General features: G+C 45.2%; 2 protein-coding genes, 2 long non-coding RNA genes and 1 other non-coding gene across 32 annotated transcripts in view; 2 read left to right on the top strand and 3 right to left on the bottom strand.

The window, feature by feature from the left end:
- The window catches only part of LOC128328579 (uncharacterized), a 13,574-nt gene extending 11,861 nt beyond the window's left edge, over positions 1-1,713 (bottom strand). For both annotated transcript variants that reach the window (XR_008309308.1, XR_008309309.1), the window contains exon 1: positions 1,618-1,713. This is a non-coding gene — a long non-coding RNA (uncharacterized LOC128328579). The remainder of the gene's footprint in view (positions 1-1,617) is intronic.
- A 13,691-nt stretch (positions 1,714-15,404) lies between these two features.
- LOC128328578 (uncharacterized) lies at positions 15,405-27,768 on the top strand. Of its 2 annotated transcripts, none has more exons than XR_008309306.1 (3): positions 15,405-15,554; positions 17,054-17,173; positions 20,459-27,768. It is a non-coding gene; the product is annotated as an uncharacterized LOC128328578 (long non-coding RNA). The 2 variants fall into 2 exon arrangements; XR_008309307.1 differs by having other exon boundaries at positions 17,054-17,205.
- Positions 27,769-83,916: 56,148 nt separating this feature from the next.
- On the top strand, positions 83,917-419,380 carry MAPK10 (mitogen-activated protein kinase 10). Of its 14 annotated transcripts, XM_053253752.1 has the most exons (15): positions 83,917-84,386; positions 162,525-162,700; positions 221,469-221,587; positions 254,682-254,780; positions 282,127-282,296; positions 324,173-324,302; positions 326,377-326,435; positions 328,268-328,406; positions 328,746-328,911; positions 336,116-336,187; positions 358,747-358,929; positions 374,568-374,692; positions 399,206-399,269; positions 400,966-401,043; positions 408,229-419,380. In XM_053253752.1, the coding sequence occupies exons 5-15, from the start codon at positions 282,175-282,177 to the stop codon at positions 408,369-408,371; spliced, it is 1,281 nt and encodes a 426-aa protein (XP_053109727.1). In that variant the 5' UTR covers positions 83,917-84,386; positions 162,525-162,700; positions 221,469-221,587; positions 254,682-254,780; positions 282,127-282,174; the 3' UTR covers positions 408,372-419,380. The 14 variants fall into 14 exon arrangements, with proteins under 14 accessions (XP_053109727.1, XP_053109718.1, XP_053109726.1 ...); XM_053253743.1 differs by lacking the exon at positions 221,469-221,587 and having other exon boundaries at positions 254,682-254,753; XM_053253751.1 differs by lacking the exon at positions 221,469-221,587.
- Positions 419,381-424,290: 4,910 nt separating this feature from the next.
- Positions 424,291-977,002, bottom strand: ARHGAP24 (Rho GTPase activating protein 24). Of its 13 annotated transcripts, none has more exons than XM_053255944.1 (12): positions 976,684-977,002; positions 965,605-965,772; positions 926,882-926,967; positions 804,056-804,255; positions 723,800-723,887; positions 504,503-504,625; positions 475,480-475,687; positions 451,389-451,521; positions 449,328-449,401; positions 446,640-446,761; positions 440,254-441,325; positions 424,291-425,147 (listed from the first exon to the last, which is right to left on the bottom strand). In XM_053255944.1, the coding sequence occupies exons 4-12, from the start codon at positions 804,233-804,235 to the stop codon at positions 424,904-424,906; spliced, it is 2,244 nt and encodes a 747-aa protein (XP_053111919.1). In that variant the 5' UTR covers positions 804,236-804,255; positions 926,882-926,967; positions 965,605-965,772; positions 976,684-977,002; the 3' UTR covers positions 424,291-424,903. The 13 variants fall into 13 exon arrangements, with proteins under 13 accessions (XP_053111919.1, XP_053111923.1, XP_053111925.1 ...); XM_053255948.1 differs by lacking the exon at positions 976,684-977,002 and adding an exon at positions 974,405-974,495; XM_053255950.1 differs by lacking the exons at positions 926,882-926,967; positions 965,605-965,772; positions 976,684-977,002 and adding an exon at positions 949,294-949,313.
- TRNAP-UGG (transfer RNA proline (anticodon UGG)) lies at positions 594,521-594,593 on the bottom strand. Its single transcript has one exon. It is a non-coding gene; the product is annotated as a tRNA-Pro (tRNA).
- Positions 977,003-1,153,433: the final 176,431 nt, after the last annotated feature.

Here is a 1,153,433-nt window from a genome sequence, read left to right as displayed (position 1 = left end):
TGTTTACGCATCCACCATGTTTCCATGTTTACGATTGGGTTGGATGACATCATCAAAAATTACGCCGTTGAGGTGTCCCTATGTGTCCCTACAACTGTACCCAATTTGGTTCATATTGGTCCAGGTGTTGTGAAGTTGATGTGGGCACACACAGACACACACAAAGAAAGCCGGGTGATCTCATAAGCCTACTGGAAAGTAAGCTAAAATATTTATCTATCTATTTATTTATTTATTTATTTATTACATTTTATATCCCGCTGTTCCTCCAAGGAGTCCAGAGCGGTGTACTACATACTTGAGTTTCTCCTCACAACAACCCTGTGAATTAGGCTAGGCTGAGAGAGAAATGACTGGCCCAGAGTCACCCAGCTAGTATCATGGCTGAATGGGGATTTGAACTCGGGTCTCCCCGGTCCTAGTCCAGCACTCTAACCACTACACCACCCTGGCTCAATTTGAAATGATTTGGTCTAGAATTTGGATGTTTTTGGGTAAAGAAAGCATCCATAACAATCTTTAAGATCCAGTGACCCAGCTGACTTCAAATATAGGACTGCAGCCTTGTTTTTTCATTGTTTACATTCTGCTGACAGATCAGAAGTTTGCGAGAAAAGGAATTTGCTCTTCTTGCATTTCACAAGGGCACTGGAGTAAAAGCACAATGTCTGGAACAATAAATTTGATGTTCACATTGCCAATTATTCTTTTGCGGGGTCTTAAAGTTTTCTGTCAGTGAACATTCTCTCCACATTCTTTCATTCCATGTTGTCTGAACATGTTTCTTAAATACACTCATCCCATTCTTGGCCCTTTGAGCTACATTATGACCATCTGATATTTTTCTCTGGGGCTTTTTGTGTAAACCCATCAACACATCTAAAGTACATTTTACTTGTCTTGATTTTTTTTAATCTTATGAGAAATTAGTCCTATATATTCCATTCAGTGATTTAGAGTACCTGTTCCAAATTGCATAGCACATACTATAACACATTATGCATTTAGCATGCTATATATACAATCAAGGAGAAAGAAAAGACAGGATTTCCCACCGCTTTTCCATCACAGAATCTTTCTAATGATGGATCTTGTTTAGATGCTGTATAATAATACACACTAAACACTAAAAGCTCTCTGAACTCAGAAGGAGGTTCCAATCTCGAATTGGTATGATAAGGGATGCCAAAGGACAGACAGTAACTGACTCAGGGAAGATCAAACAGAGATGGAAGGAGTATACTGAAAATCTGTACAGCAGGGATATCAACATCCAAGATACTCTAGAAGATATTCCCTACTTGCAAGAACCTCTAGTATGGGAAGATGAAGTTAGATCAGCATTCATTTCATTTAAAAATGACACAATCAATCAATCAATCAATCAATCAGATTTGTGCATCGCCCCAAACTTTAGTCTCTGGGTGGTTAACAACAACATAAAACAAGTTTTTTTAAAAATACACAATTTTTTAAAAAACAATTTAGACATTCTAGAAGTCAAAAACAGATTAAAACTTAAAAATTTAAAAAGCTGAAAAAGCTAGGGTGAAGAGACATTGTTAGGCCTAGCAATGTGCCTGAGAGACAGGGCCCAGGCATGGGGGTACACCTTACCTTGGCCCAGAGGAACAGGAGGCCCAGTCTGGGCTGCAAGCCAATACCATGAGCAGGAACATGCAGCTAAATTTTAGGTCATGCTTGAGGATGTCTATGTGAACTTATTCTCTTATATCTAGATGGGGTATCCACATTGTGTGAAGTTTACTGGAGCCAATCAAAAGCCGTGTCAGAACATACCAAGCAATACACAGAACAGTCAGCCGGCAGCTCGTTGTTAGCATTTGGAAATTGCTGACTGTATAAAAATTGGCTTTTGTGGTAGCATAATGATACCACAGTGGAATGGGAAGGAAAGGGCAGAGAAGGGACAGCATCAATAAAATTGAGCCTGTCTCCCTATGGACTTATGCAAGCCTGAACTACTTGTGATCCACAGAGCAAATGCAACCCACAAGCATTTTGGCCTCCCTGGTGCATGGCAACCCCGCTGTTTTTGCAGTCCCAGGCAAGAAGCAGAATCAAATTTAGATTTTGATTGCTTTATTATGGTCATTGACCCGAACCGGCAGCAGTAGAATCAGAGGATCACCGAGTCCCTACAGAGGCACCCTATATGGCAACTGACTGTTTTGGCCATTGGCCGTAAATAAAGTATCTATCTATCTATCTATCTATCTATCTATCTATCTATCTATCTATCTATCTATCTATGGCAACTGAGCTGTATTCTACTTGGTGTATCAGTCCCAGGCTTATATATATTTATGTCAACAGAATGACAGGCTACTTTAAAAACGCTGAAAATACTAATTGGTGGCAAAACCAGCTGCAGCTAGGCCTTACTACATAAAAAATGTAAAATAGATTGTTGCCATGCTTCTGAAATATTATATTAATAGAGGAATCAATTACCAAGGCAGAGGTTGCTAGTAGAGGCAGGGGCTTGCCGTATTTTAGTTTATCCCCTTGAGTTGTTGTTGTTGTTGTTGCTGCTGCAGGTAAAAAAAGGGTGTTGTTTTAAAAGAGGGATGCAGATCAAAGCCTCTAGTGCAAGCCAGTTGGAACCGGGAAGCTGTGGTGTATGCATTGATGTACAGGATTTATGAGTTGACATGGTCTCTGTTAAGGTGGATCCTTTTTGTTCACCAGAAATTTTGACCCAAATCCCACAACTCTGCACCTAGAAAATCCACATCTTTGCAAATTTGTAGTTGGTTATCATTACGTTTTACTAAATATGGGTGGGGTTTTTTGGGGGGAATTTCAGTAGCTCTGTTCACATGTTATCTTCAACACACATATAATCTATTGCAATCTACGTACAGTTTCTGTACGTACAGTTTAACACATGTACAGCAGTACACTTCCTATCAGTACTCTGCATTTGAGGGGACCTGTACCCAAGTTCACTTTTAAAATGAACTCATGTACAGTCATTCACCCAGCATACTGTTTCAACAGGGCTGCAGAGCACTGCCATTTCACAGGCACTCCCATCTCCTCAGTGAGTTGAGCAGCTCGTTTTGCCTGCCCTGTCTTCTCCAGCTCTAGTCTGGTCTTCTGCCTGCTCTTCAGCTGTCTTCCTAAGACCACTGCCCCTCACCAAGTCTTGACGTCAATCTGCCTCTGAGCACTCTTAAAGCCATTGATATAGCCCACCCTATAGAACGCTCAGGGGATCTATTCAATCCCTGAGAGGGTCGTGTCTGGCGGTGTTCCCAGTGGTGGTCTCCCCTACTGACCAATGGTATTGACCAAAATGTTGGATAACTGACCAATCCTCTAAAGGGGATTTCAAAAGGCCAAACCCCTATATTTCCTATGGGGACCCCGCAGCAAGCTCAAAGCTTCACTCACTTAGCAACAAAATGGCTGCCTTAGTAAACACTCCAAGGAAGGTCTCCCAAACCGTTCAGGGCCTATACATGTAAGCATAAGCCATATTCCCAAGCAACTCTTTACATTTTACATAAACATAAACAATCTACGGCAAACTACTACTACTACTTTATATACTGCTTCTTCATATGTTTTTAAAATATAACTAAAATGTCAGTTCTTCACTGTCCTAATTTTGTCTCTGAACGACTGGAGGATATGGGAATACAGTAGAACCTCGAGGAGCTGAATAGAGAGGCTTGACAGATCTGAAATAGCCCACTACCTGGCAACTGAGTGACAGGACTCTAACCACTACTCTTTCTTTGGAAGAGAGACAAACGAAGCAACCCTTGCAGTCTCATAGTGCCTAATATTTTGCCTAATTGTGTGCAGTGTTACCAAATAATCACTGGATTCACCAGAAAGCAGATCTAATTCCTATAAGTCTGCATTATTAGAACCTGACCTTCTAGGCCAGGTCAGGGGTTGGCCTCCTTGGCCTCCCAGTTGTTGCTGGACTACAACTATTCCAGCCATTGTGGCTGCAGAAGATGGGAGTTGTAGGTCTGGGGACCCAAAGTTGTGAACCCCTGACCTAGGTAATTGTTTTCTGCTGGCCTCCCTAGTTTTCTTACTAGAGGCAAAAGATAGCAAGTGTGGTGCAATAACTACTGGAGGAAAGTAAACACCAATTTTCCAAATAATTGCAGTCGAATTCAATTACTAGTGGGGTCGCCTCTGCTTTTAAGGGGCCTGAATATTAAACTGAATGCGTGTAGATTTCTGATTAGGTTATGATTCTTGAATGGAAGGTCTTTTAGAATAAACCCTTTGAAAACTCTGACACAAAGCAAGTGGGGGGGGTGTTTTTAAGGAAAAGGTCTGCATATTTAAGCATCTTAGTTATGTAGATTTGCTGTGAGGAATTTATATAAAGTAATTTAAATAATACAGTCAGTTTTTAACCTGAACGTCTATTTCTTAACTTAAAAGTGATATTATATAGCTATATGAGGTCTACCACCTTAAGTGGTGCAGTGCAGAAATGCTTGACTAAGAAGCAGAAGGTTGCCAGTTCGAATCCTCACTGCTGCTATATCAGGCAGCAGCGATATAGGAAGATGCTGAAAGGCATCATCTCATACTGCAAGGGAGGAGGCAATGCACAGATAGTTTCAACAAAGCATGGCAGATTTTTGGTAAGGCTACAAAGTTTTTGAACAATATTCTGAACTTCCAGAAGTGCAGAACTTGTGGCCGCACTACTTTCCTCCCATTTCCTGGCCTCTGTGCCTTTCATAATCCTGCAGACTGATTTTTAACAAAAATTACTCCATGCCGGTTGAAATGCAGTAGGCTTGATAAACTTCCATACCTCTCTGAGCATTTTTGCTCTTTGAGCTGGTAAAGCAATTGACAGGCTGAAGTCTTAAGACTGTTTGCTATCACAAAACAATGTCTGTTGAAAGTTATAAAACAAATTAGCTTCTCCATTGTTAGGATAAGAAGCTAATTTAAAGTCCGTACACCCCCTGAACTGTGTGTGAAGATGAGAGGGAAGAGAAGAGGATTAACCTTATGTAAATTTATCCTCTTTCTCCCTCATGAGTTCAGAACAGCGAGTTTTACGTCCAATAGAATTCCACTTTGGAGCCCTTTGGAAAAGCTTCTGTCTGATGAGCCCGCCTCAGTTCTCTCTCCAGACTGAGCTGGTTCACTCACACAACCAAAGCACAGTGAAAATCAGAGAAAAAGTGACTGTCTCCAAGTGAGGTCAAAAAGCAAGGTTACTGAAGACTATTCGAAAATGTTAAATATATGTACATTCATTTTATTCAGATGTGTGTGTATATATATATATATATATATATATATATATATATATATATATACACACTAGTTTTTTTCAGCCCGTTATGATAACGGGCGCTAGGTTCCCCCCCCTTTTTGCCTTCTTCCTCTGCCCCCCCTCTTGATTAAGGGCCAAATTGGCCCAAACAATTGTCGCTGCGGCCACCCGCCCTCCCTCCCAGCTGCCTGAGTCCTCCTTAACCCACCCCCTACATGAATAAGGGCCAAATCGGGCCAAACAGTTGCCGCTGCGGCCGCCGCCACCGCCTGCCCGCCCGCCCAGCTGCCCGAGTCCTCCTCACCCCGTAAGGCCCGCGTCAGTCGGGCCTTTAAAGTCCATATTCTGAGTAGAAGAGAGGAGCTCGCAAACAGAGCTCCTCTCTCTGCAAAGGCTCTGGCCGAACTGGCGCTTTGGGCGCAAAGGACGCCTGTTGCGTCCTTTGCGTCCATAGCACCATTTCGGGCAGAGGCTTTGCTGAGAGAGGAGCTCTGTTTGCGAGCTCCTCTCTCCTTTTCTGAATATGGACTTTGAACATCCGACTGACGCGGGCCTTACGGGGTGAGGAGGACTCGGGCAGCTGGGAGGGCGGGCGGTCGGCAGCGGCGGCGGCAATTGTTTGGGGCGATTTGGCCCTTATTCATGTAGGGGGGGTTGAGGAGGACTCGGGCAGCTGGGAGGGTGGGCGAGCGGTCGGCGGTGGCGGCCGCGGTGGCAATTCTTTGGTCCGATTGGGCCAACATGGCCGCCCGTGTCTGGGCGGCCGTATCTTTCTCGGCAGTTCTGGGCATGCGCTTTAAACAAAGGCTTTCCTTGTGGCAATGGCAAAGAGTCACACAACTCCTGATGCTGGCGAACCAATGTACCAATGAAGTGTTGGAGATGTACCTTCATGGGCATTGACTCTTAACCCTAATGACCACTAGAGGTAGAGAGTATAGAACTCTCTTGTTCTTGTTTCTCTGCTCTAAGTCTCTTGTGATTGGTAGACTGATATTCTTAGGATGCTCCTTTCTTCTTGGTTCTCTCTCTTCCAGGGGTGTAGCAAAAGATTTTAAAATGGGCCTCCCCTCTCTGAAGTGCAGCTCATGAAGTAAAGAAATCTTAAATGAGGCTAAAGGACTGAATAGTGGTAACAAAAAGCATAGTTTTTAATATCTATATCTATATCTATATTTCCTATGTGCCACAACAGAACATCATCCTAAATTATTTTTTTAAAGGTTTTGTACATTGTGGATGATGCAAGTCATGCTGTTTTGGTAGCTCCAGGTCTTAACACTCACATCAATTTGTATTGAAGGATGAATACAACTGAAGGAAGCCCAGGCGGGTTCGCGGCTGGGGGAGTCAGTCATGTGACTTGCCTCTGGGGGGGCGCCCAAGGCAGTGGGCCCCCAGACAACTGTCTCCCCTTGACCTATTATAGTTACGCCCCTGCTCTCTTCCTTCTTCTTCCTTCCACCATGAGGTAGCTAGCACAGGGTGCAGGCTCTTTATTCAAGTTTGTAACTTCCTAAAACAAACCTTTATTTTAAAACCTTAAGCCAGGGGTGACCTTAAACCAACCTGTGGTACTCCAGATGTTTCTGAACTACAACTCCCATCCTTCCTAGCTACAATTTATTGTAGCTGAGGAGGGTGGGAGTTGTAGTTCAGTAACCTCTGGAATACCACAGATTGGGAACTCCTGCTTTAAGTAGTTGTCTCCAGATCTCCACTGAGAGCTCTGTTCTTCTCAGACTGGGTTTTTCTGTTAAATAAGGGGTTGAGTCAAATTCTCCTCTACATGAAAGCCATGGGCCTAGATTTCAAACAAAAAAGAGGGAGACTGGTGCAAAACAAAACAAAACAAAAAAAATTACAACTTTGCACAAAGTAGTAAGAAGCACAGGTGAATGATTCAAAACAGGGCCATGTCTAACTTGTTTGTCAAAGACATATGACCAGAGTGGGCTGAGCTCCTCTCAACTACATATAACAGTCTGACTACATGTTATACTCACTATCTATCTATCTATCTATCTATCTATTTATTTATTTATTTGAAATATGTATACCCCACCCCTCCAGTACACTACTGCCCCCAGGCGTCTCAAAACATTAATAAAATAGATACCTTATGAAGTAAAAGATTGATGGAATTAAATAAGCTAAAAGACCAAGCTAAAACCACATTTGAAATTACCGACTTTAAAAGTTCCAAATTTAAAATTATTAGTAAAAGCTAAAAACTAAGAACGTAAAAAAAACAACAGCAACCCCCGGATGGGCTTATTCAGATACTATCTCACCCAGGGGCTTGCCCCATGAGATAAAGATGTGAACACACACGTCTCCCCACCTCCTCACGTGTGCCTTAACTGTGTGTGGGTGATGCATTTGAATGATCTTCAGGTTATATTTGAGCGAGTGTAACGGGGCAGTTCAGGGGAACCACACCTCCATGTAATTAAGGAACAGTGCCCTGGGGAATGCCGAGGGGCCAACTCACAGCGTGCTCACATCTCTATCACGTGAGGTTTGACTGATTGGGCACCATATTCTCCAAACCAGCTCCGTGTGGAAAGCAGCTGAGCTCCAATTGTTGAGCATCTGGAAAGTGCGAGCCTGTCAGCTGACAGCAGGAAAGACTCTCTCTTCGGAAGCGTCACAGTCCAGCCTTTCTCAGCCCCCACTTACCGCAGTAATTCTTGAGCTGAACGGTGAGGAGAGCTCCAGTCTGGACTGTGACAACAGGCTAGAATTTGAGGAGGTATGACTAGCATCAGCCCCAGTCCTGGATCATGGAACCAGAGTGGAATCTGAGGGAGCTCTGGGATTGAGATCCCCCAATGAAGCTCCCTCAGGACCTGGGCTCCCTGGGATGGCATCCCTGGAATCGGAACCCACTACAGAGTCAGCCTCTTCCATACCATGATACCCCTTGAAGTCTGTAAGCTGGTGCTGATTACAAGCCTGGCAGAGGCAGCTAGAGGAAGAGTGCCAGACTCCAGAAGGCTGCCCTTTCAAGGCTTCCACTCAGCAGGTGGGAAGGTAGAGTCTGGGGGCGGGGGGTCTAGGCTCAGGAGTACTTAAGGGTTCGTCCTGCCAGTTAACTTAGTTAACTCAGGAGTACTTAAGGGTTCGTCCTGCCAGTTAACTTATTCCGTGGACCTCTTCAAGGTACCGTGGACTGACCTCACTTTGTCTTGCCTCACTTTGTGGACAACTAGGACAGGACAGAAAGGAAAATACTGAGAGGGAAGGAGATGCGGCTGGCGGATGGGCTTATCTCTAGTTATCTCACTCAGCACCAGAGCATCTGAGCAACATAAAAGCCTGCCAGAGAGTGGGATCCTCTTTCCTCACAATATGACATTGCAGCAACCCCTTCAGCTTTCCTCTGTGCTGATTCATGATCTCTCCCACCTGTTTAATGAGTGAAGATGATCACATCCCGCACATGGTGTTCCAGGTTCACACAGTATGCACAGTTGAGAAGAGCAGATGCACTTACTCACTCCAACATGAACTCACAACCCTTACCAAAATGAGAGTGAACTGACTCATAGTTGCCATCTGTTTGGCAAAAGCTGCTACCATCTATGCTAATTTATTTTGTCTTTGCCCCTACCATCATGTTACCTAGAATATAAGAGCGGCCATACTGGATCTAAGCAAGGGGTCCACCTATCTGAGTATTCTGTCTTCCAAGAGTGGACCGCTAGATGTCACTGGGAAATTCACAAGTGATGCTATTTTATCTCAGCAACTAGTCAATAGTGTTTCTGGACATGGAGGTAGAACTTCTGGCTGCCATGGTGACTAACCACCAAACAGTGACCGCAGTCACACATCAGGCGGAGCAGTACGTCCAATGGACCCGTGGTTCCGCTCCCCCCACCGCTCTCCTGTCCGCATTCAGACAATAGAGAGAGTGGCCTCTATGCAGTCCTACGTCCACTCCAGCCCAGGGAATGCAGCCTCCAGTGCTGCATTCAGATGCAATGGAGGCCCCATTGAACCCCAATTTTGAGCAGTGAAAGTCACTGCAAACTGAGGGTTCAAACTGGAGTCTCTGGTGTAAAACCTTGGGCCATGGAAGGAACAGGACTGGAGTTGCACACATTCAGATGTCACGGTAGAGAAACCTCTGGCCCCTGCAACTCTGGTTCCCCATTATGTGAGAATGCAGGCAGGGACAGAAATTGATAACATCTTTTCCAGAACTCCCAATTATTTTTAGCATTTCTGCTTTTGTGGATGAAAGGTTTTGGAGGAATACCATAACTGTCAGGTGGTTTTTGTTGATTCCTGACAATTTAATCTCTGCTTCCACAATTTCATTGGCAATGGCTGCCTTCAAAATTATATATTTTTATTCAGTTTCTCCACTCCAGATATAATCTTACAAACTGTTTTTCTATCTCCTCCTATCCTTGCAGTTGTCTCTTCTCTGTTTAAAATCCCTGTTTAAGCCTTTCTTCATAAGGAAGAGGAGGCATTCCCCGGATAACTGTCTTTTCATTGGTACAATACCCTTTTCAATTTCAGATCTTCTAGAGCCTTTTTGATTAGATAAAAGCAGAGCTTCACACAGTATTCTAAAAGTGGATATCACAGGGTTGTTGTTGTTGTTTTTTTAAATTAGCTAACCTAATCAGCTGTGGTGAGTAGCAATTGACTCCAAGTAACAAGATGGGGAGGAGGATGTTCCTGTAAGTTTGGAAAATAGTTACTTGGTTTAAAATGCCGGGCTATCCAATTAAAAATACTGTGGACTAGTAACTTTGGTAGATTTACTTGAAATCTGACTTACAGCTTTAATGATATTATGATACTTGTAGCTTTATTCTCAGTCCTCCCAAACATGATTTTTCATTGCCATAGCATGCAGAGCTGATTATTTCGAAAAGCTTTCCATGATGACCTTAAGAATTCTTTGCCGAGAGGTTGCTTGCAAACAATTCAGGACTTATGTAGATCTCTTACTGTGCAGCTTCTTTGGATCAAGCCCAGTGATAACAGTGTATGCTCTCAAGGGTTGTTATTAAAACATTTCTCATCTTCAAGTTATGCTCAAGTAACAAAAGTAAATTCTCTAGGAGTACATATTCTGCACACAGGTGAAATGTGTTATGACTTGTTACATTTCAAGTTAGCATTACCAATATAGGGCACCCAAAGCATATTACAACAGTAAGAAATGTATCTGTTGTGCATTTGTCTGTGGAAAAGTTAAGAAGTGAGTGATTTTTATGGAATGATGTCATGGAATGATGTTTTACCTGAATCATGCATACTATTAGGTCATATACCCTGTCTACTGTTGACTTGTTTCGTAGGTTTCTAAAATTATGATTTTAAGTTTTTGAGTAAGACATAGTCATGTCCTCAGCTGTTCTATACAAGACACACACTGCAGATACTCCACAGTATTTTGTAAGTAGAGATGTGCATAAATAATATTTTACTATTCAATTGAGCTTGAATAGAATTGCAAAATGCTCAAATGTGCCAAAGAACACTATGGGGAAAAAGATAAAATTGAATACTGAGGAAGACTCAATACCATCAAGCATGATCTCAATCATCACCTTACAAAAGGGAATTGTGTTTCTTTTGTGAGAATGGACTGGGTTACAAGAACCCTTTGCATTTAGTTGCTACAGAAAATGTTGGTCAGTCACTTAAAGATGCAGTTGAAAGAAGTGGGAATGAGAATCTGCATCTCAAGTTTTTTAGTACATCAATTGATCCTAAAGATGCACATGCTATTGACATTAAATACCACAAATGGTGCTGGGCAACACATGTAACAAATGTCAATCGCTCAGCACTCAACCCACAAAAACCAAGCAAGGCAAATGAGGTGGCAGCCAAAATTGAATTCCTTAGTCTGCTTGAGAATACATTGTTGGATGGAAATATAGTCACCATGGCTCATCTTCAAGAGGCATACACAGGAATCCTTATGGCAAATAATGTGGACAGCCATCCTAGCTGCAAAAAATTAAAGCAACTTATAAGCACAATATACCAAGTGTAAAGGTAAAGTGTGCCGTCAAGTCGATTTCGACTCCTGGCGCCCACAGAGCCCTGTGGTTTTCTTTTGGTAGAATACAGGAGGGGTTTACCATTGCCTCCTCCCACACACTATGAGATGATGCCTTTCAGCATCTTCCTATATCGCTGCTGCCCGATATAGTAGCAGTGGGGATTCAAACCAGCAACCTTCTGCTTATTAGGCAAGCATTTCCCCACTGCGCCATTAGGTGGTCTATCCCAAGTGTAGAATTCCATAAACCAAAACAAGTGGATGAATCAGAACGCATTTCTATCAAAATTTTAAGAGATGCTACAATTCAGTTAGCAGAAGAGAGCAATGCTGACAGAAATGACTACATGAAAATACTCTATGATGCTGCTAAGATTCTATGAAAACTTATCACCAAAGTAGAGAGATGGATATTTTCTGGTTCACTTACAGAAGTTACAGATCGGAATATTCCAAGTGAATTGTGTAGTTGCTTCCATTGGGTTCTCAAGGGACCAAACACAAGCCTATCCACAGGGGGGGCAAGACTGTGAAGCCAACCAGCGTGCCATGAGTTTAGCTCAGACTACAGTGTCTTTGTTTCTGTCCCAGGACCAGGTCCAAAACAAGAAATAACACAAATGCCAAAACAAAAGCAGTCTGATGGCTATTCTGGAAAAAAATTACCCACTGGGGAAGACACATTGCCTGATGATGAGGATGCAGAGCCACTTGCCATGAACAAGGAAAAAATAGAAGCCATTCATCGTGAGCCTAATCAGTCTGCTGGGTTTGAGGTGGGACTTGTAGATGGGATGGCAGATGAACTCCAGTCACTTCATAAGCCAGACAGCATAAAATACTGTGGCCAGCTTGCTGAGCATTTTACAGATTATTTTCTGTCAACATGCAGAAACGATGATGAACTTCATGTGGTATTTGATCACTATGACGTTGATACGTCACTCAAGACAGCAACACATGAAAGATGACAAGGGCAACAACCGGTGATAGCATACCACATCACGGACACAACCACCCACCCAAACAATCAAAACAAAACAAAACAAGTCCAAAAAAGTGGGGAGTACATGAGAGCCTGGCAGGCTGGGAACCAGACAGAACACACCAGCCTACAAAAACCAAAAATTAATCCACCAGGCACACAAAAAGCAGCAGCAGCAGCAAAGGCGGAAGGGCTGTACCAAACAAACAAACAAACAAACAAGCACAGCTCACCACTTGTTAAAGCCATTGGGGGCTGGGTACAAGCAAGAATAAGAAATCCAAATAACATAAAATTCCAAGCAGCACCCAGGCCACTGAGGTTGGTACAATTTAAAAAAGAAAATAAAAGAAAATAAAAGTAACTGCAAATAAAAAGGAGAAAAAAAGAATAGAGAGACAGATAAGCCCAGCAGTCAGGCACTCTCTGTCTCTTTCTCCACTCACTGGGCCAGGCAGTCAGGCAGATCGGCCTGCCCAGACCACCACCAGCAGTCTCTGCTCTCAGTGCTGCTGCTGTAGTCTCTCTCTCTCTCTCTCTCCTGAGGCACAAATGGCTCTCTGTCTCCAAGCAGCCCCTTAAATACATTTTGAAATTACCTCCTTTGGCCTCCCTCCCTGCCCCCCCAAGCAATGGGGGCACAGTTGCCCATGACAACACTTGATTTGAATAACAAGCCAACCAAGTAGCAAGGAGATCTCAAGTCGATTGCCAGTAAACCAATCAGCAAGGGGAAGGGAAAGTGTGTGGTTGAGTCGGTGTCAACTTCTGGCAACTACAGAGCCCTGTGGTTTTTCTTTGGTAGAATACAGGATGGGTTTACCATTGCCATCTCCCATGCAGTATGAGATGATGCCTTTCAGCATCTTCCTATATCGCTGCTGCCCATACCAGCGGGGATTCGAACCAGCAACCTCATGCTTGCTAGGCAAGTCATTTCCTGCTATGCCATTAGATGGCTTAGCAAGGCAAAACAGCCTGCTAAACTGGTGCTCACCACTCAAATAACATGAATAAATTTGAGCTTGAATCGGGGGTGATTCCTTTTGAACTAGACTCAGGCCCTTTATTTTCGTGGTGATTCAATTCTAGTTTGGATCACTCAAATTGCCCCAATTCGATCTCGAATTGATTCAGCTTAAATTGATTTGCACATCTCTACTGGAAAGACAACCCACTTGCCTCTTTGGCAATTGGAACTGCTGCTGAGAAAACAGCAAGAAAAGTCCCAGTTTTTCACACAGGAGAGAGGAACTGTGAGCACAGTTGGAATTGAGAGACATATGCAGCAATAGCCACAGACAAGAGATGGGACAGTGCAGGGCAAACAAAGTCACCGAAGAAAGGGGTTATGGATAGTATTGTTCCTGTATGAAGATGCATTATACTGAATCATAATCTTGGTCCATCTAGATCAGGATTGTTTACACTGACTGGTAGTGACTCTCCAAGGTCTCAGACAGGATGGTTTTCCAGCTCTACATGGCAGGAATTTAACATGGGATTCTTTTGCATGCAAAATGGGTCCTCTGTCACTGAGCCCCTCTTCCAGGCCCCACCATGGCTCCACTGTTCAGGCATCCCATTGGTTCTGAATTAGATGGATTGCTGTGGATGCACTTCAGGTCTGTTTACTTGGTTGCCCGTGACCCAGTACTGTCAGGCACGGGCACTATGCTCTAATGACTGGCCCACTTTCACTCCTTCCTTTCCCTTCTGCAAAAAGACTGCAAGTTATATCCGTCATGATTTAGCACTAAGTTTAATCAAGTTTGACATTAGTCTCTCCAGCTCTTTAATGCAGCAGCAAACCACTGAATGGACTGGAGTGCCACACAAACAACTCACCCACAAGATATTTCGCAAACTATGTAATTCAATTTAAGAGCAGAAGAACAGCCCTGCTGGATCAGGCCCAAGGCCTATCCAGTCCAGCATCTTGTTTCACACAGTGGCCCACCAGATGCCTCCGAGAAGCCCACAGGCAAGAGGTGAGGGCATGCCCTCTCTCCTGCGGTTGCTCCTGCAGTGGCCCCAAACAAACAGAGGTATATCTAGGGAAAATAGCGCCTAGGACAAGCACTGAAATTGCGCCCCCTGTCCAAAAATCTGACACCCATCTTTCAGATAACTTTGCCATAATATCAGCTCCAAAATACAACGCCAGACACTTTTAGGAGAAACAGGTTGTAAGCAACACACACATGCATACACACACACATACAACCACACATGTGGCACATACGTGCCAGTCGCCTTCCCAAGGAAACTCAGCACATCCATGTGCTGGGCATGCCTCCGTAGAGCTAAGCAGTGAAAGCTCTCTTTAGCAAATGCTCTGCCACCTCAGCACACCTCACTACAGGTTGCTGCCTCCAAGAAATTCAGGGATGGTTTTTTTTCTGTCCAAACAGCTTTTGCCTTAAAGGGAGATGGTTGCATCGGAAATCCCAGGGGCCCCAAACAATCTGAAATTATCCAGCAGCTTACAATAGGCTTGGATCTAGCAGCCTGATCAGGAAGAAGGTGGAAGTTGCAGATAGCCACAGAACAGCAAAACAGTGTGATATCCAGGTGTTGTTGTTTTTAAGCACCACACAAGTTAAAGGCAGGCACTTTCCAAGTTTGAAATCCCACAAACGTTATAATCAGATTGGTTGACAATATGCAGATAAAGATAGAGCTCTGTATAGAGAATTAAACAGCAAGTGACTGAATATTTCTATTTTATTCCTTGCCTCTCCCCCCCCCCTTCAGTTTTGCCAGCTTACAAGCTATTAAACCAACATTGTCTTTTTAAGGGATGTTTTTGTCCACTTACGTTTATGCCATTTATATCTGTTTTTTTAAATGATCGGGTCCCCCTTGCTAACAACTTTGCATTCTTCTGACTCCTTAGATCAGGGAAAAATCTAGACTTGGGTCTTGCAGAGGCCATTTGAGCATGTGTAGTGGCCATTTTTGTTCCCAGAAGCTTTTTTTTAATTTTAAAAAATGGCTCTTGCATATACAAATGGTCCCTGTGAGGTCCTATGCCTTGCCAGGCCTCACAGAGACCTTCTGAGCGTGTGCGGCGACCTCCAAAATGGCCACCGTACTGATCTTTGTAGGCCCAAACAGGCCTGAAAATTAGCCCGAGACAGGTTGTGGCAGTGATCTAAGATGCCTGCGGGAAGAGGGGGAACCTTTGCAGACCTCCTCCGCAGCCCTTAGGAAGCCCCACGAAGGGGCTAAAGGTTAATTTTTAAATAAATAAATAAATAAAAATCCACGAATTGAGGAGGGGGTGGGGGGCAGCATAGCACTGGCACACCGCCCAGTGGCACCTAGGGCATGTGCCCTGGCTGCCCCCCTAGTTTTGCTTATGCCTATGCTCCTGGAACTGGTGTTCAGTGGCATCTTGTCTCTGAAGCTGGAGGTAGGTAGCCTATAGCCACCAGACTAGTAGCCATGGATAGACCTGTTCTCCATGAATTTGTCTAAGCCCCTTTTAGAGCCATCTAAGCTAGGGGCCATCGCCACCACATCCTGTGGCAGAGAATCTATATAATTAATTCTCTTAGCCGGCATGCATGTCCAGGATTTGGCGGCGGAACTCTCGCAACACACTGCAAGAGTTCTGGCGAGAGGCCGGCAGAGTGGAGGAGAGGGGGAAGAAAGTGCTGGTGCTGGCCGGCCAGCGGGCGGGCGAGCGGAGGAGGGGTGGAAAGAGAAAAGCAGCGGCAGCGGGTGAGAAAAGCAGCAGCGAAGGCGGTGGGATGGCAGGAGAGAAAGGCAGTGGTGGGCAGGAGAGAAAAGTGGCAGTGGCGGGTGAGCGAGAAAAAAGTGGTGGCGGGCGGGCAGAGTGTGGGGAGAGAAAAGCAGCGGCAGCAGCGGCGGGAGGGTGGGGGGAGAAAAAAGCGGCGGCGGTGGCGGGAGGGTTGGAGGGGGAGAAAAAATGGCGGACTGAAAAAAGCCCTACCGGTGAGGCTCTGTGTGGGGAGGTGGGGAGGGGAGGGGAGGAGGGCTAGAGAGCACGGGGCTGAAGGGAAGGGGAAGAGAGGAGAGACCGCGGCAGGAGGAAGAGGGAGGGGGAAATTGCCGGCCCCAAAGTGCCGCACAGATGCTCTGTGTCGGGTCAACTAGTTCCAAATAATTTCTTTCTCATCAAAGGAATCTGTGGAGAAGGAACATTTTGATGAAGTCACAAGGGAAAATCATGATTCAATTAAGATTTCAAATCACTTGAACTTCAGCTGAGAAACCAGTGCAACAGCAATGTGTGTGCAATTGCCCTTCCCCTGTGTTATGCCCTTCCCCTACTAGTCTGAAGGCTACAGGCCACCTCCAGCCTCCGAGTTAGGATCTGAATACCAGTTGCAGGGGAGTAACAGCAGGAGAGAGGGCATGCCTGTAGGCTTCTCAGAGGCATCTGGTGGGCCACTGTGTGAAACAGGATGCTGGACTAGATGGGCCTTGGGCCTGATCTAGCAGGGCTAGTCTTATTTATGTTCTTATATGCTTCTGCACTATAATGGTTTAACACGGAGGTATGAAGCAGGTGGTCTGCAATTTTAGTTAAAGGAGGATTTAGAAAGTTTCTGGTTTTTTGATAATAGGGCCACATATGTCCATGCTCATTTGGCAGGTACTGTGGAGCCATCCCGCTGTTCAGATGCCACGGTTCTTAGTCCTAGGGCACACTTTTAAGAGCAATGCAGAATATGCAAAAATAAAAACCTGTTTCCTATTCTAGCAATGATTACCATCTGGCTGAGCAGTTGTTGGACATCCGCCATGGAACTCTGAAAGACTAATGCTGGCAATGCTGTTGAATCCGTCCCTTCTTCTGGCTTGGAGTTTTGCATTCTGGATGGTACAGTGGAGATTTATTGACCTCATTAAATGGTATCCCTAAGCAAGATTTATAAGAAGTTACACCTTTATATGAAGGAGGGTCGTTAAATTGTCGAACTGCCCATTTTGCCAGATGACAGGCTGATGTGCGTCTCTTCATTATAATGGGCTTTCATCAGTAGTACTCCCCTTGGAACAGTATAAAACAAATGACCGGGATTTCCAATGTCAGATCCAACATAATCATTGCTCTTAGATTTCTATCATGCATATAATGTGATGGCACCATAATTAGAGGAGATTTATGACAAGGTGAAGTATTTGTTTACATTCCCATTATCCTTGAGGCATTATGGGATCGACCACTAGACAGCAGTGACAGAAGACAGACATCAGCAGCATCACCTGCTTGTTGCATCTCTGCTTGTTCCATTAAGTGTTAACAAGCATTGCCAGTGTTAATCAGTGGAATAAGGGAGTAGAATAGACATTGTCACTCCAGGCTACAGATGGGGAGTATAATTTCTGAGCAATTGTCCCTGTAAAAAGGCCTACCTGCAAATGAAAATCTGGCATGTCTGGATGGGTCAGAGTCTTATTGGCTGAATAGTAAGGACCACTCTCACTGGCCTGGTATCCTGGAGAGGCTGGCATCTCCTGGCTGCACCCACTTTTGTTTCATCTTAGGGGTGTGCACAAACAGTTCATTGCCTTATCCTACTCAGTTGAACAAGGGTGGAGGTGCAAATGTCCCTGAGCCCCTGAGGGAGTGGGGTCACTGGCTGAGTGACAGCTTGCTCTTTGCTCCCCGCCCCCTTGTACCTCTCTGAAGAAGAAGAGGGGCAGGGGCACATCTTCATTTTTTGTCCCAGGGCTTACTCCAACCTTGCTATGACCCTGTCCTGCTCAAACCTTTGGAAAGGTCTTCCACCTCCTGTACTTGTAAAGGGCCTCACCGGATTCCCCCTTACAAGTATACTGGCCACCCGAACCACTGACTGGTTCGGTCAAACGGACTGGACCAGCCAGTCAGTTCAACTGAACCAGTTCGGAGCAATGCGGTTTGGTTCAAATTGATTCGAATTCAAACCAAAACACGTTTTTGGGTTCCGTGCAACCACCTATTTCATCTTGTTCTCTAGAGGCAGCTCCCTGGTTCGAGGACACATACTTCCCTCCCACTGCTGCTGACACCTTACAGCAACAGAATAATGTGATGAAATCGTGAGAACATTCATTCATTCATTCATTCATTTATTTATTTATTTATTTATTTATTTATTTATTTAATATGCTGCTCAACTGACCAGTGTGCTTGATGCAATTTCAAAAACAAACAAACATTAGCCCCCAAATCTAAAATGATAAGAACAAAAACAAATTATTCTAAAGCAATTAAAACAGCCCAAACTCAAACCTAAAACAATAAGTAATTAATTTCTGTATGTAAACTGATTTGTTAATTTTGGTTGAAAAGTGGTATATAAATACTTGTCGTATTGATATAAGTATAAGTACAAAGCAAACTTTTCTAAAGCAATTAAAAGAGCCAGTAAGCCGATTCAGAGTCAGGAGGAGAAGTGAAGAGAACCAGCAATTACAGATTAAAAGCTTGCCGGAAGAGGAAGGCCTTTGTCTGGCACCTAAACATATTCAGAGGTGAATATGGTGGGCAAATCTCTCTAGGGAGGGTATTTCAAGGAGCAGGCGGAGAATCATACTTTGAATATTTCCCTATGTTAAAAAACAAAACACCACCTTGCAAACCTTCAGCTCAAGTACCCTATAGAGACTGTGTGTGCGCACACATACAAATTTAAATGTTACAGTTACGAGACACACCATTACAGTGACTGGCTTACATCCAGACTAAGCTACTCATGCGTACGCCCATTAAAATTAATGGTTAAGTTTAGTTGTCCCATTAATTTCAATGGGCATACCAGTGCTAATTTTCTAAAAGCTGTCAGTCAGGCTGATTGGAGGGGTATACTGAGCTTCAGCACATAGCTAGCCAATCAGGAGCAGAGAAGGAGGGCCTTCCCCCTCCCCTTCTGCAGTGGACACATCACTGAGGATGCATTGGCTTCAAGCCAGCGATTCTCAGATGGGGAACAAATAGTGTGGCTGCAGCATGGGGGAGGGCTTGAAGTATCCCCTGCAGGCCCTTCAAGTACCCCTAGGGATACTAGTACCACCTGTTGGAAACCTCTGGCCTAGTACATGAGGGAGCAGGTTGGGCTTCCTATTGCACTAGTTCTGTATTGCAGGGAGTTGGAGTTTGTTTGTTTTTAGGTAGAGAAGAATTAAAAATGGCACCCCCCACATAAACCCAGAAGTGGTACAGCCCACCTCTGCTTCCTCATTCTGCTGAACCAAGGAGTGGGAGGTGGCAAAACTGACTATGTAATACCCTGACTCATATCATGTGTTCTGAGACAGATGGGGGTGTGGGGTGGGAAAATGCTGCAGAGATGCAGATCCCCATGGCAAATATAATGTCTAAAGCAGGAGTGAATGAACACTTATAAATAGTTGAGGTGGTAAAGGGGCTGCATAATTATTTTGCATGTGAGACATTATTTTTTTTAGTGGTTGATGCACAGTGAGATCAGAATTCATCACTCAATGTAGAAGTCATATGTGGGTTGGGTACTGCTGGGATTGTTCTTTACCTATCTAATTGTTTTCCAGTCCTGCACTGGGCCGCTCTATCTTCACTTGTTCCTCTGGTTCCAGGAGGTGAACTGTGACCTCCCCAGATAATCAGTGATGCACCAGGGCATTCCAATGTATAGGCATCCACACACATACGCACACACCCGCCTCATGTTTGGCATCACCACATCAGCTGTTTCTACCCGTGCTGTTACTACCAGCATGGGTAGAAACAATAATGGTAGGGAATAAAGACAGAAAACGTATTCTTAATTTGATAAATAAAGGGTGTAATGAGTTCGCCTCACCCTTTCCTTAACTAAGAAGTGGAACATGCTCTGTAGGGTCTTCAGAAGCTTCTGGGAGCTTGTTACAGAAACAAGCAAAGAAGGGAGTTACCCCAGATCAGATGCAGACAGGCTCGCACTGGCCCACAGGGTAACAGGGCAAATTCCCGGTGCGCCCCTGAGCCCTGCCTCATTTGGCAGCAGTGAATACTCCCACCCTTAACGACTCATTCTGCTCAAAACCCAGCGCCCTTCCCACATACATTCCACCGCCCTCTCAGTGCCCCGAGACTGGCCCTGGATGCAGAAGGAGGCCTGCAAATATTTCATTTTATGGGCCTCTCTCTCTTTTTTTACAGGGATTGTAATCAAGTGGTATCTTCATTGCCCTTCAAGCAAGATGCATTCACCACCACATGATCTTGGCCAAGGACAAGAGGACTCTTTCTGTGTTTTTTCTTTCTTTCTTTCTCTCCCTCCCTCCAAGATTACATATGTGTATGGGCATTGCTATATGTGCATCCTCAGGGGTGCTGAAGAGAACTGAGTATTTTCTTATTAGAATTTTGTATAATTGAGGGCTATGCTATAGCTATGCTTGAGGGCTATGCTATGCTATATGAAGAGAACTGAGTATTTTCTTATTAGAATTTTGTATAATTGAGGGCTTGCTGTAGCAGCAAGATTACTGTTTATGTTATAGATTTAATCAGGTTTAAAATTGTGTTCTGATTTAAGAAAAGAACATATTTAATTTCAATCATATTGTATTTGTTAGTGTATTCATTTGAAAAAGTTGGTTTAGGGAATTGTGCAGCCATGGGTGGAAGTTCCACTGCCCACTGTAAGACTGAATCCGCTTGCTACTTAGGAGGAGGGGATTTTATTTGCATGAATTGCCTCTGCTAACTTGGCAAAGAGGCACATTTTTAACCTGGTGGTTCTCTTTATTTAGCAGGGGGAGAATAACTGGCCCTATCCACCCATAGCACAGTACCTCCAGTGACTGTTGCTGGTGTCTATCTTATGTTTCTTTTTAGATTGTGAGGCCTTTGTGGACAGGGAGCCATCTTATTCATTTATTCATTTATTATTTCTCTATGTAAACAGCTTTGGAAACTTTTGTTGAAAAGTGGTATATAAATATTTGTTGTTTGTCTGAATGTACCCAGGGAGAAAGATAAAAATAGGAATAAATATTTGCCACAGTACATCAGGGATTATTTTGATGCTCTCTCCCTTCTTTTCTCCTCCACTCCTCTCCCCAAAAATGTATTATCCTGGAACGAGTGTGGGAGAATTAATCTTCAGAAGGTGAACTGCCATGCCTTAATGCACCCACCTTATCACAGGGCTAACAACAGTATAAAACCACTGGGAGTGCTATTACTTTGCCAAGGCTCTTTAAGAGAAAATGGGAATCTGAAGGTGTTGTGATTGTGTGCTAGTTTAGATCGATCATTTGGAGCATTGAAAACCTCATTTTTAATTAAGGATTTATTTATCCTGTGCACATTTGGGATCAAGATTATAATGGACATAACCTGTTGAGAACAAAATGAGAGAGAGAGAGAGAGAGAGAGAGAGAGAGAGAGAGAGAGAGGAGTTTTTCCTTCTTTGAATCAGCCACGGCAAGGATAAAAATTGCATCTCTGGAGTTCTGAGTAAAATTTATTTCCTCCACTACTTCCACAGGAAAGAATAACAAATCTAAAACATCTTAGAGCAGCATCTCCATAAAACAAAGATGGCAGAATTGTTTACTGGAGCTTTCAAAAAGTGAAGCGAGTAAATGAACTTTACGTCTAAGCCCATCATCTTTGATTTACAGCATTGGCTTCCAATGCTATTGACTCTTGGAAATGGGAAAATCTTCACCCCCAAGATGAGTATTTTAGGTTTACTGCAGGGTTGGGGGAAAGACTCACACATTCACCAGTATTTGACACAAAAATAGCGGCACATGTGTACTAACCTCTTCGCACATCAAGAAGGTGATGGAACAGGTTGTAGACCAAATGGTGCGTTAGTTCTATGAATGTGCATGAGTCTACCACCAAGACTTGTTCACTTCCCACTCTAGCCTCAGAGCTGGGCACATGAACCATGACTTCCAGGAGCCAGTCTCTGGCAACTTACCTTGGGGGCCACTACAGGACAGCTTACAGAGGGAGAGAGAGTAGTATTGCTAACCAAGCAAAGAGGCACCTTTTAAAAGTGGTGATTTTATTTATCAGGGGGAGAGCAACTGGCCCTATCCATCCCCAGCACAGCATCCCTCCAGTGGCTGTTGCTGGTGTCTTTCTTATGTTTCTATTTTAGACTGTGAGCCCTTTGGGGACAGGGACAGGGTCAAGAGCATATGATGTCACCCGCACACTGCCCAGGATCTTGTCCACTTCCTCAGGCCACACCAACTGAAAAGAATCCAACACAACGGGACCAGATGGTACCAGAGGCACGTCTGCCGGAACTGCCAAAACTCGGGAGTCCAAATCGGCATGGATACGAGCGACTTTATCTGCAAAGTGACAAGCAAACTGATCACAGCAAGCTGTGGATGATTCCTCCCCCATTACCTGGGGGGGGATGTGTGGAGCAGTGTTTTTACCACATGAAACAGCTCTGTTTGTCTGCACTGAGCAGATGCAATGGAGGCGGAGAAAAAACGTTTCTTCGCCGCCCCCACCGCCACGGCATAGTCCCTAAAATGGGCTCTAGCCTGTGTTCGGTCGGATTCGTCACGACTCTTCCTCCAGCGTCGTTCCAGCCATTGTCCGAGTTGTTTCATCGCCCTAAGCTCCGAGGAAAACCAAGGAGCAGATCGGGCTCCACCAAGCCGGAGAGGGCGTTTAGGAGCAACCGTGTCAACAGCCCGGGCCATCTCCCCATTCCAGAGATCGTCCAGGGCCTCAACAGGATCACCAGCTCTGGACACTGGAAACTCCCCGAGGGCCGTCTGGAATCCAAGCGGATCCATAAGCCTCCGGGGGTGGACCATCCTAATCGGCCCACCACCCCTGCAGAGGGCAGACGGAGCAGTCAAACTAAACCTTACCAGATGATGATCTGTCCATGACAAGGGAGTGGTCTCAAATTCCCCCACCTCCAGATCATTTATTTCCCAGTCGGCAAAAACCAGATCCAGAGTATGTCCAGCCGGCCCGATACCAACTGAGACAGGCCCATGGTTGCCATGGAGGCCATGAAATCATGAGCCGTACCACTAGGGGGGCCTCAGCATAGACAATGAAATCCCCCAAAACAATAAGCCTGGGGGAACCCAAGGCCACCTCCGAGACCACCCCCACCAGCTCAGGTAGGGAGACTGAAGTGCAGTGGGGTGGTCGGTACACCAGCAGAATCCCCAGCCTTTCTCGGAGGCCCACCCTCAAGGACAAACACTCAAAATTCTGAGATTGCCTGACCGGGCACCTGGAAACAGGGAGGATCTCTTGATAGGTGACTGCAACGCCCCCTCCCCGACCCTCGAAGCGGGGCTGAGAGAGACCAACCCCGCCCAGCTCATCCAACCAGGTCTCTGTCATACATACCAGGTCAGCATGCTCATCCACAATCAGATCGTGGATGAGAGATGTTTTAGCATTAACTGACCTGGCATTCAGCAGCAGCACCCTAATCCTCGAGGGAGTTTTCTCAGAGCTCCCTGGGGTCAGAGGGTTGAGAGAAGAGCTAGAAAAAGGAACAGGCCTCAATTGCCTGGACCGTTTCCCCCTGTAACGACCTGCCCAACTCCCATCACCATACCTCCCTCTGCCCGCTACCTGTGATATTGCTGCCCCCACTCCATCCCCATTTTTCTGCTCTCCCAGACACATCTCCCCAGACTAACCACCACAGCTCCTTGGCTTAATAAAAAAACCAAATCCAGACTCAACTCTTGCTGACTTCTTGGTAGCAGGAAGGAAGGTCTTCCAGGCCACCAGCAGCTCGCCCCACGTCTGAGAGCCACAAGGACGAGAGCCCTTTGGCCAGCCTGCCCTATATAGGAACAGAGTCCCAGCAGCAGCAGCCCAGAGGAGATCCAACACACCTAGAGGAAAGGTGGGGCAGAGGCAAAAACAGCACAGTCAGTGCCCCACCCAAGCTGTTCCCTTCTTCCTTCCCCCAAGCCCCTGGGCCAGCCTGCCCCATATAGGAACAATACAAATACAATATATACTGCTTGTACTTTTGTACTGTTTTTATGCTTGTGTTTTAATTTTTGAAAAATCAGATTTGTTTTTATGTTTTTTAGCTCAATGTTTTAATGTGTCTTTTTAATAATCTTGTTTTTAAATTTTATTGTGAGCCGCCTTGGGGTTTTCTTAATGAAAGGCGGGGTATAAATTTAACAATAAATAAATAAATAAAAGGGTCTCGGAAACCGATGCACATTGCAGGTCACACGCTTGAGCTGGTCTTTCACTTTGATCAGGGTGGTGTTCCGTGGGTGGAGACTCCTGTGATTTTCCCATTGTCATGGACGGACTACCATCTGGTTAAGGTTGGACTCACAGTCATACCCACACCTTCGCAGGGGCGAGGGGCCCATTAGAATGGTTCGCCTGAGAAGGTTATTGGATCCAATAGGGTACCAAGAAGCCTTGGAGGGATTTAGTGTAGGCTCTTCTGGTGATGCTGTTGATGCACTGGTGGAGAATTGGAACAGTAAACTCACCAGGAGAGTAGACATGATCGCTCCTAAGCGTCCTCTCTGACTCACTTCAAAATTGCCCCTTGGTATATGGAAGAACTACGGGGGCTGAAGCGGTGAGGTAGACAACAGAAGTGCAAGTGGAGGAAGACTTGATGGGAATATGACAGATTACAACATAGAGCACATTTGAAGATCTATGCTCTGGCTAAACAGGCGGCAAAGAAGCTATTCTTTTCAGCCTGTATTGCGTCCGCAAGTTCATGTCCAGCGGAGTTATTCAGGGTTGTGAGAGGGCTAGTAAGTGCCCCTCCTCCCTTGAATCAGAATTTGGAACCAACTATTACCCGCTGTGAAGTGTTTAATGACTTTTTGTGTGGATAAAATCTCATATTCGGGCCGACTTAGAATTAGACCCCACAATTACTGCAGTGTTTGAATTGGAGGTGTCCAGCAATTCCTCTTATGTGGTCAAAGTGGATCAGTTTGTGACTTGTGAGGATGTGGACAATCTGCTTGGAGCAATGCAGCCTACTACCTGTTCTCTAGACCCTAGCCCAACATGGCTAATACTATCTGCCAGGGAGGTTATAGTAAAAGGCCTAGTAAAGATCATAAATGCTTCTCTGAGGTTGGGCAGGATGCTTCCTTGTCTTAAGGAGGCAATTATTAGACCACTTCTGAAGAAGCTTGTCTGTCTTGGATTCCTCAGAGTTGAGCAACTATAGGCCTATCTCCAACCTTCCGTGGTTGGGCAAGGTAATTGAGAGGGTGGTGGCCTCCCAAATCCAGGCAGTTTTGGATGAAACTGGTTATCTAGACCTGTTTCAGACCGGCTTTCAGGTGGGCTATGGGGTGGAGTCAGCCTGATGGATGATCTCCAATTGGGAATTGACAGAGGAAGTATGACTTTGTTGGTCCTTTTGGACCTCTCGGCAGCTTTTGATACTATTGACCATAGTATCATTCTGGCGCGTCTGAGGGCGTTGGGGGTGGGAGACACTGCTTTGCAGTGGTTTCACGCTTACCTCCTGGGCAGATTCCAGATGGTGTCCCTCGAAGACTGTTGTTCTTCAAAAACTAAACTTCGGTATGGTGTCCCTCAGGGCTCCGTATTGTCTCCGATGTTGTTTAACATCTACATGAAACTGCTGGGAGAGATCAGGAGATTTGGTGAAGGGTGTTACCAGTATGCTGATGACATCCAAATCTATTTCTCCATGTCAACATCATCAGGAGAAGGCATAACCTCCCTAAATGCCTGCTTGGAGGCAGTGATGGGCTGGATGAGAGGTAACAAACTGAGGCTGAATTCAGATAAGATAGAGGTACTTATTGTGCGGGTCAGAACCTGGGAGATGAATGATGTTGATCTGCCAGTTCTGGATGGGGTCATACTTCCCCAGAAGGAACAGGTACACAGTCTGGGAGTGTTTCTGGACACAAACCTCTCCTTGGTGTCCCAGGTTGAAGCAGTGGCCAGAGGTGCCTTTTATCAGCTTCGGCTGATATGCTAGCTGCGTCCATTTCTTGAGATAAATGACTTCAGAATGGTAGCACATCTGCTGGTTACCTCCAGACTTGATTACTGCAATGCGCTCTAGGTGTGGCTTCCTTTGTACGTAGTCCAGAAACTGCAGTAGGTCCACACTGAGGCAGCCAGGTTGGTCTCTGGGTGATCTCAGAGAGACCATATCACTCCTATCTTAAAAGATCTACAATGGTTGCGGATAAGTTTCCAGACAAAATACAAGGTTTTGGTTATAACCTATAACATCTTAAACAGGGCCCTGGGTATTTAAGAGAAAGCCTTCTTCGCTATGAACCACACTGCCCATCGTGATCATCTTGAGAGGTTTGTCTTTGGTTGCCACTGGTTCGTTGGTGGCTACTCAGGGACAGGCCTTCTCCATTGCCACCCTGAGGCTTTATTTTATTTATTTATTCATTCATTCGATTTCTATACTGCCCTTCCAAAAATGGCTCAGGGCGGTTTACACAGAGAAATAATAAATAAATGAGATGGATCCCTGTCCCCAAAGGGCTCACAATCTAAAAAGAAGTGCTGGGGGTGGATAGGGCCAGTTACTCTCCCCCTGCTAAATAAAGAGAATCACCATGTTAAAAGGTGCCTCTTTGCCAAGTTTAAACACACTTCCTGCTGAAATAAGAGCCTCTCCATCTCTTACAACTTTAAAAAAGGCAGTCAAGACGCATTTGTTCACCCAGGCTTTTAATTAGATATTGTTTTAATTGAGTTTTTAATAGTTTTAATGTTTTAAATTTTAATTGTTGTAATGCTTTAATATTTTTATCTGTTGTTTTAATTGTTTTGTTGTAAACCGCCCAGAAACTTGCGTTTTGGACACTATACAAATGTGTTAAATCTCTCTCTCTCTCTCTCTCTCTCTCTCTCTCTCTCTCTCTCGTGATAATTCCTCTCTACCACCATATGGTGGCAGCGTTTTAGAGTGTTGCAGCTATATTCCATGTCACTTGTCTTTGAGTTTTGGGCAAATTTTTTATTTCGAAGAACGTTTGCATGTATTAGAATATTTTAAAACATAGCTACTTCCTGCCTAATTTCGCTCAGCACTAACATCTATTGCATCTTTCTGTGTAAATAAATTCTGCCCATCTATAATTGACTGTAATTCCTAGGAAATATAATAATAATCTAATATTGATTTTTGACAAAAGTTTACAAAGTGGCTCACATAACAAAAGCAATTAAAAATGAGGGGCAAGGGGAGTGAGAAAATGGTTTCATATCCCAAAGGGGGTCTATCTAAAGAGAAACACAGGGGAACACTAGCAACAACCACAGGAGAGAGAGAATGCTGGCTGAATTTGGACAGCTCCCCCCACCATTAAATATGACAGCCAGCTTTGCTAACTTAGTCCTGTTATTGCATATTTAAACAGATACATCTATTATATATTTTGAAGAATTGTTTTGGTTGGTTGGTTGGTTGATTGGTTGGTTGAAAATAAAGTCATACTTCCTGATGACCTAAATATATCAATTTTTTTATATACAAACTTGCCACTGAAATTAGCTGAATGCACTACTTTTTACACCAACCTACGCTTGGTGATTTTTGTTTTGGTATTTTAAAGAAGAATTTCTGAATATCATATTTCCAGGTTAACTACAGATACAAAATTTTGTATGAACAATCCTGTCCACTCAAATTAGCTGAATACACTATTTTTTTATACTGGAATATGCTGCAGAAAGGTTTAAATATTTTTGTGTGTGTGTTTAGAAAAAAATTCTGAATATAATCACCATATTTTAAGTTATATTGTTCTAAACAGATTTTTTAACAATAATCAGATCAGTAATTCCAAAATGACATCATGCCCAAGAGAAGCAGAAGATCTTTCTCAGATTTAAGGTAAAAATGATTCAAATTTACCATAAATGGTTAGTATTCAATAAAATGCACAGTCTTTCAAGTTGAAAGCCTACAAATTTCAAACTGTTCTTTTACTTCCCTTTTGCAAGCACATGCAAAACTCTATGAGGCTATTCTCATGACCAACACAAACCGGGCTAGGAGAGCCTGGTCCGATTTTTCTGGTTGTGTAAACCACCGAGCTCGCAGGAGAGTCCGGTGGTTTACAAGTGGGTAACCTGCTTGAGAAGCCCTCCCCTTAGCCCAGGTTAGCAGAGCGAGCGCTCTGCTAACCAAGGTTTCCAGATTGTGTGTTGCTTTGGCGCAGCTCCATGCTGCGGCAACTCATGAGGAGACCTCCAATTGGGAGGCTAAAAAGGGTCTCTCCAGCATGCTCTGAGCACTCCCGCAGAGCATGCTGGAACTTCCGGGGGCCACGACGCCCCCAAACTCCCAAGCCCCCGATCTGGCCACCCAGGGCAGACTGGACAATCGTCTGCAAGAAGAGCGGGCTAAGCCTGCTCTCCCCGCTAACCCTGTTATGGCGGGTCTCACCAATCGTGAGACCCGCCTCCATGACATATACAGGTGGCCCTCAAATAGAGGTTTCACCCATTTGCAGGCCACCTCCCTGTATACCAGTTTAGTTACTGTGGGCAGTAGTTTCAGTTATTCCTGGCTTTCTACCCCACTGACTAAATTGGTCTACACTTTCATCAATAGCCATTCTCCCTGCTCCTTGGCTAGTGCACGGGGACTACTCCATCCACTCTTGCCTCTTGCACTGCTTCTTTAAACCTCCCCACACATCAGCTGAAAAGCTGGCAGAGGGACCATTTAAACTTGACATCTCCCTGTGCTTCTCAACTGATGTGTGAGGAGGTTTAAAGTTTAAATAGCCACTCTCCCCCTTCTCAGTTGATGCACGGGAAGGATTAAAGTTTAAATAGCCATTCTCTCCACAAAAGCTGTTCCATCCACGCTTGCTAACCTTATTTTTTTGTGTCAAGCAGCATCCCAATATCACAGTTTCCACGGACATTAGCCCTGCAGTACGACACAAAATGACTTTGCCCAGTCAATGTCGGGTCTCACCTACAAACTTGCTTTCCTTCCATGGGGGGAAGCTGAAAGTGGCTAACTATATAAGAATATCTTACTGCATGTGACAATAATATGACAAAACTCCTATTATATACAATGGCAATTGGATAAAGTACAAACATTCTTGAAGCATAAATGATACAGAAATGAATTCATGAAAAAAGCTGCTTGAAGAAAAAACAAATAACACCTCCAAAAAGTGGATAATGTGGTGCTTTTGCAGGCTTGTGCAAGGAGAGATCATAACTCAGTACAGAGCAACATGCTCTGCATGCAGAAAATGCTAGGCTCAGGGGCTATTCTCATGATCAGCAAAAATCGTCAAAAAATAGCCTCCGCTAGCCCGATTTTTGGTGATCGTAAGAATCACTGGGCTCGGTTGCGAGTGCGGTGGTTCTAGAGCGAATAACCCTCTCAAGTACCCCTCCCCTTAGCCCGGGTTTGCGGAGCAAGCACTCCATAAACCCGGGTTATCTGATCATGAGTAGCCGCAGCACGCTAGCCCACTCTCCCGCTCTCCCCACGCACCCGGAAAAACCGGGTCTCACTGATCGTGAGACCCGGTCCTCAGTCTTTGGCATCTCTAGATGAAAGGGTCTCAGGTAGCAGTGTTAGGAAAGAGCCCTTGAGAGTCAAGTCAGAGTTGCTGCCAGTCAGAGTTTATCTATCTATCTATCTACACTGCCCAGAGTGTTTGGATAGGGAGGTATAGAAATACAACAAACAAACAAACAAACAAATCAATATCATATTTATATACCATCTGATATGATATGTGTATCCCTAGGTGATATGTGTTATTTAAAATACAGCAAATATAAAACAGGATAAAACAATTAAAACAATTTTATGATATAAAACAAGCCATTTAAAATTAATTTAAGAGTTGACAGAATCGGCCAATGGTCCAACACAGTATAAGGCAGCTTTTTATGTTCATAAGAACGTATTCACTGTTCACTTGGGCAGCTTCACCATGTGCTCCAGCAAATCCGGCTTCATGAGCAAAGGGTACACCAAAGAGGACATTCCCTTTAGCTCCTAGCTTGCAGGCAGGTTAATAGGGGAAGTGATGTACATTAGGAGAGCTGGTCTTGTGGTAGCAAGGATGACTTGTCCCCATAGCTAAGCAGGGTCTGCCCTGGTTGCATATGAATGGGAAACTTGAAGTGTGAGCACTGTAAGATATTTCCCTCGGGATGAAGCCGCTCTGGGAAGAGCAGAAGGTTTCAAGTTCCCTCCCTGGCTTCTCCAAGATAGGGCTGAGAGAGATTCCTGCCTGCAACCTTGGAGAAGTCGCTGCCAGTCTGTGAAGACAATACTGAGCTAGATAGACCAATGGTCTGACTCAGTATATGGCAGTTTCCTATGTTCCTATGTTCCTAGTCCCAAAGTTTTATTGAGCTTAAGAGTTAATCACCTGGCCTTGTAATTGTTCAAGGAAGAACAGGCAGTTAGAGCAATCTGACAGTGTACATGAGTTATATGTTGTTATATAAGTAATTTGAGTCACTGACTAGATGTCAGTAACTCAACAATACCTACGGCTGGATTCAGCTTTCAGGCAGTCTCCAAAGGCAGCTCTTTGTTGAGCATGTTACAGGAATCAGTCTTCAAAGTTACTAAAGCATGAATGACAGTTTCTATGTCTGTACTTTCCAGGAAGAATAATAGCAAATACACCAGATTAAACTGATAAAAAGCATACCCAACCTGACCACCTGTACTATCAGGAGCAGAGCTGGATCCAGGAGCACTCTCAGCCTGTATACTTGATCTTTAAGGGAGAATGTTATCCCCCTGGTCAAAGATGACCTCCACCAATACCACGTCAGTTTTGTCTGGATGTATGGTAATTTCTGTTTATTCATCTTTATCCAATCTATAATGAAAAAGGCCTTCATACTTTGTTTCAGGACTTGGGCCACAGTCTGAATGTAAATGAACATGGGATAGAGTCCAGTGGTAAGACACATGTGTAAGATTCCAGGTTCAGTCCCTGGCATCTCTGATTAAAAGAATCTCAAGTTGCAGGGATGAAAAAGGCCTCTACTGCAGACCCATATAAAATAGAGATGGGTATGACCCACCAGCCAGACCCATGCAAAATAGAAGTGGGCATGGCCAGGCTCAAATCTTTGGAAGATCCCTCCAACAGCACAGATGTTAAGATCTTACGTCTGGGCCATTAATTCATCCATTGTCAATTATGTTTCCAGTTCCCAAAGCATTCTGCTGATGCAAGTTCGATTCACTTTAGAGATGTTCGAACTGACAGACAAAGGTACTCGGATGCTTGGGTTGCATGCCTACTGTAAATAATTGAGGGTGGAGGGTTGGCAATAAAGAGCACTGCAATCTCATCTTACTCATTCCAAGCACAAGCAGGGGGAGAGGGAGGACATCAATGCCGTAAAAATGAAAGAGAGCAAATTCCACTAGTGTGTATGCGGAGAGAGAGAGGGGAAAATGCAATTAACTAAAAGTGTAGTGGAAACAATTCTGAGTGAAGAAAGGAAGGAAGGAGGAGGAGGAGAAGAAGAGGAAGAAGCAGCAGCGGCAGCAACTTTGGTGCCTATGCTGTCTTGTTTCCATCTCTTCTGGTTAATCCCTTCTATAGATTGTTCTATGCTTATCTGATTAGGCTTTTATTCTAATGAAGTTGGTAATAAGAGCAAGCGGGGTGTATCAAGACTATATGGGAAGATCTGGGTTCAAATCCACTACCAGGCATGAGTGACCCTGAGCCAATCACCGTCTTTCAGTCTATACCTCATGAAGTTTTTGTGAAAGGAAAAATGGAGGCAGGGAAAAGTATGCTGCCCTAAGTGACTTGTAGGAAGAGTGAGGTGATAATACAAATGTAAAAATAGATATTGAGAATGCCTGTTGGCCTTTGTTTTATATGTTTCATGTGTTAAAATGTACCTCTCTGCAGATAAACATAATGCCTGTTCAATATGGATTTAGTTCATGGTATCCACCTTTGCAATTATTTGTGGGTTCTAATGGGTGTATATAATTAAAGGCTTAGATGTATGTGTGTATGTATGTATGTTTGTATTTAATACATAGTATATAAACTGCCTCATACAAATATATAAACTGCCTCATACAAATATATAAACTATATATAAATATATAAACCTCATACAAGTATATAAACTGCCTCATAGTATATAAACTGCCTCATACAAAAAAGTCCCTGGGTGGTTCATGATAGAAGAAGGGAAGAGCTCAGCCTGGCCTTGCGTAGAATCTACTAGAAGGTTAAATAATTCTCCTAACTCTACTCAACATTACAAATGGCACTTACATTTATATATATATATACCGCTTTATAGCTGAAGCTCTCTAAGCGGTTTACAATGATTTAGCATATTGCCCCCAACATTCTGCGTACTCATTTTACCGACCTCAGAAGGATGGAAGGCTGAGTCAACCTTTAGCCCCTGGTCAGGATCGAACTTGTAACCTTCTGGTTACAGGGCGGCAGTTTTACCACTGAGCCACCAGGGTTTCATGGAGTTACATAGGAACATAGCTGCCCTATACTGAGTCAGACCATTGGTCTATCTAGCTCAGAATTGTCTTCACAGACTGGCAGTGGTTTCTCCAAGGTTTCAGGAAGGGTCTCTCTCTGCCCTATCTTGGAGAAGCCAGAGAGGGAACTTGGCAGCGTCTGTTCTTCCCAGAGTGGCTCCATCCCCTAAGGGGCATATCTTACAGTGCTCACACTTTTAGACTCCCATTCATATGTAACCAGGGTGGATCCTGCTTAGCATTGTGGTAGTCATGCTTGCTACCACAATACTGGCTCTCCAAGCTGACAAGCAGCTGGCAGGCAGCTATGCATAGGTGCTGTGCCATGTTCAATGTTGTGGTGTCACAGGTTTTGTAGGCCAAAGTGTTTTCCTCCAGTAGAGATCATGACGTTTTAAATCCCATTCAACTCTGTGGGAGATTTTTAAAAAGGTGCCTTTGCTCCTAAAAGGCACCTTTCAGTGGCAACCGCCTCCCTCTCTGCTGAAACCACTGCCATCAGCTGGAACCAGACTGTCTTCTGTCCAGCCCACTAAGCTGTCTGCCTCACAGGATATTAAGGAGGGTTCTCTCATTTCCTCCCACCCTGTTTAAAACACGAAACTGAGAAAACAAGAATGTCTAGTGCTGAGGATTTCAGCAGGGCTGAATCAGATAGTGGCATTTCCTGGCTCTTGTCAATGCTAAACCCTCTGAGAGGAAAGGAGCACACAGAAAGATGCCAGAGTGTGAAAATCCATTTCAGTTTTGAGTGGTATGCTATGAAAATATATCTAGCTCACTGCTTTTAAGAAAATCACTGTTGACTAAGCTCACTTGTGTAAATCTGCGGAGGAAATGAATTCTTAGGCACTGGATTCCATGTGAATACAGGGTTTAATATTCCAGATTCCTCTTAGTAGTCGTCATCTCCGCCATATAAATGCAAATTCATTATGTTTTCTGTTGACTACAAGTTGATGATACCCTTAAAATGAGCCGAAAGTACCTTCCTCTTCCTCTCAGCTCCAGCAGGCCTTGGCAGGGGCATAACTATAATTGGAAGGATGTGTTCCAGGAACACGGGCCCCCCAGGGAACCCTCAGGAATTGGGGGTGCCAAGCCTCTGGCAGCCCCCCACTCCCCAACAGAGGCTGGCACTAGCTCCTTGGCATGGCCCCCTGCCTTGCCGCCCCCTCCTGCCACAGCCACCTCCTTCTCTTCCTCCTAACAATGCTGCCCTGCTGCTGCTGCCGCCATTTCCCTGCAGCTCTCGTGGTGGGCAGCGGGTAGGTTTTCTCTCCTGCATGGAAGAGGTAACAGCCCATCGACTCTCTCCCGTTGTGAGTACTGGCAAAGAAATGGTGGCAGCCGTGCATGAGCCCCGAGGGTGCCAGAAAGGATACCAGAAAGCCCATGCTGGAGAGAAGCCTTATAAGTGCGTGGAGTGTGGGAAAGTGTTTGGCTGGAAATTGCATCTTGATCTACACCAGAGGGTGACCACACAGGAGAGAAGCCATATAAGTACTCCGATAGTAGGAAATGTTTTGCTCGGCAGTCAGACTTCATGATCCACCAGAGAATCCACCCAGGAGAGGAACCATTTAAATGACTGGAGTGTAGGAAATGTTTTGCTAGTAGGTACGTCATTGTGGATCACCACAGAATCCAGATAGGAGAAAAGCCCTATGGATTTCTGGACTGTGGAAAATGTTTTGCACCCAGAGCTTGTGATCCACAGAAGAATCTACACAGGAGAGAAACCACATAAATGCCTTAAGTGTGGAAAATGTTTTGCCAGGCCACTATCTTCACCTTGGTAGGCTGTGCAGTTTTCAGGGTTGCCTTGAGAGAATCTCACCAGATGTGGACATCCCTGGAAGGCAGAGATCCATCTGGAAAGTCACAGCTATTCCATCCCTTGGAGAAGAGCAAAAGGCTGATCTGAAAGGCATCCAGGGAGGAAGAGTGGTAAGGGGAAAGTCCTCATCTTGGCTTAAATTGTGCAGTTTTCTGGATGACTTTCTGCGACCACCATCTTAAAAAAATAGCACCAGCTTCAGACATCCCTGGAAGACAAAGAAAGACATCCTTAGAAGAGGGTCAGCTTATCCGCTGCCATCCACCAGCATTACCCAGGCACATCCGCAAGCTTATTTTGGACAACAGCATCCATTCATTTCTATCTGCCAGCATCCACCAGCTTCAGCCCACAAACACCAAGCAGTTCACATTTCAAGCAGCATCTGGAAGGTGATCTCTGCCTCCTTCTGAACGCATGCACACGTGCTCACCAGCTTGTGCTTCAACCATTCTTATGTCCTCTGCCGGGCCCCTCTAGCAGCATCTGGAAGGTGCCCTCTGCCTCCTAAATGCACACATACATACTCACCTGCTTGCCTCTCCATCCCTCTCAGGTCCTCTGTTGAGCTGCTCAAGGAGCATCTGCAAGGTGATCTCTGCCTCCTTCTGAGATGGAAAGAGCAAAAGGCTGCTCTGAAAGGGACCTAGTGGGGTAGAGTGTTAAAGGGAAAGCCTTCACCTTAGCATAAAGCTCACCGTTCTCTGGATTGCTTTCTGAGGCTGCCACCTCAACAAAACTGCACCAGCTGCAGACATCCCTGGAAGACAGACAAATACGTTTACAGATTGATTGCTTGACAACGACCTCCATGGAAGTGGACTGGCTTAGCTGCTTTCATCCATGAGCATCACCTAGGCACATCCAGAGGCTTCTGTTGGACACCAGCAACTACCAAATTCCACCTGCCAACATCCACCAGCTCCTCAAATCTATTGGGTGGTGGTGGATGGCATGTCCAAGGGAAATAGGTTCCCATGACATCAATGTTCTTAGAGAGTCAGCAGCACCCTACTCATCAATGGGGGGGGGGCTAGTGGGGGAGGGCTGTACCCAAAACTAGAGAGGTTAACAACCTTATACTTATGTGGACCACTATTTACCAAAAAGTATGTATGCATTTCAACTTCTCCTTATCTAGTCTCTGCTGCCACCACCAAGCTCCTTCTCCTACCCACTCCCAGCACAGTACCTCCTGAATGAATGAATGAATGAATGAATCTGCTTGGGTTTTTATCCTAACAACTCGTAGTAGAGTAGCATCTGAGGGCTGCATGAGAAGAAAGTATAATGCAGTGGACACAGGATGAACTTCTAAATAAAACAAAAAACAAGTTTATTTATGTAAAAGTTAAAGTTGTGCCATCTAGTCGGTGTCAACTCCTGGCGACCACAGAGCCATGCAGTTTTCTTTAGTAGAATACAGGAGGGGCCCGGATGTAGCTATAATTGAGCGAATGGGTTCAAAGAAAGCAGGCCTCCGAGCTCCTGAGGGGTTTATCATTGCTTCCTCCCGTGCAGTGTGAGATGATGCCTTTCAGCACCAGGTACAAGCAGCTTAAAGGTTTCTCTATGCCAAAGCAGAGCTCCACACTCATAATGGTTTCTATACTAACAAGATTTGGCTACAGTGTATATACGGTAGGATGTAAGGTTTGTGTCACATGGACTTCACCATGTGAGAGGAGAGCTGGTCTTATGGTAGCAAGCATGACTTGTCCCCTTAGCTAAGCAGGGTCCACCCTGGTTGCATACAGAGGCGTATCTAGGCAAAATAGTGCCTAGGGCAAGTACTGAAATTGCACCCCTGTCCAAACAGGAATGATGGGTCTTGTAGTCAACAATATCTGGAAATCCCTGTTAAAAGGAACACTCTACCATCTAGACATGGTAGTTGATCAAAACCTGAAAACATGAGCCATCTCTGTAAAAGACTTAGAACAACAGTCAGGAGTTATGTGAGGATTCCAAGTGTCATTTTCTCTGTCTCATCTCATTCTTTTTAAAAAACATGACTTTGTCCTAGAGGATCACCTGCCCAAATAGCCACTAGCAAAATAGGGGAAGAAGAAGGTGGCGGGGGTGTCTATAAACCAGTGAATGATTCCTGCCAGCCTTTGTCTTGTAATGACTGTTGGCTCATGATGGGGTATATGTGCATTCCAGGGGCGTAACTATAATAGGGCAAGGGGAGACAGTTGTCTGGGGGCCCACTGCCTTGGGGGGGGCCCTGAGGCAAGTCATATGACTGACTCCCCCAGCCACGCACCCACCAGGGCTTCCTTCAGTTGTACCCATCCTCCGAAATTGATGTGAGTGTGAAGACCTGGAGCTACCAGAACAGCATGTCTTTCTCTAGTACCATTAAATGACTTGCATCATCCACAATTTACAAAACCTTAAAAAAAAATTAATTTAGTATGATGGTATATTGTGGAGGAGGGGGCCCATTTTAAAATCTTGTCTCTGGGCCCACTCCAACCTTGCTACGCCCCTGGTGCATTCACCACACTAGTGCTTACTTTGACACCAGGAGGGAGGAGGATACATTAGTTTGCCACACTAGACAGAGGAATTTGCAACAGGAGCAGACAGCCAAGTTCTGCCAGGGCCAAAACCAGCCCCTGCCAGACTAAGAAATCATTGTAATTTGCCCCTTCCTGTCACAAGCAGTGTGCTGTTCTTTTATTATTGACTCTAACTCCCAGATATCTCAGTCATGGATGGAAAATTCAGGGTCATTTTACAAGAGAAACATTTTCTACATGGAAGTTTTTTCTGTGCAGGTGTTGTGCAGAAACCCATGTGTAGTGACCACCAGGGGCATAGCAAGGTTGGAATGGGCCAAGATGAGATTTTAAAATGGGCCCCCAGCCCCTCAAAGTCCAGGGCCTCCACACACCCCAGGCCCCCAAGGATTTAAGTCTGATATTTCAGAATAAGTATGCTGTCTGGAAATACATTTCACTGAATACACACATGCACACTTCACAATATATAGTGATATACACTGAGTACTATATATCTGTGCTACTTTTAATGCCTAGAACAGACTAGAAACACTAATTATTAAAATGCCCCCCTTGCTGCAGATTAGCAAAGGAGACTTTCAAACATGCAAGGTGAGCCTATGTTTGTTTTCTCAGAATTCTAAACAAATTCAGTAAAGTTTGATTCCAGGAGGTTTTTCACACAAGGCTTTTAAAGCCCTTTAACACACATCTCCTCTGGAATGGAGGAGCTGCATTCACATGTTGGCCAAATTTACTCTGAAGTCCCTGTGAGTTATTGGAGAGCAGTTCACACACAAGAAAAATAAAATTAAAATAAAATAAAATAAAAGCACAACACATGCTTCACAGTTCTCACTCAGAGCTTCTGGGATGCAAAACAACTTGAACATAAGTGCATTTATAAATGAATGAATAAATGAATAAATAAATATAATATTGTTTGTTCTAGAAGTTTTTGTAATTTTCTGCCATGAAACAAGCCACTTATAGGCCTTTTTAGATAGTAAAAAGCCAGAAATGTAAAGCCAGAAATTTTTCAATCTGTTTTAAATTAAATATTCAGAGACTTCTCAGTCTCTCTCCCCCCACCCATCAAAGCCTTATGGCAAGCAGATCCCTATATCCGGGGTGGGGTGGTGGTGGTAACCACAAAAAGGAATTCATAGTCTACCTGGCAAAAGCTGTGCTGGATGGTCTGAGCAGAGGGTCTGCTGCTGCAGAGAACTCTACCTGCCTCCTTCCTGGCTTGCTTGGGGCCTGCTGAGTTCAGGCTTCAGGGAGGCCCACAGGGAGGCCTCTCTGGAAGCCCCACCCACCCGCTGATCAGCTGAGAGGCGAGGAGAGAAGAGCTCTTTGCAGTTTGCAGGCCACTAGGATCCTAGGCCGGAGCCGGAGGGCAAGGCAAGCAGGATGGCAAGTGGCTGAGGGGCCCTGGGGCCCTGGAGCTGGGCAGGTGGGCAATGGGGTAGGTGGTGGCAGCAGGAACTGGCATGGCGCCCCTCCCCAGTGGCACCTAGGACACGTGCTCTGGCTGCCCCCCCAGTTCCGCCCATGGTTGCATATGAATGAGAGACTTGATGTGTGAGTACTGTAAGATATTCCCCTTAAGGTATGGAGCCGCTGTTCTGGGAAGAGCAGAAGGTTCCAAGTTCCCTCCCTGGCATCTCCAAGGTAGGGCTGAGAGAGATTCCTGCCTGCAACCTTGGAGAAGCCGCTGCCAGTCTGTGTAGACAATACTGAGCTAGATGGACTGACTCAGTATATGGCAGCTTCCTATGTCCCTATGTACTTATTGGCAGACGTTCTATACAGTGTACATGGACAGATGGATAACAATCTGACTGAGGGTGCCACAGTTGGATCGCCTATCACCTATAGACACAGATCCTGTCCTACCCATTCCCTCCTTGGAACCCCACCAGTCCCAGAACAGACCCTCTCTCTCTAGAGATCCTCCCTCTAGCCCTGTCCGCCCCTATCTTACACCCGGAGCTTACAGAAGATCAGTTTGACTGTCACTCTCTGCTCCATTCTAAAGCCCCTCCCTTAGGAACCTCACCTGGTGGGCAGTTCCTTGTGCTTCAAAGGGTGATTGACAGGACTAGAGCTGCTGCCAACCATCACTCACAGTCAGGGAGCTTGATAAGTTGTGCAGTCTCTGGGTTCAGCTTGCGAAAACCTTAGCAGCTTCAGACATTTTATTTATTGTTCAATTTATATACTGCCTTTCAAACTCATCCCAAGGTGGTTTACAAAAGTTAATATAATAACATTCCTCAAAATCACATTAAAACATTAAAATCAATTCAGAAATTGATGAAAACATAAAAAGAGCAAAAAGCAACCACCATAAACAAAGACAGAGTGGCCAGAAAGGAGAGACTGGCAACCCCTAAGCAGGGAAGAGTCTGAACAAAGAAAAGAGTTTTCAGTTGTTGCTATTTTTAAGCAGCCACAGATGCCAGAGAATGGAGACCCACTGGGAGAGCATTCCAGAGCCTCGGGGGCAACAACAGAGAAGGCCCTGTCTCACATGCACAACAACTGAGCCTCTCTCAATGTCAGCACACGGAGCAAAGCCCTCTCTGATGACCTTGTTGGGTGGGCAGAAATCTGTGGAAGCAGGCCACAGATATCCAGATATCCAAGGCCCAAACCATTAAGGGCTTTAAAGGTAATGCCCAGCACCTTGAATTGGATCCAGAAATATATTCGCAGCCAGTGCAGCTCTTTCAAAATAGATGTAATATCATGTTCTGAATGAGGAGTTCCAAACAAAACCCTAGCTATTGCATTCCACACCAATTGAAGTTTCTGAATATTCTTCAAGGGCAGCCCCTTGTATAGATATCACTGGAAGGCAGAGATGTGCATGGTATGTCGCAGCACTTCCATCTCTCCATCCACTTTTTGCAGGAGAACTAGAACCCCTCATCCTCTGCTTGACCTGCTCTCCTCTAGTGAGGGATAGACTGCCGTTTCCACTTCTGCCAGCTGACCTCCTCTGTGTGGCATTGAGCTTCGTCTGTGTGCTTGCCTTTGTCTGTTTGATGGGAGAAAGTTGGACTGGAACGTCAAGATGGGCTTATAGCCTCACTCCTGTGGTGTCCACGTCTACAACATTGGTCTGAAGAGAAGACAATATTGTAACTGTGAAAAGGTTATTTCCTCGATTAGAAGGTTGGGACTTCTGCAGCCTTCTAATCATGGAAAGAATCTCTTCACGGTTACAGCCTTGTTTCTTCAGACAAATACGGACTCTTGAGACAAACACTGTATTCATAGACGACAGATGGGTGGGGTTTCTGAGAGTGTCAGTGTGTGGGCAGGACTTCAGGGTGTACTCTCAAGAAGCTGCACGTTCATAAAGCCCAAGTGGAGCGATTCTGACTCATTACAACCAGAGTTTCAAAATAAACTGGGATTTGAAGCTGGGAATGTTTAAACTGGGCACTTATACTTATTGTACCCAACGGAAGGAGCTGAAAGGAGTTTTGGTAGAAACGCCTCCATATTACATTATGATGACTGTGACGTTGTTGGCATTCAGACTGTGTGAAGAGTTGTTTGTCCAAATGAAGCAATATTCTTTTAAGGTTTTAACTATGTAGAGAAAAAGTTAAATCCTGCTCATTGCTAGGGCCAAGATAGAAAATAGATTGACCAATGTGTTCTTTTGGTATTCAAGCTTGGAAATCCCTGACATTTTAGGAATTTTTCACATTTATTCAATAGGTTTTTTGCTTAGCTTGAAAGTACATCAACTGCCCTTGACTTTCTGCATCCTCTTTTGAAAAGGACAGTTCCCCCTCCTTCTCCTCAGCCTCAATTCCTTCTTAACCACTGCTGCCTGGTGTTTTGCCTGCAATAATGCATATTTTCCTGTGGAACAGTCTACTGTCAATGCTGTTTAGTGTAAGCCTGAGGAGAACGCTTCTGTTACCTCAAAGACATCTCTCCACCGACCAATATCTCTACCCCAGAGACTCGGGGGAACTGACGCTGGCAAATTGGAATGACTAGAGTGAAGTGTGAGGTATTGACAGCCTGACAGCTCATTCCTCTCATCCAGCCAATCCTACTCACTCCAAGCTTAAAAAGAGGCCCTGAAACCATTAACCAAATGCTCTTCCTTTCAGCCCTGGTAGTTCCAGGGCTGTATGTCCTTTCTAATTGGTGGATATGCTGGCTTAAGTAAGGCAGGAATAAAAAAAAAAAGAATTGGTTTTGAGGAACAGCATTCCTCCTTCATTGTTTTTCTGAATTTGTTTCAGAAAGGGAACCAACATGGTTACCTACAATTTTTTAGAAGTTGAATTTCATATGAATGTTTATCTTTCTAGAGATACTGAGGAAGTTTATGTATGTATGTATGCATGCGTGTATTTGTTTATTTATTACATATTATCATTATTTGCATTTTTATTCCACCTTTCCTCTAAACCCCCCCCCCCAATTCTGCAATGTTATTCTCAACAGCTTTAAAATTCTATGTGGGGTTGGAAAAATACATCTGTCAACTCTCAAATCTCAGTAGGTTGTTTCCCTTCCATGACTATGTTGTGCTGGACTTCTGGAAACTGCCTGAGAAAGAATGGGGAATGCCTCTTTTAAGGGAATGCCTCCTATGATGCATGCATGCATCATCTAAAAACAAAGAATGCCTTTTTTGGAACTATTGGCCTTGTGGTGAAGGCAAACAAAATTATAAAGCACTCTGTATATTAAAGTTATCACCTAAACTTTCTGTCACCTGATTAAGGAAATCCTAGTTGATTGGTTGTATGAGTTTAAGTAGAATAATGGATTAATCAATGGATTAAATCTGCACCAGTCTTCATCTGTGAAGAGAGAATAGTTCTGAAGGAAAAAGCATTCTTGCTTTAAATGGAGTGTGCATGTCTGTAGTCTAGTAGTCTGCATTGGCACTCTTTAGTGCTGCATATTGGTGATGTTCTTATTCTTCCTTAGAGACTATTAGTATTGAAAATGCAAGTTCTATTCTTGAATGCAAAAACAATTAAAAGGAGTGACTGTTTGCTAGGTGCTTTATGTGCTATGATGCCATTCAAATGTCAGGATCCCATGCTCTGGTGTTCAAGCGAAAGAATTAGCAATGATGGAATTGGTCATGTACCACATATAAAAATAGTTCTATTGTTAATGGAAAGTAGAAAAATACTTCATAATGATTTCACTTTTAATTCAGTGCTAGTCATCTTGGTGTAATCCACAGGTGCGGTTTTATAATTATCCATTCTGCACAGTTATAAAATTGACAGGTCTGCTAATACATCATATTGGAGGAGTCAGCAAAGAATACAAGCTAAAATCATCACATTCATCAATTTAAAAAATGTAAAACAGTAAATGAATTATCAGTACAGGCCTTACACAGCGGAAAAGCTGCCTTCTCCTTATGCTCCATTGCGATCTTTAGGAGCAATTAAAAATATCTTATTGACTGTACCATTCATGCAGCAAACTACAACAGCAAGGGCATTTAGAGAGGAATTTGTGGCAGCGACCCCTCGGTTATGGAACGCCTTTCCCCCAGAGGTCCTTCAGGTTCAAGCCTCCATGCCCTCTAGAAGTGCTGTAGAACTTTCTTTGATTGGTTGTGTTTAAGTTTCGAATGACATTAAGCTGGAAATAACTTCTAAGTCCCACCTTTCTCTCCCTGAGAGCCTAGACTTTCCTATTACAGCAGTATATCCCCTCTACCATATTAGGAGAAAGTGCATGGGCTGTTGTGCTGAGCAGTCAGCTTTTTGCTTTGGAGCAGTGAAATGTGAGGACTCCCTTTCTCCCTGATCCCTGATGTGGCAGATCTGCTGGCATCTCCTTGAGATAAATAGCCAACAATGCTTGGCTTTGCACAGTACTCAATCCTTTCAGAGATTATTTGTTTATTTTATTGTTAAATTTATATACCACCTTTCATTAAAACAACCCCAATGTGGTTCATGCAAAAATTAAAACAAGACTATAAAAATTACCCAATTGAAATATAAGCTAAAATATAAAAACATAGGTCTGACTAAAAAGATTTAAAATACAAGCATAAAATAACCATACAAAATACAAAGAAGCAGCAGAAGAGACAATCATATAAAAGCCTGGGTAAAAAGCCAAGATTTCAAATACTTTCTAAAACTGTGATGGAGACTGAGGAGTGAATAGCCACAGGAAGAGCATTCCAGGGTCTGGGGGCAGCAACAGAGAAGGCCCTGTCCTGAGTGTGCAACAGCCAAGCCGAGCCTCCCTCATTGTTGGCACCCAGAGCAGAGCCCCCTCAGATGACCTTGTCAAGCAGGCAGCAACCCTTGGGAGCAGGCAGTCCTTCAGGTATCCAGGGCCCAAACCATTAAGGGCTTTAAAGGTCAAAACCAGCACCAAAACCAGATTAGTGGAGCGTCGCTTCTCTGCATACAGAAACTGAGTGGTTGGGGGCGGGGTGGATCTAGGCTTAATGGATGTGCTTCAGTTGCAAACTGACCTCAGTTGCAAACCTCACATGAATCTTTTACAGCGTCTCAAAGTTAAATGCTAATTTGAATTACATGGCATGGTAAACCAACTTGAAGGATGGCTTTATGACTGGTCTTTAAAAGTTTATAGGAACATAGGAAGCTGCCTTATACCAAGTCAGATCATTGGTCCATCTATCTATTGTCAACAGAGACTGGCAGCAAGTTTCCAAGTTACTAGCAGGAGTCTCTCCCAGCCCTACCTGGAGATGCCAGGGAGAGAACCTGGGACCTTCTGCATCCAAGTATGCAGATGCTTTTCCACTGAGCTTTGGCCCCATCCCATAAAGGACACTCACATTTCCATCCAAATGCAAACCAAAGCTTAGAAGGGGACAGTTCGTGCTTGTGACCACAAGAGCAGCTGTGTCTTGGGCCCAGAATACCTGCAAGAACACTTCCACTCACATAAGCCTTCCCACTGGAGTGCACCTGCTCCAATTTCCATCGTTGCATGTTGTAAACACATGTCAATCTCAGGGCAGGGCTTTCTCTGTGGTGGCACTATGGCTATGGAATCAGTTGTCTGGAGGTGAGGTCTCAGGCCATCATAATGCTAGAATTTAGACGCAAGGTGAAAAAGTTTTACCTTCTACAGGCATTTTTAAATGGACAATTTAACAATTGACAAGCAATTGACAATTGCCTTTTGCTTTTTTAATAGTGACTCCTAACAATAGTATAAGGCAGCTTTATTCCATAGAAATGTAAATTTATAAATAAATCATGGTTCACAGTTAATTGTATCTTTATTGAGTGAGGAAGTTCTGCAGATCAACAGATTCACTGCTGTCAATGTATGCAGGCACCTAAAGGAAAATAATTGGGCTAGAACAGAACAGAACAGAACTTTATTACGGTCATAGACCAATATTTGGGCTAGATCAAATAGGTCTATGATCATTTTTAAAAAGCATGCTGGGGCAAGGGAACCTACTGTTTTTTGGTCTTGGAAGCAAATGTCTAAACCAATTTTATTTATGGCAATGAAGAAAATGTGCATTTTAAGTCTTATGCTATTATGCAAAGAATAATAAAGGAAGCATTTGATTTATGATCAAATAAAATAGAGATTTTATAGCATGCTTTTCCAGTCCATTGCCTTTGGTTATGCAAAATTACGTACTATGCTTATAAGATTAAAATTCCTTATAAATTATTGTCCAACATACATGTATTATACGCCCAGAAAGCAGAGAGAATAAATCTCTAATAAGTATCGGAAAATGTGGTGTACACAAAATGTAGTTCTGCATGTTCACACCTATCTGTAATAAGTATATTTTTAGATATAAACATCCTTTGCTAAATATGCAATTCGTTGCTAAATATGCAATAAACATCCATTGCTAAATATGCACCTAGATAAAAGTTTATAAAAACATAGAGTATGATACAGTCACCTTTTGCTTCCTTCTCATCCTCACCAGTGTTTGCAGCTCCAAATGAGGGATTTTCCTGCTGCTGACCCTATTTTTTCATTCATTCCCCACACCTGCTCATTTCCATTCTCAAATGAAGAGCTGTGCTTTGAGGATAACTGCAAACATGTAAAGGCATGCATAGAGAAGTGATTAAATCAGACCGTGTGTTTGTATACCTGTCAAGAGACTCCAGAGAGGGGTCAACACAGCCAGGGATGGAGGAGGAACAGGGTGATGCTGAACCTCCTCGATGTTACCACTCTGAGGCTTAACCTTATAAGCTCTGCCAAGCTAAGTAAGGGGAACAAGGGGATGACTGGCCGGACAATACCTTTTCTCAATATTTGATTTCTAGCCACGAGTCTTATTTGCTAATCCTTTCTAGATTTATATCATGAGAACTAGAGTCTTCATTTGTCCCTTTTGTACTATATACTATAGTATATACTATATACTATAGTACTAGCACAGTCATTAAAAGCATTTTTTAAAAATACATTAAAAATTGAAGTAAACACGGTACTAGCATGCTAGGCATGTTAGTCTGCTGCAGCAAAAATAATATGCTTGTTGCACCTTAAATGTAGTATTATAATATGAACTTTCATACCATCAGTGAAAATGTGAACAGGGGACTGAGAAGATGCAAACACCACAAAATGGAACAAGCATTGAACTACATTCTGTGAAGTCCCCTCTCAATGGGAGCGATCCGCTGGGGCTGCTGTACAATTTCAAAGGCGGCCCTATGGTGTTGCCATGGGGTTGCTGCAGAATGCCTTTAAAGTGTTTCTGGGCAGCAGCACAGCGCTCCTTTCCATGGGAAACTAGATGCACCTTCAAGGCATTCCACAAGACTCCTCACTATGGTGTAGGACAGAGTTGCACAGCAGTTCTGGTGGATTGCTACTAACGAAGGGGGACTCTGCAGAATGTAGCCTCCTTGATGGGAGTCAATCATCACAAGTGACATCCCAGGCATTATTATTTTATTTTATTTTATTTTTTATTTATTTAACATATTTTTATACTGCCCCAAACCTATCCAATAGGGGTCAATGACAGTCATGCAACCACATTCCACACAGCTTTTTAAGCTATTTAATTATAATTCTATAAACTCAAATTTTTATTAATAAGGGCCTCGTGCTCTGTTAGTGGGTTCATGTTCATTGGCTGGAGTATGTGAACCCAGGAGCTGGTGTATGTGAATATTGCCTGCATGCGTTTCTTTATACAGTATTTCTTCAAGTAAAAGGGCAGAGATTGACAAATGAAAGCTGGAAACTCGGGGAAGGTGCCTGAAGTGTCCCTGAGGAAAGGCAGGGCCCTGTGGCTATGCCCTACCCCCGCCGTGGCTGTGGCCCTGCATTCAGAATATGAATGAGCATGTTAACTGGGGAAGAATCAGATTCTCTCAGAGACAAAATATTACAGTTTGAGCTCTGGGAATATGTGATACCCTCACATCTGAAGTGCTATGTTAGGAACATAGGAAACATAGGAAACTGCCATATACTGAGTCAGACCATTGGTCTATCTAGCTCAGTATTGTCTTCACAGACTGGCAGCGGTTTCTCCAAGGTTGCAGGCAGGAATCTCTCTCAGCCCTATCTTGGAGAAGCCAGGGAGGGAACTTGGAACCTGTTGAGGGAAGACATTGAGATACTGAGCAACAAATGTGTGGCCACTGAAATTTTTTTGTATAACTTGATTGCCCAGGAAACCTCTTACATTCAAAGGGACTCCCCAACCCTTAGACATATGTTTTTGTAACAAATTAAAGCATTTGTCTCTGAGCAGCTCACGTGAGAAGAAAAATGCCGAATCATCCCTGGCAAGCTGCCTGGGTGGGCTTCTCATAAAACAATTCTGTATCTCCGGTAGATTTAAATGCTGCCACCAGATCTCCCCTACAGGCTACTCTGAATGGGAACTGGAGTGATCAAAGATTCCCGTTCGCCTTTTCCTCCTTGCTAACAAGCAAGTGTATAGAATCCAGTTGTTCTCCCAGGTCTGCTGCCTGCATGTGGAGTTAAATTGCTAATTTGGCCAAGCTCTCATTGAGACATGTTTTGCACCAGAGAAAATCCTCCCTCATCCTCCTGCTGGGTCACCCTTGGAGGCTTGAAAAAGGTAAAGAACAAAGGGGGGGAAACTTTGTATTCAAAAGGCTACAAAAATAGTTTGCCTTAAGCACCAGTATTAGGTTGCATTTAAGAACGCTTACATGGTTAGAGAGTCCTTTTCAATTACTACATACTGGTTCCGTCTGAGGCTTTTGGTTAGTTTGATAAACTTAAAAATACTTAGTTCATTACAAGAATACTTCAACAGCACTCTGAATGATACTGGGGGGCATATAGTAAAATCTTAGTTAGTTAGTTGCAAATAACAGATATTTAGGAAATGCAAAGCACACATCAAAGAAACAGAAATTCTAATGCAAATTCTTTTTGAAACACTTTCTCCTTCCCTCAACTTCCGAAGCTGCTAGCCTTGGCTTCCTTTTTCCTTGAACTCACCAAGCTCCTGATGAGAATCAAGCCTCCTGCAATCCTGTCTCCCTAGGATCTACAGTCATCCTGTTGCAGCAAAACTCCATTGCCGCATGTTCTCTTGCACTCCTCCAGCTCATAACTTCCTTTCTTCTTCCCAGAATTCCCAGCAACAGCTCTCTAGGTCTCACCCACCTGGCATACTGATTGGTTGAGCTCTGGAGTTCACCAGCCTGCCAGTCAAGTCAAGGGTTCACTTCCTGTTAACTCTTCAGAGGGAGGGGAGTCTGGTCACTATAGTTTTACTGTGTAACCACAATGCTGGAAAGAGCTACTTGGAACTGGCAGTAATTTCAAGCACAGCTGCCACTGGCAGTGGTGGCAAATCCTTTTGATTTGCTTTCATTTTTCAGATTTTGCAGGCAAAAGGCTCGCTGAGCTTTCCATCTAATTTCCAAGACCTTCCCTTGAGTACTGACAGAGGAATTCTCAGGATTCTGGCTTCGTTTAATGAGTAGAGGCCCACACTATCCATCAAGTTCAAGCTGTTTATTGATCATGGCATCCCAGGTGTCTCTCTTCAAAGAAGTGAGCACACCCTCAGGAATTTAGCAAGAACCTTTTATACTGTTTGCATACAAGCTATAGAATTGAGTACAGAGCCTATCAGAGGCTAAAGTTTCATGATATATACCAATCATATTAGTACATGCAAAACAAAGCTTAGGCATTGGTGGATAAGGTAAACCAATCAAAAAGTAGAAGACTAGCAATAATGCACCATTCAACTCTTAGGAACATAGGAAGCTGCCATATACTGAGTGAGACCATTGGTCTATGTAGCTCAGTATTGTCTTCACAGACTGGCAGCAGCTTCTCCAAGGTTGCCGTGCTTATCTCTAGTCAGACGGTTCTAACTATACCTATCTTTATTTATTTTATTATTTATTTATTTATTTGATTTATATACCGCCCTTCCAAAAATGGCTCAGGGCGGTTTACAATTAAAACAAACTTGTAAAACAATGAAAAGCTAAAACAAATTAAAAGCAATAACACAACAATTAACAATTTAAAAACATTTTAAAACAAGAATTAAACATTGTCCCCAGACCCCAGCTCAAGAAGACACGTAGAGTTAATATGGATGAAAAGGGCCACAACTTTATTAACTATTACACAGGCATGGCAGACTGGAACACCAGGTGATTAATCACCCTTAGAGAACAGTGCGGGCCAATAGAAACAGGTCAGAACTCTGAAGTCCTACCCATCACCGTACTGGGTGACACACCCTGGCTCGGGAATGGGCAGGTACGCCCCACTCAATTCCTTCAAAAGCCAACCCCCCCTTCTGTAAGAGAGGATCTGGATACTTCTAGGCATTCGTCCACCCCGGGCCGCGTAGCCCAAAGGTTGGAGAAGTCCTGAAGCAGGTTTCATGGCAATCATTTTCCCCGTGCCGCACAGGCCACAAAGGAGCGATTAACCAATCACCCTTTTACGTATCCAAGGGTGCTCACCGATATTCTAACCCTCAAATTACCACCCCGCCCACACTGTTACTGCCATTGTGGCCAACCTAACTCTAACTACGCACCCAGAACACAGAACAGAGTAGGCGAAAAAAACCCCAACAGTGGCCAATGCGTTGGGAGCAAAAAATTCCTACTTGGCCCCTTCAGGCCACCAGTCGCTAGACCCACTCTGTACCGGGGAGGGAGGGAGGAAAGAGCTCCTACTCCTGTGACTGCCTGGCCCCAACTGAAAAGAGAATGGGGCGGGGATCTGCCGATCCTGGCCGAAACCCCGCCCCTTGACCAAAAGGGCCAATCGGAACCCTTCTTGGGCCTCGTGCAGAGAAGGCTGGGACAAAACTCCCTCCCTCCTGCACAAGGCCAAGGGACAGACAGGGCAAAGTACAGACAGGCCTTTAGACAGACAGGGCAAAGTACAGTCAACAGGAAAGGGGCCCTGTAAGAGAAAAGTACAGCAACTTGAGACTTTTAGAATTTGCTATAGCAGCATAACTAGGTGAGAGGGGATAGTATAAGTTTCCTTCATCAGTATGCAGAGTTAATGAGTAACGCTTTATGGAAGCAGTGGTGGCTGGTGGTTCCTGGAATTAGGGGGGTGCTCGGCAGGGTAGGTGATGGGTAGTAGTTAGAGGTGGAGCCAATTGTGGGCTGCTGTGGAGGTGGAGCCAGGAGTAGGCAGGTACTGTCAGTAACCTGTAATTTAGAGGACACCATGGGAAACAAAGATGCATGGAGACACCCTTTCCCTACTCCATGCCTGCTGAACAGTTGGGTGCCACTTTCTGCCCACCTTGGGTGCCCACCACATAGCCTGGGTGTCTATCCTAGCAAGCAACAAATTATATATATATATATATATATATATATATATATATATATATATATATATATTCCTTAATCCTTGACCCATAACCACCAGTGGGCATATTGATATTACAGATACTGGTCACAATCCAGAGAAAAACCTGGTTAGCTCTCTGCATAGCAACTGGATTTAAAAATTATTTTCCTTCCAACAGAATCCATTCCTTCTCTACATACTCCACACCCACATGGAAAGCCACTTCTGCAATTATTTGAAAAACAGTTTGGAATCAGAAATCCATGCATATGCCCTAAAATAGCTTTCTGGCTTCTTATGCCAGTTTCTAATCTAATTAGTTCAGTCTTACAGTTGTTTGTTCCTTCCAATGTTTTATGGCATGTCATTTTGAGAATGGGCCATAATGCTTTGCATAGAGATCAGATCAGAGAACAAGGGAGAGAAAGCAAAGGTTGCATTCCTCCCCTCCAAACAAAACAAAGATAGAAGCCAGCAAAAGATCAAACTTTCCAACAGCCTTCCAGCCTACCTGCTCTCTAACCAAAATGGTGGTTGGATTCCTCTGAGTAGCTAAAAGAAAAAGACGTCACCATCCTCTGGGAACTTTGGCTGCCTGAGAGTCAGTAAGTCTAGTCCTTCTCTGATTGGTTTATAGGGCAATCCTAGGACTGTCCACCTTTGTAAAAACAAAAGTGAGCATGCTTATTGGCTCCTGCCTTATTAATATTACTATTTTAAAAGATCTGGGGCTTTTCATTTGTTCTGTGCCACTGTCACCCACTCTCACAATTCTAGAAGCAGCAGCAAGATGTAGGCAAGAGCAGCAGGGAACAACAGAGGGAGTCAGTAGAGACACAAAATGAAGGCAGAGACAACATGGCTGACTGAGAAATTTAAGATGAGTGCTGCCCACTTTGCCCATAGTTAAGATCCACCCCGGTATGGAAGATAATATAACTGTGCAGATTAGGGGAACATCACAGGTATTTGTTGCTTCTCCCACCCCCAGAAACTATTTCAGGCTCTAGACTACTATGGCTAGAATGTTCAGTTTACACTGCCCCTTCCCTGTGGCTCAGGGCATTCTATTCTTATCATTGCCTCTAGTAGTGAAGTGTGTGGCTCCTGTGCCAACCAATACACCAGTAAAATGGGCCCATCCAAAGAGAAGACGGTTATTTCTGTAGATAGAAGGGAGGGCACACAGTGCACATGCTCTCAAATAGACCCTGGATTTTACATTTATCTACTGTAAACAGCCAATGTGGTATTCTTTTCTTTTCTTTTTTTAAATGTAGATACTGTTTTCAGGAAAACCTCCCAAAGCAGTTTAGATAAAAGCATTGAAACCGTTACCATCAATAAAAATCTATACAACAATGCAGCAAATAGTGGTGACAAAAAGTCTCTAAGAGCTTCAGCATAATGCAAGTCACGCTTAAATCAGGCCATTTGATCGGTGGTGTTTGTCTTCCCTCCCCTCAGAGCAAGGTGGTCCTTGGGTAGCTCTCTGGCGGCAGTTGGGGGAGGGAGGGTCACTTCAGCAGGCACATGGGGCATTGGATGGTGGCAGCTTCCCAGGCTGTGTCTGTCTCTTCCCTTGTGATGAGTGTAGTGATTAGAATGTTAGACAAGAGCATCTCCCTCCTCGTCTGAAAGGATGGTCAACAAACTGGTGTCGATAGGGTTAGACCCTGAATATTTGTTGGAGTTGGGCCTCCAGGGTGCAAAGGCTCTGGTTTACCAACGTCTTCTGGATATTGAGCTACAAAATGAGACTGCCCTTCTCCCAAAACTGTATAGACCTTTTAAATCATGGCTAGGATTTTCTACTGCTCCATATTTATCTATTATCACCTTCTCCAAGTATCATTGGGCCTTTTCTAGAGCCCAATTTAACACAATGCCTTCTGCATTATTTTATGGCAGATTCCATCACTGGCCGATAGAAGTACGAATTTGCCCTTGTAGCTCTAATGAAATTGAGACAGTTGCTCATATCCTGCTTCATTGTGAATTGTATCAAGAGGTTAGGAAACGCTTAATTGTACCCTTATTATCACGATGTTTTGGTTGCTGATGAAGCAGTATTCCTAATTATCTGTTAGTGAATTTTCTTCTTGAAGATAAGGATGCTGATATTTCTTACCCAGTGGCAAATTTTTGCTACATTGCTAGCAGAATCTGGAGTATATTGATGTAGGGTGAGTCTTGTGGGATTATTTGAATGTATCTTGTGATTTGTTCTTGCTATGTATTTATTTGTCTTGCTGGTCAATGGACCGAAAAAAGATGATTGATTGATAGACAAGAGCAGTGTGACCCAAGTACAAATGTCCACTCAGCCACGAAGCCCACGGTCTGATAGTGGGACAGTCTCTCAGCGTAACTTGTACGAAGGGATAGTTAAGTGCATAAAATGGGGTGTGTGGAGCAACTGTGTACACTGTCCTGAGCTCCTTGAAGGAGTGGTGAGACAGAAATGTAGCTTATAATAATGACATGGTCTACGGCTGATACCTGGCATAGGAAATAGGCTCTAGTGCTAAGACCTAGTGAGCAATTATTCAAATATTAAGCTCTGTACCCACTGCAATTTCCATTTCACTGAAATTCCCAAGGCTGAGCAAAAAGTGCAGCAGAGCAATACCATCCCACTCGTATTAAAAGAGTTGTACGATCAAAAAGAGCAGCTTTGTGTGATCAAAGCCAAACACTACACTACATAAAGCTCCACAACCTCAAAAAACAAAGTACAAAAGATCTCACTGACATGAACACAAGAATAACTTGAAATATGTGAGCATACCGTTAAAAAAAACCCAACCCTCCTTGATTGCTTCAAAATACTGATGGTTTTGACACTGAAGATTTTATCTCCTTAGTTTCATGGTTGGACTGGAAGCCTCTGGTTCTTCAATTCTGTGAAGTTAATCCAATCGGCGGTAGTATTTATTTTGGACAGGGATAGGTATATCAAATAGGGCAGGGATAGGCATTACGTAGATCGGGAACTACTGGTAGCTCCCAGGCTTATCTGAAGTAGATCTCTGGGCATTTGGGCCTCCTTCTCTCTCTCTCCCCTTTCCCCCAATACTGCAAATCCAGCTGACTGATTGGGAGTTCGGCCATGCTATTTTTTGTCTCTCTCTCTTTTCTGAGTGATCAGGGTTGCTTTTACTTTCTCTCCAGTTTCTTCCCCCACAAAGCAGCGTCTCTTGCTCTCCTCTTGTCCTGCCGCCAAATTCTCCTGGAATTCAGCAGTTTTGGTGTTAAAATACTTTATTGTATAGATGTACGTTTTTATAGAAGCTGCCATTTTCTGACAGGTTACACTGTCCCAAGCTGTCATTTTGTGACTGGCTCCACCTCCCAAAGCTGCTACTTTATGCTGGTAGCTCCCAAGGTTATGCTAAAATAAAATATAGCTCCTGTCCTGAAATAGGGGGTAATCTTGGGCATTTTAACACCCTCAGTTAAATATGGTAGCCCTGCCTGCACCACTGGAGTGCTTTGCTTCCTCTTGCATGTCTTTGTAAGACTTGGCCTACAAAATCCAACCGCTTCCCTTATTAGTTCCCTATCATTGGCCCTTTCTATTCTCATTCCCCTTCAGGTCATTCCCATTTACACCATAAGACCCTTCTCTCTTCCATTATCCCCATGGCAAGTGGTAGTCATGGTTCGATTAAAAAAAAAAAAATCTGAGAAGGGCTTAGAGAGCCCTTTTCTAAAACTGAACAGATTTTCTTTATGTTTTGTGGCAGCCTGAATAATTTCAGCGCCTCTCTATTGAGGCACTGGAACTATTCGGGAACATCCCTACTGCCTTCCAGATAAATGGTTGTTCTGACAAGGGATTTTCCTAAAAAGGCAATGCTCAGGTCCATTTGAAAAAGAACTGCCACACACCCAAGGAAATATCCTTGCTGATTGCATTATAGCATAAGCAGGTGAAATACAGAGCAGACCCACCTGGACACTGCAAAAAGGAACAAAAGAGAAAGGAACACCAGCTCTCTTCCCTCCTAGTTTGATAAGAAGCTCACACAGTTGAGTCAAGGCCTACCTAACCTTTCCTCCCTAACATTATCAGAATTGAGTGAGTCTGTGCCAGAGGGTGTGATGTTCCCTCCTCTCTCCCCTTTCTCCAGGTGATTGCTCTTATCCTTTGTCATGGAGCATACAGGAAAAAACCACCCAGACATAATGCAATCATAACTAATATCCACTCGTTATCAGGAGCAGTAACTCCTGAAGCCATCGGGAAACTCCATGAGGGGACCATCTGCTGGATTCACCCTAGCCTTAGGACATGTTTTTGCCTATAAGAAGCCCCTTCAAACATCAGATCACAATTCTGCTTTCGGGATCACGCCTTGCTGTTGCCATTGCATCTGCCACACTTGCTGTCTGTGCATCATGCAGCACCTTGCCTTCGGACACTGCAGCCCCACACTGCCCGGGTGTGCCAATGAGCTCACTCTGTGCTTGAGCGTCCCAGAGAGAAGAATTCCCACAGTGAGATCTAGGTAGATATGACAAACAGTTTTCCTCTTTCTCTCAATCTTTCACCCCCAAACTTCTATCCCCCTTCCTAGTATAGCAACTTGGTAACATGCCTAACCAACCACTTTTTCATTTCCTGTACCCCTATTACTCCTCAATAAAGCAACTCTTTGATTTCAAAGTCACATCTCCATTCTTTTTCTTTCCCTTTCCAGTGCATCCATGTTGTGGCTGCCTCCTGCACAGCTCTTCTTAAGGTATTTTGTTGCTTTTCACGGGTCTCTGCACCCATTTGACTCTAATTTCCTCTACTTGAGCCAAAACAGAGTCATGAAGGGTGGTAGCTGACACGCCTCCCGCAGACCTCATAATACCCAGGGTCCCAGTTTATTCAGAGCACCCGTTTGAAATCTCCAACACAAGAGTCTGTGTTGTAAATCTGTTGGCTCGGCTGACCCAACAGGATTTACAATCCCTTCAGCTCTACTTCTGTGAGTGAAACAGAAAGTCTGGAGATAAGAATAGCAGCCTAGCTGCGTGAACGAAAGCGAAAAATGACTCACAAAGAAAAGTAGCATAAACAAAATAAAGCCCCTTGAACTAAACTAGGTACCCCCCTCTACGATAACTGAGCAATAACTGAAAACAACGGAATGAACAGAACAAGGACAGGGTGAAACACGAAAGGTTGAATAATTCTTAAGTACAGACACTGTCTGCAATAGGCAACATTGCTGACAGTGTTGACTTAGAAACTGCGTTGGCTTGATATAGGGCTCAAGATAACTGGCAGCCAATCAGGCTCAACATTTCTATTGTCTCTCCTGTGAGATCTTGTGCCTGCATGTCTCCCACTGAGCCTTTCTCTTGAGACGTCTTCTTAACACAGGTGAAATTCCAGCTTCCTCCTGATCAGTCTCCTCAGCCCTCATCTCTGCCAGCTGATCAAATTTCTCTGTCTGCTGCCGTTCCAGCTCAGCTCCAGAGTCTGTTCTCACAGCCAAATCCTGCTGCTGTGCCTCTGAGCCTGAACTCCCACCCAAGTCCTCCCGCTCCTCCTCTGACTCTTCTGACTCAAAGGTCTGGGCCATGACAGTCTGTCAGAAGCTTGCATGACAGGCCTCCCACTCCCATCTGCACCTCATTGTCCTTCTGTCCCACACTAGCCTCCGGATGGTTCACCAGCATGACAAGTCTTCTCCTTTCTCCTCTGTTCCTTCTTCCTTCCTCTTCTCCAATCTCCCTTCTTCACTAACCACCTTAACTGCCTCATTCCCAACATCCCACACCCTTGGCAAAATTTGCCTAGCACCTGTTGTCTGGGCTTGCCCTGTGACATCAGCCACATCCCCTGTTTCAGAGGAAAGTACATATAGTGGCCAACATAATGCACAGTCTCCTGTCGATGGTAAGGACCACTAGGGCTGCTGTGCAACATAAAAGACAGCTCCAGTGGTGTAGGAACAGAGTTACTGAAGAATGACTTAAGACCATTACCAGGCAGCAGTGCACCTTCCAGAGTTCTGCACTGCTGGCCAGAAGTGGTTTAAATTCATTCCACAGCAGTCTTGTTGCTACACTGTTGAGGTTGTGCAACAGCCCTGGGAGGTCCTTCCCATCAATGGGAGACTGTGCGCCATGTCAACCACTAATGCTACATTTGGCAATTAAAGTCTCTTCCATCCAGGTGCGGAGCCTGACCGCCAGTGGCCTGTGTGTGGCCATGGCGGTGGCCCCGCTCACCCTGCCCCCGCTGACAGACGCAGATGCAGGGGGCGTGGTCTGGCTCCTGAACGGAACCTTGAGCTGGAGTCCAACTCCTGAAGTCTGTGTTCGCAGAGCAGCCAGGAGCAGCTCTTCCCTGCCTTTAAGGCAGGGAAAAGCCGCTCCTGGCTGCACCGCGAATGCAGCACCTGCCATTTAACTCTTGAAGCAGCCGTGCAGCCCCTTCGGGAGTTAGACTTAGGCTGGCACTGCGATCACAGTGCAGCTGGGGTGGCTCTTCCCTGTCTTAAAGGCAGGGAAGAGCTGCTCCTGGCTGAGCCACAAATGCAGCGGCCATTTAACTCCTGAGCAGGGGCCGCACAGCCCCCACTCAGAAGCTAAACCAACACCCCCGCATCTGACGTCAGACGCGCGCGCGCGTGTGTGTGTGTGTGTCGGGGCCGCGAGGTACGGCCCCTGATTGGACACAGCCCGGGTTCTTTGAACTCATTCGTCCAATGGTAGCTCCGCCCCTGCTTCCATCTGCTGCAGCCAAAGCAAATGCACTGCTCCCTTCAATTTGCTAACAGCTACCTCATTTGGTATGGTCAATCCTATATCCAGTTCAGTAGTACTCCCAATTGTAAGGGGAAGGGTGGACCCTTAATTAACTGTTTTGTGTCCTCTTTGGATTGTATATGTAGGTATATGCAATTCTTCCCTTTCCCCCACTTGCTAATGAATCAGCTCATCACTCCAATGGACATAATGAATGAGAGCATTATTTGTCATAGATTAAGAGCCTGGGATTTGAAAATTCCTTCAGAAATTATGACTAATAGCGTTTAGATTAGCAAACGTTAACTAGTGGCTTAATCAATTAAAGCACTGCAAGCCAAATTGCAACATGTTAACTCATACTGTAAGTATAATAATTTTATAAGTAAATAAGTATAAAATCATGACTCGTTGATTTTAATTGTGTTTTTTTAATGTAAACCATCCTGAGCCATTTTTGGAAGGGTGGTATATAAATAGATAGATAGATAATGAATAAATAAGCCTTATTGAATTCAATGCAGGTTTCTTCCTAGCTATAGATTAATGTGTACTTATTTATTTTTTGAGATTAGTTTGGTCCTGTATGTTACTGTAACAGGCAGTGGAAAAGAACACATTAAAGTGGGCTTTTCTTCTAACAATACCGTGCCTTTTATTTTTTAAATTGCAAGTTATCTTACATGTCTTTCAATGTCGCAAAAAGGCATGTATATAGAGGTTTTGGTCATGTGTAAATCTATGTAAGATTAGTGGCTTAATTAATTGATTAATCAGCTAAGGGCAAAACATTAATCAACTAAATTAGGTTAACATCCTTGATTTAGATATAAACTGTCAAATTCATTGCTGCTTGTCTATTTTCTGAGTTGCTCTTAAATAAGAGGCATGTTGTCAGTTGTCTCTTAGACACAACTAATTATGTTGCCCACAAAGCTCCAGGTAATACTCACTAGTTGTCTTTCCAAGTGATGTGCTTGAACCGAAGGGCTAGAACCAGGCTCCAGGACCAATTGTATGGAGCATGAATTGGTGGGGAATTGTGTGAGCAAGCCATAATTTTCTGCTTTGGAGAACTCATTTCGTTCAAGCCTCAGCGCTGCTGTGTTGTGGGATTTATACTCCTTTCCAGCTAAGGTAATTCTTGCATAGAGTCATCACCTGAATATTGGTTCATGCCAGAATCAATATAAACATATGGTTCTGTGCTACACCAACATGGAGCTGAAAAATGTCACTGTTTCCATGCCCATTATTCCTGCTGACACAAGCAAACAGGTGTGATGCAGAACTAATATCGTTGAGAGTTTCCTTCTTTTCATCTGCTGAGTGTAATCATCGTGTGTTGCAACAAGTTCAACTTCCAGGCAGGATACTGAGACACCAAATACTTAACTGTACGCAAACACTCAAAACCCAAAAGGAAACTGTGGAGCTAGTCAGCTATGGCGGAGTCAACTCCATGAGCTGGATCAAGCAAGTCTCTCTCAAGTCAACTAGATAAGTTGGATCCTATCTGAGGAGAGGTCCTTCTTTTCTGTCTTTTAGCTGTAGGCAATTGCCTATGGTGGATCATGCTTACCATAGGCCAGGAATCCATAGGTCACACAGACCGTACAGTTCAAGGGGTTTCAACTTTTATAAAACAAGTGTACCCCTTCTGTCTGAAGCCTTCAATTCAGATACTCCATAGAGATTTTTAGCGTGTATGTGTGCACACTCTCACACACAGATTTAGATGTTACAGTTATGAGACAGGCTATCACAGTCATTGACTTACAACCAGACTAGGTTATTCATGAGTATCTTGTTGAAATCAATAGGACAAGTGTCTCACTAATTTCAGTAGCACTGCTCATGAGTAGCTTAATTTGGATGTAAGCAAGTGATTGTAATTGTCAAGTCCTCTGATCAGGAGGTAATGAAGCTGCTTCTTAATCACTAGTCAGTGAGTTGGGGAAGTGGGAGGGCTTGGAGTACCCTTTAAAAGCCTTAAAAGTCCCCCCAGGGACATGTGTACCCCTCGTTGGGAACCACTGATATCGTTCATTCTGTAGGCTGGAAAAATAACTGGGGTACACTGAATAATTTTAGAGTAACAGAACTTACTCTAACAGAACTCCCTTAGCCCGCTTTTGGGCGACCGTGAGAATAGCCCCATAGGTGCACTGAATAATTTTAGAGTAACAGAAAGCGATTTTGAGTAGTGCAGAATCCAAGCAAAGAGTTGTGGTATGCAAGGACAAGGCTGTGGAGGGGAAACAGGAATATTAATAATTTAATGAAATAGATATTGCATACAGAGAGGCAACCCTAAAACCCCATTCAAATTCATACAGAGAGGCAACCCTAAAACCCCATTCAAAAGCTGGCATGGATCAAGGAATGGGTTAACCAAAAACACCACAAGTAGCAGGAAGTGGGCTTTATGAACATAACAGTAACTGCTCTTTATATCATCCATTTTGTTTGGCAACTATCGATAGGCATAATTATGTTCAGAATGTAGTAAATCTTAAAACAATATGTTGATGAGCCCAATCTGGGAGTTTTTTTAATTTTTCTTGTCCACACTTCTCTCTAATGCTTAGGAACATAGGAAGCTGCTATATACTGAGTCAGTCTCCAAGCTTGCAGGCAGGAATCTCTCTCAGGCCTATCTTGGAGAAGCCAGGGAGGGAACTTGAAACCTTCTGCTCTTCCCAGAGTGGCTCCATCCCCTGAGGGGAAGATCTTAGAGCCAGTGTGGTGCAGTGGTTAGGGTACTGGACTAGGACCAGGGAAACCTGAGTTCAAATCCCCATTTAGCCATGATACTAGCTGGGTGACTCTGAGCCAGTCACTTCTCTCTCAGCCTAACCTACTTCACAGGGTTGTTGTGAGGAGAAACTGAAGTATGTAGTACACCGCTCTGGGCTCCTTGGAGGAGGAGTGGGATATAAAATGTAAAATAATAATAATAATCTTACAGTACTCACATGTGGTCTCCCATTCAAATGCAACCAGGGCAGACCCTGTTTAGCTAAGGGTACAAGTCATGCTTGCTACCACAAGACCAGCGCTCCTCTCATGCTAACTTGCTAAACCCAAAATCTAAGCCAAGACATTCCTTCTCTTAGTGCTCATGCCATTCTCTGTAACTGGAATGCAATCAAAAGCAATTTGAAATGCTCATTTGGCAATGGAGCATGACAGAATGAGATGATGTTTGCAACACAGTGGCCAAGTTATGGACATCGTGGGGGATTCAGATACAAATACGAAGACAACATGACACTGATCTGTGGATGTGGAATACTGTCACATATCACAATTTCATATGCTCCCCACCATCAACAACAATCTGTCAATAACCCTCTCTCTAAATAGTTTTTTTAATACTTACTTAAGTCTAACTAATATGAGTTCTGTGTAGACAGTAAATAGCCTGCTAAACCCTGTCAAGTAAATTGCTCATACATATGCTCTGTGCAGAAAATATTTTCTGCAAGTAGAAAACTAGCACAGCAGGAGCAGACTGGGCTAGAACACTCCCCTGGATGTGCTAGGGTTTTTGGTTTTTAAAAAATTACTTTATTTGCAGGGACATTTTTTTTTTACATGGGAATGGGAAATATTAAAAAACAGCACACACACCCTCACCTCCAGCTGACAGCCTCATGTGCTATAGGCTACTCTACCACCTCATTATGTTGAGTGTGTGCAGACCAAGCCTGAGGTACCTCAGATAATAGACAGGGCCACTGTTTAGAGGTTCCTGGGTCACTTAGCCTGAGGGGAAAACTGTTGCTTGAAGGGAGATGAAGGCCTCTTTTAACTGCTGGCTTGAAATCCTGCTCTCCACCCATTTGCAGGGATGTTACTGTATTAATATCCTAGGCAAGGAAGCCCTGCTAGAAAGTGGTGTTTTGTTTCTGTCAAAATGGGCCTTTGCTATGCTGTAAAGTGTAAACAGTACCGTAAGACCCATCCCAACTGAAACAGTAGCGGGCTGGGCCTTATTACGAATACAGATATGACGCGTATTTATATACCGCTTTTCAATCAAAGTCCCCAAAGCGGTTTCCATACAGAAATTAATTAATTAATTAAATGGCCGCCTTCCCCCAAAGGGCTCACGGTCGAAAAAAGAAACATAAGAAAGACACCGACGACAGCCAATGAAGAGATGCTGTGGGATGGATAGGGCCAGTTGCTCTCCCCCTGCTAAATATAGAGAATCACTACTTTTAAAAGGTAAATATTCTTCTGTTCATAGCACATAGATTTGTCTGTGTTCAAATTATTGCACTTTAACATTCAATTTGAATTATTCTATTCTGTCCATTTGCAATATATAACTGTATGCAGAACTTTCTAGACAGCTCATCAGGCTCTGAGGGAGGATTGAATCTTGCAGGGAGGACTGAATCTTGGAGAGAGGTGGAGGCCCGTCTGCTGGAGCTTCCGAGCTTCCAAAATGTCACAGATAAAAACAGAGACATCCTTGTGTACCTTTAACTGCTCTTCTTACCTCAAGAATAACTGCCTCGGCTTCCATTCCCCACCTGATCATTGTTTTGGCCTATAAGAGTCAAAGAGAGGGGGATACTTGCGAGATAGGTATCAGCTGGAAGTTTGTTCCGGACTATGAAATGAGGAGGTGTCAATATATGGGGAAATAGCCATGTATTAGTTGCTTTGCTTTGTTGAATTTGTTTATTGCTTAGAATAGTGTGAAGAGCCGTAAGGGGGTTTGCGGGGAGAGCCCGCTCTCTTAGCCCACTCTCCCCGCACACAATCCAACGGCAGCCCTGGGTGGCCGGATCGGCTGCCCACACGACTGACGGCTCCGTCATGGAGCTGGCAGGGGCTGCGGGGATCAGGGGCTGTGCAGGCCCCGGAAGTTCCAGGATGCCCCGCGTAAGCGCACAAGGAATCCTGGAGAGACCCCCGAGCCTGTGAGGCTGCTTGCAGCCTCTCGGTTGGGGGTCTACTCGTGTGTCACTGTGCGCCACGGCAACACACGAGCAAAAAGATGAGGTTAATGGAGCGCTTGCTCCATTAACCTCTTCTAAGGGGAGGGGTACTTAGCAAGGTTTGCTGCCAGGAGCTGCGCGGCTCTCCCATTGCAGCACACGATCGCCCAAAAGCAAGCCAAGCTCCCTTCGCCCGCTTTTGGGCGACTGTGAGAATAGCCTCATAGTTTGGTTTGTCTGATCACATTTAAACTGGCTGTTTAATTATTCCTTAGTGAACCTCACAGGAAGGGCAGCCGCTAAGGTTGCAATCTCCCTCGGATGTCCAGGTGTTTACTTAGTTTTAAGCATGTCCACCGACAGAGGTGCTCTTACCCCTGTACTTTGGGGCGGAAGTACAGGGTCTCTACACCCCCTGGGGGCCCCCAAATCCTCTTTAGTCTGACCTGGGTGATATGGTTTGTTCCTTCAGGAACCTAAGTGTTAAAAAATTATACTTGCTGCAGGTGTTCTCCAAAAGCCTTTTGGTCGAGGCTCCAAAATTACCTAGATGCACCAATATCCCCCGATGCCCAGTTAGTTCATTAGCTTGTCTGGATTCCCAACTTGCGCTTTTTTTTTTTAAGCTGAGCTCTAGCCCTTGTAGAAGCAGAGTTAGGGAGCAAAATGTGGGGTCACTATTCTGTTCAACTGTTGGACTTGAAGAAAGGCAGGTGAAGCACTAGAGACTGTCTGAGAGGTTCACAATGGCCATATTTACATGTAATGTGGAACCAAAGTTTAAGGGGCCAGAGGTTGTCATACCATTACATCTGAATGCGTGCAGCTCCAGTTCTGCGATGTAAGCAACCTGAGGTTTCCTCTCTAGAACTCCAATTTGAATCCCCAGGTTGTAGTGAGTTTCATTGCCCCAACCTGAGGTTCAACACAGCCTGCGTTGCATCCGAATGCAGAACTTCAGGCTGTGTTCCCTTCAACCAGAGTTAAGGGAGGAAGCTCTTGCCTCTCTCCGGCCGTGATTGGCTGTGTGGGCTGTCTTTCATGCAAGAAGGAAGCCCACACGGCCAGTTCCCCCTCCTCTTACCAGAGACGCTCATACCCCCAGACCTTGGGGCCCTGGTCTGTGGCCTTCAAGGTCCAGGGGCCTCCAGATGTCCAGGGCGGCCTCCTGCCACCACCCCACGCACACCCCTTCGCTGCCCCACCGCACTGAATCTCCAATCTTTTCCGTAATTTTACCCGCCATGTGCGCAGTTGGGGGCTGGGGGATGAGCCAAGCCAAGCGGGTCTCCCCCACCCGTGGTGGCGGGGGCAGGTGGAGTGCCCACTGGGCCTGTCTCTCCAGCCCAGTGGCCCTTGCGAACTGCAAAGCACTCCAGCACGCCTGCAAAGATGGAATATATCGTTGCAAGCCCGTGACATCATGGGCTTGCGATGATCTATTCCAACTGCACAGGCGCGCTGCAGCCCCTTGCAGTTCTCAAGGGCCACTGGACCAGATGGACAGGCCCAGCGGCTGCTCCACCCACCACAGGGGGCGAGACCTGCTCAGCTTGGCTCACCCCCCATTCCCCAGCTGCGCACATGGTGGCTAAAATTATGGAAAAGATCAGAGGTTTGGTGAGGTGGGACAGCAGTGGTGGGGTTTTTTTTAATGAGGGGGGCCTTGCAGCAGTGGGGCCTTGTGGCAGAGGTGGATGGATCCAGGCTCCAAAATTACCTAGGTGCACCACTGCCTCTGACTGCAGAGAGAGTTCTCTCCAAATTTGGACAGGAGAGTGAGCGATGGAGAGTGGAGGCATGGGTCCATTGGACTCGCGGTCTTGCGTTATGGATCAATGAATGTGGCAAATAAGTAATCCCCTGAGGATTGTTGCTTTTGTTTTTTGACAGCAGGGGATCTCTTTAGGGCAGTTGAGAGGACAGCTTGATTTTGATGTAAATCACTGCCTATTGTAGTTCTATTGTAATTGTATTGTAATGGTTAAGGTTTTTGGTTTTATAGTGCAATCCATTCTATGCATGCCTACTTAGCAGTAAGTACAATTAGTTTCAATCAGACTTCCTCCCGAGTAAGTGTAGCTTTAACTAAAAAGCTCAGTGTATTTTGGGTTCTATTGCTGCTATTAATATATCAAACTTATTGTAGTTTTCCGGGTGCAGAGCATCTGTGCCTCTAATTCTTACTCTGCCCACCCGCCATTTTCTCCCCCGCCTGTCCGCAAACTGCCATCGCTTTCTTTGCCCACCTGCCTGCTGCCTGCATGCTGCTGCCATTTGCTTCCTCCCCCCACCTGCAAGCTATCACCATCTTCTTCCTTCTCCCCCTGCCCGCACACCACTGCTACCATCTTCTTACTTCCCCCCCACCTGCACACCAATGCTGTTGTCTTTCTCCCCCACACCCCTCATGCTGCCACTGCATGCTTCCTCCCACCCGTTTGTCCACAAACCTGTCTGGTGCCGGCGCTTTCCTCTTTCCGCTGCCGGCAGCTTGCTTGCGAACTGTCACAAGAGTTGCCACACATGGGATTATCAACGGGTACTCTATCTATCTATCTATCTATCTATCTATCTATCTATCTATGAATATGAGAGAGAGAGATTATTTTGTTTTTGTGTGTTATTAAATTTTGCTTTTGGCCACTATGTCCCTGTTCCTTGCTCTTTTCCAGCCTATACTAAATCAAAAGGAGTCATTTTGGTGTTATATTTTATGTACTTGTCTCAGTATGTAAATGGTGACTGTGACAAGGCTCAGACCTCAAAGCCTTAATCCCTAGCACAAATTTTGTGGAGTCAATTGTAGAATTTAGTGGTGATGAAAATGCACTCAGCACTACTCCTCAGCATGAATGTTGATTTGGTATCTTCACCAATCTTATCTGGTATCTTCACCTTCACCAATAAATATAATATTTAAATTAGCATATTTAAACCAATAAATAGCATATTTATTCACCAATAAATAGCATATTTATTCACCAATAAATAACATATTCAGGTAGGAAAATGGAGTGAAGTGGTAGTCTGCAGTTGATGAGGAATCCATGACAGTATTGCACACAGCTAATTAGATAAAGTTGAAAACTGACCTTGTATATTAGAAAATGTTGGGATATAAAGTCTAGGTGTTTAATGTTCAGGTAAATGGTGAGATAAAGAAATCTTCCCCAACTATTGTTGGTAGATATCCAGAGGAAATACAAATTAACTGGACAGTGATCGGTCAATTTGCATAATATGCAAAATATTTGCAAGTTGATTTGCATAGTATGCAAATTAGGGTGTCAGGATTTTGATAACTTGAATATGGCAACCCTAGAAGCCACAGTAACTGCAATTGTCATTTCAAGCATTTCAGGTGTGGGACATCTCCTGACATAGAGACTTGTACCTGCTCATTATTCCTGAAGATTACTAGGACTACAGTGAATAGCCCGATAACCTGATGAACAGCTGGTCCTATGCATGACCACTTGAAAATGTGTTCAGTGGGGCCTAATTTCAGGTAAGTGCATATAAGACTGCACTCAGTTAGTGGCTTACAGGAGCTAAAATTAGTTTCTAATTTCCTAAAAAAAATTATATACAGCATGTGGTTATTCAACTAGATGCATTTCCTGTCTACTTCATTAACTTTTAATTACATGTATGAACAAATTCTGAACTGAAGGTAGAAATGAATGAGCCCTTCAACAATGGCAAACCTAACAACCTTTGTCTTCTGTCTGCATCCCACCCACCACCCACATTTATCTGCCTAGTACAGATAAGAACCATTCCTGAGTTCCTGTAAAATATATTGAGTTCAAAGAGCCATTGGCTCTGGCCACAAAAGAAAAGAAAACAAAATTGGTGGCGGGGGGGGGGGTCGGTGGGGGGAGGCAAGCATGGTTTATAAATTCTTATTTGTTAGCCATATTACTCATTTTTGGATATGCAGGTTTATTAGCTTATATATGTATATATAAAATAATAACTAAAAAAAGAAACAGAAGCATCCTTAAAACAAGATTAAAAGGTAGTAGTCAAGCCAAAACAAACTCTAAATGCTGTAAGTAGCTAAAACCAAAACACACATCCTAGATAAAAGGCCTGGCAATGAAATTGTTTTAAATTGACTCGTGAGGCTCTTAAGTGTTGGTGTCAACAGCTGCAATGCGCGCAGACCAGAATGTCTTTTTCGCTGCACGCACTGCCGCCGCATAAGCCTTCAAATGGGTCACGTGTTGAATCCTGTCAGATTCGAACTGAGTTCTCCTCCACTTGCGCTCTAGTCGCCTACCCAACCGCTTCAGCCCCTGCAGCTCCTCAGGGGCCCTTTTTTTCAGCAGGTCGGAAGGGACGCTTAGGAGCAATCGTGTCTACTGCCCTGTTGAGTTCCCTGTTCCAGGTTCCCACCAGGGCATCGACAGAATCACCGGCCGCACCAACGTCAAAATCCTCCAAGGCCTTTTGAAATCCCACTGGGTCCAGCAGCCTTTTAGGACGGACCATCCTAATAGGTCCACCACCCCTGCAGGGGTGGATTGCGGCTGTGAGACCAACCTTAACCAGGTAGTGGTCCGTCCATGACAATGGGGAAACCACTGGATTCCCCACCCACAGAACACCCCCTGATCCGAACAAAAGACCAAATCGGTCATGGCCTCCACCTGAGATACCAGGGTGAGGCCTGGATCCAGGAGTACTCCCAAGCTGTGCACCTGCTCCTTCTGGGGGAGTGTAACCCTATCCAGCACAGGAAGACCTAACACACCCCTCAGATTCTGAGCCCCCACAATGAGCACCTCCATCTTGCTTGGATTCAGCTTCAATTTGTTATCCTTCATCCAGCCCATTACTGCCTGTAGGCAGGCATTTAGAGGATGAGTGCCATTTCCTGAAGATTAAAAGGAGCAGTAGGTTTGGGTGTTATCAGTATACTGATAACACCCAGCACCGAACCTCCTGATGACCTCACCCAGCAGTTTCATGTAGATGTTAAAAAGCATTGGTGACAGAATGGAGCCCCGAGGGACTCCATATAACAGCTCCTGTTTTGAGGAGCAACTGTCATCAAGCTCCACCATCTGGGATCTACCCGAGAGATAGGAGGGGAACCACTGCAAGGCAGTGCCCCCTATCCCCAACTCCCCCAGGCGATCCAGAAGGATACCATGGTCGATGGTATCGAACGCTGCTGAGAGATCCAGAAGAACCAGCACAGTCACGCTCCCTCTGTCAATTCTCTGGTAAATCAGGCTGACCAAGGCAGACTCAACCCCCATAGCCAGCTCTAAAGCAAGTTTGAAATGGGTCTAGATAATCAGTTTCCTCCAAGACTGCCTGGAGCTGGTCGGCCATCACCCTCTCAATCACCTTGCCCAACCAAGGGAGTTTGGAGATTGGCCTGTAGCTATCGATCGCTAAGGTGTCCAGGGAAGGCTCCTTTAAAAGTGGTCTAACCATTGCCTTCTTCAGACAAGGAGGCATCCTACCCTCCCTCAGTGATGCATTTATGATATTAACTAGGCCACCTCCAACAATCTTCCTGCTAGATAGAAGCAGCCAAGTCGGGCAAGGATCCAGAGATATTCCCTTTGGGGATGAAACCATAGCTCAGTGGAAGAGTAGCTGGTCCCAGGTTCACCCCCTGGCATCACCAGGTAGAGCTGGGGGTATTTTGGTAGCACACAACACCCCCCCAAAGGCTCTTCTTTTAAAGACTGCTGTCCCTGGACTAGTAGAAATAGTAGTTGGATCCTTTTAAGGGAGGCATGTCTGGGCATTTGACCAAGGCCTATTGAGAAGGGGTGGTTGGATTAAAGGGTGATCTTTGTGGATTCCCTTTTACATCCAAAGTTCTGGGAGCTGCACAGACTGGAGGGAACGGAGAAGATTAGTATTGGTTTCACTGTGCCTTATATATATCTAGTCCACCATGTTCTCTGTCCAGTTCACACACCTGATGAAATTGGCACTTGCCTACAACAGTTTATGCCACAGTAAACAAGTTAGCTTTTAAGCCTTTTTTTTCTGCCTACTGGCTCATCTCAGTAAGGCACTGCAAGAAGCAAAGTGCAGCCAACTGTTAGATGCACATGTAGTGAAAAGCTGATAAGGCTGAGATGGTCTGTGGGAAGCACAATTCCTTTATCGCAAAAGACAGCTACTGGGAAGATGCAATTTTCTATTAGCTTGGTTGTTCAGAAGACAAATACTGTAATTACTTTGGGGACCCTTTGCTACTTCTGAAAAAACTAGGGCGCTGTTGTCTTTCAGCTATTTTGGTGGTTATAAGTGGGCTAGCAAATGCAATCCATTCTGATGTATAAAAACATAGGCAGTTAACATAGGCAGCTAATAATGGCAATTATTTATTTATTCAAAAGTTTTAAATGTCAACTTTTGTGCATTGAGAACAACTATAGGATTTTAGGCAGGGTGTTTATTAATTATTTTGCAGATAGAATCAAAGTCCCTTGCCTAAACATTTTCGTATGAATGAAGAATGCAATATTTATCAACTCAGCTTGTATTACATGAAAATTCTGTGATATTATATTTTGTTTACATCTTATTTTTCCTCCAAGGAGCACCCAACACTCATTTTAGTGTCTCATTTTATCTCATTTTAGTATCTCATTTTAGTGTCTGACTGTGACTTGCCTAAGGCCATTCTGTAAGGTTTATTTGATCAGGAATTTGAAGCTGAGATTCATGTATCCAACCCCAATACTATCCAAAACCCGTTAACATCTACATGAATCCACTGGGAGAGATCATCAGGAGGTTTGGTGCAGGGTGTTATCAATATGCTGTTGACACCCAGATCTATTTCTCCATGTCGACCTCATCAGGAAATGGCATATCTTCCCTTAATGCCTGCCTGGAGCTGGTAATGGCCTGGATGAGGGATAACAAATGAGGTTAAATCCAAATAAGACAGAGGTATTGACAGGGGGTGGGGGTGGGACCCAAGAGATGGTTTAGATCTGTCTGTTCTGGATAGGGTTACACTCCCCCTGAAGGATCAGGTACATAGCTTGGGAGTATGCTGGACCCAAAGCTTTCCCTGGTTTCTCAGGTTGAGGCAGTGGCCAGGAGAGCTTTTTATCAGCTTTGGCTGATACATGAGCTATGTCCATTTCTGGAGGTAAATAAACTGTGGTACATATGCTGGTGATCTCCAGGCTTGACTACTGTAATGCACTCTACATAGGGCTGCCTTTGTATGTAGTCCGGAAACTACAATTAGTACAGAATGTGGCAGCCAGATTGGTCTCCTGGACAACATGAAGGGACCACATAACACAGATTTGAAAAGAACTACACTGGCTGCCGATATGTTGCCAGATGAAATACAAAGTGTTGGTTATCACCTATAAAGACCTTAATGTCTTGGGCCTGGGTTTTTAAAAGAGAACATATTCTTTGACATGAACCCTGCCTCATGTTAATGATCTTCTGGAGAGGTCCAGTTATGGTTGCTCCTGGCTCGTCTGGTGGTGACCTGGGACCGGGCTTTCTCTGTTTCTTCCTAGCACAACCCGGGACCCGGGACCAGGCTTTCTCTGTTTCTTCCTAGCACAAACTTGTTTTTGGGGGGCTTTGGAATATGCTCCCTGCTGAAATAAGAGCACATCTGTTTGTTTTCAGGAAGACACTCAAGACTCACAGGCTCTTATTTAGAATTAATTTTAATAATCTATAGCGGGGTGGGGGGTGTTCCACATCCATCAGGAGGAAATGAGAAAGTCTCATCACTAATGGGGTGTAAGGTGGTTTAAAAAAAATCCTTCCCTCAGTCTCACTCTTCTCTCAGTCCAGTCTTTCTGCTTGCCATGGCCTCTCACCATGTATGGCAGCTCTCGCAAGAGTTCAGAGAGCTTCCGAATAGCGATGGGGACAAGTGGGGGAGAAAATTGCGGCAGCCAGCTAGTGGGCCAGGCGTTAACGGCGGCGACCAGCCAAGGGCCAGCTGGCCGCGGAAACAATAGCACTGGCAGGCGGAGAAGGCAGGAGCGGCCAACGGGAGGTTGTGCAGCCGAGAAGTGGCCGGCCAGGAACCTGAGACCCTGGTTGGCCAGGCTCATGGGGCGGGGGGAAAGAAGAAGACAGAAAGCAGTTGGGGGAGAGAAGTAGCCGGCCACCCAAAAAGCAGCAGAGGGAGGAGAATATGGCAGCGTCATGTGGGTGGGCTGGAAGCAGGTGGCAGCGGGCCTGCCCGGCCACCGGGAATTAGTGGGCGGGCAGGAGGGAGCCGGCTGGCTTTCCAGCTGACCTGCCAGCCAGAAACCGCGGGCGGGTTGTAGGGCGAGAAGCGGGCCAGGCCGCGGAGGCGCAGATGCTCTGCGCCCAGCCCAGCTAGTTTGCTTTAATAACTGTTTTATGCTATTGTTTTCATTTTGTTTTGTAGATTTAAATCTGTGACTTGTATATATAGTTTTAAAATTTTGTACACTGCCTAGAGATGTATATATCAGGCAATATAAAAATAAGATAGATAGATAGATAGATAGACACCTAGGGATGGGTATCGGGGACCAGCAAAGTCATGGCTGGCCCTTGAGGCTCGAGGGCCCGTATGGGGATGCTGGAGGAGGCAGCAGTGATGTGAGTCTCTTGGGCTGCTGCTTCATTCTGCCAGCCATTTCCCCATCTGTAAATGGGAACAATGGGAGGAAAGCCCATTAACTAAAGTGGGGGGAGGAGGATTTGGTCATGGCTCCTCCCTATTGGTAAATGTTGGGGGGATATTATTTATTATTCATTTATTTATTTGATTTATATACCGCCCTTCCAAAATGGCTCAGGGCGGTTTACAATTAAAACAAACCACTAAAACAATAAAGAGCTAAAACAAATGAAAAACAATATAACAACAATTAGCAATTTAAAAATATTTTAAATCAACAATTAAACAATTATAGTGATTAAAAGCCCCCAAATCAGGTTAGAATATTAAAACAGATTTAAAAACCCTGGAAAGCCAGGACAAACAAATATGTTTTAAGGGCTCTCCTGAAGGCTAATAGAGAATTCAAATTGCGGATTTCTGCAGGGAGCGCATTCCACAGCCCTGGAGCAGCTATAGAGAAGGCCCACCTCCAAGTCGCCACCAGACGAGCTGGTGGTAACTGGAGAAGAACCTCCTCAGATGACCTTAATGTGCGGTGGGGATCATATAGAAGAAGGCGCTCTCTAAGGTAACTCAGGCCTAAGCCATTCAGGGTTTTAAAGGTAATAACTAGCACTTTGTATTTTGCCTGGAAACATATCAGCAGACAGTGCAATTGTTTCAGAATAGGCATAATATGGTCTCTCCGGGTTGCCCCAGAGACCAATCTGCCTGCCGCATTCTGAACTAATTGAAGTTTCCGAACTACGTACAAAGGAAGCCCCATGTAGAGTGCATTGCAATAGTCAAGCCGGGAAGTTACCAGCTGGTGCACCACTGTTTTGAGGTCATCCCCCTCAAGGAATGGGCGCAGCTGTTGAATCAGCCGAAGCTGATAGAAAGCACTCCTGGCCATGGCCTCCACCTGAGAAACCGGGGTGAGGCCTGGGTCCAGGAGTACTCCCAAGTTGCGCACCTGCTCCTTCTGGGGGAGTGTGACCCCATCCAGCACAGGAAGATCTAACTCACTCCTCAGATTCTGAGCCCCCACAATGAGCACCTCCATCTTGCTTGGATTCAGCTTCGTTAGCTCTCATCCAGCCCATTACTGCCTGTAGGCAGGCATTTAGAGGACGAGTGCCATTTCCTGAAGATGAAAGGGAGAAGTAGATTTGGGTGTCATCAGCATACTGATAACACCCTGCACCAAATTTCCTGATGACCTCACCCAGCGGTTTCATGTAGATATTGAAAAGCATTGGTGACAGAATGGAGCCCTGAGGGACTCCATATAACAGCTCCTGCTTTGAGGAGCGACTGTCACCAAGCTCCACCATCTGGGATCTACCCGAGAGATAGGAATGGAACCACTGCAGAGCAGTGCCCCCTATTCCCAACTCCCCCAGGCGATCCAGAAGGATACCATGGTCGATGGTATCGAACGCCGCCGAGAGATCCAAGAGGATCAACAGAGTCACACTCCCTCTGTCGATAACCCAGTAAAGGTCATCTATCAGGCCGACCAAGGCTGTCTCAACCCCATAGCCTGTTCTAAAGCCAGTTTGAAATGGGTCTAGATAATCAGTTTCCTCCAAAACCGCCTGGAGCTGGTTAGCCACCACCCTCTCGATTACCTTGCCCAGCCAGGGGAGATTGCAGATTGGCCTATAACTATCCATCGCTGAGGGATCCAGGGAAGGCTTCTTAAGAAGCGGTGTAACCATTGCCTCCCTCAAACAGGGAGGCACCCTACTCTCCCTCAGTGATGCATTTATGATATTAACTAGGCCATCTCCAACAATCTCTCTGCTAGATCTAAGCAGCCAGGCTGGGCAAGGATCCAGAGAGCAAGTGGTAGGCCGTACCGCTCCAAGCAGCTTGTCCACGTCATCAGGAGTCACAGATTGAAACTGATCCAACCTAACACTGCAAGAGGGATCGCGGGATACCTCCCTCACAGACCCTGCAGAAATAGTGGAGTCCAAGTTGGCCTGAATACTGGAGATTTTATCCGCAAAGAACCCACTAAAGGCGTCAACAGCAGAGTATCTCCGGGAGCTGATTTGAGGCAGAAGGAGCAGAAATTATACTCCTCACCACCTGGGATAACTCTGCTGTACGTGAACCTGCAGACGCAATGCGTGCCGACCAAAAACGCTTTTTGCTGCGCACACTGCCATTGCGTAGGTCTTCAAATGGGTTCTATGCTGCATCCTGTCAGATTCGAGCTGAGTTCTCCTCCACTCGCGTTCCAGTCGCCTACCAAGCTGCTTCATCCCCTGCAACTCCTCCGTGTACCAGGGAGCCATCTTAGAAGCAGGCCTGGAGGGACGCTTAGGAGCAATAATATCTACTGCACTGGTGAGTTCTCTATTCCAGATTCCCACCAGGGCATCAACAGAATCACCGGCCGCACCAACATCGAAACCCTCCAAGGCCTTTTGGAAACCTGCTGGGTCCAGCAGCCTTTTTGGGCGGACCATCCTAATAGGTCCATATGATGGCAGGTGCAGCTCCAAGCCCTCTGAAGGTGAGAATGAGGGTGCTGTTACTGTCACCACCACCACATCTCCTCTTCTCCCATTTGCCCCGGGGTGGTAGTAGTAGGAAGAGCCCTCATATGTATAGCTGCATGCCTACCTGTTAATTCTGCATAGTGTGTTGTGGGATGAAGAAAGTGGCCTTTGTATTGTAACACTTTGCAGAATGAATAGCTGATCAGGGCTAGTCTGGGTGATTAGAGCAGCAAAATGTGGACTAGCTCCTGCCCTTCCAGAGCATGATTATGGGTGAACTGAGGATTGTAAAGAAGTGTTAGAGCAGCTCCGGACATCAGACATTACTATACTAACAAGCACAGCCAACTGGCCATGCAATTACTCCACAGCAAGCTAAATTGTTAGTAATATCCAGAATAGGATTTGTATACAAGGAAATACATAGGCTGTTAATTGTGTGCATTTCCTCAATTTGAGTCCTATTTTGGACATTACTAATGAATGTCACCAGCTGACTGTGAAAGGGATTGCACAGCTGGCTGGCTGAGCATATTAAATAATATCCAAAGCCTCTCTTAGGGCTCTTCCAGACAGCAATAAACTTCAAGATGTGCAAAGCTTTCATGCAAGTCACAAGTGTGATCTTACTCCCTATATAAGCTGTAACAAGCTTCTGCACTCCTTCCTAGCACAAACTTGTTTTTTGTACACACACGGAGCAGGGACCTAGCACCATTTCCACAGTGCCATGGGCTGGTCAGCTCTTGAATTCTGAGAACAACCCGACCCTTTCCCCAGTTGCCACAAAAGTAATGGGTGGGTTCTTTTATTTATTTATTTATTAAATTTTCCATTCTTCTTGGAATGTAAGAGCTGGCCAGCAGGTGGCATTGTGAAAATCGCACAAGGCCCCTGCTCAGCTTGTGTACAAAGAATAAGATTATGCAAGGAAGAAGTGTGGAAGCTTGTTGCAGCTTGCATCTAGGGAGTAAGATTGCACTTGGAATTTATGTGAAAGCTTTGCACGTCCCACAGCTTATTGCCATCTGGAAGAGCCCTTAGTGATTGTGAATAGAATTAATCTATTCTGGATTAATTCATGCAGAGAAGGGACTTTGAGAGAAGAGGAATCATAGCTCAGTGGTACAGCACCTACTTTACCTGCAGGAAGTCTCAGGCTTAGGTTTACCCGGCATCTCCAGTTAAGGGCTAGTCTGCTTGGACTGGAGAGCCACTGCATTGTCGATAATACTGAGCTAGATAAACTAATGATCTGTTTCAGTATAAGACAACTTCCTATGTAGTACAAGAGTTTATCTTGTGTATGTGACATCAGCATGGCTTGTTAACGCATACATGAGCATAACCTTTACATAAGATTTGCATATTGTCTTTGCTGGGGAATCTTGTTATAGCACAAGTTTCAGGGTCATTGATCACAAACATTCATAGTTCCTGTCCTTTGCAGGCAGTCCATTGTTTTCAACACCAATGACAATCCTTAACAAGAAGATTAATTTCCATGTAGGGAATACCATGTGTATTGTAACTGTTTTACTCAGTCTTTTTGTTATTTTTGTATACTGAGAAGTATGTGTGCATATACCGGTAAATAATTAAGCTTGTTATCTGACTGAAGAAGCCTCGGTCAATTAACTGTATGAATTTTAGTTGATCTATACATTCATTGGCATAAATTTGAATATGGGTAAAAACAATGGTTCTGGAGCAAGTAGCTTACTTTCTTCATGTTTGGATTATATGGGTGCATGCTGTAGCAGGCATCATGTTAAAAAAGCATCCCCCCCACCTGAGAGAAAAGAGGGCAAACTTTATTGTCTTTTAAGATTGTGTCCATCTGGATATGTCCTGGGCCTCTTAAAGGGGGTCGGTTGAAGCACCTGGACCAAGCCTCAGAGGAAGGGGAGAGGGTTAGTATCACCCATGTCCAGTGTTCCCTCTAAGGCTCAGTTAATTTTAGATCCTGCTCAGGTTTAATCAGGAAGGTCCCACTCTGAATGCATGTGCACACACATTGCCTTGATACTGCCGCCCAGAACAAAACGCATTCCTCAAATGGATGAAAAAAAATTGGAGAGAACACTGAGGGTTAGGGCGGAATCAACATCGGCCTGGGGCTGGTGAGAGATGCAGCTGATGGAGGCAGGAGTTGCCGGAGAGGCAGGGGTGGAGTGAGGAGGAGGAGGAGGAGAGAAAGGGGATGGAAGGGAGAGGAATGAACTAGAGGGACTAATAAAGTGCATGGAGGGGGAAGCAGGGAGGGTGGGGCTTGGGTGCTCAGCCTGTGAAGCTGCCTTTAATGCATTTATTTATTGCATTTGCATCCCACTTTTCCTCTGAGGAGCTCCGAGTTCTGTACATGGTTATTTTTATCCTCACATCAACCCTGTGAGGTAGGTTAGGCTGAAAGATGACTGACCCAGTCACCCCAGTGAGTTTCATGGTTGAATGGGGATTCGAACTCGGGTCTTCCCGGTCCTAGTCCAACACTCTAACCACTACACTAAGCTGTAAATTGGTCCAGCCTGTGATGAGGGGCAGAGAAGAGAGAGTGGGCTGTGGTTCATTAACCTAACCAATTAATTGATAAAACACTGCAAAAATAATACTGTGCAAATATTATGCATACAGACAATATAGGAAAGAAAGGAAAGATTGTGCCGTTGAGTCAGTGTTGACTCCTGGAGACCACAGAACCATGTGGTTTTCTTAGTAGAATACAGGAGTTGTTTACCATTGCCTTCTCCTATGTAGTATGAGACGATGCCTTTTAGCATCTTCCTATATCACTGTTGCCCAATATAGGAGTTTCCCATATTCTGGGAAACACACCAGTGGGGATTCAAACCAACAGCCTCCTGCTCTCTAGGCAGGTTGCTTCACCGCTGTGCCATTAGGATAATAATTAGATTATATAATCTCTATGCACCAGTGTTTTATATAATATAAATATTATGTTAATAATGACTTGCACACTCTCACTGTATATCTTTCTAACTACATATGATAAATATTTTATGACAGTTTAGTTAGCTTTCATCTTATACATACATTAGTAAAAGGATTTGTAGTTTGCAAGCATATGAATGTCTATCGCTCTATGACTCTAGTCCTTTACTCTGTCTGTGAGGTATCATGCTTTCCAATGGGAGAGTTTTCCCACATTTTTCCAGGCCATTAATGATTTTTTCCAGGGTTCTGGGTTTTTTTTTTGGTTTTTTTTTTTTTTTTGGTAGTCTGGAGAGTGTCTAGAGCCTACCTGCAAAAATGGCATGCTACTATTTTTCATGGTTTGGTCTGGGATTTTCATGTGAGTCAGTGAGGGCTTGTGGTTTACAAGCATGTGAACATCTTAGCTTTCTGTGCCTCTAGTCTTTTGCTATCTGTATGAGGCATTATTCCCCATGCTTTCCAATAGGAGAATTTCTCCAGATTTTATGGGAAAGTAATAAATTTGGGGGGGATTTTTTTGTTAGTCTGAGCAAGGTCTGGAACTTACCTTCAAAAATGGCATACTGTATTTCTGTCTTTCGTGGTTTGGTCTGAGAGTTTCATTCATACATTTACTCATTCAATGAGTGAGGCCCAGGCAGCTTTATATTATAGATAGACATATAGCTAATTTAAATAGAAAAAACCAGTATCTTGATATTTTGTATGTTATAATACAGCCTTGTAAATAACTTTACAAACAATGCAATTTATAAACATTTTTGCTAGTCCATCTGTCTGTAGCCCATACACCTAAGTTAATCATTTGTGCCACACTTATGAGCTACATGGAAAAAGGAGCCAACTCTTTCCCAGTGTACAAAAGATTTTTGCTCCTGGAGGTAATTTTTACTTGCCACAGGCAACCAAGCAAGAGGGTACTGCAACCAAGCTTGTAGTATTTGAAGTGTAGTGCAAGTGTTTTTCTGCTGCAGCCACAGAGCAGGAGAAAGAACTCCAGCCAGGCACCAGCAAATGTGGATGCTAACCATGTCACTCATTGTCACTGGCAATCAGATTTTAGCCTCAGGCTGCCCATATAACTTATCTTACCAACAAGCCTGTCGGGCAGATCAGCAAAAAAAAATAAAAATAAATCCATATAAATTTTCTATGTATGCACATGGTGCGAAAGCTAATAGCTTAGGGCCAAACTACATATGCACACAAACACGTGATACAGAGGTGTTGCTTCCAAATAGAAATGCCTTTTGGGCAGTCAAAAACAACCATGCTAGGGGTGAGTGAATGTGGTTGGGATTTGGTGCATGGGCAGAGTGAGGATTCATTCTTTCTCCATGCCCCATTTCCTCACTAAAAATGCCTCCTCAGAGAAGAAATTGTTGCTTATAGGCAAATTGCCAGTTTAGGGGATGAGTTTCAGTAGAAAAATAAAGAATGGGAAAGAGTGAATCTCCTCCCTCACACGTGCCCTGATCCTGATCAGCTTCCCTGTCCCACCCTGCACACATTTTTGGGGGAAAAAAACAGAGGCACTTCCTGTTGGAAGGACACTTTGATAGCATGTGTTTGTGTGCATGTGTCATTTAGCCCTACGTTGTTCGCTTTCTCAATGAATTTACATAGTCCAGAGAGTCAATAACTGCAACTCTGTAACTTTCCCCATCAATTTCAAATATTTCAAACACTGAAAGGAGAACAGAAGACTGGATTTTATTTCATCTGCATTTGAAACCAGAGGCTGCCTTGTCTCTTGCCATTTTCTGGACAACTTATCAACCTGTTTAGTGCTGTTTTCCTTGCAGCTGCTAGAGATGGATGAGCCTTAAAAAAGGAAAGGAAAGGTTAGTCCTTAATTGTGGTTTGTAAAGAACATTTATTCTGAAGAGCTTTGCTAAAGGGTTTCTTTCTCCTTCCATTTCCAAAATTAGTGCCCCAGTTCTTTGAACCTAGGACAAAGTGTTCCATGTTCTAAGGCGAGGGTGTGTAGAAAACAGATCAGGTTCTACTGGTTGATATCTGGATAATTTATAGTAGATCCACAAGAATTTCTGACTTCTTATAGTTCCGCAATAGCAGCTAAATTACAAATGCAGCCTCTGCCATAGCTTGCACTTGCTTCCCCTCTTATTGTCTTTTTATTGGTTTTTATAATTTTTAATCTGGATTTTACCATTTTATACTCCCCTTTTTATCTTTTCTGTGCATTTTTATAATATAAATAGTAATATTTTATTTTTAGCACTTTTAGTATTAGTATTAATGTGCATATATGTAATTTTTTAATCTATTTCAGGTTGTCTCTTTTAAAATTGCAATTACCTTTAATTTTAGACTTTTCATGATATCTATCATCATATTTGCAACCACCTTTATCCTCCTTTATTTTTTTACATGTAACTTTTAACTTATATTCTCTTTTAGTCCTTTTAGTATCACCCTCATTTAACATGTAATTTTATGCTGGTCTCTGACTGTAATAAAGGTTGATTGACTGATTGATGGAGCCAGCGTGGTGTAGTGGTTAGAGTGCTGGACTAGGACCGGGGAGACCCGAGTTCAAATCCCCATTCAGCCATGATACTAGCTGGGTGACTCTGGGCCAGTCACTTTTCTTTCAGCCTAACCTACTTCACAGGGTTGTTGTGAAAGACAAACTCAAGTATATAGTACAGCGCTCTGGGCTCCTTGGAGGAAGAGCGGGATATAAATGTAATAATAATCATCATCATCATCATAGCTGGCCTGGTTAACAGGTTGATAATTTTTACAAATTTATTATTATTTTATTTATTATTTATTTAGCGCATTTTTATACCACCCCAACCCAAGGTCTCAGGGTGGTTCACAGCAAATAAAAACAAAACATTAAAATCAATTAAATATTAAAAACAGTTTAAAGCAAATCAATAAATAATCCAAAATTTAAGAAGTTACAAAGTTGAAAAGCTAAAAGGCCTGGGTAAAAAGATACGTCTTTAGACACTTTAAAAATGTCTTTAAATAAGATGGGGAGACTCTTATTCCCATGGGAAGCGTGTTCCAAAGTCTTGGGGTGACAACAGAGAAGGCCCGTCCCTGGGTGGCCACCAGATGACATGAAGGTAGCCACAGACGAGCCTCCCCTGATGTATGCAGTGGACGATGGGGATCATGAAGAAGAAGACGCTCTCCTAAGTACCGTGGGCCTAAGCTGTTTAGGGCTTTATAGGTTATAACCAGCACTTTGTATTTTGCCCGGAAACTTATTGACAGCCAGTGCAACTCCTGTAATATAGGAGTAATATGGTCTCTTCGAGATGACCCGGAGACCAACCTGGCTGCCGCATTTTGTACTACTTGCAGTTTCCGGACTACGCACAAAGGCAGCCCCACACAGAGTGCATTGCAGTAATCAAGTCTGGAGGTTACCAACAAGTGTACTACTGTTTTGAGATCATGAACCGCAAGAAATGGACACAGCTGGCGTATCAACCGAAGCTGATAGAAAGCGCTTCTGGCCACTGCCTCAACCTGGGGAACCAGGGAAAGGTGTGGATCCAGAAGCACTCCCAAACTGCATACCTGTTCCTTCTGAGGAAGTGTGACCCCATCTAGAACAGGTAGATCAATATCGCTTCCCGAGTGATGACCCTGCACAATAAGTACCTCCGTCTTGTCTGGATTCAGTCTCAGTTTGTTATCCCTCATCCAGCCCATTACTGCTTCCAAGCAGGCATTCAGGGAGGATATGCCTTCTCCTGATGATGTTGACATGGAGAAATAGATTTGGGTGTCATCAGCACACTGATAACACCCAGCACCAAATCTCCTGATGATCTCTCCCAACGGTTTCATGTAGATATTAAAAAGCATTGGAGACCGTATGGAGCCCTGAGGGACCCCATATAAAAGCTCAGATTTTGAAGAGCAACAGTCTCCAAGCGACACCATCTGGGATCTGCCAGAAAGGTAGGAGCAGAACCACTGCAATGCAGTGCCTCCCACCCCCAACTCCCTCAGATGTTCCAGAAGGATACTATGATTGATAGTATTGAAAGCCGCCAAAAAATCCAAAAGGACTAACAGAGTCACACTTCCTCTGTCAAGTCCCAATTGGAGATCATCCATCAGGCCGACCAAGGCAGTCTCCACCCCATAGCCTGTCCGAAAACCAGTTTGAAATGCGTTTAGACAGTCAGTTTCCTCCAAGATCGCCTGGAGCTGGGAGGCCACCACTCTCTCAATCACCTTGCCCAACCATGAGAGGTTGTAGACAGGCCTGTAGCTACTAAACTCTGAGGGGTCCACGGCAGGCTTCTTAAGAATAGGTCTAATAATTGCCTCCTTTAAACAAGGAGGCATCCTGCCTCTCTCAGAGAGGTATTTATAATTGCCACCAGGCTCTCCACAACAACCCCCTTGCTAGATAGTATAAGCCACGTTGGGCAAGGATCAAGCAGACAGGTGTTAGGATGCACCATTCCAAGCAGCTTGTCCAAATTGACTCTGGATCCTGGGTGTGGACTTGCAGAACAAGGGCATTTCCAGGAGGAGAGCTCCTTCCTGGGGCTAGCATGGAAGACTCTTCCATGACTATACTAGTGTTACTCAAGTAGAGCAGTTTCTCTGTATGGTGACGGGTTATGCTAACCTTGCTGCCACATGATAGCCTTTTCATAGGTGTGGAGTGGGTTGTTTTTTTAAAAGTTGGAGGTATGCACTTGAACACACAGTCTTGAATGGGATGAAGGCACAGTGTCAGAAGAAAATGAGTGGGGGGGGGAGCTCCCCTTTTCTTACCCACTGGACTGTCAAAATAGTATATGTAGGCAATGGAAGATTTTGCAGTGCTTCTCCCACAGATGTCACAGGTATCATAACAATCCTATTTGATGCACTTTAACATATCTAGTCTACTAAGGCTAAAAGTCTTGTAGCACATTCCTTTGCATGTTTACTTGCAAGTCTCACAAAGCTCAATGGGACTTATTCCCAAGTAAGCATGCAAATTGGAGCTTGCCAACTGCAATTTTTTCAAGTACTTGTGTTATAAATAATATATTTCTGCTGCCTGATTAATTGGGATCACTTTTTAAAGTTTATTAAAAAGTGTTTTGATTCATTAATCTAACCAATGAATTGATTACATATATTTCAACCCAAAAATATATGATGCCACCACATGTACAATTCTGGATGTCTCATCTAAAAAATAACATTGGAAAAAGTATAGACTGAAACAGAATATGATGCTGTGAAGAGAGTGGAGAGAAATCACCATCTCCCTTCTTTCCTCCCTCTCTCATATAATATAAGCATATTGATGTTATCCAATGAAATTGTTTGATGGTATGTTCAGAACAAACTAAATGATGTATTGTTTAATGCAGTGCACAATTGACTTATGAAATTCATCGCCACAGGATGTTGTAACTTCCACTAGTGTAGATGATTTTTTTTTAAAGATGAGAAAAAATCACAGTGTAGTAGTTTATCAGTGGCTTGGAAAGGTATAGAAATTATCAAGAGGTTGGATTCCTTCCTTAGAAGGAAAGGCTAAAGAAACTGGGGATCTCTAACTTAGAAGAAATATATCTGTTTGATGGGAGAAAATTCTGGATGAAACTTGGCAATTGCTGTGTTCTTAACTAGCATAAGAAATTAGAAACATAATATATGCTGAATTCATGCTGGAACATCCAACAATTCTTACAATATGAACAGTTGTAGGAAGTATTTTCATTTCTTCAGCTTGGAACATACTTATGTAGGTTTACTAGACATTAAGGCCGTGCACACGGCCATGGCACACAGAGGCAGGGAGGCAGGCTGTGAGCTGGGGGAAGCAGGGTTGGACCTACCTTCCTCCCACATGAGTAGGCAGCTGCTGTTTGGAGTGCCATCATGCACCCACATGATCCATGCTGCTCCCGGCAGCACGGATCGCTGGAGGTCGGGAAAATGAGTCCCCGCCTCCAGGAATCCCATAATGCACTATGCAATGAGCATGGCACATCGGGAGATTCCCCCATGAGCCAGTGCGCCTGGGCTATGTGCTCGCACCCTGGCTTCTACCCAGGTAAACCACTAGGTAAAAAACCTGGGCTACCCGGGAAGGTGGTGCCAGGATCGAGGCCGATCTTGGCACTCCACATGAGCAGCAGCCCAACCCAGGCTGGACTGCTCTAGCCTGCATTGGGCTGTTTGTGTGCATTGCCTTATTCCCTCTTCCTAGGGGACTGGGGATCTAGAACAGATAACTTTGAGCACCAAACTATAATTCCCAGGATTCTTTGGGGGACTCCATGATGGTTAAACTAGTACAATGCCCATCTGCATTTATAGTGTAGATATATAGCCAGAGTAGTGGGGGGTTGGGGATAAACCTGATGTCTTTAAAAGGTAAATGGAAGAACAAACATAGGAGTATAATTATAATATGAGATACTGAAGTATGGATAGAACAAAAACAGTTACTGCTGACAATGACACCTGGAGAAAGGTAAGTGCAGGTGATTGCTAACGTTATGTAATTACAACCCATGCCATAATATTGTTATATACTTTCCACTTTCCTGAGACATTTCAGGGGTAGCACTGCTTGAGCTTCGTTTCCTTTGGATGAGAAAGCACTGGAGGCCTGTAATATTTGCTTTATTTAGAAACATACCAGCAGAGCATAAGTGTAGGTAAACTACTCACACTCCTACAATCTGTTGTCCTACATCATACAGCCCTGCACTCCAACATGATTCCCCTATAGACAACTCGTGCTAACTGTTTCTTTGCACTTGCACGCGCACACCCATCCACACCCCTGCCCGCCCCCTCCCTACAGTTGGTGTGTGTGTGTGTGTGTGTGTGTGAGACCTCAATGCACTGATGGGTATATCATTCCAAAAAATGGATTCCCTAACTACCACACACCATCTCCTAACAATTAGTTCCCACTGGTGAGACAGTCAACCAACCATTCTGGAGTCTGGACTATTAACCAGCAATCTGCCTAACAAAGGAATGGTGAGCTGGCAGCCCTAATAATGTGTAAATGTCCAATGAAAATGACTTCTCCCTTGGAGTTGTCAGGGCAACCACTGAATCCTTTTGAAGACAAGATGGACAGTTCCAATGATGGGATAGTCAAAGAGAAAAATGGGAGTGTGAACCATTGGATTTGTGGGGGGTGGGGGGGATTGGTAAGTACCATTCCTGTCCCCCCCGCCACACTTTCCGTAGCTCATTCCTCCTCATTCCTCATTCCCGTAGCTCATTCATTTAATAGATGTATCAGAAAAAGAAGTTCCGCAGGTGCTTACGCCACAAATCCTACTTACAGGCCTTACGTGGTGGTTTGGTAAGGAGTGGGGAGTGAGAATAACCCGGCTATCCCTAGGATTGCGCCTGCTTTTAAAATGAGCACATCCAGTGCTGTTGCTAGCATGTAGTGCTGTTTCTCCTCTAATGTATTTACAGAGTTTCTGGCCCAGTTCTTAGGATGCAAGGAGGTGCAGAAGGGCAGGTGACTGATATTGGGGGGGTTTAAACCACACCTTAACCAGGTTCTCAGGCACCAGAGCAAGCCTGCTGTGCTTTACCTGCTGCGCCCGACCGAGATCTGTGGAGTGAACATTTAGAGCAGTCGAGGCCTGAAAGGGCAGGAGAAAAGAGGCTGCTGCTGCTGGGAACCGAAGGTGGCCCTTGGAGACGGCTGGCCACGGTAGGCGACGCCGTAGCGTCCAGATGTGGCGGCGGCGGCGGCGGCGGCGGCGACTTGAACGGCTCTCCAACGCGGTGTTTGAGAGCCGCAGCCAATGCTATGACGTGAGAAGTCCGGGCTGCATCCAGTCAGGCCTTCCCTGGTTCCCTTTCACGCCGCCTGCCTCAGCCTGAAATTACAGATGCTGCTGCTGGTAAACCATCCCAGCCGCCGCCGCCGCCGCTGCTTATTCAGCTCTGCTTGTGCACGCTGCTTTGCCTATCTCTTTCTCTCTCCCTACTGATTCCACCGGGAGAGATACAATAGCTATAGCGGCAGATCAGACTCCCCCCGCCCCGCTCCGCGCGCCCGACACCCCTCTCCTCTCCTCCCCCCACCCCTCCTCCCGAGACCTCGATGCGCTTTGACGTCATGTGTACTCCTTTCCGTTGCCATAGCAGCCCCATTCCCCAAGCCCTCTGCCTGTCTCCTCTGGTAGGTTCCACAATGGTACAGCCAGCATCACGATGCACAATGGTCTCCAGACAGTAAAAGAGGGTGATTCAGCAAGCCACATCCCCCCCTTCCTCCTTCCTCCTTTGATTTCCATACCTGCACCCCTCTCCCGTCTCCTCTCCTCATGCTGTCCATTTTGCGCGTTGCTCTTGCTTTGATTCCGGAGACCTACGTTTATTTAGGACGGGTTGTTGGGTGACCCCCTCCCCGCTCCAAGCAGGTTGCCTTGCTGCCACCTGCCCGTCATCCTGTCAACATCTCCCTCCCGCCCCGCTGAATCCCCTTCCACCATCACCACCACCCCACCTCTTCCTCCTTCCCAGTTTGGAATGTGGTTTCCCAAGACCACGTAAGGGTCGCGGCGCGAGGGGAAAGGTTGCTGCGCCCAGGAGGAGACGAGGACGCAGGCACGGAATGGTAGGTGATGGACGCTGGGACGCTTCTTCTGTGGCTCGGAACCTGCCTTTGTGAGGAGGTGGGGTGAGGAATATTGATTGCTGTTAAAAATAATAAAGGGGAGGGGGAGGAGTGTGGGGAAAGAGAGAGAGAGGCAGGCAGGTTAATGAAGTAAACTGCTAACCGAGGCAAGAAGGCAGTGGCTGCACCATTGGAAACTGAGGAGCATCCTTGCCTGCGGGTTGGGGTTGGTATGTGCATTTCTCTTCGGGTTGTTTAGGTGAATGGCAGTGTGTCTAAAGGGACAGCTCCTAGGCAGACGGGAGAGTGCTTTAGCAAGCAGGGGGATGTAAACAATGCTGCTGAGCTCCGTCGCCTTGTTCTCGGAGAATGCTGAGGCTTGTATTGTTTCATTTTAAAGACATGCAGATAAGATCTCTTTGCATGGGGGCCGGTGTGTGCCACATATACTGATGCTTTTAAAATGTGATGCTATTCTTGGTATTTCTAAAATACACCCTTCTCCAAATCTCAAAACTCGCCCCCCCCCACACACAAGCAGTGATTAATGTGAAAAGGAATGAAAAGTGTATGTCTCTTGAAAACTATACTTGGTGGGATATGTGTGTGTGTGCAGGGGGTGATGGCCGAGAGGTGGAGATGGGGGAAGGAAATTCTAAGTGATCCCCCCCCTTTTCTAAAGGAGGGGAGTCATTTTTTTTCCACCAGGAAGTCATTTCTTAGATAAACATCACTGTCTTGCATAACACCCCCTTGTACGTGAAGTGGGAAAAGGGTGTATTTTATATAGAAATACTGTTTAGGACAGCTATTAAGCAAAAAGAAAAAGTAGTTTGGTTCTGTGTTGTGAAGGGACATTCTACAAATTCTTATAAAGACTGCAGTGAAATCAATGTAGGTTTACGGGAATAGCCTCTGACAGACTGGCTACTACAATAGGAAGAAATGTTCAGATGGTATTTTCTTCCTTCTGCAATGCGGGCTGTATTAAAATATACATATAGTTTGCATGTCTCTTGGAGGGTAAAATCTGGCAGTTCTGCCTCATAAGGGGCTTGCTTTTTGATATCCTCCGACTTGGGTGATCATAATCTTGTTTACATGGGTGCCTTTTGCTGCATAGCCTCACCATTTCTTCAATGCAGCTTTCCCATCCTCTCATTCTGCTTCTCAGTGACTTTTTGCAAGAGCCTTGTGAAAGACAAATCATCATGCCTATTTGCCTATAGGTAAAACCAGGTCTCTTTTTGTTTTTCGAGGGAGAAAGAAAGCGATGATGGCCTGAGACAGAAAGAGAGCCATGTTAGTATATATTATGCTGGTTGATATTTTCACTGTTTTCACTGTATTGGCTGCTCATAGGGTGCTGATCTTCTCCTACAAGGCCAATAAAGATGAGGGTGTGAGTGCACTGCTGACAGGGAAGATAGACAGTGATTGTGTTGAGCTCAAACCACATGCAAACAGGCTTGATTCAAACAACATGAGAACGAAGAAGCTAGGCAAAGAAGCTTGGGGGGCACTCGACCTATTGGAAATAGTTACTGCTGGGGGAAAATGTATGATTGTGTTTGAGTTTGGCAGCTCTTTCTGTTGTTGTTTTCTTCTCCTTGTGCTGTTTAATTTCTGCCCTGTACGGTAGCATTCATAGGGCTTCCAGATCAAAAATTCAAAACAATGGAAAGCTACAGAGAGCTGATGATCTGAAACAGGGGCTGCCCCTTAGGGTAAGATGTGCCAATAAAACAAGGGACATCTGACAGCCCTAAATTATACCTGCTCATTTGCTGGGTTAGAGCTCCTGGTTTCTCCCCCATCCTATTGTTATTAAATGAATGACTGAGATGGTGTGGTCTGAGCTATTAAATCAAGAGCCTGCCCCCTTTTATTTTCCCAGATGGACCTGTATTTTGCCTTGCTGTTTCAGAGCATGGATTCTCTTGCAAACATTCTGTTTATTGTTGTAGCATATGGTAGAGGGGCTTCACAGTGCCAGAATAAACTGGGAGAAGGTGAGAGGGGGATAATTTAGTGTAGAAATGCCAGCCTCCTTTGGCTATTGCATGCTGACTACGGGAAAACTGTCCTCTTGTTGTATGAGATCTGTGTGTTTGCGTGTGCTTGCTGGGAGAGGCTGTTTATGAGCAGCTCCCAGAAGGGATGAGTGTGTGTTTGCTGGCATATCTGTAGCCATTATTTAATGGCTTCCTAGCACAGGGGTCCATAATTGAAAGGATAAATAATTGTTAAAGACACTATGTAAACTCTCATACTCAGTTTCTTGCAGTGAACAATGGCAAAATCTGGGACGTGTTAAAGGTCTCATATGAAAACATCAAAGGGCCTAGTTGTCATTTGCAAACTTATTGAAAATCCTTTCCAAAGAATCCCAGAGTTGAAATGGAGCTTTGAGCGTATCAATCAGCTCAATCTCCCGCACTGAAGAGAGTCATTAAAAATGGGAACATACAAGCAGCACAGAGCCATGAATACATGAACCAGCAAGCGGCACTGGACTTGGCCCAAGGAAATCTAGGGTCAAGTCCCCACTCAGCCATAAAGCTTGCTGCCTGACCTTGGCCCAATCAATATCTCAGCCTAAGCTACCCCATGGGTTATGGGGATAAAACAGGATAACCTTTGTGCCCTAGCATCTTGGAGGAAGGATGAGAAACAAATATTTTACATTAAAAAAAAATGAAACTAGTATGCTGAGAAGTCCTTTACACACAAAACTATGAATATCTTGATATTACCAGTATTGTTATATGTGGGAAGCATATAGCTCAGTGTCATAGAACATACATAAGGGGCCCAGGTTCAATCTCCAGTATCTGTATTGAAAGGATTTCAGAGCTGGGAAAGATATGTTAACTTGGAGAGCTGTTGGACTAGACAAGACTGAGAAGATGTACCAATGGTTGTGCTCAGTATAAGGTAGCTTTATATGTGTATATTTAATCAAACAGACAGAAAAATATCATCCCTATGAGCCGAGCTCAAAATCCAAAGCAGGGTGTTGGCATTCAGGTTTATGACAGTTGCTTTGAAAGATTTTCCTCCACACCTCCTTTACCTCTTCAGGATTAAACAGATGTGGGATAATTTTATATATTCTTTTTTAAATTTCCAAAACTATTGTTAAGTGCCGTGAATCCTGGAAAAAATTGGGGTTGAAAGTGAAATTAAAGAGAGAGAGAAAAAAAAGGACATTCTTGTAATTTTTTGGACTTTATTTTTAGATTGATGTATGTGACTTGAATACTGATGAATGTTTTGAAGACATTCTCCTTGCTTTCTTGACCCTCGTCATTGGGGGTAACGGGTGGGAAGGAAAGAAAAATAACTTCACTGATGCAGAACAACAAGCAATTGCAAATGGATTCCCAGGCAGTCTCCCATTTAGGTACTGACCAGACTGAGGCCTACTTAGCTTAAACAATGCAGTAGCAGCAGCATATACCTTCATACCAATCCCTTGGCAACATCTTAATAAGTAATTGCTATTGGGTTTCTCTCTTCCTCCAGTATTCAGCATTCTTAAAGGCATGTTCACTTAAAAGCCTTGCAGAGTGACCGGGATTTCATACTTATCAAAAACAAGGCCATATTTGCTGCATGACTCCATTTTTTTATTTTTTTATTTTTGCTTACTATAGCACCATCTACAGAGATGGAGACTTCTGGGGAACATATTCTTTTAGAGGTATATAAACTCTGCTGTAATGAAGAAACAGTGCTTAATGGTAGCCAAGAAAATAAAAAGCTTGACTTCTCAGTATCCTGGAATATCTGAGGTTGCTATTGCAGCCTCTCCAGAACTAAAAGGAACAAATGCAAAGAAATAATGGAGCGAAACTGATTTTAGTAAATGCTGAATTCTGCATTTTGTTATGCTTGTGTGTATTTTTATAGGTCTTAAACCCAAGCTGCCCTTTATCTTTACAAAACACCCAAACAATCACTTTTATTTTACATTTGTATATTACTTTTGAGTGTTTCAAGTGCTACACATACATTCTCTGAGTCATCCCTAACAAGGACAGCAATATCCCCATGCTACAGAAGAATGGTGGCTGAGAGAATGTTGCTTATGGTTGAAGTTGGATTTGAACTGGCAACTTCCTGGCTCATTGTGAGCTAAAAATATACATCAAGCTCTACAGTTCCCATGCCTTGCTTTAAGTAATTTTCTTTATACGGTCTCAACCTTGATTATCAGGGGCAGTTAAAGTGTGTGCAGCTGAGTTCTTGAAAGGGAAAAATGCAAAGGTGTTATGATTGTCGGAGTTTCCAAACCATCTATGTAAGCAGCCTAAATTGGTGCAGAATTCCCCTGACACCAAATATTCCCTCATAGCTAAGTGGGGCTCCTAAGAGGCTACATTGTTTCATGAACTGGATGCTGGAGAGTGCACTGCAGAGAATTTAACCTTTCTATACAGTGGAACAAGAAAGGAATCAAATCCCTCAGTGGCAACACAGGAGCAGAAATACTAGCTTCCTTCTCTTCTTGACATGCTGCAAAAGATGTTGGCTGGATTCGGACATAACAGAGGACTGGAGGCAGAACAGCCAGAGGTCTCCAAACCTCAATGTCCGAATGCGGGAAACTGCAGTTTGGATCCTAACTCAAACCGAGGGTTTACTCCCGCAAACTAATTTGAACCCTCAGTTTGATGTGAGGTTTTCTGCCCCGGTCTCCGGTTTGTGGCTGCATCCATTATGTCCGAATTCAGTCATGGAGGCAGCCTTCCCTGGGACTGGAGTTGAGGAAGGAAGCTCCTCCCTCTCTCCATCCTGTTTGGCTGCCGCAGCTGTCCATCAAACAAAGGAGGAAGCCTGGCAGCCACTTCCCCTTCCTCTCTGCAGTTGTGCAGACTGCAGAGAGGAGGCTAGCATTTATGTCTGGATTGGACTCTGGGTCCTGTGTTGTGTCCGAAAGGGCTTGTTGAGAAAGACAAGCCTTACCAAGGAAGATAGGGCGATACTATTTTTAGTGCCTGGAGACTCCCTAGTTCTATAGTATAGCACATGCCCACTCAGGTTCAGTCCTTTGCATTTCCAGTTTAAGAACTCAAGTAGCAGGCCTGACAAAGACCCCAAACTTTCACACTATTAGTCAGAGCAGCCAATAATGAGCCAAATGGCCTGACAGTATAACACTTGCTTAACAATAGCGTACAGAACAGTTAAGAACACTACATTAAGTGTACTGCTTCAGAACATTGTATGGGATTCTGTGCTTCAGAATGCTGTATTTTCTGACTAGAAAACAACCATTCACTCCATTCTAGGGCCAACTACAGCCCTTTAATATGTCATTTTGTTGACATATTCAGCAACAAAATTCATTTTCATGAAAATACTTACATATCTTGTTCCTTTACTTACGGAAATAAGGAAAAGTTTGCAGGCAGTATTGATACAAACTTGTCCCTGCCTTCTAATGCTCTGGCTAGTGAGTGAAAAGGCACTAGGACAGCTAACAAGCACAAGGCCCTAAATTTAAAATGTGATAAATATTAATCAGACTTAAATTTTATTACAATAAAATTCTTTTAAACATATGTGGCCAAGGGCATGACTATGCTGTGATCCCCTTCATTCAAATGTCTCATCAAAATCTCATCAAAACTCACCTTTCCCATGAAGTCTCAGGGTTAGAGGCTGTTCTCACAACCAGCCTAACCTTGCCTGGGCTGCCCAAGGCAGGGTTCAACTGGTTGTGAGACGCCGCAGGATCTTTTGAGGATCCCCCCACTCCCCGCCTGCCTGACCTCTTTAATCAACCTGGCTGTTAGCCAAGGTTAAGGGTGCTCTCTCACACTTAACCCAGCTACCGGGTATTGTGGAGTCACAGAGATGGGTGCCTAGAGCGTCCGTCTGAGGGAAGAATCCGCGATGCAACATGTTGCATTGAGGGATGCCTGGAGTCTGGAACAAGAAGTTCCAGCCCTGGATCCTTCTGTCCTGCTCCATGCTTCAAGGAGCAGGGCTACCCATGTGCAGCACGCATGGAGCATGCGTGGAGCAGGGCTGCCCATGTGGGTGTGCAGGAGGCGCGCCGAAGAGGGTCTGTTTGGTTGTCTGCGGGGAAGGGAAGATGAAGGCTTCCCCCTGCATCCTCCCCGCCCTCCCAGGAGAATCGTGTGAATCACCTCTTGATCTCCTAATCCCCTAGAAAATGAAACCCAAATGCTTATAGCTGACACATCACTCCTCAGTTACCCTCTCTCCTCAGTTACCCTTACCTCACCTCTACTCCCTGCTTCCTTCTGTGCTCAATTTTAGATTGTAAGCACCTCAGGGCAGAGACTTACATTTTTGTTTTCATATTCTGTGAAGTATTGCACACATTAGGAAGTTGCCTTATACTTGCCAGACTATTGGTTCATCTAGCTTAGTATTGTCTACACTGCTTGGCAGCGATTCTCCAAAGTTTCAGGCAGGAGTTTCTCCCAGTCCTACTTGGAGATATCAGGGAGTAAACCTGGGACCTTCTGCACTCAAGCAGATTCTCTACCATCCCTTAAAGGGAATATTTTACAACAGACAGTGCACACAAGTCACAAGTCACCCATCCAAATGCAAATCAGAGCAGCTTCTACTTAGCAAAGGGGACAATTCATGCTCGCTATGGCAAGACTGGTTTGCCTTCTCCTTTATATTACTTCTATAGCCTGTTGATAGAGCTATATAATATAAAAGAGCATACCTGTTTAAAAAACTCTTGAAGGAGAACAGTGGCAATTATTTATAAACTTTCAGTACAGTACTATATTACTTTCGAACCAAGGGATATCCAAGTTGGTGGAAAAATTGGTGAATAGTGATTAAATTTCACTTCTCTGGAGTGGTCTACTAAAAGGAATTTTCACGATAAGGAAACCCCTGTGACAGGCACAGAATATATAGACTGTATTTTAGTGCATTCAGTGCATTTTAAGGATCGTTAATGTATTTCTGTAGCCCTTTGTTAGAATTGTCCTGTACTATGGGAGCATTCTATTAATTATGGGTATTCTGTTAATCTGTCTTCTCGTACTCAATTGTCAGCATTATAAATGACAGTTCTTTATTTAGCTAGGTGAATAAAAGAGGACTTTAATAGATAAAAATGTAGCATTTTCTTTGGAATTTAGGACTTCCTTGAGGGATTTGTCTGCCAGCAGGCAACCCTCTCTGAATATCGCCATAAAATAGATTCCTTTGAACTCCTTTCTGTAGATGAAGGACTATCACAAGCTGTGATGAGTTTCAGTGAAAACTGTGGTGGTCAAGTCCCTAGATGAATTCTATTGTAACCATCCTTTCAAAGGTACCTTCTTTTTAACCTCAGTATGACCACTACATTATTTTAAGCCTGTCATTTAGGACCTCTCGTAATTTTTTTTAAAAAATTATAAAGTGAAAATGATCAAGAACATCTTCTCTCTAAGGAAAGACTAAGGAAGTTGGGGCTAAGGGTGTACATGATAGAGGTCCAAAAAACCTTATGAAGGTGTGAAGACTGAGAAATATATGCACCCAGAACTAGTACTTGTGGATTGTTCACTTGATTAGCAGTAGATTCAGGCCTGACTAAAGGAACATACTAAGAGCCGGCCCTTGGAGCTGAAAGCAAGTAAGGTGCCAGCAGCTGTTGATTCCTGGTCACTCTGTGTTCTGGTGCAAGCCACAAGTCCCAGGCTTGGTGTGTTGTGCAAAACCTCCCGTGTTGGGTGGTTGTGCTGCCTTTCTGCTGCTTCCAGTTGGCGCTTCATTCAAGCGCTGTTTGGATGCTTCCTTTCTCTGCTTGTAGCGAGGCAGAGAAAGAAGCAACCAGCCAGTGCTTGAACAAAGCTTCAGCTGGGAACAGCAGAGGGAATGTGCAGCCAGTCTCGCCAATAGTAGTTATGGGTGGCAGGGAGAGAGTGGAGGGCAAGCATCTGTCTGCCGACCCTTGGAGCTGCGGGGGAAAAGTGTGTGTGTGTGTGCCTCTGACAGCCCCTAGGCTGGAAGTTCTCAGAGTGGTAGTGGCCTGAAGATGCTCCATCGTAGCCTAATGACAGCTAAAAGCAGCCTTTGTATTCAAAAGTCGCATACTGCTGATGAACCACCGCTAGAGGCAAGCAACAGGAAAGGGTTGTCTCCATCTTATTTTGCTTGTGAACTTCATAGGGGCATGTGGCTGGCTGGCATGCTAGACATAGTACTGGACTGGATGGGTCCTTGAACTGATTCCGCATAGGCAGTTCTCATGTTCTTAATTTAGTTGAAGTAGCCATTCAAAGGACGTAAAGGAAGTTTAAAGGAAGGCAGGCCAGTACTAAAGCCAGCTGTTCGTTATTACTGTTTTGAGGTATTGGTGAGGTTTCTACCATTATTTAATATGTCAGATAGTTTGTTGCTACATTGTGGTGTGAAGAGGGCATATTTTCCTGCTTCAAATTACAACCAACATTTTAGTGGCCTGCAGTCCCTCAAAAACTGACTTCTCACAATGTCACTCAGTTTGACATTACGATTAAGTGAAATCTGCCAAATCTGTATTACCTGCCTTTCATTCCTCTCCATCCCCTGCATCGTTGCTTACTTTTTCCCTCAAAAGGTGAGACTTACATGGTTGGATTGTTTACGTTTGTGTTTTTCATTATGTTGTTGTAACCCTGGACATTGGTAGATAAATTTTGTCGTTTCCATGATGGGGGCAAACACTGAAAATGCTGACTTCAAGGCAGCCATGATTTGAATAATTTTTATGACATATTTTTTTAAAAGAGGTAGGTAGGAAAGTGGGGGGGGGCGGGGGGAGGGGACTTAGAGTATATGGCATGCCTATGTGTTCCTAGGGACATCTAAGTTGCCTGATAATTATGGTGTGGATGGTCTGATCCATCTGATTCAGACCATTGGTCCATCTAGCTCATTCTTGCCAACGGTGACTGACAGTCGTTTTCTAGGGTTTCAGAGGGTCAGAGTTCTTTCTAGCTTTACCAGAGATATCAGGGACTTGAGCCTGGGATCTTCTGCATGCAATGTGTGGTCACAGAGATAATGGGCTGTTTCAGACAACATATGAAACCTGAGGTCAGTTCACCTCCGGTTTCCCTACCCAAATGTTGGAACCTGGGGAACTGCAGTTAAGAGGGAAAATGGACCCGCGATTTCCCTCCCCTAACTACAGTTACCTTAGGTTTGTAGTGAGTTATGCCACTGATAACTGCATTTCAGCAATGCCTCCATTACGCCCGATTCAGGGATTGAAGTTAGGCTTTCCTCAAACCGGAGTTGAGGGAGCAAGCTCCTCCCTCACTCCAGAAGGAAGTCAGCACAGTCAGCTTCCCTGCCTCTCTTCAGTCTCGCAAGACTGCAGTAGGTCTGAACTCAGACCAGAGCAGCGGGGGTGGGGGGTGGGTGGGGAGGAGGCAGAACCATGGATCCACTGGACGGACAGTTCCATATGTCATCTGAACCAACCCAATGAATGTGACATGCTTTGAATGTTCTAAAATGCTATATGCATCTAAGTAGTACTTAATTCTTATGAATTTGTTTTATGATGGTTTGGGGCACTTCGTGATAAATATGTGTACTACTTGCTTTGGATGTTCTAAAATGCTATATGCATCTAAGTAGTATTTAATTCTTATGAATTTGTTTTATGATGGTTTGGGGCACTTCATGATAAATATGTGTACTACTTGCTTTGGATGTTTAAAGGTTGTATCTGTATTTCTTTAAAAAATTGGTCTGTATAAAAATGCAGGGCTCGAAACAGTTTTAATAAATTTAAAATATTGCGCAAGGTTACAAGAGATCAAGCAAAGGCCCAGTGTGTTTGATAGCTATTGAACATAATGGCGATGTATGAATGTGTAGGTCAAACAGTAGGAGAAAATGCCTCATTAAAGAAATAGTTGAAGAAGCTTCTGAACAAGATGAGGTTGGAAAATACCCATCATTATATTTGTAAGACTCGTCCGGACATATATCTTTTTGAGATAGATGTGATGTGAATAATTTTGAGGATGGGTTAGCACTCTGGTTCTAAACTTTTTGGAGGCCCAGGATACATCTATGAACCTTGATGGCCTCTGATGACTTAAGTACAAAAAAACTCTCAGCCATGACCTAGATGCCTTTGGCAGATTGACTGCTCTGAGCCCACTTCTGAAGCATCTGGCAGAGTTTCAGGTTTTATAATGAAACCCAAAGCTGGTCTGCAATTCATCAGGACTTCACATAGCTGTAGAGGTTGTAGTGTCTAGATAAGATACAGTGTACATCAAATTAGCAGTAATAGCAGACATGCATTGCAAGGCAGGAGACGAATCCCTCTCTCTCTCTCTACATATCCCTGATACCTAGAGCTATAGGGGCCAGAACGATTTGCTCTGTCTTCAAGTGGGGGAAGAGGAGGTTTCCATAAAGAGCATGCTGGTGCATGACCATTCCATTATGAGCATTTGTGTTGTCTGTACTGAGAAGCACTCACTCTCTACCATCAGCTCATGTTAGCAAATGTGAAACAGGGACAGCTGGGTTGGCAGTTTCCTGGGGAGAAAATAAACTTGGCTATTGTCACTGATAAATACTATTTGTAATTTAGTATTTCCCTCTAGGAAAATAGGGGGAGGGGAAAGAAGGAAAATTTTAGAACTGATCTATATTTATTTTACACTTGATAATCCACCTTTTCACCTCAGAATGAAATGCTCAAGGAGGCTCACATAGCATTAAAATAGTTATTTATAGAGCTTCTGTGTGAGTGTTAGAGATATGCATGAACCAAGGTTTGTGCACGTTCGGCGCCGCCAGGTTGGTGGGAGTGGTGAGTGGCGAGTGCGATCTTTAAAAAGAGGAGAGTAGGTCCTTACCTGCTCACGCTCCCCAAGAACCTGGATGCCACGTGTGTGCCGGTGCTGCGCGCGGGTTCTTGGGGGGAGCACAGTCGCAGCAGGAAGTTGCATGGGGCGGCGGAGAGCAGGTACCTGCTCTCCTCCTTTTTAAAGATCCTGCTCGCAGTTTCCTATCCCCCTCATCCCAACTGGTTCAGTGCCAAACCTGTGCATGAACCTTGGTTCACATTCCTGGTGAGTGTGTATATGTGATTATATAATCAAAGTCTACTGTGCTTAACCATTTCTTTGAATTGTATGTGTGATTATATGTATCGTATGTACACACACACACACACACACACACACACACACACACACACACGTACATTGTATGTCATCATGTTTGCCTATGTAGATCGCCTAGAGACATTCGTTTTTATTGTAAACTGCCCAGAGACATTAGTTTTGGGTGGTATGCAAGGATATTAAATAAATAAATATCTGTATACGACCTTTTAAAAAACACAACTTATATACTGCCCATCCAGTACAATACTGTTCGGGGCAGCTCACAACTGTAAAACAATAAAAGTAATATAAAATTTAACACAATAAAACAAATAAAATACAATATAGAATAAAAACAATTAAACAATCCAAGTTAAGGCCTGTAGGCAAATAATGTGCTTGTTATTTTCAATAAATATGTAAACTTCAGCATCCCTCACCTCAGAAGTTCCTGGACACATGTGCTTTTCTCTCTTCCTTTTTCATCCCTTCTCAGACTTCTCCCTCTGGCCTTCCACTTGTCCCCACATTCTTCTGAATAATTTCCTCTTGCAATCCTCCTTTCTCAGGCCTCTGCCTTCCTTGGCCTGCTGCCTTTTCAGTCCTTGGCCTCTTTTCTAAGCGATTGCTTCTCCTACTCTTTCCCCAGGTTATTCTGTCTGCCCTACTCCTTTCTAGGATGTGAGCAGCTCAGCTAGTGACAGCCAGCAATCCTTAGGACAGGCCTGATCAACTTGTGACCCACCAAAGCGAATGCAATTCACCAGCCATGTCTAGTAGCCTTGGTAATCCTCCTGGTTTTACTTTGGTATGGAAATAGGCGGTGGTGGTGGGGAGACTGCAAAACTCAGAGGATTTTTAAGCACCTGGCAGGCTGCTATGCATGTGGCTGGTGGGCTGTGCTTGACTTAACGTTTCCCAGGTGGTTCAGGCCAACTTTAGGAGGAGAGCAGCTAAGCCAGTGGTAGCCAGAGACTCTGTTTGCCCTGCCTCCCTGTGAAATTAGGATAGCTTTACCGGTTACTGCCAGAGCTTTCAATAGCGCTACAAAATCCCCTTGTGCATTACAGTGAGTGCCTGCACTCAAGAGAATATTCCAGAGAGAAGCTGTGTTCCTCTGTTACCACAAAAACAACAAAGGATCCTGTCAGGCCATCAGATTTACTGTGGCATAAGCTTTCGTGGTCTAAAACCCAGTCCATCAAAATGCATGAAGTGTTGTCTGCAGTTGGCAGACACATAGACACATACACACTCAGACAAATGGAATGAGTGGAGCCAAACGATCACAAAATGCAAGAGGTAGCTCAAGTTTTACATGCACTGACCATTCACAACAGCAGTAACTGGCAATAATTCAGTCTTCCTAGCTTTACTATGAGGACATTCAGATGCAACACAGAAACTTGGTTGAATTTCAGCATTCCCAGTTGGGTTTTTTGTCTGAATGTGCCTCTAAAATTCAACCGGGGTTCAGTTTGGTCCCCCAAACCGACCTTCTTAACCAGTGTTTGTATTTGGCTTGTTTGTTTTAACTGTACTTCAGTTCGCCACCACGTTGCATCTGAACCAACCCTGGTGGCTTATTCCCTGCTTGTTGCAAGAACTCCGACTCTGCCCACAGAGATGCTGGCGCAAAGCAGCTGAGAAGCAGCCAAATTACTCCTCTCCATGGTTTCTTCTCTGACCGTGCCCAGGCGAAATCTGCCAAGTGACTACTGATGTCACCACTACCATAAGCAGTTTGCAACAGCAACTCTGCTATACTGTTGCATGCTGAGTGTAGACATTGACCAGGAGTTTCAGGGGGTGAGGGGGAAGGGCAGGGTGACTACAGAAGCCAAAAGCAAGTTGCGGTGGGCTTTCTGTGTTGGGGTACTAACGTTAGGCAGCCTCCTTTCCTTCGAATGTAACTATTACAGGAAAGCTCTGTGCTGACTGTTGGGCCCCCATGCTGACTGGCATGTAGGACTCAACCGATCCTGGTGGGTCTTGGGCGGCGAACGTCCCGCCTCCTCTGGGGCTGTCACTGGCCGTGTGTGTCAGGCTTCGACATGGGCAGGGATGGTCTGCCTGAGATGGACTCAGCCTGCCTGGGGTTAGGCAGCCTTATAGGAGGTGGCAGTGGGGGCCGGATTGCTGCCAGGCTGAATGATCCCAGCAAGGGGGCTTGGCAGAGGGTGGAGCCAGCAGGATTGGAAGTGAAGCAACCCGAAGACTGGGAGGGGGAGGGACTCCTGGGGGTGGGGCAGAAGTGCCAAGCCTGTTCACAGCTATTTGGAGGGGAGCAGGCCAATGATGAGGTCTTCTTGGCAGATGAGCTGGCTGAGGTCTTCTGGTGAGAGGCTCAGCAGCAGAGGTACCCAGCTGGAGGAAGACCAGGGTGGAGAAAAACCCTTCCCCAGTGTGCTCTGAGGCCACAAGGGTGGAAGGGCCAGCAGGAAGAGACATGCTGCAGGGGCTACAGCACTCAGGTCTGGACACTGACAAGAAAGCTGCCGGCTGCCTGTTTTTGTATAGCTGCGCCACGGCTAGACTCTGACCAGCTGAGAACAGCCGAGGATGGGCAAAAAGAGTCAAAATGGCTTGTGCAGCTTGTCCACGCCTATGCCAAGCTGGTAAGGGAGGGACTGATGGGCGAACTTGGAACTCTAGGATTGCATTTGGGAGGAGTGGATGAAGGGTGGGGAAAAACAAACCACCAGCAGGCAAAACAAACCACATTGTTCTTGATAGTCTGTAGAGCAAATCTCTGCTTGTTTTTAGAAGCTGGTTCAATTCAAACTTGGCTCAGCACTGTGTCTGACAGAACCCCATGTTTGTTTGGCACCACCAGCAGAAAAAAAGTATTATGGCCTTAATCATGATTAGGGATTTCTCTCCCACTACAAGTGTTAATTCAACATAGCAAAGCTAGGAAGATTCTGTTACTGCCAATTACTGCTGTTGAGGATGTTCACTGTACATGGATTTGAGCCTTGCATAGCAATGCACTTCCATTTCTTGGCTCTCCCCCCGCCCTAAACATTTTTTCTCTGTATCTATGTATTTTCTTATGTTGCAACACATCTTTTAGTCTTTATGGTACAGCTGATTGGGTAGGCACATTACTGTGTATAACTTAATTTGGCATGTCTTGATGCTCTCCTGACTGCTTCTGCTACAGCATTATGTGGGTTGATCTGTGGGAGATTAGCTTGTGTGTATGGAGGGCCTAGTCTGTGACAAGAGAACTTATTGACGTGATGACCTTTGGGACTATTCTTTTTTTGACATGCAGAGCTGTGGTATAACCCATCCCTGTTTTTAGAGAAATTGCTATGACTTCTTTGCATTTGTTGTTGTGAGTCAAGGCTTAACTTGAGTCTGGTTGAGCCCTGGAAAGAGCCTGTTGTTTTCAATTCAGGATCAGTACTCGGCTCTAGAGTTGAGCTCTATCTCCATGGAAGTAAAAAGTACACCATGTATTATTTCAGCCAGGTCTCAGGACCTTCTGAAAAATGCTGGGACCTAGGAACATGCAAAGTGATAGTGGAGTGCTTCTGAGTCTGTACAGGGAGGCTTTCCTTCATTACTGAATGGGTCAAGAGCAGAGCTTTAAGGTCAAGGGACAAGAGCAGCTACCAGGACTTTCAGCTGTATCTGTAGAGAGAGACATGCTTGGTGGTAGCAATGTGCAGCTGCTTTCCACTGACGATACCGAACAGTTCTGCAGGAAGTCTCAATGGGTTTGAGCTCTGGTACAAATAATATGGGTAAGTCAACATTTTCAATATTCTTTAATGCATACAGTATGTTCAACTATTTCCCAGTGTATTCCACTGACGTGTTATTGTTAGGGACTTCAGGGCGTAGCCCAGGAACACTGTGGGTTGAGGTTGGACTACTTAGGATTATGGTATGCATATGCCGTATGATATGCCATATGGCACTATGTAGCTTCTGGATTGGCCAAGCCTGGTAATATCTCAGGATCTGAATTATATTTCCTCCCAGATTTTACTTTGATGAAATTTGCTATTGAGAGATCCCAATTTCTAACTTATTGTTTATTGTACAGTTCCCCAAGTGTGTGAAATGTGCCAAATATTTATATACCACTTCTAAGTAATATAAATTATGATATGTGCTGTGAATATTGTATTCTTCTTTTGCTAACATATATGTACTGCTGTCCAAATTTTGTTTCCATGTTTGTACTTAAGGCATGTAAGTAATTCATTTGCTAATCTGTCATTTTCCTCTTCAGCCTGGCTTTTATCCATGCAAATCGGGGAATTATCTGCATATGTAACAGCCTGCTTAGATTTTGCAAATGGGCATTTGCATGCAAAATGCTGATTTTCTTTTGTGTCTGTGGAAATTTAGTGATGATGGTGTGAAATCAGAAAGCTAGAATGACCTGACCATAAAATGGTAACAGTTCAGTTTCCTCCCAAAATACCCTTTCATGAAAATATTAGAATCTCACACACACACAAAATTGGCTGTGGTGGTTATCAATTAAATGGCTAATTCATCCTCCCACTCTAGGCCTCTAGTGGGTGGGATGAATGTCTAAGGAACTGCGTCTCCCCCACACCAGCAGCAAATTCATGTAAACTAGGTTATGTTTGCAATATTTGTGTCTTCTGTCTAATGAGAGGCTCCATATTAACTTGAGTGCACTTATTTTTAATAACACACAAGCCACTTACAAAAAGGATTAATTTGTGTTGCCATTATGTGACCTTTAGAAGTCTTGTTTATAGAACCCTTTTGTTTCAATTACTTTTTAGATTTCAGGTACAAGTTCCTTCTGAACACTGGTGAATGTGGGCAGGAACAGACAGAGGTAGAGTATTGGCAAAACATTTCGCCCATATTCATCGTTAAAATAGGATTATTGACAGAATAATGCAAGAGTTCCTCAGGAAGAAAAAGGTACTACTCTACCTTTATCACTGTCAGAGGCTCACTTCATAATAAGCTGCTACCCACACAACCTCCTCCAGAAGCAGCCAAAATTTTCAGGAGGATTATGACCTGGCCAGAATTGCATGGGGGAGTCATTTGTATGAACTGCTACCTTCACGTTAGGGATTGTACATCCAGCTGCTGCAATTTCAGGAAGGTGGCCACACAAATAAGTGCCACTCTGATTTTGTAACTCAGAGGTGGCATCAGGGGTTGGCCAAGCTGGGACCTGACTAGGGACACAGGGCCATTAAAAGGCCCATGGCAAATCCCTGAGGCCCACCTGTCCACTGCCTCCAGCAGCAGCAGCAGTGATGCCACATCCCTCAGCTGCAAGGGTCACTCTGTTGCTGCCAGTGCATCCATCATTAAGTGCTGAATTCAGGTAAGCCCCCGCCAGAGCTCGGGGGAACCTGGAAAAACACATGACTGAGAGTCCCTGGAATTTGGATCCAGCCCTGAAGCTGTGTGGACACCTCTATGTGGAAATACCAGTTCACACAAATGATGGCTTCAAGTTATCCCAGCTAGGCAACAAGCCTGTTGACAATCCTTCATACTCAGTGATCACATGGAGGCAACCATATACATGGATTGGACCTAAGGGTTTCATCTTTAGAGAATTCACAATTTTGATACGTGAAAACAGGAGATTCCTTTTGTTTCGGTGATTGAGAGGGATGTGGATTCCTGCCCTTGCCTGCAAGCATTCAGAGGTGGCAGTGGAAGCAGCTAGCATTGTGTGTGGGGGCATGTGCATGTCAATGTCCTGCAAAGCAAGGAAGGCCAGCATAGGGTAGCAAGGCTGGATGAGGACCCAATGTCACAGCTTAGGTGTCACAGGAGATGGGGCTAAGTGGGGAATATTGTAGCCAATGGCAGTTGCCAGATCTGGAGCTATGAGGAACTCTAAGGAGCTCCTCTATGTGGCGCTGTTGCATCAGTGAGATTTATATGTCAAGCAGGAGTCACATATCTTCCTGGAGCTCAGACCAGCCCCAACCTGATGCAGGCCCCTGAGCAGGCTTCCCCCTCTTTTAGAGTAAGCATGGTGGAAAATAAACCTCGGGCATGCACTGGTCCTGCATCATTTTCACTCCTGAGGTTCTAGGGGTGCCAGTGAAAGTCCCAGAGACGGGACAAGCATCCTGGAACACAAAGGAACACAAACTCTGGCAAAAGAAATGCAAGGAGACAATAAGGGAGGTGAAAAGAGAGTTTGAGGAACCTTTAGCTAACAGCACCAAGGGGAATAACAAAAAATATTTAAATACATCTGATGCAGGTAACCTGCCAGGGATGTGGTTGGACCGTTAGACAATGAAGGAGTGAAAGGGATCAGTAACGAGGATATGGAGGTTGCAGAGAAGCTAAATGGGTTCTTTGCATCTGTCTTCACAGCAGAGGATACTGAGCATATACCTGTTCCTGAACCAGGATTTTCAGGGATGGAGGCTAAAGAACTGAGTCAGATAGAAGTGACAAGAGATGATGTTCTAAACTGTCTGAAAAAATTAAAAACGAACAAATCACTAGGGCCAGATGGCATCCATCCAAGAGTCCTCAAAGAACTCAAATGTGAAATTGCCGACCTCCTTTCTAAAATATATAACTTATCCCTGCAATCAGGCTCTGTACTGGAGGACTGGAAAGTAGCAAATGTAGTACCGATTTTCAAAAAGGGATCCAGGGGTGATCCAGGAAATTACAGGCTGGTTAGCTTAACGTCCATTCCAGGCAAATTGATGGAAACTATCCTCAAGAATAAAATTGTAAGGCACATAGAAGAACAGGCCCTGCTGGGAGATAACCAGCATGGCTTCTGCAAAAGTAAATCTTGCTTCACAAACCTTTTGGAGTTCTTTGAGAGTGTAAACAGGTGTGTGGATAAAGGTGATCCAGTTGACATAGTATACCTGGACGTCCAAAAAGCTTTCAACAGAGTTCCTCATCAAAGACTCCTGAGGAAACTTAGCAGACATGGGATAATTGCTAACTGGTCCAAGGACAGGAAACAGAGGGTAGGTATAAATGAAGAGTTTTCACAATGGAGGGAAGTAAGAAGTAGGGTCCCCCAGGGATCTGTACTGGGACTGATGCTTTTTAATGTATTCATAAATGACCTAGAAGTAGGGGTAAGCAGTGAGGTAGCCAGATCTACAGATGATACCAAACTTTTTCAGGTAGTGAAATCCAAAATGGATTGTGAGGAGCTCCAAAAGGATCTCTCCAGACTGGGGGAGTGGGCGACAAAGTGGCAAATGCGGTTCAGTTTTGGCAAGTGTAAAGTGATGCACATTGGGACGAAGAACCCCAGCTTCAAGTATATGCTGATGGGATCTGAGCTGTCAGTGACTGACCAGGAGAGGGATCTTGGGGTCATGGTGGACAGCTCATTGAAAGTGTCGACTCAATGTGCGGCAGCTGTGAAAAAGGCCAATTCCATGCTAGGGATCATTAGCAAGGGGATTGAAAATAAAACAGCTAATATTATAATGACTTTATACAAAACTATGGTGCGGCCACACTTGGAGTACTGCGTACAATTCTGGTCACCACATCTAAAAAAGGACATTGTAGAACTGGAAAAGGTACAGAAGAGGGCAACCAAGATGATCAGGGGCCTAGAGCACCTTTCTTATGAGGCAAGACTACAACACCTGGGGCTTTCTAGTTTAGAAAAAAGACGACTGTGGGTAGACATGATAGAGGTCTACAAAATCGTGCAAGGTATGGAGAAAGTGGATAGAGAGAAATTCTTCTCCCTCTCACATAACACTAGAACTAGGGGTCATCCCATGAACTTGCTTGCCAGGCAATCTAGGACCAACAAACGGAAGTACTTTTTCACATAACGCATAATCAACTTGTGGAATTCTCTGCCATGAGATGTGGTGACAGCCAACAACCTGGGTGGCTTTAAGAGGGGTCTGGATAACTTCATGGAGGAGAGGTCTATCATCAGCTACTAGTTGGAGGGCTATAGGCCACCTCCAGCCTCAAAGGCAGGATGCCTCTGAGTACCAGTTGCAGGGGAGTAACAGCAGGAGAGAGGGCATGCCCTCAACTCCTGCTATAGGCTTCCATTGGCATCTGGTGGGCCACTGTGTGAAACAGGATGAACGATTAGATGGGCCTGATCCAGCAGGGCTGTTCTTGTGTTCTTATGTTATGTCCTGCTGTGGATACTGATGCCTCATTGTCCTGGTTTTCTCTGACAGGGTGACTGTAGGAGGAGGGAGCTCTGACTGTGCAGGATCCATGAGACCAGGGGGTGGGGGGTTTCTCTCCTCCTCTTCCTCTGGGAAGACCCAGAGCCCAGGTGTGTTTTGACAGGTTATCTTATTATGAACTGGGCCACAGGCAATGATAGTAAGTAGATGAGTTATATGTTGTGGATTCTATGGAAATTTATTTACTCTTTCAAAGATAAGAAGCTAAAGTAACTAAAGAAAAAGTGTGTGTGTGGGGGGGAGAAGCATTTTCATTAAGATGTGACACAGCTCTAAAGAACTGGTAAACAAATCCCTTTCTGAGCTGTTCCTGAAATAGATCAGCATGGCTTAATTGCAAATTATAATGCTATTTAAATGCCTGCATTAATTTTGGGGTTAGATTTTATTCATCAGAATATGCACGGATATTTTTATGGTGTTATGAATGCCTGATTTACAGTTGTCTTTAAAATTAATTTGATTATACTTTTACCAAGTCGCATTAAGAAAAATGTCTTGTAGATATCATTAGAATGTGGCAAGGAGCCTATGCAGCTGCACTGTGCTGGGGAGTAGGGACAAGAAGCCATAAATCCAGAGAAAGTGCTCATTAGAATAACAATTTACATGCAATGAATTGTGTCTAATTTAGCAAACCTGGCCTGCATTGCACAGATTTCCTTGTACTTGTCTCTGACACAAACATATGAAATGCATCCGGAGGTCCAAAAACAGCTCTGCTGCCACAAATTGTGCTTCCTTTAGAGGCACATACAGAGCAGTCAACAAGGGCAATTCATGTGCAGAAGTCTGCATTTCTGCTCAAATCTACCCATGGTCTGTGCAAGCAGTGTGCAATATATGCATACCTGCCAAAATGTCCCTGTTTTCCTATCCAGGTGAATGGGAAAATAGGGACATGTTGGCAGACATGCATTTGCTCACCATCATCACCTACAAAACTCCCAGTTACATGTGTGAGGAACAAGTGAATCCGAACTGTTAAAGCTGGCTCTGTCAGCTACCTCTTCAGGAGGATGTGCGTGTGTGTGTATAGTAGATGTTTGTGCATAGCAGTACACATCTCATTTCTGCAGGCAAGGAACTTTAGATTCGATCCACTGAATACAGTGAAAGGGACACTCTCATTTCTAGGATCCTTAGACTGCCCAACTCACTGTTAGAGAGGTCCTCCTTATGGAAACACTCACGCAAGCATACTGATAAGGACTCTTGGTTGTTCAGAAAAAACTGGGTTGTCTTTCTGCAATGCATTTCATTGCAGAGGAAAGCAATAAATAGTTTTCCAAAGTTTCAGGCATTAACTTGTATCCTAGTTTGTAATACTCAACTCATATCTGGATCATGATCCATTGCATTAATAATGAATGGGTTCTGCGTCTTCATAGGAACCTCGTGGATAGATTGACTAGCTCCTCGTGATGCCTCCTCTGCCCTACATGTGCTCTGTGCTTCCATTATTTTCGGTAGTTGGGGTGTCCTCTTATTCAGTTTCTATTTGACCGCCTAAGTAAACACCTTGTTCTCTAGCTCCTCGGTGCAAATAGATTCTTAACATTCAAAGTGAAAATTAGTATTAGATTTTGTTGTTTATCACCCTTTGGACTGCTAAAATGGCAAGTCTTTCGCTTATTGGACTAAAACTTGGTGAAAGGAGAATACGAGGGTGTGCTGCGGGCTCACCAGACAGTGCAGCATTAATTGTTGGTTTCTAACATTTGGGCTGCTAAAATGACAACTCTTAAGCTTATTGGACTAAGACTAGGTGAAAAAAAAATTAAAAGGCCATGTCATGGACTTGCTGGAGCGGCATGACACTACTCAAAATGGTGACCAAACCTACAGCAAAAACAACATTCAAATGCTGTCAAATGCCAAGCAAAGTTGTTTGTTTGTTTAAAATATTTCTATACTGCCCCAAACTCTGGGTGGTTTACAATTAAAATCATTTAAAACATCAAATCAATTAACAACTAAAATCATTGAAAACATTGAAATAATTAAAAACCCAATATTAAAAATATTAAAACTATAAATCTAATTAAAAGCTTGGGTGAATAAATGTATTTTCAGTGCCTTTTTAAAAGTTGTCAGAGATGGGGAGGCTCTTATTTCAATAGGGAGCACATGCCAAAGTCCAGGGGCAGCAATGGAGAAGGCCCATTCTCGAGTAGCCGCCAAATGAGTTGGCGGCAACCTCAGACTAACCTCTCTGTTAGTAATCTAGCCCCCGGCAGGGAAGTCTAGGATGTAGTTCACGAAAGACCAGTCTGGGTTGCAGAGGCGAAAACACAGCTTGGAAATCTCTCTCTCTGGCTCAGGCTGGAGGTTGTCGACACTAGGGATGACGTACATTGTCTTCCAGTGGCTAACTGCAAGCTGTAGACGTGCTTTATAGTCCAAGCTGATAACTCTCAGTTGGCAGGGATTCAAGGCTTATCAGCCCTCTGCAAGAGGCATTTACTTCTCCTGAAGGATTCCAGATGTGCTTACCGTCTTGTGACCCGTCTTTGCTGTGGAGTCAGAGGGGGTTGCCTGCATAGCTCATCCTCCGGTTCTTCAGTCCCTGTCTCTGCTGCCTCAGACTGCTGTGCCTGTTCTGGGACATGCCTCAGCCATCTCTTGGAAACCTGCCTCAGCCGTCTCTTGGGAACCGACAACTGGGCTCTGTCCCTTAGGCACTCTTGCATCAGCTGAAGGGCTGTCAGCATACTCTTCCTCCTCACTATCTGAGACTGAGGGCGTGACACTCTCCAGATGATCTTAACAGGCGGTGGGACTCATGGTGAAGAAGATGTTTTCTTAAATACCCAGGGCCTAAGCTGTTTAGGGCTTTATAGGTAATAACCAGCACCTTGTGTTTTGTCCGGAAACATATCGGCAGCCAGTGTAGTTCCGTCAACACAGGACTAATATGGTCTCTCCTAGATGACCCAGAGACCAACCTGGCTGCTGCATTCTAAATCAACTGCAGTTTCTGGACTACATACAAAGGCAACCCCACATAGAGCGCATTGCAGTAATCAAGTCTAGAGGTTACTAACATATTTACCACTCTTCTGAGGTCGCTCATCTCAAGAAACGGACTCAGTTGGCATATCAGCCGAAGTTGATAAAAGGGACCTCTGGCCAATTCCTCAACTTGGGACACCAGGGACAGATTTGGATCCAGAAACAGACTGCGTACCTGTTCCTTCCGGGAGAGCGTGACCACATCCAGAACCTGCAGATAAAAATGATCTCCTGAGTTCTGACCCCGCACAACAAGTACTTCTGTCTTATCTAAATTCAGCCTCAGTTTGTTATCCCTCATCCAGCCCGTTATTGCCTCCAGGCAGGCATTTAGAGAGGTTATGCCTTCTCTCGATGATGTTGACATGAAGAAATAGATTTGGGTGTCATCAGCATATTGATAACACCCTGCACCAAATCTCCTGATGATCTCTCCCAACGGTTTCATGTAGATGTTAAATAGCATCGGAGACAATATGGAGCCCTGAGGGACACCATGCAAAAGTTCAGATTTTGAAGAACAACTGTCTCCAAGAAACACTGTCTGGAATCTCGTGAGGTAGGAGTGGAACCACTACAAAGCAGTGCCTCCCACCTCCAGTCCCCTCAGACATTCCAGAAGGATACTATGGTCAATAGTATTGAAAGCCACTGAGAAATCCAAAAGGACCAACAGAGTCACACTCCCTCTGTCAATTCCCAATTGGAGATCATCCATCAGGCTGACCAAGGCAGTCTCCACCCCCTAGCCCATCTGAAAGCCAGTTTGAAATGGGTCTAGATAATCACTTTCCAAAAAGACCTCCTGGATCTGGGAGGTTGCCATTGACAGACAACCATGACACATGTTTACTGTGCTTAGGAGAGCAACATAACCTGTAGACATGTAAAATTTGTTGCTCGTTCTCCGAACAAAATCTGAAGAATCAGGCACTTCAACTTCGAGCAGCATTTTATGATGATACACTTCGACCTCTGATGCCGACACCAGATTACCCATCAACATTGGGATTGATGTCAAGCACGGGATCGAGCACAAAGGAAATGCCTCAGGTGGATCCTGCAAATGTGCAGTCTAAAACCACCAAGAACCAGAATTTAAACATCCTGAAACAGTGTCGAAGAAACACCAGAGGCATAATGTAAACCACCCTGAGCCATTTTTGGAAGGGCAGTATATAAATCAAATAAATAAATAACTCTTCAGGGGAAGGAGAAGAGGCTTCTCTGCCAAAGGAACACCATTGCAAAACGGATTCCAAAAGGAGTACTCCTTCACCTACTTATTTTAAAGAAGCCCAAACGTCAATGTTGAACGACTTGCCTTCTCCACCCAGAGCAGTGTCGGAGATAGAACAGGAGTCCTTGGTACTGAAAACGTCATTAAATAGTAGGGATGTGCACGAATCGATTCTCTGGTAGAAAATAAGAGTGGATTCAATCAATTGAATCCACTCTTGTTTTGTACCAGATAATCTACTCTCAGAACACCTCAGAAACAACAAAACCCAGTGTCCCATGGGCTTGTGGGTTTGAGGGTGGTTGGCACCCTATGGCACCAGAGAAATTTCAGGATAGGTTTGTACAGACCTATGAAAAAACAACAGCTATTATGAGGCAACTGCTTAGAACATTTAAACAGCAGAGATTGAATCAAGAGCAATGACGACAGCAGTAACACTATGTTGCCGTGCATGTTTGCAATCCACCAACTTGCAGCAAGACATGGGGGATTGGGTAGAGCATTTGCCATATGATGGAAAAGGACTTTTCTCAGAAAGCACTGACTCAACAATGGAGTCTTGGAAAAAGTCAAAATACACAGCAAAGACTTTTATGGCATCAGCAGCCTCAAATACTATGATATCCCATTGGTCACATGGCCAACTACAGTTGTGTTCCACATTCAGGCATCAGGAAAGAAATAATTTTAGGAGGCAATATCGCCCCATCAAGAGTTTTGGACAAAAGCATAAGGAGCATGCTACTAAATGTAATAGGGACCAGAATAAACAGACTCTTTGATGGGCAGATCCATCCACTGCAATTAAAACAAAAGACTCTAGTAACACTTCCCAGAGCACACAACATCAGCTTTGTGGTTGCCAACAATTCCATCAAGTTGCCAAGTTATGTTCAAGCATGGCACCATATAAAATCAGACCAGTGGGTGCTAAAGATTATAGAGACTGGTTACACAGTAGAATTCAAAGCTTTACCTCCATTTACCAGAATGAGGCACACAAAACAAACTCCTGTGTTATTGGAGGAAATTCAGGTGTTACTACAAAAACAGGCAATTATTCCAGAGTGGTGGATGGAAAGAATGTCCGGATTTTATTCCTGATTCTTTCAAATCCCAAAAGGGATGGGGGCATATGGGCAATTATGGACCTGAGAGAACTCAGTGTGTATGTGTGGGCACTCAAGTTCAGAATGACAACATTGCAGGGAATATTACATATACTTTGCAAGGAGGAGTGGGCAGCAATGTTAGACTTAAAAGATGCGTATTTTCATGTGGGAATATGGGAAAAGCCATCGCAAGTATCTAAGATTTACAGTGGGCGATGTAGCGTACCAATATACTGTTCTTCCACTTGGTTTATCAACTGCACCATGTGTATTGACAAAAGTGATGGCAGTCATGGTGGCATACTTAAGAACAGAAGGAGTAGTGATATCCTATATTTAGACGACTGGCCAGTCTTCTTTGACCTGCGATTGGCAAAATAAGCAGGTTTCGGGAGGAGTGTGCTAAAGTGGGTGCTGCCATAGCTTCAGGGGCTACTGTGTCCACCACCGGTTGGGAAGCTGGCTAACCACCCATTCATTATGAACGCAACAGATCATGATCCAGATAAACAGGTTGCTCACCTGTAATTGATGATCCGGTAGTGATCTGTTATCTTCACAAGACCCACCCTAACCTCCACACAAAAGTAGCACAAAGCAAACATACTTAATACCAAACATACTTACCTTACACTAAAGGATCGTCAATGGATGGTTTTCTGCAAGAAACTGAATAAGATGACGCCCCAACTGCTGAAAATAATAATGGAAGCACAGAGCACATACAGGGCAGAGGGAGCATCATGAGGAGCTAGCCAATCTATCCGTGAGGTCCCTGCGCAGGTGCAGAATCCATTCATTATGAATACAACAGATCATTACCCGATTATCAGTTACAGGTGAGCAACCTGTTCTTTTCTGGTAATGTATCAGAGGACCAAAATATATGAGTTACTGTAGTGTGTGTGTGTGTGTGTATGAATGAAAATCTGTGTGGGGAGGAGCGGAGACTTTAGAAACGCTTTTTCTTCCCAAGTTTTTTGTCTGAGAAATACCACCCCCAGCTGCTGTTTTCTCTGTATGAAAAGATCCAGGACCCTGGAGGATCAGGAAATGCTAATCATTTTTAGCATCACCTGTAATTTGATCCTGAAAGAAGTGCTTTAGAGCAATAGTCCAGTTTCATATTATCCTTCCCAACACACCTTTATTATTTATTTATTTATATATTGCCCCAAATGCAAGTCTCTGGGAAGGTTACAACAATACAGTAAAAACAACAAATTAAAAGGTTAAAACATTACAACAATTTAAAATTTAAAACAATGTTAAAACTATTAAAAATCATCAAACTATTAAAAACAGTATCTAATGAAAAGCCTGGATAAACAGATGTGTCTTGACTGCCTTTTTTAAAGTTGTAAGCGATGGGGAGGTGGCTGGGAACCACAGGGATGCCTGCTTGGGAGAAATATACCAAGGAACAAAGGATTGTGGGCATCAGTAATTATCTAATGTCATCATCATTAATCAACAGTTTTCAGAAAGTGAAAAATCAAGAGTAACCGGCCATAAAGATGATAAAGGAAGAGGGATGTGGAAGAGAGGCATACCAGGAACAAGAAATGAAGAGACTCCTTGGTAATGTAGAGGAGGTCTAGGGTTGTGCAGTAAACATGATCAGGTAGTTCGGTCCCAGTGGGAATTTATTGGGACATGGCACCTAGTAAGTGTGGACTAGATATTGTAAGGGCTAGTAATTATTTTCATCTTATTTGAATATTCAGTTGAGTAGCTTTGCTTGCCTCACTGCTTCTTTGAGTTTAAGCATCCTGGTTTACTGTATTATCAGTGTTTAATTTTGCCTTGAAAATACTTTTGTTAACTGATAGGAACCTTGACCTGGAGGGACAATTGATCATATGTGCTATTATGCTTGCTCCCAAGAAGTTGATTTAAATGGTGCTTATACAAGAGAAATCAAAACTGTTGCTAATATTGTAGGTCCTTCACACTAAGATTGTTTAGTGGTGGAGTATGAGACCTTGGGAAACAAAATCTACCTACTGAGCAAGGCAGAATTATTTGTCATCATTTAATATCCATGCACTTTAATCAATACAGCCTAGAGAGTGAAAAATCTGAAAACAGAATAAACAAGTAAACAAAGCATAGAGGCCTCATTCTAAAGCTATAAAACACACATTCCTATTGACATTCAGAGGCAATGTGGGGAGAATGCTCCCCTAATAAGACTGTGATAATCCAGAAAACTCTACAGCACAATGAGAAAAATTACTATGAAATATCACTTGAGATGAAAGAGAGAGGATAGCCACAAAAACAATTGGTTTATTCTCAGTTCCATAGAAAATTTTGTCAAACCTCCTGCTGTCTTGAATGAGAATTGGTTGTAAAATAGCACTTGCATATTTTCATGGCACAAATTTGGACTTCCAGAAACAACAGCAAAATAAGCCTTGCCCAATACAACTAATAAAGCACGAGGACAAAATGATGTACAAAATATAAAATTGTATTTATTCAAATGGTGATTTTGTAAAACATCAAAGACCAATAGAAGTAAAATCTCACAACCGCCCCCTCACCCAAAGCAAAAACTGTTTTTTAAAAAAAAGGATATAAAATGAAGCATTGGGGTGGAGCTGTAATTGGCTGCACAAGTCTAAAGAACCTATACCCCCCTGTCTCCAGGGCTACGTGGCTTGCTTTTGGAGCCACCCACGAGAGCAGAAAATATCACTTAACTGGCGGCAAACTTAGCCACCACTGGTATCTGGAATGTGTCTGACGGAGGTGCCCAACCCAGCATCCTGCAGGGAAGCAGCCCCACCGCCGCTGCTCAGTTGATCTACACGCATGCGCCATGGAATCCATTTGAGGGGTTAGTACAGCACAAACCTGCCATACTAACACTTCAGACTAATCCTCCATGCGTGTGCCAGTTTGTCGCCAGTTAAAATTTTCCCACCCACACCCACCTTGGAGCGGTGCTCACCAATGGCAGTGAGAGAAGGAGCATGCTGTTGCCACCACCAGGGTAGGGAGCACACCGCCACTACGGTGTGTGTGTGTGAGTGTGTATTTGCCCGCCCATCAGAACATGGGCCACCTATGCCCTCGCTACGCCACTGTGAAGCATCTGATACATAATCTACAGAATATGTACCATGAGACCAGAAGATTGCTTGTGACAGAAAGAAGACCGGTCAGAACAAAAATACAGGTACAGTGTTGGTTAGTGATATACTGACCAGATATATTTCAACCTTGCTAGTCTTCATCAGTGGTCCATTCAATGAACTGGCATTTACAGACTTGCACACCTTTTCTCAATATTGGTTTATATCAATTGTTGCTCCTCATTCAACAAATTATTTTCACTATACCCACTGATCTCTCTTCTACAGTTGCTTCTTGTAACTAATTCCACAATGGTACCTTAACAGGTTATCTCCACTGTGGTACTCTAGAGCCTTGAAGGAAAGCAATCTTACAGAGGAAAAAACCTATTGAGATACCATTGTAGAATTAATGATGGGATTAGTGAATGGAAACCTGCAAGGTCGAAATGAGTTGGGGCAGTCTATCACTAACTAATGTTTTGCCTGTATTTTGGTTCTGAACTGTCTTCTTTCTGTCCTATGCAACCTTCAGGTCTCTTGGTACATATTGTATGGATTATTTATTGGATACTTCATTTCTATGTCCTTTTGGAAACCAATTATTTTGCCTTGGTTTTTAGCCTACTTTCCAGTAGGCTTATGAGATCACCCGGCATTCTGTGTGTATGTCCATCCGTGTGTCCCCCACATCTATTTTGCAACGCCTGGACCAATATGAACCAAATCGGGTACAGTTGTAGGGACACCAAGGGACACCTCAATGGTGTAGTTTGTGATGATGTCATCCACCCTGATCTAAGATGGTGGACGCGTAAACTTTTGAGGTGCAAGTGGGCTAACTTGTGAACCACCTAACCGATTTGAACCAAATTTGCTACAGCTGTAGAGACCTGTAGGGATGCCCAATCCTCTTCAGTTCAATATGGCAGCCACATGAACATCAGAGGCACCAGTGGGCTAATTTGTGGACTGTCTAACCAATTTAAACCAAATTCGGTACAATTGCAGTGAGGGACACACAGGGACACCTCAATGGCATAGTTTGTGATGATGTCATCACCCCAATTCAAGATGGCAGATGCGTAAACTTAGGAGGCGTAAGTGGGCTAACTTGTGAACCGCTTATCCGATTTGAACCAAATTTGATACAGCTGTAGGGACACATAGGGACACTTCAATGGCATAGATTGTGACAATGTCATCCAACCCTATTCAAGATGGTGAACACGTAAACCTTTGAGGCGCAAGTGCACTAACTTTTGGACAGTCTAACCGATTCGAATCAAATTTGCTACAGCTGTATGGTCAGTTAGGGATGCCCCAATGGTGTAGTTTGTGATGTTGTCTTCCACCCCGATCCAAGATGGTGGATGTGTGAACTTTTGAGTTGCAAGTACATTAACTTGAGGACAGTCTAACCGATTTGAACCACATTTGGTACATCTGTAGTGAGTGACACAGAGGGACACGACAATGGTGTAGTTTGTAATGATGTCATCCACCCCAATCCAAGATGGCAGACACATGAACATTTGAGGTGCAAGAGATCTAACTTGTGGGCCTCGATTTTAACCAAATTTAGTCCAGCTGTAGAGACAATGAAAGAAAAGTAGGCTGATTAGTTCTTACTAGAACAACTTGTTTTTATTGTTTGTTTTTTTGGAGAGATTTTACTTTATTTTATTGGTCTTTGATGTTTAATGAAATTATTATTTGAATAAATATTATTACAAATTTGGACTTCGACATAAACTTCTCTGGGGTTTCCAGCTCCTAACCCATAGATAGTGCTGATAGCATTAATGCAGAGCTGTTACCCAATCAGAATCTTTGCCAATAAATTGTTTGTGCTTTAATCAATGAATATGTTAATTAAATCTGCTAATGTGTAAAAACAATAGTTAAGAAGCAGATATTCTTCATTTAAAGAAAATTAAGATTAATTGGGGCAACTTTTTAACCAGACAAGAGGGTTTAAAAAAAAAAAAATCAATTAACCTAGCCAATAAGTCAACTAAAGCTGCAGTCCTTAGTACAAATCCTGGAAAGTAAGCTCCACTGAGCAGCATAGTGAAATTTCCTTTGAGTAAGCAAGCATAGGATCATGCTGCACATGTCACAGCCCTATTTTAAAGGTGTGGAGGCATCAAGTCCGCAGGCAGACTTTGTGTTCCCATTCCATCCCTCTACTGCTTCCCTCACTCTCTCTTCTCCATTTTCTGTGGTCAGCAAGACTTTAACTTTGCCTCATAATAAGCAGAGGGAGGAGGATATGTGAGGGGACTGGTGGTAGGAGCTGAAGTAGTTGCATTTTGGTGCTTTCATACAATAAAAGGTATATCACAGTCTAGGAATGTGCATGGAACCGGCTGGCCTGGTTTGCTTCGAGTCCGGACTGGACTCAAACCCGACCAGCCCAGTTTGGTCCAGCCCCCCCTCGAACTTCCCCCCAGCTCAGTTTGGTCTGGGGTGGGGTTCGTGAATATTTTTGTAAAAAAAAAAAAATTTTTTTTAACCTTACTTCCCCTTGGAGGTGGCGGGGTGGGTCTACAGATGTCTCCTCCCCTGCCGGTTCTCTTTATGCCCCCTGCAGCTGGTTCGGCTGATTTTCGGCCTTCTCCCCTCGGTGCGGTGGCCATTTTGGAGGCCACGTGCCTGTGCAATTGGCCTCTGTATGGCCCGGGCCATGCAGAGGCCAATTGTGCAGGCGCACGGCCTCCAAAATGGCAGCAGCGCCGAGGGGAGAAGGCTGAAAACTGGCCAAAGAGTGGCTGAACTGGCCAGAGGGGGCCATAAGGAGAGCCAGTGGCGGGAGGGAGAACCTCCATGGACCCCCCCACCACCTCCAGGAACTCCCCCAAGGGGGCATAAGGTAATTTTTTTGGTATTTTTAAAAAAACACCTTCGCGAATGTTCGCGAACCCCCCGAACAGTCAAGGGGTGTTCGGTCTGGGGTTAGACCAAACAGGGGATGGTTCTGTTTGACCTCGAACCTTTGAACCTAACAGGTTCGATGTTGAATGTCTCGAATGCAGAACCTGTTTGCACATCCTTATCACAGTCTCCAGTTGAGGACCTGGCAATTATACAATCCTAAAATTAATTTCTTAATAGACTAATATAGGAACCCAAATTCTGGATTAAAAAAAAACTCAGTACTGCAACAACCTGTTGAACAAGTTAAATCAATGACTTAGATGGGCTTATTTTCTGTGATAATGGCTAATCATGGAGAAGAGCAAAAAGCTGCACAAGACATTGAAGACCTCAAGAAACTTTGCTCAGCCCCTTCTCTGGCTTCTGCGGTGTGATTAGGAAGTTCTGGCATACTTTCAACCCTATTTTCAAATGCTAAGAGTAGAAACTTGGGTTTTTTGGGTGGGGATGGATCCCTTTAAGATGCTGAATTCAGTTCCAGTTCCAGTTCTTTGCATGGTTTCCACAGTATCACAGGGAACCCCTGGTCTAAGTAATTGAATCAGGAGATATTTTCTTTATGAACACTCAGGTTGCTCTCTTGCATGACCTAAATCTTTGCACCTACTGGCATTCCAAAAATAATGTTCATGCAAATTCAAAAGACAGAGGTGGTGGGGCGGGGCTGTGTGTGCTTTGTCAGCTTCACGTTTATAACTCATCTGGAACTGTATGCCCTGCTTTTATGCACTCCGTTAATATACAGACTATTTCTCACAGGTTTTCTCCTGGTGGATTAAATTTAAGCATCAGAGCCAAGAGCAAAACATGTCAGTGTGGATCCACAAAGTCATCCTTTCATGTTCACTATTGTCAACAAATCATTAAGACAACATTGCTTGGTAATACAGTATACATCCATGAAAACAGACTGGGGGTGGGGGAAAGCTTTTTAACCATGATTTTACCAGTGAGGGGAAGGGTTGTAACTCAGTGGTAGAGCACATGGTCTGCATGTAGAAGATCCAAGGTTTAATCTTCAGGTAGGACTAGCTTTAATCTTCAGCTAGGACTGTCTGGAACCCTGGAGAATTGGTGCCAGTCAGTGTAGACAATGCTGAGCGCAATGGACTAAGGACTCTGTAGAAGGGAACTTCATACATTCATGAAAGTGAGACTTAAAAGATCCCAGGTTAAATCCCTAGCATCTCTAGGTAGGGCTGGGAGTGACCCCTGTCTGAAATTCTGGAGAACTACTTCCACTTAGTGTAGACTTAGATGGACAGATGGTCTGATTCAGCATAGGGCAGCTTCATGTGACTTAATATGCTTTTAAACTATATGTGTGGAGTAGGGAGTTATCTATTCCTTAACAAAGCTACAACACCCAGGATTCCCATTGTGATTGTGGACAATGGAAGTTATAGTCCAACAACAGCTGGAGACCCAAGTCTGACGACCCTGCCTTAAAGGAAACCTGAAGAGATAAAATGGATAACAATTTATGTGACTCTGTGCATATCTACATTGGCTTAAGAGTCACGTTCTTTTCCCAGGGATCTTTCAGAACTGTAGTTCTGAAAGGAGGTCTAGGGATGTCTAACAGAATACAGCTTAAAAAAATACCTATCACTACAGAGTTCCCAGGCGTCCTTTGCGGCCAAAGCGCCAGTTCGGGCCGAGGCTTTGCAGAGAGAGGAGCTCTGCTTGCGAGCTCCACTCTCCTTCTCCAGTTACCAGTATGGGTCCCTGATCGGACTTAGAAGGTTAGGACTGGGCAGCTGGGAGGGCGGGCGGTTGGTGGCGGGGGCGGCCACGGCGGCAGTTAGCTTGGGCCGATTCGGCCCCTAATCAGGTGGGGGGGCGGCAGGGGGGGCTGGTGCACAGCCCTACTGGACAGTATTCGGACCATAAGACGCACCCTCATTTCCCCCCCACTTTTTTGGGGGGGGAAGTGCGTCTTATGGTCCGAAAAATACGGTAACTAAAAAGCCTGGAAGTCTTTCTTGGAACTCTGTCAGTTTTGTTAGAAGGGAAATTACTTCCTGTATCCCGCTCGTCTCTTGGTTAGGTATTTCACCGGACACCAGTATCAAGTTTCAAACAAAGCTTTATTTCAGTGCTAGCAAAAGCTTTGGGGTGCTGCCGCCTGCCCAGTCTGGCAGGGCACCCCCAATTTTATACCCTTGAGTAAACAACTTTTGCACTTGCGCATCACATACAAGCTAAAGTGTTTCTTTAACCCCAAAGGTTCCGATTTGCCTGCAAGTGTTATGTTTTCCATTTACACTCTTAAGAAATCAGGCTTGTAGCCTTGGTTTCCCCTCCCTGTTGAGACATACCCTTATTTTTTAAAAACATTTTTTAATATCCCGCTACATACTTAAGTATCTCCTCACAACAACCCTGTGAAGTAGGTTAGGCTGAGAGAGAAGTGACTGTCCCAGAGTCACCCAGCTAGTATCATGGCTGAATGGGGATTTGAACTCGGGTCTCCCCAGTCCTAGTCCAGCACTCTAACCACTACACCATGCTGGCTCTCTTAAGCAGTGCCCTCATAAAATATCCTCAAGGCGTGGGGGTTATCTACCAACAGCTGCAAGCTTCATTGATAAGGCGTGTATCATAGTTAGCTAAGTGCTGTGCAAACCAACCGTGCTTTTGGGCTGTTGAGAGCTATTGTGAATAATATTCCAACAGTTTCATGCAGTTATTTGATTCAATAAAATTAAACTACAGAATGTTCAGCTCAATCTTATACCTGTTTGCTCAGAAGTTAGGTCCTATATATTTATGTTGTCCTTCTTGTAAGGAATGCAAGGCAGCATAAACCGTTCTCTCCCGCCTCATCCTTACAAGAACCCTGGTAGGTAGGTTGAGCTGAGGAAGACCAATGGTTAAAATGTATTGCATATTTGTCAGAAAATAAATTACTGTCCTCCAGCACCAGTTAGAGGCCTGCCTCGCCCCAGTTTGGGCAAACTTCAACTAAAATGCTGCAAGAAATGTGAATCCCTCTCAGTTCCCCAGGAATCCTAGTTACAGATGCTGATGTTTATTTTTGGTTAATATCATGGAACATCCCTTCATGCATCTGTCATGTTTTTATGGTACAGGAGAGGACCGTTTGGGGTGTGGGGTCTTTTGGTTTGCTCCTTTGTTCAGCTGGCACAGTGTTTCCTCTGGGATGACTTGTTCTTCCATCTCGAGTCAGTTGATGACTCCTCAGGGTGAAAGCAAATTTGGAGGAGTGGGAGAGGCACGCTGCTGCACAGCCTGTACTTCCTCTCTATCACACACACGTCTTTTTTTCCTTTTTGTTGTTGTTAAGTAACACTGATTCAGTCCCAGATATTTATCCTGTTTTAGAAGGATTTATAAGCAGGCCTCATTTAAGCAGATTTTATGGTGATTTACCTCTTCAGGGAAGCTTCGGAAGGATAAATAGGATGGAATGAGGGAATATTTTTTATTGTCTGAAGATGAGCCTGATGTTTTATATGCATTTGTGTGCATTTTATAAGTGGCAGAACTTATGTTTGGTAACCCTATTTGCAATAGATTTAGGAAAATATCAGCATTTGAGGAGATATGCCTTTTGGCACATTTGTTACCCTCAGGATACTTATTTTTTCTTTTCTTTTTGGAGGCCTTAATTCCTTCATTATGGCATCTGAACCATCCTAAGAAGTAAATACTTTTGCAAGTCTTAAATCCTTTTCTTTTAAAGCATGCTATTGTTTAGTATAGGAAAATATTTCTTTCTCCTGTTTTATTTTAAAGAAATTAGCTGTGCCAGTATTTCAGATTGTGCAGGAACGGACTGAGTATGTAAGAAAATATTAGATTAATACTAAAATACTTTAGAAACTGCTTCCCCTCATGTGTTTCATTGCAATCCCTGAGACACACTGAGGGAACACTCTTAATGGTACCAGATGACATGCCCCACAGCCTTAGAAGAAGCAAGAGCTTCGTCTTCGCAAGGAGCCAGTAAACAGCTGCAGCATGCAGGGAAGGAGAAGCATGTTCACTTCTCTTCCCTCCCCACAAAAGCCCCTTTTCAAGTCCAATAATATGTCGCTTCCTCCTCCCCTGCAGCAGCAAGGCAAGTCTGGTGCATGGTTAGTTTACTGGCTCCTTCTGAAGACAAAGCTCTTGCTCTGCCCTTGCAAGGCTGCAGGGCAAGACAGCCACCGGCTGACATCCAGACTAACATTGCACTGGTGGTGCCAGGGAGAAGGGGCAGTTTTCACTGATCTCTCCTTCCCTCTGAAGCCCACTGTGCCTCCTCAAGAGATGGTGCATGATGGTGAGGGACATATTTTTTGGAGACACTGTGAGCTTCAGAGGAAAGGGGAAATTGGTGAAATCTCCTCTCCTGTGTAGTGTCAACTGGTCTTGTGGTAGCAAGCATGAATTGTCCTCTTTGCTAAGCAGGGTCTGCCCTGGTTTGCATTTGAATGGTAGACTACATGTGAACACTGTAAGATATTTCCCTTAGGGGATGGGGCTGAGGTTCCAGGTTCCCTCCTTGGCATCTCCAAGGTAGGGCTGAGAGAGACTCCTGCCTGTTACCTTGGAGAAGCTGCTGTCAGTCTGTGTAGACAATACTAAGCTAGTTGGAGCAATGGTCTGATTCAGTAGAAGGCAGCTTCCTATGTTCCACATTGTTGGGCTGGATGTCAGCCACAATCCATGCATCCATTTCAGACAGGTGAGATGTTCTCTGTGGCTGCCCTCTCGAATATGGAACTCCCTCCAACAAATGGGCCTGTCATAGCCCAAACCTGAGCACCCTTTTGGAAATTAATAAGCTACTTTGGGCTGGCTTTTGAGGCTCAGGCTTCCGTCTGGAAAGGGAGGAGAAATTCCAATGAATCTGAAATGCACTGTAGGAAAGGGGGAGATTACTTTTGATACTTAATCCCACTATAAACCAAATCTCCTCTTTCTCTTTTTTTCTAAAAGCCTGGTTAGAAGCCAAACTCATGCTTATGGGAATCAAGTACTGCTACCCCTTTTCTCTTCCCTCCTCTTCAACGTACATTTTAGATTTCTCCCACTCTCTTTTGCTGTATTTAGTTAGATTTATAGCCTGCTCTATTTTAAGGGCTCGTGGTTATTTATGACAGGGGTTCCCAACTCCCCCCCACACCCCAGATCTACTACAACTCCCATCATCCCTGGCCACAGTGGCTGAAGGGATTATGGGAGCTGTAATCCAACAACATCTGGGGAACCAAAGTTGGGGAACTCCCACTATAAGAAATGAGTTCTTATCTCTGAAAGGGTCACACTCCCATTCCTAGATGAATTGAACCTTTCTGTGTCTGAAAAATAATTACCCTCATTTGGGTATCTTTTCACATCTCTCCTGTTCTTCTTTGTGTTTTCTGTTGAACCTTGATTATAAGTCAGGTTTCACACAGATGTTGGTAAACAAACTAGTTTAGTATCTGGGCTCCTTGTCAAGGCTCTTAGGGCCAAACTATATGTCACCTTAAGCTGGTGGTTGGGGCTGAAATGCTTAATCTTTACTACTATTACTACTGATTTTTATGTACCACTCTTCAACCAAAGTTCTCAAGGCAGTTTACGTAGAAAAATAAATGATACATAAATAAGATGGTCCCTTGTCCCTAAAGGGCTCACAGTCTAAAAAGAAACACAAGGCAGATACCAGCAACAACCACTGGAGAGATGCTGTGCTGGGGATGGATAGGGCCAGTTGCTCTCCCCCTGCTAAACATAAGAGAATCACTACTTTAAAAGGTGTTTCTTTGCTCAGTTAGTAAGGGTAACTTTACAACTTAAGCAGCGGCTATGGAGGAGGTGATCAGGACCAGAACTGTGATGTGGGTGTGAGAAGACCTACATCGGAAACATGGTAAAGGGTAAAAGCTTCTTCCCTTGCCATGGCCCTGGTCCTAATTATAGCCCTTGTGGCTTCTCTTTAAGTTATAAAAACCAAGCAAATCAGTCCCAATCATGGGCTAAGTATTATATTTGGCCCTTAGTGCAAGTCTGCAGCAGGTGTTCTCTTAGTCCAAGGGAAGAGTGGGGAGTGAAAAACTAGATTCCAGGTTGTGTTTAAGAAGGCAGTGCACAGTTTATTTTATTTAATACATTTATATCCTGCTTTTCTATAAATTTATAAGCAAAGTGGCTAACAAGAAATAGTAATAATGCAATAAATTACAACACAGTTAGTATTAAAATATGTCACAGTAAAGTGAGCAAAATGAGGATGAGGCTGTAGGTCAGCGGTAGAGCTTCTGCTTTGCTTGCAGAATATCCCAGGTTCAATCCCTGCCATCTTCTCCAGGAAATTTCTGCCTGAAACTTTGGAGAGCCTTTGCCACCCAATGTAGATAATAGTTATCTGGACCAATGGTTTGACTGACTCAGCATAAGGCAGCCTCCTATGTCCCTAAAAACAAAAATTCAAGAAGAACAATAGAACACAGCTTTTTATAAGCCCCCAAAGTTCTTTTTATGAGCCCAGGGTAAGCTAGAGCTTGAAGAAGCTCATCGGCATCCCTGATTCAACTGGCAAAAAGGTGACTTTTCCCCAGCTAGGCTGGGTGTGCCCTTTCTTGGGAAGCAAGGCCCAGTCTTTCATTTGGAATGCTGGACTATGTTCTACATGAGTAAGTAAGTAAAACCTTATTTCGGTTGTACACCAGCAATATAAATATAATATAAAATCAGACTATATTTATATGCATTTGGCATATTATATAACAACATTTGGCCACAATATGAATAACATCAAAATTAGGATTAGTGAGCAAATAGTTTAAATAAAAATCATCTCCACGACCCGGAAAATTAATCAAAAGTGGGGCAATTAGTTGGCGTCTTATGTCTCTGTAATAATCACAATACAGAAGAACATGAGCAGTTGTTTCAATGTTACCAGATCCACAAGGGAATAAACTTGATGCATATGGTATACCCTGGAATCTCCCATGGAGCACAGCTGTTGGGAGATGTTCTACATGAGTTTACCTTTGAATAGAGTTTGGAAAGTACAACTGGTTGAAAATGCAGTTGCTCAAGGCTATACACTACCAGGGTTAGTACAGGGGCTGTATCTTAAAAGGGCTGCACTGGGTTGCTTGTCTGTTTCTAGATTCAGTTGAAAGTTGTGCTGAACCAAAATGCCCCCCTTCCGTCTTCATCACTCTATTCTCAGGGTGAGAAGTTGGGGAGGGCATTTCAGCAATTTGTCAAGTAGGGAGATGTGAATGGGAGTGAAGTGTTCACCCAACATAACTGTAAACTGTCAGACTCCTCGATGCTCCTAGCTGCCTGAGTGAGGACAGGAAGCATTACATCCTGTTACTGCCCTGAGGCTTCATGATGACTCCATGTAACCACATGGCATGTAGTCAAGTCGTTTTAGGTCAATTTTTGGAAAATAAAACCCCAAAAGTTTTGAAAATTGGCACAGATATTGAGGACACTGTTGTAAGTAACATACTAAAAGTCCTGTAGAATCTTTAGTATAATTTGGTGCTCTACAATTTTAGAATATTTTCCCATTGGAGCAACGGTTTGAGAGATATATGCAAAAAAATTGTTTTTGGTAGCCGTTCTTCCAAGATGGCAGCCAAAGCTCAAGTTGTAATGATCAGGACTTTTAGTATGTTACTTACAACAGTTTCCTCAATATCTGTGCCAATTTTCAAAACTTTGGGATTTTCCCTTGTTATTTGCTAAAAGTTGACCTAACATGACTGGACTAAAAAGTGGAAAGTCATATCAATTTCCCTCTGGTTCAAGTTGAAGCAGTTCCCAAAACAACTGTTGGCTTGTCTCCAATTCAAAATGCTGAAGTTGACCTTTAAAGACCTACATGGCCTAGAGCCAGGTTATCAGAAATAAGATTGCCTCCTGCCTATCCCACCACCTCCTGTCTAAGAGCTCCTAAGGAGCCTTTTTTCTGAATCCCTTTATCTCAGGTTATCTGGATAGTGGGGGCAAGATCCAGAGCTGTCTCAGTTCTAGCAGTCTTTGGAACTCCTTCCCTAGGGAGGTTAGCCTGACAGATACTGTCATGGCTTTTTTAAAAAATGCCAACAATCTTTCTTTGGTGCTCTCCTATGATGAAGGTGGCTGTTTTTATTCTGTGGTTTGTTTTGCTGTAGTTAATTGGCTGTCCTCCTGTAGCCTTTTTAATGTGATATTATGACTTTATTGGTTGTTATAGTTTCTTTTGTGTAACCTGTTTTGAGGGCCTAGTGCTGTGTTAGACTAATCAGGTAGGATAGCAATCTTAAATAACAAAACATGGCTGGCCTTACTGGGAAGCAAAGTAAAAGAGATAGTAAGGTAGAATACTCCAAAGGACTTGCTGTTTTTTTGGCCTTCAGACTTTATTTCTACATGAAATTCCGAAGGATGGTGGGAGAAGGACTGCAAATCAGCATATTGGGGGTATGTTTATACAGCACTTAAGGTATGAAAATGTTTCAGGCTGACATTAGATCAATTGAAATGTTACATTTGCAGTGTGGGAGCCATGTTGCTTTGTATAGAAGCACCAAGTGGAATGAGGTGGCTTTCCCCCATACCATTGTCATGCTGCCTTAAGGTCTGTTCCATGGGATAGAAGCCTGTTGTCCCACCTATTCACATGGCACTTCGTTATAAGTGCCGCTGGAGCAGTGTGCGACTGAACAAAAGCAGAGCTGCACCCTCCCACACATGCACTATAAAGGCAGCGTTTGCACCATCCTTGCCTTTTTAAAGTCGTGAAGCAGTTGGTTCTAAAAGATGCTAAAAGTTGAGAGACAGAAGGGACTGGGGGGTTGAGATTCAGGAAACATAAAAATTGGAATTAAGGAGCATGTGTTTCCAGATCCTATGCTGCCTGTGAAGGATAAATGGCTCACATCTCTCTTAAACACGTCTGCATTAACCGTTGGATGCTAAGCTTCTGTCCATGTGGCCCCCAAGGGCAATGTGCATCTCCTGGCCAGATGCTCTTGTTATCAACTTATATTGCATAGATACCTGCACACCGCACCTTGCAAAAACAAAACAAAATCCACACCCACCTGCTATTTGTTATTCCAGCAATAACCACACTCAGCTTGCCATCTGTTCTAGCAGATCCTGGATCTGAATGCAAGAGGCATTTCCTGCCATCGTCCTGACACTGCATAGTGATGAAAGCTACACCTCACCCTCTTTGACTTGATAGAACAAAACGAATGTCTCTAATGCTGATGTGGTTATAGGTTCAGAGGAGGATTTGGTTGCTCCCACACTAGCTATCCTTTGTTCATTCACGTTTTGTGTAGAGTCTGGACTGTGTTGTTGCCCAAAGGTTGCATTCAATTCCCCCGCCCCCCATGTTGTCCTATGTCATTTGAGACCAGATTAATGTCTCCCCCTCAATGCCCAACAAACACAGTTTTAGCATCAGTTTCCCCAGTGGTGACTGATAAAGTGCTTTTAAGGGCTACTGTGCCTTTCATTAAGCATTCCCTCCTGAAGGGTTTGCTTCTTTCTGTTCAATGGGATGATGAATTGTTTTTTTAATTAATTAGCTTCTGTTTCCCCCAGTGTGTGTGTGTATGGAGCGGTGACATTAATTACTATTTCCCTTGCATTTTTCCAATTTTATAGCAAAATAGTGTCATTTCACCATAAATTAATAATGCAACAATACCAATAATGGAAGCTCCCCTGCCTCCATTAACAGAAGGGCAATTAATCACTAATCCCCTAACCATGCTGAACAGGAAGCAATAAGAGGGGCAGAACCTGTGAGGAATTTGTTAATTAACATTGGAAAGGACCTTTGCTGAGCAGGACTTCTTCAAAGCGCTTTATGCTACTAACACACAAGCTCCACCAACTGCTTTGGTTTTCTCTTCTGCTGAAGACTTTGCTTTCACAATTACAGGCTGTTTGGGCAGCTTGCCCTTGCCCAGGACTTTGTAATAATCTGAGTGTACAACATCAATAACAGGCGCTAATCCAGCCTGATTTTTGGCATAGTTGAGCCTTGTCTGTTCACTAACAAGGGTCCGGAGCATATCTAGATTGACTGTAGGGCAGTGCTGTGCATTCTTCTTGACAATGCCTCATGCCTACTTCCCCAAAATAACCAGGGTGGTATTTGTCAAGGATGGTGCATGCCCCCTCATTTGTCTATGATGATGCATACCACGTCCTCCTTGATATATACCTTGATATAGTACCTTATGTATGTAAAAGGTGAAGGAGTTAAAAGTATAGTTAGTTAAATGTTGTTTTAATAACTTAAAACATGTTACAGTCACTTTGGCATCCTTTCCCAGGCTGTATGTAGTACAGGTGCACGGATTGGCTCACTCAACTGTTAGGTTAGGGCTGTTTGGAAATTCATTGCCTGCTATCACATAAACATTTTGGACACAATTTCTGGCCCAGGCTGAGGCTCTCCTGAATTTTCATGACTGGAAGAGCGTAGTAATGACAAACGGAAGCCCTACTTCTTTGTGCCACATGTCCAGGGACTGTAAAAGAAATATTCTAGCACAGGTTCTAGGAAAATTAAAAAGGTGTCTTATGCCAATTAGTGAGCCACCTAATGGCACAGCAGAGAAATGACTTGCCTATCGAGCAAGTGGTTGCTGTTTTGAGTTCCCACTGGTATGTTTTCCAGATTATGGGAAACACCTGTATTGGGCAGCAGCGATATAGGAAGGTGCTGAAAGGCATCTTCTCACACTGCGCGGGAGGAGGCAGTGGTAAACCCCTTCTGTATTCAGCCAAAGAAAACCACAGGGCTCTGTGGTCGCCAGGAGTTGACACTGACTCAAGGGCACAACTTTACCTTTAATCTATAAGCTTCTCTTATCATTGGAAGAATCCCAGAAGGGATATATTGGGAGTATACTTCGAATTAAAACTCTTTTGAATGCATTCATTACAGAAATGGCTAACACATTTGTATGTAAATAAATAAAATCCATAAATAAAAGAAACTGTTCTAAGGGCCTTTTTAGATGACCACTATAGTAAGCAATAAATGTGTAATCACTACAGGGATCTAAATAACTTTCCCACTGCTAGCATATATTGGGAAGCTGCCCCAATAACTTGTTTTGGTATAAAACATTTATCACAAACATTTATACCTTTTAGGGATAATACAATGAAGTATCAGCCACAGAAGATATATAATATATATCACATGATTGTAATAATAATAATAATAATAATACAACAAAGATTATTTGTTTCACCTTGAGATTTTGGAATAAAAGGTGGTATATAAATTTGACAGCAAATAAATAAAGTAATAACACTAACTTACCGTAAGAATTATAAGGATTAACTGAGAGGATGTTTAAAAAGCCCTTTGAAAGTGCTGTATATAAATTATAAAAAATATTATTCAAAACATTTGGCTAGTTATTCCACATTACTAAGTAAGATTCTGTATCTCTTAACCGTCTACACTCTACTCATTCTCTGTCTCAGTTTTCCTTCTCCAAGAAAGAAAGAGGCACTCATACAAAAAGGCTGTAGCTGGGAAGAACAGCTTCCCTGTCTTAGAACTCTGCTGCCAAAGGACCTACTCTGAGAAACTCAGGGTAGCCTGAATAAGCTGAGCTGAGCCCTAAAGGAAGACATGGCAAGAAGCCATCCAGACTCTTTCAGTAGAGAGCGGTGAAGCTGCTGGTCTAGGCCACAACAACCTGATTCAGGAAAGAACCCTGACTTAGGCTATGTTAGAGCTCTAACCAGGCTATGTTGTATTCAGGTACAGCAAAATTATTCAGAAGAGCATTTCAGGCAAGCATCACCAAGTGGTTTATATTTACTAACAATAAGCACCAATTAAAGAGAAAACCTTACACAATAAAACATCAGAAACAAGCCGCAGGAGCTTTTCCATATGGTGACTTTACCACGACTTTACTTTGGGAGGGTGGCTGTGCGTTCGCATATCAGCCAGATTTACCCCAAAGTCTGTACGATATTTTCTGAAGAATTGGGTTATATTACTCTGAGGGGAGGGATGAAAAGGTAAGAGAATCTGCTGAGCTGCTCCCATCCAGTTCTTCCAGCTGAAGTGGTCTCTCTCCCCAACTCAGCTGTTACACCACAGGGCTACTAGTCTTGAGAGCCATCTTGCCCCAAGCAGAGGAGAGAGGACAGAATGGGCTGACTTATTTCGGCAGGTCAGCAGACTCTCTTGCCTTTTTATCCCTCCCCTCAGAGTAATATAATCCAATTCCTCAGTAGCTCTGGGGTAGCAGTAAGGGAGGGGGGAGGGAGAGGCAACCTCAGCTGGAACAACTGGGAGCCCTGCACTCACTGCCCCACTATGTACAACCCAGCCTCCAGACGACCCCCACCTTCATTTCCTTTGACCCCTCTCAAATGAGAACAGGAAAATGTTCAAAGCACCTGATTGGTTCTTAGTGAGGCAGTTTTCTGACATTAAAAAAAAAAAAAAAAAATCCCAAACCCATCATTACACAAATAAATAAACTCCCAACTCCTCTTGTCTTGTGTCTGAAATGAGAAGGATGTTTCATAAACCACCTTAAGAAATATGGCCGGGCTTGTACTGCAGCATCAAGTGCAGAGTAAATAATTAAACCTCCCTCCATGAAAAACATTCCACAGCAGGGAGGGAATAAAGAATCTTCCTCGAAGAAAAAATCCATTAAGTCACACAGTGAGAAATTGGGGGCGGGGGGGGGAGAGGAAAGCAAGCCCTCATAAATAGCAACTTGGGGAAGTGAAAGCTGCCTGGAAAATTAAGAGCCACAGTCTTGGGGAAGGCGGGAGAGTGCAAGCGAGCAGGCATTTGTATGTATCTGCAGGTGACTGCCATTTCCAAGCTTCAGTCCTCTCTTGGTGTAGCTTGCTGATATTTTTTACAAATGCCACCACACTGTTAATGTAGCAGGCATGCAAGTCACTCATGCAAAAGGCAATATGCCACACACATTGATCAGCAACTTTTGTGCTTTATCGACATATTCGACATATATTACTGTCCCTGTGTATCAGTGAGAGTTTGCAGTGTTCCATCCCATGATTTGCAGCAGCTAAAGGCGAAGGCAGCCGATGCAGTAGCAATGAACTCAGCACAATCTTGCTTGTGCCATGTGTTGAAAGGCTCAGTGGGAGGCTAGCATCGCTCTCCCCTTGGCCATTGTGCTGCTTTGATGTGCCGGCTGCCACTGATCTCGTATGTGCTACGTCATAGCCCAGGCATGCGCTTTAAGGGAGGTCCTTCCGCAACTGACACAGTATGATGCCGGGATTTCTTCCTCCTGAGGCTGCTGCTCTGCATGTTATAACTGGCTGAAGCAGGAGTGGCACCATGTGAAATAACCAGACTGGAGCTGGAATTGGCTCTGCTGTCTGGAAACAGGATTTTGCCATCACTGAAAGGCCAAGGCTTCTGCGTGCTTGAGGCAGGGTGCTAAATGCCCCTCTCATGTGCTCACCCTCTTCCACTTTATTTTTCTTTGTGGCATCAGCAATAGCTTCTGCCACTGCTTGATTAAGTGCATGGGTGGGCAGCAGTGTTCTAATTTTTTTCCATCTGTGTACGGAATGAATTTTGTTCTGCGCGGCAGTATCAAGACAGTATGTGCATACACGTGCGTTCAGCATGGGGCCTTCCTGATTCAACCTGAGCAGGATATAAAATTAACTGAGCAGACATCAAAAAACTTGTGGACACCTTAGAGGGAACGCTGGTGGGCAGGCAGGCAGGTGGGCACACCTGCCCACACCTGCCACCTCTTCCTTCTAGAAATATATTTATGTCATTATTTGTTTTAAAACATTTGCTTTTAAAACATCCCACTTTTCTTGCCAAGGCAACAAAATAAAATAATTACATAATAAGAGTTCCAAAACAGCGATAGCATCATAAGACTACAACACCAGAACCAGCAATCCAAAACTGCAACAGCAGCAACATTATAACTCTAATTTCCTTCCAAATGCATGACAAAATAGCCATGTTTTGATTTGCTGTCTGAAGGAGCACAGTGTTGGGGCCACACAAGCCTCCACTAGGTGGGTGCTTTGCAAGATTGGTGCTACCACTGAGAAGACCCAGCTCCTAGTGGACGCCTGCTGTGGCTCTGCTAACAAGGTCAGCTGGAGGTCAACAATGAAGCATATGAGCAGGTACATATGGGAGAAGATGGTCCTCAAAGAACCCAAGTCCAGAGCCATTTATGGCTTTAGAGGTAAGAGCTAACAGCTTAAACTGAGCTTAAAAATAAATAGCCAACCAGTGCAACACATGTAAAGTTGGTGTAATGTGTTATTTTATTTATTTATTTATTTATTTATTTATTTATTTAGTTAGTTAGTTAGTTAGTCGATTTCTATACTGCTCTTCCAAAATGGCTCAGGGCGGTTCACACAGAGAAATAACAAACAAATAAGATGGAACTCTGTCCGCAAAGGGCTCACAATCTAAAAAGAAACATCAGATAGACACCAGCAACAGTCACTGGAGGTACTGTGCTGGGGGTGAATAGGGCCAGTTACTCTCTCCCTGCTAAATAAAGAGAATCACCATGTTAAAAGGTGCCTCTTTGCCAAGTTAGCTGGGTTAGCAGGTGTTCCCATTAAATGAAATCCTACCACTATCACCAGACTTCTTAAGGGCAAGTGCTCAGTCTGTTTCAGTAGGATCAGAGGCCAATTAATCTTTCCTCCATCCAAAAAAACCTCTGGGGCACTAAAGGCATTTCCGATCATCTGTAGAAGAACACCAAATGCACGTTTGCTCTGGATCTAATAAAACTAGCTTGTTGAATGACATTATAAATGTCAAACAGAAAAGTTGAAATGCTCCAAATACATCTCTTTATTTTACTAGGCACTAAAAATGCAGCCTATATCCAGTTTTCTGGTGTTTTAAGCCCAATTTTATCACATTAAAACTTGCTCAGTTAAATAGTTTACTATCGCGTTCATTTAAAACACTGCCAGTAAAATATAGCTGAAAGAGGAATCACCAAGACCTGGCAATGGCTTAAGAATGGTTGCTTGAAGAAAGAAACAGAGGGTTTAATACTGGCTGTGCAAGAACAGGCACTAAGAACAAATGCAATAAGAGCAAAAGTTGAAAAATCCACCACAAACAGCAAGTGCCGCCTTTGTAAAGAAGCAGATGAAACAGTGGACCACCTAATCAGCTGTTGTAAAAAGATCGCACAGACTGACTACAAACAAAGGCATGACAAGGTAGCAGGGATGATACACTGGAACATCTGCAAAAAATACAAGCTACCTGTAGCCAAACATTGGTGGGACCATAAAATTGAAAAAGTTGAAGAAAATGAAGATGTAAAAATATTATGGGACTTCTGACTACAAACAGACAAACATCTGCCACACAATACACCAGATATAACTGTAGTCGAGAAGAAAGAAAAACAAGTTAAAATAATCGACATAGCAATACCAGGGGATAGCAGAATAGAAGAAAAAGAAATAGAACAAATCACCAAATACAAAGATCTACAAATTGAAATTGAAAGGCTGTGGCAGAAAAAGACCAAAATTATCCCAGTGGTAATTGGCACCCTGGGTGCAGTTCCAAAAGACCTTGAAGAGCACCTCAACACCATAGGGGCCACAGAAATAGCCATCAGCCAATTACAAAAAGCAGCTTTACTGGGAACAGCCTATATTCTGCGACGATATCTATAACCATTGACAATAAAATTCTGGCATCCCAGGTCCTTGGGAAGGACTCGTTGTCTGGATAAAACAAACCAGTCAATAACACCTGTCTGACTGTGTAAACAAGAAATAATAATAATAAGGGCCCAGGTATAATTATTGCTGTCATTGGCCGAGATTCAGCAACAGCTGGGTGCAATTAGTTCTATGTAACATCTAGTAGCTTCAGATATGGACCCACATTCCCACCTGCATCCAACCTGGTCAAATAGGGCCCAGGTGAACACTGCAGTTGCATTCAGTCATGGCTTGTAAGGCAGTTTGCTGAAGGATACCAGAGTTCCTCACTGAGTTGCCGTGTATGAAGGATCAGAATCTAGTGCCCTTGTTAAAAGGCAGCAGATCATATAAACATATGAAGCTGCTTTATACTGGATCAGATCATTGGTCCATCTTGGTTGGCATTGTTTACAATGGCTGACATCCTGACTAGGTGTACTTGTGAAAGGACATGGTGCTTGTTCAAGAATATTGCGTAGGCAAGTTCTGCTATATCAGGAGCTTGCATTCTAGACTAGTATTATGCTAACATAATGATGTTGTGCTAGCTTAAGGACATAATGCACGGATGTTGTGCAAAGAAAGGAGTGTCTGAGACTAGTTCTTGCGCTAGCAATTGTTGACAAATTGCATGACACTCATTGCACTGCATAGTTGAACAATGTCTGTCTCACAACATTGTTGCACAACATGGCTGAGCAATGCCTGTTCCACAACACTCATTGCCCAGCCATGAAGTGCAACCTTTTATATATCCCAGAGGTCTTCCACTAGCAGCTGTGCAACACCACAGAGCACCATAACTTCATGTAGCGATGCAACCTTCTTGTGTGAGTGCAGCTTTGTTCATTGTTCAAATGTACTGTTAGGATATCAGTCACTGAGGCTACTCTGACGATCACCAGAAAGCGGGCTAAGGGAGCCTAGCTCGCTTTCTGATGCTCTTCGGAACCACTGGACTCCTGGGCGGGTCCAGTGGTTCCAAGGCGGCTAGCCTGCCTAAATCTCCCTCCCCTTAAATGAAGTTAATGGAGTGAGCGCTCCATTAACCTCATTTATTTGCTTGTGTGCTGCCATGGCATGCGGCAACACATGAGCAGACCCCTGGCCGGGAGGCTACAAGCAGCCTCCCGGTTCTGGGGGTCCCCCCAGAATGCCCCACACGCTTGCGCAGGGCATCCTGGGACTTCTGGGTGCCGAGCAGCCCCCGATCCTCGCAGCCCCCATCAGCTCCGTGACAGAGCCAGTAGTTGTGTGGGCTGCCAATCCGGCCGCCTAGGGCTTGGAGGCTGCTCGTGTTTGGAGGCTGCTCATGTGGAGGCTAAGCCCTCTCTCCCCACACAAACCCTCCTGGTGCTTTACACGGGTCATGTGAAGCACCTCACTGTCTCAGCACTCCAAGGTTTCAGAGAGGAGTCTTTCCAGTCCTACCAGGAGATGCCAGGAATTGAACCTCAGATCATCTGCATGCAAAGCATGTGCTCTCCCACTTCCTTAACTACTAACTCAGCACTGTGCAGTTGGTTGCTGGGTAGCTCACAGTGGACCATGATGTCAGCAGCAAACTCTACTGCCAGTCATTTAGCAGGCATGTGCCCCCATGGCGCTGAGGTTACAGTCCCCATGTCTCCTCTACTACCTTGCAATCTCCTTCAGTAAGGGTGTTGGTTCGCCCACCATTGTACAGCACTGCACAGTAGCAGTTCCTCTAGCAGAGCGTCTGATGAGCCAGTGCTGCATGCATTGGCATTGGCTGTGTATGCCTAAATCTGCTTGGAAAACCATGATTTAGGTGTTGAAGTAGGGTAGACTAAAGAGTGGATTCTTAAGTAGAAAGTGTATTGGACTTCAACAAGGCAGACCTGGATTTATGCTCAGCCATGAATTTCTCTGGCCAAATTTCTCTTCTTTACTTCCCAAGGTTGTTGTCAGGGTACAGTGACATAAGCCCTTGTATGCTGTGGGTGGGATGCAAATGTGATAAGTACCTCTTATAAGTACCACCACCTCTTATAGATGTGGTGACAGCCAACAACCTGGATGGCTTTAAGAGGGGTTTGGATAACTTCATGGAGGAGAGGTCTATCGATGGCTACTAGTCGGAGGGCTATAGGCCACCTCCAGCTTCAAAGGCAGGATGCCTCTGAGTACCAGTTGCAGGGGAGTAACAGCAGGAGAGAGGGCATGCCCTCAGTTGTTGCCTGTAGGCTTCCAGCGGCATCTGATGGGCCACTATGTGAAAAAGGATGCTGGACTAGATGGGCCATGCTCCTGATCCAGCAGGGATGTTCTTATGTTCTTAAATAGATGCCTTATTGGGGTTTAGGACACAACAATGTATCCTGAACAAATGTTAAATCAGATGGTTGCAGATAATTGATGTTCAGACTCACTTTGAGACTGTGATAGGAAAAGAAGCTAAACTTCAGCAAGAGGCACCTAAGACTTGAAAGCAAATGACTGTGATTAATATCTTACATTTCTATAAAGGCGCTTTTCATGCCTAATGAGCCTGGAGTGTTTTACAAACTATAAAAGGAGTGCTTCATTTACCAATAAAATGTGGCTGGCTCTGCTGCAAATGAAAAACTGCAATTCTGTGTCCCCCGCCTCCGGTGCAACATGGCAATTTAGGAGACGAGGAAGACAAGCTATCATATCTTTCTGCAGGAGAACAATGCAGGAGAAAATTCAGGCACTCTGAAAAGTGCAATCACTCAACTGCTTGAAATTGCCACAAGTCTCTTTAATTTTAATGCGTCTCTAACTTGTCCAGCATTCAGAGAATCAAGTTTATTATTGAGGGTGAATTCATACATTGCACAACTTTGATGGAGCTGCTTCCTTTTGTCCCCCACCCGCCATGCTGTTTCAGTAATGTATGGAGGAAGGAACATTTCACATGCCCCAAGACTCTTTGTTGTTTTCCATCCACATGCTGCTGGAACAGCATGCAAAGCGACTGTGCAGAAAGGGCGTCTAGCCTGCCACAGTATAATTTTCTCCCCACATTAAGCACTCAGGACTGCCAGCACCTGACATCTTGTTATTGCTCAGCTCTGGTTTTGCCTACTTTGGTCCCCTGCTGATGGCCCTCTTGTACAAATGTCAGGAACGAAGAGTGTCTGAGTCCTTGCAGTTTTGGGGTCTAGCTGTTGGGATCGCTTCAGGTATCTTGTGCAGAGGAGGAGGCAAGCAGAAGTGGGGCTCAGAGCATAGGTAAAGAGCAAAAGGCAAGGTCACAGCTCTTACGATGGGCAAGAATGATAAAGGTAGGCTGGGCAAACTAGGGAGCAGACCAGGAAGTAAGTTGTGGGGAAGTCACAATCTAGTAAGTGCAGAGGACAGCCTAACTGCATCTCCTGGGAACAAGCTGCCCAGATGGATGGAGTACACCAGATATTGAAACTACACAGTAAGGCGTGAAGTGAAATTTATTCTCTGTGATCACTTGACTCCCAAGATCAGTTGAGTTCTGTCTAACAGGGCATGTTGCTTTGCTGCTGAATAGGAACTTGGACTTTGGTAGTCAATTGTCTTCAGCCTTTTCAGATCCAAGAATGCTGCTGAGTCCCAACCTGCATCACAGGACTCACTTTTAATTTATTAATAAAAAGAATAATATAGTTGTGGACTAGATGAGAAATGACCCTTTCAAGCTGTGTGATTCTACCACTCTAGTTCCCAAAGACATCACCTTTCCTGTAACGTTAGTAGGGTTTCAATTTTGCTGCCTGTCCCACTTTAAGCTTCATAGAAAGACAAGAGATTTCCTTCAAAGCCAAGCAAGTGCAGGAAAAAAACCTTTCAGTGGGTCACCATTCCATTTCTACAGTTGTGAGAAAGGATGCGTTGTCTGTTCTGTCTCATAGCCGGCTGACATCGGCAGTGAACTCTCTAGGCAAGGCTGCCAAACGGCTGTCTTCTGCATTTCCTGATCTGAGCAAGCTGTTGTTGCTTTCCTTGAATATTAATTACTGTATCATGAATGCTGCAGTTCAGTACCACTAAAAACTAGGTGATAAATCAAGTATGGATGAGCAATAATGGTAATGCAATATGTTTATTATTATTTTACACTAAAATTAATTGGTTTATACGCTAGGTAACTACTTTCAGTAATGCCATCAGCAGGGATGCTTTGCTATCATTGGGTAGGTGGGCTCAGTCATAAAATACAGGGATTGTATCCCTTGGAGATGACGACTGCCTAAGGCAAATTTGATGCACAACCCAAATTTAAGAGCTGCTCTATCAATTAAATGCCATTGGAAGCAGCATCCCTTAAGTGAGTATTTCAGTGTTCAAGAGTACTGTGGAGTAGCACTCACTGTGAATCCGAGCCATCATGGAGTGAATTTCCTCCTGCCCCTACCAGTGGGTAGAAGTGATACAGATTGGGAGGCAAGGAAGCTCACTACAACCTTTTTGGCATATTTAGCTCCATTCAAGGCCAAAGCATGAGATAATGCCATGCTATGCTGTGAATGTGGTGTTGCCTCTAGTCTGCTGAGGTGGGGAGCAGGCAGAAGCATAGAAAGGGGTAGTGGGCAGGAGTGCAGGCTTGATTCCATGCCACCGCCCTTATTCTTTAATCCAGGAAAACCTCTTTTGCCTGGACCACTAGTTTGCCACTCATGTCCTTGGCTGCCTTTTCCAAGAGGAGATCTAGTCAAATAAGCCCATATGGACATTTCTCTTTTCCCAACAATTCTTCTAGAATGTAAGCAGTTAAACTGTGCCTTGTCTATGAATAAAAGTATGCCTGTTTATTAAAACATTGACTCGAAGACATTGCCCACAAGGATTTAAGATTGCCACATACGCCAGCATATTTTAGTATAGTTTATACAAGCACATTTCAGCATGATAATATTTCTTTTTAGGGCTTACATTGTGTTTCCCAAAACTTAGATTTACAAAAACTCAATTTCTTAACATTTTGGTGTACAGCAATTGGATCCCAGATCTTTTTTTTTTTAAATTGACTGGATGACTCAGTCTTTGTCTCTCTCTTTAAAGTGGTTTTATTCTTGGTGTGTTTTTTTAATCTCAGAAAATACATGATGTTCAACTTTATAATTGAGATTAGCATTATTGCAATAATTTACAAATGGATTCCAGATCATGTTAATAATATCTGTTTGTAGTGTGCCTTCTTGACTTCATTTATAGAATGTCAGTTTGTTAATTATCATAGGACACCAAGAAGACACATCTCTCGTCAGAAGTGTTTTCAGTGGTATCACCACTAGATGTCCCCATGCTGTGCTGAAATTCCAGGGCCTGGGTTCTCATTTAAGCTGACATAGTGAACCTTCCCAGTATCATAGGGAACAAGCACACACCCTTTTACATCATCCCGAATACTTGTACATCGCTTGACTCACTCAGCATTCGATGACGTGTGGCTGAATGTGCAAGCCAGCATCTTTGAAAAATAATGTGTTTGAGGTGATAGATTCCATAGAGTATATGCTGTTCAATCTGTGAAGCTCATCCACACATACAAGACATCACTTAATGCAGAAGTGACCGCGTGATGAACATGCATCTTTGAATCAGCCCTTAGTTTTCTCTCTCTCCTTGAGCTTCCTGAGAACATAAGAACAGCCCTGCTGGATCAGGCCCAAGGCCCATCTAGTCCAGCATCCTGTCTCACACAGTGGCCCACCAGATGCTGCTGGAAGCTTACAGGCAGGAGTTGAGGGCATGCCCTCTGCCCTGCTGCTACTCCCCTGCAACTGGTACTCAAAGGCATCCTGCCTTTGAGGCTGGAGGTGGCCTATAGCCCTCCAACTAGTAGCTGATGGTAGACCTATCCTCCATGAAGTTATCCAAACCCCTCTTGAAGCCATCCAGGTTGTTGGCTGTCACTACAACTTGTGGCAGAGAATTCCACAAGTTGATTATGCGTTGTGTGAAAAAGTACCTCCGTTTGCTGGCCCCCTGCTAACTGGGCAAAGAGGCACCTTTTAACGTGGTGATTCTCTTTATTTAGCAGGGGAGAGTAACTGGCCCTATCCACCCCCAGCACAGTACCTCCAGTGACTGTTGCTGGTGTGTGTCTTATGTTTCTTTTTAGAATGTGAGCACTTTGGGGACAGGGAGCCATCTTATTTGTTTGTTATTTTTCTTTGTAAACCGCCCTAAACCATTTTTGGAAGGGCGGTATAGAAATCTAATAATAATAATAATAATAATAATAATAATAATAAAATTTCCTGGCAGTCAATTTCATGGGATGACCCCTGATTCTAGTGTCATGGGAGAGGGAGAAGAATTTCTCTCTATCCACTTTATTCACACCATGCATGACCTCTATCAAGTCTCCTCGCAGTCGTCTTTTTTCTAAACTAGAAAGCCCCAGGTGTTGTAACCCTTGCCTCATAAGAAAGGTGCTCTAGGCCCCTGATCATCTTGGTTGCCTTCTTCTGCACCTTTTCCAGTTCTACAATGTCCTTTTTTAGATGTGGTGACCAGAATTGTACACAGTACTCCAGGTGTGGCCACACCATAGCTTTGTATAAGGGCATTATAAAATTAGCAGTTTTATTTTCAATCCCCTTCCTAATGATCCCTAGCATGGAATTGGCCTTTTTCACAGCTGCCGCACATTGAGTCGACACTTTCAACGAGCTGTCCACCATGACCCCAAGATCCTTCTCCTGGTCAGTCACCGACAGCTCAGATCCCATCAGCATATATTTGAAGTTGGGGTTTTTCGTCCCAATGTGCATCACTTTACACTTTCCAACATTGAACCACATTTGCCATTTTGTCGCCCACTCACCCAGTTTGGAGAGATCCTTTTGGAGCTCCTCACAATCTGTTTTGGATTTCACTACCTGAAAGAGTTTGGTATCATCTGCAGATCTGGCCACCTCACTGCTTACCCCTACTTGTAGATCATTTATGAATAAATTAAAAAGCACCGGTCCCAGTACAAATCCCTGGGGGAGTCCACTTCTGACTTCCCTCCATTGTGAAAACTCTCCATTTATACCTACCCTCTGTTTCCTGTCTTTCAACCAGTTAGCAATCCACACATGTACTTGTCCCCTTCTCCCATTACTGCTAAGTTTCCTCAAGAATCTTTGATGAGGAACTTTGTTGAAAGCTTTTCGGAAGTCCAAGTCAACTGGATCACCTTTATCCACACTTGTTGACACTCTCAAAAGTACTTGTTGACACTCTCAAAAGTACTTGTTGACACTCTCAAAAGTACTTGTTGACACTCTCAAAGAACTCCAAAAGGTTTGTGAGGCAAGATTTACCTTTGCAGAAGCCATGTTGGTTCTCTCCCAGCAGGGCCTGTTGTTTGATGTGCTTTACAGTTTTATCCTTGAGGATGCTTTCCATCCATTTGCCTGGAACGGACATTAAGCTAACCGGCCTGTAATTTCCCAAATCGCCCCTGGTTCTCTTTTTGAAAATCAGTGTTATATTTGCTACTTTCCAGTCCTCCAGTACAGAGCCTGATTTCAGGGATAAGTTATATATTTTAGCAAGGAGCTCGGCAATTTCATATTTGAGTTCTTTGAGGACTCTTGGATGGATGCCATCTGGCCCTAACGATTTGCTGTGGTCTGAAGAAATGTCGTCCTACTACATCTCAGAGTCCCCTGAGACCATCACTCAGTGACTGGACACCTACTTTGTGTGCAGAATGTCCCCAGTTCAGTACTTGACCTCTCCAGGGGATAGGGATATCCCTGTCTGACATCCTGAGGTGCATCTGCCAGCAAGAGTGGACAATACTGACCTGTGTATATACAAAACACATGCAATAGTCTATTGTAGCAGTTGGACTTCAAGACAAATCTATATGTTCATATAAAAATCCAAGTAGGGACATACTTGCAATCACTAGCATAGGAATAACCTACAGTTGTGCAATGCACACCCCACTTGAAACTGCATTATGCTAAAGTATATGCAAAATGCAGGCATTCCCTGCCCTGCATTTTGTGTGGATGCCCTAGTTCTAGACTTATGCTAGCATGAAGCAATTGCTCACCATGTTTAAAATGATATTTGACAAATAGCAGTTCAAAGATAGTGACAAAACAAAATTTAAAACGTTCCTCTTAAATTTGATTTCAAGGGACAACTATTTAGTAAGGGCATGGGGTGTTGCCCCTCCTTTCTGAGCAGTTATTTCGAGCACCTGTGTCTCTCTCTAATTGTCTGATTCTACACATAGCAGGCTGCTTACCCTATATGCTTAGATTGATTTTATTCCAGTGTTACTTTCGTGGCTTCCCTATGAAATCCTTGGACTTGTAATTTTGTAAAGTTGTGGAGAATCCTTTGTTCAAGATAACCTAGCCCTTCCTCTTAGAGCAACGGTTCCCAGGGTTTGCTGGGCAGAGGGAATGACCACCAGACCAGTTTAATATCTACACCACCTTGTATTATGGCAAAGCATATACAAAGCACAGTCACCCACAGCCCTGCATTCTGTGCTTATACCTCAGTCTGCAAAGTAGATAATTCCTGAGTAATGAATTAAGCAAATGAGTGATCATATCCATAAGTTATGCCGACTGGGATGGGGATAAGATTGCTGCTAAATCCTCAAGTGTTGACAGAGCGCAATGCTGCAGTGCAGGAAAAAATGATACATAACACGGGGCCACATCACTCTGCCACCATGTACAGAGACATAAGTGCACATACGTGGAAGTACGTAAGAGGGCATTTGGTGATAGGGCGGTTTTGGTGATATGACACTTAGAACAAAGGGAACACTTTGCACAAACAAATACCCAATCACCAGAGAGAACAGCAACAGCAACAAAGCAGATGAATAATATTTGTGCTCTCAGAACTCTTACAGGTATCCTGGCTCAAGACTCCAGATTCAAATCCCTACCACATTCTTCAGTTGTACTTCTGGAACTGGGGTTGTAAGGACAAGGCATCTCATACAGGTAAGCAAGAGGAGGGGCTCACAAAGGAAGGGAAGCCCCTGCCTCAAAGCACTACTCTTAAACATCCTCCATTCCTCCCCAACACCCCAAGAAAAGAGATGAGTATGCAGAGCCCACAAACACCCATAGCCTTGGATTGTCACCCATGCAATTAGAGGCAGCCGTGTGCTGGCTAAATGCCCCTCTGGCTAATAGGTTGGATCAGTGACCCTTACAAAGGGGTCACAAATATGCAATTTGAAGTAACAGATCTTCTGTTGGCCAACACACCTTCAAACACAGATAAATTCCCACCACTCAGTAGTGAAGACATTGAGGAACACAGTTACCATTGTTGGTGAACACCATGCACTCCACCAACTACCACTGTTGGCCGAACACTCATGGCTCATTTTTTCCTCCAGCAGACCACATGGCAACAGAACTGCCAGAAGTTGGACACAGAGGTTTACTGAAATACCCTCATGGGATGGGTGAGAATTACTTATCCAAACAAGTTAATCCCCAGATATAGGCGTCAGGTTGACTTGCAGGTGGAGAGCTAGGCTGAGGCAAGTGGGATGGAAAGAGCACCAGTTGTCCTCCCGTAATCAGTCACCAGATTCTAACGGACCACCCAGGAACTATTTACTATAGTGGCTACCCATTACTCATGACCATTCTCATGTTCCTTTTGTCTCTCCACAGACAATGATTCAGTACGGATGCAAGGCTTTTCTCCACACACACACACACACACACCCTCCAGTGCTATGCAGACCAGAAGCAAGGCCTAAAGCAGCAGAAGTGAAAGCCAGCTGTACCTCTCTGGGTTGATACCTTTTTATGAGAGCTCCTTCATCTTTCCAGAGTGCAAGACAGACAATAATGTAATATTGTCTGCAGCCTTACCCAGTATGGAGGTGCAGCGAATAAAACAGCTGAACCTGTTGCTTTGCTGTCATGAAGCCGACAGGAGCAAAAGGCCTGGCTGCTCCTTTCTTCTCTGATATTGTCAGAACTCACTCCACAACTCATCCACTTCAATAAAAGCTGTGACTAATTCAACTGTGTCTCTTTTCTCATTACGGTTAGGAAAGTGGTAACTGCCCGCTGTCATATTACTTATCCTCCGCTGTCTTGATGATGGAGTGCCAGTACTCCAAAAGGAGGAGTGCCAATCCTCCAAAAGGGTTCACCAACACACTAGGGATGTGCATGGAACCAGTTCTGTGCACTCCCAGGAGGTGGGGGTGGTTGCTTTAAGGAGCAGGGAGGGTGTCCTTACCTCCTCTACCGCATTTCCCCCGCTGGCGCTGCTGCCCAAGCCACTGACGCAGGGTGGCTGAGTACCTTCTTGCTGCCCCGCTCAGTTATGCATGTGCACCAGCCACTTCTGTTATTACACTGACCGGGGCAGCAAGAAAGTACTCAGCCACCCTGAGTCAGCAGTTTTTGCAGCAGCACCGGTGGGGGAAATGCCGTGGAGGAGGTAAAGACACTCTCCCCGCTCTTTAAAGCAACCACCCTTGCCTCTGAACTGGGCCGAATGTCGGCGTTTTGAACCAGTTCGGCGCTCCAGAAAAGGAGTGCCAAACTGATTCCGTGCACATCCCTACAACACACCTTGCCAGGACTGTGGGTCTATATTCTGCCTATGCCTTACCACTGGAGCACCAGCAAAGCATCTACAATTTGGTAGGGCAGTTCACATGATCATAATTAAGGTAGGAGAAGCGTTTTGCCCTAATTTGGGAGCTGTGCGTGCTCCTGTTTGCCAATCCGTTAAAACAAAGTGTCAGTTAAAACAAAGATTGGAGGTGTCATCCATGCTCATGTGCTAAGCAGCAGCTTTCACTTACCCAGCAGCTATGCCTTGATAAATAGGCTGTGTGGGAGGTAGGCTCAGGCTCTGATGATGTTTCCTCCACTGCTGATAATATGCTTGGTAAAAGTGCTGGGTGGGATGGTTCAATTGGAGCCTGTGCCCGCCTCACACATGATCATTTTCCCTTTCTCCTATCTAGGTTTTTGTTGACAGATGACCAAAAATTGGGAGCGCACCGCTCACAGCTCCCCAAGTTGGGTAGGATGCTTGTCCTACCCAGCCTACCACTGTAAAAACTGCCTTATTGTGTGTCATCTAAGACCCACAATTGCAGATGGACCTCCACCACACCTTTTCTCGTTTTGCCCAAAACAGGGAGATTAGAAATCAACTGGTGGTTGTTAAGATTGGAGACAGATAACAAGGTGCCCTGGGAAAATAATCAAGGTCTCTGGCACTAATGAACATAGATGAGTTGTGGTGCAGTAGGATGAAGGCTGGGCAAAATAGAAGACATCCTAGGCTATGAATGGGTCAAGCCATTACAAAAGCCAGTCACTCTGACTGGTTACTATTGCATGGCATATTCAGGTGCACATGATTCTTCCAAGTCCTTCCCCTGAGGGACCATAATCACTAATCTTGGACTACATGTATGTTAAGCTACTGCTGTTAAACTGAGCTATGGCTCCAGTGTACAATCCATTCAGCACTGGGATTCCTGGGTGCATTGCATGGACATGGGGGAAAGGGAGGGATATGCAATGGGTTTGGCCCCAGGGAGCACTGTCTTGGGTCTTGTGGTTAGATTATTCTTCCATAGAGTGGGAAACTTGGTGTTCTTGTCTTCTTCTCTGTCTGGATTTTTCTGCCTATGATTTATTTTTACTAGCAGGACTCTCAAAAACGTGAACTTTACTGAGGGGCATAGCTACACTTGAGTGGATGGGTTCAAAGACCCGCCCCCACCCCGCAGCTCCTGAGGGCCCTCCAGCTCCACCCCTCCCTATTTTCTTCATTATCTCCAGCCTCATCTCACTCTGAGGAGCCGCCAGGGAGAAGGGTGAACACAGGCTCCCTCTCCCTTTGCTATGCCCCTATTTACCATCTGGGGGTTACATGTGCTTCTCTCCATGGTGAGAATAAAAATCACATCCCTTGCTTTGTACTGTGTCACTCTTTCCCATTGAATTACCAGGTAGCTCATGACATTGACTCTATGAGCTTGCTGTTATATTTTCAGTTCTTCCTTATCCTTGTAACTCCCTTTCCTCTGCCTTGCAAACAACTCTTTCCTCTCACACACACATCACCCAGGAAAGCCCCTGAATTTGATATCCAAGCGTCCTGATTGCTGGGCCATGGGAGATCTTCTATCAGGCAGACAATTGTATCTATTCCTGGGAATATGCTTTTACTTTATGTGCTGGAGATCTGGCGGTATCATTGTGGTGTTCTCTCTGTTGCCACAACTTGATAGGCACCTTTCCTGCAGGGGTGATGTTGAAAGGGATGTTATCAGGAAGTAACATGTTTGATGAGTCATGGTGTTGTCAGAGTCACTTGGAGAGTAGCTGTGGGTGATGCTGCCTTCATTTTTGTTTCTTTTGGTATTGTTGTGCTGTTGACTTTGCTGTTTGAAATGCATAGGAGAGTGACTACATTGCACTGGCTTTAGGTCTGGCATAGCAGAACCATAGAATCAACCAGTTCACATGCATAACAAAAGATCGAATCCCTTTTTGTTAAGAGGGTGACAGTTTGACTTCTTAATTTACAGGACTGTTTTTGAATATATCTAAGAGCAGGCCTCTAAACTTGTTTTTTTAAATCTCTCCTTTAAATTTTTATTGGGTAAACATAACACATAACAAACAGTCATTAATAATATAACAACAATCATCACAAGCAGTTATATTCCTTTCTACAATCACATAAGCTCTGATTTCTATTTAAATACACAACAGCCTCATTTAACAATCTTCCAGATACTGATGTAACCAGAAGGTAGAGAATAAGCAAAGATTTCCTGATTTGTAAATAAAATAAAACCAGACCATGTGGTAAACAAAACCATTGAGATTAGCCTGACCCAACTGAAAACAAATAGTATGGGTCAGTTTTTCCGATATAGCTGTATGCCACATGTGCTGATACCAAGTATCAAGGGTCATGGTTTTATTTTCCATCATTGCGCAATAGACAATCTGGCGGCTGTTAACATAACTGCTATCAATTCCTCAGATGAAAACTCTGAATTAACACCCAGAGATATATTTAGTAATGCCAACTCTGGAAAACGTAACCTCTGCCTTATAATTTTACTCATCTCTGAGAAAACCTCTGTCCAAAAAGAAAGAACACTAGGACAGGACCACCATGAGTGAAAATATGTTCCCCTTGACCCACAACCATTCCAACAGAGTGGGGAAATATAAGCTAATCTGGAAGGGGCCATATACCATCTATGGAAACATTTTAAAAATTTTTCCTTTATTTGGGCTGAGGTTGAAGCAACGGGCTTCCATTTCCATATCTTGTTCCATTCCAGATCACAAATAGTCTGTTGTAAATCATGTTCCCAACTCAGTTTAAGGCCAACTAAAGGGTTATTCATTTGATTAAACCTTGTAATCTTGTCCTCTACGGCACTAAAAGCTCCTTGCTCCCTCACTAAAATCTACAATGGTGCTCCTAAAGTCCACAAAATGGCATTGTAATTTCAAAGATCTCTTGCTACTCTACAGTGTCAGAAATATTAATAGTATTACACTTAGCCTCTTTTCTATTTCTTGACTTTGGAAGGTGAATTAAGAATTGCATACAGTGAAACAGACAGATTTGCATTTGTCACAAGGATGTCTTGGCAGCAGTGGCAGTTCCTCTGCTCTCCGAGGCTGGACAGGAGAGCACTAGCTGCTGTTGTGTCTTTCAGTGGGAACTCCTCCTCCTCAGCTGGTGGGAATATCATTTGGGGGTTGCTCCCATTGGCTGATGGTGTGGATAGAAGAAGGAGAGTTGCCATGATGATGCCGGGGCCTGGGGGATGCTCCCGTTGGCCAATGGAGGGTGACCAGTGACAAAGGAAGGGGTTGTGTAAGCCTGTTGGCTGTCTTGTCCAATGTTGCAACCACAAAGGGGTTACCATTTACCCAAGTGGGCCGGCATGGACCCTTGCATGGGCCTGAACCCTTAGGCTCATGCCGAACCTGATCCACCCATGGTGCCAGCTCTGCCTGTAATGTTCTGTAAGAATCATTTGGTCATGCAAATGATCCAATTAATTTCCACACCAGCATTAGCCCTTCTTTGACACAGGCAAGGAAGAAATACATCTTTCTCCGACCCATATCATACTTCTTTACTCTCCCAGAAGAGGTATACAGGGGAAAAGCTCCCCTTTTTTAATCAGAAAAAGAGAATTAAATAATAGTGCATTTTCACTTACTGTTTATAAAATTGCTTTCTTTGGTATACTGAATGATTTGGTAACTGCTGCATTTGTTTTCTGTTTCAGCATCAGTGACAGCTCCTGATTGAACATACTTTTTTTTACAAAATCTAAATGTTGATGCAAAATGTGTTAATTTGTAGTTAATGGGAAATAATGGTCTAATTAAAATACTGGTGAACTAGTTAAATGCACCATTGATTTTTTAAAAAATTATGCTTTGCATTGAGTGCTTTCCTGAGCAGAAGCAGCTTCTTCAAGCAGATCAGTGTTACTAGTGTTGAGTTTAGAGTCAGGTGACTTCTCCTGGGATTGGTTCAGAAAAAAAGCCAAGCTACTTTAGGAAACAAAATCAGAGATAATCTGGTTTATTTTCCAGGCCAATCAGACTTTGGAAATCACTCAGCCAGTCCCTAAAACTTCCTTCCCTGTTCCCTTTAAACTGGATTTTCAGAGTATAGAAGGAACAGCAGCAGTGTGATGGTCTTGCTGCATGGAAAGAGAAGGTATCTCCCCCACACCACTCCCAGTGCTTTGGCATGTTGTATCGTACCATGCTAAGACAAAAGACCCTGGTGGACTTTGGGGGATATAGCTTAGGCCTTAATATATACCAAAGGTGTAATTCCTATTTTAATGAAAAACCTAATGTATTTTTGTTACAGTGCCCCCACCAGCACCCATGGTGCCACCATTGATATTATATTTTCCTAACTCCATTTTCAAAACACTCAAGAAATTTTGCAACTTGGCAATCAGGAATGATCAAATACAGTTTTTGAGCAAGGCTGCGTATTATTGTGCACACTAGTCACTGGATGAAACAGGCGTGAAATTTGCCATTGGCAGAATTCAGCAGTCTGAGAAAACCCTTGGCTATCATCCTTTTAAAATGCTTCTAGCTCTTAAGGTGGCCAAGGTAGCCTTTAAAACATATTAAAACCGTCCTCACAACCTTAGCTGCAGGGCTGGGGAGGGCAGGGGTTGGAAGGCAGGAGATTACCTACCTTCTTTCCCCATGAGCGGCTGCCGTCTCGGACTCTGCTGCACCATGTATCCACTCAGTCAACTCGGCAATGGAGCCCTGAGCTGGGATTGGGAAGAGGAAGTCCTCCCGCATTCCACAGTACATTGCAGGAGTAGCGGAGCAGTTGCTTTCAGGAGAGCAGCTGCTCTGCTCTACGCGACCACTCCTCCCCATCTTACTGCCTAAAATAGTGGCAGGTCAGGGGGAAGCCCAGCTACCCAGTGGTGATCGCGCAAATGATCACCTTCCAAGGTAGAATGAACCAGTGGTTCATTCTACCTCAGTAAATAGCCGGGTAGAGAAGTTGACTCCACAGGTCTGGAGTGGAGGGCTCCCGGTGCTCCAGATGACCCAAGCTGCCTGGAGTAACATCTCGTGTTGTGAGAATAGCCTCATTGTCAGCATCATCTAGACTATGATACATACAGATGTCTGTATACTCATGCATATTTTTGTGTGGATGACTTCAGTAGCTTTGATTTCAAAGATTAACCTGGAAACCGGCCCCTCAAATTTTTGCTACGTACAGGAAGTGTGCTGCTGTACTGGTGTTCAATATAACATGTGAATAACTGTACCAGTGTATAGATCTGTACCTGTGTACACTGTATTCTTGTATGAGTGTTCAACATAATGTGTGAATAGGGCTATTATCACCAACCGATTCAAGAATTTTTTGTTGATTAATCACCCACCTTTTAACTGACCAACACATTTGCATATTTATCAATATAAGCACATATATACTTCAACATTGGTTCCTTTTTGAGAGAATGACGTAAGGGTAAGAAACAATTTAATAAGCAAAAACTACCCACTCACTGGCTGACATCCTGACTAGGGAAGCACCAGTGCAAAAAGAGGAGCACTTGAGTAGCATCAGTGCTTCTGTACTCTGTTTATAAGCTGGCCGTGGACTGTAATGGATTTGATTTGATTTGATTTAGCATCAGTGCTTCTGAAGAGTTCCAGACTAATGCCGTACCAGTGCTAGTTGTGTATGTGGGGAATTTCAACAATCTTCTCTTTCTTCAGGTAGTGGCAACAGCAAAAAAATAAAATAAAAAAATGATGGGGGGCACAGGAGGGGCAAAGTGCATTTATGGGTGGGTGAGCTGTATCCCACATATTAGATATTGGCAACAGAAATGGGGGGCCGGTGAAGGGTCAAGCCACTTGTCTGGTGGGGGACATGTGCCCACCCATGCCCCCGGAGCCACTCTTGACTCCAGGAGCCCTTTCCTTTCCTTCTGGGCCTACTTTCAGGGACATATTTTCAGGTAGCACAAAGTACTTCCTGGGGAAAGGGGAGTCATCAAAATGTGTCCCCATCACTGAGCTAGCATTGTAGCTGAGTTAGTTGAACTTTTCAGGAGGACCAGTGCTTTGTTAGTCAGGATGTCAGCCACCATTTAAAAGACAGGCATTTTTAATACTTTACTTTTCACTCCCTATTGTAGTAGCACACCAGGACTAAGATAAAGTAAAGGTAAAGTTGAGCCGTCGAGTCGGTGTCGACTCCTGGCGCCCACAGAGCCCTATGGTTGTCTTTGGTAGAATGCAGGAGGGTTTTACCATTGCCATCTCCCGCACAGTATGAGATGATGCCTTTCAGCATCTTCCTATATCACTGCTGCCTAATATAGGTGTTTCCCATAGTTTGGGAAACATACCAGCGGGGATTCGAACTGGCAACTGTGCTCCCTAGGCAAGTAGCCCTACCCCAAATAAACAAATGTGTCTATAGCTCGCAGTCTCATTTGTCCCTAATTAAGTGTGATTGAACTTGTCCCTAATAAGTGTGAGTTGTGCTTCCTTTTCCTAAATGTATGAAGTTGAGCCCACAATCACTCTAGACACAGACATAGTAAATGCATCTTCCCCAGTAGGATATGCATGAACTCAACTTCGAATAGTCTGAACAAATATAAGAAGAGGAGCAAAGCTGAACTTGGCTTTCCTCTTCCCCTCGTTGTTGTTTTTTTTAGTACTTCTGAAGCAGTTCAAGGAATAAATAACTAGCAAACAGCTAGTGGAACCTTAGCTTATAGCTCATATAATTGGTGGGATTCAATTCTACTATTGAGATTTCTGGGCAATTAAATGGAAATTCTCTATTACAGTGAGAACTGAGGGACTCTGAATGCTAATATGTTTTTAAACTAGTTATGTCCCAAGTCCGCTACTCAATGTATGGTAATTTCATCTCCTTCCTTTTTAAGGTTTTGAAACTCATTTCTAGAACTGTAGAGCTGCCCTTAGAATAGCATTCTATTAACCAAGGCAACATGGCATGAATATTTTTACTATTTCTTATCAGCATCATTACCCCCCAACAATAACTGCTGACTCCTAAAATTCAGTAGTAATGTAAATAACATTGCATTCTTGTGTTTTCTGTTTTTTAACCCCTCCAGAATCCATTGCTCTACCCAACTGGGATAATTCTTTCTGTAGAAGCCTTTAATGGAAAGAGCAATTCCATTAAAACTGCATTACCTTTGAGAATTTTCTTTTGGCTACAGTCTTCTGTCAGGGAATTCAAAAGTAAATATTTTCAAATTCTCTAGAAAGCACTAACATTTTGCATTGTGGGATTTCAAATGTGTAGGTTCCAGGGTTCGAGGGGGTCCATGGGGCAAGGTAATTTCAGTTGACCCCCTTTCTCTGGAAGGGGTGGGATACACAGAAATTCTCACACTGCACGAGCTCAGGTGCAAAATAAGAAGGTCAGCTCCGTTGGGGTGGTGATCCAGTTATTGGTCTTAGGGTACTGGCTCAGCCTCACTACCCTCTTGGGCCTCCTATAGTTTTCAAAAGGTTTATAGTTCAAATCTGACCTTGCATGCAGTTCCCCTTAGGTGTTGTAATGCCTCATGGGACATACATAGCAGTTGGGCTCCAGTATAAAGTACCAGAAATTTCCAGTCTCCATGAAGTATCCCAATAACTTGAAGCGTAGAAACAGCCAAGCTCTTTGAGAGAAATGATGTAACCTATCTCCTCTTACTGTTAAATCTGCTACAAGAGGGCAAGAAATGTCGGGGTGGGGAGTAACTTCACCCATTAACATTTTGTTTCAGGCTGCCATTCAAGGGACAAGAGCAGGGTTAGTGGGGGTGGTGTGGAGGTGACAATTCTAGATGAGGACTCCAGTACAGTTACTGGGGAGAAGCCCCTGAACATAATAGGATTTCAGTGGAGCTTTTTCTAATAGAATCCTCTGAATATTGATTCTTTCTCCTTTCCAGGAAGCCATGACTGTTAAACCAATCTCAAAGCTGTTTCAACTCAACGCTTTTTAAATATACAGTGTATATATGCCCTTAATGAAATATGCACAGCTCATATCCAAGAAAGGGGTTCAGTCTATTGCTTTTACCCTCTCTGCACAAATGTCCTTGGGAATGCTTTCTGGCCTGAGAAACCAACCTGTTCCCACCCTCTATAGAAAACTGTTACGGTTTATCTCTCAAGGCCAGAAGGGTTACTATTGCTATTCATGTTAACTGACATAGTCCAAAGAACCTTTACTGGTGATTGATGTATTACAATATTTTTTGGCTGAGATACAGTATTATAGGACAGAATCCTGTTTTGAAGCACAATTGATGTAGGAAGTTACCTAACACAGTGTCATTTAATTTATTTACTTTATTTTTCTGTGTAAATCGCTTTGAGAAAAATGGTATATACAAGTAGTAGTAGTAGTAGTAGTAGTAGTGATGGTGGTGGTAGACCATTGGTCCATTATTATCTATAGTGGCTGTGGCTGGCTGGTAGTGGCTCTCCAGGTTTTCAGGCAGGGATCTTTCCCACTCCTTTCTGAGATGCCAGGGATCAGACCTGAGATCTTCTGTGTGCAAAGCATCTCCTCTACCCTTGAGCCTCATCCCCTCCCAATGAACAGGGATCGCTTGCATATTCCTCCTTTCTTGCTTTGTGTGTCTGGCAACTGGAGGGAAAGAGTTGTAACTCTTGATGCATAATGTCTTCCCTACCATTTTTGCTCTGTGATGAACCAGCAGACCAAGCTCAGTTTTATGGTCCAGCTTGTATTGTCACCTGGCCAGCTTTAAATTGAGTTTAAAAAATTATTTAAATCTTGGTCCTTTTAAAAAGGGAAATCTTAGTGGTGAGTAATAAGGCTGTGCAGATGCTCCTGCATTTCTATCTGCTTTCAAATTTCCAGATTTGGAGTGACATCTCCTGATCCTGTTGGAGTGGGTGGCTTGGGGAGATTTAGGAGTGCAAACAGGCTGCCGTATGAACATGCACAGTGTGGGTGAAATACAAAGAGTGATTTCAACATCACCATCACTGAAGCTCTTGTTTGCTTCCCAATGTAGAAGGAGAAGAGGGAACCACAACTTCTCATGTCTGTTTCCCTTCTAGCCCCTTCCCCCTTCCTGCAGCAATGGGCACAGGAGGCGGGGTGGGGAGATGGAGGGAGATGACAAGACTGTGGAAGAAACAGCCAGAAGACGCTGCAGTTTATTTATACAATTTCTATTTGTTTATTTGATTTCTATACCGCCCTTCCAAAAATGGCTCAGGGCGGTTTACACAGAGTAATAACAAATAAATAAGATGGATTCCTGTCCCCAAAGGGCTCACAATCTAAAAAGAAGCATAAGATATACAACAGAAACAATCACTGGAGGTACTGTGCTGAGGTTGGATAGGGCCAGTTACTCTCCCCCTGCTTGATAAAGAGAATCACCACCTTTAAAGGTGCCACTTTGCCAAGTTTGCAGGGATGCCAAGTTTGCAGTTGTCTCTTCTTCTGCATCAGGAGATTGAAAACTGCATGTCTGTTCTCTGGGTTGCAACCTGGTAACCCTAATGTTCTCCCCATTCCAGTGACTTTATGCCACAGTAGTTCTACCCATCTCTGTTAAATTTGATTTACTCCACTAAATGTATGTGAGACATGAAAATGAAGTTTCCTAGTAACTCGTGCTTTTGTTTGCTTTTTCACAATATCTGTTTATTATTACTTTTTACATTTTCTGCTCTGAATGAACAATAACAGTACATAAATTGGGAGCCATTGTAAGAGGTGACTGCGGGTGGCATAACAGAAGATAAAGCAACCTTATCTTGAGTGCATTGTTGTTATACTTTTATTACCCACTTATTGTGTGTTATTGAATCTATTTCTAGGCTTGGGCTCTTTCTCCCCCACCCCCTTGTTGTTTTGCATTGGGGTTTTTTCCTTTTCGCCTGTGTTTTATGTACCGTGCTAGGAGAAGGCCAAACAAAAAACCATTGACTTTTTCTTTGTTTGCTCCTCCAAATCCAATTTCTTGTCATTAATGATGTTCCTCACATGAAAGGAGTCTCCTAAGAAATAATGAATGGATTTTTGCTGCAGCAAGAGCTCAGGAGGGTTTGTTATCATTCAAGTATTGAAAGCTCCCTGGGCAGGGGAGGGGAACCACCATGCCGTTGTATTGCTTGCTGTATCTTCCAGTGATTTGACCTTCATTTGGTCCCACATGGCAGTCAATGTCTCGATTATACTACTTGGAAATCTCAGCCTGAATACAGCAAGATAGTGAGGCTGTTCTCACGACCCACCGAAACCAGGCTAAGGAAGCCCAGCTAACCCTGTTTCCCAGATCGTGTGTCACCACAGTGCGGCTCCATGCCACAGGGACTCCTGAGTAGTCCCCTGACCAGGAGGCTACATCAAACCTCCCAGTGTTGGGGGGCTTCCCAGCATGCCCTGTGCACTCATGTGGGGCATGCTGGGACTTCCAGGGGCCAGGAGGCCCCCGATCCCCGCTGCCCCAACCAGTGACAGAGCCGGTAATCGTGTGGGCAGCCAATCTGGCCACCCATGGCAAGCTCCTTGCTCATCTGCAGGGAGAGCAGGTCAAGCCCGCTCTCCTCACAGAATCCTCTTAAGCTCTTCACACTGCTCGTGTGGAGAGCCTTAGTAAAAGCCCCTTTCACAAGGTTTGAAACTGTGGATAATGGAAGGGGAGTAGCCCCCCCCTGCCCTTCATGCATCACAGAGCTGATAAAAGTGTGCGCGCAGGCACAACCCCACTTCACACATTTATTGTAGCTGGCAGCAGATTGCCAAGAGGCGCCAGGGCTAGAAGCAGGGACCAGTGGCTCTGTGCACAGCTCCCTATGGTAAACCAGTGAGCCCACAGGCTGAAATGCCTTCCTGGGCAGTGGAGTGGCTCTCCCAACCTAGACTGGCTGGTGGCCTTTCTCAACAGGGAAGGCTATAAAGCCTTCCTATTCACCTTGGGGTTTTGTGTCAACTTCTCCTATGTCCTCCCTTGTGGCCCCAGAGATTGAGTGGCAAGTGGGGTGTTGTTATTCAGTGAGGCTATTCACACGATGGGGCAAAATCGGGCTAGCAGAGGCTAGCCCGATTTTGCCCCATCGTGTGAACCACCGGGCTCAGCTGCGAGCCCGGTGGTTCTTAGGTGGGTAACCTGCCTAAATACCCCTGCCCTAAAACCAGGTTTGCGGAGCGAGTGCTCCACAAACCTGGTTTTGAAGATCGTGAGTAGCTGCGGTGTAGCTCCATGCCACGGTTGCTCATGAGTAGACCCCCGGAGGGGAGGCAAAAAGCTGCCTCCCAACTCCGGGGGTCTCCCCAGTATGCCCTGCGTGCTCTCGCAGGGCATACTGGAGCTTCCGGGGGCCACACGGCCCCCGAGCTCCCCAGCCCCCATCGGCTCCATTACGGAGCCAGCAATCGTGTGGGTGGCTGATCCGGCCATCCAGGGCTCCCTCCCTGCTCGTGTGCGGGGAGAGCGGGCTTAGCCCGCTCTCCCCGCTTAGCTGCAAAAACCCTATCTCACTGATCGTGAGACCCGGCTCACTGTTGCTCCCATGTCTCACCTGGGTAGGGCTCTGTTTAGCTCTCCCTGGCACTGCTAAGTCACTAGGCCTGCCGGTGGCTCTCAGTCCTCCTCACTGCAGCCCTCATCATCAGCCTCCATCCTGTTAAATAGGCCCTGGCAAGCCAGTGAGGGGAGGAACTCCCTTCTTGCAAGAGTTCCCCCTCTCAGAAAAGCACCAATTAATCCCTCCTCAGAAATGGCAAGTCTGGAGCTGCTGAGATCCAAGGCAGCTTTTTGCCATTGGGGCAGGCAGACAAGCTCAGCAGTGGCGGCGTGCCTACAATGTGCAGCAGTGGCAGTGGCAGTGGCAGCTCAGCAGTGGCAGCATGCCTAGAGTGTGTTGCTGGTTGGGGATGAGGCTGTGAAGCATGGAAGTGTGACCACATACCGCTGTCCTGTCCATTGCAGCTCCCTGATCCTTAGCATTTTGTTTGGGCAATGATAGACCTTCCTGGACCTGGCTTCCATTGGATGGCCCAGCTTTAACACAAAGCATGGGTAGAGCAGAGTGGGACATGCTTTCCCTCTACCCTTGATACAGTGTTGGGTGCACATAGTGGGTAGGCTGCTGTCGTCCTACACAGCCTGGGGCTAGCAGACAATCAGTTCTCCCTCTTTCTGCCTTTATTTTTGCCAGTGTCCTGTATTTACTTGAGGTCCCCTCTCCCCGCCGCCCCAGGTTCTTTGATGTTAGAAATTGGTGGGTTGTCTTCAATTCAGAGTCCTGTTCCTTCTGGATAAATACAGGTATAACCTGTAGGTTATACAGTTATAACCTGTATTTAACCTCTGTTTTTAAGGGGGTCATTTTCAATGCAGGGACTGTTCACCCTGAATAGCCCTGAACTATTCATTAGCTCAGGTGAAACTGGGCTAAGGAAGCCCAGCCCGGTTTTGCTGGCACGTGTGAACTGCCGGGAGCCATGAGGCAGCGCAGCAAAAACCCACTTAGGGAGCCTGCCACTTAGCCTGGATTTTGGGTGCGAGGGTTAGTGCTCATATGTCGGCGTAAACCAGGCTTAGTGCTTGTTTGTCGGCTCCGTGCTATACCTGCACATGGGTAGCCTCCCAGCCAGTGCCAGGAAGATCCCGATAATGCACCCTACTCTTGTGTAGTGCATTATAGGAGTTCCAGGGGCTGGGGAGACGCATCCCAGTCCCCTACCCTCCACGCTGCCAGCAGTAGTCAGCAATCATCTGGGTGGGTGATCCGCCCACCCAGGAATGAGCCCTTGATCATCTGCTGGGGAGGTAAGCATTTTAAGACTTCCTCCCCTGCAGATCGGAGCCCTTTCTCACTGATTGTGAGAAAGGACTCTCAGAGTCATCTTCGATTTGGGTAAATAAGGTACAAGTGTTTATTGTGAGTGCATATGGTGCTTGGAGCCTGGCTGGATGCTCCTTCTATCCTGATTTTGGTCCTGAGAACCAGCCCAGAGCTTCATTGTTGAGGCCCAGGCCTTATTGGGTTGTACAGCCTTGGCCCCTGCAATTAACAGGCAGTTTAAAGCCTCTGGATTGGTTATGCAAGCCTTGACTGGTTGTCAACAGCATCCTCTAAATCGGTCTTTTTTTAAAAAAACCAAACCCAGTTATGGATTGAGGGGGAAACATCATCTTCTTTTAGTCTCAGGATAGCCTTGCTCAACAATTGGATGTATAAAAAGACCTTTTAAAGCCATAGTCATATTAATTCTGAGTTTGTGGAAGGTGGTCATGTTAATCAGGTGCAGCACACAGGATTCTGCTTTTGGCACATTGCTGCAAGTACTTGGAAGATGACATCTGTGGTGATGTGCCAAAAGCTGATTCTTTGTCGTAGCACAAGATGTACTTCGGCCAGCCCTTGACAAGCTGAGCACCAACAAAGCACAGCACCAGCTTTTCCACAGTGTTACAATATACCCAGAGGGTCATAGGAACAGGCCGTCATCTGCTCACTTCTGCATGATGGGGACAGTGATGAGACTGTGGGATAGAATTTTCTGAAAATAATAATAATTAAAACAAACAACAACATATATAAAAATAATTGGACAATCGCTTTTTCTGTACCTTGATTCACAATAGATTGCCATAGAACCTGCTGATTTCAATGGACTCTTTGCTTTGTAAGGGACTTTGGTTTTCATCTTAAGAGGAAACCACAGATAGAAAAGACCTGTAGTCCATTGGCTGGTCACATTCTGAGAATGACTGAAACAGAGCCGAGGTTCACCCATGCATGTGGTAAATGGGCACGTCCAAGTCAGTGTGCTCAAAAGCATGACCTTGGTTTATTTGTACTTACCAGCAAACATGAGAACTAGTCACCCACGCAACTGAACGCTGCTTGCTTGCCATATATTGTGGCCGATGTGTTTTTGTACTCTCAGGCACACAGCTAAACTAGGTGGCAGCTGCGTAAACTGAGCAGCAATGGAAAAGGAAAATGTGGACAGGCAACAGATTAAAAAACTAGAAACACAGGGCAGGCAGTCGTAAACCGACAATTGTAATCAATGAGTTTCCCCAAAGAACTGTGTTGGGACCAGTACTTTTAAATTTGTTTTGAAGTTATATGGGGTCAAGGATGAGCAGTGAGGTAGCCAAGTTTGCAGTTGACTTATTCAAGATGATGAAAATCTAAGTAGACTGCAAAGAGCTCCAGAACTGTTTCTTCAAATTGGATGAATGGGCAACAGAATGGCAAAAGAAGTTCAGTCTAAAACTATTACGGTAGTTGACCAGATTTCATCATTAGAGTACAAAGCTAATGTTCAATACAGTTGATACCGTCTGTCAGATATCACGGTTACATTTAGGTAAAAGAAGTTTACCCAAATCAGGGGCATACCCTTACCTAACTGATAGGGGGAACCTTCACCATTGCTTGACGAATCTTGTATGCAATAGCACAAAATTTAGCAGCACAAGTTAACAAATACCATCTTGTCTACAAAAAGATAGGCTGCCTAAGAGTCTGTTGGTCTTCCCTGTAAGTTCTCTAAAAGGGGTAAAATCTATTTGCTACGTGGAGTGCTATAGAATTTACAGTGAAGTAAAATATGAGCCAAATTTTCAACTTCATCTGTTCTACAAAAACACTTGCACAGGTGATAGGGTATCTTTTTATATCTCCCCTCCAACCAAGCTGATGGAAACACTGAACTGGTTGGGATCTGAACTAGTTGTGATCAATCAGGAAAGAGATCCTTGGGATCTTGGCCTGTAATTCAGTGAAAACAGCTCCGTGTATAGAGCTGTGAACAAGGTAAATTCCATGCTGGGGGTCATTAGGAAAGGGATTGAAAGTAAAATTGTCAGAATTCATAATCCCTTATATAAATCTTTAGTGCAACCATATTTGAAATACTGTGTTCAGTTCTGCTTGCCCCGTTTTGAAAAGGATATCATACAGCTGAAAGAGAAGCAAAAAAAGATGACCAAAATTATCAAGGTGATGTATAGTTAGGCTCATGTTCTTATTTTCTGGGGACAGTCTCTATTTTCTGGAATCTGTCCCTGGTAAATCTGATCATTGTCCCATTTTCTCCCTATTTTTGCCTTCTGATGATGCTATACTTTTTTTTCAGGTGGGTTGTTATTCTTCAGGATTCAGCTTCCTTTCCGGAATCCCTAGATTTTAAATCTCCAAGTGGGTGGGCAGAGGCATCATGCCTCAAGTGCACCTGCATGTCAATGGGTGCACAGTAGTAAGGCACTCTGCAGTTACAGTATACAGCATATAGCAGATGCAATCCAGTCTTCCGCCATGGGTAATAGTGCAGGGGGCGGCAGGGCTTGGGTATGAGAATTGGTTTTTTCAAGTGTATCGCCATTTTCACCTGAGAAATGTTGGTGGGTATGGATTTGACTCATTTGCTTTGGTAACCGAGAATCATGTGCTCTGTGTGTACTCTTTTTGCTTGTCACATGCCAGTAGCTAACCCCCTTTTTTGGATTAGGCCAAACACTCCAATACCATGGTTTCTGTGAATGTTATCCCTGTGATATTAGAGGGCCTCTTGGATTTCATTGCTTGAATTCTCCTAGTAGTGGAATCTATGCATAATGACCAGGCAACAATGGGCTTCAACTACTAGTATAGTTACGTACTAGCATATATATTACAGTATATATAGTATATTACATATATCCTGTGAAGCACTAGACGGGGTTTGGCGTTCACGACCCGTGTTAAGCGCCAGATGGGGTTTGGTGGGGAGAGTGGGCTTAGCCCACTCTTCCTGCCCATGAGCAGTCGCTTGTTGCTGGGTGGCTGGATTGACGAGCGGCTGCTCTGGTTGGGTGCTCCCATGCCCGGCCGCGGCTCCGACGGGGAGCTCCGGGGGTCATGGGAATGGGAGCTCTGCCACATGGCACCCAAACCCCAGGAAGGCACTGCACGAATGCACAGTGCCTTCCTGGGGTCTCCTCTCCCTCCCACCCCACATGTGTCAGCCGTGGCTGCAGGCAGTTGCGGCTGACACACAATCAAAAGGACAAGGTTAACGGAGCGCTCGTTCCGTTAACCTCATTTAGGGGTAGGGGTTTCTAGGCAGGCTAGCTGCCAGAGAACCACCGGGCTTGCCTGTGAGCCCGGTGGTTCTCATGACTGCGCAAAAGCGGGCTAATTTTGCATGGCCGTGTGAACAGCTTCTGTGTGTGTGTGTGTGTGTATGTATGTATAGATAGATAGCATGTGTGTGTGTGTGTGTGTGTGTGTGTGTGTGTGTGTGTGTGTGTGTATCGTGTCCCTCAAAACTTTGTGGTAAAAAACAGGTCACAGAACATTTTCCCTCCCCACAAGGAATAGATAATGGGAGATAATGTTCAAAAAAGGGCAAATTGTTGCTGACTTTTCTGTTTGGAGGAAGCTGTCTTTTCTCCCTAGCTCAACAAATACAAATGGTTTTCTCTTATTTCTCTATGCCCCGGTTCCTCAGTTTCTAAGCCTCGAGGGCTTCATCATTTTTCTTCTTCATGCCTTTGTGCCACAGAGCCCCCTTGTCTGACTGGAACTCCCTCCAGGCAACGAAGGCCAGACATGGCTTGCTTTGGGACTTGTCAGTTGTCTGCCCTTGAAATCAGACGGAGGATTTGCTGTGGGAGGACATGAAAGTGCTGCTAAAGAGAAAAGTGAGGATAGGGATTTGAATTAGGTGTCCCCAGTGAGGCAGGAGATGTGCTACAGGCTGGCAGGGATCACTCTGTGAAGGCAGCACTCTGGATTGCTCATAGATGTTGCTGTTAAATGCTCTGAAACTGAGACAGGCTGGAATTCCGTTACTAGCCTCTCCACCTGCCGCTTTGCCTTTTCTCCCATTACCTGCCTGCTGCTGAATAATTTTGGAGCCCTGTTCGCCAAAGGGGCTGGGGGACTAAGGAAGGGGACTAAGGACTGGTGAAGGAGCAGGGCAGGGGCCACCAATGCAGCCATGAGGCCCTCCTTCCCCAGTGCCTCAAACCATTTAAAGCAAGAGAGAGTTCTCTGTGTGAGGGGACCTGGCAACCCAATTGGAAACCATTTTTCCAGGCGATACGGTGCTGATAAAGAAATCCGAGGGAGCAGAGGGGTTCTGAAGTAGTAAGGCTCAAGGCAAACTATGTTCTACAAAATTCTATTTTGTGGTTAACTTATGTAAAGGTAAGGTTGTGCCGTTGAGTCAGTGTCGACTCCTGGCGACTACAGAGCCCTGTGGTTGTCTTTGGTAGAATACAGGAGAGGTTGACCATTGCCTCCTCCTGCGCAGTACGAGATGATGCCTTTCAGCATCTTCCTATTTCGCTGCTGCCCAATATAGGTGTTTCCCATAGTCTGGGAAACATACCAGCAAGGATTCGAACCGGCAACCTCTTGCTCTCTAGGCAAGTTACGTCCCCGCTGCGCCATGTATATCCAAGAAAATATGGCCAAAGTACACATTACAGTGCAAACCTAGCATTTTCATTACAAAGCACCCTCAGGAGGGGAATCCTTCAGTAAGGGGAAGGGAACCCTGATGGCAGCAATGGAAAGGGAATCCTGTGGTTTGAAATGTTTTGCTTGAAAACTCTCCCTAAGCTTGCTTTACCCTTAAAAGAATTCTGGTTATCTATTTATTCTACAAATTTGTGTCTAGAGAATCCTATGCATAAAAATGATTTAACGCATATAATTTCCAAGTGTGTGCTGTGGGTTGGTTGCTCACATTCCAAAATCTGCACTTCCTCACACCTTCTGAGTCATCTAAGGGTTTAGAAAATTCAGATTTGATATACATCCCAGCCTTCTACAGAAAATCACTGCTTCAGAACATATTTTCATTTAAATACCCTTCAAATGTTTTCATTGCATAGCCAGGCCCCTAGAAAGGCAAGCATGCAGCAGCCTCCTGTGTTCTGTGTTTTATGTCACCACTTGCTGTTTTCTGTTCACAATGCTCATGTCAACCAGAGACATCTGCTGGTCATCTAAGAAACTGCATCACTAACATTTCAAACCACAGTTAAAAAAACAGTGGCCTACAACGGAGAACAAAAAAATGACACATAAGACCAACAACTGTCACCAAAGTCAAAGGGAATGCTGAGAAGGAAAGTGTGGGAAAGAGGGGTTTGAAAGAAAAAAGGAACGGAGAGGTGGAGGAGCAGAAAAACAATTTATTGTGGTTGGGGATTATGGGAGTTGCAGTTCAGCAACGGCTGGAGAGTCAAGGTTGCCTACTCCTGCTCTAAATACTGACTTACATCCACCCTCATCTTCAAAGTTTTTATACATCCAAACTCTCCCCCCCCATGCCAAAACACACACACACACACACACACACACACACACACACACACACACCCCAAAATCCCAAAGAAAAAATAAAGAGGAATGTATGCAAATATTCTTAATTTGCTCAGTGCATTCACATGGCAAAATCTGGATTTTCTGGTTGTAGAATTCCAGACTGCACAAGTCGTTATAACTTTCTCCCACATCAAATCGCATCTAACAATTGCCTTACATAATTTCCTAGTACAAATTGCAGCTAAACTAAGAAGAATGCTTTCCGACAGGTCAGTTGCTGTATCATCATCATTTCATAGATCCTAGAGTCTGAGCTAGAACAAAGTCAAGTGGAGAGATGTAGGCAAGCAATGATAAGTTTCCTGTTGATTGAATGAGCATAATTTTTGCCCTTGTCTTTCAAGAAAGTTTTGTAATTGCATACTTTAGTTCCTAGCTAATCACATGATTGTCTCAGGCTATTTTGCCATAGCAATGTGAGACAGTGGGGAAGGGGGAGAAGGCGGAAACATCTCCCTGCCAAGTAATTTACACCCCCCCCCCACTGCTGGACAGCCATGGTAATCTGAAGGAAAGGCATTTTTAACATGCTCAGAGTCCTTTTCTTTATTATCATATAAAAAGCACAAAGAGCAAGTCCCCATGGGCTTACTTCTATTTGTGTTTAGCTTGGGAGCATTAATGTGCATTTAGGTTGGGAGCATTAAAGATAGACCATTGTCTTTCTTTCAGAAACCTAACATGTTGGACAGAGTTCGCCACCCCAGAAATTCACTTTGTTCCTTCTGTGTCCCCTGATACTTTTTTCTGGTATCACTGCCTTCTGCTGTTTTCCCAATAAACTCCTTGTGGTTATCAATAGCCTCCACATTTTGGACATTTGCTGCATATAGGCAGTGATGGTTGGGGGGAAAGGTTTCAATATCCAAACCATGTTTTGGGGAACTGGAAACGTTATGTTTGAACCAACTCATATGGAAATAAGTGGATTGAAGTCTGTCCTCTGTCCACATAATGCAGAACTACTCAACTTCAGCCCTCCTGCAGATGTTGGCCTACAATTCCCATAACCCCTGGATATTGGTCACTGTGACTGTGGATTATGGGAGCTGTAGGTATTATCAGGTATTATCATTAAGGGTCACCATGGCGCAGCGGGGAAGTAACTTGCTTAGAGAGGAAGAAGTTGCTGGTTCGAATCCCTGCTGGTATGTTTCCAAGACTATGGGAAACACCCATATTGGGCAGCAGCGATATAGGAAGATGCTGAAACGCACCCTCTCATACTGTGCGGGAGGAGGGAATGGTAAACCCCTCCTGTATTCTACCAAAGAAAACCACACGGCTCTGTGATCACCAGGAGTCGAAATCGACTCAACAGCACAACTTTACCTTTAGTCCAAAAACAGCTGGTGGGAACCAAAGTTGAGCAGCAGGCCTAATATAAAGGTATTTAGGATAGCCACTAAGTGTTTCAGATTGTTAGGAGTATATTTCTGAGCACTCTGACTATTCGCTGTGTTTTCAGTGCTGCTGGTTTTCTGCCACTATCCAGCTGAATTATGAGCAGCATTGAGAATTAGTTTAATTAGCTTTGCCCTAGCCAAAAGGAAGTCTGTCTAATGTAGATTCAGGGAGGTTGTCCTCTGCTGTTCTTATGGATTTGTATAGACATTTTACAGAAGGAAACTAGAGATTACTGTTGGCCAATGAACACATATTTCCTTTATACTCAAAGCCAAATGCTTACCTTTAATTACATTAGAAAATGCATAGCAATTATGTGTAGGCTACAGAGCCAGTTAATATTTTAAAAGTATGTTTTATCTTCAGATGAACTTCTGTAACCTTGCAAGAATAGCCCCCTTCTTAATTTTTCAGACCTGGAATTTCACTTCCCATTTAGTCTAAGACATGGATTAATAGAATTATGTTTCAAATTGTTTCAATTAGCTTTTAACTTAATAGTTGTATGTAATATATGAAAATCTTAAAATCATTGTTTGAAAAGGGAATAGTGACCATTCAGAAACAAAGAAGACAACAGCCTCAAGAACCAGATGTAAACCACATTCCCCCCCCCCCCCATGGTGCTATTTAAATCACGGTGTGCACATGTGGACAATATGTCTGAAATGGTGGTGGCACTTGGAAATTGGCAGTGGGAAGAAGGCAAAAGGCGATATCAGCTGCTGCAAGCGAGTGGGGGGGGGGTGTCTAAATCTGCAAATCTGTTTTGAATCGGGCAGATTCAGGTCATACCCCAAACCTAACTGCCTGTACTAACACTGTAATCTGATGAACACTTACTTTGGAGTATGCCCCATGGAAATTAGTGGCACTACCTTTTAAGTAAGCATGCATGGGAGTGCACTGCAAAAGTAGTTATTCCTTTTGTATCCCTTTGTGCACTTCTCCATAGACAATGTTCAGATTGTGAGCTGTGGGGGTCAATGACCCACTTCTTGCCTTTGGTGGAAGACCTCCTTCTGCATGAGCCTGCTTGTTCTTTGAGATCAGCTTCTGTGAATTACTCTCGCCAGAAATATTTTACTGGTGCTGACTTCGTTATTCTTTATTCAAGTTAAAATTATCTTATTCTCATGAGTATTTGATCTGTTGTTGCTTTTCTGTTGCTGCTATTTCCTCCCTGGATTTGATAATTTAACAGAATGGATGTTATTGCAAATCGGTTTGTTGTAAGTCACCTCGGACGCAATAGTGGAAAGGCAGGGTACAATTTTTTTTAATGTGTATTGATGTTGTTATATTCATAATACATAGTAGTTTGGGTGGGGGAGCTTTAATTTTTAGCATGGTCAAAGGAGTTTAAATCCTAAATCAACCTCTTGGTTTCTCAAATGTTTGGCAGGTGTGAAACTGGGGATCAGAGCCCTCCCTGCACTGTCTTTTCTCTGAGCTCCAGATGAAGCGGAGACTTTGCAGTCAAGAGCACCTAAGGAGGGAGAGCAGCAGGAGGAGTTGGCGTTTAGCTGCAGAGCTTCAAGTCTTCCCATCCATAGGTGGCCAAGCACCAGCATTTTAAAGGTCTCTATCTCCTTTTTCCTGCCTTTAGATACAAAATTATGCCGATTTTGCCTTAGGGACAGGTGACTTTTACCTCTGTGGACGGCCTTGGTATTTATACCTGTTCTCCATTTGGTACTCAATTCCAAGCATTTATTTATTTATTTATTTTGGTGTGCTCAGTTAAGTGGAGATCTCATGGATGTTTCTGCTTCCTGTGCCATTTTCGCCCATAGCCTAGAAGTATCATAAGCACAGAAACCTCAAACCTACACTTTTTAGGATGCACAGGAATACAGATAAGCAAATCTGCAACTGAAGACCAAACTATATAAGCCAGTGGGAGACATGGATTTGTTTTCATAGGTCTTCTCTGCTTATTTTCATATATAAGGTGGGGTGTAGCTTTAATAGTAAAAAGTGTGCAAGAAAAGGGCATTAAACCTCCCTCCCTCCCAGGTTGTTCCTCCCTTTGATCTGTTGCTGCAGCCACTTTTCTCCCTTTCTCACTCATCTCCAATATTGGACATGGGAAGGGAGAAGACTACCTGGAGCAACAGATTGAGGTGAAATGCATCCCAGGAGGAGAAAAAGATTCAGCAACTCTTTCGCATGAGCTTCTTCTTTTATGTTAAGGCAACAGGATGAACACGTGAATGACACTCTGGCCACGTCTAGTTCAGCCCGAATTTATTTAAGATTTAGAGTACAGATGACACATGGCCTTAGGTAAAAGCCAAGCGCCTTCCCACTTAAGGTGCTTGGCTTTTCTTATTGATCATTTGCATCCGCAGCATCTCCATGACTGGACCTCCCAGAGTTTGAGAAAAAGCTATGGATGGTCCTGACTCAAACTGGGGCTGCACTGCTGGGCAAGGTGGCTGTTTGTTCTGTGGGTTCCAGTCTGCAGGGCAAATTGCAACTGGAGAGCATGTGTGTGACTGGCCTTTAATTGGGAAAATGATGCAGGGAGAAAGGATTGAGTCCCCTATCCAACAGTGCTGCACTTCCTGTCTGAATTGGTGGAGTGGGGCCCCACCACTGTTCTCAGAATTGGTGGATGCCCGCAGCTGCAATAAGACTTAAAATATGGGAAATCCTGTCACAGATCTCCCATGTCATACTCCATATGGCCCAGCTGCCTGCACAAACAGTGTTAACCCATCATACCTTTCATCAGCATATAATGACCGAGAAACGGGCCTTCCCGCCCTTCTTGAGATGGTTCATTGGAGGCTGTGCAGTGATGGAAACTGTCCTGGATGGTGGGTGGGATAAACAGCAAGAGCCACTATTTGCCACAAGCAGAACTTGTGATTTCACATGTGGATTACTTCTCTTGTTTTTGAAGGGAAAATAGCAGGGGAAAGGATTCTGACGTGATCGTAAAGTGGTTGAGAGTACTGGCCCGTGAAAGACTATGCCACTCATTGTGCAGAGGCAAATGTGGCTGGAGGCTGCCTTTGCTTCCTTAGGGTGGTCCTTCTTTGGACCAGTTTGCATGTTCTCTCTGTGGCTCTGGGTCTGATCTCACCTTGCACCAGTAATGTATTTAGAGAGAAAGCATGTGAGTTTGGCCAGATGATGTGGTTCCTTCATGTGCCAGCATTGCTCCCCTCCAGGGAGGGGTGACATTGGCATGAGAAGGAACATTCAGCTGGCCTACGTGAATTCATCTGTGCGAATTGAGCTTTGCCTTATAAAAAATGTAGCATATTTGGACAACCGCCTCACACACCGGGCAGATGGCAGTTGTAGTTCAGCACCTGTACAGCATTAGCTGTAAGCACACACATACCTTTCAGGGGTGTATATTAATAGCAGCTATGAAACCTCAAATGCTTAGAGATAGTCACTCCAGAACTAATTTGCAGTCAAATTCATGCCGAGCAAATTGTAATGGCAGGCTGTTGTCTGCTAAAAATAGTTTTCTAGGGGGTGTTTTTGTGTGTGGGGAGCTGTGACAAGCTGGAGGCAAGGTAAGAAATGTTTGTCTGTGAGTTGCTTGTGAAATGGAAAAGGCTAGCTTTCATATGACTGCCTGACTGAAGAACTGTGGGTAATCTGAGATGCTGCATCCTTCTGCATCAACAGATGCTGGTCCCATAAAACATATCACTTTTTTCTGGAGTCAAATGTAGCCTCAAAAAATAATCCATGGCCAGGAGTCAAAGGGCTGTCAGTGAAAAAGGAGTAACAGCTTGTGCAGTTCTGTTCATGAATGCCAAGTGCTGCTGCAAGAAAGTAAGCCATATGTGAGGCAGCAGAACAATCATACATGGGCACATGGAAGCTACAGCATGTAGATGAGCTTGTGCATGTAGACTAGAATCTCTGATTATGTTTTTATTTTCCCCATGCAAGGTATCACTGCAGGCTGCTTGTGGGAGAAACCTAGCTCTTCAACAAGCAATAGGCAGTTACTGTGAGGACAATAAAAGCCTGGATCTTGGCCAATGATTGTTGATTCCTTTTTCTTAGAGTATGTAATAGCAAGGCCACCTAATGGCGCAGCAGGGAAGCAACCTGCCCAGAGAGCAGCTGGTTGTTGGTTTGAGTCACCACTGGTGTGTTTCCCAGAATATGGGAAACTCTTGTATTGGGCAGCAGCGGTATAGGAAGGTACAGAAAGGCATTATCTCATACTGCATTGGAGATGGCAATGGAGATTGGAGATTACCCACAGTTCTCCTGTATTTTACCAAAGAAAGCCACGGGCTCTGTGGTCGCCAGGAGTCGACACCGACTCGATGGCACAATCTTTCCATTTCCTTTATGTAATAGCAGCCTTGCTGCAGGTTCTGCAAATGGCTTTATCCCATCAAGAAAAATTGAAGAATTGGAAGGAGCATTCCAAATCTGACAATTCTCCTTAAAATCAATTTCAGCCCTAAGTGAGCAACTTACAAGAGCTTTTAAAATATGTATCTTATTAATTTTATAGTACATCATGTAAACACACAAAATTGACCCATGAATATTAGGTATCATAAATTAGTTAATAATCTTGTTAATATCTTGCCCAACAGACAAAAAATCCAAATCATCTTATATTGAATGAAAATTAAGTATCAATAGCTAAATTAGAAAATGCAAACCCTCAAAATAAATAGCTGTCACAAGTATGGAAGCTAATACATTGTAGTCCAGAGTTGCTCTCAGAGCCCTGACCTGAAATTGGTTGATCTCTTGAATGAAAATGTGTGCAGTGGTTAAAAACCTAGAAAGGCAGACAACCTTCTTAAAGCATGGAGGGAGGGGCAAGACAACTGACCGAACCTGCTTCTGATTCACTGAGTAGTAAAGCTTTCATTGGTATTATGAAATACCAATACTGTGGGAGGAAGCTGAACTCATATCTCCTCCACCCCTAGGGAAATATGCCCAGTAAGTCTTGTTTCTTAGTATGTCTATATGTACACTCAGTTGGAGCCACCTAATGGCACAGCGAGGAAATGCTTGACTAACAAGCAGAAGGTTGCTAATTCAAATCCCCGCTGGTATGTTTCCCAGGCTATAGGAAACACCTATATTGGGCAGCAGTGATATAGGAAGATGATGGAAGGCATCATCTCACACTGTGTGGGAGGAGGCAATGGTAAACCCCTCCTGTATTCTACCAAAGACAACCACAGGGCTCTGTGGGTGCCAGGAGTCAAAATCGACTTGACGGCACACTTTACCTTTACCCTCAGTTGCCAGAGTCTTCCAGTGAGCCTCATGGCTAACTGCCCAAGGTCTTGGTGTTCTAAGCTGGGCTCCTCAGGTGTATGCTTCTCTTACATACTCTTTTTTTGTGGCTGAGGATTATGGGAGCTGTAGTCCCATAACAGCTGGAGAGCCTCAGGTTGACCATCCCTGCTTTAGCCTTTTTTTAAATACCTATGTTTGTAATTCACTGTAGTGTGTTGTTGGAGGGACTGAGCTATATTTTTTTAATAAGAATTTTTATTAAGAAGTAAACCAAAGAAGACAGAGACAAATCACCATAAAGACAATATAAAACCAATAATTTTTCATAATGAAAAACCCCAGTTTCTAATTAATTACATCAGTAAAGAGAAAATATCTAGAACAAAATTAAGCAAAAGAAATTCACTCTTAAAATTGTAAAATCTAATCTGATCAGCTTCTTGTAAATTACATATCGAAAACACTATAAGTCAAATCCAGAAAATGGGAACAAAGTTTGACCATAACGGATATTATAATTTATAAAGGGTTCCCAAACAGACATGAATGATTCAGTAGACATACCATGCACATAAGCCGAGACTTTCAAAATTGAAGCATAGTCCCACACTTTCAAAAACCAATCGTTTAAAGAAGGAATTTTCAAAATACTCCGATTAGATGCATATATAATCCTAGCCGCTGTAATAATATATAAACACAATTTGTTTGATTTGGCGGGAATATAAGGTTTTATCATACTTAAAAGAAAAATTTCTGGAAGGAAGGGAATCTTAACTTCTAAGATTTGTTCAATTTTCATATGAATTTGTTTCCAAAACTGTTGAGCTTTACCACAACTCCACCACATATGGTAAAATGAACCTAAATGTGAGTTACATTTCCAACATTTCTTAGAGAAAGAATCATCTATTTTATTAATAGTCAAAGGAATTATATACCATTTGAAGAACATCTTATACCAGTTTTCCCTTAGAATGGTACACAAAGTAAATTTCACATTCTTTTTCCATTGGCATTCCCAATCAAAGAGATCAATCGATCTATTAAAGTTCTGCATCCATTTAATCATACATTCTTTTATCTGCTCAGTCTCTGTTTCATACTTCAGTAATAGTTTATAAATTCTGCCTAATAAATTATCAGTGTTTTGGGTGATTAATTCTTCAAATTCAGTCAGATCTCTAAGTTTCCCACCCTGTAACTGTAACGCTTTCCGAACTATTGAACTAATCCGAGCTTGTTGGAACCAGGATGCTTGTTGAGTTGTTTGCCCAGAAGAAACTGATTTGTCCAGAGCTAAATATTGGGCCAAACTTTGTAAGGAGTATAGACTGCCTCGCCAAAAATTATACTTAGAAGAAAATTCTTCTTCATGGAAATAAACATTCAGTATAGAGGCCAAAGGTGATAATCTAGGACTTATTCTTTTCTGATATTTATCCCAGACATTAAAAAGACTGTGTCGGATAGTATGTTGTTGTATCTCCAAATCTTTCCTGGAACCAGAAATCTATAAGTAATTATGCAATCCTCTAGTAAGACCAAGTTCCTCCAGCCGAGGAAAACTTCCTTAAGGGGATAAAATCCAATTCGAAATCCAAGTCAAGCTACTAGCATGATGATAAAGTTTCAAGTTAGGAACTCGAAGACCACCTCTTTCTTTGGAATCTTGCATCACCTTAAATCGAATCCTAGGTTTTTTATAATTCCAGATGAATGAATTAAGCTGACTCTGCCATTTATTCAATATCTTGTTGTCTATCTTTATAGGGATCATTTGAAAAAGAAAGTTCATCTTAGGTAACATGTGTATTTTTACTGCAGAGATTCTTCCAAGACAAGATAGAGTCAGCCTCTTCCATCTATCCAGAGCAGCCATAATTGATTTCCAAATTGGGACATAGATATTCTTAAACAGATCTTTATTGCTCCTCGTAAGAGTAATCCCCAAATATTTTATTGGCTTCTTCATTACATGTAATCTTAAAACTTTAGAGAAATATTCTGTCTCTTCTTCTGAGAGATTCCATGTCATGATCTGAGTTTTATCTCTGTTAATCTTATAAGAAACTGAACCGTACTGATGTATCTGTGTCAAAAATGTGTCCAAGTAGTCTTTGACTTGCGTGACAGTAAGCAATACATCATCGGCATATAGTTTTATTTTATGTTCACAATCACCTATTTTGATACCTTGAATCCGCTGCTCTTGTCTAATTTTAGCTGCCAAAGGTTCAAGAGCAAGTATAAACAGCAATGAAGACAGTGGACATCCTTGTCTAGTACCTTTATTGATGATACATTTTGAAGACAAGGATCCATTGACAATAATTTTTGCTGATTGCTTTTGGTATATACTATGAATAATATATACTCTCCAGTTCAAAATTTCCCCCCACCATGAATTTTCCAGGTAGCTTTGCACAAACTATTATTTCTGAGCAGAGGCACTCTTACTCCAGTCCAGGGCCTTCACTCCCCCTGCAGGCCCACAAATCCTCTTTAGTCTGTCCTGGGTGGTGTGGTTGCCACGCAACACTACTGGCCCACACTGTGCCGGTAGCCGAGTGTGCTTGTGACCTGAGCCAGTGCTTTAGAGACAGAGCGGAGAGTGGGGAAAGAAATATGTGGGTTGGGGATATGTTAAGTTGCATGTTGAAATGTTTCTGCTAATGCATATTTGCATAAATACCTGTTTTATATTCTTACATTCTTTTGAGTTCATTTGCTGTTTGTGCTCTCAAGAACCCACATGTTAAAAATACTGAGTGTGTCACGGTGTGTGTAAGTGGGGTGGGGTGGAGTGGATGATGCTTAACTTGCAGCTGGAGTGGCGGGGGGGGGGGGGGGCTCAAAGGCCTTTAGGTCCAGGCTCCAAAATCACCTAGGCGCACCTCTGTTTCTGAGTCTCGGGCCCCCATCTGCAATATGAATAATATTAGCTTATATTTTTGTCGTGAGGACTGCTGAGACCTCTGCATATATGCTGCAGAACTAAGTGGCAGAATCCTGAATTGTACCACTGCAGACTGGTTTTTATTACCCTTCAATTTATTAAGTTCCCTGCAAAGAGAAAGATTAGCGCATCAGGGAGAAACGTTCTATTCCAACCGACTCTTCTGTGCTAGTTTTCTGATTACAGAGCATTTTAAAAAAACTATATGGGAGTATTCAAAAATATAATTCCCCACTTGTAGCCTAAAATGCAAGAGTCCATTCTACTATATCAGGAGGACTCTTTCACCTTATTATTGCCTGATTTTGCTGCATGTGTAGACCAGGCTTCAGGTAGTGTATTGAAAGCGCTTTGAACGTTCTAAAGCACTGTATATATATAAAAAAGTATTGGATTCCTGATGCATTGCCCCTTTAGCATATTTCAAGGCTAATTGACTAAATAAGGCTTTGAGAAGATGGCAGTCATTCTGATGCCATTCTGCAAAAAGCAAAAGCAAAAGCATTTGTATTGAAAAGGTCCTCTCTGCTGCTCTGCAGAATTGTGTGGCAACGTTTTAATGGTGTGTTGTATGTATTCTTGTCTATTTTTCTGTTAATCCACTTGAATGTACATTGTCAGTGCTCGATGTGAAATGTTTGAACAGAAAATTGTAGAAACGAACAGGGGCCCATTATCTTTTGTTATCGCATCTGCTGTGCTAGAGTGAGCAAGCTGTGGCTTGCGGTGTGATTCTGATTAAGGTACTTGATGTGTTACCCACGTTCTCCACTTCAAAGAAAACCGAGCAGGGCAGGTGTCCTTTCCTTCAATGGAACCTGCCAATATTTGTCAAAAGTGGTTGAATCTAAATCTAAACAATTTTGGTGGTGCTTTTACATTTTAATGGTTCTTTCACTTATTTCAGGTTTTGCATTTGTATACTTGTGGAGTAGTGTTACTCCAAAAATGACTTGTTAACCAGCAGCAGTCTAAAACAGGAATTTCCACACTGTGGGGTCTGAATCCTGAGCCATAGCTGCACCCACTGCCACCTCAAAATGGCTTTAAAGCAGATATAGTTGCTAACCAAGGCTTAGAAATCGGCCACCAAACATGTATGTAGATATCTGTAGCTGCCTTATCCTACCATTGGTCAGAGTAGCCCAGAATTGTTCATCCCGACTGGCAGTTGCTCTCCAAGGATGGCCCTTCCATGAGACAGGATAGGGTGGTTACTTCAGGTGAAGGTGCCAGCTGGCAGTGTTTCCGGTAACAGGGATTCCCAGATGTGATGGCCTTTTGGGATTCCCAAAGGCCATTGCAGCTGAAGATTATGGGAGTTGTAGTCAACAGGTTGACCAGCAGCAAAGTGGATGGACTCAATTACAACAGTAATGAATGCACCACTGAGAAGAGACCTAAAAGGCCAAGGTGAAGACAGATCGTCCTGGAGAGAACATCTCGGAACCCCTGTTACAGGGAACACTGATGCTAGGAGAGGCACTGGGAGAAGCACATACCAGACCCTCAGAGCCATGGCTGCCACCCTGCTGTCTACTGCCTGCCACTGCCCATTCTCACCCCAGTAGGGCATGCTGTTCATTTCCCGCTCCTTACCCAACTGGAGCACAACTTTTCTTTCCCCCACTGACTTGTAGGAGTGCCCCTGCCACCCCTGCCTGCCTTGGTAGCACAGTCTGAGAGTCCTTGCATGTGGCCACTGTGAGAACGTTGAACACCCACCCATGGATGGGGTGTGTGTCATATTGTCCTTCACCTCAGGCAGCAATACGTCTTGAGCCACCCCTGTCTCCAGGCGCGGAGCCAGCCAAATGGCAGCACATGTCTGGCCCTACCTGACGGCCCCTCTAGTGACGTTCCGTGCATGTGATGTCACGCGTACAGGGGTGTGACTTGGGCTCTGGAGAGCCCGAGCAAGCTCTCCCCCTATCCATTTCAGGCAGCATTTGCTGCCTGACAGCCTTTATCCCCCTTTTTCTTCTTCCAGAGAGAAATGCAACGTCACGTGTAAAGGGGCATGGCCCGGGCTCGGGATAGCCCGAGCGAGCTCTCTCCCGTTCTTTTTAGGCAGCGTTTCCTCCCTGACAGCCTTTATTTATCTTTCTCTCCCTTGCTGGAGGGAGAGAAAGGGAAATAAAGGCTGTCAGGTAGCAAAAATTGACAGGGGAGGGCTCGCTCGGGCTCTCTGGAGTGTGGGCAAGGAGAGTTCGCTCAGGGCTCTTTCGGAGCCCAAGCCACACACCCCTGTGGGCTTTGGCGGCTTTTTCATTGATGGCCCAAGTTCTTTGAACCTGTTCGCACAATGGTGGCTCTGACCCTGCTTGTCTCCAAGGTCCTCAATAGACAACTGTGTCGGCCCTCAAAATGGTGCATGGATCTCCATTTGCTTCCCACTTTCTGTGTGAGAAAAGAAATATGGAAGCACAGTCAGTCTATTCATTTAGGGTGGCAATCTTGAATCATGTAATCATGTGTAATATAAACAATCAAGTAATGTACTGGTAAACCAGCTACACACATTCAGATTACACCTAATACAAAATGGGAGCTGAACTCCTCAAGCGGTGATTACACAAATACTAGAATTGGCTTATTTTCAATTCTTGAAATTTTTCAGTTTCAAGTGGTGAGATCAATATGACTGGTAAAATGTATTGCTGTCTGGCTTTGTCACTGTATATATATTTTTAATGTATTGCTTGGAAAGAGATGTTTTTATTGTCTTGAAGGCATGAACAGAGAATATAGACCTTTTGCTGTTGACATCAATGAGCAGATTCCAGGGCACATTATTACAAAAACTGGTAATTAACTGGTAACATTCAAATAAAATAGATAGGGATGATTTCCTTTGGATAACCTTTTCATCCACAATATACTGCTAAATATAAATATGATTCTTCAAACTTATTTTTAATCAGAACAGCTGATGACATTTTGCAGATAAACAGAATTGGGGTTGCCATTGGCCCTTCCAAATGAGACATTTGGCATTTTCTTCCAACAAAATAATCCTATCAGTAATGCAAAGAACAAATGGATAAGTCACAAAAACAGGACTAAGGTTTGCTTTAGAAAAACGAATTACCTGTCTGATTGTGCAGCTGTTTTTTCAATCAAAAAGACCTTTGGTTCATAGGAACATAGGCTGCCTTATACCGAATCAGACCATTGGTCCATCTAGTTCAATATTGTCTATACCGACTGGCAGCAGCTTCTCCCAACTTGCAGGCGGGAGTCTCTCTCAGCCCTATCTTTTAGATGTCAGGGAGGGAACTTGGAACCTCAGGTGCTCTTCCCAGAGCAGCCCCATCCCTAAGGGGAATATATTACTGTGTTCACACATATAGTTTCCCATGCAAATGCAAACCAGGACAGACCCTTCTTACATAGGAACATAGGCAGCTGCTATATACCGAGTCAGACCATTGGTCCATTTAGCTCAGTATTGTCTACACAGACTGGCAGTGGCTTCTCTAAGATTACAGGCAGGGGTCTCTATCAGCCCTATCTTGGAGATGCCAGGGAGTGAACTGGGAACTTTCATAAGAACATAAGAACAGCCCTGCTGGATCAGGCACAAGGCCCATCTTATCCAGCATCCTGTTTCACACAGTGGCCCACCAGATGCCTCTGGGGAGCCCACAGGCAAGAGGTATGTGCATGCCCTCTCTCCAGCTGCTGCTCCCCTGCAACTGGTATTGAGAGGCATTGTGCCTCTGTGGCTGGAGGTGGCCCACAGCCACCAGGCTAGTAGCCATTGATAGACCTGTCCACTATGAATTTGTCTAACCCTCTCTTAAAGCCATCCAAGCTGGTGGCCATCACCAAATCCCATGGCAAAGAATTCCATAGATTAATTATGTGTTGTGTGCAAAGTATGTGCTGTGTGAAAAAGTACTTCCTCTTGTCCATCCAAAATTTCCCAATTTTCAGTTCCATAGGGTGACCCCTGGTTCTAGTGTTGTGAGAGAGGGAGAAACATATATCTCTGTCCACCCTCTCCACTCCATGCATAATTTTATACACCTTGAGCATGTCTTCTGCATGCAAGAATGCAGATGCTCTTCCCAAAGCGATCCCATCCCCTAAGGGGAATATCTTACAGTCTAAACATGTAGTCTCCTATTCAGATGCAACCAGGGTGGACTCTGCTTAGCAAAGGGGAGAATTCATGCTTGCTTCCACAAGATCAGCTCTCCTTCCCTCATGAGTTGTATGGAGCCCATTCCTATTTTAAAGGTAAAGTGTGCTGTCAAGTCAGTTTCGATTCCTGGTGCCCACAGAGCCCTGTGGTTGTCTTTGGTAGAATACAGGAGGGGTTTACCATTGCTATCTCCCGTGCAGCATGAGATGATGCCTTTCAGCATCTTCCTATATTGCTGCTTCTTGATATAGTACCAGCGGGGATTCGAACCGGCAAACTTCTACTTACTTTTTAATTTGTTAGAGCTATATGCTACTCTCCCTTTGAGGAGCTCAGAGCAGCTTATAGATGTTTCCTGGTTAGTCTTCTATCCAGGAAGCCCAGCAAGCCAGATCTGCTGAATGGAGGTTTAGCTCGACCGCATCATTGTGTGCCTTCAGATTATTCTCATGATTTGGCTTCTGTTCTGCTCTATGGGTTTTTCTTTTTCTTTTTTTCAGGACACTTTGCCTCACTTCTGCTCTGTTAACACACTAATTGTGTGTAAAGACCCTTCAATGAGTGTCCTATTTGACTGAAATCACTCTGCTCTGGATTCTAAATAATCATTCTCTCTATGGCAGACAAAGTTACTCAGGGAACATGAGGAATCATGAAAAAAGTAGGCAACTGCCCTAACCTCTCATCCAACAATTTTTTCACTTTTAGCAGTGAGCAGAGCCACTTTTCAGAATAACACTCAATTCACACTAGCAAAGATGCAAGATCAATGTTCTCAAGTGAAACAAGCATTATTGATGTGTCAGGCAAATTGCTTCACTTAGCACATAAGACCTAGTATTTGGTATAACGTACAGCAGAAATCTGTACATATATTCAATGTTTAATTTCTTTTCTTTCTTTTTTTCATGGCACCGGGGCTTGTCTGCTGAGAAGTCACTCCTGATATAGGCCTGGTTCAGGCATCATGGCCGAATCATGGCTTTGGTGTTTGGTTTCCCAGTAGCCTCTTCTCACAAAATAATCCTATGTTTCTCATCTTGTACAATAATCCTGCTGGCCCAGCTCCTGGATGCTAATGCACCACTGGCCATGACCCCAGCAACCAGCATACTCAGTGCTAGCAGGATCCCTCAGAGTTTCCATTAGCCTGGACTATGCAGTGAGAAGCAGGTAAAGGTAGTGCTGTCAAGTTGTTTTTTACTCCTGGCGACCACAGAGCCCTGTGGTTTTCTTTGGTAGAATACAGGAGGGGTTTACCATTGCCTCCTCTCACACAGTATGAGATGATGCCTTTCAGCATCTTCATATATCGCTGCTGCTCGATATTGTACCAGCGGGGATTCGAACTGGCAACCTTCCGCTTGTTAGTCAAGCATTTACCCATTGTGCCGCTTAAGGTGGTGCAGGTGCTGGGGTATAAGCAGTATAATTATGCCTGACTCCTCCCCAAAGGGAAACTGGAAGGGACAAGTGCTGTATTGGGGGATAAAGTACGTGTTTTGTCCTCAGCATAGCATTTTTGGGGAGGAGACAGAAACAAGAAACAGTCATTGCTGCTGGAGCAGCAGTGGAGGCAACGCCCCCCCCTGCAATTCAAGAAGGAAGTGGCTGATGAGATTTGGGGCTCTGAGTCATTTGTTGGGGGCCTAAGCCCCATGGACCACCTCTTGATTTCGCCTCTGGTAGTGGTGAGAGTGTTGGCCTTGGACTGGTAAGATCTGGATTCAGCACCTCAGGCGCAAGAGGTTCATCAAGTGTTTACTGACTGACATCCTAACAAATGAAGTGCCAGTGAGTGCTTCCTGATCATCACCGGTGCTTAGGGATCTGCACAGAACTGGTGCCCTTTGAGCCGATGTTGGGGGGATAGCTTTAAGGATGGGGGATGGTGCACTTACACCACCACCCGTGCTTCCCCCTCCAGTGCTCTTCTGTAAAAATAGTCCTGCAGGGCGGCAGCGTACCTCCTTGCTGCCCCACTGATCCCCCGATTCTATGATAGCATATTAGGGTGGATTCATGGTGTCTCATTGAAAATCTCAATTGCTATCATAGAATCCACACTCAATACCTCAGAAACAAGAGAATCCTTTACCCCATGGGTTAGAAACCCATGGGGGTGGTTGGCACCCTATGTGCACTACACCACCACTCGCTCTGGGCTACCCCAGCACCCCCCAATTGCACTTATGGGGCTGCTGAAAGCTCCATAATAACTTATTATGAGGAAAAACCTTAAAGACACGTAAACTTCAACAATTCACCAAAAATCAGCCCTCTGCCCAAATCCTTTGAAAAAATTCAGGTAGCTTCCTTGCCCCTACCTGGCACTACAACCAACCCCACACTGCTCTAGGTCACCCCTTTGCCTCCGACGTGAAGCTATACATTTGCTGACACCTCCATGCTTCTTTATGGAGAAAAACCTTAAAGATGTGTAAACTTCAAAAATCACTTTAAAATCGCCCCTTTGCCCAATTCCTTTCAAATAATTCAGGTAGCTTCATTGCCCACCCTAGGAACTACCAGCCACCACACTGCACTCTACGACATCCCTTTCCCCCCCGACGTGAAGCTATACATTTGCTGCAATCCTAATTATTCTCTATGAGGAATTCAAAAATAGTTTAACAATTCACAAATAATCAGAGGAGTGTCCAATTGCCTTGGAATTTTTTGGGTGGTAGGCACCCCTGTCTGTCTACCACCCACCCCACTTTCGTGCCCCTAGGTGCTCCACAATAGGGGATATTGACTGGTTCGGGTCCCATTATACTCTATGAGAAAAATAATTAAAAATATTTAAAATATTCATAAAAAATCATAGGGGTGTCTGATTGCTTCAGGGTTTGCATGGTTGTTGGCACCCATGGGTGCTCCACAATAAGGAATAATGGCCTGGTTCGAGTCCCATTATATCCTATGAGAAAAAATAAAAATAATTTTCAAAAATTCATAAACAATCGTACGAGTGTCCGATTGCTTTGGGGTTTGGGTGACAGGTACCCCTGGGTGTCAGCTACCATCCTACCAATCTTCAGGTGTCCGAACCAATCTGAACTGGTCCGAACCGAACCACCCCCGTTTCGGTTCGAATCCGAACCAAACCGGGGGTGGTTCGGTTTGGAGCTGAACCGCCGAACCTGTTCGGATCCGAACCGGTTCGCACATCCCTACCTTTTGCAACTGTGCCATGAGCTTTTTCTCCAGCCTTCCCTTTTCCCATAGTGGATCCTCTATGAACAGAATCGTCTGAATCTGCCAAATATATCCCTAGTGCTCATTCTTTTACTGTAATGCTAGTGACTATGCAACTTCTCAGCAGATTTTGCCATCTCTGATCAAGAAAATATTCTTTCCGATCATAGAATGGGAAGCTTCACCCAGAATGCTGGCAAGTAACTATGGGGAAACCACTGGTTATCAGAATATCAGGTTACCATTTCCACCTTCCATTTGCCCATCATTTCTAATCAACATTTGATGTTGGGCAGAAATGGCCATGGGAGTTCCAACATACTCCACCTGATGTTACAGCTTCACCTGACACAGAGTGGAAGTATAGCTACTCTGGGCACTGGTGCTTCTTCCATCCTTACTTGACAGCACAGTGTGTGAAGCCACACAGCAATTATTTTTCAATCTCGGTTTTTCATAAGAACATAAGAACAGCCCTGTTGGATCAGGCCCAAGGCCCATCTAGTCCAGCATCCTTTTTCACACAGTGGACCACCAGATGCCCCTGGAAGTCACAGGTAGGAGTTGAGGGCATGCCCTCTACCCTTCTGTTACTCCCCTGCAGCTGGTACTTAGAGGCTTCCTGCCTTTGAGGCTGGCCTATAGCCCTCCAAGTAGTAGCCGATGATAGACCTCTCCTCCATGAAACTATCCAAACCCCTCTTAAAACCATTCAGGTTGTTGGCTGTCACCACATCTTGTGGCAGAGAATTCCACAAGTTGATTATGCATTGTGTGAAAAAGTACTTCTGTTTGTTGGTCCTAGATTTCCTGGCAATCAATTTCAGGGGATGACCCCTGGTTCTAGAGTTATGTGAGAGGGAGCAGGATTTCTCTCGATCCACTTTCTCCACACCATGCATGATTTTATAGACCTCTATCATGTCTCCCCGCAGTCACCTTTTTTCTAGACTAAATAACCCCAGGTGTTGTAGCCTTGCCTCATAAGAAAGGTGCTCTAGGCCACTGATCATCTTGGTTGCCCTCTTCTGCATCTTTTCCAGTTCTACAGTGTCCTTTTTTAGATCTGGTGACCAGAATTGTACGCAAATACCCCTGGTGTGGCCGCACCATCATTCTGTATAAGTGCAGCATAATATCAGCAGTTTTGTAATTGTAATTGTAATTTTATTTACAGTCATTGACCAAACAGAGAATAAAAACTAATAAACATTAAAATGTGTGTGTGTGTGTACACACACACACACACACACACACACACACACACACACACACACAGAGTTTAGAATTAGGATGATGTCCCATTATACCTCTTAAAAGCAATATAACTAAACTTAGCTACAGAAGTAGAAATTGAAGCATCTTTATCTGAAAGCAGATGTTTTACAAGATTATCATCGGATTGATCTACCAGTTTACATATTAAAGGAGCAATAAGACATTCCCTAGGATATAAATGGAATTTACAGTGGAGAAGAATGTGTGCAACAGTTTCTGTATCTCCTGACCCACAACTACAGTGTTGTTCTTCTAAAGGCACACCCTGAAACCTCCCGGCTAGAAGTGCAGATGGAAAGGAGTTAACCCTTACTCTCGTAAATATCCATCAAAACTTAGAAAAAATGATTGTCGAGAGATATTTTGCAGGGGAAAGGTCCATCTTAGTTCTTATTACTCTATAAAGCTCTGGAAGTACAGCCCAGTTTTCTTGGATCTCAATATCAACAAGGCGTTGTCTCACTACTCTTTTCGCATTCGCTAGACCCAGTTCCAGCAATTGAGCTGGATCTAAGCCTAGAAGGGTGAGTTTATTACTTACTGTAGCACACCATAGTGACTGGGGACTAGCTGAGAGAAACTCAGGAATTAAACCAACTGGTTGCAGATGTAATTTCAACCAAAAACAGATAATTAGAAGCCAGGCCCGAGATTCAATTTTTATAAAGCCAGTCTCTGTCCTTAAAGTCACATTCGCTGTACATTTTGGAGTGCCAAATAAGTTCCTCAAGAACCCTGATTGGCTTCTTTCCAGAATGTCAAACCTTGAGTATGGACCTAATTGAATACCATACAATAATTGCGGAATGACCTTTGCAGTATAGAGCTTTAAAGCAGCTGGAATGAAGCCTGCACCCTGAGTTCTAAAAAATCTTAAGATTGCTGCTGTGCTACATTTTGCTGACTCTGTGACCATACTTATATGTGCTGATTTCCCAGCATTTTGTTAAAAAATTACCCCCAAATATTTTATTTGATTTACCTGTTCTAGTCTAGCATCCATACAAATTTTTTTACTTTATTGGTGAAGCACATAATTTTAGATTTGTCATAACTGATCTGTAGATGCTCCTCTCTGCAGTATAGTGCTAAGGCATCTAACACTCTTTTAAGCCCAACCCTGGTTTGAGATAATATTACTGCATCATCAGCATACATCAGGATTGGGATTTTCTTGTTGATTAGTTTTGGTGGATGAGTGTCAGATGTCTGCAAACGCTTTATCAAATCATTAATATAAAGGTTAAATAAGTAAGGGACTAATACACACCCTTGTCACACCCCTTTCCTAATGGGTACTGAGTTTGTAAGATTGCCAGCATGGTCTAAACGCACTCTTAAAAAGGAATTTTCATGCTGTTTGATGAGCAAAAGTAGAAGACCTTCGGTCCATAGAAGTAGCCGCCAATTTAGACAAAGACGACTTCTAGAAACTGTATCAAAAGCCATCTTAAGGTCTATAAAAGCGGCAAACAAAGGTCGCTTATTCCTTTTGACCTGTTTGTCCACAAGATGTTGTAATATTAAACAGTGGTCTAATCCAGATCTATTAGCTCTAAATCCTGCCTGTTCATCCTCAATAATGCACTCCAAGCACATAATTTAACGCATAAGTGCTTGGCATAGAGTTTATTTATAATGTTTAAAAGGCTAATTGGTCTATAGTTAAAGGGCTCATCCCTTCTGCCTTTCTTATGGATAGGAACCACAATCGCTGTTCCCCAATCCTGGGGAAATTGTGCAGCCAGCACAGGAGCCCACCAATCTTTATAGAGCTTCAGAAGTTCCGGCGAGATACAATCGTTTCCAGGTGCTTTCCCGCATTTCAATTGCATGATTAACTGCTCTATCTCATATGTGGAGACCGGAGACCAATGTGGTAATGAACCTATTTGAAGGGCACTTTGAGGAGAGATATCATTATAAAGTGCCCAAAAATGAGTTTCCCACAGTTTTATTTTCAATCCCCTTCCTAATGATCCCTAGCATGTTATTGGCCTTTTTCACAGCTGCTGCACACTGAGTTGACAATTTCAACGAGCTGTCCACCACAACCCCAAGATCCCTCTCCTGGTCCATCACCGACAGCTCAGATCCCATCAGCGTATACTTTAAGTTGGGGTTTTTCATCCCAATGTGCATCACTTTACACGTGCCAACATTGGACCACATTCGCCACTTTGTCACCCACTCACCCAGTTTGGAGAGATCCTTTTGGAGCTCCTCACAATCCATTTTGGTCTTCACTACCCAAAAGAGTTTGGTATCATCTGCAAATTTGGCCACCTCGCTGCTTAGCCCTACTTCTAGATCATTTATGAATAAATTAAAAAGCACTGGTCTCAGTACAGATCCCTGGGGGACCCCACTTCTTACTTCCCTCCATTGTGAATACTCTCCATTTATACCTACCCTCTGTTTTTTGTCTTTCAGCCAGTTAGGCCAAAGGCACATGAAGGCGCTTAAGTGCTTTCAGTGCTCAACTGCTTATATGTATTGCTTGTTTTCTTTTGGTTTTATTGTTTCTTTTATATTGCTTTTCCAAACAGTAATTCCAGGTTATCATTCAATTGTATGTGTATTACTATTCATTTGTATGTGTGTTTTTGAAGGGAAAGAATGAAACCTGAGGTTTTGCCACTGTGACCACAAATTAGTAAATCCCTTCTTGCTTCATCCCCTCTCTTATTTCTTTCACACAGGTCAAGTTGTGGCTTAATAAACTTCCACCCCTCCACATCTCTGACATGGCCTTTCAATTGTCAGCTTGCTTCTCATACATGAGGGTTTTGCTCCATCCATGTTGTGGAACTACAATTCCCATCATCTCCAGCTGCAACAAACTGTGGCTCACTCTTTCCCACACTTCTCTTAAGAGGAACATGGCCTCCTTTTGGAGAACAGTGTCTTCCCTTTCTGCCTATGTAATCTTTCCCTTTGGCTACATCTCTGTAAATGACTTTTACACTTTATAATAAAAGCTGTAATGGTATGATCAGCTCTTTAGAATCCAGTTTTTAACTTTTGGTTCTCCCCCATGGCCTTCAGTAACTGAAATACAAGTGTTGGCTTTTAATATTCATCCCCAACGAGGTAAAAACCTGGGCCCAGATTGGATTTTAGCTTGATTGTTTAGCTCAAATATCAACAGGTGGGCTGGGCACCATTTTGGCAGCTCTGTTGACAATCACGGAGAAAGCTGATTTCAGCACAATTCCTGGCAATAATTACACTGGCTACCAATACGTTTCTGGGTGAAATAGAAGGTGCTGGTTATAACCTAGAAGGCCCTAAACAGCTTAGGCCCTGGGAATTTAGAAGGTCACTGTCACTATGAGCCCCACTGCCCTTTGACATTGACCAGAGAGGTGTGTCTGGTTTTTAATTGTTTTGAGATTTCAATTTCAGTTTTAGTTTGTTTTATGTTTCTGTAAACTGCCCAGAGATGGATGTTTGGGTCAATGTACAAATAAAAGAATTAACTTTTGGGACAAGCTGGTAAATACGACCATTGATAAACTAGAATTCCATGTCTATGCTACCATTTGTCAATTAGATTGCTCTTCCAATCATAAATCTTTATACTAATATATCACTCCAGGTTCATTGCATCAGTGATGGTCATCTGATGACTGTAACTGCTCTGGGAGAAAACATAGATGCATATTGGCACCCATCCTGTTTAATGTATAAATTAACATTTTCTTTAAGCTTTGTGGTGGTTGACATTCATTCTCCTAAATTTTGCTTTAGATTACGCTCTAAGACCAACAACACTCTTGTACTGTCTTTAGCATTCCTCAGCTTGAAGAAATAACTGCAGCTTTTTTCTGCAATGCTGTAGTGGGGAACTCCTTATAAATGGTGATAAATGCCAAGAAATGTAACCACCAATTAGTAAATCACCCCACATATACCAATTAGTAAATCACCTCACATATCAGCCGAGCTGTGGCACACTCCCTTCCTTCTGCTTTCCAATGGCCATCTCCTGAAACACCCAAGGGTGGAAATGCATCTTAGAACCTATTGCATGATCATACCAGTTCTCCAATGTGTTAATGGATATAGTTAGATTTCTGTTGTGTGGTCCAAGAGATAATGTTTTGTAAGGCTTCAAAGGAATAAGCATGGGCTTTTGGAATCCTCATACAGGCCTTATGCTCCTCTGGTACAGAGTACTTGTGGTGGGACAATATGCCTGTGCCCTTGGCGGCCAGGTTGCTGTGAACCTGCACTGGACATGAGGGCAGTTCACACAATCCTAACTAGCGTAAAAGAAGCTTCCTAGCTCGTTCCCTATCAGACCCAAGTCAAATGGCTCATGTAGCACCTCTCACCTGAGAGGCTTCATGTGGGCCATTTTAAAAAGTAAAGTGCAGCAGGTAAACCTGGCCTCAGTGAGCTGGAAATCCTGGGCAGTAGCGGACTCTTGCCAGCAAATAAAGTAACAAACTTATCCCTAAAAAGGCCATCATACTATGAATCCTCCACAGTATCAACCGAGCTTTAATTTAGGAATGGCATCCTGACTAAAGGGTTTGTGCAATGGCATTACATAGACAAGGTCCTCTTATCTCTGGCCAAAGCGTATCAAAACTTTACCATTAAAAAAAGCTCAGGTTCCAATCAGTAAACAGCCAGGATATGTGAATTCTTCCATTAGCAGTAATGCTTGCTTTCCATACAATTAATGGGGAAATGTATCGATGTTCTGGTTGTCCTCCTTATTCACAGGGGCAGAAACAGTGAATAACAATACCTTAAAACAAATATGTAATATGTATATACCGCTTTTTAACAAAAGCACTAGCAACAGTCACTGGAGGTACTGTGTTGGGGGTGGATAGGGCCAGTTACTCTCCCCCTGCTAAATAAAGAGAATCACCACCTTAAAAAGGTGCCTCTTTCCCCAGTTACCAGGGGCTCCTTTACCCTTAGGGGAAAATAGGGGTTAGGAAGGAGGAGGGGGGGAAGCCAGAATTAAGAGCAGAAATGCACGGCACCTTATTCTCCTGCTCTCCAGCTTTCCAAGAATCCCCCTGCCCAAAATAAAAACATGAAAAGAGTTGAATATTCACTAAAATGGTTCTGTGCTGTAAAATGGCAGCCAGAAATGACATCAGAAGTCATTTCCCAGTCATTTTTTCTGGCCACTCAAAGCTGCAGATAGGCAAATTTTGCCTATTTTTCTTCCCACGGATATAGAAACTGGGTCTCTAAGACCCAACCATGGATACACGAAACCGTAATCCACCAATCCTTAGATACCAAAGGCCAATGTATAGATGGTAGGCACCCTTTTGCAACCAGAGTCATATTTGTGCCATGACCTTTTTCTCCAGCCCTCTCTTTTCCCATACTGGAACCTGTATGAACCAAACAGTCCAAATCTGCCAAATACATCCCTAGTGCTCCTTCCTGTATGTCCTGGTCAAAGACCGCAATAAGGTTAACTAACTAGCTCATTCCTGTACTGCAGTGCTAGTGGCTATGCAACTTCTCAGCTGATTTTGCCATCTCCGATCAAGAAAATATTCTTTCCGATGATAGAGTGGGAAGCGCCACACATAATGGTTCCCAGAATATCAGGTTGCAATTTCCACCTTATATTTGTCTATCATCTTGAATCAACATTTGGTGTTGGGCAGAAATGGCCACGGGAGTTCCAACGTACTCCAGCTGACATTAGCGGCTACACATGGCACAGAGTGGAAGTATATCTACTCTGGGCACTGTTGCTTCTTCCATCCTTACTTGCCAGCACAGTGTGTGAAGCCATCCAGAGATTATTTTGGAATCTCTGATTTTCCTGTGTTTAGCTACATATTTGTATAGCTTGTTTTCTTTTGTTTTCATTGTTTCTCTTATATTGGTTTCCCAAAAAGCAACTAGAGTTTATTATTCAACCATATGTGGTGTTGTTGTTTTGAATGGAGAGAATGAAACCTGAGGTTTTGCCACTGTGACCACAAATTAGTAAATCCCTTCTTGCTCCATTCCCCCCTCCCTTATCTCTTTTACATTAGCCAAGTCGTGGCTTAAGAAATTTCCAGCCTCCACATCTCTGACGTGGCCTTTAGATTGTCATCTTGCTTCTCAAACATTTAGGCTTTCCTCTAGCCATGAAATTTGGGGTCCTATTGCTATAATTACTCTCCTGATGTCTTTCTGATATGAAAACCATCTTACCCAGCAGCCTATAGCAAGGGATCAGCATGGGTGAACATTGGGAAGCCTGCTATCCCGAAGTAAGATCAGCTAGGCCAGAGGTAGGCCATCTTGGCTCTTCAGTGGTTGCTGACCTACAACTCCCGTTGTCTGCAGCTGCAACAAACTGTGGCTCGCTCTTTTCCACACTTCTCTTGAGAGGAACTTGGCTTCCTTTTAGAGAAAGGAGTGTCCTCTCTTTCTGGCTGTTTGATTGATTTCTGACCGCTTCTACATCTGTGTTGATAACTTTTATACTTTTACTTTTAGTATATGTCTAATAATATAACCAGGAATGGTATGATCAGCTCTTTAGAATCCAGTTTTTAATTTTTTCCTCTCTTGAAAGGAAAAGCTTGAAGAAATAACTGCAGCTCTTTTCTGCAATACTGTTGTGGGGAACTCCTTATAAATGGTGATAAACACCAAGAAATGATCTTCTCCAAACGGAATTTGGTCTGCCAATGGTTTTTGAGCAATCATGTGACTCAGTAATTCCTTTAGGCTTCGTTTTTTATTGTGCTCATTGCAGAGGATTGGCTGTGTATCATCATCATCATCATCATCATCATCATCATCACCATCATCTTCATCATCATCATTTTATTACCCGCTCTTCCTCCAAGGAGCCCAGAGCATTGTACTACATACTTATGCTTCTCCTCACAACAACCCTGTGAAGTAGGTTAGGATGAGAGAGAAGTGACTGGCCCAGAGTCACCAAGCAAGTTTCATGGCTGAATGGGGATTTGAACTCGTGTCTCCCCTGTCCTAGTCCAGCATTCTAACCACCACACCATGCCGGCTCCCCGTGGTATGAGAACCACGGAGATCTATGCCAATAGTAATGCAGTTGTGGCTATTCACCTCCATCTCTAAATGTTTATAACAAGGAACCATTTAAAACATGCACAGCCTAACCTCCGGGAATGGGCCCAATCAAAACAAGGATCACCTCCCAGTATCACTAGCACTGGTTGTCTGGGGATGTGTCTACACCATTCTGTTCTACTTTGTAAGTAAACAAATATTATGAAAATGCCATGTTTTGAGTGCTCTCTCCAGAGAAACGCATCTGGAAAAAGGTTTGCATCTGAAACTTGCTGATACTTAGGAAGTCACAAAGCAGTCACACATCCCCATTTGCTCTGTCTATAGAATAGAGGAAGCTTTGGTGGTGACCATGCAGAAGTATTTGACAACAAAGGCATAACCACTGGAAGCTTGAAAATTGCATAACTTTATTCATTTCCTAGCTCAGCAAACCATGTTAGTAGCTTTGGAAGCTGATTATAGCTAAAGCTTCCTGACTGATTAAAATATGAAGCACCACCACTACCCTCAGGTGTATAAGAAGGGCCTTGCTTGCTGGATTAGGCCCAAGGCCCATCTAGTCCAGCTTCCTGTTTCCCACAGTGGCCCACCAAATGCCCTCTGGAAGCCTACAAGCAGGAGAGGAAAGTATGCCCCCTTGGCTGCTGTTGCTCCCCTGCCTCTCAGCCTGGAAGTTTGAATCTGAAAACCAAAAGGTTGACACACAGAGAAGTAGATTTTCAAAGAATGCTTTTTTTATTTGCAAGGGGGTAGGGAAATGAGAAGCAGTGAAAGGCTCATCTCCTGCAGATCGCACTCAAGTGGGATTGACAGAAAGGTTGTGCCCACTGATGAACCATTGGGCATAGAGTATCCGGACAGCCATTGTGTAGGTTTCCTGTGCCCTTAGTAAAGAAATAAAGAAAAAGAAACATCAGACACAAAAAGGAGGTTTTTTAAATAGCAATAGCAATAGCAATAGCACTTACATTTATATACCGCTCTATAGCCGGAGCTCTCTAAGCGGTTTACAATGATTTTAGCATATTGCCCCCAACATTCTGGGTACTCATTTTACCGACCTCGGAAGGATGGAAGGCTGAGTCAACCTTGAGCCCCTGGTCAGGATCGAACTTGTAACCTTCTGGTTACAGGGCAGCAGTTTTTACCACTGCGCCACCAGGGGCTCTTAAAAGACAATAACCAAACCCACAAACACTATGAACATAGCAACATAAGAAAAGTTGAAGGCACACTTCTTAGCGACGTGCATGAATTTCACTCAAATCAATTGAAGTTTGAATATCACTCAATTGTATTTGAGTTCAAAACCATTTAATAGAGTGGAGATTCACAAGAATCATTTTGAATTTTCCCACATTCGAATCGCATTTGGTCAAATTCTGAAGGATGACCAGCTGAATCCCGCACTATGACTGGGGATGGGTGTGAGGGGTAGCTTCTCCAACGTGGACTGAGGGGGCTGGGGCATGGTTGCAGAAATGGTTGCAGATTTACTTGGTTGCAGAACCAATGGTTTCAGAATTGACCCACTGGTCAATGAGAGGCCAAACCTTGCCTCGTGTCTCATTGTGCAGCCAGGGCAAAGTGCCCATTCCCCAGACCAAGCTGAGGGGGGTGGTTGTATCCTGTTGGACATTCTGTGTATTAGTAGAAAGCAAGGCGTTAAGAAGCAAGAATATTTGAATAGTTTCTCAGAACAGATGAGTAACGTTTATTCCTGATTCTTACCTGTTTACTTCGTCTGTTAAAGGAAATGAAAAGAAAAGTGTTTAGAATGCCAAATAATTATTATTCTCTTCTTTATCTCAGCATTCCTGTATCTAGTATATAACCCCTTATCAATTAAAAGCTAGTGCACAAATCTCCCTCTATTAAGTTTTATTTCTCTCACTGTGGAAAACCTTTGCCTCCCTATTCATTATGCAACATTCTATCTACACCAAGATGAGAATGAACTGAAATTGAACATGTAGGGATGTGCATTTTTAGATTCAAAACAAACATCAACTGAAAAGCTCCAATGAAAAGGGAACACCAATTGAGGACAGGTTTCCTGAAGTTCTGGCCTAACAATGAGTGGATCTGAAAAGTGATTGGTGCATTCCAACAGCATTTTGTGGGGTCTCTTTGACCCCTAGTGCTATAAGTGCAAAGTAATTTAATTTCCCCATGCACTGCAATGGCATGGTCACTAACCTAATATCATTATTGGGCATTACAGGGGTCGGGTGAAGGGAAGCGCCACTACACAGCACCCTGCCCACTGGAGCCCCAATAATGCACCACATGAGTGTGCGGTGCATTATTGGGAGCCCCTCACGGAGTGTGTCCAACACAGCTACAAGCAGCAGCAGCAGACACACAACCAAAAAACAAGGTTAATGGAGCACTCTCTCTGTTAACCTTGTTTAAGGGGGAGGGTATTTAGGCGAGTTTGCCATAAAGAAGCCACCGGGCTCAACCGCGAGCCTGGTGGTTATCACCAGCGAACAAAACTGTGCTGTGCTCCTTTAACCTAGCTTTGCTCGCTCATGAGAATAGCCTCAATCTTTACTTTTCAAATCCATGTTCAAAAAGCACATTCTCCATGAAGCCTTTGGTATAACTGCTTACTCTTTATTCTGTACTGGAACTAAGACCAAGGACCTTCAACTAACCAAAATGCTGATTCTTCTCCCTTCCCCTCTCTCCTTCTCATCATCTCTACTGTTGATATTTAAAAAGCAAATCATTGCGGGAGAGAGGGTCTTCAGATTCTCCCCACCTGAACAATTGCTTCCTATAAGAATATCACTGCAGCCCAGAGATATGTATACTTACTCATGGTCGTGGTGGTGGACATACGCGACAGGGCTGCAACAAGAACAACAAAATGGAGAGAATTAAGAATGCCCTCTCCCCTGGCCTCGTGCTAAGGGGAGGGCGATTTGTCCCAGCCCTTTGCACGGGGCCCCAGAAAGGACCAGTTAGGGCCTCCGCATGTTAGGGGTGGGGCTAAGGCAGCTGCAACTGCGGCTTCCCGCCCCAAACTACAGTCTGGCATTGGATCCCACCTCCATCCCTTCCCTAGGAGCTGAGCAGGTCTAGAGGCTGATTGCCCTTTGGGGGGCTGAGTAGGAATTTTTGGCTTCTAACGCATTGGCCATCTTGGAGGTTTTTCACCTACTCCATTCTGCTATCCTAGCCTATATGGTTATTCAGTTAGGTCATGGCTTGGCAGGGACAGTGTGGGTTGGGTGGTAAGTAGATGGGATGGAACATCGGCGAGCACCCTTGGACAGTTAAAACGGGTGATTGGTCAATCGCTCCCTTGTGGTTTGTGCGGCCCAGGGCAGACGATTCACCATGAAACCTGCTTCAGGACTTCACTAACACTGCTTCAGGACTTCACTAACACTTGGGCTGCACGGTCCGGGGTGTGCGGAGACCTAGAAGGGTCCTGGCCCACTACAGGGATTGGCTAGGAAGGGGAGGAAGCAGGTTTTCCACTTGCTGCCTTCCGGAGCCAGGGTGTGTCGCCCAAGCAAGGCGCAGGGGAGGACGCTGAAGTCCGAATCCAGTCATTGCTAGGCTCTGCACTGTCTTGGGGTGGGGGCTTACCCCTATCGAGTCCTCTAATCCGCTTATAGTTGATCAATAAACCTGTGGCCCTTTTTACCCAACATATGGTTGTCCGTGTCTTCTTGGGGCCGGGGTCTGGAGACAATGTCACTTAATAACCACCATTTTCTCAGTGCAATGCACACTTCTTATTCTGACCTTAACAATCTCTTTCTGCAAGTTCATCACCCCAGCCCAGGTATTGACCCTCTCGTTATGCTGAGTCATCTCCCTTCCTCTCTCTCCTTCATCTCATCCACTGCACTGTTGATATATAAAAAGCTAAACGTTGAGAGAGAGAAGATCTTCAGGTTCTCCCCAACTGAACAATTGCTTCCAGTAAGAATATCACTGCAGCCCAGATATACGTATACTTACTCGTGGTGGTGGAGGTGGAGGTGGACATATGCGACAGGGCTGCAACAACAACAAAATTGAGAGAATTAAGAATGTCACCAAGTAACCAGAATTTTCTCAGTACAATGCACACTTCTTATTCTGACCTTAACAATCACTTTCTGCAAGTTCACCACCCCAGCCCAGGTATTGACCCTCTCGTTATGCTGAGTCATCTCCCTTCCTCTCTCTCCTTCATCTCATCCTCTCCACTGTTGATATTTACAAAGCTCAACATTGAAGGAGAGAAGATCTTCAGGTTCTCCCCACCTGAACAATTGCTTCCAATAAGAATATCACTGCAGCCCAGATATACGTATACTTACTCGTGGTGGTGGTGGTGGAGGTGGACATATGCGACAGGGCTGCAACAGCAACAAAATTGAGAGAATTAAGAATGTCACCAAGTAACCAGCATTTTCTCAGTGCAATGAACACTTCTTATTCTGACCTTAACAATCACTTTCTGCAAGTTCACCACCCCAGCCCAGGTATTGACCCTCTCGTTATGCTGAGTCATCTCCCTTCCTCTCTCTCCTTCATCTCATCCACTCCACTGTTAATATATAAAAAGCTAAACATTGAGAGAGAGAAGATCTTCAGGTTCTCCCCAACTGAACAATTGCTTCCAATAAGAATATCACTGCAGCCCAGATATACGTATACTTACTCGTGGTGGTGGTGGTGGTGGAGGTGGACATATGCGACAGGGCTTCAACAACAACAAAAATTGAGAGAATTAAGAATGTCACCAAGTAACCAGCATTTTCTCAGTGCAATGCACACTTCTTATTCTGACCTTAACAATCACTTTCTGCAAGTTCACCACCCCAGCCCAGATATTGACCCTCTCATTATTCTGAGTCTTAGCAAAGGAGACAATTTATGCTTGCTACCACAAGAACAGGTCTCCTCCATCCTTACCCCTATGTGGTAAGCTGAGAGGTGCAGAAATTAGCAGTAGACTGATTTGATGCTCCAATCCAGAGTGTTTTGCCCAAAATCAAAATAAGTGCTATAAGTGCAAAGTAATTTCATTTCCCCATGCACTGCAACGGCGTGGTCAATAACCCAAGTTCTGTATGAGTAAAAAGTGCACTTTTAAGCAATGTTACAAGGGGTGGGGCATGAAACACTGCAGAGCGCCTAATCTCATTATGGATGAACCCAACCCATTTGTCCTTGCTTTCTTTCTCTCCAAGAAAAAGGGGTGTTGTAGTAAATGCCTCTTCTTCACATGTCAATACTTACTCTAGGGGCCTGTAGAAAACAAAAAGAAGAAAAATGCACAAGTTATCAGTCTCACCAATTATTAACATAGACTTTATTACCCGGACTAGTTGGTGTGGGACATGGGCGGTGTGCCACACTGGCTTAGTTAGCAGGTTTTCCAACCCCAAAGAGGTGTCCAAACCAGCTTCCCCCAAAGAAGAATGGATGCTCTCATGAACCCTGCCTGAGGCATTGTCAGTGTTGTCAGAAGGTCAACACTAAATGGTGAAAGGGGCTCTGAATGCAAAGAGAGCATAGATGGATTATTAGAGTGATTAGTCTTCTTACCATGTTACCTCTGTTCTGTAGTAGTAAGGGAGAGAAAACAAGAAGAATTAAGAATAGTCCCAAACTGCCAATTCTTCTTTCAATTCCCTCCTCAAACAATGTTTCCCATGGACCCAAGAGTCTAACTCCTTACTTAGCTTGAACCTCTTATTGAATACTCATTTACAACTGAATGAGGTCATTCACAAGACCGAATCTGCAGGGGCAAGGGAGATTATCTGTTTCCCTCCCACATGACCTGGAGCCCAATCAGGGCTCTGCTACTTGTGCCATCCCCACCCCCATCCAAGATCTGAGGTGGCAAGCGGCAGAGCCGGGAGCTAGAAGTCTTCAAGCATCCCACAATGTACTGCGCCAGTAGTGTGCTGCCTTGGGGGATTTTCCTGCTGGTCCTGGAATGCACAGTCTTCTCTTTTGGAATAAATTCTAGGATTTCTCCTACTTACACTGGAAATCAGAAGGACTGGAACACAGTGAAAAAGGAACTGAAAGTATTTAGCAGGGGGAAAGCAACTGGCCCTATTGATTCCAAGCACAATATCCCTCCAGTGGCTGATTCTGGTATCTGCCTTTTTCTTCTTTTCTTCTTTTCTTTTTTCTGTTTTAGATTGTGAGCCTTTTGGGACAGGGAATCATCTTACTGATCATTTTTCAATGTAAACTGCTTTGAAAACTTTTGAAAAGTGGTATATAAATAGTGGTAGTTGTTACTTTTTGTGAAAGGTCATCCTTTCTGCCTGTGGCCACCAGTGCAAATGCAAATGCAAACTGGGTTGGCCAAAGAGGTCTTTAAAACCTCCACGTGAGTAATTCTGATACTGGTCAAATCTGCAATACCTTTCCACGTGAATCCCAAACTGCAGCTTAAGAATGCAGCAGCACTTCCATGAAAATTGATTTTTTAAATACATTGTTAGGCCCTATTTCCAAACAAATGGCATGCCCAGTTCAGCTCCCTCCAAATGATGCCAGGGTGAACACTCTCTTTGGCATTCTGAGTGTTGTCAGGAAGCCTAGATTCATTCTTTGTCTTGTCTGCTACTTACGCTGTTTCTGTTGTTATATAATACAATAAAGAAAAATAAGAATTAATAAAGTCCACAAATAGCCAATCTTACTAACAAAGCTTCCACAAAAAGGATATTTTCCATGATCTGTAGTATATATCACACCCAAGTGCAATTAAGCCCAAATCTGCCACATGCATTTTGCCCCAAGACATTCTTTCTGTGGAATACTGCCCAGCAAACTCCCTGAGGTAGTGAGGTCATTCAGAGCAACCTCAGCCATGTGCTTGGGTGGTCTGTGATGAAGGCAAGAGGTTACCTGCCTTCCCCAGCAGATGAGCGGTGGCTGTCTTGGACCCTGCTGCACCGCAAGCCCATACAAGCTACCTGTAGCCAAGAATTGGTGGGACCATAAAATTGAAAAAGTTGAAGAAAATGAATATGTAAAAATATTATGGGACTTCTGACTACAAACAGACAAACATCTGCCACACAATACACCAGATATAACTGTAGTCGAGAAGAAAGAAAAACAAGTCAAAATAATCGACATAGCAATACCAGGGGATAGCAGAATAGAAGAAAAAGAAATAGAAAAAATCACCAAATACAAAGATCTACAAATTGAAATTGAAAGGCTGTGGCAGAAAAAGACCAAAATAATCCCAGTGGTAATTGGCGCCCTGGGTAAAGTCCCAAAAGACCTTGAAGAGCACCTCAACACCAAAGGGGCCACAGAAATCACCATCAGCCAATTACAAAAAGCAGCTTTACTGGGAACAGCCTACGTTCTGCGACGATATCTATAACAATTGACAATAAAATTCTGGCATCCCAGGTCCTTGGGAAGGACTCGATGTCTGGATAAAACAAACCAATCAATAACACCTGTCTGACTGTGTAAACAAGAAATAATAATAATGATGTTTTGTGAACCTGTTGGGTCCTCTCATTATCTGTTATCTGTCCCATCCTCCACAAAGTTGGAATAATGTGCTACAGCAGAACTTGTGTGCATGGAGATTACTGTGCTGGGAAATGCAGCCTTTTCTTTCACATGAAAGCTCCTCTGCTTAAAGAGGAAGCACAATCATCGGCCACGCAAGACAGAGGATTTCTGTGCACATCTGGAAGGCAAATTCCGCAGGTAGCCTCCCAGCCGCTCCTTAATGACTGAAATTTGATCTTTTGAAAGGCATTTCCCATTCCTGAAAGCTGACTAGGGGAAGAAAAAGGGCAATAATGTAGAGTCCTCTTACCTGAGCAGATGTGAGGCCCTGCAGAGACAGCAGGCAGAGGACAAAGAAACTAGCCACAAGCTGGAAGTTCATCTTTGCGTTGCTTCTTTCTCTTTTTCTCTCTTGAGATGGGGTTGGCGAAAATAGCGATGGAGGCCCTCTATTTATGCTGGGTGTCCACTTGGGCGCTACTGGTCTCCGTGGGACAAGCCATGTGACTCCGCCCTAGAAGGAACCATTCCCTCCTTCGCCCCACCTTCTTTCCTCTAATCAAAGTTACCCAACTGCTTTTCTTTCCCTGGAAGCCCCTGTGTTTTGTAATCCTCTTGCTCAGGGGTTTTGTTTGGGGCATGGGCCCCAAGTGAATTCCTCAGAGTCCTGAATCCAATCACCACCTCCCTACACCAGAGGCATAGGGACAATGGAGCAAGGAAGGATTACTATCCCCTGGCTGCCAGGGTCTCAGGGGGCCATCAAGGCACCCTCTCGCCCAGGGTTTACTGATCCTGCTTAGGATGGATCAGGAAAATCTCTGACCCACTCTGAGGGGTAGGGGGAGGAGAGCTGGTCTTGTAGTGGCAAGCATGAATGGTCCCTTTTGCTAAGCAGGGTCTGCCCTGGTTTCATTTGAATGGGAGACTACATGTGTGAGCACTGTGAGATAGTCCCCTTAAGGGGTGGGGCCGCTCTGGGAAGAACATTTGCATGGAGAAGGTCCCAAGTTCCCTCCCTGGCAGCATCTCCAAGATAGGGCTGAGAAAGACTCCTGCCTGCAAATTTGGTGAAACCTCTGATTGACCAATGGTGGACCAACCGCTAGATGGACCAATGGTCTGACTCTGTAGAAGGCAGCTTCCTATGACCCTCTGAAATGGCCCGTGTTGGGCCATTTTTGACATTCCCAAATGAACATTTCGCAGCCCTAGCATGGATTGTAAGCTGACTGGACATGATAGCCTGCATCGTCTTTCTTAGAAGACGTTGGAGGTTGCAACACATTTATGCTTCTATACCACCAGCGACCTAACTGCTGGGCAGACAAGAGACCATGTGGAACAAGATGTGGAGACAAGATGACCCTTGTTGCTTAGGATGCACAGGCATTGGCAGAATACTCATCCAGCACCCAGGAATGCCATCTCCTCCTAGTAACTATGTCCAAAGGGCAGCAAATGATTGATGTGTCGAGCGGTCCACTGCATAATGCACACCCAGCAGCCAGGACAAGAGGGATATCACTGCTGGGTTTGCATGTCCCGGGGAGGCATGGCTGTTTTGTGTGATGGACACTCAGCAGACAAGCCAAAAGGGACCCAGTTGAATGGTGGTGCAGACTGTACTTTGGGGAGTGTTCTTAATGGGTTTGGGTGAATGTGCTAGTCACCGAATTGTGCCCGGCTCGGACTGGCCCAAAGGGCAACAGGGCATATTCCTGGTGCACCCCACCCACACGGCACCCCTACGCCCTGACGCCCACCCTTAATTGCCCATTCTGTTCCAAATGCAGCACTCTCCCCACATCCATTCCACCGCCCTCTCAGTGCCCCCAGTTTGGCCCTGAATTCTTCCCTTCCTGCCCCCACCCAATACTGCCAAATATGGAGAGTATATGGTGCCCCCCACACCTAGCAGAGGAACACACGGACTCCCACTCTGGCTGTATCTGATCCATGGAGCGCCTGATGCCCTCTGTCCACATCTGCTGCTGGATTTCCTCCCAAAGGCTTCTTGAGGGTTGCAAGCTGCTGCGCCTTAAAAATGACAACCACTTTTCCACTTCCACTAGCTCACCTCGCTTCTCACCTCTGAAAAGGCCAAAATCTCAGCACTTCCCCACAGCAAGCTGCAGCCTTCCACATCCCACAATGCACCACATGATGAGTGCAGTGCATTGTGGGATTCTCCCCCAAGCTGGGCACTCTAGGCACCTGGCTCTGTGTCAGTCGGAGCAGACATGCAACCAGGGACTGGGTGGAAAGGTTCACTTGTGCCCTTCTACTCCAGTAGAAACCTTCGGCTACCTGGCAAGATGGCGCTGGGATCGTCCCTGATCCTGGTACTTGGCATGAACAGCCCTACTCAGGTACAACTCAGCAAGCCTGGGTAGAGCTGCTACTTCAACAGCATTAAGGCATGTCAAAATACATCTTAGTGCCTTTGGTGTATTGCTTGCAATGCTCACCTGTGTTAGCAGATAGCGTTGCATTCTGTGCCCCTTTCCTAATACTCTCAAGGTCTGACTCAGAGCTACATGTCTTCATGTCCATGTTATTCCTGACATGCACATTGGACCTGAGGTGGGGAGCAATAGCAATGTACCCCTGGGCCTGCCCCTACAATAATTTGCTCCCCAGCTGCATGGCTGCATCTCTTCAGAGGCAAATACAACATGTGGGGAGGGTTTCTTCCAGTTCTATGCATAACCAACTTGCACCGGAACACCGTATATACCAGACATATGCCGCATTTGCATGTAACATGGAACTGCAACCCTCCCCCCCACACACACAATTACCTGTTTGCATTTGGATGTATAAGCCACACCTTGAACTGCAGTCAGGGAGACTACAGAGAGGAGGGGGAACTGGCTGCATCAGCAGGGGAATGGGCTGTGTGGGCTTCCTGCAGGATTGATGGACAGCCCAGGCAGCCAATCTCAGCCAGAGCGAGTGAAGAGCTTCCTCCCCCAGCCCCAGTTCCTGCAGTGTCCTTCATTCGGATGTAATCACGCAGCAAGGGAACCTCAGGTACCAGAGGCGAAACTCACTACAAACCTAAGGTTCAAATTGGAGATTGGGGAGGGAATCCTCAGGTTGCCTTTTGTGTACAAACCACAGTTGCACATGTTTGGATGTACAAGAAATTCAACCTCAGGCCCCTTCAACTCTGGTTTCCCATTATGTGAGAATGCGGCCATAATGTGCACCAGGGCTATAACCTTAGTTCGTTTGTTTCATCATCTGAAAAGAATTTGGGGTGTAGTCCAATGCCGCAGGCATCCCCCTCAGTCACACTGTGTGCTTTGGCCACATTAACCACTAATTATTAGTAAATCACCCCTTGCTTCATTCTCCTCTTTTATCTACCACGTACCAGCTCAGTTGTGGTACACTCCCTTTCCTCTGCTTCCCAACGACCATCTCCTGAAACACCCAAGGGTGGAAATGCTTCTTCAAACCTATTGCATGATCATACCAGTTCTCCAATGTGTCAATGGATAAAGTTAGATTTCTGTTGTGTGGTCCAAGAGGTAATGGAGAAAAACCTTAAAGATGCGTAAACTTCAAAAATCACTTTAAAATCACCCCTTTGCCCAATTCCTTTCAAATAATTCAGGTAGCTTCATTGCCCACCCTAGGAACTACCAGCCACCACACTGCACTCTATGACACCCCTTTCCCCCCGACGTGAAGCTATACATTTGCTGCAATCCTAATTATTCTCTATGAGGAATTCAAAAATAGTTTAACAATTCACAAATAATCAGAGGAGTGTCCAATTGTCTTGGAATTTTTGGGGTGGTAGGAACCCCTATCTGTCTACCACCCACCCCGCTTTTGTGCCCCTAGGTGCTCCACAATAGGTGATATGGACTGGTTCGGGTCCCATTATACTCTATGAGAAAAATAATTAAAAATATTTAAAATATTCATAAAAAATCATAGGGGTGTCTGATTGCTTCAGGGTTTGCATGGTTGTTGGCACCCATGGGTGCTCCACAATAAGGAATAATGGCCTGGTTCGAGTCCCATTATATCCTATGAGAAAAAATAAAAATAATTTTCAAAAATTCATAAAAAATTGTACGAGTGTCTGATTACTTTGGGGTTTGGGTGACAGGTACCCCTGGGTGTCAGCTACCATCCTACCAATTTTCAGGTGTCCGAACCAATCCAAACTGGTCCGAACCAAACCACCCCCGGTTTGGTTCGAATCCGAACCACCCCCCTGGATCTGAACCAGTTCGCACATCCCTAACCTGAAGCTCTCTCTCCTGGTGAGCCATTGACAGCTTAGATCCCATCAGTGTATATGTGTAGTTGGGGTTTTTTGCCCCAATATGCATCACTTTATGCTTGCTTAGATTGAACCATATTTGCCTTTTTGTTGCCCGCTCTCCCAGTTTGGAGAGACCTTTTTGGGGCTCCTCACAATATTTTGTGGATTTCACTACCCTAAATAGTTTGTTGTTATCTGCAAATTTGGCCACTTCACTGCTTACCCCAACTTCTAGATCATTTATGAACAAGTTAAAGCACTGGTCCCAGTACTGATCCCTGGGGGAACCCCATTTCCTACTTCCCTCCATTGTGAAAATTGTCCATTTATTCCTACCCTCTGTTTTCTGTCCTCGATTTGTAAGTTTACTCAGGAGCCTTTGGTGGGGAACATAGTCAAAAGCTTTTTTGAAGTCCAAGTATACTATGGTCCCAGTACTGATCCCTGGGGGAACCCCATTTCCTACTTCCCTCCATTGTGAAAATTGTCCATTTATTCCTACCCTCTGTTTCCTGTCCTCGATTTGTAAGTTTACTCAGGAGCCTTTGGTGGGGAACATAGTCAAAAGCTTTTTTGAAGTCCAAGTATACTATGGTCCCAGTACTGATCCCTGGGGGAACCCCATTTCCTACTTCCCTCCATTGTGAAAATTGTCCATTTATTCCTACCCTCTGTTTCCTGTCCTCGATTTGTAAGTTTACTCAGGAGCCTTTGGTGGGGAACATAGTCAAAAGCTTTTTCGAAGTCCAAGTATACTATGCCAACCAGATCACCTTCATCCACATGCCTGTTGATACTCCCAAAGAACTCCAAAAGGTTGGTGAGGCAACACTTGCCCTTGCAGAAGCCATGCTGGTTCTCCTTCATCAAAGCCTTTTCTTCTATATGTTTAACAATTTTGTCCTTAAGTATGCTTTCTATCAATTTACTCGCCGCCGAAGTTAAACTGACCAGTCTGTAATTTCCCGGATAATTAATCTATGGAATTCCTTGCCATGGGATGTGGTGATGGCCACCAGCTTGGATGGCTTTAAAAGGGGTTTAGACAGATTAATGGAGAACAGGTCTATCAATGGCTACTAGTCTGATGGCTGTGAGCCACCTTCAGCCTCAGAGGCACAATGCCTCTCAATACCAGCTGCAGGGGAGCAACAGCAGGAGAGAGGGCATGCACATACCTCCTGCCTGTGGGCTCCCCAGAGGCATCTGGGGCTCCCCAGAGGCATCTGTTGGGCCACTGTGTGAAACAGGATGCTGGACTAGATGGGCCTTGTGCCTGATCCAGCAGGGCTGTTCTTATGTTCTTAAAGAGATAATAATCTACATAAATATCCATTGATGTTCCATAAACATTAGAAACTTGTGTCAGATTGCTACCATTAAAAATGTTGCTTAATGGGGTTATAGCACTAATCCCCAGGAAATGTAATAGCCCTTTGTGCATATACCATAACTTGATTGTATTTTATATCCATCCTCCACTCTTCAGAATCAGGCTGGCTCCAATTTACAACCCCTGGCTGCCAACCGTTTCAATTGACATATAACGTCTGGCCCAAAGAGTGATGAGAGTACAGAAACCATGTTCAGGAATGTGCCCTGGGGCGAAAAACAGCCTACCTGTGTCCAATGAAGTGCTGCACAAAGGGATTAATGAATGATAGCCGTTCCAGTTGGCTTAATGCATGCTTGGCTTATATCAGCTGCCATCTTTAAAGGTTATATTTGTTAGCGAGGCCTTTAGGCCTGTTCCCTTATTAACCGAGACTTTATGACATCTAGTAGAGTTCTTTTAGAAACAGGCTACAGTGCAGAAAGCTTTCCATCCATTTTACAGTGCAATCACACCTGCATTAAACGGTGACGCAACCAGGCTGCTTCATGGTGGAGGAGATGTCCTCTTCCTCCTCATGTAACTATATACCTAACGGAAAGTTGTGATCTGATGGGTTACCACACTTGTGGTTCAATCAGCATCTGAACCAGACCACAAGCCATGCTGGGTCCCCATGTCAATCACTGCCAGCAGGATCAGCATGAAGAAAGAGTTACCATTTCAGCAAAACTACTGGTAAACCCTTTCAACCTCTTTAATGAGGAACGTCCTGTGGCAATTGCTGAATCTTGGCCATTGCCACTGTTTGGAGCAATGAGAGGAAGCACCCTCAGTTTCATGTGCATTCGTACATTCCTAATAGGTTTCAGCCTAATAAAGGTGCTGCTGAGTCGCTGTCTACTCCTGGCAACCATAGAGCCCTGTGGGTTTTTTTGGTAGAATACAGGAGGGGTTTACTATTGCTGTCTCCCACACAGTATGAGATGATGCCTTTCAGCATCTTCCTATATCGCTGCTGCCTGATATAGGTGTTCTCCATAGTCTGAGAAACATACCAGCAGGGATTTGAACCAACAACCGCTTGCTCCCTAGGCAAGTTACTTCCCTGCTGTGCCATTAGGAGGCTGTTTCAGCCTAATTATTTTTTGCTTTTCCTCTAATTACAGGTAGGCATTTGAGCAAGCATCTGCACAAAACTGAAGTTTTGTGGAACGAAGGAAAAAAGTTCTAAAATTCTTCACATTAACAATTAACAATTAAAAATTTTTCACATTTATCTGGAATCTATTGATGATCAAATGCCTGCAAATGCCCCTTTGATTTAAAAAAAAAGACCGATGCAGCATGCTAGACAGTGCATAGTTTTTCCTGGTTTTATTCCCTGTTTCAGCTGTGGGTATACGACACTAATACATGACAGTTGCTGTTACATACATTATATTTATCGTATGCATAAAGTTGATGCATAAAATAGCAGAAATCATATTCATAAGTAGCAAGCCGCATCCCACCTGTCTGTGTGTTCAGGTAGACCCACAAAAATGTTTGATTTGCCCCTACAGCTTCAGGGGCTCAGGGCATGTAGGTCATACTTTGTTTAATTTAACAAAAACTGTAATTTTGTCTTGGATTCTAAGTGCTTAACTGATTGGCCCAGTGCAGTGCAATCTGTGACATCAGAGCTGTTCAGCCAGTGGCAGATGGAGTGGCCGAGACATCTCTGTCTGCTATGATTCATTGTGATAAAAGAGAATATCAGCCAATGGTTTCCAGAGGAGGGGCAGTTAGAGAGGTCAGAGATCCAGGAAGGGGTTGTAGAAAGTCAGAGGATAAGAAGGGATATGCAGGGCTTAGGGTTGCCAGTTCTTACTGCAGTTGTTTCTGGAGATTTCTCCTCAATATTTTTCAGAATATCAAGCCTTTAAAATCTCCAGGATTGCTACCAGTAGTAAACCTAGAGATTGACACTGAATCCCGGAGACACTTAGCTACCCTAGCAGGGCTGTTGGGAGCGTTTGCAACAACATAGGCTGTGCACATGCTAGTATTTATTCATTTTAAGGATTTAGTTTAATATGACAAGAATATATACAGACGAGTGAGGCCTAAATCATTTTATTCCCTCAGCATCAAGTTAAAGGCGGAAAGTTTATTCTTGCATGTTAAAAAAAGAGGATGATTTGGGGAAAGGCTAACTGGTAGCTTTTCCAAACCATGCAGGTGTGCCAAGCAAATCTAATATCGCTAAAACTAGACTTTTCTCTAAGCTGCTGTTTGCCTCAGTTTCCTCACAAGACAAATTGCTGACGCTAGAAAGGAGTTGCTTCAGTTATGTGAAAGCCAGAACTTGAATAAATAATTATATTTTGTGGGATGTGTTGGAGATGGGCTAATGAATGCAGAACCCTCGCAGCCAGTTCGCTTCCAGTTGAAAAGAAAGGATATTTATTAATGGAAGCCACCTTTACATGCTTAGCCAATAGAGATTCAGCTAGGCGTTGTTTGCAGTCAAGGCTGTTCCCTGCTTAAAGAATCTATTAGTACAAGCCTATTCCCATTTACTCAGAATTAAGTCCCATTATGTTCAGTGAAACTTACTCCTAGGAGAGTGCGAATAGATTTGTGGCCTTAGATTTAAATCAAATTAATTGTAATTGATCAGTCGATTAATAGGTGATTAAATCTCCCTGAATTTGCATACTACTAAACAATGATTTTGAACAAAAAAGATGTACATTGGTTTTTATATGATGTGTGTATGTGTCTCAGCAGGTGCATCTTAGAAGAGATATTCTCCCCTATCTGAAATTGAAGGAGTTATCTCATCCTTTTGCTAATATAGTGACTGACACTTGCAGTTGTTATAAATACTTACATCAAAAATAATTAATATTTTAAAATGTGTTGCCTGATTAATCATAAATGCCTTTTTGGTTGATTAGAAAGGGTTGTAGTCTAAGCAATGAATAGATTAAATCTAAGCAATGAATAGATTAAATTCTCTACTTGTATTGCTCATACAGGCCACACTGAACTGGCTGGATGCAACTTTTGGTGGATACAGAGATGTGCATCCATTTGTTGTGTGTGACTAGTTGCTCATGTGGAGAACAGGACTTGTTAGGATTGCTTTTTAGAATATTACATCTTTAGGTGAAGTAAGGTTTCAGCTGGTCCAAAGCAAGGTCATTCAGAATCTTAAGGATGCATGATCTTTATTACCTCAGGATAGCGTGCTTGTGGCACTTACAGTTAAGGCTGTGCATTATTTTGCTGAAGGCTATTGCATTAGCCAGATAATTTCCTCAAATTTCACCACATTTCTATTCCCTGCTGCTCTCATCTGTGTTTTCAGCACCATTTCCCTGCAATTCAAATGTATTCTGTGGCATGCTTGGGGATAAGGTTCATAAAAGCAATTAGGTTTTTGTTTATAGAAGTGTGAGAATATTTTTCACAATTGGTTTCACAGAGCAAGAGGGCTATTTCCACAAGTCAGTTCCCCTGTTAGACGCTGGCAGAGACACTCCACTAAATAGAATTAAGTCTCATAGCTAAGGGCATTAATGTTGCAGAACAGATTATTCTATACCCACACTTTTATTTCACACAATACAGTTCTGGCCTCAGCACATACTTAGTGCAGGGCAGAAATGAACTAAAAATAGGCAGGAAAGAGATGATGAATATGAGAAAACGAAGGAAGAACAAGCAAGGCAGTAGGGCTACTCAGAGTCCAAATGGAAGCAGAGTTTCAATCACCCTGATCCTGTATACAGGCTACAGTCATTTCTGTAAAGGATAGCAGGAGTATTTAAGGTCTTGAATCCAGGGACCATGATGGGCACATATGTTAGGGCAGGGATACATGGGGTTGGGTTGAAAAGGCAGCCCAGACCAGGGATCCCTGAACAGCCAATTTCAATTTTTTTGAATGAATAAGTTGGGGAAGGGGGCCTAGCCCCATCCCCTTCGGGGTACCTGTTCAGTCCCTTGCTGTACTCATGAGGAGGGCTGGGCAGCAGGAACAGCATTGCCAAAACTGAGAGGAGAGATTCCTCCTATGTGATAATGATGGGTGCTGATCCTGAGCGGTGTAAGGCCATAAGGACAGCCCCTAACTTCCCATGAGAAGAACCATCTGTGGGGACAGGGTGTTGGGCAGAATTGCTAATAATATGCAATGACAAAACAACCCCTTCTCCCACAGATCACTCTCTCTCTCGAGTGTCAGGCCACGGGGGCTGGATGGCAGATGCCACCCTGCCAGGCTGCTCTATACAAGCTAGAAGCGCCAACAGCTCTCCCTGTCTTGGCGAATGCCACCAATAAGCTGTCAAAGTGTGCCCTCTGCCAGCCCATCTGCCCACTTGGACATGTCCACCCTTCCATGTGCCCTGAAACGGTGAGCCCTCACAAGAGCATCCTAGGTCACGGTGGGACATATACACCCCAGGATTCTTTGCCCTCCCTCATATTTGTACCCCCTCCTAGGAAGTCATCACATTCCATCCCCTTTCCTGGGTAACAGAGAAATAACGCCCCCCCCCCGACTGAAATCGTGCTTGTTTGGGACAGTTTTGTTGCGGGGCTCTTAGAAGGGCAGTGGTGCTATCACTGACAGAAGGAGTGCTGGCATGGCATGGCATGGCATTTAAAGGGATTTAAATGCCCTTTCCATACAGAAGGTGGTTTGACTGTTCCGAAAAGGCATGATCGTGTTCGGCATGCCCCCTTTAAGATCATGGCCATTGGCAGCCACTCTGGTGACCTGCTGACACCTTGCCCATAGTCTGGGGATACAAACACTACGGAGCTGGCTGGGATCAGCCTCGGCAGACCAGGAATGGGGGTGGGGGGTGGGGGCCTCTCCTGAAATTGGAGGTTGCTGGACTGCGGTTGGATGAACGTCTGTGATGTGATTTACAGCTTGAAATTCAAACTGCGGGTCTCGCATTATGTGCGAAAGCGACCTTCAGCTACAGAATTCTGAGGAACATGGGCCTGGTCTGATATAACTTAGGTGTTGGGCTCTTCCAGATACTGATGGTTGGAATCTTGTGGGTGACTGGTAGGTTGATGTGGTAGAGTGCTGGACACCCACATGCCAAATATCAATTTGTGCCAGTGCTTATGCTGTTTGCAAAGTATCCAACATTCTAGCAGAATTGGTCCAGGGTGTTATGGCCTCCACATCAAGTGATAGCTAGGTCCAGCAACCTCCAGTTTATCTAATTCTAATCCAAATGAGAGTTGATTGCAACAGCAGTGAGACGTAAAACTCCTCTTACTGAGCAAAGAGGCGCATTTTATATTGGAGATTATCATATATTTCACAGGGGAGAACAACTGCCCCAGCCAACCCCAGCACAGCATCCCTCCAGTGGTTGTTGCTGGTGTCTATCTTATGTTTCTTTTTAGGTTGTGAGCACTTTTGGGACAAGGAATCATCTTATTTATTTATTTTTTCCTGTGCAAACCGCTTTGAGTAGGGATGTGTGAATCGATTTGGATACAAACATAATTTGTACCCAAATCTACCTGTTTGGGGTGATTTGTTGACAAAACAAATCACCCCTGTGCTAGCTGGCCAGATTTGGGTCCAAAACAAATCACCCAGATTTCGGACCTGAAAAATTTGTAGATTCAGACCTCCATGTTGTGTCGATCTCTCTTGCTGTCTCCATTTTGTGTAAGGAAATTTTTTGAAAATTCCACCCTCCCAAGCTTCAGATTGGTGACCTGTAGTGTGCAACAACTGGCTGGCAATTCCCCCCTGGTTCCAGATTGGCTCTTTCCATTCAAACCTTGTGTTGCCAGGGGTGACTGACCACTCATTGGCTAGGGGAGAGGTCAAAGAAGGAACAAGGGTGGGGGGAGTTCGAAGGAGGGATTTTCAAATGTACTTAATGAGGCAGGCAGCCACCATTCTGCCTTTCTGCCTCGTGGGAGAAGAGGAAGAGAGAGAGAGAGAGAGAGAGCCAGAAGAGCTTTGCTTTGCCTTGTCTGCCTGCTGCCTGGAGTGAATTCTCTGCTTTTTGTTCCTGCTTTCCTGATTGAGGAAAAGCTGTCTGTGTCTGCTGTCTGTGCGAATCGATTTGGGTACAAAAGATTTGTATCCAAACCTACCTGTTTCAGGAGATTTGTGGAGAAAGCAAATTGCCCCTGTGCTAGCTGGCCAGATTCGGACCCAAAACAAATGGGGGGTGATTCGATTTGGGTACAAATCAAATTTAAAAAATCTATTTGTGCCATCCCTAGCTTTGAGAACCTTTGCTGAAAAGCGGTATATAAATATTAATAGTTGTAATAGTAAAAGAAAGAATTCAGAAGCTTTACCAAATAGTTAGAACAATGTTTCTAAGAACAGCAGCAAATGTACGATATCTAAACTTCAGCAATATATAAAGTGGAAATGGTGTTCAGTGAAATTACAGATTACAAATGTAACATAAACTACAAAACATACATGGAATGAGAAGTAGACAGAGCATGTCAAGTTAGAGAGTGATACTAGCTGGACTCCATCCCATCATCCTTAGATGAGTTTAGCAGGAGCAATAGAGACTAACTGCTTTACTTCATTTTTCAAAATAGAATAACTCTGGCTTATACCATTCAACGCAAATGTTTCTGAAATATGGAAGCAATGCCTTTATAGCGGAAGGACATCATTATCTTTCTTTTCAAGGACAAACAGAGATGCATTGTCTCTAAGCCCTGCTGATAGCCTTAACTTTGCTGATACATCAGCATGGCCAAAATAGATACATCCCTTTAAGCATTTTCTCATTGTGTGTTATCGCTTAAGATTGCATGTGAGAAATTGTGTGTGTGTGTCTGTGTGTGTGTTTGTGTATCCTCCAAGATGAGACAAATGTGTGTTATACATTTGGTGAGCTCCTCTGTGTCAATAGTTGTGGGGTCCAGGAACTGCATGAAATGAGGGGAGAAAATGCATTGTTTCTCATAGAGAAATGCAAGGTATTCTAGCCAGCCTTCTTCTTCTTTGTTGACATCTGATGATGTCCTAGGCCAGGAAGATCCCCCACCAGCCACGGCTCCTCTGCTTCTGCCAGATGCAGCCGATTCAGGGCAGTGAGTGGCTGCACGAGAGGGTTTATCTCATCTCTAGACAGCAAGCTTCTTCTGGCCAGTTCAATTGGCCAGAAAAAGGGCTGTGCTGTGTTGCTGTGGCGGAGACAGCTCACTCATCCCCTTCCCCACTTCTTCCAGTTTCCATAGTTGGGGAGACCAGTCCTCTGAGCAAACAGCATTTTAGCGAGACAAGGAGGGGGAGAGGAAAAAGCAAGCTGTTGGCACATCCCCTTCCTCCTTCTGGCTGGCTGAACTGTCCATAAGAAATGGGATGTGCTTACTGCCCTGGCTACTGGGGCGGGGAGGTCAATTATCAGGCCTCGGCATAGCACAGAGACAGCACTGGTCGCTCTGGTAGATGACCTTCTTCGGGACCTTGACGAGAGTAGTGTCCCTCTCTTGGTCCTTTTAGATCTCTCAGTGGCTTTTGACACTATCAATCATGCTATCCTTCTCGACCGCCTGCGTGGGCTGGGTATCGGGGGTACTGTCTTACAGTGCTTCCGTTCTTACCTTAGCGGCCGTGTTCAGTCGGTATGCATTGAGGACAGGTGCTCTGACCAATGGCCACTCCTTTATGGAGTTCCCAGGGTTCAGTTCTTGCCCCTGTCCTTTTTAACATCTATATGAAGCCGCTGGGTCAGGTCATTTCCCAGTTTAGGGTGAGATTTCATCAATACGCTGATGATACTCAGCTGTATGTCGCCATCCCAGACCATTCTGGGGATGCTGTTTCTGTGCTTTCTCGATGCCTGGAAGCTGTTAAGGTCTGGATGAATCAAAACAAGCTCAGACTGAATCCCACTAAGACTGAACTACTTTTATTCAGCCCTTGTACCGGCCAACAGCTGGATATGAACGTTGTTTTAGATGGAGTGGCGCTGCCCCCAAAGGAGCATGTTTGGGATTTGGGGGTCCTTTTGGACTCGTGCCTCCTGCTTGAACAGCAGGTGGAGGCTGTGGCCAGAAGTGCTTTTGCCCAGCTTCATCTGGTTCGCCAATTACGCCCTTACCTTGACTGGCAGGCATTAATGACAGTGACCCATGCCCTTGTTATCTCCGGCTTAGATTATTGTAACGCTCTCTATCTAGGGTCACCTTTGAGGACGATTGGGAAGCTACAACGAGTCCAGAATGCTGCGGCTCATTTACTCATAGGTGCCAGAAAATATGACAAGGTAACACCACTCCTGCAGTCATTACACTGGTTGCCTATTCGCTTCCGAGTTCAATTTAAGGTCCTGGTTCTGACCTTCAAAGCCTTGCGGGGCTTGGCACCTGTCTGCCTACAGACCCGCCTCTCCCATCCAGTTACATCCCATCTGGTTAGATAATCTCAGATGGCCCTCTTGTCGGCCCCTGATTTCCGAGAGGTTCAGAGCTCTCGGACCCGTGAAAGGGCCTTTTCGGTTGCTGCCTCACTTCTCTGGAACCCCAGATTCATTTAGTCCCTTCCTTACTGATCTTCAAATCTCTATTGAAGACATTTCTTTTTCGCCAGGCTTTTGCCCTGTAGTTTACCTATTTGTTTTTTGTTAGTTACTTTAGTTTTTAATTTAGAATGTAATTTTTAATGTTACATTGTTTGCATGTTTTTGTGCATCGCCCGGAGTCTTCGGCGTGGGCAGTATATTAAATAAATAAAGAAAGAAAGAAATAATTGGGGCACAGCCCCAGTGAGGCTATGGCCCCTGGGAAGATGAAAGAGGATAGAAGACTTCTTATTTCTCTCTCTACTGCATGGGGTTGCGGAGGGTGGGGGGGGACCAAAGTCCTACTTTGCTTAGGGTGCCAAAAACCCTTAGACCAATCCAGGGCTGCTGCATTTTGCACCAACTGGAGCTTCCAGACTATGCACCGAGGTAGCCCCATCTAGAGTGCATTACCATAGTCATTATGATTATTAATGCAGCACTATCAATGTACAATCAATATTCCAGCCAGACAGAAAGCAAATTTAACAGTAGGCCTTAACCAAATGTATAGCAAGGGTAATTTCAATAGTTATGCTTAAAAAAAAAACCAACCACCGTGCCCTTGCTTTGGTAAAAAGAGGACACACTATGTTTGACAGAGGATTGTGCTCTGGGTGAACCTTTTGTTCTAGAGGTCCCGTCCTTTATAATCTAGACTGGAGACGGTGCCAAATATTTTGGCAGCTCTGCAGAAAGATAGCTTTTATGTTTAAGGAAAACAATGCATTGTGAAAGCTGTCATGTTCTGTTGCCCTGACTGAGGAGTTGGCTAGAATTTCTGGTACAGAATTCTCTTTGATATCGAATGGTTTTAAAAAAAATTCTCCATAACTAAATGCAATACTTTTGCAAGTAAGTCTCCCCAGTCCTCAGGGCTGTGCTGGTTCAAGATGGGGTGTGGCTGGCAGTACTTCAAGTACACCTACCTACCTACCTACCTACCTACCTACCTACCTACCTACCTACCTAACTACTGCATTTGTGTTGGAGCTGTCAGGTAATTTGTGAGTTCTGGGAAGATGTCAAACTATTAGCCTCACACTTGGCAGTTTGTGAGTTCTCATTTGCTCACTCATGCTTGATTACAATCCTGCACAATGGACCCTCAGTAAGACACATGCAGTTTGTGCTGCCTTCCTTGCTAACTGGCTAGTTGTCCAGACTTGGAAATCTCACTTTCCATCTGCTATTGAGAACTGGGTAGCAGAATTCCTAGCACTGGCATCTCGGGAGTGATGGACATATATATGAAGGAATACTTTGCACATGTTTAATGGCACATGGGATGCCTTTCTGGAGTGCAGAACAATATTGCCTCAAACTACACAGTTGTTGTGAGCCGGTAATCCGAGTCCTTGCCCAGTGAAGACAAACGTATCCCTCTGCCCCATCCCTTGTATCCCTTCTATCTTCCTTTGCACATGGATGGGGGATGTGCAGGGATGGAGTGTGGTACTTCTCGGCTTCTCTGGGTGGCAAGGTGGACGTGGCCATGGAGGCTATTATGGAGAGCACCTGCACCTGGATTTGCAATGACACCACTGCATGGAGCATCAGCTTTATGGGTTGCAAAGTTAGTGGCATGATGTATGAAGAGATTAGCAGCTGCTGGAACAAGATGCCAAGTCAATGTACAAAGCTGACTTCTCCCTCTCTTGATGGAGGCCATCACACAGTGTCAACATGAGCAAGCCACTTCATTGCGCAGTGGGCCATCCCCATACAAATGGGTTGCAATGCTGCTAAGCAATCCTTTCCAAAATGTGGGCATCCCAATTGTATAACAAGAAGGCTTCATGGTTTGAGTTTTCGTATTCTACAAATCAGCTGCACTTTGTGGCATAGTTTGAGACAGGGCTAGGAGCATAAGAACATATGAAGCTGCCTTATACTGAGACAGACTATTGGTCCAACTAGCTCAGTATTGTCTACACAGACTGGCAGCAGCTTCTCCAAGGTTACAGGCAGAAGTCTCACAGCCCTATCTTGGAGATGCCAGAGAGAGAACTTGGAACCTTCTGCAGGCAAGCACACAGGTGCTCTTCCCAGAGCGGTCCTGTCCCCTGAGGGGAATATCTTACAGTGCTCACATTTAGTCTTCCATTCAAATGCAAACCAGGGCAGACCCTTCTTAGCAAAGGGGACAATTCATGCTTGCTACCACAAGACCAGCTCTGTTCCCTATTCAAAAGGGAGTGTGCTGTAGTGTAATGGTTAGAGTGTGGACAGCAGAGACCTGAGTTCAAATCCCTATTCAGCCATGAAACTCACTGGGTGACTCTGTCACCCAGTCACTTAATTTTCAGCCTAACCTACTTCACAGGGTTGTTGTGAGGATAAAAATAACCATGTACACCACTCTGGGCACCTTGGAGAAAGATGAAAATGTAATGTAATTTTTTTTTAAAAAAAAATGATGTCATTGCTAGAACTTAGCTTAGAATCTGTAACTCACATTGTACATGGACAAAGTGCACTTACTTCGGCACTGAGTAAGCACAAAGGGCCTCAGACCGCTTGGATTAAAGATAATGGTTTCAATGTATAATATTGGGAATCTGGCACCTCCATAGCAGGAATTTAACACAGCTTCACTTGAGTCTGGGTATTTCCAATCCAACATCACTTTGCTTTCCTTCTTGGGCCAAGTAGCGATTGCAGATGGATAACATAAACCAAAGAAGTTTATATTTTGACATCTACCTGAATAACTGATAATGGAATATCAATATTAGTCTTGCAGGGAAGTGAGCTTGTCATTCATTAATTCCCTAATCATTACTCCAGGTCCTTGAGTGTGGGAAACAAGACATCCATATCACTTAAATCCCCATATTTAATTATATCTATGCACAGCACTTCCAAGGTACTTATTTAATTCTCATTAATACCTCCCTACCTTCTATAGTATAAATGGGCCTCTCTGTGCAAGTGTGTCCTGCTTATCCAATATATTCCTAAGTGAAACAAGCAACAAATTCTATAGCACATATATGCGGACAAATGTTTGCTGAAGGATAGAGAGAAAGACCAACTGACAATGCTTAATGCTGGCTTGAGAACATCCTTGAACACCGCCAGGAAGAAGAGAGGTGATGATCATCACAGGGCTTCCAGTTCAGAGATGAGTCAGGCAGCTGGGGGTGTGATCAGTGACATGCATTTTTTTAGAGTATGTGTGAAAGACAGAGAGGTCACCCAGCCACAGAGACCTCTACCTACCATCTTGGATGTCCACCACTTGCCACAACAAGTAGTGATACACCAGCGGGAGGCCAATAGTGAACATTGTAGCACCTGGTCTTTCTAGCAATGCAAGTACCGCTGAAAATCATTTCACATGCCACATTTGGCACACGTACCATAGGTTGCTGACCCCTGGCTTATGGTTAGGGATAACAGAATTCCCCTATTCCATTCCTTTGTTTTTTTCCATGGGTTTAGTTTGTCCTTTGTTCCACTCTGTCTGAATTTAACTTGGAGAATTTCTAAAATTAGTTCTAGAATTGGTGCCTATATCATTTGCTAGAGCTTACAGGTCATTGGTGTCTTTTTCCATTTGTGTTTTACCAATGCAGGTGAGTGCATTGATAAACCACAGCAAAAAATGCTATCTCAGTGTGATTCTGTGTATTATTGCATCAATATTTTTGGACAGTGTTTTACTGATGTGCACATGCACTCTTGTGCATGGCTGAAACATCACACTAAAGAATCTTGATGCAATGTTGTGCATGATGGCATTGAGACTGCCTCTTTGCAGTGTTTTATCAATGCACAGACATGCACATTGATAATATATGGAAAGAAATAGAATCACCAATGATCTGAAAGCATGCACAGCAGCCTGGACAAACTCAGAAATACAGTGGAAGATTCCTAATCATTGGTTCAACTAAAGGAGGGCCTCAATATACGCACATTCATTATCCACGTATCCGCGGTTGGGTAAAAGACACCCAACTTCAGCATATGCGCGGGGGGGGGGGCACATTGACCCGTATCCACAGGTTGGGGTGGCCAGAAATGACCCTGGAGGTAGTAAAACTCCATTTTGTGTTTTGGAGCCTCAAAATGGCTCTGTAGAAAAGAATGGTGATTTTCGGCCAATTTTTGGCTGATTGGGGGTATTTTGGGGTACAGCGCAACTCAGGGGGAGCAGCAAAGCATGGTAGGGAGCATCTCCCCACTTTTCCTCCCCCAATTTGGCTGATTTTCAGAAATTTTCAGCAATTTTCCCAATGACCGGTAACCTAACTCCTGCAATCCCATATCCCCGTGTCACTCATATTCGCAGTTTCCATATCTGCGGTTGCAGCCGGGAAATGAACCCCCATGAATATTGAGATCCTCCTGTATAGGAAAACATACTGCTACATGCTACTAACTTTTTAATTTGCCTGGGAAACATCCAGGTGATTCCAGACTCCAGAATGTGGGGAGAAATGTGGATGAGGACAACTACGGAAGCTTCCTACCTTATCATTCCCTTAAAACAATTAGGTGAGAGAATAAAGGGTTCTCAAGCTTTGGGTTCCCAGATGCTGGACTACACCTCCCCACAATGGGCCCTGGCTGGAAGTTATAGACCAGCAACATCTGGGAATCGAAGACTGAGAACCCTACCTGATCTAAATGCATCTGATGTAGTTCCATTGCTGAAGCTAAATAACCCAGGCCGTGCTCTCTGCTTAGATGAGAGGCTGCCTGAGAAAATGTAATGAACTGATCTCTTTGGAGAGAGGGCAAGATGCAAAAGTGAAAATTATAAGAGTTGACATAAATTTGCTCCCCCAAATGCTCCTCTGCTAATGTTTGTGTCAGATATTGCAAAAGACTGCATGACTGAAAATTCCCCCATGGGGCAGGGGGAAGCTATGCAAAAATGTCAGGGAGAAGGTTTGCCTAAGTTCAGGCTGCAACTGAAGATTAAATGATTGAATGTTTCTCCATATTAAAAAAAATACAAATCCCTGCATGTAGAAGATTAGGTGTCTGCCAGAGAACAACTCCCTGGGACACAATTTTCTACATGCAGGGATTTGATCCCCAATTACAGCCAGAACTCTGTCCTGGAACAGTTTTATTACATAACAAGATATGTGTCTAGCGAACTTCTGAGATGCCCTCTTCTGCAGTTACAGTATATGTGTGGCAGAGAAGGACGTCTATTTATGGATGTGGAAAAGTGATTTAGTTGCTATTTTTTCCTCTTTCATTCTCTTTCTGCTCTTTTTGTGGCTAACTTACCACTGGACATGTGATATGATGTAGTGGCTGCATGATGCTGTTCTTTCTAGATGAGACTTTTCCAAAGCACCTTAGTAAAAGTATCTTTCTGTTGGCAGCATAATGGTAGTTGCTATGTCTGCAACCACAGTCAATAATACATATCCATGTGTGTATATGCATACCTTTAGTGTATAGATTTTATTCAAGCTATGTCCAGAGCAGTGAGTATTCTGTGATCCAGTACGCATATACACACATGGATATGTATTATTGACTGTGGTTGCAATACTGCGGTCACTGGATCACAGAATACACACTGCTCTGGACATAGTTTGAATAAAATCTATACACTAAAGGTATGCAGTATTGCATACACTCCTATTTACCAGGGACAGCCCGTCTTTTCTGGTACCTGTCCCAAGCAAGGCACTGTCCTTGTTTTAAGCCCGATTTGTGCCTCTTGGGCGTAGCTTGTTAACCTATTTAGTGTGGGTGTTATTCTTCAGAGTTTGGGTCCCCACCCCCAGCCCCAGAGTCTCTAGAACAGAAACCTGGGGAGGAGTGGGGAGTGGATGCCTCTCATCTTTACTATCAATGCAGCCAGGAGCACAGTCAGAGGGAAAGCTTGAGGAGAAACTCTTCACTTAAATTTGTGGGGAGAGGAAAGACACTTTTGGACAGGAGAAAAATACTTTCGGGGGGAGTTCAGTAAAATGAGGGCAGTGGGCTCTTGAAATACTTTTGGGGGACCTGCACCCCTGAATGCAGCCAAGTGAACATTTAGTGTGGGGAGCGAATGCATCTCATTTTCAGGGCCAATGCAGCCACATGAGCACTAAAAGTGGGGACACAACCAGTCATTCCGTACACTGCAGCTGCTGCTGAGGTATGTTTCACACTGTTGATGACCAATTGTCGGGACAGGTATGTTTTTTCTAGCACATCTTTAAGAAGTGCAAATACCCAATGTAGCTTATAAATAATGGAAGGCAAGCAGTTGTGGGATAGATAAAAGCAGCCTACAGAAGGTGGAGTAGAGGCTTTGGCAGCATGTCCCATGGGGCCCCTCAGGCAGTGGCCCTCAGTATGAGGACTGGGGTGCTATGAGCATGGCCCAGTTTTTGTTTGTGAAATATCGGAGGTCATTGTACTGTGTGCAGGATTCAGCATCCTGACTTTCCAGGTTTTAAGGCTAGGTTGAATGTGTCTGGGTGATGCTGGGTGGAAGCTCACAAGCCACACTGCAAGGGAGATTTTCAGGAGGCAGGGGAAGGGCTTTGGTCCTACCCAGAGCCCTTTGCTTTCTGCCCCCAGGAGTAGAGGGAGCTGAATACTCTCTCAAAAATAATAAGAAATGATATGCAAGTTGTGCAAGATATATAGCTATAAATGATTAAGCATTTCTCGTTCTTTGCATTTTGAAGAAATTTGTAAAATGTTAAATTAATAATGATAATCATAATTTTGGGGCCACATGTTCCACAGCATGTACGTGACTGGAAGAAGGGCTGCACACTCTCAGGGAGGTTGGTGGAGTGTAGCTGTGGCGAAAGCTTCTTCCATAGCTGAGCAGGCACAGAGAGGGAGGAGCTTTTACCCTCCCTGCAAGAGGCGTTTTCATTTCCAGAAATATGTCCCTGAGAGCTGCATGACCCTCAGGGATGTATTACTAGAAGCAAAAAGGGCTTTTGCAGGGAGGGGAAGGAAGTGAAAATTGCTTCCATCTTTCCGCTCTGTGCACACTCGGCTGCAGAAGAAGCCTTCGCTGCAGCTACCTTCCAGCCTCCCTGCAAGCACACAGCCCTTCTTCTGCCATCATACTGCTGCAGAACATGTGGACCACCACCGATAATAATAATAATAATAATAATAATAATAATAATAATAATAAAAATTTAAAATGGCCACTTTGCCTGCTTAACTCTGCTCGCCGAGTCCTTGCCTTACTATTTCTGAAATATGCTTATGCTAGGGTGCTGATGAGCTCCCAAGAGAAGCAAGTTCCATAGATGCAAATCAGCCACTGAGAACTTTCCCACCATTCCTATTTTCCAATAAACTTTTCACAATCTTGCCTGGAGAGCAGACCCTCCATCTCCCATGACATCGCTTTGCACTGCTGGTTGAGTGTTGGATCGAAGATTGCCTAGGGTACCACCACCTTTCCAATAATTGTGAGATATAAGTACGCTGAGTGTATTTGACAGGTTTTGACAGGTTCATTCGAAGTCTAAGAGACACGGGGGCAAAGAGAGCTCAAGTGAAAACGAGCACAGGAGGAGCAATATGTCTTTGAGGAAGAGGCATGGTTTGATGAAGTGAAGTGATGTTGCAAATTCTAATGGCCTGCCAAAGATTGATGTCATGGAGCTGCAATGCCCTTGCTCCGCACCAGCAGTGTTCCAATCACTCTCTTTCATTCTGATTTCTCTTATGTGGGTGCATTCTTTCTTTTCCTTTTCTTTTTTTTAAGGGTGGTTGTCAAACCGTGGTGGGGTGTGAGTGAAGGATCAGTGCAATAAAGGCTTTTTTTGTTCATTTGGGCAGTGGTTCCCATGAGGAGAGCTGGTCTTGTGGTAGCAAGCATGACTTGTCCCCTTAGCTAAGCAGGGTCCACCCTGGTTGCATATAAATGGGAGACTTGATGTGTGAGCACTGCAAGATATTCCCCTCGGGATGGAGCCGCTCTGGGTAGAGCCAAGTTCCCTCTATGGCTTCTCCAAGATAGGGCTCAGAGAGATTCCTACTTGCAACCTTGGAGAAGCCACTGCCAGTCTATGTAGACAATACGTAGCTAGATGGACCAATGATCTGACTTGGTATAAGGCAGCTTCCTGTATTTCTGTGTTCCTAACCAGGGGGTACACGAACCCCAGGGGATACTTGTAAGAGTTGTAAGGGGTACTCAGAGCCCTCCCCTGTTCTGACTAGTGGTTAGGATGTAGAGGATCTCCCTTGCCTCCTGCTCAGGGGAGGAGTATTAAGCAGTTTCCCACTCTCCTCATCTCCTTGCTCTTGAAATTAGTTTGACAAATTTACTTGTCCTATTAATTTCAGTGGGAGTTCTCATGAGTCTGGATGTAAACCAATGACTGGAATAAATGTAACATTTAAATTTGTGTAAGGGGTGTGTGCGTGTGTATCTTTATGGCGTGCCTGACCTGAAGGTTCAGACAGAAGGGATACACTTGTATAAAAAGGCTGAAAGCTCTGAATTAGGGTATAGGGCTATAGGTTAGTGGCAGAGCATCTGCTTTGCATGCAGAAGGTCCCAGGTTCAATCCCTGGCATCTCCAGGAAGTTCTTCACACCCAGCTTTTAGTTCTCATCTCCTCCAGAATGGAGGTGTGTGTTCACATATCAGCCAAATTTACCTCGAAGTCCCTGCAAGCTATCGGGGAGCACTTCACACACAATTCAGGTTTTTCATTGCACATTAGAGTGTAGTTCGCAGGTAATATAAATTACCCCAATTGATCCGGGGTTTTTAAAAAATCCACTTTTGGGGTTGGTTTTTATTGGCAACTTAGAATTCACAGTGAGGCCTTGTGGAAAAACCACGGTAAAGCCTGCTCTCTGGGAAAGCTCCAGGTAGGGCTGGGAAGGACACTTGCTTGAAACCTTGGAGAGCTGCTGCCGGTCTGTGTAGACAATATTGATCTAGATAGACCCATGACTCAATGAGGCTGTTCTCACAAGCAGCTAAACGCAAACCTTAGGCTTAGGCAGCCAAGCCTGGATATGAGAACCTCCAGGATCTGCACAGATCCCGGCAAACCCAGTGTCAAGCCTGGCTCTTAGCCAAGGTTAAGGGCACAAATGCCTGGATCGTGTATCAGCGTGAGCTGTTTGCAGCTTGAATGGACACAGAGATGTGTGCCTAGAGTGCCTGTACCCTGTGCCCGTACATGCACAGTGCGCAGTGCACTGTGGGATACGCAGAGGCCAGGGTAATGAGTCCTGGACTCTGTTGCTCTGTGCTGCTGGGGGCAGCGTGGATAGTCATTTGCTCCCAGCAATGCGGGTTGTGTGGGTGCCTGGCTTGCACGCAGCAGGGGCTAAAAGCAATTGTGTGGGGGAAGGTAGGTTGAACCCTTCCTCCCCACCCACCCAGTCATGAGAATAGCCCCAATATAAGGCAGCTTTTTATGTTCTTCAGGGCCTACTGTCAAAGACGCTTGAATGGGGTTCTGAAGCAGCCTTCAGTCCAGGCACTGAACAAGTGCTTAGCTTTCGCACTGCAACAGCATCCTTTGGCCTTTAGTCGTTCTTGGAGCATAATGAAAGGTATCCTGTTGATTCTTGGCCTGAATATGCTTTTATTGTTGTGATCCATCCTCTAGTGTATGTGGAAGCAGGACACCAAGCCAGTTCTAGGGTTTCAGACACAGCCCTTTTATTCCAGTTAAGGGAAATGCAGTACATCCAGGCTTGATAAATCTTTATCCATTAAGAGGCAAACAGTAGCCTCTCACTTCTGACCAGCTGGATTTTTTGTATCCTGCAGGGGTATAAAACACCCCACAACAAGGAAAGAAGGTTACTTTATCACAATCATGAGTGAGAGCGCCTAGGAAGTAGAACTGGGAAGACTTGCTGAACATGCTGAACCCCATTTCTGTGGGGGCTGAGGGGTTCTTCATGTATGATAGTTTACCCAGGGGAAAAGCTTGTTCACATGTGCATGCATTCATGTGTAGCAGTTGTGCATGTTGTGTCTGGGTACATATACATAGGTTTCAACATAGATACATACAGCACATCCCCAGCCCCTTCAACCTCTCTCACAATTTGTCTTCACTCATTTCATGTATACTATTCTGCTAAAACAAGAGACAATGTATGATGGTTCATTATACCCCTGAGTTGCCGTGAACTTTTCTCCTTCACCTTTACCACCATCAACCTCAAAATCTTTCCTGCTGTCTTAAATGGCAGTTCCCATCATCCCTTGTTCTCCCATCATTCCTGGTTTTCCCTTCGGCCTTGAAGTCCCTCCAAGTTATACCTATATGTGATGTGATTGCTTTAAATCTCTTTTCAGTGAAGCTCTTGGCTTAATACTTCTTTCCACACTCCCTAGGACCTCAATATTTGCGGGGGTTCCATTCCATGCTACAACTGCAAATAAGGAAACCACGGATATCGAGTCATTGGGGCAATGGGGAATTCAGGGTTAGGTTCCCAGTCACCGGAAAGCTTTGCTAAAACATTGAATGGGGGGGTGCAAGGGGGGATGTGGGGGGGAATCTGCCTACCATCTTAGCTGCTCCCCCTGAGTGACACTGTCCCCCCACATGCTGCCAAATTGGCTGAAAATCAGCCAGAAATCGCTGCTGTCCCTTTAAAAATGGAGCAATTTTGAGGCTTCAAAACACAAAATGGCGGACAGAAATGATCTCCATGATAATTTCCAGCTGTCCCCGACCTGCAGATACATGAGGTCGGCATGTCCTCTCCGCATATGCTGAGGTTGGTGTCTATTACCCAACCACAGATATGTGAATCTGCGGATGTAGAGTCTGTGGATATTGAGGTCCTCCTGTAATTGCATTCATTCACCTTTGTCCCTTGCCACTCTTTTTGCCACCTCCCTCATTGTAAGAATTTAGGTTGTAAGTTCTTTGGGGCAGGGGCTTGCCTTTTTTTGTGTTTTGTTTTTGCTTCTGTTGAGTGTGTGTGTGAGAGAGAGAGAGAGAGAGAAAGAGAGAACCAATAAGTCGGTCCATAAAGCAAGCAGAGTCAAAATCCAACATACCAGAGGTCTGGAACCAGGGGATCAGTCCATTTGTCAGGAGCAGGTGAGGCCAAAGTCAGAACAGGACCAGGAAATTGGTTGAGCAGGAACAGGCTAAGTCAAGGTCAAACAGGCCAGGTTCCAGGGAACCCAGAGAGCAAGAAACCAAATCAGCCTGGGTGCATTCACAACAAAGTTGTTCCAGCAAAAGACCAAGACTTCAGGCCAGAGTGCAGGCTTGAAGATGCAAGATTTAAAGGGCCGGTGCTCTATTCTCCAGGAGCTGGCTGGGAGGTTGCTGGAGAAACCTGTATCTTGATGGTACTAATAATAAGCTAGTGAAAGTGAGCATAAATGATACTTAGGATTAAAAAGTCAAAATCTCGCAATATGCAATTATCTAAGGTAGAAACAATGTCAATTCTGTTGCTGGAAGAGTTCCTCTTTAATGGCAGCCCTTATCAAATTTAGAGGCAGACCTTCAGGATAAGTAGATGACAGTGTAATCTTACAGATCAAACATCCAGGAAGAATTAAGATCTTTGTCGCCCTCTAATGGCAAATGCACTGAATACTGTATAGAGAGAACAGGAGGAACTCTCCTGTTTGCTAGTTCTTCTGATTTTCCACCTGTTTCCTGCCATTTGCTGGAACTCCTTTTGTTTACATACATTTGGCTCCTTGATGTAGTATTTAGGGATGAAGTCTTTGCCAAGGCAATCATCACAGAGATTTCTTACAGGCTATCGCCCATTTGCAGAGATCCTTTTGGAGCTCTCCACGTGCGGTTTGGGATTTCCCCATTCAACATGAATTGTGTTAATTTACTTCAGCATTGCCTTTTTCCTTCATGGGCTGCTGTGCATTTCCACCCCAAAGTGTACAGCCTTCCTTTCACAAGAGGTTTTGATATGCTTGGCAGGTTTGGGCTTTAAAGTGGCTTAAAAGATTATGACAGTTTAATGAGTCAAGGCATCTTTAAATGCTTATCCTGTCCAAAGGACTTAAGGCAGCTCAAACACTTAATGCTGTCTTAAGGTATAGGACTATGGATATTCTTTTTGCAACCAGATCTTTCACTGTACACAGCCTTGCTTCCTTCCCCTTGAAACATGCAGACAGGATGGACAATTAAGGTGCTGGTATGTTTCCCAGAATAATTTCGGGCAGCAGCGATATAGGAAGGTGCTGAAAGGCATCATCTCATACTGCATGGGAGGAGGCAATGGTAAACCATTCCTGTATTCTACCAAAGAACACCACATGGCTCTGCAGTCGCCAGGAGCCGACACTGACTTAAGGGCCCAACTGTACCTTTACCTTTTGGGCACTTCCAGGAACCCTTCTTTTTTGCTGCTCTGTTAACAAAAGCCTACAGGCTGCACCTGTCCATAATAACATTGCATACCAGAGTCCTACAGATTTCTCAGGTTCTGTTCCATCCAAATTTTGCTTCTCCCATTCCAATCTCTTCTGATAAAAATCCCTGGATTTTCCCCATCACCAAAAACAGCTGCTCCCAGCGGCTTGCAGGGTGCTGAAGGTATCACCAGTAATGACTTTTTAAAGGTACTTTGCACTGCCCTTACCAGCCTCCTCCGGGATCATGCAAATCAATTTGCAGGAGGATCATGCAATGATTGAGGTGAGATTTGAATCAAGGACTTCCTGTTCATACCTTAGTCTTACTCACTGTACAACAATATGGACAGAAGAAAGAAGTCCTGGTTTTTCCACTGCTGGAGAGTAAAAGTGGTTTCCTGTTGGCTTTTCTCTGAATCCCAGCATTTATTGATATATAAACATACTCTTTGGAATTGTAAAGAACCTCATAAACATTTTGTACAATCCTTTAATCTTAATAGGTATTTTATAACCTGCTCCACAAGATGCTTTATTGTTCCTAGTGGTTGCATAGGTTTGTCTCACGCCAGCCTACCTTCCTATAATTTTATAGCCAAACTCAGAGGACATTATGACTTGGCTGTGGAGTGCTCTCTGTATGGCATAGAAATCCTTACTCTCATAAGAAATGGCAATAGGAAGAGTGATGCCTTTTACTGGAGTTTTAGAAGTGATGCTGGAATGCAGGCTTTTACCATGACCCAAGAAGCAAATATTTAATCCACTGTATGACATCTTCAAAAGTTCTGAGCCAAAGGAGGAGATGAAAGCACTTTCCCTGGTGGTCTTTAAGCGGAATCTGAAATCATTTTTATTGCTGCATGGCCCTCATGGACATAATTTTGTGCTGCTCAGAATGCTTTTTGGGGCAGGATTGATTGATGAACTACCCCCATGCTCAAACCTCTGTTATATGCTACCACAGTGCACATGCCTTCTTTGAGTGCAAATGTGCAGGTTCAGTTAGGACGTCAGCCATTATTACTAAAACATGTTTATCTAGAGCTTGTCACAAACAAATTCTCCAAGTGGTTTTCATAGCAAAAGGTATGAGAAACTGGTTTCTGTACCAAGCTGGCTCACAATTAAAAAAAAAAAAAAGAGTCCTCACACACAAAGGAGACATTAGCAGTAGCCACTGGGAGAGATGCTATGCTTGGGCTGGATTGGGACAGTTGTTCTTCTCCTGGAGCATTTCCGGACGGGGCTTTTAGATTGCTTCTCCTCCTGAATGAAGGGTATGCATTCACTTATTGGCCAGATTTACCCCAAAGTCCCAGAGGAGCACTCCGCACACAATTTGGGTTTTCCATTTTACTTTGGAATGTAGCTCGATTTAAGTCCAGGGTTAAAAAAAAAATCCACTTTTTTCATCAGGTTTTGGGGGGTAAATTTGAACTTGCAGTAAAGCCTCAGAGTAAACACGCAGTAAAAAAGCAAACCTGCTGTCTGAAAATGCTACTGCTAAATATAAGAGAGCCACCTCTTTCCCTCACAAGTTTTCCTTGTGAGTATTTTGCTGGTTTCTTCTTGTGACCAGGAGCGCAGGACTCCAGCGAGCCAATTCTTTGACTTTGTACGCAGACCTTTTGCTCCAGGTGAGGGGAGTCTATGTAGAACCCCAGCACACTTCCATCCACCCAGAGGCTGGGCTATTACTACTGCTACTGGAAGTTCTCAAAATAGTTTGCATAGACAAATAATAAATTAATAAGATGGTTCCTTGTCTCAAAGGGTTCATAGCAGCAAGCACTGGAGTGATGTTGTGCTGGGTTTGAGTCTGTCTGCATACCGGGGAATGCTCTTAGAAGAACTCTCAGTCACTGCTGGCACTTAGAACCTCCCCTGAGGGAAGGAACGTCCACCCAGTCAGGCTGTTGGAGATGGCACTCTATTCTCCTGGAGTAGCAGCTTTAACTTCTGCCTCCTCCTCTACTTCCTAGCTGCCTCTCCTCTCCTCTCCTCTCCTCTCCTCTCCTCTCCTCTCCTCTCCTCTCCTCTCCTCATTTATTCCCTACATACTAATCTGAGGAACATCATCTAAACCTCCTTGATGAGGACCAGCAGCAGCAGATGGATTTCACCATCATGCCTTTGACTCCTCTGGCTGGCCACTATCAGTAAGCAGAATACCAAGCTAGATGGACTATTGTTTTGATCCAACATGACAAATCTTGTTTCACTGGTTTTTCTAATTATGAAAGCTGCAAGTACAGAAGAGCAGTTTGATGGCATATGATCTGCTTGGAAATCTGTGCATGCAAAAATCCATGCCTTGCAAGTCACGAAAGAGTTCTTTCAGACCGCCAAGCTTTCATTCTCTGCTGCTTTAATGGCCTTTTGTACAGCGTTCTCCAATTTCTGCTTTCTTCCCACCAGCAACAGCAGCTGCTTTATGCTGTGCTGACGCTGCACGCCTTTGAAGAGCAGAGCACTGCTTCGGAAATTGTACCATTCTTAACAATGGGAAGTGGCCCTCCCCACTGAACTGGCATCGTGTGTGAGTCGTTTTATTTTTATCTCCATTGAAGTGCAGCCAAGGCTAGTCATGAAACCACTGAGTGTGGAAATGTGTCTCTGTGGTTGGTTTAATGGAAAGGTCTGATTGAGAATCGGAGGAGTCAGGCTGGCCTTGATCACCCTCATTCATTACTTCTAATGACAGGAACTTCATTTAGATGGCATCTGCTTTTGCCTATGGAAGTATTAGCTCTGTTTTGTTAATGTTTCAGTAGAGACCCATTTTCATTTTTGTTGACCAAACCTTTCCAAGATGGATCACAAACTAATGATTTACACTCTGGCCCAACAGCTATGCATAATGGTGACTGAGCATAGAGTGACGTGTACCTAAAGCAAATCTTGGGACTGGCCCACCTGGGTGTAATGTATGTCAGTTGCAATTTATCATGTCAAGAGGATTTCTGGTGGCAGAGAAGCTTATCCACCTAAGATAGTCTAAAGGGCAGGGCCATCACGCCATTACTCACTCTCTACTGCTTTGCCATCACCACTCAGACTTTGGTGGCTGCTCTTAAGTCATCTAGGAGTTGGGACTTTTTAGTTTAGAAAAAAGGTAACTAAGAGGGAGACATGATAGAGGTTTATAAAACTATGCATGATGTGGTAAGTTTTGCTCCTTTTCGTAAAACATTGGAACCAGGAATCATCCCATGGAACTGATTGCCAGGAAGTGTGGAACAGACAAAAGGAAAGTATTCCTTCAAACAGTGCATAATTAATCTAAGGAATTTGTTGCAGTGGGATGTGGTGATAAGCACCAGCTTGGGTGGCTTTAAAAAGTGGTTAGACAAATTCATGGCCACCTTAAGTGGCGCAGTGGGGAAATGCTTGACTAACAAGCAGAAGGTTGCCTGTTCAAATCCCCACTGGTACTATATCAGGCAGCAGCAATATAGGAAGGTGCTAAAAGGCATCATCTCATACTGCGCAGGCTCTGTGGGCACCAGGAGTCAGAATCGACTTGACGGCACACTTTACTTTAGACTAATTCATGGTCTATCAGTGACTAGTAGGCTTGATGGTTTTATGCTGCCTCCAAGTTCAGAAGCAAAATGCCTCTGAATACCAGTTACAGCAGAGCAACAGCAGGAGAGGGCACATGCCTTCATCACTTGGTCATGGGGTTCGCAGAGGCATCTGGTGGGCCACTGTGGGAAACAGGATGATGGACTAGATGGGCCTTGAGCCTGATCCAGCCAGCTCTTCTTATCTTCTTATGTAGTGCAGAGGCATGGATGGGGTCTTCAGGTCTACTGAATGGTCTGCGGAGGCCATATGCCTTTAAGCACTGCAGAAGCAGATCTGATCAGTAACCTGATTGCGAGAGCATTGAAAGCTCTGGGTAACAATAAGACATACATATATGGTTTACGCTATTCTCCAGACAATGGTCTGGGGCTAGAAGTTTGTTTTGCTTCATGAACAGATCTTCCTCAGAATTAAGGAGGCACTGTAAAAAAAGAAAACGTTGGCCTCTCCTAGCAGCAATGGGCTCAGATTTACAGAGCCCATGCACTGGGGCATGGTTGGAGCGTTAGGGGTGTGCACAGAACTGGCTGGTTTGGTCTGGTTCGAGTCTGAACTGTTCTGGGCCAGTTCGGTCTGGAACCCCCTCGAACCCACCCCCAGTTCAGTCTGGTCCGGGGGGCGGGGGTTGGTGAACATTTCTAGGTTTTAATTAAAAAAACAACAACTTACCCCCTTCAGGGGTGGTGGTGATTCTCCAAGGTAGTGGAGGGGTGTCCATGGAGGTCATGCCTAGGCCACGCAGAGGCCCATTGCGCAGGCACGACCTCCAAAATGGCCTCTGCGCTGGGGGAAAGGCCAGAACAGGCCAAAGAATGGTGGATTAATCCAGTTTTGGAAGTCAGGGAAGCCAGTGGGAGGAGGAGGAACCTCCGTGGATTCCCGCCACTGCCTCGGAGAAACCCCCCTGGAGGGGGTAAGTTTTTAAAATTAGATTTTTTTAAAACCTAAAAATGTTTGCTGACCTCCCAAATGGGTTGGTTTGGCTCGACCTTGAGCCTTTGAAATGAATCAGTTTGACTTTGAACCAGTTCGATTCTGAACCTGTTTGCACATCCCTACGGAGCTACATAACAAAACCAACGAGAGATGCGCTAAAGCAGGGCTGTACAACTTCGGCCTTGCTGCAGATGTTGGACTATAATACCTATCATCCCTGACTAGTCTTGTGGAGGAGGAGAGCTGGTCTTGTGGTTGCAAGCATGACTTGTCCCCTTTGCTAAGCAGCGTCCACCCTGGTTGCATATGAAATGTGAGACTACAAGGCTCTACACACCGTGTGTAGAGCCAAAATGGCATCTGTGAGGAGAGCAGGTTTGACCTGCTCTCCCCACAGACGGCCAGGCAGCATTCTCTGGGCCACTGGATTGGCTGCCCAGATGATTACCGGCTCCATCATGGAGCCAGTTGGAGCTGTGGGGTTTGGGAGCTTCCCGGCCCCCGAAGTTCCATAAGGCACCACACAAGTGTGCAGTGCCTTAGTGGGGAGCCTCCCGATGCTGGGAGGCTTGTCGTAGCCTCCCAGTCAGGAAGTTACTCCTGAGTCACTGCAGTGCAGTGTGGAGCTGCGGCAATAAATGATCCTTCAGCCCAGTTTGGGGCAGCGATCACGCCTGAAACCCGGGTTAAGTGGTGGGCTTCGTAAGTGGGTTTGCTGCTGAGCCGCCAGCGGGAGCTGTGTGGCTCCTGTTGCTGCACACAAGCAGCAGGAACTGGGCTGGGCTCCCTTAGCCCGGTTCCTGATGCTCATGAGAAGAGCCTCTACATGTGAGCACTGTAAGATATTCCCCTTAGTGGGTGGAGCCACTCTGGGAAGAGCATCTAGGTTCCAAGTCCCCTCCCTGGCATCTCCAAGATAGGGCTGAGAGAGATTCCTGCCTGCAACCTTGGAGAAGCTGCTGCCAGTCTGTGTAGACAGTACTGAGCTAGATGGACCTGACTCAGTAGAAAGCAGCTTCCTAGGTTTCCTAGGTTTCTTTAATACCTCCCTGCCCAAAGGGTAGAAGCCTTAAAGGAGCAACTTTCTGCAGTCTCAGCACTCCTCTGATTGGTCTGATCCTGCCTAGCTTGTTGCCAGTGCATGCAACAGTGTGTGTGAGAAACAGCTCTTCCGGGGGCTCAGGCTCTGAAGGTGATGTTTTGCAGGACTCCAGCTCCAGGGGTCTGGAGCTAAGGCCTGGGACTGGGTCTAGAACTGGTCCTGCCTTCTTTGGGTCAGATTCGGAGTCACTATGCAGGGCAGTCTGGGCCACGATAAAGCTCCTGTGATTTAGATGCACAAATATGGAAAATGTAGTTGGTGTTCCTTTTTTGTCATGGAGATAAACGGTAGGAAAAGCCTTACCTACTAAATATATGTTTCTCATGTGGCTACTAAACATGCAGAAGCCCGGTGTTGATCTAATCTTAGTTATTAAGACTGTAGTGGGGTGGTGGTGTTCATGCACTTGGCTTCAGGGCAACTCAGATCTCTTAAGCCTGCCGGGGTTCACCTAATCTTTGCTTGTCACTCTCTTGCTGCTGTTGCTGTGCACCCTCTCTAGATTTAGGCTCAGTGCTGCTATATTACATCAGGCCAGAGTAGCAGTACTGACCTATTCTGAAGCACCAATGGAATGGATCAGCTAGCAAAAATGGTGCATTGTTGCACATTGCAAGGCTGTGTGCTTTGTGTGATCTGCCCTCCACTGCTTAATCTCTGATAAACTGATAATCTCTTGTCCAGAGTACCCCCAGAATTCTTGAGCTGACCCTGCCCTTTGGGTAGACACCCAAAATAAAAACTAAGAACACTGAGGATGTCACAGATAAGGTAATTTTGGCACCAGCTTAGCATTGCCTTTCTTGTTGTTGCTATCCAACCATTTAATACCCATTAGCATGAAAAGGTCCAACAAACACCTTTTCTTCTCACTACTCACATGCTCCTCTCTGTGAGAGTTCCCTTAATAATATCTTTATTTTATTGTATTGACTGTAGATCATTGCAATATTGATATAGGGTGCATGTAAAACATAACACCAGTACATATAAAACAAGATAGTCATATTATACTACCACATTCCCTTGTAAACACAAAATATAGATTACAGAGATCAATATCTTCACAAGTCGATATTATGCCACAGGTCCAGTCTTTTCAGTTATTTCCGCCTCTGGCCTTGATCTTGGCTGCTGTCAAAAGCTACCTCTTCTCAGGCCCTTATCACCCAACAAATAGATAAATTGGCCAGGAACTGGTAGCCCTGAAGTGTCATCCAGAATTGCTGCCCACAGTCTGTATTGTAGTTCTGAATATATAAGACCACTAGTCATCACAGCTTTGTGAGGCACCAAATTGACTCACTACCCTTGTGTGGCAATACTTCGAAGGGCACAATTAATGCCCAGTCTTTGCTGCCTGCCTGGGATGGCACAAACCCGGGAGGGGGCGGGGGAGTTAGTTGCTAAACATCTGGCAGGCCCCAATATATGACTGGCAGGCTGCATTTGACTGAAGGGCGTCATGTGTTGTGCAGGCCTCACCTAAGTTAATAAAAAGTATAGTGGGTCAGATCATCAGTTACCCCTGTATCTTGTATACACAAGAATCAGTCAAAGATGCTGCAGTATCTGTTTTGAGGGCTGCTGTGGAGTTGTGGGTTCTTGTGAAGTCTGTGTGTATACGTGGCAAGAAATCCATTGCATTTTATTGTTATGAAGCTATGGAATAAGTGACAACTCTTAAAATGAAGGGCATCTCCAAATTGTACTTCTAGTTTATTAGCTATCCAGGTGCTCTTAATTTTGTGACCTCCCAACCCCACATCTCTAGTATTGTAAATGACAGTACTATGAGGAATTCATCTAAAGGGGGCTTGGTAGAGACGACTGCCCACCCATCTCACAACTGTTCCTAACAAGCAGTACTCTTGAATCATCACTGTCATTTCTTTTAAACCATATTTTATTTTAAAAGTTTCCATTCTTAAACCATTTCAGAACACACACATACCCCATTTTATAAATTATGTGCAAGCAACAAACTTCTATAATATGTCAAATATATCTGCTGCTGCCGCCATGTTTTTTGGTGCTGTATCCACATACCTGTTAACAAGCTTCTAAGCAGTTGCACACCTCCCTTCGGGGATGTCTAGACTGGCTCACTTGCTGGAGTTGTCCTCTGCTGTCTATTTTGCTTGGAGCTTTAATATGGTAAACTGAGTTTGCTCTGGATTACTATCTGAAATCTCTAGTAGTCCAATACACAAAGGAGTCTGCTGCCTTCTTGCATTGGACTGGACTCTATAACCTTCTCCTAGGCCTTTGATTCTAAATATGTTCACTGTGATATCTGATGCTGAGCTACACTGATGGAGAACCACCTTGAGAGTCTACACACAGCTCACTGGTCTTTTGCGTATGAGATGATCTTGCTGAATGTTTGTTACCATTGTGATGTACAATGTCCTTTCGACACTTACATTGTTAGTGATATATTTTCTTGCTTGGATTTTGATGGGGTGGGGGATGGGGGGACCAGTGTAATTCTTTCATTGGCCTGTCGCTGTGAATATCTATCAAACTGTAGTTTCATATGAATGAGATACTACATCACTGTCAGAGCAGGGATATATTTTTAAGACAGTTTTGATTATTGGAGGGGGCATCAACAAGGGAGGATCAGCATTTTTTAATGACTTGGCTGAAGTAGAGAAGTGGAAAAAACATAATGTTAAAGAAGGAAAAATGATTCAAGAGGGACAGGCTGCTTTGGAAGGGGAAGACAGTGTGGAACTGGAATGGTGTTCATTCATTCATTGTGTGAACATGGAATCTAGTACCTGGTAGTTTTTATTTAAAAACAGGTTTCTAGCTCTCATGGCTGATTTTTGCTTTTAGATATTTATCACAAAAGCTTGGAATTGTGGCTGGGAGGGCACAGATCAAATGCATATGACAGATCGGCCCATGACAGTTCCTTGTTTATAGTAAGTGTGTCCGACATGAGCAAAAGCGCCCGTTTGGCATGCTACCCCACACCAACATACTTTCTGGTTTTGGAAGACACATGCAAAATGCAGCTATTGCTACTTGTAGTGAGTCAGTCAAATGCCCTATTATATCATGGCTATTCTGCAACGTCCCCCTTATCTTGTTTCAAAAAGTCTACTTCAGGCACGTAAATAGGATTTGGTGGAGTGGGTGAGCCAAAAAACAAAGACAGATGGCTGTGAATTAGCTCTAACACCTTCTATATTGTTGCAAAACGAATAAGAAACCAATATATAAGCTGGGAAGAAAAGGGTCGGGGGAGAGAACCACTTACACCAAATGGAGGTGAACTAGGGGATGACTTTTAAAAATTAATCCCCCCCACCAAGAATGTAGACTTTAGACATTTATAACTACTTTTACTGGAACTGAAATTATGCATTTAGTAGTACTACTTGTTTTAATGGGCCTAGCAGTGTGCAAAATGAAGCCGTGTTTCCACAGGATTTTCTGCATCTTTGCCTTGTTTTCTCAGATATCGGGAAACTTTGTGGAGAGTGTTGGTCATCCTCTCTTTTCCAAATAACTTCTGCACATATGAAGTTGGTTTGTTTTTTTTTACCACCCGCCCCCCAAAAGCAGTTTTAGAAACTGATGGCTGTTGTGGCACAGGGGTTGCGGCCGTGTGTTGGTGTTTTACATGCACAAATGAAATGCATTGTGAATCTCTTCACCATAGAGGAGGTAATACACATGTTGGAGCTCTGATCCTGATCTTGTCTCAGGTAGAGTTGTGTGCAGGGGGAATAGCTTCTGGTCACAGAATACTTTGCAGAATGGGGGATCTGATGGACACTGAACTTGCTCCTGCTGTTTAATTCAGCAAGTGGATGTGGAAGCAGGCTGATTTTAAGAACGTGATATTTAAACCATGAATGTGGAGATGTTTTGTACAAATCTGCTGAACTGTATTGGAAAAAGATCCCATTGCACAACCACTCTGAACTGAACACATTTAGTATGTTCTGATTTACTTGAAAGCCTCTCACTGCAGTATTTCTCAATCCCTTCTGATGGGCTGTAGTGCACTAAAAGCAGATTTCCCCCCTTCTCTTTAGTCTGCCTATTACAATTTTAATAAGTTGTGGCCTCAAAGGTCGCTTTCTCAGCACTGTTAACCTGCCCATCATATCCGGGCAAATAAAAATCCTTCTTCCTAACAGGAATTTAGACCAAAGTGGGGAACTTTATTATCACTGATAAAACAAAGGCTTATAAAAGTGCTGACCAACCATTTGTGAAAGCCATTACTCCCAGGAAGATTATGATTGCGGATCATCGCCTCTTTAGGTGAAAACAAAGCCAAAATAATCTTGGTCAGGTCAGAGTGATTTTGGTGCTTGTGTCATTTTTTCTCTTGCAGACTCTGAATATCAATTGCTGGGAAACAACAACAGTGGGAGAGCGGGGCTATTTGCCTACATATCCCACTTCTGTGCTTTCCAAAGGTATCCAGTTGGCCATTCTGAAAAACAGGATACTGGACTAGATAGATCTATCAGGGCCCTTGTTATGCCCAAGTCTTTCCTCTTATTTCAGTAAATAAATGCACCATGCACTCATGTTGCCACCAGTGCTTTAAGAAGCATGAGCATATACACAGAGCCCCAGTAATTGCGAGTCCTCTCTCTCTCTCTCTCTCCTCAGAGTGGTAGCTTTTTAGTTTCTCTTCTAATTTGTTCCTACAATGTATACTAGGCTGAAAGACTTTCATCCCATTTTTTAATTAACATGAACACAAAATTAATAAGAGTAATATTTTCCTTAATGGTCACTGTAGGAGAGAATTTGAATCAACCCCATATTTAGCAGAGAAACCCAGTTTGATGAGAGCAGAGCACATAGATGGAGGCACTCCTACCCCCTGACTTCGGGGCTGAAGTCCAGGGACTCCACACCCCTGGGGACTTCCAAATCCTCTTTAGTCTGTCCTGGGTGGTGTAGTTTGTGCCTTCAAGAGCCTACGTGTTAAAAAAACGATGCTTAACTTGCAGTGGGTGGGGCCTCCAAAGGCCTTTAGGTCCAGGCTCCAAAATTACCTAGGTGTACCTCTGCACATAGATGATATCTGGAGACAATTGTTCAAGGTATAGAAACAAGTAAAGGTTTATTTTAAGACAAAACTTAGATAGAAAAGCCTGCACCCTGTACTAGCTACCTCATGTTGGAAGGAAGAAGGAGAGAGAGATGGAGAGAGAGAGAGGGAGAGAGAGGAGTGTCCTAAAAGTATCGCTCCACCCAGGGCATAGCTAGGGGAGAGGGGGCCCGTGTTCATCCCTCTCCCTGGTGGTCCCTCGGAGTGAGGGATATAATGAAGAAAATAGGGAGAGGTGGAGCTGGGGGGCCCTCAGGAGCTGGGCCCCCCGGGTTCTTTGAACGCATCCGCTCATTTATAGTTACCCCTCTGACTCTGCCAGTAGCAAGAGACTTAGAGCAGAGATGCAAGGAATAAATGAGAACTAGGGGGCAGCCCTACACGCTCTATCTCCACTCCTTATGCCCCTAATGTCAGTGGGAATTATTGGTGTTAAGAGTCGATGCCTATGGAGTCACATCTCCAACAGTCACAGTATGTTCAAGTGTGTCATTGGTAGCCGAGCATGTGTAGGTTTGCACTGTAGCTGGCAGTAAATGAGGTGTTTGTTTGATGCATGCATTGCTGGCCTTTAATGAAGGGTTGGGAATAGTTTTTGTCTCCTTTGACATGTGTAGAATTTGCCTCCTCTAACTGGCTTTGCTGACAAAAGGAAAAACAGTGGAAGCGTTTGATGCACATATTAGTTCATGGTTTGTGCTAGTTAAAGGTTAGAACCTAAACCATTTGAGCTGCTTTTCTGTCTTCATTTTCTGTCTGCTCACCGCTCCCCAGGATCTAGATGTGGTGGCCTCTAGAGGTGGAGCAACAGTTGTAGCTATAGTTTATCAATTAAGACACCACCCTAAAGTCTAATTAGCATGAACCATAATTTATAAACCCACATTAAAGTATAGTTTCTGATTCTGGTTTGTCAAGCACTCCTAAACAAACTTCAGACACCTCACCAAATCATAATTGAGTTTCCTTAAATTTAGTGTGATGTCTAAATTTATCCATAATTTAAATAGCTTCGGATACAGAATTTATCCTGCAAAGTTCTCCTTTTGGATCCTAGAAGTTGGTATAGGAAAAAATTCCAGTCCCTTTCCAATCTTCTTTTAAAAAAAACAATAAGCATCTTTCTCACAGTGCTTGATGCAGCTGCTGTGACATCTACTAAACATTCTTATAGATCATAATGTCACTTTTAAAGGGAGGGAAGGAGTCGATCTACATTCCCTCAGTGAAGAAACCTCTAGCCAGTGGAACTAGAGAAATGGGATTTAAATTGATTTGTGTTACACGCAGGTCCCATAATGGCTTGAAATGCTATCTATAAATGTTAAGGGACAGCCATATCAGGCTCTCAGGGTATTTGTTCGTATTTGGTAAATAGCCTTCAAACATGCTTGTAACACACACAACAGCATCCTTGATAGCAGCTTCCTTGATGAGCACAACCCCCACCCAAAGCTTATACCATTTGCATGGTATAAGCTTTGCTATATATTGCTGGCTCTCAAGGTGAACAGCAGTGATGGATAACCTTTGCGATTTTGCAGCACTGGTAAGTCATCCTGCCTTCCAGGAATTGATTGCAGTCAGCAGTGCTCAAGCCAGACAAACAGCTGATGAGATCTTGGAGAGAGCCAGATTGTGGCCCCTTACAGCCACCATGTTCCTGATCTCCTTAACCATGATTATGCAATTGAGATCCGCCTGAAGGTTATTGTGTCCCCTCTTCCTCCCTTCTCCAATGTGAATTCCCTCCTCCCTTCCATAGTTTGATTTAACCATGTTCTAGCATGTTTGCATTGGTTCTGCCCATAATTAATACTAACCAGGATTGCCTTCAGTCCTCTGATTTCAAATTCTGTATACAACAATCCTGGTTAGCATTAGTCATGCCTAGCATCAGTGCAGATACAACACTACACTATTGTTAAAGCAAAGCGGCAGCGTTTTCTCAGTGTTCCGCACTGACAACAGTGCAGAACTGTGCAGAGGTCAGCACAGTGGGAAACGGCTCACACACGGCAGGTTTTATTTTTGCCAAAGTGCCCCCATCTTGGCAAACACTGAAGATCACTGCTGCAAAGCAAGGCTGTAGCTCAGGGTAGAGCAGCTGCTTTGCATGGAGAAAGTCCGAGGTTCAATCCCTGGCATCTCCAGTTAGGGTTGGGAAGGCAGACTGCTCCTATTGGTGACTGTACCCAAATCCAGGCCTGTGTTCTCTAGTTTAGAGATCCTGAAGTCAGTGGCTTGAGCTGCAAAGACTGGAGCCTAAAATGCAGCAGGTAGGAGGTCATTTTGGTCAGGGGCGGAGCCACCATTGGGCAAACAGGTTCAAAGAACCAGGGCCACCACCAATAAGGGGCCATGAGTGTGGCCCCAGACATGCCCCCCAAGTCTGACTTCAGAAGCGGGGGGCATTATTTTGGTCCCAAATGGGGCCGTGCGGCCCTGCTTGGAGCCAAAATCGGCCCGCGCTGCATTGGCAGCGCCGCTGGAGTGACTCTCCCTGCCTTAAAGGCAGGGAGAGCCACTCCTGGTCTCACTGCCAACGCAGCCAGGCCAATTGATCTCCCTCCCAAACGGGGCTCGGCCCGTGCTGCATTGACAGCATGGCCAGAATGGCTCTCCCTGCCTTTAAGGCAGGGAGTGTCGCTCCGGCCCACACTGCCCAATGCAGTGCGGGCTGATCTCCTTTCCAAACAGGGCCGCGCCCATGCACCCCAGTCATTCTCAGCTCCAAGGGTTTTTTTTTTGCGGGAGGGAGGGCATTGAAATTTCCAAAGCTGAAGAATGATGATCCGTCCATAATGCCTTTTGACAAAATACCCTGGGTTTTTCACAATTATTCCTGAGAAGCATGGCAAGTTCCAGCTCACTGCATAATGAACCACTTTCTCAAGCGGCATTATGGATAGGTCATCATTCTTCAACTTTTGAAATGAATATGTTTCAATGCCCAACCCCCCAAAAAACAAACAAACAAATAAACAAACACCCTTGGTGCTGAGAATGACTGTGGTGCTTGTGAGTTTAAATGCCAGACTTCCCCATAATTACAGAGAGGGGAAAGAATACCCTGGGTTTCCCACAATGATTCCCCAGAAGCATGGCAAGTTCCAGCTCAGTACTTAATGTACCAATATCCACTTGAATGTTGTTTGGGAACAGCCATTCCTTCACTTTATGTTTCGACAATAAAACTGAGCTCTATTGTGATGAAACATCACTTTCCCAATACAGAATCACTTGAGAAAATAAGTAGCTAATGCCGCATTATACTCACTGCAATTCTTTTTAAACATCTGCCAAAATGTAAATAGGTTGCTGCTCTATGACATTTGATGTGTTCCCTAGAATGTTTTTATATGTATGTACATGTGCAATCAGAGAGGTAGATAAAATAGTGCATATCCATATCTCTAGACATTCTTGTTCTAGGCCGGAATGTTCTATACAGGAATCAGCCCCACCAGACCCAGTGGGGTTTCCTCTGCAGTGGAAGATTGCAGTGTTAATATGCATCTTTTGGGTTATGTACATATATACATTATATATTAATGTAAACAAATGTGCACATATTAATAAATAATGGGTCTTTTATGAGTTTACACAATTTAATAGGGCGATGTGTCTTCATGGTGAACAATTGGTAATTTTATATATTTTTAAAAAGTTTTATTTCACAGCACATGGGCTCCATAGAAGATCTTCCACAATTAAACCGAAAGTATTTATTCATGTAGTAAAACAGCCTGGTGGCATTGGGTGGGGGGAGATTTTAGGAAAATGAATGATTATAATTTTAAAATACTGCAATATATAGTAGTGGTTATGACTGTAATCCTTGTACAACATATATTAGTATAAAAGTATTCATATACCAATTATACATATACTTAAACATCAGTTAAGTACTTAGGATATCAGTGGAATTGTAATGAGGAGGGAGAACACTGAATATTTGAGACAAATTGATGTTCAGTCAATGAAATTATCTAGAGAGGGTTATTCCCCTCCAAAAGGAGTCAGGGTTATTGCATATACATTGAATGCAGAAGATTCCTGATTCAATCCCTGGCATCTCCAAAAAGGGCTCGAAATGAATCCTGGTGAGCAACTGCCAGTCAGTGTATTAGATGGACCAATGGTCTCAGCGGGGAGGGGAGCAATGAGTGGGATCTTTTAAAAAAGAGGAGAGCAGGTTCCTACCTCATCTCTTAGCTGATCGTTGCAATGGTGTTGCTTACATGCACATGCGTAGTTGCCATTTGCATGGTCAGCAACACCATGCTGACCACACAAATGACACTTGTGTGGATGCCATGTATGTGCCAGCGCCATACTCAGGTTCTTGGGAGCAGTGACATTGCAGCAGAAAGGTGCATGCAACAGCGGAGAGAAGGTAAGGAACTGCTCTTCTCTTCTTTAAAGGTTGCACTTAGTAGTGGCGAACCAGTGCACAAACTTTGGTTTGTGCACATCCCTAATAAGAAGTTTGGACAGTCAAGATCATTTTGGCTCATTGAATATGACTGAATGTTTTGCTAGTGCAAAATGCTTGTCATTTTGAGAGGCGGTATCTGTGTGCAGGACCTATATATTGCAAGGACTCCCGTAGGGTACAGTACACATTACATCCGTTGGGTCACCCAGTAATAGGAGGGGAGGATTTTAACCTCATTGTAACAACATCCTCATGTTTAGTAGGGATGTGCAAAATGTTTCGGGTACAGAACTATCTGTATCCAAAACTGCCCTTTTGGTGTGATTTGTTGCCAAAACGAATCACCCTCTTGCCCTCCCGAAATGTTTTGGAGCCAAAACGAATCACCCCCATTTCGGCTCCAAATAATTTGTAGTTTTGGCCCTCCATTCTGTGGCTGATAAAGTGCTTCTTCTTCCTCCTCCATTATGAGTTCTGACATCTACTTGAATTTCCCGTCTTTTTGCCTCCCATTGTCATGGCTCAGACTTCTGACTCAGAGCAGGAGGATTCGCCTGCTTAGTGAGGGCTCAGAAGCACAGCAACAGGATTTGGCAGGGAGACCAGACTCTGGAGCTGAGGATTCGCAACAGCTGCCAGACATGATTTCTGATGGGGAGGAGCCTGGGATTTCACCTGTCTTGAGAGGGCATCTCAAGAGGCAAGCTCAGTGGGAGTCATGCAGGTGCAGGAGATCACAAGAGAGGAAGCCGAAGTGCTGACTCAGGGAAGCCTGATTGGCTGCTGGTTCTCTTGAGCCATATATATTTAGCAGTCTCTCACTTGCTCAGATGCTGTTTGCAACTTTCGCTGGCTGCAGACAGTGTGCTATTTAAATTCCAGACTTTTCCGAGTTCCAGTTTGCCTTGTTTATGCTTTCCTGCTTTGTTCCATTAATTCCTTGTTCTGGTGTCCTTCGCTCATTTCATTCCTTGCTTTGTGTTTTCTTTTCACTTATTACTCAGTTATTGTTAGAGTGGGGTACATAGTTCAGTTCAGGGGACTTAATTTGTTCACTATTTTCTTTGTGAGCCTTTTCTTTTCCTTCTTGTAGTTTCGCTGCTGCTTTCTGTTATCTCACAGGGGGGGTGCTGAAGGGGGTTGTAAATCCTGTTGGGTTAGCCAAGCTAACAGATTTACGACACCCATTGACTTCAATGCAAAAAGGTCCAATCTGACGTCTACTTGAATTTCGGGTCCCAGGGCCAAAAGAGTGGGGTGGGGTGGTAGTGCCTAATGGGTGGAAGCTACCACCCAAATTGCAGAGGAATTGGGCAAAGTGCTGATTTTTAAGTGATTTTAGACGTTTTTGCGTCTTTAAGGTTTTTCTCCATAAGGAACAATGGAGGTTTCAGAAGCCCCATAACTCCACTTCTGGGGTGCTGGCGTGGCCCAGAGGGAGTGGTGGTGTAGTGCATATTGGGTGCCAGCCACCTCCATGTGTTTCTAACCCATGGGGTACAGGGTTCTGCTGTTTCTGAGGTGTTCTGAGTGTGGATTTTCTGGTAGCAAGTGAGAGTGGATTCATGGTTTATATTGAAAATCTCATTTGCTACCAGAGAATCTACAGTCAGAACACCTCAGAAACAACAGAACCCTGTACCCCATGGGTTAGAAACACACGGGGGTGACTGGCACCCTGCTGAAACCTCCATTGTTCCTTATGGAGAAAAACCTTAAAGACGCAAAAACTTCTAAAATCACTTAAAAAACAGCCCTTTGCCCAATCTCTCTGCAATTTGGGTGGTAGCCTCCACCCATTAGGCACTACCACCACACCCCACTCCTCTGCCTCAGATCCCATTTTATGCCATAAATCTGCCCCAAAGACACTAAAGTTTCAACAATTCACCAAAAATCAGCCCTTTGCCCAATTCCTCTGCAATTTGGGTGGTAGCCTCCACCCATTAGGCACTCCTACCCCACCCCACTCTTTTGGCCCTGGGACACAGTTTTTTTATTCTGAATCTATTCAGAATAATTCAAATCCGAATCAAATCTGGGGTGATTCGGATGGGTCAGATTCAGACCCCAAAATGAAATGGAGGTGTTTCAATTCAGATCTGAATCGAAGCACCAAAAATCCAAATTGCACACCCCTAATGTTTAGTACTTTACTTTTCTCCATAGGAGTGGATTGAAACAATTCACTTATATGGAAGAAAGTAAAGGTGGCACTGAGAGACCCTATGGTAGAGTTTCTCCTGTGCTGGTGGCCCTTGTAAACGCAGCCACTGATAATGAAACTGGCTTCTAAAGATGTCATCATGAAAGTAATGGTACTGACCTTTGGGAATAGGCTCAGAAATAAAACAATTTATTTTTTTGGAAAATAATCAAAAATAATATGTTTTAGTCACAGGAATTGTGAATCAATATGTTCATGGGGAGGGCTCATCCATTATTATTTTCAGGCTTCAGACTTTTATTTATATAAAATAAGAGAAATTATTTTAGAAAAATTTAGAGAAAGAGGCTGAAACTGTACTGTGATTTACCACCCATTCTTTGCTAGAAATCCCTACATTTTGCCTTATAGCATGTGATGGGATGATCTACTGTAGATCACAGGATAATTTGAAAAAGGTCGACAATTCCTCCAGTGCTAAATTAGGGGATCATTTCTCCATATATGATGTTTTTGTAGGTATGCACTTTCACTGAAGCAATCATCAGTAGGATATTTTGTATCTGGATCCTCCATAGGCTAATAATAATGTTGTGCATAATGGATGAAGTGTTGGACTTCATGTGCAGAGAGTAGACCTGAGTTTGCATCCCTGCTCAGCCATCAAGCCTGTTGGGAGGTCTTGTCATATTCTTAGCCTAACCTATCTCACAGGGTTCTTTGGGCAGCTAAATTGTGATAATTCATAGGAAGCTTCCGTATACCGAGTCAGACCATTGCTCCATCTAGGTCAATACTGTCTACAATGACTGGCAATGGCTCATCAGAGTTTCAGGCAGAATCTTTCCCACCCCTATCTGGAGATGCCAGGGATTGAATCTGGAACTTTCTGCACGCAAAGCAGATGCTCTACCACTGACCTGTGGCCCTATAACTCTCATGTACTCTATCCTGAGCTCCTTGAAGGGTGACATACAAATCTTAAAAATACTCATCGCAGTTCAAGTATTTTCCATATTTTCCAAGTGTTTTCCATACATTGGGCCAGTTTGGACAAGTGCTGACTGAAACATGCAGAAAGGTCAGTGATGCACTGAGAGTGTGCCCACCCTGACATCACAGGATAACATCCTGACACATTCTCAGGGCATCTCCAAATCACGCGAGGAAGTATTCATCTGAATCACTCCTCTACACATGTTCCAAATCCTTGTTTAAAATCCAGCAAGCATAGATTCCAAAACAGCTTTTCTTCTGCCCTAAAATATGTGCTTTGTTTTTCCTAATGAACTTGTGTTTTGGGGAAACCCAGGAGTTCCTAAAAAGTTTGTTAGATCTCAAGTGAGAAGGCTGGTGATGGTGGACAGGCTTCTTTGAAAGGAAGCTTGATGCATTATTGATCTCCTGCTAACAATGTGTGCCTGGTATGTCTCTTCTAGAGTGCTCTCTCAATCCAAACAGATCAGAGATGAGAGCACTCGACATAAATGGAGTCTGCCATTGTTAGAGCTGAGCTATAGGCAGCCATTGAATGGAGCTGGGAAGCAAGCGGGGCCACAGAAAGACAACCCAAGACAAAACATAGTCTTGGGGTCCTTCTCCTGTGCTGCCCCAAATGCTGTCAGTAGATAACAGTAACTGTAAATAATATCTACCAATACATTGAGGGCCTTTAGCCTTGTGGGGATCTGGGACAGTTTGCTCCATTTGCTTTTGTTCCCCTCTCATTTCATTCCCAGGACAGGAGCCAGGGGTTCAGAAACAACAAAAAAAAACAAGCCTAGAGCCAGTAAAAACTACAATGTCCAAGCGAGGACCCCAGCTGAACCAGAAGCCTTTGTAGTCCTTCCTGGTGATGATAGCCAGGGGCCAGCCTGGGTGGGAGGGGTCACTCCAGTATTTGGGAAACTGTTACGGCATAGCCAGCTGTTCTGACCTGTAGCTCTGATGGCTCACCCCATGGGGCAGTTCTGCACAGGGCCAAGTGCCTTCTAGCAGCTCCTGACAACCACAGAATGCTTTGCTGAGTCCTCAGGAGATAGGTTGGCAGTGGCAGCTTGAGTGTTGGTGCTGCCTGGCCCACCCCCTCCTGCCCATGCCCTGACATCAGTGCATGGGTGGCAGTGCATTTTGCCTCCCTGGCCAGCCGTTCCCTTCTCCACCTGCCTGCTAGCCACCTGGATGACTCTTTCTCTCGCTTGAGTCTTTTCTGCTAAGGCCTTCCAGGAGGCAAGCAAAGCACTTGGCAGCCTGCAGATGAGGAAGGGCAGGACGGGCGAGATGGCTTCCCATGCCCATGCACTGACATCAGGGGATGGGGCCATGCTGCTTCCTTGGCAGTCCCCTCCTTCTGCCAGCTTGCACCTTCCCCGAGGGTGAAGAGGATGAGAAAGGAAGCCACCTGGGCAGCTAGCAAAGTGCTAGCAAGCTGGCAGATGGAGAACAGGGGTGTGTGTGATGGTGGACATGGAGGCATGAGGGGGCGGAGCCTTGCTGATGCCCTTCCTCATTTGCTGGCATGCAGGTGCTTTGCTGGCTGGCTAGCTTCCCCCCCCCCTTGCACTCCATTCCTGCTGGAAAGGAAATAAGTTAGCAAAGCACTGGCAAGCCAGCAGCTGATGTGTCTGCCTTTAGCTGCCGCAAGGAAGAGGCAGCTAAAGGCAGGTGAAGCAGAATGCCTACACTCGCTGCTCCAGGGTTCAGGCGCCACCTGAAGCCATTGCCTGGCCTCCTGTTATCCACTTCCTAATATTATCTAATATCTAATATTATTAGATCTAAAATCTAATATTATTCCTTCAGTCTGGTAGGCAAAACAAAAATGGATGGTTTAGAATGCTGTTGATGTTTGTGGCATCCCTGTAGCAAATTATGAATGATCCTCTTCTTTTTTTTTTTTTTAAAGAATACTTGACCTTGGAGGAAGTAAGTATCTGGCAGCCATTTACTGCAAAGAGTATTGTTCCAGGCCTTCATTAAGTAATACTTAAGGTTCAGTCTATATCCCATTGAAATCAATGTTGCAAAACAACCATTGCTTTTGATGGCTCTGGATTCCACCCTTAATCTATTTGTTCTGCTGCATTATATAGCCAATGCCCTGGAAATTCCATTTGAGTTGCAAAGCTACCTGTGATTATCCAGCAAATAATTGTTTTCAAGATCTTTCCATTTGCAATGCACAGCCCATTACAGCACACCTTGAAGAAGTGATGAGGCTTTTTAGCCTTAAGATGTCTTCAGCCCTGTCTATACATACAATCAGTGAGACTTGCCAAAATGAGGTCTGTGGGGAGAGCGGGCTTAGCCTGCGGTGCCCTGGGCGGCCAAATCAGCCGCCCACATGACTGCCGGCTCTGTCACAGAGCTGGTGAGGGCTGCGGGGATTGAGGGCCATGAGGCCCCCAGAAGTCCCCAGGATGCCCCACGCGAGCATGGGGGGCATCCTGGAGAGACCTCCCAGATGGTGGTCTACTTGTGTGTTGCTGCGGCGCGGAGCTGCGCCATGGTGGCACACGATCCAGAAGCCCAGGTTAGCGGAGTGCTCGCTCTGCTAACCTGGGTGAAGGGGAGGGGTACTTAAGAGGGCTAGCTGCTGGGAGCCACGCGGCTCCCGTTGCAGCACATGATCGCCCGGAAGCGGGCTAGGCTCCCTTAGCCCGCTTTCAGGCGATCGTGAGAATCGCCTCATTGAATAGCAGTTCAAGGCCAAAGAGAGTTTGAGGACAACTTGGCCTCTTTAAGGAGATGCCAGCAAAATGGGGACTAAAGGACTCCTTTTACTCATGAAGCTTCTTTTACTTGTTGTACAGTTTTACTGATTAGCTCATAGGAAGTTGCCTTATACTGAGTCAGACGGTTTCATCCATCTAGCTCAGTATTGTTTCACTGACTGGCAGCGGCTCTCCAAGATTTCAGGCAGGAGTCTCTCCCAGCCCTACTGGAGCTGCCAGGGAGTGCGCATGCTCTGCCACTATGCTATGGCCCCATCTCCTAAGGGGGCATAAGAAAGCGTTCTTAGTAAGTCAATGAAAATGAATAAGAACTCCACATGTGTGGAGGCCAGGTGAGTGAGTGCCAGGCCAGCATTCAGGCTGCAAGGGGGAACGTAGCTGTGGCTGCAGCTTCCAGGAGCAGTACCAAACTGGTAAGCTACCAGCACATTTACTCTTAAAAGGGCCTCCCTCTCACTGCCCCCCTATCCCCAGCGCTGCCTGCCCTCACTGGCCGCCCTAAGTTTATATACATTTTGACATACACATAGCCACTCAAACCAGTTCGAGCTGGTTCAGTCAAACAGGCTGACTGGCTGGTCAGTTTGACCAAACTGGTTTGTGGACCAGCGGTTCGTTCCAAATTTGGACTGGACCATGGAAAACAACATACACTTAGCTGAGAATTTAGACCAGGATGCAAAGAGCACTGAGGAGGCTTCTGTAGAGTTTCTTTCTCCCCTTCTTGCTGCAGCTTTTTGCACTATATTGGATGGTGATCCAGAGGATCCCACAACCCTCACGTGGCATTTTCACTGGGGAGGGCTTGTAGTGGAAGGGGAGCCTGGATCAGGCCCTTTGGATTCTTCCTCTAATGTACAGAACTGGATTCCACAGTATTGCCAAGACCTACACAGTACTGTTCATCACAGTACTGGTGAATAGCACTACTGCAACCATGGGGCTCCTGATGAATAGCAGTATTCTGGTCACTGATGACAGACAAATAGTTTTAATGTTTTGCTTAGGTGTATTAATTCTTTAGTTAGACCTGTGTCTATGCTACTAATCTGAATAGGTGGGCAGAATAAATCCATGTGAGGCGGCAGCTGTGTAGGACGGCTTTTCCTCCTATCTCAGTAAAAAGCTTGGGTTGGAATCTGGGTATGGCATGCTCATCCTACCCAGCCACTGCCTCCCACATGATCATTCTCCCTACCTCTTACCTTAATGTCTTCAAACACAGGGTCGAAAATTGGGAGCATGCCTCGTTCTCCTACGCAGGCTGGATACTTCTCCTGCTGGCAGTTGTGTGAACAAGCCTAATATGTGTTTTGATTTCACCAGCATGCTTGTGTTGGTACAGTATGATCTGAATGTGCAGGAGTGGCTAATGGATGGATAGCTCTGTCTTATTATATGAATTTAGATTTGATAACTTTGATCCTCACCAATTTTATAAAACAAGATTTTCCAAAGCACTTCATATTGCAGATGAAAAAGTATGTGTGTGAGAGAATGTGTCTATAAGAGCAAAAGGGGGAACTGCATGGGCTGATAGGACAATAAAGATGCCCCTGAGACTGTCAGCCATTTCACATATAATCCCTACTAGGCCTGTGCATGATTGCAAATTCTAGATCAGGTCCAAATCTGATTTGGAACCATAGATGTCAGTTTGGGGTCTTTTGGGCCCTTCAGAATATCTGTCTCTGATTCGGTGTTAGGTGTTAGATCTCTGGGGAAAGTGTTTTAAAATCGCTGGGGGTGGGGCGGTTAGACAGGGAATACTGAAAGTTGGCACACAGGTAAGGATAGCAGGAGAATCCGAACATCCATTGTTCTTTCATTATTTTTTAAAGTAACCCACAAATTGTACTCACATCCAAGAACTGTGGAAGAAAAGTTATGTCACATCCTAGAATCATAGGGGAAGTGATGTGACATCTGGGAATTGATCACTTTATTTTTAAATTTGTAAGTAAGTAATTGGCTAAATAAAGAAATCAATGCATGGGCAGGTGGGCAGATAGGTGGCAGAAGATGGCTCCCCTGCTTGCCATGATCAGGCAAAAAAACAAACAAACAAACAAAAAAAAACCAAACAAAAAAACAAACCAGACCCCGTTTTGTATTTCTGCCAGCATTTAGAGCTCCAGAATGCTGATAATTTCCTGGAAATGCTCTGGAAATCCACAAAACCATGTCTGATAACTCCAAACTGAAATAGGCTTCCCTATTTTGGACTGGAATGATTTTCGATATCCTCCAAAATGGTCGATATAAAACCATTTCCAGAACTTTGGATCTGATATTGCACAGGCCTAGCCTCTACCTCCCACTGAATCTCCTGTGCCAGTCTTTTAAAAATAATGACCTGATAATGTGTCAGTGTTAGTGTCACTCTACAAATCCCCCATATTCTTGACTTTTGGTCCCAGGGTAAGAAACTTGTGGGGGGGCTGTACTCTGTCTTGCAAGGCTGGGAGTCCATGAGGAGAAGCATTTGTCAGTTGAGTTGCAGGAGGTTACTTGGTGATTAGTGGAGAAGGAGACATCTACTAGAAACAGTCAGCAGACAGAAATTGGGATCAAAACCATAATCGCTGGGTAGGAGCAGGAAGTAGGGAAAATGATGGCAGCAACAAGAGATAGCATGCTGATGAAAGTTGGTTTCAGGACCAAGGTTAGCGACAAGACAGCCTAAGCCATGTTTCTGTAAGATCAGCAGTTCTTGGAGCTCTTTAAGTACTGCTGCAAGAAAGTGAGAAGCCCCAGAGATCAGCAGTCATTTAAAGGAGCTACTGCATATACTCTGGCTTTGAGCCATGTGCTCTCAGAGCATTGGTTCATCTCCTGACATGTCCTTTTGTTGCTTCATGGTATAGTGCTGTGGCAAAGGCCATGTATGTCCTGGGTCTTAGGGAATCTCCAGAGAGGAAGAATTATCAGCATCCGACAAATCACCAGAAGATGTTTCCTCAGATATTGATAGTAGAGAGAATAATTACTATGGTATATAAATATTTGTCATTGTCATCGTAGTAGTTGTAGTAACAGTCATTACCATAGTTGCAGCTCAACCTGATCTTGAGAGGAAAGTATTAAGTTTGGTCCATTTTAATTGCAGCTTAGGAGGGTCCAGGATGTTCCCTGCTGCTCTCTTGTTCATTAGCAGCCTAGATTTCCACTTCAGATGGAAAATATGCAGAGTCCGTGTACTCTGGGATAGCATGTTGCACCTGATACTTTTCTTTTAGAAATGCGATGCTTATGTGCTTAATCAAAATGCAACCCACCAACTAATGACCAATGAAATACAGTAAGGGGTCCATACTGAAGACTGATAAATATGAATTAGCCATTCCTGAATATTCATACCCTGCCCTTTTGTGTGCAACCCGGGGAATATCCTTACTCCCTAACGATCTGGCCATAGCATATGTCACTAACTTTACTAATAGTAAATAGAAATAAGGTTGAAACCATCTAGCACACCTTCCTTATGGTCTTTGATTTAAAAAGGGAGTTGTTATGTAAATTAGATACTAGACAGTAAATTTAACTTTTGGAGGACTACTTGCAAAAATGATGGCACCAGGGGTATCTCTCTATGATACAGTTTAGGGTCCCGTAAAGGGAAGACTTCTCATGCTTGTAGTTTCATAGTCCATCAGACTGTGCTCCATTTCCACCCATCACAAAGCACCAGAATACAGTATAGTTTGGAGGCAAATGAAGCTAAAGTCATGTTAGGTGTAGACAGTCTGTTCATTTGGCTTGGGAGTGTATTAAACTCAGCTGTTGATGTGGTTCATTACATACCTCCAGGTGGTTTTCTCACTGACATTTATCTAAGGAACAGCATTTTTAAAAATTGACCCTCCCCCCGCCCGGATGTCACACATTTACTCATCAGGGACACTCACAAAATTATGAAAGCTCTAGCTGCAACTTTCTCTTTCTAATCACAATACTCTTTTACTGCCAGCAAACAAAACAAATGCCCTGGTGATCTATGATTTATGCCATTTATTTATGCCTTTTTAGGTTGCCGTTTACAATCTGTGATATGCAAAGGATTCTTGAAAGTAATAAGCATTTCCCTCTACACCATATCATAATCTCCCACTGTGTTTGGACTGGGGGAATGCTGTTGGCTCCTCCTTGTGCTCCCTTGAGCATTTACTGCAGAAGTAAAGCACTGGATTATTATAGCTATGCATGCCTAGAAGGTAACTGGACCTTTGTCCTATAGAAAGATAGGAAATCTGTATTGGAAAGTAGCAGGTGAGATCTAGGCTAATAACATAGTAGGGGAATCAGACATCGAGCAAGACTATCCATCCATCCACCCACCCATCCATCCATCCATCCATCTATCTATATCTCTTAGGCGTACCCATCGCTAATCACATGTGTGGCAGCTCTCGTGAGAGTTCGCAAGCGAGCTGCCGGCAGGGGAAGAGGAAAGCAGAGTTGCCAGACAGGCAGGCAGGTGGGCAGGCGGGGAGAAAACGATGGTGGCAGCAGCAGTGGGCGGGGTGGCAAAGAAAATGGTGGCAGTCGGCTGTGGGTGGGCAGTGGCGAGAAAACGATGGCAGCCGAGAGCAGGTGGGGCGGGGGGATACCTAGAGGCACAGAAGCTCTGCACCCAGCCCAGCTAGTTTTATCTAAAATTGTTAGATTTAGCAAAAACATACTGTGGTAATCTAACTATATGGAATTCAGCTGTTATGACTGTGTGTTTAAAATAGTGGTAAGTGCAGGGCTGTAGCTATAATTGAGTGGATGGGTTCTAAGAACCCGGGACCCCAGCTCCTAAGGGCCCCCCCCCGCTCCACCCCTCCCTATTTTCTTCATTATCTCCCTCTCTCTGAGGTGCCGCCAGGGAGAGGGGCAAACACGAGCCTCCTCTCTCCTAGCTATGCCCCGGGTAAGTGTCAAGATTTCAGTCCTAAGCACACTCACTAGAAAGTAAGGTCCAATTAACTCAGTAGGACTTACTTCTCAGTATGGATGCTTAGGATTATGTCCAAAATTTCTGACATTACACACACACACACACACACACACACACACACACACACACACACACACCCCTTTTACCTTGGCATGCAACTGAAGCTAATTTTTGCACTTTTCTAAGGGAGTGCACATGTTACAATCATGATAATATGAAATTGGACATTAAATATATATAGGTATAATGCTTTTCAGTGAAGAATTTTGAAAGCAGCTCAAAATAATACCTTGTGCAATATAAAAGAACAAAAATATAACAGTTGCAGTTTTAAAAAGCTGTTAAGAGATACGCAAAACTGTACATCACAGGAAACATGACTTAAGTTTTAATCTATATCCCAAAGGGTGAGGAAAGACACTTCTTTAAGTTTCTCTTAAATGAGTCAATAAGATGATCTGGTGGAACCATTTTGGAAAGGAATTCCATAAAATAGGAGCCACCCCCATATAGAGCCCCAAGCCCTATTCCTGATAACCACCAGTCTTAGTTCTCTGATTAGGGGCTTCATTTCTAGATCTCAACTCATGTGAGGACTGGTAACTACTAGAGGAGCATTTAGAATACTGATGTAATATATATTTTATGCAGCTTGTTCCAGACAGGAACTGTACTGCTCCACACTATCCCAGCAAGTGTTTCTGCTATATTTCTTAGTGGAATCATGGGATCTGTAGGGTTATTAAAGAGAAAACTCTCAAGGAATGATGATCATGATCATGGTTGGATATGGTGAGCATGTACAGAAGCATCCAAGCTCTAGAGCTTGGTAGGCAGGAAGGCAGATCTTTTCCCGTGTCCTCCTTTTTAATTACCAGCTTCTGCATTGCAATTAAAGGCAAGACATTTTCTTTGGATTATTATTTTATTTTATTTTGCATGTGAATGAGAGGGGGAGGCCCAGCAGCAGGGGTAGGAAGCAAACCCAATTACAAGCAGAACAGATTTATATGAGTGAGCCCAATTTGAAGTATGCCATGCCTTTTTGAGCAGAGGGAATTCACTTTTTCTGTCTTCCTGCTGAAACATAACCCACATCTCTATTCCTGAATTTCTAAAATAAATAATGCACAATTATTGATCATCTCTCTCCCTCTCTCTCTTTAGAGATCCATTGAGCTTTAATTAAGGATATGTGAAACTCACCTGAAAAATATTTGCTAGCCTTATCAAATCTATTTTAGCTGTCTGAAATTCCTCGGGTATTTTGCATGTTTAAGAACCTCCAGATTGGTTTCATATTTCCCTTGGTTCGGGATTTGGCAAAAACTGTGGGCTGCTTGGAATCTTTCAGAGAAATCCGAGTAGCCTCACTGAATTCCTCAGATGTTTTACCTGATGAGAAATCCTCACATTCACTTCTAATTTAGTTTTTTAAAAATTAATTATTTATTTGTTTATTCAATTTCTATACCGCCCTTCCAAAATTGGCTCAGGGTGGTTTACAAATAAAACAAAACAGTTAAAAACAATCAACAATTAAAATAAAGATTTTTAAAAAGCATAAAACAACAATTAAACAATAAAAACAGTTAAAAAAAACCCCTAAAAAAACAGGTACATGAAAACCCTTTACAACAACTTAAAAACCCTGGAAGGCCAGGCCAAACAGATAGGTCTTAAGGGCTCTCTTAAAAGCCAATAAAGAGTTCAAATTACGGATTTCTGCAGGGAGTGCATTCCACAGCCCAGGAGCGGCTACAGAGAAGGCCCACCTCTGAGTCGCCACCAGACGTACCGGTGGTAACTGGAGACGGACTTCCTCAGGTGACCTTAATGTGCAGTGGGGATCGTACAGAAGAAGGCACTCTCTAAGGTAATCTGGACCTAAGCCTTTCAGGGCTTTAAAGGTAATAACCAGCCATTTGTATTTTGCCCGGAAACATATCGGCAGCCAGTGCAACTGTTTCAAAACAGGCATAATATGGTATCTCCGAGTTGTCCCGGAGACCAATCTGGCTGCTGCATTCTGAACTAACTGAAGTTTCCGAACTATGTACAAAGGCAGCCCCACATAGAGCGCATTGCGGTAGTCAAGCCTGGAGATTACCAGCTGATACACCACTGTTTTGGGGTCATCCTCTTCAAGGAATGGGTGCAGTTGTCGAATCAGCCGAAGCTGATAGAAAGCACTCCTGGCCATGGCCTCTACCTGAGATACCAGTGTGAAACCTGGGTCCAGTAGTACTGCCAAGCTGCGTATCTGCTCCTTCTAGGGGAGTGTAACTCCATCCAAATGGAGTGTAACCCCATTTTTTGGTGAAACTCGGTTGCAATTCCAGTTTTAAAGTTAAGGTCTCTTGAATGTTGATAATAAAACTCATGAAACTTCTACCTTCTGGATTTCTGCTGTGACTACTGGGCAAAGGTATGCCAGCGTTCCTCATCTGCTTCCTTGTTTCACTTCCTCCAATGCGTCACCCTTTCCCTCTCCTCCTTTTTCAAAGTCTTCAACCACTTTGTCTTCCCTCTCCATCAGGTCAGTTTAAGAGTTAGATGAATGACATGTGAATTTTTAAAAGTCTTAATTTAAGGCCATCATTTCTCTTCCTGGTAGTGTGAGGTTTCTTGGCAGAAGATAAACCTTTTCTGCTGGGATTCAAATTGGTGCTTTACATACTTAAATTATTACCTTATGCTCACTTTCAATTTGCCCACTTATTCCAAGAATAATTTAAAGGGATACTTTCTACTCAATGGAGAAACATGTACTAATTTCTTTATGTCATTAAGCACAAATCTGGCCCCCCCAAAAAGAGGCAAATGGAGAATAATTAGCTTAAAATTGATTTGGTTATCACTGATCTAGACTTCCTTCTGGGCAGAGTAAAGCTCTGGAGCTTAATTTGCTTGTGAATCTAGCTAATAGAATCAGTCAAAGGTATATTAAACTCAGGAGTTTGTAAAATACTCAATTTGAAGTCTGTCTAAAAGGATAAGGGATTCCAAACAGACCAGAATGGATAGAACACCAAAGCTTAGGTTTAATTACAGGATACTGGGCAGAGAAAATACAGAATCTGATCTCAGACTTTCTTGACCACCATCAGAGAAGCTGTGGGTAAAGCAGATGAGATGCAGTCGCAACTTCTTGGAAATCTCAGAAGGTCTCCAGAATTTACTCTTACTTTTGAGGCCTGAACTCAGCTCTTTTGAAAGGTTCCAAGGGTCAGCTACAGGGTAGGACAAAGGAGGAGAATTTGGAAGCAAGGTCTGGAGACTGTTTGGCTCAGATGTAGGAAACCAGGTTTACAGCTCTTTTCAGTCATGAAACTCATTGGGGGCATTCACATGACCTACCAGGAGGGCAGGGGGAAGACTTCCCAAACCTTGTCTCCCCGCCCCCCCCCAATGATCCTTCATTGCTTGGTGGGAGCACTCTATGCTCCCACATGATCAGCCCTGCTCCGTGCAGTGTGGAACAGGGCAGACTGATCTGAGGCTGGGACGCATTGTCCCAGCCTTCGTGAAGCCCACAATGCATTGCTCAATATGCATGCTGCATTAGGGGATTCCCCCATGAGATGGGTGCTCTAGGCTCCAGTCTTTATATGTGGCACTTGCTCCCTTAACCTTGGCTAACAGCTGGGCTTAAAAGTCGGGTTGGGTGATGCTGGCCCATTGGGGCCAGGCCCAATCCTAGAGGTTCCCATGCTCAACCTAGCCCAGGCTGGGTGTCCCTAGCCCAGGTTGGGCTGCGTGTAAGAACAGCCTCATTGGGTGGTCCCTGCACAGCGCTGTCTTGCAGGTCGCTTCGCAAATGTGTTGCGACCATAAAATGAGAGAGGCCGTCATACAACACCTCAAATTCTTGAAGAGCAAGTTACTAATGTGAGATAAATGTATTAAGACGGAACTGAAAGGAAGACAATTTTTGAAAACCTTTGCAACTCACAAAATAGTTCCCCATTGTGCCATTTTCTGAGGAGGCTGAAGATGGGCAAAAGTGTTTGCCCATTCACAGAGAGGGAGGGAAGCATTGCTTTCACTCTAAATTGGCTTTGTGACATCATCACACCACAAAATCTGTGATGGCATGACATCATCATGCTTACACCATGATCCCCACTTATACCAAGCAACTAAAAGACATTGGCTGACATCCAGACAAAGTTACTAAATAATACTACTCAATAGCTACTCTAAAGGAATACTTAATTTCAACAAGCCATAGAGTTATTTAGTCAGGATGTCAGCTACTATGGTGTTGTTTAAATGATGCTAAAAGGAGGGAAATACGCTGATTAGGGAGCAAGCGGGCAGAGAAGAGTTGTGAAAAAGCTAAGAGCCAGCATAGCATAGTGGATAGAGTATTGGACTAGGACCGGGAAGACCCGAGTTTGAATCCCCATTCAACCATGAAACTCACTGGGTGACTCTGGGCCAGTCATGTATCTCTCAGCCTAATCTACCTCACAGGGCTGTTGTGAGGATAAAAATAAGCATGTACACTGCTCTGAGCTCCTCGGAGGAAGAGTGGGATATAAATGTAAAAGAGAGAGAGAGAGTTTTCCAAGAACCTTCAAATGCCCCACGTTCATGCTGGGAATGTTTGCATGTGAATATTCAGCTCAGTCCTAAAATGCATATTTAAAAAGATTAGGTCAAAAGACAAATTATGTCAAGTGCAAGGCACTTTGAACACTGCACAGATGTTTTCATGTGGGAAAGTTTATGAATTTGGGCCAACCATGAGTACAGCCATAGGGATCCAGAAGCAATTCCTAATAGTTTCAAAGACTGTAAAAAGTGAAGCTGTGAGTGTGGAAATCTCAAGTTACAACAGTTGTATCAGTGGATGGACCATGCCATAGATTACAGTCTCCATCAAAGGATCTTATATATAGTATGAAAATGGTTTTGAATGTGTCTATAAGTTCTGCCCAATCATACATTTATTTAAAGTGCTAGGAGATTCTTCCTATCACTTCTGTACACACTACTGTGTCCCAAGTAGTTCATCAGGCCTGTTTATGTGAGATGTGAATTCATTAGCTATGTGGTACAATGTGTATCAGAAGGCTGGCAGCTGGCTTTGTTGCCCCATAGGGGCTATTCAACCAACTACCAGTCACCCATCACCATCTTGTCCTGTTTCTAATCCTTCCTCCACATAGCAAAAATTGGTCTCCCCAATGCCACTGTTCTGCCACTCCAGATTTAAGAATATTTTGCACATGACAGCACCTTTAGGAGTGCTTCTTACACTACGGTTTCAGGTCCCAAGAATTCCTCCCATGTACATAATCTTAGCTTGAGTAAGTGAACTTGCTTGTTTAAAGGGCCAGCTCCAGAATGCCAAGAGCATAAGCATTTCTATATGGGGAGTGGTGCACAAGTTTATTTGTTTATTATTGCACTTTCTCCCATCTTTCTTCAATATGGAACTCAAGGCAGTGTGCTTAAGGCTCTCAGGTAATTTCTCATCCAGCTGATGACCAAACACAGACTTGCTGAGTTTCATCAAGATGGCTTCATTCAGTGTCTTCAGTCCATGGAAGAGAGGTCTATCAACGGCTACTAGTCGGAGGGCTATTGACCACCTCCAGCCTCAAAGGCAGGATGTCTCTGAGTACCAGTTGCAGGGGAGTAACAGCAGGGCATGCCCTCAACTCCTGGCGGCCGGCTTCCAGCGGCATCTGGTGGGCCACTGTGTGAAACAGGATGCTGGACTAGATGGACCTTGGGCCCGATCCAGCAGGGCTGTCCTTATGTTCCATGCTCTGGGGCCAATAGTGTATGCATTCAGGCTTGAGTCCTATTCGCACATTACATTCTGTGTCAGGGTAGAGCTATAATAGGGCACACGTGTCCCGAAAAAATGCCCTGCCTCCAGGGCTGCCTCACTCTTTTTTGGAGCCACCTTGCTCACCTCCTCTCACCCACTGGCCACCCACTCCTGGGGCTGTGCTGCCATTCCCCTTCCCTGGGAATGAGGAATGAGCCCCTGGTGGTGCAGTGGTAAAACTGCCGCCCTGTAACCAGAAGGTTACAAGTTCGATCCTGACCAGGGGCTCAAGGTTGACTCAGCCTTCCATCCTTCCGAGGTCGGTAAAATGAGTACCCAGAATGTTGGGGGCAATATGCTAAATCATTGTAAACCGCTTAGAGAGCTCTGGCTATAAAGTGGTATATAAATGTAAGTGCTATTGCTATAAGTGCTATTCCCCCCACATGCACTGCCCATCTCCAGTGGAAGGCTTCTGCAGCCCACTGCCACTTCCTGCCCACCTCAGCAGTGCACCACGTGGCTGGTAGGAACACAGCATTGCTGGGGAAGTCTGCCACCCCCCCTGCCTGGGAGAGGAAACGTGCCAGCGCTGGGGTAGGGAGTGCACTGCCGCTGTGGGGAGTGGGGGGCGGGGGCTGCTTGTGAGAATACAGGCCGCCTATGCCCTCCATGTGCCACTGGTCTGTGTACATCATATGTGTGGACAGATCACTGCACATATTCACATATTACGTTCAACACACATACAGTAGTACATTTCCTCTATGTAGTCTGCATTTGAGGGGGGCTGTAGCCAGGTTAGTAAACACATGTACAGTCATCCACCCCAAAACATGTAGATGTGTACAGCCATATGCAACACAAACAAATGTACAGCCATGTGTGTGCACACATATGCAACATAATGTCTGGATAGGATTTTGCATAGAAGAACGTCTTGGTAGCCTGTGCCCCAAATCAGTAACCCCAGCTCATAACTTCCTTCACTTGTTTGTACTGAAGTTTTTTAGTATTATAAAATTATGGAAATATGCAGTAAGAGATAACTGCGTCTCAGGACAGCATTAGCAGGTATTATGGCAGGGAGAAAAAGCTTGTCGGCTTATGACTTTCTTCAGGCTAGCTATTTACTAATCCATTCCACTGGGGAGGAAAGGTAAGATCTGTACATGATTATCAAAGTGCACCTGGCATACAAAATGCCATGTTACTACAGGAAACCCATTGAAAAAGGTGTGCTGCTTTTCTCCCTGTCTTCTCTGTTCCACTCTGCCTTAACCTCAGTCTGTTTTGAAAGATGCTGTATGAATCATAGCCTTTTGATATCCCGATAATGCTTCAGCAGCCTTCCTTGTTCTGTTTAATGGGACTAAGATGCTTGACGCCCCTGTAGTGAGAGGACATAATTATCTGCTAGGTTTCCAGAAAACAGTGAGATTATGATTAATAATAAAAGCTTTTGCAAAAGGATAGAGAGGGGAAAAATAATTAAACCATCTTTGAAATGAAAAGCTTCTGTAGTGAGTCACTGAGCAATGAGACAGCAATCTGAGCTGCTGCAACACAACCCCGAAAAGGTCATCTGCTTTTTTGGAACAAGGTTATAATTCATTCATTAAAAATTAAACATATGTGCATTTTAGGCTGAGATCACCGTGGGAGGTTTTTTTCCTTTTTGGTTTCCTGTGCACTGAATGTCATCAATAGATTTTGCTAGTTCTCCAGTAACAATTCTGCATGTTAGTGTGATATCGCATGCCAGATTACATTTTTTTCTCTAATAAAAGATCACAAAGTAGAATTCAAGTTCAAGTGCTCTTCCAGATCTCTGCTTTTGGAATAGAACTTCTAAGCAATAATCACTGCAGTCTTTAAAATGGGCTGTTAAAGACCTTATAGCTCTTAATTTTGTTAAAAACCAAACCCAGGGTAGTCTGTTGGATTTGTGGTACATTTTATTTTACTTTGTTTGTTTGTTTATAATCTTTCAATACTGCCTGACAAGTGCATCCCTAGGCAGTGCCAGAATTTTGCCAGAAATTCCTCCAGGGTTGTTGTTATTTTAGACTATTTGCCATATTTCTTGAACCTTTGAAGTCATTCTGATTTACACTAGAAATGCAAATGTACTATATGACTGAATTTGTCTATTTATGAATATCAGATTAGCAGTTTTGGTTAGCTTTGTGCTTTACCCCTAACTTGTTAATTTTCATGTATAATGTATTAATTTTTGAAACTCTGTTAATCAGGCCAACAGGCTCCTTTTCAAGTGGTGGTTCCTTGCAATGAGCAGGGAGAGAGCAACTGTTCCTATTCAGCCCAGCAAAGCATTCCTCCCAGTGGCTGTTGCTAGTGTTTCCCTTGCATTTCTTTTTTGATTAAGACAGGGCATCATCTTCTTATTCCTTTTGCTATGTAAACCACTTTGAGAACTTTGTTGAAAGTTGTATAAATCTATTAAAATAAATGCAAGGGAATTGCAAAAAAGTTGTATAAATCTATAAAATAAATTCTGCATAGTCCCCCATCGAGCTAAGGTAAGGGCTGCTGAACAACTTCAAAGGCAACCCTGACGTAGTATCAATGAGACTGCTGCGGAATGTCTTTAATGTTCTTCAGGGTAGCAACGCAGCACTTCTTTCCATTGTTTCCAATGAAAAGGAGAAAGGTAGGGATGTGCACGAACTGGTTCGCTGCTCCTTTTATGGAACACTGAACCGATTCAAAAGTCTGGTGTTTGCCCTGCCACTCCCCCCGCCCCCCGCACTGGCACTCTTCCTGACACTGTCAGTGGCGTACCAGAAGTGTACGCCATGTGCGTGTGCATCAGCCACTTCCAGTACGATGCTGACCAGGGCTGCAAGAAGGTGTGCTGCAGCCCTGCGCCAGCGTTTTTGGGGAGCATGCTGGTGGGGCGAAAGTGGCAGGGCAGGTAAGAGCACCCTCCTGCCCCTTAAAGGAACCCACCCACCTCCTGGGAGTGCATGAACTACTTCATGCACATCCCTAGAACAGAGTGTTACTGCCCAGAAGCACTTTTAAGTCTTTTCACAGCAGTCGTGCCCATACTCCATACTGCGGGTGCCTTACCTCAACAGGAGACTGTGCAGAATGCTGGGCTAGATCTCTCTCTCTCTCCCCACAATCACTATACATTTGTTGCAACTCAAAGAGACATTTATGTGATAATGGGTCTTTTTGCTGCAACAGACAACCATGGCATCTTTTTCCAGGTGCCCAGTTGTCCCAGGCCCCAACACAGCTGCATCACTGCACTTCCTCCTGTGCAGAGAAGATAGCTACATAATCTATTGGATGAGCCCTGCCATGTGACAGAAGGCATGCTAAGTCCCATGCACATGCTATTTTGAATTTCCAGCCCCAACCCCCAGTGTTTTGGCACTAATGTGTTGGTTTGCTTGTTGTTGTTGTTGTTTAGAGCCATACACTCACACTTGGAGACCATGCATATTTCTTCTACAGGGATTAGTTTTTGTCACACTTCCCCTCTCCTGACAATCCAATCATCTAGCTACAAGGCTACCCCAACCCCTTTCCATAATTTCAGGATGAGGAGATCTTACTGCTGCCATGGGACAAGAAGACCTTCCGTCTGGCACAGTGTTGGGCCCTAGAGCCTGACTCTCCCCTACTGTTTGTTTGCTGGGATTGTATCTCTACAGTCCAACTGAGGAGGACAAGCCCTGCTACCTTTCCCTTACTACTGAGCCAAAACCACCAGCTCCCACAGATAACCATTGATGGATACGTGTTGAAAACTCACATCAGAAGTATATGGCAGAAACTCATCTTTCTGTTTCCTGAATTGCAGGTATTTATGAGCCGCCATTTCTTATACTACTGCAGTGAACCTACCCTGGATGTGAAGATTGCCTTTTGTCAGGTGTGTGTTCCTTACAGGTAAAACAAGGTACAGTATATACTTGTACTTCCATATTTTGCAATCAGTTTTATAGTAGAATCTGTGGTAGTGATAAATCACAAGAAAGCCTCACTAATGGCTGGGAAAAGTCCTCAGTATTAAATCATGAGAATTGGTATGAATATGTCTCACACACACACACAAATAAACCATTGCTTATTTTGGTGAAACTAAAAATAAAATGATGTTAAGCAACCCACAGTGCATCTCCTAATAAAGGCAAGAGAAGTGTGGCATTTTTAAATAATGTCAATTCTGTGTATGGATTTTCAAGTTATATAGTATGAGGTTCCACTGTATTTCCAAGTATGCCATGTAATGTTGTTCTTTATTATTTAAATGCATAATATACTACTTTAACCACTAAGGATTACAGGCACTCTCTCTCTCTTTTAAATTGACTGTTTCTGAACTACAGGTGGTGGGCGGGGGAAGACATGTATAAATATTTATAACATATTTTCAGGGGGGTTTTGTACAATCATCTGAGATTTATCAATATACACTTAAAAGAAAACTCATGGTAAGTATTTGTAAGCAATAAATCAGATCCCCATCCCTCCTTCCTTCCCCTCCCCCCAAAAAAAAATTGGGTAAAGAAAGAAATTGTAAATTGGGTCTCTGACTTGACCACCTAGGAGCGCATGAACGACCCCTTTTTGTAAAAGAACGTCTCTTTCTAAGTATGATAAGATCTGGTCTGAGTTTCTGAACCTATTTTCAGTGTAGGAGCAGAGCAACCATCCCGCTTCTCTCCCCTGCCCCATTTCTTTTCCCTTTTTTGCTCTTCCTTTCCCTCTTCTATTTTTATTAATTAATTATTATTTATTTTATTTTAATTTTATGTAATGTTATTCTTAACAAAGCATTGACATCTATTGGACATGAACCTTCAAAATATAGAAGATACCAGTGGAGGAACATAGAAATTGTCCTTTGAGTATGTTTGTCAAAGCATTTGGAATACTGTGTACAAATCTGAAAAGTCCATCTTTAAAAGGATTTTGTACTTCTGAAGAAAGGTCAATCAAAATGATGAGATGATTGGAGCGCCTTCTCTGTTAAAAAAAAGTAAAAAACATTCAGGGCTTATTTGTTTAAGTCATACTTGGTCATGGTTACTCATACATTGGTTCTGTCAAGTTTGGATTACAGTAATGCACTATGCATGGGGTTGCCTTTGAAGACTGTTCAGAAATTTCAGCTAGTGCAGAATGCTACACCTAATATCTTGCCTAGCATCAGGTTTTGTGATTCTATCTGTCTATCTATCTATCTATCTATCTATCTATCTATCTATCTATCTATCTATCTATCATAGTTATATACCGCCTGATATATGTATCTCTAGACTGTGTACACAACTTAAAACACAACAGATAAAATGGAGTAAAAACCTATTAAAACAATTTTACAGAATAAAAAGTTAAAACAATTTCATGGGATAAAAACAATTAGACAGTTTAAAATTAATTTTAGTTAAAAGCCTGAGAAAACAAGTGTACTATCTTGAGAATCTTTCTAAAAGCAAACAGAGGTGGAGATTATCTTATTTTGACAGGTAGCATATTCCAAAGCCCTGGGGCAGCAACAGAGAAGGCCTGGTCTCAAATCACTACCGAAAGAGCCAGTGGCAACTATAACCAGACTTCCCCAGATGATCTTGATAGGCGACAGGGTTCATGACAGAGAAAGCGCTCTCAGGTACCCTGGACCCAAGCCGTTGAGGGCTTTATAGGTGATAACCAGCACTTTGTATTTTGCTCAGAAACATATTGGCATTTGGCAGCCAGTGCAGTTCTTTTAAAATTGGTGTTATAAAGACCCTTCTGGTTGTCCAGAGACCAGTCTGGCTGCCGCATTCTATACCAATTGTAGTTTCCATAATATGTACAAGGCAGCCCCACATAGAGTGTATTATGGTAGTGAAGCCTGGAACTTAACAGCATATGCACCACTGTTATAAGGTCATTTACCTCCAGAAATGGGCATAGCTGACGTATCAGTCAAAGCTGATAAAAAGCGTTCCTACCCACTGCCTCAAACTGAGAAACCAGAGAGAGTTTGGGATCCAGCAGCTCTCTCAAGCTACGTACCTGATCTTTCAGGGGAAGTAACAGACGGATCTAAAAAATTTCTCAGGTCCTGACCCCACACAGTCAGTAATTCCATCTTATTTGGATTCAAGTTCAGTTTGGTATACCTCATGCAGCCCATTACCACCTCCAGGCAGGAATTTAGGGAAGTTATGCCATTTCCTGATGAGGTTATGTTGCTGCTGTATTAGTTGTATTGGTTGCTGGTCTGAGCATGATTCAAGGTGCTTGCTATAACCCTTAAAACCCAAACAGCTTTGACTAAGTATCTAAAAACTATCTCTCCTAGAACAAACTGCCTCTTCCCTAAGATCATCTGATGAGGCTCTCTTACACTTCCGACGATTGTTGGAAACCCAGCTGGTGGTGACACTGTGTTGACATATAAGTGGGCATTTTCCACTGTAATCTTTGGAACTCATTGCCTCAGGAGATTAGATCTGCAGGCTAATTTTTTTTTTTGTTTCAAGAAGCGTTTTGAGTGGGTTGCATGGCCTTTCCTTTTTGTTCTTTCCTCCTGTTTGGTTGGTGTTTTTATTTTATCAATTTTTTAATTTTTATTTTATTTGCATTGTGATTTTTACTTTATTTTGAGCCTCTTTGGACACTGCTTCAAGGGGAAAGGCAGGATATCAGTGGCTGATTTCCTGACTAAATTACTCACTGGAAGTCCTGTTGAAATTAATAGGACAAACTTAAATGAATGCCTAACTTGTCCTATTAATTTCAGTGGAACTTCCAGTTAGTAAAGGCTGTCAGCAGATGTTTTTACATGCATGCATGCATGCATGCATGAATACTTGGGGCCATAACATTGGCATGGCCCTTATCATTTGTTTTGCTCAGACAGCATGGACAGTGCCTAGTTCAGCACCACAACTTCTTGATGGTCTGGTGTGGAGGTCCTCCATGCAGCTTCCTGATATGGAGAGACTCTTTGTGCAATGGACAGGCTCAGAAGGTAGTAAACTTGCAAATATTATATTCTCCAGTTTATGGTGCCCACACATGGAAGCAGCTTTTTCCAGGCTCTATGTGGAGGCTATAACCTGAAACCAGGGGTGTATCTAGGGTGGGTCAGGCAGGGCACGTGCCCTGGGCGCCACTTGAAGTGGGGCGCCAGTTTTTTAAATTTAATTTTTTAAAAAAAAAATGGCAGCCAAAAACAAAATGGCCACTGTGCATGCTCAAATGGCCTATGTGAGGCCCTAGGCCATGCCAGGCCTCACAGAGGCCATTTGAGCACGCATGGTGGCCATTTTCTTTTTAACGGCCAGTTTAAAAAAAAATTTTTTTTAATGGCCACCGCACATGCTCAAATGTTCCCTGTGAGGCCCTAGAGGCCAGTGGGGGGAGGGAGAACCTTTGCAGACACCCCCCCCACATGGCCTTTAGGAAGCCCCCCGAAGGGGCTACAGGTAAAAAAAAATTTTTTTTAATTAATTTAATATAAGTCACTGTACACATATTCAGATTGGCACTATGTACAGAGAATCACGGCTTGTGAATACTGAGCTGAAGCTTATGAGCTAGGATTGTATTCATTTGCTCTTACTTTGCTTCTTGTGATAAGTGAGTTAGATGTGATGTCAATAATATGGCTATTAATGGTGAGTTTGTCTTTGAATCAGTGTGAAATCCTTAGTATTAAGGCCCACTGGGAGTTTCTTGCTCTCTTGCTCTCATTTTAGCTGTCTTTCTGAAATACTAGACTATATTCCAAGCAGTGACATAGTTTACTCTGCTTATCCTTTAATTATTTTCAGAGTATCTGGGAAAAGTAAAATTCTCCATTGATGCTGCAATGCATAGTAGAGAATTAGACAGGCACTTCTGTTTAGTTTTTCCAAGTACACCTCCACATAGTATTTGGGTATTTCATGAGCCCCAGCATACTGAAATGTGTAGTTTTCCAGCATTTTTTGGTCTGGCTGCGTCCACTGCTAAATAGATTTTGAAATATTAAAAGTAATGAGCTTGACTTGTATTTTTGAGCTGATATTATGGTAAAGTTATCTGAAAGGTGGGTGTCAGATATTTGGACAGGGGGCGCAATTTCAGTGCTTGCCCTAGGAGCTATTTTCCCTAGATACGCCTCTGCCTGAAACAGCCTAAACACAGCAATTCTTCTGGAGATAATTTGAGAATATAAGTCCTGATCATTTAAACTCTGAGGCCAAAATTAAATTCAATATGCTATACAGTTAAGGAAAGAGTATTCAAATATTGGTTCCACTGATTGGTTGAAGGGCTTGCCTAGTAACATACATATGTGTTTAGCATAATGACAACCTATCTGTGAAGAAGAAGTGTTTCCATTATCTAAGCAAAAATTGGGGGGAGGGGCTTGTTTTTATATTCAGTAAACAGTGCTGAGCCTTTCAGTCTTGTCATTGATTTTCATTATGTGATGCAAAGCCAGTAAATAGCTTCCTGAGAAATAACCTGAAAATAGTGTTGCCTCTTGAGATGTGACACTAATTCCCTTTTTAAGAAGTGCATTACTAAATCAGATACAGCTGATAGAAAGACAAAACATTAAAATGAAGGTCTTAGATGGTCTTAAATAGGTGTTTAATATGAAGGAAGAGAGGAGTGCTCTTGAACTGGTACGAAATGGTGTGGGTTCCATAGGCAGACTTCCAGTCTTGCTTTATACTTCTCCATTTAGATTAGAGAGTGCTGTAAACCATGTATTGCATTACTTCATTCCCATATGATTCTAGATACAATGGATAGAGTGTGTTGAGCCCAGGTTCAAATCCCTTCTCAGCTCTGAAGATTATTGGTAACCTTGGGCAAGCCACATGATATTGTCATCCCTGTATTGTACTATCCCAGATGTGCACATTGTGAGTCACACTTTTGAATGATCTGCTCACATTCAGATCTTTCTGCAAGTTGAAATCTAATGCAACTGGGAGAAGGCTGACAAAAAAGTGACACTTCAAATTTGCTAGCTTTCCATCTGCTGGAAGATTAGAGTGTGGAGCTGCATTCAGATATGCACCTGACGACATGCACATCAGTATTGTCCTGAAAGGACTATAGTGTAGACTGTTGGTCCAGCTGTTCTTTGAGTGTCATCTATCTCTCACTAACACTGGATGTTATTTTGGGAGTCCAAGGCTAGTGAAGAAGTTATCTCTAAGGTAGACAAAGCTGATAAGAACCAAGACTTGAGTTGGCACTGAATTTTACCAGAGGAACATTTGAGGTTCCTGCTTGGGAGAACCTTCTAAGGAATTGTGAGGGAGGCAGCAACAACAAAAAAGTTTCAATAGGAGTAGTGAAATGTAAGAGAGGCTCATCACATCTCTGCAGTGAACATCATAATGATAACCAAATGAATCTCTTCTGACCATGTACTTCCTCTGCTCAGCTTTATGCCGTCATGAGAATAAATGGCCTTAATTCTCCTGAGTGTTTCGCTAACCACTAACTAACTAGAGGAAGGCTTGCTAGGTCTGGCCTTTCTGTCCATACTCCATTAAGACGGAAGGGTCTCATGTAATGTTGCACATTATTCACGTAAAGTGCATTAACTTACCAGGTCTCTTCCGCGTTAGAACGAGATCTTTCATTCTTTGTCTTCTGCATCCATTCCATCAACATCAGCGTAATGGCTATTGAAATGACTGAGGCGATTGCATACATTAATTGTCCAGAGGACTGCAGTAATATGGGTCGGTTTCATTTTCAAAGTTAATATAATTGATTTTAACATCCATTGATTAAAAATAACCAGCTCAGTGTGTTACTGAGTATAAATCTCAGTGCATTTGCTGGAAGGATCCTGAGGGCTTCAATTCATTTCAAAGAGCCAGTTTGGTTGTAAAAATGATAGAATCCTACTCTACATGGTGGCTGTGAGGAGGAAGAAGATAAATATTGTAATACAAGCTGTGCAATGGATGTACTTCATAAATGTTCAACAGGTGTGAACCTCCATTATCTTAAATCTTGGTAATCTGAGACTATAAAGGGGCATAATTTCAGTCATATCCCTGAAGCGCCAATCCCCTGGCGGAATCCCCCCCTGCACGATGCTCTGTGTGCGGTGTACTATGGGATATGCAGAGGCCGGGATAACAAGTCCTGGCCTCTTTTTATCCACATTGCTCTCAACAGCGTGGGTTGTGTGGGTAGGAGTGTGAAGAACTGGTTCTGTTTGAACTTGGTTCAAATAGAACTGACCCAGTTCAACTGGTTCAGACTCAAACTGAACCGGGCCCCCCAAAAGGGGTGCTGGTCCGAGTTCGAACCAGTTTGGAACTGGTTCAGTGGTTCGAAGGTGCATGCTTGTAAAGGGGAATCTGGTGAGGATTCCCCTTTACAAGCAAAGGGGAGAACCCTGCCTACCTGGAAAAAAACCCCTAATGGGGTGGTGAGAAGGCACCTGGGCATGGCACAGCTCTTCTGCTACGCCGCACAGAAGTGCCACCTTGCTGCCACTACTAGAGGTTTTCCCCCCAGGTAGGCAGGGTCCCCCCCTTGCTTGTAAAGGGAAATCCGATGAGGATTCGGGGTCCAGTTTCAGTTTGAGTCTGAAACAGTAGAACTAGGCCAGTTCTATTTGAACCAGGTTCAGATAAGATTCCCTTTTACAAGCATGCCCCTTGAACTGCTGAACAGGTTCCAAACCAGTTTGGCCCAGTTCAACACTTAGGCCGAACTGGGGGCCAGTTCAAGTTTGGCTCAAATGCGAACTGAACTGCTGGAATAGGTTTGTGCACAACCCTATATGGGCGTGCTGCTTGCGCACTGCAGGGGCTGGAAGGATCATTTGGGGGAAGTTAGGTTGAACCCTGCCTTCTTCCCCAAGTGATTTGTTGCATGTGTGAAACAGCCATCACAGCTTTACTATATCCTGACATCACCTCAAATACAAATCTTAAGTGTGAGAATTCATTCAGCTTCAGGTCAACAAGGACCAGTGAGCATGGTAAGGTTGCCACATGGTGTCAGTTCCATGTTCATGTGGTGAGTTCTTTGTCAGGAGCTACTCACCACATAGATTGAGTAATTTTCTCCAAAGTACTATCGTGGCTCTCCCCCTAGCCATGGGGTGGTATCTGAAAACATCTGGACTGGCATGGTGCTACTGCACCCCAGTGGCTTTCCATGTGTAACAGCTGGCATTTTCAAGACTGTGCAAACAGTCTTGGAATGGTATGTGCAATGTACATCACAGAGTTTGTTTGTTTGATTGTTTATTTATAATATTTATATACTGCCTGATATATACATCTCTAGGTGGTGTACATAATCAAAATTACAATATAAAAGTAAAAACAAACAAAACACTTTCACAGAATAAAACCAATTAAAAACAATTCACAGAATAAAACCATTAAAATGATTTCACAGGATAAAACAAACAGTTTAAAATTAATTTTAAGTAAAAGCCCGAGAAAACAGGTGTGTCTTGAGGGTCTGTTTTAAAGCAATCAGAGATGGAGAAGCTCTTATTTTGACAGGGAGTGCATTCTAAAACCCAGGGGCAGCCACAGAGAAGGCTCAGCCCTGAGTCGCCATTGGTGGTAACTGTTGGAAATTCTCTGTGGTGAGAGAATCCCTTTCTCATTATAGCAGAGTGCACAGAGGCACAACACAGCGGTAGTTTAGTTAAGCGTGCGTGTATACTAAGAGTAAAGTAACTTGGAGCCAATTCATAGTTTCAAATCAATATAAAAGGCATTTATTAAGGAACTCCATTCTAGATAGGAAAGTAAGGAGTTAGGATCTCTAATCTATCTATCTAGCTGGATGCAGATGGATTCTGCATCTTCTCTGCACATATGGTGCAGGGAGAGAGGCTTGCCATGTTGCAAGGTAGGAAGGCAGGTAGGAAGAGAGAGAGGAAGGAAGTTGACTCCCTAAGAGTAGCAATCTACATTTCAAAGGGATAGCATCAGAGCAGTGGAGAAGGGATGACCAATGTCTTGACTCTCTAGCCCTCTGACTTACTAGTCTGTCCTCCACTGTCTGAGACAAAGAGACAGCGCAAAGTCCTTTAACTTCCAACATAACTATAATCGGTCCTCCCCAGATGATCTTAATAGGCATCAAGGTTCACAACAAAGAAGGTGATCTCTTAAATACCCCAGACCTAAATCATTCAGGGCTTTATAGGTTGTTGTTGTTGTTGTTGTTGTTGTTGTTGTTGTTGTTGTTGTTGTTGTTATTATTATTTATTTATTTATTTATTTATTTATTCAATTTCTATACCGCCCTTCCAAAAATGGCTCAGGGCGGTTTACATAGAGAAATAATACATAAATAAGATGTATCCCTGTCCCCAAAGGGCCCACAATCTAAAAAGAAACATAAGATAGACACCAGCAACAGTCACTGGAGGTACTGTGCTGGGATGGATAGGGCCAGTTACTCTCCCCCTGCAAAATAAAGAGAATCACCACATTAAAAGGTGCCTCTTTGCCAAGTTAGCAGGGGTAAAGTAATGACCAGCACTTTGTATTTCGCTCAGAAACCCAATCATCATCATCATCATCATCATCATCATCATTTATTTATTTTTACATTTATATCCCGCTCTTCCTCCAAGGAGCCCAGAGCGCTGTACTACATACTTGAGTTTCTCCTCACAACAACCCTGTGAAGTAGGTTAGGCTGAGAGAGAAGTGACTGGCCCAGAGTCACCCAGCTAGTATCATGGCTGAATGGGGATTTGAACTCGGGTCTCCCCGGTCCTAGTCCAGCACTCTAACCACTACACCACGCTGGCTCTCATATCGGCAACTAGTGCAGTTCTTTCAGAATCTGTGTTATATGGTCCCTTCGTGTTGTCCTAGAGGCCAAACTGGCTGCCACATTCTGTACAAGTTGTAGTTTCCAAACTATGTACAAAGGCAGCCCCATGTAGAGTGCATTAGAGTAGTCAAGCCTGGAGGTCACCAGCATATCCATTGCCATTTTAAGGTCATTTGCCTCCAGAAATGGGTGTAGCTGACATATCAGCTGAGTTATAAATTTATTGAGCAACGAACCACTGAGTGATGCAACACTGAGTGATGCAAAGGAATGTTTGAATAAGCCCTCAGTAATACTTTAATATGTGGAAGTGCAAAGGACATTGGTGTGCATTGCGTTTTCTGTTCTAATAGTGGTAGGTGGTCAATTTCTGGGTTCTTTGTCAAGAGCTCCCTGGCTAGAATTGGGAGCCCCTGCCTTGATGCACAATGGCCCATCTAGTGAGCCGCTGGGGCTAGAGGTGGAAGAATCACTCTAGCACAGAAGGGTTCCCTGGTTTGTGGAGACTCTGCCTACCCTGGCTAGCTGTTGGTTTTCTTCAGTGCCTATAAAGGCTCTCCTATGAAGGCTTCCTGTTCAGATTGGGACTTGGCCAGGGCAGTGATAACCTTTCCTGGTTTTTGTTTATTGACCTCCGGGCTCTGAGCCCTTCAATCTGACTCTTGGCCGGGGCTGGCCCAAGGATTTCTGGAGCCCCAGGTGAAGCCTGGCTTTGGCGGCCCCCATCCCCTTCACCCATGTGCATGGGCGGCTCCTGTCCTCCGAGCGAGCCATCCCCGTCTCCTGCCCAGCCTCCCACTTGCTCTCTTTGCTGCTCTGCATCCGCCTGCTACTCCTGCTGGTTCTGGGACAGCCAACCTGCCTCAACGTATTATAATGACATTGTAGTGCGATGCAGCTATGCAATATTAATGTGCTGAAGCACATCAGCTTCTCATTTTAATGCCTCGCAGCAGGCTGGCTCTGGGGCAAGAGCAGCAGAGGAATCCAGCAAGGAAAGAAAATGGGTAGGTGAGCAATCGGGACAGGGATGGGGAGCGCCCACTCACTCAACCACCCACTTGCCTGCTCAGTCAAATGACAGGAAGCTCCCGCCCACGGAGCACCCCCACAAGCTCTCCTTGTCCTCCTTGTTGCTGCAGCCATCAGCTGCAGGCAAGCACCTGCACTCCAATGGAGTATAGTTTCAGTTCACAGGGTGGCACCTGACCCAGGGTGTCAGTGCCCCTCCCTGCTTGGTGCCCTAGGCCAGGGATCCTCAACGTTGGGCCCCCAGATGTTCTTGGACTTCAACTCCCATAATCCCCAGCCCCAGTGGCCTTTGGCTGGGGATTATGAGAGTTGAAGTCCAAGAACATCTGGGGGCCCAACACTGAGGATCCCTGCCCTAGGCAACCACCTAGTTTGCCTAGGGCAGTAGTGGCCAGGTGAGTGGCGGAAGCGATCCCCCGCCGCAGGGGGTTCTGGGTGGTGCGCTGCTGCTCCTAGCAGCATTCAGGTGTGGCAAGTGCAGAGGTAAGCACCAATTGATTTAAAGGTGCCTCTTGCCACCTCCACCCCAGCGGCTCCCGCACTGGCTGCTACTGGCCTAGAGAACGAGCTGTCCCTGCTCCTGGCTTCCTCTCAATGGATACCTACATCTCATCTCTTAAATTTGTTTCTTAGCATCACTTTATTCCACAGACAGAGCTTGAACCAGATGAATGTTTTTCCATACAAATTAACGCACTTGTGGGTGGACAGAATCTAATGAAGTCTACACATTAGCTATCATTTGGAGTATTACATTCACAGCCCATAAATCGAGAGATGCACCATAAAAGTACCGAATATCACAACTTCTGGAAACCAGTTTCCTTATAAGTGAACCCTAGAAGAACTTAACTTCTGGAGAATTTGACCCAGACTTTACCATCTGGCTACCTCATGAATTATATTCTTCTGTATCTACTACTGCTTTTTCATAAAGTTTCTTCAGCATCAACAGTGCACTTGACACTATAGAAATTGCAAAAGATTGATAGTTTATGGTGCTGAAGCATAATCTGCTGCTCACAGAAAAAAAGGTACTTATCTGATTAATGGGGGTACTTTGCCTTGCCTGCTTTGTGGAATTTTTCCAAGAAAAGTAATTTTAACAAAGGAAAGATGATAAGATCAGAGTCTGAAAAATAAATAAAAAGATAACAAATGCTGTTCTAAGGGGATGTTATTTTTTTTAAATGATCATGGCCATAACCAGCATGCCCAGGATGGTGCCACTTAAGTGTAGGTGCACTCAAAAGCTGTATAGGGGGTGTTGATGGCACTATGTACCCAGAACCCATAGTCCTTTATGCATGTGGAAGCTCCACATTTTGTTGTCTAAGTGGGCACCCAGGTTAGATCACCTCTCTTGTTTTAACACTGCAATCCATAGTTTTGCTTTCAAAAGAGTTTGGCCCATTATACCTGACTCCATTGTAGGTTAAGCAAATTCCAACTGCTCAGCCTCACTTCTTTTGCATCAGAGGCTCTGAATAGGAATTGCTGCCTAGTAGATGTGGCTAAAGGGCAACACTGGAAAGACCAAGGACAAGACAACATGAACCATTCTGGCACTGTGTGGACACTGTGTTATTTACTGGCTGATATCCAGACTAGTGACCAGGGATGTGCAAATCAATTCTGGTACAGATTAATTTGTACCCAGATCTAGTTGATTTGGGCAATTTGAAGACAGAACAAATCACTCCTGTGCTCCATTGGCTAGATTTCGGTCCAAATCAATTCTGTAAGATTTTATTCGAATTGCTTCAAGATTCATAAGAACATAAGAACAGCCCTGCTGGATCAGGCCCAATGCCTATGTAGTTCAGCATCCTGTTTCACACAGTGGCCCACCAGATGATGCTGGAAACCTACAGGGCATGCCCTCTTTCCTGCTGTTACTCCCCTGCAACTGATATTCAGAGGCATCCTGTCTCTGAGGCTGGAGGTGGCCTGTAACCTTCAGACTAGTAGCCGTTGATAGACCTCTTCTCCATGAAGCTATCCAAACCTCTCTTAAAGCCATCCAAACTAGTAGCTAGCACCACATCTTGTGGCAGAGAATTCCACAAGTTGATTATGCGTTATGTGATAAAGTACTTCCATTTGTTGGACCTAAATTTCTTGGCAATCAATTTCATGGGACGACTCCTGGTTCTAGTGTTATGTGTATGAGAGAGTGTGTTGTAGCCTTTCCAGGTGTTGTAGCCTTGCCTCATAAGAAAAGTGCTCTAGGCCCCTGATCATCTTGGTTGCCCTCTTCTGCACCTTTTCCAGTTCTACAATGTCCTTTTTTAGGTGTGGTGATCAGAATTGTATGCAGTGTCCCAGGTGTGGCCACACCATAGTTTTGTATAAGGGCATTATAATATTAGTAATTTTATTTTCAGTCCTCTTCCTAATGATCCCTAGCATGGAATTGGCCTTTTTCACAGCTGCCACACATTGAGTTGAAACTTTCAATGAGCTGTCCACCACGACCCCAAGATCCCTCTTCTGGTCAGTCACCGACAGCTCAGATCTCAACATTGTATACTTAAAGTTGGGGTTTTTCATCACAATGTGAATCACTCTACACTTGTCAACATTGAACTGCATTTGGCATTTTGTTGCCCACTCCCCCAGTTTGGAGAGATCCTTTTGGAGCTCCTCACAATCCACTTTGGATTTCACTACCCGAAAGAGTTTGGTATTATCTGCAGATTTGGCCACCTCACTGCTAACCCCTACATCTAGATCATTTATGAATAAATTAAAAAGCACCGGTCCAAGTACAGATCCCTGAGGGAATCCACTTCTGACTTCCCTCCATTGTGAAAACTCTCCATTTATACCTACCCTCTGTTTCCTGTCCTTCAACCAGTTAGCAATCCACACATGTACTTGTCCCCTTATCCCATGACTACCAAGTTTTCTCAAGAGTCTTTGATGAGGAATTTCATCAAAAGCTTTCTGGAAGTCCAGGTATTCTATGTCAACTGGATCTCCTTTATCCACACACTTGTTGACACTCTCAAAGAACTCCAAAAGGTTTGTGAGGCAGGTTTTTCCTTTGCAGAAGTCATGCTGGTTCTCCCCCAGCAGGGCCTATTGTTCTATGTGCTTTACAATTTGATCCTTGAGAATGTGTTCCATCAATTTGCCTGGAACAGACGTTAGGCTAACTGGCCTGTAATTTCCCGGATCGCCCCTAGATCCCTTTTTGAAAACCGGTGTTACATTAGTTCCCTCTTATCATTTCCTCCAGTTTCCCTGCTTTCATTTTTGTTTTAAATAAAAGCTAAGCTCTAGCCCTTGTAGAAGTAGAGTTACGAAGCAAAATGTGTGGTCACTGTTTTTCAAGTGTTTGGATGCTTTGGTGCATAATAACCTTTCCTCATAATGAATCCCTATGAGGATTTATTACACACTAAAGAATCTAAACATCTCAAAAATTCCTAAAATATAAACTGAGTATCCAGTGGCTTGCAGGTTGTGGGGTTGTTGGCACATGGTTTGCCACTAATTTCCCACCCCCACCTGCAAATCAGTGGAGTCAAAATGAACAGAAGGAATGAAGGTGTGTAATGAAGACACCACAGAATCTAAACAGTTCAAACATTCCAAAAAAATAAACCCAGTGTGTGTGTCTGTGTAGTTGACACATGGCAGTTGACAGTTGGCACTGTCTAATAACAGTCAAAATGAGCAGAAGAGATGATGGCATGTAATGAATCCTCATAGGGATTCATTATGAGGAAAGGTTATTAGTCACCAAAGAATCTAAACACTTCAATATTCCTAAAAAATAAACTGAGTACCCCACTGCCTTGCAGGTGTGAGGTGGGTGTAGTTGGCAGATGGCAGTTGACAGTTGGCACTGTCCAAAGACAGTCAAAATGAACAGAAGAAATAAAGTTGTGCAATGAATCCTCATAGGGATTCATTATGAGGAAAGGTTATTATATACCAAAGAATCCAAACACTTGAAAAATAGTGACTGCACATTTTGCTCCATAACTCCACTTCTACAAGGGCTAGAGCTTAGCTTTTTTAAAAAAAATAATAATTTAAATAAGCTTTAAAGCTTTATTAAAGCTGGGGGTCCATGTTAGTGTTAGGATAGGGCGACTTTGAATCTCCATTATTTCCTATGGCAGAAACATGCAAAATCAAGTAAAAACAAAAGAAAAAATAATTAAAAACCCACCAAGTGCCCCACTGCCTTGAAATTGGGTGGTAGGTGGCACCCATGGGGACCTACCCACCACCCAAATTTGGTGCCCCCAGGACCTTTATAAGTGATCCAAATTGATCCAAAGCAAATCCAATCCAAATCAAATCTGGGGTGATTTGGGGTGGCAGATTAGGACACAAAACAAATAAGGGATAATTGTTTTAAAGGGTCTTTGATGTTTGTGAACTGCCCTGAGCTATTTTGTAAGGGCGGTCTAAAAATCGAACAAATAACAAATCAAATTTTAAAAAATGTGCACAGCCCTACTGGTGGTGATGTACAAAACAAAGTTTTGCATGTGTACTTTTGCCCATCTCCCCATCCCTCTGCTGCCCCTGATGCTCCCAGAAAATATTTTCTGGAGGGTCCCACAACCCTCAAGGACATATTTTGGGGGGCATCAGGAGCAGCAGGGGGAAGGGGTGAATTGGTGAGAATTGCTGCTCTCCCACTGTGCACACAAAACTTTGTTTCATGCACGTGTCTTTTGGATGTCAGCCTGTTTCTAGTATTAGTGTTAATGTGGTGTTATTGGGAGAGCTTTTGTAAACCACACTGAGAATCTCTTGATGCTACAAAGTGTTTGAAATATAAATGTAATTTATATAAGTTATATTATATTAATATAACTTATTAATATAAGTATTTATATAATGTATCACAATAGTATATAATGATATTTAATAATATGTAAATAATCTGAAGTATCTCTGTGATAGGGTCTCCTTTGAACATGCTCAAAGTAATGTTCAGTTACTATCAGCCTTGTTTTCCCACCAGCCCTTTACCCATGTTGCAAGAGGAAGTAATTTAGTCTGCTATCTACCTTGGTTCAGGATACAGAAGGTCACCTTGTACCTGTTCACGTTCTGAGAAACTGCAAAAAGCAAAGCTCACACATGTTCCCTTAATATTTTCTTTAAATCTGGCCCCACGATTGCTTTTCGGGGAGGAGGAGTCAAAATTCCCTTGATACGTGTGTCATTAGCTGTAAGTGAAGGGCACTAGCTCTGCTCTTGACTGTTTATAGGTCTCCATGCTCCATTATGTCTTTTACACCCTTCCTGCACCAGCTTTGAAGGATTTTATATAATCATAAATAAGATGATTGAATTCGCAAAGCTACATGATTGCTCATAAAATGTTCCTCTCACACAAATAAACATTGTTCTTTCCTACCTGACCCTACTGAATTGAGTCAGCTGTGGTTTCTGTCATTTGTAGAATGTCCTAAATACTGACAAACATTGACTACTCTGCTATCAGAATCTTGCAGAAAGGCCTGAGTTTGTATCTTCTAAATAGCACAAATGCCTACTAGTGCTAAATTTCAAAAATAAGGTGTGTCAGCCTCTCAAATATGCTTGTAAGTCATGCTGTTTGACATGGAAGACGATGCAGTTATGCACATGACCACTGGGTGGGCTCAGGGAAAGCTGTGCTGAACTTTGCTTCCCCCTCAGCTGATCCTCCCTCACTGGTGGGATGCATGGATCGTGCTCTCTCCATGTTGTTTGGAGCAGTGCAGGTCTCCGGAGGTCAGGAGAAGGCGTCCCAGCCTCCAGATATTCCAGATTGCACTGTGTGATGTGCATGGTGCATTTGGGAATCCTCTAGAAGTCAGGCACTCTTGGTGCCCAACTCTCTGGAGACAGCCCGAGCATACACATGACTCTGGTGCTGGAGTTAAGGGTGCGCTTACACCCTTAACCTTTAAAAGTCTGGGGTGAAAAGTAAGGTTAGGCAGCGGCAGTATCGGGAGGGATCCAGTGCTGCACACGAACAGCCTAGCCCCGGCTGGGCTGCCATAGCCCGGGTTAGGCTTCTCGTGTGGATAGGCATATTCTCTGGGATGGTGAAGTATCCCAACAAGGTTTAATCCTCAGCATCTCCATGTTAAACTAGGGAATACTCCCATCTGAAACCTAGAGAGCTGCTACAAGTCAGTGCAGCCCAGGGGTAGGCAGCTTGATACTCTAGCCATTGTTAAATTACATTAAGAAATAAATTATGGCTGGAGATGATGGGGAGTTATAGTTCAATAACAGCTGGAGTGCCAAGGATGCCTATCTCTGGTGTAGACAGTAATGAACTAGGTGGACCACTGTTCTGACTCTAGTATAAGACAATGTTTTAGGTTCCTAACTCTGCCTAAAGGCTCTTTCTTATAATATCATGGAGAGAGCCTTATGAAACTAGAGTTGCTGCAGAAATCCAGAATGTGGGGATTTGGGTGGTCTGTTTTTTTCAGACTTACTTTGTACATCCAGCTAAATAGACCAGATGCCTTAAATATAGCCAGAAAGTACTGAAATAGCTCAGCTTTCTAAAATGTCTCCTGGGTCTTCAATGTGTCCCAAAATGTCACTATATGTGTGATGAGGCCTAGTGGACAGAATGTCAGACTTGGAGCAGGAAGAGCTGTCTTGGAATCTCTGAGGTCATTCACACAATCAAAAACTGTGTTCTACCTGGATTTGGGAGCTGTGTGTGCTCCCAGTTTTTAGTTGTGTGGAAGCAAGGTAAGAGGAAAACCTTCTGCTCAGATTTTCCTCCTACCTTCTTCCATACAACTGAAAATTGGGAGCACATACATCTCTCAAACCCAGGTAGAACAGTTTTTTTATTGTGTGAATGACCTCTCTGTTTAGCCATGAAGCTCATTAGGTGGCCTTGGGAAGTTGCTGAGGTCACTCACACAACCGAAAACAGTGTCACACCCAGATTTGGGAGCTGTGTGTGCTCCCAGTTTTTGGTTGTGTGGGTGAAAGGTAGGAGGAGGGAGAAATGATTGTGTGGAATCAAGGTTAAGGATTTGCACGAACCTGTTTGGTATTCTATTCCTAGAACGCAAAACAGGTCTGGAACCCTGCGTTTGAACTGGTTTGAACACGGGGGTGGGGGTACCTTTAAGGATGGGGAGGGTGCACTTACCTCCCTCACTCCATCGCCACATTTCCCCCACCAGTGCTCCCTTGAAAACCGGACCAACGGGGCAGCAGAGTACCTCCCTGCTGCCCCATCCCCTCTTCAGTCTGGAAGTGACTGGAAGTAGAGTGCGCATGTGTGCACATTGGTGTGTGAGCGAGCGCGATGTGTGCCTGCATGCCCCCGGTGTGCACACGCTACTTCTAGTCACTTCCAGACTGAAGAGGGGACGGGGCGGCAGAAAGGTACTCTGCCGCCCTGCCAGTCCAGTTTCAAGGGAGCGCTGGCAGGGGAAACATGGCGGGCAGTGGGTAAGTGCACCCTCCCCCATCCTTAAAAGTGTCTACCCTGCCTTTGAACCTGCCTCTGCCAGTTTCTGTGCACATCCCTCATCAAGGTAGGAAGCAAAGTTGGGTAGGGCACAGTTTTCGGTTGTGTGAATGACCTCACTATCTCAACCTAATATGTACTGTGGGGTTGCTGTAATAAAAACATTCAGTATACCCCTGTAAGCTGCTGTGTGGTTTTTGGAGTATTGTATACATGATAAATAAAGAGCTTCCCCACTGCTGTACTAACATTTGCATACGCGCACTGAAACTATGCTGGGTGAATGCTGGTTGCTCCAATGAAAGGCACAGCAGGCTTTGAACATCCACACATGACTCTGTCCCCTGCCGTCTATACATAGAGAGCAAGACTGTACTCGAAATCTGTTTCTTTAAAGAAAGAAACCAGGTGGGGGATTATGAATTCCTTGCTCAATATATGACTCTTAATTTACCGTAATATTTTTTAATTGCTTCTCTGGAATCATATATTCTGTTTGAATTGACACATTTATTTGGGAGTTTCAAATGAGCTACCTACATCCTCCAAATGAGCTACCTATAATTAAGCAGCAATATCCAGCAGGGTGGTCATTCTCAGGGGATAACTGCCAGTTGTAGAACACATTCTGGCCTCAAGCAAAACAAAGGCTAGCTGACCTTGACAAAGTCAATTTACCCATTTTAATGACTACCTTCATGGAGCATTGATGTTTAACTATTACAAACATCAATGGTTTTAGAGACTTTCCTACCATTTTTATGAATTATTCCCTCCTCTGCGGCATCAAAGAATCAGAATATAGGTTGCATAGAATGCTGTCAGTATGGCTGAAGTTAAAGAACTGCATAGGCTGCAGTCTTGAAGTCACTTGCTAGGGAGCAAGCCCCACTGAATACAGTGGGACTTACTTCTGAGTGGATGTGCAGAGAATACGCTGTAAGGGAAGTTAGGGCACCCAGTGGCTTACAGTACATGCCCTGCCGTGCAACATGGCGATGCCAAACCTGCCTGCACCACAACAGGGCTCTAATACATGCAGCCACGCTCTAATACACGCTCTAATACATGCAGTCAATCGCATAAGGCAGCACTCCTGATACTGCCCTCCTATGCTGTTGCATAGGAGGGCAGTATCAGGATTGCTGCCTTATGCGATTTCTCCCAGTGGGTGTTGTGCAAGTTATGCAACTGCACAAGAGGCAGCAAGCACTGCCCTCTTGCACAGCAGCGTGGCTGTATATGCTAGAGTCCCAAGGTGGTGTGGGTGGATCTGGTGCTACCCACATTACACTGAGGGGCACATAAGCCAGCATTCTTAACCACATGGGGATCTCTTCCTGGGTATAGCGTTTGTCTCTTAGGATAAAGGATCTATGGTGAGCAGAGTGGGGCTACAGAGTGTGTAAGTCCAGGGGGTGGGGCTTTCTTTGCCGGCACACTTCTATTGGCTCTGTAACTGCGTACAGTTTGACTACTGAACATGGCAAAAGGGTAAAATATCAGAAAAATAAAAAGGAACAATACAGCCATAAAAAAGACTTCTGAAAAAGCCCCAAACCTCACTGAAAAAGACATCTTTACTGCCTGACTAAAGGCCCTAAAAATATACCCTCAAAGATATAACCACCTTGAGCCATTTTTGGAAGGGCGGTGTAGAAATCGAATTAATAAAAATAAATAAATAAATAAATAAATAAATAAATAAATAAAGGTGTACTGCCCTTGAGGCGGTATTCCAAAGTTATGGTGCCAAAGCAGAAAAGGCTTTTCCGTCATAGCCACCCACCCCCACCTCTGAAGGCAGAAACGCCTGTCCAGGACCTCCAAGGTTTACCATAACATTCCAGCAAGTCCTTGAAGTAACTGGGTTTGGGGCTTTAAAAGTCAGTGCTAGCATTTTCAGCTGAGCTCAAAAGAAGAAGAAGAAGAAGAAGAAGAAGAAGAAGAAGAAGAAGAAGAAGAAGAAGAAGAAGAAGCTGGTAGCCAATGGAGATAGGTTAACTGAGCAGTCAGATGGTTTGATCTACTGCTCTCAAATAATAATCCTAGTGGTCTCATTTTGAAGTTTCTGAGCCATTCTCAGTGGCAGCCTCACATTGAGCTCATTACAGTAATAGGAACATAGGAACATAGGAAACTTCCATATACTGAGTCAGGCTTGGGGCTGATATAAAAAGCTACAGGAACATAGTATTCTCAGAAATCACCACAACTATCTGCTTTTCATTATTCAGTAGTTGCTGCTGCTGAATGGTTATCGTTATTAATCATTTCTATGGCTTGTTTTGTGCAATAGACTTCGTAATCTGCATCTCATTCATCATTATTGTTAAAACAGTTTTGGTTTGGGAGATTAACTATCTCTCTTACAAGTAATGTTGAGAGGGACATTCCCTCACAAATAATGGGAAGTGTGGATGACCAACTCGGAACTGAAGGCTTGTATTCTGAATAATAGAACACAACTGATCTTCTCAATAATATGCCTGTAAATAGCAAATAATAGTAATAGTATAGATAGATAGATAGATAGATAGATAGATAGATAGATAGATAGACAGATAATATAGCAAACTTCAGGACTGGTTCTGTGCTTCAGGTGGCTTTCAGCACACTGCACCCACTGGGCTCCAATCTACTTGGGCAGCTCTGAGAGCACAGTTTTGCCACCACCATGTGAGGGCTATGAACACAGAGGTGATCTGAGGGATCAGCAGTACTGGGCTCTTGTGAAGGCCTTGAGCTCTTCAGCAGCTGCCAACCATGTTTCACCAGACACCGGCCCTGGTGAATTTGGTTGGTATATCATGGATAGGAAATGCCAACTCACCATTTCCCTGTCTTGATTTCCCCTCTCTGGCTGGCCATAGAATGCTTACCACAGCAACTGTCTCCCCATTCCTGGGAAATGAAGTGAAAGGGAAAGGAGAGGAACTACTTGCCTTTGACTTCAGCTCATGATTTAGTTCAATTTCTCGAATGATATGAAGTGTAGTTTGGTTCGCTTTGCCTGAACAATTTGAAGCCCCTTCTGCAATGCCTCAGTTGATGAACTAAAGGCACATCGCATGGCAAGCTTGTCCCTAATCAAGACAGTGTCTGGACAGTGTCTGGAAGGGATTGTCTGGGAATCCTATGTATACTACCTTGAATTCCATAATAGAAGAAAGTTGAGATAGAAATAGATTGATTAGCTCATCTGTATGGGGGAAGGAAGAACTGAATCCAAGCAAGATGGAGGTGTTCATTGTAGAGGCTCAGAATCTGAGGGATGAATTCGATCTTCCTGTGCTGGATGGGGTTACACTCCCCCAGAAGGAGTAGGTGTGCAGCTAGGGAACACTCCTGGACCCAGGCCTCACCCTGATATCTCGGTGGAGGCCATGGCCAGGAGTGCTTTCTATCAGCTTTGGCTGATTCGACAGCTGCGCCCGTTCCTTGAAGAGGATGACCTCAAAACAGTGGTGCATCAGCTGGTAACCTCCAGGTTTGATTACTGCAATGCGCTCTACATGGGGCTTCCTTTGTACGTAGTTCAGAAATTTGAATTAGTTCGAAATGCGGCAGCCAGATTGGTCTCTGGGGTAACCTGGAGAGACCATATTATGCCTGCTTTGAAACAGTTACACTGGCTGCCGATATGTTTCCAGGCAAAATACAAAGTGCTGGTTATTACCCTTAAAGTCCTGAACAGCTTAGGTCCAAATTATCTTAGAGAGCATGTTCTTCTGCATGATCCCCACCGCATGTTAAGGTCGTCTGAGGAGGTCCATTTCCAGTTACACCAGTTCGTCTGGTGGTGACCCAAAGGCAGGCCTTCTCTGTAACTGCTCCTGGGATTTGGAATGCCCTCCCAGCAGAAATCCATAATTTGAGTTCATTATTGGCTTTCCAGGGTTTTTAAACTGATATAAATGTTAGGTCTTGTTCTCCAAGGTTTTTAACTGTTTAAATGTTTTAACTGTTAATTGTTTTTATGCTGTTTTTATAGTTTTGATTGTAACTGTTAATTTATTTTAATTGTTTTTATTTTGATGTAAACCGCCCTGAGCCAGCTTTGGAAGGGCGGTATATAAATAGAATGAATGAATGAATGCATGCATAAAATAATATCATTGAATTCAGTCTATCAAAGTGGTGTTTTATTCCTTTTTCCAAGTGGAATTAATCCACTGGTGTCCTTTGGGTTTCCTGACAATTCCTGATCATATTATCAAACAATGGGCAGCATGCAACTAGTCAGTAATGACTAAGCACCATTGAAATCAATAGACGGCTTCAAATGTTGCATAGAACTAGAACCTCCGGTCAAACTGGCCTCCATGTGGCCTCCTTCAGCTCCAGAGGCACATGCTCTCCCTCCTAGCCCTGAACGAGTGCCTACTTCCTTTCTAGGTTAGGATGTGATAAGATTAGTCACAATGTCCAAACCTGCCAATCTTGGCTTATCTTGACCTATTTGTTTCAGAGAACCTGAGAAATGAACCTGAAGGTTGAAGTGAGGTTCAGATCTCGGGTTCTCTGAAGTTTAGGAGAAGTCAAAATGGGTGGGATCAAACATCGCAATGAATCTTTGCATATGCTAACCTAGAAAGGAAGTAGGCACCCATGCGGGGATGGGAGGAGGAAGTTCATTTTCAGGGCTGAGGCAGGGGCGTAGCAAGGTTGGAGTGGGCCCAGAGACAAGATTTTAAAATGGGTCGCCCCTCACTGAAGCTCAGCTCATGAAGTAAAGAAATCTTAAATGACGCTGAATAGTGTGGACGATGCAAGTCATTTAATGGTACTAGAGAAAGACATGCTGTTCTGGTAGCTCCAGGTCTTAACACTCACATCAATTTCGGAGGATGAATACAACTGAAGGAAGCCTGGGAGGGTGCACGGCTGGGGGAGTCAGTCATGTGACATGCCTCTGGGGGGTCCCCCCAAGGCAGTGGGCCCCCAGACAACTGTCTCCCCTTGCCCTGTTATAGTTATGCCCCTGGGCTGAGGGACGTAGCGTGGAGTGTGGCTGCAACTTAGGTTCTGCTGAAGCAGCCCAGTGAGACCTGTTAATTTCAGTGGGACTAAGTCATAACTAATTTAGTTTGGATGATACCCTCTGTCAAGAAGGAGTGTTCTAATTATTATGACAGAAGTTTCCAAAACATGAACAAACAGATGGAAATCTTACGTTGGCCACCTGTAAATACAAAGTATCAGAGTCTGCTCTGTTTCTTCACCAGCCTCCTGCATAATAAGAAAAGGTGCTTGGGGCATGTTACGTAAATTAAAAAAAACCAACTATACAAGGAAGTTCATAGGGCACTATTCAGTGTTATTCCATTTGCTCTGCAAATGTGCTACGCTCAGCCCCTGAGTCCTTTCTGGGGATTGTGGCTAGTTCTGCTCCCCACCCCCTTCCCAAGCACTTCTGCCAGCCTATAAATACGTGTTCCTAATGATTGGCTTGCAAAACAGATAAATTTAATCCAAAGGGTTTGGGTTATCAAAAGGAAGCTACTTCTGGCAATTAGCCAGGAATATACAGTGTTCAAGCTGGTCCTAGTTGGAATCTCCCTCTCCCACTTCTCCCCACAAAAGACAGAAGTGCTACTGTTCTTGCTGCTCCTCCATATGTCACTTCCTGAATTCTGTTTTGTTACTCAGCACTCCTTGTATCACATAGCCTCACAAAAATTAGGCCAGTGCCTTGGGAAGGTATCTGTAGCTTGGAGACAAGCTGAGGAGAAGTGTGGTCAGTGTGTGGCTACAGTACTGTTGGACAAAAAGTTCGGCATTTTTCAGTGCATATAAGTAGAAATGATATTCATCCAACAGGACAAAAAATATGTCTTGAGATATTCAAGGAGGAGTATAGCTCAGCATACTTGCTTTGTACGCAGAAGGTCCCAAGTTCAGTTCCTAGTGTCTCCTGGTAGGCCAGGTAGGGCTAGGAAAGGCTCCATCTGAATCCCTGTGGAACCCCTGCCGGTCACTGTAGAGAATACTGAGCTAGGTGGGCCAAAGGTCTGCCTTAGTATAAGGTAGCTATCATATGTTCAGTTTTTTAAATTCTTGTGATACAAGTTGTTCTAGTAAGAACTAATATGCCTACTTTCCTTTCACTGTCTCTACATCTGAACTAAATTTGGTTCAAATCAAGGCCCACAAGTTAGACCTCTTATGCCTCAAATGTTCACATGTCTACCATCTTAGATCGGGGAGGATGACATCATTACAAACATTGAGGTGTCCCTGTGTGTCACTCACTACAACTGTACCTATTGCATAATCATAAACTACACCATTGAGGTGTCCCTATGTGCCCCTACAGCTGCAGCAAATTTGGTTCAAATCGGTTAGTCAGTTCACAAGTTAGCCAACTTGCGCCTCAAACATTCACGTGTCAGCCATCTTGAATCAGGGTGGATTATATCATCACAAACTATGCCATTGGGGCATCCCTATATGTCCCTACAGCTGTAGCAAATTTGGTTCAAATCGGTTAGGCGGTTCACAGCTTAACCCACTTGCGGCTCAAAAGTTTACATGTCCGCCATCTTGAATCAGGGTAGATGACATCAAAATATGCCACTGAAGTATCCCTGTGTGTGACTCACTACAACTGTACCTCATTTGATTCAAATTGGTTAGACATCCCACAAGTTAGCCCACTTGTGCCTCAAACATTCAAATGTTCGCCATCTTGAAGCAGGGTGGATTACATCATCACAAACTATGCTGTTGTGGCATCCCTATGTGTCCCTACAGCTGTAGCAAATTTGGTTCAAATTGGTTAGTCGGATCACAGGTTAGCAGTTTAGAACAGGGCTACAACACTGGGGCTTAACTCTTTCCCTGCAAGCATTTTTGTGGTTGAAATCCCTCTCCCTGTGAAGCAGCTGTTTCCAGGTTGGGGAAGAACAGCAGACAGATGCAACACCAGGATTTCAGGGCAAGTTGGAGATATGCTGGGAGCATGGGTACAATTGTTGTAGGGTGGGGAGAAGGAATGGACTTTTTCTCATCAAGGAGGCATAATTCAACAGAAGAACAGAGTCACAGGTATTCTCAAAGGTCTATTTGTTATGTCCTATATATATAGTTTGAGTGTTGTTCTTCAGAAGGATAAAAATGTATATTATCTTTTGATATTCTAATGTGGCAGCCAGGTTGGTCTCTGGGTCATCTAGGAGAGACCATATCACTCCTATCTTAAAAGATCTACACTGGCTGCTGATAAGTTTCTGAGCAAAGTACAAGGTTTTGGTTATAACCTATAAAGCCCTAAACAGCTTGGGCCCTGGGTATTTAAGAGAACACCTTCTTTGCTATGAACCACACTGCCCATTGAGATCATCTGGAGAGGTTCGTCTGCAGTTGCCACTGGTTCATCTGGTGGCTACTCAGGGACGGGCCTTCTCCATTGCTGCCCTGAGGCTTTGGAACACACTTCCTGCTGAAATAAGAGGCTCTCCATCTCTTACAACTTTTTAAAAGGCAGCCAAAATGCATTTGTTCACCCAGGCCTTTAATTAGATATTGTTTTAACTGTGTTTTAATAGTTTTAACATTTTTAATCTTTTTATTGGTTGTTTTTATTGTTTTGTTGTAAAACACCCAGAGAACTTGCGTTTTGGGCGGTATAAACATGTAGCAAATAAGTAAGTAAGTAAATAAATGAGGAGTATCCTAAAAATGACACCTGTTAAGTGGGTCTTGAAATTATATGCACCCTATCCAAACCCCAAATTATACCTATTGCCTCACACTATATCCAAACCATGGTGGCCCAATTCACATCCTAATTCAGCCATTTTCCTTCACTTGCCATTTTCTTTCTCCACAGCCGTTTTCTTTCTCCACAGACATTTTCTTTCTCCACTCTGGTAGCCATTTTCTTTCTCTGCTCTGTTATGGTCCCCAATTCATGGCAAATGGGTTGCATGGCTTATTTGCAGCTACTAGAACCTGCCAGGTTTGCATGCCATCAGCAACAAAACAATATTTTATTTTATTGTAAGACTTTCTGGAAGTTTTCATACTTAAGGACAGGATATTAAATGTCCTAACTCAGAGGTTCCCAGCCTGTGGTACTCCAGATGTTGCTGAACTAGCCCTAGTGTTGTGGTCCTGTTCGAAACTGCTCATCTGCGCGGATGTAACTATTTCCCATTTAAAAATCCATGGGAGATCCAGTCATGGATTTGTACCATCAAATCTTGTTGCATTCTTATTCCTAGCCTGCAAATTCTGCAGCTCTTCCCCCGCTGCACAAACCTGCCTCCGCAACAACCCCACCCAGCCACACTTTGAGGTAAAGTAAAGGTGTTGGGGAAATGTCAACTTTAAATATAGCAGAATGTTTGTTTGCTACTGCAGTATGTGGAGCTGGCAGAAGACAGAAATTGCAGGAGGGTTTCAGACCTGAAAAGTCCAGCCTTTGGATATTCTTTGAAGGAGATGGAATAATTTTGAAGGGCAGTTTCCTATCTCAAATAAGGTTTGATGCCATTTCTGGAAAGATCATGTGAATGTCATTAAGAAAGCTAGCTGTCACAGGGGCATATCTAGGGGTAGGGCAGGCAGGGCACGTGCCCCGGGCGCCACTTGAAGGGGGGCGCCATTTTGTAAAATTAATTTTAAAAAATGACTGCCAAAAACAAAATGGCCACCGTGCATGCTCAAATGGCCTCTGTGAGGCTCTAGGTCATGCCAGGTTTTGCAGAGGCCATTTGAGCATGCGCGGTGGCCATTTTGTTTTCAGTGGCCTTTAAAAAAAAAAAGATTATTTATAAAAACGGCCACTGCACATGCTCAAATGGTCCCTGCGAGGCCCTAGAGGCCAGCGGGGTGAGGGGGAATCTTTGCAACCCCCCCAGCCTTTAGGAAGCCCCCCAAAGGGGCTACGGGTAAAATAATAATAATTATAATATAATATAAGACACTGTACACATATTCAGATTGGCACTATGTACAGAGAATCAGGGCTTGTGAATAGTGAGCTGACGCTTAAGAGCTAGGATTGTATTCATTTGCTCTTACTTTGCTTCTTGTGATAAGTGAGTTAAATGTGATGTCTTGCTAATATGGCTACTAATGGTGAGTTTGTCTTTGAATCAGTGTGAAACCCTTAATATTAAGGCCCACTGGGAGTTTCTTGCTCTCTTTCTCTCATTTTAACTGTCTTTCTGAAAGACTATAACATATTCCAAGCAGTGACACAGTTTACTCTGCATATCCTTTCATTATTTACAGAGTATCTGGGAAAAGTCAAATTCTCCATTGATTTTTAAAACTTATGTAATGGTGATGCTACAATGCATAGTAGAGAATTAGACAGGCACTTCTGTTTAGTTTTCCAAGTACATCTCCACATAGTATTTGGGTATTTCATGAGCCCCCACATACTGAAATTTGTAGTTTCCCAGCATTTTTTATTTATTTATTTATTTATTTTTACATTTCTATACCGCCTTTCGTTAAAAAGAAAACCCCAAGGTGGTTTACAAAAAAAAAAAAAAAAAATACAATAAAAGCAGTAAAAACCTCAAGCAATAAAAACATCAAGCTAAAAACATATAAACAAGCATAAAAACACGACAACAGATAACAGATAAAAACACAGAGAAGACAGAGGTCTTCTTGTTCTGGCTAAGTCCACTGCTAAATAGTTTTTGAAATATTAAAAGATTAAGGAGCTTGACTTGTATTTTTCAGCTGATATTATGGTAAAGTTATCTGAAAGATGGGTGTCAGATGCTTGGACAGGGGGCGCAATTTCAGTGTTTGCCCTAGGCGCTATTTTCCCTAGATACGCCTCTGAGCTGTCAACACAGCATTCTCCAGCAACAAGCCCAAAATGACCATATGGGTTGTGTTTGAGAGCTAAGGTGTCTGTTTTGTTTCATTACTATGCTGATACTTTACTGGCATTTTGTTTTCTTTCTCCCCCCCCCCCCATTGTCTCTGACAGGGATTCGGGAAACAAGTGGATGTGTCATATATTGCCAAATATTACAACATGAGTAAAAGCAAAGTTGACAACCAGTTCTACAGCGTGGAAGTGGGTGATTCGACGTTCACAGTTCTCAAGCGCTACCAGAACTTAAAGCCGATTGGCTCTGGGGCTCAGGGAATAGTTTGGTAAGTATTCACAGGAAGTGTTGTGTGCATTTATCTCTGAGGTTGGTTTTTCCCTGCTGTTCTCTCTTGTTATCACTTGGGGCATGCCATCTGTAGTACTTCCCAATTTGCTAGATATGCATGTTGCCCAAGGCTGCAATAAATAAGCAGGGAAACAGCACATTTACTGAGGTGACATGCGAAGTGAGGAAGCTTGGTGTAAAGTCCCACATCCCTGCAAAATCTGCCTCCCTATCAGGCCTTCTTTGTCCTCTGAACCACTTTGCTGGCACAGCCAGGGGTGCTACCACCTGAAAGCGGAGAAGTGGTGGGAGGCAGCATAGTGTGTTTACGGAACCTTGATTCTTTCATCTGAAGTAGAGCTTCCCACTGAGGCTCTGTCTCCCCAAGGAACTGCTTAGGGGAGTAAGATTATTTCCCTGTGTAAGAAAGACATTAGTGCCTTTGTCATATCAGAAGCTGTTATGCCATTCCCCATCTTTAGCTCAAACCTATTTGCTTGTCCAATAACCAATCCAGCTAAGGAAGGGGGCAAAGAAGTCTATGGTAAGGTGGGATAGGTGTAATAGCTGCTGATGTCACAAAAGTACTTCTTTTTCTCCTAAGGGCTAAATTAGATGTGATGGGGGAAGCCATGTTTATTCTTTTCATGCCAGTTTCATTTATATCTAGTCCAGCATTATGTTTCCCACAGTGACCAAATACATGTCTCTGGGAAGCATGACATGTTGGCATATAGCCCTTCTTTCTGTTGCTTCCCATGGTATTTAGAGGCATACTGCCTGTGAACTGCAAATAACATATAGCTATCATTGAAGCTGTTCTCATGCGCAGGCAAAACTGGGATAATGAAGCCCAGCCCGGTTTTGCCCGTGTGTGAGAACTGCCAGTATTGGGCCTGATCCCAGTGGTGCTTCGGTAGCAAATCCAGCTCTGGAACCACCCTCTTAAATGGGGTTAAAAGACTGAGTGTTTTCTTAACGCCAGTTTGGTGCTAACATGGCCCCAGAGATAGATTAAAGATGAGTAGGACTGAAGGGAAAAGAGTGAGCAGGCCTGAGAGTTAGGGAACAGATGAAGCAGTGGTCAGAAGTGAAGGTCCCAAGAAGCATAGAGAAGGAGAAAGCAGGGAATAAGGGAAAGAAAGGTAAAATGAAGCCAGCTGGGAAGGGATGTGGCCAGCTTTGGCCCCAGTTTAATATATTTTTCCTATCTCATTTCCATCATTTGTTGGGCATGCCTCTAGTCTCTAGTAAATGTTCTTACTCCTGTAAATGGTAGCAATGGTGTCATGATAACAGTGCAGTGATTGGGAGAAGCCAGTATGAATATGTCAAGAATAAAAGTTGGCAGACTAACCTTATCTCTTTTTTTGGTTGGGTTACTAGCTTAGTGGACTGTGGGAATGCTGTGGATGTAATTTATCTTTTTATTATGATTATTATTACATTTATATCCCGCTCTTCCTCCAAGGAGCCCAGAGCGGTGTACTGCATACTTGAGTTTCTCTTTCACAACAACCCTGTGAAGTAGGTTAGGCTGAGAGAGAAGTGACTGGCCCAGAGTCACCCAGTTAGTTTCATGGCTGAATGGGGATTTGAACTCGGGTCTCCTCAGTCCTAGTCCAGCACTCTAACCACTACACCACGCTGGCTCTCTGCATCTTTATTTCAGCAAAGCATTTGACAAAGTTCCCTGATGATCAAAGTGGTCAAACATGGGTTAGATGATAGTAGGGAGATTAACAGCTGGTTAAAAAACTGTATTCAAAGAATGCTCATCCATGACTTCTCATCAAACTGAAGAGTGGTTTTGAGTGGGATGCTGCAGAACTCTGTGGTGGACCTGGGACTTTCAACATTTTTATCAATGGCTTAGGTGAAGGGATGGAGGTAATCCTCATCAAATTTGCATATGACAAAAAACTTGGAAGGATATCTAACACCACAAAAGACAGTCACAGGAATAAAATTCAGAATGACCTTGACAGATAAAAAACAGGGCTACAATGAACAAAGTAAATTTCAAAACAGAGAAATGCAAGCTCTGCATGTAGACACACACACACACACACACACACACACACACACACACACACACAACCCAAATGCACAAGTATAAGATAGAGGATATTTGGCTTGATAATAATGCATGTGAAAAGGGTCTCAGGATTGCTTTTTATCACTAGTTGAATATGAGTCAACTGTGTGAAGCAGCTGTTTTTTAAAAAGGCAAATGTGATTTTAGGTTGTATTAATAGAGCCATAATTTTGAAGTCATGAGACGTGATAGTTCCTCTTTATTCTGCACTAGTGAGACCTCATCTGGGGTAGTCTGCCCAGTTCTGGGTACCACACTCTAGGAGGGATGCGGACAAATTAGCATGAGTTCAGAGACAGTTAGGGGTCTGGAAAACAAGTCCTATAAGGAAAGATAGTTTCCTGAATACCTGAAGGGCTGCCACATAGAAGAGTGCAAAGAATTGTTCTCAGCTGTTCCACAGAAGGCAGAACCAGTTTAAGGGGCTTAAGTTACAGGAAGACAGATTTGATCGAACCTTAGGAGAAACTTCTTAACAGTAAGAACAGTTTGACAATGGAAACAATTGCCATTGGTGGGTTTGCTAGAGATCTCTTCAAGCAGATCTTGAGTCTATTCTCACATGCACAGAAAACCGGGCTAAGGGAGTCCAGCCCAGTTTCCTGCACGCATGTGAAGCACCAGGAGCCACATGGCTCCCAGTGGTTAGCCTGCTTATTTCTCCCCACCTTAAATGAGGTTAACGGAGCAAGCGCTCTCCCCGCAAGCCCGCTCTCCCCGCAGAACCCGCCAAGGCTCTCCACACTGCTCGTTTGGAGAGCCTTGTTGTTTGCTAGAGATCTTCAAGCAGAGACTGAATCACCTGCTGGGGGTGCTTTAGCTCTAGATTTCCTGCATCAAGCACAAGGTTGGACTAGATGGCCTGCAAGACCCCTTCCAACTGTACAAGACACCCACCAGTATAGCAAATAGTAACCTGTAAGAAAACAGTATATGAAGATTACACTCCTTGGAGCCTCCTCCTCACAGTAGTGTAAAGAATGCCTCAAGCCAGCCCAGTAATTCCTCCTCTTGGAGAACCCAGATCTGCCAAGTAATAATTCTCATCCTGTATCATTTTGAAACTGTCACAAACACAAGGTTTCCAAGTGGATGTGGCCGATAATTCTTCAGGTTTAAAAAAAGGAAAAGAAAAACCCTGACATTTCAGTGAAACGTATGAATATCATAAGGACCGTGTTATAAAACACAGAAAGCTAATAAATCTTGCAGAGTAAATAATCAGATCTTTTGTTGTTTATGTAAGTGTTTCTTTGATTTATTATTTCTGCTGCAGCATAGATTGCTTCTTCTTTTCTCTTCACTTTGGATTCTAGTTTAAAATCCTCTGTCCAGTGTTGTCTTTGCTTTGATGGGTCTTGGTAATTTTGGCTTTCTTTTGTTTTCCTCTTGTACTGTTTCATTATAGGTACTTTCTCCATCTGTATAATCAACCTTCACATTGCTATGCATTTAACTGAAGGCTCTACTTCTGGAAGGCACGATATCCAAAACATGGCACCTATTTGGAAAACATGGCACCTGCAATGAATAGGGGTAGAGTGGGGAACACATTTGCTTCCTGACCTTCACAGATCCATCAGAATTTCTGTGTAGAGGTGAAGCTCAGGGCTAGCAGATACAATTGCAACTTGCTCTGCACCTTGCATTATTATCAGTGCTCTGTTGTCAGAATAGGACTTTTATATTCCTGATACCCTCTTACCATCACATACTTTGTAATATGGAGGCAGAGTATGCAGATGGGAAAGGATATTGATAATGAAACAGGAGGAGGAAAAACAAAAACAAGAGGCGTGCCCAGCTGCAGCCAAAGCCTTCTCCTCCTCCTTCCCTCCTCCTGTTGGGGATCAAACTGTTCCACATTCCATTGCCTGAGAGGCACCATTTCCATCCCAAATGTGTCCAGCTTCAGGATGCTTTCTTTTTAGCTTGCTTGCTTCCCCCCCGGCTCCTGGTGCCTCTTCTTCATTCTCCTGTTGCTACTGCCGGGAAGGAAGGTACTCTACAAACAAGTGCTCTAGACTGAAGCAGTGCAACCTTCTCACATCTCAGGTAAACAGCTGTAGGGTGTTTCATTCCCCACAAGGAGGAGGAGGAGGAGGAGATGGTGTTGGCATAACCAGGTTCCCAGACTTTGGGGAAGAGCATATGCAAGCATTCAGTTTGCTTGTATGCTATAGTCACACATTAAAAAGGGAGTTTTTAATATTCCTGCAATAGGAATATTAAAGGAGGGATAGAATCCAACAAGCTAGAAAACCTAGGAGGACTGGAGTTCTCCACAGAGTCATTACGGGTGATAATATGAGGACTGAGAGGAAATGTGTTACTAGGGACGTACTATCGCCCTCTGGATCAAAGCAGTGAGAGTGACCTGGAGTTGGGGAAGAGGAAACCTCTCAAAGATGAGGGGACTGATAAAAAGAAACCTGAAAGGGAAAGTCAGGAGGGTCAAATCACGCCAGAAAGCATGGAACTTATTTAAAACCACAATAATAGAAGCTCAGTTGGAATTTATACTAAAAAGGAGGAAAGGTACCACCAAGTTCAGGAAGACACCAGCATGGCTAACAAGTACAGTAAGTGAAACTCTAAAAGGGAAGAAGACTTCCTTCAGAAAATGGGAGTCCTGTCCAAATGAAGAGAACAGGAAGGAACTTAAACTCTGGCAAAAGAAATGCAAGGAGACAATAAGGGATGCAAAAGGAGAGTTTGAGGAGCCTATAGCTAGAAATGTCAAGGGGAATAACAAAAACTTCTTTAAATATATCAGAAGTAGAAAACGTTCCAGGGAGGCTGTTGGACCCTTAGATAATGAGGGTGTGAAAGGGATTATTAATGAGGATAAGGAGATTGCAGAGAAGCTGAATAAGTTCTTTGCATTTGTTTTCACAGAAAAGAATACTGACCATATACTCTCTCCAGAACTAAGCTTCTCAGGCTCAGAGGCTGAAGAACTGGGCTAATTTGAGGTGATGAGGGAAGATGTTCTAAACTGTCTGGAAAAACTAAAAATTAACAAATTGCCAGGGCCAGATGGCTTCCACCCAAAAGTTCTGAAAGAACTCAAATGTGAAATTGCTGCTCTCCTAACAAAAATATGTAACTTGTCCCTCCAATCAGGCTCTGTACCAGAGGACTGGAAGGTAGTTAATTTAACGCCGATTTTCAATAAGGGATATAGGGGGGATCCAGGAAATTACAGGCCTGTTAGCTTAACTTCTGTGCCGGACAAATTGATGGAAAGCATACTTAAAGACAAAGTTTTAAAACATATAGTAAAAAGGCCTTACTGAACTCCTTCAGTAAACTTTAATCAGCATGGCTTCTGCAAGGGCAACTCTTGCCTCACCAACGTTTTGGTTGGTTCTTTAGTTTGGAAAAGAGGCTACTACAGGGAAACTTGAGAGAGTTGTATAAAATTATGCATAGAGTAGAAAGAGTGGACAGAGAGAAAAATTTCACCCTCTCTCACAATACTAGAACCATGGGTCATCCCATGAAACTGAAGGTCGGGACATTCAGGACTGACAAAAGGAAGTACTTTTTCACACAGCACATAACCCATGGAATTCTCTGCCACAGGATGTGGTGATGGCCACTAGCTTAGATGGCTTTAAAAGAGGCTTAGACAAATTCATGGAGGGCAGGTCTGTCAATGGCTACTAGGTGGCTATAGGCTACCTACAGTCTCATAGGCAAGAAGCCACTAAATACCAGTTGCCCGGGAACAACAGCGGGAGAGAGGGCAAGCCCTTACTCCCTGCCTGTGGGCTTCTCAGAGGCATCTGGTGGGCCACTGTATGAAACAGGTTGCTGGACTAAATAGGCCTTGGACCTGATCCAGGAGGGCCGTTCTTATGTAGTAGAATAGACCCATCATTGACCAGGCAGTCATTTTGCATAGATTACGTTTATAGGAAAGTTCAAGAAATTAAATATATGTAATATAATTTTTATTAATGTGTTTGCAAAAGGGAACTAAAAGAGCAGTTTGAAATTTGTAGGATATCAGCTTAACATTATTAATTTTATTGAATAATGGCCATATATGGTAAATTTAAATCATAGTACATTTGATTCTGAGAAAGATCTTCTTCTTTTCTTGGGCATTATGTCATTTTGGAACTACTGATCTGATCATTGAGTGTTAAAAATCTTTTGAGAACAATAACAATTAAAATATGAGTATTTTAATCAGAATTTCATCTTAAAAATAATTTTTTAAAAACACACTTTCCCCCAAGCATATTCTGGTTTAAAAGTTGGTGCATTCAGCTAATCTAAGTGACAGGATTGTTCATACAATTTGGTATCTGTAGGTGATTATAATAAACTGGGAAGTATGATATTCAGAATTTCTTTAAAAAATTACCCCCAAAGTTATTTAAATTTTCCTTGAGCATATTCCGGTGAAAAAAGTAGTACATTCAGTCAATTTTAGTGACAGTGACAGGAAGATCATCAGGAAGTATTACTTTATTTTGAACCAACCAGCCAACCAATTCTTCAGAATATATAATAGATATGAAACTGAGTTTGTTTGTTGTACCTGCATTTCCAGAGAGACAGCCTGGTAGCTTGACACTTCTTTTGGGGCTGTTTTGTATAAGGCTCGCTGGCTAAAAGGCACCATTGGGGAGAAAGGGATAGTGCGTAGGAGAAGGAGCTGAGATTCTAGTGTGCTAATTGTACCATCTGTTTCCTGGATGCTTGGCTGGAAATGATGCTTCTGGAAGAGGCAGTGACCAACCATCACAATCTCCAGTGTGAATAGCAAGCCAACAAAACAAAAAAACTATATTCCACATTAAAACTTTGCACTGTTTTTTGGACCATCAGAAGGTTTTGCTGCTCATAGTGGCAAAATTCCAGAGAGAAAATCCAGCCCAAATACCATATGCTCCCCCCAAAAACCCCTCAAAGACTGGGGAGGAAAGATTCCAGAGTCCTTCTGATAACTCCTTTTCCCCAGCATATTTCTATTTATTTATTCATTTGATTACATTTATATCCCGCTCTTCTTCCAAGGAGCCCAGAGTGGTGTACATGGTTATGTTTATCCTCACAACAACCCTATGAGGTAGGTTAGGCTCAGAGATACGTGACTGCCCGGAGTAACCCAGTTTGGGGGCAAGGACCAAGAAGGGCCTGTGCTGCGTGTGCAGAGCCAATGTTGCTGGCCCTTCAGCCTTTGCTTGGTTTAAAATATAAAGCTTGCTAAAAATTAGTTGCTGATCAGGGACCTAGAACCAGCAAGAAGATAATTCGCTAACACTGACCAAGCAGAATTAAACAGCAGTGCCCTCCAGAATAGGATATCCTTCCTTGTTTTCTTACAGTTTAGTAGCAGCAACACAGTTTCTGTGCCAAGAGATAGTGAATAGCTGCTTCCCTCGTCACCCCTCTGGTTTTTTTTCCTTATTGGAAGATGATTAAATACAATGTTCTCTGAATGGCATTAAGCATCAAGTGTTAATTGTGGCAGCTGGTTCTGGTGGTGGTGGTGGGGGAACCCTCCTTTGCCAAGCTCATCTTGCTTCTAGCTGAGAGCAATGCTAAAAGTGGTTGTTGCATGTTAATAGCATGGATGTCCTGAGATGTGTTTTTTGTAAAATCCTGTAGAAAGGCAGATGTTTATAGATGATGCATTCTCATTGTTACTAGAACTGCACTGGTAAAGTGAAGTGACTGTGGAGGCACTTCTACTGCATGGTTCATCCTGACTTAAACTGAAGGCTTCAATTAATGTGTTATTCAAGATTTTAATTTTTCAAATGTATGCCTGGCTTCTAAAGACTGATCCATTATAATGCTGTGGTCATCCCAAAACAGGGCACACCCATATTTGGAATGCTTGCTTAAAGTTCCCATGCATCTTGAACTGGTAATGTAAGACTAGTTTAACTTAGTTTAACCAGTGGTTTAAGATAAGAAGTTTGCCTTATCAACGGAGAGTGAGGCAATTGTTTTAGATTACAGCAGTGTTTTCCAGATTTCTTATGCTTAGAGAACTTGAACTTAGAGAATGGACTGCCCACAGTAAAAAAAACCAATGGAAGGCTTGCAGAGCCAAAGACTGAAGAAGGAACAGGCAGGAGTAAGGTGAAGAGAGGGACGTGTGAGCTGCTCATGGTTGTGCTTTGTTGCACAGGCAGAGAGGCTATTCACACGATGGGAGAAAATCAGGCTCGGCTACAAGCCCGGTGGTTCACAAGTGGGTCACCCGCCTATCTACCCCTGCTCTTAAACCAGGTTTGTGGTGCGAGCACTCCGCAAACCAGGTTTTAAAAATCATGAGTAGCCACGGTGCAGCTCCGCACTGTGGCTATTCATGAGAAGACCCCCGGAGGGGAGGCAAAAAGCTGCCTCCAGGCTCTGGGAGTCTCGCCAGCATGCCCTGCGCGCTTGGAAACTAGTCTCCAGCCGACATCTAGTCTAATGAAGCGTTGGTGCAGCAAATGTGCAGCATGTACTATGGGGGAGGGGCAACTTTTGTTGGTCTCCTCTTCCTTCCGAATTTTTGTTGGTCCCAATGTAGGTCTCCAATGTTGGTCACCAATTTTTGGCCTCCAATCCTGGTTTCCCCTTTCCTTCTGAATTTCTTCTTTTTGAATTTGTGTTGGCCTCCCCTTCCTTTGGAAGCTCACTGTGCCTCCCAAAAATATGTTGTTGTGGGCTATGTGACCCTCAGGAACATATTGTAGGGGGCAAAGTGGGTTTTGGAAGAAAGGAGAGATGGATGAAAACCATCTCCCCATACCCCCTCCCCCATAGTGCCTGCTGCACATTCTCTACATTAATGCTTCATTATTCTGGATGTCAGCCATTGAAAGTATAAAAACATAAGCAGATGTGGCAAAGAGAAATCCAAAACAGGATAAAGTCTTTATATGAAAGACAAATTGAAATACAAACACTGATGCAAGATGTATCATTGGATCTTTTGCAAGCTTTGACTTGTAGAGCAATAAAAGGAAAATGTTGATGTAATTATTTGACAAATCCTTCTTTCCATTTGAAAAATTGACTTTCCCGGCTGCTGCTGCTGCTGTTGCTGCTGCTGCTATCAAGCATTAGAGGAAGTATCTTGTGCTTCCTACCCCTTTTTCCTGGGATATAGAAATATTTGCTGATGAGGATTAAGCTCTTTACCGCCTGTAGGTGGCCAAAGACTTGCCACCCCAGTGGCAAGGGAGGAAGTTCAAATCTTTTTTAAAAACTTTAAAACTGCCACCGTGCTGCAGCTATTGCCTGATTTCGGGCCTTTCTGCGCATACACGTCTGTGCACAGAAAAGCCTCAAATCTGGCGATAGCTATCATTTGGGAGGTAGGTGGGCCTGGGTTAGGAAGGGTATCGCCACCCTCTCTGCCATCACGCTGCTGTGCTGCAGCGCAGCAACATTTTTAAAGTTAAAAAATAGATTTGAACTCCCCCCCGCCCCTTTTAAAGCCCCCCCCCCACACCAAAATTTGCCACTGGGGGAATTTTGCCGCCATAGGCAGTTGCCTCTACTGCCTCTCCTTTAATCTGCCAGTGGCTATTTGGGATCACGATGCAGCTCCATGAAATACAGCATTCGAGAAACACACATCTTTGTGGGCATGGTTTTCCATCTCTGCAGCAATTTCTGACTTCAGCTAGTCTGTCTGCAAGAGTAAAACCAGCTGGGGTGTGCACATAACCGATTCTGTGCACACCCGGGAGGCGTGGGGCATGGGTCCTCTTTAAGGCCAGGGAGGGTGTTCTTATCTCCCCTACCACACTTCTCCCTCCGCTGTGTTTAAAATCACTGGTGTGGGGTGGATATATTCCTTCCTGCCACCCTGGTCAGCATAATACTGGAAGTGGTGCACATGTGTGCGTGCACCACACGTGCTGGTGCATGCCTTGCGTGTGTGTGCATGTGTGTGGCATGTGCAGACCACTTCCAGTATTACACTGACTGGGGCGTCAAGAGGGAATACAGCCACCCCACGCCAGCGAACTTTAACGCAGCACCGGAGGGGGAAGTGTGGTTGGGGAGGTAAGAACACCCTCCCCACACCTTAAAGAGACCCCTGCCCCCATGTTAAAACCGGTTCAAACGCAGGGGTTCTGAACCTGTTCGGCAGTCTGTGTATAGTCTGCCGAACAGGTTCCTGCACATCCCTAACACGAAACAACGTATTTTCGCACCAAGAACCCATGGGTTCTAAAGTTTTTTACAAAAAGAAAAAGGCCGGTATGGAAACTTGAAAGGGCGTGGGCTGTCCAGCAACTCCCTGTCAGCCAACTCCTTCATGGCCACTCTGAAGCCCAGCTGCTCCCTGGTATCCAGGAGCATGGTATATATTTATACCAAAGGTTGGCTACTGGCCATGAATAGAGTATCCATCTACCAAAGGAGCTATTACCAGGTTCCTTTCTGTTTTCCTCCCCCTCCAAAGAGCTTCAAGGCAGCAGAGAGGGAACGTGTGTGTGGGGGAGAAAGCGTAAATATTTCATTCCATGCCTTTCTTTTGCAGAAATACACCCAAACACTGTGTGTTGTTGGCTGGAGGATAGCAAGGAGGAACACTCCGCCCCCACTCCTCCCCACCCTCCGCTTACTGGTAGTATCCAACATGCTGTAGCTACAACACTAAGGAGTGTCATTGCCTCCCTTCTTGCTACATGAGATGGATACTAAATGAGAGGTCCACCCACGCCCGGATTAGGCACTGGGCTCAGACAGGCCTCTCATTTTGTATTCAGCTCATGCGGTGCTAGGAAGTTCGGTTGCCTCTCTCATCCCTCATACGAGAAGGAAGGCAATGGAACTCCTTAGCACTGCAGCTATAGCATGTTGGAGACTACCAGTAAGCAGTGTGGGAGGGGGGGCGCTAGGAGTGTGGCTGTCTTTCTCCCTGCTACCCTCCAGACAACAAAACGCAGAGTTTGGGTGTATTTCTGCAAAATGAAGGCATGGAATGAAATATTTATAGCCTCCCCCTGCCGCCCCGACAGGGTGTGGCTGACAGGGAGTCCCGCTTGCCCCCAGCCCCGCACCTGGACTGCACCCTAGCCCCTCACTTGCTCCAAGGACACAGGGCACCCACACCCACCCCTAGTATGGGGGTGTAAATAAAAGGTAGAGGAGGCTGCTAGGCAAAGGAGGATGTGGGGGGCAGCTGGGTGTGGGCTTTCTAATTTATTTTTAACAAGAGCCACTCAAAACTGCAAGCTCTAAACAGGTGTGGGCCCTTGTTGTGGGAGGGCTCTTGGTGTGAAAAATATGGTACATTTGTTATTTCTAGTGGCTCTCATAGCCACCATCTTTTAGATCTTCCAAAATGACATCTAAATTGCACTAAAAACAAAATTAATTTGTGTATGCAATCTTGATAGTGGCGGGAGGATGAGCAGGGGGTGGGGGAGGCAGAGTTGGACCTACCTTCCCCCCAGACGATCTGTAAACTCCTCTTTGGCTCACTGGCACGCACCCACAACACAGATTGCTGGAGGTGGGGAAAATGGGTCCCGGCCATGAGGCATCCCACAATGCACCGCAAGACAAACAAATTGGGGGAATCCCCCATGAGTCGGGTGCACTAGGCGCCTGCCACTGTGTGTGCTCAGGCTGCGTGCAGCTGGAGCACACATATGACCTTGGCTCTGCTCTCTGATCCCGGATAAGGGCTGGGTTAAAACGTAAGGCTAGCGGGGGCAGCCTCCAGGAATCTCACAATGCACTGCATGACAATTGCAGGGCATTAGGATATTCCCCCTGGAGTCAGGTGCCCGACTCTGTATGCTCGGATTGCGTGCAGTCCAAGCATACACACAAATCTGGTGCTGGGGTTAAGGGCCCACTCATGCCCTTAACCTTGGCTAAAGGTCACGCTTCAATGTTGGGTTAGGCTGGGCAGGAGCTCCAGGATCGGGAGCGATCCTGGCACTCCACACGAGCAACCCAACACGGTCTGCTCGTGTGAATAGCCTCAATGAGTTCGACCATTTGACCTGAGAGTGAATTTCAGGTTTGGAGCTTTGTTGAATTTTACTCTCACATACATTCAAGGAAGCTGTTGATCTGTCCTCTGTGACTGTCTTTAATCCTTTTTGAAAAGCTGTCTAAGCAAGTGGCTATTGCCACGTCTTTTGGTAGGGAATTTTCAAACATTCATTCTCCATTCCTTATCATCCAGGAACATTTTGCAAGGTGACTTTTATTTAGTCTTGCTGTTGCTTGGGATATACTGTATCTGGATAATATTGTAAAGTGCTTAGAGAAATAATACTGGGCCATAGTTTAATCCTGGTTCTGCACAACATTCATGAACTTAATTTCATATCCTGGCTTGTTTGCAAACTAGTGAAATAAATCAGGATTTGCAGAGTTTGGATCTCACAGCTCACAGCAAATCCTATGGTTTTTCCCCCCAAACCAAAACTGGGAATTTAAAACCTTTTCCACTTGCAAGCAAAGGGTAAGCAGAAGCTTATGAGCCCAAGGCTCAAGAACATCATTCTAACTCAGATTAAATTGTGGTTCCACGTGACATCTGAACTATGCTTATGCATGATCCTCAGTGTGGCTGGTTTAGGCATTCCGAATCTCAGCACAAATGACCTTTCTATTTGTCTATGTATTACCAGCCAGCAGTATGTCGATAATGTGAGGTTGCTGAGGGAACCTACCATGTCCTTTGGAAATCCATTTTCTCTTCTTTGTAACCCTGCTGATCCTAACAACTAGGTATACACCAAACATTCTCTGAAACGCAGTAATTTCCCCAGGCTGTCCACTGAAACCAATTCAGTTGTATGCCAATATAACACAGGCACAAAATATTCCCATTCATAATAACTTAAATTGTCTTATACATAAGGACTGGTTTTTGATATTTTAGAATTAGGAATGCAATTTGGGAATGGAAGATTAGAGTATGTGGTATCTCTCTCTCTAAGTTTTATAGATAAGAAAAGAAAAATGCCCAGACAAAAAAAGAAGTATTTACTCAGTGGTGTTCTCACTGTTGCTCCCCTGAATGTTTTATGTTTTCCAACATGGTTATTTTTACACATACTGCACTTCCCTATTGCCAAAATTCCATGGCAGATCTTGTTAGGAACAAGAGTACTTCACTGTAGTCCAATAACTGTCATTGTTAACTGTGGGAAGGTGCTGGCGTGAACATGAGAGAAGAGGAAAAGGTAACAAGAAGAGAAACAAGAAGGAACCAATTGAATCAGAAGTGAATAAATAAATGCTAGAAAACTATGAATGAAGAAATGTGCTTCACAATACTTTCATTTTAGCTAGCTAGCTATTTATTTGTTTTATGGTCAGATTTGTATACCACCTTTTATTAAAAAAATAACCCCAAGGCAGTTTACAGTATCTTTAAAACAATACAAATGTATTAAACACTTAAAGTAATACAAATATTAAATTTCAATATTAAAAATAGTACAAATCTACTACAGATGTGCTCTTACCCCTGGACATCCAGGCCAAAGTCCAGGGCCTCACTACTAAAGGTAAAAACATATACACAATAAAACACAATATACAGAGCAGCAGCAACACAGAGCATAGCACTAATTTAAAAGCTATTTATTGACCATTCCTTCCTTCCTTCCTTCATCTGATCTCAGATTTCTGCCTGCCTGCCCCCCTTCCCTGCCATCCAACTTTCCATAATTACAAGTATCAAGTTCAGGAAACAAATTTAAATAGCAAGCTCAAAATATAAAATTCCAGATACTGAATTAAACATTTCTTAGATAATAGTGGAAGACAAAACAAGGGTGGGGCAAGAATCAGGACCATTCCTTTTCAAACATAATAAGGGCTAAAATGAGTGTATTAGCAGAGACATTGTGGTGGCAGGTTCCTCCCAGTACCTACACATAGTCATTAGAACATGGGTAGCTAACTTATCAACATACATGTATTTGTTCATTCATTCATTCATTCATCTAAAAGTACATTTACTGCATTTCTATTGAGAACATTACTTAAGGGAGTTAATTATATAAGAGACACATTTAAACAGTATAAAACAAGAAGAATAAAAAATCTGATAAAAGCAATAATGAAACAAATCCCAACAGAGCAAAACATTCTAAGAGAAGCATGTGAATTAAGAGTGGAACCTTATGCTGCAAAAGCACTTGCCCCACGCATGTATTTATTTAGCTCCTATAAGATCTGAAAAGGCTAGGTTCTTGTATTAGACATCCAACAGCCAACAAAATATGGATGGTTTTTAGTGTGCTTGATCTGTTTTGGTTTCCATCCCGAACTCTAACATAATTAGAACGTTTGGCATTGTTACAATATTTCAAACACTGGAAAACCCACCATGTATGCTTGGTGATGTTGGTTCAACTTCACCGTTGGTAAGCAATACTTATTTTATCAGTCAGCAATAAACACAAGATAAAGTCTGCCTGTATTGGTCTGTGATGATAGGATCAGTCAGTGATGGTAGGATCAGGTCAGGTCAGGTCAGGTCAGGATCAGGTCAGTCATGGTAGGATCGTGATTTTCTTAGAGTTCTCTCAGGTTCCTCAGAGGCTTGCAAAAGCTAAATGGGAGGCCTGTGCTATAAGGAGCGTAGGTTATAAAGCAGACAGTGACGGAAGGAAATGCTTGGAGTTTTCTGACAAAAAGACAAGGGAGGATAATGGGAGTGATGATAAGAAAGATGCCAAATATAGAGCTGGTTGTTGAGCCATCATTAGAGCTTAGAGAACAGAGAAAAAGAAGAAATCTAGAGCTGGAGAAGATTACAATATGTGGTACATTTTAAGTAAAAGCATGAAGCTGGAAATGGTCAGGGTGAAAGGACAATCCAAATTTCTACAGTTTGGCATCTGGCTGCCTTTTCTCCTTAGCAATTCTGTGGGTTAGTTCAGATGATCCTCCAAGCCACCTGCTATTAACACTTTTAAAAAACCACAGGAGAGCCTGTTCACAGATCTTTTACATCATGTCTAGCTTGGCCCCTGCTGAGGTGCTGCAGAGAAATACTTGGTTGTCAATGTTTCTACATGAAAGTGGAACTTTAAAGTGGTGGCTCTCATATTTAGTGTTGGAGATGCAGCTCTTGATGGCATTGACTCTTAGTACCAGCAACCCTATTGATTACTAGGCCCCAAGGCATTAGGGGTAGAGACAGCCATTAAGGGCATTCCATCTCTGACCACACTTTGGAGCTATTCTGACGATCAGTGGAAAGCGGGCTAAGGGTGCTTAGCCCACTTTCCACCGATTGTGAGACTCACTGGGCTTACTGCCAAGCCCAGTTGAGTCAAAGCGGGACACCCACTTTTGTAGCCCTCCCCTAAGCCTGGGTTAGCGGAGCGGCTGCTCCGCTAACCCGGGCTTCCCGATCATGAGTAGCCGCACTGCGGCTCCGTGCCGCGGCTATTTACGAGTAGACCCCAGCAGGGGAGGCGAAAAGCTGCCTCCTGGCTCCGGGGGTCTCTCCAGTATGCCCTGCGCACTCGCACAGGGCATACTGGAGCTTCCGGGGGCCGCACGGCCTCCGAACTCCCCAGCCCCCGCTGGCTCTGTCATGGAGCCGGCAACTGATCGTGAGACCCGGCTGTTTCTCCACCCTACTTCCCCTTTGTTTGATTGATAGTCTCAGGTTTCATTCTCTCACCCAGAGAGAGAGAGAGTTCCTTCTTCTCCTTCCCCACTTCCTGTATGTAGCAAGCAGTCAGGCATGTAGGCTTATCTAGCTCCCTGATGGATTTCCTAAATAAACTATTTAGAACTTTAACTCCATGCCTTCAGACAATATTAGACGAGCTGGCAGCAACTGCAGATGAAACTCTACAGATTATTTAAGAGAGCGTCTTCTTCGCTATGAGCCCCACCGGCCGCTGAGGTCACTTGAGGAGGTCCGTCTCCAGTTGCCACCAACTCGTTTGGTGGCTACACAGAGGCGGGCCTTCTCGGCTGCTGCCCCGAGATTGTGGAATGCGCTCTCTGCTGAGATAGATCCTCCCCATCTCTGGCAATTTTCAGAAAACACCTGAAAACACATCTCTTCAACCAGGCTTTCTCAGCTTTTTAAAACTTGTTTTTAAATTGTTTTGATTATTTAATCGTTGTTTTATGATGTTTTTAATTGTTGTTGTTTTATGCTTTATAATTTTTGTTTGTTATTAATTGATTTTAATGGTGTTTTAATGTAAACCGCCCTGAGCCTTTTGGAAGGGCGGTATAAAAGTTTTAATAATAAATAATAAATAAATAAATTATCAATAGGCTATGGGGCTCATGGCAAAGACAATGTTCTCTTAAATACCTTGGGTCTAAGCTGTTTAGGGCTTTATCGTTATAACCAGCACCTTGTATTTTGCTCGGAAACTTATTGGCAGCCAGTGTCATTCTTTAAATATAGGAATAATATGGTCTCTTCAAGATGACTTGGAGACCAACTTGGCTGCTGCATTCTGTACCAACTGCAGCTTCTGGACTATGTACAAAGGCAGCCCCACATAGAGTGCATTGCAGTAGGCAGGTCCTGGAGGTTACCAGCAGTTTCCCAAATCATACTGGGATAATGCATTACCGAGGGTGCACTCTTTAGTGGGTGAATGGCAGTCCTGCTTTACTGCAAATTGTGTTCCTTGCCATCGGGCCTCCCTTCGTTCCCAGCTCTTATGGATCTCCTGTCTCTTGGCTTGCTATTTTCTACATAGATTGCTCCAGAGACCCATTGACCCAGCTGGATTGATGACTTTGTGTGTTGTTAGAGGTGCTGCAGACAAGCTCTTTTTCATCTTGTTTGGACTTGCATTTCTGCAAGATCCAAATCACAAAGTTAGAACTTTATTTAAAAAATATTTTTTCATTGGTAAAGTTGGATTTAGCAGGGCCTGAACTCTTTGCCAAACTACCTGCAGCTTTTTGATTTAGTTTCCGGTTTTCTATGTGTTTATACATAGTAACACATTGTGGCTGAAATTATGAAAGTGACATTTTCTGGCAACAATGCCTTAAAAGCTTGATACCCTCTCCAGTCTGTTTCAATCCTGCCTATTCAATTGCCATTTTGAATATATAACTTGGGATCTCTCTGTCAAAACTCTGCTGCTGACAGCCTTTAACTAAATAGACAGCAGATGCCAATGCCAAATGTTTGATCACAGCCCACATGAAAAATCTTCTCTATGCGATGTCATTTCCCACTATTGGTATGCAACAGTGGAAGACTATTCCATTTGTAGAGACAAGGTCAAAAGGCAAGACTCAGTCCTTAGATTCAAGTCCTATTTAAATAGATAACATTATTATGTGTTTATTACCTTCTTCTTCAGGGGAATTCACAGTCAGAATTTGTGCCTTAATTTGAAATTATTGAATTTATCCAAATATGAGTAATGATGACATAATTAGGCTGTGGAGTATCTGTAAGAAGTGAGTCAAGAACATGGGGGCCTTTCATAGTCTTGATCTAGATCACTGGACTTCAGATGGTGGGGCTGCAAGTGGGCTGATCTTCAACTATGGTGGTTTGCATCAGTGACATCACTATATATTTTTAAGAGAGGGTGAAAGATGCTGTGTGTGTGTGTGAGAGGGGGGGGGGAAGGGGAGAGGGAGAAGAGCATAAGAAGAGCCCATTTAGATTAGACCAAAGTTCAAGTTCAGCATCCTATTTCCTTTCCTAGAGCAGTCACACAGATGTTTCTGGGACAAAGGCACTCTAATCTCTGGATCTTGGGTACGTGGTCTGGTCCTCCATGGTCCAGGGGAGCCTCCAAATGGCCGGGGGCCCCAGCATCCCCCCCACACCCGCCCCGCCAAACCTCAGTGTTCTTTAAAATATATATTATTACCGCAGCCGAATGGGTGGTTGCCTGGGTAAGAGGGACAGAGCAGTCCTCTCCCCTTCTCCCCCCTCCCCCAGCGGCAGTGGGGGCCAGAGTGACACTGGGCTCATCCAATCGGACCAGCGTCTTTTGCCAACTGCAAGGCATGCCTGCGCAGCTGAGAGATCATCACAAGCCCATGAAGTCACTGGCTTGCGATGCTCTCAACTGCGCAGGCACACCTCGCAGTTGGCAAAAGACTATTGTCACGCCCTCGATCTCAGATAGCGAGGAGGAAGGGGAAGCTGACAGCCTTTCAGCCAATGCAGGGGTGCCTGAGGGGCAGAGCACAGCTGTCAGTTCCCAAGAGACGCCTGAGGAAGGTCCGGCCGATGTTTCAGAGCAGGCACAGCAGTCTGAGGCAGCAGAGACAGCGATGGACAGACTAGAAGATGAGCCGTGCAGGCAACCCCCACTGACTCCACAGCAACTGCGTGTCACAAGGCGGAGAGCACAGCTGGAAACTATCAGGAGGAGTAAACGCCTCTTGCAGAGGGCTGATAAGCCTTGAATCCCTGCCAGCTGAGAGTTATCAGCTTGGACTATAAAGCAGGTCAGCAGCTTTCTGTTAGCTGCTGGAAGACAACATTTGTCAACCCTTGTGTCGACAGCTTTCAGCCCGAGCCTGATATAAAGAACTATTCCGAGCCGTGTTTTGTTTCTGCAGCCCAGTTTGTATTTTGGACTATCTTCCTGGACTTCCCTTCTGGGTGGCCAGATTGCTGACTACTATGGCCCTAACGGATGGGCCCAGCGTCACTTCAGCCCCTGCAGTTTCTGGGGGAGGGGGGAGATGGGAGAGGGGATAAGGACTGCTCTGCCCCCCTGCCAGCAGCCACCCCTTGGCTGTGGTAATAATAATTTTTTTTTTAAAAAAAAACCCGGAGGTTTGGAGGGGTGCACGGTGGCTGTAATAATAATTTTAAAAACACAGAGGTTCAGCGACAGGCATCCAAAAGGAGGTTTCCGGGGGCCTCACATGGGCGGGGCTATCCCCTCGTGGCTGGGCAGTCCGGGCACCCAAATTACCTAGGTGCCCGCCTGCTCTGGGAAGCACACAAGCAGGGCTTGAAAGCAAGCATTTTCTCCCACAGTTGCTTCATGTCAGCAGGGGTGGAGCTCCTGGTGTTCCAACATGTTCCAAGAACACGGGCCTGGTGGGGGGAGGGTGGCAAGGCAGGCAGCAAGGGCCTCTCACCAATCTCCGCACTCTCCCACTTGCCGCGGAGGCTCCTTGCCACTCACTACTGCCCATGCTGTTGCTTGCTAGCGGTGCTGCCCCGATATCTGGTGTTGAGAAGCAGGGAGGTCCCATTCCTTTCCTCTCTGGAAAGAGGAACGGACGGGGGCTCCTTGCTTCCCAGCAGCCCTTGAGCCAGGTGGGACTGGAGAGTGTGCATGGACTCAGGGGCTGCTGGGAAGCAGAGAAATCCCATTCGTTCCTCTTTCCAGAGAGGAACGGAGCGGGACCTCCCTGCTTCTCAGCACCGAATATTGGCGATGAGTGGTGGGTGGCAGCCTGCAGGAGCAGCTGCAGCGATTGACCTCTTTTCCATAAATGTATGACGCCTTCCTTCCCTCACCATTTCCTTGAGGGTTTCCTCTGCTGTGCAATATAGCACTAGAGGATTAAATTTGGGGCTGGTTGCCAGTCCTGAACCTGAGTATTTTATTCTTATATAGCTGGCTAGTGCTTGTTTTGGAGAGTCAGAAAAGGAGCTTCCAACCCTCTGGGCTTCTTCAGCTATTAGAAAAGGAGGGACTCTGTACTTGCCTATAGCATCCTGAGAGCACACCCACAAGCCCCGCCTCCACGTTGATGCACCCAGAAGCACCACCCGCCCACTATCTATGTTTACAACATTTTGTCTGAACAGCTGCAGCCCTCCGATCATGGAAGGAATCTGTTCAGAGTTACATCATATGACTCTTTAGGTAAATGCTGTAAGCATGGACAGCGGGTAGGGCTTCTAAGCATGTCCATGCAAAGGCGAGGCTTTCAGGTATGATCTAAGGACTGCTTTTTAAAAAACTATTTTTCATTGAAAACAATAGATAGATAGATAGATAGATAGATAGATAGATAGATAGATAGATAGATGGGAATTCTCTCTGGTAAGAAATACCCTTCTATTACAGCAGAGTGCACAGAGGCAAAACACAGCCGAGTCTGCCTAGGCATGCGTGTATGCTGAGAGTAAAATAAACTTGGAGCCAGTTCATAGTTTCAAATCAATATAAGGAGTCTTTAGTAGTGGACTCCATTCTAGATAGTAAAGTGGAGAGATAGGATCTCTAATCTAGCTAGCCAGCTGGATGCAGAGGGATGGTTTCTGTATCTCTGCACACATGATGCAGGGAGAGAGGAACGTGGGTACTGCAAGGGATAAGAAAGGGAAGAGAAAGTGGCAAGGCAGGCAGGAAGTCCCTCAGAGTAGCAATCTACATATCAAAGGGATAGTGTCAGAGCAGTAGAGAAGGGATGACCAATGTCTTGAGCCCTCTGACTCACTAATCTGTCCCCCTCTGTCATTGAGACATGAGACAGCACAGAGTCCTTCACTTCCAACACACACACACACACACACACACACACACACAGTATCATACTTCTGAAGAGGACTTCTATGTCCCTAATATTTCATGCAGTCCTGAAAGATAACTGCATCAATTTTGCATATGTTTTAAAATATTTTTCTTTTTATATACTTTTGCACATATAAGTAATTCCCCAAATATGTTGAAAATGCTTTGTTTTTAGGTCATCCAGTTTCTCTTCCAAAATTATGGGCACTCAACCACCTGATTTTGGCTGATGTAGCCTTTCTCAACCCTGTGTGACAAGCTGTACCAGTCAATATTACTTTTTCTATACAACTATTAAAAGTCCTCCTTTACATTTCCAGTTTAGAAAGAGAAGGGGGAAAGCAGGAGACACACAGGGTAAAAAAATTAAAAGTGTGTGCCATATTTCAGGTATGAGTTGAAAATTGTTTCTCAGAATTTAAAAGGTTGAGGACTTTTGATCCTGCTAAAGGAATAGTCCATTATTTACAACCTTTTAAGTGAAGAGTTGGAGCAAAACAAATAAATTGCAAAATGCTCTTGGGGTTTTTCTCTCCAAATGATTCCAGAAATGAATTAGTGTGAAGAGCCATATAACATTTTAATGTTGACTACCATGCATGTAAATGAGAATGAGAATGGATTTTTGATGTTCATTTTGTACTGAAGTTGACAGATTTCATAGTTTTTATTGGCAAACTGGAATTCATTGTTCAAATGACATTTACACATTTTACAGTGAAGTTTGCCAATGTTGTAGGGTGGGGTTTTTTGGCGGGAGGGGGCACTTCAGAAGTTCTGTTTGTTCATTTGCCATTCAAGGCTGAAACCCGATTTAGAGCCCGTTCAGACAGGACGGAGCACCCACACAACCCCTTGCAGGAGCATGCCGCACCACTCCCAACTTGGGCTTGAAGCACATGAGGGATCCTGTGGATGCAACCAGTGGTATGAACTGGAGTCTCCATGTGCTGTCCGTGTCCCCACATTCATTATGATTGCTGTGATTCCTCTAGTTGCAGAAAGGGCCTCCATTGCCAGGAGTCGGGGGCCGTAATGAGTGGCTATGTGCAGCCCCACCCCTATGCTTTATGGCTGTTCCCCGACAAGCAATGTGCTGGAGTGCACCATTGCTTGTCTGCCACTTGTGACAACTCCAGCCTTGTCTTTGCGGGGGATAGAGATGACTCCAAAGGGTAGCAGGTTCTCTCCCCAAGATATTTCCCACTCCCCCTTTTGCTCTCCCATCCACCAAACTGGAACTTGACAGCAAAGTGTCAGAAAATACAGTCATAGTATATTACGGCCCTATAACTTGAATTAATCATTTTAAAAGGCCTTCATTCTTTACATAAACCGTATTCACTCACTCTAAGTTGTACCCCGGAACAAGTAGCAGAAGCCAGTGCAGCCAGACAGGAAGTAGACTCCTCCAGCCTCCCAGGAGCCACACCAACCCTTTGCTTCCTTCCTGACCAGGAACTGGGGTGGGTGAGACCATGTTTAAGGGGGTGGGGGTGCAGGTTCCTCTGCAGCTTTCAGTTGCCCTGGTACTGATCTCTCTTCCCACGTCAGCCTTTTCTGAATAAGTTGAAAATGTCAAATAAGCATCATTAATAAACAATATAATATTATATATTATATTATATATTATTATATATTAATATTATATATTAATAAATAATATTAATAAACAATATTAATTACCTTACCTCTGTAAGTATTTGATGTAGAGCAAAATCCTTGCTCCCTAATAATGTTCTTTGCCACTCCTTTGCTCCCCCAAACTAGTTCCAGAGTCACCCCTGGCGGGGGGAGGGGTTGTCTGTGACTTTTGTGAGAGGATGAACACTGGGAGTGTCCGGCTTTCCGTAACTCAGAGGTGCCCAACCTGTGGTCCTCCTGATGTTGCTGAACTACAACTCCCATCATTCCTAGCTACAGTTTATTGTGGCTGGGGATGGTGGGAGATGTCGTTGAGCAACATCTGGAGGACCACAGGCTGGGAACCCCTGCCATAGCTTATTTAACAGGAATTTGATTGATGATAAGAGCTGTAGTGAGGAGGGCTGGGGGAGCCACCGGTCAGCCCAGTGACTCAGCAGCACAAGCAGGAGCTAAACTGTGAGAGGTAGGAATGACAGTGAATAAAGCTGCCCCACTCTGGATCTTTGAGGCCATGAGAGAGGACACAGGAGAAGCTGACAGCCATGATGACACCAATAATGACAGCTATGTACAGGGGCCATATAGGAAAGCCCCTGCTCCTCATGCTGGTGCCTCTGTGCAATTTCCAATGAGGTGTGAGTCTGCCAGTGATGTTACTCTCTCCTGCTGGTGATCACATTGTAACACCAAGTATGAGAAATGAGCCCTTGAGGTTCAGCTAAACTAGGCTAGGGATCATGTTTTCCGGTGCAAAAACCCAGCAATCTTAGTCCATACAAAACTTAAATCATTTTTCAAACATTAAGTATCTCAGCTGTTAAGAATCCATACAGGAATTCCCTGAAATGTGCTTTGATCATTTGTCGCAGAGGAAACTCCAAACGAATTAAATTGTAATGTTGCTCAGTTGAACCAATCACAAAAGAAAAGCCCTGCTGGGTGAGACCCAGGGTCTATCTAGTCCAGTACCCTGTTTCTAACAGTGGCCAGCCAGGAGCTACCAGGAAGCCCACAAGCAGGGCATGGCCCTCCCCCCACCATTTGCTCAGCAACTGGTATTCAGAGGTATTTTGCCCATGAACATGGGCTTCCATTTAGCTCTCATGACTAGTGGCCATTGGTGGACCTATCTTCCATGAGTGTGCTGTCCGTGTTTAGGGAGGAGGAATTCTCTAATTAACCTTCCCATCCTCTCACACTAAATTATCACCACGGGCATTGCCTCAGAGTTGCAGGAGGAGGGAGGTATAGCCTCTCCACTCCTTCGCCTGTCAGCAGGAGCAAAGGTCTGAGCTCCACTCCGGGAGTCCACCAGACCAACACACCCCATCCCTGCTGATCGTCTCATCTTCGGCAGCCCCTGCCTGAAATAAAGCCCTACATTTAGGACACTCCTCCCCCCTTCCAGCTTGCTCCTTCTTCCCCGGCCAGGCAAGTGCACTGGCCACCCAACCCCTGGCCTCCTAAGGGGCCTTTTTCTCCAACTCCGCCCCCTTCATTAGCATTTTCACACAAGGCTGCAGCTGTGCAGCTGATATCATCACTCTTCCATCTCCACCAATCTTCTGCCTCTTGGGCTGCCCCCACCCATCCCTTAGCAGCTGTTGCCCACCTCTCTGAGCCCTTCCTGACTTCTGAAAGGTAATCACTGGGTTTGTCCTGGCAACTGGAGCCCCCTGCTTCTCTCGGCACACTGCCGTTTGACTGGGTAAACAACCCTGTCTTACAGAGGAGGGTAGGAAACCCTGACAGTGCCTAAGCTCCTTTTACAAATGTTGAAGCCAGGGGTTCTCAACCTTGGGTCCCCAGATGTTGTTGGACTACAACTTCCATCATCCCCAGCCACAGGGGCCAATGACCTTTGGCCATTGTGGCTGGGGATGATCGAAGTTATAGTCCAACAGCATCTGGGGAGCCAAGGTTGAGAGCGGAAGGAGGAGAGCTGGTCTTGTGGTAACAAGCAGGAATTGTCCCCTTTGCTAAGCAGTGTCCACCCTGGTTTGCATTTGAATGAGAGACTGCATTTGTGAGCACTGTAAGGTATTCCCCTTAGGGGATGGGGCTGCTTTAGGAAGATTACCTACATGTTTGCATGCAGAAGGTTCCAACTTTGCTCCCTGGAATATCCAAGATAGGGCTTAGAGAGACTCCTGCCTGCAACCTTGGAGAAGCTGCTGCCAGTCTGTATAGACAATACTGAGCTAGATGGACCAATGGTCTGACTCAGTATATGGCAGCTTCCTGTGTTCCTTTGCAGCTGTGTTGAGAACCCCTGGTTTAAACCACTAGCTATCACCCCATCTTGGGGTAGGAAATTCCATAAGCCAAGTAAGCATTGCTTGAAGTGCTTTTGTTTTTAAAACCTTCTACTCTGAATCTGTACGAATTCCAGAAAACTATAGATGATGGGTGGTGTGATGTGATACAAATTTGAATGAAAACAAGGGAATGCTTTTAATTTGGGTTGTGTCTCTTTCCAGAGACATGAAACCGCTTCTCCTTTTCAATAGAAATCTTATCGAAATTCTTTAATCAAGAAGTAAGGCAGCTTCTTCTCCCTCAAGAAATTTCAACTTCTTGCTGAAATGCTTTTATCTTCCTTCAAAACCCCTGCAGATGTTTTCCCCACATGGACACCCCCCCTTCACCTTGAAATTGGAAATAGAATATTTGGATTCTGACCCAGAAAGACAATTCTTATGTTTTATAATAGAGACCTCCAGGTAGAAGGGGCAGCAAGAGAAAATAGGCAGAGGCTGCCAGATGCTGGAGACAAGCCACAGGAGGTGGAGATCACTTTCATGCAATACTTATGAGTTTTGGGGGGCATCATGTTGTCTAAAATAGACTGTTGGTCTTGATCTAGTACAAGAAGTCTTACACAGGATACATTCACACTGCAATTGTGAGATGATCCTAGTTAAAGAGTTAGCCGGGATTGCTGAGCCCTGTGGAGCTGGTTATGAGAACGCAGTCTTTCTGGGCAATCCTGGTCAAACTGCTTTGATTAAACCACATTTAACCAGGATGAATAATCAGGACTAGCTGGGCCAGGAGCAGAGCATCTGTGCCTCTGCCGGCTCGGCCAGCCCGCTTCTTCCAGGGATGTGCATGGAACCGCAGCAGCGAGGCTCGAAGGTAGCGGGGGAGGGTGCACTTACCCCTCCCGCCACTTCCCCCTGCCAGCGTCCTTTTTTTGAAAGCTAATTGGGGCAGCAGCATACCTCCCTGCTGCCCTGTTGCCCCCGTTGGCTGGAAGTCCCAACATGCCTGTGTGCGACGCCCCAATTAGCTTCCCCAAAAAAGGATGTCAGCAGGGGGAAAGCAGCAGGAGGGATAAGTGCACCCTCCCCCGCTCTGAAAGCAGCACCCCTGGTGCCATCGAACCAGAGGAACTGCAGGTTCTTTGTCGGTTCCATGCACATCTCTAGGACCCCTGCTGACTTGGCAAAGAGGCACCTTTTAACGTGGTGATTCTCTTTATTTAGCGGGGGAGAGTAACTGGCCCTATCCACCTCCAGTGACTGTTGCTGGTGTCATGTTTCTTTTAGATTGTGAGGCCTTTGGGGACAGGGATCCATCTTATTTATGTATTATTTCTCTCTGTAAACCGCCCTGAGCCATTTTGGGAAAGGCAGTATAGAAATTGAATTATTATGAATCATCATCATCATTATCATCACCATTATTCTCCCCCCCACCCCCGCCCAGCCCGCTTCTTTACCCTGCCCGCTTGCTTCTCCTCCTGCTGCCCGCCTGTGGTTTCTGGCTGGCGGGCTAGCCAGAAAACTGGCCTGCCACCTCCGCCCGCCAATTCTCAGCGACCAGGCTGGCCCACCGCCACCTGCTGCTCCCAGTGGCTGGGCCGGCCCACGCCTATCTGTTGCTCCCAGCAGCCCGTCTGGCCCGCTGCCGCCTACTTCTCTCACCGACTGTCCCGGCCCACCACTGCCTGCTGCTCCCGCTGGCTGGGCCGGCCTGCCACCGCCTGCTTCTACCGGCTGGCCTGCCAGTGGCTGGCATCCCTATTTTCATCCTGTCCCCGTTGCTAATCGGCATCTGCTCAAGAATTCTCACAAGAGCTGCCACACATGGGATTAGCGATGGGTACGCCTAGGATAAATAAATATATAGATGGTTCTCTATCATGGTTAAATTCAGTTTAGCCACAGTACTTTGACCAGGTGTGCTTGGAAATTTTGGGGTTCTCACAATCAGTTCTGCAGGGCTCTGCAATCCTGGTTAATTCTTTAACCAGGATCATCTCACATTTGGGCCATTACCATGACCAGGTGAGAGGCAGGATGGGCAGGCAGGGAGGAAGGCTTCTCCAACTCACCTTTCCCCCAGATGATCAAAGAAATGCCACTGGGAGCGGGGACCATGTTCCCAGATGATCCACACTGCACCACGCAGCACAGAGCTCCAGAAGCTGGGATGACACGTCCTGGCCTCCGGATATCCCACAATGCACCACCCCATGAGCGCAGTGCATTGACAGAATCCCCCGTCAAATGGGCACTCTAGGTGTCCATCTCTGTGTCTCCTCAGGCTGCATGCAACACAAGGAGACACATGATTCTGGCAGCCGAGTTAAGAGAGTGCTCACTTCCTTAACTTTGGCTAAGAACTGGGCTTAGGAGTGGGGTTAGACTGGGTGGGAGCGCTGGGATCTGTGTGGATCCTGGCACTCCACACAAGCTAGGCTGATCGGGAGAAGAGCCTCATTCAGTTCTTCAGGGCTCTGCAATCCTAGTTAACTCTTTAACCAGGATCACTGTGGTTGTGTGAATGCAGCCATGATTATAGTAATAATTGGAACTATACTTAGTAGCTGACATCCACTAATAGTCATGTGCACGGACCGGTTCGGAGGCCATTCTAAAGGCCTCCAGACCAGTCCGGCACGGGGTGGTTTTGGTTCGGGTGGGGGGTTCTAAAAAGAATAGGGGGGGGCCTTTACTCACCCCTTCCAAGAAAGTCCGTATTCTCTGTAGTAATCGGGTGGCAGGGTGCCGCCCGCTTCAATCTCCGGCGCGGGCTCCTTTTTGTAAACATAATCGGGCGGCAGGGTCGCTCCCAGTCCCTGCCGCCCGCCCTCCTCAACTTTAAACTTCAAGCCGAGCAGGCCTCCCTCGGCTGGCGGTCGCCCCCTGTAGGTATCAGGGGGTTCCCCCCTCCCCGCCGCCCCCTTCTTGAAAGATGGTCCCCCATTACCAGGGGACAGCAGGAGAACTCCCTGCCGTCCCCTTCCCCCTTGCCGGCTGGGCTGCAACTGGCTTCCTAGACTGGGCTGCAACTGGCTTCCTAGAAGCCAGTTGCAGCCCAGCCGGCAAGGCAAGCGGACGGCAGGGAGTTCTCCCGCCGCCCGCTCGCTACTTTACTTTACTTTAGCGAGCGGGCGGCGGGAGAGCTCCCTGCTGTCCGCTTGCCTTGCCGGCTGGGCTGCAACTGGCTTCTAGGAAGCCTTTCGCGCAGGCGCGCGAAAGGCTTCCTAGAAGCCAGTTGCAGCCCAGCCGGCAAGGGGGAAGGGGACGGCAGGGAGTTCTCCTGCCGTCCCCTGGTAATGGGAGACCATCTTTCAAGAAGGGGGCGGCGGGGAGGGGGGAACCCCCTGATACCTACAGGGGGCGACCGCCAGCCGAGGGAGGCCTGCTCGGCTTGAAGTTTAAAGTTGAGGAGGGCGGGCGGCAGGGACTGGGAGCGACCCTGCCGCCCGATTATGTTTACAAAAAGGAGCCCGCGCCGGAGATTGAAGCGGGCGGCACCCTGCCGCCCGATTACTACAGAGAATACGGACTTTCTTGGAAGGGGTGAGTAAAGCCCCCCCCATTCTTTTTAGAACCCCCCACCCCAGTGCCAGACCGGTTCCGTGCACACCCCTATCCACTAACATTGCATCCATGGCTAATCTTGCACTGTTGCTGAAAAATGTTTCACATGTGGCTATACATTAAGGTCCAGCCTGACTCTGTAGTCTTTGCAAAACACAAAAGAAGGAACAGAGATTGATTCATTTAATCCTAGGAGGCTATTCCCCCTTCCTTCTTCAGCCTTCTGTGCCTCCTGAAAATACGTCCCAAAGGATCCGACTGCCCCCAGGGACAGGTTTTGGGGAGCCCCAGGGGTCTGCAGAGGAAAGGGGAGGTCAGTGAAAATCACCCCTCCCTGACTTTGTATGCAAGATGTATTTGGGGTGCATGTTAATCTGACTGTCAGAAATGTTTTTATCCAGAATTATGATCCTTACATTGCAAACAGGAGGCTGAAGCTGAGAGATACTGGCTGTCCATGGCCACCTCCTAAATTCATGGCTGCAATCTGAACACAGACTCTCTCAATTCACACAGCTCATTTTCTCAACCACTCTGTTATGGCAGCTCTTCTTATATGCATCACAATGACGTGGCTTGCTAACAGTCAGCTGTGCAGGTTAGACCTTTGGGCACCTTGTACAACGGGGCCAGCCATTTGCCACCTGCAAGTAATAAGTTATCGTTCTCTATCCATTTTCATGCTATATGTCAAGGCTCAGCCTGACCCTGTAATCTTTGCAAAACACCAAAGAAGGACCAGAGACTGATACATTTAATCCTAGAAGCAGCTGCACAGGCAGTAAGAAAAACCACAAACATGATGACTGTGCTGCGGACAGCAGGGTGGTTTGATTGCAAATCCTGATCCAGCTGTTTCCAGGGGATTGTGCAGGAATCTGTGTGCTGATTGAAGTGCAGATGAACACCTGAATCTCTGAGCTGCAACACATGCCTGTTATGAAATTAGACTTTGGTCTCCAATCAAGTGTCAAGTTTAGAAAGTAGCTTGAATGACTATAATTTTTACCCTTTTAACAGAAGATTGTGGCAGTCTGTGTTGGGAAGTAGTGCTCATGTGAGCCTTCCTAAATTATGGAAACAGGTGGAAAAGGTAAAGGTGCTCCAAGAGGATAATGCAGATTGGTTCTGAATTTCTCCTAACATGAAATTAGGGCTCATAAAAAACTTAGCTGATCAACTGTATAACTGGTTAATAAATTAATTGATTAAATCTGCATACATTTGCATAGGCATAAAGCAACTATTTTGAAGAAAGAGCATATTCTCCTTGTTTCTTTGTGATAATGCACCTATGTGATGCAGCAGGCACCATCTTGGAAGCACCATTCCCTTTGTGTGTGAGAGAAGAATGGTTCTTCCAAGATGGTACCTGCTGCTTTAAGTTTTAAATAGTATTTGTCCTAAAAATAAAAGTAATGAAATAAAATGTTGCCTGTTTCACTGGGAACATTTTTAGTCTGTGTTCAATCAAAAAGGTTTTAACTGATTAATTTAACCAATTCATTAGCTAAAAGTTGTAGCCCTAAACTGAAGTGAATTTGGTGGTTCATTCTTCCCAGGGGTGTAGCTAAGGGAGAGGGGGCCCGTGTTCACCCCTCTCCCCAGAGGCCCTTTGGAATGAGGGATATAATGAAGAAAATTGGGAGGGATGGAGTGGCAGGGGGGCCCCCTCCAGAGCTCGGAGGCTTGGGTTCTTTGAACCCTTTTGCTCAATTATAGCTACACTTCTGCTTCTTCCACAAAACATCTAAGGAATTTGAAGGGAAGCTGGAAGAATTTCAGTAAGACTAGCAACATTCCTTAGGGAGGTTTCACACATCTCTGTGCCTGATATTTTTGCAGGGATAACTAAATACAGTAACAAAATACATGTGTCTTGCATCAGTTGCGAATGGTGCACATGCATTTAAATTGCTGCTTTTCTCAGCAAAATGTACAGGAGCAGTGAGCAGGACAGGCTCAAAAAACCGTTTTCATGGATCTTGCAGAGAAAATTGGTTAGTAAGTTTTATATAATTATATTCTGATCTCCCCCCAAGGAGCTCAGAGTGGTTTACATGGGTCCCAGGTGGCCTTTCATCAAATGAGATTGCTCGGAGCCGGACCTCCATATCTTCCTTAGATGAATCTTATCAGTTGTCTTCAACTCATTCCCTGGACAACTTCCACTTGTGAGGCTAAAAGCTTTGCCTAATGTTAGTGCAGCAACTTTGTTCTCATTGAGGTTGCAAACTTGTGTCTGGGCTGTTCCACTCCAGACTGTCAATTGACTAGGGTTGCCAATCCTCCAGGAGGCTTTACAGACAAGGCTGTTACCCCAAATCTCCTCCAGGAGAGTGTGTGAGCGTTCACAAACCAGCCAAACTTACCCCATTCAAGATCCTTGGAAGCACTCCACACACATATCAAGTTTTGTCTTCTGAATTCTAGCTTATCCTGATGTATTTCCGGGTTTTTAAAATGCTGGTTTTAAGTGACTTTTTCTGAAAATGCCGGATCAAATAGGGAGAGGCACTGATGTAGAATCATTAGCATGATAAGAGGGAAACCCTCTTTAGGAATGCAGATATATCCTTTGGAAATCTCCCTCTCCCCTCCCCCCACCGCCATTGGCTAGAAGGAAAACACGGAGGCATATGATGTGAACCTGCACCAAAAAAACCCACCAAGAGCAGAGGGGCGGGGCTGCTTCCTTCAATGCTGCGAGTGTAATTCAAAGTGGCTTTGCTTAACATTTACCCCCGCAGCATGAAGCCATGTGCGTATAACTCCCAGGAAGAGGCTGATTAACCTTTTTGCCGCCCGTAGGCAAGCAAGGATTTGCCGCCCTCCCCATCTCCCCACTGAGTCTTGTCGTCATGTTTATAACACATACACTGAAGAACTGAGTCAAACTTAAATATAACATACACTGAAATGAAATTGGGCCAGTTGGGCAGTGGCAGCGCCGCCTTGTCTCGGCCTCCTCGCTCCTCCTCTCCCACCCCTGGTGAGGGTGGCTGCCTGCTGGCTCACTGTTTGTTCTCCCCTGTCTGCCTGAGCCTGGTGGTGGTCCCCTCAGTGACAGTATGGACCGGTGGCAGGCAGCACCGCCCGCATCCCCGGGCATCCCAGCAGGGACTCGGAGGGCTTCCTTCCACAGCCGGCCTGCCCTCCCTCCACTTCACCTCCAAGCCGGCCCTGCCCTCTCGGCTCTTCCAGCACTGGGGGTTCCCCCTCCTGCCCTGTGAGTCCTTTGATTCATGGATGGCAGAAGGGAGTGGAACCAAAGAAACAGTAGTACTACTGGAAGCATTTGCCTAATGTTCACTACTTAACAATTGTGAAGACACCAGAGAACAACAGAAAGGTCCAAAAGGACTCAGATTATCGGAATATAAAATGCTATGAAGTTGTGGCTTTTTTCAAGTGCAGCACCATGGAGGGAAGGAGATGGGCTGAGCCTTCCCACTCTCATGAAGCCTTGAGAGGAACAACAAACAAACAATGAATATTTATATACTGCTTTTCAACATAAAGTGATGGCCACTAGGCTCAGATTACTTTAAAAGGAGCTTAGACAAATTCACAGAGGACAGGTCTATCAATGTCTATGAGTCTGGTGGCCGTGGACCACCTCCAGCCTCAGAGGCATGATGCCTCTCAATACCAGTTGCAGGGGAGCAACAGCAGGAGAGAGGGCATGCACATCCCTCTTGCCTGTGGACTCCACGGAGGCATCAGGTGGGCCACAGTGTGAAACAGGATGTTGGACTAGATAGGCCTTGTGCCTAATCCAGCAGGGCTGTTCTTATGTTCTTATGATGCAAGGCTAGTCCAGGGGAAATGATACCAAAAAGGGCTGACATCCTGAAAAAGTTACTCAGCAGAAGGCCCACTGAAATGAATAGGATAAATTCATCGTGAAATTTCCACTGAGTAATTTAGTCAGGATGTCAGCCAAGAACTTCAATGTTGTTTTCTGTTCATATTAGTTTTCCGGAAAGGTGTTGCCTCTTCATAGAAACTGAATAACAAATTATGTTTTACATTGTAGCAAGAATAATAAAAATAATATTGCCGTGAATGTACATGCCATCTCACAGAAGATAGCTCCTATCCCTGAGGAATTTAAAATGCAAGCTGCCCCCTTTTGTTTCCTTGCTTCTTTTAAGCACCCTTTTAAGCATCCTCTTATTATTTATTCGATTTCTATACTGCCCTTCCAAAAATGGCTCAGGGTGGTTTATACAGAGAAATAATAAATAAATAAAATGGATCCCTGTCTCCAAAGGGCTCACAGTCTAAAAAGAAACATGATAGACACCAGCAACAGTCACTGGAAGTTAGAGGTGTGCACGGAACCGCGGAGCTGCAGTCCGGCACTGGGGTGGGGGTTCCTTTAAGGGTGAGAGGAGAGTTTACTTACCCCTCCCGCCGCTTTCCCCCCTCTGGCGCACGTATTTCCCCCAGTAATTGGGGTGGCAGGATACTTCTCTGCCGCCCCTTCCCCCGCTTGGCTGCAAAAGGCTTCAAGAAGCCTTTTGCGCGTGCGCACGTCACGTGTGTGCTTCACGTCTCCGTGACGTGCGTGTGTGTGTGTGGCCATGGATGCGCAAAAGGCTTCTTGAAGCCTTTTGCAGCCAAGCGGAGGAAAGGGCGGTAGGGAGGTATCCACCCCAATTACTGATGGAAATACGTGCGCCGGAGGGGGGAAAGCGGCGGGAGGGGTAAGTAAACCCTCCCCCCGCCCTTAAAGGAACCCCCACCCCAATCGACCCAAACTCCGAACTGCCCATGTCCGGACCAGTCTGGAGGCCTGTAGAATGGCCTCCGGACCGGTCCGGGCACATCACTATTGGAAGTACTGTGCTGGGGGTGGATAGGGCCAGTTACTCTCACCCTGCTAAATAAAGACAATCACCACGTTAAAAGGCACCTCTTTACCAAATTAGCAGGGGTAACTTTCTTTCAAGGGCAGTAAATCCTTGATTAAGTCTAGGTCAGTGGTAGTGACAGTGTATTGTGATTGAGGAAGATGGAAATTGTAATTCAGCAGTAGCTGAAAAGCCAAAGTTGCCTACCTCTGGTCTAGCTGCTAATGCAAGACCTATTGGAAGGGATGGTAAAATCACTACTAGTAAGTCAGGAAGGGAAACTGGCAAGGGTGTTTTTGCTCTGAGCTACCTCATGAGGTAAAGGTTGTTGGCGCATTTCGTTCTCTTCTGGCACCCAAGAGAGAGAAAAATGTCCCCCCTTCAAAGAAAAGTAGCATGCCAGGAGAGATGATATGGTATCACCTCAGTGAGAACTAGGCCAAGATCTTACTCTTTTGAGTATTTGTCCTATGTTGCTCAGCCCAAACCTGGGGGTGGGCGGAAGGGGGGGGCAACCTTAGGTAAAATTTCCAGATACCCTCTGAGGCAAGGTCTAACCTCACCCAAAATGCAATTGTATTAAGACCCTTTATACTGAGGACAACTTTTGATCCATCTGGGCTGTTTATTGTGTAGTCTGACTCTCCAGGGTTTTAGGTAGAGATCTTTGCCAGGCTTACTAGTTGCTACCTCAGATCTTTTAACTGAAAATTGAACCTGGAGTCTTCTGTGTACAAAGTATGTGCTATACCATTGAGTTACAGCCCTTCTTCCAGCCAATTCCTAACTAATGTTGTGATGTTGGTCTGAGACTGGGGCGGTCCTTCCATGAGGCAAGGGGAGGCAGTCACTTCAAATGGCAGATTATTGGGGCAGCAGTGGGCTCCTGGCTGCCTCATCTGCCTCCTGCTGCTTTTGCTTGAAAAAGGAAAGGGGCAACATTTGGCACCCTGTCTCAGGAGCAGAGCATCATGGGCTTTCACTGCCTGAGGCCTAATCTAAGACCCGAGAATTTTTTTAAGTTACTGGAGAAAGCCAGGGCACTCAAAGGTGTTCATCCTCTGCTTTCATCCATCAAGTCTAATAAGCTGGAGATCCCCCAGCTGAATTGAGGCGGGGGTGTTGTGGTGGGGGTGGTGCCATTCTCCCTGTTTGCCCTCCAGATAATCTACTTTAATTCCGACAATATTTGTTTTGTTAAACAAGGACAGTTCAAGTTATTTCTCTCCTGCCAAAGAGCTGAAATTAGCTTTATGCACATTGCTAACGAGGTTAATGTGCATATGTATACACACACTTCATTTGCGGTGGGCTTGACAAGTTAGGTGTCTAGTTGAAAAGTAATCTTTGTCCCCATTAAAGTGGGCTTTTTCAATAGTTATTTACTGTTGTTTATATATGTTTTTTAAAAGAGGCCAATGGGGAAACTAACATTTACCTCCAGTGAGCCAACCATAAACTTAATTTATTGGGAACCAATTTGTTTACAGCATTTTCAGTGCCCCCAGTTGCTAGTATTTGATTGTAAATATAAAGGATCTTTTTTACTGTGCATATCATAGTAAAGCTATAGCTTTTATGATAAAAGTGTGGCTGACTTATAGCTCTTGTTAAAAAAAAATGTCACAGCTATAGAGATACTAAGATAAAGTCATAGCTTAGCAAGAGTATCTGTAGTAACCTTTCCAGAGAGATGGGGATGCTGTTTTATCTGCAAATTGTGTTTCTTTGTGGGCATTTTCAAGCTTTCTTCTGCCCAGACTTGTAAATCACCTAAGGTGAGTATGTTCTGCCTCTGGGCTGGTAAGGTAAAGTAAATTGTGCCATCGAGTTGGTGTCGACTCCTGGCTCCCACAGAGCCCTGTGGTTTTCTTTGGTAGAATACAGGAGGGGTTTACCATTGCCTCCTCCCACACAGTATGAGATGATGCCTTTCAGCATCTTCCTATATCGCTGCTGCCTGATATAGTACCAGTGGGGATCCGAACTGGCAACCTTCTGCTTATTTATTTATTTATTTATTTGATTTGATTTTTGTACCACCCTTCCGAAATGGCTCAGGGCGGTTTACAATTAAAGTTAGTCAGGCATTTCCCTTGTTAGTCAGGCATTTCCCCACTGTGCCATTAGGTGGCTGGTAGGGAGGAGCTATGGCTCAGTGGTAGAATGCATGTTTTGCTTGCAGAAGGGTCCACATTAATCCTGGGCATTTGCAATCAAAGGTAGCACATGATGGGGAAATGTTCTTTGTTTTAGCCCTTGGAGAGCCACTGCTAGCCAGAATAACAAAAATTGGTTGGAAGGACCAATTGTCAGACTAAGCATAAGACATTTTCATAAGTTTTCTGGATACTGTTACCTTTGAAGCGGTTGATGTGTCACAAATGCTTAATGTAGGTATGTATAGGCCAGTTGGTTAAAACATTTAGTTATGGGCTAGTAGGTTCTGTAGACATATTTGCAAGGCAGCTTTCGGTGATCATCGTGATCCTTGCATTTAGGGTGAATACATATGAGATCTCAGATATGTGGATCCATGTAAAGCCCCAAACATGTTGAACTGAGTTGTGGGGTGGCCAAGTAAGGGCCTGCTCATCCAAATGTTTTCTCACATGGCCATACAAAAATCCTTGCTTAATTTGACTTCCAGTTCCTACAACCCATGACAAGGTAGACTCATGGCTGAACCTGTGTTTTGTATGCCAGAGTTCCTGGGTTCAGTCCATAACCCCTATTGCTAATTGAGTTCAGGTTGCACAATGAAGAAAAAGCCTCAGCCCAAGATCCTGGAAACCTACCATCTGCCAGAGCTAATAGTACTGAGCTAGATGGACCAATGTGGTTAATGTATGTGCAAAGTCAATGTGGCTGATTTTGCGCACACAAACAGGTTGTTTTCCAGTGATGAGGGAGAATGTGAATTTGTCAAAGAATGTTGTACATTGCCTCATTGGAAAGTAAGCATATTGACCAGGTAATTAAACAGCCTTGGCATCTTGCCTCTGAGAATGCAAAACTTGAGCAGAAAGCCAAAAGCAGCACAGCAACAAGATAATTTCAACAAATAATTTGCTTAGCTAGGTTTGAAATATAACATATGGGAAGGCAGATTGTTTCCTAAATCCTGTTCAGTTAATACTATGGCTCAAAGGATTATATTGAGAATTTATTTTGAGTAATATAGTATCTTGGAATGGCTTTTGGAGTTTCCCAACTTGAGTTAAGTTACCAACTTACCGCACATTGGGACTCAAGTGGAAAGCACTTTCTTCGATGAGGAAGCACACAATAGAAACTACATTGAATACTCGTTGAACAGCTTGGATTTTTGCAGTTTGTCCTATAAAACCATTTGGCTGGTCAGGCTTCTTCTGCAAAGCCTTTGGCTTAGCCCCAATAGAAACTATAAGGCTAGGTTTGTGTAGCTGCAGTAGCTCAAGCCGTTAAACTCTTCTGTCCCTCTACCCCCTGCACTTTAGGAATTTAAGTTGTAGGCTCCTTGGGCCAATGACCTTTGTTTTATGTTTCTGTTACTGTTTCTTATATCTATTTCTGAAAGAGCTGGAAATGTTATGATCCTTATAGACACATAACCGGAGCACCTGTGGGTGAGAGGGAGGTATCTGAAGACCTGGGGTAACCCACAAATACATTGAGTTTACATTGAGAAGGGGTGATCTGCAGTGATCCCCGCCCCCTGCTCATGAGCCCTCATTCTTCAGAAGCATCCGCTGCATGTGTGCTTTTTTTGGCTGCATGTGTGTAGTGTTAGTGAGGACGTTGGCCATTTTTTTGATATTGTGGTGAGAGTAAAAGCCCTTATACAGAAGCAGGGAAAACATTCCAAGATGTCAGTTGCCAGCAGGAGTTGCCAGTTTTCATTAGGGGTTCCCACCAGTTTTCTATTGGCTTTGTTATTTGGTTTCCGATATTTGTCTTCAGCTGTGTACTCACACAGCAGGGATCTGAGGGTGTGTGGTGGCAGATTCCCCCCAGCAGCCTGCAGGCAAATAGCAGCTAAAGCAACATGTCTCTGCATAGTGTAGCAGAAAAGACCAAAGTAGGCGCGATGGCAATAATCCAGTGTATTTAAACATAGAATCATCCCAGCTACATAGAAAGAGGTAGTGGGATTCCAATTTCCTCAACAATGGGGCTGAGAGGGTGAGTGCTGCTGAACCCTCAACCCCACCTTTGGCTTATCTCCCTTCAGTCCCTCTCCCAAAGTGCTTTACACCTAGCCAAAGCCATTTCCAATATCAGAGCTCAGTTGAGGGGGTGGAGCACTCATGGAAAGAAGGTATGGAAAGGAAGGGTGTGGGCAGGATTATGCACTCCTCCCTCCCGTGCCCCTTTTACCTTTAAAACCAAGTACTCCCTTGCTACAAGATCAAAGTGGTTCCATGCTTAAACTCCCAGAATTGCTGCCATATCTTCCTGGCTGGGGCTCCCAGGGGCATTTTGGCCAGGTCTGGTAAAGGTATGTCAGGCAATCCATGGTCAAGACCATGGACAGCTCACTGGTGAGCCAGATGCCAAATTGGGGCAGATACCAGATTCACTGCCATGAGCTTTCCCAGTCAGCAGGCTTTACCTTGGGTTTACTGTAAGGCTTTACTGCAAGTTCGAGGTTGCCCCCTCCCCCAAATGATGCAAAAAATGGATTATTTTTTACTCCGGATATAGATTGGACTACAATCTAATGTGTGACGAAAAACCCGAATTGTGTGTGAATTGCTCCCTGATAGCTTGTAGGGACTTCAGGATAAATTTGGCCGATGTGTGAACACACACCCTGCATTCTGGAGGAGATGCGAACTAAAAGCCAGGTGTGAAATACTTCCATGCAAGAAGGTTTATCTGGCCTGTTCCTCCAGCATTGGTCTAAAGCCAACTGAGGGCTGGAGTAGGCCTGCAGCAAGAAGTGTGTGGGAAACCCCGCCTCCCTGGAGGGAACTTAAGCGTTAAAGGGGCCACACTTTATTGCACTGATGTGGTCCAGTAGGACACTGGAATGTGTCCTGCAGCTCCTGGATGTGGGGTGGTGATTGGTGGAGGGTCCTTCAGGGCTGCAAGTGAATCTGAGGGTGGAGTCACTAAAAGGATGAAGGCAGCACTATCTCCTCTCAGAAGCAGAGAATGAAGATCTCACTACATCTCCTTCCATGGAAGTATTAAGCAGGGTGACCAACTTGCTGCCTGTCTCTTGTAGTGGTTCCAGAATCCAGACTTCTCTACTTCCCCCTTGTCTGATGGGAGAGTGGCGTCTAGGTCCTGAGCCATAATAATGAGAATGATAATAAACAAACAACTGTATTTGTTAGATGCCCCATAACAAATTGTTTTGGCCATGACACCATCATCTCTGGTGTGGTGTAATGTTGCACCTGGAGCAGGGGATGCTGGGCTCAAATCCCTGCTCAGTCATGAAGCTGCTCAGTCAGGCCATGATCTCTCAGGCTTGCCTATCTTACAGGAGTGTTGTGAGTCAGAAATTAGAAGATTATATCATTGTTGAGTAGCTGAAGCTTGTGCAGCCTGTGGTACACCTCCTGCTGTGAAATCTCTTCCTTGGTCCATGTATGTTGCCAGGAATGATTCATTGCACTAGTGTTGTGGTAGTCTGGATGTCAGCCACCGACTATGACCAGCTCTCACTGAGGGAACACACCTACATCTGGGCTCTCTCACTTTAGACTGCAGCCAAGGGTTCATCATAGGACAGAATGCTCCTCCATGCACCAAACTCCTCCTACAAAGAAAACTAGATGCCCGTGTTGTGATAAGATATCTGTTCTTCTCCTTGATATCTAGGGTTGTTTTCTCTCTAGTATGGAAGAGCATTCAGTCAGGTGAGCCCACACCTTTACTATGAAGTGGTACACTCCAGTCACCGGTTTACCACTTCACAGAGAACCAAGCTTTAGTCTGATAAAAAGGAGAAGTCAAACTATACATCCCTTTGTTCTTTGGAATGATCTTGCCCAGCTGACCCATACATTGGGGAACAGGAGGGGAGATGTAATAGAACCTGGGGGGATGCTGCAGAAAAGGACCACCCGTTACTACGATCTGGTACAGAGTTCCTGTTACTGATACTGAGGCTCTGAACAAGACCATTTGAATACTAACTTTACATTTCCCCCCACCTCCACCCAAATGTGCCTCTGTTAGCAAATGGAGTTGTCAGTTTTTTTAAAGGTGCCTTATTCCCACCCCCCCTTTTTTTCCCTGGCACAAATTAATTATTAAACATAGCTAGCTTGCTCTTTTCATCATGATGGGATCTTCAATGAAACGAAAATCACATTATTCAATTAAGGCTGGCGGTGCTTCTGTAGAGTTGGTAAAAGCCTCTATTATTCTTGCATTATATTGTTTTGCAAAAACCAAAGACATGAAGTGATTGTGGCGTGTAGCGGGGGAGAGGCTGCCTTCCAGTTTTGTTACACTAAGCAGTACTTCCAGAAACCATGTGCAGAAGCAGATAAGCCCTCCGGTGAGACTGAAGCTGCAGGCAGAGTCATTAGGAATAGCTGGATTTGGTGAACAGGAGTAACCTCAAGGAGAGGAAGACATTGCAGCTGCTACTGTGCAGTTATTCTAAAGTCTGCTTATTATTTATTTTATTATTTCTTTATTAAACATATTTTTATACTGCCCAAAACTCACATCTCTGGGCGGTTTACTACAAAGCAAACAATCAAACAAAGAGAAAAAGTTAAAACATTAGTTAAAACAAATGACAACAAAAATAAAACAGCAGTTAAAACAAAGTGAATGATACAGCAAAAGTTAAAACACTGCAACAATTCAGACCTTAAGACATTTTAAACAATGTTAAAACCATTAATTAGAATTTTAATAATTTTTTAAATTTGTTTTAATAATTATTTTATTCTACTGTTTTTATTGTCATGTATTTTAATTTTGTGACTTCTAAATGTTTTAAATTGTGTACACCACCTAGAGATTTACATATCAGTTGGTATAAAAATATGAGAAAGAAAGAAAGAAAAAAGGAAAGACTAAGAAAGAAAGAAAGAAAGAAAGAAAGGCCAAATCCTTGACATTTCCCCTTTTAACCTACTATTCAACTTGTAGTTCTCAAAGCAGACTTGACTCTCTCTGTTGTCAGAGGTGAGGCAGGCAGTGACTGGAGTGAGAGCCTTCTCTGTGGTGGCACCCCAGCCTTGGAACTGCCCCATACAGAAGATCAACAGGGTGGTTTCTGCTCTGCTCAACACCAGCTGAGGACTGTTTGTCGTGCATCATGCATGTGGGACAGGGCCTTCTCAGTAATTGCCCCAGGCTCTGGAATGCCCTCTCCAGGGATGCTTCTATCCTCCCAATCCTTTCAGGTCCCCCCTCTTGCTTAAAGATTTTTTATACCCAGGCTTTTAATGTTTCATTAGATTAAGATTAGTGATCGGGATGATCCGATTTTGTCATGTATCCAGTTGTTTCTTTGCCCTCCACTTTCAGAAATCTGCCTGTCATGTAGCTGTTATCCAGCACAGTCTCAGTGGGGAGGAATACAAAAGCAGGAACATGCAAAAAGAATATCATCCTGTATAGTGATGATATTCTGTATAGTGATGTTGTCTGTATAGTGGAGGAGAGGGGGTCTTCTTGTGCTGTTCCTCCACCATGCGATTCAGCACCAGCTCCTTATGACTGTAAGAGCCAGGCCAGGACCGGGTTTTGGCAGCTGGTTGGGGAGGTGGCTCCGAAGGCATGCTCTTTACTTTGGGTGGACTCATGTGCTGTAGGGCTTAGCATTGTTTGTCTAAGTGGTTGCCTAATTCCCCATTGCTCAATTTCTCAATATGAGGATGTTGCAAAAATGCAATCGGCTGCCAATACTTTTCCCCTCACAAGGGAAGTACCCCTCTAAAAGGCTTCTTATGGAACTAGTTATAACCTATAAAGCCCTAAACAGCTTGGGCCTTGGGTATTTAAGAGAATGTCTTCTTTGTTATTAACCCCACCGCCCATTGAGATCATCAGGAGAGGTCTGTCTGCATTTGCCACCGGCTCATCTGGTGGCTACTCAGGGATGGGCCTTCTCCGTTGCTGCCCCGAGGCTTTGGAATGCACTCCCTAGTGAAATAAGAGCCTCCCAATTTCTGACAATTTTAAAAAAGTCTTTAAAGATGTGTCTGTTCACCCAGGCTTTTAACTGATACTGTTTTGATTGTTTTTAATGTTGTTTTGGAATATTGTTTAAAAAAAATTTAAATTGTTGTGTGTTAAATTTTTTGTTTTTGTTTTTAACTAATGTTTTAATGTTTTATCTTGTTGTAAACCGCCCAGAGACATACGTTTTGGGTGGCATAACAATATGTAAAATAAAACAAACAAACACACAAACTTCCTATAGCTTGGGGAAGTGGGGCTTTGAGGAACAGTATACTACTGCAGAAAAATGTGGTGCATGATGGTGCTGGGGTGCAGCCTGCTTCCCACTGTCGCTACGCTGTGTCTGCCCCTGACTATCACTTGTGAGTATGGGAAAGGACACATGTGACTGGTGTGTCAGACATGTGCAGCATATGATGGTGTCTGCTAACAGGCACGCCTACACAGTATCAGGCCCTATCAAATATGACATTGTACTGGCATTGCAGGAACATATTTTAGCGCAGATATTTAGGACTGCAGTGTTTAGCCACAGTGACTTACTGCACAAGAAGTCATTGTGACTGTATACTATAATCAGCTTATGTCCAACAAGTCAGACTTAACTAGTGTGACGACTAAATTCAGTTGTCAGTTCCAACTTAAATAGTTGGTGGACCAAATTGCTTGAGTATGTCTCAGACAAGCTGCATTCCTCATATTTCTTTTAATAAAGCTGAAAGGAGAGTGGAGACATTCAAAGGATACATATTTCTATTGAAATGAATAAACCTAATAATAGCAGTGACCTTTGAACAGGAGTAGCCAGATATAATAGTCCTGTTGTCCTTTTCATCTTCCAGTGCTGCATATGATGCTGTTCTCGACAGAAATGTGGCCATCAAGAAGCTCAGCAGGCCGTTCCAAAATCAAACGCATGCTAAGCGAGCTTACAGGGAGCTAGTCCTTATGAAGTGTGTGAATCACAAAAATGTAAGTGTCTTTCTGATTATGGGATTGAGAAGTGTGCATATTTGACATTATCGAGAGTGAGACTGTAATTTAATGTTTCTATTAGATTAAGCTTTATGGACTTATTTTAAAGGCAAGATCCTTGCTCTCTGTGCCTGCAGAGGGGAGTAAAAGTGGGGAGTACTTTTACTCTCCTCCTACAGAGGGGAGTAAAAGTGGTCGCCCTCCGTGACCAATAGTTCTGCAGAGGTTGCATGGATTTGGGATGTATTGATTTGATCAAGTTTGCATTATTCCCTTCCCAAAAGTAGATGTCAGGGAAAGGGCAAAAGCTTTGCTGTGCTCTCTTATTTGCTGACTAGAAGAAAGTGAGTAACAATTGAGCCCTGGATCAGCATATTTGATTATCCTGTCGCTATGGAGATCCTCTCCTATTTAAATCCCATGAAAGTCATGTAGAGAAGAGTGGAAAACCAATTCAGTTTCCCTTCTCTCGTGTAACAATAGATCAATTGTGCTCTGATTATCCAGTCCACAACTACATAACTGATATATGCTAATACTGGATAATGTTGATGCTTATATGAATAGCATCAGGATTAAGTTCAAGGTCAGGACTTACTCATGTGGGGTAAAACAGCTGAGGAGTGAATCTTGCCTTCGCTTTCTAGCAGAATTCTTCAATCACATTCTCATAGAATCCTTCTTGTCTTGCAATCTCTTCACCAATGCGGAGCTCCATTTTCTTCTGTCAGTGATCAGAACTTCTCTCTTCTCCAAGGGGTAGTTCCAAGACTATGCTTTTCCTGGAGTGTTGACTCACAAAGCCATTATCAGTGTGACCAAGTGCGAGAGAACTGTTTCAGTCTATAGGAGAAGTGAAGTGAACATTCACACAAGTTTGAAATTTGCAAAAACTCCAAATGTTGCCATTAAAAATCTGAATCCAAACTTTATAAAATAAAATAATAATAATAATTTAATATGGACTATAATCTGCATTGCTTGTATACTCTGTGTTCAAAGTCACGCTGGGTTGCACCTTCAAGGCAACCAACTAGCTGCTAGTGATCAGCCTTGCAACTCTGGGGAGTGGGATTCAAACTCTTCAGCCTTAGTAAAGGTACTATTAAAAGCAGCGACAAAGGCAGGAGTGGCAGCTTTAGCTTCAGTCTCATCCTCCCCACCATTTTGCAAATGAAAATAGGGTTATACTTGTAACCATCCATTCTCAGACCAAGACAGCATTTCTGCCTGAGCCCCTCACCCACTATTACACACTGCTGGATTTCACTAGCTATGTGCTATGCACCCATTTACATGCAGGTGTGTTAGAGACACAATACATCCACCCACCCATTTGGAGATTTGATTTCTAGAGATTCTGGGGAGGGGACTGAATCTTGAAAAATAACAACTCAAGCAACAAATGTGGGGGAAATTGAGCAAGGCGTCCCCAAGAGGCCAAAAAAGGTACAAAAAATATTTGCCAGGGACAGACTTCAGAAAATAGGGGCTGTGCCCTGCCAGTAGGGACAGCTGGAGCCTATACAGTGCAGTCTACATCTACCCAATGGTCGCAGCAGGATTAGAGGGTATTAGTAGCAGGAGCGATGGCAGATTGTAGCAACCCCCCCCCCCTTTGTATGATAGGCAGGGATTTTTTTTTTTTACTGACCTCCCTGCCTTCTACCCACCCACCCACCCCCATCCTTTTCTGGCCAGCAACATTAGTATACTGTTGATGTCCCATGGTTCTGCAAATTCTACATGTTTGCAGTGAGGCTGAAAATTTAATCATTGAACTTCCAGTTTAGAGGCAAGATTTGCTCAGCCTTTGTTGAATCTAATGAGCAACATGCACGCAAACATGGCCTCCAAAAACAATGCCTTCGTTGGCAACATTTCACTCTGTAATCTGATTTTTTTGTTTTTGTTTTACGTTAGTAGCAGGATGGATTGGTTTAAACCAAACAGTTAAAAACAGCCACTATTATCTCCATGCAGCAATCTGTCATAATGTGATCAACTGCTAATCTTTTATCATTTTCCCTCTTGCTCCTTCCCACTCTGCTTTCTTTCAATTGCTTTTCAGATTATCAGTTTATTAAATGTCTTCACACCACAGAAATCTCTGGAGGAGTTCCAGGATGTGTAAGTACTTCAGGCCAGAGTAAAACCTAAATCTTTTCTGGGTGGAGAGAAGGAGAAAAAAGGGAAATTAGAGTACAATTTGTTTGCTATAATTAAAATTAAAATCCAAGTCTAATAGAATAGATGTACTGCTCCTTCTAAGAAAGTGTCTTTTGGAGAAGTTTAAGATAATCTGAGTTTTCAGATTCTTTTCTGCGTTTGAGATTCTGAGTTTTCAGATTCTTTTCACCTCAGTATGTTAGCACAGAAATGGAAAATATGTGCCAAGCATGCTAATAGAGGTACTTGAGAAAATGCAGGAGTGTGGTGGAGAGGAGAAAGAGAACATGTGCACAAATGCAAAGGAATCAGAATGCTTCTCAGGAGCTCTGTTTAATTCCTTTGTGTTGGCAACTTGCTCAGGAAGTGGCTGTTTCTTCAGAACTCCCTGAGGTGTGCAGGCCTTTGAAATCTGGGCAATTCTCTCTGAAATAATCTCCATGTTAAAAAAAAGAAAGGAGGCATGTGAAACATTTTTTCCTCTTTCATATTTATTGTGTGATAACCTATGACTCTGCATAATGATCTGCCTGGGGACACAGCAGACAATTGCTAGTATCTCCACTGAGCAGTGTCGGCTGCTGCTGCTGCTGCTTGGCACATAGCAAGAACCTGACCTGAATAAAATTGGAGGGAATCTACAAGTGCTGCTGGTCTGCCAAACGCCGCTGCTCCTGCCTTTTGTCAGTTTTACTCACTATCTTCAGCACTTGTCCTATAGTGCAAGGACAAATCCTTGGTTGGGAAACCAATTGTTTTCATACCAGATTTACTACTCACACTGCGACATGGGCGAAGCATCTATTGGGCAAGTGGGGACAAATGTCTCCCAGCCCGGAGGGTCAGGAGGCCCATAGGTGCTGCTGGGGCATGTGGAGCTTCCCCCCCCCCACACTTCCCCTGGCTCCCCGCGCATTTCCCCCTCCCAGCCCCTTGCTGCTACTCTGCCCCCTGGCGGAGCAGAACCGCCCATGCCACTGCAGACGTCTAAAAAATACACTAACAGTGCTGCACAACAGGACTCTTATTTATTTATTTATTTGTTTATTATTCAAATTTGTACACTGCCCCAAGCTTTCATCTCTGGGTGGTTAACAATAGCATAAAATAAGTTAAATATATACAAAAACTTAAAACAATTTAAAATTCACCTACAAATTAAAACCTTAACATTTTGAAGAACTGAAAGAGCTTGGGTGAAGAGGTGGGTTTTCAAATGTTTTCGAAAAATAATCAGAGATGGGGAGGATTGTATCTCAGTAGGGAGCGCATTCCACAGTCTCGGGGCAGCAACTGAGAAAGCCTGTCCCCATGTGGCCACCAGCCGAGCTGGCGGCAATTGCAGAGAGATCTCTCCGGATGACCTCAATGGGCGGTGGGGCTCATAATGAAGAAGACGGTCTCTTAGATACCCAGGGCCTAAGCCATTTAGGGCTTTATAAGTTATAACTAGCACTTTGTATTTTGCCTGGAAACCTATTGGCAGCCAGTAGGTTTCCACTACTCTTCCACTACTACCTACCCTTGTGTGATACTATTTGTGTGATAGTACTTGTGAGACACATTGCAATACTACTTGCTTTATTAGTAGCATAGCAACATGTGATTGCACAAGGTGGTTTTTTTAATTCTCTTTTGAACCACTTGGGTTAAGCTGTGCAGCATGTCAGCCACTATCTGCTACTAAGACCATGCAGAAAGACTTCTGATGACACACCAGATTCAAAATAAGTGCAGTATAGAATGCATCCCATGCATGCGTAGTAACTGTGTGGCTTTACTCTTCCATCTAGTTATTTAGTAATGGAGCTGATGGATGCCAACTTGTGTCAGGTGATTCAGATGGAGCTAGACCATGAGCGAATGTCTTACCTGCTCTACCAAATGCTTTGCGGCATCAAGCACCTTCACTCTGCGGGGATCATTCACAGGGTAAGCCAGCCCCGCAAATAAGGCAAGTGCCCTTTTACTGGAGGTAAATATGAAAACCAAAGAAAATGCTGAAAACATTTCCTCTGCAACCTCTTCTGTTCTTTGGAGCATTTCCAGCTAATAATCCCACACTGGATTCTCTTTTATTCCTACCCAGATACTTTAAGAAAGTATTTTCAGAGCAAGCACTATACCTTTTGTCTCTCCTGATGGCCAACCTCAACCTCCTGATGGCCACATCCTCCAACATCACACCTGTATTTAGATCCTTAATCCCATGTGGGGTATGTCCTCTTGTCTCCTGGTGGGACTCATGCCTGTTTTGTTCTGCCCATTCAGGATTTAAAACCAAGTAATATTGTGGTAAAATCTGACTGCACATTGAAGATCCTGGATTTCGGACTGGCGAGGACTGCAGGCACTAGCTTCATGATGACTCCCTATGTCGTCACACGTTATTACAGAGCACCAGAGGTCATCTTGGGAATGGGCTACAAGGAGAACGGTAGGATGTTTACCCCCATCATTTGAGCATATAGGATGGAGTAAGGCTAGGTTGCCAACTGACCAGCAGAGAAATGACCTTGACAGCTCTTGTGTCTTTAACGAAGCTTGCTGTGCAGAAATTAGCATCTGAAGCTTTTCACCATCGTGGAAATAAATATTATCACCTGCTGTAGAGGTGGGTTGAAAAGCTGACAGCCCTAGGCAGAGTGTGTTGTAGAGGGGAATCAGCAAATGCATTTATAGCTTTTGAATTTAAATGTGAAAATAATGTGGCAGCTGAGTTAATTGCTGTTACCATAGTGCAGTAGTAGAAAACATCTGTAAAACTGTGTGCATTGAGTTATCTGTCTGGTTATTTACTGCAGGAAGAGCAACTAAACATAGCATGTGGTGCAATGGATAGGACTACAGTTAAGAATGTGGAAACCAACCAAATGGACTTGAGGATATGATGCTTTATGCACCTTATTCAAGGAAGTTGTATAAGAAGAAAACTCGGCTAGGGCTTCTATTGCTGGCCACACTGGGAAGGAAGAGGTTAAGAGCCCTTTGCCTCTGTCCAGCTCTAGGAGTCAGTTGTAGCTTGAAGACAACATTGGCTGACCTTCCAGCCAGGGGCATCATTACGGGGTGGCCCGTGGGCAATGTTCCCTGGAACAGGGATCCCTAGAACCCCCAGCTGCAATGGTCTTTGTAGCTGGGGATGGTGGGAGTTGTAGTTCAGCAACATCTGGAGTACCACAGGTTGAGAACCCTTGATCAAAATGATGTCTAACTTCTCACCATCCATCTCTTAAACTCAGAGGGTTTAACGAATGTTCAAGCTAAAATCCTTACAGCTTAGGGTATCTCCAGTGTTCCATTTTCTTCCCTTAATTTTGAAAATGCAATGCACTTAATTTCTTAAAAAGTGACTGTAGGACTCGAATCTGCCTAGAAGTCACATCTATACAGTTCCCCCAATCTCAGAATTGTGGGGAGTGGAATATGCTTGCTCAGCACTGAGGGTGAAGACACTTGCAGATTGCTTGCATATACTCTGTTATCACAGAGGTCATTCACACGACCAGGCGAGCGAGGTGGTGGGTGGGTGGTAGGGAAGGCCAGTTGAACTCACCTCCCCCCCCCCGATGAACGCTTGACCCTGCTGGGAGCGCAGACTGCACTCCCAGAGGTTCCGCGCTGTGTGGCACAGCACAGAGCTAACGGACCGTGCTGCATGAGGAATGCGTTGGGGGATTTCCCCAGGAGAGAGGTGCTCTAGACACCCATCTCTGTGTCCACTGGGGCCGAATGTAGACCTAGCAAACACACGATCCCAGAGCCCGGGTTAAGGGCTTGCTTGTGAATATTGCACCAGGGCTGTAATAGTGATCTGGGATGCTGTTGTTACAGAGGAATCTTTCTGAACAAACCAACCTGCTAGGAATAAGGGGAGGAGATGATTTTCATTCTGCTCAAATAATCTTGTCATGTCAAGGATTCTGTTTATTTGTGTGCTTCAAAAAAGAATCAGTAGTAGACTACTATTAAATTAGGACTACAGATATTTTCGATACTAGGTGAACCAGGTTGCAAAGGGATGGCTAAGTACTGCAGTGAAGATAAATCCATTATATTGCTATTTTGGCTGCCCAAATAATCTTTTCCTCTTAACCTGAAGATACCTTTCAAGTGCTAAATGTAATGGGGAAACAGAAGATCCTCAAAAACCTTCCATTTTAATTTGCAGGATCCAATTAGCATGCTGCAGCTCTTTAAGTAACAGCTGACTGCAATCTGTGAGCTGGCAATTAGATCGCTATTTTAGTCTGATTTCTTTGTTATTTAAATTTGGTAATAATGTGGGCACATTTACAGCACACCTTCAGTCTCTTAATTTAAAATCAGCGGCTGGCACTGAATGCCGTTCTAATAGTAGTTATCAGCCTAAGGTGAAAATCTTTCTGTTGGAAATAATAACTAAGTGGAAATGCTTTTAAAAAAACATCCTCTTAATCAAAAATGTTCAAGCAGCTACGCGAGAAACTAATGGCGAGTTCAGACATAGCTTTTGACCCAGAGCTCTTTGAGCGCCTGATGTGTTCAAGGAGCCTCTGTGCAAGCAAGCTTTAATGGATGGGGTAGTTCCATGCACACACCCCAGCCACTGAACTAAAAGAATCCTTGGCAAACCATGGGGTCAATATGCCCACCGGAGTTCCCTGCAGGAATCACTTGATCAGCCAGGGCAATTCTTATAGAACTGTCGTTTCCACTTTGATAACTTGAATATATGCAAATGTTGGAATCAATTACAATATTGTCACTTGTTATCAGTACAGGCATTTAATCTATCAGTAGAAGCCAGGCCAGGAGGGAATAAACTAATACCTTTTGACTCTTGCTTATTGTGCTTTGGCTATAATGTACACTCACTATGTGAATTCATCTGTGTGTACAGAACAGTACAATATCTGTGCAAAAAAAGAGAGAGAGGCTAATTTCTCAGCTTTCCCTGAGTTTTACAGAAAATGTCCTTTGGTATCTTATCCAGTTAATCTCTCTCCACCAGTACATCCTGCCTGTTTAAGGCCAGTTCTATGCTTTCATTTTCTCTTGGCACCTGATTTTATGGAGATCATTTCTATTTTACCACCATTTTGCTGCACCCTGCTCCCTAGGACCTGAGATTGCCTTCTTTAAAAAAGGAGAATTATTCCACAATGTCAGGCATGCTTTTGCTGTCCTGTGCACCCAATACCACTCCCTTCCTTTCCCCATATGAAACACTTTCCCTTTGTTTTGTTTAACCAAAAGAAACCACTTGGTGTTTGTTTTTGCTTCTCCCTAGAGGACAAAGTGGGAGTGGGTGGGAGAAAAGTGGAGGAAATCAGTTGGATAAACCCAATGATTATCCAGAGCAAACATTCAGAGGCCTGATATGTATATTACTAGAAGGGTATGGCTGTCACTTCCCCATAGTGGGATTCCTTACTGTTAATGCATACCTGTCAATATGTCCCCATTTTCCCCATTCAGATGAATGGGAAAATAGGGACATGTTGGCAGGTATGTTAATGTTGCTTTACTGTTAATGTGCACAACTATTTAGACTGCCCTGTGCAGCAAGAGGTGTGGCAGCTTCTCCCACCCTCATTCTGTCATCTGGCCACCTTCCTTGCCTGCTCTGCAGTCACATGGAGTCCTGCCTATTATGAAAGATGGAAGAGAGGAGCATACCACAAGACTGGGTATAGAAAAGTGGAGATGAATCCATGCTGGCCTCTTCTCTCAAGGGAGAATTTCATGCTACAGTCCAGATCTTCAGGTCCAAACCTGGCAGACCTGCCCGTCTCTCTGTTCATATTTGAATGACAAAAAACATGGCTTGAGCAGATGATGTGAAAAGTCCCATCTCAGCACATCTTGTTGGGGCCAGAGAGGTTGTTATGCGACCTTCCCATACGATAAATCAGGCTAAACAGAGCCGTGTGAGATGGGGAGCAGCAACTACTGGACTCGAGTAGCATATAACCTGCCTAGATTTTAGGAGAACTGGCAAGATGAATATGGTTTTCCTACCCCCTGAAGGCATCAGTCTTGTCTTCCCATGCACGGTGTATCTTCTGTGCTTTATTCTTTTGCCAATTTTATAGAGAAAACTGTCTGGAAAAAATAAGCCGATAGATGCTGCTCCATGCTGTGTTTGTTGATAGGGTTAAAAGCATGTCCTAAAGAGCATTTTGTGGTCCTACATGGACTCCAGACCAGAACATTTGAAACTGAGATTATTTAAGTACAGCACACGACTGCTTGTGTTGTGTGTCCTTTTTTGGAGTGCAGCTCAAAACTGCTTGTAGAGACTGAACTGGCGGGCAGGTTTTCTGTGAGCAAGGGGCTGCAACAGAGAGAGTAAAGAAGCAGCCACCCCAAGCATGGGCAGTCCTGCAGATTGGTTCTGTGCTCTACTTGCTGGTAACTGCTGCTTTTCCATTGTGGAAAGACCTAAATATTAATGATGTGGGAGCCAATCCCCTTCAGCTCAACCCAGAAACCATTTAGGCCTTTTGTGTGTTCCTGTTGAATGCTGGAGACCCTTCAGGAGGTTTTCAAGCATCTAGCAGGAATTCTTGAAAACCCAAAACAGATTTCTGCTTCCAAGTCAAGCTCCAATCCTTCCCCAAGGTGAGGGAAAGTTCCTCCTCCCTCTTCACCCTTAACAAGCACCCCCACCCCCACATAGGAAAGGGACCCACCAGGAGGGGAAAGGGGTTCTCTTTAGCAGGAAATGACACATACTGAGTCACACCCTGAGCCTTCCTGTTAGCCCCTCCCCTAACACTGGCTTGGGGTGAACAGCAGAAGAGCTAGATTGGTTCCTAGCAGTGACAGGAACAAATTCAAAACAGAGCCAGACTTCTCAGGCTGCCGGAGTTCACATTTGCAGCTCCCCCCATGCAAATTTGTAAACCGCCCAGAGGCTTGCGTTTTGGGTGGCATGCAAATACGCTAAATAAATACATACATAAATTCTCACACCACCATTTCTACGCATTTCTGGAGCCATGGCTCCATCAGACCCAGAGCATGCCCAGTCAGAACTGCCCCTTCATGCTGCTGGCAAATCATGTCAATGTGCTGCTCCACTCACGTAGGTTGCCAGTAAGCAGCTGCAAAACTGCCACTAGTTTGGCTTTGGCTTTCTCCAGGCGGCTGCATTCCTGGGCCTGCATTCCAAGGCACTGCCCATGGTGGAGGCAGTCTGAACCGGCATTTCTCGTTTATCTATCCAGTTCACATATAAAGCAATGTGAGTATGTGCGTGTGTTACTTTGACATCTAAATGGAGTACTCAGGAGAGAGGGGTTAAGCCAAATTCCCTCTGTTTGTGACCCAACATATCCTTCCTGGCTTACTCTTAGAAAAGCAGTGAAAGCAATCAGCAGCAGGGAGGTAAAGCATGAGCCAGGGGAGGGCTCAGTATCCCTCTTCCATGAACTACACTTTCCTGTTAAAGTAAGACTCTCAGCCTCATGCTTTATGTGACCATGATAGGCAACTAAATCATGGCCCCATCATTTCTGGTTTGACTTAGTTCCTTGCCAGTTCTCTTCCCAACTCTGTTGCCCCAGGCATTTTTCTCCCCACCAGGTTTAGTTCCATACTCGGCTGGCTCAACTTAGCTCCCCCGCCACTGTTTTTGAATTATAACTCCCATAATCCCCTGCCACAGTGGCCAATAGCCAGGGATTATGTAATTGTAGCCCAACATCTGCAGAAGGACCAAAGTTGAGCAGCCCTGTTCAACTGGGGAAAAGATGGGTGGAAAACAGCCTGGAGGAAGGGTTTCAGGGCAACATTGATGGGTGGGGAAATCATTAAGCACCCCATCCTATCTGCTGATGTCCCCTGAAAATTTCAGCCCCAAATTTTGTGCTGTAAAACCAACACTGGCTTGGGAAACTCAAGCCCCAAGTCAATGCCCACTGAGATCTATAGAAATAGTCTGGGACTACAGTCCTCCACTCTGAATATATTTACATGTATTTAGGCTCACTGCCTTTGTGTATGACCCACAAGAGTGGATGTGAGGGATGCTCATCAGAGAAGTTGTTGCTTCTGCCTGCACAAGTGAACCCAGTACATTTCCCACTGCTGCAGATTGCACTCATGAGGACTTGTTGCTTGGGTGTGATGCTGTTGATTTGGACAGTTGCTCAAGCACAAAACCCAAATATTCAGCAGAAACCTTACAACCTTCAAGGTATGCAAGGCTCAAACTCTTGATATGCCCCAAGTAAGGTGATGTTCTGCTGAACAGAACTTTTTAAGTTTTGTTCCACTAAAGTTAAAATCTAATTTTATGTATTTATAACATTTTGTGGAGTGTCTTAGTTTTCTCTCTTTTGGTCACGGATTTTCCTTGCAACCAAAGAACAGACATACACATTTTTAAAAAATGTTTTAAAACCTAGAAAATTTGGTTGTTTCCTCCCTTTTCAACTTGTTCTAAGAAAATTTAGCATGCACCTACAAGGAAGCCTTCATGCAATAATCTGGATGCATAGGAAGGAGTCCTTTCAAGCAGGAATGTTAAGTAATAGGAAAAACCTTCTGCAACCCTCTTCACACAAACCAGCAGCTGTGTGGGAACAGCTTCCCATGGTGTGATCCATTGTGACTGTGGTATAGCCTGTAAATCCCAGAACCATGTGTGCTGGCAGGGAAGGGGGCATTGAATGCATCTTTCTCACCCTTTTGTAATCTAGAGGGAGGACAATTGGGTGGGAAAGACCCATGCAATTGGCCCTGGCTACATCATTCACATGCATACAAATTGGGCACAATGGTTCCCATGCCACTGTGTGTGCATGTGAAAGGGACCTATAACTCCTTGGGTTTCCCGTTCACAAGTGCGGCAGTCTGTGCTAACAATTGGCAAGGGTGGTGGGATACCCATGGGTATGGATTGCAGAGGAAGTAATGCCTTAAGACACACCATTTGAATGGAGTAGGGGGGAGAACTTAGTGCATCTACCTGACCATAGAGTTGTATTCCTTTTTCGCATGTTCTCACATGGTGGCCATAGTCTTCTATGCTTCAAGACTCTGAATGTTTTTGGTATGGGCTAGACTGAACTTCCAGTGATCAATTTGCATCCTCTCCCCTCTCTCCCAATTTTTCATATTTGGTTTGTTCTAGAATTTGGCTTTTCCCCTGAGAGAGAGGGCAGGGAGAAAGTGCATTTAGAATACACCCATTTTTGTTGGGATTCTTAAAAGGGAGTGGCCCAGTGGAAAAGCACTGCTGATGTATCTTCACCAAAAATGTATGATCTGGGATACATAAGAGCATTTAAACAAGACAGGGACCACATGGAACATCCACACTGCTAAGCGCTCTACTGTGGATCAGGTCATGGTTAAATTGAACCTAATTTTTTTGGTAATAAATGGTCAGTAATTTTTAAAACGGGTTTTAAATAAGCAAAATAATCTTTGACAACATTGATATTTTCTGGTATGATAGACCTTGATGCTACTTCTGTTTAAGATGTCTTTGGGTTTGGGTTTTAAAAAAATGTTCGGTGGAAGGTGCATAAACCTGTGCTTTCTCTGATCAACCTGCTCTTTTTCCCCTCCTTTAGGAGCCAAAGTGTCTTAGTTAACTTTGCCTTCCCTCCCCTTCTCTCTTCATTTCCCTGTCTCTGCTGTTCTAGTGGATATATGGTCAGTAGGATGCATTATGGGAGAAATGGTGCGCCACAAAATCCTCTTTCCAGGAAGGGACTGTATCCTTATGCCATTTGCTGCAGCCTTCATCGAATTATTTCTCTTTGTCCCCCACAGCCTCATCCCCAGCTTTTCCTATTAAGCAAATAATATATAACAGGAATGCAGAGGCAGAAGCAAAAAGTTGAACTTAAAGGTGTGTGCAATTACGATTGGAGTCACCTGGGGAACAACAACAAAATGAACAACCAGCTCTGTGATGAATGAATTCAAGCAGATCTTCATCCTGTAGTTTACCCTTACTGTTGCTAATCCCATTTTTAAAATAGAGGAACCTACTAGTGATAACAAAACTTGTACGCTTTTTCTTATTTATTGCGCTTTTGAGAAAATGGCCCGTTTATTCTTCTTAAACTTTTTTTTTTTTTGGCTACATGTTTTCAAAATGGTAATTTTTTGATGTTTGTGGTGACATCATAATCTTTTGCTTGCTAATGCATCATTAGTCTGGGTCCACCTTTATGCTGTATGGACTCCAGAGATGGGTCGATACAACATTTAATTCTGAATGTTTGACTTACCCATTTGTTGCCTAGAGAGATCCAGCAGTCTTTTGAAGCTTCCTAGAAATGGAACACCCATCAGATTTCCGGAACGACCTTTCCTCTTTTATTTTTTTGTGCATGAGATCTGTATCATTAACAAAACTGCTCACCCCCACACCCTGCTCTGTCTTGTTCATTTGAGCTTTGGTGATATTCTTTTACCATCACTGTAGGTGGTGAAAGCAATATTAGAAAATGAAAACAATTGCAATCCTTAAAAGAAAGTGAAAATATAACAAGAGGAAGTTCCCTGCTTAGCTTTTGTGGGGGAGGAATAAAAAATACATTTATATGAATGAGGGGGGAAATACCTATTTGTATTAAATCTCCTTTGTGTGAAAGGAACAAAAGGAAGATTTTCACCAGCTATCTAGGAAGAGCTCCTTTAGTAAATCTGCTTCCGATTTCTTTGACAGCTGGTATCATAGACATAAGGTCAGGAGCACTAATTAATATTTGGTGACTTGCAGTGATTAATGTAGGATGAATTTTTCCCAACAACATGCCACAGTCGTTTCCCCCCAAATGTGGAATCTTCTTGAAAAATAGGAGAATATAATCTCCCTTGTGAACAGCTTACATTTGAAAATCAGATTTAGAGATTAGTGGCTGAATAGACACGCAACAACGCATCAGTAGAGCCCAGCATATGCATCAAAAAGCCACATGGAGTACGCCATCCGGCATCATTTCAGTGAGCTGAGTGCCCCGAGCTAAAACCTTTTGCCCAGCCACTTTTGATGCAGGCATTTCAGCCTGCACACATGCAGCAGTCACATCTATGGTCAGGAAAGCTCCATACACTGGATCAGTCTGCCATTGCCAAAGCTTTGTGTGGGGACTGAAGCACCTGCAAAGTTCTGGATCGAGACTTTTAGTTTACAAGAATGGTAATGCACAGGCATAAGGTGTTTCACTTGTGAATCTCATTGCTGAAGGGTCATGCAAAACGTGTAGTGGCATCATGATTCTGTCAAGAGATGAACTAAAAAAAATAAGGTTACTGCTGTATTCTCTGATAAATGTGGTCTGCACAAGATCAGTTGTGCCATGTGTATGAATGTATGAACAGACACACGTAGACACATATTGGTACCATTGCTTGATATTCTGATTTGGTAAAACTGGAGGCTTGTTCTTAAGAAGTACTAAACATGTCCTACATTGTCCAGCATCTCAGTTAACTAAGCAACAAGACATTCAGCACTTACTAAACTGATGCTGTTGAAATGAAGGACAACATAGTTATGCCCTTCTGCACATTTGAGTACAATTACATTTTATAAATCAAAATCTCTGATTCATATGCTTTGCAGTAAAATTATTCCTCTGTGTTTATTTGTATGTGTCCCATCTTCATTTTTAGTGGCACCCCTGTTGTAAATGTAATGCAGGAGAACCTTGTTATCTTCAGGGTTTCCATTCTCTACTTTATCCGCAGATAATGAAACTGCAGATAACGAGGCATTAAAATCAATGGGATTGGAGGGATTAGGTTCCCAGAGGCTGCAAAAGAGCAACCCCCCCCCAAAAAAACCAGCAAAATAAAGTGCCCTACTGTACGCTATGGGACTTCAGCAAACCAATGATGCCCCCACCAGGCCAAAAGTCCCAATTTTTCAGCAAAAATTCACGGGTGGGGAATGCTACTTTTAAAAAATCAAAATGAGCCACAAAATGGCTCATCATAAAATGGTGGCTGGAAATTACCTCTGGGGTCCTTTCTGGCCACCTCCACCTGCGGATACATGAAATTAACCCCTTTTGGCCATTTCCCCCCTACATATGCTGAGGCTGGGTGTCAATTACCCGGCCATGGATATGCAAATCCGCAGATGTTGAATCCATGGATAGGGAGGTTCTGCTGTCTGTATTCCAGGGATTGCTCAAGCCAATGCCTTTTCCTTCCTGTGATCACTACTGTCAGAATAAAGAGTGTTATTCAGCAGCAAAAGTGGATGAGGGGTATTGTACAGTGTTGTGTTAGATTCATGATCCTGTTCGATTCATTATCATCAGGCTACATGTCTTAATTGACAAGCTGGTGGAAACTTCACAGGATCCTGCATAGAGAACATGTTTCTTCTCACTGATGTTCAGAACATTTGCAGGGCAATCCAACTTTATCCCCCACCCCCAATTGTATTCTTAGCCTTATAAAAGCTTTATAAAAACCCCAGTGCCAGTCTGGAACAAAGTGTGATTTCTTGTAACTGCAGGAGTAGCAGTTATTACTGCTATTGTTTCTTGTTTTATAAAAAAAGAGAAATGTGCATTTCTGTGCTGTAAAGCTTGTGCAGGGCCTCTGAAGAGAGGGAGGATGAGAAATTTCCTGAAGACATTCACAAAATGATAGGACATTGGAACAGAGTAAGAAGATATTCTTGTGGGGTTTTGTCAGTTCTGGAAGAGATTTGTGAGTTCTGCAGCACTAGAGTGGTCATTAACTTTTTTTTTGCCACAGAGGCACAAGGTGTCACGTGCTTGGAGGAGTTGTGTGGCTTGTCATCAGTGATGGCACAAGCCCTGTCGCAGTGCCTATGAAATTTGTGCAACCACATTCCACATAGCATTCACAAGATAGATATATTTGCTTGGGTTGGAAGGCAGGGATGTCTCGCATTTTCCCAGCAACAAAATATTTTTGTTTGAGTGTTGTGAGAATGCAGGGGTTTTTTTAGTGGGATGGGAGAGGTATTTAGATCCTCCCCCACCCCGGCCCAACAACTGAGTGAGAGTTTCATGTTTAAAAATTGTAGGTAGCTGCATTGTTCCATTAATGTTTCTTGGTCCCATAAGTAGCATTTGGCACAAAGCTGTTTTGGGCCTAGTCAGAGTCTAATTATTCCCAGTACCTCCCGCTTTGCATCTTGGAACTTTATAAACTGTGGATGTTTAACGTTATGCCCTAAATGTCTTCCCCATCTTGTTTTGTTCAATGCCCAGTTCTACGGACAAGTTCCGTAGAACTCAAAAACATGCTTGCAAATCTGTGGCATTTTAGTTGGTCCTATTCAAGTATTACCCTACTGTAGTTTCACATTTATTTCACAGCAGCATCAGTGCTCTTCAGGTAGGCTTCCGGTGTTCTCAGTTATGGGAAGGGGCTTGTTTAAGGGATCTATCCAGATGACACTGCTGAATCTCAGGACATAGAACCAACCCAAGACATTTTGCTGCTTCAAAGGGGCTTTAATATGTGGTCCGCAGCTCTCCAATCCAAGAGATGCCCCCTTGTATGCTCTGCAGAGCATGTGGAGGAGACCCGAGGATAACCACTCGGGTTGTATGCTGCTTTGTGGCAGCCCCAAAACATGGCTATCCCAAGTGACCAATTAAATTGCTTCTGCAGTGTCTAGCCCTGGCAGGATGGTAAATCCAATGTGTTAGATGTAGAAGAGGCATTACCAAAATTTGTAAAGGAGGCTTAAATCTGTGACCACATGCAGGGGTCATAAATACTGGGAGACCTGAGGGGGGTTGAGATATTTCGCCTCCCTTCCCTGGATGTACAACTTTAAAAAAAAATGTTGCTAGTAAGTGCTATCTTGAACTGTCTCCTTCTTTCACTTTCCAGCAACAAAAAAATGAAGGGGTGTATGTGGATATTTCATTGTACTTTATTGCATTAATACTGAATACAGTTAGGTATAACTGTACACATTTTAGGCTGCCTGTACTTAGGTTTTGCACTGGTCTGCTCTGACGTTCTCTTTGGCCTCCTTCCCCATAAAATGTCATGGCTACGTACCTACCCACATACCTGCCCTTACTAGCTGCTTGTATTATGTTCTCAGCAGCAACAAGGGTAACTTTAGCAAGTATAGTTTTTTATTGCCAATGTTCAGACTTTTAAAAGAGGTGGAATAAACTATTAACTTAATTTCCACAAGCATCAATTTTGTTCCTTGAGCATTTGCACAAATAATTTAATGAGAAAAACATGTCTTAAGGGAACAAATGTATTTATTAATGGATGAAGACATAACAGTTTGTGCTGTCTTTTCCATATCATTTCACTTATGAAGATGAAAAGCAGCGGTCATTTTGCTCCTCTGGGTTTGCTGCTTTTTTTTTCTTTTTCTTTTTTGTGCTTCTGAACAAATAGCCTCGTCTGTATGCTGATAAAACTAATAATATGCTAAGTAATAGCAGGGAATATTAAACTCACAGTCCAGATACACTTGTGCTTAAAAACTGACTCTAGTCAATTACTCCAAAAATCAAACTCAATATGTATGGAAACTTGCATGCGAATGAATTCAACATAATGTTCCCCCACTTAATCTTCTTATTCTTCCTCTGCTTTGTATATTTCCACATAGAAAAGCAATATTAAAATATAGGGTGAGAACCAGACTTGACTAACTTAGTTTGGATCCTGCTAAAAATAAATACATTCTGGATTTGAGATATGGCCAGACTTTAGAAGGGACGGTTCTCAAAGCATGCTAGATTTGTAGGTCTGGAAGGGACCTGAAAAGCAATTGCTCCAAGCTTCCCTTGGCTAAGGGGACTGAACTTGAACTGAAGTTATTCCTCGAGATATTGTTCACCCAATATATTTTCCCAATCTCAAACCGAGACACCTTTACAGTATCAAACTATTAAAATCTCCAGGGTTGCTTTCAGTAGTCACCTGGAGATTGATGCTGATTCCTGGAGATTTCAGGCAGTCCTGGAGGGCTGGTATCCCTAACTGACACACACCAATGTCTTTAGCCAGCATGCACAGGTATTATTCTATCTATACCCCCAAATCATAATAATTTAATAAGGCTTCAGTTTCAGGTTTTGCTTGTTGCTTTAATCTCTATGAGTGGGTTCAGACAACCACCCATAAGTATTCACCAAGTAGGAACAAGGGGAACTGGTGAGCATGAGGACTACACCTCCCTGTCAGGTGTGTCGGGTGAAGGAGCCAACACATTTGGTTGCCAACTCCTGCATTTGATTGCACCAACTTTGTCAAGTCAGCTTCAGTTCCTGGTTTCAGTTTGGACCGGGGAGTGCTCACCCGTTCCTCTCATTCCTACTTGGTCAGTAGTTACAGGTGGTAGTTTGAATGCAACCTGTACGACGTGGTGCAGAAACAAAGGAGTCATTTCAGGATGGGGCAAAATTGAAGGTTTGCTCTTTGATATGTTCAAGGTGGAATTTTTATAAAAGCAGCTTGCTTTCCTGTTTCTCCCCTCTTCACTCAGGTTAGCCTCTTACCAGGAGCTGTTTGATTTTGGCATTTGTTAGCTTAAATAATTAGACTTTAGATAGCTCCTTCTCCAGAGCAATGAACAGAGAAGAAATTGGGACAGTTTGGATTATTCTTTGTCCAGGTTTGCGGAATAAGGATGCTGTGGGCACACATATCCTTTGCCTCCAACATGCAGGGATACCATTAATTGAGTATGTGGTGGGGGCGCATTTAGTCTGAACTGCTCCTCTGCACATGGGCCAAACCCTAGTTCAGACTTGCACATGCTTAATTAATGGCATTCGTGATTAATGAACAGAGTTCAGACAGGATAAACAGAGGAAGAATATACTGTATGATTCTTTCATGTACGTGGATGAAGTAGGATATGTAGACTGGGGGGTGTACCAAAGGCTTAATAGAAATGGTGGGTTTTGAGCAGGAATTTCAAGGGAGGAGGCATCACACAGGTGATCCGAGAGAGGAAGTTCCAGGCATCGGGGCAACAAGGGAGAACGGGCAGTGTTGCGAAAGCAGGGCATCTTCGGACAACTGAGGGTGGTAGAACTGGAGGAATGAAGGTCATGGTCAGGAGCATAATGTGATCTGTTGTGTTTATTAACTGTAAACACTTTTGTTTGCTCTGTCTTGTAGCTTCACAAAACTTGGAGAGGAAGAGGGATTTAGCAGCTATGAACATGGGCATCTGCAGGAATGTTTCCAGGGGCGGGGGGCGGATATATACACGCATACTGTACATAAAATAGTAAACTGTTCTACATTAATTTGGCCATTAATCTGGAGGAGGGGAAAGAGTCTGTCTCCCCTTGTGTCCTCCTGTGGATGCCCATGATTATAAGAATAGAGCTGGTCTTGTGGTAGCAAGCATGACTTGTCCCATTAGCTAAGCAGGGTCTGCCCTGGTTGCATCTGAATGGGAGACTTGATGTGTGAGCACTGCAAGATATTCCCCTCAGAGGATGAAGCCACTCTGGGAAGAGCAGAAGGTTTCAAGTTCCTTCCCTGGCTTCTCCAAGACAGAGCTGAGAGAGATTCCTGCCTGCAACCTTGGAGAAGCCGCTGCCAGTCTGTGAAGACAATACTGAGCTAGATAGACCAATGGTCTGACTCAGTATATGGCAGTTTCCTATGTTCCTATAAGATGCTTCCTTATAATCTACTGTATTGAGGATGTATGTTTCCAGTCTGAAAGCAGAGTTTTCCAAAATGTTGAGCAAAATCCTTCTGTGATCTTCATTTCTCATTATAAGTTTGACTTTGTTAAAATGCAGTGTCCATGAGTGAATAAACTCCAAAAGGTGGTACCTAGTTAGAAGACTTGTTCATTTAACTGCTGGAATTTTAACTTGTAAGAAAAAACTGTAGATTTTTGTGGTATAGAATAAAGGAAAAGTGATTTCCATATCCCTTAAGAAAATGCAGACTCTTTAGAACAGAAACCAGTGTGAATGCAGATGAGACCTATATTTTTAAATTAGTCATATAATTATAATTGCAAAGCTATAGTGACATATATCAGCTAACCTTAGGTCTTCTACAGTTCACTGAACTTTCTTTCTTTCTTTCTTTCTTTCTTTCTTTCTTTCTTTCTTTCTTTCTTTCTTTCTTTCTTTCTTTCTTTCTTCTCCTTCCTTCCTTCTTCTACTGTATTACATTTATGCATGAAGACCAGTATAGACAAGTTTAACAATAAAAAAAAACCATTCTGCCCATTGTTGCCAACTATCTTACCCACTCACTCCCCACCTCCCTCAGCAAGCTTAGTGTAAGCAAACTCTTGTACGCCAAAGAAACTATTGCTGAAGTGACTGAGATGCTTCACTGTCAGAAACCAAGGCCTTACAACTCTTAAGGTTGCTTGCTTGGGTAACTAAATATCCTGCTGCTCCTTCCCAGCCCCAATAGAAATCATGCTTTTGGGGAGAGTTAATAGCCCATTCTTTTGTATTTTCAGGGTTCAGTCCTCCATTTTAATGGGAACATATACAGGAGCTGTCTTGGAAAGAGTGTTTCATATGTATGCTGCTTTTTCACAGGCATAAAAGGTAGACAAACCAATACAAATTCAGAATGAGGAAATATAAACTTTAGAACTCTTTGCAGACCGATATTTGGGTTGGGAGGCCAGGGGAAAGGATCAGAGGACAGGAAACAGCAGCAGTGGATGGATGGGTAGCAGCACTGCCATGGATTTCTCATGCTGCTTTCTCGGGAGCTTCAGAACCTCAGATCTGAAACCCAAATCACTCTGAAGCCCTAGCGAAGAGTCATGTCTGTTCTGTTGACAAAACCAGATAAGTCTTTTTCATTTATTTGTTGTTCTGTTGCTGTGTTCTTGTTTACCTTCATTTCATTTTTGTTTTCAGTTGACATGTGGTCAGTAGGGTGCATCATGGGAGAAATGATTAAAGGTGCTGTGTTGTTTCCTGGCACTGATCGTATCCTTCCTAGGCTGTGGACCTCACTAGGCACCATTTTCAGTCCTTGTTACCTTCTGCCCATTTGGAGTAGTGTAACACTTACAGACTGCTATTGTACCTCAATGAATGGAATAAACACTACTTAAAGATGCCAGCGAGTCTCCCCTTCATAATACCTTTCTTTAGAAAGCTCAGTATGATAAAGTTTAATGGCCGTCATAGATTCAGAATTCTGTCGCAGTTAGCAGTCCCACATTCATTAGACGTGATTCTGTAATCTTTTCTGCATGACAGACCAACCTCCTTTATCGAAACAGCATGAGAGATATCCAGAATATTTGGGTAAAGAAAACAATGAGAGTACGCTATAGGGTTGGGTTGGCACTTGATAACATTTAGTTCATTTTATTTAATGAATTATATTTATCTTACCTTTCAGCTTAAGAAAAGCCCCTAAGAAGGGCAGAACTAAATACAAACATGAGAGACAGAGGGGAGACATTTAGTTCATTGAGGTTTGGATAAACGGGGTTTTGAGGGACTTGTAGACAGCTGCATTTATCATGTTTGGGTTATGCTACACATCATTTTTGTGTGTGTTTTAGCCTCGGTACCTACTGTGATTTTTCAGGATGGGGTGGGGTTAGTAATTTCAGTGAATAAGTAAGCATTGCGGCCTTTCACACTTGCCTGCAAGGAATCTCATTAATAGCACGACTGCCATGAGATAGCAGTGGTGGCGTTGTTAAAAGGAAGTGTGTACTTCTATAAAACAAAAGGATAGTTATTTGAATGTGTAGGTTTTCTGAAAACTTCTTGTTCTATTGTTTATACTGGAGACATTGGGGGAAAACAAGTTTTTAAAAACTGTGGAAAAACATAGACACCTGGAAGTGCAAATGCAACCAGGGAAATCCAAAATTCCCATCAGTGCCTCTTAGCACAGAATGATTGACCTGAGGATATCACAGTTAAGGTGAGCAGGTCAGTCAGTCAGAATTATATTTCTAAGGCTATGATCCTATGCACACTTATCTGGGAGTAATCCCTATTGACCACAGTAAGATTTGGTTCAGTGAGTATATATAAGATTGGGTTGCATTAGGATCACAGTGGTATATAGGAATCATTGGTTCCATAGCAAGAGTTTCCCTAGTTTTCAACACTGGGAATATTTTTGCATTATATTTTTGAGTGAGTCAAATGTTCTCAGAACTGATTTTAATAATGACTGTTTCACACATTACTTTCCTATGTAATGCAACCTACATTTGCAATCATGAAGATTCAGCTGGGAGCCACAGCCAGTCTTGACTCATTGAGGCGGTTCCCACGATCCGTGGGAACCGCCAGATGGGGTTAAGCGGGGAGATCCTGAAGTTTGCCCTGGGCGGCTGGATCAGCCACCTACATGACTGCTCGCTCCATTACGGAGCCAGCGGGGGCTTGCAATTTGGGGGCCTCACAGCCCCCGGAAGTACACAGAGCATGCTGGAGAGACTCCCTGAGCTGGGAGGCTGCTTTTTAGCCTCCTGGGCGGGGGGTCTCCTCGTGAGTTGCCGGGGAGCCGTGCTGTGGCGACACATGACCCGTTAACTGGGGTTAGCGGAGTGCTTGCTCCGCTAACCTGGGCTAAGGGGAGGGGCAGTTAGGGTAGTTTGCTGCTGAGAGCTACTCGGCTCCCGTGGGAGCACACGACTGCCAAAAAGCGGGCTAGGCTTCCTTAACCTGCTTTTTGGCGGTCTTGAGAATCGCCTCATTGAATAGTAGACCTGTATGATACTAGGCATATGCACAAACTGAGGTTCAGCGCCGAATCAGTACGGGAGAGGGCCGAAGTGGTTCGGTACTCTGAGGCGCCGCCGGGGAGGGGGAACGGCAAACGGCACCTTTAAAAGGGAATACAGCAGGTCTATACCCGTTCTCCGCTGCTCCATGAAGCTGCCTGCTATGACAGCGCTCCCCCCAATGGCCCATGCACAGTGCCAGTGTGCATGGAGGTCATGTGCATGCTGATGCCGCGCATGGGCTGCTGGAGAGAGCACCGTCACAGCAGGCAGTAGGGATGTGCAAACAGGTTTGACGTTGAACTGGTTTGGTTCGACAGTTTGGAGTCGAATTGAACCACCCTCTTTTCGGTCCTACCCCAGACCGCACAGCCTAGGGGGTTCGCGAGTCGATTATTTTGTTTAAGTAACCCCTTCTGGGGGGCTTCTCCAAGGCCACAGGGGGGGTTTCCACAGAGGCACCCCCTCCCCCCACCGGCCTTCCTCGTACCAAAACCCACCCAGTTTGGGTGTTCTTTGGCCCTTTCCAGGCCTTTCCCCATCGCGGTGGCCATTTTGGAGGCTGCCACTCATGCACAATGGGTACTTGCATGGATTTAGGTACTTAACAGAAATTGCAGATGGAAGGCACCATCTTCCAAGAGGCATTCCCTCTTCTCGCATACAGGCAGGAGTGCCTCTTCCAAAATGATGTCTGCTGCAACATATGTACAGATATAAAGAAACAATTTTATGTCTTCTAAACTGTTGTGTTAGTCATAGGTAAATGCATGCAGGTTTCACTTCATGATTAAATAAACCAAGGGCGGGTTCACACGACCGCCAGCAAATCAGTAAGCCAGGAACATGTCAGGAACATATAGGTGTGACATCTGAACCTGCCCAGCTATGGTTTTTGCAGCAGATCCCCAAGATTCATCCTTAGATCCTCTACCCAGCTTCAAATGTGCATGAAAAGTGAGACGAGGCTCTTGGGAGAATGCTGAGTGAATCCCGGACCTGGGTGAGTTCAGACATCATGTCTGCCAGAGCACACGCTGCCGGTTTCCTATATGTCTCCAACATGTTCTTGGCTTACTGACTTGCTGGTGGTTGTGTGAATCTGTCCTATGATTTATTTAATTGAGATACAGCCCTGCAATTTGTAAGTAAACATTTCCTAATTTATTTCAATCCATCCCTGGTATAATTGTATTTCATTTTTTAATTTTAGAGGATATATATATATATATATATATATATATATATATATATATATATATTTGTTCTCAATAAGATAAGTGCAATTACAGAATGCTAAGAGAGAAGAGTGAGATGGGAAGAAAAACATAATGCATATTTCATTCGCAGGTTCATATACGTTCATCTGTCCGGCTTAATTTTTGTGTTTTTTCATACGTTATCACTTACTACTTTCCCCAACAATGTGTTGTACTTCTAACTGATATACTTCATAGGCCTAAGACCCAGATTAGTTGTGCAGCAATAACACCATCTGAAAAATTGTTAGAAACTGTTGATTGACAGAAGCAGATTTTGGGTAATAAATGGTGTCTTGACAAAAGTCTGTTGCGGAAAGGAGGGAGGAAGGGAAGGGAAGGCAGAGGACTGTAATGCATGTGGATAAGGTAAAGTGTGCTGTCAAGTTGATTTCAACTCCTGGCTCCCACAGAGCCCTGTAGTTTTATTTGGTAGAACACAGGAGGGGTTTACCATCGCCTCCTCCTGCACAGTATGAGATGATGCCTTTCAGCACCTTCCTATATCACTGCTGCCCGATATAGGTGTTTCCCATAGTCTGGGAAACATACCAGCAGGATTCAAACTGGCAACCTACATCTTTGGGCGGTTTACAACAAGATAAAAACAGAGATAAAACATTAGTTAAAAACAAAAACAATTTAAAATACAACAATGTAATTTTTTTTAAAAAAACCAATATTGTAAAAACAACATTAAAACAATCAAAACAATATCAGTTAAAAGCCTGGGTGAACAGATGTGTCTTTAAAGACTTTTAAAAATTGTCAGAGATGGGGAGGATCTTATTTCACTAGGGAACTCATTCCAAAGCCTCGGGGCAGCAATGGAGAAGGCCCTTCCCTGAGTAGGCACCAGACGAGCTGGTGGCAAATGCAGACGGACCTCTCCTGATGATCTCAATGGGCGGTGGGGTTCATTACGAAGAAGCCGTTCTCTTAAAAACCCAGGGACCAAGCTGTTTAGGGCTTTATAGGTTATGACCAGCACCTTGTATGTTGCCCGGAAACATATTGGCAGACAGTGTAACTCCTTCAATATAGGAGTAATATGGTCTCTCCTAGATGACCCAGAGACCAGCCTGGCTGCCACATTCTGGACCAACTGTAGTTTCTGGACTACGTACAAGTGCATCCCCACATAGAGCGCATTGCAGTAATCCAGTCTGGAGGTTACCAGCAGATGTACCACTGATTTGAGGTCATCTATCTCAAGAAATGGGCGCAGCTGGCATATCAGCCAAAGCTGATAGAAGGCACCTCTGGCCACTGCCTCAACCTGGGAGAAACAGGGAGATACTTGGATCCAGAAGCACCCCTGGATGCGTACCTGTTCCTTCTGGGGAAATGTGACCCCATCCAGAACAGGCAGATCAAGATGGTCTCTCGGGTTTCGATCCCGCACAATGAGTACCTCCGTCTTATCTGGAGTCAGTCTCAGTTTGTTATCCCTCATCCAGCCCATTACCACCTCCAGGCAGGCATTTAGGGAGGTTATGCCCTCTCCCGATCATGCTGACATGGAGAAATAGATTTGGGTGTCATCAGCATACTGATAGCACCCTGCACCGAATCTCCTGATGATGTCTCCCAGAGGTTTCAAGTAGATGTTAAATAACATCGGAGACAATACGGAGCCCTGAGGGACACCATACAAATGTTGAGATTTTGAAGAACAGGAGTCTCCAAGGGAAACCATCTGGAACCTGCCCGAGAGGTAGGAACGGAACCGCTGCAGAGCAGTGCCTCTCACTCCCAACTCCCTCAGACGCTCCAGAAGGATACTATGGTCAATAGTATCGAAAGCCTCCGAGAGGTCCAAAAGGACCAACAGAGTCACACTTCCTCTGTCAATTCCCAGTTGGAGATCATCCAGCAGGCCAAACAAGGCAATCTCCACCCCATAGCCAATCCGGAAGCCAGTTTGAAATGGGTCTAGTTAGTCAAGCATTTCCCTGCTGAACCCTGTGCTTATTCCCTAGGCATCCCTAAGTGGGAGCCAATATAGAAGCTGATTCACCAGGCTCTGAGTGTACCTCTGCACACAAACTTGTGCTTCCATTCTGGCATGGGATCCTTGATGACAGATGTGCCAAGTAATGTTTGCTGACCAAATTGTCCAGAGGATTCTGGTTTGCAACAGTGGAGCAGTGCATGTGACTCACTAAGGCAGAAGTTCTCAAACTTGGGTCCCTAGATGTGGCTGGACTTCAGCATCCATAATCCTTCAGCCACAATGGCCAAAGGCTGAAGTCCAGCCTCATCAAGTTTGAGAACCCCTGCACCAAACACAGTCCACCAGGGGTATGTTATGGCCCACCAGTGGCTTGATGGTGCCGTCTCTCTCTCCTTTTTAAAAAGGCTATGAGCTCTTTGGGGACAGGGAACCATCTTTTTAATTATTTATTTATTTTTCTGTGTAAAAGTGGTATATTAAAAAGTAGCAGCAGCAGCAGTAGTGGAAACTGTTGTCTATGATAGAGCCAAACTCTTGAGATGGGGTTCATGCTTTACAGCCACAACAGATTTCCATAGATGTCTCACCTTATGGTACTTCCCCCACCCACCCAGCCTGGTTTTCTTTTTTAAAAAGATTGGACTCCTGTGTTCTTAAGTGAGATGATGTCAGTTCATTTTTCAAATTTTCCCCCAAACAAATTACCAGGAGAAAAAGATAAAATGCAACCGAATATATTCTATATAGTGCATTTTAAAAGCCTAGTTTCCTTCAAACAGCTGCATGCTTATTAAAATTTGTTCACGGAGCTTCTATAATTAAACCATTAAAAGCATTTTGCTATAGAAATAACTCCCTAGAAACTAGCCACTTGCATCTGATGATTTGTTTGAAATTTGTTCTTAATTGTGTTGGTATTCTTAAACAAATAGGAAGCAAATGCTATAAAGTGTGTGCTCTGTTTCCTGTAAGGCTGTACAGCATTTTCTCTAGGTCCTTTGTTCTCATTGATGGCATAGTTTTCCTATGCAGGGAAGGAGTGGTTTCCAGTTTTGTTGTTGTTGAAAAAGCCGATTGTCCCCACACCCCAGTCCCAAAGAGCACGCGGATGCAGTAAGCTTGGGTAAAAGGGGCCAAATTTTATTATTGTTGTGGTACAATCAGCAAACTGTGAGGAGCACACTCCACCCCCTTGCAGTGCGGACCTAACCAGGCCGCTTTTGGACACTGCTGGTCCGAGCCCCAAAATGGGCGACACACCATGACTCAGGATAGAAGCAGGGTACACCTGCTTCATCCCCCTCACTATCAACCCGTCCAGGTCAGGGCAACTCCTAAGGCTTCAAACCCCCAAGCCGCGCAGCCTTTGAGGTGTATGAGGCCCTGAAGTAGGTTTTATGGCGGATCTAAGTTCCAGAGCCACCAAGCCAATAGGAACTGACTGCTCAATCCACCTTTTCTCAAACTGCTCAAGGGTGCTCACTGTTCTCCAACCTATGTGCCTCTCCACCCAGCCCACACTGCACCTAGCTAACGGCTGCCCTAGCTAACTGAGCCCAAGAGATGCAGAACGGAGTAGGCAAAAAAGACCCCCCAGCCAGGCCTATCTGCCAAGGGGCCAAAAAATTCCTACTCGGCCCCTGAAAGGACAACCAACCGAAGCCCGTTCTGTGCCTAGGGGAGGGAGAGAGGGAAGCCAGCAGGTCTGCAAAAGGCAGAGGCAGCGGGGGAGCCACACGAAAAGCGCACCGCCCTCGCCCCCTGCCTAGCCCCAACCAATCAGGGCTCTCCTAGGGACTGTGCTGGGGGTGGGACAAAAAGCGATCCCCCAGCACAAGGCTGTGGACGTACCCATTCTTCTGCTCACACTCATATATACATTGCATTCCTTTGCCTGCATAGTGGGTTTCTGCTTCCTTCAGCTAGGTGTTCTCAGTGGCTAGGTGTTCAACTAGACTCGTGTTCTCAGGCAGTGGACCACTGGTGTTGATTATCCCTCGTTGTTAACCAGAACTCTTCATGAAGGCAAAGAACAATCTCTACTTTTTGTAACAGAACAGCATGTCTCGGGGAAAGATCTTGTCACATAGTTAACAGTGTTGAACTCCAAGGCATGACGAGACTATGAGACGGGTCTCACAATCAGTGAGACCCGCTTTTGCTGGTTTTGCAGGGAGGGAGCCCTGGGCAGCCGGATCGGCCGCCCACATGACTGCCAGCTCCGTGACGGAACCAGCAGGGGCTTGGGAGTTCGGGGGCCACATGGCCCCTGGAAGCTCCAGTATGCCCTACGTGAGTGCGCAGGGCATATGGGAGAGAACCCTGAGCCAGGAGGCTGGTTTTCAGCCTCCCGCCAGGGGGTCTACTCATGAGTAGCCGCAGCGCAGAGCCGCGCCGTGGCTACTCACGATTTAAAAAACTGGGTTTGCAGAGCGCTCGCTCCGCAAACCCAGTTTAAGGGGAGGGCTAGTTTGGCGGGTTAATTGCCAGGAAGCCCCCAGGCTCGCCTGTGAACCCGGTGGCTCCCATGATCAGGCAAAATTGGGCTAGGCTCCCCTAGCCCGATTTCGCCTGATCGTGGGAATCGTCCCTATGGCTCACGTCAGAGGCAACTCTTGAGGGCAGCACTGGTGGAAGCTTTCAGAAGCAGTGGCACCTGGCATCCCATATGATAGCTACCTCACCTACTGCACTCATCAGGCCTCTGTGCATCACGGTGGACATTTGTGTGGTCAGCATAGTGTTGCTGACCATGTAGATGGCTGCCATGCACGCTCAGAGGCCTGATGAGTGCAGTAGGCGCGGCAGCTGCCATTGGGATGCCGGGAGGGGCACCAATGCTCCTGGCGGCTTTCAGATGCCACTAGTATCCACAGTAATGTCTCTTGAAGATACCTTTTGTTGCCTCTAGCTCACATCTTAACTTAAGCATCTGGCTCTGGCTCACATCTTAACATTTCAAAGGAGTTGTAGGAAATGATGAACTTTACAATCTTTAAATAGTTATCTGTTCGAAGAGTCATCTGTCTGGCCCGGCATACCTAAAAACGTATTCCATAGAGGCTTCCAGGGCTGTCATATCAACTTGTCATATGGGGGAAATCCCAGATACAGGACTACCTCATCTGCGGGGGTTCTGTTCCCACAGATTACTGCAGGTAACAAAACCACAGATAATGAGGCATTGAGTCTTTGGGATTGCAGGAGTTAGGTTCCCAGAATTAAAAAACAACCCAAAAAACCAACAACCTCAGAGTGCCAAAACACAAAAATGGGCCAAATAAGGTGCCCTACTGTGCTCCGCGGGCCTTCAGGAGTCCAAGGATACCCCCCACAAGTCCAAAAGTACCCTAAATTTGGTGGAAAATCATATATTTTAAAAAACAAATGAGCTGTAAAATGGTCCTTTCCCACAAAATATCAGCTGGAAATCTCCTAGGTCATTTCTGGTCACCACCACTCAAACCATGGATACCCAAATTTTAACCCCTTATAGCCTGGATTTTCACGTATGCTGAAGTTGGTTATGCAAATCCGCAGATGGATAGTTTGCAGATAGTGAGGTATGCCTGTACATACATACAGCCCAGTATTCTAGACCAGTGCAGGAAACTCTATTAACAGTGCTTCTGTTACTCCTGGAGGCTATTACCACGATCAGCCGAAATTGGGCTAGGGGAGCCTAGCCCAATTTTGGATGATTGTGGGAGCCACAGGGCTCGCAGCCGAGCCCGGTTGCCTCCCGGCGGTTAGCCCACCTAAGCACCCCTCCCCCAGCCCCCACCAGTTCCGTCATGGAGGCGGAAATCATGTGAGCGGCTCGTGTGCGGGGAGAGCGGACTTAGCCCGCTCTCCCCGCTTCTCTTCCCAAACCGGGTCTCATCCCAAGAGTTCATGTTTTAAAAACCACCAGTGAAAGGTTCTCTAAGGATGGAAGGAAGTGGGGCAGGTTCCCAGCTTCTTGATTCTTTGTTTGGAAAGTGACTGCTACTTAAAGGTAAAGCACATGCTTTGCATGCAGAAGGTTTCATTCCTTTCTTTTCCCTCAGCTAAAACTCTGGTCACCTCCTGCTTCGACTACTACACCCCTCTCCTCTCTGGACTTCCTCTTTTACAACTCGGCCTCTTTCATAGCTCTCATTTCTGCTCAAAACTTCACTGCTGGAATTATTCATCTCTCCCACTGTTCTGACCATGTGACACCCCTTCACTGGCTACCCATCCACTTCTGTATTTATCACAAACCTTTTGCCCTAAATTATAAAGCTCTCCACAGCTTTGCCCAACCCTGTATTTCAGCATTCTTTTGCAAGGGTTCCGAACCTTGGGCACCGATGGTGTTGGACTACAAGTCCCATCAGTCCCAGCCTCAATGGCCTTTGAGCATTGGACATGGTGGGAGTTGTAATCTAACAACATCTGGGGGCTCAAGGTTGGGAACCTATCCTATCTTATGATATCCGTGTCCCTGAGCTTTGCATCTCCAGCTCTGCCACCCTCAGCCAACCAAGGGTTTCCTGAGATGATGGCCAGCTGTCCCTTGCTGCCTCCTACATGTGGAATTGCCTCCCTAAACATATACATAATGCCACCTTTCTCCATTCCTTCAAATTCCTTCCTCAAAACCTATATTTTCTTATGACCTCTGGCCGATCCTCTTAATCCTCCTTTCCAACTATAGCTAAACTTTAATTATGTAGAACCACATTTTCCCTCCACCCGTTTTCCCCTCTCCATCTGTCTTCGATTGCATTCTCTTTGGGAGGAAGCACCTGCCTATGATGTCTGTGTAGCTTTGTAAGGGGTCATGAATATTGATGACACAATATAAACAACAATAATTACATCGTATAAGCACAATTAGAAGGCACACATAGAGGGTTTTCTCACGATCATTGGAAAGCGGGCCAAGGGAGCGTAGCCTGCTTTCCACAGATTGTGGGAACCACTGGGCTCACAGGCGAGCCTGGTTTCCCCAAAGTGGGTAACCCACTTGAATACCCCTCCCCTTAAACAGGGTTAGCAGAGCAAGCACTCTGCTAACCCCGGTTTTTTAATCGTGTATGAGGAGACCCCCGGCCAGGAGGCTGCTCGGGGGTCTCTCCAGCATGCCCTGCGTGCTTGCGTGGAGCATCCTAGACCTTCCAGGGGCCGCGTAGCCTCCGATCCCCACAGCCCCCACCAGCTCCGTGATGGAGCCAGCAATCGAGCGGGTAGCCGATTTGGCTGCCCAGGGGTTCCCTTTGATCGTAACCCTAACCCCGCAGACCTCCTTTCGGTGAGTCTCACTGATCGTGAGACTCGCCTCACTGTTGCTCTGATGGTGTGATTCTGTGGGGTCAACACCCTTATAGGATATGCTCCTGGTCTTGTCCCTGTTCTGTCTCCACATGCTGTATCATGGCTTTTTAATGATATTGCTATGCTGGGACAGAATCTCCTGCTGGACCAGTATCCATGACTCATAGATGTTGAGTTGATGCAACATCCTGGGTTAACTTGCAGTGAGACAAATTATGATGCTGTGTAGGCTTAGCGCTCCCTGTTCCTAATCACACACGTTAATGCTGGTTTAGTGGTTCCTGAAACTGGACTGCTAGCAACTTTGGAGACCTTGAAACCCAAAGCTGGGATGATCCTAAACTACTGCATTTGAACCTTTCTGTGGGCACATGTACTGGTGATTGCTGATCCCATGATCTAATGGGATGTGTAATGCACCACAATCCTATGTGGTCTAACATCACATGGATATCTATGATATAGGAATGAATTCCTAAAGGAGAGTCTGTGTACAATTGTATCACCAGTATTTGGAATTGCATAATGTGTTGCCATGCTTTGAGCCAATCCACTTTTGCCCAATCTGTTATTAAAGCATTTCATTCCTGCACCTAATCTCAGTGCATCTAATCTTTGTCCTTCGTATTAATAGGAACTGAGGATTGTTCTACAAATTGTGTCTGTCTTGCCTTCATTTCCGCATGTTGCAGTCTCAGCCCTTGCATACCATTGTACCATCACAAACTGGATCATTCCAAGGTATCAATATACTTGTTTACATCCCTGAGTAGATCATTTTCTGATAATGATCACAAAGTTCTAAAAAACCATCTAATTTTCTCCCTTACTATTATTGTTTCTCCAACTAAATTAGAATTGCTTGATGCAAATTTCTAGGGACATTTACATAGTTGAAATCAGCCACCTCACCGGCTTACCCATTTTGTGTCCTCCTCCCACTCTCATTGATTGCTGTGATAGTTAGAATATAGAAATACTTCTTTAGAGAGAGTGTTTGTGTGTGTGCTAGGAAAATCAGCATTGTGCAAGAGACACCCTGAAGGGAAACGTAAAAATGTAAGCCAGATACAACCTGCCTCCTCCCTTTCGATTATTTGCTTAATAAGTTTTTAGCAATATATTTAATGATCCAACTGTTTTGACACTCATCTCCATGACTTCTGGCCAGGAGAGCAACTGTCCCTATCTAGTCTCAGCACAACATGTTTCCAGTGGTTATTGCCAATATCTACCTTATGTTTCATTTTAGAGTGTGAGCCCTTTGGGGACAGGAAGTCATCTTGTTTATTTTTCTATGTAAACCCGTTTGAGATTTATTTATTTTTGGTTGAAAAGCAGTATATAAACATTCACAATACTAGCTATTTTCAGTGCCTAAAGGAACTGTCGCTCTCTTTGTTCATTGATCACTTTCATCTCCTCTTTTAAACACTTCCTCAACATTTGCTCCACATCTGTTAGCAAGAACTCTGTTGAGCTGCCTAAGCCTAAATGTAGTATCTTCTGCTCTGTTGCCCCTCAAGCTTGCCTGACACCATCTCCCCCTAGTCATGTGTTTTGGTACATACCACTCCATGTGTCAGTCCTTAGTCTGTCTGCCATTCTCCCAACTGTGGCCTTATCTCTGTGTTCAAGGGACATTACCAATATTATTATACTTGTCCCTAGTAAATTACTTTTGTTTTAGGGGAGACATTGTGGATGTGCTTTGGGATCTTTTGTTTTGTGCTTATGAGAAAGGGTTAGGGTTAGTTGCTAGAAGTGCCATTTTCCAGGTTTCGGTCCCCTGGGCTCTAGGAGTCAAATCTCTGGGTCGGGAGTGCAATGCATGCACCTCCTCTTTAGAGTCTGGAAAACATGCAGGTAAATACATCCTCATGAAGACCCCATTCATTGCACAGCCTGGCATTTCACAAACTTCAGTTGATGAAATTCCTCTTGGACTACTGACATTTGCTGATATCCTAACTAAATTACTCCTGAGTAATCCTATTAGTGGACACAATGCACAGCATACCATGTCACTGTAGGCACCTAAACAATGCTGGCACTGTTGCAAAAGAGTGCACTTGTGCTAATAGATAAAATTGTTCTTTCGCAAAGTTAAGGCCATGATTTCCAATGGTCGCAACATCACACAACGCTCTTGCACAATAGTATGGGGATTGTTTTAGATGCCCACAGTAGCACAGGCAGTGCAGAACCACCTTCAGTCTACTGTGTATCATGTCAGCCACTGAAATTAATTAGTCCTTTAGAGAAACTCTGGAGTAGTACTATTAAGTCAGCCATTGATAGGATAATTTTATTTTTCTAGTATATCTTTAACCAATTCAGGCTACTGTAGAATAAATCAACAGAACAGGTGGCAGGCAGTGAAGAGCCTTCAGCAATGTAGTAGTCTGTATATATGGGAACACGTCAGGTAGTGTGTCTTGGTGTGAGAAGGGGGCATTGCAAGTGATCGGTAGCATCCCTAGTTCCATCATGTCTTTACACTTTTGGAGGAGGCGCTAACTTGGCCATCCACTACAGATTGTAATCTGTCTGGGGAAGGGAATTCTGCTGAGCACTTGGCATGCTTGTGGTGCTAAACTAACAATGACAAATTAACTGCAAGTAGTAGAAATGATTGTAAGCACGATTCACAGATGGTTCCATGTTAAAGCTTTGGGATTATTTTTGACTGAAAAATTATCATAACTGGGTTTTTTTCTCCCACCCTAGGAAAGCTAAAAAAATTTTAAAACTACCCACACTTTCTTCAGGTCTAAAGAATATGAAGCAGGAACATCTGGGTTTAGCTTGCACATTGTAGGTTTTCATAAAATTATTTCCCCAAATAATGTGTATATATAATTTTCCTAACAGCAATTGATGTTAGGAAAATATAGGAGGAAATTATAGAATTAAAGGGGACAGTTTGTATGCCTGTGTATGTGAGTGTGTGTGTAATTTTGAGAATACCCAACCTGGTGGTATCAAACTACTAATTGTACTGTATTATCAAACCTTCGATCCATTGAAGCAAATTTAGTCCCATATGGTCAATGGAATTTAAGGAGACTTTACATGAAATATTAATGACCTGCATGGCATCCATTAGGATGGATTCTGTGGAAGTTTCTTTCATTATACTGCATCTTATTTCCTAAAAGAGAACACATTTCTGACTAGTACAGGATGTTTCATGAAGAATGGGGTGTTACGCAACAGGTAACATTGTCTTTGCAGAGAAGTCATGCTTTGTTCTCTCTGGAGTGTTTGTTACAGTGCTACAGTTATGATGAATAGGTCAGGCAGTGCAAATGGTCCTTGTGACCTGTTCATGTTACGTAGTCTGTGCTCCGGGTACTGTGTGTGTGTGTGTGTGTGTGTGTGTGTGTGAAACAACAAACAGAAGTACCTTGTTGGAACAGGTTTTGAGAATCTAGGGTCTGCTGAGGAATCCAACTATCAATATAACTTAACACGACTATAATGCACTTAAGAAAATTTAAGCCCAGTTTATATGTTACCTTTGTGGCATGCTTGCACGTGCAAAGCCACTGTCTCATTGTGGGCTCTCACATCACATTGGTAAGGGATGGCTGTTCTGATCATGCAAATACTGTAATTGAGCCTTGTGGGTGCTTTTCATGCTGGTGTGTTCTCCCTCTATGAATACTTCAGATGCTGGCAAAAACAATGTGCACTGAAATGGGTGACTTCTGTGGTTAAACTATCCATATGTTATGAATGTGACAGGAACATGAAGTCAGCTCAGTGGTGGCAACCACACCAGGAATGTATTTTGTGAATTGGGCTGTAGACCTGTTTGAGTCAGTGGGGCTAACTCAAGCTTTGATTCAAGTAAACTTGGCTTTTGGGGCTGTGGATGAAATTGTTTTAATATTATTTGGCTCCTAAAACTGACCCCACCCCTTAGAAGGTTTTAAAGAAATCAGGTCCTGTGGTCTTTGTTGCCAAAACATTCAAACCATTTGGGGTTGGGATGAAATGAAGTACCTTTGACTGAATAAGAAGCGGGTTGGGGATTCTGCACCTCTTCTTTCCTTAACTATCACTACTCAGATATTGACCAGTGGAATAAGGTAATTGAACAGCTGGGAACCCCCTGCCCAGAATTCATGAAGAAACTCCAGCCCACCGTGCGGAACTATGTGGAAAACCGACCTAAATATGCTGGCCTCACATTCCCCAAACTTTTCCCAGACTCTCTCTTTCCAGCTGATTCAGAACACAACAAACTCAAAGGTAAGAGCAAAGAAAGAGTATGAACCATGCAGGAACAAGTGCTGTGTGAGAAGGAGCTGGGTGGGGAGGGAATGGATTGATGGCATCTATATCTCACCATTTTCCCCCATGGCGGGACTAAAGGAGCTTTCATAGGACTCCCATGTGGCCTCCATCCAGGAGGCCTGACCCCAGACTTGATGAAACTTCAGCGAAGTTAAATGCATCCTGTGCCTTCAGACCACGTCCTGGGAAATGTCAGAGAAGCTTTCCTGAATTCCTGGGGTGGGGGTGGGGGGCTACTTGAAAAAAAGACCCTCTGTTGTGCATTAGCAAAGTTTACCTCTATAAACCAAGAGGAGTTTTAAGGATCACGTGTGAAAATGATATACATATACAGTGCTGCTTTTCATATGACATTAATGAGTGGTAATGGATATTTTACAGGGGACAAGATACATGTATACACTAAACATGCTATAAAAATAGGTAATAATCACTCACTGGAAGGGTGTGGTTAGTTCTCTGTGTTTTGGAGGGATTGTTGACTTTCCAACCAGCTCTTGTGACTGTCCCTTTAATGGCACTTTGAGCTGTTGCAATTAGTAGGCAATTCTGCTGATCTCCAAGCCATGTAAAGTTTCACCTGGAGCATTCCCAGATGCCAGTTTTACTTTGATTAACCATGGAAGGGCAGGTGCATGTTCACATAATGTCCAGCTTTAGGTCGAAGTCCCTGCGAGCTATCAGGGAGCTCTCCAGGCACGATTCGTGTTTTTCATTGCTCATTGGAGCTTAGCCCAATTTATGTCTGGGGTTAAAAAAGAAAAGAAAAGTCCTCTTCTTGCATAGGTTTTTACGCAAATTCTCAATATCTGTAACTCGCAGTACTTCACCCCACTTAATCCTGTGGTAAAGCTCCTGGTGATTTCTGCATATCACACCTCTGTTAAAGGCAGAAAAACAGGCAGAGAGATTTTTTCACCCCTCTTGGCCAGTTGACAACCCTATTGGGTAAAGGAGTAACCCAGGCCACTCTGCCACCCAATCATCTTTTTGAAGAACGTTTGATACTTGGTTAGTAAATACTGGTCCACATTGAGCACAGTGAACTGCAGGTGGTTGAGCACTGCCTGTGCTGCTGTGTGTGTGTGTGTGTGTGTGTGTGTGTGTGTGTGTGTGTGTGTGTGCAGACCTCACTGGCATTATTGTGGAACTGGGCAGTTCCGCACTGACTTCAAGCCTCACAAACAGTTGTGTGCCACAAAGCCCATTGGTAACTAACTGTGTTTGCATGACTTGAAATCAGAGTGGAACTGCCTGGATACACAATAGTATGAGCAGGCTTTACACACATGCAGCAGTGCGGGAGATGCTCAGCCACCCATAAGAACATAAGCAGCCCTACTGGATCAGGCCCACGGCTGATCTAGTCCAGCATCCTGTTTCCCACAGTGGCCCACCAGATGCCTCTGAGGAGCCAAGATGTGAGAGCATGCCCTTGCTCTTGCTCTGCTGCAACTGGTCTTGCAAAGCCATGGTTTACTGCACTGAATGAGGCGATCCCCACGATCCCTGGAAAGTGGGCTAAGGGAGCTTAGCCCTCTTTCCAGGGATCTTGGGAACCACCAGGCTTGCAGGCGAGCCCAGTGCTCCCAAGGCGCCTAATTCCCCCTCCCCTTAAATGAGGTTAAATAAATAAATAAAATAAATAAACAGAGCAAGTGCTCCATTAATCTCATTTGGTTGCTCATGTGTTGTGGTTGCTCGTGTGTCAGTTGCTTGCCGTGGTTGCTCATGTGTCGGTTGCTCATGCAAGCAGCCTCCCAGGCTCGGGGGTCTCTCCAGGATGCCCCATGCATTCACGTGGGGCATCCTGGAACTCATCCCCACAGCCCCCACCGGCTCTGTGATGAAGCCGGCCGCCGTGTGGGCAGCCGATCTGGCCACCCAGCTATGAGCGGCTGCTCGTCTGTGGCTAAGCCCGCTCTCCCCACAGACCCGGAAGAAGCTCTTCTCACCGATCGTCAGAAGAGCTTCCATGTGTGCTACTATCACCACAAAATTGGTTTTAGAGTAGTCTTGCTGGATGACTGTGGAGCACTTTAAGTTGCTTGAAGGAAATATTTCAGGGCTGTGCTCTGAAACCCCATTTGCAAGCTGTGAGGTTGTGGGCAGGCACTTAATGGAGGATCCTGTGACGTTCACTACTTGTATCTACAGTATTAATGGCCCTGACAGCTTGCTGGTGATTTCATTCCTTGCTACTACCAGGTGCCATTCCCCCCGCCGCCTCTCTTTTTACCACCAACTCAACAGGGTGAGGATAGGAAGCATTGCCCCCACTCTGATATCTTCAGACATCGTCACATAGCCGGACCTCATTAGTGATGTGACTTTGTCATGATGCCAAGTCAGAGTGAGAGCAATAAGCATTGTGGCAACTTGTGGGTGGAAATAAGGAGTGAAGACTGCCCTTTTTATTCAGGCCTTTGGCCAATGAGCTGTCCCTGCTCTTCTTTAAATTTTAAATTTTTAGCTATGTTTTGTTTTTATGTTTTTATTGAGTTTTATTATTTTTGTCTTGTTTTGTTGAATTGTATTGTTTTATCCTGTTGTTAACCAGTCTGGGAACTTAGAAGGGTGTATATAAGTATAAATATAAATAAAATAAAGGAGGTGGGGAGCAGCAGTAATGAATACAAAGATCACCATGGCCAGGATCACAAACAAGTGGAAGCAGAAAAAAAAGAAAAAAAGAAAAGGAAAATAAAAGAAGAATGTGTGTGTGGGGGGAGGGGAGGGCAGTTGTGAAAACATTTCTTCTACCCCAAAGCATCACTTTTGAGAGGAATAAGAAAGCTTGAGAGCTTTCGTCTCTGCCATTGAACGTTCCCAGAAAAGCAGGGAGAATCCAGTCTTCTGCTTATAACCCACCCAGCCACCCACAGGGAAGAGTCCCTTCTCACCTACTCCTCCTCCATCAGCAGCTCTCTTGCACTCAAAGCTCATGGGAGGGTTCCTGATGTCCAGTATTGCACACAGGGGAAGGAATGTACTCATCCCCAGTTCCATCTTTTTGTCTGAAACAAAGATACTTCAGTGCTGATATACTGAATAAAAGCACACGCACGAAACCTTCCTAAAACAATTACCTTATGAGACTGAAAGCTGCTGGACAAAATTGCTTTGGATTTAGTCTTTGTCAGCAGGGAGGCGGAGAGTGCCACATTTTGATTCAGCATCAGCAGCCAAGATTTGATAATAGGGAACCAAATTCTGTCTGGAGTACAATGGTGCTAGACGAGATGTTGCCATTGTGTGCCACCAGTGACAAGAACTCGTAGGATTCTAAACATAAGCGAAACCCATTATTAACTTCAATAGGATGGCAACCTTCCCCTGAAAATGGTGATTGATGTGTGTGTAATATAGAAAAGGTTTCCAATCACGGCTCTGGAGCCTTCTACAAACTTGAAGCGTGTATCAGTTTTGCACACATGGATTCTCAAGGTTGCTTGCAGTGGCAATGCATAATGTTTTTTTAATCTGCTGCAATTTGCATGTCATTACCCAGAATGCTTTCCCCTTCATACAGCAAGACGGTTTGTCTGCACTCTGGGGGGTGATTGAAGGTCTGGCCAAATAGCTTTGGAAGCACTGAGTCCTTTCTATAATCCCCCGCTCACACCACACCATCCCAATGATGAAACAGAATAATGGACTTATCAGGGATTTAAAGCAGATGCAGGAAGAATGATAATTAAGATGTCCTTTCAGTCACTGGCTCTTGCATGAAAGCTGTAAACGTATTTTTGCATACATGCAAATATGACTGGCTTCAAATTCTGGTTCGCTGAACTGATTTAGTTCCTAAAATCCTTTCTCTCTCTTAACCGAAATGCTGTGCCATTAACGAATGTGTTTGACATCCTGAAAACCAGTACTCCATCCTTCTGCAGCAGAAGTGATATTTTGACATTTGGCAGACAATCACAGAAGCAATTTACAGATCCCCTTTACTTGCATGGAGTCCTTTACGTGCATGGAGTCCTTTACGTGCGTGCCATTCCTTATGCACACTTCTTCTTAGACAAAATTAATATTTCCACTAGTCATTGCTTTTCAATCATCTAATGCAATCATCTAAAAAGCAACTTTTTGTTGTTCAGAGGTAAAAGCAATTATAACAATAAAGTGAACTATAAAAGCCAAATTATTCTGACTAATTTAGTGTATGCCTATTTAATGGCATGTTGGTATCTAAATGGAGATTCACAGATTATTTACAGTGGTTAAGCCTTTTGATCCACTCTCAGTACAAATTGTGGTGACTGACATGATGAGGAAAATGATTCAGAATAGTTTCATTGAAATTAAAAGGAGAAGTGCCATTGAAATTAAAAGGACAAATTACTCAAAGTAGTCCTGTTGAAATAATAATAATAATACTGGGTTTAATACTGGCTGCACAAGAACAGGCACTGAGAACAAATACATTAAGAGCAAAAGTAGAAAAATCCACAACAAACAACAAGTGCCGCCTTTGTAAAGAAGCAGATGAAACTGTGGACGACCTAATCAGCTGTTGTAAAAAGATCGCACAGACTGACTACAAGCAAAGGCATGACAAGGTAGCAGGGATTATACACTGGAATATGTGCAAAAAACACAAGCTACCTGTAGCCAAAAATTGGTGACCATAAAATTGAAAAAGTTGAAGAAAATGAAGATGTAAAAATATTATGGGACTTCCGACTACAAACAGACAAACATCTGCCACACAATACACCAGATATCACTGTAGTCGAGAAGAAAGAAAAACAAGTCAAAATAATCGACATAGCAATACCAGGGGATAGCAGAATAGAAGAAAAAGAAATAGAAAAAAATCACCAAATACAAAGATCTACAAACTGAAATTGAAAGGCTGTGGCAGAAAAAGACCAAAATAATCCCAGTGGTCATTGGCGCCCTGGGTGCAGTCCCAAAAGACCTTGAAGAGCACCTCAACACCATAGGGGCCACAGAAATCACCATCAGCCAATTACAAAAAGCAGCTTTACTGGGAGCAGCCTATATTCGGCGACGATATCTATAACAGCAACAACATTGACAATAAAATTCTGGCATCCCAGGTCCTTGGGAAGGACTCGATGTCTGGATAAAACAAACCAGTCAATAACATCTGTCTGACTGTGTAAACAAGAAATAATAATAATTATTATTATTATAATAACCTCCCCCAGTGAGGCACTACCTTGGCATGGTTGTGGGGCTTGTGTGCTCTGAGGAAGGTGAGAGCTATGCCAGAGGTCCAACCATACTGGACAGGTCTCACCAGAGGAGCCAGACAAAGAGTGCCTCTCCCATCAACAATATGGTGAGACGTAACTTTAATAAATCTATACCGGATTGGTTGTCGCCCGGGTCAACAAGGACCGCGCCAGGTGCTATAGTCCCTGGACATCTGGTGGCAAGTGGGCAACAGGATCTTCAGTTGAGCAACCAGGGCTGAAGACAGCAAAGTTACTGGAAGAAACATCGCTTAACTGAAAAAAATATACGAAAAATGCCAACAAGGAAATAATGATCTGCTATTAAAAGTCTAGTCCAACTAGAAGAGGTTATTTAAAAAGAATGTACCAAATTTGGAAAGAGAAGCATCCAGATACAGAAATAACAGAACAATGCTAGCAGACCAGAGAAGATACATAATAAGAAATAAAGTATTCACAGGAGTTGAGCTGGAAGAACTGCAAAGAGCAACACAGGCTCAAGATATGGAAGAAGAATTACCACCAATTGAAGAAGTTGCTCAGGCGCAGGTGGAGGAGGTGTTGGAAATAGAGGATGCCACTGTTACTGAACTGTTTCAAAATCAAAACCAGGCAACCACCCCTTTGCCTTCACCTCAAAAACCCAAATGCCGTTTAACAGAAAAGCAACAAGAACTAAAGCAAAAAATAACTGAGCTCATGAACCAAACAACCACCAGGGTTTGACTTCCAGCTCTAAAAACAGTTGCCAAAAAACAACTTGCTCAGGCATTAAAAGATGTCAATGCTGCACTTGCAGAGATAACAACCAAGAATTTGCAAGAAACAAACCAACTAATGTACAGTGCAGCAACAATAACAACACAAGAGCTTGGATATAAGATCAGTGGACCTGTAAAAAAAGAAAGCAGTACATCACCTAAATGGAAGATTAGATTAGAAAATAAAATCTCCAGGCTTAGATCAGATGCTAGTAAATTGAAAGATATGAAAGACAAGAAGCTGAAGAATGAAAACACCAAACAGTATCTGATCCAAAAATACCACCTAGATTCAAGGAAAATTGGAGAAGTCCTGGAAATAATAAAGCAGCAAATAACAGCAGTGTCAAAGAAGATTAGCAGGTATGAAGCCAGAATTACACAACACAGGCAGAATCTCCAATTCCAGTCAAATCAGAGACATTTCTACCAAAGCATAGAAGGAGAAACTGCAAGAAACATAGAAACACCAAATAAAGAAGAAACAGTGCAATTCTGGGGGAAATTATGGGACAATCCAATAGATTATAATAAAAAAGCAGGCTGGATGAAAGAGGTCAAAAAATGTAACCAACAAATGCAAGATCTAATAATAACACCAGAATTAATAAGTGAAAGAGCAAAGAAAATTAAAAATTGGACTGCTCCAGGCGACGATGAACTGCATGGCTTTTGGCTTAAACACCTAACAAGCCTTCATAAACAACTATCAAAACAGTTCAATCACATTTTGCAAGGAGGTGATATTGAACAGTGGCTAACAACTGGGAAAACTCATCTCATCATGAAAGACCCAGCAAAAGGTGCAGTTCCAAGTAATTATAGACCGATAACCTGCCTGCCAACCATGTTCAAATTATTAACTGGAATAATAGCAGATGAAGTCATGCAACACTTATTAACTAACAAACAGCTTCCAGTTGAACAGAAAGGAAATTGCCCAAACACCAGAGGCACAAAAGACCAGCTGCTGATTGACAAAATGATTTTAGAAAATTGCAAGAGAAGAAAAACAAATCTAAGTGTTGCATGGATTGACTACAAGAAAGCCTTTGATTCATTGCCTCACACATGGATACTAAAATGTTTAGAAACAACTGGTGTCAGCAAAAACATTCAGATATTTATAAAAAAAGCAATGAGCATGTGGAATACACAGTTAACAATCAATGGCGAGGCACTTGGAGAGGTTAGCGTTAGAAGAGGCATTTTCCAAGGGCACTCACTATCCCCTCTATTGTTTGTAATCGCCATGACCCCACTTTCACAAATACTAAACAAAACAGGCCTCGGATACCAAACATCTAAAACATCAAGTAAAATCAACCATCTGCTGTACATGGACGATCTGAAGTTGTATGGAAAGTACCAGTCAGAAATCGAATCACTGCTAAGCACTGTCCGTATGTTCAGTAGCGATATAGCAATGGAGTTTGGACTAGACAAGTGTGCTGCATTAATAATGAACAGAGGGAAAATAAGAAAAACAGAAGGAATAGAACTGCCCAATGGAAGCAAGATCAAGAACCTGGAAGAGAAAGAACATTACAAATACTTGGGCATTCTCCAGGCTGATAACATTGCACACACTGAAGTTAAAAGAAAAATTGGAAGTGAATACATCAGGAGAGTCAGAAAAATCCTCAAGTCCAAACTCAATGGCGGGAACACCATACAAGCCATAAACACCTGGGCTATACCTGTTATCAGATACACTGCAGGAATAATAGACTGGAACCAGGCAGAGCTAGAGATGCTGGATCGTAAGACCAGGAAAATAATGACCATCAATCATGCTCTGCACCTCCGCAGTGATGTAGATAGGCTATACCTCCCTCGCAGCTCCGGTGGAAGAGGAATGCTGCAAGTCCATCAAACAGTAGAGGAGGAGAAAAGAAGCCTTGAAGAATATATCAAGGACAGTGAAGAAGATGCACTTCAAATGGTCAATAACGCGAAACTATTCAACACCAATGAAAGAAAGCAGGCCTCCAAGAAAGAACAAGTCAAGAACCGAGCAGAAAGATGGAGAAATAAGCCCCTGCATGGTCAATATTTGCACAATATAAGTGGAAAATCAGACATCACCAAGACCTGGCAATGGCTTAAGAATGGCAACTTGAAGAAAGAAACAGAGGGTTTAATACTGGCTGCGCAAGAACCAGCACTAAGAACAAATTCAATAAGAGCAAAAGTAGAAAAGTCAACCACAAACAGCAAGTGCCGCCTTTGTAAAGAAGCAGATGAAACAGTGGACCACCTAATCAGCTGTTGTAAAACGATCGCACAGACTGACTACAAACAAAGGCATGACAAGGTAGCAGGGATGATACACTGGAACATCTGCAAAAAACACAAGCTACCTGTAGCCAAAAATTGGTGGGACCATAAAATTGAAAAAGTGGTAGAAAATGAAGATGTAAAAATATTATGGGACTTCCGACTACAAACAGACAAACATCTGCCACACAATACACCAGATATAACTGTAGTTGAGAAGAAAGAAGAACAAGTGAAAATAATCGACAAAGCAATACCAGGGGATAGCAGAATAGAAGAAAAAGTAATAGAAAAAATCACCAAATACAAAGATCTACATATTGAAATTGAAAGGCTGTGGCAGAAAAAGACCCAAATAATCCCAGTGGTCATTGGCGCCCTGGGTGCAGTTCCAAAAGACCTTGAAGAGCACCTCAACACCATAGGGGCCACAGAAATCACCATCAGCCAATTACAAAAAGCAGCTTTACTGGAACAGCCTATATTCTGCAACGATATCTATAACAACTGACAATAAAATCCAGCCATCCCAGGTCCTTCGGAAGGACTCGATGTCTGGATAAAACAAACCAGTCAATAACACCTGTCTGACTGTGTAAACAAGAAATAATAATAATAATAATAATAATAATAATTATTATTATTATTATTATTATTATTATTATTATTATTATTATTATTTTACACAGTCAGACAGGTGTTATTGACTAGTTTGTTTTATCCTGACATCGAATCCTTCGTAAGGACCTGGGATGGCTGAATATTATTGTCAGTGTTGTCGCAGACTGGGAACAGCCTATATTCTGTAATAATAATAATAATTATTATTATTATTATTATTATTATTATTATTATTATTATTATTATTATTATTTACATTTTATATCCCGCTCTTCCTCCAAGGAGCCCAGAGTGGTGAACTACATACTTGAGTTTCTCCTCACAACAACCCTGTGAAGTAGGTTAGGCTGAGAGAGAAGTGACTAGCCCAGAGTCACCCAACTAGTATCATGGCTGAATGAGAATTTGAACTCAGGTCTCCCCGGTCCTAGTTCAGCACTCTAGGACAAGTTGCCCTTTTAATTTCAACGGGACTACTTTGAGTAATTTCCCTCATAATGTCAGCCAGTTTAGGCAAATGGCATCTCCGGATGTCCCCCACAAACCTCTCTTGAAAATCAGCCAAAAAAGGTGCACGGGGCACTTGGACTCCACAAGTAAGCTCAGAGAATTTTAATTCTTATGCTAGCTCTTGTGGTTAATTTGTACAGAGATGGGGGAGGGTTTTGCAGCCATCCCATCTCTTTAGAAGCTTTTATGCCTAATCCATCTAGAGGACAAAGGAACTCTGGCTGTGGTTTCTGTGAGATGAGGGAGATGCACTCCATACATGCTGAACCCTGGCAATGAAATTAGGGTTCCTGGCTTGTGACCAGGGGTGTAGCTATAATTGAGCGAATGGATTCAAAGAACCCTGGCTTCTGAGGGCCCCCCAGCTCCATCCCTCCCTATTTTCTTCATTAACTCTGAGGGGCTGCTGGGGAAAGGGGTGAACACAGGTCCTCTCTTCCCTAGATACGCCCCTGCTTGTGTAGGAGTTCCAGCATTCTTTGGTGGCAGACCACAATGTGGCCTTCCCTTGATATGTTTGTATGTGTGTGTGGGGGTGTGTGTGTGTGAGTCTAGAATTTGCTGCTGAGTCTAGGAGATGTAAATATGCACATCTAGGGCAGGATCCTGAGATCCACGCACAGAGTCCCACTTGCTCAACTGAGAGGATATTCACATGGTCTGCAAAAATCGGGCTAAGGGAGCCTAGCCTGGTTTTTGCATACCGTGTGAACTACCGGGCTCGGCTGCGAGCCTGGTGGTTCCTGAGCGGGTAACCCGCTAAACTACCCCTCCCCTTAAACCGGGTTTGCAGAGCGAGCGCTCCGCAAACCCGGTTTTTTTGCTCGTGAGTTGCCGCGGGGTGGCTCTGCGGGGTGATACTCATGAGTAGACCCCTGACCGGGAGGCTCAGCAGCCTCCTGGCTTGGGGGTCTCTCCAGCATGCCCTGCGTGCTTGTGCAGGGCATGCTGGGGCTTCTGGGGGCCACATGGCCCCCGAACTCCCCAGCCTCCGCCGGCTCCGTCACGGAGCTGGCAGTTGTGTGGGCGGCTGATCCGCCTGCCCCGGCAGGGCTTCCCGATAGTCTGTGGGGAGAGTGGGCTTCGCCCGCTCTCCCCACTAACCTAGGGAAAGCAGGTCTCACTGATCGTGAGACCCGCCTGGGCGTTCTCACCATCTTCTCCCTGCGGCAACCCTTTGCACCCCCTTAAAAGCTGTTCCTGTGGGTTGAGTGGACTTTTTGGAATAGTGTCGGATTGGGAACTGAAGTCAAGGTGGTGGTGGAGAAACAGCAGCATTCAGCAGATTCCCCTCTTATACAAGTGGAAGTATCTTCTGCTCACACAAGGAACTCTCTGGATGTTGGCTATACTATCTTCTGTCTATATATTTATTTCTCCTAGGCGTACCCATCGCTAATCCCATGTGTGGCAGCTCTCGCAAGAGAGCTGCGGATTAGCGACGGGGACGGGAGGAGAAGCGGGCACGGTGGAGAAGTGGTGGCTGCCAGGACGGCCGGCAGCACAGGGTAAGTGGTGGCCGCCAGGACGGCAGGTGGCCGTGCAGGGGAAGTGGCCACCGCCAGGCTGGCAGATGGCCAACTAAGGAGAAGTGGCCACCACCAGGACAGAACACGGTTGGCCGAGGAGAAGCGGCTGCCGAGGAAGAACGGGCTGGGGGGGGGATGAAATGAGGCTGGAAGGGAGGAGAAAGAAATGGGGCTGGAGGGGGGAGAAAGAAATGGGGCTGGAGGGGAGGAGAAAGAAATGGGGTTGGGGGGAGAAAGAATTGAAGATGGGGGAGGAGAGAGACAGGGAGAACTAGGGGTGCAGATGCTCTGCGCCAGGTCAGCTAGTTTAATGTAGGTCTTGTATTTCTTCATTGTAACTGATATACAACTCTCTGCTGTGCAGGTCAGAGTTCCTAATCTGTATTAGGATTTTGCAGCTCTGTGGTCACCAGGAGTTGACAATGACTCGACAGCACACGATACTTTTCATTACAGTATGAACAGGAAGAGGATGGATATTCTAGATTTACTTAAAGGTTTTTCTATACAGTTTTTCTGCCTTTAAAATGGCATCCAAAGTGCTGTATAACATAAAACCATAATAGAAAATGAAACCTGTACAAATCCAGCAATAAAGAAAGGCAGAAAGGAATAAATCGGGATTCATATGGACTAAATATGCATGACTGTATATGCTTGATTGTACATGGAAGCACAGCAAACAGTCAGAATATTTTGCAGCTAGTGCTCATATTTTGTTTGGTTGCTCCTTTAAAAACTAACTGTGAATGACAGTGGGTGTTTTTTTTAATTTTTAGAGAAGTTGTTTTTAATATCTCAAATAAGAAATAATTTGTGATGCTAATTAAGAAGGAAAAAGAATACTGCTGTGCCTGAAGCACTTAGCATATGGATAGCTTTTTAAATACAGTATTTTGGTGGTACAAATTGTTGCTACGGAGGAAAAGCAGAACTGTATTCACACCCACACTCAGGTGGCCTGTATGTGTGTTTTGACTGACAGCTAGAGGAGACATGATTTTCAACCAGAAGAATGCTGTTTTTCCTTTGCATGTCAATCATCAAAATACGCTTTCCCTTAATTAAGGGAGTAATCAAGCTCCTTCTGTCAGAATGTCTCAAGAGTTGGTCTCTATTGGCCAGAATCCATTTTTTCCTTGCTACTCCCACAGGCTTTCTGATTCTCAAGGACTATGAATAGTAAAGTAGGCAGCCACTGGTGTTTCTGCTCCCATTCAAACTTGGGGCATTTCAATGGCATTTAAAGGGAAGCAGTTAGTTTACTGCAGATTGAAGGAGATTTGGGTTAGGAAAACTTTGGTAAGCCATCAGGTTCAATTTCTGACACATATACTGCCACCAATGCTCTTTATCATCTACATGAAACTGCTGGGAGAGATCATCAGGAGATCTGATGCAGAGTGTTATCATCAGTATGATGACGACACCTACGTCTATTTCTCCATGTCAACATCATCAGGAAAAGCCATAAACTCCCTAAATGCTTGCCCGGAGGTAGTGATGGACTGGATGTGAGATAACAAACTGAGACTGAATCCAGATAAGCCAGAGGTACTTATTGTGCGGGTTCAGAACTTGGGAGACAATTTTGATCTGCCAGTTCTGGATAGGGTCACACTTCCCCAGAAGGAACAGGCATGTAGTCTGGGAGTGTTCCTGGATCCAAACGTCTCCCTCATATCTCTGTTTGAGGTGGTGACCAAAGGTGTTTTCTATCAGCTTTGGCTGATACACCAGCTGCGTCAGTTTTTTGAGATAAAGGTCCTCAGAACAGTGGTACATATGCTGGTAACACCCAGACCAGGGGCGGAGCCACCATTGAGCAGACAGGTTCAAAGAACCCAGGCTGCCACCCCTCAGGGGCCACACCTCGCGCTCCAGACATGCCCCCCATGTCTGATGTCAGATGCGGGGGCGTGGCTAAACACTCCCTGCATCTGATGTCAGATGCAGGGTGCAGGGCTAGGGGGGCCGTGGCGGCTGCAGAACCCCAGCTGCCGTTGGCCTCCCCCTGCCTCTGTTCCAGACTTGACTACTGCAGTGTACTGTATGTGGAGCTGCCTTTTTATGTGGTCTGGAAACTGCAGTTGGTCCAGAAATGCAACAGCCAGGTTGGTCTCAGGGTAATCTTGGAGAGACCATATTACTCCTATACTAAAATAACTACACTGGCCACCAATAAGTTTCTGGCCAAAATACAAGGTGCTGGTTATAACCTCTAAAACCCTAAACAGCTTAGGCCCTGGGTATTTCAGAGAATGTCATCTTCACCATGAGCCCCATCGCCCATTGAGATCATCCGTAGAGGTTTGTCTGTAGTTTCAACCAGCTCGTCTGGTGGCTACACAGGGATGGGCCTTCTCTGTTGCCGCTCCAATACTCTGCACTCTCTGCTGAAATAAGAGCCGCCCCATCTCTGACAACTTTATATAACCAGGGTTCCTCCAGATGTTCCTTAACTACAACTCCCATCATCCCCAGCTACAATGTATTGCACACATCTGGAGGAACGCTGGTTGGGAACCACTGCTGTAGACAATCTAAAGATGGTTGTATTCACAATGGTTGACATGATGAAGAAGATTGCTCAAAGCAGTCCCATTGAAATTAAAAGGACAAAGTAGGCTAGCTTGTCCCTTTAATTTCAATGGGACTACTTGGTCAGCCACTCTAAGAGCAGCTGAACATATGAAGCTGCCTTCTATTGAGTCAGGCACCGATCAGTATTATCTCATCTGCGCTGACTAGTAGCATCCTTCCAGGTTTTCACAAAGGGGCCCTTCCATGCCCTACCTGGAGATGCCAGGAATTGAACCTGAAACTTTCTATATGTGAAGCATGTGCTCTACCACTCTAACCCTGTGTCTAGATATTCTAGAGTCCTGTGTAAATTAAATTTGAGATCCTTGTATGTGACATGTCCTTCAGATTAGGAGAGCAACTTTACCCCTATTTCTTCCTGTGGAGTCAGCATTGTAGACTATGACCTTTAAAAAAAAATTCTGTTTCATGCATCATGACCACCAACCTGTAGCGGTCCCATTTTAGAACCCCCTCCATATCTCTTGGCTACAATTTCTACAGATCTTGGGTTGTCAGGTTAGGCTTTGCAATGGAATGGAGATGCCTCCAATCAAATGTCAGAAGGGCTGTCACATACCGTAGAAGAACGAGTGGACTTGTTCTCTGTTGCTTCTGAGGGCAGAATTAGAACCAAAGGATCGAAATTACAAGGAGGCAGATTCGAGCTAGCCATTAGGAGGAATTTCATTCATTCATTCGATTTCTATACTGCCCTTCCAAAAAATGGCTCAGGGCAGTTTACATAGAGAAATAATAAATAAATACGATGGATCCCTGTCCCCAAAGGGCTCACAATCTAAAAAGAAACATAAGACACCAGCAACAGTCACTGGAGGGGTACTGTGCTGGGGATGGAGAGGGCCAGTTCCTCTCCCCCTGCTAAATAAAGAGAATCACCATGTTAAAAGGTGCCTCTTTGCCAAGTTAGCAGGGGTAACTCACTGTAAGAGCTGTTTGACAGTGAAGCAATGTTCCTTGTGCTGTTTGCAATGTATTAATAGTTTATATGCTGCTTTTTAATAAAAAGTCTTAAAGCTGTTTACATAGGGAGAAAAAAAAAGATGGTTCCCTGAACTCCAGAGGGCTCACAATCTAAAGACAAACACAGGGCAGGCACCAGCAACAGCCACTGGAGGGATGCTCTGCTGAGGTGTGAGAGAGAAAATTGCTCTCCCTAGGCTAAATCTAAAGAGATGTGCCACTTTCAAAAGTGCCTCTTTGCCCAGACAAAAGTGCCCGGACAAAAGTGCCTCTTTGTCCGGGATGTTGTAGAAGATTTCTGCACTGAGCAGAGTGTTGGACCAGAAGACCTCCAAGGTCCATTCCAACCCTCAACTGCTGTGAATCTGTGACACTACATTTCTCTGAGTTTTTGCTGCAGGTCGTTACCCACTGGTTTATTAGTGCTAGAATTAAATGAACAGGTGGTTCTTTATGGAGCGTATGAGAGAGAAACAAATTGCCCTCCTTGATTTGCTGCAGAACAGCTGCTAGTGAGGAAAAATGTCCACCAGTTTACTAAACAATGGCTTAAACGAGAAAATGCTTCTACTGAATAAGGGGAATTAAATAAATTAGCCTTATCTAGGAAAAGAAGCCATATGTAGATTGTCTGCAGGGGCATAGCCACTACTGGGCAACTGGGTTCAAAGAACCCGGGCCACTGCCCCTCAGGGGCTGTACCTCGTGGCCCCGACACGCCCCCTACGTCTGGCATCAGATGCCGGTGTGTGTGGTTTAGCTTCGCAGCGCAGCCAGGCAGGGAGAGCCGCTCCTGGCCGCGCTGCAAATGCAGCGCTGGCCTCAATCTAACTCCCGAATGGGGCCGCGCGGCCCCGTTTGGGAGCTAGACTATGCCCCTGTGCCTGACGTCAGACGTGGGGGGCATGGCTAACCACCCACGTCTGATGTCAGACGTAGGGGGTGGGGCAAGGGGGGGGCGCCGCCACTGCCAGACATGGGCTGCTGCTGGCCTCCTTCCACTAGTTATTGTATGTCCTTTTAAAAATCCATCTGCATCAACTTCTCCCCACCATTTACTGTGTGATCATTCCTGTTCTGACACATTTTCTCTTTTGGTTTCATTGCTCCAGCTAGCCAAGCCAGGGACCTTTTGTCAAAGATGCTAGTGATTGACCCAGCCAAGCGGATATCAGTGGATGAAGCCTTACAGCATCCGTACATTAATGTCTGGTATGACCCGGCAGAAGTGGAGGCGGTAAGTAGAACATGGGCTTTTGCTTTAGAGTGGTGATAGAGCCTCCATTCCGTTAACTCCATTTTGATATTCTAAATCCTTGCGTTGTTTGGAACAGTAACCCTTTAAAGCAGAAACAAGAATTTCCAAGTGAGCCGTTGGACTATTGGCACTCAGTCACCCATGTTCTGTATGCTAATGCCCCCAAACCACCCACACTCTACACTGCCACCATTCATCTCTGAATACCCAATCTGGGGAGATACAGTGAGGACGAACGGTTGCCTTCACGCCCTGCTTCTGGGTTTATGGAAGCGCCTGTTGGCCACAATTAGAAACAGAATAAACTAGCCTTGTTCTGACATTATATCGTATTGGTGTCTGTTCACAAGTATACATTTTTGTGTGAATGTATTTTGCGTACATGCATTCACTCTAAAAGTGGACCTGGGTACAGAACCCCTCCTCAAATACAGGGTACAGATCGAGAGTGTACTGCTGTGCATGTGTTCAACACAATGTATGAATAACTGTACATGCATGCAGATCTGTATGCATTCAGATGTTCATGTAGATTTGTATGTGTTCAGAGGTCGGCACACAGGTACATTTTTGTGTGAATGATTGTGTCTGCATTCATTTTAAACATGAACCTGGGTACAGACTTGCTGAAATGCAGGATACAGATAGAAAGGGGACTTCTGTCCCTGCATTGAACATTACTAATGAATAACTGTATCTATGTACACTGTACACAGACTGCATGAGGTGCTTCATACACGTTGAGGTGCTTCATACGAACAGTGTGAAGCGCCGAAAGGAGGTCTGCGGGGAGAGTGGGTTTGCCCGGCCCTCCTTGCAGACGGTAACTTACCTTTCCCTGGGCCCCTGCACTCTCCTGCGGGCCGCCCTTGGCTCACCTGGCAGCTCTGGGGGTTGGGCACAGGGAAGCATCGTCATGCAGCGCTCCACCTCCTGGAGCCCCAATAATGCACCGCACGAGTATGCAGTGCATTACTGGGAGTCCCCCTGCTCCCCACCCCAAATGTGCCCGCCATGGCTGCAAGCAACTGCGGCAGACACACGATCATTTAGCCCAGTTTCTGGGTGCACTCATGCCCAAGACCCAGGTTAAGTGGCAGGCTACTTAAGAGGGCTCGCCACGTGGCTCCTGGCAGTTCTCACGTGCAGGGAAAACTGGGCTGGACTTCCCTAGCCCAGTTTTTGCTGCTCGTGAGAATAGCTTCAATGTGTGAACAGGGCTTCCATTGTCTTGGAAGATCAAGTACACATGCATAGGTAGAACCATACCAAGATAATTACTGTGACATGGAATATTTGGTATAGGGAGTTCACACAGATCATTACCTAAATTATTCTGATGATATGCCAGTATGATTTATATTCACAAGGAATTCTGGATATACACATTATAAGAAGAGGTTAACTGAGTATCACTGTAACAGGTTTCTTACTTAAAGGAGGTAGAAGGCTCTCCAGCCATAATTGGTTTTCCTTGATATCTGTGACTGCTAGGGGAGGGCATGGAGAGTAGCACAGCCATTCTTCCATATGATGGGGCAATAAGCATAATTAACTCTCTGTTTGCCCTCTGGGGGGAAAGGTCAGGTGTTAGTGTGCAGTTACAAGAGGTGTAATCAATCCTAGCAAGCTTTCTCCGATGCCCTAGAGAGCATCTCGTAATCCTTCCCAATGTCAGTGTTGCTGTGGGACTAAATTCATTAGCGTTTGGTAGTCAGTTACCATGGTGATGAGGTGCCATATGGAGAGATGGGTTGCACTCTGCAAGCTGGTGTCTTTTTCTGCTGTGACTAGGACATCTATGGCCTTCGGAGGCCACAAATCATAATGGTTGGTAGCTGGCCACAGGTCAAGCTCCCATGTGGGTGGGGTTAATAAATAATAATTAGGAGTAATGACATTGCTGAGTTTTGTATTTCCTGGCCTGGAAATACGAATCTTGGCAGCTTGAAACATTTGTCTCAAATACAAGGCAAACATTATGGCTCCAAATGCTTCTCTCCAGTTCAGATTTCAATCCACTCACCCATCCATTTACTTCTTTGCTGCTCTGGTGGCGGAGGAAGAAAGGAGAGTTTCTCTCTGCCCCTTCCCCTCTGAGAAGCAGTATATCAGGTGCTGGAGGGGGCAGAGAGGCATTTCTCTTTTTCTGCATCCTACATCTGTTCCAGGTTTTGGGGGAAATGGCATGGTTGTTTGAGCCCAAGGGTAAGTGAGACTGGGTTTTCTGGTAATCAGGAGTCTGTAGTTTGTTTTTTAACACTTGACATTGGGGAAATTCTGCCATTTACTTTTTTTTAGAATTTACAGTGTCCGCTGGGTCTTAATAGATACAATAAGACACTGGGCGGCTTTGCACAATTGCCTGTAAGCACACAGTAAGTGCAAGGGAACTGGAGTGTTCTGTGGCATGTGTGCTCCTGGTGGGCATGTCGTCTGAACCCACTGACGTGCCCAGTTACCAACTTCCGCCCAAGATTCTACGGAGAATCTCTGCCCTGCTTGACACCTAGATTTGAAGTTGGGTGGAGATTCTCAGCAGAATCTGAGGCAGAAGTTGGTAGTTGGGTGCGGCCGACAGGAATCACGCACTGCAGGAACCTCCAGTTCCCTCTGTACTTATGGGTGTTTGTATGAAGCCGTCCATTCTGTGGCAGACCTGCCCATTGTGAGAGCCTGCAGCTTGTTCCTTGTATTTTGCTGTTCGCTTGCATCCTTTCCCAAATTAATTTCCCTTGAACCTTGGATTTCTAGCCCCATGCCCATCACAGGAACACCTTTAATGGGACAAAACGGATCTAAGCCCCTAGTATCTGCTTGGCCACTGTGGCACATTACAGAACTACAGACTGTACCCTTGGGCCAGCACCGGTAGAATGTTTTTTAGGAAATCAACACAGATTAGTTTTATATGCTATGAATGAATCTTGAAGATGTTCTTCTTGAAATTGCTCAGCTGGTGTTCTATAACTCAATTTCTTTTCATTTACTTGCTGGTGGAGCTTAATCCTGCCTTTTTCTTGGAAGTTCACACACACAGGAAACATCTGGCACTTAACCTAACACCTGCCTCCCAGCTTCTTCTCTTCTTAGAATTCCCCACCCTGATTCCATCCTCTAGGAGGATCATTCTTTGCCATAGCTGCAGGGAAGGACCCCTTCATTTCAAAGCACAGGTGCTTGGTGAACTTTGAAGAGTTGGAGATTGCTTTGCATTGCATTCCTTCTGTTGGTGAAAAAGACATATTATTTGAATGTTGACCAAGATGCCTGCATTTTATCTTTTACTTTAAGAGTGGTCTAATGCTCTTCCCTTAGCTAACGATTGAATACTAGAACCATCTTGATAGATTACTAATGAAAAATAATTTAAATTTGAGTGAAATACCAAGGAAACCCAACTTGCAGATATTAATGATAGACTGCTTTGCAGCCATTACTTTGTCCATAATCAAAACAGCCCTGGCCCCCGAAGCTCCTTCCCATACACTCGCCAATTAACTTGGGGCTATCCTGGGACCAATGTAACTCCCTGCTCCTGTGATCTCTCAATAGCCAATCTCTGAGAGCTAACGGGACCATAGACCAGGGTACAACTGAACCCATTATGGGAGCCCAAGCACATCTCAAGTTCCTTCTTCTTCTAGAAAGATGTATAAGAGGAAGCCAGAAAGCTTGGTCTCATCTACCTCTGTTGTGCATGAATTACGGGAGGGGAGAGACCTGATGGAAGATGCAGCACTCTTTCATATTCATACCAAGGCAAGCTTGTGACTGGAGGGACTACAAATCCCATGGGCACACAGGGCAGTTGCTGCTGGATTTTTCTATATCTCCAATTAGTGCATGTGCACATACCCCAAAGGAAGGGCAGGGGGCTACAAACACTGACTTAAGTTCTGGCAGGGCTCGTGTGTCCCTGGCAACTTCTTTCCAGCCCACCAGGTTGCTCTGGGAATGTCGTTTGAGCCCACAGGCCTTACCTAATTTACCTAGCCAATTACATAGGGTAGCAGGATGACATGGCAGCAAGTAAGGTGGTACCACCCACCAGTTCCTGCCAAGCACACTCTCTGTTGCAAGCCGCAAGTGCTGCAATTTCTATGACATGTGAACCCAGAAATGTGGGGTTGCCAAGCAGGCTTCTGCCACCTGATGTCTGCCACTGAACTTCACATCTTGGTTACAGATGTCAGCTGGAGGAGGGAAGAATTGAGTCCAGATCCTAAATCAAAGCTCCTTGATGAAACTAAGATTGCCATGCTACTATCTGAAACTTCCTCAGCCACAATGTTGTACAATAAATAAAGCCAAACAAAGAAAGGGCTTTGTGAGTGTAATTATAAAGGAGTCATTTAGCATTTCACAGAAGAAATATACACACACTGTTTCCTCTCCATTTTGTTGTTTACAATCTGAGCTTACATTGAACTTTGGATTGTCACTGTTATACATCTTAACTGTGCAAAGTGCTGATGCCTTAGAAAAGATCAGTGAATGGCAGATGTGTAATGAAATAAATCACTGCACCCAACTATTTATTCAAATGACCGGGTTCCTTTTTCTGTGTATGAATTATCCATGAGTAGCTTTAGCTTGTGTCTAGAGTGGGATGAATGATTTATGCAGATGTATGAATAATGAGCCCATCGATGGCTCTGAACCATTTATAGGTTTGTTGTTCTAATTCCCTCTTCCCACTGGTTGGATTAGTCATCCCAGGCCACATGGCAGTGCTTCTCATTGTGTATCAGAAGATTCCAGCATCTGCAGGAAGATCACTGACATTAGTGGCATTATCTGGCTACTAGCCCATGCTCTGCACAGGACAAGGGAATATCAGAATGAGATACTGTAGCACTGTAGAGGGGAATGGGGAGCACTCTTTAAAACAAATAGCCTGACCAACATTTGTAGAAAACGCCAATGGCTTTGTGCCAAGAGCTTAACCTGGAGGTAATGACCCTGTGCATCTTCCTGGGATTTATAGCATGAGATGCACGTGAGGAACAGGTAAGCTAGATGGTATCCCAGCCAAAACGTAGAACCCTGAGCCAGTTAAAATCTCATTTTATAAGTCTATTAAAAGTTTATGATCTTTTCACAGGCTACAGGGGAGCCATAAAATTATGATGTCTCGTTCAAATGGCAAGGAGTGTAACGAGAAGGGGAAATGCCAAAAGGATGCGAGGGCCTTCTCTCCTTCTGACAGGTTTAAAAAGAGTAGACTCCGGTGGTCTTTCTTTAAATGCCAGGCCATGACCTGCTGCTAAGTAGAGGGAAATGTATGTTATTACTCAGAAGACGTGCTGTTCATTCAAAATGAATGAAGGACCATTTGAGGTCTGGCTGCCCTGAAGAATACTTTGTAAGAAAATACAACCAAACACCAACCTGGCTTTTTGACCTCTGAGTGCTAGTAAACAATTGCTGCATTGTCTTGCTGTTTGCAAATAGATTGGCTTTTTGATTCTTACTGATAAAGTGTGTGTGGAATAGGAAGTCTTACTTATTCCAAACAGACAGTGACCTCTTAAACCTCTGGGATCCAGACAGTTGTTAGCTAGGCCACTGTTATTAACATTGGCTGTATGGTGTGGTTCTGTCTTTATTATATGTTGGGGTACTCATTGGTCTGTCTTGTTGTTGTTTTTTCATTTTTCTCATGCAAGTTGTCTCGAATACATTTGAAGCAACAAATACGCTTTATATATAACAAAAGAAAGAGAATTATTGCAGTGGTTTTAGAATATGATACCAGAGGTATAGCTATAATTAAATGGGGGAAGGGTGGACAAATGCCCCTGGGCCCTTGTGGCGGAAGTGTTGGTTGGTTGGGCAACAGCTTGCTTTTTGTTCTTCCCCCCAACTCTCCTAAGAAGAAGATGGGGTGCAGCTTCACTTTTTGTCCAAGGGCCCATTCAAACCTTGCTACACCCCTGTATCACACACATCCTAGTGAAAACTCTGTACCAATCTCCTCAAATACCAACCTGGCTTCTTCACCTCCAAGTTCTGTCCTCCTGTCTCTTGTAAGGTCTGGTGCCTTCGTGCATGACTACTGGGCTTCCTGGAAGCGTTGAGCTCATAGCATCTAACCGTGGGATACATATACCCTTGAGGGTGCACAAAACGCAAGAGAGTACAGGGTAAGGGGGAGAGGGGGAATAAGCCTAGTGAGGAGGATGGGGAGAAGAATCTTTGCTCTTTGATCTTTGCTGCTGGTTATTGCCTAGAATTAGCAATAGCAATAGCAATAGCACTTACATTTATATACCGCTCTATAGCCGAAGCTCTCTAAGTGGTTTACAATGATTTAGCATATTGCCCCCAACATTCTGGGTACTCATTTTACCGACCTTGGAAGGATGGAAGGCTGAGTCAACCTTGAGCCCCTGGTCAGGATCGAACTTGTAACCTTCTGGTTACAGGGAGGCAGTTTTACCACTGCGCCACCAGGGGCTCTTCCGGCCACCAATCCAGCCACCCAGGGAGGGCTCCTTGCTCATCTACGGGGAGAGCAGGTCAAACCCACTCTCCCCGCAAACCCTATTCAGGCTCTACACATGGATCGTGTGTAGCGCCTTTTGGTCTCTCCTTCTCTCACTCACACACACTTTCCCCATCTCTCTATCATGTCCCTTCCTCCTCTCAAAATGAGAGCAAGAAATCTGGTGCATCACTCAATGCACAACACTTTATTTCCCAGCAATAATTCAGCCCTCCTTGGAAAACCCACACTTGATATGCACAGCTTTTCTTCTAACATATGGCTATTACTGTAAAGAAAAAATCCATTGGAAGACTGAGGCACTTCTTAAATATTTAAGATAGGCATTAATCACTACTTAAAAGGCTGAGAAACACTGATCTAGCTAAACACTATGAAAAACAAGATGCTGGGTTAGATGGAGTGGACCCTTGGTCTGATTCAGCAAGGCTATTATATTCTTATAGTTGGTTGGTGTGGTTCCATTACTTGGAGTTTATTCATGTGATCATCTTACATGGCCAGATGTAAGATCCATGATGGAAGATAGGCAGGATAGAAGTGTAATTAAATAAGAACAGCCCTGCTGGATCAGGCCCAAGTCTTATCTAGTCCAGCATCCTGTTTCATACAGTGGCCCAACAGATGCCTCTGAAAAGGCCACAGGTGAGAGCATGCCCTCTCTTCTGCTATTACTCCCCTGCAACTGGTATTTAGAGTCTGGAGCTGGCCAATAGCCACCAAACTAGTAGCCATTGAGAGACCTGACTTCCATGAATTTGTCTAAGCCCCTTTTAAAATAAATATTGGGTTCGCTCAACAGTCTTGTAGCCACATACAAAAGTCCTTTTCAGGCATTCAGAATCTATCAATAATAAACATGTTGGTCGAGGAACTGGGATTGCCAGTCTGTATGCAATTCATTCAGATGTCTATAGATGGCTTTGTATGTACAGCTGTACATGTGTGGGGCTCTCTATACACCACCAGGAAGAGATCCTAGGGGCATTGTGTGCCGCTCTCCACTGTGCACTTCATTTCCTAGAATCTGAGCATCTATCAAGGATTAGAGTTTAATGAAAAACAGTCCTTGGTTCTGAAACTGAGTGCACCACTTATACTCTTCCTGATAGGTTTGAAAAACCTCATAAATCAGCTCCTCTAAGAACTCATTGGCGCTATTCTCATGACCAGGCAACATCGGGCTGGGGACCCTAGTCCGATTTCGCCTGATCGTGGGAGCCACTGGGCTCGCAGGTGAGCCTGGTGGCTTCCAGGCGGTTAACCCGCCAAACTAGCCCTCCCCTTAAACCAGGTTTGCGGAGCGAGCGCTCCACAAACCCGGGTTTTTTGCTCATGAGTAGCTGCGGTGCGGCTCCGCGCTGTCGCTACTCATCAGTAGACCCACAGCCAGGAGGCTTAAAAGCAGCCTCCTGGCTTGGGGGTCTCTCCAGTATGCCCTGCGCACTCGCGCAGGGCATACTGGAGCTTCCAGGGGCCGCATGGCCCCTGAACTCCCCAGCCCCCACCGGCTCCATCACAGAGCCGGCAGTCGTGTGGGCAGCTGATCTGGCTGCCCAGGGCTACCACCCTGCTTGTGTGTGGGGAGAGCAGGCTAAGCCCGCGTTCCCCGCTCACCCTCCCCAGGCTGGTCTCATTGATCGTAAGACCCGCCTCACTGGCTATTTCATTATAACCCATGTTTTCAGAAATGTTCTCTGGGGAATTGGAGAGGTTGTAGGGGTTGTAGGTCTGTGTACATGCCCGAAGTCTATTAAATAGAGTTTGGACATGGACCCTGGGTTGAACCCCTGATCAACTATGAAGCTTACTGACCTTGGGCCAGTCAGTGGCTCTCAATGTAATTTACCTGGCAGGATTGTTGACACTACCCTGAATTCCTTTGATGAAGTTCAGGATAAAAAAATGTGATAAATACCTTGCCCCAAGATCTTGCAGACCTGATCGATACGCCTTCATATGCATTTTTCAGTTTCTTCCATTCCTTATGGCACTGCACACTAAACTTTGACTTTGAAAGCCCCTCTGCTGGCATGAACCTGTGTAGCTTCTCTTTTTGTCTGCCTGACTGATGATTTCTGCTGGAATATCTTGGTATTTCAGATAGGTCTGGACAGAAGAGGTCAGCACTAGGTCATCTATTCATCAACCTCTGAGCGAACTGTAAGGCTCTCTGTAAAGGAGTCTGCATTCCACCCGACTTCCTTTTTCCAACATCCCAGGAAGATAGTTTAAACAAATTGGTTTCTGGTGTTTTATAAAATTATATATATTCAGTATTGCCTTGTCTACATCTGTATTCTATCCCTCAGTTTTCCTTTGTTTTTGTTCTAGTTGATAGTATTTATAACTATTCCTGGAAGATGCTCTAGTCTAGACAACTTGCATATGGATTTCTTTGGACAAATCTATCCTGAACCTCTTGTCCCTGCAATATGCCTATCTTGAACCTCCTGTACATGCTATAATGCATCCCATTATAGACTCATTACAGACCTGCATACACTACAGCATTGTGGCATTTCCTCTGCACAAGCCTCACAAACCCTGGGCATACAGGCCCCTCAGAAGGATGAAGAGGGGGTTCTAAGCACCCTGTTCCCCCTCCATTTCCCAGGGAGAGGGACTGCCTTACTCCTCCCCGGGAGCCCTGAAGGGCAGCCACCCTCCATCTCCACTGGCCTCCTCATCCCTGACTTCAAGGCCCTTGTATATGTTCTCAGGGTCAGCTGCCACCCCTCTTAGCCCCTCCCCTGCCTTCCATTCCCAGCCTCCTGCGCTCTGCATGTTTGCGCTTAAAGAGGCCGCCTTACAGGACTCCATTTCCTCTCCCTGTATTGTCCCCCAGGGTCTCTGCAGAGCGGAGGGACCCGCTAGCTCCTGGCTGCAGCCAACCAGCTTGTTGGGCCATTCTGGCCCAGTCAAGAGAGAGCTTCAGGTCAAATAAAATAAAAATGACTTTGAAGATAGTCCTTGAAATGCTATCAGGGTATGGGAAGAATACAGGTGCCCCACGTTATTCGTGGGGGTTCTGTTCTGACCTGAAACTGCAGGTAATAAAACAGCAGATAATGAAACCTTAAGTCATTGGGAATTGAGTGTGTTCCATAGCCCAGGAAAATGACCAAAAAACCCACCCAAAACACAGGGTAAATGCAAAAATAAAGATGGAGCACAGCACTCCTCAGCTCTCCTGGTCTCCCACTCTCCAGCTCCTCCAGCAATGCCGCCCAGCTTCTCCAGTAATACGTAATCATGACGTCTCCTCAGCCCACTGTTGAAGTCCAGCACTTGGCAGCACAAGCCCTTTGGCCTGGTTGGTTAGTAGGTTGGCCAAAGAGGCAGCACAAAATTAAATCCAATTCAAGTAAACACACACAGAGGAGTGTGTGACAATCAAGGAGTGAGAATCAATTTTCAATGAATAATTAAAATCAATTTTAATTGAATTATTAATTGCAATTTAAATTAAATACTGTACTGTAATTATACAAATTAAAATTAATTTTTAATTTGAAAATTTTAATTAAAAATAAAATTTCATCAAAATTAAATTTATGAAAGTGATAATTAGCATCTTATGAGGGCAGCAGAATGCTGCAAGAGCCTCCAGAAAATGGCTCCAAGATGTTCCACAGGGATGGCTCCAAAACGGCTCCCAAAGGCTCCCAGAATTGGCTCAAAACGCTTCCAAATGCTCCAGAGCAAAGGCTCCTGGAGGCTCCCAGGGGATCTGTAAGGATAGAAATGCTGCCAAATGCAACCCAAGTGGCTTTTAGAAGCACAAAAAAATCTAAACATGCAGTCCAAAGCACTCCATTGTCTCTTCCAAACTCCTCTCACAACCTATGAGTACGTGCAGCAAGAGCATGACCATGTCAGGGCAGAATTGCACTGCCGCAAACCACAGGTATGCAAATCCACATATATGCAGCAGATATGTGAATTCACATAACAAGGTTGGGTATATATTGTCCGATCACAGACATGTGAAAGTGCGAGTGCCAAAACCATGGCGAACGAGGGCCACCTGTATTTCAGATAGTCAAAGATAGTACAGATTTGTCCAGGACATAATTTTCTGATGTATTTGTAGTCCGATCCTTTGTGTCAGTTGGTCATTCCTCTTCCCCCACCCCGCGTAGCAATTAGAAGCATGCTTAACTTACAATATTGGTATATTTGAGAAGTTTTTGAGAAGCATACAGAATATTTGAGAAGCATACAGACAATACAGGAGAATATTTGAGAAGCATACAGACGATTCAACACATATAAAACTATAAATATTATAAAAACACAATAAACAAGATTTCAGTAAGTAAAAGCAGCTGCACTAAAAGCTAAAGCCAGCTTAAGAGCAACTAAAACATATGTTAAAAGCCTGCCTAAATAAAAATGTTTTGAAAACCCATCAAAAAATAGATCTCCCCAGGAGGAGACCTGGTCTTGTAGTAGCAAGCATGAATTGTCCCCTTTGTTAACAGGGTCTGCCCTGGTTTGCATTTGAATGGGAGACCACATGTGTGAGCGCTGTAAGATGCTCCTCTCGGGATGGGGTTGCTCTGGGAAGAGCATCTGCATGCTTGGATGCGGAAAGTCCCAAGTTTCCTCCCTGGCATCTCCAAGATAAGGCTGAGAAAGACTCCTGCCTGCAACCTTGGAGAAGCTGGCCTGACTCAGCTTCCTATGTTCCTAAGGACATTCCAAAATGGTGTTATCACCACTGAAAAGGCCATATCGCTAGTACTAACCCATTGAATTTCCAGTGGAGACAGAGCAGAAAGCAGGCCTCCAAAGCCAATCTTAGGACTCAGGCATGATTGCCATAATTTATTCCTTTATTCACATTTTTGGGAGAATTTATATGGTTATTTATTTATTTATTTGATTTCTATACCACCCTTTCAAAAATGGCTCACAGCGGTTTACACAGAGAAATAATAAATAAATAAGATGGATCCCTGTCCCCAAAGGGCTCACAATCTAAAATAAACATACTGTAAGATAGACACTAGCAACAGTCACTGGAGATACTGTGCTGGGAGTGGAGAGGGCCAGTTACTCTCCCCATGCTGAATAAAGAGAATCATCACGTTAAAAGGTGCCTCTTTGCCAAGTTAGCAGGGGATGTTTATGTTTATGTTTATGTTTCCCATTTCCTTGTATTCCAGTGTTCTCTATATTGTCTTCCATATTTTCAGTCAGAATCTGTGGTGATCCCCCACCACCACTTAAAATGTAAGTTCAGTGCCAGCCAGACTAGTGTGAATAGGCAAAATGCTATTGAAACTTTTCAGAGTTGATTGATTGATTGATTGATTGAGTGTCATCAAGTTGGTGCCAACTCATATCATTCTCTTCAGGATGATATGTCTTCATTTTGGCCTTTAAGGTCTCTCAGTGGTGCATTCATTGCTGTCACAATTGAATCCATCCACCTTGCTGCTGGTCATTCTCTTCTTCTCTTTCCTTCAACTTTCCCCAGCATTATGGACTTCTCAAGGGAGCTGGTTTTTTGCATTATTTGTCCGAAGTATGATAGTTTGAGCCTGGTCATTTGTGCCTCAAGTGAAAATTCTGGATTGATTTGTTCTATGATCCATTTGTTTGTTTTCCTGGCTGTCCATTATATCCACCTCTTGGGGTGGTACGGCCTACCACTTGTTCTCTGGATCCTTGCCCGACTTGGCTGCTTCTATCTAGCTGGGAGTTTGTTGGAGGTGGCCTTGTTAATATCATAAATACATCACTGAGGGAGGGGATGGTGCCTCCTTGTTTGAAGGAGGCAATGGTTAGACTGCTTCTTAAGAAGCCTTCCCTGGACCCCTTAGTGATGGATAGTTATAGGCCAATCTCCAGTCTCCCTTGGTTGGGCAAGGTGATTGAGAGGGTGGTGGCCAACCAGCTCCAAGCAGTTTTGAAGGAAACTCATTATCTAGATCCATTTCAAACTGGCTTTAGAGCTGGCTATGAGGTTGAGACAGTCTTGGTCGGCCTGATGGATGATGTTTACCGGGAAATCGACAGAGGGAGTGTAACTCTCCTGGTGATTGCGGTGGTTCCGCTCCTATCTCTCAGGTAGATTCCAAATGGTGGAGCTTGGTGACAGTTGCTTGTCAAAACAGGAGCTGTTATATGGAGTACCTCAGGGCTCCGTTCTGTCACCAATGCTTTTTAATATCTTCATGAAACCGCTGGGTGAGGTCATCAGGAGATTTGGTGCTGGGTGCTATCAGTATGCTGATGATACCTAAATCTACTTCTCCTTTTCATCTTCATCATCAGGAAATGACACCCTAAATGTCTGCCTACAGACAGTAATGCGCTGAATGAGGGATAACAAATTGAAGCTGAATCCTAGCAAGACGGAGGTGCTCATTGTAGGGGCTCAGAATCTCAGGGATGAGCCAGATTTTCCTGTGCTGGATGGGGTCAAACTCCCCCAGAAGGAGCAGGTGCACAGTTTGGCAGTACTCCTGGACCCAGGCCTCACCCTGGTATCTCAAGTGGAGGCAATGGGCAGTAGTGCTTTCTATCAGCTTTGGCTGATTCAACAGCTGTGCCCATTCCTTGAAGAGGATGACCTCAAAACAATGGTGCATCAGCTGGTAACCTCCAGGCTTGACTATTGCAATGCGCTCTCTGTGGGGCTGCCTTTGTATGTAGTTTGGAAACTTCAGTTAGTTCAAAATGCGGCAGCCAAATTGGTCTCCGGAGCAGCCCGGAGAGGCCATATTATGCCTGTTTTGAAACAGTTACACTGGCTACCAATATGTTTCTGGGCAAAATACAAAGTGCTAGTTACCTTTAAAGCCCTGAATGGCTTAGGTCCCAGTATCTTAGAGAGCACGTTCTTCTGCATGATCCCCACCACATATTAAGGTCATCTGAGGAGATCCATCTCCTGGTATCACTGGTCCGTCTGGTAGCAACTCAGAGGTGGGCCTTCTCTGTAGCTGCCCTGGTGCTGTGGAATGCACTCCTGGCATAAATCTGTAATTGAATTCATTGTTGGCCTTCAGGAGAGCCCTTAAAACCTATCTGTCTGGCCTGGCCATCCAGGGTTTTTAATTTGTTGTAAATTGTTTTTAACTGCTGTAAGTGTTTGGCCTGGTTCTCCATGGTTTTTAACTGTTTAAATGTTTTAACTGTTAATTGGTTTTATGCTTTCTTAATAGTTTTGAATTTAATTGTTAATTGATTTTAATTGTTTTTACTTTGAAGTAAACTGCCCTGAACAATTTTTGGAAGGCGGTATATAAATCAAATGAATGAATGAATGAATGAATGAATGAAGCATTGTCCAAACGATTCTAATCTTTGTAGGTATAGACACATCATGGCATCTTTCCAAGGCCTTCATTGCAACCCTCCCAAGTGTTAGTCTGCAGTGTATTTCTTGACTGTTGGATCCTTTACTGTTGATGGTCAATCCTAAAAGGCAGAAGCTATCCACTACTTCAATGCCTTCATTATCAATTCGGAGGCTGGTTGCTGTACCTGTTGTCATTAGTTTAGTCTTCTTGACATTTAGTTATAGTTCCAGTTTTTCACTGTGCTCCTTGACTTTCATTACTAGAACTTGAAGATCATCCACATTCTCAGCTATAAGAGTGGTGTCATCAGCATAGCACAATTATTGAAACATCAGCTTTTTCAGAGTTAAGGTAAAGTGTGCCGTCAAGTCGATTTTGACTCCTGTCGCCCACAGAGCCCTGTGGTTTTCTTTTGGAAGAATACAGAAGGGGTTTACCATTGCCTCCTCCCACGCAGTATGAGTTGATGCCTTTCAGCATCTTCCTATATCGCTGCTGCCTGATATAGTACCAGCGGGAATTCAAACTGGCAACCTTCTGCTTGTTAGTCAAGCATTTCCCTGCTGCGCCACTTAAGGTCACTGTGTCAGAATTAGAACCTTCCTCCAGAAATAATAGTTAGTTCCTGTTCCCTATCAGGGGCACTTGAATGGTTGATTTTTCCGTGTGCGTGTGTGTGCATGCGCTTCCTTTTACAAAAAAAATAAAATTTAAATAAGAAGAAACCAAGAATTACAGCCCCCATCTCCCATGGTGAACTAGGAGTAACTCATTAAGGGTCAGTTCGTCAGTCACACTGAGCTGTGCCGAACAGAAACTGCACAAATTAAACTTCTAATTAACGGTTTTGGGGACCTTTGCTGAACAGGGATTACTTCTGAGTAAATTTTATGGAAGGATCCTGGCCAAGTGATAGGCATTGCTAGATAATACAGCTCTATATTAAGTGTCACAGAAAACCATCATTTTATTTCTGCTTCCTGCTGATTGCAGAAAATAGTGCTTCAGCAGAGCCAACAGGTCCTAATATAGAAGCAGCTGATGTTGGATTTGAGTGCAAGTTAAGACAGCCTGAGATGCATAACAACAATGGGGTGGAGTGTCCTTTTGATATGGGGCTATTTTGGAAATCAGGTAGGAAATTCTTGGTTCCTCTATTCCTGTCTGTAGGCCTTTCCTGCCATGGTGCTTTATTGCATCTCTGTGTTGAGCTGAGGCACAGCTAACTTGCAACTGACCTGTATTGTCTGTAAACAACAGCTAGCAATCTGGCCAGATACTTTGCTGTTACCATGAAGGACAGCCATAGACCTGCTATACATCAGTAGCCCCACACTCTTTAATATTTTTAGATGAAGAGTTTCATATACGACTATTAGGAGGTTAGAAGTGTGTAATGTTTTTATGAGCATTTGGGGCATGGAGATTTGTTTCTAGATTTGATGAAACTCAAAGGCAGTGATTCTCAAACTTGGGTCCTCAGGTGTTATTGGACTTCAACTCCCATAATCCCCAACCAAAGGCCACTGAGGCTGGGGATTATGGGAGTTGAAGTCCAATAACACCTGAGGACCCAAGTTTGAGAATCCCTGCTCAAAGGCTTTGCTGTGTTGGAATGATCTCTATAGACTGTCAGGTGAGAGGAGTTGGTCAATCTAGAAGTTGATGCTGTCTCAGGACTTTTTCTTTCTGTTTCCTTGGCAACAGTAACCATGACTACCAGTATCTGGTTGGAGCTGTAAGGGGCAAGCAGGTTCAGCAGAAGCCAGGTGCATGCTTAAATGTAGTGATTATATTAACTTCCTGTGCATTTTTCTTCCTAGCTAGAAAGCATTTACCTGAGACTGTGGGCTCCAATTTGAATTGGTGAGAGAGAGAGAGAGAGAGAGAGAGAGAGAGAGAGAGAGAGAGAGAGAGAGAGAGAGGGGCGCATACAATGAAAGCAAAGGTGTGCACATTTTTGAATATAGAATTACCACAGTAAAATGCTTAGTTGTTTGCTGGTGAAGCAAAAATCCAGATGCCTGGTCACTGGCAGTAGTTTAAAAATGGATCTGGGTGACTGTGTTGCTGAAGAGAGCAGGAAACAGTTTTTTCCTATGTGTGCTATATTGAGCATATCAGCAGTATCCTGTCTAGTACAGTATGTTGAATGGGCTCAAATGTATTGATTTGTGACCAACATAGTTGTATATGCTCACTGAGTTATGTTGCTAGCTTGCCAAAAATGGCCCTTTCTCCAAGTTTTTTCTCAGGTGGATGGGGGCAAAGGTCAATCTTGGGCCATTTGGAGGCTGCTGCTGGGCTCTGTGCCTATACCGTTGGACTCTGCCCCTTTGGCCCTGAGCAAATTTTTTGGGAAAAAATTCAAGGCTTGGAAGGCATGTGACGTCACCAGGCCCTATCTCAGAAATCTTCAGTTTTTCTATGTATCTAGTCTAGCAACTCTACAGTCAATCAGTTATGAATTCATGTGAAACGTGAGGGGACAATTCATCCCAGCAGCCATTATATTCATTCATTCATTCATTCATTCCGCTCTTCCTTCAAGGAGCCCAGAGCGGTGTACATAGGTAAGCTTCTCCTCACAATAACCCTGTGAAGTAGGAGGCTAAGAGAGAAGTGACTGGCCCAGAGTCACCCAGCAAGGGGATTCAGCAATCCCCATGGCTGAATGAGGATTTGAACTTGGGTCTCCCCGGTTCTAGTCCAGCACTCTAACTACTACGCCATGCTGCTTCCTCTGTTTCAAGCCAAGTCAATGGCCCAGCTGCTTTTTGGAGCTCAATTGGGCACGTATTTGAACTTTACTCCCGTGGAGGTTGTCCAGACTAAATTTCTAAGGACGGTTCTTCAAATGCCAAAAGGTGTATCCAACTCAACCTTAAGGCTGGAGGCTAGGGTGAATAAGGTGGGGACCAGAGTGTGGTTGGCAGTCTTTAAATATTGGCTAAAGCTAAAATTTCAACCAAGTGGATTGGCCCTCCAAGTTCTGGAGGATCAGATCCACACTAAGTGGTTATCCAAGTTAATAGGAAAGCTTCAGACGTTCAGAGTCGGACTTTCTTCTGAATCTTTAATTACTGTGTGGTTTGATCAAGCCAATAGAATTCTAGAACAATGTCTTCTAGATATCGAATCACAAGAAGAGAGAAGAAAACTCCCTAACTGTATTAAGAATTGGTAGGTCACCTCAATTTTAGCTCCGGCAAGTTATTTTTATAATTTGACATGTCCAGCCCATCGAAGAGCCTTCACCGTAGCTCATTATAATGTTTTTTCCATCAGCTTGGCTGGAGGGGGAGATATAAAAAGATACCCTATCACCTGCTCAAGTGTTCTTGTGGATCAGGCAAAGTTGAAAATTGGGCTCATATTTTACTTCATTGTAAATTTTATAGCACTCCACATAGCAAATTGATTTTACTCCTTTTAGAGAACTTACAGGGAAGACCAATGAGTTTTTATGTAACCTATATGCTTGCAGATAAGACTGTATTTGTTTCTTCTTGTGTTACTAAATTTTGTGCTATTGCATACAAGATTCGGCAAGCAATGGCAAAGCACACACCCCCCCCACCGCCAATAAATTAGTTAAGGATATGTTCCTGATTTGGGTAAACTCCTCTACCTAAATGTAACTGTGATATCTGACAGACTGTACCAACTGCATTGAATGCCAACTTTGTTCTATAATGCTGAATCTGGTCAAGTACCGTAATAAAGATATTGATTGATTGATGTCAATTGTGACATCATAACATCTTTTGCAGTAGGTGCTGGTGCAGTGGTTCCTTCCTTGTGGACAATCCAATCCAGGTTGAAGACCTTTTTATTCTGGCAGACTTGGCATCTGAATTCTCCCCCGGACCCCTGACATTTTTGTTTGGTTATGATCTCCCCCCACCCTGCCCCCTGTGTCTGTTTTATAACATTTTGATATTTTCTGGCTGTGATATTTTTATTGTTGTGTAGTAGTAATAATGATTGTGGTCTATTGCACTGTATTGGGGTATGAACCACCACATGGGTAGCATTGCACAGTATGTCAGCCATTGTAGAGAATATGGAGCTACATGAACCAGTGGTCTGACTTGGAATAAGACAGCTTCCTCTGTTCCTGTGACAGTTGCTCTACCTCTGCTAGATATAAGAGAGCTACCTCTTTAAAATATGTCTCTTTGCTCAGCTAACGAGGGATAATATCAGTGTTTGCATGAGGCAGAGGGTGGGGGGACAGAGGGGACTCAGCCTCTTACCTTTTGTAATGCTCTATTTACTGACCCCTTTTAGAAGGTTTTAAGGGGGCATGAATTGACCGACACTTGGCAACTTAGCAAGCTGAGGAGAGTCAGGGGGTTGGGCTTGTGCATTTTATTAAAGCCTCCCTACTCTCCTCCCCCGATAATTTGAGCACCATGTGATATTCCACTTGTTGCAAGGCACTGAAACAACTTCCGGGGTTCAAGCCTGCCTGAAAGGAAACTCTGCTCCTTTGTTTTGCTTTTAAAGCTTCCCCGGTGAGGCCTGGGGTGGTGGGGGGAGGCAGTTGTTGGTCTTCTGATTCTTCCCCTTTGCTTCGTCTCTTGTCTTTCTGATGGTGGCCTTGCTGACGTGACTTGAAGTACAGTTCAGCCAAGCTTTCTCCCTGCTGCCGCCGCCTCCTCTTCCAGCCACCACCCGAGCCTAATGAAGCAGACAGCCACAGCAGCTCTTGTGTGAACTCACAGCTCTCCTCCCCCTTGGGTTTTCCTCTTCCTCTGCCTCTTTCCCCCGCCCCATCTCCCCGCTCCCCATGGTCTCTGCTTTCCGCTCATTAGCACATGCAGGCTCTAGGCCTGGCAGAGCCCCTGAGTGACAGGCTGTCAGACTTGCTAATCTGAATGACCCCGGTTCATCGCCTCCCTGTTTTCATGGGCTAGGCTTGTACGCTCCCGTTCTCAGGCTGAGCAAGAGAGCTTCGTGATGCCGTGACTGGCAGGCGGGAGAGGTCTCCGGGTGGGATTTCAAAGATTTGGCTAGACTGAACACAAGCCTCAGGGCCGTGAGGTGCTGCTGGAGGCAGGGAGGGAGACATGTTCATGTGGGAAGCAAAAGCCATGGCATTAGTGATGGTATAGCAGCACCATAGAGGTTGCTTTCTGATGCACTGCACCGTAGTAACTTTCTGAATGGAAGAACCATGGCTCAATTGCACCATGCACTGGGTGCATGTTGAAAGTAAATCCCTTACTATTGCCAAGAGTCACCAAGAGGAATGAGCAGATAGAACCTCGGACTCTAAAAACAAACACACACCCAAACACTAAAATACCTCACCAGCCGCTGATACCCGGGCCATGGTTGGCAAGACGGTAACAATATTTTCAGTTGCATATACTTAAAATTGCAGTTGGTGAGAGATGACTGTAGTTGCAAGGAAATGGATCCTGAGATGCTGCCCTGGAACTTTCTAGACCTGAGGGGAAGCCGTGTACATAAATCAGTGCAGTGGGTTGGACTACACCCCTTCCCAAACTCTAGGATTCTGTAGCAGCACATTAGCATCTGGTGGAGAGGATGTGGCAACTGAACAGGCTTCTGTGTTTTGCCATTGCTTATTTCTGCCCTTTCACTGGGCCTCTTGCTGCCTCTAAAAGCAAATCTTGTGCCTGCCCACATTTTCCTAATTTTTACACTACACAATGGTTTTTCTTGGCATGCACTATTTTGAATATACACACGATTGTTGTGGGGGAAATCATCTGGAATCCTGCCCTCCTGTTTGATCCAGCCCCTTGCATTCATCCTTCTATCTGAGTCGACAGAGAATGGGGCGTCTTGCCGGACCAAAGAGGATTGGACAAGCTTCCCGCTATAGACTTGCTGCCTGACTGAATTTAAGTCACAATGCAACAGGGATGCGTACTCAAATAAGCTTTTATTTTGTGATCACAAAAGGCAAAGTACAGGTCAGAATGTCTGGCAGGTACTGTGCACTGAAGCCACACAGTGGCTGGTTTACATAGGTAGAACACTTTTCCTGACTCAAACCATTTTCTTTGTTTCAAGCTAGTGGCTCTTTGTGTTGTTTAATAGTCTTAACCAAACTTTGAATCAAACTCTTATACACTAATTAGTAGGCCTGGATTAAGCAATTCCATATCACTATGTCTTCATTGTAAAGGCCTTGCTGAGATCTCTGGATTATTTTCTTTCCTCCTTTGTGTCCTCCTGTTGCTGTTTCAGTGTCCTTCACACTGCCTCAGAACTGATCCATGAACAGCTCCAATGCAGGTGGAAACATAATTGTTTCATTTTAAACTCCCCTTTGGCCCACTATTTCCTTTGTTCCTCTGCTCCTGCTTGAAGTAAACAGGCCTCCCAGGAGGTAACCAATGTCTGGCGCTTCAAGGTCTTTTATGTGTGGCTTCAGAATATAACCACCCAGTGTGCTAGCTCAATCCACAATTTTTGCTCTCCATCTATCCTCTGCAACCTTCAATGGCCATTGTATGGATGTTGCATAATTGCATTTAAGGTTTTGTATCTGAGGGGGTGATTCAGTAGAAGATCTACCCCACTATATCTTGGGTTCCTTATTTACAAGAAAACAAGATACCCATTTTGAACAGGTCCTTGTCAGCTCTGCTTTTTGTCAAATCAATTTTCAGCTTTTTAAAACTTGTTTTTAAATAGTTTTGAATATTTAATTGTTGTTTTATGATGTTTTTAATTGTTAATTATTGTTTTATGTTTTATAATTTTTGTTTTAATGATTAATTGATTTTAATGGTGTTTTAATGTAAACCGCCCTGAGCCTTTAGAAAGGGCGGTATAAAAGTTTTTAAAATAAAAAAAATAAAAATAAAAATGGAATTTCTATTAGCCAACAGCAATAGATAAGAACAGCCCTGCTGGGTCAGACCGAAGGCCCATCTAGTCCAGCATCCTGTTTCACACAGTGGCCCACCAGATGCTCCTGGGAAGCCCACAGGCAAGAGCTGAGGGCATGCCTTCTCTCCTGCTGTTACTCCCCTGCAACTGGTATTTAGAAGCATCTTGCCTCTGAGACTGGAGGTGGCCTATAGTGCTCAGACTTGTAGCCATTGATAGACCCATCCTCTATGCATTTATCTAACCCCCTCTTAAAGCCCATCTAGGTTGTCGGCTGCCTGTCACCACATCTTGTGGCAGAGAATGCCATAAGTTAATTATGCATTGTGTGAAAAAGTACTTCCTTTTGTCGGTCCTAAATGTCTTGGCAATCAGTTTTGTGGGATGACCCCTGGTTCTAGTGTTGTGAGAGAGGGAGAAACGTTACTCTCTATCAGCTTTGTCCACACCATGAATGATTTTATAGACCTCTATCATGTCTCCTCTCACTTATCTTTTTTCCTAAACTAAAAAGCTCCAAGTGTTGTAGCCTTGCCTCATAAGGAAGGTGCTCGAGACCCCTGGTCATCTTGGTTGCCCTCTTCTGCACCTTTTCAGATATATAAGTGAAAAGGTAGCTTTATTTGGCTTTTCATTGTAAGGCCTGGGGATCATTGGCACCCCCATTAACACTAGGTGTGACTACATGACTTAATTGTTTATTGGGCCCTGAGTGATGCTTCGGCCAAAGCTGAATACTCGGCACAGTCCCCCGGCCACCATGCAGAGACAACCATTCCCACCAAAGAGAGACTACCATTCCATCAAAGTTGCTGCCAGGGGGCTCCTTAGAGGGAAACAGAGCCCTGTTGAGCCCCTGTGCCATCTTGGAAGCCACACACAGAGTGTTGGGAAGTATGGACCTTCCTGGGGCTTTCTTCCTAGAGCTCTTAAGAGAGGGTTCTGTCTCTCTTAAAGGGCCTTCCCAGCACCGAGAAAAGCACAGGACTATGCAGAGGTCAGGGCAGTGGGAAATGGCTCCTACATTTAAGGCTTTTTGCCAGTGGCCTCTGTTTGAAAAATAGTGGTGATCACTGCAGTAGAGATTGTAGCCAACAGGACTGGTTTCTGTTTTTTTGCTTTGGGATATGTAGTGGATTGTGTTAATCATCATGGCCTATATAGCTCTTGACAACTTGTATCCTGATGATTAGATCATGGTTCTTGTCATTATATGATGCAGGTTCTGCTCTTGGACTTCTTTTGTATCGATAGCTTAGATTTGTTAAGGCTCAGGGCCAAACAAATAACATTTGCTTGATTTTCAACCATCTATATTAATCCAAGGTACCCCAAATGGAATATGAACCTGGACTGATGGGAGGAATTTAGGGCAGAGTCATGGGGTTTCATCCCACTCATGTTGTTTTATTTCTTGATTGTAATGATTTCTTCTCCAGTTTTCGGTGATTAAAACAAGCACAAGGAAGCTTTAAAAAATGTGCTAACAAGCTAGACTTTACATTCCTAGTCAGTTTCAGATGGAGTCACACCATTGTGTCTTCTAGAAGTAGTCAAAGCAAAGTGACTTCTGTTTGCATGTGGACATGTGGAACAAGTCTTGTGCAGGTGTCAATGTGTGTCAGCAATGTGACATGGCACTCTCTGGTTTGATGTACTTTACAACGGGTACTGAGGTTTCACTGTGCCATGAATTGGTTATGTGCTGAACCCTAGGGGTGTGCATGAACTGTCGGGTGGATGGTTTGGCGGTGGCGGGGTGTTACTTTTAAGGAGAAGGGAGGGTGCCCTTACCCCCCCACTGCATTTCCCCTGCCAGCGCTGCTGCCCAAACCATTGGCATTGCTTCCAAAACCGCTGGTGCAGGGCTGTGCACACACACTGGGCACTTCCTGTTTGATGCTGACCAGGGCTGCAAGGAGGTATGCAGCAGCCCCATGCCAGTGGTTTTGGTGGCAGAGCTGGTGGGGGAAATGCAGTGAGGGGGTAAAGGCACCCTCCCTGTTCCTTAAAGGTAACCCTCCCACCGCCGGACTGGTCCGAATGCTGAACCTCTGAACCAGTCCGGGCCTCTGAACCAGTTCATGCACATCCCTACTGAACACTTTACAAGACATTCAGCAGGAGCGTGATAAGGGGAGAGTGGGCTTGTGTTTACCCCTCTTCACGGTGTCCCCTCCCACACACCAGCCTCACTCCCTGCAAGTGATGTCATGCAGGGAGTAGGGGCCAACACCTGGAAGGGCCCTGTGGAGCCCTCTGGAGCTCATTTTCCAGCCCGTGACAAAGCACTGGCTGTATGTTTTCTTCTCTCTCTCCCCAAGTGAGGAATGAATAAAACATGCAGTAGACAACCAAGCTGACTGGGAATGCGGCCGGCCAGAGCTGCATTCAGTTCCTCTGAAATTGTTTAAGTCTCAGGGCCAGAGTAAATGTGACTTTAAATATGTCATATGGAGGTGTGTGGGTGTCTAAGTAGTGTGTGGAGCCCCTGCCTTAAATCTCAACTGGAACTACAGCAGGTGCAAAGAGCTGAACCCCTCCCCTGCACACTGCAGTTTGAGGCTCCCAACTCCCAAAGGACAGTTGTGTCACTCAGAGGCTGTTCTCACAACCAGCCTAACTGCGCCTGGGGCAGCTGAGGCAGGGTTCGGCTGGTTGTGAGAATTGGTGGGATGCTCACAGATCCCTCCACTCTCCGCCCACCTCACCCTCTTAACTAACCTGGCTGTTAGCCGACGTTAAGGGTGCACTCACACTCTTAACCCAGCCACCTGGTATCGTGTGTCTCCTCGGGCTGAATGGTATTGTGTGTCTCCTCCATCTGACGGGGGAATCTCCAATGCAACATGCATGGTGTACGTTGCATTGTTGGATGCCCGGAGGCTGGAACAACAAGTCTGGCCCTGGATCCCTCTGCCATGCTCCGTGCAGCTCCAAGTAGGGCTGCCTGTAGGGGCGTGCGGGAGGCGCCCCAAAGACGACCGGCTTGGTCATCTGGGGGGAATGTAAGTTGAAATCAACCTCCCACAGCATGCCCTCCCCACCTGCCCAGGGCGATCGTGACAGTCGCCCCATTATCTCTACAAAAGAGAGAAGACTTCTGGTTAAAAGCAGGAGAAACATAGACATGGGAACACAAGGGATGGATAGCATGTTTCCTTCTCTGCAAATCCACATTTTGAGAGTAAGGAATTTCACTTCATCATGGCCTTAGGTCATATTTTTGAATCTTAAATGTGGCACCAAGTTGATGGGTGGCTTTAGGGCTGGCTGTAATAACTCCTGTTCCTTTCAGCTCTTGTTTGTTACATGCAGTGCAGAGTTGGTGCCTGTGGTGGACACTGAGGCTATTTGTGGTCAGGAATTATTGGCAGACATCCTGAGCAATGGAGCATTTGCATAATGAGCCACATTGTGCTAGCACAAAAAAGATTGCTTAGTTGTGCTGAAAAACCAGGGATTTGCAGAACTGCACTCTTGCGCAAAAGTTCCCCTTAAAACAAAAGACACGTGCCGCAGATCGCACAACTGTTGTGCTAATGTACACATGCTTGCAGTAGCACAACACTAGTCTGGACGTATCACAACTAGCTATAGCACAACAGATTTGCACTGCTCCCTTGTCTCTACACAAGTGTGGTTCATAGCTCATGATGTGGGCTGTTCAGTTTTTCATTTGCTTAACGTCTTCATTATTCTAACCTTATGCCCCTGGACTCAGCTTCATTTTGTACACCTCATACAGAGTATTCTACTTACCTGTCCGTGTGATTTTTTTGACAGCCTCCTCCACAGATATATGATAAGCAGCTGGATGAAAGAGAACACACAATTGAAGAGTGGAAAGGTAAGCTCTTGTTTTAAAGGTTTTTGGCCTCATAGTTCTCAATGAATGGCTCACAGGCCACATCAGGACCCTGAAGCTCTGTCAGCCCTCCCCTGCACCCGTATTCCATGCCTTTCCCCCTCTGCTGCTCATGTTGGTTGCTTATGCTATTGTGCTTATGATAATGCACACTGACACACAAGTATCATGCTTAGTAGCATAAATAGGGAGCAGATGATGAACCCTGGAAGAGAAGTGGGCTGGACAGCTCCAAAACTGACATGAGCTCCAGTGCCACTGCTTGGGACACAACTTCTGGTTCATGTTGGGAATTCTCTCTGGTAGGGAAATCCTTTTTCATTATAGCAGAGTGCACAGAGACACAACACAGTGGAATTTGGTTAGGGATACGTGTATGCTGAGAGTCAAGTAACTTGGAGCCAGTTCATAGTTTCAAATCAATATATATGGCATTTATTAAAGAACTCCATTCGAGATAGGAAAGTGAGGAGTTAGGATCTCTAATCTAGCTAGCTAGCTGGATGCAAACGGATTCTGCGTCTCTGCACACATGGTGCAGGGGAGAGGAGCTTGCATGTTGCAAGGTAGAAGGAAGAGAAGAGAGGAAGGAAGTGGCTGGAAGGAAGGAAGTCCCCTGAGAGTAGCAATCTACATTCCAAAGGGATAGTGTCAGAGGAGTAGAGAAGGGATGACCAATGTCTTGACCCTCTAGCCCTCTGACTCACTAGTCTGTCCTCCACTGTCTTTGAGACAAGAGACAGTGCATAGTCCTTCACTTCCAACAGTTCAGCAGTACAGAATCACTGAATTTTGGAATGGTCCTTACTAGTCTTCTGCCCCAGCCGACTCAGTCCTTTTAGATTGTGAGCCCTTTGGGGACAGAAAGCCATTATATGTATTTTTATCTGTGTAAACTGCTGTGGGAACTTTTGTTGAAAAGCGGTATATAAATATTTGTCGTATTCGTATTCCAGCCCCCTGCTCTCTACAGGAAAGTGTGAAAGCCAGCGCAACTCATTTCAAGTTGCAAGTTGGTAGCAGGGAAGCTCAAATGTGGTTGGAATTGGCAGCTGTGTGAATGTGCAACCTCCGCTTCAGACTAGCCTTGTAAATGCCGTGCCCTACCCCGAATAAAGTGGGTCATGCAGAGAAGGGAAACAGTGCTTTTTGCAGCATGGCACCGACTGCTGTTGTGCCTTAGGTCAGATTTCAGTGTACATGGGAGAACTGGGGTGTTACAAGCATGTCCCTCCTTTCATCAGGGAAATATTGGAAGGTATGTATGAGCTGCAGTGGGTGGGCCAATCAACATGCTCAGAAAAATCATGTGGCCCTGGAAGCATTGTACAGATCCCAGGAACAAGCCATGCACAGTTGTGACCATAGCATCCCAATGGAAAAACAGGTATACATTTCTAAATATCCCCTTCCCTGATAGCCTATGGGGAATGAGAATCACCTCTATGCTGTCAGGCAGGGCTGCTTTGGAAAACAGGAAGAAGTCGGCTCTTTTACTCTTTTAGGCTATTGATGACAAATATAGGCATGCACGGACAGACAGGCTAGTAGATATTCATGTGGACTGGTAATTTTTGTGGCCTAATTAAGAACCTGGTCAAACATTATGGCTGTAAACAATACAGAAAGAGCAATCTTTTTTGTGTACCTTTCTAACTGGCTTCCTTGTCTCTTGCAGAATTAATCTACAAGGAAGTAATGAATTCTGAAGAAAAAACTAAAAATGGTGTAGTAAAAGGACAGCCTTCTCCTTCAGGTACTCAGTCCCAATGAATAACCGTATCGTGATCAATGCAGGCTCCGCTTTACGAACCTGGATTCTTACAAACAGTTCTTGACCTGGAGCTGTCAGTGGTGGAGATGGCAGCAACAGCTTTGCATCAGTCTGAGGCTGAAAGTTACTTGAAATAATTTACTACATATAATGAGATGTGTTGCATTAATAAAATTTCAGCTTTGAAAAAAAAGGCTGATGTTTAGACACAGTATGAGATCCTAGATTGCTTTCAGGACTCGGTTAGATCGAATGAACGGAGTTGTCCGTATTGTATATTGATTGCATCCATAGATAGATTCTTTAGCTTAATTGTTTAAGCATGATTAAGGGAACAGAGCTCAGTCATGGGATCATACCAGGGCTGTCCTTAGGGCATGGCAAGCAGGGAGACTGCCCCAAGCCCCGCTCATTTAACTCCCATTAGAATTAATTGGAGGGGGCCCCGCACTGGCTGATTTACCCCGGGCCCCACTCCCCACCAGGGCTCTCTAAGGACAGCCCTGGATCACACCCACCCTTTTACCCCCACCCAGGTTTCTCTTACATTCAAACATAAATTCTTCCTGCCCTTCTCTTGTGCCTTGTTATTTTTTTTAATTGGAGATTGTTCATATTTACAAAACAAGCAGCAAGCAATGCTTCTTTGCATTATGTTTGCGATAAACGGGGTAGTTATGAATGTGCCAGGCTTGCTCTGTATCTGAAACTGTTTAACAGACCTGGCTAAGGATGAACTGCTTGGCATTAATCAAGCCCACACGACCTGAGAATCTATCAAGCCGAACACAGACCAGCTATTTAAGGCTGGTTCACATGATGAAAAGCAGCTCATGCTGACACAGAGATGGGCGCCTAGAGTGCCCACCATTGGGCGAACTGATTCAAAGAACCCAGGCCGCCAATGGGAAAGGCCGCCAAAGCCCTGTGGCTCAGGCTCCAGAGGAGCCCAGAGTGAACTCCCCCCCTCCCACACCCGGGCCTCCGAGAGCCCAGGCAAACTATCTGCTAGTTATTTCAGGCAGCGCAGAATGCCCAATAGAATGTTTTTCCCTTCCTCTCCCTCTCCTCTCTGGAGGGAGAGAAAGGGGAAAACGTCCTATCAGGCAGCCGACACTGCCTGAAATGACGTGCTGAGAGCTCGTTCGCGCTCTCGGCAGCCCCAGGCCATGCTCCCTTTGTGTGTGATGTCACACGCAAAGGGGGCGTGGCCTGGGCTGCCGAGAGCCCGAACGAGCTCTCAGCACGTTATTTCAGGCAGCGTCGGCTGCCTGATAGGACGTTTTCCCCTTTCTCTCCCTCCAGAGAGGAGAGGGAGAGGAAGGGAAAAACGTTCTATTGGGCAGTCTGCGCTGCCTGAAACAACTAGCAGATAGTTCGCCCGCTCTCTCAGCGGCCTGGGCATGGGATGGGGGAGTTCACTCTGGGCTCCTCTGGAGCCCAAGCCATGCCCCCGTGCGCGTGACATCACGCACACAGGGGAAAGCGGAGGGGGCCGTCAAGCAGGGCTGGACGCAGGCTGCTGCTAGGCTGGCTCTGTGCCTGAGAGGGCCCATCCCCTGGAGCAATCTTCCAGTACACTGCGCTCAGTGCATGGTGCACTTTGGCATTCCCAGAGGCTGGGACAACGCAGGGTCCCAGCCTCAGAGTGATCTGCCCTGTTTCACACTGCACTCTGCATGGAGCAGGGCTGATTGTGTGGGAGCGTGCTTCATGCTCCCACCAACCAAAAAAATGATCGTATGGGGGGAAGGCCAGGTTTGTGAGGCTTCCCACCCACCCACCCTCCCACTCAGTCATGTGAATGTCCCCATTGTGTCCTACTCAAGTCCTTCTCAAGTTTCAGAGCTGTGCATGCTCCCATTTTCTGCTCATGTCATATGTGAGTAAAAAACAAGGTAGGAGGAAGAGATCATCCACTAGCTGAGTGGGAGAGCTTTTCCTTCTACCTCATTCAGCAGTTGGGTAGGACTGAGCCCTCCTACTCAGTGAGGCTAGCTCTGTCTCCTACTTTTTTTCCACTTACACATGAGCAGAAAATGGGAGTGTGCGCAGATCTGAAACCTGGGTAGAATATTTCCCTATTGATCATCATGTGAACTAGTCTATACTGTGGTACGCCAGGAGGCTGGTCAGTTGTCTGTTTTGTGGTTTGCCTTGGTTAGTAAAAACCAAGCACAGCAGTCAGAGTTGTGTTTGGTTTGGTGAATCACCAAATTGCGTGAACCTAGTTAATGCCAACCAGGTCCCTCTTAACCAGGGTTTGCTAATCAGTTTCAGACCCTGGTTTCAAGTACTGGTTATAATTAAACTCTAGTTAGTGTTAACCATGGTTATAGCTAGCCCTTAGGGAGGAATTTACACTGGAAAGCAAAAGGAGCACACAATTGTCCAGCCTTAATCTCATAACAATGTGTTGTCTGCACCTGCCCTTCGAGACATAAAGGGATAAAATATCAGTGTGGCTCCAAACTGATGTCAGTTGCTCACACAGCACACAACGCTCCATCTGCTTAGAAATGGAGCATATGTGCAGTTGCCAAGAGTGCAGTCAAGAGTGCAGTCTCCGCCATCCTGGATGGCAGAGATGGCAACAAGACCTCCTCACATGGGCCCGCCTTCCTCCCAAATTATTATTATTTCTTGTTTACACAGTCAGACAGGTGTTATTGACTGGTTTGTTTTATCCAGACATCGAGTCCTTCCCAAGGACCTGGGATGGCTGAATTTTTTTGTCAGTTGTTATAGATATCATTGCAAAATATAAGCTGTTCCCAGTAAAGCTGCTTTTTGTAATCGGCTGATGGTGATTTCTGTGGCCCCGATGGTGTTGAGGTGCTCTTCAAGGTCTTTTGGAACTGCACCCAGGGCGCCAATTACCACTGGGATTATTTTGGTCTTTTTCTGCCACAGCCTTTCAATTTCAATTTGTAGATCTTTGTATTTGGTGATTTTTTTCTATTTCTTTTTCTTCTATTCTGCTATCCCCTGAAATTGCTATGTCGATGATGATGATGATGATGATGATGATGATGATTTATTACATTTATATCCCGCTCTTCCTCCAAGGAGCCCAGAGCGGTGTACTACATACTTGAGTTTCTCTTTCACAACAACCCTGTGAAGTAGGTTAGGCTGAGAGAGAAGTGACTGGCCCAGAGTCACCCAGCTAGTTTTATGGCTGAATGGGGATTTGAACTTGGTTCTCCCCGGTCCTAGTCCGGCACTCGAACCACTACACCACGCTGACACAGATCAGGCCGATTTCAGGCCTCTGCGCACACGAGTCCCCAAATGGGCAGAAATCTTCCGATCTTTCTCATTTGGAAGGAAGGCGGGCCCATGTGAGGAGCTCTTTCGCTGCCTCTGCCGCCTCCAGCACCCGACCTTACCTGTCATGGTTTCGGAGACGGGCAAAGCTCTTGCTGCTGGCAGCAGCGGCAATTTTTAAAGTGGGGGGGGGAGATTTAACTTTCCCTCCCCCTGCCCCCCAAGATTTGCCACCCCCCAAGATCTGCCGCTGTAGGCAATTGCTTCTATTGCCTATATGGTAATCCACCCTTGAGTGAGCCTGAAGCCCCCTTCAGGTCCAGCTTTCCCTACAACACTTAAGCACAATCATGGATATGAGGCATTATCTGAACTATGCCATTGTTTAGCAAAGAAGAACTAAAGGAATGAGTCGTGATGGGTTGCCAGATGAACACAGGAGCTCTTAGGTCCCTTGCACATCTTGATTTCAGTTATGAAGGCAATCCAGCAGGTTCTTGTAGAGTAGCAAGCAACAGACAGAATGTGCAGGTTTGATTTAAGAGCTTTCTGTGCCTTTGCCCAACACCATATTTCTTAAGACAGAGCGGATATCCAAATAAATCCTTGTTCACGAGCAAATTTGTCATCTGCAGCAGCATGCGTTAGGTGATTTATGCATAAGTGATACCATGGTTTGCTTGTATGGAGAATTAATTTGCAAACACTAATTAAGGGTTGGCTTTCACCTAAAATGGAGCATCATCCTTATTCATATATCCTTTTTGCTCCCACAAGGGAATAGAGTTTATTTACCCAATTCTTGGAGCATAGAGAATTGCTGCTTATTATATATTTCACTGCTTTCCTTTCAATTACATTTTCATTTTTTAGTTGGTGTTTTTGTTGTTGGTGGTGTTTTATAAGGGATAGAAAACAAGCTGTTTTATGAAGCGATCATTTCCCAGGCAGCTTTATATCTTGTGGGGGGGAATGTTATCCCTTGAAAGAAGGAGGGCACTTGGTGTGACCAATTAAAAACAAAAGGAGAAGAGAGAGGGGCTGGGGTATAACCCCTATGTCTCCATTATAAGAAGCAAAAAGAAGAATACAGGTATAGGTTTTCATGCCATTTCTTCAACAAGCCACCCCAGCCTTCAGGGTTCATCTGGAATGTTGTGGAGATCCGTGTTGCCCTCAGGACTCCTGAAGAATTGCAGAATTGCACAAAGTACTGGTTTTGCCAATCGTATTCTTTTAAAGGAAGGATTCACAGATTGCATTGGAAAAACAAAGCTATACAGAGCTGTCCATATACAAACAATATATGGGAAATGCATTGCTCCTCTCAGGCATAATATATATCAGTAGGCATGCCAGGTATACCTTGAATGACAACAAGCATGTAATCCCGTGAACAATATGCTGTCAGTACTTCCAGCCAGCACATGGATAATATCCTAGGTCCTACTTAAAACACTTAACTGGCTAGCTGATTCCTTCAGTTTGTGATGTGGGTACCTCCTTTCTCCTCCCCGCACCCCCCCCCCCCGGCATCATGTACCTAAAGTAAGATGTTCATGCACACCCTCCATATGTGGGCATATAGGAAGCTGCCACATTCTGGCTGACATACTGTGCAATGGTACATCAGCCTAGTAATGCTGTATGTGTGCAATCTGCAAAAATGTAAAAACTGTGCACTGGAAATTGTGCAAGGGTAAGCCCATTATTTCCAATGGCACTACTTATGGGCAATTTCCATTCCACAATTTTTGCAAATTGCCAACATGAAATGTTACTGTGCTGATGAAACATTGCGCAGTATGTTAGCCACTGTCAGACCATGGGTCCAAGTAGGTCAGTTTTGTCTACACTGGCTAGTGGCAGCTACTTTCCAGGGTTTTAGACAAGGATCTTTCCCAGTCTGGTGAGACCCAGCATGGTGTAGTGGTTAGAATTTCAGAAGAGGACATGGAAGATTCAGGTTCAGATCCATACCCAGCCATGGAACAAACTAGGAGATCTTGGGCCAGTCACTCTATCGAGTCAACCAGGTTGCTGTGTGGATAAAATAAGGGTTTTATTTTAAAATAAAACCATGTAGTGACATTTGGAGTGCCCATGTAGGGAGTGACCATGTAGGCTTCCCTGAGTTTCTTGAAAGAAGGGCAGGATAATAATGTAATACATAAATAAATATCTGGAGATGCTGGATAGTGAACCTAAGACTTTCTGCATGCAAAGCATATGTGGAGGTTCCTTTGCATGGGAGATCAGTTATTTAGACAGTACATTGCATATGTGTACAGATATTTATACACATTATATATTTTTGTGTGAAAGATTATACATGCATTCATTTATCTGAATACAGTCTCCTCAATGAACAGCCTTCTCAAACGCAGGATACAGATTGCAGGTGTACTGCTTTAGGTATGTTGAACACAATGTGTGAACTTCTGTACATGCTTACAGATCTGCACATGTGTACATTGTACATAGATTGTACTGTGCAGAACATACTGAGCCCTTTCTCACAACTAGTGAGAAAGGGCTACCCTGTCTGCGGTGATGAAGCCCAGAAAAGCTCACCTCCCAGATGAGCACCAGCTGCTGCTGGTGGCTTCGGGGGTCGGGATGCCGGGACGCCTTGCCCCTTGTCACCCCGCCCCCCAATACCATAATGCACCATGCAAGTGTGCGGTGCATTGTGGGGACCCCCCCACCTTCCCTCCCCTCCCCTCCCTGGACTCCCTCCAGTCTGGCAGCCACGGCAGCAAGCAGCCGCGGCTGACAGAGGATTAAAAACACGAGATTAGGAGAGCGCTCACTCTCCTAACTCCAATTTAGAGGGAGGTTTCACAGGTGGGTTTGCTGCCGTGGTGCTGCTGGGATTGGCCCAATCTCAGCTGTTCACATGCGTGTGCAAAACCTGGGCTGGGCTCCCTTAGCCCAGTTTCCCACGAGTGTGTGTGTGAATAGACTTAATGTGTGAATAGGGCTGTGGAGTGCTCACATCACCTTAGGGGTGTGTTAGAAGGACTTTTTCCTGACAAAACAGAACTTTCTTTCAGCCATGCCATGCCAGAGCACAAAGTTCCAGGTACACATCACTACTACTGTTCTGCTTTTTAACAAAAGTTCTCAAAGCAGTTTACATAGAAAAACAGAGAGGACGGTTCCCTTCCATCCGTGTCTCCAAAGGGCTCACAGTGTAAAAAGGAAATAAGACAGACCCCAGCAACAACCAGCAGAGGGATGCTGTGCTCTAGCTGATTAGGGACAGTTGTTCTCCATCTGCTAAGTATTAGAGAATGGTCCCTTTTAACGGTGCCCCTTTGCTCAGTTATATAGCAAGAAGGTCCATCATACACAATTGCTGTATAGGGAGGGCACCTTGTTAACTGCCTGGGAAACATTTCTAAATTGCTCTCCGTGCTTGAGAAGCAATGTAGGATAGAATGATCTATCCTGCATTTGGGTTTCACCTATATATTCTTCTGGTATAGCTGGTGTCTTCTGCTCAAGGAAGGGCTGTTTTTACACATCATGCTAGAACGTTTATTTATTTATATCTATGTAAACCGCTCTGGGAACCTTTTGTTGAAAGCAGTGTATAAATAGTTTTTGTTGTCGTCGTCACCCTGCATGAAAAAGGTGAAACTAAATCTAAAGATTCATTCCACCTGCAATGAACCTTCTTGTTACAGTACTGCAAGGATTCTTGCTCAGGCATTTGAGGAACAGTGCTGGCAGCTGCTTTCCTTCTGCTCACAGCTCTTTGGATCCAACCCAGTATGAATAAGGAAATACTAGATTGCTGCGGCGCTGCGAGCGAGAGGCTCGTCTATTCTTGTCTCCTGTTGGCTCCTGCTTTCAGGTTGAATCACGTTGGTGTTCATTTTCTTAGCACAGGTGCAGCAGTGAACAGCAGTGAAAGCCTCCCTCCCTCCTCATCCGTCAATGACATTTCCTCCATGTCCACAGACCAGACCCTGGCATCGGACACTGACAGCAGTTTGGAAGCTTCTGCAGGACCCCTCGGTTGTTGCAGGTGACTAGCCGCCTGCCTGCGAAACCCGACGTTCTTCAGAAGATGATGTAATTTAGGGGGGTGGGGCAAATCATTGTGATTATAAAAGAATTCAATGATGGCAAGGAAGAGAAACAATTTAAAACACACACACACACACACATACTGATTAAACAAAATGGAACCCTTTCAGCCTGCTTCTCCTAAAAGAGTTATGTAATGCAGCTAAGCTCAAGTGTATATTTAACTTATAGTTGCTCTGCTTTGGTCTTCTTCCAATGATGCTTACTGCAAAAAAAAAAAAAAGTAATTAAAAGAAGACTTTTTGATAAAATTGCAAAATTAATGGCTGCAAAACCAGCAACCTGCAACTGTCCTTTTTCACGTTGGCATGACAAGGTGGGCAGTACCCTCCCTTTATCTGTATACTTGTGTGCCTATCTAACTCCTCCCTCTTTCTGTCTTGGCAGACCAATACACATGTGTCTTGGTGTATATATACATGCAAATATGCATTTGAGGGTATATGCAGCTGTGCATGTACATATATCTAGAAAGCAGGAGTGTTTATATGTGCACACAGTCTGCAGTAGAGAACTGAACCTCCTGGGGTTTTTTTGTATGCAAATTTCATCTGTAATATAATTCTCAGTGTACAGTCCGTTTAGTTGGTTTACTGATTAATTTAAATTAGTGTAAGACATATAGAAACAAAGTTAAACTGAAGCTCTCTCAGAACCTTGATGATGTAGAGTTCTAAATGTCGATGTACTTTTTAACACCACCTTGTTGGGAAATAGGAATAGAATAAAATAGGAAGAAGCTTGAAGCAGGCAGTTACTGATACTGATAGTGATGTGTTTGGAGTTGATAATATTGGTTTTGGGGACGAATGCCACCCTAAAAGACCCCAACACTTCAGGATGTTGAGTTCAACATGTGTTCTGCTTTGGGAGTTGTCAGGAGCAGAGCTTGAGAGATTGCGGTTTCCTTCCTGCCGCCCTGCTTGGGGATTCCCAAGGGATCTGACTGACTCCAGTGGGAAACTAGACTAGGTAACTCTTTGGGTTCTTTTTATGTTCTTGGGTCAAGGGAGGATTTCCCGGCACCGCCTTTTCAGGAAACTCAGCTACTTAGGCTCACCACATTTGTTTGTTTATAAAGAAGTCCTAAGAAAATGACCCCAAATATTCTATAGGATTTGGGTGCTGACAAACTTGGCTAGCTCTGTGGTTGGGCCAAGATGACGCTGCCGAGGAAGTTTTGATAAACCAAACAAGGGAAAGGCAGTTTGCAAAGGTTATTCCCTGGTCTGTCCCTGCGTGATAAGTTCTACTTAGTAGGAAATTCTGCAGATTTCTTCCTTCCTGATAGCAAAGAGGGGAGGAAGCTTCCAGGCTTCTGGGATCAAGGCATAGTTGAAGGCTGGGAGAAACCACCGGGAGGCAGATGGCACCGGGCATTTGTTTGCTGGGGATTTGTACCCCCTGCACCAACCTAGAATTTATCTGCTCCGGCTAAAGGACTTCCTGATATCACAGCCTGGAAGGTCTTAACTAGAGAGAGGAGATGACTTCCACAGCAATGAATTTTGTTTCTTGAAGAACATTTTAACCATGTCTCTGTGTTCGTAGAATGTTTCTGTTGCAGCAACAAGGCAAGGGAGTCAGATAAGAAAAGAGTATTATTTGTTATGTATTACTACTTTTTCATGCGTAGCTGTTTAGTTCATCAAAGAAAGAATGTCTGAGCATCACCAGTCTAGGTGCTTGAGGCTATGAACAACTTCTTAAAAAAAAATTCTTTTCAACCATTTCCATTGTGGGAACATTAACTGCAGAACAGTGAATGCCTAGCTGATTTCAGCATTACCGGTTTCCCCACTGCTACCTCTTTATTTGTGACTAATAAGATGAAACTCCCTGAAGCCCACACGAAAGGGGGCTACAGATGCACTGAGCAAGCCAGAGTTAAAATATTCCAGAAGGTGCCTAAGGGCCACATATAAGCTTAGATAATATTGTAAGAGACATTGCTTGAGAAACCAGGTAAGGAATGAATCCGATAGCCCCATGTGTGGCAATGCCCACTTTGTTAATAATACAAATGTGCACAGCAGCTGATGAGGCCTGTGGCAGCAGAAGAGCTAGAGTGTTTCTGAGTGAAACTGAGAAGGAAAGGCCCAATCCGTCTCCTCCTGCGAGTGTATTCTACAGTGCCCTTTCTCCTCTGCCAGCTCTCAGGTCGGACTGCGGAGAGACCCACCTGAGAGAGACCTACCACTGTCAGGTAGGACAGCGCAAGAGACTTGGCCATAAGGGAAGCACTCAGGGGCACTTCTGTTGCCCTCTCCAGGTCCCCAGGTCCCAGGGACACAGACTCTACAGATGCTGTATATACCGATGGGCTGTTACCCAAGGTTTTTAGAAAATCTGAGTTTCCACCTATTTTCTTTAACTGAAATGTGTCCAGGAGGACTAGGAATTAAAGCCAGGGGTTAACCTGTAAGAATCAGCTTTCATGCCACCAAACAAGTCATACATACATACATACATACATATAGCATGTGGTTCAGCCATCTTACAAAACATACAAATACTCCAGTTATTTTCCTTAAAACCCACCATGGCTAATATGATTGTATAATGTGAGGCTAAACTGATTTTTTTAAAGTGGTACTGTCTTTCCATCAAGACAAATACATGTATAGATATATAAAAATAAATACCACGGCCTCAATCCAGCTCAGTTGAGCAGATTTATGCCTCCTGAAATTACAGTGGTCTGAAGCGAACATATTCTGTGTTGAATTGCAGCCATTAATAAATCTAGAATGCTATAAGAGAGAAATATTTTCCTTCCCTGAAATATTTCTATCTCATTTTACTTTTACTTTCTAAATAAAGGAAGGGGTAAGTAGATTTTTCTTTGAAGATTCGAAAAAGCTCAGAAAGGTTTAGTTAGTGCAGTATGTATAACAGCAATAAGCAATAGGTTACTGCTGCAAAAAAGAATTTAGCAATAGCAGGGGCCATCCACCAAACCCTGACAGTGCGCCTCAGTCTTGTGCATGGGGCATTCCATCAACATGGAAGTTGCGAAGCAGCAGTGTTGGGTGGATTGCTTCTGTATCTTTTCTAAAAGCCATGAAATCACCTTATCTGTGTGTGGCACTGTAACCTTAACTCAGCCTCAGTGAAATGCCAATGCACAAGGAAAGGCCATGTTTAAAAGGAACATAGTAGTGCATCAGAGATGCTACAAAGGCAATAACAGAGAAGTGATGTTCTGAGCAATAATGGCATTTGGTTGCTGTATATTTTTCTGCCCAGTATTTGGGCAGATATAGAAAACTCTTTCAACTGCCCCCCATTATGGTGCTGATATCACAAGCAGCTGGAAGCCTTTTGGAATTAAAGATCATTTGCAGATGTGCTTGTCAACTTCTGAGGCCACAATCCATAACAGCAGTGAAACATGCAGGTTTACCAAGAAAATTACTCAGGTCAGTGGAGTCGCAAGCAGCCTTTGAAGAGTTTCAAAAAGCTCTCTCCAGATTGGAGGACCTGACAGTAGAATGTCAGGTGAGATTCCATGTAAGTGCAACCCAATGTACATTGGGATAAATAAAATTCCTAACTCCACATGTACGCTGATAGGTTTTAAGTGGATATAACCATCCAGGAATTATACATTGGGATCACTGTAGAATGCTCTTTAGAAACATCCACCTAATGTACTCCAGCAGTGGAAAAAAAGGTGGATGCAGTGTTAGGAAAGGCCCTGCAAATGAAGCAGCAAGTAGAATACAGGTATGGCCATCATATAGATTTATGGTCTACCCTCGTTTGGACCACTGCCCTCATTTGGACCACTGGGTGCTGTTCTAGTCAACCCATCTCAAACAAGATATCATCAAAAGCACATAAAAAGGTGAGGGGATCTCAAATAATCTAACGGAATCAGCGATCAAGTTTCTCACAAAGAAGAATTTAAAATGTTAGGAGGTGTTACCTCAGGGGGAAAAGACAATGGGGACTCGATACAGTTTTATAATAAGATTAGCAGAGTGTGAGCAGAATGAGTGGACTATTTCTTCCCCACTAGCTGACCCTGCACAGAGCATCTGTGCGCTCTTTGTGGCCGGCGGTTACCTCTCCCCCCCTTCTGCCCCAGTCTCTGCTTCCAGGCCCAGCTACCTCTCCTCCCCACTGCCACTTCTGCCCCCCCCCTTTCTTTCCCCCCTCCTGGGCCTTGCCTCCGCGACTGGGCTGGGCCCGCCGCTGCCTCTGGCCTCTGCGGCCAGGCCTGCCACGGCGACCAATCCTCCTGGGTGCGCCTCAGCCAATCAGGCCCATCCGCCACCCAGCCAGTCAGCTGGGCGCTGGGACGCACATTCCAAGGCACACCCAGGAGAATTATATATATAGATAATAGTGCTCAGGTCACCTAATGAAACTGATTGGCAGTGATTTCAGACAAGACCAAGAAGCATTTTGACATGCAATGCAAAAGTAACTTGGGATGCATTGCCATGGGGTGGTGTGTGGCCACTATCATAATTTGGCTTTTAACTGACTCTGACCCAACTCCAGAGGATAGTCTACTGGCCATCTATTCCTCTGCTGTTTCAGCCATTCTGCTTACATAGATAGCAAGAAAATGACCAAGAAAAAAGAAAGGAGGGAATGCAGTTGTAAGGTGGCTACTTTATATGTTGTATGGGCTGGTTTGAGAACTTAGTCCATAATAAGGTGGAAATTTGCTGTGGAGCAAACTGATCTTGTCTGTATTTCTGTGTGTGAAGGCAGACTTGTGCATCCAAGCAGAGCTGGAGCGACTTGAAGTCTTCTAGTCCAACCTCTTCCTTGATGCAGAAAAAAAGAGAGCTAGAACATCCCCAACAGATTGTATTTATGTATGTTGTTTTTAAAATGTATATCCCATGGCCACGTATAAAGAACATTAAAATTATAACATTAAACAATGATGGCTTTCCAGCCCCTGCATGAAGACCTCCAGCAAGGGAAAGTGCACACACTCACCCCTAAGTTATTAGTTGCATGGTCAGCTGCTCTTGTTATTAGGAGGAGGTTTTGCTTAATATTCAATCAAAATCTATGATCTTGAAAATTAAGCCCTTTACATCTGGTTCTGTCCTCTGGGGTGCTAGAGGACAAGGCTTTGCCCTCTCCCATCATGCCTCCTTCCCACCCAGTCTTCTCTTTTCCAGCTATACAAAAATCAGGTCCTTCAACCTTTCCTCACAGGACCTCATCCTAGGTGCTCCTTAGCTGCTCTCCTCTCCACTCATTCCAGTTTGTCTACCTCAATCTTAAAGTGTGGTGCCCAGAACTGGACACAGTACTCCAGATGAGGTCTGAAAATATATTACCATCAGTCCACTTCTTTTTCATAAATATGAGTATTTGAAGGTGCATTGTTTTTGTAAAAATATAAGCCCTGGTCCAACTCCAACTGCATAAGAACTGCTGGCCTTGGTTTTGCATTCCAGTTCACAGCAAAAGCTGCATCCAATCAATTCAGTATGGCTTGGATGAATATTGTGATGCAGATGTACTTCCAGCAGCATATCAGCCTTGGGAAAGTATGCAGAAGGCTGCTTTGCCCGTGGATCGCTCTTGATGGATTGAGATGGCAATCCTTAGTCCAGCAAGAGTGATCCATGTTATTTTGCTGCTTCTGCTATGGAAATGGAAGTGTAGGATAATATGGACAATAAATATTCAGAAGAGGGCAACAAAGATGGTGAGGAGACCTGCAATCACGAGGTACGGTTGAATGAGCTGCCTGTATTTGCCTAAGTTGGTGGGGAGGGGGGAATATGATCACCGTCCTCAAATATCTGAAAAGCTATCCACAGAAGAAAGAGTGGAGTTGTTCTCTGTTGGTCTGAAGGCAGGATTAGAATCAGTGGGTGACATACTGAGCCACAGTATGTCCGCTTAGTAACATTGCATGCCCACAAGTTGCAGAAATGCAAAATTTGCACAGATGATTTTACATGAGAGTAAGTTCATTACTTCCAGTGGGATCACTCTTGTGTAACATTTGCACACATTTTGGATTTGCGCAATTTGTGTAACTTGCACACCTTGCATACATGCAGTGTTATGAGGCTGACGTACTGCAGTGCAGTATGTCAGCCACTGAGTAGAAATTACAAGGAAGCAGATTTAGGCTAGAGATTAGGAAGAAGAGTAAGGGCTGTTCAATAGTGGAGGGGTCTGCCTTACACAGGGGTGGGCTCTCTTACTTTAGAGGTTTTCAAACAGAGGCCAGATGGCCGTCTGTCTGTAGCAGTTTCCTGCACTGAGCAAGGAGTTGGACGAGAAGACCTCCAAGGTCCCTTCCAAGTCTAAAATGGTTGGACTATTCAAAATTTGCCAGGTTAAAAGGAGATCCTAGCCTGCAATGCATGATGTCATACTAGAAAGAGTAGAAATGTATCAACAGATGTTAAGAAATAGAATTCAGAGACACTCGGGGAACTGGGAGACAAATGGATTTTAAGTCATATATCTGTCCGCCTGTTGAATTTCATGCAGTTACTCTAGATCTGTTCCTCTAAGAGGTGGGAACCCTTGCAAAAATACGCTGATACTTGCTGCCTTCCTGCATCACACTAGGATTGTAAGAAAGAGCATATTATTTTTATTATTATTTTACATTTTATATCCCGCTCTTCCTCCAAGGAGCCCAGAGCGGTGTACTACATACTTTGGTTTCTCCTCACAAGAACCTTGTGAAGTTGGTTAGGCTGAAAGAGAAGTGACGGGCCCAGAGTCACCCAGCTAGTATCATGGCTGAATGGGGATTTGAACTCGGGTCTCCCCGGTCCTAGTCCAGCACTCTAACCACTACACCACGCTGGCTCTCAGCAGCAAGACAGAAGTTTTCAAGGATGGGCAACACATCCTTCCACCCCAAGGAATGTTGCTAGTCTTACTGACGTTCTGTTTACTTCCCTCAGAATTCCTCATGGGTTTTAACATTTGCCCAGGGGGGGAACTTCCAAATTTGTCCTAATGTTTGCTTCAGGTGGAATTTGGGGACAGCCTATGTTGTCCCTGACTTCCTCCTCCTCTCTAAGACATTGTGCTGGTTTTTTAATATTTTAAATGGGTGAGCTGATTGAAACACAGTCCTGGTAGCTGAGCACTTTCTTCCTGTATGGGCCAGTTCATTGTACAGCATACAATATGATGGAAAAACCAAAACTATCAAAACCACCCAGTTCCATAGTATTTTCATAGTGCTGGTCATAAATGTTCATAACAACCTCGGGCAGGTCCTTAATAGGCACAGTTTGCTTATTCCAGTTGGGGCTGTGCAGCAAGTGATTTGTACCAAGCTCTCTGGGGGCAGGCAGCTCCTGTATTCTATGCTGGCAGAACTGGAGAGAACTGGTCTTGTGGTCGTTCTGCCATGGTGGCAAAATGGGAGAGGAGAGCTGGTCTTGTGGTAGCAAGCATGACTTGTCCCCTTAGCTAAGCAGGGTCCACCCTGGTTACATATGAATGGGAGACTAGAAGTGTGAGCACTGCAAGATATTCCCCTCAGAGGATGGAGCCACTGCTATGGGAAGAGCAGAAGGTTCCAAGTGCCCTCCCTGGCTTCTCCAAGGTAGGTCCGAGAGAGATTCCTGTCTGCAACCTTGGAGAAGCCACTGCCAGTCTGTGTAGACAATACTGAGCTAGATGGACCTATGGTCTGACTCAGTATATGGCAGCTTCCTGTGTTCCTATGTTGCAGCTGTTAAATTTCTATTGTGCAGCTGTTAAGGGCACAAAGCCCCAGTCCTGGACAAGAAAGTGTCCAGTGAGAAAATAAACCCCTTGCTGCTAAGCCTCCTAGCCAGTTCAGGAGACAACAAAAGTGCATTTTAAATCTTCAGCCCCAGTAGTGCTCAGTGAGAAACCAGGCAGCATTCCTGTCAGGACAAACATTAACTCTTAGGTGGGACTAGTTCTTGGGAACAGCAAATGATTGGGTATACCTGTGTCTGGGCAGTACCATTTGAGTCTGAAGGTGGGGCTCAAATTATTTCATGCTCCTTCATACAATAAACAAGCAAGCATATCTTTGTTCATAGTACATGATCTGTCAAGGGAATGGGTTCTAGCCTAGCCTTCTGCCCAACATACCAATTTTTATGTGAAGGGAATTTTCTAGTTGGGAGGAACACTCAATGGTACAGCCCAGAGATGGGTGACTTGCTCTTTGAAGCAACTAGGCCCTAGTTATTGCGGGTCCAGGCTACAATTACGCTTGGAAAGGGAAACAATTGCACTTGGAAAAGATTGAGTTATTGTACCCTTTACAGTTGTGCAGAAGAGGCCATTTTTGCAGTTGAAACTCACTCTGCAGCATCACAACAACACAAGCCACAGCTGCCAAAATCCAGCCATTCACCCTCCATAAATCAGAGGTATGGGGGAGCTCTGTTCTCTATTGTGTTTGCTGTTGCTGGTTGTGTATCTTACAGACAAGGGTGCAGAGCGCATTATCTCAAGATAAAGAGATTTTGTTTGGATAGATTGGGGAAACACACTGGCTACCATTTAGTGTTGCTTGGTAGTAGTAGTTGGTTTTTTAGTGTATGACTTTGCTAGACATGTGCGTATGTCTATTATCAGGGTAGTCTGCTAAATTCAGTCTGAATTTTCTCTTTCTAAACTGGAAATTGCTCCTATAATATTGAACAGAATCCTGCATCTTCGGGAATCTGATGTCTGAGCTGGTTTGAATTTCAAAGGATGGCTTTAGGGGATGAGGGAAGTAGATTTGAATTATTCCCTAGATATGTAAAAAGGTAATGAAAAAATAGTTTTGGAGGATGGGTGAAGGAAGTTTGTTATTTTTGCTGTTGAGCTGGAGAAGTAGCCCTGTTCTTATGATATACTAGATCTCAGTTTCTTTCTAATAGTGTGTGCATTGATCATAGGCTCTGTTATTTCATTTCTGATCAGTGCCACTGAAACATAGGAGGCTGCAATCCCTCCCTAATTTAGCCCTAGTTTCTGTAAAGTCAGTGGCACCAAAGTGCTCCATGGGTTGCAGCCTAAGGTTGTGTTCTAGAAACTGGTTAAACTGCAGTACTTTGATTTGGAATGACGGAGTCCTAGCTATATTATTAGTAGTAAATTATAGCCATTCTCGGTGTGCAAAGTGCTCTACTTTGTACCTGTGACCCTGTGAGATTGATGGATGACCTGTCTTAGATCATCGGGAGAGTTCCTGGCATAGCAGAGATTTGAACTTTGCTCTCCCTTTTCCAGATAGCCCAACGCAGCTCTCATTTATGTTCTCTGAGCTTTGATGGAACTAAATCAGTTTAAATCCAAGTGCTTGGCTAGACTGCAGATTGGACTGCCCATCTTGACAGTGATGGGAGAAAGGGATGGGATTGCTCTGACATACCAAATTAAGAACTTCTCCTGAACAAAAAGGCACCTTGAGACTTCTTATTCATTCCAAAACAAATGAGAGAGAAAGCATCCAAAGCTGTCCCAACAAGGTGAAACATATATGACATCTTACAGGTGACATGAAGAATTCCCTTTGTGTCACATTCACCACTAGTGAGTGTTGTTAATGCAGCATAGAAGGAGGAAATGAGCCAGTTTGAAAATACATGTACCTTCTTGCCAGTGCAAGTCTTAATCCGAATTTTGGATGTTGGAAATGCAAAAATTGATGTTTGTGGAAATGGCCACGCCACAAATGTGGAAATAGGTAGCAGTTTGGTCTCTCTCTCTCTTTCCCTCCCCTAAATAATCAAGTTGCCCACCCTTGTCTCTTTGGATGACATCACAATGCGTTGTTTGAATTCCTTATTCCCTCATAAGATTTGCATATTTTAAAAGCCCAAGGTTCAATTCCCAGCATCTCCAGTTAAAATGTCTCAGCTAACAGGGGTGGCAGAGACCCTGGACTGAGATTCGAGAAAGCTGCTGCTAGAAAGGTTAAGAGCAGTACTGAAGCAGACAGAGGTGGTTTGACTGGGTATAAGACAAATCTTTAAGATCATAGTAGTGGCTTCATGGGGATGGCTCCATCTTCAGGGGCTTAAAAAGAGTGACCCTGAGAAAATAAGACTCACTAAATTCAACAAAGTGATTTGTTTCTATAGAGCAGGGCTGTGCACTTCTACTTTGCAAGATCCATACTATGTAAATATTTGTACTGATTCTTTCCCTCTCTTTCTCTCTCTGTAACTTTATTACAATCCATCACACTCTCTATATTTTTTAAAGGCCACTGTACATGTGGTACCTCTGGCCCTTTCCTCTGTTGATAATCAGCTGGAAAGGAAAAGGCCAAGAGGGTTCAATGTGTATATAGAGAATTATGTATATTTAGTAAATTTAGCAAGTGGGACTTACGGCCAGTAATATGTTTTACAACAATGGTACCAGGATCTCCAGACCCAACTAGCAAAACCAGACTGTTCACCTTGCCATGTCCATCCTGTAATAAGACCTAAGTTGCACCTGCCTGTAGTTCTGCATGATTGGATTTCCAAATATAATTCACAATGACCAGGAGTGTAACCTCTCAGTGTTGATAAAAGTAGTTTTTATATCTCTATATATAAGGGGGGCAAAAAGAAACACACACACAAAACAAGAGCCACAGTTCAGCATCAAGACTGGAAGAGGAAAAAGTGTCCAGCTGCATTGCGAGGTCTTAGTTTTGAACATGATAAGTCACAGCCAGTGAGCATGGATGAACTGACAAATGTGACATTTGATAAGGAAATGAACATCATTACATTTTGTTTACTTATTCAGACATTTACTTTCTACCTTTCATTGTTTCCTGTGGGTGGTACAAGGGGGAATGGAGGGGTCTTGGCTTTGTTCATCAACCTTTTGTGGATCAATGTTGAGTCGATGCATTCTAACTTCTGTTTGTTTTGAGTTATTAAAAGCAGAAGGGAATCTATTTTCCCCTTTGTGCCAAAAAAAGAAAAAGAAAAACCCTTTCAGAGTTTTTGTCTAAATACTTTGCACTGTTGTCTTGATTCATTTGCGTGGCGCTCTATACAATAGTTTCTTAAGCAGAAAAAGGAGAAAATATTCAAACATACCTTTGCATCACACCCAAGAAGCCTTTCCAATAATCCCATGGAGTGAGGCAGAGCATTTATGGTTATTCTGTGGTGGAGTTAAAGAAGTCTGCATATGCCTCAAAACACTCTATTATTTCATATGTTGACTGGGGGCAGCAGATTCCCCCCCCTCAAGCATTTGAGTCCTCCCACCTTCATTTTACTGAGTGGGAACTCCGCCAAACCTAGTACCACCTATCCTCTAACTCCCAAAAAGTGTCTTTCCCAACCCCTCCAAAAAATTGTGAGGAGTTGCTTTTCAACCTCAGCCTGCACCTGTGGGCTAAACTGTGGTAGTTGCCTGATGTTTAGCTGCAGCTCCCAGCATCGTGATTAGAAACTTCTAGTCTACTTCCTCCTCCAGCTCAGATATGGCAAGAAATGAACCGCCCTGAGACCTTGGATTAGGGCAGTATAAAAATGTGCTAAATAAATAAATAAATAAATAAATAAATAGAAATAACTCGGTGGGAGGGGGACCAAAAGGCTCACTGGGGCAGTATAGTGTCTGATGATGTTGTATTCCTCTGCAAGAATGCTGAAATGAAAGCTGGTGTTTGACTGCACAAGCAACCAGCCTTCACTGCAGTGTTGGTGTTGCCACTTGAAAGGGTGCAGTGTTGACTTTTTGGGGCAATGTCCATCAGTGCACACAAGTCATTCATTGGTCCAGCTGTTCCTGTCGGGTGGGCTAGGGGACAGCTTGGGCATAATCATCAGCAGGGAAAGCTTGATGCTGCTAGGAAGTTACTATCACTACATGCTGGGCGGGGGCATTATTCACTGAGAGAAATGTATTCCTCACAGCTCTGTGGGAAAGCTCTCGTCCCCAGGGTTCAGGCTACAATGCAAGCAGGGAGGGCCTTTCCTAAATAAACCTGTACAATTCCTGGGCTGACCTCAAGAGTTATGACTTGAGTTTCTAGGCAGCTCTCACAATAGAGCCCTTTATTTCAGAATATTGCAGGCTGATAGAACATGACCGGTGCATCCCTTGCTTCCTAGCACTCATTTTGTATTGCTTCATAAGCCTAACCCTTATTTTTAAAAATCAACCAAGTAAAGTCATTCATAACATAGTGTAACACTTCAAGGTACACTGTGTCTGAGAACATGTCTGCATACCATCTAGGTTTCTGGTGATGAGCACTGCCCCGTCAATAATATACACAGAGCTATCTCACAACAGGTGAGCTGCAAACCAGAAAGACCACTGAGCATTTGCTGAGCCACAAGACAAGGCTGCTCTGCTGCATACACCTTGAGAACCGAGTGTCACATACCTGGCTTGAACTAGGGGCATGATTGATCCAGTGGCATGAATGATGGGACTTCCTTTTGCGGGTCAGAGGCGGCCATTCCGCACATCAGAGCCTCATGCAATGTGTCCCAGTGGGTCTACATGCTGCATTCTAACAGTGCAGTCAAAGTACTATTTTTCTAGAAACAGTAGCAATGAGTGTATAGGAAAGGGCTCCACAAATGTTGGTTTGGCTTGGCAGTCACTGTGGCTGGTCACAAGCTAAACCTAGCTGTTTCCCTTTCTGATTCAAAGAGGTAAAGGAAGCATGCCTCTTTTCTACCAGCCTTGTGAGGTGCTTTCCTGGGAGATGTAGCAGGTGGTGTGTACGCGCACGCAGGCACAGGCATTAGTAGCAGCCTCTCCGCTTCCAATCCATGAGAGATTATGCAACCTAGCACTACACACGGTTTGTGTTGTCCCACTACTTTGGGGCAGTGGAGACAGACAGACAGACTTTCTGTGCCTGTGTTGCCAGCAGCTTTTTACAAAGTGTTATATTGCAGCAGAATCTATTGCAGCGGTGGTGTAGGCAGGCTCCCGGCGGCCCAGGGACAAAGTTGTGTTTTTTTGGCGGGGGGGGGGGGTTACTTCTAAGCCAGGCCCTGCCCTGCCACACGTCTCTCTCTCTATATTTACCTGTGGCTGCAGCTGGCGGGTGGGCTTCTCAGAGGACAGGCAGGCCTCCCCATTCCCCAGCCAGTGCACCAGCTTCTTTCCCACCTGCACAGTTTGAGTAGGACGTCATGGCACGTGATACTCTCACTACTCAAACTGCACAGACGTGAGAGAAGCTGGTGTGCTGGCTGGGGAATGGAGAAGCCCGCATGCCGGCCAGGGAGCGGGGAGAAGCCCGGGCCCTGCATACATGGGAAATGGCGGGGGGGCAGAAGTGCAGGGGGGGGGCGTCAGCACGGGGTGGGGGGTGGGCCCCTTGACCCTCCTGGCCCAGGGACATTTACATTCCCCTCGTCCACTGCACGCTACGCCCATATATTTGGAGGTTTAAATTTCTAGTTGTCATTGGCAACCATATTTGTAAACCCTTTCATGGAGTCAGGACTTCTACTCGTGATGAAAGTGGGTGTGGGTGGACAGGCAAGGGCAACACCAGAAAATCAGCCACAATTCATCACTAGAGTGCAGAACCAATAGCACAAGTGACTTCCGCTTCCTGTTTCTTACACTTTGTACATTCTTGCAATGTACTACGTGACAATTTTGGCCCCCCACCCCCGGCCGCCCGAATGTACTCCAGATGCAGTTTGCACATTTGTCTGCTGGTGGTGGGAAACTAGAGGGGAGGGAGGTATGACTGTTCTACTCTAGCCATTACCAAGAAGCTTGAACAAGAGGAAGCTGCTTGCAGGAAGATGTCCTTCCTGTTATCTCAGACATCTGAAGCCCTTCGTAATATGGAGAAAGGTTCTATGGGAGAACTGCCCAAAGATGTCATTCATCTCTGGGTGCCCTGTGGCATCCCCCTCAGGAATGATAGTGTTCTGAGAGTGCATGCCACGTTCCAGGCCCATTCTGAGCATGTTTTATCTTGTGGGGCTGGTTAACACATGTATGTGCAGTGTCATTCACTGCAGGACTAAGTGATGACTTGAATGGGTGAGTGTGCTGTCATGGCTGAATCGCCACACACAGAACTTTCATGCCACCTAATGGCAAGTCCAACACATACTTCTCAATGGGAGACAGACCAGACATTCGGCAGAGAGCACAAATCAAGCGCTGAATAATCAAGTGGAGTTCATTCATGTGCGAGGCAGCCTTTAGATTTGTTGTCCAGAGAGCTCAAACAAAACCTTAGCAACCTATATTAAAATGTGCCAGTTCAAGCTGAGTAAGACTTAACCAATCACAAAATGCCACCCAAATTCCAGGTGCAGGGCTATGCTTAGAGAGCCTTGGCAGGGTGCGGGGCCCGGGGCAAATCAGCCAGTGCGGGGCCCCTTTGCAGTTAATTCTAATGGGGGTTAAAAGAGCAGGGCCCAGGGCGGTCACCCTGCTTGCCATGCCCTAAGGACATCCTGTCCGCCAAAAAGGAGACCACACAGCACAGTTTCCAAATGACCCTTTCAGCTTTGGTGAGTTGCCACACACAAGCGACTGCTGCTGGCGATGTTGCTCTTCATGTCTGTGCTGCCTTAACACTTAGATAGTAAACTCAAGAGGGAGATTTCCACTGAATTTAGGGTGCCTTTACATATAAGGCTTAAAGCTGCCCTTGCTCCAATTGCTTTGTAAGTTGCATGCAAAACCTGCATTAGCCAGCATACCTGCTGCTGTCTCCTCTGCTTAAAAACTGATCTGACAATGACATTAGTAACACAAGTTGGGCTTAAAGGTGATTCAAAGGTATGAAAATGCCTTTAAGTCATCCTTTCCCCAGATGTAGCACAATGTGGGTATTGGCACCTCTGTGGTTATCCCCACATCATGTACACACTTCGCCTACATTGCAGCACCAACAGGGGTGTATCTTGTTTGGATGTTATTTAAATACCCCACAAACACAGGCAAGTAAGCAACTATGTCACCCCTAGTAGGGATGTGCAAACAGGTTCGATGCTGAAAGTGTTCAACATCGACCCAGTTTGGTTTGACAGTTCGGGATCAAACTGAACCACCCCCTCTTCATTCCGATCTCAGACTGACACCCCCCCAGGCCATTTGGGGGGGTTGTGAGTCAATTAAAATAATATTTTTTTAATTAGTACTTACCCCCTCTGGGGGGCTTCTTCGAGGCCCATTAGGCATGCATGGCAACCTCCCAAATGGCTGCTGCAATGGGGGAAAGGCCCAGAAAGGGCCAAATGCTCCGTCCAGGCGATTTTTGCCATGAGGAAGGCCAACGGGGGGGAGGGGGAACCTCTGTGGAAACACACACACCCCCACAGCCTTGAAGAAGCCCCCCCCAAGGGAGTAAGTACTGATTTCTTTAAAACTGACTTGTGGACCCCCCTGAACCAAACTGAAGTGGGGGGGGTTGGGTTTCGATGCGGGGCGAAACTGAACTCGCGTGGTTCTGTTCAGGTCCTGTTCAGACTCGAACCGAACCGGGCCTGCCGGTTTTGTGCACATCCCTAACCCCTAGCCCCGCTGGTATGTTAGTTTTTGGGGGATGGAGGGGAATTGAACTGCCTTGCATCCCATCCGATATTCTCATGGGTATAGCACAAAACATTTTGTATAAGTCATAAAAATCATACATCAAAAAGTTAGCGTTTTCTCTAAGAGCTCGAGCTGAGATAACATGGCAACCAAACAGTGAAATAAGACAATTGGGGTCCCAATGCAACCTCCACGGCGACCCCACAAGTTCTGTTCCTGACTGGTGGACTTCCCTTCCACCAGCCTTTCCCCACATCAGCAGTCGCCTCCCAAATATGCTCATCGGGAGGCTGCATGCACCCACTTGTACATGTAGGAGAGAGGCTGGATCAGGCCCTTGGAATTGAAAGCAAAAACGAACAAAAAGGAAAGAATTCAAATGTATTAGATGTGCATGTTATATTTTTTATAAAATTATTTACATTTTTTTTTTTTGGTCATGGGCAAACCCATTGGCACAAACAGCACAGTCACACATTATCTTGCTTTTTGTTTAATAGCTAACATTATATATATTTGTTTATCTTAATTCCCCAGCGACAAGGGCAACCAAAGAAAAACAATATACAAAATAAGCTGATGGTAACACAATGCCAAAGATAGCTTATGTTAAGTAAGTGCAAGGGAGAAAAGCCTCAATATATAAAGCTTGATTGCAATGACGTTTCCATTTGCCAGTTTAAATATAAGACTTGCATTAAAATATTTTTTTTCTTGTATTTCTATTTTCGTCCCCATGATGACCTATTTAAAATCTATATACACAAGCCCAGTTGCAACACTTGACAGTAGCATTATGATGCATTCAGGGAGTATGGTTTCTCAATTAAAAAGTACACATGGCAGATGCGGTTGGTTTATGTCAACATGGTGCCTTCTTTTGAGGGGTGACAACATTATGTTGAGTGCTAGCCTCAGCCAGGTGACCAGTCACCTGTTACAATATAATATCTTAACAACCCTCTTCCCAGAAGCCCACAGTCTTGGTCAGCAGTACTCATTGGATCCAGATGGTGTTGCCTCTTTCTGGCCGACGTGGTTCTACTGTCAGTTCCCCAAATGTTGAGAAAAACTGCTCCATCTCTTTTTGCAGCATGTCATTCCTCTTCTCTGCATCGTCTTTGGCCCGCTCAGCATTGCGCATTTTAATTTCAACCATTGTAAACTTCTTTTTCTCTTGCTCCAGTTCATCATGCAGGCTCATCATTTCAGTCTCCAGGGAGATATTTCTCTGCTCAAGACTAGTTAGGTTAGAAAACAAACAAACAGAAGACAAGAACTCATTGCCTGGCATCCAGACTGAATTACTCCAGAGTAGTCCTATTGGAATTAAGTAGTCCTTTAAAGTTCACTCCTGAGTAGTATTGTTGAGTAACTTGGTCAACCAGCTGAGTAACTTAGTCAACTTTGGTACAACTCAACACACCATCAGTGAAGACTAGGGCACACACTCAGTTTAAATGCTTGCCAGAATCTGGATCTTTTATTGCCCAGGAATGTACAGTGAAAGAATAATCAGCCAGCAAGCTTCGACTGACCCAGCACTACTTCTGCAATCAATAAACAAACAGTTCTAAGTAGAACTAATGAAGTCTACTTTCTGTGTCTTTCAACATCCAAGTCACATTAACAGTTTTGACTGAAATCCAATAGTATTTGATTATCAGTCTTGGAAATGGGACTTATTTGTCCACTCTTCTTTTTTACATACAAATGTAAATGCGGGGGGGGGGGGGAGGGAGGGCTGGCTTATAACATTTGTGATAGCCACCATTTTCAAAATGTGTAACTGTCATGAAAAGACCCTGTCAACCACCCTAGGACCCCTTCTATATGCTGTGAATTTGGTTGTACTGAAGTGTGAAGACTTGTATAGGGGTGGTGCTTATTATTTGAGTGACCACTATTATCTTGTTTCAAGGTAGCAGGTGTCACAAGACTCCAGGCTCCCTTTTCATATGGTGTGAATCTGGTTTGCATTGGACTGTCAGCACGGGTTCAAAAGGTGGTGATTACAATTTGTATGGCTGCCATCTTGAGAAAAGATGGTAGATTGAAATAAAAATACCCTATCAGGATACCCTACCTAGGATCCCCTCTGTTGTGCTATATATTTGTATCAGACTGTAAACACAAACATTATTAGACACAGACACAGACACACACACACACACACACGGTGATCTCATAAGCCCTTTTTCCTTTGGAAAGTAGGCTAAAAATGGTTGCTCACATACAGCACAATGCAATGTGTATGGTCAGGGCCCCATGCACACTGCTGTGTCAGTATGTAAACAGCGTTGATGAAGTTGTGCACCATGGCAGCTCCGCTGCAGCGTAATGTTGCGCAAATGCAGTTGTGCAATAGAACACTCATTGGGGAAAGTGGGTGTCCCGCTGTGCAGTGTTTACACAATGTTATGCTATAGCGGAAAGTAGTGTGGGCTCCTAACACCCACGCTGTATTACACAGTATGTAGCATTCGCAACCAACCTGACTGCACTGGAAAGATAATTGAGAGAAAGAACTTGCAGAGTTTTTCTGACCATGTGCCTAAGGCAGGATCCTGCACATACCAGCAACATTTGACTCTGAGTTGGCACCTTCTCCAGGCTTGAGAGAAAGAGCAGCTTTACATCGAAATGCATTTCAAGAGGAAGATGGCCAGTTCTAAATTAGCCATTTGGGACCGAAGTAGCCATCACTCTTTAGCAAATTATTTTTCATTTCAAACTTCTCTTTTTCTGAAGCCCAAATTTATCTGCAACCGCAGGCTAGATCTTGCAAGATATGGTTGTGATAAGGACGCAGCTGGTGGAATCCCACTTACTCCATCAAGAACTGGGAGCAGCTACTGAATGTATCTTTCCTTCTCTCTCTGCCTCTTCCACCGCTTCTGTCAGCTGGAAGGGGAAAGGCCTAAGAAGTGTGTTCTTTGCTTATCCATTTCTAAATGTGTGACTGGCCCATAAACATATTGAGGAGAGCAGGCAGGAGAGAGAGCCTGCTTTTAGAGCAAGGCACTAGCTCTAAGTGCACTTGTACTTTAGAACAGGATTGGGCTCAACGCCAGTTATCAAAATATCTCCTAATGTAGTTGCTGAGACATACCCACTGCACAGATCCCACACAAACAATGCTTGAATGACTGCTGCTGGCTGACATCCTGACGAAAGCAGTGCGGACACAATGGGAGCTGCACCCTCACCGTAGGAGGCTGCTCTTAATGCAAGTGGAAGTTTCCCCACTGCTGCTATGTCCGCACGTGGGGGTGGAGGGAGTAGTGATTTTCAGATCTGCTCTGCCTCCAGAAGTGCATTCCACAAATATGTCCCTAAGGACTTCGTGCCACTCAGGGACACATTTTCGGAAAGCACAGGGCACTTTGAGAGGCAAAGGACTATGTCAAAAGTTGCTCCCCCAGCGGGTAGGGAATCTCTCCACAGTGCGTATGCATCTTCCTGGCCTGTTTACACTGCCTTAGTCAGGATGTCAGCCACTGTTTTGGGAAAGTTATGGGGAGCGTGATTTCAGATAGAGTCAGGGGGTGGGTTTCAGTAAAAGCCCCCCTATTCTTCCCTTCATAATTTGAGCACTGCACACAAGCTGCTCTCAGAGCAGCAATTCCTAAGACTGGTAATGCAGTTCGTAATAGGATAACTATTCGCACTATGAGTTTCCTTCTCTTTTCCTTTTGTGCTGAATAATTTCGTACAAGATAAGGTGATATTGCTATCTGCCGGGTCATATAAAATTGGATCAAACAACTGAAAATTATAGTGCAGCCAACATTTCTGTGTCTGCCAAATAATGTTCAAGATGGGTCTTTTTCTTTGGTGCTCTCCACTGAATGTGCTACTGGAATAATCCTGACCTATACCCAGGGCAGGTTAAGAGTTATGTTATCCCTGGTAGCTGTGGTTCACCAATATTCTCCTTTTCCTAGGGCCTGAAGATTAATTCTCTTTCTTTTGACAGACCAGTACCACAGATGACATGGCAAGTTTGAATCCCATTCAAAATGCACAAGTCCCTGCAATGGTCTAACATAATACTGTTTTTGTTTATATATTGATATGGTGTTAATTGAAACAATTTGCTTCCTCCCTGTCCCAGGGATTCTGTGAACAAAATTATTTAATGGGTAATAATATTTTTACCAGAAAAAGTACAAACTACAAATAAAGCCAAGCCAAGCCACTTTAGTTCATGTTAATTGAAACATGAAAATCACGGTTAACTGAAAACCATTTGCCTCAATCTACCTAGAAACCACAGAAATATAGGAAGCTGCCTTATACTGAGTCAGACCATTGGTCCATCTAGTTCAGAATGCACTGACCGGCAGCAGTTCTCCGGGTTTCAGGCAGGAGTCTCTCCCAGCCCTGCTTGGAGATGCTGCCAGGCAGAGGCGTAACTAGGGAAAATGGCGCCTGGGGCAAGCACTGAAATGGTGCCCCCCCACCGCCCCCCCCAACATACTACATTATACTTAGGTTTTTCCTCACAAGCGCCCGCCACCGCCGCCAAGCCAGGCCACTGACTGGCCGCCAGGTGCCAGCAAAGCAATGGGGGGGTGGCGCAGGTGGCGCGGAAGGGACCGCTCGTGGGGAAGGGGGCACCGACGCGCTCCCTTGACTGCTGCAGCGCTGATGCACTGAGCAGGAAACATTTGTATTAACAAAAAATTAAAAAAAAATTTGGTCATGGCGGCGCCCCCCACGTGACCAGAAAAGATGGTGCCCGGGGCATGTGCCCCCCCTGCCCCCCCTATAGTTATGCCCCTGCTGCCAGGGAATAAACTTCAGACCTTCTGCATGCAAACAGTTGCTCTCCCACTGAGCTACTGCCCCATCCCCTACAGGGGAATATAGTTCTGAAGTTTGAGCTGTTATCTGTATTTGAAACTCTTTGAATTGCATTAATGTTTTAATGGCTGTGTTTTTAGATAGTGAACCACCCAGGGAGTATAGGGTGGTATAAAAATGTGTTTAAATAAATAAACATCTTACAGCAGCAGATAGTATAGTACTCACATGTAGGCACCCATCTAAAAGCAAACCAGAGTAGACACTGCTTAGCAAAGAGGACAGTCCATGGTCACTACTGCACGACCTGTTCTCTCATTATATGCTGCTGAGGAATGTTGCATGCCAGTGCATGCTTGTTCCTTCCTTGATCTGGCTGCTGGGAACTTATGTTATTCTTATCATGGAGGACAGGTCCATCAGTGGCCACTAGTCTGCCGGCTATAGGCCACCTCCACCCTCAGAGACAACATGCCTCTAAATATCAGTTGCAGGGGAGCAACAGCAGCAAAGAGGGCATGCCCTCATCTCTTGCTTGAAGGCTTCTGAGAGGCATCTGATGGGCCACTCTGTGAAGCAGGATGCTGGATTGGATGAGCTTTGGGCCTGATCCCGCAGGGCTGTTCTTATAATGGGTGGCTTTAGTCTCCTCCCTCCAAACAACTGACTGGTGCTATCATCCCCCTATCAGCACTGAGCTACTCATGCAACGCCCTTGGCTCCTACGTGTGCAGCTGGATCATGGCCAATGGTTCCAACAGAGCAATGTCAGCTTCTGTACTTAAGTAGAGTGGGTAAGGTGAGTGAGTGCATTACAGTGCAGAAATATTAGCACCATGCCTCTATTCCATCTGCATTTCTTCCAAAGCCACACTCCAATTAGGAAGAATGTGAAACTCACAGGAGGCAGGCTGAACTGTAGGGCAAAGTTTTAGATGTCATGAAGCATACACATGTGGCTGATCTGGGATTAGCAATCAATCACCTCAATGTCCTCGATGCTATCATGTTCAAGAGACTGGAGCCATACTTTAATTCTCAGTTTCTTTCTTAATGATCCATACTAAATTTGATGGTTAGATCTTTAATCTAACCAGCCTATTGATGGATAGGACACAAAGTGCAGCTAGTCTAGTGTTGGGCTGAACAATTTTGCCAAAATTGATATCAGTAAAAGTGTTCAGGGGAAAGGGGCAAAATGGGGGCATTTGGGGCCAATTTTCCCCAAAGGTTTCAGGAGCACTTCCTGATGGCAGTGCAGGCATCTTGACATGATATGAGTGATTGTAAATAGTCATGTGCACGGACCGGTTCGGAGGCCATTCTAAAGGCCTCCAGACCGGTCCGGGCACGGGTGGTTTTGGTTCGGGTGGGGGATTCCAAACAAGTTCGGGGGGGGCTTTACTTACCCCCTCAAGAATGCCTCCGTATTTCTTGAAGTAAGCGGGCGGCATACCTCCCTGCCGCCCGCTTCATTCCCCCTCCTCCGCGGCTGCTAGTGCTGCTAATCTTCGCTTTGAATCAATACTCAATCGGGCGGCAGGGTATCTCCGCTCGCTTCCCCGGCTGCGGCGCTGCAAATGGCTTCTTGGAAGTGCGCCTGCGCAAAAGGCTTCCAAGAAGCCATTTGCAGCGCCGCAGCCGGGGAAGCGAGCGGGCGGCTGGGAGCTCTCCCGCCGCCCGCTCTAACTTTAGAGTGCAGCCGCCCGGGGAAGGGGACGGGGTCGGCGGGGGAGTTCTCCTGCCGACCCCCTGAGCATGGGAAGGGAAGGGAAGGGAAGGGAAGGGAAGGGAAGGGAAGGGAAGGGAAGGGGCGGCAGGGGTCCTGGGGCGGCAGGGTTATTCAAGCTAAGTCGGGGGGCATTGAAGAGCCGGGCGGCAGGGACTGGGAGATACCCTGCCGCCCGATTGAGTATTGATTCAAAGCGAAGATTAGCAGCACTAGCAGCCGCGGAGGAGGGGGAATGAAGCGGGTGGCAGGGAGGTATGCCGCCCGCTTACTTCAAGAAATACGGAGGCATTCTTGAGGGGGTAAGTAAAGCCCCCCCCGAACTTGTTTGGAATCCCCAACCGCAGTGCCGGACCGCAACTCCGCGGTTCCGTGCACACCCCTAATTGTAAAAACAATGGCTGACATATGGCACAACGTTCCATCTTCCTTTAACGGAACATAAATGCAGTTGCTCAAGAGCACTCTTGCATAAGACACAAGAATTGCACAAACACAATTGTGCAATGGACAGCCATGATTTCCAGACTATTGCTCAACTGCATATGTGCAATTCTTGCATGTTGCATGGGAGCACTCTGTGCAATGGTGTGCATGTTCTGTTAAACAGCAGATGGAATGCTCCACCGTCTGTCAATCAATATGGCTGCTAGGAACTAGCCACCAAAGAGGCCTCCAGGGCTGCTGCAACAGCGGCCACTGCCTGCACAGGTATGGTATTAAGCGGAAAGGACTTTAAGGCACTGGAGGCTGCTGCCACTGCTGCTGGTAAACCACCCCAAAATCAAAGGGCAAAAAAAATCAATCAAAAATGCTCCCCCATTTTTGCCACCTGCAAACTGGGCAGCAAAAATCAAGGGATACTTCAAACCAGCACACAGCTAATTTAATCTCCAGTGGTGGCCAGCAGATGCCCCAGGAAGTTCTTTAAAAAGACCTGATAGTAATCACTTTCCTCTGTTGTAAGTCTCCATCATCTGGTAATTAGAGTTATTCCATCTCTGAAACTGGACATTTCATTTCTAATTGTGGCTAATAGTGACGTATGGTACAGTGCTCACACATGTAATCTCCCATTCAAATGCAAACCAGGTCGGAACCTGCTTAGCTGCCACAAGACCAGCTCTCCTCCTTAGCACCTATGGCTTCTCCTTGCCTTTGCACCGGTGGAGTCTAAAGGGGCTTGGAAGCAGAAAGCTCACCTGTCACGTAGGCAGGCGGCTCAATGCACAGTATATGAGCTATTGTTTTTATTTCTCCCCTTCAGTGGTTGACACTGTGGACATAAACATGTGCTACTATCTTTTGCTGAAGAGAAACAACTGCTCACTCACAATCAGGCCCTTCTACTATTTTTAAGGCCATCAGATTATTGGCTTTCTTGTGACCCTTTCTAGCTGCCAAAACAGAAATATGGCGGCTGCATATTTTTTTAATCATGCCTGTGTTCCGGCTGAAAACAACTGTACTGAAATAAACAGCATTATAACTGAAATAAGCAGTATTATTAAATCAGAACATTCAGGTCTAATGGAAAAATTATTCTGAAAGTCTTCCTTGTAACTGGGGGCGGTGGAGAGGAAGTTATTGGCAGTAAACAAGCACAGTTGTAAATCCTCAAACAACAGGATACAATTTCCTATAATTATGATGCTAGATGTATATTCACTGTTCCCTTCCCAACAACTGTGAAAAACAGGACTATGACACATATTGCTGGCATTTTGCAGAAGACAATATGCTGTATCACAATACAATCCTTGTGAGTGGGCAAGGATTTTGTGAAGAAGAGGGTTTTCAGAATGTTCATGAGCATCAAGAAAGATGCTCATCAGGAGTCCTGTTCAGGTGCTCCACCCACACACATTCAGTGAATGTGCGGAGGAGCGTAAATGGGAGCACACCAGCTAGCCACACCCCCTGCACTGATGCACTATTAGCCACTAAGGATATGCAAGCCGGCCATTTGGCTGAGTCATTTCAAATCCGGATTGGATTTGAACTGGCCCGGTCCAGGCTCAGGCTCGGCTAAATCGGGTCTGGTTTGGTACGGCCATTGAGCCGGCCGAGCTGGACTGCGGGCTGACTTGGTGGATATACTTGTAAAGGGAATTCACATTTACAAACAAAGGGGGACTCCCTAGACTAAGAAGGGGGGTCGGCTAAGGGAGGCGGATGCGGAGACCCCCAAATGACAGGCTGGGCTGGCCGTGGCCTGGTTTGGGCCTCTGCACATACACAGAGGTCATTTGCGTCACCACGCAATTTGCATGGTGATGCAAATGGCCTCTGCGCAACCGATCCGGCCTTTCACTTGAGAAGCCAGTGGGGTTGGAGGAACCCCCGCCACCATTTCTGATGTCACCACCACTGGTGTGGCCGCCATCCCTTCCAGCAGGAAATTAAAGGTAAATATTCCCCTTTCACCTCTCCCTCTTCTTAGTCTAGGGAATCCTCCTTTACTCGTAAAGGGGAATCCCAGCCGGATTCCCCTTTACAAGTATATTCCCCCCCGCCCGAGCTGGCCTGCAAGTTGGTTCTTCGGACCAGGGGGTTGTCTGGTTTGAACTTGAACCACCCAAACCAGGCCGGCTCAATGTCGAGCCCAGTTCGATGAGAGATGCCTCCCACTTCCCTACTAGCCAGATCCCCTGGGCAATAGTGTCCTGCAACTGCCTTTGCAGACAATTGCAAGCAAGCCACGCTAAGGACCTAGCTAAACGCGACACAAAACGGATAGAACAAAAACGTGATGGCTTCTTTTTAAAGAGAAAAAGTTGCCTCTAAATAGAGTGATTTAGAATGGGAAAGCAATTTCGGGAGGGGTGCTTTTCTATTTCCCTGCCCATTGCCTCTCTGCTCCAAATTTCCCCCCAGCTGCTTTTGGAAAGGAATGAATTGACCCCTGGATCCACAATTTTGGATCTCGCTTTGCTCCACCTGAGCCACAAATTTCCACCTGGTGGACCTTGGGGTCTAGAAAAAAATACCAAAACTGGCCTACTCACTCCTGATCTACACCACAATCTGCCTTGGACTTGAAATGCTTCAGCCAGAGGATGGCTATCATGGTTGAAAGAATCTGCCTGCCATGTTGACTTCCTTGTACGGCAGCACCCAAATCTCAAGCAGGTTGGGGACACTGAGATAAATAAACGTATCAAATAGAGATAGATAGATAGATAGATAGATAGATAGATAGATAGATAGATAGATAGATAGATAGATAGATAATTCTCATTGAAGCCTGTCTGGCTTTCCTTCTGGGATCTTTTCACTGGGATAAACTCTCTCCACGAGAAAACAGCAACTCATTCAAAGAGCGACCACACATTTGGTGCACTCAGGTTCTTTCCTTCTTGCCACCTTTCTTGCTCACCAAAAGAGCCATTGCCTCCTCTAAGTCTGGTTAGTCTTGCCTCTTGCTGGATGGGATTGCATATAGGAATAGAAATCCAGTGTGACCAAATGGCAGCTTTTGTATATGTAAATTGTTTTTATTTTGTATACTGGGAGAGCCAATTTGCTGTAGTAGATTGTCTTAAATCAGGGAGACCTCGGTTCCAATTCTCACCCAGGCAAGAAGCTCACTGGCTGATCTTGGGCCAGTCACTTTCTATCAGCCTAGCCCACTTCACAGGGTTGTTGAGGATAAAATGGGGGACCCAGTACACAATCTTGAGCTCTTTGGAAAGGGGAAAGATAGAAATGCCATAAATAAATATAATGGCTGACATACTTCACAGGGATATGTGAAAGGCTTACACACTGCACATGCGCACGCATGCATGTAAGCACCACCAATGGGGCTGCGCTGCAGGGTGGCAGTGCTCCACCAGAAGCACTCCATGCACATAGCTGCATGACACAACACCCAATAGTAATAATGGGTGTCATACTGCTCAAGCCACCTGTATCCCCTAGCACTAGGGATATGCGAGCTGACTTGAGTCCGAGCCGGCTTGCACTTCAGGGCTTGTCCTTGAGCCAGACCAGGCCTAGTTCGGCTTGAGGTTGAGCCGAAACCCCTGGGCTGGTTCAGGGCCAGTCTGGTGTGTGTGTGTGTGTGTGTGTGTGTGTGTGTGTGTGTGTGTGTATATATATATATATATATATATATATATATATATATATATATATATATGAAAAAATGGCAGACTTGCCTCCATTGTGGGACCTTGTGGGGTGCTGCCACGTATGCGGGGAGAGGTCTTCTGAGGTTTTCCCTCCCCCAGGTTTCAAACTGGGCTGGTGTTGGCCATTTTTTAGGACACCGCACATGCACATTGGCCATCTACATGGCTAAGTCACATAAATGGCTGACCTCGCAAATGGCCAGTGCACATGTGTGGCAGCCTCCAAAATGGCTGTCGCCAGTGCACAGAGGCCCTGGAATGGGCTGAAACAGGCCATTTGAGACTGGGGAAGGCCAGCAGGGGGAGGGGGAACCTCAGGAGACATCCCCCCCCCCCATGGTCACAGCAGCACCCAAGACCCCACAATGGCAGTAAGTCTGCCATTGTTTTTGTTTAAATATTTTTTCCCCCTCCCGAGCCAGGCCTGGACCAATTTGAACTTGAGCTGAACCGGGCCCGGCTCTAGTGTGCACAAAAGTGGACCAGACCCGGTTCAGTTCAAGTCCGGTTCTACTCAAACCAAAACAGGTGTTCTGGTTTTGTGTACACACCTACCTAGCACATTATGTCAGCTTATGGCTGAAGCATTCTAAGGTATTTTCCACCACAACAGTGAGGCTAACATTTTGTTTTGTTTTAAATCAATCAGGATTTCATAAGTGCAAAATTCTTATAACTCCCCCAACATTGTGAGATTCATGGTAAATATTTTTTTAAAATATGACTTCTTATACTAGTCTTTAAGGCTATTTACATGGGCGGTGGGGGAAGGCAGGGATGAACTTATCTTCCACCCTGACAATGGTGGCTGAATTCTTAAGCGCACTGCCGTGCACCCACACAATCCACACTGCTCCCGGCACCGTGGATCAGTGGAGACCAGGACACATTTTCTCAGCCTCCAGGAATCCCATAATGCACCATGCAATGAGCATGGTGCAGGGGGGGCGGGCTTCACCCGGCAGTCAGGTGCTCTAGGCACCCAACTCTGTGTCACACATACATGGCCCTAGTGCTGGGGCTAAAGGTGCACCCACGCCCTTAAACCCTGGCTAAAGGCTGGGGGTCAAAAGTTGGGCTACCCACGAGGTCAGCACCAGGATCGGGCTCAATCCTGGTGGTGCTCATTGGCAGACAAACCCAGACTGGGCTACCCTAGCCAGAGTTTGACTGCTCGTGCACACAGCCTCTTTGTCCTCTAGTGAACTGGCTCAGGGCTGTGAAATGCTAAGGCACATTTGCAATTCCCTGTAATGGAATCAAAGTCTCCCGAGCTCATTAAAATCCATGCTGTGAATCTGAAACATTAGCCCTTGCAGAGGAACTTTTCTATCTGCAGTTGCTGAGAACTACATTTTCCCTTTTTGCATGTCTTTGGCTCTGTCCCCTGGCACAGAGTGTGAAATAAATTTTGTTATATTGGGTAGCATTTACAGTAGAATCTTTAGATCACTTGGTGGCAGAAGGAAAGATGTGAGTGACATATAATCCCCTAAGAGATAAATTAAACCAAGTGCCAAAATGTCTTCTGACCTTTTTTCCTTCCTCATTGTTAATGCAACTCTTCATGTCAGAGCACATATAATTTAAATGATTTTTTTTCTCCTCAGGATCTGAGTGAAAGGCCCCAGTGTAATGATATTAGCTCACCTGACTAGCAAATAATGTGAGGTTGTTTTTATCCGGAAGGGAATAAGATCAGCCCAATCCATAAAAGATTTAAATGGGATTATTTGGATTTAAGCAGATGGGAGCAACATATTCTTATGCAGGCAAAAGATGCTGTGCTGGTGTATTGTGGGTGGTGGGGGGGAGGGAGTCCCAATATGAACAATAACATAATATCTTTAAAGAACCAACTACAAAGTCAAAAAGTGGTGAACAAGTGTCAATTCTGCAGTCTTCTTCTTCAGACAGGCTGTTACATGAAAACAAAACTAGACCTGAGCTGAATGTTCTCCCAAAAGAGTTGGGGGAGATGAAAGGGCTTCAAAATGGCTTCCTGCTCATCTGCACTCACTGCCTGTTTTGCATAGTGCTGAAGCAAAAAGTCTGTCCTATTTTCTCCACTATATTCTTTCATGTCCAAAATAGTCCTCCCATTTTATGCCCTATATTTTCAGGTGGCAAAAATGGGGACCGGGGAGACCTGAGTTCAAACCCCCATTCAGCCATGATACTAGCTGGGTGACTCTGGGCCAGTCACTTCTCTCTCAGCTTAGCCTACTTCACAGGCTTGTTGTGAAAGAGAAACTTAAGTATGTAGTACACCGCTCTGGGCTCCTTGGAGGAAGAGCAGGATATAAAATGTAATAATAATAATAATAATAATAACAACAACAATTTCTCAGGCAGGTCTGAGAAAGTCGGAAATTTCTTAGCCTATTGAAAGCTGCCATATTTTATTTCCAGAATTCCCCCCAGAATAACACTACATTTTGGCTAGTACTGCCACCACCCAACTGCGAAGGTATAAACTATCACCATCATCAAACAGTGGTAAGCCACTCCCCTAGAGCTTTATAAGAAAGATTACAAATTCCCTGCCCCCGTCCATATCACTTTGATTTATCTTGAAACCCTTCAATACCTCTTAATTCTATCAGATCTACTTCTACGGTAATTTTCAAATGAGTTCTATTTTTCCAAAACAGTAGTGGTTCTCCTGATGGCTTCTGGCAGTCACTTATTATTATTTGCTTGCACAGCCAAACACGTGTTATTGACTGGTTTGTTTTATCCAGACATCGATTCCTTCCCAATGACCTGGGATGCCAGAATTCTGTTATCAGTATTGTTGTTGTTATAGGTATCACCGCAAAATGTAGGCTGTTCCCTGTAAAGTTGTTTTTTGTAGTTGGCTGATGGTGATTTCTGTGGCCCCTATGGTGTTATTGCAAATTATTATTATTTGGAATTGCAAAAATTGGAATTGCAAAACTGGAATTTGGAATTGCAAAATTATTTGGAATTGCAATATTATTTGGAATTGCAATATTTGGAAATAATAATAATAATAATAATAATAATAATAAGAAGAAGAAGAAGAAGAAGAAGAAGAAGAAGAAGAAGAAGTCCTTGGGAAGGATTTGGTGTCTGGATAAAACAAACCAGTCAATAACACCTGTCTGACTGTGTAAACGAGAAATAATAATAATTTCCAGAAGTCTTCTCTCCACAGTTGTCCATGTTGATGTAGCATTGTGCAAATGGGCTTACGGGTAGACAAATGGTTGTTGCTTGCCTGTAGCTGCCTGGGGACTTCCCAGACAGCAGGCTTTACCGTGGGTTTTCTGCAAGGCTTTACTGCGAGTTCTAAGTTGCCCCCTAAAATTAGTACAAAAAGTGGATTTTTTAACCTCTTTTTTTACCTCGGATATAAATCAGGCTACACTCTTAACGTGCGATGAAAAACCTGAAGTGTGTGAAGTGCCCCCTGATAGTTTGCAGGGGCTTCTGAGGAAAATTTGGCCGATACGTGAATGCACACCTCCATTCCGAAGGAGACATGAACTAAAAGCTGGCCAGTACTCTGGCAAAGACTCTTCCAGCAGTAAGTTCATCTGGTTTTTGCACCCCTGAGGGCAATGAAATGGTGGTGGCAGCGGTGTGTGTGGAGGGGATATTTCAGCTCAGTTTTTTAAAAAAAGAAACCCAAGCCAATCAACAAAATCCCCATATATAAGGGACTTGTCCCCTCCAACTGTGCTCTGTGCTTTTATAAAGGAAGATAACAGAGGTGAAGAAAACTTGGTGGTCCTTAAGATCCAGCTTGAAGAAGAGTTCTGGTGAACTCAAGCACTTCTTATCACTTTGTGACTTTTTGGATGGCATGATAAAGATATCTTTGCTGGTGATGCTGTTTGAATTCCTGTGCCATGACACATCTTTGATTTGTGTGAGTGTAACAATTGCCAAGGCAGCACAATCCAACAATCTATGGTGCTAAGTGGAATATTGAGATGGACTTAAGCACTGCGGTGGGTTGGGGGGAGGAAACACTGTTATCTGAAGTAGCCCACTGAAATATCACCTAAAGCAAAACATTGAGCAAATGGTGTAGATCCTTCTAAGGGCTTTTGTTGCCATTGGTTTCAATAGGTCTGGTGAATTCTTTCTGCAGTCTCTAGGTGTCCACTGGATTTCACTTAACGTTACATTCACATCAAATGACATCCAGAGAGGAGGATGAGAGGTTTGGGTGATAAGATACGTGTGGAGAGAAAAGCTTGGCCTGTAATGTACAAATATGTTTTGCTGAAACCAAGAGAGTACAGGGTTGAAGCATTCAAGTGAGTTTAACTAGCATTTTCCCATGGCTCAGTTTCTCACCACAAGGTGAGAAATCCCCTTGAGTTTCATTCATAAGAGTTACATCCCTTATAAAGACTCCCCACCCCGCATAGGGGGGCATAGGAAAAGTCACTCTTGTGAGCAACTTGGACTCTATCACCAACATACATGGGCTAATTCATTCAGCCGATATCTTTACCATCAGCTACTCCCACAAGCTCAACAGCAGCAGCGGCCTGGAACTTGGACCACATCACTGTCTGCCAAGGGGCAGAAAAGACTGTTTCTCCGCACACCAACATGTCCCTAATTATATCACAATGGTGCGGAGATTTTAATTGTCAGCCGCTCTGCGGGTCCGAGAAATGTGGGGCATAAATGTAATTAATAAAATATATATAAATAAATATGAGCAATTTCACACAGTATGGGAGCTTTGTTACAGCTGAGCTGCTGGGATGGATGCACAGAAGGATTTGCATGTTTTAAGTTGCATGGGACCATCCATCAGACTGAGCAGTATTGACTGAATAAGCAGGAACCTAATCCTATCAGCCCTTCGGGTACCATCGCGCGGAAAGTCTTCCTCCTCCAGTCACAGTGCCGCTCCTATAACTGGAGAGCCAGTCTCGTGGTAGCCAGCATAAATCGTCCCCTTTGCTAAGCAGGGTTTGTCTTGGTTTGCATTTGGATGGGTGGCTATATGCAAGCACTGCCTGCTGGAATATATACCCTTAGGGGCTGGGGCCGAAGCTCAGTGGGAGAGCATCTCCCCATGTTGTGGTGGGATAAGAAAAAGACACTCTTGCGAGCTATCTGAACTGTATCAAGAAATTCATTGCTCCTTAATTAATCTGATATTACGGACCTTACCAAGTCGCTCTGAGAAATTCTATGTCACATATTTGCTCCCAGATGAGAATTCCAATAGTACGAATCACTTAAAGTTGCTAAGTTCTGTGCCACTGCCTACAGAATACAACAGGAGTTGGTAACTCTCCCCCCATTAATTGTTTCAGTAATAGATTTATAGTATTAATATAGTTTGAATTACTTTATTATGTTATTATATTGAAGTGTATTGTTTGTATTAATTTCTGCTGGTCAGGGGCTGAAAAAGATAAAGATTTGTGGTAGAGCATCTGCTTGCATGCAGAAGCTCCCAGGTTCAATCCCTGTCATTTCCAGGTAGTGTTGGGAAAGAGTCCTACCTTAAACCTTGGAGATCTGCTACGACTCAATATACTGCTCTTGATGGATTAATAAGAATTGATGGACTCAGAATAAGGCGGCTTCCTATGTTCTTATATAAGTGCCCTTAGACAAGGCCACTCATGGTGACATGCCTTTGGGATGAAGCTCCTTCTCCTGACATCTTACCTTTTTATCCTTGTTTCATACTCCAGCTTTTGCTTTGCCATTTCCTGCTTTAAACTGGACACGAGGCTGTGCAAAGCACTGTGGTTGCTTGTGTTGTTGACCACAAACGTTTCACTGTTGTCACTGCTGCTGGTGGCCCGGCTGCTGCGGCCCCCGACACTTCTCCGGTCACCTTTGCTCTCGTAATCTCCTTGGTTGGAGAGGTCCTCTTGAGGGGCCTCATCCAAAACGGGGTCTTCAAAATTGGCCCCATAAAAGTCTTGCTCGGGACACGTGGTGGTCGAAGACCGGCAGGAATTGGAATGTTCCGGGAGGGATATTTCACAAGAGGATGTGGACCAAGTGGCGCTGTCGACGCTCTGCTTGTCTTCCGCATTCACCACGGAGAACTGCTGGTGCACATTGTCGTAAGTCGAGAGTCTGTGGTGTTGGCCTGAGTCACTGATCGACTCCTTCTGCTTGTTATCCCTCAATGTCACATACCCATTGGGCATCCAGCTTTGAGTGCGGCTGTTCAGAGAGTTGCTATGGGTGTCAGTACTAGAAATGCCCATTCGTACCCCGCCGTTCTGCACACTGTGTGTGCCCATTTTTGTTACTGGCCCTTTCAGGGCAGATGTTCTTCTGCTCTGCAAGGTCCCATTGGGTAAGGCCGGTGAGGTTTTCTCTTGGCCCTCCACAGAGCTGCTGAAGGACCCATTGGTGACTATACCACTGCCTTTATTAAATGCTGGGTTCTTTTTCACCATGAGGGGCGGACTTCTGGTGACATCCAGTTTGTGAATGCTGTTCCTCGGGCTATTTGACTTGCTCCCAGGCTGGGCGGTAGGAGATCCGTTATCAACCACGCTTCTTTGAGGTGATTCAGGCATATCCCAAGAGCAACGTTTCACTGGTGACTCCTTGGTGTTGTTGTTCTCTTTGTTCTGGAGCTGACCAATGATCATTTTCTTTTGGACATCATTATTGTTATTACACACTTCCTGTCCACTTTGCAGGTCTGCATCCTTAGGAAACAGCAGCTCGTGTTCGCTTATCATCATAGACATCAATTGCTGGACAACGACAGTACCTAGAAGTAGAAAATGTCCCTGTTAAATGTGCCAAAACCATTGTTGAAAAGAAGGTGTTAGGGCATGTTACACAGAGTTTGCATTAACATCTATCTATTGCGAGACTCGTAGTGAGGTGATTCTCTTCTGCTGGACTGATTTTCTGGTGAAAAACAATAAACTTCCTGTTTCATGAGTAATATCACTCATCATGATTTGTTTCTTCCTATTTATATTATTAATAATAACTAATACAGTACCATCAATGTACATAATGCTTTTACAGAGTACCAAAAACAACAACTGAAAAACACAGATGCCCTTTCAATCTGTAGAGCTCACAGTTTTCAAGCTGCTTTCTTGAAACTGGGGATGAGGCCTTGCGGGTTAGGTCAAAGGCTTCATAGAGGCTGTGAGGTTATGAAGGGAGGTGTTGTCTGCAGGTTTTGACCAAATATGACCTGGCTCACTTGCTTGAGTTCTCTGGAATGGCATGCACTTCAGGCACTCCACATAGCATCAGCTTTTGGCTCTTGTACTCTGCTTCTTACATTTATGGATATTAGCAATGTGCTGAACAGCTCAGAGATTAGCATTTGGCACCTAACTGCAGTCAGTAGCAGCGGGCATGATCACATGACAAAAACCAGTCTATTAGGAATTTCGTGCATTGTGTAAGCCTGCACACAACCAATTCAGCTTGCACATGGTAGCACTGCTGTAAGCATCCCTGGCAGGACCCTTATGGTGTTGTGTAAATATACCCCGGACCAGTACTCAATGCACTTTTGTCAGCTTTGCAGTGCTGAAGCAGATGCAAATTGAGCTGCCAAGCGTGTGATGAGCCAACCGCACACCTGACTTGCGGTGTGTCAAAGACTTATAGAGTGCCCCCACCCCGATCCACAATCCACATTGTCCACATGCCGGTTTGCCACTTGATCCCCCGTTGATTCCAGAAAGCTGGTAGGCTTGGGTTGCCATGTCAGAACAAGACAAATACCTAAAAGTAATAAGCTGCAGCTCCAGAGAGAACACGGAGAGTGGAAAGAAACCAAGAGTGGGAAGATGAATGATTTAATTACAATTTATGAGCTTCGCTTCAATATTACTTGAGGCTGGAATGGCAAGGAGTTGGTCGGACTCAGAAACCCCAAGCAGGCTCGCTCACTCTTTCTTCTGCTTCTGCAATATTCCGTTTGCCAACTGGAGCGGCATATCCTAATGAGAAAGGGCTGTTCAATTAATTTGAGATAAATATCATTAACTACTCCGGAATGAGGCTGGGGGCAGCCACTGGAGTGCCCCACACAGCCCTTCCATGCAGAATGTGCTGTGGCTGCTGCTTATGTTATAAATCAAAGCAAACTCCCTGAAGTCAGGAGGGGGCTCACTCAGAAGGGCAGGATAATAAATGGCCGCGCTCCTTTCAGAGGAAGGCCGTGGCGCGCAAGCAGCATGCCTTCCTGGTGATTTATGGAGCACGGCTTTGGAACCCGAAGTCCAGCAAGCACAATGTACTGGCGCAGCACCTTTTCCCTCCTGGATCCTTCTAGTAATGAGGTCGGGAGGGTTATCCTCACACTGCCGTTTCAGGCATTTTTCAGAGGTATGCTGCGCACCCTTGAACAATCATTCCCCACTTGCCTCCTATCATTTCGGCAAAGGTTAGATTTGAATATTATGGGCTCTTTTCTTCAAATGCAACCTGCGAGCAACTTAAACACCAGGGCTGTACCAAGTGACTCCCCTACTTAGATTTTCGGGTCAAAAGTACTGCTTTCATAAGGTAAAGGTGTCTGTGAAATTTCCTCGAGAAAGCCCTTAAGTTGAGAGTATGTTCCACTTGTTTTCTGGCCTGCTCATTGCCATTCCCTCCACCTGCCATCTTCTGTTCCTTCCACAGATGGGGTTTTTGTTTTCCTTTCAGCCAATCCAGGATCCCAGGTGAATGGGATGACATCACGCTACACAACCAATCAGATCTGGCGACGTGCTGTCACTGAAGGCAACTGCAAACCAATACGATGAATATGGCCAATATTTATATACTGCTTTTCAGCAAAAAGTTCCCAAAGCAGTTTGCATAGATATAAATAGATAAATAAAATGGCTCCCTGTCCCCAAACGGCTCACCAGCTAAAGAAGAAACGTAAGATAGATACCAGCAACAGCCACTGGAGGCAGTGTCCATGGGGCAGTATCTCCCTCAACAGATGTAGCATTTCATCCCGTTTCAAGGCAATTGAAAAATCGCTCCGGAGGTGGAGATGCTTTAAAAGGCAAATACTGGGAAATGTTCTTACAAGTGGCCCCCCTTTCACTTCACCCTTATTCAATCTCTTGATTGAGTTTATCCACTACCCACCAAAACATCCACCAAATTATACACACAGTCCCCAGTTTTACTGATCAGTTGCAACTATGTAAATCTATCTACTGAGATTCAATTGGCCACTTGGACTGCCATTCTCGAGCTTGGCTGCCACTCACCATTTGTGTTTTCGTGTATCCGTGATATTAAAGAGTTAAAACCCATGTATTGGCGGCTCCTAGATTTTGTAAGTAGGATGCAAGGAGCAGCCATTTTGTGGCTCATTTCTTTTTAAAAGCATTCCCCTCGTGGTTTCCCGCAGCTTGGGGCGGGGGGGTCGCTGGGCACAAGGAGACCCTGCAGAGCAAGTTACAGTAGCCCCCCCCACGATTTTCATCGGGTTTTGCCCCTTTTCATGGTTTTGGCTGTCATTTTGCGGTTTGGGCGGCTATTGCTGGGCACAAGGAGACTCCACAGAGCATGGTGTAGTCATTTCCCCCCTACTGTTCTTCACCCTTTTTCCCCCATCCAGGAACCTAACCGCCTCTTTTCCATAGGCACAATACCTCGTTACTCGTGGTCACATTATTCATGGTTTCGTTCCTTGCAATTTTAGGCGAGGAACGGAACCCGCGCGAATAAAGAGGTTTACCTGGAGCACCTCTAAGCAGCACAGAGACACACAGAATGGCTTGATCTCTGCAGTGATGACTTCTCATAATCTCCTTGGTTGGTCTGACTCATGTATCTCACACGGACTCCATAGCTGGCACATCATGAGGTGACTTCAGCACGATAGGCATTCAGCATTTGTCGAATAACCGACTGATGGGATCACATGGAGCCTATTGTCTGTCTTGTGTTTCTCTTGTGGTGCTCCCACTGCTCTTGGGTGCAACAGAAGACTCTAGATGGGTCACAGGTCAGTGGCAGAGCATCCGCTTTGCATGCAGAAGGTCCCAGGTTCAATTTCGGGCATCTCCTGGCAGTTCTGGGAAAGACCCCTGTCTGGAATCCTAATGAGCTGTGTGGAGTCTACTAGGCTACGCAGATGAGTAGTCCAGTTCAGTATAAGGCAGCTTCACATGGGCACCAGGAACATCCATTGCTCAGTGGCAGAACACCTGCTTTGCATGCAGAAGGTCCCAGGTTAATTCCCTGGCATCATTCTGTAGGTAGCACTAGGAAAGACTCCTGTCTAAAGTACCGAAAAGCTGCTGCCAATCAGTGTAGACAATACTGAGCTAGACGGACCAAGGACCTCACTCAGCAGAAGGCAGCTCCCTATGTCATAGCTCTAGAATGGCTTTGTACTGACCCCACCCAAACACTACATGAGAAGTGAAGTATGGATAAAGGGCAGTGCCAGACCCAGGGTTTCAGAAGGATCTTGGGCAAAGGGGGCCTCAGTATAGGAACATAGGAAGCTTCCGTATACTGAGTCAGACCATAGATCCATCTAGCTCAGTATTGTCTACACAGAATGGCAGCAGCTTCTCCAAGGTTGCAGGCAGGAATCTCCCTCAGCCCTATCTTGGAGATGCCAGGGAGGGAACTTGGAACCTTCTGCTCTTTCCAGAGCGGCTCCATCCCCTGAGGGGAATATCTTACAGTGCTCACACATCAAGTCTCCCTTTTATATGCAACCAGGGTGGACCCTGCTTAGCTAAGGGGACAAGTCATGCTTGCTACCACAAGACCAGCTTTCCTCTAGGAGAGCTGGCCCATAGTATGGGCCCCTATCCATCAGTGTGTGTCCCCTCCTCCTTACTGCTTGCTTCTACTCCAAATGCCCCTAGTGGTCATTAGGATAATAGGTGCAAAAGGTTGATGCACTGGAACTCCATCTCCAACAATAAGAATATATAAAGCCGCCTTCTACCATTTGTCCATCTAGCTCACTCTTCTCTCCACTGACTGCCAACAGCTCTCTGGGTTTTCCAGCAGGGGTCTTTCCAGGCCCTAGCTGGGCATTTCTCACATAGCAGCTTTGCCGCGAGTTTACTGCCAGTTCTAAGTTGCCCCCAAAATTGAAACAAAAAGTGGATTTTTTTTTAACCCCAGCTATAAATTGAGTTAGACTCTAACGCACAAGGAAAAACCTGAATTATGAGTGAAATGCTCTCCGATAGCTTGCGGGGATTTGGGGGTAAATCTGGCCGATATGTGAATGCACACCACTCTTTCCTCTAACAGGGATTCCCAGATGTTGTTGACTATAACTCCCAGAATCCCCAGCTGCAACGGCTTTTGCCTGGGGATTATGAGTGTTGTAGTCAACCACTTCTGGGGATCCCTGTTAGAGGGAGCACTGATGCACAACCTCCATTCTGGAAGAGAGGGGAGCTAAAAGCCCTGTGTGAGAAACACCCTGAAGAGGCCAAGATTGAGCCTGGGATCTTCGGCATGCAACGCTTATGCTCTTCTGTGGTGCTATGGAGGCTCCTGAGGAATGTATGATGCTGTCTTCTACCAAGTCAGAAGATTATCTTCTACCAAGTCAGACAATTGCTCCATCTAGCTGTGCATTGTCAATTCTGAGTGGCACTGGCTCTTCAGACTTTCAAGGCAGAGGTCTTTTCCAGCCCTATTTGGATATGCCAGAGACTGAATCTGGGGCCTTCTGCATGCAGAGCATGTGCTGCTCTTCCACTGAGCTATGGGCCGCTCCCCTGATTATGGGGAGATTATGGGGAAATGCAGGCACACATAATTTTGTAGCTGAAATATGAGTGACTGCAATAATGAGAACACTTTGATTTGCATACTGTTCTTCCCTCTCTAATTAGCAAAATAAATCATTGGTTGATAAAAGGGATATAAATCCACAGAAGAGGAAACTAAAGACTAAAAAGCGGATCTCTAGATCTTTAGAATTAATTGGAATGCCAGCCAGTGCATTTATCCACATGCTTAGTGGTTCTTTAAACCTCTGCAGGTAAACAGTCATGTCTTGTTATAAACAGCCACTGCTGGGTCAGCTCAGAAGTCTAGTGTCTGGCTCTCCCCGCACCACTCACCTTCCATGATGGTCAGAGGGTCTTCCACTTTTGGACGCAGGATGTTTGGACCAAATACAGTAGCAAGGTTTGGCACACTCATTTTGTTTACTCCAGAATAGGACTGGACTTCATCCAGGAATCTGTTAGGACGTCCCGTGGGCAGGAGAAGAATAAGGGAATCAGAGTTAGGACTCACTCAGATATAAATGACAGGCTCTTACGATTGTTCTCTGTGGGATTTGCCTGTTATTTACGAAAGAAACAGCAAAACTGGGAAAGGGAAAGCCGGGGGCAAAAGAAAGGTCAACACTCCAGAACAGAGCTAATTCTGTTAGAGATTTCACTGGAAGGGACATACCGAGGCGAATCTCACAATCAGTGAGACTCGCCTTTTGGGGGTTTGCGGGGAGAGTGGGCTTAGTCGGCTCTCCCCGCAGACTATCAGAAGGGAAGCCCTGGGCAGCTGGATCGGCCACCCACGTGACTGCTGGCTCCATCACGGAGCTGGCGGGGGCTGTGGGGATCGGGGGCTGCACAGCCCCCAGAAGTTCCAGGATGCCTCACGCAAGTGCGCGGGGCATCATGGAGACTTGTTTCAGCCTCCAGGTGGGGGTCTCCTCATGTGTTTCCACGGTGCAGAGCAACACATGATCAAAAAGAGATCATGCTAAGGGGAGGGAGAATGAGGAAGGTTTGCTGCGGGGAGCCACGCAGCTCCCGTGGCAACAGATGATCAGCAAAAAGCGGGCTAGGCTCCCTTAGCCCACTTTTGGCTGATCGTGAGAAGCTCCTCGCCATCTTATAGCTTTGCCCTGTAATGTGCAGATAGTTTTTGCTGAAGCCAGGTAAGCACAAGTTGAAGCGTCCACATGAGTTTAGCCATAGCACAGTTTGACACTGCCAGGTGAGAAATCTCTGTGAGTTTTCTGGGGTGACGTTCCCTTACAAAGGCACCACCCTATGTTGTGCCAGAGGAAAAGATGCTTCTGCAGCCAACTGCTTGCCCCCTTTAGGGTACAGGTGCAACAGTGACATGCGCTAACCCCAGGCTGCTTTAATCACATATGTAAGGAAGCACCACATGGTGTGCAGGACGGCATGGCTACTTCCCAGGGCCACAACATTGCTGCTCGTGATCAGAGTGGGGCAATAGTGGAGTAGGAAGTAACCAGGCTTTCCTGTCCACATGGAGAGTTCAAGCATGGTGGAGGCTGGGACCTTTCATGGGGGTCCAGAAGGCTCAGCCTGGACTGCAAGCCAATGGCCATGATGACAAACCTAAGGTTAAATTCTAGATCCTGTGTGAGGCTATAGATGCAAATTTGGTTTGGATGACTTCATGGAGGAGAGGTCTATCAATGGCTACTAGTCAGAGGGCTGTGGGCCACCTCCAGCCTCAGGGGCAGGATGCCTCTGAGTCCCAATTGCAGGGGAGTAATGGCAGGAGAGAGGGAACGCCCTCAACTCCTGTCTGTGGCTTCCAGCGGCATCTGGTGGGCCACTGTGCGAAACAGGATGCTGGACTAGATGGGCCTTGGGCCTGATCCAGCTGGGCTGTTCTTATGTTCTCTCCCTGTATTTATGTGTCTACATGAGGTGTTCAGATCTTGTGAGGCATGCTAGAGCCAATCAGAAGCAGTGTTAGAAGAGAATAAGCAGCATTTGTAACAGTGAGTAATTGTTCCAAGGCTTCCTATTGGGTGGGGGTGGGGGTGTGAGAGGCAATGCAGCCATGTTTGGCTATAAATCCAAATTGGGTAGCCAGCAATATAAGGAGTTTTAAATAAAGGGGATCTAAAAAAAATCTCCAATGAAAAATCTCAATTTTTTCATTGATTGGTGTCAACCAAGGATACCAATCAATTCTCCAGTTTTTCACAGAATCACAGAACTGTGGAGTTGGAAGGGACTCCGGAGATCTTCTAGTCCAACCCTCGGCTCAAAACCTCCCGTGAAGAACAGCCAACATCTCCACAGAGCTGAGCAGCAGCTCTTACAGTAAGGAACCTCCCCAATGTCTAGCCTAAATCTGCTTCCTTGTCATTTCAATCCGTTGGTTCTAGTCCTGCCCTCAGGGAGCAACAGAGAGCAAGTCTGCTTCTCCTTCTACGCAAAAAAAGAATGACAAGGCATCAAGATAAGCAGGCATGCTACATATCTGCATTGGACCCAGAGTGAGGATACTTGGGCAAGCCACCTAATGGCGCAGCGGGGAAATGACTTGACTAGCAAGCCAGAGGCTGCCGGTTCGAATCTCCGCTGGTATGTTTCCCAGACTATGGGAAACTTCTATATCAGGCATCAGCGATATAGGAAGATGCTGAGAGGCATCATCTCATACTGTGCAGGAGGAGGCAATGGTAAACCCCTCCTGTATTCTACCAAAGACAACCACAGGGCTCTGCGGTTGCTAGGAGTCTGTGGACACCGACTCAACGGCACACTTTGTCTTTAGGGATACTTGAGGGCCTTGTGAGATGCCATCTGATCATTCACATGATCAGAATGGCCATGAACTGGGTTCTAATAATTGGCCCTTAAAAGCGCAAGGGGATCCAGTAAAATCTGGGGCCTTATTGTATCAGTTACATTTAACTTGTCTGTTGTTACTTCTTATAAAACTGCCAGCAGATTCAGCTGTGTGGGTGGTGATATCTTGGGGCACAGAAATAACCGCTGCTTCCAGATTCTTGCAAGGATATTTACCTGCAAATGTACTTCAACAGGTTGTAGTTGACAAGCGGCAAACCCTTCACTTGTTTCACTAATTCGTTCAGTCCCTGTGTGGAGATTTTAGGAGGTGGGTAATCAATGCCCAAACATTTGCAGCACTGGGACCCTTAGAAACCATCCCTTTAAAAACCCTCCCGGCAGATAATGATGGGTTGCAGCTGCTTATAACATTGCAAGACAAAGTGGACAAATGGCCGCCCAAACCCTGTCCAGACATTACACTGTGCATGCATACAGGTGTCTGTACACATGTGCACATTTGAGGGTGAACAGCTGCATTCATGCATTCATGCTAAAAATGAACCTAGATACAAGCCCCTTCAAATGCAAGATATGGATAGGAAGTGTACTACGGTATGTGTGTCTAACATCATAGGGCTGTTCTCTTGATGGTCCAACCCTAACTTGGGAGCCATGTGTGCTCCTGAGTGGCCATCCTGAGAATTGTCCAAGTAAAGCAGGAGGAGCGGGAAGCTCCTCTGTGAGCTGGGGGTGGAGGTGGGTGGCGGCAGCGGCAGCGGCGGCAAGCCCAGAACCTGTACTCCGCTGCAGAGTGAAGGTGGAGGGAAAGCACCCTGCCTCCATATTCAGCTCACAGAAGGGCATTTTGCTTTCCTCCTGCCTTGCTTGTTGAATTCTCATGGTGGCCAGTCGGGAACACGCAGGGCATTAGGCTTGGAGGCTTCTGCTGCCCTACTGATCATCATGAGAACAGCCCTAGTGTGTGAATAAACTGATGTTCAGAGGCAGAAGAAGGGCTACAATTGGGCAGACGTGTGCCAAGAACACATGCCGCCCTGCCTCAGGGGCCGCCTTGTTCGCCTATCCCCTCCTAGTGCCACTCCCCGCTGCCCCTGCTGGCCAGCTGGCCAGTCACTCCTGATAGCTTTCTCCTCCCCGCAGCGTGCCATGCTGCCCATGCCGGGTGGCAAACCATCCTCTTGTGGCCCATTGCTGCTTCCCAGCCACTTGGGGTTCTGACCTCAAGGCACCTGGGAAAGAGGGTGAGCACTCAGTCTTCATTCTCAGTCATCTGGGTGGGCAGAGCTGGTGGAAGCATGGGTGGTAGGAGCATGCTGCCATTGTCACTGAGGGTGGGTGGAGGCCACTGTCTCCACCATCACTGCTTCCTGCCGCCGCCACCAGGTAGGGAGTGCCCCACCATGGGAGGGCTGCCTCTGAGAACACTGGCCGCTGATGCCCTGACTATGCCATTGTTCAAAGGTGTCCTGCCTCTGAACATAGGAACACAGGAAACTGCCATATACTGAGTCAGACCCTTGGTCCATCTAGCTCAGTATTGTCTTCACAGACTGGCAGTGGCTTCTCCAAGGTTGCAGGCAGGAATCTCTCTCAGCCCTATCTTGGAGATGCTGCCAGAGAGGGAACTTGGAACCTTCTGATGCTCTTCCCAGAGCGGCTCCATCCCCTGAAGGGGAATATCTTACATTGCTCACACTTCTAGTCTCCCATTCAGATGCAACCAGGGCAGACCCTGCTTAGCTAAGGGGACAAGTCATGCTTGCTACCACAAGACCATCTCTCCTCTCCCATGACCAGCTCTCCTCATGGAGAGCATGGAGGTAGCCTATAGTAATCAAGACTACTGGCCACTGATAGACCTGTCCTCTCCAATAATATTTATTTATTTTTGCATGTCTATCCCGCTCTTCCCCCAAGGAGCCCAGAGCTGTGTTTATGGTTATGTTTATCCTCACAACAACCCTGGCCTGCAAGGTAGGTTAGGCTGAGAGAGGAGTGAATGACCAGCCCAGAGTCACTCAGTGAGCTGCATGGCTGAATGGGTATTTGAACTCAGGTTTCTCTGGTCCTAGTCCAACACTCTAACCACCACACCACACTGGCTCTGAGAGATGAGAAGGGTGCTGCAGCTGCCTCAAGTCCATCACATTCTCAGAAATAGAGAAAGCAAGAGTCTAGAAACACCGAGTTAAATCCATGCAAACTCCCCATGCAAAGATTACGAAACACCTGGGAATTCCATGCACAGAAATCGAGGCAGCACGCACTCACCGCCTCCTCTTCCTTGCTGAGCAGCTTGGCACAGGAGAGAAAATCTTCATATTTGGAGTAGGGGATCACCGGCTCTGGGAGCTCCCGCAGGTACAATTTCAAAAGCGACGCCACTGTGTGTACGTCTGTATTTCTGTGAGGATGAGAGAGACAAGACCGCTGCATGAGACACGTGGGAGGTGATTGCCCATTGTGGAACTCATCCAGGATTGTCTAGGAAAGCTGAATCAGTATATTCAATGGATGAAAACAGCCATCAATGGATGAAAACATACATGCAGGTCATTCACACAACTTTGTTTCCCAGAGCTGGGGGAAGGCAGGATTGGCTCTACCTTCCCCCACACGGCCGCTGCTGCTGCCCCACTCACTGCATTGTGCTCCCAGATGGAGTGGGCAGCATAGCGGCCGAGAGGCCGAGGGAAGGATGCCTGGCCTCTAGGAATTGCACTGTGCACCACGGTACTTATTTATTTTTATTTATTTATTTAACATATTTTTATACTGCCCAAAACTTACGTCTCTGGGCGGTTTACAAGAAAAAAATAACAGAAAAGTCAAAACATCAGTTGAAACAAATAATGACAGAGAAATTAAAACATTAGTTAAAATAAATAAATAAATGACAGAAAAGTTAAAACATTACAACAATTTTAAACCTTAAAACTATATTTTAAAACAATGTTAAAACGGTATTTAATTAAAAGCCTAGGTGAACAGATGTGTCTTTAAAGATTTTTTAAAATTTGTCAGAGATGGGGAGGCTCTTATTTCAGCAGGGATCACGTTCCAAAGCTTCGGGGCAGCAGCAGAGAAGGCCCAATGCACTTACACGGTGCATTGTAGAAATCCCTGAAGCCGTGGCACTCCTTCCCTCAGTCTCTATGGACAAAATGGCTGCCAGCAATCCGGGTGTCCATACAACCAGACAGCCCGGGTTACCCAGGTACAAAACCTGTGATATCCAGTACAGAAGTGCTGGGATTGAGACAAATCCCGGCACATCCCATGATCAGCTCTAACCGGGCTAGGGCAGCCCTCCCTGGTTGTGACAAGAACCTTACTGGCTAGTGGCTACAATCACAGAAATGATTGCTCCATTCAGCTGCTTCTTAAACTAAACATGGCAACTGGTTGATTATCGCTTCCCGGACAGTTTCATTATGCAAAGAGTTTCCAAACAGTTTCAGGATGCAAGATTATTTAAGGTTTGCTTTGATTTGGCTGACATTATTATTATTATTATTATTATTATTAATTCAATTTCTATGCCGCCCTTCCAAAAATGGCTCAGGGCGGTTTACACAGAGAAATAATAAATAAGATGGCTCCCTGTCCCCAAAGGGCTCACAAACTAAAAAGAAACATGAGAAAGACACCAGCAACAGTCACTAGAGGTACTGTGCTGGGGCTGGATACGGCCAGTTACTCTCCCCCTGCTAACTAAAGAGAATCACCACATTAAAAGGTGCCTCTTTGTCCAGTTAGCAGGGGACATGAACTAAGAAGAGCATAAGCAAAGCCCTGCTGGATCAGACCCAAGGGCCATCTCGCCAAACATCCTGTTGCCTCCAGTTGCCAGCCAGATGCTTCCAGAAATACCACACAAGCAGAGCATGAAAGCAGTAACACCCCACCCCCACCCCGGCCATCCTTGCCGCCTCCCAGCACCCGATGGTATATTGCCTTTGAACATGGAGGTTCTATATAACTGCTGCTCCATGAATTTGTCTAATCTGCTTTTATGGCCATCTAAGCCGGTGACCATCACCGCACTCTGTAGCAGCAAATCCCACGAGTTAATTATGTGCTGGGTGCTAGCTGGCTTTGACTGCCATAGGCTACACAGGAAAATGCCTTTCCTGCGTAATCACTGGCCCATCAAGCTCAGTATTGCCTACACTGACTGGCAGTGGCTCTCCAGGGCTTCAGATTTATATTTCCCAGCCACCTAATGGAGCAGCAGGGAAATGACTTGACTAGCAAGCCAGAGGTTGCCAGTTTGGATCCTCACTGGTATGTTTCTCAAACTATGGGTAACACCTATATTGGGCAGCAGTGATATAGGAAGATGCTGAAAGGCATCGTCTCATACTTTATGGGAGGAGGAAACGGTAAACCCCTCCTGTATTCTACCAAAAACAACCACAGGGCTCTGTGGGCGCCAGGAGTCGACATCGACTCAATGGCACACTTTACCCAGAGATACCAGGCACTGAAGAGCATCTTCTTTGCATTCCTTCTCCATGCAAAGAAGATGCTCTTCCACTGAGCTATGGTCCTTCCCCAAAGTGCTTTCTTATACAGTTCCCATCCAACAATCTGTCCCCATTGTGAACGCACAGGTACAAAGATAGCTACGGAGTCAGACCACTGGTCCATCCAGCTCGGTATCATCTTGCCTGTTTGGCAGTGGCTCTCTGGGATTTCAGGCAGGGATCTTTCCCAGCACTCTCTGGAAATGCCAGGAATTGAACCTGAGACCTTCTGCCTGCAAAGCAGACACATTTCCACAGAATGTATTCCACTTCTAGGAGCCTTTCCCTTGGAAATCACTGCCAATGCATTTCACCAGGTAACCCAACTTCTAGTATTATGAGAGAGGAAGCAATAATTCTATCCCCTTTCCCCAAACTATGCAAATTCCTTGGCAAATGTTTGTAGCTCTGGCAAAAATTCAAGTGTATTCATTTAAACATATGGTAATCTTTTCCTCTTCTTTATCAAATGAGCCAAGCAGGTGGAAGACCCTGGAAATTGCACTGTATCCATATATTACCACTAGATGGCAATATTGTAAAATAAGATTAAACAGAATGTCATAAGAGTCTTATAAGAATGTTGTAGAATCTTATTGTTGCTTTGGTAGTAAGAGAGCCTATCAAGTGAGATGTGAGTGGTTTATAAACCAGAGTCTCATTTCTAAACAGAGAGCAAGATCAGGTCTCGAAAACAGCTCAGGAATTGCATCTCCAACTTGTAGATCCTTCCAACTCCTCTCTGGGCACCAATGCAGTCCAGACGCCAGACGCAGATGCAGCAACACAATTTCTGTTAGGGCATTAGGGAAATAAGTGTGCAGGTAGGTCTGCACCTCAGGCATTGATTATAGGCGTGGAAATTTTGGGGAGGGTAAAATGATTTTGACTCTAGAACCAGTGTAGAAACTAGAGGGGGTTGTTGTACTGGAGGGGGAAGATCTGGGTTCCAACAGCTGTTCAACCATGAAGTTCACTGGGTGGTTGTGAGCACGCCTCACCTACCTTACAGGATTGTTGTGAGGATTACATGGAATCCATATAACCTGCCTTGAGTTCTGTGGAAGAAGAGTGCACACGTGGAAAAAAAAGTGGGAGGATTGTTGATATCTGGACTGCCAATAAAAAGGCTGACAGACTCTGCTGAGAGCATGACTCTCTTGGTAAATAATGCATGCATAGGGCACTTCCTACCCATCATGCATCAATTCCTGATCAAATCTACCCAAATATGTTGATGTACTTCTGGTTGCCGGTTTGAATCCCCAATGGTATGTTTCCCAGACTATGGGAAACACCTATATCGGGCAGCAGTGATATAGGAAGATGCTGAAAGGCATCATTTCATACTGCGTGGGAGATGGCAATGGTAAAGCCCTCCTGTATTCTACCAAGGGCAACCACAGGGCTGTGTGGTTGCCAGGAGTCGACACCGACTCGATGGCACACTTTACCTTTACTCCTGGTGGCTTTTAAACTAACCTGAGTCTTTCCCTTCCCACTTGGCAGACAGCAGCAATTATCATCTAGCTAATATTTGTAGAAGGCTGTCTCAGAAGAACTGCTACCACTATTCTGCTATAGCTACTGTCTTAAAATAAAGATTGATCTCTCTACCTGTTTTTGTTCTACTCTCTGAATTGCTCATTTATTTATCTATTTTTACAGTAGCTGTCCATTAACCCAGGACAGATGATAATGTAAGCAAGCCCTTAAAAACCCTGCAGCTCAACTGGTTTGTTAGAAGAAAACACAGACATGAGGTGTGCATCATGGGTCAACACCACAGGGGCTGTTATGAAACACTTTGGTATGAGAAGAGATCCCACTGAAAAACCTCTAGGTTGTCAGTATAACAGTCTCATCTACTTACCATGAGCAGTAATGTCTAAATCCCTCACTGTAACTGTGGTAGGTTTGCAAACCAGCTATTTGGGTTGATTAGCACAGAATTTAATTAAACAGTACATACCCGGAGGGTTTTCTAAATTCTCGGCCTTTGCATTAACTCTTTCCATCTCCTCCCCTGTTAATAGATACATTTGCACAGATATATTCAGACAGGAGAGAGAGAGGATGAGTTAATTGTCCCTTCTGTTGTCCAAGAGAATACCGCCCTCCATTCGTCTCTAGGTCACCCCTTGAAATACAATATAGAGGCTTTATATATGTGCAAAACAGACACAAATCTTTCCCCCTGCAATTAGGCAGCACAGATTCTCTGAGCGCTTTTCATCCGAGGCATGTTGTCATTGACATCCTTCCCAGCAGTAATTGCACCAACAGCGGAAGCCCAACAGGTCACTATAAATACATATGCAACACTCTGTGTTCATGACATCATAGTCAGCATTCAGGGAAGCCAAATCACAGCAGTCAGCTGGGAGAGGAAGATGCAAGCAAGGAAACTCGTGCCAAAAGGAAATGAATATTCGGCCAGTCCATGCACACAATATCTCCCACCCAGTTGCTTTGGAGGAGGGCTGTCAACAGGCTCCTGGCTTGGACTGGATTGCCTGAGGCTCCCATCTGTATGAACTGGTGCTTCTCTGTGGGCAGCATAGCTGAGTCAGTCCTGACTCCTATGTGGCAGTCCTTTTCCAACCAATGCATTTGTTGATTGATAGAGCTGGCGCCTCCATGTGACTCTAGACAGGTCATGAGCAGGGGGATGCCCCAGCTAAAGGCTGTTGCAGCTGGGGATTGTGGGAGTTGTAGTCAAAAACATCTGGGAATCCCTGTTAGAGGGAATGCTGGTCATGAGCCCAGTGCTCTTGCATACTATTAGAAGTGATCATGTGGAGACTGCCACAGAGGGGCGACCCTCCCAGAAGGCTGGGTGAGGAGGTTGCCTGAGGCATGGGTGCAAGAGGCAGCAAGGGCTGGACCTCTGCCACTGCAGGCACCACCCTGCAATCCACTGCTACCACCCTTACCACATTGGGGCATGTCTTTCATTTCCCCCTCCTTGCCTCACTGGGGCACCTCTTCTCTCCCTTCCGACATGCGCGAAGAATGCTCCTGCTACCACTGCCTGGCTTGGGGGCCCAGTCTGAGAGTGCTCATATGCTGCCTCAGCAGCCTGGCCTGAGAATTCTGAGCACCCACCCAGAGACGAGGGGGGCATCATTTCCCTTCACCACAGGCAGAGAAATGTGGCCCCTGCTGCCACATGTGCGCACCTCAGGGCATTTAATTTGATTGATTAATTAAAATAATTAATTAAAATATTTATACCCTGCTCCTCCAGTGAAATACAGGGTGGTCCACGTGATAAAACAATATAACATTAACAAAAGCTAACTAAAAAACAGGATCCAATTAAAACCAAATTTAAAAGCTGAAAGTTAAAAAGCTTTTAAAAAGCTCTCTAGAATGATGGGCCTTTAGAAGCTTTTTTAAAAACCCTGAGAGAGGGAGCGTGACGAAACTTCTCCTGGAGGGTGTTCCAGAGCTGAGGGGCCACAACCGAAAAGACCCCCCTCTACCCCCACCCCCCAGGACTCAACCTGCAATATTTGTTTGCATGTTTTTGTACACCGCCCGGAGTCTTCGGAGTGGGCGGTATGTTAAATGTTTCAAATCAATCAATCAATCAATAGTGAGTAGGGAAATGTAATTGCCCCCTGGTAGAAGGTCCCTTGATAGCTTGGTGTCCAAATGCGGTTGCATGAATACAGGGCTGAGCCAAACGAGGCTAAGGTCTTTTTTGTGAACCAATTCACAGTCTACAAAGCACCCACCCACCCAATTCCAATGCTCTTTGGGGGTAACACCCAAATGGGGAAAAGACTTTGCCCCCCTGCAGAATGATGACTCACCCCTCTATTGGCAAGAGGGGAGTGGACAAATTGCATTGCAGCAACCCATTTTAAGAGAGGCAAACTGCTCATTCCAATCCTCCCCCCTTGCTAAGTCGATGTCTCCCCCAACCACAGTCCCCTGCCACCTTGCATTCCTCTGTGGAAGATTTAGTTCTAGGCGTCTTTATGCTCCTACTTGCCAATGGTAGAACACATAAATTTTTGCAAGCTGCAAAGATGCCACCTGCTCCGGCACCAGTGGCATAGCTGCCCCCCTCCCCGACTGCAGTGGGGCCTGATATATAGCCCTGGCTCAGAGCTAGCTCTAGTTTGCTGCTATAAATGATCGATTTCTTCTCTTGGTTGCCTAGAAAGATTCTTGGAGACCTGCAGGCAGCGATGACAGATCTATGGAATGCATATGAAACACACACCTGGGGTCTGGGAAGGAGGAGGCTGTAATTCCAGTAAAAGGATTGTAAACCATCACAGAAGAAAAATGTGATGTCACCAGAGGGCCAGGGAAGAACCATGTTCCCATAAGTTTAAAATGTGATGGTTTTAACGTGTCCGGCTGCTCTCAGCTGCGTGTCACTGTCTGTTATTGTTCCCAGCTCAGCTCCATGCACTGATGATGCCCAAAGGTTGCCGGGGAAGCTATTTAAAAGTCTCTGACAACTTTTAAAAAGTCTTTAATGTTCTTAGTCTTGATCTGTTCCTTCAGGCTTTTAATTAAATATTCTATTAATAGTTATAATTTTTTTAAATTGTTCTAATGTTTAAACTTTTTCTGTTGTCATTTATTTTGTTTTAACTGTTTTAACTTTTCTGTTGTCATTCATTTTTTTAAACTAATGTTTTAACCTTTTCTGTTGTCGTTTATTCTGCTTTGTTGTAAATCGCCCAGAGACATAAGTTTTGGGTGACATAAAAATATGATAGATAGATAGATAGATAGATAGATAGATAGATAGATAGATAGATTTCCTCAGCAGCAAAGGATAATCCCCCTTTGTGGATCCTGCATGCTGCATTCATCGATACAGTTCGAAGGGTGGATTCTAAACCCTTTGATGCTGAGTGGATAATGCTGGCATCCAAGACACAAGTCATTTCCCAGCCATCATTTCTCCTTGAACTCCTGCAGCCAATCAGTCGGTCACAACATGGTTGGGTGACAGAACCGGCTCCTGGACCAGCACATGCTGGAGTTCAACCTGAGCGTGGAACCTGCTAAAACTGGCAACCACCCAGAGTAAAGTTTATCATCGTGTTTTAAATTTGCCTTCTCTGTGCACAGCAAAAAGTAGCCACTGCCACAATGTTGGTGCTTACATGACAGTCGGCCTATGAGACTTTTTGCAATGGGTGTGGCCACCTTTGCACCTAATTATCAAAGACTTGAGCAAATGGTTGGTTCATAACTATAGTTGCTCTCCTGTTTCCAAAGCATCGTGAGCCAATGTGGTGTAGTAGAGCTCAGTGGCGAAGTACTGATTTTGCATGCAGAAGGTCCCAGGTTCAATTCCCTGACATCTCCAGGTAGGGCTGGGAAAGACTCCTGCCTGAAATCTTGGAGAGCTGCTGCCAGTCAGTGTGGACAAAACTGAACAAGGTGGACCAAAGATCTTACTCAGTATATAACAACTTCATATTTTAAGCAGGGAAGGTGCCATCGCTCACTGGTAGAGCACATGCTTTGCAAGCAGAAAACCCCAGTTTTTATCCCTGACAGTTAGGACTGAGCAAGATTCCCACTGGAGCCTGATTGTCTTAGTCGCACTCTTCTGCACCTTCCCCAGTTCTGCACCTTCTCCAGTAGAAGAAGGGGGAAGCAGCGAGGTGGCCAAATTTGCAGTTGAAACCCAACTCTTCTGGGTAGTGAAATCCAAAACGGATTGTGAGGAGCTCCAAAAGGATCTCTCCAGACTGGGTGAGTGGGAGACAAAATGGCAAATGCGGTTCAATGTTGGCAAGTGCAAGGTGATGCACATTGGGATGAAAAACCCCAACTTCAAGTATATGCTGATGGGATCTAAGCTGTCAGTGACTGACCAGGAGAGGGATCTTGGGGACGTGGTGGACAGCTCGTTGAAAGTGTCGACTCAATGTGCGGCAGCTGTGAAAAAGGCCAATTCCATGCTAGGGATCATTAGCAAGGGGATTGAAAATAAAATGGCTAATATTATAATGCCCTTATACAAAACTATGGTGCAACCACACTTGGAGTACTGTGTACAATTCTGGTCACCACATCTTAAAAAGGACATAGGAAAAGGTACAGAAGAGGGCAACCAAGATGATCAGTGGCCTAGAGCACCTTTCTTATGAGGCAAGACTACAACACCTGGGGCTTTTTAGTTTACAGAAAAGACGACTGCGGGGAGATATGATAGAGGTCTATAAAATCATGCATGGTGTGGAGAAAGTGGAGAGAGAGAAAAAGAGAGAAATTCTTTTCCCTCTCACACAACACTAGAACCAGGGGTAACTCCATGAAATTGATTGCCAGGAGGTCTAGGACCAACAAACGGAAGTACTTTTTCACATAACGCATGATCCACTTGTGGAACTCTCTGCCACAGGATGTGGTGACAGTCACCAACCTGGATGGCTTTAAGAGGGGTTTGGATAACTTCGTGGAGGAGAGGTCTATCAATGGCTACCAGTCGGAGGGCTGTGGGCCACCTCCAGCCTCAGGGGCAGGATGCCTCTGAGTACCGGTTGCAGGGGAGTAGTGGCAGCAAAGGGGGCACACCCTCGACTCCTGCCTGTGGCTTCTGGCAGCATCTGGTGGGTCACTGTGCGAAACATGATGCTGGACTAGATGGGCCTTGGGCCTGATCCAGCAGGGCTGTTCTATAATATCCTTTTTGAGGTATGGTGACCAGAACTGTACACAGTACTCCATGAGGTCATTCACACAATTGAAAACTGTGTTCTACCCAGGTTTGGGAGCTGTGTGTACCCCCAATTTTTGATTGTGTGGAAGCAAGGTTAGAGGAAAACCTGGGTAGAAGTGATTGTGTGGAAGCAAGGTTAGATTACCTTGCTTCCACACAATCACTTCTACCCAGGTTTTCCTCTAACCTTGCTTCCACACAATCAAAAATTGGGAGTACACACAACTCCCAAACCTGGGTAGAACACAGTTTTCGATTGTGTGAATGACCTCCCTATGTGGCCACATCATCGATTTGTATAAGGCCATTATGATATTAGCAGTTTTATTTTCAACCCCCTTCCTAATGAGTCCAAGCATGGAATTGGCCTTTTTCACAGCTGTCATACATGGAGTCAACACTTTCAATGAGCTGTCCACCATGACCCCAAGATCCCTCTCCTGGTCAGTCACTGACAGCTCAGACCCCATCAGCATATATGTGAAGTTGGGATGTGGGGTTGTTGGGGTTTTTTGCCCCAATATGCATTACTTTACACTTGCTAACATTGAACTGCATATGCCATTTTGTTGCCCACTCCCCCAGTTTGGAGAGATCCTTTTGGAGCTCCTCACAATCTGTTGTGGATTCCACTACTCTAAATAGTTTGGTGTCATCTGCAAATTTGGCCATTTCGCTGCTTACCCCAACTTCTAGATCATTTATGAATAAATTAAAAAGCACCAGTCCCCCCCTGGGGGACCCCACTTCTTACTTCCCTCCATTTAGAGAACTGTCCATTACCTACCCTCTGTTTCCTGTCCTTCAACCAGTTATCAATCCACACATGAACCTGTCCCTTTATCCCATGACTGCTATGTTTTCTCAAGAGTCTTTGATAAAAAAATTTTTAAAAGCTTTTTGAAAGTCCAAGTATACTATGTCAACCAGATCACCTTTATCCACATGCTGGTTGACACTCTTAATGAACGCCAAAAGATTTACCTTTGCAGAAGCCATGCTGGTTTTCCTTCAATGGGGCTTGTTCTTCTATGTGCTTAACAATTTTATCCTTGGGAATGTTTTCCATCAGTTTGCCCACAACAGATGTTAAGCTAACCAGTCTTAATTCCCCAGATCCCTCTTGGATCCCATTTTGAAAATCAGTGTTGCCCTCCAGTCCTCTGGTTCAGAGCCTGATTGTAGGGATAAGTTATATAGGAGGTTGGCAATTTCACATTTTTTTCCTTAAGAACTCTCAGGTGGATGTCATCTGGCCCTGGTGATTTGTTGATTTTTAATTTTCCAGACAATTTAGACCAGGCCTGCTCAACCTAGCCTCCCTGCCTCCAGCTGTTTTTGGACTACAACTCCCATGATCCCCAGTGGGCAATAGCCAGCTATTATGGGAGTTGTAGGCCAACATCTGCAGGAGGGCTGAAGCTGAGCAGACCTGGTTTAGATCATCATCTCTCATCACCTCTATCTGACTCAGTTCTTTAGCCTCTGTCCCTGAGAAGTTTGGTTCAGGCACAGGTATATGCTCAGCATCCTCCGCCGTGAAGGCAGATGCAAAGAACTCATTTAGCTTCTCTGCAATCTCCATACCCTCCTTAATAATCCCTTTCACTCCCTCATCATCTAATGCTCCAACCACCACCCAGGCAGGTTTCCTACTTCTAATCTATTTAAAGAGGTTTTTGTTATTCCCCTTGATGCTTTTTGCTAAATGTTCCTCAAATTCTCTTTTCACATTCCTTATTGTCTCCTTGCATTTCTTCTGCCAGTTTGTGTTCCTTTCTGTTCTCTTCTTTTAGGCAGGCCTTCCAACTTCTGATAGAAGTATTTTTGCTCTTCATAGCTTCCTTGACTTTATTTGTTAGCCATGCTAGCATCCTTCTGGACTTGGTGGTACCTTTCCTCCTTTTTGGTAAACATTCTAACTGGGCTTCTGTTGTTGTTGTTGTTGTTGTTGTTGTGTCAACCCTACTTCAAATAAGATTGTGTTGCTGCAAAAATAGACTTAAGGCTTCTGAGTCATAAGATACCTGTTGCTTTTTTGTGTGATATACAACAGGCTAGTTCAGATGAACAGTGGCTTGCAGCATCTCCTACATGCAATACCGTTGGTGCCGCAGCGAGAACGCACCTGCCTCTACATCACTCACGGGCATATTATTGTGATCTCAGCATATCCTTTGATCGTGTGTGTGGAGTGATAATCCAAATTACCCTTCTACCTGCAAAACAAACCACTGTTTCAGGTGCCCTTTGTGCACATGTAGAGAGGCAATTTGGACTATCACTCCCACATGTGATTAAATGTAAGGATGTGCATGGACTGGTCCGGAGCCCATTCTAAGGGTCTCTGGACTGGTCTGGACCTGGGGCTGGTTCGGCGGTTCGACGCCGGGGTGGTGGTGGTGGTGGACCTTTAAGGTTGGGGGGGGTGTACTTACCCCTCCCACCGCTTTTTCCCCTCCAGCGCTACCATTTTTTAAAGCATTTGGGGTGGCAGGGTACCTCCCTGCTGCCCCTTCCCCTGTTCCTCAGCAAAAGGCTTCAAAAGCCTAACTGCGCATGTGCGTGTCGCGTGTCGCGTGTCGCGTGTCGCGTGTCGCACATGCGTACATCAGACGTGTGTGTGTGACGTACACACATGATGCACAGATGTGAGGTGCACACGCGACGTGCACACGTGCAGTCAGGCTTTTGAAGCCTTTTGCTGAGGAACAGGGGAAGGGGCAGCAGGGAGGTACCCTGCTGTCCCAAATGCTTTAAAAAACGGGAGTGCTGGAGGGAGGAAAGTGGTGGGAGGGGTAAGTACACCCTCCCCTGCCCTTAAAGAGCCCCGCTCCCCAGTGCCAGTCTGCGGAGGTGCGGTTCCGTGCACACCAATAATTAATTGACGTGCCGAGATTGCGATGGCATGTCCTTGAGTGACGTTGGGGTGGGCACATTCTTGCCGTGGCCCCAATATTATTGCTTGTAGGGGCCACTGCAGCTGCTGTTCCTCTGAATCAGCCCAATATCATTATATCTTCTCAGTCATGCAGTACACCGTCCCAGCTGTCCCACTTTTATATTCCTCTGAGATCTACTCTTTGTTTATCTGTGGAAATTACCCAGGAAGACGTTCATACATAAATATTAATGCCTATCTTTCTGACATTTCAAATGTTTTCCTACCCTATCAGATTTTCCCAATCATACAATAACAGCAGTGAACAAATGATGGGAAAGATAATTGACTTTTTTTTAAATGAAGGAAATCCAATTTGGTTTCCTTCATTAAAAGAAAAATATTTCAAGAGACCTCTAGTTTTCATTTAATGTCTTGTGTATCTGTATAATTGAAGGTTTGCTTACATAAGCTGGGTTCAAATGGATGGTGTGTTATAAAATTATAACCAAATGCATAATTTCAATGATTATTCAAATACATTGGTAGCAGAGTGAAATCTGCAGGGAGATGACTACGGGGAGACACGGTAGAGGTTTATAAAATTATGCATGGAGTAGAGAGAGAGTGGACAGAGAGACATTTTTCTCCCTCTCTCACAACACTAGAACTGGGGTCATCCTATGAAACTGGAGGCTGGGAAACGTAGGACCAACAAAAGGAAGTACCTTTTCACACAGCAAATAATTAATCTGCGGAATTATCTGAAAGAGGATTTGGTGATGGTCACCAGTTTGGATGGCTTTAAGAGGGGCTTAGACAAATTCATGAAGGACAGGTCTATCAATGGCTATGAGTTTGGTTCCCAGGGCTGCACAACTAAAATGCCCTGGTGGGCCGGGACCATTCACAACTTGGCATGCAGGGGCCGAGGTCAATTTTTAGCACATGATTACGTTAAAATGAAACATATTATTAGTTATTTGTGGATCTATTCCCCCTGTCAATGGACCCATAGTTTTAACCAAGGATAGTGGCCAGAAAATAGGACCTGCCCTGCTTAATCAGTGGGGCCCCTGGAGTTCATGTCAGCCCCAAACAAATGCCAAGTCATTTGCCACAATGCCATTTGCCACCGGCTCGTCTGGTGGCTACTCAGGGATGGGCCTTCGCCGTTGCTGTCCCGCGGCTTTGGAATGCACTCCCTAGTGAAATAAGAGCCTCCCCATCTCTGACAACTTTTTAAAAAGTCTTTAAAGACAAATCTGTTCATCCAGGCTTTTAACTGATACTGTTTATTGTTTTAATGTTGTTTTAGAATATTGTTTTTAAAAATTTTAAATTATTGTGCTTTAAATTTCTTGGTTTTGGTTTTAACTAATGTTTTAATGTTGTTTGTATCTTCTTGTAAACCGCCCAGAGACGTAAGTTTTGGGCAGTATAAAAATATGTGAAATAAATAAATAAATAAGTCCTCTCCTCTCCCTAAATCACTGTTGCTTTCAGGCTGCAATCCTAGGCATGCTTACCTGGGCGTAATCCAAACTGGGCATACCATGGAACATATTTCTGAGAAAGCATGCACAGGATGGTACTATAAGGCAACTTCCAGCTCCTGTGTTGCTGCAGGATTCCTGGGGGCCAGTCAAATAGGCCCTGAGGGCCGGATCTGGTCCCGGGCCTTATGTTGTGCAGGCCTAGCTCTGGTGGCTATAGGCCACCATCAGCATCAGAGGCAAAATGCCTCTACATTCCAGTTGCAGGGGAATAACAGCAGGGGAGAGGGCATGCACATACCTCTTGCCTGTGGGCTCCCCAGAGGCATCTGGTAGGCCACTGTGTGAAACAGGATGCTGGACTAGATAGGCCTTGGGCTCGATCTAGCAGGGCTATTCTTATGTTAACCACCCAGTCTAGAAGTAAAGGCCCAGCAGACATGCCCTTTGGCATACACCGAGGCGATTCTCACGGTTGCCAAAAAGCGGGCTAAGGGAGCCTAGCCCGCTTTCTGGCGACCATGAGAACCACCGGGCTTGCAGCCAAGCCCAGTTGCCCTCAAGCAGGTCATCCGCGAAAACAACCCTCCCCTTAGCCGAGGTTAGCGGAGTGAGGTCTCCACTAACCCTTTTTTAAAATCGTGCCACGCTGCAGCAACTCATGAGGAGACCCCCCCAGCGGGGAGGCTAAATACAGCCTCCCGGCTTGGGGGTCTCTTCCAGCGCTTGCGCAGGACATGCTGGAGCTTCTGGGGCTGCGCGGCCCCCGCTCCCCCCAGCCCACGCCAGCTCCGTCACTGAGCCGGAAATCGTGTGGGCGGCCGATCTGGTTGCCCAGGGCTCCCTCTCCGCTCGTGAGCGGGGAGAGCGGGCTTAGCCCGGTCTCCCCACTCACTGCCCAAACCGGGTCTCACGGATCATGAGACCCGGCTCACAGATTGGCTATGAAATAGAGAACGCCCAGTTTGAATCTTGCCATAAACTGATTAGTCACTCAACTTCAGTCCCCAACCATCTGTAAAATGGGGATAATAATATTAACTTACCTTACAGAGTTGTTTTAAGGATTACTCTGAGTGCTACAAAGCATTAGAACAGCCAAGGCCCTACATAAATGCTTATCACCATCATTGTCATCTTTCTTTTGTTCTAATCAAAGACCACGGTTGGTGTCAACTGAGTCAGTTTGGATTTGCTCACCAGAAAAGAGTATTGACACTTCCATATTTACGGCTAGGTGTCCCTTTCAGGGGTGATGATACTTCCTCAAACAACTGAAAAGTATTATTTATTAATCTCTGAAAAGTGCTTTTTGAGACTCTCGCGCTAAAGAGGTGCCAGCTATCTTACAATTAACTCTGGTAGGAAGCACCAATTAAGCCGAGAATTTTAGTCTCTTAAACACGTAGCCCATTCTGACTGCATGTCAGGCTTCCTGTGTTTCTTTTGATACACAGTGGCACCGTGCATCTCATGCGCAAATGCTCTAAGAGGAAAAACAGGATGGCGGCTAATGCAGGACCATGGACCGCCCCAATGTTTAATGTTCCTTGGTTTACGTTAGTACTTGGCAAGGCCATGCAGAGTTGCAGAGGCCAAATGGGCTGTGAACCCCATCAGCCTCATGTGGCCCAACCCATCATCCAGGTCATGCCAAGGCTGGATCAAGGTTGGATCAGACCAAACTGATTTGGAAATGATTTGGCCTCCAATGCTTCTCCCATTCTCTTCTTCCCTCTGCATTTATTGTAGGGTGCAGGCGAGAAACTCCACGAAGCAGGGAAGCAGTGGCTGTGATGCCTGGCTTCTGTTTCAAGCAGAGTCCAGGAAGAGGGTTTGTTTTAAACTCTGCAATCAGGGAGGGGCATAGGGGTTCTCAGGAACTGTAGTCTTTTCAGAAGCTTCTTTAATGGCTGAAGTCTCTAAAAAAAACTACAGTTACTAAGTAACCCTGTGCCTTTTCCAGGACTGTGGGAGTAAAAAGAAAGAGAAAACCTCACTGCACTCTGTTTCAAAGAGAAGCTGTGCACTGTAGCTGTTGCTTCCTTGCTACTGGGAGTGTCTCATCTCTCCTCCAGCCCCAGTAAGGTAAATATATACTGAGGCGAGTCACACGAGCAGTGTGCTGCGCCGAAAGGAGGTCTGTGGGGAGAATGGGCAATCCAAAGGCAGCCCTGGGCCGCCGGATTGGCCACTCACACGACTGCTGGCTCCGTGATGGAGCGGGTGGAGGCTGCAGGGATCGGGAGCCATGTGGCCCCCGGAAGATCCAGGACGCCCCCGTGTGAGCATGTGGGGCATCCTGGAGAGACCCCCGAGCCAGGGAGGCTGCTTGCAGCCTCCCAGTGGGGGTCTCCTTGTATGCCTCCATGGCTGCCACACGACCAAAATGATGATGCCACACGACCACATGGCTGACCACATGGCTGACCACATGAAATATGCCACACGACCACATGGCTGCCACACGACCAAAAAGATGAGGTTAACGGAGCGCTCGCTCCATTAACCTCCTCTAAGGGGAGGGGTAGTTATGGAGGTTTGTTGCCGGGAGCCACACGGCTCCTGTTGCAGCACACGATCAGCCAAACGTGGGCTAAGCTCCCTTAGCCCGCTTTTGGGCGATTGTGAGAATAGCCTCACTGAATACTGAATCCTTAGCTCCAAACTGGACTGCTTTGAATCAAGCCAAATCAAGTCCCCATGGCCTTCTTAACTGCTTTTTGTTTCCAGAAATATGCCTCTGAGGGCTGTGCATAGGGATGACTTGAGGGGTAGCAAGGAGTAGCAGGAGCTCCCCCAAATATTTTCCCCTCCCCCTTTTGTTCCCCCATCCATCAGACTGGAACTTTACAGCAAAGTTTCAGATGATACAGTCCTAGTATATTATGGGCCAATAGCTTGAATTAATTATTTTGAATGGCCTCCGTTTAAAGAAACTTCATTCACTCACTCCTCTGTCCCCAAACAAGTAGCAGAAGCAAGTGCAGCCAGTTAGGTGAGAGACTCATCCAGCCTCCTAGGGGCCCTGCCAAACCCTCAGCTTCCTCCCTGGCCAGAAACTGGGCTAGGTGAGATCATGAAGCAATTTACACTACGGCGTGAAAGAGGGCTAATGCAGCCCAGCCTGCTGTTGCGCAGTCGTGAGAACCACTGGGCTCGCAGGCAAGCCCGGTGGTTCTCTGGCGACTAGCTCAAATAAAAACCCCTCCCCTTAACCTAAGTGAGTGATGCGAGCACGCTGCTAACCCAGGCTTTTGGGTTGGGCGAGGAGACCTCCTGACTGGGAGCCTCCATCAAGCCTCATGGCCTTGGGGGTCTACCCAGCATGACCCATGCACTCACGCGGGGCATCCTGGAACTACTGGGGGCTGTGCGGCCCGGTCCCCGCAGCCCCCACCAGTGGCAGTAATGTGGGTGGCCGATCTGGCCACCCAGGGCTGTCTTTGGATCGTTAACCCAGTTTATTTAATCGTGTGTGGCCGCGCCACAGCAACTCATGAGGAGACCACCGACTGGGAGGCTGAAAAGCAGCCTCCCGGCTCAGGGGTCCCTCCAGCATGCCCTGCACACTTGTGCAGGGCATGCTGGAGCTTCCGGGGGCTGCGCAGCCCTGAACTCCCAAGCCCCCGCCGGCTCCATCATGGACCCGGCAGTTGTGTGGGTGGCCGCAGCGGACACCCGGATCAGACTGACGGCTCGTCTGCGGGGAGAGCGGGTAAGCCCGCTCTCCCCGCTAACCCTCTCCAGGCAGCTCCCACTGATAGTGGGAACCACCTCTATGAGTATTTAGTGAGGCGAGTCTCATGATCAGTGAGGCTTGTCTGTAGGGGGTTAGCTAGGAGAGCAGGCTTAGCCCACTCTCCCCGCAGACAAGCAGGGCAGCAGCCCTGGGCGGCTGGTTTGGCCGCCCACACGATTGCTGGTTCTGTTACGGAGCCGGCAGGGGCTGGGGGGATCGGGGGCCGCGTGGCCCTCTGAAGCTCCAGCATGCTCTGCGCGAGCACGCAGGGCATGCTGGAGAGACCCCTGAGGCGGGAGGCTGCTTTTCAGCCTCCTGGTCACGGGTCTCCTCATGAGTTGCCGCGGCATGGAGCCGCGGCACAGGAACTCACGATCGGAAAGCCCAGGTTAGCGGAGCACTCGCTCCGCTAACCTGGGCTTAAGGGAGGGTTGCTGAAGCGGGTGACCTTTTCCGTGAGACCAGGCTTGGCTGCGAGCCCAGTGGTTCTCACGGTCATGAAAAACCAGGCTAGGCTCCCTTAGCCCGATTTTTCATGACCGTGAGAATAGCCTCAATGTGTAGCAAAATCCTTGCTGTCCTAATAATGTTCTTTGCCACCCCTTTGCTCCCGCAAACTAGTTGTTCTAGTCACCCCTGGCTGTGCCACCCTTCTGGACATATTTCTGGCAGCAAACAGTGCTTATGCGGGGAGGGGAGAGAAGTGAAAATCACCCCCAGCCTCCCTCCCTACACACTGCTCTCTGCCCATCAAACTTGTAGGGCAACGACTCTGAAGGCTCCCTGCCTCAAGGCACCCCTGACTGTATTGTTGGATCACTGCTAGTCAAGTCAGGCAGCATTTTTAATTATATTAATATATCACCCTTAATGTTTGTATTTCACTATGTGCCACCTTGAAAGCTTTTCAGTAAAGCAGGGCAGGCATGCCAAAAATAAACAAAGGAATGCCCTTTTCAAAGTTGGGTAGATAGTAAGAATTTTAGGATGCAGCTACAGTAGACATAACACAGGACACATGTAATTAAGATCTCCCACTTAAAGAAAACAAAACGAATTAAGAGCAGCAGAAGGGAGGAGAGGGAATTGGATGATACAAAACAAAGGACAGGATACCCTTTTAAATGTTGTAGACTTCCATGAATCTATGGGGAAAGTCCAAATATAAATTCAAATAAGTAAGTAAAATGACATTGCTGCTTACCAGATAATGTTGCACTAGGCAAACGCGTGGGGGGGGAAACACAACCTAAGAACCCAAATTAAATAATATCATGAAATGCAGATATAGCTGAATTCACACCTATATTATTCTATGTAGTAACCCCTGCTAATTGAGCAAAGAGGCAATTCTTTTTAATCACCTTTTCAAGTGGTAATTCTCTTCTATGTAGCAGGGGGAGAGCAACTGGCCCTATCCAGCCCCAGCACAGCATCCTTCCAATGGCTGTTGCTGGTGTCTCCTTTATGTTCCTTGTTAGACTATTTGGCTCTTCTCACAATTAGTGAGAAGAGCCTCTAAGGGGTAAAGCGTGCAGGCGTGTAGGGCATACTGGAGAGACCCCTGAGCCGGGAGGCTGCTTTTAAGTTGCATCGCGACAACTCGTGATTTTTTAAAAACAGGTTTGCAGAGTGAGAATTATGTTTTCACTATGTCGTGTAAAGAGAAGTTGGAACTTCTGCTTAGTACTGTGCAAACTGTATCTTCAAGTCTAGAAAGCAAAAGTGAGCCTGTAAGCAGTAACCCCACCAGGTCAATTTTGTAGACTACAGCTATCCCGCAGGGCTCACCTCACAGAACTGCCTTTGGTGAGCGGCAGGAAATGCAGTTGCTTAGGCTAGCAGAAATGTGTCTTAGCTACATAAACACAGGAGCGTGACGGTACCATCCCTCATAGCACGGTCTCCTCGGTAAATTGCAGGAGCTAAACATGCTCGCCTGCACAAAGGCATCGCAGAGTAGGAAGAGAAGGGCCTTTTATCAAAGGACTTTATGCATCCATCCCCCTGTGGAATGGATTGACATGTAAATTGCTTAGAGTCCAACTACAGTACTTGCTGTGGGCGGTGCAGCTCCTTATGGCATCGACTCTTAGGACCAGGAACCCATATTGAGCAAGGGAATCCCATCTCTGACCACACATTTTCTATTCTACTCCCCCTTTTGTTAGACTGATAGTCTCAGCTTCCATTCTCTCACCTGGAAAGAGAGGGAGACTTCCTTCTTCTCCCTTCCCCACTTCCTGTATGTAGCTAGCAGGAAGGCATGCAGGCCTTAATCTAGCTCCCCGATATATTTCCTACTTCAGCGACTTCATTTAGAACTTTAACTTCATGTCTCCAGACAATATAATAATATAATTCAATATAATTCATGTCTCCAGACAATAGCCGTGCTGTCCTTATATCTGTGCACTTCTGCTGTAGCTGGGTGAGATAAAGAAATCTCTCCTCCAAGCTCTAACACACCTACAAGGGTAAAGTGGCCAGCACCGTTTATGCATGCTCAAGGTTGTTTGTGGCAGGTGAAAATAGTGACAGGGGAGGAGGAAAGATACTGGAGTCAGCTGACTGGGTCCTGAATCTGTTTTGTGTTCTGCCGTGTATTCCTTGCCTCTAAGGTGTGAGCCCACATGTGAGAATGAAAAGGCTCTTGCAAGTCTTTGGCTGGGTTCAGATGGACCTGCGGTTCTGTGCTCCCCTTCCCCTGCACTCCCATCCATGTTTGGACATTGGGGAGAGGGGCCTCTCTGCAGTCAGCAAGACTGCAGAGGGAGGGGGGGAGCTGGCTGTATAGGCTTCCTTCTTTCCTGAAGGACAGCCTGCACAGCCAATCAGGCCGGAGTGAGGGAGGAGCTTCTTCCCTCAACTCCAGTCCCATCAGAGTTGTGCCAGTGTTCAAATGTAGCGCTGGCACTGCAGAAATGGAGTTTGCAGCAGTGAAACTCCACTCTGACCAAAGGATCAGAGTGGAGTTTTACGAGGGGAAACCATGGTTTATTTCTCCCCGTAAACTTCTTTTCCCTGGGTTTGGATGTTCAGGTTAGGAAACGGGAGGTGAAGGGACCTCCAGTTCGCTATTTCGTCTGAACTCGGCCTATGCCTCTTAGCCTGTGGCCTTTCTTTTTAGCTGCTGCCTCTAATTCCAAACTCAGAAAGAATGGATGGATTACATGGAAGCAGGCCTGGAGAAGCCTGCTAAATGAGCAAAGGGGCACTTTTAAAAGTGGTGATTCTCTCATATTTAGCAGGGAGGAGAGCAAATGGCTCGATTCAATCCCTGCTAACTGGGCAGAACCCCTGCTAACTGAGCCAAGAGGCACCTTTTTAACGTGGCGATTCTCTTTATTGAGCAGGGGGAGAGTAACTGGCCCTATACCCAGCCCCAGCACAGTACCGCCAGTGATTGTTGCTGCTGGTGTCTAACTTATGTGCTCAGACTTGCAGCTGCCTCCTTGGGCAGCATGGAGGGTCAGGAGCTGAGACGTGTCACCACAACTCCTGGAACTTCCATAATGCACCACGTGAGTGAGCAGTGCATTGTGGGGATCCCCCAACTGCAGTCTATTGGGAGACTGCAAGCAGCCAGACGATCAGAAAAACGAGGAGTGCTTGTTCCCTTAACCTCATTTTGAAGGCGGGCTCCAGAGGCGGGTTTGCCGCCATGCCACCGCCAGGCTCGGCACGGCTCCCAGCAGTTCTCACATGCAGGCAAAACCAGGCTGGGCTTCCTTAGTCTGGTTTTGCCTGTGCATGAAAATAGCTTCCATATTTTTCTTAATTTTATTCACCTCAACCACCAGTTATTGATCTTTTTCTAACCTAAGAAGTCTCAAGTGGCGAGTCTCCCCTTCTAAGGAAGGTGGTCCGATCCCTCTCCCCCTTCCTCCACCTTCTCCAACTCTACAATACCTTTTTTTGAGATTAAGTGCACAGACCTGCCCATGGTATCTCAAATGTGGATGCAGTGCACCATAGATTGATATAAAATTATTACAATACTAGTTATTTTATTTCAGTCCTTTTGCCAAGAATTGCTCTTGTGGAATTGGTCTTTTTCACTGCTGCAGGATAGACAGTTAACATTTCATTGAGATATCTATCCACCATGACCCTAAGATCTCTCTTCTAGATAGACACAGTGACATAGTCAGTTCAAATCACATCAGTGCAAAATATATATTAGATTTGTAAAGAGGGAGGGAGAGAAAAAGAACAGCTAGGGAAAGAAAAAAAATGAGAAAGAGGGAAGGAGAGAGACTGACACAGAGAGAGGGAGACAGAAGGAGAGATATAGTGAACCTAAAAATAATAAAAAATACTAGCTGGGCCAGGTGCAGAGCATCTGTGCCTCCGGCTGGCCCACCCAACGCCACTGTTCCCCACTACCACCATGCTGGCATGCCCGGCTTTATGGCTGGCTGGCTAGTTGGCTGGCCGGCCAGCTGCTCCCCCCCGCCATTCACTTCTTGGGGCCCCCCCTGCACTTTCTGGAGGGCCAGCTGGACAGCCCACTTCTTCCCCCCCCCAATGCTTTCTGGCTTGCGGGCCAGCTGGAAAGCCGGCCTGCCACTTCTTCCCATCCACCCCTCCTGGCAGCCGGGCCAGGCTGATCTGCCTCCTCCTCTTGGTGGGCGGCTGAGACAGGTCGGCTCACCGCCACCTCCTCTGGCCTGGCCAACCGGCAGCCGGGCCAGGCCGACCCGCCACCACCATTGTCTCCCGTCCCCGTCACTATCCCCCAGGCAGCTGCTCTCGCAAGAGCTGCCACACATGGGATTAGCGATGGGTATGTTTAGGAGAATTAAATACAGAGATAGAAACAGCAAGTAGAACTTACGGAGCCTACTTTCTGTTACTTTCAAACAATTTGCATTAATTTCACATTCATTTAGAATGAAATCCATTGGATAATATTTGGTTACAGATGGAGCTCATCATCTGTAGGGGTTCCATTCTGCCCTGAAACGGCAGATAATGAAACCATGGATAACAACACATTGAGTGAATGGGAACTGGGAGGTTAAGTTCCTGTAGGTAAAAAAAGAGCCCAAAACAGCTGGGAAACACAGAAACAATGGAAATAAAGTGTTACATTGTGATCTGCGGGTCTCCAGCTGTCCAGCAATGCCCCCCAAACCTCCATTTTCAGCAATTTACCGCAAAAAATACCAGATTTTTTAACAGAAGAGCCACAAAATGGCTCCTTGAAACAAAATGGTAGCTGGAAGTGACCTTAGAGGACATTTCCGGCCACCTAGGAACCGCAGATACATGGATATTTTTGTTAACCACATATACCGAGCCTGGGTGTCCATTGCTCAACTGCAGATACACAAAGCCATGGGTGTAAGGGCCCGTCTAACGAGATCCACCTGTATAATTCTTGGAAATCAGGTTTCATTGTCCACTGTTGTTGTTTTTTAAATACAGTTTTTAAGGGGAAGTGTTTATAATATGCATAGCTGCTATTTGTTTTCAGAATGGTGGATTCTAATGAAAAGGCCCCGACAAGATAACTAAGGACTGTTGAATGCACTGTGAATGTGGACTGGAACACATGAGTTCTAGAAAGGTGCTGCTTTTACCATGGGTGGTTGCCATCTTATTTCAAGATGGTGGATGGAGCAAACCCAGAAGACCCTCTCCTGTGCTGTGAATTTGATTTATATCAGACTGCCAACACATGAATCCTAAAGGAGTGTTGTCCATGCTAACTTGGCAAAGAGGCACCTTTTAATGTGGTGATTCTCTTTATTTAGCTGACCCTATCCACCCCCCAGCACTGTACCTCCAATGGCTGTTGCTGGTGTCTATCTTATATTTCTTTTAGATTGTGAGCCCTTTGGGGACAGGGATCCATCTTATCTTATTTATTTATTATTTCTCTGTGTAAAACCCCCTGAGCCATTTTTGGAAGGGCAGTATAGAAATCAAATAAATGATGATGACATGATGATGATGATGATGATACTGCAACTGGCCACCTTCTGGAATTGTTACCCAAAGCAGTTTACTCCACCCTGCTTCACGGAAGGGCTGGCCCTATGTGATTTCATGCAGACATGTATGAATATATATATTTTTGGTGTGCTTTACCAGTGAGCAAGGGCACATTTGTGCATCAATAAAAGATCACTCAAAAGCCAATCTTGATGCAGTCATGCATGCAAATGTCACAGATTGCCTCCATTAGCTAGCATTTCACACCTTCACGTGAAATCATAACTAGAATCATAACTCAAAAAATGCATCAGCATTTCGATAATAAATTCTTCTCTTAATCGAAAACAGACTGCAATGTATAGCTTTGTTTACATGCTTCCTTTGTTGTTAGCCTATCTAGGAATATAATTAACCCCTTTCATGTAGTTATAAATTCTTTCACTAATCCTTATGTTTGAGGACAGAGAACAATTAGATAGCTACTATATCAGGAAAACATCTTGAAAAAGAATAGCATGAAGTAAAAAGGTCACAGGTAAAAGGTTACATCATGTTCTACGCCAGAATTGAATCAAATGAAAGAAGCAGTTAATATCCATGACACCCTCACATCATAGCTGCTTTTCTCCTCCACTGTTTCATCAGTACACATAAGCATTGATAATGCAAAGGGTGGGGAAAAGATGAACATGAGCTGAAGGAACTCTATACTGTGGCAAACTGCACATGCCTCTTTTCCAGAATTAATTTTAGAAAATCTGGCTCAAATGGAATTCAGGAGTGGAAGACTGGACCCCTGAAACAGCCAGGAACAAGATGGGGAAGATCATCTCATCTCTATGTTGGAATCTCTTTGAACATTATTACCCAATTAACACATTACTGAGTCAGTATGGTTGGGCTGCACATTCTGCTAAAATGTTTGAATGACAAGATCACCCAGAAACACCCAAGATGGTACCTACACGGCAGAGTAGGGATTGGCTGCATTAAGAGCCGTCATTAACATAAGGGCTGCTCTGGGAAATACCATTGTAAAAGAAGAGATGCTTCCTAGCTTACCTGTCAAACAAAGGCTTCTCTCCACAATCAAAAGCATCCTGTAATTCCTTGACGAGGTTAGCCTGACCCGGCAGTCGGAAAAGTCCTTCTTCTTTCAGCCCACGCAGTCGAATAAAATCCACACACTGTTCCACCAACATGGGAGCCAGATGGTTTCCATATCTTTTCTCATAACGGACCGTGTCTTCCAGCTTCTGACCAAAAATACCTGTGCATGACAAGGAGGAGGAAAGAGATAGTAATAAAAAACATGCTGGGACATTTCTGAGGGTCTTTTATATACTGAATGTAAGTTCTTCTCTTTCTTTTCCCCTCTCTTACTGTGCGGGGATGCCATTTTGTAGATAGGCAACACAAAATGTTAGCGACCACACAGCAAGCAGCAACACTTACAAAATAATTATGCATCTTACAGTTTTAGTACTGAAGCTAACACTCAAACACCGAGTAACAATCTGACTGAGCAGCTTCAAGTCGCTTGGTTTGTAAGGGAGAAACCCCCAGTTTGGGCTGTCACAATCAGAAACAGGTGGCATTTCTAAAGGTTCAGAATTTAAGGAAATGTATTTATGAAAAACCAGAGAAACTATTTGACACAGAAGGCTTGGTGGTTACATCTTCAGCTGTTAAACTGACCCATTAACAGAAACAATGGCCAACATCCAGACTAAGCACTGATATAGTGATGCTGAATGCATATTAAAGGAGAGGAGCGATTTTCAATCACCCCTTCCCTCTAAAGTACTCTGTGACTCCCAAACATATGTTGGAGCCCTGAGGGCTGTGTGACCCTCAACGACATATTTTTAGGAGTCACAATCAGCTTCAACAAAAGATCAACAAAAATCACCCTTCCTCTGTAGAATGCACTCAGCGTCACTACACCAGTGCTTCATGAGTCTGTATGTCACCCAATGTGTTTATAAAACTATCTTTCCATTCTGCATCAAATTGGAATTGTGGGTGTGATTTTTGTTGTTGTCGATAGAATCGTTTTTTTCTTTGTGACTATAGGTGGACCTCCCTACATGAGGACCCAACATCCACAGGCAAGGTCAGTGAGTTTTTAGTTTGTTTTTGGCACAGTTTCCCAGCCTCAAAGCTATACAGTCCACAGACAATCCTTAAAGAGGCTCTTCTGAGCAAAATTTTCAAGAAAGTGATTTAAAATTCAACAAAAATAAGAGTGGGTTAGCCTGTGCCTAGAGTATTTCTTAGCAAATTCTATCTTTTCCAAACATTATGGGGTTTCATGTGATTTATTTATTCATGTATTTATTCCTGCACTCCAAGAATCTGAAATATAAGGATGAAAAACACACAACCACTAACACTGTCAGTCATAAAAACGCAAATAAAACTTTCAATTGAGCATGCAGTTCCCCCGATGTTGTCACGAAAGGTGGCCTTCTCTCCCCAGCATGTTTGAGCTATGGGTGTAGCTATGTGCCCAAATCATTTTGGCATGTCAGCGAGGCGCCGAAACGATTTCATTGATCACATACAAATACAACAAATATTTATATAGTGCTTTTCAACAAAAAGTTCCGAAAGCAGTTGACATAGATATGAATAGATAAATAAAATTGCCCCCTGTCCTGAAAGGGCTCACAATCTAAAAATGAAAAATAAGATAGGCACCAGCAACAGCCACAGGAGGGATGCTGTGCGGAGGATGGATAGGGCCAGTTGCTCTCCCTCTGCTAAACAAAGAGAATCACCACTTTAAAAAGGTTCCTCTATGCTAAATTAGAAGGGATAGCCAAAACATTTCAGTGGGGGCATTGCCTTCATCTCCTGCATGTTGACATCCTGGGGGCATCTGGTTGACTAGTGTCGGAAACAGCAGGGGCAGATCTACCACTGGGTGACCATGTCCCGTGAACACAGGTCGCCCAGTGGGGCCAGGGCCAGGGGAGAAGCACACTGTTTGCCTCTGCAGTCACCCACTCATCTGCATCCCTTCTCCCTCCTTCCTCGACGCCATCGTAAAGAGTCAGCATGCGGGCTAATGATGTCACCATCCACTCTTTGCTGATGACAGCAAGGGCTAATGATTATCAGCCTTTCCACCAGCACTTTGCTGCCAGTAGTGGGCAAGGAGCTGCGAAGAGAGGGATATAGAGAAGCAGGCAGGCAGGCGGGTGGGGGCTAGCCATGGCAGGAGCCACAAATATGTTCGTCGTAAGGCGTGGGAACCAGTGGTGGCTCCCAATACTCCTAAGTGTGGCTCCTTAGCTAATTGTTTGATGGCCACAGTTCCCCAGCACCATGTGGAGCTTATCATTCCCACCATGCAGTGCAGCACTTTTGCTCAGTGCCAGGAGGCTCCTTTAAGGAGAAACAGACCAAGATGGTGGATATGTGAACTTTTGAGGCACAAGTGCACTAACTTGAGGACTGTCTAACCGATCTGAACCAAATTTGATACATTTGTAGTGAGTGACACACAGGGACACCTCCATGGTGTAGTTTGTAATAATGTCATCCACCCCGATCCAAGATGGCGGATGCATGAACATTTGAGGTGCAAGAGATCTAACTTGTGAACCTTGATTTGAACCAAATTTAGCCCAAGTGTAGAGATAGTGAAATGAAAGTAGGCTGATTAGTTCTTACTAGAACAACTTGTTACACTTATATCCTGCTCTTCCTACAAACAGCCCAGAGTAGTTTACATGGTTATTGTTTATCCTCACAACAACTCTGTGAAGTAGATTAGGCTAAGAGAGAAGTGACTGGTCCAGAGTCACCCAGTGAGTTTCGTGGCTGAATGGGGACTTGAACCCGGGTCTCCCTGGTCCTAGTCCAACACTCTAACCACTACACCATGCTGGTTTTTCCTTTGGGAAAAGCAAATCCAGATTCTTTCTTATATTGAAGTACTTCATAAAATAAAATAAAGTTAAGGATGCTCATATTCGTGTTTTTTTTTTTTGTTTTTTTTTGCTTAATTGAATGGAATCACTAGGTAAATAGTGAAATTATCCAGCAGAATCAGGGTCGTTTATTTTCTGGCAATTCTGTCTCTTTAAATCTTTCAACACGCATGAAGGTCATTTAGAGGACCAAAGTGGCAGAGCCTCGTGATTAACAAAGAAAACACTGAATAGCTATTTATTAACTGGAACATTCTCACAGTAGAGGTTAAACAAATATATGTACGTTTCCCTACATCTGTATTTCCACTGAAGTTCAACTCTAATCCTGTTTGAGCTGTCTGCAAAGCTTATGGGAAATTATATACATTCAACCCCTATGTCTGGCTAAAGGTTTAAATGTCTAATTAAATGTTCAGATGTAATCCACAGAACAGATTCCAGAAGTGCCTTCCTTTGGTAGAACTGGTCTTGTGGTAGCAAGCATGACTTGTCCCCTTAGCTAAGCAAGGTCCGCCCTGGTTGCATATGAAAGGGAGACTAGAAGTGTGAGCACTGAAAGATATTCCCCTCAGGGGACGGAGCCGCTCTGGGAAGAGCAGAAGGCTTCAAGTTCCCTCCCTGGTTTCTCCAAGAGAGGGCTGACTAAGAGAGATTCCTGCCCCAGCACAGCATCCCTCCAGTGGCTGTTACTGGTGTCTGTCTTAGGTTTCTTTTTAGATTGTGATTCCTTTGGGGACAGGCAGCCATCTTTCTTTCTTTTTTGTTCTCTGCATAAATTGCTTTGGGAACTTCTGCTGATAAGCAGTATATACCTGTAAATATTTGTCTATTATAATTTGTCTATTATTTTGTCTGCCTGCAACCTTGGAGAAGCCACTGCCAGTCTGTGACGATAATACTGAGCTAGATAGACCAATGGTCTGACTCAGTATATGGCAGCTTCCTATGTTCCTAAGATCAGAAATAGTGGACATGATATTCTGAAAAAAATCTTGTTGCCCACTACTAGTCTTCCCTTGCAGTGTGCAGGTGTAGAAAAACACAAGGAGGTCATTCATACAATTGAACACTGTTCTACCTGGGTTTGGGAGCTGTATGTGCTCCCAATTTTTGATTGTGTGGAAGCTAGGTAGGAGGAAAACCTGGATAAAAGTTATTGTGTGGAAGCAAAGTAGGAGGAAAACCTAGGTAGCACACACAGCTCCCAAACTCAGGTAGAACACAGTTTTTGATTGTGTGAATGACCTCATGGTCTCCATCCCACAGTGTCACTCAAGAGGCCTGACTAATTCCACACATGAACTATGAGTGCACCCTCATATGTCCCAGAATCTTCTGTAATGCTGTTCTGGGGTCATGACAGATGTACAATGGTTCTCTGGCAGATGACCAAGTGGAAAGGGTTCCATGAAGGCAAAAAAGTTTGAAAATCTCTGATCTAAAGGCAAAAGATCTATGAATCAAGAGTGGTGGAAACAGACACTTTGGGACACTGGCTGGCATGCAGAGGAATGCCCCACATATGGAATGAGCAAAGTTGTGCTAGCATAAAGGATGGCTTAGTGGCACTAAAACCTGGGGATTTGCAGAATTGCACTACAGCACTCTTGCATAATAGTTCCCATGAAAACAAATGAGGCATGCCACAGTTGCACAAGATTAGTCTTGAATACAAACTCCAAACTTAGCACAGCAATTTTGTGCTAGTATGGTGACATGTCCCATGTGGTTTGGATGTCAGCCACCAAGTGCAGTAAAAGCCACCTTCCATAGAAGGCGACAGTAGCTCCAGAATGAGTCCTTTCTTCTTTGTGAAGAGCATGTGTCTTGGAATGCATTCATCACAGGAGAGGGGCCCAGACCCAGGAACGTAGCATGGCTTTCTGGGTTTAGGGCGTTCTCACTAGTCCTTGAAAATGTAGGGGAGAGGGTGTTAACAATTGTGCCACACCTCCAAGCACAGCATCCTCAGACCTGATCAAAAATAAACCGCCTCAGTATGCATGTGGCATCAGAGAAGGAAAGGCAAGATCTTGAGCAATGAAGTGTTGTTCTCTGTGTGCAATTCAGTTCAAGGACACAGAGGAGATGAATGCCTGTCATGCAAACGCCTTGTCTCCTGGTGCGGAACCTTTATTCTCTCGAGATGCCTTGATACTCCTCTGCTTTGTCACAGTGAAAGATGTGAGCTTGTTAGAACATTCTGCCTTTCTTTCTCAAGTAACTCAGGGCCTTATTCCCAGAAACCAGGGAGGCTGCATTCACACACTTGTCACTGTTCTATCAGTGGTTACCTTACCAAGACCTAATGATGGCCTACAGAAAGATGACTCCCATATGGAAAAGAGGACAGGTCTCCTGTACTTTTTATGACATGCACAAAAGAGGGAATTTCAGCAGATGCAGCTTCTCTTCCCTGCATAACAAGCTGCACCTGCTCTAATTCCCTCTTCTGTGCATCTCTTAAAGGTATAGGAGACTTTTCCTCTTGTCCATGTGGCAGTAATCAAAAATTACTAAAAGCCTGGCTTAAAAAAAGTGTCTTGTGCGCTCTTTTAAAGGGTAGTAAAGATGTTAAACCACAAATGCCTATAGGGAGCGCATTCCATAGCCCAGGAGTGAATACAGAGAAGGCCCGTTCTCAAGTCACTGCCAGACGGGCTGGCGGCATCTGGAGACGGACCTCTCTTGAGGACCTTAATGTGCAGTGGGGATCATGCAGACGCTAAATGACACTGAATGAGCAAAGAGTAGGAATCTTTGTACCTTGTTGCAGCAATTGTTTCCCTGCTCTTCTGTTGCTTCGGTGCTATTATTATTATTTTTTTAATGTTAAGAACGCTTTGGGAAGGAGGTCTGGGGGCATTCAAGGCCTTAGTTTTCAAGCTTTACACCCCAAGATTCCCCCCAAATGGGTTTCACTGCCACTACCAGCTGTTTAAAGCCAGGCTGGCCACCTGAACAAAAAACACCCTGAACCCCCAACTTGCACATGTGACAGTCTAAGTATGTTCATTGTTTGGAGATGTTACTCCATAGGCATAGACTCATCACCCATAACGCCTATTGTCCACTAGGGACTTTAGGAGTAGAGGCAGAGAGTATAGGATTGCCCCCTTGTTCTCTCTCATTTCTGTGTCTCTGTCTAAGTCTCTTCTGATTGGTAGACACTTAAGACACTTCTTAAGATTCTTAAGACACTTGCTTCTTTGTTCTCTCTGTTCTTACTTCCACCATGAGGTAGCTAGTACAGGGTGTAGGTTTTTCTATCTAAGTGTGCAACTTCTTCATATAACCTTTACTTGTTTTAGCCCTCAAGCAATTTCTACGGACCTCGTCTGTGAGTTCTGTTCTCATCAAATTGGGTTTCTCTGCTAAATAAGGGGTTCATTCAAATTCTCCCCACATTAATTAATATGGGTAGTTTACATAAAGGCTAAGGGTACCTGCCAAACCCTCAAGCCTTTCAGTAGCAAAATGGCCCAAGCAGTTATAGGTAGGACTTAACACAGTACAAAACTCAGGACAGACCAGAGTCATAATAAAAACAAGTAAAAGTTTATTACAGTAGAATACAGTTAAGTATTTAGTTTATTACGCTAGAATAAAGTGAACAGTTTACAGGGCAATTAAAAACAGAAAGAAGATGGCCTAAAGCATTCTATTTGTGTTCTAGTCTGGATGCTAGTAAGCCCCCTAATGGCACAGCAGGGAAGTAATTTGCCTAGAGAGCAAGAGGTTGCTGGTTCGAATACCCACTGGTATGTTTCCCAGACTATGGGAAACACCTATATCGGGCAGCAGCAATATAGGAAGGTGCTGAAAGGCATCATCTCATACTGCGCGGGAGATGGCAATGGTAAAGCCCTCCTGCATTCTACCAAAGACAACCACAGGGCTCCGTGGGTGCCAGAAGTCGACACCAACTCAAGGGCACAACTTTACTGGAAGCTAGTAAGCTAGGAGGTTGAAAGTCTTAGTTGCAATAAAGATGGATTGTAAATCTTAAACCTCCAAAGCATGTTGTAGACGCCTTTTGTCCTGCCTGGGACAAAAGAACTCTGTCTGCTCCCAGGACGTCACTCTCCTTTCCAGCCCTGAACAGAAGCTGCCCTTCGTACCCCCGCACACACCTTTTAAGAGCAAAGCATCAAACTGAGAATCTGCCTCCAGTTGTGTCTCAACCCAGCAACTGGGATACTCTGAGTTAATAAGTGTGAAGGATGCTGAATAGCCTCAATCTTGTGGGTTGATGGCCCAGCCACAGGTAGAACAACAGGAGTGATAGCTCTCTCATTTACATCAATGTCTCTCAGAATTACATCAATTAGCACCAAATGGTGCAGGGTAAAAACAGGAAAAAAGGTTACGTGAGATATAAGCCAGGAGAAAGGAACATAGGAAGTTGCCATATACCCAGTCAGACCATTGGTCCATCTAGCTCAGTACTGTCGACCCAGACTGGCAGCGGCTTCTCCAAGGTGGCAGGCAGGAGTATCTCTCAGCCCTATCTTGGAGATGCCAGGGAGGGAACTTGGAACCTTCTGCTCTTCCCAGAGCAGCTCCATCCCCTGAGGAGAATACCTTACAGTGCTCACACATCAAGTCTCCCATTCATATGCAACCAGGGTGGATCCTGCTTAACAAAGGGGACAACAGGTCATGCTGGCTACCACAAGACCAGATCATGGGCAATGATTTAAAGCCATTACTTAAAAACCCATAAGAACCAAGCTGGAGCTACTGGTGACTGGGCGCAATAGAAGCCTTTCCCCATACCCTTCTTCTTTCTCCTGCACTACATCATTCCAGCCAATCAGATCTGGCTACATAGTGACATCAGCAAGGGCAAACAAAGCTCCACTGACCTCAGTCCGAAGTACCAGCCCAGCTCTTATCATGCCAAAATGTGTACTGGAATGTGCACTTGGATGCCCATGAGGAAGTACATCCAGTCATCCCACTGAGAGACACATAACACGGAGAGTAGGGCTGTGCCCTGAGCAAATAATCAGTATCAATACCATTTCTGATCTGATACAAATTATTAGTACTGTGTTGATGAAGCACAGGAGGTGTGAAACATTGAATCAAGCTGATCCATCAGATCGGTTTGATGAATTGCGGGTGTTGTGTGTGTGTGTGTTACCTGAATTAGAGCAGCAGGCTCACCTTCTATTTTCTAACTGGAAATCTACTGCCTTCTGAGCAGCAGCAGTGCTTTTAAAATGCCACATTTCCCCCACAATGCAATGGGAAAGGAAGTAATGGCCTGACATTTCCCCCCTCCAGTAACATCCTTGCCCATGAAAAGGAAGCTATGTCATAATGTTGCTTCCTTTCCCAGTGCATTGTGGGGCGATTGCTAGGTTGGGGGGGGCGTGACATTTAAAAAGCACTCCAGCTTTTAAAAGATGATGGCCATGCTCGTGGCTATTTTATTTCAGTAATGCCCCAAGGAAAGGACACCATGACATAGCTTCCTTTCCCAGTGCATTGTGGTGTGATTGCTAGGGGGATAAAAAGATGGTGTTATTAATGAAACTCATCACCCCCTACTTTGGTTCAGCTCTGCAAAATGCTTTGAAATGCATATGATGTTGCAGAGGATATTTTAGCCTTCCCTGTCACTAACTATGACAGCTGCAAGATTAGGATACTATACCATTCCCTTACATAAGCAAGATGAAAGATCATGGATCACAAAGCATAGCATTGTCCCCACAGAAGACAGCTGACTGCTCTACCAATGACTTCAGATGGCTTCATCACTGAATGTAACATTCATCTTTCACAGAGGATGTGTGATGGCCTGTATTCGTAAGATTCCTTCATTGTGTAAAGTTGTCCCATGAATCCATACAATTCCATTTTGCCATGCATACTTATAGCAGGAAGCCACCTTTGGCAGCACTTTCCTGGTGTGTATATAAAGTTCTGAGACACATTTGCAAGTTCCTTCAGTATCCAGGGGTGCAGTTTACCTAGATCTGGAGACTTAAGGCCGCTCGATTTCCTCTTACCATCTCTTTACCCATCATGAGGTCCAACTTCATTTGTGCATTTGCAGTTTCATTTGTGAAATTTGCAATTTCACAAATGCAGCTTCATTTGTGCATCTGTTGCCTGGCTCAGCCACATTTGCCTTGTGGGAGAAGACCGCTGCAAAGTAACTGTCAAGCAGTTCCACCTTCTCTCTGTCACATGTTATCATTTCACCATCTTCTCCAAGCAACAGACCCACCACTTCCTTGATCTTCTTCTTTTTTCAGACATATGCTTGCACCAGGAAGACAGCTCATCCACCCTCAGTGATCTTTTGGGTCTGCACACAGCTGTCTCCATCCCTTTCAGTAGCGAGTCATCCACCAACACCACATGTCTCTTCCTCTTCAGGGTAGTAGTTGAGTTCCAGCCAAGGGGGACTGAATGACTTCTTCCCTCTCCAGGACAGCCTGGACAGGAGATACAGCCTCATTCCAGCTGCTCAGCCCTGGTGGCACTCAGTGTCTCCAGCATCTCCTGTGCATCATGTGTTTCCTTGTGCTCACCTCTTCCAATGAGGCTACTTCCAAAGGGATTGGAAGTAGCCTCCAGCCTCAGAGGCATGATGCCTCTAAATACCAGATACAGTAGAGCAATGGCAAGAGAGAGGGCATGCCCCTCACCTCTTGCCTGTGGGCTTCCCAGAGGCATCTGGTGGGCCACTGCGTGAAACAGGATGCTGGACTAGATAGGCCTTGGGCCTGATCCAGCTGGGCTGTTCGTATTAACCCAGGATATTAACTCCATTATTTATTTTTAGTTCTCTATGTAAACCACTTGGGAAACTTTTGTTGAAAAGCGGTATGTAAATATCCATTGTGGTGGTGGTGGTGGTTGTTACTTCACACTCCATGGAAAACTTCTCCTCCTGTGGTCATTTCTGGAGAGCTTCTTCTGTCCTGTCCAGGGACTCCTTGTTTTCCATGATATGTCTCAGGGTAGAAAGGTGTGCTTCAAATCGTGAGGCTATTCTCACGATTGGCCAAAAGCAGGCTAAGGGAGCCTAGCCCGTGCAGCAAACCTCCCAATGTACCCCCCTTTAGACGAGGTTAACAGAGCGAGCACTCCGTTAACCTGATCTAATTGATCTTGTGTTGCTGCAGCTCACGGCAACACACGAGTAGACCCCCCCCCAACCAGGAGGCTGCAAACAGCCGCTTGGGGGTCTCTCCAAGATGCCCCACACACTTGTGTGGGGCATCCTGGAACTTCCAGGGGCTGCGCGGTCCCCGGTCCCCGCAGACTCCACTGGCTCCATGACGGAGCCGGCAGTTGTGTGGGTGGCCTTCTGATTGTCTGCAGGCTAAGCCCGCTCTCCCCACAGACTGATCGTGAGAAGACCTTCCTTATCTTTTAGCAGGGCTACTAGCTTGTACTCAAAGCAGATGTCGTTCAAGATCCCCATATAATCAAGATCCTATAAATTTATTTATTTATTACATTTATATACTGCCCCATCCAAATGGCTTTGGGCAGTGCACAACAGCAAACATAAAACCCACAAATCAGTCCTTTAAAAACAATCATTACAAAACAATTTAATTATTAACCTAGCAAGATTCCCATATGAATTTGTCTTGCTTTCTCCCTAGGACATATACCGTGCCTTGGCTTCCAGAGATGTATGGCATTTTTTCCCCCATTAATGGTACTACTTTGTAACATATCTTCAGCAAAACCAACAGAGGAAAAGAAAACAGGAAGAAACATTAGTGTGTCAGCATTATTTCTTGTGCAGTTCAGACTCTTTCCTTGACACCATCTGTGATGGAGCAACACAGCAAAAAATCAGCCCTGGAGTCTCACACAGGCACATCTTTAAGGGTATTATCACATGGGAAAAAATGAGCTCTAACAGCTGCTACGAACAGCATAATATTTTTGCAACAGAGGAGATGCAGCCAACAGCAGGGGAGGAAGTTAATTTTAGAATTATCATGATGCATTAGTTCTACTGTATTAGACTTCCTAGTCTCCGGGAAAACAATATTTTACCTTCCAGAAGAGGACAAAAATATCCCTGCCCCTGTTTGCAGGCATTGCAGAGGCCTCGTATCCCAAACCATGAGAGTCTGCTTTGAGATGGCTCAACCCAGCATTTTATTTTCAGAGACTCCCTTGGACACAGCAGGGAGACCTTCAGGGTGGACCTTTCATGAAGCAAGGTGAGGCATTTGTTTCAGGTGGCAAAATACTGGGACAACAGCAGGGTGGCAAGATGGGGGGGCACTGTTGCCATTGTAAACTATCAGACCCTTGCAAACTTTGTAAGGAGTGCAATATACCTCATATACCTCCTCATGTACCTTGTAAAGCACAAGGAGAGAAGAGAAGGCTGCTGGCAACCTTCCCTCCTCCCTACTCCCCAGGCACCCTCAAAGCTTGCAAGAGTCAGTTCTGAAAGGGAGCTAACCACCTTGAAAGGAAACTAACCGCTTTTGAAAGGGGCAGGGCAGAATTTTTCATCTCCCCTCAGGCACAATACCTTGGACTGGCCCTGGTGACTTCCTAAGGCCCACTCAGTTTCTGACCTGCTCTCCACCGTAGCAAATGAATGCCATGTAGGGATTGGACAAGAACACGCGGCCCTTCTATTGGTGTTCTTACATATAAATATGGCTGCCCCACAACATACATGGCAGCTATTGGAGCCAGATGCTATACACGCACCGGCATGGTGAGCAAAAGCAGGAAGAGAAGTATTGATTCTCTTTCAAAGGAGAAAGATGATTTGTTCTCAGACACATTTTAAGTGCTGATAAATAATGAGTAACAATAAAAAATACAATCCAGATCTGAATGCAATTTATCATTCACTCGAAGCTGATAGGTAGGTAACATGCTGAAGACAAACAAAAGGAAGTGCTTTTTCACACAATGCACAATCACCACATTCAGCTCATTTGCCAAGGATGTTTCTATGGCCACCAGCACAAACAATTCTTCAGAAGCACTTGAGGACTACACCAATAATGGCTTTGTCAGTGGATGTTACTCTTGACAGGCTGCTGCTAATTAGATGCTGGGGTCTGGGACTAACCACAAACTACATGTCTCAGTCATGACATGCTTGAAAACCGACAAACCACTGGGGCTGAGGATGTTGGGAGTTGTAGTCCAACAACGTCTGGGGACCCAAGGTGGAAAATCCCTGCACTCGTGCAGTTCCTTCACCCTATTATTCCCTGTAGTTTTACCCTAGGTCACTGTTGAAAAATATACACCACCTCCTTTGAACCCATGAACTATTTCTGCACTCCATTTGGAGGATTTGCACAAATGTGGAAGTGGTCACCTAAGGAAAGGAGGGGTGTTTTTCTTCTTGAACAATTTGCACAGTAGTGGCAGTTGTTCCTGGCTGTGTCACAAACAGGTAAAGTACCAGTGCAGGTGAGTTCACTGGCGACATTGGATAGGGAGCTGTTGGTGAAGGCATATTGGTTACACTTCTGATCTTCCTCTTATCTTGCTATGGAGAAGAGCCCCCAGGCAAGCTGGACTCATTCACCGCTACTGCTTTCCAAACAGAGGTTCACTGTACTGCTGAAATATGTAGAGGGCCCCAAACAGCTGACAGTTATTTTTTTAAGAAAAGTCTGGGACAGTTAAATTAAAAAGCGGAGCTAAGAGGGCAACCAACTGCCTTCATATTAACCAGTTCATCTTTCCCCCAAGTTCTGAGCATTCCAGGAATAGTTACGACTGGAGCATAAAGGAAGCCGAAAGCAGGCCAAAGGAGAGACAACAGCATACACTGTTCCTCTCATGAATATATAGGAGCCATGGGCCTGGTGCCAGGGGCCAGGTGACTGAACAGGTACCGCTGTACAGGTACTGTGTCCCATTGCTGGCAAGCAAGTCCCCTGGCCTTGCCAAGACTTCCAGAGGTGACTGGAGCTAAAATCTGCAGCAGGCATCACATATGCTCTAGAAGAAGTACGTAGGAAGCGACCGGATATCTAGTCAGGCCCATCTAGCTCAGTGCTGGGTACACTGACTGGCAGTGGCTCTGTCAGGGCTCTTTCCCAGCCCCACCTGGAACTGGCAGGAATTGGACCTGGGGCCATTGGCAGGCCAAGAATGAGCTCTACCACTGAGCGGTGGATGCTCCTGATGAATGGAAGAAGCTGCCATATGTTGGAGATGCAGCTCCTGATGGCAGCGACTCGTCTTAGCACCAGCAACCCTAGTGACATTAGGGGTAGAGACATCCAGTAAGGGCATTCCCTCTCTGACAGGCTTTCTGGAGCAGCCCAGCCTGGGATAGGCTGGTTGTGAGAAGCGGCGGGATCCTGCAGATCCCAATACTTCCTGCCCGCCTAACCCTTCTAAACAACCCGGCTGTTGGCTGAAGTTGAGGGCGCTCTCACACCCTTAACGCGGTTGCCATGTATTGTGTGTCTCCTTGGGCTGAGTTCAGCCCAAGGAGACACCGAGACGGGCGAATCCTCCAATGAAAAGCATGTGCTGCACATTGTGGGATGTCTGGAGCAACAAGTTCTGGCCCCCAGATCCCTCTACCCGGCTCCATGCTTCATGGAGTAGGGCTGCTCATGGGGGAGCATGGAGCGTACTCCCACCACTAAGCCTTGGATTGTCTGCGGGGAAGGTAAGCTCTTTGGAGCCCCACACCCGCCTGCTCTTGGCAATCATGATAATTGCCCCAATATTAATTAGCAGTGCTCCCTCATGCATGCACTTCTGCTTTATCTTTATCTGCCCCAGCTATCTCCCCTTCTGAGCTCTCTATAATGAATTAAGACATTTAGTCCACCTATCTGTATTTACTTGAATCCAAGACTAGGTTTTTTTCTGGGTTCTTTGATGTTAGAAATGGCGGAGGATGTTTCATCTTAAATTCAGAGTTCTCTTTTTGGGTAAATACAGATATAGCCCATATTTAACCTGCATTTTCAAGGGGTTCATCTTAAATTCAAGGTTGTCTTCTATTCTGGTACATGTGGTAAGTCAATATTTTCTACACTAGGCCTGCTCAACTTCAGCCCTCCAGCTGTTTTTGGACTACTACTCCCATAATCCCCAGCCACAGGAGTCAATAGCCAGGAATTATGGGAATTGTAGGCCAACATCTGCAGGAAGGCCCAAGTTCAGCATCCAGATTTGGCTTATTTTAAGCCAAATTTTGGGTTGTGGCACATTTGACCCACGGGTATACCCCTTAGGCTCTGGCAACAATCTGCACCACCAACTGGCAGTGGCTCTCTGGTGTTTCAGGAGAGCATTTTTCAGCCCTCTCTGGAGATGCCACAGATGGCGCCTGGGACCTTCTGCGTGTGAAGCAGATGCTCTACCTCTGAACAACAGCCGCATCACTTCAGGTAAAAAGGTGTTCCTTTCCTAAGTATTTCCTTGCTTTTCTTTGGAAACAGCACAATGCTGCCCTCTGTGAGGAAATATTGGTGGCCGTGAAGGGAGGGATGGAGGAAACCCTGGCAGCAAAAGCAGTGGGAGACAGGGATGAATGTGGTGCATGGGGATGAAGTGTGAGAGGATGCACGCCACCCACATGCACAGAGCCCGATGGAAGAAGTATCTGTACTTCTCAAAGGCAGGGGGCACTCTGGAAAACCAAATGCGTGCCATCTGCATTATCCAGTCAATCCTGTTTGTGGTTTTTAAAGAAAATATTTCGTCTGGCTACAGAATTTCTCTAATGCAGTCGTTGAATCCTTTCCATCTGGAGCAGCTGCTCATCTCGTTCCTTTTGTAATTTCCCACAGCTCAGAATATGGAAGCTGCTCCTTCAGTCACATCATGACCAGCATGAGGAACAGAAGGAGTCCATTCTGTCAATGGCTGCAGCTTTCAGAGCTGGGCTTCAGCAGTCTGTGTACCTTCAGTGTACCTGCTCTGAGTGCTGAGAGGACAGAACAAGAGCCTTTTCCACATGTTCAGTGAGCGTGCATGAGAGGCGGAGGCAGAAGTAGGCTGCACACATTCAAGCTCAACAGAGCCCTCACACAAGCGGTATATAAATAAAATAAAAATAAATGAACAACTTACACGTATAGGACCCTCTCACAGAATTAGGAATCCTAAAAAAAGAGATACTTTCAATATGTGTGCAGAGAGAGCCACAGGCAAAGCCTCTCTAGTCATACCTTGATCATGAGTGTACATAAGTTGGGGACAGGGATTGCCGCTTGAGATATGCACGGAACCGGTTCGAACAACTGCCAGTTCCACTGGTTCAAAGGCGGGGGGTTGACTTTAAGGGCAGGGGAGGGTACACTTACCCCTCCCTCTGCTACCCCCCTGCCAGTGCTCCATTGAAAACCGGTCCAGTGGGAAGGCAGCATACCTCCCTGCCGCCCCATCTCCTCGCCGGACCGGAAGTAAGCGTGCACAGGCCAGGTACTTCCGCTTACTTCTGCTCCAACAAGGAGACGGGGCAGCAGGGAGGTACGCCGCCGCCCTGCCGGACTGGTTTTAAATGGAGCGCGGGGGGAGGAGTGGGGGAGGGGGCGGAGGGAGAGGTAAGTCAACCCCCCACTGCTTTCGAACTTCCCCCACCCAGTCCCATGCCTAACTGTCACTGTCATTCTGCTCTGCACCGCATTCCTGGAACGTGTCAAAGGGGCTGATGGCGTGAGGCCAAGGGGTTCTCAGAGCTGGGGCTCCAACTGCATCATCCCCAGGCACAATGGCCGCTGGCACTGTCGTCTTCCTTCCCAGGGATTCCATTGCGTGAATCCCCGCCCCCTCCACACAGAGTTGCTGTGCTGAGCAGCCTCACCATTCTGTCCTAGTACTAGTGCCACTGTTTCATATCTAGTGTGGACAGACATATTTAGGTAAAACAAGGGTATATCTGAAGAGGAAAGGGACTTGCTCCAAAAGTGCCCAGTTTTGACCCTTCCTGATTTACACTAGTTATTTTTTTTAACTGCCTTTTCCTACTATAGGCACCCAAAGCACTGCATGCCATAAAATAGCCGTCAATTGAAAATACATTAAAATACAATATAATCACAGTTTCAGTAAAAGCAGCAGCATACATACTCTCCAACGTTTCTCCGATGAAAATAGAGACATGCCTGGGAAAGTATAGGGGGCATGGCATGCAATTCTGCCTATAGGCATGCCACCAATGGAACGCAGTCAGGCAGAGCACATGGTTCCAGATGACCAAACCAGATGAGCCAAGCACAGACCTGCCAACATTCTGGAGGTGGAAAGAGGGATACTACATTCGTAACAATCAACTGAAATTCCAAAGATGGCATCTTTACCACCAAAGTCCCCTGCCCACTATTGAACATGTCTGGATTGCACCCACTATATGCTGTGCACTGTATGGTGCTTTGTGCAGTGCACAGCATATGGCTGAAGAACCAGAGATGAGGAACCCACTGACATGTACTAGAGACATGTGCTGGGACTCTTCCCCAATGCCCAGCAGGGTGGGGCACTCACACGACTGGGCAGCAAGCAGATCAACAGCCAGGGATTTCCCAGCTGCGCACGAAGCCAACAGCAATCATGCTGGGAGGCAGGGAAAGGCAAGGTAGCTCTCCCCTAACTGGGCCAGAATGGCTCAACAAGCTGTTGGTTGGCTGCATCTAGGAGGTCCCTCTGCTCTGCAGAGACCCTGGGGGATGATGCATGGATGGGGAATTGGAGTCCTGTAAGGCGGCCTCTTTAAGGGCAAACAGGCAGAGTGCAGGAGGCTGGGGATGGAAGGCAGGGGAGGGGCTAAGAGGGGTGGCGGCTGACCCTGAGAACATATACAAGGGCCTTGAAGTCAGGGATGAGGAGGCCAGTGGAGATGGAGGGTGGCTGCCCTTCAGGGCTCCTGGGGAGGAGCAAGGCAGTCCCTCTCCCTGGGAAATGGAGGGGGAACAGGGTGCTTAGAACCCCCACCCCATCCACCCGAGGGGCCTGTATGCCCAGGGTTTGTGAGGCTTGTGCAGAGGAAATACACGACGCGATACATCCCCCTGCCCACTTGGAGATTTAATCTCTAGAGACTCTGGGGAGAGAGCTGGATCCTGAAATGAGAACTCTCATAACTGGCATTTAAACAATGGCACAAGGTGTTCCCATGAGGCAAGAATAGGGACAAAACAGGGATAGTGATGTACCAGGGGCAGATTCCAGAAAGTAGGGCATGACACGGATAAGTAGGGGCAGTTGGACCTATGCAGTAGAACTCCAAATGTCATACCCGCACAGTGGTCTACAGACATCAACTCCCGGGGAAAGCCTTTTGGGAGATGTGGATCCTCCCTTGGCAGTGAAAACTAATAAGGGAGGTGATCAAGCAGATTGCATATCTCCATGCAATCTTGGGGAAGAGTCCCAGCAGCAAAATCCATGATGTGGGAGCCATCGCAGAGAAGGCTTCTCAGCCTCACAGACTGAAAAAATAAAACACAAAGCAAGGCCTGGCACAAAATATATAAGCCAAGTACATAGGAAGCTGCCATATCCTGAGTCGGGCCATTGGTCCATCTAGTTCAGTATTGTCTACACTGTCTTCAGCGGCTCGCCAAAGTTCCGGGCAGGAGTCTCTCCCAGCCCTATCTGGAGATGCCACAGAGTGAGCCTGAGAACAAATGCTCTTCCACCAAGCTAAGGCTCCATCCCCCAAAGGGAATTTCTTATGTTCCCACATGCAGTCTCCCATTCAAATGCAAACCAAGGCAGACCCTGTTTTAGCAGAAAGGACAATTCATGCTCGCATCCACAAAGCCAGCACTCTTTCCCCAGGATCTGTAGCTAAGGAGCCCAAGGGAACTCACAAGAATTTTGAGAGTCTTCATGCCATTCCTTTCATGAAGCGTTTCACGCCTCGTACCCCCCCTTGTGACATCACAATAGTTTGTTGCAAACCTTCAGTACTGCGCTCTGCTGCCCAATCTACATGGCATGCAAAAGTGTGACCTGTCCTTGAAATAAATGCCTGGCGTATGGTGCAACCCACCCTCCCTTTCAAAAGCCCAGCCACATGCGGAGTGGACATGGGGACTGGTTTGCAGTCATTGATTTATCTTCAACCATTTCTTCAGAGAGGTTTCCAAAGGCAATAAAATGAATGACAGAAGTCAATGGCCAGCGGCAGAGAGGTCATAAGTGCCAGCTCAAAGCAGGATTCAATATACATCTCCCCTCCCCTGCCGCCATATCCTGGCGGCAGATTAGTTTCCTAGATTCTCTCCTCTCTTTCCTGAAACTTAGTACATATAAATATTTTACAGGTGAAGGATGTCTTGCCTGAACTCAATTGGACCTCCATGTTTGAAGGCAGATGTCACCTGTGAATTCCAGATGCTGGAGGCAACCAATGTGGAGCCATTTTGCTGACCATTGCTGGAAACAGAATATTCTAGCAGACAGACCTTTGGTCTCTTTTTATATTCTGATTTCTGGCATCCATATAATCCCCTTCCTCCAATAATATATGGTTCCCTCTCCAAGCAACAACAGCTGAGCTGATCACACAGACATGCACACATATACTCGGTGAAATCCCACACACTCTTAGAAGCACTATACTGCGGAGGGGCAGGGAGGGGTAAGGACAAGTTTGTACTTTTTTTTTTTTTTGCTGCAGCAGCAGGTGAAATGGATATACAAGGTGCAGAAGGATAGCAAAGAACTGAAACCACATTTTTTCATAAAACTATATTATTGCATGGGTGTGACATTATGTTCCTTCCTTCATGTTTCTGTACTGGTCGAGGACTGTAATAAAGTCTACCTAGCTATCTGCTGAAACCACACAACAAGATTTTAGCAGGAAGAGTAAGTAACATGTACACAGCAAACCCTCTTTACTTCACCACACATCTTTAGATCTAAAAGGCTGAACTTCTAGTCCTCCTCCCTTGCTTACAGGTATAGCTGAGCACATCTTTCATACTAAAGTAGAACCTGGAATTTTTGCTTTACCATCTGTGATATCTGACTGATTTACTTACAATCAATTGTTTTGCACCTTATTAAAAAACGCCTAGTCTAGGGTTGCAAACCAGAAAAGGGAAAATGGTAATTTAGCAACTACAAATCAAGGATAAATAACATCTGCCCAGCAAGTGTTGGCATCTTTTATTGTTTCTTGCCCTTTGTTTCTGAATTTCTATTGAATATACAACAGTGCTTCTTTTTCACACCCCCATGCCTTGCCAAAGAAAAAGCTCTGAAACAGGAAAAGAAATCCAGAAGACAGGGACAAACTGTACCTACCTTTGCGGAAGCTAAAGCAGCGCTTAATTCTTCTGTAGGTAGTTTTGGGAACAAAGGGGGACGATGCTAAAGCACCTGAGGCACGGACCCCTGTATTCCTGTCTTCGGGCATAATGCAGGCCTGAGAAAGAGTTGCAACCTAAAGACATGTGTTAGAACCCATTTCTAGTTGACAGGCTCATCAATCATTCTTATGTACTATTTTTAGCAATATTTCCCCCCTAGATCAAACTGTGATCTTCTCAGTCTTTAGCTATTTAGACCTTTAGAAGGACAGAAAAGAAAAGATGTTATCGTTCCTTCCTTGTGATTTCAGATGCTTTTCTTTCTGTCTTCCCGGTTCCTTCTTCTTGCGCTTTTAATTTTATTTCCCACTGAGCAGCCACAATGCAATCTCATGACAAAAGAATTTCAACATAAAGGTACATCTTCCATTAAAGGTGTCTTGCAAAGGGGGGTCTCATGGCAGGGTTTGGGGGGAATCAGCGCTTCTTCTCAGCTGGAACTGTATGGGGTGGAGCAAGTGGGGAGGGGGAGACACAGATTCCACTGGGAAAGGTCAGTAAATAGCAATGCACGGACGAAAAAGATGAGAACAATGACCAAAAAAAAAAAAAAAAGGCCCCCAAAGAATTGCCTTGGATGCTCTTTGCTGCTGCCTTTTAATCTTCGCTAACGGGGGACAGAAATAATGACAGCATCTCCCAAAAGGCTACATTGGTCCATTATGGACGCTCTTCAAAGGGCCTCTTCTTTTTCTAATTATTATGCACGAAAATGCCTCCCCTGTGGATATTCGGTAGGGTTTTCTGGATGATTTGTTGTCTTCTGGCTCCTTTGACTTCTGTGGCAAACACATCCGTCCTGGCGGCATCGACCGCTCAGCACCACCGCCATGAAGTTCCTGAGCATCTGATGACGAATCCACGCCCCACGGAAGAGACGCCTGTGCCGATCTCCTTCTGTCCAACTCTTCTCAGTGGAAGTGTTTGAAACGCTGGCGCTGCTGTGGCTGCTGTTGCTGCTGCTGCTGCTTCTACTACTACGGCTGAAGCCCGTCACATGCATGCGGCAGGTGCAAGCAAAACAATGTAAAGGAAGCAAAGCGAGCTTGTACAGCTCCTACAATGTTGGTTTTTTCCAGAAGAAAATGTTGACTTTTGACTTGACTTCAAACAACTGTCACGTATGGCAGCTTAAGAGCCCTTTTGCCTCTCACATGAGTGCCCAACTTAACCCCCCTCCATTAATCTTTGCTGTTCCTTCGTCCTTTCTAGTTCCATCTTATTCCCATTTTCATGCTCTGTAATCAAAGTGTTCCCTCCCCCCCCTATCAACAGCAGCAGCACAAATGTCACCTTTTAAATCTAATCAGGAAAGGAATTTAATTCACAGACAAGCATACGATGAATTGGATTTTTTTCTAAATGGCTGTTCTTTGTACCTTTCCTATTTTTTTCTTCCTGTTCATAAGCAATCTTTTCCCAGCAGGTTTCTCTCCCCCCTTCTTGCTGGTACAAGTTAGCACTGCAGTTTAATAAACTGGTTAATCATTTGCAGAGCTGCCTGCTCTGTGATCTCCACCATCACACTATCCTGGCAGGAGGTCAGCCCAAAATATAAAGGTTCATCAAAGGTCACACAACCCAGTCTTGCATCTAGTGCTTTGGAACATTAACATCTCCTTCAGTCCACTGGGGTGGGGTCATGCATGCAGAAATGATGGTGCATGCATATGAGGGTTTTCCTTCCAGCTTCCACCCCCCCCCCAGCGCCTTTGTAAGTCACCTTGTAAAACAGACCTGTGTGGCCATCAAGCCAAACACAGCCAACCAGCCATGGTCCAGCAAAGGCTCAGTAAGCCTCCTGATTTTGGGTGCCTGCCTGGACCTGCAACAGCAGCGGGGCTGGCAAGCATCTAGCTGTGGGAATGTCAGTGACGTTCTCCCGAGCCAAGCTCAGAAATAACTTGGAGGAAGGTGAACTTTACTAGCCCCTGAATTCTTTCTGGGCTCAGATTAATATCTGAGCTGGGGAACAACTGCTGGCTTTTCCTACCTCCTATGGTGAGGGAAGTCATAGAGCTCTATTACATTGCACAGAAGTCAAATTCAGATGCTTCAGGGGCAAAAACAAAAAAGGGTGAAGCCAATCCCTTTAAGTCCTGTAGGGGAAGATGGGCCATATTTTCCCCTAGGCCCCAGACTGATTTGGAAAAAAAAGATCTAAGATCTTCCAAATGTTTTTGGAATATCCTGGATAATTTCTGAGTTAATACACGGGGAGTGTTCAAGAGCTCCTGGGAATTGCTGTTTTTTCTGTGGCTGCAATCACTGCTACAGCCTCAGAAAACACAATAAATCCCAAGGAGCCCCACACAATTTGTTTGGGACTCCAAGAGAAAAGGTTAATATGGGTTCTTTTAAAAGTCAAGCCATGGAAGGTGTCTGATTGTTCCCTCACATTGGAGAGTGAAGAGAAAGTCTAGAGTCTTCTCCTTGCCCCTGCTGGTCCTAGTAAGTAGTTTGTAGGTAGTAAGTAGGATGGGGGAGTGAGGGGTGGGGGCGGCTTTGGCCCGGTTTACTTGGCTTCAACTCCATTTCACCCCCTGGATGGTGTTTTACTTCAGGCCGAAGATGGCCAAAGCAGGCCAAACTTGAAAAGGCTCCTGAAGCTTCATACAACCCTAATGTTTAGGTGAAGGTTTGCTATACCTCCAGTAAATATGTTTCTGCTGCAGAGAATAACTCTTATACAGTATATGGATAGCATCCTTAACAGGAAAATCCTGGTTGAATGCAGGGATGTGTGCGCAAAAAGCTGCCCGACCCCTGAACGAATTGGGTCCACTTGAACATTCAGCTCTAACCTCAAAATCCCGGTGGGGGGGGGATTAGAAAGAATGCTTAAAGGGACCCTATCTCCCCACATGCCTTTGTACATTAAAGAGGCTGCTAGGAAATGGGAAGTGCTTTTTGACATGACAAAGCATGTCAAGGCACAAACAGCTTCAACCTAGACTGCCCTGAACCAACATTTGCATGTTTGGCAGGGAAGAATGGCACAGAGGAAAACAAACAAGGAGCTGGTTTAGAGGATACTCTGAATTGGCCCTTTAAACACATGGGGATGAATGTAATGTATTGAATCAGCCCATTGGTCTGTCTTGCTCAGTATTGTCTACACAGACTGGCAGCAGCTTTTCCAGGGTTGTAGGCCTTTCAGCCCTATCTTGGAGATGTCTGGGAGGGATCCTGGGAGCCACTGCATGAAAGCATGCAGGTGCTCTTCCCAGAGTGGCCCCGTCCCCTAAGAGGAATATCTTACAGTGCTCACACATGTAGTCTCCCATTCAAATGCAAACCAGGGTGGACCCTACTTAGCAAAGGGGACAATTCATGCTTGCCACCACAAGGGCAGCTCTCTTCTCTACAGGCATCTATGCCTTCTCCCATCTGATGAGCCATTGTGCCATTGCTTTGCCATGCTGCGGGGTGGTATGGACAAACTGGCCCTCAACAGTCTTAACACTACTTTAAAGCAGCATTTAGCTACATGTCGAGGGGTGGTTCAAATGAACTGACCCTCTGCATGACTAGGCAATAGCGTAACATATGGGGGGAGATGCATGTGCCCACATTCCTGCCCCACACATTTAAGGGGCTGGTTCAGAGTATTGACTGAACTGGCCCAAACATGTTCAAGTAGACTTTCTTTGCAGCCTACCTCCTAAGATGCTTGATTTTGTTCTAATGGAGGTTAAGCCTCCTGCCAACCTCTATCCATTAGAATCACAATTTAAAACCACTGAAAGCCTTTTTATTCAATATGAACATTTGTACTATTGTCAGACAGAAGCTTGTCTCCATTTTTCTCCATAACCGTGGCTCACAAAAGGTCTGAGCATTTAAAAGGCATTTATAAATGGCTCAAATTGGCATAAATCTAAGCAACTTATCGTTTTACATGGACAAGATCAGATGCTATATCTCCTCAGTCCTGCCCACATGTAAGGAGGGGAGTGAAAATATGCCCATTCCCCTCAAAAAGCTGACATGCTGGTCCTGCTTCTGATGTCCTTGGATACCCATATATATATGGCATATGACTAGAACATCCAATGCATGAAGGCCAATTTTGCATAGCCAGTTTCCTGGATAAAATCTAGTCTCATGCACATTACGTGTTAAGGATGTATCTGAATGTTATAACCCTGCATAACCATTTAGGATGTTGGCAGTGGAGCCAGTGTACCAGATGGGCTAGTGTGGCAGATGGCCAAGATCCCATTCCCATAAGAACATTATGATCTTATGATCATAAGAACACCCTATCTGGTCCAGTATCCTGTTTCACACAGTGGCCCGCCAGATGCCTCTGGGAAGCCCACAAGCAAGAGGTGAGGGCATGCCCTCTCTCGGCTGTTTACTCCCCTGAAACTGGTATTTAGAGGCATCTTGCCTCTGAGGCTGGAGGTGGCCTATAGCCCTCAGAATAGTATAGCCCTTAGACTCAGACATTGATAGACCTGTCCTCCTCTATATATAGGCTGGAACAGGGAGAAATGTTGTCTGACCTGGGGAATGGTGTCTTGTCATACATGAAGTTGCTCAATACTAAATTAGACCACTAATCCTGTAATTCTCCCCCTTCCTTCCCCCTCCCTCTCAGCTCCCCCCACCCCGTTCTCAGTCCTCCCTTGCTGCCGCTCTCTCTCCCGCTACCATTTTCTCCCCACCCAGCTGCCACCACCGTTTTCTATCCCTGCCCGGCTTCCACTGCCGTTTTCTCAGCCCCCCAGCCGGTTTTTCCTGCCCCACCCCGCCACCGATTTCTCTCCTATCCCCGCTGCTGTTTTCTGCCCACATGCCTGTCTGCTGCTGTTTTCCTCTCCCCCTCCAGGAAGCTCGCTTGCAAACTCTCTTGAGAGCTGCCACACATGGGATTAGTGGCAGGTACGTCTTAGAGAATTATATAGATAGATTGTCTATACTGACTGACAGTGCTGTTCTAAGGTTCTGGACTAGGGATGTGAACGGAACCACGGAGGTATGGTCTGGCACTGGGGGGAGTGTGGCTTTAAGGGCGGGGGGGTAGTACTCCCCCCCCGCCACTCTTCCCCCTCTGGCACTGGACTTTTCTAAAATGTTTTTGGGGCAGCAGAGTTCCTCCCTGCCACCCCTGCCCCCGCCGTTGTCTTCCAAGTTTACAAGCAGTAAAAGCTGGTGCCATGCATGCGCCCGGTGTGGCGCACGCCCATTGACACTGCCGGCGCACGCGCACCGCATACATCACAATGACATATACATCACAATGATGTATGCAGCGCGCGCCGGCGGCGACGGGCACGCGCCGCGATGGGCGCATGCATGGCGCCAGCTTTTACTGCTTGTAAACTTGGAAGTCAACAATGGAGGCAAGGAGAGTCAACTCTTTGAAAGGCAGGGAGAGTCACTCTGGCCGCGCTGCCAATGCAGTGCAGGCCAATTACAGTCCCAAATGGGGCCATGCGGCCCCGTTTGGGAGCAAAATAATGCCCCTGCATGTGACATCAGACTCAGGGGGCATGTCTGGGGCCATGAGGAGCAGCCCCTGGGATGGCAGGAACCTGGGATGGCGACCCAGGTTCTTTGAACCCATATTCGCCTAATGGTGGCTCTGCCCCTGTTCATAATTGAACCTGGGACCATCTGCATGCAAAGGAGCTGCTCTACCCCTGAGCTACGGCCCCATCCCAATATCCATGCTGCCCACTAAGAATGAAAAAGTGGGCTACTAACAGCATCTTCCTCATGAAGTTCGTGCTCTGAGATTCCCGAGAAGATCCCTGCACTGACTAGGCGGCTGGACTCAAAGACCTCCAAGGACCCTTTCCAGACTAAAGTTCTGTTATTCTAAGTGAGCCCTTGTCACACACCATTGGACCTGGTTGTAGCGGAGGGAGAGGTCAGAGAGCCAGGCACCCTCCACTGGCCTGTTTGTAAAGACCAGCGGTCATCTGGCTCCTCTCCTCAGAGAGCTGTGCCCATCTACAACCATTCTATCTGCAACTAGCCAGCCCCTTCCATCAGAGAGGCTGATGGTTACAGTAGAAGTTGCAGGGTTTTTATTCCTTTTTAATCAATAGGGGTGTGCAGAACTGGTTCGAGCTCGACCAGTTCGCAAATTTCTGTGGTGACACAAATGGAGGCCCAAATTGGGCCCCTGCCAGCCCACACTGATTGGAGGGAGCACTGGCAGAGCCTAGGGGAGCCACTGCCAGCCCGCTGCCACTGTGGAGCTGCAGCATCTAAAGTTACCTCCTGCCTGCTCCCCTACCACTCTTTTCAACACACTTCAGGTTGCGAGGGATCGCCCAATGCTTGTGAAGTGGAATCCTTACCGGATTCCCTTTTACAAGCATCCCGAACCGTGTTGAACCAGGTCAACCTAGTTTGTGTACATGAACCAAACTGCCCCACCAGTTCTAACCAACCAGTTCATGGATTGGTGGTTCGGTTTACATCCCTATCTATCTATCTATCTATCTATCTATCTATCTAAGGTGTGCCCATCGCTAATCCCATGTGTGGCAGCTCTCACGAGAGTTTGTGAACAGCTGCCTGATAGCGACAGGGATGGGTGGGAGAGAAGAAAATGGTGCTGGTGGTGGCTGGCCTGGGGGCCCGGGGGGGCCCAGAGACAGCAATGAACAGCAGTGGGAGGTGGCTGGCCAGTTGGTGGACAGAGAAAATGGTTGGGGCAGGTGGGCGGAAGAAGGTGGTGGAGGCCAGGTGGGAAGAAAACAATGGTGGTGGGTGGGCGGGAAGCAATGGCAGACTAGAGGCGCAGATGCTCTGTGTCCAGCCCAGCTAGTATTGTATAACTCACTCTGGAAATGCAGACTGAAAAGGCGGATAACCAAAAAAACACCCTCCTGAATAAAAAAATTATGAAGGAGGGAGGGAGGAAAGAAGGAAGGAAGGAAGGAAGGAAGGAAGGGCTTCCCTGAGCCATGAGAAAGGCTGTGAGAATCTGACCTTCTGCAGAGAAGCGAAGTTATTAAACTCTCAGTTGTAGGTCATTGCAGCCAGAGTGTAAAATTTTTCAGCCTTTCCCTGGTTTTTGCATAGACATCAGATTCTTAGATGATGAGTGGGATGTATTCCAAATGTGTATTTGGGCCTCATCCAGCTGGTATCCCCCTCCCCCCGGAACATCCCAAACACAGCTGCAGACACATCTGAAGGTAGTACTGGGCAGGTCTCCAGTTGAAACGATGCCACAGGACAGGACCACCGGCCAAGGGCCGAAATTCCCTTCCTAAGCAAAACTTCATAGCCTTAAATGACGGGCAAGGGAACATGAATGCTGTGGAGTTCCCTGCAGAGGTTCTTTTAACAATGATAATTTTCTTCTGGCCCCCTATGGTCTAATTGACAAGTGGAAAGGGTGATTTTCCAACAGTAAACATAGTTTTCAGCTGAAACTCTGTTCTCCGGCATTACAAAAACCCAAGACAAGCACCGCTACTGAACTGCCAGACATTTGTTTTTGCAGCCAAAACATTTCTGGTGACAAGCCAGAAATGCTGTTTATTGTTTTTCCCTTCTATGCTGATGTTCCAGTCTCCTCAGTTCTGAGAATATGGACTTGCCCCCTGCATTGTACAGGAACAGGGTCACTCACACGAGCAGTCTCCATAGGGGCAGGGCAAAGTTTGCATGGGAAGGATCCAGGTCATTCTCCCTGCCCACAGGGCTCTTCCATCCAGAAATTATGGGGCCATCATGAGATTGCATCCTGGGGAAGCAGTTTCCATGCCACTGCAGTAGCACATTATTAATCAGGCCTCCTTGAGACTCATGATTTGCATCTAGATGAGCATTGCTGCTACAGCAGACCCATATGCTATCCTAGGAATTGTAGCATTTTGTATCAGTGATAAAGGACAACAACACCCAGCCCTTCCTTCTCTTGTACAGTGTCAGTCCCAATGTTCTTCCTTCATGTTCTGCAGGAGCTGAAGGCATGCTTCAAGGCAGGTGTGGAACTTCTGACCCAAGGCAGAGGTGTAGCTAGGGGAGAAGGGGCCCATGTTCGCCCATCTCCCCGGACGTCCCTTGGAGAGAGGGAGATAATGAAGAAAATAGGGAGGGGTGGAGCTCACTTGTAGTCACCCATCCAAAGGCAAACCAGGACAGACCTTGCATAGCAAAGGGGACACTTCCTGCTCACTACTGCAAGACCAGCTCTCCTCTCTGAGAATCACACACACTCCCCATGCATGAGAGCGAAGAGTGAGTTGCTGCCCAGACAGTGGCCCCCCTCTTCATCAGGGACCCAGGGACATTTATCCCACCTCGTTCAATTATACCTATGCCCCTGCTCTGTTGGACACATTGAGGTCCATCATGGAAAGAAGGCAGGATATAAATGCAATCCACAACAAGTTTGCCACTCCAACAAGCACCATCCCCCAAAAGGTGTGGCTCCAGATAATCATCCAGATAGCTCACTAGAAATCCAGCTCTATGCTTATGGTGAAGTTGTGCTGTCGAGTCGGGGTCGACTCCTGGCGCCCACAGAGCCCTGTGGTTTTCTCTGGTAGAACATAGGAGGGGTTTACCATTGCCGTCTCCCACACAGTATGAGATGATGCCTTTCAGCACCTTCCTATTTCGCTGCTGCCCGATATAGGTGTTTCCCATAGTCTGGGAAACATACCACAGTCATGAAAAATGCCATAGTCTGGGAAACATACCAGCGGGGATTCAAACTGGCAACCTCTTGCTCCCTAGGCAAGTTGCTTCCCTGCTGTGCCATTAGGTGGCTTATGCCCATGGTACTAAGGCAGCTGTAATTATTGCCAAGGCAGTATAAATGCTAAGCATCATGATGATTTACAGATTTAATACCATAGGCATGGCACTAAATCTGCAAATCATAATGATGCTTAGCATTTATACTACCTTGGCAATAATTACAACTGCCTTGTAAGATGGGCCTGTATTATTACCTTACCAGGCAGCTGTAATTATCACACACATACCCCCCACCAAGAAATTGGCTTCTCTAAGGCCTCCTAGCAAATTCATGGCCCATATGAGATTTGAACCAGAGGCGCTTCCTGTCTCACAGCTTTCTCCCTTTCACCTCTGTCTGATACAGGATCTTCTCTGCCAACTGTATGCAATTGGCTAGTCTCATATATGACATGGATTCCACAGTTTTGCTAGTTTGCATCTAATGTTGATATTGTTGCTATTTTAGGAACAAGATGCTGCACATACCAGCAGTACAAAATGGGCAAATAAATGACATCCAAATGAGAATGGTCAATTTTCTAGGTTACAGAGAAATATGTATTTGGAAGTTGTTGAAATAAAAATAAAAATTAGGTGCAGCATATCAATAAAAACTCAGTTGAAGCAGTTTACTCACAGCACTACTATCAACTTCTTGTGCACAAGAAATCAAACCATTTTTCTCCATCAAGAACACTGGAGATCTACAATCCATCTGATTCATTCAGTTTATCCTTGCCCTTGCAAAGACTGGTACTTGTCAAAACAAAACAAGTCACACGTATAATTTTAAATAATACATTGGGTGGTTCAGATGACCCACCAAAAGTTGGTAAGCTGGGAATGGAGGTTACCAGACTTGCCAACTTCTCTCCAACTTTTACCTCCCAATTTTAGCCCTCAGTTACAAATCTTGGGCTGAATTCAGGGAGAAATAGGTTATTTCAGACATCAACCAGAGGTTGGCGGGTAGGAACAACATGCCAACAGGGAGTGTGTGCTTCCTGGGAACTTCCAGGTCCCAGCTTACCAACTTTCGGCGGGTTGACTTGAACCCACCCATCTTGACTCTCTTCTCACATTTTTCATAGGCATACTCACCTCCTCCAAAAGGTGCCCATATAACCCGGCGGATAGACTTCACCCAATCCTCCATGTCATTCTGAGTGCTGGCCATAAGGAGGTACGTCTCATGGTTTGATGTCATCCGCTCTCTGTCTCCTCCTACAAGAGAAAAAGGCCGCACATTAAGGCACTGATTCCATTGGTGGACTAAGAAACAGCAGTTTATACCAAAAAACCCTACCTAAACCAAAAAAACACACAGGGTCAAACAACTGGCCAACATCTAGACGAACAAAGGGCAAATGAGCAGAACACACTCCACAGGCCTGTCTGTTCCCTCTCTAGCCAACTGTGGATCCCAAAAATCTGCCCCTCAAGGCTGTGCATGCTACATATGTGCTTTATTAGTCTGGCCAATTTCCCCCCAGTCATGTCTGGTTTGGCTGATCGTTAAATGCAAAATCAGCACCACTTCCATATCATATGTGCTTAACAGTGTGGCAGAACTTAAGTAGGAACAGCCCTGCTGGATCAGGCCCAAGGCCCATTGAGTCCAGGCCAGCAGCCTCTTTCTCACAGTGGCCCACCAGATGCCTCCAGGAAACCCACAAGCAGGAGACAATGAAGGCATGCCCTCTCCCCTGCTGCTGCTCCCTTGCAACTGGTATGTGGAGGCACAGCCTATCGCTATCAAGACTAGTAGCCATTGATAGCTCTTTCCTCCATGAACTTCTCTTAGCCCTTTATAAGAAGCATTAGAAGTAGAATTACAGGGTCTCATTATTCACTTAAATCAACATCCTGATATGATGACACTGAGTCACCTTTTCAGCTGTGGTCCCAAGGAGGATAGGACAGTGCCATTTGGGTGCACACCTCGTTACATACATAACCCCCTCCCCCGTGTCTTGAGATAGTTTGAACGAGTGGGGCAGGCAAACCTTTAGGCATGACTGAATGCTATAAGCAGGCATGCAGCTCCTTCAACTGCTGTCCAGGTGTGGCACAAGCTTCTGCTGTCTACCCCACATCTGTCACCTATTGGCCACTCATGGGATGACACAAACGTTGGGCAAGGGACCACTCACGTGTTGACCACTGGGCAAGGGGGGACAGATGCCCCAGGGCTACTAAAGTTGTGTGTGTGAGTGTGTGTGCCACAGAGCTCCTTGCCCCTCCACCAGGGCACCCCCTGACCTCTTCCCATGCCCAACTGGCTAACACAGCACTCACTGGCTGGGAGCCCGAGGTGTGGCCCCTCTTCTGCTCCTTCCCACCAAATGAAGCACTGGCTGGTTGCTTTCTTCCTCTCTCCATTGCATTTTTGATAACTTCCAAATCTACGAGTGAGGGAGCAAAAGAAAACACCCAGCCGATGCTTCGTTCTCCAGCTGCATCTGATGTCGACACAGGGAACACGGCCAGTACACACACAGGGGGGCAACAGTGGGGGAAGGGGCTGCTGGCAGCAACCTGTCCCTGGGCTGCTGGCAAGCTCTCATCGCCCCTGTCCCTGTCGTAACTCTTAAAATCTCAGTTGCTATGAGCAGTTAGCAATCTGGCAGCCAACATGGGTGTCTTGGTATCAGACACAGGGGGGCACAGCCTCAAGTTGCAGATCCCCGGAACGCTTGCTATTGGGGAAATTGGTTTAAGATTTGTCTTAAGACTTGCAGTCACATGAAACGGGGAGAGATGTGAGTGCACCGTATGAGATGAGCAAACAAATGCCTTTCCCGGAGAAGAAGGAGACGTTAATGGCTGGGGCCTGCCTGAGGGGCGATTTACAGATTATACAGCAATATCCTGCTCTGTCATCCCTACAGTTCTGCCAGGAACATCAGCTGGCGCGGCTGACTCTGAATGACAGTTGCTTCAGTGTATCCCCGACAGAGGGGAAAGAGTTGATAAGCACTATTAATGCCACCAATGACTCCCTTTTAGCTGGTACTTCATCTCCATGAATAGAGCCAATGTCTAATCTTTTGCCTCCCCGATGTCCATTTGGCTCAACACAGTACAGAAAACAATATCAGGGCTTCATATTCGTAACTAGGGGTGTGTGGAAAATCCCTGGGAAATTTCACTTGTCTTCTACACACTGATTTGGCTTCCCTTGGTGATTTTTTTGTGTTTGGGGGGCGGGGGGGGGTTGTGTTGTTTTGTTCCTTTTTCACTGATTCTCTTTGAGAGGGATTCTGAAATTCACTTCAAATTTCTTTTTCCAAACAATTCCAGTGAAGTTTTTTTGGGAAACTTTCTACAAGTACAACCTACGTGTGACCCAAGCAGGAGGTCTTGCACCTCCATATCCCAACGAGACTACTACTATGATTCCCCTTCAACCCCCAAAGAGTCATTTGGTTTCACACCATTATTCTGGAAGAAAAAGCAGAGGGTTATAGCCCTGCACACAGCAGTGAGAGATGTTGTCACACCTAACCTGTTCTGGCACAAAATGCCGAAACAGTGCTTGTGCCCAATCGTAATCCCCAGAATGTGATGTAGGAATAATGTATTACCTTAAAACCAGGGGTTCTCAAGCTTGGGTCCCCAGATGTTATTGGACTATACCCCATTCATCCCCGGCCACAATGGCCAAAGGCTGGGGATGATGGGAGTTGTAGTTGAGGAACATAAGAACACAGGAACATAGGAAGCTGCCTTCTACCAAGTCAGACCATTGGTCCATCTAGCTCAGTATTGTCTACAGAGATTGGTAGCGGCTTCTCCAGGGTTGCAGGCAGGAGTCTCTCTCAGCCCTATCTTGGAGATGCCAGGGAGGGAACCTGGAATCTTCTTGCTCTTTCCAGAGCGGCCCCATCCCCTTAGGGGAATATCTCACAGTGCTCACACATGTAGCTCCCATTCAAATGCAAACCAGGGTGGACCCTGCTTAGCAAAGGGTCCATTCATGCTTGCAGGGGCGTAGCAAGGTTGAAGTGGGCCCAGAGACAAGATTTTAAAATGCCCCCCCTCTGTAGCTCAGCTCATGAAGTTAAATGAGGCTGAATAGTGGTGACAAAAAGCAAACCTATGTGCCACAATAAGAACATCATCCTAAATTATTTTTCAAAAAGTTTCGTAAATTGAGGACGATGCAAGTCATTTAATGGTACTAGAGAAAGACATGCTGTTCTGGTAGCTCCAGGTCTTAACACTCACATCAATTTCTGAGGATGAATACCACTGAAGGAAGTCCGGGGGGGGTGTGTGTGTGCATGGCTGGGGGAGTCAGTCATGTGACTTGTCTCTGCCCCCCCCAAGGCAGTGGGCTCCCAAACATCTGTCTTCCTTTGCCCTATTATAGTTACACCCCTGCATGCTTGCTACCACAAGATCAGCTCTCTTCCTAGGGGTTCAGTATCATTCTTCCTCAGCCCACTGAACATCGTTTCCTGGGAACCACATTAGAGTAGGTCTTTGGTTGTGGGCTTTCTGGTGTGCCATGGATGGCCAATCTACAGCATAGATGTCACATGTGGAAAAGGCAGTGGCACTCTTGGACTGGAGAGTTGGCAATGGCAAGAGCAAGAGCAATGAGAAGAACAATGCAGGATGCCAGAGCAAGGCGGCACAATGTTGGCCCTCCAGATGCTGATGGACTACAGTGTCCATCTTTCCTAGCCACAGTAGCCAATAGTCTGGGATGATGGGAGTTGTGGTCCAACAACAGCAGGAGGGCTGAAATTGTGTGCACCCCTGGCAGAGTCACTGTATGCCATGTGTTGGAGAGCACTGAGGCAGCACCAACAACCCAGAATGATAGACTCTGGCCAAAAGTCTGCTGGTTGCCACCTTCTGGCCGACTGAAGTATCTAAACCATCTCCAAGGAGAGCTCCGTGTATAACCCATTATGGTAGTCTAGCCTTGATGTTACAAGAGCATGGATAAAAAAAGAAGGCTGTCCCTGCTTAGGAGGGGCCATTACAATATTCCAGTCTAAACTATTGGGGCATTCCACAACATTCTGAGGCTGTTCACACAATTGAAAACTGGGTAGGACAAGTATCCTACCCAGGTTTGGGAGCTCTGTATGCTCCTGGTTTTCAGCTGTGTGGGAGCAAACAACCAGGAAGGAGGAGGGTGAAGTGATTGTGTGGGTGACAGGAACTCGGTAGGGCAGCTTTTCCTCCTACCTTGGTCAAATGCTGGGTATGGAAGCTGGGTAGGATGGCGCTGCCCTATCCAACTCCTGTCTCCCACACAATCACTTCTCCCTCCTCCTATTTGGTTGTTTGCTCTGACACCACCAAAAGTTGGGAGCATACATAGCTCCCAAAACTTAGTAGCTCCTATCCAGTTTTTGATTGTGTGAACAGCCTCCATGTCTGGTGAAAACCGATGCAGAACATAGAAGCCTGCAGTCTCCCTAATCCCAACAAGAAGTTGATCCAGTTCAAAAAAGTGCATCCCGTCCAATTTTCTTTGTATCTGTAAGCCTTTCAGTGTTTCGTTCAGTGCCTGGATTTCTTACAGAAAGCTACAGATACCACTCAGCAGTGTGGAATGAAAGAAGTGTAACCAACCTGTCCTTTACTGTATCCTTCTTTGAGAGGCCAGGTTCTCCCTGCAAAATAGCTTATAAGTAACTCATTCCAGCTGCCTGTCCTCTCACTCACAAACTCAGATGCACTTCAGTGGTTCAGTAAATAGTAAGTGGAGAGCCGGTGTGCTTCTTGATCAGGGTTGCTTCTGACCATTCCACCCCATGCTGGGAACAGCTCTGTGCAACCAGTTGGCACCGCTCGGACGTGAGCAAAAATATTTTAGGAACTTCTACCCAGCAAATGGAAAAACACAGCAATGCAGATCAAGGAAGGTGCCATGCCAAAGGCAACCTGTTCCCCATGAAAGAGAAGTGGAGAGCCCTTTGGCAACATCACACTGTACTCGCTGTACAGAACAAGAGGAACTTACTCAGATGAGCAGGGGCTTGTTTCCTGAATGATCAAGTCCAAACAGCTTCCTTGCATTCCCCCCCCCCCATTAAATATAAAGAGAGCAAACATAGATTCTTATAATTATTGTCTGAAAAAACATAGGGTTTTAATCTGCCCAGAAAGAACACTTTTGTGCATTCTTTAAAGATATTAACACTAGAACGAGCCTGTGGAATAACCTTTCATGAACTGGAGATCTCTTCCATAGGTAAATAAAATGTTATCCTCTGTTGACAGATACATGTATGTCTTATGCAAACATATAGACACATACATGGGTACAGAGGAATACAATCATACACAATGAGGCCAGAGGGCCATGAAAGGCAAGAGGTACCATCTGTGACATTTCTACACAAAGTCAAATCTTAACAGTTTACAACAGTATTAAAATGTGAGAACACAACCTTCCTAGTTTTGTTATGCTAATTTAACATCTGCAGTGGGAGAGAAAACCCTAGTCTTGATTGAATTCTAAGTGAACAGAATCAGTATTCTTACATATACGTAATTTGAGCACATACAATATAATATAAAAAGATACTTTCCCGTTATACAGACTGGAAATCAAATTCAATTAACTAGTCGACCCCGCACAGAGCATCTGTGCGCTCTTTGGGGCTCGCAGTTACCTCTCCCCTGCCCCTTCTGCCTCAGTCTTTGCTTCTGGGACCAGCCTCCTCTCCTCCCCACTGCCACTTCTGCCCCCCGCCACTTTCTTCCCCCCCTCCTGGGCCTTGTCTCCGCAGCCCGGCTGGGCCCTCCACCTCTGGCCTTCATGGCTGGGCCACCACTGTGGCAACCAATCCTCCTGGGTGCGCCTCAGCCAATCAGGTGCGTCCGCCACCCAGCCAATCAGCTGGGCTCTGGGACGCACATTCCAAGGCTCACCCAGGAGAATTAATATAACAGATGTTGAATGATTGTTGGTTATCCTGTAGCTCAAATCTCAGCTCTGGCCTAAATTGATGCAATTAGCTACATAATCCAAATCCCACATATCATCCAAATCATGTATGTATATTGGTGTTGGTATGGTCAGCTCTGGGGAGAAAGTGTAAGGCTGACTCTGTATCATATGGTCCTGTCCAACTGTGCAGCAAACTCCCATGGCCTGTGCCACTTGTGGTCACATGCTGGCTACCTATGGGAGGAGAGCTGATCTTGTGGTAGCAAGAATGACTTGTCCCCTTTGCTAAGCAGGGTCTGCCCTGGTTGCATATGAATGGGAGACCACATGTGTGAGCACTGGTATTTCCCTTAAGGGAAGGAGTCACTTTGGGAAGAGAAGGTTCCAAGATCCCTCCCTGGCATCTCCAAGACAGGGCTGGGAGACCCTCCTGCCTGCAGCCTTGGAGAAGCCACTGACAGTCTGTGTAGACAATACTAAGCTAGATGATGATGATCATCATCATCATTTATAAACTGCCCCATCCAGAGGCTCTGGGCGGTACACAACAGCTTTTAAAAGACATAAAGACACACAATTGAAAATAGGGATGTACATGGAACCGTCTGGCCCGGTTCGGTTTGAGGCTGGACTGGCCTCAAACAGAACCGGGCCAGTTCGGTCCGGCCCGCCATCAAACCCACCCCCCTTGGTCCAGTCCCGGACTGGTCCGCAAATTTTTTTTAAAATAAATAAATTACATTTTAAGTACTTTTAGCCTCTTTGGGGGGCTTGCTGAAGCCATGGGTGGGGGAGGTGTCCACCCGGGTTCCCTCTCCCCCTGCCAGCCTTCTTCATCACCACAGCATCCTGCCGTGGCTGGGTAAAACTGAGCATTTTCGGCACTTTGGGGCCTCCGTACGAGCGTGCAGCTGCCATTTTGGCGGCCGCCACACATGCGCCAATGCCCTCTGCGAGGCCACGGCCAAAATGGCGGCTGCACGCTCATATGGAGGCCCGAAAGGGCCAAAAATGCTCAGTTTTACCCGGCCGCGGTGGGCCACAGCAATGATGAAGGCTGGCAAGGGGAGAGGGAATCCACGTGGACCCCCCCATGCAGCTTCAGCAAGCCCCCCAAAGGGGCTAAAGGTACTTAAAATGTTATTTATTTATTTATTTGAAATCACAGACTGGCCGGACCAGACCCGGCGGCTCAGTTGCGGTCCGACGGAACTGGTGGGATGGTTCGGTTCAACCCTGAACCCTCAAACCCCCGGATCGGAACGCCAGACTGGTCCGCACATCCCTAATTGAAAACATAATGCTAAAAACAATATTAAAACAATTAAAACACAATTAAAACCATTTAAAATACTTTTAGAAAACAACACCACTTTACGAGCCTTGGAAGGCCAGGCCAATGGTCTGACTCAGTGAAAGGCAGCTTCCTATGTTACTACTTTGGAACACGCAAAGTGGAGTGTGTAGCATAAGGTGAAATTCTGTTCTCCATGTGCAGAAGCCAGGGTACATATGTGGTGTGCAGCAAGACACTGGCTACAGCAGAGCAGAGCAACCATAGGTTTTGTGACATGCCCCACCTCAGGGCCACCATGAACCTTATAGACCTCCTATGTACAGGGGAAAGGGTGGTGAGGTGTGTATCATTACATGTCTTGAGAGGAGTGTCAGCTGTGAAGCTGGGTGCCCAACGATCATCTGGATGTAGAAGTATCAAGCTAGGTCATCTTCTTCTCCATGCCCCTCAATGACGGCTGCTGCACCCGAGTATGAAATGAGAGGAAGGAGTTGAGAGGAGCTGGACGAGTCAGGCCTTCCTTTCCCCTCTGCCCACAGAGCTTCTATGCCTTGTTCTCAAGCAGAGAAAATCCAGGCTATATATCAGGAAGAATGTCCTAACTAAAAGAGCCGTTTGACTGTGGAACTGTCTGCCTCATGCAGTGGTGGGCTCTTCTCTGATTGATTAAGGGCCATCAAGTCAGTGTCGACTCTTAGTGACCATATAGATAGATTCTCTCCAGGATGATCTGTCTTCAACTTGGCCTTTAAGGTCTCTCAGTGGTGCATTCATTCATTGCTGTCATAATTGAGTCCATCCACCTTGCTGCTGGTTGTCCTCTTCTTCTCTTTCCTTCAACTGTTCCCAGCATTATGGACTTCTCAAAGGAGCTGGATCTTTGCATAATGTGTCCAGAGTATAATAGTTTGAGCCTGGTCATTTGTGTCTTGAGTGAAAATTCTGGATTGATTTGTTCTATGATCCATTTGTTTGTTTTTCTGGCTGTCCATGGTATCTTCGAAAGTCTTCTCCAACACCAAAGTTCAAAAGTGTCAATGCTTTTTCTATCATGCTTCTTCAAAGTCCAGCTTCTGCATCCATAGAGTGTCATGGGAAAAACCATTGTCCGAACGATTCTAATCTTTGTAGGTGTAGATACATCAAGGCATCTAAATATCCTTTACAAGGCCTTCATTGCAACCCTACCAAGTGCTAGTCTGCGGCGTATTTCTTGACTGCTGGATCTTTTACTGTTGAATCTCTTACTCTCCTCTAGACATTTTTAAATAGAGGCCGTAGACCATCTATCAGAGTTGTTGTTGCAGTTTTCTACCATGATAAAGGTTTGGATTAGGAGACCTCTAAGGTCCCCAAAATTCTATTATTTTGGCAGGTGCTAGTGTTAGGTTACCTTAAAAAAAAATAATCCCTGAAGCTCTATTTTCTGGTAGTGTCTCTCTTATGTTTCTTTCTAGATTGTGAGCCCTTTGGGGACAGGAAGCCCTCTTATTCATTTATTATTTCTCTATATAAACCACTTTGGAAACTTTTCTTGAAAAGCAGTATATAAATATTTGCAGTAGTGTGGAGGAAATTATGGGGTAAATGGTGACTGCTGGGAAAGGCCAATACTGCCAGTGCCATTGCAGAAATGGCAATGCAAAAGGGGTGGATGTTTAGCCTAGTTTTGGCCCCTTGTTTCATAGGAAACTGCCAGATACTGAGTCCGACCCTTGGTCTATCTAGCTCAGTATTTTCCTCACAGACTGGCAGTGGCTTCTCCAAGGTTGCAGGTGGGAATCTCTCTCAGCCCTATCTTGGAGCAGCCAGGGAGGGAACTTGAAACCTTCTGCTCTTCCCAGAGCGGCTTCATTCCCTGAGGGGAATATCTTGCAGTGCTCACACATCAAGTCTCCCATTCAGATGCAACCAGGGCAGACCCTGCTTAGCTAAGGGGACAAGTCATGCTTGCTACCACAAGACCAGCTCTCCTCTCCATTTTCATTCCCCTGACTCTCAGCTGCAACATTCAAGATGAAAGTTGAGAACATTTGGCTCAACCCTAACTTTAGACTCCTTTTAACTGCCTCATCCTACTACGGTATTTATATCTAGGTTTTATTTTGCCAGGCCCATTGTTTTATCCGATAGCTTGTTGTTTTTGTGCTGGTTTGTGTTTTTGTATTTTAGCATTTTATGCAAGCCATCTTGAGGTCCTTAGGTGAAAGGGAAGATACAGTGCTATAGATAAACAAATCAGCAGACAGTCTTATCACTGGCTGACATACAGAGCAAGGATGCACCGGTGCAGTGGGGAAGCAGTAATTTTCAACACCCTCTCCTTCCCCAGGAAGGCTTCTGAAAATATGTCCTTGATGGCTGTATAGCTTTCAGGGATATACTTCTAGTTGGCAGAGAGGGCCTCCTAGGGTAGGGGAGGTGTCAAGAATTGCTGCTTCCCTGCAGCACCAGTGTAGTTAGCTGGGAAGCTCTGTTAGGCTGCTCTCTCACTGCACCAACCATTGAGCCATTCAGCCATTGAGCGCTTAGAATCCCAGGTACTCCCTTGAATCCTGACTACCATGGTCCTGAGCCAAAAAAAAAAAAAAAAAAAAAGGGAAGATTTCTCTTACAAAAGAGTGGGTTTCAGCACCAATAGACAGCTAATTCAATAATGATACAAAGCTCCTGTAACTTTTGGCAACCAGTTTATGTCTCTTGTTGTATAATCCCACAGAAATACCCCTTGTAGAAGATGCATTGTGTGCCTTTATCTTCAACCCACACAACAGCCATACCCTTGTGCTTTTCAGGAATATTCTTTTGCCCGAGATAACAAAGCTCGACCAATTCAGCGCACAGCTATGATTAATTTTTCTTGACATCATAAAAGCAAGAGTTGTAGCAAAAACCCTCAGCTCATTTTTCAGGCCTTTTGGCATTCTGACCCCCGAGCCATCCCATCTGCTGAACAAGACCTTCAAGACAACTACAGCAGCTCACCTCCTAGGCAATCATGCAACGCTGCACTTTTTCTTCTCTCCGCACTGCCTCTGTTGCTGACAGGGCTGTAAGTAGAGCTGCTACGGAAATGCATAAATCTCAAATCTGGGGTACAATATAGAGGTAGATGTATGCATCATCATATATAATATAAATATATATTATCCTTGAGGACTGTAAGAGGCCTTCACCTGGAAAATAACCTGCACTCATTCAAGGTGCATTCAGATGCTCATGATTTCAAAAATGAGCCTTCAGTGGAAGTGCACTTAAGCCCTGTTCAGACAATAAAAAAACAAACAAATACCTACAGTGTCACAAGAGTTTGTATTTGTGTCCATTTAAAAGTAAACCTAGGAACAGATCCCCTCCAATGCAAGGTACAGATTGGAAATGCACTATTGTACATGCGTTGAACATAAAGTATGAATAACTGTACTTGCAAACATATATGTGCACATATACACTGTACATAGATTGTACGACAGTTGAACAATGCGTGTGAATAGGGCTTTAGCTTCAATATGAGCACAGCCTTCTAGGTTTGGGCTTTGCACAAACCTTTATTTCATGTTTGAAGTGCTGCCAGATTTGCACAGTGCATGTTGGCCAGCCCATCTAGCAAACACAAAGCTTCCTCTCCCCAATTAGGCCAAAGGCATGCACAGTGGTGACTGGACAGCCCTCGTGTCAATCACAGAGCCACTTCCTTTTTGGAGGGAAAAGCCACCTTCCCTTTTGGAGCAGTAATTAAATTGTTGAAATTTGTTTAAAAAAAGAAAGAAAGATGCAAAATCGTTCAAAAAACAAAACACACAATATGAGTTTGCCTTTTTCCTCCAGTGGGGCTAATAGCAGGTGTGTGTGTGCGTGTGTGCATACACGCTTGAATGACTATATGCATGAGAGATATTTCGATTAGAAAAGCAGCATGGGAGGGAAGGATTATAAGCCCCTTCCCCAACCCCACTGCCCTGAACTAATTCTTACCCCCAGCAGCTTTTAAGCTCTAAAAAGGGTGTCTGAAGACCTGATCACAGATCTACCATGTAATACATAGTTTGGTGCTTATAAAAGGCAGCAAAAGAGGATTAGGGAACCTTTAAAAGGACAGGAGTGTTTCGGCAGGATGAGAAAAATTAATACTTCTTAAATGGAGAAAGCTCAGATTCCAACCCCCACCCAACAGTTTATGTCCTGCCTTACTGCTTGATGCCTTCAAGGCATTGTGTGAAGCCGCCCTCAGATGCTCACGGATCTTGCACAAGAAGAAACAAAGAGTCTTGCCTTCCACACTTTTTAGTTCACACAGGTCCTAAGCTATATTTTATGTCAGCTTTGCTGAAATCAAAAGATAGAATCACAAATGAGAGCCATCAGCTGGGAATCCTACCGTCCAAGTTGGGAGTAGAAATATGTAGCTATGTGTCTAAGTCAAACTGTGTCCAAGACACGTAGCACAATTCTATGCCTTACTTAGAAGTAAGTCCCATTGTCTCCAATGGGGCTTATTCCCAAGTAAGTATACTTTGGATTGTAGCCTTAATGATCATATCTGGAAGCTCATCAACTACAGAATTAGTCGCAAGTCAAATGTTATTACTGGAGCTCTTGGCTAATTAGCAGGTATATTTGTGAAACCTGCAATCTCTTGGCAAACAACAGGAAGGAAGGGGATTAACTGCATTCTGAGTTCTTAAACCAACTTTGCTTTCCTGGGGAAAACACTGGATTGCTTGTAAGGGCTCCTAGCCTCAACCTGGCATTGTCCTGACCTTTTGTGCTTCATGAGATGAAAGACCTGGCACAGGATAAAATGGGAATAGGCATTCAGCCTGAGCAGACTGTGGGTGACTGGAGTTTCATAGGAACAGAGGACGCTGCAGTATACTGAGTCAGGCCATTGGTCTATCTAACTCAGTATTGTCTACACAGACTGGCAGCGGCTTCTCCAAGATTGCAGACAGGAATCTCTCTCAGCCCTATCTTGGGGAAGCCAGGGAGGGAACTTGAAACCTTCTGCTCTTCCTGGAGCGGTGGCTCCATCCCCTGAGGGGAATATCTTACAGTGCTCACATGTGGTCTCCCATTCAAATTCAACCAGGGTGGACCCTGCTTAGCTAGTGGGACAAGTCATGCTTGCTACCACAAGACCAGCTCTCTTCTCTCAACTTGTGCAGTCACATCTGCAAAAACTCATGGACATGCATCTAGCCACTCAAAACCAATTATGATTGTTTTGTGCTTAATATAATGTTACTGGAGCATATGGGGCCAGCCAGGAAGGCGTGTGGGGACACTAGGGAGGTGTGTAGGGATATCTGGGAAGTGGAGTCCTCCCAGTGCATGGGGAAATGGCGGGAACACCACTTCCCAGATATCCTCATGCACCATTCTACCTGGCCCTGTTGCATTCTGGTTGTAGTAGAAGAGCCCAGCACCACATGCCAGAAGTGTGAGGAGCTGCAAGAGATGGCTGTGCTGAGAATGCCTGCCTTTACCCAGCAGCAGGTGGTAGTGGTGTTGCAAATTAATCAGCACTGGAGCATCTAATGTTCTTATAATTTGTATATGTTTTTATAATTAATCTGTGGAATCCTCTGCCATGGGATGTGGTGATGACCACCAGCTTGGATGGCTTTAAGAGGGCTTAGACAAATTCATGGAGAACATGTCTATCAATGGCTACTAGACGGATGGCGATAGGCCACCTCCAGCCTCAGAGGCAAGATGCCTCTAAATACCAATTGCAATGGAGCAACAGCGGGAGAGAGGGCACACCTTCATCTCTTGCCTGTGGGCTTTTCAGAGGCATCTGGTGGGCCACTGTGTGAAACAGGATGCTGGACTAGATCGGTCTTGGGCCTGATACAGCAGGGCTGTTCTTAGGTTATGCTGTTTTTAATGCACAGCCCTTATAATATAGGGTCATTTACTGTCACCTTGAAATTTATAATGGAAGCAGCATGTAAGAGCAAGGTTGGTGCTGAAATTTCAGCAAAGTGAAACACAAAAGAGAATTTCAGGCTTCCAGAAATTTCAGGATTTCTCTCAATGAGAAACCTCGGAGAATTCTCTTGGATGGTTTTTCCACATCTCATAGGAACATAGGAAACTGCCATATACTGAGTCAGACCATTGGTCTATCTAGCTCAGTACTGTCTACACAGACTGGCAGTGGCTTCTCCAAGGTTGCAGGCAGGCATCTCTCTCAGCCCTATCTTGGATCCTCCTCAGTTAAGCAGCTAAGGAAAACAATTTATGGAGAGATTCTAGAAGTGGGTTTCTTAAAAGCTGATTTAGAATGTAAATGCTACACACTGCACTTCACAGTACTTGTTGCAACCCAATCACCCTATCACTCTCTTTAAGGAGAAAAAAGTCCCTTTCCATTTATGGGAAACAAGGTGGCGCTTATACCACCAAGTACTATCACTTAATGCGGCTAAGCCATAGCTCCCAGAGGACGAGCAAGAGTGCCCTAAAATCACCTGCAAACAGAAAGCTAGTGAGCTAGGTAAAACATTCAGGGAAACCCACTTACATTTCTTAAAAGAGTGTGTGGTAGCCAAAAGAGTGTGGCAGGGAGTAAGCAAGCTGTTAGAGTGGCCTGATTTTGGAAAAACAGACTAACATCGGGTGTGAGCGATAGAACCTCCTTTCGAGGTCCCAGAAAGAAACCTTCAAGGAAACGGGACGAAACGGGTGCCCTCATACTAGGGAATTGGAACGTTCCCTTTCTCGTAATCAGGTTAGTAAACCTGTATGTCATTTATGCAATGCTCCTGCACAGGAATAGGGAGTGAAGATGCGACCAAGAGGTTCACGCAGATGATACAGTAAAACTCTTCTGGAAAAGTTTGTATGGTTATGTGCAAAAAGACAAGAGTATCTCTTCTAAACAGCAATGGGACAAATTATGGAAATGGACGTCGGAAATAACCCCCCCGATTACCTGATGTGCCTTGTAATCCCCCACCCCTGAGTTACACTACTACCTGCATATACTTCATAACCTTGTGGGTTTCCAAATCCTTGTGTGTAAATCTTTGTAGATATATCATGTACAAACAACCACTTTGTATATAATTGTGCTTTGGCAACGTACTGTATGCTTTGGTACTTTGTTGGTTCAATAAACAAATCTTGTCCTATTAAAAAAAAAATCTTGTCCTATCTTGGAGAAGCCAGGGAAGGAACTTGAAACCTTCTGCTCTTCCCAGAGTGGCTTCATCACCTGAGGGGAATTTCTTACAGTGCTCACATGTGGTCTCCCATTCAAATGCAACCAGGGCAGACCCTGCTTAGCTAAGGGGACAAGGCATGCTTACTACCACAAGACCAGCTCTCCTCCCACAACAACCCTGTGAGGCAGAACAGACTAGGAGACTGTCAGGTTGCTCAGAGAGCTTCAAAGGTGAGCAGGTATTGGGTTTCCTGCACAACACAGAGTGCTGGACTAGGATTGGGGAGACCCAGGTTCAAATCCCTACTCAGCCATGAGGACCACTGGGCCAGTCACATTGGGCCAATCACCCTCTCTCAGCTTCTGGCAACTTGCAGCAGGTTCTTGTGAAGCATGAAGTACATTGATTCAGACCAATAAAGTACATTGATTCAGACCAATACATCTGCTCCATGATAGATGCCTACAAATCTTACAGGTACCTAACAAAACCAAATGGACATATTCTTCTTTATTACATTTGCATTCCGTAATTCCTCCAGGGAGCACCAAGTTAATGTTTTAGCCTCATAGGAAGTCTCATGTTAATATGCCTATGATTCATATGCTCATGTTCATATGCCAATGAGCCTCCAGGCTTGACTACTGTAACATGTTCCATGTAGGGCTGCCTTTGCACATAGTCCAGCTGATGCAAATGCAGCAGTCCGATTAAACTCTGGAACAACTTGGAGAAACCTTGTTATTCCTGTGCTGACGGCATTGCACTGCCTTCCATTATGCTTCCAGGACAAATACACTGTGCTAGTAATTGTCTATAAAGCCCTCAAAGGCTCAGGTCCAGGGCCCAGGCTATTTAAGAGAGCACCTTCTTGTCTACAATGAGCCCCACTACCTATTAAGGACATCTGGAGAGGTCCGCCTGTAGTTGGCTGGCAGTGACTCGGGGCTGGGCCTTTTCCGTGGCTGCCCCCTGAGCTGATATACAAAGTATGCCCTATCTGCTTTTAATAGAGCTTTAGATATTCATCTTTTTAGCCAGGCATTTTGATGGCTGTTTTAGCTGTTTTGGTTTTTTGATTGTTTTGTTTTCATTGTTGTGTTTCAGTGGTTTTCTTTTAATTTGTAAACTGCCTATATATATATATATGGTTCAGCAGCATATAAATAAATAAGTAGACACCCATCACTTGTGAAAACTGAGGTAGAAAACACCGTTTTCCACAGCAGTTGCCAGTGGCACAGTAATACCATGCTCACCACTGCAGCTGTCACAGTCAGCAAAGGAAACATGGCGGCCTTGGCACAGTATAATGATGTCATCACGTGGCGCCAGGCAGTCACATAATTGCACTGCACCATGGCTGCCTTGCTCCCCTTTGCTGGCTGTGGCAGCTGCGGCAGTTAGCGGGGCCATGGAAGTCAGCGGAGGCCAGCAGGAGGAGGGAGGGTGGGCGGCCCATGGCAGCAGGCAACAAATGGTGGGTTAGCTGAAGGCCTCAGGGTGGGACCAGCAAAGGGAGGGGCCTGCAGCAGTTCCCCCAACAGTCTCCTCCCCAGTAGGGCCCTCGGTGGCCTGTGTTCTTTATGCAGTCACACAATGCTAGATGCACCCTCTCAGCTGCAATATGTAGAGCTGTCCATAGGTTCATCAGTTTCAGGGTGATCAAGATCTGCACACTTGCCCCGCTTTATCCGTTTATGTTAAACGGAAAGAAAAAAAGCATAACCCTCATATTCCTATATTCCATATGGGAATTGCCGAAGCAAGGGAGGGAATGTTTTTACATGACTCCCAGAGGCTCTATGCACAACTGGGAGTAGCCTCAACAGAGCTTACAGGGACAAGCGTTTAATTAGCAACATTTGCACTGGTGCTATTCCAGCATTGGTGAGAATTTCTCTCCTTTCAGATAAGTCATTTTCACGCTGGAATGACAAGAGTTCACGCCACTGCTGGCCTAGCTCCAATGCTAATTGAACTAATTAAGCTCTCTCAGTTTTTAATGGCACTACACCCGTACTCCCAGGAGCACACAGGCACTCTTAGTTATGGAAATGAGCTCCCTAGCTTGGTGGCTTTTTTGGGGGGGGGGAGCGGTATCATTGCTAATAAGTAGTATGGTCATCTGTCATGCAAATGTCACTGAAACTGACTGTGAACATAACAACATAAGAACAGCAGCCTCCTGTTTCCCAAAGTGGCCCACCAGATGCCTCTGGGAAGCCCACAGGCAAGAAGTGAGGGCATGCCTGGTCTCCTGCTGTTGCTCCCCTGCAACTGGTATTCAGAGGCATCTTGCCTCTGAGGCTGGAGGTGGCCTATAGTCCTCAGACTAGTAGTCATTGATAGACCTGTCCTCCATGAATTTATCAAAACCCTTCTTAAAGCCATCCAGGCTATTAGCTGTCACCACATTTTGTAGCAGAAAATTCCATAGGTTAATTATGCATTGTGTGAAAAAGTACTTCATTTTGTGGGCCCTAAATTTCTTGGCAATCATTCATAGGATGATTCTGGTTCTAGTGTTATGAGAGAGGGAGAAAAATTTCTGCCTCTCAACTTTCTCCGCACCATGCCCGCTTTTATGGATTGTTGTATTATGCCAACTGCCAACTGTTTATTTTATCTGTTATACCCTTCAGTAGTTGCTGCTCAGCTAAAAAAAAACTCCTTAAGCAACTTACCAAAAAAAAAAAAAATTAAAAAAATAAATAAATTTAAAATACAGTTAATATTCTTCTTAATTAACATGAGACACTTTATTTATTCGTTCAATTTATATGCCGCCTTTCATAAGACATACCAAGGCAGTTTACAAAAGTTAAAATACAGTAAAATCCCCCCCCAATCACATTTAAAATCTTAAAATGTTAAACAATTTTTTAACCCCACCCCCCAAAAAAACCCATTAAAAATTCAAACAGAAGCAGGAAAGCTGAGGGACCTGACTTTAGCAGCTTAGGACCAAACTAGTTCCCTCTAACAGGGATTCCCAGATGTTGTTGACTACAACTCCCAGAATCTGCAGCTACAATGGCTTTTGCTTGGGGATTATGGGAGTTGCAGTCAATAACATCTGGGAATCCCTCTTAGAGGGAACACTGGACTAAGCTGAAAATTCACAGGGCAGAAGTTTTGGCATGCATTTTGGGGGGAGTTGGCGTGAACAGAAGGGCAAGCAACTTCCCTTTTTTTGCCAACCTCCCTCTTTTCATTATCAGTTTTATGGTGGGAACAGCATCAGTCTTCCTGGCAGTCATTTCCTCCCAGAATGCTCCTGAGAATTATGCTATGTCATTAAGTACCATTGTTTCAAGGGGGCATTCTGAGTGTGGGGGGGCGGATAGCAGTTCCTAGCCACTGGGAGGATGGCTACTGCTATGGATAAACTCCACCCCATCTGCCTCATAAGAACATCCCTGCTGGATCAGGCCCAAGGCCCATCTAGTCCAGCATCCTTTTTCACACAGCGGCTCACCAGATGCCACTGGAAGCCTACAGGCAGGAGCTGAGGGCATGCCCTCTCTCCTGCTGTTACTCCCCTGCAACTGGTACTCAGAGGCATTCTGCCTTTGAGGCTGGAGGTGGCCTATAGCCCTCCTCATTTCCTTTTGCCCCCTGAAAATTACCCACCAATTTTCACTGCCTGAGATGGGGGGTGGGGTGAAAACGGGGTGAGGATTTCAAGGTAGCTTCAGCTTCAACCAGAAGGGCCTGCTCTTCTCTTGGAAGGCAGTAGTACTAAGGGAGTCACCTGTAGTCTGGAATATAGGGATGGGGACTGAGTGGAAGAGCATCTGCTTTGTATGCAGAAGGTCCCAGGTTCAGTACCTGGCATCTCCAGGCAGGTCTGGGAAAGAGCATCTGAAACCCTGAGAAGCCACTACCAGTCAGCATAGACAATACTGAGCCAGATGGACCAGAGATCTGACTCAGTATAAGGCAGCTTCCTATGTATTTACAGAATGCATGATTCAGCTACCCATTTCCCCACTGTCCTCACCTCCTACAGAATGAGTTTAAGGGTACTTATGCTGAAATTGAAATGTCTCACTGCAAAGAAAAGCTGCTCCTGCTTATAAACTGTTATTCCCCCTCCCCACAAAGAAACCTTGCAGGCTGCTGATTGACAGCAGCAACAATTGGCTATAGACACGTGTCCCTAATGGTCTCCTCCCTCATCAGCAGCAAGCAAGGACTACGATCGGGAAGACCAGAGTTCAAATCCCCATTCAGACATGAAACTCATTGGGTGACTCTGGGCCAATCACTGATCTCTCAGCCTAACCTACCTCACAGGGTTGTTGTGAGGATAATCATAAACCACATACACCACTCTGGGCTCCTTGGAGAAAGAGCAGAATATAAATGTAAATAAAAATTAAATGTACTGTACTCTGTTAGGCTACAAGCATGAGGTCAATGAGAAAGTATACTGGAGCTATTCTGACTAGCTTGCTGACTTCACTATGTCCCTGAGTAACCTAGCATCTGTCTTTTTCATTTAACATCTCCAAAGTGTGCTTAATTATTCCACAATGAAAATATAACATTCAATAAGATAGCAACTGGCAATCAAATTGGGCCTCTGCCCAGCCTGCATACATTACAAATACTCTATTGTCACCACCAACTAATTACACTACTGGTCTTCTATATCAGCTTACTTACTTCTGTTATTACGATATCAACCCACTTTCTTTTGGAACATTTCATCCACTACTTCTGTTTGACTCCAGTGTCCCAGCATTGCTTTCAGGAGATTCACCTTAGATTAATGCAGGGTTCCTTCAGGCCATACAACACACATATAAACAATGTGGCCATGGCACATGAGCTTTACTGAAGCACCATAATTCTGTCCAGGTCAGGTGCTCTTTCCCAACATCCATTTATAACAGCTTTTGGATGACACCTGCAGATGATTTACTAGAGCTTCTGCACTCAGGGAAGGAATGGGGACAAACTAACAAGTCACTAATAAAAGCAACAGTATAACAAAAAGGGAAAGGAAATGGTCAAAGTCATCTGATTTAGGATGGGAACCACATGGTGGAATTTATTGTTGCTTTCTCCACTACTTCTTTTCAATTTCTTTCACTTGCAGTTTGCAGTTACTGGCTTTTGTTGTCTTAATGAGACTGAGCTATCTTGAAAATGGCTGAACCAAGCATGACAGCCCCCATCCAAAAGGTCTCAATCTCAGCTGTTGCTACCATCTTGGACATGGCTATAAGGACTATAAGCACTACCCAATGTCCCTAGATCTACTGAAACTAGGAATGAGCTGAGCTTATCAATGAAGTTCCAGTTCATAGCTGGTTTTTACTGACTTTATACTGCTGTGCTGGTATTTATTTTCCATTTCCTTAATTGAGATTTTATTACTATTAAAAGCCACCCCAAGCAGCAAAGTGCTGAAGAGGTGATGTGTAAATATTTCAATCCATCCATCGAACAAAAAGCAAAGAAGTGGAAGAGCAGTATAGAAATTGAATAAATAAACAAACAAACAAATAAATAAATAAAAAGTGGTTTTGGCATTGGCAGCAAAAATATTGTGGATACAGTATTTGCTGCATCTCTGCCCTTCATACTTTTAAAATAACCCACTGATTCAGAGAGGGGGAAATGTTTTACCAGCAGTTGAATGTGTCTTTACCTGCCAAATGCAAGCTGTATTTACTTATATATATCTATGCCTTTGTTTCAAAATGCTGTTGCCCACCCTGATACAGAACAAAATGTCAATAAGAGAAGAAAGGATCCCTCTTGCATGGTTGGTGAGGAGAATGGCAGGGAGAGGATGGGTGCAGATCAGCAAGCGCTCCCAGCACTCACTTGAAAGAAAACTCAGCACTGTCAACAATGGATGCAATATTTACAAAATGGGTTTCAAACAGAGTCAGTTATTCTGAGATCCATTACATTGAATCACTTCTAAATCCTTGATGACAGGTAATGCATGGAGCTGAGATAGCTGCCTTGGTAAGCTGTGTACCTATCATCATCAGATTCATTTTGTTATTTACTCTGCACCTGTTAGACTCGCATATTAAGCAAGACTGCCACTCACAATGCAGCAGAGAAGCAGAAAAAGCCAGTGCATAGCTGCCAGCTGTGTCCATTTCTTGAGATAACTGGCCTCAGAACAGTGGTACATATGCTGGTAACCTCCAGACTTGACTACTGCAATGTCCTCTGTGTGGGGCTGCCTTTGTACATAGTCCAGAAACTGCAGTTGGTACAGAATGTGGTGGCCAGGTTGGTCTCTGGATCATCTCAAGAGACCATATTACTCCTATATTGAAAGAGCTACACTGGCTGCTGATAAGTTTCTGGGCAAAATACAAGGTGCTGGTTATAACCTATAAAGCTCTAAATAGCTTGGGCCCTGGGTATTTAAGAGAACATCTTCTTCATCATGAACCCCACCGCCCACTGAGATCATCAGGAGAGGTTTGTCTGCAGTTGCCACCGGCTTGTCTGGTGGCTACTCAGGGACGGGCCTTCTCCGTTGCTGTCCTGAGGCTTTGGAATGTGCTCCCTGTTGAAATAAGAACCTCCCCATTTCTGACAACTTTTAAAAGGGCATTTAAGACACATCTGTTTACCCAGGCTTTTAATTAGATACTTTAAAAGCAGTTTTAAACATTTTTAATTAAATAAATAAATAAATAAATAAATATTTTGTTTTATTTGTATAATTTTATTGTAAACCGGTATACAAATGTGTCAGATAGATAGATAGGTAGGTAGGTAGGTAGATAGATAGCCCCATCTGACTTTTGTATCATTGCTTATGATGAAGACTGTGGTTTCAATCAGGTTACTGAAGAAATGATGACATTGCTAAGTCTGCTCCTGACTGTTTATATGCAGAATGTCAGTCCCTTGCGCCTCCCTCACTGAATTCCACCTAACAAGCTGTATGGAAGCTCGGTGCTGTAGAAATACATCAGTAGCTCATTACAGCAAAAAGAAAACCCCTACCGGGCCATATGAATTCTTATATCATACCCAACCAATCAACCTCCTCGCTCAGCATTCCATCTCCTAACAGTGGTCCACAAGATGCACAGGAATGTTCACAAGCAGGACACAATGCCAGGATGCAACCGCCTATTGACTGGTTGCCTCTGCATGGTGCCAGGGGGACTGTGCAGAGTATTCAGCTTCAGACAAAGCAATTAGTCGGGGAGCTTACATTTAGGGTTGGTGGAAGCCGTCACTTGCTCCCAAGTCTTACAAGAACTTCGGAGAGTAACAGAGAAGTGTTGGAGTGCTAGAGTCCAGGCCAGAGGTGCACCCCTTTAAGGCTCTCCACTCCTCAGGAAGGGGTTGAAGCCTGGGATGTAGAGATGTCTAAATCAATTTGGCAGCCAATAGCTTCTACTTGAATCTGGCTAATTTGAGTGTGTCTATCTTGAAATAAATCACCCCAAGAAGGGGTGGTTAGATTTTGAGGTAGAATTGAAATCAGTTGGATTTGAGCATAATCTAGCCAAATCTATTCAACCGGGGGGGGGATGGGGGGGAAGGAGAGCCTCTAATAACAAGAAAAAACAGTGCCGAAGTGCCCCCAAAATAAATAGTGAATTACCATCCTTTGCAGAGCCTGCAGTGGTGACCATGAGCCCCAACTGGCAGCCACTATACCCCTGCAGCTGTTGGCTGCTCTTATGAAGAGGCGCCTGCCCCAGTCCTCCCACCCCCCACGCCCTGCTCCTCTGGCAGGAGTGGACACAAAGGGCTGGCTGTGGCTGCTGGCATGGCAGCGGGGAAGTGGTGATCGGGGAGCCTGATGCCAACTCTGCATCGGTGGGGAGGGAACGCTTCCTCTCTGCTGCCATGCCAGTAGCCACAGCCAACCCTATGTCTCTGCTGATTGAGGCAGGTGCCTCTTCACAGGAGTGGCCGGCGGCCGTAGGGGATTGGTGGCTGCCGGCTGGGGGTCACAATCACTGCTGCAGGCTTTGCAAAGGAAGGTAATTCATTATTTACTTTCGTGGTGCCCCAGCACCACCACCCCTTTAGATCTCCTCTCCTCATCTCCCTGCAGAGGTCGAACCGATTCGGATTTGGTTTTCAAAATCAAAGCCGAATCGAATTGACCTGGTTCTGAGATGGCCACATTTGCAGTCGAATCAAAACAACTGGTTTTGATTCGACTACGAATCAAATAGCAATTTGCAATTCGTGCACATCTCTAATGGAACGGGTACTCAGACCCGGGAGAGTGGGTACATAAAGACTCAGCTGCATTCCAGACATTGCTGGATGAAGTTGTCTGCTTGGAGCTGTCCAAGGTCCTGCAACTCCCACCTGACCTCACCAGCTACCCCAACTAATAATTGACAACAGCTGGGTCGTTTCCCCCTCTTCCAGAATATTTTTCCCCATGGGCTCCCACTCATAGTCAGTGCAGGATATAAACTTTTTGGGAGATGGGAGGCAAAACCAACACAGCACTTGGTGGTACGGCAAGCACCAGCATTACAGTTTCCAGGGTGGATTATCTGAAAGAGCTGTGTGTTGGTTGTTTTCATTCCATGTCTCACTAATTGTTTTTTGTAAGCAAAGGTAATTTAGAAAGGAACAATAATATATCCATATGCCTTAGAATCTTAGAATGTGCCTTAGAATCAGCATCCAACGTGTGTGTGTGTGTGTGTGTGTGTGTGTGTGTGTGTGCTTCTTGTTCCAGATAGAAACACTCTGTTCTATTTGTCAGAAGGAACTGCTTTACAAACTTGAAGACTGAATCCTTCCCTAAGTGCCTTAATGGAGAGAAGGAAAAAACCGCAGATAATTTCAGTCCAGTCCCTAGAGGGCATCGCATTACATCATAGTTCAATATGTAGAAAGAAATGCAACAAAGGAAAGCAGCTCCCATTGAGATGCATAAATAAAAAATGAGGCATTCCTGGTGAGGCTCTAGCATTGCTGAGGCCGATGGGGGCATTATAGCAGAATGCAAGTCAACAATGAAAACCTGTTACAAAAGAAGCATTTTGGACTGCATCAGCAGGTGAACAATATTTTATTCAGGAATTCTTTGCAGGACATAGGAGGCAATAAAACTCTGGTCAGGACACCTTGACACATTGCATTTTTAAAGTGTATGCCTAAAAAGGTGAAGTGCGAATATGACAAATAGATGTTCAAAAATTTGGGGTACATGTGCCGAGAAACCAGAACTTACTGTGGCTCCCTGTTGAGCAGACACACTCAGTAGCTAATGAGGGTTTGTTGTTGTGTAATTTATGAAACGGCCCCTAAGCTTTTTTCATAAATGAATGTTGTTAAGGCTATTGTTGCACACTCTCCGCTTCCCCAAATGGGGAGAAATTCCAAGGCAGCACGGGCACTGCCGATGGCATTTTTGTAATATTTGTGTTATTTACAAATATTCCAGCAGAGCATAAGTGGAGGCAAACAGCAGGGACCTGTACAAGGCAGCAGATAAGTAGATGCAAATAGCAGGCATCCTACAGAAGGATGTCCTGAACCCCGCAAGGTGCCTTCACCAAGCTTATAGCGCTTGTTCTCTCCTGCTGCCTCCTCCAACCTGCAAAATACTGTGTTCGCATTTCGCCCCCTCCCCCCCACTCTCTCACACACACACCTTAATTGGAGGTGTGTGTGTATATAGGGTTGCCATATTCAAGCTCTTCAAATCCGGGCACCTTAATTTGCATGTTATGCAAATTAGCCTGCAAATAATTTGCAAATTATGAAAATTATGTCAGTTAACTGATGCACTGTCCAGTTGACTTGTATTTGCTCTGGAAATCTATCAACAATAGTTGGGGAAGATCTCTTTTACCTGACCATTTACCTGAGCATCAAACACCAAGAATCTAATATACAAGTTCAGTTTTTAAACCTTGTCTAATTAGCTGTGTGCAATACTGTCATGGTTTCCTCATCAACTGCAGACTACAGCCCCACTCTATTTTCCAATACCTGAACATGCTATTTATTGCTGAATAAAATGTGCAATTATTGGTTTAAATATATTATTTATTGGTGAAATGAAGATACCAGATGAGATTGGTCACAATATCAACTCAGCACTGCTAAGGAGAAGTAAAGGTAAAGTGTGCTGTCGAGTCAGTGTTGACTCCTGGTGCCCACAGAGCCCTGTGGTTGTCTTTGGTAGAATACAGGAGGGGTTTACCATTGCCTCCTCCCGTGCAGTGTGTGTGAGATGGTGGCCTTTCAGCATCTTCCCATATGGCTGCTGCCCGATATAGTTGTTTCCCATAGTCTGGGAAACATAACAGCAGGGATTTGAACCAGCAACCTCTGGCTTGCTAATCAAGTCATTTCCCCACTGGCTCTGAGGTACTGAGTGCATTTTAATCACCACCAAATTCTACATTAAAAAAACAAAAAACCTTTATATCTATTTTTATAAACATTTATATATTTACAACTGACCCTACGAAACTGGCACTGGGGATTAAGGATTTCATTCTTGATCTATGTCACAGTCACCACTTACATCCTGAGAGAAGTACATAAAATGCAACACCAAAATGACTCCTTTTGATTTCTAGTACTAATATAGGCTGGGAAAGAGCCAAGGGGCTGGGAGAATTCATGGTGGCTTAGAGCAAAACAACAACAACAAACAAACAAACAAAACCAACCACCAACACAAAATAATATCTATAGAAAATAAATGAAGACTACACTAAGTTTGAGATGTTAATAGCAGCAATGGCGGGGGGTGGGGGGATACACTGAGCTTTTCAGTTAAGGCCTAGAAGTATTTACCTCTAAGTAAGTGTGCATAGAATGGATTGCAATATAAGGCCAGAAACCAACATTACAGTACACAGGTAGTCAGTGATTTACATCAAAACCAAGCTATCCTCTAGCCTCAACTGCCCTCAAAGGATCTCCGGCTGACAAAAAAAAACACCAACCCCCCAAAAAACCCAAAACAATGGCAACATTCCACAAGGAATTACTTATTGTGAACCTCTCCTAGCCAGCCTCCTGTGCTTTACCTGTTTTTCTCTAAGTCCAGTGGTTGAACAGAATAGTGATCACACAGTGTGATCTTTAACACCAGTAGAGTAAAGTGTGCCATCTTCCGCGCAGTGTGAGATGATGCCTTTCAGCATCTTCCTATATCGCTGCTGCCTGATATAGGTACTTCCCATAGCATGGGAAACATACCAGTGGGGATTCGAATCAGCAGCCTCTGCTTGCTAGGCAAGTCATTTTCTACTGCCACCTTCTAAATGAACCCAACTATGTCAAGTACGGACAGCAGAGGCTAACCAAAAGGCATAACTTCTCATTTTACGTTTTGTACAGCTACCATGAGAAAATAAGAATATCCCTGCAGGGTCAGGCCCAAAACCTATCTAGTCATAGGAACATAGGAAACTGCCATATTCTGAGTCAGACCATTGGTCTATCTAGCTCAGTATTGTCTTCACAGACTGGCAGCAGCTTCTCCAAGGTTGCAGGCAGGAATCTCTCTCAGCCCTATCTTGGAGAAGCCAGGGAGGGAACTTGAAATCGTCCAGCATCCTGTTTCACAAAGTGGCCCACCAGTTGCCTCTGAGAAGCCCACAGGCAAGAGGTGAGGACATGCCCTCTCTCCTGCTGCTGCTCTCCTGCAACTGGCATTTAGAGGCATTTTGCCCGAGGCTGGAGGTGGCTTATAGCCACCAGACAAGTAGCCACTGATAGACCTATCCTCCATGAATTTGTCTCTTTTAAAGCCATCCAAGCTAGTGGCCATCACCGCATCCAATGGCAGAGAATTCCATCAATTAATTCTGTATGGCATGAAAAATTACTTCCTTTTGTTGAACCTAAATTTCCTGCCCTTCAGTTTCATGGGATGACCCCTGGTTCTAGTGTTGTGAGAGGGAGACAAAATTCTCTCTGTCCACTCTCTCTACTTTATACACCTCTGTCATGTCTCCCCATAGACACCTCTTTTCCAAACTGAAAAGCCCCAGATGCTGTAGCCTTGCCTCATAAGGAAGGTGCTCCAGGCAAATATATATACCTCATATTAGTCAAGAATTGTGCAAGTACATGTAAATCTTTGCAGTGAAATCAGAAAACAGTTCACACTCCACTATATTTCCGTATATTTCAATGAGAAAAGCAGAAATGCAAACACTCATGTTCTGTTATCAGTTGACAGAAGGTATGAGTGTTTTGTATTTAGTGGTACACACACAAAGACAAAGTACAAAGTAAGAGACAATTTTTCATGTTAACAGCTTCACTGAAGATAGGCCCACATGTCCCACATGCCCCATCCCTAGCAAACTCCAAAATGTGAAAGCTTCTAAGACCATGATTATTAGCAGAAAATGACATCTGTGGAGGAAAGCAAGGAGTAAGATTCAACATTTAGCTGATTTTGGATCTACTACAGGAAGTTAAATGCTACAACAGCTACCGGACCATCAGTATTCATCATGATATCTGAACACAATACTAGAATCTTCCTTTTTTAAGCAGGAAAACTTGAAAATAGCGCCCTGCTATTGCAAAGCACCTTCATGTTCTTTTTTAATGTATATAAATAGCACATGTACCTTGCATGACACCCAAGCACAAGAACCAATCTGAAATGGATTAGCTTAAAATGTCATCTCCTCCGTGTATTATTTGTATTGTATTTCCAATAGTGCAGAGAGAACATCTAAAGACAAAAGGTAAGTAAATGCCCTTACTTTATTAAATAATCTTTTGAAAAGGTTGGACTTTACCAAGGAGGCTAGACTAGAAACACCCCGTACCCCACTGCTACCCTAACCACTGTTAAATGAACATCAGCCTTCTCATTAGACTCTTCAGCAACATATAAAAAGACTTTGGGGGAAAGAGAAGCTCCTGCCCATGAGTGACCATAATCTATACTGAGTCTAACAAGGAAGGCATTTAAGAGGCTCCCAATAATCTCAACTATCAACAAATGTTCATTAAACTATTGGTGATTCATTAACATCATACACTGAACCAGCCGCTGATACATGTCTGTACCTCGCAAGCCCAGACATAATTTTGACTGAACGATGCAGAAAGGGATAGAAACTGACAATAAAAGTACAAATTTGAAGAGCCAGGTTCCAGTGATAGCTGCCTACAGAAGGAACAAAATGCAAATGACAGCATGATTGTAGGGTTATTTCCTTCTATTTAGCAAGCATCAAACTGCTGCCAGCTATAATCTGATGGGGCTTTATTAATTGTTTCTGCTTGTCTGCCCTCATGTTTTAGTTATTATCTGCACCTGACAAGTAGGGAGAAGTTGCTTCTCTCTGTGTGTGTGTGTGTGTGTGTGTGTGTGTGTGTGTGTGTGTGTAAAATGACAGTTTAATACCTAGATCTTAACTATACTGAGTGCAATCTGACTGAAATCAATAGCAAAACTCCCACTGACTTGAGTGAAGCTGGATCATACCTGTAATGCAAGGATCCCACTGAATTCATTGAGCCTTCTGTGATTCATTGAGCCTTCTGTGGGGCAGATGTGACATTACCAAGATTGGGGTCAAGGTGCTTGAAGAGGGGGGGCATTAGGTCACCAAAAGCTGATTCTGTTCCTGGGACAAAGTGTTTCATTGGTTCTGATAAATGATGGAACTGGCTGCTATTATTCTAGCTCACAGGAACATAGGAAGCTACCATATACTGGTGCCCCTCATGGCAACTCACTGCACAGTAGCAGCCCTTGAGCCCTAATTTAGCCCCACCCTGTGAGTCCAGTCCTTGGTTCTTCTCCAAGAAGGAAAATTCTTGTCTGATATCCAGTCTTGTCTTGGTATCAAGTTCTCCTTGAGCTGGTATATTTGTTGTTGGTGGTGCTCCTGTCTGTCTGCTCAGTGTGACCCTTATACCTGACTTGTGGCTACTGGTTTGACCCTCTGGCTCCTTACTGTTGACTTGGTGTGACCTCTGGTCAGTGGCATAGTGAGCTTACAGGCGGCCAGAGGACAAAATGCAGCCAAGGGCCCCGTTTTTCCATCTCCAAGCCACGCCCCCTGCATCTGATGTCAGGTGCAAGAGGGCAGGGCAATTAGCTGCTGTTATCACATTGAGGGACCCCCCCCCCCTGCTGGCATGGTCAGGCTCTTTGGGCATCTCTTTGGCCACTCTCCAGCCAGCCAAGCAGCCCGCTCCTCGGGTGCCGCTCGCCCGTGGCCACTCTGCAGCACCCAGCAGCCTGTCCAGAACCTGCCTGCTGCTGCAACAGCTCTGCATGGCCGAGGCCAGCATGGTTGCCACCGCCGGGCAGGCAGGAAGAACCACCGCTAGTTCTTCCTGCCCAGCCCACCCGATCTCACTGCCAAAATGAAACCCTGTCGAGTTTCTTGAGATTAGCCCCACCTCTGGCATCTGACATCAGATGCAGGGACAAGACCAATGCCCGGGAGAGGGGTATGCTTGCTTTGCACTCCCAGCTGGCAATCACCTTGCTCACCGGCTGGGTGCAGAAATGGGCAAGGTAGCACCCCAAGCCAGGGAGGGCCTTGTGGGGCCCCCTGATCCTCCGGGCCTGGGGACAATTGTCCCCCCTTGTTCAGTGGACACTACGTCCCTGCCTCTGGCATTTCCCTGAATTTTGGCTAATGACTCACCTCCCCTGCCTGTCATTCTGCATGGTCAGACCATAGCAGCACCCGCCTGATTCCTGATCCCCAGCAGGTTGCTTGATTCTTCCAGTCCCACCTCCTGGACTTGTGCCCCCTGGCTTCCCACAGTTCAGCTCCTGGCAGATACAGAAACATCAACTGGGAAACTAAACTAGCAGCCTAACCCCTTGGACATTGGGACTCCTGATGCACAAGGAACCTGCCTGCATTCCCCAGGATGCTTGCTAAATATTCCTAGTAGGCAATCAGGCTGCAACTGGTCATCAAGCAGGAGGTTGAGCCCTTTCTCATGATCTGTGAAAAGGGCTTGGCAGGCTGGTGGGGCGGAAGGTTTGTAACCTTACCTTCCCCACAGACAATCCATGGAGGATGCTTGGTGCTTGGATTGCGCACCCAGACAATCCTCCACTAACTCCGGCAGCATGGAGGGTCAGGGACTGGAATGCATTGTCCCCCCCCCGGAACTCCCATAATGCATTGCACAAGTGCACAGTGCATTATGGGTATCCCCTGGCACTGGCTGGGAGCCCCACAGTCTGCCAGCCCCAGCCTCAAGCAGCCAGGGCTAGCAGACAATTGATAAAATGGGACTAATGGAGCGCTTGCTTCTTTAACCACAATCCTGCAGGCTCCACAGGCAGGATTGGTGCTACAGCATCACTGGTAGCCACTTGCCTCCCGCTGCTTCTCATGAGTAGCCAAGAGTGTGCTTGGCTGCCTTAACCTGCTCTCGGTTGCTCATGAGAACAGCCTCATTGTGTCATTAAAACAAGCAAGGCTAGAAAGATCCACTGAAAAGGCTGATTCTGACAAATTTGGACCTCTCATGCTAAAATGCTATACTTCTTTTTAAACTCAGAGGGCATGTGATTCCTCACTACTTAAGTCCTTTGCAAGACTTTTCAAGATAAAAAGTCTCCTTGGAATGAAACACTCCTATTTCCCCCAGGCTGGTTCATGCATCACCAATATACAGTTGTGGAGAGCCAATTCCAGCAGAGGATTGAGCAATCTGGTGCATTAAAAAACCCGAAAAACACTTGTATATATATTTTAAAACTGCAATATCCACAAGTCATTGGAACAGTCCATGGAATACAGCTGCTTGCAACAGAGTGATTGAAGGCTGATTTGCACAGTTGAAAGAAACTGGCAAATTTAGATGGGCAGAATGCAATTACCCATGACAGAATTTGTCCAGAGACTCCACAGTCACTGTCCTTCCTGTTGCAAAAACTGACATGAGTTTGTTGGTGACCAAGGTGGCAATCATGGGATGGCTTAGGAGCTTGTAGAAGATGTCATCAAGAGGGGTGAATTAGTTCAGCCAGCTCTAATTTAAAGGGAAGGGTGATGTTTTGTGAATAGCAAATGTGACTTGTGTGGCCATTTCCCGAAGTTTCCCTTCTGTTACAAAGTACTCCTTTAGTCCAGATAGTGAGATCCATCAGGTCCAGCTCTCAGGGATGCAGATTCCCTCTAAGAATTTGAGGACCCCCCCCATTTCATTGTACTCTCCCCAACACATATTTTTCTCCCCCTCCCAAAGTATCTTTTCTCTCCCCCCGCCGGGAGAAGTTGCTGCCAGTAGGGATGTGCCTGGACTGGTCCGGAGGCCACTCTAAAAGCCTCTGGACCGGTCCGGATCTGGGTGGTTCGGTTCAGGTGGGGGGTTGCTTTAAGGGCAGGGGGAGTGTTTACTTACCCCTCCCGCCGATTTCCTGCTCTGGCGTACGTAATTTTAGTAGTAATTGGGGCGGCAGGATACCTCCCTGCTGCCCCTTCCCTGCTTTCGCTATGAAAAGCTCCCAGGAATCCTCTGCGCACGCGCGCACATCACAAAAAGTGAAGTGCATGCACATTGTGCACGCGCAGAGGATTCCTGGGATCTTTTCATAGCGAAAGTGGGGAAGGGGCAGCAGGGAGGTATCCTGCCACCCCAATTACTACTAAAATTATGGGAGCCAGAGCGGGAAAGCGGCGGGAGGGGTAAGTAAACCCCCCGCTCTTAAAGCAACCCCCCACCCCAGTGCTGGACCGCAGTTTGGCGGTTCCGTGCACACCCCTAGCTGCCAGTCCTTACTTGCATACAAGCCCACAGAAGATATTAGCCCACACAAATTGTTACTAGCCATCTGCCCACATATAACTGTGTTCATTATCTGTGGAAGATTGTCAAGGCCGAACTGGAGGCAACTGGAGAGTGAGAAATCAGGCCCATGCTTGCAGTCAAGGATTCCCACACTTTTTAAACAAGTGTACCCCTTCTGCTACAGCCTTCAGCTCAGGTACCCCATAGAGATCTTTAGTGTTCATGTGTGCATGTGCGTGCAAGCACATACACATTTAAATGTTACAGTCACGAGACTCCAGTCACTGGCTTTCATCCAGATTTATAATTTTCCCCAATGAAATTAATAGGCCAAGTTTACCTATTAATGGGAGCACTCAGTGCTAATCTTCATAAGCCTGCCAGTCAGGGAGAGGAGAGATGGTTAGGGAGAGGAGAGCTAGTCTTGTGGTAGCAAGCATGACTTTATCCCCATAGCTAAGCAGGGTCTGCCCTGGCTGCATCTGAATGGGAGACTTGATCTGTGAGCACTGCAAGATATTCCCCTTAGGGGATGGAGGTGCTCTGGAAAGAGCAGAAGGTTTCAAGTTCCCTCCCTGGCTTCTCCAAGATAGGGCTGAGAGAGATTCTCGCCTGCAACCTTGGAGAAGCCGCTGTCAGTCTGTGAAGATAATACTGAGCTAGATAGACCAATGGTCTGACTCAGTATATGGCAGTTTCCTATGTTCCTATGTCAGGCTGAGGGGAGGGGTATGCTGAGCTTTAGCACAAACCAATCAGGAGCAGAGGGCCTTCACACCCCCCCCCCCCAGTGGAAACATCGCTGAGAATGCATCAGCTTCAAGCTGGCAATCCTCAGATGGGGAACAAATAGTGCACCTGCAGCTAAGGCAGGCAGGACGGGGTCCGAGTACCCCCTGGGAGCCCTTCATGTACTCCCTGTAGGAAACCCCTACTTCACATGAACATTAAATCCTCTACCTTGTTTAGTTTTAATTGAAATCCAGCATAAAACTGTATTTTGTACCTACTGGGCATCTGAATGCTTATTTTGCCAACATATGTATGTATGTACGTATGTATGTATATATCTATCAAATTTGTAAACCGCCCCAAACTTCCGTCTCTGGTCAGTTTACAGCAACATGAAACAAATTAAGACAAAAATGAGAACTTTAAAACAATTTAAAATCACCATCAAGTTAAAGAGCTTGAGTGAAAAGATAAGTCTTTAAGGACTTTTAAAAAGTTGTCAGAGATAGGGAGGCTCTTATTTCAGCAGGGAGGGCATTCCGGAGTCCCAGGGCAGCAACAAATGAGCTGGTGGCAACTGCAGACGAACCTCTCCGGATGATCTCAATGGGCGATGGGGCTCATGGGGAAGAAGATGTTCTCTTAAATACCCTGGGCCTAGGCAGTTTAGGGTTTTATAGGTTATAACTAGTGCTTTGTATTTTGCCCAGAAACTTATTGGCAGTCAGTGTAGTTCTTTTAGTATACAAATAATATGGTCTTTCTGAGATGACCCAGAGACCAACCTGGCTGTCTCATTCTGGACCAACTGCAGTTTCTGGACTATGTACAAAGGCAGCCCCACACAGAGCTCATCACAGTAGTCAAGTCTGGAGGTTACCAGCAGATGTACAACTGTTCTGAGGTCATTTATCTCAAGAAATGGATAAAACTGGCTTATCAGCCGAAGCTCATAGAAAGTACCTCTGGCCACCACCTCAACCTGCAACACCAGGGAGCGATTTGGATCCAGAAGCACTTCCAAACTGCATGCCTGTTCCTTCTGGGGAAGTGTGACCCAATCCAGAACTGGCAGATCAAAATTGTCTCCCAAGTTCCAACCCAACACAATAAGTACCTCTGCCTTATTTGGATTCAGTCTCAGAAGTCATTCACATCATCAGAAACGGTGTTCTACTCAGGTTTGAGAGCTGTGTGTACTCCCAGTTTTCAGTTGTGTCTGCAGTGGCAGTGCAAACTTTATAAATAATGCAAAGAGAGGCCTAGAATGTGAAACAACAGAATCTTTACTTAAAGGATGAAACTCTTACAACAATATGAAATGGCCACTGCTCTAGGTCCCCCCCCCCGACTTTAGCCCTATTCACATGTTATGTTCAACACTCTTATGAGTGTACAGTGTTCACAGGTACAGATCTGTACACAAGGACAGTGATCCACACATTACGTCAAACACAGCTACAGTATAGCAGTATGCTTCCCATCTGTGGCATGCGTTTGAGGGGCCCACACCCAGATTCACTTTTATCATGAAAGCAGGTACAGTCATCCACAAAAAAACATGTATGAGTATATAGACATCTACACAGTTGTACAACATAATGTCTGAGCAGAGCTTCAGTGTTCCTTAAAGAAGTCCTCCTGAACAACCACACATGGAGTGTTTACTAAACAAACTTTTAAAGTTGCTGGTGGCCTGCTTTTCTTCTGTTCTTTATGTCCCAGCTCAGGTTTTCTGGGATGCAAATGGCTCACTTTGAGAATGTTTCTATTTTTAACAGGGGAAAATAATATGCATAGATTTAGACAACTGAAGTTCACGCACCAATAGGCCCGTCTCTCTTAGTTAAGCTTGTATATATGCCTGCTGATTCTCATTTGATGTTAAAAGAAAACAGGGATCCTGAAGAAATCAGGTAGCTGCCATGTTTTTTTCATCACCCGTTAATGGAAGATCATGCAAAGCAAAGCTGTATCCATTACACTTTGGGAAAGAGCCGAGCTGAATATTTGTAGCAAAATTCATATCCACCAAGATTCAAAAGCAAGTGTGTGCAACCCATGTGGGAAGTCTAAAGGAATGTCGAGTATGAACAGGAGCATTTGTGTGAGTGCTCCAGAGATAAATGCTTTCCAAACCAATTTCAAGGCTACTCAAGGCTCAGTAGACACTTAATCAGTTCTTGCATTTCCCAGAGTTGTAGTTCAAATGTAAAATTGACATTAGCTAGCAGTACTTTTGGTTTTTTTTTTTTTTTTAAATAGTCCTATCCAGCCCCCTATTCCAAACTGACATTCACAAGTGACACATTCTAGTCCAGGGTTCCTAACCTTGGGTCCACAGATGATGCTGTCATCAATGTCATACAATCCCTAGAGGTATCTTAGAAAATCTGCTAGCCTCTTCTGAACCACAGTTTCAATGGTTTCTTGCAAGGAAGTCAGAACAATTAACCTAGCTATAAATTTAAAACTGACTACCTGGTTTAGCAGTTCTTAAAACAGTGGTTTGCATAGCTTAGCAGTCTGTTAAACCCAGGGAAGATACAATATACCCAAACAATCTGGAGCAATTGCAGGGGAGGGATCTTGTATTGTATTGTATCGTATTGTATCTGGATGGTGTGATAGCTCAGTGGTAGAGCATCCACTTTGCATGCAGGAGGATTCGGGTTCAATCCTTGGCATCCCCAGGTAGGGCTAAGAGAGACTCCTGCCTGCAACTTTGGAGAAGCCACTGTGTGTCAGTGTTGTCAATATGGAGCTAGATGGACCTATGGTCTGACTCAGTATAGGGCAGCTTCCTATGTTTCTGTGGGTGACTACTTTTAATAAGAGGATGCTGAAGTAGATGGAGTCTGTCTGATCTAAAAGAGGTTTTGCTACATTCTGTCTTCACACCCCATTTTTTTAAAAAGTGTAAGTGGTAGAAAAATAAGTGCAAACACCAGCTGCCATTCACAAGCACAGTATGCATGCCCTTGAGTTCTGTAGAAGAACACTTCACTGGAGATGCTGATCAACAATCAGAAACAATTGATCTCTTATTACAAATTATTTTATCTCCCTCCCAAAGAGCTACTTGAAGCATTCCTAAAGGCTTGGCAACGCTCAGTGGGATTTTTAAAAACCCTTTCCCTATGAACAGCAGACCCCACTTGCCACATGGCAGACTCCTTGGGGAGGTCCCCTGAGATTCAGAAAGCAGTTTGCCATGCACCATGGAGGGTTGCTGCTTGAGAAGCACAAGCCAAAAGTCCCAGGTTGGAAAGGAAAATTCTCCAAAGAATTCAAAAGAGAATTTCAGGATTCCTTCAAGGAGAAACTGAAATTAAAAGAGCAATAACAGAGTTCCTCCCAAGGAAAAACATAAGGGAATTTTCTGACAGTTTCTTCACCTAAAACCTCCTTGGGTGCAGAGAAGCTGGTGGTTCTTTGAACCCCAGCTCATGACACAAATGAAGAGAATCCACAGAGGCCGTATGCTGCTAAATACTAGTTTGTAGGCAGCCACAGCAAGGGAAAGGGCTGCTGCTTTTGTATATTGTTTGTGGGCTTTCTGGAAGCATTTGACTGGCTTCTACCACCGCAAACAAATGCTGGGTTATATGGAACTTTCATCTGATCTAGCAGGTAGGAACATAGGAACATAGGAAACTGCCATGTACTGAGTCACACCATTGGTCTATCTAGCTCAGTATTGTCTTCACAGACTGGCAGCGGCTTCTCCAAGGTTGTAGGCAGGAATCTCTCTCAGCCCTATCTTGGAGAAGCCAGGGAGGGAACTTGAAACCTTCTGCTCTTCCTAGAGCGGCTTCATCCCCTGAGGGAAATATCTTGCAGTGCTCACACATCAAGTCTCCCATTCATATGCAACCAGGGCAGACCCTGCTTAGCTGTGGGGACAAGTCATGCTTGCTACCACAAGACCAGCTCGCCTCTCAGACCAGCTCTTCTCTCAATGGTACTTCTTGTGTTCTGTGGCTAGATTAACATTTTATGTTAATTCAGGTCATAGCTTCATAAAATTGCTGGTTTTAGAGAAAATTTGAACAGGCAAAGTTTGAGAGTTTCCCCTCCATTCTATCTAATAGATCTGTGTAACTCAAGAGTTTGCAAATTCTTTTGTCTAACAAAAGAAGATACAAAGAACAATAAAATAAATTGAATAACAAGAAAATAACAAGAAAAAGAACAATACAATAAATTGTTCTACCAACTTCCTCTCTTTCAATGTATAGATTCTACAACACCAGGTATGCACAGTGGATATCTGCAGACATGAATGTACACCCATGTGTGCAAAAGTTCTTGAAAAGGGCCTCCCCTTCAGGGTTCCAGGACTGATGCTCCCAGCAAATAAGAAATGCGAGGTAACTCTGGCACCACCAGTAGCCTTGAAATCAGAATATGTTGAGAGAAAGGTTCCACAGTGCCATTGGCAGTGGAGATTCCTCCACAATGTGTTGCTTTTTTAAAAGCCAGATGATGTGAAAAGCGATCATTCAGTGACAAAGGTAATCAATGACAGCCTGAAACATTGAAAGTGTGTTACATCAAAAGATCACATCCAGCAAACATTCCCCAGCAGTGAAGTGACCTGGTCTGCCCTGTACACAACCATTAACCCTCTAAAATCCAACAAGACTTGAGAGAAAATTGTAACAGAAATTCCCAAGAGTCCAATGGTTATGCAAATACAAAACTCCCATTTACACAGTGGCTCCAATCCAGCTCTCACAGAGTGCAACAACACAACTGATGATGCATGCCCCCATCCATATAAAAAGATGCATCAGTGGAGCCAAATGAATGTCACACACTGCAGATTTAGATGCACACACCAGTGAAGAGATGCCTTATATTGATTCAGACCAGTGGTTCATCTTGCTCAGTTTGTCTACACTGACTGGCAACAGCTCTCCAGGGTTTCAGACAGGGATCTTTCTCAGCCCTACCTAGAGATGCTGCCAGGCATTGAATCTGTGACCTCTTGCATGCAAGGCATATGCTCTACCATTGAGCTAAGGCCCTTTCCTTAGTCTGCATTCACACTGTGCCCTGAGGAGCATGCTTCTGCATTGGAATCTCATTTGCTGAAACAGACTGAATGTCTACATTTTAAAGTGTCCAGATTTTATTTTGCATGATTTTAGTTCCAGCAGATTTGACCATAAAAACTACCCTGCTAGATCAAACCAAAGGCCCATCAAGTCCAACATCCTGTTTCCCACAGTGCCCAATCTGACGCCACCAGGAAGTCCACAACCAGGGCAAGAAGGCAACAACTCTCTTCCACTGCTCCTCCTCAGCAACTTGTCTCTGAACCTGGGAGTTCCACAGAGCCAGCAATAGGCCACACGACCACAATTTTGTCTAATCCCCTTTATAGCCATCTAACCCAGTGGCCACCATTAATTATTTTTTTGCCTGCAAATTCCATAAATTAATAATGTGCAGTGTGAAGAATTAATTTATGGCAGGGGGATGTGGGCTGAATCTACTGCCAATTAATTTGATTTATACATCAACTGATCCCTCTCATGTATCTCACTCATGTACGATTTCCTCCTACCAATGACTGTATGTGTATCAAGTGACACTGGTAGAATTGTTATCAATGCTTCAGTTACAGGGGACAGCAGAAGAGGTCCACTCCTTACCTTCTGTGCTGGGCCCTGAGCTACTGTTTTTGGGAGGCTACGGGGCCCATGTTTTGGTTAAAACTGGAGGGAGTTAAAGGCTGGGGTTTGTGGAGTTCATGAAGGACCCTCCTACCTTTCTCCCCATCATTTACTTTTTTGTTGTTTTAACTAATGTTTTACTTTTTCTGTTTTTACTTTGTTGTAAACCGCCCAGAGACGTAAGTTTTGGGTGGTATAAAAATATGTTAAATAAATAAATAAATAAATTTATTTTTGTCGAAGTACAACACCCATCATCCCTGAATATTGGCCACTGTGGCTGGGGATGCTGGGAGCTGTAGTCCAAGAACATCTGGAGGGCCCAAGCTGTACAGTGTTGAGCAGCACCAGCTGTTCTTCAAGAGCCATGGGCAAGTTGGATAGGATGTTGGTAAGTCAAGCTAAGAAAATGGCATTTATTATTCATCCCTTGTTCCTTTCTCTTAGCCTAAGGAGGAGCTTGCCAACTGCTCTGAACACCAGGCCTTGCTTCTGGCAAGAGGTTTGTGCTTGTTCTGCATATGACTCTAATTGTATTCAGCCTTCCCCCATTCGAGGATAAGCTGTTTTTGTGAAATTCCTGGCTTGATGTCTAGACATAAGAGGTTGGGGATACATTTCAGGTGATAAGAAATCTTTTGTCGTTGATCGAGGGCAAACCTCTGGACTTCTCTGCCTTATGCCAAATGCTTGCAAAGGGGCAAGGAGATGGGAAGATAGCAGAAGGCTGTAGCAGAACGTGTTCCACTGTGAAATCAAGCAAGGAATATGCAAAGGCACAGAAACTCTTGAGAAGCCAAACAAAAATTTACAGCAGGTCAGAAGCTGTAACTGCTCTTGATGTATTATTAACTTCCTTGGCAGACTTTTGCTTCCCTCTAATTAAGCTCTCCAGAAGCTTGGTTTACCTTGAACTCTCTTGACTGCACTTTGTTGGGTTGACAACATTTTTACATCATTCAATTAAAGAAAAAGTCTGCAGTTTTTGTGACATGCAAACAAAATAAATACAATTTTATCCATGGATTTGATGTATAAATAAAATAAATCTAATCTAAGAGTGTCACGCGGTCATAAGAGTTTTCAAAATTTCTCAGTTCCAGTTTTTTTGTGTCTCTGAATCTGGCATTTGGAGCCAGAGGTTCTCAAACTTGGGTCCCCAGATGTCATTGGACAACAATTTTCCATCATTGCCAGCAACAATGGGCTTTGGTCATTGTGGCTGGGAATGATGGGGTTTGTAGTCTAAGAACATCTGGGGACCCAAGTTTGAGAACCTCTGGCTTAAGGGTTGCTATTCTTCATCCCTACCCCACAAAGACAGCAGGAGACCAAAGTCATAAATCACTACTCACAGGGTTGTTGTGAGGATAAAAATAAGCATGTACACCACTCTGAGCTACTCAAAGGAAGAGTGGGATATAAGTAGAATGAATGAATGAATGAATGAATGAATTAATACATCATCATCATTATTATTATTATTATTATTATTATTATTATTACAACATTTATATCCTGCTCTTCCTCCAAGGAGCCCAGAGCGGTGTACTACATACTTAGGTTTCTCCTCACAACAACCCTGTGAAGTAGGCTAGGCTGAGAGAGAAGTGACTAGCCCAGAGTCACCCAGCAAGTATCATGGCTGAATGGGGATTTGAACTCAGGTCTCCCCAGTCCTAGTCCAACTACTACACCACACTGAAGGAAGGAAGGAAGGAAGGAAGTCTTTATGGGGATTTCCAGTCTGAACTCCAGCCGGCCATTGACTTTGGCTTCCAATGCAAAGTAAACACGACAAAGATGACAGGGAATAGAGAGACACCACTCTACACCCACAGAGAATCACAGCCAATAGTGGTTACAATTATAAACATAACCCATCATTTTGTTATTATTTATTATTTATAAGGTGCCTAGAATTTTCTAGTTGCTGTATAATTTTTTTTTAAGACACAGGCTTACAATCTACTAGACACAATACAAAAGGAATAGGGGATAGGGAGGGAAGAGGAGAACAATCAAGCTCAGATACCACTTCTTAAATAAAATGATACAATTCTTGTAATGACCAGGTGGAGGGGCATTGAGGCACCACATGGCACTTGGGATTGCCTCACCCCTTCCCAATGTCCCTTAATATTTTTTTCTCTCAGTCCCGATGAAGTGTCCTGATGTGTCACTCACTACAACTGTACCAAATTTTTGTTCAAATCAGTTAGACGGTCCACAAGTTAGCCCACATGTGCCTCAACATTTACACATGTGCCATCTTGAATCGGGGTGGATGACATCATCACAAACTATTATTATTATTGTTATTATTTATTTACATTGTATATCCCGCTCTTCCTCCAAGGAGCTCAGAACGGTGTACTACATACTTAAGTTTCTCCTCACAACAACCCTGTGAAGTAGGTTAGGCTGAGAGAGAAGTGACTGGCCCAGAGTCACCCAGCTAGAATCATGGCTGAATGGGGATTTGAACTTGGGTCTCCCTGGTCCTAGTCCAGCACTCTAACCACTACACCACGCTGGGTCCACTAAGTGTGGTACTAAGTACCACAAGAGTACCAAGTGCCACTCCTTCCTGGTACTAAGTACCACTCCTATGTTCCTATTGGGCTCATGGGCTGAATGAGCCCGTGGAGAGGAGAGCTGGTCTTGTGGTAGCAAGCATGACTTGTCCCCTTAGCTAAGCAGGGTCCACCCTGGTTGCATATGAAAGGGAGACTAGAAGTGTGAGCACTGTAAGATATTTCTCTCGGGGATGGAGCCGCTCTGGGAAGAGCATCTAGGTTCCAAGTTCCCACCCTGGCTTCTCCAAGATAGGGCTGAGAGAGACTCCTGCCTGCATCCTTGAAGAAGCTGCTGCCAGCCTGTGTAGACAATACTGAGCTATATGGACCAAGGGTCTGACTCAATATATGGCAGCTTCCTATGTTTTTATGTTCCTAAGAGGGCATGTCTAAGAGGGCATGTCTAAACAGATACCTAATTACAGCGAGCAACTGAACTGCAAAGGCTAGAGTAAGATGTGCAAGTAATAATGTACAACATTATTTATTATTATTATTATTATTATTATTATTACTATTATTATTATTTACATTTTATATCCTGCTCTTCCTCCAAGGAGCCCAGAGCGGTGTACTACATACTTAAGTTTCTCCTCACAACAACCCTGTAAAGTAGGTTAGGCTGAGAGAGAAGTGACTGGCCCAGAGTCACCCAGCTAGTATCATGGCTGAATGGGGATTTGAACTTGGGTCTCCATGGTCCTAGTCCAGCACTCTAACCACTACACCACACTGGCTCTTGGAGCAGATCTGGGGCACTTTCATTTGGAAAAGAGGTGACTAAGGGGAGACATGATAGAGGTCTATAAATTATGCATGGAGCTGAGAGAATGGAGGGCCACCTAATTGCACAGCGGGGAAGAAACCAGACTAGAGAGCAGGAGATTGCTGGTTCGAATCCCCGCTGGTGTGTTGCCCAAAATATTGGAAACTCCTATATTGGGCAGCAGCAATATAGGAAGGTGCTGAAAGGCATCATCTCATCTTGCGTGGGAGATGGCAATGGTAAACCCCTCCTGTATTCTGCGAAAGAAAACCACAGGGCTCTGTGGGTGCCAGGAGTTGACACTGACTCGATGGCACAATCTTTCCTTTCCTTTAGAGAGGGTGGGCAAAGAGAAATTTTTCTCCCTCTCTCACAACTCTAGAACCGGGGGTCATCCCATGAAACTGAAAGCCAGGAAATTTAGGATCAAGAAAAGGAGGCACTTTCCCACACAGCACATAATTAATCTATGGAATTATCTGCCACAGAATGTGGTGATGGCCACTACCATGGATGGCTTTAAAAGGGGCTTAGACAAATTCATGGAGGACAGGTCTATCAATGGCTAGTGGTCTGGTGACTATGGGCCACTCCAGCCTCAGAGGCACGATGCCTTTGAATACCAGTTGCATGGGAGCAGCAGCAGAAGAGAGGGCATGCCCTCGCCTGTGCACCTCCCAGAGGCATCTAGTGTTCGAAACAGGATCCTGGATTAGATGGGCTTTGGGTCTTATCCAGCAGGGCTGTTCTTAAGTTCTTATGACTGCATGCCCTTCACCATCTCCCCAGTTCTGAATTGCCTAAATTTCTATGCACACACAAGTTTGCCTGTTGATAGATTAAGTAGTTATTGTTTGAGTGAATATATTCTCTGCCAAGTGTCCACTTCCTATTGGTCACACTTGGGTACTTTATATATAGTTACATCTCCCCCCTCCTTTATACTCATAGATTTTTTCTACATACAGCCCAATCCTACAGCATTTTATATACACCATATTTACTCAGAACTACATATCCCTTGTGCTCGGTAGTTCTCAGTCCAAGAAAAGTCAGCATAGGATTGCAGCCTTCATGTTATGGGAAGGATGCTTGAAGTGCACCCACCGTGAAACATCAACTCCACAAACAAAACCAAGAAAAGATAACCTTTACACCGGGCACAATGAAGCAAGCAATCATCCATCTGGGAATAGCCATTCATTGTGTCAGCTTCTCAGTCAATCAAAAGACAATAAGGTTTGAGCAACCAGTCAATCAACAAGCCACGCCAGGTAGTCCACTTTTGCTAACTGCAAATTTCAGACTCTAAACACAAAATCTTGCCAGAGGGCAAATTTGGATGGGGAATGAAGTGGAAATCTTTCAGATATGGCTACAAGATGTGGCTACAAAATATCTACAACTAGGTGCAAAAAATAGAAAGCTGTTGAATGCATCTCCACCTTCGAAAATACCATCGGAGTCTGCACTTGCCTCCCACATGATCAGTTCCCCCTGCGCCCGCATCCTACATGATCACTTTCCCCTCCTCCTAGCTAGGTTTTTGCTGACAGATGACTACTAGTAATATGTGTGTATACACACACACACACACACACACACACACACACCACTCTTCAACCAATGTTCGCAAAATGGCTTACATAGATAAATAATTAATACATCAATAAGATGGTCCCCTGTCCCCAAGGGGGGCTCACAATCACAATCTAAAAAGAAACATAAGGCAGATGCCAGCAACAGCCAATGGAGGGATGCTGTGCTGGGGTTGGATACGGCTAGTTGCTCCCCCACCCGCTAAATATAAGAGAATCACCACTTTAAAAGGTGTCTCCCAAAACTGGGAGTGCGCAGAACTCCCAAATCTGGATAGGATCTTTGACCTACCCAGTTTACCATTGCGAGAACAGTCATTTTGCCTTAAAAGCTTTTCTTCCACTCCCTCTTCTTTTGCTTAAGATTGCAATCCTAGCAATTTAGTACATTCATCTTATAGTATACATGCTTATGCCCAAGCAAAATCTGATTACTGGAGAAACAGATAATTGCTAGTAACAATAAATCTACTACCCTTATCTTCCACACGTATCAGACAAGAAGAGGTTACATCAAAACATCTGCTGTAGGATGAATACCCTATTGTATCCTGGCATAATTTTCTTGAAAGCCCACAAGCTGGGTAGGATGCGTAAGAACCAGCCTAAGGCAGAACACTAAAAATATTGTGCAGCTGAGCCCCCACAATACTACTAAAGCAATACAACAATCTTCAAAGATGTTGACCTGACTAGTTGTCAACACACACAAAGAGGAGGGAAAGCAGAATTCATATAATTTTAGCTCAGCTTTGTACCCATCCAGTATACTCTAAAACAGACTTTTCAGTTCGAGTCTGCAAGAACCTGAGTGAATTCAGGCTTTCAGTGCAAGCTAAGCAGAATGTCATCAAGATTAAAAATTACCTGTGCAGAAAAAGAATACTGTGAAAACCCCAATGATTAGTTACCAGATGCTTCCTTTGAGCAGTCTAAACCAGTTTGTAAGGAACCAGATGAGAAATTCACAGGAAGGTCTTCCAGAAACAAGAGGTTATACTGTTCCTCAACAGGCCACGCCGAACCTACTTCTTACCTGTCAGTAGCAGTTGCCAGACAACAAGATGGAGAAAATTCTTCCACATTTTAATTTCACTGGCAAGGTGCCTTACTGGGAATTGTATGTTGTATCAGAGAAAACGGTCTGAAAGGAAAGTTAGGGTGAAGCACACCCAGGTGGAGGAGGCACTGAAAAGTCTACCATATGATTGCTCTACCTATCTGGAGTGATGGTAATCTGTAGTCCCCAAACACACCAATAAGACCAGCATTATTGCCCTTTCACACAGCTGGTTATACTGAGCATCACCATATGGCTGGAGTGTCATAAAATCATAGCATTTGCGAGTTAAAAGGAAACTGGGAGGTCTTCTAGTCCAACCCACTGTTCAGTGCAAAAAAATCAGGATCATTTTACAGCCCTCCCCATAATGTGTTCACTGTACTGGAATTGCATGGGAAGATTTTAAGCAGCTACTGTGTGGCTGCCTGTCATCTGAAGCTACACACAGCAGGGTGCCCTTTTCAAAATAGCCTTCAGAATTCAATTATTCTGATTAAAACTTCCACATGTAATCATGGAACCTTCAGGACACAAAAGGGCCTGCTTATCTTCTCAATATTAGCCAGAGGCATATCTAGGGAAAATAGCGCCTAGGGCAAGCACTGAAATTGCGCCCCCTGTCCAAACATCTGACACCCATCTTTCACATAACTTTACCATAATATCAGCTCAAAAATACAAGTCAAGCTCATTATTCTTTTAATATTTCAAAAACTATTTCGCAGTGGACGTAGCCAGACCAAAAAATGCTGGGAAACTACAAATTTCAGTATGTTGGGGCTCATGAAATACCCACATACTATGTGGAAGTATACTTGGAAAACTAAACTGAAGTGCCTGTCTAATTCTCTACTCTGCATTGTAGCATTACTATTACATAAGTTTTTAAAATAAATGGAGAATTTGACTTTTCCCAGATACTCTGAAAATAATTAAAGGATATGCAGAGTAAACTGTGTCACCACTTAGAATATATTCTAGTATTTCAGAAAGACAGTTAAAATGAGAGAAAGAGAGCAAGAAACTCCCAGTGGGACTTACAGGTGAAACTCAGAAAATTAGAATATCGTGCAAAAGTCCATTAATTTCAGTAATGCAAATTAAAAGGTGAAACTGATATATGAGACAGACGCATTACATGCAAAGCGAGATAAGTCAAGCCTTAATTTGTTATAATTGTGATGATCATGGCGTACAGCTCATGAAAACCCCAAATCCACAATCTCAGAAAATTAGAATATTACATGGAACCAAGAAGACAAGGATTGAAGAATAGAACAATATCGGACCTCTGAAAAGTATAAGCATGCATATGTATTCAGTACTTGGTTTGGGCCCCTTTTGCAGCAATTACTGCCTCAATGCGGCGTGGCATGGATGCTATCAGCCTGTGGCACTGATGAGGTATTATGGAAGACCAGGATGCTTCATTAGCAGCCTTCAGCAATTCTGCATTGTTTGGTCTCATGTCTCTCATCCTTCTCTTGGCAATGCCCCATAGATTCTCTATGGGGTCAGGTCAGGCGAGTTTGCTGGCCAATCAAGCACAGTACACTGTATACTTTTCAGAGGTCCGATATTCTTCAATCCTGTTCTTCAATCCTTGTCTTATTGGTTCCATGTAATATTCTAATTTTCTGAGATTGTGGATTTGGGGTTTTCATGAGCTGTACGCCATGATCATCACAATTATAACAAATTAAGGCTTGACTTATCTCGCTTTGCATGTAATGCGTCTGTCTCATATATCGGTTTCACCTTTTAATTTGCATTACTGAAATTAATGGACTTTTGCACGATATTCTAAGTTTCTGAGTTTCACCTGTATACTAAGGATTTCACACTGATTCAAAGACAAACTCACCATTCCCCCTCCCCCCGCTGCCCTCTTAATTCACCACCACAGCCCGTCCCGGGCTGATTTTCAGGCCTGTTCGGGCCTGCAAACATCGGCTTGGTGGCCATTTTGGAAGCTGCAATGCATGCTCAAATGGCCTCTGTGAGGCCTGGCAAGGCCTAGGGCCTCACAGGGACCATTTGAGTACCTGCAGTGGCCATTTAATTTTTTTTTTTAAATGGCCTCAGAAAACAAAATGGCCACTGCGCATGCTCAAATGGCCTCTGCGAGGCCTGACATGGCCTAGGGCCTCTTAGAAGCCATTTGAGCATGCATGGTGGCCATTTTGTTTTTGGTGGCCATTTTTTTTAATTTTAAGAAATGGCACCCCCCTTCAAGTGGCGCCCGGGGCATATGCCCTGCCTGCCCCACCCTAGATATGCCCCTGAGCAAGCGTGACTTGTCCCCTTAGCTAAGCAGGAATTGCCCTGGTTGCATATGAAAGGCAGACTTGATGTTTGAGCTCTGTAAGATATTCCTCTCAGGGGATGGAGCCGCTCTGGGAAGAGAATAGGGTTTCAAGTTCCCTTCCTGGCTTCTCCAAGATAGGGCTGAGAGAGATTCCTGCCTGCAAACTTGGAGAAGCTGCTGCCAGTCTGTGTAGACAATACTGAGCAAGATGGACCAATGGTCTGACTCAGTATATGGAAGATTCCTATGTTCCTATGTAATGGATTGCAACCTGCCCTAAAGAGGGTCACAGTGATGTCCTCACACTGGCAGTAATGGCCCAAGGCATGTTGGCACCTGAAGCAGGGCACCAGAAGCTATTCCTGCCCCATCCCCCCCCCCCCCCACACGTGTACTAGGGATGTGCACAGAACCGCAGCTGGGTGGTTAGAAGGCAGCAGGGGGGTGCCTCTTTAAGGGCAGGGAAGGTTGCACTTACCCCTCCCGCTGCTTTCCCCCCGCCGGTGCTCGTTGCCGTTAAAAGCCTTTGGGGCGGCAGTGTACCTTCCTGCTACCCTCGCCCCTCCTCGGCCAGAAGTGGCCGGAAGTACCGGGCACACAAGTACCTGGTACTTCCGGCCACTTCCGACTGAAGAGGGGGAAGGGGTGGCAGGGAGGTACGCTGGAGCCCCAAAAGGCTTTTAATGTCAACAAGTGCCGGTGGGGGGGAAGCGACGTGAGGGGTAAGTGCACCCTCCCCTGCCCTTAAAGCAGCACCCCCTGGCCTCAAACTTTGACCCCCCCCCCAGTCTTCGAACCTGTTTGGAGGCCCATAAAAGGTCCTCCAAACAGTTTTGTGCACATCCCTAATGTGTACACTTGGCCTCACTCCCTTTTCGACTGCTTAGCTTGTTGACTGTGAGATTAAGGGTACTTGGGTAATGGCAGTGGTTGAACAGCACATCCTTGTTGCTCATTCTGTGCTGTTAAGGGTCTTGCTGTGCCCTGAGGCAGCAACCTCAGGCAGCCCTTGAAACTGCCCAGCTGTGGTGATGGTGGCAGGACCAGGCAGCCATGTTGCATGTAGTCAGAAGCAGGCAGGCAAAGGGCCAAACTGCTCCACTTCCTCCTCTTTCTTCTCCTGTGCTCAGTTTAAATGAGAGGAGGAAGTAGAGCAGGCCTGCTCAACTTTGGCCCTCCTGCAAATGTTGGCCTACAACTCCCATAATTCCTGGCTATTGGCTACTGTGGCTGGGGATTATGGGAGTTGTAGTCCAAAAACAGCTGGGGGGCCTTGGTTGAGCCGGCCTGAAGTAGAGGAAGAGTAATGGGGAGAGGGTATTCTGGCCATAGAGCTGGGCTAGAGTGGAGTTGCCCATAGAGTTGGGCTAGAGTGCTGCTGCTGATGGCTCTGTGTGCTGCCAGGGGCAACAGGAGTGAGTGGGTGAGGCAGCTGCAAATCTGCCATTCCCCTCAGTTCACTGCCCAAGGCAACTCACTTCACCATGCTGTGTGGATGGGTTGGCCCAGCATGCAGGTCTTCTGAAGCTGGAGAAGGAAAAGAAGAGGGACAAAAAGAGACTGACAGAGACAGGACATATAGGAAAGGTTAAAAATGCACAAAAGATAACAAGTGGGACCAGGGTTTCAGGTTGGGTCCTGGTCCTGGAAAGGGTGGAGGCTACTGCTCTGTACTTGGTTGCAATAAACATTCACATATAAGTGAGAACTGCCATCACATCTCGGGGATTGTTGGGATTTCTGCTCTTAGGATTCTGGCAAGTGGCTGAACAGTGTTCCATGTAAGAGGGGTTCCCAGATGTTGCTGATTACAACTCCCATAATCTCCAGCCAAAGGCCATTGCAGCTGTGGATTCTGGGAGTTGTAGTCAACAACAGCTGGGAATCCCTCTTACAGGGAACACTGGTGCTGAATACTGCAGAAGCCTGTTGGGCTTATTGATGTTGTAGACCACCTTGGGGACTGCAGATGAAACACAGTATATAAATGCAACCAAACAAACAAGGCAAGAAGCTGTAGTTTCCCCCCAGCTTCTCATATTCCGCTGCCTTTAGACATGGCATTTCTATTTAGCTATCATGGCTGCTAGCTGGCCATAGATCAATCCCCCATCAATATGTCTAACCCTTTTTGAAAAACTATCTTGAGGCAGTGAACTCCATGAGTTAATTATGCATGATATGAAGTAGTACTTTTTGTTGTCTGTCCTGAGCTGATTGCAAGTTTCTTTGGGTGGTTGTGAGTTTTTAGCATTATGAGATCCAGTTTTCCAACTGAAGTCTCTTCTGGTATTGGCTAGCCCAGGGGTTCCCAACCTTGGGTCCCCAGATGTTGTTGGACTGCAACTCCCATCATCCCCTCCCTTCAACCATTATGTCTGGGAATGATGGGAGGTGTAACTCCAACAACATCTGGGACCCAAAATTGGAAAGCCATGGACTGAGTGCCCAAATTAATTGTACAACCCAGTCAGAAAACATCTGATGTTAATTGGATGCACATATGTCCATTTGCATTTGAGTGGTGGTAAAACCAGATTAATGTGTAATGTCTCATTTTTAAATTCTTCTTTATGTTGCTATCTTCTTGCATTAATGGCACAACTCTTTTAAAATACCATTTAGCAAGATGGCTATTACCATATCCATTTAGTTGCTTCCTCGCAAACAGATCATGTCCAATCCATTGCCCCATGACTGTGCATCTAAATGAAATACTTAGTCTATATGTTAGATTTTAAAAGCCATCTGTTTCATTTATTACAATCCGGCATTTTGCTGACATAAGGCTGGGATTTGCTTCTGTGTTAAGCTGAGTCAGCTGCTTGCTTTTAAGTGGGGGCCTCCTTCAAACAAAGCGAGAAAAATTCTCCTGGGAAATTGTAAAGCTGGGGCCACAAGAGTTTGATGAAGAAGGAACCTTGTAAGCCAGCATGCCGCTCATGGGGGAGTTCGTTCAAATTCCAGACATGGTTTTTAGACTTCAAACTGCTAATCAGTTTCTCAGCTGCAACAGAATGAACACTTATGTTAAAGAAGGAGATTGGAAGCTATATATATACTGGTTTGCTTGGGTGCTACTTTGGTTCTGGGGTAGTAACCCATGGTGAGATCAGGAGTGGACCCCAGGGGTCCTTCCCATGCTCCCTCGCATGAGCCATTTAAGGTAGAGAAGAGCTGGGGAGAGAAGCACCTTGGATTGCTTCTACACTCTTTTAGGGATGGGGTCATAGTGGCCTCCCTCACTACAAAATAGCCCACTCCTAAAATTGTGTATATCTAAGATTCTGTATGCTCTTGCTACCACAAGACCAGGTCTCTTTGGTAGCTTGTGACATAAGAATGGAAGACCAATGATATTCAGCAGCACCAGTGTTCCTGCTAAGGTGTGCACATGCACAAATGTTTGTTGATGTCCACTCAGTTAATTTTGGATCCCGCTCAGGTTGAATCAGGAAGGCTCCATTCTGAATATACATGTACGCACATGCCTTGATTCTGCCACCCAGAACAAAACCCATTTTGTGCACAGATGGGGGAAAAATGAGAGGGAACACTGGTCAGCACCTGCGCTAAACTACTGACTCTTTAATCAGTGCCCCTACTAATAGTACTGACTAACACTTGTAGCAAGTGTATGAAAGAGTTGATTTGAGTTGTATCAAATGGCATTAGGAGAGGCTATGGAAGGAAACAGAGCTCCCTTGACATCTCTCCCCTTCTCCTTGGGGTGGCCCACCATTGCTATCGGCTGCCAAGAAAGGAGCAGGAAAAACCCTATGGACTAAATAAAACACAAAATAGTAACAAAAAGGACTGGTTTTCAAGCATGTTCTAGTCTGTTCCCCCACAGTCCCTTTTACTGCTTAGATACCTTTTGCAAGGCAATACGTGAGGAATTGTACATGGAGGTGGGAGGTGGAAATCAATCATAAAAACAAGCATATCAGAAGCCAGTTCTGCCTCCTTGAGCCAATACAAACAATAGATTTGACCTTGGAAGAAGTCAAAGCAAACTAGCTCCTTATCTAATTCCCAGGATGGGTACCTGATTAGCCAGAAGGTCACTTAAGTTATTTTTGTATAGAAATGCTGCTGCTGATCGCAGGGCTGTATCTCAATAAGGTAAACAAGCCAGGAGCAAATTCAGCAGTGTTAAAAGTGCAGAGAATTCTGGTCAGGAGGGCTGCCCAGCTGCCCGAACACAATGATAGATATATTCATTAGCGAGCCGTCATTCATTTCCAACTTCTGAGTTTTACTGCTGAAAATTCACCTTTGTCTCAGACCTGGATCAGACTACCCAACTGGAGTGTTGAGAAAGATGATCTGTGCAGAGTTCAGCACATGCCGGAGCTGCTTATTTACACCTCACCCTCCTGGCAACTCAGACCATGTTTACCATGTCACACAAAATTTCTCTCAAGCAATAATCACAAGAGTGAGGTGTGGACAGCCCCCCCCCCCCGCACTGGAACTTTTTTTGTTAGTCTTATTGAAACTTCTGTTTGCTCCCCTTGAAATTGCTTCAGATATTTTAGCTGATAATATGTGACAGTGAATTCAGTCTGAAGCTCACACCAGGCAAGCCCTGATGATAAGCTGGGGATGTGCAGAACTCGCCTGAGGAAATTTGCTAGACATACTGGCTGATATCCAGAGCAATGGTACAGTAGCAGAACGAGCAAAAAAGATTGTGAAGCTGTGCTATAACCTGAAAGTTCACAGGACTGTGCCAGTGGTATAGGCACCCTTAGTCAGGATCAGAGGTGCACTTAAGTAATTTGGGAGCCTGGTCCGAAAGGCCTTTGGAGCCCGCCCCACCCACCGCCCCTGCAAATTAAGCATCATCATGCTTGGCTGGGTGACCACACACCCCGGAACAGACTAAAGAGGATTTGGGGGTCCCCAGCTGCTGTGGAAACCCAGGACTTCAGCCCCGAAGTCCAGGGGTCAGAGGTGTAGTGAATAACTTTTGGGAATCCCTGTTAGAGGGAACACTGATCCTAACCAGCATTCCCTCTAACAGGGATTCCCAGATGTTGTTCACTACAACTCCCATAATCCCCAAGCAAAAGCCATTGCAACTGGGGATTCTGGGAGTTGAAGTCAACCACATCTGGGAATCCCTGTTAGAGGGAACACTGATCCTGACTACTGATTATTCATTTATGACACTTCTATACCACCCCATCTAGGAGCCCTGGGTGGCTTACAAACAATAAACAAGAGATGAACCATGATAAAAAAACCAACCACCATTAAAACAGTTAAGACAATTTGAAAGAGCTTCCAAACAATCTAAAGACCACTGAAAGCCAGACCCACCCCCCAAAAGAGTTTTAATGACAAATGCCGCACATTAGGAGGGTCTGAAGGGATGTGCCAGGAGCCCTCGTACAACTCCTGCATGCACATAGTTGCTCAAGAGGGCTAATGTTTCTGAGCACGGCTTGCACTCTGGAAGCTCCCTCTAAGAGTGGAAACATGTTGCTGAGAGCCAGTGGTGTGTTCCTGCTCTCACAGTGCTTTCAGAGCATGATCTCTACTCAGAAGTATTACCCTTCTTGAACGACAGCTCCTATGCAGGAGGACTGGGGGAGTTGTGTGAGGGCTCCTGGTGTGTTCCTGCAGACCCTCCTAATATGCACAATTCCCTAGTCAAGATGTCAGCCAATGGGACATCCATCAAGGAATTTAGTCAGGTTGTCAGCCTATATCATTTGGAACACAGGAGGCCTTTATGCTCTCTCAGTTTTGGCCATATATGTTATGGTTATCTGGATGTGAAGCATTCTCTGCCCATTCTCTGCCCTCACCCAAATATCTCTGCTGCGTCTTCTAATAATGTCTCCTTGAGCCAGAGGATCTAGTTTCAACAGAAGGCTAAAGCTCCTGAATCAGCAAAAGGGTTAGCCACTGCTGTTTACAGGGCTGTGCCTTTTTCTCTGATCCGTAGGAGCAGCCAGTCATCCATACAAAGAACTACATTTGAATGCCAGTCAGGTTATCAGGAGAAGAAAGAACCTCCCTGAACAAGAACAAAGGCCTCAGGTATCAGCCACCAAGAGATAGGCATCTCATTTTTGCTGCTGTTTGAAAACTAAATGATAGGACTTTAGATGCTAGTATTCATTAAGGAGCACACTGGAGACCTTAATCTGCAGCATCAAAAACAATAGCTTTTAAGGCAATGATTTACTCTGATAACAGAATAAGATATGACTTTCCTGTCCCAAAGAACAAATACTACCGAGATGCTTTTTCACAATGCAATCCAAGGAACGGAAACAAGAAACCACTCTATTTTATATGCCCGGGACCTGCAGCAAATATTACAAATGCAACCTTCTATTCTGAAACCCATCAGGCACACTGATGGGTTCCAATAAGTCTTGAGCACCATTTACTGGGAATTCTGCCAAAATTGAACTCTGCATTCATTGTCCATATATTTGATTTACTATCTATCTATCTATCTATCTATCTATCTATCTATCTATCTATCTATCTATCTACCACCTGATATGTACTGTATATCTCTAGGCAGTGTACACAACTTAAAACAACAAATATAAAACAGAATAAAAACAAAACAAATTTCATAGAATAACAAAGTTAAAACAATTTCATGGGATAAAAACAAGTAAAGTGTTTAAAATTCATTTCTGTTAAAAGCCTGAGAGAACAGGAGTGCCTTGAGGGTCTTCCTAAAAGCAACAGAGAAGGAGATGCTTTTATTTTGACAGGGAGCATATTCCAAAGCCCTGGGGCAGCCACAGAGAAGGCCCGGTCCCAAGTTGCCACCAAAGCAGCCAATGGCAACTATAATCAGACTTCTCCAGATGATCTCAAGAGGCGACAAGATTCATGACAAAGAAGGTGCTCTCTTAGGTGTACATGTACACACACACACACACACACACACACACACACACACACACACACACACACTTCAGACTACCAATCAGCAATTGGTAGCCGGAAAGTTCCGACAGAGGACTGGGGACTGGAGCATGGGTGTCTGCAGAGGTTTTTCCAGGGTGGGGGCAAAATTGTATACCCATTTAACTGAGAATAAGTTCCATTAAATTCAGTAGGATTGGCTCAGTCCAGGGGAAGCAATTGCTCCCTTGCCTCCTCTCCAGAAGCTAATGGACTGGAGGCTGAGGAATGTACACAGAACAACATAAATCTGGATGCAAACAAGGGTATCTCTCTCTCTCTCTCCCCACACACACATACACATACATATACATATACATATACATATACATATACATATACACACTTGTATATATGTATACATATATACACTTGTTGTACACCACCCAGAGCCTTTGAATGGGGTGGTTTATAAATGTAATAAATAAATAAATAATAATATCTATATCTATATATATCTACACACACACACACAAACGCACATGTAAGGCTGTGCTTTAATTGGAACAATAATTGGTTCTGAGGCAATGCAAGCCATATCAGGACATTTTTCACCAGAAACAATTCTGACAAAAAATGTTCCCAGTATTGAAAATAGATTCAACACACTACCACATAGTAATGGCATCACATCGAACCTGCTGAAGGATTGGTAACTATAAGGTGTGGCCACTTCCCCTCCATAAGGCAGCAGGACAAGAATGCAATGTCATGACATTGCTTCCTGCCCTTTGCATTCTAAGGTAAGAAAATTGAGGACAAGGTGGCAGCTTGAATCTCAGCCTTCAAGGAATCTCGGGCCTCAGCATTCGTCAGAGAATGGTGGATCTTCAATAAAGGCAATCCCCATCCTTCTGCCAAGCGCATCAAGCTGATACCGATGTATCAATGTGATGGAATCCAGGGTCTCCCAATGATCAAATGCATGTTTCGATCATTACTGGGATCAGGTCGATTCTGATAATGAGTGTCATGTACAGAGAACAATCAAGCACCAAAGAACAATTACGAAGGGAGACCTGAGCTCTCAAAAAATATCAGCAAAGATGCACTATCCTCATCTCCTGCTACAGTGGGCCTGAAAAGCAATGGAATCAACATTTCTCCAAGGTGACACTGAAAAAGAACTTCAGAGTCCCTCCAAGGAGAAAGCAAAGAGGAATTTCAGGGATCCTTCCAAGGAGAAACATTGGAGAATTTTCAGATGTTTTCTGCACATCCAGTTCTATTACCCAGAGAGTTTTAGATGGCTTTCATCTGGGAAAACCAGAGTTGCATCCAAAAACATGATGTAGAAAACTTGATATAGCAAAACAAGACCTGCTTGCACCAGAAAACTGGATCTCATTATAATGTTCACTGGCAACAAAACCAGAACTTGAGCAACGATGGGAGATCCCTCCCATGTCTTGCAAATTCTGGATGCAAAACTATATAATCATACTGCAAATAAAACCCCATACATTGCTGTGTTGCTGTTGCCTCACTTGTGAAACAGGCCAATAATGTCAGTGCAAGTGTAAAAGGATACATTGGCAGGCTTTTACAAAAAATATATATTAAAAATTATTATCTTGTTTACACAGTCAGACAGGTGTTATTGACTGGTTTGTTTTATCCAGACATCGAGTCCTTCCCAAGGACCTGGGATGGCTGAATTTTATTGTCAATTGTTATAGATATCGTCGCAGAATATAGGCTGTTCCCAGTAAAGCTGCTTTTTGTAACTGGCTGATGGTGATTTCTGTGACCCCTATGGTGTTGAGGTGCTTTTCAAGGTCTTTTGGAACTGCACCCAGGGTGCCAATTACCACTGGGATTATTTTGGTCTTTTTCTGCCACAGCCTTTCAATTTCAATTTGTAGATCTTTGTATTTGGTGATTTTTTCTATTTCTTTTTCTTCTATTCTGCTATCCCCTGGTATTGCTATGTCGATTATTTTGACTTGTTTTTCTTTCTTCTCGACTACCGTTATATCTGGTGTATTGTGTGGCAGAAGATTGTCTGTTTGTAGTCGGAAGTCCCATAATATTTTTACATCTTCATTTTCTTCAACTTTTTCAATTTTATGGTCACCAATTTTTGGCTACAGGTAGCTTGTGTTTTTTGCACATATTCCAGTGTATAATCCCTGCTACCTTGTCATGCCTTTGCTTGTAGTCAGTCTGTGCGATCTTTTTACAACAGCTGATTAGGTCGTCCACAGTTTCATCTGCTTCTTTACAAAGGCGGCACTTGCTGTTTGTGGTGGATTTTTCGACTTTTGCTCTTATTGCATTTGTTCTTAGTGCCTGTTCTTGTGCAGCCAGTATTAAACCCTCTGTTTCTTTCTTCAAGTAACCATTCTTAAGCCATTGCCAGGTCTTGGTGATGTCTGATTTTCCACTTATATTGTGCAAATATTGACCATGCAGGGGCTTATTTTTCCATTTTTCTGCTCGGTTCTTGACTTGTTCTTTCTTGTAGGCCTGCTTTGTTTCATTGGTGTTGAATAGTTTTGCGTTATTGACCATTTGAAGTGCATCTTCTTCACTGTCCTTGATATATTCTTCAAGGCCTCTTTTCTCCTCCTCTACTGTTTGATGGACTTGCAGCATTCCTCTTCCACATGAGCTGCGAGGGAGGTATAGCTTATCGACATCACTGCGGGGGTGCAGAGCATGATTGATGGTCATGATTTTCCTGGTCTTACGATCTATTATTATTATTAATTTGATTTCTATACCGCCCTTCCAAAAAATTGCTCAGGGCGGTTTACACAGAGAAATAACAAACAAAACTAAATAGTCTGTCCATTTTATTTTGTTTTATTGGAGGCTGAACTTGTAAACATTTTGGCTGACTAGCAAATAAAATTATTCTTGATGCCGAAGTCTGAGGGTTGGCTTTAGTCTTATAGTTTAAAATTTAGTAGACATGTAACGTTTCCCCCCTAATAGCTTTCCACTCCTACTATCTTCTGGGTAGAGTTTTTTCTAACAGTTTACCGCTCCCGTTATTGCCTTCCCCAGTATTTCACAGGTCAAATGTTGTATACCTTTCAGATTGCTTGGTCATGTGTAGTGACCAATAGAATGGTGTGAACCAGACATTTAGAAGCAAAGAGCAGAACACAGAGGCCTACTCTGTAGGGGACACAGGATGCCAAGTGGAAGAAGGTAGGAGCTAAATTAATAAGATGTGACTCCCTTTGGCCCTTGTAAACAAACAAGCATGCAAACGTCATATTTCTCAGCCATATACACCATGGTTGATTTTAAAGGCTTTCTTGAAACCCTTGTCCCAACCACCCCATTGCTAAATTGCTTTTCTGTGAAGGGACACATCTTCCCACTTGTCTAACTCGGCATAAGGAAATCATAACATGTTGCAAGAACCTAATGGCCAAGAAAACTCTGCCAGCAGTTACTGAACAGCACCAGCCGCATTTCCGCACTTCTTCTACGATCTCTAACACTCATGATCTATCTGGCGGGGGAATTATTTGTTTGTTTGATTGATTTCTATACTGAATGTGCAGAAAGTGGAAATTATCTCCAAATTTCAGGGTTTTCAGGGTTCCCCCAGGGAGAAAATGAAATTCTCTCCAAATTTCAGGGCCCATCCCAAGTACAAATCTATTATAATAATTCTCCTGAGTGTGCCTTGGAATGTGCATCCCAGCGCCCAGCTGATTGGCTGAGCGGCAGAGGCGCCTGATTGGCTGAGGCACACCCAGGAGGCCAGAGGTGGAGGCGCCCTGGCCACGGAGGCAAGCGGCAGCAGGCCAGGCCGCGGAGGAGGCACTCAGCCCAGCAGTGGGCCCGGAGGCAGAGGAGGCACTCAGCCTGGTGGCTGGCCTGGCAGCAGAGAAGGCACTTGGCCCGGCCATGGAGATGGCACTCGGCCTGGCAGCCTGGGCCCAGCTACGGAGGCAGCCAGAGACTGGGGCAGAGGTGGGGGGAGGTAACTGCCGGCCCCGAAGAGCACACAGATGCTCTGTGCAGGGTCGGCTAGTTTTGAAGAATTTCCTGAGATGGTTTCTCCACATTCCATTTCTTCTCTCCTTCTCTGACTCCCCTGTATTTGCAAAGCCGGGAGTGGAGAAGAAGTTCTCCTCTGCCTAGGCCAGCCATTGTGTATTTTTAAATTACAAGGAGGCAGATTTTGGTTAAACAATTATAGACGCAGAGAACACCACCATTACCATATCCCAGTGCAAAAACTGCCTATCCATATTTGCTTGTGTCTCAGAAAAGTGGCAGTTTGAGGATATTCAAGATATGGTCTCTGTGAAGCTCTGCTCTCACTGAAAAGACAGGGAAGTAATTCCAGCAACTTCCACATTTGCAAAGAGCAAACATATAGAACTAGCTGGGCCGGGCACAGAGCATCTGCGCCTCAGGCTGGCATCACAGCTGCCCACCCCGCGGCTTTCTGGCCAGCTGCTCCGCTTCTCCCCCCACCCACTTCTCTTCTCCCCACTTCTCTGCCCCCCACCCCCCACACTTTCTGGCTGGTGGGCCAGCTGGAAAACCAGCCTGCCACATCCTCCCGCCCACCTGCCTGCCGCCTCCCAGCAATGGCCTCCTCCTCCTGCTGGCCAGGCCGGGCCGCTGCCTCCTGCTCCTGCCAGCCGGCCCAACCTGCTGCTGCCTCCTGTTCCTGCCAGCTGGGCCGGCCCACCACCACCTCCTGCTCCCGGTGGCCAGCCTGGCCTATCACCTAATGCCCCCACCGGCCGCCATCCCTATTTTCTCCCCCGTCCCCATCGCAGGTCCGGCAGCTGCTCGTAAACTCTTAGCAATGGGTACGTTTAAGAGATTTAAAGATATAGATATCAGAATCATATGAAAAATTAGAACTACAGTTTTAAAATAAAGTATGGAAGAATGTCTGAGCAGAATACAAGATTGCTGTCTTAAAGGCTACATGAGAACATACGCATATTTATATACCGCTTTTCAACAAAAGGTTTCCAAAGTGGTTTACACAGATATAAATAGATAAATAAAATGGCTTCCTGTCCCCAAAGGCTCACAATCTTAAAAACAAAAATAAGATAGACACCAGCAACAGCCATGGGAGGGATGCTGTGCTGGGGATGGGGATAGATAGGGCCAGTTGCTCTCCTCCTGCAAAATAAAGAGAATCACCACTTTTAAAAGGTGCCTCTTTGCTCAGTTAGCAGGGGATAAGAACAGCCCTGCTGGATCGGGCCCAAGGTTATGTTTCTAGTTTCAGTATTTGGATATCTGTATGTAACAGGCAAGTACTTACCTAACTGAATAGTTTAGGCCTGACATCTATTTCCAGTAGTAAAGGATTTAGAATGTTCTTTGGTTTAGAAAGCAAGGTGTATCCCTAAATTTCCCATGCCTGCTGGGCGTGACATCTGAACATGCTCAAGTCCAGCTCCTGTGCTGGATTTCCATGATTCACCAAGCATTTTTCCAGGATGCTCCACCCACTTGTAACCTATATTTGAAGCTGAGTGGAGAATCTTGGTAATGTCAGGTGAATCTTGGAAATCTGGCATGAGAACTGGACTACCTGGACTAGATATCATGCCTGCGGGAACACACACTCATCAGGTATCTCTGGATCCTGGCTTTAGCACTTGGGGTCAATTGAGTGAAGCCGCTCATTAGGATAATAATATTTCATTACATTCTGAAACAATCTGGAAGAAGAAGAAGAAGAAGAAGAAGAAGAAGAAGAAGAAGAAGAAGAAGAAGAAGAAGAAGAAGATGATGATTTACATTTATATCCTGCTCTTCCTCCAAGGAGCTCAGAGCGGTGTACTGCATACTTAAGTTTCTCTTTCACAACAACCCTGTGAAGTAGGTTAGGCAAGAAGATAGTGGATTATGATCCAGATGTGTAAGTATATTCACAAGACCAGTTAAGCATATCAAAATCCAAATGGGATTAATTTCAGTAACAGTAATGTGAACTTGTCCTTTTGTTTACCTTTTTACATAATAATCAAATTGAGTCAATGTACTATTAACTACTATTACTTTAATTCACTCACTGATCTTCATAATGCACTTGTCCAATTTATAGCATGGACCTACAATGGTGTTTCAATTGGTAATGTAATTAATAAAGATAAAATCTGGGTAGTAATTAATACAAGTGCCACATTAAAATCTGCTAGAGTGATTACGGTGTTAAGTTTCCAGATTCCCTACATATCTCTCTGCTTCTCTGAACATTAATAGGACAAGCATATTATTAATACAGAATGATTACAGCACTTATAAAAGAATAATGTAACTCCTACTGGAACATATTAAATCTATAATTCAGCACTAGAAGGCTAGTGACAAAATGCATGTAGTACAGCTAATGTAGAATGCCAAGATAAAATTACAGCATTAATTTAATCAAATGTTAAAAGAATGCAACAATTTTATAAATTTGAAACCCTGTAAAAAGAAAGAAATGGCAGTGGTTCCACTCCAGTTCAATCCTGAACCAGTGTGCAAATGAATGAATAGCCTCCTTAATTAAAAGGAAATACAATGTATTGATCAACATTTTAAATTTTATGGCAGTGATTCATTGCAGGCTAATGTGCATGGTCCTAAAAGGCCCATGCTGATGCAGGTGTCTAAAACAATGCCTGTGATCAGTGGTGTAGTCATCATAGAGCAAGGAGTGACAAGTGTCCCTAGGTCATGGGGAGTGCAGGAGCTACCATGGCTCCCCTCTGCTCCAGAGAACCCCCTGAAGCCCTCCCCAAGTGCTGCTGTTACAGCTGCCACTGTCAGTGGGCACCACATATACCTGCCCTCCACTGCTACTACTGTATGCATGGCCCATCCATTCACCAAGTGCTTTCTTTGCTGACTTGACTGGGTGCTCCTTTAGAAAGAAAAGCACTTGCTGGCTAGACAGGCACTGTGTCCGTGCCCGGTGCCGGCAATGCCCCTGTGTTGGTGTGCTGATGGAGGTGGCAGGGGTGTGCCCAGGGCAGTGTGCCCAGTGGTGTAGGGGGGCAGGCACGATGCCCGGCAGCAGGGACAGGTTGGTGCCAAACCCCTCATCCTGCCCCAGGGCCACCATTTCTCCTACACGCTTGCCGGCAGTGTTGTGAAACACTGGTTTGGGGGCTGAAGACAGCCATGTATTTAGTAGCAAAACCAAAGAATAAAACAGCTTATAGGCATGTAGGAATTTTTGACACTTCAGGCTTGAATCTCATAGACTCTCCAAAGTAGGGATGTGCACAAATCAATTTTTGCAATTCGATTTGAGTTCAAAAACTATAAGCCTTATTTGATTTGAGTTCAAATCTGCTGCCCTCAAATCTAGGTTGTTTTGATTTGAATCTGATTTGATTCAACTTGATTCAAATTCAAACCAATTCTGCCAAATTTTTAAGGGCTGAGGGGCACCAAAGGGTGGCAGGGCCACCCAATCCCCAAAGAAGTGGGCATAGGGGTTATTTTTTAGGAATTTTTATGTGGATTCTCAGTTGTGAAATTTCATCATAGGGAATTCCTATGAAGAAGTCATTTCACAAGCGCAAATCCACACATAATAATTCCTAAAAATTCACCCTGGCAGTGATGGCAGAAGTTTGGAGGGGACAAAATGGAGGGCCAAATCGATTCAAGCTCAAATCAAGGGTGATTCGGTTTAACCTCAAATCTTGTAAGTGTCCTCAATGGTGATTCAATTTGAGGTCAAATCACTCAAATCGCCCAATTTCAAGTCTAATCGATTTGGCCACAAATCGATTCGCACATCCCTACTTCAAAGCTTTGTCTCATGAACTAAAACAACAGTCTGTTCACAAGTTTTTGTAAAGTCACTAGAGATTAGTCAGGCATATTCTTGTAATAAGAGGTAGAACAAAAAGTCTGGTTGGTTGCGGGGGGAAAGTTTAGCATTCTTAGCAGAATGCACTTTTAAAGATCCATTTCATGGCTTACTTTAAAAAACACACACACATTCTCCTAAAGAGATTTTAAGGGTAGACCTAAAAGCATAATCTGTGGGCCCAGCAAACAAGTGATTGCACACACATGTATGATTTAGGTGGAACTTTCATTGTACCAAAATTTTCTGCCTAGTGTGCATAGCCGGTTTACTGCTATCTAATATGTAATTTTTCTCTCATTAGCCTTTCTTGCATCCATTTCCCCTTTACAGAAAACATGGTGAAAATTTAAGCATTTGTTGGAGGCAATTTAGTAGGGCATAAACCATGTATTGCCAGGCCGAGGGAGTGGGGTGGGGCTGGTGGGAATGAAGCATATATATTTAATTCTTTATCAACTTCCATTCTAGTATGGAAAAAAGCAAACTAGATTCCATGCAACAGTTATAGAAAAAGCCACCTGGTTCCCCAAGTATGGGAAATCTAATCCAGAACAATTTTTGCATTCCATATTCAGGAAAGCAGGAAGTTAATCATTTCACAGCTTGGCCATTTCCCCAACTGAAATCTCCTTATGCACATCATTTCTGTACGCATTCTCATCAAGGAAGAAGCAGCCCAAACTAAGGGCTGCCTTTCTTTCAAAAATCATCCCACCTTTTTTTTTTGTTAATGTAAGATGAGAGACCAGTGACCTATATATAATAGCTTCCAAATCCTCCCTTTAGCAAAGCTTACATGGCTAGACTGGACAGAAACTGATTGCAGGATATTTTTAAAAAACCCACACCAGCCAGCCTTATGCTAACAAAAGGTTCTACTCAGTGAACAGATTACAGTGCTTAAAAGACAGGCTGTGAACTGAAGTATTTTACTGTGTTTCACTGTCACTAGCTCTTTAAAAGCCTGTATAAACATAACACCCTGATTCACAGCCTTTCGGGTCACTTTGGGGTTACTGGATCAAACTTTCAGACAGAAGAGGGATGCTGGAGTAGTGTTTGTTCTGTGGAGCTGCTGTTTCCTGTAACATGGCACATTTGTGATGTTTAGCTGAGCTGCTATGAATGAGAAAGTCTGGAAAAAAAGAGATAAGCAATACACTTAGGCCATTTCAGTGTCTCTGACAAAAGCCCTGGGTGGGAGTGTTTGAGGGCATACAGTAAGGGAGGCTCAAACTCCATTGGTTGGAATTTAGAGAAGAGAGCTGATCTTGTGGTAGCAAGCATTAATTGCCCCCTTAGCTAAGCAGGGTCCACCCTGGTTGCATTTGAATGGGAAACTACATGTGTGAGCACTGTAAGATATTCCCCTCAGGGGATGGAGCCACTCTGGGAAGAGCAGAAGGTTCCAAGTTCCCTCCCTGGCTTCTCCAAGATAGGGCTGAGAGGGATTCCTGTCTGCAACCTTGGAGAAGCCGCTGCCAGTCTGTGTAGACAATACTGAGTTAGATGGACCTTTGGTCTGACTCAGTATATGGCAGCTTCCTATGTCCCTAAGTTGCAGCAGAACTGAGTGGCCAAAGTCCAGATACATTATTCAAAAGGAGTACTCAGGAGTTACTCTAAAGGCCATTAAAGGTAAAGTGTGCCGTCAAGTCAATTTTGACTCCTGGCACCCACAGAGCCCTGTGGTTTTCTTTGGTAGAATACAGGAGGGGTTTACCATTGCCTCCTCCCGCACAGTGTGAGGTGATGCCTTTCAGCATCTTCCTATATCGCTGCTGCCCAATATAGTACCAGTGGGGATTTGAACTGGCAACCTTCTGCTTGTTAGTCAAGCATGGAGTCACTTAATTTCAAGAGGACTACTTGGGAGTAATTTAGTCTGGCTGTTAGCCAATATACTTACCAGGAAACAAGTCCCTTAGAACTCAGCATGACTTACTTCCAAGTAAACATGACTTGCAGTGGGCTAAAACTGCATTCATATGCGTAACTCCTATGCACACCAATATATATGTACATTCACATGGGCACATTTTGTCCAACCACTGTAGCAACCGATTATTTAAAAGCTAGGCATTAGCATATTCAGTGGGGACCTGGTTCTAACCTAAAACCTCTATGTTTTTCAAAAAATAAATAATTCCCATTTTCCCCTCTTACAAGGGGCTCCCTTCCAAGACACCAATAAGATCCACACCTGCTTAGCTTTAGCATTAGAGGCTACTACACAATTCCCCGGAACCAAGCTCTGTAACCTTCACTAACTCCCACTTGGTGCTCTGGAAGCTGCCAACTTTTGAAACCATCCCTACTGCTATCCCTTTAACAGCAGGAAGCAAGTGATCACAGGTTGCTCCATGCCATGCAATGCTTCAGTGTACATATCAAAGCCTTGTTAAAGGAACAGGATCAGACCAAACTTCTCCCCAGCTCACCAGCCACTCTTGCTGCCAACCCCCTGCATTCATCCCCACACTCTGCACCCTCTTACTCTTCTCTTCAAAGTGCATATGTCCTTTCTGGATGGGGTCACACTTTCCCAGGAGCAGAGGCGCTTATCCCTGGACTTCGGGGGACTTGGCAAGGGAGTGGGGCCTCCAAAGGCCTTTAGGTCCAGGCTCCAAAATTACCTAGGTGCACCTCTGCCCAGAAGGAACACTGACAGATGTGCAATCTAGGAGTGCTTCTGGATCCAAGCCTCTCCCTGGTGTCCCAGGTTGAGGCAGTGACCAAAGGTGCTTTCTGTCAGCTTCAGCAGATACGCCAGCTGTGTCCATTACTTGAGATGAATGGCCTCAGAATGGTGGTATACATATGCTGGTAACCTCCAGACCTGGCTACTGCAATACGCTCTATGTGGGGCTGCCTTAGTCTGGAAACTGCAGTTTGTACAAAATGTGGCAGCCAGGTTGGGCTCTGGGTCGTCTCGAGAGAGTATATTACTCCTATATATATATTTTTAAAAAAACTACACTGGATGCCAATAGGTTTCCGGGTAAAATACAAGGTGCTGGTTATCCTATATAATAAAAGGCTAAGTGAGTGGCCATGGCTTTGGAACGTTGGGGATCTGCGTCCCTGCCTCCCTGGGCTGTTCTGGGCCTGCGCGAAGCGCAGGCCCAGAAGAGCCCAAGGGACACAGGACCTCAGACACCAGTGTCCCACAGCCACGGGCGGCCATTAGCCGGTGTGTGGCGGCGGGGGAAAGTGGCCGAGGCGGCGGCGGAGCCGCCGCCTCGGCCATGAGCTGTGGCACGGCGAGAGGAGGCCGAGGCAACCAGAAGCGGCCGCCCTGAAAAAGGCGAGGGCAATGGCGGCGGGGGAAGACCGAGACGGGGGACAGGGAAGCTGGGCGAGGTGGCGGCGAGGCCGCCAACGAGGCCCCCGCCCGCTCACAGCCGCCGCCTGCTCACCCGCCCTCCCAGCTGCCCAAAATCACTTTCGCCGCTCCCCCCCAAAAAGATTAAGGGCCAAAATGGCCCATGAGAAGGTCGCCGCCCCCGCCTATCGCCCTCCCAGCTGTTGAAGACCACCTTACCCGCTCCAGCCCGAGGGAAAAGAGAGGAGCTCACGAGCAGAGCTCCTCTCTGTGCTAAGTCACTGCTCAAACTGCCGCTATGGACGCAAAGGACGCCTATTGCGTCCATTGCGACAGTATAGGCAGCAGCTTAACACAGAGAATAGCTCTGTTTCCGAGTTCCTCTCTTCTCCTTCGGGCTGGAGCGGGTAAGGTGGGCTCCGGCAGCTGGGTGCGCAGGAGGGCGATAGGCGGGGGCGGCCACCTTCTCATGGGCCATTTTGGCCGTTATTCATCCACACACACCCCCCAAAAAAGTAAAAGCAAAATAAGGAAGAACAAAAACAGAGACAACAACAAAACAAAAAACAAAAAGAGAGAGGGGACAAGGGGGGGGGAAGAGACAGAAAGAGAGAGAGAGAGACAGAAAAGACGGGATAGAAAGCTAGCGCCCGTTATCATAACGGGCTTAAAAATACTAGTGCTATATAATAAAAGACTAAGTGAGTGTCCGTGCCTTTGGAACGTTGGGGATCTGCGTCCCTGTCTCCCTGGGCTGTTCTGGGCCTGCGTGAAGCGCAGGCCCAGAACAGCCCAAGGGAGACACGACCGCTGACACCAGGCAGCCATGTTGGACGGCCAGAAGCGGCCGCCGCGAAGAAGCTGGGGAAGCCCCCCAAAACCAGGGAAGAGGCGGCGGGGGAAACTGGAGGAGCGGGGAGGCGGCGGGGAGGACGCAGCGCAGCCGAGGCGGCGGCAGAGCCATGGCCGAGGCCTGGCCGCGCCGCCGAAGCCGGCCGGGAGGAAGAGGCGGCGGGGGAAGCTGGCCGAGGCGGCGGCAGAGCCGCGGCCGAGGCTTGGCAGCGCCGCTGAAGCTGGGCGGGGGGGAGACTTTGGGGCCCTTGCCCGCCCTCCCAGCTGCCCGATCCCTCAGCAGGTGCCCGGGCCGACGACGAGGCGCCCCTGTCACCTCTTCCTACCCCCAGAGCAAGCTGAGTTGGAGATTGCAAAGGCGGCCTGCCGGAGTAGCCGTCGTGCGTGCACGCTCCCGCCTCCACTTTGTTCCCGGGAGAGCAGCGTTGCCGCCGGGACTGGAGCGGCCTCAGCCAGCCGCTCTGTAACGCAGAGTAAACTTTTACTGCTGCTGTGACTGGGCCCTGCCCCTTTAAAGGGCCGCTGAAACGGCAGGAGCAACTGGCGGTGCTGCTGAGTTGCAGCGAGGAAGTAGTCTGTGCCCCAGCCAGACGCTCCAGTCCTCACCACTGCTTTCAGTTTCGTGGCAGCCGAGCCACGCTGCCTTCAGGCAGAAGCACAGTGAGAGCAAGCCGCTTCCTTAGGGAGAGACTCCGCTCACAGCAAGCTGTGGGGTGCGCGGTCATATAGGCGTCCTCGGGACTTTTTCAGAGTGGGGGCAAAGCAAGGAAAGAAGAGAGTACGGGAGAGGGAAGGGTAAATTTAAAAAAGAGTGGAGGAAGGAAAAGACAGAAAGAAAGAGAGAGAAAGAGACAGACAGACAAACATAACAGAGAGACAGAAAACAAGGACTGAGGAAGGGAGACAGAACAATAGATAAAATAAAAGAAATAAAAAAGAAATAAGAGAGAAGAGAGAGAAGGGGGGGGGAACAAAGAGGGAGGAAGGGAAAACAGGAGAGATAGAAGTAAAGAACAAAGAGGGGGGGAACCGCCCCCCACAGAGCACGCCCATTAGAGAAAGAAAAAAGGAAAAGAGCAAGAAAAGAATAATTTTTTAAAAAATAGAGAGAGAGGGAAAAGAAGAGCGAGAAAAGGAAGGAAAGGAAAGGAAAGAAAGGAAGACAAACAGAAAGAAAAGAAAAAAGAAAAAGGACAAGAGAAAGGAAGAAGGAATAAAGGAAAAAAAAAACACCTAGCGCCCGTTATTATAACGGGCTTAAAATTACTAGTAACCTATAAAGTCCTAGACAGCTTAGGCCCTGGGTATTTAAGAGAACATCTTTTTCGCCATGAGCTCCACTGCCCATTGATATCACCTGGAGAGGTCCGTCTGCAGCTGCCATCAGCTCGTCTGGTGGCTACACAGGGACAGGCCTTCTCTGTTGCTGCCCTGAAACTCTGGGATGCACGCTCTGTTGAGATAAGAGCCTGCCCGTCTCTGACAATTTTTTAAAATTTTTTTAAAATTGACTTTTCACCCAAGCTTTTTAATTTGATTGTGGTTTTAAACTAAGGTTTTTAAAAAACAAAAACAAAAAAAAACCTGTTGTGTTTTAACTTGTTTTATGTTGTTGTAAACCACCCATAGATGGAAATTTGGGGTAGTATACAAATGTGATAGATAAATAAATATGTATTCCCAGGGCTGTCTTTAGCTTTTGTGGGGTACAGGGCAAGAATAGTTTCTGGGGGCCCCTATGATGATCCAATATTTTTCTGGACCCACCAGAGCAGAAGTCTATGTTGCTATGCTATGGAGGCCTAAGCAATTGACCCACCAGCTCTCCTGTGTATTCCTTCTTTTCTTTTTCCTAGCCCACATTTCCTCTATAATGGGATCAGTTTTTATTCACTCACTCTTCCTTGTCTGGCTATATTGTCAAGCCCAGAAAAATAAGAAAATCTGACCTGCAGCTGTCCATCTTTGCACCACAAGGAAAGGAAATAAACATACACTTGTAGGTGCCCCGCACACACTCCCAGCCCTTTTGACACCTCTGAAATATTCCATCTCGAATTTCAAGAACTCATTATTGTCTGTTAATTTGTCATGACAGAAGACACAGGCAAACAGCAATAACGAAAGCAATCTGGAAAACTTATAAAGCCAAAACAGTCTTCATAATGGCAGCTAACAAAACACAGGTTTCTTCCTACCTCAACCACATTTGACAAATAGGTTGGGGTGGAAAGAGATCTCTGTGTTGTTCATTTTGATAGGCAGAACTGTTGCTTTGCTGAGTCTTGCAAATTAGTTCTCTGCCAAGAGTGGATTATTTTCAAGGTTGTACATTAACAGGTTTGTGAAATGGTTTTTTGTTAATGATCGTTATTTCATTTTGTGCAGTGTCAGCCAACAAGGAGGCAAAATATATCTAGTTTCACACATTTCAAAAGAGCAGTCTGAAAAAAACCCATGCAGTGTCTCAAAATATCTCCAAAAAATATTGCGTGAATAATTAATAAATTTGGAGATGTTTCTGAAAGGATGCTCTCCTCGCACATTTCTGGGACTGCCTATCACACAGATTGATTTCTAGGCATGCCTGCACATGCAGTAGAATGAGATGGTAGAGTTGATGGCACTGTTTCAAAGTGGAGAATCACATCAGTGATGGTGCCCATGACTTTAAAAAAACAACAACCCTCCCTACAGATAGAAAACCAGTACAGCAGGCAAGAAGCTGAGCTAGAAACTTATTCTCTGATGTACTAGGTTTCTATTTGCAGGGATTTGTTTTCAAATGGGAGGGATAACATTTTGTACACCTCCCCAAACTTCTGTCTCTGGGCAGTTTGCAAATCAAAACCTTAAAACAATTTAAAACCATTAGTCTAGTTGAAAAAGCTTGGGTGAATAAATGTGTCTTTAGAGACTTCTTAAAAGTTGTCATAGATGGAGAGGCTCAGCAGGGAGTGCATTCCAGAGTCTTGGGGAGGCAACAGAGAAGGCCTGTCCCTGTGTAGCCACCAGATGATCCAGTGGCAACTGTAGATGAACTTCTCCAGATGATCTCAATGGACAATGAGGCTCATAGTGAAGAAGACATTTGTTTAAAATGTGATTTCCCTACCAAGCAGTGATTTGGTGTATTCTGGTGTAGCCAGAAACAGATGAATTGCAGAGAGGGCAGTGCAAATACAAGCTATATTGAAAAACTCCAGACACCAAAATCAGGGATGTCTTTAGCTTGAAAGATATAGCAACTTCCAGGCTGAAGGGCAAAGTATCCCATGGATTCTCATTAATCACAGGAATGGTGATGCCTACACAGAGCAGGAAGCCTATGATTAAAAGCTGCTTCAGGCATCTAACATCATCTAACAATTTACTGAATGGCAACCCTAGTGTGTGTGTTTTAAAACCCACCAAGTATGTAGTACACTGCTCTGGGCTCCTTGGAGGAAGAGTGGGATATAAAATGTAAAATATATAAATATAAAATATATATATCTGTGAGAATATACAGAGTTGCTGGCAGAACTGCATCCCAGCAGAAATTTCGTAGAAGTGCCAATTATATTAGTTGGTGCCTCCACTTGAAGGCTGTTGATATGCTCCCCCATTCATGAAATTGCAACTTTTCTTAAAAGGGCAATCACAATGGTGTGAATGGCGGGGGCACCCTCCATGTAATGCCTGCATGTGGGTGGTCACATGAGGGCTTTTACCTGCATGAACTGGGGCACAGTCATGGAATCACAAAATTGGGGAAAGACACACCCTTCTCATTTTGACCTAATGTCATTTCCATTACTAAAAAGGAAGATCTTCTGAACCTATCCTGTCCCATATGGCAGACAAGAGCCCATGAGATCTGGAAGGCAGAAAAGCAAGGGAAGTTGAATTGCAGGACCATGGACAGCTACCACAACCAGAGGCGCTCTTACTCCTGGACTTTGGGGCCGAAGTCCTGGGTGGATTCATGGTGTCTCATTGAAAATCTCATTTGCTATCATAGAATCCACACTCAGAACACCTCAGAAACAACAGAACCCTGTACCCCATGGGTTAGAAACCCATGGGGGTGGTTGGCACTCTATGTGCACTACACCACCACTCGCTCTGGGCCACCGCAGCACCCCCCAAGTGCACTTATGGGGCTGCTGAAAGCTCCATTATACCTTATGAGGAAAAACCTTAAAGACGCATAAACTTCAACAATTCACCAAAAATCAGCCCTCTGACCAAATCCTTTTAAAAAATTCAGGTAGCTTCCTTGCCTCTACCTGGCACTACCACCAACCCCACACTGCTCTAGGCTACCCCTTTCCCCCTGATGTGAAGCGATACACCCTCCATTATACTTAATGGGGGGAAAACCTTAAAGACGCGTAAACTTCAACAATTCACCAAAAATCAGCCCTTTGCCCAATCACTCTGCAATTGGGGTGGTTGCCTCCACCCATTAGGCACTACCACCCCACGCACTCTTTTGGCCCAGATCCCACGTTATGCCCCCAATCTGCCCCAAAGACACTAAAATTTCAAAAATTCACCAAAAATCAGCCCTTTGGCCAGTCCCTCTGCAATTGGGGAGGTAGCTTCCACCCATTAGGTACTACGACCTCAACCCACTCTTTTGGCCCCAGGACCCATTTTTTAATCTGAATCAATTCGGATTCGGATTCAGATTAATTTGGATCCGAATCAAATCGGGGGTGATTTGGAAGGGCCAGATTCGGCTACAAAATGAATCGGAGGTGTTTCGATTCAGATCCGAATCGAAACACCAAAAATCTGAATTGCACACTCCTACTCAGAGGTAGCCTGAACTCTTAAACACTTCTGCACTCAGGGAGCCCTCCAGGGCCCCGCCTCCTTGACTGGAGAGTCGAAACCTTAAAGGGACAGCCTTCTGTCTGATCCGGCCTTCTGTCTGATCCTGCCTTCTGTCTGATCCTGCCTAGTCTGTTACCAGCATTGGCATGTAGATATCAAGGGGTGCAACAGTGTGGGAGGGAGTGGATCTTCAGGGGGCTTGAGGTTCCAAAGGTGCCATTTTGGGAGCTCAGGCTCTGAGGGTACTATTCCCAGGGGCTCCAATTCTGTTCTTTCAGGCTCTGGCCTGGTGTCAAGGCTTCAGACTGAGTCTAATGCTGGTCCTGCCTCCTCACAGTCAGATTCAGAGTCACTACTAAGGGTGAGGGGGTCATGACACCTGTCTTCCAAGTCTCTGCCTTCACATCTCTCTCTGCTACTCAGTCTTGGTCATCATCATATTGCACACATTCTTAGTCATGGGCTGCTTACAGCAACACAGTCCTGAACGGAAGTGCACCTAGGTAATTTTGGAGCCTGGACCTAATGGCCTTTGGAGCCACCACCACCCACTCACCCCGCTGTAAGTTAAACATCATTTTTTAACATATAGGTTCTTGAGGGCACAAACCACACCACCCAGGACAGACTAAAGACAACCTGGGGGGCCTTGGGGGGGAGGCCCTAGACTTTGGCCCCAGTGTCCAGGGGTAAGAGCACCTCTGGTTTGAACGAAAATTGGATGCAATCTCTCCATGAACACTTTGAAGGAAAAAGATTAGGACTGTGCATATATTCAGCTCAGAACACATGAAAACGAACAATGAAGCTGCCCCTTAGGCACTGCACAGAGGTGACCATTCCCAGTGCCCATTCCCATGCACTGCTGGGCTTCTCCCCACACCAGTGTGAAGAGAAGAGAAATGTTTCCCTGGAGAGAAATGTCCCAATTCCCAAAGAGAAGACACATGGGGAGTGCTGGGGAGTGGAATCTTTATTTATTTATTTATTATTAATAACACATTTTTATACTGCCCCATATGCAAGTCCTTGGGCAGTTGACAGTCTTCCCAGTGCTTTCCCCATAGAGCTCTATGGGGGAAAGTGCTGGGGAAAGCATAGCAGTGCACAGAGGTGAGTGCTGGAAACAGTTGCCTCTGAGCGGTGCTGGAGGGCTGTGTGGATTATTCATTTTCTGGTATTCTGAACTGCATATTTGCATAGTCCTAAAGGAGATGCAAGCTCTTTCGATGCTGCCCTACACATTTAAAATATGCCCTTCTCACATTCATTTCCTCCTAGCCTATTGATGCTGTCCATACTCTCTGGAGTAGCAGAGTTCATATTGCAGCTAACTGCTGCCCCACAGGTAGGGCAAGCACTGATTCCAGGCACCAAACAGACACTATGGTTGAAAGTCTAGTATGATAGTTCACTATTATCAAGAGCATTTGTTGTGGAGTAGCATCCAAAGCAACATGCAGCTTTGTCACAGCATTAACAATAATAGCCACAGGCAGGGCTATGTGTATTTGGCATCAATTTCTTTAAAAGTCAGAACTCAGCCCCAAGAAAACCCAAACTCTGCAATAAATAAATAAATAAATAATAACTGGAATGAAATTTGCCATTTGTATAAATTATGCAAACTAAGCAATTTCCCCTCTCCCTTATTTTGCATAATTTATTCTGCATTTTGTTTTGCAACTTTTCACAATTTATTCTAATGCTGTTGTTCTCGAAAAGAGGCGGAGAACTGAACCTCTGACCCCTGAATGCTGCACTCACTAGAAATGTTATTGAACAACCCTATGAGATTTGACCAGACAGCACCCAGACTTTTACATGTGAATTGTAATGGCCGTTGGCCAGCCATTTCTTTGCTTAGGCAGATTCCTAATAAGAATCCAGGCTAATAATGCAAGATGCCTAGTCAATGTCCTTTAACCCTCAGCTGATGTTTCTTAATGGGAGTCTCTGGGTACAGAGATCACTCTGGAATGCGTGGAATGTGAAAAGCCACCAGAGATCAGAGTAGGTTACCCCCAAACTAAGGGGAGGGGCTGCTGTAAGGTATGTGAGCGTAAAGAAGCAACAGTTTTGTAACAGAGAGAAAGCTAAGAGCTGAAGATACTAAGGGGTGCAGGGTCTCTGGGTTCTTATAAGGCAGCCGTTCCATTGCCTGGCAGGCGTGCATGCTGCCTGTGTGCTTCTACCTCAGGGCTGCACAACTTTGGCCCTGTTGTTGGACTACATCTCCCACATCTCAAGCCACAGTGGCCAATTATCAGGAATGATGGGAGTTGCAATCTGATGTATTCTGTCTTGTAATCTTTTATGTTGTGTTGTTGAGAAGTTTGTCCCAGTGGGGATTCTGTAGAGAGGGTGGAGTCAGAAAGGAAAAGGGAGTTGTTTCTGAATAAACCTTTAATTAAATCTACATAAGATTTATTTGTGTCTATGAGGGAAGCAGCTATAAAACATTTGGCAATGAGATTCTGAACCAGCCAGGCATGTGAGCCTGCAAAGCTTGTGACTGCAACTTCATTTCATTGCATTACTGGGCCTATATTCCTGAAGTGCTTTCTACTGTCACTGCTGCTGATTGTTTCTCCAGCTTCCTGACCTACATAACCCCTGAAAGTACATTTTCCTGCTAAGTCCTGGACTCTTTTGTTCACTGAATGCATGTGCAGAGGCCAGGTGAGTGATGGAGTGGTGTTGCCACTGCTCAATGCTGAGGGGAGTGTCGCCACAGCAGGGAACTTCCTCGAGCAGAGGTCATGCACTCTGGAAAGGACTTGCACCTTTACTTTTAAAGGCGACCAGCACTCCCCCAGACTGGTCTGTGGTTCAGCTGAACTGGTTCACTGGATGATGGACTGGTCCAAATTCAGACCAAAGCTCGGACCATGGTCCCAGCACACCCCTAATCCAGTTCATGGCTGCAGTTTTTGCAAGGGAAGGTCTTCCTAAAGAACTTGTGACTGACAATGGGACACAGCTTACTTCATTTGACATGGAGCAATATTTGCATAACCATGGGATAAAACACAAGACACTTTTCTAGTACTATCCTTGAGGGAATGGTTTAGTGGAAAGAATGAACAGATTAGTTAAAACATTTACAACTGGCTACTATACAACAACAACCCTGGAAAGAGTCAATCCATGAAACTCTATTTGCTTATCAAACTACTCATTCTACTACAGGGAAATCACCTTTTCATCTTCTGAGAGGATGCAAAGCTACCACCAAACTTACACAATGGCAACAACTTATAGGGCTTTCCATGCCATCTCACTCAGCAGAGATTTGTGATTCAGGAAGGGAGAAGCAACAAAAATACAAATTGTATGTGGATCAGAAACAGGGTGCAAAACAGCAAACATTTCAGGTGGGGGAATTTGTTCTCTTACGGCTGCCTTATAAAGTGAGAAAGGGGTGTTCCTGATATTGTGGACCAAAACAAATAATAAAAATCTGAGGAGATTCAGTCATATTGTATGATGGAAAGAAATGGAATAGTTCAAGACTTTCCAGCATGTATACCATGAGACAAGAGGGAAGGGAGTCTGATCTCAAGAGAGGAACTGGAGAGGAATTTGACCTTGCCTCCAGTTTTGGCCTCGCAGAGGAGGTTGATGAAAGTAATGCACAATCCTCTGTACCAGAAAAAGACATCACTAACACCTCCTGAACCAGAGACCCCAGGAATTAGAAGAAGTGTGTGCAACAGGAGACCACCTAAAATACTCCAAGACTTTGTCACTGAATTTTAAATTAATTCAATTCTGGTTGTTATAAAGGAGAGGGATGTGTTGTATTCTATCTAGAAATCTTTTATGTTGTGTTGTTGAGAAGTGGACTTGTCCCAGTGGGGATCCTGTAGATCATGTGGGGGGTGGCATCAGAAAGGAAAAGGAGAAGGAGAAAATAGTCCAACAAGAACTGGAGAGCTGAAGTTGTGCAGCCCTGCTCAATCAGATGCTCTATTTTCGTATTTCATAGAACCATGGAGATAACCTTGTAGACCATCTTGTTCCATCCCTTGCTTGATGCAGGAAATCCAGGGCTACAGCATTCCCCACAGGCGAGGAAAATTCCACCTCTGCTTGAAGACTCCAATTAAGGAGATTCCTCCTCCTATATAACTGGATCCATCTTTGAACTGCACTTACGGTTGAGAAGTTGTTGCTAATGTTCCAACCGAAATCCACCCTCTGATAACTTAAACCTAGCTCAGTACTGTCTACACAGACTGGCAGTGGCTTCTCCAAGGTTGCAGGAAGGAATCTCTCTCAGCCCTATTTGGAGAAGACAGAGAGGGAACTTGAAACCTTCTGCTCTTCCCAGAGCGACTCCATCCCCTGAGGGGAATATATTGCAGTGCTCACGCTTCTAATCTCCCTTTCATATGCAACCATTCCTTCTCCTGCTTAGCTAGGGGGACAAGTCATGCTTGCTACCACAAGACTGGCTCTCCTTGTTGGTGATGTCATCTTAAAATATTTATTTTATTTATCTGACATATTTCTATACCACCCAGAACTCACGTCTTTGGGCAGTTTACAATAAATCAATGCAATTTAAAACAAAACTAAAACATTAAAACAATTGAAAATGTATAACAATGTTGTGTCTATTTAAAAGCCTTGGTAACAAATGTGTTTTAACCACCTTTTAAAACGTTTATCAGAGAAGGGGAGGCTTTTATTTCAAAATGAAAAATTACAAAAGCACCATAAGTCTCCACTGATCTGTCCTCCAAAGGAAACCAGGCAGTGCTGCCTCAGGAACTTTTCACTGCTTGAAGAAGTCTCTTTGCCCCCAGATATACAAAACTATCATACAATATATTTGCACCCATGTGGGCTAGGTCAAAGAAATTTTCAAAATCAAAATAGCCTTAGATGGTAACCCTATGCACAATTACTTGGGAGGAAGCCCCATTTCATTCAGTTAGAGTTACTTGAGTGAACATGCATATGATCAGGCTGTCTGGAAGCTGATGTCTGCCACCTCTGGTGGCTTTCCATACTGCAAAGATTCCAGAGTGATCTCTGTACTCACATTCAGAAAAATATATTTCTTCACAGTACAACCTGCTGTTTTTGTGCATTTCCATGGAATCAGACAATTAGGCAGACCTGCCCTAGGGAGGTTTCAATTCCCTGAAGCTTCCTGGGCTGCCACAGGCTTTACATAAATAATAAACTTTCCAACAATCATGCTCTTGCTTTGGCAAAATCTTCCTATGCATCTTCAGAAGATTGGAACAACAAATTTTTGGCTAATCATCTTTTATTGTTATCCTGAAGGGGAAATGTCAACATATTTCCAATTCAGCTGCTGTAGTATGGCTCTTTATTCTTTCTTTGGATTGCAGTTTGCAACATAATTTTTTGGCTAGCAGTTTGAGCCACAAAGTAAAGGTAAAGATTTAAACCAGTTTAAGTCCCATGGCTTAAACCCAAATACATCGTTAGCGGGGGGGCAGACTGAGCAAAACTACACTTCCCCTTTCTGTTCTAAACTCTTGCACAACTCAGGGGATACTCACATCCTCTTTGCCACATGGTGACACAAGGGCAGATTATGGGCACAATCTGGCAGACCTTTAAATCTTTTTAGTGGAATTTGAGCAGATTTTGCTGTGAAATGGACAGGGCATTGCAAGGACCTCACTCACCCTGAAACAGTTGCCCAATTGCTTTGTCCCTGGACCAATTTGCTAGTTGACCGATGGTGAGCTTTATATTACCATAAGCCCACAGCCATGAAAGAGCACATTGTAGATAAAAGTTTTGTGAAGCTTTTCACAAAAAGGGTCTAAAATGCTGGAAATACAACACACAGTTTGGAGCTTTTTGACTAAAGTCCAAGTAGCAGGCTCCCTGCATCTATCTATCTATCTATCTATCTATCTATCTATCTATCTATCTATCTGCATTTACAGCCCACTCTTCCTCCAAGGAATCCAGAATGGTTTACATGGTTGTTTTTATTCTCACAACAACCCTGTGAGGTAGTTTAAGCTAAGAGATAAGTGACTGGCCCAGAGTCACCCAATGATTTTGTGGTGGAATGGGATTTGAACCCGGGTTTCCCAGGTCCTTGTCCCACACTGCTTCCGAGTTCACTTGGAATACTACTACACCACACTGATTCCAAGTTCACTTATCAAAAACCACTAATAGGAATATGTTGTGCTTTTATAATACTTTCTAGTGTTCTAAGTATTTCACATACATTATGTCAGCCACCCTTAACTTAATTGTTCAAAGTAATTTGCAGATCTTTAAGATTATTGATTGAATTTTAACCATCTGTTCTTCCAAGTGCACATAGTCCCTCTTCCATGTAATTTTCAAAATAATGCTGTTGTGAGGTAGGCCTACCGCCATCCGGTACGTCAGCAGTGACATTAGTAGGCCGAATGTCATCTAGCAATAGTGCCGTGAGGTAGGCCTAATATCATTCGATACAGGGAGTGGGCTAACATCACTCTATAAACTGTATGGCTGACTAGATTGAAAGAGCAACCAAAACGATCAGGGGTATACAGTACCTTCCTTACAAGGTAAGGGCAATATATCTAGTTTAGGGGGAAAAGGTGATTCAGGGGAGTCATGATAGAGGGCTATAGAATTACCCATGGTGTGGAGAGAATGGATCTCTTTCTCACACACACAATACGAACCAGGGGTTGTCCCACGAAACTGATTTCCACAAAATTTAGGACCAAAAAATTTAAATGTTGCTGGACCCAGCTTTGCTTTTGCATACTCAGGTAGAGATGGTGGCCAGGTGTGCCTCTGCACAGCTTTGGCTGGTGCGCCAGGTGTGGTACTCCCCATGGTCCTCTCACTTCCCTACTATTAGCAAGTAACATAAGCAAGGCACCCCATCACAGCACCAGGAAAGGAACAGCCAACAGGATGGGCACTAAATGCTTTACTCCCCAAGAATGAAGCTGCAAAGTTGTATGTTCACAAGCACAGAAGCTCTAGGTGGCCACATGAGCAGGACATCCCATCACAGCGCCGGGAGGGGAGCAAATGGCTGGGGTATGTGTGCCTAGGGTTGGAGTTGAAGGCAGCGCCAAGGAGGGATTCCGGAGCAGCCAAGTTTTTTTTCACAGAAAGGTTGGGGAAGGGGGGGCAGTCCTTTCCCTTTGGGGGGGGTTGCACTCCCTAGGCTTTATTCATGAGCAGGGCTGGTCTCGGGGGTCATTAGTGCTCCAGTCCAAGGAAAGTGCCCACTACTGTAAAACCTGGGGTGGACCACACTCGCTCAAGAGTGTGCCAGGCCATGGGGACACCTCCTCACAACTCATGAGAAGAACCATCTGTGGGAAACATGGTGGAGGCAAGGACTGGCAATAGCTAATCATGTGAGATGATAAATCAACAGTCTGCTTTCTCACGACAGGCCATTGGGGCTCTATATTGAGCCAGGTTGCTCTAGGGAGGAAAGGTGTGGGGATAGCTCTCTCTGTTTTGGCAATGGTGGCCAGGTAGCTGTCAAAGCATACCCCCTGCCAGACAGCCCATCTACATACAGGTACATGTGCACCCTTGCTTGTGCCCCAAAACAGCGACCCTGCCCTGCTAGGGTCACTGGAAACCCTGCAGACAACCCTCTCCTGCGATCCCCTATGTCAGCAGATCTGCATACCATGCCCCGAGCAGTAGTGCTGAGCAGTAGTGCACTGGAGGGGCGGGGTATAAATATTTTAAATAAATAAATAGACCTCTCTCAGATACCTCAGGTTGATGCAGTTTCAAGGATTGCATTTTATTAGCTTTGGCTGATATGCTGGAAGAAAGTGGCCTTAAAACAGTGGTGTACATGCTGGTAAGTTCCAGGCTTGACTATTGCAGTGCACTGTATGTTGGGCTGCCTTTATACATACTAGTCCAGAAACTACAATTGGTGTGAAATGCAGCAGCCAAGTTGGTCTTTGGGGTAACCCAAAAGGACCATATTATTCCTGTCTTAAAAGAACTACAAAGTGCTGGTTATTACTTATAAAGCCCGTAACGGCTTGGGTCCAGGGTATTTAAGGGGACACCTTCTTCGTCATGAACCCTGAAGCCAATTAAGATAATCAGAGGGTGTTTGTCTGCAGTTACCACTGGCTCATCTGGTGGTGACCCAGCTGTGAGCCTTTTCTGTTGTGGAATGCACTGCCTGTCCAAGTTAGAGCTGCACCATCTCTGATGGTCTTTGGAAGAGACCCACCTGTTCAGTCAGGGTTTTAGCTGAATTTTAATATGCTTTTAATTTTTAATCATCTGTTTTAATTGTTAATGTTATTGTTTATAGGGGGTTTTAACTAATGGTAAACTACCATGAGACATTTTGTGTTTGATAGTATATAAATGTGCCAAATACATTAAATAAATATTGGAAGATGATATTTGACTTGCACTGCCCTACAGAAAAACATCATGCACTGCTGTAGAAGGCACCAGCATGTACATTCCACCATTCATTTTGAAACCAGTCTGTAACAAATATGGATGCACACCATCATGAGAAAAATGAAACTGGAGAGAGAAGATAAAATCTGAACCCACCTGAAGTCACCCACAGGGGAGGGGAGGACTACCGTAGATGTTCTGGTAATCCAAAGTGGGGCAAGTCTAACATTGTATGTTATTGTTGGAGGGTTTTTTGGCAGCTTTGGGAAATCTTTACTCTTTAAAAGAAAGAGCCTTAAGAAGTGTAGTAAAGGCACAGGACCCTGAGGCTGTTTCCCTGATGCCAAATTTAGTAGAAAATATCTATACGGATTGAAAGCTCTAATCCTAGGCACTGCATTTGGTGGCAGCTTTAGAGGGGATGCCAGATCGAATGCATTTCAAAGTTTGTGAAATATTATTTGACTTCTTGACCTAGGTTATACCTGCTTGTACAGCATTTACATCAAGCCATGTCAACATGAAACCTGAAAGGAACTGAATCCAAATGTTCCAAGTAATGATTGAGAGTCGCTTTATTCTGCATCGCAGCTCAGGTGCTCCTGGCTTTGGAAACTGCCATTCTGACATTTCTGGGGTCTTTTGGTCAGAAAATGAATCACACTGGCAGCTTGTTTAAGATATCAGGCTAACCAGGACGTGTTTTTTCAAAAATAAAATATGCGTATGTGTTGGGGGTTTTTTGTTTGTTTGCTTGACATTCTGATTTCTAAGTCCTTTCTAAGTGGTATGCATTTTCAGGAGCACTTCCTGCAATTGTCTTGGTGTAATTTCAGTCAGAAAATATGCAGATGTCCCATTTTGCCCAGAACGACCATGGCTAGCACCAGGGGTTAGGAACATAGGAAGTTTGTTTGTTTGTTTGTTTAGCATATTTTTATATCGCCCAAAATGCAAATCCTCTGGGCGGTTTACAAGACAATAAAAAGATTAGCATATTTCAACAATTAAAATTTTAAAAGTTAAAACTATTAAAACACAGTTAAAACATATCTGATTAAAAGCCTGGGTGAACAAATGCATCTTGACTGCCTTTTTAAAAGTTGTAAGAGATGGGGAGGCTCTTATTTCAGCAGGAAGTGTGTTCCAAAGCCTCGGGGCAGCAATGGGGATTGCCCAACCTTGAGTAGCCACCAGATAAGCCGGTGGCAACTGCAGACAAACCTCTCCAAATGAACTCAATGGGCGGTGTGGTTCATAGCGAAGAAAACGTTCTCTTAAATACCCAGGGCCCAAGGTGTTTAGGGCTTTATCGGTTATAACCAAAACCTTGTACTTTGCCCGGAAACGTATCGGCAGCCCGTGTACATCTTTTAAGATAGGAGTGATATGGTCTTGCCTTACACTGAGTCAGACCATTGGTCCATCTAGCTCAGTATTGAGACTGGCAATCTGCAAAGACTGGCAGTGGCTTCTCTAAGGTTGGAGGCAGGATTCTGGTCCTATCTTGGAGATGCCAGAGAGGGAACTTGGAACCTTCTGTATGCAAGCATACTGGTGCTCTTTCCAGAGCAGCCCCATCCCCTAAGGGGACTATCTTATAGTGTTCACATGTAATCTCCCATTCAAATACAAACCATAGAATACCCTGCTTAGCTAAGGGCACAATTCATGCTTGCTACCACAAGACCAGCTCTTCTCCCTTTGGTTGGCAAGTCTGAGCAGATGTTAGGTCCCAAACCGTCAAAAGCGTCATCAACAGCCCTTGCTGCCATCTTGGATCTCACTTGGCACTGGATTTCAACCAGGTTGGGGGGGGCAATATGAAGACTGTGTCATGTGTAAAATATCCCATCCTTTTATTGCTTGTTCAGGCTGGTCCAATCAGAATGGAGGAGTGTGAACCACCTCTAGTATGACATCAGAATCTGAGGAGTCTCCCCCCATTTTATGGAACCCCCCCTCCAACCTAATAACCCATATCACCTCACCAAAGTGTCCTTCCTCTTCCCCTCACAAAAAATAATTTGTGAGTTGCTCCTCATGCTTTCCCTCTCTTTTACTGACCCATAATAAAGTGCATCCTGCTCACCTTCAGTCTCTCATCAGCCACACCTCTACTTCCCACTCCACACATTCATTTAAGGAGGTCTTCAACTCTTGGAGCTGGCATTGAGAGTGACATATGCCAGTCAGATATAATTACAACTCCTAACTGGCTGTTCACAAACCTTTAAAACAAAGGTCTGGCTGGGAGAGTTGTATACTGAAAATAATACCCCTTCAGGGATACATGTAGAGTTGCAAGGGGAAATGTATCAGGACCTCAGGAATCTCATTAAAATACTATTGTTTTATTTATACCAACAGAAACAGATGTGGCCCTACGGCAATGGCAAAGACAGTTACTGTGAAGCTGGTAGAAAAGTAGTAATGGAAAGATGTCTACACACACACACACACACACACACACACACACACACGCCCCAGCTGTGGAATTTCACTCTGTGGGATCTACATTTTGCAAAAGGTTAATCCCTTAAGGTATTTGGTGGAGTCAGACATCACAATTGAAATCCATGTTGCGGAGTTCAGTTCAGGGTTCCTGCAGCCAGGATCAAAAATGTCAGCATAGGCCATCAAGTTCACATTTCACCTGGAGAGCAGTTGTGTGCGTGATCTTCTGTTCAAGGCCAAGGCTACTATTGTCCCATGGACATTTACCTGGGATTGTTTTTAATGAAAGGCGGTATATAAATTTAACAATCAATCAATCAATCATTCAATCAATAAGGACATCCAAAGCAGGGTGGAATGCATTGCTGGCAGCTCTACCTCCCTTTCTATCTCCTCCTCCTCCTCCTCCATTGCCAAGGAAACATCTTCATGATTCTGCTCCGCCAGGCAGGCTGCCACTGGACACTATGGCAGAAAGCAGCCCAAGTCACTCTCCAAAGACTCATAGACAGGAATAGGAAGAGGCACACCCAAGAAGATAATTTTTCCATCCAAGTTGGAACACGACAACATCCACCCAGTGACCTAAGAGCGATATAAAAGCTGGCATAATCTGCAGACATTGTCAAAGCAGTGTTCTCCATACAATTGTTTTGGGATCTTGCAGGGCTGCCGTTAGGCTTACAGCCATGCCACATTTGTTCGGAAGGGCAATATCGTTGGAATGACAGTAAGTACAACCATCATGGTTTCTGTACCACAGGCACAGAGGAAACAGTGGCTGTTGCATGTCCAGCAATCTTGTGGTGGCTCCAGTCTGCACTCAACAGCCCTACCACAAAGCGCCACCTAGCCATATGCCCAATAGCACCCTGCATCCTGAGGCAGTCACACGGGGGACACCACAATGTGTGAATGAACCTTACCACCCTCTTTCAGACAAGTGCATTCAGAATGAAATAAGAAAATCTGCCTCTGTTCTAAACTGCTCAGTAGATTTGTATCTCACCTTGCATTCAAGCCGCTCAGATCCACATGTTGGCCTCTTTGGCCTCTCAACCATCCAGTGAGGCAGGCTGAGCAAAAGATGGAACTTGTCCAAAAAACACCTCATAACTGAGCAGAAGGAAAATAGGTTTGCCTCAGCTCTGACGGCAGTCACAAGGAGAAGACAAATATTGCCTTTTGCAAAATATTGCCAATTGCCTTTCTAAAATTTTTCATTAGGCCATTCTGCCCATGGGCGAGAAAATTACTATGGATTGAGTATTGATTCCACCAACGGGAAGTATTAAAACAACTCCTGATGGTCACCCATTGAAAGCGTGTTGTCAGTTTAGCCCCAGGAAGACTCAACCCTTCCACCACCAACGTTGCTTTGTCAATTGAAGCTCCTCTTTAAATGAGGCCATTAGTATTGTGTAAAACTCTGGTTATGGTCACTGCATCTCTAAGACGTGAACACAACCATTCCTTGTGGGCTATTATCTGGTAAATTCCTCTTAATTTACCCAACAAGTAAGCTGTTAAAAGCCTTCTCCTTAGCTACAAGGGTAGACAACTGACATATTGTGCTCTAATAGAGAGATGCCGCAAGGAAAACTTCCAGGACATTATTAGTTGCTTTCTGAGAAGTAATCATCATAAATCCCAGGGTCTTCTTAAAAAATATATTGCTAGCTGTCCCCCCTACAACCTATATTTCACAAAGCTTCAATGCACCACTGTATTCCAGCTTGCCTTTAACAACCCCTCCCATTTCTCATAATTTCTCTGTTGTCCTGTAATTTATCTTTCGCTCCTTGTTCGCTCAAAACCTGAGTGAGTAACCAGCTCCTATTTTGTGCAGCATTAGATTGCCTGCTTGGCCCAGCTCATGCTTTTCTTTTCTTTCTTTCAAAAAACAAATAAATCAATTTTAGCGATATATTTTCCAGATAGAATTGCACAGTTTTGCAATTTTTCTTCTGCATCTAGCTCAATGTGTAGCTCATCACTGGCATGAGCATTAAAAATTTAAGCTGGTCTTTAGATACTTCTCTCATGAATAAGCTTCATGTTGTTCCTTCAGACATCATGAAGTGCTTCAGAATATGAGTGCTGAAGCTTCAACATACTATTAGCTGATCTTCTTGCCTGAATAAATATCAGGTTAATTCTGAGCCCCCAACCCAAAATTCTGACATGATTCTAATTCAAAAGAATAACAACTTGTATGCACCTTAGAACATAAGAACTGCCCTGCTGGATCAAGCCCAAGGCCCATCTAGTCCAGCATCCTGCTTCACACAGTGGCCCACCAGATGCCGCTGGAAGCCTACAGGCAGGCAAAACTCTCTTTTTGCCTCCCATATTGTCACCTTGCATTTCTTTTGCCAGAGTTTGTGTTCCTTTCTGTTTTCTTCATTTGGACAGGCCTTCCAATTTTGGAAGCAAGTCTTCTTCCCTTTCATGGCTTCCTTGACATTACCTGTTAGCCATGCTGGCATCCTCCTGGACTTAGTGGCACCTTGCCCAATGACATGACAAGTATCAGAAAAGTTAGCCAACGAAACAACAAATATATGCATATTAGCTAAGGATTTTTTTTTAAAAAACACCAACTTACTGTTATGATTGCCAAAAGGGCTGTTTTTAAATCAGCCAAGCTGGTTTATTTTCCCCTACTGATCAGGGTGGCTCTCCCGAGAGGTGATATGCAGCTTATAGAATATTGGACTTGGAGGGGAACTTGTAGATCCTTTAGTTAGTAAAACTACCTGCTCAGTGCAGGAATCTGCTACAGTATACCTGACAGATGGCCATCCAGTCTCTCTCTGAAAACCTCTAGAGAAGGCAAGCCCACCACTGCATGAGGCAAACAGTTCCACTGTCAAACAGCTCTTAAAGTAGGAAATTCCTCGGTTTATGTCACCCACAGGAATCAGATGGATGCATCTGAAATCTCATTATTAGCAGCTTGCTAAGAATGTGGGTAGTAACTACTCTGGCAAGAAATTATGCTGCTTCTGGAGTTCCAGTAAGGGCCAACCATGTCCTCCTTTCCTCTACCATGCCCCAGGCCACCCTATGACTTAAACACCATGGCAGAAATGTGTGCAGTAGTGAGACAGTGATATGTGAATGATGTACAGGCCGTAAGAATGACAAGTCATTCCTGAGGCATGCACATGAAGCTGAGTTGTAGAAACAACATACATTTCCCCCAGTTAATCCTGTTCATTGAAGAATACTTCTTTCCTGAAAGTTGAAAACTAGCTAGAAGTGTTTAAAAAGACAGCATGGCTAATAGAAATGTACATGTGTTTCAGATGGTCCATCAATGCATGCATGTTCATTACTCAGCCCTTGGTAATTCCTACATATTCCACAAAAATGCACATGAGTAAGCCCTAACAGCATTTTTTTTAAACATTGCAAACCATTTCCATGAAGGCACAGTTTTGAACAGAGAATTGGCAAGTGGATGTTTCACCCCTTAGCCATCATTCTTCTGCACCAAACTGCTTCTCATCCCAGCTATTTCCTCCCTGCAGGACTCCAGATTCACAAGTTTCTCCACCAGCAGTGTGCTTGCGTGCGCGCGCTCTCTCTGATACATACATGTACAAGCTCCTTCCATTGTATTAGTTGTCTAGTCAGCTCATCAGCCTCTCCAGGGATCTGAAAAACTGCCAGCCTTTATGGAGAAAATGACTCCCTAGTTCAAAACTGTAAACACATAGATCTCTAAAATGGGCTGTTTTTTGTATAGTTAGCATAAATTACTGCCTCTGAGGTCGTCCCAGTTTGTAATACAGGACTTGTACCTTATTTAAAGCAGTAGGAAGCAAGAAGGAAAAGACATCTTAAATCAGCAGCCCTGCAAATCCCACAAGAGGCGAAGGAAAGAGGCAGGAACCGAGATAAGAGGCAAAGGGGTATTTAACAGGCTTAAAGAATCTATAGAGCCCTGACTAATGCTGCATGTGTGCCTCTAACAATAGTACACATGCAGAAAAAATAGTTGCACTCTTGTACAACAGCACATGGGCTTTGGAAGAGCAGGGACATGTGCTTTGGAATGTGCAGTTGTTGGAAGCATGCACACAGGGTTAGTCGGATATCAGCCTTTGTCTATAGTCAGAAGACCCTTTTCAGGCAGCGGTGGAGAGCAACCTCCAAGTAGGCCGTGGGTGGGGTGTCAACACAGATCGGGTTCAAGAGAGGTTCTGTTTTCTCTACGTGTTCAGCTTGGCTCCATAGCCTGTTCAGGCATTATACAGAAATATACAAAAGGCTGCACCTTTGTGATGATGCTGGGGCATATCTTAGAGTGGAGTTCCCAGCCTTGGGCCCCCTAGACATTGTTGAAGAACAACACCCATCTGGGACTGCCATATGGAAAATAGGACAGATCTCCTGTACCTTTAATACAGGGCTGTACAACTCTGGCCCTCCTGCAGATGTTGGGCTACAACTCCCATCATCTTTGACTATTGGCCATTGTGGCTGGGGATGAAGGGAGTTGTAGTCCCAAAACAGCCAGCAGGCTGAAGTTGTGCAGCCCTGCATTAACAGAGGGAATTTCAGCAACTGCAGCTTTTCTTTCCCCTCCATAACAAACTAGACCTGCTGAAAATCCCTCTTATATGCATCTCTTAAAGTAAAGGAGACCTCTTCTCTTCCCACATGGCAGCCCCACTTCCATCACACCCAACCACAATGGCTGTAGTCCAACAACATCTGAGGACCCAAGGTTGGGAAACCCTGCCTTAGAGCCTAGGCGAAAGCCCTCTTTAGATATTATGAACGCCCTGGGCAAAAGTGGGGAGGAAATCCCACCACCCCCTCACACCAACGATTATGGTTACCATCACTGGTTGCAGCTCAGTAGGGGTGTGCACAGAACCAGTTCAGGCGGTTCAAATTCAAATTGAATCTGAACCGAACCACCAGTCCGCGGGCTGGTTTGATTGAACTGGCGGGCAGTCTGGTTCATTTGTTCGGACTGGGTTGAACCAGTTTGACTCGTTTTGAGGGCTATGCTTGTAAAGGGGAATCCGGTGAGGTTTCCCCTTTACAAGCAAAGAGGTGGGGGGATTCTTTAAAAGTGTTGTAAGGGTGACCGGGGATGGCAGCGAGAGGACACCTTATTGGCTTCTGTGGTGGTGGCAGCAGTGGCTCCTTTAAGCCCCTCCAGCGTGCCCTCCCAGCTGCACGGTCTGGTGGCGGCCCGGTTCCGGCCTCTGCAGATGTGCAGAACCAATTTGTGTGACCTCTGCGCATGCAAAGAGGCCATTTGCATGACCACAAGCCACACAAATGGCCTCCACACATACGCAGATACCAGAACCAGGACACCAGTGGCTCACACTACTCAGGGGGAGCGCTAGCAGGGTTTAGACCACCCTTACAATACTTTTAAAGGATTCCCCCACCCTTTTGATTGTAAAAGGGAATCCTCACTGGATTCCCCTTTACATGCATAGCCCTCAAACCAGGTTGAACCGGTCCATATTGGAATAGGCCCATTTGAACCTGGACTGGCTGGCTTTTTTGGAGGCTGGTCCAGTTCGAATTCAAACCGGACTCTGTAATATATTTAGTGCTTCGAATTCAAACCGGACTAGTAATATATTTAGTGCTTAGCCAGCAAGATACTCAATAGCTTCACCCATTTTTTTAAGCTTTCATTTATCTTTATGGCAATGACTTGGTTTCTCTGTATATGTCACACCAAGCATTGCAGTCCTGTCACTGGTGAAGGGCCCACTGTCTAGGCCCTCTCTCAGAGAAGAGAGCTGGTCTTGTGGCAGCAAGCATGACTTATCCCCTTAACTAAGCAGGGTCTGCCCTGGTTGCATATGAAAGGGATACTAGAAGTGTGAGCACTGTAAGATATTCCCCTCAGGGGATGGATCCGCTCTGGGAAGAGCGTCTAGGTTCCAAGTACCCTTCCGGGCATCTCCAAGATAGGGCTGAGAGAGATTCCTGCCTGCAACCTTGAAGGAACTGCTGCCAGTCTGTGAAGACAATATTGAGCTAGATAGACCATTGGTCTGACTCAGTATATGGCAGCTTCCTATGTTCCTATGTTCCTAGGCCTGGAGCGCCAGGTTTGAGCATGTTGGGGAAGGGGGCCTAGTTCTGTGATTGAGCACTTGATTGGCATGAAGAACATCTGAGGTTCAATCCGTGGCAGCATCTCCAGGTAGGAATGGGTAAGACTCCTGCCTGAAAACCTGGAGAGCTGCTGCCAGTCAGTGAAGACAATACTGAGCTAGATAGACCATTGGTATGACTCAGTATATGGCAGCTTCATATGTTTATGAATCATGTGGGATAATTGTGCTTCTCTATTCCCCCCACCCTCCACCATTAGCTGCTAAAGCTTAGAAGTTTTGAAGCATTATACTATTACTACAACTACAACAAATATTTATATTCCACGTTTCAACAGAAGTGCTCAAAGCGGTTTATGCAGAATAAATAATAATAATAATAATGAACCTTATAATAAATTTTATTATTAAACACATTCTTATACTAAATAAATATATTTACTTGCCATAAGTTACTTGCCATGCTTAACATTTATTTAATATCTAAATAAATAAATTTAATTTAAATAAATAATAGATAAACTTTACATAAGAACAGCCCTGCTGTGTCAGGCTCAAGGCCTGTCTGGTCCAGCATCCTGTTTCACACAGTGGCCTACCAGATGCCTTTATTATAGTCTTTGACCAGTACGGAAACATGATGGAACATAATACCCATTACAATAGCAAAATGATAGTTTATATGAATATACAATGACATAGTAAATCATTCCATTACATTAGTCATTAGATTTTGCCATATATTCATTGCGATTAGACAAAATCTAGCCACGTTATGAGTAACGTTGTCTTGATAATCTGACAAAAGAAATGAGATATTTACTTCATCTTCTCGCCTGGTATATCCTTAATCAAGGGTAAAATTAATGTCTCCCGAAAGTCTCTATAAAAATTACAGTATAATAAAACATGACCCACATCCTCTATGGTCTGCATATCACATAGATAGTAGTGTTGAGAGTAAGGAACATTACCATATCTGCCATATACAATGGCAGGTGGCAATATGTAATGGCCATTGTGGTGGTCTGGTTGGGGAAATAAGTGCTATTTATCTACATACAAGTAAATACAACATACATACATACATAAATGTGTTTACTTATATGTAGATAAATAGCACTTATTTCCCCAACCAGACCACCACAATGGCCTCTACTACAACACAAACTCCTTGCCAGTACATATGAGTGGTAGCACATCACCATTGCTAATCGAATCATCTGTGAGCTGGCTCATGGCACTCTGGGTTTTACACACCAAAGGGAAAAGATGTTTGCGGGACAGGCAAGGACAGAGTAGATAAGTCAGTGCTACAACTCAGTTAATCTCAATCCTGAACTGGGCTGTAATTCATTTCCTATTCCATAAAAATACAGCAGTTCAGCTTCTGATAAAGCTTAGCAGAGAAAATACCCAATTCACACATCACAATTATTTAATAGGCCTTCACTACAGAAGCCTGAGTAAGCCACTACATATCTTTTAAAGATATTTAGTGGTGCCCTTTCTTCTTGGATTCTTTTTGCCCAGTATTTCCAGCTTCTGGCCTGTACTTTTATTTCTAAGAGAGATCTTCTGGACACAAGCAATCATCTTTTTGTATTATTTCATACCAGCCTGGAGATCAAAGTGGCAAATGATAGGATGAGTAGGATCAATGAAAGCAAAATGAACTATATCTTTTTCATCCTGCCACAATAATATCCGTTACTGGAACACTTAACGACTTTCCCCATAACCTATCCAATAGCATTATATACGCACACACACACACAACACACACACACACACACACACACACACACACATCTGAAGCTTCATTTCTCTCCAGCTCAAATGCTGAAGGGAACAACTGACCACAAAGTTCTTCTGAGCAAGCCTCATTAGAACGAACAGAAGCCTAAACAGCTTCTATTGGATGGCTTTAAGAATGGTTTAGATAAATTCATGGAGGACCGGTCTATCAACAGCTACTAGTCTGATGGCTATAGGTCACCTCCAACCTCAGAGGCAGGATGCCTCTAAATGCCAGCTACAGGGAAGCAACAGCAAGAGAGAGGGCATGCCCTCAGCTACTGTCTCCACTGGGTCCCTTCATTGACAAAATGGTGGCAGAAGAGGAGGCAGAAGAGATCAGAGAGGAAGAGGAAGAGGTGATGCTGGTTCCTGGGGGGTTCCGGACGGGCGCAAGTGTGCGCCCCAACAAAAGAAGCAGCCCTGTGCACCTAGGCATGCCATCTGCTCACCGGCAGGCCAGCCACTCTCCCCTCATGCACAAGTGACTTGCACAGCTAGCAGAGCCTCACACTGGCCTCCTGGTGCTGAGAGAGTAAGGTGTGGGGCAGCTCAGGGCTTGAGGGCTGTGGAGGAGGTGGGGGGAGGAGGAGGAGGAACTTGTTCCCATGCACACTCATCGCTCCTGGCTGACGGGCATGCCTAGGGCTCCATAGTACTTGGCTGGGGTGCACCAAAGTCATATTTTGTCTAGGGTGCTAAAAGCCAGTCCTAAGTACAACAGCTGCCCTTCTGTTCTTTTTGTGCTGGATCCTAATGGCAGGATGTACTCCTCTGCCACAGAATTCTCAGAAGAGAAGCTGGATGCATATGAGGAGAATGACATGTCCATCAGCTCTGAGTAGTGGATCTGCAGTGGATCACAGACATTGCACCTGTGCTCTACATTGACCTTGAAGCTCAAATTCAAGATGTTGGCTTATATCTATAAAGCTTTGAATGAGGGGCATTATACCCAAATAATCACCTTCATCCTTATGGCACTTATAGTTACAACATAAATGAAATCAAGATGGTACTTTCCAGCAGATCTTAACAATTCATATCTCAATTTCAGCAAAAAACAAAAGGCCTCCTCAGATGCTGCCGTTTACCAGGGACACTACACAGCTATACCTGGACCACTCAGGTATTGCTTCATCTAGGGCTTTCATTGTGGAGAAAACACTGTTTACTTGCCCTCTATAAACCTAACTCAAGTTGCTTGTAAACAGGCATGCATTTCCAGCAAGCAGAACTATTAATATTTTTTGCTGTGTGGAAGTTGGTTGTACTAGTCTCATAAGCACCTATTGTTTGGTGTCTGTGACATCACTGCAAGGCATATTGCAAACTCCTCCTCTACATATCCATACATTATAAAATGTCCTGCCATTATAAATTTCCCCACTTATTTTTTCTTCAGTAGCAGTGAAATCACCTTCTCTAGTTCATGGCTCCCACAATTTAAAACAAAAACACTGTCATACACACCTTCAACTTAGCAAGGCTAATTCTATAGAGGTTTTTCAGGAAGTAGCTTTATACCGAGTCAGACCCTTGGACTATCTAGCTCAGGGATTCAACGTTGGGTCCCCGGATGTCACTGGACTTCAACTCCCATAATCCCCAGCCAAAGGCCTCTGGGCCTGGGGATTATGGGAGTTGAAGTCCAATAACATTTGGAGACCCAACGTTGAGAATCCCTGCTCTAGCTCAATATTGTCTCAACTGACTGGCAGCGACTCATCAAGGGTTGGAACTGCCAGGGGTTGAACCTGGGACCTTCTGCATCCAGAGCAGATGCTCTTCCACTGAGCTACGGTCCATCTGAATATCCTTTCTGTTCCTTTTCACTACATGCTGACACGGATACAACCTGTATTAGCAGACTAAAAGAGAAAGCACCACTGCCCATAGAGGAAAGAAAAATGTTCACCAAGACAAGCTTCAGGAGAGAGTTCTTCTTGATATATACAGCCCCGAAACTCTTATAGCATTGAAACTCTCTCTGTCTACCCGAGCCTGGACTTCAGTGCTGTCTGCAAGCAACAGAACACCTTTCTATTTGGTCTGCCACCTGGTGGCTAACATTAAATAGGTAAGAGAATATGTAAACTGAACACCTCTTCTGTGTTAAACATTGTGCCTTGCTCCTTAGTTCAACATTAGATATCAGTAATCCTTACAGCAGCCTTGCAAAATATGTTACCAGTATTGGCCTAAGCAGTTAGTGCATATAAGTAGCTTTTTTCAGACTGAATTTTAAAAACTGGTCCCCTATACTACTGTTCAGTCAGTGGTGTAGCGAGGACACTGGTGGCCCCGGTCCAGCCTTCTGCTGCCGGCCCCCACCACCCCAGCCACGCCCCCTGCATCTGATGTCAGACACAGGGGGCATGGCCACATTAGACAATGAGGCCGCATACCCCATTTGGAGGTAAAGGCTGGGATGGCTTCTCCCTGTTTGCAAAGGCAGGGGGAGGCATTGCTGACCAGGTGGGAGCCCGTTGGTGGCTGAAACTTTGCAAAAACAGAGTTGTGTATTCCCTGAAGCCATTTGCTTAATGGCTGCTACACCCTGTGTCCAGAGTCTGATTGTCAAGGGGAACTGATCCTAACTCTCTGAAGATGCAGGATTCTTTCCCTTCAAGCCTGCTTTCTTGGATTTCCATCAGTTCAAGATGCCAAAGAGGAGAATCACATGTATGCAATATATTCTCTTTGCCACTGAGCAATGATTAAAGAAGGTTCGGAAGGATGAAATCTCAAGAATTCTGCCCGCCCCCTGACAAAACCACTTGGTTGGTGGTTATCTAAATGTGGTTCCTTGTTTGTTTTTTTAAGATGCAAATACTGAAAATACCAAAGCACCTGAGGATGTAAACAGATTTGTAGCATGACAAACAAGAAGATGGAGAAGTAATTTTTAGACTTAATACTTAATGGTAAAAATAACTGAAGAGCAGCAGAGTTAACTCACATGATCTGTCTTACAAAGCTAACATTGCCTCATCAAGGGGACAAGTTCATAGCATGTGTATTTGTGTAACTTTCCACAACCATGTGTGAAGCTAGAGAGCTGGATAAAGAGGCCATAAAGAACACTACATCCCACAACAGGGTTTTCCTCATATTCTATGAATATGCATGACATGACGTTGCAAGGAAATGTATAACAAAAGTGCTTAAAATATTCTGCTAAGATATGCAGCAAATGGAACAGACCAATGATTAATCTATTATGAAGCTGCCTTCTAATGTGACAGTCAGACCACTGGTCCATCTAGCTCAGTAGTCTACTTTGACTGGTAGTAGCTTTCCAAGGTCTTAACTCTGCAAGGTCTTTCTCAACCTTCCGATTGAAGACTTCTTTCATCAGAGAGCACCAGGACTGCACTTGGGACCTTCTGCAGGCAAAGCATGTTTCCCACCACAGAGCACCAGCATTCGTTTTGTTTCCTAGCTTCCAGATTGTAACTAGAGTAATATATGTCAGACCCACCCTCAGACTGTGCCTCAAAGTACAGAGTTGTCTCCCTACTTTTGTGTTGGCTAAGGCAAGGCAGCTCTCTTCAGTATACACATGCACGCATCTGTCTGTCTGTCTGTAGGGTGAACATACATGTAGCCACTAAAAAGATGTAAGGTTCCCAGTAAGAGAGAGTCCTAAGCCCCCTTCATGTGTTCATGAGCTCATGACTACATCTCCCAAAGTGAGGAGGAAGTCCCACCTTAGAGCCTCTCCGGTCAGCCACTCACGGTTACAGCTCCATTTGTCCAAAAGGGGAAGCACAGGCATTGGAGCTGTAACTATGAGTGCGGCGATGCTCACAAACTCCTGAAGAGGGTTTAGGACTCTTGACTGGTGCTCACTAACAATGGAAGAGAACTCTGGAATGCCCTGCACTGCCAATATGGCATTGCTACTGGGACTTTGCTTGTCAAAAGACCAGCCTAACAAGCCTCTTTTGTCAATTGTGTCAAAATAATTCAAAGGCCTATTTCCCTTTTTAAAAACCTATTTCATACTCTCTAAAATGTCACATATCAAAATGGGGCCATGCTTGGAATATTCCTATATTCATGATCAAGGCTCATTCCTTCAGCTCCCCAACTCACACACATTGCTGAGGGCTCTCCTCTGCTTGCTGTATTCATTGATTCTACACTAGTCTGCCCTTTCACTGACTGAAAAATCAAGACCACATTTGTTCTTTTGGTTAAGGAGACACCAGAAAAACAAACTGCGTTGTAATATATTCCCAACGTATCTCAGCAACTGCAGTGTATGAAATGGCAGGCTGAATACTGGAGTGTGCCTAAGTGTCCATGTGCATGCATTTAGATAGATGTGAATGCACAGATGCATCCTTTCCCAGCTCTGAGATTTAGGTTTCACAGACCCTCTAGAGAGAGATCAAACCCAAAGAATGACAATGCTAGTAATTCACACTAACAACATTTTAATGGCATTACCCAAAAGAAAACTAGGAACAAAATAAACACAGTGTTTGTCCAGGGACACAGAAAATGATGGGCAGGATTCAGAATAAATTAGTCATAACTAAGCAACACTGTGAAAAATGAGACAAGTTGCTCATGACTAACCGAAGTCTCATCATTTTCAATGGGACTTAGATATGATTAATTTAGTCTCAATCCTGCCCAGAGACTTTTCCTGGTAAAAAAATAAAGGCTTTTGGAATGTATGTTATTCTCGCAAGCAGCGGAAGCTCTTCTCCATAGCCACATCTTTCTCTCTCTCTCCTGATTACATATTTTTATTCAGCCCCATTGTTTCCCTATCCATGTTGCTTTTGCGTATTCTGATGGCTCTCAGGACTTCCACTGGAGTAAAAAGGTTAATGTTCATTCTGTCAAAACATTGTTTAATGCAAGGCCAATGTTTGTCCTGCGCAAATTCCAAATGAATTGCATCAGTAACAGATCTGACTCTGAGGTTTCTGCCCAACTTGCTTTGGTCCACACAACCAAAGGATGTCATGGCTGAATAAGGTAGGTGAGCAAAGTGAGCTGAGTAGGTGAGCTGCACCTAAGAATGACTGAGAGTTTGGGTTTCTCCCTGTGATCATTCCTGCTCAAGGAGAACAATGTTTGCAGTGCACTGCTCCTGCAGCTTCACAGTTTGAAGTAGCAGCACAAAAAACTGCCCATCTGCAAATATGACAAAACAACCCCTCTTAAAATAGGAGGAGAGCTGGTCTTGTGGTAAAGTCAAATGTGCCGCTGAGTCGGTGTTGACTCTTGGCGACCACAGAGCCCTGAGGTTGTCTTTGGTAGAATTCAGGAGGGGTTTACCATTGCCATCTCCCACGCAGTGTGAGATGATGCCTTTCAGCATCTTCCTATATCGCTGCTGCCCAATATAGGTGTTTCCCATAGTCTGGTATTCCCATAGTCTGGGAAACATACCAGCAGGGATTCCAACCAGCAACCTCTGGCTTGCTAGTCAATTCATTTCCCCACTGTGCCATTAGGTGGTAGCAAGCATGAATTATCCCCTTTGCTAAGCAGGGTCCACCCTGGTTATATTTGAATGGGAGACCACATGTTTGAGCACTGTAAGACTTCTGTCCCTTATTAATCCCCTTAGGGGATGGGGGAGCTCTGGGAAGAGCAGGTTCCAAGTTCCCTCCCTGGCATCTCCAAGATAGGCTGAGAGAGGTTCCTGCCTGAAATCTTGGGGCAGCCGCTGCCAGCCTGTGTAGACAATCCTAAGCTAGATGGACCAATGCTCTTACTCAGTATAAGGTGGCTTCCTATGTCCCTAAAACTTTTATACCACTGAGCACCGCACTGCAAAGTTTTCTTTTCCCCTGGTTCTGTGCAGACCAGTCCGTGACCAAAGCCTTAGATGAAAACTCCATAGCTGGACGCCTGCTCAGGGCGGCTCCTTTATTTTGTATTCAAAAGGTTGAGCTGACTTTCCAAACAAAGTTAAGAGCTCACAAGCCAAAGTCACCCTCTGTGGATGCTCTAAATTCATCCAGCATCACAAGACAACACAAAAGCAAAGCAGAACTGTGACAAATGACAGAATAGCCTTTTTTGCTTTCCAGGCAAAGATACAAGGAGTCGAACTGCAATGGCTTTTATTAGAGGAAAGTGGACAAACGTGCCCTTTGAGGTTAATAAATCTCAAAGTAAGGACTAAGCATCATGCACATAAATAAGCAGAAAACATTTACAGTAACTAGGCAATGCATAATGGGATGGGACATTCAGGCCGTGGCAATTCTAATTAACCTTCTCAGCTTGTTACTGGGGTTTTATTTTCCCGAAGTGGTTTAGTGATGTTTGAGTATTGTAGTATATAGTGTGGTATTCTCTTTCAGGCACTTACATTATTTGCCAAAGTGAATATATAGTTTTAACGGCAAACTGCAGTGAAGCCTCGCATATCCCTAAGTCTCTCCATTCTGTAACTTTCTTTCATTGATGAAGTGATGGGCAGACATAATGGCAGGCAGTCCAGATGTTCTTCAGGATTGGAGGCATACAAGAGACTTGGCAGGATCAATGCTTGGAATGGTAGGTCAGGCAAAGGATTGCAGAGCACGTAGGGCAAGCAGACCCAAAGTCAGAAGCTCAGGAAGAAAGCTCCTTGTGTGTATGTCAGCACTGCAGTTCTGTGCTGTAGTTCATGCGGAAGAATCCGCTCCCTCTTTGGATGGACGGCAAGTTTTCAATTGCAATACAAGGCGTCCCACTGCTTGGGTCAAGAGACCAAGCAAAGAGCTGCGGTTTATGTACCACCACCCTTATGGGCCAAAGCCAGTGTGGTGTAGTGGTTAGAGTGCTGGACTAGGACTGGGGAGACCCGAGTTCAAATCCCCATTCAGCCATGATACTAGCTGGGTGACTCTGGGCCAGGCACTTCTCTCTCAGCCTAACCTACTTCACAGGGTTGTTGTGAGGAGAAACCTAAGTATGTAGTACACCGCTCTGGGCTCCTTGGAGGAAGAGCGGTGGAAAATCAGACATCACCAAGACCTGGCAATGGCTTAAGAATGGCAACTTGAAGAAAGAAACAGAGGGTTTAATACTGGTTGCGCAAGAACAGGCACTAAGAACAAATCCAATAAGAGCAAAAGTCGAAAAATCCACCACAAACAGCAAGTGCCGCCTTTGTAAAGAAGCAGATGAAACTGTGGACCACCTAATCAGCTGTTGTAAAAAGATCGCACAGACTGACTACAAACAAAGGCATGACAAGTTAGCAGGGATGATACACTGGAACATCTGCAAAAAATACAAGCTACACCTGTAGCCAAGAATTGGTGGGACCATCAAATTGAAAAAGTTGAAGAAAATGAAGATGTAAAAATATTATGGGACTTCCGACTACAAACAGACAAACATCTGCCACACAATACACCAGATATAACTGTAGTTGAGAAGAAAGAAAAACAAGTCAAAATAATCGACACAGCAATACCAGGGGATAGCAGAATAGAAGAAAAAGAAATAGAAAAAATCACCAAATACAAAGATCTACAAATTGAAATTGAAAGGCTGTGGCAGAAAAAGACCAAAATAATCCCAGTGGTAATTGGCACCCTGGGTGCAGTTCCAAAAGACCTTGAAGAGCACCTCAACACCATAGGGGCCACAGAAATCACCATCAGCCAATTACAAAAAGCAGCTTTACTGGGAACAGCCTATATTCTGCGACGATATCTATAACAATTGACAATAAAATTCTGGCATCCCAGGTCCTTGGGAAGGACTCGATGTCTGGATAAAACAAACCAGTCAATAACACCTGTCTGACTGTGTAAACAAGAAATAATATTTGCCATCTGAGCTAGAAAGATCTTGGCCCCCAGGATTTCAACAGCATGCACACCTAAAACTGTGGTGCTGCCACCTTGGAAAAATGAAATACTTATTTTTTCCCCTTCCCTGCCTGGAACTTCTGATAGCTGACCTGTGGTCAACCATTCCTTTTGTTTGGTGGTATCTCATTGTCTTAGCATGCTTTTCAAAGATCTGCTGGCTCTCATAGACTGCTCATCAACCTACTTCCTTGTCACACACACACACACACATGCGGACCCAGTCTTGAAAGGCTCTCCTCTCCTGGAGAGGAGAGCTGATCTTGTGGTAGCAAGCATGACTTGTCTCCATAGCTAAGCAGGGTCTGCCCTGGTTGCATATGAATGGGAAACTTAATGTTTGAGCACTGCAAGATATTCCCCACAGGGGATGAAGCCGCTCTTGGAAGAGCAGAAGGTTCCAAGTTCTCTTCCTGGCTTCTCCAAGATAGGACAAGATTTATTTAAAAAAAAAATAGGACAAGATTTTTTTATTGAACCAACAAACTACCAAAGCATACAGTACATTGCCAAAGGACAATTATATACAAAGTGGGCTGAGAGAGATTCCTGCCTGCAACCTTGGAGAAGCCGCTGCCAGTCTGTGAAGACAATACTGAGCTAGATAGACCAATGGTCTGACTCAGTATATGGCAGTTTCCTAAATTCCTATGGACCACACTTACCCTCAATGCCTGATACCACCTGAGGTACAGTTAAATGCCAGAAGAATTAACTATTCTTTAATCACACAAGGATGCTTGGAAGGCTGTGAGAAATAATCTCTTGTGCAGTGCAGATGCAGCAAATCTGTGATACAACTCAGTAATCTCTACACACACACACACACACACACACACACACACACACACACACACACACACTTCTTTAATAGCTGCTTTTGACCCCTCTGAGCAAAAAACCTTAAGAACAGCTATTACAGAGGAATGCATGTATCCCTGTGTACAAAACACAGAACGATTATGTAAGACCATCCCAAGGGGTTTTAAAACATGCAAGCCCTCCCACCACAATACCCTATCCATCAATATGATAGACATATTGCTAATTACAAATATAAAAGCCAGTTAGTAGTCCTTATGGTTGTGAAATGATCTCTGAAGATGCATGCGAAGTTGATGCTATTTGGATGTGGATTATGGTAATCAGCAGAGGAGTCCTCTTTACTGGCAAACTTGCCCATCACACTCACATAGGCCCCAGTCTTCTGTCACAGTGCATTTTACACCTGTTGGGCCTGTCACCCTACCTCATTTATGTCATGAGCTGGAGGAAAATCCCAATACTGGGAAAAGATCCAAACTAGTGAAAATAAGATAAAATATATCATGTAAATGCATTGCAAGTTTATGAATTTGCACAATTTATTCAAGTTCCAAAGTTTAGGTTTTCTGCTGGTAGAATTCAGGAGGGATGTGTGTGCATGTATGGATTCCAGGCCCACTGTCTTTGCTAGAATCATATTTCATACCACTCTCAAGTGCTATTAGTTAGGTGATTGCACCATAATTTCTAAAAGGAGATCTTGAATATGCTATGCTAAACTTGTGAATTGCAATAAATGTAATACATATATAAATGGGGTTTTATCTGCTCGATTTCATGTCAGCATATATAAAACCATAGTAAGTAAATATGTTACAATGGAAATACTTACACAAGTATATAATCTCAAACAATAGGATATTATTGGGGCTACTAAATGTCCACTTCAATCCTGAGTCAGTGCTAATTTTGCAGGACTTGGTGTTACAATGAGTAATTAAGTATATTAACTAACCCTGAACACAAGAAGAAGGGAGTCCTGCAAATTTCTTTTTGAAGTTCAGATCTTTGAACTTGAAGCAATGAGTTAATAATAAACACTGTAGGCATCCAAAGACAAATCAATCCCAAAATGTAAAACTTAGAAAAACTTATAGGTTACCAGTGCATCAGCTAGGAATGTGTAGGGGTAAAATGTGCTAGGAATGTGTAGGGGTAAAATTATAATGCATTAATTTAAATTATAAATTCATTATTTTGAGACACCTTTACTCAAAAATGCTGTCACCAAACAACACCAGAAACAGAATCCATTGCCACCCAGCTCTACTCTCCAAACTCTTCACATCAGATCTGGCGTATTCGGAAGGATTAGGGCATGCCAAGATTTCCCCAAGAAATTAACACAGGAGGCATTCTAGACTCTGACAGTATTAGGAGTAGGTGGGGATAGAACTGAGACAGCAAGCCCTCTCCCCTCCCAACAGCTGAAAACATGCAAGAAATCTAGAGCAAGTCTGAACTCTCACCTTCCTCAAACACGCAAACCAGGGGAAGAGCCAGCTACAGATGTAGACACTTCCAGCTTTGCCAGCCAGAGCTGCTGCTGCTGCTGCTGCTGCTGTGTGCTGTTTCCCAGCCCAGCCAGCTTTGCTTCTGTACTCCCACTATCTGTGTGCTCGCTGCAATTTCTCCCATGACTCCATCAGGCAGGAATGGCAACAACTTCTCTCCCTCTAGCACGGCTGCTGCACAGACACACACACACACACACAGAGCGGCTGAACTCAGGTAGGCAAAGTCCATACACAAGGGCAGTGCAAGGTGAACAGCTGGAGCCCAGAGAGGGAAGGGACACCCCAAACGCCAGGAAAAGGTTCTGCTTTGCTGAGCTATATAAACCGACGCTTGAGACAAACAGGAGGTCAGGAGAGCAATGAATCAGAGACTCCAAAAGGGGTACTGACTGTGAGCCAAGCTGCAGACAGAGGAACCTGCTCTCCAATCATCATCAAAACAAGGAAGAAGTATCTTTAGGCTCCAAAGAGTGTCAGCGCATCCTCAGTGTGTCCTGGCCAGATCCGCTCAAGTTTTGACTGGGGTATAGATGCGTGTGCAGAAAGTGTGTAACTAATTAGTGTTTAACTAATGGAAGGAAGGAAGGAAGGAAGGAAGAAAGAAAGATGCTCCTTTAACAGGCAATTACACGAAAAAATGTCTCCCGCCCCAGCCAAAGCACTCCAAAGTCTAACAATTTTCTGAAAACCTTTTTAAAAATATGATTCTAGACTCATTTGGTGTTTTGACTCTGTTCCTACAAAAGGATCCAAGAGAAGGATGTTGGGCGGAAGATTAAAAGGAGATTTAATAGCTGAGGGTTGTGAAAGGAATTTGAGGAATGGAATCCTCAAAGTCTTAATCAGATAGTAGCAGGGGCTGCATGTTCACCTTATTTATACTGTTTTCTCAGACACAGGATACAGGGCCAATTAATCTCAGTGTGGGTTGCATGGGATAGCAGTCTGGTGGATTGGGTCCCTGAGTCAAAGTATGATTTGAGGGGAAAGAGCAAAAAGCAACACATATCTGTCTGCCTATTGTGTAGGAACTAAAAACAGTAAGGTTCTTCTAGGCCACTTCTCAGCCTGGTTTATTCAAAAGTAAGTTCCCCCGAGTGCAATGTGCCTTACTTCCAAGAAAGTGTGCTTAGGATTGGGGCCTAAAAGTTCTTTAGAAAAGTACAGTCATTAGGAAAAAACCTGGCATGACTTCTCTGCATTCAAGGTTATTTAATTTGGGTTTGTGTGTGTTTTGTTCTTAGTTTACTGATCTCTTAGGAAAGACCCTCTGTGCTTTTCAATTCAAGAAGTCCCTCTCCCTTCCCTCCCTCTCCCCCAGGTTCCAAAATCAAGTGGTTTATTGTGTAGGAACTAAAAATAGCATGGATTTGTTTTTTGTTAAAGCAAGCACTTGCCTGAGTTGCCCTTGGGCTGAATGCCATGTGACCAGGCAGCTATTTAACTATCAGCAAGCACCAAGAGAGACTAAAATGTGATCTTCTTCATTTGAAAAATATTCTTTAATAACCCCAATGCATTCAGTGGAGATGTTCAAGAAAAAGTGAATCTGAGCCTAAAGCAAAGAGTAGGCGAACCAGCAGCTACCTAGGGAAGTATACAGGGACAGTTAAGTTTAGCTAAGAGTCTCTTTCTTTATCTTCACTGCAAATTTAAACCTGGTTCAAGCTGGATAAAGCATCATGACGCCCTCCACAGGAGCTTTCCCAGATGGCAAGCTTTACTGCGGGAGGAAAAATGCTAAAGTTAATGCGAGTTTGGATGAGAGCATATGCAGCGCCTTTATGTGCTTTCAAGTGAACAGGAGCACAAATCGGAGGAAATCTGGGCTGTTCACATTGCTGCCACTGCCACCCCCCACTGCCTTCTGCTGCCCCCTTCCTCCTCATCTACCTCCCCTTGCCTTCACTGCCCAGCACCCGCCCAGCCTCTTGCAAGGCACTGAGCAGCTCAGGAGGAACCCCATGCAGACTCTTGTCTCACCTATGCTGCTCGCAGTGGGGCAGCGTAGCTTCTCTTTTGTGAGAGAAGCGGGAATCCATGCAGCCAGTTAGGGCAAGAAAGGCAGTGGGGTGGGGTGCAGCTTCTCTCTCCAGTGAGAGAAGGGGGGATCCGTGCAGCCCCTCATTTCATAGACCTGCCGGCGAGACAGTCATGGTTTGGAGAGCAGCCTTTCTCTGAGCCTCTCGGGCAGAGCACGGTTGCAATGAGGCAGTTGCCGAGGGCGCCAAGTGGGAAGGGGCACTGAAAGCCTGGGCCACGTGTCACACTTGGTGAGCCAATGTGGGCGCTGGCATCCTTTCCCCCACAGGTGGACACACCTCCTGTCATCCAAATGGGTAGGATGCTCCCCATCCCTGTCACCGACCCACTCACTTGCTCTCTTCACTGCCTCCTGCCGCTGCCGGCTTCTTCTGGGCAGCCAGACTGCCACACTGTGCTACAATCACATTGCCATGTTGCACAGCCACATCATTATAACATGCTGTGGCAGGCTGGCTGCCTAGAAACAGCTGGCAGTGGCAAGAGAGGCAAACGGAGGCAGCAGAGTGGCCAGGACAGCAAGTGAGAGGGCAGGCAACAGGGATGGAATGCCTACCCACCTCCACAGGTGAAGGGGCAGGGGGCTCCAAAGCCAGGCTTCATCTGGGGCACCAGCAATCCTTGGGCCAGCCTGACTTAAAAGAGTATTGTGAGGATAATAAGCCTGCCAGCAATCTTTTAAGAGATCCATTTCACTCTCAGCAAAAGAATGTAGCCAAATAAGCTATATCACTTTTCCTTTGTCTCCTTTATTTGCTCACATTATCCTAGCGATAACTCATCACTCAACACTTTGGATGAGTAGTTGCTGGTTTTTGATGTCGCTCAACTGAGTCACAAAGTTTTTATTAGTTTTAACACCTGTTAGTCCCACAAAGCCATCAGATCATTGGGAACGAGATCCAGATTCCATTCCAGTTTGTGCACAAGATACAGAGCTAAGATTCAGGAACAGAATGCTATGGAGTTATAACACACTAGAACATGGAGACAAACATTAAACGAACAGTAGCCTACCCCAATTCCAACAAAGCTGGAGTACCTATTTAAATGTGCTTGCAGCTCAGTCCTGGGCAGGCTTACCTGGAAGTAGTTCCCAGTGTGTTCAGTGGGACTGAATCCCATGTACCTACACACAGGATTGCACCCTTCGTTACCCTCATCCTATTAGCAATAAACCCGCGTGTTTATTTACCCTCATCCTATTAGCAATAAACCCGCGTCAGTGAGTTGTGGCAGAGAAAAAGAGAAACTCAATGTTAAGAATAATTAGGAAAAGGAATAAAATATCCAAATGACATGTCTATGATGCACAACCTCTGAAATCCTGTCCTCAGTCCAATACAGACTTAGGAACACTCAGGGAGCATTCACACAACCAAATGGAGTGGGGGTGGGAGGAGACAGGAACCTACCTACCTTTGCCAAGATGATCGGAGGCTCCTTTTGCCTATGCCGATCACCCACCCAGATGACCAGTGCAGCAGCGATCAGCAGAGCTGCGATCAGGAAGAGGAAGTCCTCCATTATGCCAGAGTGCATTGCTTAGGAAGCAGAATGGCAGCTCATGGCAATGCATGAGGACTCCTCCCCCTGGCCTCACAAGCCACAGCACTTTATGGTCACCAGCCCCAGGAGCTGCAAAAGCCCCTGTGGGCACCCACATGACTGAAAGCAAAGGTAGGAGAGCGGACATTTCTGTCCTACCTTGGTTAAGGGCAAGGTAGAAAAGCTGGGTAGCTCAGCTTGAGACACTCTGGGGAGGAGAGGGTTCCAAGGCTCCAGACAAGCCTCTGACCCAGGTTAACCCTCTTCTACCCAGAAAAGGCTAGCTGTGTGAATGATCCCTTATACTGAAACAAATAGGCTTAATTAAGCACTCTAAATTCTCTGTTGGATTATGGCCCCTGTGTGCAGTTCTGTAAGCACATGTAAAGTGATGCATATTGGGGCAAAAAAACCCCAACTCCAAATATACACTGATGGGGTCTGAGCTGTCAGCGACTGACCAGGAGAGAGATCTGGGGGTCATGGTGGATAGCTCAATGAAAGTGTCAACTCATGCGCAGCAGCAGTGAAAAAGGCAAACTCCATGTTAGGGATCATTAGGAAGGGGATTGAAAATAAAAATGCTAATATTATAATGCCCTTATAAAAATCAATACTGTGACCACATTTGGAGTACTGTGCACAGTTCTGGTCACTATATCTTAAGGAGGACATTGGTAGAACTGGAGAAGGTGCAGAAGATTATCAGGGGCATGGAGCACCTTCTTTGTGAGGTAAGGCTACAGCATCTGGAGCTTTTCGGTTTGGAAAGGAGGCAACTATGAGGAGACATGATAGAGGTATATAAAATTATGCTTGGAGTAGATAGAGTGGATAGAGAGAAATTTTTCTTTTTCTTTCACAACACTAGAACCAGGGGTCATCCCATGAAACTGAAGGCCAGGAAATTTAGGACCAACAAAAGGAAGCACTTTTTCACACAGTGCATAATTAATCTATGCAATTATCTGCCATGGGATGTGGTGATGACCATTAGCTTGGATGGCTTTAAAAGGGGCTTAGACAACTTCATGGAGGACAGATCTATCAATGGCTACTAGTCTGGTGGATATAGGGCACCTCCAGCCTCAGAGGCAAGATTGGTTGGCCTGGTGGATGATCTCCAACTAGGAATTGACAGATGGTGTGTGACTCTGTTGGTCCTTTTGGATTTCTCGGCAGGCTTCGATACTAATGACCATATCCTTCTGGAACGACTGAGGGGATTGGGGGTGGGAGGCACTGCTTTGCAGTGGTTCTGCTTCTACCTCATGGACAGATTCCAGATGGTGTCTCTTGGAAACTGTTCTTCAGAACTGGAACTTTCATATGGTGTCCCTCAGGACTCCATATTGTCTCCGATGTTGTTTAACATCTACATGAAACCACTGGGAGAGATCATCAGGAGATTTGGTGCAAGGTGTTCTCAATATGCTGATGACACCCTATTCTATTTCTCCATGTCAACATCATTAGGAGAAGGTATAACCTCCCTAAATGCCTGCCTGGAGGTGGTGATGGGCTGGATAAGAGATAACAAACTGAGACTGAATCCAGATAAGACAGAGGTACTTATTATGTGGGTTCGGAACTCGGGAGATAATTATGATCTGCCGATTCTGGATGTGGTCACGCTCACCCGGAAGGAACAGGTATGCAGTCTGGGGGTGCTTCTAGATCCGAACCTCTCCCTGGTGTCCCAGGTTGATGTGGTGGCCAGAGGTAGTTTCTCTCAACTTTGGTTGATACTCCAGCTGCGCCTGTTTCTTGACTGAACGACCTCAGAACAGTGATACATATGCTGGTAACCTCCAGCCTGGGCTACAGCTATGTGCTCTGTGTGGGACTGCCTTTGTATGTAGTCCAGAAGCTGCAGTTGGTACAGAATGCGGTGGCCAGGTTGGTCTCTGGGTCATCCAGGAGAGACTACATTACTCCTGTGTTGAAAGAGCTACACTGGCTGCCAATATGTTTCTGGGCAAAATACAAGGTGCTGGTTATTACCTAAAAAGCCCTAAGCAGCCTAGGCCCTGGGTATTTAAAAGAACGTCTTCTTCACCAGGAGCCCTATCACCCGTTAAGATTGTCTGGAGAGGTTCATCTGCAGTTGTCACGAGCTCATCTGCTGGCTATTTGGCGATGGGCCCTCTCCGTTGCTGCCCCTGGGCTTTGGAATGTGCTCCCTGTTGAGATAAGAGCCTCCCCATCTCGGGCAACTTTTAAAAAGGCACTGAAGACGTATTTATTCACACAGGGTTTTAATTGGATTTATAGCTTTAATACTTTTAATGTTGGGTTTTTAATGATTTTAACGTTAATGACTGTAATGTTTACATTATTTTAATTGTCTAACTGATTTTAATGTTTAAATGGTTTTAATTATAAACCGCCCAGAGACACAAGTTTTGGGCAGTACAGAATAGAAATATGTTAAATAAATAAGAAATGTCTCTAAATACCAGATGCAGTGGAGCAACATCAAGAGAGAGGGCACGCCCTCAACTCTTGCCTGTGGGCTCCCCAGAGGCATCTGGTGGGCCACTGTGTGAAACAAGATGCTGGGCTAGATCGGCCTTGCACCTGATCTAGCAGAGCTGTTCTTATGGTTGGGCCATCTAAAAAATAAAATAAAATTCTGTAGAGTAATGAAAGCCTGCTAACCCCTGCTAACTTGGCAAAGAGGCACCTTTTAACATGGTGATTGCCTTTTATTTAGCAGGGGGAGAGTAACTGGCCCTATCCACCCCTAGCATAGTACCTCCAGTGACTGTTGCTGGTGTCTATCTTGTGTTTCTTTTTAGATTGTGAGCCCTTTGGGGACAGGGATCCATCTTAGTTATTTATTATTTCTCTGTGTAAACCGCCTTGAGCCATTTTTGGAAGAGCGGTGTAGAAATTGAATAAATAAATGAATGGATAGATGAATGAATAAATAAAGGTACAAAGAACGGGTAATTAAACATCAGTGAGGTGGAGTATCATCCTCATGGAGGAAGGTTTAAATTGTCTCGGGACTTTTTGTATTGGGGGAAAATATGACTGAGAACCAGTGTTCCCTGTCACAGGGATTCCCAGATGTTGACTATAGCTCCTACTATCCCCAGCTACAATGGCCTTTGGCTGGGAATAATAGTAGTTGCAGTCAACAACATCTGGGAATCACTGGTTCAGGGGACATTGCTGGGGACATCAGATAAAGATTTATACAAATTTTAATGGTATGAAAAGTGGATAGAGAGAAATCTCTCTCTCAGTCTCTTGCGAAATGGTAGAATCTTCACTGATTCGGACTGATCAGCAGGGCAAATTCAGGGCAATCCCCTTCCACAAAACCTTTAATTAAGAAATGGGAGTTCATTGTCAGAAGATATTGTGAGGATTGCAAGTAGAGTCAGCTTTAAAAATGGATTAGACAGATTCATGGGTGATGGCACCATTAAACATGAAAGCTGAAAATGGAACTTCTATATTCAGAGACAGTATACTTGGGACATTAAGACCCTGAGGGAAAACAACCTAAAAATTGCCTTTCTGGGTCAGTCAAGGTCCCTCTATAATCTAGGATTCTGTTTTCACAACATAAGAAGGACCCTGTAGGAGAGACCAAACATCAGTCACAATGGCCAACCAGATGCCTTCGGGAAGTCCAGAAATGGGACATGTAGGCAAATAAACCTCTCCTGTTTTGGCTTCCAAGCAAATAATAGTCAGAAGCATACTGGCTCTGCACTAAGAGGCTGCATATAACCAAGAGCCACTGATAAACCTGGTCTCCAAATAGGGGTGTGCGTTCTTTCTTTTTTAAGAAACAGGAGAGCAGGTACTTACCTGCTCTCCAACACCCCATGCAGTTTCCTGCTGGGGCAGCGCTCGGCCCAAGTACCCCCATGCGGTCCAACATGCACATGGTGTCAACATATGTGTGAGCATCATTTACATGGTCAGCATGTTGCTGACCATGTAAATGGTGCCCGCATATGCACAGATGGCATCTGCATTCTGGTGCCGTGCGGGGGTACTTGGGCCAAGAATTGCCCCAGCAGGAAGCTGCATAGGGTAGCAGAGAGCAAGTAAGGTCTTGCTCTCCTCTTTCTTAAAGCTCCCACTCCCCACTCTCAAATGGTGCTCAAAGAGTGCTTGAACCGTGGTTTGGGCATACCACTAGTCTCCAAGAGGCAGATGGAAAACTCACAGGAAGGGTGAGAATTACTAATTTCTCCTATTTATATTCTATCCTTTCTCCAATAAGCTCAGGGCAGTTTTTATGAGGTTCATCCCATTTTTGCATCATCCTGTGGGGCAGATTAGGGTGAGTGTGTGTGGCTGGCCCAAGATGACCCAACAGGATTAATGAAGATGATAGTTTTCCCCTGTTGCTTAGGAACAGAGAAGAAGTACTCAATACAGAACTCAAAAGGAAAGACCAAACACTAAATAAAATTGCATATCACCTATCAAATATTGTCAAATATTTTACACTATTGTCACCCTTCAGCTTTTAAATACTGAAAACAAGTATCAAAGCCAAACATCAAACCAGAAACCAAATGCCATATGTTGAAGGGTACCAATTACTGATGTAAAAATACTGAATATTCATCAATATTCAATATCAAAATTTGCACAGCAAAATGTCGACTGGAGCTTTTTTGCAGGGGTGGGTGGGATTTGTTTCAGTTTGAATGTGAGCTCATCTCATCAATTGGTTTATAAATTCTGAGTATATGTTGCGGATAAGGCTGTACATCTTCATGAAATGTGGGCCAGACACATTTTCAAAATAGTCCCATCTTTCTCTGGTAACACAGGAAGAAAAGAAATACTATTTTTAATAACAGTTGTGTTTACTTTTACCTCAGAGGGAGTCTAGCAATGCAGGAAGTCATTATTTATTAATTCAGGTTGCTAAAAGCAGGTTAGTTTCCTACAACATATCTGCATTCTCAGGCTTGTTATTGCTGTTATTTGTTTTCAGTGTTTTTGCAAATGTAGCATCTCTTTGGCATTGGGGCCTACAATCCCTGGTTGGTTTGCCCAGTCTTCAGTGACTGAACATTGTGAAAAGGAGTACCTTCTAACCTAGACATAAGGATGTCTGGGAGATAGTTTACAGTCAGCCTTGCTTTGGCTCTCTCAACAGAGACAGGGTATTAACAGCACACTAATTTTGTTCTGCTTAATTTATTAGGATTGAAGCCCAGCCCATTTGGCTTCACGCAGCCATCTGTTATTGCTGTCCTGTGTGCAAAGATTGCGAGTTGCTATTAAGGAGAGAGTGCTTTAGAAGACGTTTTAAGAGCTAGCTGCACCTTCTGTCTCTTCCCTGAATTCTCCATTCTTTTGACATCAGCTGAATTGTTACCATTGATTTTGTGAAAAGATGGAACTGGCCCACACTGGCAACTTCTTTACTTGTGTTGTCTCAAAGAGTCCCACTTGATTTGTTCTGAAAGCTCCTCATTTTTATTATCACTAACAAAATGCCCATAATGGATGGCAGGTTACTGTGTGTGTGTGTGTGTGTGTGTGTGTGTGTGTGTGTGTGTGTGTGCATAGAGCAGGGAGGGCACATTCTCTCTTACACATATCTGCTTCCCCTTGCAGAATCTCTGCCAGTGAGAGCAAATCAGGCCCTCCAGTATCAGGGGTGGAGCGCAGGTTTTGTTCTGGGGTACCCAACATAAGGCTTGGGGACCACATGCAGCCTGCCAAGACATTTTGTGCAGCCTGCCAGGACCCCCTAAAGCAGGGCTGCTCAACTTGGGCCCTCCTGCAGATGTTAGCCTACAACTCTCAATCCCTGGCTTTTGGCCACTGTGGCTGGAGATTATGGGAGCTGAAGTCCAAAAACAGCTGGGGGGCCAAAGTTAAGCAGGCCTGCTCTAGAGTCATGCTGTTCCTTGTTGTTTCCAGCCAGCCAGCCAGCCCGCTTACTTCTTCCAGTCAGATACTCACTCTGAGGCTGTTCTCATGCTCACCCTAACCCAGTCTGGGTTAGGCTGTGCGTGAGAACTGCCGGGATTGGGCCCAATCCTGGAGAGACAGCATCGCCTATCCCAACTTTTCATCCTGGCTCTTAGCCAGGGTTAAGGGATTGAGCAAGCCCTGAACCCGGGCTCCAGCATCTCATGTTCGCTGGGACTACATTCAGCCCCAGCAGACACAGAGACGGGCACCTAGAGCACCTGTCTTCTGGGGGAACCCACCAATGCATCGTGTGAGTTGTGTGGTGCATTGTGGGATATCAGGAGGTTGAGACATGTTGGCCTGGCTTCTGGAGCCACCCAGCACAGATTGTCTGGGAGCATGGTCCACGCTTCCAGCAACAGTCAAGCACTCGTCTGGGGGAGGGGAGGCGCATTGAACCATCCTTCCCCCGCCCCCCCGCCTGCCCAACCATGTGAATGGTCACTCTGTCTTATCTTGTGCTTACCTGACTGCATTTGCCTTGCTGAAGAAATAGGTGACTTGGCTGAGAAGGGAGGAGTAATAGCTGGCCAGAAGCTGAGCTTGTGTGAGCAAAAGATGGCCTCAAGGCCCTCCCTGCTTGTCTGGCACAAAAAGAAGGGAGAGATCTTCATTTCTCCTTTCCCGGGGGCGGGGGGGGAGGGATGCCTCCCCTTCACTTCTTTCCCAATGAGCTCCCAGAAAGAAGCAGAAATAACTAGGGATGTGCATGGAACTGGCGGGGGGAGGCTCAAAAGCGGGGGGGGGGGATACCTTTAAGGGGAGGGGAGGGTGCTCTTACCCTTCCCACTGCATTTCCCCTGCCAGCACTACACTTCAAAAGGGTCAAGCAGGGAATCAGCATACCTCCCTGCCGCCCTGTTGCCTCATCGGACCAGAAGTGACAGGAAGTACCCGACACACATGCACACATTGGGCATGAGTGAGTGTGACATGCGCACGTGTGCCCGAAGAGCACATTCACGTGGGGTACTTCCTGTCACCTCCGGTCTGATGAGGCAATGGGGTGGCAGGGAGGTACAGTGTCGCCCCGCCAGACCCTTTTGAAGTTAAGGCAGGGGAAACGTAGCGAGAGGGGCAAGAGCACCCTTTCCCACCTTAAAGGTATTCCCCCCGCCTTTGAACTGGCCGAACCGCCGCTCATTTGAACCTGTTTGGAGGCCCGTAAAACGGCAATAATAATGATCTGCTCTCTTGAAGCTAATTTTAAAAGGGATTTTACAATTATGATCATGATCCCTTTTACTCAGTGTGCTGTGGTGTTTGTTTCAGAGGAGTGTGTGTTGTACGGTGCTTATTCAAATGGCTGTTGGCCTTTTTTTTCTTTTTCTTTTTTGAAGCCCACTTAATTCCAGTCAAGGTTATTTCCAACCCAGTTGTGCTCCCCTGACTAACCTTGACAGGGTCCCCACGTTCAGCACTTTGCCCACTTTATTATACACATACTCCCCCTTTCTTCCATAGCAGAACACAAGGAGCAGGATACCGAGTTCCCAGTTTCCCATCCAGTCACTGATCAGACCCAGACCTGTTTCGCTTCATCAAGGTTCCTGCATCATGTCTTCCACTATTATTACTATTTCTGAGACATTTCCTCCCCTTAAGAGTGACCTTGATTCCATTCACTTATAAGCCCGATTCAGACAAAATTCCACATGCCTCTTCCCCTGCTTTCCAGTCTGCGTTCAGACCCACTGCAGTCTCATTGACTTGCAGTCAGCGAGACTGCAGAGAGGCGGGCGAAGTGGCTGTGTGGGCTAGGGATGTGTGCGGAACTGATGACAGCCAGTCTGGCGGCAGGGGGGTTACCTTTAATTAGCAGGGAGGATGTTCTTAACCCCCCCACACACACTGCATTTCCCCAACTGGCGCTGTGTTTAAAATGGTCCCACGGGGCAGCAGCGTACCTCTTTCCGGTGTGCATCAGACTGGAAGTGCCCAGTGTGCGTGTGTGCATGCATGTGGGCATGCGCACCGGGCACTTCCAGTCTGCCATGCACTGGGACGGCAAGGAGGTATGCTGCTGCCCTGTGGAAGCATTTTTAAACACAGCGCCAGTGTGTGTGTGTTTAAGTGCAGTGGGAGCGCAGGAAGAGCACCCTCCCTGCTCCTTAAAGGCACCCCCCACCATTGAACCAGCCAAACTGGCAGACCTTTGAACCGGTTCGCAGGTCCGTCAAAGACCTCCCAACCGGTTCAGAGGTCCATTCATGAAGGACAGCCCACGCAGCCAATAGGAGCCAAAGTGCAGGAGGAGCTTCCTCCCTCAACTCTGGCTTGAGAATTTGAATTTCTCAACCGATTAGAAGGGCACCTGTAAGGAAAGCATTTGTAGGTTTTGAAGCGAGTAATGCAGACTTTTAAGTGCTTTATTGTGTCAATCCTTTGAGGATCAGTTGGGACCATCTCCTGCATCTTCTTTTCTGGCTGACTGACCTTGTCTAGCAGGTCTGCTGGAGGCAATTCTTTTGTGACTGCATTGCCTTTGGCACTTCAGATGGCAAATGTGGGTCACCAAGAGCACACATCAAGAGCAGTTAGCTGACCCACCACAGGAGCAAGAATGCAAAGCCTATTCAGGAACTTAGAATCAGAGGCCCTCTCTTCTCCCTCCTGCCATTGCAAGACTAGTGAACGACAACCTTGCGCCAGCAAATCTTGTAAATCAGGCTGTCAGGTTGCTGACACATGGAAAAACAATTCCATCCATTGCTGTTTCAAGCATGACACTCAGCCGGCATATGAAGAAGGCTTGGGACTGTGTTTTAGAGCACATAAATTCAGAGCTCTATCAGGGGGCCTAGCAGAATTTCAGTCTTGGTGTTGAAAAGCTGTGCAGTTGTGTCGTGGGCCCTGAATCTGTGAGAACTGTGCACACACAGAAAGCCCTACACCCCGCACAAAATGAATAGGCTTCTGTCAACTTCCTTTCTTGTGACACCAGCTTCAATGCTGGCTTTTGCCTGTTTACGTCAGAGTGGTAGGAAGTCTTATGCCACAGAGACTTTATCTTCAGAACAGAAAGTACATCATTGCCCTACAGCCAAGTTTGTACTGTAATGTGGTTCTACTGATGGTCTGGTTTTAAGAACCCGTCTCCAACAAAATCAGATCAGCAACTGGGAAAGGCCTCTTGAAACTAATAGATTGTCTATCAGCTCTTGCAAGCAACTTAGCCCAACATGGTTCCCTCTGAAGGGTATTTCATCATGCAATCACCACTACTGAGAAAGGTCTAACTACACTACTGAGAAAGGTGAAACTGCCCAGGTATGAGCAGTTTCAGATAACTGATGGCTAGTCTGTAGCTGGTAACAAGTTGGGGAAAAACAGTACAGGCTCCCATTGCGTGTGATGTCTGAACCTAGCTAAGTCCGGTTACCATACTGTGTTACCAACATTTGCCACATGTTCTCCACCCAACTTCAAATGTCTGGTTGAAGCTGGGCAGAGAATGTTGGGAGAATGCCAGTGATGCTGCATGGAAACCAGAACTGGGTGCATTCAGGCATCATGCCCAACGGGAGTATGCGTTCTCACATCCTAACATTTCCCCAACTTGTTACCAGCTTACAGACCAGCTGGTGGTCGTATGAGCCTGTGCTAGATATCTCACAGATATTCTCATATCTATAAATGAAGAAATGCAGGGCAACAGATCATATGAAGATCTCATCAGCTGGGGAAGAAGATATGAGAGAAGGTACTGTGGAGTTTGGACCAGCGGAAAAAAACTCAGGCAACAAGGCTAGGAAAGACCCACCGTCCAATATTTTGAGCTGGTCTTGTGGTTGCAAGCATGAATTGTGCCCTTTGCTAAGCAGTCTCTGCTTTGGTTTGCATTTGGATAGGTGACTATATGCAAGCACTGCCTGCTGTAAGATATTTTCCTTAGGGGATGGAGCCATAGCTCACTGCAAAAGCATCTGCATGGAGAAGATCTCAGGCTCACCTGCTGGTATCTCCAGGTACAGCTGGGAGAGACTCCTGCCTGAAACCTTGGAGAGTCATTGCCAGGCAGTGTAGACCAGGGATTTCAACGTTGGGTCCCCAGGTGTTATTGGACTTCAACTCCCATAATCCCCAGCTCCAATGTTCTGTGGTTGGGGATTATGGGAGTTGAAGTCCAATAACATCTGGCGACCCAACACTGAGAATCCCTGGTGTAGACAATACTGAGCTAGATGGCTTCCTATGTTCCTGTGTTTGGAGAGCTGCTTCCAGTCTAAGTAGACAGTCCTGGGCTAGATGGATCAATGGTCTGACTCAGTATAACGCAGCTTCATCTGTGTTCATAAGAAAACAGACATTAGGGACTAATGTCACAAGTTTAATCAACAAATAATGACAATCCAGCATTGCAGTTCTCAAATGCAGTTTCTCAGAAAAGCAATGTTGCTTTGGAAACAAGATGCCTGGATTCTTTTTAAAAAACTATTATCCATAATAAAGAAAGGCTCCAATTCAAAAGGCTCCAATCCTTTGAGCTGGCTACAGGCACTGAGGTCAGGACTGATTTTTCCAAAATATGCCAGCAAAGATTGTTTTGCATTTCCAGTGTCTTTCTCCACTTAACTTATTAACTATCATTGGTTGGCTGCTGAATATTGAGGGTGATTGTTAGGTTCATCATTACTCCAGCAGAAGCTGCTATACAAAACAGGCCAGTCTGGTGAGGAGAGGTTCAGTGCCTGTAACTGTATTTGCATATACCCATCATCCCTCTTACCCTTGCTTATCCCTTTCCTTGCTTTCCTCTGTTGTCTCTTCATGGTCAGACTTTATATCAGGGCTTGTAGCAATCGGCTCCTACCTTACCCTAAAGAGTAAACTGGAAGTGGATCCCATCCTGTCTGTCAGTCAGTGACCTCTGGGGATCAGCCACTCAGCTCACGGTGACCAGGACCTAGAGGGCCTGGCGGCAGGAAGTGAGGGTGGTCTTTGTTCTCAGAAGGAGCCAGGAGGGTGATGAGGGAAGATGGGGAGCAGGCTTTGTGAGTGCCAGCAAGGAAGTTTTGCTGCCTTATGTCCAACAGCCAGCCTGGAGACTTCTCTCATGGAAGGACATCTGCAGATCCTTGAGAGACAGGATTACAGGAAGTTTGAATTATCTCCTGGAGTCTGGAGTGAGTTCATGGAGAAAGGTAGCCAAGGGGCTTTGGAAAGACTTAGGGAATAGTGTGCTAGCTAGCCTGTGCTAGATTATTTATTTTCCTTTGGTGCTTTACAAATCCTTAGACCTGGTCTATCTATAAATATAATTCTCTAAAGCATACCCATGGCTAATCCTGTGTGTTGCAGCTCTCGCAAGAGTTCTCAAGCAGAAGCACCTGAATGGGCATTGGGGATTCCATATGCAGATAGGGAGGAGGAGCCTGTGCGAGCAGAAGCACCATGGTGATTGGGCAATGGGGATTCCATATGTAGATAGGGAGGAGGAGCCTGAGGCACCATGGTGATTGGGCAGTGGGGATTCCATATGCAGATAGAGAGGAGGAGCCTGTGGTGGATAAGGTCAGTTGGAATGCAACTGGTACTGATCCGAAGATGTTCTTGATTGTAGACAAGAGGAATCTATATGTATAAAAGGATAGTGGGCAGGGGTCAGCGAAGAGAGGAGTCGTGAGGGAGGAAAGAGCTCCTTCAGGGGAAGGAAGCTGCCGTTGTGTGAATTAGATGAGGAGACAAGATGAACAAGATCTGTTAACTCAGGAAGGGAGAGAGAGAGAGAGAGAGAGAGAGAGAGAGAGAGAGAGAGAGAGAGAAGGGAGGGGAAGAAAAACAGAGGGGAAGAGTGAATGGAGGAAGGCTGAGTGACGAGGCCGAGCCTGTCAGCGGCCTGAGGGGAATGAGCAGCCATGGTGGTGCCTATTGGCAGCATGAAAGGGACCAGTCAACCACTGCTGATGTTTGGGGCTACCAAGACCATTGGCGGAGGGAGGCAGGCAGTCAAAGGACAGGCCTGGGACTGTCAGCGGCCTGAGGGGAACGAGCAACGATGGCGGTGGCAGCAGCAAGTAAGGGCCCGGTTAACCGCTGCTGCTCCTGTGGGGAGGAGCAGGAGCAGGGCTCGAGTGAGGAGGTCTCTGGTGATAGGGGGCTGCAGCTTGGTCAGTAGGTGCCAGCAAAACTGCAGCTACAACCAAGAGGGGTGAGGGGGATGGAAGCAACAGGATGGAGGAGGAGGATCAGGAGTGCAGCTCAGGTGAGGGTGGAAAGATCTCTGAGGTGAGGGGGGCTGTGGCAGGGGGTGAGGGGAGCAACCAAGTACTAGCATGCAGATGTTCTGCGTGGGTTAAGCTAGTTGTGTTTTATTTTGTAACATAACCTTCTAAGAAACTCTAGCCTGAGCCCTTTCTATCCAACCAGGGGCCTGCAGAAGTCTCTGTAACCTGCAAAGGTGCTTTTAAAGGTCCCTTGCAACTGTGGGTGCTTTTTGAATTATCTTTGCAACTGGGTAACCACGGTTTATCTGTGTAAACTGATTTGGAGATTTTAATTAAAAAGCGGTATGTAAATATTCGTTGTATTGTATTGTATTGTATTGTATAACCACAAGTTTTAAAGTGTGCCACTCTAAATACCAGCTGGGTTGTTCTTTGGAAGTTATCTTGTAAAGTACTGAGTATTTCTTTTTAGCTGTAACTCAATGCTGAGAGATCCTCAGACTGAAGCAGTCTGTAGTATTTTGAATAGTTTGTCTCTTTTTGTAACAGAACCTCACTTTCCTTCTTTGTAATGCCAGGTTGGTTCAATTTTTTAAAAAAAAAATCCACTGTGGATGATGGAGCCGACCTGGTATGTGCTGGTTGGGTGAGGCTAGTGGCTCAGTCTGGTCCCAACTTCTCCCACCAGGGTACTCTGTTGTGTAGAAAGTGAGAGGATGTGGGCGAGGAGGTGGAGTGGCTGTGGTCCATAAGAATAATATTCCCCCTTAGCAGGATACCTGTCAGGAAATTAATCTATATAGAATATGTGTACCTAAGTCTGGGAACCAGGGACAGATTGGGTCTTCTGTTGGTGTACCGTTCACCCTGCTAACCAACAGAATTCCTAACTGAGCTGACTGACTTGGGTGTAGAGCTGGCATTGGAGTCGCCCAGGTTGATGGTACTTGGGGACTTCAGTGTTCACTTTGGGGCCACTTTGTCAGGAACAGCTCAGGAGTTTGTAGTGATCATGACAACTATCGGCCTATCCCAAGTGGTCTTGGAACCAACACACATTGCTAGCCACACACTTGATTTAGTCTTCTGCTCTGGTCAGGGTGGTGTACCATGGGTGGGGACACCTGTTTGGACACCAAGTCAGACCATTGGTCCATCTAGCTCAGTATTATCTACACAGACTGGCAGTGGCTTCTCCAAGCCACCAATAGGTCCAAGAGGACCAACAGGGTCACACTCCCCTTGTTGACTTGATATGATACAACTGACCATGGTATCTATCTGGACCACCTGAGGGGGTTGGGGGCAGGAGGAACTGCTTTGTAGTGGTTCCACTTTTACCTCTCAGGTAGATTCCAGATGCTGTCACTTGGAGATTGTTGCTCTTCAAAGAGAGAGCTATTATATGGAGTCCCACAAGGCTCCATTCTATCTCCAATGCTTTTTAACATCTACCTGAACCCACTGGGAGAGATCACCAGGAGATTTGGTGATGAGTGCTATCAATATGCTGATGACATCCAGATCTATTTCTCCATATCAGCTTCATCAGGAGATGGCTTAACCTCTCTAAATGCCTGCTTGAAATCAGTAATGGGCTGGATGAGGGAGTACAAACTGAAGTTACATCCAAACAAGACAAAGGCACTTGTTGTGGGAGGCTGGAACTTGGGAAGTGGTTTAGATCTGCCTGTTCTGGATGAGGTTACACTCCCTCTGAAAGATCAGGCACGTAGCTTGTGAGTACTTCTGGACCCAAACCTCTTCCTGATATCTCAGGTTGAGGCAATGGCCAAGAGTGGTTTTTGTCTGCTTTGGCTGATATGCCAGCGATGTCTATTTCTCAAGACAAACAGCCTTTAAACAGAGGTTGGTGCATATGCTGATAACATCCAGCAGTATGCTGCCTTTGTATGTAGTTCAAAAATTGCAACTGGTGCAGAATGAGGCAGTCAGGCTGGCTGGACTCTGGAGCCACCTGTAGAGACCACATTACTCCTGTGTTAAAATAATTACACTGGCTGCCAATTAGTTTCCACAAAATACAAAGTGTTGGTTTATACCTATAAAGCCCTGAATGGCTTGGGCCCAGGGTATTTAAGAGAGCACCTTCTTCTTCATGAACCCCACTACCTATTAAGATCATCAGGGGAGGTCTGGTTGCAGTTGTCACCGGCTCATTTGGTGGTGACCCAGAACCAGGTCTTCTCGAGAGTTGTCCCAAGGCTCTGGAACACACTCCCAAATGAAATCAGAATCTCCCCATCTCTGGTTGTTTTTAAACCACTTTTGAAAACACACCTGTTTAATCATCATAAACATCATAGTTTATGATGTTTTAAAGTTTTATTTGTGGTAATTTTAATCTGTTTTATATGATTTTTAGGTTTTAGTTCCTGTTTGTTTAAACTGTAATCTGCCTTGAGATTTTATATAGGGCAGTATACAAATGCGTCAAATTATTATTATTTTATTTATTAATTATTTATTATTTATTTGATTTTTATACCGCCCTTCCGAGCAGGCTCAGGGCAGTTTACAATTAAAAGACAAAAATCATTAAAAACAATTAAAACAGAAATACAAATATAAACACCAATTTAAAAACATCTTTAAAAAACAAACTATCAAAACAATTAAAACCCTGAAAGCCAGGTTAACATTAAAATGATTAAAACTAATTAAAAACCCTGAAAGTCCAGGCCAAACAGACGAGCTTTAAGGGCTCTCTTGAAAGACAATAAAGAATTAAGATTACGAATTTCTGCTGGGAGTGCATTCCACAGCCCAGGAGCAGCTACAGAGAAGGCCCGCCTCTGAGTCGCCACCAAACAAACTGGTGGTAACTGGAGACAGACCTCCCCAGATGACCTTAATGTGTGGTGGGGGTCATGTAAAAGAAGAAGCTCTCTAAATAAACAAATAAAATAAAATAAAATATAAAATAAAATATAAAATAAAATAAAATAAAATATAAAATAAAATATAAAATAAAATAAAATAAAATATAAAATAAAATATAAAATAAAATAAAATAAAATAATAAATTCTTATTTGGTTGAGAGGCCTAGTTATGATTTGCAGAACTGGCTCTTTCCCTAATCTAAAGTTCCACTGGGTTCCATTAAGCACATGGAGCATGCAGTTAGCATTATTGCTGCAGTTATATGTTTTGTAGACACAGTGGGGATGTACATGAAGAGCAGCCTCCAGCAATTAAACTAATGGGAAAGCCTCTGCTTGTGCAGAGCTCTGAGTACACATGGAAGCCCCAGTGGGTGCACCAGAATCACTGGATCAGAATGCACACAGATATAGCACAAATATGTACATATATTTTTAGACACATCATTGTCAACTTTTATAATATTGTAAAGAAATCTGATCCTATGGGGCAGTGTGAAGAATAAATACTGTTGAGATATGTAAGTCTGCATCCATATTGAATGCCATAGTTCTAGATGACTTAGTAGGAAAAGAATGGTTTTCCAGAGCTTGGGTATTGTATGTGATTCCATCATTCTGCTTACTGGAACACAGTCACAGACTTACAACAGTATGTTAAACAGCTAACAGTTCCAAAGATCCTCTACTGAACCAGAAATTAGGATATAGTAGTTACTTAAAAATTAGTGCGACACACGTGCACCATATCACCAAAATGTTCAGATTTCAGATATACACTAACAGCCCTGCTCAGTCGTTATTGTACCTGGGTGTAGGGAGAACAGGAGCACAGCAGCTGTTCCTGCCCCTGTGTCAGCGCACTGTGTATTCATGCTTGCCAGCTCTCCGAAAGTACACCCGGTTAATTGTTTCAAGCACCCTATGCAGTCGCTATTGTACCCAGGCCATCCAGCATTCCAGATCATGGGGAGAAACTCTCCCCAGGTAAGGTGTTTGCCTCTAAAACAAGCACTGTACTTGAGGGGGATCTGGCAGGAATGTACCAGTGCAGGGGCTGGGTGGGTGGGTAGCTACTATGCTCCTAGTACAGTGTATATTATTGGGTATAATAAATGACTGGATAGGGTGCCTGGAATGTTGCATATTTCACTGAAACAAATACACAAAGTTTTCAATAGACCAGAAAGTTCTGAAAAGGTTATTTGCTTTGCTTCAAAGCAAGCCTAAGCATGTTTACCCAGAAGTGTAAACCCCCTGCATCTTCATGGCAGGCTTGACGGAGGGAGGAAGAGGGGAGGAAGTGAGTGAGGGAGTTGGAGAAAGAGAGCGGAGGAGGAGGAGGAGAAAGAAGGGTGAGGGGAGATTAAGGAAAGGGGAGAGGGGTTCTGCTTTCCTTGGGTACACTGTTGCTTTGGATATAATTACTAAGTGTTAAAAATCTGTTGAGAACAATAACAGTTAAAATATGACAGTTACATTCAGAATTACTTCTTAAATACAAATATATTCATTTCCCTCTGAGCATAATCTGATGATGTCAGAATTTCTTCCAAAAACTATCAAAGAATTATTTAGATTTTCCCTGAGAAAATTCTGGTGTAGAAGTAGTGCCTTCAGCTAACTTAAGTGGCAGTGCAAGGGGCCAGGGAGAGAAAGGGAAAGAGAGAAATTGGGGGGGGGGAGAGAAGGAGGAGGAAGAGAGAAGGTGGCACGAGGCAGATGAGAGGCGACAGAAGGTGGCACAAGACTACGTATGTGCGGCCCCTCGAAAGGTGCATCGGAATCCAAACAGGCCCACCAACAGATTTCAGTTTGACCCCCCGGGCACAGTGCATTTGCTAGAGAAAGAAAACCCAAGCCCCAATACTCTTAATGAACTTGTGGTTCATTCCTGGCATGACTGCCCTCTTTGTCATTGGGACCAATGGCTGTGAGGCAACACAAGGCAGGCTGGGCCTTGCTGGGAGGCCCCGCCAGAGGGCATAACTCTGCCTCAACTTGGCCACTTCCAACAAACAGAGATATGTGATTGTCTGCAGTGCCAACTTCAGGTTTCCTCCATTTCTCCTGCTAGGGGAACCTGAGAGTCCATGTTATGTGTGAACCTGGACAAAATTTGTTAAATGCTGACATTCACAGACTCATTTTGTGAATAGGCCCCCAAAAGTTCTTTGTGACTAAGGAATGAACAGATCATGCACTCTGCAACACTCATTGCATCCCTTCTTCGCTGATCTTTGACACATGGCCAAAAGTGGTTACTCAGCCCTCTCCTTAGATGACCTCATGCCTTTCCCTGCTGTCAGAGCCTTCTGACAAAAGCTCTGGTTCATGAGAGTAGCTCCAACTGCAGTCAATAAACCATTTGTGCAAGGACCCTTCAGGGCTTAACCATAATGACCCCTATCGAACAAAACACACTTTCCTCAGGAGCAGGCAAGCTTTAGAGTGATGGGGAGGCATGAACACCAACTTTGGTGTTGTATATGTATATTGTGTATGTATATTATCTGAACTCCCACCCCCATTCTCATGTATCCACTAAACCACACACCCTCCAAATACCATTCTTCCATTCACTGACACAGATGAAGAAAAGAGCTGTGAGTAATTCATTGAGATGAGTCCAAGGGAGAGCCTTTTTGCAGGCTGTTGTTGAAGAGCACAATCATTTTAGCCAATGGACCAATGCTGAGGATGTATCCACATGATGCATTGAATACATCAAAATGTGGGCTAACCAATACTTGTTAAGAGTGGACACACAATAAAGCTGTCATCAAGTCAAACTTAATGGACCAAAGGCATAATTCTCACTTTCAGTGTGAGAAGTCTTTGGCTCAATTCACATATGAATCAGGAGAAAGCAGGGAGCTCATCTTGATGAAGGAAAGGTCTATTGATGTCTATTGGTTATTATAGAAAAATGTAAAACCAGTAGCATAGTTGACACCAGAATGGATTACATTATTCTGGTGTCGGCTATTGTAGCTGGGAATAATATCTGGGGACCCCTGGATTACATTATAAGGAAGAAATGTTAGTCTTGCATTGCACAACATGTCTAACCTGTGACTCACAATTGTTCTGTTTTACTACAATTACTGGAAATAATATATTCTTCTGTGTTATTTAATGCAATGGCAGACTATCGTAATTTTTTTATTCAGTGGAACTTCTCAGTTTTGCATCTGAGCTTTGCCAATTTACAATGGTATGTTGTTCCCATGGTTTATTGATTCAACTGAGCTTTTTAATGGGTAATTCAGTCCTGAAATGATAATTAATTTCATCTTGACAAATCCCCTTTCATATAGCATATTTTAAAGTGATTAGTGATAATCTGCCAGAGTTAATATGAGTGTGTATAGGCACCCAATTCTGATATTTCACTACTTAGTGAAATTATTTTGCTCCCTGCAGAATTCTTCAGATGTTTCATCCAAGGGACTTCTACATCTGCTGCAGGTTATGCTGTAAAGAAAATCCAGTGACAACCTATAGATGTGAAGAATCCTCTTGAGAAATCACACTGGCTTATAGGAACTCTTTTGGCTTGCTTCAGATGTCTTTGGTTATTTTGCCTGAACAGACACCCTCAGATTCACTCCCCATTTCATTTTAGGTGAGTTTTTAGGAGCAATTCTAATGAGAACATATTCTGGTTAATGACACACACATACACTCAAATAACTCCTATTCCATAATAATTTATCCGGAATAACTACCACTCCCTGGCTCTATGCTTAATGGTGAACATGCATTCAGTTCTACAATGAGGCATACTTTTGAGTATAAAGCATGTAAATAGAGACCATACAGTTTCACACTGATGTGTCTTGAGTCTGCATTCTCAACCACCAGAATAACCACTCCCTTGGAATAGCTAGTTTGGTGTACAGTGTACAGCAAGGGTTCCCAACCTTGGGTCCTCAGATGTTGTTCAACATCACCCCTAACCATCCCTAACCATCAACCCTAACCACATTCCACCACCCCTCACCACAATGGCCAAAGACTTCTGTGGCTGAGGATGATGGAAGTTGTAGCCCAACAAATTTGGGGGACCTATGCTTGAAAACCCATGTTTTAACCAATTAAAATTTTAAAATATGGGTACTGGGTAAATGAACGCCTTTTTGAGTTCTTAATATGGGTGGCTGGGGATAGTGGAAGCAGAAGCTTGGGAAACCCTTGGGGTGGAGAGTCAGGTTAAGACTGGGGAGACCAGGTTAAAATCTTCACATAGCCATGAAATTCATCGAATGACTAGGTCATTTCATTCTCTCTCTAGACAACCTTAAAGGGTTGTTCTAAGGATAAAATCAATGAAGGACAGAACTCTGTCATCTGCCTTAAGCTCCTTGGAGGAAGGTTAGGATAAAAACCTTAGATCCTCTGCTAACTGAGCAAAGAGATGCGTTTTTAAAGTGCTGATTCTCTTTATTGAGCAGAGGGAGAGCAAGTGGCCCTATCCAGCCCCAGCACAGCATCCCTCCAGTGGCTGTTGCTGGTGCCTATCTTCTATTTCTTTGTTTAGATTGTGAGTCTTTTGGGGACAGGGGACATTTTATTTATTTATTCATATCTATGTAAACCGCTTTGGGAACTTTGGTTAAAAAGTGGTGTATAAATTATTCATCGTATTCGTATTCAATAAAAAATAAAACTGCTTAAAACACAATAACAGAAACAAAGTATGAAGACTTCAGACCACAGCAAAAAAAAATACAGTTTTAACAACCTTTTAAAAAAGCACGTGCAATGGTCCATTTTAGATCTACACATACAAAATCCTTGGGGACAGATCGACAGTCTCTGTGAGATTTACGGGCTCTTAACTTTGACAAGCCCAGTTGGCACCATATTGTGATATAGCACTTAAATGTCATTGCAGCGCGTAAACCTCAGCTCATGCACACCTGAATGGGAGCATTTGACATACAGCTAGCTCCGCTTCGTCCTTTGGGAAAGAAGAAAAACAAACCCTGAATTCATAAATTCAGAGAAAGCATCGGAACGTGTACTTGGCAGCAGACTGTGCTTTGCAGAAAACAGGGGTGGGAAGAGGAGGGAAGGGATATTTCTTTTTCATTTTTAAAGAGGAAGTCATTGCTTATTTCAGTTCAGCAACATTATTCAAAGGCAAATTGTAAAACAAGCTGAGGAAGGAAGGGACTGTTTATGTGACCTGCAAATCTAAGCGATGAAAATCTTGGTGCCCATTTTAACCTCCTCCTCCTCCATGTTCTGTATTCTCCTTCCTTATTGAATGTATGTTGTATCTGCTGTTATAAATTATGTTCTTATACCCTGCAACATTTCACAGATGAAAAGAGTAATCTGCTAGGAATAGCCCTATTCTCATATGTTGTGAGTTCCACATGTAAGCTAAGCAGGTGATGGTTCGTTGGGTAAAGAAAGGTGATAACTGACCTATACTATGTTATCAACCCTTCAAAATATGATCTATTTCTGGGCTTTCAGTGCAAATGGCTGGTTGTCATCTTTAAGGCCTGATATGGTTTTGGAACATGGCATCTTAAAGCCCACCTTCTCCAGTATGAGTTGGCCCACACACTGAGATCTTCATGGGCCCTTCTACATGTTCCACTGCCTACACAAGTATGTCTGACTCAAGGTCTATCTGGTCCAGCATCCTGTCTCACACAGTGGCCCACCAAATGCCTTTAGGAAGCCCACAGGCAAGAGATGAAGACATGCCCCATCTCCTGCTGTTGCTCCCCTGCAAATGGTATTCAGAGGCATCCTGCCTCTGAGCCTGGATGTGGCCTATACCCATCAAGACTAGTAGCCATTGACCACCCTGTCCTCCGTGAATGTATCTAAGTTCTGCTTAAAGCCATCCAAACTGATGGTCATCCCCAGATGAATTCCATTGATTAATGATGTGCTGTGTGAAAAAGTACTTCTTTTTGTAGGTCCTAAATGTCCTGGCAATCAGTCTCATGGGATGACCCAATTCTGGTGTTGTGAGAGAAGGAGGAAAAAATTCTCTCTCTCCCCACTCTCTTCACATTGGACATAATTTTATAGATTTCTATCATGTCTCCCCTCAGTCACCTTTTTTTCTAAACTAAAAAGCCCCAGGTGTTATAGCCTTGCCACATAAGAAAGGTACTCTACAGGCCCCTGATCATCTTGGTTGCCCTCTTCTGCACCTTTTCCAGTTCTACAATATCTTTTTTGAAATACGGTGACCAGAACTGTACACAATACTCCAAACATGGCCACACCATAGATTTGCTCCTGGATTGTGGGACTCCGTCCCTGGAAGGTTTATATAGCTCCCACACTGTATTCCTTCCACCACACTGTGGAGTCTGGTCTGCTTCAGTATGAGCTGAAGGATGCCTCTCCACTGTTTGCACAATGCATTGTGGGATATCTGGAGGCCCCAGTTCCCAGTTTCAGCTACAGAGTTGCAGCATTCATGTGGCGTGTGAGCTGTGGAGCTGAACAGAGGCTCTGGTTGTCTTCAAGCAGGAAGGTAGAATCCTGTCTTTCCTCCAGCCCACCCCCATTTGGTCATGAGAACAGCTTCCTAGTCTCATTCTCTGAATTGTCAACCTTGTTTCCAATTTTGGGGAGGGGGAGGAGGATCTAGGACTCCATGGTACCTTAGTATGCATGCACGTGTATGTAAACTAGACACAAGATGCTTCCCCTCCTCCAAGATTTAACTTCTTATGAACTTGGGGAGCGAGTGGAATCTTGGAGAAAGATAGCGCAAGCAACTCAGAGTACAAAAAATGTTAACAAGGCATCCCCAAAAGGCAAAAGCACGGACAAACATGGGCAGCTATTTCCCAGCAATATTGAGCAGGCAACAGGGATGGTCCCTGATAAGCAGGGCCAATTGGAGCACATGCGTTATTAGAAAATGCAAACATGAAAGATGTAAAAACCCTGAAAAATAAAATCACTGTCATTGGCCATCTTTTCAGACAACGACAGGCAGCCTCTCTGGATTGGCCCACCAAAAGCAGGGAAAAGTAAGGGAGGGCAGAATGCCTCCTTGTCTTAAGGAGGCAATTATTAGACCTCTTCTTAAGAAGCCTGCATTAGATCCCTCAGAGTTGAGCAACTATAGGCCTGTTTCCAACCTCCCATGGCTGGACAAGGTAATTGAGAAGGTGGTGGCCTCTCAGCTCCAGGCAGTCTTGGAGGAAACTGATTATCTAGACCCATTTCAAACTGGTTTTCAGGCGGGTTATGGGGTGGAGACTGCCTTGGTCGGCCTGATGGATGATCTCCAATTGAGAATTGACAGAGGAAGTGTGACTCTGTTGGTCCTTTTGGATCTCTCGGCGGTTTTCGATACTATCGACCATAGTATTCTCCTGGAATGTCTGAGGGTGTTGGGGGTGGGAGGCACTGTTTTACAGTGGTTCCGCTCCTACCTCTCAGACAGATTCCAGATGGTGTTGATTGGAGAGTGTTGCTCTTCAAAATCTGAGCTTAAGTATGGTGTCCCTCAAGGCTCCATACTTTCTCCAATGCTTTTTAACATCTACATGAAATCGCTGGGAGGGATCATCAGGGGATTTGGAGCTGGGTGTTATCAGTATGCTGATGACACCCAAATCTACTTCTCCATGTCAACTTCTTCAGGAGATAGCATAACTTCCCTAAATGCCTGCCTGGAAGCAGTAATGGGCTGGATGAGGGAGAATAAACTGAAACTGAATCCAGATAAGACGGAGGTACTTATTGTGCGGGGTCAGAACTCTAGAGACGATTTTGATCTGCCTGTTCTTGATGGGGTCACACTTCCCCAAAAGGAACAGGTTCGCAGTCTGGGAGTACTTCTGGATCCACACCTCTCCCTGGTTTCTCAGGTTGAGGTGGTGGCCAGGGGTGCTTTTTATCAGCTTCGGCTGATACACCAGCTGCGTCCGTTTCTTGAGATGAATGACCTCAAAACAGTGGTACATATGTTGGTAACCTCCAGACTTGACTTCTGCAATGTGCTCTATGTGGGGCTGCCTTTGTACGTAGTCTGGAAGCTTCAGTTGGTACAGAACGCGGCAGCCAGGTGGTCTCTGGGTCATCTCAGAGAGACCACATCACTCCTTTGTTGATAGAGTTACACTGGCTGCCAATAGGTTTACGGGCAAAATACAAAGTGCTTGTCATAACTTATAAAGCCCTAATGGCTTAGGCCCTGGGTATCTAAGAGAACGTCTTCTTCATTATGATCACCACTGCCCATTGAGGTCATCCGGAGAGGTCCGTCTCCAGTTGCCGCCAGCTCGGCTGGTGGCCACACGGGGACGGGCTTTCTCGGTTGCTGCCCCAAGACTGTGGAATGTGCTCCCTACTGAGATACGATCCTCCTCATCTCTGACAATTTTTAGAAAGCATTTGAAAACCCGCCTCTTCACCCAAGATTTTTCTGTTCTTTAAAAATTTTAAGGTTTTAATTTGTGGTTGATTTTAAATTGTTAAATTGTTTTAAGTTTTTGTATATATTTTAACTTGTTTTATACTATTGTTAACTGCCCAGAGACAAAAGTTTGGGGCGGTGTACAAATGTAATAAACAAACAAACAAATAAATAAATAAATGGACAGTTTGAGAAATGTTTGGCCACTTCCTGAAATCGGCTACAACCACACTAGACCCACTTTTCTACTGCATTTGTTCAGATTTTTTTGTCACTTATCTAGGCAACTCCAGATATGTCTGAGGATCTGTGCAAGAGCACCATGTCAGATCTCTGCGGTGATGGAAGGCAAAGAAAAGTCAGCAAGGTCATTCTCATGACCAAATGGGTTGTGGCTGGGGAGGGCTGGAGGGAAGACAGGAGTCTACCTGCCTTCCGTCACATGATCTGAGTCCAAAGAGGGCTCTGCCATTCAGATGCCTAGACATGTGGCACAGTGGAGTATGGAGAGTGGGAGGCAGGGAAAAGACAGCCGGACCACCAGATATCCCACAATGCACCGTGCAAGCACACGGTGCATTGGGATATTTCCCTGCCACCAGGCCATTCCTTCCCCCAGCCTCTTTGACCAAGATGGCTGCTGGCAGCCTGAGTGCCCACATGACCGAACAGTGAGGTAGGAGGCATGTGCATGCCCTCATACCTCACTTTTAGCCTGGGTTTAAAACTAGGGTTACCCGGAGTGGAGTGCCAGGATTGGGAGTGATCCCGGAGCTGCACACAACCAGCCCTAACTGGGGTAGCCCTGTTCAACCTTAGTATGTGTCTATTTGTGGTGGGGGCCATTCTTAGGAAAACTTAAATACTTATTCTTTGATACAAGCAAGACTGAACTGCAAGAAACCTGTGTATTTTAAGAGCATTTTTGAGACTGCTTTTTTATAGCTCACTTCGTAGTAACTATAGCAATATTGTCAACACAGATGAAAACAGTCACATTTCTGCCCCCCTAAGAAGAGGGACAGTTCACATTCAGCTGAGCTGCACAACAAGACCTGAGTAGCAGAACTCTCCAGTGCATTGCATCCGATGTAAATGTGTAAAGGGGGTGGGATGCTTGGAATTTGTGCTTCAGGCACCAAAATGGCATGGACTAGCCTCAGGTACAGGACTGTAAAGTAACATACCAGGCTAGCTTACTATACCACGGCACATTGGCTCATATATCTTGATGTTCCTTCACTCGGCTGCCAAGAGGATTAGGCACATTATTTTGAAGTTATCCTTTTTTATTTCAGTGGCACATTGCAGCTATTGCTTTTACGCTGTCTGTGTCTTACACCGGGGGAAATGAGTCTGCAGAAATACATCTGATATGGGGCTGGTTCGGCCTCTCGGGAAACAATTCCAAATTCAGATCCTGGTTTATTTTGGAAGTCTGATTGGAATAAGTCAGGATTGCTCAGTTTGGATGAGAACTGAGAACAAGAAATCCTGGCTTGTTCTTAACCAAACACCAGAAGTAGTATTTGTCTCAGCCTCATGCATGAAGGGAAGGAAGCAGCTCATGTTCCCAGGATTTAGGGACATCACAAAAAGTCAGGATTTAATCTGGGCTCTATGTTACATCTGAGCTGGCCCAATATTTAAACCCATGCATTAAAGCAGAGTTTCTCAACTTTTTAAGTAGCAAGTATCCCCTTACCTCTGAAAAATTTAAGTACCACTTCAGTTTTCCAGTGTATTTTACATTTGTTTGCCATGTGTTGAAGAATGACTGAGTACATAAGGCTGTGGTATGACTCTTATCTGATTTAGTGAGGCGTAGGGTTGCCACCTTTTACACTAGGGATGTACAATTTGAGTATGTACCTGTGCTAGAGGTGATGTTGGCCAAAGCTAGGAGCTGAGAGCAGTGTCATGCAAAGCAGGGCATGCCGAATTTTGCTGAGAAATATAAAGCACCATGCACTGTGTGATGTGTCAAATTGTTTTAAAGGGAGGAAGGGGCAAGATAGAAAGACGGGGAGAGAAATTGAGACTAATTCTAGGCAGCAAACTGAAGCAAAGACCAATCAGCAAAGGGAAGCAAGTGCTCCTCTCTCCATCCTCTTCTCTGAGAATCTTTTCTGTCTCCCATTCATCTCATACCCCTGTCTGTATCTCATGTACCCACAATGGTATGTGTACCATTTGTTGAGAAATGATGGTTTAAGGCAAGGGTTTTCACACTTGGGTCCCAGATGAAGTCTAGCTACATCAGGGGACCCAAGTTTGGGAACCCCTCCTTTAAGGGATGGTTTGGATGAACTGCCCCATCTAGTGTGATTGGGTTGCCCTGGGATGGCACAGCAGGTGGGGTGGGGGAGAGAGATGTACTCATGCTTCTCCCCCGTTTGATTAGGACAAGCTGGCAGATGGATTGTCAGAACCAGCCCTATATGAAAACTGCCCTGTTTCATAAAATCTGTTTTACAGGCCTATCTGGTGAAGTAATCTTGGTACTCAAAGAGTTCCTTCTGCTGGGTGACCAGCCTTGAGGGCACCAAGTTATGGGACAGTGGAAAAAGATATTCTTCTCCCCCTCCACTTACATGTGAAAAATGAAAACATTAATGGGATTTTTGGTATGCTCAGCAAAATGTGATGACTGAGTTGAACTGTATGCCTAATGTACAGAATATCAGGTGCCCACAATCTTGTACTGAACTAATTGCTCCTTTAAAAGTTAATTTTAATAAGTGATAGTGCAGTTATAGGAATGCCTAGTAGGTTTAATTTCCTCTAGGGAATACTCTGTATTAAGGAGTGGGAAATTCAGTAGGAATGTAATTCATTAGGATACTAGCCCATCACATTTTCTGCAGAAGCAGATGGTGTTTTAAGGAGCTGCATCAGCACATTTCGTAAAGATAATCCCAATTGATTTTGCATTAAAATTACCAATTGATTTCCCTCTTGGCCTTCCAGGGGATTGAACCTGTCTATGCAATTAAAGTGTGTAAAGATTTCTTCTGAATCCGTTAAAGGTGCTTATTTACAGACCTGTATCTCAGTCATAAACTACCAGGTCTAATCCAACAGAGGATTGATAAAATGCCTTGTATTAATGTACCACGTACATAAGATCAATGTATGAGATGTTTTAAACATGGCAATTTTGGGAGGGGAAAAAATCACCTTCAAAATATAAATTGATAGGATCGATCCATTCATCTGGATTATTGCTCTATGAGAAAAGTCAATGGGACTAATTTAGGAAAAGATAATCACAAAGCCTGTTTGTTTTAATCCTCAAACTAGAAATAATAAGTTGTTATTTCATTAGAAGTGTCCATATGTGTCACTAGCAAGAGACCAGATTTGGTCATTCTAAACATGCTGCATAACACTTTACTCATTTCAGTGGATATTGTGCATGGCTACAGGAACAAGCAGGGCTAACCAAGCCATTTTGTCACCCCAGGAGAGCACACCCTATAGTTCAGGAAGTGTGTCTTAGAATTCCTTGTGATGTTACAGAAGATGCAATTCTTGCAGAGAAAGAACCCCCCCCCACTCAAAATATTAATGGGCGGTGGTCACTAAGAGTCGGCACTGACTTGACGGCACTAAATCAATCAATCAATTTGTATCTTGCCCTACCTCTAAAGAAGTTTGGACTAGAAGACTTTCAAAACCCCTTAACTTTAAAATTAAGCTCAGAGTCACATAAATGGTATTTTCAACCACACATTTTATCCTTCCCACAACCCTGGGAGGTAGGTTAAGCTGAGCAATGGTGAGTGACCCAAGATCATCTGGTGAGCTCCATGAATGAGTAGGATTTTGAATCTAGGTCTTGTCCATACTCATACAACACCCTACTAACTGGGCAAAGAGGAACCTTTTAAAATGGTGGTTCCCTTATATTTACCAGGAAATGCGCAACTGTCTCTATCCAACTCTGGCATAGCTTTCCTCCATGGTCTGTTTCTGGTGTCTACCTTCTGTTTCTTTGTAGACAGTGAGCACTCTGGGTACAGGGAGCCATTTTCTTAAAACTTTGCTATACAGAGATACCTCGTTACCTGCAGATTCAGCATTCGTGGTTTCACGTATCTAACTAACACCTGACCTCAGCATATGTGGGGGAAAGGGTTAAATCTGTGTATCCATGGGTCAAGGGTGGCTGGAAATGAACTTGGAGGGCATTTCTGGCCACCATTTTGAGTGCAGGAGTGATTTTGTGGATCATTCAGTTTTAAACAGGGTGGATTTGATTTAAATCAAACTGATTTAAATCACGATTTAAATCACGATTTAAATCACTAGCAGAGTGGATAAAAATCAATGATTTTTTAAAAAAAATCAAAAAAATCGGATTTCTTTATTTAAATCGGATTTTTAAAATTTAAATCTGATTTTTTTTTATTTTTTTTTAATCATTGATTTTTATCCACCCTGCTAGTGATTTAAATCAGTTTGATTTAAATCAAATCCACCCTGGTTTTAAAAAACCACTTTTTAATATGAAAAATAGCAGAATAATTGCAAAATTTGGAGCTCTGGGGGGCATTGCTGGAGACCCATGGAGCATGGTAGGGTACTTTACTTTCTGGATTTTGCCCATTTTTAGCCCATTGTTCACCATTTTCAGCAAGATTTTTGGGCCTCCAGGAACCTAACCCTCACAATCACATAGATTTTAATGACCAAGTAGTCACAGTTTTGCTATCCATGGTAATTGCAGAGAATGGAACCCCCGCTAATACTGAGATATAAGAGAACTTGAGCACTTTGTTGTTGAAAAATGGTATATAAATAATAACAGCAACCACAACACCCTAACCTCTACACCACCACATGCTAGGTTCTGGCAGAAAAATGAAATTCTGGCCAGGCTTGTCATATTCTGACCAGTTAGCAACCTTCGTTTGAACTCAGAGATGTGGAAAAGCAAGGTTAGTCCCTGACCATACAGAGCTCTGTGTATACCAAGGCTGTCAAATACATTCAGAAGTCTCTGGATCAAAGCAATAATCTATGAAGACACATCAGCGGGATGCTACGGATGCTCCATCAACCCTGAAGCCCTGACGTAATTGCATTTTTTTCCTTTTGCCACTTGATATGAAAAACAGCCAACGTAGCGTTAGACAGACTTCCAGAGGTTTTCCACTCAGAGGATACTATCTCCCCAAAATGTCACTGGTTGGGCTGCTCAGTTAATGAAAACCTTTTCACCTCCCAGTCTGCACAGCAAAAATAGCATTGCATGAGGTGTTACTGAACTTGTCAGAGTAGCAAGAGTGATTGCTCCACCCCAACTGCCTCCTCAGAGGAACCACTCCGCTTATATTCTCACTGAATTCTTTTGCACAGTCAGACAAATTTTGCTTTTTGCTGCAAAAAGAAGAGCTGGTCTGGGCACTATATATTCACTACTGGGATTGTGATCCCCTTGGAAGATTTCATAGAATCACAGAAATATAGAATTTTAGAGCTGAAAGGGATCTTGGAGGTCTTCTAGACCAATCTACTGCAGAAAAGAGTCCTGTCAATACTACCACTCACCTCTTACCATATTTACCCAAATAGAAGACAACTCTGAATTTAAGATAAGCCTCTTAAAAAACAGAGGTTAAAAACAGGTAATAACTATATTTACCCCATAGGAAGAGGACTCTGAATGTAATATAATCCCCTGATTTCTAACATCAAACTTGGAAAAACTTAGAGGCGGGTCTCACGTTCACAGAGACCTTCCTGGGGAGGGTGAGCAGGGAGAACGGGCTTAGCCCACTCTCCCCACACTAGAGCAGACAGTCTGCTCTGGGCAGCCGAAGTGGCCCAGATGTCACTGCTCTGGGCGGCCAATGTCCCTGCTCTGCCCAAATGTTACTGCTCTGGGTGGCCGAAGCAGCCGCCCACATGACTGCCGGCTCCATTACGGAGCCAGTGGGTGCTGGGGGGAGCAGGGGCCGATCGGTTCCCGGAAGCTCCAGCATGCCCTGCACGAGCGCACAGGGACCCCCGGAGCCGGGAGACCTCCAAGGGTCTACTCATGAGTAGCCGTGGCACGGAGCCATGCCGTGGCAACTCACGATTGCTAAAAATGGGTTTGCAGAGCGCTCGCTCTGTAAACCCAGTTTTAAGCACTGGGCTACAGAAGCAAGTGACCCATTTAGGAACTACTGGGCTCGCAGCCGAGCCTGGTGGTTCTCACGGGCTGCAAAAATCAGGCTAGGCTCCCTTAGCCCAATTTTTGCAGACCGTGTGAATAGCCTCTTAGTCTTGGATTCAGGTAAATACAGTAATAGAGAGGTACCAATGAATAATCTAAGACCACCTGTAGCTCTAGCACTGTTGAAGTTGTGGACCTGATCAGTGCCCAGATGGAGAACACTGGGAGCATGAAATCAGCAAACGTTCCATGGAAAGTGGGGAAGAATAGAAGCATAACAAATGCATTTGTCCAAGGGACACACTTTTAGTAGGGTTGTGGGGATTTATTTGAGGTTGAGGCATGCTGGCACTGCAAATGGTGCCGGTGCATGTGCTGTCGCCATTTACGTGCTGACACTGCGCAAGGGATGCTGGGGAAGCATCCCATCGCTGTGGCACAGCATTTTAAAGGGGAAAGTGGCACAAGCTGCCGCTTGCATGGAGATATTTCCAGTTGAACAGCACCGTGGCGGAGCAGCGTGGGGTGACAGGGGCTTGGAGTCTGCTCGCCTCCTCTTAAGGGAACCCCTTGCCAACCTTGCGATGTCACCCAAGCGTTTCGGTGCTAGTGAAGATGCCATTAAAATTAATCCTCTCTAATAAAAGGCTTGGTGTCCGTCCGTGGATGGACACCAAGCGTGTGTCCGTGCCTCCCTTGGTGGTTCTGGGCATGCGCACAGCGCATGCCCAGAACACGCTGAGGGAGACATGACTGCCAGTACCCGGCGGCCATGTTGGGCGGCCAGAAGCGGCCGCCCAGAAGAAGCCGGGAAGAGGCGGCGAGGGAAACGGCGGGGCCGGGAAGAGGTGGCGGGGGAAATGGCGGGGCCAGAAGCGGCCTCCGCGAAGACAGGGAAGAGGCGGCGGGGGAAGAGGCGGCGGGGGAAACAGAGGAACTGAGACGGGGGACAGGAAAGCTGGGCGAGGTGGCGGCAAAGCCGCCGCCGAGGCCTGGCCGCACCGCCAAGGACGGAGAACAAGAAGACAAAAGAGCCCTTGGCCGGCCCCAAAATTGCCCATGCCCTGGCACAAATGTTCCCCACTGCGGCGGCCGCCGCCGCCCGCTCACCCGCCCTCCAGGCTGCCCAAAATCTCTGTCCCTGCTCCCCCCCAAATGATTAATGGCCAAAATGGCCCATGAGAAGGACACCGCCCCCGCCTATCGCCCTCCCGCCCACCCAGCTGCTGGAGCCCACCTTACCCGCTCCAGCCCGCGAAAGTCGGGCGAAGAAAAAGCATAATTCACAAAGAAGAAGTGAGGAGCTCATGAGCAGAGCTCCTCTCTGTGCTAAGCCACTGCCCAAACTGCCACTATGGACGCAAAGGATGCCTATTGCGTCCATTGCAACAGTATGGGCAGCAGCTTAGCACAGAGAGGAGCTCTGTTCGCGAGCTCCTCACTTCTTCTTTGCTAATTATGCTTTTCCTCCGCCTGACTGCCACGGGCAGGATCGGCGCCTGCAGAACACACCACCCACAAGAGGAGCAAACGCCAACAAGGGCAAGCAGCACAATGGCCAGCAGAGGCAGCACACTGCCCAGCCAAGGGGAGAAAAGAGACAGGTTAAAAAAAGGGGGGGGGAGGCTAGTGCCCGTTATTATAACGGGCTGAAAAATACTAGTATATAATGGTTTTTAAAAGAATAATCCTGGTTCTCAAACTGTAGATTATACGGAAAAGGAGAATAATGGGTTGCCACTTTTTCTTTTCCCAGCTAATGAAGTTCACTCTAAAGTGGCTAAAAATATCAAATGTTTCTTCACCATTTTAAGAGCTTTCTACTGTTGCCTTGCCCCTTACTCCACAACCCAGTGGTCTGACTCTGTCGAGGACTCTGTGGGTGAGCACTCCAGCCTGATGCAGGCTTGTGCCTTCAGGACTGGGCAAAAATTTGCATCTTCAACATTTTAAAAATTAAGTTTGTTGAATTCAATGTATGGCACAATTTTATATCCTGTCAGATTGCATTACAGCTAGAGAATTTCGCTTCATGGCTATAAAAATGCCTGGTAACTTATTTCCCTAGGCACAGAGCACTCTTCAGTTAACTAACCTTGAGACAAAAACTGGCCTTGATGAAACTGTAATAAAATCATTACTCCATAAATGCTGACCACTGGAATATATTTTCAATGGTTGCCCAAAGAATCTGCATAAAACATGACATGCTGAGCAGTACGACAGTACAAATCTTCTTGAGGAATGCATATTTTTACGCATTTAAAAAGGCATTGATTGATTGATTGATTGATTAAGTCTCGTCAAGTCAGTGTTGACTCTTAGCAACCTGGTTGCTGTACCCGTTGCCATTAGTTTAGCCTTCTTTAGTCAAGTCAAGTCAAGTTTTATTTACGGTCCTAGACCAAACAATCCATGCATGCAAACAGCAGAACAATTTATAGAAAACTCTATAGGTTCTCATTATACATCTTAAAAGCAATATAACAAAATTTGGCTACGGAGTTAAAATTTAAAACATTTTCATCAGAAAGTAAGAATTTAACAAGTTCTTCTTCTTTACATTTAGTTGTAGTTCCATTTTTTTCACTGTGCTCCTTGACTTTCATTACTAAGGCTTGCAGATCACCCGCATTCTCAGCTATCAGAGAGGTGTCATCAGCGTAGTGCAGGTTATTGATGTTTCTTCCTCCAGCTTTAAAACCACGCTCATCTTCTTCCAATCCGGCTTCTTTCAGTATATGTTCAGCATAAACGTTGAACAAATAAGGCAAAGTATATAGCCTTGTCTTACTCCTTTGCCTATCTGGAACCAGTCTGTTTCACCCTGTTCTGTCTGGTCTGTGGCTTCCTGTCTAGGTTTTTCATGAGAACAATGAGATGTTCTGGGATAACCATTTTCCTAAGGATATTCCACAACTTGACATGGTCGATACAATCAAAGGCTTTTCTGTAGTCAACAAAGCACATATTGACTTCTTTTTGGTGCTCTTTGGCTTTCTCAGTTATCTAGCATGCATCAGCAATAATGTCTGTTCCTCGGTCTTTTCTTAAACCAGCTTGAACATCCGGCATTTCCCTTTCCACATAGGGCTCTAATCTGCATTGGATGATCCTGAGCATTATTTTGCTAGCATGTGAAATTAAGGACAATGTGCGATGGTTTGCGGAATGGCAAAGAAAAATGAATAGGGGTGTGTGTGTGTGTGTGTGTGTGTGTGTGTGTGTGTGTGTGTGTGTGTGACCTTCCATTTTACTAGTATTTTTAGCCTACTTTACAAGAACATAAGAACAGCCCTGCTGGATCAGGTCGAAGGTATATCTATCTGAAACAGCATCCTGTTCCACACCGTGGCCTTCCAGATGCCTCCAAGAAGCCCACAGACAAGAGGTGAGGGCATGCCATCTCTCTTGATGTTGCTTCCCTGCAACTGGTATTAAGAGGCATCTTGCCTCTGAGGCTGGAGGTATTCTATAGCCACCAGACTAGTAGCCATTGATAGACCTGTCATCCATGAATTTGTCTAAGCCCCTTTAAAAGCCATCCAAACTAGTGCCCAGCACCACATCCGATGGCAAAGAATTCCATAGATTAATGATGCACTGAATGAAATTTCCGGGCCTTCAGTTTCATAGGATGACCCTGGTTCTAGTGTTGTGAAAGAGGGAGGAAAAAAAATCTCTGTCCTCTCTCTCTACTCCATGCATAATTTTATACACTTCTATAATGTTTCCCTGTAATCTCCTCTTTTCCAAACTAAAGAACCCCAGATGCTGTAGCCTTGCCTCATAAGGAAGGTGCTCTAGGCCCCTGATCATCTTGGTTGCCCTCTTCTGCACCTTTTCCAGTTCTACAATGTCCTCCTGACCAGAATTGTACACAGAATTGTACACAGTACTCCAGATGTGGCCGCACCATAGATTTCTATAAGGGCATTATAATATTAGCTTTTTTATTTTCAGTCCCCTTCCTAATGATGCCTAGCATGGAATTTGCCTTTTTCACAGCTTTTCACAGCTGCCGCACCCTGAGTCTACACTTTCAACAAGCTGTCCACTAAAACCCCAAGATCTAGTCAGTCACTGAAAGCTCAGACCCCATCAGTGTATATGTGAAGCTGCATTTTTTTGCCCCAATATGCATCACTGCACTTGTTTACATTGAACTGTCATTGGGGGCTCCTACTGAACCCCTGGAAGATGCAGACAGGGAGGAACCCCCAACCCAACAAGAATGATGAAGGAGGAGAGCTCAAGGACTCCAGGAGATGGAGTGCTCATCTAGTTGACCACTGGGGAACCTGAAGTAAGAGCTACTCATGAGCAGGCAGACAAGGACCTAATCATAAGCAAGGGACTACTCACGAGTGAACACCTATGTTTCACGTCCTCCTGCAGAGCTGCTTTGCAGCCACATGGTCTTATGAGGGTGGTTTGTTACAACTTGCATTTCACCTCAGTCTGAGGCTCTGAGCAGCTTTTCTCTCATGTTAGGCCTGTGCTATGTTTTCTCCTGCGCCCATTGCCTGAATGTTGCCTTACATCCTGAAGTCTGCCTGCCTTTTACTTTAAACTTGCTTCTGGCCCTCTGACTCTTGTTTGTTAATTGGAACCTTGACTTCTGCTTGTGTTGTGTCATGCACACTTGAATGGAAAGTGAGCTTCCCGAGTCCCAAAACCTGACAGTCCTTGGATCCTGACCCTGTTGTGGCCTGACAAAATTCTATTTTTCCTCCCATAAACTTTCATCCACAGAAAAGCTTAGAAAGCTAGTCATAATTTTTAAATTCACAATATGCTTTTTTAGGTTGGGCAACATAAATTATTTTGACTGAGGCACTTCTTATAACTAATGTGATTAAAGGTGCTTTAAAAATATGGTAAAATGTACAACAAAAGACTAAAATCCTCATAGTATTACATTTTGCAGATGTCATCAGTTTCAAATCCTGTGTCTTTGACATCTGGACTCTCATTGCAAGGAAGGAGAAAAAGAACAAAATCAGACTATCCATACATCTGACAAACCTAACCAATACAAAGATAGAAATATATGTGTGGAGGCATCTTCCATGAATGACATAGGTTTAGAGTGTATTAATATGTATTAAAGTATTATTTCCAGGACTAGAATTTCGGAGAGTAATCATTCACAGTAATAAACAGAAGTCATAGTCCAATAAATCCTGAAATTTATTTTACAGATGCTTATAGGAGTGTGTGTGTGTGTGTGTGTGTGTGTGTGTGTGTGTGTGTGTGTGTGTGTTTAGCCTCACTTCTGGCAAACCAACACTTCTAGAAGAAAAATGACAATTTTTCTCCGCAGGAGAGAGGATTGTGAATCAGATTTTGATGTATTGGCAACAAAAGCTTTCCAACTTAGATTTAGTATTTCATATGTATGAAGCTCTCATTTCTCATTATTGTAACACATACACTTGAAATAAACAGTTTAAAACTGAACATGTGGACAATAGGCGTAGCCCCTACTTGTCATTTAACCTCATAACTTGAACAGGTACAGTGTTTATCATGGGATTAGATTTATGTAGGTCTCTATTTCAGTTTGAGTGTGTGTGTGTGTGTGTGTGTGTGTGTGTGCGGGCCTCATATATAAACCACCCTCTGATTTGCCTAATGGTGCAAATAATGCATGTTACAGAATGCCTGTGGTATAGTTAGCAGCCAACATCCTGAATAACGAAGCATGCATGCAGCATGCTGTGTTCCAGAAAGCAGCATGGGCGCTTATGCATGGAGTGATTTTCACTGGCTTCCCCTTCCCTCTGAAGTGTTCTGTGCCACCTGAACATATGTTCCTGAGCATCTCGAACGCAATCCACAATTCTTACCTTACTGCAGTCAAGGTCTTATGCTGGAGAGACAGTTGAAAGAAGAGAAGTCAAGAAGAATGCGAAAAGAGAGCTCAAAGTGGCAAGAAGAAAGTTCACTGTTCCATCAGTCAGGACAAACTAATGGATACGGGGGGGGGGCATTAAACAGCATCATGGCAAGTCATGGGGAAACCAAGAAGAACAGATACATCTTCATTGGCATCTGTCCATTTTGAGGCAGGAGGCAGTAACAAAACATCTAAATAGTTTAAATAGTGTATCCTATGGGGAGGTGGCAGGAAAAAACATGTCCTGCTGGATCAGGCCCAAGCCCTATTTAGTCCAGCATCCTGTTTCCCACACTGGCCCACCAGGTGCCTCTGAGAAGCCCACAGGCAAGAGATGAGGCATGCCCTCTCTCCTGCTGTTGTATGTAGACATGCAAAGCAGAGCCTCCCCAGAAGAATTTAGCCGCTAGGCAGAATAATGGGAGGAGGCTGTCCTTAAGATCCTCCAGCCCAAACCATTTAGGGCTTTGTCATATTTCTACAGCTGTTGCTTTGATTGGAATCCTAGTCCATGACCCTACACTTAGCCCTGCTCTGATTCTGGACCCTAAAGCTGCCTAATCTTTAATCTCTAAGCAAGACCACCCAAAAAGAACCAACTCCTGATGTGGAGGACGGGGGAAGTGTTACTTTCGCTAGTCCTGAAAGAAACTGCCTCTTCAACTTTGACCTTGTCTCCACTCTTAATATATATGTTTGTATCCATTATTTGCAGATCTGTTTATATTGTTTTTCACCCACATAGTCCCCAAAGCACCACAAATATAATATTTTGCTATTAAATACAATAGCAAAAAAATAAAATAAAAATAAAGGCAATATTTAGAACAACTGTACAAACCAGCTGGTTTGGTGGCAACTCAGGGCCAGGCCTTTTCTACAGCTACTCCAAGTCTTTGGAACATGCTCCCTGACAGAAGAAGAGCCTTGTCATCTCTGGTGACTTTTAAAAAAAACCCTTAAGATGCATCGGTTTAACCAAGCTTGTTGTAACATTTTTAAACTGCTTTAAATTTTTAAACTGGCTTGTGTCTTATGTTTGCTTTTATTTTTTGCATTGTATTTTCATCTTCTGTAAACCACCCAGAGACATTGTTTTTGGTGGTATACAATCGTGTAAAATATAATAAAAATAAATAAAATAAAATCAACAGCATAACTAGGGGACACTCTTACTCCAACAACTGTGACCAAAGACATGGAGAAACAGGCAAGTTTCTGCCAGCTCTCCAAAGGCCCACTGGAATGTGGCAGCACGAACATTTAATGGGAGGGAATTCCAGAATCTGGGCACAGCAATAGAGAGTGCCCTGCTCTGCATTCTCTCCAATCAAACCCCAAATGGTGTCAGTGGTGAAGCTAATCAGGTAGAACTAGGGAGGCTGATAATAATAATTAATAATTAATATATTATATTAATATATAATATAATATAATATATTAATATAATATAATAATATATTATATTAATTATAATTAATTAATTATACTCATGGTTATAATAATCTATAGTCATAATAATCATAATTATACTTTAATTCTAATAATCCTTTATAATAATAAAATTATCTCTTGTAATCCTCTTGCTGTAGCTAATAGCTAGCATTCATAAGCAAACAGAGTAAAAAATAATGGAAATGGCTATGTTTAGAGCTAGAGTGGAGATGACAGTAGATCTATATCTGATGACATTTAGACAATACTGCATTGCCACAGTACATTTGATGTTTTAAATGCGAAGTTACACAATTTGGTTTTAAAAAACACACCTGATTTACCTGCACAACTATTTGTGGTACATCTGAGGTAGCCTGGTCCGATGACCAGCCACTGACTACTCAGGCAATGACCTGGGCTATGAGAGTCTTTCCTGACCCTCCCCAGCTATTCATGCCAAAAGGTGCCCCAAATGTTCCAATAAACTGATATGTTAAGCCTCCTCGCATCGTCTGGCCAGAGCCAGAGGAGAAGCATTGAGAGGGAACGGAACTGGCTAGCCTCCAATCATGTTAGGCTAAAGTAGCCCCTCTCCAACCCTTTCCCCACCTTTCCCCCATGCATGACACAGAGGCTGGATCTTGTCAGCCTCTCATGAGCGAGTGCACGGCGGTGTTAGACAATGAACATATTTTGTGATTGGTTGTTGGCTTCTGGGACTGGTAGATGATTTATTTACTTTATTTATTTTTGGGTAGGCTCAGCCTCAACGCCTCACCACTTAATGGTGTAGGCATACAAAGCAGAACTGCCCCAGAAGAACTGAGCAAGTACGTAGAATCCTATGGGAGCAGGTTGTCCTTAAGATCCTCCAACCCAAACCATTTAGGGCTTTGTCATATTTCTGCAGCTGTTCCTTTGATTGGAATCCTAGTACATGACCCTACAATTAGCCCTGCTCTTACTCCAGACCCTGAAGCTGCCTAGTCTTCAATCTCTAAGCAAGACCACCCAAGCCCAAAGTCCTTAAGTTCTCTTTATTTGATATTCAGAAAAGATACCCACAGAGAACTGAAGAACTATCCTTTAAATCATGAGCAATCAGGCAGATCTTGAATGCCATTTTTCATAAGGCCAGTGGCATATATCAAGTCTGTGGAGGAACAAAGGAGCTGTCCTTTGGCTGCCTGCTCTCTGCAGTGTCTTCCTACTGAATACAATTTACATCCATGTAGCATTAATTGTAAAGGTCTTTGGCTCTTCTCCCAGGCATAAATTTTTAAGCTATGTGAAACCAGACAAATAAACAACACAACTGCAAGAGAATGATCCAGTTGTGATTCTTCCAAAGAAGCAGCTATTGGGAAATGGCCAAACATTGGGAAGCAGACATCCATTGCCTCCCCCAAAGAGAAGATTGACTGGTGGAACACTAATAAAATATGGCTGCAAATGTGATATGTCTTTCAGCTACTGAATACCCAATTAGCCAAGATAGCAACAAGCAGTCTGGCTTCCAGCTGGAATTTCATACCCAAGTTAAGCAGACCATGAACAAGGACAATGGCCAACAAAATAGCTACAACAGGGGGAAATACCCAGAAACTCACAAATATTAGATTTCCAGAGTTGCTGCTCACTAACAATGGATCTGGCCAACCAGGAAATGAGATTAGGTTAATATGCAGCATAGCAAGAAAGAGAGCTCCCTCTTCCCACAGTAGGGGAAAAACAAAAACAAACAAAAAAAAACCAGTTACTTTTCAGGTGAGAGTACAAACATTTGTTTAGAATTGGATTACTGCAATGCGCTCTACGTGGGGCTGCCCTTGAAGAATATCCGGAAACTGCAGCTAGTGCAAAACGCGGCAGCGAGGGTTTTATCCGGAGCTGCCCGTTGGGACCATATCACCCCCATTTTGAAAGAGCTGCACTGGCTGCCGGTTCGTTTCCAGGTCTAATTCAAGGTGCTGTTTTTGACCTTTAAAGCCCTAAACGGTTTGGGCCCGGGGTATTTGAGGGACCGCCTGCTCCCAAGGGTTGCTGCCCGCTTGACGAGGACATCTGAGGGGGCCCTGCTCTGGGTGCCAACAATGAGGGAGGCCCGGCTGTCGTGCACTCGGGACAGGGCCTTCTCTGTTGCTGCTCCTAGACTCTGGAATGCTCTCCCAGTGGCCATTCATTCCTCAGACTCCATCACGGCTTTTAGAAAGCTTTTAAAGACTTGGCTGTTTACCCAGGCTTTTACATAATCATTTTTAGTGCTGCTTCTGTGTGTTTTTATCTGTTGTATTGTTTTTATCCCTGTTTTATATGTTTTTAGCTTGATGTTTTTATTGCTTGATGTTTTTATTGCTTTTTATTGTATGTTTTAATTTTTGTAAACCGCCTTGGGGTTTTCTTTTAACGAAAGGCGGTATAGAAATGTAAAAATAAATAAATAAATAAATAAAATTATTTGCAATAACAGCCTTGGGCAGGATCTAGAAATGGCCTTGGTTGCCCTGGTGGATGACCTACGCAAGGAGACAGACAGAGAGAGTGTGACTCCGTTGTTTATCCTGGACCTCTCAGCGGCTTTCGATACCATCAACCATAGTATCCTTCTGGGTCGTCTCTCCAGGTTAGGACTTGGGGGCAGGGATATACGGTGGCTCCACTCCTACCTGAAGTGTTGTACTCAGAAGGTGGTGCTGGGAGATGCCTGCTCCACCCCTTGGCCTTTGGCCTATGGGGTGCCACAGGGATTTATTCTGTCCTTTATGTTGTTTTATTTTACTATACTACCTAGTATAAAAATCTCTAGGCAATGTACAGAATTAAAACATAAAATGCAACACATTTAAAATTCATAAAAAGATAAAATCATAATAGATAAAAACATTAATAACACATTAAAATTAAATAAATAAATAGATAGATAGATAGATAGATAGATAGATAGATAGATAGATAGATGTTTAACATCTACATGAAACCTCTGGGAGAGGTCATTCGTGGGTGTGGGCTGCAGTGCCATCAATATGTTGATGACACTCAGCTCTACCTATCTTTAAAGTCAGCAGACACCAGGGAGGCAGTGGATGCTCTGAACCGGGGCTTAGAGATTGTTCTGGACTGGATGTGGGGAAACAAGCTGAAACTTAATCCAGATAAGACGGAATTGCTCTGGGTTGGTAAAACTGATCATTTGGTAAAACCGATCTGGGTTGGTAAAACTCAAAGTAGTGTGGTAAATCTGGTCTTGGATGGGGTCACAATCTGTCCGAAAAGACAAAGCTGGCAGATTGGGGTTTTTTTCTGGACCTGACACTGTCCTTGGAGGCTCAAATAGTGGTGGTGTACAAAGGTGCTTTTTACCAGCTACGGCTGGTATGTCAGCTGCAACCCTACTTGGAGAAGTCAGACCAGACTTCAGTGACTCATGCTTTGGTAACATGCAGATTGGATGGGGCTGCACTTAAAAGATGGTTCTGAAGCTTTAGCTGGTCCAGAATGCTGCTGCAAGGATGCTTGTGGCCGCAAGTCGCTTCATGAGTGTCACACCCATCCTGCAGCAGCTTCATTGCTTACTGGTCCACTAGATTCAAGGTGCTGGTTTCGACCTTTAAAGCCCTACACAGCTTGGGGCCAGGGTACCTGTCTGACCGCATTCGCCCACATGAATCTGCCAGGTCGCTCCGCTCACCATCTCAGGCCCTGCTCATGGTCCCACTACTAACAGAGATCCAGTTGGCGAGAACTAGAGAAAGGGCCTTTTTGGTTGTGGCCCCTCGGCTTTGGAACGCCCTCCCCAAAGAGTTTCACCGGTGTTTTTTAAAAAAAATTAAAATACATCTTTTAAAAGAGGCTTTTAAATGTTTTATTTGCTTTTTATATCTGGTAAGTTATTTAGTTTTTATAGTTCTCAGTTTTTAGCTTTTTATTAATAACTTTTACTTCATAACTTTTTAAAAAATATAATTTTAAATGTGGTATTAGCCTGGTCTTTTATCTTGTTTAACTTTATTAATCTTTTATTTTACATTGAGATTTTATTAATGTTGTGAGTCGCACCAAGCAGTGGTATCCTGGAGGGGTGGTAAATATTTATAAATATTTATTTATAAATATTTAAATAAATAAACAAATAAATTAAATAGATTAAGTTAGATACAGATCACAGAAAGCTGGGTACAGAATAAGTTAGTCATGATAAAACATCATTGAAATGAATGTCTGGATGTCAGCCTCTGTTTTTAAGAGATTACTTGGGAATGGGCTGAAGCACTTGAGATGCTGGGCTCTTTCACATGGCCAAATGGGGTGGGCAGGAGGAAAAGCAGGATCCTACTGTCCTGCTTCCAGCCGACTGGAGCCTGCTCTTGGCTCCGCAGCATGCACCCCAAACAAACACTGCAGCAGCATTCTCCAGAGCTGTGATCAGGGGTTGGAGCCTCCAGCAATACCATTATGCAATGCAGGAGCAGCGAAGAGGCAACCCACACTACCTCAGCAGATCTGCTCTGCCTGGCCCCTCTTTCTACCCAGCTCTATGGTTAAAATGGCTGCAGGCAGCCCGGGAACAGCTTTAAATGGCATGGCTGCACAGATGACCAAAAAAAAAAAGATAGGATGACCAATCTCTGATGACCAGAGATTCCTGGGTTAACCCTGCCCTGGGTGAGAACAATTCCACTATCTCTTTCCATGTGATAAACATAATGCATGAGCTGGACACAGTCTTGGATCCAGCTAGCAAAACTCTGGAAGCAATTCCTTGTGATCATGGCAGCTTGGAAAACTATAGGAGAGCACTGGTTTAATCTTGTTTGTCATTTTGTATTTGGAAGCTTCAACGAAGGATGCTCTTGAATTCTATGGTGCAATGTGTGTGTGTGTGTTTGTGTGTGTGTAAAATGGAATACGCCTCACATATCCATTCCATGAATGCCTTGTTTAGAGAAGATTCTGAGATGTCTTCATGTGTGAAGAGATCAATTCAGGGAAGATTATACAAGTGGCTCTCGTTATTCGTGGGGGTTCCATCCCAGCCTACAACCGTGGATAACAAAACCATGAATAATGAAACCTTGAGGCGGTTCCCATGATCAGTGGGAACCGCCAGATGGGGTTAAGACGATCCTGGAGTCTGCCACAGATGATCGTGCAGACGATCCTGCAGTCTGCCCTGGGCAGCCGGATCGGTCGCCCACACAACTGCAGGCTCCATCACGGAGCCGGCGGGGGCTTGGGAGTTCGGGGGCCATATGGCCCGCATAAGTTCCAGCATGCTCTGCGCTGGAGAGACTCCCAAGCCGGGAGGCTGCTTTTTAGCCTCCTGGTCAGGGGTCTCCTCGTGAGTTGCTGTGGCGGGGAGCCGCGCTGCAGCAACACACAATCCGTCAACACACGATCTGTGGAGCGCTCACTCCGCTAACCTTGGCTAAGGGGAAGGGTAGTTAGGGTGGTTTGCTGCCGGAAGCTGCTCAGCTCCCATGGCAGCACACAACTGCCAAAAAGCGGGCTAGGCTCCCTTAGCCCACTTTTTGGCGGTTGTGAGAACCACCTCCTTGAGTCTATGGGAACTGGGGGGGTTAGGTTCTGGAGCCCCAGAAAATGACAGAAAAATCACCAAAAGGACAGGGAAAAGCAGAAGTATGGATGGACCACAGCACTGTATCTTGGTCACCTCAGCTCTTCCACTCTCCAGGTGCTCCAGCAGTGGCCCCCAGCTCCTCCTGTAATGTGTAATCATGACGTTTCCCCACCCCACAGGTGAAGTACAACACTTAGCAGCACAAACCTCTGGCCTCATTAGTTGGTAGGTTGGCCAAAGAGGCAGCACAGAATTATATCCAAGTAAACACGGAGGGGAGTTTCTTCACTCCATGGCTTGAGTTAGCAGCACTCCAGCTCTCTCCAGTCTCTGGCCTGTAGCAGCAAAAATAAAAAATAAAAAGCAGTGGAGTTCCTTCACTCCACTGATGGAGTTTGCAGCACTCCAGCTCTCGTCTTCTGCTTGGAGCACAGATCAGGTAGCAGAAGAAGGCCCAGCAGAGGCAGACCTGCTGCTGGCACAGTCATCGCCATCATCCACTTCCTCCTCAAAGCTGTGGGAAGTGGAGGTGTCACTTTCCAATGATGACTCTGCAGCTGTAGTGGTGAGTGTAGCTACCCCTTACTTTGCAGAGCCCAGTAGGTGTGCTTATAGGTGCCAGCTGCCTTTTGAACTTGATGTTGTGCTCCATCAGTGGATCAAGTTTGAAGACTTCGCTGGCTAAGGCACAAGAAACCAATGTACTGCGGATAATGAGTCTATATTGCCCAACCGCAAATACATGAAACTGTGGGTGCCAGGACCACAGATAATAAGGGCTACCTGTAGTCCATTTCAAACATTATATGTGGGTCTGTTTTTATGTGACTGACTATGTACATTTATATGTTTTTATGTGAATGTCTCTTCATTTAAAAAGTGAACCTGGGTAAGCCCCCTCAAACGCAGGGTACAGAAAATATCCTACTGTACACACATACACTTACACAGACTATATGTGAGTTGAACATAACATGTGAACAGGGCTTATGAGAGCCTGGAAAAGGAAGAAAGCATGAAGAAGAGAAAAAGAGGAGATGCAAATCCCCAGGGTGCGAATTAAGATGTTAGAATAATGGGGAAGGAAGGCTTTGCCTTAGGAATGATAATATCAATGTCGAACTCCAAGCTATGCAATAAATCTGCCATTTCTACTCAGTGTAAATTTAACAGTTAGTAAAGGGAAAAACGGTTTCTTCATGTTCAGCATGAAATCCAAGCTTTCTTGTTCACATCAGTGACATCTTCATTTATTCTTTCAAGATGCGAAATCTGTATGTTGACCTACTTGCAGAAACCCAAACCTATTTATTTCTTTTGCTGACTAGAAATAAAACAATACTTGCACTGCTGATATAGTAAACATATTTAGGACTATGTATCATTTGGGTTACTTTTATGGGGTTCTTTTGCCACATTTTTAGCACTGAAGTCTCTTTTGTACAGTTTTGTTTTCTGTATCAGAATAGATTTGCCTAGGGAAAAGTTGAAGGCAAGAGAAGAAGAGGACGACCAGCAGCAAGGTGGATGGACTTGATCACGACAGCAATGAATGCACCACTGAGAGACCTTAAAGAACAAGTTGAAGACAGATCACTCTGGAGATAATCTATCTCTGTGGTCGCTAAGAGTCGACACCGACTTGACAGCACTTAATCAATCAAACTTCATACGCAGAAAATTCTATAGCATGTAGGACTGGATCCTTCCCCCCGCCCCATACAGGTGGACCTAATTATCCGTGGTCCTGGCACCTTTGGTTTCGCACATCCGTCAGGCCATGTGAACTCGGCCTCGTTATTCACAGATACAAAAAGGGTTTAAATTCACCTATCTGCGGTTCCTAGGTGGCTGGAAATGACCTCCGAGGTAATTTCTAGCCATCATTTTGCTGATTGGAGCCATTTTGTGTCTCTTAAAAAAATACCCATATTTTTTGTAGAAAATTGGTGCAATTCAGGGCTGGAGGGGGGGCACTGCAGGACAGATGGAGTCCTGCAGAGCATGACACGGTACGTTATTTCTCCAGTTTCTGCCTTTTTATTTTACTCTTCTGTCCTCCAGGAGCTTAACTCCCCAATTGCCATTTACTGAAGGTCTTCTTATCCACAGTTTCATTATCCATGGAAACTGGCAAGAATGGAACCCCTGTGGACAATGAGGTCCATCTGTACAGACACATGCACACTTTAGGAACACAGGAAGGAACATAGGAAGCTGCCTTCTACGGAATCAGATAATTGGTCCATCTAGCTCAGTATTGTCTACACAGATTAGTAGCAGCTTCTCCGAGGTTGCAGGCAGGAATCTCTCTGCCCTGTCTTGGAGATGCCAGGGAGGAAACTTGGAACCTTCTGAATGCAAGCATGAAGATGCTTTACCCGGAGTGGCCCCATCCCCTGAGGGATATATCTTACAGTGCTCCCACATGTAGTATCCCATTCAAATGCAAACCAGGGTGGACCCTGCTTAGCAAAGGGGACCATCCGTGCTTGCTACCACAAGACCAGCCCTCTTCCCCAAGTGAACAGATGCAGCCTAGTGCTGTAGCCCCTGGATGATTCTGTTTATTTTTCAGCGCAAGTGATAGCTTCCAGCCATGATAACTGTGGGAATTACTGCAGCATGTGAAAATTCCATTTTACAGTACTTTTAGTGCTCAGTCCAGTCAGACGAATTCAATCCTTCCCATATGGGGTGCTGGTTGCTAGCCAGCTTGGAAACTCAGCCGCAGTTACCACTCACAAAAATGTTCCCTTTTAGCTGTTACTGAAATGGTGCAGCTGTCTTTTTGCATGCAAATGGAAGCAGCCTCTCCAGACAGGGAAGAGAAAAGGAAAGGACAGCAAATCAATTTCAGCCAACAGAGCAGAAGTGGCAAAGGTGGAGGAAGCTCTAAATTAGAGCCAAGCTCCAGATGGACACAGATTGCTGGTCCATGTAGAAATGCAATTATTTAAATGCTGATCCTAAGTGCATTATGGAAGCCTTACTTACACACACTGCATGGAAGTAAACTCCATTCATTTCAGCTGAACATGCTTTCACATAAAAGCCACATTCTCCAAGAGACAGGAATGTTTCCACATCAAGCATCCCATCAAGGAGTGAAAACCGAAGGGCAGTATCTCACCCATCCATAATCCCCATTCACACGTTAGCCCTGTTCAGATGCTGTTAGTAAAATGAAGCCAGATGTCCCACCCCAAACCCATCGATCATTCTTGTCAGTATGCCACTCAAGCTTAGAGCAGTGTTCATCTGAAGAGGCGAATCCTACATCCATGATGGTGGATGCTTCCATGATTGGGAGATGCAGACATCTGCCATCTCGGATGTGGCATTCACCTCTTCAGACCAACACTACCCTACATGTGAGCAGTGCACTGACAAGGATGACTGACAGGGGCGAGACGGGGCTTCCAGCCCCATTTTACACTCTATACTTGCATTTCGACTAATAATCTGAATAGGGATATTATGCTCATCACATTTAATCTGTGTACAGCATATGCATGGGCCCAGGGTATTTAAGAGAACACCTTCTTTGTCATGAACCCCACTGCCTAATAAGATCTTCAGAGGAGGTTCGTCGGAGGGTGCTGCTGGCTCTTCTGGGGATGACTCAAAGGCGAGCCTTCTCTGTAGTTGCCCCAGAACTGTGGGGCGCACTTCCTGCTTAGATTAGAGCTGCTCCATCCCTGTTGGCCTTTAGGAAACAACTAAGGACACATCTCTTCAGCCAAGCTTCTTAGCTATTTAGCAGTTTTTATGGTTTATTTTAATTTCAACTTTTATATGTTTTAACTGTTTTAAAATTTCTTCCTTTGTTTTATTGTTGTAAACTTCCTAGAGACTTTGGGAGTGGATGGTATACAAATATGTTAAACAAAAAAACAAATAATAAGCAGTTCTGTACACACATACATTTATTCATAAATTAAGAGGAGCCCAAGATGGTGATGCAATAGCAGACTCTCTCAAGTGCTTTTTAGACCAATGTCCCTTTTGTGGAACTTCGGAGGTTTATGTTAAGTATTTTATCTGGAAGTGTTTTATTTTGCACTGTGGAACTACAAAGCCGAATTAGTGCTGTGGAATTGTTTTATCTTGTACTGTGGAATGGCAAAGACTGGATTGCTGTGCAGTGAGCCAGAGACAACAGGTTTGGACAACAACTCCCTCTAAGCCTTCAGAACTGGAAGTCAAAACATCTTTAAAAGTATAAATAGAGTCAAGAAAACGATTGCACACATCCCCTGAGCAGAGAGCAGCCAAATCAGGAAAGCAATTAAAGATAGACCAGTTATTAATGGGAAAGGGAGAGCATTGCAGTTACATTTCCAACTAGCAAAAGGTATGCTGCACTGGAAGCTGAACCCTCAATCCAAACTGTGGAGCAGAAACAACAAACAGTACTGCTGGCAGAGAGTGAACATCAGAAGACTCCTCTTTTCCAGTGTGATATACAAGATATACCTGCTTCTCCTGTACCTACTTCAGAAATATTAGCAGAACAGACACTACTTACAGCACGAACAGTGACCGTTTTGCTAGAAAAACTCCATAAAATTGAGGGCAAGCTGGATGGACTAAGGAAAGCTTTTGATGCTTTTGTAGAAAGTTTCCCTAAACAAGAAAGAGCCCTGACCTTGCAGCAAGGTAAAGCCCATATTATAGTCAAGTCAGTAAAGTATCCCGCTCCAGACAAGTCAGGTGAGTCTGAGAAATGCTTACCTAGAGAATGGATTAAAGTGAACCAAGGAAGCATCACAAGCAGCATCTTGGATGGGAATATAAATGAACACCCCTAGATATACAGCTTGGAAGGAGCTCTTGAGAAGATAAGGCTCAGACTAGGGGAACTTTGCTACCCAGAGCTTTGTGAACAGGAGTTTGCTAACAGATACCAAAGGAGTTTTGCATGGAGTTTAGCAGGGAAGTGTGTAGGGAGGCACACAAGCAGTCCCCCTTTATCACAAAGGAGATGGTGAGTATTATCCCACTTTTGTAATTTTCTTGGAGGGCAGAGCTTAAAACCTTTAATTAGCTGACAACTTCAGCTAAGACTGAGCTTTGAAGTAAACAAGTTCTATATATTCTGAAACAAGTTATGAAGATAGAACTCCAGCAGGGGAGGGGTTGCTTCCCAGTGTATTGCACGGAGTGTTGCCTATATGACTATCTGCCTGAGGGGCAGAAGTCGTGAGTGTGCACTTGGTACCAAGAACTCCTGGCTCAGAGGGAACACGTTTGTTCCCTCCAAGCCAAGGTGGCTGACCTGATTGCCACAGAGGAATCAGGCTTTAAGTTCCAGGAGACCGGGAGGTTTGCAAGGGAAGCTGTGACTTTAAGACTCCCACTTATCCCCAGTAGAACCTGGGCAACTTAATACATCCTATTCTATTGAAAATGAGCTGGAGAAAACTTATCTGGAGCTGGAACTTCCACCAAGGAACAGTAAAGCCGCCAGTTTAGGGGCTATCACTCCCCAGGGGACTCTGGTTCTGTGCAGTAGTGATTCACAAGCATGAAGCAAGTTAACAGCTGTTACAGAGATGACAACAAATATTTATACACTGCTTTTCAACAAAGGTTCCCAAAGCGGTTAGGGATCATTTAATCACCATAGAGAAACCAGACTTTAAGCCCCAGGAAAGTGGGATCACCGCAAGGGAGGAACTCTAAATTAGAGAGTCTTGTCATCATGCATATACTGAGCTGCAGGAGAGAGCTGATGAAATAATTATTTTTGTTGGAATTGCAGGAAGCCCAGCAATACAGAGCACTACAGATGATTCATGCTAACATTGATTTGGTAGAAACTCTGGTGATTAGCAACTCCCCAGAAAAGAAATCTCCTGGCCAGGAAGAACAGCAGTTTTCTGAGACCTCTTCCTCACAGTCAGATTGACACTCATTAACCCAGTGCCCTTTAACATTCATTTCATGGAATATTACTGGCTGGACATACAGAGTCAAGGACATCTCATTTGTTAAAATATATTTCCAAATTTGATTTTTTGTTTTTTACAGTAGACGTAACCCACAGAAGATCTGTATTTGGATGGTTATATATCCTTTACACTGAATGCCAGCCCTGGTGCTGGAAGAGGCAGGATCTGTGTGGGCTTGAGTTTGCGTGACTCCACGGCACTTCAGGTCTCAATTACTAAATTGCCCTCATTAGAGCATTATGCAATGGCCTCAAAAAATCTCAAAACACTAGAATATTTCTGATCACTGTGTTATTGTTATTGTTTATTTACGATCTTAGATCAAACATCAATATACACAGAATATACACAGTAAAAAGAGAAAACAATAATGGAAACAAAGTCTAAAATGTCATCAAATATATAAAATCAGGAATCTTTGACAGTAACCGATTGCTGTACTCTAGCTTCTCTTAGTTTGGTCAATCTATAACAAAATTTAGCAAACGCCAGGGATATTGTTGGGTCCCTGTCTTCTAATAAGCATATAAGAATTGTCTCCACTGAGTGGCTTTGGAGATCTTTCAGACACTGAGATAAAAATAAATCTCTTTCATCAGTATAAAGTGGACAATGTAACAGTGAATGCGTCAATGTTTCGGGAGCAGCTCCGCAAAGGCATAGTCTCTCTTCATAGGGTTTTCTCTCAAATTTCCCTACTAGCATCGCAGAGGGTAAAGCATTCAAGCGAGCTCTTGTAAACGCCCAGCGCAGCTTTGGTGAATAGATTGTATAGAAATAAGAGGCTGTGACCCAGTCTTTCTTGGTGCTTAGGAATTGTAGCGGCCTATTTACAGAGGCCCTTTCCTCCTGGAAATTTATGTCCCTAAGCCCTTGTTTAACTAGGGATCTTGCCGTTGACTCGCCCTGTTCTAACAATTGTGCTGGGCTGTGTATGTTCCACTGATTTGCAAACATGCACAGATAAGGAGCATGTGGTCTAAGCTAGACAGCTTTCTAAATGTCATTAAGTTGAACATTCACACAATGACACATACATATGTAAAAATCCTTGCATATACCTCTGCTAACTGGGCAAAGAGGCACCTTTTACCGTGGTGATTCTCTCTATTTAGCAGGGGGAGAGTAACTGACCTTATCCACCCCCAGCACAGTACTTCCAGTGACTGTTGCTGGTGTCTATCTTATGTTTCTTTTTAGATTGTGATCCCTTTGGGGACAGGGATCTATTTTATTTATTTATTATTTCTCTGTGTAAACCACCCTGAGCCATTTTGGAGGGGCGGTATAGAAATAGAATGAATGAATGAATGAATAAATAAATATGCAACATAATGAGGCTCTTTTCACAATCGGTGAGAAGAGGAGAGTGGGCTAAGCCCGCTCTCCATGCAAATGAACAGTCAGTCTGCTCTGGGTGGCTGCAGCGGCCGCCCACATGACTTCCAGCTCCACCACGGAGCCAGCAGGGGCTGGGGAGTTCAGGGGCTGCATGGCCCCTGGAAGCTCCAGCATGCCCTGCGCAAGTGCCCAGGGCATGCTGGAGAGACCCCCGAGCCGGGAGGCTGCTTTTCAGTCTCCCTGTTGGGGGTCTCCTCATGAGTTGCTGCAGGGCAGAGCCGCACCGCAGCAACTCATGATTAAAAAATGGGTTTGCAGAGCACTCACTCCGCAAACCGGGTTTAAGGGGAGGGGTAGTTTGGCAGGTTAACCGCCTGGAGTACACCGGGCTCACCTGCGAACCCAGTGGTTCTCACGGTCCACCAAAATCAGGCTAAGCTCCCATAGCCCGATTTCGGTGGACCGTGTGAATAGCTTCAATGTCTGAATGGGGCTATGGACACATAGGCATCAGCTTCTAGGTCATATTTATATGTATGTGTGAACCACAGTAGAGCAGAGAGCAGGAGCCCAGAACACATCAGGAATCCCTGCAGATGAGGGTTCGTAAAGTGTGCCATCAAGTCGATTTCGACTCCTGGTGCCCACACAGCCCTTTGCTTTTCCTATCGCCCCGACAAAACAAACCCAGAGCTAGCAAACAACTATGCTTTGGGAAAGGCCACAGCTCAGTGGTAAATAACATGCTTTGCACATGTTACAAGTTATGAGAAACAGGGACCTTCCACTCCTTTACTGCTACAAAAGGAAAAAGCAGAAAACAAATTTATTAGGTGTGTCTCTGTGTAGCACTGAATGGTGTTTCTAAAGTTCATTGTCTAACAAGGATACAGTCGTCCCATTGGCTGCTTAGTCTTTTTTAAAATTCCCATCATCAAAAGAAGAGCATAGAACTTTTGTGGAGAATAACTGCCCATATTCACTATGTTTAAGTTAGCAGAAGTAATACTGCCAAATCTTAATGAGTAAATCTTCACCTTCAATGTTTTGCTTGCATGACAGAAGACAAGCGATGGAAAATGTCATTGCTAATGACTGCTTCGCCACTGGCTCAGTGAAGTGTGGATGCCATAAATGCATGTTTCATGGCTCTCCTGTTGCTGCAAAGGCACCTGTTTGTCCCATTTTCAGCTCTGATGGTGCTGAAAAGATAAAGAGGTGAAAATGGGCAGCCAAGTGCTACTTTTTGTAGAAACAAACGTGAAGAAGGTCATTCAGACTCAGGCAAGCTAATCTTGACTGGTGGCTCAGTGAGTTAGGGAAAAGAAAGCCCCATGAATTGTTTAGTAAACTACAACATCAGGGAAGCTATCCACATCAGGAAGGCAGCAAACGTGATGACCGACACCCTAACACGGTGCTTGTGCAAGGCTATTGCAGAAGCTGGTTACACTAAGAGACTATTCTCATGACCACTGGAAAGCGGGCTAAGGAAGTCCAGCCCGCTTTCCAGCAGTCGTCGGAACCACCTGGTGAGCCCGGTGGCTAGCCTGCCTAAGTACCCCTCCTCTAAAATGAAGTTAGCAGAACTAGTACTCCGCTACCCCGTCTTCGTGATCGTGAGTCACTGCAGCACAGCTCCACGCCGCAGCAACTTGCATGGAGACCCATGACCAGGAGGCTAAAACAAGCCTCCCAGCATGGAGGTCTCCCCAGAATGCCCTGCGCACTTGCCCGGGGCATGCTGGGACTTCCAGGGGCCAAGCGGCCCTGATCTCTGCCACACCTACTGGCTCCATGATGGAGCCAGTTATCGTTTGTGCGGCCGATCTGACTGCCCAGGGCAGGCTAGCCACTCGTGTGCGGGGAGAGTGGGCTTGACCCGCTCTCCCCACCAAACCTCATCCGACTCTCCACACTGCTCATATGGAGAGCCTCTAAGTCAGGCACTTGTGTTCCAGACTAGTGTTGTGCTATCACAAACATGTCTGCATTGCACCTATTGCACTGCACTTGTGAAATAGGTGCGCAGCCTGTGGCACACCTCATATGTTTTGCAGGGAATTTTCGTGCAAGAGCACACCTCTGAAAATCCCAGTGATTTAGTGCAGCTATGCAATCTTCTTGCACTAGTGCAACTTTGTTACACAAACACAGCATTAGGGTGTCAGCAGACTGCGGCATGTCCACTGGCATTACAACCACATTTCCCACAGCAGTGTGAACCAATTCGAGTGGGACGGATCACATGATCCAAGCAATGTCTGTTAAACATTGAATCTGAGATCAGCGCAGTGCATGCTCACCCAATTTTGGGTTGTGAGAACATGGAAATTTTCAGCATGTTTTGTTGGCAATGTGCCAACCCAGCATTTAAGCAGGGTCATTAAGCTTAGATCTGAGTGACAGCTGTAGATCCTGGGTAAATGCCAGATTGAAGTGTTGCTGATGTGACATCTCTGAAAATTTCTGGGTTCTCATAACCAGAAACTGGGACTGAGCACTGCGTGAATCTAGGACAAATCCAGCACTTAACACCAAGTAGACATTGTTCTGATCGTGTGAACTGGCCCAGTGTGTACATGCAGCTATAAATGCAGTGCTGCAGTGGTGTAGTGGCGTTGGTGGTAGCCCCTGTTCTAAATGTGGCTGCTGCCACAGTCATGCCACCATCCCTCTTTCTTCCCTGTCGCCCTTGGTCCACTAGCCACATCCTTAGTGGCTACCTCAGCAGAGGCTCACTTCTTCTGCCACTGGGCCTCTGTCGTCGTCATCATCATCATCATCATCATCATCATCATCATCATCATCATCATCCCCCTCCTCTGGCAGCAGCGGCAGCTCCTAAAGCTCCAGAGCGCTGACTCCTAGCCTTTGCCAAGCTAATGCATGCTATAAAAACATCATGGCCAAGTGAAAGGCACTGGGCCATGACACCTTCATAGTGCCAGTGGCCAGGAAAAACTTAGGAGCCATTGCTGTGGCTCCTGGAGCTTTAGGAGCTGCCACTGCTACCACAGCGGTACCTAACACTCCTTAGCTTTGCCTGGCCAGTGGCCACTGCACACTGTAAAAACGTCATGGCCAGATGAAAGGCATCTTTATAGCACCAGCGGCCAGGCAAAGCTTAGGAGCCATCACTGCGTTCCTTGAATGTTAGGAGCCACCAGGGAGAGGGCAAGCTGGTGAGGGAAGGAAGGGGGAGAGAGGCAGAGCAGCAGCCTGGGAGGGTGGGGGTCAGCAGGTGAGTGACCCCTGGTGCTGAACAGTTGTGGTTCTTAGCACACTTCCGCTCAATTGTAGCTCTGCCTGTGCAGCTTAGGCTCCAGTTTTGGGGCCCTGGGTCAAGCCACCATCAGTGTCCTCTTCTGCTCACTGTCAACATCACCAGCTTTCCTTCCTCTGCCTGACCACTCACTTGCCAGAGAAGCAGTACAGGCAAGCCAGCACATAGGAACATAGGAAGCTGCTATATACTGAGTCAGAACATTGGTATATCTAGCTCATTGTTGTCTTCACAGACTGGCAGCGGCTTCTCCCAGGTTGCAGGCAGGAATCTCTCTCAGCCCTATCTTGGAGAAGCCAGGGAGGGAACTTGAAAACTTCTGCTCTTCCCAGAACGGCTCCATCACCTGAGGGGAATCTCTTACAGTGCTCACACTTCTAGTCTCCCATTCATATGCAACCAGGGTGGAACCTGCTTAGCTAAGGGGACAAGTCATGCTTGCTACCACAAGACCAGCTGTCCTACCATCCAGCAGGTGATGGCTTCTGCTGCTCTTCCTCACCACCACCATCATTCTCTGGCTAACCCATTTTGAGTCAGTGGGCAGGTAGCAATGGTGAAGTGGAGAAGCAGAAAATATGTTTGTGGGGTGGGGGGGACCCTGTGGGGCACTCTTGCTGGGGTTTGGGCCTTGGCAGGCACCTGAGCAAACTGACTCTATCACTCTAGCCCTGTTTAATACACCCATCTGGGAATTTTGATTGGGCTGTGGTTGCAGCAGCGTGTTTATTCACATGTCTAGATAGTAGAGACAACAGTTGGGGAAACTAGAATGCACACAGCTTTGGTGTGTAACCTGTATAGCTGCCCTAATAGATTTAATGAAATTTGAACTGCTACCGAAATCCAGCAAAACCTGGATTTCAGATGAAATAATTTGCATTTTTGCCTGGCGGGACAGATCTCTAGTTGCAGACAATGCTCCTGGGTAAAATTAGAGTCCAAATAATAATAATGTGTTGTAAAATAGAGCCAAGCATTCCTAATATTTACTTCCACTTGTTTGGCCTAGAGTCGAGGCCAAGAGTATGTATTTTATAAACTCATTTCTGTGGGCCACTAACCATGCTTGCTTGCAGACAGCTCCTGTGATATCTTAGAGACAAGTTAATGAAACAATATCAAAAATTGATGTCTTCGGCTAAGGAAGAAGGTCTAATGATGCATGTGCTATTAATTTAAGTAGTGCACTGCCTGTACCAAACATCCCCTTAGGTCAACTGCTGCCTGACACGCACGTTTAAAATACATGAAAACTTCCCCCACTCTGCCTCCTTCTTAAATGAGAAAATATTGTGCATGTGCAATCCAGGGGGAATTGCTCATTTGGACAAATTTATTGCAGTATGCAACAAGCCGAATTGCCAGCAGGAGCCCCGTCAACAAGCTCAGGGAGCATGCATGATTGAGAGCTATGGAGTTACATGGGGGTAACAGCTCACTGACCAAATTTATCCAGCCAAATTAGCATTCAGATACTGGGAAGTTTACATTGCAGTCTTGTATTTAAAAACAAAAAACAAAACACCAGGAAACTGAATGGTATATCTTTGAGCAAAAGCACAACATGCTTAGGGCCAATAGTCAGTTAATTAATAAAATGGACATTGACTTTATCTGTTAGCTTTTAGAATGTTCATGTAAAATTTCACAGAGAAAGAGCAAAAGAGAAAGGAAAGGAAAGGAATTTCCCAGTTCTTAATGCATGGAATTTCATCATAAGCCATTTCAAATTAAAGCAGGGGTTCTCAAACTTAGGTCCCCAGACCCAAAGGCCAAAACCCTTTGTGGTTGGGGATGATGGGAGTTATAGTACAACATCATCATTGGAGAACCCCTCAATTAAAGCAAACATAGGCAGTGATGTTCAAAATTCAGAATTCAACTAAGAATCAAAAACCCCACACATGAAAATTGATTTTGTGGGAGCTGCAAGCTTTGAAAAATAAACCCAGCAGCAGGTAGGTGGTAAATACAATGTGAATTACGATTGCAGCTTACAAGAGCATTTTACTTTTCCTCTGCTGGTTAAACAAACAGCCTTATACAGAGCACACATCAGTCATAGTGCAGATGAGCAAGTGGTAGCTATAGGTTGCTAGAGGTGTAGATGACTACAGAAAGCAATGGTGGTTTGATCTGCAGAGCTGGTGGATCACAGAATGAAATCATTCTGTTTTGCCAAGAGCCTGGAGTGGATCAAGGCAGCCAGAAGGGCTTCCATAATTCATTCCGAGCATGTGCAAGGAGGTCTGTGAGCCTCTCTGTGTATGCCTGATGACTCTCCAAGACAAGGAGTGGCGGTGTCATTACTGACCATTCGATGGATCACAGATTTACCATCCTGAGAGACAGAACATCTTCCACATCCCAGGATGGAGGGTCTGCAGAGAAGCAAGACACTACCCTGCCACCAAACTAGAAGGCCATTGGGATGTGAGGTAGGGATGTGCACCAACCTGTTTGGAGGCCCTTTTACGGGCCTCCAAACAGGTCCGAACACTGGCCGGTTCGAACATTTTGCGGGGTAGGACTTTAAGGGGAGGAGGGTGCACTTATCCAACCCCTTGCTTTCCCCCCGCCGGTGGCAGCATACCTTCCTGCTACGCCTTCTTCTTCTTCAGCTGGAAGTGGCCGGAAGTACTGGGTGCTCACATGCACGCCGGGTGCACAGGCAAGTAATGATAACGCATGAGCCCATCTGATGTGCGTGTGCCCCTGGTGTGCGTGTGCCCTGTACTTCCGGCCACTTCCGGCCAAAGAGGAAGAAGGGGCAGCAGGGAGGTACGCTGCCACCCCGAGGTATTTTACAAAACTCCAGTGCTGGCAGGGAAAAAGCAGGGGGAGGGTTAAGTGCACCCTCCCCCACCCTTAAAGTCCTACCCCCACCCCTTCGAGCCACACCCACCCAGTAATGTGAGGTGGGGGTCTAGTGCAGCTCTTGGACGAGACCCTATTTTTGCATGTCCCCAAACCTCAGTGACCAAGAGAGGCAAAAACACCACCTCTCTACATAGAGGAAAGCAGAATGACCTCGGTCTCCTCTGGAAATGCTTCTACCCGCACTAGCAGCCGTGGTCACAACCCAGGTTCCTGTGGGGGCAGGCTTTTCCACTTCAACCATAGCAGGTAGAGAAGATTGTTGATGCCATGATAAGCTGCCTGCAATCTAACCACAGGAGGCTGACATCTAGTTCCCAACCTGTGGGCCTTCAGATGCTGCTGAACTGCTACTCTCATCAGCCCCAGCCAGGGTGGATTTGATTTAAATCAAACTGATTTAAATCACGATTTAAATCACTAGCAGGGTGGATAAAAATAAAAAAAATCCGATTTAAATCAAAAAAATCCAATTTAAATCAAAAAAATCGGATTTTTTTTATTTAAATCAGATTTTTTTGATTTAAATCGGATTTTTTTTATTTTTATCCACCCTGCTAGTGATTTAAATCATGATTTAAATCATGATTTAAATCAGTTTGATTTAAATCAAATCCACCCTGGCCCCAGCTACAGTTTTATTGTAGTTGTAGTTCAGCAACATCTGGAGGCCCACAGGTTGGGAGCTACTGATCTAGATTTAACACAGGACTAATGCTCTAGTACTGCACTGGTGTTGGGGGCAGGAGTGCAGCCCTCAGGGAAGTATTTTCAGCAGGCACAGTGGGCTTCGGAGCAAAGGGCAGAACAACAAATTTAACCATAAACAAAAATAACCCTTTCCTCCTAGCACCACTGCAGCATTAGCCAGCATGGTGTAGTGGTTAGAGTGCTGGACTAGGACTGGGGAGACCCGAGTTCAAATCCCCATTCAGCCACGATACTAGCTGGTTGACTCTTGGCCAGTCACTTCTCTCTCAGCCTAACCTACTTCACAGGGTTGTTGTGAGGAGAAACCTAAGTATGTAGTACACCGCTCTGGGCTCCTTGGAGGAAGAGCGGGATATAAATGTATAAAAATAAAATAAAATAAAATAAAAATTAGCAGCACAGGTGCTGCATTGGCCAGAATGTCAGCCACTGTCCATTGCTCTCAGCAATGTGTTAAAGTGCTATCAAACAACAAAAACGGACTATGGAGTCATGAGAACATAACCACAGCCCTGCTGGATCAGGCCCAAAGCCTAACTAATCCAGCTTCCCATTTAACATAGTGGCCCACCAGATGCCTCTGAGAAGCCCACAGGCAAGAGGTGAGGGCATGCCCTCTCTCTTGCTGTTGCTCCCCTGCAACTCATATTTAAAGGCATCATGCCTCTGTGGCTAGAGGTGGCCTACAGCTATCAGACGAGTAGCCATTGATAGACCTGTCCTTCATGGACCTGTCTAAGCCCCGTTTAAACCCATCCAAACTAGTGGCCATCACTACATCCCATGGCAGAGAATTCCATAGATCAAACATGTGATGTGTGAAGAAGTACTTCCTTGTGTTGGTCCTAAATTTCCTGGCAATTGTGGGGTCATGGGGATATTGACACTCTGTGCCATATGGCTGTACTTTGCAGTTGATCAATCTGGCAAGACTCAGTCACGTAGCAAACCCTGGCCCAGCCTATGCCTTCCTTGGGGCAGTGCAACACCCGGGACATTTTTTTTTGGGCTTGTGCAAGGACTCTAGCCTGGCTGCCTCTTAAATACCTGCCAGCAGGCTTGACAGCAGCCCTCTCCCCTCCACCCCCAGCTCTTCCTGTAAAAGGGGGAGCATCCTCATCACATGAGCAACAGGTTGCTGGGGCAACACTGATGCAAGGGTGGCTCATGGTATGGTGGCACCTGAGGTGAGGTACCAAATGCTGCCTGGCCCCTTGAGCCTGATAGGGCCCAGCCCCTTTCAAAACTGACATTGGCAAGCTCTGAAAGTGGTGCAGGGATTGGGGGAGGTTGCCAGCATCCTCCTTTCCTCTCCTCTCCTCTCCTCTCCTTGCAAAGCTTGCCAAGGTCAGCTTGATCCTGAAGAGCAACTCCAGTGACAGCATCAGGGGGCCTCTTTCCACCTTTCTGGTGCCCAAATTATCCACTTCCTGAGTTGACTACCTCACCTTGCCTCATGAAAGGATGCCGTTGCAGTGGCATGCCCCGTGAGGAGATGCCACATCTCTCTTCAGAACAGGCTCACAGACTTACCCTGCCAGCTTCATCAGGAAGTGGTGTGAGCAGGGGTGGAGCCACCATTCAGCGAACGGGAAATAAACTCAGCCAGGCAGCAAGCACTGGCTGGAAATGAGGGCTTACACCAGCTATCCCAAGCCCAGGCCATGCCTCTGTGCACCTGACATCACACACATGGGGTATCACTTGTGGGGGCTGCTGGTGGGGTGGACACAGGCCACAGTTAGGCTGGCTCCACCACTGGGTGTGGTCTAGGGCTGGATCCTGGACAATCAGTTCCCTATGTTTTTGCATGTGCCCTTAGGGTAAGGTACACACTTTACAAGTACACACTTTAATGGGTCATCTGTAGCTACAGTACCTATGACAGATATTTCTTCAAACAGACAAATACATTCCTTGATGGGGTAGGATTCTGGAGGGAACTGGTAACCAAATGCTAGATCAAATTGTGTGGTGTCGGGGCGCACATTTGTTGACTGGGTGAAGAAAATGAAATGCAAGTAGATCTACAGACATTTCAAAGTTCCAAACAAGTGCATTCCCAGGCAGGATTGCTACCTCTGATGCTGCATCTTCGCCCATCCTAATTTATTAAAATCTATGCAAATTTAAAATTGCCTAACACTGGTTAGGAGCCGAGGGGGGAAAGAGCAAAGAAAAGCCACCTCCAAGGTGCTGCAAAGCTGTAACTCTTGCCAGAAGTTGCTTGCCAAATTAGCATTCCTGTTCCATCATCTCTCAAGCACATCTCCTTAACAGAGTCTCCGGCTATGCATGACATAAAGGGCAGCTGTAATGCAGACTGTTAAGGAATTAACATAGCAAGCAGTTCATACATCTGCTTAACCATTCTGTGTTCACAGTTGCTCATCTCCAGAGCCAGGCTTAGCAAAGATGGACTTGGCACTCTCTCGATGAAATGTGCTACAGGAAGACAAGCTGTGCACCAACCATATTCCTCCGGTTCTTCCTGCAGCACCAGTGTCATACACAATTTCTGGTTTCTGTATATACCCGGCCTTTTCTAGTACCCAACACAACAAAACAGAACAACAACTTCCAAAAGATAACTCTAATTCACATCAGGACTTTAAGAACACATTTGTACAGTTGCAAACTATTCTAAAAACAGCCGACTCAAGATGCTGGAAGCAGGCACTACCAAAAGCACTGGTATGCAACACAACCCCAGCATGTATGCTATGATTAAGAGTCTATACAAAAATAAAGCAAAGGTACCTTTAAATGAAGGGGTCTGATAGTCGCTTCACAGATATTCCTCCAGTACAGAGCCTTGCTTACCTAAACCTCATCATTCATTGCTCGAGTGAAATGGCTAGATTTGTTCAACTGACAAGCTGGGGCATCGCATTCCTTTTTCGAAAAAAGAAGTTGGATCTAAGCCACTATAGTTACTATTTATTTTAAACACTGAGGGGCCATTGGGGAAATAACCCATTTCTTCCTCCTCTTATGGCTGAGCCAACATCTACTCTCCCATGACTTTAAAGGGGAAAGAACCAGAAAGAATTTTATGCTATAAATAAATTAGAGGAATGCATGAACGCTGTAAATACTGCTAATTTGGAAATGCACTTTACAGGGCTTTTACAGGCGCTTTAGCTGCAGACAAACCTGGATTCGTCTGGGCAGGAAATGAACTGGGGCATTGCTCCCTCAGCCATAACCACCTCTTGTTCACAGGTTGAAAACCTTTTGGGTCCAAGAAACCTCTTCCCTTATAGTCAAGCTACATCAGAGCTACACAACTTTGGCTCTCCTGCAGATGTTGGACTACAAACCCCATCATGTCTGACTACTGGCCATTGTGATTGGGGATGACAGGAATTGTAGTCCAACAACTGCTCTGTAGTACAACGTTGTGCAGACCTGGGCCACATTATGGTTACCACTGGGAATGACAACCTATGGTGAGTTTTTCAGTCACCAGCCATAACATTTAGCTATCATGCAGTGAGTATCTCGATACCTGCTGCCACCATCTTTATAGCCACATTTCCATTAGTGATGCCAAAAAGCCTGCAATTAACTGGCTTGTAATAAGAACGTTCCTGGCTTGCAATGCTCATTTCTATTGCAAGGGGAGCCTCCTCATCCTGAAATTGATTGCACAGAAAAGAGATGTATTTTGGAGGTACCACTTTTGCAGCTCTGCAGTCAACATTCATCGGACTAAGCAGCCAAGGCTGGTAATCACTTTGGGTGCATGCTCAGAAGCTGATTATTTTAACCCCTTGATGGAATTGCCTTGACTCCTGTAACTGACTTGAGCTTTTTGAAAACGGGAATGAATGTTACAGAAGAAAATAAGATCCCCTGGCTCCAAGGCTGGGAAAGACAAGTTTGCCTGAAGGGCAGGCCACATGCACCATATGCATTTGGCTTTGCAAAGATCACATTTACAAGAGTTTGGAAAAAACAAAAGTCAAGCATTTGGGAAAAGAATACAATTTTCCTACCAAAACACAAACTAACCAGCATTTTTTTAAAATGCCAGAGAAACCCATCTTTTAAGAATTCTGCATGCCATTCAAGGCAACAGTCAGTCTTGTGAGAACAAGTGGAGAAGGGGGAACAGCAAAATTAAGAGCGCTGGTGACTTAAAAAACCCCAACCTTTGCAACCTTTGTTCACCTGCACACTACACTGCCCAGAGGATCACACATAGGATAAGTACCCTTTGTGCTAAATTTGATCTTGGATTCCTTTGACCTGGGCAGACTCCCTCTTCAGCTTCACAATTTTATTGACTACAGGAACAAACCAAAATTTTAGTGTGTTTTCCAAGGGTCTGTTGAGGTCTGGGTGATGTTTGCATTTCACCACTGAATCAACTTGGTGTGTGTGCACAGTAGATTGTCTTGTATTGTTTACAGGGAAGGCTGTGAAGCTTGGAGTTTGCAGGCCGTTTGGCAGACTGTTGTTCTTTAATTTATCTTTGCTTGTGTGAATCAAGACCTTAGGGAGAGGACCCTCGGGCATGCTGCTTGGGGCTTTGGTACTGCTTGGTAGATTCTCCATCATTATTTGTCCACATTATCCTGGTTGGCCAGGAAATCTGCATGGCTTATGGCTTTGGAACTGCTTCCCTTGGAAGGCAGGACTGGGGGATAGCACTGAGTCATAGCAACAGGCACCTCTGCATAGGCTGGTTGGCACCACAGTGACAGCACCAGGAGTGGAAAACAGATGGAGGCACAGAAAGGGTATTTATGGGTGGGCGAGCTGTGTCTCACATATTAGATTTCTCATCATTCTCAACAGAAATGGGGGGCAAGTGGGGGGCAAGCTACTTGTTTGAGGGGGCACTCACCCGACCCTGGAGCCACCCTGTAACACCTCCCTATACCCCACTATCACTGGAGCTTCATTGCCATCTCCAAATGCTCCCAATTGGACCCATATTTGAAAATATGGAGGACATTCAAGCAGCCTATTACAAGATATTATGATGCACAGTTTATATAGATAGAAAGGAAACATTGCACAGTTGGCTTGGTAACATGCTGCCTTTCCCCACACCTGTACAGCAGTGCAACAATATGCATATACAAAACCATTATGAGCCAATTTAAAACACTCCAAATAAAGCAGCATTTATCCTGATCATTTGATGATGACTCTTGTATTTGACAGTCAAAATACAATCCGAGCTGGACTAATTTCCACACACATTCCAGCCATTTGACAGTCATATTGCTAGGAACATTTAATGGAACTGATGTCAATCCTAATCATCTTTCAGTGTTCACTCACAGAAAATAAGTAGATGGGCTTGATTGTTAGAATGGATTGATCAAAATGCCTATCTTGCATTATACTTGATGAAAACACCCCTCTGACAATTCCCTGCATTTTTAACTTTCTTCCTGCTGTCAGGTCTACACATGTGGCCTTTTAAAAATAGATTCTAAAGAACCCACCAGATGGTAGGAAAGCTATGTTGTAAACCATGTTCCACTATCTGCAGATCAACCACATCCATGCAGTAAATAAATGTGACAGAGATTATTTCTCTAAACTTGCTAGGACTGTAACCTTGTTCATATGGTCAAGGCACAGTTGACATTTTGCATCATTTACATGCATGTTAAGGATGACTTCTAAGCAAGACAAAAGGGTGCTTGGCTTGACTGCAGCTGCCCAAACTTGTTGGCTCCTGCTGATTTCCTGAACTGCACAGATTATATTTATTTAAACTGCAGATGTACTGCAATCTGTTCTGTCCAATCCACTGGGTTTATCTAAATCTAATTTCAGCTGCCATTTCATCAAAAACTGTTGCTATATGCTTGAATATGTAACATAAGTTTTCTAAATAAAATGGGGTGAAACAAAGTCATGTTTTGCTCAGGCTGCATTGCAGATAATTGCATTATCCAACTTACCTATGGCTTACATTAATTCAGAGTTTTCAAGTGAGTTGTAAATTGTACCACCTCTCATGTTCTATAATTACTCTGACACCCTAGCTGGTGTGATTTTAGCTAGCAAATTAGGCCTGTCTTCCGGAAAATGCATCGTTTTATCTTCTTTGAGGTCAAGTATAGTAAATCAGCAGATACATCCATGGCCCATTCGTGCCCCCAGTCCATGGCCCATGGATGTATCAGCAGATACATCCATGGCCAATAATTTCTCCTGATTTTTCCTTATGAGTGGTGGAGGAGTGAGGTCTTCCTGCTCTGTAAATACAGCATGCCTGTTCTTCTGGAAATTTTGTCAGGGTGTAACATGTTTAATAGGGTATACATGAGATAAATCCAAGACACGTAGGAGGAAATGGCCCAGTTTCAAAGGCTCTAGTATTTTGCTTTAGAGTCTAGAGGCTCTCATGGAGATGGTCCCACACAGAAAGTGACTCAAAGATTCTGAGTTCCAAGGGTGTCCAGGGCAGTCCAGTGCAGGTCTCCCTGCAAAAGTCCCACACAAGGCTAGTGATTTCAGCATAGTTCAGTGATTTGGGACCCCACTATCCACTCTTCCAACTTGGGGCTCAGTAGTCCAGTGATTTAGCTCAAAAGGAAAGGTTTGAGTACACAGCACCTCCTCAGTCAGTCAGGCACTGGAACCATAGAAACCATAGCCAAGCCCTCAAAGCAGGAGGAACAAGCAAGATTTTGAAAGCTGAAGTTTTTAATAGATTTTATTATCTGCAAAGCCACAATGGTGCGAAGATTTTAGGTTTCAAGATGGATGAAGGGAAAGAACTTGAAGAGGGTGTGGATGTGTTGGTGGCTATTCAGAGGAAGTGCAGAGCAAAAGGGCTTTTGTGTGAATCTGCATAACCAATGTGGGACTTGGGCCTGAGTGCATTCTGGGGTGCTTTAATTATTCAGAGGCTCTAGTCTCAAAGACTCCTTAACACAAAAGATCCTTTTGCTGTGTAAGGAACTCTGGCTTCATCAAGACTGCACAGGATTCAGTGGGGGGCATGTACATCACTTTTGCAAAGCAGCCTTTGAATAACTCTGCTGCTTGATCCAAGCAGAGGACAATTTCCTCCTGGCAGTAAATGCCATCTATATCCTGCTTTCTTTGCTTCTATAGGAAATCAGAGTTTCCCCAAAAGGTAGTGGTGGGAAAGCTGTTTGTTAACACCACATTTGATTTTATGTACGTGCCTTATTATAATATTATGCCTGCATGGGGATGTCCAGCAGGACCTAAGCATCTGGTGAGTGGGGTGGGAAGGTGCAATAACATACCCTTTACCACATGCATAACGAAGATTGGGAGGGAGTATCATCTGATTCAGGCTGATATAGGTTGCTTTAAGTGTGTTCTATAAGCCCCTTAAACTGCTATCACATATTTGAGTGACCGTTGATAAATAGATTAGATCAAATACACCAGGATGCAGAAAGAATTTCTATATGTAGCATAACACTGTTTCTCCATGCAACTACTAAAATACCGAGGAAAGAGGCAAACCAGCCTTTCTCCTTCATTTACCAGAAAGCACACCCTCTCCCAAGCTCCAGCCAAATACAATGGTGAACATATCCAAGCTTTCATCCATTAAAGCAATCCAGCTGCTTCCAACACATTTTCAAAACTGAACACCAATCCAAACATCTGTTAATCACTTCTAGCTAGAAGCTGTCTTTTACAGAAAGAGGGAACTGGGGAAATGATGCCAAAGCCAGAAACTCTGTTAAGGGTCTCTACATACAACTTCATGCACACACCTGCTCTCGTTCAGCTGGCCAGCATCTGTGGAAGTTTAAGGAAGGAAAGGAGACCTGCATTCTCCAGAGGAGGATAGTGGAAGTCTTGGCTCATAATGTAGAGCTCAGGCCTGCTTCCACATGCACATCAAGAAGTCACAGTATATTAACTAGAATGTCCAGGCATGTTATTACAGTGGATAGCAATAGAAAAAGATAAAAGGGATACAAAATGTATACCGTGCATTGCTATCACCATTTTATTTCTTTAACAGATTTTATGCGACGTTCCAACCATGTTTTCAGGGTGATTTCCATAAGGAAAAAAATAGACTAATGATAAAATTACAATTTAAAAATAAAAAAAATTACAGAATATTAAAAAGTAGCAATAAAAAGCAACAGTTAAAAGAGGTTTTAAAGATTGGGACAATACAGTCTATAGCACCCTTAATGTGCAAAGTGTTTTACATCTTTTATTTAATTAATCCCCTGTGAGCAGGAGGAGAAAAAGGAAGAACCTCTTCCTTTATTGTTGTTCTGGTGTAAAAAATAATAATATTTTACTGATGTTGTAAACTGCCTTGGATTCTATGGACAAAAGGCAGTATATAAATAAGTCAATAAATAATAAATCTCCTTTCTGTCCATTCTGTTTTTGTTTTTTATGGCTGTTGCTCTTTGATGTTTTTATGGCCTTAATTGATTTTAATATTTTAAAGTGATTTTATGGAATTTTATTATATTAACTTTTGTAAACTACCTTGGGATACATTTTAGGAAACATGGGATAAAAATTGAACAATCAATCAATCAATCAATCAAGAATACCACTAATACTTTGGTATTCATACAATAAGCCTCGCCATTCAGTTTGGATGCTGATCAGACAGAATCTTCAGATGCATCCAAATACTACATTGTTTACTCCTAAGGTAATCAGTCTTGAAGCTGACATGAGGACAATCTCAATCATCTCCCTGAGATGAGCCATAATGCAGGGAATAGGCTGGAATATTTTAGTTAACTGCTGGTACTATCAACTCCTGAATTATCTTTGTCAGCAACTGCTGTGAGAGATATTGGGAGTGCCCACAATTGCAGCTGCTTATCATAGCTAGAGTTAATTGAGTGAAAGAAAAAATTACAAGGAATTTGTTGTGAACAGGCATTGCCGTGAATAGGCATTGCCCATGGAACCCAATTCCCACTCTTAACATGTTTTCTCCCACCTCCTTTCTTTTAAATGAAATCAACTCATCTCAAACGTTCTTCATTAATTTAAGACCAGAATGAAATTGCCTAAAGTGTGAGAAGCAAAGTGCATGAGGCATTTCAGAGAAAGCTTAGAATTTGTTTTCCCTTCTTCCTCTTCTTTTTACAATTCATTTGTGTTGGTTTTTCACTTCTTGGAAAGCTTCCTAATGTTTATTTGGCTTGTCACAACTCAAGTGACTTGGCACAGACAACCTCAATTTGTCATTTTCTGTTGGTCTTAATGACTGCTGGTGCCCTTGGCAGCTTGGAGAGAGAGAGAGAGAGAGAGAGAGAGAGAGAGAGAGAGAGAGAGAGAGAGAGAGAGAGAGAGAGCGTATCAACACTAGCCTCTATTTAATACTCAACTGAACTCCAGGAAGCAAGAAACCAAGCACTTATACAGTCCATGCACATAGACTCCAACTGTCTCTATTTACCAGAAACAATCCCTAATTCTGGAATGTGTCCCTGACAAATCACGGTCCTATTTTAGCTTTTTAGAGATGCCTTGTTCTCCCCTCCCCACCTAAGTCACTAGAGTGGTCATTCTTCAGGATTCAGCTCCCTCTCTAGAGTCTCTAGAAACTGAGGAGTTTCTCACAATCAGCAAAAAGCGGGCTAAGGGAGCCTAGCCCGCTTTTTACTGATCGTCTGTTGCCACGGGAGCCATGCGGGTCCCGGCAGCCAACTCTCCTAATTCCCCCTCCCCTTAGCTGAGGTTAGCGGAGCAAGTGCTCCATTAACCCCGTCTTTTTTATTGTGTATTGCCACGGTGCAGCTACACACCATGGTAACACATGAGGAGACCCCTGGCGGGAGGCTGAAACAAGCCTTCCGACCCTGGGGGTCTCTCCAGGATGCCCCGCGCACTCGCATGCGGCATCCTGGAACTTCCAGGGGCCATGCAGCCCATGATCCCCGCAGCCCCCGCCGGCTCAGTGATGGAGCCGGCAGTCATGTGGGCAGCCGATCCGGCCGCCCTGGGCTATCTGGAGATCGTCTGCAGGGAGAGCATGCTAAGCCCGCTCTCCCCGCAAACCCTCTGAAGGCAGGTCTCACCAATCATGAGACTCACCTTATTATATCTCCAAATGGGTGGGTAGGTGCATCGTGTCTGTAGTATACTTGCATGTAGATGGGTGCACCACGTTAAGAGTACTATACACTGCACGGCACCGAGTAGCAGCTAGAATCCAGTCTTCAACAATAAGGTTGTACACACGACTATGAGAGGGATGGGGAGGGCAGGGGGTGAGAAGATAAGGATGAACCTATCTTCCCCTCAGGTGATCGATGGTCGCCTCTTCAGAGCACCATCACGTGCCCAGACAATCTGTGCTGCTCCAAGAAGTGTAGATCACTGGAGGCCAGGAAAATGAGACCCAACCTCCAGGAATCCCACAATACACCACACAAGCAGCACAGTGCATTGGGGGATGCCCCCGTGAGTCAGGTGCTCTAAGCCTGCAGCCCAAGCATTCACATGACCCCGGACCTGGGGTAAAGGGCACTAGCACTCCTTTAACCCAGGTAAAAGCCTGGGCAAAAAACTCGGGCTACCTGGGGAGGTAGCACAGGGATTGGCCTTGATCCCTGCACTTCACATGAGCAGCTCTGCCCAGGTAGGGCTGTTCATGTGAAGAGCCTTAATGCGTAATAGTGCATGAGGCACTTGGACAGTAATCCTTTGCGCAAGAATTGGTGGTTATGATTATATCCTTATTCTCAACTGCAAACTGTTGGAGGATATGGGCTTGGCTCATCTGCTTTGGTCATCTGGAATAACGTGCTTTGCATGCATCTTATTACCTGCATTCAATTTGTAGACAGAACTGTATGCTGCACCTTCCAGGTTGTTTAGCTATGCTTCCTACACATTCGCAGACATGTCCCTGTTTCCACTGGTGAAGCGTTTGAGAGTATGCCTGTGCAAAAGTCTGAAAAACACAGCTTCACTCTATATTCCCAAGTCTTCCTGCCACCTTATAGGGAATAGGATAAATGGGGAACAAGGTGAGTTTAACAATGTTGTTGCCTTCTCTAGCCAGCTGCAAGAGAAAATGAGGATGCCTCAATGTGAGCATATGATGAGTTAGGTATGCTCCAGCAAGAATAGCTCCTGTGCAACACTAGCACCATTCAGTTCAGTGGCATCTGTGACATGGGACTGGGTCTCACGATCAGTGAGACCCGGATTCCTCGGGTGAGTGGGAAGAGCGGGATAAGCCTGCTCTCCGCACTCACAAGCGGGCAGGGAGCCCTGGGCGGCCGGATTGGCCACCCACATGATGTCCGGCTCCGAGACAGAGCCGGCGGGGGTGGGGGGGGGCCGCGCAGCCGCCGCAAGCCCCAGTATGCCCTGTGCAAGTGTGCAGGGCATACTGGGGAGACCCCCGGTCGGGGGTCTACTCGTGAGTAGGCGCGGCGCGAAGGCGCGCCACGGCTACTCACGATTGTAAAAAGCAGGTTTGCTGGAGCACTTGCTCAGCAAACCTGCTTTTTACCAGGGGTTCTCTAGCGGGTTACCTGCTCAAGAACCACCGGGCTCGGCTGCGAGCCCGGTAGTTCTTACGTTCAACAAAAATCGGGCTAGCCTCTGCTAGCCCGATTTTAGTTGATCATGAGAATTGCCCCATGATCTTGTATGTGCTCAGAATCTATTCCAAGAAGTTTGCCTACAAATACTCAAAATGTCAGCCTGAATCCTGTTATATCTATCTTTAGATCACTTAATAGCAAGGTCAATGGTTTCCATGATGAGACTTCAATGGGCAACATCATTAAGGTCTCCCAGCTGGGCCCTTTCAAAACAAGACGTCTCCAAATGAACATAAGAAGCTGCTTTATGCTGAATCAGACCATTCATCCCTCTTGTCTACATTGACTAGTAGCAGCCCTCCAAGGTTTCAGAGTCTTTCCCAGCCCTATCTGGAGAAGTTAGGGGTTGAGCCTGGGACCTTCTGCATGGAAAGTGGGTGCTCAGTTGGCATTAATGTATAAAAATGTTTCAAACAAATGCTGGAAGTGTGGACATTTTAAAGGCACATTCTTTCATATGTGGTGGACCTGTGGGAAGGCTAAAGCCTATTGGGATATGATATATAATGAATTAAAGAAAATATTTAAAATGACATTTCCTAAGAAGCCAGAATCCTTCCTGCTGGGAATAACACAAGGTGCAATTTCTACAACTAATTTAACATTTTTTATGTATGCCTCTACGGCGGCTAGAATTATATATGCACAGAAATGGAAGACCAGTGAACTGCTTTCAAAAGAAGACTGGATGATAAAAAATTTGGAATATGCGGAGATGGCAAAACTTACAGCACTATTAAGAGATCAAAACTTGGAATGTTTTAAAGAAGATTGGAAACCATTTTTGTTGTATCTAAAGAATTATTTCCCTACTATGGACTTGACAGCAGGGTTTGAAATTTAGTAAAAATCGCAGGTTGGTTAGATTAATTATGTTTGTAAGGGTTTGAATTTATGTTTTGAATTATTATTATAGCAAGGGTAAATTTTATAGCTGATGATTCACGAAGAAATGTGAGCGGGAAGTCCACCTTTTTGTGTGTATTTGTAATGAATGATAATATTACGGTTGTTAAAATTAATAAAAATTGAATTTGGAAAAGAAAAGAAAAGAAAGTGGGTGCTCAGTGATGGCAACTGAGCGAGTGCCCCTCCCTGGCTATCAGTTATAATGTAGCACAGCCCTCTACAATTTGTGTCCTACCAAGCCAAACACCACCCACTGCCGTGAATTGTGTTCACTTGATAACTCACTGTTTCTCATTTCCAAGCAAGCAGCAAAAACAAGAGACACTGGTGGGCCATCGTACATTGATGATGGGCTGCACTTACTTTTGATTGGTTACAAGTTGTATAAGTTTGATGTTGTCAAAGTAAACTGGAGTGGGAACCAAGGAGAAGCATTGTAAAGGGACAAAAAAGGAAGAATCCATGTTGCTTAAGAAGCTGTGTTAAACAGGAAGGCGCCTTTGTTTCATGGCTCCAGGCTCTGGTGTGCATTAGTTCTATGGCAACAAGTGTTAAAAACAGAAATTGGACTATAACTGGAACATCTCTTTGGTGTCCATTCCTGTCCCACAAGGCCTGGCAGCTAACGTGGCAAGCAAGGCGTGGTTGGTCGGAACAGCACCATGGACAGCTCCATGGGACACACTGATCTGACAACAATCAGAGGTGGACGTAGCTCTTAAATACCTGTACCTCTAAGCTCAGTCTAACCAGCTGGGCTCCCTTCCTTGCCTGGAGAAGAGCAGTCTCTCTCTGGTGTGGAGTATGGCTCTCTGCCTCCTCTGCAGCTGATCCTGCCTGGCCTGTTCCCAGTACTGAAATGCAGATATCAGGGAGGGTGATAGAAGGGGTGGAGCAGCTCCCTCAAGGGTTCAGGTTCTGAGGGTGCTGTTTTGCAGGATTCTGTCTCTATGGGTGCTGTCTTGAGGAGCTCCATCTCTGGGGCTCTCTCAGGCTCTGGCCCAGTGTTAGGGAGCTGGGATGGGTCCTGTCGTGGTCCTGCCTCTTCAGGGTCAGACTAGGAGAGTAATTGGGGCTGGGGTCATGGCAAAAACATTTGTGGAGTTTTTTTTTTTAAGAGAGAAAGCTTTTGACAACAAACATTTTGAGGCTAACAGCCTTGCTTTCTGTTCTGAATCAATAGAATGCCAGCTGTTAAAAGGCTGGCAACAAACCACTGCTACCTCTGGTTAATGGTATCAGTAAGGGTGATCTCAGTGCAGGATGAAAATGGTCAAAATCAAATTACTTTAAATCAATCACAACGTCACTGCTTGGGAAAGTGTTCTATTGATTGTGTACACATTTTCCTTTTATGAGCTTTTGTATCTTTTAATGCTGTGAGTACACGGTATAAATGAGCACACCGTAGAAGCTTTTCTTGGCAGAACTTAGAAATGAACATGTCTGTAGAGGAAGGCAGTGTCACTATGGAAAAAGCATTGTTAGTTGCACACCCATCCCAATACAGAGGCAAAAGTGGGGCAAATGAAATGAGTGTTTACATGACAAGAAGTGATGTTTCCCCCATAATAACTATTGTCTGGAATTCCACTGTCTCAAATGGCCCCTTCCAGGAACTCCAGGAAGAGAGTAAAATCCAAGTATCATGAGATGCCATTGTTTCCTTTCACACCAACCCCACACCACATAGGAAGCTGCCTTATACTGAGTCAGACCATTGGTCCAGCTAGCTCAGTATTGTCTACACAGACTGGCAGCAGCTTCTCCAAGGTTACAGGCAGGAGTCTCTCTCAAATCTATCTGGAGGTTCCAGGAAGGGAACTTGGAACCTTCTGCAGACAAGTGCTCTTCTCAGAGCCGCCCCATTTCCTAAGACAAACTGTGCTCACATTTAGTCTCCCATTCAAATGCAAAGCAGGGTTCACCCTGCTTAGCAAAGGGCCTATTTCATGCTTGCCTCCTTGAGTGCAGTATGTCATTGATTGGACAACCTGTCTCAGTGCTGAATCAGCCCATAAGGTGAGCTGCAGGCACAAGATCTGCACCTGATAGCAGATGGCCTTCCTCTGCCATAAGGCCTCCACTTCTGTACCTTCCCTTTTCCTGTCCCTTTATGTTATTTTGGTGGAAGGGACAGACTCACAGAAGGGCCTGATAAGCCCTAGATGCTGCTGTGACCATGCATGGCTGTGTCTGGAGAGAGGTGGTGTGGTGTAGTGGTTAGAGTGCTGGACTAGGACTGGGAAGACCTGAGTTCAAATTCCCCATTCAGCCAAGAAACTCACTGGGTGACTCGGCTAGTCACCTCTCTCTCAGCCTAACCTACCTCACAGGGTTGTAGTGAGGATAAAGATAACCATGTACACAGTTCTGGGCTCCTTGGAGGAAGAGCAGGATATAAATATAAAAGATTGTTTTAAAATTATTTTTTAAATAAATAATTAAAGTTAATTTGTAATTACTGTGAACCATAGGACGGGGAATGGGAGCCGTGGGAACCACATGCTCAAGACCCCCCAGTCTTGTCAAAATCATTTTTGCTTCCTTAAAAAAAATCCCCAGTTTTTCCCCTGAGTAGGAACTTTGAAATGCCTCTTCAGGGGGCAATTCTAAATGTCTATTCTGTAGGGGTGTGCATGAATGGTTTTTGTAGAACTGGTTCATCTCGAACCAGGGCTGGTTTGAACCGGGGCTGGTCACAGACCAGACCGAAACAGGACTGGTTCAGACAAACTGGTTCTGCACAGTAAGAGGCAGACAGGCAAAGTCGGCAAGAGATATAAAGAATTGCTTACCTTGCTAGCGTGGCTGTCGGTGCAGGACGGCAAGTGCGCTCTCCCCTCCTTTTACCAAGCCGCTGGCTCGGTTCTGTCATCCGCACATGCGCGGACGGCATGCAATCCACCGCTGAGATGGTGGCTTAGTACAAGGAGTGGGGAGCACACTTGGGGCAGCCACCAGCCGTACTGGCAGGGTAATCAGATTTTTACATCGCCACCCCTGCCCAGCCGCCTCTTACTTCCTGAAGGGCCCTCTACCTCCTGAACTTGTAAAAAGGAATCCTCACTGGATTCCCCTCTACAAGTATATCCCCTGAAGCGGCCCACCAACCAGTTCCGCCTTGTTCGGTGGCCAAACCAGGCCAGACCTGGAACCCGACTGGGACAGTTCGAATCCAGTTCAGATTTGAACTGAACCAGCCAAACTGGTTCCGTGCACACCCCGATGACTGTTTTTGCCATGCTCAACAGGAATAGCTGCTAGTTCTATGCAGGCTCTGTCTAAGTAACTGCCTTGTTATTTTGCTTAACCATCTCTACACTGAAGCCAAAGACTTGGCCTCCTAGGAATTTTTTTTTTAAAGAACAAAAAGAGAATTGGGGAAAGACCCCTGCTAACTGGGACAGAAGCACCTTTTAAAGTGGTGGCTCTTATATTTAGAGTAGGAGAGCAACTGCTCTTAAACAGACCAGCAAAGAATTTCTCCAGTGGCTGTTGCTGGTGTTGTGTGTGTGAATGTTAGGAACATAGGAAGCTGCTGTATACGGAGTCAGACCATTGGTCTATCTAGCCCATTATTGTCCACATAGAATGGCAGCGGCTTCTCCAAGGTTGCAGGCAGGAATCTGTCCCAGCCCACAGTACATGTTGCAACCCGATCCCCTTATCGCTCTCTTTAAGGAGAAAAAGGTCCCTTTTCATTTATGGGAAATGAGGTGGCGTTTATACCACCAAGTACTGCCGCTTAACGCAGCTAAGCCATGGCTCCCAGAGGACCAGCAGGAGTGCCCCCAAATCACCTGCAAACAGAAAGCTAGTGAGCTAGGCAAGACATTCAGGGAAACCCACTCACATTTCTTAAAAGAGTGTGTGGTAGCCAAAAGAGTGTGGCAGGGAGTAAGCAAGCTGTTAGAGTGGCATGATTTGGAAAAACAGACTTGGGAAGAACTAACCTCGGGTTTAAGCGATAGAACCTTTTTTCGAGGTCCCAGAAAGAAGCCTTCAAGGAAATGACACGGAACGGGTGCCCTCATACTAGGGAACTGGAATGTTCCCTTTCTCATAATCAGGTTAGTAAACCTGTATGTCATTTATGCAATGCTCCTGCATAGGAATAGGGAGGGAAGACACGACCAAGAGGTTCACGCGGATGAGACAGTAAATTTCTTCTGGGAAAGTTTGTATGGTTATGTGCAAAAAGACAAGTGTATCTCTTCTAAACAGCAATGGGACAAATTGTGGAAATTGACATTGGAAGTAAACCCCCCCCCCCCCCCGATTACCTGATGTGCCTTGAAATCCCCTCCCCCCCCCCGAGTTACAGTACTGCCTGCATATACATTATAAACCTGTGGGTTACCAAATCCTTGTGTGTAAATCTTTGTATATATATGATGTACAAACAACCACTTTGTATATAATTGTGCTTTGGTAATGTACTGTATGCTTTGGTAGTTGGCTGGTTCAATAAAAAAATCTTGTTGTCCTTAAAAATAAAATAAAATAAAATCTTGTCGTCCTATCTTGGAGAAGTCAGGGAGGAAACTTGAAACCTTCTGCTCTTCCCAGAGCGGCTCCATCCCCTGAGGAGAATATCTTACAGTGCTCACACTTCTAGTCTCTCATTCATATGCAAGCAGGGCAGACCCTTCTTAGCTAGGGGGACAAGTCATGCTTGCTACCACAAGACCAGCACTCCTCGTGTTGCTGGTGGTATACGTGTGGGCCGAACCAGTGCTGTTGCTGGTGGTGTGCGTGTGTGTGAAACTGTGAACCCTTTTGGTACAGTGACTATTTCCTCACATTTTTTGCTATAAAAAACACTTTGAGAACTTTATTGAAAAGTGATATAATAAAATATAAAATAACAACAACAACAGCAACAACATTGACAATAAAATTCAGCCTTCCCAGGTCCTTGGAAAGGACTTGATGTCTGGATAAGACAAACCAGTCAATAACACCTGTCTGACTGTTTAAACAAGAAATTAATAATAATAATAATAATAATAATAATAATAATAATAACCAGTCAATAACACGTGTCTGACTGTGTAAACAAGAAATAATATGTTGAATTGCTCAGCCTTCTCTGTGTGTCCAAGATGTCGCCTCTGCCTGTCCACTGAAGAAATAACACTACCCAGTTCAAAACTCAAAATCACCCTTCACTCAGCTCCTAAACATACATCAAAGAACGGTGGAAAGTCCACTTTGTTTGCGGGGGTTAACTATCTTGAATGAGAGTATAAAAGAATGGTTGAGTGTATTTTTAACTGAATCCATAGTAAGCAGCCTTGAGAATGTGCCCAGAAATTCTCAAATATGTGTTTTATTGCACCAAATTCATTATGTGAGACTATACAGTCTTTTGGGCTTCACAGAGCTCTTCCAGAAACAAAAGGGTCATAGGCACCCATTTCCAGTTCATCAATGCTTCTTCGATAGTATTTTGCAAAGTCTTAATGGGTGTTGAGCAAAGTCTACTGCAATGGAAAAACCACCCCCTATGTGAGTTTCTCTTGCCTGGATGCACAGCTCTGCCTGTCTGTGGCTTCCCAGTTATTCCATTAGTACTCAAGTGGATCTAATCACTTTGCCATGAGTCGTTGAGCTAATAGGTTTTACGTCTACGATGCACTGGGAACAGCTGTTTATTTTAGTGGTACTTGAAGTCATTAAACAGCTACTACTTAATCATTTTACTTAAAAAATGTTAAAAGTTATGAACTTTAGGAGTGGGAAATGTAGTATACATAAATTGTTTGCTTGCTTTCAGCCAGTTTCCTGCCATTAAGGGGATGTTCTAATTTAATCAGGGGATGCGTTTAGCAGGCAGCCAGCAGTTTTAGCACATGCAAAGGCCCTGGTAATTCATGACTTTTTCAGGCGGATAAGAATCTGATCAATGTTTTCCTTTCTAGAACCATGAAATGAGGCTTGAGCATTAACATTTAACCTATTTTAGTTCCAATTTTAACTTAATGCGTGTAACTAATTTATTCTTAATTTCTTTAACTTGCCGTTTCAGAAACTGTGATGTGGCAAATCACCAGGCCTCATTATCCTTTATTATAGTTTTTCATTAAAACTTCTCAACAACAAAAAGTTCTCAAAGCAGTTTACATAGAAAAAGGTGTGAGAAAATGGTTCCCTTTCCCCAAAGGGTTCACAATCTTCACACACACACACACACACACACACACACACACACACACACACACACACACAGAGCAACAGCCATTGGAGAGATGCTATGATAGACTGAACAGGGATGGTTGCTTGACCCTGCTAAATACAAGAGGCACCACTTCAAAAGCTGCTGCTTTGCTCCGCTAGCAGGGCTAAAATTGGCTGCTCACCGACGAGTCCCATCTTTAATGATGTAAGACAGGGCAGTTTTCCTTTGAGTATGTTCTCTGCTTTGGACAAACTACCATCAATGTGGCATAGTCTATTTATTAAGGAGCTGACATTTATTAGGGAGGTCATTCACACAAGCAAAAGCTGTGTTCTACCTAGGTTTGGGAGCTGTGTGTGCTCCCAATTTTCGGTTGTGTGGGTGTAAACAACTAGGTAGGAAGAGAGAGAAGTGATTGTGTGGAAGCAAGGTAGGAGGAAAACCTGGGTAGCCTTTTCTCCTACCTTGATCCACACAACCACTTCTCCCTTCTCCTACCTAGTTGTTTGTACCCACACCACCCAACATTTGGGTGCACAAACAGTTCCCAAACCTGGGTAGAGCACAGTTTTCACTTTTGTGAATGACCTCAGGATTTGTGTGTTTTAATGCATACAGGAACCTGTTTCTACAAGCTGGTAGGCCTTCAGAGTCCTTAACCTAATATTCTATGTAGTGTGCAGATTATGCTATTCGTGTAGTGTACAGATTTGTGTAGGCTTGTATAGATTTTGATCTATACTGGAGAAATTGTCCGGCCGCTTAACCCAGTTTTGGGCACAGGAGTGCCTGAAAAGCGGGTTAAATGATCATGTGTTGGTGTGGAACGCCACAGCAACTCATGAGTAGCCTCCCAACCCAGACTTCCTATGTTCCTAATATAGGAAATAATAGAGATATCAGCAGATGAACTCAGAGTCCTTAAATGCTGTGCCCATAGGTGTAAATAGCAACCACTGCAGTACATGGAAGAAAGTATCTGGATACATTTGGGGGCATTGTTTAGGTGGGATTTAAACCTGGTGATAGCAGTGACCAGTTGTGCAGCATCCCAACTGTACCTCTGGTTGCAGCCTTTTCCCTTTAACCCATAGAACTCAATGGATTTGGGGAGCAGAGCTGGTCTTGTGGTAGCGAACATGAATTGTCCCCTTTGCTAAGCAAGGTCTGCCCTGGTTTGCATTTGAATGGGAGACTACATGTGAGCACTGTGGGCTTTAAGATATTCCTCCCCTTAGGAGATGGAGCAGTAACTCAGTGGTAGAGCATCTGCTTATATGAGGAAGGTCCCAGGTTCAGTCCAGGTAGGGCTGGGAAGGACTCCGGTCTGAAACCTTGGCGAAGCCACAGCCAATCAGCGTCAAACATTCTGTGTGAAGGAAGGACTCCTTCCCTTTATGGTTTGTGGATTGTCTTCTTCAGTTTGTTCTGTGTCCCCTCTAAGCTCTGCAGGGGTTAAAAGGCTGCAACCTCTGACTGACAGCCAAATCCGAGATAGCAAGTTGTGTGCTGCAGAGTTTTGGAGGGAACATAACTAAGTGTACTGATTGGGTGTCTCCAGGCAAAGACAGAGAGGCGAGTCTCATGATCAGTGAGACCCGCCGGAGCGGGTTCTGCGGGGAGAGCAGGCTTAGCCCACTCTCCCCACAGATGATCACTACTGCAGCCCTGGGTGGCCGGACTGGCCACCCACATGACTGCCGGCTCCATCACAGAGCCAGCGGGGGCTGCAGGGATCAGGGGCCGCGCGTCCCCCGGAAGTTCCAGGTTGCCCCGTACATGTGCGTGGGGCATGCTAGAGAGACCCCTGAGCTCGGGAGGCTGCTTGAAGCCTCCCGGCCAGGGTCTCTGCATGTGTTGCCACACTGCTCGCTCCGCTAACCTGGGCTAAAGGGAGGGCTACTTTGGCGGGCTAGCCGCCAGGGAACCACCAGGCTCGCCTGCGAGCTCACTGGTTCTCATGATGACTGGAAAGCGGGCTAAGCTCCCTTAGCCCACTTTCCAGTGATCGTGAGAATACCCTCAGAAGGTTCTGGTTGCCTGAGGGAAGACTCTCCCTGATTGGTTTATGTATCTCTCTGTTATGGGATAAAAGGCGAGAGTTGAAAAGCAAGAGAGAGAGAGAGAGAGCGCTGCTCAGAAGCAGAGTGCTGTGTGAGCTAGAAGTCTGGCACACTAGTAAAGTAGGGTTGGGCTGAAGGTGCTGGGGGAAGTGACAGTGAGGTAGCTGGGCCGACTGGAACCTGCTAGACCTTAGATGAGAAGGCGCGGCTCCGTTTTTGAGAAACTTAGCCAGCACTGGCTTCCCGGCCTGGCCGGGAACGTGTCTCCCTGCTCGCAAACAGGGCGTGTGGTCCTGTTTGCGAGCGAAACCACACACCCTGCACCTGACATCAGACACAAGGGGCGTGGCTGGGGTGCGAGGCTCGGCCCTGTGGTGGCCCGAGTTCTTTGAACCCATTCATGGAGTGGTGGCTACCCCCCAGATCACACTACTGAATTTTTGATATTTTTTGTGAGACAAAGGGTTCAGTGACTGGGAGTGGAAACAGTCAAAAGAGCTAAAAATCTTATACTCGTGGCAGTGGATGTTTAGAGGACCAGCTGAGGTCAAGCCTTCACAGACCGACTCGGAATAGGGCAGCTTCCCATGTTCCTATGGTCGCCACTAAAATTGGAGACTGCTTTATGTCATGGTCTGCCCCTGCTTCCTTAGCAGATCTCTACCTTAATGGGGATGATCACTCAAGACTCAAGTACTGTATTTACCTGATTCCAAGACTAGGTTTTTTCCAAGTTCCTTGATGTTAGAAATCAGGGGGTCATCTTAAATTCAGGGTCCTCTTTTCAGGGAAGATGGGAAGCAGCCATATACTGAGTCAGACCATTGGCCCATTTAGCTCAGTATTGTCTACACAGACTGGCAGCAGCTTCTCCAAAGGTGCAGGCAGGAGTTTCTCTCAATTGTCTTTTGGAGATGCCAGGGAGGGAACTTGGAACCTTCTGCATGCAAGCATGCAGATGCTCTTCCCAAAGTGGCTCCATCTCCTGAGGTGAATATTTTATAGTGCTCATACATGTAGTCTCCCATTCATATGTAACCAGGACAGACCCTGCTTAGCAAAGGGGACAATTTGTACTTGCTACCACAAGACCAGTATTTTTAAAGGGGAGGATCTTAAATTCAGGGTCATCTTCTATTCAGGTATACAAGTATGATAGAAGCTAGGGACTGGCTGTCTATCTACACACAACACACACAGAGAGAATGAATGAATGAATGAATGAATGGATAGTATAATGCTCAACAGCTTCAGTGCATGTAGCATGTATGTATGTATGTCTAGGTAACATGGTCACATCTTAAATCCCCAAGATCCTTCAATTTTAGGCTGTTTTTAAAATGGGTGTTTTTAACCATACAAGTAGCAAAGAAAACTACAAACATACAATAGCACAAATATTGAAGGCTGTGGAACAATAAGGTAAGGGGAAAGAGCCTCAAAGAATTATGTTTTCCTTGTTCATTATCTTCAAGTCCATTTATCAAGGGTTGTTGTTTTTTAATTTCCTCCCAAGGGCTTGCTGAAGGTTTTTTTTTACACTTTAGCTTAGCAATTTCAGAAAGGAACATTGCAGTACAACATGCTTGGCATCAGCTGTGTTTATGCAAATAGCCTGTACATAAGAGCAATTATTTGTAACTATATATGCAAATTTAGTTAGTCATCCAGCCAAGGACTTGCTTCCAATGTGTCCCTCATTGCTGAACAAACTGCCCACCCCTACAAGTAAGTTAATGTACCTTTAATTAAAATGGGCTAATATACCTACAGATGGCCATGTAATTTAGGAAATGCCTTCTGAGCCTACAGCATGTGACCAAATGTTGGAGATGAAGAGCATTCTTTAATGTATTTATGTGGTTACATTTCTCACCATCTCTGCCCCTAAGGCTCTAGTTAAAACATGTAGTACTTGGAAATGGGTCTTATTTGCCTATAAAAGAAGTGATGTTTACAGAGTTTTGACAATCATGGCAATACACAAATTCATTATCCTTCTAAGCACCCTTGCATCCCATCTAGCATTCACAACCATGCCTTTCATCAGCACAAATCACCAAGTAGGTCAACAATCCCAGATGAGATTTCATTATTTAAAAACATAGGACTTTAAATCAAATGCAGAAATACCTCCATGAGCTGTTATGCCTCTCTGTTTCCCCTTTAAAAGAGAACCACCACCCAAGCTGACTCCTACAGACAGACACCACTTGACTTAAGAACTTGGGTCCCCGTAGGAGCTGCTGGCCACTGAAGCTGCAGATGATGGGAATTGTAGTCCAACAACATATGGGGATCTAAGTTTGAGAGCTTAATAGTCTCATCTTATGCCAAGTCTCCACAAAGCAGAGGCAGCTCTGCCAGTTCAAAAATTAAGATGTACTGATGGTAATTAAATATTTCCAGATCTCATGTTTCTCCATTAATCAAGTATCCATTCTCAGGGTGGCGATGCTTTTGTATACGAGTGGCCATGAAAAGCTTGTAGGACAGATCCACTTTTCCTGCTTCACTAAGGAATGTCAACTGATGGTTTGGGGTATTCCTAGCAATACAAACCAATGAACTACTGTAGTAAGAAGCTCTTTATTTGTGTTGGATATGAACATGTATGAGAACACAGGAGGCCCTCATTCACATGAGTTCCATTATCTGCAATTACCGTGGATAATGAAACTGCAAATCCTGAATCATTATGTCTATGGGATTGAGGGGGTGAGGTTCCTGGAGGTCACCAAAAAAAGAGAGAGAGGAGGAAACTGAAAATGGCCCTAGAAACGCTGGGAAAGTGGCCTACTGTGCTCTGCAGGTCCCCAGAAGTGTTTCCAGTAAGGTGTGCGCACGTGTGCACACTTACAAGTTTTTTTTATGTCCACTCAGTTAATTTTAGCAATAGCAATAGCAATAGCACTTACATTTATATACCGCTCTATACCCGGAGCTCTCTCTGCTATCATTGAATGAGAATTCACACCTCAGAAAATAAGGGAAAACATCCCTTCAGAAAAACTTCTGAGGTGTGAATTCTCATTCAATGATAGCAAATGAGATTTTTTTCAATTAAAGAACTCTCATGACCCCACTTTCACTTTTTCACACTCTCATTTACTATGGATATCAATCTAGCACACTGCACCTTATGAAGAAAAACCTCAGAAATTCACCAAAATCCAGCCCTCTGCCCAATCACTCTGAAATTGGGGACGGGTGATAGCCTCCACCCACTAGGCACTATCTACCAGCCCACCCCACTCTTTTGGGGCAGATCCACTTTCTGCCCCCAATCTGCCCCAAAGACACCAAAACTTCAAAAATTCCCAAAAAATCAGCCCTCTGCCCAATCCCCCTGAAATTGGGGTGGTAGCCTCCACCCATTAGGCACTACCAACCCACCTGACCCTTTTGGGGCAGATAAACTTTCTGCCCCCAAACTGCCCCAAAGACACAAAAACTTCAAAAATTCCCAAAAAATCAGCCCTTTGTCCAATCCCCCTTAAATTGGGGTGGTAGCCTCCACCCATTAGGCACTACCACCCCACCCCACTATTCTGCCCCAGGCCCCAATTTCTGCCCCAATCTGCCCCAAAGACATGAAAACTTCAGAAATTCACCAAAAATCAGCCCTTTGCCCAATCCCCCTGAAATTGGGGTGGTAGCCTGCACCCATTAGGCACTACCACCCCACCCCACTCTTTTTGCCCAGATCCCATGCTATGCCCCCGAACTGCCCCAAAGTCACTAAAACTTCAAAAATTCCCCAAAAATCAGTCCTTTGCACAATCCCCCTGAAATTGGGGTGGTAGCTTCCACCCATTGGGCACTACCACTCCACCCCAAAATTTTGCCCCGGGGCCCTTTCCCCCGAATCGATTCAGATTCGGATTAAATCCGAATCTGAACCGAATCAAGGGTGATTCGGGTGGCCCATATTGGGCACAAAACAGAACAGGGGTGATTCGGTTCGGGTCCCGAACTGAATCACCGAAAATCCAAATTGAACCCCCCTACTTCATACTGCTGCCCAGAACAAAATTCATTCTGCACACAGATGAAAAAAAAATTAAAGAGAACACTGGTCCCCAGCAATACCCACCAAAAGTCTCCATTCCACCATTTTTCTGCAAAAAACACCACAGTTTTAAAATATTTGTTTCTTTTAAAACGAGCCACAAAATGGCCCATGAGCTCAAAATGGTGGTTGAAAATGACCTCCAAGGTAATTTCTGCCACCCCCGATCCACAGATACACTGATTTAACACTCCCTGCCCCCCAGATTTTTTCCACATATCCCAAAGTCGTTGTCAATTACCTGACCACAGATGCTGGATCTGCAAGTAACAAAGTCCTCCTGTATATCTCTGGTCCTTTATGCTTGTAAGAAGGTTTTTTTCTCCCACAAAACCCACAATTACATTTTTCAGGCTCCTTGCACCTGGATTGCTGCTATTGAAAGTGGACTTTATGCTTGAGAGGGAAAGACAAACCTCTCAGCTTCTGTCACTGCCCCCGGGGGATCCTAAGGACACAAAAGGAGCCCTGCTGGATTAAACCAAAGGCCCACCTACTCATGCATCTTGTTCCCCACTGTGGCCAACCAAGCTGCCTTGTTGCAAGAAGGGAATGTGTGTAGTAGGGAAGGAGTTATAGATTTCATAAGTGGGGAGGTGATAATGGGGGGTCACTTAGTCCACTTGCTTTTTGTGATCTCTTGCAAACACTCAAGGGAACTTAAGGCTCTTCTCTCCCCACCCCATCCACCCCTCAGAAAGTACTTGCAAAGAAATATAGCAAAAAAAGAATGGAACTCATGGTGAACCAGTGGGAGTTTGCCCAACCCTTGTAACGGAGAGCAGGGAGCAGGTTTAGCTCCCTTCTGAAGGATCTTCTTGAGTGTACCCCTTTGTTTTCTGGAAATCTTACATCCATTCCTTTGGGGGAAAGCAAAGTCCTGCACATAGGGCGTGTGTGTGTGTGTGTGTGTGTGTTGAATATGAAGCCTACCCTCCAAGCCTCATACATTATGGTTTAGCCCAGGGATTCTCAACATTGGGTCCTCAGATGGTATTGGACTTCAACTCCGACTCTGTTGGGACTTGACAGAGGAAGTGTGACTCTGTTGGTCCTTTTGGATCTCTCAGCAGCTTTCGATACTATCAACCATAGTATCCTTCTGGAACATCTGAGGGAGTTGGGGGTGGGAGGCACTGCATTGCAGTGGTTCTGCTCCTACCTTTCTGGCAGATCCCAGATGGTGTCGCTTGGAGACTGTTGCTCTTCAAAATTTGAGCTTTTATATGGGGTCCCTCAGGGCTCCATACTGTCTCCAATGCTTTTTAATATCTACATGAAACCATTGTGAGAGATCATCCGGAGATTTGGTGCTGGGTGTTATCAGTATGCTGATGACACCCAAATCTATTTCTCCTTGTCAACATCATCAGGAGAAGGCATACCCTCCCTGAATGCCTGCTTGGAAGCAGTAATGGGCTGGATGAGGGATAACAAACTGAGACTGAATCCAGACAAGACGGAGGTACTTATTGTGTGAGGTCATCATTCGGGAAGCGATATTGATCTACCTGTTCTAGATGGGGTCACACTTCCTCAGAAGGAACAGGTATGCAGTTTGGGAGTGCTTCTGGATCCACACCTTTCCCTGGTTCCCCAGGCTGAGGCAGTGGCCAGAAGCGCTTTCTATCAGCTTCGGTTGATAAGTCAGCTGCGTCCGTTTCTTGAGGTTCATGATCTCAAAACAGTAGTACACTTGTTGGTAACCTCCAGACTTGATTACTGCAATGCACTTTATGTGGGGCTGCCTTTGTACGTAGTCCGGAAACTGCAAGTAGTACAAAATGCAGCAGCCAGGTTGGTCTCTGGGTCATCTCGAAGAGACCATATTACTCCTATATTACAGGAGTTGCACTGGCTGTCAATAAGTTTCCAGGCAAAATACAAAGTGCTGGTTATAACCTATAAAGCCCTAAACAGCTTAGGCCCACAGTATTTTAGAGAGCGTCTTCTGTATGATCCCCATCGTCCACTGCGTACATCAGGGGAGGCTCGTCTGTGGCTACCTTCATGTCATCTGGGGGCCACCCAGGGACGGGTCTTCTCTGTTGTCACCCCAAGACTATGGAACATGCTTCCTGTGGGAATAAGTCTCCCCCTCTCTAGCAGCTTTTAAAAAGTGACTAAAGACTTACCTTTTTACCCAGGCTTTTTAGCTTTTTAACTTTGTAACTTTTTACATTTTGGATTATTTATTGATTTGTTTTAAACTGTTTTTAATATTTAATTGATTTTAATGTTTTGTTTTTAATTGCTGTGAACCGCCCTGAGACCTTGGGTTAGGGCGGTATAAAAATGCACTAAATAAATAATAAATAATAAATAAACTCCCATAATCCCCAGCCCCAGTGGCCTTTACTCCTACTGCAGGCAGGAGTCTCTTTCAGCCCTATCTTGGAGATGCCAGGGAGGGGACTTGGAACCTTCTGGCAATGAAAACAAATTCCTGACGTTAGGATGGCATCCTGTTCCTTAATTCTAGCACATCTGAGCCACTGTTCTGCACATGGCTCCAATGGGTGGCCTTCAAGCCTCTAGTAAAAATGTTTGTCCACCCCTGATATAAAGCTTGGGGATGGTCTTGAAGGGCAGGCAAAAACTTCTCTTGACAAATCCTGCAGAGAGATGCACTGCACCCTGAAGGGGTCCCTGCTAGCATTCCCTCTAACAGGGAATTCCAGATGTTGTTGACCACAACCCCCAGCATCCCCAGCTGTGATGGCCTTTGGCTGGGAATTATGGGAGTTATAGTCAACAACATCTGGGATTCCTGGCCTGTTAGAGGGAACACTGATCCCTGTAATTTACCCAGATGCTTTAAACACACAGCCTTCCCCTCATCATGTTAAGCATTTTGCTAGTATATACTGTATATATTTAACAAGCCAGGTTCTGTTATTCCTTTGCACCCTGGCGTGATCAATAATCAGAGCACATGATGGGACTATGCAGATGAAAGGGCAAGGCCATGAGCAAGCTTGATTCTCACAGCTTATGGTCACCAGGAAGCAGTTTTTGTCTTGATCCAAATGCATCCCTTTACTTTCACCTGCATCTATGAATAATTGCCATTACTTTCTGAGAAGTAAAAGGCTACACTTAGGGACCAGTTGAACATACCAAGCTGTTTATATAGAGTCAAACACTTGGCCTATCTAGCTCGGTATTGTCTAGTCTGACTGGCAGTCGCTCTCCAGTGTTTCAGATAGGGGTCATTCCCAGCTCTATCTGGAGATACAAGAAATTGCCAAAGCAAGGGCTCTGTCGCTCTTCTGTGGCCCCATACCTGTTGCACGGAGGGCCAAAGCTTCAGCACATGATGAGGGGGCTGACCCCCATGCATGGGGATCCATCAGTTCACATGATTACAATCAGACAGTTCACCCAATTATAATTAGGGTAGGACAAGTGTGCTGTGTGCACTCCTTTTTTGCAATTATGTGCATGGGAAACAGCAAGGGCTGAGGAAGAGGAAGTGACCATCTGGGAGGGAGGAGCTGCGTCAGACGGCAGTTCCTCCTACCTCAGTAAAGTGGGAGGAGAGCTGGTCTTGTGGTAGCAAGCACATCTTGTCCCCTTTGCTAAGCAGGGTCCACCCTGGTTGCATATGAATGGGAGACTTGGTGTGTGAGCACTGTAAGATATTCCCCTCAGGGGATGGAGCCGCTCTGGGAAGAGCATCTAGGTTCCAAGTTCCCTCTCTGGCATCTCCAAGATGGCGCTGAGAGAGACTCCTGCCTGTAACCTTGGAGAAGCTGTTGCTAGTCTGTGAAGACAATACTGAGCTAGATGGACCAATGGCCTGACTCGATATATGGCAGCTTCCTATGTTCCTAAAGTGCTGGGTACTAGTGCTGGATAGGACAGCGTCATCCAACCCAGTTTCTCCTTCCACACACTATCACAAAATGGGAGTCCACACAGCCCCTGAACTAATTATAATCGTGTCACAAGAACAGCCACAAGACATGTCTGTGCAAAACATACAAAACTACGCTGCATCAGCAGAGAGATCTTTGAAATATTTCACAACACCCTGCCTGCAACAGCATATACAAGTCCTCTGCCACCGTGAAAAGCTGCCTGAACAAATGTTTCATCTAATGCAATGGCTGCTGTCCTGAACTTTGCTAAAAGGTTTCATTGCAATGCAATCTCCCCTGAGCCCTCATTGACCACTTAAGTTATATAATTGCTATGAAGTTTCACTTGACTTGTTTTTCAGTGCAGCTGATTACAGCCTCCTGTTCTGTGCTTTGAGTAAGAAGCTTCCTCCAGGCTATAATGGGCCTGAAATATCATTGCCACTAAGCTTTTCTTTGGGGTTTGGGAAAAAAATGCATGACAAATGTTACAAAGGCAAGGCTTTTAATGGATACCTGGAAATTAATAGGAAATATTTTTGTAAGTAATTTAAATTAGAGAAAGTCATCATCGTAATGAGACCTAATTTTAAGCTTTGACATTTTTATAATACCCGGGTGTCTGCATAGATCAGCGATTCTTGATTTCAAAATAAGGCTTTTAATTTAAATGCAAATGGAAGTGACTGTTTACTTCTTTGACCCATAGGGATTTCCTCTTTTCTCTCAAACAGTAAGTTTTACAGATGGATTGTATGTCAAAGAGCCATAACATTCAGGTGCCCATTCTCCAATTTAAGGTCACACTTTGGAATAGTAGTACAATGAACCATCTAATGGTTCAGTGTGACCAGAGCAGTCTGCTCATCTACAGAGATTAGCTGTTTTATAGCTGCTAGTACTGCTTCTCAGCACTAATGGCGCAGCAGGGAAATGACCTGACCAGCAAGCCAGAGGTTGCCAGTTTGAATCCCCGCTGGTAAACTATGAGAAACACCTATATCAAGCATCAGCGATATAGCAAGATGATGAAAGGCATCATCTCATACTGCGTAGGAGATGGCAATGGTAACCCCTCCTGTATTCTACCAAAGACAACCACGGGCCCTGTGGTTGCCAGGAGTCGACACCGACTCGATGGCACACTTTATCTTTACTGCTTCCCCATACTTTTTTTAAAAACCCATAATGGGGCGGGGTGGGGGGGAGGTTAGACTAGAAATCTTATCCTCAGCACACATTTTCCTGTGCTTAAGGAGCTCTCCCACTGAAAATCTCCCACTGAAAACCAGGCCTACGTGTTGCCAGGATCACATCCAGGTGGAATGAAGACCAAGGTAAGAGCAAGACCGGGGTGGGTTTTTCATGAGGTGATGTGATATGTTCATCCCAAGTGGCAGATCATTGGGGTGACCAGATGCCCTCTTCTGCCACCCGTTGCCATCTGAGCAGCACAACCACTGCTCGGCAAAATGCCACTCTGAAATAGTCATCATCATAATCATCACCATCCTCCATGGTGACAGTACCCACCACTGCTTGGCTCAATGTGTACCACCCCCACCACCATGCACACCTCTCTTCTGCACTGCTAGTCTGGTTAAGAAAAGGAGATGGTACAGATGAGGAACTGTTGAAAAGGCCAGAGACATTCTACAGAGGGTCTCCAGTCTTCCACTGCCCATCTGATCCTTCCACTCGGTCTCCCTTATCATTATCTGCCCAGCAGCATGCAAAGGAGGCATGAGAACGCATGCACCAGTTCAGGTGGCAGTGGCTTTTGCTTTAGCAAACAAGAGGAGAAGGTGGAAGAAGGGGTGTGCATGAGAAGGGAAGGCAGCTTTTGGTGTCCTACCTCAGGCACACAATGGTCTTGTATTCTATTCTATTCTATTCTATTCTGTCCTGTCCTGTCCTGTCCTGTCCTGTCCTGTCCATCTATCTATCACATTTTTATACCGCCCAAAATGTGAGTTCTCTGGGCGGTTTACAAGACAATAAAAACCAATAAAAAGATTAACACATTAAAATTTAAAATTTTAAAACTATTAAAACACAATTAAAACACAGTTAAAACAATGTCTAATTAAAAGCCTGGGTGAACAAATGTGTCTTGACTGCCTTTTAAAAAGTTGTAAGAGATGGGGAGGCTCTTATGTCAGCAGGAAGTGTGTTCCAAAGCCTTGGGGCAGCAATGGAGAAGGCTCGTCCCCGAGTAGCCACCAGACGAGCCGGCGGCAACTGCAGACAAACCTCTTCAGATTATTTTTATTTCTTAAATACCCAGGGCCCAAGCTGTTTAGGGATTTATAGGTTATAACCAAAACCTTGTACTTTGCCTGGAAACTTATTGGCAGCCAGTGTAGATCTTGGGCTGCCACTGGGCAAGACAGGACTAGGTCTAGGAATACTAATGCCACCGCAGGGGCGGAGCTACAATTGGGCACACAGGTTCAAAATCCTGTGCACCCCCTGCTGCCTCCAGGGCCCCCTGGCTCACTTTTGGGGCCACCCAGATCATCTCCCCTCCCCTGCCGGACAGCGAGAGTGGGAAAAGATCACTTAACGGGCAACAAACAGCTGCTGCTGGTATCTGGATGGCAACATGGGATGGAGGCACTCAGCCTGGCATCCTACGGGGAGGTTGCCCTGCCCCTTGTTGCTCAATTGGTCTCAGCACATTCATGGAGACCAACTGAGCACCGGTGTGGGGGAGTTAGTCAAGGATGCAACTCAAGCAGAAAGAAAAGTTCTTACAAATAGGGACAGGCTAAATAGACTGAGAAAGAGAGAACACCGCTAGATGTAGTCAGGTCTAGTTTCTGGGCATATGTTAGTTGCATGAAAACAACTAATAATAGATAACAGCATTAAAAGTCATTCCTTCCTAGTCATTCCTAGTGTACTATGATTAGAATGGGCCTGCCGTACCTCACAGTATGTGGTTGTAGACAAACACATCCAGAAAGTGTCATACTCCAAAATTAGATGGAGAAATAGATGGATCAAAACAAAATGATTTCAAGAAGAAGAAGAAGAAGAAGAAGAAGAAGAAGAAGAAGAAGAAGAAGAAGAAGAAGAAGAAGCAGAAGAAGAAGAAGAAGAAGAAAGCACCATTTCTAGTTGGAGTTGTAGCTTATGTTTTTAGTTGAATTTTATGGATTGTTTTAACTTTCAATTTTATATATGTTTTTAATGTGTTACATTTTTTGGTGTGCTTTGTTGTTGTAAACCACCCAGAGACTATGGTTGTGGCAGGTATATAAATGTGTTAAATAAACAATAACTAAAAGAAATAAATTTTGCACACAGACTTTTACACAGTCTTTATGGACTGGATGCATTGGACAAGTACATCTGATATCCCTCAAAGCCAGGAGTGCAGGCAGAGGAAAAAGGTGGAGGAGCAGCTCCTCACTTTTTTGTGGGGGGGTGGGGGGAATAGCCTTTTGGAGAAGTGAAAAACATGTTCTAAGGATTAACTATGTGGGTTATTAAGTTTGGGGGGAAGAGTTCAGTAAAATGAGAAACGAATGCCTCAAACACTGGGGGAGGGGGGATATGCACCCTCTGTTCAAAGCCCTATGCAGATAAGTCTACCTTGTATATCTAGAGTTGTTGAAATATTTTGCAGTGTTTTATGACAAATATTTTATAGTATCTTCACATTCTGTAAAACAACTAATCCTCTAGAACACACACATTCTCATCATGAACTTCCCTGAGTTAAGAAAAGAATTGCTTCAGGCTTGCCAAGGTTAGTGGCCAGAGTGGGCAGCTCAGCTTGCAAAGATGCCTCAAAATACCAGTTGCAGGACAGCAACAGCAGGAGAGAGGGTATGCCCTTAACTCTTGCCAGTGAGCTTCCCAGAGGCATCTGGTGGGCCACTGAGGAGGAAGCCTATAGTAGCATAGTAGCACCCATTGATAAACCTGTCCTCCATGAATTTAGCTAACCTTTTCTTAAAGCCATCCAGGCTGGTGGCTGTCACCACATCTTGTGGCAGAGAATTCCACAAGTTAATTATATATTATGTGGGAAAGTACTTCCTTTTGTCGGTCCTAAATTTCTTGGCAATCAGTTTCATGGGATGACCCCTCCCACTGGGTAAAATTGGGACATATGAAGCTTCCTTCTACTGAATAATCATACTATTCTTCCATCCAGGTCAGTATTGTCTACCCAAACCAGCAGTGGCTTCTCCAAGGTCTCAGACAAGAGCCTTTCCCCAGCCCTACGTGGAGATGCCGGGATTGAACCTGGAGCCTACTGCACACAAAACATATACTCCATCATTGCACTATGATGCAAGCAACAGGCTCTTCAAGTTAAATCTCTGAGCAGGTAGACAGATGCTCCTCACCTCTAGTTCACATGTAGAATAAAGCATGCACATGAACACTAAGACTTCTTGCAATACAATCTGCTATTTTACACACTGCAGCTGATGAGGCTCATTTTGAATAGTAGATATGTAAACCTTCCGAACCCAAGCAAAGTGGGCTGTTTTGGCCAGATTTTACCCAAGTGGACCTGAACCAAATTGCTGGCCTATTCAGGTTCAATTCAGCCAAATCGGGCCTGCTTCTCTTTGGGTGTTTTTGCTACTCCTCCCCCGATTTCTCCCCTACTTCACTTTATTTTTAGAGAGAAGACAGATGCAGGCAAGCCATTGACCCAGCCTCTGAAAATATTACAATTCTTCACACACCCCAAAAAGGCAAAATCCAAGCAGTTCTAGTAAGAACTATTCTGCCTAACTTCCTTTCACTGTCTCTACAACTGGACTAAATTTTGTACAAATAGGCCATTCACAAGTTAACACACTTGCACCTCAAACGTTCATGCATCCGCCATCTTGAACTGGGATGGATGGCATCATCACAAACTATGCCATTGAGGCATCCCTATGTGTCCCTACAACTGTACCAAATTTGCCTGAAATCATTTAGACAGTCCACAAGTTATCCCACTTGTGCCTCAAATGTTAACACATCCACCATGCTGTCACGGTGTCCTTACAACTGTACCTGATTTGGTTCATATTGGTCCAGGCATTGCAAAGTTGATACGAGGGCCAGGGAAACACACACAGACAAGGAAACACACACAGAATGCTGGGTTATCTCATAAGCCTCCTGGAAAGTAGGCTAAAAACAACAAAAACCACCCTGTGACTTGCCCAGGATTGCAAGAAGAGGAAATAACCCATCTTCTAGCAACCTTTTCCAAAAAGAAGCTACATTGTGCTGCCTATGACTGTCTTCTTTCTGTAAATAAAGCAGACAGGGGAAAGGTGTTGGAGCAGAGGGACTGGTGAAAGACTGGCAAGTGGCCAGAGTGGTTCAGCCCAAATTAAACCACTTTGCCAATCCACAGCCCAAAGTGAATTGGAGACTGCTCTAAAGACTGGGGTGGCTCCTGAATTGAATCATGGCTGCTTCACATATTATACAAATAACAACATATTATAGGAGAATTATGAGGTCCCACCTGCTAGAATATCTTTAACCCAAAGAACAACTCCCTTTTAGGCTTTTAAATATGCATAACACCGGGTATTGCAGAGTAAATGAGTTTAGCATATAGCAGATGGAGGAGATCTTGCAGCACTATGTAATAGTGATCACGGCATGAGCAGCAATCCTTAATATAAGCATAAAGCCTGTCCCTATTTTCACTTGTGAAATACTGGAGGACGTGGTGTACTTCTGGATCAGGATAACTGCCTATGTGTGAGTAGTTAACACATTATTAGTAATGGCTGAAGCTGTCACATGATATGAAGCTTTTCCCCCCCAAGTACTTTGCTGGCTGCAGTAAGGACTTCTTGGAACATATTCAAATGAATGAATGACTGTTGAAACAAAGGAATGTTACATGGGAGATGACAGGGAAGGAAGGGTCTAAAATATTCAAGAGAAAAGCGTTGCTTCTTAAAGTGGAACTCTCAACAGCCCCCTTTTCTTAGCAGGCATGTCCACGGAGGCTGGATGGAAGCTGCAGAGGGCAGTGTTGTTGTGTATGTTATCTATACAGTCTGAGAGTATATAATATATAAGATTTTATTCACTTATTTATATTAAGGGTCCCTTTTTTGCATCAGCAACAAGGGCCTCCTGAGAAATCAGCTGCATTTGTATAGAACAGTATCCACTTTTTCTACTGAATATGTGCAATTGTACAGAACTACACTAAGCAAGAAAAGACTTATTGCTGAGCAGTGAACAGACACTGATTTTCTGAACTGAGAAGATCACAAGGGGTGAAAAATGGGGTAGAGGAGCAGCATTTTGGCCAAAGTGGTGAGACGGGCACAGAGCAGGGGCAAAAGAGAGGGGGCTTCGCAGATGGCATTTCTTCCAGGACTGCTATTTTTCTGCCACACATACCTGGCTGGAGTTGGGCTGGCAGGGAGGAAGGAGAGTGAGTCGCCTCATTCTCACACTAGCTTCTCCCACCAGGTGGGGGATATGTAACTTCTGTTATGATTTTTCCCTCCAAGGTGATCAACTGGCCTCCCGAAGTAGTGGTCAGTCAGTGACTTGCCTAACAAAAGTGTTGGCTGGCTTGCATTCATGGCTGCAAACTCGCTACATCACATTTACCACAATGAGGGAGCTGCAAGAACATTGCTGTTATATACACAGGATTACAACTCAAAATGGACCTAGGGACATCTGATCAAATCCCTTGCCCCAAAGCAGAGCCACCTATCGACCCCACTGCTGCACCTTGTACTTTTCTTCATTTTAAGTGGGTGGCTACTATCCACTCTTATAGAAGAAAGTAAAATGTTGTGTGAATGCCATTGTGGAGGTGGGGACAAAACCTGTCCGTGCTGTCATGACCCTAGATTCAGGACTTCCCAGATTGGGGAATAAGGAGGACAGTTCGGGGGGGGGGGAGGTGAAGTAGGGTGGGAAAATGCTATGACTCAGATCCTGGGGTCCCCTGCATTGCTGGGACTTCATCACCATCACCAGGAAAACCAGGGGAACTTGAGCTACCACTTCTACCATAACCAGGAGGACACAGGCATGCCTTCACCCTCTGTCTCGGAGGAGAATGCCAACCCTAACAGTCCTTCAGTGCCATTGGAACCAGCACTGAGAAAACAGAACAAAGCCCCTTTAAGGATGAGAGCCTTCCCCAGGAAAGGAGAGGTGCCAATTTACTCTACCTGGACAGCAGCCATAAAAACTAGCAGTCTGCTCCAAGCAGCTCCTGCAACCTCCCTTTGTTATTCTTGCTTGGAGCTAGCCAAGGTCCTGACCCCTTTTCCCTGCAAGCTGTCCAAGGTCTGGGTCCCAGATCCATGCCTCGGCTGAGAACCCAGCCAGACCTAGAACAGGATACCCTTCTGCTGCCTATGGATGTCCCTGCCTTCACTGACTGCAAACGTTCCCTCCATTTCATCACCTATTCCTATAATGATCATTTTACAAGAAGTGAATATTCAGCAAATGCCAGTAACTCTCCCACAACCCAATAAAACACAGCCCTAATTTCAAAAATAATTCTAAACCTAATTTGAAACCTAATCCACTTCCCAATATTATGGGGGGAGGAGCATATATGTTATGCTGAGCTCTTTGGGGGAAGGGTAGGGAAAATTTAATATGTATGATAATGCAGGCTGGACAGAGCCAGCGTAGTATAGTGGTTAGAGTGCTGTACTAGGACCGGGGAGACCCGAGTTCAAATCCCCATTCACCCATGAGACTTGCTGTGTGACTCTGGGCCAGTCACTTCTCTCTCAGCCTAACCTACTTCACAGGGTTGTTGTGAGGAAAAACGTAAGTATGTAGTGCACTGCTCTGGGCTCCTTGGAGGAAGAGCGGGATATAAAATGTAAATGTAAAAACAGGACTGAACATATATATAGCTTCAGAAGTGTTCTTAAATCCCAAAGCTATGGATTCTTCAAGCACGGGCAGTTTCCAAAAGGATTGTTCTACAAACACTGGAAGGATAGATCTACTCCTGATTTGTAGCTATGGATAAGTGATATGTGTTCCCTGCCAACAAACAGTTAAACTCATTTTCTCTCAACAGAATGGCAAACTCGGATTTTCAGCAATTCATTCTAATTTGAATGAATTGTTTGTTCCGTGAAAAAGAAATCTTACAAAGTTTTTAAAAATACTTTTAATAATTCAGATATTAATTTTTTTCTTTTTGTTGCCTTTAGAGTATTATAAAGTATTGCTTTATTTGAATCAAATAAATAAAAAGGGGAAAAATGTAGACCCTGCAAGGGCAAGAGAGGAGCTAAATGTGTGTTCCAATTCCCCCCCACCGTCTGATGCTCCAGCTTTAAGGTTAAACCAATAATGACACTTTGTAAGCACAAAGTATTGAAATTTATTGCCAAATGTATTTGAATTGTGGTTTTATCATTGCAAAGAGGAAGCAGTCCAAGAGATGACAAATAAAGGCATGACTAGGTAGCAGGGATGATACACTGGAACATCTGCAAAAAAATACAAGCTACCTGTAGCCAAGAATTGGTGGGACCATAACATTGAAAAAGTTGAAGAAAATGAAGATGTAAAAATATTATGGGACTTCCGACTACAAACAGACAAACATCTGCCACACAATTCACCAGATAGAACTGTAGTCGAGAAGAAAAACAAGTCAAAATAATCGACGTAGCAATACCAGGGGATAGCAGAATAGAAGAAAAAGAAATAGAAAAAATCACCAAATACAAAGATCTACAAATTGAAATTGAAAGGCTGTGGCAGAAAAAGACCCAAATAATCCCAGTGGTCATTGGCGACCTGGGTGCAGTTGCAAAAGACCTTGAAGAGCACCTCAACACCATAAGGGCCACAGAAATAACCATCAGCCAATTACAAAAAGCAGCTTTACTGGGAACAGCCTATATTCTACGACGATATCTATAACAACAGCAACAACATTGACAATAAAATTCAGCCATCCTAGGTCCTTGGGAAGGACTCGATGTCTGGATAAAACAAACCAGTCAATAATACCTGCCTGACTGTGTAAATAAATAAATAAATAAATAAATATTATTATTTTGCATCATATCAGCACTGATGGTCCCTACTCCCATACTAGTTCCAATCCAATGCAAAAATGTCCAATAGCCCCTACATCAAATTGGACCAATGCAAGGCACAGTCCTAATGAAAAATATCTGCACAAAACTAGTTTTCTGAAACTAAGATACTTAAACTAGCTGAGGTTCTTGAGTTCATAGCACATGGCCAGTGCAACCTTCAGAACTCATCAAGGTGATCTCCTTGAATTAGCCAATGAAGTCTACAACACCCTAATTCAATCTGGTGGAGTTTAAGCAAAAAGACACCAGTGACACATAGTTGCATGCCTGAGAAATTCTTCGTCTCTTTTGTAGGATCAAAAAGACAGAGAGGACGACTAATGCCACGTTGACACATCTCCCCCTCACACCGCCCATCCTCTCCTATCTCTCCTCAAAAGCAGCAGACTTGCAGGCCCTGTGCCAGGCGCTTCTGCCAAGGTCGAGGACAATAGCAAGCTCTGTACTCCTGCAGAGGAGTCATGCCAAATAGCAGCAGGTGGCACTGCCCAATCCCAGAGTCATTGCGCTGCAGCTGGCAAACTGCAAAGATCAGCCTCCCTGGGTAATTTCCTTTCTATCCTCACTTAGGCAGCCAAGCACCTGGCTGAGGATTCGGTGGCATTTCTCATAATTACCTCTAGAAAGGAGATTTTAAAGAGCAGATTCTCTTCTCCCCGTGGCCACAAACGGGGTATGGACTGAAGAGAGAGCCGCTTCAGCAAGCGTGCGGCACTTGCAATTACAGATCAGGGAAGCAGCAGACATCTGCCTAAAATCAATAGCTCCTTCCCTATTCCTGGGGAATAAATCGTTCCTTTTAAAGTAGGTGTCACCAATTTTGCAGGACCCTCCAAGGCTGGTAGGGCTCCAATTACCTTTAAATGCTTCTAACAAATGCCTTCCATTCTATGCTTTTCATCTCCAGTTGCCCCCGTATTTCCTTTTCAAAGGCAGCAGGTACTAGTAAATGCTTAAGACCAGAAAGAACTCACAGTCCAATGCAGCTGATCACAGTGGGTTGAAGAGCCCACTAAAAGCTGTGCTGGATTGTGGCCAGAGTGCTTTGCATTGGAGTGCTGAAAATTCTGTGCTCCTAACAACTTCCCAGATTAATCAGTGCAGTGACACACAGAAAAAGGAACTTGGTTCACAGTTTCATAAGAATTTCGTGTAGTAGATGGGGTCAGTCTTAAAGAGAAACATATATCACAGGCACGGTTTTGTTCACATGTAATACTGGAGAAATGTGGAGATAACCAGTAAAGTAGCCCTATCTCAGTGTTAGACCTGCTGGGGTGGCTGCACACCTTGAAAGGCAGCCCTGACAGTTCCGGGCCTCTCCCCCTCACAGCAGACATTTTGGAGGCTGCCGCGCATGCGCAATGGGCCTCTGCGTGGCCTGGGTCATGACCCAGCCATGCAGGGGCCCATTGCACATGCATGGCAGCCTCCAAGATGGCCGCTGTGGCAGGAGAAATGCCCGGAAAGGGCCGAAGAATGCCCAAACTGGTAGATTTTTGGCACAAGGAAGGCCGATGGGAGAAGGGGGAAACTCCGCAGATGACCCCCCCCTCCGGAGAGGGTAAGTACTAATATATATATTTAAATTACTCACAACCCCCTCTGCCCCGAATGGCCAGAGGGATTTGTTCCAGGGTTGAACCGAACAGGGGGTGGTTTGGTTTGACCCTGAACTGTCAAACATGATAAGACACCAGCAACAGACACTGGAGGGATACTGTGCTGAGGAGGGATAGGGGCAGTTGCTCTCCCCCTGCTCAACAAAGAGAACCACCACTGCCAGGAGTGCTTTTTACCAGCTGAGATTGATTCGACAACTCTACCAGCTGCTAACCTCCAGGCTGGACTACTGCTATACGTTTTATGTAGGGCTGCCTTTGTATGTACTTGGGAAACGTCAGTTAGTTCAAAATGCAGCAAAAAAAACCCCAGAGAGACCACATTGTGTTTGTTCTTAAATAGTGCACTGGGTGCTGATATGTTTCCGGGCAAAGTACAAAGTGCTGGTTATTACCTTTAAAGCTCTGAATGGCTTAGGTCCGGGTTACCTGAGAGAGTGCCTTTCTCCACAATGTCCCCACCATTCATTAAAATCATCAGGAGGGGTCCATCTTCGGGTGCCACCAGTTCATCTGGTGGTGAGCTGGGGGATCAAGGCTTCTCAGTTGTCACCCCTGGATTGCAGAACATGCTCCCCATGGATATGAGAGGATTATCTTCCTTGGAGGCCTTCAAGAGAGCCTTGAAGACCCATCTTTTTAGCCTGGATTTAATATCTAGTTTTAATTTCAATCTGTGTGGTGTTTTTTAAAAAATTAATTGTTTTATTATGTGTTTTTCATTGTAATGTAAGCCACCCTGAGCCACTTTAGAAAGGGCAGTAGAGAAATTGAAAAATAAATAAAAATAAGGAGGTCTTTGCCTGGCACTTAATGTCCCTCAAACTAGATGCTACATGAGCAGCCCTAAGGGTGCTGCTTTCCCCTGTTGCTACCCACTTCATTCCTATGGCAGGAGAATCCGGGAAGGGTCTTCCAGCAATTATAGCACCCAAAAATGAGTTGAATATGAGGTTTTGTATTTGTAGGCCTATATGAGTGAGCGAGGGAACTGGAGATAAAAGCTTCCAGAGCACAGGTGAGCAGCCCTGCAGGTTTCATGAGCATTAAAGCTGCCAGAGTGTAGGAATCTCACATTAATCTTAGTTAATGAAGGCTGAAATATTCCAGTTTAGCACTTCAAACCATTATGCAACACAGAGAGACCACCTGATTGGTGTGTATTTGCTCAGCAGGAAGTCCGACATCTGTTGCTCCACACAGTGAGGAGAGCTGTGCACAGCAGCAGAGAGACCCATTACTCCCATTTGTTCCAAAGTGCACAAAGAAACACTTTGGTGCGAGGACTGGGGAAAGAAGGATTTTACCAGCCAATGAATGTCAAAGCAGCATGCCTACTAGGAGCATTCATAGCAGCCTGCTATTCCAGAATAAAGTTGATACTAGGGTATGTTGTTTTTCTTCTCCAAGCCTATCCTTTAGCAGAAAAATCACATTCTTTGCACTTGGAGATGACAGGGACAAGAACATTAGGAATTAGAGGTGTATATGAATCATAATTCAAAATGGTAATTCGTAACACATCCCTTGCACATTTAAAATGGAGGAGAGCAGGTGCATGCCTGCTCCCCCACCACTTTCTGAATTGACAGCACGCCTCCCAGCTATCTTGGTGTACCAGCAGTGCTCTGCCCCCAGCTGCCCCCACGTGACACTAGCACACACGTGGCTGCACACATGCATGGTTCATTGCCAAATGGCAAATGCGATTCCATATTGGCAAAGGGAAAGTGCTATACATTTGGACAAAAATAACCCCAACTTAAAGTATACGCTGATAGGAGCTGAGCTGTCAGTGACTGACATTTCCCCCCTGTAAAGCACAGGTGGGAGGGAGATGCCATATCATGATATTGCTTCCCTTCCTGGGGCACTACAGGCTGGCTGCCAAAGAAAAAAGTAGAATTTTAAAACCCTGTTGCTGTTGTCTATAGAGGCAGTAGAGAAAATAAGAGTATACCATGCTGCCCCTGGTAAGCCCATCCCCCCACCCCAATCCAATCCAGGGTGCGCATCAGACACTTTGTAGTGAATCCAACTTGATGTAGGCAATTTTTTCATTGAACCTGGTCCAATGTGGGCCCAGAGGTAGTCTCAGGCATCATCAGTGGGCCCTTCCAAGGGCTTCGGCTCCTCAGGAATTGCCCAGTAATGCTGATCCATGATGCTGGCCCTTCAATGACATCACAGCATCAACTGTGTTAAATGAGATGTTACGAGACAGAAAGACATAGAGCACTGGCAGCTTTGTCTCGAATTCTCCTCTCAGAGAGGTTGTAATGTGGGGCTAATAATACCAGCCTCTCCATCTCTCTCTCAACATGGAGAACTGCCTGGAGCCTTTGGAGTCTGGCGGTACATAAAACAAAACAACAACAACAACAACATCTAGACCCACCTGAGATCAGCCCTGAAGCCAAGTGAGCAGCAGCCTGCAAAACTTATTAGGCACACACAGCACTAATTGAAGTGCACCCAATTCTTTATGCTTCTATAGTTGGGTGGGGACAGGGATGAAACAAAACAATAAATCACGACACGAGGACCTGGTGGCATAATTACCGCAGTTTCCACAGAAACGTTCATGGCGCTCGAGGCTGTAATGCCATGTAGCGTCCCATTGCCATGCATTAAATAACCTCCTTACTGACTGTACAAGGCATCACGGGCAAAATTAGTCCAACTGAAGTCTCACCAATGCCCTTGAGGTTCTGTGCTCCCGACGACTAATGAAGAGGCACTGCTGACTGTCAGGGAGTAGCGTGGGAGGCATTCATCTTTGTGGCAGAAGCAATTAAATCCACTCAGAGAATGATGCGCATGGAAGGAGTTAAAGTCCCAGCCTCTAAGGGCTGGTGACAATTGAGGAGAGATGTCTCTGGTATGTCAAATATGCTTAGGTATCCCTTGGTAGCTTGAAAGTGTGGAGCAACAAGGTACCTGGCATATGTGCCAATTGTCCTCCTTCACCAGGGCAGTCCTTGTTTTCCAGGAGCTGTTCGTGGTACAATTCTGTCCCTATGTTGCCATTGGGGGAGATCTAGGGCCATTGACTTACTGTGCAATGTTAATTGTGCACTATAACATTGCATTCATGCAGATGCACAACAGTGCTCTTGGGCAAGTGCAAAAATTGCAGAGAGTTGCACAATGGTGCAGTCGTTGGAAATAACGGCTGTACTATTGTGCAACAGTATTTGGTGATTTTTTCCTTCACTTGCAAAACTACATGAATGTTACAGTGCACACATAATGCGCATTATGTCAGCCACTGAGTTCAACAGAACTCACTCAAAAGTTAGTGTGTAGGAGACTGTAACCATAATTAGTGATCCTGGGATTGGAGAAAAGACAGTTTTATTAAAACTCCTATTTTAATAAAAGCTACAGTTCTATGTACATTTATGTCTAAGTAGATGTGTACATGATCAAGCTGCAAGCATTCATTTTATTTAGTATTCTGAAACTTTTTAAAAACAGTTGGCCTAAGCCTCTCTACTTATGCCAGGGCAGGATGCCAGGGCAGGACAAGCTATTTCAGAGTCTATTAAGACAACATACAGGAGGTAAAGCAATACCTTCAGCAATGTACAATGGGCAGGAGAGTGTGTTGTCACATTCACCAAATAATCCTTAGTGTGAGAATAGGGCAGGGCCGCTCCAAATACACAGAAGTGGCCCTATTTTTCTCTGTGAAACGTTGGTGAGAATCACTCTGGGGGGAAACTGATTTTTCATACAAATGCTGCTCCCAGATGCTTAGCCATTCAACTCTTGAATGACCGAGACTGTGATGGCCCAATACGCTTTCTTGTGTAACTGACTGGATCCACTGTGTTCAGATCTCTGACAGAGTGGGTTCAGAGTTCATCTAAACCACAGTTTACATCATGGTCTTCACAATGAGGCTGGGGGTGATGGGAGTTGAAGTCCCACAACAGCTGGTGAGCCTCAGGCTGGTCACCCCCGATTTAGATTATCACAAATGAGAGCCACAGGTTCATGTACTCCATTCCCCTACTTCATGTGCTAGTGGGAAACAGAAGCTTTCGCCTTCCATTTTAAACTAACCAGAGCTCTGTCTATCATCCAGGGTTGAGAAACTGTGGATAGGTGTCCCCACAATACACACACACATGGATCTGAAACCATTTGATTCTTGCTGGTTTGAACAATTAAAACTAACCACAGTTCCCTGAGTTCGGACAACACATGGAGCTCTAGTGTAAAATGGAAAGGTGTTTATCTCCTCTTGAAGATGGAGGAGAAGGAAGTGGCTGATATTGCAACGGGAAAGGGGCAGTTTTCACTAGCAGTCTCTTCCTTCCTCAGTCCTCTATGTATCCTGAAAGTATGTTCCCGAGGGTCCTGCAGTCTTTAGACACATGTTTTTAGAAGTAGAGAGCTGTAGGAGGACGGGCTAGGTGAAAAATCCCCCCTCCTCCATAAAACATTATTCAGTGTGTGAAACATCAGTCTGAATTTCAGCCAGTAGGGTGGAGTCTAGGAACCTGTGGCTCCCCTGGGCTCATTCACTATAATCTTAGCTGATGGGCTGAAAAGCAGAGCTATAATCTGAACCAGGGCTGTGCTTCTTTGGCTCTCCTGTTGCTGTTAGACTATAGATCCCATCATCCCCAGCCACAGTGACCAATAGTCAGGAATGGTGGGGACTGTGGTCCAACACCTGCAGGAAGGTTGATGTTGTGCAGCACTGATCTATCTGAGCCTACCACCTGAGCCAGCCCAAAGTCAAGGAGTATCCTGTCCTCTTATTTGGGGCAATACTGCTGACAAATCCTCAATAGGGCACTTCTTAAGAGGAAGGCATGGCTCATATAATATTTACAGGAGAACAAATAAAATACTTTCCAAACCGTATTAAAAGCAATGCATCAACATTGTCAATCGTAAAAGCCATGATAAAAACTGCTAGCAAAAGAAGCAGCGCCAAAAAGGACTTTGCCAGCTCCCTCTGGAAGGCCTTGGCCAGCCTTTGAAAGGTCAAGAGGGAGATGAGCTGTGGGGATCCCCCACAAGGCACAGAACTCCATTAGAAGACCACAGCTGCTGAGAAGGCCTGCTCCTCTGAAGGCTGCAATACATGCAGCAAAGAACTCTGATTAGATCCTGGTGCATGGGAAGATTCACACAGGGGCTGACATTTTGCTCAAGACCCAGGGCCCAGACTGTTAAAAGCTTTTAAAGAACTCGATGCAGACACTTTCTGTTCTGCCTTGAACCTAACTAGAAGCCAACGGAACTCTTGCAAAATAGGTGTAATGCAAGGGTTCTCAAACTTGGGTTCCCTTATGTTGCTGGACTACAACTCCCATAAAACTCCAGCCACAATGGCAAAAAATCCATTGTGGCTGATAATTATGGGACTTGAAGTCAAACAACATCTGGGGACCCAAGTTTGAGAACCCCTGGTATAATACGTTCTTTTGGAGTTAACACATATTGGAATCTGGTCAGGCACATTCTGAACCAGCTGAAGGATAAATGTTGCAAATGCATAGATATCATTGTGTTTCCCCCTGCACACTAGCTTAAGGGCATTTTACTTTTGAATAGTACAGGAGAAATGGTAGTTTCAAGAAATCAGATCTCCAGCACTAGCCAAGTGCAAATCACCTTGCTATACAGGACATGTTGAAACACTCCAAGGAGGATTTTGGTTTAAAAGCTAACAGACCATCACATCTGACATGGTAATTACTCATTAACTCTCTCGCCTCACTTTTTTTTTTTTTTTTTTGCCAAGAATGGCCATTCTTTCCCTTTCTCACATTTTGAGCGCAGTAGAAATAAAAGAGTTTATGTCTCAAGAACAAATGTCTGGAAAGCCTCTCTAAAATAATCCGACACATCATATCCATACTCTACAGGCCAGATTGCAACGTTTTGCATATCCTGTAATTAACCATCATTTTAGAACCATATGTTTTCTCAGTCATACAACCTCCTACTGCGACGCTAAGCTGGCATCCTTTTCCTAAATGCACTGGATGAAATCCAACCAAAGTTAGGTTTGCTTAAGTCTCTCTGAAATTAATGAAGGCTGCAGTCAAATCCTAAGCATGCTTTCTCCAAAGTTCCCTAGGATTTACTCCCAATTATATGTGCATAAGACTGCAGCCTTCAACACCAAACCAGGCTCTTTAACATTCCACTGATTTAAATGGGACTTAAGTTCTCCTTAACTTCCCCGGATTAAACTCACTGTGCAGAAGGCCCATTGATTTCAACAGAACTTACTATCAAACAAGATACTTAGTTAGGATAACAGTCTTTGTATTGTAAATAAGGGTGGGCGGGGGTTGACTGTAAATAAAAGCTGACTGTAGTCCAACTCCGGCCAATTTCTAGTGGATCTAGAGGTGACCCAAGACATGTTGGTAGCTGAGGCAGAATATCCAAATATTATGACCTCAATGTTAGTGAGGTATAACAAACTATGAAATAACTGGCAATTTGCTGTGATTTAATGATACTCCAGTTTGACATCCAAGCCTGCCATGTGATAGGTGCATGTGCCACCAATAGAGGAGCCACTGCTTCTCTTCTTACTGCTGCTTTATAGTAATGGGTTTCCAGCTGGTTCCATGTTGGCTGGCTCTGATATAGTTAAACACTGTATGGCAGAGAAAGGACACCATCAGTGGAGGACATGATTGCGCACCCATGCACTGGCATGGGGCCCACAGCTGATAAGAATCCCTGAAGCTGGGGCTGGATGCTGCAACTTGCTTTAGCCTTATGCACAGGCTCCACTATGTGCACAAAGTTACATAACCTCAGTTGATAGGGGAGAGGAGGAGCAACCACTGTCACCCCTAGAGCTGGAGAACATTCCTGGGTCTACCAGGTGGTGGCAGTTAGCATGGAGGAGAGGGACAGAGAAGGAACAGCAGCTGCTGCTATTAACAGTCCAATGGAAATCAAAGGATCCATCTCTTCCAGTGGCAGTAGCAGGTTTTGCTTCTCCCTCCTGAGCTCTGCTGCTCAATGGGCCTGAAGGGAGAGGGAGGAGCAGTAACAGCAGCCGCCAGAGGAAGAACTGAAGCCTTCTGGACACATCAGGTGGTGACGAGGAGGAAGAGCAGCAACAGCCACTGCTGGAGGAGCTGGTGTCATCTTCTGGATTCACCAAGGGTTTGCACAGGTCCCATAGATAATGCAATTGATACCACAAACATCTTCAGGGAAAGTAAGTGCAATCGGGTGACTGATGGTCGTGTCCTCCTTTACTTCCTCATCCAGTGATTCTTCTCTCCTCTCTTTCTCCTCCCACATAACTTTTCTGAACCAACTGGAACTTTTAACACTATTGCATCCCCCCTCTAATTTAAATCAGCAGAGGCAACAGCACCCCCATGAAGTAGGCTTAGCACCATCCAGACAAGACGCAGCACACAAGCCTGTGTTTCCATGCTGTAAATTGTTAGCCTAGATTTAAAAAAAAAAAAAAATCCACACACAATACAACAAATATTTACAGATATTTACAGGCATCATCTTCAGCCACAATGGCCTTTGGCTCTTGTAATCCAACAGCATCTGGGCATCAAAGGTTGGGAACCCTTGATATAGAGCAGGGCTGCTCAACTTCGGCCCTCCTGCAGATGTTGGCCTACAATTCCCATAATCCCTGGCTATTGGCCACTGTGGCTGGGGACTATGGGAGCTGTAGTTCAAACACAGCTGGGGGGCCTAAGTAGAGCAGCCCTGGTATAGAGCAACAAAGCCATTTGCCATTTTACAGAATACTTAGAATATACACAAGAAAAAGAGACCTCACCAGTTTCTTTCCTTTTTTCCTCGAGGTTAGAAAGAAAGAAACTCAAGAAAACTAGTTTATTTTTTCCCATAAAATCAAAATTTCAAACATGAACGCCACATAGTGGGAGAAAGGCTTGCAAGGAGGACGAAATGAAAACATGCAGTACCGCTGGGAATGCCACAATTTGAAACCAGACTGTTCATACAAGTGCCAGAGAAGTAGAAAGATTAAGAAGAAAAACAGCACTAACTAAAGCCCACCTGGCAGTCACTCGCGAGAAATCTCAGGAAGCCTCAGCAGCCAGATGGTGTGAAATGTTTTTAGAAAGTGTGGGCTTGCCTTGTTCCATCCTGCCTAATGAAAAAAGAATTATGATGGATCTCAGACTGCCTTGAAATTTTTATTCTTACACTGGAGGCGATTTCACTGCAGGCCACAGAGGCTGGAAACTAGCCATGGAGGGTCTGCGACATTTTCATTTTTAAACTATTGCAGTTTTCTAAGCCAGCGATAGTAACAAATATCCATCTAGGCTAAGCGAGCATCATGGTGCTCATCTTTAGCGGGGAAGCAATTCCCCACAGCAACACCTACTTGGTGTAGAAATATTACTATACTAGTCACCACATCCATTTAGCAGCAATGGTATAAGTAGCTTGGGCGTATTCCCTGGCTGCAAAGCATTTGTGCTCTCTGCTTTTTCAGTTTCTTTTTCCAGTTTTTTTTGGTTCTGGAAGCCCAGACTCCACACACCCCCTACCTCTAATACACTCGGACATGATTTGTGGACCCTCTCAACACTCCCAAATGCCTCCCCCGTTAACAGAAGTTTGTGACATTTCTATGCTTATCCACATGCTCCATTAGTAGTCAGCAATATATTGACGGATTTTACAGAAAATATCTATGCTTTATTACGATTGTATCTCACCACATAAATGTGTGAAAGAAATGTCAAGAGATTTAGGCCAGAGTCCCTCAGATGTTGATTGGATTTGTATGTGGAATAAGGTAACTCCTAGATTAATGTCAGTGGAAGAAAAGGAAACATTTTATAAGTTACAATATCAGTGACACAGCATAGTTTAAATTGTGGTTACAACACTTACAATGTATGCTGGCAAAGTATGTCAATAAAAGTGGAATTTTTTACATTTATTTTTCACATTTTTTTACATTTATTTTTTACATTTTTTACATTTTTAATTTTTTACATTTATTGGCCAAGTATAATAAAAGTGGAATTTTTTACATTTATTCTGGGAGTGCCCAATTATAAGAACATTTGGGGAAGACATATTGAAATTGATCAATGAGATGGCCAGATATAAAACACCAGATGACCCTAAGGCAGTTCTTATCTTAAAAATGTAATGGAGAAGACAGACCTGAAATTTATAATAAGTCTCCGGATGCCCCCAAAGATTAATATTGCAGAACACTGGAAAAAGGAAGACGTCCCTCCAGTTATTGATTGGTATTACAGAATATGAACTATTGGAGTACTATTACAGAAGGAAGTACATTATATCACAGTTCTATAGATTTACAGAAAAATAGATGCCAATTATAATGTATTGGAATACTAAGTTCCCAGACAAGGTCAACTCATGTTTTTGCTTTCACTGCCAAGTTCAATCTTATTCTATGGAATTCATGTAACAATATCTGTGCTTTATAATTTTATTTGTGATATTGAGGTAGATTTTCTGTATTTTAAGTAGAACTTTTTAAAAATCCAAGTTTTAATACTTTTAGCTTTTCTTTACAACTTTTACAGAAGAAGTAAAAAAAATCTGAAATAGCTAAGTGTTTCAAACCTAAATATTGGAAGTATTATGGAAGGCACATGGCAAGTTAATATATTGTTATTGAAGAGAAGGGGGTGGGAAACCTATACAGGAAAAAATTAAAAATTAAACAACTATTTTAAAATGTAGATCCAATTCAATGCTATATACATATTTAATTGTAACAGAATGGCGATATTCATATCCACAAGCATTATTTATATCTTTTTTCACCTTCAAACACAGAATTCAAATACCATACAACAATCCTACTCCCACTCACATTCTCAGAATAATTTACATGTACTACCAACAAAGACACACAGAGGGGGAAAAAGTGTAGAGACTGCCCACAGATTAGACATATAGATACAAAATTGTACCCAGTTGCCATTGAAATTAAAATAACTTCATTAATGTTATGCACACTAAGGAATTAGCAGGCTATGGAAATGCAAGTTTGAGCACTCAGCACAATACAATGTACCATAATGCTCAATCTGAGTTTTTTTTAATTTTAAATGTGGATACAATTCACATGCACTCACATCCAATAACGGTCTTATACTATTTTTTCTTGTGTTTCATGTATCTTAATGTGTTGATTTTTAATATCTTAAATTTTGTACATTGCCTAGAGATGTTCATATCAGGCAGTATAAAAATATGATAAATAAATAAATGCAGGCTTGTTTGTGACACCCAGTGGAGATTTCTGGTTTTCCCTCCCCAGCAGACACCCATTCCATGTCAGAAATTAATAAAACTGTTTCATTATTTAGTCAACAGAATATGCAGTGTGCAACATTTTATTCAGAACTGCATCACGAACATTGCACATCTGCTTCTATGGCTAAATGTGTTCTGAATCTGCAACTTGAGCATGCAGGAACGTTGAAAGAAAGGGACAGACTGCATACATCCCTAACAGAGGGTGCCTGAATCAGATGGTGACACATGTTTCCAACTAATTTTAAACCCCTAACTTCATGCTTAGCCTTAAAAAAAAAACTGGGTCCGATTTCCAGATCAAAGAGTATTTGAACAATTACGTCGGCTTTAAAAAGCAACTGAGGTTTGAAAAGTTTATAGTGCACTTCTTTCCTGTCAGCTTGAGATCTTATGTGACATACAGTGGCTGACATCCTGACTGACAAAGCACATACCGAAGCAGAAATCTAGGAAGCTGCCTTCTACTGAGTCAGACCATTGGTTCATCTAGCTCAGTATTGTCTACACTGACTGGAAGCGGCTTCTCCTAGGTTTCAGGCAGGAGTCTCTCCCAGCCCTACCTGGAAATTTCAGGGAGTGAATCTGAGACTTGCTGCATGCAAGCCAGAAGATGCTCTTCCAACTGGGCTCTGGCCCCATCCCCTAAGAGGAATATCTTGTAGGTAGTCACCAGGGGTGTAGCTATAATTTCAGGGATCATTTCTATAGTGATCACCTGGAGAAGCGCGTTCATATGTTATCGGTCCCATTTATATAGCTACACCGGGGGTGTAGCTATAATTGGATGGGTTCAAGAACCCGGGCCCCCCAGCTCCCAAGGGGCCCCCAGCTCCACCCCTCCCTATTTTCTTCATTATCTCCCTCATTCCAAGGGGCTGCCGGGGAGAGGGGCAAACACAGGCCTCTTCTCCCCTAGCTACACCCCTGGTAGTCACCCATCCAAATGCAAACCTAGGTGGAGCCTGCTTATCAAGGGAGACAACTCATGCTCTCTACCACAAGACCAGCTCTCCCCCACCCAAGTACACTCTGCAGGCATGCAGCAGCACCCCTCACACAACTTTGCCTATCCTCCTGCGCTCACACTGTTGGCAAGGGAGCCGAGAGTCTAGAGCGCTCCCCGTGCTCAAGAAGTGGTTGGGAAGATCGGTCACTGACCCTCTGCAATGCGTTCCCAATCTTGCTAAGCACTGCCATGCTCTGGATTCTTAGCCCTCTTGGGCAGCAGCATGAGCACAAGTGGACAGAGGAAGCTGCATGAGGCACACTGCATCAGGCCCACACATGCTACTTACCAGAGTGTTGTGTGTCAGCATTTCCAACTGGCAACATGGAGGGCCACAGTGCAGTGGCACACGGGTTATATGCAGAAGGTCCCAAGTTCAATCCTTGGCAGCCAGTTAACAAGGAGCAGGTAGCAAACGATGTAGGGGAAGAATGGCAGTTCAGTCCCCAAACAGCAAAGCAAAACCAGTTTGGTGAGGAAGCAGCAAAGCAAGAGGTCTTGAGACAGTTCTTTAGTACTGAAGAACTACAAGGATTTATTTAAAGAAAAGGCTACAAATGAATGTGAAAAGGCCTGCAGCTTAATTTCAGCTGCAGCTCATGGCTGGAGAGAGAGACCAAAACAAATAGCCATCTCTGGAGAGACAAAGTGGATACTAACACCGGAAGAACAAAGAGGGGAGGAGTCCAGCACTTTTATCCATGACCCTATCCCCCCCCCCCCCGCTGCCACCAGTGGTCACTATGAGACACTGCAGCTGAGAGCTGATGCTGCCAGGGTCCTAGCTCCAACAACTGATGGGATGAACCTCAGCCAAAGACCCTGGAGAGCCACTGCCAGTTAGATCATGCCGGGCTAGCTGGATGAATGGCTAGGCGTAAGGCAGCACATAAGGGGAAGGAGGACCGTCCATAGAATGCAGAGCATGTGCTTTACATCTAGAAGGTCCTGGATTCCATTCCCTGCCGCTCCACCTCAGAGATCTCAGGTATGACCTCATCTGAATCCTTAGAGAGATCCTACCAGTCAGAGCAGACAATACCAGGCTCAGTGGAGTACCTGGGATCACCTGATTTTAAATTTGTTCTGTCTTTGTACTTTTGAATATTAACTGTTGCCTTGGTCCTTGTTATGGATGTCTGCTGGATTTCATTGCATTTGCTGCATAATTGTTTCATGGTGTTATTGAATATTGTGGATTTTATATTTTTGTTTTTAATGTAACTTTTATTACATACATTGCCTTGGGATGAAGTGAAAGGTGACTCATCTGCTGGCTGACATCCATACTTAGCACTGCACTGGTGCACCAATAGCTGACCCGCAACACGAGGAGGGAGGGGTAAGTTCCAACTATTTCTCCTTTCTCCTGAAGTCCACTGTGCCTCCCAAAAATATGTACCTGAGGGTTGTGCTACCCTCAGGGACATATTTTTAGGTGGCACAGTGGGCTTCGGAGGGAAGGAGAGAGAACTTTAAATCGCCCCTCCTCCCTCACACTGGGTGTCTGTTAGGGCGGAGAGAGACTCCTGCCTGCACCCTTGGAGAAGCCGCTGCCAGTCTGTGTAGGCAGTATTGAGCTAGATAGATCAGTGGTCTGACATGATACAAGGCAGCTTCCTATGTTCCTACGTATTGTTGTTCCCAGCACAGTGCTAGTCTTAGATTTCGGTCACTATAAACAATCTGACTCTGTATAATGCAACTTCACGAGACCTGTCAAAGCTTCTTCTAGAAGCTAAAATGTTCAGCACTGTCTAAGAAGCCAAGCTCTATGCATGCTAGGCTCAATCCAAGCTGGGAGGAAGTACTTTGTCAATATTTCCTGGAACTAGCTTGGTTATTGCAACTACACAAAGCAAACAGTCTCATTTTAGGGTCTAGACCTAAGAGTTTTTGCACAAACAGAAACAGGTTGATATTGACTAATTTGCCAGCCTGTCACAGCAAAGCATGAAAAAGTGTACATGAGGGATGGTGCCACCTCTGCAGCTATAATTCCAACTCAGGGGGGAAAGGACTGGAGCCTCTGTGGAAGGGAAGCAGAAGACAGCCAGCTTTTTCATCCATTCTCCTTAACAAAAGAAACTGAAATGATTGCCCTAAGCACATAGATTAGATACCTCACGAAAGGATTTCAGGTCTGATTTGAATGATCCAACCACTCATAAGTGGAGAGAGCTACACAGTGAGCAGAACTCAAAAGGTGCTATAAACCCAACTCACATTGAATTTCAAGGGCAGAGGGTATGACCATGGAGCTCTCCTCCAGGACTCGGTGAGCATATTGGCCCACATGATGAGCAAGGCAACATTTGCTCTCCTGATCAGCCAGCACTGCTGCACTCATAGAAGGCAGCCCTGGCAGTGTTGCTCAAGAGCCCACTGCACAACTACCTAAAGTAGTGCGCCCACACTCACGCAACAAGTTATGCAGCACTGTTACATTGGAAAGGATGCAAATAGTGCGACACAAGCGCACTGTCTTAAGTAGTTTTGCAGCTGTGCTCTTGTGCAACACCACAGGGGCTGGCTTGCACATGGGCAGCAGCGCTGGGCGATCAGAATTACTGGCATTGCCTTGCACATCATGTGAGCCTACTGTCTGTTAGTTGCTGGCTCTCAAACTCAGGCTCCCCACAGCTGTTGCTAACTTACCTGATTTGTTTACAAGGACACACACAGCTGCCTTGCAGGGCTCCTAACCAGGACCTGTGCAGTGGTTCCAGTGCTCCCTCTAACAGGGATTCCCAGACAATGTTGACTACAACTCCCAGAATCCCCAAGCAAAAGCCATAGCAGCTGGGGATTCTGGGAGTTTTAGCCAACAGCATCTGGAATCCCTGTCAGAGGCAACACTGAGTGGTTCTAGTCCAAATCAGATAGGAATGAGGGAATCCGATGTTCTCTTTACAAGACAGTGCATAGTTAATTCATTGTGCCAGAATTTGACACAGTGAGCAAATGCACCACAGAGCCAAATGCCGCAAAACATTACCCAGATGTAACGCTTTTCTGGATAAGTCTGTTCATTTGCAAAGCGATGCATAATCTTTCCTTCAGCCATCATCTTCACCCAAAACCTGTTATTCTTATTAACCTGTTGATGGACCGAAGCAATGAGGTGGCAGCTTGCCTAAGGGCCAAACTGCACATGATGAGCAACATGGGGCTGCTGCCTAAAACGGCAACCCCTGTGTCAAGTAACCCTCGGCCATAATGCGTAGTATGGCGAACACAAAAGCTGACACCATCGTATCATGCCTCCCCCACCCCCATTCCTAGCCAGACGTAGCTAAAGCTCTGGAGCCAAGCCACAGGAAAGAGACCCAAGAACAACACCACATGGATTTGGGTCCATTCATTCATTCATGGTTAGCATTGGCACTTTTGAGTGGCCAAAGCACTGCACTTTATTCTCCAGCTGCAATCCATGTAAGCTAAAGGTAAGCATTATCATCCCCATTTTGCAGATGGAGAGGTGAGGCTGAGAAGCTTGCCTTGAGGTCACCTACTGAGCTCATGACAGAGATAAGATTCGAACTGGAGAAGTCCCGATCCATAGCTGGGCTCTCAGCAACTATGACGGGGCACCACCACTGATCCATCTTACTCCCACAAGCAGCCCCTAAGGAAAGTGGGTGGGGACAGCTGACTCACTTGCCCTGCTGTTGCACAGGGCAGGAGCCTCTAACCTAAAGGAAGAGAGCTCGTCTTGTGGTAGCAAGCATGACTTGTCCCCTTAGCTAAGCAGGGTCCACCTGGTTGCATATGAATGGGATACTAGGAGTCTGAGCACTGTAAGATATTCCCCTCAGGGGATGGAGCCACTCTGGGAAGAGCAGAAGGTTCCAAGTTCCCTCCCTGGCAGCATCTCCAAGACAGGGCTGAGATAGATTAGCGCCTGCAACCTTGGAGAAGCCACTGCCAGTCTGTGAAGACAATACTGAGTGAGATGGACCAAAGGTCTGACTCAGTATATGGCAGCTTCCTATGTTCCTCTGCCATTCTTTCGTGAACTCAGGCAGGGACCCAGCAGTTGCAACCCAAATGGTAGAAAGGGGCAGGGCCATTAGTCATAACTGGACAGTCAAGCAGGGATTTAACACCAGCTGTCCTTGCCTTTCAGGAGGCACATGGCTGGGGAAAGGACAGACCTGAATCGAGCTGCTCCCAGTCCAAGTCATCTCTGGAGGAAGGCACAGCTGTCCAGTTCCGCCCCAACGGAGACAGAGCAATATAGATGTTGGCCTTCTGCGGATGCGCAAGCTAAGCAGCTGCTCATTGCTCTCCCATTCTTCTTTTTCTTTGCATTCCCTCTTCAGTTGCTGAGACTCCCTCACTTTTGAGTGAACCAAAGGCTAAGCCAAAGGAACAGAGGAAGCCCCAACACGTTGCCAGGCCCCCTCCCGTGCCCAGCTCCAGTGGGGCAAAGCAGCAACTGGAGCCAAGAGCTCAGTGAAGGAGCTGTGGAACCAGCAGCCAGGCTCCAAATGGAGGGCTGTCCAAGAGCCAGGAGCCGCACCCCTCCCTGGAAAACAGGGTGGCCCTAATCCTCTGAGCTGGCCTCTAGGGTTGTGCGTTTTGTTTTGTTTTCTGTTTTGTTTTTGGCCCGAATCTGAAATACCCCCGTTTTGTTCTTTGTTCAAAACCAGCCAATCCGAAACACCCCAATTTTGTTCTTTGTTCGAAATTGCAAAATCCGAATCTGAAATGTTTTGGATTTTAAAAAACTAGTGGGTGGGGGTGGTAGTGCCAAATGGGTGGAAAATACCACCCAAATTTCAGAGTAATTGGGCAAAGGGCTGGATTTTGGTGAAATTTCAAAGTATAGGATTTTTCCCTTAGGGAAGAATTGAGGTTTTAGCAAAAGTATAGCTTCATGTTGAGGAGAAAGGGGTGGCCCAGAGCAGAGTAGGGTGGCTGGTAGTGCCCAGTGGGGGCAAGGAAGCTGCCATAATTATTTCAAAGGAATTGGGCAGAAGGCTGATTTTTAAAGATGTAATGGAGTTTGCGTGTCTGTAAAGTTCTTCCCCATAGGGAATGATGGACCTCCATAATTCCTGCCCCATAACTGCACTTGGGGGGCACCAGAGTGGCCCAGAGTGAGTGGTGGTGTAGACCACATAGGGTGCCAACCACCCCCATGGTTTGCTAACCCATGGGGTACTGGGTTCTGTTGTTTCTGAGATGTTTTGAGTGTAGATTCAGATTCTCTGGTAGCATATGAGAGTGGATTCATGGTTTGTCATTGAAAATCTCATATGCTACCAGAGAATCTACACTCAGAACACCTCAGAAACAACAGAACCCAGCACCCCATGGGTTAGCAACCCATGGGGGCGGTTGGCACCCTATGTGCTCTACACCACCACTCACTCCCGGCCACCCCAGTGCCCCCCAGGTAGAGTTATGGGTCTGCTGAAACCTCCATTATTCCTTGGGGGGGGGGGCCTTAAAGAAGCATAAACTTCCAACAATTCCTAAGAAATCAGCCCTTTGCCCTATTCCTTTGGAATCTGGGTTGTGGCAGGCACCCCTTGGGGAACTGCCACCCAATCCACTGTTGTGCCCCTCAGGCCCCCTTTCTGCCCCAAATCTGCCCCAAAGACATTTCAACTTCAGAAATTCTTTAAAAATCACCCCTTTTCCCAATTCCTTTGGAATCTGCAGGCACCCATTGGGGCACTACCACCTGAACCACTTTTCTGCCCCTAAAGCCCCCTTTCTGCCCCCAATCCACCCCAAATAACATCAACATCACACAGCAACAACAGCGGAGCTTTGGAAAAAATCAGGCAGATTTCCAAAGGTCATGCACATCCACGTCCCCGCCCCCCCTCCGCCTGAGATGCAATTGATCTACACACAACAGTGTGAAACAACAACAATGAAATGCACACTGCCCCACTGGCCAATGAGAGTAAAATTTACCCTTAAATTTGCTTAAACAGAATAAGGAGGCAATTGACAGCAGATCAGCCCATGCTTTCGCTGGCCAATCTGCAGGCTGGAAGGGCTGGAAATTCAAACAGATGTCAAAACTAAAAATGGAGACTGAAGGAGAAAGACTTTCTGCGATTGCAAAATGGAGTTCCAAAACAGCTGAAACAACAAAACATTTTGTATCCAAAACAAGGATGTTTTGTTTTGTCTACAAAATTTTCTGTTTTGAGCATTGGGTATTTTGTTTTGGCTACAAAACAGCCGAAATGGCCTGTTTTGTTCACAAAACGTTTTGTATCCGAAATGAAACACACATCCCTACTGGCCTCCTTGTTTTCCCACAGTTGGTTCTTTTTATAGAGGATCAATAAGTTCTTTCCACTGAAGGCTTACAGTTATGGTACTATGACAGAAATCAAGAAACGTTTTAACAAGCAATTAAGCCCAAGTAAGCCCATTGGGAGGGAGGCCACAAGCAGCCAAAGGAACACTTCACTTCCAAGGCTGGCTACATATAGCCCTAGCATGGTGTGATTTCTGCTCCTGAGGTCATGGGGGCAACAGATGGAATTCTAGCGAGAGAACAGGAACCCCACTGAGAGACACCAGGTCCTCAGAACTGCAGAAGGGGTGCATTTGTTCTGGCTGCTCAGGGTCTGTTGGTTCCAGGGGTTTTTGATCATGGACAAGGGGCTTGGCTGGGGCATGCTCCTTCTCATTGGAGACAGTGTTCCCTCTAACAGGGATTCCCAGATGTTATGGACTACAACTCTCAGAACCCCCAGCTGCAATGGCTTTTGCTTGGGGATTCTGGGAGTTGTAGTCCACAACATCTGGGAAACCCTGTTAGAGGGAACACTGATTGGAGTCTCCTCTTTGTCAGAGGCCGGGTGGGTTCCAACAGTCCCACAGAATACTGCAGGAACTTCTCTCCATGCTCTGTCTATATTGATGCCAGGGGCAGAGTAACTATTGGGCAAATGGGTTCAAAGAAGCCGGGCTGCTGCCAATCAGGGGCCGTGCCTTGCGGCCCCAACACACACCTGCATCTGGCATTGGATGTGGGGGGTGTTATTTTGCTCCCAAACGGGGCTGCCTGATTTCAGGGAACAAAATTAGCCCACACTGCATTGGCAGCGCAGGCCGGAGCAACTCTCCCTGCCTTTAAAGGCAAGGAGAGCCGCTCCTGGCCTCATTGCCAATGCAGCGGGGCCAATCTCCCTCACAAACAGGGCTGTGTGGCCCTTTAAAGGCACGGAGAGTTGCTCCGGCCTGCGCTGCCCAACACAGCGTGGGCCAATCTCCCTTCCAAATGGGGCCGCACAGCCCCATTTGAGAGGGAGACCATGCCCCCATGTCTGACATCAGACCGGGGGGCAGGCTAACTGGCCCCCTGCGTTTGACATCAGACGTGGGGGGCAGGGCCAGGGGGAGCCTCTCTCTGCACCTGATTGGTGCCTTGAGTTTGACACAGTCCTGTGACAACCACTATGATACACCAGCAATCAATGCTGCATGCTACCAGCGAGAACAGGAGAAAACAGAATGTGAGATTGCCATTTTCGATGGACATTTGCTTCTCGTGCCTAAGATACACCAGTATATCCACAACTGAACTGAGTAATAAATACAGTTCCATACTCTGTGCCCTGGAGTGGTAAGTGAAACTGAACGGATGGGAGTTGAAGATTACACAAATCGACACTCTGTTAAAACCCATTGGCTCATATGTATCAGCATTTAAGTCATAAATTTTTTGCATCTATTGCTAGTTCAAGACAGCCAAATCTAAAATACGGTTCCCACACAGAAAGCTCTATAATCATATGCCAAAATGGATGAGGGTGGAGAAAGTTTAATAAGGACAACTAGATGCAGTTTAGATCTTTCCCCCATATTTTCTCCAGGGAAATAATAATAAAATGCATCTGACTAATCTCTTTGCTCTTCAGCTGCATCAATTAACATTTAGACATGGATTCCTCTGCTGGTCAGCCTACATCTGTCTGCATTGTTTTGCAAAAATATTTTCAAGCCTGGAATTTCATGCCTCTTAGATTTTGGGAAGTTGGGAAAGAATCGCTCTAATTGCCTTTTTTGCCAAAATCACAGTAGCTACTTACACACAAACAAATCTACAGCCAGATAGTGCCGGTGGGTGGATTTTAATGCCATAGATGTTGGCATTTTTGTTAGCCGAGGATTATTTTACAGACAGAATGCTCTGTTGTTCAGTCAGAGCTGAACTGGGAGTCCCTGAACAAGTACACACCTGTCAGCTAGTCTGCTGCTTTCCTTACCAATGATATTCTAGGCCAGAGCTAATGCTGTAATTGGACAAATGGAATATCTGAAATCCTGCAGGGAATGCTAGAGCATTAGCTCCTGGGTACCAACACTGCTTGTCAAGTTGTGTCATTGTCTGCAAGCTGGTTGGATTTCCCCAGGAGAATGGGAGAGAATTTCTGTTCACCTAGAAATTTGCAAGACATGCTACCAAGCTTCTTCTGCATTGGGTAGAATAGTTGGAGAAATGGGCCCAGAACAGGGAGTGCCGAGCATTACATCTTCCCTGTTCAGAATGACCAAGTACACAGGGCAAGCCCTGTACTGTTTAGGATTAACAGGAAAGGTTTCCTTCACTAGCACTGAAGTAATTCTCTCTTTTGTCCCTCCACTCTTCCTCTGCTAGTTATGCTAGAGGGCCTGCCAGCCACAGTACAGACTCATCTGCAAACATCATAAGCATAAATGCAACTTCTGTAATCAAGCACCGCCTTGCGACAGACATGCCAAATGAACAGGAATGAGATTCTGACCAGCAGCTTGAACTTTAGCCCTGCAACCTTTTAAAACTTGCCTGCAAAAAAGGCATTGCAGGTCTCAGGCCATAAACCCTGGCAGCAGGATGTAGAAGTCTTACCCTTTAAAGGAGGGAGCCAGGCTGCTCTCTGATACTGTCAGCAACGCCGCCATCACAGAAGGCCAGAGGGCAGTACTGCAGCTACCAGCTCAGCGGGGTTCAGGGGACACAAGAGGCCTATCAGGATCCACTTAGTTCTTGAAAACCTCTCAGTCTGGCCTGCCTCCTTCTCCTCTTCCCATTACCCCCAAATGAGCGAAGAACACCTCTGCCACTACTCCCTGGCTTTGTGGTGTAGTCGGAGAATGCTTGCATGCCATCACCCTGCCTCAGCAGCATGGCCAGAGACCCGCCCACAGATGCGGGAGTCATATCGTCCTTTGCCTCAGGCAGTAACATGTCTTGGATCGTCCAGGGCTGAAATAAGCAAAAACCAATTGGTTCAGATGACATGGCCAATCCTGGCTTATAATAACTGCAATCAGAAGGAGAATTCTTCCCATTCATGGAAGGAAAGTGGAGGAGCACGTGCTTGCAAGGCCTGGGGACACTACACACAGCCAAGGCTTAATCTTGGCTTTGTGCAACATCTGAACCTGCCCTATGCTGTCTAATTCCAAGCTCCTGATTCCACTCCTGCCTGCTTTCCTCACTGAACAATGTACAGCTAAACCACTGCGCCATTACCAACCACTTGCTTCATTTCTATCACGGAATTTTAACACATCAACATCCCTCATTCTTTAAGCATTCAATTTCTTTCAGTAGCAAAACAAGAGCCTGCAAACTTAAAGCAATGTATACCATGACAAACAAGCCAAAACCCTCCATAATCTTCTTTGAAGAACCAAGATGAACAGTAAACAAAAATCCATAAGATCACACTATTTTTAATAGCCAAACAAGCTGATATATTTCCTCCTCAATTATATCATTAATCATCTCCAGCATCTGTTAAGGCCAAATAAGACTGGTCTTTAGTTCATCAGTACAACATTACAACACAGTTATAGTGAATAAAATATCCCACCTGGAATCACTTCAAAGAGGAACTTCCCTGGACTTTCATCATTGCAAGGATGCTCAATCACTCGATTTCCAGGCAAAAATATGGTACCCTTCAAATAAAAACAAGACAGAATGAGACTTTTAGATAAAAACAGTAAACCAAGTAAACCCCAACATTAAAAGTTACTTACTCCATATTAAACCTGTCTAATACTAAGTCAGCTCTGGTCACCAAAAGACAGCCAAATAACATTATACCTCTCCTGGAAGATGCTCAAGTTCTGGCTTTGAGTCTCCAAGAAGTAGAGATTTCATAGCTACCAAGGACCCTTCTGTGTGTGCTTTGAAAACATTTAGCCAAGTCAGTGAGGCACTATTGGCCACTCTGAAGCCAAAAACAGCCATGGCATTCAACTATGATTTGTTGCTGTACCCATTGTTAACCAACCACACACAACGGTAGCAGGGCTTAGTCCAGCAAGCAAAGGGCTGAGCTAAGCCCTGCTGCCTCTGTGTGTGGTGCGTGGGTAGGTAGGTAGATAAAGGAAGACACCGAGCTGGGTCTCACAATCAGTGAGACCCAGTTTGGTGGGGTGAGCGGGGAGAGCGGGCTAAGCCTGCTCTCCTCACACACGAGCAGGGAAGGAGCCCTGGGTGGCCAGATTGGCTGCCCATACAATTGCGGGCTCCATGATGGAGTCAGCGAGGGCTAGGGAGTTCCCAGGGGCTAGGGAGCCCCTGGAAGCTCCAGTATGCCCGGTGCTAGAGCGCAGGGCATACTGGGGAGGCCCCCAGAGCCGGGAGGTGGCTTTTCACCTCCCCTCCAGGGGTCTCCTCATGAGTAGCCGCGGTGCAGAGGCGCACAGCAGCTACTCACGATCGGAAAGCCTGGGTATGCGGAGTGCTTGCTCCGCAAACCCAGGCTTTGAGGAGGGCTAAAAAAGCGGGCTAACCACTTGTAAGCCACCGGGCCCGCCTGTGAGCCCGGTGGTTTACACGATCAGCCAAAATCGGGCTAGGTTCTCCTAGCCCGATTTTGGCTGATCATGAGAATAGCCCCACCACCTTGCTATCTTTTCAGCAGAGAGGTTCAAAAACCAGTCACGGTTTTGTTCAGCTGAAGAGATCATGTTTAGCCAACACCAACAAACCATGGTTAGCAAATCCAGTTTATACAACTTCACATTCTGCTTTGCAGTCAATCCTTACCTATTGTTTAGGTGTTCAGAGAGAACATTTAACCATGGTTAAGGACAAGAAAATAGTGGTGTGCACGGAACCACGCGGCGCGGTCCGGCACTGGGGGGGGTCTACCTTTAAGGGTGGGGGGGGTAGTACTTACCCCTCGCGCCGCTCTTCCCCCTCCGGCGCTGCAGTTAGGACCGAAGTTTTGGGGGCGTTCCTCCCTGCCACCCCTGCCCCTGTTGTTGCCAGGAAGTTGCAGAAATACAAGCACGCATGCGCCCGTCGTGGTGCGCGCCTGTTGCCGTCGTGCGCGCACCGCATACGTCACACGCACACTACGTGTGACGTATGCAGCATGCGCACGGCGGCAACAAGCGCGCGCCGCGACGAGTGCATGCATGCTTGTATTTCTGCAACTTCCTGGCAACGACGGGGTAAGGGACAGCAGGGAGGAACGCTGCCGCCCCCAAAACTTCAGTCCTAACTGCAGCGCTGGAGGGGGAAGAGCGGCAGGAGGGATAAGTACTACCCCCCCGCCCTTAAAGGTAGACCCCCCCCTCAGTGCTGGACCAGTCCGGTTCCGAACTGGTTCGGAGGCCTCCAACATGGCCTCCGAACCGGTTCGTGCACATCCCTACAAGAAAACAGGGTTATGTCTGCGTAAGGCCTCATGGTATAGTGATATGAATGTAGGCTGATATCCTAGACCTTTATAGGTCAACATACTGTACAACTATACAGTAGTTATGCTTCTCCATAAATACAGCTGAAATTGAAGCAGACTATCCATCTTGTTCCCAGCAGATCCATCTGAGACTTCTATTTTCTCTGCCACCTGCAGCCCTGGGGCATGCAGAATATAGAATTTCATTTTGACATCATTAATAGCCTCAGCGTTCCATTGAACATTGAGCAACCTGACAGCCCCCAGCAGCCCCAGTTTCAGAAGATGCATTTAATGGCCTGGATGAAATATTTCTCTGTTCTCGGTATCCCAACACCCAATTACTCAAATCTAGTTCTTTCTCTCTCCCAGGATTCCATCTACAGCACAAACCTTCCCCCCACAATAAACATAGACCTCCTCCTTTTTCAGCTGCAGAGCAGTAAATACAGGGGAGCAAGCATATTTATCCATATCTCTATACCTTGAGGCTGTAATTGAAATTAATTGAAGAGACTGGGCAGTCAGCCTCCAGCTTATTAAAGCCAGCCTCCTTGGGCCACACAGCAATGTGGCAAACATATTTTCATATTTCTTCTTTTGTATTTAAATGAAAACCATCTATGCAACCTTTCCACAGCCCATTTTCCCTTCCTGTCATACCCAATAACTTTATATTCCCTCATCAAAAGAAACCACCTTCATTTTCAGGTGCTGTAAGATTTTGCATATAGTCTGTGCCGGATTAACGTAGTAGCAAATGTAGCATTTGCTATGGGCCCCGCATTTGTGAGGGCTCCGCACGCCCGGCTTAAACTTTTTTCTGCTCTCTACTCATGCAGCCTCTCTACTTGCTGCCTGGTGCTGCTGCCCATTCTCTGCTGAGTCCTGAATTGGCCGCCACCCAATTCCAATTAGTTGCCTGCCTGCCTGTCACCCATGTGCTTTTCTTGTGGGGCTGATAGGTGCAGGCAACCCGCCCCGCGTGCGCTCCATCCCTCCTCATGCCTGCAGGGCCCACACAACCTCCTATATTATTCAGTGACAACAACGATGACTGACGCACGCTTGCTTGTTGCCCATAGCCGCTATGCAGGCCTTCTCTCTCGCACGCACAACACCACGCTTTTGTGTATGCTCACGAAGAGAGCGTGTCACTGACTGTCTACCCGCCACCACCATTTCCCACAGGGTGTGCTGCTGCCTGTGTGCTGAAACAAACCCACTAACCACCCCCCAAAACGAATCTGAAGAGCCAGGGCTGCTGCCGGGCACGCCAGGTCTGCGTGGGGAAACTTAAAGAGCGTGCACTGCTGAGAAGTGGGCTCAGCCCTCCGGCTCCTGCCACGGTGACTCCTGTCTGTGTGCGGATTATTGAACACAAAAGAGAGGTGGGGGACATTTTGCAAAGTTGTTTACAAAGCAAAGGTCAATCTGGGATAATTATTAGTTGCAAACTTTTTTCCGCCCATTAGATTAGTGCTCTGCTTACCATGGGTCAAACCAGAATGCCTCACCCACTGTTTTACCTGCTCTCCTCATGCCACTCTCTTATGTTTTCCAGGATTGTTTCATGGCACAAAAAGCATTGGCCTCAGGGCTGAAACAACGTGATTTTGTTTGCTTGCAATGTCAAGGCATAAATAATGCTAACAATTGTATTCAATGATGGGGAAGTGTCTAAAAATGATATACTTTCAATCATACACCATACAACCTCTCCATCAGTCTGTGCGTGAATAGGGCATGTTTAAATTGTAGGTTTTTTTACTTTTGAATTTGAAATTGATACCTACATGTAAGTAATAGTATTACTGAAGTGTCAGACATTTGTCGTATTATCTGGCTGTATAGCAAATGAAAAAATGGAATTACTTTACTATGCAAGTAAAAAAATTATGTTTCAAAATTTATGTGAATTTTTTTAAATTTGGGGCCCCTTCATAACATATGCTACAGGCCCCGCACTAGCTTAATCCAGCCCTGCATATAGTGGCCTCACTCTATATATTTAGTGGATCAGATGTAATAGGAAAACATGGTTTTCTATTCCTCTCTCCTTTGCCCACAAGGGAAGGAGATTTTTAGCTTCATGTTGCATCTGAATATGAGAACTTTGGTTTGTGATAAGGTTAGGATGTGTGATAATTCACTGAGAGCAAAACCATGGTCCAGATGAATCCTGGTTTGTTAACTAACTATGGTTTGAACAAACCACAGTTTCCCACATGCAAAGGAAAATGAGAGGTAAGTCCGTGGGGAGATGGAAAGTCTTCTCCAGCACCTGGAGGGATGAAACCTTCTGAATGCAAAGCATATGCTATGGCCGCTTCTCTTGCCAGGAGAATCAACCAACTCTTTGGAAGGTCAGGCAATGGCTTGCTCAGGCAGCCGATTCTTCAGGGGAGAGAGGAGTGGTGGTAGCGGTTGTCATCAGATTTTCATCTAGTTGCCCTATTTTCACTTCCTCTGCTTCTTTCCCCCTCTTTTCTCCCAAAGCTCCACATCCCTTTGTTGCCCGGCTTTTTGCCTATCCATCTTCAATGTGCCTATCCATTCCTGAATAGCCATTTTGGCTGGAAATAGATACCTTGCACTCAGATTTCTTTCAGCTTTTGTATGGGCATGGCTCCCTGCTCTAGAGTTAGAGAGAGGAGGGTTAGCTGCAGGGTCTCAGGAGGCCCTGGTCTCCTCTCCAAATCATGGAGACAGAAAAAGCTGAGCTGGGTGTCAATGAGTTTTATAGCATCATTCCATAATTGGATGTGTGAGAGAGAGAGCACACACCCCTCCCCCCAAAGAAGCATAGAGTACTGTAATGAAAGCAGCTTGAAAAACCATAATTTCTGCTAGGGTCTATAATGAACTGTAGGCTATTACACCTACATCACTACACAACCATTAATTAACAATCACCTATTTTATAAAGTATTCCACCTGCATTGTTTTGACTTCTGCTTTTACCATCAATCAGAAATAGATTTTTTTGCAATTAATCACCACTGGGTATTTCATTTCCTTTGTTCTGTTACATCACAGCCACTCATGGCAACCGAGGAGCACAGAAGAGATGTTCTTCCATTAGTATCCTCCTCTCACATCTAAAAAAGCCTTTTTTTAAAAAATGAAGGTATTCCTTTGCAACTTGACGACTCCATTTCCAATGCATGTTTTGTGCTGAAAACAAATATAAATTAAAAACATTGAACTGCCACCGCCAAAATATGCAGGATATTACATTTTCGAAACAAGGCTACAAATAAGGAATATAAAGGCTGGAGTGGGGGGAGGAACGCTAAACCGCATAAATTCACTTCCTTGATAAAGAAGAGAGGTGATCAGAACTTGATATACGGCACTCCTGAATGGTAAGATTATGACATCAATGGTTGGTACAGCCCCATTAATGCCAAGGCCCAGCAGAGGGCCCACCACCAACCAGAGATGCTGGGGTGAGAGGAGTCACCACATTTCCTGGTGAGAGGAATGTTTTGCAATAGCAAAGCCAACAGAGCAAGAAAGAATGAAACGTGACCCTTTCTGCTGCCACCAGGTACCCATCCCACCTAGAAATTGCCCAAGAGTCCCAGCCACGATACAGGGGACCAGGAGCAATCTTCCATTTTATGATAGCAGGGGCAGCAGTGAACACTCTGGAAAGTGAAAGAGTCATGCTCTGCTCCCTTCTGGCACCGCTTCCCATAGGGGAGATTAAATTGGAGCCCCCTGCATCATCACAGGGACCTCTGGAGCAATCTCTCATTTCCCAACGAGAGGGAGTCTTTTCGCCATGGCAGCACCACGCATAGTTAGCATCTGAAATAGTCTAGCTTCATGGGAAAGATCCACGATTGTGAGTTATGTTGCAAAAAATCCGAATACTTGTTTCCTGGCAGTAGAAGTAAGAGACAATAATCAATTGCATGGTAAATTAAGTTACTCATTACATACAGACTGTGCCAACTAAAGGGGCAGTCCTTTGCAGGCAGGGTTTGCCTCCTGACTTGCTACACAGCTAGCTCGAGAGCGGACTCCTCCATCCCTATTTATAATTTATCTGGATTTCTAAGTAGCTCAGTCCCCATGGGCTCAAGCTGGGAGGAACTGAATCAATTCAAGAAGATTAAAGGGATTATAGAGAACTTGTACTGCTACACCAAATCCTTGCTCATCTCTAGCCACTGAGATCCAATCTGAACGCTCGGGGTGGGGTGGAGGAGAATAGATTGCAGCCCACCTGAAACTAAACCACTTCAGAATGCAGCAGGGGTAGGAAGAAGGCTGGGCTGGAATCCCTCCTCCTAACTAGCCTTCCTCCACCTAGACTTTTGCTATGGGGGAAACAGCCAGTAATGCAATACCCTGATTACATTCCGAAGTGGTGCAGTCCCAGAAGGCCTAAAGCACATGCTCTTACCTCGCCATGTAGATCAGTGCTTACCACAACATAAATGTCTTGCATCACATCAGAGGGATGTCAGAATAAGGCTCTGGTGAACTTGGAGGGGTGAGGGGAGGACCTTGAAAAGGAACTGCCAAGAATGCCGCTCTCCATGCCACTATGCTTTGAAATTGGACCGTAAAGGGTGAAATAACCCAGGGAATATGTTTGGCTGCTATTAGAGATTGTTCGAGGACACAGCGAAAGAGATGGCCTGCTATGTGTGTATGGCTCTCTGTGGACAGCCACCAACACTTGAGCCCTATTCACACATTAGGGCAGTTCACACCATCCTGAAATCGGGGGGGGGGGGGGCCTGCACATGCTCCCATTTGTTGATCATGTGAGGCTTACAAGGTCAGAAGCAGGAGGCTTGATTGCCTGCTAAGTAGCAGCTGGCTCACTCCTACCCAGCAGCTGTACGCAGATGCTGAATGTGGTAGGAGGGGAAAGTCCTCCATCCCAGCTGCTGCTTAGCAGGCTGTCAAGCTCCCCACTGCCAACCTTGTTTTTATTTCACACATAGTCCGTAAACGAGAGTGCACACAGCTCCCAAATGAGAGTATGGGGCTTCTCCTACCTTAATTATGATCCTGTGAACTGCCCTCATTTCCAGTGTAATCTATATATGGTGTACAAATATATAGTAAAAGTTACTAAAAAGTATACAAAGTTACTCATATATTCATTTATTCAATTTCCATACCGCACTTCCAAAAATGGCTCAGGGTGGTTTACACGGAGAAATAACAAACAAATAAGATGGAACCCTGTCCCTAAAGGGCTCACAATCTGAGCCCTTTATTATGGTGCATGTGTTGAACATAATATTATATATTATGTTCAACACATGCACAGTAGTATATTTTCCATTCATATCCTGCATTTGAGTGAGGGGATATGCCCAGGTTCCTTTTTAAAATGAGCCCAGATATAGTCATTCTCACAGAAACAATGCCATGTGTACAACCATCTATACATACATTCAACATAATGGAGCTACTCACATGACCACACAGGTGGTTGGTTGGGTGGGGAGGGGAAAAGGCAGGATTCAACTTACCTTCCCCCAGACAATTGATGGTTTCCTCTTTGATGCGTGAGCTGCCAAACTCGTTTTCCCAGCCTCTGGATATGCCACAAGGGAGATTCCCCCATCAGATGAGTGCTCAAGGCACCTGTCTCTGACTCCTCAGGCTCCAGGTCACACTCCTTGGGCTCCTCAAACACACAAGCCCGGCAGCTCACCATGAACCTTGGCTAAGAGCCGGGCTTGGGAGTGGGGCTAGGTTGGCCGCAAGTGCCAGGATCCACATGGATCTCGGTGCTCCACACTAGGGATGTACAAACTGATTTGGATACAAATAGATTTGTACCCGAATCTAGCTGATTTGGGTGATTCGGAGACAAAACGAAACACCCCTGTGGTCCATTGGCTAGATTCGGGTACAAATCGAATCACGGCTGATTTGATTCAGGTTTCAGATCTGTCCTATTAATTCCCCCTGATTCCCAGCTTTCATTTTTTAAAAAAAGCTAAGCTCCAGCCCTTATAGAAGTGGAGTTATGGAGCAAAATGTGTGGTCACTATTTTTCAAGTGTCCGGATTCTTTGGTGTATAATAACTTTCAATCAATGAATCCTTATGAGGATTCATTACACACCTTCATTTCTTCTGTTCATTTTGACTGTCTTTTTGACAGCACCAACTGTCAACTGCCATGTGCCAACTACACCCTACACCCACCCACAAGGCAGTGGGGTATTACTCAGTTTAAGTTAAGTGCCTAATGGGTAGAGGCTAACACCCAAATTGCAGAGGAATTGGGCAAAGGGCTGACTTTTGGTGAACTGTTGAAGTTTATGCATCTTTAAGGTTTTTCCCTATAAGGTATAATGGAGGTTTCAGAAGCCCCGTAAGTGTACTTGGGGGGTGCTGGGATGGCCCAGAGTGAGTGGTGGTGTAGTGCACATAGGGTGCTAGCCACTCCCATGGGTTGCTAACCCATGGGGTGCAGGGTTCTGTTGTTTCTGCAGTGTTCTGAGTGTAGATTCTCTGATAGCAAAGGAGAGTGGATTCATGGTTTGTATTGAAAATCTCATTTGCTACCAGAGAATCTACACTCAGAACACCTCAGGAACAACAGAACCCTGAACCCCATGGGTTAGAAGCCCATGGGGGTGGCTGGCACCCCCTGTTCACTACACCACCACTCACTCTGGGCCACCCCAGCGCCCCCCAAGTGCAGTTGTGAGGCTGCTGAAACCTACATGATTTCCTATGGAGAAAAACCTTAAAGATGCGTAAACTTCAACAAATCACCAAAAATCAGCTCTCTGCACAAATCCTTTGAAAAAATTCTGGTAGCTTCCTTGCCCCCCTTGGGCACTACCACCAACCCCACACTGCTCTAGGCCACCCTTTTCCCCGACATGAAGCAATACACCTCCATTATACATTATGGGGAAGTTTTTTGTTTTTCTTTTAATGAAAGCTGAGAATCTGGGTGAATTAACAGGACAGATCTGAAACCCGAATTGATTCAATTCGAATCAGCCATGATTCAGATCCGAATCGAATCTGGGCTGTTTTGATTCAGTTACAATTTGAAACACAGAAAATCCAAATTGCACACCCCTACTGCACACGAGCAGCCTAGCCCAGGCTACGCTGCCCTAATCTGGGTTAAGCTGCTCGTGAGAACAACCTCACTGTCTGAGCAGGGCTTTTGAACTGTGCTAATTACAGCAAAGGCATAGAACCCCTGCTAACTGAGCAAAGATGCACCTTTCAAAGTGGTGATTCCCTTATATTTAGCAGGGGGAGAGCAACTGGCCCTATCCAACCCCAGCATGGCATTCCTCCAGCGGCGGCGGCAGCAGCAGCAGCAGCTGATGTCTACCTTATGTTTCTTTTTAGGTTTGAGCCCTTTGGGGACAGGGGGCCATCTTATTTATGTGTTTATTTTTCTATGTAAACTGCTTTGAGAACTTTGGTTGAAGAGTGTTGTATATGTATATGTATCTCTCCATAGTAGTAATAGTAGAGGCAAATTAATATGAGGGCTGCCTGGCACTCAGGGACATATTTCTGGAAGTTTAAGGAATATTGGAGGAAGAGGAGAGAAGTGGAAATCGCTTTCCTCTCCTCCTTATGAATGCATGCTTGACTGTGGAAGAAGCCTTCTCTGCAGCTGCACTGTTGCAGCTACACCCCCCTCTTATGGCTGGAACATGATGCCATTATTTCTAGGTTTATGAAACCTATTTGCAGCTAAAATATGTCTATATATCATTTTGAATTTGGAATGCTTATTGAATTATTTTCTATTCATTATCATCAGATATATTTTCAATTTTATTTATTTTTACATCTATATCCCACTCTTCCTCCAAAGATCCCAGAGTAGCATCCATGGCTATATTTATCCCCACCACAACCCTATATGGTAGGTTAGGATGTAAGTTCAGTGACAGGCCCAGAGTCACCCGGTGAGTTTCATGTCTGAATGAGGATTTGAGCTTGAGTCTCCCTGGTCCTCCGTTCAACTCTCTAACCACTACACCACGCTGGTTCCAATTACAGAAAATTATTTATGTTATGGAAAGGTTTGTTGTTCTAATGATTGCTACTGTGATCATGTTGTATTGGCTGTGTTGCTCTCTATTGTTAAACTGTTGTGGATTCTTCTAGGTCAAGGAAAGCAGCCTACAAATACTGTGTGAAGTATTTCAGGACTTAATACAGAACCAAATTATCTACACAGAGCAGATAAACAAAGGAGAAAGAATATTTAGGGAGTTAGAACAACATGTTGAATGGGAAGGGCATGACAATTATTTTGCACCTGCCTGAGATTCTGATGAATGTTTCAATTCTACACACAATTAAAAAGCAATGATGCACCACCTCTAGAATGCAAAACATCCGTTGAGCAGATTGGTGGAGACTGCTTTGCGATTGCTCATGAAATTTCCACTGTCTTCCAGATTAAGCCATTGAACTGGAAGAGGGATGCCAGCACACTATGTTTTTCTGAGCAATAACATACTCTGGTGATTATTACAACACACACAAACAATTGAGAAAACAAACAAACTGGAGAGGAGGAAAGCGAATTAGGATGCCAGCTCTCTGAACAGCAGATCCATTTACTGGTTCAGTGGCAAGGGAGGAAGCCAGAGCAGCATCAGTTCCCCCAAAGTGACCTCAACACTCCCAATAATTTCATTGCAAAGAACAGTCATGTCCTTAAATCCACTTAGGATGCTGGCACCATCACCCAACAGTCTCCCCACTAGCAAAGAACACCATGGAGGAGACCAACGCCGAAAGAAGCAAGACATCAGAAGCAAGCTCAGAAACCTTGCCATGACTCATCTTTCTTGGAGACTATTAAAGTACTGTTCTTCCTTAATGAAAATGTTTATAGACACAGCCAGAAAATGGCAGCTGGTATACCAGCAGTGTCTAAGAATTTCAAGAGGCTTAAACTATGTATTTTTGTATTTTTCACAAGTATTGTTTGAAAAAATTCTAATTTGCAGCTAATTTGCAGTACCTCCAGTGACAGCTGCTGGTGTCTATCTTGTGTTTCTTTTTAGATTGTGAGCCCTTTGGGGACAGGGATCCATCTTATTTATTATTTCTCTGTGTAAACCACTCAGCCATTTTTGGAACGGCGGTATAGAAATCGAATTATTTATTATTTATTATTATTTATTATTATTATTTATTATTATTATTATTAGATTTTATGAAAATGATTTATCACTGATATTTTAAAGTTTAAATATATTGATATACTTTGTATTAGCATATTGCTTCTTCTTGGGTCATCAGCATTAGGTGAGAATCCAATATTTCCCCTTGGTTTGTTTTTTTGTTTGAGCTGATGTCCCTATTACAGAGGTACATAAGCCATATGTATGCTTCTTAGCAGCCCACTCTCCACATTTTTGAAATCCATAATGCACAGATAGTTGCTTCCACCTAATTGAAAGTGTCAACTCAGTGTGTGGCAGCTGTGAAAAAGGCCAATTCCATGCTAGGGATCATTAGCAAGGGGATTGAAAATAAAAATGCTAATATTATAATGCCCTTATACAAATCTATGTTGCAATCATATCTGGAGTACTGCATACAGTTTTGGTCACTGTATCTTAAGAAGGATATTGCAGAACTGGAAAAGGTGTAGAAGAGGGCAACCAAGATGATTGATAAGGAAGGCCTAGAGCACCTTCCTTATGAGGCTAGCCTACAGAAACAGAATCTGGGGCTCTTCACTTTAGAAAGGAGGCAACTAAGGGGAGACATGATAAAGGTCTATAATATTATGCATAGTGTGGAGAGAGTGGACAGAAAGAAATTTTTCTCCCTCTCTCACAACACTAGAACCACGGGTCATCCCACGAAACGGAAGGCCGGGAAATTTAGAACCGACAAGACAAAATACTTTTTCACACAGCACATAATTAATCTAGGTAATTCTTTCCCGTGAGATGTGGTGAGGACCTCTCTGTTCACCCAGGCCTTTAAAAAAGTTTTAAAATGTGGATGTATTTATGTATTTTATCATAGCTTTCTTTTGTTTTGATGTGCTTTTAACTTCATGTTTTTATTCAGTAGTTGTTTTTGCTTTGTAAGCTGCCCAGAGAAGAATTGTTATGGGGAGGCTAACAAATAATTATTATCTATATATTTATTTCTCCAAGTAGTACCCGTGGCTAAGCTCATGTGTGGCAGCTCTCATGAAAGTTCATGAGCAGCTGCTGATTAGCCACGGGGACAGGGGAGAAAGCGGTGGTGGCCAGGCCGACCACGGAGGGCGCTGGTGTGGGGGAGGGAGAGAGGGAGAACTAAGGGCCCAGATGCTCTGCGCCAGGTCAGCTAGTACATTATTAATCATCATCATCTGCCTCTGGTTCTTTGAAACTTGGGCAGCCTGCACCAGGACTAGACTGCTAGCTTGCTCTGGAGCCAAGGGCTTGTCTCTGAATTTGGCTAACACTGTAAACCAAGCCTGACCCCAATATTACCTGCTGCTTCTCTCCGGCCTTAGTATGCTTGCAATCCTGTCCCCCACTGTTAACTTTCCTTTCTTCGAGACCTAGGTTGCCTGACAGAAGGCACAAAAAGAACAAAGGAATTCCACTGAATGTTATCTTCCACTTCACATCAGCTCCAGAAATTCTCCTGGATTATTGATATATCCTCTGACCTTGTTTGTATCCCAACAAAGATCTCACAAGACTACTCAAGTATGCAGGTGAAATCCTGTTCCTGATTGAGCCATAAGAAGTCCACCACTACAGCACACGGCAGCTTCGTTTCCTGCCATTCTAAAGGTCAGAGTTGCCTCATTTAGCAAGGCTGGGTAAAATGACTTCTCAGAAATTCTTGTTTAATTTAAAAAAAAAGAATTAAAAAGACTGTAGCAAAGGGAAATGACAGCATTAATTTGACTGGATTTCCCCCCCTCCTGAATCCAGAACAGTTCATTAAAATCCTAAACAGGTGGCACATTTGGCAGCCCAACTGTGTATATGCAGCCGACAGATTTATTATGCCTTTCATTTTTAAAATATTTATGCAAGGGTAGAGACGGTGAGATAAAATATCTTGCTCGTCAGAGCATCCTGTTCAAGGCTGCTGTGATAACTGTCACATCAATCAAAGCAGGTCATAAAGACGTTATCATCCATTTTATAATTATCATCAATTAAGCACAAACTTTGGAATTCTCTTTTCAAAGGGCTGGGCTCATGTTTCAGTTTTGAAACAAGCTCAGCCATTGGCCAGTGGCAGAGAAAGAAGATCCTTTTTTAAAAGGGTGAATAACTATAGCCATGATTAGTTGGAATCGCTGAAAGAAGGTTGCTGGATACACAGAACTAGGGATGTGCACACAGCTCATGCAGGCGTGGGTGGGGCAGGGAGCTGTTCCCTTAAAAAGTAGGTCCTTACCTGCTCTGCAGATACCCCACTGTTTTTCTGGGCATGGCACTCACTCTACCAAAGGCTGCACGTGGTTGCAGTGCTGTTCTCTGCAGCCTGTGAAAGGCACTGAACTGGTTCAGCTGCGGGTGCTTGAGGCAGTTTGGCACTTCCCAAAGGAGGCGCCAAACCAGTTCGCGCACATCCCTACACAGAGCAAAGCTGATAACACTGACAGGTGGAGCAGTCATCACTTCAGAATAGCCTGCATTACGGACAGAGACAGGTCAATTATTATGGAGCAGGGTAAAAAGACGCTGCTCTTTAATCGCTAATATTTAAAACTGCTAATTTTATAACATCGATGGCAAGGCCACATTAGAATACTGGGTACAGTTTTGGTCACCATATCTCAGAAAGGATATTCTAGAATTGGAAAGGGTGCTGAAGAGGGCAACCAAGAGGATCAGGGGGCTAGAGCACCTTTCTTATGAGGCAAGGCTTTAACAATTGGCTTTTTTAGTTTAGGGGGGAAAGGCAACTAAGGGGAGAAGACTTCACAGAGGTTTATAAAATTATGCATGGTTTGGAGAATGCAGATAAGGATAAGTTCTTCTTTCTCTCACACAACACAAGAACCAGGGTCACCCAATGAAACTGATTGCAGGGAATTTAGGACCAACAAGAGGAAGTACTTTTCCACACAGTGTGTAATTAGTATATGGAACTCTGCCACAGGATGTGGTGATGATGCCAATTTTGATGGATTTAACGGGGGCTTAGACAAATTCATGGAGGACAGGTCTATTGGTGGTTACTAATCCCAACAGCTACAGGCTACCTCCAGGTTCAGAGACAGGATGCTTCCAAATACCAGTTGCACAGGAGCAGTGGCAGGAGAGAGATCATGCCCTCATCTCCTGATTGTGTGGCTTCCCAAGGCATCTGGTGGGCCACCATGTGAAAGAGGGTGCTGGACTAGATAGCTTTAGGTCTGATCTAGCAAGGCTGTTCTTATGAGGCTGCTGTTGACTAAGTATTTGACCAAGCAGAAGATTAATTTAGGCTGCTCTCGCAAAATCACAGCGATTCTGGTTAAAGAGTTAACCAGGACAGCTGAACCCTGCAGAGCTGATTGCAAGATTAGATTTCTAGTTATCTATCCTGGTTAAATGCAGGTTAACCACAGTGGTTTGACCAGGGTTGCCCAGAGATTCTGGGTTCTCGCAATCAGTTCTTCTATCAGTTAGCTCAGCTATCCTGGTTAACTCTTTAATGCAGCCAGAACAAACTTAGCTCAATGAAAGAGCACATATTTTGCAGACAGAAGGTCCCAGGTTCAACCCTCCAGTCAAGAGGATCAGGTAGCCATTGATGGGGAAGATCCCTACCTGACTCTCTGGAGAGTCACAGAAAGTCAGAGTAAACAATACTCGTCTAGAGAAGGCAGATGAATGGAGGGATAATATTGTTACTGTCAGACAATTCGCTAGTCCATTTGACTCCTTCCAACTTCTCTCTTTGGAAGGAAGAGCCTAGACCATGTCATCAATATCTGGGGACTAAAAGACTCTGCCATATGCACCCCAAAGTGGTCAATGCATTCTGCATGCATTTTAATTGTAAGCTGCTTTGAGAATAAATCTTGGCTGAAAAGCAAGATATAAATACAATACAATAAAAATATGAATCAATGAACTGACTCAGTACAAGGCAGCTTCATGTGTTCAGAATGGGCTACTTACCACAGTATGCACTTGGGGAAATCTGAATGGAAACAAACAACCATATCACACATGCTACTTCACATTCGCACTTGATGCATGGTAAAAATCCTCTTTTTCATTTGACAGAAGAGGATGGAGCAGATAACAAAGCACACCCGGGAAGTGAGCACCGAGTTAGAAAGTTTAGTTTCTTCTGTTTAAGGGAAGATCTCCAGATGGTGTTTAAACATAATTGGAAATCAATCAATTTCATGCTGGAACTTGATGAGTTATAAAGATAAGGGCTCATGCTTGTGGCTAGTCCAACAAGCACCAGGTGGTAAGACAAACAGAGGTGAAACGGGTGAATTTCTGGAGCGTAAAGCATCCATTACAAACGAGAATCAATACAAGTGGGTGTGTCAGCACTTGATTTCTGCTGTACCTGGCTGGTTCTATTTATCTGCTTGATGTTCGGTGTGCTTTCTAAGCTGCTGCCCGACAATGAGGCGAGTCTCACGATCAGCGAGACTTGCCGGAAGGGGGTTTGTGGGGAGAGCGGGCTTAGCCCACTCTCTCCACAGACAATCAGAGGGCAGCCTTAGGTGGCTGAATCGGCCACGCACACAACTGCCGGCTCCGTCACGGAACCGGCGGGGATCAGGGACCGTGCAGGCCCCAGAATTTCCAGGATGCCCCAAACGAGCGCGCAGAGCATCCTGGAGAGACCCCCGAGCCTGGGAGGCTGCTTGCAGCCTCCTGGTTGGAGATCTATTTGTGTGTTGCCACGGCGCACAGAAACACAAGAGCAAAAAGACGCGGTTAACAGAGCGTTCACTCCGTTAACCTCGTCTTAGGGGAGGGGTATTTTTGAGAGCTAGATGCTGGGAGCCGTGCGGCTCTCGTTGCAGCACACGACTGCCCAAAAGTGGGCTAGGGTCCCTTAGCCTGCTTTTGGGCAATCGTGAGAATCGCCTCAATATGTCTCTTCCTTTACATTTCCTTAAGATTTAAAATACAGGTCAGACTAAGCTGCAGTTTAATAGGACGCTCTTCATGAGACGTGATAACCCCTTCTGTGCAATAGGTCCAATTGTAATGCTTGAGAAAGGCAGCGCTCCTGTTTAAGTTGGTTCATGAGAACATAGGAAGCTGCCTTCTACCAACTCAGACCATTGGTTCATCTTCGCTCAGTACTGTCTGCACTGATTCACAGTGGTTCTTCAAGCCCTACCTGGAGATGCCAGGGAGTGAACCTGAGATCTTCTGCATGCAGTCATGCAGATGCTCTTCCACTGAGCTATGGCCCTATCCTCTAAGGGGAACATCTTTACAGGGCTCACATGGAAACCAAGGCAGACCCTGCTTAGCAAAGGGGACATGTCATGCTCTCTACCCTAGACACAGCTCTCCTTGGGTGGAGAGAGTCCTTCAGCAGAAAGCTCTGGGTGATTCTAACATTTAAGGGAGCTCAGCCCGGTTTCGGCTGGTCGTGAGACCCATCAGAAGCCGTGTGGTTCCTAGCAGTGGGGCGACAGCGAGCCCTCTTAAGTGGTCTGCCGCTTAACTCATAGGCACTGGTGCCTTATGAGACTTCCAGGGGGCCCCAAACCCCGCCGCCCCAACCGGCTCTGTGACAGAGCTTGTTATCATCTGGGCAGCCAATCCAGCTGCACAGGGAGGGCTCTCTGGTTGTCTGTGAGGAGAGCAGGTCAAATCCTCTTTCAGCTCTACACATGGATCGTGTGTAGAGCCTTAAAAAGACTCAAATATAAAGGGCATGATCCAATCCAAGTAAAGCACATTTAATTCCTGTCACTTCCCTCTCCCACTGCAATGAATAGGCCTTAAAGGTGCTTAGCATGTTGGATCATGGCCAGTGTCTAAAAGGACAACCCTTTATAACATCTTCCAGTGAAAGGATATCCCTTAAAATAAAATCCTGTTTATATCCCTCTAAATGCTTTATATACGTCTATAAAGCAAGGAGGAAAGAGAGAGAGCGCAATAAATACCATCCAGCACACTATATCCACTTCAAACAAATGTATTAGGCTTCCAGATTAAATGCTGGAAGATATATTTTTTCCAAGTCCAGCTCTAGGTTCATTCAATTTTTCTTTCCTCATGAGCCAATGCATTTGGCAGGAAACCACTAATAAAATCTCTACCCATAGCAACAAGTCATGTTGTTCTTCTAGCTGCTTATTCAGCTGAAAACACTGCTTTTATCTCTGATGCAATGGACAGAGGAGGATTCTCTCAAACAGTAATATGCTGAAGGAACTTGGTTTTTCTCTCTCCCCAGTTACAGATATTTCTCAGATATTTTTGAATCAGCATGCAGGGCTTGTACAGAATCCAAGAAATGATCCTGCTGGTACAGTTGCATTCTAAACGAATACAAGCCTAGCTTTCAGGGAAACCATCCACATTCTTTATTCTTTGATAAACAGAAAACAAGATCATTAGATGTTGCTATATCTCTTATGACCAACTGATGTTTTAATGGTAATAAAATCATTACCTCACAATGAACTGCTTGGTTTGGTAGGATTATCTCCAGGTGTGCAATGTTATTTTCAGATCTTTAGGAAATAATATTATGAAACACATAAGTGCTGTTGGTGTGGGCGGGTTATAGTTTATAACACAACACAATGCTGAATGTGTTGTAAGCTGTCCATAGAACAATTTGTTATAGGGCAGCTAACAAATAAAGTTTGTTAATTAATTAATTATTAATATTAGGGAACTGACACTGGCTCATTTACCCAGATAACATACAAAATCTCATAATTAAAAATGAGATCTCCCCCTCCAATAATATTAAGCTTGCCAGGCTGCAACTTGGAGATCTATGCTGTGACTTTAAGTTCTAGGGTTGTATCTGGAATGTACTGACTGAGCTAATGGATTCTGCATACAGTTGTCCCGTGTGGCTGACTGCTGAACTGTAGTGGCCTTGTGTGAAGAACCGAATTACATTTTTAAAAACAGATTCAGTTAAAATTGTGTGTGTGACTCTGCGTGTGTTTGTGGGGGGGGGGTTGCTTGGTTGGGGCGGGTGGGGTTAGTGAGCTAAACATGGAAACTGTTGCCAGGTTAGTTGCTCATGCACAAGCACTTGCAAAGACCACCGAGACTCCGATGCCCATGCATGTAGTAAGCCAGAAGGAAATGAAAGCCTCTTTACTGCAGAAGGCAAGGAAGGCTTCAGAAAAGCGAACAGCTTTAAGACACAAGTTTTCAACACCGAATTATTCTTGCAACAGGTGTGGAGGCATGCATAAGCCCAGGGCTTGTCCAACTTTTGGAGCTAAATGCTACAAATTGATGGGTGAAATCATTTTGCAAAGATGTGTACGTGGTTACCTCCACAAGAAAAAATGTTTAAATTCCCTATTTGTGGGGATGGTAGCAGCACCCCAAACTACAGAGGATTCACCATGGTTTGCTGCTGTTGACATAGCAGGTGCGACTGTGTCATATAAACTTGATATTGGAGCAGAGACAAATACCATACCTGAATATTTAGTCTCTTCTTTACCATCAAGTGTGCAGAGAATACCAGTGGATGTGATCCTGGTGGGCTTTAGGGAAGCCAGGAGCAAGCCTAGAGGTGCAGTTAAAGCACATTGCAAGGCAGGTTCTCATGACACTACTTTAATGTTTTATATCACAGGAGATGATGAACCACCTTTATTAGGCAGGCAAGCCTGCATTGCACTTGATCTTGTAAGTAAATTGCATGAACTGACTCCTATAGTGGCCACTAAGGATGACCTGTTGAAGACACACTCTGATGTTTTTGAGGGGCTTGGTCAGTTGTCACATTTATGTAAATCTCAGGTACCACCAGTGATTCATGGGTGTCGGAAGATCCCATATACTATACTGCCCAAACTTAAAGATACTTTAGATCATCTAGATATGATGAGCGTTATTTCTAAGGTTACAACGCCAACAGCATGGGTCAGTAGCCTTATCATAACTCAAAAAAGAATGGCTCACTTCAACTTTGTCTTGATTCCATAGGTTTGAACAAGTCGATTAAAGGCAACATTTTTCTATCCCAGCAATAGAAGATGTGCAGAGTAATTTGGTGGGAAAGAGGAGTATTATTTTTTTTACAATTTCAGATGGAAAAGATGATTATTGGAAGGTCTAGCTTGATAGAGTCTTCTGAACTGTGTACATTCAATATTCCATGGGATCATTACCATTTTAATAGGCTACCCTTTGGAATTAAATCAGCCAGTTAAAATTTCCAGCAGAAAAACTGAGTGTTTGGGTGATATATTGGGGGTACACATTCTAGCAGATGACATGATAATAGCACCTCCAACTAAGGCAGACCATGATGCAATTCTTAAACAAGTTTTGACAAGAGCACACAAAAAAGATATAAAGTTCAATCCAACTAAAGTTCAGTATTTGGTTGATAAAGTCAAGTACCTGTACATGGTACATGTTTTATCAAAAGATGGTATGCAGCCTGATGACAAAGTGCAAGCAAGAAGACAAATGCCTTCACCAGTAGAGAAGAAGGGTGAATTCTATAGGGGTGTGCTGCAGAGTAAGCTGGAAGTGAAATGCGAAGGACGAGGCTATCAGAAAGAGACTCAGGCTGAAGGACAAAAAATTGTAACTGGCTGTGCTTTGAACTGACTATGTCTTGGAAAGGACCATTGTTTCTCTTCATGAAACAAATCTTTATATTAAAAATATTTGGACTCTCTCTCAGGGGTGCACCTAGGCAATTTTGGACCCTGGACCAAATGGGCTTATGGGCCCCACCTTGCAAAATAAGCATCCTCCTCTCACTCACACACACACACTCACACTCACACTCACACTCACACTCACACACACACACACAGTCCCATGATTTCATACAGCGTTCTTGAGACAGACAAACCTGGCTTGAGTGGAGAGCAGCAGAAGAAGCCAGGATAATTCTGGAGGCAACAGCAGGGAGGATACAGCAAGTTCAGGTAGCAGCAGCTTTCCGCACCAGTCATTCAGAAGAGCTAGGTCAGACAGGCAGGCAGAAGGCAGCACCTACTGCACTCTGCCTCAGCCAGCCCCCACCCACTGAACAGCTAATTGTTGCAGGGGTGGTGGTGGAGAGCAGCAGCAGCCTGCCTGTGTGCAGTGGGAGAACTTTCCATTGGAGACGGCCAGGCTGTTGGCACAAAGGAATCTCCATTGGTGCCCACACCAGCAGTGGTGTGGGGAAGAGATTTGTGGCATGCTGTGGGAGCAGGGCCCTCATGGACTTGGGCCCCAAGGTCTGGGGGAACGGTGCCCCTGCTTTCTCTATTGGAGTAATGCCTAAAGCATTCCCCCCACTCTCAAAGGCAATAGATATTATAAGAGAACAATTTGTTATGGGGCAGCTAACAACAAGAAGAAAATGATGACGATGATTGTTATTATTATTATTGAAGCAAAATGGTGAAAGCAGATACAGGACCTTGTAAGAACATAGAGTTTATGCCCTGGGCTGGCCCTACTCAGCCAGGCTTTTCACTGGACAGAAAAGGTATACAAGCTTTCTGTTTGGAGCAAGACTTTGCCTCAGCATCAAGGTTTCCTTGGTTCTTGGGGTTTTGTCTGCTCAGCCTTGGCACTGGCCCTTGGCTTGTTTGCTGGTCCATCTGCTTGGTCCTGGTCCGTCTGCTTGGGTTTGGCTTCAGCTTCCAGCTTGTGTCCTGACCCCAGTTGCTTCCATTTTGCTGTTGGCAATCCCAGTCCAGACTCCAGACTATCTTCTGGTGACTGCCCACAAACCAGCCCAGAAAGGTTGTAATGAAATTTTTGAAAAACTGAAGCCTTGTTCTTCACTTGCATTACTTTAAGACTGAGGTGGTGCTCAGCTGTTTCCTCTCCATCTCCAACTGACTTGCAGCAGCAGCTGATTACAACACTCGAGCTTCCTGCCTCAATGATAAAATATCAGTAACAGCTGGAGGCTCCCCGACTCAATCACCACTATACCTGCCATTCTGGCACATCCACCACTGCTGGAGGTATCAAAGGCAAAGGAGAAATACTTTCATGTCATAGTGAGGAAGCAGCAATGCCATTCTGATAGGAAGTTGGCGATAATGAGCTCAAGTCCATTATTAATGCACCAAGGAAGCTTCAAGAATGGGGAACTTCTCAGCCATTTCTCATGTATGCTCATTTATTTCTCATACATTTTCAGGCTCTCTTCCTAATGTTATTATTTTAGGCAAAACCCCACTATTAACAATACTCCACCACCATGAAAAAGTGTGCAGAAAAATGTGCTCATCACCCTTAACAATTACTGGATTCGGATAGAGAATGAAAGAAAGCCTGTAAGAGTGCAACTGTAGTTTCAGCTATCAGTACTTGAACTGAGAGTTTCTTATACGTATAATTAATTTGCTCCTGTCCTAGCTCTACACATTAATTGGATAATGAGTACACAGAATGTTACTTCTGCAAAAGGTGCTCACCCCGACAATCACAGAATGAGGCTCGGTTTGATTTTTCTGGTTTTTGCCTACCCACCACCACCCACCTTCCCATCAACATCTACAAGAGGACTCAGAGTCGCTGGTTTCACCCTGGTCAAACCATTTAAAGGTTACCTGAAGAAGTACTTCTCTCAAACGTCTATTAAGATCATCAACGGAGGCACTATTAAATTGGAAGACACACCTATTGTGTCATTGCAGCCTGCATGTTGATTTTTCAGATGTAAACAAATGCATGCAGGGGTGTAGCTAAAATTGAGCTAATGGGTTCAAAAAGCCCGGGGCCCCAGCTCCACCGGGGAGTGGGGTAAACACAGGCCCCCTTTCCCCTAGCTACACCCCTGGCTCCATGCAGCCTAGATTGGGACTGCAGGGGGGTGGAATTTAACCTTTGTCACACACCCCGCAGTCCTATATGGATCACGGTTCCTCACAGCTGTTGCTTGTCCTGGAAGAAAAGGTCTCCTTGATGACACTGGGAGCTTTTTCCCCTTGTCAAATAGCAGCTGTTGTGGGGTGGATCCAGATCAGGGTCATAGCAGAGATTAAGGCATCCTTCGCCCCATACATTGGTCCAAATCTGGACTGGGGTTCAAGTTTAAATAGCTGCTATTTAAACTTGAAAAATCAAACTTGCAGGCCTCAGTCACGTGATAAGTGTATCACTTAGTTTGGCCTTCAGGGTCCTCTCAGTTGTGAGAGAGCAAGAGTGAGTAAGTATTTTGCTTTCTGTGTGGTGGGCCCCCTCTTTTGGAGTTATATTACACAAGTGCATCTGGTTGACTCCTGTGAAAGAATCAGGATATTAGCCTATGTAACTTTTCAGAAATTGGAATGGTTTCCTGATTTGGTTATTTTGGTATTTTAAATTGCTTTGGTCTAACATGATGTAAGAGTTTATATTTTTAAAATCTTCATTTAAATTGTTTAGGACTGACTGAAAGTCATAAACCACACTGCAAGAGTATTTAAGAAGGTTGCCAACACTCAATCTCCTCCTTTTGAGGATATTATTATTATTATTATTTCGATTTCTATACCGCCCTTCCAAAAATAGCTCAGGGCGGTTTACACAGAGAAATAATAAATAAATAAGATGGCTCCCTGTCCCCAAAGGGCTCACATTCTAAATGAAACATAAGATAGACACCAGCAGCTGTCACTGGAAGTACTGTGCTGGGGGTGGACAGGACCAGTTACTCTCCCCCTGCTAGTGCTGTATCTCAGTCATTTTTCAATGAATCTGTACAAAATTTGTAGGGATGGTGGTTTTCATCACCTAATTGATGTGTACAAAATTTCAAGGAGATTGGATCGCTTCTATAGATCTTATGAACAATAAAATGTTCAGGGCTTTTAATGGTGAAATGCTTTTTACATCTCACCTTAACTATACAGCTACTATTGTGCCTGTATTATAATGCCCAAAGAGCAGAAGTTCCTATGTCAAGCTACCCAATTTACATGTACATGCAAGAGTCCTGTATCCCAAAACTGATTCTACAGACATCACACATACTCATTCTCAAGCCATGCTTTTAGGCAGACAAATATGAAAATTTAGTCCAACATGATTCATTTCAATTTTAAATTGCCAAATGCTAATCTAAGGTAAAGATCCACTGTTGCATGGAATACATCAATGGCCCATAACAGAGAGGATTATTAGTTCATGAGAGAACACACTGCACACAACATTTGCATATCAAAGCACATGTTAGAATATCTTCCCTTTGCATGTTCCTGTGTCTGCAACATTAATGGGTGCAGTGAATTTATTCAAAGTGGAATATAATTCATAATAATCACCTCTAATGAGATTGCATATTCACTCTAAAGAAGCAAAAGCTAGCAGATGTATTTTACACATGAAAAAGTAAGCACTGGATGAATTTTGTATTTAAATCATAAGGATCAAACCTGTAGCATTTCCTGGAGATTAATTGCCAGCTGTGAGAGGTTCAAACAGGCCAGCCAATACCCAGGGGAGATATTGTCAGATTAAGCTTGTGTCCACTCACCAATGATGAAATTTTTTGCACAGTGGAATAAAGCATAGATCCCTGTATAACAGTAAAGCACACACACAAGTGGCACAGTGGGGAAATGCTCAACAAACAAGCAGAAGGTTGCCAGTTCAAATCTCCACTGGCACTATATCAGGCAGCTGAAATATAGGAAGATGCTGAAAGGCGTCATCTCATACTGTGTGGGAGATGGCAATGGTAAACCCCTCCTGTATTCTACCAAAGACAACCACAGGGCTCTGTGGGCAGCAGGAGTCGAAATCAACTTGACGGCACACTTTATTTACTTACACACAAATAAGTGGTTGCCTTATACATCTAGCTCAGTATTGTCTATAACAGGGGTTCCCAACCTATGGTACTCCAGATGTTGCTGAATTACAACTCCCATCATTCCCAGTCACAATAAATTGTAGAAATCTTTCTCAGCCCTACCTGGAAATGCCTGGGATTGAACCTGGGACATTATGCTTGTAATGCAGGCTCTCTACCTGAGGGAGCTACAGCCCCCTCCCACTCAGAGACATAAACAGTAGTTAAGGAAGGCTGCTAACAGACTTCCATTGACCCACAGCTCCCTGGGGTTAGTAGATTGCAACATGAATGTGTGGCTCAATTAAGAAATGCACAGAAAGCTGACTGCAGAGTTGGAATTGCCAGACTGGGACCCAGAGAGCCACACTGTGGCTTAAATTCTACGATGTAGTAGAAGATTAGGCAGCCGGTATTTCTGCCTCACAATTTTCTCCTTGTCTTATCGGACACTCTTCTTCACCGACTGTACTGGAGGTAAGGGCAGACCACTGGACGTAAGGAAGAAAGGGCAGGAAGCACATCTAGTTAAGTACTGTCTACACAGACTGGCAGTGGCTTCTCCAAGGTTGCAGGAAGGAGTCTCTCTCAGCCCTATCTTGGAGATGCCAGGGAGGGAACTTGGAGCCTTCTGCATGCAAGCAGGCAAGTGCTCTTCCCAGAGCAGCCCCTAAGGGGAATATCTTATAGTGCTCACACATGTGGTCTCCCATTCAAATGCAAACCAGGGCAGACCCTGCTTAGCAAAGGGGCCAATTCATGCTTGCTGCCACAAGACCAGCTCTCCCCCTGCTAAATATGAGTGACCATTTTGCCCCTTGCCCCAGTTAGTAGAGCTGATTCCCAAACTTTAGGGCTGTTCTCATGGGTATTACTAGGGTAGGAGAAGCTCCATACCCCAGTTTGGGAGTTGTGCATGCTCCTGATTGGCCATCATTCTACAGGAAAGGTAGGAGGAAGTGAAAATGCTCACCTGTGAGCAGGTGGCATAGGGACCGCTTTCCCCCCACCCTCACTCTGGAGCTGGGTACAAGTTTCTGGGCTTGCACTGCCACCCACCTTTGTACCCAGATCACAGAGGAGCATGTTGTCCGCCTCCTACCTAGCTTGTAGAATTCTCAAAACAGCCAATCAGGAGTGTGCACTGCTCCTGCAGTAGGGTAGGTGGGTTCTCTTACTCTAGTCATCCGAGTGAGAACAACCCTTGTATGTCACAAGAGGGCCTGAGGATGGTACCCTGTCCCAAAGGGGCTCACAATCTTAAAATAGAAACCACAGTTACAATCCCTCCTGCTCAGTGACCAGGGTGAGTGGCCAGCTGTCAAACTCGAGATCACAGCTGTTTCATGCCAGCCCCTACACCCTCCTCCACTGATTCCTTTGTGCAGCCTCCTGCCTCTTTACTTCAATATGTTAAGGAAGAAGGGTGATGCCCGAGAAGTGGAGCAGAAGGCACAGCAGCAGCTGCATCCTCTGTTACTGCTTCAGAACTTTTAAAAAAGGGACAGCCATCAGCCCTTACGGATGAGTCTGCACTGCCAGATGAGCTATTTGCAGTTGTTCAAGCTGAGGCTCAAAGAGCAAATGGCACTCTAATTCAGACAAAAACACTGCTACGTTTCTGTGCTTATATCTAGCTTTTCTACCGCACATTCTTGTAAGCAGAAAAAAGCAGTTTAAAACTATTTTAAGGCAATGCAACATGAAAACAAGCAGTCAAACAGCCAACTCAGCAAAATAATAATCTCACCATAAAGGTCTGACAGAACAAGCTTTAGCTTCAAGTGGTACAGTCAGATTAGAAAAGACTTTGCCACTTGTTTTTGCGGAATGTAGGAACTGACCCCATGTTTTCATTTATCAAAGGAACTAGAAAAGTCTTCCAAAAGAGGCCAATTTTTTGGTGACCTGAAATATATACTGTAGAACAATATGCAATTAAAAATAATGTGATTCTGGAAAGATCACATACCTGCCAACATGTCCCTGCTTTCCCATTCAGGTGAATGGATGGTGCTTCTACATCTGAGTTGGGGTTTTGTTGTGGTGCTTATCTGGTTAGTTTGGAAAGTTCAGTGCCTCAGCTTACACCACCGTGATAAAACTCATTCAAGAAAATAAAGCTAAGTGTTTGGAAGAACAGTCAATGTATATATGCTTGAGGTTTAAGCAGAAAAATACAATCTGGAAGGCAGAGTGGCTATTCACACAATTGTAGAAAATCGGGCTAGCCTCCGCTAGCCCGATTTTCTACAGTCCTGAGAACCACCAGGCTCAGCTGTGAGCCTGGTGGTTCTTGAGTAGGTAACCCTGATCGTCTGTGGGGAGAGCGAGCTTAGCCCGCTCTCCCTGCTTAGCTCCCCAAACCAGGGCTCACTGATCATGAGACCCGGCTCAGAGTGTTTGATGCTATGCTGATTCTACAGCTTTGGCAGAAAATAAATAACAATGCACATGTATGAAAACAGATTTGACTATAGCAAAAATCTCTCACATATCAGGGTTGGTTTGCACCAGCTAGACACCCCCATCAGGGCTAGCATCGGAGATCAGCATCAGTGGGCAGCTGCTAAGGAAGCAGTACTTTCAGAAGGGCCCAATGCTGCTTCCTGAGAACATTTCTATGCCTATGGCTTTTAGGAAGTTGCCTTATACTGAGTCAGTAGCAGCTCTCCAGGGTTTCAGGCAGGAGTCATTCCAGTTCTACCTGGAATGTTTGCCAAGGGCCCCCCAAGTCTGGAGCCAGCCCTGGTCCCCAGGTGGGCATATTTGAAGTACACGATGCTGCCATCAGGCTGAGCACACATGTAAAACAGTGCCTCCATGTGTGTGAAAAATTTAAGTTGCACATGCAAAACTGCAAATGGGTGCTTATGTTGACCTTTTAAAGCTCTTATGTTGATTTCCCTTTTTAGACCAATGAAGCCAAATTTAAACTCGCAACTTCCTGTATTCTGGCAAAAGGAATATTCTCCAATAATTCTATAAGGGAATAAAGGAAAGGAACAGGTTTTTGTGCTGGTTTTATGTGTGACCCATGCACATAACTACAGACTGAAAAGCAGGTCTGGCCCATCCACAAGGCAAATTGAGGCAACTGGCTCAGGTGGCAAAGTCCCTATCATCCTCCTCCTCCATTTGCTGAGTTGAAAAGGAGAGGAGGAAGGGAGCAGAAGAAAAAGTGGAGGAACTTAGTGGGGAGACACTCTAGCCCACTCCTGCTCCTATTTCTTCTTTTCAAATCCAGTGTGGGATGTGGAGGACTGATTCTTCAGGTCTGCTGACACACTACAAGCTACAGCTTGCACACCCATAGCTAAGCAGGGTCTGCCCTGGTTACATATGAATGGGAGACTTGATGTGTGAGCACTGCAAGATATTCCCCTCAGGTGATGAAGCCGCTCTGGGAAGAGCAGAAAGTTTCAAGTTCCCTCCCTGGCTTCTCCAAGATAGGGCTGAGAGAGATTCCTGCCTGCAACCTTGGAGAAGCCGCTGCCAGTCTGTGAAGATAATACTGAGCTAGATAGACCAATGGTCTGACTCAGTATATGGCAGTTTCCTATGTTCCTGATAGACCCTCCTGAAAATAATACACTTCCCAAGAAACTCTGAGCCTTTCCCCTGACAAAGTTTTTTAAAAGAGAAACTCTTCTTGAATGTTTAAAACAGCAGTTGTGCATCACAGCTGTTAGTCCCTCTCCACTTGAAATGCCTTAACTTACTGGGCTGGAGGATAGACAAGTACAGGGGAGGAGAGGGGAGTGAGGAGTGTTTTGGAGGCTGAACAAGTTTGGAACTGATTCAGCTGGATCTGGCCTTGATTTAACCCAAACACAAAGACAGTGTAGTTCAGGTTTCTTTGATCTGGAACCAGTTTGACCTGCAAAGCTTTGCACAACCCTTTTGATGGATGTTTTCTTAATGAAAGCTAATGGCTGAGCAATCTGTAACTTGAGTGTTTTAAATGAGTGATCCATAGCTATCTGAGGAAGGGGACACATCCCACCATAACAGAGGGGAGGGCGTGATGTGAGAATATGCGGGGGGCGGGGAGTGTGTGTTTGAGACACAACAACAATTTGAAAAAGGGATTCAGAAGCACAGAGAGGAAGTCGACCTAAAAGCTGAAGGCCCCTTGGGTGCAGGATCTCTCTCCTTCTTCTACTACTATGAATATATACTGCTATTCAACAAAAGTGCTCAAAGCAGTTTACAAATAAATAAATAAATAAATAAGCTCCCCTATCCTCAAAGGGCTCATAATCTAAAAGAGAATATAAGGTAGACACCAGCAACCACCACTGGAGGGATGCTGTGCTGGGGTTGGATAGGGACAGTTTGGGTATCTGCTGCCTCCTAGGAATATCTGCTGTTTGCTTCTACTTATACTCTATCTGCACATTTGTAATCAAGGCAAATATTACAAAGACACCATATACCTCCAGTGAAAAACCTGCAAAATGCAAAACCTAAGTGCTATTGTTCCTGGAACACTTTACTGCCCAGGCATGAATGGTATTGAACATGTAGTCCACAGAAGACTGCATCTTAGGTGGCAAAGAAGCCAATCAATCAGAGATCACATGTGACAGCTGTATCATATTACTCACCCAGGTAAAGGCTAGGAAACCGGCAACAGCCGGCAAAAGAAAATTAGCTGTCGAAATAATGATTTCGGGGACAGCAAATAAATAGCATCTGTCGCCTAAAGCACCTGACCAATTCCCAGAATGTGAGGCTCATCTATGTACTCTTTTTTTGGGGGGGGGGGTCACTTAGATCCCCAGGTTATCATCAAGAGAGAATGGGAAAGAGCTGGGGAAATGATCTGCTGTGGGAATGTTATGCAAACCAAGCACACCACTTGTTCAGAACCAAGAGGTCTTTGCTGCCTAGCCTGACACACCAAGCATCAACAATTGCCTGCTGTAACTAACATTTTCTGTGAGAGTCCGTGTCCCTGTCGTAAGGCATTAGACTCACAGTGCAGCTCCCAATTTCTCCTTGATACTCCAGCACTCTGGATTAGATTAAATGCAAGGCTGTAGAATATATATGAGCAACTGCCCCATTCCTCGGAGATACTATGAGCCCACACCAAGAGAGTCTACCTTTTGAAGTTTCACGAACAGTTTTTCCTTACAACATAACAAAGTAAGTGGCCCCAGCTGCTGATAGGTAAAGAAATAGGGCTGGTGGTTGTAAGGACAGGAGTCCTTTATACCAAGTCTCTGACCAAGGGCATAGAGACTGTAGAGCAAGGGGGGACAATTGTCCCCAGCAGTCAGGATCGGGGGGGCACCAAGACATCCCCTTTGCCCTCCGCCAGGGCACCACATTACCCCCTCTGGCACTCATCAGCTGGGAACGTGAGGCACACCCCTCTCCTCTCCAGCCAATGTTTCAATGAAAGGCTGGCTGGGGATGGATGGAAAAGGGTATGAACTGACCTTCTCCCGGGCATTGCCCTCGCCCCCATCAGTCCCAGCAGAGCTTCCCTTCCCCAATCAGTGGTTTGTATAATTGCTGACTGGGAGCTCCTTCCCCTGCCTCCTTCAGAAGGCAAGGAAAAGAGCTCTCAGTCAGCAATTCCATGAACTGCTAACTGGGGAAGGGAAGTTCACCAGGGCTGACGGGCCCCATCCTCGGCATTGTCCCCACTGATGACATCAGATGCAGGGGCGCACACAATTGTAAAGCCTATGAGACGGGAGAGCTGCTGGAGGACTTTGGCCGCAGCCAAGCTCCCAACATCCCTGTCTCCGACTCCCCAGTATCTCCCTCAGGATCACTTCGTATTGGATTTGAATTGCCTTATGCCGTGTTGCAAGTCCATTTTGGTCTTAAAGGCGAGGTAAAAATGATCAGGGCCAGTCCACTTAGAGCACCAAATTCAGGTAGGGGTGTGTGTGTGTGTGTGTGTGTGTGTGTGTGTGTGTGCGCAGATGGTGCTGCCACCCCTTACAATGAATAGTCATGGCAGCTTCCTATTGTATTCTATCCAGTCATCTTTAATGTTTTGTTGTTCAGAAGTTTGTCCCAGGGGAATCCTGTAGAGCAGGGATTCTCAACACTGGGGCCCCAGATGTTATCAGACTTCAGCTCCCTTAATCCCCAGCCCCAGTAACCTTTGGTTGGGGGTTATGGGCAACTCCCATTTTCCTTTCAGACATCCCTGCCCCCCGCCCCACACTCTACAGCAGGGATTCTCAACACTGGGCCCCCAGATGATATTGGACTTCAATAACATCTGGGGCCCAATGTTGAGAATCCCTGCTGTAGAGTGTGGTGCGGGTGTGTGTCTGAAAGGAAAAGGGAGTGAATGGAGAAGGAGAAAACGGAGTTGTTTTTGAATAAAATCTTAGTTAAATCTATATAAGATTATTTTGTGTTTGTGAGGGAAGGAACTATAAAACATTTCCTTTGTCAGCTGGGTCAGAGGGACAGCAAGGAAGTAGATTATACCTGAAATTTTGTAAAGTGTCCTCCTGCTGCCACCCCACTGCCATTTCACCTCCCTCCCTCTGCAGGCTATGAATGAGGAGGGTACTGGATGGGCTGCCATGCGCCCCTTGAAAACTGGCCCATACTCTGCCTCCTGAAGTGGCCAGCCTCACCCTGCTTCATGGTGAGGCTGCCATGCAAGTTTCTCCAGTGTTAATGGAATGGGGGGAAAGTGTCGAGCAGGTTTTTGAAAACTGCACGTCTGCTTGCCGGCATTAAGGATGGACCAACTCCAGGTGACAAAGCAGAAAAGCATTTCTAAGAGACAGATGGTAGCAATTGCCTCCCCCCCCCGCCCCTACAAACCACTGATGTGTCCCAAACTACTAACATAGGTTTGTGTGGGCAGCCAGGCTTGTACACATATTTGTGGGCCAATTAACTTTCGTGAACTTGTTTGCAGGGCTGGTGTACTCTGGAAATGGCTGTGAAAAGAGAGCAATGTTGCCTAGCTCCTGCTATTTTCCCGTTGCCCCTGGTTCTAGACCACATGAATTGGGGAGGAGAGGATTCTGTCTGCATTCCTATATTGTTTATCTGTTTTGCTCTGCCCTAGATTCCATTCCTCCAAAATTCCAGTCTTTGGAGAACCTAAAATTAATTCTGGAAACCGAGCATGCAGAGCTGGATGTAGATCTTCCTTCTTTCTGTACATTTCCTGTATATTTCCATCTTTTCCTTCTTCATGTTACCAAAGTGCGCTGTGTAAAAGCAATCTTGACTGTGTAGCATATATGATTGCACTGAGGTTGCTTTTGTGTGGTGTTCAACTGATGTGCACATGGGCAGTGATTTACTGCTGTACTTGATCAGTGCACTCAAGTATTCATGTGAATACGTAAATAAGATACTTTTGCTGCTACCTTTTTTCCTCCTCTACTGTTTGATGGACTTGCAGCATTCCTCTTCCACCTGAGCTGTGAGGGAGGTATAGCCTATCTACATCATTGCGGGGGTGCAGAGCATGATTGATGGTCATGATTTTCCTGGTCTTACGATCTAGCGTCTCTAGCTCTGCCTGGGTCCAGTCTATTATTCCTGCAGTGTATCTGATAACAGGTATAGCCCAAGTGTTTATGGCTTGTATGGTGTTCCCGCCATTGAGTTTGGACTTGAGGATTTTTCTAACTCTCCTGATGTATTCACTTTCAATTTTTCTTTTAACTTCAGTGTGTGCGATGTTATCAGCCTGGAGAATGCCCAAGTATCTGTAATGTTCTTTCTCTTCCAGGTTCTTGATCTTGCTTCCATTGGGCAGTTCTATTCCTTCTGTTTTTCTTATTTTCCCTCTGTTCATTATTAATGCAGCACACTTGTCTAGTCCAAACTCCATTGCTATATCGCTACTGAATATACGGACAGTGTTTAGCAGTGATTCGATTTCTGACTGGGACTTTCCATACAACTTCAGATCGTCCATGTACAGCAGATGGTTGATTTTACTGGATGTTTTAGATGTTTGGTATCCGAGGCCTGTTTTGTTTAGTATTTGTGAAAGTGGGGTCATGGCGATTACAAACAACAGAGGGGATAGTGAGTCCCCTTGGAAAATGCCTCTTCTAATGCTAACCTGTCCAAGTGTCTCGCCATTGATTGTTAACTGTGTCCTTGGAGGAAGAGCGGAATATAAAATGTAAATAAATGAATATAAATAAATAATAAAAATATAAAGACTCCATCAGTAAAGCTTACTTCCAAGAAAATATGTTCAGGATAGAAGCATTAGTGTGAAATTTCTTTCATAAACCTAACATGTAGGACAAAGCTCGCCCCTCAGAAAATTACCCCTTTTGTGCCCCCTGCATGCTGTCGCCATCTACAGAATAAATGGATTCCTACCAGAAAGGAAGTGGGTGCATTCCCTTAGTGAAAGGTCTAAACTACTGCAGCCAAGGCATTCAGTGTGCCATAAATTCATTTTAAGAACCAACTTTCATTGCTGCACCCAAAAAAGAGAGTTATTTGTTTTTCCAATTGGTACAGTCAGACAGAATGCAAAGTGATTGGTGGAAAACAACTAAAACCATATTGCTAACAGCCTGCTGTCTCCAGAGCTGCTAACAACTTGCGTAGAAAACATCAATAACATAATTACAGTCAAATGGCATGTCAAGACATTTAAAATGAATGTTATGCCCCGAAAACTACAAGCACTATCTCTGCAGGGTGTTTTCTGCAGACAGTGGCTAAACCAAGTCATTAACAATCAATTCTTGAGACCCTTCTGAGTGGCAACAGAGACTGGGGAAAAGTTATGTGGGGTACAGATGTCAGCAGACTACATTCCAATGTGCTTTCTGCATATGTCCTTTTATTGTGTGAGGGGGCTGTTCATCTGAATTGCCCCTCTACATGTGCTCCCAGTACCTGTTTAAACAGGCATTAGGAATGCATAAAGAGGGACAATTCCGATGAACAGTCCCCTTGAGCAATAAAGTGATGCTATGAGAACATGTTGGGACACCCTCCCTCCAGCAACGTCATGGCAGGTATGGTCTTGGTGTGACCCCATTCTTATGAGTTCTGGTGGGTGAATAGTCTAAACTAGCCCAAATCAGGGGGCTGAAAGTGGCTGGGCAGAACTACAGAAAGGAGTAACTTACTTTTCTCCTAAGTGGTGCAGCGGGGAAATGCTTGACTAACAAGCAGAAGGTTGCCTGTTCGAATCCCCGCTGGTACTATATTGGGCAGCAGCGATATAGGAAGATGCTGAAAAGCATCATCTCATACTGTGTGGAAGTAGGCAATGTAAACCCCTCCTGTATGCTACCAAAGAAAACCACAGGGCTCTGTGGGTGACAGGAGTAGAAATTGACTTTTCGGCACACTTTACCTTTACTTTTCTCCTGCTAAAGTCTCTGCATGAATACGTTCTGCAGGTTTATTAAGTACTACAAAAAGCTGGAAAACATCTGGAGAACGTATAGCCTGTCTCCAGTCAGTTCTATGGCAAACGGAGAGGACAAGCACTTGTTACAATAGTTTCTCTTATTTCCAAGGACTTCATTACCTTTTATATTTACCCAAATAGAAGGGGACTCAATTTATGAAGACCACTTTGAAAAAACAGAGGTTAAATCAGTGGTCTTGACTATTTTTCAAATAGGGACCATTTTGACAAAAACCTCCAATGCAAGAGACTTTCCACACTGTGCCTGACCTCTGCACAATACTGTGCTGGGAGGGGCCTTTAAGAGAGATGGGACCTTCTCTTAAGAGCTCTAAGAGGAAAGCACCAGGAAGGGCTACACTTCTCAGCATTCTGTGCACGCCTTCTAAGATGGACTCAAGTTAGTTGCCATACTCCTTGAAATTCTGGGTTTCACCCAAATTCTAAGCATCTCACCCAGATTGCTTAGCCCACCCAGATTCATCTGGATTTCAGCTTTCTTTAAAAACAAAAAACACAAAACCTAAGATCTAGACCTTATAAAAGAAGAGTTTTGGAGCAGAACATGCAGGTACTATTCGGCTCAAAAATTATCTTCAAGCCAATTTGCATAATATTCAGATTAGGCACCCAGACTTGGAAAGCCAGAATATGCAAATCCTAACTCAAGTGAACTCCATTTCCCTTTAAGAAGCCCGCTGACACTGGGCAAAGTACACCAATGCACAGTGAAAGTAGTGCTATGGGGACCGTGCAGAGTATTCAGCTTCAACTGAAGCATCATGCAGGCCCAATAAAGGTTAGTTAGGGAGCCACTCTTAGAGTTGATGGGGGCTGCCGCCAGCCCTGAAGCCTTACAATGAAGAACAATGAGTTAAGTACAGGATATAGCTGTGTTTAGTCAAAAAGAAGAAGATTCTGGATTTAAGATGACTCCTCCATTTCTAACAAAGAACTTTGGGGGAAACTGGGATTCTGATAAATATGGTATGTAGCCTATTTCTGAGCATAACACATGAGCAGCACCCTTTATGAATGCCACATGTATTCTTTAATTTAAAAAAACCTAATATAATGGAGCTATAATAGACTATTATATAACATAATATGTGCACGGCAAATTACAAAGTGCAAGAGAACAGGTCCCTGTTCTGCTGTGACTGGCTTGATATCTATAATTCAACACATACCACCCAAGTCTCATTGAGAGCAGTAGAGTCCAGTTTCAGCTTCCAGTTTCCTCACAAATAAAAGAGGGGAAGGGATATGGATTTATTTCAGATACTTAGGCTTGGCTACAGTAGGGTAGGGAACAAGGGTTGTGCCATATCAAAAATCCCTTGTTCCAGAGGGATTTGCAAGAAGGAAGACAAGTAGCAATGCACAGTGCATATGTTCATATTTTCCACTAGCAAGAGACCTATGGTCAAAGGCAAAATCCTTACCAATATAATTCTCAGAGTTGGGATGCACTAGCATGAAATGAGAAATAAATAAAGCCCAGCAGACAGAGTTGCATGTGGAGAACAGGCCAATACGTCTGCACGTGCACAAAGGTGAGGGCCCATTTTCAGTGATCCTCCCACTCTGTAGTTGCCTTTCCTGCAGCCCTCGAGGATATGAATACGATGAATATTTATATACTGCTTCTCAACAAAGTTTCCCAAAGCAGCTTACATAGATATAAATAAACTAGTATTTTTAAGCCCGTTATGATAACGGGCGCTAGCTTTCTATCCCGTCTTTTCTGTCTCTCTCTCTCTCTCTTTCTGTCTCTTCCCCCCCCCCTTGTCCCCTCTCTCTTTTTGTTTTTTGTTTTGTTGTTGTCTCTGTTTTTGTTCTTCCTTATTTTGCTTTTACTTTTTGGGGGTGTGTGTGTGGATGAATAACGGCCAAAATGGCCCATGAGAAGGTGGCCGCCCCCGCCTATCGCCCTCCCGCGCACCCAGCTGCCGGAGCCCACCTTACCCGCTCCAGCCCGAAGGAGAAGAGAGGAACTCGGAAACAGAGCTATTCTCTGTGTTAAGCTGCTGCCCATACTGTCGCAATGGACGCAATAGGCGTCCTTTGCGTCCATAGCGGCAGTTTGAGCAGTGACTTAGCACAGAGAGGAGCTCTGCTCGTGAGCTCCTCTCTTTTCCCTCGGGCTGGAGCGGGTAAGGTGGTCTTCGACAGATGGGAGGGCGATAGGCGGGGGCGGCGACCTTCTCATGGGCCATTTTGAACCTTAATCTTTTTTGGGGGGGAGCGGGGAAGGTGATTTTGGGCAGCTGGGAGGGCGGGTGAGCAGGCGGTGGCAGCGGCTGTGAGTGGGCGGGGGCCTCGTTGGCGGCTTTGCCGCCACCTCGCCCAGCTTCATTTTGGGCAGCTGGGAGGGCGGGTGAGCAGGCGGCGGCGGCTGTGAGCGGGCGGGGGCCTCGTTGGCGGCTTCGCCGCCACCTCGCCCAGCTTCCCTGTCCCCCGTCTCGGTCTTCCCCCGCCGCCATTGCCCTCGCCTTTTTCAGGGCGGCCGCTTCTGGTTGTCTCGGCCTCCTCTCGCCGTGCCGCAGCTCATGGCCGAGGCGGCGGCTCCGCCGCCGCCTCGGCCACTTTCCCCCGCCGCCACACACCGGCTAATGGCCGCCCGTGGCTGTGGGACACTGGTGTCTGAGGTCCTGTGTCCCTTGGGCTCTTCTGGGCCTGCGCTTCGCGCAGGCCCAGAACAGCCCAGGGAGGCAGGGACGCAGATCCCCAACGTTCCAAAGCCACGGCCACTCACTTAGCCTTTTATTATATAGGATAAGAGTGATCCCTGTCCCCAAAGGGCTCAAAGTCTAAAAATAAAGACACCAGCAATAGCCACTGGAGGATTCCTGTGCTGGGGATGGATAGAGCCAGTTGCTCTCCCACTGCTAAATAAAGAGAATTACCACTTTTAAAAAGGTGCCTCTTTGCTCAGTTAGCATGGATATCGTTTAGGGAGGTAAAACCTGCTGCAGAGTGAAAGGAGGATTACTGAAAATCAAATGCTGGTCTTGGACTGTAATAAAGATGATTGACTGATTGATGGAAATCACTTGTGTACACACACAACTTTGTGTACGTTCCCCACACACAACTCTTACTCCATATGTTGGACAAAGTAATCCGAGAATAAGCCCCTTGTGCTCCCAAAGTACTCACCCCAGAGGAATGCCCTCACTGTCTCTCTACTGCTTTGAGCTTCCCTATTTCCAGGCTGCCCCTTCTGAGCTTGGAATAGGTGTTTTTGCCATGCCTCTGCCTAAGGTGTGGAGACTTTGGAGAAAGTTACTCATTGCATGTCCCTTTAACAGGGTTGCTCAACTCCTGCCCTCCTGCAAATGTTGGCCTACAACTCCCATAATCCCTGGCTATTGGCCACTGTGGCTGTGGATTATTTATTTTTAATTTTTTACATTTTATATCCCGCTCTTCCTCCAAGAAGCCCAGAGCGGTGTACTACATATTTAAGTTTCTCCTCACAACAACCCTGTGAAGTAGGTCAGGCTGAGAGAGAAGTGACTGGCCCAGAGTCACCCAGCAAGCTTCATGGCTGAATGGGGATTTGAATTCGGGTCTCCCCAGTCCTAGTCCAGCACTCTAACCACTACACCACACTGGCTCTCATGGATTATGGGGGTTGTAGTCCAAAAACAGCTGGGGGATCAAAGTTGACCAGGCCTGTCCTATAACCACTGCTCTGGGCTTGCCTCTTTCTATTCAGACAGCATGCCCAAACAGGGATTCACAGAGAAAATTGGTAGGCCCTTAAAACCGACCTATGTGGCCTGGCCTTCCAAGGTTTTAAATGATTAACTGTTTTAAATTATTTTAAATTGTTGCCCTGATTTTCAAGGCTTTTAGCTGTTTTATTGGTTTTATTGTGTTTTAATCGTTTGATTTTAATTGTTAATTTCTTTTAATTGTTTTTATCATGCTGTGAACCGCCCTGAGCCATTTTGGAAGGGCGGTATATAAATCTAATAAATAGATAGATAGATAGATAGATAGGAGGCAGGGCTTAATGGAGGACAGGGAATTCTTACCATTACGTACTCTAAAGGTCAACCTTTTCAGTGTTAAAGTGCGTATCTTAAGTATTCGATCACCAGAAGATCCAACAATCTATCTGCTTAGCTGTCTGCAAAATGCAGTTCCTGAGAAAATGCAGACATTGGTATTGAACCTCCCAGTAGAAGTAAGGCCTATTTTAGCTAGGCATTGGAAAAAGCGATCAATCTCTTCAGAACAGGAGCGGCACTCTAAAGTATGGGAGTTAATCTTTGCAAACTTAACAGTTCTAAAGTAAAGTTTTTAACATTAGGTAAAGTTTGGTGTCTCACGGTAGTATATACAATCAATCTTTTCTCTTTAGTGGATAATAAATTCAGCATGACTGAATCTCATTTAAGAATCTGGCCCGTATATATTTTATTTATGTTATGTATTTAAAGTGTTTATATCCTGCCATTTAACTAAAAAACAAATCAAAGTGGTCTCCAGAAAAAGATACATTAAACTATGAACAAATAAGAAGGCTGAGGGGAAATGTCCCTTGTGTGCAGTGAAATTAGGAGGCATATCAATAATTTTAACGGGGAAGGAAAGAGTAGCTTACCCACTGCAGTGGTACTGCCTCCCCAATACTGAGAAAACATTGCTGCCCCAATGCAGACTGCCAGCTGCCATTTTGACCCCAGAATGACATGTAGCATAATTCTAAGGGGAACATTCTGAAAAACAAAATGGCAGCTTGGAGCTGCCACTTTCCCACAGAATGCCCTCCCTGGAATGACACTACATGATGAAGTATTGTCGGCAGGGAGCATTCTGCAGGGAAAGTGTCAGCTGCTTCAAGAAACATCAGCAGGGAGGTACACACGCACAGAAGGCTTTGCCACAAGTTTACTGGGAGGCTTTACTGAGAACTCAAAGATGTCCCAACAAATCAAAGCAAATAGTGGGGTTTTGGTTTTACCCTGGATATAAATCAGGCTACACTCTAACATGCAGCTGACACCTTCCCTGCAGAATGCTCCCTGCCGACAATACTTCATCATGTAGTGTCATTCCAGGGAGGGCATTCTGTGGAAAAGTGGCAGCTCCAAGCTGCCATTTTGTTTTTCAGAATGTTCCCCTTAGAATTATGCTACATGTCATTCTGGGGTCAAAATGGCAGCCGGCAGTCTGCATTGGGGCAGCAATGTTTTCTCAGTATTGGGGAGGCAGTACCACTGCAGTGGGTAAGCTACTCTTTCCTTCCCCGTTAAAATTATTGATATGCCTCCTAATTTCACTGCACACAAAAGGGACATTTCCCCTTGGCCTTCTTATTTGTTCATAGTTTAATGTATCTTTTTCTGGAGACCACTTTGATTTGTTTTTTAGTTAAATGGCAGGATATAAACTCTTTAAATACATAACATAAATAAAACCCAAATTGTGTGTGAACTGCTCCCCGATAACTCACAGGGACTTCTTGGTAAATCTGGCCAATATGTGAACAACACACACCCTCCATTCTGGAGGAGATGCGAGTCAAAGGGGTTTAAAAGCCCCATGTGAAAAACATCCAGTTAAAAAAAGGCCAACATTAGAAAACAGGCTGTTTTTGCTCTCCCTGCCCCCGCCACACACACACACACACACACACACACACACACACACACTGCTTTTGTCCCCTATCTGATTAGCATGCAGAAGTTCCCCAGTTCAGTCCCCAGCACCTCCAGATAGGGTTGAGAAATGTCATTATCTGAAGCACTGGAGAACTACTGCCTGTCAGAGTAGACAAAACAGTGCTAGATGAACCAAGGATCTGACTCCGTACACAGTAGCTTCCTATGGGCCTACATTGATTTGGGGATGGTTCAGTGGCAGAGTGCTTTGGATAGAGAAAGCCCCAGGCACAATCCCAGGTATCTCTAGGTAGGGCTGGCCAAAACTCCTGCCTGAAACCTTGAAGAGCTATTGATCAGTATGGTTTACCCAGACTTCCTGTGAAAACTTTCAGGAGTTTTTGACCTTCCCAGTTCACCCCAATGGGGAGTGATTTGTGAGGGGGTTGAGTACTTCTGTGGAGGGGCCTGTGAATTTTCTTTAACTTTAACTTTCTTTAACTTCTTGCGGCAGGGTGGGGCTTACCTAGGTCAGCAGGGGAGCTGCAGTAGGGTTCTTCTCTTGCTTCAAGCAGAAAGGGTTTCAAAGACCAATGCCTGCCCTTTGAATGGTACACAAGAAACCAGGGAAGCCGTTTCAGCACTGGTGGCACCTGTTCAATGCAGCTTCCTCTCGTCAATAATCTAGCTGCCAGATTCAAGTTGTCTTGTTTCAGGTTGAGCCCAGGTCTCCACAAGGAAAGTGGCACACTTTTCGCATCATGTATCTCGGTTTGTTTGGCATATCAATAATGTAAAAATAAATAAATAAATACAACAGTAATTCAAAAAATAGAACCAGCACAGGGGCCAGGGGTGGGGTACAATAACATAAGACAAGGTTACTCCAGCAAAGTTCAGCAGATTAGCTTTTATAGTTGTTGCCTAGACAGAGTGGCTTGGCCACACCCCTTTCCCTAGAAAGGCTCCTCTGTTCTTTAAAGGGGCCTTGCCTGATTCTTCAAGTGCTGCCTCTGTCAATGCTGGGGGACCTCTGTGGCAGCTGCCAGCCACCGAACCTCTCTGAGTTGGAGGACTCAGGCAGGGCTGTGTCCACAGGCGGAAGTGAGGTCACTGGCTCAGGTTCTCCTAGGGTGGTGGGGTCTGGGTGGCAAGGCGTTACCTGAGATCTAGATCCTGGCTGGTTCTCCAACCCATCTCGTCTCTTCCCTGCAACTCTCTGCCTCAACCCCTGAGTGGGGGGTCCTGGATCTGAGGTCATAACACCTGTATTATCCTCTCTATATAAAACGCTTAGGGTGTGCGTGGCAAGCCCCTTCCTCACCACAGCTGCGACCAATGAAAACATGGCCCATGCCTGGAGAAGGAGACACGGGAAGTGGACATGTCGGGCGGGATGGCAGAAGTGGGATGCAGCCAGTAGTGGCACAGGCGAGCACCACGGGTGGCGGAGAGGGGAGATGAGGATGGCAGCAGAGATGGCAGTGGGGATGCAGCCAGTGGGATGCGGTGCTGGCAGCGGAGAGGGGAGACCGAGGTGGGAATGGTGGTGGAGGTGTCAAAACTTCCTTCCGTGGGTCTTCCTGCCACCCAAATGACCGGTCAGGCCATTTTCGGCCCATTTCGGGGCTCTCTGCATGGGGCTTTCTGAGGCCTAACCTTTCATTTGAGCAGCAGGAGGGCCCACAGAAGGAGGTTTCACCACCTCCGCCACCATCCTGGATGGCAGGGAGCAGCTTAAATTCGGGGAAGGCAGGACAGGGGGCCAGATCAGCTGGAGGGGATTAGAGGCAGGGAGAACTAGCGCGCAAATGCTCTGTGCTGGGCCAGCTAGTTATTTAATACTTGCTTATCTGGAGCATTCTGGAAGCTTTTCTCTACCATTTGGCAATTGATTACTTTTTCTTTATTTTTGATCTTCGTTTATTTTTCATAATAGGAGGAAATATTTGTAATTTTGTGTAAAATAATAATAATATGTAGCATTTGTATAGCACATTCAAGTGTCCAAAGTACTTCGTATTAATTACCTTCATGTAATCTTTGCAACAATCCTATAAGGAGAGTAAATGTTAATATCCCATATTTCAGACATTGAGACTGACATTGAGAAAAGCATTACACAGTGAGGGAGGGGTAGTTTTTGACTATTCCTCCCTTTGCCCTGCAGCTGCCTGTACCTCCTGAAAATATGCCCGAGGGTTTTGGGACCTTCAGGGACGGGTTTGGTGGAGGCAAGTGTGGCTGTAGAGTAAAGGGCATGACAGAAAATGTTCCTCCCCCATGTGACATTAGTCTGGATGTCCGCCCGTGAATTCATGGCAGAGTTAAGATGTGAACCATGGAAATCCTGACTCGTAGCTCAATCCCTTGGCCACTCCATTATTATTATATTATTAGCTGCTCTCAGTGGAATTTTGCCCCAGTTTTAATTATAAGAAAAATGGACCCACTGCTAGCCTTGGGTCTATACAGCTAAGTGGGATACAAACTGTTGACCCTGATCTTATTCGTTCCTCCCAGTGTTCAATACATTTGTATTGTTTGGGATTATTTTAACAAAAGGCAGTATACAAATCTGACAATAAATAGATACAAAATAAGAACCTGAAATCCTGCATTGCTGTCGCCAGTTAAAATAGATAGTCCTGGAACAGATGGATTAATGATCTGGCTTGATATAAGGCAGTTGCATATGTTCGTAATAAATCTGTATAGTGTCTTTAGAGCCTGGGGCTCTGACTTCAAAGCATGTAAGCCTGCTGTTACATCCTCTTTTCCTGGGCTTCCCAAGCTGAGGTCTCCAGATATTGTTGGGCTACAAATCCCATCATTCTCAGCCAGTGGTGGCCCAAGGTACTGCGGTGCTTGAGGCAAGATACCAAATGCTGCCTTGCTCCACAACCCTGGTAGGGGTTAGCTCCCTTTCAAAATTAACCCTTGCAAGCTTTGAAAGTGGCAGGCGACAGAGAGGAGGGAAGGTTGCTAGCAGCCTCCTCTTCTTGTGGTTCTTGTAATCTTTGCAAGGAGTATGAGGAGAAGTGTTCCTTACAAAGCATGTAAGGGGCAGATCAGTCCGAGATCTGCTTCAATGTTGGTAGTGGCGTATCTTGTGCCCTGCTGGAACCCCAATAATTTGAAGCTTGAGGCAACTGCCTCATCTTGCCTGATGAAAGGGTTGCCCTTGTCCCCAGCCAAAATGGCCAAAAGGATGGTGGGAGTTGTAGACCAACAATATCTGGAGACCCAAGATTGGGAACCCCTGGCTAAGAGCAGGTCAAAAGATCAAAACAGATCATTAGTCCATCTGGTCCAGGACTATCTATTTTAACTGACGGCAGCTCTGCAGGGTTTCAGGCAAGGTAGGTCTTTTCCAGTCCTGCAACTTGAGATCACTTTAACTGGAAATGCCAGGAATCAAACCTGCAACCTTCTATGTTCAATGGAGCAGCCACACAGATGGGAGCGGCAACAGAGACACTCGGCTCCCAATGATGACAGATAGAGAGAGCCCAGATGGCTGGTGCCGATAAATCAGAGCTCTAATTTTTAATCTGCGATCAAAACGTTAATCAATAAATAGCACTGATGCTTTCAGTCCTAATTCATCCATTGTTTATTGCTTTTCCAGACAAAAGCACATGACCACGGCAAAAAGAAAATAAAATTCCACATATTATCATCCTTGGAAGAAGAAAATATGCGAAAAATGAGTGTAATAGATTCTAAATAAATGAAACTCTACCTGGGGTAATTAAAGTACCCTAACATCTGTTGTCTTGCAAGAGAAACCAAATCTCATTTTAACTCTGGAAGTTCTAAAACATTCATAAGCCAGCAAATGGCACCCTTGTGCTACTGAAGGGTGGGGGAGGAACCCATATGGGCCCCAGGTAATTGAAACAGCAGTGCTAAATGGAACTTAGAGATGAAAACATTTTGCTGATAGACATGCCTTTCATATTGATTAATGGAACAGTAGACATTCAGGCTGCATCCATATTGACATGGAAATAAAGACAACAGACACCCCCTCCCCTGTTTAAAAGAGCTTGAGAGGCATATGCTAGCGATGGGGTATATTGCACTCCCACCATTCTCTAGTCCTCTTTTTATGAGCAATGTCAGGCTTCATATCCAAAGTCAGGAATCCCTGCTGGTGAGTTCTGCTGTGTCAAGTTCATCCAATGAAATTGATTGAATAATGCATACCCCTCCAAGAGCTCACTGATGAAAACAGGGTCATGGCTGTGTGATTGTGTAGGAGTGTGGACAAGCAGGCTAGGAGGCATGGAGCCGGGTCTCACAATCAGTGAGACCCTGTTTTGGAGGGTGCACGAAGAGAACGGGCTAAGCCCGCTCTCCCCGCACATGAGCAGGGAGGGAGCCCTGGGTGGCTGGATCGGCCGCCCACATGATTGCCGGCTCCATGACGGAGCCACGCGGAGGAGCCTCCGCGACGGAGCCTCCGCTAGCCTGATTTCGCCCCATTGTGTGAATAGCCTCATGGTATACTAGAGGGTGTGGTCAAGCAACCTGGGAGGTGCTATGTACACTTCAAAGTACATGCATGCCATAAGTGGAAAGCAGCTAATAATGCCCATGTCACCGCTGCTCAACTTCGGCCCTCCTACAGATGTTGGCCTACAATTCCCACAATCCCTGGCTATTGGCCACTGTGACTGGGGATTATGGGAGTTGTAGTCCAAAAACAGCTGGGGGGGTGCAAAATTGAGCAGACCTGGCCCACGCAGAGCACCTCATTCCAGATTGCAAGAGCAGACAAGGCAAGCCCGTACCCTCCAACATTTTGCAGACAAACAGAGATACACTTGTAACAATCAATTTTCATTCCAAGGAATATTGTCCAAGCTCCCACCCCACTATTGCTGGAGACTAGATTCCATCTGCTATACGCTGCACACTCCAACTGCAGAGGCTCTGGCAGCCAGAAAGAACAACTGTTACCCTGCCAGAGCAGGGGCATCTAGTCAGCTTTCTGCAGAGGCTAGGCACCACTGATGCACCAAGCTACAAGGTTAGCAGTTGTCAAGGAGCCAATGGGAGAGCACCTGGCCTTAAAAAGCCTGAGATCCCGGTCTGATTGAGTAAATCAGTCAAGCACACGTCTCCCAAGTAAAGACCAAGCTGCTGTTTGTCTGTGCCTGCATTGCTTCACTTCCTGTAGCGTGCCTACCCAGCCTATTGTCTGTCTGGCTTAGGATGTAGCTGTGTCTAGCGACTGCCAGCCCTGAAAGGAAATGGCTTCGCAGCTTATAAGGCATGGTAAAAAGCTAATGCAGGTGGACAGTCATGATCCTGTTCTCTACTGCATGTTTTATAAAGCCTTTGTGTGCATCATGGGGATATACACATACAATGATGGTGCTATATATCATAATATCATAAATGGTGTTGAATGCCAAACATATCTTGCCTCAAATCTCGATTTGCCTTTATTTGCTGTCTGGGAAATCCAATTTGGGAATCCTTTCTAAATACTGTTAGAGAGTACTTGAAGGGAAATATTGTTGTTTCTTAGGGAGATTCTGAATTACAAGTTGTGGTTAATCTTTATTTTGGTTTGTATGCTATTTTAATTGCATGTTTATGTCAACTGTTTTTTTAAATGATTTTTGGATTTTATTCCATTTTAAGTAGTTATTTTGTTTTTATTTGGGCCTGTGTGTTGGTTTGTTTTTTGGTACATTTGTGTAAACTGTTTTTTGGATTTATTCCTTTTTTATTTTTATTTCTTCTTCTTCTTCCTCCTCCACCTCCACCACTTAAATATTATCTTTAATAAAGTTGACCGAACGCGTCATTCTCCTTTCTCCCCTTTCTTAAGTGTTTTTTTTGGGCAAAGAAACAAGCAGGTCTCTCCCACATACAAGTTCGTCTTTCATTTTATCCTATCTCAGAAGCCATGATGCCGTAGATCAGGGCTGCTCAACTTCAGCCCTCCTGCAGATGTTGGCCTACAACTCTCACAAGCCCTGGCTATTGGCCACTGTGGCTGGGGATTGTGGGAGTTGTAGTCTAAAAACAGCTGGGGGGGCCAAAGTTGAGCAGGCCTGCTGTAGATAAATGCAGTAGCTAAATATGTGATGCATCAGCTAAAAGAGCTAGTGTAAGCCTTGACTGCATCAACAAAAGCATTGCCACATTGCTCCAAATAACTGTTCCACTCTATTCAGCACTGGTGAGATCTCACTTGGGATATTGTGGTCACAGCCTTTTAAGGAGGGCAATGATAAAAATGGAATGGGCTCTGAGGATGGCAAGGGAGAGGGTGAGGGGTCTGGAGGAGACCAAACATTATGAAGGAGCTGGTTACGTTTAGCCTAAAGATGAGAAGATGAAGAAGAAAGAGGATAGCTGCCTTTAAATATCTGAAGAGCTGTCATGCAGAAGAAGGTGCAGAGTTGTTCTCTGTCTGATGCTCCTGAGGGCAGGGCTAGAATGGGCTGAAATCACAAGGAAGCAGGTTCAGGCTAGATATTAGGAGGAATCTGCTTTATGCAGGGATGAGTTGTCCTTCACCAGAGGTTACCAGACAGAGAGGCTGGACAGCCATCTTTCAGGGAGTCTGAAGCAGATTCCTTCACTGCCGTGAGCAGGGGGTTGCACTAGAGGACGGCCAACATCTTTTGCAGCTCTCAGATTCTTTGATTCTGTGAAGTCTTTTCACTCCCCACAACAATCGCTCAGATGTAGCAAAGCATGGCGTGCTGTGCCATGGTGGGCTGTTCGACCTCTTTCCAAGGAAATCAAGGTAAGTCATAACCTTAAACTCCCTAATAGGCAGTTAACAGAGGAGGCATCATCTTAATGTTCTCAAGTACCAGACATGCATTAATGAACTCAAAAAGTGTTCAAGGACTCCTTTCTAGCTAATAGTTGTTCTTCAGAGCAACTATACAATATAAAACATCCTTCCTGGAGTTTTGCAAGACACTGGGGACTTGCTGGGCACAAATCTTTCCTTCTGCTGAATAGATTTCTCTCCCCACCCCCACCACTTTCAGCAGGCTTCATTCATTCTTCAGCTGCCAGATGTCCTGTCCCTGGCAGTAGCACCTAATTAGCAAGCAGCAGATTTATGACTTTAATAGCTCCAAAAAAGCCTCACCTATCACCATTTGTTTTATTTAGCATCAGTATAGTGTTGTATATGCGAGTGTTGTTTCACTTCTGCTCTTTTGCTGTCTTTATTTCCAAACAGAAACCCCTACTAATCAAGGGGCAAATTTCCCCAGTTGGGCTTGGAAAACCCAACTATTTTCTCCATAACTCAATACTTTATCTCACTTTTTTCTTAGCCAAACTGGACCATGTGCCCCACTGATGATCTTACCAGGAATGCACCAGGGCCAGGCGTAACTATAGGGGGGCAGGGGGGGCACGTGCCCCGGGCGCCATCTTTTCTGGTCACATGGGGGGCGCCGACATGACAAAAATTTTTTTTAATTTTTTTAAAATTTTTTTTGTTAATACAAATGTTTCCTGCTCAGTGCAGCAGCGCTGCAGCAGTCAAGGGAGCGCATTGGCAGCCCATCCCCCACAAGCGGTCCCTTCCGCGCCGCCCGGCCCCCCCCCCATTGCTTTGCTGGCGCCTGGCGGCCAGTCAGTGGCCTGGCTTGGCGGCGGGCGCTTGTGAGGAAAAACCTAAGTATAATGTAGTATGTTGTGGCGCGGGGGGCGCCATTTTCCCTAGTTACGCCTCTGGCCTACCTCATGCCAGCCCCTCCAACAAGCCTCCAACTGCCACCTCCCTGCCCCAGTAATGAAAATGAGCCCCATTCATTGCACATCACATTTGTTTCCAAACAAATGGAAAACAAACTGAATGTGTCCTATTCTGCATTTGTTCTGAAGATGAATGCACACTCCAAGACACTAGCATGCACTCAAGCACTTGGCGTAATAATGGAACTTACAGACTGGCTAAAAATGATCCAATATAGTAGGATTCAGGAAAGGCTTTATGGAAGAATGATTACCATCTTCAGAACCCTATTCACATGTTATTTTCAATGCACACACAATCAGCGTGCAGTGTAGAGCAGAGCCTGACAAATCCCAGGTGCAAGGGAGCCATGTCGCCTAGAAATTTAACCATGACACCTAGACTAGGATATTCAGAGGGAGAGTTATTTAATAAAATATTTATTTGTCCAAGGGAGCCCTATTTCTGTTTGAAATATATTACTTGTATAAAAATGAGCCCATTTGCCCTCCCCCTCCACAATGCCCATTAATTACTAAGTCCAGTATTTTTGACTAATGTTCATTGTGTGGCTCCTACGTTTTGGGGCTGACTCTTAGAGCCAAAGAAAATCTGTCAAGTCCTGAGGTACAGATGTACAGTTATTCATACATTATGTTGAGCACATGTACAGCAGTATACATCTGTATCCTGTATATCAGGGAGCTTGTACCCAAGGTCCCCTTCACAATGAATGGAACACGAATACAACAAATATTTATATACCGCATTTCAACAGAAGTTCCGAAAGCGGTTTACATAGATACAAATAAATACATAAAATAAAATGGCTCCCTGTCCCCAAAGAGCTCACAGTCTAAAAAAGGAACATAAGACAGGCACCAGCAACAGCCAGTGAAGGGATGCTGTGCTGGGGGTGGATAGGGCCGGATAGGAATCCATGTACAGTAATGCACACAAAAACATGTGCATGTACACAGATACCCAATGTACTGTCAAAAGAGGGATCAGGTCTTGTTGTTCTGGGCACCTTTTTAATGTGGTGATTCTCTTTATTTAGCAGGGGGAGAGTAACTGGCCCTATCCACCCCCAGCACAGTATTTCCAGTGACTGTTGCTGGTGTCTATCTTTATTTTATTATATTTTATTTTTTATTAAAACATTTTTATACTTATGTCCCAAAACTTATGTCTCTGGGCAGTTTACAACAGAATAAAAACAAAGTAAAACATTCATTAAGACAAAAAATGGGGGGGGGGACACATTACAGCAATTTAAAAATTTTTAAATAATATTTTAAAACAGCATTGAACCATTAAAACAACATTAATTAAAAGCCTGGGTGAAGAGATGTATTTTTAAAGACTTTTTAAAAGCTGTCAGAGATGGAGAGGCTCTTATTTCACTAGGGAGCGCATTCTAAAGCTTCGGGGCAGCAGCGGAGAAGGCCCGTCCCTGAGTGGCCACCAGACGAGCCGGTGGCAGCTGCAGATGGACTTCTCCAGCAGATCTCAGTGGGCGGTGGGGTTCATGACAAAGAAGGCGTTCTCTTAAATACCCAGGGCCCAAACTGTTTAGGGCTTTATAGGTTATAACCAGCACCTTATATTTCGCCCGGAAACATATCGGCAGCCAGTGTAGCTCCTTCAGTACAGGAGTTATATGGTGTCTCAGAGATAACCCAGAGACTAACCTGGCTGCCACATTCTGGACCAGCTGTAGTTTCCGGACTATGTACAAGGGCAGCCCCACATAGAGCGCATTACAGTAATCCAATCTGGAGGTTACCAGCAGATGTACCACTGTTTTGAGGTCATTCACCTCAAGAAACGGACACAGCTGGCATATCAGCCGAAGCTGATAGAAGGCACTTCTGGCCACCACCTCAACCTGGGAGACCAGGGAGAGGCTTGGATCCAGAAGCACCCCTAGACTGCATACCTGTTCCTTCTGGGGAAGTGTGACCCCATCCAGAACAGGCAGATCAAAATCATCTCTCGAGTTCCAACCCCACACAATGAGTACCTCCGTCTTAGCCGGATTCAGTCTCAGTTTGTTATCCCTCATCCAGCCCATCACCGACTCCAGGCAGGCATTTAGGAAGGTTATGCCCTCTCCCGATGATGCTGACATGGAGAAATAGATTTGGGTGTCATAAGCATACTGATAGCACCCTGCACCAAACCTCCTGATGATCTCTCCCAGCAGCAGAGGCGTAACTATGGGGGGGGCAGGGGGGGCACGTGCCCCGGGCGCCATCTTTTCTGGTCACGTGGGGGGCACCGCCATGACCAATTTTTTAAAAAAATTTTAAAAATTTTTTGTTAATACAAATGTTTCCTGCTCAGTGCAGCAGCGCTGCAGCAGTCAAGGGAGCGCATCAGTGCCCCCTTCCCCACGAGCGGTCCCTTCCGCACTGCCTGCGCCCCCCCCCCATTGCTTTGCTGGCGCCTGGCAGCCAGTCAGTGGCCTGGCTTGGCGGCGGCGGCGGGTGCTTGTGAGGAAAAACCTAAGTATAATGTAGTATGTTGGGGGGGTGGGGGGCACGTGGGGGGGCGCCATTTCAGTGCTTGCCCCGGGCACTGTTTTCCCTAGTTACACCTCTGCCCAGCAGTTTCATGTAGATGTTAAACAACATTGGAGACAATATGGGGCTCTGGGGCACACCATACAAGAGTTCAGATTTTGAAGAACAGCAGTCTCCAAGGGACACCATCTGGAACCTGCCCGAGAGGTAGGAGCAGAACCACTGCAAAACAGTGCCTCCAACTCCCAACCCCCTCAGACGCTCCAGAAGGATACTATGGTTGATAGTATTGAAAGCCGCCAAGAGGTCCAGAAGGACCAACAGTCAAACTTCCTCTGTCAATTGCCAATTGGAGATCATCCATCAGGCCGACCAAGGCAGTCTCCACCCCATAGCCAGCCCGAAAGCCAGTTTGAAATGGGTCAAGATAATCAGTTTCATCCAAGACTGTCTGGAGCTGGGAGGCCACCACCCTCTCAATTACCTTGCCCAGCCACGGAAGGTTGGAATCAAGCCTGTAGTTATTCAAGTCCACGGTAGTCTTCTTCAGAAGTGGTCTAATAATTGCCTCCTTAAGACAAGGAGGCATTCTACCTTCCCTCAGAGATGCATTTGTAATCTCTACCAGGCCTTCTACAACAATTCCCCTGCCAGATAATATAAGCCATGTCGAACAAGGGTCAAGAGAACAGGTGGTAGGCCGCACCATTCCAATCAGCTTGTCCACATCCTCAGGAGTCACAAACTGGAATTGATCCAACCTAATCACACAAGAGGAGTCATTGGACACCTCCACATCAGACAATGAAGTCATTGTGGAGACGGAGTCTAAGTCGGCCCGAATACAAGATATTTCCCCCCACAAAGAATTCATTAAACACATCACAGCGGGTTATCGATGGTTCCAGATTCTGATTTAAGGGAGGAGGGGCACTCACTAGCCCTCTCACATCCCTGAACAATTCCACCAGACATGAACTTGCGGATGCAATATGGGCAGAAAAGAATCGCTTCTTTGCCGCACATATTGCCTGAGCATAGGTCTTCAAATGAGCTCTATGTTGCAATCTGTCGGATTCAAGCAGAGTCTTTCTCCACTTGCGCTCCAGTTGTCTACCTCGCCGCTTCAGCCCCCGTAGTTCTTCCATATACCAAGGGGCCAGTTTTGAAGAGGGTCGGAGAGGACGCTTAGGAGCAATCATGTCTACTGCACCAGTGAGTTTGCTGTTCCAATTCTCCACCAGGGCATCAACAGGATCACCAGCAGAGCCAACACTAAATCCCTCCAAGGCTTCTTGAAATCCTATTGGATCCAATAACCTTCTCGGGCAGATCATCCTAATAGGTCCCTTGCCCCTGTGACGGTGGGAAGTGATTGTGAGTCCAACCTTAACCAGATGGTGGTCCGTCCAAGACAATGGGAAAACCACAGGATTCCCCATCCACGGAACACCACCCTCATCAGAGTGAAAGACCAAATCAAGCATGTGACCAGCAATGTGCGTTGGCCCTGAGACCACTTGGGATAGGCCCATAGTCATCATGGCCGCTATGAACTCCTGAGCCGCCCTGGACAAATTGGTCCCAAAGTGAACATTGAAGTCCCACAGCACCACAAGCCTGGGGGACTCCAAAACCAAGTCTGAGACCAAGTCCGTCAGACCACAGCCACTCCACTCCAACTCCCCGCCCACGGTCCCTCTCCCGCACCTCAACAGAGTAGCCTGGAGGAAGAAGCCGGGACCACACTGGGCCCCCAGCCTCCCCCAGCCAGGTCTCTGTAAAACATACCAGGTCGGCACCTTCATCCAGAATCAAATCATGGATGGTTTCTGATTTGTTCTGGACCAACCTGGCATTACAGAGGAGCAAGGTGAGGTTCCAAGGATGATCGGCACTGATCCCCAAGGTCAAAGAGCTGGCAGGACAGCCAGAAGGGGAAACAGATATTAGATTTCCAAGTCCCCTTCCCCTGTAACAGCCTGCTGATCTGCCAACATTACTTCTTCTGTTCCCCACCACGACCGGAATGGCCACCCCACAGTCAGTGGACATGCCCCCTGTCTCCCCATCTCCAGTTAAGCCCAGACACATTCTAAGATTATCTCACCCAAGACAAATTAAAACAAAAGCTCCACTATTAAATGCCCCCCATATACAAATACCTAGGCCAAGAGACATGGCCCTCGCCCTCTCCTGAAGTGGCTCCCCCAAAGGGGCAACCCCCTTTGGTGTCACCCCTTCAGTGGCGACCCTGCCGCCCCTGGCAGAAGCCTATATAGCCCTGAGCAGGCAGCTCTAGGCAGATGGAATGCAGGAAACTGCCAAGTCACCCTCTTCCCCGGCCCCAATCCTGCAAGGCCTCACCTCAGCACAGCAGCCAGTCCCGGGGGGCAGACAACAGACAGGGGGGCACCAGGAGAAGCAAACAGGCAGGCACCCAGTCTTTCACCCTGGGCTCTACCTAGGAGCAGGTGGTGTCTCTCCTCTTCTCTCTCCTGCAAGCTTCTCTTATGTTTCTTCCTAGATTGTGAGCCTTTTGGAGGCAGGGAGCCATCTTATTTATTTATTATTTCTATATGTAAACTGCTTTGGAAACTTTTGTTGAAAAGCGGTATATAAATATTTGTTGTTGTTGTTGTTGTTGTCCATTCAGCCAGTCCACCTCTGGCTGCCTTTACCAGTCAGGATGAGCAATGGCTGAGGACAAATATGGTCAGTCTCAACCCTTCCAAGAATCCTGTCCAAACCCTCAGGCTGTACAAACTGTTTGGAAAGTATCAATAGTTTCCAAACAGCTCCCACAGATTTCTCTTTACTTCCATGCGCCACAGACACATATGAGCATAACATAAGAACAAGAGAAGCCTGTTGGAGCAGGCCAAGACCGATCCAGACCAGCACCCTGTTTCCCATGGTGGCCAAGTCAAGGCTTCTGGCAAGCCCACAAGGAAAACATGAATGCAAATAGCTCTCTCCCATAGTTGCTTCTCAGTAAACCACTTTACTGGTGTAATATTATCCTGGCATAACCAGGAAACTGGTGCAACACCCCACACCCATCACCACCACCATAAGAAGCAAAAATGGGTGGCTTTGGGGTGGTGTTGAGGGAGCAGCAGGACTTAAAAGCGTATGTATGTCAGTCTTGTTCTTTGTGACCGGGTGGAACATAAGGAAGCCAAACATTTTGGAAACAATCAGCTGGCTTTTACAACTTCTTGGCAGCCTGGTGTTCTGAAATGGTTTTAGCATCTATACGATTCATTCCTGTCAGTAATTCTCAAGAATATTTTGCTGGCAAACTGCATGAAAGTAGAGGCCAGGTTTTTAGCAAAGGTTTACTTTAACAGACCACTTGCCTGGATGTATTCTTTCAACAAGACTTATATGGACAAGTTATTCAGTAAGGCACCATTTACATATTACATTCATAAGTTACCTCTTTGTGTGGATTTTTTATTTGGAAATTTGGAGATTTGCGAAAATGCATTGCAAAGTGTGAAAGAATAATATAATGGTTTCAAAATGAGAGTAAAGGGTAGTTTAATGCTATGTTGTAAGTTGTAAGCTGGTGGACATTCATATTTTCCATCTGCTGTATTTTCCAGTCAGGAGTGTCCATATTCTCCTTGAAACGCATTTATCTGCTCCTCCTTCTGCTCCATTTGGGCCAATGGAGTCATGGAGTGTGTGTGACATGACAATCTTTTTAAATTATATATACTAGTGGGCGCGGGCGCAGAGCATCTGTGCCTCTAGTTGGGCCCAGCCATCCCCTCCCATGCTGCCACTGTCTCACTCCAGGGGGCCAGGGCCAGGCCATCCAACTGCCACCTCCCTTCGCCTCACCGTCCTCCTCTTGCCGCCCGCCGACCTCTCATCCTCCTCAGGGTGGTGGGGCTTCACCCGCCACCCCAACCACCTCCTGGCACGTGCCGCCCCAACTGGCTCCTGGCACACGCTCCTCCCTCCCGCCCTTGCACATGTCGCCCCATCTGGGCCTGCCACTGGTCGCGGCTGTGGTGGGGGCGGAGCTTGCCACATCCCCATGCATTCCCTCTACAGGAATTAATTATCTATCTATATATTTCTCCTGGGTGTGCCCAGGAGAAATGCGTCCCGGCAGCCCAGCTGATTGGCTGGGCTGCGGGGGCGCCTGATTGGTCCTGGCGGCACACCCAGGAGAACCAGCGGGCCAGGAGTGTGGGCGGCCATGGTGGCCGCGGAGCTGAGGCGGCGGGCCCAGGCGGAACCGAGTTGGCGGCTGGTGGGCCCGGCACGGCCGCAGAGGCCCAGCCGTGGAGGCAAGGCAGCGGGCCAGGCAGCAGTGGCAGGCCCGGCCCGGCCGCGGGGAGGCCAGAGGCGGCGGCGGCGGGCCCGGCTGTGGGGAGGCCAGAGGCGGCGGCGGCGGGGGAGGCCAGAGGCGGCGGCGGCTGGTCTGGCCCGGCCGCGGGGAGGCCAGAGGTGGTGGTGGCGGGCCCGGCCCGGCCACGGGGAGGCCAGAGGAGGAGGCGGCGGGCCTGCTTGAGGCACAGATGCTCTGTGCCCGGGCCCACTAGTATAGATAATTTCTCAGCTGTCTTGCACTAATCCACCAGCAGGGGGAAGCACCATTCCAAAACAAAACTTTTTGTTGTTGCATCCTTGCGCAAGTGATTCCAGGAATAAATTAAAAAATATTATTATTCTTTAAATGGGGGAGCGAAAGGGAATCCTGTGGAGAGCCTGGAAGGGGAAATGAGAGGAACTGGTGTGCCCAGGGGGGGCTCTCTTTCATGGCACCAGCAGACAGCGGCCCCTCAGCTCCCTCGCCAGGTATGCTGGGGGCAGCCATAGCTAGGGATGTGCATAAAACCGGTTCTCCCGGTTCGGTTCGGATCCGAACCGGGTCCGAACCGGACCAGGGTGGTTCGGTTTTGGTTTTGCCGAACCACCCCCCGGTTCAGTTTGGATCCGAACCGGTTCAGATCCGAACCGAACCGGTTCGGATCTCAAAAAATAGCTGGTTTGAAAGGGGACCTTGTGTTCTACCTGCCACCCAAATTTCAAGTCGATTGGACCTTCCTCTGATTTTTGGCGATTTTTTAAAGTTTTAGTGACTTTGGGGCAGTTCGGGGGCATAGCATGGGATCTGGGCAAAAGGAGTGGGGTGGGGTGGTAGTGCCTAATGGGTGCAGGCTACCACCCCAATTTCACGGGGATTGGGCAAAGGGCTGATTTTTGGTAAATTTCTGAAAATTTCATGTCTTTGGGGCAGATTGGGGCATATTGGGGCAGAAAGTGGGGTCTGGGGCAGAATAGTGGGGTGTGGTGGTAGTACCTAATGGGTGGAGGCTACCACCCCAATTTCAGGGGGTTTGGACAAAGGGGTGATTTTTTGAGAATTTTTGAAGTTTTAGTGACTTTGGGACAGTTTGGGGGCAGAAAGTGGATCTGCCCCAAAATAGTGGGGTGGGGTGGTAGTGCCCAATGGGTGGAGGCTACCACCCCAATTTCAGGGGGATTGGGCAGAGGGCTGATTTTTTGAGAATTTTTGAAGTTTGGGTGTCTTTGGGGCAGATTGGGGGCAGAAAGTGGATCTGCCCCAAAGGAGTGGGGTGGGCTGGTAGATAGTGCCTAATGGGTGGAGGCTACCACCCATCCCCAATTTAAGAGTGATTGGGCAGAGGGGTGAATTATGGTGAATAGAAAAGGTGTGAATTCTCATTCTATCATAGCAAATGAGATATTTTTCAATTAAACAACTCTCATGACCCCACTTTCACTTTTTCACACTTTCCTTTACTATGAATACCGTATTTTACGGACTATAAGACGCTACGGACTATAAGATGCACCTTAATTTTAATCCAGTTTTTCAGAGTTTTAACATATTAAACTGTTAAAACATATAAGACGCTCCTGAATTTTGGCGGATATTTTCCGAGGAAAAAAGTGAGTCTTATAGTCCATAAAATACGGTAATATGAGGAAGTAATCAATTTAGCACACTTCACCTTATGAAGACAAACCTCATACAAATAAATTCACCATAATTCACCCCTCTGCCCAATCACTCTTAAATTGGGGATGGGTGGTAGCCTCCACCCATTAGGCACTATCTACCAGCCCACCCCACTCCTTTGGGGCAGATCCACTTTCTGCCCCCAATCTGCCCCAAAGACACCCAAACTTCAAAAATTCTCAAAAAATCAGCCCTCTGCCCAATCCCCCTGAAATTGGGGTGGTAGCCTCCACCCATTAGGCACTACCACCCCACCCCACTATTTTGGGGCAGATCCACTTTCTGCCCCCAAACTGCCCCAAAGTCACTAAAACTTCAAAAATTCTCAAAAAATCACCCCTTTGTCCAAACCCCCTGAAATTGGGGTGGTAGCCTCCACCCATTAGGCACTACCATCACACCCCACTATTCTGCCCCAGGCCCCACTTTCTGCCCCAATATGCCCCAAAGATATGAAATTTTCAGAAATTTACCAAAAATCAGCCCTTTGCCCAATCCCCCTGAAATTGGGGTGGTAGCCTGCACCCATTAGGCACTACCACCCCACCCCACTCCTTTTGCCCAGATCCCATGCTATGCCCCCGAACTGCCCCAAAGTCACTAAAACTTTAAAAATTCACCAAAAATCAGCCCTTTGCTCAATCCCCCTGAAATTGGGGTGGTAGACTCTACCCATTGGGCACTACCACCCCACCCCAAAATTTTGCCCCTGGGCCCCTTTTTACCCCCCCGAATCGATTCAGATTCGGATTCGGATTAAATCCGAATCCGAACCAAATCAAGGGTGATTCAGGTGACCCAGATTCGGGCACAAAACAGAACAGGGGTGATTCAGTTCGGGTCCGAGCCAAATCACCCAAAATCCCAAATTGCACACCCCTACTAAGCACACACACAGAGAAGAAGCAGGAGGCGGAGTGTGGATTCTATGATAGCATATTAGAGTGGATTGATGGTGTCTCATTGAAAATCTCATTTGCTATCATAGAATCCACACTCAATACCTCAGAAACAAGAGAACCCTGTACCCATGGGGGTGCCCCTACCAGAGATCCCTGTACCCCATGGGTTAGAAACCCATGGGGTGGTTGGCACCCTATGTGCACTACACCACCACTTGCTCTGGGCCACCCCAGCACCCCCATGTGCACTTATAGGGCTGCTGAAAGCTCCATTATAACTTATTATGAGGAAAAACCTTAAAGACGCGTAAACTTCAAAAATCACTTAAAAATCACCTCTTTGCCCAATTCCTTTCAAATAATTCTGATAGCTTCCTTGCCCACCCTAGGAACTACCACCCACCACACTGCACTCTACGACACCCCTTTCCCCCCGACGTGAAGCTATACATTTGCTGCAATCCTAATTATTCTCTATGAGGAATTCAAAAACACTTAACAATTCACCAATAATCAGAGGAGTGTCCAATTGCCTTGAGATTTTTTGGGTGGTAGGCACCCATGCCTGTCTACCACCCACCCTGCTTTTGTGCTCCTAGGTCCTCCACAACAGGGGATATGGACTGGTTTGGGTCCCATTATACTCAATGAGAAAAATAATTAAAAATATTTCAAATATTCATAAAATATCATAGGGGTGTCTGATTGCTTCAGGGTTTGCATGGTTGTTGGCACCCATGAGTGCTCCACAATAAGAAATAATGGCCTGGTTCGGGTCCCATTATATCCTATGAGAGAAAAATAAAAATATTTTTCAAAAATTCATAAAAAATCGTACGAGTGTCCGATTGCTTTGGGGTTTGGGTGACAGGTACCCCTGGGTGCCAGCTACCATCTGACCAATTTTCAGCTTTCTGAACCAATCCAAACCGGTCCGAACCGGTTCGAAACGAACCACCCCCAGTTTGGTTCAGATTTGAACCGAACCAGGGGTGGTTCGGTTCGATCCGAACCTCCGAACCGGAACCGGTTCGGACCCGAACCGGTTCGGATCCGAACCGGTTCGCACATCCCTAGCCATAGCAGCAGCAGCCTCCACCACTCCCCCTCAGTCAGTGCTGGGGAGTCTTGCAGCAGCAGGGTGCCTTTCTCCTCTCCGTCATTACCCTTCCCTCCTGCCGGGCCTTCTCCTGAGGAGGGAGGATGGCAGCGGCAGCTATGACCCTCCGACCTTCAGGCAACGAGGACTCCATGTGCCACAGAACTAGCTTGCTTTGTAAGCTTTTATAAATATATTTGCATTTTCCAACAGCCACACCAAGAGGAAGGGACCAGGTTTGAATCAGTGTGCCGAGCTTTACTGCCTGATCCCGCTCTGTCTCCCCCCCAACAATCTCTCTGGAAAAGCCCGTCTGCCCGCTGCTCCCTGCTTTGCACAATAAAAAATAAGAAATAAACTAAAAATTAGAAACGTAACAGAGCTGAAAGGGGATGTAAAAATAAATAATGATTCAGTTCACTGGGCTTCCTTGCTTGCAGTAATCAAAGGGAAAAAACCTGTAAGCAAATGGGATTGAAATAAATGATTCAGTTCAATGGGCTTCCTCTTAAGTAATTTGAACTATTCAAACAACACTTCATTGCAATGCACAAATGATGGGGCAAGGCTCCTATAATGGAAAAATACAGCTATTTTCCTGCAACACATTTAGAATGTTGTAGGGCTAAAACACATCAATAAATTCTGAAACAGGGCATGGGAAATATGAATGGCACCCTGCTGACAGTGCAACAACTACAATGTCAAAACACAGGCAATATGGAGGGGCACTTAGCGGACATGTTGCAAAACTGTGGCAGTGTGTAATCTGGAAAACACCCTTGAGCACCAAACACGTTGGATATAATCCACTCAGCTGCATCAGGCTGAGAGGAAGAATTTGCTGGAGAAATGGAAGGTACAGTATGTGTAGGTCTCCATTCCCTCTATTGTCCCTGTGTGAGCCCAAGCATGAATATAGGTGAGGAGAAAGAGGGCCCTATTGGCCCATATCTGAATCTTCTACAATGGGCACTGTGCCCATGGTGCAAGTGAACTGTATCCATGGTATGAAATGTTCCTAAGTTGCTCTAAGATGAGCAAAAACCTGCAGCTCAATGTTTTGCAGAAAACTGCTGAATTTATTCAGCACTTTGAGAACTTTCCATTAAATATCCTTTGTACCCAAAACAAAATGTCATGGGGACATTGGTGTAAGCTTCAGTAGAGTCTTTCGCACAGCTCGTCAAGTGTTTACTGTAGTCTAAAATTTGGTCTTATCTCCCACTCAACAAATCGAGTTCAACAAATGTCAATGAGCTCTACATACTTTCAGGAGCAAGAGTGGGGCCCATAGAAAAAGTCTGCCAAATCGACTTTCCACACCTGTAATAGAAGCTTATATAACACCTAGAGGGGTTTTTTTGGTTATATAATGCCAAATCTTTGACATCCATGGTAATTCTATGCGCAGTACTTATGAACATGAAAGTGCAGGGAGAATATTGTGTTAAACAAAGAAGCTATGAAAGGATGTCCTTTGCAGAACAGGGTCTCAGATTCTCCATGGAAACTCACATCATAAAGAAAATGAAATAATGCAAGTAAACAACAGGGTTTTTTTTAAAATGTTTTTAACAGAGAGACCAGCAAAGTCTGCAGAAGGAAGAAGAGAGTATAATGAACTGAAGACATTGTCCTAAATTCAATTTTGATTTCCCGAAACTCCATCAACTCATCATGCCTAGAAATAAAGCATTCACAATTTAAATAGTTGGCACTACTGCACCGCTTTATAGCTATACCAGAGACTTAAGATAAAGTGTATATAAATATAAAGAAATTAGCCATTAGAGAGGAAACGGGGCTTAAACAGGGGTTCTATATACACCCACAATCATAAGTGAATAAATTGACATAACTTGGCTACTGGTCTCAGCTACCAAATTTGTGCTACTAACTTCTTTTTTTGAGAAATTAAGAATAGATATAGAGAGATAACTGTTAGTAAATACAAAGCAGCTTGATGTTTCTTGAAGCCCCACTACAAGTTAATTCAAACAGGAAAATGGACAAAAGATCCTTTCATGTGATTCCAAAATTCACATGTAGTATCACTTGAGAGTTGAATGGAACCAAGCATTTCCACTCTTCAAAATTTAGGAAGATCCATTCCACTCCACCAATTCTCTGGGGTAGGTATCAGAAGCTGGTATGGAATCTGCAATCCATCCAAGTGTGCACAAATGGATGTAAGTGGACATCCTCTTCACACATGCCTGGTTGAGAGCAGGTGAGTTAGCGGCCTAGCATGGCCTAGAGAAGTCTTTGGGCTATGCTAGGAAGTCACCTCACATGCTCCAAGCCTATGGTGTGGTCTCTACACCACCACTGGCTGTGCCAGATAAGACTGCAGGATTTTCAGATCAGGCCCCAATACTCAACAACACAGCAGGTCCCAAGCCTGTACCTGGCTTACCTCCTGGATTCTATCTGGAGCAAAATTCAGCAACAATCTTGGGTCAAAAGCACACCTCACATGGAAAGCTAATATAATTCATTCCACTAAAGGATGTTTACACATCAGCAGGGTATACTGCAATTAATTTCACACACCAAATGTAGAGGTGTAGCTATATTGGCGGGGGGGGGGTTCCACTGGGCCCCTAAGCAAGGGACTGAGCACTGGCGGGGCAACAGATTGTTCTTCACTCTCCGGCTTTTGCCTTCCCAAGAAGAATTTGGCAGGCCCATCTTCACGTTTTGTCCCAGGGCCGACTCCAACCTTGCTATGCCCCTCGACCAAATGGCAAACCAGTGGCAAGAGGTGCAACTTAGAAGTTAATCAAATGCCACAGGATTCTGACACTCAGGCCAACTGCTGTGGATTTTATTTCATTGTTCATGGCTTACGTGCATACCCCTCTAAAGAGCTCAGGGGGTGGGGGGTACTTGGTTCCGCCTCCCATCTATCTAACCCTGTGAGGTGGGTTAGGCTAAAAGATAGTAAGGTCGTTCACATGACCAGCCCTACCTGGGTAGGCCTGGAAGTGAGATCCACTGGGATTGGTCCCAATCCTGGTGCTCCTCTACCTGGGAGCCTAGGTTTTGTACCAGAGTTAAAAGTGTGGGAGCTCAGGCTGCCAACACCCCAAGCTTCCCTAGAACCAGGGGGAAGGAGCACCTGGCAGTGCTGAACTCCCCCAATGCACCATGTTCCTGGAGCATTGTGGTATACTAGAGGGCTTCCTCCTCCACATCCCAGCTCTGATTATCACTGCCACTCTGGTCATCTGAGCGGGGTGGATGAATCTCTTTGCCACCTGTAGGCAGCCAATGATTTGCCGCAGCAGCAGCAAGGGAGGAAGGAGGGAGGAATTTAAATCAATCTTTCAATGTTTAAAATTGCCGCTGTGTGGCAGTGTGGCGGTGAGAGCTGTCTTGCATCCGCCCACCCACCTTCCAAATTATGCCAGCAGCAGGTGCATGTTTGGCAGGCGGTGGAGAGCAGGCAGGCTGGCAGGCAGCAAGCGATGCCCTGTCCTAACTCAAGCCCACCCACCTCCCAATTGACAGCAACTGCCTGGTTTCGGGCCTTTCTGCGCACATGCATTTTAAACATTGGTGTTTTTTTTTCATTTGACCAAAATTTGCCACTGGGGGAATTTTGCCCCCTTAGGCAGTCACCTTTATCACTTCTCCTTTAATCCACCAGTGCATCTGAGAGCGCCATTGACAGAGCCAGGAGGAGCCTCCAATGGTCTGGGAGGAAACAGGTAGGAGGAGCCTGCCTCCTCCCCCCACACCACCCAGACTACCCCAGTTTGGTCATGTGAATGACCTTTATGATTGGCTGGCTCAGTCACCCACTGAGTTTCGTGGCTGAGCAGCTATTTGAACCGAGCTCTCTCTGGCCCGAATCCAATGCCCTAACTACAAGACACTCCTTGACTCATCACTGCAACGTGCCAGTCTTTATGGGATTGGCACAGAGCCAATTTTGCCTGCAATTTAATGCAAAGGAATAATGAATTTTCTAATTGATTTTCTGAAAAGAAAAACATTGGGGTTTGCTTAAAAATCAATTCAGGGATTAAGTTCCCACAGCTGCTCCGCTCAAAATCCTGAGACAAAACTGATGGAGCTGATATATGTCACATGTTTAGCAGCTACTAACCAAGGTATATTGCCCATTTAGGTTGACAGGACATCACTACCCGGGCTGAGCAGTGCATAAAATGCACCCTACAGCTTAAGCAGGAGACAATAAGCCGCTTTGAAGCAATTATGCATTTGGAGAGGAAGCTTTCCAAAGTAAAGCTGATAATTGTTAATCTTCAGGCTCGCTTGACACACAGACCAGGCGTGGAGGTTATCTGCATGGGAGCAAACCTGAGCTCTCTCACTGAGCTATAGCTCAACCTTCTTGATTTCATACCTTTCCCAAACCTCAGTGAAATTGAAAGAAATCCCTCCTTCAAGTCTACTGGCAACCAGAGGGGGAATGGGAAGAGAGCTGGTCTTGTGGTAACAAGCATGACTTGGCTAAGCAGGGTCTGCCCTGGTTGCATATGAATGGGAGACTAGAAACATGACCACTGTAAGATATTCCCCTTAGGGGATGGAGCTGCTCTGGGAAGAGCAGAAGGTTCCAAGTTCCCTCCCTGGCATCTCCAAGAGAAGGCTGAGAAAGATTCCTGCCTGCAACCTTGGAGAAGCCTCTGTCAGCCTGTGTAGACAATACTGAGCTAGATGGACCAATAGTCTGATTCGGTATATGGCAGCTTCCTATGTTCCTATCCCTGAAACAGAACAAGATGGCTCTTTCCATTCCTTACCTTTTCCATATCACAGTGCAAATGAGAACTGTGTGGTGCTGAGCATCCTTACTGCCAGAGGGCCAGGGGCACTGAGGAACTGATGCTTGATCACGGTGACTTTAAGTAGTGCTATGCTGGCCTAAGCCAGTCACATGAAAGCTAACAACACATGAACCCCATGCACACGTTATGTTGAGCACTCATACAGACCTGCACACAGGAACAATCGTTTCACATGTTATGCTGAACACAGGTACACTTCCTACAATTTGAAGGGCCTGTATCCAGGTTCACTTTTAACATGAAGGCTGCCCATCTCCAGGAAGGGAGGCAGAGCCCAGGAGGGGGAGTCTCTGCTCGGAGGTACTTAAGGGCTCCACCCACTCTGAAGCAGAGTGTTCCCTCAGACTTCTCTGAGGTCCTGAAGACTGATCATGCCTTGCCTTGGCCTTGCCCAGCCTCTACCTCACATCGCCCGGTGGGCAATCAGGACAGGGCATTTGGCAATCAATTAACTGAACTTGCTCTGAGAAGAGAAGAGAAGAGAAGAGAAGAGAAGAGAAGAGAAGAGAAGAGAAGAGAAGAGAAGAGAAGAGAAGAGTGAGTCAGGTTGGTGGGGGTGCCACCACCCAGCTACCATGTCCCAGCTGAAGTGGCCACTCCCTCCCCTTGCTGCCACCACAGAGCAACCAGGGACTCTCTTGCTCTGAGGGGAGGGAGTAGAAAGAAGTGAGACGAAGGCCCATGTAATGTGTGGCTAGATATATTGTTTTTTATTTAAGTTTTTTGTAAACCGCTTTGGGAGGTTTGCCTGAAAAGCGGTATATAAATGCACCAAACATCTCCCCCCCCAAAAAAAAACCCTGCTTCAGAAGCTGCAGCTACAATTGAGGGCCACTGATTTCTAGCAATTTCAGTCCATACTATTGGCATTCACACACAGTTTATGGCAGCCACACTGGCAAAAGCCATGCTTGTTCTGGAAACCAGGACCAATGAGAAGTGGTTGAAGGAGCTAGGTATGTTTAGCCTGGAGGAAAAGAAGACTAAGAGAAAGATGTGATTGCAGTCTTCAAATATTAATTAATTAATTAATTACATTTATATCCCGCTCTTCCTCCAAGGAGCCCAGAACGGTGTACTACATACTTATGTTTCTCCTCACAACAACCCTGTGAAGTAGCTGCCACTCCTCTGCTGCTCTGAAGGGCTCTGAAGAACTAGAACCAATGGGTTGAAATTACAAGGAAGCAAATTTAGGCTATGCCATGGGCCACTGGGTAGGAAGAGCATCCAGCCGCCAGGCCCCAAGCCCAGTGCACCCTCCCAAGAAATGGTTGTCTGTTGGCAAAAATCAAGAGAGGAGAAGGGAGAAGTGACCATGTACTAGCTGTTATCTGGAAAGGACAGTGCAGGGTGTGCTTATTACTCCCTCACCCCTTGCTACAGTGCTGGGTACATGATGTGTGTTGGCAATGGCCACTGCTGTCCTACCCAGATTGTGGCTAGCACACAATCAGTTCCCCCTCCTCCTACCTTGATTCTTGCCAACCCATAGCCCTTTAGAACATAAGAAGATAATAACAGCCCTGCTGGATCAGGCCCAAGGCCCATCTAGTCCAGCATCCTGTTTCACATAGTGGCCCACCAGATGCCAGTGAAAACCTACAGGCAGGAGTGGAGGGCATGCCCTCTCTCCTGCTGTTACTCCCCTGCAATTGGTACCCAGAGGCATCCTGCGTCTGAGGCTGGAGGTGGCCTATAAAGGACTAGTAGCCTTTCTCAGGAGCCTGGCTGGATGCTGCATACCCAGCTGTCAATCATGAGGACCAGCCTCTTAGCAGGAATTTCCTAACTGTAGGAGCTGTGTGATGGTGGAACCATCTGCCTTGGGCAGTGGTGGGGTCTCCTTCGCTGGAGGTTTTCAAACAGAGACTCGCCAGGCATCTACCAGGGAAGCTGTAGATGTTTCCTGCCCTGAGTGGGGGGTGGGGGTGGATTAGAAGGCTTCCAAGGTCCCATCTAACACAAAATCCTAATAAAAATTATCCAGGGTTCACTGAAAACCACAGCTGCTATGGGGTTGCATGAATCAGTTCAGAATTTCAAACCAGCACAAATGCTGGCCCTGAGATGAGATCCCTAATATGATTCAAGTGTTGGACAACTGTTTACTAGTCTAGGATAATAATGGTAGGAAGCAATTCAGTGGCAATACAAAGAGGAAGGCTGTTGCTCCTGGGTGCTGCTTTTGGAATACAAACAGAACATTAAAGTTTCATTAGGACGGAAGGAAATGCAGCAGCCTTGGTTTCTCTCTGAAGCAGCAGCACAGCCAGACTTCAAGAGACCACGATGTGGCTGTTCTCATTTACCGTGTAGCCAACCATAGAGAGACCGAATGCATCCATAATCTCTAGCAGCCACAGCAAACATAAAGAAAAAAAGTGCCTCGTTACCAGATGCTATAAATTGAGCACTGCCATGACAACATCCATTCATTTACAGCCTGTCTCATACAGGTAAATTTTGAACATCAACACAAAATACAGTGGACTTTGCTTTATGTTCCAGAAAGACTAACTCAATTTTCATACTTCCGTCAGAAATGTCATTTTCTTCCAGGAGGCCTCTCTGGCAATTGTTCATTTCAAGCTCTCTCATAAAGCAAGCCCTCTTTTCTACATGCACCCTGCCCCCACCCCTTTAAGAATGACACTCTTTGGATATTAAAAGGGGATAACCTAATCCCAACACAACGCCCAAGCAAAGATTTATTATGACTACCTTTTCCTCGCCTTCAGTGAATGAAAAGATCGCTTCAGGGGAGATGACATTAATATGCAACATCTCTGTCTATGACCGAACACCAAAAGGCACGGAAAGGTTTTCCCTTTTATTTCTTTTATTGCAAAACTAATTTATTCTACACATTAAAATTGTCTTTAGAGCTGTCAGTCAAGATCTCTTTTCTCCTTCATATCCCCATTCAGGAACAGGTCTTCATTTTTTCCCAGTAAAAGGGGAATGGGGCATCCTGCTTCCTGACCAAGACATGTTTGACCACAGAGTCCTCAGAGAATACAACTGTCAAGCCAGACCAGTGCTTCTGCAGGCCCTGAGTCCATATCTAAGTCCATACCAGGAATGTGTTTTCTCCAATCCAAGCCTGCCTAAAGTGGAAAGTCTTTACCTGTCTTCTACAGGTGGGAAGAAACTGGCTCCAGCAAACTTCATGTACAAGAGTTCTAGAAGGCTGTGGCTTGCACCTGCATCAACCTTCCTATACTGGTGGCCGAAATCCTGACTAAATTACTCAAAATAAAGTAAAGGTAAAGTTTTCTGTCAAGTTGGTGTCGATTCCTGGTGACCACAGAGCCCTGTGGTTGTCTTTGGTAGAATACAGAAGGGGTTTACCATTGCCATCTCCCGTGCAGTATGAGATGATGCCTTTCAGCACCTTCCTATATCGCTGCTACCCGATATAGGTGTTTCTCATAGTCTGGGAAACATACCAGCGGGGATTCAAAAGAGCAACCTCTTGCTCCCTTGGCAAGTTACTTCCCCACTGTGCCCTTAGGTGGCTACTCAACCTAAGTCCCACTGAAATTAATAGGACATGAATTTCAATGGGACATCTTTTGAGTAGCATTGCCAGGATGTCAGCCTCTGAAAAACTGATGTAAAACCAGATTTTTCCTGCTAATCTTAACACATGGGGGAGAGATGTTATGGCAAGAAGAGGACAACCAAACGTAGCCAAATTTAACCAAACATAGCCTGAATAAGCACCTCTTAGCACCCCATCTGCATCTGCTTCTAAGCCCCAGTGGATACCCACAATCTTTGCATGGCAAATTAGTATTAAGAAAGAAAGTCCCTGTTAGGGATGTGCATGAACCAGGTTGGAGGCCCTTTTATGGACCTCCGAACTGGTTTGAAGGTCCGGCAGTTTGGCTGGTTCAATAGCGGTGGGGTTACCTTTAAGGAGCAGGGAGGGTGCTTTTACCCCGCTGCCTGCCGCATCTTCCCCGATGGTGCTCCGATTAAAAATGGTCCCACAGTGTGGCAACATACTTCCGGGCCGCATACCTCCTTGCTGCCCCGGTGCATGTCGGACTGCAAGTGCCCGGTGTGCATGTGTTTTTAATCAAAGTGCTAGCAGGGAAACATGGGGGGGGGTTAAGAGCACCCCCCCCCTGCTCCATAAAGATACCCCCCCCACCATTGAACTGGCCGTCGCCGGTTCCATGCACATCCTTAGTCTCTGTGGCATGTACAACCTTATAGGAGTTCACAGGAAACTGCCTTATATAGTCATACCTTGGTCCCTCTAGCTCAGGATTGTCTGCCTGGGGGTAAACATCTTTCTACCCTCCCATTTTTGTTGGACAAGAAGTCCCACCATCCTCCCTATTGGCCACCGTGGAGCTGGGGGTGATGGAAGTGGTGGTCTGGAAGCATCTGGTGGGCCGAAGTTGTGCATCCCTGATCTATGCTGACTGGCAGCAGCTCTCCAAGGTTTCAGGCAGGGATCTTTTCTAGCATTACCTGGAGATGCTAGGGATTGGATCAGGGACCCTTTGTGTGCAACACACACACAGGCACACAAACATATACTCCAAATGGGGAGAATATCCATATGGGTGAAGGCAAACCCAATGATACGCTAGTTCCGGACCATGTTGGGCTTTATAGGACAAAGCCTGAATCATGTTGAGAAAGACTGGAAGGAAATTTTCTCCAAAGTGAAATTCAAAGAAAATTTCATGGTACCTCTAAGAAGATAATTTCAGAGTTCCTTCCAAGGGCAAACATCTGAGAATTTATCCAGACCATTTCTTTATTCTCTACATCCAATTACATGAGAGCTGACATATCATCCTTTTACCTACTGGCTCTAATCAGGAGTAATCTTACCACTACAACCTACATTTGGAAACTTTTGGGGTATCATGACATACAGGGGTAGAGTTGCAACCTTGAGTTAACACTAAGTGAAGCAATCACACACCTTTCACACGCTTGGATCCACATCTTGGCATACATGATGTGAACTAACTTGCGACCACATCTGTTTTCATTTCACAAACTGGAGTGGAGGCAAAAACAATATTCTCTTATGTGAAAACATCTTTTAAAAAATGAAATGTCAAATGCTGAAAGATGTGTTGTAGAAAACCTTTACTCCTTCCCTAACCCCTGATCTTCCCATTCAGAACGTTTCCAGAAATAGGAATTCGCTTTCAAGAATGGATAGATGATCTAAATCTGAAACAGGTTTCTGGCTTGCATGCTGTACATCGAATTTGACCTTGCACTTTTAGAGAGCAATGCCTTCCTTCAACTACTTTATGCACAGAGTCAAAAGCCATAGGGGGAAATGGATTACAAGATAAACAGTCAAAGAGGAGAAGTGACTAGAATAAGAAAACGAGCAAGTGCAGGCTATCAATTCCAGTTGTGACCTTCAACAAAACAGAGTGCTCTGAGCCTCTAGTATTCACAAACCAAACTGTTGCTTCGTTTATCGAAATGTGCAAAGGGAAGAAGGCGAGCTTTATATTATTACCACCACCTAGGAGGCATCAGATCCCCCAAGGAAAACATACCCATCAGTTTTCCATCACAGGACAAGCAACAGCTTGCAGGAGGGGAGCTGGAGATTTTAATCAGGGAAAATTGCAAGGGAGAAAGACTCAAAACTAGGCCTGGCGTTGAAATTTGGACAAGTGAAACTGGGGAGCAAGTGTCAGGGTGCCTCCCAAGAAGAAACGTCTGAGAATTTTCCAGGAAAGTCAAATGACTTCTTGTAAGACAAATTAAATATCTTTTTTAAAAAGGGAAAAAAAGAAAAAGGAGATCCTAATGATGGGTCTCCAAGATGACATCTAATTGAGCTCTTGGGCTGCAATCTTATTTAACTTTGCCTGGGTGTAAGCCCTATTGTACACAGTGAGGCTATTCTCACGATGGGGGGAAACCGGGCTAAAGGAATCCAGCCCAGCTTTCCCCCATTGTGAGAACCAGTGGGCTAACAGGTGAGCCCGGTGGTTCAATGGTGGCTAACCCACCAAAGAAGCCCTCCCCTTGAACGGGGTTTGTGGAGTGAGCGCTCCACTAACCCCATGTTCCCGATCGTGAGTCGCCATGGAGTGGCTCTGCACTGTGGCTACTTGTGAGAAGATCCCTGCCAGGAGGCTAAAACGAGCCTCCCAGTGACTGGGGTCTCACCAGAATGCCCTGCGCAGGCATTCTGGGACTCACGCTGGACATCCTGGGTCTTCTGGGGGCCGGGTGGCCCCTGATCCCTGCAGCCCCTACTGGCTCCATGAATGAGCCGGTAGTCGTGTGGATAGCTGATCCAGCCACCCAGCAATGGGCAACTACTCGTCTATGCCCGCTCTCCCCGTAGAACCCTCCCAGGCTCTACACATGGATCGTGTTAGAGCCTCAGTGGCTGACATCTTAAGCAGGCAGGCTTGTTCACAAAACCATGTACTGGGTACAACAAGCATCCTACCCAGTCTAAGGAGCTGTGGGCTCTCCTGATTTCTGGCTGTGTATGAGTGAGAAACAAGCTAGGAGGAGGTGAGAAATGTGACCGTCTGCTAAGCCCCAGCTGGGTAGGATGACTTTTCCTCCTACCTTGTGTGGACATTGGGGACAGAATCTGGGTAGGGTGTCTCATCCTTCTCACCTGGGGCTTAGCAGATGATCACACTCCCCGCTTCCTATCTTGTTTTTCACTCGCACATAACTGAAAATTGGGAGCGCACACAGCTCCCTGGACTGTTCGTGGTCATGCGAACAAGCCTAGTATGTGCCCATGCTGTAGAGCACTTCTCTTAGCTGTACAACATTGGTTGTGCACAGTGACTGAATGACACTGGCGACGGTGGCCTGGGTTCAAAATGTGGCGGCTACCTTCCCATCCACATTCCCAGCGTACCTGCCACCTTTCTCTCCCCCACCCTGCCTGGGCCCAGAGGCGTTCTTACCCCTGGATTTCAGGGTCAGGGTCCAGGGCCTCCACAGCCCATAGGCGCCCCCAAATCATCTTTAGTCTGTCCTGGGCAGTGTGGTCGCCTGGTGGAGCATGATGATATGATTTGCAGAGGGGTGCTCCAAAGGCCTTTAGATCCGGCTCCAAAATTTCCTAAGTGTACCTCTGCCTGGGCCCCATGGCTATTTCCTCACTGGTTACGTCCATGGCGTAATACCTGCTGCAGCTCCTCCCCTGTTGTCGGGCCTCTGCCTCCATGTTCGCTACAGCTCCTAGAGCTCCAAAAACTACAGTGGCTTCCTAAGCTTTGCCTGGCCACTCTGCAGTCTAAAACCATCATGGCCCAGTGCCTGTTACTGTGCTATGATGTCTAGGGATGTGCGGAATGTTTGGGGTACAGAATGATTGTACCCGAATCTACTTGTTTCGGACGATTTGTACACAAAACAAATCACCCCTCTGCAAGCTTGGCAAGACTTGGCTCCAAAACAAATTACCCAAATCTCGGAGCTGAATGTTTTGTTGTTTCCGACCTCCATTTGGTGACAATTCCTTCCTGGTTCCAGATTGGCTCTTTGGGCTCTTGCCACTGCTGACTGACCCCACACTGGCCAGGGAAAGGTTGAAGAAGGGGCAAGGATGGGGATGGGGAGTTCGAGGAGGGGTTTTCAATTAGATTTAAAGAGGCAGCAGCCACCATTCTGCCTTCTGCCTCATGGGAGAAGAGAGAGAGAGAGAGAGCTTTGCTGTGCTTTGCCTTGCCTATTGCCTTCTGCCTTGCTAGCCTGAGCCCAGCCTGCCTTGCCACCCAGCCTGCCTGCCCCTGCTGTGTGCCAGCCTGGAGTGTATTCTCTGCTGCATTGCTTTTTTTGTTCCTGCTGCTGGTTCTTTTTTCACCCTGTTCCTGCTGCTGAGAGAATCACTGCCTGCCTGTGCCTGCTGTCTGTGCCAGGCAGCCATCAGCCCAAGAGCTTTTGCCCCAGCCCCCCCCCATCTGAAAACTGAAGAAGGAGAACTGGAGACTGAAGAAGAGAGAGTAGACTCAGAGACCAGACCACAGAAGTGGACAACTGGACACACAACGTGGGTGAAGCCCTAGACTGAGTACCCATTTAACTAACACACACAAACACACACTACACACACAGGTCTCCGGAATGGTGTATTCTTGGGGTGTTTTTTTCATGTATGGAGGGAGGTTTTGGGTTGCAATTGAATTTAAAAAGTTGTGTGTTGTTAAGTTTAGAAGAAATTCAAACAGGGGTTCTGTCAGTGGGAGGGATCCCCATTAGCTAGTACTAGTAGGTGGTTAGAAGGGTAGCGTAGACTTGTGGTTTTAAAAACAATTCTGTCTTTTTTTCCCATTCCAAAGATTTTTTTTTTTTTGCATTTTAAGAAAACAGAAGCCTGTCCTCCAGCCCTCTGTACCCATAATATAGATCAGTATTAATATTCTCTGCCCAGCAGCCGGCAGGCTCTGAGTGGGCACAGACTCTAGCCTCTTCCCTGTGCCCATTTAGTTTACCACCCACCCACCCCCAACTACAGCCTTAAACAAGGAAAACCTTCAGTCACCACTCCAGTCCAGCCCAGGCCTTTTATTCCCTGCCCAGCAGCCTACAGATTCGGGGCAGAAAAGGGGCATGAAGGCCTGCTGAATTGATGCCAAAATGAAAATGATGAATGTCAATGTGATAATATGATGCTGATGCTGATGATGTGATGATGAGTTGTTCATTCATTTCTGTTTTGTAATGTGGCTTGCACTTGTCTCTTTAATGTTTGTTGTCTGAGACTTTGCTTTGCTTTTTTCCACCCATGGAAGGACTGTGACTGAAGCAGCAGCACATGCACACATGCACCCACCTACCCCCACCCCCCGCTGTGGCCAAGGATGAGCTTGCTGCTGGTGCCCTCACATGTCTGCCACACAGACTTAGAGAGCACATAGCATTCTGAGGCCACAACCAAAATTTTAACCCTAAACCCATTAACCCTTTTGTAAAGCATGCATGCACAGGTATACTATGTTTCCCTCTTACATAATCTCAAGTCTAGCTCTGTGTGTGTGTGTGTGTGTGTGTGTGTGTGTGTGAGAGAGAGAGAGAGAGAGAGAGAGAGAGAGATGCCTTGGTTTGGTTTGTTGTTGTGCCTGTGTACTTTGGGGACCTCATGGATGGGTACAGGACAGGTTCTCTTTCTGTGTGTGGACTTCTTTGCAATGAAGACTGGGTCATATTGTGACTTGTAGTATCATCAGCGTTTTTATTCAAACTAGATTGCTTGCATCTACAATAGTTTGTGCTGCTGCTGCCACAGGCTCCAATTCGTTGCAGAAATATCCAAAAAAAAAGTGCCAAAAATTGTGCGCTGTTGCTGTCCTCATCACTCTTCTACTTGTGTAGGTGGGAGGGGGGGGCCAAACCTCGCTGTTCCACTGGCAGAATGTTGTTTTGCACCTTTACTTAACCCACTTTTATGGCCGGGTGCCGCAGATGTAGCTGTGCCTGTTACTTGTTGATGAAATGCTTGGAGGAGGGAGCAGAGGGCACATTTGATGCTGTTGTTGGCCCTAGTCTGCTGCATCTGTGATATCACACTTACTTAGTTGCTTGCTTGTTGCTGGCTGCTGCTGTTACCCTGCATTGGGAGGGGGTGCGTGGGGCAGTGCATTTCATTATTGTTGTTTCGCACTGTTGTGTGTAGATCAATTGCATTTCTGTTGGGGGGGGGATGGTGGGACACAGTGGATATGTGTGACCTTTGGATACTTTGCTCTTTGCAAAGCTCTGTTGTTGTTGTTGTTCAGGTGTGCTGCATCCACCCTATGGGACTATAGACACAGACAGTGTCCATTTCTGCCTGTGGGTGCCTCCCAGGAGTGCCACAGTGGGTCGAGTGGTAGTGCCCCAATGGGTACCTGCTGTCACCCAGGTTTCAGAGGAACTGGTGAAAGGGGTGATCTTTAAAGAATTTCTGAGGTTTGTGTTGTCTTTAAGCTTTCCCCCCATATGAAATAGTGGGGATTTCAGCAGCCCCATAACTCCACTTGGGGGGCACCGGGGTGGCCCAGAGTGTGTGGTGGTATAGAGCAGATAGGGTGCCTACCACCCCCAAACCCACAAGCCCATGGGGTAATGGATTTTGTTGTTTCTAGGTGTTCTGAGGGTAGATTCTCAGGTAGCAAATGAGAGTCGATTCAATCACCCCTTTCACCAATTCCTCTGAAACCTGGGTGGTAACAGGCACCCACTGGGACATGACCACCCAACCCACTCTTCTGCCCCTGAAACCCCCTTTCTGGCCCGAATCTGCCCCAAAGACATACCAACTTCAAAAATCATTTAAAAATCAGCCCTTTTCCCAATTTCTTTGAAATTTGGGTGGTAGCTTCCACCCATTGGGCACTACCACCCACCCCACTCTTTTGGCCTGAGGACCCTTTTTTAAAATCCGAATTTATTTGGATTCAGAAAATTTGGGTACAAACTAAATCTGGGGTGATTCTGGGGAGGGGGAGCGGTGTCAGATTCGGACCCAAAACAAATTGGGGATGTTTTGATTTGGGTACATATCAAAACAAAAAAATTGATTCATGCACACCCCTAATGATGTCTTTGTACAGCATGGTTGCCAGGTAAAGCTTAGAAAACTACGGCAGCTTGTTAAAATTTGCCCAGCTGCTGTGGGGTATAAAGACGTCATGGCCCAGTCCCTATTGCTGGGCCATGACTAGTTTATGCTGCGCAGTGGTTGGGCAAAGCTTAGGTAGCTGCCTGGAACCTTAGGAACTATCACGGAGGCAGTGGAGGCAGCTTCCTGGGGAGGTACATTTTATTTATTTATTTATTTATTTATTTATTTAACATTTTTATACTGCCCAAAACTTACGTCTCTGGGCGGTTAAGGATGAAAGATGATGGGTGGATGAAGGATGATGAAGAAGGACGATACATGAAGGATGATGGGATGCAAGCAGGAGCCTGGGGGCTTGAGGGTGCAAGTGGGGAGAGGCAGCAGGTAAGCAGCCCCTGGTGGGGAGCGGCCCCTGATCATGGAACATGTCGGCTCAATTTTAGGGGTATGAAGGGGTGGGTGGGGGGAGCAGATTTCATCTGTCTTTCCATCTTCCAGAAGCATCCTGTGCATCACAGACATATGTCCCTTAGAGCAAAGGTCACAGCCCTCAGGAACATATTTTTGTGATTCATAGGGAATGTCGGCAGAAGCAGGGAGCAGCATAACCCCCCCCTCCCGGCACACAAATGCCCACCTCCATGTGGTAGGTGGGAAGCCTACCACAGGAGAGCTGGTCTTGTGCTAGCAAGCATGACCTTTGCTACCTTTGCTAAGCAGGGTCTGCTCTGGTTGCATATGGATGGGAGACTACATGCGTGAGCACTGTAACTTAGGGGATGGAGCCGCTCTGGGAAGAGCATCTGAGGTTCCAAGTTCCCTCCCTGGCACCTCCAAGATAGGGCTAAGAGAGATTCCTGCCCGCAACCTTGGAGAAGCCGCTACCAGTCTGTGTAGACAATACTGAGCTAGATGGACCAGTGGTCTGACTCAGTATATGCCAGCTTCCTATGTTTCTGTGTTCCAATACCAGTTGCAGGGGACTAACAGCAGGAGAGAGGCCATGCCCTCAGCTCTTGCCTGCGGGCTTCCCAGTGGCACCTGGTGGGCCACTGTGAGAAACAGGACACTGGCCTAGATGGGCCTGATCCAGCAGCGCTGTTCTTATGTCTTCAGCAGTATTGGAACTTCTCCCTGGAGTGCCACTGTGTCCTTAGTCAGGGCGTTGGCTAGTGAAGTTTACTACTACATACACATGTATAGGGCAGACTGTGAGAGAGTGCATTCTCTTTGCCCTTGTGTCACTAAAGCTGCAAGGGTTTCCCCCAACTACCCAGCTCCATTTTGATTTATGTAATTATCACATTAGTCTCTATTTAACAGATCCATTAGAAGTTTTAAAATTATTTTAATTAAAACTCCACTGAACTCTGGCAGTTGTTCCCCATTAACTCCTAACAGATGTCTTAAATGGACTTGTCTGCTAATGAATTTTTTACGCAAATTAGATTAGATGGAAAGTGCATATTTTGCCAAAATGAGACACTTGTAAAACCTGCTTTGTACCTAAAAGGCAGGTTTCTTGCATAAGGACATCTGGTGAACAGTGGATTAATTTTAGTAGCAGATTATGCATTTTTAATCAACAGTGAGGCTCAAGCCACCAATGCAGGCTGTGGGTATAGTATTTAAGTACCATAAAGATCACACTTGCAGCTATTTGGAACAAACATCTCTTCAGATTCTTGTCACTGAATTTTATGTGCATATCCCAGTTGAAGCCTGGGGTGTTTTAATGCTACTGTAAACTGAATGGAAACTGTACGGAGTCCAAGATTGCCCTGTTTCCTAGGGTCTGGCTTTAGCACCAGTTCAATTGGTACTTAACGTGTGAATGCTGAGGACCTTTAGAAACCAGCCCATGCAAGAATTACAAAGCATAAGGGCAAAAAATGAAGGTAGAAAACCCCTCATGAGATGGGCATATTGAACAACGAGGACTATTGTGCACTGATGGAGAAAGTCGAAGGTATTAAAACATGGCTTTGATCATGTGCTTAACCATCACTTCCTGAGCGCAGCAGTGAACATGCCTGTAACTTTGGAGAAGCCACTGCCAGTCTGTGTCGACAGTACTGAGCTAGATGGACCAATGGTCTGAATCCTATGTTCCTAAAAGGGAAAAGTGCCCCAGCTCCTTTTTTTTTTAAAGGAGAGCTGGTCTTGGGATAGTGAGCATGAATTGTCCTCCTTCCTAAGCAGGACCTACCTTGGTTTGCATTTGGATGGGTTGCTAAGTATGAACACTGTAAGATATTTCCCTTAGGTGGATGAGGCCATAGCTCAGTGGTAAAGCATCTGCTTTGCATGCAGAACGTCTCAGGTTCACTCCCTGGTATCTCCAGGTAGGGCTGAGAGACTCCTATTTAATTACTAGGTGCATGCATGTATGAATGAGCCATTACAAATCTAACTCTATGGCTCAAACATTTGTATTGTCTTACATCACTTTATACTAAAAGCTTTTCACTGGAGTTAGTTCATAGGTTCAAGTGTTGAGACATCAAACAAGAACACATAGAGGCGTTTCACATGAGCAGAGTGAAGCACCGAAAGGAGGTCTGCAGGGAGAGCGGGTGTGACCCACTCTCCCCGCAGACGATCACTTACCTGTTGCTGAGCAGGTGAATCACCCACCCGGACGGGCAGCGGCTTCCCTGCACCTCTCCTGCGCCTCGCTCAGGCACTCTGGGGGTTGGGCGCCAGGAAGCACCGCCATGCAGCACTCCACCCCCCCCACCCCCGGAGCCTGAATAATGCACCATGCAAGTGCACGGTGCATTACTGAGAGCCCCCCTCCCCCTGACTGTTTCTGCTGCGGCTGTAAGCAGCCACAGCAGACACACGACTATGTAGCCCAGTTTTGGGGTACTTATCTATCCCCAAGCAGGAGAGGCAAGCTCATAAGAAGGTTGGGGAAGCAGGGACCTCCAGGTCTTCTTGTATTTCTCATGACATCTTTGGGAGCATGTTAGTTAGTTAGTACATTTATATACCACCCCATATGAAAGGTCCCTGGGCGATTCACAATATAAAAACATTAAAACATTAACATAATTTAAAAAAATTAAAACACAATAAAAACGCTAAAACCAAAGCATTAAAACTATAAACTAAACAGCCTGATTAAACAGGTATGTTTTTAACCTTCTTAAAAACATTCAGAGAAGGTGAAACTCTAATTTCGTTAGGAAGCCCGTTCCAAAGTCCTGGGGCAACTTTAGAAAATGCCCGGTCTCAAGTCGCCACCAACTAAGCTGCTGGCAACTGCAACCGGACCTCCCTTTTTAACTACCCTGGGCCCAAGCGATTCAAGGCGTTGTAGGTAATAACCAGCACTTTGTATTTCGCCTGGAAACTTATTGGCAGCCAGTGTAGTTCTTTTAAAATGGGTGTAATACGATCTCTTCGGGCTGGAGACCATCCTGGCGGCTGCATTCCGTACCAACTGCAATTTCCAAACGATGTACAAAGGCATAATAGTATTATGACTATTAAGAGGGGTTTAGATCAATTCATGGAGAACAGGCCTATCAATGGCTATAGTTTTATAGGCCACCTCCAGCCTCAGAGGCAAGATGCCTGTAAATACCAGTTGCAGGGGAGCAGCTGCAGGAAAGAGGGCATGCCCTCACCTCTTGCCTGTGGGCTTCCTAGTAGCACCTGGTGGGCTACTGTGTGAAACAGGATGCTGGACTATATGGACCCTGGGCCTGATCCAGCAGGGCTGTTTTTATGTTCTTATGACCTGAAGTTTGGGAAGGGCTGAGCTTCAAATCAGCTAACTTAGATCCAATCTGAATTGAGCCCAAAACATGACTTTGTAGAGAAACAAAATAGCTGTTCACAAGTTTGACTCAGGCCTACGTTTTTTCATGTGAAGCCCTTTCCTCAACTAACAGTGAAATTCGGTGTGGGAGCAATTATCCTGGAAGTATTCAAGAAGTGACCACGTGCATAAAATAGCTGTGGCAGCACTCCCTTCTCCTCCCAGCCCCAAAACCAGGACACTGCCTACCCAGCCATGCTGGGAAAATGTTAGTTTCAATCCAAAACAAAGCAGTCAGTGGGAAATGCCTGCAAGTCGGCTAGAGTCAAACAACAGCTGCATTATGAAACTGGGGGACCAATGATGTTGGTTGCTCTCTTTGGCCGGACAGTTGACCTTCAAAGCTGGCTCATGGACAAAAAGCAAATGATTCTGGGAGGGATACAGGAATTAGATGACCCAGGACACTAACAAAGAATGGATCATTTCCCACTGGGAGGGAGAAAGTAAAAAAGAACTGGGAACCATTCAAATTATGGCTCTCAGTCTTGAAATTAGTTGTTGGAGCATTGCATTAACTTGCATTTTCTTACCACTTCCGTCCCCTCTAGAGTATGGGGGAAAGAAGACTATTTATGACTTCACCTGTTTCTTCAATATCTCATGCTTCTATTTTCTTTAGCAGTCCTCCAGAGCTTTCAAGGGCATGCGGAAAAAGATAGCTCCGCTCGGACCAACAAATCAGCACAAAAGAAGTGGCCACTCTCTTGTGTTTAGTAATATCAAAGTATTATAGTTCTTGGCAAAGGAAGGGAAAACCGGATTTTGCATAGTGTGGCCTTACCGATCCCGTGCATATTCTGAGGCTTTCACACAACCTCATGGCCACTGCTGGGCGTGCTGCGGGGGAGGCGGGAGTTCGCCTGTCTTTCCCAGCAGACGAGCAGCGGCTGTCCTCCACTCTGCTGTGCTGTACACCCACACAAGCGGCAGTGCAACGATGGCAGGAGCTGAGAGCGGGAGGACTTTCCCTGCCTTGCATCCCAGCATGCCCTGTGCTAGAGAGCCAGTGTGGCGTAGTGGTTAGAGTGCTGGACTAGGACCGGGGAGACCCGAGTTCAAATCCCCCTTCAAGCCATGAAACTCACTAGGTGACTCTGGGCCAGTCACTTCTCTCTCAGCCTTACCTACTTCACAGGGTTGTTGTGAGGAGAAACTCAAGTATGTAGTACAACGCTTTGGGCTCCTTGGAGGAAGAGCGGGATATAAATGTAAATATATATATATATATATGAGAAAGGCAGCGACTCACTGCCAGAAATGGTGGTGGGCCCTGGTGAAGTCTCTTAACCTGGCGGCAAGTGCCCAAACGATCACTTGCCGAGGTTAAGGGAACCACAGGTTCGCTTAACCTTGGGTAAATGCCAGGTTTAAAAGCAGGGCTAGGTGCAGAGGCAGCACCAGGATCGGGTTCAATCTCAGTGCTTCACATGAGGTGTTCCCTCTACGGTGTGTGCATGTGCGTGCGCAGACTAGGGTTTTTTTTGTTTTTTTGTTTTTAATGTCCACTCACTTAATTTTTGATCCTGCTCAGGTTGAATCAGGAAGGCCCCACTCTGGATGCATGTGAGCACACACTGCCTTGATACTGCCGCCCAGAACAAAACTCATTCCACCCACAGATGAAAAAAATTAGAGGGAACATGGTTCACATATGCAGCCTACCCCCGGCTGGGCTGCCCTGGCCTGGGCTAGGCTGTGTGTGTGAACAGCCTCTCTCTCTAGCTATACATGTTACATACACAGATATAGACCACAAGTTTCTGTTGGTCACGGTCAGATTCGTGGGGCATCCAAAGTCAAATTGCAGGTTCCTGTATGGTTATTAAAGTTTGGTTTCTCAGCACTGGACGAATAGCTTGAAAAACACAAAGACAATGAGAACGGAACCCCCACAAATACTGAAGTTCACCTGTACATTGTGTGTTGCTCAGTGAAAATGCTTTCTTAAGAGTTCTGTGTCTGCCTGGAGGTATTCTGTGTGAATACAACACAGATCTTACAACAGCATGCTACCATTTTGCCTTCCTTCCTTCCTTTGCCGACCGTCCATGGGGCCAATCCTAGGTGGGCTACTGTGCTACCCAAAGGTGCTCTTTCCCCTGAACTTTGGGGCTGAATTCCTGGGCTTCCACAGTCCCTGGGGGGCCCCCAATTCCTCTTTATGCTGTTCCGGGTGGCGTGGTCGCCCGGCCGAGCACGATGATGCTTAATTTGCCTTTAGGTCCAGGCTCCAAAATTACCTCTGGTGCCAAAAACCACCTTAAGTGGCGCACTGGGGAAATGTTTGACTAACAAGCAGAAGCTTGCCGGTTCGAATCCCCACTGCTACTATATCGGGCAGCAGAGATATAGGAAGATGCTGAAAGGCATCATCTCATACTGTGCAGGAGGAGGCAACGGTAAACCATTCCTGTATTCTACCAAAGACAACCACAGGGCTCTGTGGGCGCCAGGAGTAGAAATCAACTTGACGGCACGCTTTATCTTCACCTCCGGTGCCACCCCTGAGAACTAGCCCACGATCTTCCATCTGAAATGGCCCACATTACCCTGCTTTGCTTTGTGGTAGGACTGGCTTTGCACTGTACTCATTAACATGGTCAGCTCTCAGCTCAGGACTATTTGGGAACTAACTAACTAGTGAATGCACTCCACAAATGCAGACGCCAAGTATTTTTTAAAAAGTTACAGTTCTTTGCTCAGACATTCTTTCCGGGCTTTGAGGCCAACAACAGCCTTTCCCCCACTCCCACCATAACTGCAAGAGAGATCAGGTACTCCAGAAGGCAAATTTTGGAAGTTAAGAAAATCATCCTACCTACCATGACTTTGCTTGCCAGATAGTAAGGTCGTTCACATGACCAGCCCTGCCCAGGCTCAGACAGCCCTACCTGGGTAGGGCTGGTCAGGTGGAGTGCTGGGATTGGTCCCAATCCCGGCACTTTGCACTGGGGTCACCCGGGTTGTGTACCCAAGCGAATAGTGAGGTCGGAGGGCTCAAACACGCCTTTCTACACCACTCCCTGGCCCTATATCTGCTTGGGCTGCCTGCAGAGCTGGATGAAATCTCCCGATGCACCGCATTCCTGGTACAGTGCATTGTAGGAAGTCAGAAGACCTCCTCCTCTGGCTCCTGGCTCTGCCACTTGCAAGCATGTGCTGCACAAGCACACGAATGTGCTGAGCAAGCAGCGGAGCTTTCAGGAGAAGGGCGATCCTCTGCAGGGAGACAGGTAGGACCCTGCCTCCCCGCCAGCCCACCCTCCAGCCGGACAAGATGGTCATGTGAATGACCTTGTTGTCTGGCAAATTTCAAAGGTTTGCACACACATAATCACGCATGCTGTTCAATTTAGGCATTATATAGGTGTAAAATAAAATGCACCCTGTTAAAAAGTTATAAAGGTATTGTTTCTGGCAAGAAGGTCCTTCACGTGATTGTTCTGATGCTCCTACACTTGGCCAAACCACTTCACTAATTAGGTAACAGGGCCAAATAGGCCCCATAAAGTGAAATCAAACTTGACATTGACATTGATTTATTTTTTACAAATTTCATTGTATGTTTCAATGAACCATTATTTCATTGTAGCTCTTGCACCACCACTTCTCTGCCTCAACAACCCAGAACATTTGAAACCAGCACGGGATGTTGACCTGCAATCTCTGCCACAACCTCCTAGCTTGAGCTCCTTGATCCAGCAGCAACACAGCAAAATGTCCTGAACTAGCCAAAGGAAAAAAAGGTGCAGACTTATTTTCCTTATGGAGCCAAATATACTTTCACATTAGGCAACCACAGTCAAGTTGGGAGCCATCCGTGTGCTTGCAACTGGACCGCCTGCTCTGGAAACCCAAGTCCCCAAAACGCAGTCACCTGGGATATTGCTCAGGGTGAGTGGTTGAAGCAGGCCAGGCTGGGGCCTCCTTTCCTCCACCTCTCTTCTCCTGCCTCACTTTGCTGCCTCTTCCTTTGTACTTACCAAGGGTTTGGTTTCCTCCTCATCTTTGAAATAGCAGAGCTGCTCTCCCTTGAGGACAAACCAGCGTGTGTGCCAAGTCTTGACAAAGCCGCCTTGCTTCCTCAGCCACCCACACTTGATGGCAACGTGGCGTCCTTGGCTCAGCTGGGGACTCTCCGCAGAGCCATTGTGCTCCTCCATAATGAGGCCAGCAGACTCTCCTGGTGGGAGAAATAAGGAGGAACAGGAGGAGCGACATTAATTTATCTTTCAAACAGCAGCCCAGCAGTTTTCAAGGGAGCAGGAAAGAAGAACCTGACTTGGATTACTCAGAACTGTATCTCAGAACGGTATACACACAGGAGGACAGCTGGTCTTGTGCTAGCAAGCATAAACTGTCTCTTTTGCTAAGCAGGGTCCACTGTAGTTTGCTTTTGGATGGGAGACCATATGTGAGCCAGTGTAATGTAGTGGTTAGGGTGTTGGACGAGGACCAGGAAGACCTGAGTTCAAATCCCCATTCAGCCATGAAACTCACTGGGTGACTCTGGGCCAGTCACATATCTCTCAGCCTAACCTACTCACAGGATTGTTGTGAGGATAAACATAACCATGTACACTGCTCTGGGAAACTTGGAGGAAGGCAAAGGTAAGGTAAAGAGTGCTGTTGAGTCAGTGTCAGCTCCTGGTGACCACAGAGTCCTGTGGTTTTCTTTTGGTAGAATACGGGTGGGTGGGTTACCATTGCCTCCTCCTGCACAGTGTGAGATGATGCCTTTCAGCATCTTCCCATATTGCTGCTGCCTGATATAGGTGTTTCCCATAGTCTGGGAAACATACCAGCAAGGATTCGAACCAGCAATCTCTGGTTTGCTAATCAAGAGCAGGATATGAATGAATGAATGAAATAAGAGCTCTGCAAGATAATTCCCTTAGGGGATAGGGCTGTAGCTCAGTGATAGGGCATCTGCCTTGCATGCAGAAGGTCCCAGGTTCACTCCCTGACAGCATCTCCAGGTAGGGCTGGGGAAGATTCCTGCCTGTGACCTTGGAGAGCTGCTGCTAGTCAGTTTGGGCAATACTGAGCTAAATGGACCAAAGGTCTGACTCAGTATAAGGCAGCTTCCTATGTTCCTACACACAGCTCAGTCGCTGCATGGAAATAAGGGACCATGAACAAAGCCAGGTTTTAGATGCTTAGAAACCAAGCGTTCAGATGGAGCAAGTCACAATCTGGGAACCTGTCAGAGCACTCACAATGTTGGTTGAATATGTCGACTCAGATTGACTTCACCATCTCAAAAGGGCCCTTGTGCATTGTTCCTAAATTTCTTTAGACAGTCAAGGTATACAGTAACAGAAATCAATACTTTGATGTCTGACCTGGGCATACTACTAAATTGAGTGGGGGAGTCATAAGCATTTCCAAATGTATTATGAATAGAAGGCTGACATTTATTCAATATTTATTTTAATGAAAAGCCTGCTTCTAGAATACCTATCTATTTATGACATTTATAGCCCACCTTCCCCCACCCCCAAATGAAATTTAAGGCACCATACATGTGATTGAAAGGTAGCTCCCATCCAGACACTGACCAGACCATGACCTGCTTAGCTTCAACACAGTTGCTCCATCCCATCCCCTGAAATTTATTTCTCAACATCTGTAACTGAAAGCATGGTCTGTAGTTTATCTTGGTCCTTTCACTATTATCCTGGCAAAACATTTATCATTAGAGTTCCCACTCAGCTGCTTCTTGTTTGTTTAAGCTCAGCATCAGGGCTAGTTAACAGGCAGTTCTAAAAGGGCTTACACTAAAAATGATTATCAGAAGCATACAAACGATAGTCACATTTCCCCTTCTGGGATATTAACAACCCTGTTCACAACGGTTCTACAAACCACACATTTAAAAGTCCCCAGTGACACGAAGCCTTGGGCTGACCCAGAACGCACAAAGGGCCTGTTCTTGTGATTGGTGAGGTTGTCACTAAAGGGTTAATTATGATCACCGAGCTGTGCCAGGAATCATAGTCCCACCCATGGGCGTAGCGGCCGTTGGACAAGCAGGGACAAATGTCCCTGGGCCCAGAGGGTCAGGGGGCCCTCAAGGGCATCATGGGCATGCTCAACCCACACATCCTGGAGGGGAGGCCCAACCCACACATCCTTGAGTGGAGGTGGCAGGGCAGGGGTAGCAGCAGCAGCATTGAGGAGGTAGCAGTGGCAGGGAGCTGTCGGTTGCCTGCCCCTTGTGTGTGACATCGGACACAGAGGGTGTGGCTTAGGGTGCTGGGGCGCATGCATATTGTGCACACGATGGGGGGGGCCTCCACAGATTTTTCCCCTGGCCCCGGGGGTCTTGCTATGCCCCTGGTCCCACCGCCATGGTTAACTAGCATTAAACTACAATTTGCAACTACGATCTGATTGAAGTTCCCAACTGTAATTTAATGCTGGTTAGCTGCAGTGGCGGGATTACAGTCGCCAGTAAGGTATGGATTTTCATGTCACACTCTGCAGGAGTGCACCTGGCTTGGTGAACTTAGTTAATCCTTTAACTACCACTACCACTACTACGATGACGATGGCGATGAAGAATATTTCTACGCCACTTTTCAACAAAGATGATTAAAGTGGTTTACACAGAAAAATAAACAAGTAAGCAAGCAAGTAAATAAGAAAGAAAGATAGTTCCCGGTCCCAAAAAGGCTCACAATCTAAAAGGAAATATAAAGTAAACACTAGCAACAACCACAGGAAGGATGCTGTGCTGGGGCTGACTAGGGACAGTTGTTCTCCCCCTGCTAAATATGAATGAATAATTACTTTAAAAGGTGCCTCTTGGCTCAAGACTTAACTGGCAGGGGCCCAGTTAACTATGACCATGCTGGTAGAAAGAACAAGCCCAAACTGTTTCTGCCTCCATAGGACACAAGAGGCTGCCATATACTGAGTCAGACCATTAGTCCATCTAGCTCAGTATAGTCTACACAGACTGGCAGTGGCTTCACCAAGGTTGCAAGCAGGAGCCTCTCCAAGCCCTATCTGGGGATGCCAGGGAGGGAACTTGGAACCTTCTGCATGCAAACATGCTTTCCCCAGAGCGGCCCCATCCCCTAAGTCAAGCCGGCTCAACTTAGCCCCCCGCCCACTGCTGATTTTGGACTACAACTCCCATGATCCCCAGCCACAGTGGCCAATAGTCTGCGATTATGGAAGTTGTAGGCCAACATCTGCAGGAGGACTGAAGCTGAGCAGGCCTGCCCTAAGGGGAATATCTTACAGGGCTCACATATGTGGTATCCCATTCAAATGCAAATCAGGGTGGAACCTGCTTAGCAAAGAGGACAATTAATGCTTGGTCTCAGAAGACCAGCTCTCCTCCCTTTCAGCCTACAAGAGCCTATGGTTGGGAGGAGTTGCAAGGTCTGTTTGAATGGTGGGGCTGGAGGAGATTGGAGCAGAGGCGTAACTACTATTAGGCAAGGGGAGGCGGCTGCCTGGGGGGCCCCACGCCTCGAGGGGCCCCCCAGAGGCAAGTCACATGACTATATATTGTGAAGTGTGTGTGTATCAGCGAGAGGCCCATTTTAAAATTTTGTCTCTGGGCCCACTCCAGCCTTCTTATGCCCCTGGATTGGAGCCCATGAAAACAGTTGTCCTCAGAACCCACCAATTCACTAAAGAGACCTTGAGAAGAGACATATACCAAGTAAAGAGACGTGCTTGGCAGGTCCATGCATAATAAAATGCTGTGTTCATAGAGGAGGTGGGTTGTTGTTGTTTTTTGGTTTGTTTGTTTTTTGCAGAAGATGGTAACAAATACTGAGAGCAGGGAGACAACATCTGTGATTTTTTCTTTTAAAAAAAAGTACAGGACATCCTGAAAGGGCTGAAAGTGGAAATGAAACCAGGCAAATTTCACTGAAATGCATTTGGGTGTATTTTTGTCAGAACTGAAAGTCTCCAGACATGGCTTTCCACTGTTTTGCATGTTTGGCCTATGGGCACCCGGACACTCATCGAAGACAAATAACTCCTTGGTGTTGCAGATGCTGAAATGATAAAAGGATTTGATTCTTCTGTAACCCAACACAAACCTAAAACTCAGTCCGGATATACAAGCAGTGTTCCGAAAAACTAAAAGAAGTTGACACCTACAGGAACTGCAGAAGGACAGTTGCATGCTAATTTAAAGAGTACACTTCCCCCCTTTCTGAATAAGCTAAATGGAAATGAGGCTTCTTGACGAAGTAAATATTGTGACTGCAGCAAGAGCATGGGGAAAGCATGTTGGGAAATCAGACACACTTAAAAAAAATTTTTTTTGAAGTTCATCTACTTTAGAGCACAGAGCCATCAGACCTATAGTAGCACCTGCCTTTTCTGGATATCACCCCCATTCCCATGACCCAAGGCAGCACATATATAAGAAGGGAAAGAGAAGTCGTGATGTGCCCGGACCGGTCCGGAGGCCATTCTAAAGGCCTCCGGACCGGTCCAGCCATGAGCGGTTCGGGGTTCAGGCGATTTGGGTGGGTGGTTGCTTTAAGAGCGGGGGGGGAGGGTTTACTTACCCCTCACACCACTTCCCCCCTCCGGTGCCCATAGTTCCTTTAGTAATTGGGGCATTAGGAGACCTCCCTGCCGTAGCAAGGGTTAATTGTATAGTTAGTGATTCGCGCTGATTGGTGAGCTGGAAGTCAATTTTTGTTTAATTGGATGTAATGAGATTTTCAAGATATTGTTAAAATCAATAAAAATTTAAAGCAAAAAAAAAAAAAAGGATAACTCCCTGCTGCCCCTTCCCCCATTTCACTGCTCAAGGCTCCAAGCCCAGGACCCAGAAGTCTTCTGCGCGCGCTTCACGTCTTTAAAAATATCCCCTAAGGCGGGGTTTTTTGTGGCATAATACCTAATACCTAAGGAGGTATTGCAGCGGCGGTGGCAGTAATTGGGGTGGCAGAATACCTCCCTGCCGCCCCTTCACCTGTTTCACTTCTAAAGGCTCCCAGGAGCCAGAAGTCTTCTGTGTGTGCGCGCACGCACGTACGTCACGGAGACGTGAAGCGTGCGCACGATGTCCGTGCGAGCAGAAGACGTCTGGGTCCTGGGAGCCTTTAGAAGTGAAACAGGTGAAGGGGCGGCAGGGAGGTATCCTGCCACCCCAATTACTGCCGCCGCCGCAGTACCTCCTTAGGTATTAGGTATTATGCCACAAAACCCCCCACCTTAGGAGATATTTTTAAAGACATGAAGCGCGCACACGATGTGCGCGCAGAAGACTTCTGGGTCCTGGGCTGGGAGCCCTGAGCAGTGAAACGGAGGAAGGGGTGGCAGGGAGGTATCCTGCCGCCCCAATTGCTATTGGAACTACGGGCGCCGGAGGAGGAAAGTGGCGGGAGGAGTAAGTAAACCCTCCCCCCGCTCTTAAAGCAACCCCCACCCCAGTGCCGGACCGCAGTTCGGCGGTTCCGTGCACACCCCTAAAGAGAAGGATGGGGGGGACCAAAGCAGGGGCTTAGTTCAGGTATCCCATTTCTGGTCCCTCCTGGTCGCACACACCATGGTTAATGCTGGTGCTCCGCAAACCCAGGCTTCCCGATTGTGAGACCCCCGGAGAGGAGGCGAAGAGCTGCCTCCCAGCTCCGGGGGTCTCGACAGCATGCCCTGCGCGCTTGCGCAGGGCATGCTGCAGCTTCCGAGGGCTGATCGGCCCCTGCTCCCCCCAGCCCCTGCCGGCTCCGTCACGGAGCCGGTAACCGTGTGGGTGGCCGATCGTGTGCAGGGAGAGTGGGCTTAGCCTGCTCTCCCCCCTGCATTCACAAAAACCAGGTCTCACTGATCATGAGACCCGGCTCAAAGTCTTCTATAAAGCCAGAAATGCAAGGAAAAGGGAGGGGAGCATTTCTGCCCATTGCTCATTCCTGATCCAGCAAAATATGGTTGATCAGGAATGGGACATCAGAACTGAGTACGCAAAGAAGGTGGAGGAGGAGGGAGGAGGGGAAGGGAAGGAGAAACAAGCCACAAGAGACGCCCAGAAATGGAACACAGACCAAGATTCAAAGAACTCTAGGAATTCAGACCATTGAATACAATGCTATCAACACACCTATGAAATGTTATTCACACTTTGACTGCCAGGTGCAGAGGTTCCTCCTTCCAGGCTTTGATATGACTTTTGCAGGCATAAACTGATGCCCTTAACTTTTAATGATTTTTAGCTGCAAGAGATAGATCTGCAAGCAGGAAAATCGCTAGCTCAGTGAACTATGGGCAAATCCTCTTTCCTCTAGAAGAAATCTAATCTGTATAGTTTAAAAAAAAATGCTGCAGGCTCAATGAACCCTGCTGACCCCAGGATGGGGCAAAATGAAAATGAAGTCCTTTCACATGGCTGACATTTCTAAGAAGACTGGGCTGTGGGCAATCCAAAGCCAACGATTTCTCCATCATTATCACTGTGTGCCTCTGTCTTTGCTGGCCCAACCCTGTGCAATCCAACCTTAAATTCAACAGCACATACACCCCAAAATGAGTGTGCATAGGTATGCAGATTTACTTTTCCTCCCTTCCCATCATAGCCTCCTCACTATGGGAGGAGAGCTGGTCTTGTGGTAGCAAGCATGCATTGTCCCTTTTGCTAAGCAGGGTTCATGCTGGTTTGCATTTGAATGGGAGACTACATGGGAACACTGCAAGATATTCCCCTTAGGGGATGGAGCCGCTCTGGGAAGAGCAGAAGGTTTCAAGTTCCCTCCCTGGCAGCATCTCCAAGATAGGGCTGAGTGAGACTCCTGCCTGCCTGCAACCTTGGAGAAGCCGCTGCCAGTCTGTGTAGACAATACTGAGGTAGATGGACCTATGGTCTGACTCGGTAAAAGGCAGCTTCCTATGTTCCTATGGCTACTGGTGTTCCAACACAAGCTACCATGTTTCCTTATGCTCTAAAATTTTTAAAACATGACTTCTCTGCTTGCTTAAAAGCAGCAGTAATTTTTACGCATTTCATGCATGCATATTTGTGGCACATTAATAATTGTGATAGCAAAGACTGACGTTCCAGCAGGCACTGACACCACCTGGAAGTGCATGAAAAAGGTGATGGTCCTAGATCAGAAGAAGCTCTATAAGGTCAGTGGAAGAGCAACTGCTTTGCCTGTAGAAGGCACAGGCGCTCTTACCCCTGTACTTCTGGGCTGAAGACAATGACCCTCACACACCCCGGGGCCCCCCAAATCTTCCTAAGTCTGTCCTGAGTGGTGTGGTCACCGTGCAGCACCAGGCAGCAGCCAATTGTGACTGTGCCAAGCATGACCTCAGCTTTAGAGGCAGAGGGTAGAGTGGGGAAAGAAATATGTGGGATGGGAATATGTTAAGTTGCGTGTTGAAATGTTTCTGCTAATGCATATTTGCATAAATATACCTGTTTTATATTCTTGTGAGTTCAGTTGCTGTTTGTGCCCTCAAGAACCCACGTGTTAAAAATACTGCATGTGTCACAGTGTGTGTGTGTGTGTGTGTGTGTGTGTGTGTGTGTGTGTGTGCAGGGGGATGATGCCTAACTTGCAGCTGCGGGTGAGGCCTCCAAAGGCCTTTAGGTCCAGGCTCCAAAATTGCCTAGGTGCACCTCTGGTAGAAGGTCCCAGGTTTAATCCCTGGCATCTCAAAGTAGGACTGAGAAATATTCATTTGAAAGCTTGGGCAGTTGAGCAGCTGCTGCTGCTGTCAGCATGTGCAGACAACACTGTGCAAGATGGACCAATGTTCTGACTCCGGACTTGTTCACACAACCACCAGCAAGGTAGGAGAAGCACCCAACCTGGCTACGAGAACCGGGCAAGCTCCCGATTTTGCAAACATTAAGGTGGGAGGCTGGGAGAATGATCACATGCAAGGCAGTAACTGGGTAGGACAAGCATGTCCTATCCAGATTCTGTCTCCAGCTTTTTAACAAGGTAGGAGGGAAAGCCACCTTACCCAGCTGCCCCCTTGCACACGATCATTCTCCCTGCCTCCTACCTTAAAGTTTGCAAGCACATGACCGAGAATCAGGAGCTTTCCTGGCTCTCTGAGCCAGGCTGAGAACTTCTACTCTGCTGATGGTCATGTGGACAAGCCTACTGTGTAAAGCAGCTTCTACGTAACCTAGGTTCCTGTCAGAGGAAGAGGTTGGCTGCATCACCCACTTGGTAACAGTTGTCTTTCATTTGTCCTACCATTTTTATGCCACATTTATTGATGGCGGTGGTATTTTTATACTCTTCTGGAATATTCCTTTTTCAAACCTCTCCTGAACCCAACAAAATCTTTCAGCACTTCATCACAAATTCACAAACAAAAGTAAACATGCAACTAACACTTCTTTTGAATACGACAAAACACTGTTGAAAGTCTGGACCTTAACGTGGCAAGGCAAAGATCTGTTTGTTCCAATAACTTTAATTACATCTTCCGGAGGATAAGCCAGAGGATTATCTCTCAAATAAGCTTGACTGAAGCATTCTGAGGAAACACACACACACACACACACACACACACACACACACACACACACACACCAGTATCAGCTTTCACAGAAAATCACATTTGAATAAAATTGAGCCCCTGATTCTAAGTACATTAGATTGGACTATTTTATACCTCACATTAGAACATTACAAGGAAAAGAAAACTAATTCCAAATATGCTCTTCCTCTTGCATTAGTTTGCACAAGCAGAAAGGAAGAAAAAGTGCTATGGAATTTACATATAAGAGCACTGCGTGAACTTTTAATCATTCATTTCTCCATTAAAAGCGGTTTACCTCACCTTGCAATTCCAAATCGACAAGGTGACTTACAATCAATATATATATAAAGTTGTGCTGTCAAGTCGGTGTAGACTCCTGGTGACCACAGAGCCCTGTGGTTGTCTTTGGTAGAATACAGGAGGGGTCATCTATAGCCACAGTATAAAAAACAACAGGAAAAAGATATGGGAAACACATATCTACAACTTCTTACAACTCCTGATCGTGGGAACCACCGGGCTTGCAGGCGAGCCCGGTGGTTCCAAGGCGGCTAGCCCGCCGAATCCCCCCACCCCTTAAATGAGGTTAACAGAGCACTTTTTTTGCTCGTGTGCATGTGTTGACACATGAGTAGATCCCTGACTAGGAGGCTGCAGCCAGCCTCCCAGCCTTGGGGGTCTCTCCAGAATGCCCCGCGCACTCACGTGGGGCATCCCAGCCCCCAATCCCCGCAGTCCCCACCAGCTCCTTGATGGAGCTGGTAGTCAATCTGCCTAGGGCTGCTCTCCCCACAGACCCACCAGAAGCTCTTCTCACTGACAGTGAGAAGAGCTTCAACTCTTCAGGGTTTCAAGCAGGGATCTTTCTTAGCTCTACCTGAAAATGCTGCCAGAGACCAAATCTGGGACCTTCTACATGCAAAGCCTGTATTCTAGCACTGAACTAGGCCTCTTCCTAAGAGACTACAGTAAGATTTTGGAAGTACAGGTAGAGTCATATGGGAGAAGGTGGTCCTTATTTAAGCTAACCTAGAGACAGAATGAGCCCTTTCTCACAACTAGTGAAAAAGGGCTACCCTGTTTGCAGGGAGGAAGCCCAGAAAAGTTTACCTCCCCACAGACAATCCTCCAGGCTTCTCTGGGTGGGTGGACCACCTGCCAAGATGAGCACCAGCTGCCACCAGTAGCTTGGGGGTCGGGGTGCCAGGACATGTCACCCCGCATCACCTCGCCCCCCCAGAAATACCATAATGCACCGTGCAAGTGTGCAGTGCTTTATGAGGATCCCCCACCCCTCCCCGCGCTCCCTGCAGTCTGGCAGCTGCGGCTACAAGCAGCTGACAGATGATTAAAAATGGGGTTAGGAGAGTGCTCGCTCTCCTAACCCTGTTTTAAAGGGAGGCTTCCTGGGTGGGTTTCACGCTGGGACTAGCCTGATCCCAGGGGTTCACACACATGTGCAAAACCAGGCTGGGCTCCCTTGGCCTGGTTTTGCACGCACATGTGAATAGTCTTATTGTTTAAAGCAGGGCTGCAGAACTTTGGCATTCCTGCAGATGTTGTACTACAACATAATCCCTGACTTTGGCGACTGTAGCTGGGGATGATGGGAGTTGTAGTCCAAAGCAGGGGTGGAGGGAGTTCTCTGGAAGCTGGGGGACAGGGTCTTGCCAATGGCTCCTGTGTTTTCATGCACAAACCAGGGGCAGAGCCACCATTGGGCAAACGCGGGGCCCGGCTAGCCAGGTTCAAAGAACCTGGGCCGCCACCAATCAGGGGCTGCAAGTGCAGCCCCAGACACGCCCCCCCACATCTGACATCAGACACGGGGGTGTTATTTCAGTCCCAAATGGGGCCGCGCGGCCCCATTTGGAAAGGAGATCGGCCCACACTGTGTTGGTCAGCATGGGCCGGAGTGACTCTCCTTCCTTAAAGGCAGGGAGAACTGCTCCTGGCCTCGCTGCCTATGCAGTGGGGCCGATCGATCTCCCTCCCAAATGGGGTCGTGCTGCCCCGTTTAGGAGAGAGATCAGCCTGTGCTGCATTGGCAGTGTGGCTGGAATGGCTCTCCCTGCCTTTAAGGCAGGGAGAGTCTTTCTCCTTTCCAAACGCAGCCGTGTGGCCCTGTTTGGAAGGGAGATCACGCCCCCACGTCTGACATCTGACGCAAGGGCGTGGCTAGCCAGGCCCCACGTCTCATCATGTCAGACGCAGGGGCAGGGCAGGGGGCCACGGCGGCCACAAACGGGCCGCCGCCAGTCTCGCTCCACTCCTGGGACAAACCACATCCCTGCATCAACATTAGATGTAGGGGACATGGCCAGTGCCACTCGGCCCTCCTGCAGAGTCAAGCCCAGCACTGGCCATGCCCCCTGCATCTGACATTGACCCGGCGGGGGGGGGGAGTGGCTACTACCAGGAAGAGGTAGGAGGCACTCCTGATCCTCTCCAGTCAGTGTTTCATCAGGGGGTTTTTTTGTTGTTGTTCCTCACCACTAGTGGATTGGGCTAGAAATTGACTCTTAGTGCTAGCATTCGGAGAACATTTGGCTCTAACCCCTTATTCACAAAACACATCCTGTTAAAAGCAATAAGAAGAGATATTGACGGTAGGAGTCACAGAAGACGATTGTCTCTACAGTCTGCCATGGACAATAGCCATCTTTTCATCTTGAAATTCCAGGCTATTCTGCTTCATGAAAGAGAGGGCTTAAAAATATGTTCAAAGTCACTTCTAAAGGCTTTATTTGTTCACTGCTTTATGCAGCAGTAATACTATGGGCCTTGTTCATAAAGGGGAACATGTCGCCATGGAAAGACATCTATTTATTGACTTTTATTGGCTTTGGGGAAAGATCCATAGGCGGGATCAAAATAATGTTTCCAAGACATCAAAGTCCTAACTTGAGCAGTTAATTTAGATTCAGTTTCTGCCAGAGCTATGTCATAGACGTTTCCCAAGGAGCCAGAATGTTCAGCCTTGTTGGTTCAGTACAGCAATTCAAATAAAACCAGACCAGATGAAAAACGGTGAAAGGACTTCACAAAATGTTTAAGCAGAGCTGCAGCAAAGTTAATATCCAGCCAAGTTATGGGATCATATTTCTAACAATCAAGAATACGAATACAACAAATATTTATACGCCACTTTTCAACAGAAGTCCCCAATGCGGTTTCCAAAGATATAAATAAATAATTAAAATGGCTCCCTGTCCCCAAAGGGCTCACAAACGAAAAAAGAAACATAAGATAGACACCAGCAGCAGCCGCTGGAGGAATGCTGTGCTGGGGATGGATAGGGCCAGTTGCTCTCCCCCTGCTAAATAAACTGACATCCTCTCCAAGAACTGGTTCTTAGCTCTGCTGCCGCTGAATATAGCAAAAAATATGTACCATATAATGTGGGATTGCTTGACATGTTTCCTATTATTATTGTGGAGATGAACTGTCCCTTGCACAGCAACGTTTCTGCGTTTTACTGTTATGCACCCTTCTGCCATGTAGCAAATAAAGTCACAATGAGGCTTTTTGTTTAAGATGTGTCCAAAAGGAATTGCGTGGTACAAAACATTGTTACAGCTGCTTGTCAGCTATTCCTTTGTAGGCAGATTGCTACAGAGCAGCCCAGAATCCTTGGCTGATGGAAGCTACTGATTAGGAAATAGTTGAGAATTTGTTTTATAGACTCCCCCACCACCACCACCACCACCACCACCAACTCTCTAAAGGATCCCCATTGGGACAAACATCTAAAATCACAAAACATAAAAGACTACTAGATATAATACAACAGAATCAACCTCTAATTTTGAATGAGATACCCATCAGAATAGGAGAAGGTAACATACAAACACCACTCAAGGGGAAAGTGCAGATAGGGGTGTGCTGATAGGAGAGGGAGGGAAAATGCTGAGGGGGATGGGAGGGAGGAGGGAGGGAGGAGACCAGGAAAGAGCAGTTAGTGAGCTGAAGATACATCCTAAGTGCAGGGCTTCTTTTTGGGGATCATCTGATGTACTGTAGCATACACTCTCTGCCTTACAAAGAGTTCCCGTTGTTTGTCTCCATTTACGCACTTGATATATTTGTTGGGGAGGGAGCAGTGCCCTTTCTCATCTAAAGAAAACCAAACCTGTGCAGTGTTGCCTTTGAAATGCCTCAGTGTACAGGGCATGGGCTGTGCACAACAATATAATGATCTAAGAAATTCCTACATAGGCATCCCTCTCTTAACACATTAATGGTGCTCCCACTCTTTCCCTTCAGTTTTCAGCTTCAAATGCAACTTTTTGGGTGAAACATTTTCCTTGGCCCTTTAATCAATCACCTCCAACTGGAATGAAGCCTGATTAGTCCCTTGTTACCCTTTAGCCCTATTCTGATATTGAAGCTGTTCTCACGTGCAGCCAAGACCGGGATAAGGAAGCCATGCCCCATCTTGGCTGCTCATAAGAACTGTCAGGATCATACCCGATCCCAGAGTTGCTTCGACGGCAGAGCCAGCCTCCTAAGTGAGGTAAAGGGAGCAAGCACGCCCTTAGCCCCGTTTCCCCAATCGGCTGCAACACCGGCTGCTTTTAGCCGGTGCTGTAGCAGTGATAGGTGTCCGCCCATCGCAGCTGGGATCCTCACAATGCACCACACACTTGCATGGTGCATTATGGGATTCCAGGGCCAGGACGATGAGGCCCAGCCTCCGACCCTCCATGCTGCCTGGACCAACGGAGGCTCGTCTGGGCATGCAGGGACCACACCCAGGAAAGACTGACAGATTTTCTGCAGAGAAGGTAAGTTTGAGCAGCCTTCCCCACTGCCCACCCTCAAGCCCTGCTCCCTGATCATGAGAAAGGGCTCTGAATGTTGTACCATATGTATCTGAATCCAAGACTTGGCTTTTTACAAGTTCTTTGATGTTAGAAATTGAGGGGCAGGGTGTCTTAAATTCAGAGTCCTCTTCATTTGAGAAAATGAACCTCTGTTTTTAAGGGGGCTGCCTTAAATTTGGAGCTGTCTTCTATTCTGGTAAATACTGTACATGTAATGGATGACTTGGAAAGGATATTTAGATGCCGTGATGTGTCTATACCTACAAAGATTAGAATTGTCCGGACAATGGTTTTTCCCATGACACTCTATGGATGCGAAAGCTGGACTCTGAAGAAGCAAGATAGAAAAAGTATTGACGCTTTTGAACTTTGGTGCTGGAGAAGACTTTTGAGGATACCATGGACAGCCAGGGAAACAAACAAATGGATCATAAAACAAATCAATCCAGAATTTTCACTCGAGGCACAGATGACCAGGTTCAAACTATTATACTTTGGACACATTATGTGAAAACCCAGCTCCCTTGAGAAGTCCATAATGCTGGGAACAGTTGAAGGAAAGAGAAGAAGATGATGACCAGCAGCAAGGTGGATGGACTCTATTACAACAGCAATGAATGCACCACTGAGAAAACTTACAGGCCAAGTTGAAGACAGATCATCCTGGAGAGAATCTATCTATGGTCCCTAAGAGTCAACACTGACTTGATGGTACTTAATCAATCAATGGATGACTATACCTGCTTTTATTTCAAAAGTGAACTTGAGTACAGGCCCCTCAAATGCATAGGGTGGATAGGAAGTGTACTGCTATACCTGAGTTTAGCAGAACTGGTCTTGTACTAGCAAGCCTCAAATGTCCCCTTTGCTAAGCAGGGTCTGTCCTGGTTTGTATTGTAATGGGAGACTATATGAGAGCACTATAAGATATTTCCCTTAGGGGATGGGACTGCTCTAGGAAGAGTACCTGCATGCTTGCATCCAGAAGGTTCCACGTTCCCTCTCTGGCATCTCCAAGATACAGCTGAGAGTGACTCCTTGCTGCAACCTTGGACAAGTCACTGCCAGACCTTGTAAACAATACTGAGCTCACTGGACCAATGGTCAGACTCAGTATAAGACAGCTTCCTATATTCCTATAAGGAGTGAAATAAATGTACCTGTGTACAGATCTGTACCTATTATACTGTCCACTCATTGGGGCTCTACACACGATCCATGTGTAGAGCCTAACCGGGCTTTGCAGGGAGAGTGGGCTTAGCAGATGAGCAGGGAGCTCACCCTGGGCAGCCAGATTGGCCATCCATATGATTACTGGCTCTGTCATGGAGCTGGTAAGGGTGGAGGGGATCAGGGGCCACCAGGTCCCAGGAAGTCACAGAATGCCCCATGCAAGTGTGTGGGGCATTCTGGGGGAGATCCACAGAGGCTTGTTGGAGCCTCCCCCTTCAGGGGACTCACTATCGCCAAAATGGGGTTAGCGGAGCGCCCACTCTGCTAACCTCATTTAAGCGGGGGCAGAGGGAGTTGGCGGTTCTCATGACCTCTCAACAGTGGGCTGGGCTCCCTTAGCCCACTTTCAAGCGGTTGTGTGAATAGCCTCATTTTATGCGTGGTGAACACAACATGTGAATAGGGTTTGTGCTTCTCCCTCCCACCCTCCACTGTTATCTCCTTCCTCAATGTCTAAATATGAACTGAAAGCTCCTCAGGGCATAAATTTGTGTGTCGTTTTTGTTCAAGCATATATATGATCTATTTATATTTGTTTTGTTTACATTACTCTAAAGTACATGGATTGCCCAATAAAAATGAAACAAGCATGTATGACCACTATTAGAGTGGTGGTGGTGGGGGGACTCCAACACCTTCCCATCACAATTAAAAAAAAAAAAAATCTAATCTACAGCTTTAACAAGGTCCTAACAGACTTTATCTAAGGCATCACTTTGTTGATTTAAAAAGCCAAAAAAGTTTGATAAATGATCACACTGTCACGGGGCAGCAACCCTGACAAAAATCAAAGAGGAAAGTGGTTCTGTGAAACTTCTGGCTGCTGGGGAGAGAAGGAATGGATGGGTTTTGCCTACATTAAGTGCCAAATTAGTGTCATCCTTATTCTGAGCATTGCCCCTGGCAAAGTAGCACTCCTGGGAACAATGTTGGAGCACTGAAAGCTTTAATTATCTAACAGGGCAATAGACTTTCCAGAGGTCACACTTGTGATAGCATTGATGGCAAAGGAGACTGACAGGCAAGCTGAAGTGTGGGCGTGAAAAGCAAGGGGCCCTTGCAGCTCAACACCTCATCATTTCTTAAAGCATCAATGGACACTCTCTTGTTTATAAACCTGGAAGGCAGGAATTATGTTGCATTAAAGAAGTTTCTCGTAAGGGGCACATCCATATGGGCTCCTCTCCAGAGGGCCAAGACATCTTGGACATCTTGATCAAGATTAAGACATCTTGATCTTGGCAGGACAAGACATATGCATGGAGAGGGCTTAGTCCATGCTGGTTCTTCCCAGCCACTCTACAGAACTGACCTGGTCAGCTGTAGAGCCAGTGTGATGATCGGGCTGCACACTAAGCTCCATGCATGGTCCAGGAGGATCCACCTGGACTCCAACTCAAAGGAGATCCCCGAGGAGGAGGAGAAGGAAGATATCCCAACCCTGGCCCCAACAAAAGCCCCATAGATGCATCACATCCTGGGCAGCCAGAGCTTGCCACCTCTTTCTCAGCTGGCTCCTCAAAATGGCCTTGGAGACCTGGAATTGCCCAGCAAGGCTCCAGTCCTGTCCTAGAACCTCCTGCATCCCCTCTGGGATCCCATCAGCAGAGGTGACGCTAAGCCAAGGCGGAGCTTCAGCTCACCTGGCTGCTCAGGGCTAGTGATGAAATGGTGCAGGACCACATTTGTGCAAATTAGGGTTAGAACCTCGGAGAGCTGTTAATCATCAGAGGCAGTGAGAGTGTAAGAGTTAGAAGTCTGGTTAGAGTGGGGATTTGGGTCTGGGTAGGAACAGTCTCAAAGAGGAGTTAGAACAACTCAAAGGATAAGACAGTCTTGAAAAATAAAGGACTGGGTTATTAGAATGGCCTGTAATAAAGGCTGGATTGTGAAGTGCGAAGGACGGTTCTGGGAAGGAACTGGGTTCAAAGGTGAAAAGCCTTGTATATTGTGTATAAAAGTAACTAAGTGCTGTGAGAAGTTCAAATCATCAACTTGGTGACCAAGCAAGATTTCAGCCCTACTAATGCAAGGCCACATTATCAGGGTAAAGAGAGACCAACAGAGTTACAGAGGCTTCATCGTATAATTGGTGGCAGCGGAATATAAATACACTTATACAACCCAAAGTAACATCTAAGGTAGAAAACAACTGAAACTAAACTTTACATGCATCCCTCACTCAGGCCAAACACCACAGGGCCTCCTTCCTGGTGGGCCTACTTGGGAGGAGGGGGAGGCCAGTTCAAGAACCTGCTTTGGATCGGGACTATCCTGAGACCCAGGAAAGTATGGCACTCTGGGCTACCATGCTACTGTACAACTCACCCACCCCACCTTTGGAGCTAGCCTTTGCTGGCTCCACTTTGCTGGCTTACTGAGTGGCTTGCCGGGCCTGTGGTATGTGGTGTTGGGGATGATGGGAGTTGTAGTCTAAAAACATCCAGATACCCAAGGCTGGGAACCCTTGGGTTAAGCTAATAAACATGAAACTGCCTTTTACTCAGTTAGACCACACCTTGGTCCATCACCTAACTCAGCATTGCCTATAATGGCTGGTTGGGGTTCTCTAGGATTTCACATAGGGGTGTTTCCCAACCTATCTGGAGCTGCCAGGGATTGAACTGGGGACCATCTATATCCAGAGCAGGTGCTCTGGAATGGGAGCAGCATGTCCTACACTTGCAGCTTGTTTTCCACCCCCACCCCGGCTCATTTGTACCAGCTGCCACTGCTGCTAGCCATTTTCAAATAAAATCCAGTAATATACATCAGAGGAAGTGTGTCTGCATGTGCGTGTGCATGTGTGCATGTGTGTAAGTAAGAGACTATGTAAATCTGGTGAGGCACTAATATTACTGCTGGAGTCCCAGATTGTTACCTTATATAAATAACTAGCTGGCCTGGGTGCAGAGCATCTGCCCCTCTAGTTCTCCTCCTTGCTTCCCCCCCCGGCTCTCCCCCCTTTCTCAGCCTCATGGCTGCGGCCGCTTTCTCTCCCGCCACCACCACCGTTTTATTTCCACCGCCACCACTGTTTTCTTACCCCCACTGCCATTTTCTCCCCCGCTGCCATTTTATTTCCCCCAAGCTGCCACTGTTTTATCCCCTCCTCCATCTACATGCCTGACCACCGCCACTTTCCTCTGCCACTCCCTGCAGCTCACTCGCAAACTCTCGTGAGAGCTGCCACACATGGGATTAATGATGAGTACGTCTTAGAGAATTATATATAGATATAGATAGATATAGATTGGCTGAAAAACTGTCTGTAACTAAGAGCTTAGTCCCATCATCTCCCAAGCAGCTTTTACTCCTGTAAATGTCAGCGATAGCCCTGTGAGATGCATGTTTTTCAGGTTCACAAAATACGCTCATCTTAGAATAGAAATCTGTAACTTTTTAGCTCCAGAAACAAGCTAAATAAGATTGTTAGCAGCCAGCAAGCCAGTATGCCAGGTTGACAGAGATTTATTTTTCCTGCTAGAGTTTTGGAGTCAACCCAAAGACCTCAGAAGCAAATGTGGGCCATTCCTTGGAGGAAGCCAGCTAATAAGTGTCATTGCTTTGTAGCTGACATTTCAGTCCCATTCCTAGGAAAACATGATCACTGATTTTCCTGGAAACAACATGCAGTGAAGCAGTCCAAGCTGCAAAAGCTTCCCTTTCCTTTTGAAAGAGGAGGAGTGAATATCTATCTGCTCTCTCACTTCAGATAATACCCATAAAGTCACAGCATGCCATCAGTTTTATGTTAGGTCCATTCATGAATTTACAGCGCCTTGAAGTCTAACAGAAAATATGAACATTGTGCACACCCTTTCCTCCGTTCTTTGCCTCTCCTTTAACTGATATCCACTTGCACATGCTTCCCTACCAAACACACAACAGGGCTGCTCTCATGACCATTCCCTATGCAGGACAAGTGTCCTACCCAGCTTTAGTACCCATGTGCACTCCCAATTTTGGGTCATTAAAAGCTAGTTTGGAGGAGGGGAAAGTGACCACGTGGCAGGTGGGCGCAGGCTCTGATGGTGTTTCCTCCTATGCTGAGTAAAAGTGCTGGGTAGGATCATGCCATCGGTGCCCGCCCCGGCCTCCCACTTGATGACTTTCCCCTCCTTCAACCGAGCTTTTAGCTCACACATGGCTGGAAATTGGTAGCACACAGAGCAATCTAAGCTGGGTAGTGCCCTTGCCCTGGTCCAGTGTAATTCATTGCAAGGCCTCAGGGCCAGTGGCAGCCCCCATCAACTCTAAACGTGGCTCCCTTACTAATTATTTATTGGGTCTGCGTGACAGTTCAGTTGAAACTGAATACTCTGCACGCCCACTTGACACCAGTCTCACCATGCAGTGTTATGGAGGCTCCATAACAGCACAGGGAGGCTCCTTTAATGTAAAATAATAATGGAAAGAGTGGAGCCACCATTGGGCGAACGTGTTCAAAGAACCTGGGCTGCCAATAAGGGGCTGCGCCTCACAGCCCTGACATGCCCCCCGCGTCTGACATCAGACGAGGGGATGCTGGTTTAGCTCCCAAGTGGGGGCCATGGGGTCTCTGCAGGAGTTAAGTGGCCAGCACTGCATTCGTGGTGTGGCCAGGAGTGGATCTTCCCTGCCTTAAAGGCAGGGAAGAGCCATTCCTGGCTGCGCTGCAAATGCAGCGCCAGCCCCAGTTAAATGGCCAGTGCTGCAAACGCAGTGCCAGCCAGACTCCAACTCCCAAACAGAGCCTCACAGGAGCCAGATCACACACCCCCGTGTGTGATGTCAGATGCAGGGGGTGTGGCTAGCCCCAACATGTGACATCAGACACAGGAGGCGGGGTTCCGTGCCTGGGAAGTCCTCTTGAGCCCCTGCGCCACCTTGGAAAGCATGCACAGAGCACTGGGAAGTGTCACCCTTCCCAGTGCTTTCCTCCTAGAACTCTTAAGAGAGAGCTCCATCTCTCTTATCTGTGCGGAGGTCAGCAGTGGGAAATGGCTCTCACATTGAAGGGTCTTTGGCAAAGTAGTCCCTGTTTGAAAAATAGTGAAGATCACTGCCCTACCCATGTCATGAGAACAGTGCTAATGAGGCAGACTGGATTATTCTCCAAAAGGACTTAGAACCTTACACATCCCCGGAGAAGCAGACTTCCCTGTCACACCTTCGGTCTCAGCAGATCTGTCACTGGATGTCATATCTGCATTGGAACATATAGACTTGTGGACTCCATTGTGCATAGGCCTGATCTGCACAAAACTTAACTTTCAAAAAAAATCCAGAGAAGTGTAACATGGATGTGTCCAATCTGCTTTAGACTCCACATGTGTCTAATGTTTAGACTCTGTGAAAACATTATGCTCAACTTTGAGACTTCTGGTGGATCTCCAGTGATGAAGCAGAGATACCTGCCGGCAGGCCAAATTAACCCAATCCACCATATATAGGTTCTAGGGATGTGCAAAAAATTTTGGGCACAGATCGATCTGTGCCCGAAATGAGCAATTTCGGGTGATTCGGGGCTGAGCCGAATCACCCCCGATGTCCCCCGATATTTTTCGGGGCCGAGCCGAATCACCCAAATTTCGGGGCCGAAAAATTCGGGTGATTCGGCTCATGACCGATTTTTTTAAGTTTTAGTGACTTTGGGGCAGTTCAGGGGCATAGCATGGGATCAGGGCAAAAAGAGTGGGGTGGGGTGGTAGTGCCTAATGGGTGCAGGCTACCACCCCAATTTCAGGGGGATTGGACAAAGGGCTGATTTTGGGGGAATTTTTGAAGTTTTAGTGACTTTGGGGCAGTTTGGGGGCAGAAAGTGGATCTGCCCCAAAAGAGTGGGGTGGGGTGGTAGTGCCTAATGGGTGGAGGCTACCACCCCAATTTCAGGGGGATTGGGTAGAGGGCTGATTCTTTGGGAATTTCACCAATTTTTGGTGGAATGAGATTTTTTTCAATTAAACAACTCTCATGACCCCACTTTCACTTTTTCACACTCTCATTTACTATGAATATGATGAATGAATCAATCTAGCACACTGCACCTTATAAAGAAAAACCTCAGAAATTCACCAAAATTCAGCCCTCTGCCCAATCACTCTGAGATTGGGGACGGGTGGTAGCCTCCACCCATTAGGCTCTATCTACCAGCCCACCCCACTCTTTTGGAGCAGATCCACTTTCTGCCCCCAAACTGCCCCAAAGACACAAAAACTTCAAAAATTCCCCAAAAATCAGCCCTTTGTCCAATCCCCCTTAAATTGGGGTGGTAGCCTCCACCCATTGGGAACTACCACACCACCCCACTCTTCTGCCCCAGGCCCCACAATTTCTGCCCCAATCTGCCCCAAAGACACAAAAACTTCAGAAATTCCCCAAAAACCAGCCCTTTGCCCAATCCCCCTGAAATTGGGGTGGTAGACTGCACCCATTAGGCACTACCATCCCACCCCACTCTTTTTGCCCAGATCCCATGCTATGCCCCTGAACTGCCCCAAAGTCACTAAAACTTCAAAAATTCCCCAAAAATCAGCCCTTTGCCCAATCCCCCTGAAATTGGGGTGGTAGCTTCCACCCACTGGGCACTACCACCCCACCCCAATATTTTGCCCCTGGGCCACTTTTTCCCCCCTGAATCGATTCAGATTCGGATTAAATCCAAATCCGAACCGAATCAAGGGTGATTCGGGTGGCCCATATTCGGGCACAAAACAGAACAGGGGTGATTCAGTTCGGGTCCCGAACCGAATCACTGAAAATCCAAATTGCACACCCCTAATAGGTTCTACCCAGTTTGAGCCTTATATGAACCTTCGCATATGAAGATGCGTTATTGTAAGCTTATCTGCCAAAGTCAGATCATTGTTCCATAGAGCCCAGTATTGGCTGCTCTTTCTCGCAGAGGTTCCCAGGCAGCAGTCTTCCCCATTTCCCCAGGTCTGCTACCTGACCTCTTTAACTGGAGATGCCAGGAAATGAACCTGGGACCTTGCATATACAAAACATATGCCATACCACTGATTTACAGTCCCTCCCTGTGAAGGGTACAGAGACAAAGCATTTGCATGCTTTGGGGGGCTCATTTTTGCAGGGATTTAGTGTAAAACAGGCATCTCCTTAGTAGAACAGATCAGGGACAATGTTTCTCTAAGGGGAAATTTGGCAATTAGTGATCAGCATTGTTCAGTGAATAACTCCTTTCACAGAAGCAGGAAAATATGATCAGCAGATATGGCAGATTAAATAGCAAATTTCTGAGAACTATTGTTCAGATTAAAAATTGGCTGATACATTACACAAGACATATTCACAAACTCTGAGACAACCTATGTGAGGGCCAAAACTGTGTTCTTTTTATTAGCTAAGACCACCCAGATTCATTGAAAGGCACAATGATCAATCATCAAGATACACAGTGTCATAGATGGGGAAAGTTTAAAAACAAGTTGTTCGGGTAAGATCAAATCTGCCTACTTTCCTTTCACTATAATCTTAATTGATAATTACCATCTTCACAAATTAGCCCACTTGTGCCTCAAATGTTCACGTGTCTGCCATCTTGAATTGGTGTGAATGACTTCATCATAAACTATGCCTGTAAGGTGTCCCTATGTGTCCCTACAACTAGTCCAAATCGGTTCCCAGTTGCACCTCAAATGTTTACGTCTGCCATCTTGAAATGGTGCAGATTACATCATCACAAACTAAGCCATTGTGGTGTCCCTTTGTGTCACTCACTACAACTGCACAAAATTTGATTCAAATCAGTTAGGCAGTATTCAAGTTAGCCCACTTGCACCTCAAATGTTCACGCATCCGCCATATTGAATCAGGGATGCTTACATCATTACAAACTACACCCTTGAGTCATCCCTATGTGTTACTAAAGCTGTAGCAAATTTGATTCAAATTGGTTATCGCCTCTTGCTAACCAATTGCCCCCTGCTAACTATGCAAAGAAGCACCTTTTTAAATGTGGTGATTCTCTTTATTGAGCAGGGGGAGAGCAACTGGCCATATCCACCCCCAGCACAGCATCCCTCCAGTGGCTGTTGCTGGTGTTGATCTTGTGTTTCTTTTTAGATTGTGAGCCTTTTAGGGGGACAGGGATCCATCTTATATTTATTTAATTATTTATCTATGTAAACCGCTTTGGACACTTTTGTTTAAAAACGGTATATAAAGATTTGTTGTTGTTGTTGTTAAATGATTCATAAGTTAGCCCAGTTATGCCTCAAAAGTTCATGTGTCCGCAGTCTTGAAGTGGGGTGGATGACATCATCACAAACTACTCCATTGAGGTGTCCCTATTTGTCACTCACTACAACGGTACCAAATTTGGTTCAAATCAGTTAAACAGTCCACAAGTTAGCCCACTTGTGCCTCAAACATTTATGTGTCTGTTATCTTGAATTGGGGTGGATGACATCATCACAAACTAAGCCATTGAGTTGTCCCTATGTGTCCCTACAACTGTACCCAATTTAGTTCATATTGGTCCAGGTATTGCAAAGTTGATGTGGGACACACACACACACACACACACACACACACACACACAATGCAGGGTGATCTCATAAGTTTACTTTCCTTAAGGAAAGTAGGCTAAAAATCACCACCACCCCAAAAAAAGTTAGACAGGGAGCTCTGGAACTTGGCATACAACTTGGCAGAGGTAAGGACGGCAGGACTCTGTGTATTTAATCACAAGTGAATCCCACCACGCGTTGCTTTTTAAAATTAATTTTAAGTAACCCAGAAATTGTACTCATCTGAGAATTGTGGGAGAAAGGTGATGTAACATCCAAGAATTGCACGGGAAGTGATGTAACATCTGAGAATCAGCCACTCCCCCCCCCCCCAATTTCTAAGTAAATAATCAGCTAAATAAAGAAGTGCATGCATGGGCAGGCAGATAGATGGCAAGATGGCTTCCCCCCGCCTCCCAGATGTGAAAAGTGGGGGGATGCAGACTCTGTTTCTGCCAGCATTTAGTGCTCCAGAATGTCAACACTTTCTGAAAATGTTCTGGAAATCCCTGAAACCATATCGGATAATTCCAGACCGAAACAGGCTTCCCTATTTCAGTCTGGAATATTCTCCAGTATCCTCCGAAATTCTGAATTGCACAGCCCTAGTATTAATCGCTGTGCCTACTACATATGTACAGCCCTCAAAAATGAGGATACTTACTGGGATTGGGGAGACCTCTTCAGTTATGGGAACTATATGCCCCATTGTCATGACTTTTCCCATGATAAAACTATGCTCACGGCAAACTTTGAATTGACACCCATAAACATATCTAATCACAACAACAAGCCCCAAGGTTTAAAAAAGAACATATATCACATATCATGGGTGGGCACTGGGCAGACTTGAGGCTTATAAGATCTGCCGTCTGTGCATGTGTGTGCACATGCACATGTGATCCCATAGAATTCCAAAGTCCACCAATCGTGATTAGGTGCACAACAGTGGCTCAGGAGGTTGCTCAGACACTAGAACTGAGGAACAGGGTGCCACTGAACATATGCTCAGCCCAGGAATTGGTGTTCAGTAACAGAACTGAGCTCACAGTCCTTTCCCACTAAAATCCATTCCTGGCTTTCCCTCAAGCTTTCTTCATTTCAGCCATCTAATGTTTTGTGCAAGGGGACAGGCTTTTTATCATTGCTATTGTTTAACTATTCAGAACCAGAAATCCTTGCCAATCTATTGCATATCACCTGGAGATCTACCAGTAGATCTTGATCTTTTTTCTTTCTTTCCACCCCAGTGTATATGAGCCACTCGGTCCACTAGCTGGAGGATTCCACTGGAACATTAAAGAACTGGATTCAAAAGCCCACCTCTCCCATAGATTCATTGCTCACACTGGCATTCCACTCACTTCCTCCTTGTGGGGAGAGTGGAAAAGAAATACTATAGCCATGGAGATAACTATGGTAATTATTATTAATTTTTTGCAGTGATAGATCAGTAACTGTAATTTTTACAATGTATGAAATGTAGGCAAAATCACATTTCCACCACTTTTCAAAATCTGTAAGGCTGGAAGCAGCAAGCTTCATTTTGCAAACCCCCTCAAGTCAATAGTGATCTGTGTAGGTTTCTTCCAAGACATATGGCAAAAGAGTTTTTTGCTGGTGGTGTGGATTCTGAAAGGAACAATTGTGTTGGCTGAACTCTAACATTCAGCATGAGTGTAGCCAAAACCCAGTACGAGACACAACACCCAAGAGCTAATTGCTGCAAATGTGGTCTGAGGGAACTGTTCTGAATTTCCATGAGCGTACTTCCTCCCCCCCACCCACCGCCCCCAAGAACATAAAACTGAACTGAGACTAGCATGGAAACACTAGAACTGAACATCTCAAGCATTTGGTGAACTAATGCATGTGGATAAATATGCTCAATCATGAGCTCTAAATTTAAAGATCCTATATGTACCGCCATTTTTTCTGCATTTCCTGTGTGTCCATTTTACAGACCCTGTAAAAATCTCCACATTGACGCTAAATGCTGGCCGTGGCATGTTTACTGTTCCCATTCCCTTAGCCAAATTCTCCCACAGTCATCAGCTCTGCTCTACCCATTCCCAAGTCTTTGTTATATACTACAGATTTCTTGTTCTCATCTCATGCAAACTAGGTGAGGTCTTAGACAGATATGCAGGCCAGAGTCCAAACCAACCTCCCACCTCTACTCCTCCCAAATGACATAGCTAGTGGGTGAAATTTCTTGGTCAATTTGCAAACTTTGCAGTTAACCTCAAATCACAGAGTTGAACAGGAATAGAGATACAAAAGATCTTAAAGTCTATTTGCCTTCAATGGTTAGACCAAAATCAGCCATTCAGAAGAAGGAGGAGCAAGAGAAAGAGTGATTCAGAGAAGTGAACAAAAGAATCAGTAGCCTAGGGAAAACCTGAAGTTTTTTTTTAAAAAAACTTCTGCCATCACTGGGTTCCCAGTCTGGTCAGGAATGCATCTCCCTGCCTTTACAAGCAGGAAAAGGCACTTTCAGTTGCTGCTACAAATGCAGCACTGACTGTAATTTACTTGTGAACAGGGTGTGTGGCCCCGTTTGCAAACATGATCACGTCCCCTATAGATCTGGTGTCAGATGCAAGGGTATGGCCAGGGCACCAGTCGCAGCCCCTGGACTTGGCAGCCTGGGTTCTTTGAACTCCCCCATGCAAAGGTGGCTCTGCCCCTCCTCGGAATACACAGATTTAGTGATATTCAGGCTTGAGGGAGGACTAGACCTCAATTACAGTAACTGGTTGGAGGGTGGGCCTCTCCAAATAAGGAAGAAAACCCAGACAAATAAAATCTCTGTGGCCCAATCCAGAATGAGTGGCAAGGTTTACTGGACAACAGCCTATAGAGGAGTAGGGGAGGGGTGTGTTAGAGTTCAGTTCTTCCCTGGAGGCCTCTGAGTGAGGTCTGATCAGCAACTACTGTAGGAAAAGGGGAGACTAATGGCCTTGGGCTAGGAATCAACTGGAATCTCTTTACCAGGAAGTAAGTAGGAAGGATAGGGACCAGTTTAGCTAGAGACATCATGACTTTTTTTTAGTGCTTGGATCCGACTGCACAGAATTTATAACTAGCCCTTTCTTTTCCCACTGGCAATACACAAGCACATTTTTCCTCTGGGTTAATTTATCTAGAAGAGCAACCACCTCCTAGTTCTATACTCACATTCACTACAGAGGTTAAAATCCTTACTTCAGTGTGAAGCATACACTGAAAAGATGGGGAAACACAACCTTTCACTACCTTAGATTTGACAACAATGGGATGACAAGTTAAAGGATGTGAAAGAGTAGCACTACATGATCTTGAATATACCCCTTTCGGTACATTGTCTGGCCTTTTATTTACTGAATCTCTCAGGGCAAAGATCATTTAATGAAGGTAAATAACAGTCTTTAATGACCCTATTGTATTAATATGTAAGGTGGTAAGACAGCGGAGCAAGTGGTTTTTTTAATCGTTATTAGATTAACTCCAAATAAATTTACCTGGCCTCCAACTGTGTGACCTTGTCAAGGCAACATGAAACACCCAACTTTTCATTTTTCCTGTACCTGGGAAGCTTCTCTCTTACCTGTTCTCCAGCAAAAAGTGCCAACTAGTGGTAAGGTCACCCCTGCATTTCCTTTCAATTTACTTACATTGATTATCTGAGTCACATTACCACCTGCTAGTTTAAACAGTTGTCATGAAAGCCAAAACACACACACACAACTCAGTTTAAAAGAAAACAGCCTTCATCCAGAAGGGCTTCGATCTATCATCTGTGGGAAGCCAGCATTTTTTAAAAATTAAACCACCAGTATCTTTAATCCATGCAGTTCATTCAGCCCGGTGAGAGACACACAATTGGCAATGTACACTCCAAATGCAAATTTTCTACTTTGATGGCTGGAGCTCACTGCTGACATAAAATAATTAAATGAACAAAACAGTGTGAAGAATATGTCTCACGTAACCCAGCTTGCATTACTGAGCCAGCTTTTTATTTAACTAATAATTTACAGTGCAGAATCTCTGTGCATCCCAGGCAGAGCAATTTGTCATCTTCGTTCACATGTCTTATTAGTATGGAAGAGCTCTGTTAATATAACACCCCGTTTCTCTTTGGCTCATTTCAGCCAATCTTTGCTTGAGTCCCTGCTTGGAAATCCCAGGGAATTAGTGTGGTACTTTAATTCTCCATTTTATTTAACTATGCAGAGTGCTTTGATTTCGCAGTGCTGAATTCTTTGGAAGGTCTGAAGGACCCAGTTTGCATTCAAATGCTAGCCTGTTTTTGGATTTTATGGCTCACTTCTGGCCAATAGGCTGTCAGTTGGCCACCCCTGTTCTGGTCTTCAACTGATGAAGACGTACCCCTCAATTGTGTCCTGGCCTGATTGAAGGTGGGCTGCAGCATCAAAAGGACAATTTCTTGGAAGAGGAGATGGGAGGGGTGGACTTGAAGGGAAAGGGCACAATCGTCCCAACAAGAGACAACCATGGCTCAGATGCTAAGGGACAGGCGCGTAACAACAATCGGGCAAGGGGAGACAGTTGTCTGGGGGCCCCACTGCCTGGAGGAGCCCCCCAGAGGCACCTCACGTGACTCCCCATTGCCCCCTGCCCAGCCCCAAGGCCCCTCAGCCACTTGCCCTGTTCGCCGTCTCTCCTGGCCGGCAATCGAGCAGCAGACAAGCTGCAAAGAGCTCCTTTTCTCCCGCCTCTCAGCTGATCGGCGGGTGGGCGGGGCTTCCACGGAGGCCTCGTGTAGGCCGCAGTGAAGCCTGAACTCCAGTAGGGCCCAAGCCAGCCAGGAAGGAGGAGGCAGCCAGAGTGGCCACCACTGTTCTCTGCAGCAGAAGACCCCTTGCTGCCCTGCCCAACCCAGCATTTGCCAGGTAGAGTGTGAACTCCTTTTTGTGGTTACCTTCCCCCCCCCTCCCCCGGATATATAGGCATCTGCTTGCCATAGGGCTTTGATATGGGTGGGGGGGGAGGGACTGAGAAGTCTCTGAATATTTATTTTTAAACAGCTTGGAAAATTTGCTGGCTTAAAAAAAACTATCTAAAAAGTCCTATAAGTGGCTTGTTTCATTGCAGAAAATTACAAAAACTTCTGGAAGAAACAGTATTATATTTATTTTATTCATTCATTTATAAATGCACTTATGTTCAAGTTGTTTTGCAACCCAGAAGGTCTGAGTGAGAACTGTGAAGCATGTGTGGTGCTTTTATTTTATTTTATTTTATTTTTCTTGTGTGTGAACTGCTCCCCAATAACTTGCAGGGACTTCAGGGTAAATCTGGCCAACATGTGAATGCAGCACCTCCATTCCAGAGGAGATGTGTCTTAAAGGGCTTTAAAAGCCTCCTGTGAAAAACCTCCTGGAATCGAACTTGACTGAATTTGTTCAGAATTCTGAGAAAACAAACATAGGCTCACCCTGCATGGTTGAAAGTCTCCTTTGCTAATCTGCAGCAAGGGGTCCATTTTAATCATTCATCTTTCTAGTGTGTTCTAGGCATTAAAAGTAAAACAAATGTATAGTACTCAATGTATATCACTATATATTGTGACGTGTGCGTGTGTGTATTCAGTGAAATGTATTTCCAGGCAGCATACTTATTTTGGAATATCAGACTTAAATCCTTGGGGGCCTGGGGTGTGCGGAGGCCCTGGACTTTGAGGGGGGGGCATTTTAAAATCTCGTCTCTGGGCCCATTCCAACCTTGCTACGCCCCTGCTAAGGGATATGAGTCAAGTAAATCCTAACAACAGTTGCTGAGGTCCAATTCCCAGGCCCCAATGGCAAGGATGAACTGAGCCCTAGAAAACTGAATCTTGACCCCCAAAGATTATTCCCCTTGAGCCAGACTTACCCAAGCCGTTGGACTCATATGTATCAGGGACCTATCACTCCTCAGTGTACACTCACCAATGCAAGGAATGCATCAAGCGAGAGGTGGTTGAGAGACGGTAGCGTGCTCAGCCCCAGGCCCTGAGGATGCCTCTTTAAGGAGCCACACTCTGCAGCAGGCGGGCAGGCATGTGTGTGTCTGTGTGTGTGTCTGAGAGAGGTTCCATTGGATTGGCTTGTTTCTTTGGAGCTCTCCAAGGTCCTGTAGACTGGCCTTGCATCAGAGGGAGACCAGGACAGGAGACAGATTTAAACTGAGTTATCCTTAAATTAGTCCATAATGAGACTGTAAAACCAACATAGGCAAAAGTATGCATCCTATTCTATACAACATGGTACAAGCAATACAGGAAATGCTCAGAAGCTCTCTTCAGTAGCCAACATCCAGATTAATATTGCACTGGTAGAAGAGCACATTCCATCAGACTTTCCATCAAGAGAGGTGATCTTTGGAGAGTCACCTTCCTTCTGTAGCCACCGGTGCCTCCCAAAAATGTGTCCTTGAAAGCCCAACAACCATCAGGGACATATTTTGGGGAGGTACAGAGGGCTGCAGAGGGGAAGGAGACTAGCAGAAATCACACCTCCCACTTGCACTACAGAAAACACTCTTCTGCCAGCATAATGTTAATCAGGATGACAGTAGTTAAGCCTTTGCTCAAGACTGGGAGGGTGGGTGTGGGGCGAGGCAGGGTTCAACCAACCTTCACCCCCACACAATCCATGCTGCTCATTGCAGCTTGTATCGCTGGAGGCAGAGACTCATCCCAGCCTCCAGGAATCCCACAACGCACCGTACTACAAGCACGGTGCATTGGGGGATTCCTCCAGGTGTTGGGCACTCTAGGCGCCTGACTCTCTGTATGCTCAGGCTGCGTACCTGGGCTGTCTGCTCACGCCCTTTAACCCAAGTAAAACCTTGAGTACAAAACCTGGGCTTTCAGAGGAGGCACCGCCGGGATTGGGCTTGATCCTGGTGTTGCACATGAGCAGCCCCACCCAGGTAGGGTATAGCCTTACTGTCTCTTGGAGAAACAGACTTGGAGGATATACTCTTAACATAGCTAAGATCCTTTGATATTCACTTATATACTACATTTCTATCCATCCTCCTTCCAAAGAGCTCAGAGGAGCAACCATGTATTACATTTTTTCATGTTCATACTTACAGCCCTGATAAGCTGACTATAGAAATGGTGGCTCGCCCAAGGGAGCTTAGTGGCTGAGCAAATTTCCCTGGTCTAAATTCAACATTTCATCATTCCATCTGCTACACTGGCTCTGGAACACAGGAAGCTGTCTTATATTGAGTCAAACCATTGGTCCATCTAGTTCAGTACTGTCTGCACTGGCTGGCAGCAGTTCTCCAAGGTTTCAGGCAGGACTTTTCCCAGCCCTACCTGGAGATGCCAGGGAGTGAACCTGGGGCTTTCCGCATGCAAATGCTCTTCCACTGAGATATGGCCCCACCCCCCAAGGGGAATATAATAATAATAATAATAATAATAATAATAATTCGATTTCTATACCGCCCTTCCAAAAATGGCTCAGGACGGTTTACAAAGAGAAATAACAAATAAGATGGCTCCCTGTCCCCAAAGGGCTCACATTCTAAAAAGAAACATGAGATACACACCAGCAACACTCACTGGAAGTACTGTGCTGGGGGTGGATAGGGCCAGTTACTCTCCCCCTGCTAAATAAAGAGAATCGCCACGGTAAAAGGTGCCTCTTTGCCCAGTTAGCAGGGAATATCTTACAGCATTACCATCCAAATGCAAACCAAGACAAACCTTGCTTAGCAAAGAGGACATTTGCTTGTTACCACAAGACCAGCTCTTCACCCCAGTGCTGCTTTAATTATCCTGTCATATTTGCAAGCAGGGTGGCATATGTTACAGAGTCATTCAGCTTGAAGACACTGTTGTGGAGCTTGTGTATGTTTTGCAAACTTTTTGCTACCCGGGGGCCTCAAAGCATGCTTCAGGCTAAGGCCAAGCCAAATTTCCACACAATTCAAATCTTAAACTTTGTGGTTTCGGCTTCACTGATCTCTTAATTCCTAGCACATTGGCAGACGTCCAGCAAACTTGCCAACTGGCAGCAGTGAGATAAAACTCAATGCATGCATTGTTGTCCGCTACACTACACTGTCTCTCTTTTAACCACCCTGTCTGACGGAGGCTCCGCCATCTTTGATGATGCCCTCACCAACATGTTGAGGATAATCCCTGAAGGCTGAACCCATGCCTAACAGGCATACTGTGATTTTTAAAAGAAGGAAGGAAGCCAGTAGGAGGAAGGACATCTGGATGGATTACTGGGGGAAGGATCTTTGCAAAGTCTGACCCTCCCATCCACCCACAGAAAGGAACACTAGGAGTCTACCATACCCAGAAACGTAAAGAAACAAGACATTTTGTTGTCCCTGTGATTGAACCCATTACTTAAGCAATGTATTTTAATTTAACACAAATAAATAAAACTCTTTTCCCCACAGGTATACAGTACTCTCTGTCTTGACAACATCAGTCTGTCTTTTTTGAACATCACTTAGTAGCTCGTCCTCAAATTGTTGATCGCCCTGAGGGGGGAAGGCACTTTTTCCTGACTTTTTGATGTTTCAGTAGTTGTTTTTCTATCAGTCATCAATAAGGTGGAAAGCTATAAAATATGTTTACACATTCTTGAACGCTTGCTTTTTATGCACCGTTTCTCAAACCTAAAAGCTCCTTTCAGAGGTACTGTACCCAGGAGGTTTCTGAAGAGCTTTCTGATTGAACAGAAGCCTTTGGTGATGCTTTCCTCCAGAGCAGGCTCCAGGTTTGGGAAGGACCTGGGGAGAAGCAAGGTTGGAGTGGGCCCTGGGACAAAAAAGAAGATGCCTCCTTCTTCAGAGAGCCACCTGCCCCCTTCTTCAGAGAGGCGTGAGAGGGAGAAAAAAGAGCAGAATTAAGCCAGTCATCTTGAGCTTAAATTGACTCTCCAGATCACTGAGGAAGCTGATCTGGCAAAACAATTGCTGCTGGTGGAGCAGGAAGACCAACTTTAGAGCTGCTGAGAGAGTCAGAGGGAAGTCAGAGGAGCAACAGTGCATCAAGTTCCAAATAAGAAAAAAAGGTTGCCTGTTCCCTGGTTCACCTAAGACAGACTTGAGCTAATGGGAACGTGGGGGAAACAAAGGAAATTCCCTGTGTATGTAAGCAAAGATTGCATACCTCATTGTATCGTGCAAGCTTTAATCCTGGAAAGAGAGGGGAGGGGAGAACGAAAGGAAAACTAAACTCTTCTTGCAGCTTTTGACTGCAAATTGGCAGTACCACAAACAAAAGTAATTGTGTGATAAAATTCCCAATTCTGAATGCACTGATGCCAGCAGGTCTTCTTACTATTTGCAAAGGTATGCAAATGTATAATCATTTATGTAGCGCCTGGAAATGTCTATATCAGGCAGTAAATAAATAAATAAATAATCATGCATGGAGTTCTTAATGGACTGTGGGATGGCCAGAATCTGCCTCTGCTTATAGCCATGGCAGGCTGCAGTCAGCAACTACCTAGTGGTGAAAATGAACAAGTACAGTCAAGAAGAAGTACTGTCAAAAGGTTTAGGAACAGATCTTGAAATACAGAGGTGTGGATGTGTGTGTTGGTGTGTGTATGCACAGCTCCCTTAGCTATTGCTTTTAAAAGCGGCTGGGAGACAAAACAAAAAACAAAAAACCCCAACCCTGTAAAACTCTAAAAAGACATGGGTGGAACCTGTCAATTTCATTAGGGTTCCTCCTAATTCCGCTCCTATAATTCAAATGCTGTGCTTTGAGTGCTGCACGAAAGTGGGTGCTCCCAACATGGCCAGCTCCATGCAGTACCACCATGTCCAGTGCTAGGGGCCTCCTTCTGAAGAACTGAAGCCCTCCAGGGATGTCAGGAACATGGGAATTTCCCTCATACCAAGTGAGACTATTGGTCCATCTAGCTCAGTAGTCTACACTGGCTGGCAGCAGTTTCTCCAAGGTTTAAGGCAGGAGACTTTCCCAGCCCTACCTGGAGATGCCAGGAATTGAATCTGGAACCTTTTTCGGGAGAAGCAAATGCTCTACCCCTGAGCTGTGGCTCCATCCCCTACGGGTGACAGGAATGTCAGGAAGTCATGTGTGGACATCTGGGAAGTGCAGTTTCCCCCAGTGCTTTCCCCATTGGGAAAATAACATCCCTGTGCACAATGCTCATGGGCCTTCCCGGTCGTCCCCAGAAGCTCCAGTTCCGTATAAAGTTTCCTCACTGGCACACATGGCTAGTACAGCACAGAGCTGGAACCTCTGGGAATGCCTGCCTTCATGCAGCACTGAGAGGCAGTACACATTGATCATAAATGGACATGCCCATGCCCAGGGCTATTGGTCAGCACTGGTATAGTATCAGCTGCAGAGGTTTATGGCACCTGAATTCTCAGTGGGTGAGGAGTGGCTGCAGTTGCTCAGTGGCACCCTGTAAATATTCAAAAAGCATGTTTCTTTATTATACACTGCTACTTCATATCGGTTTCTTTTTTTTTAAAAAGGCATACACAGAGATAGGATGGAATGTAGTTAAAGAAAGATGTTAAGCAGCTAGTGAGGAAAAGGGGCTCTAAGATCCATTTTCCCAACAGCCTCTGTGTGTGTCCAAGTTGTGGCATTTTGCATTTTTGAGTGTTGTTTAAAGTTGCAAAAATGTATTTTAAACCCTATAGTTGTAGAATTTAGGGATGTGCACAAATCAAATTTTTAAATTCAATTTGTACCTGAATTGAATCACCCCTGGTTTGTTTTGGGTCCGAATCTGCCCCCCCCGCCTCGAATTACCCCAGATTCTATTTGTACCAGAATTTTGCAAATCTAAATCAATTTGGGGGAAAAAGGTGGGGAGGGTGGTAGTGCCCAATGGGTAGAAGCTTCCACCCAAATTTCAAAGAAATTGGGCAAAGGGGTGATTTTTAAAGAATGTTTGAAGTTAAAAGTCTTTATAGGGAATAATGGGGATTTCATCAACCTTAGTTATAACTCCCCAGGGGAGGGGCACCAGGATGGCCCAGAGAGGGTTGTGGTGGGGGTAGTGCCCAATGGATGCAAGGAAGCTGCCACCCATATGTCAAAGAAATTGGGCAAAGGGGTGTTTTTTTTAAAAAAAAAAATGGTTGGCATGTCTGTTTGGCAGATTCGGGGCAGAAAAGAAGTTTTGGGGGAAGAAGAGTGGGTCAGGTGGTAGTGCCCCAATGGGTGCCTGCTACCACCCAGATTTCAAATGAATTGGTGAAAGGGGTGATTTTTAATCCCCCCCCCCCCGAGGTTTGCATGTCTTTAAGCTTTTTCCTCAAAGGGAATAATGGGGATTTCAGCAGCCCCATAATGCCATGTGAGGGGGCACCAGGGTGGCCCAGAGCAGGTTGTGGTGTAGTGTACATAGGGTGTCAACAAACCCATAAGCCCATGAGGCACTGAGTTTTGTTGTTTTCAATGTCTGAGATGTTCTGCGAGTTGATTCTCTGGTAGGAAACGAGAGAATCCACTCTCATTTCCTACCAGAGAATCTGCTCTCAGAACACCTCAGACACTGAGAACAACAAAATCCAGCGCCCCATGGGCTTGCCGTACTGGGGGTGGTTGACACCCTATGTGCACTATACCACAGTCCCAAAGACACAAAGAAGAGATCTTAACACTAAAACAACGCAAAATTTGTTTCAGATTCAGATCCCCAAGCCACACAGAAATGAACCTAACTGGGGGCTAACTGGGTGAACCTATCTGGGTAACATTGGGCCAATTGCTATTTCTGAACCTAACCTACCTTACAGGGTTGTTGTGTCATGGGAAGAACCATGTGTGCCACTCAGAACTCCTTAGATAAAATGCAGGATATAAATACAATAAAACAAAGACATACAATATGGGTTCAGATGTCAGAGGAAGTCTGTCCCCAAAATTATTACTTTGTGTGGATATGATTAAGAACTAGCACCTTGTTTCAGAATTCTGAAATGAAAACTAAGTGTAACCCCCACATAGGGTATAGTGTACCCCCCCCCGCCATGGGGTATAGTGTTTGGTTCATGCTGGTTGGTGTGGTCAAGTAGCTACTCTGCTGTGAGTAGACCCAGAGGGAGATAATGGATGACTGTAAGGTCGGGTTCATACGTAACCCCAAACCGGAGTTAAACGTGGCCAAGGTTGGAACTCCATTACATCCGAACATGCAAAACCTCGGTTGTAGTACAAAAGGCAGACCCAAGCAGGGATTCTTGAGCAGCCTGGATCTATTTTTTCACAGAAAGATTGGGGAAGGGGGCCCAGCCCCTTCCCCTTTGGGGTTATTGGCCCCTAGTCTTATTCATGAGAAGAACCATCTGTGAGGACGAATTGCAAATGCACGAGGTGGTACTCTAGATCAGGGGTTCTCAATGTTGGGTCCCCAGATGTTATTGGACTTTAACTCCCATAATCCCCAGCCCCAGTGGCCTTTGGTTGGGGATTATGGGAGTTGAAGTCTAACAACATCTGGGGACACAAGGCTGAGAATCCCTGCTCTAGATGTACTAGGTGGTACTCTTGAGAATTGCCAAGCAAAATCTCTAATGATGCCAGATGGCAAAACATCCCCTTCTCCTACTGACACCTCCCTCATGTGTCTGTCAGGTCACGGGGGCTCTAAATAGAACCAGGTTGCTGTGTTAAGGGAAGCCGTGGGAGGGGTGCCCCGGAAAGTGCTTTCCTTGTCTTGGAGACTGCGGACAAGCTGCCACAGAAGCGTGCCCGCTGCTAGCCCGTCTGCCCATGTGGACATGTGTGCCCTTGTCACCACCCCAGAATGGCCACCCCACTATCCTGGGGTGGCTGGAGAATGGGGGCTCCCCTCTCCCACAATTTCCCATGCCAGCAGATCTGTATATGGCATGACACCGGACTGGGACCTTGGATTATGAATGGGTTTAAAGGTCTGTCCCAGTGTCTCTCCCGACCCTCGGTGCACTCAGCCGGGACATGGCACATGGAGCATCCAGATGTCCTTGTGGGGGAGTGAAAGTCTCCATGGGAAATGAGGGTGGGGAGGTTTAGGGGGATCTGTTCTATCTTCTACCAGTGGGAGTTGGGGGCCCTACTCATAGACAGCAAGCCCACTCAGCAGGAAGATGCCAGACAGCAGGATATTGATTGGGTCTGCATGGACTGCTTTGCCAGGGTTATCCCTCATGACATCTTTCCAGCATCCTTTGCCCTCCCACTTCTACATATTCCCTCCTAGGAAGTCTCAATGTTTCCCTCCCCTCCCTTAATTAAAATGGAATACCAACGGCCCCCAGACCCCAAGCCTCCCAAGAATTAGTGCTTGTGGGGGACTATCAGGGTTCAGGGCTACTTTGGGGCGGCAGTGCCCTCGCTGGCAGAAGAAGCACTGCCATGTTATTGCATGGAAGGGCATTGCAGGGCATTTAAATGGATTTAAATGCCCCTTTCCTGACAAGGGTGGGTGCTTGGAAACAGTAGAAGAGCTAGATCAAGCCAGGAGCTCAAGATGGACAGTTGTTTCACTTTTCTTCTTCCCAAAGTGGATTGGATCAGTTGAACACTGGACTTTTTAAAGACAAAAGGATGGCAGGGAGTGAGAAAGTCATGTGTGAGAACTATTAAGTTAAATGTTTCTGTTAATGCATATTTGCATAAATATACTCACCACTAGTTTTACCTTTAATGCTCTCTAGTAAATTCCATTGCTGTTTGGGCCTTTCAGAATCCACACGTTACATCAGCACATGATAAAAGTGCACGACACAAACATTAAATGTGTCAGGAATTTATGTGGGGGAAATCATACTATAACCTTACTATCTCGTGTATCAAAAAGACAGAAAATCTCTACTGAAACACAAGGATCATTTTCCCTGTAACATCCAGACCCTCTTTCACTTAGCCTAATTCTATTTCTTATGAGAAATCTAAAGTGGTCATTTCCTATGACTAATCTCCTTCGAAACAGAACAGCTAAACACATCCAGCTGACTGGGGGGAAAAAACCTGGGATCAATTTGGGTATCAAGCTACCAGATCTGCTGTCTCATCTGTAAGTAAAAGCGTGCTTATCAGGAAAGAAGGCTTTAAAAGAAAGAATTACGGAGCTGGACACGGTTCAAGCCCTAACCAAACTTCCTTTCCAAGATTATTAAACCAGAGTTATCAAAAGCATATTCTCAGCAGTTCCTCATTATCAACTTGCTTGCTATCAACTTTTATCAATATCCCACACAGACCAGGCCAAATTAATATTTCCCTATCAAAACCTGCATACGCAACCAATGGCAAATGATGAAACAGAGGGAATGAAAAGATGTTTAAACCGTAAATTAATCCCAGCACACAAACTATTGAGCCATTTGCTCCCTTTGATTTTCACATACTGATATGCAGATTCTGACTGTGAGGCATGAATAGAGTACGAAAACACAGAAAGTTGGGTCCAAGGAAATGGGAGAGGAAGGAAAATAGCCACTAGCACTCTTCCATGCTAGAACAGGTCGTTATTATAGCAGCTCTTGTGCTTCCTCTTAGGAACATAGGTACATAGCAAGCTGTCTTATACGGAGTCAGGCCACTGGTGCGTCTAGCTCAGTATTGACTACAATGACTGACAGCAGCTCTCTTCAGGCAGGGAGATACCAGGGAGTGACCCTGGAACCTTCTGCATGTTGAGCTGGGATTCAAATGGGGAACTGCTCAGCTCACACTCTTTGTGGTCACGAGCATGAACTGTCACCTTAGCTAAGCAGGTTCTGCCTTTGTTTGCATTTGGATGGGAGACTACATGTGAGAACGGTAAGACAGTCGCCTTAGGGGATGGGGCCATAGCTCAGTGGAAGATATATCAGGACACAAGTTCATTCCCTGGCATCTCTGGGAATAGGCTGAGAAACACTCCTGCCCATTACCTTGGAGAAGCCACGGCCAGTGAGTGTAGAAAATACTGAGCTAGATGGACCAAGGGAATGATTTGGTACAAAGCTGGATGGGCCAAGGGCATGGCTTGCTCCTAGAGAGATCCAAATCCACATGTTCTATTGTGAATCCTGGCAAGAGAGGAATTTGGTGGCAAAATTTAAACAAACTTAGAGAAGCAGTACAGTGCAGGGGTTACAAGCATGAACTATGAAGTTCCCAGTTCAAATCTCAGATCAGCCATGGGTTATTTAGTACCTATTCAGTCTGTCCTTTTCAGTCTTGAATTCTGGAGCCCTTCTCTCCTCCTTTGTGCAGCTAGGTATCCTCTTTCAAAACAGTCCAGTATCGTCTGCATTGAAGACCTGGCCAGGCACATAGCTCTTTTCCTCGGTCAGCCTCTTCAGCACGGCAGGAAAAGCAGCTGCAGCCTCCTGGTCTGCAGAAGCAATTTCCCCAACAAGCTTCACATTGTGAAGGCTGAAGCACTTCTTAAAATTCTCAAACCAGTCCTTGCTGGCTTGAAACATCTCAGGGTCTCCCCTCCAGAGCTCTCCACCAGGTGCCTGTAGAACCTCCGCACCTTGATTCAGATCATGGGGGTACTGAGAGGGTACTGAGAGGGCAGGTGTGGAGGGTGTGGCAGGAAGGCTGCTTTTACCTTCTCTTCCCCTCCGAGGACCAAGCAAGTCCTCTTCAGCGCACCTCCTGCGAGCCCACATGGGCAGCCCTGCTCTGTGCAGCTCCATGAAGCACGGAGCAGGACAGAGGGATCCGGCAGCCCGAGGAGTCACATGATACCTGGTGGCCAAGTTAAGGGAGCACCCTTAACCTTGGCTAAAAGCTGGGTTTGTTAAGGAGGTTAGGCGGGTGGGGAGCTGAGGGATCAGCCAGGATCTCACAAGTTCTCACAACCAGTATAACCCTGCCTGGGGCAACCCAGGCAGGGTTAGGCTGGTCGTGAGAACAGCCTCATTTTGTACTTGTGTTATTTAGTATCTATGGTGATCAAATAAAGATAGGATGACATGCCTCTCAGCAATGGGCATCTAAAATAACACTGGTCTTGTTACGCAAGAGCATCCTTGCTAATACAGGAGACCCTCATTTTTTTGCGGGCTCTCCATTGATGATTGCAGCTGTTTGTGGTTGGGCTATATATGCACACCGTTTCCATTATCACGGAGGCATGGAACTGCAATAATTGAAACTTTGTGCCTATGGGAATGATGGGTTTAGGTTCCTCAGTACTCAGCAGGTCCTCAAGGTTTCAATTATCAAAGTTTTCGGCATTCATGGTGGCAGCTGAGACTGTAACCTCCGTGAAAAATGACAGTACATACAATTGCACGATCATGTCTGTGTGACCCTACAGCCATTGAAAACAACGGTTGTAGCATCACACAAGCACAACTGCACCATTTTACATATTAGCACAAGAGTGCTTTTGCGCAACAGTGCTGGCATGGTTTTAGATATCTGCAGGACGGTGCAGAACTGCCTGCAGAATATTGGCCATTCCTTCTATTTACATGTATATTGGAGAATGTGGGAGCAAGTCCACTCCCCATTTAAACCTTCCGTTTGTAAAAAGAACATCAGTGATACTTTATGACCTCTTCTTTGACACCAGCTTTGCCATCTTAATTTGTGACACAACACTGGACAACCAGCATCCATGTCTGCAAATGACCAAAAAAAAAAAAAAAAGAAGACCACACACACAAACCAACCAACAAACCAGGGTGAATCTGATAATTACATCACAATTGTAGAACAGACTTTGAAAATTATATCAGAAATTCTCACGGTAGCAGAGAAAAGCCCGAAGAGTGTATTGAAGGGTGTCTGAGAAATTGCATTGACCTAAGGCCTCACACATTATTTTTGAAGATCTTGAGGCGGGGGGGCAACGTGAAAGGTAAGACATGGACAGTAAATCTGCACGGCAGCAAATTGAGGGTTGCTATAGCAATCTTGAGGTTTGACATTTCTTCCTCTTTATGATCCTGCTCTACCAAATGAATTAAATATGAAGCCAATGGCACTTCCCTCCGATCTTTCTCCAGTTTCCTCAAGGACCTCCTTTTACCTCTGACCTGCTCATGACTGAGTGACTCACTTCTAGACTGTGTGATGCATGTCTGTGAGGGCACACAAGTCTTCCCACTGTATATAAGCTACTAATAGACACCCGACCACCTTAGAATGCTCTCTCTCAGACTTTACTCCTAAGTCACTTACATGCTCTTAAGCTTCCACTGCAATCTGTAAACCTAACATGTATGGAACAGAGTTTAATACTGTGCCATGAATTTGTATTGACATGACAAAGCTATTTTGTTCGGTCATAGCATCCTATTCTTTCTTTCTTGGGGGGAAAAACCCAGGTCTTCAATTAGTAGCCAAATTAGTAGCAGCCAACCTTAGACTTGCTAGCTGTTGCTGGACTTCAGTTCCCATCATTACCAGATGCAATAAATTGTGTCTGAGGATGATGGGCATTGTAGCCCAACAACAGCTGGAGAGCCTGAGGTTGTCCTCTCCTGAACTAGTGGATAAGACTAAGCATGGGCCCGAAATGTTTCAGAGGCCATTATAGAAGCCTCCGAAAAGTTTTGGTCACCGGGGCCGTTTCGGCTTTTGGAGGCAGCGGGGGTGTTCCCTTCAGGGCGGGGGAGGGTGCATTTACCCCTCCCACCACATTTCCCCCACCAGCGCTCCATTGTATCAAAGCTCCTTGGGGCGGCAGCGTACCTTCCTGCCGCCCCGTTGCTGTCCTCGGCCGGAAGTACCAGGCGCGTGTGTGCCTGTCACATGCACATGCACACCCATCTGCCATGCACTTGCACACACACGACGGGCGCACACACGCCTGGTACTTCCAGCTGAGGACGGCAATGGGGCAGCAGGGAAGTAAGCTGCTGCCCCGAGGGGCTTTGATACAACAGAGCGCTGGCGGGGAAAATGTGGCGCGAGGGGTAAGTGCACCCTCTCCCACCCTTAAAGTTACAACCCTGCCACCTCCAAAACGGTTCCGGGCACATGCCTAGATAAGACCTCACAAGTGGGTCTTGCCAGTGATACCACTATCACCATTTCAGTTTTTATTAGGATTTTTTCAGAGGCAGAATGAAGTGGGGGACAGAGAGAGGAGACCAAAAAGAGATGGGGGAAACACACAGGGAGGAAGACAGTTATCCACAGCAGCAGGGCTGGCCTAAGGCCAAATGGCATCCCAGTCAAGAAGCATTTTTGGCATCCTTTCCATATGACATTCATAGCCCTTTCTGTAATGTTGATGCAAGACCTGCATGCCTGATTGATCCCTGCCCTATAAGACGATAAATTTGCACGTATGGATCTGTAAATCTCTATTTGTTCATGCCACATCAAATCAAATCAAAGGAAATTTGTTTCCTCTGATCTTATAGAACCTTTTTGATGTTCTGAATAACTGAAACGCCTACCCCTGAATCTGGCACTGTACATTATAATCCGATCTTTGCGGCAGATTGGCTGTACAGACCTGATTTAAGGTTTAAGGTGATTGATTTAGATGGGCTAAATTGCTTTTGACTTCTTCAGACTCAGGATGCTTCTTGAACCCCAATCTGCACTAACACAGGACACCTGCCTTCAGAGGCACGGGATAAGAAAACATTTTAACCATGAATACAGTCATTAAGTCAGAAAAACCCTAAAACAGGGCTGCAGAAGTTCGGCCCTCCTACAAATGTTGGTGTCACGCCCTTGATCTCCGACAGCGAGGAGGAAGGGGAAGCTGTCAACTTTCCAGGCGATGCAGGAGTGTCTGAGGGGCAGAGCCCGGCTGTCAGTGTACATGAAACATCTGTGGATAATGACTCTGAGCAGGCACAACAACCTGAGGCAGCAGAAATCGTGAAAGACCAATCGGAAGAAGAGCCAGGCAGCCAACCCCCGCTGACCCCCCAACAGTGGCGTGTCACGAGACGCAGGGATCAATTGGAGACCATTAGGAAAAGCAAACGCCTATTGCAGAGGGCTGATAAGCCTTAAATCCCTGCCAGCTGGGAGCTCTCATGGCTTGCACTATAAATCACATCGTCAGTTGGCTACTCCCTGCTGAAAAACAACATTCGTCACTATATGTTGACAGCGTGTAGCCAAGTTCGGTCGAGACCCTGACAGTTGGACTACAACTCCCATCATCTCTGACTATTAGACACTATGGCTGGGGATATAGGAACTATAGTCCAAACACAGCTGAAGGGCTGAAGTTGTACAGTCCTGCCCTAACAGAAACAAGCCTTACTCATCTCTGACCATTAAATTATTACCGAAGGCCAAAACCCTGGCATTGCCTCTAAAATACGCACAGGATGAGGCTTCATCTGAACCTCTGGTGAAATAGAGTTCCACAGGCAGGGCACAGCCATCAATATTGTTCTGTGTGCTATCAAAGGTAACACATATAAGGCATATTAGTTTCTGTTCTACGATTCTAACCAGTCTGCAGGACTGCCCCCTATGGAAACAGCTGCAAAGTAGCCCATCTTGCAATTGACCTGGAGACAAGGAGCACTTGAGAAAGTCTTTCAGCTTTTGAAGAATCTAGAACAGGCCTGCTCAACTTAGGCCCCCAGGCTGCTTTTGGACTACAACTCCCATAATCCCCAGCCACAGTTGCCAATAGCCAAGGATTATGGGAGTTGTAGGCCAACGTCTGCAGGAGGGCCTTAGTAGAGCTTCACACTTGTAAGGATTGTCCACTGTGGAGAGTTACTATATCCCAAATATAGTCTATGGTAGGCATTCCCAACTTTGGGTCCTCAGATGTTGTTGGACTACAACTCCCCTCATCCTCAGCCACAATGGCAGCCATTGTAGCTAGGGATGATGGAAGTTGTAGTCCGACAACATCTGAGGACCCAAGGTTGGGAACCCTTAGTAACAAGATCAAGAAATTAGCGCCCATTTAATTACTTATGTCAAACCTTCAACCAAACCTAGCTGAACTGCTGTCAAGCCATAGCTGATTCACTGTATCTGTGCAGGCTACATTAAAAATCATGTTATTTGTGTGGAAATAAAAATGAAGAGTAGCTACAGCTTTTTGGTTCATCAGAGATTTCCATAGAGGCCAGTGTTCCTGAGCATACACATTAAAACATTGCTTCCATCTTATAACATGGTTGCTTTTTCCTAAGAGAAACACAAACATACCAGAATTATCTGATCCACAGTATGTAAACTGCTAGTAACAATAATACAGACAGAGTCAAAAACTTGTCAGTTTGGATTTGTTTGTATCCTCTGTCCCATTCCATGTATTTATACATAGACAAGTACAGCCATACATTCCAGCCCACACATAATTCAAATAGTTGTTGAGTTAATGCTTTCCTCCTACACTTCTCTTTCCCCGCACCATAGCTTTATCCTCTTGAGGATTTTTTTCTTACAGGCACTTTAAACAGATCATAACTCATAGGCACACGTTTACTTTACACCACTTTAGAAATTAGATTTAGTGCCAATAACAACCAGCCCAAGAAGCATCTCTTCTTAAACAGTGTTAATCTTACTACAATTCAAAGAAGATTTGCAAAGGTAACCATTGGTATCTCCTGTCAAACTATGATTAAATATATTACAAAGGAACATAAATTAATTGCTTTACACACACACACACACACACACACACACACACACACACACACACACACACGATGTGTAGAACCAGTTCAGTCGCAAACCAGTCCATTGTGAACCGGTACGAGCAGTTCAATTGTGAACCACTTCAAACGTCTTGAGCTGGTTCGTTGAACCAACCTAGCCATTCAGTTCAGCCAAACTGGCTCGTGGACCTGTGGTTCGGTCTGACTTTGGACCAAACCATGGCAAACAGTTCGTGCATACCCCTTATACACACACACACACACACACACACACACACACACACACACACACACACACATAAAATCAGTTAACCATGCACCTATCAGTTATCCAGAGAACCCCTGCTTTCTCTGGATAACCAAAAGAAAAGTCTCAAGCATCTACTCTTTGGGGTCCAACACAATCCCAGGAAACCATATTTCTTTTTCTTTTTTGCTCCCTGCCCCCCAAAAGGACAGTTTCAGCTTTATTTAACCTCAAGCAAAATATCAATGGGGTAGGACAAGTGTCCCACCCAGCTTCGGAAGCTGTGCATGCTCCCAGTTTTCGGTTGTATGCTAACAAAAACCTAGGTAGGAGGAAGGGGTGTGAATGCCCATGAGACAGAAGATGGACAGGACAGCTTTTCCTCCTACCTTGTTAAAATTGGTTTCGTTAATGTAGGTATACAGCATCATCCTACCCAGCTCCCATTGCATAGATGATCACCACTCCCCTACTATCTCTGTTTTCGCTAGCAGATGACCAAAAACAGGGAGTATGCACAGCTCCCAAAGCTCGGTTGGATGCTTGTCCTACCCCATTAAAGATCATGTGAACTGGCTTAATATAAGTCACAGGCACTCACTCTTTTATCAGTCATATCCACAGAGACTGAAGACCAGAAAATGCTCCCTTTTGAAATTCATTGTCCAAAGCAGACAGTTCCATATCACTTCACGGGGAAGCCAGCCCTCCCAAAAATGTTTAGGAGAGATGTAATTCTTCTAATTTTTTAAAAAGAATTTTACAGCCTTTGGACTTGCAGTTGGGAATTATGGGAGCTGCAGGCTAACAACACCTGGGGACCCGAGGTTGAGAACCCCTGATCTAGGTGACTGCTGCAGGGCCCTAGTTTTAGAGTAACATTTTTCTAAGGAACAAGCCGAAAACCAAGTGCTCTATTACTCTGCTACTGCATTGTGTTGGGCTGGACACAAGAATGCCATATTGGCGATGCACATTCCACCACCACCCCACCCTCCCACCCATTTTCATCACAAACGTTGAAGGGCAAAATGTTTTCAAGGTTTAAATGGCAGCAAATCAATACAATTGTCTTTTTTGTTGTTTATATCTGAAACAAATTAATAATGAATAGCTCCAGTGATATCTAGTTTCATTATTAATAGGGAAACTGGCAACTCATGCATAGCAAAATGAGCTGCAGTGTCTTCCCGTCTGTTGCAAATATTCCACAAATAGCCAATGTTCCTTCCGGGCCAATCATACAGGAGGAGGTATGCCAAAAATTGTGATGCCCATACTCGGAGCAAATGGGTCCCATCCATAGTCCCTGTACACAGGCCTCTGCAGCATAAGTCACCACGCAGCGTAAGAGGCAGTGAGGATTTTACATCTTGCAAGGTAAGTATTGCAACTATAGCTACAATATTTAATCAAGCACACCATTATATTAATCAAAGTAATTCTGATAATGCCAATAGTCGCACCATTTTAGAAGAGGCACTCTCCATACTTTCTTGCACAAAAGGGCATGCTAAGATGATACTTGCTATATAAGACACATCTACCTCAGCTAACTTGGCAAGGAGGCACCTTTTAACGTGGTGATTCTCTTTATTGAGCAGGGGGAGAGTAACTGGCCCTATCCACTCCCAGCACAGTACCTCCAGTGATTGTTGCTGGTGTCTATGTTATGTTTCTTTTAGATTGTGAGCCCTTTGGAGACAGGGATCCATCTTATTTGTTTATTATTTCTCTATGTAAACCGCCCTGAGCCATTTTTGGAAGGGTGGTATAGAAATCAAATCAAATCAAATCAATCAAGCAATACATCATCTACAAACAGAAAGTATACTTTTTGCTTGAGAACTATAGTGGTTAGAGTCTAGGTGGGCAGATTTGGCTTTAAAAATGCCAAATTCTGGCTTACAGCCCATTTGACTCACGAGTATATCCCTTAGGTTCTGGCAACCCGTGTTGGGCTAGGAGCCAGGAGACCAGGAGGTTCACTAGGTGATCCTGGACCAGCTCTCCTCTCTCAACCTAACCTACTTCATAGGGTTGTTACAGGGATAGCTCCAAGGGGTTGCATGGTGAAGCCGGTGTTTCCCCCTTTCTTCTCCTCTATCCACCAGACTGGAACTTTACAGCAAAGTGTCAACCAACACAGTCATAGAGGCTCTCCACCCGAGCAGTGTGGAAAGTCTAACTGGGTTTGCGGGGAGAGCGTCCTTGGCCTGCTTTCCCCATGGATGAGCAGGGAGCTCGCCCTTGGCGGCCGAATTGGCCACCCACACAACTACCAGCTCTGGCCCCCAGAAGTCCCAGATGCCCCGCGAAAGTACATGGGGCATTATGGGGAGACCCCTGAGGCCAGGAGGCGTGCTGTTGCCTCCCGGCTGGGGGACTCCTCATGAGTCACCGCGGCGTGGAGCCGTGCTGTGGTGACTCACGATCGCCAAAACAGGGTTATCGGAGCACGCGCTCCACTAACCTAGTTTAAGGGGAGGGGCGCTTTGGGAGGTTTGCTGGGGGAAGCCACGTGGCTCCTGATGCAGCACACGACCTCCCAAAAGCAGGCTGGGCCCATACTCGGAGGAAATGGGTCCCATCCATAGTCCCTGGGCTTTTGGGAGGTTGTGAGAATAGCCTCATAGTAAATTATGTTCCTGTCGCTTGGAATTATCATCTGGCAACACATTTTTAAGAGGTGTTTTGAAGCTACTAGAGGAGGAACAGAATTGTAGTCATTTTGCAAACAACAGCTTTCTTTTGTGATGCTATATGAAGACAGTGGACCCATATCTAGTTGTGGGGAAGACTCCACAGGTGTCTACCCAGAATGAGAAAATGTCGTACCACATATCTAAAATGTCTAGACAGGGGTGGGCATGGCATGGCAGAAGTGCCTTCTTCTGTGCCTCTGTGTGACTGAAAAATCTTTTGCTCTACCCCTTCCTAATAAAATCTGAGATGTTCTTTGGAATGGTAGGAACAAGTCAGAAGCATGGCTGCAGTCCAAGAGCCGGACTAGACATCATGTGCAGTTGTGCGTTAAGGAGCCCCAACATCTTTTTCTTTTTCAAAAAGCAGCTGTGGGTGTGCCTGATTTAGATGAAGGACACAGTGTGGGGGCCCTATTTAAGTCCCCCACCCACACAAAAGAGGTATTGGCTACAGAGGGGAAAACCTATGGGCTCAATGTTATGTCCTTAAGTTTTTGCGTCTACTACAGCTAATAACCGGTTTGGAGGCATAATCTGTAATGGAGCCATGGTGCAAGGGGAAAGGAATTGAGGCTCCCTCCCTGTGGTCACAGTCCAAATCAGCCCTCCAGCCCCTGTAGTTGTCTTTGGAGAAAGAAAAAGATGTCAGCACTCCCGGTGGTTGTTAGCAAAGGCATGAGGCCTAAACCTGAAGCAAGCTTTCTCCAAATATCTCATGTTTCTTTTTTTTATTCTAAGCCCTTTTTGGACAAGAAAGCATCATGTATGTATGTATGTATGTACATACGTAATAAACCATTTTGAACACTTTGTTGAAAATCAGTCACGGTGGTGAAGGCATTTGCCCTCTGTTGACTGCAGACACCAACAACTCCCTCCTTGCATTGGTAGATTTTGGAAATCAAGCCTCTTAACTGTTTATGGTCCCTTGGACTGAATCAGTACAAGGCTTGATGCTTGTAGATAAGAAATGTCTATTCCCACAGGACACTGTTGGCTCAGATTTCAAGCAGGACTCTTTTGCAACCTATCTACCTGAAATCCTTTACATGGGGTTGGGCCCGAGACTCTGCATCAGGCATCCCCAAACTGTGGCCCTCCAGATGTTGTTGAACTACAACTTCCAGCATACCCAGCCACAAAAAATTGTGTCTAGGGATGCTGGGAGTTGTAGTTCAGCAACATCTGGAGGGCCGCAGTTTGGGGATGCCTGCTCTACATCCAAAGCAGGTGCTCTACCACGTTCTGCTCCATCCTGGAAACAGATCCTACAGAGATCTCACTGGGCCCGGCAAAGGGAACCAACTGGACATCAGTTGGCTCAAGCTACCAAGCAAGGCCATGGCTGCTGAGGGGCTTGAACACAATTCAAGTCCAACCATCTATCATTTGGACCATATCTGATCACATAGTACTATTAAGAACAACAACAAATATTTATATACTGATTTTCAACCAAAGTTTTCAAAGCAGTTTACATAGAGATAATAACAAATAAATAAATAAGATGGATCCCTGTCCCCGAAGGGCTCACAATCTAAAATTAACACTGCCATGTAGTCGAGATTCCATCTGTACCATTTTTTGCCACGTCAGAGCTGCCCCTTGGGTGCCTATGTTGCGGTGAACTATGACAGCTCAATACCCTGGATCTGTTTGGTCTATGGCTGCAATAAAAGAACAACAACACCCTGGATCAGCTTCCTGTCTCTGTCAAAGCACAGCCACTTGCAGGCCAGCTTCTAGAGGCTCCAGTAACCAAACAAAAACCTCTCATTAGCAAGACCTGAGCTGGCATCCCAAACAGATTTAATAGCTGTGATTTGAAAGTGATTGAAGATCTTTGTGTAACTAGTTTAGAGCTAGTTATCCGGTTAAGATTCCCTTCTTCTTTTTTTCACGACAGGGACCAAATGACTGCCTTTTGAGAGAAGGTAAAACCACCACTTATATTATTAAAAGGATCATTTAGTCCTCATGAATACTGTAAGGCTGAGTACAAGGCAACTAAGAATATTCCACACTGTCACAAGATAAATGCAATGCACTCAGAAAGGCAATCAAACAGCCTGATCTTCCCTTTTCCCTCACTACTGCACAGCATCCACCCAGACAAGCCTCTTCCCAGCCTCATCATTTTTAGCTTCTTCAATGTGTTTTAAACTACTTCCAGGAATTCTAAGAGCAAAACTACACCTGACACTCTCTCTATGGGGTTTATTGAGTTCTGCCCCCTCCCCTGTAATACTTAGTCACATTTATCCATGTTATTTCCCTGGGTTCTCCCACCTGCAGGAGCCAATAATGTGGAAGAAAATGCAGGGAAATTATGTAGGTAGATCTATCTAAACCTTTCAGGGAGAGAGAGAGACCATGGGTTGGCCGGGTCACTAGCATGGACTGAGCCAGCTAAGCCGACCATGGAACAACACTTTCCTGATATTGGTGGCAGAGCTGGTTCAAGTCGGGAGAAATATTTGCACTGCACCGAACTCCAGTCCACAAATGAGAGCACCCCCAGAGGCCCCTACATCATCACAAGATGTTTAGGGGATGCCCCCCATTGGCTGGTGAGGAAGTCAGGAGAAGGAGGAGCTCTGGCCAAGAGACTTGTATGAATTGTCCCCTTTGCTAAGCAGAGTTGGCCCTGGTTTGTAAATGAATGGGAGAATACACGTGAGTACTATAAGATACTCCCCTTAGGGAATGAGGCCATAGCTTCTTGTAAGAGCACCTGCATGCTTGCATGCAGAAGGTTCCAAGTTCCCTCTCTGGCATCTCCAGATTGGGCTGAGAGAGAATCCTGCCTGTAACCTTGGAGAAGCTGCTGCCAGTCTGGGTAGACAATACTGAGCTATATAGACCACTGAACGGTTTGACTTGGTAAAAGGCAGCTTCGTATGTTCCTACGTAAGCCTTCCTTCTCCTGCCTTCCCCATCGGCCAACAGACTTTCTTCCAAAGGCCCCTGTGATGTCACTGACTCAACATGTTTTGGGGTCTGTAAATCGCATCAGCAGCATTAGTCCCCTCCCACTGTCCCAGAGATCTCTGTAGGAGAAGTATGGCAGTTCAACTCCCATTAGCAGAGCAAAGCCAGTTTGGGGAGAATTCAGCCAAGCAAGAGGTCTGGAGACAGTTTTTTAAGTCTGAAAAACAACAAGGATTTATTTAGATGCTACAAAAAGATAGGAAAGCTAAGCTTAAGGCTGAAAGGGGAGAGAGACTAAGCCAACAGCAATCTCTGGAGAGAGAAAATTGAGACTAACACTGGAAAAACAAAGAGGGGAGGAGTCCGGCACTTTTATCCATGACCCTAACCACCCCAATGGTCACTAAGAGAAATTGCAGCTGAGAGCTGATGCTGCCAGGGTCCTAGCTCCAACAATCTCACGATCCATATCATTATAGTGCTGGTCCCTTCCTCCTGCCTGTGAAAAGGAAAACCTAGCAAAAACTAAGGAACTGTAAGATTTGTAGTTGTTATTAGAGCATATTTCATAGGGTGACACACTCTCCTCCATCTCTCAAGAACATAAGAACAGCCCTGCTGGATCAGGCCCAAGGCCCATCTAGTCCAGCATCCTGTTTCACACAGTGGCACACCAGATGATGCTGGAAGCCTACAGGCAGGAGTGGAGGGCATGCCTTCTCTCTTGCTATCACTCCCCTGCAACTGGTATTCAGAGGCATCCTGCCTCTGAGGCTGGAGGTGGCCTATAGCCCTCTGACTTGTATCTGATGATAGACCTCTCCTCCATGAAGTTATCCAAACCCCTCTTAAAGCCATCCAGGAGGTTGGCTGCCATCACATCTTGTGGCAGAGAATTCCACAAGTTGATTATACATTGTGTGAAAAAGTATTCCCTTTTGTTAGTCCTAAATTTCCTGCCAATCAATTTCATGCAATGACCCCTGGTTCTAGTGTTATGTGTGTGAGAGAGAAATTTCTCTCTATCCACTTTCTCTACACAATGCATGATTTTGCCTTTATCATGTCTCCCCACAGTTGTCTTTTTTTCTGAACTAAAAAGTCCCAGGTGTTGTAGCCTGGACTCATAAGGAAGGTGCTTCAGGCCCTTGATCATCTTGATTGCCCTCTTCTGCACCTTTTCTAGTTCTACAATGTCCTTCTTTAGGTATGGTGACCAGAATTGTATGCAGTACTCAAAGTATGGCTGCAAAAGTTTGGAAGAAGAGGTGGGTTTTCAAATGCTTTTTTAAAATTCCCAATATTAGCAGTTGCATTTTGAGTCCCCTTCCTAATTATCTCTAGCATGGAATTGTCCTTTTTCACATCTGCTGCACATTGAGTCAACACTTTCAACAAGCTGCCCACCAAGACCCCAATATCCCTCTCCTGGTCAGTCACCGACAGCTCAGATCCTATCAGCATATACTTGAAGTTGGGTTTTTTCGCCCCAATATGCATCACTTTACACTTGCCAACAGTGAACTGCATTCGCCATTTTGTCGTCATGCACCCGTTTTGGAGAGATCCTTTTGGAGCTCCTCACAATCCATTTTAGATTTCACTACTCTAAATAGTTTAGTGTCATCTGCAAATCTGGCCACCTCACTGCTTACCCCAACTTCTAGATCATTTATGAATAAATTTAAAAGCACCACACCCCGTACAGATCCCTGGAGGACCCTACTTCTTACTTCCCTCCATTGTGAAACCTCTCCATTGATACCTACCCTCTGTTTCCTGTCTTTCAACCAGTTAGCAATCCACACATGTACTTGTCCCCTTATCCCATGACTGCTACATTTTCTCAAGAGTCTTTGATGAGGAACATTGTTGAAAGGTTTTTGGAAGTCCATGTATACTATGTAAATAGGATCACCTTTATCCACACACCTTCTGACACTCTCAAAGAACTCCAAAAAGCTAGTGAAGTAAGATTTACCATTTCAGAAGCCATGCTTGTTCTCCCCCAGGAGGGCCTGTTCTTCTATGTGCTTTACAATTTTATCCTTGAGGATACTTTCCATCAATTTGCCTGGAACAGACGTTAAACTAACCAGCCTGTAATTTCCCAGATTGGCCCTGGATCTCTTTTTCAAAATCTGTGATACATTTGCTACTTTCCAGTCCTCCAGTACAGAGCCTGATTTTAGGGATAAGTTACATATTTTTGAAGATGGATGCAAATAACTCATTTAGCTTCTCTGCAACCTCCATATTCTCCTTAATAAGCCCTTTCACTCCCTCATTGTCTAATGGTCCAACTGCCTCCCTGGCAGGTTTCCTGCTTCTGATGTATTTAAAGAAGTTTTTGTTATTCCCCTTGATGCTTTTAGCTAAAAGTTCCTCAAACTCTCTTTTTGCCTCCCTTATTGTCACCTTGCATATCTTTTGCCAGAGTTTGTGTTCCTTTCTGTTCTCTTCATTTGGACAGGCCTTCCAATTTCAGAAGGAAGTCTTCTTCTCCTATATAGCTTCCTTGACTTTACCTGTTAGCCATGCTGGCACCCTCCTGGTCTTGGTGGTACCTTTCCTCCTTTTGGGTATACAATCTAACTGGGCTTCTAGTATTGTGGTTTTGAGTAAACTCCATGAATCTCTCACCTCATGTATGCTATGGCTCTTTGATCTCTTTGACCAGGTAGCACAGCCTTCTGTCTGCTCTTTGTGAGGTTCTGCTCTGTCCCCTTCTTATTTTATCTGAATCTTTTACACCCTAGCACCTTAAGGGATGGCATTTGCTGAACCGGATACTGCCCAGCTCCTGTCGGCTATTCCCCAGGCGTCATTTTAAAAGCTGCTCTGTGACCTTTTTTATTTTACGCACCAGCAGTCTGGTTCCTTCTTGGTTCAAGTGCAGCCCATCCCTTTTGTACAGGCTTTGCTTGCCTCAAAATGTATCCCAGTGCCTAACAAATCTAACTCCCTCCTCACAGCACCAATGTCTCATCCATACATTGAGACCCCTCAGCACTGCCTGTCTCGCTGACCCTGCATGTGGAACAGGTAGCATTTCTGAGAATGCTACCTTGGACTTCAATATGCTATCTATCAGCCTATATTTGGCTTCCAGGACCTCCCGACTACATTTCCCAACATTGTTGCTCCCCACCCCACCCCCAGCATTGCCTAACAGCCTATCTAGACGGTGCGTGATGTCCGCAACCTTCGTACCAGGCAGGCAAGTCACCGTGCAGTCTACACGTGGGTCACAGACTCACCTTTCTATATCCTTATTGATCTGCCCACTACAAGGAGCCCCCCAACCCCTGGAGGGGTATCCCCTGTGCTGGAAGATATGGGCTCATCATCCATGGAATGGGCCCCTTCTAAAGGAGCAGTTCCCTTTTCCTCAGACTGATGTCCTCCTTCCGTGAGTCCTTCATTCTCCATGTCAGCAGGGGAGCTATCAGCCTTGGAGTAGGATCCCTCTACCATGTCCCTGAAGGTCTTGTCCTGAAGGATACCAGGTCTTGTCCTGAAGGATACCTGAAGGTCCCTGAAGGATACCACTCTGCCTCTCTGAGCTTCTCCAGATCTTGCACTTGGGTTTCAAGGGAACGAACATGTTCCCCGAGAACCAGGAGCTCCTTGCACCAAGAAAGTTAGGTCTTAGCTGCATCGGTCAGCTATTTAACAGTTTAAACTTATTTTCCCAAGAATATGAAAGAACGAGAAGTACATGTCTTCTCTTCCCACTGGACTCATTTCAGGCTCCCCATCACACTTCCCCGCTAAAATCCACGCAAACCTCCAATACCCCATTTGCTATCCTTGTTCACTAAGTTCTTGGGCCTTCACCTCTTATATAGACAGAAGGAATGTGGTTCACAGGAATATGGCCCCTCCCACCAGGTGTGACTCACTATAGCCCTAACTGACTCCTCCCTCTGTCCCTCTCCAGGCAGAGAGAAACAACAACTAAATGCCACAGAGCCCTCAAAGCAAGCCCTGGCAAATGCTAGCCCTGGCAAGAAACACACACACACACACACACACACACACACACACACACACACACACACGGACTTCTCCCTTAAAGAGGAGCCAGCCCCTCAAAATCTCCCCTCCTCCTGTTAGTTTGTTTGAAGGAAAAAAGGTGGTGGTGGTTGTTTTGTATAGAAAAGCTCGCTTACCTCCCCAAATCTCTTCTGCTCTACTCAGAGAAGGCTTCAAACTGAAACCGGAATATGGCTCAAGTCTTGAAGCTTCCTGCACAAGCTCTCGCTCCCCCTTTCTTTCTTTGTTCCAGGGGTGGGCTTTGGCCAGCAGCTTGCTGTTCATAACTTTGCTTGTCCTGTCCTAAGCTTGGTTTGTATTGGCTTTAGCACATCTTACAAGATTTTACAAGCAGGGATGATTGCACGGAGTAGCAAGGGGGGATGGGTGCTCCCCCCGCCCAATATTTCCCATTCCCCCTTTCATCCCCCTGCCCACAACAAAGTTTCAGATGATGAAGTCCTCGTATATTATGACCCTATACTTTGAACTGATTATTTTTAAAGATCTAATTTGTTTAAAGAAGTCTCACTCCTCTGCCCCAGAACAAGCTACCAAAGTCAGTGCAGCCAGTTAGGCAGGAAACTCATTTCAATTCTAAAATTCAAACTCCTTTAAAATTTTGATCTGATTGTAATTGATTCAAAAAAAAATCTTTTAGATTGTTCTGTATCCCCCGCCCCACACACACACTTTTAAAAATCTGTCATGAAAAGTTTTAGATTGTGAGCCCTTTGGGGACAGGGATCCATCTTATTTATTTATTTATTTGTGTAAACCGCCCTGAACCATTTTTGGAAGCACGGTATAGAAATCGAATAAATAAATAAATAAATAAATAATGAAAAGCCACCCAGAGAACGATCTGTTATGGGGCGGCTAACAAATAAAATTTATTATTATTATTATTATTTAATCACACCCATGAGTATTAATAATTTATTATTAATAATTAATAATTAAGTTAATTAATAACATAATAATTATGATAATTAATTACATAATAATTACCTCCATAAGTATCTCATGTTCAGCAAAATCCTCACTCCCCAAATAATGTCCTTTGCTCCCTCTTTGCTCCTCTAGACTAGTTGTTTACAAGACACCCTCTTTTAGGTACATAGATTCAGAAGAATAAATTGGCAAAAGCATCAAGCATGATCTACACATCTACAATTTATCCCAGTCTTCCCTCTTATGGAAATTGACCTGCATTCCAGGTTGGGTGCCCATGGCCATCTGGTTAACCTGCATCCCAATTTCTCTACTTTCAAGTTCAGATTTTATTTCTCTCTGCCTTTCTCTCTTTACTCGTGGTGTATTATTTTACTTTATTAGGGTCCAAGGTGCCCTCCTCCTCCTCCTCCTCCCAGCAGAGATACCATATAAATAAAAATATTACCATAAAGGAAAAATACTATTAACCGCAAATATTCCAGGTTCGGTCCCTAGAGGCTGGTATCAAGGCTGCTGCACATGTGAATACTTTATTTTCCAATAACTGCTTATGGCAACCCTGGCTGCATTTGGAAATTTGTACCAATGGTGTGTTGAATTATCCCGGCAAGGTCTTAGCAGCTCTATCAACACTAAGGGCAGGTTGTTTAACCACAATCTGACCCCACCATTAAGAACTTTAGCATGTGTACAATTGGAACCTTTTACATCAGTATTCTGCATTGTTTTAAAACTAATTTAGCTGGGCTTAGAACATTTTTTTCTAGAGAATTCTGTTTGACTAAACCAACTGTAGGGTTGCCAGCTGTTTATTGATCTTGCTGCTAAGCTACTAAAAGTAGCGTGCTATAGAAATATGTAGTAGGGAAAGCTTTTCATGGCACAGAGTTTAAATCACTGGATAAGTCTAATCTGCTACATTTCTCTGGCTCATTCTCACGATCTTATGGGGGTGGGCTGGAGGGAAGGCATGCTCCAACCTTGTGGCTCCTAGATGACCGGAGCCTCCTTTGGGATCTGAAGTTCATGTGCCCACATGAATGCCACAGCAGCATTCTCCATTGCTAAAATCAGGACCTGGGACCTCCACATATCCCATAATGCATTGTGCAAGCCACAGAGAGGCAGCCCTCAGTACTGCAGCAGCTCCGTTCTTTGTGGCCCCACTTTCCACAGAACTCTATGGTAAACATGGCCGTCGACAGCCCAGAAATTGTTTAAATTGTGCTGGTGCTGCAGACGACCCAAACAGAAAGGTAGGATGATTCTATATGTCTCCATCCTCACTTTTAACATGGGTAGCAGATCTGGACTACCCAGGTTCAGAGCTTCTGGGTTGGGAGGCCTCCCGATTCCCCAGATGATCATAGATTCTTGGGTAGATTCTTGTCCTTCCAAGGAATCTGTGGCCATGAGAACAGGCTCTCTGTGTCATATTTGTGCTCAAGGCAAAGGAGCAGAGCCAGTAGACGAGACTGGCAACCCTTTGCACCTGTGGAAGTTTTCAACTCATATATTCACCCTTGGATACTCAGGACAGTGGCTTTCAAACTGGGTCTCTAGGAAGGGTGGGACTGCAGCTCAGTAGCAAAGCATCTGCTTCCCATGCAGGAGGTCCCAAGTTCATTTCCTGGCATCTCGAAGTAGGGCTGGGAGAGACACCTGCCTGAAATCTGGGAGAGATGCTGCTAGTCAGTGTAGCTAATGAGGCTGTTCTCACACAAACCTTAACCCAGGCTAGGGAAGCCCAGCCTGAACATAGGAAATAGGAAACTGCCATATACTGAGTCAGACCATTGGTCTATCTAGCTCAGTATTGTCTTCACAGTCTGGCAGCGGCTTTTCCAAGGTTGCAGGCAGGAATCTCTCTCAGCCCTATCTTGGAGAAGCCAGGGAGGGAACTTGAAACCTTCTGCTCTTCCCAGAGCGGCTTCATCCCCTGAGGGGAATATCTTGCAGTGCTCACACATCAAGTCTCCCATTCATATGCAACCAGGGCAGACCCTGCTTAGCTATAGGGACAAGTCATGCTTGCTACCACAAGACCAGCTCTCCTCTCCTGGTTTAGGCTGTGTGTGAGAACCACCGGGATCAATCCCGATCCCAGTGGGGCAGTGCCACCTAGCCCAGCTTTTAAACCCAGGTTTTAGCCAGGGTTAAAGTCTCGAGCAAGCCATCAAACTGGGATCTGGGATTGTGTGTTCATTGAGGCTGTGTTCAGCCCCAGCAGACACAGAGACGGGTGCCTAGAGTGTCTGTCTCCTGGGGGAATCCTACAATGCACTGCACATGTCACACTGTGCATTGTGGGATATCCAGAGGCCAGGATGTGCTAGAATTTGGGGGAAAGTGAATTCAACATTCGATTGCCATTTTAGGTACTTCTCTTTTTATGTTTTGCTCAGACTTTCTAGAAACAAAGGCACAAGTGAAGCCCTCATGAAGAACTTGCTCAAGTTGCCCAATCCCTCCATGTGTGGAGAAACCAATAGTCCATCTAAGGGCTACTATGGACAGAAAAGCAAGGGAAACCAAAAGCACATTTGTGACCTGGGAGACAGGAGGAGATGCACAAAAATTCTTCTTCGAATAAAGCAAAAATCAGGGGAACTGGGGGCCCAAGGTGCCTGCATTCCTGTTCATCCAGCATCAATATCTCATCCAGAGCTGCCCTTACAGCCTTCTGCCTTCCTAAAGTGGCCAGCCAGATGCCATAGGAAGGTTCAGAAACAGGGCATCTTGACAATACACATCCACAGCTGCTAATCCTCAACATCTGGCAGTCAGACGCATCTGTTCCTGAATATGAAGGTTGCAGCCTTCTCCTCCCTGTATTTATTCTAAACCTTTTAAAAAGTCATTTATGCTAGCGGCCATTGCAACATCCAGTGGCAATTAAGTTGGAACTTTTTGTTTGTGCTTATGTTGGGTCCCCTTTTTATTTAATGGAGTAGTCACAACATTGTCAGCCCAGTAACTTACAGGATGCTCCTTTTTAAAAAATACAAAAACAAAACCCAACACATTTCAGTGCTGATGACCTAGTACTCACAACACTGGCTTGATTTTCTGGGGTGGTAATTTGGCTTATCTTAATTTCTAATTAGAACTTTTTGTATCAGAGCAGGGGAGGAAAATGGACCAGCATTTTCATTTTTCCAAGAAAGATTTGTTTCAAGATTTTCTTTGACCTTAAGATGGAAGGAGAACATGGAATTTTTTAAAAAAATCATTATATAGTTAAGAACTTTGTATTCCCACCTTCTTAGATCAAACAGAGAACTTTGCTTTATATGGCTGCTTTTAATTAGACAACATGATTTTGATTGGAAAGAAATTTCCCTACTCCGTTTACGGGCTTGGGGAATTTGGGTATTTCCAGATGCTTGCTTTACTGCACAATGAATGTGCAGTTGCCACCAAGGTCTTGCAAGAGATACCAATGTTTTCCCTCACTGGGAAACTGCATTTCCCTAACATTTGTTTTCCTGCTGGAAAAATACAGGCTTTCCCCCTTATTACCACACCTATGGCAGTATTGAATGGCATGAGGAATGTGGTTGGGCAAGTGTCACAGGCACTAACTGGCTAGAACCTGTGATGTGACAAACTCCCCCTCCAAATACCCTAGCTGTGTCTTTTGAGGATTTTTCTACATTTCTATTTAATAAACCAATTTCCATCATTGGAAGCCAAGTGCTAAAATCCTTCTTCACACAGTGCACAATTAACTTAGGGAGTTCACTGAAACAAGGTGTGGTTGATGGCCACTAGTCTATGGCTTTAAAGAGGGAATAGACAAATACATGTGGGATACATCAATCAGTGGCTACTAGCCATGATGGCTACATGCTTCCTCCAGGTGCAGAGGCAAGATGCCTCTGAATATCAGTTGCCCACATGTGCATTTGCCCACATGTGCTCCTTCTGGCCTTCTGGCCACTGTCAAAAACAAGATGCTGGACTAAATGGGTCTGATACAGCAACCCCTACTTAAGTTCTTATGTTATTGTATTTTCCATTCCTTTCCTTATCCTACTACTACTATGAATATTTATATACTGCTCTTCAACCAAAATTCTCAAAGCGGTTTACACAGAAAAATAAATAATACATAATAAGATGGTCCCCTGTCCCCGAAGGGCTCACAATCTAAAAAGAAACATAAGGCAGATACCATCACTGGAGGGATGCTTTGCTGGGGATGGATAGGGCCAATTGCTCTCCCGCTGCTAGATATAAGAGAATCATTTTAAAAGGTGTCTCTTTGCTCAGTTAGCAGGGGTCCTGGACCCTAAAGGTGTGTCTCCTCATGTAATTCTCCCTCTGTTCATTAAACCGACCACCCCGCTGCACTTCAGTCTCCCTACCTGAGCTGGCGGGAGTGGTCTCGGAGGTGGCCTTGGGTTCACCCAGGCTTATTGTTTTGGGAGATTTCAATGTCCATGCTGAAGCCCCCCTAGTGGGTGCGGCTCAGGATTTCATGGCCTCCATGGCAACCAGGGGCCTGTCTCAGTTGGTATTGGGCCCTACCCACGTGGCAGGACATACTCTGGATCTGGTTTTTGCTGACTGGGAAATAAATGATCTGGAGGTGAGGGAATTTGAGACCACTCCCTTGTCATGGACAGATCATCATCTGGTGGGGTTTAGTTTGACTGCTCCATCTGCCCTCTGCAGGGGTGGTGGGCCGATTAGGATGGTCCACCCCCGGAGGCTTATGGATCTGCTTGGATTCCAGATGGCCCTCGGGGAGTTTCCACTGTCCAGAGCTGGTGATCCTGTTGAGGCCCTGGTCGATCTCTGGAATGGAGAGACAGCCTGGGCTGTTGACATGGTTGCTCCTAAACACCCTCTCCAGCTTGGTGGAGCCCAAACTGCTCCTTGGTTTTCCTCAGAGCTTAGGGCAATGAAACAACTCAGACAACGGCTGGAACGACGCTGGAGGAAGAGTTGTGACTAATCCGACCGAACACGGGCTAGAGCCCATTTTAGGGACTATGCCGTGGCGGTGGGGGAGGCGAAGAAACGTTTTTTCTCCACCTCCATTGCATCTGCTCAGTGCAGACAAACAGAGATCTTTCATGTGGTAAAAACACTGCTCCACACATCCCCCCAGGTAATGGGGAAGGAATCATCCACAGCTCGCTGCAATCAGTTTGCTTGCCACTTTGCAGATAAATTCACTCTTATCCGTGCCGATTTGGACTCCAGAGTTTTGGCAGTTCCGGCAGACGTGCCTCTGGTACCATCTGGTCCCATTGTGTTGGATTCTTTTCAGTTGGTGCGGCCTGAGGATGTGGACATGATCCTGGGCAGTGTGCGGGTGACATCGTGTGCTCTTGACCCTTGCCCTTCATGGCTAATAAAAGCTGCCAGGGAGAGTACAAGTAGATGGTTGGAGGTGACTATTAATGCCTCATTAAGGGAGGGCAGGATGCCATCGTGCCTCAAGGAGGCGGTGGTAAGACCACTACTAAAAAAGCCCTCCCTTGATCCCTCCAACCTGGACAACTATAGACCGGTCTCTAACCTGCCCTTCTTGGGCAAGATGATAGAGCGTGTGGTGGCGTCCCAGCTGCAGAGGGTCTTGGATGATACAGATTATCTGGACCCTTTTCAATCTGGCTTCCGCCCCGGGTACGGGACTGAGACTGCCTTGGTTGCTCTAGTGGATGACCTACGCTGGGAACTAGACAGGGGGAGTGTGTCCCTGTTGGTTCTGCTGGACCTCTCAGCGGCTTTCGATACCATCAACCATGGTATCCTTCTGGGCTGCCTCTCGAGTATGGGAATCGGAGGTACTGCATTGCAGTGGTTCTGGTCCTTTCTTGGAAGGAGGGTCCAGAAGGTGGTGCTGGGGGACTACTGCTCGGCTCCATGGCCACTGGCCTGTGGGGTCCTGCAGGGTTCGGTCTTGTCCCTTATGCTGTTTAACATCTACATGAAACCGCTGGGAGAGGTCATCCGGGGTCTTGGACTGAGTTGTCAGCAATATGCGGATGACACTCAGCTCTATCTCTCCTTGTCATCCGATCCTAGGGAGGTGGTGGATGTCCTGAATTGGGGGCTGGAGGCCGTGATGGGTTGGATGTGGGCTAATAAACTGAAATTGAATCCAGTCAAGACGGAGGTACTGTTGGTAAGTATGAGAGCCAATCGGGATGAGGAGATTTTACCGGTTCTGGATGGGGTTGCACTCCCCTTGAAGTTGCAAGTACGCAGCTTAGGGGTACTACTGGACCTGGCTCTGCTTTTGGAAGCTCAGGTAGAGACGGTGGCCAGGGGTGCCTTTGCACGGCTTCGGCTGGTGCGCCAGCTGCGTCCCTTTCTCGAGAAGGCAGATCTAGCCATGGTTACCCATGCCTTAGTCACGTCATGGCTGGATTACTGTAACGTGTTCTACGTGGAGCTGCCCTTGAAGAATATCCGGAAACTGCATCTAGTGCAAAATGCGGCAGCTAGGGTTTTGTCCAGAGCTGCCCAGTGGGAGCACATCACACCCATCCTGAAAGAGCTGCACTGGCTGCCAGTTCATTTCCGGGTCCAATTCAAGGTGCTGGTTTTGACCTTTAAAGCCCTTATTGATTTGGGCCCGGGGTATCTGAGGGACTGCCTGCTCCCAAGGGTTGCTGACCACTTGACAAGGTCATCTGAGGGGGCTCTGCTCCGGGTGCCTACAATGAAGGAGGCTCATCTGTTGTGCACTCGGGACAGGGCCTTCTCTGTTGCTGCCCCCAGACTTTGGAATGCTCTCCCAGTGGCCATTCGCTCCTCGGTCTCCATCACAGTTTTTAGAAAGCTTCTTAAATCTTAGCTTTTCACCCAGGCTTTTATATGACCATTTCTAATGCTGCTTCTATGTGTTTTTACTTATTTATAGTTTTTATGCTTGTATTTTATAGTTTTTAAATTATAATTGTTTTATGTTTTTAGCTTAATATTTTAATTGTCATTTTCATTGTATGTTTTTAACTTTTGTAAACCTCCTTGGGGTTGTTTTTAATGAAAGGCGGTATAGAAATTCAACAAATAAATAAATAAAATAAACAAGGCGAGTGGAAATAGGACAGGGGCTGATATCGAAACGAAGTTACTCAACAGTACTACTCAGGAGTTACTTGAAGGGATGACTTAATTTCCATAAGATGAATCAAGAGTAATTTAGTCTGGCTGTCAGCCAGTGTCTGCTACACCAGCACAGCCTTTAGCCATGGCTCTTCCAGTGGTGTGGAGTACGCAGGTACAGCCCCTTGCTCATCATGAATACTGAATGCATGCCCAGCAGAGAAGCATGGCCAGCGGTCATGTTGCTGTCAGTGGCCAGCCGGCACCGTAACCCTCCCCTGACCCCATTTAGTGAATGGGAAGAGGATTACATGGGAAGAGAGCTTGTGTGACAGCACTCTGAACTGATATAATGGAAAGGGAGCTTTCCGTTATAATTCCCAGATCTCTTTCAGGCTTTCTGCATTGGGGCTTATATTTCCTGTGTTGTTCTCAGCTGATCTTGTGGTAGCAGGCCTGAATTGTCCCCTTTGCTAAGCATGGTCCGCCCAGCTTTGCATTTGAATGGGAGACTACATGTGTGAGCAGGTAAGATATTCCCCTTGGGGATGAGGCCGCTCTGGGAAGAGCACCTGCATGCTTGCATGCAGAAGGTTCCAAGTTGTTCCCTCCCTGGCATCTCCAAGATAGGGCTGAGAGAGACTCCTGCCTGCAGCATTGCAGAAGCCGCTGCCAGTCTCTGAATACTGAGCTAGATGAGCCAATGGTCTGACTTGATATAAGGCAGCTTCCTATGTTCCAATGTACCATTTTGAAATGCTCTTACATACTCTGTTCCTTCAGGGAGAAGGCAGGTCAAAAGCCTAAAAACACATTTCTACAGCTGAACTACTAACAGAGAAGAATAAGTTGTAATCATTCATATATATATAATCCCTAAAGCTGAGCAAATGTATCTTTTTAAAAAACCCATGGCTATTTACTAAGAAAAGTCACTTGGTCCACACTTACTATGAGAAAAAAACCATAAAGTTTTGGATGCTATTAGCTCAACTGACTGAAAGCAAATATTAATCTCTTACTTGTGAGATTGTCTTTTAAGAGGCAAACATAATTGCTAGCTGTCCACAATCGAGAGAAAGAATCCATACACCATCAACCCATCAGCCAGTGAATGCAGATGAGTTGGATTTTAGCCACTTTACCCCTGCAGTGAAGTCAGTGGTGCCAATTCACATGATCAAAACAAGTTAGGCTGCTAATGCAGGTCAAGCGGATCCCTGCCAGATCTGGGTACATGCTAAATGTGCACAATTTTGTTGTAAACCGCCCTGAGCTATTTTTGGAAGGGCGGTATATAAACTAACTAACTAAATAAATGAATGAATGAAAGGGTGACTGTTTCACAGTGGACTCAACTCAACTGTAGTTTATCCCAATCCCACTGCTCAATGCATTGTTGGTAGCTGTCAGTGGTAGGACACTCACTCTCCCAAAGCGGGATGAGGCCGGAAGTTGGGGGGATGAGACCGAGTAGGAGGAATCTGTGATGCAGACCCTGTGCCACTGGCACTCCCTGCCTAGGGGAACGAGTGGAACCTGAGCCAGCACGACCTCCATGGCCTGAGAATACAGCCCAGGCTTCATCCTTGGACAAGTCCAAGATGGCATCTCCAAGATACGGCTGAGAGAGATTCCTGCTTGCAACCTTGGAGAAGCTGCTGCCAGTCTGTGTGGACAATACTGAGTTAGACGGACCTATGGTCTGACTCAGTATATGGCAGTCTCCTATGTTTCTAAGTCACCTCCGAAGCTGTCAGTCTCTATCTATCTATCTATCTATCTATCTATCTATCTAATCTATCTATCTATCTCACCTCCTCCAGTACACTACTGCCCAGTGTGGCTTACAACATTAATAAAATAGATAACAACATCAAGCAATAAAAATCAATGAAATTTTAAAAAGTTAAGCTAAACGCACAGAGACCAAGCTAAAACCACATTTAAAGTTCCAAATTTTAAAATTTCCAAATTACAAGTTATAAATAAAAAGCTAAAAACGAAGAAACCTGCCAGATACAGCAGCGGATAAAATATTGAAAAGCCTCTCTAAAAAAAAAAAGATGTGCCGGCTTCAATTGTTCCTTAAAAACAATCAAACCGATGAATGCAGAGGAGCTGGGGTTGCAGAGGAGTCTTAGCCGAACCCTCCCAGCAGAGCTTTCAAAGCCAGGCAAGGCCCCTTAAAGCAACAGAGTCCTCCTAGGGAAGGACTCCTTAACTTACTACTTTAAAAAACTTTAAAAACTTAAAAACTACTTAAAAAAACATCAGTCTGTTGCAAGAAGCTTCTGGAGCAACATCCTCTTGGAGCGCTCTGAGGCCTGGTGCATTCCCAAATCCCTGCACTGGAGGAGATCCTGGCTCATCCTGGAACAGAACAGTAGGTTTGGACAGGTTTGAGTTAAGATGAATGCTGGGCCCACAGTAAAGCAATCTCATCCTCTCACTATACCCCAGTATAGGCACTTATGAAGGAAAAAGGAGAGATGGTGCCGTCGAGTCGGTGTCGACTCCTGGTGACCACAGAGACATGTGGTTTTCTATGGTAGAATACAGGAGTGGTTTACCATTTCCTCCTCCTGTGCCGTATGAGATGATGCCTTTCAGCATCTTCCTGTATTACTGCTGTCTGACATAGTACCAGCAGGGATTCGAACCGGCAATTTCCTGCTTGTTAGTCAAGTATTTCCCTGTTGTGCCACTTAAGGTGGTTGGTCTTGTGGCTCTGTTGCCAGATTTGGCTTTTTTTAAGCCAAATTTTGGGTTACGGCCCATTTGACTCACGAGTATACCCCTTAGGTTCTGGCCACACAATTTTCCCGTTTGCTAAACAGAGTCTGCCCTGGTTGCATTTGAATGGAAGACTACATGTGAACTCTGTAAGATATTCACCTTAGGGGAGGGGGCCACTCTGGGAAGAGCACCTACATGCTTACATGCAAAAGGCTCCAAGTTCTCTCCCTGGCATCTCCAAGATAAGGCTGAGAGAGACTCCTGCCTGCAACCTTGGAGAAGCCTCTGCCAGTCTGGGCAGACAATACTGAGCTAGATGGACCAATGGTCTGACTTGGTAGAAGGCAGCTTCCTATGTGAGCATTCCCCATACCGGTATGCACAAAAACCTGATTTGTGTGCTGTGCTCTGCTCCCTTTTGTGGGGGGTTCATGTGATCAGCTGACTGCCATCACACAATATGATGTTGGTATGATGGAGGGAGCTGTGCATAACATTATGCATAGTTGGGGGGGAAGTAGATTGAGGACTTCCCCCCCGCTTCCTCTACCATAATGCTAGGAATCTTCCAATGAAAGTGACTGATTGGCAAGAGACTCAGGACAGATCAAACGAAATATTTATTCACACAACGCATAATTAATCTATGGAATTCACTACCACAAGATTTTTTGATGACCACTTAGACGGCTTTCAAAGAGGATTTGACACATTCATGGAGGAAAAGTCGATCAATTGCTACTAGTCGTGGTAACGACCTCCAGGTTCTGAAGTTGCAGGGGAGCAATGGTGGTAGGGGGTATGCCTACCTCTCCTGTTTCTGGGGTTCCGGGAGGCAGCTGGTTGGGCACTGTGGGAAACAGGACACTTCGCTGGATTGAACTTTGGTCTGATCCAGCAGTGCTCCTCTTATGTCCAGTTCCTTCTGATCCAAAGACTGTTACTAGTTGGGCATGTGTCTGAACTGGGCCTGTTTACAGACAGCATCACCTTAAGTGGCACAGCGGGAAAATGCTCGACTAACAAGCAGAAAGTTTCTGGCTCAAATCCGCGCTAGTATGTTTCCCAGACTATGGGAAACACCTATATCGGGCAGCAGCAATATAGGAAGATGCTGAAAGTCCACCTCTTGCCTGTGGGCTCCCCAGAGGCATCTGGTGGGTTACTGTGTGAAACAGGATGCTGGACTCGATGGGCCTTGGGCCTGATCCAGCAGGGCTGTTCTTCAAGGCATCATCTCATACTGCGCGGGAGGAGGCAATGGTTAACCCTTCCTGCAGGGTGCAGGGCTGTCGTTAGGGCATGGCAAGAAGGGTGACTGTCCTGGGCCCCGCTCTTTTAACCCCCATTAGAATTAACTGGAAGGAGGCCCCGCACTGGCTGATTTGCCTCGGGCCCCGCACCCCGCCAGGGGTCTCTAAGGACGGCCCTGCCCTCCTACCAAAGATAAGCACAGGGCTCTGTGGGTGCCAGAAGTTGAAATCAACTTGATGACAGACTTTACCTTTACCTTTATCTGGATCCCGTAGGTCAACCCGAGCCATATTCAACATTTTATTTTCTAACATGCTAATCTGATTGTACAAACTAGCTCTAAGTTCACTTCAAACAAAATACTTTGTCTCTATGTAGTGCCCAATAAGACTAGCCATGCATACAATTTACAAATGGTATGAATATTTCATCTGAAGATGTTGAATAATGAATATATTAAAATTGCAATCTGTATGTGAGCATTCTATAGCTGGAATACAGCAAAACCCACCCTATGAATTATTCACAAAGGTCCCAACTATTTGCTCCGCTTTCAGTTCTAAATTCTTGTCATTTGAAGTGGGAAGGAAGAGTTTGGCATGCAGAATAAAAGTGATAATCTCAACATCAGAACAATGGGTGGCTTTTTTAAAAAAAAGTCCCTTTCTGATATCGCTTTGCATACAGTGACATATTCAGAGAGCCAGCATGGGTCACCAACTAGGAGAACACCATGTTTTTTGTAAGCTGCCCCAAGCAACATTGTGCTTGAGGGACAGAATGTAAACTTTTAAAATAAATTCAACGGTGATTTAATCTCTAATCCTCACTTAATATTAACTCTCCGTCTGAGAGATTTAGCGATACATTTCTGGGATGTGGAGTTGGTGATGTTGAGGCGTGTTTTCAGAAATATATCTGCTATAGATTTGTGTTGTATCTAAACAGCTAGTATTTTTGCCATTTAGGTGAAGTGGAAGGGAGATGTTCGAACATCTTTTAAAAAATCAAGCGTCATAATCAAGAGACTTTTCCAGATCAAAGAAGCAGATGGATGGGAATTAATCCTTTCACTGATTTATGGACATATATGGACATTGGCCCTCCTTTCTTTGGCTTGCAGAAAGTAAGAAAATCCAAGCTGGCAAACATTTATATGTACCCCAACTCTTGTTAGGGTTGCCAGGTCCAGATGGTGAAAAAAGTCAATTTATATCACCAAAAAAGTGGAAATAGAGGATGCTTAAAAAAAAAAAAGTCTCAAAAAAGTCTCCAGTTTGCATAAATTTTGCATATGTTTAGTAGTATAATATATGCATATTTTGAGAAATAAAATGTGATAATTTGAGAATAAATTCAGCTCACCACTGTGATGCTGATGACCAAGTGAGCTGAATGTCTGCTCAGTCTGCTGTCTAGGTGCTGAGTTCTCAAGGCCCCGCCTTCTTAACCGTAAATTCATCTCTTGGTTAGGTTTACCACACACACAGTCCTCCTCTCTCCTCCCCTACAGGTCACCCAGCCTGCTCTTGCCCCAGCCGGTTGAACTTCACCTCTTGGCTCAAGGCACACAAAAGGCTTCTAAAAGCCTTTTGCACTTTGCAGCCAAGCAGAGGGAAGAGGGGCGGCAGGGAGGTATCCTGCTGCCCAATTACTACGGAAATTACGTGCGGAAAATACGTGCACCGGAGGGGGGAAAGCGGTTGGAGGAGTAAGTAAACCCTCCCCCACCCTTAAAGGAACCCCCCACCCCAGTGCCGGACCGCAGCTCCGCGGTTCTGTGCACACACCTAAACACTACCACAAATGCAAAAGTTGTTTGGTCCCCCAAATAGTCTCTATTCCTCCTAATGCCAAAAAAAAAACCCACACAAAAAAGTCATTTGGTTCCCAGAATAGTTGCATGTCCTCTATAAAAGTCCCTAGTTAGCAACCCTAGGTCTTGTGTTCCTGGGAGTCTCCTAAAGTACTGAGTTCTTTTTACCACAAAACCAGCCTCCAGTAAGCCAGCACTGGGATTCTGTGGGAAATGTGGCAATGTATGACAATAGGGACTTTGAGAAAGAATTTGTTGAAGACCTATCCTTTTAGAGCAGCATTTTAACATTACAGCTGTAACTATATCTGGTGGGTTTTTAACTTTTTGAAATTAATTTGTAATTTCAAATTTGAGTAGGAACTGAGATTTCTTTTTAGTTTCTATTTTATCAGTATTATGTTATTTTTATAGTGTATTGGTTTTATTGACTTTGTGAGCTACCCCGAGTAGTGTACTGGAGGAGAGAGTATAAATATTTTAAATAAATTAAATTAAATTAAATTAAATTAAATTACAATACAATACACTGTCAGGATTAAGTCCCTTGGGTAGAACTTGCTTGCTCCACTTTGGTGCCTCAGCTCCACCTCTTCTGATCCCTGCAGCCTGATTGGGCGTTGGAACTATTTTTCAATCCTCTTGACAAATCCAGTTAGCCAGAAGCCATATGAAGTAGGGATGTGCGAATTGATTCAGGTACACAATGAGTTTGTTTTGGGCAATTTGTGGACTAAACAAATTGCCCCTTTGCTAGCTGGCCAGATACGGGTCCAAAACAAATTGCCCACATTTTGGACCTGAAAAATTCATAGATTCAGATCTCCATTTTGTGGCGATCTCTCTGGCTGTCTCCATTTTGTGTCAGGAAAATATTTTGAAAATCCCGCCCTCCTAAGCTTCAGATTGGTGACCTGTAGTGTGCAACGACTGGCTGGCAATTCCCCCCTGGTTCCAGATTGGCTCTTTCCATTCAAACCTTGTGTTGCCAGGGGTGACTGACCCCGCATTGGTTAGGGAAGGGTCAAAGAAGGGACAAGGGTCGGGGGAGTTTGAAGGAGGGATTTTCAAATGTATTTAAGGAGGCAACAGCCACCATTCTGCCTTTCTGTCTCATGGGAGAAGAGAAAGAGAGAGAGCCAGAGGAGCTTTGCTTTGCCTTGCCTGCCTGCTGCCTGGAGTAGATTATCTGCTTTTTGTTCCTGCTTTCCTGATTGAGGAAAAGAGAAGAGAATTTTTTTTTTTACCCTCTTCCTGCTGCTGAGAGAATCACTTCCTGAGCCTGCTGTCTATTTGAATTGATTTGGGTACAAAATGATTTGTACCTGAATCTACCTGTTTTGGGAGATTTGTGGACAAAATAAATTGACCCTGTGCTAGCTGGCCAGATTCAGACCCAAAACCAATCAGGGGTGATTCGATTTGGGTACAAATCAAATCGGAAAAATCAATTCATGCACATCCCTAATACGAAGCTTAAGCTGAGCAAGACCACTGGTCCATCTAAGGCCCACAGACATTATTGAACTCCAGCTCCCATCTTTCTTACCAAAAGTAGCTGCAGGGTGATCCAGATCAGAACAGCAGTGCAGTGCAAGGGGGAAGAGGTTTAACCCTTCCCCACACCATTTTCCTGCTGAAAATCATCCTCCAAAGCTGCTTTGAGGACAAATAGCAGCTTCGAGGGGCTATTTTTTGGCAGAAAAACCGCACAGGGGGAAAGGTTTGTTAGGAGGGAGCTTTGGGAAGGGATGTGTCCAAATTGTTTTGGGCCACTGTGGGGGGTGGAGGAGGAGATAAATGAGGCACGCAGCAGGTCCTAACCTGTTCTTCTGCCACCCTGCCACTGTTCCAGTCGCAGCGCTTATCCTTCTGAAAAATCTGCGCATGGCTGCATCGCAGCAGTGGCCATTTCTGTGGTCAGCAACACCATGATGACCATGCAAGTGCCATTTGCGTGCCAACACCCCAATGCAGCTGTGCATGGCCTTCTGGGAAGGACAGCGCTATGACCAGAAAAGTGATGAGTCGGTGGAGGAGCAGGTAAGGACCTGCAAGCCTCATTCCTAAAGCTACCACTTGCTCCCTACCAAAATGTTTTGGATGGAGCCGCCCAGATTGTTCCGGTGCCTCTCTAATGAGATGCCAAAAAACAATTCGGGCACATCCCTAGCTTTGGGCAGCAGCACTAGGTGGCACATAGCTAGAAGCTAGGACAGAGGAGTTAGGCAACCAGTCAAGGCTCAGGTGTCTGTCTGGGTGGGGCAGGTAAGTTACGAAGCAGTCTGCCAGGAGATGTAGAGGCAGGAAGCAACTGTCAGGGACAACACTCATCCAGAGTCAAATGCAAGCAGGAGATCAAGAGCCAGGTAGTCAGTCCAACGGGAGCAGTTAAGGTCAAGGTTACATCCAGGAATAAGTATGCAATGAAAAAACAAAATCGAGGTCACAATGAGCAGAGCGTCAGAAGCCTGGAATCCAAGGGAGCAGAGAACCAGCACCACAAACCAAGTGCAGAAGGCAGAGGCAACTGACGAGTTGAGGAGCCAGAGAAGCAGCCCTGCCAAAACCTGGAACATCACAGGGCCTGCCTGTGCCCTGTTTGCCTGTTCTCTGTGTCAGACCTAAACATAGCATTATGGGAATGAGTTCATGACCACCTCATTCTGCAAGTCCTCCATCAGACCCAAGAACTACAACATCAGGCTCAGGATTCATGACAACAGGAATCGAAAGTAGTAGCCAATGGATAGGAACATGTCAGAAGTTAAGCCAAACAGATGGATCAAGGCAGTAAACAAGAACAGACTAGCAGCAAGGGCACCTTGAAACAGAAGCAAACACTGCTTCAGATGGGAAACCTCTTATATTCTTTGTGTTGGTAGTGAAACCAATAACAGACCTTATAGGGCTAGGGACAGCACAGGGCTGGGGCTGAAAAGGTGCTGCAATGCAGCAAGTCACCACAAGGGACAGTGTGGAGCAGAGTCCCATCAGAGGGAACTCTGATAGGGGTTTACTTCCTTTCTGCTGCACCATGATCCCAACCCAAAATACCAATATCCCTCACACCCCATAGCTGCTTTTGTTAAGAGAGAGACCTGGCCAGTCTTTAGCAAATTGTTTGAAAACTCCAACATATACTTTAATACAAAGGCTGAAACAGAACTCCTATCTAGTATGCCTGCTTAGGATTGGAGTGTGTGATATCACATGATTTGGTTGCCATCAATGAATTCAGATCTGTGTTTCAATACATTCCTGACTTGGCTTCTGAATCTGGATGAAGCAGGACTTTGCATCTGATTTCAGACACACTGAATCAGAATCATAAAATTATCTGCTCTACAGGAAAGAAACGAATTAGGTGGAATTCATGTATATAATAAGGGCATGTAAGTTAATGGAACCACATGAAAGAGGGGATTCAGTACATTTTTTCTCCCAGTACATCCATAGCCTTCATAAATAAATTATACAGAAAGAAAATTGAAAGGAGAACCGCTGCTTTAATATTCTTTGCCAAAGGAGAGAGATTTTTTTTACTTGGCAACCTAGTTCTAATATAAAGGAGAGCCTAGTGTTAGTGTCAAGTTATTACGTCATATTCCTAACATGTTATTCCTGGGTCCATAATAAGACTTGATTGTGGTTCCTTAAAGGGGGGGGCAAGTAGCTAAAGAGGATGCACTTCGGTGACATAGTAATCCCATCTTCCATTTGTATGATAGATTAAAGTTGTAGACAGACAGCAATGGAAGCCTATATGAGGTTTTACTGGAGCACCAGCTACAGTATCTGACCCTTCATGAAAATGAAACAGCAATGTGGGAAATATTACTGCACTCCATTTTACTAGGTGAACCCGCACAGAGCATCTGTGCGGTAGTTTACTTACTTTTAGGGGTTTAGTTGGGAGAATGTGATTGGTTGGCTGTTTCTTCTACACTCCCCCTCGCCTCCTGTCCTGGTCTCTCTTCCTGCCCCCTCCCCCTCCTGCCCTCCTCCCCCTCCTCCTTCCCCAGTCTCTCTGCCAGCTCTCTCTCCCCCCAGCTCCTGCCCCAGACTCGCTTCTTGCCCTCCCTCCCCATTCCCCTCCTGACCCATCCTCCAAACACCATAGTTGGCAAATTTACAGTTGGCAAGACATAGGAAAGAATGGGAAACAGGGGGTTAGGGGAATTGTAATCACAAAAACATCTAAAAATCAAGGGGGGGGGTTGTGCTCAAAAATATGTAAAAATCACCAGAAATCCCTTCATATTACCAAGAGTCACCAAGAGGAATGAACAGATTGAACCTCTGGAAATTTTTTTAATCCCCTCTGGTGGGAAACATTCACTTTAAATCACCAGGAGTCAGCACGAGTCAGCAAGAGGAGTAAGCCAATTGAACCTCTGAACCCCTCCCCCCCGCCAAAACCTAAAATACCGAAATTGCTAAAATGCCCTCTTGGAATGTTTCAAAGAAGATTGGGAACCATTCTTACTTCACTTAAAGAACTATTTTTCCAATATTGACCTTTCAGCAGGGTTTGAAATTTAGTAACAACAGCAGGTTGGGCATGGTAAAATCGAGTTTGCAATGTGGATTATATATGTTTTGAATTATTATAGCAATGGTAGATTTGTATAGCTAATATGAACCGTGCAGACTGGTAAGCAGGAAGTCAATATTTACTTAATTAAATGTAATTGGATTGTTAAGATATTGTAAAACTAATAAAAAATTTAAAATGAAAAAAAAATGGCCCACCAATTGCAGAGACTCGGGTCACTGTTAGCAAGCCTGGTCACTGCTTTCCATTTGCAGATATTTAAAACCATGGTTGGTAAAACCACGGTTGGCGAGGGATGACTGTATAAGGGTACAGTGTAAGGGTACAGTGTTTGCCTCTGGCAATGCTAGGTGTATTTGAGCTTCTTGAGTTTATGTCTTCCAAAACTCTCAGTTGGCAGGTAGGCAGGTCTCTGTCATGACTCCAGCCTTAGGAGGCATCCTGACAAAGAGGAGGAGGAGTTAATTGGGCCAAGAAGGCCCCAATGCAGAACCTGAGCCTGTCAACAGGGAGCACCTGAAGTTAGAGACCCAGAACCCTCAGCAGAAACTCGAAGAGGATTCTCAAAAGATTTTGAAGAGGCACTGCCTCTGCGCCAGCCCCAAGCCCTTGCACCTCCATACAAGGCAGGAGTTAGCAGAGAGGTAGAGGAGTATCAAGTCTATTCCTTTAAAAATGCACCACTATGGAAAGGGGAGGGCATACATCTGTGTGTAGTTGAGCAACAGACCTTGTCTGAATACATGGTCTGCTTGGTGTTAGCAAAGGTCCTGCAGCTCCAGTCTGCCTTGCTGGTCTTTGCCACTCTCAGGCTCCTGTCCACAGCCAGGACTTCTCAGATAGGGAGCAGGCACAGGCCAAGGATACTAGCAAGAGAAAGAAGAGTTACTGGGTAGTGGCACTACCTCTCTCCAAGTAAGAACACCATAGGGACATAGGAAACTACCATTTACTGAGTCAGACCATTGGTTCATCTAGCTCAGTACTGTCAACACTAACTGGCAGCGGCTTTCCAAGGTTTCAGGCCAGAGTCTTTCCCAGCCTTACCTGGAGTCAACGCCAGGGATTGAACTGGGGACCTTCTGCATGCCAGCAGATATTCTACCACTGAGCTACAGCCCCATCCCCTAAGGGGAATATCTTACAGCAGACAATGCTCACACTTAGTCATCCATCCAGATGCATACCAAGGTGAACCCTGTTTAGCAAAGGGGTCCATTCATGCTTACTACCACAACATTGGCTCTCCACCAGAGAATATCAAACTGGCCCCCGGTGGATAGAAATGCCTGATAGAAAATCCCCGCTTTGTTCTGGCATCACCAACCTGATCTTCTGGTCTTCTGGTAGAGCTGGTCTTGTGGCAGCAAGCATGACTTGTCCCCTTAGCTAAGCAGGGTCCACCCTGGTTGCATATGAATGGGGGACCACATGTGAGCACTGCAAGATATTCCCCTTAGGGGACAGAGCTGCTCTGGGAAGAGCAAAAGGTTTCAGGTTCCCTCCCTGGCTTCTCCAAGATAGGGCTGAGAGAGATTCCTGGCTGCAACCTTGGAGAAGCCGCTGCCAGTCTGTGTAGGCAATACCGAGCTAGATAGACCAGTGGTCTGACTTAGTATATGGCAGCTTCCTATGTTCTCCCTTTTCTCTCCATCCTCCTTCTCTTGTTTAGTCTAAGCCTGAAGGCAGTGCCCATCTCTCATTTTCCATATGTGTACAGTGCCTCCCACCAGAACTTTGTTGGATTTTTAACAGATATGAGCCACTGTGCAAGACAATTTTTGTCTGAAGAGTGGGATAAAAATAGAGTAAGCAAAGAGCTGTCTGTTTTTATAGCTGCTTCCCTCATAAACACAAAGTAAACTTGTATAGATTTAACTAAGAGTTTACTCAGAAACAACTCCATTTTCTCCTCCCCCTTCCTGACTCCACCCCATCCCCTCTCTCTACATGATCCCCACTCAGACAAACTTCTAAACAACAAAACATAGAGGCAAGTCTCACTATCAGTGAGACCCGCCGGAGGAGGTTCTGCGGGGAGAGAGGGCTTAGCCTGCTCTCCCTGCAGACAATCAAGGCAGCAGCCCGGGCAGCCAGATTGGCCGACCACACGACTGCCGGCTCCGTCATGGAGCCGGAGAGGGCTGTGGGGATCGGGGAATGTATGGCCCCCGGAATTTCCAGGATGCCCCACGCGAGCATGCGGGGGATCCTGAGGAGACCCCCGAGCCCGGGAGGCTGCTTGCAGCCTCCCAGCTGGGGGGTGGGGTGTCTCCTCATGTGTTGCTGCAGCATGGAGCCACAATACACAATCAGGAAGCCTGTTTTAGCAGAATGCTCGCTCCGCTAACCTGGGCTAAGGAGAGGGCTACTTTGGTATGTTAGCCGCCAGGGAACCACCAGGCTCGCCTGCAAGCCCACTGGTTCTCACGATGACTGGATGACTGGAAAGTGGGCTAAGCTCCCTTAGCCCACTTTCCGGTGATCATGAGAATACCCTCATAAAATATTACTGGATTAGAATTCAACATAGTCCTAATTTTGTAACCACTTGATCAGGTCCCAGCAGTATTTTTAGGCATTATAATCAAGCATCCTGATCCCCTAAACTAGTTCCCTTATTTCAGTGTGTCATTTCCTGCTGGGGATTGTGGGACTGGCTTGTATTCAGGCATCTGGTTGGCCACTGTGGGAAACGAGATGCTGGAACAGAGAGGCCTTCAATCTGACCCAAATTCTTACATTGTATTAAAAACCAAATAATTCTGAATTGTTTGCATGGGTATGTGGGGTGTTTGTTTGTTTAGAGCAGGCACATTGTGGGGGGTTGGAAGAGATATTATTTTATAGGACCCTGGAAAGTAGATGCATGTGTGCCCTTGCATTCCTACACAGAGTGAGTGGTATAGATGAACTATAATGGGAATTTCTTAGTATCTTATAAGCATGATAAAAGCATAGAGCCTTTGGAGTCAGGCAGTATATAAATCAGATAGATAGATAGATAGATAGATAGATAGATAGATCGATCCCACAAGCATGTTTATTCTTAACCTTACTAATTCTTCCTTGTATCTATCACACTTTTAATAGGCAAAATCCAAGGAAGTTGTACTCTCCCTTGTTATACACTGGCATTTTGTGTGAATGAGGTGTTTTTAAACAACATTGCTTAAAATTCTACAAAATGTTGCTTAAGTCAAAGAACAGAACCTCCAGGTCTCCCTTAGAGTCTACAATTCTATTATTTCAATGTTTACCATTTGTTCCTATCAGTGTGTCAGCATTTTGACAAAAAACATGGAGAATTTCATTTTTTAATTCTGTCCTTTTCAAATTCCATGAATCCACCTTTTCCAGCAAGTCTTCAGTAGCACCTGCTGTGAAAATTTAACCAGGTAGTTATGAAAAAATAAAGAAGACACCAGAACCACAGCATACTTTGCATTTCTCTGAGCAAGTGCCACACCAGTTGAGAAAGCAGCAGCAACCGAAGAAAAGCTGTCTTTTGTATCTATCCTGGTAAACAAAGCTCAAACAGTTTGCTAATCAGTTTCCGTGCTGGCGGGAGGGGGGCGGGGAACACAGCATCCAAATTCACCAGAAAGAGAGTCACTCAGGCCTCTCAGACTCAAACCACTCAGGTTGGGGGGATAAAGAGCAGTTTGGGGAAATTTGGGGGGGAACTGGCTCTGGGCAAAAGACGAGCCCCCCTGTGTCACACTCCCAGTCCACCCAAGACTCTCCCATGGCTGCTTCTGTTGAAGAAAAAACCCAGATCAGGCATCCCAGATATAGGATTCAATGACATGTTTAATGACATGCCTAGTTTAGCCCTCAGAGGAGGACTGAATCATTTAATCTTCCCCAGTGGCTCTTGTACTTTTATGTGGCTGTTTACAAGCGATGCTCAAGTGGGTTTCTACATTTCCTGAATGCAAATGAAAATACCCACAACAGTTTGAAGGCACATAGGAAGCTGCCTTATATCGAGTCAGACCTTTGGTCCATCAAGCCAAATGGGAGGAGAGCTGGTCTTGTGGTAGCAAGCATGACTTGTCCCCTTAGCTAAGCAGGGTCTGCCCTGGTTGCATCTGAATGGGAGACTTGATGTGTGAGCACTGCAGGATATTCCCCTCAGGGGATGGAGCCGCTCTGGGAAGAGCAGAAGGTTCCAAGTTCCTTCCCTGGCTTCTCCAAGATAGGGCTGAGAGAGATTCCTGCCTGCAACCTTGGAGAAGCCACTGCCAGTCTGTGAAAACAATACTGAGCTAGATAGACCAATGGTCTGACTCAGTATATGGCAGTTTCCTATGTTTCCTAAGCCCCGTCCTGTCTTCACTGACTGACAGCAGCAGGATTCCCTCTAACACATGTACACGCTCACAAGTTTTTTGATGTCTGCTCAGCTTATTTTAGATCCTGCTCAGGTTGAATCAGGAAGACCACACTCTGAATGCACGTGCACACACACTGCCTTGATGCTTCTGCCCAGAACAAAATTCATTCGGCACACAGATGAAAAGGATGAGAGGAAACTCTGGTCAGCAGCAATCCAGGCTTTCAGTTAAGTCTTTCGCAGCCCTACCTGGAGATGCCAGAGAGTTAACCTGGGACCTTCTGTATGCGAAGCCCATATGAAGAGGACAAGAGAGACCCGGGTCAGGTTTGGGGTATGCTTTGGAGTCCTGGCCATGAGGCTCCAAAACACAAGAGGAGGGAGATAGCCACAGTGTAGAGTTAAGAACAGCCCTGCTGGATCAAGCCCAAGGTCCAAGCCAAGGTCCAGCATCCTGCATCACACAGTGGCCCACCAGATGCCTCTGGGAAGCCCACAGGCAAGAGCTGAGGGCATGCCCTCTCTCCTGCTGCTACTGCCCTGCAACTGGTATTTAGGGCCTTGGTTTTTTGTTTGTTTGTGTTTCCAGAGCAGATCCACTTCACTTTGGCAAGATTTACTGCTGGGGGTCACAATTCTTGGCTGCTATATGAGCTGAAACTTTGAGATAACTGCTGTACACTTGTTTAAAAAGGTTGAAACCCCCTGTATTAGAGCATGAAGAGCAGTAAACCTGCCTCGTTTACAGAGGGTTTTCACATTGGTATGCATCCAATGATTGCTTATTAAAAGGGATGGAACAAATGGCAGATTGTTGGGGTTGTCGAAATCTTCCCTGCAGAGAGAGAGAGAGAGAGAGAGATATCCTCCACCCCAGCATTATTAAGGAGTGGGAAGTGAAACCAAAACAACTGACACAAGCACCTAGACTACTGAAGCTGAGAAATTTGAAATGATTTTCCATTCCTGGAAATAATTCAGTAAATGCTTATGTTCCACACATTCAGGTTATCCCATTGTGATTCCTGCTGCTGTCTTGCCTTCTATTGCCCTGAACACTTACTGAACAAGAGACCCTGATCCAGCACAGCACATGTCATGACAATGAAGGTTGTGCATTGTGCCCACTCCCATACATATGTGTGCAAGACGCAACAACATGCCTTTTATGGAGCATTATCAGAGGGAGCATTCTCAGAGGGAGTTGCAATGACAGCAGCGAACCCCCCAGAGTGGGAACCGATGGGAATTTCCTCAGCTAGAGATCCAGCATATCTTTTGGACACCCGCTGCCCCACCCTCTTCTTCTCATCCTTGTCTTTGACTGTGGGGGAGGGGGACAGGCTGCATCATTTCCTCTTTGCTCTGGTTGAGCCATGTGTGTGCTGATGGCACGCTGGGCTTTTTGGGACACACGCCACCCCAGCAGGAAGCTGAAAGGTGCGACAGAGCACCTGCTCTCCTTTTCCTTAAAGTTCTCTTCTTAATTTCCTTTAAAGTGCTCAAACTGCACTTCGAACTGTGCTTTGGGCACATCCCGACTGAATTCCCTTTTAGGCCCCCGAGTGGTGTAGGTGGCTATGGGATTCATAGTTTTTTCCAAGGCTGTGGCCATGACTCCTTTTATGAAGTCATGAAGCAACAGAGCCTGTCATAGGAACATAGGAAGCTGCCATATACTGAGTCAGACCATTGGTCCATCTAGCTCAGTACTGTCTTCACAGACTGGCAGCGGCTTCTCCAAGGTTGCAGGCAGGAGTCTCTCTCAGCCCTATCTTGGAGAAGCCAGGGAAGGAACTTGGAACCTTCTGCTCTTCCCAGAGCAGCCCCATCCCCTGAGAGGAATATCTTATAGTGCTCACACTTCTAGTTAGTCTCCCTTTCATAGGCAACCAGGGTGGACCCTGCTTAGCTAAGGCGACAAGTCATGCTTGCTACCACAAGGCCAGCTCTCCTCTCGTCTCCTCCTCCCACAGTGAAGGTAAAGCAGGGGAGTGGAAGAGGAGGAGGAGGAAGAGCGGACATGGCAGGGGGTGTCTGATAGACTTGTTGGACCTCTGACCCAGCACCCACACAGCATAGCAGTGAGGAAAGTTGGCATGTCCCCTCCTGCCATTGACACTGGTGGGTTGTATTGTATTGGGTCAGAATCTGGCATTCCAGGGCATGCACAGGCAAATGACAACTAGTGTCACCTGTTTGTGAGTTGATTGTGTCCCTCTCTCCGCAGCTGCAGGTGTGCTCCAGCACATAAGCAGTCACCTGTGCCTTGATGGAATGCCTCTAGCCCACTGACAGAGGGCACAGGCAGCATTATGGCTCAACAGAGGGAGTTGGGGGTGTTGTCCCCCATAGCCAGGCCAGCAGGTTTCATGCTCCAGTTCTGACCTGCTACAAACTTCCACTGCCTGTGCCACTTAAGAGGCGCCTATGCTGAAGACCAGCCCCCCACAACTCAAATGTCACAGCACCCCTTGCTGGGACAATCTATTGCAGCTGATCAAGTGCAGCATTCGGATGTGGGAGGCCAAGATGTGATTAGCTGCTTGGCTGGGAAGCTCACCAGGCAGCCTTGAGCAAGTCACTCTCTGTAACTCACCTCCTAGGATGTTGGTGAAGATTGAATGAGATAAGAGCCCTACATCACTTCGTACAGTGAAAGGTGCTGTAGAAATGATTAATAATTGCACAGACGCCACCTTCCCCTTCGTCTTCTGGATCGTTTCCTTTCTCGACACATGTCAAAGAAAGGCAGGCTCCGTCCTCCATAAATTGTAGACAGCCTTTTAAGTCTGTCAATTTTTCCCCTGCCTCAGGGCTAGAATATATGTGTGCTTTCTGACACTTGTTATCTCGTGGCAAAGCAGAGGCTGTGCTACGCATGGGTGTTCTAGTCAATCCAGCCATAGATATGATAAGGGTGACACTTTATCAGTCTGCCCCCACCCGTAAGCATGTACATACCAGAAGATTGCCACTGGATTCATAGGAGCAAGCTCTGAGCCTTGCTGCCTCTTTGAACTAAACTGTCTCCTACAAGTAATTTCAATACAATTAGAACATCTGAGAGAGAAGAAACAAAAGAGGAGACATTTTAGGAGTGGGTGAGAAATTTCAGAAGTTCTAATATTTCAAGGGAGCTGATCTATTGCTGTTCAGTGGCAGCAGAAGCAGAACTGATAGACAGACAGACAGACAAATATATATTCTTAGCAATTTCTACAGACAGTGGCAGAAGCAGTGCTGTAAGTACTCGGTTTCTTTTTGGCTCCATCTGGCTGCCATTTTTGTCCCCAGAATGCCCCTGGAGTAATACTATGTCATGATATAGCATAATTTATATCCTGCTTTTCCTCCAAGGAGCCCAGAGAAGTGTACATGGCTGTGTTTATCCTCACCACAATCCAGTTAGGTTGAGAGATAAGTGACTGGCCCAGAGTCACCCAGTGAGTTCCATAGCCGAAAGGGGATTTGAACTTGGGTCTCCCCGATCATAGTCCAACAGTCAACACACTGGCCAACTACATACTACACACTGGCCAACTTTCCAGCTAGGCAGAGCCAACCACAAGGAAGAGGTACAGCCAGCCATGGGAGTCCGGATTGGGGACCAGAGGGACAACCCCACCTCCACCCCACCCACACCTGAATTGAGCCAATATTGCCAGGTACTTTTAACTTCTGTGTTGATTCCTATTTAGATACTATGTATGCGTATATTCCCCCACAACTTGGAAAACGTCCTGGTAAGGTGGGCAGACACACGTGGAAAAGGCAATCCTGGAGGCAGCTCAGGCCCCAGCCATTTAGGACCTTAAAGAGGATAACCAGCACCTTGAGCTGTATTTGGAATGGAAATGGTGACCAGCGCTGGTGTTGCAACTCTGGTGTAATAATATGCTGGAGGCATCTGACTCCTGTCAGCACCCTGGCAGCCATATTCTGTACCAGCTGAAGTTCTGAATTCAACCTTGTCCAGCACTACAGACAGCAGTCTTGGGACCAAGAGCATATTGTGCTGCACAAACCAACCACTTCAGCCAACAGTACGGGCTCTGTCATTTTAAAGTACACCCACTTGAGCATATATGCTACTAAAAGACAGGGTGTTTACTATGACAGAATAAGGGTATTAACATGCACCACCTAACCCAGGCCTAGGGCAGCCCAGCCTGGGTTAGACTGCGTGTGTGAAGCACTGGGAGCAAGGTCATTCCCGGTGCTGCCCCCACGCCAAACCCCACTTTTTAACCCAGCGTTTAGCCGAGTTTAAGTGTGCCTGTGGTTAGGGTTCGACAGCTTCCCTCCACCCCATTGCTGCCATTAGTGAGAGCAAGCTGGGGGGAAGGAGTGAGCACAGTGGGCTGGTCTAACAAGAGTAGCTGCTTTGCTCATGCCCCAGGGCACCCTGTGATGTGGGAGGGGGGGAAGTCCTCCCGCTCTCAGCACCTCCCTCCACTGCACCACTGCTCATGTGGGTGCATAGTGCGGCGGAGGGGAGGATGGTGGCTGCTCGCTTGCCAGGGATGGCAGGCAAGCTCCTGCCTTCCCCGCAGCCCTCCCCACCTCTCCAGCGAAGTCATGTGAAGGACCTCAGTATATTTGCTATATTATTATCCCCTAGTTCATATGATCATTTAAATTACTACTGTTGTGAACAAGCTTCCCTTCCCTTCCTTGTTCCACCTCCTTCTGGTTAACAAAGCAGGATCTGAAACCAGGGTTAGATCCTTAGGAACGTAGGACTTAGGAACCTAGGAAGCTGCCAAATTAAATACTGAGGCTACTCCCATGATCACTGGAAAGTGGGCTAAGCGGGCTTAGCCCGCTTCCCAGTGATCGTGGGAACCACCAGGCTTGCAGGCAAGTCCAGTGCTCGCAAGGTGGCTAGCCCACCTAATTCCCCCTCCTCTTAAATGAGGTTAACAGAGCGAGCACTCCGTTAACCTCATTGTTTTGCTCGTGTGTCGCCACAGTGTGCAGCAACACACTAGTAGACCCCTGACCAGGAGGCTTCGGCTAGCCTCCCGGGCTCGGGGGTATCTCCAGGATGCCCCATGCACTCGCACAGGTCATCCTGTGATTTCCAGGGGCTGCATGGCCCCCGATCCCCACGGCCCCCACCGGTGAGCTGGCAGTTGTGTGTGGCTGATCTGGCTGCCCCAGGGCTGCTCTTTGATCATCTTTGGGGAGAACGGTGGAAGCCCGCTCTCCCCGCAGACCCGACAGAAACTCTTCTCACGGATCATGAGAAGAGCTTCACTAAGTCAGATCACTGATCGATCTAGCTCAGTATTGTCTACACAGACTGTCAGTGGCTTCTCCAAGGTTGCAGGCAGGAATCTCTCTCAGCCCTAACTTGGAGATGCCAGGGAGGGAACTGGGAACCTAGATGATCTTCCCAGAGCGGCTCCATCCCCTGAAGGGAATATCTTACAAGGCTCACACACCAATTCTCCAATTCATATGCAACCAGGGCAGACCCTGCTGAGCTAAGGGTACAAGTCATGCTTGCTACCACAAGACCAGCTCTCCTCTCCTAACTAATCAAAGTTAGAATAAATTGAGTACAAAATCCTAGTGAGATGTTATAACAAAGTCAGTGCATGCTTACAGTCATGAAGAAGCTCCACCTCAGCTTGTCACTCACCCCCTATTCACCACAACACTCACGGATACCATGGTGTTCATCTGAAGAGGCAGACATCGTATCCATGATTTTGTATCATGGATCGTATCATTTTTTCCAACACTGGGCCCCCAGATATTGTTAGACTACAGCTCCCATCATCCCTAGCTTCAGCCACTGTGGCTGGGGATAATGGAAGTTACAGTCCAACAACATCTAGGGACCCAAACTCCCATCGTCCCCTGTCACTATGGCCAATGGCTGCAGGTGATGGAAGATGTCATCTAGCAATATCTGGGGATCCTTGTTTGGGAAACCCTAATTTAGATGATCATGAATGAGTTGTGGAAAGTCTTGGCCTTCCACACTCCCCTTTCTCTTTCTTCCTCCTTTGCAAACAAGGGGAGATGAGAGCTGAAGTGAAAATTCTCCTAGAAACAAATTCAAAGTTTAAAGTGAGGGGAGAAAATATAAACATAACAGGAGAGATGTTAGGGGCAGGTAAGAAATAGAGAGATTTGGTTGGGTTGTTAAGGCAAGATAAAATGCCTTATGTGGCCTGAAAATCCTTTTAGCACCAAACCATGTGCTTAAAAAAAAGACCCCTGCACCATTGGCTCATTTGACCAACAGTAGAACTACTTGGAGGAGAAGCAAAGATGGAACTGGCAGCAGTAAAAAAAAGCCCATCCGGTTGATCAGTGTTGGGACTTTAAACTCATCATCAAGAAGAACGAACTCTAAGCTGCTAACCCAGTAGGAAGCTTTGGGTCAGATTTGAAGTAAAATGATGAGAAGGTGTACTGGGGAATCAACTAAGATCTTGGTTTAGCATATCTGTTTCATAGACCCAGAGCATTCTGATTACTGCAACTGCAGTGTTTTTGATGCGGGCAGTGGAATTCTGCTATTATTGGCTTCCTTTTTCCTTCCCCTCTGCACAGGAAACTAGAAACACTTTTAATAAAAGCTGGAGATAATGAGCAGAAGCGAGAGCGTCAGTCTCTTCAGATAAAACAGTTAAGGTGCTCCGACTACCTTTTAATCTCAGGATTTTATTCAATGCAGAATTGGATCAAAATGAGATAGAGGAGTTTCTCTCCGCCGTGCATGTGAATTGGGGTGTCAAGTAGAGCATACCATGCAGATCATTAAAGGACTAAAGACTTTAAAAGCTCTATTGTGCCGAGAGGGAGAAACGGCAAGCGTTACGGAGGAAGACACACTAAAAACAGCCACAGTGCAGCCCCTACTGCTTCTAGCCACAGAACATGTGCAAGCTTGTGCCATGCCTACCCAGTGAAGCACTGTTGCCAGATTAGAACATTCACCTGGTGTGGAGAAGGGGGGGAGGTTTATCTTTCTCCAATAAAGGGGGCTCAAACATGAGCCATTACTTACTTCATCAGCATAGCAACCATTGTACGAGGGGGTGCAAATGTCCCTGGGCTCGGAGGGGCGAGGGGCCCACAAGGGCCCTGCCACCCTGTCATGTGTGCCCTTTCACTGCCATGCCGCCGACTGCCATTTCACATTTACCCTTGGTGATGGTGGTGGCGGCGGGCAGGCTGCTCCCCCCTCCCTGGCCAGCGCACGGGCCTCCTCAGTCCCTGGCCGAGACGCCGGCTTCTCTTGCGCCTGCACGCGGGCCTCCCAGTTGAATAGGGACAGTGTTGTGTGGTGACTGGCGCACCGGCCAGGGAATGGGGAGGCCTGAGCACCGGCTGGAAAGAAGCCGGCACGGTGAGAAGCCAGCCTGCCCGCTGCCACCACAGGTAAATAGAGAGGGAAGCACAGTGGTGGGGCTGGAAAGCAGGAGGCATGGCTTTGGCGCTGGGGTACACGAGGAGCCTCCAAAACAACTTTGTCCTTGGGCCACCGGGAGTCTCCCTACACCCCTGACTTACTTTATTTATTTTTTTAGCATATGCAGGGGTGTGGCTATAATTCAGCAGATGAGTTCAAAGAACCCGGGGCCCCTGCTCCTGAGGGGACCCTCAGCTCCACCCTTCTCTGTTTTCTTCATTATCTCCCTCACTCTGAGGGGCCACCAGGGAGAGGGGCTAACATGGGCCCCCTCTCCCCTAGCTATGCCCCTGAGCATATGTATATACCATGCCAAACTTGCATCTCTGGGCAGTTTACAATAAAATAACACAAATTAAAACATTAAACATCAATACAATTTAAAGCAATGACAGATTCTATACATCTAATTAAAAGTCTGGATGAATAAATGTGTCTTAACAGTCCTTTTAAAAGCTATCAGAGATGAAGAGGCTCTTATTTCTGCAGGGGGCGCATTTTAGCGCTTCAGGGCAACAATGGAGAAGGTTCATCCCTGTGTAGCCAGCAGGTGAGCTGGTGGCAACAGCAGATGAACCTCCCTAGATGATCTCAGTAGGCAGCAGGGCTCATAATGGAGAAGGCATTATCTGAAATACTGGGCCTAAGCTAAGGATGCTTGCTATCCAAAACCTGCCCTGACTTGCATTCCCATTCATTCACTAAATTTCCAACCATCTGATAACTCAGTAGGCAGCAGGGCTCATAATGGAGAAGGCATTATCTGTGATGGATCCGGCAGTTGTGTGGGCGGCCGCTGCAGCTGCCCAGAGCAGACTGCTGCTTGTCTGCGGGGAGAGCGGGCTTAGCCCGCTCGCCTTGCAAACCCTCCCCAGGCTCCTCTCACGGATCGTGAGAACAGCCTCTATATATTAATAAAACTTTCTTTTGAAGGAGGCTGAGAGAATGGGGTTCTCTCCAGATTCAGGAACTAACGAATCACAAGATTTCCCCCCAGGTCATACGGAATAGGGAGTCTGGGTGTTTTTGGTGCTCTGCTGTAGATATGGCTTGGTTCATTTGTTTGAATCATATGGAGTTTTCTTCCCTGCAAGAATCCTTTTCGCTCTGCTTGCTTGTGGAACATCCTGATTTTAATTATGTTCGTTAAGATTTGAGAGTCTGAGTAGAGATTATCCGGCCAAGGAGTAAAGGGGAGCAGCAGGGGAAATGCAGGAAGAATTGGATCTTACAAACTTCTCTAGTTCAAAGATTCAGAAGGCATGACCACCGGCCATTTCTCAGGGGTCAGATGTGTCCAGATTTGTTTTGTCTTTACTGGACTCCTGCCCATCTACACAGTACCTAAAGAAAGACCATCAGAACAACACTGTAGGAGGAAATTATGATTATTCTAGCACCCCAGACAGGAACGTTAAAAAAAAAAGTTGCTTATTAAACATTGTCAAACTTTGTGATCTTGGCTGACATTCTGACTAACAAAGCACTAGTGCAATTAGACTGCGCTAGCTCAAGGTCACTTAGCTGCGTGAAGTCACTGGGATGTTCAAAATTGCACTTCTGCACAAAGGTTCCTTGCAAAACGTAGGGGGTGTGCCAGAGGTTGTGCATGCACCTCATTGTGCAACCTGTAGCAAACATGTCTGAGCTAGTGCCACACTCAGCTGGAAGACAGTCTCCAGACTCGGTGCAACAAGTTTGTGAAAGTGCTTTGTTAACCTGGATGGCAGCCGCTGTTTGTTAGAGGCAACTACGTGTCCTAAAATCGTATCATTCACCATGCAGTCATTTCTGGTGCCCACTAATGGGCTATTGGCACAGAAAGAGAAAAGAAGTGAAAATTAGCAATAATGGAAAGCACTTAACTTGTGACAATACGAAATTCAGATCTCAAAGCATGGTCTGAAGGCACATGATGAGCAACCTTGCATAAGCTAAGCAGGTCTGAGTATGATCAGTGCATGGATGAGAGACTGCCAAGCAATCCTATATGGCAGGAGTTCTCAAACTTCGGCCCCCATCCCAGAAATTGTTGGATTATAATTCCTATCATCCCCAGCCATGATGGCCAAAGACCATTCCCAATGTCTGGGGATCCATATCTACTTTCTGGAGCAAATCCCGAAATTAATTTTAAAGTGGCTAAATTCTGTGTGGCTGCTTATAAGATTAGATCTGTTAATTGTGGTTCTTGTGAATTTTTTTTTTTTTAATGTTTACACTAGCTGGATACAAAGGGTGGTTATGTTGCACTGTTTTTTGGTTTTTATTTCTAGTCATGGGCTGTAATAAAGTATTCATTCATTCTTGAGATCCAAGTTTAAGAGCCTCTGCTATGTGGGATATCATTTATTTATTTTACCGTCCAATCCAAAATGGTTCAGTGCAATTCACAATCAAAAATTAAACAATTTTTTAAAAGTATAACACAAAACTCATTAAAATCATTTAAAACCATTTAAACATTGGTAAAAACCAAGCTTCTTCATCATCATCAACAACAACGAGTCTTTACGGCTGTCTTGTATACATATAAAGATTATACACCTCATATTTCTGCAGCGAGCATGTTCCACAATCCAAAACTGGCTACTGAGAAGGCACAACCCCAAATCAATACCAGACAAACAGGCAACACCCAGAGGTGGACCTCTGCTGATGATTTTAATGAGCCATGGCAAACTTGCAGAAAAAGGCACTCTCACAGGTAACCTGGACCTAAGCCATTCATTTGGAAGGAAGGAGAAAAATAAGAACACTGTTTAGTTGTCATGGAATCTGGGGATGCCGTACTCACATACAGCACTCCCAAGAACATGCCTAGAAGCCTCATCCCCACTTTGACATGCTGTGATGTTCTGCCCTTTTACTCTCCATAGTTACAGAATTTTCAGAGCATTTCAGCGTAGGCTGTGGCTTTCAGGCATGCTCTCAGGAATGCTGTATGCAAGTACAGATCCCATAACAACTGAGCAGGACTAAGTACTACTAGTACTACTACAAGTAGTAGTAGTAGCAGCAGCAGCAGTAGAACTACTAGTAGTAGTAGTAACAACACTCTCATATATGGAGTTAAACCATTAGCCCCACTAGCCCAGTATTGTCTACCATGATTGGCAGCTGCTCTCCCAAGTTTGCAGGCAGATGGCTCTTTCCTAGCCCTGGTAGCTGAAATCGTTTTTAACTGAAGATGCCAGGGGGCTAACCGGGGACATTCTATATGCAAAGCATGCATTCAAACCCTGAGCAATAGTCTGAATTTACTCTCTTTGTAACTGAAGAGCTAAGCATACAGCACTAGTTAAAAAAACAGTTAAAGTGGGCTAGGAATATCTGAGCTGATTAGTTTAAACTAACACATTTTAGAATAAGGGAGGTAGCATTCCTGCAATTTCGGTGAAGCAAAATGATCCCTGTGTATATCTTATATTAATAGAAATGAACTAATTGTCTTTTAGTTTGTTTGTCTGTAGCTAACCAGAGCCAAATGTATTTTCTCCTGACCTGGTGCACTTTTTGAAAGAAGTCCTAATTTTCTGCAAAATCCTTTCTAATTGTACAGAGACCAAACTGCTAACTATATAACCTTGATTGGCAAGAGGGTCTCTCTGGCAGCAGCTGTAACATTGTCATGTGATATCACAGGTTGTTATTTACCTATGCTACGCTACGAAGTGTGACTAGACTTGCTGCATACCTGCAGTCTCTTCGAATAACAGCATTCCAAGGACTTGCAACATACCTGGAGCTTGCTTATTCCGGCTGTGTTTTAATGAGCTGGTACCTTGTCCTCCAGGAACCTTGAGCAGAGTGGAACACAGGAAGCTGCCTTATATACTGAGTCAGACCGTTGGTCCATCTAGCTCATTGTCTACACAGGCTGGCAGAGGCTTCTCCTAGGCTGCAAGCAGGAGTCTCTCTCAGCCCTATTTGGATACAACAGGGAGGGAATTTGGAACTACATTCAAGCATGCAGCTACTCTTCCCAGAGGGGCCCCATCCCCTAAGGGGAATTTCTTACAGTGCTCATACATGTAGTCTCCCATTCAAATGCAAACCAGGGTAAACTCTGCTTAGCAAAGGGGACAATTTATGCTTGCTTAACACAAAACCAGCTCTCCTCCCTTGCTGTGTGGCTGTCCATGCTTGAGACATGCTTGTCATCTGCTTGGAGGCACATGAAAATCAAGGACAATACACACAAATCCCCTCTTGCAGTAAGAGTGGGGTGAACAGGGCAGATGCGCAAACTATGTTACCAAAAATCTCTAAACAAGACTCCAAGAACTACCATCACCTTGTTTTTTAAAGAGCGCATTATAGCTCATATTATTGGCTGTGCCAATATGGCACATTATTTTCCCATAGAAAATAAAGTATCCCAAAAGGGCCAGTTTGAAGGATTCATCCACCAGCCCCTCTGAATCACATGGGAGAGAAGAAGGTATACACGTCTCCCCCAAACCAGGCACGCCCTCCCACCACTTCATAATCACTTGTAAAAGTAAAGTTGGGCCATCAAGTTGGTGTCGTTGTCTTGGTAGAATAGAGGAGGGATTGACCATTGCTTCCTCCCGCGCAGTATGAGATGATGCCTTTCAGCCCCTTCCTATATCGCTGCTGCCCAATATGGGTGTTTGTTTCCCATAGTCTGAGAAACATACCAGCAGGGATTTGAACTACTACAACTTCTTGCTTGCTAAGCAAGTTATTTCCCCGCTGCACCACTCCATAATCACTTGGTGGTAATCACTTGGGGGTACAGTTAATCCAAACTTCCACTCAATATGTGAATTACATACTGCTTTGTAGTATTTAATTTGCATCTTGAGGACAGATTCATGATGTGTTTACCCCCATGTGATGTAAAAGGGCCATCACCCAATCTGGCTGTTAGATAAGACGGAATCAACATAACATACAAACAACCCCTTTGAACTCCTTGGAGGAAGAGGAAGATGCAAACATAATAAATGATTTGCATGGCAGCTGTAATGCACACACCAGACCTCAGCTTTTTGTCAGAGTTATTTGACTACAGAATGCGATACCATGTGAGTATAGACAGAGCTTCAACTTTAAGCACACAATTGGGTCCAGCAATTGTGTTTGTTATTCAACAGCAATTATTCAATAGCAACAGCAATTATGTTTGTTATTCAGATAGATCAGGCCCCCATAGTTCACCGCCACAGCTTGGTGAGAGAGAGGGAATTCACCTTCTGTTCAGCCACTTTCCTGATCTGGATTCCCATTGTGGTGGCTATTTGCCCGAGGGAGAAATTCCCATTGGCATTATGGGAGCTTTTTGGAGGGGCAAACAGCCACCATGGTGGGATGGGACACCTGTTTGGGACTGTGGTAGAACAGAGTGGTGACAGCCAACAACCTGGATGGCTTTAAGAGGGGCTTAGATAACTTCATGGAGGAGAGGTCTATCAACGGCTACTAGTCAGAGGGCTATAGGCCACCTCCAGCCTCACAGGCAGCATGCCTCTGAGTACCAGTTGCAGGGGAGTAACAGCAGGAGAGAGGGCATGCCCTCAACTCCTGCTGTAGGCTTCCAGTGGCATCTGGTGGGCCACTGTGTGAAACAGGATGATGGACTAGATGGGCCTTGGGCCTGATCCAGCAGGGCTGTTCTTATGTCCTTAGAGTGTTAAACTTCTCTCATTCCATATGCCATTGTCCAAACCCAGCTGCTATTACTGACTTTAAAACAAGCACAGTAGCCTCAATCATGTGCTTAAAGTAGCATCCAGATTGGCCCTTAGACCATTCTTCTGCTGCACCAGCACAGATCAATGCTTGCAGCTCTGCAATTATTTGCCACACAGATCAGACAGTAATGCAGAACTGAGCCAAAGTATTTCTCCGTTCCCCCTATTTTAACTGCCCCACTCAAAAGGTGGAATTGGGGGTGCATTTTGGCAATTGGGGTGGGCAGTGAAATGTTTTGAGCAAAATTGGGGCTGGCGGGAGTAGCACCCCACTTCCTGCCCTAAACTGATTCAAGTTTCACCCACATGAGGTTGACAAATAACATGTCAAGATAAACTTTTCTTAATTCCAGAGGACATAAGAAGAGCACTGGAACCCATAAAACTTGGAACCCATCTAATCCACTATCGTGTTAAGCAGTGGCCAGCCAGATGCCTCCAGAAGCCTGCAAGCAGGGCATGGAGCAACAACCCTCTTCTGTTGTAGGCCACTAATATCTGATATTCAAAGGTATACTGCTATAGAAAAAGGAGGCTCCATTGAGCATTTATGGCAACCAACTGTCGATTGGCGATATCCTCCATGAATTTGTCTAGCCCTCTGAAAAGCCATCTAAGTTAATGGCCATCACATATCTTATGACAGTGAGTTCCATAAGCTAACTGTGCATTGCGTAAAGGTGTACCCGCTTTTGTCTGTCCTGACAATCAATTTCATTGGGCAACCCAGATCTCCACTGCTACGAGAGAGGGAACAACCAGCTCTTTTTATCCTACCTCTGTATCATTCACAACATTACAAACCTTTATTATGTATCCCACCAGCTGTCTAAGTTTAAAAGACTCAAATCCTTTCATTTTTCCCTTGTGGGGAAGGAGCTCCAACGCCTTGATCATTCTGGTTACCTTTTTCAGTTCTTTTCCCAGCTCTACCATATTCTTTGAGATGGCACAACTAGCAACTAACTAAATGCAGCCTGGCCATGGATTCCTATAAACTAATTGCTTCCCGTAGTGAGTGTGAAGGGACCGGAGTGGGAAGAGATGGAGATTCCACGGGGTGGGGGGGAAGTCTCTATCTTTCTGTAGTAGGCTTCCTGTGCTTTTAGGGTAGAGGTTCCCAAGTTTGGGTCTCCAGGTGCTGGACTACAACTCCCACCATCCTTGGCCACAATGGCCTTTGGCCATTCACAGGGGTAATGGGAGTTGTAGTCCAGCGACATTTGGGGCCCCAAGCCGGGCCCTCCTTGTTATTAAGGACAGGAAGCTGCCTTGCAGATGTTGCCTACATGTGACATGAATATTAAGGCAGACAAGCACCTGCCGTGTTTTTGAAAGTGATGTGCACATGAATTACATGCTGAGAACTGATGTAGTGCCATGGGAAAGGGAGTGAGTTGAGCAGTCCCTGTTCAGATCCCACCTCAGCAAGCAGAAGGTCCCAGGCTCAATCCAAGGCAGCATCTCCATGTAGGGCTGGGGGAGATTCCTGCCTGAAACTTTGGAGAGCCGCTGCCGGTCAGAGCAGACAATACTAAGCTAGATGGATCAATAGTCTGACTCAGTCTAAGGCAGTTTCCTACCTTCCTAACTACACTAAGTGGCCTGAGAGAATCTACTGTTTCCTCATCCTCATCTTTTCCCACAGCTAATAATAAATCCCAGCTGACCTTACAGGGAAATACTCAGTTATTGCTTGAAGGGTTTTGGACTTTTGCAATCTGCTGTATAAATGCTAGTCAGAAGAATAGCTACAAATCAGAAGCCACCTGGCTCACACCTTTCCAGGCTTAAAAGGTTGCCCAGCCTTGCCTAGAAAACACAGCAGACAATCGGACCAAAAATGTAAAAAAAATAAAAATAATAATAATAATAATAATAATAATAATAATAATAATAATAAAGCCTTACAGCCCTGATGTTCGACAATCCTATTGACGATCCATTTATGCTATTTAAAAAACACAGCGCCAAATCCTTCCAAATACACAGACGCTCCGGTTCCTGGCGAGATCAAAGCCCGACATTTAGAAACGATTACAAGTTTTAAAAGAAGGGGGCAAACGCAGCCAAGTACTCAACTTGTCAGGAGACAAGACAGACAGGGACTCTGCTTTTCACAGCAGCGTTCGGAAGGGACCATCTATCAAAAAAGAAGCACTAATGAGTCTAGTGGAGAGAGCTTCATGTTTGGAGAGGGGGGGCAGGGAAGTCCAGGGAGGTTTTAAAGCAAACTCTCAGTCCAGAATACAGATGCGACCTGATCTTTTGAGAAAAAGCAAAGCGAGCTCCCAGGGATGCTTGAGGCTGCTTCCCACCGCATACAATCCGAACAAACACTCTGGCAACACAGTGCAGCCCAGGCAGGGGCACCGAAGGGAAAAACTGTCGTCTTTGATTGACGAGAGCATCACCTGGCTGAGCCCCATCTGCCTTGCCTCTTTTCATCAGCAATGGGTGGGGGTGGAGGGGGGGGCAAAAGAAAAGTGAACTGCCCAGAAACGGCTGCCCTATGGAATCCCTCTGCCGCCATCAGCATTTACATCTCTCACTCTAGTAACATTACCTTTCGTTCTATTGTTTCCCATGGTTCCCAATTCACTGGGCACTCGAGGAAAGATAAGAGTGCCGATCACAAATGAATTCCATTTACTGCGGACACCCACCAGGTATTACACTATAATTTAACATTACTCCAGGCATCAGCGTTGGCAGAGAAAACCTTTGCCACATAGCAAGGTAGATGCTGCACGATAACCGCTATTGAATCAGAAGCAGCATATTATGTCCTGTAAGGCTTGGATTACATTTTTCTCTCTCTTCCCCCCACCCCCAGTTCCTTTTGCTTCCCATCCCAAATAAATAAGAGGCAGCAAAACTCACAATCTCCAGCTTTCCTGTCTGTGCTAGAAGATGAAGATATAGGAAGCAGGGGTCCCAGGAGTGACAGTATCAAACATCACCTCTGAATGGAGCTGAATCATTTAGGATTCCTCGTTCAGCATTTAGCAGCACTCCCAACAAAAAGAGAGACCACCTCCGCTGAACTAATGCACAGTACTTTGCAAATTGGCTGGTAATCAAGGTAGCCGGAGCAGCCCGTTCCTGCATTACACGGCATCGGTGCGCGAAGGCTTAATCTCGTTACATGATCAATCACCTCGACCATATGTGCCCATGTGGCGTACATTCAACTTGCTGCTTGAGCCCTTTACCGGTGTCGGCAAAGAGGCATCCTGCTCCCCCTCTCCCCACAAGCGGCAGGAAAGCAGAAGGGAGACAAGAGCATACACGTGGGAATTCAGCACATAATTGAACAATAGAGGACTCGGCAGCAAACAGTACCACACCGGAGGAACTCTGCCTGGCTCTCTCTGCACAGCAGCCAGCACGAAACAACCCCCAGCACCTCTTCCCCTCCTCCTGCCTCCTTGTTTTCCCTCCCCCACTCCCAGCCATACCCAAGTGATAGTAGGGACAGGAAATGGACTTTCCAGTTGTTGACAGAGCAAAGACCTGACATCAGCATGTAGCTCTTATAAAGGTCGTTCACACAACCTTATGCACCCTTGGGCTTGCTGGTGCCACACATCCACATGAGCAGCACACAGCGGCTCCAACAACGGCCGGGGAGCAGGAGGACAGTAGGCTGTGGCCTCCCACATCCCACAATGCACGGGACGATGAGCATGGTGCATAGGGGGATTCCCTCACAAGCCGGGCGCATTAGGCCTGCTGGCTGAGCAGACATACAACCGGGGACCTGGGTAGAAGGGCCCGCTCACCCAGGTAAAAACCTCAGGCTACACACAGGGCAGCACCAGGATCTGCCCCAATCCTGTGCTTCACACGAGCAGCCCTACCAACTTAGGTATGCTCAAGCCTGAGGAGAGCTGCTCATGAGGATGCCTTTTAGACTCCCATACGGATGATGTGAAATTTCTCAAGTTTCATGACCGGGGCCAGGGAGCCAGTTTTATTTGCAGAATTTACATCAGGATAGGAAACCAAATTTAGTGTGAATGACTCAGCCTCCAGGGCAAGGGGAAAGGAGGGTTACTGGATTGGATGCCCAAACCTACCCTCCACTTTCCAAAGCGGTGTCATGAAAGTGGAAATTCTCTCTTCCCAGTCTTGCAGGCAGGAAGGACACTGCCTCTCTTTGCAGATGCCAGCAGAGGCGTATCTAGGGAAAATAGCGCCTAGGGCAAACACTGAAATTGCGCCCCCTGTCCAAGCATCTGACACCCATCTTTCAGACAACTTTACCATAATATCAGCTGAAAAATACAAGTCAAGCTCGTTAATCTTTTAATATTTCAAAAACTATTTAGCAGTGGACTTAGCCAGACCAAAAAATGCTAGAAAAATACAAATTTCAGGATGTGGGGGCTCATGAAATACCCAAATACTATGTGGAGATGTACTTGGAAAACTAAACAGAAGTGCCTGTCTAATTCTCTACTATGCATTGTAGCATCACCATTACATAAGTTTTAAAAATCAATGGAGAATTTGACTTTTCCCAGATACTCTGTAAATAATTAAAGGATATGCAGAGTAAACTGTGTCACTGCTTGAAATATATTCTAGTCTTTCAGAAAGACAGTTAAAATGAGAGAAAGAGAGCAAGAAACTCCCAGTGGGCCTTAATATTAAGGGTTGCACACTGATTCAAAGACAAACTCACCATTAATAGCCATATTAGCAAGACATCACATTTAACTCACTTATCACAAGAAGCAAAGTAAGAGCAAATGAATACAATCCTAGCTCTTAAGCGTCAGCTCAGTATTCACAAGCCCTGATTCTCTGTACATAGTGCCAATCTGAATATGTGTACAGTGTCTTATATTATATTATTATTATTATTATTATTTTTACCCGTAGCCCCTTTGGGGGGCTTCCTAAAGGCTGGGGGGTTTGCAAAGATTCCCCCTCACCCCGCTGGACTCTAGGGCCTCGCAGGGACCATTTGAACATGTGCAGTGGCCGTTTTTAAATATAATCTTTTTTTAAAGGCCACTGAAAACAAAATGGCCACCGTGCATGCTCAAATGGCCTCTGCAAAGCCTGGCATGACCTAGAGCCTCACAGAGGCCATTTTAGCATGCACAGTGGCCATTTTGTTTTTGGCAGCCATTTTTTTTAAAAAAATTAATTTTACAAAATGGCGCCCCCCTTCAAGTGGCACCCGGGGCACGTGCCCTGCCTGCCCTACCCCTAGATACGCCCCTGGATGCCAGTAAGATCTCCTCAGTCTCTATCACCACCACTTGCCTGTCATGGCACTAAGGGAGCAGGGAGGAAATTTACTGGTAAGGATAGAGAGCAAAGCATAATAGCATTTCTGCTTAAGTGCAATGCCAGATCCACAGAGCTCCATAATTTCAACGGGAGACATAACTTGACACCACAGAGCAAGGAGGAGAGTTGTTACAAGAAGAGGAAACAATACAAACAAACACAAACAGCTGATTCTTACAATCAATCTCATATAGAAAATAAATAAATAAAATAAGTAAATAAAAACTGGAGATCCTGCAGAAAATGTTGTCTGAACACAGAACCTTTCAGAGATGTCATTGACAAACCGAGCAAATCTAGGATTAATTATCTTGGCTTAAATGTTGGTTTTTCACTTCGCCAGTCTGAGACCCCTGAAAAATCCTGCCTTCACATGGCACACTCCACAGGAACATGCACATGGATGGGATATCCAGTTTTCATTTAAACTGACATGATGAGGTCAATTGTGAGAACCAGCCCTAAGAGTATACACTGCACAAATGTATACAAAAAGGTTCAGGGGCCTATTTGCTTATTTATTTTTAAAACTGGTGTCAGGACAGCACCTGCCTGTAGGTCTCACAAAGTAATGCAGCAACCTCACCCTTAATCATCTCAAGTAATATATTCCAAGTGATACAGGAGTGTACAGGTCAGATGTCAGACCATCCAGCTCAACACAGGGGAGAAACCATCTCGGAAAATTCTCCATTGTTTCTCCTTGGGAGAAACCCTGAACTTCTCTTTTGAATTTCACTTTGGATAAATTTTGGTTCCAACCCTAGCTCAGTGTTCTTTCCCCACAATATTTATCTATTTATCTATCTATCACATTTATATACCACCCAAACTTTCGTCTCTGGGTGGTTAACATAAAACAATTAGAACACATGTAAAAATGTAAAACAATTCAACAATTTAAAATCAATCACAAAATTAAAACCAACAAATTTTAAAAGGCTGAGAAAGCTTGGTTAAAAAGATGGGTTTTCAGATGTTTTTAAAAAATTGCCAGAGATGGGGAGGATCATATCTTAGTAGGGAGCGCATTCCACAATCTCGGGGCAGCAACCGAGAAGGCCTATCTAGCAAACCAGATTGCTAACAGCAAAGAACCATCAAGTTAGAAAAGAGCAAAAGGCTATTTAGTCTACCCTGCAAGTATAGACCTAGAAGATGGTAAACTATGCCTAGTCAGGATGAAACCAGACGAAACTCTGGTGGAGGTCTGCAGCAGTCCTAACGTGCAAATTGGTTGTCTGACCTGCGTCTGGGATGAAAGACTAATCGAACCATCTAGTAGCTGGTTCCCTCAGAAGTTTCCCTCAGGATAACTGGCGCTCGTGACCGACTACTCCCTACGCAGTTTTAGAGGACTACAAGGCTGGGGAATCTACTCACACATTCATCTACTATGCCGCACAGTCTACAGTGCACCACAGTCAGAAACCACAGCAAACAAGTTGCATCTTGGATTTAAGTGGGTCTGTTGATTGTGAGTTGTACTGTATTTTTGTGATTTATAAATTTTCATCTCCTGGCTGGTTTGATTTTATTGTTTGGCCTGTGTGGGTGGTGGTTTTTGTTTGTTTGTTTGCTGCTGCAGGCTGTTTTATTGGTTTGGTGTTGTATCTTTAAAAAAAAAAAAATCGTGTGAGCTGCCTTGAGCTTTCCTTTGGAACTGGAAACGTGGGACATAAATATGCATTAAAAAAAACCTAAAAGGTAAAATAAAGTTGGATCAGATCGAGAAATCATTTAAGTCATAACCGGACAACTGAACTACTAATCTCTTAAATTTGTTTACAAGTCTTTTATGGACAGACTAGAAAATATCTTTTATATCCTTCTTATATACATCTTTCGATTAGCTGTGGGGGTCAACTCAGGTTAGGATCATGTATGCCATGAGGAAGGGTTTTTTGCTTTGTTTTGTTTTTTAAAACCCTTTCCCCCAGTGGTGGCTGCTGCCTCTTGGGGCTGGGGGCAGAGGGGAGGGGGAGGGGGAGGGGGCTGGGGTAGCCACAGGCAGGGCTAATAGTAGGCAGGTCCAACCCTAAGTTAGAAAGAACTAGCCCCTGGTTTTTTTCCATCTACAGTTTACTTTTCTCAGTCAAAATCTCCATCATTCACACCAGCACTTGGCAGCTGGCTATTTAGTGCTCATTTAGTGCTAGAATTACCCCTTGGCTGGCTTTGGGTAAAGGAACCCTGCCCTTAGAGCAGTTCATGGTGGGTGTCAGTGTGGAAAGTAGCTATGCCATCCCTCTCTCTCTCTCTCTCTCTCTCTCTCTGAGGTCCCCATGCCTCTTCTTCCCCTCAGGAAGTAGCTCCATCCCTTCTTCTATCAGGATTGCCTCAATTTCTCTCCCCTCCATGCAATGTCAGCCCTCTCCGCCTCACCCCATGCAGGTCTAGGCTAAGAAAATCCACTGAAGGAGGCGGGGGTTGAAGTCTTGAGCACCTATTTGCAGGTAGCACCTGAATACACACATTTCACACTGCCTGAAAATGTCACAGTATATTTGACCACACACAGAGAGCCCATTAATTTCCTTTCTTCTCATAAATATGCACATACAGTACATACTTTTTTTTTTCAAAGCAAAGACTTATTTCTCCCTTTCTCACAATATAAACATTTCTAGGATATGTCCTTGGGCTGCAATCCTATGCAACAGTTACTTGGGAGTAAGCCCCAATGAATTCATTAAAGCTTTACCAACCTTATTCATTAAGGAGCCAGCGTGGTGTAGTGGTTAGAGTGTTGGACTAGAACCGGGGAGACCAGAGTTCAAATCCCCATTCAGCCATGATACTAGCTGGGTGACTCTGGGCCAGTCACTTCTCTCTCAGCCTAACCTACTTCACAGGGTTGTTGTGAAGAGAAACCTAAGTATGTAGTATACCGCTCTGGGCTCCTTGGAGGAAGAGCAGGATATAAATGTAATAATAATAATAATACTTAGAATAAACTGTATAGAATTGGATGCAGTTCTATGCAACATTTTCTTGAGACAATCCTTTATCAGATTTGAAAATTAAACCATATAAATCAGGAGGACTTCTCCTTTCAATACCACACACACACACACACACACACACACACACACACACACACACACACACGGTAATAGACAAAATAATCAACTGACAGCAAACAAAAACTGGCATAAGGACTATAGAGTGGTGGAGTTTAGGGGTGTGCATGGAACTGCTTCTGGCGGTTCGGTCTGAGTCTGAACTGGACTTGTACCAAGCTGCTTGGTCCACACACTGGTTCTACCGAACCAGTTAGCGGCTCAGTTTGTGTTCCGAACCGGGGTAGAACCAGTTCACCCCTCCCCCATTTCTAGTGCTTGTAAAGGGGAGTCTTGTAAGAATTCCACTTTACAAGCACCCCGATGGACCCTACAGGATTTTAAAAGGGGCGGCAGGTGGTTATCTTACCTGTGGCGGTGAGGCTCCTTGGGGGCAGCGGCATACTGGAAGCAGCTCCCCTAGGCCCCACCAGTGTCCCCCCATCATCTTGGGCTGGCGGGGGCCTGGTTCGGGCTTCCATGCAAGTGAAGAGGCCATTAGAGTGACCTCCGTGCATGTGTAGAGGCCATTTGCATCACCACGAGTTGAACCAAACCAGTTTGCACAGCCCTAGTGGAACTACTTGTCTATTTTGGACTGGCCTGGTTCCCAAGCTGTGCCTGATAGGTTGCCCATGAAGAGAAGGCAATGATCTCAGAATTCTTTAAAAATAAATACAAATATTTCTGCATTAAAGACACACACAGCTCAAATTTCAGTTTAAATGCTTTGTTTTATTTGGAAGCTATAGCCCACTCCCTTTCTTTCACCCTCTAGAGAGGTGAGAAACTAAGAGAAAGAGAAAGGAGCTAACAAGAGGCTTGGCTTGAAGTTCCAGAACAAGAGGGAAGGTGGGGTGCTGCTTGCTTGTTAGTAAAAGGACTACTCAGAGGAAGTGCCAGTCCACCATTATCCGACACTTCCCCTCTTATTCTCTAGCTCTCTGAACATTGCCATGATTTGCTAGTGGCATTTTTAAAAAGGAAAGATATCCAAGTAAATGCTGGAGAAATCCAATGCCGCCTGACGGCTTCGTTGAGCTGCTGAGTGAGAAGGAAAAGTCTGACTTCCCTCTGGAGAATGGGAGGGTGGAGAATGGTATTCAGGGCTCCTACCTTCTGAACTCCATTTGTTTGCTGTGTCTGAGTGCTCCCATTTTTCACACAGATCTCCAGAGAGTCTGCTCAGCCTGCTGAGAAGGACGCTAAGAAATAAGGTGACTGGGCTGGCTTGTTTGCTGGCTATTGATCAGAATAGGTCCTTGTAAGCAATGCTGATTGGTTGGGGGCAGGTCTAGCCACTGCCCACCCTTGGTGGGAGGGGGCAAAAGAAAGGCAGATCCTGATTGGTGCTGGGGCACTGAATATGCAAATATTTATTTACTAAATATGGTATTACTTCATTTGGGAGGAATGGAATTTGAACACCCTAAAAGGGAGGAAATGGCTTTACAAAGGAATTTAGAAAAAAGACCAACAGCCAGAGCCATCGAACGGCAAGCAGTGGAAATACAAGAGCAACATTCAAGTGAGAGAAACACGCAGGGAGAAAGTGAGAGAGGAAGGTCCCCTTTTGGGACAGGGGATTTTCTTATTCTTATTTCTTTTTCTATGTAAACTGCTTTGTGAACTTGTGCACTGAAAAGTAGAAAAATGAAAAATAATGATAATAAAATAATAATGATGATGATGATGATGATGATGAAACAAAGCAGGCCTACAAGAAAGAACAAGTCAAGAACCGAGCAGAAAAATGGAGAAATAAGCCCCTGCATGGTCAATATTTGCACAGTATAAGTGGAAAATCAGACATCACCAAGACCTGGCAATGGCTTAAGAATGGCAACTTGAAGAAAGAAACAGAGGGTTTAATACTGGCTGCGCAAGAACAGGCACTAAGAACAAATGCAATAAGAGCCAAAGTCAAAAAATCCACCACAAACAGCAAGTGCCGCCTTTGTAAAGAAGCAGATGAAACAGTGGACCACCTAATCAGCTGTTGTAAAAAGATCACACAGACGGACTACAAACAAAGGCATGACAAGGTAGCAGGGATGATACACTGGAACATCTGCAAAAAATACAAGCCTCCTGTAGCCAAGAATTGGTGGGACCATCAAATTGAAAAAGTTGAAGAAAATGAAGATGTAAAAATATTATGGGACTTCCGACTACAAACAGACAAACATCTGCCACACAATACACCAGATATAACTGTAGTCAAAAAGAAAGAAAAACAAGTTAAAATAATCGACATAGCAATACCAGGGGATAGCAGAATAGAAGAAAAAGAAATAGAAAAAAATCACCAAATACAAAGATCTACAAATTGAAATTGAAAGGCTGTGGCAGAAAAAGACCCAAATAATCCCAGTGGTCATTGGTGCCCTGGGAGCAGTTGCAAAAGACCTTGAAGAGCACCTCAACACCATAGGGGCCACAGAAATCACCATCAGCCAATTACAAAAAGCAGCTTTACTGGGAACAGCCTATATTCTGCGACGATATCTATAACAACAGCAACAACATTGACAATAAAATTCAGCCATCCTAGGACCTTGGGAAGGACTAGCTGTCTGGATAAAACAAACCAGTCAATAACACCTGTCTGACTGTGTGAATAAATAATAATACAAGGGCAGCATTAATCTAAATGTTGCCCACTATATCCTGAGCTAGAACAAGCAAAAATGTACAATATGGCATTGCACAAAATCCTTCCTCTTATCTCCTTAACTCTCCAACTAGAGTGACTCATTTTTACTAAAATCTATTTCTCCGTGTTCCTCACTCATTCCCACTCAAAACATTGGAACTCCACACTGCAAATACGCAAGCCTCAACAGGAATGCAGAGACAGTTGTATGCACCTCGTTGCTGTCCATTGTCAGCAGGAACTGGATGAGTCTCCCGATTCTGATCCTGTCAGACCCCGTAAGACTGCACTTGCTCCAGACACAGATGTCAATTTACACTTCAGTTTTGAAGAAGAGGAAAAAGTTGAGGCAGACCAGTGGGGACAGCTGCACAAGTACTGAAAAGTCTGCCAAGAAGATGGGTCTCTTCAGGGTCCAGACCTTTGCCGGGCTAAAGAGAAAAGCAGGCAGGCAACCAATACTACCTTTCAATGGATAGATCAGGGATTCTCAGCATTGGGTCCCCAGATGCTGTTGGACTTCAACTCCCATAATCCCCAGCCACAGTGGCCTTTGGTTGGAGTTTATGGAAGCTGAAGTCCAAGAACATCTGGGGGCCCAATGCTGAGAATCCATAGGATAGATAACCTAATGGCTGTCTGTGCACAAAAGACAGAATTCTGATCATGTTCCCAGAAAAGGAAGTAAAACCTTAGTTCAAGCTCACCAAAAGAAAGACAAACAGCAACACACACATATGCCAGAAGGCAAAAGGACTCAGGGCTTCCAGGGTTTTGGATGTAATACTCCACAGAGCAAACAGACTTTCCTTGAGCAACATAGCTTGATTTGCAGTGGAGTGACAAATGTGTTCCATTGTGGAACTTGGAAATACTGAGGGCTGTACAATGGGACATTTTCTGCTGTCATCATCTCGCAGTTTCCAGGCTTAGCATGACCATGCACACTTTCCAGAACTGTGTTTAGAATGATATGCACATGTGTATGTACTATAATAATCCACCTAATGGCACAGCAGGGAAATGCTTGACTAACAAGCATATGGTTGCCAGTTCAAATCCCCACTGGTACTATATCAGGCAGCAGCAATATAGGAAGATGCTGAAAGGCATCATCTCATATTGTGTGGGAGATGGCAATGGTAAACTCCTCCTGTATTCTACCAAAAGAAAACCACAGGGCTCTGTGGGTGCTAGGAGTCGAAATCAACTTGATGGCACACTTTACCTTTATGTATTGTAATATGAATAAATAATGAGGCAAGGAGGAAGAGGGAGAAAGGAGCACTTCCCCCAAAATAAATCAGTGGTATTTGTCTGCACACCTCTAAGGTGTGCGCTTGTGTGTGCACTCACATCTTTTTATGTCCTTTCAGTTAATTTTATATCCTGCTCGGGTTTGATCAAGAAGTCCCACTCTGGATGCATGTGTGCACACACACTGCCTTGATACTGCCACCCAGAAGAAAACTCATTCTGCATACAGATGAAAAAAAAATTAGAGAGAACACTCTTTGTTTGTTACTTGGTTGAAATGTACATGGATTTAAAAACTGGTCGGAGTTTAAAGAGATGGGGCTGTAGTTCAGTGGTAGAGCATCAGCTTTGAATGCAAAAGATCCAAGGTTCAATCCCTGGCAGCATCTCCAGGTAGGGCTGGGAAAGACCCTTGTCTTAAACCCTACTCAGCTGCGGCCCATCAGAGTAGACGATACTGAGCTAGATGGACCAATGGTCCAACTCAATATAAGGCAGCTTCCTATGTAACCATTTAGGGATGCAGTGAATATGTGTACTTTTTGTTTCTGGGAAGGGGGGGGGATCACATATTTTTGTCTTGATCATTTATTAACAGTTGATTACTTTCTTTTTTCTTCTTCTTTTCTGCATGTAGTATGGTTTGTGTTGCCTATTTTAAAAAGGAGGGATATAAGGGGTTTTTTTTTAAATGCAGTTCTGGAAAATGAGTGATAAGAACATAGGAAGCTGCCTCGTAACAAAGCAGACCCTTGTTCTTTCTAGCTCAGTATTGTCTACACTGACTGGCAGCAGCTCTCCAAGGTTTCAAGCAGGAGTCTTTCCCAGCCCTACCTGAAGATGACAGGGATTGAACCTGGGATCTCAGATGCTCTCCTTCTAAGCTACAGTGGGAGATTCCCTAAGTGGGAATGTCTTACAACAGACAGTGCTCACCCCCAATACCAGCTCTCCTCCCCAACATGCAAGAGGATTCTGAACACTGGACACTGATCTACATAAAAAGAATATAAGAACATAAGAAGAGTCTTTCTGGATTAGATGAAGAGTCCATCTTGCTTCCCACAGCAGCCATGCCCACAAACAGGGAAACACCACTGCGACTAGTATACAGGGATATACTGCCCCTGAAAAATGGAGGTTCCACCTAACCATCAACTACATAGCTAAAAGATGCAGTCTTATTGCAGAGGATGTTTTCCAAGCTGGTCAGCTTTTTTGCAAGAATCTATTTTGGGCGCTAATTAAGTCCAGAAATTGATTCATGCAGGCCCTGGAGTAGGTCTTGAGAGTATGCTCACATGTGGGGCTTAAGTAGCACAGGAGAGACTCAACGGCAGTTTCTGTTGACATCCACTAAAGTTAAAATGCACCAGAGGCATTTGCAATGCAAATGAGCATCCTGACCAACATAGGCTTGTCATTTCTAATGCAAATGAGCATCCTGGCCAACATGGGCATGACATTCACATAAGACAAAGTTATTTTGGAAAGGAGCACTTTAAATCCCATGCACACATGGAGATGGCGGTAGACATTTTTTGCAATTTGGAAAAGTAGAGTTGCCACTGGATTTTTCCTGAAGAGAAATTCTAGGTGAATCTGAAGGATCCTGCACAAGCAAAACATCCATAGGAAATTTCCTTCCTTTTTCTCCCACTCCTAGTCCCTAGCCCGGGGATGAGAGACAGGAGCAACTTCCTTCCCATCATGCCCTCTCCCTCCATCTTATCAGGCTGGCATGGCAAGCAGACCCCCATGCAGCATCCAGGTCTCATGGGTAGAAGGCCAGGCACATATTCGCTGCTCTGACAACAGAGTTGCGGTTGGTCTCAGCAATTGCCAGGCCTTAGCTGCACTTAGGGGGCAAGGTACAGAACCAGAAGTCTCCTTCCCCCTTGTTGCTGTTTGCGGGGAGGGCGGGTTGGCCTGGCCTCTCATAGAGAACTGGAAATGTGGCAGGCAGCTTTGCCCTCCCTCAGACACACAAACAGCTGAAATGTAGACCAGGAAGGATTTCGATAAAGTTTCACAAAAACTCTCTCAAAAGCCTCACACATCTCTACACGAAACAAAATCTGAATGGTCACAGATTCACATCTTCTCTGCTCCTCTGTCCACCCCCCACCCCATACAGTTACTGGACAGGAGCTCATTGGCTCTGGCTGCCGCTAATAACAAGCTGTGAAGGAGATGTCACAATATCACACCCTGCATACAGTGGACTGATGTCATACCATGGTTACTCTGGCCTTTCTGGAAGGCTGAGAACAGTCCCGGGTAAGAATGAATGTTTGTTTTCATGCATATTTCCAACAGCATGCCAGAAGCATTTGGCTGGCCCCGCTCTGCACAACTGGTCAACTGTTCTGAAGGGTCAACCAACATCTTAGCTTGCTGAAGGAACTGTCTAAGGGTGGGATTGGGAGATTACGGCCTCCTTGTTTCTTGCAGTATGGTGAGATCTGTGCCAGTGACTATTGCAGTTGGGTGAAACGAAGGTTGCAATCAGTTCCACGTGGCTTTCCACCTTCATGAAGACTGCAGAAACACTAGGGAAGTTCACATGATCAGTACTTGGGTAGGAGATGCATCTTACCCAGGTTCGGGAGCTGTGCACATCGTTTTGTGATCACATGTAAGTGTACAAGGTAGGAGCTAGCTAGGTAGGGTGAGCACACTTCCACATTCGCAACAAGATAGCAGGGAAAACCTGTCCTGCTGCCCTCTGCTGAGTCAGACCATTGGTCCATCTAACTCAGTATTTTCTACATGGACTGGCAGCAGCTCTCCAAAGTTCCGGGCAGGAGTCTTTCCCAGACCTATGTAGAGATGCCAGATAAGGAACCTGGGACCTTCTACATGCAAATCATGTGCCCTACCCTTGATCTATGGCTGCTCCCAGTGATGTGTTTAGAAAACCAAAGCAACTCCATTTTACTTAGAAAACCTCATTCTAACTTAAAGTAACCCCAGCCCAGCTCAGGGACATCACTGCCTCTCATGATCAACGTCGTTATCTCTCTCCACTAAATTGTATCTATGAAACTTGGTTCTCACAAGGTTCTCACTGTTCTTCACTGACAGTTAAGAAAACAGGATTTAAGCAAATAAGGAGTAATCACCAGATGAACAATGAATCATTTGCATGCGTACTAGATACTTAGACCACCATTTTATTGTCACGTATACTGTGTCTAGGGTGTCAGCATCATTCAGATTGTTTGTATAAATGTAAGATGCACCTATAACCAAACGGTAATCGGTTTGAGAGTGTAAGCCTACTGATTACCTATTGCTAAACTGCAGTAGCAATAAAAGCCTCTAAATGATTCCCACTGAGTCTGTTTGATTGACTAAGAGGCGGATCCAGGGACGAACCATGTTCACACCACCAGGAGCTGACATCCTAAGCAGCTTATCACTTTTTTCTAGCACATAGGAAAGCACATCACCTCTTAAAACTGCTAAGGAATCTGTAGTCCTCTTAGGAAGCAAGATGCCTCTGAATACCAACTGCAGGGGAGCAACCACAGGAGAGAGGCCATGCACATACCTCCTGCCTTTGGGCTTCTCAGAGGCAACTGGTGGGCCACTGTCTGAAACAGGATGCTGGACTAGATAGGGCTTGGGCCTGATCCAACAGGGCTGTTTTTATGTTCTTAAGTGCTACACCCTGCTCATGTACTCATCAGTGTAGAAGTGAATGCATGGAGTGGTTATTTTGCCAAGATTCAGGAGCAGTGGGCTTGCAATGTGAATCTACCCAGCTCATAGTCCACAAATATATTTCAAGGTGAGCTGCCTTGCCTCTGAAAAGGGCCTCCTGCTCATCATTTAAACTGAGAATATTTTGAGTGCATAGCCCTATTTTGTGCCTGTGCCGTCAGCATTCATCAGACTAGGTACACAAAAAGCAGATGTACATTCACTGCAGAAGTTGACTCAAACTTATAAAAACGATTATATAACTTACAGAACAATGCAGAACGATACTCTGGCTCCTGGATCCTGACTCAAGCCATTGATTTGGCTGGGAAATATCAAGTTGGAAAAACTCACTTATGCCTCAAGGGCAGGGCATGCAGCATGCAAATGTAACCTTTACACAATCCACCAGTGGGAAATGTTCCTAGCTTTCCCTTAGGAAAAACAAAGCTGCACAACTTCAGCCTTCCTGTAGATGTTGGACTGTGATTCCCATCAACCCTGACAATTGGCCACTGTGACTGGGGTCTGGGGATGATGGGAGTTGTAGTCCAAAAACAGGTGGAAGGCTGAAACTGTGCAGTCCTGGTATAGGGCACGGTCTGAGTCATGGAATCACTCTGCTGATGCTCAGCAGGTCTGAGTCTGGTTAGTGCATGCAGGAGAGACTGCCTGAAACCTGTCATGTATGTGGCCTTGAATTTCACTACCATCATAGAGTGGGATAATATATCCAAAAATGGCAGGCCGATTTAGAATCCTTGAAAACAAAAAATTCCTTGAATATTCGTAAGTGCTGCCTATAATTGCTGGCCTATTTAAAATTCAGACTGAAACAAGGTTTCCCTATCTCTAGCATGGAGGATGGAGGAGCGTCATGCCCGCTAGAAGTTATACGGATGTAGCTTCCATTCACAGGCTTGGGCGGATACATGGAAGCTGGATTAACAAACATGAATGCAGGAACAAGTCTCTAATTACTGTGCATATGAAGAAATGCACAGTGATCCTAGCTTGAAAAACAGAAGATGGATGAGAAGTGAACTACTGGCTGATCAATCACCACTATCTGACTTTCCCCATTGATCTTGGTGGATTGAACCCAGCTTGTACATGCTTCTCCAATATATGTCCAGATTGTTGCTTAGCACATCAGCTCACTTTCCCAGGCACAATATGGGCACGTATTAAATCATTTATAAAAATGTTACAATATGCCAGATGACACTGCAGAAGTCAGCTGCAAACATAGCTCAGACACAGAGCATTACCGCAGTCGCATTTAACAGGGGACTGGAGTTGCAGGGACCCGTGGTTTCCTTATTGTTATGTCCGAACATGTGCGACTCCACTCCAGTCTGTAACGCAACCCAAGGTTGTGCTCAGGAGACTCCAGTTTGAATCCTCAGCTGGTAGTGAGCTTCGCTGCTCCAAACCGAGGGTCCAGGGAGCCTCTGTTCCATCCGAATGCAACACTGGAGGCAGCATTCAGCCAGACTGGAGTTGAGGGAGGAAGTCCCTCCCTCTCTCCCTCCCTGACTGGCTGTGCAGGATGTCCTTCAATCAAGAAGGAAGCCTGCACAGCCAGCTCCCCCACCTCTCTGCAATCTAGCTGACTGCAGAGAGAACACTCTCCAGAACGGCTGAACTCGGATGGGAGAGTGGGAGGAGGGGGCATGTGAATTACATGTGAATGTGGCCCATCTGTTTTGCAGGCAAAAGGAGGTCCCAGTTTCAATCCCTGGCATCTCAAATTAGGGCTGGGCGATATTCCTGCCTGGTATCTTGGAGAGCCACTGCCAGTCAGTGCAGACAATACTGAGCTAGAGGGACCAATGGTCTGACTCAGTATAAGGAAGCTTCCTATGTTCATTCACAAATGAATGGATCAGTTTTAACTAAAAGCCACAGTGTGCGGTAGTGAACGAGAGTATTGGAAGTGGACCACAAGGTCCTAGGTTTGAATTCTGTGGATAGCCTTGAGGCTCTTTAGGTGACTTTGTTCTAGTCACACTCTCTCAGCCTGACATGATCGTTGTAAGAATGAAATGTGATAACCACATAGATACTGCTCTAAACCTCCTTGGAGCAAAGGTGGAAAACCAATATAACAGTCTCTGAAGAGGATATAATGAAACATTGCAGAATCAGATCATTATAGCTGGGTAACTCCTACATGCCTAATCTAATCGGATTCTCTGTTTTCAAGGTAGAATTCCAGACCTCTCAGCAATCTAGGTAACTTGCAGCCCAGTGGTCCTGTGAATCAACCCCACAGGGCATTTTTGTAGCTTGCAGGTTCCTATTAGAAGAGGGGTAGGCAGCCTTGACTCTCCAGTTGTTGTGAACGATAACTCCCACCGCCCACAGCCACAATTTCTTGTGGCTGGGGATGACGGGAGATGTGGTCCAAGAATAGCTGGGAAGCCAAGGTTGCCTACCCCTGTATCAGAATCTTGAAAAGCTGTCTTTTAGAGAAGTAGAGTACAGCCCACCACAAAGCTCAGGATAGAAACCATGTTTTGCATGCACGTGGTTCGACTCCTGACATCTCTACTTACAGTAGATGGCAACAAGGCTAGGAAAGATTTCTGTCTTTGGCCTTCAGAGCTGTTACAAGTCTGAGTAAGAAATACTTTGCTAGGCGGATTAATGGTACTTAAAAGGCAGCTTCACATGCAAGGCCAATGGGGTGTGGACAAAACCGGTTGGCCCAATTCGGTTTGAGTCGGAACCAGACCCGAACCGGACTGGGTTAGTTCAGTTTTACACTTCTGGGTGGATTCTGTTCATACACTGTAGCCCTTACAGAGATAAATTTGAACATCAAATGTTGGCATCCCAGACAGGTGCCTGCTTTGCTCTTGTTGGAAAGCTAGCATGGAAAGAGACTCCATCGCTTTTGGCACCTCCTTCAGTTAAATACCCACTCACCTATTAAGACCACTCAAGCAAGATGGCTAAGAGGCAGGAGAGTCAATGCTGGGGCCTGCATTAGAATAAATACGGTGCTTTTTGCAGGTAATTAAGTATAGCTGGACAGATGCTCTACATTTGTCTTTTCCAGCTCCTGTCCTTCCCAAGGGCAGCCAGTGTAAGTAATGTAAATTTTGTTAAAATGTCTGCACACTTCTGTGACAGCAAAGGAGAGCATCAGCCACCTGTTCTAATTGGAGGAAACAACTTTATCCCAAGCTGAAATGCCATGCAGTGAACAGAGGGAGCCCCATATATGGAAGGGTACAAGATGGCCAGGACAGAGAGGCAGAGGGGGCAGGAAGGGGAAACTCTTCATTCGCCCGTCTGAAATCTCACAGCATAGGGGCCCTTTAAAAGTCCTCTCATTCCTATGGAAGCTGCTTACTGATGAGGAGATCCCACAGGGGTGAAAGAGTTTGTAAAGGGCACCATGCTCAGATGCAAAAGACAGCAGGAGGTAAGGGCACTGAAATGCCAAACTGGTAGTATGGTAAGAATGATAGACATGCTATGCATTCATGTCATAGAGTGGGGGAAAGTCCATACCAGCTAATTAATAATTTGGGGCAGTGTTCTTCCCAAGGGCAGCAGCTGGTGGGTTTGTGTGTGCATGAGTGAAGTGGAAAAGCAGGGGCTCTCAAGCTTGGGTCTCCAGATGTTGTTAGACTACAAAACACATCACCTACTGCTGCTGTGGATGATGGGATTTGTAGTCAAACAAACCACCATCTAGAGGCCAAGTTTGTTTTAGTCCAACAAATATGTAGGGACCCCTGGCTTAAAGTGAAGAGTGCTGAACTCACCACATGCAAATGGTTTTGTGCCACCTGCTGCAAACGACTTCCCCTTTCTCCATTTTTCTGTTGCTAGTTCAAGATTACAAGCCTGATGGTTAGTCAGCCTGCAGTTGATCTGTCCCCTTCTCTGGAGGAAATTGCCTAGAACCTGGACTGCAGCACCAACAACTAGGGAGTAGAAGACTCTGCAGATCAGCAGAAGGGCTGCTTCTCAAGGCTGCCACATAACAAAGGAAGCAGCCTTATACCGAATCAGACAATTGATCCATCTAGCTCCATATTATCTCCACTGACTGGCAGTGGCTCTCCAAGGTTTCAAGCAGGAGTCTTTCCCAGTCCTACTTGAAGTTTCAACTGAGTTACCATCCCCCCATCCCCCCCCATCCCCTAGCTAGGTCAGCCATGCCCAGAGTCCATCTGCATTTCCTTCTGCCCCTTTCCGCTCAAGGGGACAGACCAGAACCTGGACTGCAGCACCAACAGCCAAGAACCAGAAGTGAGAGACCAGCCTTCACATCAACAAATCCCTCATCATATTTTGCATAGATTTTAATTGTAAGTCAACTAGTCTGAGGATGAAAAGCAGGATATCTCTCTCTCTCACACACACTCTCACACTCACACACTCACACACAAACTCACACACTCACACACTCACACACACTGCACTGAATAAGAAGATGCTAAAACTGTGCATATTCTGAATCTGTGTAATGCTACAGAGGTTTTCCTGGGAAGGGCTGCTCCTGAAGATACAAACTTGTGAGGAGTTCTCCCAATTGCTAGGTTACCTTTTATCCCTTTTCCATCCTTTGGTTTCTGTTTGATCTATATAAGCTTTTTAAAAACAAAAAAAGCCTGCTGTTTCATGTAACATATTTTAAAATTGTTTACATTTGCATTAAGCTAAATTGTTTGTAATGTCTGAAAATCTTAAATGAATTGTTGATTTGGTGGGGAGCGGGGGAGCTCTTTCGGTTTTGCAAGGTTTTCCTTTCCGTTCTTCCCATGCTGAAGCCCAGGATGCTGTTTCTAGTAAAAACCTGGAAATTAGGGGGCGGGGGGGAGAGACAACAACCAGACTTGTGCCCCAAGGCCAATGAACCTTTAATCAGCAGTGTCCCATGGAGATCCACATTTTAAAAGTAGGAAAAGTAACATTATACAGCTGCAAACCAGAAAATAGATTAGGAATTCCTACCCAGATGGACCACAAAACCTTATTCTGCACCCACACAATTCTGGGCTGACCTATATGCTCCAACTGTCCCAATTTACTAAGGAAAGTCCCTACTTTCTGGTAGGGTCTCTACTTCTGCCTTTGGGGTTGTGTTCTTGGCATCAGTTGCTAGATTTGCCATTCTTCAGGATTTGGTTCCCTCCTAGTTCGGGGGTTTCTAACAACCTTGGGTCCCAGATGTTGTTGGACTACAACTCCCATCATCCCCAACCACAATGGCTTCTGTCATCTTAGAGTGAGTGCATCTTATCTCTAGTGCAATTGCATGAAAATGCATGCACATGGACATTAAGGCCCTATGCAGTGCACAACCTGTCATTATACACACTGCAGCTGCAAATATATATTCTGAACTATTGAAACATGTTGTACACAGTTCCTTCAAGGACCACTTTAGCCAAAATAACAAGGACATTTTACATCCATTGGGGGGAAAGGAAGTGCAAAGACAGCATACAGCCAACAGAACAAAGCCTTCAGCAATGTACGATGAGGGGAGGACAGTGATCTTTGGGATGGGAACTGGGGTGTTAAAAGCATATCCCTTTGTTTGTGTGTGGAATGTTGGAGGGTATTGTTGCATTCTACCTAGTAATCTTTTATGTTTGGTTGTTGAGAAGTTTGTCCCAGTGGCAGTGGGGATCCTGTAAAGTGTGTGTGTTGGGGTGGGGTGGGGGGTGGAGTCTGAAAGGAAGAGTGGGGGGAAGAAGGAGAAGGAGAAAACTGAGTTTCTGAATAAACTCTTAGTTATATAGCTACCTAATGGTGCAGCAGGGGAATGACTTGATTAGCAAGCCAGAGGTTGCTGGTTCGAATCCCTGCTGGTATGTTTCCCAAAAACAGCTATATCGGGCAGCAGCGATATAGGAAGATGCTGAAAGGCCATCATCTCATACTGCACGGGAGATGGCCATGGTAAACCCCTCCTGTATTCTACCAAAAACAACCACAGGGCTCTGTGGTCGTCAGGAGCCGACACCGACTCGACGGCACACTTTACTTTACTTTAAATCTACATAAGATTACTTTGTGTTTATGAGGGAAGCAGCTAAAAAACAAGTCTGTGGTTCCTGCTGCTTCCATGCGCCCCCTACACTTTGATTCAGCTTTCTTTGACATTTTAATGCAGTTGCAGTGACAGAAGCCCTGGAAGACCACACTGACAATGGGGAAAGAAGAGAGGTTAAAAAGAGGCATCATGTGGGATGCATCAGGAGCTGGATGTGAGGTTGTTTCCTGACAAACTGAAGCTTTGCAAGGAACTTGTTTTCCGTCCTTGCCCACAAAATGCTGGGTTGAGGATTCCAGAATTTCAGTAGGCATTCAGGAACCACCAATACCTGGTAGCAGAGGTGCACGTAGGTAATTTTGGAGCCTGGACCTAAAGGCCTTTGGAGCGCCCCCCCCCAACTCCACTGCAAGTTAAGCATCATTCCCCTACACACACACACACACACACACACACACACACACTTTTTAACACATGGGTTCTTGGGGGCACAAACAGCAAGTGAACTCACAAGAACGTAAGAATATAAAGCGGGTATATTTATACAAATATGCATTAATAGAAACCTTTCAACAAGCAACTTAACATATCCCCATCCCACATGTTTCTTTCCCCACTCCGTCTCTAAAGCAGAGGTCACGCTCAGCCACCTGGTGCAGCGCAGTGACCACACCACTTGGGACAGACTAAAGAGGATTTGGGGGCTCCCAGGAGGTATGGAGGCCCTGGACTTCAACCTGGAAGTCCAGGGGTAAGTGTGCCTCTGCCTGGCAGCTTTGCTGGTACAGGCAGGGACCCCCAGAGCATGTTTTCCATTTGCCCTTGGGTGGGCCAAACAAGGCTTTAAAGCCAACCAAAAGGAATGGAAGATCCATACCAAGAAGGCTGCTTCTTGAGTTAACTGATTCATTGGAGCTCTGCTACACCTGCAGTCTCATGCCTGAAAATATCACATCTGAATGTCCTCCAGGACATGATCTGCACTGCGTGACCCTGGGGTGGGGGGGAATCTATGGTGTGGCAGAAGCAGAGGTGCTGTCGGGGAACTGCCATGGTTGATAAATAACATACTGCTGTCAACGCCCCCCCTCCTCCAAATCCTGATACATATGCTGACAGCTCTAGCAGTGGGTGAAGCACAGCAGTGGGTTGAGCTCCTCTGGCCAGTGCTCCATAACCCCGCAAAACCACTCCCACCCACTTACGTGACCCACACACCTGCTTCCTTCCCACACATCTGCTTACCTGGTTTGCTGCTCCAGCAGCAGTGGTGGAGGAACAGGCAAGCGTAGGAGGTCAATCTCTCTCCCCCCCGTCTGAAACTTGAGACACTGTTTTTAGCTGCCAGGCAAAATGGGCAGGTGTGGGGGGGGGAGCGAGAACTCCATCCTTTCCTCCAGCTCACTGTTGCCAGAGTAGCAAAAATAAAAATAAAAATAAAAATGAGGGGGTGGGGCTAGAGGTGAGCAATTGGGAAGGAGCGATGGCTTAAGTTCTTCTCTGGCTCGGGCTAAAATTTGATCCCGAGAACAACTTCCAAAGCTGAAATACTAGCTTTGTATCTGAGGCAAACATAACAAGCTGCCAAGATTTGTATTTCCAAGCCATAAAAGTACTAATTTTGGCAATATAACTACTGAAGAATGCTATTGGACTCTAAAGGCCCATCCAAGCAGTACAGCTGGAAAAAGCAAGTATCCCAGTACATCATGTGTGTGTAACGGAAGTACTCAGACTGTTCTTAGGCCAAGGGAGGCAACCATTGCCACAAGCAAGCACAGGAGGGTTCTGGCAGGCTTAGAATGAGCACCTCCTCCTAGGGCAAAGAATACTCCTGTCTGTCTTTTCCTGTGCTATGCTATGCATGTCTCAGTAGACTGGAGACAAAACTAAATCAAGGTACAGGAGGGGACTGCATATGCATTGAATATACTATGGCACTATTATATTCTTTAAACTTGACACCTTCCAAAAGGTCGGCCACCACTTTCTCGGAAACTAAACATCTGGCTGAGGGTGAATGTATGGGGAAATATGCTAACTGAGCAAAGAGGCACCTTTATAAAGTGGTGGTTCTCTTTATTTAGCAGAGGGAGAGCAACTGGCCTTATCCATCCCCAGCACAGCAACCCTCCAGTGGCTGTTGCTAGTGTCTAACTTACAATTCTTTTTTTAGATTGCGAGCCCTATGGGGACAGGGTGTCATTTTATTTATTTTATCTTTATGTAAACCGCTTTGGGAACTTTTACTGAAAAGTGGTATATGAATATTCCTCATCATCATATATGGTGGATATGGCAATGGGAAACTCACAGAAGATAATCTTGCAAGAGAGCAAGGGGAGATAAACAAAGGGATCATCATCTGTGTGGAGTGCTGAAGAAGGCAGCTGTGCAAGAATCTCCAGCAGCACTCTCTGAAGACTCTTCAAGACCCAGGCTGAAAGACACTAAGCATAATAGGAACCTGGAAAGGCAGTAATGCTGAAATCCAATTTACAATTTCCGAGAAGCTTGGAACCAAATAATGGTCTAGTTTGTTCACATTTTGCGAAACACAGTGCCCCATCCACAACGTTTAGTTCTCACTGTCTTTTTAGGATTGCCAGATGAGAATACTGCAATAATGGTAGAAGCCACAGCTGTAGAAGGACCCCTCTCCTGGCAACGCTATGCTCCATGGCTCCTAACTCACCACTGCCAAGCCTTTTTCTAAGGCTTGACTGTTTTACCTGCCCTTCTCTCAGGCTCACATTCATTGAATTATCTGAGTGTTGCGAGATGATGCACTGCTTACTTATTTAATGGATTTGTACCTTGCCATACCCAATCAATAACCAGGAAGTGGCTTCCAATTTATTCAAAAATATATCTAAATCCATAAAACAATCTAAGTATAATTCTAGAAAATCGACTAAAATCACTAAAAAAGCAGATAAAAGCCCATCATAAATTTGCTGGTAAGACATGAGCACACTTTAAAGGCTTACAGCTTTTGTTTAAAAATGGAGAAAGAGGGAGCCAGGTGAATCTCTCTAGTGAGAGAGTTCCAAGGTGATGGAACTGGCACCAAGAGGTCCCACTTCTCTTAGTGCCTGCTGCTGTGTGTCTAGTGAATCCATTCCTTGACCCAGGCCAAGTTCTAGATTCAGTCCTAAACTGGAGGCAAGGCAGACAGACAACAAGCCAGAGTAGAACAGAAAGCAATCTGTATTTGCCTTTCTATAATCCTCTTTGTAATAAAGACTTCTTTCATTGAACTATTAATGTTCTTAATTATACTCCACTGCCTGGCCCTTGCATGCTACAAGCCTCCCCTCTCTGGATTCTACACTAGATTCTTCACACCTGCGGACCATGTTCCCCTGAGAGGCGGGTGTATGGTGAGCAGAGCTGCAAGGCCAACCTCAAGGCCATGGCAGGTTCACATGGGAGCAGGCCATCTCTGGAAGAACCCAGGCCCTGACTGTTTAGAGCAGCATTCTTCATTGCAAAGCCCGGGAGCCAGTGGCAGCTCTCGTTGCCCTGAAGTGTGATTCTCTGACTAATTGTTTGTTAGACGGTTTGTGCAATGCTTCAGCCAAAGCCAAATACTCTGCACAGTTTATCGGGCACTGTGCAGAGGCAACCGTGACCACCAGGGATGTGCACGAAGCATCTCGGTGCCTCTATTTCAAGGCACCAGAATACTTGGAGCTGCCCCTGCCGAATCGTTTTGGCGGGGGTAAACGGTCACTTTAACAGGAGGGAAGCCGTTCTCACCTGCCCCTCCGTTGCTCCTCGGCTGCTCCAGTGCAGCACTGTCAGTATTCAGCCCCATGGTCTGTTCTTAAAAGCCGCACTGGGGCTCCTTCTTGCTTGGGAACAGGACGTTCCCCATACTCAGCAGTCTGTTGCTCCATTGGCCCAGAAATGGGGTCTGAGCATGTGCAGATGCCGTCTTGAGTGGTCAGCATGGTGTTGACCCCTCCGGATGTGCACAAAGTGTTTCATGCACATCTCTAATACCAACGGCACAGTGCTGCACTTCTCCCAGCACTGGTGGGGCCCCTTTAAGGGAAACCAAGTCCTCTTGAGTCCCAGTAGCATCCTGGATGGTGCACATGGAATACTGGCCATAAGCATCCTTCTAAAACAACACTGGGGCTTGACAGGGCTCTATGTCGCTTCAAGCCTCCAACCAACCCGGTGCTGGGAATAGCATAGCACTTGCAGAGGTCAGCACAGTGGGAAATGGATCTTGCACTAGATGCCCCCCCCCAAATGGCCCCCACTTGAAAAACAGTAAAGATCACAAGTTTAGGTCTTGAAGGGCCAATGCCAGCACTTTAAACTGAGCACAAAACTGAACTGACAATCAGTGCCGTAGGTATGATCCAAGTCATCTGACTCTCCCCCACCAGCACTCTGGCAGCTGCATTCTGCACCAGCTGCAGTTTCCAGACAGTCTTCAAAGGCAACCCCACAAAAAAAAGAGAGCATTGCATTGGTGTAGTCTGGATGGAACTAAAGCATATGTCACTAAAACATGGTCCAGGAGAATTACCAAGGTCACCTCCCCCTGTCTGTCACCTGGTGAAGGTTATCCACCAGGACAACCAAGGCAGTTTCCATCTCATAGCCCGGGTTAAAAAGCTGAGTTGCCATTTCAATATGGACAATCGTTATTGCAGTAATTTAGGCCTAAGTAGATTTCTCAGGTTTGGTTTTGAGAGAAATCTCAAAGGTTTGGTTTTGATTTTGAGAGAAATCATTGTTTTTCCCTATGACACTCTTTGGATGTGAAAGCTGGACTTTGAAGAAGCAAGATAGAAAAATCATTGACGCTTTTGAACTTTGGTGCTGGAGAAGACTTTTGAGGATACCATGGACAGCCAGGGAAACAAACAAATGGATCATAGAACAAATCAATCCAGAATTTTCACTTGAGGCACAAATGACCAGGCTCAAACTATCACACTTTGGACACATTATGCAAAGACCCAGCTCCCTTGAAAAGTCCATAATGCTTGGAATAGTTGAAGGAAAGAGAAGAAGAGGATGACCAGCAGCAAGATGGATGGACTCAATTACGACAGCAATGAATGCACCACTGAGAGACCTTAAAGACCAAGTTGAAGACAGATCACCCTGGAGAGAATCTATCTATGTGGTCGCTAAGAGTCAACACCGACTTGATGGCACTTAGCAATAGCAATAGCACTTACATTTATATACCGCTCTATAGCCGGAGCTCTCTAAGCGGTTTACAATGATTTAGCATATTGCCCCCATTTCTGGGTACTCATTTTACCGACCTCGGAAGGATGGAAGGCTGAGTCAACCTTGAGCCCCTGGTCAGGATCAAACTTGTAACCTTCTGGTTACAGGGCGGCAGTTTTACCACTGCGCCACCAGGGGCTCCTTAATCAATCAATCAATCAATCAATCAATCAGATTTCTCAGAAGTGGATGTACGACTGCTTATTTGAGGACCATAGGCACTATTCCCTTCATGAAGCAGCATTGACCACCTCAGACCAGTGCCCAGACTATCCTGACTGCTTTAATAAGCCATGAAGGGCAAAGTTCCAGAGCATAAATGGCAGATCTTAAACTTCCAAATACTATATCTACATGGACAATATTATACAGATGCACTGCCCCAAAGTAGGTTCTAACAAGGGCTCTAACTTACAAGTTGACTTCCTCTCTGTTGTCATGGTGGCAATTTAATGCTGAATTGCATCTGTGAAGAGACTTCAGTACAGGTCCCACAAGACTACACCCCTTGGAGACTTCAACATCACTTCCAAAGCCACCTCTGTGAGCTCAGGCAGGAAGGCCATTAGGCACTGGGGTTGGCAGCACCACCACAGAATCTCTATCCTATCTCACAAATAGGGGTGTGCATGGAACTGATTCTGGTGGTGCTGTTTGAATTCAAACCAGACCGCGGGTCTGCAAGCTGGTTTGAGTCAAACTGGCCCCCAGTTCAGTTTCGTGGTTGAACCAGTTCAGAATCGGATCAAGCCAGGTGCTCTGACAAAACAAGCTTGAAACATTTCGAGTGTTCCGAGCGCCATTTTGGAGGGCTGTTTTTCCAGGGAGAGCTAGTCTACCAATTGGGATTGGAGGGGAGACCAAGCCTCCACTCGGGTCTTAGTGCGTTAGTTTGCCTCGGAGGGCTGGTCTACCTGCCGCATGAGGAGGGTAGACCAGGCCTCTGCCCTGGACTTGGCGTACTGACCCACTTAGTGCATTGGCAGACCAATCCTCCAACGCAGACTGACATGTTAAGTCCAGGGCAGAGGCCTGGTCTACCCACCTCACACGGAGGGTAGACCAGCCTTCTGAGGTGGGCCAACATGCCAAGTCTGGAGTGGAGGCCTGGTCTACCTGCTGACCCCAATTGGTAGACCAACTTCCCCCCCCCAAAAAGCCCTCCAAAATGGTGCTCGAAGCACTCAAGGAGGCTATTCTCACAATGCAGGGAAACTGGGGAGCCCAGCCCAGTTTCCCCCCATCGTGAGAACCACCAGACTCGTGGGCGAGCCCGGTGGTTCTCTGGTGGGTAGCCTGCCAAAGTAGCCCTCCCCTAACCTGGGTTTACAAAGTAGCCCTCCACTAACCCGGGTTTTCTGACCATGTGCCACCACAGTGCTGCTCTGCACTGCAGCAACACATGAGGAGACCCCTGCCAGGAGGCTCAATCAAGCCTTCCGGTCTTGGGGGTCTCCCCAGGATGCCCCGTGCACTCGCATGGGGCATCCTGTGACTTCTGAGAGCCAGGTGGCCCCTGATCCCCGCTGCCCCAACCAGCTCCATGACAGAGCCGGTAATCATGTGGGCAGCCAATCAGCCACCCAGGGACGGCTCGGCGATCATCTGCGGGGAAAGGTAAATTAACGGCGATCATCTGCGGGGAAAGGTAAATTAATTAATTGATTTTAATGGTGTTTTAATGTAAACCGCCCTGAGCCTTTTGGAAGGGCAGTATAAAAGTTTTAATAATAATAATAAATAAATAAATAAAACTCGCTCTCTCTGCAGACCTACTGAAAGCTCTTCTCACCAATCGTGAGAACAGCTTCAAGATGTTTCAAGTCAAAGTGGGGTTGTTTTTGTTTTGAGCTCAAAACAGGCCCTTTATCTGAAGGTTGTTTTGTTTTGACAGCCCATTCAGAGCTCGGAACAGTTTGCACATCCTTAATTCTGAGCTAGATGGACCAAGGGCGGATTAAGCCTTTTGCCACCCGTAGGCAGCCAAGTCTTTTGCTGCCCCCATTGCCACAGCAAGGAGGGTAGTAGGGGTGGCAAGGAAGAAGGAAGCCCCCACCCTGCATTTTTCTTTAAACAAGTGGTTTTAAAAATGAGTGATTTGGGAGGAAGGAGGGGAGCTGGAAGGAGCTCTCCCTCGTTTGTTTCTCAGCATGCTTGCAGCATCTGTCCTCTGCTTTAAGGTAAACGGTGGACTTCCTCCCCACAACATACAACCTTGCCACTACCTGCCAATTCTGATGCTGCGCGGCACGTTTTTATGCAAAAGGACCAGGGGTCTTTCCCTTCATCTCCTGTCCCACTGACACTGCCCCCCCGCCCCCATCCATCCCGAAAAATGGGAGGACTTCCTTCCTCCTTGCCATCCCTACTACCCTCTGGGGGCAGCAAAAGAAGACTTAATCTCTCACTGCCACCATGCAGCGGCTGGCAGCAGTTTTAAAAGGGTTTTTTAAAGTTGTTTTTTAAAGATAAAAACTTTCCCCTGGCCCCAGTTTTGTGCTGCTCTCCTCCCGGATTTGCTGCTGTAAGCAATTGCCTCTGTTGCTTCTGTGGTAATCCGCCTATGGGTCTGACTCAGTAGATGGCAGCCAGCTTCCTATATTCCTACTACTGTGCTACTCACAGGCATGGTGCATTACAAAGCACAAGGGGACAGGAACTGGTGAGTTTGCAGTCTACAGACAGGGATATGACAACACAGGAAGGGGCGATAAACAGAGGCAGAGCAGAAAGGGGGAAGAGCATGTCAGGGCTTTAACCACATACACTGAATTTAGCTGGGTTAGAGTGAAGTCCAGGGTGTGTGCAAGGGCTTCATGGGGCTCTAATCGTCTAACCACTAGGCTTGACAGGTTGCTGGTACCATTTCCAGCATCCTTTAACAGGGAAGACCAGAGGGATTAGCATCTTAAGTCCCAGCTGTATGTGTCTGACTCTCCCCTTACCTGACTTATCCAGTCCCCACCAGCATGCATTCCCGGAGAAGTGTGTCTCCCATTCAATTTTTCCCTTAGGAAACATCCCCTAACGGGGTCCCCTCAGCACCAGGAAAAGTAGAGCACTGCATGGAAGTCAATGTGGTGGGGGATAGCTCCCACATTGAAGATTTTTTGCCAAAGTGGCCTCCACTTGAAAAAAAGTGAAAATAGCTGGCCTATTCAGACATGATGTTGTATATGTGTTCAGGTATATGTTGTATATGTATTGTATATGTGTTCCTGCACACATATACACATTTTTTTGTGAATGACTGCACACATATTCATTTTAAAAGTGAACCTGGGTACAGGCACAAACGCAGGTTCAGATAGGAAATGTAATACTATGCATGTATTCAACATGTGTGAATAATTGTACTTGTGTACAGATCTGGATGTATATACAATATACTCATGTTGTACATGCGTTGAACATAATGTGTGAATAGGGCTAGAGGTAGATCAGAAACTGGCTAGAATAGTAAGATAAAAGAATCACATAAGAAGAGATGTGTGCAGCTAACTTTGCTTTTAGGCTCTGTCCTTATCTGTAACTATCTCAAGATTCAAATTAAATCATCTCAAAGAGTGAAGCCTCTTTATTAATAAACCCCCTGTCCCTGCCTAGCTTGTATTGCTGCTTCTCCCTGGAACTAGACATATACAGGTAAAACCATAGCACAACATGACAGAAAAAATTAAGAATTCCCTCAGATGCTTGAAGTGAAGCCACAAAACCCCAAGGCAAATTTTGTCCCTTCCGTTACCTGAAAGAATGTTTTTAGCATAGCATCGAAGAGTCTCACAATAATCACTATCCATCGGAAGCCTGCCCCCTTCTCGCCCTTTTAAAAAAGATAAATAATCCACAATCTGTATTGTACTGCAGGCTTTTTGGAGATTTAACAAGAAAAGTCATGAAAAAGCAATTGCTATAATTATCATAATGAAAAATGCTACCATTTAAGATTACTCAAGACTTCTGTGATTTCAATCAAAGAGCTTATTAGAAAGTCTAGCCTAGTGATCTTCGTTATGGAGTTTTACTACAGACGTTTCTTTTGAATAAGAACATGCTATTAGAAATCTGACAATGATCATTAACATGGGAATTTCAGGACATAAAAAGCTTTTAGAGGGGTTTTCTTCTAGTTTAAATGTGCACGCTATTTTTAACCTCAGGAGAAGCAAAGAGCAGAGGTGTGCTGTTACTACGTTTCTCATTAAAACAGAGATCACAAAGCAGAAACCTCGAAGCTGCCTTCTCTAGATTAAAAAAAAAAAAATCTGCATTACAAGACAGCTGTTGCTGCTGTGTCCTTGCGTGTGATAAGCCACTGCGACCTGTCAGAGGACCATACCCTTTTGCCGTGAGTTTGTCACTGGAGAAACACAATTTTAATGCCACCTACCCGGCTTCCAGCTGCGACGCTGAACTACACCACCAATAGTCCGGAGACTCCAGTATAAGCAGCCGGGAGAGAGAAAGAGGGCAAAGCTCTGAACTACTTTCACAGCGCAGAAGAATATTCAAATCTGCAAACTTCTCGGTAGCTCCAGCCAAGCAGTTTCAAAAGGGAAATACAGGAGGACTCAATTCAGCTGTCACCGCTGTGCGAAAAACAAAAGAGCTCTCCTCCTTTCTGCCGAATGCTGATACCATTTGTAACACTGATAGAAGGTTCCGGCTACCTTCCCCACAAGGCCACCGCTTGGACTTGACCAAGGAACACGTCCTAGAATTTAGAGCAGAGGACCCTGGAGCAAATGTGTAAATACAAGAGCACAAGAGGCTGGGACGCGCGCAAGGCCAGCCCTCCGCAATGAAAGTCGGTTTCAGATTTCACTTAGCAGCTGGGCCGTTCCACAGCATGCAAGCCGGCGCGGCTGTGAAGCTGCAGAGAATCCCTTCTTAGCCCAACGGCTCACTCCTCAGATATCTCTGGAACCCCGAGGGACTGACAGGGCACCCTCAGCTGCGCCAAGCTTCTCAAACTCGCTCGTCTCTTAACTACTCACTGCCGCTTGGTAGCTTTGCCTGAACTCTGTTGTTGTTTTCGAGTAGCCTCGTCTGTCTCCCCGAATGCTGAAGGGAGATGCCCACAGTCTATAGGTCAGGGGTCTCACACTGTGGCACTCCAGAGGTCGCTGGACTACAACTCCCATCATGCCCAGCCACAGCTAAACTGTAGCTGGGGATGATGGGAGTTGTGGTTCAACAACATCTGGAGTACCACCGGTTGGGAACCCCTGCTATAGGTCATACAACCTAACTTAGTTGGCTCGGGAACCTGTTTGGTATTTCCTGGGACACCACAGAATTTCTGAAACGCCACTGGAGGCCCAGTTTCATAAAAGCTCCTTGAGACAACTTGGGAACCCTCAGCACATGAACCCTCACACACTCCAAACAAACACCCCTATTTACCAGGGATTCCTGGAACCAGTCTCGAGTGAAATATTGTCTCCATTTTGACCCTGTTTTTGCCTTTTGAAGGTGCATTGTTTAAACATTGTAATGTGAATTGCTAGGGTTGTTATGCTTAACAAGGATGTGGAGAAACTGGCTGAGCAAATTCTCTGCTTTTTCTCCTTGGGAGGAAAACTGGAATTCTCTTTTGAATTTCACTTTGGAGAAATGCCAGTCCCAGTCTTTCCCCGCAAGCTCTCTATGAGCTAACTCTGAATGGATGCATCTTGACTCTAGTATTCATGCACATAAATGCACCCATTCAGCAGACAACCTACCATTAATCACATTGCAGGTGTTGAGGAAAAATTTAAATTGTGGTGAGACTATTATGTTTTTTAAGAACAAACACTCTCCTGGCTTTTAAAATCTTGGGACCCCTATCTATCCTCTGAAGTGGAACAGCCCAGACATACATTTACCACATTAGTTTAAGCCCAAGTCACTCCAAGTGGCAGAATGAAGGAGTCATTCTTATTACAATCATTCTGATTACAGTCTTGTATGTTCATACTTTTGGCTGAAATAAGTAGCCAAGGAAACCTAGCATATTGCCCTCAGCAAAAGATTTCATTTTATTTCATTTTACTTTATTATATATATATGTATATTCCAAGAACTAAAGGTGGCTTATTAGGGTTAAAAACAACTCGCACAATAATACAGGCATACCTCACTATCCGCGGATGCACCATCTGCAGTTTTGCGTATCCGCCGTCAGATAATGGACACCCAACCTCAGCACACATGGAGAAAAACTGGAATATAAGAGGTTAAATTCGAGTATCCACTGGTCAAGGGGTGACCAGAAATGACCTTAGAGGTCATTTCCAGCCACCATTTTGTGGAAAAGAGCTATTTTGTGGCTCTTTAAAAAAAACCACCATGATTTTTATTTTTTTTGCTGAATTCTGGAGACGTATGTACTTGTGGGGGGGGCATCCTTCGCAGAGCACAGTAGGGCACTTTATTTGGCCCATTCTCACAGGGGTTGTTGGATTTGTTTGTTTGTTTTTGGCACTTTGGGGTTTTTTGGTGGGTTTTTTTTTTACATTTCAATCTAGGAACCTAACCCCCCACAATCCCACAGACAGTGCCTCATTATCTATGGTTTTGTTACCTGTGATTGTCAGGAATGGAATCCCTGTGGATAATGAGGTTCTCCTGTACATACAAAATCCAAAAAACAATCTAGGACAGTGAAACACTAGGGTTCTCTAACAGTGTTGCTCTTCCACTAATAGCTGGAACTGTAATTACAGTTGCAGATCTGCACAGCACTTTGGACAGAGTTTATCTTTGTTAACCTAACACAAGGAGAGCGGGTCTTGTGGTAGCAAGCATGACTTGTCCCCTTAGCTAAGCAGGGTCCACCCTGGTTGCATATGAAAGGGAGACTAGAAGTGTGAGCACTGGAAGATATTCCCCTCAGGGGATGGAGCCGCTCTGGGAAGAGCAGAAGGTTTCAAGTTCCCTCCCTGGCTTCTCCAAGATAGGGCTGAGAGAGATTCCTGCCTGCAACCTTGAAGAAGCCGCTGCCAGTCTGTGAAGACAATACTGAGCCAGATAGACCAATGGTCTGACTCAGTATATGGCAGCTTCCTATATTTCTATATTCCTATAATCCCCGTCCCTACAGCAGAGGCAAACATGGAGGAGCTGAGGGTCGCAGCCTGGTGGCATCTGTGGCATCAGCAGCACCTGCACCTTCCCCCCTGCCATCCAGTCTCACACACTGCTCTGAGGGGCATTACTAGGTACTTAGAAGATTTGGCCTGGGGCCCACAACCCTCATTTTGATAATTAAATTCAATCATAGTCCCCCTTGAAAAATTACATAGGTTTTCTAAAGTATCTCATATTATCATACAGCACCTATGAAGGCGGATGCAGCGGAGGGCTTGGTGAGGCTAGGAGCTCTCTCCTGTGCTCCAGCCTCCACTGCTGCACTTCCTTTCCAGAAGAGGTCATAAGACCATAAGAACATAAGGCACAAGGCCCATATAGGCCAGCATCCTGTTTCACACAGTGGCCCACCAGATGCCTCTGGGGAGCCCACGGGCAAGAGGTAGGTGCATGCCTTCTCTCCTGCTGTTGCTCCCCTGCAACTGGTCATAGGATCATAGGAAGCTGCCATATATTGAGTCAGACCATATCAAGCTCACTATTGTCTTCACAGACTGGCAGCAGCTTATCCAAGGTTGCAGGCAGGAATCTCTCTCAGCCCTATCTTGGAGAAGCCAGGATGGGAACTTGGAACCTAGGTGCTCTTCCCAGAGCAGCTCCATCCCCTAAGGGGAATATCTTACAATGCTCACACTTCTAGTGTCCCATTCATGTGCAACCAGGGCAGATCCTGCTTAGCTAAGGGGACAAGTCATGCTTGCTACCACAAGACCAGCTCTCCTCCTTATATTCAGAGGTATTCTGAACAGAGGTATTCAGAGGCATCATGCCTCTGCGGCTGGAGGTGGCCCACAGCCATCAGACTAGTAGCCATTGATTGACCTGTCCTCCATGAATCTATCTAAACCCCTTTTAAAGCCACACCCCATGGCAAGGAATTCCATAGATTAATTATGTGCTGTGTGAAAAGGTACTTCCATTTGTCAGTCCTAAAGTTCCCAACCTTCAGTTCCATGTGTTTCAGTTTCATCTCCCACAACATTCTAGTGTTGTGGGAGATGGGAAAAAATTTCTCTCTCCACTCCATGCATAACTTTATACACTTTGATCATGTCTCCCCTTAGTCACCTCTTTTCCAAGGTAAAGAGCCCCAGATGCTGTAGCATAGCCTCATAAGGAAGGTGCTCCTGGCCCATGATCATTTTGGTTGCCCTCTTCTGCACCTTCTCCAGTTCTACAATATCCCTCTTAAGATACGGTGACCAAAGCTGTACGCACTACTCCAGATGTGGCCACATCATAGATTTATATAAGGGCATTATAATATTAGCATTTTTATTTTCAATCCCCCTCCTAATGATTCCTAGCATGGAATTAGCTTTTTTCACAGCAGCCGCACACTAAGATGACACTTTCAATGAGGTAATGGGGGGAGGGAGATAGATGATTAAATTTGAGGCTCTGAGCCATTCATTGGGGTCCGTGTCCCATGGGCCACCTCCTAGTGACACCCCTCTGGAGCATCCAGACCTATTTACTTCTCAACTATGTACTGTGCTCAACCTTCTCCTCACCTTCCTCCCCCTCTCCAAGCACACTTCTTCAACGTTAGGCAGCAATAGCCCCACAGTGACTTGGCAAAATCAGCAGACACCGCACTGCTCCTCAGCTAAGAAGCTCTGAGTGAGCTGGTGAGATTCACTCTCCCCTTCTCCAGTCTACAGGGAAAGGCAGCATTAGCAGCTCAGGGCCCTCGAAGCCTTGCGCACTCCTCCATCCCCTCTGAGCAACCACCACATCAACAGCACTTTGCAAATCTCCACACTGGACCAGCAAAGTGTTTCAGTTGCAGACAGAGATAGAAAAGTAGCCACAAACCAGACGCAACTCATAAAACACTGGTATGCAGCACACTGGCAACCATGTCATCTGACTTCTCTGTGAAACATTAATTAGGGAGTGTGGCATGTGTAAGTTGTATCGACTTAGAAATGCAGGAGGGGAGAAGATGCACCTCTCTGGACAGAGAGTTAGGATGCTAAGCTTTTATATAAAGTATAAAAGTCAGTGTCGAGTCGGTGTCAACTCCTGGCAACCACAGAGCCCTGTGGTTTTCTTTTGGTAGAATACAGGAGGGGTTTACCATTGCCTCCTCCCGTGCAGTATGAGATGATGCCTTTCAGCATCTTCCTATATCTCTGCTGCCCAATATAGGTGTTTCCCATAGGCTGAGAAACATACCAGTGGGGATTCGAACCGGCAACCTCTTGCTTGGTATTCAAGTCATTTCCCCGCTGTGCCATTAGGTGGCTAGGCTTTTATAGACTGCCCTGATAAGTTTGGAAAGACAGGAGAAGACAAACACAGCAGTGGCACAAGGAAAGAATTGAGAAGGGGCACAGAAGGGGCAAAGTGCATTTATGGGTGGGGGAGATGTGTCCTGCATATTAGATTTCTGAAACAGAAATGGGGTAGTGGTGGGGGGAGGCGAGCTGCTTTTTGGGAGGAGTGGTGCTTGCCCCCATCCCCCCCTCTGGAGCCGCCCTTGGGCAACCACCATACCAAGGTGCCTTATACCGAGGGCCAACCAATATGTTATGTTAAGTCCAGCTCTAAGCAGAACTACCAGACCCAGAAGCTTGCATGTCCTCCCAGCAGGTGCCCGGGCGTCTGACGCTGCCCAGCATCACTTCCTCCTTCACCCCCACTGCTCCCAAAGATTGCTGTGCTGCCTTGCGGCCCCCCCCCCCGCCCTTTGCCAGGCCTGGGCACACACTTAAAGGGCCACTAACACCACCGGACTACCGGGGGCACTTGCCCCACACTTGGCTGCCTCCAGGTGTTGGGGGCAAGAATTTAAGGCAGGCACAGAGACCTACTGGCTGCTAATTTTAAAAGAAATGTTAGGCTGCTAATGTTAAAAGAAATGTCAGCACTAACATTAGCAGAATGTGTTGTTTGGCCCTGAGTGGGACCATTGGTCCATCTAGCACAGTATGGTCTACATCAAGGGTTTTTAAACTTGGGCCACCAGATGTAGTCCAACAACAAGTTTGGACTTGTTGTTTGCACGCATAACGTTCAGGCAGTCAAGACACATTTGTTCACCCAGGCTTTTAATTAGATATTGTTTTAATTGTGTTTTAATAGTATTAACACTTTAAATTTTAATTGTTGAAATATGTTAACCTTTTAATTGGTTGTTTTTATTGTTTTGTAAACTGCCCAGAGAACTTGCATTTGGGGCGGTATAGAAAATATGTTAAGTAACATCCCCAGATGTTGTTGGACTACAACTTCCATCACCCCCAGCCACAGAGGCCAAGGGTCTATATTGATTGGCAGTGGTTTTCTCCAAAGGTTCAGAGGGGAGTCTTTAGGAGCATAGGAAGCTGCCATATACTGAGTCAACCCATTGGTCTATCTAGCTCAGTATTGTCTTCACAGACTGACAGTGGCTTCTCCAAGGTTGCAGGCAGGAATCTCTCTCAGCCCTATCTTGGAGATGCTGCCAGGGAGGAAATTTGGAAACTTCTGCTCTTCCCAGAGCGGCTCCATCCACTGAGGGGAATATCTTACAGTGCTCACATGTGGTCTCCCATTCAAATGCAACCAGGGCGGACCCTGCCTAGCTAGGGGGACGAAACATGCTTGCTACCACAAGACCAGCTCTCCTCCCATCCCTCCCTTGAGATGCCAGAGATGGAATCTGTGACTTTTGGCATGCAAAATATCACTCTGCCACCGGGGTTGGCCTCTCCTTCTCTGCAGTCCCTCCACATGCTGCACAATACCAAAGCCACCTACAGTAAAGTTTTGTGGGGGTTTAACCACTCTGATAGCAACTCAGAGGCTAGTGAGAGAGAGGAAAAACAGAGAATGTGTTTACAGGCTGAAAAGGGAGGCGACCTGTGCAATTAAATGTAACACTCAGCAAGATAGCTCTGCTTGCCTTAGGCTTGGTTTGCTGCCAACCTTAGACACCAAGGGAGGCCTTGCCGGAATGACACAACTAACAGGAACATCCTTTAAGTGGGTTGAGAGGACCTCCAACAGCAAGGAGCACGCCAGCTCTGATGAGGTGCCGGTACTTGGGAACCCTTCAGGTTACAGATCACAGCGACTGGCAATATACATGAAATAAGGCATTTCCTTGTCATTTCCTCCACTGCTGTTCTTTTGCTTCTTTGCTTGAGTGAGAAAGCCACATGAACACACAAAAGTCTCTTGCTTAAAACGATAGGAAATTGCTGCTTAAAAGCAAGACAACCCCAGGGAGTATTCCAATTACACAGAAAGGGGCCCAGCATAACTTCCTAGATAAAAGAAGAAGAAGAGAAGGTAAAATAGGCCCTTCAGGCTACAAATGGGAAAACAGAGGAGTTCCCTTGGGCAATATGCCAATTTCATTAACATGTGCACACACGTGTGGGGGTAGATGGTTACTCAAGTGCCCTATTGGCACAGGTAACTGATAATTAGCTTGCCTGAATAGACAGACAAACAATTCTGCCAAGAGTGGTCAAACTGGAAAGCCAAAACAATGTGATGGTAGTATGTTAGGGGGTGCGGGGCGGAATCCAGAAAAGGTAGCCATGTTAGTCTGCTGCAACAGGAGTACAGGAGCTCAGTGTAAAAATATTGAGGTCTCCAAGTCCAGGCACTAGAACATGATCATGAATAAGTTTGTCAAGATGTGATGACCTGAAGGAAGAATCTGTGGGCTGTGAATGCCCATGTCCATGTCGTCTTTGTAGACAACCTGCTCACTGAAAAGTGATCCATAGACAGCTCAAGAAGGACTTTTGCCTATAATTGCTTTCTGCCTCTTTTACACTCCTCTTTTATTTTATGTAATTAATTAATTAATTAATTAATTAATTCGATTTTTATACCACCCTTCTAAAAAGGCTCAGGGCGGTTTCACTTGGGGACTGGGCAGTGGAGTGAAATCAGGAATGTTAATAGTTTAATGAAATAGATATTATGTACAGAGAGGCGAGTATAGACTGCTTTTCAAGGCTCTTGCTGCTGGCTGTTTTGTTAGCTCCGCCTCTACTTTAGGACTGGAATACAAGTAACTAAAGCCCCATTCAAAAGCTGGCCTGGATCAAGGAATGGGTTAAACAAAAGAACTACAGGGATATCTATGTACTTCCTGTTAAATTAAGAGCTGCACCATCTCTGATGGCCTTCAGATGAGCACTGAAGACACACCCATTCAGTCAGGCTTTTAGTTTAAATTTAATTTGTCTATCGATTTTAACTGTTGATGTTAAAGTGTATAGATGTTTTAAACAGTGGTGAGCCACCTTGAAAGCTGGCTATAGGTGGTATAGATATGTGTTAGTTAGTTAGATAGATAGATAGATAGAACAAACGTGAACAGAATGAGTCTGAATGAACAACTCACTGTATAGTACACCCAAGTGTTTGTGAAGGCAAAGTTGGCTCAGAGGCTGTACTATATGTGAAGAGGAGGTCAATAATGCCTGTGAAAATCAGGCCCCGTGATGGGATCTGTCTTAGGAACATAAGAAGCTGCTTCCTACCAAGTCAGGCTATTGGTCCATCTAGCTCAGTATTGTCTACACAGACTGGCAGCAGCTTCTCCAAGGTTGCAGGCAGGAGTCTCTCTCAGCCCTATCTGGAGATGCCAGGGAGGGAACTTGGAACTTTCTGCATGTAAGCATGCAGGTGCTTTCCCCAGAGCGGCCCCATCCCCTAAGGGGAATATCTCACAGTGCTCACATATGTAGTCTCCCATTCGAATGCAAACCAGGGCAGACCCTGATTAGCAAAGGGGACAATTCATGCTTGTGACCACAAGACCAGCTCTCCTCCTTTCTTGCTTCCTCCTCCAAAGCAATTATTTCCTTTGGAAATAATGTTTGATGAATATCCCAATTTGAATGCATCTTTTACCACAAAGATAAAATGATGAAATTTACTCCCATTTACTTGAATGAGCCTAATCTGCTCTGTCTGCGTTGTGTACAAGAATGTTTCCTGGGTGTGTATGCCTGTGCAAAGATTCAGCTTTGAAGGATCAAAGTAGAATCATGCATACATTGTCCTTGGCCCCACACAGTGGCCATCACTCCCACCACTTACCCCCTGTGACATCACACAGCCCCTCAGGGGGCAATGTGATGTCAAACGGGCTTGGGGGACCTCCACAGAGAATGGAACAACAGCGTGAAGAACTAAAGGGGTGATCACCTCCAGAATGCAATGCACTCATTTCTTTTATTGGGAGGATTCTACACAAAGGGGCTGGCTAGCTTCACTGCCCATCCCAGCCTCTCCTTTGTCAGGATAACTTTCAGCTCCCACTTCAACCTTCAGTGGAGTCAGGTCCCTCCGATTCGCCAATAGTCCGTCTATGCTAGCGGGAAGTCTTTCACCAAGAGGTGCGTCTTCCCCGGATCCTCACCCCGGAAACTTCTCATCCCTGTGTGGCGGCTGTGCTTCATAGGCAGGCATAACATTTAGGTTTGCAGTTCTAAGGCACTTACTTGGGAGTGAAACCCACTGAGTCTTCCAAGGGAACATTTGGCCCCCACAGGGAGCTACTGTTTCTTAGCCACAACGCACCGGGAATGACCCTAGTGTTGTTTCCCAATCACTCCAGGGTTTTTTGGTTTTGGTTTTAAAAGGCTGCTAAAGCTAGCTGCTGGAAGGATCAACAGTGCTTTAAGTGTTGTTGTCATCCACAGAGGTGCAGCATAGATTAGTTAAAAAGAAGAAGAGGAAAGGACACACCCACACTACCACCATCACTTGGGGATGGGGTCAGAGGATGACCAAGGGTCATCCCATGAAATTGATTGCCAGGAAATCTAGGACCAGCAAACGGAAGTGCGGAGCCTGACTGTTGGCAGCCCGTGTGTGGCCATGGCCCAGCCCCACTGACCCCGCCCCCGCATCTGACATCAGATGCAGGGGGCGTGGTCTGGCTCCCTAACGGAGCCTTGAGGCTCCCGTTCAGAAGTTGGAGTTCAACTCTTGAAGGGGCCACGCGGGCCCTTCGGGAGCGAAACTTAGAACCTTTTAACTCCTGAAGGGGGTCCTGAACACAGTGCCAGCCTTAGTTTAGCTCCCCAAAGGGCTGTGCGGCCCCCGCTCGGGAACTAAACCACCACCCCGCATCTGACGTCAGACACAGAGGGCATGTCAGGGCCACGAGGCACGGCCCCTGATTGGGCGTGGCTTGGGTTCTTTGAACCCATTGGCCCAATGGTGTCTCTGCCCCTGCTCAAAGGCAGGATGCCTCTGAGTACCAGTTGCAGGGGAGTAAAAGAAGGAGAGAAGGCATGCCCTCAACTCCTGCCTGTAGGCTTCCAGTGGCATCTGGTGGGCCACTGTGTGAAACAGGATGCTGGACTAGATGGGCCTTGGGCCTGATCCAGCAGGGCTGTTCTTATATTCTTAAAGTTCAGTGGTAGGGCATCTGCTTTGTATGCAGAAGGTCCCAGGTTCAATCCAGGGCATCTCCAGGTAAGGCTAGGAAAGACTCCTGCCTGAAAACTTGGAGAGCTGCTGCCAGTCTGTGTAGACAATGCTGAGCTAGATGGACCAATGGTCTCACTCAGTATAAGGCAGCTTCCTGTGCTCCTATGTCATACTACTAAGCTTTAGGAAGTTCTCCCATTCGCTTCCTTGAAAATCTTTTGAATTTAACCTCCCCCATGGACCACCCCACTAAATTGGAGAGAACCACCCCAACAATCAAATTTCATCAAAAGGATAAATATATATCGATACAAATCAGCACCGAAACCAGACCCCAGCCCTTCCAGACCATCCTGGGCCCTGATATCTGTGTTGCTTGCCTCACCTCATCCTCCTAGTACAGTCTAGCACAGCTAGCCCAGGTGATCTCCGCTCTCCCTCTTCTCCCATTGGCCGCTGAGTGGGCCAGAGGCATTTTTGTTATGCTGCTGGTCCATAGAGAAAATTAATGGGGTAACTGGGCCTAAGTGGAACCTTGATGCTTAAAAAACTAGAAAACGCTGCAGAAGGGTTTCCGTTACAACTACGGGAGAAAAGGTGAATGTGGGGGCGGGGGGACCCTAGCACCATGGGGGGAAATTATTATATTTTACTTCTGGCCGAAAAGGTTTACACCATTTCTGTACAATTGCAATGTTATGTAAGACAACAGAAATTCTGTAGCTCTCCCTGCTTATTTCTATATCTGCCAACTGTTTCGCTTCTGGCTGACATTCTTCCCTTTACAGTAGTCTGGTATATACTGCCAGATTGAATTTATTACCACGGCAGTTTCTTTCAGTTAGTTACAACCCAATGAGAAAATATTAAATTCACTGTTAGTTTTAGAAAGTCCATTCTAGCCAAGATCTTGAGTTCACCTGCTTTGGGGTGTGTGTGTGTGTGTGTGTGTGTTTGGTTGCTCTTTTAAATGTAACCATGAACCACAGTTGAGTGCCAGTAGGGAAGAAAGGTGGCCCCTTTCGCCACTGTTAAAGCAGCTTGAGACCGATCTGACCCTTGCAAGAGGCACCTCTACTCCCACTCCTTCCTAAGCTTGTAAGAAACATCAGGAAAGAAGAGGCAACCTTCCTTCTTGCTTACTCCCAAGCAACTCTTAAAGAGTGCAGAGGTTGGCTTTGAAAGGGGGATGGGCCCCACCAGGGTTAGATAGCAAGGCAGCATACACTGCATCCTGGTACACTGTGCTCGGGGTCTACAAACAGATCTGAATTTGAAACGGCCCAGTTCAACCGGTTCGAGCTTGAACTGGACCAGCCCTCCAGAAATGGGGGCTGGTCTGAGTTTGAGCCAAACCAGACCCGGTTCAGATCAAAACGGTTCAGCTGGTTCTAGTGCTTGCAAAAGGGAATCCAGTAAGGATTTGGATTTGAACTGAACTAGCCTGGCCAGTTCTGTGCACATCGCTACACTGTGCCCAAGTACAGAATATCAGTACAAAGCTATGGAAAGCCCAGAAACAAGTGGCAGCTAGTGCTGCTGATGGGATAACATGTTGAATGAGTCAGTGATCTAGGCCTCTGATCTCTAGAGTACATAGAAGAATTGACACTAGATCCCAGGAATAGGGAGCTGAATCAAAAGGGCATCTGTCATTCATATATAATTAATATACATACCTGTTATTCTGCCATGTCTGGCTATAAATACAAACCAGGCAGTCTGCAATGTAAGGAACTTAAAGGGACCTAAAGAAGCTAAAAGAACACCCTTAATTTCTTCCAGTTTTTCAAAGCAGACAAAGTCTTTTGGCAGGGAGAGGGACCAGCTTTAAAAATTCATAATGGACCCAGAAAAATTATACCTGGACACTGTGTTGGGTAAAGAAAAGTCAAAGGACTAGACATAAGGCAAACATGTAAGAAACGTTGTGTCTGGTTTATTAAAATATTTATACTCTTCCCCTCCAGTGCAATATGGCTCAGGGCGGTTCACAAAATTAGTAGCACAAAGAAACAATATTAAAACTATATAAAATAATACTATTAGAAATTAACTAAAAACAGAATTTGTTAAAACCAGATTTAAAAGTTGCACATTGAAAATTTTAAAATCTACCACATATGAGCTGAAGATTAAAAAAAAATTAAAACCATCTCTAAGAAGGTGGGTCTTCAGCTGGTTTTGTAAAGATTCTAAAGGAGGCAGCATGGTAAAGCTCTTCCTGGAGGGCATTCCAAAGCAAAGGGGCCACAACCGAAAAGGCATTGTCTCTAGTACCCACCAACCAGACCTCCATTAGTGGTGGGGCCATGAGCAGGGCCAATTAATTTCACAATTCAGTTCTGAATTTAAAGGAACAGCTGGGCTTCAGCCTGTCAACTAGAGATGTGCTGAAACTTGATTCAGCTTCGGAATCACGACACAATCTCTTTAAAACTGAGGGCTTACCCAGTCGCTTTAATGCAGAGGAGAGCAGGTCCATCCCTGCTCCAACTCCACTCACCCCCAGCCAGCAGCGCATGACACCGGCATGTACATGGCCGCTGAGCATGCTGGGGCTGAGCTCAATGGCCTTAGCACATGTGCATGGCTGAGAGAGTTGAAGAATTAACATTCAAAGAAAATGTTGCTTCTGGCTTTTATGCAAAGTTCTGGCAACCTGCTGCGGTATATGGCTTCTTTAAAAAAAATTTAAAAATCCTAGTAAGTAGCCCAGAGGTTAAAAGCTTCCCCATCACACTCACTACCCTGGTTGATTGGGAACCCTAAGGATGCACTGTGTTCATACTAATGTGCAGGTCTGCTCCCTTCTGATCTTGTGTACAGGCAATCTCAGTTACATACAGGTGGTGGTGGTGATAAAATGGTGGTGGTGGTGATGGTAATTAAAACTGAGGGCTTACCTAGCTCCTTTAATGTGGAGGAGAGCGGGTCCATCCCTGCTAACTGCTACAGGAAGGAGTAGGGATGCACCTGCTCTCCTCTGTGTTTAAAGGGGCTGGGTAAACTGCTGATAGGTTTCCGGGCAAAATATAAGATCTTGGTTATCTTCTCTCTATATAATTCTCTAAGATGTACCTGTGGCTAATTCCATGTGTGGCAGCTCTTGTGAGAGTTCGCAGGCGAGATGCTGGGAGGGAGAGAGGAAAGCGGCGGCGGGTGGGGGGGAGAAAGCGGTGGTGGGGGGAAGTGGCAGCGGGGGGGGGAGAAAGCAGCTGCAAAAAAAAGTGAACAGGTGGGCAGGCGGCCAGTCAGGGGGTGGGAGAGGAAGCAGCAGGCAGTGGCAGCAACTGGCTGGGTGGAGAGAGAAAACAGCAGGCAGGCACCCAAACCACAGCTGTCCTCCTCGCGAGAAGACCGGCCAAGCAGGCAGCAGAGTGGGCAGCATAGCCAAATGACAGGTCAGGCTGCACTGGGGGAGTATGAGGCCCCTCTGCACCTGCGCCAAGAGGCGAGGAGACGGCTGAGCAGGCAGCGGAGAGGGTGGTTCAGCCTCCTTCTCCAGGCCTACCTGCCGGCCAAATGACAGGATAAATGGGCACCAGTGCAACCAAAGACCTGCAGCTGCTGGTCAAGCGGGTGAGAGGGGAGAACGGCCAAGCAGTGAGGAATGGGTGAGCAGGTGGGGGTCTGCCCTGGTTGCATAAGGATGGGAGACTAGAAGTGTGAGCACTGTAAGACATTCCCCTCAGGGGATGGAGCTGCTCTGGGAAGAGCAGAAGGTTCCAAGTTCCCTCTCTGGCTTCTCCAAGAGAGGGTTGAGAGAGATTTCTGCCTGCAACCTTGGAGAAGCCGCTGCCAGTCTGTGAAGAGAATACTGAGATAGATGGACCAATGGTCTGACTCAGTATATGGTAGCTTCCTATGTTCCTATGCATTTTAATGGGAGACTAGAAGTGTGAGCATTGTCAGATATTCCCCTCAGGGGATGGAGCCGCTCTGGGGAGAGCAGGAGGTTTCAAGTTCCCTCCCTGGCTTCTCCAAGACAAGGCTGAGAGAGATTCCTGCCTGCAAATTGGAGAAGCTGCTGCCAGTCTGTGTAGACCAGGGGTTCTCGGTGTTGGGTCCCCATGTGTTGTTGTACTTCAGCTCCCATAATCCCCAGCCAAAGGCCACTGGGGCTGGGGATTATGGGAGTTGAAGTCCAATAACATCTGGGAACCCAACACTGAGAATCTCTGGTGCAGACAATACAGAGCTAGATGGACCTATGGTCTGTCTCAGTATATGACAGCTTCCTATGTTCCTCTGTGAAACTGTGCTGTGATTCAGGATTGTGCTGTGATTTTGAAGCTGATTCATGTTTCGAGTACAACCTTGCTTGTATTACCAGTTTAGAAGTTTCCATAGTATAATCACTAGTGCTGCTCCACCATTCTCATGGTGACTCAAAATGGGGTAGGGCGGGAATGCCTGCAAGAGCATTTACTCCATCTTTCCTTTTCAATTAAATGTGCTTGTTTTCACTCACTTCCTAAAGTACAGCTGATGTGGAAGTCGAATGCCTTCTTGGTGATGGCACCAGCTCTGCAGAATTTCTTTTCCATAGAAGCCTGCTTGGCTTTTACCTTGCACTCTTTTTAGCTTCTTCGTAGAAACTGACTAGATAAAAACTGATTGAGGGATGCTGAAATTGATTGAAAGTGACTGGATATTGATGCCTAGCCTACTGGTTTGTTTTTGTGCTTAATTTGGCTGGCATTTTCTATAGAGAATGGGGCTATTGATTATTATGCCTCTTTATGTTGCTCTTTTATTTGTTAGTTGATTATTATATTAATATTATTAATATTATCATTATCTATATATTTAATTCTCGTAGACGTGCCGGGAAAAAATGCGTGGTGGAAATCTCGCGAAAGTGGCGGAACCCTTGCAAGAGTTCCTGGCAGGAGGCGGTTGGCCAGCCAGCGCACTCGGCCTTGCCAGAGGAGGCAGGCAGTTTGGGCGGGCAGTGGAGCCACACATGGCAGGAGGCGGTTAGCTGGCGGGTGGACTTGCCCTTGACGGAGGAGGCAGCAGCCGGCCAGCAGAGAGGGAAAGCAGCGCCATCTCCGGGCTGGCCAGCAGCGAGGGAAAGAGCCTGCCGGGCTGTCACTGGGCAGATGGCGAGGGGAAATGGCACCACCGCCAGGCCGGCCAGTGGAGAGGGAAAGCACCAGCCAGGCTGAACGGGGAGGGAAAGCACTGGCCAGGCCTGCAGGCAGGGAAGAAAAGTGCCAGGCACTACAGTGCAAGTTAGTACCCCAGGTAGGGTGGGTGGGAAGAGAAAGCCGACTGGGAGGGGGAGAACGGACTGGGGCTGAAGCGTGGGGGTGGAGAATGGACTGGGGCTGAAGGGAGGGAGGAGAGACAGGGAGGACTAGGGGCACAGATGCTATGCGTCCAGGTCAAATAGTTATTATTATTGTTAGTTCATTATTGTGTTTTTAAAGTTGTAGATGGGTCACCCCTGTCCCTAGGAGAGCTGCATTATACTGGAATCTATAGACACGGGCATCTTAAATGGAGAGAAAATATAAAAAATACAAAACAACTGTCAAAAACATGCCATTCCTAGATTTTAAAACATAAAAATATTATTTTAAATTGTGCAATTGTAACCTTCACAAAAATGAATGGGAGTGCATTTTGTAGTAGGAGTGTTCACTTTTTAATTTAATTTTGGTGTGTTTTTACTGCTGGAAGACAGGAAAGGGACCAGGGATCCCACTTCACCCAGCTTCTGAAATTCCAAAGACATACCACTGGACCACGTTCTGCCCTGATAAACATATCCAGTCAATTGGACTTCTGGGTCAGAGTCTGACAGATATTGTAAGCATTCCTAGTCTGTTTCATATATGTAATCCTGTTTTAAATTTTTGTGATCTTGTTTTGTTGTTTTAAAATGCTGAGAATCTTTGACTAGGAGGTGGGATAGAAATAGTCTAATAATGAAATAATGAACAAATAATGTAGCATAGGCACTTTAGAAATTCAACTTTAAAAGTTTATTTCTCCATACATATAACTTGGCCCCATGAATGGAATGGAAATGTCACCTGCCCAGCAGACTCTGAAAACCTAATACCTTATTCCGCACATCACCACTTTGCTGTCCTCTGGTGTGTCTGCAAAGAGATGGAAACTGTGTGGGCGCTTTGACAGGAAATGGCTGGTGTGGCCCCTATTCAACCTCTAAGTCTTCTGCTGCATCTGGCATCAACCTAATTACCAGGAGCTGTAAATTAGCTACTATTTTAACAAATCAAACTGTTATAGCGCTCCAATTATAGAGGTGTCCTTGGTTGGACCATTTGTCTTATTTGACCTTCAAAACTCTGTTGCACCTCAATAATTCTGTTCTAGCTGGAAGATGTCACAAGCAATGTTTCGACCAGCCAATTATAGTTCCTTGTGTGTGGTGTTTTCAGATGGTGTGATTGCAATTTCTAGGGAATGGTTTAGTGGAAATGGTGACTGATTGAAAACCAAGTTAAAGGATTACCTTCGTCACAGAAACCCTTACTAATAAGCCTTAATTTAATTTATTTATTGATCACATTTATATACTGCCCCATATAAAATATCTGGGCAGTTTACAAATTAAAACACCACAATTAAAACATTCTTATGATGGGCAAGGATGCTAAAGCTATGCCCCTGAATAGGGAACAGAAAAGGACAGAAAAGCCTTTGAAAGAATGGAGTTTTGCGACTGTTAAAATGCACTCCACACAGCAGAAGATCCTATTTAGGAACTATCCCACATGAGAAGGATGAAGAAGAACCAACTCAGTGGCAAAGGAGAACACTGCCACACTCTCACCCCTTTAAATTACAGGGTACGATTTTATGCAAAATGTCACTTCAAAAGGGTCAGAGGTCAGTGTTAGAAAGTGATGGCAGTGCAGTGAAAGCATTGCAAAATTCCTGACTTTTCCTCTGCATGAGCTGGAACTGCAACCCGCCCTGGAGTAGCACTGATGGTATATTTCTTAAGCAGATCATGCAGCTTTGGCATGGAACACTTATTCATAAAGGGGGATCTGTGGCTCCCCACCACCACTTGTATGCAACTGAGATTGCCTGTACACAAGATTAGAAGGGAGCAAACCTGCATGTTAGTATGAACACAATGCATCCTTAGGGTTCCCAATCAACCGGTGGAAGTGGGGGAGCTTGGTGTATTATTTTAACCTCCGGGCTAGTTACCAGGGTTCTGTTTTGTCTTTTTGTTTTTTAAAGAAGCCATATATCATGGCAGGTTGCCAGATTTTCTACGTAAAATCCAGCAGCAACATTTTCATCTAGTGTTGCTTTTTTAGCTGTCTCAGCCAGGTACCAAGTCATTGAGCTCAGCCCCATTATATGTATGCATATATATGTGTAGCTCTTCTCTCCCTCTCTGTTGAGCCAACAGAGGCAGGGTAGCCAAACTGCAGGCAAAAGAAAAGAGGAGACAATGCTTCTGAGGAGCAATGTGGAGTCATGCTGGCAGTGGCAGCAGTTACAGATGTGGGAATTGCTCATAAGAACATAAGAACACACAGATGCAAACCCTGTACCGTGTGGCTGCTTCACCCTATGCTAGACACTTTTGCAGGCTCCACCCACTGTGTGCTGCCTGCCATCACACCTGCCTTGGCAGGGGTGCCTTCTTGGTTGTTGGTGAGATGCAGAAATGGTCCAAACAGGCAAAATCAAGACTGGAGCAAGCAGATTAGGACCTGAAGGGCCACAGGCAGGGTGAGTCACAGGCTGACAGATGAAATTCCAGAGAGAAGATGGAGAGGAGAGGAGAGACGGAGAGGAGCTAGGCATTGGGAGTTGGCTACTGGTACTCATGATGACAAGTTGCTCAGTGTAGTGGGTCAGCTCTAAGAGCAAGGCTTTATAGGCCTAGGTGAGCCAGGATTGGCCCATGGGATCAGCTGACAGGTGGTGCCCTTGCACCACAATGCTCAGTCACAGGGATCCACAAATTTAAGCTTAGCTCCCTACCTAGCCAGCCGTTCTTTGCAGTCACCACCCATTTTGCAGTAACCACCCATCCCCTCTCTTCCCTCAGATCCTTTCCTGGCACACAAGCAGAGAAGCGGGTCTTCTCCCATGTGCATTGGGATATGGCTAGGAAATGGTGGGGACCCTCGCCTGCAGCTCAGAAAGGATTCCTGCTGTTTCTTACCTTCTCAAAAATGGCAGTGGAAATGAGACCTCGGGGGAGGAGATCTGTGTGGTGCTGGGTGTGCTGCTCATCAGAGGGCTTGGGGCATTTGCCCCGGGTGAGCTGGCAAGAGGATTTGTAGGTGCTTTGAGTTACGTTCTCCTGGGTGCTTTCCAGATTAGCCGCTTAAAAGCAGCTAAATGCCTCGTTCAGGCAAATCGCAGTCAAAACATGAAACCTGCAAGGGAAGCAGTCTCCCGAAAACTAACAGCCTGGGAAAATGACACTTTTTATATGCTGGATAAACGTCATAGCACTAAATTGCAGCGATTAAATTCAAAACAAGGCATCCAGCATATGAACAGCACCTTGTGGTCAGCTTCGGGTCTGTGGTGTCACAACACAGGAAGTGTGGAAGCACACTTCAGAGATACGTCCTGACCCTGTTTTAGCATCTAATCTGGAAAGCGCCCTGAAGGTCAAGAACTCCGTTCGTTCAGAAACAGCACAAGTAAGAAGGAGTCTGAACTGCAGTCCAATACCTGACCATCAAGTCTGGCTATGGTCTTTGAGACTTTTGAAAGAGAGAGGTACTCTTTGTGAATAAACTTTGCAGTCCACATTAGATTAGCTCTGGTTGTGATGGATGGAAAAATAAAAACAACCACCTAGTGAGGCAGAAATAGATTGAAAGTTTTAAAAAAATGAAATGTCCTTAGCAATCTTCACTACAGGAATAAGTGCTTCAGTATTGACGAATTTTTAATATGGCAATGTTGACAGATACAGAATTCAAAGGATGCCGATATAATGAAGTTAGAAAAAAGTGTCATCAGATCTCTCCTTAAGAATACCCAAGGCTTTAGTTCATCTGTCTGAAGATGCTGTCCAGTGGGCAGTCATTCAACTATCTGTCAAGGTTCATCTTGCAATGAAAAGGAAAATTAACAGAAGAAAGACAGAAACAATACCTGTTTTGTTTTGGCAAGAGCTTGTGGGGTTCTTGTACACACAAGAGGTATACCCATGAACCTTTCAGTGCCTGCCCTATGCATCAATGCCTTTTGATGCCTGCACTGTGGGGGGGAAAGTGACCTATAAAATATGCCCGCAAAGCGGGTTCACTATGCAAGAATAAAATGTGGATAGGATCAGGTGCAAGCATCCTTTCACAAATGCAGTATTGCAAGACGTGATGGTGGATCAATGTGGCCAAATGCCCAAGATGCTGCCAACACTTCTTACACAAGCCAGGTGTGAGCAGAGAGGAGTGTGAAGAGCACAGGGCCAAAGTGCTAGCAAAGCTCTGGCCAACATCCTGACTAAAGCTGCAGGTGTACAGCCAAACAATGCACCTCTGCATTGGTAGCAACCCTGATTCTAAGAGTGGATGCTTTCACCTCTTCCCCCGGAAGCACTTTGAGCAATGCCGATTGTGTCCCTGAGGGCCATGCACTCACAGAGGGAGTTGCCCTTCCTAGTCTGCCAGACATGTAGCTAGGGGACAGTGGGCTCATGTTTGCCCCTCTCTGGCGGCCCCTCACACATGCCAGACATGCCCCCTAGTTGTGATGTCACATGCAGGGAGTGTTGCCTGCACCTGGAAGGACCAGCGCAGCCCTCCGGAGCTCATTTCCCAGCCGACTTCATGGCTGGCTGGCTGTTTTATTCGTACTCTCCTTCGCTCGGAGTGAAGCGAAAATGAAGAAACTCCTCAGCAGACCATGAAGCTGGCTGGAGAATTAAGCCACTGGAACTTCGGGGGGAGAGGTGAGGGGTGAGCCAGGCAGCTCCCAGGAGTTGGGTGGGCTGGGTTCTTTGAACCCGTCCACCCAGTTATAGTGGCACCTCTGCAGGCTGCCTTCCTCCACATCTGGAATAGCGAGGGCTGAGGGCTCCAGCTGATGTGTCATTTAGAAGATATAGTGCATGCCTCAGTGGTTCAGAAACTCCCCAAGGACTGAAGCTCTAGCAAAAAAGGGCCTCTAAGTGTTTGCAAAAGTGAGCCAGTGGAGTGCTTCTGGAAGAGATGGGGCTGAGGAGGCTTCTGTGTTTGGCTCGGACTTTTGTTGGTACAACATTCTTACTACCCAACACCATGTAGCTGTTCCTGGTCTATGGAATGCACTCCCGGCAGATATCTGCAGTTTATACTTGCTGTCAGCCTTTAAGAGAGACCTAAAAACCTATTTGTTTGGCCTGGCCTTCCAAGGCTTGTAAAGTGTTATTGGTTTTTAAAAGTATTTTAATTGGTTTTAAATGGTTTTAATTGTTTTTGAATCTATATTATTAATTCTCCAAGACGGGCCATGCGTGGGGACGTGGTAGAAAGGAGGCGATTGGCTGACAGAGTTTGCAAGCAGAAGCACCTGATTGGGCAGTGGGGATTCCATATGCAGATAGGGAGAAGGAGCCCATGAGAGCAGAAGCACCATGGTGATTGGGCAGTGGGGATTCCATATGCAGATATAGAGGGGGAGCCTGTGTCACTGTAGTGATTGGGTAGTAGGGATTCCCTATGCAGATAAGGAGGAGGAGCCTGTGATGGTTAAGGTCAGTTGGAATGCAACTGTTACTGGTCAGAAGATGTTCTTGATTGTAGAAGAGAGGAATCTCTCTCTCTCTCTCTCTCTCTCTCTCTCTCTCTCTCTCTCTCTCTCTCTCTCTCTCTCTCTATATATATATATATATATATATATGGATAGCCGGCAGGGGTCTGCAAAAAGACAGGTCGTGAGGGAGGAAGAAGCCCCTTAGGAGAAGGAGAATGCCATTGTGTGAATTAAATGAGGAAACAAGATGAACAAAATCTACAGGTGAAACTCGGAAAATTAGAATATCGTGCAAAAGTCCATTAATTTCAGTAATGCAAATTAAAAGGTGAAACTGATATATGAGACAGACGCATTACATGCAAAGCGAGATAAGTCAAGCCTTAATTTGTTATAATTGTGATGATCATGGCGTACAGCTCATGAAAACCCCAAATCCACAATCCCAGAAAATTAGAATATTACATGGAACCAATAAGACAAGGATTGTAGAATAGAACAATATCGGACCTCTGAAAAGTATACAGTGTACTGTGCTTGATTGGCCAGCAAACTCGCCTGACCTGACCCCATAGAGAATCTATGGGGCATTGCCAAGAGAAGGATGAGAGACATGAGACCAAACAATGCAGAAGAGCTGAAGGCCGCTAATGAAGCATCCTGGTCTTCCATAACACCTCATCAGTGCCACAGGCTGATAGCATCCATGCCACGCCGCATTGAGGCAGTAATTGCTGCAAAAGGGGCCCAAACCAAGTACTGAATACATATGCATGCTTATACTTTTCAGAGGTCCGATATTGTTCTATTCTACAATCCTTGTCTTGAGAGACAGAAAGAAGGGCAAGGGACAGGTCTGAGCCTGTCAGCAGCCTGAGGGGAACGAGCGGCCATGGCAGCATTAGCAGCAAGGAAGAGCCCAGTCAACCACTGCTGCTGTTTGTAGCTACTGAGGCCATTGTCAGAGGGAGGCAGGCAGGCAAAGGACGGGCTCGGGCGTGTCAGTGGCCTGAGGGGAACAAGCGGCCATGGTGGTGGCAGCAGAAAGGAATGGCTCGGTCAACCACTGCTGCTACTTCTGAGGGGAGGAGCAGGAGCGGGGTTCAGGTGAGGGTGGGGAGGTCTCTGGGGATAGGGGGCTGCAGCTTGGCCAATAGGCAGCAGTAATGCTGCAGCCACAGCCAAAAAGGGTGAGGGGGATGGAAGCAATGGGATGGGGGAAGAGCAGGAGTGCAGCTCAGGTGAGGGTGGTGAGATCTCTGAAGTGAGGGGAGCAATCACGTACTAACACGCAGATGCTCTAGAGCATGCAAGAGTTCCAGCATTGAAGTGGAGAGAAATAATGGCGGCGGTCAGGATGCAGAGGTGGAGGGCCGGCAGGCGAAGCCCCTCTGGCCAGAGGAGGTGGGTGGATGGCGGGTGAAGCCCCGCTGGCCAGAAAGAGGAGGCAGTGGCGGGGAGAAATAATGGCAGCGGCGAGGAGGTGGGCAGACAGCGGGCAAAGCCCTACCACCTGGGAGGAGGAGGTGGGAGTCAGTGGCGGGATGGCCTGGCCCTGGCCCGCCCGGAGAGCTGTGGGGGGGAGAGCAAGCGAGCGCGCCGCGGGGGGGAGAGCGGGAGAGCGCGCTGCAGGGGGGGAGGGAGAGTGAGCGAATGTGCCGCGGGGGGGGAGCAAGCACGAGCGCCGCCGGGGGATGCCACAGGCTCAGTGCACAACTGCACAGATGCTCTGTGCGGGGTCAGCTAGTTGTTTTTATATTGTTTTTAACATTGTGTTTGAATTGTGGGTTTTATGTCTTTTTAAAAAGTTGTTGTATACCGCCCAGAGCCTTCAGATGGGGAGGTTTATAAATGTAATAAATAAACAAATAAATAAATAATAATTAATAATTAAGGCATATATCCAGCATCTGTATCATGAACCCAGGACTGGAGAGCTTTGTGAATCTTGCCAGATGCCCTCAGTGCCCACTCCTAAGCCCAGCTGTCTCTTCCTCATGTCTGTCCATCCAAGCTGCTGCAACTGCCTACCTGCTGAACATGACCAATGGACTTGCCTGAGATCACAGGCTGGATCTGCTTCCTGTCCCCTAAATCAGTTGCATCAGAAGCCATCTCTTCCAGAGGAGAGCCTGAGTATTAAGGATGCCCATATTAATATAGGCAATTGGGGATGGATAATGCACATCTTTAAAACCACATCTGTTCATGAGAACGGGAAAATGTGCATCCACCAGATCATTTGAATTAAATAGGAGCTATTGCTCAAATTAATAATGGCAGTCTCCCCTGCTTCATGCTGCATTAACTATGCAGTATTCAAAAGATTTTTTATTTTTACTTTTAAAAAGCACACACATTAGCAACAAAGTCAACGTTGGCAACATCTGTATAAGAAAGCTTCAGCACAGTAAGCCTTTGAGAAAATATCTATCTCACGTGAAACCAGTTCAAAACAAGGACAGTTCAGTTTGTGCTGTATTCTCATGGTAGGAGCCAGTGGAATGAAGACAAAAGAGAGGGATCAGTGGCACAGATTCATCGGGTGTGTGTTTGGGCCCTAGAGGAACTTCAAGAAAGCAAAACAAAAACCAAACAAATGCAAAAAAATTAATGCTGCTTCACCAGACCTTAACACTAGGCTGGTTTTCACGGTTGGAAATTGGGTAGGAGAAGTCTCCCACCCAGATTGACACAGATACCCCTCGAAAAGATGTTTTGCTGGAAGAAGACAGATGAGTGCTTCACCTGCTTTCTCCATGCAAAGAGTTTAGTTGTGGGTACTTCATATTTGTTTTGTTGAGAGACATGAAGGCTGTTCTCACGATCATTAATTGGGTAGGAGGAGATACTTCCTACCCAAGTTCAGGAGCTGTGTACACTCCCGCTTTCTGACCATCTGTGAGTAAAAAGCAAGGTAGGAGGGGGAGGAAATGATTGTCTGCTAAGCAGCAGCTGTGTATGAGGGCTCCTTTCTACCCAGCAGTTGTACAAAGCTCTTTAATGAGGAAGGCTGAAAAGCCCTCCAGTCAGAAAATGGGAGTGCACACAGCTCCTGAACTTGGGTAGGAAGTGTCTCCTCCTACCCAATTAATGATTGTGAGAACAGCCCTCAAGTCTCTCAACAAAACAAAAATGAAATACACACAACTAGACTCTGCATGGAGAGAGGAGGTGAAGCATTCATTTGTCTTCTTCCATCAAAATATCTGTTTGGGGAGTATCTGTGCTAGTCTGTTGCCTCAAAAACAACAAAATTCTATGGCAGCATAAAGTCCTATGGCAGCATAAAGACTTACATTTCTGGGCTTTCTTTGAGATTCTTTGGATTATTTCCCAGAGGAGGGACTCTAGCTTTGTTTCACATTTTGCTTTACCTGAAATCCAGGGTCAACCTAGAATGAATGAAGGATACAGTTAACATAGGAACACAGGAAGCTGCCATATAATGAGTCAGATCATTAGTCCATCTAACTCAGTATTGTCTACACAGACTGGCAGTGGCTTCTCAAAGGTTACAGGCAGGAGTCTCTCTCAGCCCTACATTGGAGACATCAGGGAGGGAACTTGGAACCTTAAGCATGCAAGCAGGCAGATGCTCTTCCCAGTGTGGCCCCATCCTCTGAGGGAAATATTGTACAGTGCTGACACATGTAGTCTCCCATTCAAATGCAACCAAGGTGGACCCTGCTTAGCGTGAGGGCAATTCATGCTTGCTACCACAAGAAGACTAAACTGATGACAGCGGGTACAGCAACCAGCCACAGAATTGATAATGAAAACATTGAAGTGGTGGATAGCTTCTGCCTTTTAGGATTGACCATCAACAGTAAAGGAGCCAGCTGTCAAAAAAATACGCCGCAGACTAGCACTTGGTAGGGTTGCAGTGAAGACTTTGGAAAGGATATTTAGATGCCGTGACGTCTCTGTACCTACAAAGATTAGAATTGTCCAGACCATGGTTTTTCCCATGACACTCTATGGATGCAAAAGCTGGACTTTGAAGAAGCAAGATAGAAAAAGCATTGATGCTTTTGAACTTTGGTGCTGGAGAAGAATTTTGAGGATACCATGGACAGCCAGGAAAACAAACAAATGGATCATAGAACAAATCAATCCAGAATTTTCACTCGAGGCACAGATGACCAGGTTCAAACTATCATACTTCAGACACATTATGCGGAAACCCAGCTCCCTTGAGAAGTCCATAATGCTGGGGAAAGTGGAAGGAAAGAGAAGAGGACAACCAGCAGCAAGGTGGAAAGGCTTGATTACTACAGCAATGAATGCACCACTGAGAGACCAAGTTGAAGTTAAAGGCCAAATTGAAGATAGATCATCCTGGAGAGAATCTATCTATGTGGTTGCCAAGAGTCAACACCGACTTGACAGCACTTAATAGATCGATCAATCAATCAATCAACCACAAGATCAGCTTTCCTACAGTTCCTTAGAATGAAGTTGAAGAATCGTGTTATTTAGATGTTTTGCTAGAAAGGGGTGTCAAATATATACCATAAGGCCACAACTTTATTTGGGGACCAAAGGATATTATTTATTTATTTAATGTATATTCCGTGTGACTCCAGAGGCTCTAGGCAGTTTACGAAAATAAACAGACTAGAGAAAGAATTAAGGTAAAAAGGTAAAGTGTGCCTTCAAGCCAATTTTGACTCCTGGCACCCACAGAGCCCTGTGGTTTTCTTTTGGTAGAATACAGGAGGGGTTTACCATTGCCTCCTCCCCTGCAGCTTTAGATGGTGCCTTTCAGCATCTTCCTGTATCGCTGCTGCCTGATAGAGTACCAGTGAGGATTCGAAACGGCAACCTTCTGCTTGTTAGTCAAGCAATTCCCCATTTCGCCATGAGGTGGCTTAACAGAATAAAACCAACTATTAAACAACAACTAAAATTTAACATTAAAAATGTGTCTTGTGGGCTCTTTTAAGGGCTGATAAAGCTGTTAAGCCACAATATAAGTGCATAGGAAGAACAGGAAGAACAAGAAACACAACAAAGTGGCTCTACTGCTTTTTGCTAGACGCATGTTTTTGCAGACAGCTCACCTTCCCCAGACCAAAGAAACAAGAAATTGATCATGAAAGATACAGCTGTGCTATTTTGCAGAATTGCTCCATATCAGAGCAGGGCTGGCAATTGCTCCATGGGTCTCTCCTGCCAGAGCAAACCCTGATAGATTCACCTCATCACCACCAGAGGTGCACTTAGGTAATTTTGGAGCCTGGACCTAAAGGCCTTTGGAGGGCCCCCCCTCCCCTGCAAATCAAGCAGCATCATGCTTGGTGGGCGCAGAGGCATATCTAGGGGAAATAGAGCCTAGAGCAAGCACTGAAATTGCTCCCCCTGTCCAAATATCTGACACCCATCTTTCAGATATCTTTACCATAATATCAGCTGGGAAATACAAATCAAGCTCATTACTCTTTTAATATTTCAAAAACTATTTAGCAGTGGACGTAGCCAGACCAAAAATGCTGGAAAACGACAAATTTCAGTATGCTGGGGCTCATGAAATACCCAAATACTATGTGGAGGTGTACTTGGAAAACGGAACAGAAGTGCCTGTCTAATTCTCTACTATGCATTGTAGTATCACTTTTACATAAGTTTTAAAAATAAATGGAGAATTTGACTTTTCCCAGATACTCTGAAAATAATTAAACGATATGCACAGTAAACTGTGTCACTGCTTGGAATATATTCTAGTATTTCAGAAAGACAGTTAAAATGAGATAGAGAGAGCAAGAAACTCCCAGAGGGCCTTAATACTAAGGATTTCACACTGATTCAAAGACAAGCTCACCATTAATAGCCATATTATTAAGACATCACATTTAACTGACTTATCACAAGAAGCAAAGAGCAAATGAATACATTCCTAGCTCATAAGTTTCAGCTCAGTATTCACAAGCCCTGATTCTCTGTACATTCTCCAAACTGAATATGTGTACAGTGACTTATATTATATTAAATTTTAAAAATTTAATTTAATGTAATTTAATAATTAAAAATTTTAATTTAATAATTTTTTTAAATACCTGTAGCTCCTTCGGGGGGCTTCCTAAAGGCCATGGGGGGTCTGCAAAGGTTCCCCCCCTGCCAGCCTCTTAATTCAATGCTGAAGCCTGTCCTGGGCTGAGGGCCTTATAGGGACCATTAGAGCATATGTGGTGGCTATATATATATATATATATATATATATATATATATATATATATATATGGCTGCCCAAAACAAAATGGCCACCGCTCATGCTCAGTTGGCCTCTGCGAGGCCTGGCATGACCTAGGGCTTCACAGAGGCCACTTGAGCATGCACAGTGGCCATTTTGTTTCTGGCAGCCATTTTTTTAAAATTTAAAATTTAAAAAAATGGCGTGCCCCTTTCAAGTGGTGCCCAGGGCACGTGCCCTGCCTGCCCTACCCTAGATACGCCCAAGGGTGCCCCTCTTCGAGTGGCGCCCGGGGCACGTGCCCTGCCTGCCCTACACTAGATGTGCCCCAGGGTGGGCGACCACACCACCCAGGACAGACTAAAGAGGATTTGGGGGACTGCCCCAGGGGCTGTGGAGGCCCTGGACTTCAGCCCCGACGTCCAGGGGTAAGAGCACCTCTGAACATGAAGCTATGACCAGAGAGGTCGTCTCAAGAATCAGCAGCTGCCCCTTGGCAGCTGCCCAACAATACCAGCTTCCGATTCCAGGAGGAACATCACAAAGGAAGGAGCCCCAAATTTTGCTTTGAATTTTATCTCATGTGAAATTTTGGTGGCAACTCTACTGCTGCGAGACAAAATTAAACATTCATTTCATGGACCCCTCCCTAGAAGCGAGCTACTAGGACAGATACCATCACTTACTTTGACTTCCATTGGAGAGCTGAGATGCATACTAACTGGCATTACAGAAGTGTAACAATATTTGCTATATATAAAAAGAATATTCATCATCCAGTTACTGAGCACTAAAATTTATGCCGCTGCTGCTGCTATTAGGTTTGCATATACTTTACAACCTGATAAAATTACTTTTTTACCTTGCATGCTAGTTCAACAAATCTTTATAAAACATGCCATGCCTATGAATAATATGGTCATTCTGCTTCCTCTGTTAATCTCACACTAATTCCCATTCTTTCAGGATATGTCAAAATGGTTCCAGATTTGCTGATATGTTATTCATGGTAGTGGCTATTTTTTCATTTTCTTACAATCCTCCTAAGACACCCAACCAATTTCTGTCAATGCCATGACCATGCTGTGGGTCTCAGCATTAAGCAGGATTTCATTATTATAATGAAAGAATCTGGGAAAGCAACATGCAATTCAAAGCGGATTTCAAGGGAGGGACTATACCAGGATGGCCCGCCGCATCCTGACTCTGTAGTCTTGATCTGCTTATGTACAGCTGTAAAGCAGGTAGCAAAATCAATTTCTAGCTGTTTGACACCACTGAGATTCCAGCACCTCTTTAATCCAGATGCCACCCTAAAGAATGCCCCGATGTTCTTATAGTTCACAAAGACTAGGTTATACATTCCTCACAATACATGCATAACCCTATTTATGCTGCGCCTGAACTTCATGTGGGGAGTTTGCACAATTATAGCTTCTGACTGACTTTCCCTGATTTGGCAGATTGCTGGTTAATCACCCAGGGTAGAGGGTGGTGTCTCCTCAAAGGGAACAAATGGCTAGGAGACGGAAATCTCTCTGTGAATGGGATCCCCATCAGAAGAGAGTGTCTCTGTCTGCAGTGGTGCCTCAAGACGTCTGTGCGTCTGAGGCAGGGCACCAAATGCTGCATCCCTTATGTGCACCCTCCTCCCCCTTTCCCTTTTGTTTAAAAAGGGGGGCCACAGGAGGGCATCTTGCTACCTTACTGATTCCTCAGTAATCTCCTGCCTGAAGTTACCATCTCACCTTGCCTAACAGAAGACCCACCCATATATGTGTGTGAAAGAGAGAAAGAAACCACAGTTGGTAATTTGCAAGTGACAGATACGGAAGCAGAGAAAGAGCTGAGCCTGTAGGCACCTTAAGAACATAAGAACAGCCCTGCTGGATCAGGCCAGGGGTATAGCTATAATTGAGCAGATGGGTTCAAGGAACCCAGGGGCCCCAGCACCTGAGGGCCTCTGAACTCCGCCCCTCTCTATTTTCTTCATTATCTCCCTCACTCTGAGAGACCTCCGGGGAGAAGGGCAAACATTAGCCCCCTCTTCCCTAGCTAGTCCCCTGGATCAGGCCCAAGGCCTATCTTGTCCAGCATCAGTGACCCACCAGATGACTCCGAGAAGCCCACAAGCATGCCCTTTCTCCTGCTGTTGCTCCCCTTCAACTGGTAGTTAGAGGCATCTTGCCTCTGAGGTTGGAGGTGGCCCATAGCCATTAGAATAGTAACCCTTGATAGACCTGTCCTCTATGAATCTGTCCAAGCCCCTTTTAAAGCCATCCAAGCTAGTGGCCATCATCACATCCCATGGCAGAGAATTCCATAGATTACTTATGCATGTGTGAAAAGGTACTTCATTATGTTGGTCCTAAATTTCCTGGCCATCCATTTCATGGGACGATCCCTGGTTCTAGTGTTGTGAGAGAAGCAGAAAAAAAAATTCTATCTGTCTACAATCTCTACTCCATGAATAATTTTACATACCTCTATCATGTATCCCCATAGTCGCCTCTTTTCAATACTAAAAAGCCCCAGATGCTGTAGCCTTGCCTCATAGGGAAGCTGCTCCAGGCCTCTGATCATCTTGTTCGCCGTCTTCTGCACCTTTTTCAGTTCTACAATGTCCTTCTTAAGATATGGTGACCATAACTGCATACAGTACTCCAAATGTGGTCACAGTATTGATTTTTATAAGGGCATTATAATATTAGCTTTTTAAAAATTTTAATCCCCTTTCTAATGATCTCCAAACTGGAATTTGCCTTTTTCACATAGGAAACTGCCATATACTGAGTCAGACCATTGGTCTATCTAGCTCAGTATTGTCTTCACAGACTGGTAGCAGCTTCTCCAAGGTTGCAGGCAGGAATCTCTCTCAGCCCTATCTTGGAGATTCCAGGGAGGGAACTTGGAATTTTCTGCTCTTCCCAGAGGGGCTCCATCCCTTGAGGGGAATATCTTACAGTGCTCACACATCAAGTCTCCCATTCATATGCAACCAGGGTGGACCCTGCTTAGCTAAGGGGACAAGTCATGCTTGCTACCACAAGACCAGCTCATCTACTGCATGCTGAGTAAACACTTTAAATGAGCTGTCACATCAGTGTATATGTGAAGTTGAGGTTTTTTGTCCCAATAGGCATCACTTTACACTTGCTTACATTGAACCATATTTGCCATTTTGTCATCCACTCACCCAGTTTGGAGAGCTCCTTTTGGAGTTCTCCACTTCGCTGCTCACTCCAGCTTCTAGATCATTTATGAACAAGTTAAAGAGCACTGGTCCCAGTACAGATACTTGGGGGATCCCACTTCTTACTTTCCTCCATTGTGAAAACTTTCCATTTATTCCTACCCTCTGTTTCCTGTCCTTCAACCACAACTGAACCTGTCCCCTTATCCCATGACTGCACATTAGGGGTCCAGGACCTTGCTCTAGTAGATTGGATGTAGAGTGGCAGATCAGCTGCCTTGTAGGAGTGCCTCTTTGCCACCTCTTATACTCTACTTGTATATCCATAAAGGTTTCAAAAATGCCATATGTCACCAGTGCTCGCTCTTCTAAAGAAAATCCCACCAGATAATGCTGCCCCAGAAACTTCTCAACACTTGGGGGAGTGGATAGCATGTGGCAATAGTCCTGTTCTCACATTAACCTCCAAATGCAGACTGAATGCATGGGATGAAGGAAGGGGAGGAGAGCTGGTCTTCTGGTAGCAAGCATGACTTGTCCCCTTAGCTAAGCAGGGTCCACCCTGGTTGCATTTGAATGGGAGACTTGGTGTGTGAGCACTGCTAAAATATATAACTTATCCCTGAAATCGGGCTCTGTACCAGAGGACTGGAGAGTAGCAAATGTAACACTGATTTTCAAAAAGGGATCCAGGGACGATCCAGCTTAACATCCATTCCAGGCAAATTGATGGAAAGCATCCTCAAGGATAAAATTGTAAAGCACATAGAAGAACAGGCCCTGCTGGGAATGAACCAACATGGCTTTCGCAAAGGTAAATCTTGCCTCACCAACCTTTTGGACCAACAAGTGTGTGGATCAAGGTGATCCTGTTGACATAGTATACTTGGACTTCCAAAAAGATTTCAACAAATTTCCTCATCAAAGACTCCTGAGCAAACTTCGCAGTCATGGGATAAGGGGACAAGTACATGTGTGGATTGCTAACTGGTTGAAAGACAGGAAACAGAGGGTAGGGATAAATGGAGAGTTTTCACAATGGAGGGAAGTAAAAAGTGGGGTCCCCCAGGGATCTGTACTGGGACTGGTGCTTTTTAATTTATTCATAAATGATCTAGAAGCAGGGGTAAGCAGCGATGTGGCCAGATTTGCAGATGATACCAAACTCTTCCGGGTAGTGAAATCTAAAAAGGATTGTGAGGAGTTCAAAAAGGATCTCTCCAAACTGGGTGAGTGGGCGACAAAGTGGCAAATATGGTTCAATGTTGGCAAGTGTAAAGTGATGCACATTGGGATGAAAAACCCCAACTTCCAAGTATACGCTGATGGGACCTGAGCTGTCGGTGACTGACCAGGAGAGGGATCTTGGGATCATGGTGGACAGCTCGTTGAAAGTGTTGACTCAATGTGCGGCAGCTGTGAAAAAGGCCAATTCCATGCTAGGGATAATTAGGAAGGAGATTGAAAATAAAACGGCTAATATTATAATGCCCTTATACAAAACTATGGTGCGACCACACTTGGAGTACTGTGTACATTTATGGTCACCACATCTAAAAAGGACATTGTAGAATTGGAAAAGGTGCAGAAGAGGGCAACCAAGATGATCAGGGGCCTAGAGCGCCTTTCTTATGAGGCAAGACTAGTTTAGAAAAAAGGGCTTTTTAGTTTAGAAAAAAGACAACTGCAGGGAGACATGATAGAGGTCTATAAAAGCATGCATGGTGTGGAGAAAGTAAATAGAGAGAAATTCTTCTCCCTCTCCCATAACACTAGAAGCAGGGGTCATCCCAGGAAATTGATTGCCGGGAAATCTAGGACCAACAAACGGAAATACTTTTTCACACAACGCATAATCCACTTGTGGGATTCTCTGCCACAAGATGTAGTGACAGCCAATAACCTGGATGGCTTTAAGAAGGGTTTGGATAACTTCATGGAGGAGGGGTCTATCAATGGCTACTAGTCAGAGGGCTTTGGGCCAGCTCCAGCGTCAAAAGGCAGGATGCCTCTGAGTACTAGTTGCAGGAGAGTAACAGCAGGAGAGAGGGCATGCCCTCAACTCCTGCCTGTGGCTTCCAGCAGCATCTGGTGGGCCACTGTGCAAAACAGGATGCTGGACTAGATGGGCCTTGGGCCTGATCCAGCAGGGCTGTTCTTATGTAACCTTGGAGAAGCTGCTGCCAGTCTGTGTAGAGTCTGCTGAGCTAGATGGACCAATGGTCTGACTCAGTATACAGCAGCTTCCTATGTTTCTATGTAACTATGTTCCTATGACTGAACCAGCTGGCCCCATCTGCGACCTCCACAAGCTCTGACAAACAGGCTTATAGGCTTACAAAGGAGTGTGTGTCGGTTCTGTACTAGGATTTGAGATCCCTGCTGTCACCATGGCTTTTAATTGCATGTACAGCACCTATGCATGTGCAGTTGTTGAACATGCATAGACCCCCATTTTCACCTTCAGCTGAACATGCAGAGGTTGAGTGTGAACAGGACAGAGTTTGTACATTCAAAGGTTCCTTACTACATGCAGCCCATCTTGCTAGCATTGCATGTCTTTGACAGCAGGACACATGCAACTAAACTGGGCTTTATCCATTTAGGTTGGATAAAGCACTTTGCTATCCACTATCCAAGTTAGTCAAAGTGCTGGTCCTTTCTATATTATGGGTTGTACAAATTCCAGCACTATATAGCACTATAACTCCCTTTTTCCAAGGAAGGGGCAGAGTACAAACAGTACAAGTTTTGTTTAGGGCTAAAACAGATTCCTGCTAGTTAAAAATTCACATCTGACCTTCACTTGCCATTCATTTTTTAAAGTCAGCATTACTGAAGGAAAAAAAGCAGCTGGATTTAGAAGAGATTTTATCTCTTACTACAAGGTTAGTAAAAAAATTGATAACTCAATTAGGCTCCCCAAAAGAGAATAGCTATTGTTTCTACCTGGTTTGAATTTGAATGGGAGCTTACATGTGTGAGCACTGTTAAGATATTCCCCTTAGGGGATGGGTCTGCTCTGGGGAAAGCATCCAAATTCCTTTCCTGACATCTCCAAGATAGGGCTGACTCCTGCCTGAAACCTTGGAGAAGTCGCTGCCAATCTGTACAGACAATACTAAGCTAGATGCACCAATGGTCTGACTCTGTATAAGGCAGCTTCGTACATTCCTATGTACCTATTCATATATCGAAGATGATGTTATTATCAAGTCCGTCCTCCAACACAGAAGTAATTCAATGATGAGAGAAGAATGAGGCATTAGCTTTTGGGGGTTGGGGGGCATTGAAAATGCTTCAGCATGACACTAACAGAGATCCCATATGAATGGAATAACTCCCAAGTCCATATCAACTTCCAGCACTGGAGGAGTGTCTGAAGTGGGTCTTGAGCCTGAAGTGGGTCTTGAACTGCTTCTCGAGGGATGATGAGATTCATGCTGTCTGCCATCGACAAACCTAGACAAATGAAGCCACTGTAAGGACATCATCCAAGGAGGCATCCTTACGCCGAGAATGGGTGAAATGATTCTCCATTACTTCTAAAAGGATTTCCAGGTTAGGCTAGCTTGTTGGTCTATGCAGCTAGCAGATGGCAAAAAAAACCCACCTTTGCTCTACCCTCAACATCACAGTAGTTAGATCTGACAAGTGGGTGGAACAATGTGTTATTTCCAATTAGTGGTTGACTGCTCTGTCAAGAAAACTCGGTCCTTGAACATCCTGCACCAGAACCTTGACCAATAAACCACAAACATAGGAACATAGGAAGCTGCCATATACTGAATCAGACCATAGGTCCATCTAGCTCAGTATTGTCTACACAGACTGGCAGTGGCTTCTCCAAGGTTGCAGGCAGGAATCTCTCTCAGCCTGACCTTGGAGATGCCAAGGAGGGAACTTGGAACCTAGATGCTCTTCCCAGAGCGGCTCCATCCCCTAAAGAGAATATCTTACAATGCTCATACATCAAGTCTCCCATTCATATGCAACCAGGGCAGACCCTGCTTAGCTAAGGGGACAAGTCATGCTTGCTACCAACAACCCATAGACATTTCAGATCAATAGCAGCAGTTTGCACTTGGGATCCCATGGTTTAAATGGGTTTAAAATGTTCCTTGCTGATAATTAAATACCATAGAATATCAATATCACATTGGTTGTAATGACTTTCCCACTGGTCCCAACAGATTTAGCAAGACCTATTGGTCCATCTAGTCTTAGATTGTTATTTGGACTGGAAGCAGTTCTCAAGCAAAGGTCTTCCCCAGCCTTGCTACCTGAGATCCTTTAAGTCAGCTGGAGATGATGGGAGTTGTAGTCCAACAACATCTGGGGACTCAATCTGAGAACTCTTGGTTTAAGTGGAGAGATGCCAAGGACTGAACCTGAGACCTTCTGCATGCAGAGCATATTCTCTCTCAGAATTTCTCTTTGTCCCTTTCAAACATCCCTGCCTGCTTTGCTTTTCCCTTTCAACCTCCAAAGTCTGTGAAAGTAGGTGAGACTTCACAAACTGTGGAACAGCCTTCCTAATGAGGGACTATTGAAAGAAGCAGGACTCGAAAAAGTAAACAAAACGCTTGAACTTGACCTTCAACTTCTTTTGGAACACAAATCTCCTTAATCTGGAAATAGGAACATAGGAAACTGCCTTTGACCAAGTCAGACCCTTGGTCCATCTAGCTCAGCATTGTCTACACAGACTGGCAGCAGCTTCTCCAAGGTTGCAGGCAGGACCCTCTCTCAGCCCTACCTGGAGATACTAGGGAGGGAACTTGGAACCTTCTGCATGCAAGCATGCAGTTGCTCTTCCCAGAGCAGCCCCATAAGGGGAATATCTTACAGTGCTCATGAATGTTGTTTCCCATTCAAATGCAAACCAGGGCATACCCTACTTAGCAAAGGGGGCAATTCATGCTTGCTACCGCAAACCAGCTCTCCTCTCATGACATTGGAAGCTGCCTTGTACCGAGTCAGACCATTGGCCCATCAATCTCAGTATTGTCTACACTGACTGGCAGCGACTTCTCCAAGGTCACAAGCAGGAATCTTTCTCAGCTTGACTTGGAGATGTCAGGGATTGAACCTGGGATCTTCAGCATGCAGCACAGATGCCCTACCACTGAACTACAGGCACATCCTTTATTTTGCAGCCCTTGATATTTGACATGAAAATGATGACAGAAATAGGCGAATTAAGAACCTCCCATTATTTGGGGCTGCTGCCTCAGGCTAACAGATTTTGTGAACAAATCCTAATTCCAGAGCTTTGTGCAACAAAAGAAGCCCTGCACTGCGTGTTTATGAAGAACAGTGGCCTGATTCACATGCTCCTTTTTTGATGTGGTAAACTTCAATTCCACATGTTGAATATTTCATTTGGATGCCAGAGCTGGTACCTACCACATAGCTGAAGGCCATCATCAGGAACTTCACCCTTTCATTCTGGCTCTCATCTCATGAAGGTGGAAATGAAATATTTACCACATGAAAGTGCCATAGCAAGGTTTATCCCATCAAAAAATAACATATGCATCTGACTAATAATGGCAAGAACCTGAAGAACTTACTCAATAACATAGGTCATTGTGCTGCACAGAAATAACATTGAGATAATATGAAAATAAATCCTTCAGAAAAATCCTTCCCAACATAGTTACTAATTTTTTGTTTTGTTTTGTTTTGTCTTCTCACTAATAGATGAACCCCTGCTAACTTGGCAAAGAGGCACCTTTTTAACATGGTGATTCTATTTTATATAGCAGGGAGAGAGCAAGTAACCAAATCCACTTCCAGCACAATACCTTCAGTGATTGTTGCTGGTGTCTATCTTATGTTTCTTTTTAGATTGTGAGCTCTTTGGGGACATGGATCCATCTTATTTATTAATTATTTCTCTGTGTAAACCACCCTGAGCCATTTTTGGAAGGGTGGTATAGAAATCGAGTGTGTGTGTGTGTGTGTGTGTGTGTGTGTGTGTGTGTGTGCTGGACTTTCTCCCTGCCAATTCAAATATCTGAAAACATTATTACTTTGCCAGCTGACTCATGCTACAAATGGTATGAAGATTATGTGCCTAAAACATGACCGCCTTTTACTATTATGATGATGAATATTTATGTACTGCGTGTCAACCAAAGTTCTCATTATGCAGAAAAAGAAATTGTAAATAAATAAGATGGTTCATTGTCCCCAAAGGGCTAACAATCTGAAAAGAAATAGAAGGTAGACACCAGCAACAGCCACTGGAGAAGTGCCGTGCTGGGGTTGGATAGGGCCAACATTTGCCTGAATTGATAGGGCAAACATTTTCTTAGAATGTTACTTTTCTACTGAATGAATGATTGGCAGCTGAGCTGACTGTCAGCAAGACCAGACTTGGAGTGGGTGGGAGAGAAGAGTAGGGAAGACTTTAAAGCTGGTGCAAACCTATGAAGCTGCCTTATACAGAGCCAGACGGTTGGTCAGTCTAGGTCAATCTAGGTCAGTATTATCTACACCAGAGGTTCCCAACTTCGAGTCACCAGATGATGTTGAACTACAGCTCCCATTATCCCCAGCCACAATGATGAAAAGGTGACATTTGGGGGCTAAAGGTTGGGAGCCCCTGTTCTAGAACCACACATTGAGCTCATTCACACAATCAAAAACTTGTGTTCTAGGTTTGGAAACTGTGTGTGCTCCCAATTTTCGGTTGTGTGGAAGCAAAGTAGGAGGAAAACCTGGGTAGGTGTGATTGTGTGGAAGCAAGGTAGGAGAAAAAGCTACCCAGGTTTTCCTCTTACCTTGCTTCCATACAACCGAAAATTGAGAGCACACACACCTCCCAAACCTGGGTAGAACAGAGTTTTGGATTGTATGAATGACCTCACTGAATAAGATATTTTGCTGAGCAACATCTCCATATCAACCGATCAAAGATCTGAGAGCCACACGTATCTTGTGCTCAATATTTATTGTCGAGAATTCTATTTTGTCCTCTTTTTGTTCCCATTCATGTGATGAAGTTTTCCTCATCCTTTGGTAACACTCTACTGATGGAGTTTAGGAACTGGTTACAAGCACACCTTGCCAGATTATTAAATATTTGTCTTTATTCGCCTAGACAGGGGGCAAAACCAAATGGTTATGGTCTGTATTTCAATGTGGCCTCTGGATACTTGGTCAAACATGGAACTTTGAGGAAGCCAATGAGGCTGCTCTCACGCGCAGCCTAATCCAGGCTAGGGATGCACAGTCTGGGTTAGGCTGCCCATGAGAATCACTGCAATTGGGCCCAATCCTGGAGGTTCAGCACCACCTAGTCCGGCTTGTTAGCCCAACAGCTAGCCGAGGTTTAGGGAGGAAGCACTGCCTGAACTCAGGCTACTTGTTCGTGTGTGAGCTGGGCTGCTTCCAGCCCAGCCACACACAGAGACGAGCGCCTAGAGCACCCGTCTCTTGACGGAATTCCCCAGTGCATTGTACTTGTCATGCAGTGTATTGTGGGATTCCTGGAGGCCTGGACAATGAGTCCCGGCCTCTGTTTAACCGCACTGAGATTCATCCACGTTGCTCCCGGCAGCACCAGTCATGTGGGCGCATGGCTTGTGCGCCTTCCGGGCTGCGAGCAATCATCTGGGGGTAGGTAGGCTGAACCCTGCCTTCCCCGCCCACCCAACCTCATGCATGCAGCCATGTGCATTGCCCCAATGTCTGGTGGCTGACCAGTAATCCAAAAGGAGCTGAGTCCCAGCCATCTGAGCAATCAGTCTCCACAAGGAGAGGGGAATTGTAAATCCAACCAATCATGGCCAAGCTTGTGGAAATGTAAACACCTGTGCTGGGTTTATTTCAGGAACACCCAGTCCTTGGTCAAAGGGCCCAAAGTTATTTCTCCCTAAGTAGCTAATCTTCAGTGAGCTGTGGATAGGACTGTACGCTGCTGCCACGAAAAAGAAATAAGGTGACGTTTGGGAGAGAGGAGCAAAAACAGATAGCAGTGAGGCTGTTTGCTGGAATTATTTAATTGCAACAAACCTTATTTTGATTTCAATATATGGTATACCCTAGCTAAAGGAAAAGACTTGTGGGGAAATTGTGATGGCACAGCCAAGTTACCCTAGAAATCGTTGTCTGGAAAAGTAATGAAGGCACAGCAGCAACTGACACAGCAAGTGATGAAAAGAGACATGTAAATATTGGATCCCTTTAAAAGTGGATGGAAAGACAAACTCCTGTGATGCATCAGGGATATAAACCGCTAGAATGGCTTTGTGGGTCCACATTCCTCCCCAGTGCTACAGCAACACCCTCCGGCAGAAGTAAATATGTTCAGGAAAACACTAGTGGGAAAGCTCCTTACTCCTTCGAGATACAAATAAATCCATAAAGGTCACTGTTCATGTCTTTGTGCATAGTACTTCTCTTGTTTTATAGGTATCAAGCTTAAAAGAGTGGCATGGACAGGCATAGGCTGGGGTCCAGTAACTGGCAAAGGGCCCACCAGCCCAACATTCTTCCTTGGAATAAAGGACCCAAGAAAGTAACAGGTAACCCATTAACTTCCCCTGGCCTTGTCATTAGCTCAGATTGTCTGAATGTTCTCAAAGAATTCTAAAATAAAAAATAAAAAATGGAGTCCTTCCAGTTCTTTGAGAAAGTCTAGAAAGAGCAGGCCTTAAATATGAAGACTACCTCATCAGTCCTTCCTGCTGCTGCTCCCCATTCACCGGGGTGTATTTTGGGAAAGAGGGGAGGGAAGGAAAGGGCAGCAGAGGCAGAGAGGGTTGTTTAGAGGTAGAGAGTGATGCCGCTTGGATGAAGTATTACAACTCAGCCTAAAGTTTGGGAGGGTGTAGACTCATAATAGCCACCTAATGGTACAGCGGGAAAATGACTTGATTAGCAAGCCAGAGATTGCCAGTTTGAATCCCTGCTGGTATGTTTCCCAGACTATGGGAAATATCGATATCAGGCAGCAGTGATATAGGACGATGCTGAAAGGCATCATCTCATACTGCGCGGGAGATGGCAATGGTAAACCCCTCCTTTATTCTACCAAAGACCACAGGGCTCTGTGGTCGCCTGGAGTCGAAACCAGCTCAATGGCACACTTCACTTTACTTTAGAATCATAATGGCTCATTGTTTTCAGAGCCACGGGTTGTTTTTCCCAACCCCTCCATTCCCTATTTTGGCATAATCACTACAAGGACCAAGGTAGCATAAGAGAATTCTCCGTTCGCACACTTCTGAGGTGACATACAGATATATTTCATTCCAGAGCCATGTTAATCTGCTATAGCAAAATTAAACCAAGAATCCTGCAGCAACACCTAACAAATTTATTACACTGTGAGATCCACCCCTGAATTACCACAAAAGAATTGGAAAGGAATTATGGTGACATTTCCCTCTAATAATTGGTTGCATAAATTCCTGTGTCCCAATGGTTCCTATAGATCAGATGCAGTCCCAATTTTTCTAATACTGTACCTATTCCGGGTAAATCACTCCTAGTTTGCCTTTTTGGAAGATTTTGGGAGATGCCTTTTAAAAATGTTATCACTGTGCTCTAGAATATTCATTCTTCGGGTCTCAATCTGTTCTGTTGGATGTTTATAGCCCAGTTCAGACATAAGCCTCATTCAGATGTTATAAAATCACCCCGCTGTAGCCATGTACAGAGGATAAATAACCTCAAAGAAAGATTAAAAAGCCCAGGGGCATGGCTATAATTGAGCAGATGGGTTCAAAGAACCCAGGCCCCCAAACTCCTGAGGGCCCCCCAGCTCCACCACCACCCCTATTTTCTTCATTATCTTCCTTACTCGGAGAGGCCGCCGGGGAGAGGGGTTAACACGGGCCCCCTCTCCCCAGCTAAGCCCCTGAAAAAGCCCCTCTAAAACAATGGGTTTTCAATTGTTCCTTTAAAAACCATAGTGGGGGGAGTATGGTGAAGCTCATCTCCCTTCAATTTAGCCTAAATGTTATAGTCATTGTTTGGTGTTTTTGTTTTTGTTGTTTGTTTTTTTACAATGCCTTCCTAGAGTAGAGTACTTGCTTGCTTGGGTCCATAGCGATGTGCTTCATGGCCCAGATATGTTTCCAATTGTACTTTTAGGCAGACTCGCCTCTTCTCACATGCTTCTCCCACACTTGCATGGCTTAGCAACAATAAAGTCCCCCCACCCCCTACCCCACACACAAGTCTAGCACAAAAATGAAAAACAAGTACCTGAATCACTCGCCCCAACAGCTGGTTTCAACTGTTTACCTTTCCACAATGCAATTTTGAATAATTGCTGTAATCCTTCAGAATTCTTTATATTGTCTCATCTGGCTACAAGCTGACATTCAGCTAAGTAGTGCAAGGGAAAAAAAGGTAGAGGCCACACAGAGGATTCTGCATAATGAAGAAGAAAAAGAAAAGACATACCATCAAAGACTGAACTAGGCATCATGCCAATTGCTACATGCTGAGTTCTGGTGAAATTCAAATATAGAATGTGAAAATATACATATCCTATCTTCAGGGCTGGCCATAGGGGTTTGGGCACCATAGATAAAGTTTTACTTTGGTGCACCCCCACCCAACCAAGAAGTGCAGAGTCCTGGATTTAACTTGAGCCACGTAGGCTGCTCATTTGCTGGGTCGAATGACCAGCCCACATGGATCACCAGCCTGCATTGGTCCGAGTGGGAGAGAGTTCCCAGGGTATTACAAGGGCAAAATGCTAACACTTCAGAGATGAAAGATGCAGCTTTTAATTTGGAATTCCAGTCTGAGACCATTTCTTTTTGGAAATGAATGCTGAACCAGGAAATTCATGAGCATCAATATCATCAGTACCTGCCTCAACAGGGCAGATTTCCACATGTAGTTTTGATTTATTTATTATGTCGATACCCCACCCTTCCTCCAAAGGAACTCAGGACAGCATTCATGATTCTTCCAGATTTTCTGCCCAGGAACAAAAGGAACAGACTTCCTTCTTGATGCCTACTAAGGTTATGGCTGTCTCAGATGTAAACAAAGAAGGCTGCAGTATCTGGGGCCTTTTGTTTGGAAAAGAGGTGATTATGGGCAAACATGGTAGAGGTTTATAAAATTATGCATGGATTAGAGAGAGTGGACAGAGATAAAAAAAAAATTCCCTCTCTCACAACACTAGAACCAGGAGTCATCCCATGAAACTCAATGCCAGGAAATTTAGGACCAACAAAAGGAAGTACTTTTTCACACAGCACACAATTAATCTATGGAATTCTCTGTCACGGGATGTGGTGATGGCCACCAGCTTGAATGGCTTTAAAAGAGACTTAGACAAATTCATGGAGGACTGGGCTATCAATGGCTACCAGTCTGGTGGATACAGGCCACCTCCGGTCTCAGAGGCAAGATACTTCTAAATACCAGTTGCAGGGGAGCAGCAGCAGGAGAGAGGGCATGCCTTTATCTCTTGTCTGTGGGCTTCTTGTCTGAGAGGCATCTTGTGGGCCACTGTGGGAAACAGGATGTTGGACTACATAGGTTTGGGGCCTGATCCAGCAGGGCTGTTCTTATGTTCTGAAGAAGTCCTTCCTGGAAGTACCCACACCACAAACCATATCTGAGAGCAGAGCAGATAACAATGCCAGGGTCAAGAGGAAAGGGTTGGTCCTGACCAGTGTTCCTTCTAACAGGGATTCCCAGATGTTGTTGACTACAACTCCCAGAATTCCCAATGGCAATGGCTTTTGCTTGGGGATTGTAGGTGTTGTAGACAACATCAACATTGTAGTCAACAACAAACCGTCTAGAGACGCAAGTTTGGGGCAGTATAGAAATATTTTGAATGAATGAATGAATGAAATAAACATCTGGGAATCCCTGTTAGAGAGAACACTGGTCCTGACTCCTGCCACACAGTCCTTCCCATATTGGTAAATAGGTCAACACTCAGTTCTGAGGAGGGACCTGAACCTTAGACTGGTTTGGAGCTACAGGTGTCCAATCTTCATGGCTCTTGAGCTTGACCTTCAAAAGGGCTGACTGCCTGAGACTTTGTGTCAGCTTTGCAACAGCCTTTGAATTTTGGGCCTCCTGGGGAGAGGAGGACAACTCAATTGAATGCTTGACAGACGCATCCATTTTTATTTCAGCTGCATTCCAGGCGTCTCTTCTCCACGGAGCGAAACTGCTACGAGACCAGCTGTCGCTGAGTTTTAACTACAAAGGAAATTGCAGCAGGTGTTCCATATGGGAGGACTAATGGATCATTGTACCACCTGTGCTCATTCAATTGCTGACATAGCTTTTTGTGCCGTTCAGTTGTGCGAAGTGCAGAGTCTCAGCAGAGCAGGAAGGGTGAGGGACGGTTTCAGAAAAGCAAGGCGATAGCTGTGGGATAAGAATAGAACAGGCCTGCACCATTTGTGTCCTACCAGCTACATATTGTGGCATAGGAGGATTGAACCACCCAATTTCTTCTAGTGCCTGCTTGGGACTACATGAACCAGGGAGTCATCCAGCACCTGGCGGACCACAATTAGGATTCCCAACTATTTTCTAGGCTTCTCCTCCTGTGCCTCTAAGAGCCGCTTTATCTGCAGACAGTAGCAGGTGATAATGCTTGTCTCCAATCTGTGAAAGGTTCCGCAGGCTGATTTCTGCAGTTCAAGCCACTTTTGGATACTGGAGGGAACTAAGCCTCCCCCCCACTCCTGACCAGTTGGCAACTGTAGGAAAGGGTCAGCACAAAAACAAATGGAGGGAAGACCTCAAAGGTGCAGTCAGAGCATTATATTTGGCACAATGTATTTCAAGGGGTAACTAAAACAGGGATAACATACATATATTTTAGTGACCCATAGGACAAATTAAAGCAGTAGCCCTGAAGAACAGGGTTGCCAACTCTGACTGGTGCTATTTCTGGTGGGACACCACCACCACCCCCAACATTTTTCACTATGACAAGCCATTAAAATCTCCAGGATTGTTCTCTACAACTATGACTACAGATATTTATACAGTCATCCCTTGCCAACCGCAAGAGTTCTGTTCTGGGAAAACCTCGTGGTTGGCGAGCAATTGAAAAGTACTGGAAATGGGGTCAGGGGAATTGTGGTTGTGGAAAGATTTTTAAAAATACAGAAAAATCACCCAAAATCACCTAGAATCCCTTTAAATATATAATAGTAAGAGGAGTGATGAGGGACCCCTGAAAATCACTCCCTGGACCTCTAAAAATCACCCCCGAATCCCAAAAATCACCCAACCTCCCCAAATCATGAACCACCCCACAAAATCAACAAAAAATCTCGCCAAACTGTGTATTCTTGGATCGCTGTTGGCAAGACCTGTCACAATTTCCCAGTCATGGATACTCAAAACCACGATTGGGAAAATCGTGGTTGGTGACGGATGACTGTATATTGCTTTTCAACAGAAGTTGCCAAAATGGTTTACAAAGAATAAATGACTAAATGAGCTGGCTCCCTGTCCCAAAAGGGCTGACAATCTAAAAAGAAACATAAGGTAACAGCCACCAGATGTTGTGCTGGGAAGGGGCATGGCAGGAAAGCCTTTTCTCGCTCTTTTTCTTAGTAGCACAGATTTCTAACTGGCTCTACTATTTTTAGTTATACCTGTGGTGACGTGTTGAAAAGAAATACTTTTATAGCTGAAGCAAGATGACACTAATACGAGCGTATGTCTTCACCTCGTTTCAAGGTTACTTCCATTATTAACTGAAGTTCTGACAATGTTATCACATCTTATGGCTTTAGTAATAGTAGCAGTTGGAGATTAAAATTTAAAGAGCATTTAATTGTCAATTACTAGACTGTATTAGAAAGGATTTTCCTCTGAATTATATCAGAAATTGGAATAACTTGAACAGGCAATGGTTTCACCAATAAGTACTATTTTAAAAGAATATTTAGGATCGAGTTAATTCAGTGACTATTTGCGTTAATTGTAATAATTGCCACTGAAATCAATGGGGGAAACTACAGCTGTGTTAATGGCCATTCAATCATTTAGTTAGGGCCTGTTAACACGTTAAGTTTCTCTCAAGGAAATTCTTTTATGATACCTTTTCCAGTGGTATCCTTCTTTCCTTGGAGCATCCACAGCCAAATGGTGAAGGGCTTTAGCTCACTGGAAGAGCATCTTCTCCTGGAGCAGAGGTGGCTCATCAATGAGGCGAGGTGAAGCGACAGCCTCGTGCGGCACCTATGTCCTGAGGTGGCGATCCTGGCCATCCCACTCTACCCTCATGACCCGAGGCATCATTTCACCTGGCTCCTGCTGCCAACACCAATCCCCAGCTCTTGGCTACCCTCCCTTCCCTTATGCCTTCCACCCTTAGGTATCCATCTAGATAGATGGATGGATATATATCCATCTAGCTAGATAGCTGTAGATGAAAGGCAAGGGGTGAGGAAAGAGAGGGAGAGAAGCATCCCAGTCTGCTCTCTTCAGCCCCTCTCTTGCATGTGCATCTAGGTGGCCAGATTCTGGCTTACGGCCCATTTGACCCACGAGTATACCCCTTAGGTTCTGGCCACCCTGATGTGCATCTCCCAGCTGCTTGACCTTCTGGGCAGCTGGGCTATTAAACTCCCTGCTGATCTCCAGTTTCTATGCCCCACTGACCAGAAGGTTAAGCACCTGGAGAGCCTCAGGTGAAGGAATCAGGACCGACACAGCCCCTGATGCTTTTTCTCAACATAATATTATTACCACCCTGGTAGTCTACATTTCCTCCAAGAAGCTCCAGATGGCATATATCACATTTCCCCCCTTTTATCATCACGACCTCTATGCAATAGGTTAGGTTGAAAACACTGCACTTCGCCCAGGGCCACCTGAGGAGCCTTCTGGCCAAGTAGGAATTATAACCCAGGTCTCCCAGGTCAAAGTCCATCTCTACCCACTGCAACACACACTGGTACTGATGAAGCAGAGAGGAATCCTAACTGTCTAAGTGAGAGACCACACTTACAGGAAACTTCCAGGATGGTTTAAACTGGTCCTGATCAGCTGATGAGAGTGGTCTGACATGCACAGTTAGTCGAGGGCTATGTAAGTTGTTGACGGTAACGTGACTGGTGCATTATAAGGACTAGGCACATGTTGATTGGAGGGGTTGTAATCCGATACCTATGCATAAATTGCTGTGATTGCCCTTATAAACTCTGAGATTCTATTGTTCCAGGCTCCTCCCCCCCAACACACACACACACACACACACACTTACTGTGTTATTTGGATAAGTGGCCCAGCATGTCATAAATCAATAAAGCTTGACTTAAATGGAACCACCAGCCTTTACTCATTAAAGAACCTGTGGATTATTTCTCTGACAGTATCCATAGGCTTACACCGACTCATGACCTTAGCTTCCTCATGGAAGCTAAGGTCATTAAAAAAAACCCATCAGAATTCCAGAAGGACAACATAGCCTTTTAGCCACAGTCATTCTTTAAAAAAAAAAAAAAAAATTAAGTGAAGAGCCATAGTGGATACAACACCCATTTCAAAGCTGCCCATCCTTGATATGACTTCTTACATTAGACCCAAAAAAGGGGGCAGTTTTCACAACTAAAACAACTAAACTGGTACTGCAAAACATGACTCAAGGTAATCACAGTGAAGCAATCCTGTGCCTGACACCGAAGCCAGGTTTTACCGTGCTGCTACCATTTCTTTGGCAAAGATATGGTAAAAACTGGGCATCAGGGCCGTGCATCATGTCAGGTCCGACAGACATGTCAGACTGACATGCCTTCTGTCAGGAGCTGGCAAAAAAGCGGGATGCACGCCAAATAGGGGAAATAGGGTGAAAAAACACCATGCAAAGGTAATGTTCAGGGACCAGAAAATGACTATTGGTAGCGGAACCTCTACTAATACTGGAAAAATAACCAGAAATTCATATGGAGGAAAAAAGGCAATAGTATCTGTGAAACAAGTTCAAGATGCTATATTAGAATGAAACCATATCAATCAATAATCCAGTAAACTGGAACAAGTACCAATGGTCTGACAACAATTCAACGCATTCACATACCCAAATATTTGAACTCTAGTAGTAAATAAACGATTGTAGCAAAGAGTGAATATACATATAAACAAACACATGAACAAACTGCAAATGTATATAAGTCCATATGTGAAGTAATAATTGCTCCAACGTAGATGGCAATCCCAAACAAAGTTGAGGCGTTGATATAATAAATGATGCCTAAGCATGCACGTATAAAAATACAGCATCAAAAAAAGACTGGAACTTCTTGCCGAATTGAAGAAGATCCTGTGAGAGAGTCCTGTGAAAATCCTTGAGAAAGTCCTTGTAAAAGTCCTTATGGGTTAACCCGGGATTCTTAAACCCATTTCGGGTGGTCCTTCGTCAGAGAATACATTAATTCTGTAACAATAAGATAAAAACTAACAAGTCTCACAGGCCTCCTTCCTTTTTCATTATGGAGCTTGCAGATATTGTTTTAGAGGAAAGTTTCTTTAGATTTAATGAGCAATTCTATCTTCAACATAAGGGCATTGCTATGGGCAATACCATGGCTCCTAGCCTCGCCTGTCTTTTTATGTCAGAACTAGAGGAAGCCACTATTCTATCTCAAGAATGTAACCCTCTTTTTGAGTATATTGCCATTTATAAACGATATGTGGATGACATTTTTTTGATCTTTAAGGATTGCAGGAAACTTCGCAAATTTGATCAATGGATCAATTCGGTACATCCTTCTATTGAATTTAGTATGGCTTCGAATCCGCATAGAATAGCGTTTTTGGATACCTATATTAATATAGGATATGATAGATCCATCTTTTTTCAACTTTCTCGTAAATCCACAGATAAAAATATGCTGCTCCATTATGAATCTTGGCATCCTGACCATCTGCGTAGAGGACTTCCTTATGGTCAATTTTTACGCCTAAAGAGAAATGCCACTCACAATTCTGATTTTGAGAAAGAAGCTAAAACCCTCACGGAACATCTATTAGACAGAGGATATCCGAGACAGGTTATTAGTGCAGCCAAAATGAAAGCAAGCAAGAAAAGTAGAGGTGGGCTACTGGAGGAGAGACCTTATAACGATAACAAAAACATTAATCGTCTTATATGGTCTTCAGACTTTACACCTTTGAGTTTTAAGATCAAAAATATTATTCGCCAGGAATGGCGTATTGTTAAAGATATTCCAGGATGTTCATTACCACCTATTTTTGCTTTCAGAAGAACTAAAAATATTAGAGATCATTTGGTAAAAGCTGACATGGGTGGCAACTCAGCAGTGCATACGTCCCCATTAGGGTTTTATAGTTGTGGCCATTGTGCCACTTGTGCCTTGGCTGTGGAAATCAATGAACTATATGTTACCAGGGGAAAACGGATAGTCAAATTATCATTCTTTGCTAACTGAAGCAGCAAAAATATCATTTATATGATTACATGTCCCTGCGGTTTAAAATATGTGGGTAAGAGTACCCGGGCAGTGAGGACTAGAATTCTGGAACATCGTTCCAGCATAAAGCATAATGTTTTGGAAGCGCCTCTTATGGAACATTTCAGGAGTTTCCAACATTCTCCTGAAGATATCAGGTTCAGTGTAATTTTTAAATACCAACCATGGAAATTTGGACATGAGAATATAGACCAATTACTCTTAAGAATGGAATCCACCTTTATATATAGATTGGATACGGTTTTCCCAAATGGGCTGAATTCAGCTTGTGACATGGCAGTGTTTTTGTAATTTGTTCATCTAGTTACATAATTACTGTGGAAGGTTGGCTATATATATGATTTTCTTATTAGAATTTGATTGTCACCTATCTTCTTCATATGAGAGCCTTGCGATTTAAAATTAGGAAGAACATGTTACAAGCTATATATCACATGTTCTACTGCACTTCACAATGATGGTTGTCCTTGGGGATAGTGCTCATTGAAGTAGTTGACTGCTATACTCTTTTAATAACATGATATACTAGTGATCTGAAAAGCAGAGCACACTGAGGGCTAGTTTACTGCTTTGGCAGTTTTAGCAGGATGCTAATGTTGCCAACGTGATAGATAAATTGTATTATTTATGAATGTGGCAATGATACACAGCTACTTCTTCATGTATTTACACTGTTGTGAATGTCCAATTTGGAGGTATTTTCATTTGTTCAGATTTCTCTTGTTTGTTATCGGACTGTAATCCCGTGACCCCACTCACTCTAGCCTCAAAAAACTAAAAATTACCAATTCCAGAAGTACCCACACCATTCATAGGACACAGAAGGGATTGTTTTTTCTTCAAAGTCTGTTTTAAACTGAAGGCAGGTGTGCATGTGTGTGTGTGCACACGCATCTAGAGCAAGGCTGCTCAACTTCAGCCCTCCTGCAGATGTTGGCCTACAATTCCCATAATCCCTGGCTTTTGGACACTGTTGCTGGGGATCATGGGAGTTGTAGTTCAAAGACATCGGGGGGGGGCTAAGTTGAGCAGGCCTGATCTGGAGCAAAGATCAAGAAATGTGCAGCCCTGTCCCCACCCAGTCAAAAGTAGGTCAGCAAGGCAGGGTTCTGACAGACATATTGGATCTCTGAAACAACACATATCATGACCATTGGGGAGGGCCAACATGGCCCCCCACTAATAGTGCTACTGTCGGGTTGTGTCAGAATCCAGTTTTTTGGACTATGCACGGGCCTACTGGGCATACAGTGAAATTATCCCAGATGCACACATTTTGCCTGAGATCCATAATCAGCCTGGATACCCACATGTCACCATGACAGTTTGGTCAGGACGATCAGCACTGAAACTGCAACATGACCTCTATGTGAGGAGATCAAGGGCCATAGACAATTGAAACCTTCTTTTGTATTTGAATGCATATTTTCTTCTTTCAAAATCCAGGTGCTATTGTTAATGGAAGCAAGTCTCTTCAAGACAAATTCAGATGGTTTGAACCAAACAATAAGTTATGAATAAAGAGGATTTGCCTGCTTCTTTGTACTATAAGGTAGGAGGCTTACCTCTTGCAAGCTGGTGCTTAATACAAATTTCTTGGATCAAGATCTGGAATTTCTTCACCTGCCTTTTCTTGCATTATTGTACACAACATTACAAACTTCCATTCTCCCTCCTTACCTAAGACATAGAATTCTATTGTTTCCAAGCAACAGAGGTGAAGAAGAATGTGTTGTTTCAAGTACCCAGGAAAACAGAATGTTCCTCTTCAAAAACACAGAACAAGAATACTCTGATAATTTTAAACTTCCTGGATGAGACAGGTTTGGAAATGCTTCTCATTCATTTCTACAGTTCATCCACAGATTTCAACTTATGGTTTAGTTTCTCCATTGATTTCAAGCATGTGTAGATACTTCTTTTCTCAATCCAGCTAATGCTCAGTCGAGTCATAAAAGAGTGACAGTTATATAACTTGCCTTGCTATGAAAGAGAGGAGAGATTCAGGGAATCTTTCCTTGTAACATTTTCAATAAACCACTGTGCCATTATGAGTAACATCTTCATGCAATAATGATTGATAACAACCCGATTTTGATGGACAATAGGCCATACCTCACCCAAGCCACACATATAAACCTTCCACCAAATGTCTTCATTTGTGTAACTTTTAATCAATTAAATATATTGACTAAAGTTACATTCTTGTAACTGGTATCTACATATTTTAAATAGAAATTTGCATTTTATATATTTGTTAGGCACCTTGCAGACAGTACTATGGAAAGGCAGGATTTAAATACTTTAAGTATATACTATCTTGTTTATTTGATAAAAATCAGAACACATAAAATATTTTGGATATTTGTGGTATTTTAAAGCTTAGTTGAAAATATAAGAGCTCCAATTTTAAATCTCCTACCAAATACACACGTAAGAACTGAAACAGCCTCAAGGAAATATTTACCACCTTATTGATTTCCTTGAGGCCGTTTTAATTCTTACACCTTCAAGAAGCAAATTTCACACTGCAGTCAGAAATGGCTAACTTCCTTTAGAGTCCAGAAAACTTCCACTAGTAGCAGTGGCATAGCTGGGGGAAGGGAGCCCATGTTCACCCCTGGGGGCCCCTCAGAGTGAGGGAGAGAATGAAGAAAATAGGGAGGGGTGGAGCTGGGGGGCCCTCAGGACATAGGGAGCCTGGGTTCTTTGAACCCATCCGCTCAGTTATAGTTACACCCCTGACTAGTACTGTGAAACCTTTTGCAAAATGCAAGCAGTAGGCCTGTCACTGATGGAACAAGGAAGATCTGTAATGAGGGAGGAAGGGAAAGAATTATCTGTGCCAGAGAATAATATGGTTGGCAGCTGTTTGCAGTATGTGGAGGGGGCACATGCATAAAGACTGGTGCAAAGAGGCTACACATGAATAAAATGTTCTAGGTTTATCAGAGGAAAAGCATATATTGCTTGATGCCTCTGTGCATGACATCCTATTTATATGATAAGAGTTGTATTCTATCTAGTGGTCTTTTATGTTTTGTGATTTTAGAAGTTTGTCCAGATGGGAATCCTGTAGAGAGTGGGGGCGGGGGGAGGGGGTGGAGTCAGAAAGAAAAGGGAGGGGAAGGAGAGGGAGAAAAATGGAGTTGTTTCTGAATGTCAATATTTTTAGTTAAGTCTAACTTTTAGTTAAGTCTAACTAAAAGTTAGTTAAGTCTAAAATTTTAGTTAAGTTTAACTAAGTCTTCGTTAAACCAAGTTAAATCTACTTTGTGTTTATGAGGGAAGCAGCTATAAAACAGATAGTAATCTGGCTCATGTTGTCCCTCATAGTGTCTTGGATGCAGAAAAGAGAGAAGGATGGGTTTGTAGAGGTGGAACTTTGCAGAGGAAAAAGCTTTGCTGAAAGATGATTACTGCTCTCTCATGCATTAAGACTCTGATCCTATTGACAGGAACAATTGTCTTACAAATGTAGCACTTGCATTCTGCCTTTCTTCTAGGAAGTTCAAGGTAGCACACAGTCTCCCCATCTAAGCACTGGCCCGATCCAGACCTGCTTCGCTTCGGTAAGGCCGTTGCATCATGTTCCCTTGAGCCATGGTGCACAAATGGCAGTGCCAAAAAAACGGCAGTTTGGATGCAGAAAAGAGAGACGGATGGGTTTGTCTCCCCATCCCATGCAGTCTCCCCATCCAGGCACTGACCTGACCCAGACCTGCTTAGCTTCAGTAAGGTTGCTGTATCATGTGCCTTTGTGTCATGGTGTACAATACGGCAGTACCATTTACTAGCCGACCCCACACAGAGCATCTGTGCGCTCGTCGGGGCCGGCAGTTACCTCTCCTCCCCAGTCTCTGGCCATCTCCGCAGCTGGGCCCAGGCTGCCGGACCGAGTGCCACCTCAGCAGATGGGCCCACCGCCGGGCCAAGTGCCGCCTCTGCAGACGGGCCTGCTGCTGGACCGAGTGCTGCCTCCACAGATGGGCCCGCCGCCGCCCCCTGCCTCTGCAGATGGGCCCACTGCTGCGGCCGCCGCTTGCCTTTGCGGCCGGGCCACCACCAGGCTGTGTTGTCTCCGCCGGCAGGCCCGCCGGCTGGCTGAGTGCCACCTCCGCAGACAGGCCCACCGCCGCCACCGCTTTCCTCCACGGCCAGGCCTGCCACCACCTCTGGCCTCCTGGGTGCGCCTCAGCCAATCAGGCACTTCCGCTGCCCAACCAATCAGCTGGGTGCTGGGACGCACATTCCAAGGCACACCCAGGAGAATTAATATAATAGAACTTATCTTATTTAATACATTTCTGTACCACCCAAAACACAAGTTCTCTGGGTGGTTTACAAAACAATAAAAACAGCCAATAAGAGGTTGAAACATTTCAACAATTAAAATTAAGAAGTTAAAACTATTAAAACACAATTAAAACTGTGTTGTCTACAGTGACAACTTAGTTTTTTACCCTGTAATATGCCTGAAGTCCCAGAAACACACATTGCCCAAAGGGAGTGGTGATTCCAGCTTTTGTCTGCGGGTCTTGACCGGTTATTAAGGACTTGTGCCCAGCATTTTGCCTCATGCCCTAAACATTCTCACTGCCAGTGAGCAACAGTAATTGGAACTGATTAGACAAGGAAGTATTTCTTAAACACTCTGAATCTGCTGAGAACTTGTCAACAAGTAGGCTAGTCATAGGAAATTAGCAAAGATACTAACCTTGATTGATTGGCTAAGTGACAAATACAATAATCAAATAGAATACTTTTTACATCAATGGACAGAAACAGCAGCAACAGTAGTTATGGCAGAATGAGTGCGGAATGAGTTTTGTTCTAGGTGGCAGTATCAAGTCTGTGTGTGTGCACCTGCATTCAGAGTGGGGTCTTCCTGATTCAACCTGAGCGGGATCTAAAATTAACTGAGCAGACATCCAAAAACTTGTGAGCTCACGCACATCTTAGAGGGAGCACTGCCTACATTGCATATATTTTTACTACTTGACATTTCACGTTAGTTAAAAAATAAATAAAAGAATTTTGAAGAAAACTAATAATAATGATAATGATAATGATAATAATAATAATAATAATAATTCGATTTCTATACTGCCCTTCCAAAAATTGCTCAGGGCAGTTTACATAGAGAAATAATAATAAAAATAAGATGGATCCCTGTCCCCAAAGGGCTCACAATCTAAAAAGAAACATCAGATAGACACCAGCAACAGTCACTGGAAGTACTGTGCTGGGGGTCGATAGGGCCAGTTACTCTCCCCCTTCTAAATAAAGAGAATCACCATGGTAAAAGGTGCCTCTTTGCCAAGTTAGCAGGGGGTAACATGTTAGCACTTTAAAAAAAGATTACAAATATTCAAAATTCACTAACCTTCCTTTGTTTGTTTGTTTGTTTGTTTGTTTGATTTCTATACCTCCCTTCCAAAATTGGCTCAGGACGGTTTACATTAAAATAAAACTAAAATCAATTAGCTGTTAAAATAAAAAACTATAAAAACATAAAACCATTATTAAAACATTTAAAACAAATTTTTAAACCCTGGAAAACCAGGACAAACATATAGGTCTTAAGGGCTCTCCTGAAGGCCAACAATTAATACCAGGAGTGCATTCCACAGCCCAGGAGCAGCTACAGAGAAGGCCTGCCTCTGAGTCGCCACCAGACGTGCCGGTGGTAACTGGAGACGGACCTCCTCAGATGACCTTAACGTGCGGTGGGGATCATGCAATAGAAGGCGCTCTCTAAGATAACTAGGACCTAAGCCGTAGGGGTGTGCACGGAACTAGCTGGTCCAGTTCAGTTCGAATCTGGACTCCCCTCGAACCCTCCCCCCTCGGTTTAGTTCGGCGGTGTTCGTGAACATTTTTTTAATTTTTATTTTTTTAAAAAAAATTATTTTAAATTAAAAAAAAATACAATATGATTTTTAAATACTTAACCCTTTCAGGGGATTTGTTGGAGGAGGCAGCAAGGTTGACTGAGGTTCCCCCTCCCCCGGCTGGCCTCCCTTCACACTTCTTTGGCCCTTTCAGGCCTTCCTCCTCCGGCACGGTGGCCATTTTGGAGGCCACAGCATCTGTACAATTGGCCTCTGCGTGACATGACATGGTGATCCAGTTGACATAGTATACCTGGACTTCCAAAAAGATTTCAACAAATTTCCTCATCAAAGACTCCTGAGCAAACTTCACAGTCATGGGATAAGGGGACAAGTACATGTGTGGATTGCTAACTGGTTGAAAGACAGGAAACAGAGGGTAGGGATAAATTGAGAGTTTTCACAATGGAGGGAAGTAAGAAGTGGGGTCCCCCAGGGATCTGTACTGGGACCGGTGCTTTTTAATTTATTCATAAATGATCTAGAAGTAGGGGTTAGGGTAATCAGTGAGGGGTAATCAGTGAGGTGGCCAAATTTGCAGATGATACCAAACTCTTTCGGGTAGTGAAATCCAAAACGGATTGTGAGGAGCTCCAAAAGGATCTCTCCAAACTGGGGGAGTGGGAGACAAAGTGACAAACGCAGTTCAATGTTGAAAAACCACAACTTCAAGTATACGCTGATGGGATCTGAGCTGTCGGTGACTGACCAGGAGAGGGATCTTGAGGTTGTGGTGGACAGCTTGTTGAAAGTATCGACTCAATGTGCGGCAGCTGTGAAAAAGGCCAATTCCATGCTAGGGATCATTAGGAAGGAGATTGGAAATAAAATGGCTGATATTATAATGACCTTATACAAAACTATGGTGCAGCCACACCTAGAGTTCTGCATATAATTCTGGTCACCACATCTAAAAAAAGGACATTGTAGAACTGGAAAAGGTGCAGAAGAGGGCAACCAAGATGATCAGGGGCCTAGAGCACTTTTCTTATGAGGCAAGGCTTCAACACCTGGGGCTTTTTTTTTAGTTTAGAAAAAAGATGACTGCAGGGAGACATGATGTCTATAAAATCATGCATGGTGTGGAGAAGTGGATAGAGAGAAATTCTTCTCCCTCTCCCATAACACTAGAACCAGGGGTCATCCCATGAAATGGATTGCCAGGAAATCTAGGACCAACAAACGGAAGTACTTTTTCACACAACGCATAATCAACTTGTGGAATTCTCTGCCACAGGATGTGGTGAAAGCCAACAACTTGGATGTCTTTAAGAGGGGTTTGGATAAATTCATGGAGGAGAGGTCTATCAATGGCTACTAGTCGGAGGGCTATAGGCCACCTCCAGCCTCAGAGGCAGGATGCCTCTGAGTACCAGTTGCAGGGGAGTGGTGGCAGGAGAGAGGTCATGCCCTCAACTCCTGCCTGTGGCTTCCAGCAGCATCTGGTGGGCCACTGTGTGAAACAGGATGCTGGACTAGATGGGCCTTGGGCCTGATCCAGCAGGGCTGTTCTTATGTTCTTATCTTCCTTGTGCAAGGTGAGATTCCCAGCTTTCACCCACTTGCTGAAGCCCCATTGGCCACATCCCATGCTGTTCTGGAGAGTTACCCAACCGGCAGGAGCAGGGACTGCAGTGGACTGCAGCATGTGGGGAAACTGGCAAAAATCAGGGACCCCGTCTTACATGAGCAGAAATATTTTCCACCCGTGCAACAATACCTTTCAATCTAAGCTTATTGGCTTTGACTTTCTCTTAGCTTTTGCCAAGTCTTGCCTTCCTGAGCAGAAACGGCCAGGCTAGCAGAAATGTAAAGCAATCTGGAATGTGTAGTCTAGGAATTGTTATGACTGCAGTCTGTTTTTTCAAACACATGCCTTGGAATGTTTATCTGAAGTTGTTACGTCAGTTACAGCCTTCCCAGACACTTCACACAGTTAACCAGGGTGGCCCACCTACCTTTTGCTCATCCAATAAGCACACATTCCAATAAAAGCAGTGCATGAACAACCGGGCTGCAAGTGATGCAACGTTTTGTAGCAACCCCCACCCCCTTTTCTTCAGAGCAACAAGGCATATTATAACAAATGCTTAGCTTGCCCTTTTAATTTTCTTCAGAGGCATTTAATGAAACATTGACATAACAGGCTTGTTCGCGTGACTTCTGCCAGGGTAGGAGAAAGGCTTGGTAGAAGAACTGGGTGGCTCCCAATTTCCAATCATGTGCTTGCAAATATTAAGGTAGGAGGCGGGGAGAATGATCGTGTGCAAGGAGGCCGCTAGGTAGGATAGCTTTTCCTCCTACCTTGGTAAAAAGCTGGGGACAGAATCTGGGTAGGGCATGCTCATCCTAGCCTTATCCCCTCCCTTCCCCTACGTGTTGTTTGTCCTCAGGAGGATCCCCCAGCTGTGCAGATGCCGCCTAGTAATCCCCGCATTTGTTTTTTGCAGTTAGAAGGGTCTTCTCCACACATCCCCCATCCATAGATTTGCTACATGCCTTGAGGATGCTCTCCCTCGTCAGCAGGGACCTATCCCTGTCCACTCTGTAAGCCCGTTGTGGTTCTCAATGTATCTGTACACAGGACATTGCCTTAAGAGAGGGAATGATTTTTTTAAATGCCATGAAAGAAAAGCAAATGAAAGTAAGCAGCAGGAGGAACTGAGACTCTTCAAGTTTAGGATTTCATTTAAAGGGGGTTTATATAGCCTTGAGTGGTTTGGGACCTGGAGGCTTTACACACAGGGCTTCTAACCCGAATCTCCTTTGGGAGAGAGTGTGTGCATTCACACACCAGCCAAACTTACCCCGAGGTCCCTGCGAGAGCCTTGGACCCACTTCACACACAAGTTGGGCTTTGTCTTGCGAATTCTAGCGTATCTCAGGGTATTTCTGGGTTTTAAAAAAATGCTTTTAAACTACTTTTTCTGAAAACACCAGAGTAAATAGGGAGAGGCACCATTAGCATGATGAGGATACTCTCTTTACAAATGCAAATGTAGCTCTTCAATACTCTTTCCCTCTCCCCACCCCACACCATTGGCTAGAAGAAAAACACAAAGGGAAACATGTGAACTTGCATCAAAAGCAAACTTGAGAGCAGAGGGGAGGGGTTGCTTCCCTCATTGCTGCAACTGTACTTCCAAGTGGCTTCGCTCAACATTTACCCCACAGCATGAAGCCATGTATGAATAACTCCCAGGATAGACAAAGCGGCACCTCCTTCCACATGAAAATGCCTGCCCATTTTATTCATCAGCGGAGGCCTTGCTGCATGTACTCATACCTTTGGCAGAAACAAGTACCAGGGCCTTCTTGATCATAGCCCCCAGGGATGTAGAATTTCCTGCTCCTTGAACCCTGTTTGGCGCCTTCACTTATGATATTTTTCTTACTCCTGATCAACATGTTTTTGTTCTTCCAAATGGAGATTCAGTGCTGTTTTGCAACATTTAGGCTGGAGGAGAGGGAATATGAGTTCAAACGAGAGAACCATTTACAATGATGTCAGGACGGCAACAGAAGGTGCCATTCATACAACCAATGGCATCATTCAACATGGCTCTTGACAGTTTGCAGTAACTGTGCATTATATGCGTCCTAAAAAAGTAGCACTTTGGTGCAGTGCTCAAAATGGCTTTAGGCACTTCCCGTTGCAGTAAAGCCATCGGTCTGAGAAAACTCCCAGTGCCTGAGTTGGTTTGAGTTCTCCCACCATCTTGTTGTTTCTGCTCTCCCTGTCTTCAGTCTTTTGATTGTTTATATTGTTTTATACTCTCTCTCTCTCTCTCTCTCTCTATATATATATATATATATATACACACACACACATACTTGTGGTTTTTTTTTTTGGTTTTTTTTTAAATTTAAATCAGATTTGTTTTTATATTTTTTAGCTCAATGTTTTAATGTGTCTTTTTTATAATCTTGTTTTTAAATTTTATTGTGAGCCACCTTGGGATTTTCTTAATGAAAGGTGGGATATAAATTTAACAATAAATAAAAATAAAATAAATAAATATACATTTTAATTTGTGGTTTTATTGTATTATGCTGATGTTGACTTTTTGTGAGCCATCTGGGGGACTTTTTTCTAGGCCAAAAGGCAGGGTAAGTCTCAAAGCTTTAAAGTATATATATGACAGCAGAAAAGATTCAAAAGGCAGAACCAGACCTATCCACATGTTTTATTCAGTACATATATAGTAGTGCACTTCTTATCTTCACCCTACGTTTGAGAGGGCCTATATCCAGTTTTACTTTTAAAATGAACACATTAACAGTAATCCACACAAAAACATGTAAGTGTGTGCAGACACATGGGCTATAGTTAGCAATAGATTTGGAAATACATTTTGGTTATGCATTGGGGAAACCTTTGTTACTATAATGCCAATGAAATAAAATGCCTAGTACAGTTGTAGAACCTGCCTTAGAACTTTTAAGGAAGAGGCTGGATAGGAATTTATCAAGGATTCTTTAGGCATAGAAGAATGGCTTCGAACTATGGGTGATCCTCTTCAACAAAAAGAGCAGAAGATACTGCGAAAATTGCCAGGTTAACCACAAGGAGGAAACAGGAAATGCTATATTAGATTTATAAGACTATAATCCACCTGCAAATAAGATCATCCTCGAAGATTGGATTAGGACAGAACAGAATGACAATCACAGCAATGTCATTCCTCTGGCACAGTAAACTGAAGCGTGTTGTATTTTTCTCTTAAAGCAAGCAAAAAACAAAAAGGCCCCTTCTCCCAGATATATCTTTCATTCCTGACATCAGTTTAACAAAGACATTGTTCTCTCTTGCTTTGTTGGTATTTCTCACTTGTCTTTTGTGGACTCAGAGGTGGTCGAGGTAGTCATTTGTCTGTGGGCTGAGTTTATTCATCTCTTTACAAATCTCAATGGTATTAAAAAATTGGAGGTGAAATTTATGCTCTGCATGCAATAAGTACATTGCATGTACATTCCCTTTATTTGGTATAATTTGTATGTGCACTCATTTTATTCAAGTTAACTGAAATGATTCAGCCAAAACCCAGAAAAATTGAAATGGAAATCCTCTGGATTTAGGACTTCAAGGTTGCAATTTGAAGTCTGCCTATTTGCTTGTAAATCTGATCCTGAACTGAGAGATAAGGGAGTCAGGGCATATTCCACCCTCCGTCCCATTATCCTCCATCCTGTCCTCCATCACATGGTGCCATACCTGGAGCACAGGTTGTTGCAACAGATGGAGAAGTGGCAGGGGGCAGGGGGGTGAGCAGGAGAAGATGCTGCTGCCTCATCTTCTGACTCAGCAGCATATTTAAAGTCAACTTCAAGGGTCATGGGAAATTAGAGAACACACCACTTAAATATATGGGAATAATTAAGCCCCGCTAGACTTACTTGGGAGTAAACATGCATAGATTGCGTTGCACAGCTATTAAATGTTGAGCTATTTACTACTTCTGTGAATATTTATATACCGCTCTTCAACAAAATTCTCAAAGCGGTTCACACAGAAAGATGAATAATACATAAATAAGATGTCCTTCTGTCCCCAAAGGGCTCACAATCTAAAAAGAAACATAAGGAAGGCACCAGCAACAGTCACTGGAGGGATGCTATGCTGGGGATGGAGAGGGCCAGTTGTTCTCCCTCTGCTAAATATAAGATAATCACCACTTTTAAAAGATGTCTCTTTGCTCAGTTAGCAGGGGTTAATCCTTTATTTAATCCTTCTGCCCCTTCCCCACCCACCAGGAGGGAAAAGTCTGGAATCTGGACTGTGTCTGGGCTATTCTGTCCAGGACCAGAATAGGCTGCCCTGCCCCAGATGATACTTTTAAGCACATGTTTAGTATAGCTGTAGTGTTTTATACCCACTTGGAAAACAGATTCAGATGAACAAACCAATGTGGGTAGAGTGTATTCTTCCAGTCACGTGTTTAGAATCCTACTGTACCTTCCTTTTACAGATGCAGGCCTATCACTCCCCTCTCTCTTTGATTCCCGGCTTCCTTTGTTGTATTTCCTGCTTCATATACAACACTTCCCATGGATCAAAGTACATAAAATGATAGAGTGAGGACCCTACCTCTATGGGATTTAATTGTCTATGCTTTCCAATGGGAGAGTTTCCCTGCATTTTCTGGGAAAGTAAATGCATATTGGTGGGGGTGCGTTGGTAGTTTGGGTAGGGTCTAGAACTTACCTGCAAAAACTAGATAGATGTTTCTTTCTCTTGTGTGTTGGCCTGGGAGTTCCATATCAGTGAGTGAGTGAGACCCAGGCAGCGATTAGATAGATAGATAGATAGATAGATAGATAGATAGATAGATAGATAGATCCAAACTGGGGAATACCCATTTATAGGAAAGGAACCTCACAGTTTCCAAGCCCACAACCTCAGATTTCCACTGGGAGCTTTCCAGATTACATGCTACAACAGTGTCACTACTGACCATTAAGTGTGCTTCTGTACTACCTGTGTTTCGACATCACAGTCCCGGCACTGTCATCAGGGGCGTATCTAGGGTAGGGCAGGCAGGGCACGTGCCCTGGGCGCCACTTGAAGGGGGATGCAAATTTTTAAAATTATTTATTTTAAAAAAAAAAATGGCCACCAAAAACAAAATGGCCACTGCACATGCTCAAATGGCCTCTGTGAGGCCCTAGGCCATGCCAGGCCTCACAGAGGGCATTTGAGCATGCACGGTGGCCATTTTGTTTGCAGCAGTCATTTTAAAAAAAACAACAATTATTTTTAAAAAATGGCCACAGCACATGCTCAAATGGTCTCTGCGAGGCCCTAGAGGCCAGCGGTGGGAGGGGTAACCTTTGCAGATGCCTCCCTCCCACAGCCTATAGGAAGCACCCTGAAGGGGCTACAGGTTAAAAAAAAATAATTTAATATAATACAAGTCACTGTACACATATTCAGTTTGGCACTATGTACAGAGAATCAGGGCTTGTGAATACAGAGCTGAAGCTTATGAGCTAGGATTGTATTCATTTGCTCTTACTTTGCTTCTTATGATAAGTGAGTTAAATGTGGTGTCTTAACAATATGGCTATTAATGGTGAGTTTGTCTTTGAATCAGTGTGAAATCCTTAGTATTAAGGCCCACTGGGAGTTTCTTGCTCTCTTTCTCTCATTTTAACTGTCTTTCTGAAATACTAGAATATATTCCAAGCAGTGACACAGTTTACTCTGCATATCCATTAATTATTTTCATAGTATCTGGGAAAAGTCAAATTCTCCATTTATTTTTAAAGCTAATGTAATAGTGATGCTAGTAGATGCATAGTAGAGAATTAGACAGGCACTTCTGTTTAGTTTTCCAAGTACATCTCCACATAGTATTTGGGTATTTCATGAGCCCCAGCATACTGAAATTTGTAGTTTTCCAGCATTTTTTGGTCTGGCTACGTCCACTGCTAAATAGTTTTTGAAATTTTAAAAGATTAACGAGCTTGACTTACATTTTTCAGCTGATATTATAGTAAAGTTATCTGAAAGATGGGTGTCAGATGTTTGGACAGGGGGCGCAATTTCAGTGCTTGCCCTAGGCGCTGTTTTCCCTAGATACGCCTCTGACTGTCATCAAGGTGCCATTCACATTTCCAATGCCTTCTTTCGGATTTCATGCTTGCGTTTTAGACCTACAACGTTGCATGTGTGTCGCAAAAAAATAGCTGCCTTTTCCCATTGTAGGAGGGCTGCGCAAGCTATTTACGTTTTCAAAATGATCCTACCAAGCCAAAGCATTTTACTGCTGAATAGCGTGTAATCTGGAAAGCATTCTGGAGAATGAAAAGAAACAGTTTTGCAGCTCTAAGTGGGATGCTGGAAGGTGGGAAAGAGACGGCAAGGGACCAGGGGCGTCCCCTATGCCTTAAGGGACCTGCCTGGTGGACCCACCACACCTTGGGCTCTCTCCTCTTGCAGCCTCCCTGTGTCAGTCCTTCACCCCCAGCCTGACTAGGATCTTCTTGGGCAAAATGCTCTGTCAGATCCCAGCAGGGAGAAAAGCAGGGAGCAGAGGCGAACTTTCCCACAGACCTTGTGGACCTATATCCGGGGTAGGTTTGCCATACTCTGGCCTTCCAAATCCGGATGCCTAATTTGCATATTATGTAAATTCGCTGGGAAATAATTGCTGAGTGACTGCCCGTTTTGCTCCATAACTCCGCTTCTACAAGGGCTAGAGCTTAGCTTTTTCCTTCTTTTTTAAAGAAAGCTGAAATCTGGGGGAATCTGTGTGGCCTAAGCAAGCTGGGTGAGATGCTTAAAATCTGGGTGAAACCCAGAATTTCGGGGGACATGGCAACTCTGGCGGATAGCTCCAAATGTTCTGGAGGGCCTCTCCAGAGGCCTGCCACCACCCCGCCACTGCCCTGCCATGCCCATCTTTGCCATTGAAAGGAATGCTGTGAGTGCCGCTCCTTTGCATTGTGTGTACCATGCACCCCCATGGTTGCAGTCCAGGAAGCCAGGCAAGAATTCACCCTGCCACCTGCCACTACCAGACTGTCCCCCTTCCGCAAGGCCTCGGACAGCACCAGCTTTGGCCGGAAGGGTTCGAGAGGAGGGGAGGGACACTGGGGAAGAAGGCTGGTATTCCTTCAGCTGTCTTCCTCAGCTCCTTTAGGGGGCTGAGAGCAGGCGAGACTGCACTTTCCGTTGGCCAGCCTCCACCTCCCCACCTGTCCAGTCCACCACGAGGCTCCCTCCAAGTGCAGACTCAGCTTCCCCTCGCCAGGCCAGCATGACAACAGTACCCGGCAAAAGCCTCTCCACTCTGATGCCCCAAGGGTGCCTATCTGAGCTCGGCAGTGCTGCCTCCGCCATGCCCTGTGCCAGAGCGGGGAGGCAGCCAGCTGCCCCAGCTGTGAAAATGGTGGTGAAAATGGCAGAGATCGGCATGATGGGGCGGCAGCAGGCTTTATTGAAAAAAGGGGGGACCTCGCAGTGGGGAGGCCTCCCAAGTCCTTCAGGTCTGGGGGGGTAACCCAAAAATTGGCTTTTAAAAAGCCAAATCTGGCAACAGAGGTCTGGGCTCCAAAATGACCTAAGTGCACCACTGGCAGCAGGAGGGAAATTACTGAAGAGGCTATAAGTGGGGCTCTGGAAGGTGGGGAAGTGAAGACAAGGGACCAGCCAAGACTTTAAGGCTGGGTTGGTAAAACTGCCCCTTTTTCTTGTCACAGCAAAAAAAAAAAAAAAAATCATGTTTGAAACTCAGAAACACACACAGTTTTTCGCATTTGTTTTATACCAGAAAGTTGTTGGGAATTCTCTCTGGTAGGAGAAACCCTTTTTCATTATAGCAGAGTGCACAGAGGCACAACATAGCAGAATTTAGTTTGGCATGCATGTATGCTAAGAGTAAAGTAACTTGGAGCCAGTTCATAGTTTCAAGTCAATATAAGTGGCATTTTTTAAGGGCTCCATTCAAGACAGGAAAGTGAGGAGATGGGATCTCTAATCTAGCTAGCTAGCTGGATGCAAATGGATTCTGCATCTCTGCACACATGGTGCAGGGGAGAGGAGCTTGCATGTTGTACGGTAGAAGGAAGGAAAGAGAAGGGAGAGAGGAAGTGCAAAGCAGGAAGGAAGGAAGGGTCACTGAGAGTAGCAATCTACATTACAAAGGGATAGTGTCAGAGCAGTAGAGAAGGGATAACCAGTGTCTTGACCCTCTAGCCCTCTGACTCACTAGTCTGTCCTCCTATGTCATTGAGACAAGAGACAGCACAAAGTCCTTCACTTCCAACAGAAGTGAGTGAAACTTGTAAACAGCACGCTTGCCTTGTAAGCAGCTCTTATTCCCCCTATAGTGTGGCAGAGATTAAAAGAGATCTCTCACAACTCTTTGCCTCAAGCAGGGAGGGGGGAAATGTGTCAAAAGTAAGTCCCACTTACATTACTGGATGATCCAACCCTGGGCTCTATCCTGTGTACAATTTAAACTCTATGGTTAAGGGGTGGGGGGGCATCACACTGCATTTCAGATGATCATCTAATCACATAATAGTGACTACCCCACATTCTGAATCGTACATTTCATCTAGTAGAGAAAGAGAAATCCAGGGCAGATAAAGTGTAGTTTTCCATTCGGATGATCATTTGTACCTGGGCAGAGGAATCTAATCACACGTTTAAAGAATAATCTAAATTGGCTCCCACGTATCCCTAATTATATTGTACCTTTGTATGCATTTTAATTGAAATCCACTTTGGGAGCCAATATCTGCTTAAAGGTGGGTACAAATATAAATTCTATATCTTAATAAGTACATATAAATAGTGGCCGTGCCAATAGTTTGCAACATCTTCTTCCGATACCGTTATACGTTATGTTCAACACTCACTGAACAACACTCATTATGTTCATTACACGTTATGTTCAACGTTATGTTCAACGCTCATACAATGAGTGCATAGTGTACACAGATACAGATCTGTACACAGGTACACTTATTCACATGTGACGTTGAACACAGGTATAGCAGTATACTTTCTATCTGAACCATGCAATTGAGGGGCCTGTACCCAGGTTTACTTTTTGAATGAAAGCAGCTACTGTCATTCACATAAAAATATGTTAAGCGTGTACAGACATCTGTACACATAATGTCTGAATAGAGCTTTAATTACTGAAGCAAACTGCAAAGACCTAACACCACACTACACTTTGCAGAAATGTCTTTTCTCCCCTTTTCTTTTCTTTACAACATTCAATCTGAGGAAGAGCTCTGTGTAACTCAACAGCACACATACTGCATTGTGAACACTTTTTGGTCCTTCTATCTAAAGTATTACTTTAGTGTTCTTGTCTCAGTACAATACAAATGTCATAACTTGCCCAAACTAGGAGCAGAAATGTATCCATGCCGTGGGAGCATCTGTTGCATTCAGACAGCTGAAATATTCCATTCAGATAACTAGACACAGCAAAATGACCCAAAACACAGCACTGAAATTATGTCAGATTAGCAGATTCATGAAAATGCTGGTTACTGACAATTTATTAGTGACATAGGACTCACATTGCTTGCTCAAATGGAATAAATTACCTAGCATAAATGCTTCATCCACCCATAATCAGCAATATTTTGACTGCACATTTTAATGACCTCATAAAGGACAAAGTGTTATCACCAATGCTGTGTTTTTGTAAACAATAATAACCAAAGGCGGGGGGGGGGAGTATTATAGTACAATAGGTTCAAGTGACTTAAGGTTCATTTTGGGTAGCAGCTGTCAATGGACAACATTATATACATTTACTATGGAAGTGTAAACTGGCTTTTTTTATTTGCAGTGGCTCTTTCACAAACTTCTTCTTCATCAGAAGTCAGTCTGTGGAGCAGAAGGCAAATTTCAGCTTTTGATGCACTGCAATATTGTATCTTCCAACCTAATTTGTGGCTATGAGAAAAAACTAAAGGGTTTGGGGCTTGTCATTTAAGCTGGAGATTACCAAGGGCCAAATTATAGGGCTGTGCAAGGTCGGATCAGGGTGATCGGAAATGGTCCGACCTTCCTTGACCATATCGGAGGGAGTTGGAGGGAGTCTGAGCCCGACTTTGCATAGCTTATTTGCCTTGCAATTAAATACATAGAGCCTGGCCATCCTGGCCTGCTTTTTTACCAATTTGCTGAGCTCACGGCCAAGCCATGTTTACCTTCCTGATAACCATCTAACTACGGGGATTTCCGCCAGGGGAGAAACTGGATCGGGGATCAGACCAGGTCTGATCCCGATATTCTGAAGCATTCAAAGTGTTGGAGATGGAGTTCCAGTGCATCAACCTTTTGCACCAATGATCCTAATGGCCACTAGAGGCACTGGGGGTAGAGGTAGTTAGTGAGGGTCTCCTTACATGTCCCTGCTCTCCTCTGCTCTATGACCCCTGCCTTGACTCCTCAGGTACTTCCTGTAGTGAGTCAGTCCTCTTCCTTTCCTCCTAGAGAGAAGATGGAAACATCTCTCTCTCTTCCTACCTATTCATTCATTCATTCATTCGATTTCTATACCGCCCTTCCAAAAATGGCTCAGGGTGGTTTACACAGAGAAATAACAAATAAACAAGATGGATCCCTGTCCCCAAAGGGCTCACAATCTAAAAACAAACATCAGACAGACACCAGCAACAGTCATTGGAGGTACAGTGCTGGGGGTGGATAGGGCCAGTTACTCTCCCCCTGCTAAATAAGAGAATCACCATGTTAAAAGGTCCCTCTTTGCCAAATTAGCAGGGGTTATGTATTATGTAGCTGATAGGTCTTTCCTATCTCATAAAAACATAAGAACAGCACTGCTGGATCGGGCCCAAGGCCCATCTAGTCCAGCATTCTGTTTCACACAGTGGCCCACCAGATGCCACTGGAAGCCTACAGGCAAGAGTTGAGGGCATGCCCTCTCTCCTGATGTTACTCCCCTGCAACTGGTACTCAGAGGCATCCTGCCTTTGACACTGAAGGTGGCCCTCTGACTAGTAGCAGTTGAAAGACCTCTCCTCCATGAAGTTATCCAAACCCCTCTTAAAGCCATCCAGGTTGTTGGCTGTCACCACATCTAGTGGCAGAGAAATCCACAAGTGGATTATGCGTAGTGTGAAAAAGTATTTCCGTTTGTTGGTTCTAGATTACATGGCAATCAATTTCCTGGGATGACCCCTGGTTCTAGTGTTATGTGAGAGGGAGAAGAATTTCTCTCTATCCACTTTCTCCACATCATGCATGGTTTTATAGACCTTTATCATGTCTCCCCGCAGTCGCATTTTTTCTAAACTAAAAAGCCCCAGGTGTTGTAGCCTTGCCTCATAAGAAGGGTGCTCTAGGCCCCTGATCATCTTGGTTGCCCTCTTCTGCACCTTTTCTAGTTCTACAATGCCCTTTTTCAGATGTGGTGACCAGAATTGTACACACTACTCCAGGTGTGGCCAGAGTACTCAATCTCAAATGTGCTTCATCAATAAATCAATTTAGTTTATACCCTACAGTGATCTCCATATGTGTTACTTAAATAGCTGCAACAACTAAACTCTGCACTCTGTAACTGGAGTGGTCACTTCCTTGGTGCTTTGCTAAATAACCACAAACCTCAACACAAAGGACCCATTCCCAACCTCTGGATTTCTGGCTCGGACTCAATCCAACTTTTGCAATTGTGCACAGCCCTATCAAATTACATGTTGCACACAATTTTGCATTTTTTCCTGACTTCTTTATTGATTGATGGAAAAGCACCCTTGCAGGCTGTCCTTGAGAACAGCAAAGTGGCAGTGGAGGCAGGAAGAAAGGTAGGCAGGCAGGCAGGCAGGCACTGTTTAACCCTGTCAGCAAGCTAAGCTGTGGGCAGCCGTCACTGGGGGCGCAAGTCCAAAAATGGGACTGGGAGAGCCAAAAGCATACCAGGGAACAAGACAGAGAGACAACCAGAAGGTCTAGACAGGAGCCGAGAAACAAGCCAAGGGGCCGTGAGCCAAGTAAGTAGTCAGGCACCAGAGGATCACGCAGGTAATCAGGAGTCTACGGCAAGCCAAAGGTCAAACCAAACAGAGGTTTATACAATTATTATCTACAGGAAACTGCCTTACACCAAGATGGACCATTGGTACTTCTAGCTCAGGTCTGCCTGCACTGACTCACATTGGCTCTCAGGGGCGGATTAAGCTTTTTGCCACCTATAGGCGACTAGAGATTTGCCACCCCAGGAAGGGTTCCCCTATACAAGTAAAGGGCTTGAGGGGGCGGGGGAAAGTTAAATCTACTTTTGAAACATTTCCAGCCCATTTCAAGCCATGCGTGTGCATGCAGAGAGGCCCAAAATGGGCTGGAAATAGCCCAACCTGTCAATTGGGTGGCAGGTCTCCACCACACACAAACACGAAGATGGCCTGACGACCTGTCATGATTTGGGAGGCAGGCAGGCCCACTAGGAGCTCTCGCCACCTTTGCACAGCCGTGGTTTAAAAAGTTTTAAAAGTAGATTTAACTTTCCCCTGCCCCCCAAGTGCAAGTGGTGGGTTAACACATAGGCAAATTTACCACTCCTCAAAATTTGCCACCATGGTCAAATGCACATGGCATTTGACACACATGGCACAATTTGCCTGTGCGTTTATCTGCTACTGTTGGCTCTCCAGGATTTCAGACAGCAGTCTTTCCCAACTTTACCTGGAGATGACAAGGACTGAGCCCAGAGACTCCTGCATACTAAGCAGGTACTCTGCCACTTAACTGCACCCCTGCCCCAAGTGTAGAAAGAAGGAAATTGTCTCCCCATCATACTAGGACATGAATATGATGTTCCACCCCTAGCACAGTACCCCTCCAGTAAATGTTGCTGGTGTCTATCTTATGTTTCTTTTAAGATTGTTAGTCCTTTGGGGACAGGGAGCCATCTTACTTATTTATTATTTCTCTATGTAAACCACTTTGGAAACTTTTGTTGAAAAGTGCTATATAAATATTTGTTGTTGCTAGACTAGGGATGCGCAGGAATAGAGATTTGTGCTCAGATTTGAAGCACAGATTAAAGTAAAAGTAAAGTTGTGCTGTTGAGTCAGTGTCAGCTCCTGGAGACCACAGAGCCCTGTGGTTGTCTTTGGTAGAATACTGGAGGGGGTGACCATTGCCATCTCCTGCACAGTATGAGATGATGCCTTTCAGCATCTTCCTATATCGTTGCTGCCCAATATCAGGCCAGGCTTTTGTGCAATTTTTGCACTTATGCAACGGTGTTCTTGCACAACTGTGCAAACATTCCATTCCATCTTGTGCATAACACTGAGCAGTATGTCAGCCAAAGAGAAGAAAGTGTAGGGGAGGACTCAAATGAGCATTCTGCCCCTGGGTCTCTCAGAGTCTTAAGAAAGCCCTGAATATAGAGACAGGGTTGTCTTTCTGCTCTCTTGTCTGATGTTAAAAGTCCGTACGTGAGACTGTTGAAAGTTGAATAGCAACAGAAGTGGGAAATGGATTGTACAGGACATCGCTTTCATGAAATTTTTCCAAATCTTATAGAAATGAACTATTTGGGTACTTTCCACAGAACTCAGCAAGTTGCCACATTAAGAATATTATCTGGGCATCATGATTTACATAAGAAGTTATATTTGCTTGGTAAAGTGGATAATAATTTATGCTCTTCACGTGGCCTTCTATAAACGGCTGACCATATATTATGGGAATGTGGAAGATATTGTGTTAAGTTTTTTGGAGGCTCTGCAATTGTTGGGTTTTTTGGATATGGAGACCCGGATGGTCTTTGGTGTGAGGGAGGTTTGGGGCCGAGTCCTTGAGATCCTGTTTGATTTCCTCCAGGATTCATGTTTATATGAGAGACTTTGACTGCTGATCTTGGACTGTTTGTGGTATCTTGGCGGTTTTGTCTCTTATCAGGCTGCTACGCCAATAAGCCTTTTCAACAACAAGAAGAAGACATGGTTGCCAAGAAGACACTGAAGCTATTCCTGGATGGAAACCGACCCACCCCCTCCAATGATGTCTCATAATATCAAGCCATTACATCTCTAGGGTTGCTTGCAACAGTGACCTGGGGACTGATGCCAATTCCTGAAGATTCCAGGCCAATCCTGGAGTGTTGGCAAACAGTCTTCCTTGTAACTGAAATTTCCAAATGTTGTTGACTACAACTCCCATAATCCCCAGTCAAAGGCCACTGAAGCAATGGATGCTGGGGATTGTAGTAAACAACATCTGAGAATCCCTGTTACAGGGAACACTGTTGGTAACAGTGATAGAGACCAGTAATTCAGTATATCTTAAAAGAATATGAACTGCATGATAGGTTTCTACAGTGGTCTTACCTCCTTTAATAGGTATGAGCTTAAAATCTAGCTAACATTCTTACTGAATGAGGCATTTAACTTAATTTGCATAGTTATGTCTGTCTTTTGTGGCGGCAATAATTAATAGTGTGTTATTGTAGTTTTGCAATTTAAAAAAATTTAAAGAAGAAATCCTATTGGGTAGGCCAATTCACTTGGGCAGGCCGAAACTAGTTCTTTGGATTCCAGCCACGATGTTCACTTTCCTCTCAACTTTTTATCCTACAGTAATTCTCTCGGGAAGCCTAAGTTTCTCCTCAAGGTATAAAGTAGGTTTCTGCTTTCAAGGCAACATGATACTGTTGCAAAATCAAATCATTTCTGGGATTCTGGATCCACCTGACGAGTTGTTTATGGCTCCACTGTGAATGGGACTTTTATGAAGTGAATCTTTCACAACAAATTCCACATTAAAAATTAGCTGTACTAAGAAGGAAACAAAATGCTAATTTTAGATATGTCCTTTCCTAAACAGCAAGTAAAGTATCTTAATTTTAATCTTTTCTAAATGTACCAACTGTCAACAGTAAATGGTGGTCCTTTTTGAAGGCTGCTCTTCAGAAGAGGCTATATATCAGTACAGTATATATCAGTGTATATCAGAAGGGGTTATAATTCAGTACAGAAGTTCTCTGTTTACAGGCATATTCAGGGATACAAGTATCTATCTATCATAACCATCTATCTATTCTTTGGTATCCCAGTTGAGGAAATGATAAGGATTGATCATGCATCCATCCTAGCTCTCTTAGGATTTGTGAACATTATAAGACCACAATGAGAGAATACATTTTGAAAATAGAAATTGCTGTACAGTTAGCATGCCAGCAGCAAGATGGGAGAAAACATGCATGGTAACTGTCTAGCTGAGCTCCATCACTGCACAAAAATGTACCTGGGACAAAATGCTGCAGTATATCCCTTATGTGAAAAGAGGATGGTGAATGTCGTGAGTTTATTATACAACTGTGTGTGCACATGTACACACAGTGTACAATCATCAGCAGATAAAAATATCACTGTGCAACTTCCCTCTCCATTCCTTGGGAGTGTTCACACACATACCTTGGTTTTTATGTTGTTGGGGGGGGATTAGCCCCCCCCATACACACACAAAGAGCTTAAATATGTCAAACCCCTTCCCACTCAGAAACACAAAGGTGTGAAATGGCTGGTGACAAAACTAAAGAATTCTAGACAGCCCCTCAGAAACAGAAAGATTGTTGTTGTCTTGAGGGAGGATTCTTTAAGCGAAGAAATTTCCCACTCTTTTTGTTCATGTCCTCCTACCCCCCTCCCCACCACTGAGTTACATTAGATCTGACTACCTGGCTATCTGTTAAGTGTCCCCATAGTCTGCAAACATTCTGCTCCATTAAGTTACACTGGGGCAGTTTTCAGGGAGGTTCTTCAGATGATGATGATGATGATGATGATGATGATGATTTTGAAACTGACATATCTGGAGGTTACTCCAGGTCTGCTGGTACCTTCCTCTCACCCGTAGGTGCTCCGTTTATCCATTCATAAAAATCATAAGATCCTTCATGGACAAATGCATACTATGTCCAGCATAACATGACCTCTATGCTGTGTGCAATGAAGATAATACTCCTCTTTCACCATTGCCACCCAGCAGCTATAATTCTATATGTCCTTTCAGTCAGGGAGCCTCCGTTAGCTGGCTTTAACACCACCTAGTGGGAACCATTAAGATGTGGCGGCTACTAAGCACGATAGTCCCATGAAAATTCCCCAGACTACAAAGGGACACAAGGAATATCATCAAATGCTGTCTGATCACAGCAAATGGTGTGTGTGTGTGTTTGTGTGTGTTTGTGGGGGATAGTCTGACAGCTAAATCTTCTAGCTATGCCTTATCTAACATCTAGTGCTTATAAGTATCGCACAACTACTCAGCAGATGGATACCCAAGTCCCATAACATTCCTAATATTTCATATTTTGAACAGGCAGCTGCACAGAGAATACAGGAAGCAGGGTCCTTTCCAAAGCAGCCTGTAGGTGTAATAGGTTGACTTTTTCTTCTTACCTTGACCCTGTCATTCAAAGGTTCTCAGTAAATATGCCCTCAACAAAATGAGTCTGTTGACCTTTGCCCTCTTCTGCCATTTCTCAAATAGATTTCATATTACAACCCCACAACTTGTAATTTAGTCCAATTCCCTTCAGCTGTCCGCCTTTTTCAAAGAGTGGTTTTTGCTAGACTTAATGTGGAAGCTATATTACTTCTTATTTTTATAGGCTCGCGCGCCATACCTCTCTTATTTCTGGGATGACATCCAGACGTGTCCTGCCCTGGCAATTTGTCTAACTTTAGGGAACAAAGAACAATTGAGCTGCTTGGCTTTAACTTACCACAAGCCCAAGTAATCAAGGAAAGGTTACAAAACAAGTTAGATTTATGGTCTATTCACAGCCTTTATCCATGCAAACGGCTGGCTGTGCTTTCTGTATAAAGTTCTTTCTTCTGCTCTTGTGGTAGCAAGCATGAATTGTCCCCTTTGCTAAGCAAGGTTTGCCCTGGTTTACATTTGAATGGGATACTACATGTGTGAGCATGCAAAATATTCCCTTCAGGGGATGGGGCTGCTCTGGGAAGAGCACCTACATGTTTGCATGCAGAAGGTTCAAAGTTCCCTCCCTGGCAGCATCTCCAAGAGAGACCTGAGAGAGACTCCTGCCTGCAACCTTGGAGAAGCCACTGCCAGTCTGTGTAGACAATACTGAGCTAGATGGAGCAATGGTCTGACTCAGTATAATTAGGGAATCCTCTTTTCCCTAAAGAGGTTACCATTGAGAAAAGTGGTTTGATTGTTGTGACAATAAAATTGATTCTGGATCCACGTTGCCTGACACCTTTCTCATGTGCGCTTAAGAACAGAGCCTCATTGGATCAGATCGAAGGCCAATCTAGCCAAGTGTCCTATTTCCCACAGTGGCCAACTAGATGCCTCTGGGAAGCCCTCAAGCAAGCAATGAAGCCAATACCCCTTCCAGCCATTGCTCCCCTGCAACTGATATGCAGAGGCATATTGCCTCTGAATCTGGAGATCGCATGTAGCTTGTTTACTAGAGACAGTTCCGATTTTCTTGTCTGGCAAATCACTGACCCTATTGGTTCCTTAGACACTAGCACAGGTTAGTCTCTCCATAATAGGGGCTCCACCCCTTGCACCATCACAAAATTGCAATATAGGACCAGTTCCGATGAATCCTTCCCTGCCCATGGAATTAGAAGGGGACAAACTGAGAGCGCACCCGTTGTTGAAGTCCTCTGAGGAGGCCCTCTCAGCATGTCCTCACATGGGAGAGCTCTTCATCTGAATGGCCACCCACTCTACACATGCTCCAGATACTTTGAACAACTCTCAGTAGGCCCACTCACACGATATGTAACACTCGTACAACGAATATAAAGGGTACACAGGTACAGATCTGTACACAGGTGCAGTCATTCACATGCTATGTTGAACGCAAGTACAGAAGTACGCTTCCTATATGTACCGTGCATTTGAAGGGCCAGTATCCAGGTTCACTTTTAAAATGAACACAGGTACCGTCTTTCACACAAACACATGTACTTGTGTACAGACATCTGTATACTCACACAGCACAGTGTCTGAATTGAGCTAGCGCGTGTCTCCTTCCTAATCCTGCGGACAGGGATGGTATCGTCCATACTGACCCAATGTGTGAATTAGCCCAATATATAGATTAATATCAAGCACTTAAGGATGTCTGCATTTCTTGCTTGTGCCCTTCAACAAAGCTCATGTTTCCACTGAGGTTTGTTTTAACAGCTGATTATCAGAGGCAATGTTATAGCAGAAACGATCACACTTCTTAAGATAAGCTTCTCTTTTAGACTCCTAATAAACTTTTTCCCATGCTCAACGTGGGAAAACAGAAATCCCTCTAGCATTTCAGTGCCCTTCACACCCCTGTGATCTGCCTACCTTACTTCATATCTACATCCATTAACCAGCTTATTTTAAAACTTCAGCATCAAGTTATCTGCCTTGTTACTTCACGTTCAGGAGTTTTCTGGAGCAGTCAAAAAACAAAACCTTGAATGTGTCATTTCATGTCTAGTTCTCACTTCCAGGAGATCTTACAGCTGCCAGGTAGACAAAACCTGCCCCTGTATAGTTCAAAATATCTTACAAATTGAGATGTTGACTCCACCAATTGTTTTTAATTTGGTTGTTTAAACCAAGTAAATCGGCTGAGCCTAAATTGGTAAATTTAGGATTATAACTCTAGTTTACGAGGATAACTGGAGAATGTGAGGCTTTGCAGGATCAGAGACACACGGAAGTAAATCTGGACAGGACTGGTAGCCAAGAAAGTCAAGCTGCCAGGCCAAGAGATAATGCTTGGTGAAGGTGATACAATGCTATCACGATCCCAGTGTTTCCAAGAACATGAGCCTGGCAAGGAGGGGGGGACCCCTCGCAAAGACCCCCAGGCTCAGACTGGCCCACAGGGTGCTGTTTGTATTCCCTGCGTCCTGACCCTTAATTACCCATTCTGCTCAAAACCTGGTGCCCTCCCCACATGCATTCCACTGCTCTTTCAGTGCCCCCAGTCCGGCCCTGAGGACCCCTCCCCTCCCCCCTCCTCCCCCTCCCCCCACTCTTCCCAGCCCCACACTTGCTGCCGCGGCTTCTCACCACTTACCATGGCTTCTTACCACTGCCCAGTGCTGCCCTCGCTGTTGCCCATAGCTGCTGCCATCGCCACTACCTATATCCAGCGCTGAGAAGCAGGGTGTAGGGATGTGCTCGAAGCATTTTGGCACCTCTATTCCGAGGTGCCAAAACGCTTTGAGCTGCCACAGCTGAATCGTTTTGGGGGTGGGGGTAAGTAGGCACTTTAGCAGGAGGAAGGCAGGTCTTACCTGCCCCTCCCTTGCTCCCCCACGACCCCTGCACCACCCAGCAGTGCTGTTGGTATTCAGCAGCTCGGCTCTCTGTTTGCCCAGCTGCATCTTGCTGGGAACGGGATGTTCCCTGTTCCCAGCAGCCTTTGGGCAGTGTCAGGGAGGAAATGGCATCTGAGCATGTGCAGACGTGATCTTGAGTGCCAATCAAATTACCATACATACAACTTTAAAACATCATTGGCAGTGCTAAGTTCTGGCACTGTTCATACACACCCCCTCACACAAGAATTGGTGACCTAAGCTACCACCTAGGTCTGCCTAGTGGATGGGCTGCCCCTGTGTGGAACTAGAACTAGAGAGATCTGGATTTGTGTCCCCGACTCAGGGCTAAATTGCACACGATCTGCTTCTGGCATCATTTTCTTTCATTAAAAGCACCTGGAATCAGGGCTGTGCCCTCCTCCGTGCCCTCCTCCAGTTCCCCCACTGAAAATCACCTGAAGCTATCATAAGCTGCGGGTGGGGACAAGGGGGAAATGTTCCACACCTCCAACTGTTTTTAAGGGGGGGGGGCGCGATGCCCAAGTGATCCAATCATGGCTCTTCCTTGTCACATACAGTTTGATCCTTAGCCAGGAAATCTACTCCATAACTTTTGACTAGTCACAAGGGAAGTTCCCAGGATTGACACGATTCTTGGAGGCAGGGAGCTGGATCATCAGTCAAGTCGCAGATGGATAGGACCATTTCCCCGCCTACCTAGTTCAAAAGCTAGGGGCGGAGTCTGGGTAGGTCCTACCCAGCTGGGGCTTGACTGACGATCAAGCTCTCTGCCTCCAACCTCGTTTTTATTTAATACACAATCAAAAATCGGGAGAGCGCCCAGCTCCCAAATTAGAATAGGAGGCTTCTCCTACCCTAATAATGATCATGTGAACTGCCCTATGACCTCTCCGCCTAACCAACCTCATAGGGTTATTATTGTAGGGATAAAAGGTGAGAGTTGGGGAGGAAGGTGATTCTTAAAAGAATGCAGCTAATCTCCAAACTGCTGTCAGCCTCCATTTCCGTGAGTAACCAACCCCCTCCGAATTGAGCTACGGATCATTTTGCATCACAAAAAACGGTACTACACAATTCTATCGTTGCACGATGCTCTACAGGAAAGTTTGGGCAGGAGCAGATCAAAGAGATCTGGGGTGAAGGATTTGTTTATCTCCTGCCAGTTTTGCTCCTTAGTTCTCTTGGCATCATTTGGAAAGTGCCACGGTATAAGCCTGGGTGATCTGACAGCTTCTGAAGCAAAAACGTACGTTTCATAAATATTCAAGAGATGTCACCGGTTTTGCACGAAAGCCTTGAACACCTGTCATTGATTTTTTTTTTTAAAGGGACAATAAAATGCTGTTTAAAAAAGTACTGTTTCTAGATCCAAGATTAAATTAGCCCATCTTTATTATATGGATAAACAAAGCACATTGCTGATGACCTTGCCATCATTTTGGGGCAGCCGTTGCAGCAGAGTCAAGAATGGCTTCACCTATCAACTAATGGGATCCTCTCCATGCACTCAACTTTACTGCAGTGAACACTTGAGGCTTTCCCTTAGGCCTATATATTTATGGCAATTTCGGAAGTTTGGACTGACTCAAAGTCTGTTATGGAGAAGTTATGCATGAATCGTTTAGGAAAATAGATCTTGAACTAGAATCACCAACTTGCAACCCAGACTCATACCTTTAGAACTGGGGAGGTAATGTTGGCTTTCCAGCTGTTGTTAACTATAACTCCCATCATCTCAGCCACAATATATTGTGGCTAGGGATGATGGGAGCTGTAGTTTAACAACAGCTGGAGAGCCAAGGCTGCCTACCCCTGCAGAGGTGTATCTAGGGAAAATAGGGCCTAGGGCAAGCACTGAAATTGCGCCCCCTGTCCAAACATCTGACACCCATCTTTCAGATAACTTTACCTTAATGTCAGCTGAAAAATACAAGTCAAGCTTGTTAATCTTTTAATATTTCAAAAACTATTTAGCAGTGGATGTAGCCAGACCAAGAAAATGCTAGAAAATTACAAATTTCAGTATGCTAGGGTTCATGAAATACCCAAATATTATGCGGAGGTGTACTTGGAAAAACTAAATAGAAGTGCCTGTCTAATTCTCTGCTATGCATTGTAGCATCATGAATACATAAGTTTTAAAAATAAATGGAGAATTTGACTTTTCCCAGATACTCTGAAAATAATTAAACGATATGCAGAGTAAATGGTGTCACTGCTTGGAATAGATTCTAGTATTTCAGAAAGACAGTTAAAATGAGAGAAAGAGCAAGAAACTCCCAGTGGGCCTTAATACTAAGGATTTCACATTGATTCAAAGACAAACTCACCATTAATAGCCATATTATTAAGACATCACATTTAACTCACTTATCACAAGAAACAAAGTAAGAGCAAATGGATACAATCTTAGCTCATAAACTTCAGCTCAGTATTCACAAGCCCTGATTCTCTGTTCATAGTGCCAATCTGAATATGTGTACAGTGACTTATATTATATTAATTTAAAAAAAATTACCTCTAGCCCCTTCGGGGGACTTCCTAGAGGCTGTGGGGTTGTCTGCAAAGTTTTCCCCTCCTCCCAATGGCCTCTAGGGCCTCACAGGCACCATTTGAGCATGTGCAGTGGTCATTTTAAAATATATATATATATATATATATTTTTTTTAAAGGGCTGCTGAAAACAAAATGGCCGCTGTGCATGCTCAAATGGCCTCTGTGAGGCGTAGCACGCCCTAGGGCCTCACAGAGGACATTTGAGCATGCCCAGTGGCCATTTTGTTTTTGGTGGCCATTTTTTTTTTAAATTTAATTTTAAGAAATTGCGCGCCCCCCTTCAAGTGGCGCAAGGGGCACTTGCCCTGCCTGCCCCACCCCTAGATATGCCCCTGTACCCCTGGTTCCTCTCCCCCAGAGGAGAGCTGGTCTTGTGGTAGCAAGCATGACTTTCCCCCTTAGCTAAGCAAGGTCTGCCCTGGTTGCATATGAATGGGAGACTAGAAGTGTGAGCACTGTAAGATATTCCCCTCAGGGATGGAGCTGCTCTGGGAAGAGCAGAAGGATTCAAGTTCCTCCCTGGCATCTTCAAGATAGGGCTGAGAGAGATTCCTGCCTGCAGCCTTGGACAAGTGCTGCCAGTGTGTGAAGACAATACTGAGCTAGATAGACCAATAGTCTGACTCAGTATATGGCAGCTTCCTAGGTTCCTAGACCTGGTTCAGACAAGGCAGATGCAGCTCATCCGACCTATTCCCTCATCCCACCCCTCATTCTGTTTTCTGCCTTCTGAGACCTTGTTATTTCTTGATCCAGGCCAGTATTTTGGAATACCCTGAGTTAGTCACAGGAGAGTCCATCCCAGGGCTTAGATGGCAACTTTTGTACATTTGGTAGGGATTAGAATACCCCTGTCACTTTGCAGGGGGGCACCCAATTTAGAGGGGCACACCATCACTTTCACTTGTGGTGGGCACCCCGTCACTTTCATTTTGCATTAAACCTTAGTGACCTTTGCATGTAAGTCCCCATAATTTTAGTGACGTTTGACAGCAATTAGAAATAGCTGTTTACATGTCACTTTCAGGCGGGGGACTCACAAAAGTTTTGTGAATTTTGAAGATGGGACAGAAGCTTGCCTAAGGTGGTAGTATAGTTCCTGCTTAAAACCCCAAAAGGTCTGTTTCTGTGGGCAGGGGCGTTGGAGGGGAGGCTTTTATGCAGCAGAGAATGCATGTGTGAGGAGAGAGTGCTTATTAGGACTTCCTGGAGACATGCTTAAGGTCCAAAAGGTTTATTAGGGAAATTGCATGCTAGAACAGAAAGCTTGTGCCCTGCATCTAGCTACCTCATGGTGCTGAGGAAGAGAGAAAGAACAGGAAGGACGTAGGCTGGGAATATCAGAGTCTATTCTCACAACCTCCCCAAACCAGGCTAAAGGAGCCTAGCCCGGTTTGTGGGGAGGTTACCTCCCCACAAACCAGGCTAGAGGTTGTGTGCAACACTGGGAGCCATGTGGCTCCCGGCTGCTAGCCCTCCAAAGGACCCCTCCCCTAAAACTAGGTTAGCGGAATGAGTGCTTCACTAACTCCGTTCTTTTGATCATGAGTCGCCACAGCGCGGCTCTGTGGTGTGACAACTCACAAGGAGACCCCCAACCGGGAGGCTACAACAAGCCTCCCCACCTTGGGGGTCTCCCCAGAATGCCACACACACTCACATGGGGCGTTCTGGGACTTCCAGGGGATGGGCAACCCCCAATCGCTGCCGACCCTACCAGCTTTGTGATGGAGCCAGTTATCGTGTGGGTGGCTGATCTGGCCACCCAGGGCTAGGCAGATGCTCGTGTGTGGGGAGAGTGGGCTTGACCCGCTCTCCCTGCCAACCCCCTTATGGCTCTCCACACTGCTCATGTGGAGAGCCTCTCAGTCTACCTGTCAAGTGGGCTCAGAGCAGAGAGAAAAAGAGGAATCAAGAGGTACTCCATTCCTCACTATCTACTCCTAGAGCCCCTAATAGTCACTAGGATAAACAGGTGCCAAGAGCTGGTCCTTGTGGAGTCACATCTCCAGCAAGTGGCAGCGGAACCAAAAGACACTTAGCTCCCAGACAAGGGCAGAGCCACCATTGTGCCGACGGGAATCCAGCCACCACCCTCTGTAGAGCCTCCCCATCCAATCTAGCCACACTCTCTGCATCTGACATCCGGCACAGGGGGTGTGGCCATATGCGGAAATGGGCCACGTGGCCCCAACCACAAAGTGCTTCAGCCAGCACTCAGTTTCCAGCCCAGAACAGAGGAACATAGGAAGCTGCCATATACTGAGTCAGACCATAGGTCCACCTAGCTCAATATTGTCTACATAGACTGGTAGCGGCTTCTCCAAGGTTGCAGGCAGGAATCTCTCTCAGCCCTATCTTGGAGAAACCAGGCAGGGAACTTGAAACCTTCTGTTCTTCCCAGAGTGGCTCCATCCCCTGAGGGGAATATCTTGAAGTGCTCACACATCAAATCTCCCATTCATATGCAACCAGGGCAGACCCTGCTTAGCTAAGGGGAAAATTCATGCTTGCTACCACAAGTCCAGCTCTCCTCACTCTCGAAAGGCAGAGAGATGCATTCCCAGCCAGGCTTGGAACCCAGCACTGGCTGAAGCATTTCACACATGGGGCCACGCTGGCGGTATGGCCAGCGCACCTAGGGGCTGCCACCAGCTGGTTGCACCCATGCCACCGCCGGCTTCCTATGCGCCTGCTCCCGGCAGCCAGCCCCATTTTCCTCCCCCAAATACATGGAGAATGTCCTGACATTGTGCCATTGTCCAGTGTATTCTGGGAAGGAAAAATGGAGCCAGCTGCTCAGAGCCAAGCAGTGTTTGTAGTGCTGTTGCTGCCGGAAGAGTTATAGCTTTCCAGGTCTTGAGAAAGAAAAGCACTTCTGTTGCTGCCGTATATCCCCACTCCACCCTTGAAATTCACAGAATGTTTGTGTGAGTCCTCCCATTTCTAACCTCTATTGAATGTGCAAACGTCACCAAAATTTCATGCTTAATGAAAGTAATTAGAATTCCCTCCAAATGTACAAATGTCAGTATTTAAGTGATGGGGGTTCCACAGGTCTTTCCATAAAAATAATGAAGCTCCCCTTCTATTTCTGCCATCTACTAAAACCTACAAAAATTAGACCAGCTCCAGTTAGGACTCTTCTGGATTCGGAATATCTTTCCTAAGGATCCCTGATTTGCCAGCACTCCATCAAAACAGATTCAAAGTGTGCCTTTGTCAAGCATTAAAGGTGGCAAGCCCATTTTGAACTCAAAATATTGTAGCTAGTACCCATCGCTAGGATAAACCAACCTGTGGAGCCTAAAACTACAGAAGAGGAATTTTTAAAATATGCTGGATGTTTTGCAGGTAGAAATTAGCATGCTAAAACTCCATTTGACAGGAAGCAAGAGTGCCCTCTTGATGGTACACATCAACTGGTACAGATTTTCACTGAGATGGGAAAAAACCCCTGTATTAACTACTTGTATTCAAAGCAGCCAAAGGAATACACACCTGAAGTCTTGCCTGACGTAGTGTTGGAGGGCTAGGGATCCTTAGGAATGATACTTGGGGTGCAGACTAATCTTAATGCATTCAGGGTTCTAGAGCAAGGCTGACATCATTATGGAGGGCTTTTGTTGACTATCATCATCTCCTCACTACAATTCCCAGGAGTTTTCCCAGAGAGCAGGCTTGACCACGGGTTTTCTGAGAGGCTTTACTGTGAGTTTGAAGTTTCCCCCAAAAACCAACGCAAAAAGTAGATTTTTTAAAATACCCTGAATATAGATTGGGCTACACTCTTAATGTGCAATTTAAAAAACCCAAATTGTGAGTGAAGTGCTCCCCAATAGCTTGCAGGGACTTCAGGGTAAATTTGGCGGGTATGTGAACGCACACCTTCATTCCAGAGGTGATATGAACTAAAAGCTGAGTGTGAAAAACTTCCAGGATTCTTTGGGGCAACGTAGACCAGTTAAAGTCGTATCCATTAAAGCAGACCTGTAGTCGGGGGTGGGGGTGGGCAGGCTTGCCCTCCATCAAATTGATCTGACACCCCCATTAAAAAAAAGTATTAGCACTCCAGTTTGCAAGTTGTCTAGCCCCCCCACACACCCACTTTTTGTTGCCCCCCCCCGAACTTTTAGACTGCCTAAGGTCCTGCTTTAATGTGGTATACATTGATGTACATTTGTAGGATAGAGAAGGCCTAAAGGTACCGTGATCCTGTGCATCTGGATTGCCCTAAACACCAAAGCACAAGAATTGTAATAATAGCAACATTGCAAATGGTAGGCCACCCAAACTATGCATAACAGAACCGTTGTTAACTAATTTCTTTTCCTGAAATTTCAGCTGAGCAACATGGCTCAAGTACAGAAATAGCCTGGAAATGTAGCATTCATTCAGCTGCTTCAGATAATATGTGCTACCGGAATGGGGGGAGATAAAGTTTTACAAAGCTTTCATTCAGCTGATGTTTCAAGAGGGAGATGAGGCAATGGATGTTACGTGCTACTTTGAAGAGGGCCAGAGCTGGGGACTGGCGAGCAATCTGCCGTTTTTAATATGCAGCGGGAGACGGAGGCATCTGAAGAGGCCAAGTGGAAATCTTGAACACGCAAGAGGGTCTGCAGACATTCAAGGGGGTAGTTCAACTGTTCAGGGTTAGGTTCTTCCCCCCTTTCCTTTGATTGTTTATGTCACTTCCTCCCAAGGTATAGTCTGCAGAGCACATAGCTAGAATGGCCTGCTCCTTCCTGCATGCGAGTTATCCATTTCCAGGAGGCTTTACAGAGAGGGCTTCTACCCCGAATCTCCTTCGGAGAAAGTGAGCCAGATCTCACGATCAGTGAGACCCAGTTTTGGAAGGGAAGCGGGGAGAGCGGGCTAAGCCTGCTCTCCCTACAGATGATCAGGGCTGGAGCCCTGGGCGGCTGGAGCGGCCGCCCACACGATTGCCAGCTCCGTGGCGGAGCCGGTGGGGGCTGGGGGGAGCCGGAAGCTCCAGTATGCCCTGCACATGGAGGCGGCTTTTTGCCTCCTCTCCGGGAGTCTACTCATGAGTAGCCATGGCGCGGAGCCACGCTGTGGCTACTCACAATCTTGAAAAACGGGTTTGCGAAGCACTCGCTCCACAAACCCAGTTTTAGGGGAGGGGTACTTAGGTGGGTTAACTGCCTGGAAGCCACCGGGCTCGCCTGGGAGCCTGGTGGCTCCCATAATCAGGCAAAATCGGGCTAGGCTCCCCTAGCCCAATTTTGCCTGATCGTGGGAATAACCCCAGTGTGTGCCAAACTTACCCAGAAGATCCTTTGAGATCCTTGGACCTACTCCACACGCAAATCGGGCTCTGTCTTGTGAATTCTAGCTTATCTCGATGTATTTCCGGGTTTTTAAAATGCTGGTTTTAAGTTACTTTTTCTGAAAACACCGCCGGAGTAAATAGGGAGAGGCACTGATGTAGAATCATCACCATGATAAGAGGTATATTCTCTTTAGAAATGCAGATATACTCTTTAGTAATCTCTCTCTCTCTCTCCCTCTCTCTCCCCCCATTGGCTAGAAGGGAAACATGGAAGCATGCCATGTGAACTTGCAAAAACAAAAAACATGAGCAGAGGGGAGGGGCTGCTTCCGTGAGTGTAATTCGAAGTGGCTTCGCTCAACATTTACCCCAAAGCATGAAGCCATGTGCGAATAACTCCCAGGAAAGACAAAGGAGGAGTCACCACACTCCCTTCTTCACCCCAGACTCTCCTGCAGGTCTCCCCTACCATCTGCTTTGAAAACTTTGGATGAAAAGTGGTATATAAAATATGCATAGTAGTAGATATGCATAGAATCTGATATTAGGCTGGTAGTTGCCAATAGCTGCAAACAAGGAAAAAAATGGTTTTCCATTTCAAACTTTATTTTCATTGGTTTTGGTTTTGATTCATTCGTTTTACACATTGCTTGTTTCCATTCACATACAATAATATTTTTTTTAAAAAATTAACCAAGTTTCCTATAACCAGTTGTGCCCTAAAGGAACACTACTGCACATCCTCCTCCTTTGGGTGGTCATTTTAATTCCCCATACGCCCCAGCATAAGACAACGGCAGCTGCCATACTGTTCACCCACACTGCCCCTTATTGCTGCTGAGTCATGGGGCACAGTGGAGTTTCTTTCAAGTGCAACCAATTACAAGAATGTAATACTGCTTTCTTTAATTCAAACAACAAAAAGGGGATTAGACAAATGTATACAGGATAGGGTTATCAACACTTGCTAGCCTTGATAGCAGTACATTTCCATCAGGATCAGAGGCGGTGTGCCTCTGAACACCAGGTGCTAGAAAACACAATGGGGGGTGGGGCAGTTGCCCTCTTTTTCCTGCCTAAAGGCTGCTCAGATGGACCTGGTTGACCACTGCATTAAGCAGAATGCTGGACTGGATGGGCCATTGGCCGGATCCAGCAGAGCTTTTCTTCTGTTATTATCATCTACAAGATAGGAGTGGGAGGAAGAAAATGTCTAATGTTATCAACAAACAGATGATGTTCAACAATATAATGGAGAGTCATCTTACATTTAAAAAACACATATTCCATGTAGCTAAATACTGTGATTCTAGTATATTAAAAATAGGGTAAAATCTTCTTAAATTTAAAATCAATAGAGTCTTTATACATAAGCAATGAGGTCATTCACACAATCAAAAACTGAAGCTATTCTCACAACCAGGGGAAATCAGGCTAAGTGAGCCTAGCCCAATTTCCCCTGGTCGTCTGCGGCCACAGTAACCGCGAAGCTCCTGGCAGCAAACCACAAAAACTACCCCTCCCCTTAAACAAAGTTAGCGGAGTGAGCGCTCCGCTAACCCCATTTTGTCAATCGTTTGCTGCTGTGGCGCAGCTCTGCACCATGGCAACACACGAGGAGACCCCCGGGAGGCTGAAACATGCCTCCCGGCTCCAGGGGTCTCTCCAGAATGACCTGCTCACTTGTGTGGAGCATCCTGGAACTTCCGGGGGCGGCTTATCTTATTGGGTTATCTTATTGGCCAGCTTATCTTATCCAAGATAAGAGAAAGGCCTAGGTAGAGGCAATTGTGTGGAAGCAAGGTAGGAGGGAAACCTGGATAGCTTTTCCTCCTACCTTGCTTCCACACAATCACTTCTACCCAGGTTTTCCTCTTACCTTGTTCCCACACAACCAAAAGTTGGGAGCACACACAACTCCCAAACCTGGGCATAACACAATTTTTGAGACCATTTAAGGGAGCCCAGCCCACTTTCCTGCAGTCATGGGAACCTCCGGGTGTTACATGACTCCTGGCAGCTAGCCCGCTCAAGTCCCCCCCCACTTAAATGATTTTAAGTCCCCCCCTTAAGTCTCCCCCCTTAAATAAGGTTAGTGGAGCAACCCCATTTTGACGACTGTGAGTCACCATGGCGCAGCTCCGCACTGCAGCGACTCAGAAGGAGATCCCCATTGGGAGGCTAAAACAAGCCTCCCGTTCTCAGGGGTCTCACTAGGATGACTCACGTGGGACATCCTGGGACTTCTGGGGGTCGGGCAGCCCCCAATCCCTGCAGGCCCTACTGGCTCCATGATGGAGCTGGTAATCATGTGGATGGCCGATCCAGCTGCCCAGGGCTAGGTACAGGACTAGGATCCGGCTGTCCAGGGCTAGGTCCCCACACACTTTGATCGTGTGTGGAGAGAGAGAGCTTGGCCAACTCTCCCTGCCTAACCCCATCCAGCTCTGTACACTGCTCATGTGGAGAGCCTCTTTGATTGTGTGAACAACCTCATTGTATGCCAACATTTTATTAACTCCATCTCCATGTTTAGAAAACAGTCTTGTCTCCACATTCTGACCACCATTATTCTTGCTGCAATAATCCAGTTAGAGACCAAAGATTGATGCAAAGATAAATTATAAGGACCTAGATTATTTAGCAGAAAATCAGGTAGTAAGAAAGGTATAATAATCGATACGCTCTTTAATTAGCCATTTCCCCCTCCGAAATATTTTATTCAATCACTGTGCCATCAGATAAGTTTAAAAAGTACCAGCAGTTCTGACATCTCCAACATGATTCCTAGGAACATTTTTTTTTACTCAGTAAGGGTTTAATACCATCAATACATTTTGAAATGATGGTTTTATTTAGAACTCAGATAGATAGATAGATAGATAGATAGATAGATAGATAGATAGATAGATAGCATAATAGCTTATTCTTATAAATGTCATTTTTCATTGTGGCTCCATGTATATGCACTCATAGCCCACTTCTTCTTAAACCTCTTATCTTTTATGTCCATCTGTTTCAAACATCTATACCCACCTAATACCTTTTATAGTAATCCTTTACATTGCGCATTCTCAGTCAATAATTCAAAAGACATAAATGCTCTGACACTGAATGTTTTAATTTTGTTGAACAATAACAGCTCCTTCTTTGTAAATATTGGAGAAAAGTAATCAAGTTCCCATTACATTCTATATTGAATCCCCATACATCACCGTTTCATCTGATCAATAAAATCAATATGTCTAGTTATTTCTTTCCCATGTATCAAAAGGTGCCTGTTGTCTTGGCACTTGAACATGTTGGCTATATATACAACAAGGCAAGGGGGAACTATGTAGGAGAGGGGTTCTCAACTTGGGTCCCCAGAAATGGTTGGACAACAACTCCCATCATCTCCAGTAACAATGAGGAGATTCTCACGATCGACCATAAGTGGGCTAAGGGAGCGTAGCCCGCTTTTGGAGGATTGTGTGCTGCTATGGGAGCTGCTCAGCTCCCGGCAGCAAACCGTCCTAATTCCCCCTCCCCTTAGACGCAGACGAGTGCTCCGCTAACCCCGTCTATTTGAGCGTGTATTGCCGTGGTGTGGCTCTGCACCATGGCAACACATGAGGAGACCCCCGCCAGGAGGCTGGAACAAGCTTCCCGGCCCTGGGGGTCTCTGCGCTCGCATGGGGCATCCTGGAACTTCCGGGGGGCGCGTAGCCCCCGATTCCCGCAGCCCCCACCAGCTCTGTGACAGGGCCAGCAGTCGTGTGGGCGGCCAATGCAGCCACCCAGGGTTGCAGGAATGATCTTCTGCAGGGAGAATGGGCTAAGCCTACTCTCCCCGCAAACCCCATTCAGGAGAGTCTCACTGATTGTGAGACTCGCTTCAAAGACTGAAGGCCATTGTGGCTAGAGATGACTGAAATTGTAGAGGTCATTCACACAATAAAAAACTGTTCTACCTGCGTTTGGGAGCTGTGTGTACTCCCAATTTTTTGTTGTGTGGAAGCAAGTTAGGAGGAAAACCTTGATAGAAGTGATTGTGTGGAAGCAAGGTAAGAGGGAAACCTGGGTAGAATAAGAGGCTATTCACACAATGGTAGAAAATTGGGCTAGCCTCCACTAGCCCAATTTTCTACCATCGTGAGAACCACCGGGCTCGGCTGCGAGCCCGGTGGTTCTTAAGCGGGTCACCTGCTTAAGTAGCCCGGTGCTTAAACCAGGTTTGCGGATCGAGCGCCACGGCAGCTCACGGGTAGACCCCGCCCGGGAGGCTCAAAAGCAGCTTCCCGGCTCGGGGGTCTCTCCAGCATGCCCTGCGCACTCACGCAGGGCATGCTGGAGCTTCCAAGGGCTGCATGGCCCTCGAACACCCCAGCCCCCACCGGCTCCGTGATGGAGCTGGCAGTTGTGTGGGCAGCCGCTGCAGCCGCCCGGAGCAGACTGACTGCTCATCTGTGGGGAGAACAGGCTAAGCCATTTTGCGGGAAGGAAGCCCAAAAGTGATCACCTCCCCACAGATGGTTATCCTGCCATCTGTGCGTGGGCAGATTGCTCCCTTAAGGCCAGGGGAGGGTGCACTTACCCCTCCCACCACATCTTCCCCGCCAGTGCTCCATTGTATCAAAGCCCCTCGGGGCGGCAGCATACCTCCCTTCCGCCCCATTGCTGTCCTCGGCCGGAAGTGGAAGGCAGTATTTATTACAGGGAGGGGTACAGCGGAAATAAATATGTGGTTAAAGTAATGTTACGATTAAAAACACATTCAACTGCAAAGAGGTGTTTTAGCTTAAAATCCTAAGTGTATACGTTCCCAGGCGGGCAAGAGAAAGAGGCTTTTTAGAGAGGGAGGCAGTTGGAGTTAAGAAAGGGGAATAGAGATAGAGTTGAGCCCAGTGAGGGGCAGAAATTACTATCACCTGATCTGGATGAAGAGACCTCTGGGCTCCTGGAACAACCGAAGGAGAAGGATCGCGTTCCTCAGGGACAGCTTGGCCAGGGGTAAGAAGGTTGGAGGGGTTAGCTGAAAGAGGTGAATCCACACAGGGGCTTTCTCCATGGAACTAGCTTCTTATGTTAGCAAGGAAGAATGGGCAGATCAGGCAGGGTAAGAAAGCTGATCTGAAGGGTAGCACGAAAAACTGAACACAGCCTGGCGTAGCCTGTGAACAGTAAATCTCCGAAGCAGCAGCTGGTGACTCCAAGATAGTGGGTATGCAAAGAGCACATTGGATCATGAGATTTGGGCTTGTTGTACCCAAAAACGTATTCCTGAGGGCACATTCCAATTGATCTCTTTTGTTGAATAGGTGTGTTGGGTGGAACCGGCAAGGATTCAATTGTTGCTGATTGCTCTTCCTGAGTATACCAATGTGAGAATTGCCAAGGCATGCCAAGGCTTTTGTCATGAAAACAGAATGCATAGATGTGAGGAGAAGAAATCTGTATGGACAGAGGGTCCAATAATCCAATCAGTGCTTTTAATGGCTGCATCTCTAGGTTCTTATCACTGACTCAACTTCTTTTGTGAAGGGGGAGATTTACCTCCATGAGCCTTATCTGCATTCTTCCTGCTGAATCAATTGGCGTATTAGCTTACTGCTATCCTTTGTAAAAGGAGGGGAGGGGCTGAGTGCAGTGTGACCTTGGCAGAGAGTTAACCTGCTTTAGTTAACTCCTGGGGTCTACTTTGGGTGTCCCAGCATAGGGAAGGGGTGCATCTGCTCCCCTTTCCAATTTGCTTGTTAGGAGCCAAACCTAGGGGCAACTGGCCCACTGTCAACTAAGTGACTTGTTCCCCTGTGCCATAAATGGAGAGCTCATGATGCTGTGAGGCTCCTGAGCATGTCAAGAGTGAGATCTCCAAGCCTAGAGACTCAAACACAAAAGAAGGGGGTTCCTGGGAGCCAGCAGAAAAGCATTGCTAGTAACACTTTAAACCACATACATGCCATTAGAGGAAGATCAATCCCATGCTGCTCAGCTTCCCAAGACGAATGGCCATATTATTTTCCACTGAAATAAAACCATTTTCATGGCAGTATTATTATTCAGTTACATCTGGTTAAGTCATAGCCCCTTGAGCATTATTTCTTCCATAACTTTTCACGGTTCATGGTTTTTTTTGTAGTTCCATACAAATTTTAAAAAATATTCCATCCAAAGTTTGCTGTGGAATAGAGAGGCAGTGACAAAAATAGGAATATATATTTGGGCATTTTTTCATTGTAATTGTAGCTATTTTTCCTGTTCAAGAAGTATTCATTGGCTTTTAATGCAGTATGCTGCCCTGTGAGCCGTGTGCTGAAGGGTAGATTATAAATTGACAAATAAAGGTGCACACACACACACACACACAATCTTTTAGAGTCTTCTTCAAGTAGGACCCAAAGCCTAGGAAGGAGAAGGGCTGCAATACTGCAATCCAGTCTTCATATGAAGCAATATCACACAGTGCCAGGGGCATAGCAAAGTTGAAGTGAGCCCTGGGACATGGCCGCTGGGAAGATGGCCCCCGGGATCCTTGCCTTCTTCTTCTCTCCCACCCTCACCACCCTGTGTCTTTGCTGCAGAAGAACCATAGGGACATGGTGCAAAACAAAACATTCTCGGCATGCCCTTTCTCTCAATCCTATGCAAACAATATCACACACTCCCCATGCTCTGATTAGGAGCCAGCAGCTTTCCACTGAGTCAGGAAGTTGGGATGGGAGAGCAAAGAGCAGGCTTTCCTTCCATATACTGCCCCCCATGGGTCCGGGGACATTGACCTCGTGTCCCCTTACCTTGTTCAATTATAGCTACCTGTATGCCCAGGCACTGTGCCCTATGCAGGTTACACAATGTGGGGGGAAAGTCCCTACACATGGACAGTTAGCACCAGGGAGAAATCTAAGCCGCATTCAGACATTATAAAATGGCCCCACTGTTGTCGTGTACAGCAAGGTGAAGGGAAATGAAGTCCCACCCCCCACTGTGTCAATCAGCAGCGTGCCTTGCTGCTCACACTTACAGCAAGGCTTGTCTGAAGAGGGAAGAGCCATAAGTATGATGGCAGGCATTTCTGTGACTGCGAGTCTGGATCGTTCGCACCTTGGGCTTTTGCCTATTCAAACAAGCCTCGCTGTAAGTGTGCATGGCAGGGCACCCTGCTGATTGATGTGACGGAGATGGACTCCCCCCACCCTTGTCTTGCTGTACACAGCTACAGCATGGCGGGTCTTAGCCTACTTTCCAGTAGGCTTAAGAGATCACTGGGTACAGTTGTAGGGACACATAGGGACACCTCAAGTTTGTGATGATGCCATCCACCCCTATCCAAGATGGCAGATGTGTAAACTTTTGAGGAGCAAGTGGGCTAACTTGTGAATTGCCTAACTGATTTGAACCAAATTTGCTGCAGCTGTAGGGACACATAGGGATGCCCTAATGGCATGGTGTGTGATAATGTCATCCACTCCAATTCAAGATGGTGGCCACGTGAACATCTGAGGTACAAGTGGGCTAATTTGTGGACTGTAACCAATTTGAACCAAATTTGGTACATTTGCAGTGAGTGACACACAGGGACACTTCAGTGGCATAGCCTGTGATGATGTCATCCACCCTGATTCAAGATGGCGAATGCGTAAACATTTGAGGTGCAAGAGGGCTAACTTATGAACTGCTTAGCCGATTAGAACCACATTTTCTACAGCTGTAGGGACACATGGGGAAACCTCAATGGTGTAATTTGTGATGATGTCAACCACTCCTATTCAAGATGGTGGACGTGTGAATTTTTGAGGCAGAAATGTGCTAACTTGAGGATTGTCTAACCAATTTTGACCAGATTTTGTACTGTTGTAGTGAGTGACACACAGGGACACCTCAATGGTGTAGTTTGTAATGATGTCATCCACCCTGATCCAAGATAGCAGATGCGTGAACATTGGAGGTGCAAGAGATCTAGCTTGTGGACCTCATTTTGAACCAAATTTATTCCAGTTGTAGAAACAGAGAAAGGAAAGTAGACTTTCCTTTAGTTCTTACTGGAACAACTTGTATAACATCTGAATAAAGTCTCTTGTCTCCCCTTCACGTAATAGTTTTCTCTTATTATTTTAAAAAGAAGAGTATTGAAACATGAAATTCCCCCACTTGCAGGCTGAACTGGTGCAGTCCATGGCCATCACATGAAACAATCCAGAAATCAGCCTTCCTGCGACAGCCATGATGTATCAGTCAAGTCACCAATGTAGCTGGTCACATGGGCTTGTGCCAAGCCACCTCAGTGCCCCAATGAATGGGGGTGGTGGGAAGGTCTGTATTACAACTGATGCACTGGCAGCTGTTCTCTGCCAAGGACAAAATTCAAGGTGCTAGAAGAACAAGCAGAGTAGCTTCTTCACCTTTCATGAGTATTGACAAGGTGATTTGGGGAGCTTAAGCCACCACATCCCTCCTAGCCCTTCTGCTGTACTGGCAGTCTGCTAGCATCCAGAGCAGTCAATCAAGCCACTTCCATGAACGCCAAAGTCCAATTTCATTTCCCATGAAGTAGAGCTTCACAGGGGCCCTCCGCGCAATATTTGCAGGTCGAGAACACTGAGTTACCATAACAACACTGCTTGTGACCTTCATGATGAAGTGTGTCAGCACTCCCATTATTATAACCCCCATTTTTCAGAGGTTAATAATTCTGATGTAAAAATCTGCAGCTGTCTGAAGCTACATACCAAGCCCCACATAAAGAGGAGACCATTCTCTCCCTCACCACGTGTGTGGCTGGTTGTACTGAAAAACGGATGCTATCTTTGAACAAAGATGCCAACATTTAATGAGAGGGGTGTAATTTAGGGGAGGCTGAGGGAAGCTCCACCTTCCAATTCCATTCCATTTGTCACATAATCCTTCCTTAAAAGCAGACAAATCCCTGGTTACATATGCATACCAATTTTCATTGCATATTTAGCATACGGGCCTAAGGCTCAAATCTTTTTACTCACAAACACACCCCAAAAGGGAAGGGGCAACTGTTTGTGAGGCATTAAGAGAACCAATGTAATGTAATGAGAAGTTCAAAACCTCATTCTGTCACACACCTCACTGGGGGATCTTCAGTCAGTCACTTATCTCTCAGCCTAACCTACCTCACAGGGGTGTTGTGGGAATAAAATGAAGCAGGGGGCAACTGTAAATGCTGCTTTGAAGTGAAGGGTGAGATAAAAATGTGACAATGCAAGTACTTATTGTGAGGTATCAGTACCCAAAATGACCACTAGAAATCCTCTAACCCCTTCTTTTCTTTTTCCTTTTTGGTAATTTAATTTTGAGCACCTTGGGGAAGCTTACTTTGGCAACAGGTAGAGACAGCAGCTGAGCTCTACCCAGCAGCCTCAGGGCTAACCGCCATATTTTTAACCCACAATTCCCCACCCCACCCCAATACAGTATTCCAGTCACACAGTATTGGTGGCACTGCAGGTGAATACACACACACACTCATCACCTTTAGTAGTACCATTACCAAGAGTGTCTATTACATCAGACCGGGGAGACCCGAGTTCAAATCCCCATTCAGCCATGAAACTAGCTGGATGACTCTGGGCCAGTCACCTCTCGCTCAGCCTAATCTGCTTCACAGGGTTGTTGTGAGGAGAAACCTAAGTATGTAGTACACCACTCTGGGCTCCTTGGAGGAAGAGTGGGATATAAAATGTTAAAAAATAAATAAATAAATAAATAATAAACTACATTGGTAGAAGTAGAGGTGAGGTTATGTTATAGAATGCAAATGTCCAGACTGCCAGATGCCTTATGTGGGTAAAACACCCACACACCTGAGGATATGTTTAAGGAACCAGAAACCCGCCATCTCAGCTAATTAACTTTAACGACCTGTTGCCAGACATTTCAATTGTGGCAACCATAATCTCACTGATATGAAAAAAATTTCTATTGAGCAACATATACATCGTGAGATGCTGGACAACCGAGAGCATTTTTGGATCTTAGACTCTAGGCCCTTATACCTCATGGACTGTATGTGAATAAATAAATAATAATAATAATAATACATCAAACCATCCCATATCCATTTGCAACGTCTGTCCGTCATTCTCTTCTTGTCACCTGCCCTGGCTGGAACTCTTGAAACACAGCAATCTTAACTTTCACCTTCTTTTCTGTATGTGCTCATACAACTTCTTTTTTAAAAAATCCATCTGTTGCTGATGAAAAACGCATAACCCCAAACGTCCAAAGAAAGCTTGGCTTTGTCTAATTTTATTTCTGTTGTCAGTTATGTTTTTGTACTATCTATATAGGGGCTGTCAGCATGGCCACCAAGAAGAATTGCAAACCACCAGCTAAACCTTCCCGGGGCGGGGAGTGAGGCTCCGCATCAGTGGGGGGCCCTGGGGGCCCCAGAAGCTGTCTGAGCACGCCATGTAGTGACCCTGGGCCTGGGCACTCCCACTCCGAGGAAGATGACTGAAAGCAAAGGAAGGAAAGGACACTGCTCTGCAACTGGGAAGCAAAGAAGACAAGTTTGGGTGTGTGTGCAGGGATGTAGCTATAGTTGAGCAGCTGGATTCAAAGCACCTGGGCCCCCCAGCTCCTGAAGGGCCCCCAGCAGCACCCGTCCCTATTTTCTTCATTACCTCCCTCACTCCAGAGGGCCACCAGGGAGAGGGCCTCCTCTCAGCTAGCTATGCCCGTGTGTGTGTAAATTACTCAACGGACATGATTTTATTGTTACGTGATTCCATTTGGTGTGATTTTACTTGATCTGTCTGTTTTTGAAGTTTTAAATTATTATTTGAATACATATTGTTGTATATTTTGTATGTAATTGTGACCTGGTTTAGGGTGCTATGTTTATTGATTGGGGGCAGGCTTATTTTGCTGTTGATTCTACAGTCATCATCTCTAGGTTATGTTTATCTGCAGGACCCAACACCACAAGCGGATGATATTGTTTGGGGGCGAGAGATCAGGAACCCATAAGCACATGCAGCAGCTGTATACCTCAGATTAATATAGCATATTTTTGTAGACTCTTCCCCCTCATTCAGGTACCACTATGTTTCATTTCAAGAACTGGGCAATGCTACACAAAAGGTTGTTCTCGCCAAACTGAATACATGAAGCAGCCCTATATCTATATTCCAACCATTTATGAATAGTTTATCTCAGCACAACACACACACAAAAACACCAATAAGTAATCTAATATACATATATACCACTTTTCAACAAAAGTTCCAAAAGTGGTTTACATTGATAGAAATAAATACAATGGCTCCCTGTCCCCAAAGGGCTCACAATCTTAAAAAAACAAACATAAGATAGACACCAGCAACAGCCACTGGAGGGATGCTGTGCTGGGGATGGATAGGGCCAGTTGCTCTCCCCATACTAAATAAAGAGAATCACCACTTTAAGAAGGTGCCTCTTTAGTTCAGTAAGCAGTTATTCATTGCTAAATTTGAGTTAATGATGCAGACATTTTAATAAAGAAAGCTAAATGTAAAACAAACAAACACCACCCTGTGATTGCACTTTAATCCAAACTTCTGTGGCTCCCACCAAGCTCCAAGCACAAAGAAATATAATATATAAACAGAATTACTTCAGCGAATCTTCTGTTAGTTTTTCTAAGGAAAAGTTTGGCTGCAATGCCAACTTCTTGTCCATCAACATGGGAAAGCCCCACACCTGGAAAAGACCATATGCTGCATTTGGATGAAAACAGGTTTCCTTGCCATATTAAATTCCATGTCTTCAGGGCTGGAATCAGCCACAGCATGTCAGGTTTACTTAGACAGCAATCATATGTACTATTCCTTGGGTTGCAGCCTCACTGAATACAGAGCAACTTACTTCTGAGAAAACATGCATGGGATTGCACTGTTAAACCCCAAGGGAAATTAAGCAGCCTGAACCATGTTGGGGAGTGAGATTAAAGGAAATCTCTTTTATGGAGCTTAAACTGGGTCTAATTAAAAACAAGGGGAAATAGCAAATTTGACTTTTCAGGTTCTTTGACAATAGAACTACTTGATTATACCAAACTGCTGCCTGGCATGGATTTGGTCAAGAGGTAATTCTGAAAATGCTGTGAATCTCACCCCTTTACTCAAAAGTAAATCCCACTTATTTCAATGTGATTTACTCTCAAGAAAGTGAGCATACATAGGGCTGCCAGCTTTCCAACTCTCTCCTGTTGTTTTGCCTATTCCAGAGCCCTATAAGCAGGAATTAACAACTGAAACTTTTTCATTGTATGGACAGAAACAATATTACCTGCTAATTACTGCAAACAAGGTGCTGTTAGAAGTTCAGCTGCTGGTGCTGGTTGAGAAGTTGACAACCCTAAGTGCAAAAGACTGTAGCCTAGATTCCTATTTGCCAATAACCCTCCAAAGGGCAAGGGGTCCTGAGAAGGATAACCTGGGAATGTAAGCATGTCGATAGATGGATGTTGATCAGGAAAAACCAAGAAGTGCTTGCATGATTAGTAGCACCATTGTTTTGATTGCTGAGTACAAGAACAGGGCGATATAGTTGCCAGCTGACCAGGAAAACACAGCGTAGCCTCCACTTATGCCTTTGGCAGTAGTTTGCTCTGTAGACACAAGTGAGCAAAAACTTGGAGATAATCATTATTGTCTAATCAAAATGGTCTAATTTGTAGTCTTTGGATGGGGCAGTTTATAAATATAATAAACAACAATAAATAAATAAATAAATAAATAATCATACATGCAGATCAAGTTGCTATTAGACACAGGAGCAGAGGCTGGTAAAAAGGAGCACTGGTCACCCTACAGGGCATAGTTATACCATATCTACTTGAATAGAAGGCTATTCTGAATTGAAGGCAGGGGCGTAACTGTAATAGGGCAAGGGGAGACCATTGTTTTGGGGGCCCCTGCCTCAGGGGGGGCCCCCAGAGACATGTCTCCCCCGCCCAACGCCCGCCCAAGCTTCCTTGAATTTTTTTTTTAATTTTTAGAAGAAGGCAGTGACGGGGAAGCCATTTTAAAATTTTGTCTCTGGGCCCACTCCAACCTCGTTACACCCCTGATTGAAGGCCTTAAAAGACTGAGGTTAAACACAGGTTATACTTGTGTTTGCCCAAAAGAAAGAGGACCCTGAATTCAAGATGAACCCCCTGTATTTAACAGGAAAGAACTGGGGTTGGCGGGGGGACTCATTTTGGATTAGGGTAAATGCAGTATGTCATACTCAGCCTCTGAGCTTCCCAAAGTATCTGGCTGGTCCCTGTTGGAGATGAGATGCGAGAGCAGATGGACCCTTTGTCTCATCCAACAATGCAATTTATGCTCTTATTACGCAGCGGTTGAGACGGGTAGAAACTTTGCAATATTGATCTAACAGAAGAGCCTGATTTTTTAAAGGGTGTGAGGAGACAATTTATGACCCACAGCCAATATAGGCTTCCTCTGAATTAATAATCTCCATTATGATCAATAGTGCTCTGCAGTGGAGTTTTGCCAATTACTGGGAACAGAAGTCACTTTTCGAAAGGACCAGACAAGACTTCAAGGAAGAACTGCTAGTTCATAGAGCTGAACTCGAGGCTACCTGATCAGGTCTTAGGGAATTTTCAAACAGCACTTTTAAAGGAAAAAATTGGCCTTGTGGTAGCAAGCATGACTTGTCCCCTTAGCTAAGCAGGGTCTGCCCTGGTTGCATATGAATGGGAGACTAGATGTGTGATCACCGCTCTGGGAAGAGCATCTAATTTCCAAGTTCCCTCCTTGGCTTCTCCAAGATAGGGCTGAGAGAGATTCCCGCTTGCCCCCTTGGAAAAGCCGCTGCCAGTCTGTGAAGGCAATAATGAGCTAGATAGACCAATGGTCTGACTCAGTACATGGCAGCTTCCTATGCTCCCCCTAACATACACCATGGCATTAAGGCTAGAAGAAATACTTATTAGCTCTAGCATCTAGATCAGTGATCTTCACTATTTTTACGGCAGGGGTCACAGCTGCCAAGAGGGCTCATTTCATGAAGGGGAGGGAGGAGTGGTGTAGTGGCCCTGGCTTCAACGGCAGGAAGGAGACGGATAACGTGCATGGGGGCAGGAGGAGGAGGAGAGCAAGAGAGAGAGTGCACACATGTGTGGTGGTGGCCACAGCAGGCAGCACCCGCAGTATTGTATCCTACATGGAGGTGATGGCCTGGAGCCAAGAGAAGCACTCAGGAGGTGACGTGAGGCATAGTCCGTGGGAGCCATGTGTCAGAAGCCAGGGATCAATACAAAAGAGCACACGGGGCAATCGATCTAAGAGCATAGTCAAGGGAAGCCGAGGGTCAAAAGCCAGATGTCTATACATAGCAGCACACAGGAGCAGACAAGAGCATGGACAAGGGCAGCCAAGAATCAGGAACCAGGAGGAGTCAAGACTAAAAGGGAGTAACAGACAGGCACTTTGGCAAAAATGTTGCTTCAGCAACTGCCTACTGCAGCCAGAGCTCTTATATATAGTCTAGCTGCTGGTTACAGTCTGTGTCTCCACCAGAGACTGTGGCTGTTTAAAGGGGCCAATCTCTACTCCTTAACAGCAGGGTCCTATGGCAAGGAGGTGATCCGTTCAGCCCCTGGAGAAGGATTGAGGTCCTCTTCCGAGTCATATGGATATGGATATGGGAAATAGATTATCCTCGGGGCGAAGCATGGGTGGAGGCTCTTCGGGAACAAGTGTCTCTTGGGTTTCCATATCCTCAGAGTGTTCCTCACTCTGTCCCGATGTGGCTGGTGATACACATGGTTTCCAGAGGGGAGCCTTGGGCCTGGATTGTGTGGGTGTCTCCAGGGGACTTGGAGTCCAGGGTGATGCCTTGTCTTCTGAGCTCTTCCTGTCCGCCTCTGCATGGTGTGGTGGTGGTTTGGGGTCCATGACAGGCAGCGATGAGAGGAAGGAAGTAGGAAGGAAGTGCAGGGGCAGGGCTGGGCAGGAGAAGCAGGAGCAAGAGAAAGTGGGTTAGTGCCATAGCAAGGGCAGGGGAGAGAGAAAATGTGAGGCAGGAATAGAAGGAGGGGAGCAAAAGATGGGGAACATGGGCCAGTGTGGCAGCTGCAGAAGTGGCACAGAGAGAAAGAGAGAGGCAGGAGGTACACAGGGCAGGAGGAGGAGAGCAAGAGAGCGAGAGCGAGCGCCAGCCCCTTTGATGGCTGGGGAGCTAGAGGCAGCAGGGAGGAGGAAGGCAAGGAGGAGGTTTCCAGTGGGGTCTGTGGGGGCTGCCACCAGCCTATAGGCCGCACAGTGAAGAACAGTGATCGAGATCTTGATAGGGGAATTCTGCAGCTCATGCCTTTTATTTTCCATGCAGTATTGTGATCTGGCAGCTGCGTAGGGCCATCAGAATACTGTGTTACAAGGAGAGCAGAACAATCTGAGACACTCCATTGCTCGAACAGGGACCTATTTATTGTTCTAAGCCGTCTGGAAATCCAGGGCAAAACTTACCATCAAGAAATGAACTTTTACTCCAACTTGTTTTGGGCCTAGCTGTAACCTTGAGAGAATAGAAACAGGGCTGCTGTTGTAAATATTTTGGGTCCCTAAGTTTTAATCATGGGAACAAGGTCTGGTATAAAACAACTTGAATAAGCAGGGTGAGTCCACAACTTTGGATGGCAGCATCAAGCTTTCCTATGCTCTGACAACCCCATGTTTTCTTAATATGGTTAATGAATAAGAGATTGGGCTGGTTCAGATGAAATCTGAACCTGAGTCATAGGAATATAGTAAGCTGCCTTATGCTGAGTCAGACCATTGCTCCATCCAGCTCAGTATTGTCTACACAGACTGGCAGCAGTTTCTCCAAGGTTACAGGCAGGAGTCCCTCTCAGCCTTATCTTGGAGGGGCCAGGGAAGGAGCTTGGAGCCTAGATGCTCTTACCAGAGCAGCCCCATCCCCAAAGGGGAATATCTCACAGTGCTCACATGTATTCTCCCATTCAAATGCGAACCAGGGTAGCCCCTGCTTAGAAAAGGGAAAAATTCAGGTTTGCTACCACAAGACCAGCTCTCCTCCCGGTCTTGGGAATCTGCACTCCCTACTCCTTCCCTGAACTTCAAAAAACCTTGAGATCTATACCCAAGGTTTGAAGTGAGTTATAGGTCTCGGCTTATTTGCAGCAAGTAGGTAAGATAAGGTGAGATTGTGGAGTTCAGACAACACAGCCAATTTGGGCTTAGTTTAACCTAGATTTTTTTAAAAAAAGATCCTTGTTCAGGAATGGGAGGAAGGCGCATGTGTTCCCAAGACTCAGGGACATCACAGAGAGTCCGGCCCTAACCAAACCAGTCCAATGGACATCATGCGGAGACACACTCTGAGTGATGTTTGAACCAGCCCAACGTTTCTAAGGAATGAGGTTGCCAAGCCTCCAGGATTGGCCTGGACTCCCCAGGATTAGAGAGCAATCTCTAGGAGGCTATCTAAAGAGATTCTGGAGATTTCGATTTTAATGGGGTGATACTGTGGGGCATCACTGCAGCCAGAGCTGGTAACCCTGATAGGACATAGCTATCATGTCAGCTATTACCTGAAAGCAGGGTGTGTATTAATGAACCACAGAGCTGCAAAACGCAGAAGTGCTGGCATGAATCTTGGAGCACAGTTGCTGCTGGAAGATGCAATAAGACTCAAAATCCTATAAGATACAATGAGGGCCAAAAGCTCTGTGCGCCCGCATCTTGAACTTCACATATTGATTTGAACTAACCAGTTGTCTTCTTTGGCTGCAGGCTTCCAACATTACACTTATACTTCTGTTTCGTGCACATGATGTTGGTGCTTTAATAGTCCTGTGTTATGCTTCATTCGCACATGTTGTTTCTGTGGCCTCTGGCACTGGCAACATAACAAAATGTCAAGGCAAGTCACTGTTCTCCCCAGTCCTTTTGCCCCCTCCTTCTCTCCCCCTTTCTACTGTGTGAGAGTAATAACAATTGCTATCATGTATGTGAAGTGTTGTGAACACCCGTAGGATAGCAGTCCCTGGAACAGGTGCACTAGGGCTTGTACTAATATTTCACTTTACACAACTTGTGGCTCATTCCTGCCATGGAAGACAGATGCTATGGGCTGGGCCAGATTAACCCATAGGCTAATAAGGCCGTAGCCTTAGCACCTCATGTTATTTGGCCCTGCTTTAGACCCTCCATTCCAGAAATTCAGGGGCGGGGTGGTGGCATTCTGTTGTTCCAGCTTCAAGCTAACCATTCTTTTGTTAGAGTAATGCCCAGCAAGGTTGGTTAATGTCTTTTCGTGGGAGCTAATTGGCAGGAGAGATTCCCCTGATCGTTGGAGCTTGGTGGACATTTTGAAGGAGATAACTAACGGAGCATGGAGGAGATGACCCCTCCACAGCTAGGGAAAGGGGTGGCAGGGGGTGTGTGAGTGTGAGAGAGGGAAGAAACAGTAGTTCGCATGGTGGAAGAGGCAGAGATTGAGCTGTGAATTGGCTGCAGGCTGAAGGAACCTTGCCAGGGGTGTACATAGCCTGTCTCTGAGGATCTGTTAACTGAGTGAAGAAGCACCTTTCAAAGTGGTGATTCTCTTATGTTTAGCGGGGAGGTAGCAACTGTCCCTATCTAACCCCAGCACAGCATCCCTCTAGTAGTTGTTGCTGGTATCTACTCTTTAGATTGTGAGCCCTTTTGGAACAGAAAAGTGTCTTATTTATTTACTCTGTGTGTGTAAACCGTTTTGAAATCTTTTGTTGAAAAGCGGTATATAAATATTTGTAGTAGTATGCTGTGAGGCAACAGCTCTGCTGCCTTGTAAGAGTGGCTACTGTTTGCCTCCACTTATGTTCCGTTTGTATACTTGAGAACAAAGGAAAGATCAGGGGCGTGGCCACCATTGTGCAAACGGGTTCAAAGAACCCGGGCTGCCAATGAAAAGGGCTGCCGAAGCCCCATGGCTCGGGCTCCAGAGGAGCCCAGAGCAAACTTCCCCCTCCCATGCCCGGGCTGCTGAGAGCCTGGAAGAACTCTCTGTTGGTTATTTCAGGCAGCGCCGGCTGCCCAACAGGGCAGCCGGCACTGCCTGAAATGACAAGCTGAGAGCTCTCTCAGGCTCTTGGCAGCTCAGGCCATGCCCTCTTAGCACATGATGTCACACGCCTATCGGGCAGCCAGCACTGCCTGAAATAACCGAACATCCTTCCATGCAGCTGGCGCTGCCTGAAATTTTTAAAAAGACAGTTTGCTCGGGCTCTTGGCAGCCCAGTCAGGAGGGGGAAGTTCGCTCTGGGCTCGTCTGGAGCCTGAGCCACGCCTCCGTTCATATGACATCATGCACATGAGCGTAACTGGAGGGAGCTGCCAAGTGAGGCCGGACCCAAGCTGCCATTTGGCTGGTTCTGCGGCTGGGAAAGATGATAAAATAGTATCAGTCTTCCCCACTCAGAGAAATGGGGAGCACAGTACTACTTATGGGCTATAGTTAAAGCTGTGACTATTCTGGGTGGAAAATAAATATCAGAATTCCATTGGGAACGTTGGGATACTGCGCCACCAAGAGCCCCTGGTGGCGCAGTGGTAAAACTGCCGCCCTGTAACCAGAAGGTTGCAAGTTTGATCCTGACCAGGGGCTCAAGGTTGACTCAGCCTTCCATCCTTCCGAGGTCAGTAAAATGAGTACCCAGAATGTTGGGGGCAATATGCTAAATCATTGTAAACCGCTTAGAGAGCTTTGGCTATAGAGCGGTATATAAATGTAAGTGCTATTGCTATTGCTATACTACTAAAGTAAAGTAAATGTGCCATCAAGCCAATTTCTACTCCTGGCGCCCAGAGAGCCCTGTGGTTTTTCTTTGGTAGAATACAGGAGGCGTTTACCATTGCTTCCTCCTGCACAGTATGAAATGATGCCTTTCAGCATCTTCCTATATTGCTGCTGCCCAACATGGGTGTTTCCCATAGTCTAGGAAACATACCAGCAGGGATTCGAACAGGCAACCTTCTGCTTGTTAGTCAAGCATTTCCCTGCTACACCACTTAAGGTGGTTTGGGATACTACTAGCAAGGTAAAAATCAAATCTGGAAGTTAAAAGTAGGGGTAAAAGGTAAAGTGTGCTGTCAAGTTGATTTCAACTCCTGGCGTCCACAGAGCCCTGTGGTTTTCTTTTGGTAGAATACAGGAGGAGTTTACCATTGCCTCCTCCCACGCAGTATGATATGATGCCTTTCAGCATCTTCGTATATCGCTGCTGCCCAATATAGGTGTTTCATATAGTCCGGGAAACATACCAGAAGAAATTCGAACCGGCAACCTTCTGCTTGTTAGTAGGGGTGCAAGCAATCAACGGTGTTCTTCCATTACAAAGCTTCGGAATGCCCTATTTACATTCCTTTAAAGATCCCTGGTGAGAGAGGTGAGGCCTGTTACAGACTCAGCAGGACTCTCTCAGCTATGCTCCCCCAAACCGTTTGGACATGTGCAAAGCACATAGCTATTATTAAACTCTAAGCATGCCAATTCACAGTAGAGAAAGCAGGAGGGATCTAAACTTAATCTTCATCAGCTAGAGATTAAGCACCTCCAGGTCAAAGTTCCAACTACTTTAAAAGCCCAGCCTGTATAGCAAATATGTTCTTTCTAGTACATTGATTTGGAAAGGCAGTGGAAATAATGTGAAGTATAACACCCCCCCTCCCCCACCCCGGCATCCCCACCCTGTCCCTGGAAGTTGTGATGGAAGTTGTCGTCCAACAACATCTGGGGACCCACATTTAAGAATCTGTAGTTTATAGTGCTGGTGCATTTGAAAGGTGTGGGGGGGGGCAGCCATGCTGTCAAATGGGTGACAATGTTAGAAATTGCCTATTAGAAATTGCTGCTGTGTGTTTGTGACTTGATGCCGTTTGCTTTTAACAAATAGCATTGTGTTGATGAGATTATATTGTTGTTACACTGTAATTTCAAATGAAACTGAAATCCTAGCTATATTGAATTAAATTGGATGTGAACTGAAATCCTAGCTAAAATATTCATTGCAATATTGAGATTCAAGAATGGGCTTTTTTTGAATGAGGCACACCCAGTAGTGACCAAAGTCACCTTGGTGCTTGAAGCAAATGTATTATGAAACCCTGCTACAGTCTGGCTGCTCTTCTGGAGCTGGGTGATTGCTGAGTCTAAAGGGAAGCTATCAGCTTTCTTCTGCTTGGTTGGACTGGGTATTGCAGCTCCTGAGGAGAGGCTCCAAATGCTGTCTTGTCCCGTGACCCTGGTAGGGGCCAGCCTCTTTTCACACCTGGTCCTTGCAAGCATTGAAAGTGGTGCAGAGAGGAACATAGGAAGCTGCCCTTCTACTGAGTCAAACCCTTGGTCCATCTAGCTCAGTATTGTCTACATACACAGACTGACAGCGGCTTCTCCAAGGCTGCAGGCAGGAGTCTCTCTCAGCCCTTTCTTGAAGATGCCAGGGAGGCAACTTGGAACCTGCATACCAGCAGGCAGGTGCTCTTCCCAGAGCGGCCCCATCCCCTAAGGGGAATATCTTACAGTGCCCACACATATAGGGGCTATTCTCACAATCAGCAAAAATCGGGCTAGCCTTCACTAGCCCAGTTTTTGCTGATCGTGAGAACCACCGGGCTCAGCTGCGAGCGCGGTGGTTCTAGAGTGGGTAACCCGCTCAAGTACCCCTCCCCTTAGCCCGGGTTTGCGGAGCAAGCGCTCCACAAACCCGGGCTATCTGATAGTGAGTAGCCGCGGTGCGGCTACTTGTGAGTAGACCCCTGACGGGGAAGCGAAAAGCCACCTCTCGGCTCCGGGGGTCTCCCCATTATGCCCTGCACACTCGCTCAGGGCATACTGGAGCTTCCAGGGGCCGCTTGGCTCCTGAGCTCCCCAGCTGGCTCTGTCACAGAGCCGGCAATTGTGTGGGCAGCCGATCTGGCCGCCCAGGGCTCCCTCCCCGCTTGTATGCAGGGAGAGCGGGCTTAGCCCGTTCTCCCCACGCACTCGGAAAAACTGGGTCTCACTGATCGTGAGACCCGGTCCATAGTCTCCCATTCAAATGCAAACTAGGGTAGAGCCTGCTTAGCAAAGGGGACAATTCATGCTTGCTGCCACCTAATGGCACAGCAGGGAAATGACTTGATTAGCAAGCCAGAGGTTGTCGCTTCGAATCCCCGCTGGTATGTTGCCCAGACTATGGGAAACACCTATATCAGGCAGCAGCGATATAGGAAGATGCTGAAAGGCATCATCTCATACTGTGTGGAAGTAGGCAATGGTAAACCCCTCCTGTATTCTACCAAAGACAACCACAGGGCTCTGTGGGTGCCAGGAGTCAAAATTGACTTGACGGCACACTTTACCTTTTCCCCAAGACCAGCTCTTCCTCTCCAGAGCCGGGAGGAGGGAAAGTTGCCAGCAGTCTTCTCATGCTTCTTGCAAACACTGCAAGCGTTGTGAAGAGAGGGGGCTCCTTGCAATGTTTGCAGGAGTCAGATCCTGGAGTCAGATCCCACAGAGCTGCTCTGATGGCAATGGCAAAGGGCAGGCCTGTAACCAGCCTCAAAAATTGGCAGGGTGGGGGTTGCAGAAGTTAGCGGAGGCAAGTTATAAAATGTGCAGTGAAAACAGTCAGTGAAGCTGGGGAGGAAAGAGGAATTTTTGGTGAGGCAGGTGGACATCATGCTACCAGCTGGCTACAGGCCTGGCAAGGGGCATCTTGGCACCCAATAATCCATTGCCTGTGCCTGAGGCAACTGCCCCATCTGATTCAGCATGGCAGCTCTAGCACGCAGCCAGCAGGTTGGCAAATAATTCCTCCTCCTCCTCCTCCTCCTCCTCCTCCTCCTCCTCCTCCTCACATGCTCCAGTTTGCAAAGAGGAGGAGGAGGAAGAGGAAGAAGTGCCACCCTAGCCTTGAGTTGTTCTTGCTGTGTGATAAAGCCATCTCTGGGGATATCCGGTTACCCGGTAGGCCTGGAAGAGTCTCCCTGGAATGACCATATGCAAAGGAAGGTGGGACCTTAGGGGTCTATAATTGCTGTGTCAGAGAGGAAACTTGCAGATGCAGCTTTCCTCCCACGTATGGTTGCCATCACTTTTTAATTGGTCCTGTTCAGGGCTGGTGCCAGACTGTTTTGCGCCCTAGGCAAGGCTAAGTACTTGCACCCTGCCAACAAAATTTCAACTTTGATTTTCAAAAACAGATGTTTTGTAGAAAAAATTGAAAAGCACAACATTTGAAACTGCTAATTTTATTTTAAATTGCAAGAATAGGTAATACATCAATTTTTGATTATCTTTCTCAAATACAAAAGAAAATATTTCAGCACACAAATCATTTTGATTGATTTTATACACTCTTTACCCCGCTCTGAAGTCTGCACCCTAGGTGGCTGCCTAGTTGGCCTAATGGTAGCACCGGCCCGGGTCCTGTTCCTGCACCATTAACAGCAGCTGGGTATGTAGCAATTAAGCAGGTAAATCCTTTCCCATCACTATATGCTGATACCTAAAAACAGTTGCCTGCTAAGTTTGTAAGGCTGCATTTGCATGTAATGTGGAACCACAGGTCCAACAGACCCATGGTTCCAAGCTTTCCGCCCCCCACACCCCGCTCTCCCATCCACATTCGGACATTCAGGAGACCCTCCTCTCTGCAGTCATTGAGACTGCAGAGAGGTGGGGGATCTGGCTGTGTGGACTTTCTTCTTGCTAGGACAGCCCACACAGGACAGCCCGCACAGCCAATCAGGGAGAGGGAGGAGAGGGAGGAGCTTCCTCACTCAACTCCAGTCCGGCCGAATGCAGACTTCAGTGCTGCATTTGGATGAAAAGGAGGCTCCCTGGACCCTCTGTTTAGAGCAGTGAAACTCACTACAGACTGAGGTTTCATATTGGAGTCGCATCAGCACAACTTCAGGTCATGCTACGGATAGAACCGGTGTTGGCTGGATTCAGACGTAACGGTAAGGAAACCACAAACCCCTCCAACTCTGGTCCCTCGTTATGTGTGAATGCAGCTTATATATCAGGCTGCTGCTAAGACAGAGGTCCAGTGCCAGTAAAAACTTGAGCTGCCTTGGCAATCCTAGCTGCTGTGATTGTGGAAAAAGCTGCTGACTGTTATCTGTTTATATCTCAATGCTAATTTTTGTCACGCAGTTGTAGTGATAGGGCTGTGAGCCTGTAGAGGAATCCACCGGTGTGACATACAAGTACCTGATAGGTGTCAAGTGGGTCTCCCCCCCACGCCAACAGCCGCTTTGCCACATTCCACTAATTACAATGTGTTTATCAATGCTGTGCAATGTCTGTCACATTTTTGACAGATCAGTGCACTAATCTCCTGTTCATATTTTTTAGGATTAAGCTAGCATGGGTAAGGCCTAGTGCACTGAAGTCAGAATTTGCTGGAATTTTGCTGAAAGGCACAGGAGCCTGAAAACTTAACCATTTGACTCCATGCCTTACTCTCCCACATGTAGTCAAACTTCAACCATGCAGTTCGTTTAAAGCAATGCAACAAAGCTAATTGTTTTAGGATCATATTAGGATCAGGGTAGAAGTATAGCCTGGGTAACACTGTGCCAATGCAATCGATAAAGCTGGCATCTCATCTGTTGTTGCTTGCTTTTGCACAGGTGAGCAAGTGAGCAGGGATGGCGGCTAAGTAAGAGCAATAGCCAGCAACACTCACTCACCTGTCCTCTCCTTCCTAGCAATGGAATATCAGCAGTCACTAACCTGATAGAGTTACCAACGTTCCAGGAATTAGCACTGATTTCCTGGGTGACTCTTGAAATCAAGCCTAGAGATTTTCATGATTTGATATTGTGAAAAATGTTGGGGGGAAATAATGGGGGGAAAGCTCCAGGAACTCATTCAGTGAGAATTCACAACTCTACCACCTGAGCAGGTAATCAAGTAACAGCAGCTAGGAGAAGCGGCTGCCACCACTCTTGGACCTGCCCTCGCTTTCTTGGCAGAAGCCATAAACATGTAGGGGAGAATTTGAATCAACCCCTTATTTAGCAGAGCAACCTGGTTTGATGAGAACAGAGCTCACGGAGGAGATCTGGAGACCATTGCTTAAAGACTGAAACAAGTGAAGGTTTACTTGAAGGAGTTAGGGATGTGCATGGAACTGGTTCGGAGTGGGCATCCAAACCGGTTCGAATGGCAGGAAGTTCCACCAGTTTGAAAGCGGGGGGTGCATCTTTAAGGGCGGGGAAGATGCACTTACCCCTCCCTCCACTTTCCCCCCACCAGCGCTCTGTTTTCTTAAAGTCCATCCGGGTGGCAGCGTACCTCCCTGCCGCCCCATTGCCCCCTTTACCAGAAGTAACTGGAAGTATCCAACACGCCTGCATGCTGCTGCCCCGACTGACTTTAAGAAAATAGAGCGCTGGCAGAGGAAAAGAGGAGGGAGGGGTAAGTGCACCCTGCCCCGCCCTTAAAGATGCATGCCCCCACCTTCAAACTACCCCCAGTTCCATGCACATCCCTAGAAGAAGTAACAAACATGGATAGAAAGCCTGCACCCTGTAGTAGCTAGCTCAGGGGTAGAAGGAAGAAGAAGGAACAGAGAGAACAAAGAAGAGGGAGTGTCCTTAAAGTATCAGTCTACCAATCAGAAGAGACTTAGAGCAGAGATTAAGAAATGAGAGAACAAGGGCATAGTCCTATACTCTCTGCCTCCACTCCAATTATGTCCCTAGTGGTCAGTAGGAGGTATTTGTGTTGAGAGTCATTGCCTGTGGTGTCACATCTCCAACAAACCATATGCCTGCTCCAAGACAGCGGAGGCAGCAAACCGTGTATGGCTTCACATGACCATGACCAAGTTCCTGGGGAAATGGGGATGTGTCAGGAACGGAGAGGGTGTGCTCCCAGAGGGCGTGTCATACAAACCGGCCCATGTTCAATTCCTGAGTCATCCACCTGACATCCTACTGACATTCTCTCCTCAACTTCAAATCTTGGATTCAGATGGGTGGCGAATGTTGGTAGAATGTTGGGCAGACAGCTCAGGAACTGGGCTTGGGTGGGTTTGTATGGCACACCCACTCCTGGCACCTGGTATTTTCCTGGGAACCAGACTTGCTGGCAGGTGTGCGAAGCTGGCCAGTAGCCAGAGAAAGAAGGGCAGGAAGAGCCTCGGCCTGTCCTGGTGGTAGCACAACTGAGGATAGGGGAATTGAGGTTTCATCAGATAGCATGTTTCCAAGAGCACACAAAACCTGGAGTCTCCGTCACAAACTGCAGTTTCCAAAGTGGGAGCCAGCCTCAGAGATGCATGCTTCCTCCTTTTCCCACCTTTGGACCATTTTCCCCCTCTTCACTTCCTGAACTTAGCCCTGGCTTTGTATTATGTGTTCATTGCAGACCATGGTTCCCATAAACCAGACACTGGAACCATGATTTGAAGTAGTTGCCAGACTCCCAGCCTCTGGCACCACTGTCTGCTTCAGCCTCTCGTCTCCTTCTTGCTGCATTCTCTCTTGGACCGTGGAACATGAAGGCAAGTCTGCAACTCTGACTTCATCCCTACCAGGCTTTGAAATGCCTTAGGCTGCCCCTAAACTTAAAAGAATTGTAACACCATTCATGCATGTGATTGGAAATCAAAGTTACCTTGAGCTGAAAGATCTCATGGGGAAAATGATTTTTGCCTACATTATTAAACATATCTTTTCAGGGTGGGTCCCCCCTCCTTTCCTCTTTCATCCCCCCACTCCCCAGCTCCTGAATTTTAGACGTGCAGAAAAAGTGAGAAACCAGCATGCTAATATTTGATTCTAAACCTCTTTTGAAATGAAGCGATCCTTCAATAATCTTCTGGTTATCCACTCATTACCCTGCATACAAGATGAATTCTGATTAGATCATATGAATGTTTTAAGTGAAACAGATACATCATTATGAAGCAAAATCAATGCACCTGTACATGCCTATGCAAACCACATTATTTTTATCCGTCAGGAATAACCTTGTGTCTGAAGATGCAAAAAAAATAAAAAAATAAAAATTGAGTGTTCTCCTAAGGAGACGGATCTGACGAAGGTAACTTGCATGATAACTCCAGGATGGGGCTTGTATAGATCCTCATGCATGGAGGATAGGCCAGAGGAAATAACAGAGCTGGATTTATTTTTAATATATAAGATACTACATTTATGATAGTGTAATTTATTTTATATGTAGTTTGCACAATCACCTGTAAGGAAGAACAAAGCAAGAGCAAAGCTTGCATGCAGCAAGTTCCCAGTTCCCTCTCTGGCACTCCAGGATAGGGTTGAGAGATTCCTGCCTGCTACCCTGGAGAAGCCGCTGCCAGACTGTGTAGAGAATGCTACACTAGATGGACCAATAGTCTGACTCAGTGTAAGGCATCTGCATTGGGTGGTGGAGGTGCTGGTCACCTCCAGACTTGATTACTGCAATGCGCTCTATGTGGGGCTGCCTTTGTATGTAGTCCAGAAACTGCATTTGGTCCAGAATGTGGCAGCCAGGTTGGTCTCTGGGTCATCTTGGAGAGACCATGTCACTCCTATCTTAAAAGATCTACACTGGTTGCCAATATGTTTCTGGGCAAAATACAAGGTCTTGCTTATAACCTATAAAGCCCTACACAGCTTGGGCCCTGGGTATTTGAGAGAACTCCTTCTTTGCTATGAATCACATTGCCCATTGAGATCTTCTGAAGAGGTTTGTCTGCAGTTGCTGTCGGGAATTCTCTCTGGTAAAAGATACCCTTCTATTACAGCAGAGTGCACAGAGGCAAAACACAGCGGAGTCTGCCTAGGCATGCATGTATGCTGAGAGTAAAAGAAACTTGGAGCCACTTCATAGTTTCAAATCAATATAAGGAGTCTTTATTGAAGAACTCCATTCTAGATAGGAAAGTGGAGAGATAGGATCTCTAATCTAGCTAGCAAGCTGGATGCAGATGGATGGTTTCTACATCTCTGCACACATGATGCAGGGAGAGAGAAGCGTGTGTATTGCAAAGGAGAAGAAAAAGGGAAGAAGAGGCAGGCAGGCAGGAAGTCCCTCAGAGTAGCAATCTACATATCAAAGGGATAGTGTCAGAGCAGTAGAGAAGGGATTATCAATGTCTTGACCCCTCTAGCCCTCCGACTCACTAATCTGTCCCCCTCTGTCATTGAGACATGAGACAGCACAGAGTCCCTCACTTCCAACAGTTGCCATTGGCTCGTCTGGTGACTACTCAGGGATGGGCCTTCCCTGTTGCTGCCCCGAGGCTTTGGAACACACTTCCTGCTGAAATAAGAGCTTCCCCATCTCTTATAACTTTTTAAAAGGCAGTAAAGACACATTTGTTCACCCAGGCTTTTAATTAGATATTGTTTTAATTGTGTTTTTAATAGGTTTAAGGTTTTTAATTTTAAATTGTTGTAATGTTTTATTCTTTTTGTTGTTGTTGTTGTTGTTTTATTGTTTTGTTTGTAAACTGCCCAGAGACTTGCATTTTGGGCGGTATACAAATGTGTAAAATCAATCAATCAATCAATCAATCCACATAGCAGCTCAGCAAAACTTGCTTAGGCCTAGGAATGGAAAGGTCCAGGTTTAAATTGTCACCCGGACATGAAGCTTACTGGTGCTGTGCTGGTCACTATGTCAGTCTTGGCTTACCGTGCACCTCAGGGAAGAATAAAATGGAACAGACCCCCGGTTGGGCTGCGTTGCCTTCCTCTAACAGTTACTCATCATTGGCTTCTTTCTGATTTTGACAGAAATAGCCTGCTCTACAGAGATCATTAAAGGCTTTTACCAGGATGGGAAGGAAACTCATACGGTTAATTCACTGTGCCTGAAGATAACTACACTGTCCCCTAAACACAGCTTGACACCCCACCTCTCTTCTTTGGGGATAGGAAAAACCTTGCCACAGACTTGTATTAAGAGCCCTATTAATGGACCTGTTTCGTTTAATGGGAGGGGAGTGGCTGCTGAAGGTAATCAATGCCTCTTAGAGAGATGCCAGCTGCCCTGAAGGAGGTGGTTGTCAGACCGCTTATAAAGGAAACCTTCTTGGGTTGGATTTCAACAATTAGTTATCCTCTTCGTGGGCAAGATGCTTGCGTAGGTGGTTGCTGCAGAATTCCAGGCACTTTGGGATGTGGATCCCTTATCCCTGGATGTGGAGCCCTCTCAGTTTGGTTTCAGGCCTGACTCCAGCCTGGATATAACACGGTCAGTACTGATTCCCATACAAATGTCAGCATTCACCAGACTTGGGGCATTTACTGTAATAGATACACACTGCCATCTTCTCCGCCTGCCTGCTACATCTGATGGTGTCAGTCGTTGTCCACAGCAGCTCATTCCACAATAAATCAACCTCTAAGATGCTGGAGCACGTTCTGTCTTGTTGGGCAAGGCTATTATATTTACCATTTTGCTCTGCTTTAGGGTTATTCTCCTAAATGTTTTTCAAACATGAGGTATTCTGACAGTAAAAGTCCCCATTTTCAAAGAAAAATGTGTATGAATCGGATTATTATTCCCCCCCCCCCCCGGCCCATCCTGGTAATGGCCTTTAGTGATCTCTGTAGAACAGGCCATTTCTGTCACAGCCAGAAAGCAGTTGAGGATGAATAGCCAGAGGCGTATCTAGGGAAAATAGGGCCTAGGGCAAGCACTGAAATTGCTCCCCCTGTCCAAACATCTGACACCCATCTTTCAGATAACTTTACCATAATATCAGCTCAAAAATACAAGTCAAGCTTGTTAATCTTTAAATATTTCAAGAACTATTTAGCAGTGGACGTAGCCAGACCAAAAAATGCTGGAAAACGACAAATGTCAGTATGCTGGTGCTCATGAAATACCCAAATACTATGTGGAGGTGTACTTAGGAAATTAAACAGAAGTGCCTGTCTAATTCTCTACTATGCATCACTATTACATAAGTTTTAAAATTGACTTTTCCCAGATACTCTGAAAATAATTAAAGGATATGCATAGTAAACTGTGTCACTGCTTGGAATATATTCTAGTATTTCAGAAAGACAGTTAAAATGAGAGAAAGAGAGCAAGAAACTCCCATGGGCCTTAATACTAAGGATTTAACACTGGTTCAAAGATAAACTCATCGTTAATAGCCATATGATTAAGACATCACATTTAACTGACTTATCACAAGAAGCAAAGTAAGAGCAAATAAATACAATCCCAGCTCATAAGCTTCAGCTCAGTATTCACAAGCCCTGATTCTCTGTACATAGTGCCAATCTGAATATGTGTACAGTGAGTTATATTATATTAAATTTAAAAAATATATCTGTAGCCCCTTTGGGGGGCCTCCTAAAGGCTGGGGGGTTGTCTGCAAAGGTTTCCCCTCCCCCCACTGGCCTCTAGGGCAGGGGTGGGGAACCTTGGCCCTCCAGCTGTTTTTGAACTATAACTCCCACCATCCAGCCTGGGGATGATGGGAGTTCAAAAACAGCTGGAGGGCCAAGGTTCCCCACCCCTGCTCTAGGGCCTTGCAGGGACTGTTTGAGCATGTGTGGAGGCCATTTTTTAAAATAGTTGTGTTTTTTTAAATGGCCGCTGAAAACAAAATGGCCACCGTGCATGCTCAAATGGCCTCTGCGAGGCCTGGCATGGCCTAGGGCCTCACAGAGGCCATTTTAGCATGCACGGTGGCCATTTTGTTTTTGGTGGCCATTTTTTAAATTTTAAAAAATGGCACGCCCCCTTCAAGTGGTGTCCAGGGCACATGCCCTGCCTGCCTCACCCTAGATATGCCCCTGTGAATAGCTGTTGCATGAAGGCTATCCAACCTAACAAGGCAGGAATCCACATCTAACTCCCTGCTAACTAGGCAAAAAGGCATATTTTAAATGTGGTGATACTCTTTATTTAGCACAGGGGGAGAGCAACTGGCCCTATCCACCACCAGCACAGTACCCCTCCAGTGACTGTTGCTGGTGGTGTCTGGTCTATCTTATGTTTCTTTTTAGATTGTGAGCCCTTTGGGGACAGGGAGCCATCTTATTTGTTTGTTTATTATTTCTCTATATAAACTGCTTTGGACACTTTTGTTAAGAAGTGGTATATAAATATATATTTTGTTGTTGTTTAAATCCTGGTTATTTCCCATTTGTATGTATACATCAGCATGAAACAAAACAAAACAAAACAAAACACCGTTGTTTAACTACAGCTTTCAACCTCTCCAAGAGTGTCTCTTAGCTGTACAGATTGAAATGAACCAAGGGGTTAAACAGCTTTATTTTAATTCATTCATGCATGCATGCATGCTTTCATTCATTCATTTTTATACCACTCCATCTATTAGCTCTGGGCAGTTTATAATAGATGAATCAAAGACACAACGGTCAATTTAAATCAGTAAAACCATCAAAAACCAAAACAGGCTATTCACACGATTGCAGAAAACTGGGCTAGCAATTTTCTGCAATCGTGTGAACCACCAGGCTCGGCTGCAAGCCCGGTGGTTCTGGAGCAGGTAACCCGCTCAAGGGTTGACGTAACCCGCTCAAGTACCCCTCCCCTTAAACCGGGTTTGCAGAGCGAGCGCTCCACAAACCTGTTTTTTTTTTTTAAATTGTGAGAAGCCGCACCGTGGCTCTGCGCCGCAGCTACTCGTGAGAAGACCTCCCGAAGTGGAGGCAAAAAGCTGCCTCCCGGCTCTGGGGGTCTCACCAGCATGCACTGTGTGCTCGCGCAGGGCATGCTGGAGCTTCCAGGGGCCAATAGTCCCCTGCTCCCCCCAGCCCCCGCTGGCTCCATCATGGAGCCAGCAATCGTGTGGGTGGCCAATCCAGCTGTCCAGGGATCCCGCTCTGATCGTCTGCGGGGAGAGCAGGCTTCGCCCGCTCTCCCTGCTCAGCTCACCAAACCGGCTCTCACTGATTGTGAGACCCGGCTCTGTCTTAAGGGCTCTCCTGAAAGCCAGTAATGTTGTTAGGCCTCAGATTTCTGTGGGGAGTGCCTTCCATTGCCTAGGAGCAGCTGTGGAGAAGACCCCGATCCCAAGTGGCCATCAGACAAACTGGTTGCAACTGGAGACAGACCTCTCCAGATGACCTTAATGTGCAGTAGAGATCATGCAGAAGGAGGTGCTCTCTACGGTAGCTCTGACCTAAGGCATTCAGGGTTTTAATGGTGGAACAAGGACTTCAAAATATGAATTCGCCCTACTTGGATAGGCTGGCCCTATTTTGAGTTTTGCTGTGCAAAGTCTGAAATGGGGCTCACGTCCTACCTCCAATGTCCCACCTGGGAGTCCTGCTGCCACCATCTCCGAGAAAAGAGGCTTACCCTGGCACTAATATAGTGGAGGACACCCCCAAGATTGCACTTTGCCACTTGTTATTTCCTCTTCCCAAAGTAAATTGTAAATTGCCCAGAGTCATTTTTGGAAGGGCGGTATATCAATCAATCAATCAATCAATCAATCAATCAAACAAACAAATCCTTTTGAGGAGGGTTGGAGGAGCACTGAGAAATTTGGTTTTCCTAGTGAATGTAAGAATATAAGAAGCCTGCTGGATCAGCCTCAAGGCCTATTTAGTCCAGCATCCCATTTCCCATAGTGGCCCACCAGATGCCTCTGGAAAACTGACAGGCAAGAGATCTGCCTCTCCTGCTGTTGCTCCCCTGCAGCTGTCTGGTATTTGGAGCAGTGTTCCCTCTAACAAGGGTTTTCAGATGTTGTTGACTACAATTCCCACAATCCCCAAGCAAAAGCCATTGGAGCTGGGGATTCTGAGATTTGTAGTCAACAACATCTGCGAATCCCTGTTAGAGGCACATTGATTCAGAGGCTTCTGAACCTGGAGGTGGCCTACAGCCATCAAGACTAGTAGCCATTGATAGAACTGTCCTCTCTGAGTTTTCTAGGCCCCACTTAAGCCATCCAAGCTGATGGCCATCACCACTTCCTGTGCCATTCCCTGCGAACTGAGCAAAGAGGGACCTTTTTAAAGCGGTGATTCCCTTTATTGAGCAGGGGGAGAGCAACTGGCCCTATCCAACCCTAGCACAGCATCCCTACAGTGGCTGTTACTGGTGTCTATTTTTCTTTGGTAGATTGTGAGCCCTTTGGGGACAGCAAGAAATTTTATTTATTTATATCTATGTAAATTGCTTTGGGGGCTTTTGTTGAAAAGCAGTGTATAAATATCCATCTTATTTCCATAGTCTGTCTGTGCGCTGTGTTAAAAAGTACTTCCTTTTGTCAGTCCTAAATTTCTTGGCCATCAGTTTCATGGGATAACTCCTAGTTATCAATGTTTTCCGAGCCTTCAGCGAGAACTCTGAAAAGTTTTTTGGATGAGCCGGAACGAAATGTTTCCTATCTGTTGGCCTTGGGGCGGTGGGGGGCTGCTGTTACCTGTTCCTGGGAGTATATATGTGCCTTATGTGTGCCTGCGAACTGAGCAAAGAGGCACCTTTTTAAAGTGGTGGTTCTCTTTATTGCAGGGGGAGAGCAACTGACCCTATCCATCCCCAGCACAGCATCCCTCCTGTGGCTGCTGCTGGTGTCTGTCTTATGTTTCTTTTTAAGATTGTGAACCCTTTGAGGACAGGGAGCAATTCTATTGAATCAATCAATCAATCAATTAATTAATTAATTTTCTATGTAAACCTATTTGGAAACTTTGGTTGAAAAGTGGTATATAAATGTCTGTCGTGGTGGTGTGCTGGGTAGGGTAAAATCATTGTCACATTCCTGCTGCCACGGTGTGTTATTAGTTATTTCCATGCATGGCTAATGCGGAGGTGTTTGCAAGTGACCTCATGTCTGATGAGCGATGACCAAGTTGCCCAGGACATGGTGGGAATCTCGGTCAATGCTGCTACATTAGCTTTTGTTGCTATAGTTGTCATTGTTATAGCAGCCATTCAGCCGCGAAGCTCACTGGGTGACTCTGGGCCAGTCATGCATCTCTCAGCCTCACCTACCTCACAGGGTTGTTGTGAGGACAAACATAACCATGTACACTCCTCTGAGCTCCTTGGAGGAAGAACCGGATATAAATGTAAAAAAAAAAAAAAGGAAATAAATATAAATGGTGCTGTTGACTCTTCTGTTAGGTAGCTTGGGATTCTGACCTTGCTTCAGCCATGGTGTCATGGAACCAGGAGCAGCCTTTCCATGAGGGTTCTGTTCATGCGGCTGGCCAATTTGTGGTTGGCAAGCCATTGAAATGAATGGGAAACAGGGGGTTAGGGGAACCGAGATCATGAAAAGACCAAAAAAATTAAGGGGACAAAAAAATAAGCAAAAATCCTCCCCAATCCCTTAATATTGCCAAGAGTCACTCAGAGGAATAAGCAGATTGAACCTCTGGATTTTTTTAGAACCTCCCCCCGCCCAATCACTCAAAGGCACTTTAAATCACAAGGAATAAGCAAGGGTCAGCAAGAGGAATGATTGGATTGAACCTCTGAACACTCCCAAATCACTTTAAAAACCCCAAAGTCACTAAAAACCCTTGCCAACAATGGATACTTGGGTCGGGTCGGACACAATTTCCCATTCGTGGATATTCAAAACCTCAGTTGGCAAGGGACGGCTGTATTTATTTATTTATTTTATGCATACATGCATACATATATATCTCGCTCTTCCTCCAAGGAACCCAGAGTGGTCTAGTGGTTATGTTTATCCCAACAACAACCCTGTGAGGGAGGTTAGGCTGAGAGATAAGAGACTGAACCAGAGTCACCCAGTGAGTTCCATGGCCAAGTGGAGATTTGAACTCGGGTCTCCCTGTCCTAGTCCACCACACTAACCACTACATCCTCCTCCCTCCCCATGCATTGCAAGGGTTGGTTTTGAAAGGGGACTAGCCCGCACCAGAGGCATGAGACTAGGCAGCATTTGGTACCTTGGGCTGCCCCTGTGTGGAACCAAAGGATTACTTCATTTGCCTATCTATCAACTTTCCAAAGCATCTGTTAAAGCTGATTTTTCTCTCATCAAATGAAATAATTAATACAAGTTTGTTTAATCCGCTGGTCAATATTAAATAATAACTGTAGGGCAATATCTCCTTCAATATATGAACTGAGGAAAACATTTATCTTCATGAGGGCTGCACTGCCCAAATATGTTCAAGGAAAATGAATCCACCTTGCTTTGCCAAGTTTAATCTATTGCAGGAATGGATCAATGTTTAATTTTTGAAGCTTTTTATGTCCAGGCTGATTAATTCAAAGATATTTAATCCAGTTTGGAGACGTTCTAAATGAAAATTGTGAAGTCTCAGTATAGCCAATCACATTGAGTAAGGAGAATTTAATACCTAATGGAATTTTGTCTGTGTTGCCTGAATAAAATCATTTGTTTTATTAGTTCTTGGGGGAGTGATCCTTAGTAGCCACTTGATAGCAATACTTGGAGTTTCTGTGCCCATAGGTTCCCTCCCTCATAGCTAATAACTTTAGAGGGGTTGGTTGGCATTGGGGGCCACAGCAAAAAAATTAAGGCTTCCCCCCCCCGTTTTGTGGCCACGATCCAAATCGAGCTTCCTCTGTGGCTGCTTTTGCAAGAAGTAGTGAGCATGCATTGTCCCCTTTGCTAAGTAGGGTCCACCTTGGTTTGTATTTGGATGGGTGAATGCATGTTTGTGTTGTGAGAAATTCCCCTTAGGGGATGAGGCCATTGTTCAGTGGAAGAGCATCTGCATGCTTGCAGGGCGCTTTCCAGACTAGTGGCTGGAGCAAAATGCCTCAGTTCAGACAAGTCACATTCGGAACAAACATCAGGAGGAGCAGTCTCGCAGCAAGTGACAACCCGAAAAAACAGCAACTTGTCCACACTGGATCTATGACATCCTTGCTCTACATCACAGCTATTAAATTCACAAGAAGGCATTGGAAATATGAACAACACCCTGTTGTCTCCATAGGGACTGTGGTGTCACAATGCAGGAAATGTGGAAGCACACTTCTGAGATATGCCCTGACCTCGTTGTAGGGTCTGGTCTGGAAAGCACCCAGGAGGAAGGTCCAAGCCTCACTCCATGGCATCTCCAGGTAGGGCTGGGGGAGATGCCTGCTTGAATCCTTGGAAACCCGCCACCCGTCAGCGTAGACCAGGGCTGCTCAACTTCAGCTCTCCTGCAGATGTTGGCCTGCAACTCCCATAATCCCTGGCTATTGGACATGTTGGCTGGGGATTATGGGAGCTGTAGTCCAAAAACAGCTTGGAGGGCCAGAGTTGAACAGGCCTGCTGTAGACAATACTGAACTAGATCGGCCACTGGTCCGACTCAGCATAAGGTAGATTCCTGTGTTCTAATTGCAGTGCTCCAGTATATCACCCTACCTAAACAGGGGTAGCCCTTCCAGGAGGCAAGGTGGGAAGAAGTGCAGGCCCCACCACCATAGGCACCACCCCATGCCCACCACCACCACCTGCTGCCACCACCCTACTAAATGTTGTGTGTCTGATCTTATTTATTAATTACCTAATAAATAAGAGATACACATATCAGGTGGTATATAAATATAACTGATAAATGAATGAATGAATGAATGAATGAATGAATTTGTATATAACCTTTAGCAGATTACTAGCCTTTGTCTCAGAGCAAGGCCACATAAGGAGAAGAAAAATGCTGAATCATTCCCCCGCCCCAGATTTCTGAGCAATGGCTTCTCCCCAATCTTTCCTGAAATCATGGTAGAAGCTAGGCTGCCACTGCCACCCAATAATTGACAGAATTTAGACCCCGCTGGGCTTGGGTGGAATCCCAAGGAAACTCCTCTTCTTTTCCTATTGGAAAAGTATACAAAAATCTTCCACATGCAAGCTTACACATGGTGAGAAAACTGGTAGTTGCTGAACATATGAGACATGTTGCACCAGAAAAAATGCCCCCTTTCCTTGAGTTAAAAATCCACTTGGAGAAGCTTGTAAAATGTAAAGAACAAAAGGAGGGAAATGTTTTATTCAAATGCTACAGACTGTTTCAGTCTGAGGCTCCCTCAGCTTTTAGTTACAAGTAAAAATACTCAGTGGTTGCAAGAATACTTCAAAAAGCACCCCAGATGATATTGGGGAGGCACACTAAAAATTGTGGTTATCCAGTTGCAAAGAAAATACAAAAACACCTTTAAAAGTTTAAGAGTCTTTTGCAATGCCCTAGCTAGATGGGTGCAGGCTTAGCTTAGTTACTTTACAGGTAAACAACAATATAATGGTTTCAGGGATATGCAAAACACATGAAAAAAATATAAGTTTCTAACACAAAATCTGACTAACAAACTGTTCCCCATGCTGAATCTCCTTTTCTTTGAAAACTCACCCAACACCTGATGAGAATCAAGCTTCCTGCAATCCTGTCTCTCAAGGCTCTGCAGTTCTTTTCACAGCCATACTCCATGGCCACATGTCCTGTTCTCACCCCCAGCCTGCTCCATTCTAACAAAAGAACCTTCTCTTTCTCCTCTTGGCTCTCTAGGTACCACCTACCTGGTGTGCTGATTGGCTGAGCTCTGGAGATCACCAGCCTGTCAGTCAGGACAGGGTTCACTTCCAGTTTACTCTTTCGGGGAGAGGAGGGGCTGATCAGAGGCTGATCACTACAGTGCAGACCCAAATCATAACATCTCAAGGCAGTTTACAATCTAACAAATGCAATTAAATCAACCACCAAAAGCCTGATTTTTAAAAAATATTGACTTTTGTCTTTCTGTCTGTTTTGTTTATTGCATTTAAATACAACCCTGTATAAAATCTCTGGGTGGTTCACAAATTAAAACACAACAAGAATTAAAACCTTAAATCATAAAACAAATTAATATAACCATCAATAAAACTTTAACACACTATAAACTAAAAACCTGATAAAATGGTGCATTTTTGAGCGTCGCTTTAAAACAGCCAGAGATGGCAAGGTTCTGGTTTCATTTGGGAGTGCGCTCCTGTCTCACTAGAGAAGGCCTGGTTTGTGGTCACTACCCAACAAGCCGGTGGTAACCCCAACTGGACCTCTCCCAACGATTTTAATAGGTGGTGGGGTCCATGAAGAAAGCGGCTCTTTCATTTTCGTAGAGTTGGAAAGCACCCCGGCAGCCTTCTACTCCTACCCCCTGCACAATGCAGGGAACTACTATGGCTTCCCTGGCAGATACCTGTCCAGCCACTGTCCGAAAACTTCCACCACAGCCTGAGGCAGACTGTTCCACTGTCAAACAGCTCTAACCATTAAGAAATTCTTCTTAATCTCTAGTCTGAATCTGCTTCCTTGTAATTTCAACTCATTGGTTCTAGCCTTGCACTCAGGAGCAACAGGGAACAAGTCCCTTCCTTCTTCTAGCAACATAGGAAGCTGCCCTCTACTGCGTCAGACCTTTGATCCATCTAGTTCAGGGTTGTCTACACAGACTGGCAGCGGCTTCTCCAAGGTTGCAGGCAGGAGTCTCCCTCTCAGCCCTATCTTGGAGACGCTGCCAGGGAGGGAACTTGGAACCTTCTGCATGCAGGTGCTCTTCCCAGAATAGCCCCATCCCCTGAGGGGAATATCTTAGAGGGCTCACACTTGTAGCCTCCCATTCAACTGCAAACCAGGGTGGGGCCTGCTTAGCTAAGGGGACCATTCAGGCTTGCAACCACAAGGCAGCCCTTCATATATTTGAAGACAGCTCACATATCTCCCTTTAGTTTTCTCTACTCCAGGCTCAACATACTCAGCTCCTTCAGCGGTTCCTCACAGGACTTGGTTTAGGCCCCTTGCCACTTTTGTTGCCCTCCTCTGAGATGTTAAACCTCATATCTTGACAGGGAGCATGTTCCAAAGCTCAGAGATTGCTGTTAAAGGCAAAAGAGCATGAGGACAGTCTTCTGGATCAGGCCCAAAGCCTATCTAGACCAATATCCTGTTTCCCCACAGGATACTGTGGGAATTAGTGGCCCACCAGAAGCCCACCATGGCCCACCAGATGCCTCTAGGACAGGCCTGCTCAATTTAGGGCCCCCAGCTGTTGTTGGAGTGCAACTCCCATAGTCCCCAGCCACAGTGGCCAATAGCCAGGGATTATGGAAGTTGCAGGCCGACATCTGCAGGAGGGCCAAAGCTGAGCAGGCCTGGTCTAGGAAGACCTCAGGCAAGAAATGAAGGCAGGCACTTTATCCTACTGCTGCTACTGCTGCTCCCCTAAACTGGTATTCAGAGGGATCCTGCCTCCATGCCCGGAGGTAGCCTACAGCCATCACGATTAGTAGCAACTGTTCTCCATGAATTTGCCTAAGCCTCTTTTAAGCCCCTGAGCTGGTTGGTAGAAGAGCTGGTCTTGTGGTAGCAAGCATGACTTGTCCCCTTAGCTAAGCAGGGTCTACCCTGGTTGCATATGGATGGGAGACTAGAAGTGTGAGTACTAAAGTAAGATGTTCCCCTTAGGGGATGACGCCGCTCTGGGAAGAGCATTTAGGTTCCAAGTTCCCTCCCTGGCTTCTCCAAGATAGGGCTGAGAGAGATTCCTGCCTGCAATCTTGGAGAAGCTGCTGCCAGTCTGTGAAGACAATACTGAGCTAGATAGACCAATGGTCTGACTCAGTATATGGCAGCTTCCTATGTTCCTATGTTCACGGCAGAGAATTCAAGGCACTAGAGTTAGGCCAGTAAAGGGGGGTGGGTGGAAAGCAGCTGGTGGAGTTTCAAATATTCCCAGTAATCCCACCAAGCAACTCAGACAAAGCTCCCGGCTCTAGATTGCGACCCATCATGAAATGACTAATTGCTGTCCTGAGCAAAAGAGGAGCTGGGGGCGGCTGGAGTGGGGAGCAGAGATGCCTTGCTGTGCTCCAAGAAAAGAAGAGCACTTGCAGGATGACAGAATTAATATTGTCTGCATTGTAGGCCACGTAATTGAATTGTCAATTATGTTTTTTAAAATTGTCAATTACGCCAGGCCCTCCCAAATGGATGAAGCGCTGCAAATTACAAAGCAATCTCTCTCTTCTCTGTGGCCTCTTAATAATAATCTGCAGCTCTCAAAGGCTCCCTGTGCCCGTGTCAAGGAGCCAAGGACCGTGACCGGATTTTTAAAATGGCCTGTGTGGTTTTATGGCCATTACTTACATTTGCATCTAAGAAAGCGAAGGAGCGAGAAAAAATTACAGAGCAATCAGGTACTCCTATGTTCAGCCATAAACTGCAACTGATTGCTAGTCATTCCGCTGCTGCACTCAAAATAAATACAATAGTTCATGCGTGCGTATGCATCATAGGCAAGTCCTAGGGTTGGATGGGAAGGCCGAGTTACCATTAAAGGAAATGTAATGAATCCTGGTCTACAGAGAATATAAATTAGTCCAGCTCTTCCTCTTTCAGACAGCACAGAAATCGGCACATGCTAAGAGAAGCTTTCAGATCACAACACTGCTTCTGGACACAACACAAGATGCATATGTCAACCTAGGTCCTCGTCACACCATCATCTGCTTGAGTTGTTTGGTTTCACGTGAACATAAAAGGACTTGGGAACATAGGAAGCTGCCTTATACTGAGTCAGACCTTCGGTCCATCTAACTCAGTATTCTCTACACTGACTGGCAGCAGCTTCTCCAAGGTTACAGGCAGGAATCTCTCCCAGCCTTATCTTGGAGATACCCGAGAGTGAACTTCGAACCTAGATGTTCTACCTAGATGTTGAGCTATGGCGCCATCTCCTAATTGGAATATCTTACAGTGCTTACATGTAGTCTCCCATCCAAATGCAAACCAAGGCAGACCCTGCTTAGCAAAGAAGACCATTGGTGCTTGCTACCACAAGACTAGTTCTCCCATTTGTAGGAGGTCAGTTAGATCAGACCAAAGTTCCACCTAGTTCAGCATCCTGTTTGGCCAGCCAGATGCTTCTGTGAAGCCCAGTGACAGGAGAACATCATCAATCCCCTATAATACAATATGTATGATACGATACGATACGATACGATACGATACAATACAATACAATACAATACAATACAATACAATACAATAATAATTAATACTAGCTTAACCAGCGCAGAGCATCTGCATGCTAGTAGTTGATTGCTCCCCTCACCCCATGCCACATACCCCTCACCTCAGAGATCTCTCCACCCTCACCTGAGATGCACTCCTGCTCCTCCTCCATCTAGTTGCTTCCATCCTCCTCACCCCTTTTGGTCACTCCTCCATCCCTTTACTCCAGCCCCCTCACCCCTCTTGGTCATGGTTGCAGCTTTGCTAGCGGTTATTGGCCAAGCTGCAGCCCACTATCCTCAGAAACCTCCTCACCGGAGCCCCACTCCTGCTACTCCCCACAGGATCAGCAGCAGTGGTTGACTGGGCCCTTCCTCACTGCCACCACCACCATGGCTGCTTGTTCCCCTCAGGCTGCTGACAGGCAGCTGCCCAGGCCCATCCCTTGCCTGCCTGTCTCCCTCTGCCAATGGCCTTGGTAACCCCAAACAGCAGCTGTGGTTGACTGGGCCCTTCCTTGCTGCCAATAGGTGCCGCTATGGCCGCTCATTCCTCTCAGGCTGCTGACAGGCTTGTGCCCATCCCATGCCCTTCCTTCTTTATCTCTTCCCCTCCCTTCTTTCTCTCTATTTCAATCTCAATCTCAATCTCTCTCCCTTCCTGAGTTAACAGATCTTGTTCATCTTGTTTCCTCATCTAATTCACACAATAGCAGCCTCCTGAAGAGGCTCTTTCCTCCCTCACAACCCCTCTCTTTGCAGACCCCTGCCCACTATCATTTTATCCTCTATAATAAAGCCCTTGAGTGTAATCCCGTGTCCCTGCCCGTGTCTTTCTTGGCCGTTCTGGGCATGCGCGTCCGAGAAAGATACGGCCGCAGGGACATGGCGGCCATGTTGGCTCCCGGACTGGGAGAAGGGAGCAGGGAAAGACGGGGCAGGGAAAGACATGGGCCAGGGAAAGACGGCGGTGGCGGCAGGGACCAGGCGGCCATGTTGGCGGCCGCAACAGATACTTAAAAAGCACACACAGCCACGGGAAACACATAGCAAGAACAACGGCCCCAGCTGACACGCCCCCCCCCAAACCGACCAAAGATGATCAGAGACGCCAGCAGCAGCCACGGTCCACCCCCCTCCGTTCAGTCACCCGAAAGCCAACATAGCGCTGCCACGTTCCCCCCCACAGCCGCCCGAAAGCCAACATAGCGGAAAAAACAAACAAACAAAAAACACACACACACACACATTCAAACCTGGGTCGTTGCGGGCCGGCCGCGGGAATAGAAAAGACGGCGGGGGCAGATTCAGCCCGACCGCCGGGAGAAGAAAAACGGCGGCGGCGGGTCCAGGAGAGGGGGCGAGTCCAGCCCGGGCGCGACTAGCCCAGAGGCAACAGAAGCGGCGGGAGAAAGTAGACCGCGGGGTTAACAATCCTCCCCCGGCCCAATTATAAGCCCCCACCCCCCTCCCGATGGCCAAGGGCGGGAAAACTGCCTGCATGATTGGCGCATGCGCGCCGCAAACAATATAACCAACGGCCGCCACGAGACCACCAGCACACAGGAGCAGCCGCTCAGAAGCTCTTTCTCCACAGCGCCTTCTCAGTCGGGGAAACAGGCGGGAGAGAAAGCCCGCTGCGAAAAGCCCTGTGTCTTCTCAAAAGAGAAACCAAAGTTCTACTAGCGCCCGTTAATTTAACGGGCTTAAATTCACTAGTATACATAGATTCTCTCCTCTACAATCAAGAACATCTTCCGACCAGTAACAGTTGCATTCCAACTGTCCTTAACCATCACAGGCTCCTTCCCCCTATCTGCATATGGAATCTCCACTGCCCAATCACCATGTTGCTTCTACTCTCACAGGCTCCTTCTCTCTATCTGCATATGGAATCCCCACTGCCCAATCAGGTGCTTCTGCTCGCAAACTCTTGCGAGAGCTGCCACACGGGATTAGCCATGGCTACGCCTTAGAGAATTATATATAGAGATATTATAACGCTTTTTCACAAAAAAAGTTCTCAAAGAGCTTTCCATTGAAAAAGGAATAAGATTATTCCCTGTTCCAAAAGGGCTCACAATCTAAAATGTAAGACAATTTACATCACTGGAAAGACACTGTACTGGTGCTGGTTAGCAGCAGCAGTTCCCCCCTGCTACAAATGCAAGCCACATTCCTTGCCCTATTAGCAAGGGTTAGCAATGGACATGTAAGCCAATAGCCCTCTCCTATTTTTGCTTCCCAGAAACGGACATTCAGAGACATACCACCAGTATACCTGGAGGAAGCATACAGCCTTCATGACCAGTTGCCATTGATAGCTCTGTCCTTCATGAATTTGTCTATTCCCCTTTTAAAGCCACCTTGGCTAGTGTCCAGCCCGTCACCACATCTCAGGGCAGTGAATTCCAGAAATTCTTAATTTTTTTCAGACTGTAAGCTTGCAGGCAGGGTTCTGTTGTCTTTTTAAAATATACTTGGTACAAGCAATGATTGCTAATGATTTTAGGCCCTTAATAAATATTGATCATTATTATTCCTTGCAGTCCCTTTTGATGTATCATCTGCTTGATTCTCTGCAGGATTCTCTTTCTCTCTCATTCTCTCTCCATGATTGCCACAGAATCCTTTTTAGCTCCTTGTGCAAATATGCTATCTTCTCCCTGCACCCCTTAGCAAATTTTGGGAGCTGCATGGCAGCCGATAAACAACAAGAGATCATTTCATCTCCCTTTCTCTCAGAGTAACTTTTAGTTAGCACAATGGGTAATCTGATATTAACATGCCTTGAGCTTCCCATCCCCTGCAAGCAGCAGCCAATGAAACTGAATAAGGGTGGGAAAACCTGCAGTGTAGTAACTTTACATTATAGGATGGTTCACACGACTGTCAAACTCAGGAGGCAGGCTACCCTGATTTGCATGATCCTCAGAACACCACATTTCCCTCCAGCCCAGGTTGATCCTGGCAGCAGAGATGTGCACGGAACTGGTCCGATGCTCCTTTTCTGGAGCGGTGAACCAGTTCCGTGGACCAGCATCTGAGCCGGTCCGAATGTGAGGGGGTGTTTCCTTTTAGAGGCAGGGAAGGCACTGCCTACCTGCCAGCCCCCACCCTGCCACTCTTCCCCCGCCGGTGCTCTCTTTCCAAAAGCGGACATGTGGGACAGCAGCATCCCTCTCTGCGCCCCATTCTGCATCACCATGCAAATGGCCAGCGCGTGTGCTCAGTTAAAAGTGCCTCTTGGCTCATCGAGCTTAGTGTCACCTACACTGACTGGCATCTGCTCTGTAGGTTTTCCAAGGGGTCTTTCCAAGTCCTCTCGGGAGATGGCGGGGACCTGGGATTCTGCATGCGAAACATGTCCAGCATTGTGTTTCCCATCATGGCCAATCAGATGCCTTTGGGAAGCCCACAAGTGGGGCATTCAGCCGATATAGCCCTGTCTTGCTGCCGCTCTCCACTCAGAGAGAAAAGGGGTGGGAGCTTCTATTTTTGATGCTATCCACACACTTCCCATAATATCTAGTTCTACCCTAACTTTGCTATCAGGAAAGGGGGGGGGGAACTCCCAGCAAATTTATGCAAACTTTCCGAAGGCAGAACACAGAGTTATGACTGTAGAGGTGGCTGGCAACATGAATCTTTTCTAATTGTGCCTCCATACTTGGAGAATTCAAATAAACTCTTCCATAGCATTTTAAAAGTTGCAAAAGGGGGTGGAGATTGGACTGATTTAGCACAAAAAATTCCAGGTGCACATTTAAATGCTACTCATGATGATTTTGATTGCTTCTTTATTTGGGATACTGGAAATTGTCGATACCACTCCACTTGTCAAAATGGAAAGATGTTTAAAAATGCTAGACACTTGACTGGGGTCTAGTGTTTTGTTTAGGGTGGTGTCAGGCTGCAGTGAAATAGCTCACATCATGTCACCTTGCATTCAGCCATCAAGGTCTCAACTAAAATGATCCAAAATAGTTATTTCGGCAGCCTCTCAACAGGGGGATGCTGTGGCAGAAAAGTTCAGGGCATGGGGCAGTCCCTGACCAGGAGGAAGGCAAGCTGAAGTGGCCTCTGTGTAGTTAAACAAGCCTTGAGGCTCAGATGCCCATTCCAGCCACACTACATCCACCACCACCTCCAACCTGTGCACATCTGAAAACTATATTATGCCACTGTCATGCCAGGCTGAGTGTGCACCAGGAGGTGGCGTAGCAATGGAAGCCTTCTGCATTTCCTCAGCAGGGCATCCATACGTGTGAGCTACTGTGCCTGCCTGTAGCTTCTGTACTGTACTGTGTCCAGGCAAACACATTGCTTGTGGTAGGACCATGCAGAGGGTCCAGCTTGAGCTGGGAATTCTCCTAGGAGGCCAATGGCAGCAGTGGGATGAGCCTCTCTGGGTACAGGTTGGCTGAACCATTCCAATATGGCCAGCTCCTTCCTTGTCTTTGTTCAGGTACAAGAGTGATCTAGTGTGTCTGTGTCTTTGTCTGTGTCTGTGTCTGTCTCTCTGTCTCTGTCTCACACACACCAAGTTGCCTATCCCGATATTTATTAACAGCTCACTTTTCTTTCACCATAGAGCTCCAGGCAGCTTACCTGGAGGAGTTCCCATCCATCCATCCATCCATCCATCCATCCATTCATTTTCTATACCGCCCTTCCAAAAATGGCTCAGGGCGGTTTACACAGAGAAATAACAAATAAATAAGATGGATCCCTGTCCCCAAAGGGCTCACAATCTAAAAAGAAACATAAGACAGAGACCAGCAACAGTCACTGGAGGTACTGTGCTGGGGGTGGATAGGGCCAGTTACTCTCCCCCTGTTAAATAAAGAGAATCACCGTGTTAAAAGGTGCCTCTTTGCTCAGTTAGCAGGGGTTAGCAGGGGATCCAGGTAGCTTAGCTTCAGCGAGGTGGATGTATCACAAGCCTTCAGGCCATGTCTAAGGCAGTCAATGTTACTACTTTGTTGGAGTATATAATGGTGGACATGCAGACTAATGAAGAACGTATGCAAGCCTGTTGTGCTAGCACAAGGCTGTTGTGTGAGTGAGCTCACTGCACAAAGTCTGGAGCTTGTGTTCCAGACTAGTATTGCGCTAGCTCAAACATGGTTGTGCTAGCTCAAACAAGTTGCACAATCTGTGGCACAACTCGTATGGCTTGCCAGGAACTTTTGCTCAATTCCCTGCTAACGGGACTAAGAGGCACTTTTCAAAGTGGTGATTATCCTCTGTTTAGCAGTGTTGTGTTCAGCATCCCCCTCAACTCCAGCAGAGAGCATCCTTCAAGTAGCTGTCTACTGTGTGTGCCTTTCTAGACTGTGTGCCCTTTGCGAGCGGGGAACCTTACCTTTATTATTATTAATATCATGAATCATCATCATCTATGTAAACTGCTTTGAGAACTTTTTTTTGTTGAAAAGCGAGATATAAAGGATGATATTTATTTATATAACACCTGATACACGTATCACCAAACGGTGTACACCATTTAAAACACAACAAATATAAAACAGAGTAAAAACAATTAAAACAATTTCACAGCATAAAACCAGTTAAAACAATTTCATGGGATAAAAACAAACAATTTAAAATTAATTTCAGTTAAAAGCCTAAGAAAACAGGTGTGTTTTGAGGCGCTTTTAAAAACCAGTAAGAGATGGAGATGCTCTTATTGTGACAAGGAGCATATCCCAAAGTCCTAGGCAGCCACAGAGAAGACTTGGTCCCGAATCACCACCAAATGAGCTGGTGGCAACTATAACTGGACCTCTCCAGATGATCTCCAATTGGAAATGAGAACATAAGAACAGCCCTGCCAGATCAGGCTCAAGGCCCATCTAGTCTGTTTCACATAGTGGCCCACCAGATGCTGCTGGAAGCCTACAGGCAGGAGTTGAGCACATGCCCTCTCCTGCTTTTACTCCCCTGCAACTGGTATTCAGAGGCATCCTGCCTTTGAGGCTGGAGGTGGCCTACAGCCCTCTGACTAGTTGCCGTTGATAGACCTCTCCTCCATGAAGTTATCCAAACCCTTCTTAAAGCCATCCAGGTTGTTGGCCATCACCACATCTTGTGGCAGAGAATTCCACAAGTTGATTATGTGTTGTGTGAAAAAGTACTTCTCTTTGTTGGTCCTAGACTTCCTGGCACTCAATTTCCTGGGATGACCCCTGTTTCTAGTGTTATGGGAGAGGGAGAAGAATTTCTCTTTATCCACTTTCTCCATACCATGCATGCTTTTATAGACCTCTATCATGTCTCCCTGCAGTTGTCTTTTTTCTAAACAAAAAAGCCCCAGGTGTTGTAGCCTTGCCCCATAAGGAAGATGCTCTAGGCCCCCGATCATCTTGGTTGCCCTCTTCTGCACCTTTTCCAGTTCTACAATGTTCTTCTTTAGATGTGGTGACCAGAATTGTATGCAGTACTTCAAGTGTGGCTGCACCATAGTTTTGTATAAGGGCATTATAATAGTAGCAGTTTTATTTTCAACCCCCTTCCTAATGATCCCTAGCATGGAATTGGCCTTTTTCACAGCTGCTGCACATTGAGTCAACACTTTAATCCATCAGGCCGACCAAGGCAGTCTCAACTCTATCGCCCGCTTGAAAGCCAGTTTGAAATAGGTCTTGATAATCTGTATCATCCAAGATGTCCTAGAGCTGAGAGGCTACCACCCACTCAATCACCCTGTCCAACCATGGAAGAAGATTGGAAATTGGTCTCTAATTATCTAACTCAGAGGGATCCAATGCAGGACGGTTTCTTCAAACAAGGTCTAATAATAGCCTCAAGATAAGGAGGCATCCTGCCCTCCCTCAGAGAAGCATTTATAATATTTACCAGACCCTCCCTGATAATATAATGACATAAGCCAAGTTGGGCAAGAGCCAAGCGAGCAGGTTGTAGGAAGTGAAATCTGAAGCAGTTTGTCCACATCCTCAGGAGTCACAAACTGAATCGATCCAATCTAATCCTATAAGAGGAGTTGCTGGACACTTCCAAAGTATATTCTGCAATGACTGTGGAATCCAGTTTGGCCCAAATACAAGAGATTTTTATCTGCAAAAAAGTCACTGAAGACGTCACAGCAAGTGCTTGACGGTTCCAAGTTCAAATTCAAGGGGGAGGGGGCACATACTAGCCCTCTCACAACCCTAGACAACTCCTCTGGATATGAATTTGCAGAAGCAAGGCAATAATAATAGCACAAGAGCACAATTCTGAAGATTCCCATGGCTTTGTCTGGCTACACAAGTTTCTTGCACCAGCTCAGCTTTGTCCACTACACAAGTGCTTTGTTAAGCCAGATGTCAGCCAGTAACTACAACCAGATCAATAATAAAATTAAACATCCTTAAGTGGTTTTTTTTTTTTTAAATTAAGCCCCTCGAGGGACAAGAAGTGGGGGGATAAATTAAAAACTGGGAAAAGTAACTTTTAGTGTGAAACACATCTTCAGGAGCCTGGGTAGGTTTCTGCAAAATAAATTAATAAAGTATATCATGGGTAGAGAAGAGACTTCAGTAGTGTACAGTAGGGGAGAGGGAGGGACTCTTGGTGAGGGACTATTATGTTAGAAGAGTGTCTCTGTGAATTGTTGGAGGCTACTCTCTCTATCCTTGGTTGCCCCGTTGGTTGGTAGGGTTATGCACTAACCATGGATCGAGCACCAGTTCAGTGCTGAGGAGCTGCATTCAGCACTGTGGGGAGGGGAGTGGGAGCTTTAAGAAAGAGGAGAGGAGGTCCTTACCTGCAGCTTCCCATGCATCTTCCTGCTGGGGTTGCACATGCCCCAAGTGCCCCAAGTGCCAACATGCATATGGTGTCCGTACATGCACGGGTGCCATTGGCGTGGTCAGCATGGTGTTGCTGACCATGCACATGGTGCCCACGCAAGCGTGGATGCCATGTGCATGCCGGTGCCATGTGGGGGGTATTAGGGCAGGAAGCTGCAGGGGGCAGCGGAGAGCAGGTAAGGTACTGCTCTCCTCTTTCCTAAAGCTCCCTGAGCCCCACTCCCCTCCCTGTGGGGCTGAACCAGTACTCGAACCACAGTTTGTGCATACATACCCCATTGGTTGGTCCAGGCCAGCACACAAGTATGGATCCCTTTTACCTGCCTTCTGAACATGAGAGTTGGATGGTTCCCAAAGTTATTAAGAATGCTGCTGTGACAAGACATATGGCCAACTTTGACTGAAGCTACTCCTAGAGTTCTTTGTTTCCAATCTTTGTTTCTAATAGTTTTCACCATATCGAGCTTTTTAAATCTCCAGGATTGCATACCTGCCAACTCATCCCTATTTCCCCATTCAGGTGATGGGAAAAGGGTTAGGGTTACTTTCAACAGTCTCCTGGACATTGTTGCTGATTCCTGGCGGCTCCAGACCAGTCCTGGGGTTGGGCTGCCATATGGAAAAGGCCTCCAGTACCTTTTAAGAGATTAACTGAAGAGGGAATCTCAGCAGGTGTGTGCAGCTTGTTCAGGCAGGGGGGAGAAAAGCTGCACCTGCTGAAAGTCCGATTCTGTGCATCTCTTAAAGGTGCAGGAGTCCTGTCCTCTTTTGCATATGGCAGCCCTGCCCAGGGAGTTGGTGTCTCCTTGAGGCAAGGCCTTTTTGAGGGAGAGAGATCATGTGAACAGGGACTTTCTGCAATCGGTGTTGATGTGGAGGCCTTCTTGGGCATGTATATGAAGTCCTCTCTCCTGCTTGAATCCTTGAGTTTCAACTGGCATAAGTGTTCCCAGCTTTCCACAGTGGAAGTGGAAAGACAAGCTATAAATCCACTAATGGATCCATCTACATGGTGGAGAAGGGGGCATGTTATTTCTTTGCCGTGAAAAAGCCCTGGCAGGTAACACATGAAAGCAGGGATTTAAGTTCCTCGTCTTCTCTTCATGCAAGGTTAGATTCCTGTATGTGTTAGAACTCCTGGGCAGAGCAAAGGGAAGCAAAGGAAATGGCTGTAGTCCCTTGTTGGGTTTCGGCACCCTGCCTTGGGCTGAATGAGTGCAAGCCTGCCTCACAGAGTGATGCAAAAGCATAATTGAAGGGGGGATTAATGAGTTTTACGTGAACTCAGAGACTCATTTTCTTTTCCTCACTGGGAACAGACAGCAAGACATTTGCGGGAATCAATGATCTGTGGAGTTCCTCGGCAAGCGATGTACGGGAATTGCTACCTAGCTGAGGCCTACTTTCCCATTGACAACAGGCTGTATGGTTCAGTGGGCATGAAGGGTAATGCTCCAGGTTGGAGCTTTAAAGAGGGGAGGACGATTGTCTCTGGGAACTCGCCTGGCCCTTTGGTTTTTCTAAACAGAAATGTGCCAGCCCACTCCAGGAGAATTGTTCTGCCACGTTCCAGAAGTCTTGGGAACCAAGCAGAACACCACTGCTCGAGTCATTTTTCTCTTTAGTGCTCCCACTTTGATCTAAATATGCTGGATCAACATGCTGCTTTTCCACATGGAAAAGTTACTACGAGGTGATTTTTCTTACCCCATTGCATGAATAAGAAATCTCACTTATGGTGAGAGCAGCATTTCACCAGGGCCCTGAAAATGACAGAAAGCAAACATTATGCTGGATATAGAAGCTCTCTTGCCAATTGGGCCACTCAAGTTGCAGTGAAAGAGGAACCTAGACCAACACAGTAGACCAGTGTAAGGCCTGGGGGTGGAGGCGGGAGGCGGGGTGGGGGCGGGAGATTGTAAGGCCTGGGGGCGTGTCAGAGGCAGCCCCCCCTCAACTTTAAGTGTGGCTCCTTGACTAATCGTTTATTGGGTCTGTGTGAAGTTTTGGGCAATACGCTGCATAGTCCCCGGGCACCATGCAAAGATGTCAATTCCCAATGTGTAGTGCTGTAAAGGTAAAGTGTGCCATCGAGTCAATTTCGACTCCTGGCAACCACAAAGCCCTGTGGTTGTCTTTGGTAGAATACAGGAGAGGTTTACCATTGCCTCCTCCCGTACAGTATGAGATGATGCCTTTCAGCATCTTCCTATATTGCTGCTGCCCGATACAGGAGTTTCCCATAGTCTGAGAAACATACCAGTGGGGATTCGAACTGGCAACCTTCTGCTTGTTAGTCAGGCATTTCCCCGCTGCGCCACTTAACTTTGCCCAATACTAGGGGGCTCCTTTTAAGCGACATTGAGCCCTCTTGAGCCCCTGTAACATCTTGGAAGGCATGCACAAAGTGGAGATAGCCCTTTTCAGTGCTTGTTCCCTAGAGCTCTTAAGAGAGGGCTCCATCTTTCTTACCATGACTTCTGCTACTTCGGGCTCCATGTGCCCAAAGGGCTCACAATCTAAAAATATATCTATACCGCTTTTCAACAAAAGAAGCTCCCAAAGTGGTTTACATAGCTATAAACAAACAAACAAAACAAAATGGCTCCCTGTCCCCACAAAGGGCTCACAATCTAAAAAAGAAACATAAGATAGATACCAGCAACAGCCACTGGAGGGATAGGGCCAGTTGCTCTCCCCCTGCTAAATGAAGAGAACCGTCACTTTAAAAAGGTGCCTCTTGGCTCAGTTAGCAGGGGATAAAGATCTTAAAGGGCCCTCCCAGCACTGAGAAAAGCACAGCACTGTATACTGTGGGAAGCGGCTTTCACATCAAAGGTAAAGAACACTGCAGTAATGGCCTTTGAGGCCATGGCATAAACATGAGGAGCTATGTTGGTTCACGCGAAAGGCCTATATCCAGTCTAGCATCCCAAATACTTCCAAGAAGACAGAATGGCAGTTTCCCTTCAGAGAGAGGTGAAAAAATCCAGCTATTCTGATCAGTTTTTCAAAACAAAGGCATTAACATTTGGTCTGACTGATGCTGCTTCCTTGTTCTTTGTGGTGGTTAGCTCTGTTTTTAGTTTTAAATTTCATTGCTAGACATATTTTACTGTTCTTAATTAATTTTTTTAATGTCCACTACTTTTATTCTTGCTGAAGGTGGTATAAAAATGTTGAGTTTTTAAAAAGCTTTTGAAGTAGCCTGCATGACCTCAAGATGACTGTTCATATTGTTTTCAGAAAACAAAGGTGGAATTAATTCTTTCCAGAAGAAACCCAAAATGATTAAAAGAAAAGGCTCTCCATGGAAGAGAAACTTTCATACAAAGTAAGTTACATATTCTGCTCAACATCCCCTTCCCTTCCTCTTGCAAAAACATTTCAATTTTCAGTGAAAGTATTTTTCATTTTTACTGTCTTTCTGAATTAAATCTTCTGGTGCATTTAAATTAGATTAAAATAAATCTAACTGCAACTTTGACTTCATGATCATGAACCTCTACTTTCATCATAAAGTGAAAATGAAAAAACCCACCATGTATTCGTGTGTTCTTGATCACAGGGAGGAGACCTGGTCTTGTGGTAGCAAGCATGACTTGTCCCCTTAGCTAAGCAAGGTCTGCCCTGGTTGCATATGAATGGGAGACTAGATGTGTGTGCACAGTAAGATATTCTCCTTAAGTGGTGGAGCTGCTCTGGGAAGAACAGAAGGTTCCAAATTCCCTCTCTGGCATCTCCAAGATAGGGCTGAGAGAGATTCCTGCCTGCAACCTTGGAGAAGCCACTGCCAGTCTGTGTAGACAATACTGAGCTAGCTGGACCAATGGTCTGACTCAGTATATTTTATTTATTATTCATTCATTCGATTTCCATACCACCCTTCCAAAAGTGGATCAGGGAGGTTTACACAGAGAAATAATAAATAAATAAGATGGATCCCTGTCCCCAAAGGGCTCACAATCTAAAAAGAAACATAAGATAGACACCAGCAACAGTCACTGGAACAGTCACCAGCAACAGTCACTATGGCAGCTTCCTATGTTCCTATAGGCATAATGAGCAGAGGGTGCTTATTGGCCCTGAGGGTGGACAGAGGCACAGTTCATTTTAAGTTCATAAAAGCTAAGATCCAAAGAGCCATGTTAAGCATACCCAAGCCCTTGAACAAACTCAGGGAGGCTTTAGACCTGGTTTCCTTTGGGTATCCCAAACCTAGTCATGCTTTAATTTCCAAAGCCAATTGTTTTCCAGCATGAGGGGCTGCCGTTCAAGAAACACAAGGCCATGCTGCTGAGGCCCTCCCGCTTCCTGTCAGGACCACATCAGAACTGGATGAGACCCCTTTGGAGAGGACCCCATCTCTGGGGCTCTAGAACCCATGGGGATCCAGGGGACTCTGTGGGCACCGAAAACCTCCCACTGAGCACCCCACCAGTTGAGGAGGAACCCCAAGCAGGAATGCTGAGGATTCAGGGAAGAGAACCAAGTGCTAAGCCCATGCAGTGGAGAACAGTGCTCCCTGTACTAGAGGCCCCCCACGGGCCCCATCATTCCCAGCCAAAGGCCACTGCAGCGGAGAATTATGGGAGCAGGGATCTCTGTTGCAGGGAACTCTGGTGGTGGTGAACCCGTTTACTAGTAGGAACAGGGGACCACGACTGTATCCACCCATCCCAGACTCGCCCACAGAACACTTCAATTGTTCTTATCCCATGAAGTTGTTTTAACTGTTTATTCTGTGAGATAGTTCTAATAGTTTTTACTCTGTGGTTTATTGGTTGTGTGTTAAACTGTGAGCACCGCCTAGACACACACACACACACACACACACACACACACACACACACACACCAGGCGGTATATAAATATGATAAATTCTTTTCACAAGCCTCACAAACCCTGGGCATACAGGCCCCTCAGATGGATGAAGAGGGGGTTCTAAGCACCCTGTTCCCCCTCCATTTCCCAGGGAGAAGGACTGCCTTGCTCCTCCCCGGGAGCCCTTAAGGGCAGTCACCCTCCATCTCCACTGGCCTCCTCATCCCTGGCTTCAAGGCCCTTGTATATGTTCTCAGGGTCAGCCGCCACCCCTCTTAGCCCCTCCCCTGCCTTCCATCCCCAGCCTCCTGTACTCTGCCTGTTCACCCTTAAAGAGGCCGCCTTACAGGACTCCATTTCCTCTCCCTGCATCGTCCCCCAGGGTCTCTGCAGAGTGGAGGGACCTGCTAGCTCTTGGCTGCAGCCAGCCAACAGCTTGTTGGGCCATTCTGGCCCCCGTCAAGGGTGGCCGTCCTTCCAGCTTCCTCGCCCTCCCCCACCTCCCAGCATGGTTTGATCTGTTTGCTGCCCGGTTGGGTGAGTGCCCTGACCCACTGGGCATTGGCGGGGAGTCCCAACACAAAATAAAATAAAATAGAAGTAGGGGAATCCCCAAGCCTACCCGAAACTGACAGGATAGTGATTAGACCTCAGGAAGCATTGTGCAAACACACAATTGCTGACTGGTGACACATCCTGTACATGGGCTGACTGCGGCCGAGTGATGGGCAACGTTCCAGAGCTGGAATGCTCCATGTCAGGGCTGCTGCAGACTCACAAGGCAGCCCTGACGCTGTTCAGAGTGAGTGACTGCACAAGTAGCACTGCCGGAATTGCAGTGAATGGGAGTAACTGTGAGAAGACAGGACAAGACAAAAGACATGTGTCTATTGTTGTAAACCGCCCAGAGATGTACATTTCAGGCGGTATAAAAATATAACAACACTAACAACAACAACAACAACAACAATAATAACAATAACAATAATAATAACAGTATCTGATCCAAAAATACCACCTAGATTCAAGGAAAATTAGAGAAGTCCTGGAAATAATAAAGCAGCAAATAACAGCAGTGTCAAAGAAGATTAGCAGATATGAAGCCAGAATTACACAACACAGGCAGAATCTCTAATTCCAGTCGAATCAGAGACATTTCTACCAAGGCATAGAAGGAGAAACTGCAAGAAACTTAGAAACACCAAATAAAGAAGAAACAGTGCAATTCTGGGGGAAATTATGGGACAATCCAATAGATTATAATAAAAAAGCAGGCTGGATGAAAGAGGTCAAAAAATGTAACCAACAAATGCAAGATCTAATAACACCAGAATTAATAAGTGAAAGAGCAAAGAAAATTAAAAATTGGACTGCGCCAGGCGACGATGAACTGCATGGCTTCTGGCTTAAACACCTAACAAGCCTTCATAAACAACTATCAAAACAGTTCAATCACATTTTGCAAGGAGGTGATATTGAACAATGGCTAACAACTGGGAAAACTCATCTCATTATGAAAGACCCAGCAAAAGGTGCAGTTCCAAGTAATTATAGACTGATAACCTGCCTGCCAACCATGTTCAAATTATTAACTGGAATAATAGCAGATGAAGTGATGCAACACTTATTAAATAACAAACAGCTTCCAGTTGAACAGAAAGGAAATTGCCCAAACACCAGAGGCACAAAAGACCAGCTGCTGATTGACAAAATGATTTAGAAAACTGCAAGAGAAGAAAAACAAATCTAAATGTTGCATGTATTGACTACAAGAAAGCCTTCGATTCATTGCCTCACACATGGATACTAAAATGTTTAGAAACAACTGGTATCAGCAAAAACATTCAGATATTTATTTTAAAAAAACAATGAGCATGTGGAGTACACAGTTAACAATCAATGGCGAGGCACTTGGACAGGTTAGCATTAGAAGAGGCATTTTCCAAGGGGACTCACTATCCCCTCTATTGTTTGTAATCGTCATGACCCCACTTTCACAAATACTAAGCAAAACAAGCCTCGGATACCAAACATCTAAAACATCCAGTAAAATCAACCATCTGCTGTACATGGACAATCTGAAGTTGTATGGAAAGTCCCAGTCAGAAATCGAATCACTGCTAAACACTGTCCGTATATTCAGTAGCGATATAGCAATGGAGTTTGGACTAGACAAGTGTGCTGCATTAATAATGAACAGAATAGAAGGAACAGAACTGCCCAATGGAAGCAACATCAAGAACCTGGAAGAGAAAGAACCTTACAAATACTTGGACATTCTCCAGGCTGATAACATCGCACACACTGAAGTTAAAAGAAAAATTGGAAGTGAATACATCAGGAGAGTCAGAAAAATCCTCAAGTCCAAACTCAATGGCGGGAACATCATACAAGCCATAAACACCTGGGCTATACCTGTTACTAGATACACTGCAGGAATAATAGACTGGACCCAGGCAGAGCTAGAGACGCTAGATCGTAAGACCAGGAAAATCGTGACCATCAATCATGCTCTGCACCCCCGCAGTGATGTAGATAGGCTCTACCTCCCTCACAGCTCAGGTGGAAGAGGAATGCTGCAAGTCCATCAAACAGCAGAGGAGGAGAAAAGGGGCCTTGAAGAATATATAAGGGACAGTGAAGAAGATGCACTTCAAATGGTCAAGAACGAGAAACTATTCAACACCAATGAAACAAAACAGGCCTACAAGAAAGAACAAGTCAAGAATCGAACAGAAAAATGGAGAAATAAGCCCCTGCATGGTCAATATTTGCACAATATAAGTGGAAAATCAGACATCACCAAGACCTGGCAATGGCTTAAGAATGGCAACTTGAAGAAAGAAACAGAGGGTTTAATACTGGCTGCACAAGAACAGGCACTAAGAACAAATGCAATAAGAGCAAAAGTAGAAAAATCCACAACAAACAGCAAGTGCTGCCTTTGTAAAGAAGCAGATGAAACAGTGGACCACCTCATCAGCTGTTGTAAGAAGATCACACAGACTGACTACAAACAAAGGCATGACAAGGTAGCAGGGATGATACACTGGAACATCTGCAAAAAATACAAGCTACCTGTAGCCAAACATTGGTGGGACCATCAAATTGAAAAAGTTGAAAAAAATGAAGATGCAAAAATATTATGGGACTTCCGACTACAAACAGACAAACATCTGCCACACAATACACCAGATATCACTGTAGTCGAGAAGAAAGAAAAACAAGTCAAAATAATCGACATAGCAATACCAGGGGATGGCAGAATAGAAGAAAAAGAAATAGGAAAAAATCACCAAATACAAAGATCTACAAATTGAAATTGAAAGGCTGTGGCAGAAGAAGACCAAAATAATCCCAGTGGTCATTGGCGCCCTGGGTGCAGTTCCAAAAGACCTTGAAGAGCACCTCAACACCATAGGGGCCACAGAAATCACCATCAGCCAATTACAAAAAGCAGCTTTACTGGGAACAGCCTTATATTCTGCGACGATATCTATAACCATTGACAATAAAATTCAGCCATCCCAGGTCCTTGGGAAGGACTCGATGTCTGGATAAAACAAACCAGTCAATAACACCTGTCTGACTGTGTAAACAAGAAATAATAATTTGATTTCTATACCGCCCTTCCAAAAATGGCTCAGGGCGGTTTACACAGAGAAATAATAAATAAATAGGATGGCTCCCTGTCCCCAAATGGCTCACATTCTAAAAGGAAACACAAGATAGACACCAGCAACAGTCACTGGAAGTACTGTGCTGGGGGTGGATAGGGCCAGTTACTCTCCCCTTGCTAAATAAAGAGAATCACCATGGTAAAAGGTGCCTCTTTGCCCAGTTAGCAGGGGCAAATATGTCAAATAAATAAATAAATGTGTGAGAACTCTTAAGTTAAATGTTTCTGTTAATGACTATTTGCATAAATAAATGTATCACTAGTTCTACCTTTAGTGCTCCCTTGCAAATGCCATGGCTGTTTGGGTCTTTCAGAACCCACATGTTACATCAGCATGGAATGTTCTTCTACCAGAATACGGTGCATCATGGTGGCCATTGAGAGTAGCTAACCAGTCTGCAACCAGGCTATTACGCAGTGCCGGCTGAGGCCTCCACCACTGGTTTTGTGGTAGCAAACATGAATTGCCCCTTTGCTAAGCAAGGTCCACCCTGGTTTGCATTGGAATGGGAGACTACATGTGTGAGCACTGTAAGGTATTCTTAGGGGATAGGGCTGCTCTGGGAAGAGCATCTGCATGCTTGCTTGTGAAGGTTCCAAGTTCTCTCCGTGGCATCTCCAAGATAGGGCTGAGAGAGACTCCTGCCTGCAAGCTTGGAGAAACCAAGTGCAGGCAGTACTGAGCTAGGTGGACAAATCGTCTGTCTAGGTAGAAGTCCTCCCGTCAGTTTCTGGTAAGGAGAGGAATTCTACTTCTTGATCACCCTGCAGCAGCAGCCAGGGGTTGCTGGCCAGCCCCGGACCAGCACTAGGGCTTTGCATAAATACCCTGAGAAATTTCATCTGTCTTTTAGAAATTGATTGGGCTTGAAAATTCTCAGATTCTTCTTCTTGGGTGGAACCCTGACATTTACTTCTGCACACCTAGCTCACACAATTTACTGCCTATTCTCAAGCATGTTTACTCAGAAATAAATCTTAGTGAGTTTGATAAAGGTAGAAAACAAATGCCCCAGCACTCACCAACAGGAATCCCCTTGCTGAAAGAAGACAATGAGCATTAAGTCTCCCCTTCCTGAGGTCTCTCTGTGATCCTTCCTTCCTCTAACCCCTACACTGCCATAACGACAGTCATTTCACTCATGTTAAACATGCTGATAGCCAAACAGATTATGGCCATAAAAATGTGTTATGATCTCCAGTCATAAAGCATTTCATTTCACCTGTTGGCAAGGTTGGCTTTTTCTAGTAGAGGAGTGCCCTCTAGTGGTTTTGTTGTAAAGTGCAGTTCCAGAACAGAAGAGTTATACAAGGTGAGCAGTAACCATAGGAACTTTATATTCTCCGTTTTGAACTCCATTTGCAATAAAAACAATGGGCTAGCATCAAAGTGGTAGAAAGTGAGGAAAATCAAAGAGCAACCATATCCCAAATGGAAAATGGACAAACAAAGTAGGGACAGTGAGGACACAGAGAACCCCCCACCCCAATATATAAACACTTTAAACAGCTGCCACCACTCCAGAAATCTTAACTAGTGAATATCTCACTAAAACCTCCTATACCAGAACCTACACCAACAGCTATGGAGAATCCCAGCCTCATAGTAGCACACTTGTCAAGGAGAATCATGGGAATGTAGAAAGGTCCCAGGCACAAAATGATAATACATTTACATAAGGGAAGGATTTCCAGCCTTGGGTCCCCAGATGTTGTTGAACAACTCCCATCATTCATTCCCAGCCACAATGGCCAAAGGTCATCTGAGAACCCAGACTTAAGGAAATCAGGGGTTGCATGGTAGTAAAGAGGAAGCACAGTGACAAAAACAGCAAAATATAATAACAGTCATGTCAGCTTTTTTGCACTAACTGGCGTGTCCTTTTTTTTTTTTCCCCTGAGCAGGAGACCTGCACAGTCTTGATTACAAAAATAATCCTCCTTTATCCCATCTCTAAAGATCCTAAGCACATGCCTCTGGCAAAGAAGGCCAAAAGAAGGAAATCATAGAGTCTTGGGCTAGAACATGCACACCTAGGTCTTCTACCCCAAGAGGAAGTTTCTCCTCTAGGCACAGGAAAAAGAGATCTTTGAATCTCACAGTTCTGCCTTTTTAATAGATAGAGATGGTCTCAGATGGAGAACGAACAACTCCATTTTTAAAAACATGGGACAATCCCAGTTGTCCACAGTTAGCAGAGGCCGAACATGTACTAGTCAATCAGAGACGATAACATCTTCCTAAGCACACTGCTTTCCAGGAAGCTGATATGAAGCACCCTTTAATTACTGAACAACTAGGTGCACTTCACACATCCACAACACTCTGTTGGTCAGGATATCAAACATACCTTTTACGATTTATAGGTCACTCAAGCCCTATTCACATGTTGTGTGTTCAACACACATACAGTCTGTATACAGTGTACACATATACAGATCTGTATACATGTACATTTATTCAAATATTATGTACAGCAACACACTTCCTATTTGTATCCTCCATTTCAGGGGGCTTGTGCCTAGGTTTTAAAATGAATGCACACCCACCAGCCACACACATATGCACACATACACAAACGTGTATGTGTATACAAACATACAACACAATGTCTAAATAGGCCATCAGACTGATTAACATCACTTATCCAATAGTGTTGGGTTGGGGGTGGGTTGGGGAGATTTGTAAAGTGCTTGTTTCTGACTAATTGTTTAATTCACAAAGCAATGGCACACATATTTGTAACATGCAGCTGGAAAATGGGATTTTCCGGGCCTTAGAGAAATGGACTTTGATCAAATTACTTGGCCAAACTTTAAAAATCTAATTAAATTCTTTCACAGTAACAGTGGTCGGTATGAATCATAAATATTCCGTCCACTTTCTTGTCTTGTTGCTTCACCAGTGTGGCCAGGAGATGTAATATCTGAAAGCTGAGAATAACAGTAAGGTAACAGGATGCAATTGGACAACCTTCGAAAAAATCCCCCCAAATGCATTTAGTCTTAGAGCTGTCAAGTATTAGGCCAGCCTATTCTGTTCCAGGCTGAGCTGGTGCCTCTGCTGAGGAAGGAATCCAGGAAAGGACACAGACCTCGGACAGCTCCAAGTGGAAAGAGGTCAGGACCTTGGATAGCTCCAAGCAGGAGATCAAGAGCTAGGAACTAAGCAACATAGTGGGGAAGTGCATGAACCAAGGTTCATGTACAGGTTCAGAGCCAAACCATTTTGGATGAGGTCCAGACCAGTTCAGCATTGCGGAGGTGGGGGGAGAAGTGAGTGGGATCTTTAAAAAGGAGGATCCACTGCCACATGCAGCTTCCTGATGGGAAGCGGCTTCCCCCAAGAACCCACGCATTGCACCGACACACACATAGCATCCACACATGCGCTGGTGTTGTTGCATGTTGTTGCTGACCACACAGATGGACTCCCGCCTGCACACACGCCATGTCAGTGCCAGTGCAACATGAGGGTTCTTAGGGGGGCCACTGTCACAGCAGGAAGCTGCATGCGGAGGTAGAGAGCTGGTAAAGACCTGCTCTCTTCCTTTTAAAAGATCCTGCTCGCCACTCCTCAGAGACCCATGGTGGTGCCAAAACTGTACACGAACCAGTTTGTGCACATCGCTACAACATTGGAAAGATGTTGATCCACTGGATGCTCAGAGTGGACTGCTGGTTTTTATAGTTGCTGCTCAGATTGGTCCCAGCCCAGGGGCGTAGCATCCATTGGACAAGGGGGAGAGAATGTACCTGGGCCTGTACTGGTCAGGGGGCCCCACTGGTGCCCACTGCTACCCTGTTGCCTGCCACTGTCCTTTGTGCTGCAGCTGCCCTCCATGCCTGCCACAGCCCCACTGCCTATACTGCCTATAATCTTCACTACCAGGGGGAGCAGGCCACCCCCCGTGGTGGTGGGAGTTGGGCTTCTCCCCCCACACACACTCCCGACCGGCCCATGGCTTCTCTTGGACCTGTGCGCCTGCGCACTCCAATTATAGTGTCACATGATGGTATCCATAATGGGAGTGCACAGGCATACAGGCCCAAGAGAAGCCATGGGATGGCCGGGAGTGGGGGGAAAAGCCCGCCAACCACTACAGCCATGGGGGGTGGCCTGCTGCCCCCAGTGGTGATGATTATGGGCAGTATGAGCAATGGGGCTGTGGCAGGCAGAGGTGAGGTGAGTAACACTCTCCCCAAATCAAGGGGGACCCTCGCAGATGAAGGGGGCGTGGATTGGGTGGTGGGGCATGCGCGCAAAGGAACTTTGTCCCTGGGCCACCCAGCAGCTTGCTCTGTGCCTGTCCCCACTTTTTGCTGTGGAAACTTGCTTTGTTTTCTAATGGTTGGCTCCAGTGGCTTTGGAAGACTCTACCTAGGCTAGCAGGTCCTGAAGGGGCTCCTCCAAGTCGAAGGCAGAAGGCAGGGCTCTGTCCTCAGGCTGTAATGGGGGTTCTGATTCTGCTTTCCCTTGTTCTCTTGGTGTGGTGGGGTCCAAGCAGTGTGGGGTCACTGGGGATTGGATCGCAGGTACTTCCCAGCTTGCATCATCTTCTAAACTGTCCATCTCATCCTCCAATAGTGTGTGTTGGGGGGAGTGTTCCTGTGCTGTTAACATCAGCTTAATATACAGTGGTCCCTCGACTTACGAACTTAATCCGTTCCAAATGCACATTCGTAGGTCGAAAAGTTCGTAAGTCGAAAAGCGGTTTCCCATAGGAATGCATTGGAAACGGATTAATTCGTTCCGGAGCCTAGGAAAAAGACCCAGACACCCAGTTTTTTGTGCAAAACTCTTTATCAAGTGCTCTTTAAAGGCATGCAAACTGCACAGCAACATTACTTTTCAACAATAAACATTTACAACAGCACTTTATCATTTTTTGGGGACCTGATGCAGGTCACTTCAGGGCACTTTAAAGGCAGGCAGGCAGGCATACTCAGCATGCCTCAGCCTCAGCCAACATTTCCTCCTGCCTTGCCTGCTTCACCACAAACCGGTCCATGGTCTGCTGCCTCTGTCTCTTGCGGAGCATTGCTCGCCATGGGGCAACGACCACATTATCAAAGTGCTCCACAGCTTCCTGGGCTGCAGCCTGATCCTCACTGAGATCGTTCACAAAGGTCTGCAGCTCTCCCCACAGTTCGCAGGCCCTCTTATAAGACGACGAAGGCAACTGCCTTGGCTCTTCCTCCTGCTCCTCAGGTGTGTCTGGCTGCACCCCTTGCTGCTCCTGTTCCTGCAGGCTCAACAGGTCCTCGGTGGAAAGTTCAAGGTTGTGTCCCTCGACCAATTCTTCCACGTCCTGTGTTGAAACCTCCAGGCCCATGGTCTGCCCCAGGGAGACGATCTCCTCTACCACGGCCTGCTCCTGTGTGCTGGATTCAGTGGAGGCAACGCAGGCTGCCCACAAGTTCTTCCAGCAACTGTTGAGGTTCCTCTGGCTGACACTGTCCCACGCAATTTTGATGAGCTGCAGGCTTCCAGTAGTCAGCCAGAATGATGCCTGACCCATCCGTCATGTCCAGGCAACGCCGGAACAGCTCCCTCATGTACAACTTCTTAAAGTTGGCAATCAGTTGCTGGTCCATCGGCTGGATGAGGGGGGTGGTGTTGGGTGGCAGGAAGATGACTCGGATGAACTTGAATTCCTCCGCCAAGTCTTCTTCCAGCCCAGGAGGATGTGCAGGCGTATTGTCCATCAAGAGGATGGCCTTCAGGGGCAGGTTCTTCTCCTGGAGGTACCTCCTCACTGTTGGACCAAACACCTGGTTCACCCAGTCCACAAACAGGACCCGTGTGACCCAGGCCTTGGCGTTGGACCGCCACATGACGCTCAGCCTCTCCTTGTTGACTTTGTGCTTCTTGAAAGCACGGGGGTTCTCCAAATGGTAAACCAGCAGAGGCTTTACCTTCAGATCACCCCTGGCGTTTGCACAGAAGAGGAGGGTGAGGCGGTCCTTCATCGGCTTGTGGCCAGGCATCTTGGTCTCCTCCTGTGTGATGAAGGTCCTCCTTGGCATCCTTTTCCAAAAGAGGCCGGTCTCATCACAATTGAAGACCTGCTCCGGAAGGTAGCCCTCAGCAGTCACGGTCTCCAAGAACTCCGTGGCGAATTCTTCCGCTGCAGCCAGATCCGAACTTGCAGCCTCTCCGTGCCGGACGACACTGCAGATACCGGACCTCTTCTTGAATTTCTCAAACCACCCGTGGCTTGCCTTGAACTCTTCATACGAAGTTCCTGGCTGCTGGGCGATCAGGTCAGCATGCAAGGCCCTGGCCTTGGCACACACGACTGCCGAAGTCACAGTGTCCCCTGCACGCTCCTTCTAGCGGATCCACAGCAGCAGCAACTTCTCCACCTCGTCCATGATGGCAGGGCGGTTCTTGATAAGGATCATGACACCCTTGGCTGTCTCATGACCCATAATCCTCTCCTTGTCCTTGAGGATGGTCACAATGGTCGAAGCACTCCTGCCGTACTCTCTTGCAAGGTCCACCACTCGCATGCCTTGCTCATGCTTGCGGATGATGTCCTGCTTGACCTCCAAGAGATTCAGCTCCCTCTTGCGCTTCCCGGACTCTGCTGGCTTCTTTGGTGCCATGACGCCACAAACACTAGGAAGAAAAAAAAACATCATTAGGATCCTGAAGACAAAAGAGCAGAAAGTGCACTTTAACATGGCATGGAAAAAAGTTCAGTTTAACCAGACATGCAATTTAGCATCAAGTTGCAAAGAGCAGAAACCAAAAAGAACTCTTAAAACAGCAGAAAGGCCAGAAAGCAAAAAGGAGCCTTAAACCTGCTCAGAAAACCTAAACACAACCTCATGGCCAGCCTGAAAAATTTAGCATCAAGGTGCAAGGACCACAGGCAAAGAAATTTTTTTTTACACATGGCATGGAAAGAACACCCCCCACACACACACACAAGACCCCCCCCCCCCCCGCAACCCCCACAGTAAAGAGAAGGAAAATCAACCTACAGTTCCTTTCCAGCAGTAGAGAATTGCAGGAAAAAGAAACTCCAACACTCTCCAAGCAACTCCAACTGGCTCCAAATCTCTCTCTCTCTCTCTCTCTCTCTCTCCAACGCCGCTCCACACCTCCTCACTCCACGCCTCGTACAACCCACAGAGGTCTGGAAGCATGGCACAGGGGTTTTAAAGCCTCCCATACGCAAAGCGCCATGGGAGAAGCAGTTTTCGGAAAAAAATATTCAGAAAAATTCGTAAGTCGAGGAAACCGTATCTAAAATTCGTAAGTTGAGGAAACCGCATCTAAAACCGCCAACGGTTTTCCGTTCGGATGTTGAAAAATTCGTAAGCGTGCGGCCACTTTTTTCATTCGTGAGTCGAAAAATTCGGATGTCGAGTAGTTCGTAAGTCGAGGGACCACTGTACAGGTCTTCGCTGGTGATAATAGTTATCTCCATGCTGTAAAAAGCTTCACGCCATCTAATGGCACAGCAGGGAAGTAACTTGTCTAGGGAGCAAGAGGTTGCTGGTTCGAATCCCCACTGGTATGTTTCCCAGACTATGGGAAACACCTATATCAGGCAGCAGTGATATAGGAAGATGCTGAAAGGCATCATCTCATACTGCGCGGGAGGAGGCAATGATAAATCCCTCCTACCAAAGAAAACCAAGGGACTCTGTGGTTGCCAGGGGTTGACACTGATTCAACGGCACAACTTTACTTTAAAAAGCTTCACCTGCTAATTCATGGTGCAATTTAACAGGTGTTTTTAAAAGCACAAAACTGCCAAGCTTTTTTTTCTGATCAATTAGCAACTTTGCCCACCTTCTAAAAACAGCAGTAAGGAAATGCCTCTCTCCATGCAGAATTATGGACCATTGTGACATCAGCTACTTATATACCAATTCTCTTTCTTCACCTTCCCCTCATTTGCATATTTGCATATTCTGACTTTTTTCACTTATTTTAAGAGGAGATCTAATAATAACTTCCAGTAATTTAGAAACCATTACATAGGAACATACGCAGCTGTCATATACTGAGTCAGACCATAGGTCCATCTAGATCAGTATTGTCTACACAGACTGGCAGCAGCTTCTCCAAGGTTGCAGGCAGGAATCTCTCTGAGCCCTATCTTGGAGATGCTGCCAGTGAGGGAACTTGGAACCTTCTGATGCTCTTCCCAGAGTGGCTCCATCCCCTGAAGGGGAATATTGTACAGTGCTCACACTTCTAGTCTCCCTTTCATATGCAAACAGGGCAGACCCTGCTTAGCTAAGGGGAAAAGTCATGATTGCTACCACAAGACCAGCTAGGCCATCTCCAACTATTTCCCTGCTAGACAGAAGCAGCCAAGTTGGGCAAGAATCCAGAGAACAAGTAGTAGGTCACACCGCCCCAAACAGCTTGTCCACATCCTCAGGCATCACAGATTGAAACTGATCCAATCTACTACTGCAAGAGGGACTGCTGTACACCACCTTAATAGACTGCAGGAACAGTGGATTCCAAGTCGGCCCAAATACAAGAGATTTTGTCCGCAAAGAATCCATTAAAGGCATTGCAACAGAACACAGTCTCCGGAAACTGGTTCGAAATGGAAGGAGCCTGAATCAAACTCCTCACAACCCAGGACAACTCTGCCGAACATGAACCTGCAGAAGCAATGCACGTAAACCAAAAATTGGGTTTTTGTTGCATGCACTGCTTCTGCATAAACCTTCAAATGGGCTCTACACTATGTCCTGTCAATTTCAAGCCGATTTCTCCTCCATTTGTGTTCCTGTCACCTACCTTGCTGCTTCAGACTCTGCAACTCCACTGCATACCAGGGGGGCACTTTTAAAACAGGTTAGAACGGACACTTAGGATTGTGTCTACTGCCCTGGTGAGTTCCCTATTCTAGATTCCCACCAGGGCATCGACAGAATCACTGACAGCACCAACACTGAACCCCTTCAAGCCTTTTTTGAATCCTACTGGATCCAGCAGCATTGTTGGGTGATCTTAATAGGCCCACCACCCCTGCAGGACTGGGATGCGGCCGTGAAACCAAACTTAACCAGGTGGTGGTCCATCCATGACAATGGGGAAACCACAGGATCCCCCACCCACAGAACACCCCACTGATCCAAACAAAAGACCAAATTGAGTGTGTGACCGGCAGCATGAGTGGGTCCTGAAACTGATGGGGATAGGCCCATAGTTGTCATGGCTGCTATGAACTCCTGAGCTGCACCGGATAAATCAGCCCCATTCCTAGCCTTGTATACATTGTGACAGATATTTTTGTCAGAATGCATACAATTCCAACAGGTACCTGTAGGGCTGAAGTCATGAAGCCCTGTCATAATGTATGTTTTATAATTTTTTAATCCTGTCTGAAAGATTATGAATACAAGAAAGAAAGAAAGGAAGGAAGGAAGGAAGGAAGGAAGGAAGGAAGGAAATCCTGAGCTTTAAATAGCAAGTTGGGCTATATGGCAAGTCTTTAAAAAACATTTTAAACAATGAGCAATTTCCTGTTTCTTAACATGGCCTACTGTAGGATAGTCTGAGCCTTTTCAATGGACCCTGAAATATATAGGTCATCTCTCCGTCCTTCACACATCATAAAGATGGCATTTTGTTAATAGTGGCTGACATCAAGACTAAGTTATTCAACAGTACTATTCAGGAGTTACTCTAAAGAACTACTTAATTTCAGCAACAACAACAACAATAATAATGGCTTTGGGACAGGGTAATCAAAACAGGAAGAACACATGTTGTTTGCATCTCCGCCACCTTTAGATCCCATCACTTCTTCCCTTTGCAAGGACAATGTTCCTATGGAAGACCTAATGGCCATACACTTCCCGTTCATACTGTGCAATCCTGTTCCTTATCACATTAGTCCAGGGATTCCCTTGAATAGGCCAATAAATAATAGATTCCAGATTAGAGCATACAAAAACAGCTTCATTTATTCAAAATTCATCCCCTGCAGCTTTGGTATCTCATTTAAAATGCACCACCCCCAATTGCCACCTACCTTGTCAAGACTCTGTCAGGTCTAAAATTAGCTTTATAATTCAAACAATAATCTAAATGGGTTGCTAGAAGCACAGCTGTGAAGTAAAGAAAAATATTTAATATTTTTCCCTCTCCACAGCTTTAATATGTTGTGGGTAAACATTGCGCATTTTACTTGCTGGAATCGAGGTTTTAATCGGCTTTGTGCTCATAACCATGACGTTCCTAATTAGAGTACACAATAGCTTTCTAAGATGTATCTTTTATTAAGGAGTTTTGGGAACTGCAGTTCTCCAAGCCCCAATCCAGTTAAAATTAGCAAGATGTAGCTCAGCTAAAGTTAGAACTGGGCTACATATTACACTCACCACACAAGAGTAGCCAGCTTCTGTCTGTTGAGAATTCTGAAGACACCCATGGAAAATGGACTACACAGAGATAGTCACTGGTTGCCTTTCTCCATCCATTTCTTCATTCGTACATATGTTTATTTATTATATTTGTATACCACCTACTATCAAAGACTCTAGGCAATACACAAACACAAATTTTCCATGCTGCTCTCCCCTGCCCCACCACACCCAAACTTCTAAACAAAACAAGCTGCTAAGAAGAAAGATAATCCTGGAATCAACAATAGACTAAGAAAGTTCGTGAACATTTCTTGTTCACCTGTGTGCAGTCCTACCCTGTTTTCTCCACCTGCCTTTGGATTCCTCAATCCAGATAACAAGGTTGCTCTCATAGGGAGTTTGAGGATACCATGGATAGCAGGAAAACAAACCAATGGATCATAGAACAAATCAATCCAGAATTTTCACTCGAGGCACAAATGACCAGGCTCAAACTATCATACTTCGGATACATTATGTGAAGACTCAGCTCCCCTGAGAAGTCTGTAATGCTGGGGAAAGCTGCAGGCAAGAGAAGAAGAGGACAACCAGCAGCAAGGTGGATGGACCCGATCGCAACATCAATGAATGCACCACTGAGAGACCTTAAAGGCCAAGCTGAAGACAGATCATCCTGGAGAGAATCTATCTATGTGGTCGCTAAGAGTTGACACTGACTTGACAGCACTTAAACAATCAATCAATCTCACAGGGAGAGCTTTACATACAGGCTTACCTTTTAATGTGGTTTTTAGAGCAAATCTACCGCTGTCGCAGAATGTACAGTAATGGTAGAGGGCAGAAGCAGTAGAGCGGACTATATCACTGCAGACTGCAGGGGGTGATCACATTTTTTGCATGCTGCCCTATTTTTGTTTAACTCCCTACAAATAGAAAAAGGACACAGCTAACAAGGGGCTGGGACAGAACCTCTCATAATGCTTTGTTAGTTTTATTTTACAAGCAGACTTTTTAAAGCCTACTTTCCAGTAGGCTTATGAGATCACCCAGCATTCTATGTGTGTGTCCATGTGTCCCCCCACTATCAACTTTGCAACGCCTGGACCAATATGAACCAAAATGGGTACAGTTTTAGGGACACATAGGGACACCTCAACGGCATAGCTTGTGATGATGTCATCCACCCTGATCCAAGATGGCGGACACATAAACATTTGAGGTGCAAGTGGGCTAACTTGTGAGCCTCATAACTGATTTGAACCAAATTTGCTACAGCTGTTGGGACACATGGGGATGCCCTAATGGCATGGTGTGTGATGATGTCATCCAATCCAATTCAAAATGGCGGCCGCCATGAACATCTGAGGTGCAAGTGGGCTAATTTGTGGACTGTATAAATGATTTAAACCAAATTAGGTACAGCTGCAGTGAGTGACACACAGGGACACCTCAATGGCATAGTCTGTGATGATGCCATCCACCCCGATCCAAGATGGCAGATGCACACACTTAGGAGGCGCAAGTGGGCTAACTTGTGAACCACTTAAACAATTTGAACCAAATTTGCTACAGCTGTAGGGACACATAGGGACACCTCAATAGCATAGATTGTGACAATGTCAATTCAAGATGGCAGACATGTAAACATTTGAGGTACAAGTGGTCTAACTTGTGAACCGCTTAACTGATTTGAACCAAATTTGCTACAGCTGTAGCGACACATAGGGACACCTCAATGGTGTAGATTGTGACAATATCATCTAACCCAATTCAAGATGGCAGACACGTAAACTTTTGAGGCTCCAGTGCACTAACTTGTGGACAGTAACTGATCTGAACCAAATTTGCTACAGCTGTATGGACACATAGAGATGCCCCAATGGTGTAGTTTGTTATTCACCTTGATCCAAGATGGTGGACATGTGAACTGGGCAATCCCCAGCTGTTGATCTGCTCGCTGCCCGGCCAGGTGAGTACCCCGCAGTGATGTGCATGAACTGGTTCGGCATTCTATTCCTAGAACACTGAACTGGTTCAGAAACCAGCGTTCGAACTGGTTTGAATGTGGGCGCTCCTTTAAGGCATGAGGAGGGTGTCCTTACCTCCTCCACCATACTTTCCCCTCCAGCGCTGCTTCAAAAATCACTGGCGCAGGGCGGCTGTGTACCCTCTTGCCACCCCGGTCAGCATAATGCCAGAAGTGGGTGAGCCACCTTACGCTGACCGGGGAAGCAAGAGGGTATACAGTCACCCCACATCAGTAGTTTTTGAAGCAGCGCTGGAGGGGGAAGCACGGCGGGGGAGGCAAGGACACCCTGCCCACACCTTAAAAGAAACCCTCCTCCACCTCCCAGGTGTCACGGAACCAGTTCTGTGCACACCCCTAGTGCCTCACCCTGCTGGGTGTTGGGGAAGAGTCCCAACACCTGAATTCTACAATCTAGATTGCCAAACTATTCTATTCCTAGACCCACCCACAATTTGGCTGTTTTTCATGCCAGCATTAAGGAACACTTATGTGTCATGAACTCTCCCTCCGCCTCCCACCCCAAATTCTTTAACAAGTTTCCCTGAGGCTTTTTCAGGATTTTTGACTTGTCTGTCTCAATCCTGCCATCCCTGTGTGGGGCTTGGATTCCCTGGGAACCCAAGATCAGGTTATTGTCCAGCAGGGCAAAGAGTAGGTCTATGGCAAGACTGCTGAAGCAGCAACGGCACTGTCCAGCCAAGGGGCCAGAACTGGGCAGGAAAGCAGCTATGTCAGCAACAGCCACTCAGCAAAGGAGAGGTTGGCCTTGCTGCCCCACCCTCTAATGTATTTATTTTATTGTCTATTTAACGCATTTCAATACCATCCAGAACTTACATCTCTGGGTGGTTTACAATTAAAATCATTTAACAATTAAATGCTTGGTGGAGCCCCTGGTGGCGCAGTGGTAAAACTGCCGCCCTGTAACCAGAAGGTTGCAAGTTCGAGCCTGACCAGGGGCTCAAGGTTGACTCAGCCTTCCATCCTTCCAAGGTCGGTAAAATGAGTACCCAGAATGTTGGGGGCAATATGCTAAAAAATCATTGTAAACCGCTTAGAGAGCTCCGGCTATAGAGCGGTATATAAATGCAAGTGCTAAGTGCTATTGCTAAATCAATTAAACAATTAAAATCATTTAAACAAACATTGAAATCATTTAAACTCAACATTATTAAACCTATAAATCTAATGAAAAGCCTGGGTGAATGAATGTGTCTTCAATGCCTTTTTAAAAGTTGCCAAAGATGGGGAGGCTCTTATTTCAACAGAGAGCACATTCCAAACTCCAGGGGCAGCAACGGAGAGAGCCCGTTCCTGAGCAGCCACCAAACGAGTTGGCAGCAACCGCAGACGGACCTTCCCAGATGATCTTAACAGGCGATGGGGCTCATGGTGAAGAAGACGTTCTCTTAAATATGCAGGACCTAAGCTGTTTAGGGCTTTGTAAGTAATAACCAGCACCTTGTATTTTGGCCGTAAACTTATCGGCAGCCAGTGTAGCTCTTTCAACACAGGAGTAATATGGTCTCTCCTAGATGAAGAATCGGTTGGGCCTTGATCCAGAGAACACTTCTTTTTATGGTCCCCTGAGTAGCTCTTAAAGACCAAAGGCCTCTCTCTTCCAGAAATGTACTGCTGGGGTGGGTGGGGGGGGCTCAGACTGGGCCTCATTGCTGACTCTGCTTCTGGGATCTTTGGGGTCTAGGAGGGTCTGGATCTGGGGTGTGTGACCAATCAGGGTTCAGAGTACATCAGTCCCCTTGACTCTGCAGGCTCTCCAGATGGGATGTTTCCCAGGGTGGTGGTTTTAGGATGCTTGTCAGCGTTGCGGCTTCATCTTGGTGGTAGGATTTTTCCTCCTCTGAGACCTTCTCAAATTCTGGACTCTTTCTGACCCAGAACATGGCGGAACCTCACCCTAATCTTTAAATATGTTTTGTTAAAAGTCCTTCTATTTTAGCACTATTCAGACTTTGCAAACACAACAGTTGTTAAAAGGTCCTAAGGGCTACCAAACCAGTGTTAACAGTATTCCATGACCTTGTGGAAATGCTTGTGGCCAACCAGGTAGTGACACTGTCCTCTTTTCTCGTTTCCTTTCACTTTTTTTTATGTAGAAGGGCCTGATAAATGTACTCCTGTGCCAATGCTGCTCTTGACTCATCAGGAAAGAGTCACTTGACATACAAAATCCTCTCTAATCTTTGTAACAATGCACAGATAATATTGCCATTTCCCATCTCCAAGCTCAGAACACTCTTGTGTGGAATGTGGTTAGTTATCAGACTGGAATAAGAGGCATTAGGCTGTTCTGTAAGTACAGAGCAGAGCTTAAATGCTCAGTGGTGCATCTTGAAAAGGAATTTAAAGATCTTCCGAAGCAATAAAGGGAAAATATAATGGAAATGATACTGTAGAAGCTGAACGGTGGAACTACTTTCAATCTTATTTGCAAAGAAGGACACAGTGATAAGAGTTTTATTTTACCAAGAGCCCATATTGCGTTGAGCTGCAAACTATTTGGGGGAGAGAGAACATCAGACATGACCCGAATATGAGAGATTATCAGCGACTGGGAACCTGCCCTCCACAGAACAGAACTGCAAATGCTGAGCCAACATAACTAAGCAGCTGTCAATCGCTGGATTATAATCTAGGTTTAAATTCCACTGCAGCTGGAAAGGGGGTCACGGTTAGGGAGCAGAGCTGGTCTTGTGGTAACAAGCATGAATTGTCCCCTTTTGCCAAGTAGGGTTCATCTCAGTTTGCATTTTGGATGGGTGACTACATGTGAGCACTATAAACTATGCAGCTTACGGGCCAATCGGTGGAAGAGCATTTGCCTGCTTGCATGCAGAAGGTCCCAGATTCAGTTCCTGGCATATCTTGGTAGGACTGGGAAAGATTCCTGCCTGTAACCTTGGAGAGCTGCTGCCAGCCATTGTAGACAGTATTGAGCTAGAATAGATCAGTGGTCCGACTCTATTTAAGGCAGCTTGCTATGAACATAGCAGAATGAAGAGAATGCAAAACCAATAGGTACAAAAGAAGCTGTTTTCCAACATTCTAACGCAGGGTTGGCCAACCTGAGGTTCTCCAGCTTATTGGATTACAACTCCCATCAACCCCAGCTGTAATAAACTGCAGCTGGGGTAATGGGAGTTGTAGTCCAACAGCTGGGGAGCCTCAGCTTGTCCACCCTTGTTCTAATGCATTTCAAACACAAATATCCCTCCTTAAGGGAAACATAGCAGCTGTGCAATTATATGTTCCATTCAGGTTCACTGCTCATATGAAACTGCTTTCTCCACTCCAGTCTCCTGCTAGCTAAATGTAGAAAGAGCAGCTGTTGAATAAGGGAATTTTACTTTGGAGTAAGCCAAAGGAGATTCAGTTCAGTCAGTATGTTGATTTGTTACTTTACACATTGATTTCTTACTTTACACATTGAAGGACATTTATGTTTGGTGCCTTTTGGAAAATGTGGAAACTGGCTTAGGGATAAATGTTTTTGCCCCTATTGGTTTTTTGCTGGCTTTTGAAATTATGCCACATTTAGAGTAGGCCTGCTCAACTTAGGCCCCCCAGCTGTTTTCGGACTACAACTCTCATAATCCCCAACCACAGTGGCCAATAGCCAGGGATTATGGGAACTGTAAGCCAACATCTGCAGGAAGGCCTAAGTTGAGCAGCCCTGATTTAGAGTCACTGCACACATTATGACTTCAAAGTGTAGGTTGTGTTCAATTTTCTCAGAGATGTCAGACTTCAATACTACGAAATTTCTCTGTGATCCAATTCTTGATTTATTTCTGACCAATTCTTATTTACCGTTGCTGTACAAAGGTCAACTCCCTCTTAGGGATTTAAAGCATGAACTTCCTTGTGAAAATCTTTAGAAAGCAGCGATCTTCCTTCCAGTCCAGAAAGTAATGAGCTTTTTGGCCATTGAGTGGCTGACCTTTCTGCCGATACCAACTTCCATTTTTAGTGCTTTTTATACAGACAACCATCCCACCACAGTTTTGACTGCAACGTGCTATAAAGACTATTGAGCAGAGCTGGATGGTAGAAACATGATCGTTGCTGACTTGGGCAGAATTCAAACCAATATGTTAAAAGCCTTTTGGGCATGCTCTTCATTGTTAGAACTGAGCCATCCCAAGCTTAAATTGAAATTTCATCTGTCTCGAAAATACCCTTCTTTCCAAATCTGCACCAGCTGATTAAAAAAATTTTTTGTGACTGACTAAATACCAGAAGCAAAGGGCCATGAACCATCACCAACAAGGCTTTTGTCTGGCATCTAGCAATGATAATGAAATTGTCATATTTGATTACAGCTGAGAAGGCACAGTCAAGAATCCTAGTAGCCCTGTTCAGCGATTCAGAAGTGTGGTCAATTAACATGCAGAGGTGGCAGCAGACCTGGGCAGCATCTATGCACATTCACTGAACACACTATTAAAGTATTGTGCAGAGGCTCAGTGAATGCAAAAAGGTCGGGCAAATCATGTCACCCACAGTGTATACGGGTGACATGGACTTTCAATGACAGAACAGAGCTAATTGGCCATACCTGGGTCTAGGAAGGCAGCAGCCGGAGGCAGGAGCTGCAATGCTTGAGCCAGCAATGGTTGGCTGCAAAAGGAGGGGAGCCAGAAGCCCCACCCCTTTCTGGAGTTCAGGCCAGCCCCCAATTCAAAGCAGGTGCTTGTGCTGGACCCAAGTAGGCCCAAGCAGAAAGTGCTGGAGTTCTGCTCTGGCATGGCACTTCCCCTGTTCCTGGGGTCCCAGGGCAATGAAGGGCATCCTAGGAATAGGCCACCTGGAGGTCCCTAGAAGAGACTCCTGGAGGACATCAGAACCAGAACTCCAGGGCTCCTCTGAGCAGGGGGCAATTGCCCAAAAGGTAACTAACTGCTCAGGTCTGTCAGATCTAGTAGAAGTAAGTTTTGGGCAGTATAAAAATATGTTAAATAAATAAATAAAGTTAAGGGGCTTTTATCGGGGCTGGGGGTCTCAGCTGGGGTCTGCTCATCCTTCTCCTCTGCAAGGGTCTCCTCCAGGATGGAATCTGGGTGGGTCCTGCCTCTAATAAAAGCATGGAATGGTTTGTTGAAATCTCGGTAGGATGAAATAATTAGTCAGTGCTTTTGATATCTGTAAACCCCATGTCTACTTGATAGTTAGTATGTTGTATGTCAAAAATAAAAAGAAAATTTTAAAAGAAGAGAACAGCCAGTTCTGTTTTCAGAAAAATAGCTGCTCAGAGTAAATCCAACCTATTAATCTTGTTTCACACTCAGTTCGCTTCTTCTTGAAGCCGTTGGAAGTTCCGGCTGAAGCTGTTCCAGCTTCTATTTCCTTGAGAGAGCACTGGATATTTTTGTGATGTCTGTTTGCTTACAAATTGCAAGCTGAGCATGGAGGGAGCAGGCAGGCAGGCAGGCACCCAAAGAGACAATGTTATTCTGTAAAGCAGCATCTGTTCACCAAAGCAAAAAACAGAACGTGCCTGGAGCTCCCCAAAGCTGTTCTTGCAGCAAGCTGTGAAACCCTTTCCCTGCCCCCTTTGCCGACTACATTGCAATCCCCAAACAGTTTCTTTCTAGCTCCCAAGTGAACATGTGGAATGTGTTGCAGCTAGTAGCCAGCCACAAGCCATTAGAGCTCATTAAAAGAAAAATCTTCTAACCATCAAAAGTACTGAGCAAGCAAGGGAACTTCTTTCTTCTTCACCTGGCTCTAGAATCATCAGCTGGCCATTTGCGTTCATTCACAAGAAATCAAGTTTTACAGAAGTCCGTGATCTCTTTGAGTCCATCCAAGAGTGGTATCCTAATTCCTCACTAAGGAACAGTTTGGGTGCTGCGGCAAAGTGTGGCTTCTTTGATGTGGTAGCTGGACCATCTGTGCACCGATTGTGTCACTTTCACTAAACCACTTTCAATTTGGATATTTTTGCAGTAGTTCAGGGAGTGACTCTACAGCGATGGCTCACAGGTGGTAGTACCAATCACATGGAATGACTGAGAGAACCATTAATAACCATTGACATAATGGAAACACATAATAATCATAAACATGTGCACTGGCCCTGGGGTTGTATATTCACCGATAGGTTTGGGCAAGCCTGTTCCAGGTTAATGAGCACCAAAGTGCTAAATTTCCTACACTGAGTTGGTCTAGAAGACCTTCAAATTCTAAAATCCTACCAGTGGTCTGGGATGGGGATTCTCAGCGTTGGGTCTCCAGATGGTATTGGACTTCAGCTCCCATAATCCCTAGCCCCAGTGGCCTTTGGTTGGGGACTATGGGAGTTGAAGTCCAATAACATCTGGGGAGCCAACGTTGAGAATCCCTGGTCTGAGAAATGATAGTCTTTCTAGGTTCTGGCTAGAGGCATTGAGAGGAGAGCTGGTCTTGTGGTAGCAAGCATGACTTGTCCCCTTAGCTAAGCAGGGTCCACCCTGGTTGTATTTGAATGGGAGACTAGAAGTGTGAGCACTGTAAGATATTCCCTTCAGCAGATGGAGCTGCTCTGGGAATAGCATAAGGTTCCAAGTTCCCTCGCTGGCAGCATCTCCAAGATAAGGCTGAGAGAGATTCCTGTCTGCAACCTTGGAGAAGCCACTGCCAGTCTGTGAAGACAATCCTGAGCTAGATAGACCAGTGGTCTGAATCAGTATATGGCAGCTTCCTATGTTCCTATGTTTTGACACTTGGTTTGTTTTCCCATGTTGACCCTTTTTCTCCCAGCTTGACCCACTGGTTCTGACTCCTGGCCCTTATTCAACAACTGCCACAGGCCACTATGTCACTCTGGTACCTTGTTATGTACACTGTCTCAGCAGGCATATCATACAAAAATATCAAGATGATTTTCCCATGCTAACGTTTCTTCCCATATTAGAGGGAATAGGAGAGTGTGAACAGGTCAACTGGCTAGTGGTCACCATATCCACTCAGCAGGATCGGGTTTAAAAGCCAAGTGATGTGATCAGGGCTACAGAGGCTCTCTGTTCCATCTGGGAAGAGCATAAAATAAAATAAAATAAAATAAAATATTACCCAGTCCTTAGGAGGCTCCACCCATGTTTGCCCTGAAACTCTGCCCTTTAAAGCACAGTAGAGAAAGATAAATCAAGACGTACACATTTATGAGGCATAAAAGTGTGCACTTGCTTTCTACTTGTGCTTGAGGATACGCCAAGCTTTATTTGTGATGCTGTCACTCAAGGCCACTGTTCTCTCTCTAAAAAATTTTTTCCATCTGTGTGCACAATGCATTTTGTTCTGAGCAACAGTATCTAGGCAGTGTGTGTGCATTCAGGGTGGAGCCCTCCTGATTCAACCTGAGCGGGATCTAAAATTAACTGAGTGGACATTAAAAAAAACTTGTGAGTGCACACACATGTGCACACCTTAGAGGGAACACTGCTCAGGGCATAGGACTACATTGGAATTTAGGAGGCTGCCTTATACCATGTCAAGACCATTGGTCCCTCTAAATCAGCATTGACTACGCTGACTGGCAGGCAGCAGTCTAAGGTTTCAGGCAGGAATCTCTCCCAGCCCTACCTGAAATTGCCAGGGAGTGAATCTGGGACCTTGTGAGTGCAAAGCAGATGCTCTTCCACTGAGCTGATACCTGTAAGGGGAATATTTTACATCAGCCATGTGTAGTGCACAGCAGTCACCTGTAGTCACCTATCCAAATACAAACCATGACAGACTCTGCTTAGCAAAGGGGGCAATTCATGCTCACAACAACAAGACCAGCTCTCCTCCCAAGAGCAAAATAACCACAGGATATACTTTCATCTAGTTTATTGTTGTTCAGTGAACTCAAGCGAACTTTGAAAGCTATGGAACATGGGATATGATTGTGTGTTAATCGGGCATTAAGGCCTCTGGATCTTGTATAAATAGCTGCAAAGTATGGAGGGAAAGCAAGAGGTCACAGAAGCCTTCTTTAAGTGGAACTATCTACAATGTGTTTCTATGCTAAAGGAGACAACTGCCAGATAATTATTAAATATGACATATTTCGATCCTCTAGAACTGAATAATCACCAACCACTTGATAAGCTTGTAACACCAGGCAACGGCCTATCTTGCTAACTGACATATCCTTGAAAGCTTCACTAAACCAAAGCCAAAGTGGCTTTAGCATCAGAGGTGTCATTTGCCAAGTTTGGTCTTCCATCAGATTGAATTAAATGTTTTTGATTTAATTGATTTCTGTGCACTACTGCACTATTAGACATTAAAGGCACTAAATGATTCAGAGTCTCCATAAAAACATCAATTTGGGAATGTATATGCTGCATTGATCGGGCAATCAACAGGAATTGTTCAGCCAAAAGCTGAGAAAAGGATGAATCTGTGGTAAAAACAAATAATGAAAAACCACCCATAGATATTTCTGGCTTATTATTAGAAAATGATGTTCGGCACCTTCAGACACAGAACCAGTCTATCCTTGAGCATGGTGTGTGTGTGAGCATGTGGTGATAGTACAACTCCAGAGACTTTTGAAACAGATTATATCAGTCTTCAGTCTCGGTTTTGACCTGGTTTTGGAAATGCAATCCTCTGGATCACTCTGATGGAGGACATGTGCTGATTCTCCTGGAACTCAACCCTATTCACATCTTCAACACTCTTACATTCTGTCTACAGACCTGTACACAGTGCAGTTATCCACACATTATGTTGAATTCAGGTTCAACAGTACACTACCTATTTGTACCATGCATTTAACCAACCTGTACAGGTTCACTTTTAAAATGAATGCAGGTACAATCATTCACACAAAAACCTGTACCTGTGTGCAGACATCTGAACTCTGGTACAACATTAGGCCTGAATAGAAGTTCTGAGTCTTTTGATGCCGCCAGCCATGGTATCCTCCGCAGTCACCTGATATTGGTTTCACACACACCTGCCAGGTACACCCTCCTGACATAGGTCATCATGGGAGACTGCAACTCTGCCCCATGGGAGTTCTCTGTGAGGTTCTACAAGGCTCACTCCATGTATTTACAGGGGATGCTTCATTCCTGTTTGTACTTTTCACACTATCTGAAAGAGTCAGGACAGGAAACTGGAGGCTACAAAGCAAGTACCACTTTTAAAATTCATTTTAATTAATACATGTCTCTTGCTATAAGCAGAAATGATTAATTGGGCTTGGTAATGGGAAATGCTTAAGCCAGAACACAGGTCAGGTGATGTGAAACTGATGACTACAGAAACAGAAAGGTCGCTTCCAAAGGTTGCACTTGCTTACGCTTCTTCAATTACCGGAGCAACGCATGTGGAAAATAGGAAACAATAAGGCTTGAGTGCCATAATTCTATTAAAGATGACAAGGGAAGCAGGAGGCAAAAGACAACATGTCAGATGCACTTCGTGGTGTCTATTCTGCAAGAAGGGGTGCTAAACATTATGGGAGGGAGGACTTCTTTACTAGTCAAGTGGAGAGGAAAACTTATTCTATCAAACCACATTACTTAAGCCCCATTCATACATATCCCTGGACATGTGTGTCATGTTCTGCTACCTAAAATGCTGCATGTTGCTGCCCCTTGTGGCAGCTTGCTGCATTGCAGCAACCTTTTAGCATTTTAGGCTCTGGTCAAGCCCCTCCCTGTGGGAACAGCCTTTGGTTCCCCCTGCAGCAAGAAATATTTATATCTCCGGTTTGAGGCAAGCCTTGCCTCAGTAACAAGGAGGTGATTCACACAAGCAGCAGAAACTGGGCTAAGCCCAGCCCGGTTTCTGCTGCTCGTGTGCAGCAAAAGGAGTTGCACGGCTCCCAGCAGCCAGCCCGCCTAAGTGCCCCCCCCCCCCAAATGAGGTTAGTGGAGCGAGCAGTCCACTGATGCCGGTTTTTTGGTCGTGAGTCTACCATGGCTGCTTGCAGTCACGGCGGACACACCTGGGGAGGGAGGAGAAAGGAGGGAGGACCCCAGGAATGCACCGTATACTTGCATGGTGCGTTACTGGGGCTCCGGGAGGAGTGCCGCACAGTGGCACTTCCCTGCTCCCAAGCCCTGGAGCTGCCGGACGAACGTTGGCTGGGCGCAGGAGTGCCCAAGCAAAGCCGCCACTCGTCTGGGCAAGTGACCCACCTGCCCAGCAACGAGCTGGTGATCACCTGCAGAGAGAGGGGGGTCAAACCCACTCTCCCCACAAACCCCCTTACAGCTCTTCACACTAATCTTGTGAAGAGCCTCCAGGTCTCTTTGTTCCTGCTGTGATTACTCTTGGTCTGTTGACTTGGCTTATTTGGCCTCTGGCATGGTTGCTCCTGACTTCTGGCTACCAGTTTACTCCCTGATTCCTGGCCATCCTGGTCCTGCCTTCGAGCTTTGTGGGGCCTAGCAACTGCTCCCCATGGCTCAGCCCTGGCAGTATGTTGCATACCAGCATGGATGCTATATCCTTCGTGATGAGATCCCGTGCTGCTGTGCTATGTGTGTGATTACTGGGACCATACAGTTGCATGGGTCCATCCCAATGGATCGTCGCACAGAAGAGTGATGCAGTTGGGTGGAAAGGACCCCTGTGACTGGCCCAGCCCATGGGCTTCCAGTATTATTTCATGCATTCTTCAGCAACGTGGGACTACAGACAAGTGGCTCACGTACACCGTCAGAGTGTATGTGAATGTGGTTGAGAAACTGGGCATGTGTGGAATAGCTGTTCTGCTTGTAGAACCTTCTACAGCAGGAGTAAGCAACATGTGGCTCTCCAGATGCTTCTGAACTACAACTCCCATCTCACCCAGCCTGTTTCTGCATGTGGCCACAAATTATTACACCTGGGGATGATGGAAGTAGCAGTTCAGCAACATCTGGAGAGCCACACATTGTCTACCCCTGCCCTACAGGATTCTGTGGTCTGCAGAGTGGGGAGAGATCTTCTGGTCTGCCTTCCCATGTATAGTATCACACGTGGCAACCCCCTGCAAGTGTGTATCAAAGGAATCCTATGCAGATGCAGTGCTGCACATGCAGAAACAGGAACAGAGACCATCGACAGTCTGGAGGGACAGTTTGCCCTCCTAAACCTGATTCACATACCTGCCAACAGGTCCCTATTGTTGGAGATGGAGTTCCAGTGCACTGACCTTTTGCACCAACTATCCTAATGACCACTAGGGACATGGGGAGTAGAGATAGTGAGTAAGGATCTCCCTAACTGTTCTACCTGTCTCTACTGTATGACCCCTGATATGACTCTTCGGGTATTTCCTGTTGAGCCTCACAATCCTTCCTTTCCTCTTAGAGAGTAGATGGGAACATCTCTCCCCCCCTCCTTACCTATTCATTATGTAGTCCTTTAGATTAGGATTAGGTCTTTCCTATCCAAGTGTACTTAACCAAGAAATACTTAGTATTTAGTTCTACAAGAATCGCCATGTGTTTTCTCTAAATAGCTGCAACTAAACTCTGTGCTAACCAGAGGCGTAACTATAATAGGGCAAGGGGAGACAGTTGTCTGGGGGCCCACTGACTTGGGGGTCCCCCAGACGCGAGTCACATGACTGACTCCCCAAGCCGCGCACCCGCCCGGGCTTCCTTCAGTTGTATTCATCCTCCGAAACTGATGTGAGTGTTAAGACCTGAAGCTACCAGAACAGCATGTCTTTCTCTAGTACCATTAAATGACTTGCATCATCCACAATTTACAAAGCCTTTAAAAAAACAATTTAACATGATGTTCTATTGTGACACATAGGAGATTTATATATATAACTATGCTTTTTGTTACCACTATTCGGCCTCATTTAAGATTTCTTTACTTCATGAGCTGAGCTTTGGGGGGGGGGGTTAAAATCTTGTTTCTTGGCCCGCTCCAACCTTGCTACGCCCCTGGTGCTAACTACTCTGTAACCGGAGTGTGTGCTCTCTTCCCTAGTGCTCTGCTGTTTGGGGTACTGGGGGTAAAACTAACAACCCCCAACACCTATTTTCCCATTCATGGAATGGGAAAATAGGGAGATGTTGGCAGGTATGGATTCATGTGCTTCCAACATTGTGCAGCTTGCATTAGCCCCAGCAGCAACTGCCCTCTGGAGGGGATCCTGTCAGAGAAAGATTACCATAATCTGCTTCCCCTGGAAGGGAAGGAGCTCAGTGGAAGAGCACCTGCTTTGCACACCAGGGGTCCTGTCTTCAATCCCTGACATCTCCATGGAGGGCTGGGTGAGATCCCTGCCTGAAACCTTGGAGAAGCCACTTCCACTCAGAGCAGAGAGTACTGAGCTAGATGGACAGTGACCTGACCAGTGTGCCCTGTAAGAGGGATTCCCAGGTGTTGTGGGTGGACTACAGCTCCCATAATCCCCAGCAAAAGGCCATTACAGCTGGGGATGCTGGCAGTTGTAGTCCACAATGCCTGGGAATCCCTCTTACAGGGCACACTGGACTTGACTTGCAATATGGTAGCTGCCTATGTTCCTCTCACACTGTGATGGTTGCCACATTTTATTTATTTATTTTATTTTACATTTTATATCCCGCTCTTCCTCCAAGGAGCCCAGAGCGGTGTACTACATACTTAGATTTCTCCTCACAACAGCCCTGTGAAGTAGGCTAGGCTGAGGGAGAAGTGACCGGCCCAGAGTCACCCAGCAAGTCTCATGGCTGAATGGGGATTTGAACTTGGGTCTCCCCGGTCCTAGTCCAGCACTCTAACCACTACACCACACTGGCTCTCATGCTAACATGGCAGACATAGTTATATCCCTGTCTGAACATAGCATACTAGAAGAAGAGACTCTGCTTTTGTGCTACATCAAGAGGTAACTTGTAAGACACTTAGCCTGGTGAGAAATGTCAAACTGTCTTTTTAAAAAATGTTTGTCTTCTGAAATGAGGTAAGATGTGGCATTCAATCTTCAGCTGCTGTCTTGTCATATATCCTACCTAGGAAGAATAATGTCCTCTGCTCTCTGTTTTTTTTTTTTTTTTAATGTTAATCTTTCCTCTGGCGGCCTGCATCAGAGGTGCTCTTATGCCTGGACTTTGGGGCTGAAGTCCAGGGCCTCCACACACCCCAGGGGCCCCCAAATCCTCTTTAGTCTGTTCCGGGTAGTATGGTTTGTGCCCGCAAGAACCTATGTGTTAAAAAATGGTGCTTAACTTACAGAGTGGGGGAGGCCCTCCAAAGGCCTTTAGGTCCAACATTACCTAGTTGCACCTCTGGCCTTCACTATTTTAACAATTCCAGGACGAAATATGACCCCATGTCACTGATAGTTGTCTGAACCAATTGGTTTTATGGCCATGGATGTGTAATAGATAAGAGGTGGGCATTTATTGGGGTGGTAAGTTCTCATATTGGCTACAAGCAGCACACTGGCTGCTAAATTAATCCACGCTTCTGAACTGATTAGGAAGGTATTGTAAAGCATCCGGTGAAAACTTTGGGGTGATGCATAAACCCAAGCACTTACAACCTTATTGAACAATCCTGTGGTGTATATTTTGTTAAGTTGAATAAGTATATTGGTGATGCCCTGTTGGCTTGTGTTTCCTTCCTGCCAGCACTGAGCGTAGACTCCGTTTTTCTGGTGAGACTAGATAACTGTCCAGCAGGGCCATGTAACCCCCTTTTCAGTCCCAAACTATATGCTTATGGGTCTCCCAAGCAGTACCAGGGCTTTTTAGGTCCACATTGGCATTACCAGAGACTAAACAGAAAAAGATATCTTGCAATGGAATTTGAGATAAGGTTTGGCATCAATGCCCCTCTCCCCTGCTCAATACCAATAACAAAAGTACTCAAAGATCAGGTCTTTGAGTAAAACCAGAGCAGCAGAGTATGCTCTGGTGGTAAAAAGGTTTAGCCCAAGAGATTAGCTGGAGACAATAGGTTGAGTTCAAAAAACATATAAAGATTTATTAAGAAACTAAAACATCAAATACTGAGAGACAGCGCGCCATTGAAAACACCCAAACATGCACTACCCTTCAACATCTGAACAATTCTGACTAACTGCCTTTAGAGACCCATTTAACATGCCTCTAGTGGCCAAAGGAGGTTACTGAGGTGCTAAGAGTCAATGCTGTCGAATTCTAACACAAAACCTATCCATGTTGTCTCCCTGTTTGACAAATGAAGCATAATGGAGGTCCATATTCCCGGATAGGTTTCTCCAGCTATGCCCTAAGCTTGCTTAAATTCCCTATTTTAAAAAAATCCCCATCCTGACCTTTTCTACTAACAACATAAATTATAGTGACTAACTCAGGAGAATAGCCCTCTCGTGTTCGGCTTCTCTCGAAACCTAGCCTCCCCTCTCTTTTCAAACATCGTGCAGCCATTGCTGATTTAAATCACCTGGTCCACCTCCAAAAAACAGTCACATTGCACTAATGTGTGTTTCCAATCCCCTCCTTTTCAAACCAGCCTATTCCTCTGGTTTGTGGTTCCCTGTGTTAATTAACTCCCCGCCTGTCTCAGGAAACATCCTCACATAGCGCTGCCACACTAGCAGCTAGTTCACCATCAAGCAGACTCACTAGGAGTCACGCCTCCCAAAACTCTATGGTTACCCCATTCATTTCAGTGGTTATTATTGAATGCATTGCTTTTCTGTGTTTATAGTCACACAAGCGAGTTTAGTCTCTCAAATTCCCCACATGAATGATTTGGTTTATTACAATTAGATATTTGTGCTATTGATCCCCCAAATTAGAAAGTTTATTTTTATTGTTATTCAATGGATGCTATATTTTTTGCATTAGAAGCTTGTTGTTTCCTCATTGCTATTGTAACCCCTGCTAATTGGGCAAAGAGGCACCTTTTACCGTGGCGATTCTCTGTATTTAGCAGGGGGAGAGTAACTGGCCCAATCCACCCCCAGCACAGTACTTCCAGTGGCTATTGCTGGTGTGTGTCTTATGTTTCTTTTTAGAATGTGAGCCCTTTGGGGACAGGGAGCCATCTTATTTGTTTGTTGTTTCTCTTTGTAAACCGCCCTGAGCCATTTTTGGAAGGGCGGTATAGAAATCCAATAAATAAATAAATAAATAAATAAATTTGTATCATTCCCACACACACCCTCAGGTTACCACATGCTGCAAAAATTCTTACAGCATATGTGTGTCATGCCCTACATGTCGTAATGGGATAGGTACTGAAGCAGTTGCAAAGCCATCCAGCCAAGGAACTGGAACCAGAGCTGGGTAGAAGGACGTGTTGCACCAGGAATATCCATGCTGCCTGAGGAGTTTTTATAGCTGCCTCTGCCACCGTAACTCTTTTTGGTGCATCAGTGGGGTCCTGATCTAGAGCATACTAGATGCAAGCGGGGATCAGAGATGAGACACCTTGTGCTGCCAGATGTGCACTATGTCTTCTGGTCTGGGTGTCAGTTCAAACCCATTCCTGTCTCTGCCCTAGGGTCCCAGGTGGGTGCATAGAGTCACCTGGGCCTGACTGAAGACTTCCAGGATGGGGCATCATCCAAGGTGGTGGTCCTGGGGTGTCTGTGAGGGTACAAGCCCTTTATCCCAGTCCATGCTGGGGTTGATGGTGCTTCCTCTTCCCCTGAGGAGGTCTCGTCAGGGCAAGATTGACAACTTGATTAATTTGCTGCCTTCCTCTTATTTCCTCATCTGTATCGATAACTCTAAAATCAGGTAGAATGGGCTATGTCCCATTGGGGTTCTCTTAGTACTGGTTTTCAAACTTTCTACCTTCAGGGAACCCTTTTCATAAAGTCTTGAATGCTGAAAAAATGCCTTCATGCAACAAAAGGCCCATTCTAAGGAAGAGAGCTGGTCTTGTGGTAGCAAGCATGACTTGTCTCCTTAGCTAAGCAGGGTCCACCCTGGTTGCATATGAAAGGGAGACTAGAAGTGTGAGCACTGGAAGGTATTCCCCTTAAGGAATGGAGCCACTCTGGGAAGAGCAGAAGTTTTCAAGTTCCCTCCCTGGCTTCTCCAAGATGGGGCTGAGAGAGATTCCTGTCTGCAATCTTAGAGAAGCCACTGTCAGTCTGTGAAGACAATACTGAGCTAGATAGCTTCCTATGTTCCCAAGTACAGTCCATTCATGTGGAGTACTGACCTAGCCTGTTAGGTCTCCTTGCTACTATACATGAACTGGTGGTGCACCCTAAAACTTGCTCAGTGCTCTCCTGTGGCTGCACATTGCAAGAGAAGATCAGTGATGGGCAAGCTGTCCTCCAGGAAAACCTTTCTACCATGACTGATCTCATTGAAGAACCTCTGATAAGCTTCCCGGGAATCTCAGGGTTCCCCAGTGGTTTACATGAGCTGGCAGGTCTAGAGCAGGGCTGCACAACTTCAGCCCTCCTGCCAATGTTGGACTATAACTCCCATAATTGCTGACTAGTGCCACTGTGGCTGGTGATGATGGGAATTGTAGTCCAAAAGCAGTTGTAGGGAGGAAAACATTGTGCAGTCCTGGCCTAGCATCTCAGCCTGGCTTGCAGAGAAGGGAAGAGTTGCTGAGGAATGGGGACGAATGCTGGAGCCAAGCGCTAGGGCACAACTGCTGAAACAGCAAGGGAGTTGTCAAGAAGCTAGCTACAGTCACCAAGACTTGGGCAAGATAGATGGTGCACCAGCACCTGCTAGGCAGCAACTGAGGATTTGTATAATATACGGATACATGGATACAAATATACGACGAATATTTATATACCATTTTTCAACAGAAGTTCCCAAAGCGGGTTATATAGATATAATTTTTTTAAAAATGACTCCTTGTCCCCAAATGGCTCTCAATCTAAAAAAGAAACATAAGATAGACACCAGCAACAGCCACTGGAGAGCAGCAGCAGTTGCTCTCCCCCTGCCTAATATAGAGAATCGCCACTTTTAAAAGGTGCCTCTTTGCTCAGTTAGCAGGGATAGGCCTTGCACACACATCCAGAATGCACACCCCATCCAGAATGGGCAGATCACAATAATCTCCCGGGTTCTGACCTCGAACAGTAAATCTTATCTGGATTCAGTCTCCATTTGTTATCCCTCATCCAGCCTATTACTGCCTCCAGGCAGGCATTTAGGGAGGTTGTGCCTTCTCCCGATGATACTGACATGGAGAAATAGATTTCTCTATTTCTATGGTGTCATTAGCCATTGGCTCTGGGACCCTGCTGATGTACAGTTATACATGCGTAGTCAAGTGGCATTTGATCTCTACCCGCACTGCAATATTCTTTGGGGATAATGTCGCAAAGGTTTAGGTCTGAACTGGCTTCCAAGTCTGACTACAATACCCGAAAACATTCATTCTCTGGAACTGAACCGGTTCTTTCTGTATTTTCTGCTCCTTAACAATATTTGTCCATTTTAGTTTGCTATTGGGTTATATAAAAGGTTTTATCTAGCCCACAGGACCTGTGCTAGAGCAACTTTAATACATTCTTATGATTCTGCTGAGACAAATAAGTATTGTTACTGTGACTAAAGTGAATTTTACAGGCTAACATAACAGAACTGGCTTTATAACAAGTCCAGGTTCACATTGCTATACACTCTATAGGGCCACTCTAAACACTGTGATCAATTTTAATTCCCTCCCTATTCATACTGACCAGTGACTGTATAGTCTATGGCTTGGATCACTTGCTTAAACCATAGAATACTAAATTGGGATATATGGATATCACTTCTTATTTTATGGAATAAATCTGTTTATGAACATACACTCATAGCTACAGTACCAGAGGAGGGTCTTAAGGTCAATTAGTCCACTCTCCCCACTTCTGACACTATATTTGGTTTCAGTATGGAAGCTATATTTATTTCCACATGGGTCAGGATACCACTTTACCTGGTTGCCTGTGTGGCCCTGTGGAGTCCAGCGGAGAGCACGGCATCCCTTCTCTGGGGCTTCTGCCTTCCCCCGAAGGGAACAAGAGTGAAATGGCTCCAGGCTGGTCGGATCCCAGTGGGGTTGAGCAGGTGAGGCAGGGAGAGCTGTAGGGTACAGTGGGGCAGCCATGTTGGGTGTGGCAGGAAGCAGGAAGTGAGACCAGGGTGGGGCTGGGGCTTGGAGAAGGCTTTAAGCCCTGTCAGCTCTATACTGGGGCATTGAAAGCCAAGGCAGCCAATGATGAGGGCTGTTTTTGAGCATGGAAGTTCCCATGGAGAGGGAAGCCAGAAGGAGACCCCTGAGATTATGAAGTTACCTACGCCCTTGGCCTACTCTGAGGCTGACCTTGTCTGTCCCCATCCTGTAATGTTGTGTTAAAGGAAGTAGGGATGTGCACAAACCTGTTTGGAGGGCCTTTTATGGGCCTTCAAACAGGTTCAAACATGGGGCCAGTTGGAAGTTTGAAGGCCCCAGGGGTTGGCTCTTTAAGGGCGGGGGGAGGGTGCACTTACCCATCCCACCACCTTTCCCCTGCTGGTGTCATTTTTTTGGTAAAAACCTTTAGGGCAGCAGCATAACTCCTTGCCGCCCGTTTCCTCCATCGGCCAGAAGTGGCCGGAAGTACCGGGCGCATGTGCATGGGAAGGCCAGAGAGTGCTTGGAGAGCCAGAGAGGACACTGAGGCATTCCACGGTGCACTCAGGAGCGGGCAGGCCGAATTGCCCTCCACCAGCCCTGCTCAGGCTCCACTGGAGCTTCTAGGCACTTACAAGAGGCTGTAAGTGCCCTGCTGCTGCCACTCCCCAAAGCCACTTACAGCCTCTTGTCCTGAGCTGTCAGCTGCCAGTGCATGGTCAAGGAGAGGCTGAAGAGGTTGCCACTTTCACCCTTCCACATGACCCCATCCTTCATGTCCAGGTTAAAGGCGAGGGCGAGCTGGGGCAGGAAGAAAAGCAGCCAGATCTGCCCCCAGGCTTGACCCATGCTTTCCACCCCGGGCCCCCTTCCAGACCACCAAGCCCCGGTAATTTGTACCGGCTTTCCCCCGCCTCTCATTGGCCCTGCACTCACCCACCCACTCCCAGCTCAGGGAAGGGCCACAACAAACCATCCCTAGATTAGACTCTTGCAGCATTGGAAATCCCCTGGATTTCTAGTGCTGGATTCCAGTCACATATTGTGTTCAAAGCTGGATTTGTGCCTTTATTTTCTCTGCCTGGTGACACCATGATATCTGAAACATTAAGAAAATGGGAGCGCTGTTCCCTTAACACACTTAAATTCCACTTTCAAACAAATCCAATTGGAACTTGCTTGAAATTGTCGAGAAACTCAGCTGCACTTTATTTCAAAGGAAGCTTGCTAGTTCACTGTTCAACTTTGTTTTGCAGGTTTCCATGGAAATAAACTTCACTGACCCTGATCTCAGCCATTCCATCAGTACAGAAAAGCGGGTCTCCTGCTTACAGAATCAAATGAACGGTTCTTTCAAATCTAGGCCATTGTCTGCAATGCGATACAATGGGCCTGGGATCAAAGTGTTAATTTTTTTCAAGTCCTTGGAAAGAAAGCATGATGCTCCAGCTCTGAATCTTCCATACTGGGATCACTTTTAGAAAAATGCAAAAAGTCTCTGCATTACTCCCCCTCTCAGTACATAGGAACATAGGAAACTGCCATATACTGAGTCAGACCAGTGGTCTATCTAGCTCAGTATTGTCTTCACAGACTGGCAGCGGCTTCTCCAAGGTTGCAGGCAGGAATCTCTCTCAGCCCTATCTTGGAGAAGCCAGGGAGGGAACTTGAAACCTTCTGCTCTTCCCAGAGCGGCTTCATCACCTGAGGGGAATATCTTGCAGTGCTCACACATCAAGTCTCCCATTCAGATGCAACCAGGACGGACCTTGCTTAGCTAAGGGGACAAGTCATGCTTGCTACCACAAGACCAGCTCTCCTCTCCTTAAAGTGAGTGCATTGTGCTGGATGGAAACTAGGGATGTGCATCATTGCATGAATCATGATTCGATCACTGATTCGTATCATAACCCGGCACCTTTAAATGGAGGAGAGCAGGTCTGTACTGCTCCTCTGCCACTTGCCTCAGCTTCTGGCAACAGTGGCACACACTCCCAGCTGCCCTCAGACACTGGCGACACTTGCCCCAGCTGTCCTCATGTGGTAGCAGGCAAACACATAGCCTCTGCGCATGCGCAGAGGCCATGTGCATGCCACTGCCACGTGAAGGCAGCTGGGGGGAGTGTCACTGGTGCCCAAGGAAGCTGGGGGGCATGTCACAGCACCAAGAAGCTGCAGTGAGGGGCAGAGGAGCAGCAGGTACATCCCTGCTCTCCTCCCTTTTAAAGGTGCCCGGGCTATGATACGAATCAGTGATCGAATCATGATTCATGCACAAGCCTAGTGGAAACCGGGGTGGGGTGGGGGTCAGCCCAGTAGATTCGTACATTCTGGGGGATGCTGAAGTATGGGGGGGATATATGTGGTGTATGTGTGTGTTTATTTTTAAGAACACTCCAAGCTAGTAGGGACTGAGGGTTGTTTATGTACATTGTCATAGTCTACACAGAAAGCCTTGTACTGAGTCAGACTCCAGTTTGGCTGCAAGCCCCAACACAATATTACGATTATTAAATGTTTTTGTCACTTTTCTTGAAAATGCTAGGCAAAACACAAAGATGTTCACAGTGGAACTCGTTGACTGGCATGTCTGATGGGCCCATGTTGCTGTGGGCATCTAAGGAAGTGCCGGCAATCTTGCACAAAAGCACAAATGCACAAATCCTTAAACATGTGCACCTGCACTTTGGGAATGCAACTTACATTGGAAACATCCCGTTTATGGCATCATGTTTGTGAAGTGCCTGCAGCTGCAAATGTCATGACCTGCCTTGGCCTACTGCCCAGCAGCTGCAAAAACCACTCTTTTCAGTGGGGAAGGCAGAGCCTACAGACAGGAACAGAAGGTCAGATGTAGCTAGAAGTCAGCACCGGAGAATGGATGAACAGAGAGTCATAAACGTTGCCAGAAGTCTACACGGGAATTCCACAGGATCAGGGGTAAACATGAAATAGGGTCAGACAATAACAAACAGGTCCAGATTTCTAGGTCAAGATTGCTCATGGTAGGGCTGGTCACCACAGATGTTGTTTCCAGCACAAACCCAGCTATCAGGCTGCTCTAAACAGGCAGTGTGCTGAGCGCCCTGCCCATCACTGCAGCTGGGCCTTGTCAGGGAGATGCAGCCAGGCCAGAGCTGGGACACCTGTTCCTTCTGGCCAGCCTCTTCAACCTACAGCGTTCCTCCCTCTGAGCCTGTACTCTGGCCAAGCATCACTGTCGGGGATCTGGGGCAGGCACCTCGACTTCAGTGGCCTCAAAGGCTTCATCAGGAGGAGGGAGGGAAGGAGGCAGAGGGGTCTGCAAGCCTGTCAGCTCTGGCTCTGTTGAGCCAACCGGAGTTTCAGCCTGCTCCGGGTCTTCATCTGAGGAATCCTCCTCCACGACCTCCATGGAAGTCATCACAGCAAAAGAGATGATGCACCTGAAGTATCTTGGCTTGACTCACTGGGTCACAAACTGTTTGTGTTCTTTCAATTGTCTTTTTTTTGGTGTGTGTGTGTGTCTGCCCAAGTTGAATGTGCAGCATGCCATTGTCACCTGCTTGGATATCTCCCCACTTTAGCTGTTCCAACATCCTAGGTTAAACCTGACCAGAAGGAGGAGAATGATTGCTAAATGTTATCGCTGGTTCCAGTCCTACCCTCATTTAAGTCACTGTCACACACCTATGGTTATTTAGATACTCCAGATCAGATGAAACTTGAGGAAAGGAAAGTGGTCAGAGGTCTCTGTCTTAGTTACTTGCCAAATCTTTTGGTATTCCAACTCCTTCCAGCTTACTCCTGGAAGATAGTGAGCTCTTACACATCATCCTATGGGGTGGTTTCGGGGTGGGGAGATTAAAGAGCTTCTACCCTGGTAGCCATAGCTGAGTAGATTTTCTGTTTGAGTCTGCAAACTCAGTGCAAACATGATCGAAGCAGCCATAGACTCCATTGAAGAAATCAGGAGCTGGGTCCTATGAGGATCAAGTCATATTTCACAGAATGCTTTGCACTGCCCAGTGAATGGCAACCCTCATTACATCATCAGTTGTCTCCTGTTTGGCCATGATGGGGGAGGCAGTGAGACCAGCCCTACTGACCATGTTGCAAGCAAAAAACCATAGATTGTGCTTTGCAGCATGGCACATTCACAGATGCCAGCCCCTGCAGTCACTGTGCTCTATTACAGTCATGGCTGCCAGTAGCAGGACTTGTCACAGGACCTGCTACAAAAGGGAAATTGATCCACATGACCAAAATATTGAGGTATGGGAGCTCTCTTTCTGTCCTACCTTGGCAAAAGAACAAGGTACAGAAGCTTGGCTGCCTACATTTGAGCGAGCTGGGTTGGAGGGATTTGCATGGGTTCTACAGACCTGGCCTGCATACCTCCTACCTTCATTCTGATAGTCATTTGTTATACCCCACTGAATGGACCAGCTTCAGGACATATAATCCTATATTTGGGGAATACAGAGAAAGATAGACAGCTCATCAGGGTATAAAGCAAAGCTATTCTAGTTACTGCTCCCATGCTTAGATATAGGTCTTAGATCTTAAGCAAACACACCAGGTGCTGTCACTGTCCGTGGTATTAATTTCAAGGGTATTTAGTTCAGCACGCTGGCTAGCTCCCAGTCTTTAGCTTCCCAGACAAAACATAACTTTGAAGCTTCTTCACACCCAAATTCGCAATCAAGTTTGCTACAGCTATACTGGTGTTAGGCCAGTCTTTCCCACAGCCCATGTGCAAAAATATCAATGGTGGTTGTTTGTTCTTAAACATGAAGTGTTCATGAAATAAAGATTCCAGCCAATCAGGGCTCCCCAGTTGTATGTGCATAGGTGTTTAGCAACACACACCGGTTTACAGAATTCCAATTTAAATACCAGGTTGCAAACATGGTTGCTTTATAGAAGTGTGAAGTGGGTTGTTTTCTATAAGTACGTCTCCAAAACATACATGGAGGACAGAAAACAAGATTGGGAATGAGGCCATAGCTCAGTGGAAGAGCATCTGCTGTAGATGCAGAAGATCCCAGGAGATAGAGCTGGGAAGACTCCTGCCTGTTGGAGTTCTCCTCCTACTCTTGGAGAGCCACTGCCAGTTGGTGTACTACTACTACTACTACTACTACTACTACTACTACTACTACTACATATATTTATATACCACCCTTCAACCAAAGTTCTCAAAACGATTTACATAGAAAAATAAATTGTGTAGACAATTCTGAGCTAGATGGACCAATGGTCTGACTTAGTAGAAGGTAGCTTTCTATGTTCCTACATTCCTAAGATTATTCAAGACAAAACTTTTAAGGTCAAGATAAGACCTGGAATCATCCAGCTAAGAATTAAACCCATACGGTGTTTCCCTGGAGTCCAGAGTTGGATGTGCAAGAGAGAGAAAATGTTAATTCATTTTCTTCCTTCGTTCTTTCTCTCTTTTCATTTGGTTTCATTCATTTGGTTTGCTTGTTCCATTTTTGCTTTCATTCACTTTCATTTTCCCCATTCATTTTTGTTTCCCTTTTATTTCAGTGGAGACCCATTCCATCTTTTAATGCATAACTGCTGAGTCTTCCAGCCAAATGGCATTGAATTTTGAAGGGTTGCACCATGTCCTTAGGGCATTGATCACACCTGCAAAACTTTGATTGACATGACATCCTATTTTGGGTGTTCAGTAACTGCTCCTCTGTCCTGGCAGAAACTCAAACACTCCTACTGCTTTCCCCCTCTCCTCTGCACACACTTCGTGCCCACTGCTCCTTTGAAGTCAATGCCAAGCTTTAACTACTTGTTTGCCTTATAAACCTGCTCAGAAAAAGGAAAAAAACAACCCTTGCCTATGTGTTGGAAATTTGGAAGGTTTTATCCTTCGAGTAGTTGTACAGAACCTACAAAGTTCATGCCAATACTCTGGGAAAGAGTGAAGTCAAGAACAGCAGAAAACCTGCTTGGTCTTTCTGACTGAAATCAATGTAGGGCTTGTACTAAATTGTGAGCCTTTTTAGAATGCCTCTGAAATGAGAAAAAATTGCCCTAACTGTCTAGATTCCACCCACCCCCCTCCCAATGCAATGTCTTAATGAAGTAGTAAAGGTAAAGTGTGTCATCAAGTTGATGTTGACTCCTGGCGCCCACAGAGCCCTGCAGTTGTCTTGGGTAGAATACAGGAGGGGTTTACCATTGCCTCCTCCTGCGCAGTATGAGATGATGCCTTTCAGCATCTTCCTATATCGCTGCTGCCTGACATAGTAGCAGTAGGGATTCAAACTGGCAACCTTCTGCTTGTTAGTCAAGCATTTCCCTGCTGTGCCACTTAAGGTGTAGAATACCTGAAATGTCATGGCAAATAGGATGGACAACACAGAAGTTATAAGCAGCAGAAAAGTTGCTGAATCTCTTTCACTGAAATGAATGCAAAGCTTATAATAGCTGTTTACTTTTTTTAAAAAAAAATGTCCATAACACAAGCAACTTGTGTTCTATATATCTGAAAATGTTCAAATATTGAGAGTCAAAGGAGTAGGAGAGCACTTGGAACATTCTTGCAAGTCAGATGGGAAATTTATTTCTGTTGTAACAGAAATACAAGCAGCAGAAAAGCTGCTAGATTTCTGTAATTAAAATCAATACACATTTTATACAAATGTGCACTTCTAAAACTTCATGTAGAACATGTTTGATGTGTTCAGTCGCTCTGAAATCTGGCAGGTATGATACCTTTAGGATGTAATACAATCCCTCAAAATCTTATGCGGTTGGACAACACTAAAGTTACAAACGTCAAAAGAGAGGATAAGTCTCCCTTTCAATCAATGGAAAACAAATGTGAATGCAAATAGATGAATTTCTATTATTTTTTATCTTTCCATTTGTCTTCAAAGCAAAATGAATGAAAACAAATGAGGCAAATTTGTTTCATTTCCATTAATTTTGAAAACAAATTTAAACCATTAAATTTAATTATAAATTAATTGATTTTTAATTGGCAAGCCAGTTATACTAGCCTATTGGGCCCCAACAACCAGAGAGGTTCTCTAGAGTTCAATTTCCTACAGGGATTCTGAACAAATATGCAAGAGTTTTACGAATTGGGGAGAAGACTGGATATTGTGATGAAGAGGCTGTTTCCTCCTTGTTCTGGATCAGCAATTTCTAGATCCTGGTTTGCAGTTCCTAATTTGTTATCCAGTTCAAATGAGCTGAAGTAGTTTTCTAATATAGTTCTTCAGCCACCTACAAAATCAGGAGGAGAATGACAAAGAGCTTTGGCTATTTAGTCAAGCAAATACAGAGGAAGCAATAACTTTTAAGGCAATGTGTGTGCCAAGTTAACTAATGGGACTGTCTGTGGGGAACACTGAAGGATGATCAAATTCTTTTGCTGTTTTTCTCCCTTCCTCAGCTTGAGATAACTTCTGTTTGAAGAAGAACTTTCACCCTAAAAATACAACCAAGCACAAATCTCTTTTGAATCAGAGGCATTTTCAAAGTCACAACACATACATTATCTCCACCCTATTTGACACTTGGCTACAAAACATTTTCTGGGGGGTATTACAAATGGGGAAAAGGAAGGGACAATAATACTATATTTTACAAAAGCCTTTTCTCTTTTGAATGAGCTTTATTGCTGGTCTTGTAAAGACAGAATTTAAAAATAATGAGCACTCCATATCCCTACAGCCCAGATTAATCTAGTTTGTCATCTGATTCTGGTATGATAAATCATCTCAGAATCTTGCTAGGTTGCACCCTGAGTAAAGAATAAATAAATAGACATGAATAATTATGTTCCACTCACTTGATGCAGGAGTACCAGCTTCATTGCGAAGGCATTTTATTCCAGAGTAATGTACCTTTTTAATGGCCTCGTGGCCTCTCTACAGGCAGGGGAGAGTGGATATTCACCCCTCACCCCTGCCACATCTAGGATAGCTTTTGTGGGATTTCACTGCCCTAGAACGGAACTGCAGAGCTGAACATTATTGTTTTGATGATGGTGTTAGTATTTGAACATTTCTACCTCACCTTTCCTTCCAGACTGCAGCTGAAGGCAATGACAACAAAAGCTACAATATAATAAATTAACAAAAACCAGTTCAAAAAAGAATGAGCACAAACAATACAGAACAAGAGCAAATTAACTTTAAAAAAATGTTTTTCTCCCAACACCAGAAGCCAGGCAAAATCATTCACCAAAAGCACAATTATGAAGCTGTTAGCCTGATGAAAAGAATGAAGAGTAGGCCTCTGGGGGAGAAAGTTCCACAGAATCAGTGCCACCACCCCAAAGGACCTGCTCCTAGTAGGGTTGTGCACAAATCTGTTCAGATGCCCTTTTATGGGTCTCCAAACAGGTTCAAACACACGGGTGGGTGGGTGGGTTCCGAAGATTGAGGCCGGGGATGCCACTTTAAGGGTGGGGGAGGGTGCACACCACTTACCCCTCCCCCTGCTTTGCCCCCGCCAGCGCTCATCGTCCACAAAAGCCTTTGGGGTGGCAGTGTACCTCCCTGCTGCCCCTTCCCTCTCTTCGGCCGGAAGTGGCCGGAAGTACCAGTTGCATGTGTACTTTTTAGAAGAAACCTAACTTCTAAATCATTTAGGATTTTAAAAGTAACATGATCTGTTCCCAGTTAGGGAGTGGCTGTGCTGAATCAGGGAAGGTCTAGGGAGAGTTATTCTTGAATAAGATACTATAGGCTCAAGTTACATAGGGAACTACATTATCTCTCTCCAGTTTCCACCTATTTCAACCTTCTGACATCTCACTGCAGCATTCTTCTGTCTTTGGTTATTCCTTTCCAGGATGGATATAGAATAGATACCAACACAACCAAAAACAGAAGTTAGTAGGTAACCTTTGATCACTTTAAAGCTAGTGGCCCCTATCCACAGTTATTTCTGACTTGGTCTCATTGGTTTTTTTCTGTTGGTTTAATTGGACTTATTCATGGCTAACTCAAGCTGGACTGGCCCAATGCTTTTAGTGGATCCTATATTTGGTTCAAATGCCTGCTTACCTGGTGCCTCATTGAGTGGTTTGGGGCATCTCCCTCCATTCCCTGTCTATAAAATATGAATAGAGGCCTGCCTTACAGGGTTGTTATGGAGTTGTCTGAGACAAGAACTGTCAAAAGATCCTGTATACCTGCCTCCAGAGGACACAGTCAGTAACAACCTCTGAATATATTTGGAAGGACATTTTTATGAAAGAAAAAGGCTCCAATACTGAAGCTGGATAGGAGGGTTAGTGGCCTAGGTGCAGGGTTCCTTCTCAGATGTTGTTGGACAATAACTCCCACCATCCCCAGCCAGATGGGAGTTGTAGTCAAACTATATCTGGGAACTCAAGTTTGGGAACACCTGGTCTGGGGTAAGGACATAGGGCATCTTCCCCAACAGACCCTATGGGAAGGAGGAAGTTCTCTAGGAACAGAGAATTTTCTGCCTTGCAGCAGGCAAGGCTTTGAGCCATATTCCTGGGGCATCTCGGCTAGCTATGTATACCCATCCTCCTAAGCATCTCATAGGGAGAGGTTAGAGCTGGTCTTAGAACTGGTGCATGGACTGCCCCATTCCTTCAATTAAGCTGTGGCCTCTTGCCCCATTTGTTTTTCTTCCTCCCATCTATGAACATCCATAGATGTTCAGCAATCTATGAAGTTTATTCAAACACAAACAGGGGTCATTGCAGTATACATTAGTACACATAAGTCCTGTCCACATGTTATGTTCAATTTACATACAACCTGTGCATAGTGAACGCATGTACAGATCCAGATGCACATACAGCAGTACACTTCCGATCTGTATCTTGCACTGTATCTTTCATTCATAGAAAAACATGTATGTGTGCAAGGTACCTGAACACACATACAATATAATGTCTGAATAGGGTTATGGACAGTTACGCTTCGAGATGGAAGGTGGCATTAAGACATAAGCTACAATCTTATGGCCTTTCCCAGGAGGAGCTTATCAGGATGGGGTATGACCTAGCAATACATCAAACAGCGTGCATTTGATATAGAAATGCAAGAAGAGTCAGCTAAGCTGCCCAGAGGGATTTTATATAGGTAATCAGTTTTCAAACGTAAAACCTGCTGAATACCTAATCAGCAAAATTAACAACAGCAAAATTCAGAAGAGCCATGACCTTTGCTCAGCTAAATGTACTCCCCACTGCAGTTTTAGAGGGGAAGTTCAAGAAACTACCATACTCAACCCGTCTCTGCCTTTGTGGCTCGGGAGGTATAGAAACAACTGCACACATATTACTTCTCTGTACATTCTACAAGGATATTCAAATAATTTTATTTCCTTGTTTTTAATGGAATTTCCTGGCCACACTGATGAGTTTTATTTAAATTACTTGCTGTCAAATTTTAAAGACACAGTGTCTTGGAATGTGGCCAAGTTTTGCAATGTAGTCTGTAAAATCCATAAGGAACTGACAATCTGATTATTGTTGGCAGTTGTTGTTTGATTATTATTGCTGGTCAATGACCAAAATAAAGCTAGCTCTCTCTCTCTCTCTCTCTCTCTCTCTCTCTCTCTCTATCTATCTATCTATCTATCTGAATAGAGCTTTTAATATCTGCTTGATGAAGTACTTCTAACATCACATTTTTGTCTATTTCAAGTGATCATGTGAATGCCTACACATTGTGAATTGAAGAAGAAGAAGAAGAAGAAGAAGAAGAAGAAGAAGAAGAAGAAGAAGAAGAAGAAGAAGAAGAAGAAGAAGAAGAAGAAGATTTATACCCCACCCCTTCAGTACACTACTGGTTTTAAAACTGAAATTAAAAGTAATCAGTAAAAAGCTGATAGCTAAGAAATCTACCAGATAAAAGCAGAGGATAAGACATTTAAAGGCCTCTCTTAAAAGTACATATTCAGTTGTTTCTTAAGAAAAAGATGCTTATTAGGTCTTATCCTATCTCTGGAAAAGTATCATAACTGACCATTCTTCACATAACATTTCTGTGCTCGTAATCCTTTCAAAAAGACAATCTGAGAGCACAGATTTTACACTGGAAATTACCCCAATTTTCTCACTAAGAACTCTAATAAAAGCAGACATGGAATGAAAATCTGGATATCTATGTTATGCCATGCAACATCAACAGATGCAAATATGCTTTATGTTTCCCATGGCCAGTTTACTATACAATGGCCACTAGGGGTCCTAAAGCACCAGGGATTCTGAAAATGTTTCTTCCTCTGAAGAGAAAGGCAGAAAAGTGATTCTTCAGAAGGGAATATATATATAGAGAGAGTTACTGAGGGGAACTGTGGCAGTCAGTATAAACAAACAGAATCAGGGACTGATTAGAGAAAGGATCAAAGAGTCCCCTCTATCACATCTTGATTTCAGCTGTTGTGAGCGCTGATATAATCAGCAAATTGTATCCTCCTAGATTCCCATATATTTAATCCACTATCTTTGTGACTCTTGAAGAAATTGGGAATCAACTGTTTTTGTCAAAATCTAACATATTAGCATGGATTCACGATATGTTCTCTGGATGTGGGCTTATCGGGCATTCTAGATATCTATGTTGAAGAAACAATGCTGGGCCACTAAATAGTCTGATCCAACAGGCCTGTACTGATGTTTTTATGTTCTCACATGAAGGTAGGAAAACCCAACAGCTTCTGAAAAGCTTGGAGACTGTGTCTCTGTTATCTGCTCTTCCAGGCAACTTGACACTGGGAGACATTTGCACCTATATACATGCAGCTTCCAGAAAGCGGTGATTTGTCCAAGGTGGGAAATAGCAAATTAGGTTGGGATTCTTTGGTGGGCACACGATAATGCAGTCTTGCTGAATTTATGCAGATCTGGATCTGGTCATTTCCTGGGTGAGAGACCACCTGGGAACTGCCTGTATGCTGCCTTCTATTTTATGATAGAAGAAAAGTGGGGAATCAACAATAAAAAACCTATCTGTTGTTTTTTTAAACCCTTAGAACCTATCTGTTTGGCCTGGTTTTCCAGGGTTTTTTAATTGTTGTAAATGGTTTTAATGTTGTAACCTGGTTTTTCAGGGTTTTTAAATTGTTTTGATTGTTTAATTGTTGTTTTATGGTGTTTTATGCTTTCTATTTTAATTGATTTTAATGGTTTTGTTTTATTTGTAAACCGCCCTGAGCTATTTTGGAAGGGCAGTATAAAAACTGAATGAATGAATGAATGAATGAATGGATGAATGAATAAAGTGCTAGTTAGGTCATGAAGTTAGCAAGCTGCAAACAAGTGAGGGCATAAAACCAGGCATTCATCATTTATTTGAACCTTTATTATTTGTAAAAACCTAGAAGATCTAAAGTCCATTCTCAATGTAAACTACCAGGAACCTCAACTCATTTGAAAGTTTTAAAAAGTCTGTCCTGATCATTTCAGCATTTTCATGCATATCCTGTTTGCTCATATTCCATACAGGTTTCCTTTCTGTTAGGAGAGGAGAGCTGGTCAGGAGAGGAGAGCTGGTCTTGTGGTAGCAAGCATGACTTGTCTCCTTAACTAAACAGGGTCCGCCCTGGCAGCATATGAAAGGGAGACAAGAAGCATGAGCACTGTAAGATATTCCTCTTAGGGGACGGAGCCGCTCTGGGAAGAGCAACTAAGTTCCTTCCCTGGCAGCATCTCCAAGATAGGGCTGAGAGAGATTCCTGCCTGCAACCTTGGAGAAGCTGCTGCCAGTCTGCGAAGACAAAACTGAGCTAGATAGACCAATGGTCTGACTCAGTATATGGCAGCTTCCTATGTTCCTAGGATGAAAGGCTGCCATTACCCACTTTGGCCATGCTCTCATGATGAATACGATAGTAGTTAAAGAGTTCGCTGCAATTGGCGAGCCCCACATGTTCCTGAGGAGCATGTCATGAGAACCCAGAATTTCCAGGCAATCCCAGTCAAATCGTTTCAGTTAACCAGCATTTAACCAGGATCACTAATCAGGATTGGATCCTGTTTATTCGATCCCACTTTAAATGCTGGACAACTGAAGCGATTTGACTGGGATTGCCCAGAAATTCTGGGTTCTCATGACATGCTCCATGAGAGCATGCAAGGCTCACCGATTTTGGTTAACTCTTTAATGGTGATCGAACGGTGCCTGTATAAGTTTTTTTTAAAAAAATAGGTCATTCTCACAACAAAATGGGGATGCGGAGCTTGAGGGAATGCGGAAACCTACCTTTCTGCTCCCACATGACATAAGCCTGATCAGAGTTCCACCACCCACACGACTGGCCCCTCAGCACACCAGGCAGCAATCACGGGGAAGGAAGCCGGGTCAATAGCTATCCCACAATGCACCGCATGAGCAAAGCAGTGCATTGCAAAAGCTCTATGCTGCCTGGCTGCTCCCCCCTCCAGTTATATGACCAAGATGGCTGCCGGCAGCCCGATGACCCACACAACCAGTGAGTGAGGTAGGATGCACATGCTTTTCTTCCTATGTCACTGGAAGCCTGAGTTTAAACTCTGGGCTACCAAGGGAAGGAGTGACAGGATCGGGAGCGATCCTGGAGCTTCACACAACCAGCCCTACCTGGGCTAGCCTTGTCCTACTGTCCTACCCTGGTTCGGCTGATCATGTGAATGGCCTTAATGACTGGGCAGCATCCAGGCTAAGTTAGTCATGACAAAGTCCCATTGAAATTAATGGGACTTAAGTTAGTCATGACTAACATGTCTCATTGATTTCAGTGGTGCTTAGTCATAACTAACTTGTCTAGATGCTGCCCAACACATGTACATTTCCTAGCGCTGAGGTGAAAATGCCTCCCCCCATTTTTACCACCCCATTGACAGCAAAATTCCCCATTTGAGAGGTCAAAACAAGGATGAAAGGTGATGAAACAGGGGTCTTACCAGGCCAACACAGGGTCTTATGGGACCAGCACTCTTCCCACTCCTCTGGGTCACCTAGGGGCCTTGAGTAAGGGTTCTGACATAAGACGGTCTTATGGGGATGGTCTTGGGGGGGTGGGTCTTACAAGCATGTCTGGGGTAAAATGGCAGTTGCCGAGAAGAGGTACCATGAAACAGAGTGGCAAAGACAAAAAAAAAAAAAAAACACACCCAACAATCAGCTCAGCACTAGAATGTTTGTGACCTGACTGAATTTCCTGAGCCAACCAATGTGAGAAGGCATGGGTAGGCGGGATCTGCATGTCCGCATGGGTGGGTGGGATCTGGGTTCAGCTGCCATTTACTCTGCTCACCAGGGGCTAACCACAATCCACAGTTGTCTACATGAACACAACAGCCATGTTAAATATTCTTTAACTTCACCCTCAATCCTGGGCCAGCTTACATTTCAATAACATAGGGTATGCAAATTAGCAATGGGCAAGTATTGATCCATTATGAACTGTCCACTTATCTCCTTGAGAACACTCCACCCTTCCTTTTACATGCTATCTCCAAAGCTTTATATTCTCATTTCGTACCCAAAGACGATAAGAGAGGGAACAATAAGATGACAAATATGTGGGAAGAAAACAAATAATACAGTCATTAAAAACAAAACAAAACGGACACACAACATAACCAGGAAATGAAATAAAGAAATAGTTTGCAGCCTGTTTCTGCCAAATTTATTCCACTATACCTGTTTACACGCTTATTAATTTAAGCAGTTCTTTTTCCTAATAGGATACCTACTCCTATAATTTGAAATCAAATCCTATTTTGGCTGTGTTGCACATCCCCAACAGCAGAGACATGAATTTCATCCCATGTACGATGTAGTTCTATAAAATGTGTCCAGCACAGTTTGGTCAGGCAAGAAGTGATGAGGAGAAGAATGTGAGATTTCTAAAATGAGCCGCACTAGCTAGAAAAAGGAGCTGTCACTATCGTTCTCAGTTTTATTTGGATAACATTTAGATGAGTGTAATCCTGAGCAGCAAGACTGCTCGGAAAAAGCCAACTGAACCAAAAGGATTACTGCAAAGAAACAAAAATGGCCCAGAGCTTGAGCTAATATTGGACTACATTTAGCACCACTCCAGGCGTAAGGATAGAAACTGTGATGGGATAGTAACTAGGAGGATTGTAACATAGGGATAGTAACATAAAATCATAACTATGTCATAAGCCAGGGGTTCTCAGATTTTGGTCTCTAGATCTTGTTATTATATATATTATTTATTTATTTATTTATTACATTTATAAACCGCCCCATCCAAAGGCTCTGGGCGGTGTTCTTTTGCTATCTTTTTAGTTGTCTTATGTTTTATAAAAATCTTTTACTGTACTGATTTGTTTTTATATGCCTTATCTTAAGCTGCCTTGAGAGCTCTGTTCTTAAAGTGGAAGGGAGTTAGAAATCCTGCAGTAAATAAAAATCAATAAATAAGGACTCAAAACAGGTTCTTGGCTGTATGGTATCGATGTGGGACAAAAATTAGAGCCTGCTCTTGATTGCCTTTCAGCCAGCAGGATTGATACAACCTCTTTTGTACAGGAGCAAGGCAATGTCATTTTGTCTCTTGTAAAGGTTACTGCATTATACCACGTCAGACCATTGGTCCATCCAACTGTCTACACCAGCTGGCAGCAGCTCTCCAGGGGTTCAGATGCGTCTTTCCCATCCTTACCTGGAGATGCCAGGGAGAGGAGAGCTGGACTTGTAGGAAGCATGACTTGTCCCCTTAGCTAAGCAGGGTCTGCCCTGGTTGCATATGAATGGGTGACTAGAAGTGAGAGCACTGTAAGAGATTCCCCTCAGGGGAGCAGAAGGTTTCAATTTCCCTCCCTGGCTAGGTCTGAGAGAGATTCCTGCCTGCAACCTTGGAGAAGCTGCTGCCAGTCTGTGAAGACAATACTGAGCTAGATGGACCTATGGTTTGACTCAGTATATGGCAGCTTCCTATGTTCCTACCAGGGAGATGCCAGGGATGCTTAGGAGCTGGGTCAACTCTGGGGTGGAAATGAGTTACACTGTGGACTCCTCTGACTTTAGATTAGGAATCTGCACGAACTGTGGTTCAATGGTATTGCAGTTCAGGAACTTTAAGAAAGTGGAGCTCTCCACTGTCCCTTCCAGGTTCCTGCTGGGGTGGTGCACATCCTAAAAGGCCTCGCGTGTTGCTGACCACACAAATGGTGTCCGTGCATGCACAGATGCCATGTGCGTGCTGGTGCCATGTGGGGCTTTTGGGGATGCATGCCGTTCTCCACTTTCTTAAAGCTGCAATACTGAATCACGCTCGAACTGCAGGTCGAACCGCAGGTCAGACTGCAAGTCATGCACATCTCTACTTTAGATGACATGGAGAGGGGCAGGAACATAAGAGGACCATACTGGATCAGACCACAGATCGATGTAGTCCAGCCTGTTTCCCATAGTGGCCAACCAGATGACTCTGGAAGGTTCAGAAGTGAGACCAAAAGCTCTCTTGTGCTGTTGCTTCTCAGACAGCAACTGGTATGAAGATGTGTGCTACCTCTGAATCTGGAGGTAGAAAGGCTGAAGGCAGCTTCCAGGGACAAAACAGGCGGACTGGAAGCCAAAAGTCTGGAGTTGCACACAGAGGCACTCTTACCCCTGGACTTTGGGGCCAAGGTCCAGGGCCTCCACACCCCATAGGGCCCCCCAAGTCATCTTTAGTCTGGCCTGGGTGGTGTGGTATGTGCCCTCAAGAACCTACGTGTTAACAAATGATGCTTAACTTGCAGCGGTGGGCCTCCAAAAACCTTTAGGTCCAGGTTCCAAAATTACCTAGGTGCACCCCTCCCCCCTTGCACAGGGAGGGTAGAATGGCCTCTCCCTGACATGACTGAGCTACTCGATCTGAGGGTTGTGTGGGGTGGCAGAAACCGTTTGAATTTATGAGTCAAGCTGTCATATTTTTCACAATAGCCATTAACACTTTAGCTAACACTAACATTACATTAACACTTCCAGGATTGCTTCCAAGAGTCACCTGATTCCTGGAGATTGATGCTGATTCCTGGAGGGTCATTTCCTGGAGATTCAAGACCTACCTGAAGAGACCCCAGGCCGGAGGAGACTCCAGACCTACTTGGAGTCTCTAGGCCTACTTGTAGACTGAATTGAGGGCTTGAGCTACAGAAGGTGGCCTGCCCCCTTATCTTTTGTGCCAGTGTAACCTCCTCTTATTTCTTCCAAAATCCATGTTCCAGAGGCCAACACAGAAATGAATTCAGAGGCAAATTAAAAGAAATCATAAACAGTTGAAATCCACAGGGTGCAAATGCCAAAGTAACTGTGGCAAAGCCAATTGCCCCATGCCATGAAGTGGCTCTTTGGCCATCCCTTTCTGGAACTTTCTGGAATTGGCCTACCTCAGAGAGCCATTGTGAGGATTAATTAGGTAAATATTTTAAAGCACTATACATGCTGAAAGCGCTTTCAGGATGATCAATAGCTGTATTTAATCTCAGTAAACATCTTGGAGATTTGCTATGCATACACATACACACACACACACACAGTATCAAGACTACTTGACATCTTATTTTCCTTCCATAGCAGCCAAAGGAAGAGCATAACACACACAAAAAGGATTAGGTTTAGCTTTTCAACTACCTCTAGGCTTCCCCCCTCCCCCCACCAATTTCTCCATATGTTTTCATTTTTATGTTAATTTTCTTTTCATTCATCTCGAAGCCCCAAGCTGTGCACACTCTTCAAGGAAATGCTGGTACCCAGCAGCCAGAAGCTGCTGCAGCCAAGAATGCTATTAAAATGCATGCCTCGTTTTGGGTTTTTTTGTTTTGCTTCTTTTGCCTCAGGTGCTTCGATATGGATTTTCAAAACTCAGCTGGAAAAGCTCAGCTGTAAGATCAGAGGCTATAAATCTGGAGTCTTTGATCCTCAATTACTTGTTAAGGAAACCGTGCATGCATTTATAACCAAAATAAGAACAAGCACTAGCAGTAGCAAATCTACATAGTTCAGGGGCTGGCGGGTTGCCAGACTGGGTGGCAGGTGGAAAGGGGGACTGAGTTGATGTCTTATTCCTTGGTTTGTTCTCCTTACCTAAACCAAAAAGATGCTAAAGGGCCCATTTGTATTGGCCCAATGCCACGTGCCACTCCCACTGAAGAAAAGAAAGGGTAGGGGCATTGCTACGCCCTCAAAGTATCTGGGGCTGGGGCTGTTGTGGCCCAGTGATGCACACGGGGATGAAAAACCCCAACTTCAAGTATACACTGATGGGATCTGAGCTGTTGGTGACTGACCAGGAGAGAGATCTTGGGGTCGTGGTGGACAGCTTGTTGTAAGTGTTGACTCAATGTGCGGAAGCTGTGAAAAAGGCCAATTCCATGCTAGGGATCATTAGGAAGGGGATTGGAAATAAAATGGCTAATATTATAATGCCCTTATACAAAACTATGGTGCAGCCACACTTGGAGTACTGCATACAATTCTGGCCACCACATCTAAAAAAGGACATTGTAGAACTAGAAAAGGTGCAGAAGAGGGCAACCAAGATGATCAGGGGCCTAGAGCACCTTTCTTATGAGGCAAGACTACAACACCTGGGGCTTTTTAGTTTAGAAAAAAGACGACTGAGGGGAGACATGATAGAGGTCTATAAAATCATGCATGGTGTGGAGAAAGTGGATAGAGAGAAATTCTTCTCCCTCTCCCATAACACTAGAACCAGGGGTCATCCCATGAAATTGATTGCCGGGAAATCTAGGACCAACAAAGAGAAGTACTTTTTCATGCAATGCATAATCCACTTGTGGAATTCTCTGCTACAAGATGTGGTGACAGCCAAAAACCAGGATGGCTTTAAGAAGGGTTTGGATAACTTCATGGGGGAGACGTCTATCAATGGCTATTAGTCGGAGGGCTAGAGGCCACCTCCAGCCTCAAAGGCAGGATGCCTCTGAGTATCAGTTGCAGGGGAGTGACAGCAGGAGGGAGAGCATGTCTTCAACTCCTGCCTGTGGCTTCTGGCAGCATCTAGTGGGCCACTGTACGAAACAGGATGCTGGACTAGATGGGCCTTGGGCCTGATCCAGCAGGGCTATTCTTATGTACTTATGCCATAGGCGGCGAGACATTTTTTTTAACCTTTACGGTTCCGACGCGGGCAGCCTTTGTCACTGTTGCCATTGCTTGCTGCTACCACCACCACCAATGGCAGCAGCAGAACTGAACAGTGCGCCACTGCCCAGCCTGCAAATGGCCAGCCAGGAAGTGATGCGTGTGTTTAGCCCCTCTGCCACTGTCCTTGAGGCGAGGTCTGGTGCCCCCCCCCCAAAAAAACATTGGGGGCCTTTACCCCCCAACAATGCCATCAGGAAAAGGAGACATTCCTCAGACACACATCAGTAAAGCCCAGCTCCGACATTATTTTAAAAGAGGCTTTATGTGAGGACACTGCAGGCGGGACTTTCATGTGTGCAGTGGGTGGGTGGGCGGGACTTCCAGGGCGCATCTGGGGGTTTATACTGGTGTACAGCCTCTTTTCAAATGACGTCGGAATCAGACTTTTGTGCTGCTGTCTTCCTACCTCCTCATGGTGCCGCTGTGCCACTAAAGGCATTCAGTGGCAGACATGCATCTGTGCCCTTCATGCAGGGGTGGCCCAAGGGTCTGAGGTGAGGCACCACATGCTGCCTTGCCCCATAACCCTGGTGGAGCCAGCCTCCTTTCCAAACCAGCCCTTGCAAGCATTGAAAATGCAGTGGAAGGGGACAGAGGGGTGGGATGGTTGCTGTCAGCCTCTTCTTTTGTCCTTGTTCTTCCAGCTTTGCAAGGGATGTGAAGAGACCTGCTCCTTGCAAGGCTTGGTCCAGGGCTGGAGGGAGGCCAGAGGTGGCCCAGGTTCTGCCTCTGCCACGGCCCCCTAGCTCCGCCCCCTGAGTCTGATGTCAGATGTAGGGGCGTGGTTTAGCTCCCAAACGGGGCCGCGCAGCCCAGTTTGGGAGTTAAACCAGCCAGTGCTGTGTTCACAGCATGGCCAGAGTGATTCTCCCTGCCCTTTAAAGGCCTGCGTGACCCTGTTTGGGAGTTAGATCAGCCAGAGCTACTTTGAAAGGAAGGGGGCAGCCGCTCCGGCCATGCTGCAAACGCAGTGCTGGCTGATCTAACTCCCAAATGGGGTCACAGAGCCATGTTTGGGAGATAAATCATGCCCTCCACATCTGACGTCCGATGTGGAGGGTATGTCTGGGTCACCAGGTGTGGCCCCTGAGGGGTGTTGGCCCAGGTTCTTTAAACCCGTCTGCTCAATGGTGGTTCCGCCCATGGCTTGGTCCCAAAGAGATGCTCTGATGGCAGTGGCAAGGGGGTGTTTTGCCTCATGGAAGAAGCCTTATTCAGAAGATGCTCTACAAGTGTACCGATATCTGTACACTTGTACCTGTGTTTGTGTTAAAAATGAACCATGGTACAGGCCCCTCAAATGCATGGGACAGATAGGAAGTGTGCTGTTGTGCTCATGTGAATGACTGTACCTGTTACAGATCTGTACATGTATTGTATGAGTGTTGAACATAACGTGTGAATGGGGCTAGACCCATGCCTGCATCCATGCTCATTTACTTGGGAGCAAGTCCCATGTAATTTAGTGGGGCTTACTGCTCAGTAAGTGTGAATACGTTTGCAGCCTCAAATGGGTAGAGAGTCTTTTTTAATATAATGCTTCGCAGTGATCAGGTTCCTTGGCACAGAGCTAATTTCTGTGAACTGGGATGTTGCCAAGTCAAACCTTAACTCTGCCACGGACTTACTGGGTGGTCTTCAGCAAACCTCCCAACTCATCTGCGGTATACAGATAATAGTCTTGACCTATCTTGCAGGGCTAAGGAATGGATTATTCATAATATATGTGAAGCATTTTGAATGCTTACAATGCACTCTGTAGAAATGCTAAGTATTGTTATTATTAGCGATCTGAAGCCTGGTGGATGATCCATCTGCTGATAAGCATGCATGTCTGCTCATTCAGATTTGTTCCTGCTTTCTTTAGAAAATGGTTCCTATATATTTCTGGATCATTCAGAGGTCTTCACAATACTTGTAATTTTGCTCTGCTTCTGGTACATCATGTTTCCCTGATGGTGGAATAGATAAACAAAGCAAAACCAAACTAATTGCAAGTGCCCTGTAGGTCTTTCAGATTCAAGCAGGGATTAATGTATGTCTTCTGATAGAGGCTTATGGCCACATCGTTTATTTGTAAAAGAAAAAAGAAAAAAATTGAAGAATTATTTCTGAGCCTTTAATATGCAGAGCTGATGAAAGCCACACTTGTTTAATGGAATGAAGTGATAAATTCATGAACCCTTTTTTGTCATGAACCCTGCCTCCTATTAAGACAATCTGGGGAGGTCCGGATATGAGTGCTGCCAGCTTGTCTGGTGGCGACTCAGGTCTGGGCCTTCTCTATGGCTGCCCCAAGGAATGCTCTCCCTGTCAAAATAAGAGCTTCTTCATCTCTGATTGCTTTCTAGACTCTTAAGACACACCTATTTCCTCAGGCTTTTGATTAAAACTAATTTTAAACCGTTTTTTAAAAAACTCTGTTAATCTATATATATAATTCTCTAAGGCGTACCCATGGCTAATCCCATGCATGGCAGCTCTTGCGAGAGTTTGTGAGCAGAAGCAACTGACTGGGCAGTGGAGATTCCATAAGCAGATAGGGAGGAGGAGTCTGTGAGAGCAGAAGCACCATGGTGATTGGACAGTGGGAATTCCATTGGCAAATGGCGGGAGGAGCCTGTGGCACCATTGTGATTGGGCAGTGGGGATTCTATATGCAGATAGGGAGGAGGATCAGAGCCTGTGATGGTTAAGGTCAGTTGGAATGCAACTGTTACTGGTCGGAAGATGTTCTTGATTGTAGAGGAATATATATATACTAGTATTTTTAAGCCTGTTAAAATAACGGGCGCTAGTAGGGTTGTGTAGACATGTCTGTTAGATCTGTATTTCCTTAACATCAAGGGATGTGGGCGGGGGGTATTGTGCTTAGTGCAACTTTTTTTTTTGGATTTTTGTGTCTAGTGCAACCTTTTGTTTCACACTTTCAGGCTGGTCCCGCCACCGCTGTCTCTGCTTTTCCCTTTCCCTTCCCCATGGGCAGGCCAGACCTGCCGCCGTCGTCTCTGGTTCTCTCTTGCCCGGTCTGGTCCTGCCCTCGTTGTCTCTCCCCTTCCTATGGGCAGGCGAGAGCTCCCCTCGCCATTTATCTCCCTGGCGGGTCTGGGCCCGTCTCCCCGCCGCTGCCGCTGTTTGTCATTCGTTCGGGCTGGTCCCGCCCCCGTCCTCTTTTCCCTTCCCCTGGCCGTCCCGGTCCTGCCCCCGCCGTTTGTATTCCTACCCGGTTGGGTCCCGTCGCTGATGCCTCTCCCTTCCCTGCGGCCCCCGCCGCCGCCTTTCCTTCTTCTGTGGTCGGGCCAGACCCCGCGCTGCTGTTTCTACCCTCCCTGCGGCCGGACCGGACCCACCACCGCCTCGGCTTTCCCCGCGGCAGGGCCAGTCCCACCGCTGCCGCCTCTGCCCTCCCCGCAGGCCGTCCGTTGCTGCGACCGCCGCCTCCGGCCTTCCTTCCAACATGGCCGCCGTGTCTCTGCGGCTGTATATTTCTCGGATGTTCTGAGCATACGCTCAGCGCACGCCCAGAACAGCCGAGAATGACACGGGCCGAGAGACACGGGATCACACTCAAGGCTTTTATTATAGAGGATAGATAGATAGATAGATAGATAGATAGATAGATAGATAGTGGGCAGGGGTCTGCAAAGAGAGGGATCATGAGGGAAGAACGAGCCCCTTCAGGAGAAGGAGGCTGCCACTGTGTGAATTACCTGAGGAAAGAAGATTAACAAGATCTGTTAACTCAGGAAGAGGGAGGGGGGGAGAAAGACAGAGGGGAAGAGCGAGTAGAGGAGAGAGAAAGAAGGAAGGGGAAGAGATAAAGAAGGAAGGGCGAGAGACAGGCCTGAGCCTATCAGCAGCCTGAGGGGAACGAGCGGCCATGGCAGTGCCTATTGGCAGCAAGGAAGGGCCCAGTCAACCACAGCTGCCATTTGGGGCAACCGAGGCCATTGGCTGAGGGAGGGAGGGAGGCAGGCAAGGGACGGACACAGGCCCTTCAGCGGCCTGAGGGGAACAAGTGGCGATGGCAGTGGTGGCAGCAAGCAAGCGCCAGATCAACTGCTGCTGCTGCTGCTGCTGCTGCTCCTGTGGGGAGGAGCAGGGGCGGGGCTCAGGTGAGAGTGGGGAGGTCTCTGGGGATAGGCGCCAGCAACACTGCAGCCATGACCAAGAGGGGTGAGGGGAATGGAGTAAAGGGATGGAGGAGTGACCAAGAGGGGGATAGAAGCAATGTGATGGAGGAGCAGGAAGAGCAGGAGTGCAGCTCAGGTGAGGGTGGAGAGATCTCTGAGGTGAGGGGGGCTGAGGTGAGGGGTGAGGGGAGCATTCAAGTACTAGCATGCAGACGATCTGCACAGGTTAAGCTAGTTGTTTTAAATTGTTTTTATTCTGTGAAATCGTTTTGTTTATTTTATTTTTATATGGTAACTTGGATTATATATACCATATATGTGTGTGTGTGTGTGTGTGTGTATGTGTGTATATAAATATGATAATACATACACAGATGAATTAAACCCTATGTTTTTGCTGTCATGATGATCTAAGAAGTGATTATTGTACAATTTTCTGCCTTTGCATGATGTATTATGATCAACATGTAAGTGGTAGGATAGTTTGAATTAATTCCCGCTATATCTGTAAGACAATTAACATATTTTGACTTTTTAAAACAAAACAGAGCAGTTGTTCACAGTCATTCCTGTTAATCTTGCTTTCTTTGTCTTCTGTCGCATTGGCCATGCTGTAAATACCTTGACTGTAAATACCTTGGGGCAGGGGCCTATAAATATGTTTTGCTTTATTATTATTATTATTATTTCTTGTTTACACAGTCAGACAGGTGTTATTGACTGGTTTGTTTTATCCAGACATCGAGTCCTTCCCAAGGACCTGGGATGCCAGAATTTTATTGTCAATGTTGTTGTTATTGTTATAGATATCGTTGCAGAATATAGGCTATTCCCAGTAAAGCTGCTTTTTGTAATTGGCTGATGGTGATTTCTGTGGCCCCTATGGTTATTATTTATTATTATTATTATTATTATTATTATTATTATTATTATTTCAATTTCTACACCGCCCTTCCAAAAATAGCTCAGGGTGGTTTACAAAGAGAAACAATAAGCCAGCTTAAGTCCGAGGCAAACTGACAAAATAATATTTAAATGGTTTTAATGATTTCTAAATGAGTTTTATGTTAATATTCTAAATGGTTTTATTTTTTATTGTGAACCATCCTGAGCTGTTTGGGATGGGAGGTATATAAAAGAAACTAACAAATAAACATGGGGCAGGCAGGCTGGGTTACTATTGGTAGCCCCTAGGCCTACCTAAAATGGCTCTTGAGGAAATTTGGCTTGCTTCTCCAATCTGTTCCCTTCCAGCCAGTACTGCAAATCTGACTGGCTGGCTGGCCGAATGGAAAAATGGCCATGCCATTTTTAATTTTTTTTTTCTCTCTCTCTTCAGGTGCTTAGGGTTGCTTTTATTTTCTCTCCCATTAATTTTTCTCCATTTGCTTTCCCTGCAAAGGAGCCTCTCTTGCTCCCCTCCAGTCCTGCAACAACATTCTTTTGGAATTCGGGGGTTTTGATCTTAAAATGTGGATGCACATTTTGGCACTAGCTGCCATTGTGTGACTGGCTCCGCCTCCACAAGCTGCCATTTCATGCTGGGGGCTCCCAAGATTTGCAAGACAAAAGGAGTAGCAGGAAGTCTTAAGTGTGCCCATTGCTCCCTTACTTTACTGTGTAAAGTGCTATGTACGTTGAAGGCACCATCAGTAGATTTGTTGGATAAGGCAATAGATCAGTAGATCAGCAAGAGAAGTGGGTAGACAGAGAGGTTTTGTTCTCCCTCTTCTCCTTCAAAGTAGTAGAACTCTGATTCAGAGTAGTGCAACCCAATGAGACCAACTTGCAGTAGATTCAGGACAGACAAAAGAAAATAATTCTTCACAGTGTGCATAATTAATGGGTGGAATTTATTACCACAAGGCGTGGTGATGGATGGCCATTCACTTAAGGAAGCTTTTAAAGGAGATTAGAGATAAATTTGCAGAGGAAAGGACTGTCAATGGCTATGAGGCATGGAGCCTCCCTGTTCAGGGACAGTCTATCTCTATATACCAGTTGCTGGAGGGACATAACAGGAGAGGGATATTACCTTCATGCCCTGCTTGTAGGTTTAATGGAAGTGTCAGGTTGGCTACTGTGTGTAGTAAGCAACTTGCCTCCGTCTGAATCTTGGAAAAAGTATTGTCTCTGTGTGTGTGTTGTGTCTGTGTTATGGCTTTCCACTTACTTTAACTGATCAGGTAGATGGCCATCCCTAGCAGATTTCCTCAAAGTTCTCCCTATTGTAGAAACGTGAATAATTTCTTCATTATTTAAAAATGCCAGAAAATATGTTCCTCTGTATCGCTGCACCACAGGATATAATTTAAAATGTAATTAACTCTCGCTGACAATTAGACATGCTGCCAAATAAACAGCAAGTACCTTGCCTTCCACCCCCCTGTGGACCATATGCTATTAATACAAATTATTTTTTAATTTGGTGTTTTTCAGGGCTACAGTACCACTGCCTGACTTCAGACAATTTTTAATGAAACTTGACCTAAGTAGAAACGTACTTAGTTAACAAAGGCTGCATTTGTTTTTAGAGCAGCTGAAGAGAAAATGCCAGGTGAAATTTTCATGAGTAACAAATTAGCTTTGTACTTTGAGAAATTCTTTTTTTAAATGAGTATTTTTTAATCATATTTTTGTACCACCTGATAGATACATCTCTAGGCAGTGTACAAAATTTAATACAATATAAAAAGTCACAGATCAAAATCCACAAAACACAATTAAAACAATAGCCTAAAAACAAATTATTAAAACAGTTATTAAAATAACTTATTAAAATTAATTCTAATTAAAAGCCTGCGAGAACAGGTGAGTCTTGAGGGTCTTCCTGAAAACAGAGAAGGAGATGCTCTTATTTTAGCTGGGAGCATATTCCAAAGCCCTGGGGAAGCCACAGAGAAAGCCCAGCCCTGGCTCGCCACCAGATGAGCCGGTAGCAACTGTAACCGGACCTCTCCAGAAGATTGTAACAGGCCGCAGGGTTCATGACAAGAAGGTACTCTCTTAAAAACCCCGGGCCCAAACCATTAAGGGCTTTATAGGTAATAACCAACACTTTGTATTTTGCCCAGAAACATATTGGCAGCCAGTGTAATTCTTTTAAAACTGATGTTATGTGGTCCCTTTGTGTTGTCCCAGAGACAACACGAAGGGACCACATGCTCCCACATTCTGTACCAATTGTAGTTTCCAGACTACGTACAAAAGCAGCCCCACATAGAGTGCATTACAGTAGTCAAGCCTGGAAGTTATCAGCATATGTACCACTGTTTTAAGGTCATTTACCTCTAGAAAAGGATGTAGCTGATGAATCAGCAGAATCGGATAAAAAGCACTCCTGGCCACTGCCTCAGCCTGAGAAACCAGAGACAGCTTTGGGTCCAGGAGCACCCCCAAGTTACATACCTGATCTTTCAGTGGGAGTGTAACCCCATCCAGAACAGGCAGATCTAAACCATCTCTTGGGTCCCGTCTTCCCACAGTCAGTACCTCCATCTTATTTGGATTCAACTTCAGTTTGTTATCCCTCATCTATCCCATTACTGACTCCAGGCAGGCATTTAGGGAAGATATGCCATTTCCTGATGAGGCAGACATGGAGAAAGAGATTTGGGTGTCATCAGCATATTGATAACAACCTGCACCAAACCTTTTGGTGATCTCTCCCAGCGGTTTCATGTAGATGTTAAAGAGCATCGGGGACAGTATGGAGCCTTGTGGAACTCCACACTTTAGTTATCACTTTGCAGAACAATCTCCAAGCAACACCATCTGGAATCTACCAGAGAGGTAGGAACGGAACCACTGTAAAACAGTGCCAACCAATCCCTCCTCTGTTTTGTTTCTGCAGTAACTGTAGAATCCAGCTCAACCCAAATATGCGATTTGGTCACAGCGAGTGACTGATGGTTCCAAGTTTAAATTCAAGGGGGAGGGGTACATACTAGCCCCCTCACAACCCTAGACAGCTCAGCTAGATGTGAATTTGCAGAAGCAATGTGGGCAGAAAAGAACTGCTTCTTTGCTGCCTGCAGTGCTATAGCATGGCTCTTCAAATGTGCTCTGTGTTGTGTGCCCGATCAGATTCACGCCGAGTCTTCCTCCACTTGTGCTCTAGTTGTCTGCCTTACCACTTCAGCTCCCACAGTTGATCCGAATACCACAGGTCTGTCTTTAAAGCAGGTCGTAGAGGACACTTGGGAGCGATTCTGTCTACTGCTCTAGCGAGTTCATTATTCCTTGTTTGCACCAGAGTATCGACAGAATCACTAGCAGAGCCAACCCTAAACCCTTCCACAGCTTCGTGGGATCCTATTGGATCCAATAACCTCCTCAGGTGGACTAATCTAATAGGTCCTTCAACCCTGCAGAGGCAGGTTGTGACTTTAAGTTCTACCTTTACCAGATGGTGATCCATCCATGACAATGGGGAGATGACAGGAGTCCCCACCCATGAAACACCACCCTGATCAGAGAAAAAGACCAAATTGAGCATGTGACCAGCATCATGTGTTGGTCCAGAGACCAATTGGGATAGGCCCACAGTCATCATGGCCACTATGAACTCTTGTGCTGCTCCTGACAACCCGGTCCCAAAATGAACATTGATGTCTCCCACCACCAACAGCCTGGGCCACTCCAATGCCAACTCAGCAACCAGGTCCATCAGCTCAATTAGGGACTCCACTGTGCAGTGGGGTGATCGGTACACCAGCAGAAGTCCCAATCTATCCCTGGTCCCTACACTTAGCCACAGACATTCAATATAGGCCTAATCCCTGACAGAGATCCTGGTAAGGGAGATGGTATTCTTATAGACTACAGCCAGCCCACTTCCCCACCCACATCTTCTCAACTGCTCCACCATGGAGTAACCCTCTTGGAGAAGCTGGGTCCAAACCAGACCAGTAGCTTCTCCCGACCAGGTCTCCGTGATACATACCAAGTTGGCTCCTTCATCCATAATAATTAAGTCATGGACTACCTCAGATTTATTTTGAACCGACCTGGCATTACAGAGTAATAAGGCGAAGTTCTTTATGTGTTTGGCATTGCTCTCCAAGGTCAAAGAGGAGGTAGGCCTGCTGGAAGGGGAAACAGCAATTAAATTTCTGAATTCCTTAAAAAAATAACATACGACCATCTTTTACATGACGTTTTATCAATATTTTGTACTGCTCTTTACAGGAATCTTTCGCAAATCAATGACTTTTTACTTCAGATACATAGTTTAGTAGTTCCTTGAAACTTTAGTCACTCACTGAGCCAAAGAAAATGTTTTTTTTTACAATGCAGTGTAAAGTCCAACACGGCAGATAAAAACAATTACAAGAAATCGACTAAAGTTGAGTGTGGCAGTGAAATGCAAAGTGACAAAAGAAAAGCAAAGTGACAATAAGAGAGGTGAAAAGAGAGTTTGAGGAACATTTAGCTAAAAGTATCAAGGGGAATAATAAAAACTTCTTTAAATACATCTGAAGCAGGAAACCTTCCCTGGGAGGCTGTTGGACCATTAGACAATGAGGGAGTGAAAGGGATTATTAAGGAGGGTATGGAGAAGATAAATGAGTTATTTGTGTCCATCTTCACGGCAGCGGATACAGAGCACATACCTGTTCCTGAACCAGGTTTTTCAGGGATGGAAGCTAAAGAACTGAGTCAGATAGAAGTGGCAAGAGATGATGTTCTAAACTGTCTGGAAAAACTGAAAACTAAAAAATCGGCAGGGCCAGATGGCATCCATCCAAGTGTCCTCAAAGAACTCAAATGTGAAATTGCCAACTTCCTTGCCAAAATATATAACTTATCCCTGCAATCAGGCTCTGTACTGGAGGACTGGAAGGTAGCAAATGTAACATCAATTTTCAAAAAGAGATCCAAGGAGGGCAATCCGGGAAATTACAGGCTGGATAGCTTAATGTCCATTCCAGGCAAATTGATGGAACGTATCCTCAAGGATAGAACTGTAAAGCACATAGAAGAACAGGCCCTGCTGGGGGAGAACCAGCATAGCTTCTGCAAAGGTAAATCTTGCCTCACCAACCTTTTGGAGTTCTCTGAGAGTGTCAACAAGTGTGTGGATCAAGGTGATCCAGTTGACATAGTATACCTGGACTTCCAAGGTTTCGACAAAGCTCCTCATCAAAGTCTCCTGAAGAAACTTAGCAGTCATGGGATAAGGGGACAAGTACATGTGTGGATTGCTAACTGGTTGAAATTCAGGAAACAGAGGGCAGGGATAAATGGAGTGTTTTCACAATGGAGGGAAGTAAGAAGTGGGGTCCCCCAGGGATCTGTACTGGGATCGGAGCTTATTAATTTATTCATAAATGATCTAGAAGTTGGGGTAAGCAGTGAGGGAGCCAAATTTGCAGATGATACCAAACTCTTTTGGGTAGTGAAATCCAAAACGGATTGTGAGGAGCTCCAAAAGGATTTCTCCAAACTAGGGGAGTGGATGACCAAATGGCAAATGCGGTTCAATGCTGGCAAGTGTAAAGTGATGCACATTGGGATGAAAAACCCCGACTTCAAGTATACGCTGATGGGATCTGAGCTGTTGGTGACTGACTAGGAGAGAGATCTTGGGGTCGTGCTGGACAGCTCGTTGAAAGTGTTGACTCAATGTGCAGCAGCTGTGGAAAAGGTCAATTCCATGCTAGGGATCATTAGGAAGGGGATTGAAAATAAAACGGCTAATATTATAATGCCCTTATACAAAATGATGGTGTGGCCACACCTGGAGTCCTGCATGCAATTCTAGACACCACATCCAAAAAGGTCATTGTAGAACTGGAAAAGGTGCAGAAGAGGACAACCAAGATGATCAGGGGCCTACAGCACCTTTCTTATGAGGCAAGGCTACAACATCTGGGGCTTTTTAGTTTAGAAAAAAGGCGACTGTGGGGAGACATGACAGAGGTCTATAAAATCATGCATGGAGTGGACAAAGTAGATAGAAATTCTTCTCCCTCTCCCATAACACTAGAACCAGGGGTCATCCCATGAAATTGATTGCCAGGAAATCTAGAACCAACAAACGTAAATACTTTTTCACACTACGAATAATCAACTTGTGGATTTCTCTGCCACAAGATGTGGTGACAGCCAACAACCTGGATGGCTTTAAGAGGGGTTTGGATAACTTCATGGAGGAGAGGTCTATCATCGGCTACTAATTGGAGGGCTATAGGCCACCTCAAGCCTCAAAGGCAGTATGCCTCTGAGTACCAGTTGCAAGGGAGTAACAGCAGGAGAGAGGGCATGCCCTTAACTGCTGCCTGTAGGCTCCCAGCGGCATCTGGTGGGCCACTGTGCAAAACAGGATGCTGGACTAGAAGAGCCTTGGGCCTGATCCAGCAGGGCTGTTCTTATGTTCATATGTTCAGTGAAAGAGTTAAAGGCATGATAGGCAGGGGGGAAACTCTGTGGTGCCCCCCTTCCCTTGATGCCCTAAGTACGTGCTTGTTTTGCCTTATGGTTAGTCCATGGCTGGGGGGACCCATGGTTGATGATTCCCTAGACTAATCCAAGGGAAGATGGAGTGGAGAATCAGGAGGCTGGGCTGTGCGTAAGGGGAGATATCATCAGTTCACCCTGCTTGAATACATCACTCACAAATCTTCCTCCTGCTTGCAAAATGTGTTGATGAGAATGCAGGGATTCTCGAAATTGGGTCTCCAGATGTCATTGGACTCCAGTTCCCATAATCTCCAACCACATTGACCTTGGACCTTTGTGGCTGGAGCCACTGGAGGGATGCTGTGCTGGGGATGGGGTTTTAAATTTAAATTTTAAATGAATTTTAAATTTTGAAAATTTTCAATCAGAAATCATTCTGGAAAGTTCCCCATGCATTTTTCTCATTTGCATAAGATTTGCATAAAAACTTTCTCAGAAAATTTCACTATACACATTTTCCTGATGCCCTAAATGTGATCTGGTTAGGCCTTTATATTTATCTGAACTTTGTATTTCATTAAAAAATAAATAAATTACCCTCTTATTTACAAATCAGTAAAACATACTTGTACTCTCTCACACAGAGATAACCACCTCCAAAACATTAATTAAAATGTTAAATTGCAAGGCTTGTCCAATATTATAGTGGCATCCATTCATTGTTACTAACGTATTTTATGAAAATATGATTTTTTAAAATGGAAAAATTTCCATGGAACTAAAGTATTGGGGGCAAATTCTGGAAAAACTTCACCCCACATCTCTGACCAAGAACATGTAGAAGTTGTACTGTTGTATGGAGTTGCTGCATTTGTTCTCTAGCTGGGCTCCAGCAAGCAGAAATTCAACAGGTTGAGCTTTTACCTACCATTTGGATGCAGTAATTCAAATGCTTTACTTGCTAAATTTCTGCCTGCCACACTTCTGTTAAAGGCCTTGCCAGAAAAAAAAAAGTTATGCATGCAGAGAATAAGGACAAATGGAAGAGATCTTAATATTCAGTATGAAACAAAATGGCCTTTCAGGAATATACCCCAAAGGAGACTGACAATGTAAATTGCAGTTAAGAGGGCTGCCAAAGGCATCCACAAGCCTTTGCTCTTTTTAAATGAGATTCCGATGACAAAGCTAATAATAGCAGTAAAAGCTTGCAGTTGGGAGATTTGCTCATAGGCAAGGTGCTGTCAAATATAATTACATTTGCTTTCTCTGCTGTAAGTTATGTATCTATCTAAAGGAAACATGCAGCTCTTGATGTCCAGAAGTCAACACAGTTGTACGGAAGAATTGAAAAATACCACATTTCTCTCTCGATATTGCAAAATGATATTACAGTAAGGTTGACATGATCTAATTTCATTTGAGAATGAGAACTTGTTTTCCTCACATTGTGAGCCAGAACGTGCAACAAACTGTTATGGCGTCTAGGAATTAGAATATATGTGTCCCCTTGCGCTCCAAAGGCTCAAAGCATCTTTAGTGCAGTCATCCTGTAAAGCAAACCAGAATCTTCCCTACTCCACCCCGCCATTGCATAGATTGCATTCTTATCCTGCTTTTCTTCCAAAGAAGCCAGGGAACGGGACACAATTCACTTTCCCTCCCCCTTCATTTTTATACTCAGCACTCTAAGTATAAAGCACTCAGAACTCTGTGAGGCTGAAATAGAGTAACTGACTCAAGGACATCCAGTGAGGATCAGGGATGAGTGGGGATTGGAGCCATCAGCAGCCATTCCACTAGGGATGTGCATGAATCAAGATGCAAGCACAGATTTGAAGCCAAACTGATTCGTGAGGTTGCTGAACCGTTTCTACCGGCAGAGGGCGTCATTGGGATGGTGGTGATGAGCAGTACCATTAAAAGTGAGGACAGTAGGTCCTTACCTGCTCCTCTGCTGCCCCACACAGATTCCTGCTACGGCGGCGCCCCCGCCAGCAGCCTGCCCGCACAAGCAGCACCTACCCCCAGCAGCCCACCTGCACTAGTGGCACCCCCCAGCAGCCCCCCCATGCCAGTGGTGCGGCAGCAGCACGTACATGGTCACCAGGCATGCAAGGTGGCCATTTACATGGTCTGCATGGTTACGGACCATGCACATGGTAACTGCATTTGCATGATGGCCATGTACGTCCCGCCGCCACACCACCGCCACGCAATGACTGTTGGGAATGTGTGCCACTGCAGCAGGAAGCTGTGTGGTGTGGTGGAGGAGCAGGTTAGGACTTGCTGTCCTCACTTTTAAATGTGCCGCTTGCCATCACCGCCACAGCAGCCCCACAAACCGGTTTGGCTTAGAATTTGTGCTCAATTTTTGATTCGTGCACATCCCTGCATTCCACCTGGCTGCATCAGAAGGAGAAGCAAGAAACTGCAGCTTCTTTCATTAATCTAGCTTGGACCAACTTCTATTTAGCTCCTACCCTCCCTGAACTTCTTTTGTTTGCAGCCATTCCACTGGCAGCCCTGGAGGAAAATGTGAGGCATTGAAGCTCCCTTCATTGGCTCTCTCCTCTCAAAACTATTTCCTGTAGTGGCCATGGAACCCAATTTTGCTCGTATTTCTCTCCCCTCACCATCCCTCTTCGCTTTTATATCATGTCCATTAGATTTTGTCATCATTTTATGCTGTGAACTGCCTTGAGTGCATTATTCAAAAGGCACTATACAGTGCAGTTGTCATGACTCTGTATCTAGGACCCATTTGAGGATGAGGCAGACAGTTCAGGGGATGAGACAAGGTGGGAACACCTTATGAATGGACTCTGTGACCTTGTACTGCTGGGACCACCCGCACCAGAAGCACCAGATGAATCTGAGCTAGCACTCCACTAGCACCTAAGGACACAACCTTGTCTTCATCTTCTGACTCAGAGGACTCCCCTACAGACCACCAGTTGAAGGAGACTGCAGGAGCCAGTGCTTAGGAAATCAGACAAAACACCTTTAAGATACAGAGCCTTCCTAAGGGAAAAGGGTGGGGCCAATTCACACTGTCTGGGCAGCTGCTAGAAAACCAGCAGTCTGTTCTAAGAGGTTGCTGGAGCAACATCTCTTCTATTTTGCCATACCCAACTCTTGTGCTCCAGCTTAGAGCTAGCCGAGGTTCTGACTCCTTTGCCCCAGGAGCTGTCCAAAGTCTTCTTTATTCCTGGATCCCTGCCTCAGTAGAGACCCCAGCTCAGCCTAGAACAGGATAGTAGTATAGAAGAAGAAGAAGAAGAAGAAGAAGAAGAAGAAGAAGAAGAAGAAGAAGAAGAAGAAGAAGAAGAAGAAGAAGAAACCCAGCACTTCCTGGTTGCAGTCCAAAACTCTATTCAGACCACTTCACCATACTGACTCTAAGATGGAAACCTCAAGAGGAGAGATGAAGGCTGGCCTAAAGCCAGCAAGTGAATTCACAGCTGAGCTGAGCTAAGATTTGAACTGGAGATTTTAAGAGCAAATGTGGAGTGCTCTTAATTGCTATTACACATTTACCCTCAAAGTAACAGTATCAAAATAAACTTGGTAGAAATTGCATAGAACAACACCCCCACCATCAACAGATGCGAACTGACCTCTCACCATCTACTATGGCTTTCCAGCCAATTCAGTCCTGACTGAGTCCACAAACAAAGATTTTTCGAATGATTAACCTGGATGCTTGAGGGGAAGTTCCTGATGAATTGTTACCAGAAAGTGCCATGGATTCACAGAGCGGAGACAAAACAAAATACCAACTAGTCCAATCCCATGTTGTGAGCCAGGATTATTGCATTACAAGATGGAGATAACTATGCCAAATGCAGAGAACAGATTCCTAGCAGTTAGGTGCTTGCAAAGCAAACAGAAGACTCAAAAAAGTGAGACAGTTCACACAATCCAGGGAGGCAAAGTATGTATTTAATCCATTAGTTACTAATTGATTGAGTGGCTTTTTTCAGTGGGGCCATAGGTAAGGGAATAGTAGAGCGCATGCAGAAGCTCCCAGGTTCAATTCCTGGCCTCCCCAGGTAGGGCTCGGCAAGATTGTTGCCTGAAACTTTGGAGAGCCATTGCCGACCAGTGTAGACAATGCTGAGCTAGATGGATCAATGCTCTGACTGTATGTAGAACAACAACATCAATATTTGTATACCGCTTTTCAAGAAAAGTTTCCAAAACAGTTTACATAGAGAAATAATAAATAAGATGGCTTCCTCCCTGTCCCCAAAGGGCTCACAAGCTAAAGAGAAACGTTAGACAGACACCAGCAACAGTCACTGGGGATACTGTGCTGGGGGCGGATAGGGCCAGTTACTCTCCCCTGCTAAATAAAGAGAATTACCACATTTAAAAAGTGCCTCTTTGCAGCTTCCTATGTTAATTAATAGTCAAGGTTACAAGAAATATATAATGATTAAGGACCATAATAAAACATAGAAAAGATAACATGAACAATATAAAGCAAATAAAATGAAACATAAAATACTAAATAGCAACTGTGTAAACCAGTATGGTTAGAGTATTGGACTAGGATTGAGGAGACACAGATTCACATCCTAGTTCAGCTATGAAGTTTTCTGAGTGGCCCTGTGCTGGTTGCTATCTTAGCCTGACCCACCTCACAGGGTTGTTGTGAGGATAAAAGGTGCTGGAGGAGAGAACTATGCGTAATGCCTTATGAAGTGGGGGGATGAAGACCTAACAAATTACAACAGCAGAAAAAGCCAGCCTGGAAATAATCAGGCAAAATTAAAATGACCAGTTAAATGTTTTAAACAACTAAAAAGGGCTTCCAAAATCAAAGTACCTTGAGAGAAAAACCAGGCAAGTGGTCAATGTCATCAATCAATATTTATTTCAGTCAATGACCAGCAAAATATTTATTTATGTATTTATTATTTTTTATATTTTATATCCTGCTCTTCCTCTAAGGAGCCCAGAGCGGCGTACTACATACTTCAGTTTCTCCTCACAACAACCCTGTGAAGTAGGTTAGGCTGAGAGAGAAGTGACTGTTCCAGAGTCACCCAGCTAGTATCATGGCTGAATAGGGATTTGAATTCAGGTCTCCTCGGTCCTAGTCTAGCACTCTAACCACTACACCACGCTGGCTCAAAACACAAATATGCTAATACTATTGTAAAACAGATGATACAAGCCATCAAAAACCAGTGTCATCTCTAGTGAGAGCATATCATAAAGTGTGCACCACAATTCCATTTTGCATGGATGCCCTGTACTTGCTTATGAATAAGAACACATGCATGCTTGTGTAAGGCTTTTGGATAGTGAGTACTGTTTTCAGTTCTGTTTTTATAAAAGCTTTTTATGGACACACAATAATTATTAATGAATATTGCCAAACAAAAATCTCTATCAATGTTTAATAAACACACCAGCTTATAAGAATTCCAGATTTTATAGCATACAGAGTATTTTTAGGTTGCAATAGATTGTTTAAGTATTAACATTATTATTCTAAAATCCATCTCTGTTAAATATTTATAGCAAAGAGTGAGTAAGATGGCAATCATTGTACCCCTCTAAAAACAAATCTGCAGATTTTATCCTCAAACACAGGATAAAAATATATTCTTCTTCCCAAGTGGAGAAGTATTGAATATCATTTTGCCCAGTGATTCAGAGCTCTCTCTGATTATATGTGTAATATACGCACATGAAGCAAACATGATTTTTTTGACACAGCAGATGGCAGCGTCCAGCCTCTTTACACTTTGTAAGAACCTGCCTTTCTATTGGTGGCCAGGACATTTGTGTAAGGGTCAGGGTTAGGGTAACAAAGAACAAACAGTTGTACTCTTTCCATGGAGCAATCTTTGGAGGAAATTCTTGCCAATTTCCATTTCTATTTCTCTGACAAGGTCAATTGCCCCTCTCCTTGTTTGCAGGCGCAATATCTTCCACTCAGGAAACTACTAGTTAGGATCAGAGTTCCCTCTAACAAGGATTCCCAGGTGTTGTTGACTACAGCTCCCAGAATCCCCAGCTGCAGTGGCTGTTGCTTGGGGGTTATGGGAGTTGTAGTCAATATCATCTGGGAATCTCTGTTAGAGGGAACACTGGTTAGGATGCTACCTAATGTGTAATAGAGCCCCTGGTGGCACAGTAGAGCCCCTGGTGGCGCAGTGGTAAAACTGCCGCCCTGTAACCAGAAGGTTACAAGTTCAATCCTGACCAGGGGCTCAAGGTTGACTCAGCCTTCCATCCTTCCGAGGTCGGTAAAATGAGTACCCAGAATGTTGGGGGCAATATGCTAAAATCATTGTAAACCGCTTAGAGAGCTCCAGCTATAAAGCGGTATATAAATGTAAGTGCTATTGCTATTGCTAATAGTGGAGGGGGATGCAGCTCACAATGTCGTCCTTAGTATACTAACAAATACAAAACATTCTGGGCTGCCCTCATTATTTATATTATGAACCCTGGTTTTATACTGCCCAAATAAAATGGTTTCCTGTTCCAAAGGGATCGAAAGAAACACAAGGGAAACACCATCAAATGCTGTGGAAAAGATGTTGTGCTGCTATATACATAGGGACAGCTGCAATTCCCATGCTAAATAGAAGAGGAACTACTTTAAAAGGTACTTCTTGGCCCAGTTAGCAAGGGTTAAATCTTTACAGCAACTTTTTATCCTCAGAAGAGGATAAGAGGATAAGATAAGTGAGCTATCTCAACCGGCCTAAGGTCACCCAGTGTGAAATTTGTTGTTGAGCAGGACTTTGAACCTGGATTTCCCAGGGTCTACAGAGCTAGTAATACCACACTGATTCTCATTATAAATTATGGCAAATGGCAAACCTCCATCATATCCATCATATGAGCCCCTGGTGGCGCAGTGGTAAAACTGCCGCCCTGTAACCAGAAGGTTACAAGTTTGATCCTGACCAGGGGCTCAAGGTTGACTCAGCCTTCCATCCTTCCGAGGTCGGTAAAATGAGTACCCAGAATGTTGGGGGCAATATGCTAAATCATTGTAAATCGCTTAGAGAGCTCTGGCTATAGAGCGGTATAAAAATGTAAGTGCTATTGCTATTGCTATATTGACATTTACCATTAATAGTTAACATTTTAAGAAGCCAGTGGGGGAAAGGAGCTTGGAATTATTCTGGTGCAGCAAGATGAAGAACCTACGAATTTGGATCTTCCCCTGAAAAAGAATCAGTTAGCTTGGGACTTTTACACACAGCAGGCTTTACCACAAGTTTACGAGGAGGCTTGTGAACTTGAAGTTGTCTTAAAAAACCAACACAAATAGTGGATTTTTATCAGCCTACACTCTAACGCGCTGTGAAAAAAACCCAAACCCTGTGTGTGAACTGTTCTCCGATAACTTGCAGGGACTTCACACAAATCTGGCTGATATGTGAATGCACCCCCTCCATTGAGGAGCAGATGCGAGTTAAAGGGCTTAAAAAGCCCTGTGTCAAAAACTCCCAAGAATGCTTTGGAAGAGACTTCTAGACTTACAATTTATTGGATTAAAGGTACATGTGTATCAAAGATCTGGACTCATTTGAATCTGTCTGCACCACAGCTGATTTTGTATGCCACTTTGCCAGTGCAATGCTCCAGCTTGGGGAACTGAGCCAGTGTTTGGAAGCTGAATAGGCTCTTGTGTTGGCACAACTGTGTGGGTGGATGCTGTTGTATCACCAGCAACCACCACCGACAGATAATGCTTAGTGGCTGTGTCGGAAATCATGCCTAAGAATGGGAATAGGCGGCCGGTGGGGGAGAGACAGAAGCTGATATGAATCATATGCCATCCACAGGACTGTTGAAATAATCAGGCATCATAACACCATCCTATGGAGGTACAACACCTTCCCTTTTAGAACACCATGTGCCATATTCTGGTCAGATCATTGTCAAAGAAAATAGCAATGATGGAGAATTTTTTTTTTAAAGGCAGCTAGACGTACCAGTAGTTATAGAGGCTCTACACACGATCAGGATGTAGACCCTGCAGGGTGTCTGTGGGGAGAGCGGGCTAAGCCCACTCTCCCTGCAGATGTGTAGGGAGCCATCCCTGGGTGGCCGGATTAGCCGCCCACATGATTACCGGCTCCGTCACGGAGCTGGTAGGGGTGGCCGGGATCAGGGGCCACCTGGCCACCGGAAGTCCTAGGATGCCCTGTGTGAGTGCGTGGGGCATCCCGGGGAGAACCCCCATGGCCGGAGGTCTCCTCTTGAGTTGCTGTGGCATAGAGCCACACTGTGGTGACTCATGATCGCCAAAACAGGGTTAGCGGAGCACTTGCTCCACTAACCTCATTTACAGAGGGGGGTACCTACTGAGGTTTGCTGCCAGGAGCTGTGCAGCTCCCAAAGTAGCACGTGACCGTGGGAAAGTGGGCTCGTCTCCCTTAGCCCGCTTTCCCGTGGTCGTGAGAATAGCCTCATAGAGTATCTTCATTGTGGGGAAAAAACAAGTTTTCTTAGTTTAACAAAACAAGACAAGGGGGGTGGGGGATTAAAAATCATGAATGGGATAGAAAGACCGGATTCAAAAGGGAAAAAAGTCAGCTCTGTCAAAACATTAGAACGTAGTCAAACTAGTTGGGGCAGGAAGTTGCCACCTCTCCATCTCAAACTTCTATTTAAAAATTCAGTTGTAGAAGCCCCAGTCCGGATCAAGAATGATGTGGAGGAGGGGAATTTCTCCTGTCTTCCTACTCCATTTTCTCCATAAAAATCTCCCCAAAGCTGCTATTTGCTCCAAGAAAGAAAGAACATATAAGCATAAATTATATCGGTTTTCCCAGGCCAATACCAGTTTCAAGGGTAAATTTTCATGGGGAAAATGGTATTGGGGGGAAGGGATAACTCTTCTTTCCCACATTGTAGTTCTAATGCAGGGTGGGGGAAGCATGCCTGCAATTAAAAAGCAAGGAAAGTTAAAATGTGAATGCATTTTACATCTTGTCTAGTTTGACCCTTAGGGCATCCAGCAAAATGGGCTGTAGCTACCCAATGGCTTGTCTGGGCTTGATCCCCTCAGAAATATGCTAGGTTTCTTCCCTGTAGTTTCATCTTTCATTAACCCACCCACCCCCAACTTTCTTTCTTTCTTTCTTTCTTTCTTTTACATTTTATATCCCGCTCTTTCTCCAAGGAGCCCAGAACAGTGTACTACATACTTAGGTTTCTCCTCACAACAACCCTGTGAAGTAGGTTAGGCTGAGAGAAGTAACTGGCCCAGAGTCACCAAGCAAGTCTCATGGCTGAATGCGATTTGAACTCGGGTCTCCCTGGTCCTAGTCCAGCACTCTAGCCACTACGCCACGCTGGTATTTCACTAAGCCATTTCACTTGTGAAAATATAAGAAGCACTAGGTCTGTGGCCAGGGGTGTCCACTCCCCCCCTAACCGTCTCTATCTTCCCCCCACATTTGCAATCCCCATGCAGTTGCTCTGTCCCTCTAACTCTAGCTTCTCTGTCCCTCTAGTTTCAATGCTGCAATTATAATCAATTCCTCTCCAGTCTGTGTGAATTTGCAACTTGCCGAAGGCAGGTTGCTTTACAGAGTAGTCTGTCAGTCTGTCCCCGGATCTTTTACTGTGTTTGCGTAATGGCTGGATGCTAAAGATTTTGCATTTCTTCCCTCTCTGTGAGACAAAGCACCATAAGTGCTCTCTGTGTCTGAAATTTACCTTCAGAGAGCTTTGTGTTCAGATTGCTGGAGGACATGCAGAGTGCTTAGTTGGCTTCCCAGACTATCTGGCTGGTCGTTGGGAGGGACACAGAGCCGCAGCCATGCTTTTGGACTGGGTTAAAAGCTCCTATAAGTTTTGAAACCCATCTTTATTGCAACTAAGGTTTTTGATTTGTTCTGTTCTGCATTGGCATGTGTAAGTCATTTTTATGTAAATTTGATTTTAATGTCTCTGCTGTTTAAGCCACTTTGGGAATGTGTTTCTGAAAAGCATGCTATCAATAAGAAATGGTTAGTTACTGTTGCTTGGCCACCTAATGGCACAGCAGGGAAGCAACCTGCCTAGAGAGCAGGAGGCTGATGGTTTGAATCCCTGCTGGAGTGTTCCCCAGAGTATGGGAAACTTCTATATTGGGCAGCAGCGACCTAGGAAGGTGCTGAAAGGCATCCTCTCACACTGCAGGAGAAGGCAATAGTAACCCACACCTGTATTCTACCAAGAAAACTCTCTCCAGGAGTTGACACTGACTTGGCGACACAATCTCTCTTTTCCTTTAGTTATTGTTATCTCTGCCATGAATTTCTTCTGTTCTGACTGCCTTGCTGTGTATGAGATTTAGATCCATGGTTTACTTTTTCTCTATCCATTGCCTTCGTATTTCTGATCTGTGAAATGGCACATTTGTTCAAAAATGTTTTCATGCATTCAGAAGCAATATGCCATTCACTGCATGCAAGTTGCAGGGGAGCAAGGCCGCAGGAGAAGGGAGTCCATAACCCTCTCCTGCTTGTGGGTGTCCCAGTTGCTATCTGGCTGCTTAGAGTGGAACACAGAACTGTAGCTAGACAAAGCCTTGGCCTGCCCTGATCGCCGCAAGCAGCCGTGCTTTTAGACTGGGTTAAAAGCTTCAAAAGGTTTTAAAGCCCATCTTTCTCTTAAAATAAAAAAGGCTAGAAAACTTTTGTTATAAGCTAGAAGTACTCCTGTTGTGGTTGCTTAAGTTTACAGTTTGTGGATTCTATTTGTTAAAAATAACAATACTCTTTTGTAGTAGGTTAATTGTTAGAAGAGAGAGATTCTCCCCGTCATTCGTTTCTTGGTTAGGTAATTTACACTGTGGACAACAGTATCAAACAGAAGCTTTATTTCATTTGCTAGCAAACAGCTTCTGCGTACAACTGGCCCCCACTTCTGGCAATTCATCATCTTATATACTGAGCCACAAACAACTTTCGCACCTGCGCGTTGTATGCAAGCCAAACTTTTCACTCCAAAGGTTCTGATTTGCTTCCAAGTGCCACCCATCCCATTTACACTCTAAAGAGATTTGGTTTCCTCTCCCCCTCCCCTCCCAGACATTCCTTTTGCCATTGCCGTCATGAAATATCTTCAAGGCAAGGAGGAGGAATCTACCAGCCACCGCAAGCGGGTCTGTGCAAAGCAACCCTGCTTTTTGGCTGTTTGAGAGCTATTTGCAAATAATATTCCAACAAGATGAACACAGTTCACCATTTTAAACTGTATGTAAATGATCTAGAAGCAGGGGTAAGCAGCAATGTGGCCAAATTTGCAGATGATACCAAACTCTTCTGGGTAGTGAAATCCGAAATGGATTGTGAGCAGCTCCAAAAGGAGCTCTCCAAACTGGGGGAGTGGATGACAAAATGGCAAATGCGGTTCAGTGTTAGCAAGTGTAAAGTGATGCACATTGGGACAAAAAAACCCAACTTCAAGTATACGCTGATGGTATCCGAGCTGTCGATGACGGACCAGGAGAGGGATCTTGGGGTCGTGGTTGACAGCTCGTTGAAAGTGTCGACTCAATGTGCGGCAGCTGTAAAAAAGGCAAATTCCATGCTAGGGATCATTAGAAAGGGGATTGAAAATAAAATGGCTAACATTATAATGCCCTTATACAAAACTATGGTGCGACCACACTTGAGTACTGAGTACAATTCTGGTCACCACATCTTAAAAAGGACATTGTTGAACTGGAGAAGGTACAGAAGAGGGCAACCAAGATGATTAGGGGCCTAGAGCACCTTTCTTATGAGACAAGACTACAACACCAGGGGCTTTTTAGTTTAGAAAAAAGACGACTGCGGGAGACATGATAGAGGTCTATAAAATCATGCATGGCATGGAGAAAGTGGAGAGAGAGAGATTCTTTTCCCTCTCACACAACACTAGAACCAGGGGTCACTCCATGAAATTGATTGCCAGGAGGTCTAGGACCAACAAACGGAAGTACTTTTTCACACAAGGCGTTATCCACTTGTGGAACTCTCTGCCACAGGATGTGGTGACAGCCAACAACCTGGATGGCTCTAAGAGGGGTTTGGATGACTTCATGGAGGAGAGGTCTATCAATGGCTACTAGCTGGAGGACTGTGGGCCACCTCCAGCCTCAAGGGCAGGGTGCTTCTGAGTACCAGTTGCAGGGGAGTAATGGCAGGAGAGAGGGCACGCCCTCAACTCCTGTCTGTGGCTTCCAGAGGCATCTGGTGGGCCACTGTGCGAAACAGGATGCTGGACTAGATGGGCCTTGGGCCTGATCCAGCAGGGCTGTTCTTATGTTCTTATGTACAGTATGTATGTATTTTTATTTATTAATCAAATTTGTACACTGCCCCAAACTTTCGTCTCTGGGCAGTTAAGTATAGAATAAAACAGTTAAAATATATACAAAATCTTAAAACTGCTTATCATAAATGATAAGCATACCCCTGTGGTAACTGCTTAAGGAAACTTGTTTATTATTTTAACCCTGTGAATTTTTTATTGGATTTATTAAAGACATTGATTTAGATTTTAGAAAATTGCAGTTTCTGTTGGCTTTTGTACAACTTCAGTATAAGTGCCCCCATGCTACAAATTGTTTTTAAAAGGCCATATAACCTGGATCACCCTCACTTTTGTGATTTCCCCTCAAGGCTTTTAGGCTGGCTATGGGTCTGAGAAGCACGAAGCAGTATTCTACTTCAGTAAGAAATAAATCTGCTCCCACTTTTCAGTGTTCTGGCCAAGAAGTGCAAAGCCAGTGAAATGAGTGACAACACGTGGCATTTATTCTCAAATATTATACAATTACATTTTTTAAAATTAATATGTGATATTATTTTAATGTGGTTTTAGCCTGGTCTTTTAACTTGTTCGACTTTATTAGTCAATGTTTTATTTTGCATTGTATCTGTTTTATTAATGTTGTTAGCCACCCTAAGCAATGGTGTACTGGAGGGGCATAAATATTATAAATATTTATAGGGTATAAATATTATAAACAAACAAGCAATGTTTGAGTAATGGGAGTAATGGCAGGAGAGAGGGCACGCCCTCAACTCCTGTCTGTGGCTTCCAGCGGCATCTGGTGGGCCACTGTGCGAAACAGGATGCTGGACTAGATGGGCCTTGGGCCTGATCCAGCTGGGCTGTTCTTATGTTCTTATGTTCTTAAGCAAACAAGCAAATAAAATTTAACTTCAGTTACCTGGCTGTAGCTTTCTAGCATTGATTCCCACCCGCTTAGGGCAGCCTTAGGGCCCTACGCCACATTCGTAGTAAAGGCCCTGAGATATCTGAAGACCCCAGATGATATGCAAACTTACAAAGCACAAGTATGGCTCACATGTTGGGTGATGTGCAACTTTTTTTAATTTTTTTTTTATTACATTTATATCCCGCTCTTCCTCTGAGGAGCTCAGAGAGGTATACATGGTTATTTTTATTCTCACAACAACCCTGTGAAGTAGGTTAGTCTGAGAGATACAGGACTGGCCCAGAGTCACCCAGTGAGTTTCATGGTCGAATGGGGATTTGGACTCAGGTCTTCCCAGTCCTAGTCCAACACTCTAACCACTACACTGTGCTGGCTCTCTCAGTGTTAAAAATACTGCATGTGGTGTGTGTGTGTATGTAATGGGATGATGCTTAATTTGCAGGGGGGTGGCCTCCAAAGGCCTTTAGGCCCAGGCTCCAAAAACCTAAGTGCACCTCTGGTTCTGAGGCAGAATACCTCTGATTTCCAGATGCAAGGAATGTGTTTTAAGATGGGGGTCACCATTTTGTTCTGCTTGTGAACTGGCCAATGGCCAGTTCAGTAGGCATAATATTCGACTATATAGACCTTTGGCCTGACTCATTATGGCTGTTCCTATTCTACTGGATCCACATAAGTAAATATATATTATCAGAAAAGGGCAGGCATCGACAGCTTAAAAGCTGTCTTATGAAGTTGGCACTTTGAAAACAATTTGCTTCAGTTTGCATCAAGTTGTATGGGAGTTCAGTTCAAACTAAGTATTTTCATATGAATATGCCCGGAGAAATCATCCTGAAAGCCACGGCACAGCTGCATAAGTTACATTAGATTGTACATTCACATCTGGTTTGTATGAGTGTTCCTGAATGATTTCTTTATTTTACTGGATATTCACTTATATATGAAAAATGTCTGACTGATAAATAGACAATGAACAACAGATCTTGACTGCTGTCTTAAGTATACTGACAAAAACGTAAATCCCATTGAAGTGAGGGGTTTCCATTGTTCCATGTTTAGGACTGAGCCTCTTATGGATATTTACCTTCCAAGTGCTATTCATTAGTTCATCTGGCATTTGGACGAAGGTAACCATAAAGCCATTGCATCGTTTTCTCTAGACAAACATCTTTTTCCGCAAAGGGTCAGATCATGTCTGCATGATAAATTAAGCCTGAGAAACAGGCAGTTGGATAGAAATATACAGTGGAGTGTAGCTGCCGTATGCTCCTGGGAACATATGCAATTTGTGGTATGCATATGCAAATACTCTCTGAACATATGGCCCATTACTAAAAATCCAGACCAGGATTATGTCTCCATCATTACAGGGGGAATGCTGCGATCCAATAAGGAATGTGTCTGTATATCAGGTGTGTTTGCGAGCCCCCTCCTGTCTAACCTGCTCCACAGAGGCAAGGGGAAATGGTTAGGGCTGCCACACTACAACCTGGGTAATTTTCATGTGTGTGGCAACACTCAAAAACACTCAACACTCAAAAAATATTGCGGCTGGCATCGAAGGGGCAACGGGCATTTCATGAGAGCATATTTTGTATCACACAACAGACCTGAAAGAAATAATGCCTATTAGCTGGGCCGGGCGCAGAGCATCTGCGTCTCTAGTTCTCCCTGCCCGGCTGTTTCCTTCCTCCCCTGTCGCCATCACAGCTTTCTCCTGCCTGCCCTGACTCCCCCCTCCCGCCCAGCCACCTGCCCCCTTTGCCGTTTCCTTCCTCCTCCCCACCCACCCCTGCTGCAGTTTCCTCCCAGTCCCCGCCCACCTCTGCCGCCGTTGTTTCCTCGCTCTCCCACCGTTCATCACCGGCATTTACCCGCCGCCACTGCTAACTCCCGGCCCACCGGCCGGCTGCCCACCCCCATCCCTATCATCCCTGACGCTATCCGGCAGCTCTCTGAACTCTTGCGAGAGCTGCCACACATAGGATTAGCGACGGGTACATCTAAGAGAAATAAATTTAGAGAAATTTCACATTAATGTTCCAAAGTATACATACCCGTATTTACCTGAATAGAAGATGACCATTAATTTAAGATGACCCCCTTAAAAAATAAAAGATTAAATACAGGTTATACTTGAATTTACCCAAAAGAACAGCACTCTGAATTTAAGATGTCCATCAGTTTTCTAACATCAAAGAACTTGGAGAAAACCTAGTCTTCGATTCAGGTAAATACTCTGTGTGTGTGTGTGTGTGTGTGTATAATCAGAAGTAAATCCTGTTGGTTTTGATGAAGTTAACTTTCAAGTAAGTTTGATTAGGACTGCAGTGTTATTCTCATTTCCAGTTAGTGGGGCCATTCACATTACCTACCAGGTGAATGGGCAGGAGGGGGGAAAGCTTCCCAAACCTTGCCTCCCCCCCCGCCCTGCCGCCAGCCCGATGATTGTTGTTTTCCTGGTGAGAAAGTGCTCTGCGCTCCCATACAATCGGCACTGCTCCTCTGTGCAGCACGGAGCAGGGCGGATCGCTCTGAGGCCGGGACTCGTTTTCGAAATCCCACAATGCAGTGTGTGAGTGCAGAGTGCATTGTGGGGATCCCCCCAGTGATGGGTGGGCGCCCATCAGTATTGCAGCACTGGCCGAAAGCAGCTGGCATTGACACATGGTCAGGTAAACAGAGTTAAGGGAGCACTCGCTCCCTTAACCTCGTTTAAGAGGTGGGTTTGCCACTGAGAGCTGCTTGTCTCCTGGCAGTTCTTATGGGCAGCCAAGCCTGGGCTTGGTTGCTCATAAGAACAGCCTCTATGACTCAGTAACAAGTCCAGCAATTGACAGGTGACTTGTCTGGGGCACTTGTCCCACTTGCCCCCTCTAGCAGTGCCTATGGTTAAATGAAATCCCCTGATGTGAAGGTATGTACTGTTAATGGAACTGCCCTGGAGTGTTTGGTCAGCACCCCAATGTCTGGGCTTTGTGGGGGCATTAGTTCTTAAGGGGGTAAATCCCACCAGTTTTAATTTGTGCAAACGTTTGGACTCAAGAAATAACTGGATTGAGACAGGATAGAGTTTCAAAATTAAAATAAGAATTTATTTGAGGGAGAGGGAGTATAGAAAAGAGAACTGTGTGATTGATTAAAGCAAATAACATACATTTCTAGATAAATCTACGATTATGCGGCATTTTGGCTTAAAATCTAATTAAAAATACATTTCTAAATAAACCAACTGCAAGGAGGCATTTTAGCTTAAAGTCTAATCTTGTGAGATCCCGAGGAGGGCAAGAGAAAGAGGCTTGAGAGAAAGAGATGGAGTTGGATTTAAGAAAGAGATAGACAGGGGCCCAAGAGCGGGGGAAGCATCCTCCTTCACCTGATCTGGATGACAGGCAGGGGCGTATCTAGGGTAGGGCAAACAGGGCACGTGCCCCGGGCGCCACTTGAAGGGGGGCACAATTTCTTAAAATTAAAAAAAAATTAAAATGGCCACCAAAAACAAAATGGCCACCGTGCATGCTCAAATGGCCTCTGTGAGGCCCTAGGCCATGCCAGGCCTCACAGAGGCCATTTGAGCATGTGGGGTGGCCATTTTGTTTTCAGCAGCCATTTAAAAAAAACACAATTATTTTTTAAAAATGGCCACTGCACATGCTCAAATGGTCCCTGTGAGGCCCCAGAGGCCTGCGGAGGGAGGGGTAACCTTTGCATACCCCCCCCACGGGCTATAGGAAGCACCCCGAAGGGGCAACAGGTAAAAAATATTTTTAAATTTTAATATAATATAAGTCACTGTACACATATTCAGTTTGGCACTATGTACAGAGAATCAGGGTTGTGAATACTGAGCTGAAACTTATGCGCTAGGATTGTTTTCATTTGCTCTTATTTTGCTTCTTGTGATAAATGAGTTAAATGTGATGTCTTAATAATATGGCTATTAATGGTGAGTTTGTCTTTGAATCAGTGTGAAATCCTTAGTATTAAGGCCCACTGGGAGTTTCTTGCTCTCTTTCTCTCATTTGAACTGTCGTTCTGAAATACTAGAATATATTCCAAGCAGTGACACAGTTTACTCCTTTAATTATTTTTAGAATATCTCGGAAAAGTCAAATTCTCCATTTATTTTTAAAACTTATGTAATAGTGATGCTACAGTGCATAGTAGAGAATTAGATAGGCACTTCTGTTTAGTTTTCCAAGTACACCTCCACATAGTATTTGGGTATTTCATGAGCCCCAGCATACTGAAATTTGTAGTTTTCAGGCATTTTTTGGTCTGGCTATGTCCACTGCTAAATAGTTTTTGAACTTTTAAAAGATTAGCGAGCTTGATTTGTATTTTCCAGCTGATATTATAATAAAGTTATCTGAAAGATGGGTGTCAGATGTTTGGAGAGGGGGTGCAATTTCAGTGCTTGCCCTAGGTGCTCTTTCCCCTAGATATGCCTCTGATGACAGGACTTCTGGGGATGCAGGAGAGTTGTGGAGATTTCTAGGGGGAGGGGTGACCACAAGAAGGGTTTCTCCATAGGTCCAACTTCTTATGGGTACAAGGTAAGCTGGATGGATCAGCAAAAGGTCCGATCGAGGTGATAGCATGATAAACTGAGTGCCCCCAATAGTAATGGTGGGTGGACAGTAGATTGCCCAAGCTGGTAGTGATTCTTTTCAGGGTGATGCTTAACTTGCAGCTAGAGTTGGCGGTGGGGGGCAGGGTGGTGGTGGCTCCAAAGGCCTTTAGGTCCAGGCTCCAAAATTACCTAGGTTCACCTCTGTAGTTAGGAAGTTGCGTTTTGCTGCCCTCGCACTGCACTGGTGCATCCTTGCTCTGTATGTCAGCCACTGTCTGTAGAACGTAATTCATCTTCTGGATAAATAACCATCTACTTAACTCTCCCACACTAGAACAGGATGCAGTTGAGCCTTTAGGGTCGAAGAAAAGCTTTCTGATGAGCACTGTCCCCTCCTAGGCCTTTTAAATAAAATGTATTAGAATGTTAGCTGGTTTTGGATGCTTTCTGTCCAGCAGTTCCTGATGCTCCAAATAATGTAGGACATTATATTTTAACCTCTGAGGCTCTGGATTAAGGCTGCAATTCTGTGCACATGTCTATTGAGTAAGTCCCATTGAACACAGTGGGATATTTCTGAGTAAATATAGATAGGTTCAGGCTGCCTGCACATGATACAAAATATCTGTGAATAATTTATCCATGGTTTTAAAAAATAAATAAGTTTTTTCTTTTTAATGGCAGGAACTTTTTCAAGAAAGGCTATTAGAGAATTTTGCTCCTCTGATAGTGATGCTTTTCTTCCTAAATCATGACAGGGCAATTTATATAATGTGTTCTTGTATATGCCATACACTGCTACTACGTGCAATTAAGAGAAACATTCTGAGCAACTTAACGAGGGCATTTTTTATGCCATTGCTCTTAGACAGAAGCAAGTATTGTAAGGCTTCAGTGAGTGAGTTAGATGCTGCATGACAGGCTAAGCTACTGGCTTGCCTGTTCTGCTGAATTGGGGCCAATTGTTCTTCCTGCCAGCTCAGTTAAAAGGGAATAGGGATGCTGGCAGGCATATTCTTCGCTAGAAGATTCCTTCCTGCTTACAAGGGCAGGATTCTACCACATACTCTCAAGGGTTGTATGCAGTAGGGTATATGATTTTGGTGCTTTAGGCCTTTCTTGGTGGAAAGCTTGCAAGGTCTTCAAAGGAAACCATATCCCGGTATTCAAAAGAAGATTGCCTCTGGAAAAGGTATGCAATTTATTTTGGGCAGTGCTTTCGGGGCTGTCTCCAAGGAGCTGTCTGCTCCCGTTTCTTCTCTAGTTGACAAACCAGTTATGCGGGAATTCTTGGATATAAGCTGATTTGACTTCACTGATGTCAATTTTATACCATTTTATGTTATTTTATATCCTTAGAACAATTTCAGGGAGAATTGTAAAAACTAGCTTAACTAAGCTAACAAAGCAAAGCAAAACAAGACACCCAAAGCAAAAAGGAATTGTACAAAGCTGAAAATTGTCTTGCCTGAAAACTCATCTTCTATCACCTCTTGTGCCAGGCAGAACGACAGAGTGGAGTCAACAGAAGCCGTTGGTCAACACAGATAAAAATCATGATAGTTGAGCTGACAATTCAGATGCTCAGTCATTTTTAGCTCGTGTTAAAGATTTTTCCCAGTTCAAATTAGTGAGGTTTTACATTAAAACAGAATTGCTAATGGCACTGATACGAATTGTCAGATGTTGTACATTGTGGACATTGTAGGTCAGATCAATTTTAAGGCAGTATCTATAAACTTATTTCTCTAAGGAACATAGGAAACTGCCATATACTGAGTTAGACCATTGGTCTATCTAGCTCAGTATTGTCTTCACAGACTGGCAGCAGCTTCTCCAAGGTTGCAGGCAGGAATCTCTCTCAGCCCTATCTTGGAGAAGCCAGGGAGGGAACTTGGAACTTGAAACCTTCTGCTCTTCCCAGAGCGGCTTCATCCCCTGAGGGGAATATCTTGCAGTGCTCACACATCAAGTTTCCCATTCATATGCAACCAGGGCAGACCCTGCTTAGCTATGGGGACAAGTCATGCTTGCTACCACAAGTCATGCTTGCTACCACAAGACCAGCTCTCCTCTCGGAGATGGGCCATGCATGGGGACGTGGCAGAAAGGAGGCGATTGGCTGACAGGGGAGCGGGGAGGCAATTGGCTGACAGCACATGAGAGTTCGGAAAGCAAGAAGGCAGCAGCCGGAGAGGAGTGCGGGCGGCCGCTTCGGAAAGCCAGGGAGTTTGCCGGCTGGGGTCATGAAGCAGGGAGTTTGGGGACTGGGGACGGAGTTTGTGGAGGGCTGCAACATAAAGCACCAGGGAATTCGGCAATAGGGGGCAGGTGGTGGTACGCCGCCTCAAAACGCGCCAAGGAGCTTGAGCCGGTGTGAGGGCACTGCGGAAAGCGGTAGGGTGGCAGGGAGGCCATTACTAGTGCCTGCCTGCCACACCTGCCATTGGGAGGGAAATGATGGCCGTGTTGAGGAGGTGGGCGGATGGTGGGTGAAGCCCCGCCGGCCGGGAGGAGGCAGCGGCGGCGGGATGGCCTGGCCCAACTAGAGGCGCAGTTGCTCTGCGCCCGGGCTCACTAGTTGCTTTATATTATACTATCAATGTAGACAAGATATCAACGTGTTCTGATTTAACTGGTTTATGATTTATAGATCATGCTGTTTGTTCCCTGAGGTAATCAAATAGAGAGATGCCCTGGCTAAAACTGGGAACTCTGAGCCAGGGATTTGGTGGTTGAACCTTAGCCATTAGCTCTCTAAGTTCTACATCTGATGCGCTGGTTCAGATGCTGATATCAAGTGGGCACCCTCTAGAAGCAGGGCCTTCTCTGTGATGGCCCCAATGCCTTTTGATTTCCCGCTGGATGTCTAGTTGGGTCTTACTACATCCTTCTTCCAATGATCAGTGAATGATCTTCCAATGACCACTTGGCTCTTGTGCAAGGTATTTAAATGATAGTAAAGTGTTTTACAGTTTAAAAAAACCAAATTACTGGATATTGTTTATTGTTTTCTGATTGCTTTACAAAATATATTTGGTGTTGCTATGCCAGTTCTAGAACATAATAACATAAGAACAGTCATGCTGGATCAGGCCCAAGGCCCATCCAGTCCAGCATCCTGTTTCACACAGTGACCCACCAGATGCCTCTGAGAAGCCCACAGGCAAGAGGTGAAGGCCTACCTTTTGTTTGGTTTGTGGATTCTGGTAGTGGTTTTATTGGGTTAGGTTTTTCTTAATGCTTTTAACATTTTGAAAAAAGGCTTTGTGACACAAAGGGCTTTTGTGCCAGTAGGTGCAGTATGCCCCGACTGTTGGGAAAATAGGACATAAAAATTTAAAAAGACTTGAAATAGTTGACCATTCTCTCTGTGATACGGAGATAACAAGTGGATATCTGTTTGTATGTGGCAGCTTATTACATGAACTGGGAGCAGAGAAACACCCATGTGATGACATCACGCTACACATTTCATAGGAAGCTGCCTTATACCAAGTCATACCATTGGTCTATCTAGCTCAGTATTGTCTACACTGAATGGTAGTGGCTTCTCCTAGGTTTCAGGCAAGAGATTTCCCCAGCCCTACCTGGAGATGCCAGGGATTGAACCTGGAGCCTTCTGCATGCAAAGCAGATGCTCTGCCACTGAATTATTGTCCTATCCCTAACTGCCCACCCCTTTAATACATTTTACAGAGCAGAAGAAGGGAATGTAGATAATGGCTATTGTTCCTGGGTTTGCTGGAGCTGGTTAAGCTGGTTATTGTTACTAACCTCCTGGACGCTTGCATATTCTCATATCAGCCTGCCTGTGCACAGAGGTTTTGTAAAAAGCTCTCCATTGGTTCCCACCTTCTGAGATTAAGCAGGTGGCAACTGGAAAGAGGGTCTTCATGGTTGTAGCACCCCGTTTGTGCTTTCTCTAGGGAAGTCCCCCCTGATGCCTATTGTGATGCCTATTATTCCTAGAAGCCATTTGCAGCCCAGCCGGCAAAGGGGAAGGGGACGGCAGGGAGTTCTCCTGTCGTCCTCTTGCAATGGGAAGAAATTTAGCAAGAAGGGGGCGGCAGGGGTCTTCTTGGGGGCTTCAGGGGGCTTGAAGGGGGCGGCCGCCAGCCGAGCGGGGCTTTGTAGGGGGCGGCAGGGACTGGGAGCTATCCTGCCGCCCGATTCTGTATACAAAAGGAGGAGCCGCGCTGCGCCAAGCAGGGATTGAAGCGGGCGGCAGGGAGATATCCTGCCGCCCGATTGCTCACAAAAATATGGTGCCTTTGTTGGGAGGGGTAAGTAAAGCCCCCCTATCTTTATTGGAACCCCCCACCTCAGTGCGGAACCGCAGCTCCGCGGTTCCGTGCACACCCCTAATCAATGTATACTTGAAGTTGGGGTTTTTCGTTCCAATGTGCACCACTTTACACTTGCCAACATTGAACTGCATTTGCCATTTTGTCACCCACTCACCCAGTTTGGAGAGATGCTTTTGGAGCTCCTCACAATCTGTTGTGGATTCCCCTACTCTAAATAGTTTGGTGTCATCTGCAAATTTGGCCATTTCGCTGCTTACCCCAAATTCTAGATCATTTATGAATAAATTAAAAAGCACCGGTCTCAGTACAGATCCCTGGGGGACCCCACTTCTTACTTCCCTCCATTGTGAAAACACTCCATTTATACCTACCCACTGTTTCCTGTCCTTCAACCAGTTAGCAATCCACACGTATTTGTCTCCTTATCCCATGACTGCTAAGTTTTCTCAGGAATCTTTGATGAGTAACTTTGTTGAAAGCTTTTTGGGAGTCCAGGTATACTATGTCAACTGGATCACCTTCATCCACCCACTTGCTGACACTCTCAAAGAGCTCCAAAAGGTTTGTGAGGCAAGATTTACCTTTGCAGAAGTCATTCTGGTTCTTTCCCAGCAGGGCGTTGTTTTGCCTGGAACGGATGTTAAGCTAACCAGCCTGTAATTTCCCAGATCGCCCCTGGATCCCTTTTTGAAAATCAATGTTACATTTGCTACTTTCCAGTCCTCCGGTACAGAGCCTGATTGCAGGGATAAGTTATATATTTTAGCAAGGAGGTCGGCAATTTAACATTTGAGTTCTTTGAGCACTCTTGAATGGATGCCATCCGGCCCTGCTGATTTGCTAGTTTTCAGTTTTTCCAGACAGTTTAGAACATCATCTTTTGCTACTTCTCTATCTGACTCAGTTCTTTAGCCTCCATCCCCCAAAAGCCTGGTTCAGAAACAAGTATATGCTCAGTATCCTCTGCCGTTAAGACGGACACAAATATTTAGCTTCTCTGCAACATCCATATCCTCCTTAATAATCCCTTTCACTCCCTCATTGTCTAATGGTCCAACCGCCACCCTGGCAGGTTTCCTGCTTCTGATGTATTTAAAGAAGTTTTTGTTATTCCCCTTGGTACTTTTAGCTAAATGTTCTTCAAACTCTCTTTTTGCCTCCCTTATTGTCACCATGCATTTCTTTTGCCAGAGTTTGTGTTCCTTTCTGTTCTCTTCATTTGGACAGGCCTTCCAATTTCGGAAAGAAATCTTGTTCTTTTTTATGTCTTCCTTGACTTTACTTGTTAGCCATGCTGGCATGCTCCTGGACTTATTGGTACCTTTCCTCCTTTTGGATACACTGTCTAACTGGGCTTCTAGTATTGTGGTTTTGACTAAACTCCATGCATTCTGGAGCAAAGTGACTCTCCTGGTTTTCCCTTTCAGCTTTCTTTTCACCATACTCCTTATTTTGGAGAAGTTTCCTCTTCTAAAATTCAAAATGTCTGTGTTAGATTTCCTTGGTGATTCTCTCCCTGCATGTATGCTGAATTTGATTGCATGATAGTCACTGTTCCCTAAAGGGTCAATGACACTGACATCATGCACTAGATTCTGGGTGCCATTCAGGATTAAGTCAAAGGTTGCCTTATCTCAGGTTGGTTCCAAGACCAACTGTTCTAGGGCACAGTCATTCAGCATTTCTAGAAATCTGACCTCTTTGTCATTACCTGACTTTGAATTTACCCAGTCTATGTGTGGGTAAATGAAGTCATCCATTATTACTGCCCTGCCTCTCCTTGACACCTCCCTGATTTCTTCCTGGAATTCCTAGTCACTGTCAGTGTTTTGATCTGGAGGGCAATAGCATTTCCTTCCAGGCCTTGTGTGGGCATCACTGGGGTGGAACACATGGAGGCAGCTCTGAGTGGGTGGAAACAAGAGAAATGTGGCTTGGCAGGGTGGGTGGGACCTGCGGCTCTGCAGTTTTTGGTGGCATCACCTGCCTCTGATTAAAGTCATCTTCAGTGAACATAAAGTAACTGTCCTCAGTGGAATTGGTAGCACTGTGCAATTTGGGAGTAATTGTAATACACAGTCTGTATTATGGAATGCAAAGAAAACAGTCCTGAACTTCTTTTCAACTCTGTAGAAGCTCTCTCAGACAAATATTTGGGACAGAGGGAAATCCAAATATATTAAACCAGGGATTTATTGTAAGAGTTATCTGAGGAATATGATAGAAAATGTACTGCTGAAAACATGTGCTGGAAAAATGTGTAATAACTAGATACACATGTATTCTGTTGGATTCTATAATTGACTCCATTCCCAAACACTGCCATCCAAATACAGTCATACTCTAACTGGATTCAAGAAAAAGAACAAAAAAATAAATAAATCATTTTTAAAAAGCCATTCCATTGTAACTCAAAAACAGAACATCTCAGCCCAAACCAAAATTAACAGTCACAAGAAGAGATGTGGAAACCTGCAACTCTGTGTTTTGAAACTCAGCAAAATAAAAACTATATTAAAAAGAAATAATCTGCTAAGGACAAAATTTCATGTTACAGTGACAGAATGATTGCTGCTCTGAACTTGAACTATGTGACTGCATTTCTAGTTGCCTGCATAAATAGACATTCAGAGCGCATGGAGCTTATTTAAAACCACAAAAATAGAAACCCAGAATGTATACCAAAAAGAAGGAAAGGTACCACCAAAGATGCCATCATGGCTAACAAGTAGATTCAAGGAAACTACAAAAGAGAAGAAAAATTTCTTCAGAAAGTGGGAGTCCTGTCAAAATAAAGAGAATAGAAAGGAACACAAACTCTGGCAAAATAAATGCAAGGAGACAATAAGTACTTTTAATTTATTCATAAATTAATGAATAATTTCTAATAATGTCTCTTTTTCATGGTTGCTTTTTGTTGTTTTATGTTTTTTACTGTTTTAACTGAATTTAATGTTTTAATGTGATTTTTATGGAGTTTTTATTTAACCCGAAAGTATCTGACGTGCTGGTGTGTGTGGTGAGGGCACGCGCGCGATGGGCATGATGTGTATGTGCCAGCAGATACTTCCAGGCAGGGGCATAACAAGGTTGGAGTGGGCCCAGAGACAAGATTTCAAAATGCCTTCCTGCCCCATTACTGCCTTCTACTTGCTTTTAAGACCTGCAAAACCACATGGTAGGGAGAGATCAATTGCAATGCAGAAGATCTTTTATATCTTTCCCCAAGATTTCAAATAACTGTGCAATAATTGCTACCTTTATTTGATTTTGATTTTTGTTGCTGTTGCAAGATTTGTTTGGGCTGTTAAAAAAAAAGTGTGTGTGGGGGGGGGGGGAGGATGCATGCTTTTGCGGGGAGCTAGGGGCGGCTGGGGTTGGGGTTTGCAAGCCTAGCAAAGTGCAACCCGTGAGCATGCCAAAAGTTCTGCAGGGAGATTTGGGGTGGTGTGCGCTCCTTTGCTTCTCTCTCCCCCACCCTCATCCTTGTTGCATAAGTTGTTTCCAGCACCTTATTAGCATGCTGCCTTAGGTTTAAACGACATTCTATGGTAAAGAGCGATAAAAAAAAAAAAGGGACTGCCAGACATGCAGCGGGCTGGCGGGCGGGGGCAAGTGGGCCAGAATGCCCCAATCAATGCCCAATGGGCAACGACGAACATTCTCAAAGCTAACCTGAGGGCTCCTCCGAGTCCCACCGTGGCTCTTCCATCTCCATGTCTTTTTAAGTAACTTAGAAGAACAGAACTGATTTTTAAAAAAGATTCTTCTTCTAGGCTAGCTAGACTGGCAGCTGCGGGCTACAATGACCTCCTCTTCCTTGCTTGGTGGCCGAGTCAACCCACCCAGTCATGTGCCTTCCCTTTCTTGATCACGTGGGGTGCCGCCAGCCAATGGATGGGGGGGGGCCAACAAGGCAAAGGGGTGGAGAGGGAGGGGGGGACAAGGAAATACGGCGCTCGCGTGAACAAGGATATATTTTTTTAAAAAATAAAATGATTCAATCAAGAAGCAGCTGCGGCAGGCGCTGGGTGGGGGGAGGCATGTGACATGTCTCTGGAGGGCCCCTAGACAGCTGCCTCTCCTTGCCCTATCATAGTTACGCCCCTGCTTCTGGGTATATCTGGTAAATGGGGGCAAATGGGACGGCAGGCAGGGAGGTACGCTGCCACCCCATGGACTTACTAAAAACGGAGTGCTGGTGGGGAAGAGCGGAGGGAGGAATAAGTGCACCTTCTCCCGCCCTTAAAGCAGCAGCACCACCCCACCTTTGAGCCGCCCCCACCCAGTTCTGAGCACATTCCTGATACTTCCGGTTAGTTCTGGTAAAGGGGGCAAACGGTGCGTTTCTTGTGGAGGTCGGAGGGGGGTGGAAGGGGAAGAGCCCCTGAGGGCAGTGGGTCCCATGTTCAAGGGACACCATTGAACACCAGCAGCTCTGCCCCGGCATGGAGTATTTGGAGCTGTAGCCCTTTTCACTTCTTTCCTGAAGAGAGGGCTGTGTCACTCTTAAAGGGCTTTCCCAGCACCGAGAAACGAGCAGCACTGTGCAGAGGTCAGCACAGTGCAGGGTTGTTGTTTTTGCCAGAGCAGCCCCTGCTTGAAAAATAGTGGTTTCCAATTTACAATATCTTAATCTCAGCCCCATTTTCATGCCTTACTAATGGGCAAAGAAATCCACCTACTGTGCATACAGAGGTGAGCGACAGCTATCACCTGGCACCTTGACTGAGTGGCTGTGCAGAACTTGGAGAAGAAAGTAGGCATGTGCCCGAAACGTTTCGGAGGCCATTATGAAGGCCTCCGAAACGTTTCGGCACTGTGGGCAGTTTCGGCGCCGGTGGGGGTAGCGCTTTAAGGGCGGGGGAGGGTGTACTCACCCCTCCCGCCGCATTCCCCCCGCCGGCGCGCTGTTTTTTTAAAGCCCATCGGGGCAGCAGCGTTCCTCCCTGCCACCCCGTTTGCCCCGTCGGCCAGAAGTGGCGAGTGCGCGTGTGCCTGTTGCGTGCGTGTGCGCCCTTCTGCCGTGTGTGTGTGTGTGCGCACGACGGGCGCACGCGCAACTTCCGGCCACTTCTGGCCGACGGGGCAAACGGGGCGGCAGGGAGGAACGCTGCCGCTCCAAGGGGCTTAAAAAAAACAGTGTGCCGGCGGGGCAAATGAGGCGGGAGGGGTGAGTACACCCTCCCTCGCCCTTAAAGTGCTACCCCCGCCAGCGCCGAAGATTTCTGTGCACATCCCTAGAAGAAAGGTCAGAATGAAGGGTTCCTCCAAATAATGGATTGGAGAGAGTAAGGAAGCATGGAGCAGGCAGGGGTGGGTGGGTTGGTGGGACCAAGTGATGGAAACCAGCCTGCATAAAAAGTTGGTGTTGCTACTCACTCACCTATGTAAAAGGTAGTGTGCTGTCAAGTTGATGTTGACTCCTGGCGCCCACAGAGCCCTGTGGTTGTCTTTGGTAGAATACAGGAAGGGTTTACCATTGCCCTCTCCCGTGCAGTATGAGATGATGTCTTTCAGCACCTTCCTATATTGTTGCTGCCCAATATAGGTGTTTCCCATAGTCTGGAAAACACACTAGTGGGGATTTGAACCGGCAACCTCTGGCCTGCAGGCCATATATTTATTATAATAGCTCTATCAATGTGTTTGGCACTTTACAAAATACAAGAGATCAGACCCCTGTCCTGAGGAGCTTACAATATAAAATTTAAAAACAGGGCAGGCAGCAAAAGAAGAGGCAGGGAACAAAGTGATCTGGTGCTGATAATTTCAACATTATTGCTTTTTAAAATCATTTCCTGGTATTATATTCATGTTGTTTTACCAGATAGATGTTATGGTTGTTGGCCCCCTTGACAATCCGACAGGCAGCCTGTGTATCTCTTTCTATAAATGCAATAGGTGTATTGCCCATGAGGTTGAAGGAATTCATCTCACTAGTATAGTGAATAAAAATTAAAGGTCATGCTGGAACTGCGCAGGTTGCAGGCTTTGGAAGGATGGACATGGCACAGCAGTGGCCTCCTGTCCTGGAAAGAAACAGAGGCAGGCAGGAGAAGAAACCCTCGACAGCCAAGCACTAACTATAGCGGCCCCAGGGGCGTAGCAAGGTTGGAGTGGGCCCAGAGACAAGATTTTAAAATGCCCCCCCCCCAGAAGCTCAGCTCATGAAGTAAAGAAATAGTAAAATTTATATCTATCTATCTATCTATCTATCCTCGATGTGCTGTGTAATAGATCATCCTAAATTATTTTTTTAAAGGTTTTGTAAATTGTAGACAATGCAAGTCATTTCATGGTACTAGAGAAAGACATGCTGTTCTGGTAGCTCCAGGTCTTAACACTCACATCAGTTTCGGAGGGTATATACAACTGAAGGAAAGCCCGGGTGGGTGCGCAGCTGGGGAGTCAGTCATGTGACTTGCCTCTAGGGGCCCCCCCAAGGCAGTGGGCCCCCAGACAACTGTCTCCCCTTGCGCTATTATAGTTACGCTCCTGAGCGGCCCATCTCCTTCTCCCCACTTCAGGAGTGAGACAGGGAAAGAGAATCCCCAACCCCCAGACTGTGGTGGTACCAATCCTCCCCGCCCCCTCAACTGGAGAGGGGCAGCAGTGGGGAA

This window comes from Hemicordylus capensis, chromosome 5, assembly GCF_027244095.1.
Source record: "Hemicordylus capensis ecotype Gifberg chromosome 5, rHemCap1.1.pri, whole genome shotgun sequence".
Taxonomy (NCBI): Eukaryota; Metazoa; Chordata; class Lepidosauria; order Squamata; family Cordylidae; genus Hemicordylus; species Hemicordylus capensis.
The sequence above is the reverse complement of the archived record's forward strand: the minus strand, read 5'-3'. Positions and strand labels throughout refer to the sequence as shown.

Coding starts and splice junctions, on each gene's coding strand:
- ARHGAP24 (XM_053255944.1), bottom strand. CDS start 804,235: ATGGAGGAGCACAATGGCTCTGCGGAGAGTCCCCAGCTGAGCCAAGGA. Junction 504,626..723,799: donor CCTCTTTGAAGTGATTCCAG/GTGGGATATTTT, acceptor TTTCTCTTGTAG/GAGGAGACAGAGAGCGGATG. Junction 446,762..449,327: donor CTGTTGAAGTACATTTGCAG/GTAAATATCCTT, acceptor ACGTCCTAACAG/ATTCCTGGATGAAGTCCAGT.
- MAPK10 (XM_053253742.1), top strand. Junction 254,754..282,126: donor TGAAGATTGCCTTTTGTCAG/GTGTGTGTTCCT, acceptor TGTCTCTGACAG/GGATTCGGGAAACAAGTGGA. Junction 358,930..374,567: donor AGAACACAACAAACTCAAAG/GTAAGAGCAAAG, acceptor TCATTGCTCCAG/CTAGCCAAGCCAGGGACCTT.